The sequence below is a fragment of the Rhodnius prolixus genome, unplaced genomic scaffold, assembly GCF_049639745.1.
Source record: "Rhodnius prolixus isolate KJV_2025 unplaced genomic scaffold, Rpr scaffold_3, whole genome shotgun sequence".
Classification (NCBI taxonomy): Eukaryota; Metazoa; Arthropoda; class Insecta; order Hemiptera; family Reduviidae; genus Rhodnius; species Rhodnius prolixus.
Window position 1 is genome coordinate 27085690 of NW_027411603.1, and position 1128015 is coordinate 28213704.

Genomic DNA, 1128015 nt, shown 5'->3' on the forward strand with positions numbered 1-1128015 from the left:
TCCCTAAAACAACTATTTAGCCTAGTTTTCTTTTTGCATTATTCTCTGAACGTTTGATCATATCCAAAAGATCTTCAGTATCCTATGAATAAATACGTTTGTTTACTCCTTACAAGATCGTACAATGTTGCTCCGATTTTGATGAAATTTAGCACTCGTTTACTGAATCGAAATAAATGAGGAAAGATAAAAAATTAATTTTTACAGCGCTGAAGTATAAGCAAGCACGAACGAATGTTTTGAAAAATAGCTCTACCTAACCTATTTGGTTAAGTAAAAAAAAAAAAAAATGGAATAGGTGCTCTAATTAGTGGTTAATTTTAGCCTTCACCTCTGGTGAAGAAGTACGGGTGTTTAGAAGCCTGAGAAAGGGCCAATTAAAAAAGAGATGTCCCGGTAGAGGCCAAGTCACATACAGCTTTGAAGCCAGCCTTTAGGACCTCTATCTTTTGGAGGTGAAAGATAACGAGAAAAGGGGAAGCAGTCAATCAATTCCAAAAATTGAATAAAATGACCGAATTGGACCACCATATCAGGAAAGAGTGTAAATAACGGAACTTCGAGTAGCCTATTGGCAAGGAGTGAAGAGGTATCAGCACAGAGAAGAATGCAGGAAGGGTGAAGAAATTGTCTACGGAACTTAGTCGTAAAAGTTCCTATTAACTTGGGGATTATTTTTAATAACGACATAGATTAGTGACAGCTGAGGTCTCATTTAACCGAATTAAATTTTATGAATATATTTACTTTTAATTTTTTATAATTTGGCTTATCATCGGTCATTGGCGCTCGGAGCTTTTTCAGACCACTACCGGCCTCAGTCAGTGTATACTCTCGGTAGACAACTCTGCCCATCACCGGACATACATCTATAAGCAGCTTCTTCCAGAAATTTTATTTGTAATATTTACATAATTTTATTTTAGAAAAATGTTATCAACTGTTCACATTATATAGGTGGAATTAATTTCCAAAAAAATATGAGGTATTTCTTCGGTTCTTAACTGGCATACTTGATTAAAAAGAAATTTCTGAAATCTTTGTTTTATATCTAGCGAAGAGGAGCAGAGAAAACCTAAACATATATTTGAATTTTCAATGATGTTTTACAATTCATATTCAATACCATAGAAAATAGCATCAAAATCCAAGACAGATATATCAATAAACGTTTTAACAAAAATTAAACTGGAACTTAGCGTATTTTTACAGGCTTCACCAGTTAGTTTATTTCTTGAAACAGAAAGATTCTTAACTACTAATTTAATCAGTTTTTTTATCAATCGTTCTAAATATTCAGTAAAAAGAAGTGTTTGTTTACTTTTCCATAAATGTTCATGTGACTTCCCAGTTTCAAAATGGAATAAACCATGTAATTCCTCCCTTCTTCCACAATTGTTCAAAAATCTAATTCATTTTTTATTACATTGAAGCGCGTAATGTTTTTGGAGGTGAGAAATCAGATTTTTTTTTTTTTAATGTTGAAGCTGAGTCTTTAAGTGTAAGCATAATTGATTATCAAAATAGGGATCTCTTTAAGACAACCATAATTGGACATTTTTTCCAGCAATGAAAAGAAAACAATTTTTCTCAGAGAAATTTTGCTGCCTGATCCGGAAATTGCTCCATGTCAGAATTTCTTTTATAAGTTTTTCTCTTTAAACATAAATGACAATATCTGCATTATCCTACACTGTGGTTTCATGTTTTTAACACACTTTACACACCTCACAAAACCATTACATTTCTTGTGGATCTGATCGATTTTCACACTTTTTGCAAAGACAAAATTCGAAATTTATGTACTTCATATCTTACGTAATTGTGCATACATAATGATGCTACTATTCCCTCCAAAATAAAGAGAAAAGATAAAAATTAATAAGAAAGAAGAAGAGAAACGAAATAAAAGTTTTATTTAAAATTTCAAGAATCCCGCTCATAACTAACTAGAGAATAAGGTTCCAACTTTATTTGGTACACTTCAGAAACTCGACACAACTGCATACCAATTACTTTTTTATTTCAGGTGCTCTCTCGCCGCAGGTCGCAAGATACTTAAATTGAAAATAATAATAATAATCCATAATCTCAACAAAATTGTACAATTGAAATCATTTAGGTAATTTTATTTTATATTTTTTACTATGTCTTTCAAAATATTAAAATTGACATTCTTATTCTTGTCAGCTGATTGGTTCACTACCTGTAAAATAAAGATTAAAGTAAATTAATTTTGAACTTGAAAATAGTAAGATCTCATAAATATTTTACATTTATAATTGAAAAAACAAAACTAATACATTAGAAAACAAAAATACAAATAGAATTACTCGGCACAAAGAATCAAACTTTGTTTATCTAAAGAGATCAAATTTGACCAAAACAAAAATTATTAAAGCCAGAGACTCTTAAGTAAAAAAGTTCTACAAGACACATGCAAATACACTGCGCACTCACACATCAATTTAGTTTTGCCTTTAAAAAATTTAAATTGATGTCGCGATGCACGAAATGTATTAAATAGCACCAAATTTCGAAATTGTATTTTTACTGGAAATAATGTTTCAAAGACCATTTGGTTTTGAATACAATTGTTTTTAGAGCGTCTTGAACATAATATCTAAAAACAAATATTGACAGAAAGCAAGAACACTACGTTTTGTATTATTGTCGTTGTCCATGCTTTCTGTCAATTAGAAGTGCGGTTAAGCCGCCCTCGAAAGAATCCATTCAGTAGAAAGTACTATTTCACTATTTCTATATCAACACATCTAGATCTCCATCAATAACAAGTTAGAATTAGAAGCAAAGCTGGAATTTCAATTTTAAGGAAAATTGTTAACCGAAAGTGCGATTTTGAGGAATTGAATTTTTATACTCTCGCAAATAGGTGCATTAATTTTCTCTACTCTTCTGTATAAAATTTATATGTGAAAGAATTTCTTTCTTTCTAATCATTTTTAATGTTGAAGAAGCTAAATTTATTGAAATTTAGAGATATGTTTAGGGTGCACTTAAAAGGAATAATTAAGGAAAAACGGCGCTATAATAATAGAAGAAGCTGTAATGTATAAATGTGTACTATTCGAATTAATAATTACTTTAAGGAATTATTTTAGTTTCTTAATTACATTATTAAAATATATTTTAATCCCATTTAGTTAAGTATTGGCATTGATCAAAAACTTTACTTTCAGTTACAAATTTACATAAGTTACACGAAATAATTATTTAAATTATTCATAGCATTATTAGTGTATATTAAATATTGTTTTATTATTGTTATTAAATAATATTGAACTTTATTGCTTTTTAGTCATTTCATCTCTCTCCACTCAAGTGTGACACAGACCAAACGAGACGCCTTTAGAAAATTAAGTAACGAGAATAATTAATTATTTTAACATTACAACATACATTAACAATAGGACCTTTCAAATTACCATCTTACAAAGCATAAACATCCGCACTGGGCGCTTGCATTAAACATAGATTTGTTTTCCTCTTTCTCTACAGCTGTGCCAAAAAAAGTCCCCCCTCTATTTTTTTTAAAAGCCCTTACTTCAATATGCAACTCATACATTAGATATAAATGGGACAGATTTAATTTAAAATTTTCATTTGGAATTATCTGGTAATATTATTTTGGGGGAGCTTTGAGGAATCTAAGTACGGAATTGTTCCATTAACGAATAAGTTCTAGGGAAGGAGAAAGTGGGGTCACTAGCTGCCGACTTATTTCTGCCCAACCAGAAATCTTAGCTAGAAACTACAATTCCCCTCCAACTAGATTTATGTGGTGTTCATTTTTAAGTTCAATTTTAACTACAGAATTGTAAGGGTAAGAAAAAGTTGTGAACAGATTTTCAACTAATTTTAATTAAGGTTAACTTTGAAACTCTTGAGTAGAAAGCACACAAGAATAAATATTTTTCTTTCTATATCAATAATGGGAAATAAAAGTTACATTATCAATTAATTATTACCTCCTTTACGAAGATAGCAATGCCTCCAATTTCATTAGAGAGTGAATCAAGTTGGTTGATAACGTCATCAAACATTGGTTGGGACGATATGCCCAACATTATAGTATCCTTTACTTCACTGAAATATAATCGTGGAGGTTAGACATGAAGTCTAAACTTAAGAGGCTATTTTTCAAAAAAAATAGGAATGATTACTTAACATTTATAATTTATTTGGTTTTTGTACTGGTTGTCCCAGCTTAAATTAGCTAAAAGAAAATGGAAAGTTTTTGACATATTTGTATGAGAGTGAGAAAGAGAAAGTTGTGAATGCTTGAACTTTACATAACAAACTATAGAGGAAAAGCTTCAGAGGTTTCCCACAAAAAGATTTTTTGTTTGTATTCAATAAAACCTGGAAACAGACAGGACAGAATGTACATTAACACTCGGAAAATACATTTAATTATTATACATTTTAAATTCAATTAAGTTATGTAGATTTCCTGATTGATAGCAGGCTCAGGTTTTTTTAATGTATGATACAACACCAATTATATTTCTACTCTAACTTATTTCGGAAATGAATAGTTCCCCTTATAGAATTGAAAGAATCCAATACGCTAACCGCATAGCTAATCCTTTCCCTATTTTTTATTTCTTATTATTATTGTTTTATTTTATAGGCGCATCGACTGCTTTGGTCATTAACGCCACCCCTTCTCTATTATTATTGTTATTATTAAAAACATTATATTTATTAAATTGTACCAAAATTCTTTATTTTTATGCCAATTTTTTAGACAGCCTTACCATTATGAATGTATAGATCTAACCAATTAGCGTTCCGACAAGTATAATACATTATTTTTTACTTCTGTTTTCAGTATCAACAGTTTATAGCAAACTTTGAATGTTCTTACTCTGTAGTACTTACAATACGACAAGGGAATAAAAAACACCGTAACTTCACGTTAGGAGAATAATATTAACTTTCAATTAATTGTTCTACTTTTCAGGAATTCCTTCAAGAAAATGGTGACGTTCTCACCGATGAGAAAGTAGATCCGAATCTATTTTAGAATGCCTACATATTAATAAAAATTGCGTATTACCTTGCTAAATTTGGTGGCCATTCTAAAAAATGTTTGGCGTCCTCATTCAAATCTACGGAACATTTATTTACAGTTAATTTGGATTTCAGAGCGCCTGAGTTATCCACATCTGATATAATCTTTGCAGCCAGACTGAACTCATCAATTAGTGTTTCTAAAAATAAAAACAGGATTTGTTTGTTTAAAAATGTTTGGAAAAAACATTTTAAATATTTCCAGAATGAAAGGTAGTGATAATAATTTTTCGTTTTTGAGGTGTTACCAAACGTCCATATTATGCAGTATTAAAAGTGTTTTTATAACCTGAAAATTACAGTCGTCAAATTGAGCTATAGCCCTTGTGAGTGTGACTAGAGTAGAGAAAGAGAATAGTAAAATTTAGAGTATATTTATGTAAATTTACTTAAACTTTCATTTACTTAGATGAGTAATATATTTATAGGTCTTTAAGTTTATAGTTTACCAGCAAGTTTAATGATAAACTACAAATTAAACAAGAAGGAGGCAGTACATAAAATGAAATAAAATAATAATGAAACGATAAAATTAAAAAATAATAATTAAGATAAGGAAGGGAATAGGGGAACAGCTCAGTGATATTTGCCTTCTGTCCTTGGATTTTCTCTTCCTAGCCTCTTACAGCTCTCTGTCCGGTGATGAATAGTCTATAAGCCAAGACAATAATATCGAAAGGAAAAAATAAAGTAAAATTAGCTCTGATCAAAATCGATAGAAAAGACTCTGTTGTACAGATATTCACAGGAAAACATAAACAGTGCGATTGCAGACAAGATTGAAAAATCTTCTGTCAGTAGATGGTTGGACTTCAAACACTTAATTTTTTTCACAAAAATAACAAAAAGACTGAAACTATAACTTTTACTTAACTGGATCTAATCGAAAACCAATTAGTACAATTTTATAAAATATGAATTTGGCTGAAACCTGAAGATGTACAAGTCTGGTAGTAGAGAGTTATAAATTAATCATTAAAATTGTCCACTACGAATATTCTATAAGAAATGACTTCTCTTAGATATGCAATCTATGCTAGCCAATTAGAGCCATTCAGAACTAGCACTTTCTTATTCTTCTTTCTTCCTAATAAAACCGAATATTTTACAGTGATCCAGATCGTCATGGATGCGTCCATTGCAAATTCAACATTTATAATTTCTTCCACAATATGGTCTATAGTAACTTCCTTGATTTTAGTAGTGCTTTATATACATTCCAGACTGGAAAACTGTGGTGTAGCCACCTACCATAAAGAACATTCAATAAATGTCTCCGGTTTCGACCCAAGGATTCATACGCCCTTTAAATAAGATTTATTCACTTGGTGTGTGAATTGTACAGTTTGCAACATCTCAGCACCTAGTCCTTGTTTCAAGGTCACTAACAAAAAGTGCTAAAAATTTTATAAATTACCAATAATTACTAAAAAAAAAATCAGATTTGTTTCTACCGATTTTTTTAAAACTGAGGTTGTAAGTCATTCATGTGGAACATTTTTTGAAAAATTCAGGTTAAAGGAGTTTGGGCTCATCTCTTATCTTCAAGACTTTCAGAATACATTGGTTTCACCACTAAATGGGTTGACGACTTCACATTTAGCTGTTTAAAACTTTAAAAATATTCAATTAAATCTGCAAGAACTACAGCAAGGCGGAAGTGAGCTTCAAGCAGATTTTTTTTTTTATTGCCCTAAATGAATTAGTGGAAAATATATTAATTAAATTATCTAGCAACTATTAAAGTAATCAAAGCTAAAAAAAAAAGTCAATACTGCCTTGATAAGAAAATGCATATAACTCACCAAAATTTATTTTCGGCATTATCATCTGATTATCTTGGGGTTTCAAATCAATTGAACCATGTTCCTAAACAAATAAAGTATGTAATTAACTTTAAAAGGTCAATTAACAACATTATTAGTAATAATTAATAGGAATATTTTAATAAGAGATGTTTTTAGATTCCCTTTAAACTTAACTTGTTACTTCTATTTTACATCTGAAGCTAGTCTTGTATTTAAAGTGTTTTTCGGGAAATTAAGGTTAAGTTTGTTCTGAACTTTTTGAGTATTAGAAAAAAATCGTACTTTGTCGTTATTACAATAGTTGAGTAGTTGATTACAGATTCTATTCCACTGTAGTAAATAAACAATCTGTACTTAAAATACAAACATTAAATAAACCGCCTCTTTTACCTCTGTAAAATGCGACTTATGTAACAAAATTTGGCCTGAAAACCAATTACTATGACCCTTCTTTGCTCATAAAAGAAATATCAAATTTGAATGTTTTGTGATTGACATTTGTGTTATGATGAAAGGATACTTCGTGATATATAAAACTACTTTTTCGTACTTAGGGACACCAAAACATGAAAAATCAAAATTGAAAATTTGGACATCTTTCTCTAACGCAAACAAAAAGTAAATTATAATTCTGGAGCTAAATGCAATGTAAAACACATACGTTCTTAATTGAGGAACTCATCATCACACATATGAGCTTGAGCCAATAACGCTTTCTCCAAGAATGTCAGTGTAACAATATTTAGATAATCTGTAATGAAATAATGGTAATTTTGGGAATCGATAGTAATAGATCTGCTTATATAATATTACATATCTTCTCACTTACTGTACTGTGACAGTGGAGTCGCAATAAAGACACGTTGACTTCAGCAAGACCTGAAAGATTAACCGATTTATTTATTCCACATTAGTCCACTACTTGAGCTAACTACAGACGTAGTCACTATTGTCTTTTAAATTATGAAAACTCATAACTGATGGTTAAGGTATGCTGTTGGAGTCGGAGGCCCTGTTTTAATGTCAAGGCAAAAATCAGATTTTCTTACCAGAAACCTAACTCACTGCCAAGTGACGAACATGCCACTCTTGTTATTAATTAGGTATATGCGGAAGAATGTATAAGACCAAACCTGCTGGCCTAAAAGATCTACGATCTTAAAGAGCTTGCACTACTCTATCATCAACCACCATTTCGGGATCGATGGTATCCCGAATCTGATGTTTGTTGTTGTACAGTATAAGCAGAATGTCTACGGAGACGTAAGTACTTTTAGGAAGATTAATTTCCTCTTTTTTAAAAAGTACTTACAAAGACGATGTTGAAATTAATCTAAAATTGTTTTCACAAGAATTACAAATATATTGATTACCTTCTTGAATTCACTGAAAATATTCCAACGATTTGGAAAGAGTTATTCAAATTATTAACCACTTTCGCTCTTAGACTTTTTGCTTTTACTTGCAAGCTTCTATTAAAGTACGAATAGAGTTTCAATTTCATTATTAATTCTATATTCTCCCGCTAAAAGTTAAGAAATCGATTCTGCAATTAATTAAATTCCACCTACATTAACTTTTTGTGAGGGCATATTGCCATTATTATTTTTAAACAGAATGATTAACATTTGTTACGAATTACGACAGATACTTTGGAAATTTTAGGTAAATGTTCTTTTTAAATTTTTTCGACTTTTGGGGGCTCCGCATTTTAGATACTGTTCCTGTTTGGTTTCTTATTTTCAGTTTAGCAGTTCCACTGATTATCCAAGTGTATAATTTACATTATAAGTTGCACCTACCACAACAAAGCATAAAATCAATAGCAGTCCAATTTTAATGTTAAAATGGCAGGAGATGGGAATCTTTTAAAGAAGGATAAGAGTAAATAGAAGAGATAAAACGCAGTATGGATAGGAACACTTATTACTGACTTAACGTGGAGCTTTTCGAGTATGCTAGAGAGATGCGACATTAAAATAGGCTGTAAAGTCAATTACTGAAAGGAGTTCAATTCCTGAAGATATGAAAAATGGTTCTGCAAACTTCAGTTTTTAAGAAAAGTGATAAAAAGTTTTGTTCCAACAAGAGCTGTGTAACAGTGATTTCTCTTCTTCAATATTGCAGACAAAAGCATAGAGAAACGTGTAGAAAGCGATCTGGGTTAACCTCATGATCTAAGTCTGGCGAAGATTGTCAATTATGACCGTAATAGATTTGAGGCGTGCCACCGGAAGAAGATGTTTGCAAACTAACAGGTTTCCTCTCGGAGATAGTCGACTCCTACGCCACCGTAGAGTTAGTTTGTTATCTACATTTCGCTCAATGTTAGGGCTTCTTAGGCTTCCAGCACTGGAGCAGGCCAGGTTCTTAAACCCAGCAGTGAAGTTCGGGCGGCGGTTAATTGGGGCATCTCTCTACTTCTTCGCTCTTGGGAATTAAGGGTTGGGGGAGAAACCTACTTAGTGTTAGAAAGCGACATACTGTTTCGTCCAACTAGTCCATGCTGATCAAAGAAAACCTCCTCTTGAAAAGTCTGATAAAAAGGCTCGGATCTAGAACCAGATTAGTCCGACGATTTAATATTGCCTTATGACTTAACACTGTCTTTGTCTTTTTGGAGAAACGATAGGCTCAAAAAACTTCTACATTGTTATTAGTCTTTCACGCACCCGTTTAGTCGCATAACCATTCTTCAGAAAAGTTACGTCATTTAAAGCAGGTGTGAAGATTGGAAGGTCTCCTTTTTTAAGAAAAAAAAGGCATTTGTAATTATTCTTTGTATTACATTTTATTATTATTTTATACTGTTTTTATGACCAACTAGTTTGGTGAATTGCCGTGGTTGATGCTATCTTTAGATAAATAAATAACAGTTTGAGTGGAGGCACTGCCTCTTTTCTGAAGAACTCTTCAGACTATTATTACTGGGCTCCCTAGAGACTCGAATTTTGAACTATCTAACACAAAACGCTTTTTGATTTGACTATTCTAAATCAGAAACTTTTCCTCTAAAGGGGCTCAAAACTTGCATTTCAATGAAAATGAGATCGGCATTAATGGAATGCTTAAACTAACTAAGGTTACAAGAAACCAAAAACAGCAAATTAATAATTCACACTTCGATTACATCAACAAATTTCAGTAGGAGACAGGTGTGATTTTAGCTTTAAATCCAATTGTTAAATAAAATTAGTTTTAAATGTTTTAAAGATTTTATTCAATCATTCTGCAATATTACCTTTAAATACTTTGGTACTTTTATTCAAATCTTTTCCTAGAAAATAAATATGTCTTTGTTTTGTGAAAGATTTAAGATTTGTTTTGTCAGCAAAGTTCCACTATAATACGCATAACGCAACGCTGGAGGAAATAAATGTTAGTAACAAGTTCAAATTTTAAGAACTGAGATAGCTAGGTATAAAAACAAAACTGATATAGTTTGGTAACAAAACAATAATAACTTAAGACATAGATTTGATTATCAATAAATTGTTATGCTAATTTATTACCAGTTATTAAGTTAAATTTAAAATCCCCATTACATTTCATCCTCGCATTGTAAATTTACATTGGTTTCTCCTGAAGATGATTGAAAATAAAAAATTTTACAATACCTGCTTGTCATTTCTTTTGAAATGTTTTGTTCCTCTCTGCAACAATATATATATATTCATTCTTCAATTTTAAACTAATAAAATAAAGATTTTAATTATACATTTTTGCTTATAACTCAAAATATATAAATTTGCTTTTACTCTTCAGTAAAAGTGTGACTTTTTCTTCTCTAAGGAACCTACAGTTTAATCTGTCGTTAGTTGAGATTCCTCGTCTTATTTTACTTTGGCATTTTTGCTCTAAACTTGGTAGTGCTATTTATTTAAAGATTCAGTCAGCAACAATGGACTCAGTATAATTGCAGAAATATAGTTCGAATTTGGATCCGCAACGTGACGCAAGATTCTTTCTATCGTCAGAGCATGCTTGTTTTCTTTAATTCTGACAGGTATCAATCCTTAGACTGAACTACAAACTTATAGTTCATCATAGTTTGTTTTTAAAGAAGCTGGTGTCACTCAATGCAATGACTGTCATTGTGATATCACCACTTAACGTTCTAACAAATTACAGATAGTAACGTGTTTAATCAATAGCCTAATAAACTATTGTTGTTTAGTTCAGGACCAGGCAGGTTGGTCTTCGTATCTCCAGCCTTGTTCAATTCACAACGAGGTAAACTCTGGAAGACGGCATTTTGCCATGCTTTTAATACTTGTTCACCTTTTTCAGTTTTGTTTTTTCTTTACTTAAGTTTTACTTCTTAGTTAATTTATTGTTTGTACATTTGAAAAAAAAAATAATAAAGTATTATTATTATTATTATTATTGTTCAATTCATGGAGTTTGGATGAACTTAAACTCAGAGCGTTCTCCAGCTTTTCGAAACAAGATTGACCTTGTTTGTTATCTACTTTTTTTCTCTTCATACACTAATTATTTACATAGCTGGGAATTTCAACAAGACTGTATCGCTAAAGATAAAAAATTCAATCAGTTGTGTTATGCAGCATAACTAATTTCCTTTATCTTTTTTCTCAAGTCCAATGGATTCAGCAAGTTAAATATGTACGATTCTCCGTTACAACAGAGAAAGTGAATTGCGTTATTAAAAATACCTCAAAAATTTAAAATTACAACACAAAAAAATAGCAGAAAGGCAGTGGGAAAGAAGAAATTAATTTTAAAAAATACGTTTAAAACGCTCAAATTATGGTTAGTACAAGCGAAATAGTACAGACTGGGTATTTAATGTTCTTATAAGTAGAAGAAACAACGAATTCACTTCAGGATAAATTAAAGTTTTTTTTGTTTTTTTTTTTCAACAGATAAAAATAAAGCTATCCATTGATTTTTGTTTTCATTAAATTAAAATATTTATTAAAATAGACCTTATCAAAGGATTTGTTTTTACCTTTATATAACATTTTTAAAAGTATTTTCTATATACTTAAAGACGCAAATGTATACATTTAAAATTTTCTGGGTTATTGATTGAAGAATGACTGATATATGATTCTAAAAAGTAAATACGAAACTAACTGATTTTCAAATTAGAACAACTCTAAAGAGTGTGTATCATTCTTGTCATCTCTGTCAACTTATCATATGGAATATTAAGTACCATTAATTGAAAGTGGAGCGATTAATTTATATTTTTCTGTTTCTCCCCCACAAAGCATTAGCTCTTCCACGATTTCTAGTGGTCTAATTTTCTTAAACACAACAAGTCGTCGATCTAAATCTTCTTTACCAAAACTCCTTGACTTCAAATTGTATTTTCTCACTAATCTGAAAAAGATTCGCAATTTTAAACAATTTTATTTTAATTTTCTTTTTTGGATAAAAGGTTTCTAAAAGCTACTAAAAATGGCCTTTATCTATGATGAAATACAGTTCACCCATTACTATGAACGATAATTTTTTCTTGGGATTTACAAAAGTGTAGTATTTCATGCGAAAAGTTTTGTTAATTTCCTAAAATCCTCCTTTACAATCATTTCCAGTTTATTTTTCCATGAGTTTGTAAGATGTACCGATTGTACTTTTAATTTCCTAAATGGTATCTGTATCTTAAGGCCAACGAAGAAGAAAGGAAGAAATGGTATCCGATAATTTTGTGGGCATAATCCAAAAATTAGTGGTATTTTCGCTTGTAGTAGTTAGTCAGTGATCGTCAATTCAAAATAAAGATGATGTGAATTTATTAATTTATTAAGTATATTTTGTTGGTTATAAGACATTCGGTTGTTTCCTGAAATAGAAACTTTGTTTTACAATTAAGATGCAAAACTTTTGGATGTCCCTTTAATCGATGCTTTTTATATGTAACTGCAATGCGTAATACATAAATATGTAAATACATCGTCACAAATATTTTTTAAGACTTCTTGAGCTTATTGATCTAATTCTTGTTGTTTATAGCTCATTTTAAAGTGGGAAATTAATTTTTCAGTTTCCTAATCATTTTAGGTTGTCTTTTGAAGACCGTCTACATTTTGAATTCCTTTTTGTTGTAATCCCAACAGCATCCCTTTGAACAGCTGTTTTCGTCAGTTCTTTTGATGACATTTTCGACTTATTTTAAATGATTTTAGTGATTTACGTAGAAGATAGTGTGTTTTACAATATTGGGTTATCTTGTTTTTCAAGAATTGGAGGTTTGGCAATTTATTTGACAGCCTATCGTATAGTGTGTCGGAACCATCCATGCATTTGTGAACTAGTCCCAACTAGACATAATAGCATATAAGATGTTAATGTAAATTGGAAAAAAAAGTGCACTTTTTTATGGAAACGGTATTTCGTAATGCGGTTGTAGAAGAGGACTACGCAATGATATGTGCAATAGAAGTTAGATCAGTTTAAGTAATCAATCCGAGAAGAGTGGTGAGTGGACAGAGACAACGAGGTTTGCAGCCGGCTACGGGCATCCCAATGTATTATCAAAATTTCCTTTAGTTAGAAATTAAGGAAAATAGTCTGTTTTAAATAAATAAAATGATTTATTAAATATTTGTTTTTAACTTAATATTTAATGTTGTCCACAAAAATCCATAGTTCATGACTCTTACATTTTAAAAAATGGCAAACAATAAATTAAATCGAGATAAAATAGAAGAAGAAAGTGTTACCGGTTTATTAAGGAATGCCTACTTACTCATGAATAAGTTTTCTTTCTTCTTTAGAAAACTCCGGAGAAAAGACAAGATCTTCTTGAGTATCACGATGTGCAAAATCTTCAATTATTCGGATCACTTTGCGCTTAAAATCTCCAAAATTTGTAATGCCAAGTCCTCCTCGGCGAATATTACAACCATATGGTCTAAACACAAGAAAACATAACTATTACCAAACAATAACTAATTTGAAAAAAATCTTTCTTTTTTATAAATATCAATTTGGTAATCCTCTCTTTTTTTTCTAATTGTTCTCTCAGACGTATGTCTGCGAACACATTGCACCCAATACTAAGAAATCAAATTTGACAGTTAATTTACTAATGTAAGGGCGAAACAATCGCATATTTGCAAGTAGTAGTGACTACTCAATTATACAGAATAGTATAATTAATAATCTGGTAGAAAAGGAACGTTCATCAGTTATAACCGAAAAAATCTGTAGTTAATACCCATATGACAATCAACAGCAATTTTCAAGTCCTTTACTTATCAATTTCCTTCAAATAAGAATGTTTACAGGAGTTAGATGACCTAATCTCTGTATTAAAACGGTACTTTGGATGTAAGCATGTCATCTTGTTCGTCCAACTTGCCATAATTCCACTAAAGAATCAGTTTTCATAAAAACGTTTATATTTGCATTGGCTAGAAAAAATATTATTTGGAGACTAAATCCTTTTTATATCTCTGCGGTTCGGTATAAGTAAAGTAAAGTAAAGTAATCGCCTATTTTTTCAGGCGGGGCTTAACGTCCAACTACCAATTAGGTGTCGTGGACGGAGGCGACTAGCAAACATACTTTACTCTAAATTTCTTTTATTAAGCATTAAATAAAATCCAAGGCCTAGACCGGAAATCGAACCCAGTACCACAATACATATTAGCTTCACAGGTCTCGACTCTAACCGCTCGGCTACCGTGGCGCCTCGCAGTTCGGTATATTGGTGCCCATCAACAGGAACTTCTTTAGGGGAAGAGAGATGTGTACTTGTACCGAACACTCCTTCTAACGGAATTTTAGCAATTCATTTAACCTTTTATTAAATATGAATACTTTTCTCACCAGACGCTATTTTATTCTTTATTTATTTTACTGCTAATGCCGGCTCGGGAGCCCACCCGCAACGCAAGCTCTTCTCTTAAACCACTGAAACTTTTCTAGTAGTACAAATCCAATGAAGAGCAATTATATTGACATTTAAAAATTTTGAAAGTAAAGTACCACTGTTCAAAAAATAAATAAGTAGCAAAAACTAAACTAACTTTATAGGTTCTTCCATTCCTTGTTCATTTTTTCCTAATCCTCCACCAGACCATCCCATCAATTTCATCATCTTGCTGCCAATATTAGAATCAGCAATTGGAACATCCACGCTAGCACATTCTTTGTTCCTTTCACTGACACCATCGACCCCAGGAACTACCGATTCCGTTCCAATGTAAGAAGCTTTTACCTGACACAATTATCATAATATGAAAAGATTAACAAAAAATTTTGTAGCATACTTCATCCCCTAATTTATCGTTTCTCATTTTAAAGAATACGATAAAATTTTTGGAGTTCATCTCTAGTCTCAAAATTCAAGTATTGTTCTCTACTAAGTTTATTGCAAAGCCACTAATGACGATGAGGACTGGATCTGATGAATCTACGACCCTCTCCTTACAGACATTTAAAACAAGGATACGTTTACAATGGTATGAGCGGGTACGAGTTCTATATCCGCCTTAACTGTTAAAAAGTTATGTTTGATGGAATAAATATAGTAGTCAAGTGCTTCTGCCCTCGTCTGTAACACCCATTTTGGTAGTTACACCAAAATATTTACTTAGTAATTTGATCTCTGATTTGTTGGTATAGGTCTTGAAAACTCCTATTTTTCTGTAAGCTAAACGTTTCGGCATGGATGTATGACATCATCAGAGAGTGATATGATAGGAGGTGAAGTTGTATCTAAATACATGTTTAGAAGAAATTACAGAATTTAGTGCTTAAAACTAATTTATAAGGACTATTACAGAGGCTTTATTGTAAACGAAAATGATTGGATCTTTTCTCTATTTCGTAAGAAAATGTAGATAGTATTGATAAAAATAGTTATTTAATACAAAATAAAAACGTTTATTAAATGAATTTGCAATTTTTTAAACATTATAAGCATCTTAAAAGATAAATGAAAACAACAATTTTTCTTGGACTTGACGGAGCAGATTGTATCCAAATCTAATTACGATCAACAAATGAATATCCTCCTATCCTGCAAATATTTATTAGAAATTATTTTACACATAACACTATCTATAGAGGTAAATGAAGAATATAACAAATAATGGCTGCAAGTAATCAGGAAGACTCACTCCCCTTACACTGAAGTTTAAACATCACAATCACCGCATCAACCCGGAAGTGGTTGTCTAACATTGGAAAGGAATGTAAAAATAAAAGACACTGACCCTTATTTACATTCGAACTCATAAAAGTTGCCAATTAAACAAAAAGCAGTGATGGCTAAATTAAGCAAAATGTTTTTGCCACTTAAACTAAACTAATGTTAAAAGTTAAAGAAGCTCTACTTTAAGAAATTTATAAGCTTCATAAGCTATTAGGCAAGAAAAGGTATATTGATAGAAAGCTAAAAGGCTTGTGGAGTACGAGAATAATTAAATCATACTTAAAATATTTTCTTTGCATAAAGTTACTTACTAATATGGTGAATGAAGTCTCTTTAAGTCGTTCAATAGCAACCTTACAAGCTGAATCTTTGGCCATTTTCTGGTTGCAACCTTGTCCCGTCGCTAGATATAATCCGTCCAACGATAATTTACAAACTCTTTAACAGACATCGTATTACCATTAAAAAAACTTTTAAGATGGATAAAATACTGGTTGTGATGTTTATATTTCATTTGGATTCTTTAAACGAATAAATAAAAAGTTTATTGGTCTATGTACGCAAGAATCTTGAAGTGTACAAATTATTAAAATAGAAAATGTTACAATTATTATAAGGTCAACATATACTTGCTTCTTAATTGTTAGCACATTTGAAAATCAAGCAAATTTTCCATTTGTTCACATTTATGAAATCTAAGCTTTTTCTTTCAAATAAAAATGTGGTAACTCTTTATAACAGCAATAGAACTATTTTGTGAGAATTTGACTATTTATAGACGTTTTGGTTCCTCAGGTGAAATTTATTTCGGGTGATACGAAAAAATCTACCATAGAGCTCTTTAATAACCTGTTTTTTTCTTATCTAAAAGATCCATCGATACCTCTACTTTTCCTTAAAGTTCCTTAACTCTTTGGCACAGAAAATTTGTTTACAGATCTTTTTGTTAATTGAATTCCTGACCAGTCAATTAAGTATGAGCGGAGAATGCGAACTGAGCCATAGAAATCATTATGAGGATAGGAGTCTAAGAATAAGATGTGGATGAACTTGAAGTGATACATCAATCAAATTTTAAGATGTGCCAGGAGTAACTGGGCATATTATTAGGTAGACAAGGTGTTAGCCTTGACAAAAAAATTACTTTAGAACATTTTGCAATGATTCCTTTCAGAAACTTACACTGAGAAATGGGTATGCACGACCACTTGAATGCGCAAGGCTTATGGTATTTTAGGAGAATATGGTATCGAGGTTTCGTCGACATGTTCATCTTTAAGACAGATGAAGGTTCCAAATAAAGCATCAAAAAAAAGGATTCGGCTCATCTATAATCTTACATAAATTAGAGAGTATGATGTAAAACTACAATGAGTCAGGAAGGAGACCTTCATGGTCTAATCGTAGCTTGTCTTCCCCACTGGTTTCTCCCAAACAAATGGGGTTTCACTTTGTGTCAAGTGCCACACACTTCTTATTCCGACGTCGACGTCTCGCAGCTCTGCCAGCCAGTTTCTTCCGCAACTATCACCCCGCTTCTTCTTCCTTTATTCTGACAGCCCACACAACACTTTCTTAGGTCAAAAGACCCACCTATTGCAAAAAACCTCCTTACCTTTTAAGCATTTTCGAGTCTTGCTTAATAGAACTGTCCACAAACTTTCATTCCATTTTATTTTGTTCCTTTATCTGATTCCAACTGCTGAATCCAAAGAACAAAAGAACTCCATGCTAGCTTTCTTTGTCTGTGAACCTATCAATTTTTTTTAACGTCATAAAAGTTTTTATCTCCTTCTTATGTAAACTGAATTTTTTTACATTATTGAGAATCGGTCCCAACACAGAGGGCAAAATGTATGAGGATTTCAAGTCTCCTTTCGAGATAAAAGTCTAAGATTGCGGACTACGATGACTACTGGTAAAGGAATTATTAGATTGTAAAAGTTAGGAGGAACAGTGGTGCGTCGAATAATAAAGATAATGTATCGATATTTCGGCCCGTACGGTCATTTTGGACTAAAATTTGTCTCCTTAATACCAAATCAAAATCTTTTCTGTCCACGAACCTATACCTGATTTTTTCATTTCGTTCCCAGTCGTACTTTTGCTGATATCACTATCACGATAAAAACTGCCTTGCACAAAAGTGATCAGCTCATTTTATGAACCATTTTTCTATAGAGATGGGACTGAAGGTTTCTATATGCAAATGGGTCTTGGTTGGTAAATAAGATGGCAGAATCAGCATAGGTATTAAAATAAGTTGGTGTGCTGAAGAGTAGATCGTTTACAGGATGGGACTTAGATTATGTCTTGCGGGACTCCAGCATCACCATGAAGGAATGGAGAAAGAACAGTTCCTACTTTCACTCGAAAATATCCACCAGTTAAGAAAATAAGGAAAGTGGCTGCACGGATGTTCTTGAGCTTCCAGAGAAGTTCAGTGTGCGACTTAAACATCCTCGGAACCATAATACGCATTTTTACCTGTAAAGCCCATTTTATAACACATTATGGAATAATTAATGTTATTAACCATTTTTAGATTTAAACTAACGTATTTGAAATACGATATATATAAATAAATAATTAGAAATTCTCTTCATATTAACCGAAAAGTAATATATAACAAATACTACTTTTATTAAAGCCAAACACTTACACTCCATTGTTTTCTATCCTAAAGTCGAACGAACTTGTCATTTGAGCAGCACTAGCAGTTCTCTGAATTATACATACAGGGTTTTCTTCTTTGGTCAATGCGCTCTGGAATACTACAACTTTCCCAAATGGCCCACTCTCTATTACCCGGCGAATGTCAAATTGTATTCTTCGTTTTTCAAAACCATAATTCATTTTACTTTCTTGCGTAACATCCATACGAGCCATCTTCGATGGTTGAGGACCGAATTCTGCTTCCATATTACCAAACTCAGGTCTTTTCTGTCCACGAACCCATACTTCCGATTTTTTCATTCCGTCCTCTTCCATGCTTTGGCTGTTATCACTGTCACGATAAAAATTGCCTGCAGAAGTTAGGTTTGTACCTTGCACAAAAGTGACAGGATTATTCTGTACTGGTGCTTGTGCTTCTGGGTTCATTCGGCCTGAAAAAAAAAAGTAGGAAATAAATAACAATAGTAGTGTCCAACATACATACATACATATATATAAAATATCCAAAATTAAAATTTAGAAAAATGGAGTTGATCTCTATTCATATTAATAGATTATATATGTATATAATTAAAGTTTTATATATAAAATTATATATATATATAATTAAAGTTTTTGAGTTGAAAAACGCCTTATTAATCCTCGAGTAGGTATTTGCTCCAAGACAAGGGGTCATCCACCTACTAAAAAGTTTTGTAATATCCAGGCAAGGGGAAACTCAAATGAGACTGCTTTATTGGATGCTTTAGTAGTAACATGAAATAAAAAAATTATTTTCCTAAAAATATTTGCGTATATTATGATGTTTATTTTTTTTTATTAACGGTCAATAGGGAAGGGAAAAACTCGGTAATAGTGCACGAAATCCGGACGTAAAGGTCCTGGACTTGGATTTATGTCCAGTTTACAAGTCTTTATTTTTTTTTCTTGTCCTGTACCTTTGCCTCTACAACTCATTGCCCGGTAATGGATAATGTTATTAGAATTGTAAAACACTGGGCAGAAATCTATAGTATTAAAAAAGCTTCGGACGCCGATGATAACATATATAAGCCTTAATTTAGTTTAAAAATACAAATTAATTGTTAGATGTTGGACATATCTTTAAAAAATTAATAAATACAGGCTTTAGTAGTAAAAAAAAATTGTTTTGTTAAAAACATTTTAAAGATGCTAAGAATGTCGATTCCACAAAACCTGAAAAGTCTGTGCCACACGAAGATACAATCTCGAGTGACAGCTGGTGTTAGAAGATTTACATAGTTATAAGAAGTTATCGTACATCAATCTTCAACTTTGCAATTTGTATTAATAATTATTTTACGACCAGAGAATTTTATATTTAATCCTTTGTTTTTGTGGGTTATTTATTACTTTAGTATGACTTTAAAATAAATGAACAGTACGCTTCTCTTACAAAGAAAGGCAACAGAAAAAATCTTTTCTACTACCTCTAACTTTTTCTTCGACTGCAGAAGAAGCAAGGACAAAAGTCTGTTTTTCCCATTTTTGATTCCTCTCAGTAATTCCTTCTGAAAGAGAGTCCAATAGCTCCATTACAGGTTCTGCATACCTTGAAAAAAGTGCACCCGTGTAATAATTTAAATAATTGTTTATTAAGACATTAATACAACTTCTAAACTAAAAAAAAAACACATTTTAACTAGCACTTGGTGGCTGCCTTAGAAAACACAGGATTGATTTTCTTCTACATTTTTTCTATAACATCTTACTGATATCATAGATTAAAAATTAAAAACAATGTTTCCCCAAAAATAAAAAGTTTAATACAATTAATGTTATTAAAGTAACGAACAAATGCTTTAAAAAAAATACTTTAAACAACATGAATTTTTTAAAAATAATAAATAACATGATCATCACCTTTTGGGTTTAAAATTTATAAAATAAAGACCAGTTTTGTTTATATTATAATTACTTACTTGCATCCTAAGAAATAAACATTGCAAAACAATTGGGCTAAACAAATAAGGCGATCTTCTGCGAATTTATCCTTATGTGCAAGCAAAAACTTTTTTTTAAGTTCCCATTCGTGATCCATTTCATGAGGATTTTTATATTTTTCTATATCCCAACTAGTATCAACTGACATTTTAGATACCTCGACTTTCTAATTGCAAAATGTTAAGGAACAGAGAACACAGGTCTTCTTGTCACACTTTTCACATGAATAACAAAATAAATACAATCAGCATATGATACTAAAACCTCTTTAATCGATTAAATATAATCGAACTAAATCGATGTTCCTTCCATGAGTAGAAGATCCAAGCTTTTGTTACAGAAGTTTTTTAACCGTTGAATGGCTTTTGAGAATGGTTATGCTACAGAAATAAGTGTTTACATTACCAAGCCAGCTTGAGGGAAGGTGTAAAATATTATTATAATAAAATAATACTTGGCTATTTTCATTTGTGTATTTCCTCTCATGACGGAATGAACAAGATGTTCTCCTAATTTGTGTGCTTTCACCTACAAGCTAACAGTGTCATATGTAGGTTTAAGTACTGATTTTTATACTCTACTCTACACGTCTTACTAAACGCCTAGTTGGATCACCAATATACATTAAAACTGTCCGGTAGGACAGTTGTATAAGGGTTGACCATCAAAAACTGCACGAAAAAGCGTAACGTTGAAAAACACCCAACTTTGACAATTTTTTTCTCTTTTTCTATAAAAGATAAAATTCCCAAATTTTCTTTAAATCTTACTCCAAACCCTCCTTCATAACTGTAATTTTTTTGCAACCACCCAGATCTAATAGGTTTCGAGAAAAAAGTTGCCGAAAATGAGCAAAAACCGCTTTTTCAAAAAATGTTCTTGTTCTTGTTCTTCTTCTTCTTCTTGTTGTTCTTGTTCTTGTTGTTACCTTTTTTGTAAACAACGTAGCGCCTAAAAGCGTGAACCGATTTTCATGAATGAGGTGTCATTCGATTGGGAATTTTATGTAGATGTGCCTTTTGGGGGTCTCGGCCCTGTGCATCGAATGGGAGAGGAGTTAGCCCCCTTTATGTAAGGCCCCCTCCAAAATTATTATTACTAATTACTCTGTAAATCTTGGCCCGATTTTGATAAAATTTGGTAGGATGATAGGGTTAGGGCTCCCCTACCTAACAATAAAGCGACGATCTGCTCTTACACTTGTTAAGGGGAAGTATAGCAATCGTTTCAAATTATCGACACGTGAACCGATTTTCATGAATGAAGTGTCATTCGAATCGAAATTTTGTACAGATTTGTACTTTAAAAGTCTCGACGCTATGCCTCATAAGGAGGGGAGTTCGCCCCACCCAAATAAGGCCCTTTCTAAAACTATTATTACCAATATTTCTACAAAGCTTAGTCCGATTTTGATAAAATTTAGCACGAAGAAGTGATTAAAGCTCCTCTACGTGGCTGTGAAGTGCCATCATGCTCTTACACCTACTAAGAGGAAGTACTGCAATCGTTAAAATTATCAATGAGTGAACCGATTTACATCAATGAATTGTCGTTCGATTCAAAATCTTTGCCTTTTAGGGAGAAGTACTGTAATCGCAGTTTATTTTTCTTGCTCCTCTTAACAGGAAGTACTGAAATCGCAGTTTAATTTTGCTATTTACGTACAAATACCTTCCTATTTTATTCAAAACGCTTTCTCCAAAAAATGGTTATTGAGGATGGTTTGGGGACCGCAACTATAACCATTCTTTAAAAAGATCTCTCTAGTGGTAATTACGGTTCTGATTTAACACCTTATCAGGTTATAATGATAGAATAGCTTATTCCAAATTTTAAAAAAATCTGTAAAGCAGGCGTAACTTTGCTAATAGACAAAAAGGAAAATCTATCCAAAAGGTACAAAAATCTCCTTAACAAAAACTTACAGTTTAAAAAGTTAAGTATAAGGGTTGATTAAACGCCAAAAGGTACACAAATCAGCAAGTACCCAACATTTCATTAATACTTCATTGATATTATTTAAGTAAATTTACCGCATTAATTTTCATTAATATTTTTTAAGAATTTATTAGATGTCACATACCCTTATGCTGGCCATTTTCATCTACAAAATATTTGTTCAAGTAGCACACCATTTAACTTAGATTGACTGTAATATCTATTTATCTATAATAATCAAACTATTAATTACAGGTGAAAAAGAAAACGTTATAAAAATAAAAAAATATGAGGCTTAAAAATTCAAAAAAAATTTTAAAAAATGCTTACACCAACATACATCAATGATTTTGTTTATTTATTTTTATTTTTAAATAAAAATCGTCGGTTTAAGTTCATTCTTCGATTAAAGTAATTGTTATTTTATGTAGTAGTCAATCTGGCTTTATCGTAAATAATATAGTTTCCTTCAATTACATTCTCCATCTAGGTGTTCTTCCCACAATGTTGTGTATATGTAATATAAAATAAATAAGATATGCATATTTTTAGGACAGCTAATTATTCCAGTATTTTACTATAAGTAAAATTAGGTGAACTAAATTAAATTACAATTGAGAAATGAATAAATAATTTTGAATAATCTACTTGTTATTAACTGTGTGTAATTGTGCTCACGAATATTTCGGTAAGACGAATTCAAGACTGAAATATTGTTTTAAATCCTCCGTGATTCAAATTTAAACAGTAGCCGACTCTAAATTTGTCTTTTTCTAATTTAACATGCATGTATATGTGACAACTTCAGAATAAAGGGCAAATTAAAGAGAAATCAGAAGAATAATTTGGAATAGAGTTAAAATAAAGTACCTATTTATACGAAGATATAATATACATTTTATCACAATTATAACTATTATGAATGAACTGGCCAGCATAAGGGTATGTGACATCTAATAAATTCTTAAAAAATATTAATGAAAATTAATGCGGTAAATTTACTTAAATAATATCAATGAAGTATTAATGAAATGTTGGGTACTTGCTGATTTGTGTACCTTTTGGCGTTTAATCAACCCTTATACTTAACTTTTTAAACTGTAAGTTTTTGTTAAGGAGATATAAACAAATATTTGACAGTTTTTCTTTGTACCTATCATTTGTATTGCGTAGTTCGAAGTTACTAGGAGAAAATAACCATTGGCAGTATTTGATAATGCAGCCCATAAACTGAAAAACAAGATAAAGATAAAAACGTCATATACTTTAACACCAATTTTCAAAGCCTCTAAAGTACTATGCATATTTACCTAAACTCAACAGACGTCCATTGATGTTTTTCAAAATTTTTCCAAAAAAGTTTATTAAATATTCCTTTTAAAAAGGTTTTCATCATTAGTTTTTCAATCTTAATTGAGTTAAAAATGTCGTTAGGTCCGTAGTACTGAAGTCAGCTAGTCTATTGCGAGACGGAAACATTGTGAAGTCAAAATTTCCGTACAAAACTGATTAATACCTCCGATAATAGATGAAAGTCTGAAAGCAGGCAGAGATTCAATGAATATGCGTGTGAATATTGTATGAGTATGTGTACGGCGGATAAAATCAAAGATATTATTTATTATTTATTTTTTTGTGCTTTGCTGTTCAAAAAAAAAATCGGAAGCGTGGAAAGCTGCAAAAATAATTTAAAAAAATCACTCGTTGAAAGCAGTTCAACATTGGAAAAAGAACTCTTCTCATACAATAATGTAAAGATGATTTTCAGAGGAAGAAGATGGGAGGTGTTGATTAGTTTGATATAAATGTGATATGACAATTTCCACAGTTTTTCAGATGAAATTGCAGCGGCAAAATATTTAAGCAATGTGAACTTGAGTAAATTTACTTGTAAAATTCAATTTCCGAAAAAACATTTTTGGATTTAGGGAATTCAAAACTAATTTTTTTTAATGAAAACTCCAAATAGAAATTTGACAAGATCGCAATACATTTCATACCTAACCTTTGTTTAGTGAATAGTTTACCAAAATGCTACCACAATGAATGAAGAATAAAAATTATAGCTCGAAAAAAAGAATATTTAAAAAATGATGCAATCAATTCTTTATCAGATTAGTTATCTTCTTGTCGTAAACAAACTTTTAAATTTAGTTCTTTTCTAACCCAATTATTAAGAACATGTTTGTATTTAATGCAATATCTTCTAACTTATCTTGAGTGCTAAAACTTATGCAAGGAATATATCAAGCAGTGATCACTGTCACCCTGAAGAACTATATTTTGACATTTTCTGCTGAATTGTATGTAAATTTGCATTGATGGTGCTATTTGTCCTTGTAACAATTCATATATTTAATCTGCTTCAATCATACTAAAAGGCATCAATAAAATTCACTGATACTTTTTAGGAACTAGACTTTTCGCCTTTTACGATAAAACCAGCCAAATCTCCTTCTAGCTGTTAAGTACTTCGCTTAGAGTATCGTACTTGGTTGTTCCTAGCATGGATTTATTTTCAGCTATAGGGGTTTTTGTTATAATTTATTTATTTATATATACTGTTCTTTTGTCTGTAGTAGATTGTGATTTGAGATTACTTTGGGCCGAATATTTTGGGGTAAATTTGCAAAGTAAGTATTGCGTAGTTTTCATTAATGTTATTTTAAGCTGTTAATAAATTTAAATATACCAGAATGAACCTTATTATCATTATTATTTTAGAAGCATTTAAAGGAAAGGTAATATGGGTGACCGGCGCATCAAGTGGAATTGGTGAATTTTTGGCTGTAGAATTCGCCAAAAATGGTGCAAAGGTTATCCTTTCTGCAAGATCAGCAGTCAATCTTGAAAGAGTCAAACAGAGATGTTTAGGTAAAAAAAAACCATGCTATTTATTTTATATCCATATTATTGTGAGATCATTTGAGTTAGCTGGTCTGGAGGGCCATTCTGGAAGAATATATAAAATAATTTTTACTTAGCCGAGAATTCCATTTGAAAGTTTATACCTCTAGAATTGTTAACTCTCCTAGTCTAATAGAAAACTATATTATAAGCACTTCCATACACAGTCTCTAGAAACAAATAGAGAATCTTTTATTCTCTTTTTCTCTAACATTTCAACTGGTGATGTATCTAGCTGTGAGTCTGTCTTTTCTTTCTTTCTCCTAGGGTTCTGTCTAAAGTTGTACTGCGAGAGAACTTTTCTGCTCTTTCTCCAAAGCTTCGGATTTTACAAATGTAAAGTGGAAGAAAATAAATGTATAATACTTACTAGATACATAACTCATTTATTAAATAATAAAAAAATAATAAGAATGGTAAATTAGAAGAACCGAAAAGAAGGCCGACATTACATTTTTATCACAATTCCAAAGCCTTTCAGAACATTACCTGCCAACAAAAAACTGAAGTATGAGAGAAAATTTGTTGAATTTGAGGCATGAACATACTCGTTACAAATCTAATAAAGCAATCTTCTAAATTAAAATCATTTAATAGCCATTTTCAATCTTGTAGACATGTCCGGCCAGAGAGAAAAAAAAAAACCAATATCAAATCAAACCTTTATTAGTTTTGGAAAATGTTTCATATCACGAGTTGGCTTAAATAACACAAATACAAACAATAAACAATTGAAAATCAGGTACCTATAAAATAATTACAATATTTACTAAATCTGAATTCTAAAAGAAACGAACACCGCACAACATTATGAAACAGTTCAATACAAAATAGTAATAGATCAAACAGTAAAATATTTAGTGTGATTAGTAAAAAAAATACAGTTGCTATTTCAATTCAATAATGAAACTCTTTCTTCTAAAAGCAGACAATATAAATATGTATATTATTAAATGTTTCTAAATAATTTGTAATAGTTCTTCTAATGTATCAATGTTGCTTAAATTTGAATCTATATATTTTTATAATTATTTCTTTCTTAGAAACTCTAGAATTGGACATACTAAAAGAAAAAAACAATACTGCTTGAGATGATGGTTTGGTTTTCGACCGTTGTCTATAGATTGTCCTTGGGAATATTTAGGGGCGGTCAAAAATTTTGTAGACAAATTTATTGTCTTCTTCAGGGTAATATGAATTTGTAAGGTTATATCGTAAGTGATGATGATGATGATTTGTTCTACATATAACTCTACAAATTCATATTACCCTGAAGAGGCAATAAATTTGACGAAACGTCGGTATAAATAAATTTGTCTACCAAATGTTTGCTGCACCACAATATTCCCAAGAATAAAGTGCTTGATATGTTAAAGCCAATTTTTGTCGCTTACAGAAAAATTGGAAATGCCCATACTGCTCTTCAATAGTATGTACTATTGTAATAATAATTAAATAAGGACGAATATAGTAGTAATTATCCAGAGTATCATTTATTCTTTCGTTGTAAGCTAAAAGGTATTTTTCCTTTTCAGGAAACACTCAATAGAATCCTAGTTTTGAGGGAAACATGATTATATGGGAATTTTAAAATTGGGTACTATACTATATTATCATTATTTAGCTTTGTTAGTAATTCCTTATTTTTATTTGCAATTATTGGATCATTTTAAAATATATGGCGGTTAACATCAGCGACATTTGGTTTCTTCTAGTCTTACCAGCCAAAAATCCAGCAATTCAAAGCCAATTTGTCAGTTCAAATGTTTAAAATTGGGGATTGACTGAAGTCTCAAACGACCGGCACAGCTTTCTTCAACAAAGCGGGTAAATTGAAATTTTAAGTGGCTTAGATTTCTAAGAGCCAGACCAGCCGGGGAGGGGGGGATTCTAAAATAACTACGAAGAACTTGATAAACATTCAGCACCTTAATAACGACTTTAATCAAAACTTACTCAGAACGTATTCAATCTGTCTTCAAATTTTATATTTGCAAGAAAACCTAATCAAACTAATATTAAAAGCTGCTCCATCAAATTATAAAAATAAATGCAACAAATAAATGAAGATTGACATTGTACTACAGGAAAGTGTACATGTAGTATTAAGAGAGACATGACTTTGAATCCTTAGATTTATTTATTTTTAAATCTATATTTTCAGAAATCGGAGCTAGATATGACAACGTCCTGATATTGCCATTTGATGTAACAGACTTCAGCAAACATGAAGAGATGTTTTTAAGAGTGGTGGACCAATTCGGAAAGGTATTTATTGTCTTTTCGTTACTCATTAATTTCTCACTAACACATTGGACTTTACTGATTGAAAAAATATATATAAGTCGGTAGTTGGACGTTAAGCCCGCCTATAAAAATAGCCGATTACTATATTAAACAATCCCTAAGATAGCTAAATACTGAGGTTCTTACTTTCAGATTTTCAAGAGAAATTTTTTTTCGCTCCGGAAGAGCATACTGATGAATAGTGAATCTAGAAGTTTAATTTATTAGAATTCAGTTTAATTTTTTTGTCCGAAATCTGGTTTGATGGGTAGGTGTAAATAACTCATCTTATTTAATTTGCGAATCGTTTCGACACAGCTATGTACAAAAGAAATGGACAAATATTTGCAAGAAAACCTAATCAAACTAATATTAAAAGCTGCTCCATCAAATTATAAAAATAAATGTTAATGCTAATCGCATTTGATCTATATGTTTATCTCGGGAGGGCAATATTTCTAGAATGAAAACTGCTTAAAGTCTTATGATACCAATGCCCAACTTCCTATGAAAAAAATTTCGGCTAAAAATTAGTCAAGAATGTTCTTTTCAATGAGAAACACGGACTAGTTTACAAACAGGGTTGTCCTAAACCACCACAATGTGCTATTTCTTCCTTCCTTCAGAACTGCTGGTTTTTTCGGAAGTTCATTATTGTTCAATTAGTAAAACTAAATAAACATTAGTGTAATTTAAAATTCTTATAAAAACCTGATGGACCTGTCAAGGTTCTCACTGAAGATGGATGAATGTCTGAGAAACCTGTCAAATATTAAAGAAAAGAAGGCTGCATTTTAGAAGCCAACAATAGCAGTGAGTACCAATATATTGGTAAAAAAAAAGGTTAATGTGCAAACAAGACCACAAACACAATAAATAAAAAGGCTGCTTTGACAGAAGGCCATTCTCACCATCGTGAGTTTAATGTCAGCTTATATATTGTTATTATATTAAGAAGAAAATAAGTATCGGCCACAGAAATTTTTTCTTTAACTTCTATTGTTTCTATAAGTTTGTAAAAAAAAAAAAATTATAGGACAAAATCTACAAAAACAGATTGAATAATGTGATAGAAGGTAAAGACACGATTTTTTGTTGAATTGGATGGTTGGCGGATGACAGATTGGATTAAACCATTGCTTGTCTTAGGAATAATTAGGAATTAGTAAATTTCACTAATTCCTTTGATCCGACATAGTGCGTTTGTTTTTTTTCGAATAGAAATATTTTATTAACTACCACATGCATAAATAAATCTGTTTTTAATTGTTTAAACCATCTTGCAGCTAGATATCCTGGTTAATAATGCTGGTCGTTCTCAGCGTGCATTCTGGGAGATGATTGAAATGGAAGTAGACTATGAAATGTTTCAACTGAATGTATTCAGCGTTATCTCTCTAAGCAGAATAGCTGTGAAATATTTTGAGAAGACGGACTCTGGAGGACAGTTAGTTGTCACATCAAGTGTAGCCGGCTTAATAGGTGCACCTTTTTCTGGAAGTTACACAGGCTCAAAACACGCCATACATGTGAGAGATATTTAACTTACTTCTTAAATTTGCTAAAAACGTAATTTTTATTTAAGGCTTTCTAACTCTGAGGACGTTGGCGCCCAATATCTTCTTTTGGCCAGTGTTTCCTCGGTATATACAACACTGTCCATCACCAAACCGCGAGTTGTTTATGCTACAAGGTTAGAAGTAGCAATCTGGTCTTCTTATAACCTTTCCTTTCTGAAGAATATATAAAATAAATTTTATACTTTTGTACAAACATTAGATATAGTTAATTATCCAAACGCAATAAATTAATTAAATTACTTTTTAAAACGGTCATACTAAACCACTCACAAAGGCCAGGATGAAATGCTTTTCAACTAACTGAATTTGAGACTGGCGTACAGACTCCTATTTTTTGCCCTCCGTATAAATCTTTGACATTGAATAGCTAATACAAACAATAAAATAGTGATTCTTAGTGATCACTATTTCAAAGATTTAGGCAACATTCATTACACAGGTGTACCCTGGTAGTCACAACAACAAGGTTATTGCGAGGAGCTCATAAAAAAAAACACTTCTGATGACACTACAAATCAGGAAGTAAAGATTACTTTATTTTCGACTGCGGAGCGAACTCCATCAAATATTCCAATAATAGTATATCGATAAATTATATATTGATTTATTTAACGCCAAATTCTCACTAGGTATTTCGTTTCTTTCCTATAAAAAACAATTTATTTTTCATAGATTTACAACAATCTTTGTGCAGGAAATTTCTAACGCTAAATATTTTGACTTAATTAAGATGATAATATTAGTCAAAAAATAACTAAAAGTCTCCATAATGAAGGAAAAAAAAAATTTCGTGTAGCTAGGTCTGTAATTGCCAAAGAAGTCCAGTCTTTTCTAATGCTAAACAAGAAAAAAAAAAACAAGATCAAATTGCTGTTTATTATTTTTGGTGACTGAAACATAGTTTCAATAGGATGAAAAATTAATGCCAGTTTCAGTCAGGGATAAACTTTATTATGCCGAGCTTTCAACCTAGGGACTAGATCATCTTCAGGGCTAATTAGTAAATTATTTTAATAGTAAATTTGTAATTGACTAACGCATTAATTTTTCATCCTATTGAAGGTCAAATTGGATGATGATATAGAAAGTGGAGCGCAAACGTGGGCTCGGGCCACTAATTAGCCTAAATATCTTTCATTAACTCTAGTAGAGGTGAGAGAGAATTAGTAAAATTCGAATGAGAAAAACATCGGAAATAAGATACTACTGTCAAAAAATGAGTTGGAAAATATGAGTCAGAGATACATCCTTAGTTTCCGCGGAGAGTATGGAAAGAAAAGAAGAACAAAAAAAGTATCTGGAAACATAAAGAATAAGAAGATATTGGAGGTACATAAAAACAGCAAATTTTTTTCAAAAGATCAATGACGGTAGAAAGCTGTTTAAGCCAAGGATAACCTCAAAGAAGATGGGTTTTTCATTGAAACAAAGCAAATATGCTAGAGAAATGCAGCCGACACTTTAATGCTGAACAATAAGAGCAGATTTCTGAGGCTTTGCCCTAAAATCAAATTGAAATCGAATTATAAAATAAATTATAAAATAATATAGCTCCGGGAGAGAATAGCTACCCTCAGTTTAAATATGTATAAGCCAATAAGTGTAAGAAAAATAATAATAATTATCAGTTTAGTGCTTTTCTTCGATTTTTCTTAAAAACATTTCATTTTTAACTTATTATTTTATTCTGATGCGAATATAAGATTTACGTGCATTCAAATAATAATAATAAATGTACAAATAAATTTTCTCCTGTAAAAGTTACTACTTCAGGGAACTGGACAAAATGAGTTAGGGGAACTTCTAGAACAATATTGGAAGTGCTGAGGTTTCTCTCATAAGGGTGAAATTTCGTTTAATGGAATTTGTCCAGTTTTAATAGATTAATTTTCTTTAAAACTATAATTTTTTTCTAATATTTGGTACCTTATTTGTATTTATATTTTTCAAAATACAGATAAAGTACTGACTAGTGTTTGTTTTAGGATCTAACTTTTATGTGTTAATGCACAAATACGTTAAAATCTAGGTCTGTTGTCTTTATTTACATCAATTGCCAAATATTGCTTAAGAATGATAAACGAGGACGCTAACCTACAAAATATGTAGAAGAATCATAATATAATGACATATGCCTGGACTGGCGCGGTACTAATCTAAAGATAAAAATCAAAAAAGTTTTCCTCAAATCAAACTCCGTTCATTCAAAAACACCCCTAAAGAGCAAAAGCAGAGGATGTAGTTGATTTATATTACAGTCTCTTTTCTAAAGGTCTCCTCAGCATTTTCCCATAAATGTTCAACGTAAAACTTAGAATATATTTATTACTAATTTACCAAATCTAAATTTATTTCACATTCTTTGGAACGTGAATCTGCACGTAACAGAAAACAAGTTTAATACATAGCTTGTACGTATTTTGATTCAAACCACTTGTCTACTAAAATGTCTATAGTTTGTGTTGCTTTGTTTTTAACGTCATTCGTTTTCACACTCCCTCAGTGTCAGAGCGGAAGGAGAGAGAGAAATTACTAAAGAAACTTTCTGTAGACAGAAAATGTTAAAACATTTCTATTATGAAGAAATCTAAGAGAAAAACCTAATAATTAACATAATAATTTCCTGATCTGTAAAAGTATGAAAGAAAATTTAATTGCAGGAAAACGCATTTCATATGTCCAAATATTTAAAACTTTTTCTCAGAAACATCATTTTATCGGTCAATGGAGGAAAGGTATAACTTCTTAATAATTGGTTAAAAAAAAGAGTGTATTTATTTAAATCTTTTAACAGAATTCGTTTCAACAAATGATACTATCTATGTGAACGTATCAAATCTACATAAATATCAACAGATTTTTTGCTATGGAAAACGTAAGATTTCGGTAAATCAAATTTAAGTTGTGCCAACACCTCAGATGTATAGCCACTTTCCTTAGCATTTTTAAGCACAAATTTTCGTGTTGAACTCTTATGTAGAGAATAGACTACATTTGCCAATTGCAAGCCAACTTTTACAAATTCCATATCAGCCCCATGCTCTCTAGTTCCAAAAGGTGGATTAGTAATAACAGTATCAAATGAATTCCGCCACCTAGATAGTCAAAAATATTTGCTGAACAATAGAAGGAGATATTTAATTCTGCTTCTGTTTTTTTTAAATATTAAACTGTACTTAAAAATTTTGTATTTTTAAAAAACCAAAATTATAATAATCAAACGTGTAGTGTTAACAACAAAACCGTTGAAACAAAAAAAATCATGCGAAAAGTTCACAAGACGAAGATTAATTAACCACAATGTTTACTATAAGCTATTACTTTAAAATTCACATTTATCAAAATTTCATAAGAAAATTAATCATGTTGTTACCCAGTTAAATTTTGCTCCTTCAAACAAAGAAACAACAATCACTCAATGTTAATATAAAATCTATCATGATTAGATTCTAAATAGAGAAATTTTAAATGAAATAATTTGTAACTGGGCTCTAGGTAAATATAACTTCCTAAAATTAAAAGCTTTGTTAGCTTTAATACATTTTACTTTGTTGTTTCGATTTTTCTCTCATTATGATGAAATATTTGAAATTTGCTACGTACATTTGGAAAATTTTATAAATTCGCAACTTAAAGTAATGAAATATAATAAATAATTACCTATCCCAGGATTTGGTTTGGATAATGTCACATAATATTCCTTCACAATATGTTAGACCCAAGTTCTCCATATTTTCAACGTATATTTTAAGGGCTTCTTCATCTATTTCAAATCCAACACAATAAGCAGCACCTAACAGAGCTGCACCAGCAGTTAACACTCCAGAACCACATCCAAGGTCAGCTACACTACAATCCTCTATGTCACCATAGTTTCGCTGTATTTCTGTCAGCAGTTGAGAAGCTAAATGAGGAGGTGTTGTATATTGCTCTAGGCTCACTTTAGGTTTACAGAAAGTTGACAACTGTTGCAGCCTATGTTCCAAAATAGAAGGTTTCAAGAGGCATGAAGAAGACATAACTTATACTTCTGAAAATATTTATTTAAAAATTAAAAGATTTACCTAAATTGAAATATTATTAACCTGTTAGGAATGAAGACATACACTATCCTAAGACGCTCTGTACCCATCTAGTTTTCTCAACTAATACAAATTATTTAATGCTTAATTCTGAAACCTAACTAGTTAGCAAGTAATAAATTATTGTCCTGAAGAAGAAACCTTTAGAATCATGCGCTCCTCAAAGGAAACGCTTCAAACAAAAAATGTTTTTGTTTGCGGATCCTTTGCAGAGCTGCAAATAGTGGGCGATACCTCTTCTCAATAACACTTACCTGCAGCATGCTTTAAACTAGACACCTCCCGTTTGTAGATAAGTATAGTGGCGAGTTTAGGATGGATTTTGCAAAAAAAGTGACCAACCAGCGACACTTAAGCAGTGGGAAAAGGCACCATCTATCTATTTAACGGAGTTTATGAAGCTCAAAATAAAGTGAAAGGACTAACTGTTCCTAACAAGTTGGAATTTTCAATGTTTATTTTGATTTGAGCCATGAAAAACTACTGATTTAATTTAACAATCAATGCAATTTCTTCTTTTCAGTATAGCCAGAAGAAAATTATCGAAGATTCTGACAACGAAATGCCAACTGAATGAAAATAAGGTTAAGAAGGTGAAGTTGGGCTGGTCAAATGAATGAATGCGCTGTTATATCGTAGGAAATGTTGCCCAAGTCGACTGGTGCACTAATAAAAGGCCAACCTCTTGGCAAGAATGTATATTCCTCACTGAAAGACTAAAGCACAAGACGAGATGTCTCGTAGAAATTCTTACGGAGGCCTGGGCGTGGTTCGGGATGTAGCCAAGGATATGTGCAGTAGTGTGTCTTCTCGTTAAGAGCATTGATGATCAACAATTAATAGCTTAAACTGAATAGATGAAATGAAATGGAATTATATTTTAGCAGTCATTATTGTACATTTATACACTTGGAGAAAACCGCAAAACTCTTTAATAACACGAATACTAAACTCCGAAGATGGATGAAGACTGAAACCTGTCAGAGAAATACAATAGTTTCTTAAGAAAAAAAAATCAGCCGTTACCTTTTACAAGTATTTGCAAAATTTAATTTAATTTCTAGTGTCTTACCTAAGGCAATTTTTATTTCCTGTCAAATCTTGGTAATACAGGGAGAATAATGTTGCCGAATGAAGAATCCTGCGCAATAAAATATCCGTAGGATTGATTGTGGGCTAGATTTAAAGCTGACCTTTGAGTGGAGGACAAATTCTGCAACTCTACTGGAGTAAGGGACGATGCCTGTTTACGTGCAATACTAGTTAGTTAAGTAATACTTATAAATGTTACTTTAAAATTAAATTACTAACAGAAGTAACTGATCCACTTGTAAATGAAGTGCTTGAATTTACTGGAGGCACCACTCCTTGTTTTAATAGCTTTTTACTTTGTTCTAGCTCTTCAAGTAATATCTTTCTGTTCGTCAGATCTGTAATGGTGATTACTTTTATAGGAATATCAAAACCAACTTAAACAGTAATTGTATAGTGTGAATAGTTGTGCTTTAACACGTATTGTACAAATTATACCTCTATTTGGATTCAATGCCATGAGTCACTTTAAAAACTTGTTTACATTAACGCTTAGCTCAAGTGAAATAGGAAGGTTATACATAAACGTTATATGTACTAAACATAAAACACTTGATCTTTCAGGGATCGATTTATTTTCCGATAATCCACAAATTTTTGAATATTATATATCTTTTCTTCTTTTAACTTTATTAATATATATGTTATAAAATCTATCTATATACATAAACACAGATAATAAATATATACTATATAAGTAATTTGTATGTTCGATTCAGGAAAGTAAAAAATCTGTTTAGTTAATTGGTACTTCCAATTTTAAAATTTCCTTCATATTCAGGATTTTTTTTCTTCTAGTTTTTCTTTCTTCTCCTTGTGGTTCTTGCAAATCAGCCATCATTCAGAATTTTAGTATCACATTTAACTTTCCTTTATAAATTATTAGGCCCTTACCGCATATTATAAAGAAATGGTACTTTAGAGGGAAGCCAACCAACCACTCTTATTGGTCTCCCCTAACAAAAGTTTTCTGGAAATATGTTTTAAATAAAAGTTCAAGATCGAAATGAGATCAATTTATACAAACATAGATTACTGACAACCATAAGAGCTATTTTCAAAAAAACTAGTTGTAAACAAACATTCAGTAGAGTGGTCGAAAATTTCTCTTAACTCCGTAGTACTCAAAACTGTCTTTGATAACATGGTCACATAACTTGCAGATGAGAATACTATAACTTAAGATAAATAAATTATTATGACTTTTATAAAAAGGATCTAATTTGCACTGTTTTGTGTGTTTAACTTATTTTCCTAAATTTCTTAAATTTTTATATTACGGTTTATGACCATATCATTTTTATTTCAGGGTTACTTTAAGTGTTTAATGACAGAAAAACTAGGAAGTGACATTGGAGTAACTCTTTTGTGCCCTGGCCCAGTGTTCAGTAATTTATTGCCTCAATGTTTTACTGCGAAATCGGGAAAAGTAAGCTTTTTTATTTATAAGGACTTATAATGTTTAGTATATGAACTTCCGAAGCAAGTAAAACTTATGTTATTAAGCAACTTTACTCTGCAATGATGAGAATAATTACATTATAAATATGGTCCCTTCTTCTCCCTTACACTAGCCACATTTTATGAACCCTTAGTTTCTTCCTTCTCCGACTAACATCTGCTCATAAACAATCTGATGTTGCAAAGTAGCATCAAGGCTAATTTTATAACTCTTTAAATAGATCTACTCTTGAGTTTGTTTCCCCTCCTTAAATTGCGCTTATCAACATATGTTACTATATCATACAAATATATCCTGTTGATATGGTTAGATATACTTAACAGACAATTCCTCCCTGTTTATTACTTCAAGTTGGGGTCATCAGAGATAGTTTGTAACAAATAAGTTAAAAAATATTCTTGCTCTGCTTTAGGCGACCATAACTCTGGTACTAAAGTGGTTAATTAATATCTTGTCATACATTTAACACATTCGTAGTTAGCACATTTCTAACTAAGTGTGCACTGTAAGTGCAAACTAGTCTGTCCGCTGTAGATGTCTGGGTTCATCCATTAGGAAGCTTTGGCGTATTAAAAAAATAATAATAAGGATAAGGGAGTTTTCTTCTGTTAAGTCCGTCATTACAACTTATATCGAATCCACTCCAAAAATTAATTTGTAATTGTTTCTACAAGTCTTAAAATAAATAAATAAAAGCTACTAGGCATTTTGTTTCTGTTCTATATTAATTTTACACTCAATAGAATTAACTTCCGTTTGTATAATTATTTCTTGGAATGTTCAGATGCTGGGCAAAAAAGCAAGTATTGAAGACAGAAAAATGACTACGAGAAGATGTGCCTATTTGTCTGCAGTTGCGATTGCCAACCGTCTTGATGAAGCCTGGATTGGTCTTTTTCCAATCGTTCCTATAACTTATATATTGGTTTATTTTCCGAATGTAGCGAAGAAGTAAGCATTAAAAAATAAATTAAACGTTTGCTAAAATGGTAAGAATATTAATCCTCGCCTGAAATTAATTAAATAACACATGGGTCTGCAGCAAGTTTTTACCAAATAAGTTTGAAAAATGTAATTTTTAATTTTATGTCATTTTTATTGTTGTAATCATATTTCATAACTGTTACTTGTGTGAGATTGGCTGCGGTCCCCTTTTCAGTAGTTTTCCTATTTAAAAGTAAGTAAATGTATAATTAAACAAAACGAATCTCCACTTAACTTAGCCATTCATTCAGTGCAAATATTACTTTCAAGTTTTAATGAAATTTGCTAGATACACCTCTGTGAAACCTTCCTGAAAAATAAAAATCTAACTTTTTAATTATCATCTTAAATTTTTAGAAAGATTACGCAACAAATGGAAAGATGTTTAGAGGCCTATGTTTCAAAACATTTTTCACTTTTTAGAAAATATGAGTATATGAGCTTGTGACCATGAACACAAGCTTAGGATAAGGTTCAAGGTACAGGCAAGCAGTACCACTTTAGAGAATGCATGATAGCTTTACCGGCAGAGTTTAGCGAAATAAACTAGTGTACAGCAAACTAATACAGCGAATTATAGATATAAATATAGAAACATAGACTGAGACTATCCATCGAATCTAAAAACTATAATTCGTAGAGGGCCCTTCCCAGGTAATCGCAAGTTTTTTTCAGGGAAGAGAGATACGTCCAAATCAGATCTCCTCCATCAGTTTCAAGGCCATCAGCCTAGGCCGGAATCCTGAATTGGTTCAAACCTCCTTTCGCTCAGACCAGCTTCTTAACGTCATGCCCCATTCCGCTGGAAGATATTCAGAGAATTCCATCCTACTGATGCTGTAGGATTGAACTGAAGAAAGGCCGGGATACTAAGCCCCCCCCGTCTATGGACGGTGCATGGAAATAGCCAAGGCTAATTTTCGGGAAGACAAAGCTATGTGTGCATGCACCGTGGAACTTGCATGTTTTATTGGAGAAATTTTGTATTCGTGACAATGCATAAAACAAAATCTAAATCAAACGTTAACAATAGTGAAAAATGTAAGATGAAATGTTTTCAAAGCTGTTATAAAATTCATATTATCTATTTCAAATTAAACATTCATGTCAAAAAGATGTAACAAGATCAATGTTTTAATTTTAGCCTAGCAACGTTCATTGGAGCCAAGCAGCTGATGAAGATCAGGGACAGTAGAAATACAATGCAAGATAAAAACAACTAATCTATACTTATTTATATTTTAACTTGACAAAAAATTACAAAATCTCATTTGTATAAAAATAAAATTCACCTTAATCTTTTTTTTTTTTTAATTAATCCCTTCCTTGTTAGGTTTAAAATCATTCTAATAATAAAACTACTGAAAATATTTGCTGCCAGAAGGTAAATTATAATTTTTTTCACGCAGCCTAAAAACTTGTATTTTAACTGACCGGAAAGTAAACCTTTTCTTAATTCGCCTCTTACAACCTACTCATCCTCTTTTCCCACCAATGAGGAAATACGTATAACTGGTGAGATGGACACTTACCATTATCTATTTAGGGACTTTCAGACTGGCTCTAGCGTCAATGTGTAGATTTACATCTATGTATTTAACAGGAAAGAACTCAATTACATATAAATAAGTCCACCAAATCTAACATGTGAGTTCATTGTACAAAAATTAATCGTATAAAACTACAAAAAATACCAGTGTTTTTTTTTTTTTAAAACATAATAAGGTTCTAGATGAATAAAAATAAACTATATTTTATATTGTATTTCCAAAATATGCCATAAATAGAATACATGAATGCAAATGGGTTAAAAATACAGCCTTATACTGAAGATATCCACCCAGATATATCCTTTTCCTGTAACTAACAATACGCATTCTTTGGAAATCCCTCTTTGGAATGAACTGGACTTAGTATTCTACAATATATAAAATGTTCTACGAATACCAATGGAAATATGCTCCAAATTGGGGTACAAAAGATAGCTGATTGAGAAAACATGTGAAAAACTTCCCAATGATCATTTCGATTAATGGAGTTGAAGATAAAAAAGATGCTGCATGTATCTTGTTTAATTAAAGAAAAAGAACGCTTTCTCTTTGACTAACCCTAATGTGACTATGGATAAGGAGAAGAGCATCATCAACATTTACTCTTCAGCTAAATTAAATACATTTACTCTTCAGATAACATAAAAATTAGTTTACCAAGAAGCAAGATCTACAGCTCTTAAGAAGCCCTTTTTTTTACTAGGATGGAAAAGATACAAATGTCCTAGAGGTTAATGAAATTTTCGAAAAAAAGAAGACATTAGAGAGATTTTTCCACCGTTTTATTAACGACTACCAACAATATAGGACGTGTCAATTAGGGTTTTCTTATGCTCAAAAAGAAAAAAGCATTGGTATAAATAAACAGACTTGGTTAGAACATACTATATAATATGAGAAAGGAGTTTATAATATGAAGTTGAGATTGGAAGAAGTCCTTAATAAAGAGTGAGACTGGAACAAAATGAGGATTAAGATGCTCTACAATGCGTAGGCGCGTACCTTGATTTTCTAAGAGGCTAGTTCATTGTTTAATTAGTAATTAAAACGATCACGAAGTTGGACAGATCGATACATCTTTAATGGAAAAACTAGATTAGGAACCCAGAATAAAGCTTGGTGGGCCAAGATTCAAAGCAGTGCAACTTCGAGTAGAAATCGAATATTTCCTTATTATTAAGAAATGAGGCCTGTTTTAAGCTTTCTGAATCCGTGCGTGTTCCACTTATTCATCATACTCTTCATGATCCACTCAGAAAACCAAGACGATAGGTACGGTTTTCAAAAGCGAAAATAATTGCTATTTTGAATTTGGAGTACCCTGCCAATCCCTCAATTGGAAATGTGGGCTGACAAATGCATCACACATTCCTTAGATTTATTATGGCTCGAGCCACGATCTCATAATTATATTCAAGTATATTGAAATAAGAAATTTCGAAGCCACTTGGAAATATGGGACCCAATTTTGAGGATTATCGACAATTATCTCGGCAAATCAAGAAATATAGAAAAAAGATTAGGTAAGGGTCATAATATTTGACGACTTTAAAATTTCAATTAACGGGCAATCCTTGTAATTCACAATTACAGAATGCAACGTATTAAACCACTTAATATAGAATTGAATACTGCTCTCCAATATAACTTAACCACTGTGTACCGTTCTTTTAAAAGTGGCTAATTATCTTAAAAAGGAAGGAAATGGAAGGCATCAGCATAACAATGCAATTCCTGTGTACACTTCTAGCTGTCGTATGTCAAGAGTAAGCTGCGTGAAAGACTTACAAAGAAGGCGGAAGGGAGAAGTTAGCAATGGCTCCAAGATAACTCGTGTTCTATCCAAGAGAAACAGAGTGGCCTGCTTTAGATTCCTTACGGTCCTGATTATCAAGGAATCAGAGTTAGCTTAAAAAAACCGTAGTGCATGCTGGGTTATGCCGTAGGCAGCATAGACGGGAACATTTTGAAACATGTCTTTTTTTGCAAAATTCTGTGATTCGTGTTACACTCTGGACGAATATTGAAGAAGATCCGAATTATACTGTTTTACACTGGAAACTGAAACAGTTTCTCACGGACGATTTGTAAATAATCGAGATAGTTCTTTGTGTAAAATAGTAAAAGTACGCGATGCACTTTTGTACATAATTTGAATAAAGACGCCTTATTTTATTCTTCTACTAGCAGTAAGAGTCAATTGCCAAAAAACGCCATGACATTTCAGCATAACTTATCAAAAAAATCTGAAGCCAACTTGCCCAAAGCTAAACCAACAACCAGCGACTTAATTTAAAAACTGCAAAATAACTACGTCATACATATTAAAAAAGAAACAAGAGGGAGAATGAGAGTATTAGAAATTCTGAATATCCTACAGTTAATTAATACTTATATTACCTTTTACGAGTTAAAATTGCTAATTCTATCAATTCATAATTAAAAATTCAATGGCAAGAATTATACATATGTCGCAAACAATCGTTGCTCACACGAACTTGAAATTTTAATTATGGCGGATTTCAAGAATATAGATGTGATTAGACATAGGTGCTTATCACTTTTTCATTACGAAAGAAAGACAAGAAAATAATAAATTTACCTAATTACACTGTTCAGTACATAGCGTGGAACAAAATAATTTTCAGTTATTAAACAAAAACAACAGGTTCATTATCGCACTTGGAAAATAGTAACTTGGTCACTGATTAAAAGATTAAACTAAAAATTGACTTGAGTAATTTTTGTTTAATATTTATTAATATCTATTATTTTTGTACTTCTTTTTCTGTTTCGTTTTTTTAGTTTTTAGGAATGCTATTTCTACTTTTCATGAATGATCTCTTGAAGAAATATCGTTTGCAAGAAAAAAAAATTAATAGAATAAACAGGCGTTAGTAATAGTAGAGTTCTTGAAAAAACAAACTCTGATAAATAAAAATTACCGGCACTGAAGTGTAAATTTAATGGTAGGATACTGATCAAGTAACATGACAGTCAAGCGGCCATTTTCGACAAATGGTTGATCCAGTTCTGTTTCTGTATAACGTAATAGGTGCTTTGTAGTCTGATTGTAAAAAGTACTGTTGTAAGTTTTTCAAATATTTTATTAATCTAAAATTGTTGAAGTTTTAAATTCATTGAATTTTCGATCGTTAGTACGAAATCGAGGAAAGCTCTGTTTGAAGCATTTTTATTTGCAGTTCGTCTAGTACTTCTGGAAACAGTTGTTTGTATCGGTGGTTTTGTATAGTTACTTGAAAGAGGTAAAGAGACTTATTAAGAATGTTTTAATCGTAAATCTCGTGTTGCTGCCTATTAATTTACTTATACATTACTGTGATTTGATATTCTCAAATTAATACTAATATGGTTTATGTATGTGTATATATATATATATATATATATATATATATATATATACATATATAGATATATATATACGTACATAGATATTTTTAATATCTAATAATTTTTTAATAAAAATGTTTTATATGTTTGTACCAGTTATGTTTAATATGAATATTAGTTACTTTTTCAAGTGAGGAAGCTTTTATTTATTATTAAATTATTTGCAAGTGTTATTAATGAACGGATATTCCCTCAATTAGAGATAGGAAAGTCTGAACGTCTGGAGGGAGAGATATTTTAAGGTGGTTTAGGTTATTAAGATTTATTTTGTACTGTAATCGAAACTCTTACTGCCAGTTAATTTTTATTTTTGTACAATTCGCTTCGAGAAGTTACTCACTTTTGTAAATGTGAATGCAGATGGTAAAGTTAATTAATTTTTTAAAGGTATATGATAAGACTCCACTACGTGTCATTAACACCAAGAATTATAATTCCTGTTTGTCAATGGTATTCACATTTATAAAAATATTGCTCTGCTTAAATTAAAAAATAGTGTTTTAGTCCCTTTAATCTTGTAATTTCTATTTTTTTTTGTTCTAGATTTTTTAGAGTTGAATATTTAAAAGGGCGAAACAACCAATGTCGAAAATAAAATGCTGGTAATAGTAAATGATAGTTTTTAAGTAAGTGCTCACACTAACGCTCTTTAGGAATGGAAATTTTATAGTTTTTTTTGTGTGCTTTTCCAGAGTGATTCAAGTGCTTCTGATAGTCCGGTTAAGCGAAAGAAAGTGATCAAACGAGCTGTAAGTTCGAAGTTCATGAATTTTTTTTGAAAAAATATATTTAAATATTTTTTTGAAAAAAAAACGTAATGAATTATATTTTTTTTTAGGTTTGTAGTTCTGATGATGACGAAAGTGACAACCCCATCAAGAAATGGAAAGGAAATCGTAGGAAAAGGGTAAGAACAAATCTATTAATCATCTGTCATGTTTCTGAAGTTTCTGGTGACCTTTTTTTGGAAATTATTATTTTTTTATATGTATTTATAGAGTTTAATATAAAAACTTACTTCTTTTTTCATAAATGAACATCCAGTTTTATAAGTAGTACTGCCTAGTAAATATCTACCTAAGTGTGTTCCAAATAATAATAATAATTGTGATCAGTAATAAATAATTACATGCGTAGTTCACTTTCTGCTTTTGTTTATATTTTGCGATGCAAATATAGTTTTGTGCATAGTGATGCACAAATTGAAAGGAATAAAACATTCTAAGAAGATAAAGCATTAAAACATGTTAAAGTCACGATTATAGGTAGAACAATTTTCTAGACTTTTAATACTGCTTGCGGAATTCTTTTGCTGCATTAAGTTTCCTGTATAGTATAAATATAAATTCTTGCATCTTGTATTCTTATAAAAAATTAATCCTTGTAGAAGTAGTAAATCGAAGATTATTAGTTTAAAATATTTTATAGACACTGAAGCGGGATTTGCAAATTATTCTTCTTCAGCTACCAGTTTCGTTGGTATATCGATAAAGAAAAAAAAAATAGATTTCTCGTTTACTGATTGTGCAAAGGATTTAAATATTTATACTCAGAACATATTGAAGCTGCCAGACTAAAATACAGTGGGCCTTAAAGATTCTACGCATTTTCAGCGAGAGGCCTGTGATTCAATCTTACGCTTATTTCATTGATCTATTCTTCGTTTCCAAAAAGGTTTTGATTTGAGTAGCGCTGAGCGCACATAAGAAAGAATTTCACTATGTACGTGTGGCCAAGGAGTGAACGTTCGGAGCATAGCGTTCTGCACGGAGTCCACGCATGTACATGCATGCTAAACTAGTTTATATTTAAAAAAAAAAAAATTCTGAAATACAAGCAATATCTGAAATTCGATAGAATTAAGATCTCTTTATATCGAAATCTTCTGTTGAAGCTAAACTGCGCTTCTTGAAGCTTCTTTTGCGTGAAATTCTTTCGGGAAGAAGTTAGGGCTCACGATCTATCCGTAGGCTCTTAAGTTAATTAATTCTTAGCTCAAACTCTACATAATCTACTCTTCCCTTCTCTGTCTCAAAAAAAGTTCTTTTTATGCTTATATTTCTGAGTTATTCTACCTTTAGGAGCAGGGAACCAGCGATTAGGGATTATCTTTCCCTAATTCTAATCTTTTTTCCAATGTTTTTGGCAGGTATCCTGAAAGAAATGTGAGCTTAACCTCAATCCCAAGTGTGGAAAGCCTTCAATGCTTTCTTCATGTATAAATAAGACGAATACTTATCAGATTTTCTAGTTAACGAATGACTTGATCTTACTGCCTCTAGCCGCCATTCCTAGTCTATTTAAATTCTTTTTCCTATGTCAGTTCAGCTCCGTCCAGCCGATTACTTTGTCGGTTAGAAGAGAACTATTAGTGAAAGGTATAATCGTGTTTAGTGTTCACCCAAAAGATGAGCACTATTTAATAGTTATATCAAATCAAAGTTAACTAATTTCACATAGGGTTCATTCATACTTACCTATAGCATGTTTGATTATATCTTTGGTAGGACATTAGGGGGTGAAGACATCAATTGGCAAAAGAAGATTTTTTTCAAGAAGAGGCCTCCACATCAAGGGTACTTCTAGTGAAATAACATCTCTCGTTTTGCCCATTAATGTCTCCACTGCTGCCAACATCGACGCATTCGTTCATAGTGTACCAACCTCTAACAGCCTTGAGTTAAATGTTGTGATGTTCTTACACGTCTAGAAAGACATGAATCTATTATATCTACATTCTACTCTTGATCTCATCGGTCAGTTGATGCAGGAAACACGAACACAAGGTTCTGAAAGATTGGCGTCCATCATCTCTATTTGTAGAAAGAAAACTATTCTGACTCTTCTCCATGACCCAGTATATGTGAGATTCCATCTCATCTCAGGAGTCATTCTTAACCAGTGTAAAACATCTCTAACATGCCTTTCTGTAGTAGTAGGGCAGGAAAAGTCCATCAATACTTAAGTTATTAATGGCTAATGTAGGTTATTGCCAACTTTAGTCTTTCAGGCCTACTGGTGAATCTATCTACCTCCCAGTCACTTCTATTCGTCCGCATGGTTTTTCTATTGCCTTCATCATCTGAAGGCAGTATGGAAAATGTACGGCCAATAAGAGAAGAGCCTAATCTTCTCCTTCAGGGATTCCTATCATTAACTTCACACCCAATTGGTTATGTCTTGGTATAAGTCAATATTTTTAGAAAATATCGTTCTATGTACAATACTGAGAAAAGTGTGCGAAGGGATAAGAAGTTATTTTACTGAAATAACATATTTGTGGTTTCCTAAAGTATCGACTTGTTAGTGTATTTAAATCTGTCCATCAAACTGGAGTTTTCTACACAAAATTCCTTGATTCAAAAACGAAATATAATATACTTAGTACTAACATATAAAAAAGTACAACTATTTTTCAAATACTACTAAAATTAGCATTTCTTAAATATGGACGTAGTTGTCATTCTGATGTTAATGCTTGCGTTTATTTATACAGGTTTCAAGTTCTTCCTCTCAATCCAGTGATATTGTGGCGGGACCATCCAAAAAAAAATCATTTCAGGTAAAGTGACGTAATGTGAAATTATGCTGTGTTTAGAGAAAACGGAATAATCTCAAAAAAAAAAGTTCAGTCAACTCTTATTTTCGGTTAACCTCGCATTGTTGGATGTAATTTAAATTTTTGGCAATGCTGTTCGTTTTAAAGGTGAACTGAAATGATTATAATATGTTAAAGTGGTATTTTAGAAAAAAGACTGTAACCTGTCATTTAGGATACATTAAAAGAGGCTAAAAAAAAAGTACTTAGAGATGCGAAGGCGCCCAAAATAGAAAAGTGTTAAAAATAAAGTTGATATACCCATGTGAGTAATTATTTATATGTTTAAAGAAAATCGTAACATGCTTTTCAATAAAGTAGCAAAAAATGAAAAGTCATGTACAAATTGAAAAGCAAAAATTGAATAGTCAGAAGAATATCCATAACAAATTTTATGCCTATTCATTTAAATTCTGCTTCTGTTATTAGTGCCTTAGTGAGTTAAAATGTTTTTAAAGCCAATGCAACCTTGATCATTTAAGTCTCATGCTTTAACTATTTCATTAAATGCTCTAAAATCTAGATAGAAACTTTGTCTTTATCACCTTTCTTTATCATAATCATTATAGTTTCTTCAAAATGAAATTTAATTTCCTTATTACAATATCCATGGTTACAAAGACATTATTTACTTTTTACTACTTATTTTTGAATTATTCAAGTTATTAGAGGTTAAATTTGAGGTTTTAAATGAGACAGTAATAGTTAACAATGAACACTTATCATTAAAGAAAGGAACTGTACCTTTTTTTTAGAAAATACACATTTTATGGTATCATTTCTGTGAGTTCGCTCTCTTTTTGGAATCTCCACTTTTTACTTTTTTTCTTAACATTTTTTGTCGGTAAGTTTTTTTTTTTAGTTTCAAGTTAGATTTTTTTGAAAAAAATGTTCAGTACCTCACACGGTGAATTTCGCTTTTATTTTTCGAAATTAAAGAGAAGAGGGAATAAAAAAGATACAAATTACTTTTTACTTGATGTTAAGTTCTTTCTTTTCAACTTCTTAAACCCAGTTCGAAAATATCATAGAACGAAAAAATAATTGTGCAATGATGGACAGATTTTTTTAAAAACCTTATGGACAGTTGCTATGGTGAAATGTAAAAAGAATATGTTAACACATTCTCCCCTCTGAGAATGTGGTCTATATATATTTATGGAGAAAGAGTAAACAACATATTTGTAAATTTACATTTTTAAATTATTAAATATTTGTACTGATTCCTAACTTCTAATACGTCTATTCTAGAAATCATTTAATTTCTTGCTTTAATTTAATTGATACTACATATTTACGTAATAAAGAAGATAACAAATTTTATAGAATATAATTTTATTTTAAACATTTTTTTTTTTAACAGGTACTTTCAGAAAGTGAGAGTTTCTGTACTAGTATGAGTTCTGATTCGGAAGTAGAGGAAATTTGCCGACCCAAAGAGGTAATAGATTATTAATTGTTTATTTGTTTTATGCGTTTTTCTTAATTTAATTTTTTTTTTGTTTGGTTTAAGATCCGAGTTAGGAGGGTGATATGTTCTGATTCTGACGTTTCATCTGTTACTGGTAAATGTTACTTTTAATTTACATAATTTTCTTGAGTGTAGTTCTAGATTGTTTACATACACCCCTCATACTTTCCAGATGATCTATTCAGTCCTTTTTGAGAATTCAATAAAGAAAAGGTAGAACGGCTATCTTATCCCTAACGAGTCAGGAATCATCGGTTCCTGGTGTTCCGAGAGTTCCCATATTCCTACAGTGCTAAACATGACTTCCCAAATTAGGATGTCTTGGAAGGTTACGCATTCCCTGCAACTATGTAAATCACCCAGGCTCACTAAAGAAATCCCAGAAGTCGGTAAGGTGGCAGATTGGGATAATAACTCTCTGAAGACTAAAAACTCGTTATTTTAAGTGAAAAGGCTGTTTGTGAAATCCAAAAGCCCTCCCAAGCCCTTGATAGTCAGGAAAGGCTACTTACTCTAAGAGGCTCCTGGTTTCCCGGAGTTAGCTGAGTGGTTAAGCCATTCACTTCCACGTGAAAACCTCAGGTTTGGTTTCTACTTGCCCAAGATTTTTTTCGTTCACTGCATCTCACCATTGATTATTAAGAACATTGTTTGAAGACCGGCATTGCATTGAGAAGGCTTCAGGCGCTAATGACTTCAAATATTTCCATCAAATCAACAATTAATTTCTTCCACTCGTCTGAGCTCAGATTTTTTTTTCTCCTAAGCTTTTTACTGTCCGATTACAACTATTGCTGTTGAATAAAAGGTACACATCCGTTAGCCAGCAGTGCTCTAAGAACGCTAACTTCGTTGTTAATAAAAAAAAAAAAAGTTTCTTATCTGACGAATTTTCGATTAAACTTAGAGCTCCTTTTCTGAGAAAAAATTCTGTTTATCAGTCTTATCAGTCGTCAAGGTGGTTCTGGAATAAGGCAACAACTAACAGCCTATGCAATTGTTACTGTTTATAAATGACATAACTGTAATGTTGTTAATCATTATTATGCTATCAGAATAAATAAAATGATTATGACAAATATACCAACGGCAGGGATCAGCTGTGGAAGGCAGTACTGAAGACAGACTGCCCTCTACCAGCCGATTTACATACTATACTGACGCACCAGACAGACAACATCTACCGAGAACTATACAACTACATATGAGCAAACAAAATAACAATATAAAAGAAATAAATTATATCCCCTCGTAACACCTTTCAAGCTGTACGTTTCAGCACATACTAAATCCGACTATTCAACTTTAGATGAATCGCAAGTACACGTTACCAATGGCTAATTTGCGTTGTACAATAAGGCCAAAAAAAAAAAAAATGATTATGCAGTAAAATAATGCGTTAATTTGCTACTAGCATGATCGATAGTATAAATACCGATCGGAATAATTTAGTAAGTAAAGTAATCGCCTATTTTTTCAGGCGGGGCTTAACGTCTAACTACCAATTAGGTGTCGTGGACGGAGGCGACTAGCAAACATACTTTACTGTAAATTTCTTTTATTAACCATTAAATAAAATCCAAGGCCTAAGACCGGGAATCGAACCCAGTACCACAATACATATTAGCTTCGCAGGTCTCGCCACTAACCGCTCGGTTACCGTGGCGCCTGAATAATTCAGTATTTTTATTGGTATTGATTTATTTTCTTTTAAATCTTCAAATTGTAAGCTTTCTTATTAAATTAATATAAACATAATTTTTTGGTTTTGAGATAATATCCCACCCAACAAGCAAACGTTCACTCATAACAGATTGTACTAAAAACGTCTCTCGATCAGGGGGCCAAATAACGTGTATTTTGACCCATTCGCAATAGTTTCTCTTAATAGGAGCAACTGAAAGTTAGAGCTAAGATTGTTTTATTAAGAAACTCAAGTCTTGGTAAGCCATTTGAATGATTTTTTTTACGTCGCATTCTTTTGTATGTTTTTTCGTTGTAAATGTAATTTATTTTTATGTAATATTTAGATGTTATTTATAAATATATATATTATCTTTTACAGATGAGAAAGCCAGCTTTAATAAAAATTCAACTAATCATCCCGAAGTAAGGGTCAGTTAAATAATATCTTTAATTTGCTTTCTATCTGTGAGTAAAGATTAAAATTTGAAATATAGAAAAACCAAATTTATGCAAGATTTTTTCTGGCGATTGTCGCCTAACTTCTCGTACCAAAAGTTACACGAAATAGAACATTCTACAGAGCATGGTATTTTATTAACAATTTATTAGCAATTAATATGTTCCATAATTATGCGTGAAACATTTTGGAAGACGTGAAGTAGTTTTCACAATGAAATTAATGAAATGTTCACAGAAATATTATATAAAAATTCAGTTTGAAGAAAATTTGTCCCTTATCTTTAAAATAGTAATAATAGGAGGGAAAATTTTGTCAGTATATCACTCTGATTTTTTTACTTTTTTCATTTATGAGAAAGATTCATTATTATTGCTTCTTGTTGATGCAGTTACTGAAATTAAAATCACTTTTAAATTTACTTTTTTCTTAGGATGGAGGAGATTCTTCCAACAGCGAGGATGGAGAAAGATGTATTATATGTTTCAAGTCTCTACGTCCTCCGATGGCACGGCCTTCTAACTGTAGCCATAACTTTCATTCAGAATGTCTTATAGCTTGGTCCAAGGTGATTAGTGTTAAATACTTCAATGTTGGTGTCTTAGTATTATGGTATAATGTACAGTTTAATGTTTTAGTGTTACAGCTAAAACTTTTATAAATTTCTGCCAGATTTTACTACTGACATGAATTTTTATTTCAGTCAGAATTTAAGATACATATTTTTTTTAGGTTAATATTTTTATGGGAACAAATGAAGCAACCCACAATGATGTCCAAAGCTGATAACAATACTTAATATTTTTTCAATTTGTTTTTGTAGACTTCCAATACTTGCCCATTTGATCGGGTTAAATATACGGAGATATTAGTTGCTAATGCTTTGGGAGAACTATTAGATAGACATTCCGTAACTACACCACCACCACAAAATCATAATGCGGAAGAAGAAGAACCCCAACTTGTCGAAGGAGAAACCCTTTGTGAGGTACATAACATATCCTTATTGGAAATTTTGTATAAACAAAAAAATAAAAAATTCTTTACCGCTACTTCACTTTGTTGTGAGAGTTTAATGATCGTAATATTTCATTTTATTTTTTAATTCTTAATACTGTTTTAAGTCTTCCTCATTATATTATTTTTTTTTATTTTAAAAACTATAAATATTTCATAACACACCAATAGTACAATTGTTTATATCAAACAGATGATTTATCATTAAATTTTTTGCATAAAACTTATATTTTTCTTTTGTAAATATGAAAATAATTATTTTTCTCTTTATGTGCGTTTTTCCATTATTGTGCAAGCCACCTGGATATCTTTTGGCATAATTGTTACACGCATGGGTTGTGCACAAATTAGTATCATCAACGAGACGCTTCGCTAGCTTCTTGTAAAGCCATTACTACTGAACTCATATCGGTCTTGAAATCTTGAGCTATTTCTCTCACCAGCCTTTAAAAAGGCAATTTACGAATCAGGGGTGCAGTACTTTTCTGGTATCTTCTGAATTTTATCAAAACTACTATGCTGGCTTGTAATAATGCGGCTTCTTTACCCCACTGCTCGCAGGTGCACTTGTCCAATTTTCACTTCCGTTGCAAATTTTGAAGTTGGTCGATCCTGTTTCTGTCTAGTATTACTTCCACTTAAATACGCTGAATATCCTCGTTAAGGCCTGCAGTAGAATGTTTGAACATGTCTGGTCTGCATTCACCGAATGATTTTTTTTTTAAATGAGTTCCACACTGTTTCTCGTATCAGTAATCACAATAATGCTGGGATCATAAAAGAGATTTTATGAAATCACTGAATGATTTACTCTAATTCATTTCAACATTTTTATCATAATGGTATTACATTTTCAGATTTGTTTAAACCATGATCGGGAACATGAAATGTTACTGTGTGATCGTTGCGATGCTGGCTATCACCTTGATTGCCTTTCCCCACCATTGGATTCAGTACCAAGTGGAACATGGTACTGTCCGCTCTGTTCAGACTTTGATCAGGTTAGTAGTACACATACATAATTTATAATAGTCATATCCAGGTAACAGTAAGGCATTATCCACATCACAACAATTCATGCAGAGGGGTTTGTTGCCTAAGATGTATCAAAGGGGTTATTATTAAGCTTAACATATGTTAAAATTTAAATATATGTACTTCAGTAATCAAGCTGTACTTTTGTTTTAAACGCTAATTCCTAAAATGTATTTTTTTCTTTTATTGTTGCTTACATCTTTGCTTCAAAGCTAAGAAATTAGCAATTGAATGAACTAAAATTGAGTTTATCTACATTAGTATCATCCCTTAATTATGATGCCTTCCTGAGTGCGCTAATAGGAACTGAGCACTCTTCCAGCTATATATCTGTGTCCACTAGCTGATCCATGGGTAGAGTAATTTCTTCATCTGTATTCTCTGCAATCCACTCTCCACAGAAATGTACACAGGGCACAAAAATCGCTCTTTGTAGGTTGTGAATCTGAAAATTCTATGAGAACTTGAATGGATTTCACAAATTACATTTCTTCTTTCATGCTCTTCAAAGCACGTGCAATACAAGTTTATCCTTATCTTTGAGTTCAAGCGTGTGTCTTCCTTTCACAGGTTTAATTTAGTTAAAAGATTCTTCTAGTTTCTGTTGGTGGAATTTGCCAACTTCTTTTTTTGGCCATATGATGATATTTTTTCACAACTCTAGTAAATCCTCGGCATTCTAAGTTGCAGCTGTACTTAGGCAGCCTTCAACTTTATTTTAAGGCCCCTACCCCTGACAGTAGCATTGTATGTCCAAACTGTTGGCTTCAGCGACAGATTGTTCTAGAAGGTACTGTTAGAATTCTGGAACTATTTGAAGTTTCCACATTGTTCCGGAGGATTTTTGATAATTTGGAAGATTATCAAGAAAATTAAGGAGAATAACAAAATGTAGGGAAGGGATTAGCTATGCGGTTAGCATACTGGACTCCCACGCGGAGGTCCCGGGTTCGAATCCAGCAGCTGACCCTTAGATTTTCTCTTCCTAGGAGCTTCTTACAGCTCACTGTCCGGTGATGGACAGTGTTGTCTGTAACGAGAGAACACTGTCCGGAGGCCGGCAGTGCACTGGAAAAAGCTCCGGGCGCTAATAACATCAGCTGTTGATGCGCAAAAAAAAAAAAAAAAGTAATTTTTTGCAACTTCGTTTATTGTTCTTATTCCATCACATTTAACAAATTGGTTCAAGAGCGAATTAAAACAAAAAAATATGGAAAATTCTTTTGCTAATGTGGAGTTCTCCTTTTCAGAATATGTAGAAATACCCTTAGAAATTAGCTTCTGTATGATAGATTGGACTGTTACTCGTAGATTGTAGAGGTTACAGATATCAGGTGTAAGTTAAATGGAATCTTAAAAATGTAGTTAGGTCCACAGTGCAGGATAATATATTGACTATTGTGCGCATGTTTATTGAATTCATGACCGGTTCCGAAGTATCATCCATCATCAGTGGTAATTAATCGGTCAGAAGCTGACTCAATTCGACTTCCGTCTTACTCTCCGAAACCGTTCAGGGATGTAATAAACACCGTGATAAGACGGCTAAAAACAATATTAATTAAATGAAATCGTCGTGAATTTTATTCTACTTCACGGACCTGCTGCTGTATGTAGATTTTCATCTACAAGATATAGCAACTCTACCAACAACGCTCACTTCTAATTCGCGGTCTTTTGAAGATTGTGGGTGCCCAATTTGTATTGGTTCCACAAGAAGGCATCCCTCAATATCAAGGCTAGATATTGATGCGTTGAACATATTTTAATTGCTAATTTCAGTTATAGGAAGAGGGTTATATTCTTAGCACAGAAGTGGATTGCTTGGGAACTTCTGTGTTTTGGAAGTTGCACATATAATTTTGATGCTTTAATATGTTAATTAATCTAGAAGAACCCCAATTCTTCAAAACTTAGTATGTTGATTAGCTAAGAACGCAAGCCAATTCTTAATTTTAGATCAGTTTCTTATGAAATACATCGCATAATAATAACTGACTCAAAATAAACACATGTCCCTTCACTTCTTACAATATAATAAAAAACTAGATTATGTATATTTTGAAAACAATTTTTGCTTATTGTTTCAATACTCACAAATGTTTTTAATTTTCTAGGGGGAAGACTATTCAAACGATGATTCTCCCATTGATGAAGATGAAATGGACGGGCTCTTAAGAGATGCTATGAATATAACAGGCGGTTCAATTCTTACATCTAGACGACGAAGAAATGTCAGATCTGTAGCACAACAGCGCAGAATTATTCGTAATTCAATAAGTAGAAACACTCAAACAAGTTACAACAGACCAATCAACATAAATCAGGTGGGCTCAAGCTTAATGCTATTTTTTTGCATGTCCATATCGTGTTTGAGAATTATGACATTGTTGTTTTTGTTATTTACCTGTTAATATTCTTCATTTGAAAATAAAATGACAAAAAATTTAGAAAATTGATAATCATTTATTAATTAATTTGAACGTGATTTAAACAAATAAATAAATAAATAAATCAAAAATAAAGATTTTAAGGTTATGAATGAAAATCGATTACCAGATAAAAATTGATTACCAGATATTGTTAAATACGATCTATTTAATTTCTTTTTATCTTCTTGAAATTGGAAAATCTGCAGTAGAAGTGGTTAACCCTCGACCTCAATAGTTACAGGAAGATGTACATATTACTGAGTAAATTGAATAATCTGCGCTATCATTAGGATTGACATACTTAACTGGTAAATCAAAATAATACGCAAATCCCGGAATCGAACTAAACGCCCAACGATTTTTCTCTTCCTAGAAACTTCTTACAACTCACACTTTGATGGCCTGGAAGAAAACCTCCTTGCTTTAGCGTCCTCAGATATTGACGCACATTAAAAATAAGTAACTTAGTAATAGTTATAGTCATACTGTGGCCCAAGTTATAGCACATTTGACATGATTTATCCTATATCAAGAGATCAAGAATATGTGTACCTCCTAACCATGCTTTTGGTATTTCCAGCTCTTGCCTAGCAAGGTTATCTTCAATTGGCACAACAGCAATGCAAATTGTGAATTATGAATTATGATGATTCATGAATCATGATTTAATTTTTAGAAAGTTAAAAACTGTACAGTTAGCTTGTAAGAAGCTCCTAGGTAGAGAAAATCGAATGGCCAGCAACTGGACAAGCTGTGAATTTGAAATTTTTTTCCATTGAAGTATAGAAATAATGGGGTTTTGGTCGAAAGAGAGCCTAAGAGTGCTTGTGTATTAAAAAGTAATTTTTAATTAAAGTTAAATCAAGAACGGTTGGGCAAGCATGGCGGATCAGGCGAATAAATAGAATTCAATTTTTTATATTAAATTTTAGTGGAGTATTTATAAAATTTACGTTTAAATAAAATTAAAATGTCTTGTGGCAACAGTTGGATATTTATTAATAATGCTTTAGAAAGTTCTTTATCTAGTTCCGACGAAGAGTGGAATGCAATTTTATAAAATCGCAATGATAAAAAGCAAAAACTTAGGCCACGTGTTATTAGCTATCAGAGTAATTGATCTTTATTCAGATGAAGAATTTAAAAGTTATCTCAGGTAAATGATTTTGTGTTATTCAGTGATTTAGTATGTAAAAGGATAAGTAATTATTTATTTATTTATTTATTTTTTGTAGACTTTCGAGAAACACATTCTATTATTTACATGAAATAATACTTTCATTTACATGAGATAATTTTTTCGGTTGCCATATTTTGTTTTAAAAATTGCGTCATATTTCTGAACGCCCACTTCGACCCAGCTCTATAGATGGGGCGTTGTGGGCTTTGCGTGAGCGAAAATAGTGACGTCATTAGTGACGTTTACGCCACGACCACAACGACCGCGGTCGCCAAGTGGAACGTCTGAAGGTATGTTTTGGTCGTTGTGGTCGCTTAGTGGAACGCACCCTAAATCGTAGTTGGACGTTAAGCACCTCCTGAAAAAAATAGTGTTGTTACTTTTACTATTAGAATTAAGTGTAAGTCAAATCCTCGCGTTGTCTGAAATTTATTCTTTTCGAAAATAAAGGTTTTTGGTTGCCTCTATTTCATTATAACAGTGATTTTTTTTTTAATGAACTAGTCTTGGTGTTACTGATCTTTGTTACTAAATCTTCATACTTATTCTAGTTCATCAGCAAAACAAAAGGACCACAAATATTATTTTATTTGCTTAATTCGTAGTAAATTTACGTTTGAAACAGTAGGGTTCTCGTTCACGCGACTAAAAGCTACTTTTATTTTTGTTACTTCGTGCGACCCAATTAATCAAATTTGCTTAACTTTTTATTGGTAACTACACTGAACGGAGAATTAGTTTGCCTTATTGTGCTGAAAAAAAATGAATGGCCTAGCATTAATAGAAAAAATTAATTTTAAAAACTATGTCATCAGAATTAATACTTCATCGAATTACACTTCTTAAGCTCTACGGTTCAATTTTGTTTCCCGATTTACATAAATTTAAATCTTACTAAACAATATCTTCTTCCTGTGACGCTACAGCTCTTGCAGGGCCTAGACTATCATTATTAATCTTAATTATATAGTTTGTAAAAACATGCAACTACCGAAACTGTTCGAAAAAGAATTGCTCTGCAAAAATTATTCAGTTTCACAGTTATTAGGTGTTACGAAGTTAATTAACAATCATAGCTGTTTTCAGAAAAACCTTAAAAATGAAAAAACCTGTTGATTCATACATCCGTTAAAGGGGCTTTTTCCTTTAAGTTACGGTCTTATATCATACAATATGAAATGTTCTGTTATAAATTTTACTGATCTTCTGACAACATTTTTGAGAGTCCTTACCTATCGAAGCGATTTCACACTCAAAATAAGTAATTCCTGTTTCAGTTTTTTAATCCTCTCTTCTCTTTCTATTTAAATTTAAATTGTGATGGTGTATCAAATTCGTAGAAAGTTATCTAACTGCTTGATGAACTTCGTTGTACAGTTCAAGTATCTTTAGAATCGTGCAAATTAGGTTTATTTAATTTAAATAAGTAATATTTTTAAAAGATGTATTACAATAAATTTTACTGATCTTCTGACAACATTTTTGAGAGTCCTTACCTATCGAAGCGATTTCACACTCAAAAGAAGTAATTCCTGTTTCAGTTTTTTAATCCTCTCTTCTCTTTCTATTTAAATTTAAATTGTGATGGTGTATCAAATTCGTAGAAAGTTACCTAACTGCTTGATGAACTTCGTTGTACAGTTCAAGTATCTTTAGAATCGTGCAAATTAGGTTTATTTAATTTAAATAAGTAATATTTTTAAAAGATGTATTACAATAAATTTTACTGATCTTCTGACAACATTTTTGAGAGTCCTTACCTATCGAAGCGATTTCACACTCAAAAGAAGTAATTCCTGTTTCAGTTTTTTAATCCTCTCTTCTCTTTCTATTTAAATTTAAATTGTGATGGTGTATCAAATTCGTAGAAAGTTACCTAACTGCTTGATGAACTTCGTTGTACAGTTCAAGTATCTTTAGAATCGTGCAAATTAGGTTTATTTAATTTAAATAAGTAATATTTTTAAAAGATGTATTACAATAAATTTTACTGATCTTCTGACAACATTTTTGAGAGTCCTTACCTATCGAAGCGATTTCACACTCAAAAGAAGTAATTCCTGTTTCAGTTTTTTAATCCTCTCTTCTCTTTCTATTTAAATTTAAATTGTGATGGTGTATCAAATTCGTAGAAAGTTACCTAACTGCTTGATGAACTTCGTTGTACAGTTCAAGTATCTTTAGAATCGTGCAAATTAGGTTTATTTAATTTAAATAAGTAATATTTTTAAAAGATGTATTACAATAAATTTTACTGATCTTCTGACAACATTTTTGAGAGTCCTTACCTATCGAAGCGATTTCACACTCAAAAGAAGTAATTCCTGTTTCAGTTTTTTAATCCTCTCTTCTCTTTCTATTTAAATTTAAATTGTGATGGTGTATCAAATTCGTAGAAAGTTACCTAACTGCTTGATGAACTTCGTTGTACAGTTCAAGTATCTTTAGAATCGTGCAAATTAGGTTTATTTAATTTAAATAAGTAATATTTTTAAAAGATGTATTACAATAAATTTTACTGATCTTCTGACAACATTTTTGAGAGTCCTTACCTATCGAAGCGATTTCACACTCAAAAGAAGTAATTCCTGTTTCAGTTTTTTAATCCTCTCTTCTCTTTCTATTTAAATTTAAATTGTGATGGTGTATCAAATTCGTAGAAAGTTACCTAACTGCTTGATGAACTTCGTTGTACAGTTCAAGTATCTTTAGAATCGTGCAAATTAGGTTTATTTAATTTAAATAAGTAATATTTTTAAAAGATGTATTACAATAAATTTTACTGATCTTCTGACAACATTTTTGAGAGTCCTTACCTATCGAAGCGATTTCACACTCAAAAGAAGTAATTCCTGTTTCAGTTTTTTAATCCTCTCTTCTCTTTCTATTTAAATTTAAATTGTGATGGTGTATCAAATTCGTAGAAAGTTACCTAACTGCTTGATGAACTTCGTTGTACAGTTCAAGTATCTTTAGAATCGTGCAAATTAGGTTTATTTAATTTAAATAAGTAATATTTTTAAAAGATGTATTACAATAAATTTTACTGATCTTCTGACAACATTTTTGAGAGTCCTTACCTATCGAAGCGATTTCACACTCAAAAGAAGTAATTCCTGTTTCAGTTTTTTAATCCTCTCTTCTCTTTCTATTTAAATTTAAATTGTGATGGTGTATCAAATTCGTAGAAAGTTACCTAACTGCTTGATGAACTTCGTTGTACAGTTCAAGTATCTTTAGAATCGTGCAAATTAGGTTTATTTAATTTAAATAAGTAATATTTTTAAAAGATGTATTACAATAAATTTTACTGATCTTCTGACAACATTTTTGAGAGTCCTTACCTATCGAAGCGATTTCACACTCAAAAGAAGTAATTCCTGTTTCAGTTTTTTAATCCTCTCTTCTCTTTCTATTTAAATTTAAATTGTGATGGTGTATCAAATTCGTAGAAAGTTACCTAACTGCTTGATGAACTTCGTTGTACAGTTCAAGTATCTTTAGAATCGTGCAAATTAGGTTTATTTAATTTAAATAAGTAATATTTTTAAAAGATGTATTACAATAAATTTTACTGATCTTCTGACAACATTTTTGAGAGTCCTTACCTATCGAAGCGATTTCACACTCAAAAGAAGTAATTCCTGTTTCAGTTTTTTAATCCTCTCTTCTCTTTCTATTTAAATTTAAATTGTGATGGTGTATCAAATTCGTAGAAAGTTACCTAACTGCTTGATGAACTTCGTTGTACAGTTCAAGTATCTTTAGAATCGTGCAAATTAGGTTTATTTAATTTAAATAAGTAATATTTTTAAAAGATGTATTACAATAAATTTTACTGATCTTCTGACAACATTTTTGAGAGTCCTTACCTATCGAAGCGATTTCACACTCAAAAGAAGTAATTCCTGTTTCAGTTTTTTAATCCTCTCTTCTCTTTCTATTTAAATTTAAATTGTGATGGTGTATCAAATTCGTAGAAAGTTACCTAACTGCTTGATGAACTTCGTTGTACAGTTCAAGTATCTTTAGAATCGTGCAAATTAGGTTTATTTAATTTAAATAAGTAATATTTTTAAAAGATGTATTACAATAAATTTTACTGATCTTCTGACAACATTTTTGAGAGTCCTTACCTATCGAAGCGATTTCACACTCAAAAGAAGTAATTCCTGTTTCAGTTTTTTAATCCTCTCTTCTCTTTCTATTTAAATTTAAATTGTGATGGTGTATCAAATTCGTAGAAAGTTACCTAACTGCTTGATGAACTTCGTTGTACAGTTCAAGTATCTTTAGAATCGTGCAAATTAGGTTTATTTAATTTAAATAAGTAATATTTTTAAAAGATGTATTACAATAAATTTTACTGATCTTCTGACAACATTTTTGAGAGTCCTTACCTATCGAAGCGATTTCACACTCAAAAGAAGTAATTCCTGTTTCAGTTTTTTAATCCTCTCTTCTCTTTCTATTTAAATTTAAATTGTGATGGTGTATCAAATTCGTAGAAAGTTACCTAACTGCTTGATGAACTTCGTTGTACAGTTCAAGTATCTTTAGAATCGTGCAAATTAGGTTTATTTAATTTAAATAAGTAATATTTTTAAAAGATGTATTACAATAAATTTTACTGATCTTCTGACAACATTTTTGAGAGTCCTTACCTATCGAAGCGATTTCACACTCAAAAGAAGTAATTCCTGTTTCAGTTTTTTAATCCTCTCTTCTCTTTCTATTTAAATTTAAATTGTGATGGTGTATCAAATTCGTAGAAAGTTACCTAACTGCTTGATGAACTTCGTTGTACAGTTAAGGATCTTTAGAATCGTGCAAATTAGGTTTATTTAATTTAAATAAGTAATATTTTTAAAAGATGTATTACAATAGATGAAAATAAGCTTTCTTTGGTTAGCAGCTTTTAGAGGCGCTGATCGTCTCCAATAACTTCCAGCCCTCGTAAAAACACTTTTAAGTACTTGCAGGGTCTTTTCAAAGCATCGAAACAATAACCGTCAATTTGTATAATACAGAAAAGTTTAAATTTAAAATTTCTTACTTTCCATTCTTTAAAAATCTTGCAGTAAAAATTGTTATATTATGGTTACTCGTTACAAATAATAAACTTTATTGCCACATTCTTCAAAGATGCAACAAAAAAAAAAAAAAAAAAAATCATGATGATTGTATGATTGATTATATGAGTTAATGCGTTATTTGAAGTGCTGACAAAGTTTTTTGTCAAAACAGTTTACAAGCACATTTTTTTAGGCGAGCAAATGTTCTAAACTCATCTGTGTTAGGCATTGTAAGCTCATTATGAGCAAATTCAACTTATACTAAAAAGAATTTACGGCTTGAATAAATATATCCATCCATATTCCCCTAAAACAACGAAGTTCGTACAAAAACTGAATAATTTCTGTTTCATATCTAATCATTTCAATACAAAATTTTCAAGATTGTTTCCCTTGAAGGCGTACTTAAACATGTATTAAACAAAAACAGTAACAAACCAACACCTGCATATTTCGCAATTGCATCTATTAACAAGATAAAATCTGTCCTAAAGTGCCCATGTGTCTTGTTTTAATGAGTACAAAAAAAAAAAAATCAATAAAAAATTGAAATAATAATTAGTAAATTAGCTAGAAAGTTGGACAGAAGGAACTTTACTTTCTCTAAATAAGATTTAATCTGTGCTTTATTTCTGTGATATTATCTAACAGTACTCATAACAAAGCTGATAATTGTCTGTCTTATCGTTACATTTCTAGCAGAAAATGTTAGACCGCAGATATTTTTCTAACGGGACGGGCTAGAAAGTTCTCAGCTAGGCTGCGTTGTATGAGAGTGTTTTCTAAAAAAATCCGAATCGAATGACACCTCATTGATGAAAACCGGTTTGCGCGTTTAGGCGCTCCGTTGTTTACAAAAAAGGTAACAAGAAGAAGAAGATGAAGAAGTACGTTTTTTGAAAATGCCGTTTTTGCTCATTTTCGGCAACTTTTTTCTCGAAACCTATTAGATCTGGGTTGTTGCAAAAAAATTACAGTCACAAAGGAGGATTTTCCCTATATTGTAAAGAAAATTTGGGAATTTTATCTTTTATAGAAAATGAGAAAAAAATTGTCAAAGTTGGGTGTTTTTCAACGTTACGCTTTTTCGTGCAGTTTTTGACGATCAACTGTCCAACAGGACAGTTTTAATATGTCTTGTTAGTTCAATGCACTGCCTAATGGTTCTTCAATGAGAAGATTCCTTGCATTAAACGCGAATCTGAAAGGTTTGCCTAATACTCATATAAGGCTGCTATCACCTCATCATTAACAGAAGTTACTCATAATTCAAATCCCTCAACTTCCCCGGTCGCCATGGCACTCTTGTGCTCCAGTTACGTTTTCCTGAGAATTTTTGTTTGTTTGTTTGGAGTCCTACTTATTATCACGCATCTTCCATTCTGTTGCTCCAGAAGTCTAGGACAGTGTATACCAATTATTATTTTCTTTGAAAAAATAATATGTTCATAGTGCAACATTAGAATGAATCTAATAGTTAACAAGTATTGTAGCTATTGTATCGTAATGTTGATCACTGTGTTTATCAGGTGAAATACGAAGAGAAAGAGCTTAAGCTAACATTTATAATAATTCCAATCAATTATTTACAGTCATTAATCAATCACATTTACGAAAGTGAATTTGCGAGTATTATACGATTCTACGAAAATACTTAGCACACAACCACAACAGTACTGATAAGAATTTTTGCAATTGAACTTTAAGTAATAATAAATCACTGGCTATAATTCTTCCGGCAGTTGTAATCTGTTCTTTTTTGTGTGTAGAGCTACTTCCATTTATTCTTTTGATTGCTATATCCCTAAATCTATGCATCATAGCATGCAATTGCTCTGCTTACAAAATTTTAATACCTGAAACTTAGGTGAAAGGGGAACCATAATTCTTTAAAATTAAATTTGACCTTATAGAGCAATTATAGCTGAGATACCTTCTTTATGGGTGTCAAATCTGAGACTATGATATAGTGGCACCCGGATATTTATATTTTTATTGGCTATCTCAATTTCTTTGTGGTCAAGCTGTCTTCCTAGCTAGTTACCTATAGTTTCTTATGATTGCGTGAATTCTTTCATTAAGATCATTAGTCGCTTCTAGTGTACGAAAAGCCCCCAGATGTTGCAAGTCAAAAATATACAATACGTGGCTGAATCAAATATGAACCGGACTTTTGCTTTAGAACATTTATTGGTACAGTAAATAAAATTTTGAATACACCTTATTTTTCTATATAATCTCCTCTTTTATTTTTACACATTTTTTCCACCAAATCGGACGTTTTTTTAATTCCGTCATCAAAGAATGAATCTGGTTGTGTCAGTAGCCAATTGCGCAAGAACGTTTCTACACCATCGTCGTCGTCAAAGTGATAACCTCCCAGGGGTGTAATGATGCACCCACGTCTCATCACAGGTGATAATGTGCCTCAAGAAAGCATCCCCCTAAGTTCGATATCGTGTCAAAAGTCTTTCACAGACGGCAAGACGGTTTGTTTTCTTCTCTTCGTCAAGAGGTGAGGAACCCACCTTGTCGACACTTTTTGGTAACCCAAATCATCTGAAATGATTGATTAGGCACTCCCATACGATGTTCCAACGTATGTAGCAATTTCCCATATTGTAAGGCCGGCGGTCTCCTTTAATCATCTCACGGATTGCAAGAATATTCGCGTCACTGGTGTTTGTCCGAGGTCAGCGTGCAAGGGTGTCATTTTACACTGACTCTCGGCCATCGGAAAATTTTTTGTGCCAGTCGTAGACTTGGGTCCCTTGAAAACGTGTTTTCAGCGAACTGGGCAGTTAGTCGATGCAAAATTTCGGCAGGTTTTACGCCCTCCCGGGACAAAAATTTAATAATAATGCGTTGTTCAACAGACATGTGCACTTCTTATTCAGAAATGGTGCTACAAACAGCCAAACTGCTCTGGCGAGCCGGACCGAGTTACTCTGCTCCTCTTTACATCCCCGCCCAACATATGTATATTATGAAGTCAAGTTACTCACTTAACCTATGTTAAGGAGCGTCAATGAGAAGAGTCCGGTTAATATTTGATTCACCCACGTAGAAGCTTCCTAAGAAAATAAATATGGAATTAAAATAAATTTAATCATGCAAATTAAAATCAGCATTTTTATTGAAATCAACTTTTTATTAAATATAACATATTTAAATAATATTATGTTAAACAAAGTTAAATAGCTGGTTCACAATTCAAAATATGTTATATAATTAATTAGTCAACAATAATGTACGTTCAAATAAATAATTATCTGCTAATTTCTAGGCATCTATCTGAGATTCAGATGGCGTATTCACCGCTGTAAAATACTATCAACTCACAGTGAGAAAAAATAACGAATAAGCAACTTATCTTGCAATAAAATATTCCAGTTCATAAAAAAAAAGCAACAGATAATGTAAAAGCAACAAAACATATAGAAAACATTGTGCAACCATATTTAATTAGTGATAATCCTGGCTCAATACTGTGTAGAATATATTTATTATATGTAACATGTGAAGCAAACTTTTCTAGCCATGCTTACAGAAAAAATATTTTTAACTTTCTATTACCTTCATTTAGGAAATTGAATTTTCTCGAATATTTGAAAGATTTCTAAAAAGATGGTTGATTTCATATCACAAATGTTCACTGCAGTGTTCAAAGGAAGGTGTCCTTTTAGCTCCTTTAGACCGCACTGTTTTTCTGTGTAAAAGCTTTAATCCAAATTAATTAATAGACCTAACACCCATTTTGTCTTAATAAATCCCTCAGGCAACTGTTGGGATAATTACAGAAAACGTGAAAAAGCTTTCTGTTCAATCGCTTTTCTGGTTTCTTTTTCTACTCAGAACTGTGGCTTAGCCATTTCATAATCAAATGATACATAGATATTAAAAGCTTACATTATTGAAAGTGGCACTTTTAAAAAGAATCTGATTTCACTCCTCCTGAAAACCCCGGATAAATAAAGTTGCCTCAGGAAACCGTCGCAAATAAATATTCTGAATGTATGCAGAGACATGCTGTGTTAAAGGAAAATCGGAATTATTATACAAAATATTGCTTATAACTGTCAAATTCTTCAGTTAACTATCTAAGAAGTATTTTATTTTTACGTTTTAGTTATCTTTCCGTTTATTCAAAGTCACAAAACCGACAAACCTGAAATTTGGCTCATAAGTGTTTTAATATTTGATTATGAAATGGCTAAGCCACAATCCTGAGTAGAAAGAATAATAGATACCAGAATAGAGATTTTACAGAAAGCTTTTAAGTCCTCGCTAAGAATGAGTTTTCAAAAATTCCGTGTTTAACAAATGCTAAACAAAAATTAATTTTAGTTAATTTAATTTAATTAAAAATTAAAAGAAAGAAATACACCTGACATTTTTATTGTTTTAGGGCTTAATACTGTTGCCTAGGTTATGACTGTTTGGTAATTTGATGCAAAACTTTAAATAAAACCACGGTGCGTAAATAAAATATTTCTGCTTCTTTCCATGTGACCCTGAACTACTTTTTTTTATTTATTTTTTCAATTACGTATTAAGTAGGGTTCCTTTATGGTGATGTTTGAAGGACTGAAACTTGTGAAAGATACAATAAACTTGCATGATACGACAGATGAAGTAAACGATATTATCGAGCACTGCAGAGCAACTACATTTTGAATTTATGCTTACGGATTTAATAACTTTAACGCTTATTTGCGAAAAAAACACTAAAAGAACGACTCCTTTAATTCCATTTTATCAATCTGTACACTTCTTTGAGTTACATTTTTATTTATTTACTTTCATTTTTGTTTAAGGGTAGTTAACTTTAAATAGTATTTTTTTAATTACACTATTTTCATGATTAGGGTTAAAAATAATGACGAAATAGTTAACCCTAACCTTATTTCTTCAGGTGACGGAAGTAAGCTTTCTGTACCCACGATTTTTTTTTTTTTAAAGATGTCAATCACGGAGGTGCCATCTTCATTCTCCTAATTCGTTTTAACCCATTAGACGACTTTCAATTAAAACTGCTGTCGTTTCCTGTTAAGGTGTGCTACTTCTTAGCCTTTGATCAGGCACAGAGATGGAGTTTAAAGGGTAGCAGGAATAGAACTGAGAAGTGACAGTTTCACCCTTGGCCATTTGTACGTGGCGTGCTGTAGATTCAGTTCACTTCATAGCGTAGTTACGCTTCAGCCACATAGAAAAACTAGAAATGTTGTTTACAGAGAGGTGCTGAGGATTAATTTTGAGGGAAGGAATGAAGTATTTGTCCAACAAGCTTGATTACTTAGACTAAAGCTTCCAGGAATAGTTCATAGAGCTCAAACTATTTTATTTTAGTTATTCGTGATGTGCCCAATTTGTTAGTTCGATTGCCCTAAGTAATGCTAGTATAGTTCCGATTTCAATTCCATAATTTTCTAAGCAAAGTTACTTACTTGATAAGGCTTTTAGACATTTCTAACAGGATAGTTACATTCCAAAATTCGGTTCTACTTTCTCTTCGCGAGAGTACCATTGTTTTGTATCTTTTTAGTTCCTCCTCTTCTCTCAAAAAGTAACCTGAAATTAAGTAATGTTAAACATACATAAATATATCAACATCAATCATATATCAGTATGTATAAATAAATATATTGAAATATATGTATATACATCAACTGTAACAAAGACCTATTTTTACTTTGAATTATAAAAATTTTTAAAATTGTTATTTCACAAAAAAGGATGTTTTTAAAAGATTTTAGCTTAAATAACATGAACTCTTGCTCAACTTTAAAAAAATCTCAGGTATCTCAAACATATTTCGTTTGTTTACCTCCCGAACCTGATCATAGTAAACGATAAAAATCCCTCTCTAGAAATAAGCGTCAAATTTTTTTTTTAATTTTTAACTACGATTTTCTATAAAATTCATATTCCTTAAAATTGTTTTCTCGTAGATCAACAATTTTTATTCGAATTTTTATTTACGTAGGTTTACGAGTAAAAAGGTTTAGTGAGCATTTCTGAAGAAAAAGGTAGTTAGTTACGATTTCTTCTGATATGCCAATTTGTATGCATCCTATCACTTATTTAACGAGGATTAACTGGAAGTTACTAGAATTACAAATCTGAAGAAAATTGCACTTCTAGATTTCTTTTCGTTTGATTTGTTTTCCACTGTTTTCTCGAATAGAACTACCTTTTATAACAAGTTTAACAAATACATATGTATGGTCTTATCAGTTTGGTTCAAAACGATAGACGTGAAAATTGATTGTAGGGGAGAGTTTTTGTTTGGGATTGCAGGAATTTGGACTAAAATGCGATTTCTGGGAACTATTCGGTTTTACCATTAAAAATTGTTATGTGAATTTAGGGTATGTTGCCGTAATTCTGAGTTTTGAAACGACTATATTTTTTGTCGTTTACAAATTTTGTTGTTTAAAAGTTTTGTCGCAACTTTAGAAGGTCCTTGAGTGTTTTTCACAGGATGTTGGAAAAAAAAAAAAATGGAATCTTCATTAAATGATTAACAGAAATTCATCTTCATATTTTATTATAATTTTTTAATTCCTGTTATTATTCACCTTTTTTTGTAATTGCAATTTAATCATTATATTTTTATAATTATTTATTTATTCTTTTTTTTCATTATTATTATTAATGCATCAATAGAATAGGAATAAATGTAAATGTGACTGCTTTGCTGCAATATGTCGTATTTTAGCAAGCTATGGAGATGATTCCTTCATTAATTTTCTCTTACAATTCTAGGGATGTTATAAGGACCGAGTTCTGTGCTATTAATAGAACATGTTAGCCCAAGCAAGCGCCTTTGTGCAATTTATTGTAACTTTAGGGCACTGAGCCGTTAATTTATGATTTTTACATTTATTCCAAGATGGAACTACTTAGTTCAATGAATCATCGACTATCACCTTTGGGGCACAATTTTTATTCTGTAGGGTTTCTCTAGATGAAGTTCCAGACTAATCCGCGGTTAGTTTGGAAAAAAGGGAGACACATGACTTAGTAAAGAAAGTAAGATTTCAGAGCAGCCTTTAGTCAGCGTCTTAGGTTCACTATTTTCCAATTTAAATATAAATTTTTAATTTAAGACGCATAAACGTCTGAGATCATTGACGCTCATAGTTTTTTTTCTATGCATTGTTGGTCTCAGATTATTCTCTTTTTTACAGACAGCATTTCTTTTCACCAGACAGTGAGCTGTAAGAAGTTCCTAGAAAGAGAAAATCTCTGAATTCAAAACTGAGATCTCCTCGTGGGCATTCAGTCCACGCTTTCCATCGAGCTAAATTCCTTCCCTTATTGTTTATTTATTTTTTTTCCTCGGCTTTTTTTAGTTGGTACATATATCAATTCTCGGGGTCTAAGGGCGAGGTAGGTGCTTTACAGAATATATGTTTATTAACATTTTTTCTCATAATAATAGTAATTATTATTTATTATAATGTCGTAAATAATCTACACAAAGCTTTAAGGCATTAATGTGACTATAACCATGGACCAACTTTTCAAATGGCAAAGAACAAGCTACTCAAAGAAAGACATAATTGATGCTTGCCGTGTAACGATATCCAGAATGTGACGCAAAGCTGCTCAACCGGTCATTGGATATGCCTTCGGGCACCGTTACAACCACGCCAGAGCATTTCTGATGAACCGAAGAGATCAGCTTATTCATTCATTTGACTACTGGTACCGATTTCTTGAAACATGTTTTCTTGTACTAAAGACGGCCATAATTCGTGTTAGTTTATAGTATGCACGGCAAGTTGCATGTGATAACGTCTTTCGTCTTCGTATAACTCTTTACACCCACCCCCCCGGACTTAGCTTTTAATATGTTGGTACCCTGCTGTAGGGTCATGGAAAATATTTAGAATTCCCTGACATAAAAAAAAGTCTAATTTTAATGGATTTGACCACGTCGAGAAAAATGAATAATGTATGAAATTCTAGAGGAATTACTAATGAAGATCTATATTTAGATTATATTATTACCTAATTATTATTTCAATGATGGTTTTGGTTTTTTCGACCGTTGTTGATAGATGATTTTTGGGAAATATCGAAATGCGGTCTTAAATAAAAACAACTTTTTTGCTTTATACCAACGTTTCGGTAATTTTTACTACCTCCTTCAGGGTCTGTACAAAAGGAATATTACACTAATATAGATAAAATTGAAAACCAAAAAAATAAAAAATAAATAAATAAAAATTATTGCTAAAACATAAAATTAAATAGATAGATAAATATAATAAATATAATTTGGAAAGACTTACATTATATAAAAAAAAAAAAATGTGAAGTTTAATGTAGTAATACTCGTAGCTCTACATTAAACTTCACAAACTTTTTTTGTTTTATAATGTAATTATTTCCAAATTATATTTATTATATTTATCTATCTATTTAATTTTATGTTTTAGCAATAATTTTTATTTATTTATTTTTTAGTTTTTTGGTTTTCAATTTTATCTATATTAGTGTAATATTCCTTTTGTACAGACCCTGAAGAAGGTAGTAAAAATTACCGAAACGTTGGTATAAAGCAAAAAAAGTTGTTTTTATTTAAGACCGCACCTCGATATTCACCAAAAATCATCTAATTATTATTATTTTATTTTTTTGGCGCATCGACTGCTTTGGTCATTAGCTCCCTATTATTATTATTATTATTGTTATTATTATTTTTAATGAGTTTCCTCAAAGCTGTGATTTTCCTCAATCGAGTTTTTCTCTGAGATATTCCTTCCATCTCTCTCTGCCCCTTGCATCCTCCCCTAGCAAACCATTTCCTTGTAGGCTTTCGTTTAACAACTCCCTCCATGTTAGCTTGGGTCTCCCTCTTACCTTCTACTCTCCCCCTGCCATTCCAACATTCTCCTCGCTATCTGTTCCCTCTCTATCCTCATCACATGTCAAAACAATTCTCCTCTCCTCTGTACGCATTAACACGTTACCCCTCACCACCATTATCTCCCTTACTTCTTTGTTCCTTCTCCTTTCCAGTCTAGAAATCCCTGCCGACCTCCTCCAAAAATCCATCACTGCAGCAAGGAGTTTCCTCCCATTGGTTTTGGATACTGTCCAAGTTTCCGCTTCGTACAGAAACATGCTCTCCACTATACCTACTATATAAGGCTTTTCTGTTCTTCTCTTTATATTACTGCTCCGCAAAAAGTTCAGTATGCTTATCACTTTTAGCTTATCCTTCTTTTCATTTTCTATTATTATTACATATTTTTTCATCCTCCAATTTTACCACTCCCGAAACTAATGAATGCATCAGACTTGATCTAATTCAAGAGTAATAATCGAGGGATGGGGAAACCATTATGAGCCAACCCTAGCTCGCCCGAATCTTCGAGTGAGTGTGGAACTAATCCAAGCGCGGGCATCTATATTGGCATTGATACCATTCTTCATTCTTTCATCTTGTCCCCAAAGAATGGCTATTCCCTCGATGAGTTCGCCGACTTTCAGCGCTTCGCGGTTGCACTATTACCAGATTAGAAGAATCGGGTACTGCAACATTTCCGATGTAAACTAATCTATCTACTCTTCTGGCAAAACTGTTTGGCAAAGGGTCTTAAGCTAGTTACTCTGTATATTATATCCATAATGTCATACCTTGATATTTCTTAAAGAGGGAGATTCTTCCATTGAGGATTTATCATGCTAAATGAGTTGTAATTCGATATCACCTGGCTAGTGTAAACCCTTCTTAACATTTTATTTTAAACTTAAGGCCCGTCAACATCTGAGAATATTGACGCCCGGAACTTTTTCAGTTTCGCTCGTTGCAGAGAACTTAGTGAACTGAAGAAAAAAAAATCCTAGAACCGACATAATTAATTCTAGATCACTCGACTTATTTATTTAGTTCTTTTGTACGACTATTACTAATATTAAAATTGTCAAAGTTGGATGTTTTTCAACGTTATGCTTTTTCGTGCAGTTTTTTGTCGATCAACCCTTGTACAACTGGTTGATAGTGGATGACCAGAAGGTCAGAATTCACAGAATAGTTGATTGATAGATTTAGAGAATTGTTATTAATTGTTTTACTACAGGGTTGTCCAACAAATAAGTGTACATAAGGAATAGCTATTCTTGTTTACTAAAACGATCTATCCAAAATTCAAAACTGCAATTTGATTAGTGAAAGGTTAATTTCAATGAGATAGGAGATAACAACTTTAATTAAGAAATGTGGACCAAAAAAAGGAAGGAAGCTGTTGAGTGAAACGAGACTTTACTCATTCATTGTTTAATTAATTAACCGTAGTCGAGGAATAATAATCATCTAATTTATGCCACAGTCGGACTTCATGAAGAGAACATCAATACAAGCAGAACAAAGTTGGTTCAATTTATTTCCTTCAACAACTTGAGCATTACTAATACTAATAAGTATACTTGCGCCGCCAAAGGTTGTAGTTCTGTAATCTCTTACTTTCATGTTAATGATAGTATTGGTTTTCGACCATTATTAAATTGATGATTTTGGGAATATTGAGGTGCTGTCAATCAATCTCTTATTTATGTCCTTTTTAATCATTGATGTGATCTTGATTAAGAGGAATTTTGCTCAACTTAAGCAAGAAGAGAGATTATTTTATTATTCAAGGCACTCTGGCAACTGTGTCAACGACAATCGAAAGAGATTGAGAGAGTGGATGGTATCATATCAAGCAGATGATTAGCATCGCAGCCTCGAAAGCGATGACCAGCGGATTTGAAATTTAAGAATTCGACATGAAAAGATAATAGAATTAATGAGCGAAAAGGAAACAATATTAGCTTTGATCATTCAATGTAAAACAACGAAGACAAGATCATGTTATATGAGAATCTGTGCCATAATTAAAAGAGAGGGGAAAAATTTAAGGGGAATAAATATACCTGTGGCTCAGTTGTTAATCGAGAAATTCGAGAATCAAATTAGAACCTCAAGAAAAGGGTTCTCATTTGTAACATTCCGCTGAATAGTGTAGTGGGGCGGAAAGAATATTTAAAGTAATTATGGGCGAACATTTCCTAATTTCTTTAAGAAGGAATTCATATAAGAAGAAAGGATAAACCAGTGCTGCCAATTGAATACTATTAAAACATGGTGGAACTAGAAGAAACTTCTCTAGTCATAAAAATAAATACAGTCATCCCTCAGTTATCGCGGTTAATAGGGACCAGAACTGGCCACGATAAGTGAAAAACCGCGAAGTAGTGTCACCCTCTCATTTTTAACACACGTACATTTTTAGTGTATGTATAATATCAATAAGTGTATATGAAACCATATAAGTGCGTATGTTATCATTAGAACATTAAAGAATAGTTTCAAACGTGTAAATAAAATATTAATAGAATAAATAACATACATAAAATAATGTATAAATGATATTAATATGATACGTGTGTGTATAACATACGTAGATGTAACTAAAGTGTACATACTGTAAATATGTTTTTAGAACTCTTTTATTTAGATTTTGAATAGTGTGGGCACTCCCTGCCTACTGCTGGCGTGCGGGCAACTTTCCCACCATAATTCCTCAATTTTGAATTTTTGAACAATCCGCAATGTACTGAGGCCGCGATAAATGAACCCAAATGTAGCGAGGGGATGACTGTAAATCCCTAGGTGGGACGACAATGGTGTGTACTTTTTAAGCAAGATTCAGCACACTACTAACATTTCGAAACGATTGCTGGCTCTGAAGGCAGGTACCTGAAGTTGGAAGGATATCCTAGGTGTTACCAGTTTTCAAGAAGGGTTAAGGACACCAGAATGGTGTGATCTAAGATGGAGCAGATGAGGTATTATAGATACGAGGTTTCATCAGTCTAAAATTTTGAATTTTCTATGTATAAACTGCATTTGTATAAACCCGATGTAAAATCACGAGGATGTACGTTTTACATGTTCGATGGCTTATAAGCTCATTCCTGGTCTGCAGGTGGAGTGACTAAATTGGAGAGGAAACGAGTGTGAACTTTTTTGTGAGGAACATAATGGAAGAATGCGTACTATAAGACAAACATCCATCTACTCTACACAACATTTATTTTACTTTCAAGTCTTGATTAAAAAAGTGCAATAGGGCAAAGAATTCACTTGTAAATGATCAAATAACATTGTTAGGCATCTCGTCAGCAGCGAAAGAAGTGTTGATATATCTTGAGATGGTCATGGCAGATGTCTTTATAATTATTTTGTACACCCAGGGATGTATTTTATTTTTATTTTTATTTTAATAAATAAAGACTGTATAAATAATATCTTGAGATGGTACATAAAAACAGTGTTATTTTAGAAAATTAATTTGTAAATATTATTGCTTTTTTGCAGTATCAGATAAATTTTCTCTAAAGTTAAATCTTTATTGGCAATAAATTACGTTATTAGTAGGGGTGATTGTCACATTTCTTTCTCTAATATTCGTGAAGTAAAAAAGCTATCTTTATATTGGATCCCTTAATAATGCCCAAAGATGTTAATTATGATTTTTACTTTTAATTTTTAGATGTTTATTTATAACAATATACCCATTATGTTGCCTTAAATATAAAGAATCTGTTCGCTTTTAATTTATTGTCGTTTTTACACAGCCATCAACATCGTCTCATTCGGGTACACAAAGGCAGCGTCGGCGCAACACAACATCCCGTAGGAGAACAACAGCTGGAAGATACAAGGTGGAAATGGTGACCGTAGAAGGTACTACAATAACAGTGAAAGTTGCTACAAATATTAGAAGAAAAAGGAAAAGAAATAATCGCAGACAGAGAAGAAGGGTAAGTTTTAGTGCATTTATTTTATTTTGAAGTTGGTACAAATTTATTGTAGCACATCAAAAGTTCTTCGTATATCAAGATTTTACAGATTAAAGCAAAAACAAGATTACAGACTTTAAAAATGTAAATTATGCTCTGTTTTGGAAAATAGGTGTTCTATGCCTTTACATTACCCTCCTTATTTTATTTAAAATTTTTAAAACATTGCTGTACGTACTTTTGATTTGATAATGGTCGTAGTGCTCTGCAAGAAGTGTGTGTTGCATGCATACAGCTGATTGCATAAAGATTTAGTTCTCAGGATTTTTTTAGCATATTATAGCGATGAGTCTAATGGCGACAGTCTATCCTAGTCCCCATTTTCGCATTTCTGTCTTATTTTCCGTCTTGCTATTATCTTCAATGTATGATTAATTATGAATAGTTTTAATCTAGGCCCAGTGTCTCTTCATTTGCTACCAGTTGATCAGCTCTTGCATTCCCTACGATATCCAAAAGTGCTTTTAGCTAACTGGATTGTGGTAGGACTGTCTCTTTTTTATATCATCTTTATTAGTGTTTTCTTATCTCTTCTGCCAATGGACAAAACTTTCTTTTATTTAATACATTGATAGAGCACTACCAGTTCAATGATTCAAAATTCTTTTCAAGGAATTCTTTTGTTCATTAAAACCTAAAATCCTTAGAATTGCCATAATTTCTGCCTGTTTTTTTAAATCATTAAGTGTACAGTCTAAACTTTCCATCGAAAAAGTCAGTCCTTCTTCTTTTTCTTATTTGGCGCGACAGTCCGTCTAGCGAACCTTGGCCCCCGTCAAATGCTTCCGCCAGTTTTCCCTATTTTGGAGAGCCACTTTCCAGTCACGTACGCCCAGCAACGCCAGGGCATCTTCCTTCACTCCGTCCAGCCAACGTAGCTTTGGCCTGCCTCTCTTCCTACCGCTGTGTAGTACCATTTGCATAAGCCTCTTCGGCACGTCATCATCACACATTCTAGCCACATGTCCCGCCTATCTTAGTCTGCCTATCCTTATCACTTTACTGATGTCCGTTTATTAAAACAGAGAGTAGATTTCCGTGTTAGTGCGTTTTCGCCAAGTCGGGCCATTCCGAACTGGTCCAAATATTCTTCTTAAAATCTTTCTCTCAAAAATCAGGAGGTCTTTTTCATCCGTTTTAGAAAAAGCCCACGTTTCCGAACCATAAGTGGGCGAAATAGTATCTTGTAGAGGATGATTTTAGTCTCCCTAGATATCAGCTTGCTTTTCATCTGCTTGGCGAGTCCAAAGTAGCATCGATTCGCTCTTAATGTTCTACTTTTAACCTCTGCTGATATTTCATTCCCTTGGGTAACCACGGATCCGAGGTACTTAAAGTGGTCAACCCTCTCGAATTTATAGGAATCCACCGTTATTCGGTGCCACCAGTCCGCATATACTTTGCCTTGGTTTGGTTGACAACTAGGCCTAATTTCTTTGCAGTTTCATCTAAACATAAGAATGCTTCCTTATCTTATGCCCCCTCGAAAGATCTCCCATCTGCATAGGCCAGGATCTGAATGGTTTTATCGATGATCGTTCCTTTCAATTGGGTTCCAGAATCTCGCGGAGCCTTTTCTAGCGCCATATTGAACAATAAGCACGACAGTGCGTCCCCCTGTCTTAATCCTCTCCCACATTCAAAGTCTTTGGAGAGGATACCTTGTATTCGAACAGCACAGTTAGAGACTTTCATAGTCATCCGAATCAGTCGGACAAGTTTTGGAGGTATAGACATCTCTAATAAGGCCTCGTAAAGCCTTCCGCAAAACGATAGTGAAGGCCGATTTATAATCGGCAAAGATATGCTGGGTGGTGATATTAAATGCCCTACTTTTTTCTAAGATCATACGCCAAGGAGAATAGCTGATCTGACGTTGACCAATATTTAAGAAGGCGGATCATTTGGACTGTAATAATTATAGGGGAATATCTTAATTAAACAGCGCCTAAAAGTTCACAAATGCTCAATTGAAGTTTTTTTTTTGCTGCCATCTGTTGAAATTTCTTCATTATTGGTAACTAAAGTGGCGGAATGCGCCCTGCCCAATTAGTATAACAAACTGTTCTGTCGTAGAGCGCCTAATCACAGTCACGTTTGTACTCGGTTGTTCTCGTTTCTCTTATGTCAAGGAATGCGACTACCGCAAATTTCTTTATCTTCCAATGGATTTCTGGTGCATCAAATCATGTTAAGTGCGAGGTCCATAAATTTCCGTTCGGCCTGAAAGCATATTGGTGATCGTTCACAGAATGCTCTTTAAGAACATCACTTCTTATAGGACAGAATAATTGGTCTAGACGCATTTGACTTGTGATTAAGATCCTTTTTTCAGGATCTCTCCAGCTAGTGCATGTGATGCAGCTTCCTAAGATATCCACGATTCTCTTTTACTTTTTAAGTGATTGCTCTGAATTTTTCTCGGGTTATATTTCTTCTGTAAGGCCTTTTCCCCGTAAAATCTAGTGGGATTAAAACTGTCCAGCAGGACAGTTGTATAAGGGTTGTAGATGAGTAAGTATTCATCTCTCCTGCCAAAGATCTCCGTAAGCTCCGTGGGTGAAAGGTTGACTTTTGGAACAGTCACCATTAGTCCGAAAGTTCAACGACCACCCAAATCGGTCCAAATTTAGGGAAACTCTCAAAAATACTCCCTCCTATCTACCTCTTCGTGGTATTTACTAACTACCTTGTGTTTTTTTTAATTGAACAAGGATTATTAGTCCCGTTTTAATGAAGCATGTTTCCTTTCATTTTAAATTTCTCAAAGCAGGAGTCGTAAAAACCTAAACATTTTTTTCAAAAGTTGTGAATTTTTTTTTTTGACTTACTAAAGGTTTTTTGATACAAAATTTTCTAATAAATTTATAATTTGTTAATTATTATAATTACAATTTTTAACATTAAAGGTGGGTCCGCATGTCTTCTGTTCTATGTTCAGGTACTGCGTCTCAAGACCTAAACAGTCAGATTCAGTACCTGAACAGTTAAGGTGGAAGACATAAAACCTTACGTATTTAAAATAAATTATAATTGTTAATAAGTATAAAACTGTCGCCAGTGGCCCTGCGACTTCCTTACAGTCTGAAGAACTAAACGCCATTACTCTCCTATCTCTCCTCCCTCCTCATATTCTCCTCTTCACATTCCCCTATCTCATCTAGAGAGTGTTACCACTGGGTAGTTTCTCTCCTCCTGCTCTTCCCGCACATCTTTACCTCCTATTTACTTATTGTATATATTTATACAGATTGTAAATTACGAAATAAATTACAAAAAAAAAAGTATAAGACTGAAGGCCTGCATCCTTTGCGACTTCCTTTTAAAGGTAGTTGTAAACTATTTTTGGCCATCGATCTCCGCCCATCCTCATTAGATGGTCTTAACCATTTTATTGCTACGTAATAAAAACTTTAAATAAATAGAAAAATCAAATTTAACTTCTTTTTTTAAATAGAAGGTAACTTCTAATTGCTACCCTTGCCTTGAAGGTCTCAAAACGCGATTTACTTGTAAAAACTCAGATTTGATAAGCCACACGAAAGAAATATTATTACCTCATAATAGATGTCAGCGGAAGTAAAGTCCTAAGGATGTTTACAAGGATTCAGTTACTTCTAAGATAATTTCAATAACAAGAATCTGAGTAGATTTCTCTGCATATATTTTTTTTACATATATTATAAACGTTGCGAAAAAACGCATAGCTTCTGCATTATTGTAACACTGTTTGCACGTATTTTTGTAGCAAGCGAATGGAAGTGTTGGAATATCTGTCAGAGAAAATGCCCGCAATTATGAGGACTATTACCCTAAACCTCTGGATATTTACGGATCTAGACCTCAACTGGAATACTTTTCTGGGTCAGTATCTTTAATTTTTCTAATTATAAATTTTTTTTTGTGGTCCTGGGGATGAAAGTTGGAACATTTTGAATTCAACTGTTTAAAATCAATATATATGAATAACAAAGCTATTTTGAGATTTTTTTACTAACTATTCATAAATCTTCGTCTCTAAAGTAACGCTTTTGGTAATTACGCTCTCAATTTTCTTGTAAGCTTTTCCGGTATTGATTGTAGGTTTTCAGTGTTTTTTGTTTTTTGAAGATTCGCACAATTTGTTGATTGAGTTTTTTATTAAGCTTGGTAATGAAATATCAATGTCGTTTTATTCCTGTTTAGCCGGCAAAATCTATAATTCATAACTTCGTTGTTAATTGTGAGTAAAGAGACTCCTCCATCGTCAAGTGTAATGATTATAGTATGGTAGATTATTAATAACTTTTTCTTTTTGAAAAATTGAAAGATAACTGCAAATTCAAGGATCCTTCTAGATACAGATACTTCTAAATTATAAAATTATTCCACAGATTCTTTTGTCATTAAGAAAACATTCAATTGCTTTTTTAGAATTTTTTGCTGTTATCATTTATATTTTTTTAAAAATAATTATAGCTTGTAGAGCACATTTTACTAATACATAAGAAAATAATTATCGAAGAATCACTGTCAGAATTAGGAAAGATTTGTTAAAAATCAGGCGTAAACCCTTACACAACCCTCTCTTACTGCAATAATTACAATTAATTAACTGACATTCTTTTAAAAAAATTTTGATTTCAGAATTATGCTTGGCTAACCTCACTGTGGGGATTTAATGCTCCGTGTCCTTTATCCGTTCAACACTTTCTCTAGCACCTTCCTCAAATTTCATTAGCTAGCAAAACATTAATATTTTCATTGCTTCTGCGGTTAGGAAATAGTTAGGCTAGAATCATTGATAATAATGAAGATAATATAAATGTGGACATCCTCTGCCTATCCTAATCTCTGTCGAAATATGGTTTTGCTAAATTCTTCTTTTGCAACAAATGCTTTTTTCTCACGAGCAAATAGTAGGAGTTCTTTTGCCTATATTTATTCCAAAGAGACAGCAGTATCATTTTAAAAGGACCTCTTATGTCAAGGAATGCGACTACCCGCAAATTTCTTTATCTTCCAATGGATTTCTGGTGCATCAAGTCATGTTAAGTACGAGTTCCACAAATTTCCGTTCGGCCTCAAAGCATATTGGTGATCGTTCACGGAATCGCTCTCTAAAAACATCACTTCTTAAATGACAGAATAATTGGTCTAGATCAGGGGTCGGCAACCTATTTTAAGTAGAGAGACATTTCTTCTTAAATAATTTTAATAAATCTTACCAAGAGCCGCAAGGATGGTCGTGTAAAAAACTCCGAAGATCATTTGTATTCACAAATTATTATTTTATGATATTCAATAACATTTAAATGTTTTATATATTATTTTTACAAGTTGCATAGTAAATAAACCAATAAATAATACTAAACGAGTGAAAGGGCGTCAGTCTTACAATTTATAATAACCATGTACTTTATTTTAATATTGTATAATTCTATTCAACTTCGAACCTATAACATTTAAAATTATTTTTGAAAAAATACCTTTAATAAACAAAATTTTCATTCGTTTCTATAAAATTAAAATATACAATATGTAAAAGTACCATCAGAGGGGCTGCCTACAACGCCACACAGCCTGAAGGTTAGGTTATAGTCTAGGAAGGTTTAGCGTCATTTTAGAGTGTTTACGTTACAGTTTTTCATAGTGTTAACGACGGTGAAATATAACTAGTAATTTAATTATTCTTTACAGAATAATAAAATCTGTTTTTGAAAACCGTCTTACAAATATATTTTGGGCAGGCTGAAAAGCCACACAATTTGGATAAAAGAGCCACCTGCGGCTCGCGAGCCGCGGGTTGCCGACCCCTGGTCTAGATGCATTTGACTTGTGATTAAGATCCTTCTATAAAGAAGTACATGGTTTTCGCCTTGCAATGAATCTCTAAGCCAAGGAGGCTTAGATTCTGCATGGGTATTAGAAGTCTCCTGAAGGCAGAATAAACACAGCCAGGGAAAATTCAGCCTATCAGGCTGTGATTTTCAATTTTCAGTCTGTTCAGCAGTGCTTACTACTATTTTCAATCTCAAAACAGACCTCTGCTCTCTAGACAGATGTAGCCTTTAAACAGGCTTACTTTTCGCCCAGTCTCTTTCATCTTCTTTTGGTTGTAGGAGTTGAAATGGCAGTGTTACTTAGGCTCTTAATAAGTTTTCTAGTTTTTGTAGTCAGTAATCGATAATTGCCTTAAGCTATAAACTGTACCGAGAAACATATATAAAGGTCTTTTAAAAGTCACTACTTATCAAAGAGCAGCAAGTAGCCAAGCAACGGTTTGCGAGAAAAAAAACTGTAACTTGGATGTCTTGAGTTGTGTTGTTGAGTGTGAAATTTGAAGTACAAAACCATAATAATGGATGGAACTTGACCACCCTCTCCTTGAATGAGAACAGGCAGTGGAGGCCACGAATCCTGGCTGTACCTCCTTCTTGTAGTAAAACTACTGAAGAACTGTATTATGAACACTTTCAGATAAAAAAAGAAGCAAGAAAAAAGTTAAACATCCAACCCAAAAGCAATGGAACACACTAAAGAACCACACTGGTTAATTAGAGATGAAGTGTTTTATTTGGCTTCTTACAAATCTGCAAAAACACGGTTACCTAAAAATTGAAAGTAAAATTAAGTCTACAAAATCACTCTCCCCTACTTATCAAAAATTAACTTTTTTTAAAAAATACACGTTTTTAAATCGTAAGTATTTTTGTTTGAAAAATATATTAAGTGTATTTTGAGCAGGTGTTTAATTATACTTTATTTAATATTGAAAGATACTTAGTAAGCCTTCAGAGTATTTTAAAAAATTAATGGTAACTCATGAGAATTGCATTAAAAAGTCATGTGAGAGTATCTATAAGATGTTTCTCATTTATTAAAAAATCTCGATACGATTTTGGTTCGGCGGCGAAACAATTTCTTTTAAACATATTCTTTCAACTGGTAATTAATATAAAAACTTAATGTTTTCAATTTATTCTGAAATAACCTGCAATAATGTTACTTTATGTTCGATTTTTCTACTGCTTTACATTGTAACTATTTTTTTTTTTGTTTCGTTTGATAGTTTTGAAGGTGGGGATGAGTTAGATCACGAAGAAAATGCAGATACAGCAGTTTCGAGTAGTGCTGGTAATGTGTTGCAACAGCGTCGTGTCAATGCAAGAAATATTAACACAACATCAAGGCGTAAAGCTAAGGTTAATTTTTGTCATACGCCTGTTGATCTTCTGTCAACAATTCTTGACCAACAAGAGAAATGGCATAATCCTAAATCAACTTTTCATTCTAACAGGTAACTTATGTTTTTATAATTAAATAGAATGTTTAATAAAACTTAGTTATAATAAATTCCAATGAGAAGGATATTAATTCTTTTTTTAATCTGAACTGAAGTTTTTGGCTGGGTTACAAATCAGTAACTTTGCCAAAATTCATTGATAGTAGAAAACAGCTGATCTCCTGATATTTTGATTTTAAGTGTGCTTTAGATTTTTACATACTTGCGAATGAATATTTCATTAAAATTAAATATTTAAAAAACTGTAAATTGTTACTTTAAAAAGGTATGTAACATTGATAACTTATAATTTCATAACTTAGCTCATCACCAGAGAATAAGTTCTGTTTAGCTTAGGATGAATAGGAAGGATTATAGGGATTAAGGATAATAGGAAGACTTAGGATTATAGGGTGCTGAAGAGAATAAGAAAGAAAAACTGATAGATTATGGTATTTTACTACTTTCAAAGATCAGTCAGTACACTGAATAAAGTGTATTCGAATTTTGAATCTTGCAAACGACAAAATAAGTAAAATTTGATTTATAAATTTAGATGTTACATAAATCAAATATTCATAACAATGGGATAAATCTTGTATTACTGGACTAAGTTAGCATTTGAAGCTAATTGATTTATCTAAATTATTTTTAATAAGTCTACAGTATCAAGTTTATCAATTCGATATTATTAGTCTGGAGCAAAGAATTTTATTTTATACCTTTAGCAAGAATATCAAAGAAATTGTGTCTTCACTTTGTTGTTGTTAGTACCCCCCCCAAAGTGCTTTTAGAAGAAATTCTTTTTTTCAAAATATCGATTAGATTTTGTCTCACCATGATCTTCTTGTATAAATTCAGTTATCGTTTAGGTACCTTGGTTAGAAAGGATCTCTTACTAGCATTTAACAGAAATAAAGGTGTTTTATCTGAAATCTAAAAAGAAAAATAAACCTTATTAAATTAAGTTTTTACATTGAAAAAGTTGTCATATTAAAAAATGTTGTTTCCATGGCTGTATTTACAGACATTTGTTTCTATTGTTACTACTTAAATGTGCAGTCAGAACTTTTATATATGTGTATAATATAACTAACCAAAATATTTTTGACTTCAGTCTTGGTGAAGTGACAGTGGTACTTCATGGTCAGGTTTCTTCAACCGGGCCTATGCCGTCCAAATCCGTTCCGGATTCTACCAGAACTAACGAAAGGAATAATAATCCCAACAGCAATACCAGAGAAGTTGCTCGTGGATCTTCATCTTTGTCTCCAGATTTTATTTCCTTTCCACCGCCTCCCATACCAGTACCACACCCTGTTGCTCCACCTCCTCTAGGTACTGTGTCATCTCCACTAGATGTACCACCTCTCCAACCACCGCCTCAACCACCTGCTAAACTCTGTGTGGACGATGATGACTTTGATCTCTATGCGGATATAGAACCTTCAACATCGTAAGTAATACCTTGATTTTTATCATTATCTTTGTGGTAAAGATTTGTATTCTTATTATATTGTTTTTTGTCTTACGTTTTGTTAGTAATAGCTTTTTAAATATTTAAAAGATGAGAGAATTGCCCTACCTTTCTTATCTTGTCTAGTAATTTCTCTTCTATTGAAATCAATAGCATTTTGCATTTGTTCTAAGTATTCCTTAAAATTCATTTTTCTTTACTTTTTATTATATTTTCACTTTCATAAATCTAAAATGATTACATCAAAACACTATTAAGACTTTTTTTGTTTTATACTCAAAAACAAAATTTAATTTCAAGGTACGGAATAACTTTTAAAAACATTTTAAACAGATGTGTAAATTTAATCATCCTAGTTATAATTATAATTTTTACTTAAAAAATAACTTTAAAATCTTAGTATGAGTGCTCCCCCTCTCAAGTTACTTAACCGCGGTTCCTTAAAAACTTTGTGGATGTTGTTGGGAAGTAATCAAGCAAATAATATTTTCTTTTCTTTTTTGAACATGTCTATTGAAGTAAATCTCTTTTTCACATTCTCTTTAGTCTGTAAACTGCCTAGATAGTTTACTTGTGTAAAGGTTCATTCATTCTTACAAACATTGTTCGCAAACTCAGAAATAAATAAATGAAATTTGTATAAAAACTTCATACACATCTTCTTTTGTTTATGGTTTCCAACGAACTCTTTTTTTAACTTGTATTAAACAAAAACAAAAAGAATCTATCGAACATAGAGGACATATTTAATACCTTTTAATTGCTGGTGCATTTATTAAACTATATACTACCTACATAATTTATTTTGAAATCGACAATTTGTACAAAAATATATATAATATAATAAATAAATAAGTTGGAAGGCATTAGGTATGTGGTTAGCGAAAACTGGATTCCAACGGGTTCGAATCTAGCTGCTGGCTCTTAGATTTTCTCTTTGTAGGAGCTTTTTACAGCTCACTGTCCAGTGATGGACTATGTTGAAAATAGCTCCGGGCCATTAACGTCAGATTTTTATTCGCCTTAAAAAAAATAAAAACAAGTAAATATGATGGGTATAGAGTGAGTAATTATGATTATAAGTGGTTCATGAAGAGCAGGAGGACAGAAACCCTAGCGGTAGCATTCTAGAGAATAAATTATATTGATGTATTGTTGATGATAATAATCTTCAGACTGCAAAGAGGTCTTAGGGCCCTAGGTGTTCAGTCGGCGTGGTGATTTTCAAGAATGACAATACAGGCGAGTGACTGGTTGTACGAAAGGATTAGAGCAAGTGGAGGGAAAGAGCAGTATGGAAATTGTGATGTCTGAGTGAGTTGTATTAATGGGATTAATAAGTTTAGGTTTAGGTCGATGTGAAGAGTAAGACGTAGAAAGGAGCGCCACCTATCTGTTGGATTTAACAAGATATGAACCCAGGAAACTTAGTATGTATCATGGCTTCCAAATTGGAATAAAATAATAAAAAAAAATCCACCCATGAAAATCTGATTTCGTCTGGATCACAAAACCGCTAATGGCTTCGCAGTGAATTAAGCGGTACGCGAAAAGTTCATTAATTTGAACATGTTTTTTTAAATTAAATTTGTTTTGTTTATCTGTGGGCACACTTCTCAGCTACAAATGAGTTTCATCACACATGTTTTTGTGTGCGGGCAAATATTTACAAACTATTCCGATTAGTACTTACATCATTTGGAAGCCTTTAATTAAGTTGATTACAATTAAACACTTAAAATGAATCACCTCGTGTCGACCTTAGTAAAAATACGAATTTCTAAAGCTAAAACTAGATACTATGTTATTAGTATATTGGTCTTTTGAACTCATGTTTTTAATTTAACTCTCTTGTGAAGGAGCGGAAAGAGCAACAAAGCTTTTAGTAAAGTAAAGTAATCGCCTATTATTTTAGGCGGGCTTTTAACGTCCAACTACCATTTACTAGGTGTCGTGGACGGAGGCGACTAGCAAACGTACTTTACTATTTCTCATTTAATCATTAAATAAAATCCAAGGCCTAGACCGGGAATCGAACCCAGTACCACAATGCATATTAGCTTTGCAGGTCTCGCCTCTTAACCGCTCGGCTACCGTGGCGCCTAACAAAGCTTTTATTGTACTAGACTGGTTAAAATCCATATTTTCATTTCAATCCACTCAATTTTGTAACTTTTATTTTGCAAAATTCCAAATAATCAAATTCCAACTAGACCTTTTTTCATTTTAGCCTTTTTGCAAATTATAATTAATGTGAATTTGTAATATATTGCGATGTTTTCAGGCTGGGAATACCGTCGACAGAATTACCTCTTCCTACTCCTCCACCACCTGCTACCTTCTCCCCATTCCAGATTTTGCCCCGATGTCGTCTTCCAGATTCCCGACGCGGTGGCTATGGAACACCATCCCCAATGTGAGTACTTTTTTTTACTTTTCAGTTTAATTCGTAAATTTGGTATAATTGTACTTTTCAAAAGCAATAAAGTTTGTTCAGTTAATAATATAGCATATCAGTCTTGTAGGTGATTTATTTTTACTCACAGTGGAACTAATTATTTCAAACAGAAGCAGTGTCCACTGTACCAGTAAATATTCAACTAGTTAATTATTAATTTAATTTAAAATTAAGGAATTAATTGAATAAGTTATTCTGTTTAATCAATATCCTAGCGTGTTAATAGTTTTGCCTTTTGTTTTTCAACTTTGAACTCAAATTCTTTACTAGTTAGAGCTTACAGAGGCATGTAAGATCATAAGCAATGATCTGTATTTTATTATTCGTGAGAGATTTTTAGTTCTCTAAAAGCTCGAATGTCTAGCCTTGGGCTAGTACAGAAATATCAGTTAGTTTTTATTCTCTATTTTTCCATGTAATATTGAATGTTTGGCCAATCATGCTGAAACAACATTTTATTAACTGAGAGCTACTTACAGCTCAATGTCCGTGGATAGAAAACGTCTGTATCGAGAGAACACTATGTATGTAAAGGGTGTTCAGCATAAGACTACCGTTACTTTGGGAGGCGATTCTGGGCATCATTTGCAACAAAAAAAATCTATATAAACTATGGCTCGATTTTGCTCCGTTTTGTAGATATTTTTAATTTTATGTTTTCTCAAGGTATTACAACTTTTTAGCAAACAGTTGTCTATATTTCTCACACTACTGAAGCTAAAGTAATTACAATAAGCTTAAGAAATAAGGTTAAATTTCCTTTTATATAAGCTAATTTATATTTCAAAATAATCATATCAAGTATTTCCCTTTGTGACCCAAAGACATTTAAGTAAAAGACATTTTTTTTAGACATTTAAGTAAAATTTTCATTGTTTATAAGAAACGTTTTGAGGCTCTGGGTTAAGCAGATCTATAGGGCATTTAATGCTCTTTCGTTTGGAATATGCAGATATGTTGCAGGATAAAGGATAGAAAAGTTACCGACAGTTTTTATGGCGGAAAACGCGAATATCGACGAAAAAGTTGAAAATGCAAATGTGTTGGACACTATTGAGAATCGGGCCATTGAGAATAGAATATTTTTGTTCCATTGGAGCTGCTGAATCACCTCTCGAAGTTCCGACCTCTCCTCCGCGTACACCCTGTATATATATTCTCGTAGAACTGGCCGCGCAAGAAACAGTCTTCTCAGTCAATTCTTGGTACTTTAACAACTGTCTCTGACTTTAATTATTGTCTTTGCGAAGCAAACCTTTAGTAGTCTTTTGAATTCTGTTACTCCTAGGCCATTACCATTACATTGTCTGCAGAACGACTATCACCACATCTAGTGAATGCTGCGGCCCAGACTTTACAACGGAAAGCCTTTAATTGGCAGTGCCTTATTTCGGTAGGTTACTGGCTCCTTAAAAATATGGTAAGGTGCATCAACCTTAACGATGAATACGTGAATGTAGATCGTGATTCAGAAATGGACAAATCATTTTTAGACCATGGAAATAAAACAAAAGTAAAGTAAAGTAATTACCCATTTTTTCAGGTGGGCTTTACGTCCAGCAACCAATTAGGTGTCGTGGACGGAGGCGACTAGCAAACGTACTTTGCTGTAAATTTCTTTTATTAAACATTAAATAAAATCCAAGGCCTAAGACCGGGAATCGAACCCAGAACCACAATACATATTAGCTTTACAGGTCTCGCCTCTAAACGCTCGGCTACCGTGGCGCTTTGAAAAATAAAACTATTTGAGCAAGTTAGTTGGAAAGGCTCTGAGGAACCCTGTAATAAGAGTTGGGCTAGAATTAATATCCCTCCAGCCAATGATTAAAGATGACTAATGATTGAAGATGGTTCGGCCATATTTAGCGAATGGTTGGGCGTTGGTATATTGAGAGAGTTTTCGGTAACCCGGCCAAGAGGAAGATTGACATAACAGGTCATTATAATTGCGTTCGTGGCGTGAAAGTAATTTATCTTGGAGCCGTGCCAAACGACTCTGCCAGAATAAATGAAAATGGTAGCTGCTTGTAATATCTCACTTTACAGTGGGGTTGGCTAAATTAAACTACCGCTAGTAGCACAAAAATATTGGGTCATTACCCATTTCAAAGATTGCAAAAATTTTGTTATTTTTTGGCAGATCGACTTTTTGCGGTCATCTGCATCTATTTTACACACAACACTTTGGAAAGTATTACTAAGATGCTTCTTAGAAGAAACTTAATATTAGGTTAGCTTTACGGCATAAGATTAGCATTTCAAAGGAACAGTTTTAAATCCAATGGCATTGATGAGTGCTGTCATTCACATCGTGTGGAAGCCAGATTCTACTGGCATCAGTTAGATTCCTGGGACTACATAATCTTGAAGTTTTTTATTCTTATTGAAAAAGTTCTTATTGAATTTTGGGTTTACTGCTGAAGATTCACATCAACAGGTGTTCAGGTTGAGGTGCTGCAGTCATTGGATTTTGTTCAGTCCTGATCTTTATCTAATGCTGATTCGGGTATGTCGTTGAGATGTTAAACCAGTTTTGACCCTCATGTTGTACTTTCATACTGTTTTCTTTTTCCAACTAGTAAATGTTTGCCCTCGCTTTAAGAATTTGTCTCCTTTTTCTACTATGATCAGATAAAATTTTGCCTTCGGTACCTCGTACTCTCAAAAATATACAATATATGTACAAAAATGAAAAATGAAGTAAAAATATACATACTAATCGCTCTGGGAGATGAGGGATTTGTATATGTTGTGCTTTCTTATCCAGTAGGAGTATTGTGTTGTATCTACATTATCTTCATTATACATACATTATCTTCATTATACATACATTATCTTCATTATACATACATTATCTTCATTATACATACATTATCTTTATTATACATACATTATCTTCATTATACATACATTATCTTCATTATACATACATTATCTTCATTATACATAAATTATCTTCATTATACATACATTATCTTCATTATACATACATTATCTTCATTATACATACATTATCTTCATTATACATTATACTAATGTACATATACAACATATGATATAAAGGATCGGCGCCTATGGCATTTTCTACCCTCAGCGATTAACTTAGAAGGCTACTTCGTCACTTCAGTAGTCCTGGGAAAGTGGCTTTCATTTGAAGTATTCTCCGTCATCTTTGAGAATTATTGTTAAACATAATGGCGTAACGCATTATGAAACTTCTTTGATTGTTATAACTTCTTCCCAATCATTTTAAGATAGTTCAAAGTAGACTTCAGGCCTGTGCTTTACTCCTTCTAGGTGGTGCAATTTGTTTGGCATGTAATCCAAAATTTACATCCTTCATTCATGTAATTATGACATAAAAATTCAAAAAGAAAAGAGGGTTTTCTACATTTTTTTTTTTTTTTCTGAAGAGCCTAGATGTAGAGTTAGAACTTTGTTTCAAAATATGAAAGGGAAAAAATGTAGGGCTGAAGTACTAGAAGGCCTTGTTGACGAAAAAGGCTGTACTTTTCGCCCTCCGTGCACAATTAGTCAGTACAACGCCCTTTCTTCCATTTCGAAGGATCATTACATCTGCGAAACACAATGGTAAAGAATCGATTAAAAGGATGTGTTTATGCTACAATTACGTTATTGAAACAATTTTTGAAAATTTTCTAAGAACTTTTTTCTTTTAGTAATTATCAATATTTACTTGTACAAATATTACTCGTACTTCTTAAATTCTGTTCGCTTTTTCTCTGGGAGCTCTCAATACCTTTATTTCATCACTCCTAAATTGTCTCGCAATACAAATTATATGTTACATTTCCATGTTAATACGAAAAGAAAAATCAGTTAAAGAGGGTTGTTGCAGAATCATCGTTTTGCACAGATTAAAAAAGGGATGAACAGTAGTTTCTTTTTGAGGGATTGAGTGAATTTTGTACACAAATTTGGTTTTTTTTTTTTTATATCAGTACAGTTTAAGAGCGACTTTAGTATTCAGTGTGTGTACACTGAAAACTATCAAGTAATCAGTAAGTGACAAAACTACATCAACTCTGTGCTTGCTTATATTATATAGTACAACTAAATTAAAGAAAAACTACTAATACTTTTACTATTACACCCATACAGATACGATGGAAATAGACTGAATGCCTGACACTGGCAATATCTAGGAAATGTCAAATTATATCTTGTAATGAAAAATAACAACATTGATTTTAATCTAATTACTCGACCAGTTAGGTTGCTGTCAAGCAGTCAGCACAGGTGGAAATAAGTGTTGTTTTCGAGCGGTTTAGGGAATAAAACCTATTTAAATTACTTACCTATCAATATCTATTATAATAATTCCTTATTTCGTACTCTCTTTTGCTAAAACTTACTGCACGATAGAAAGTCATCCATTTATCAATTTCTACGTCAAAATGTAATTTGAAGAGAATTTTGACTGTCAATTAACTTTTATCTCTTTTGGAATGTACTTTCAAATTAATGTGAATTTCTGGATCGCACAAGGTCAAATTTCATGTTTCTTACTTCGGTAATTTCTGCTTTGCGATAATAGATCAGTCAGAATTTTCTTATTCATTAGATTTGTCTTATCTGATCAAAATTTTTTCCCATTAAAAGTTGTAAACTCTTAAAGAAAGTAAAGACCTATTCTATCAATTTGTTTCAACAAAATGTTTTTTAAACTGTAAATAAATGATTTAATTTCTTTACTCTGCGTTGATTTTGCAGACTTGTAGCTGCATATTAGTAATTTGTCCCTTATCACATTATATTTATAAATTTTTCGTTCATGGTCTGCTGGGAAAATATTAAAATCTTAATTAGAGTTTTCTTATGGCTGTCTTGTAAAAACACTTCTTAAGGTTCTTATTTGTTCATCAAGCTCTAAAATGTTTCAACTTTTTCGTGATATCATTTTATATCTGGCAAAAATATTCTGATGCTCTTTTGTAAGGGTGAATTCTCGCCTCATGCTATTCATGTATTTATCTATTATCATGTATCAGCTTCACTTATTGCAGAAATATACTGCAGTTGTGAAGATAAATAAAATAAAATGATAAAAAAAAACTATTAGTGTGTTAATTTTTATTGAAAGTTTTCACAATAAGTTGTAATTTGTCATTCAACGTTAGTTACAATGTCCTAGGTACTTAAGTTGTGGTTTCTTAAGATAATGTTGTGTCATCAACATTTCTATTTCTGTTTTTATACTTTATTTTTATTTGTTTTGATTACCGCATTTAACCGTCTCAGAATAATTGAAAAGATTACATATTTTCCAGCTGGCAGATTCTAGTTACAGAATACAAAATTAATATAAAACAGGACTCGAAAATATTTTACGAAAAGTATAAGTAATATTATACCTAACTGAAAATGTGCTGCCTGCTATTTTAGTTTGGTCCGACAAAATAATTAAAAATGATATAAACAAAATAAAATCAAAGGCGCCAACATCTCATTATGTACGAGGGTCGTTTGAAAAGTCCGTGCAAAAATAGAAACTACTTAATTTTTTGGGGTAAACCTTTTTTATTTTTCAACATAGTCTCCTTTTAGGCTTATACACTTCGTCCAACGCTGCTCTAGTTTGTTGATCCCTTCCGAATAATAGGATTTGTCCAAGTCTGAAAAATAGCCATTCGTTTCTGCAATCACCTCCTCGTTTGAATAAAATCTTTTTCCCGCCAGCCATTTCTTCATAGTGGGGAACAAATATTAGTCCGAGGGAGCCAAGTCTGAAGAATAGGGGGGATGTGAAACGAGTTGGAACCCTATTTCCATTAATTTTGCGACCACAACTGCTGAGGTGTGAGCTGGTGCGTTGTCATGATGGAAAAGGAGTTCTTGCAGCTCGGTTTTCAAACGGTCCAATAACGATGAATAATATGCACCTGTAATAGTTTTACCCTTTTCCAGATAGTCGATGAGGATTATTCCTTGCGAATCCCAAAAGACAGTCGCCATAATCTTTCCGGCCGAAGGAACGGTCTTCGCCTTTTTTGGCGCAGATTCCCCCTTGGTAACCAATTGTTTACTCGTAGATTGTTCTTTGGTCTCAGGAGTGTAGTGATGTATCCATGTTTCATGCACAGTGACGAAACGACGCTTAAAGTCCTGCGGATTCTTCTGGAACAGCTGCAAACCGTCCTTGCAACACTTCACACGATTTCGTTTTTGGTCAAGCGTGAGCAATCGCGGCACCCATCTTGCGGATAGCTTTGTCATGTCCAAATGTTGATGCAAAATATTATGTACCCCTTCATTCGAGATGCCCACAGCACTAGCAATCTCACGCACCTTCACTTTTCTGTCATGCAAAATCCATATCATGGATTTTATCAATGATCTCTGGAGTAGTAACCTCAACAGGGCGTCCAGAACGTTCAGCGTCACTTGTGCCCATATGGCCACTCCGAAAATTTTGAAACCACTTATAAACTGTTCTAATCGAAGGTGCAGAGTCACAATAATGTTTATCAAGCTTCTCTTTAGTCTCCTGAGGCGTTTTGCCTTTCATAAAGTAGTGTTTAATCAACACACGAAATTCTTTTTCGTCCATTTTTTGAAAATCACTCGACTTCCTCGATTCAAACGAATGCCAAACACAAAGAAATAGACCGATCTGGCTGAAACTTGGTGTGTGTTCTTCCAAGAGATGCTACTAACTAAACATAACCTCGATACGCGTCAGTAATGCTATCTCTCTGACTTTGCACGGACTTTTCAAACGACCCTCGTATCTTTTTCAACCTATCATTATGTTTCCGATCAATTTATTTAATTATACTTCAAATATCATTGTTACTTATTGTTTATCTCGCCTAGAACAGTATTTTAACCTTAAGAACGACGTAATATTTGCAATGTGTTTAAAAAAAGAACATTAGGTTTCTATTAAAACTCCTAAGAGATTCTCCAAAAGCGTAAGACATTCAGATTACCGAGCCCTGTTTCCCTATATAACTATAGGCTGGAAAATAAACTAAAGTGTTCCATAATCTGTTCCTTGATTGCTATCTTCTGGGTGAAGATATCTCTTTTCCCTAGAGATGCTGAACGTTAAGCTTATCTTTTTCTGCATTCTGAATTTCTTCTTTTTGCAACTTAACAATTTGTCAGTCCTAAGATCTTCACGCATCCTTCAACCTGCAATATGCCCTTCCGCCTTCATGCCAATTTCATGGACTCGAGTCATCTGGCCAACCCATTCCCAGTTTTTAACACATATTTTTCCAGCTCCAGCTTGTCTGTCATGTTCGAAATGTATGAGTAGGAAAAAAAAAAAATCTAAGTTTAGAATTTATCGATAAACAAAAAAACCAAATGAAATCGCCAGCAGTTCACATTGATAGGTATCTGTCGTCAACACAAGTTAGTTTTATCGGAAAATTTATTGAGAGAATGGTAGCAATCACTGAGAAGATAATGTTCGTGATGAAGAAAATGTATAAACACAGTTATTTTGTTTATATTTATTTTTTGGACATAATCAGAATAACCACAAAGCAAATTGCTAAACTGACGTTTGTTTGTAGTTACCACACCGAGAACTGCATCCATCCTTTTTAAGTCCAACTTTGCATCTTGAAGATTATGAATTTATGACTTGCCTTAGTAAAATTGTAGATAATTCCATTTTATTATTTCGTATTACTTTTTTTTAGTTTTATTGCTTACTTTTGTGAATATATAAAAATGATGAGAGAATTTGAAAGATGTTTACAAGTTCTGAAGTTAATTGGATATAAGCACATTTATGACTTGCCTTAGTAAAATTGTAGATAATTCCATTTTATTATTTCGTATTACTTTTTTTTAGTTTTATTGCTTACTTTTGTGAATATATAAAAATGATGAGAGAATTTGAAAGATGTTTACAAGTTCTGAAGTTAATTGGATATAAGCACATTTATGACTTGCCTTAGTAAAATTGTAGATAATTCCATTTTATTATTTCGTATTACTTTTTTTTAGTTTTATTGCTTACTTTTGTGAATATATAAAAATGATGAGAGAATTTGAAAGATGTTTACAAGTTCTGAAGTTAATTGGATATAAGCACATTTATGACTTGCCTTAGTAAAATTGTAGATAATTCCATTTTATTATTTCGTATTACTTTTTTTTAGTTTTATTGCTTACTTTTGTGAATATATAAAAATGATGAGAGAATTTGAAAGATGTTTACAAGTTCTGAAGTTAATTGGATATAAGCACATGTGGTACAAACTGAAATGAATTTCCTTTTAGCAAGAGGTTCTAGTTGGAGCGCAAAAAAAAAAAATATATATTTAGTAATAAAGTAAATTTGGATCTTTGAATTAATTGTTTGGCTAGTGTTTTATGGATTGACTGAACTTTTTCCAAGAAATTATATGTATAAACATTCTCTCTAACTTAAGGCAAGCCAAGTCATGATCGTCTGCAAATAATTAATTATTTTCGTTCATACACATTTGGTGATTCGAATATTTACTTTAAAGCACTACATTCTCCACTCTGTGAGAGCGACTTTTAAATAGTGAGGGGTTACAATAATTCAATTCATAGTGTTCGAAACATATAATCTACAATAGGATAAATTGCTGTGAAATCCTAATTTCTAAGATTTGATTTGATAGCAATAATTTTGTAATATTTAATATTCAAGCTTAAAGGAGATAATAGTGAGTGTGATTTTCGGTGTAAATTAATTTATGCAGAAAATGAATTAAAAAATTAATTATACAGTGAATAATAATCTGTTTTTTTGTTTTTATTAATGTTTCAAAGAGCATTTTACTTGTGTGTTTCTTTCTGTGTTGTGGTGATACTGATTGACTTTCATTTATTAATTTTGTTGACTCTTTTGACGGAAGGAAGTTTGTCTGAAGAAAGAAGTTATGAAGGCAGTGAATCGTTCTAATATTTTCATTTAAAAACTTGTAACTTAAAATTTGTATGTTGCAATTGAATTTGTTTCAAAATAAATACTTTATTAATTAAATGTTTAAATGTTTTTAAAACCTTTTCAGTAATTTTTAAACAATTATTGTATGTTATAAAAATAATGTTAATAAATTATGTTTTTTTTTTTAGTATTTTAAAAAAAGAATAGTATATTTGGCCTCACTATTAATATTTTTGTTCAATAGAAGTACCCGTCTAGCCCCACCTCCTGAGCCTCCAGCTATGCTGTTTACTTTGGATGCTGGAGATGGAAGTTCAGGTGATGAAGATGAAAGATTGGTCATTGATGATGATCGACAGTGCTATGATCCTGAAACACCTACAACTCCACCACAATCACCACCGCCTGCAGAAGTTAGGCCACATACGCCTCCTTTGCCACCCGGTCCAGCTCCAATACCAGTTCTTCACCCTAAAGGTATGTCACTACTATTATTTTGGTGTACATGCAAAGCTTAGTTCACATGACAGATATTTAAACAATAAATTTAATTTAGTAAAATGAACCTCTCTGATGACATTAAAAGATTTCTTCTTTTTACAATGGATTAATGTAATACTGCCAGTATTTGCAGTTTTATAACGTTGCAAAGAAGAAATTAATAGCTTAATAAGGTACGCTAATGCAGTCTCTAATTATGTTTTATGTTTTCAAACAGTCAGTCTATTAAGATTACACTGATAAAAACGTATATTAGATAGTTGTTCAAATAAATTCGTTCTATACAATTATTAGTTGCGTACAATTTATATTAATTTTAATTTAAAACAAAACAAAAATCATATTTTTAATAACTTAAGAAATTTAGCCTTAAACTGGCGACCGCTTTAGAGAACTTATTTCCAATTAAGTTGCGTACATTCCAAATTTGACTTAATTTTTGTTTCTATCTCACACTACACTTGCTGACTCTATACCAATCTGATTAATTTAACTCTGATGTTAAATTAAAGTCCTCAATCGGACAGGGAAACAACAAACATAGTTGTTATGACGGATAAGATGAACAATATTTTCCGGCAATGCCGGCCTAATCACATCTGCTTGCAACTATTATTCATCTAGACGTTGGGAACTAATTTCGGCTCGATGTTCGTAAATATATAATTAGTAATGGTATAAGGTTGAGGAGGAAGTAGTAAAATTAAATATAAATAATAATAATTTTACATTGTTTTTTACTCATCTCATAGGATAAAGTGTAAAGGTTTTAAATTTGGGGAATGAGGAGGGGCCAGTGAATCGTCCCACGAGTAACGAAACACTCTATTTTAATTTCCTGTTAAGGAATCTATTTACATCTTGCAGCTATCTTGCTGTAATCTCATACTTCGCCTCTCATATTCCTTAAATGTAGAGAAAGAATTTTCTACTCTACTTGTGATTCGGTAATTTTCTTCGGTCCATACCTTTTACAAAACAAGTGGTTTATGCTGCCATTTTTGTTTTTCATTTTAGTAGTTGTTAATTGTTCAATAAGCTTCTTGATTGGGAAACAGGGCTCGGTAATCTGAATGTCTTACGCTTTTGGAGAATCTCTTAGGAGTTTTAATAGAAACCTAATGTTCTTTTTTTAAACACATTGCAAATATTACGTCGTTCTTAAGGTTAAAATACTGTTCTAGGCGAGATAAACAATAAGTAACAATGATATTTGAAGTATAATTAAATAAATTGATCGGAAACATAATGATTAAGCTTATCATTTATTACCCGATTGGGAGATAACCTTTTATAATGGAAACGGTTTTCTTTTTGGGTAATCAAACGTTGATCGATGATTGCAGCCACGTAGAAATTGATAACTATTATTAAAAAGACCATAGAAGTTATTTATAATTAATAAATAGTTAAATGTCTAGCAGTAACTTAGGAACTACGCGTAATATTTAAAATTAGAGGGTGAGGGATGTCTGCTTGTCCCCTTATTTACGAGCTGCTGCTGCGAGTAGAATAACTTGTAAAATGTTACTCAAAGAAAAGAAGCGTTCAAATAAAATTTTCTTTTGAAAAAATGGAGGAATCTATTAAATTACTGGAGTATAACCTTCTCATTTGATAAAAAGAATGTGCCTTTATCTCGCTTCTAGTAACATACCCACCCACCCACAAACACACACACACACAAATAAAATTTAAGTTGATTTCTAAGAGGTCAATTTTGTATTATGTTTTCTTAGTTATCTAAAATGTAGTGTAAAGCTATTTAACTAAGAGAAAATTCAGCGTCACACTCGGTAGCACAGTTTCAGGTGAGAGGTTAATTAAAGCTAGTGTTCCCCAAGGCTCAGTCCTGGGGCCTACACTTTTCAATATTTTTATTAATGACGTCACCAAGCTGAAACTCAAATCCAGTTGCTCCCTGTTTGCTGTTGATACTGCCTTCTTTATTTCTTCATTTAGAGTTGACACAATAGCCAAACATTTATCGATAGCCCTTGAAACATGTTTCAAATACTTCACCAAATGGAAAATAAGGCCAAACCATGCCAAGACACAAGTTATTTTGTTTACACGCCGTAGACCGGTTGTGAATAGATTTGTTCAAATTAGTGGTAACTCCCTTCCGAGGAGTAAGGAAGTTAAATACCTCGGGTTGGTGTTAGATTCTAAATTAACTTTCACAAAACACATAAACTCAGTGTGCGATAAAGCGATAGGAATTATGTGCAGTCTCTTTCCTCTTTTGAACCGCAACTCTAGCATTGATTTTCTTAATAAAAAACTAATTTACTATCTCTATATCCGTTCCGTACTCCATATGCAGCCCCTATGTAGTCCAATACTTGTTGCACCAACTACGGGAAGTTACAAAGAGTTCAAAACAAATGCTTAAGGCTGGTTGGGTCATATCCCCGGTGGACACCCATAGATTACATGCATGCAGCACTTGATGTTGCCAGCGTGTCTACATTTATCTACAATGCTACGGAAAACTTTGTAACTTCCTGTATACTTAGTCCCTACCCTCATGTAAAGAGTATTGTTGACTATAACTTAAGTTCTCTTAATTATAGAAAATACAAGCACAAAAGGCTAAAGCATATCTTGCTTTAATTAACTCTATGTAGTAAGGTTTTTTTTTTAATTTTTTGCCTTAGCATTAATTTCGACTTGTATCCAATGTAAATGTTGATATATTGTGGAGAGGATACAGGCATGTAGCCTGAAACCTCCTTTGTATATAAAATACAATATATATTTGTATAAAAAAAATTTAAATTGTAAATAAACTTTTATCAAATTCAAAATTCTAAATAAAATGTAGTGTCAAAATTTGGTATTCAAAAATAGTGCAGAAATAAGGATACACATTATGTAACGTTCGTGTGTCAGTAATATTGCTTTATCATTAGTGCAAAGATGAAAATTGTTTGTAGAAAAACTGCCTTATGGTTTACAAAACTCGAAAGAGGTTTTTCTAATTTCTGACTTGTCACAGATTATTGCTCACTAATTTATTGAAAAAAAAAAATACTTTTTTGTTTGTACTTGTGAAGTTTTTAATGAAACTCGTTTTTACTTTTTAAAGTTCTTTATTTTAGGACTTTGAAATAAAAGACGCCATTGTGTTACCCGAAATAACAACGCGATTCCAGGAAATTTCTAAGAATGCCGAGTTTTTTTTTTTTTTTAATTTCTTTTACTCCACTGATTTTACTGGAAAAACTGTATTGACATCCCCTGACTCCAAAACAATGGTTTGTACGAATGCGTTTGAGTATGTTCTCTCCCTCTGTCCCCTGTGTGTGTTTACCGGAACTCAAAAAACGAAATTTCGCTGAAAATTCAAGTTGATGTTATGCTTCTAATGTTCTTTTAATTTGGTGTACTAATTGTAGATAAAGATGGAAAACTTTTGTTCCAAACATATTTTAAGGAAAATTCTGTATAAGGTCGCTTTTGGGAGAGTGGAATGATTAGAGCGTCCCTCCAAATTACATTCCTCCACCTTTTTGAGACTAGTCAAAATCTTAATTCTAAATTTTATCATAAAAACCGATTCACTTCAAAAATGCTAGTAGCTAGGAACAGAGGAAGAATGTTCTTTTAAGATTTAAGATTTAATAGGGCAGTTTTGTTTGTTCACTTTATTGATGTAGAATCTGACACTCTTCCAGCACGTATGGTTTATTTAATCTATCTCGACTCCACGAACATGCAGGTCTTCTTGATCCTACGTGGTGGTGACTGTGGGTCACACGTCTCATCCCAATCTTCAGTCTTGTTAATAAAGCAGACTCATCCAGCATGTGAGAATCCGGTTTGCGGGTCATACCCAATGTTAAAGGTTCCTATTACTGAACAATTCGGATGAGTAGGTTTGAAATAAAAATGAAAATTAAGGATTTAGGTATGCATTCTCAAAATAATACACAATACTTAAGTATAAAGATTCAATAAAGTTATGTGAGTTAGATCGAAAACAATTGGAATAATACAGATTTTTATTAGAAAAATAAAAAGCATGGACGAAAGAATTGGTGGGTTTTCGAATGTAGTTTTAAAGAACATGGCTTGGAGATTTTCTTGTAACAATCGTTTTTCTTTTATATTGTTGCGTCGATTTCAAATGATTGTTATTTTTTATGACAAAATTAAAAGTAGTGTAGGAATGGTATTACCGAAAGATACTCACACCGAAGAGAAGATGGACAAATATATTCTAAGCAATTAATGAGCAATGTTTTTTTAAAAAAAGACCTATATACACTTGATAACACAATATGAGTATTTATTGCCAAATTTGTTCCATTCTTAGCCGCTTCAAAATATTTCTAAAGGTTTAGGTGAAAAAAGAAGTTACAGGAAAACTAGAACTAAATTTTCTTGTAAATTTGTAAAACTATATTGACCCAGTTTTGAATTTCAGTTATGTCAGCATATTTTGTGTCTTACTTTGAATCCTCATACATGACTTAAGTGAACAGAAATTATCAAACGCTTTCAAAAACTGAAAAGACCCCTAGACAGTAAATCAAAAGCCACTCTGGAAAAACTAAAGACTTATTACTATAAGTGTACTGCCCATCTAGGTCATTTGTGGGGATTAACCAAACGCACTATTCTTCTAAAGATACAGTTCTTGCGGACTAAAATACTTCGTTCTATAGTTAACTCACCTATCGAACCATTGACACATACCTAAATATTCTTAATATACAATCTCATCACAATCCATTTCATTCTTCCTCTAGAACAGGTATAGATTACTCTAGTGACAGTAGCCTCGCGATCTCCTCTCAGGAGGAGTCAATAGTGAAATGTAGTCGGAGTGTTATATAAAGCAAATAAAAGTACGTAAAGAGTATTTGTACGTAATTAAATAAATATTATTCATATTATCCACTTTAAAATATTATTTATTAGACATCTATGATTTAAAGCAATCATAATAAGGCGTAATAAACTTGTTTTTCTTTTAATCTGGCCGTGAATTCTCTACTACAGAAACCTAATGTTTTTAATCTCTGAAGTTGGATAAATCTATCACAATGAAAGCAAACTTATCAGAATAGTTAAATCTTGAGGCAAGGAAGACTTGAGTTAAGTGATATGATGCATATTTACCTAGGTCCTAGGTGTTGCAATAAGAACAAATGTTGATCCCTCCTCAAAATTCCGAAGGATAATCTATTTATTAACAGCGGTCGAAAACCAAACATAATTACATCATGTAATTATTATTATTATTATTATAAGAAACAAATTACATAAAAGAAACATACACATTTTAGTTTTATACATAAAATCTAGGAAGCCATTTTTGAAACACAAAACAAATCTAACTTTGACCAATTAAATAAATACTTTTGCTTGCTTTCTAGATCGTTCTCTAGACATTTTACGCATTTGTTGTTTTCCAAATATAACCTGTTTAAACAACCTTTTAACGCTCAATTATAAAAATTAAGTAGAATTATTAAAAATAAAAAAATATTAAAATAAAACTTTTGTTTAAAGTTATGTCACCTTAGCCATGGGAATTTGAACCAAGAGCCAGGATATTGTATTTATCAAAAGGTTTATTTATTTATTTATTTTTTAAATCGTTTTAGTAACAAACAGCGCACTTATCGCTTTATAAGCAATTAGGATAAAATATAATATCCACAACGCTTTGGAGTGGAGAAGTAGTTACCCAGTCAATTTTAAATAATTAATAAAAAAAAATTAGAACATTAGTTTCAACGAGGTTCATTACATAGTGTACTATTTAATAATTTAAATATTTGATGTGAACATGGTTTTATATGTACTTAAAAATATTTATTTTACTTTTTAAAAATCATTAAAATTTTGCATGCACTATTCATTTCTATTGATTTTGGAATTTATCATAACCAAATTTGTTGATTCTTCAGTAACGACAGCACTTTTATCAAATAGCTTCTTCTGATTAGTATTTTCTTCGCACATAAACTTATATTTCATCTAAAACTTACATTTGTTTGAAGTGCAAGAAATTTTAATCTTGCCTTTTACTCAATATTTTTAAAATTAAAATTTGAGTTGAATAAGTAATAATCATTATTACCCATTTAAACTTAGTGTTTTGTCTTAGAGGACGCTGCAAAAGTGTTTATCTGGGAATACTTAAATTAATTTTGAAAAAACCAAATTAAAGATAAATACCTATTTGAAAATTTAATTGTGTACTCCAATTATACTAACATAAAAAGATTTTGGTTGTACTAGCATCAGCTTTATTGTAATTTAAAGATTTCAGAAGAAAAGTAGAATTGTCTTATTTATCTTGAATTCTGGGCTGACAAAAATGCTGTGTTATTACAAACAGTAGCGTTAGCGGGGTTATTTTATATGGGTAAGATGTAGGGGGGGAAATATTCAATTTTATTTCTCCCAACCATTAGCTATAACGGATTTATCTGTGTCACATTCATGAAATACAAGTGAATACTTAAGTAAGTCAAACTTACTTGAAAATGTTAATTTATCAGAGAAAAATGAAATTATTTAATTGAAAACTGACAGAACTGTAAAAAGTTAATTATTAAAAACGAAATTATCTTTGTGAAAATGTGTGACCCTTCAACTATCCTTAAGAGAGATTACGATTAGGTATTTTATTAGTAAGAAGGAGTTTCCATTTAAGTATCCGTTAAATTTTCCGTTTCACTTAAAGCAATGTAATAATTTAGTAAATTGTAATTATCACTTTTCTCCTGACTATATTTCAACGAACTATACAATCGACAGTAAAAGAACATTTAAATTTAATTAAGTTTTTAATTAAATTCAAAATGACAGTGTGATTAAAGCGCGTTTCTTATTTCCAACAACTACCGGCGTTAGTCTTAAGACTAGCCTTAACACTTTTAGTAATTCAAACATTAATCATAACTGGATTGGAGAACTGCGCGAGTGCTTGAGAGTGAGAAATGTACGAGCCTTAGTTATAATTATTGAATGTTCAGACTTCGTTTATTCGTAAAGCGCTTACTTCTAAATTATTATTTTTTTCTATTGAAAGCTGCATTTGTATGCTGAATTTGTTGCTACAAATGGCTTAAAAAGCCAAGTTTTATTTTTTCGAAACATATTTTGGGTCAGCCTTGGGTCCTGAAGGGGAAGAACGCCACTGATTGTAATTGAGAAGAAGAGAAACGCTATTTCATTTAAATTAAAATAATCTAATAAAACATTTGTGGAATTTAATGAATATTTATTTATTACTACCAAGTTATGTGACAGCTTTTTATTTTTTCTCCTCTCCGAACCTTGAAAATTATTACCTTACCCTGAAAAAGAGTTTCTCCACTGAAGAATAAAATTCCTACCGTTAATTTGTAGTTTTTAAATTAAAAAGATGGCAATTTTTTATTTTATTTCAACATTCTATCATGAATTTCTTCAGTACACTATAATGAATCAGTCAAGCAGGGTTTTTAGTGCTCTCTTACTACATTCTATTTCAAAGAAAGATTTTTGGTTTAAAGACAATGTGCTAAGGTTTTTAAAGTAACAGTAATGCTTACTATTTGCCTTAAATCACTTATTTACCATTATTTATTTCATTTTCGTTGATTATTACAGTATACTTTGAGTAAATAGGTTCGAATTGACAGCGCAGTTAAATTTTATTTTGTTGGTATTGATAAAACGGATTCTCTAAGAGTTCCAATGTGGTAATATTCTGCTCTTCAGGTTCTTAAAAATTATCAATTTTTTAATGGTTTACTGAACAGTATCTTTTTTATTTTATATTTTTTTTTTTATGATTTAAGGCGCGTCAACATCTAAGGTTATTGGCGCCCGGAGCTTTTTTCAGTGCACTGCCGGCCTTCGGACAGTGTTCTCTCGTTACAGACAACACTGTCCATCACCGGACAGTGAGCTGTAAGAAGCTCCTAGGAAGAGAAAATCTAAGGGTCAGCAGCTGGATTCAAACCCGGGACCTCCGCGTGGGAGTCCAGTATGCTAACCTCATAGCTAATCCCTTCCCTCCTGAACAGTATCTTAATTCTTATATTATTTTAACTCATTGCGCGATTAGATGGCCATCATCAGAACTATTTAAAACATTCAATGTTTAAACTATTCGAAATCATCTCTTTATAATATCAAAACTTCTCAAAAGGTTGGAAGATAAGTTTTACAAATTTAAGACGCATCAACTTCTAAGGTCGTTCGCAACCGAAACCTTTCCAAGTTTTGCCAGTCTCCAGATATTGTTATCTCCCTGTTATGAGGCAATGAACTGTTTGTGACTTGTGGTAAAGATAATTTAATTGCAGAATTTTAGAATTTGAATTTAGTACCTGCTGCTTCCTAGTTCATCTCGCTACCATATCTCATTAAAGCTTCTATCCTTTTCTAAGCAGCCAAGAAAAATTTTGGCAATAGCTTATCATTAAACATCTGGACGTGATGTATTAAATGTGTATTTATATATATTCTTAGATCACCAAATCTGAATTATTATTGCCTGAAGGGAAAATTGATTAAATTAGCCCTGAAGGTAAATGATCCACATATAATAAAATGTGAAAGATAAATAAAAATTAAATGTGTATATTCGAAAAGTTCTTTTTTCTTCTAACAAAAGTCATCACTCAAGAAACGTTTTATTTATAGATAAAAAGACAATCGTACTTATTATTTATAAATTAATTAATAAATCAAGATTCAATCAATCAATATCAATCAAGAAGCATAATCTTAGAAATGATTGGCCAGTGTGACCAACTGTTATGGTACATAAAGTACCCTGTATAATTGGCTAAAACGCATAAAATATTTTCTGTTTTGAAAAGTGTCGATTAGAAAACATTATCGATTCTAAGTAATCATTTGAATGTTTCGAAATTATCTAATTAAATACTATTAGTGCAATAGTATTCGTAATTTTGATTAGATTAATAACTCTTGCGTTGTTTACATTATCGGAAAAATTATGAGCATAGGTATAAGTCTCGCTAAGCAGTTAAGATTTTGTTTAAAAAAAAGCACTTAGGGTGTGCATACTGCTTGGCAAGAATGTGTATCTAAACAGCTAAATGTTTCAGATAGCTCACAGTTGGTTGTAGAAGGATTTGATACTATTATCGCTTCTAATTCTAAGTTGTCAGTCGAAATCTATACTACTTTTTTTTTTATGTCTTACTCCTCCACTCATTTTAAGGATATGAATGTCCTAACAGATTTTTTTTTTTTTTTTTTTTAAGGATTAGTAATTTTCATTAATAAAACAGAGTCACTACTTTCCTTAAAAGTGACACAAAATGACATTTAACTCTTTTTAATTAAGCAACTAGAAACCAAAACATTTTTAATCTTATGCAAAACTTGTCAGCGTGGACGGTTGAACTAACATCTATATACAGCATTGTGCTCTCGATTCTCGAACAATTTATTATTTCAGTGTTTTAAAAAGAACTAGTAGTTGTAAAATAAGATCCTTTGCTAATATTATGATTAAATAAAGAAAAAAACGAATTATTTAGAATTTGTGATTTATTGCGTTTATTATACACGCATAAATTAAACGCGATTCCAAAAAAAAGGTATATATACTCAAGAGGTGTGCATTTTAAATTACTCTTGCTCAGAAGAAGTAAATACAATTTAATGAACATCTGACTGTTCATAGTTATTCCCTATTGGTCATATATTTGGTTCTTTAAATAAAATTATTACTTCATAATGAATTTTTGAGAAAAACAGATAGTTACAATCCTTCGGTGTGATGTTCAAACTACTGGTAACTTCAAAAAATTCAAATATTCAAGATTTTTCAGAAGTTGTTTTACGATGAGAATTGTATCTTAATTTCGGTTTTAAATAAGTACATATTTCAGAATATTAATAACCTTTTTTTAATAATAATAGATCCTCTTTTGAAAAATATGGTACAGTTTATTAATTTAAAGAAAATTTTTCTATCTTAAAATCTAAACATTGTCTGTCTTTGCTTTAATTTTGATGGAAAAAATAATTTAGCAAATTTTAGGTGGTTTGATTGGATGATTATATCTTTTATATTTAAATTTTAAGTTTTGTATTTAATTACATGCAGAGGGACTTTTGTAGTGGAGTCAAAAACTTGCTGAAGGAATAATGGTCTGTTCTATATATTGATTATTGATAAAGTAGTGGATCTTTTTTGTGTTGTAAGAAGAATTATGTTCCGCAACAGCACAATTGTAAATTGGTTACTAAGGAGATGTTTTCTGCCTTTTATTGGTACAGTGATATTTAATTTTACTGATTGCATTCGCCATAGACTTTATCTTCTTTAGAAGATTTGCAATGTTCATTTGAGAGCATTTATTTTTTTCTTAAATGAACAAAATTTAAACTGGAAGTCAATAATCCCCTTTCGCTGACTTTCAAAATTTGTTGTCTCTAAACATTTTCTTGTCAAAGTAATATCAACGCATTTGGGCTACTATTCATTTTAGTCTGAGCTAATCTTAATTACATTAATTACAATAATTACTTTTAGAAGTATCGTAATTTTTTGAAAGTGCAAAATATGTAATTTAAAGGAAGGAGTATTTCTCAAATTGCGGATTGTTGTCGATAAATTGATAGCTTAGAAATTATTATACAAAGTAGGAAAGTCCTTTTATTTTCAAAAATTTGGTTGTATCTATTTTCTTGTATTGTATTCACTTTTAAGACTAAGATTTTACCTATTAGAACTTAGCTTCCCATAGAAAACTGCTCTGCATCCAAAACATGGAGCTAGTGCTGCATTTATAGTTAAAGTAAAGAAACTTGTTCCTTTCTTCTGCTTGACTATTGGATATTTAAAAAAATTGTCTTACTCTTCATGAAAAATGAAAACAATGTAAAACTCTCATTATGACTTGGATGTTGCTCTCGAGTCTGAGATTAAGCTTAGGAAGTTCGTATATATTATTTATAATTGTAAAGTAGAATATCTTTTGAGCGGTAACTGTGCTCTTATACGTTTAAATGTTTGTAAATTGCCCTATCCCAATGAACTATCGAGAATTATTGCTTATACGTTTTAAATATATGGATTTTTCCATTTCTCATATCCAATGACGGAAACATTAAGGCGAAACATTTAGTTTTTTTTACATAGAATCGGAAGTAACCTTAGATATCTGAAAATAATGTTCCAAATTTATGTCAGTTAAAGGGGATCATTTCTTCATTAATGTATATAGTAGAGTAGATAGTATCTAAGATCCAAGCTTGCTTCAGTTTCTGTCGCAGTATGTTTGAGAAATACTGTTTTAAATCTCATAGAGATTATACCGGTAATTGTTAGTATTAGCAATGAAGTACTTTTGGCCCAAAAAACGTTAGATTTACTTGACAAGGCTCTTTCAGGGTTCTAGATTTTTTTTTTGAAATAATGTTTGCTCTCTATTTTGTTTTATTTTACAGGAGTAAATATTGCAAAACATAGATCAGAGAAATGCAACGATAAATCCAGTGCTACATGTACAACCGTTAATCAGTTAGATTTAAACGAAATACAATTACCAGCTGCCCCGCCAGATAAGAGAAGTAGCTTACAAGAAGCTGATGATGAAGATGATGATGATCTGTCTGACTCTGAGTGCCCAAACCGAGCATTTTACTCACAGGCTAGCATGGACATAGCTAAACAAACAAATGTTGATTCTGATTCAGATAAAGAAGAAAAAGAAAATAATTCTCCCAATGAAGAAACCATTGATTCTAATAGTCAAAACTTAAGAAAAGCAGTGAATGAAGATTTAAATTCTTCAAATATCGAGCATAAAAAAGAATCTGGAAAACCTAGACTTGTTTCATATGCTTCAGAAGATGATAGTTTGGCAGATTCTTGTAGTGAGGTAGATCGAAAGGAAGAAAATGAGGATTCTGAGCAAGAAGGGAAAATTGATAGCGGTTGTAGCTCTAAAGTAGTTGATGAAAGTATTAAAGAAGAGGTAACTGCAATATCTAATGATGTGAAAGATGATGAAGAGAACGATGAGGAAGAAGAAAGAGATAATACAGACTCACAATCTGAAAGTGAATCTCAAGGAAAAACTGACGATAAGAATGAAAAAGATATCAAAAATACTAGTTCTCTGAAAACGGAACTAGAAAAAAGAGACAGTCTAACTGAAAGCTCTGAAGATTTATTCGAAAAAAAAACTAAAAGTGATTTAAAAAAAGTAGCTAAAGTTAAGGTAGAAAAGTGTGAAGAAACAGTTAGTAGCGAGAACGAAAATGAAGATATAAAAACAAGCGTAGAAGGAAGCAAGAAGAATTTAGATGAATCAGATGAGGTTGAAGATATAGCTGAAAATCGAGACATTAAAGAAAATGAAAAAAGTGACCATGAATGTGTGTCCGATGAAACTGTTAATGAAACTTCCAAAAAACATCTGGATCATTTTGATAAACTTCAGGAAGAAGTTTACAGTAGCAACGCATTGAGTTCTCATTCAAACAACCAAAGTACTGAATCTGTTAGTTGTAAAGATCAATCACATTCTTCTGATGTAGAAGATACTTTTGAAAATAGTGAATCTAATGAAAATAATGAAGACATTCCAAGAAAGAGAAGACTATCATCCTCACCTCGTGATGATATATTTATTAACAATCATGCAGCTGAGAATAAATCAAGAGAAGATATAGAGAATGCTAGAAAAGGTGAACGCAGTAGAAAAGAACATGATCATGATGATGTGTTAGAATTGCGATGCGAATATGAGGATGACAGAGATGGCCTAGTTGATATTACAGATGAGGAAATCAGCACATATGAAAGGAACTGGGAAATAGAAGATAATGATAACCGGCCGGACGAAATATCTGATAGGCGAACTGGTATTGAAGGTTTGGATACAGAAGCAATATCAGACTGTGAATACACGCCTGAAGAGGAAAAAGAAAGAATCCCGCAAGGCACGAAAGACATTGAAAGTAGGATTGAAGAGGTGACCAGACAAGAGAATGGTTCAAAAGAAGAAGGTGAAATTGTTGCAGATGATACAACTCTTTTACAAAAGCCACAAAAAGAAGAATCATTAGTCACCTGGAAGAAATTATCCAAAAGTACAAAAGATAGAAGCTATAGGGAAAAGGAAGAATCTAAGTCCAGAGATGGAAAAAACAAGAAAAATAAAAAAGAAAAGACCAAAGAAAAAAGAAAAGAATTGGAGAGGTATGATGTACGGAAGTTAATAAGTGAAAAACCTAAAAAAAGGAGAGTTGATGAGTTTGGAAGAGATATTTCTTCTTCTCCTTCTCGTAGCAGAAGTAGAGGTTTGAGTATTCCTCGAGATAAGAGAAGGCGCAGCCCTGATAAGAGAAGAAGGAGTTCCCGTTCGAGGTCTCCTGATCGTGGGAAAAGAAGGGATAAAAGTAGAGAGAGATTAGATAAAGTTAGGGTTAGATCAAGAAGTCGGGGAAGGTCAAGAAGTCGTAATAGATCTAGGGAACGTAACAGATCTAGGGATCGTAATAGATCAAGAGAGCGTGGTCGTTCTTCACGGGACAGAGAAGGTTCGGTTAGCAAGAAAAGACTGAGGCAGAGTAGCAGAAGTTCTCAAAGACGAGGGAAGAAGAGAATTAAGAGTAAGGAAAGGAAGAAGAGGCGCTCACCTTCGCTTAGCTGCTCAACTTGTTCTTGTAGCAGCTGTGAAAGAGATCGTACTAGACAAACTAAGAAAAAACTTACGGTAGTTGTACCTAATAATAAAGTCACCACTAAAAAAAGTAAGAAGAAGAAGAAGTATAACGACAAAAATGCAGCTGATTCATCGACTAAGAGAAGGCGGCTAGAATCACCTGTCCCTTCAAAAGAAGTATTTACTTCTGGGGACAATATTCTGGTTAGCGTAAACTTCAAATCTTCTAAATCTGGAGAACCTGCAGCAGGAACTGGAAGAACTAAAGAGTCCAAGAAAAAACGCAATGAGGATGACAGTGGCAAGAAAAAGAGAGATAAATCTTCCAAAGAAAATCAACAACCCCTTAGAACAGTATTATCCGGTACATCACGTTCTCAAAGAAAAATTAATTCGAAAAATCTAAAACCTGTTGCTATAATAGATTTGGACGCTTCGCCGTTTAGGGAACAGACTCCTTCTCCAAAGGAAGTTATTGTTTTAACGGATGAAAGTGATTCTGAGGAGAAACTCAATCAAGCAGATCCTTGCCAGCCATCCGAGAAAACTATCTCCCAGACAACAACAGGACCCAAGACTCCTCCAGAACCTCATATTAAATTTAATATTATGTCCAAACCTCAAATCAGAAGTATGTCCAACCCACTTGTTGAAGAAGAAGAGGAAGAAGAGGAGGAAGAGGAAGATCATGGTGGCGGAAGCGAACGTGACACTGAAGATCCTTTAATGACTGATGCTTTAATGATGATGATGACTTCCAAAGGTCCTAACACTCCACCAGAGCCTCCTGTTCCTTATGACCCTTTTGAACCTACCAAGTCTCGATCGCCAACACCAAAAAGAGACAGCGATTCAATGCCAATGGTAGAAAGGGAGATGATGATTTTGATGGGTGGGAGATTAAGCTCTCCTGAACCTGCAGCTCCTGCTCTTAAATCCCCCAAAGGAATTGGTAGTGGGATAGGAGTAGTTGGTGGGCTAAGTTTAGGAGTGGGTAACACCCGACTGCATGAATCACCTAGAACGCCTTCACCGTTACAAAGCCCTCCGAAGCAATTGCAAGATGCTTCTAATGAAATAGGTCTTGTTGAAAAAATAACTAGCAATCGTTTATCACCACCACCACCTATCAATGAATACGATTCAGATGGTGGTGGTGGCGGAGGAGGAGGTGGTGGCGATTCGCCATATTCGCCCGGGTCATCAGAAGGTGACGATTTGTTTGAGCCACCAATGCCTCAGATCACTACACCCACTCCCATTGCAAAGGTTAAACCTAGGCCTGTTCAGCAAAAACATCCTCCTGTGAAAATCACTCCTTCTCCTGTCAAAAGAAAACAGACTAATAACAGCAACAAGATTTCTCCACTTAAATCAAAAAGTAAGTGTGCACTTATAGGCAAGTTTCATTTTTATTTATTTATTTTTAATGTTTTTTAAGATTTTATTATATAATATTTAAAAATTGTGTTTCATTAATTTAGTTAATTGCAGCGGACCCACAGATATTAAGAAAAGCTGTGCTTTATTTAAGAGTATTTTCTATTATATCTCTGTATTATTCAATGTGATTATTTTAAGACGAAGTGATCATTGATGTTATACATTTATTTTTCAAAAGCAGCGCAAAGTATAAATTATTCTTAGAACTAAGAAATGCGTTATTATACCACTGCCGTTGTAATACTCGTATATCGTCAAAGTGGAAATACTTAATTTCATCCGTTTTCATATTTCACCTTTTGAAATAAGTGACATAAAAGTAAAACACCTTACGCATTATTTTATATGTTAAGTATTATGTTTTTAAGTTTTATCTGTATGTCAACACGATGGTCATTCAAAACTAAATGGAATTCATGTTTAATTCAGATTTTTTTGTGACAAAAAAAATAATAATACGTATTACATTTCTCTAAATCGTTCCCTCTTGAAAAAATGCACTTTAGCTATTGGTTGAAAAGTTTTCTCGTCACTAAAGAAACGCGGGCTCCCTAAAAAATCATCTCTGCCCGCACTGTTCTGTCTATGCTAAGTCTATGCTACATCGCTGCTTCTTCGCCCTCCTGAAGCTCTCTTCAGTCAATCGAACATGTGAATGTTACGGGGAAATTGTCTCAAGAAATAAAGAGTGCTTAAAAGGTGCCCAACAAATTTCATCCAAAGTTTGTAGACAGTTAAGGTACAGTTTTTTCAAGCATGGCAGGCTGTTCCTCTTCTACACAGTCTCACCCATTTCTCTCAAGCGTCCCAACAATTTTTCTGTTTTCCTATTTTCGTAAGATAAAATTCTTTTTTACGTTGAATGGCTTTCGTACGTTAAGCCTTATGTAGATATTAGGTATTACAAAGCATGATATGCGTAAAATATTATATTTAGATAATAGTTACATAAAAATATTTGTAAAAAGTAAATTTTAAGGATGGTATGTACCAACAACTTTAAAAGCAAGTCACATTATGTTACCTATATGCATTCACCTGAGAACTAATTTTATTTATTTTATACTTCTTGGTCAAAACAGATTCAATTAATTTATCGTTGTGTTTTCACTGTAAAAATAACTGCAAAGATTTTGAATATATTTATAGCTATATTTGTAATATAATGTGACTGCTATACTTTTTTTACTGGATCTTCTATAATTCCCTTCCTTTCAGAGGTTCTTCTAATTTATTACAAATCATTAAACCTCTCTGTTATTTTAATAGATTTTCAAAGAATAAGTTCAAATTTACTTATGTTTCATGTTTATTGAACTAGATTCAATTCTCCTTTCTTAATCTTTTTACTACTTTCTAGACCTCTTACTTTTGCACAGACTTCAGTAATTCATGTTTTGATTTCCTAATTTAATTATTACATCATTTTTAAATTTTACTAGTTATTTTTACTTTATTATTTTGACTCAGACATCTTTGGTTTGATAGTTCCTTTTTGTCAATATTTTTTAAAAGTCCTTAAACAATCAGTCATCTCTCTTCTTTTAACTGACCCTTCCTAACAGATCTCAATACTTCAGGAGGTGCTTTTAATTTTTATGTGTTTATGTATTTCCCGTTGTACTTTTTGTAATTCACATTCAATTCTTTCTCAATCGCTGTTGGTAAAGCCAACGTAGACGTCCTGCACGATTTTTCACAAGGAATCATGGATTTCAGCAGATCGGAACAAAAACATGAGCTCTTAATTAACAAGAACGGAGCGATGGCTATCTGCTAATATTAGCGACAAAATTAAGATCAACAGAGAGATCTAGAAAGACATTAGAATTGTTTTAAAATTTGATAACATTCTTCAGTCTGTAGAACTCTGTCTTCATTGTTATGGAGTGGATGACGACGGAAACCTAAAAGCACCATAGGGATAACGGTTAATGTGAAGAGGAGAAAAGAATATCCAAAGACCAGATAAAAGAAATCCACGATGGAGACCATGACGGGATAAAGTGAGATAAAATCCGGTGCAAAAAGAGGAAGGAGTGGTAGGATTGATTGGCACAGTTTTTTGTGTAAAGGCCACTTAGGGAAGAGATGCAATTCATTTAAAAACTGCTTACATAGAGCACAGTATCCTAGTAAAGCCCACTGTCATTTTTTTTTCTTGTGTTACCAATAATGTTAAGAGGTGATAACAGTGATGTTACTAGGGACATAAATATTTTCTACATAACCGCCCATATAGGACCTGACGTACTCATAAAGGTGATGTATAAATGAATGAAATCAATTTGCGCGGCCATATTCCTGATCACTAATGAAATAATTTTTTAGTCAATTACCGCGATTGTTCTTTAATTATAACACCACTTTATTTAATATAATACTGTTTTTTGCTTTGCAATTGTTAAGATTAAGAATATTCAAATTTTTGGCGAAATTGTTGATTAATCACTTAAAATGATTCTTAATGTTGAGAATTCCAATTTAATTAAAATTAATCTATATAAGACAAATTTAATTAGTCCGGTTCAGAAGTAATTTCTTTTATTCGACTCCTTGTAATCAGAGTTGTGAGGCTTTTGACTTGGAAATGTGCAATTTGCGATTAACGCTTCGTATTCCAAAACTATCCATCTATAAAACTTCCATATTGAAATTACATATTTCATAGACGTAAAGCACATCAAGTGGATTTTCATTACCGCAAAATTATGTACGATAGTAGATTTTCAACTCTATGTGCTATAAATTAGGTTTTTAAAAATGAAACTATAACATCACTGTTTCGCTTTTAATTTTTAAGTAGTGTTCTAAGTAATTGTCATGGCTCCAAAATTCATTCCATACCTACTCTTAATTATGTATAAAATTTATAATATGTTTTGATTTTATTTATTTTACATTTACTAGCATAATAAATGTAAAATAAATATATTATTGCTTTATTCTGAATGATTATTTTTTAGCGACATTTAACAAGAATTCAGTTCAGTTAAAACTTGATGAAGATCAATTAAAAATATTGGATGATCTGCCAAACTCTGCTGTGGAAATGCAAGTTAAAGATAAGGTAATTATTAATTGTGTTGAAGGTATTTTTTTTTTTTTTTTTAATTATTTTTAAAACCTTTGATAATATTGTTTCAAAAAGTGATTGCAATCTTACGCCTCTTTGTCCTAACTGTTCTGCACCGGTTTTTGTAAATTCTCTCACAATTACAAACTATCTAAAATGGTACTACATTATTGGTTGGAAAATGTCATGTTCATACTGAGCGACTTCATTCCCGCTTGGAACATTTATTTGCTTTTCAAATGCATTTTAAACTGGAGAAGTATTTTTTTTAGAAGTCATTATTCTGTGATTTCTTCCAAGTGAATTTCACTTGTTTTTGCTAAGCTATCGATTTGTAATAGTCACCTGAGGTTACCTTATGATTTTGCATCATAGTGCTTGGGATGTTTGATTTCAAAGTCTGATTGTACTGAGTAAGTTAAGTAATGCGTCCCTCCTATTGTCTTGTGACACTATCGTCATACCATAAAATAGTAAGGTCTTCTAAATTCGTTATTCAATAGGTTTATTCCAGGAATGTATATACAGTACACCCTGAGCGCTTTCTGCGAAGGAAAGTTAGGACTTACCATCAAACTAATTCTGTCCTTTATAAATTAGATTTATTTCTTTATTTATTAAAAGAATTCCGTATTTTAGTTGTCATTTTTCATAAATTTGGTATCCAAATCCTATCTTTCACTTATTCACTGTTCTTGGAGCGTTTCACATTCTTGTCAAATTTTTAGAATCCAGCTTTAGAGGGCAAATATCCCATCTCAAATTTATTTATAATTATTGCTAACCTAATTTTTCCATATTTTAAGGATAATTATTTAAACTTGTGTATTATTTTACTTATGTAAAATATATTTTATTGTTGTATTATTCTTAACAAAAACTTACATTTTAAAATGGAGTACAACCCCATAGGCCAGAGGTCGGCACCGCGGCGCCCGCGGGCGCCACTGCGCCCTTCAATAAATTTTAGTGCGCCCTTAAACTATTGTTAATTTAGACAAGAAATTCAAAACGTAAATTTTAAAATTCCTTGAATCTACTGTACGTCAACGGTGACGCGCTTACGCGTTGAACTGAAATGAACTGAGCAATCATGTCAGTAGTAGTCAGTACACAAGAGAGCATAGATCAAGAGAGTTTGTCACAGGTTTATGCCATCCCTGTTATGGACTCATCGTAAAGAAAACTTACTTATTATTTCAATGCCGAGTGAAAAAAAGAGTTCCCATATTGCTGATATGATTAGCGCAGTTAATTCTTTCAAATGTAAGTTGGAATTGTTAAAAGCGCATTTGTTGAAAAATTCCTTGTCTCACTTTCAAAATGTCAAACGAATAATTGAAAATTAATTTAAATTTGAGTGTTGATGAATTTGACACTACATCGTACATAAAAACCATTGATACATTAATAATCGAATTTTCGTCGAGATTTCAAGATTTTCTACCGTTAGAATCAGTAATTCCATTTTTCGAAAAATAGTTGGCGCCCGCCATGAATTTTTAATTTAGTATTTCACTCTTTACATTAAAAACGTTGCCGACCTCTGCACTAGACAACTGTTTGACTGGGCAGTATATAGAACAAAAATCTGCCCTCTTTATACAATTAAGGGGATCTTCTTAAGAAAATTTTGAACATAATTATTTAATAAATGATGGTTTAGTTTTCGACTTTGTTGATAGCTTCCTTTCCTTGAGAATATTGGGGATATTATCTTTTTTATACCGACGTTTCAGCAAATTTATTGCCTTCAAGTTAATATACGAGTAAATTTGTCGTGTTATATGTTACACTCTACAGTTGTGGTGATGAGTTAAGATGATGTAGTTGAACATATAACTAAATTTATATCATCCTGAAAAAGGCAATTAATTTGCTGGAACATCGAAAAAAAAAAATTGTCTACAAAATTTTATTGGCCGCTTCTAAATATTCCCAAAATTATTTAAAATTAATTAATAAAAAAATTAAAGTAAAGAAGGAATTTCTATACTCAGTAACTTTAATCTAATTTTATTAAAGCTAGAAGTATTGATAGGACGAAATCAGCTGATTGTGTCAACAATCAGGAATTTTATTCTTTAATATTTATCGTACCCTGCCTGGAGTTCTGGAATTAATTATAATTATAAATTATTATTTTAGTTCTGAGTTGAAATCTATTTTCTTTTTTGTCCTACTTTTCTTCCAAATACTCACGTTTCTATTTTCTGTAGAAGTTGATCCAGGCCGGACAGAGCGAAAAGAAAAGATTATTTATGTTGAATTAGATTATCAGATAATATCCATCATGACAAGTCTTACATTCCTAGGAATGTTGTCAGAAGTTAAGATGTATTTATCTTTTCTAAAAGCTTCTGTCACAAACTTCTCTTGCTGATTCAACCTCATCTTCATTTTATGTTGGCTCACTGTCATTGGCACAGCTATCCACTTAGTTATCGGTCGAATTGATTGAATAAATTAAAAAGTTATACAAGTTATAATATTTAAAGAATAGGTCTTGGGAAGAAGACTTCTTGAGAAGAAGTCATTACGTTTCAATTTCTAAATTATGCTTTAGAACGGTTGTAAAAGAGAGCGTTTTAAAGCTTTATTAGTACGAATCGTTAATTCCCCAGAGAATTATTTAAACATTGCTTGATTAGAAATCCCAAAATGGTTTCAAAACCCTGTTAAACTTAGATAATTGATTTAGTTACGTTATTGTAAACCTTGGTAAAGGTATTGTAATGAGGAGTTGGCGAAAACGTTTATACAGCGCAGCTTGAGGTCGAGTACCCTACGAATTGTATGTATATATGAGTGCACTAGAGGAGATCTTAATTTTGTTTAAGGCTCTATTCCTTAGAGCTGTACCAAGCAATTATTTTCGGCTCTTCAGTAAGAAGCATCCGGATTTAATTTCTAAAGTATAGAGGTTTTCTTTCATTTAAAGAGTTTAGAGATATTTGTTTGTTTTTTTTCTTCAATGAGAACTTCAAAAAAAGATACAAGAGGCCATTGAGATTGTGAATAAAAGAACATTTTCATTTACTACTAAAAATATTAACATTAGAAATTTTGATAAGAAAAAAAAAGTAGAATTCCTTAAGAAAAAACAGTGCACTAAATTAAAATTTAATTTAATATTTAATATTAAATGTGAACGTTGCGTTAATTAAAGACATTATTATGGAATAAGCATATAATATGCTACTGTTTATAAGATAATTTACATTACAAATCTAAGTCAGAGAGAGTTTTCCAAAACGAATATTTTTGAAGAGTCGGTATGATACTTTCGATAAGGGCGGGTACCATGAAACTTCAATAATCCTCATGCAAAAAACAATATAAATTTTAAAATGCAGCTGGCACGCCGAACAATAGAAAATATTTTCAAACGATCCAACTTCTTTTCTCTTTAGATGCTTTATTTAGTTAATCTAAGTGAAGAGATGAATTTAAATCATTATTTTTTAGTTTTTCGGTACTTACAAGAGGGCTTTAGTCTTATTCTAGGTATTGATGTTTATTACACATACATCCTAAATTGATTTTTTAAATTATGTTTTTGCCTGATATTGTACCATAATAAAACACAAGACTGATACCAGCAGTCACTTCATCTGTCATTGGTAAATTACCGTTGACTGAAAGTGCTATACGGCAGAGTTCTTGACTTCAAACTATCGGAGTTCCTTCTTCTTTTTTTTTTAATTAAGGCGCGTCAACATCTAAGGTTATTGGCGCCCGTAGCTTTTTTCAGTGCACTGCCGGCCTCCGGACAGTGTTCTCTCGAAGCTCCTAGGAAGTGAAAATCTAATGGTCAGCAGCTGGAATCTGGGACCTCCGCGTGGGAGTCCAGTACGCTAACCGCATAGCTAATCCCTTCCCTCCCTTCTTATTACATCTTTCAATCAGTACCTTTATTTGAGTTTGGATTAAGGTTTACATAATAATTGATTACATTCTCTTGTGAGACTTTGCAAAATCTATCTCTTTGCAAAGTTTGACTCAAGGAAAAAAGATGGTGGGGAGAGGACTTTAAGATGTGAAGAAGTAATGACATTTTTTTTGGTGTGTGACACGTTGTGTTATAAAAAAATAGTTAGATTGCTTTAAACTATAAAGAGAAAGATGCTAACTGAATGTATACACAGTGTCTAAATAAATGTTAAATTCTATTCTTGTTTATAAAAGTTTGTCCCTTTCATTAGAGGGAAATTCTTAGAAAGTTATATTTTTTTTTTTTTTTGGCGCATCAACAGCTGAGGTTATTAGCGCCCGGAGCTTTTTCCAGTGCACTGCCGGCCTCCGGACAGTGTTCTCTCGTTACAGACAACACCGGTCAGTGAGCTGTAAGAAGCTCCTAGGAAGAGAAAATCTAAGGGTCAGCAGCTGGATTCGAACCCGGGACCTCCGCGTGGGAGTCCAGTATGCTAACCTCATAGCTAATCCCTTCCCTCTTAGAAAGTTATACATTTTTTTTCTGTTATGAATAATAATTAAAAAATAAACTACATTACTGAAAAATTTACTTCTTGACTGATTTTTCGCCGGTTTCTAATATACTATTAATTACATATTTATTTATCAAAATATGTAAAATAAACAATTAAGTTGTTGACAAATTTGCCTTTGAAATTATCTGTTTCTAAGGCGCATTAATATCTGAGGTTAATGGCTCCCGGAGCTTTTTTTTAGTGCATTACCGGCCTCTAGACAGTGTTTTCTCGTAGAAAGCAATACTGTCCATCATTAGGACGTTAGTTAGGAAATTCAAAATATATACGGTATACGAACATGAAAAATATGATTACGTTCTAGTTAGTCGATTCGAATCTCGATGGGGCTTCTCCAAAGCCATACCAATTAATCGGAAAATAAGCACCAATTTTGAAATCTGAGTTTTCACATAACCTGAAAATTCAGTAATCGATATAGTGATTGAGTTTATTTGTTGACTGGCGAGACCTGTAAAGCTAATATACATTGTGGTACTGGGTTCGATTCCCAGTCTTGGTCTTGGATTTTATTTAATGGTTAAATGAGAAATAGTAAAGTACGTTTGCTAGTCGCCTCCGTCCACGACACCTAGTAAATGGTAGTTGGACGTTAAGCCCCGCCTGAAAAAATAGGCGATTACTTTACTTTTTTTTTTTTTATTTGTTAACTGGGTGAATCCTTAATTTGTAAGGATACAAGCTGGAATAGAAAATAGCTAAAGTAAAAGATGGTAAGGTTATAATATGTATATCCAAGTCTAAATTGTTTATTCATTTTTTTTTAGAAATTCAAATTTTTCAATTAGAAATAAATAAAACTTGCAGTAGGCAGAAAGTTATCTCTTTCATGCCATTTGTTTTTCCTTTGCGGGAACTACAACCATTTTTTTAGTTTAGTGTTTTATTTAATGTAAAGGTGGTGAACTCTTGAATTCATTGACGCCTGGGTTTTTTCTTTGCGCTGGCAGCTTTTATTCAATTTTTTTTTTAACTTTACTGACAATACTGTCCGTCATTGGCTAGTTAAATGTTAATTCGAAACAGACTGTATTCGAATCTTAAGATCTCCATGTGGGAGACCAGTGCACTAATCTCTTCCCTATTTCTGAAGAAATCTCAATTTGCTTAATCCTCCAATTCGGCATTCTTTCCTAAACGGGATTGTATAGTGGTATACGAGGGTGACAATGCCACTGACTACGGTTGTAATTATATCTATCCTATAAATTTTGATTTGCATAAAGCTAAATTGTTTTAGAGGAGGAAAAGTATAATTCCAGTTCCGATCTCAACTTGTTCGACATTCGTGTAACATTATTAAAACCATTATTATTATTATTATTTTTATTATCATCTTGTAACAAATCTGGTATTTTATGTACCTAATATTTGGTGAAGTAGTAATTAATAATATGTATAAGTAAAGAAGTTGGTGTTTGATATAAGATTTTACTTGATATGCAAGCTTGTTGTAACTTAGTAATAACAGAGAGCTTAAAAGTTGTAAAACAAAAGCTACCATTACAACAGATTTATTCTCCTCTACTATTTTTGAAAGACATAAATGGGAAATGTATATTCTAATAGCAATATTACTTTCTTTTTTTTTTTTGACATCTCCAAGAGTACTGACTGTTCAAAACTTATAAGGAGAAAGTAATTCAAGATAAAAATAAAACTTTAAATAAAAGTCTTCTATAATAAACAAAAGCGAAATCAGCAAAAAAGGTTGTGAGATTCTCTTGAATAATTATACTACTTTAAATGACCACTGTCAAATTCATAAATCGTCCGATTTAATATTATTATTTAGGTATTTACGGATGATGAAATTATCAAAAACTCGGTAGAAATTGCCATTGTATGACCAGCATCGAATCTCATTTTACTTCCCAACAATCAAATTTGAATGTATAAAGATTATTAGATAAAAATGGTATTTTTCTTCAGACTTTTTTTTATAAGAATATTAAGGAAAAATAGGTTGTTATTCAAATTTAATTTTTCTGTTTTGCTCTTTTTTAAAGTTTTTAGATAATAAGGTGTGTTAACATTTTATAACATGGTTTTTTAATATTGTTTCAGTTTCTGAAGAAACTAAACCGCCAGGAAAGAGTGGTAGAAGAGGTGAAATTAGTTCTAAAACCGCATTACGCAAAGAAACATATTTCAAAAGAAGATTACAAGGATATTCTAAGGAAATCTGTACCTAAGGTAAATTTATATTTAATATGATTAGTAAATACTTGTAAAGAACCCTTGTTTGGCTCACTCAGATCAGTGTTTCTGAATCTTTTTGGTCTCTGAGATAAAATTGCTAATGGATTTTTTTTGAGGAAGGTCCATAAGTAATAATAAAAAGTTGTTTTTCTTAGAATTCGTCCTATTAGTGGCACCTGAGCCCAAGTTATTAAATTTGAACTTTCTTCTATTTTCCGTTTTGGGTTTCATAATGGATACACGCTTCCAGACAGACAATTTTGATTCCAAACAGATTCATAGAACCTCATTTCTGAATTTGCAGTGATAACTCAAAAGTCGGAAGTTTGCAAGATAATACATAATATTATCTCATGATGGTAAAAAGTAAAAATATTACCGCTCACCAAGTGTTCTCTTTAGCTCATAGTCCGGGAAGGGATGTTTTACGTGTTATGAGAAAAATTAATTTTTGGTTACTGATTCATTAATCCATAAGGAAGGAAGAAAATTGCCAATCAAAATTTCAGCCATTGGTAATTCTTTCTTCCTTATAAGATAAATTAATTTAATTTAGTGAAGTAAAGATGCAACAAAATTACCACGCTACAAATATATATATATTATATATATATTTATTATATATATTATATATATAATGTCCATCTAAAATATTGTCAACAATTCAAACTTAATACCATTATGAGGGAATATTAGCTAATTGGTTGTTCTACTGGACTTCCGCCCGGAGATCCCAGGTTCCAGTCTTCTTTCCCTTGGATTTTTGTGATAAAGTGGAATAGAGTTAAAATATTTTTGTCTATTTTCTAGGTTTCCATTAGGAATCGATATAACCAGCATTGGCTTCTATATTCTGTAAATGTCATTTAACTTTGCAAACTCAGAAGTTTCAAAAATTCAACATATTTTTTTTTTTGTAAAAGAGCATTACTTTACTTGAGCATTGATTTTGTAGCGATTGATATTTTCTTTTCAGAACTTTCCCAATTCTCTTTTAATTCAAATGTTTTAGATGAAAGTGTACGTTGCAAATAATTAAGGAAAATTGTAACACTTAAAAATCCATTCTGTAAAGTTGCTCTTTAGGCTGGTTAGAGGATATAATTAATTTTGATTTTTTATTTATTTTATTTTATCAATCTCTGGGGTTTATAATCTCATTTATTTTAGAAAGCATTTGTCATTATTACGTCATTTACTTGCAGTTTTCTCTGGCAATTAATGATTAAAAAATTAAAATTGTATTCCAGATATGTCACAGTCGATCTGGTGAAATAAATCCAATAAAAATACAGCGGCTGATTGATGCTTACGTAAGAAAGTACAGACACAAACGCAAAAAGAAAACAGTTCCACCTGCTGGTGCATCACAAATGTTGAAGCCAAAACCGTAAGTCAATTTTTTATGTTTATTTTTACTTATTTCTTTTTTTTTTTTTTTTAAATAATTCTACTTTTATTTATAATTGAATGAAAGTGTGATTTAAAGGACAAATTTCTTCTTGGTTTATTTCAGTAAGTTTTTAAATAAAAAAGGCGTATTGTATCTTTCAGGAAACAATCAATGTGGTGTTAAGGACAAGTGATTTTAGTAGTGTAGTAAAACAGAAACGAAACTAAAAATATTAGTAACAATAGTATAACTGTGTTACAATTATTATTAATTAATTATTATTTTTAACTTGGGGTAGTAGGTGAAACGGTCTTCATATTATTATTCCGTTAAATATCTTTATATGAAATAATTTTTTTATTCCGTAAAAATCAGCTGTTATTCAGTTAAACACAGAACTAATATTTATCACGCAGAAAGAATTGCACTTAGTGCAAAAGGTTTTAACTTTTTTAAAAAATAGTTCCAACTTTAATTTTGTACAGTCAATTTTGAAAATATAAAAAATCTCGCATTATTATTATTTTATTAATAAGAAGAAAAAGCTCCGTATTTAGGCAACTTAAATTAAATTTCAATTATACATAAAATTTAATTTTTCGAATTGTATCGTTTTTGTAGGCGGTACATTTTGTTTTGTAAAAATCATGTGCTAATTAGTGTGGTTTATTGTAAATTTCGTTGTTGTAATACAGAATTAAATATTGTATATAGTGGCGTTTTTGAAATAGCCGAACAACTAAGTGGGATCATCTGTGTAAATATCATGTAAATATACATATTTTAAGTTAAAATAAAAGATCACAATGGCAAGGGGTGGGATTATTTTATTTTTCCAACATTTACAGTCATTGCATATATAATTCTATTTGTTTGAAACCATCGGTTTTTTAAATTCTAGATTAGACTCGATCATATTTTTGTTATTGCTTTTAGTAAGGAACGTGGTTATTTTCAGGGTGATAGCATGTTTATCGCTCGATTATTCTTAATATTGTATTCCATGATTCTGAGTTATACCTAACGTATGGTTTTTCCACGTTCCAAAAGTACTTCTATTGGCATTTCGCCTTACGAATTTTCGTATTCCGGCTAAGAAATTCCCATATTTATTTCTATTAGTTCTATAGAAATTATGACACTGCTAAAAATTCATCTAAATGATAGCTGAATGTATGTATACTTTCTATGTGCTTGTGAATGTTTTATATCTTTTACCAAATATAAATTCGTTTAAATGAAAATTAATAATATTTAAGCACTCTTTTCATTTTAAGAAATAAAAAACAAACCTGAGTTTGAATAAACTTCTTTTTATAATAAATATTTTGTTTATTTTAAAAATGGAAATAAATAAAAAACAACAAATATTAAACCGTACATGGAACATTCAGATAGTTCTAAATTTATTATAGTTCTTTATTGTACATTTGGAAGCATCTTTAATATTATCTGCTTTGATTATTGACTACATTCTCTGTATCTACTTTATTTTTTAATGAAAATGTAAATTATTTCCATTAATCAGTGTTCACATATTTATTTATTTTATTGGTTAATAAATATTATTAAGATAGGATACCCTTTCCTTTGTAAACGTTTTTATAGAACATATGCACCTTTTTGTGAGATAGTAATTTTTTCTTTTTTAAGAGAGAACATATAATAAATTTAAATTTCAAAACTTATTTGATTTCGTTGGACCTTTTGGGGTTCGATTTTGATGATGGGAGGTGCATGGAGATTGGATATAAGAAAAATCTTTTTGCTCGAAATGTGCACTGTAGATATTGAAAACTGATATTGTGCTTAAATTTAGACCCTTTGAGCGAAAAGAATTTTTTTTCCATCTGACTATCCCCATGAATCGCCTATATCAAAAAGGATTTTTATTAACGAAATACGTGCTTAATTAAGGACATAAGCACAAATTGGTATTTTCAGGTTATTGATTGAAGTCAGCGAGAATTAAGCCTATTAGATTCAAGGGGCTTTTATTTTGGCTACGTTTTAAACGATATTTATTTAAATAATTTGTTAAGGCTGAAAAGGATTGCTCAAATCTTTTGATCATTCAATTATCTTGAAGCAAGGGACAAACAAATGCGCAGCTTTATATATTTGTAGCTTTATCTAGTTCTGATTTATTTTCTGCAATGGATCCATTAACATCTGGAAAAAATGATTTCCATAACATCAATTCTCTACAACACCACATTGGTCATTCATTATGATCGATTTCATCCTCTTAGAAAATTGGAGAGATATACATATCCTAATCTTTTGCAACTATTTTCTGATTTTAGATACCTAACACCGTATTTTTTATTATTAAAGTAATAATGCTTAATTCCACAGTATCTTCCGATCAAGGATTCATTACATTATCATTAGGTTTTTACACATAATTTTGACATCAAGTTTAAAAGGGACATTATTTCTTTTTATCACAATAGATAAAATTAATATTAATAAATCTATATTAATAAATATTTAAATTAATATTAATTAATATTAATAAATATTTAATATTAATTAAATCGTTTCATTCTACTCTTTCCTGCCATCATTAATATAGTTAGTTAATATTACTTACTAGACCATGTTCTGCCAGAACATGTCAGACATTATTTTCATTTTTAACTACACTGCTTACGCATTGTACCCTAAGCATCCGTATCCTCTCGAGCAAGTGTCCCCTTTTCTTTTATTTTCACCATTATAGTTGGAACTAAAGTTAAGTTAGTTTTCTTTCAAAAAAAAGTTATAGACGCCATTTTGTGATGAATGAAACTGTGGAGAAAGGCCACTTTTTACAAAGGACTTAAACTTAGAAAGTGAGATTCGGCCCGAGCGACTTGTTTCAGTGCCATCAGAAAATTTTCAAAAATGTAAGAGTTTCTACTCAAGAAATAATGAAAAATAATTTATTAAGGAATCCTACGTCAGATATTTCCTTAGTTTATGCAAGAAGATATTGCTGGAACTGGCTGATACATTCCTGACATCTGTGAATCGTAAAATAGGTTAGCAATTATTATTGATTTTGGCCTGCGCATAATATTGTTTAGAGGAAAATTAAATTTATTAATTTACAATTAAGTTTTGGCCGTGCGTAGGTTCCTGGTTTGTATTGCCCGTTCACCTGGCCTTGATAATGTATCATTCAAGTACTTGACCCTTCTTTCTAAGGTGCTCAATCGTAGGCAAGGATTTTCTCCTTCATTACCAAAGTAATGTTTTAAAGCAATCTTTGTTATATTAAATACTACTTACGGTTGAATCTTTTAAAAACTAACGTGAGAAACAAAATTTCTTAAAGTTTTATGGACTCATTTTTGTTAGATTCTAGAGCATAAAGTAGCCTTCCCACTCCCTTGTGTGTGCAAACTTTTTAGTGTACATTCCTACTTTTATTTCGCTTATAAATTCATGTAATTGCGTCAGTGATCAATTTGATTTTCATTAAAATTATATGAAATAGATATTCCTGAAATAACAAACTGTCATTATTAAATGGCTTAAGTGTTTAGGGGAATTTAGTATGTTAGTGATTCAGTTTGATTGATACCCATAATCTTTCCATAATGAATAATGCTATGACCATATACTATTTCAAGAACTAAATGCGCAAACCCGTTGCATCCATAAATATAATAAAGACGTTAGCAGTTACGCTTAGTTTATTGAATTTTTTTAAATTACATTTTTCTTTTTTTCTTCTAAACGACTGTGACAAATAAAATCTAAGAAAGTAAATTTTCAGCACAACTTTCAACTTTTAATTACTCTTCAACTTTTGAATTAAAATCATGTTAATTCTAAAGTATAAAAAAATTGCTCGTGCTTAACTGAAAACAATCTATTCACACACAAAATCATTTAAAAATTCTGAACAGCGTAAAAAGTACTATAACGACAATTTATATACTTTATTCCACTTTATAACTTGATATTCTCCTTACTTGATCTACTAGCTTGTTTTGTGAATACATAAGCCAGATCTCGCTCGTCATATTATTCTTGTAGTTCGGCATTGTTTCTTATCTTCTATGAACTATTAACTTCGTCTCTGGCTTTTATTTATTCTCTAATTTAGCTTTGCTCGGTGACTAATAACCCAAAGTGTTTGAATTGTTGAATCATCTGAAGATTGATTCGTTTTTACTGGGTCAGGTACAGGTTTCATTCTCCAGATCTTTTCTTGAGGAAATATATATAGTATTGGTAGGAGTAAGGCGCCACGATACCGAGCGGTTAGAGGCGAGGTCCTCTAAAGCTAAGATTAATTTGGCATTGGATTCCTGATTTAGGCCGTGGATTTTATTTAATGGTGACGATGAGAAATTTATTATAAAGTAAGATTGCTATTCTCCTCCCTCCACGAAATCTAATTTGGAAGCCCGTCTGGATACATAGACATTACTTAATTTTTCTGAGTTAAATCATACAGCATCCTGAAGCGACAGCCAGCATCTCTAACAAAAGTGCCCTCAAATGAATTTTTATTGGAAAATTAATTAAAAAAAAAAAATTACAGATCTACAGTATGCAACGAACTCCAAGTTTTTATTAAAACCCAAAAGTGAAAAATTGATTTAGTAAATAAAATTTCTGGTTGCCTTTTTTTATTGATTTTATAATCAAGAGGTTATTGATAGTGCCATCATTGCTTTTGAACGAAGTAACAAAATTGAACTTAGTGATTTTATTTTATTTTTTACTTAGGGAAGCTGAAAATCTAATCATACTGAAAACGTGAAGTAGAAAATGAATCGATTAAAAACTCTTTTTAACGAGTGGTAAGGAAAAGACACCATTGTGTTCCTTCCTATAGCCTCTTTAGGAATAATAAATAACCTATATGTTTTAGTGTAAACATAGTTTTTGTGAGATGTGTCATTATCTGAGGCCATTGGCGCCCGGAGCCTTTTTCAGTGCAGCCGCCATGCAGTGTTCTTTCCTTTCAAACAACTGTCCGTTATCAGATAGTGAGGTGTAGAGGTTCGAGAGAGAGTAATGTTAGCACATGCAGAAACTCTAATGCGAGGGAATCCTGTGTGCCCTGACCATTCAGTTATTCTATTCCCTTAGAAAGCATTTGAAACAGTATAACTAACAGGCACTTGAGAAAGAAGCATACTTTCTTATCCAACAAAGTAGCTTAAATCATTTTCATAAAAAAAAAAAAAAAAGATTCAAATGAAAGATATACGAGGGTCGTTTGAAAAGTCCGTGCAAAGTCAGAGAGATAGCACCACTGGCGCGTATCGAGGTTATGTTTAGTTAGTAGCATCTCTTGGAAGAACACACACCAAGTTTCAGCCAGATCGGTCTATTTCTTTGTGTTTGGCATTCGTTTGAATCGAGGAAGTCGAGTGATTTTCAAAAAATGGACGAAAAAGAATTTCGTGTGTTGATTAAACACTACTTTATGAAAGGCAAAACGCCTCAGGAGACTAAAGAGAAGCTTGATAAACATTATGGTGACTGTGCACCTTCGATTAGAACAGTTTATAAGTGGTTTCAAAATTTTCGGAGTGGCCATATGGGCACAAGTGACGCTGAACGTTCTGGACGCCCTGTTGAGGTTACTACTCCAGAAATCATTGATAAAATCCATGATATGGTGATGGATGACAGAAGAGTGAAGGTGCGTGAGATTGCTAGTGCTGTGGGCATCTCGAATGAACGGGTACATAATATTTTGCATCAACATTTGGACATGACAAAGCTATTCGCAAGATGGGTGCCGCGATTGCTCACGCTTGACCAAAAACGAAATCTTGCAAGGACGGTTTGCAGCTGTTCCAGAAGAATCCGCAGGACTTTAAGCGTCGTTTCGTCACTGTGGATGAAACATGGACACATCACTACACTCCTGAGACCAAAGAACAATCTACGAGTGAACAATGGGTTACCAAGGGGGAATCTGCGCCAAAAAAGGCGAAGACCGTTCCTTCGGCCGGAAAGATTATGGCGACTGTCTTTTGGGATTCGCAAGGAATAATCCTCATCGACTATCTGGAAAAGGGTAAAACTATTACAGGTGCATATTATTCATCGTTATTGGACCGTTTGAAAACCGAGCTGCAAGAAAAACGCCCACGATTGGCCCACAAAAAAGTCCTTTTCCATCACGACAACGCACCAGCTCACGCCTCAGCAGTTATGGTCGCAAAATTAATGGAAATAGGGTTCCATTTCACATCCCCCCTATTCTCCAGACTTGGCTCCCTCGGACTACTATTTGTTCCCCAATATGAAGAAATGGCTGGCGGGAAAAAGATTTTATTCAAACGAGGAGGTGATTGCAGAAACGAATGGCTATTTTTCAGACTTGGACAAACCCTATTATTCGGAAGGGATCAACAAACTAGAGCAGCGTTGGACGAAGTGTATAAGCCTAAAAGGAGACTATGTTGGAAAATAAAAAAGGTTTACCCCAAAAAATTAAGTAGTTTTTATTTTTGCACGGACTTTTCAAACGACCCTCGTATATCTATCTACTTTTGTGTACGTAATGTTTTGAAGTTAGAATAAAAACCTGAGTACCATTTTCTATTTAATCTCTTAAAAGTAGTAAATTCTTTATGTTTGGGATGCGTATGCAATGCAAGCTCCCACCACATGAAATAGGCTGTGCTCTGGAATTACATTGTTATGATTTCATTAAAATTATTGATAATTTAAATTATGATTATAATTATTTTAAATTTGTTTTTAATTTTTTGTTAAAAATAAATCCATTTAGTTCTGACATCAATAAGGTTCACAACCATCTTTCCAAAGATAAGTTTCGTCGTAAGTTGAATACATAAATGATGTGATCTTATAATTAGATGAGTTTATTAATATTTTTCAATATTCTTGTGTTCTTAAAATAATTCTTCCTTTCTTTAACATCGTTTTAGAGAAAAGAAACAAAATCGCATCTCATTTTGTATTCTTTTTCTGAGGCATTTTGTCCCTACAGATTTCATTATGTTGCTTGAAAGTTAAGTCCGGCTTAGGAAGTGCTAAATACTGCGTTTTTCTCGAATTTGTTAAATATTAAACATTTTTATTGATTGTTTTCTTGCGTGTGTTTACATTCGTCAGAAAATTATTTGATTCATCAATTTACCCTTAAAATGAAAAGAGCTTGCTCTGAAGGAAGTGACGGTAACCCACAATATGAAGATCTATGTATGGAAGAGCAAGAAAACATTTATCTGTAAGATGTTCAGACTCTACACTAGGATTGTCATTTTTTATTTTTATAGAAAGTTAACTACCATCAGAATCCATCTGTGAAGGAGACTAGAAATAATTTGTAACTTCGAACCGTCTGCCAATATCTGACTGTGATACAGTTATTGAGGATTAGATAAGCTATTTTATTATATTAATAACTATAATAAAATTGCTTGTGATATTAGGTGTTTTTAAAATGTTTTAATTGTAATAATTCGTTACCTGATGTTTGAAATGTATGTTTTATTTATGATTTTATTGGAGCAATTAGTGAAAATTACTTGCACCAAAGTCTTGTTCATATAACTTCATTTAAAAAAAATAATTATAATAAAATAAGTGTTGACCTTCCCAGTAAATTAGTATAGCTGAACTCAGGAATCAAAGATCAAAAGAAAAGTATAAAATGGGTAACATTAGTGAACGAAGAAAACTTTTATTTATTCAGTTTCCTAATAAGCTAGATTAAATGGGATTCGATTTAAGCCGCAAGTTCTACTAAAAATGAAGGTTTCAATATAGTCTCGAAAACTATTAGTTGACTGGTGCAAAGGCAGTTTTTATGTAACAAAACATATTAAAGAAGACGAAAACATTAAGTAGTGTACAGAGGAGTCAACAGGATTTTCGTTTGACTTATAACAAAAAAGTGTTTCCTAAATTTTCGACTGTGGCTTAAAAAAAAATAATACAGGAAAAAATGAAAATAATTGGAAATCCTTTTAAATTAGAAAACTATCAGAAAGTAAGTGGCATTGGAATATAATCATCGTAGAAACAGAACAGGTGATATTTCCATCAGTGCACAAGTGTTCGTTCAATATTCAGTTTGTGGGACACCTACAAGTATCTTCTTTACGGCTCGTTTGTGTATCTTTATAAGAATGAAGATCACTTTGTTATTCTAATTTATTTAATAAGAGAATTATACACACAAAAACATCAACACTAATTTTATTAACTGTTTTACAATAGATGGCTGTTTTCCTTGAGAAATAAATAAAACTATACCTATGCATAAAATAAGAAGTAGTACTTTAATGCTCTTAACATTTAGCTACCAGTAGAATATTAGAATTAGAGGTTTTTTCTTGCTACACTTGCTTCATGGTAATAGAAAAATAGTAGCCAGATAAGCTATTTACTCATATGGAGAATATATTTATTAATTCACGTTTAGATTGTAGAGAAAGTAATTGTTGTTCATGCAGTTAAATTAGTAAACTAATAAATAAATATTTGCGGCATTTGAAAAAAAAGTATAATGGATAATTAGATTTTGTGATATAACCAATCCCTTTGGAATATTGTTTCCAAAATTTATAAATATTAAAGGATTGAACGTTCTACATTGTGCTTTTCCCAAGATAAAACTATTTTATATATTATAGTTGCAGCAAATTGAAGTTGGGCGAATTAAATAAGATTGAAGATATTACTTGGAAATGTTCTAGTTTGGACTCCCATAGGGGATTAAGAACATAGTTGAGCAGTTTCATTAAATTAAGTAGGAAGAAAGATTAAAAAAAAAAAGAAGCAAAATCATAGCATCAGCACGACAGTACGATTCATTAAAGTATACAATTCTAATTTATTGGCCATGCAGCGGTCTTGATTGATAGGTTTAGTTTAGGATGTTAGATGTCACTGATAAGTCATTAAAATGATTAAGTCAGCAGCGAGATATTTTATCCAACAAAAAATCTTAAGAGATTGGATTCTGAGGGCAAGGTATTTAGTTACTTAGGTAGGCTGCTTGAGATTTGCGGAGCTATATTTAATCATTAGAAAATTCCGTACAATTACCTCTACTATTATTATTAATGGGGTGCCTAAGGATCCGGGACCTTAGCATACAGTGGTTCTTTGCGCCCTAACCTCAACATTCATAGAATATATTCTAAAATATATCCTGTATATTTATAGGATGGGAGGGCCTCCTAGCTTTCAAAACTGCCTCGTAGGATTATCTTCGAAAACTGTTAAATCGTGCCGCTGACCTAGGAAGTGATGCACCGTTTTCCCAAGTCCATCAACGCAATTACGGCACCCAAACTATCCCTTTTTTTTCGTGTAAATAACTGGCTGTCAAAAAATGTCCAATCAGTGCAATAACTTACCTAAACTTTGCATACCTTTAAAATTAAGGTGATAATTAAGGTGCAGATTATATGTCTGTTTGCTTTATAGTTTTTAATAAACCAGTTTCCAAGTTTTTTAAATGAACATGAATTCTTATCTCTTAGATCTACCATACTATATAGTACAGAATCTATACTTTAGCATCTGCACTATTTAGTATATCTTGGCTTATATAAGACCTTTCCGTGATATGTTTATGTTTCTTCAGGAAGAAGGAATGCAATAAAAGTTAAGCTACCAGTTTTGTGACGTCTTTCCAACAAAGCATTCCACTTTTTTTTTAACAACATATAATATTTAATAGGTGGGGAGAAATGGATTTCCTAGAAATATTTAACTACTTAAGAAGTTGTGCCACACATCCTCAGCAATGAATGGCGATCTGTATGGAGACTAGTTTGTAGACTCAGAATAGAATACGAAGTACACATTTTCATTAACTCTCATGTAAATAAAGAACAACGGTATTTTATACAAAATGTATGTTTATTTTTTTTAAAAAAAAAGACTATGCAATAACTTAAATTTTACTAAATAAACAATTAGCAATTTTTGATGTCAAAATAATAGATGGATTACTTGTCTTAACTACACTAGTACAACATTATTGCTAGATCAGAAAGCTCTTTGACAAGAAAAAAGGTATGTAAAATATCATATTATTCTTTGGACAATGCGAATCCCACTCTATTATTGCCTAGATCGAATTCGGTATAGAATCGTCCAATGAAGACATCGCCAAGAATCCATAGCGGGCCATGTGGCGCAGGAACGTCTAACCCAAGAAAGCCGGATAAGCAAACAGTCTTGCCCAATGCAGAGACCTATAAGTAATAAAAAAAAAAAAAAGAATATAGGAACTTTTAAAAATACTTATCAAAACAAATCATATTTATAAAACATTTTTTGAAAGATAAAAAACATTTCCGTTTTGCTATTCCTAGTAATCTACTGTAGGATTTAAAAAAAAAATCTTTATGCAACAGCCACCTGTAAGTTATTTTTTAATTTAGTTATGGGAATCTCAAATAGATGTTTGGATTTATTATTATAATTTTTAAGGGAGAAATATTTCCAATTTTTTGATGCAAAATTTCTTACATTAAGTACCTTGGAGGGATTAAGGTATTCAAAACTTTTCTTCTTCTACTAAGTACAGTCATAATTTGATAGGATATGATTAGTTAGGTCTCTAGTTCAACATTGACCATACCTAAATCAAAATTTACCCTACAAAACATATACTCACCCATAGAAATAGAAACCTATGGTTAATCACATCAATGGCAAAAATATTAGACTAGATAATCTACTTGGAAGTTTTTTTTTTCATCAGTAGAGAATAATAAAGATTGCTGCAGAACACTGGATTGGATAAACTAAGAAGTTGAAAATGTCCATGTATTAATACATTTTCTTTGATTAGATAGCTAGTTTCAAGAGTTGTGTATTGTGCAGTGACCGAGAAACAATTTGCAGATTTACCTTGATTTCCTTATCATCTTTCTTTCTCATGAGATGTGAAAAAAAAATTGATTTTTACTTCTACGAAACAATCACTTGTTTAATAAAATAAAAAGTGTGTTCAATTACAACTTTTGGCCTACAAATTTGTAGTCAAACTTTCATTTGATATAAGTTAGATTCCCGTTTATTTCAACTAATGCTTTATACCAAACGTTCATTTTGGGTGCATTGACTGCTGTGGTCATTTAGTACCAACCTCATTCTTGTTAATAATAAATTCATTAAAGATAATGTAATTTCAAATGAATGAATTAATAAGTAATTTCTTCCCGACTATACCACTACTTTGACGAGTAAGAAGAAAGGAAATCTGTTCCAATGGAATCAACCGAGTGTTATAACTCATCTCATCATCTGCTTAAATGCTTATCTGAAAATATTAAATTAGATATGCCTATTTTTCAGAAGAGCTAACGTCTAATTAATTACATAATTTATGTAACTTGCGTGGGGCGGTTCTCCAAGATGGAACGCTCAAAACTAATAAAAACTCTCTCTAATTAACATATGTGAATATATAATAGAACATAATATTAGACAAGCACACATATTAATTCTATTTTTACCCTAAAAAACAGTAATACTGATTTTTGTTTTGTTTTTTTTCCGTCTCTCATTTCGAAAACTGAGGTACCAAAAAAATATATCAAAACTCTTTATCAGCAGAAACATTCGAAAATTTATAAGGCAGGAAAAAATGTTGAGAACAAACATTAATAAGTAAGTGGCAGTCTATTATAAGGAAATGAAATAAATCCATCACATGACAAGTTGTGCTCAGTTTACCAATGAGTTAAGATTTTCCGACGCCTTATTTTAATGGTTATACGTCACTCACTACACGTTATTCATTTATAAATAAATTATTTACATTAACTCGCATGTTTATAGTATCCCTGACCGGTTTTTGACTTTCGTCCATCACCAGAAAGTACATAGATTAATCAGTTTGGTGTAGAGATTTCGACTTCACTTACATGGACGCCTCACACTACATTTATGACGGTCTAGGATGTTATAAATTTGCGTGGATAAAATCAATGATATTACACAGCGCAGCGGACCTATCCACACTTTCGACTTGATATGTCGAAGAGGGTAAAAACAACAAATCCAGAGGACGATAAAATTGCCAGAAGTCTGCAAAATCTAGTAATCCCCGAAACTTCAAGTTTGTTTAAATCACAAGATTGTAATGGACTAGAATTTTTTTTGACACAGAAACTTCTGCAATAGTTTTTCTTTGCTTCCTCACTTCCTTATAATACATAAGATGTACTTATCAAATTTGAAGAAAATGATTACATGCCTCATTCTAAAATCTCTCTCTTTGTTCTTTATATTGTAATTAGACAGATTCAGCTGAACATTATATAAAACCCCCCCTTTTTTTTTTTTTAATTTTTTAAATTTGCACTTATCTAAAATGGCTCATTGAAGCATTTCAGGATTCAACAATTTTGATAAAAATCACTTCTTCTTTTTTTTTCTTGCGTAGCAATCTCAAGACGGAATTTAGTTAGCAAATTTGTGTAGTCAATAATTTCCTTTGATGTTGGTAAGTAATAATTCATTGTTTTTCGCAGAAGGTAACATCAATTTGTTTTATAGCGCTAAACTTACTAGAAATTAAAATTGCAAGTAATGTGAAAACACTTACTCTAAGGACGTAATCCTTTCCTTCCAATATAAATTTGTTTCCTCCAATAACAAAATCAATTTTAGGTAATTTTGGTATTAAATCACAGGATATCTGCAAAAAGGTAATATTAAAAACATTAATATTACAATCTTACTTCTTTAGAAGAATGATCACAAATTTTAAAACTGCATTCACTGGAAATACCCTTGGAACAACCAAAACAACTTCTAGTGCATGTTGAGTATGTGTGAAAGGTATATTTTAATAACTAATTATAAAATACTCGACGAAGTTGGTTTCTGACTTAATAGTGTGGCTTCTACACTATCGTATACATATTTCTTAAAGAAGCAGAAATGCTATTTGGTTGTAAAAGTTAAACCAAGATTTTTAACGTTGATTTGTACAATATTATAGAAATAAAATCCAACTGACTTTAGACATTCAAAAAGTTTTTTAAAAATAAGGAATCGTTCCATGCTCTGGAGTCTTGAATGTATTATTTACAGCAATAACGTCACAAAATTGACAAACATATGGGCCACGTGACATAAGAGTCTATGTTAAAAACTGTTTTCTTCAACTTGTTTGGGATTTACTTTTATTTATCACAAACTTCCTTCAAGTTTGTATAGATTAATTGTAATTATCAACTATAAACGTTCTAGTCATGTATTAAATTATATTCAGTGCGTTCAGAATCAAACAATTTTAAATGAAACAAAATATTAAGTAGAAAAAGAATTCAAAATATTTAAGAATTTTACTTGTTTACGCCTTCGTATAAAGATGTCAAAGCCAAAAATTACAACAGGTTCAGACAATAGTTTTTCTAGAAATGAGGAGCCCAATAACATTATTAATAGCGGAGATGATCTGATTAAAATTTTAAGGTCTATTTTTTTTAAATAAAAGGAAAAGTTACTTAAATAAAACGAAGATTAATAAATTAGACTCAAAATTAACATAATCGAACGCTGACAATTTTTGTAAAAAACTGCAGGCTTTTTTAACTTAAAGTTCTCTTTAGTATGTAGGGATAGGTTTGGAGCAGCATAATGAAATTAGAAAGGAAGGTAATGAAACACACATTTGTTCCAATGTAAACCAATTATTAATTTAGATGCAGAGATGTGTCTCCGTTAAATCGCCTTATCACACTGATCGAAGCTAGTGGACAATTAGTCAACTTAGTTCAAATATCCTCAATTATTATTCAACTATGAGTACTTATGGTTAAAAAAAAAAAATCTACGAACTCAAACTTTATTTTCGTAAGCGCAAGTATTACAATTTTAAATTGCAATTAACATTTAATTTTTATCGAACGTTTAGCTATTTTGTGGAAGAGCCTTCTTTAAAACACAAGTCATGCAACCTTACACCTCAGTAAGTATGGATTTCCACAGGAAACAATCTATTGCCAAAATTTTGTGAATCTGACTAGTCACGGATTTTCACCCGACTTCAGAAATTGAGTAGGAAAATCAGGATTGAGTAGAACCCATTTAGACTGTTTCTATTTTCAATCACACTATCCCTAAAATAGTCAAAAATACATCCTGCATTAGGAGGAAGATGTAGTAAAAAGTTGTTTATATACGTACTAGTACAAAGATTTTAAGTGAAAATTGTCTTTAAATTTTTGACTTTTGACTAAACTCGACAATTAAAACAGCATGTGAGAATAGGAAAAAATGAGAAATGAAATTCATCCTCTCTGATTGTTTTGTCTGCAATTAGATAATTGAATGAAATTTAAGACTTTGGAAGCTTTTCTTATGTTGGAACTACTAATTTAAAAACTACAATTTATAAGGCACTTCCATATCGTTAACCTTTCTGTCAATTAGTAGGATTCCTGAGCCAGTTCTAGTCTTCCTTTGAAGCAGAATACTTTCTAGATCGGAAAGGTAGTTAAGTCTATTTTTTTTTAAACAGTTTTCTCCATTTATCACCTTACTACCGCTGGTAAACTTTACAGAAAAACTCAAGATTGTTATACAGATGCGCCAATAAAGAGGATCTACTTATAATTATTTAATTAAAGCAAGAAACAGGGATGAATTAAAACGAACTTCTAATATACACTTCTAAGATAATGAACTTCTAATGCACCAGTTTTCTCAGCGGTGATGGTGACAGCTCTTTTTATAAAAATGATATTCCTCCTGCAAGCCTAGAGACTTATCTTAGAATAAATTAGAAGAATTCGCATATGAGACAAAAGATCTAACATTCCAAACTACTTAAATGACGTTTTTATTACAACAATCAAATAAACTTAAGAAGAAATTAAAACTGTCCGGTAGGACAGTTGTATAAGGGTTTACTTAAATTAAGTTAATTCAACCAAATAAATAAATGTATGATAGTACGTATCGTTTGGACAAAGAGACAAAAAACAAATCAATAGACTTGGGTGAACCTATTCACTGTAAAAATAGGAGTATACAAAGAGGTAGTGCTTTGATTATGATGATGATTAGATTTAATTATGATGTTTGAATATGATTTGATAGAGTGCAGTTTAAAGCATAATTAATCACATCAGGCGACACTCTCTTGTAAGGCGTAATTAATCACATCAGGCGACACTCTCTTGTGAGGCATAATTAATCACATCAGGTGACACTCTCTTGTAAAGCATAATTAATCACATCAGGCGATACTCTCTTGACTGCGTTGGTCATGAGCTGGGCTAACATGTCTTACCCTTTCTGAATGCTTATTTCCAGTCAAATACTCATCTCACGAACAAACTCATTCAAGATATTTTTTTACTTATGTCCTGTTAGAAGTCCTACCTAAACATACCACTCGTAAATGTAGGTCTACAAACCTAACGGACGAAGAAATAGAATTCTTTGCAAATAACTTCCTATGATAGTTACGCACCAGACAAACCAACATTATTTTTCAGCCAAAGGTTCCTTCTTACCCATTCTACATATAAAAAAAATGAACTGAAAACTGAACATTTCACTGAGTTACCTAAGGCTTAAGTCCAAATCTTTCCCTTTATAGACTGCATACAACCGGTAAAAATTCAATAGTAAAGGACAGTTAAAACTTTAAAATATCTTGGCTTAAACGTAGACACGAAAAAGCTTTAACTTTTCATCAGATCGCTTGAAATTAAAATAGCACTACCAATTACTCAGACATCTGTATCTTCTAATTAACCGAAGGATAGCTCTTGAACCTCAATGCTTTAGACTCTTGTACACATCTAACCTTAGAGTTTACTGACTTACGTATTGATAAGAGCTAGTAGAATTTCAATAAAAAAGCTGCTAGTTTCCAAAATAAATTGCTGTGTATTGCCTTGAGAATATCGTGGAATATACGGAATGAACAAATTATCAGGAAGCTGGAATTATCAAAGGTCAAAAACTTTATGGACAAAACACACACATATTTCAAAAGAACCTTTGAACAGAGGCTGGAAATCAACAACTGGAGAGAAAACAGACTCCGACGACTACAACCTCAACTATAACAGGACTTCTTCGTAATAAGCAATGATCATATTTATTTTATTTGTTTACATTATATACTCTTAAGTACAACATATAATGAAAAATAAAAAGAAGTCAGAAGAGATGCATTCGAAATGATAAATTGTTTAACAGAAAGTCAATGAAGAAATTGATGATGACATGGATGGTGCTATCGAAGTGGAAGACCCCCTTAGAATCAGAAAAAGTACAGGTAGAATAATTAATTCGCAGTCATATCAAACAAGTTGGGTTTAAAAGAACAGTACAGTTAGACGTATAAGTGAAGTTGTTAAATAAAGGCTTTCTATGTGTATTTGTGTTTCATTATTAGTAAGTCTAGAATCGATTCCTGTAAAATGAGAGGTGTAAACACTACATAAAATCTATTTCCAAACATTATTCACCATTAAGGCTAAAATAAATAAAAAATATTAGCGAATCTTTTTGAAACAAATTGAGCTAAATAATGTTCTAATATTTGAAATACTAACTACTTTTCTTCTTAATTACAGATTATCTGTCATGGCTTTATCTAACGGAAATCACCAAAATAATATTTTAGAATGGCTGAACATTACAAGTGGAGGTATTACATGAATGGTAAGTAAGCAATAAAGTAGAAATCTCATTTTTACTATTAGGATGAAATAATAAATCTTTAATTCTATGTCATTTCAGTTCTATAAATTGAAAAAAGTGATATACGGTCTCTATGGAATCAAAAAACATACGAAGATAAAGAGATGAATAAATAATTGATGTATTACTACATTGAAGATTTCTGAAAATGAATTCATTGTAAACTGATCTTATAGAAGTCAGCTTTCTCTAAAAAGGAGTACATAAACCGTTATCCTTAACTAGTAGGGTTTAACCAATTCAGATGCATTTTTGATTGGACAGGAGTTGGAAAGACTAAATTAGAATTGTATCAGCCGAGTGAATAATTTTTATCTATAATAAACATGTAGTAACATGTAATAAACTGAAATAAGATATTTTCATTTATGTTTGTTATATTCTAAATTCTTTTCTCAAAAGTTTTAACTTTCATTTGGAATTGAAGCTCTCCAAATATTGAACAATTATCTTTTTTGTAGGATCAAATTTATGCGGCACTTTCTTACTTATTTAGAATGAAATCTCAATAATTATTTTCTCATTAGATGAGATTTTTCAGCGAAAAGAACATTTTATTATCACCAAAACATGTTTTCTTTTATTATAAGACTCTGTCCGTTATCGGGTGGGGACTCTCTGAAAAGAGAATAGTTGAGCAGGACAAAGCCAGGAGAAGGTTCCTAGCAAATGATCGCGCCTTAAATAAAATTTAAAAAAAGTATTAATTTTTGTTCAAAACTAATTATACAATCCTATTTACTGATCTAAATTAAAGTCAGGCCAAAACTGTCATAACACTGGCGCAACTTGTATAAGGTGTCAAAGATAAAACAATGAAATATTGCAGACAAAAGATTTTAGATCAATAACTTATTATTTAAAAATTAAACAAAGTAATAAGCAAAATAGCATTGAAACTAACGGTAAGACCATCGCAGTCGATATGGGGAAAAAACAACCTTAGATAAACTAGCTTTTTCGCAGAAAACAATTAAGCTACAAAAAATGCATAAAAAAGGTAAGATAAAACAAGGAAGGTCTTATACTAGACGTTTTAATCGCAAGTCAACCAGTTAAAGCTGAGGTACTGTTACATAGTCTGTAAGAAACCTATTGAACCTGTGTCTCACATCTTACTATACATTCACAATTTAGAATTCTACATCAAAACAGACAAAAACATACAAAAATAAAATGTAATATGAAAACGCAAGTATGTTAATTCTCTTATTTATTAACCATAGTTTTTAGCAAGCTAACATTTATACATAACTGCATGCAGTATGATATAAAACGATGAAAAAGTAATCTTTACTTGGGACATATTATTCGAGCTAGGAACACGATATTGTTAAATAAAATGCAATATTATCCGGAGTAGGAACTCGACATCAAATTTAATAGAGTTATATCTGAATACCTATGAAATCTAATAGAGTTCCAACTTTTAATTTGGTATTTAATGTAAACAGAAATTAATTATCAAATATACATAAAATTAATAAGAAATAATTAATTTTGATTGTCAATATTGAATGACTTTAATGAGGCAATATTCAACTTTAAAACTTATCGAACTAAATTCACAACGTTAAGCCAAATTGACAATTCATAATAATGTAGAGCCTTGAAGCAAATACTTAATGCTCAATGAATAAAGCTAATACATTCTATGGCAGTTTCTTTCACTTCAATTGTAATTTTTATTTATCCTTTTAATAGTTGGGGATGCCTGACTTTCGCGTTCCCTGGCTAAACTGGTAATTCTACGCTCTTGAATGTACAGGATCCAACAATAAAAACTGTTTTCAAGCTAAATAACCAGATTGTAAATTTCATTGGGAATAGGCGAATGGGAGGAAGCACTCGTCAGTAGGCATTGTAAATTCAGGTGTTAAATCGAATTATTTTTAGAGGGATTCATTTACTCCACTTTGGTTCGATTTCGCTTGGGAATCAAATCCTCTGCAGCTATCGAACTTCTAACTCATAATTCTAACAATAAAAGAGGTCCAGCACTCGATTATTTTGGAATCTGCTAAAATTGTGATAAAATATTTATTACTCATGTATCCAACGTAACCGCTCAATGGAATTAATAATCTTATATTTATAAATTAGTTCTCTTATTAATGCCCTCCACAGTTCGCTATACGTTGATATCCGGAAGATGACAATAACTTGAGATGTCTACTACATCAGACGATAACGTGTCTCTAATTGAAGGAAAAAAAAAGAGTAAAAATTACAAAAAAATTAAAATGAAACATTACCATGTATTCTCCTCCTGCTACTGGAGTACCTCCAAGTAACTTATTGAGAGCATTAATATCCTCGGTAGGGCCAGCAATCAAGCTTGTACCTGTATCAGCAATGGCTTGGCAACCCCCTTTGCAGAAAGTCTTTCCATTTGCTATGACTCTGAAATCAAATTAGAATGCACATAAAAAAGGTGGTTGTACAAAGAGACATCAACAGTTTCTGATAAAAATGAATTTTAAAAACTTCGAAACGTTCGCAATACTTCCATTAATCAAGACTACGAGAGAGCAAACCTATTAACATCAATTTTACTTAGAAAACAACGGTGTTTCTGAGATTACATCAGTATATTATATTATGATACATGTACGAGCAGCTTAAACACTAAATGTCCCTTAAATAGGATTAAAGTTGACGGGGAGGGGGAACAAATTAGCATAATTCTAACCAAAAGTCTTTTCTAAATTTGATGCCCCTCGATATATCGTATAACTTCTCGCCAATTTCATTGATTCCCTTTCATGTCTTTGTCGTTCATTCAGACTAGTTTAGAAGTTGTTAAAAAATTAAATTACTCACGAATCCATGCTAAATTGCCAGTATCCTTGTTTATTTACGGGTACGTAAGTGAAATCACCAACATATTTCTCGGGATCCGAACCTCCGAATATGATTTCACCGCCAACACTTGCTGCGGGATCCCTATATTTAAAAAAAGAAACAAAAATCTATGAATGATATGGTATTGCATTTGTACAATAATTTTGCAGAAAATAATAATGATACTATTATAATATTATTGTTATTATTTATACTTTACTTCTATCATAATCATTGTATATAAAAATACTGGTATTTCAATAGGACAAAGACAAATAGACACTTCTTTAAGCATCTTTTCTTGCCAAAATCCCGATCAAATCACTCACTGCATGCTATGAAGACACCTTCATAGGATTCACAATCAATGCCACCTTACATATTATGCTCTTTTTAGCCATTTTCCTTCTAAGGAGCGTACTCACAGTCGAACGCTAGTTCACCATCACCGTTTTTCTCTCCATACCCATTCACTGATTCTCTCTCTCTTTACATAAACACTATTTCTCACTTGTTCACACTCATTTACATTCATAGATATTTCTATAATCTACCCTGCCCTCATCTTCAATTAATTTACAAAATCGTATGATACCTGTTGAGATAAAAAGAAAATACTGGTGTCTGAACCACTCCTTGCTTATACATATTGTAAAATGGAGGTGTAACTTTATCTACAGATATAGTGTCATAACCAAGACCAAGAATACCATCAAATTTAGCTGCTACAAATACCATTCCTGGTTCATTTACAGCTTCTGCAAATGTTTGATTAGCAACAGTGATGCCTCCAATCTGACAAAATCAATAAAAACATAATTAGCACATTATATTATAATTTTTGTTTAATTTCCGATTTATGTATTCAAATTTAAATAGGCAAATATAGGTAAAGGCAATATGTTGCGGGAAGAGCAGGACAGAAATTACAAAGTTGAGGCTTTCTCAGCAGAAATAGTATACATTCGATATCTCGGATCAACTAAATAGTCGGTGTGATTGATTTTCAAGAAAAGCAGATTAGAAAGAAATGATAAAAATAGATTAAGACAAATAGAGAGAACAGTATGAAATTTGAGATATTTTGTCGTGTAAGATAGTTGAATTCCCTTCAATTTTTACAAGAAGTCTACGTATTTTGAATCTGTAAGTTCCAAAAAAAAAAGGAGATTTTTGAAGAGCCCAAGATTGTGCACTAGATTGCAGAAGTCAAGGTTCATAAACGTGGCAAGCTGGCAATGTATGGATTTTTATAAATAGAAAAAAAAAAAAAAAAAGAAGTTAAAAATTAATCTTAATAATTTTTCATCCTCTTTGTACTGTTCTCATTTTTCCATTTTTTCTGACCTTGACTTTATGCAAGAATCTTTGATAATAATTTTCAAATACACACTTATTCTTCTGAAAGTTTATGTATTTAGTTTGTTGTGTGTAATTATTAAATCATTAAATTTTTCAATTTTTGGCAGCTTCCATTTTAGGACAACTTACTTAACATTTAAGGTTGTCAGCAATTAAAAAAAATAACATTAACAATAATTTTAGTGAAAGTCAACGACGTACACATGATAGATTTTATTTTATTTTTTGAAAAGTAGTAGGAAATCCGGATGAATTTTAGAACAAAAATAAATGGAAAATTATATAATGATTAATAAATAAAAACAAACTAAAGGGGTAAACCAGTTTTGCAAAAATCAGAGAAACGCAATAAAAAAAAAAAAAATTACATAAACCAAATATTCTTACAGTCAAATGATCCTGCGACAGAAAACCAGAAAGACTTCCACTTCCATATTGAATGGCAAATTTTTCTCCATTAGGCACATATGTTTTAGAACTAGAACTATCATATTTGCGATGAACCCCTAGAAATATTTTTATTGAAATATTATTTGCGAAGATTATCTTACTAATTAGTTTGAAATTTGCTAAAACTTACAGCAAGCAATATTGAATTTTGAGCATTTCTTCGAAGGCACCCATAAATTGGAAGAACCTGTATCAAAAACGACTCTGAAAGACTGTGGCGGTGATCCCAGAGTAATTGGACCATAATACTGGGCCTGGAAAACAGATAGTTATGAAATAAAATAAATGAAAACTCATGTTTATTGTATCCTTGACAGGTTTCGGTCTTTTATCCATTATCAGAGTTTGAGTTTGGTGTAGAGATTTCTACTTCACATATGTTTCCGACTAGCACTCGTACTTGCTGACTGTAGTAAAGTAAGGCAGAAATTGCAATGCGAGACCTTTTTAGGACCTCTTACTTTAATATTCATTTCCTTTTAAATCAGACTCGATAATACTAAAAAATAAACTTGATTTAAAACTTGCGCCGAATGAATGCTTAATTTTTATAAAATTTTTTTTAAAAAAAATCAACAATACTTCAAAATTCACGCTTTACTACTTAGAAACCAATTTCACATAGTAATCTCCAAGAGCAACTGTAGTTAAAGGCCATTGTAGTTCATCGGAATGTACTCTACACTATCTTAATGACCGAAATAAAATTTATTTTTTGATAGGTTTTTTTTTTTTTTTGCAGTAGATTAACTTAAAAATACAAAAAAATGTAACAAATATTTGCTACTAGACGAAGGCTCTGAAACAGTTTCTCGGAAATGGTGTATATATTTTTATGTACGATTGCACGAACACTGAGAATATCTTTGTTAGTATTAAACTTTAACCTGATAATTCTATTAGTTGAAACCTTAAACAAGAACAAAGTTTATAATTTGAAAATATTATTTTATATTATGAACTTTATAATAAAGAAGAAAAAAAAACATATATTTCTTATGAAATATGTCTTTTTTATTTTTCCTTTTTTTTTAATCTACTAAAAAAAAACTAACTAAACATGCATTTTGTTTCGAATATTAATTATGTAGAGTACATTCCGGTGAGCTGCACAATAGCTGTAAAAAAAACTAAAAGTATTTTTTCTAAATTTATACTTACTCCTTCAACAAGAATATAAATTTGGTTTTGGATAAAAAAAGAAGTACTTTGCTGGAAAAAGTTCCTAATTTTCAGAATGAATTTTCTAGAGAAAATTGATTTTTATTTCTTACATTTGTATTTATAGACAAGTACTTGTTTATTTTATCATAAGGAATAACATATTGCGCAATCAATAAGTAATAATCTGTGATAAATCTGTTGCGGTTTTTTTAAATAAGCATTTAATTAATTAATGTCAGTATCAAATATTGTAATGAAATAATTTTATCATTGTATCATTTGTAAATATAGAAAGTTAAAAAACAATGGGAAGATTATACTTTATCAATGTGTACACAATTAATTGATTGACATGCTTAAATAGAAAGTCTGGTGATACAATGTTGATTCAAATATTTATTCTAACTCATAACAAAAAAAAAAATCGGGTTGGAAAATTTAAACACTGTTATTTACACTAATGCGAAAAATTTCTATAAATAGAAAATTTATCTAATAAACTGGCGTTTCTGCTTGACAAAATTTCTTTCACTTTGGGATTTTTTGTACATATTGCTATCAGTATTATAATAAAATAATGAGTCTGTGCATTACTCTTAAATGTCATTTCAGAGAAAAGCTTAATCATCATTACCACCAGGTCTGCGTTCAACTGTTTATGACGAAGATATTCGTCATGAAAAAAGTATAAAATTTTGTGTTATGACGAGTATATTCGTCATGCGTTTTCAGTAGTGACCATCGGCAGTTAATTTTGCAATTTCAGTTAAAAATTAAAATATATTCGTAAATTGTAAGAAGTTTGGAATATTTTGAGGCTATGTCGAAATAAAAGGAACTAATAAAAGATATGAATTAGTCTTCGTAAATGTTTCCTTGTCTTTCATTAGTCATCACTGAATCAATAACGAATTCATATATTGTGTTAGGCTAGACTATGCAGTAAGTGGCGCGCCTGGTAATAATAAACGGGATGAGAATCCGTTTGTTCCCTATTTACCTCTATTCAAGAGGCGGAGCTTTTTTTTGGCTCATGTGCGGGATTCAAGATTTAGCGATCATCCAAACTGCGTCGTTGGCTACTAGTAACCTGCCAATATATTTCCCTGAATAATTGTTTACATTTTATCATCTGGTCAGGGATTCACTTGCATAAATACCAGTCTGTAATGTCGCGCCCTACTTGGGATAATTGCAGCAGTGTGCATTTTTTGAAATTTGGTATTTATGCTAGGACAGTATTGAGTGAGCTGTTTAGTTTTCATAGTGGCACAAGGTTTTTTCAAGTTTAATGATTCTTTGTCGGATTTCCTCGACACACTTTATCATTTGAATGAGTACTTGAAATAATAAGGAAATTTAGAAAATACTTTTGTCCGATCGAAGAAAAGAAAATTAGTGTGTAGCAAGCAGATCAACAACTCTAGTATATTCGAGTGCAAAGAAATTTCCTATTTATGTTAATATAAATAAATGAATAAATGTACATGAAATAAATAACGAAAAAAAATATAAAAGTCATTTCACTGCAACCCAATTTCATATCAAACAGGTCGATACAGTTAACTGGTTAAGAAGACTGGTCCTGGGAAAATCTAAATGTATAGAATGAGCAACCAAAGTTAAACAAAATCGTTGGAGCCGTTTTCTAAAACTGAAAAATCGATTGTCAGTAAAGAGATGCTTCCGGATGACTAATATTGTACATACGCTTATTACCGGGTCGTATGACGGCAAGGACTAGAAATGTCAAACTTGAACTTTCTACAACCTTTTAATTCACATATGATTTCGTCAAAACCGCTTTCTCGGTCTCGGTTAGTCCAGAGAAACTGAAAAGCGAGCATCAACACAGTTGGAACACTTTCTCTTATGTACAAAATAAACCTAATAAACATGCAACTTTTAGCTTCTAATTCCTTGGGCGACTTTTTCGGAAACTGTAATTAATGATTGTGTAAAGAAGTAGTGTTTTAAGACGTTTAAGTACTCTCATAGAATGTTAGTTCTAAACAAGGTATGCTTGGTCCGGTTCAGAGGAATTTCGAACAAAACCTAAATATCGAAAGCAAATTATCCGTTTTCGGGTAAATGTGTGACGTATATTAAAAAAAAAAATTGTCAAATACCAAAATGATGGTAAATGTAATAAAATCCCGGAAATTAAAATGTACAATAATATTATGAAGTCAACTACTGTTTCATTGACGAACATCTTCAAAAACTTTTAAAAATTGCTGGAAATTGATATCCATGTTCAGAATGTTAAAGGTGCATATTACAAGCTGATTACGGAATTCTGGCAGTTTGGAATCCAGAAAAAGTGGACTGCGTACTATATAAATGATGATCTAGGTGTAGTAAATTTGGAAATGAAATCAATGGTTTTAAGAGAAAACCGATGGAGATTTGTTCTGATATAAGTAGGATCAGAATATCAATATTAAGTAAGATATCAATATTTCAATATATCAATATTTAAAGTAGAGCACTATTACTATTAAATGAAAATAGTATTTCTAATAGAAGCACTATTTCGTAACTTTTTCTTAAATATTGCGCATCGAAGAAAGTATTTATGCATTTGAAGCTAAATTACTGATAAGAATATCTGATTTTAATTTGACCAGCTGTAAATGGAAAAAATTTAAAAGTCATGACAGCTTGATAACTTACATTGATATCATTATCACATTTGTTTTCTTTTACTGTGGGTTAATATATTACTACGACATAGAAATCAATATAAAGCTATATAGAAAAATGGGTAGGATACAGAGTTCTCAAACTCTTTTTCGTTTAATAATTCGACATTCTAACTGAAATATGTTGTTTATACGCAAAACTTTATGTATGTAGGTTTTATCGCAGTTAAATAGCTACTGAAACAAAACTATTGGAACAAGCAAACATTTATTTATTTAAAAGAGAAGAAAAAAAAAACTATTTCTAATTTTTTCACTCATTTCAGTCTGTTGTTTTTCTTAGATTTTTTTTACTTTACATTTTTACGGATATACATAGAATTTCATCAGGCTCCTTTCTAAATCCAACTAATTTTTTTTTTTTATTGTCATAAAGATAGCGACTTAGGCAAAATAATAATAAAAGACAGAATACATAAGTGGTCGCTTATTAATATATAAGCAACTAGCTTATTGCATAACATGGCCATTTCCTCCTGGAAGTCAATTATTAAGTAGTATGTACGCTGTGTAAGGCTCGTATAACACCTTTAGTTGTTCACAACTAACACAACCAGCTAGTCGAAAAAAAGATATCGGGCAGAAATAGCAAAAGTTGTAGGTACGCTTATGATATAGGATTAAATGTGTTGCCAACTAATTGAAGATATTGGGTTCATACAGGAAGTATAAATACATTGCGAAATTAATTTTCGAAGCTGAGAGATAAGGAACAAAAATCTTCTAGTTTCCACTAGAAACATTCGAGTATCTGTTGGTATTTCATGAGATAAACTGACAAAAATGAATACGAATCATATGCGATGCTTATCTACGACTATGCAACTGCAAAAATTTTTTTTGCTACGTACAGGTGTTTGTAACGCCTCAATATCAACTAACCCACAGTGCACAATGTCATAGCATGCATAAAAAAGTGTAACTGGAAGCCGCTTAGCTTAATAAGCTTTTTCTTTTGTTTTACGTAAACTCTTAATAAGATGAAATTTTCTATGATAAAGTTCCTCTTTTTACTTTTTGCAAAATTCAAGGAACCCAACAAATTTTAGGATTAATTTCGAATAAACGAGATATTACAAAAGTATTTAAATGAACAATTAAAATCGTAAAAAAAATGTTAAAAGTCTTCAATAATAATCAACTTACATCAAGGTAATTTGATAGGGGTTCTGGGAATGGACCATCTATACCAACACTGTTGCCGGCATACTTAATTGAAAGTTGTTTAACTGAAGTTCCAACTTCTTGAAATGTTCTCCTTGCTGATTGTATTTTTGTTAATGGTACTCTGAAATTTATAATATATTTATTATGAATATTTCAAAAAGAAGTATGAAAAATTACTACGACTATCTTATATCCCACCTTACGAGATTATCGCTTCCTGTGAGAACACCACAGAGCGATGATATTAATATCAGCGTATGTGCTAACATTTTATGTGTTCGGTTGCTGTCTTGCCCAGTTACTGTTTGTAGTCTGCACAGTGAACTAAGCAAATCACTTATAGATAAAGCTGAAAATCGATAACTAGATAGCGAAAGGTTATAAAGATTTGGTTCACAGCCTCTTACATCATTCAATGGAGTGATTCATGGTTTACACCATTTAAAATAAATTTAAGAATTGTGGTCGAAAAATAGTTTAAAAATTAAACAATCTCATATTTAAAATTATTAATGAATACAATATAACATCAAAAAAGAAGAAAAATTATTACGAATTATAATCATAATTTTTTTATTTTGAAATAGGCAATAATTTTTCTTCTTATTAGATCAATGATTCAATCACCAAAAAGAACTATGAACAGTATTCCACAATATCGTAGGTTTAGTAATCTGGTTCAGTAGTTATCATATCAAGGTGGAGAAGTTAGTAATTAGCGTTGAGTCATATCTCTCATTTTGATGCTTGTAAGACACAAGACCGACCACAAGGCATCCGGCATCCAGCAAAGAGCAAACACAAAGCAGTAACTAACAAATAATCCCAAACTAAAATTGTTAATTGGGGGATCCCTGACCTATCTTTTCAACATTTATTCTCAGTATGCATTTATAAAAAACAATAAACAGATTTAGTTCTTCTTTTTAATGTTAAATGTATCATAGAAGAATTTAAACAAGTTATTTGTATAAAAACACTGGCACATCAGCTAAAGTTAGATTGAAATGTACTTCAATAATTACAATATGTAATATGCAATTAAATAAACACGTAAAATTTCACATTATAAAACAAAACACAGTTTCATAACTTTTAGCAAGTTTCTCATACGAAATTGCTATTTACCTAAAAAAAACCATCCACTTTTATTCCAAACATTTTTCCATGAACTTTGTTTTCATGTAGATCGTTGGAGTCAGCAACTTATAGCATTCTATCAAAATATCTCTCCAAAGATAATTACTGTCCTGTAGTGATGGGCAGAACGAGTCCGTCTTTGGACTCGTTGGATTTGAATCAGTTCCAGGGTTGGAATCGATTCCAACAACTCGTTCACCGATTCCGGTCTCTGTACTTACCCTATGCATTAGTAAAAATGTCACGCAATTCATTAAAAAATATCATTAAATGTTAGCTTTCCCAGTTAATAACAAAACTATATTTCTTTAACACACATTGAGTACTATCCCTAATTTCCAATTGCACTGATAAATATAAAATTAACAACGTAACACAAAAATTAACATAAAAATAGACTAGTCAATTATAAAAATTAAAGCAATGATGTTTAGTCATTATCTAGCTTGACCACTGGAAGACTGGAGTTAACGTGCTTCAAGAGGATCCAAGGTAGAGAAACGGAAATGGGTAGGAAATTATTCCCATAAAAAAAATTCTAACCCTTCAAGCAAAATGATAATTACTCATAAATAAAGAAATATTTATTTACTAGGACTTGTATATCAAGCTTTAAAAATATTATCTTATTATCTTACGAAAAGAAAAAGCTGTGTGCTTAATCTTTAACATAGCGCTGGACACTCTTATTCTTATCTTCATTGGGTAAGTTTAACCGTGTACATGACCGTGAGACAGTCAAAGTAACACTGAGCCAAAATTTAGTATTACCTAATTGGTTTACTTACTGCAGTATCCCTCCCACTCTATCACCAATTTCACAAACATTCATCGATTGGAAATAATTTTTAGTTAAATATTCGTTTTATTTGAATACAAAAAACATTATAACGCTTTCTTAAGATGATTTTAATTTTTAAAATTTGTTTTTGTCCATTACTCTTAAATAATACGAAGAATTTCAAATAAAATATAATATACAAACACAATGATCTAGTATGCAGGTGGAGTCAGTCCTCGTTACCATAGCAATGGAACCGTTAAACAACTCCGGTTCCAGCTCCAGCAATTTCTATTGGCTAGATTCAGTGAACGAAAAAATGGAACGAGTCCGGTTTCAAAAGGATTTAAATCACTCCGGATTCGACTCCACCAACTCCAGTGGATTTAACCAATGAAAATGCTAGAGCTGGGCCGGAGTCGTTTAACGGTTCCGTTGTCATGGTAACTACGACTGACTCCACCTGCACACTAGATCATTCTGTGTTTGTATATTATATTTTATTTGAAATTCTTCGTATTTTATAAGAGTAATGGACAAAAACAAATTTTAAAAATTCAAATCATCTTAAGAAAGCGTTATAATGTTTTTTGTATTCCAATGAAACGAATATTTAACTAAAAAATATTTTCAATCGATGAATGTTTGTGAAATAGGTGATAGAGTGGGAGGGATACTACACTAAGTAAACCAGTTAGGTAATACTAAATTTTGGCCCAGTTTTACTTTGACCGTCTAGCTGACATGTACACGTTCAAGCTTACGCCAATGAAGATGAGAGTAAGAGTGTCCAGCGCTAAGTTTAAGATTAAGCACACAGCTTTTTCTTTTTGTAAAACAATAAGATAATATTTTAAAAGCTTGATATTCAATTCTTAGTTAATAAATATTATGAGTAATTATAATTTTGAAGGGTTAGAATTTTTATGGAATAATTTCCTACCCATTTCCGTTTCTCTACCTTGAATACTCTTGAAGTAAGTTAACTCCAGTCTTCTAGTGGTCAAGCTAGATAATGACAAAACTGCATTGCTTTAATTTATATTTGACTAGCCTATTTTTGTGTTAATATTTGTATTACGTTGTTAATTTTATATTTATCAGAGCAATTGGAAATTAGGGATAGTACTCAATGTGTGTTAAAGAAATATAGTTTTGTTATTAACTGGGAAAGCTAACATTTAATGATATAATAATATAATAAATTGCGTGACATTTGTTCTTATGTTTAATCGTTCCAAACCTTCTGCTGCCTCATTTTCATTTTTATTTGCCTAAATTTTTTGGGGCGGGGCGGAATCACTTTTTTTAAAAATAGGGATTTGAATCAACTCGTTCCACCATCGGACTCGTTCCAATGGAACGAGTCCGCTCAAATAGCCCATCACTACTGTCCTGTCACCAAGGCTAATCCTAGGTACACAAAGAAACTACCCAAAAGGTACCAAAAAGTTGATAAAACGACATAGCGTACTCAAATTATCAAGTACCCAACATTTCATACATTCTACAACTCGTAATTTCTGTCCAGCAAAAAAAGGCCGAAAAAGCTTGTTTTATTTAAATTTGTCAGTTTTCCCCTGAACGGATTTCTTTGAATTTTATTGGGGATTTCTAAGGACTTTAATTTCGCCTGTGAACAGTTTTTTCATGCATCCTTACAGAAGTTATTAAAAACAAAAAATCTTTTGTGCTTTCATTGCAACAATTTTTGATTTTATATACATTTATTTTTAAATTGTTTAGAATTTATTAAATTTTACAGGCCCTTATAAGAACATCATTTTTTCTAGAAATATTCTTTTTCACTAAAAAGTAGCGTCCCCTTTATCTTAAGATTGATTGTAACTGAAGGTTTTAAATTATTGCATTGATTTTTTAATGAGATGCTATTTAACACTTTAAAAATTCCACTTTTAAAAAAATTGAAAATGCCAATATTCATAACGAAATAATTATACTTTTATTCAAGGCGCATCTCTTCATAACTGAAATTTCGTTTAACTCCGTGATCAAATTATGGTAGTAGTAATATCAACTCTAAACTTTCTCTCTTTCTATTTTTTGAAGCTTTAATAGATTTTATTACTAAAAAATTATTTAATGAAATTAACAACATTAGGGTCTGTGACAATTAATACATTCTTAACAATATTAATGCAAATTTAATATAGTAAAATTACTTAAATATCAGTTGTAAAATTTCCACAAGTATAAAGGATTTTAATTTGTTTCTACATCTTTTTTATATTCACGAAAACATTCTTCACGAGCTAAGTTAAAAACTTAGAAAGCTCCAATAGTATTAAGTGAATCAGCTCAGAAAAATGGGAGGGGGAAATAGAAACCAATTTAAATGAAGCACATGTTTTTCAAATGATTCTACCTTGATGAAATTACCAGTTGAATTATGAAGAAAATGTTGAATTTGTGACCCTTTTATGTTTAATCAAGACTATACCATACTTACTTTTTTAAAACTGGATTTCGGTAAATTAGATGAAATATATATAATTTAAATGAAAACTGAAAATGTCCTCAAATTTAGAATGTATTTTATTTCAAAAATTATCTATGTACTACAAGCAAAAAACATTTTAGGGTGTCCCTACATTTAATTATTGATTTATTGCTATGTAAACATCTTACTATATAATTGTAGCGGGAAATTTTAATCGGCACCAATAGCTGTGGCAAACAAAATATTTGACAACGGACATCATTGTACGACACTAGCAATAAAAGAAAAATTAGCTATAAATTAAATAAGAATTAATCGCACACATTGGTACAAGAAATTTGAATATAAAAGTATATTTTATAAGAAATTTTTACATAACATTTTAAAAATACGTATTTACATATCATATAACAATAGTCGGTTCTTTATTAAGAAGTAGAAATATTCCATTATCTTGCATACGGGTGAATCTGGGTTGCAGCTTTGATGTTGGTTTTTATTCCACTCGGAACTTTTCCCATTGGTCCCACTAAACAAGTAAATAAGATTGTAATCAGTTAGTTTAAATAACGATGAGACAAAATTATTAAGCTATAAAAATACGAGTATCTATTAGTTTGTTTTTTTTTTTTGTATTATTTTTATCCTACCGAAAATTTGTTTGTTTTACTTACCGAAATTTTGTTTCACTCTTAAAAATATAAGTATAATAAAAACAAAATAATACAAAAAGTGTACATCTGAAATTATTGGTAGCTGTTGTGGTCAAGTTTAGAAGTAAGTCTAGGTAGTTTAGGTTGTAGCCGTCGACGATTTCTTTAGAGCAGGTGGTCAGCTTCTGACAAGTACGTAAGTTTTCCAGGAATGTGGTGTTTATTCAGTTCTGATTTGTTAATTTCTTATTAAACATCGTAGCATTTTATTTTGGAAAACTTTCTGCTTGCAGTCTTACTACCTCTCATCCGTACAGGGCAAGGTCAAAGATGTATACAATAGTTTAGAGCATTGAGGTTTCAAAGGGTCCGTCGGTTAATAAAATGATAGAATTGCCTGAAGCTTGGTAGGCCTGTCTTAATTTCCGTGTGATGTGTGGGTTCAAGTTAGTTTTGTATCGAGTTCAATTACAGTTTATTAATGACTTACTCTGCTGTTGCATTTGCGAAGGTGGAAGAGGTGCATTTCCTACTCCTGGTCTTCCTGGAGGTCCTATCATGTTTGGAGGAACCGCTCCTTGGCCCATGGTACCCTAAAAATGAAAATTAATTTTAATTTTTTTTTTAATTAATCATTAAAATAGAATATGAATTCCACATGCGCCTCTGAAGCTTGAAAATAACTTCAATAAGAGCCCTGAAGTTGAATTTTTTCTCAGGAGCTTAGAAAGCCCTTGGTTAGGCAAGCACAGAAAAATGCAAACAAATCTCTCGGATTTCAATGTGGCTATTGATGATCTTAACTTCTTTTCCTACGGAGCTTAAATTTAGTAGTAGAAAACTAACTATGAAAAGGTCGGGTCTACTTAAGAACAAATACCTGGATAATTCTAAATAAATGAATTCCTAACCTTCTGCGGAAAGTAAGGTAATGGAATGGCAGATATATTGTATTAACTATCGAAGTTGACACAACACTAATAAGAATCCAAGCTATATGTTAAGCACATTCCAGACAAGCGCAAGAGTGGTACATCTGACACGATCTAGCTTAACCTATTAAAAGAGAGAATTTTATTCAAGCTACCCAGTTGTAAAATATTGGCAATACCAGCTAGTAAATTAGATATGATTACTTGACAAAACATTTAAATACGCTAAAGTATAATGCCATTTATACGATCTGAATCCCAGGAACCGTGGCACCTTACATTAGGATTAGACTATAAATGAGACTAACTGGCTACAAACAAGAGGAAAGGAGAATTTGGCAATGTTATCACAAGTGCAGAAAGATCAGGGTGTTACTGACAGACTGATGCCGTCAGAATGAGCTTGCTTCGGGGACAAACTAATTTTTAACGCTTGTACAAAAACGTTTTTAGAAAGGCACAACATCATATCGTAGATCCTTCATCTTAAATTAGCAAGGACACTAGGTCTGGACCAAAATAAGTTAGCTAAGTAATACAATATTATATATTTAGGCGGCTTTACGTCCAATTAGATGTCGTGGGCGGAGCAACATACTTGACTATAGATTTTTCATATCGACAATTAAAAAAAATACAAGGACTAGACAGGCAATCGGACCCAGTACCACAAATCGTCTTAGCTTTGCGGGCTCAGCTATCGTGGCCAAAACTAAATGAAATAAAAAGGTCCATATAGTGATTGATGCCTCTGAACAAACTGAGATTCATACACATCATATTCTAGGCATTTTTAGATGTAGCTTTGATAAAATACAATTTTAATCATTCAACTTGACAGAAATATTTTAAGTACATACATACCTTAAGACCTTTACCGGTAGCAATTGCCATCACAAGGGTCTGCGTGTCGGCCATAGATGATGTTATCGTAGGTCCTGCCCTTGCGCTTCCCTCACTTTCCCATTCTTCTCTCGCCTTCGATACCAGTTCCCAAACTAAACCCACTACCTTGCTGTAGGCACTCATTTGTTTCTTTAAAAATTCAAAATATTTTAAGCATCAAAATTGAAAAAGAGCCTAAATTGACCAAGAATTTAAATTGAATCTAATTGGATAAACATTTTTCTGAAGGTTCAAAGAAATACTAGATATATTTTTGTTGCTTATCTTAATGTTTTGTTTTTTTTTAACTCAGCCAATCATTCTTATTCATTTCCAGTTACGTTTTGACCTCATTCTCCGACCATAATTCCGATGTCTTGGCAAACATAGACAGAACAGCTAAGTTTCTCAAAGTACATTTAGCATATCCTCTTAATTTTGACGTTGCAACAGCACATCTGTTCATACTATAATCACTATAAAATCTAAATCTAAATGTTTCCAGTCCTCATTTAAATTATTATTTTAAATATTATTTTTGATTGCAGGCTGCTTGAAAATTTTCGCCTTCATTTAATTCAGGCTATTTTGGTAAATAACTTGGAATTGAGTCACTTGTCACTGCTGCATAACGAAATTTTACCGTTATTTGTGAAATTTGTAAATAACATCAATTTTGATAAATTGTAATTAAGTCAATCGACCCAAAAGTGATCTTTCTTTTCTCTATTTTGATTATTATGATTTTAATATTCTTTATTATATTATCATTTAATATTATTTTATTATATCATTTAATTTAATATTATTATTTTGTTAGTATTATCAACTATTAATGATGTTAAATGTTGTATACCAGCATGTATTATACATTGTATGGAGCATGCAGAAATAAAAGAAAAAAAAAAAGTCCTCATTTAAAAGTTTATAATCGTTTACAACTTTTCCTAGCATAATAGACTTTGTTCTATTTCACTTGTCTTCATTCTTGTCCACTCACTTCTTTTTCTGTCTTCACTCTTTTTCTGACTCATCATTTATGTAAACCCTGAATTTTACACTACGCGCCAACCCACGTGAATCGGCATCCTTCATCGTTCGTACACACAAACGGCTGCCGACCACAAAATCTAGCAGAGCTCCTCAACGCACACTCCCGACTAAACCTTTTTTTTTTTTTTTTTTAATCAATTGAGAAAAGTATTTCAATATATTTAAAATATCACCAATTTAACTAATATTTCTTTTTTTTAATTATTTATTTACACATTTATGTGAATCTGTTTTTCCATATTTAAAGTACATATTCAAGTTATCATGTCCTAACATTTAACGCGTTGAAAATTCACATCTTCTTGGTGAGGATACAAACCAAATTATGAATGCTTATTTGGAGACATGGTCCCGTTCGATTAATGATAAAATTGGATTTAATGTCTCCTTCATAGACACTATTCGTAAACAAGACCAGAGTTAATATGTGTAAAATTTCTCGGTTTTAGTAGGAAGATTAGACTCTTTAAAACAAAGACGAACACTTAAACACCATAATCATTATCACCTTATCGACTCACAAAAATCTAAAATATTAAAACCTATATGATTATACCAGAGAGATGATTGGAATCTAATAAGGAGAGCGGAATAAATCACCTGTATAGTTTCTACTGACATGGTAGTTGCTTTGTGCTCCAATTGCAGCATTTTTTGTTCAGCTTCAGGTACAGGTTTGGTCCTTAAATAATCAGGAACTAGATCATGAGAGAACATCGGCACTCTATGCTCAGTAAGTCGAAGTAACTGCTCATCCCTTTCAGGGCTCAGTAGCAGAGGAAGAACAGCTAAGTTTCTCAAGGGTGGACATTTATCATGTCCTAACATTTTTGACAACGAAACCAACTGTAAAATTGTTTAAACTCAGAATCGTTTTAAATCTTAAAAAGAAAAAACTAATATAATTTAAAATTACCTGGCTAGAAATTAAAGCAAAATTGTCCAAAAATGTGGGCCAATTCAGATTATCACTTTCATTTTCCAGTTTGAATATCATTGCTGCAATGGAATTTTTTAAATCGTTAACTCGCAATAAGATTGTTTCCAACGAAGCTTCTAACTGTTTCTCTTCTCTCTGCATCTTTATTCTAAAAAAGTAGGTATTTATGTAATATGTTATATTTCACAAAAGTTAGCCTCCAATCAACATTGCTCCGTCACTGTAACCGTTTCTATAGTTACCAATTCCAAAAAGTTGCATGCCAATACTTTAATTAAACAATATTTAACGACATCAACACTTTTTGATGATTGAAGGGAACATAAGCCCATGAAAGAAGAATTAAAAAAAATGTAAACAGACTTTTACTTTGTTTGATATTAGTAGAAGAGGATGGTTTACAGTACTTCACATGTGAAAGATTTTAAAAACAAATTATTTGGAACTGAATGACTACAAACGCCTTATAATTTTTTTAATAGAAAGAGAAGCATCTTCTTGTACTTTGCAAGTGCAATCTTAATATTAAATTTTAAACTAACCTGTAATCTCAAAACGTTTAAAACATAGATTACGTTAATAGTCACAGGATAATTGGATGTATATATTTCTGTATAATATATTGTCCACTAAAGAAATATATCTTAGAAATGGATGTTGTAATTCGAAACTCGCCACAATGCATTTGAAATTATTAGTGACATTCATTATTTTCCGAGTACTTTTGCAAAAGTTAGTCTGACTTATCCTAAAATTATTTTAAAAAAATGATTCCCTAAATTCCCATCATAACTCTTATATTGTAAGGATAAACCCTTCAAAATCAAACAATTTGAAGATCGATATCACATCAAATAAGTAATATCTTTCGATATTTATTTTATAACCTTTAACCTTTATGAATGTAAACATAGAAAAAATAAACAACTCAGAAGACAGAAGCGAGTAGTACTTACTTAAGGGGCAATGGAGTGAACCGTGGACTTCTAAACTCTGTGAATGTCTTGATACTCGAATGAATATTAGTTTCCTTTTTCAAAAAGTATAGCAATGCCAGGAAAGCTAAAAGTTAAAATAATTGCTGGGCGCAATTTGCCGGTAATGGACAGAGGCAGTGATACTACTGATGCTTTCGTTGAAATAAAACTAGGCACTACTACTTACAAGACTGATGTATGTCGGAAAACACTTAATCCACAATGGAATTCCGAATGGTACAAATTTGAGGTAAAATTAAAATGCGATCCATTTGATTAGAATAGAAGGATGCGGCTGTTAATTTAATAAATGAATGGTTTATCTCTGAATAAAATAGTCTAAGACAGACGGATACAAAATTACATTTTGTATATAAGTAAAATCATTTATTAAAAAAATATTTTTTTTATAAGTAAAAAAATGTAAATAAAAAAAAATATCTAGGACCCACTTAAGTGATTTATTTACTTTGAACATTCTTGGTTTGTAGTTCTTTATAAATGCACATGACACCTTTTCTTTACTAACACAATTATTCATATAAATATATGTTCACAATAAGTGAAGCTTTTTAACTGCTTTAGTTGTTTAATGTTTTCAGATGGAAGATTCAGAATTGCAGGACGAACCTTTACAGATAAGGCTTATGGATTACGATACTTACTCGGCCAATGATGCTATTGGCAAAGTGTATCTCAATTTGAATCCTCTTTTACTACCATCATGTTTAGCCGTATCACATGAACAGGTTCCTAATACAAATAATATCAGAGGTACATAATGTAATTTTGAAGATTTCCACTCGTGTATAAAGTAAATATGTATATAAATATATTATACGTGTGTATATATAAATACTTTATATTCGACATTATATATAATTAATATTTATATAAAAAGTAATTTCTTTTTATTTTTTATTTAATTGCAATTGAGCAGTTAATTTTATAAGGGAGATATTTGTAAAAATATTGCTCATTATTAGCTCATTCTGTTACTATCTACTGCGAATATTTAATTCAACTTTGAATGAAACTGATATTTTATTCATAAATTTTTTTTTGTTGCTATTTGATACAGAATTCATGAATACGAGGACTTGAGTTTCTAGTTCTTATGTGGATTTCCGTTGAGCCTAATATTTTTTCCATTTTTAGGAATAACGATTAATGGTTGGTTACCGGTTTATGATACAATGCACGGAATTAGAGGTGAAGTAAGCATTATTGTCAAACTAGAACTTTTTGAAGATTTTAATAGATTTAGGCAGTCTTCTTGTGGTGTTCATTTTTTTTCAAGTAAGTTTATCATTTTCTAAAAAAAAAATTTTTAATTAATCGTTGATCACTTATTAAAACAATGTCAGCGAGAATCCCTTAAGAATTTAAATTAATTTAAAGGATAATAATGACCCTAATTACTTACATAACATTAATACAGTATAGTAATGTTATTGTAAAAAATAAAAATATCAAAATTGAGTTCAAACAAAGCGCCATAATCGCATCGATATGTTTTTATGCAGTTCTTAATCAGTTTTTATGACAAAAATAATTGTAAGAACTAAGTTTCTTATTACAATCCAAATGAATGGTGTATAGTGTAGATGTTCCAATGTTCATTTTCATTCCATATTATTAGATTTTTTATTCATTCATTTTTAATTCCATGTTTTTTTTTATTATTTCTTTTTGAAGGCAGTTCCGTACCTGAGGGTTATCAGTTGCATACAGTTCATGGTTTTGTTGAAGAACTTGTATACGCCGATGATCCTGAGTATCAGTGGTTTGACAAAATTAGAACCCCACGATCTACTAATGAAGCAAGACAAACACTTTTTTTCAAACTTAATGGCGAAGTCAAGAGAAAGATAGGGCTCAAAGTAATTAGTTTTATTTAAATACCTCACTTTACAGTATAAATGTTTTCTTAAAAAAATGAAAAAATTTAGGTATTGGATCTTGGAGCAAATGCAGTTGTTGGCTACAAACAGTGCTTTGATCTAGAAGGTGAATGTGGCGTAGTAGTGAGGGCTCTTGGCACCGCAGTTACTCTGGAACATGTGGCAAGCCAAGAGTAAGACATATATTCTATTTTTCCAAATTTGTTTTATGAGTTCATAAATTTATCAATCCAAGTTCGTATTCTTAAAATGAAAAATATCTCTGAAATTTTTGAAGTTAGAACCGGTTAACCCAACAGACAGTATATTTTAAAGATCATGTTGTCTCAACAAAATTGCAATACAAGTAATGAAGCATTACTTCCCAGAATCCAGATTAACGGGTCGCTTCTCTAGAACCAAGATTTCTTTTAAATTCATATCTATGCATTAATAAATACCTAAGAATATCAGAAGTAGTCGAAAGTTTAATAATATAAATTTTGCTAAAGAAAGCTGTAAAAATGGATTTATTATATCTGTTACGAATATATAACTAAAGGCTAGACCAAAATAAAAAGAAATTAGCTTCAAGCTTTTTTTGAGCTTTAAATGTTTGACATTACCTAATTATTGAATTGTGATAATCTAATATTACGCTAAAGAGGGGCACATTTGTTACATATGCGGTTATCATTTGTAGGACCCAAACAGATGAACCGAAAAGGGAAGTATCTCCCATTTGTAGAAGATCTTCAGATTCAGATATAAGCATTGCTCAGAGAGGTAGGTTTAAATAGTTTGTCAGAAGAAATGCATGTTTCGTATTTATTTTAAAAAGAAAGGGAAAGGCTGTTCCAATAACACCTAATTAGTTTTCAAGAAAGAGTTCCAAAATGCTGAACTGATCAGCCTTACCCTTCAGGTTCATTGTTTTCCACTCATTTGATAGTTGTTAGATATTAAAGCCTTACATCAGATGCATGATTTATAGGACAGTTCTAAAATTATATAATCAGAAAAAATTCTTAGAAACTACTTTTTAGCTTAAGGTGAAAGTAAAATATTTAATAAGATATTTGTGACGATTATTCAAAAATCTTGAGAAAAATCGTATTTGCTATTTCAAAACATTGGAACTTCTGTTTCACTTTCTTCGCCTTTGTGAAAAAAATGCCATATTATAGATTATTATATTACATCTGGAATGATTCTTCGCGAAATCTATTTATAGGTTTTGTGCTTATCTGTATCCAAAATTCATTAATGCTATCCATTTTATACTGAACGAAACCCTTATTGTTAACAAAAGAAAAATCAAAGCCAACATGACATTTATTTGGGCAATCTGCCACAAAAAATTGTAACTTAACTAATTGGGTAAATCCACACTAAGAGGTAAAAAAAGTGGCCTCCCTTAAAATAATGTACTTCGTTATTGCAAAAATAAATTATTTTTAGCATGCATTATTGATAAACGTATGGTAGCTTAAAGAAATGATAGGAAATTCAAAATAGGGAAATAAAGAAATATGGAACAAAATAACACAAACAAATTACTAGTACACCGTTGGTTTTTGTAAACTTTGATCTCTAATCCTTAAAATTCACAGTGGTGTGGTTTGGGCCAGGATTAATTTGAAACTCGGACAGAATTAATTTTTATAGTGGGTTCTCTAACAGCGCTGGCTACATGGACGACATTCTTTCGGAGTCTTTTGTCCCATTTGTACCATACGTTGGCGAGGAATTTTTGTTTAAGCACGATAATGCACGGCCCCGTACAGCAAAGATTGTTTCCTGCTACCTGGAAAACGCTTCAATCCGATATTTAGAGTGGCCAGCATGTAGTCCAGATCTAAAACCTATGGAATGAGTTGCCAAGACGAATTAAGAGACGTCCAACACTAGCAGATTCGCTTCAGGAGTTAAGGATTGCACTAGCGGAAGAATATGAAAATATCTTTCAGGAAATTATTCAAAATCCTATAAGGTCAATGCTTCGTCGAATGCAAGCCCAAATAAACGCAAGTGGCGGAAACACATCCTATTAATTGGAAAATTAACATTTTGTCAATTTCAAATTACTTAATAATTATTCTTTTTTTTAAACACCACTGCCTGTTAAATTAATTATTCACACTATTTCTCTAATATACTATAATTTTTGTGAAAAAATTTGTTTCAAAACCACTACAAGGCTTTTTTCTAATTGCTGATTCAAACAAATGTTTTGTAAAATTGCTATAGGGTTAAAAATGTATGTACCGATTAATTTGTAATAGTCATTTACGCCTTCAAATGAGTTAAAGCGCATCACTTCAGCCGCTAAAAGTATGAGAGATCACCTCCATCAAGAGGGTACAAAGTCACTACACTAAACTGATGGATCCACCTTTTATGATGGATGTATGTAAGAATCTGGTCAGGGATAACAATAAAATGCTAGGATGAAATTATCGATACCTGAAATTCCAAAAACCAGTCCACATAATTTTGTATTTGTTTAGAAGAAACAATATGAACTTGTACATTTTCAGTTACTAGTTTGAAATAATAGTAATTTTTTTTTCTTTTTGTTATAAGATTTAATGAACATTTAATTTATTAAATTGATTCAATGTCGTAAAAATAATTCTATAACAACATTTGAATGAATTGAATTTTCATCCAGTTTTTTTTTTTATAGTTGGTTAGACATTATTTTAAAAAATCATGCAATTCACTTGAAATTGTTGATAAATCCAGGAGTATGATATAAATTAGATTGTAAGCATGAAATCCCCCAATTTTTAATATTCAAACAGAATGAATATTAATGTTTTGCGTATTGTGGATGCTAATAGATAAGTATTATAAAATTTAACCATACTTTTATTAATTCTTACCTATTACATATATTTTTTTAAGGTGCATGACAGTATGCTAAAATTAACTTACCTTGCTACAAACTTTACAAGCAATAAATTTAATGTTAATTTAAAATAAATGCAGTTTTAAATGCGATAAGAAATTAATTAATGGCGAAATAGCTAGTATTCTTAGTCTTTATTTCTTGATCATTTATTAATTGTTTTCAACTTACTTGTTTTTAATTACAATTTAAAGAACTAGTTCTAAAAAAGATGCGTTTTTTTAAAACTCGCGATCATGAGCTTAATGAAAGTTTAATGGGTTAGGATTTAGTTAAAAAAATTAGCGTGTCTGGTTACCAAATTTTTTTTATTTATTAAATGAAATATATAATTTCATTATCTTGTGAAAACTATAACACTTCGGATCAACATTAGTTCCCATTATTTCTACTCTATTAGTTTGTGAATAAAAGCTCTAAAGTTGTCCTGTGTGTGAAATTCTAATTACATATAATTTTTTATAGCAGAAAGCGTTATGATTTTATTTCTCCTGTTAGTATAATCTTTTTAAAAAATAGTAATTCAGAATGGCAGTATTGATGAAATTATTTTAAAGAATGATTCGCTGTTTCTCTCTATAAATCAATACTATTACCTCGCCATCCAATAAATCTTCAGAAGCAGAATATGAGAAAAACTATTCACTATTTAACAGCAAGATGCCTCACTTGTATTGTGAAATTACCTTTTAGAATATTTATAGCAATAAGAATAATTGTAGGGATAATAAGCTGAGGAATGAGGTGATAAATTTTTCAGAGAACATATTTTTCTACAATTATAGTTTGTAATCATGAATTTATTTCTGAATGCTTCTAGGAATGCATAATAAGAGTGAGTACTGCGCTCCTCATTAAAATTATTTTATTGGTTTTAATTCTACATTGTCAGTTCCCCTCCTTTTTTTTAAATTAAATTTCTTGTTGGTGTGCATGATATCCTCTAGCATGTTATCGATGTCATTTTTAGATTAACAGTTAGGTAATTTGTTTTCCAAGTAGTTAATATGTAAATCAAATAATTCCCAACAGTGTAAATCGTATTAGATATTAATTGTCTTGAACATTTTTTTTGTCCGAAACTATGTAGATACTTATGAGTAGAAATAAATAAATATTACTATTTAGTTTTTAACTATTAAATAAATGCGCTAAATAAAACTTCAATATCAAAATATATTACATCCCATTTATTTCCTTTAATATTATTTTCTTTCGTTAGATTTCTTTAGCTAATTCCACTATAACAACTATAATAATAACTTCCTAGGGTGGTAGTGTTTGTGAATAGAAAGTACTTTTTTTCTGTTTTGTGAAATATCTAAGTTTATATATAAGCGAGGAAGGGCAAGATAAGATGTCTTGATTACTCAAAAAACAATTGATTGTGAAGATTAGTGAAGATATGCGTGAACATTTTGTGCTAGCAGTCAACATCTTTAAGCTACTTGTTGCACAAAATTCTGACTAAGATACAGTACGAAACTTTCCAAGTAGCATGCTTATGACTTATAAAATTTTAATATCTTGGCCACATTGTTGTTAATGGAAACTTGTTGAGGATCTTATAGTCCATGGCCTTCTGTTAAAGTCACAAAGATTTGGTATACTGATGTCACACTAATAATTTGGTATTTCTTGTGGAGTAGCTGTTATTAGCTCTGTATCGGAGTTAAAATGAAACACCCATTTTAATAGCTAAGATTTATATTGACTATATAATTAATCATTCCATAATTTTATAAGTTGTGGGTCCGAGCGGTCCTTGTGCACTTGTCTAGGTATATAATTGGTTCCTCACATTATGATACTTGCTGATGTACCATTGTGCGAAGTTTTGTTTTATTTGAAGACAACTTTTCAGTTCACAAATCGAAGCAGAGTATTGTGGATAAATTAAGAAAAATAAAGTATAGATAGAATAGTTTTCTGTTCAGACGGAAGGATGCAGGAATATTTTATGTTTTCAGAGGCCAATTGCTAACGAGGCCCAAGTCTGATCTTTTAGTTTTAACCCTGCTGACTAAATTTAAATTTAAATATTAAGCATATATATTTAAAACATATGATTACGTCAAACTTTATTTCTAGTTTGACGTATTTATTTTCTAGTATTTTTCAAACTTTATTTCCTATTTTATTATTAATGAAAATCTTCGCCCTCAACCTGCCACTTTTCATTTCTATCTATTAGAATTATTCCCTTGACCTCGTTCGTTACCTACAAACTAAACTAACTGAAACCACCTTCTGTTGAATCCCTAGACAATTTGCTCACTATTTCTGAAACATACAGACATCATATCCAAGCGATAGTGAGTTCTATAGAAGGGTGAGGTTTGGTAAATAATAATTTCTAATGTACGTCTTGGGTATTACTTTGTATTTATTTTTTTTTTCATTTGTTATAATTTTAATTTGTCCTTGGTAAGACAGAAATATACTACTAATATACAAAAAGAAAAAATGTTTGTTCTACATTATTATTATTATTAAAATAATAATAAATAAATAAATAGTGGGGTTAATACACAAAAGACCATTACATCTTTTCTCAAGATTCACCGATTCAGATTTGTCTGTTTAAAGACATTATATGACTAGCAAGCTTAAAGTCGTTCGTTATCGTGGAGTAACTAAAATTATCATGTGGATATGATATTGATTGTTTTTTTTTTAAATAAACATTTCATTTTATAAAATTGATTTGCCCAGTTTTTTGTAGTACTCTATTTCTAAAGCTGTAGATCTTCTGCATCCCAAATATCAAGATTCTTTTGAGAATAAAATATAGAGCCTTCTCAACAAAACAAAGGCTCATCCATAACTGTACATATCAGTCTGCAAACACAGAAACAAATAAAATGTGATTAAAAATAGTTAAACATTTGTTTAAAGCATTAAAAATACAAGCACAAGTGTTCTTCGTTTTCTAAGGAGCACGAAAAATACTCGAAAAACACAAATAATATTCGACATCAAGTATTTGACAAGCGTTTGTTTGTTGCAATTGAGACGTTTCTTTCTTTATGACTACATAAAGAAAGAATACTAATTTGTCCAACTGTGAATCCATGTGCGCAGGATGTTTCAGAGTCTGGCAATAAAAATAGACCATTGGCGAAAAACTATAAAAAATTGCGGCAGAGGAAATCGGAAAGAAAAGTATAGAAAATAGTTTAATCGTGAATACATCATTTAAACCTATCTTTTAAATTTTAATAAAACATTTCAAATTCATCTGGCTCATTTTAATAAAATTTCGAAATTCAGCCTCTAAAATTTTAAATATTTCAGCATATACTCAGAATGTTATGTCCCAACTGGTAAAATGTGGCACTTACACACTATCTTTCTTAATTCTTAAACTAAGAAGAAAATTTAAATTCTATGTTTTAACCTTTTCACTGAACATCATTTTCTATCATTATTTTATTTCATTCGGTATGTACGACCTTCTCTTTTGCATGACTTGAAGAAATTTCGGTTTCCAGTGGTTAACTTTATATGTCAGGCTTGAAATCATTTGCTAAGAGTAATAATTGCAATATTAGTTTGCAATTTCTATAAGACCTTACTCGTTCTACATAATTGTTCCGTGATTATACTAAAAAGTATAATATTATTTCAGGAAATAGTTTGAGCATCAGTGACAAATCTGGACGCCCTCCACATCTACTATCAACCTCAATTCCACCACCCATTAAACTTCCAGAAACTTTAGAAATGGGGGAGTATCCTTTTCTGACAATGACTAAATATCCGCCTGGATTTATACAGCATATTGGTAAGTATCTTTTTAACGTCTTAATTTTACTTTAATAATTGTTACATTGATAAATTATTTTACGAATAGTTATATATATTTTTCCCTACATATTCCATTAGCTGGGTTCGTAAAGTAAACATAAACAAATAATTGTTTGTTATTAATTAATTTGTTCGTATGGAATCTCATCAAAAAAACTCTAACAAACTAAAGATAACCTTCATAGCACAACAAAAATAAAACGTAAGTGTAAAAAAAATTACAAAATGTATCGTGTTATACTCGTAGTACAAACGTATGTGAGGATAAGACAAAAATTGCAATCTAGGTGGCAGTCATTCCTACACGTTCAAATATCATTTATCAAAAATTAATTATCTGAAAAAGATAAATCTTTTAAGGCAGATAGCTCGTTTATTTAATTGTTATTGAAACACGGGACTACTGAATCTGGTTAATCTGGTAAGACTGGGCAGGTACCTCAAGGTACAGCAGCCACTATAGCTTATTGTAAAATTTTGAAAAGTTTTTGTGAGTGTAGCCTCTTCTCTTTAAAAGGTAGCCTCTACTCTGGATGAGGTATTCAACATCCCAGAGATCTCATATCGCTGCTAGCAATTGCTACATCGGCAAACAGGGAGGCAATTTCCACCTCTTCCCTGATTGGAGCTATAGGTAAATCAGCTGTACCTTGTAAATCTGAAAAGGCTTGCCACGACCCCTAATAGTTCTAGTAGGTAAAGCCTCGTCTTATCTTAAGGTTCTAGGTTTCTCACCTATCGTTTTTACGAAATCTCTCCTATTGTCTTCAACTAGCAGTAGCCTCATATCACAAACTACCGATTGTGGTGCTATCTAACTGGGTTTCAGAGATCTCCTATCTCAATTCTGCAATGTCTGAACTCACCTACGGAGAAATATTCTTTGAAGATGTTACCTGACTAATCATACCTTACAAGAAGTTTCAAGATCCGATTAAGTTAGCATGGGCACTTGGCCCAGTCGGGGTCAAACCATTGACCAGATTTTGGCGCGTCGATATTTGACGTCCAGAGAACTCCGGGCTCTTTTAGTGCTCTGCCACTCTCCAGATAGTATTCTATCGTTCTACAGATAGTATTCTACAGACAACACTATACGTCTTTTACACAATGGGATGTAATTGTGGTTTTATTGGTTTTAGTATTGAAAGCAGCGATGTAACATGTTTACGTTAGCATTCACGTTAGATTGCCGGAATTAAAATTATTCACATTAGTTTGACTTGCACTATTGTTCTTAACTTTATATTAATCACATTGACATGATACCAGTAACAGTACACAACTTATCAATTAGATCCGAATTTAACTATCTTAAACTCTTTCCCTGATAATGATAAACATTCGAAACTAAAGTCAGGGATGGAATAAAAAGGTTTCTTTATATTTTCGGTTACTCTTTAAGATCGAAATTGAGTGGAGTTCTACCGTTTCACACGGAAATGTATTTGCATTTTCAGAAATTCTTATTTTTTTTTTTATATTCAGTTTAGTTTATGCTTTATACCCTGAACTTTTCAAGTTTTAAGTACTATATTCCAAAATTTTAACAATCTTTCAACTGTTTTTAGGTGGCGTGGTAAGTGCCAGAGCAGTGAAATTATTAATTTCAGATTTTGAAGGTACTGAAACTAGGGATTCTTGGTGGACTGAGCTTAGATTAGAAATTAGATCACATGCTAGAGCATTATCTTGTAATGCAGTTATTGCATATTCAGAACAAACTACTGTCTGGTAAAAGATAAATTTGTTACCAATTTTTTTTTTTTTTTTTTTTTTAAGTATATATTTATGATTCTTCAATTATTATTTAATCGTTAAAGAACTATTTTTTTAATTTTGTTTAGTGAGGACGTTTGTATTTTAAGTGCAAGCGGGACAGCAGCTATAATTGTCCAGAAAGACTATAGCGCTACGCAGGTTTGTTAATAAATTATTTACTGTCAAATTAGTGGCGCTTTCAACGGTGCCACGGTAGCCGAGCGACATGACATGACATTTAGATTATTTCGATAATTAAGAGTGGCGCTTATTTCAGAAAAGTATTTGTATAAAATTAAAGAAAAAAAAATTAAAAACAAATGTTAATCTCTTATTAATTTCCGTTACTACATTGTTATACGGCACATCAACAACATTAGCTCTGTTATACAATTCTACTCTACCACAATTTATTAAAATATCCATAAGGAGGGGTGATAGGCTATTACAATTTTTGGGCTATTCCATTCTCTAACAGCGTTCCTCTTTCTGCTTTCTTCAATTGGCTGTCTGGGTATCGACCATTTAAACTAAAATCTAACTCTTAGGCTCATAGAACTTCAGTAAATCATATCCTTTTAAATATTTCAATAAATGGTTGTTTATACCTGCTACACTAAAAAATCATGTCCGAATAGCCATCCACAAATTAAAATTGTAACGACTCGTTGATTATTTTAGATAATACCAAGAAAATTTTATATTCTTCTGAACGAATAGTTTAAAGAAAAGGCTTGACTCTGTAGGTTTCCTAGAAACTTCACAAAGTTAATTAATTTAATAATATTTCTAATTAGGGAGATGGATACTTCGTTTTACGCAATGACAAATTTCGACTTCGTTCAAACCTTCTTGTTTCGGAAACAAAAATATAGAGAATCTGTTAGGTATCTCAAGTTGAGTTTTTTATATTTTTCGAGGTTTTGAGTTTATAATCAACACACGCAATAAGCATGCGTAGCAAGACGGATAATGTTAAAGAAACTAATTAAAAGTTCACTTTTCACATTCAGGGGAAAAACATATTCACGTTGCAAGCTAATTAGGAAAATCGCTCAAAATATTTTTTTTTAAAAAGAGGATTTGTAAGAGTATAATGTATTAGAAAGTTGTTTTTAAATTAAAGAACAGAATTTGCTATTTTTTACAGGCTGATGAGAAGGATAATGGATGTAAAGTTTATCACGTTCCTTACAACGAAATTAGCCACCCTTTTAGAATGAAACTTGCTAAATGTGCACAATGCAAGTAAGTCTTAATATTTTAATGAAATTTTATTATGAGATTTTTTTTTTACATTACTAAGCAGTACAAACAATGCTTCCTATAATTTTTCATTTTTAGTATTTCCCTCCAAAAATTAAACATTTTGTGTACCCAGTTTGATATTCTGTGAAAACATTCTGTCGTAAATTTTTCAAGATCTCAAATAAAAAAAAACAGACTGTTCCTTATACGTGGTTTTTAAATTCTGGCCACCCATTTTTTGCGAGCGACCATTAAAAGCTGACGCTTTGAAATGATGAACTTACGTTTTGCTATAAGAGATCAAAAGTGAAAAATTGCCGGTAGTCTTCTTCTCAACCCTTAGAGATACATCGCTCTACCAATAATACGGTTTCGTAAACCATATTTTCAAAAGTAAATTTCAACTAAATTTGCAGCGCAAAACAATGGAAATAAAAAGCGATTCCGGTACATGTAAATATGACCCCCAGACTAACACAACAAATTTTGAAAAGCCGTGAATTTAGTTTTTGTCGCCATTGAGCCGATTGGGGATGTAATTAGTCGTATCTGTTTTAGGAAAGGAAAAGTTGGAGAATTGTTAATGACAACTGCAGATCTTCCTCCTGGAGTATCTGTAAAAGCGTCGAAAGGAAGTCTGATTGAAGCAGTCGTTTGCAGGCATAAAAGGGACTGTAAGGGAGAGCTGAATGCTAAAGAAGTATCAGATGCTCTGCCATTCCTAGAATATGAACTGCATACCCAGTTAGTACATAGATTATCAGCGGTAGGAGCAAATGCGATTGTTGGATTAAAGGTAAATTTTAAATAATGAAGTAAAGTTATAGTAATGTTAAAGATGTATTAAAATAATAACTTCGCACATCTGAATATAATTTTAAAATTTTAACAAGAATAATTATAATTTTTGAAAAAGTACTCCGATTTTTACAAATGATTTCGTTTTTTTAGGGCATTTTTGGGCTTAAAAAATATTAAACTTAATAACAAAATAAAAGTTCTATTGTCGATAACCAACGATAAGAATACAAGTGTCAATTCATTCATTGATATGAGTGGGAGCCTACCTCATATCACTTTTTTCTTTTAAATCGATTTGATGTTATTATTTTGTGATTAAAATTCATCATATCAATTAGATGTAGGAGAGTAAAAATTCAGAATTAACTAGATGGTTTTACATTCGAATTATCTTTGCTGACTAGTGTTATAATGTGCATGGATAACACAAGTTTGTGTGTTATTTTTTCTCTCTTCTTTCGTTAACTTTATTTTAATGTTTACTCTTTTTAAAATTTCTTTTTAGGTATCCTCTTTTTTTAATTTACGTTAGTATCGCTTTTGACAAAATTTACGCGATTAAAAGAATGATTTTAAGAGTTGACTCTAGAAATTCATACATTTTAAATTCTACTTTAAAAAGTATACTATGCCACAAATGCTGCTTCCAAATTTTAGGGAAATAGAGAGAAAAGGTCAAGTTTCTAATGATTTTCATTTTAAAGATTGTAAATAACATCATGTATTTTTTTTTCGGACGCTACCAAGGTCATTAGCGCCATCATGTAAATATTATTCTCAATAAATAATTGAGAGGTCAGTTGTATCCGTTTAGCAGTGATTTTGATTAGAAAGAAGAATATTTGTTCAACGACATAGCTTTTATTTATAAAGCCAATTAATGGCTTACTTTTTACTACTTGATATTTCCTAGCGAATCGCACTGAAAAGCCCAAAATATGAGCTGCAAGAAAGAATGTTCCTATAATACTAGAATTGTGAGGCTAAATCCGAGCGTCCGAGAGTTAAAAAAAAAAAGCGATGGATTAGCTCATGCCGACGAGCTAGCTAAACATGTCCCTCGGAGAAAAAAACAAAACAAAAATGCTTTGCTTTATGGGTAGATAATTAACTTAGGCGTCATATTTTTGAGACAGTTCCTCCAGTCATGCGATTTCATACAAACTCTATCATAGGATAGAGTACATAGGTACTCAGTTATACGAACACTTCGAACAAAAATTTGCTTTGATCGAAAAAAAATTACTTTTCCTACACGATTTAAAGGTTTAAATTTTTTGAGCTTTTCTTTCGTCTTAGATTGGTAGTTTCAGATTACCGTCAATCTATCATGGCCGTACTTTATAGGTATAAAAAATTACTAATATGAAGGAAGGCAAATTTTGAATAAATGAAACATTCCCAATGCATGGGGTTGTTCACTTCTACAAATGGTACCTGTATCAAATGTGTGTCCAATTGTTGGTTGTTTCTCGGGATCAAATCAGAGAAATTAATGTCCTAAATTTTGAAGTAAAAAATGATGAGTAAACAATTTTAGAACTACAACTTAAAGAAAGACAAATTATGTCGCACCTTATTATCTTTTTATGATTGTATTATCTCTTTATAATTGTAAAATTCGAATTCACTGTGATAACGCTTATGATTCAAAAGAAATTAGAAAGATCAATAGATTTGTTACGCTAGGATTTCTTAGCCACTTGCTCGACAATATTAGTTTAAAGTTTAAGATACATTTTATCTGATTCATTTTTAAAATAAATTTTGATAATTTATTTCTTTTTAATGTAACATTTGTTTTTATGTTTAAAATAAGGTAGCCCTAAACTTGAAATGTTACTTAGGTAGAACTTTGTCTTGGAGAAAGAGTACTAGTTGGGCACGCAACTGGAACTGGTATTACTCTGACCTCATTACCTATTCCATTATCACCAGCTGAAAATGTAAGTGTAATTTTTTTAAGTTTATTACTGTTAGATTTGTAAGTATATTTGTTTATTTTGTTATCTGCCTGTAATTGGTACCCCAATTTTGATTAATAATTAATTATCGGTTCTTTGTTTTTCCTTCTGATAGCACGTACATATATCGTAAAGATACGTAAATATTTACTAGCTCGTACTAATTACTCCCTTAGAATCTTGGCGTTATTTATTCTAGCACGAATTTACGATGGCTAGCTGTTTGCACCTGTTGAATTTCTAAATCAGTGGTTCCCAAACTTTTTTGACCCATGGACCCCTTTTTATAGTCAAAACTTGCCCACGAACCCCCAAGTGAAAAAGCTACATAAATGCAAAGTCTAAAAATTACAAATTTAAAAAAGCATTTTGTTGAAGAAGTATTTATTGAAATTATAACTTTTGTTTAAAATAAAATTTAAAAAAATTAATAATTTGGATGAACGTGATGAGATGTTATGAGTGTATTTATATACGGCTAAATGTTTCTCACAACCGCAAATCCCTACGAGTAATCCTTGGTTCAGGTCTGCATGAAGAGCCGTTAAGTGTTCGACAGTGAGCAAGCAAATCTTCATCTCTATTTTGCAATTTCGAAAGATTTGGAAACTGAGAACATTCTCCTCTTCCCAAGTTTTGTTTTTACAGAAAACGTTTTGCAACAAACACAGATATTACGCTTGTAGTTTTGATTAAATTTAATTGGTCACCTTGTTAGTTTCTAATTTCCATAATAATAAAAATGGATCACAGTTTTATTATTTTATATTAAACCTTGCGCGGACCCCTGAATGATACCGGGGCCCCTGGGGGTCCGTAGGGACCACTTTGGGAACCACTGTTCTAAATGATTGGTTGAGTTTGCTTCAGAGAACATACGTTATTGGATAACAGTAATAGTTTCCTACGATAGTAGTAGACATACGCGTTTGTGTGTGGTGTGTGTATGTGTGAATTCTTACTCTCGACTTTTTAAATTGAAAGTTGTTAAGGAGTTGCCCACTTTAATGCCCAAATTATGTACATATTTTTTTCCCCATTTTGAGAATCTGATGGGCTAGGAAAGTCTAACCACTTACCTGGCGGATTTTATGAACCTGTAATCTAAAAATTTAAATAAGTGTGTATGTAAATATTGTGTTAAATATTTTTGGTTAGTAACGCTATTTATAAGAAAGTGGATTGATTAAGACAATTGTAGAAATGTACTAGTTATTTATTATCTATACTAAAGACTTTGCTCCTATAGTAAAAGTACTCATAAGATTGTCAACTAATCAGAAACGAATGTTCCTACATACTTGCTGATCAGTTATCTCAGTTGAACTTCTTTCTTAAAAAAAAAAAAAAGTATCTGTGAATTGTGCTTATTTGATGTATTTGAATGTCTGTTCTTTGCTACAATTATTTCAATTGTTCAATAGTACAATTTGGTTGCATGCAATGTAATAACTCTTTTTTTTGTGTGTATGTAATTTCATTGATGCTTAGTTGGTCAAAACAATCCTAATTGCGTTGTTCATAATGCTGTTGAATGTTTTTGTAATCTTTTTTTGTACGTTTTTTTATCTTATTACGTTGGTAACAATGTATAATAACAATGGTTTAATTTAAAATCTTCAGTTTCTTGGATTTCTTCTTGTATTATTTATGAACATAGATTGTAGTCCCTTTCAGCTCTTACATAAGTGTCTATAATTCATTTAATAATTTTTATATCTACCCGCCAATTTTCTTAGTTCTAACGTGGTTGTTGTTCTAATCTTCCAATTTCAGAAATCTAAGTAATCAGCTTCCAAGGGTTCTAAGAAAAAGTTTTTTTTTTTTTGCGCAGCGACTGCAGTGGTCATTAGCGCCATTTTTGTTTTTTAAATTCTTTTATTGAAAAATTTACAACTGCAAAATTAGTAAATGTGATGAAGGGAAAAGATTAGTTTAACAGGAGAGCAGTTGTCCATTGTCCATCCGAGATATTTACGAGCAGTAAGAAAGGAGAAATATACAGGCGATAATGAATGTGATGAGGGACAAGTAGAGTTAAGGGAGATGAGAGTAATTAGCAAAGTAATAACGCTAATAGTTTGACTGAGTGAGAAGAGAGGGATATTTACATACTTACAAAAAATTATAGACCAATTTTATTCCGTCAATAGATCTCTTAGCCACTGGCGTCTTAGTCTCGGTTTAGTTCCTGTCTCTTAAGTTTAGTACGTACAGTCCAACTAAATCTTTTGTCCAACTAGAGTCCCATGTAGCGAACCTTATCTACAGAAGGAAGAATTCTAACATTTAAAAGCACACGACAATCATTTTCAGACATTGTGGATGTTTTGTTACTTTAGAGATTTTTAGTTTCTTTAGACGCACGAACAATCATCCAACTTGTTCTCTAAACTGATAGTTGCAGATATTGTTTGCTGGACGAATATTTACCAATTTTTTTTTAATTTATTGTCTTTTTTTATTTCTTTTTATTTTCAAGTCAATCCTTGATGTAATCGGTAATTTTTTTTTTTTTAAACAATTTTATTTATTTAGAAGTATGACGTGAATAGCTCGGATGAGGATGATTGGGAAGAACAAGTTAGAGAATTAGATCTTTCAAGTGGCAATAAGGACACATGCGTCCTTGAGGTATTTTCAATTTTATTTGTTTTACTTTTAACAATTTTATATATATTTCTCTGTAACGTTTTTGCAATAACAGTTCAGAATCTTGAAGACAAACATTAATAAATGAAGTTCATTAAACTTCATTAGCGTTGACAAAGATTTTCTATTGTGTTTTCATCGAAAATACCTTGTGGAGGTTTCTAACCAGGTTTTATACAAAACGTATAAACTGTTAGTGTGTGTTTATGTATTAACATTGCTCTGCAGGAGCCTGAAATTTGATATTACTTTAGATATCTCCATTTGTTTGATCTATATATGATAATTACATTACCTTAACAAATGCTTTAATACTAATACTGCTGTGGTTTTAGATAAGCAGACCTTTACATAAGTTGCTTATGACTAATCAATATATTATCAGCATTTACGCACTAATCAATTATTATAAAATTTGAAAGAATTATTTAAACTATATTTTACAATTACACAATGCATCTCTTTCCTGAACCTAAAGTGTATTAGATTAGATTAAATTAATGGATTACTAAATCCATTAACGCATCCATAGTATGAGAAAATGCAATTTTAAAGGGTAAATTATATAGTTCTTCGACTAACATTTCAAAAGAGTACACAGAATGGTATTTTTCAGACAGAAATTGTTTGACAAAAATCAGCTAACAACTTTGTTCAACTATGTTTAAAATGAAGACAAATGTAATGGCCTCAGTTTCTAATGAAAAATCTTTGCTTCCTTGGTTTGTCAGGACTTTCATCTATTTCGCAAGTGAAGTGTAAGTTGGAAACATAGGTGAAGTCTAATTCTCTACATCAAACTGATTGAACAAACTTCTGATGAATTAAAACTGGTTAGGGTTACAAAGAAACATGCTGCTATGATGGATAAAATCAGCGCTTTTAACTAGCACTGCGTATCTAACCAAATTTTAATTTTATCCATGGCGAAATCAAAAGATTAAACACCCCATCTTTTTTATTGTAGCAAAACATGTCAATTTAAAAAATGCAAAAACTATTTTATTTTAAAGTCATATTTTGATTTATGTGTGCAGGTTACTGGTGAACCCTGTGCAGGTCCTCCAGGAACGCTGCCTTCCGGTATTCCTCCAGAAGGTTTCCTTATAAGCACTACACAAGGTACATTGCATTTCATTTCTTTTTGATAGCATATTTAAAATTGTAATTACAAGAATTTAATATATCAGTTTCCGTGGTTAGAAAACTTTTAATTTCACCTTAATCTTATGAAGGATGAGAAAGATGGCTTTGAGTGCGCATTATTCAGATCGTTAAAAAGTTATAAATTCAATCAATTAATCAGTACAAAGTCATTTTGATTTGACTCTATAAGAGTAGAAATGTTGTTTGAGCTTAATAGAGTGATCCGATTCAATGCAGGAGAATTTCTATGCAATTTGGGTAGTACAACATGTATGTGAGGTGGAGAATTATGTCTTCCTTAAATGATTTGTCAAGATTTCGAACCGTAGTTTGAGTAAACCATGTTTTTTTTTAGAAGTGAGCAAGCCAGTAGAAAGCTTGCGTGGACTCTAGGTAACGTCAGTCGAGAGTTTGACTGAATAGATTCACTTTGTAGTTCTATTAATATGATATGTGGTAATTTTTTGGGGATTTTATCTCGAAACTAATTTTAATACCATTAGTATCGAGTCCATAATTTATTTTAATGGTTAATTTCAGTGGAAAAAATATTATTTAGTATTTATTGAATTTAGTTTAGCAGTATATATTTTGCCCGCCAACAAAGGTCTTTACAAATCGTAAAGAGCTAAAGAATAATATGTGGCTGACCTCTAACAAGATCCCGTTACCTCCAACTCTACTAAACAAGGAACATCGCCTTAGATAGAAAATCTAAAACAAATCTGCATGAAGTTTTTAGAATAGATTCTCTTTTCAAGAAATACTTGGGCTGCTAAAAGTTGGGCACTGCTCATAAAACTTTCATTCAGCTTTAATGATATATTTTTTTGTCGTCAGATGTACCTGGTGCTCCAGTGGCTAACTTAACAATTGTACGAAATCTACAAATGTTCACACAAATTTGGAAAGCTAGAATGTGCCCATTACCATCCTCGAGTACAATATCCAATCAATTCCACAGACTGTTGCAGGTAAAAATTTTCTTTAAACCAAGGATGAGCAACACGCGGCCCGTCAAGCATTTCTAAAATTGAATTTATTTTATCGACTTTCTCCCATCAATATATTGTTATAAAATTAATTATAATAAAATGGTAGTACATACATACTAAACCGAAATATTTTTTCATGGCGAGTTACTTGTCGACGACGTTTTTAAACATGCAATACGAACGCGCCGCGTCTGCGCGATTTTTTTGTGACGAGATACACACTAGTCGGTGACTTGTTCAAACATGCAATACGGACGCGATGCGTTTCTTACGAAGTTTCGTAAATTATTAATAAGAGTTAATCTATGTGCGGCCCGACAAAAAAAATTTAAATTTAAATTGGCCCATTCATTAAAAAGGTTGCTCACCCCTGTTTTAAACCGATAGTCGCAATATTATTCATAAGTATCTAACAAGACAGAAGCTCCAAATCTGAGGTCATCAGCGTCTTAATTCGAATTAAATCACAGCCAGGTGCCAGCCACCGGATAGTGATCTCTCATTGCAATTGAAACTGCTCTTATTTGATAGTGAATTTTTACAAGCTTCAAGGAAGAGAAATTTTAAAGAGTAGCGAGACCTACACGATGCCATTGAATTCATTTATCATTTAATTCTGATTCAGAATTAAGTTTTCTTTTTAATTCCTACAATTTAAACTTTAAAGGTTTGAAGAAGTTTAAAGGTTTTTAAGTTTTGAGGTTAATACACTGAACTTAAATTTTTTAAATACATTAGTTACAGCTAATGGTGCAACAAAGAAAAAATCTTCAGTGTTTTAAGTAAAAAGCAAAAAGGTTTAGGTAACTTTAATAAAGAATATTTAAATTTAAATTGAATTTTATAAGAGAATAATGAATTTAATAAAAAAATACTCTTCACTTATAAGTTTTAATGATTTCGTTCATTATTTAATGACTAACTTTTATTTAATTTTTTTAAATTAAATTTTAATTATTTGATTCTAATAGATCACATTTTTTTCTTCTGAATTTGTTGTATCTTTTACCCTGAATAATAACTGATATTGATGCATCCATTTTTTAAAGGGTGTTTACTTTAAACTTCGAGGAATGACACCGTGTGCTTTGGCTAATGTTTGTTTCAAGATAGAAGTGCCACAACAGGATGATCTTCTAATTTCTGTGGTTGGTTAGTACTGATAGACAATTTAGAAAGAAATTTGTTTTAAGGAAAAATTGTATTTTCAATGAATTTTACAGGAATGGCTGTTGGACTTGCAGAAATTGATAAAAAGAATAACCAACAATGTAACAATGATGGTAAGTTATTATTTTTATGCTAAATAAGCCAAGTCAGGTTTGATATGTATTTTCTCTCCTACTGCTGGGAAAGATTTATTGCGATCTTGACATTTTCTGGTTCTTGTTTATAAAGAAAGTTAGCTGCCCTTTCTCTTCCCCTCCCCTTATTTAGTAACCCAGCACTTAGGAAGGCATAACAAAAATGAAACGTAATAAGTCTTGATTTTCGAGTTGATTTTTCTAAATTTAATTCCTTTTGGGATTGCTGCAACTTTTAGTTTTACGTTAAGAAAACAACTGTCTTTCTTTAACGAATTTTTAAATAGATCACATATTCAAAAACTAAAACAATCACTTTCGGCACCTGTCTCAGAACGTTGAAGAACTAAAAAATACTGATTTTTTCTTGTAAATTTTTCTCTTCAGATAATGTGTTCAAAATGGATAAACTAGAAGAGGAGAGTTCTTCCAAGAGCACGCCAATTTTTAGACCTGCTAGGAAATCTATACACGTAAGTTTGATCTACATAAATTTATCCTTCATTTCTTGGGTAACGTATTTAGGATACAATAAGTTATTTTTATGTCGTTAATTACATTAATTTTCTACATGCTTGGTTGTGCTACTATCCCTTTACTTGTTCTTCTTATTTCATGCTTAGTTTCTTCAGTAAAACTACTGACACACCTACACAGCTACATAAGAGCTTTCTTCCATGCATTTTTCAAGGATACTTAAAAATTCAGTTATTGAATAAAAAATTCAAGATATTTATACTTCAGAAGTTTTGCATTCCAAAGGTTCATTATTAGTACAGTTAGGCTCTGAATGTAGCTCCAGTATTATTCTAAACTTAATTACAAACACTGTTATTATTAGTAGTATTACTTTTTTCAATTTAAGGCGCGTCAACCTCTATGGTCATTGGCGCTTGAAGCCTTCTCAGCATCTGAGTTCTTTCTTACAAACCACACTGTCTATCACAGGACAGTGACTGCAGAGGCTTCTAAGAAGAGAAAATTTAAGAATAGCACGCCTAGATTTGAACCGTGACCTCCTCTTATTGTTATTTTTATGACGTAGATTTTATGGTACAACACGGATATTTATTGTATCCCTGGCCGGTTTTGGACTTTCATACAACAGATACAATCAGATTGGTGTAAAGAATTGAACTTGATTTATGTTTCCATTTCATACTAGACCGAAACCGGTCAAGGGATGCAATAAATTGTGTGCTATGATACATAAAATCAGATATGTTAACCACACAATGTTATGGGGCCTAACAAGGCAGCTATTTAATGCAAAATAGCAAATATCAATCTAACTACTGCAGTTTAACTTCCGCTTCCTAGCAATTTCACGAGACGATCATACGAAGTACATCAAATAATTACAACAGGTACATGTTCAAGATCAACTGCTTATGTTGGCATTTGCACTTCTTCTCAGTAATGGAACTAACGTCACTGCCTTGTACTTATCGTTATCAAGCAAGACTATTTCTGGTTCTTATTTTTTTTTTTTTTTTGTTTCGAAGGCTTTCAAGGATGTGTAAGAATACCTAATTATTTTCTACGTTGCAGTAAGCAGTACCTAAGTCTTAAGGGCTGAAATTTTGTTTTTGGACTTACAAAGGTCTTATAAATATTGTTTACTGGTTGTACCTTTCTTTTCTCATCCACTGTAGAGCTGTTGCTTCAAAAACTAGTAGCTGTAAGAGCCCCCAGGTATTTATAACCATATTCCCAAGGCACTGAATCACAGTAACTTCTCAGCTGCATTTTCTTTCTATCTTTTAAATTTGAACTATTCGTACAAGAACTACCCCTCAAATAACTTCAAGGGAATATCATCATTAACCATTTTTACAAACTCTAATAAGCTTTGGATTTAGTTCAATTTGCCTCTTAGCCCTGATTATTTTATTCAGCACACTCTTTATTATTTAAATATCAGTCCCTCCTAATATTCACTTTTTATTCTCGGATGGCTTTCTCAAACCATCTGAATGTCTGCGTGTTATACTTGATGGAATTTATATGTTATGTGCTAATTCGCCTTATTAAATACTCCCTAGGTAAAAGATACTACTTTCGTTCTAAAAGAATCAGTTAGAAATCTTTGTGAAGGAAGTTTCTGCACATACCTGATAAACAAATTGTAACTAGAATTTGAAATCTAAGATTGTTAAACGCTACAATATTGTGCTGCATTAAGGATGGTCAGAAAAATAATTAAAAAAAAAAAACATTGTTTTACAGACTCCACCTAGAGAGCAGAGGTATGGTGTGGATGTGACACCCCTTTGCTATGTTCCTGGAGCAAAGATAGTTTCATACCTTGGAAATCTTAATTTTTTTTTTATTAGAGAAAGCTCTTGTATTAGAGAGGTAATTTATAAATTATTCTAAAATATTATTTTCTTAATTGATATTTGACTGATTAGTATGAGTTAATTTCAGAGTGGAGGACCAAGTTCCTTTGTTCATGGGTTTGTGGCAGAAGTTCTGGCCATAGTCAGAGCTCACGTAACGGCTATTGGCGGCAATGCACTTACTTCATATACGATGTCAAGGTGCCACCTTACGAGTAATACCCACAAAAATCAGGTATGAAATAACAATTTTTAGGTGTTGTTGTCTTTTTTTAAAATTGCAGTAAGATTTCCAAACAATTATTTTGTTTATAAGCATCTTAAATTTAAAAACTGAAAACCCCACAACGGAACTTTCCTGCACAAAGATGACGATTATATCAACTGTTTTATTGAATTTCCGTTTTTAAAGTTGTGCAAAAGCTCCACGGCCGAAAAGGATATTTTCAGCTCTTTGAATAAATTAGGTGTGCTAGACACAATTAACTCGCCGTGTTTTATTCTTAAGTTATCGACTTAAGAATTCGACAGATAACATATACTACTGTAGGATCAGATCAAATATATCCTGAAGCCAGAAAATAGCCCATCCTGAATTGCAACTTAACAGAAAAGTCTCTTGTACACTCAAAACCAGGTTGGCGCTTTTCGTTCGTCTCCAAGCAAAAAGAGGGCACTAATTTTGTTTAAATTTAAAATTGATGTACCTAACATATCTTCAAATATAATCTACTTATTAGATCTTATGCTTATAATATTTTTGAGAATTTAATTTCTGAGGTTGTTCTGATCGATGTTTGTAATTTGAGTGTACTACTTACCTGTCCATCTTGTGAACAAAAATCAAGAATTCCATTTTAAAATTATTAATTACAAATTGTTCTAGAATATGCGCTTTTGAAAAGTTTTTTATATACGAACATATAAAATAAATTTATTTATATACCCATTCTTTAAAAAGTAGTTAAATCACAATCTTACAACTGAAAAAAATGAAACCTTATCTGTGTTTATAAAATAATTATTTTACGTTATGCAATAGGAACAATAATTTTATCATTCAACAATCAATTATTTCCCTAATTATTCTTTTTATTTGGCTTTTAGCCAAATTTTTATTTCGCTGATATTACTACTTTTTAGTAAATACTAAAGGGAACGAAATGTATCTCCTTTTTGATTTTTGTGATCAAACAATCTTATTAAGATTTTTTGTAATTGAAATACTATAAATATTTTCTCGGAGGTCGGCAATACACTGAAAAATGCTTCCGGCGCCAATAACTTCAGATGTTGACGCGCCTTAAAAAAAATAAATAAATAAAACAAAAAACTAGTAAGCAGCCTCGAACATAAATTTTGAATTGATAATAGATAAAACAATTAGTATTTTTTCTATTTGTGTGACACAATTGCAGAACAAAAATAAAAAGAAAGATAAAGTTTTATGTTCCGTTTATGTACTAGTTTCAATGCTTCATAATAGATAGGGCTTCTTAATGATACATCTTATTCCCTGTTTATCACGCCTCAAATAGGCTCAGCAATTCTTGCTGTTAAAGAAAAATAAAACACTTTTTACATACTTTTACATAAAAAAAAAATACTTTTTATTTGATTCCAAAGAAAAATGAAAGTAAGTCATAAAAATGCTTTTGTGTTCTAGGCACAGTGCCTGGTTAATGTAGGTGGAGACGCTGTCTATGTATCCTATTCCGAAGGCTGAAAACAAATAATTTATAAGACATCATGTATATATTTGGTATCAGAAAAAATATGTTACTATAGTAATTGTAAACGTTAAATGTATTAAGTTTCTATTTTGTAAACAACATCTTAAGTTGTAAAGTTGTAGTAGAGTATTATATTTCCATTAAGTATATTAACATTTTTGACAATTTTTTTATAACAAGAAATTTTAGAATATATGAATAATGTGAAACTTAAAAATGCGTAGCCGTAATAATACTATTACCTACCTTAATTATTTTTATGATCAATCTTATTGAAGATTCTTAGGGAAGGGATTAACTGAGTGGTTAGCAAATACTGGATTCTATTGCGGAGATCACGGGTTTGAATCCAGCTGTTGGACCTTTGATTTGCTCTTCCTAGGAACTTCTTACAGCTCATTGTCCAACGTCTTCGAAACAGTTTACCAAGCAATATGGAAGTGATTTACGCGATCTTACGCTTTACTGAAATATATATGTAAGTAGTCAACCTAAAGTAATCAAGAAATAAATATAGTATTGAAAATAAATTAAGTTAATGATCATTGATCGTCCAGCAAGGGCCATCCATAACTTGTAATAACATTAAATAATTATAACAATTATTTTTGTGTAATTTAAGGCGCGTCAACATCTGAGGTTATCGGCGCCAAGAGCTTTTTACAGTGCACTGCCGGCCTACGGTCAATGTTCTCTTGTTACAGACAACACTGTCATCAATCGATATTGAGCTATGGGATTTTTTGAACATGCACGCCAGTTTAACCAGTTATAATAAGTAGGCAGGTGAAAGAAAGGAGTAAAACGGAGTTTTCGAAATTAGAGAGTTGCCCAACTTAAGGTCCCTCCCCGAATTTGTGATGGGTGGTGATATTAAGCGTGATCTATCTATCCTGGACGCGTATCGACAAAATTGTTTCGAAGACGCAAAGTCACAACGGTTAAAGAGAGTTTGGTGGAACAATCACCTAGAAAGAATGAGAGAGGAGTAAAAGCTATTGAACGAACCAAGATGATCAAAGCATTAACAAAATACTGACGCAGTTGAATAAAAAATTAGGAAAGCCAAGATAAGGCTTACCAAAAGTCCTGTAAGTCACCGACTCGCAGAACGTGCCGCGCTACAAATGGTGTTAGCGAAAGGAGAGTAGAGAAAAAAAGATGAATTAACACCATATCGACGCAGAAATCCCTGTAGCTATATATGGAGGAACCCCTTGATACTGCGTGATAAGGTGGACGAATCCTCGCTTCCAACCTTGTAAATCATCTGGGCTGGATAGTATTCGCTCTTGCCTTTCTACATGAAGATTTCTTAGAAGGGTGCGGCCAGAGCACTTAGGGGCGATCAAAGGCTTGCCAGAATATGACTTAGCCATGAAGACCGCACCAACAGCTGTTTTGGAATTTCGTATTAACTCAACCACTTCATATCTACATATATCCAGGTATCCAGTGTTGTGGCAACAAGGGAAGCTTCAATTAGCTTCAGGACAGCATAGTAAATCAAAATCTAAGCGAGTAGCTGGTTGCTGATCGGTTTGGTCTTCCTAAATTTAGCTTCAGAAAGCCAGAAGAAAGGAGAGGGAATCGGAGGGTAAAAAGAACTGAAGGCCATTGCAGGTTAAGGTTGTTGCACAGGCCTGATAGAGGATCTTACTCTTAGCAGGTTCTGTTAGGAGGAAGGCAGAAAGGTGCTTCTAATATTGTGCCAATGCGAAGAATTGGTATTGGACATGATTCAGCTCTTCTCAGAAGAAAAATCTGTGACTTCATACTTGCCCAGGAACCCTTAACAGTAAGCCTTAATTTATACCCTAAATTAACAGATGGTTGAGTAGCAAGAGCTCTAACTAATTGGGAGACATTCTGAATTTTTGAGGGATCGTAGGTTTTCTATCAACACTCTAGGACTCAAAAATCGAATCCTTGCTTGCCTATTTTACCACATGGCCAAAATTTATCCTAAATCAATGAACATTCAGCGTAATAGGTGCAGGTATTCAATTTTCATTGCCCACAACATGCCACATATCATCACTTCCGCATCTTTATACCTCGGTAGAAAATCTCTTGACTTATTAGATAGATCATATCTAAATCAGATAGTTTTAGCTAAATTGTCCCCTCTTACATATTTAATATTTGAGCAATGGGATCGGTTTAATAATTTTAGACATTACATTTTGTTTCAAGATTTTAACAAGTTTAATTAATTTTACAAAAACATAAAAAAATAAAATACAACGTAAAATTTAATAAAATTGGTTTGCATTATCTTTCTTTTCACAAAGCACCCTAGAGAAAATCGTTTGGCACCAGAATAGCAAATTAAGTCCTAAGATAATGTCTTTTACGGTTACAAAATAATCTATAAGAATAAATATTGAAATTTAATACTTTCTTTCTCCTCATTAATCAGGTAATTATTAAAATTTAAATACAATTTTGCACAATATTTTTTAACAGGAAATAAAATAATCAACTTAAATATGCCTCCTATAAATTTATGAATTTTGTAATACTTATCAAAATAGCTTAGGTTCTGCATACTCACATTAAGCACAAAGTTTTCATTTAACATATTTTTTTAGCGTTTATTTGTGCTACAATCAGCGCGTTGGCGCTATAGTAGGTAACAGTGATAACAGAAACAATGAAGCATAATAGTGGACATTTAACACTCTAAATTGCAAACAGAATTTATTTAACAACTTGAGTTTTAATTTTTAAAAAATATAACTAAATTATTATCTCGGATTGTTTTCGGTGATAACTGTTTGTCGGCTATCCCTTATCTTCATTATTCTCCTTTGTCCTATAAACCTTGTAATTCTGCCATAAACAAATATATACGTCATTAAAAAATAATAATAATAATAATAATTAATATTAATTATAGTTACTAATAAATAACTTACAATTTGGTTATATTTGGGTAGTATACAAGAATATATGTTAGTGGAATTGCAGGAAATACAGCCATCCATACTTCATCTAGTCGATTAACAATAGCAACAGCTGATAAATAGGCACATCTACTAGTTTCCATTCTTTTATCTGTTTTATTAATTTCCTCTCCAAATACCTAATTTTAAACAATGTTAAACATAGTAAGTGCTAAAAAACAAAAAAATTTTTAAAACAAAATTCAGACCGAATTCCAAAATGTGGGCTCTTAACACAATTCAGCATCATTGTCTTTCAAAAATAGCTGCTAAAATTTCCGTCACATTTCAGAAAACGGTGTCTGAATCCTGGGGAACCTAAAAAAGAACTCCCTTGCCGTTTGTTAGAAATGCTTTATTTGAAATTTACGTTTCATGGGATTTTCAGGCTAATTCCAAGTTGTTTTTTTTTTTTATTTTCATTCAAATGGACTCAAACCAGCAGATAGGCTACTTACGCCTAAAGTTTAAATAGAGGGAGATGATAAAATAATTTTATGGCAAAAAAAGATCAAAATGCAAAAAAAAAAGCATGTTAAATATTGATTTTATTTTAATTAGTACAGCATATTAGTCTAACTTTGATAATAACTTACTTCACCAGCTTTTTCGGTGAAACACTGAGAAAGGAAGTTGCTGAAGACTGGTCCTGGGCATAACAAAGTAACAGCTAACTTATCTCTCCCTTTTTCCATCCTTAAAGTATTAAAATAACCCTAAAAATAAAATTAAAAAACCGGTATAATGGTTAGAGTAAAAATATTGAACTTACTTTTTGAAGTTATAATCAGCAACACTTTAAACACATCCCAGGCTCATATTTTATGTTTTGCTGGCAGAAGCTGCCATTTAAATGAATTTTTCGTAACATATTATTGGCAGGATATTTTGATGTAAACTTTTAGTAACAATTACTTGTATTGATACTGAATCACTTTACAAATTTAAAAATAATCATTTCTATAAATATAGAAAACTTGTCAACATCGAAGTCTAACTCAAAGCTCTTACACTGGGCGATTGAGTCGTCATGCTCCCTAGTGTCCCGTTACTACTTTATTAGTTTACTATATTAGCATCTGGCAACGTTTAGCCGGATTTGTTTTTAAACCCCGGTATCTCTGATGAGATGAGGGGTGGGCGGGGAACAATGGGCATTTGGATTGCCTGCGTTCCTTCCCCTTTCTGGTGGAACCGCCTGTCTAAAGCAATCAATCAACTCACAGCTCTGGTGGCTAAGATTTAGTTTCACGGTTCGTCCGTCATCTTTAGATAACTATACAGTTGTCCCACCAAATTGATGCATAAATAAAGTGCTACAAGCCATGTGTTCGACTTCGCTAGTTGTTACAGGTGCATATCGTGATATTGGCCCGTAAGCTGAGGCTCCCAAAGCTGGCTTACTAGTACGCGCTGTTAGATCTTTATAAGGACGCCTCGACCGATAAAGTGCTTCACTTTAATAGCATATCCAGAAAACTAACAAATACATCCACAGACACAGTAAGCACAGATGGCCAGATTGAAACTTTGGTTCCTAAGTCGCGGTCGACTAACCAGAATGAAACAAATAAGCACTTAAACAAGATTTTTTTCTTTAATCAAGCATTAAGAACGAGGTCAATGCTATTAATACAAATGACCAAAAAATGTGTTATTGGGTAGTAAAAGCAATAACTTATATGTTGGTCAGGTTCAGGCAATAACTTATATGTTGGTCAGTCTTATTCAGAGACTTTCAGTCTTAAGTAACATCTTGTTCCTTCACAGTTTAGAATAGATCATGCGTTGAGATTCTAGGTTTTGTGACTCAACGTAAATCTTTACAAACTTTAGAGATAATTGCTTCTAAAACAACCCACTGATATAATACAAAGCGACTCATTAAGGCACCACAGCACAAAACTCAAAACAACTGGGATTTGCTTAAGTGAAAGTAAACCAAGGAAAGAAAAAATTATTCAAGGTCCAGAAAATTAGAACTTACATGTATTGCATGTTTTGAGCCGTTATAAGATGAAGAAAAAGGTGCTCCAAAAACACCAGCTAAACTTGAAGTGACGACTAAATGACCAAAAATACCAGCATTTTCGAAGTATTTCACGGCGAGACGACTTAAGGAAAGTACACTGAATACATTCAGTTTAAAAATTTCTTTATCTACAGCGAAATCAATATTTTCCCAAACAGCTCGCTGTGAACGACCCGCATTATTCACTAAAATGTCCAACTACAAAAAAATATAAGAACAAAACAAAATTATCAAATTATATATATAATTTATTCTCACTTACTCAAGAAATTTTAGTATGCAATAGCATGAGCTAAGTTACATGAAGTGTACTAGTGTACAGCTTGTCTTGTGAGATGAACTATGTTGCAGATCTTTAAGTGCCAAGTTAAGTACCAAGGTGAGCAAGTTACTGTATGTCTAACAGCCAGTTTCACTTTTACAAGAAATTTCATAAAAACAACTGGCATGAGCCCAACTCAGCAATTAGCTACTGTTACCAGTATGTTGTTCGTCAATCCTAGCAAAATAATAAGTACAATTCACCTTGCAAGTGGACATAAAAATTATATTTGAGAAGAGAACGGTACACTTGACAAGTTTCAACCTACCAATTGACTGTATATAAATTTCATAAGAATGCATACCGAGTGATTTAGAATACTTATAACACATTTCTAATAGCTTCTTGCAAAGAGAATATACGGGGTTTTGGACACCGCAAATACCTTGTACATTTGCACATTGCAATATATCCTATTTTATGTTCATCCCTCTAATTTAGGGATCATCAAAGTGGTCGATGAATAACAATGCTATTCATTCGCAAATTTTAACAGCAAAGCAGTATATACGATTTTTCGTATGGAATGCCCATTTGTGATTGCAATATAAGTAACGCCGTCATTTTAATGCCCATTACGCGTAAGCAATGTCACTATCAGTGCGCTTTTGTCTTCCGCTTTCAATTCAACATACGTTAGCACAGCGTGTGCTCAAATTTATTCAGGAAGTCGAAGGGAGAAATATCAGCAAATTTTTAGGGAGCGATGATCGACCAAGTTTGTCAGGCCCTGCTCTAATCCATTACATAAAGAAATGACACAATAAAATAGTCATTAAAACTGTCCGGTAGGACAGTTGTATAAGGGTTGATGGTCAAAAACTGCACGAAAAAGCGTAACGTTGAAAAACACCCAACTTTGACAATTTTTTTCTCTTTTTCTATAAAAGATAAAATTCCCAAATTTTCTTTAAAATAAAGGGCAAATCCTCCTTTATGACTGTAATTTTTTGCAACAACCCAGATCTAATAGGTTTTGAGAAAAAAGTTGCTGAAAATGAGCAAAAACGGCTTTTTCAAAAATTGTTGTTGTTCTTGTTCTTGTTGTTCTTCTTCTTCTTCTTGTTGTTGTTACCTTTTTTGTAAACAACGTAGCGCCTAAACGCGTGAACCGATTTTCATGAATGAGGTGTCATTCGATTCGGAATTTTATGTAGATGTGCCTTTTGGGGGTCTCGGCCCTGTACATTGAATGGGAGAGGAGTTAGCCCCCTTTATGTAAGGCCCCCTCCAAAATTATTATTACTAATTACTCTGTAAATCTTGGCCCGATTTTGATAAAATTTGGTAGGATGATAGGGTTAGGGCTCCCCTACCTAACAATAAAGCGACGATCTGCTCTTACACTTGTTAAGGGGAAGTATAGCAATCGTTTCAAATTATCGACACGTGAACCGATTTTCATGAATGAAGTGTCATTCGAATCGAAATTTTGTACAGATTTGTACTTTAAAAGTCTCGACGCTATGCCTCATAAGGAGGGGAGTTCGCCCCACCCAAATAAGGCCCTTTCTGAAACTATTATTACCAATATTTCTACAAAGCTTAGTCCGATTTTGATAAAATTTAGCACGAAGAAGTGATTAAAGCTCCTCTATGTGGCTGTGAAGTGCCATCATGCTCTTACACCTACTAAGAGGAAGTACTGCAATCGTTAAAATTATCAATGAGTGAACCGATTTACATCAATGAATTGTCGTTCGATTCAAAATCTTTGCCTTTTAGGGAGAAGTACTGTAATCGCAGTTTATTTTTCTTGCTCCTCTTAAAAGGAAGTACTGAAATCGCAGTTTAATTTTGCTATTTACGTACAAATACCTTCCTATTTTATTCAAAACGCTTTCTCAAAAAAATGGTTATTGAGGATGGTTTGGGGACCGTAACTATAATCATTCTTTAAAAAGATCTCTCCAGTGGTAGTTACGGTTCCGATTTAACACCTTATCAGGTTATAATGATAGAATACCTTATTCCAAATTTTAAAAAATCTGTAAAGCAGACGTAACTTTGCAAATAGACAAAAAGGAAAATCTATCCAAAAGGTACAAAAATCTCCTTAACAAAAACTTACAGTTTTAAAAGTTAAGTATAAGGGTTGATTAAACGCCAAAAGGTACACAAATCAGCAGTTCCCAACATTTCATTAATACTTCATTGATATAATTTAAGTAATTTTACTGCATTAACTTTTCCTTCACATTTTTTAGAATTTATTAGATGTCACAGACCCTTATGCTGGCCAGTTCATTCATAATATTTTTTTATTATAATTATGATAAAATGAGTGATGAATTATTCTGAGTAGTCACATATACATGCATGTTAAAGTAGAAAAAAACAAAGTTAGAGTCGGCCACTTTTTAAATTTCAATCACGGAGGATTCAAAACAATATTTCAGTCTTAAATTCGTCTTACCGAAATATTCGTGAGCACAAATAACATACATTTAATAACAAGTAGATTATTCAACAATATTTACTCATTTCTCAATTGTAATTTAATTTAGTCCCCCTAATTTTACTTATGGTAAAATACTGGAATAATTAGCTGTCCTAAAAATATACATATCTTTATTTTCTTTATTTTATATTACATATATATAACATTGTGGGAAGAACACCTAGATTGAGAATGTAATTGAAGAAAACTATATTATTTGCGATAAAGCCAGATTATTTATTACTTATTATTACAAACGTTTGACTACAACATAAAATAACAATTACTTTAATCGAAGAATGAACTTAAACCAATGATTTTTATTTAAAAATAAAAATAAATGCATAAAATTATTGATGTAAAAAAAGTTTATGAATTTTTTAGCCTCTTATTTTTTTTATATTTTTTATAACGTTTTCTTTTTCACCTGTGATTAATAGTTTGATTATTATAGATAAATAGATATTACAGTCAATCTAAGTTAAATGGTGTGCTACTTGAGTAAATATTTTGTAGACGAAAATGGCCAGCATAAGGGTCTGTGACATCTAATAAATTCTAAAAAATGTGAAGGAAAAGTTAATGCAGTAAAATTACTTAAATTATATCAATGAAGTATTAATGAAATGTTGGGAACTGCTGATTTGTGTACCTTTTGGCGTTTAATCAACCCTTATACTTAACTTTTAAAACTGTAAGTTTTTGTTAAGGATCAATAAAGCAATAATATAATAATAATAACACATGAGGTGAGGAATATTCTGCGGTTAGCGAACTCGAACCACACACGGGCATCCATTACATTTTTCTGATCTTAGATGCTTCTTACAGCTCACTGTGCGGTGATAGTATGTCTGTAACGAGAAAACACTGTCCAGAGACCGGCAATGCACTGGAAAAACTCCGGAAGCTAAACCACAGACGTTGACGCGCCTTAAATTTAAAATACAAATAATAAATAATAACATATAAAATACCATAACAAATAATATTCTAAAGCAAGAATTATAGTGCAAACACAAAAAAAAACTGGATTTACATAAAACGAATTGAGCTCACACTAAAAAAAAACATAATGTAGTGTCATGTAGGCTGTAGAAGTTTTTTTTTGTTTAAATCTTTTATTGAAATTTCGCAACTGCACGCCTGAAGCAAGAAGCAAATGTGATATAATATAACTTTTGGCATGAATATAGATCGGAGAAGGCGCCCAATGGTGTCACTCCATTATCGTGAATATAAATCTACACTGCTCTTATGAGGAGAGTAGATCGCGGGGCCATCTTCTCTTCAATCTCCTTAGAGGATTACCTGGTAATGTGGAAGAAGATAAGCGTTCTATGAGAGAGTTAGGATGAGCTGCGGTAGAGAAGAAGTTAATTTAGAAAAAAAAGATCTCATGTACCTGTGAGAAAAAGTCACAGAAACCCATCCCAAAAACATTTGGAAAACGCTAAATAGCCTAGTTACCAACTTGCGTAGCTTTCATTAAAACTATTTAATAAGGCCAATGCAACTGCTCAATTGTGCCGAATGCGCAAATGATAAGAATTGAATACATACACACATATATACAATATATATTTACATACCCACATACAAACACACCACCTCCCTTTATAACATACTGCTTTATATTTAACAACACTTAAGTACTAAAAAAATTAATCAAACTTAATAACCCTTCCAAATAATTTAATAGCCTTCTGAAATATTGCCTCATGTTTTGCGGTATTCGTAACATCAAAAGGAAAAACAGCGATACTATCTAACGACGCTCCAACATCTGTAAAGATCGGTCAGAAATAATGTTTACTTATAATTATTCAACGAAGGCAATACATCATATATTTATTTGTCAAAAGAATTTCTTTACTTAATATCACTCAATCTAAAATTTTTAGAAGCTGATTGTAATGTTTTTTTTTTAAGAAGAAGTAATTAGTCTTATTTTTAGTAATTAAATGGAATAAATTGCAATTCTCACCTAAACATCTCCCTTTAACTCTTTCAAGATTGGTTTCCGACCTTGCTGATAAAATAATTTTGGCTCCATTCCTGGCAAATTCAATAGCCATGAACTCACCTATACCACTTGACGCGCCTGTCACCCAAATTACTTTACCTTGTAAATTTCCTAAAAATAGATTCTATAAAATATCAGAAGCACAACCAAAATACATAAAATTAAATTTTTTAGATAATTACGCAATTTTTTTCCGAAGTAAACAGCCCAAAGTAATCCTAAATCACAGTCCACAATTAATAAAATAAATATATAAATCAAAATGTACAAAACAATTAAAAGTCCAATAATTGCTAACAAATCCATTTTTTTGTCTTATTACTACGAGCGAACATTTCATTCCCAGTGAGTACGTTATACTGGGCATTTAATATTTTTGTTATTCTGACTTCTACATCAATTGTTGATAACCTTTTAGAGAAAGTAGGCGGAGTTTCAATACCTACTATCCCACTTCATCATTTATTAGAACACCGTTAGCAAGAAGTTTACCTACAAAGAAGTATGCCAAATATATTTAAATTTTTTAATTATATTTGCTGTTAACTATTTTACAAGTACAAGAGCCCATTTCCGGGAAGTTAACCCTTGAGTTCATCTTACCACAATGGAGCGCTCTCGAATTAATTGTAACTTTTGAATAATCATTTATTTAAAATAATATTGAAATTTAAAGATGAATAATTCTTATATATAGTAAAAAATCTTTGAAAAAATTCACAGAAAACCTTCAAAGACAAAATTATGGATTCTAGATCCTAAAGTTTATGGCAAGAACGTACAAAATATCACATTAAATGTTAAAAATCTCCAAGTACTTCTGCGGGTTTACTGGTTCATAGGTTGTGAAGGTGTGCTGCAGAAGACCCGACTACTCTCACTTGGCGATCAAAGCACACTAGAACTTAGCCGGTTGTACCGCTTCACTCAATGTATTTTTGCTTTTTTTGGATTTCTCAAAAATAGCTCCAATGATTTTTTCCATTTTGGCATATTCTTTGTACTCATGTTGATCTATAACTTGCATTTGGAATATATTTCCCAAAAACATCGCTTAAGGAGGGACGGGTTGATAGGCTTCTCTCTAAAGTAACATTCAGTAAATTATTTTTGTCATATTCAAAAGGACAATTAAAGGAGAAAAGCGAAAATCTGTGAATATCAGGCACCAAAGTACAAGTACAAAAGAGATCAATTACAAGAATTGGTGCTACACTAGTGGTGCAGTGGTAGGAGTCGGTAGAATTTTTTCTCTTTCAAAAACTTTAATTTATTGGTGAGACTTTATGATTTTTGTAAATAAATTTTGCAAAAAAGAAACATTAGACGGACCAACTTTAAAACATATTTTGTTTATAAGGGTTTATTGTATGTTTTGTTTCTAACTTGGCAACACTGATTGATATAAATACGCTCTGAAGTTCAATCCATTTTAGAAGTATGTTTATGTTTATACGATAGTTGTAGATTGATAATTTCATTACTTCTTAGGTAATTAAATAGATTTTGAGAACAATTTTGTTCCATCATGGAACGAGAGCCAAAGACGGATGTTATTATAATAGATGATGACCCACGACCAGTGGGCGCTAATGATAAATATTGTGAACTTGAAATTCAAGAAGACTTGTTGACATTGTTTCATAAACTATTCCCTGAACCTGTAGTTGATTTATCTGATAGAATCAGTGTTAAAGATAAAAAAGGAACAGCTTGCAGTAATGTAAGATGTAGATCTTCTGATGAAATATTGGTTCAACCTACTCAAAGTGCCCTATCTTACTTCAATCTTCCGAGCAAAAGTCTGAAGATTTGTAAAACTTGTTGTGGAATTGCAGACGATTTCATGAAGGTAAATTAAAGCATTTAAAACAATGCATAGTAACAATAGTGCATATTACTCTTTTTAGGATAAAAACTGATTTGAGCCTGAAATTGTTAAAAAAGTGCACACTTTATTTTTATTTTTTGGAGAGGCAATGAAAATGCTGTCATCGCCCTCCGCAGTAATTTATAGTAGCAAATTAATTTAAGTTGGCCCAATTTTTTACATTTAAGAAATGACAAGCTAAAATTCAATGTTCTCACTATAGTGGGCTTTGATTTTGAAAAACCTCTCTCTGATTTTGATGAATTATTATTTGATAGCCCTTTTTATTTCATTAGCATGCATTTAAACAATTTTCAAACTGTTTCCAGTTTTTTATTTTTCCTTGTTTTAAAGATATTAAAGTATGATATGAATGTTCTACGTCTATGGAAGTACCCGTTGGGTTTATAATAAAACTCATAAAAAAAAGAGCCATTAAGCTTTGATAAGCTAAATCGTCTAAAACCACGACGACAATCTATTTTTGAATTCTATTATTTTATAATTTTCTATGAAATAATGTTTGTTCCAGGATATGCTCAAGAGATATTACAATGGGGATTCCTTGTACGAGTGTTCATTTCCACCCACTAACCCCGTTGTGGTAATAGATTCTGATAGTTCCGATGTAGAAGATGATAAAAAAAGTAAGTATTTTAATATGCTGTGCATTTAAAGTTAAATTGACTAAAAATCTCTGAATTTTCAAGCAAATCAAGTATTTGCAATCTTGTAACGAAAAAGCGGTGACATATTTATAGTCTACCATATTGCTTAAATTGATTTCCTTAGAAAAACTGAAGAAAATGGCTGAGCAAAATTATCGCTTCACTTCAGTACTATTTAAATAAAAGCCAGTTACTTTCCTTGTTTCTTAGAGGTTAGTTCATTAGACATTCATGCAGAGATCCCAGCATCAAATCTGCCGTTATATTTTCTCTTTTTTAGAGTTTTGCAGCTAACAATGCGGTGATGGACAGCTTAACGGGAGAGCATGGTGGCCGGTATTGTCAGAAAAAGGTTCTAGCAGTCACAAACCTCAGATATTAAGGAACTATCTTCTACAAAAATCCATTTTCAAAGCTTGCAACCTTTGCGCGTCTCTCGTCCCAACCGTCCACATTTCCGAACCATAAGGGATGGAGTGGAAAATCCTTTTCTTGGTCTCCAATAAAACACGGGCTCCACAGCACGGAGTTAATCATGCCAATCACTTTCTTCCCTTTATTTTCTTTTCATTTATATTGCTCTCAAGCGTTCGCTTTCAATTGATATAAAGGCTCAAAAACTTACAGTGAGCACCCCGACCAAGTGGCCGATTTTCTAAAATGAGAGGCATTGTAGGAGGTTAAAGGCCAAGTATTCCGTTTTCTCTTTGCTAATTTCTTGGCCCCATTTAGAATGTTTCTCTCTAGGTTCTTTGGCATCTAACTAAGATCCTCTTCCTCAGAAGCTATTACCACTTCAGCAGAGTCTATAAAATGTCCTCTCCTATTCTTATACCCATGTTCTTGCATTACCTCTTCTTGAGGATTTTTAATTTAATAAATGCTTTGATGAAAAGAATGATTCTAAGTGATGAGTTCTCGCTTGGGCATTTGCTTGGGTTTAATAAATTCTCTCATAAGGTCTTCTTTTAGAAATTATCGTGAGGAAGATTAGATTGCTGTTTATTTACTGCTATATAATGATCAGTTAAGTTTTTGCAATGTTGTAAATGTTTGTTGTAGGCAAAAATCTACCAGTTATTTCTGATGAAGAAGATCCCGTAGTGAAAGAAGCTGTAACAGCCTTAGTAAAAAAACATATTGAAGTATACCATGTTGATGACCAAGTCGAATGGGGAAAGAAGAAAGTAGAACAAACTCTGCTTGAAATGGAAGGTCGGTATGGAGTAAAATTTCTTTGATACTATGTGTCCATTACAAATTGAACAACATTCGATCTAAATTTGTTTTCCTTCCTTATGATTTTTGAATCAGTTACTTTTTAGTATGATCATAACAGTAGATTTAATCTTCTTTATCTTTTCATTAAGTGTTCCAAATGTAAACAATTCGCATTTCACGAATTCAGATTGTTTAAGAGTTCTGTTAATTGAAGAGCGAATTTACAGATTCAGTTTTTATTTTAATTTTCTATAACAGACCCAGCAATTTTGTATAAATATGAAATTCAAATTGTACAAAACAAACCTGTTAATTGTGTTAGTAACATTTTAATAGAAAAAATTATTTTAAATAGGCTTTAGGGATCCATAGTTAGACTTAATCCCATCATTATTCTAAGACTAACTAAACTTACAGTGCTAACTTCTGGTGAAAAATCTGTGATTAGAACTGTAATAATTGTAGTATGAGAAAATCTTGTATCATTTACACGTCTTATTACATCTCATGTTAATCTCTTTATAGCTGGTTACAACGAGCTCATACAAGAAACTCAAGCAGCCAGCAATGATTTATTCAAGAGTATGCAGAGCCTTTATGAGACATTTGCACCAAAAACTAAGGTAATTATCAATTTTTTTTTAAAGATAAAATAAAATATTTCTTGGATACAGTTAAGTTGTTGTAATCTCATTTTACTTTTCTTTTATAAATAAAATATCATTTTCTGACTTATACTTTTTATCTTGGTTCATGTTTTTTTTTTTTTTTTTTTTAGAGTTTGGAACCTCTTGATATTCCTTTTGAGGAAATGCGCCCAACTGTGCTCTATAACTTACAAAAGGAAAAATTGTCTAACGATTCGGTAAGTATTGGTGTTAAAATAGTACTCGAATGATTCTTTACTGAATGGAAATCCACTTTGCAAAATCTCTTCTGGATCAGAGCTCTCCCAAAAATCTATAGATAATTTATCATCTTTCTTTTCAGTTTCATGCAATTCAGTGCCATCAGGCAATTTACAATTGGCACGCCCTCAGTCATGGAGCTTTCTAGCCACTGGTTTTTCGTTAGATGAAGTTTTGTCCTTCATTAGATAATGACCGTGTGATGTAGAAAAATTCTGTTTCTTCAATTCATCATTTTTAGTAGAGCTTTCACCATTAATTCTGGAAAAGCTTGAATTGCTTTTCGTAGAGAATGCAACATCAGCATTTGATTGGAAGTTTACATCGCCTTTGTTTGAATTTCCGAAGAAAGTAGCTGTAGGCTGACCAAGTACTAAAGTTGCGCTTTGACATACATGTTACTCTCTCGGACCAGCTAAAAGCAATTTTTGCCTGTCTATTTACATCTTCTGGTTTCTTTTTATTAACGACTTTTAAAATTAGCTTTTTTCGTTCTACAGATCTGTTTTCATAATTCACTCCAATTATTAACCAATGAATGAGCTGATAGGGTGTTTTATAAGATTTCGGTTGGAAGATAGCTGGTCGTTTTGAAAGTTCCATCGGCATTTTAAAAGATCTGACTCACAAATGTAGCCAGCAACCTTGAAAAAAGATCTAGAGATGACAGGCCTTCGAACTTTCTCTTAATTTAAAGTCTCAAGTCCCTGATATGCTTCTTTGGCGAAGTTGTTTAGAAAGCTTCTTAAACAGGTGTATTGCTGCTGATTTTTTATGTTTCAGTGGGTGTAGAATAAAGAAATTTTCCTGATAGATTATCAAAAATTTAGAATAGACTTTGTGCCTTTGGTTGCTGCTTTTATTGAAATAAACTTTTACAATTAATTATCATACCACAAACTTTTCTTTCCCAAATTGACAAATATTCTGCCAACAGTTACTTTTTTACAGATCTAATGGTAATGTTTACTTGCGATAATGAAAGAAATGTAAGCGAAGGACGAATAGAGCCTATTTTAAATGACACCTTTACAAGCGCAGGCTATAATCTACGTCAGTGATGTACTCCTGATAAACAGTTCACAGGAGCAACTGCTGCAAGCGATTACAGAGGGTGGGAAGAGCTACTCTGTAAAAGATTGACCATTAATAGTTCCAAGTTAGGTCATGTGCATATAAAAAGAAAGGAATTGCCTTTCCTCTCCTTATTGTACATAAACATACTACAATATGACCAGATATTTAGTACTTTGAATTCAATTTGCCTAGGTAATTGGCTTTTACGAAGTTCCTTAATCAAGCGTGTTATTGAATTGCTTTTAAAATTGATCTATTAATTGTATGTATCAAGAATTGTACGTACGAGTATAATTTGGGTCTCTTATAAGTTGATAAAATTATACTTCTCTTCTACTAGCAGCTCTATAAAAAACAGCAAACAAGGAATTTGAAATATTATAACATAAGTATTAAAATTCATCCTTAAAAATAAATAATTTTTGTTTAAACTTAAACATAAATTGTTTCAGGGTCCAAAAATTCAAAAATCAAATGCCAACGTTCAACAACCTCACAATTTACCGCCAGCTGGTCCAATTTCCCGACCCAAACCACAACAAGGTCAAAAATTTTATGTGTTGAAAGCTTCTAATTATTCAGAATGGGTTCCTGCAACAGTGATGGGAACTATAAACAGGGAAGATGTAAGTAAAGTATCAATCTTATATTGACTCAGCAAGTTGAGGGTTATAATATATATGTATAATCTATGTGATAGCGGAAATTACTAGTCGTACTTACTTTAATGGTTAAATAATAAAAAACTTAGAATTTTCGAAGTATATTTAACAATTTTTATTCAGCAGTTTATCATAAACTTGGTTACAGATTTTTTGACTCCTAATCAGGACGTCTGAACTAATGAAATATTTTCTTATAAAGATGAAATATTTAAGTTGATTAAAAAGGTATAAAGCATATCAATTTTAAAACAAAAACGTTAAATGAACTTTTATAAAGTTTGTTTTGAAAATCATTTTTTATAGTCTGACCCAGACAACCTGCTGGAACTTGTGAAGATGGTTTATTTATTTCAACAGTAAAATATTGATTTATTTTAAACTGAAATAAACTGTTCCTAAACAATAAATTAAAATTTATATTAATTACTTATTCAAGAGCCACATTATATTACAATTTCTTTCTTCTTACCAATAATTGAGTAAACAAGTTATGTTTATGTGACATCTTATCTCTTAAAGACTGTAAAAAGCCACGTATCATGTGACTTAACATCACCTTTGCACTTCACTGATGCAAAACAGGGAAATAAATTGTCTTAATTGTTGCATTTGACTTGTACTGGTACAATAAGTTACGTAGATGTAGGATACAATCTTTTGACCAGAATATTATTTACCAACTATTTTCATAAGAAATCTTGCATTTGCGATCCTAAGCAGTTAGTTCCAGATCTTATATGTTAATTCATTGTCCCTTGCAGATAATTATTAATACTACATCTATACATACATCACAGTGAAATTATTATATTCTAATTAGCAAGGTCTAGAAATATTGGACAACTGTTCTGTGAATTACTTTATTTTATTGTTTTCAATTTTCTTTCAGCGTTTATTAAAAGCTCCTTGCGAGCAATATTTGGTTAAAATGGAATGCAATCAAATGATTGGAGCAACAAGCAAAGTTATTTTCTTTGAAAAAGAAGTGAATGAAATGTCTATGGCATATTTTAATATACCTCCAGTAAGACTCACCCTGGGAACCAGAGTAATCGCTATTGTAAAAAGTTACAATGCAAATCCTAGTAAGTTTATTGCTGGAGTTATTGCTGAACCCACATCTCCAAATAATAAATTTAGGTAAGAGTAAGAGATTTAGGTAAGGATATATAATGTATATTTTATGTTAGTACAAATTTTATTAGATCGAATATAGGTTGTAAATAAATTTTACTAGATCTCCAGATTAGTGTAAGTTGAGTCTGTCTACACTAGCACCTCAGTTAAATCAACTACACTATCCACATCACGTAAGCTACTGAAATGACTCGTGATGGTGTGGTTTTACCAATATTTACCTTCAAAATGAAGAAATTAGGTACCCTACCACCTTAGTTAGGAACATTGTTACCACACACACACACACGCACAGAGAAATAATGAAAGAGAAAGAGTGAACGTGAGAGAGAAATCTAAGATTCTAAGTTATTGGCAGTTTAAATAGACTACTGAATGTTTTTTTAAATGCGGCCCATCTTTTTTTCTTTTTTTTTAATCCGGAGCTTTTTTCAGTGCTCTGCCGGCCTCCACACAGTGTTCTCTCGTATCCATCACCGGACATTGAGCTGTAAGAAGCATTTAGGAAGAGAAAGTCTAAGCCTAAGCAGCTGGATTCGAATACGGGATCTCTGCGTGGGAATCCAATATGCTAATCGCATAGTTAATCCCTTCCCTTTTTGTATCTTGTTGGAAATAATTTTAAGAATACTTTAATATGAGAGGATGCTAGGAATTATGTGTTCACCTTCCAAATATAAATTTATTATAAACTATTGACATAAGTGAATTCGGTGTTTACTTATCAGTCAATGTACGAAACGGAATCTTCTAGAAAACATCTTTCAAGAAGTAGTTTAATGCTACTTTTTAATCTTTATTATGGATTATTAACACAGTTTTGGAAAGAAAATTTCTGATCTTCAAGTTTGATACCTTGATAACTTTGATTACCTTTGTAAACAATATTTTTTTAGTAACAGGAATGTTTTTATTTTTATTATTTTCTTTTTTAAAATTCTTATTAATTTATTTTTTTAAAGGTACTTAGTGTTTTTTGATGATGGTTACGCTCATTACGTGCATCATGCTGACATTAGACTGGTAGTAAAGGCAAGACCGAATGTTTGTGAATATTTTAGCGCTAGTAATCAACGTTTTATTATGGATTATTTCAACACATATCCTGAACGACCAATGTTGAAAATCAATGTTATGGAATGTGTCAAAGTTATGAGAAAAGGTAATTTCTGATACTACCTTAAGATTTATAAAACCTTAATCCTTAAGTTTCAATTTCAAGCTCAAATTGCAATCTTTGATTGTTTTCATGCCGGTTTGTGTCGCTCGAACCTAAATTAGAGAGCTGGCTCAATCCTGACTATAATTATTTGAAAGAAATAATTATTTACAATATTAAGGAAATTTGTACCAACATATTTAACCAATAAAATTATGGTTATAGATGATAAATTCAAAGAAAGGTATGTTTTAAAGATCAGGTTAAAATTAATCGAAAGATAAATATTATATCACTATTTCCGAAATGACATCTCTCATTTTCTTTTTCTTTTTGAGCTGTAAGGCTGTAAGAAGTCTTATTGAAATATTCGTTAATTAATTCAAGTAAAATAAAGTCAAGTTTTGGGAAAGAATTATAAACATTTCTTACATTTGGGACACAAGGTGAAGTACTTGATATAATTATTTTGAAACATAAATTAACTTATTTAAAAGAAAATTTAATCTTATTTCTAAAGAGTTTATTGAAATTTCCTTAGCTTCAGTAGTTTGAGAAATGTAGACAATTGTTTGCTAAAAAGTTGTAATACTTTAAAAAAAACAACATAAAATTAAAAATGTCTATAAAACGGAGCAGAATCGAGCCCTAGTTTATATAGATTTTTTTGTTGCAAATGATGCCCAGAATCGCTTCCCGAAGTAACGGTAGTCTTATGCTGTACACCCTGTATAATATATTCTTACAAACTTACAATATTTTGACACTTAGTGTTGATTTACTAGTGTTAATTGCAAGAATATTTTATTTCTTTTTGCACACTATCTTATCCGCAAAAAAATAACTGATAACTCTTCATATAAAGATCTGAATTTTATGTGAAGAAAAAATATGTTTAAAAAATATATTTTTCATTGCAGGTGTTTGGAGCAATTGTAGAGTGATAGAAATTGATAATTCATTAATGCGTGTGCTGTTTCTAAAGGAAGGATATTCAGAATGGATTTATAGAGGATCGACTCGTTTGCGTCCTCTTTATGAGCATATTTATTCATTAAGGCGAGATGTGAATAGACCCAGATACAATAGACCCATTGTAAGTATGAGCCTGTTTAAAAATTACTAAATAAATTTGAAAGCAAATTTTCAGGAAATGTTTACTACAAAATCTTTGGTTGGATTTAGTTTTATTTAATTTTCAATAATAATTTAATGGGTAAAAAATGCGTTACATTACATCGCATTGACAAAAATTTTATATGGAAATTCTATGCTATTTCATTTTCAGTGCCATTTTTACTGAGTAAAACGCATTTTATTCCATGTTTCTTAGACTGAATCTAGTTTCGTGAAGCAAAATTTACCTTGACAACGCACCATTAGTCAGATATTTGTAAATGTAGAAGTATGAAAGAGTAAAAAAATATTTGAATTCGAAATGTTGTTATATTAAAAGGCCTTACCTGCCGATTTAAAGATGATGATATTAACAAGTAATTTTAGAAAAAAGAATTTCCACTTTGTCAATATATTCCATACATGATGTCAATATTGCTTCAGGTACCAGCTAAAGGACCGATAATTCAGTACAATCTGGTGTCTGAAAGTGAGAGTGAGTCTGGTGAGTATGTTACTTAGTTTTACACCATTTTTTAGTTTTTTAAATAAGAATAGCATCAATAATCTAAATTTAAAACAATATTTTTTCATTTGGAAGTCAGATGTTAACAGGAGTTCGGCATTTTACTTTGTTAATAATGTCTCAAAAAGCTATTGTGTTCGATTGCGTTCAATCGAGCGGTTGCGCTATGAAACCTTTTGAACTTTGAGACCAAAGGAAATATTAGCGAAAAAAGAACTAGTAGGGAAAGTCCTCTAACCTTCTTAGTAGGGGAGCTACATCTACTAGATCCAAAAAGTGGAAGGCACCATAAGATTCTTGTAGCTGCGGTGCCGTTGGGCGTAGGTCCCTTTCTAATCTAATCTAAAAGCTATTGTTATGGATTGCTACATTAGGATAAACTTGGTTGAATGTAATTTTAAACTATCTTTGAAGAACTGAACTCCATTTAGAATATGTGTAAAGCTCTTAGTGAACTGGGCTTTATTTAATTTCTAAATGTAGAAATATCTTAAACTATGATTACTAATCCTAATTAAAGTAATGAACAATGATTATATTTCTTACTGCTTTTTATTCATTTCACTAATAATATTAATTGAAGTTCTAGAATTTTGTTTTTCTCTTAAATTTGACTTAGCGGAACAGGAATACTCGTATGTCATCACTTTTTTAGTTTAGTTTCAATTTTCGATTTTCAAAGTTTCGATTTTGTCTATAAAATTTGTTGAAACTTGATGAAAAATTATAGTTGGTTTATTGACTGAATCCTGGCATCCGTAAATCCTCTACAATTTTATTTTATTTTAACGGAAATGAAGAAGAAATACTGATTCTACTTTACCTCAAGTTATGTAGGTAGAAAGTAACATCAAGGCAAAAAGTTTAATTAAGTTTTGTATTCGCATCTCATATCGTAAGATTTTTCTTGTTTTGCAACCTTCTGTTTGAGTTATTGATAAAATCGTTGAATGTTTTTTATTACAGAATATCAGCCCGAGAACAATACATCCACTAATGATGAAGAACCAGACAAGCAAAGGCGAGCAGTGGCGAAGAAAAGTACAAATAGATTACCTGGTGTCGTTGAGCCTCAGTTACCGTTAACTTTACTTCCTCAAAGAAGATATGCCAAAAGGATTACTAGACAACAATACGGCAAAATTGAAGTTAGTCATCACCGTTAGAAAAATAGATAATTTTTAACATAATTCACTGAGTTGGTCGATAGTATCAGTAAACTTCTAATAGTCATGGAGATGCAGAACAATGCTTACTCCGGGACCAAATCACCTTGAAATATTTTTATTTTTTAACCAGTCAAAAAAAAAAAAAAGAAATTTATCTTGTGTCTTTTTATAATTCACAGACTCTATTACCTCTACATTCACTTCAGTTGACACCTTATAAGAAGCATACATGTAACCCAGCTTGTGTCGCCTCAGTAGGATATGATGAGTCGAGAACAAAGGGTGTTAATCCACTTATAGTGCCTACATTGTTTGGTTTTTGGAGGTAGATTTTGCTAAAATTGAACTTTTTATTCTATCATTCGTTATTAAATGAAATATTTTAATGCATAAAATATTTTACAGTAATAAATTTATTCATAAATATATTTTAAAAAATGCAGGGACTCAGATATGAATCTTATATTTTACTACGCTCCTTGCGGGAAGAAATTACGATCTACGATGGACGTTTTAAAATATACATCTGAAACCAAAATTCTTATAGGTTTGGATCATTTTGATTTCGATCCCAGTGTACATATCTTTGACGAATTTATTGTTTCACCGCAACATATATTTATTAAGGTAATGTTTTTTGCTTAGATAGTGGCAGGGTAATCTAAAGTTTGTTTGCCTTTCATTTTCAAAAGCTAAATCACATCTTGACACAATATTATTAAGATTTCAAATTGCTCTCCATAAAATATACAACTTCGGTTTTGCTACTCCGCTTAATATTCACAAAAACGAATACAATACTCCCAAATGTTTAAAAAAAATAAAGTCATTTACTTTCCATAGAAATCTATGTCCGTACATAGTACAGTATAAAATAGTGTTGTTTACTTTTGGGATTTCTGTTCTAAAGAGAGAACTAAATTGAAACCTTAAAATTTTAAATTAAAGTAGGACGCCACGGTAGCCGAGCAGTTAGAGGCGAGACCTGCGAAGCCAATATGTATTGTGGTACTGGGTTCGATTCCCGATCTTAGACCTTGGATTTTATTTAATGGTTAATAAAAGAAATTTACAGTAAAGTATGTTTACTAGTCGCCTCCGCCCACGACACCTAATTAGTAGTTGGACGTTAAGCCCCGCCTGAATAAATTGGCGATTACTTTACTTTACTTTTTAAATTAAAGTAAACTATATAGTATCTTATTTTGTTTTCATTTTTTAAGGATTTATCTCATGGTAGAGAAAGTGTACCTATTCCTGTTGTAAATTCACTAAATGCTCAAATACCTGATATGATGGAATACATGACAGAAAGACGAGGTTTAGAAGGTGTTTATCTTAATTTAGATGAAGAGTTTCTTGTAGGATGTGATTGTACAGACAACTGCCAGGTATTATGATATATTGTCGTCATTTCTCTTTGTATAAATTCCAAATTATTAAAATAATTTACATATCTAGTAAAACAAAAACAAGTATTTGTAAAAGATAATACACCTATTTATTTATTAGAATTCTAATTAAAGTTATCAACGAGTGAAAAATAATTTATTGCAATTAAATTTGTTGCGCTTTTTTATAATTGTCTTTGTTAATGTGAGGTCCCTCGCACTGCATAAACAATTACATGAAGCATGTGCCATTTTGACCAGTGTGCTAATTAAACTATCACCTTCAGCGGGCCCATGGTCCATCCATTGGAAGGACAGAAGGCTTCCTAATATTACAATATTTAATTAGTAATTGCTGATATATATAAATCTGACTAGATTACTTTTTCTTCTTAATGATAAATTCTAATTTATTTGCTGTTGATAAAGGACAAATCCAAATGCTCCTGCCAGCAAATGACTATTCAAGAAGCCAAAGCGTGGAGTAAATATTTCCATATCGAAAACCCGGAGCAAGCAGGTTATCAGAATCGTCGTCTTCCTCAAGGTTTGCCATCTGGAATTTGGGAATGTAATAATAAGTAAGTTGAAAATTATAATATGACTTTGATATTCGATAAAAATAAAAGCATAAACGTTATTGTAAAAATGTTTGGTTATTGTTGATCCCTAGAAATACAAATTGTGATTATTATTTTTTAATAACAAGAAACAGTTTTAAAAATTTATATCCTAGGACGGTTGCTGTGTAGAAGCTTGCCAATTTGGCGAACTAACGGCTTCCAACACTGGATGGTCAATTTTCACTCACTCATGTCTACTGGCGCACATATACGCATCTAATACATGAGCCGTTCGATGCACAATTCGAATAACTCCATAAAACATAAAGTGGCGAAATGCGATTAAATAATGTACATTTACATTGTTTTTTATAATACTGTTTACAATATAAATTTACCGTTATCATTCAGCGCCTGCTACTGAATTTTAGTTTAATTATTGCAACGATTTACATCAGACACTGAATCAATCAAAATGGCTTTTGAAATTAATTATTTATTATTTAATGGCCAAAAAACTTTTTGTCGTTTAGTGGTGTTAATCTTTATTGTTTGGGAAATTTATTGTAAATATAAAAAGCTATAACTGAACCAAGTACTTAGACACTCAAATTTATGATATTTCAAAAAGTGAAGTTAATCGATTTTTGCAGTGAACATTTTTGCAGTATATGTTTAGATACAAAATAGATAAACAAGTAAAACAAAAAATAAGTGACTACGACTCTCAATTACCTTGGTTCGTCAATAAATTTGCTATTATTTCTTTTTCGTTCGTCATATGCACTTAATCAAAATTTACTAAGATCTTTTTTTATTAAAATTTTAATAAATTATTTATTATTTTCAGAATATAAGGCTTTAAAAACCTATTTTTTACATTTTACGTACAATAAATTTAGGGCAACTTTTTTAATTAAAATATTTTTTTTCTTCTGTTTTTAAGGTGCAAATGTTGCAAAAATACTTGTTTGAACCGAGTGGCACAGTATCCATTAAAAGTGAAACTACAACTCTTCAAGACAAAGAAGAAAGGATGGGGTGTTCGTTGTACAAACGATTTACCATGTGGAACTTTTATTTGCGTCTACAATGGCAACATTCTTACAGAAAAAAACGCTAATGAGGTATGACATTTATTTTTAGATAATTCTTCACATTTTGAAAGGCCTTTGAAATTGCTTCCACTAGAGATTGAGTGATTATTTTATCTGCATTCGGTAAGCGTTTTCTTGGTAACTATTCCATTGTTATACAAAATGTCTTCGAGCGGATACATCTAAACAACTTAATTTTCCCGCAGAAGTATACATGTGAATTATTAAAAGTAAAAATAAAGCTTCTGTCTTCCACAATTATGTAAGTCAGATCAAATAAAATCAAAATAAGTAATTCTAACTATCTTCGCATTAGGTATTTGAGTATATTTTACTTTTTTTTCGAAAAAAATTTAAAGTCTCAAAAATTTCTGTAAATGCACTTATGGAGCTAGCAATTCCCGTTAACTATAAAACCTTACAAGTAAGGCCCAACGATTTAGAAACCTTCTACATATTAAGTATCTACAAATAAATCTTTTAAATTAATTTTATGTATATTCCAGGGAGGATTACGATACGGTGACGAATATTTTGCTGAATTAGATTATATAGAATGCATGGAAGGAACGAAAGCCAATTATGAGCCTACAGCATATTTAGAAGAAGATGATGCGATAAGCGAAGGTTATTCTTATTCACTAATAATTTCATTATTTAAAAAGTTGGATCTTTAAACTTTCATTTCATAAGGCTGGAACAATTGCCGGAAAAAATAAAGACATATAGTGGCACCTAAATGACATACCATATTTGGGTTTCTGTGAGTTTGGGTACATGAGTTATGTTCATGGGATTCAATATATGTATTTCTGTGTAAATTAAAAATAAAAATAAATTAATTTTTGCAACAAGCTGTCATTCCCTCTTAATGGGCACGTGAAATGAAAAATATTAAATTTATTCTATCCATTTAGCTCGCTGTCACTAAAGAATCTCCCTAGGCTTAACTGAAAGGTATAGCTGAATCAATTTGTCTATTTACAAGATATTAAGTTCCAAAAATTTCACAATTAGAATTGCAAGAACATCATATGGCTCGGAGATGCAGCTTGAAATAGGCTTTTAGAGTTCTTTTTTTATTAATTGTAGCTAATATAATCAGTAATTTCTATAACAACTGAATGCCTAAACATTTTTTTTTTAATAGAAATTGTTACATTTGAAGATTTACAACGTGACTTTAACATTAATTCGAACAAGTCTTCTAAAAGGTAATCATGTCTGTTTATTATTATTATTATTTTTTTTTTATGTTAACCTAAACTACTAGAAATTTTAATTTTTGTTTTCTTTTAGTCGGAAAAAAGTATCGAAAAAAAAATCTGGAGTGCGTTCATTAGGTAAGCAATTGTGTTGTATCAAAAGAAATATTTTTTAGCTTTCCAGTTTGTGCCAAAGGAAGCTTTAAGTCCTCTGCAACACAAATTTTTTGTACCAAATCAAATGCCCAACTACCTTTATCTTATATTTCAAGTTTTATAAATTTTTGTTCGATTATCGTCTACAAATACCAATAATCTTACCGTTAAGTTGGTCATTCTTTTGTTCCATATCTTAATTTTAGCCTTTTTTTACTTCGGAAGGATATTCATCCAGTGGCAATAGGTTGATGATAATCACTGCATCTGACGATTATAATTTTTGTTTCAAATTTTTGGCAAATTAAAATCTAGGCTTGGATGTCCTTACAAGCTTTTTGTACTTACTTACGTTCCTCCATTGCCCATCTCAACTCTTCACCTTCTTTTACTTATAAGGGATTCCATAGTATTCTGCTTACATGATTAAATTACCTTTTCTAACTAAATCTCCCATTTGCTGCAGGCATCTGAATTTTGAAGAAATGTATGAAAAATCTTCTTTATTTCCCAGAATGTCATCATTTCGGGCGTTATCAGATTCTGGTGTTTTCTTTGATTTCAAGAATAGGAGTTTTGTACTATCGTTACGTAATTGTAGAGAAGCGAATTACCATTTTGAAAAAGCTGCTACTCAGAGCTTTCTACGAAGTAGAAGTAAAAATAAGTAATTGATTAGGTATTTGTTAAGCTCTGCTTAACTAATAACTACCTATTAGGTATTTTGGACGGGGGCGAAAATACTTAACTAACAAAGTTTTTCTAAGAAATAAAAAGTTGCTACACACGAGATTCGAACTGGCGATCTCCCACTTACAAAACCACAGTTTTTTTGGTCATAACTGTACCAACACACGGCTCTCCTATACCACATATTTATTTTTTTCTTTATTTCTTACTTTATTTTAACATGAATTAATGTATGGAGGAGAAAACACTGCCTAGTTGCAGCTATTAATTGTGATGATATTACTAGCCATCATTTATGCTGGACGGTAATTAATTAATTAATATTAAAAACTAGTTCTAATTCTGCTAACCTTATTTATTTATTTTTATTGTTTTCATATTTTTATTATAGAAGTTTTTATTAACTTTAATTATAGCTTTGTTATTTCAGATTCTCCTCAAAGCAGTGACTCAGATATTGAAGGTAAGTGTCACTTCATCATTACCTGCTAGTCTTAACTACATTTTATTTTCATGTTGTTCAGAGGTCTGATAATAATGAACTGATCTAAGAAAGAGCCACACTAAAACGAAACCCCTTTATTGTCTTTGGTTTTGCATGATTACTGATGATTGTAAGCAATAAATCAATTAGACAAAATTATCTATTTAACTTGTATGGAGCCAGCTCCAGAGCTTTTCTCCTCTAGTAGTTGGTCTCAACCTAATGTTTCATTACGTTCTTCATTCAATCCGTCCAACATGTGCTCTTCGGAGAATCTACTTACACCAAGCTTTCTTAACTGTATCCATCTAACTCCCTAGACCTCTCTTCTTTTTCCCACCACCCATTCCAAAATCTCTCATACGGCAATCATTCATTAGTCATTTTTTAAACACGCCTAAATCAACCTAACTTTTGCTTTCCTAATAACGCCTAGGAGGGTTCAGTTTGAATTACATCTAATATTTTTCTTTAAATTCAACTAATAACTAATTATGAAACATTTATTTTTTAATAGATGCTAGGCTTCCTCAAAGTTTTAATGTAGATGTCGAAGATGACGAACAATTACCTTTTCCTTCTGTGAGGGAATTATTTGGCAAAGAAGAGGCTGTTTATGTAATGGACGCTAAGACTGCCGGAAATATCGGCAGATATTTTAACGTATGTGTCAGTTCATAACATTTATATATTATTGCCTAATATTTTAATTAACTGATTAAATCGAATGCTTTAAATCCTTTTTTCTCTTTGCAGCATTCCTGCGATCCCAATGTTCATGTCCAGAGTGTATTTGTTGATACTCATGATTTACGATTTCCTTGGATTGCATTTTTTTCTCAGAAATATATTCGGGCAGGTAGTGAACTCACTTGGGACTATAGATATGAACCTGGAAAAGTACCAGGCAAAAGACTGCTTTGTTATTGCGGTGCTGCCAACTGTCGTAAGCGTCTTTTGTAAAAAAAAAAAAAAAAAAGGTAACACTGGAATATTAGTATCTTTTTATTTGTTTTTATTTTTTATAGTGCTTCGCCGCCAAGGTTATTAGCGCTACTATTGTTATAAAACTCATAGATTGTTTCTAACCTGTTCGCTTTCAAGCACTTATGGGTTGATAAAGATTAGTATTGTGAATGAATACATACTTACTTTTCATTTAAATGTCCACGTAAACCCTTCCTTGTTTGTACCTTTTTCTTGCATAATCATCACTTTCATCACCATCAAATTCGTAGGTCTTTTTGCTACAGATGGTCAATAGTTGATTTATCTCTTTAAGAAGGGCCAAATAAGCTTCCGCCAAAGCCTTTGGAAAGAGCCCAACCACTCCTACCACATAAATAATAATAATAATAGTAAATAAGTTATAAGTACACACCATTATTTAATCCATATAAGATTTCCTGTTACCACCTGTTTATTTATTATTGTATAATTTTAACTGATATTCAATAAAGCAATAAGACATTCTAGCACATGACGGCACGCTTAAATACTATAGTGACTGGTCCAGTTGAAAAGGAGAGAAAAAATACTCATGAATTGATAAAATTTTCAGTGTTAAGGATATTTTCCAGCATCTTCTATATATTGGATTGATTAAGAAAGTACACAATCCCGAAGAATATGTTAACAATATGAACCAGAGAGAGAATTATATTTCATAGCGATGTGTTAATTTTTTAAAACAAACTTCTTGATTTGTGCCAAAAAAGTAAAGTTTAATCATCTGCTAAGAAATTAATAATACAATAAGTGATTTCATTCAAGGAAACGTCAACAAAACTAAATTAACTCATGAAACCAAGAGTTTTCTACGTTTCATATCTGTACTTATATAGCAGAATCAAATAAATACAATATTTACTTCAGTGGAACTGTGCATTGACTAGTTTAAATTAGAAAAGACATATTATGTAAATTTTTAATGGTTATTAATTATTTTTAGATGATTCGGTGTCACCTTCAATCAACAGTGCTAGAATCATAACTTGAAGACAAGGGTTTTAGGCATTGTTGCTCTTTCTTGACAAGCTGAAGCTTAAATCCACTAGGTCCTTAAGAAAAAGGATAAGTTGTGAAGGAAGAGGAGTATATGAGAATTACTTGGATAATTGGACTGATACAGTATGAAATGCTGCTGCAGTTATCCAGTCAATTCTCGCTAATTTTTTACTTAAATGAATTGAAATTTTAGTTCCTGTTCTAATTTGCTAGACCATGAGAAAGATCTTTTTTCGCCGTCCATCATCGAAAATAGTTTTCTATTTTTTTTTTTTTTTTTTTAATTTGTCTTCAATTAAGAAGCTGGAAAATAGTTCAAACTTAAGGGTACAATTTTCCGTCTTTTCGCTCATTTAAAAAAATGTATGTGAGGTAATTTATATTTTAATTATTCGTTGAAACAGATAAATACTGAGTTCTTTAAAAATATACTTATCATTTTCCTTAAAATTTTATAAGTGATATTTTATTTATTTTGTTTTTCCATCATCCTAACTAGTTGTAATTTTACTTACTAGTTTACACTTATGTGTTTAAATGTGAAAAAAATTAATCGTTCAAAAATTCCATAATTTACAGCATTACTACTAACTTATTGTGCAGATTATTCTGTTATGTACACATGTATTACTCCTTATATATTCTATTTACGTTGCTATAATGACTACTATTTACGTGACTGGTTTACTTAAAGAAATTCCTCATCGTTTGTTGTACATAATTTAATATCAATAGACTGTAAACTCGGGAAAGAAAGTAATCCTGAGTGAAGCATGAAACCTAATGCTAGCCTTGAAACATTATTTTGAATTATCTACAATAATATTTAATTAGTGTTACCATTAAAACTCATAGAATGGCGTTGCGTTAAGTTATTGGCACAACCAAAATTATATTCTATAATATTTTATGTGTGGTAGTTTTTCATTAACGTTATATTTTATTTGTAATAGTGTTGATAGAGTCTTTGAGTTTTTAGAGGAGGCAGTGAGCTATCCATGTTTTAGATCGTTAATTTGTTTAAAAGTCAAACACTGATCTATGGTGACTCCTAAATAAGTAATCATTGAACTGTGTGAATTGTATGTTCATCAATCGTTCTGCTTCTATCGGCCTGAAGCGGTAAACAAGAATCCTATATTTTGTCTAAATTAATTTTACTTTTACAACTTTAAAAATAACTTATGATTTAAACTAATTCCCCACGAGGAGTTATAAAATGCAGCATTAGCCACGAAAAAAAAGGGAATTTTTCACTTGTATGGTATATTATTTAGGAATACTAGTAAAGTAACATACCTAGCAAACTATCCTGAAAGCAACACTTATACCAGACTAGGGAAGAAAAATTAATTTATACGTTACAACTGTATTTTCTACGAATGAAATATTTTAATATACCAAGAAAATTTTGTATTGAATCCCTTCAAATATTATCAAACGTTTTGTAGGTGTCAAGCAAAAACATACCCGTATGCTTTTTTTATTGAACCTTTGAGTTATGTCAATTGTACAAAGTGCATTGTTTTTAAGTGTTGCTTTCTGCTCCCAAACTGTTAATTTCTTATTAAATGAATGTCTTCCAAGTGTTCAAAATTACATTTAAAATCCCTGAACAATTGAGAAGACTGATGGGGACTCGTTAATTTTTTTGCTATCGCAAATTTCTTTCTAGCTTTAGGTATGATAATTATCTTGGAAAGTTTCCATTGTTTGGATAGCGCTGTAGCGATATTACATTTCTATTGTAAAACTAAGCTTATTTAACCTTAAATATTCTTTTGTAGTGATGGGAAGAACCACCAATAAAAAAGTAATTTTGCTAACCATGTTCGAACTTTAATTTATTGTCATTACCTTTAATATTTGTATATTTTTAACTAAGTTCTATTACATGTTTCACATAATGTTTACCAATATTATTACTCTTGCATTTACATTATACCACTTATTTAAATCTCAGAATATTTTGTTGGAAGGTGGATTATACAGGTCTGTAATATATTCTTTACCCATATTCTTTTTTTTAATATCAACTTTATCATGTATTATTTTAATTACTTATCAATTATGTTGATAATTAATGCAACGCCAACATGTGTACATAACGATCCCTTCTGTGGATAAACTAAGTTAAAGTTTAGTTTTTTATACTTAGTCTGGTCTTCTTTAAACATGCATATTTTTCATTTTTCTAAATACAGTTCATAAGCTAAATATTTTTTATTGTTTTTGAAATCCAACATAAATTTCATTTTATTACTTGTTATTAAACAAAGTAAATAATGTCTTAAGTAATATATTATTACCTTACTAAATAGATCCCTTCCTGTTTAATATTTACGTTTTAAACGGGTAACAACAGTGTTTGTTTTTTTCTTGAAGGAAATATTACATTTCAGACTTCTAAAAATATTGAGCTAGTGTTCACTCTCTTCTGTAGCCTGATGTGGAATATCATTGGAAGGCCGCCTGCTGCTATTTTTGAACGTATGATAGACGCTTGTACTTTTCCAGGTAGTGCTTGAGGTGTAGTTTTGGGCAGCTTTTCATTAAAACCATAACTTCTATCACTGATATAATACTAACTATAGCTATACCTACCCTACCGGACAGTTTTTATTATTTGTCCCAGCGAATCTTTATTATGTAACTTGCTGAGACAACTCTCATCGCATTGCTAAAGCAGACTTCTTAATTTAAAAGAGCAAACGTTTCTTTGAATAAAGTGATACCAAAATTGTATATTCAAGGTAAAGGTTTTGACAAATCCGATTGTACATTGACGCAGCAATGTTCTTCATAGAGGTATGGACCAAAAATATTTATTTATCTTGTTCTCCCAATTATTTCTTAGTGTCTTCATCTTAATGAGGTTGTTAAAATACGGGGAAAAAATCTTGAAGGAGGTATACCACTGGCCGATTACCACATATTTACAGGTCAAGGTCGCTTTTACTTCTCAGCTGCTTGCTTTGTAGTATTTTCTAAGGGAGCATCAGCTGTGAACGGCATTTTCGTTTAAGACGTTTTTTGCTCTAACAATCAGGCGGAAAGACGCGATTTTGGTAGGCTTGATATGGTTGGAAGACAGAAAAGTATTACGACGAAATTTAAAGAGGTTCATGGTCAATAGGAAATATTTATAAGATATCCTGCTTAGTCTGAAAAAGCAAGCTCTAATAACGCTCAGGCTTCGTGAGCTTTTGAAAAATTATTATATTTACTTCAATTGGGCAAGAGCACACAATAAGAAGTGCAAGATTGAATAGTCGTATACCCTTGCGAAATCTGCGGCCATACATACTGCTCAAGAAGAAAGATACAGCAAATAACCTCTTTCGTATATTCACAAAACTTAAGGACAGCTTATATGAATGGGATGAACATTAAAGAATTTCACTGAAAAGAACAAAGGTCACTGACTGACTATAGGAACTTTAGAGAGTATTTGGGACCGTTCTAGTAACTTGGATTCCGCTAGTTGTCTCTGTGACTCAACTGGAAATCAACAGCTGACAGTGGACCATTTCATATTCCACTGCCCACTTCTGGAATCATAGATCTCTGGTCTGGCATTCAACCCGGGGTTGTCAATAACTTGGTCAACAAGTGACTGGACGTTTCAGTTAAATCTAAAAATTTCCCACAGTTTTAAGGATCCATAAGAAATATTAATTTTGACATTAATAGTGAATTAAATTTAGTCGATTATATATGAAGGTATTGTGATTACATAAATTAGTAACATCTATTTTCATTTTTATTCCGTACTTCAGTACCAGATTTGTTATTGAAATAATGTCTAAAATTGTATTTAATACTACGTGTGTTGGGCATGTTGAAATAAAGAAAAAATTTTAAAAAAACAAAACAATATATTCACATAAATAACTATTTTTTTGTAGAAAAAAATACAATAGTTATATCAAGAACATAAAATTAATTTCAAAATCTAGTCCTAAAATCAAATGGAATTTGGTCCAACACAAAAAAACTGTTTAATTTTCGTTAAATCAACGAAAATTGATGTAATAATTTATTAATTATTAATTAACGTTACAATCAATGTAAATAATGTAATGCTTATTTTTATTTAGCCAGGTTACATCCAACTCCCAACCAAGCAATATAACTGATTTTAACGGACTGAAAAATACACTGTGATACACCCAATACCACACTGAAATTCAGCCTGGCGAATCACCCTCTAACAATTCAGATTTCGTCTTTGTGTGGTGCGACAAAGCGCTAAACGTAAATGGGTGAAGAAAAAACTAGTGCGACCGACCGAGCAATGAGTGAAGAGGTGGTCGCTCTTACTAGTAAATGAATACTTTCCCTTCTGTAGAAAGAAACTTTTTACACCAAGAAATATTCTTAGGAACATTTTTGTATAATCTCATCACTAATCAGCCTGGATGGTAATAGAATTATTAAATGATGGTTTTCTAACGGTTTTAATAAATTTCTATGCATGATTAGTGATGAATTAAGTCCTACATCTGTTTAATCCTTTTCAGAAAAGCCATTCCGTGCGACCTCAGATGTTGATTATGTTCTGAGGCATTATTGAAATGTTCGCTACATACTGGACACGATAGTTGATCTGCCGCTTTTGGTTTATCTGAAGCATAATTATTAACAGGCAGTTCATTACAAACTTTATAATTGCTTATATAAGCATTAGTATTAATGATTCCATGAGATCTAAGGTGTATTGATAATGAATTTACTGTTTTATAGGCTTCTCCACATTCTAGACAAAGAAAACCTTGGGTATCTTCAAGATGTTTTGCAATATAATGGGAACGCAATAGTTCCATTTCTGAAAAAGAAGCAGTACACTTTTTGCATTTGACAGAATATTGTTCAAAAATGTCTTTTGTCTCTTCTTTTAGAACAGAGTTCTCTGCTGCTACTGGCTGATTTACATCGTTCTGTTCATCGGTGACTGAACTGTTTATAGTATCACTAAGTACCTTTTCCACGTAACAGTAAGGAGTTTCCATATTACATTTGCCGTGTTCATTTTGCAAATGAAGAATGACATAGTCCATAGAATATTCCAAAATGCTAAAACATATTGTACATTTGTAACACCAAACCATCTCTGTCTCAAAATTGTCGCATGCTTCACAGATAAATGGCTCTATTCCATTGTAAAACTTTAAATCACAACAACTAGTACACATTTTTAATCGGGCTTGTGTCACTTTTAATGAGGAAAAATTTAATGACGGACAAGGAGTGCTCTTATGCAAAAGGTAACTTCCTTTATACATAGTTAAAAATCCACAATCACACATAAAAAAAATAAATTTAAAATTTGGCCCACTAAAGTGTATACGAACATGACGTTCATAAGAAAACCCTCGAAGTTCTTCCTCTCCACAAATTGCACATTGATGAGGTAATGTGAAACATTTAATTTGGCGTAAAGTTGATGATGAAAGTTCGTTACGATGTTTTTGATTATAATGAATGTTTTTCTCACTTGCTAAGTTCAATACTGATGGACATAAATGGCACTTGTACTTGACTGGATTGTGATCGGTGAATACATGCCTCAATAGATCTGCATTCGTTTGGAAAAGAACTTCGCATGCAGGACACTTATATCTAAAAAATAAAATAAAAATGAATCTAAAAGTTATTTTGAACTTATAATTTTACTGTAAATTTATGTGTTGCCCTTAAATATAGTTGACAAAGGCAAATGTTCTTGACAAACCAAAATCCGCTGGTTCTACATGCTAACAGAAGTAAATAAAGAATCGGCAAACAAATAACGCGGCACATACATATATTTTCCCATATATACTGATTCACAAATATTTTTTTTTAGAAAGAAGGTAACTTTAATTCTTTCTTGACCAAAATTGGAGAGATGAACGCGGAAACATCTCTAACAATTTCATTTTGGCATTTCAGAGGAGAGCTCCCCCTCTGAAAAAACAATGTATTTTAAAAACTAAAGAACAGTAGTTATGATACATTTTCTGTACCACTAAAAACCGAGTCAAAAGCAAATAAAGTTAAATTAGAAATCTATTATTTTTTAATCAAATCAATTCCTGTCAAAATACTCCACCGAAGTATAAAGAAATTAAAATAAAAATTCTTACAAGTAAGAAAAAAAAAAAATCAAGACTGCTTCTAAGATCAGGCCAGGCCAGTTTCATTATTACGGCTTTTGAAGGAAATAATTTTATTAATTAATACTTATTAATCATCTATTTTTGCTAAGCTTTTGATCTAGGGACTAGCTCATCTTCAGGGATTATGATCGTTAATTGATATTGCACATTAATTTTAATTATTACATATGTACATGGCACTTTTCAATTTTTTTTTTTTTCATAGTATATGCATCTGATTATTAACTGACTTCAAGGGTTAACTGAAAAAGTGGTTTGTAGTGAAGTTGATAATTAAAATTAATGTTGCCATGTCGATTTATTATTATAAGCTCTGAACATCCCGTTTTTGTTTAATCGCCATGATCAATTTATCTTGACGGGCAAAACTAAAATATGGTAAAAAGAAAAATTATTAGCTAACCTTACTGTCTCTTCTAAATGCCTGCATGTTTCCTTTAGATGATTTTGTAGATCTTCAAAACGTTTATAAACTTTTGCACAATCCGGACATATAAAGGGTGCCATATATTTATGAATCCTAACAAAAAATTAAATAAATAAATAAAATAAAATAATGAAAGCTGTTTAGAGTAACAGTGCAGATGCTCTGTATCACTCTGTTTTCATTATTAACAATATCTAAAATTAACTTGTTATGTAACACCATTTCAAATACTTTCAAGTGTTAAGATAGTTTCAAAAATATAAACTCGAAAGAAATATAACATGCTTGATGTTACAAAAGTACTTGTTAATTTTCTGTCCTTTCATAACTATATCTACAGCTCTCACTAACAAATGAACGAATCTTGTGTGGAGAAACTTCGTAAATACAATGCTGCTTTTTATTTTAAAAACCTTCAAACAACTAATCACACATTAGGCATAGAATTTTCCTCAGAATTTATTTTAACAATATTTTGTGCTTTTAACATTGTATAGATAAAGAAATCTGTAAAATTCAAACCATCTTCCCCAACCCTAAATTAAAATCAATTTGAGAGGGAAACATTTCTTACACTGTATAACCAATTACCTTAGGTGCAGATTGTAGCGACACACATTTCGTGTTACAAATACGTAACAACACGGACACTGAAGCACGGGATGTTCAGGTTTGCTGTGCCAAAGATGAACAATGATGCATGAAACCTCTTTGCGACATTCTGGGCAAACCTAGGAGGATAAAAGTGTTTATTAAACGCTTCTTGAAGTTCGGTGTTATATCTTTCGTAAAAAGGTGACCGTTCATTACTTGTCTGAAAATTAAATGCTGATTTGATGACTCTATTATTTTGAATTATGAGCTTCTCGAATAAAGGAAACCTTCACGGACTACACTCCTGTCGATTTTCCCAGCCCCTCTGCCCCAAGATCTCCCCTCTTGTGATGCTATTCTTGAGAATTCTGAGGAAAGTAATTGAAATGATCCGTCGAGCATCATACTGAATTAACAAATCAATATATCAAACTGTCATTTGTTACTAAACATTTTTCCAACCTTGTTTCTACAATATAATGAGGCATCTATCAACAAGTGCTCATTACTGTATTCTACCAAAACGACATCAGAATAAGATACTGTTCTACTATTGTAAGGCTGTTAATATCCAAATAAAGTAAACATGTTCTCTATTAAGAATCCGTTGGAAAGAGTTTTAATGCATTCACGCCAGAGAGTGGGTAATGCAGCTATGATTCGCTCCTGACCCTCACAATTAAGCAAATGCGCAGTGAATAATCCTATACAATTATATAAAAAGAACTTAATCTAAAAAATCTAATTAACGTGAAATTGTCCAAAATTTAATTATTTCAAAATATTTAAATTAATAAAAGGAAGGAAAGGAATTATGATTTGCGAAGAAAGAATCTCTATGGTTAGCTGGCAAATTTTCACCAGGATATCCTGTGTTCGAAACCAGCTGCTGGCTTTTAAATTTTTTTTGCTTAATTCTTGGTACTCTTTAGGAGCTCCTTAAAGCTCACTCTCCGGAGATAGGCAGTGTTGTCTGTAACTAGAAAACACTCAGGAGGCTGGCAGTGCTCTGAAAAAAGCTCTGAGATCTTAGAAGACGCGCTTAAATAAAAAAATATTTTCCGTACTAATAATAGCAACTATGAAGATAATTTCAGATGTCGATTGTTTTATACATATATTTAGTTCGAAAAGAATTCTTAATCAAATATCAGAAAAATAATTTCTTATCACTCACCTCTTTCAATTCAATCATTTCATCAAGTGGAGCGGCAGCTACTAATTCAAGCCCAATATTGACTGGGTGATAACCAGCTTCGTTAATATGAATTTCAGAAGAATGAAAAGCAACCTGGCATAAATTTAATGTTTCAATCGTAGACAGGCAAACTTGACATCTGAAAACTAGTTGCCCCACTGGTCGTGTCAAATGTTCTTCCAATTCTAGATAAGAGTAAAACCTAACAGAAAAGGAATCAAGATAATCAAAAATCAATATTAGGGAGGAAACCCATAGATAATAATATGTTACGTAAAGATAACAATACTTTCAAGCAAAAACCAAGACCGAAAACAAAAAACAAAAAAATGGTACTCCAGTTGGATTAGCTGGGATTAGTAAAGAGTAAGATTGCAAGCAAGGAAGATGGTTAAGAAGACGGAAGACTGTTAAGGCCGTCCTCTAGAAGTGGAGAAAGAATTCTTCAATCGTAGGAAATACATAAAACAAATTAGTTAAAGAAATTAATACCAATTTCAAATGTAATATGAAATAAAAATAATGATAATTTATCATCATGGCAATTGAAGAACATTTATTATCATTAAGAAACTAAGAGGATGAAAACGCTGATACAAACTTCTTGTGAATTTTTATACAAGCATTATTTTGTGCATCTGCATATATTAAAGCAGGCAATTAATAATTCAGAAGAAAATGCAGCCAAGAGGGCGAAACTTCTACAACCTCCATCGCGCACTTCTTTTTCAAAGCTTATAATTGTATTAAATGAGCAAACTAATATAGTTTTATAGTATACGAAAAAGATTACCGTTTGAAACATCCACAACAAGCAAATATTTGAGAACCACCAAATTTGTTACTTTCATTTACTACATATTTCTTTCGAATGTTGAGTAGTTTTTTAAGATAAACCTTCAAACACTTTTTCCTTGCAGAAAATTTGATTTCTGGCATTATTCCTAGTACTTCTTTTTTGACATTGGTTGTCTTCTGTTCCACTTCGCTAAAAATTAAAAACTTTTTTTAATACTATAGTTTCTGGAGAAGTATAACATAAAAATGATAAATAAACTTGATTTAGCCTTAGTTACAAATTGTACAACACAAGACCCAGCCAACTAATAATAACTTGTGTATAAAAAATCATTTCTCTTATCAGTTTTATTTTCATAGCCACTACTCTTTTATTGATAACCAACTGCACAAGATTAAACGTTTTTTGATGGGGCTTATATGAAGGGAATAAAAGAAAGTTTTTACTTTCTTATATCAAATCTCAGCCCCAATTCATGTTATACATCGTGTTCAGTGACAAGACCAAGGACCCCAAGTTTACCCAAAGCCCCAAATCAAGTTTCTTCAGTGTGACAGCATACGTGAATATACGGAGTCCTCCATTTGAAGCATGTGTGCCTGAGGGAACACATAGGGTGTAATAATTGGATTCTTCAACTACCTTTGCAGATCTTATATTTACCAAGAGAGTGAGTGTTAGAGATTAGAGCTGTATTTAAGTGCGTGGTCCGAATACCCGCAGAGATGCCGAATTTCCTGAGAAGGGGCTACACTTTTAACTAGGGGAATTTCAGTTCACACATACAATAAATAAACCTTCATCCATATGTCAAGTCCGAACAAAACGCGTTCCTTAAGGGACTATGTTCGAGATATGTACTTATAGTAAGTATATTTACTTTGAATTAGCATTTTCACTTTTAATACTTTCCTCTTCAACTCCAAGTTTCACTTTCTTTTCAACATTACCCTCTTTACTTCCACAGTCTGATTTGTTTTTAGCTCTGTCTGACGCAACATCCTTTTCCATCGCTGTTTGGCTAATAATTTTGCTCTTAAATCAGTTTCAAACATCAAACGAGAAGTCTTATGCACAATCCAAATCTCATTTAAATCCGGAATAGTAGCACTGTCTAAAATTCACTTTAGATTTATCTAAATTTATGGATCTTCTTTTCCGGTATTTATCTATTTCGAAGTTTAATTCAATCAATAAAAATTACACAAAGGACGTATTTTACCAGTTCACCTGCAACACTGATCACAATTTTACTTTCAACAGGTTGAACAAGCTTGCAAGAGCTAAGTAACCTACTGTTAATTCATCTTTATGCCGTAGAATTGACCCTTGAGTACGGCAAACTTGCGAAGAGTGGTAATCTTGTACCAGTTAACAAAATATATTCAATTACATATTCATAGTAATTAATAATAATGTGTAATTCAGTTTTTAAAATGTTTCATCATTATCTATCAGAAAAAGCGATGACAACTTTTGCAAAAAAGTTATAAAAGAAATGAAATCGTTGCTACCTCATAAATTAAGAGTATGTTTTACTGCATCCCTGTTTTCCTGTACTGTCAAACTGTATTAATTAGCCTGTTTTCAGCTAGTCCGCATACTAAAGTTGGTTAGTGGTTATACTGTTGACACTGAAATCCTGGCGCTTGTTGCTGTTTTATTACAATTACTTAAAATTAAAATTACACAAAAGCAACAAATTTGTGTTTTGTGAAAGTGACTATTTATTTTTTAAATGATCAGTAAAAATAATGTTGGTGCTATAATGAAATTAATTCACTCGTAAGGACCTGGGTTAACTTTAGTCATTTCTACATTGTTCATATGTTTATTTTTGAGGTTTTTACTGAAGAAGTTTTGTCATTTACTAATCAAAATTAAATGTAGAAAACATTGTTAAGTGGTTATTAAGTGTTTCTTTAAGATCATGTCAACGATTTTAAAATTTACTACTGCTGCTTTGTAAATATTAAGATATGGCGAACGATCTATGGAGAGATTGTGTCTCTTGGCTAATAAGATGTGGAGTTTTAAGATCAGATCACCGAGCAAATTGGCCAGACGCTACTTTAACAGATTTAGCGTACACTCTAAGAGACGGTGTCTTGCTCTGTAATTTTGTTAACAGTATGGATCGAGGATGTATTGATATGAAAGATGTTAATCAGAAACCGCAGTTTGCACAGGTTTAATTTATTACTGTTAATATTTTAAATTAATTTTTTACTTGTAAATGTTATATTAGAAAGCTTAACAGACGATTGATTAGAAATTATGTAAAATTTAATTGTATTAATTTTTAGTAGATCTTTCCTTTCATTCGTATTCTATCCTTTCTATTCGTGTACGATAAGAGAACTCAAATGGCTCATATGGTTTATCGTAGAGTTAAGATGTGTGAGATTGGATGGCGGTGAGTTAAAATTGCATGGGTCGTGGGTGCGATAGATCTGTAGCGCAGATATCTGTTATCTTCTTAGGCCTTCTGTACACCCTCCAGTGACACGAAGGTTTCATTATGCTTTTTTCCGGAATGCCCAGGCAAGTAGTCCTATATTGCTTTGATTCTAGAAGTTGGTAGCCTGTAGAATTGTTTGGATTTCTGCAAAAATTATCTTTTCGTAAAATTTCAGCAGCATGTATTGCAACTAGCACTGTTTTAAAGACCGCCCACTTTTCATTGGCTTACCGAGATATTATTATACCTCAAATTAACGCCATACACCACCTTACTTTTATTATGTGTCTTAGAGCCATTTGAAAACCTCTCATATTCTCAAGATTTAAGTAGTTAATTTCTTTTTTTTAATGTTTTATGTTATTTTATTGCTTAATTATTTTTTAAAACATATTCTCAGAAACTCTCATTGAGAAAGTAATTGTGCTGAATCTTAATGAAAAGCGAAGTTCATGAATTTTCCAAAACAAATTTTTTTTTATGAATGCTTAAATGGTTCAGGGTTTTTTGTAAAAAAGAAAAAGAAAGAAAAACCAAAACGTACTCGAATGATTATGAGAACATAACAGATGGTTTTTGAAATGGTGAACGAAAAAAAATACTTCTTTTAAAGTGCAATACCCATAAAACCATCTGTCACCTTTATCAGATTAAGTTTTCTTCTGGTTGCGATAGATCCTCTAAGTTTTGTGAGGATTAGCTGGCACATTCGCTCCCAAGTTTATTCAATAAAAACATGCTCGTTTCAAAAACCCTTTCTCATTGTTAATCTCCAATGACTAAAAACCAATGTGCTACAGTTTCACCTTCTAAATCCATTAAATATTTCTAGTTACTAATACAAAGCTCTTACTTGTACTTTTATCAAGATAAAAGATTTTGCAATATCTTTTTTAACTTTTTATTTACCAAAGGATTAGCAAGGATCTTTGGAGAGATTTACATTTGTGCTATTACGACATAGTTTGTTAAGTTGTAGAGCTATTGGCTAGGCCTACAGAGCTAAAAAATGGTCGAGACATGTTTCCCGAGATATCGTTTCAATTTTTACCAGTTCAAAGAATGACAAAATAAAATGTGTGACAGTTTTAAGATGTTAATATATAACTCACTTGCTTTCTAATATAATAATAGCATTCAGTTTAGCATTCATTTTATTAAAGATGTAATCTATTTTTAGTATAATTACCCGTTTTTTATTTCCAGTTCCTCTGCCTTCGTAACATAAAACTTTTTCTTCAAACATGCCATGATTATTACGGCCTCAAGGAGAATGATTTGTTCGAGCCTGCGATGCTGTTTGATTTGACTGATCTCTACAGAGTTTTACATACGCTTAGCAAACTTTCTAACTGCCCTAAGATACAAAAGCATAATATACCGTAAGTAACTAATACATTTAGAATTCTATCTGTAATCTATAAAAAGTAGTAACTAATGTGGAATTTTTAACTAGAGGATACCAGATGAGAATATGGTTTCAGATGTCAATTACAGATTTGGCAAAAATTCTTTAATACACTAGCGATAAAGTTTAGCTAAATTAACTAAGTAAAATTGTAAACTGCATCAATTCCAATAAAATAAGGCTACATATTTAACGACAAATTTAAGCTGGCTTCAATAGAAGCGGGTGCGAATTTGAATGATTTGGAAAACCTCTAAAATTTAACCTTCTATATCTTATTAACTATTATCACTGAAACGTTGGTATTTATACCAGTTATAGAGCAGACGTTTCTCTACAATTCGGTAATGAATTCATTGAATTCTGATGAAAACGAAAAGAGATACAGAGGTTTAAAATTTGAACGAGTTGCAAAACCCCCAAAATTTAACCTTCTTTATCTCAATACCTATTATCACTAAAACATCGCTATTTATACCAGTCATAGAGCAGACTTTTCTCTACAATTCGGTAATAAATTCATTAAAATTGGAGTGCCTTGCTTGCGTGGAGGCGAACTTCCCGTCTAATTTTGCACAGCGTCGAGACCTCTAAAATGCATATCTACATAAAATTCGAATCAAATGATACTTCATTCACCAAAATCGGTTGATAAGACGATAATTTGAAATAACTGTAAAACTTCCCCTTAGGAGGTGTAAGAGCAAAATGTTGCTTTATTCTTACCGGGGTCGCCCTAACCCTTTCATCCTGCCATATTTCATCCAAATTAGTCTAAGATTTACTGAGATATTAATGATAATAATTTTGAAGGCGATATACAGCGTCGAAAGTCCCAGTAGACACATCTATATGAAGTTCCGAATCGAATGACATCTGTTTCATGGGAATCGATTCGTACGTTTAGGCGATACTTTGTTTACAAGAAATGTAGCAACAACAAGAACTTTTTTTGAAAGTGCTGTTTTTGCTCATTTTCTCTTACTTGTTTCCTTAAATTCTATTTATCAACGTAGTTTCACAAAAAAAACAACTAGGTATTTTATCTTTTATAGTAAAAGAGAAAAAAAAGTGTCAAAGTTGGGTGTTTTTCAAAGTTACTCTTTATCATGCAGTTTTTGACGATCAACCCTTATGCAATTGCCCTACCGGACAGTTTTAATGTTTAATTTTATTTAATGTCAATATTAATTTTAATAAAAAGTAGAAAGATGGAAAAGAACGATGCGAATAGTTGAAAAAATATATATATAGAATTTATTTAATGATTCGATGTTGCGCCGTCTTTGTTCTTCCAAGATCGTTGTGATGTTGGCATTTACATATGTTCCGTGTACTCCATTTGAAATCAGAAACTGCATTTCAATAATCTTGTTCTGTACTTCAGATTTTGCAGCTCCGGTTGCCTCTCAACTATATTTACTTCGGATGTTTCCAAACCGGTTAGCACCCCTTAACCTCTTAAGACTTTTATCTTCTCCGATTTTTGGACAAAATCCTTAGTTTCAATTTTGGAAAAAAGTTTTTTTTTGACGATTTTAAGGTTAGCTATCTTTACCCCGCGACTTTTTTCTCAAGTAGTAAGCTCTTGTCTCCACATTTCGGTGTAACCATTAGATGTGTTTGGTCGTAGGTAGGACTTATTGGCCATGGGATACACCATATACAGAAGCCGGCAGCATTAATTACACATTATTATATGTATATATATTGCATTGTTAATGTGCTTTATGTTTTCATTTTATTATTTGTTACCAAAAATTTACTAAGGAAAGTACTAGGAGGTTTATGTTCTTCGAAAGCGAAGTAAACGTCAAGTTTATGCAAAAGTACAGATTGTTAAATAATTGTGCTTTAAAGTTAATTTTTGGTTTTATTAATTTTTTTGTTTGTAGGGGATTTTCTATTCACAAACCAAGAACGCTTTCCCAAGAGGATATTTATAGGAATTTGAATACTGGGTAAGTATTCAATAAGATGTAGAGTTATTTATTTTCTAACTTTTAGTTAAAAAAAAGAAAAAGTCCAATAAGTTGTTATAACAGTTCCTTACTTTTCTTTAGTAGTTAATCTAATTATTTAGACAAAATTTCTTTAACAATATCATATATATATTTCAAGGAATAAAAACCCTAATTTTTAATTTCCTTTGTAATTTACTTTTGGCCAATTAAGATATTTCTTTTGAAAATATGGTTGGTCCGCAATGCTAGATAATATCGTTATTGTTAAATATTGTTATTTAATGTTTCGGATTTCCATTAAAAGTTAATTCATTAGTTTGGTGTAAAGGATTTGATCTCCACTATATTTCTGTCATATACTAGATTGCTGACTTTGTATATGACAGAAATATGATGTAAGTGAAATCCTCTACATCAAACTGAAAGATCAACCTCTGAGAAAATACGGAACCGATCAGAATCATGATACTACCACGATGAGATATTTTTATTTAACCGTGACAAAAAAAAGAACACTAATAATACAAGAATACCAACGTTCGTGACTGTAGAAAGCTTTGGTACTTCAAAAACTAGCCAGAAAGAGCTCCCTAAACTAACTTATTTGCTCATTATAAACTGGAATTATCATTTACCAAAGTTGTGTTGTAAATTTAATTAAAATGAGTAAGAGTTCCTCAGAATAATTATTTTTGAGATACAATTAAAACGAAAAGTTTTCAGTTTAGTCTTTATTTATTGTTACTACTCTGGAGTTCAACAATTTTTACACTACATTATCAACATACACTGCGAAATAGCATAGATATTATGAACAAAATGTTTATTCTCACAGTGTGTTGTGTATATAAAATATAAATGCTACATTGCAGTATTTTTTTATTAAGGAAAAAATTCTTGTAATTAAATAAAATTTGCTTGGTGCATGTGCATGAAAAGTAAATTCTAAAAATGCCAGTAAACCCCCTCTCTCAAAAAGCATTCATCAGTGAAAACTTTATTGAAACCTATGTGATTTATCTGAAAGGAGTGGTAAACTTCATTAAACGTAACAGTTTCTTATCTGTACATTTACATAGGGCAGATAAATTCAAAAATATTTTCTCTCTGGGGTGAACTGTCGGAATGTTGTGTCGCAAAATGTCATATTCATTTAAAAAATTAATTTCGAAGAGGGGAATGGTGAGGGGAAGTAAAATTTTGTGATAAGTACGACCTCTTCCTTAACTGGTCACAATATTTCCTTAGTCCACCTATTCTGCAGCTAGAAAGGAAAAAGATCACAGGTAGATGTATTCATTTTACAATCTGCTCTTAAAACTAAAAGATAGAAATACTATACTTACTTTTCTGTACTTAAAAGATAGAAATACTACAGATAATGAGAGTAAAATGTAAACTGAACGCCAAGTGTGATTTTACCCTAATTACTCTGTGTTATGTTAAGTAATTAAATCTGTGATTTAAGTTCTGAGCAATTTTTCACACAATAACAAATCAATAACTACCAGATGTGACTATAAGTTTTTATCTCAATAACCCATAAAGGGCCAAGCTAGATGGTAAATTTGATCAGGTATGTTATGTACTCTTGCCCCGATTTCTACCCCTGTTAGTTCTTGATCTTCACTAACAGATCTGACGGCAATAATTGGCGTCCCTCGCGATGCTGGGAGAACTATATAATTCACAGAACAGCCACATCAAAAGCAAATGCTCTTTCTCTCTTAAGAATGTATATGATTGATTATTCAACATTGTATGTACATAATCTATAAATTTGCAATAATTTCTATTTTGACAATTTTTTGTCAAGATTCTTTTTAAAAATAAATGCTTGTTAAAATAAATATATGTAAGTTTAAATGCCATATTCGTATATAAATAGTTTATTCAATCATTTTTTATATTCAAAATTTATTACTTTCCCTTAGTAAGAGATCAGTACTTAATAATGTGATCGTACAGAATGTCGTTTTTTTAGTTTTCACCGTAAATATTCGTTTTTGGGAATCCCTGAGTTCAAAAAAGTTGGTCTGGGTGTGTGTTTGTGTATGTGTATGCAAGTGTATGAATCCATCATTACTCAAAAAAAGAAAATTTGCCAGAAATTCAATTTATGTTAGATGTTCATCTTACGAGAAGGTTTTTGATCAAAATCGGTCTACCATTTACTACTTAACATAGATTTTTCAGTTTTTTTAGTATTTTCTCTGAAACGTTTCTTACTATATTCTTTACACTTAGTGCGGTTTGTACATTCTTAGATCTAAAAATTTTAATTAAAGCATTTTTCCAGAAATCAATTCGAATCAAAAGCACTTCTATGAGAGGGGGTGATTAAACTTTTCTCAAGTGTACGTCTACTATTTATTGTACTAGTTTACTACCTTTATATTATTTATTAATAATAATAAAAAATGAAACAGAATTTCCAAATTTAATGAAAATCGTCAAACTGAAAATGACACTTTAGCAAAAGAATTTTTCGTATTTCAAGATTTTATCAATAATGGATTTGTTTAATCTTTATATTGATTACAAATCTGCACATTTACTGGTAACATTTTGCCCGTAAATTCGATTAAGTTTACTTTTGTGGAAGGGATGGGTAGATTCCTCCTAAAGTGATATGAATTAAATATGACTCAAACGTTTCCAGTTTGAAGAAAATTTGAATTAGAACTTTGAGAGTAGTCGTCGAAGAAATTCGTGTTAATGTTTACACTAGATGTTTAGGTTCTATTTTAAAATTAATACCAAATATATAAATTTAAGCGTAATAGAAATAGGAGGAAAATATTTCATCAAAACTTTCAAATAGTTACATTAAAATTTATTATTTTATACGTATATTTTATTGAATTTTGTAAAAGCTTTAAAGAACTCAACTCCATTTTTATATCTGTCTCATTATGGGTAAAACTCTTAGGGAGGTGGCCCATATTTAATTTGTAAATATGTAAAATAAAATAAAAATGTAAATATATAATAAAAAAAAAAGCTGTGAACAAATAATTTGGGTGTCATATAAAAAATACTCCTAAGAGGTGCTATCTAATTGCTTCATGTAGGTTATATTTAAAGTTTTGTGATATTTTAAAAATTTACGCAAAAATAAATTTAATAGTAATCTATTTGAGAGAAGAGCAGAAAGATATTTTATTAAAGTGAAACATATTCATATCTTTTCGTAATATAAAAATAAATATATTGTGTATAACAGAGCTGTGAAACCGTGCTCGAATAGTGTGTCTTGGAGTCATTTTGATACATCTGAGCCTGCAAACAATTCAAATGTGGATCAAGATTCTGATCAAGATATCTACGAATATCTTTGTTATGTCTCTTTTCCCACTTCTTCTTCTGAGGTATGAATTTCCCTGATATCCTTAGGATTTTTTTACTAGGTTTTTTATTTATATTTTTGCTTCTTATTCTTTTTTCTCCTATGTCAGCATTTTTTAGAATGCTGTTGATTTTAATTTGATTGTTTACTATTTCGTTTGCGATTTCTTAATTTGTTTTTATTTTGTAATAGCTGGTCAATAAATAGTAGTAGGATTGTTGGTTTTGAAAATTCAATTACTACAAAGTGAGAAAAGTCACAATTAAAATTTTTGTAATCACTCACCGATAATTTTCTACTAAATTCTTCGATTTTAAATTTTAATTAGTAATTTATTCCATATCACCACCATCATCATTTTTATTTAAAATCATTTTCATTATTTAAAAATAAGAGAAATAAGATTCTAAATAATTATTTCGTTTATTAAATTCAAATTTAACTTATAATTTTTGTTCAGTATTTCGTTTTTGGTCTTGTAAGCATTCTCCATCATTTGATTGCGATGATACCTAGTTCTTTTAATTAATTCTTGTTCTCATAACTTCATCCTAAACTTATTGGTGTTTTCACATTTCATTACCAGTGATGTCAGTCTAAAAGATAGAGCTAGAGAAATTTTGTATTTTTTACATGTTTTTCTTTCTTTTACGATTTTTTTCGTTTCTCAGCTTTCAGCAAGAGTTTATCAGTCTATGAAAGATCAGGTTACATTCATTACAAGTTTAATTTGCCTTTTGTTTTTATATCAGTGAAATAAGAAAAGCCTATTTGGAAATCAGACATTTCTCCAGTTTGCTTTCTCATATTTCTCATATTCAATTTTGTTTTTGAATTTATGCATCACTTTTAAAATTTCTTTTACAAAAATGTCTTTTTTCGTATTTTACATATTTTCTTCTATTATTATTATTATTTTTTTTTTTTAATGATTTAAGGCGCTTCAACATCTAAGGTTATTGGCGCCCGGAGCTTTTTTCAGTGCACTGCCGGCCTCCGGACAGTGTTCTCTCGTTACAGACAACACTGTCCATCACCGGACAGTGAGCTGTAAGAAGCTCCTAGGTATTTTACATATTTTCTTCTATTATTATTATTATTATTATTAGTTTTATTATTATTGCTCATAATTTTATTTGACTTCTTCAGAATAAGTTAAGTGTTGAAGTTTCTGTAATTTCCATGATCTATTCATTTACTTATCTTTCATTATCTTACCAGTTCTGTAATGATTTGGATAAACAAGCTCCTTGTGAAAGCTGGCCATCTTCTTTGATTGCAATAATATAATTCTATGATGTTTCTTCTCTTCTCATTTTGCTTCTTTAGTGAAGCAAGATATTCATACCACATTTACTAGAAATTTTATCAATAAAAGTTTTCAATTAAAACATAATATCGACAACAGAATTGATTGTTTACTCCGATAGTAACGGGGAATCAAATCCGTCCGTCTCTACCGTATGAACTCAATGAAGGATGGCTTTCAGGGCACCCACTGGACATGCCCATTTCATCCTGAGAGCCTGAGCATGTTGGACATGTGGGTGAAGAACTGGATAGAATAGTTATGAACCAATGTTTGGAACCTTTTGCATTTGTCTGAGTTAGTTTCCTAGTTCTACGGCTTTGAGCATTGCAGATGTTATGCAAACAGTAATGCGTTGGCTAAAAATGCAAAAATTAACGGCGACTTTTTATTAATACCATATGGAAGATCATCTCAGGGATATTATCTTTTTTTGTGCGCACTGTACTTGCTGTAAGCTATTGGTTAGATATTCAGATTCTGATGGGTCCTTTGGTGACAGTTCATATTCTCTACTGGCCATTCATTTTACTCTACATTCCCACGAAATGGAAAAAAATATTCGGCCATTTTTATATAAACAACTTTAAGAAAACAACAATACTATATAAGAGTGAGCACAGTTTCTAAGAGCAATTTTATACGAGCATCCATCTGTTATAACTTTTTTCAGTTACTTTGAATTACATAGAAACTGGACTGAATTGTAGGAAGTCGATAATCAGAAAAGATTTCTATATTTATAAAAATCTTCTTTTTTTTTGCGAAAAAAACTTATAGTAATTTTCTTTTCAAATACATTATTTTCGCTTCACTTGCTTTTTTTTTTTTAATTGGTAAATAACTTTTATTTATTTCTGTTAAAGACATTTTTTATTCTCTTTTATATTATAATATTACTATGTCATGCGCCTATTTCATGTTAACTGAAACTCTTCCCAAATTATTTCTGTTTAGCAATTTTTTTATTATTTGCACTTTGTAGCTAGTTAGTGTATAGTGAAATACCTTCGGTATAAGTTGATTAACCGCACGTAGCCAAGTCTCTATATAGAATAGTATGTAATTTTGTGCATGTGGCATATCAGTTGCATGTTTTATTTTTATTATTTTTTGTCACATTTGAACTTCAAGAGGAGAAGAAGAATCTGCCTGTGCGGTGGGCGAACATTGCGTGGAATATGCCCATTATGACACGCATGTAAGAAATGAAGAAATATACCAGGATCTCTGTTCTGTTGACAAGCGATCAACTCCTACTCTTTTTGTGAGTATTGCTGGTATTATTATTTTTACTTTAGTAATTTAAGACGCATCAACATTTAACGCTGGGAGTTTTCTTAGTGTAGGTGCTTAGTGAACAGTGTTCTCTTGCTACAGACCACTCTGTTTATTAACGGGTATTGAGTTGTAATTTTTAAATCAAAATCTTTCACACTATCCGCATTTTTAAAAGCCATTTTATCACTTATCAAACCTAACGATTTAATGAAAGCTTGTTTAAGATCGCATTTGAAACGAGTAAATGTTTGAATTAATTACAAAATTTGTGTTTATTAGTAATTCTGAAGTACTATTATTCTGTTGGTTTTTAACAGAAATTCGGATGCATAGGTATAGCTTCTAAATTTCTCGTTAGAGAGGTATGAAGCCAATGAATTATTTTTAAATCTAATTAAGTTATTATGAGAATTGTTCTTGCGAATCGAAATGAACTGATTACTAAAACATATCTAGTATGGAATATCAGATATTCAAATTGGCACATTAAGAAATAATAAAAAATACTTGAATTTTTAAGTAAGGTAAATTAAAATTGTTTTGTTGTAATGAAAGAAAGAACTAGCTGCAGATAAAATTACTTATTTAAAAAAAGTTGTTTAATAACAATAATATTCAGGTGATCTTTCCACCATTTTCTTTCTTTCCGTCAATTATGAATAGCCATTTTATAAAACAAGTTAAACAGCCCTGTCATTATTATAGAAGCACTGTTATTCAGAAAGCTAAATACTCTTCTGACACCCGAAATTTGTTACAAAGCGGGAAGATCGTGCAATCTGTATCTTAAATACCGTGAAGGCGTTTCTACAAGAAGTCTTGTTTAGTAAAAACCTGAAACAGAAAGCGTAAACCAAACGGGTTAGATCCTTGGGAGTGATGCAAATTTTATTTGGTAGTGGTTTCCATCTTTTTTTTTCGAAGCTGGTTTTTCACACTCTCTCTTACACTTTTATTTTTATTTCATTTATTATTTCCATTGCTTTCCCATTTTCCTCCTTATTGTGGTCTCCTTCAAAACAGGTTTTTTTATTATGCGACTAAAACTCAAAAGTACAATAAATGTGACTTTTTTCCACAATATAACCACAAAAAAAAAAATCTGCATTAATAACGCACCATGATTATATCCAAAATTTCTGCTAAAACAATGAATACTTCTTTATTCATTTTTTTACAGTTAACCATTATATTTTCAGACTTCATTTATTTTTTCTTAGATAATTAGGTTGAGCTTATTATATTCCTAAATTGCAAATATAATGTATTACTTCATGAACATACATATTACTTAGTACATAAACACATACCCACACTCAATTCTTTCTGGAAGTCGAATATTGGTTTTGTACTATTCCGCCTGGATAGAGAAAAGCGCTCTGGTGCTTGGAGTAAAACAATGAAAATTGTACATTACTGAACAGGAAGGAAAAGGTAAATACTTTCTACTTATTGATTTGTTTACCTTTTATTATTTGTATTTATATTACGAAATAATACAAATTATTTTGTGTAAAATAGTCACTATACATTTGCAAAATTTTATTAGATAACTTTTCTATTATATGGTTAATGTGTATTTGTAGTCTTGAATAACATAATAAATATTTGTTACGAAATAATAATTATAATGCAGACATGATACGTAATTGGTAATTACAAAAGTTTGCTGTATAAGAGAAATCTTTTTCATTCAGAGTGTGTAAGTAAGGGTTTAGAACACTTAACTTTGAATACCTCGAAATTCCTCTGGATGTGTTCAATTTTTATAAAAGTAAAGTAAACAAGGTATAAAGGTGACGAGATCTAGTAATAGCAATACTAGAATTTAATACGATGACATTTTGCCCAATGTAATGAATGAAATTTTTTCCTACTCTTTCCACACAATTAGCATTGAACCTCCATCGTCTTTGGATGATTCTGATTCTTGAATCAAAAGTCGTTAACTTTTTACGTATATGAAAAAAAAATTGTTTTATTTAGCAATCAAGAAAATATGTTGAATAGTAGATTTCCTATAAGGGGTTAAGAACTACAAAATAACATTTTTAGGACACTAATGTGTATTTTAAATTATTTGATTAGGTTGCATCTGCTGTAAATCATAGCTTTGAAAAAAGAGATTTTGTTATAAATGAGCTAATAGAGACGGAAAAAAATTACATCGATGTGTTGAATACGTTACAAAGGTATTTCATCAGACCTTTATCAAACGTACTCAAAGAAGAAGATATCAAAATTATATTTGGTGGTATCAAGGTAAGATTTCATGTTTTAATGTTATTTTTATTGTCATCAAATTCGGCTAGAGAATAAATAAAACTAGATTAGTTAAATTAAGTGAAGTACGAGTAGATCGATTTGTAGTATTTCTTGTATATTTAATATTTTATTTCTTACATTTTGCTTAAGATCTATTTTCCAAAACTAAAGCGAGAATAATACTATTTTTTTTAAATAATTATAGTTATTTTAATTTTCCAGGAGTTGTACGAAATTCATGTAGGATTTCACAGTCAGCTAATGAAAGCAGTTACAGGCGGAGGCGTTTACAGATTGAGTGAAGCATTTTTAAGTTGGCGAGAAAAATTTTTGGTTTATGGTGATTATTGCGCTAATTTAACTGCTGCACAAGCCCGAATTTCTGATATTACAACAAGAAATGATGCAGTGCATGCAGAACTAGTGGTAAAATTTTTCATCTAAATTTCATCATGTTGCCCTTCTGTCCTTTTGATAATAGCCAAATAAAAATCTCAATTTTTTTTTTTGTTGATGTTCAGAGATGCCAACAAGAGGCTAACAACGGCAAATTTAAATTGCGAGACATACTTTCGGTGCCTATGCAAAGAATTCTTAAATATCACTTACTCCTTGAGAAATTAATCAGCGAAACTCTACAGGTATAAATCATTATTTTACATTGTTTTCGGGCTTTTAATTTATTAGAGAAAGGGTGGATTTGGGCAGTGGTTATGAGCATAGATTGGTAGAAGAAATCTTCATTTCGAGTCCCGCAAGTAAATAACAAGTTTTTATTTTTTACAAAAATGTTATTAGCGAAATATGTCCTTCGTTCACGACATCTAAATTATGGTTGAAAACTAAGCCACCTTGGAAAAGTAGATAGATAGATAGATAATATTTTATTGTTTAAGATAAACTTGTACAATGAGTCTGGTATAAACGAAATAAACAATTCTTCTGAAAAATATACCTACTGTAACATTAAAATAATAATAATATTAATAAATAAAAAATGAACCAATCTTTTTAATATAAAACCAAGAGCACAGACTTAACAGTAATAATGAGACAGTATCCAGAGATAAAACACCTTTACATTTTTTATTTTTTTTTTTATTTATTTAAATCTTAAGTGGTTTTTCTAATGGTGTTTAAGATAAACAAAAACAAAGAATTTATTTTTTGAATGCTGTCTAAATTCAGCAAGCGATCTGATTGGGCATCACTCTCAGATTCTGTTAAATAGTGTTCTAAAAACTTTTCACGGTTACTATAATTAGCCTGACATTCTACCAGCAGATGATTCAACGGATTTAAAATTATTTGTTGACAAATTGGGCAGTCTTGATCGGATATCATGTTGAGGAGAGAACCTTTGAAGAACAATTTTATCATATTATCACCACTGAGCCTCAATTGACTAACTATTCTTAATTTTTCAAAGTTAATTTTGTATTTCAAATAGGTTTGTGGTTGGTAATAATTGAAGTCAGTTACACGTCTGTAGGTGGAACTAAATTTTGAATTAAGAGCCCGATCTATATCTTTACTAAGTAAGGTGTTTAGTAGTTTATCAACTACATCATTTGAAATAAAATCACTGTCCATTGTATGAAAGATATGTACGTCACCTAATGATTCCCCCCAGGATCTAACCATTGACACCCAGTTGTATTCATTGCTATAATGATCATTGGTATCCAGGGAACATAAAAATCTGAAACATTGTTTCGGAAGCCTATCTTCAGGAAGAGAGAGTAATTTTGTCCAATAATTAATGATTCTTTTAAAAACAAACGAACTTAACGGAGCCCTACCAGTTTCAAGCCTTATCATGTAGTGAGGGGTACACTGTGACCAGTAAAATAAACTTCTTAGAAATTTAGTTTGTGCTGTTTCCAACACATGGAAAAGTAGGTAAAAACAATTATTACATCTTTTTTTGTATGATCTTGTATCATTTTTTGATTTACGGCGGAGATTTGATAATTCAAAGTGTCTAAGATATCACCTAACTTTAACATACCGCTGATAAGAGCGATTTATTAGATAGTACTAGTTACAAAGAAATAAATAGTGATTTATTTTAAATTTTATTTGAAGTAATAATGGTATTTTGGAATCTAAACTTTTTAACTATAAATTAGACTGATGAAGATTATCGAGGGCTTGAAAGAGCTAGGGAAGCAATGGTGGACGTTGCTCAATACATTAATGAAGTCAAAAGGGACAGCGATACTTTACAAATTGTTTCTGACATTCAGGTAATTATTCAATTTTTACTACTTGTCCCATGATTTGATTGTTGTTCTACCAGTAATTAAAGTTGAGATATTGTATAGGCTAGTATAACTGATTGGGACATTTTGGAAACAACCAAATTAACTAATTATGGTCGACTTCTGAAAGACGGTGAAATCAGAATTAAAGCACATAATAATCAGAAAGTAAAACAGAGGTAAATTTAATATTTAGATTACGATTTTTCATTAAAGTGCAGACATATAATTATTAAAACTACTTTATTTTTGAAGTTAAGAATTTCTTAACAAAAAAACAAAACAAAACAAAAAAATTTAGAGCCGAACATTTTTCATTATTGTAGAGGAATAACAGAAAATTTGTTCATTCATTTTGAAGACTGCGAATGTTTGCTTAATGAAGTAAATAACTGTGCACTTTGTGAAGATATATTGTAGTATAATTCTAATTAAATTGCTTGTAATCTAAATGATAATAGTGATAAACAATTTTGATTTACATCAATTTAAGTTTGTTTCTAAGCAGAATACAATTTTGTGACAATTAAATAATTATTTTTTCTTCTTAGATATGTTTTTGTCTTCGACAAGGTGATGCTACTTTGCAAAGCATTGAGGGTAAGGCAATTCTTATGTTTTATTAAAGTTCTATTCACTTATTGATGGACCTCTTCTGATTTAAATTAACTTAAGGTGATTTGTATCAGTTCAATAAAGATAAAGAATACTTGTTTATGTTATAAAAAGAATTTTCTTTATTGGATAAATGTATATAATTTTTTTTTTCTATTATTTAGAATGACCAATACAGCTACAAAGCTTGTTTACCTTTGGCTGACTATAAAGTAGAAGATGTTACAAACCGCAGAACACTCCATAGAGATACAAGATGGAATTATCATTGGTATTTGGTTAAGAAATCAGAATCTACTGCATATACGTTATATGTTCGTTCTGAAGATCTCAAGAGAAAGTGGATAAAAGCAATTCAAGATGCTCTGTAAGTTTCCAAAAACGCTTCCTCTTGCTTTTTTTTTCTAATTTAATGATCAACTCATTTATCTACCTGTCTTAATGGGTTACAACATCAAATATTTCTAATTGCCTTCGAAGCCAAAGAAGTTTAAGTCTTATAAGATAATGTATTTCATCCAATGTGAAATTTGTTTCTGCTAACGTTCGACCTTATTTACAAAGGAAATTCTTTTCTGAAAGTGGAACTTAGAAAGGCATCCTTAGAAATATTTTTCCTTTGACATCTTGCAGGAAGTTTATTGTATTTACCGGTACTCGACTAAAAGAGCTTTATTCTATAATGAAGATAATTAGGACGCATGAATTTAATGCTTTCAGTGCTGGCTGATCAAATATTTACATAGCCCTTGTTAGAGTACATTTCCTTGTCCATCGTTCCTTAAAAACACTTTTTAATACAGAAGTTTACAAAAATTAGTATAAATATCAATCTATACAATTACATTGCGGTGCCACATTTACTAAAATACTTTGCCAAGATTTCTTAGTACTGTATACATGGATTACATCGAAATTAAATTTTAGAGTATGCATACTGACATAAATTCTAACATTCTTGTATTGTCGAACTCGGGATTTCAAAACATGTAATTATTCTTCTTCTTAGTCAATCCTCGTCTACCTTTCAGTGTCGAGGTATGTAATTATTACTAACATTATTTAGTTATTATTACCGTTCATGATACCGAAATTAAGAAAGAATTCTACCACCCATCTCTCCTTAAAACCACCCTAATACACAGTTTCTAGAAAATACATTCATTCTACATGTATTTCTAAGCTTCTGTGCGGCCTTGTTCTTTAAGCTACAGGTTCGATTTTACTATTTAAATTTTGAAGTTAAATTTACTACTAAGTATCGTCTTTTCAATGAGCAATAAGTCCCTGTTATTAATATTAATGTTACTTAATATTTTATTGTTTTTACATTCCACCAGGCCTTCCAGGAAATGTACGAAAAGCTAAAATTCGTGGAATAATGAAAATGTATAATATGTAATTGAGCAAATTCTTACTTTCTGAATGAAGTCGGGTTGTCCATCAGTTAGTTCTTCTTGAAAGTGGTAATTGTTTTTATTCTACTTTCTTTTTTTTATCTGTCAATCCCACTGCCTCGATAATACATTTTTTATCAATTCGATGTTTTCCAATTCATACCCTAGTTTGTCTGCCTTCAGTAGCAGCAGTTTCTTACTTGAAAAAAGTAATACGTTCAGCAGCAGCTGATTATCTTTATTCATTCTTTAATGGGTACCCTTATGCTTCTAATTCTGCAGTACATAATCAGCAAAGCATTCGATCTTTTCAGAAATAAGAAAGTACTCGGTCACCTATCTTTATTAAATTCTACTCGACACTAATATGGTAAACACACGCCTCGCTGTCACTGCTAAGAGGAGTATAAAAAACTAACTCCGTTAAGGTTTTTCTTTTTGTCAATACACGTTCATAATTTTAAAGTAAATGCAATTTTTTTTACTTTTAAATGATATTTTCTATGCCAAAATTGGAAGAATTGGAAGTTGTGTCGCAGCAGTAGTGGAGAAAAAAGTCCGCTATCAGTATTTTTAAGCATCGTGATCCACAAATGGGTCAAATTTAGATGATATTGGCCAACTTAATTTCCATAAATTAAATCAAAAAAAGTTTATATAGAAGAATTTATGATAAAAAGGCAAATAAGGCGGGGGAAAATTAACAAGAATAATATAGACAAACTTAACAAATTTACCAATAAACTAAAATTTTGTATCATTTTATTGATTTAATAAAATAAAAATTAATAAATAAATCTAATCAGGAAAACAGCCTTAACTTTTTAATAAAAAGTTTTTTTTAATACTAAGTTGGTTATATATAGTCTTCATCATTTTCATTTTAAACTGAAAACGCAAAGTTGCTGCTAGTTTACTTTTTGATTTGTTGCAATATACAATTTTTTATTTTACTATTTTATGTATTTGTATATTTGCTGTATTTTGTTGACTTTATATTTGCATCTTTAGTACTGTTTAATTTGTCATTTGGCACACATATTGTTACTTACTGAATTTATTGAACATTTATATATTATATTATAATATATTGGAATTAAGCGAATCAATTAGTCATTCGTGAATATGTAATGTATGAAATACACCCAGTTGTAGATGTAGTATTTTTGTGTTGCTACTGAATTGATAGTTATTTTGTGGTTACAAGTTGAATAGCCTGTTTGTTCTACTAAAATTTTTCGGATTAATATTAATCTGGAATCTGGAATAGGACATACTTCTGTTTTTATCCATTCTTCTTTTTCCTAAACTAAATTTATCCTTTCAGAATTTTTTTTTTGTAACACAAATTCTTCTCTTACCATTTTCTTGGTCTCTCAAAATCTAATCTCATAATAAGAAAATGTTGAGGTATACCAATAGTGCTTGTTTTTATGTTGTTCTCATTAAATGTTGTTCTTTGCTTGATTAGCAAACATTTCAACTATATTTATTTTCAGTCATATTTTTATTTAATTGTTTTGTCATTGTTAGTGACAACATAGAACCTGCAGGTTGTAGAAGTACGGATCACAAATTTTCAATGCACACTTTCGAAAAAACAACTATATGCAAACAATGCAGCAAATTTCTAAAAGGAAGGATTTTCCAGGTTAAATAATAGATTTATTTTTTTTTTAATGTCGAATTTTGTTTAATAAAAAAAAATAAATGAAAAGAAAATTTACTTTCAGGGTTACAGATGTGAAAAGTGTAACACTGCTGCTCATAAAGTTTGCATTGCGTATTCAGGACGATGTGGAACTAAACAACCACCTGAATTACCTCCAAGACCGCCAGTATCTTCCCGCCATGATTCAGATCTTAGTCTTCCACATCCTGTTTTGGTAAATATCCAGAAGTTTAATTAGCCGCTTAGGTAATTAGTATATTAGGTAATTTTTATTGTTGAAGCAATATCATTTCGTGCATAAAGAGGTTTTTTAAATAATATTATTTATTTATTAGCTTCTGTGATATTTATTAGTTTTCTACTTTTCTTGTTTACCTTCCAGCCACGGCCTGGTTCCGGAGGTATTGATTCCAGGACATGGACGGATCACTGTGCTCTAGGCCAACATCTTTGGTGAGGAAATCTATTGTAAAGAATGATGCTTCAAAAGATAACTTTATCAAAAGTAACTTAGTAAAAAAACGGAAAATTAAACTTTCACTTCAGCTTTTATTGATGAAGTTTAAAATGTTCATCAATAAAGTTTTAGAATACAATACTCTTTATGTAAAGAGTAAAAAAATTAAAGTTTATTTGTGACTGGTTGGGCTTAACGTCCAAACAAATTAAGAGTTCAGACGGGAGCGGAAGCACACGTGTAACGTTGCCTTTTTTGTAAAATTTACATTTTGACCAGATATACAATTAGCCATTTAGCTCTTTTATGAGGTTCTTGTATTTCCATAACCATAGCTTCCATAGTTCTTGCGAGCATTTCGTTTTCTTCACTCATTTACTGTTCAAGCTATCCATTTATAATTCATAGTTTTTGAGCCAAGAATAATGGGCTGTATGAAGTACGCTTCGTCCATCGCGCTCCTCTATGACGAAAACACTAACAGCTCGAGTTAAAAACGATTTCTCGAGTTATTTTTTTTAAGTAATTAATTGTAATAATAAATAAAGAACACTCTTCAGTGTTCTGGAGTGTTCGGCAGTGCACTGATGACTTGGTGCGCCAATGATCGCAGTTGTTGACGTTCTAAATAAAAAATAAATTGTAATGAGTTTTTTTTTTTCTGTAATAAACTTAAAATTAACACAAGAAACACTGATTGCGTGGAATATTCTGCAAAATTGCTTTAAGAAAAAAAAAATCATATCAGAACAAGCAATATCAATTAAAACCAAGTGAAACATGAATAAAGACAATGTCTTTCACATTATTTAAACTTATTAAAAAAGTTAAAATTACCAAGTAAAAATTGTCTGTATTATTAGGTAGGTTTGTTATAATTATACAAAGCAAGCTTATCTTTGCTTTAACTCTTCAAATGGGACAGATTGCTATAAATTAAATATTCTCTGTTTTTCTCATGTTGCTCATGGTGCAGAAATGTTTAAATCCCTATCCTGATCTAAATTACTTGCTCTTTTCCTATCTAATCTTTTTTTTCTCAATAGTTTTTGGTCTATTTTGAAGGAAATTTAGATTGCCTTAGATTGCCCTATTGTGCAGTTTTTCTCTGATTAACCATATGCCATATGACCTAGAATATACGGATTACTTGAAGAGGACGCTAGATAACTGGCGTCGCTCCAGTTATTACTGCCACTTCATCAACTCTAGCAGTTTGTTTTTGTTCACCCATTAACTCACGTTCTATCCCTAGTCGCAACTTATTCCAGTCTAACTCTACGAAAATCAACAGCTTTTTAAAATGGACCTGACGTAAAAGGACCTTTGATGTTCTAAAGAATTAATATTGCATCTTTACACAGGTTTGTTGGTGAAATGGGAAGAGAAAGAGCCAGCCAGCTATTAGAACGTCAAGCCGATGGAACATACTTGTTAAGGATTAGGCCTCAAGGTGCAACGCATCCAAATGAAACTGTGTACGCTCTTAGCCTGAAGTAAGATTTTATACTTCGGTTGGAATATACATTTTTACAAAATCTAATTCGAGGGCTTTTCTGATAATAATAATATTCATTGATCACAATCATGTCTTTCCACTTGCTTTGCTAAGCAGAGTAAGCCTTAACTCTGTGGAACTAACTATATAAATCTCATCCCTGATCTAAATTACTTATCTTCTTATCTAACACCCCTTTCTGAGCCTCAGATGATAAAGTCTCTATTGAAGTCTCTGTTGAAGGAAATTTAGTGAGAAAGAGTTTTTATTTAATGACAAAAATTGAATTATAAATAGGGAGAGGGGCTTAGATCATGCCCTTGGAAGAATTCTATTTCTTCTCTTAACGAATCTTGAAAATATCCTCAAATTTCTATTTGTTGTTAGAGCCTGCTAATTGCTAAAATTGGCGGTGACGGTGTGGCATTTAAATAATCATGAGAGGCACTCCAGGAATTTCTGGGAGAGGCCTAACCTTTGAGGTCTCGCTCAAACTAAGTTCTTGGCAGAACGAAATTCGAGCTGAGAAAGAATTCTTACCCAGTTACAGGGCCTTCCTTGTTTGAGGGAGCGTCTATATAGCACTATCTGCGGAACATCTGAATAGAAAATGTCTTATTTAATAAGGTTTGGCAACTATAATAACGCGGAGCCGAACTGGGAATCGAGAGTCTTCACTCGTCTCTGCCCCGGCGAGCAAGCGTTGGTCTTATGGGGGGGGGGGCACAGTGAGCCCAAAATTTAGCCCAAGAACATATTCTAACTCTATATGTTGGCCCTATATCTGATTATTTTACATCATATAATCATGAACTAATTTTTCGATTTTTGTTATCAATTGATGAATTGCTACTCTAAATGTTTTTGTTAAGGGCCGATGATAAAGTCAAACATATGAAAGTTTACGAGAGAGATTTGGATGGCACGCCGGAATATTATTTGTCAGAATCAAGATTCTTCAGATCACTTGTTGACCTAATATCTTGCTATGAGCATACCAGTTTAGGAGAAAACTTTATAGGGTAAGAATATTTTTGCAGAAACTTTCTTAGTAAATTTGAATTTCATTAATAAATGAATTTTGTTATCGCTGGCTGCTAAAATATTAAGCTTTTTCATAAAATAGAATTATCGTCTACAGTTCATTCATTTTGAGGGATTTTATGGCTACACTAGAATTAATTATCGTTTATCCCATGATGTCAATAATAAATAAATATAGCAACTACCAGCTCTACCTGAAAGACTATAGCTTGCATACGTGCAAGTAAAGTTCAGAAAAGGATTGGGTAGTAAGTCTTTTTTCTAAAGTATCGTTTCGGTATAATGTTTGGTTTTACCAACAGAATAATGTTAATAATAATAATTACGTGTAAATAATATGATAATGTAATCTCTTTTTGCGTGATTAAATTCTACTCACGAAGAAGTTGGTTATTTTTAAATTAGTAATTTTATTTATTATTTTTGCAGATTGGACATACGTTTAAAGTGGCCTTACCGAAGAATTGTAGCGGTGGCTGAATTTGATTTCAATCCTGTAGAATCCAATCAGCTCCCTTTGAAGCAAGGTTGCCAAGTAATTGTGTTGAGCAAGGAAGGCGATCACAAAGGCTGGTGGAAGGGGATGATTCAAGATAGGGTAATGTTGTTTCGTATTAAATATTTTATTAACTAGACTTAATATTTTCTGCGTGAAAACGCGTAATAAGAACTAGGTGCACTTAGTTTTGCTTTTGATTCTAAGGTGCTAGGAAAATCATGTTACCCGAAATTGCATTTTATTAAAGCGATTTTTATTTTCTTGAAAACGATGCAAAATATTTATTAAACTTCGTGTACCAAAAGGCACTTACTTACTAAAACCTCTGTTTGAAACTTCCTAGAAAATTAGTTTTGTTATGATTGTTAAAGAACTGCAATGTTGCAATTTAAAGAGCCTTGTCAGGTTAAATTACTGTAATACGTATAATATTGGGCGACCATTGCAAAAAAAAAAAACCTTGAGAAAAATGTATAAAAAGAAAAAAATTAATACTTTTTTTTAAACAGCTGATGTCGACTAACCTTTCTCCAAACCGTTATAATTGCCCCTTTTTTAATTTAATTTTTTAATTAAGGCGCTTCAATAACTGCGGTCATTAGCGCCCGGAGCTTTTTTCAGTGCAATGCCGGCCTCTAGACAGAGTTCCCTGTTTCAGACACTTTCTATCGCCTGTAAGAAGCTTCTAGGAAGAAAAAAATCTAGAATTGCAGACATTTGACTGTGAGAAAAACCAATATTTGTTTTTATTAAAAGTGTACTAAAATAGATAGTAACTAACTTGTTTTAAAACAAATATAAATAATTATATAAAATTAACGAACTGTTAAATAGATGTCTGATTATTAGAATGTTGGGTTATATTGGGTGATCATAGAATTGGATGAAGCAGCAGTCTTTCATAAAAATCTATTCGAGAAATCGGGGTTCAAGAAATGATTTTAAACGTTATAAATTCCTGGCCTGGAACATTTTAAGTTATGTTCCGTTTCCAAAAAAAATTAATATGTATTCTGCCTGATGATCTTTTTTGTATAAATAAATTATTGTTTTAAGATAAAAACGTCTTTCTCTCCCTTTCCCTCTGACGTTTTTTAATAACTCTTACTGCGGGAGCAATATGAAAACCTGGAGATTTTGTTGTTCGCTTTTCTGACAAAATTCATTTTTTTAGACAAGTTCGGCATTTCAAACAGGAATCTACACAAGTGGTTGCTTGTTCCTTCTACCGATTCGTGTGCTCGTATATTGATGAAAATTCATAATATGGGTTTAAAATGCCCAAACTATTTTGCCACGTACGATGTTCCGAAGTAATAAAATAAGCTTAGGCACAATAACTTGAATGTAAGCTAGTAATGCCTATGCCTATATTATCTCAGGCAGGATTGTTTTAAATGGAGGAGGCGGATAGCCAACTTACTTGACATATTTTTCTCTTATCAAGGTCAGGACTAGGAATCAAACCCCAGTACCACAATCCAACTTAGCTTTTCTGGCCGCGCCACCAATTCCAAGGCAACCGTAACGCCTATAACTTGAATATATATGTTTGATGATTACTGGCGATTAATTTTTTACTCTCATTAAGAGAAATAACTAAATTAGCTGTAACTTTCACTTCTATCAGATTTCCTTCTCTTAAAATCTATTTATTTAGTGCCTGAGAGTTTTCCATTAATAATTTACTTTTTTTTTGTTGCAGATTGGGTTCTTCCCTAAGGTATATGTCAAAGAAATCTCCGATAATATTCATATACCAGCAATTGACTGAAATATTTTACTCCAGAATTCCGGTTCTTTTTATTTATAAATCAGAACTCTCGCATATTCCAAAAAAAAGGTGTCTGCTGGAGCTTGGATTCTTTTTAATTTATAGTTACCACTGAATGCATACATACATACTATCTATGTGTGTGTATGTGTATAAAAGAGCGTTTTTTTTTTTTTTTTTTTTTTTTTTTAATGTTACTTTTCATAACAGTTTTGTTGTCTATACTATTTGATTTATAAAAATGCAAAACTAAATAGTCTATGTTATATTCTTGCTACAATCTGTGATAAAATTAGAGTCTTTTTAAGTATGGCAATTTTAAATTTTCTTATAATTATTTTTGTTGTTTTAAAAATTCAAGTGCCACAGTAAAAATTAAGTGTAGAATTTTGAATTGTAAATAGCGTGTTTAATTTAAATTTTCTTATAATATTAGGAATATTTTCTTAACTTTTTTTTTTGCGAGACATATTTTTCAGTACATCACACAGATTGCAGAATGTTGTCAGAAAAATTTTATTAGGATAATTTGGTGCGTACGTTTAGATAACTTATTTAGTTGAGCTGATAATATATAGATACAATATATACACATAACTCACACATACGTTTATCTCTTTCTTGTATGAAAGAAATTTCTCTCTCTGTCCAAATTTTATCTAATAAATATATTTGTTTCCTAAGTGAAAACAATTATTGATACATTCCCATCATTGGCCCCTAATGCCTCCATCAGATTTAGAAACCCACATAAAAATATAAGAACATATAAGTTTCATTTTCCTAGGTTAGATCAACGACCAATATGTTTAGGACATTTATCGCAAACAAAGAATGAAATTAGTTTGGTAATATTTTTAAGTTCTAAAACAAACTGAATAACCTTACTAAAGTAATAGAACAATTCCACCTTTAATAGAATTTTTAGAGTGAGTAGTGGGAACCCAGAAAAATCTTTAAAGATTCTTCCTTTTGGGAAAATCAATAACCCTCCAAGAAGACCTCATTAATGAAGGGAAGCCAGGGGACTCTGGAGTATCTCTTTTAATGCTTTCATAAACTCTTGCTTTAGTAGTACTTCTTTAATTCGAAACTTTTTTACTTTAGCTGTTCCATGAATTAATGTATTCTTTTGTTGCAAAATTTATTTTATGGGGAGATTAGAAATTAATTGATTTCCACAAAGGTGACTAATATATCATAAAACGATCTGCCTTGTTTCGTACTGCAAATAAAATAAGGCGCACTTAAAAAAAATAAATAAATGTTTAATCTTAAATAAAAACTCTCATCTTTTAAGAATTTATTTTATAACACCTTAAATGATAAGGAACTATAAGTATTCGGTGCATTCGGTTTAATATAGAAAGCACCTATTTTTAACATATCTATAGGAAAAAAAGAAGTTTCTATTTATTATTGTTATAGCGTGCTAAAATTTGTTAAGGTGAAACAAATCGAGGTAAGTTTTTACTTAAATTGTTTCATTTCAGTATTTCGTTTACCTTTAACCACGGTATCCTAGTTAAAGAAAGAACATCCTTCCTAATAATAGACATTCATTTCCTAAATTTTCGTTTTATACTATTCATTTTGTCGTATTTAATATTTTTGTCCTCATAAGTAAATGAAGAAATGATAATATATGTATGTTAGAGTTAAATGGAGGATTCTCATTACTAGTATTACCTATCCTTAAAACTCGGTTATCATACATATTAGGTAAAGGATAATATTGCATAATAATCTGTAGAAGTGAAATCTGAAGAACAATCTGATTCAATACAAGGAGCAGAGGGTTTGGAACGATTAAACAACTCCGGTTCCAATCCCAACATTTTATTGGTTAAACCTCATGTAATAATGTCGAATTGAATCCGGAACGATTTAAATCCTTTTGAGTTCACGGAATCTAGCCGACAGAGATGAACACTATCAACTTCAGTTCCACAGAACGAGTCCTTGTCATAGTAACCAGGTCTAATTCCACCTGCACACTTCAGCATTCTGCATTTGTAAATGGCTGTGAGGCTTCATCGATCCTTATTTTTGTACTTTATTGCTAAGTATGATAAAGGTGGATGTTTTTAAAGCTATCAGATTTGCTGTTGGAATTGTGTTATCGGGTCGTTCTTAACTTCTATATCTGCCCCGAACGAAATACAACTCTAACTTTAGAATTTTAACTATTAGAAATAAACTAAGTGTACAGAACTCTTTAATAATTACTTGGTTTCATTTTTTTTTTGAAAAAAAAGTATGATTTTTAGACATTTTGAATTACACGTATACACAAAATGTATTAGTTAGTTAGCCAGCAAGTTTGCGGTGTAAAAGTAAAGAGCATAATAGTAAGTGGTGGGAACATTAATGAAGTGGAAATGCTAAATCATTTTGAACCAAATTAAACTTTTTTAAAGAAAATTGAATACAGATTGGTTAAATTTGGTAGCTACGTACATGTATGCTTAAACTACTTGATAAAAGATTTACTTTGTCAGAATTATGTTCTGATTTCTGCAGTCTTCAACAAGGTGAGTACAGTTAAAATTATTAATGAAGTTTTCTTTATCAATTTCCAGTATTTTTCTCCATGAAATTTTTAACCCTTTACCTGCTTGGGCCCAGCAATTCTCAGCTTTCATGTGAAGTGATTACCTTTACTGTCCCTTCTTTACATCCAGCATTATGTTGTTTAATATTAATGGTTCTCGTCCATTCCATTTTGGAGAATAAAGAAGCCAAGGAAATGTACCTACCACTACTGCCAGTGGAACTGCTGGTCTGGTTGCTTATCTATTATTTTATATGCAGATATACACTAAACTCGTATTTCTAATAATCTTTTCCTTAGCCCTGAAGAAGTAGTACTTCCAACTTTTTTTTTTAAGTTAATTTTATTGAAATATTTATCATGAAACGTGCGTGAATTGTAGCTTTAATACATTATTTAGACAAACTAATCTTTTTTAAATTATGATTTCAACACGATACTTCAGGTAATGTATCCATTATTTAGTTCTTTTAAAGTATTACATCATTATCTAGAACCTTTTTTTTTGTAGTGATTAATCTTTCCCTTTGAATCGAATAAGTAATGATCCACTTTCGCAGAATAACGGTTGAAGTTGAGGAAAACATGGGATATTTAAAATTCAAACATTTTATTTGTTAAACCAATAAGCCTAATTGATAATAAAATGAAGTATTTTTGAAGATTTAATTCGATTTTTTTACAAAACAATTTCAAATTGTTGAGAATTTGTTTAATACTGCATATCAACTCAATTATTTCAACCACATTCATTTACGAGGGTCGTTTGAAAAGTCCGTGCAAAAATAAAAACTACTTAATTTTTTGGGGTAACCCTTTTTTATTTTTCAACATAGTCTCCTTTTAGGCTTATACACTTCGTCCAACGCTGCTCTAGTTTGTTGATCCCTTCCGAATAATAGGATTTGTCCAAGTCTGAAAAATAGCCATTCGTTTCTGCAATCACCTCCTCGTTTGAATAAAATCTTTTTCCCGCCAGCCATTTCTTCATATTGGGGAACAAATAGTACTCCGAGGGAGCCAAGTCTGGCGAATAGGGGGGATGTGAAACGAGTTGGAACCCTATTTCCATTAATTTTGCGACCACAACTGCTGAGGCGTGAGCTGGTGCGTTGTCGTGATGGAAAAGGACTTTTTTGTGGGCCAATCGTGGGCGTTTTTCTTGCAGCTCGGTTTTCAAACGGTCCAATAACGATGAATAATATGCACCTGTAATAGTTTTACTCTTTTCCAGATAGTCGATGAGGATTATTCCTTGCGAATCCCAAAAGACAGTCGCCATAATTTTTCCGGCCGAAGGAACGGTCTTCGCCTTTTTTGGCGCAGATTCCCCCTTGGTAACCCATTGTTTAGATTGTTCTTTAGTCTCAGGAGTGTAGTGATGTATCCATGTTTCATCCACAGTGACGAAACGACGCTTAAAGTCCTGCGGATTCTTCTGGAACAGCTGCAAACCGTCCTTGCAACACTTCACACGATTTCGTTTTTGGTCAAGCGTGAGCAATCGCGGCACCCATCTGTCCATGTTGATCCATGTCCAAATGTAGATGCAAAATATTATGTACCCGTTCATTCGAGATGCCCACGGCACTAGCAATCTCACGCACCTTCACTTTTCTGTCATCCATCACCATATCATGGATTTTATCAATGATTTCTGGAGTAGTAACCTCAACAGGGCGTCCGGAACGTTCAGCGTCACTTGTGCTCATATGGCCACTCCGAAAATTTTGAAACCACTTATAAACTGTTCTAATCGAAGGTGTCAGAGTCACCATAATGTTTATCAAGCTTCTCTTTAGTCTCCTGAGGCGTTTTGCCTTTCATAAAGTAGTGTATAATCAACACACGAAATTCTTTTTCGTCCATTTTTTGAAAATCACTCGACTTCCTCGATTCAAACGAATGCCAAACACAAAGAAATAGACCGATCTGGCTGATACTTGATGGGTGTTCTTCCAAGAGATGCTACTAACTAAACATAACCTCGATACGCGCCAGTGGTGCTATCTCTCTGACTTTGCACGGACTTTTCAAACGACCCTCGTAGTTTATTCCAGAATTATGTGTGAGTAATCGTGTCTTTTTCTGATAGTATGTGAACCATATTATTATTTAATTTTTCTTCAAGAAAATTGAAAGCAAAATGATTTAATTTACTTGAAAAAGGTTTAGTTTGGACAGAAAAGTATTACAAACGTGTGAATTAAAGGGGGTAGCGGAATAAGAGGGGTCTGGCGGCCCCCACCGGTTTTGATACAATCGACCCAAAAACCTTGGAGGAGACCGATAAAAAAATTTTTGAAATTTTTTCCGACCCTCTCCAACCCCATAAAAACCCGTAAACAAGAAAAATGTGTTTTTTTGATATTTTAATTTTTTTCGAGCGTTCTAATCATTTTAAAGCGGTTCCAACGCAACTAAAAATTTATTTTGGATGTGTAGATGTTCCCTGAATTTTTCCGGTTTTTACTGTACAGTTAAATGAAGTGAAACATAGCTTTGAATCCAAAAAAATCGTTAAAAATCGGGATTTTTTAAAAACAAGTCTTCGGCATTTTGGGCTGACTCGATGGAAAATGACGGCCTAACTATGGTTGAAAGATACACTCTTACTCTACAAAATGGCGCAATTGAAACTCAATTTGGTTGCTTGTTGTCTGCGATAACTCAATTTGAGTAAAACGCGAATTTAAAAGGTATGCGATTTTTGCCTAAAAAATAAGTCACAATTTAATTAAACAAAAAAAGCACCGAAAATAATGTTCGTATAAAGGTATTCTAAATCGCTGATCAAGAATTTGATGTCAAAAACATGTTTTGACAATTAACAGCTGTTAAAAATGCTGTCAACAAAAAACGAAGAATTCATTTTTTTTCAATTTTTTTTAAATGCACGGATAATTGTTTTTATTTTCAATTCATTGAGGTAATTATAATCTTGAATTTTTTTCCCAAATATCTTTTTTATAGGCGTATTTGTCTACGTTGGTTCAGAATTGTATCAAACTTTTCTATTTTTTTTATCTTTACACATTTTTTAGCTTTTGTCATGGAGCGTTGATATCCCAGAAAGTTATCCCAGGATTAATATTTTAAAAAAATCATATAAATATAAAATATGCATTTATTATGAAAATTGTAACTTGATACATAATAATTTTTGTTCATTTTCCGTGTTGTTTTGGTTTGTTTGTTTTTTTCACATTAACGCACTTATAGCAAAATATGTTAGACCTGTATTGAAAAAACTAGAAATAAACTTAACTAATTGTTTCATTTATAAAAAGTTGCATATTTTTATTTACATTAATTGCTAAGAGACTAATTACAAATGTACTTTATTTATTCGAGATCAGACAACAATCGGTACATTTGTACTTTTAAACGACAATTAATAAAAAAGAAGAAAAACTATCTTTCCTCCTACGAAAGCCAATAGTACTTTTTGTACGCTGTGGCGTTATGATTAAAAAAAAAAAAAATCCATCAATCATCATTCAATTCTAAATCATATAAATTTCTAAGAGTAAATAAATTTTGGGCATTTTGCACCATTTTGACCTTCTAGACTCAAAAAATATTTTGTTAATTAATACAAGTACACGCTACCTTACATATTATTTAACAAAAGAATAAAAGCAAGAAAGCCACTAATCTAGCTAGTAATAGAAATCTTAATAAATAAATTTAATTGTGTAGCCAATTAATTATTATTATCATAGTCTTGGACACCTTCTTTCATGTAGAAGGTTCTAGGTGGCAACCAATTTTATAACATAACTATGTCGATAACTAAACAGGAAGCAACATACATTAAAATGTAAGAAAATAACTCGTTTGGATTCAATAACTACAAACAAAGCAACAACAAAAGTTGTTTAAAATGAGAAAAATATAATCTAAAAAATTTCTTTACAAAAAAAATCGAGCATACTCCATCTAAAAATAGTAAAAGTTGTAAAATAGAGAATGAAACAGAAGTAGAGGGAATTATCAGTCAATTCTGTCATCTTCATAAAATAAAGCGGTCTAATGAATTTGTTAATGCAAAAGCACATAGGATACCTTAATTTTTACAACTAAACTTTGATATAATTAAAAATACAAAATGCCAATATTTAATTTATAACAAATTATATAATGAGAGATTTAATTTATGACAATCTATACGCGTGACCTAAAAATTTTTATACATATTCATATATCAAGAAAAAGAATGCAAGAAATTTGATATAGGTACTAAAAGAAAGCTTCCTTAAAAAAAAAAAAAAGTTTATGGCAACTTCAAACAGTAGACACCATTTTTGTTACTTTTGCCCATAAAAACTGCAATTAATGTTTTCCAGCGAGAAAGAAAGTTCTTTCTAAAAACACTAAAGGCATTGGAAAATAAAAAAGCTGTTTCCTAAATTATAAATCGAAAGGCGGACACGAAATATTAAAGAAAAAATCCATACAACATTCCGTTTAAAAAATTATACAATTTTAAGAAATGGGCGGTTAAAAAAGTTACAATAAAGAAATAACACAGATATCAGGAAAATTTGGTATTCATTAAAAGTTTCAATTATTTTCCAGCCATTATCTTTACTTTTCTTTACGCAAAAAAAAAAGAGTGGCATTCAAAATAATGTATAACATTAATGTACCTCATTGATTTAATAAAGAACAGGGCAACCATTGAAATATACAACAAAAATCCAGGAATTTGAAAATTACTGACAGAAAATCTAGTAACATTATTAACAAAATATGTACATTCTTAGTGGTGGAGAATAAAACAACATATTAATGTGTAATTTTGGAGAACCCTGTTAGAATTAAAATGGATTTCATATAATTTTATTTCTATGAAGAATACCATTTTATTGGAACTATGAGTGTGAATGTGATTAATATTCAAAAAGTGCCTCACATTTGTGAACTTCAAAAAATATTGGCAATAAATGCAATAAAATATTTGGTCCCTCTTTGAGCCAGATGGATTGTCGTGAGTTTCAACTAAATGTTTAGAAATGTTGCATATTACTAAGAAAATCCAAAATGTAATATTACCTTAAACAAATTTTTTATAACTTAACATACAAAAATTACTTTTATTACTTTTAGTTCCTAATTTTTAAACTCAGTAAGAAACTTCAAAGGCGATACATAATTTTTAAAATGGGTTTCCTTAAATTGCTAAAATATTTCGCAAGAACGCAATTAAAATTTCTGAACCATTTGACTATCGTGGCCTTCATTGAAACATGTATGCCATACGGTTCTTTCTTTAAGAATGCGAAACTCTCCTGTGCCACAGAAGAGAATTCCAATTGACTCCAGCCCATTCCTCTTCTGAAGATGAACCATCACCAGATCTGTTTGCAATGGCATTTAACATAAAGTTTATTATATGCTTAAAAGAAAAATAAAATTAATTACTACAACCTAATTCTAATGAACAGATCTGTGAAGGTCTGAACAATTTAAGAATGCCCAAATCTATTTTGTTGTAGTTTCAATAATCAATCTCAATTGTAAAGTAAAGTAATCGCCTATTTTTTCAGGCGGGGCTTAACGTCCAACTACCAATTAGGTGTCGTAGGCGTGGGCGGAAGCTTATACTTTACCATAAACAATTTTTTCCACAAATAAAAAGTAGTCATACGCGAATTCAAACTGGGGATCTCCCACTCACAAAGCCACGCTCTTAACCACTAGACCAACACCCGCCCCAATCTCAATTTTATTTACTATTCAAAACAATTTATGTTTTAAAAACCTTGTAATTAATCACAAATCCTTCTATGTTTACAATAAAATTTATGATTATAAAAAAAAAAGATTTCTCTTGTGACCATTTTTTTTGTAATACGAGGAATGAGGATCTTTTCTAAATAACATTTACCTGCATCAGTATCATAAAAGCCGAAATACACAAAATAATTTCAAATTTTTGAAACGGATTAAATTCTTACCATCCTTTTTTGCAGTAAAAATAATGTCAATCCGAATTGACTCTTTCGATTACCCTAATCACTAAGCAATAGGCCTAATGAAATTTCCAGGAATAAGCACTAGTTATATATAAAATTTGGAAATATCTTTTATATTAGAAGAGCAAACATTGGGAAAGTTGGATGGTTTTTTATCAGAACACTTTTCCGTGCGGTTTTAGATAATCACCCTTATTAACTGCCCTACGTGCCATTTTGATTAAGCTCATTAAAACTAATTTAGCAAATTTTATTCTTGTTATATAAATTACTGAAACTATGTATAAACTACAATCATAAATGTAAACATTAATGGCAATAATACAATAATTAAAACTACCTTCGTCTACGCTGGTGTCCTAGTCGTGATAAACTTCTATGCTCATCTATTGTTGCTAGAGTTGTAACAAGCCTTTGAGTTGGGCGCAAATGACGACGGGTTCTTTGAGATAATCTCCAAATAAGTCTTTGTCTATGCGGCAACTGAGATTCAGCATCATAACGAGCAAGAATGTCCAGTACAATAGAATGACAAGAATAAAATAGCCGTTCGGATATCTGTATTGCCAAACATAATGTTTTTAATTATTCATTAGTTTACAATAGTAGTTCTAATAAATTAGGATTTTTAAAAACTTATACTTATTTTATATATTGACATTTGTTTCATTTCAAAGAAAAATAAAGTAAGAGAGGAAGTGGCATTCTCGAAGAATGCCAATCTTTGATAGAAACAATAATTGTCTAACGAAACCGCCATTACCTCGGAAGAGTGAAGGTAAGTGTGGCAAGTGAAGGTCAAATTCGGTACGGGAGAAAAAAATACTACTTTTCTTACAGTGGAGATTTTAGATTTATATTTAAAAGTTTACAAATTAATTTTTGGTTACGCATAATTATAAGGTTTAGTTAGTTAAACGAAAATAATGCTTTTCTTTTTCTGGCCAGATTGGTATAACTGCAATACTACCAACTATCATTCCCTTGAAAGTAGATTAATAGCGAACACATTTTGCTATAAAATACTACATACATCTAAGCTTTGCTTTTTCTGCTATATCTTTTGGATATTGTGTTTTTTACGAAAAGAGGATTAGTGCAACGCAAGGTTCTTCATACAATCTTATTTAACCCGCTTACTTGTCTACATATTTCGGCTAGAAATAATCAACGCGAAAAAACTCACATTCTCCTAGAGTAATTTCAATTCTTAGTAGACTATTTCTTTCAACGAAATACTAGTTACATTCAGATGAGGATGAGGAGAAGTTCAAAAATTAATTTTTCAATTTTTTCATAAAAGGATCTCTCAGTGAATAAATGATTATACTACTCTAAAATAGAAAATAGATAAACTCAGAAGCCTCTTTTGGCTGCGGTGTCATGGGGCACGGGTCCCGCCTCTGATATTTCTATCCTTAATCCTTAACTCAGTTGTAGAGAGCCGGTTTAATTTGCTAAAGATCTCTGTTTTAAATAGAATTTACTAATTATTTGTTTTTAAAGAAAAAATACCAAAATTCTGAACAAGCTTAATCACCGTAGTGTTTCTTCTTAAGCCTACAACCGCTCCTTTTCGAGGCGTCTTAACTCCAAATATTATATCTTATTTACAAGTAAGTTTAAATTTGGAAGATTTTAAACTATGACAAAAATAGTAAAAGTAAAGAATAGCATATTTTTTCAGGCAAGGCTTAATGTTAAACTACCAATTTGAAATAATGTATAGATAAATTTTAATAAAAATAATTTTTACCCGGCAGTGAGTTTGCAGTTGTCCTATTAACGTGACTAAAGTAGTGACCTCTTGTCTGGAAGGAGCAGGTCGTAGAGAAGCAACAACAGAATCAAGTTGACAGCAGAGAAGAACCAAAGAAACAATACTAGGGCGAAGGCTGCTGCAAGCCGCGTCACACACAATCACCTCCAAACGTTGGCAGAGTTCATAAGCATTTATAGCCCTGTTCAATTTCGAAAATATTATTTTTACATCAAAGTTAATGAACACAGAAATAGGCACTTGAAGCACTTTTTCCTGGAGTTTGTTGAACCAAGGTTAACATAAGATAGAAAACCGGTACATGAGCGTAGGACGATAGACAGTTTGTTACAAGCTGGAATATTGTCGTCTTCTTTATGTTTTATGTTATTGTATTGTTTTATTAATTAAGAAAAATCTAATATAAACCTGATTCAAATAAAAAGTGTCGTATCTTTTCTTCCAACATTTCATTTTGTACAAAAAATCATTTTATATTATGTATAATACAAATATATAATATATAATAATTTAAAATACCTCTAGTTACTTTATTAATTGCACGGTGTGTAAGTTAAAGTATGAAACGAGTCAACTGATTAAATAATTTTCAAATAATCTTTTAAAATATTGCTTATGAAAATATTGCTATTTTAGAAGAATGAAAGTATGCGCTAAAAATGTATAGAATTTTATAAACTTCCCTTTATTTTTTCATAAAGACTGTTAAACTGCCCATAAAAAAAATTACCTAGCATAAATTTCTGTACCCGCTCTTGCTAACAATTCATGGAAAATCTGTAAAAAGACATAAGCAGTTACAGGTCTTCCACCGGCTGCCGATACTCCAGTTTTTGCAGCAATTACGGACTGCATACGAAACAGATCCCCTCTGCTGCATCTACATTGAGAAATGGCAAGAATATCCTCAGCTGTAGGCACTGAGACTGTAGTATCGCTATTTTCACAAACATTGTTGCTGTCACTACACACTGCAACGCAAGCCAGCTGAAATGATGCAATTGATATGCATGCCATATGCTTAGGACGCACCTGGAAAAGAAATATTAAAAATGAATATAATGGAAAAATACTTTGCATGTTAACTTAGAAAATAGACGCAAAACGATCAGGTAGGTTATTGTGATCAATCCTAACTTAAACAATCTAACAGTTTTGAATGTTTAAATAACCATGGTAGATCACAACCTCTAATTCCCTTATTTACATGTAGTGTAAACATAAAAATTAAAAAAAGGGATTAATAACCAATTAATACTTGTAAATATAATCGTAATCAAAGTTTTTTATTCACCTTCATTTTTGTGAGAAAACGATCCATTAAGTTAGCAGCGACAAAGAGCACCTCAGAAGGCAAATCGTACCATATCTTCAACAAAAACAAAAATTATAAAATTACATGCAATTCAATCACAAAACCAAATAAGAAAACTATAGTATATCCCAAATAGACAAATTCGGAAAACACATTAACGAGTTTGTTCATATCGTGTCTGAATGTTTCTATCTCCACCTTTCCTTTAATTAGTTTTGGCTGTTGCTCAATTCTTCGTATATGTGCATGGAACCTGCACAGTTCAGATAGGTGGTCGGAGTCTAGTTGGCAGACTGAGTCCAGTTATATTGGTGTGTTAATGTTTTGTAGCAATGCCATGACGAGTATGTTAGATAAATAATTGCGTTGATTGAGGTAGAATGTGAAATAATTGTATTTAAGTTGTCCGAAAGAGCCAAGAGTTTTGTTCCGTTGTTGTTACGTAGTAGTCCGGAATCCTCAGTACATAAATACATTTTGGCTGTATAGTTAAATGTATGGTGTACAATTTTGTTGTATGCCTTTTTACATAAGTCTTGTGTTTGGTCTCCGATAGGCAGCTATTAAGGTTAGGAGACTAGTGTCTGTTTTTTTTTTTTTTGCATTGGCTTTTCACCATACAGCCAACTTCTGTCGTATTTACGTGGATTTACAGCTTCTAGTTTATACAGGAGAGGTACCGGGAATTCTTGTTTAATATACTTAGTCATAAAAAGGAACACAAATTACTTATCAGTTTGATTAAATTAATAAATAGAGGATAGGTCATTAACAGGCAGGATGTCTTCAGAAGCGAGAGGTTTTTCAACCATTTTGATCTAGTCAAGAAGTTTATTCTTCTTCCAACCAGAATTCTTTACTTACTAATACTGAGAAGAACCAACCTTCAAAGATCTCAAAACGTGAGCGGAGCCATCGCGGATACCAACTGTCACCTCATGTCCATCCTAAAAGAAAGTCACCAATGAAATAATTAAATTTAAAAAGAAACACCAGCTATACAGCTATAACTGATGCCAAGAGTCTTCAAAAGATCTTAACACCTGTAAGTTACTTGAGAAGTGTTACTGAGGTTACATCCTCTGTTTCTGAAACAGGGAGGGGCAAAGACCACCAGTGCACATTATACGTCTTCTGGGCAATGAAGTCACATAAGCTAATTTTGTCAAGCACAGGGAGATAATTATCAAGGTAGACTCCGATCATGCATGACCACGGTCCAAATTATCCTAACAAAAGTAATCGCCTATTTTTTGAGGCAGAAATGATCGTCCTACTGCCGTAGGGGTCGTGGACGAGGGCGGAAGCTCATACTTTACTATAAACAATTTTTTCTAAGAAATAAAAAGTAGTCAATCACGGGATTCGAACTGGGAACTTCTCACTTACAAAGCCACGCTCATGACCACTAGACCAACACCCTCCAAATGTCCCAATACATATGGCTTTGAATGCTCTTTTCAGGTGACCTTGAGACTAATGACTGAGAGCAGGTTGGACTATTCATTGACCGAGAATACCAATCTAGTTTAATCTAAGACAGCTTGTGGCTCCCAAAACGGAATCTATAAGTTGAAACCTTCGTTGAAAGTTCTCTTGAAGTAAACTCCACACTTTTGTAGGCCGAAATATACAATTAAAACCTGCGCTGAGAAAAACGTGAGAAGAGACCTAATTCTTATAATCTCGGGCAGCCAGGCTGCGCTAAGAAGTACTCTTAAAAACAACCTTATCTCTCGTTTGACAATATAGGGATTTCTGAGGCAGCTTTACCGGTACGATAAGGTAGTATTTAAGGATGCCGGATCATTCTTGCATTAGGGTGATAAAGTTGCTGATCAACTGTGTTTATTGGTCCACAACCTGCTCTTGGTATCACCAAGTGCATCATGAGAACAACTCTTAAACAATGGCTTTTGGGAGTACACGTCAAATCCTGGAATGCCTTTCAAGAATTAAACATTGTAAATGTATTATGTTCGATCTGTATAAAATCACAACCGAGGAGATCCTGATTTTAGGTAGGAATAAGATTATTCTGGTAACTAGCCCAATTCACTAGACACCTCAGGTTCAGACAACATCTTCACAGGAGGGTTATTAAACCCGAAACCTCAATGGGGGTTCAGCCAAAAAGAAAAGGAAACGGCTTCTCATATTCTGTTTGAAGTAGCTACCACGAGGTTGCGATAAGAGATATTTGTTGACACTTTGTAGCCAGAGTAGATCATATTATAACAAAAATTAGTGAATAAGATCCTGGACCTAATAGGAGTATTTAACAACTAGATTGTCAAGAGCATGGTATATTAAGCCTTTTTGCTGCGGTTCCTTGCGGTATAAGACCCACAGCTTATCTCAATAATAATACAAATAATAATAATTACTATTCTAAAGTTACTTCTAATAAAAACACAAAACTAAGTTCCAACAATAAGAAAAAACTAGTTTCAGTTTTAATGATAATAAATTTTATTACACTAAAAATTTGAAGGGTTAAGAAATCTTAGTTCTTAATAACAAACAAAAATTAGATTCTATATCAAAACATTAAAAATATACTACTTACTTGTGAAGATACTGGTAGTTGCAATTTTGGTTGAAACTTCGCTTCCAACGAAAGGGCCTCATTCAACTTATCAAAAGATGGTGAAATAATATCTTCAAAAAGCAAATTTTGTTGGTCTGGAGAAGAACAAACATCTGGTTGCTCTGATCTGGAAGTAGATGCCATAACTTCGTAAAGATAACGAAGGGATTTCGACACCACTTACGATGAAATGACCGGAATACTTCCACCCTGACGGGGAAACCTACAAATAATCATGTCAAATAAAGTATAAAATGCATCCAGCAGTGAAATATTAATGAAATCAGTTGTATTTTTTTTAATCATAAAAAAGTTTTTAATTAATTTCTTGACAAAAAGAAAATATGAAAAATGAATTTCTTGAGGTAATTTCATTTCTATTTTTATCCTGCGAGTTATTTTATCAACTTGCAACTATCAAATACCGATGAGGTGATATTTTGAATACTAGGCACTAGATGTAGTGATTGCCGGAGGGAAGGTTCTTCATTTTTAGTAATTGTGTGAAACCAACTTCAATTTGATGATTTAAATATATTAATTTCTTATATAAAAAACCAATAGTTGTTAATAATATATATATAACGCAAAGTAAAGTAATTGCCTATTTTTTCAGGCGGGCTTCACGTCCAACTACCAATTAGGTGTCGTGGACGGAGGCGAACATAGCCAAACATACTTTACTGTAAATTTCTTTTATTAACCATTAAATATTAAATCCAAGGCCTAAGACCAGGAATCGAACCCAGTACCACAATACATATTAGCTTTACAGGTCTCGTCTTTAACCGCTCGGGTAACTCTAACGGAATAACTCTAGCCTGCCTAGATCTTGACTTTGCCACCATAAGTGCTGCTACAAACAGTGCGTGGGAGTCCAGAGTTTTGTCTTGCTTATCCGTTGATGGTGTTTAGTGTGAACAGATTCTTAAAAAAAATAAGGTAATTTTGACATTAAACTGAAAGTTGTTTTTCATATTTTAAATTACCATAACTTTTGAAAAACCTAACCGATTAAAAAAATTTGTTTTTATTTTTTTATAAGTTCCAATACTATAAAAATATGACAAAAAAATATAACGTTCCATTTGAAAAAAAAAGTTGGGTATGTATCTCGAGATATTTGAGTTTAAAAAAAATGGGTCAATCACTGAAAATAAACTAGACTAAAAATGATTAAATACGTGTTTTTATTTTTTCGAAATTTCCCGCTGTTTGAAAAAAAAGTGGGTGGAACATATAACTCTGTATACACCCTTATATATATATAAAGCGAGCTGAATATGAGGCCCAAATTACATTATTTTAAACATACATAACTTCAAATGAACTCTTTTAGATTTGCCCAAAACCTACAGGTGAGAGGACCATGGCCTCCAAGAGCTACATCATTTTTACAGTAATCATTAAAATGTTTGTCTCGATGGATTTTTGCATTTTTTAAACTGACACTTTCTGAGCTTTATGAACTTGAAGGTAAATTCTCTCCTGATCTGACCATTCGTTACATCACTTTTTATCTATTACAAAACAAAAATGCTTGGTTACTCTTACTTTTATAAAATCATTTGGAAAATGAAAAATTAGACTGACCCATTCTACGACTGAAAGATGACTAATGAAAAAATAAATTTCAAATAAATTCGATTCCATATACTCTATTTTTATATTCTGCTGCTTCTAGCTCAAAACCTTCTTAAATGACATTAAAGGAAAATATTGTATGCAAACCATTAGAAAAAATTTGAATACGCACAGTAAAATCAGATTACATTATGTTTACTAACTCATGAACAAAGAGTACAAAATAAGGAATGCGCTCTCAAAAGAGCTGAGCATTAATTCAAGTAATCTTTGATTACTTCTTAGTCGAAGAACCTTGATTGCCTTATTTTTTTGGACTAAACTATCTAGGAGGTAATGATTTAACTTTGAAGTGAGACAGGTGTTGAAGAGAATTGTAAGCAACATTCAGAAACACAGTTTCGGTTTGCTTAACAGAAGATGCCACTTTAAGAAATTGTAGTCTGATATCGAAGTTTTATCTATCAAAAACATAAAATGGAAAAACTAAAAGAAGGAAGTAAAGAGTTTAATTTAGTTGCAAATTTTAAAATAGTTCATAATCTGTCCTCAACTAATTAAACAATACTAATTTGTAAATATGTATATATTTATTATATCATTAACTATATACTATTTTATGTATTATATATTTATAATTCATACAAATACTTATATATATAATTCAAGTATTAAATGCCAAACTTTTCTAAAGTAAAAATAAGGTTTGTTTAACACAATTCAAATGGCTTACCCAGGCGTAATCCGCCGCTGATCTGAATACGTTTTGCAATTTTGCTTAGAGTTTCAGTACAAATTACGAAAATGTATAATGGCTAAATAAATTAAGAGAGGGAATAATTAAAACAAAAAACAAACAAATTAAATAATGCAATCTTTCCTATACTCTCATCATTCGGACGTGAATCCCACTTCAACGCACTGAACAGACGCAATACTCAACTCAACTCTAAGTACAAACAAGCAAACAACCATTTTTCAGCTGACCAGCTAATCAGCTGTTCTCAGTTGATCCGTCACCAAGGTAGCAATCCTGTTTAAATGGCGTCAGTTCGGTAATTGCACGGAAGCAACGAAACGGCTAGCAGTGATAAATTTGGTTCTATAACACAAAATAACTCACTTCTATTCAGGATTTTAATACATTAGATTGTTCGTTATAAAATGATTGTTGTCTAGTATAATAAGAGCAAAAATTGAGAGAAATCAATTGATTATTAATGTAATTTTGTAAGCACAAAAACTTGTGCGAAGCGCCCCAAAACTTTCTACTGCAATTGTGGTACAACTGGATAATATCTCTATTTTATCCATTGTGGTTCACAAGTTTATTGCATCCCTTAAAGCCCAGTTAAGTAGATTAATTAGTTGGTACAGATTCCAACTCAAGCGCCGTATGATCATGAATGAAAGTTCGAAACATGTCAGAGACAGTAAACATGCGTGCTACGACGAATAAAGTCAAAGATAATGTACAAATGTACTTTAACAATGGAACAGGATATGGCGTAGTGGTGAAGATTATATATTTTCAATATTTCAATTTCAGACAAACCAGTGAGCGATTTTTTCGGAACTTGATGGTAGCGCTCTCTAGAAGTTTAAATTAAGCTTAAACACAACTCCCTAATATTTATTTTTCTAAAAATGTCTCAGGCAAGAATGGTACACGTTACTATGTTGACTGGAAGCATCTACGTTTAGCGCAAATCTTCATGAAACAGCGACCTTTGCCTTTGTTGAGAATGTCACATTTTCTGATTACGTCACCTATTCTATAATTTAATTCATCACCCATTCATGTTATCTAAAAAAAAAAAGATTTTCAAGAAACTCATTTTTGAAATCGCTACATCGCAATAGTTCTTAATAAGATCTTTAAAAGAAAGGCAAAAATAATACAAGTTTACTTTTGAAAATGTCTATTAATGTGAACATAACAATTTCGCAAGTAATAATATATTTCTCGTTCAACCAAAACCAACAGCAGGAAACTTTTGCAAAAACTCTGTGAGAACAGCTGGAAAAAAAGACATTATTTTATAACGCTCTCCCATTTTATCTTTATCCATTAACATATGATATCCTGAGATAAGATGTTCTTTTTCTTCTATTCTGTAACGTGTTTCCAACAGCTTCTGTTGAAAGTAAAATAATGATTACTTTCCCTACGTATAAGAAAAAATAATAATACAAATCTAATTTGATTTTACATAATTTGATCATTACCTTTAGTCTAACATCAATATGCATGTTAGAAAGAAATTGTCGTTGGGGAATGGGCCCTAATGAGAATAGTCTATTTCCTGTTGCCTTCCGAAGGTAAGAAAAATCTACATCAGCTGTAAGATCGGCAGTACCTGGTTCTATGAGAGGGTCATGTAAGGAGTGTTGGGAGAATGCCTTTAAAAAATTAAAATGTATATAAATATATGTAAATGCGTGCAGAAGGTGTAAAATATGAATTAAATCTTGAATGATAAATTTCTCAGTTACCCTAAAAGTGTCTGTCTTTTCTCCTTCATGGCCATAATCAATAATCAGGGCAAAACCTCCATTTTCTTCTAAACGTAAACTTATTTGCTCCATAATTATTCCAGTTTGAGGAGATACTTCAAAATGGTTTCGTTTGTTCTCCTCCTGTAACATAGATTTTCCTGAATTTACATTACTTCCTCGAGGTCCTATAATATACGTTTTTCAAACCCAAATTTTGAATCGTAGTTCCTTCTATCAACCAGACTGTAAAACTGCATATTAATGGCATATTTAACCTAACTCTAAGAATACCATAATTCAAATTCTTATTCGAAAAGGGTATTACATAGGAATTCGAATTTATAAGAAAATTATGATAGCCACTTTCAAAAAAAAGTTTCAGAAAAGTAAAAAATCCATCTATTAACGTGGTACTAGAAGTGGAATCTTCTTCAAACTCACAATTTTATCAACATACATGTATGTAATGTACAAGACATGAACACATTTTATTAAATAGGTATTTTAGAGGTAAACTGCACAATACCTTCTTTGAGAAGTGCCATAATTGTATTTACGGCAAAAAAAAAAGAAAAGCAAATGACTACGTTCATCAACATGAGAATTAAACGTTTTAAAAAACTATTAAGAATTATATTCGAGAAAATCTCAAAAAAATGAAAGAACTATTTTGAATTTTGGTACTTTCACAGAGGGGATTTGGATCACTAAATTACAATTCTCTGATGGGACTCTTTCACAAAATAAAGTTTCGGCTGCTCATGATTTTTTCCTTTTTGAGATATGTTGTTCACACCTTATTAATACATATTTTTTGTATTAACTATAATGCTACATATATATTTGATGGACCGAACGCTAGTAGAATATGAAACACGTACGAATTCATGGAATCAGAAATTGCAAACAAATTCAGCCAACATATCTCATCAAATTGCAGTAATAAAATGAAAACGTACTAGTCAAAAAGAAACTGGAGTTATAAATTTCAATCCTTTTCTCCCTGAAAATCCACTTTGTGGGTTCTGCAATTGCAGTTTGAATTAGAGTTTTTTTGAAAATCGGGACTAATTCTTGTAATTACCTTATTAGTTCAATTTGACAAAATGGTGTTCATTCCAAACATCTTTCCAAAGGCTTCAAGAAACTAGCAAACACAAACTGTACATAATAGATTCTGGCCTGAGTAGATAAATGATCTCTACTTTTCTTAAAGATTTTTTTACCACTTAATTAGTTTTCCCTCAAGAAGCGAAAAATAAAAACAATTTTAAGATACAAGTAAAAGATATCACTGTTTTTGAATTTGTTTTATTAAATATCAATTATTTCAAGGATACTTCCTTAATAAATAAATATATTTGTTAAAATGTTGTTATGGCAAAACAAAACAAAAACTGAGCTTCTAAAAGATCTTATCCTAAACAATTACTTTCGTAAGGAGAAGAGATGCAGGAGTTGGATTTCGAGATAACACGTAGCGTAACTGTTTACTTTCCTCTTCAGAAACATCTATCATCACTTCTCTCCACTCGTTACCCACTTTCTGAAAGAAAAACGAATTTGTTATTCCAAACAAAGGAAGAATTAGCGTACTGGATTCCCACACGGAGATCTGGGTTCGAATCCAGTTGTTATCTCTCGTAGATTTTTCTCTTCCTAAGAGGTTTTTACAGCTCACTGTTCAAGTCAGCATCTGAACTTATTGCCAGTAAGGAGAAGTCCGGCAGTGCACTGCAAAAAAGCTCCGGGTGCCAGTAATCTTTGATGTTGAAGCGCCTTGAACTTAAAACAAAAAATGGATGTTTTTTTTTGTACTCAGTTTTTTCGCTAAGGCCGTGGGGCTATAAGGATGATTGTAGGACTATTAACTGGCCACTGTAGGCTCAGAAAACACATTCATCGCATGGGCCTGGCAGATGATAGCCTCTGAAGGTTCTGTCAGGAAGAGGAGGAAACGGCACTGTACGTGCTGTGTCAGTGTGAGGGGCTCGTGTGGCTAAGGATGTTACTTTGGGGGAGGAAAAACCAAGGCCTGTAAGCTTTACCCAAGAGTCGCTCCCCAGAATTAAGAGTCTGATCAAAAGTACGTGTCTCGAGGGCGAGCTTTAGAGTGAGGGGAGCCACAATAGATCCAAAGGGGTCGCAGTGGCGTAGGCCTTGAGGCCGCCATAGTTTAATCTAATCTATATTATCAACATATTACTTCATTATCATAAACCATTTTTATTATCAAACTTGCATTCGTTAATCATGAGCGATGGTTAAATTTAGAAAGTTTTTTTTCTCTACCTAACTATAAGTTAGAAGTGATTGCCCTATTACTGATTTATTAATAAATTTTCATTTCTAATTCTAAAAATGAAATATTTAACTTAATTTTATGAAAAAAAGAGCATTAATTGGCCTTTCCTATCGCTATAATAAGAATTATGCTTAAAAAAAGTACATTAAATTAGCAAAGCGCTTATGAATACGTAAAAGTTTATGAATAAGTTAACTGGTCTACTTATGCATAAACTTGCCTGAAATTTATGAATCGGAAGGGCATCAAAAAATTCATGAGCAATTACAATGGAGAACGCTTTAGGAACGTAACGAATGTCTGAGTACCAATAAATTGGAGAAGAATGGGATGAAAATCCTTTTTGGTAACAACCAAAATCATTGTCGTCTGTTTCATCCAGTTCTGATACACTATCAGGTAAACATAATGCTTTCGCTTGGAACTTACTCATTGAACGGCTTATTTCTACCAAGTGTATACTCAACTTGTTGTGGCCAATTATATCTAATTTGTTATATACCTGTAAAACAGAATTCATATTAAAACAATATCATGTATAAATGTAATCAATATTTCATATTTAATGTATTACAGAATAAATTATAATTCGATCAACAAACATATAAATTCTTTCATCAAAAAAAGGCATCTATATATCAATACTATAAATAATTGTTTACATAAAAAACATTTTAAATCAAGACTCACTCTTAAGATGTCTTGCATCATCGTTCCACGACCAGGGCCTAATTCAATAAGCTGCAGTGGAAGAGGTTTACCCAACTTTTGCCATTCGCAGAGAGTCCATACGGCCACTACCTTTAACAAGATTATAAAAAAAAAAGCAGGAATATATCAAAAAACATTATTGTGTTGAATAATTACTTGATTTTAAAATGATATAATTAAACAAATACTTGCCTACCTCACCAAACATTTGGCTAATTTCCGGAGAGGTAATAAAATCTCCACGCATCCCGAATACGTCATTTTTCATATAATAACCACCCTTAGGGTTTGTTAAAACTTCTCTCATGTACTCAGCAATGGAAATTGGTCCAGTCATTTTAATTTTAGATTTGATATCGCAAAAAAACGAATACCTTCTTCGCTTAAACACTTGTGCACGTCTTGCACACGCGAAAATTCTTCTGAACTGATTCATGACTAACCATTAATGGATATTATCATCTTATAATATAATTCTTTAAAAAGAAATCTATTCATATATGAAACACAATATTTGGCATTTTCTAACTCAATTATAACACAAACGTTATAATAACATTCTCCTTTATCAGCTGAGGCTGTAGCCTTCTTCTCTAACCATTGCTTTTCCGTTATCATTGCTTAAATTTTCCATTATCGATTTGTACTTGTTACTAATAATTCAACTCAGTTTTTAACTCATCCTTGAAAATACAGTAAATACAGTTTGTGTGGCACCTTTTACAAAAATTATAAATAACAATTTTTAAGGGTTTTTTTTTAAAAACAGTAGTTGTTTTTAATTATCTATAATGTAGTTTAGATATTATCTAAATTTTAAAATCGATAGGTACGTTGCTAGAAAGAAATGAATAAAGTATCATTTATAACCAATTGTTCAACGTTATACCTTCACCTCTGATATTGTGCAACCTTAACCTGATCAGAAATCATTTTAAGTAGTAACGGGATTAAAAATAAATTATTTCACGTTTGGAATGTAGGGCTAAATTCGTTTGGAATAAAAAGCTCTAGCTATGTTTGCTTTAAGATGGGTGAAAGAAATTGGTAGTGGCATTTCATTTCGTAAAATCATTCGTAATGGTTAGTTTAAGTTGTATTTCTTCACTTCTATTAGTTTAAATTACTCATTTGAAAGATTTTCATTCTTTATTATTTTAATAAAAATAAAAGTTCGGTAAATACTTTTGTGAAGAAGCTTTCTATTACATAACTTCTACTTTGATGAATTGCTTAGAATTTGTTTTTCTATTTGTACTATTTAATAAATTATTGGCAACCTTGTACTGATTCTGATCGAAAGAAAAGCTTTACTAAGACCATTTTCAACATAGGAGATCTTTTCGATGTCACTAAATACAGAATTGGTAACAAGCCATTACTTCTTGTTATCTATCATTTTGGCCACGATAAATAAGTTTTTGATATTTTAGATCCACTACTAACAAAATATTAATGAACATGGTTTTATCGTTAATAACAGACCGCCAACTAATTTCTATTTTAGAACTTTGATCTAGAAGCAGAGAAGTTAATGTGTTAGCAGACTTAACAAAAGCATTCGGCATTTCTAATTTCATCCCTAAACTGTCACTTATCGGTGCGTGGTTCGTTCTTCAACTAGTTCAGCACTATCCCTTAACTATGCCTGAACTAGCGAATTACGCCTGATTTTCTTTATATAGTAGGAATTATGCTTTCCCACGAGTCTGTGTGACAGGGTGGCGGCCTTCGTCAAGGCAATATTGAAAATAAAGAAACAGGAGCTGGATTTTTGCCTGCTTTTGTCGTTCTAGAGAGGTGAATGAAGGATGGTTGGAGCTCGTGTGGGCTACTACGAGGTAAAACACCAGATTAATAAATTAATTAATTACTACCCGTGGTAAAACACGGCTTCTATTACCTTGAAGTAATGCGTAAGTGGTTCCAGGGTGGGTTTCTGTGCCTGTATCCCCTATAGGATAAACCACCATCCCCGGTGGGTATTTTAGTGTGTCCTACGACGATGCATAATGAATTTTTTTCCCCCTGTAAAAATAAAGAAAAAAGTACCTCCTATTTAAATGTACTCATCCTTTACTTAATTACAGTACAATAGAGAAATATAGGTGAATGGTTTCCTCGTGTCATTTCAGTGTAACTTTTAGTTGGTATAAATTGTATAAATATATATTAGTAAGAATATGTTTAGAAAATTCGTAATTTGAAGAAAATGCAAGAGTTTGAATGGTGAGAAGTGTAGTAAAAGCAAGTTGTGTGAGTTGTCAGATAAATATATACTTTTTAATTTTTTAATAACGAAAGTAGTGGGATGAACAGTGTATTTTATATTTTGTAATTTCCTTAAAACCTGATGTGACCAGTTTAATAATAAAACTAAGTAAGTTGATGGTGATAACTTTTTTTTTATTATTTTGTTTTTTTTTTCAGATTATTCAGCAATTCGCCAGTTAAGTGGAGAGAAAAAAGTACAGAATCACCCTGAAGAAGGGCAAAGCTATTTTGAATCAGAGAAAAAGTTGAGCATATTTAAAGTTTTCGCAACTAAGAGAAATACTTATTTGGAACTACACAAATACAATCCTATGACCATAAGTAGTGAAAGAATATCAGAATGGAAAGAATCACGAAAGAGAGAAGCAGAAATTTCTAGGCAGAGATATATCAAAGAAAGACATGCAATATTGGGAAGTGATTTAGCTACTGCCCATTTTGTTGTATACAGAGATGGAAAGATTAAGTTTAAGAATAGCGATAATTGGATAGAGAAACATCCAGATGAAGATGAATGTCCAGAATTACCTAATAAGTATGTTCGTAATCTGTATCTAGAAGCGATAGACTCATCTAACACTCTTATTCGCTACGAAGGCCTAGAAAATTTTATTAACTTGAAACACTTAAAGTGGCTTAGCTTTAAAAATTGTATACATGTTGACGATTGGTTTGTGGATCGGTTGAGTGGAGAACTGAAAGAAACTTTAGAATATTTGGATCTCAGTAACTGTCATAATTTAACAAAGAACTGTATTAGCTGTTTCTATAGATTTAAAAAATTGAAAACACTTGTATTACAGAATGTTGTAAAGAACAAAGACTTTGAATTTTCATGTATGTTACTAGAAGATGCCTGTCCTCACGTCTTTATTGATAATAGAATTATAGTGTAAAAAAATTAATTTTTTTATGATTGTTGATAAAAGTAAGAGCTGTTTGCAACAAAAATGTAACTGATTTATATTTATTTTGAATAAGTTTAGTAAATCATTCTGAAGGATTTCATTGCAGTCAAACAAATTGAGAACTAATGTACATAATTTTCTTGTCCTGATAAAAAAATACAGTCATTCTACTTGCTTCTACATTTCTCAAGGTTCTAACTCATTCTTCGAACCCAATTTTAAAACTTTTACTTCTTAATAACATTGCACAGTTTGCATTAACCGTAATAATATCTAAATTACACAGATGGTACTATATATAGACTAGCCGATCTAGCGTAGCAACATATTTTACATAGACTTGGTCTTCAGTAAAATATTTTACGGTTGCAACAGCGATCAATAAAATAAATTAATTTTGTCATAGTTAAATGTTTTTTGTAGTTTTTTATTTAACTTTTTTTTTGTAATAAATATTATTGGAAGTGATAAAATAGAGAGATACAGAGAAAATAATAAATACAGTAGTGATATACAAAATCTGGTATGAATATTACTCTCTCTTGCCATTTTCGAGTTCCAACTAATTTCTTTCTTCACTTCATAAACATGTCATTATGCAGCTTTTTAACTCTTTTATTTCACTGATTGACATTCATTATAAAAGGAGAGCCTACGCTCTTTCCTCCCCAAACAAATGCCGCTGCTAAAATGATCCGAAGTAAGGTTTCAAAGCTTAGCTTTCTGGAGCACCATTTTAGTAGAATCCTTTTTTCAAAACTAGGGTAATAAGTAAAATATGTTGCGAATTTTAAATTTAAGAAATGTCAATTGAGCTATAACTTTAAACGAAGTTTGTTTGGGGTTGTATTTTTTTTTATATTCCTATAATCTAGTTAGAAATATTTTTCTGCATACAAAATTCGAACAATAGAGAATAAGTACCAATTATAAGCTGGTTTTATATAATATAAATTAAAAAAAAAATGAGGGATTAGATCAGCGATTAGCACACTGGATTCCCATGTGAAATCCCGGTTTCGAATCCTGCTGCTGTCCCTTACATTTTCTCTTCATAGGAGCTTCTTACAGCTTACTCTCGAGAGACATTGTCTGGAGGCTGGCAGTGCACGAAAAAAGCGTCTTTGAGCTCATAAATTGACGTGCGTTAAAAAAAAAAAAAAAAAAAATCGGAATTTCTGAGAAGCTACAATAAAATTTCATTTCAAGTTGTATATATATATATAAGGAAGAAATGGAGGGTGCGGCCAACTACAGTGCCAGAAATTTCTTATCACGTAGTATAAGTATTAATTTTAAATATTAACGAACTTACTTTAAAACGATTGCTGTGCAGATAGCGAGGGCTTCTTAGATAAATATTTCACTTAAATTGAAGCGTATTTTTTAATCATTTTTCGTCATGCTGAATTTGGTTTCTTAATTTTAAGCGCCTGTCTAATGTGAAAATTTTAGCTGTTTTCGTTCTGTGCAAAAGTGCACAATTTTTGATTCCAATTAATAGACAAGTTTCCTCAATTCATGCTCCGGTTTCATTCATTGTGATATTGGAAGACTTACTAAAAAAATAAGGCAAATCAAAACAATGATAAAGACAAAATTAAAAATACAAATTTATTTTTTTACTGAACATGGAAACAAGTTTTAAAACTAGTGACAAGATAAGGAGATGGCCGATTTAAGCGATCAGTAGGTGGTTTGAAATAGAAAGAATAAGATAGGTGGGGAGAAAAAATGCATTCTTTCTCTACAGAAATTTTTTCTACATTTTTTTTTAAATATTTTTTTCTCTTAACATATTTATGTGTACAAAACATATATTTGACAGAGTGGTGGAATCAGACATCAATACAATCAATACAATACTTCTACTTTTTTTTTTTTTTTGGACCTTCGTTTATAATATAATAAATTTAAAATACACACAAAGTTCAAATAACAATTGAAAAAGAATAAGCTCTTTTTATTTAATTTTAGACCAATATTTTTTATTTTACTTTTAATTTTCATTAATTTTTTTTTTAACAAGAAAAGTAATCACATTATGTGTAAAGCTTATCTTTTTTATGAAACATAATCTTATATTACTTTGACATTTTATTTATTTTGTTTTTTTAACGCAATATACTAATGTCTTATTTTATGTAATCTGAAACTTAGCCATTTACATTTTAAAGAAACATCAACTTCTAATATTAATTTTAAATTTTATTTCAATTCCACTAAGTTTTTTCAACTATATATTTTCTTTCTTTAATATTACCCTACAAATTTCATATATACAGATGTGGCACTGATTTGTCAATTATCAAATATTGCTATCACATTTATAAATTGGTTACAATATGCTCATTTATACCTACATTCATTCTGAACAAAAATAAATAAACAAAACTCTTCTAGATAAATCTTTAGGCAGATTTTCTGTTGCTTTCCAACAGTTACCTTCACAGACATTTCAAGTATATAATTGCCTCACAAAACATTTCTAAAGTCAAATAAAAATGTTTTATTTCGGTCTTTGTAGTACGCTTAATGAAAACTAGCTATGATAACTAGACTGCCAATAAAAAAACAAATTTTATTGTGACAAATTATCATAATTTTGTGTTAAGAAGAACATTTTTCACCAAAAAATTTTAAAATCTATGCTTAACAAACAAATCCAATAGAATTTGATTTGTGCTTTGGTGCCGATTTGAACAAATCAATAGTATTAGGGGCGATATACAGCGTTGCTTTTTATTTCCAAGAATGATTTAGCATTTAAAACTAATTATTGAAATTCGGAATCTGACAATTCATTTTTCAATATTCGATCCTTCCAGGGAACTGGCAAATTTGGTAAATTCATAGTTTATTATTTTGTTTCTTCACAGCCAAACTTAGTATTTCAACTGATCAAAATTATGCTTGGAATAAAAACGTAAAAATGCATATTTTTGTATATTATGTCGCACTCGTAAAGATAATTTTTTTATTAACACAAAGAGTATTCACATTTAAAAGAAACAAATAGTATCAAACTGATCGGAATTTCAAACCAGAACCATACTAAATTTAGAAGCTTTTTAACCCAATTTCTAAATCAATATGAGACCACATTTATGATTTTAGCAATGCCAATTATTTATCATTTTTACTTCTCTACTACCAAATATAAGGCAATATAATCGAGTCAATTTTAACATGCATGAGGTTTCATCGAAAAAAAAAGTTATGGAATCAATTAAGTTTAATAAGTGAATTTCAGGAAAAAAAAAAAAAAATCTGTGCTACCAAAATATCTCTAAAACGAAAGAAACAGGAGGTAGTTCTTTATGTAAGATTTGGGGACTAATAAGGAAGATGTGGTTACTTTTTTATCCGAACTTTTCACGGATTGCATTTTAAAGTTTTATGAGTTTTACACCATAATGGCTCACACGACTGCATTTTTTTCGGATCATGAAGAATTTGTATTTTTAATCTCGAAGAATCATTGAGTTTAGAAAAGTTCGTGTGTAATTTGGTTTTGGCTACTGAAGGTAATGAGAGCAAAAAATGCTTTATGAAGTGCTAAAATCTTGAACGATTTTATTAAGTTCAAGTTTCTTTACATTTAGTTTACATTTTAATTGCTTTCATTTCTTCTGGAATTAATTTTAAGTGGCTTAGGAAAGGGCCTCTAACGAGTTGATTCCCTTTTTTTAAATTTTTCATCTTTCTGATTAGTACTGAGAATGTAACAGGAATTTTATTCGAAAAGAGCGCGTAGGTCTTGACAACGAGTGGTTCCCTTCCTAAATACCAAAAGGTATTTTATAAAATTCAAATGAAGAAAATTTGTCGCAGCTGTGAGCATTGCAAAATTAAATCGTCTGAGAGTTTCAGACGTCACCCCAGATTTTAGGTTTTCAAAAAGTACTTTAACTCTTGGAAATCAATAATGAATTATTCTTTAAAAGAATAAAAAAAGAAATATTTTATATTTTAAGTAAACTAAAGTTAGTCGTTAAACGTAAAACAAAGACTCAATAGCACAAAATTCTTCAGTTTGGAAGTCAAAAAAAGAACTAATTTTAAAATATATCTTGGATCTTTATTACCGCTCTTGGTTCCTTACATAAAATTGGTATTGCCCCTTATTAATAAAATATTTGTATTCAAGTTTTTAGAGAAATTCAGGTTTTCTTTCAATTATTTAACTTTTGAAGGCCTGTAGAAATTTGTTTATACATATTGTTCTAAACATAGAAATAACTAAAAAAAGCTGTCACTTTATATATATAGTATATATATCTTTGAAAGAACCGTAAAATAAAAAACTCTTTAATATCTTAAACACTATTATGGTAAATATAAACATTACATTTCATTTTATTATTTCTAGATTACATTTATAGAAACAAATAAGAAAGCAATATATAATAAAATTTGTCTTTTGAGATACAAACAATAAATATTTATAATAAAAATTGTACCTGAAACCTGAACTGTTTCTTTTCTTTTTAAAAATTCATATTTCGGAACAAATAACATAATATAAATGTAATACATTATAATCACAGCAAAACAAAAATTTAAATTAAAAGATAAAAAAAATAATAAAATAAGAAGAAAAAAATATCATAGAAAATAAAGAAAGTAAAATTAGTAACTTTAATATACCCATTCCAATACTCTTAGGATTACAAAATTTGTTATCAGTCAGTCTCAACTTCACACTAATCTCATACCCTAGTATCCTCCAAACTTTTCCAGATGTTTTAAGAATCACGTTTATATTAGGATTAGGTGTTAAAAAAGGAGATAAGTCCTTCAAAAAAAGAAAATTAAAAAAAAAAAACTAAATTGTGCGAAGCACTCAAACTGAAGGACAAATAGCATACAAATTTACATATATTTAATTTATTTATTTTGAAATAATTATTGATATATTTCAAGTAAAATTCAAGGTAGCACCTTTTTTTATTAGGTCCCAAAAAAAAAAAAAATTCTCATTTGGTTTCGCCAACTAATGTTACAATTTAGGATATTTCTTAATTCAATAAATTTCTGAACATTTAGTAAACATTGATTTATGCTATAAGTTTAAAAAAATTAGTCCAAGAAAAATTTACTTGATATTCAACCATGAAAAGACTATTTGAACATGTAGAAGCTACTCCCACAACTATCTATTGCTTGAAATTAAATTCGTTTCTAATCGGCGGCTTCGTTCATTTGTTTTCAGAATTGTTCAAAAATTGTACTAATTTTAATAAGTTCCAAGTTAATATCTCATAATTTATTTGATTAATAAGCATTTGATTTGTTTAATTACTCTGAAGTTAGAAAACTCGCAGTTCTTCTTCATTTATAATGTTCCTAGTGTTTGTATAATTATTCATAGAATAATATTTTATATGCGAACGAATAAGCTCAAGTTGTTTTCGCCTTAGCATTTATTTTTATCAATATTATCAAAATCTCTTTTTTCTGAAAGTAATTTTTTTAAGCTGTACTATTTGAAAGTGTGTACCTAGCCGCGGACATAAGTTTAATTAACTGCGTTCTGTTTAAGAAATAACGCAGGATTTAAAAAGCAAGTTCATTTATGCTATCTAAATTGCCCTCTAGACACTGAATTCAGACACAATATTTACTAAATCCCCAACAAGATATTCGGATTAAGAAATTAGATAGCTAATTAAATATTCATTAATCAAGAAAACACAAGTAATTTTTTTTTGAGACACTAACTAATAGTAATTACATTATTAGTAATACACTAATAGTATTTTTGGAAAGCTATTATATATTTAAACTAAAACAAACGAAAAAAGACGTTCATACACGCGCACACTTCTGTTTCTGAAGCCGTTGCTCCAAAAATAAGCGCAGCAAAACAATATATAACTATATTATTTTTTAGGTACTTATAGAAAAAAAATTGTTGAAACTATGTGCAACACCATGCCTTTTTTTTTTCTTACTATAACGCTGTTTAGGTACTACGTAAAATTTACATAACTAGTGCATCTTCATTAATTTTAAATATATATGTATATAAAACTTTTATATTTGCGTTAGGTACATAAACGATACTTAAAAAAAAAAAAATAAAAAATAAAAACAAAAAAAGGAGAGCCTGTAGGCACACCAAATAACTACTATATATTAATGAGATGAGCCACGAGTGAAAATGTGAAAATATGTAAAACTGCTTAAAATTTATATACATATAAAACATTTAACAATTTTTTTTATTATTTTTTTTTTTTTAAGAATATACATAGGCAACTTTTTCATATTTTGTTTTTAAATATTTACTGTATGCCGTACATTGTGCCCTAATAACAACATTAAAAAATATAACTATTTTTCCCCATAATTTTATTATTAATGAGAAAATTAAGAATTGAATAATGTAAAAATCTGGCATTAACAATATAATAATTTCTACAAGTAATAATAATATTTACATCACAATACAAATAATTTGTCATTAAACGCTTTTTTTATTTAGTTTTATTTTTAGAAAGATTGTTAATATTTACAATTTGCGCAATGTTATATAAAGCACTGCCAAAATATGCAAAATAGATATTCATATTAGTTTTGTAGGTTTTATGTTTGAATTATGTACAGAAAGTGAATAAGAGAACAGCTAAATTTTTAATTCAATTTAAAATTGTTACTGTTTATTTTCTTACAAGATAAACTTAAAAAATAAGTAAATAAAACAAATTATTCAAGACAAAGAAGTGTGTTATTAGCCTGCATTTGATTCTAAAGCCTTTTATTTAGTATTAGTGCATAATAATGTGCGCGTATATGTAATAATTTTGTTTAAAATAAAAAGGTGTTTAGATTTTTTTTTTTTTTTTTGAAGTTCCTTACCCTTCTAAATAATGTAAATGTAATAAAAAAAACTTAATCAAGCGGGCCTGGATTGAAAATATTATCTTTTATTTAACTTATTTGCTTTCTATGCAAAATTAAAATTAATGTATCATTTTAAAAATAAAACATCCCATTTTCCGCAATCGCCATTGAAAATCGCTCAAGAAAAGATGTACCATATAAATGCTTGTCTCCGATTGCATTGAAGTTCACAACCCAACTCCTGCAGTTTTCTTTTTTAATCAGTTTTGCTAAATTGACTGATCAGCATTGAAATAAAAATCATAAGTATCTTATATATTAACAATTTTATTAAGGTCCGATTACACATTTATGGGTAAAAATAATAAAAAAATTATTTTACTGATGAGAATATCATACACCTAATGTTGATCGATGAAAAAACGTATTATTTTTTAAATGACCTTGCAATAAAATTGTAATAAACTTTATAGGTATGCGAATATAAACATTTTGTTCAAGATTCAAGGTTTGCCTCTATGACTTTCAACATCTTGTGACCTGAAGTTCCAATTTGCAAAAAATGAACACAAAACAGCGAAAGGAAGTCTGTCTATTCAATTGACTTTAGGGAACACATCGTAAAAACTACGGTGGATTCGCGATGATTGTTTGAATAGATACGTTTTTTTGTTTTAATTTCTCCAACAAAACTAGATTTGATGTTCTTAAAAATTAAAATATGTTCAATAGCACTCGTTTAATTACTTTAATTGAGAAATTTTGTTTCTTGTTTGAAACGTATTTTGTTTTGTTATCAAAAGAAGACTGAATTTAAAATTGGCTAAAAATAATTTTTTTTAGAATTAAAAGTTGTCTTTTACAAAGGCAATTTCAAAATAATTTATTTTTAGTTGTTGCAACTTACGACATATGAAAATTAAAAATTTCTTTGTTCAGTTAAATTAATATGTTAGGGAATTCTTTCCAATTAAATTTAATACGAAAGTGAAATACTTTTTTAAAAAAGAGATATCTAAAAATCTATTAAAATGATGCCTGATTCATATATCTAAACTAAAAAAAAAAAAAAATCTGAGATTTCATAGTTAAAACATAATTGTTCAATGTTTTCTATGTTTAGAAAAGTTTTAATCTTAGTGTGTTAACTAACGGGGAAAAACATATTCTTTTATTTGGTGGTTCTACTTAGGGTTAGATTTATGGGGCAACAAATATATGATAATATTTCTAGAAACATAATCTATTTCTTATTTATTACTAAATTACTGGTTTATTACTGTTAAGTTTACTTAAATATATTGATTTAATCAATTTGAGTACAAAAATACCGTTCAACTAAAAACCCTCAATTATTCACCAATAGAACATAAAAATAAAATACTAAAAAAAGCTGACGATGGGAAAATGGAAATTTAAAAACCCTCAAATAAATAAAATTATTTTTTAACTAAATATGTAAAACTTTATGAATCTGGATATCTTACAGATCTACCCATTTCATCTTACAACCCGGTTCGGTTGACGAGATTTCAAGTCTGCACTCATTACATTGACACTGACTTATATGTCAGTGGCGGGAAAAAAGACGAAGTATGAAGGTGGCTCTACAATGAAGGGCCATTCAGTTTATCTTTCTACTTAATCTTTAAACAACAAAAGTGAAACTGAAGGGACACATGCCATTGGGCCTAAAAATCACAAGACCCTAAGGGTAATTAAAATGTGGATTACAAGAGTGAAGAAAGTTGCAACACTTTTTGCACAATAACTGCAAAATAGAATACTTGAGACAAAAATTTCATGAAGCAGATTGGCGCCATAGATTGACTTAATTTTCTATAGAAAAATTAATTTTAAAGAGAGTACCATTAACAATGCAATTCTTAGGCCAATTCGAATTTGCGAAATAAGCGTATAATTTATAATCCAGTCGAATTAGTAGCCTAACTTAAAAGAAACGAAACATGCTTGCTGCATTTTCGACTATTTCAATACAGTGTAATTTCTTGAAAATTGTAATTCACAATATTTGTGTTCCAATTATTGAAGGTAAAATGCAGTCGTATTCTGCATTGAAATCACTAACAACTATTTTTGTTGAAACAGTATTAATTTTAAATAGTTAATCTAATAAAATTAAAATTCATCAATGTTTGAACGCAGAGAATAAGTACTGAGGACACAATAAATAGGCAATTGCCAAAAAAATAAATAAAAAATAAAAATTGGAATTATTAAAGTTAAGTTTAAGGCCCAACCTGCAAAAGCTTAGTTTGGGCTCAGGATTTATATATATATATATTTTTATATATATTACCTAAAATATCTGTCACTAAAGACTAGATCTACAATGAGATACATAAGAGACGGAAGGTTGTCCAGGTTCTCCAAATTTCCATCTGGTTTATTATAATTAGGAGTCGTTTTTTTCAGTCGCTAGATAACGTGGGGCAAAGATGTAGTAGTGTATAACAAAACAAAGCCGTGCTAACTGGAGGAAGTGCCTGCGCCTGAGGTTGGTGTAGAACCTATTCCATTGTTGTTTAAAGTTGAATGGTGAACGCCACTTGCTGACAACCCTAAAACAAAAGTAAAATTATTGGTAATGTTTCCATACAAGTTGACTGAACATAGTCAAGATAACGGTTATGATCGTATTTATTGTTATCTGAATTATCATAATTTTAAGAAAATTGGTAAGATTTTCATCAAAGTTAAAATAGGCAAAACAACTAATGGTGGTAGAAGGGGCAGTGGTAAAAAGGTGGAGTACAGGTAGCAAAGAGTGGTCATCCCTGAATGCTAAAACAACTTGGTCAAGGATTTCTCCTTGGTGATCCAAGAGTGAACGAAGCATTGACAGTGTTAACCGTAGATATGATGATTAAGTATTTTGCAAATTAGATCGCTGACACAAGAGGCAAGAGAAGATAATAAATGATTTTTGCCCTATACTAGATATTCACCATAATATTGCCCTTATTCAGACATACCTGGTGTTGATGGCTCCAGAGGACTTACAAGATTCGTAGAACCAGTTGCATTTGGCGTAGCTTGTGCTTTTAATCGTTGCCTTACTTCTCTTATTTTCAATTGCAATGAAGATTTACTAGGAAAAATATCTGAATGAGCAGCCTGAAAAAAAAAGAGATTAAAAATAATCAATAAGAAAATAAGACAAAACTGGAAAGGTGGTTAAATTAAAGAATTAAGAATATTCTTTGTTAGAATAAAGTGCGTATCTATGTACTCTGTTTCCAATCAAAATTATCTTCACTTAAGAAAGAAGTACGTTGCGTTAATATTTTTCTGACACACTTTTTTACAAATAGTAGTTTGTATGGTGAAAAACACGTTTCAATAAATAAATAATTGCTCGCAGAAATGTATTAATACGTTAACGGCAGAAACCAGCCACATCTAAAAAAAAAACATAGCAAAATATCTTTTCATTTTTTTATCCATAATCTGTAGCTAACCAACATGCCCCTGCACATACCGACACTAACCAAATACCGAATAGCAGCCTCCTAACCTATCTATCTACCACACCCACAAATACAGCGTAATAATTACCTGGAACGCGTTAGTTGCTTGTGCTGAAGGAAAGAAACCATGTTCATTAAACAACTGCATAACAAGATTTCTTCTTTGCTCTAGAACTCTACGATGTCCCTTTTCCGCATCACCTCCGGCACCTCCTGCACGGCTCCCTGGAGTTTTAGGCGTTCGGGGAGAAAGACCATCCAGAGCCTCTGTGCATTCCAATCCTGTCAAAAAAAAAAAAAAAATTACCAATAAATGGTGACAAATAAAAGCATTCCGTTTCTGGTTTATCTATTTTTATTTTATTTTTTGTGCATTGGCTGCGGGGTCATTAGATTCGTTTACTTACTATAAATGGTTTACAAATTGTTTATGTGAAAAGTCTACTTATAACATTATAAATAACACATTTCACACCTTTGAAAGCATCCAAATTGAAATCAGGTCCAAAGAAAGTATTGCCGACCAACTTGGATGTTTTGGGAGTAGCAGCAGAAATGTCATTTCCTCCTCCAGCAGACTCATCTTCTAGGGAAAGGCAAAGTATTCAAATTATTAAGTTTAACGATGTCAAATTATAAACTAGGTACTAAGTAACTTCTATGAGAAAAAACAAAAATCTAACTATTTTTAAACTTTCACCAAGAATAATTTCACATTTCAAAGGCACACGGAATTAAAAAACGAAGCTTGAAATTGTTTAATGATATTAATACTCTGATGGATTTTTGTCGAAATTATTATATCTGTATTAAAAAGAATTACTTCTGATAATTTATATTAATTTAAAAAAGATATTGGAAACTAACTAACCTGAACTTCGCTGTTTTTTTCTAAAATGCTGAGCATTAAATACATGTGGACTAGAAGGAACGGAAATGGCACTAGGTGACTGGCATTCATCAGGTTTAAATTCTGGTAACGAAGAAAATTTTTTTTCGAAGTTCACAGTTTCCAGTACTCTAAAAAAATAAATTACAATATTAATTAATATAAATTTAAGTAATGGACACACACGCTAATAAAAATAAAAAACTGGTAGTTAAATAGTAAACAAGAAGTCCCTGAAATCTGTATTACATTTTTAGTAAATTACTTAATTAAACACTAATTAGAAACTGATAAATAAATTGAATTTTTGGCAGTTTTACAAAACAAATTTCAATTCAATAGTGTATATAAAATAGAGTATTATTTTTGCGTTGACAATGGAAATTTCAATAATTACATTTTTCCAAGGTTGTGCTCCTGTAATAAATGTACTTTACTGAATAAATACACACATAAGTAAAAGTTTAGAATGGCTGGATTTCTTACACTACAAAAAGTGTAATGACACTTTGCAAACAAAATAAAGAAATATCTTTCACAAAACACTAACAAGAAGATTATGACGTACAACTTGTAGATAAGTGTACATCTATATTTGATATCTACATTTTATGATGGACTTCTTGAATCAAAGTATAGCACATATTTTTTTATTCTTGATAGGTTAAATTTATCAAGTAATAAATGTCCATCTTCGGACTAGACTTCAAACATTAGTTTTGGTCCAACTATAGTTTTTTAAAATTTATATTTAATAATCTAATTATTTTTATTTATTTATTAATTATGGCTCATCCCTCTAATTTATTTTGCCCAAATCTACATTTCTCCAGAAATCATAGTACAAAATATAGGCATTAAAGCAATTCTGCTCGTCGGTATTAGCAATTCTTATATCAATTCGATTATTATAAAGAATTATTAACTAAGCTAACCAAAGAAGTTCTGCCCGTTGCAATTTTTTTAACAACGGATAAAATACGAACTACTTCTGTTTTTATTATTCTAAAACCAACAACTATCAATCAAAGAGGACCCATAAAGCATAAACAAGTAAATGCAACATTCTTAAAATTAGTATTTTATTTTTAACTCAGATTAACCTAACTACATGTAGTTGCAAAACAAGAAATGGTGAAATTAGCTATCTTAAAATCAAGCATAATACCGACGAAAAAAAAATGCATTCTAAATAGATAATGTAAAGAATATGGGCTCCTATTAAAAGAAAACAAAAGCCTCCTATGATATCCAAAACTGGCAATATTTCTAGCAAGCTGAAAATTTATTTTACTAGCTCAGGTTTTTACATAAATCTAGGTAGAGTAATTTTTTATTTTTGTAAAAATTAAAAATAAAAAAAAACTTACCTATCCATACCATCCTCAATGTTTTTCTTAAAGAAACTTTTCCTAGCGGATGAAGATGAAGGAGATTCGGCGATTAGCGTTTGCTGCTGTAAAGAATCTAGTGGTTCTCTCGTTAAATCATTTTGTTCTGGTTGCTGTCCAGAGGCAGTTACTGAACTGGTTTTAAGCGATAGTTGATTATTATTTGAATGATGAATGGATTGCTGGTGATGAATATGATTTTTATTATCATTATTTCCTAGTTCTTGACAGTTTCCTCCTGATCCAATACCTGCAACAACTAATACAACGATAACTAATTAGGTATAAAAGATAATGCTACTTCTTCAGGAAGAAATCTTTGGCAAAATTTCCTGCAAAAACTAAATTTTAAATGGTTATCTTTTAGTTCAAATTAAGAAATATTGTCAAATCATGTTTAAAAGCCTCGCACACTCTCAAATAAAAAGCAGTAGAAAAGAATAACTCGTGGGTGAAACTCATGAGAGTGTCAAAGAATGTGAAAGTTTCTTCAAAGAACACTACGACTTGTTTGCGATTCAGGCAGCTTAGCAAAACATTAATTTCAAATATTTCGCGGGTTATAAGAAATCATGCTGAACAAAGGCATGCCTTTCTTTTTTATTACAAACACTAGTGATTCTAAGATCTTTTATTAAGATATATGCAACTTTCTGGCAGAGTTGGGCAGAATTTTTAGTCACGACTAATATTTTTAGTCATAACTAAAATTGCGATTAAAAAATTAGTCGCGACTAATTAGTCACGACAAATTCAATCGTGGTAACATTTAATCATGATTACATTAGTCGTAAGCGCGACTAAATAAAATAATCATGATTAAATTAGTCGTAAGCATGATTAACATTAGTCATGATTAATTTTTTCAATCACAAATCATTAGTCTTAATCATCGTCATGATTATTTTTACTGAAAGCATATACTAATCTTTAATTTGTATAATTTGAGATACAAGCACTTTAAAGTTAAACCACCACAGCAACTCACTAGACCTCAGGGTGTATACGGAGTAGTGGTCGAAACTTCGGGAGTTGATTCAGCAGCACAAATGCAACAAAAAATATTCTCTTCACTTTGGCTTTTTGGCTCAAACTATGTTTGCATGACATTAGACTTGTGTAGTGCTTTCACATGTATTTGTCAATCTATCTACGCAGCTGTAAAAACATCCGGACAGTGAGCAGTAAGAATCTCATAAGAGAAAATCTAAGGGCCAGCAACTGGTTTCGTACCCGGGACTTCTGCGTGGGAATCCAATACGCTAACCGCACCGGTAATCCCTTCCCTTACGCATGTTTATTTTTTTTTTTTTTATTTTTTTGGCGCATCAACAGCTGAGGTCATTAGCGCCCGGAGCTTTTTACAGTGCACTGCCGGCCTCCGGACAGTGTTCTCTCGTTACAGACAACACTGTCCATCACCGGACAGTGAGCTGTAAGAAGCTCCTAGGAAGAGAAAATCTAAGGGTCAGCTGCTGGATTCGAACCCGGGACCTCCGCGTGGGAGTCCAGTATGCTAACCTCATAGCTAATCCCTTCCCTACGCATGTTTATTGTATACCAAACTGGATTGGGACATTCATCCATTATTATAGGAACATAATTCAGATTGTTGTAGATAATAAAGAAATCTAGCATTAACCAATTATTGATCTGAAGTTGAAGAACTATTTACCAAAATTAGTCTAAAGGAAATAAATAAATGTAAGATTGGAAAACAATTAATTTTTTAGAATAATACTGTCTTATTTCTCTTTTTTTCATCCTCAATGTAAAATAAATATATATATATATATATATATATATATATATATATATATACACACAAAGCGTATAAGAATACACAAGAACTCACTCACCTATATACTATATATAAATATCAGTACCGCGGAGGTATACAACACTGTCTATTTTTTAAAAATTTATTTTTTTAATGTTTCTAATTCAAAATTATTATTTTTTATTACACAACCATCTGTTAACGTGCATCTTTTTTACCTATTAACGACCAAAGATTTAAGCAAAATAACTCCCGTGGGCTTACAAGTAAAAAAAAAAAAAAACCGCGAAAAAACTGTGGGTGTCTGCTTGGAGTATATTAAATAGACAAATATAAAAAGCACGTTATGTGCATAACAAATAAAGAAATGAGTAGTCGATAGTGACAAAAAAAAATATATACACATGTGACGCGGTAAAAAATAAGATAAACATGAATTTAAAGTAGTTATAGTTAAAGCAATCTTGTGAGTAGTCACAAGAATAAATAAATGAATAATTCACGACTAAGACTAACGATTAGCTTAAACAACTAAAATAACCAATTAACGACTAAATTAGTCGTTGCTCTTGTCGTGACTAAACTCAGTCAGTCTTGAATTTTACGACGACTAATCTCTAATTAGTTATCAATCATATGGTGACTTATCTGTATTAATCATTAGTCGTGATAAATTTCACGACTAAAACTAACCTTTAGTCGTTAGCCGTAATCGGTCTGAGACTAATTTAGTCATAAGATTAGGACGTTAGTCGTGATTGAAGTTTTGCCCAATTCTGCTATCTGGCGCTAGTAACACTGGCAAGCGAAAACGGTTGGAATTATAACTTCTAGAGCACTTAAAGGTGACATGAATATCCTGATCCCGTTATGGCTGCGGAAAGCTCGGGTGAAAGACCTCCTTAATCTCTCGCTTTGGGTAGGCGTAGCATAGCATTATTAGGAAGACTCTGCTACGCTCAAATCAGCTTTTACTTACTGAAAGTGAACTTTCAACTTTTACACTTTTCTCCTGGAGATAATATGTATACAAACACACGTAGACGCAATGACGTAAGTGTGAAAAAGAGATGAAATCAGTTTAAGATGGGAAGAACGCGGTCCTTAAAAATACATTTTTTAACTTTTTAACACTAAATTTACCGAATTTAAGTAACTGTATAATTTATTTGAATTATATTTAATGATTTTTATTTCATTAATTTTCAATTTCACTAATTCAGCAACAATTTTACTTGGATTATTATTTTTAAAAAAAGGAATAACAAAACTGTCAAATAAAAAAAAAGAAAATAGCTTATTAATGGCAATGTGTGGTCAGTGAATTTTACAATGAAAATACTGAAATAAACAAACCCATTGATTGTCTTCTTTGTAAAGGTGCTTTTCCTAATTGTGCTGGCGTTGGATCTAATATAAAAGTTTTCTCTTCTTCTGAGCAATCCACCTCCATATTTTCGATCGTATCTCCAGCCTTCTGCAAATTTTGTTTGTTTGTTAAATCGACGAAGTTATTGTTCATAAAATTCTTCAATCTGCCATTGGAAACTTATGGCAGAATTTCTAGCTAAGAAAGATCAGAGGGAATAAAAGGAATGAAATCGCTAAACATTTTGCTACAGATGAAACGAAAAATATACTTTGTTTTAACCAATTTTACCTGTGTTCTTGATTCGTAGGATTGATGATTTGAATTTTCCTGATGTTCGTTTGCATTATTTATATCAATCTCAATCTCGATCTGCCTTTCACCTACAAAATGAACAGCAAAATAAGTTCATCATGAATTTTAAAATAACATATTTTTAAGTGCATTGTATAAAACTGAAAACAATAAATAATAATTATACATTTTTTTGGAAGATCTTAGAAAAGTAAAATAACTTTTAACATATAAGAAGAATATACTAATCAACATTCTATTGAACAGTTTCCTTTAAAAAAAATAATCATAAATACCTTGAAAAAAATTTTGCTGCATGTCTCCTAAATTACTTTGAGATTGCTGGCATTCCATTTCTTGAGATCTACGCCAAATAAGTAAAAAAATAATGAAAATAATTGGAAAAAAATACATTAAAATTTTCATTTCGCCGAAAAAACACTATTCTTACAAAAGTATGGAAATATATTTGTATATATATGGATATTTAAATTTTTTCTTGAAAAGAGAATCATAGGCTAAACAAAAGATGGTCAGGTAAGCTAAGTAAAAGAAGTTAATGTGGCATAAGAAAGATAAATGATTTATAACATAAGAACTCTAGGTTTTGAAAATTTATTTTACTATTTTACTATTTTATTGGAATATAGTAGATGCAGGAACAAATGTTTCATATCAGATTCTTGTAGTGAGTACTTAATAAACAAATGTCAACTACTTACGTGTTATTGTTAGAGGGCACAGGATTATGCTTGCTTACAATTACTGTAGGGTTCATAGTTGGTTGTTGTTGAGTACTGCAGGGAGTAACTAATTTCATACCACCATTTTCATTATTGCACATTTGTGGAGCACCAACTGTTGTAATTCTCTTGCCAGTATCACCTGTAGATTAATTTTTTTTTTAACAATAAAGAAAATATTGAATTATATGCCCGCAGCATGAGATTACCCGTTATCTCACAAGATACAATTTACACATTCGCCATCTTTGATGGACGTAGAAAAATTGCAGTTTAAATATGTTATAAGGATGGAATACTATTGCACGAAATTCTATCATTTTAAAGTGAGTAAAAAGTATGTAATCTATTATAATTCTTATAAAAAATTAGTAATTAGTAGTTAGTTATAAACGGATCTCAAACGTAGGACCACTATTTATTAACAAGTTAGATCTAGTGTAGGTTAGATACACCACCATCAATCTGTTTACTTATTTACTATCAAGCAGATACCTACGTAATATTTCTAGGGAACAAAGTAAATAATCGCCTATAAATTGTACATTTGTAAATATCCTATTAACTGCTTATTATTTATAACAAAAGGTGGAAGTTTTAACTTACTGTGTCTTGTTTGACGTTGTTGTAAATACAAATTCTGAATATTAGTAGCACTTCCGGGCACTAATTGATACTTGATTGATGGTTCTGTAGTTCCTCCGACACTACCTCCTCCGGATTGAGACCACGACTGTGAGGATGTATGCTTCAGCAGCAAATTCGTTTGAAGACTGAAGTCTATGTTTGTGGGTAAGAAAGCCAGCGTAACTGGCTGAGTTTGCGAAGTTTGATACGTTGTGTTACTAGTCTTGCAATTAAGACTTGTAGCTTTTATTTGTACAACACTTCCACTGTTTGCACCACTCGAGTTTTCAATGATAGCCTGCTTTACCTGCATGAAATTAAAAAACATGTTTAATGCAGTTGATATGTTTAAAAGACCTTTCTTGGTACTTTCTGATGTAAACGATTTCAATTTAAGTCCTCATTAACTCTTCTCAATGATTCTTAATACCGGAAAATATTAAGTAAATAATAAAATTTTTAGATGCCTAATTTTAAAAACAGTTTAAGGCTACCTTAAAGAAAAAGAAAAAAAAACGTTGTCACCTTACGAAACGAAATGCAAGAGAAAGTAAACCATAATTGATTATTGAGGTTCAGATTACGGTATGAATTTCATAGAAAAACTAAATATTTCTGAGTAGCTGGCAAATAGAAATTGAATTCTGATTCGAGTCAATTAAAACTGTAAGAGTTATAAACATCAAATGAATGCTTTTACCTCGCAGGTTCTTTAATTTTTTTAATTAGACGATTTGTACGGGAATTTTGTCATAGACAATTTAACTTTGTTAGTTGATTACTGTCTAAATACTAAAGTACAATCTGCTTTTTACAATGTACCAAAGTACAATATTTTTAGTAAGGAAGTTCAACAGTTCCACGGACGGTCAATGGCCATGTTGTGGTCTTACAGAAAGGTATTCTTGTTTTGCTTTGTATTTACTACAAAAAAGTATTTTTATGTTGTTGATTTTATTTTAAATAAAGACTTTTTCTTCTTCTTCAGTTCAATAGAATTTATTGAACTTTCTTACTATATCAATATAAAGGATGTAGTTCTTTTGTAAAATCAACTGCGAACTTACCTTAGGGGAGACCGGCATTGTCTTGAAAGCTCCACCTCCAGTAGGCTGAAACGCCGAAACTCCCGTGGGATTAACAGGTGAATGATAAGGATAAGGAAGCATTGTAACATTTTCTCCAGAAGAGGTCGAATGTTTCAAACCACTCGAAGGATTATTACTTCCACCTTCCAATCCTGTTGACCCTAGTCTATTTACAAGAAAAAAAGAAAAGAAGTTTATGTTTATTTATGTTTAAAAAAGACGCATTAAGTTTATTTAAACGAATTGTTACAAAGTAACTTCTCGATTTACTTAGTCTTTTACTAAATTATAGTAAATGCATAAACTCAATATTTTTCAACAATTTTTTCAAGAAAATGGTTGTTCCCTGGATGGCCTCAAGCACTACTTACTCTGTAAAAGAACTGTACTTATTTATTCATAGAAAAACTAAATATTTCTGAGTAGCTGGCAAATAGAAATTGAATTCTGATTCGAGTCAATTAAAACTTTTACCTCGCAGGTTCTTTAATTTTTTTAATTAGACGATTTGTACGGGAATTTTGTCACAGACAATTTAACTTTGTTAGTTGATTACTGTGGGGCAAATGCAAATTCTGAAAACAAAAAAACTTACCTCGCTTTAATTGGTTTAGGCCGACAAGTTACATCTGAAACAACTGTTGTCGAAGAAGTTAATGTAGGAGAATTGCTAGTTCTAAGGTTTGACGAATTGAAACATTGTTGGGTCGGCATTTCCACGTCAACTGTTTCAGGTTTTTCTTTCTTTATATCCAGATCATTATCGTCAGTGCAGATTACCTAAAATAATAAATAATTTCAAAAAATTAAATGTTAGTTAAGAACATACAGAAATTTCGTATACTTGTCCGTTGCTAACTTGTCCTATTTTTCTTTTAAACATAAAAGAGATGGTATATTTCTTTTAAACATAAAAGAGATGGTATATTTCTTTTATTTTATTATTTATAAATTTGTAAAACAGAAATACCGTTGACTAAACAAATATGTATTTCTCTTTGTTTTTCAAATGGTATTTCACTATTGATAAGATTTTGATAAATGAATAATTAATTACATACCATCTGATCATCATCAGAAAATTCATCTTCGTTACTATTGCCGTGGGTAGTAACCTGCTGCAAAGTAACTTCACTGCTTTTAGCATCCGCGCTTTGGCGACTCTGTAATTAATTCAACGTAATTAGAGATAAAGAAAACATAATATGAGAAGAAAAAGTTGCCTAATAATTTAATGGCTAGTGTTTTTTATTTTTTAAATAAAAACTTCTATGCCCTTGGTAACCTTCATTAAAATCTTCCGGTAATTAAAAATAAGTAAATTAGAAGGTAGATAAGATATATTGATGCGTGAAAAGCAGGATATGAGAAACTTTACAGCGGCAGCACTCTCTATAGGAAACCGAGTATGATGGCGATTGTCTTCAGACCTCAAGGAGGTCAATTCAGCCAGCGTGGTATATTGTCAGAGTCTGAACGAGTGGATTAGGGCGAGTAGAGAGTGTAGTATGGGAACTTTTGATATTTTTCAGCGCAATTTGTTGTACGAATGGGATGTTAAGATTGTTATGAAGAGTAAGGTTAGTCACATAGAAAGGAGAGTCAACTATCTGTCGAAGAAGTTTTGATTGGAATCTCTATACATCCGTATGTTGTAGGTTTGGCTGAACCCCACAGCTCTAGTTCGTATGTCCACATAGGTTTAAGAATATTATATATTAAACAAAGATTAAACATAAAATACAAGGAAGCAATCTTAAGAAAAAATGCTTACTCAGATTCAACCAATAATTAGAAAAAATTATAATTGAAAACAGTGATTTTGTAAGAAAAAATAAATAAAATAAGGGAAATTATTAAGTAATGTAAACTACTTTAATAAAAATAAATATGTACTTCAACAGAGGTGCTAGCTCCAGAATGCTGAAGCTGTAGGTTAGTTGACACCGCCTCACCACCCTCATCAACTGAACCCAATTTTCCTCGACCTGCCGAGCCGGATGAAGACTTCCTACGATCTTTAGAACACCATTTCCATTCTGGATGAGCTTTAAAATGGGCCTCTTTTACCTAAAGGACATAATTTCGTGAACGAAACAATGTTGATATTCATAATTATTTTTTCAAAGGTGGGTAATCTTTTAGTTATAAATGTGATGTTTTAAAAGGTGTGACAACAATTTAAGGGAGTGTCCATTATATAAAAAATTCATTAACCTTAAAGCATTCATCTCATTTTCTGAATATCCAACTCTTTTCGAATATTGGAGACGACTAAGTTGTTGAAATAAATTAGAGTTATTCCCAGAAAAATTTAAAAACAAAAAATGTTATATAATTAAGTGGTACTTATATTGTGGACTATTGTTAATCGTTTTTGGTGTCTGATTTGTTACTCCAAAAGAATATTGTCAATTTCAGACATTATTTTTTGTTTTTGCCAAACTTTCGTCTAGGGCGACTAGTACACCTTCAGGGCTTATGCTATTAACCATTATATTTTTTTTACATTGTTATATATAAGATTGTTTATAAACAGTTCACGTAAAGTTGCAAATTATATGGTGCTAACCATTTATAATTTTTTCCTTGATTAAAAAATAAGAGATTTTTTGTTGCCACCCAGGAAAATTGGTTTCGAGAGAAGAAACACATCTAAAGAAATAGCACTAACAGAAAATGTTGGCCTTCTTGCTAGAGGCTGATATGTTGAGCCAATCTCCCCATCCCGACCAACGCAAAAGCTATATTATTACTATGAAACCAATAAGAAGATCAACCCCACTACAAAGAATCTCTCATTAAAAAAAAGTATTCTTGAATTATTTGCAGCACTATTATTTGTTACTGTGCTGCTAGCATGACAAATTAGGCATTTCTGCGCACTGCTAAGCACCTCCTAGAAAATTTGCTCCTACAATCACACATAATGTAGCTTGACTTTTGTGAAAGATAGCACCACTTTTAGTTCTTTTGAGCTGATTAGAATGGAATAAGTTATTATTGTGTTGCTAATTAAAATTTCTCTTCAACGCTGCATTATGTGGCTTCTGAATGAAGCTTTGGGTTGGGTTCTTGCAATAGATGTTATTTTCATTTATCCAGAGGAGAGACTTCAACGGTTTGAGTTCAAGCAATTAATCTTTTCTTGAAACCTAAATACAACAAACTTCGCTACAAAGTAAATAACTTCAATAATATACATAAAAGGTGCCATTTGCGAGAAAAAAATCAATAAAAACTACAAAAATCTTTTCAGTGAAACAGTATTTTTAAAAAATCTATTCATATTAACAGCGCTTAAATTATATTTAGTAAATTGGCACAAAAAATTTAGAAATATTTTTTTCAGTTGTATATGATAAATACAATATAACTCACACACAAAACACATATTAGTCTAAAAATATATAGCTACAGACCAATTAGTAAAAACCACTTTATTGAACTCAAGGGATCTATGAACGGATATCACACAATCTCAATATTTACTAAATACAGTAAGAGTAAGAAAAAAAAACAAAAATCTTACTTCTGAAGCCAACTCATGATACTGCTGTTTTTCTTCAGGACCAAGTGCATACCACCATTCACCAAGTATTTTAGACACTGTCCTATTATCTTGATTTGGATGTCGTTGATGAACTAGTGCCCTATGTCTTTTAGAGAAGATCATGAAAGCATTCATTGGCCGCCTAATTCGATCTTTGGCCTGCAATATTATCAACTGAATTAAAAAAAAAAAATGCTTCAAGATTGAAGATAGGTCATTCTAAAACATTTGTTTCTACATATAATTATTGTACCTGTAAATTTTAAAAGTGAATCTACATAAAATTAGCGAAATACAAAAATTGTACTCACTTTAAGTGGAGATTGAGGCTCTTTATTATTGCCACCACCTCCCGAACTCTGTAAAGAACTTAGAGACTGAGTTCTCCTTTTGCCCGAAACACTAGATCCACTTCCTTGTGCATTCCCAGCATTATTTGTACCACTTGTTACTGTTTCTTCTCTAACTGCTTCGAACACATCATCCTCCTCTTCGTCATCTTGACTGGTAGTGGCGCCGGTTCTTCCACTCAAACTCAAAAAATGATGATGATGTTGATGTCCTCCAACTGTTTCCGTAGGGACAGGTGGCGCTGATAATGGAGGCGAGAGCAATGGAGGTGTTAGAGGAGGAGAATTACCTCCATCTAACAAAGGTACGAGACTTTCCCATGGATAAACTGTCATTCCTTGGGACGTATTCACACCTTTATAACATAAAAATCACTATGAATTTGGCAGTACATACGTGGTACAAACAGGCTTAACAGGCTTAATATGGCCCGTTTAACACGTGTACGGACACGATATTTCATACCCTGCATAACGTTTGCTATGAATGCAATAATGATACCAATTTAATGTAGGAGAAAGAGAGGAAGACTGCTTCAAAACTAATTATTTCAACCATCGTAGTAACTGAAGGAGAAAGTTACAAATAGATATCACAAAGGAGAATTGACTGTCTTTGCTTAAAACACGCTAACGTTCAAAATTAATAACTTGTTATTTGAATCCCAAGCCGGTTAATTTAATTTTATTTAATTAATTTAATTAGTTAATTTCTTATTAGTTAATACTTTCGTTAATTTCTTTTATCATAAATAAAGCCTTGTTTGCAGAAATTCTTTAAATAAATCGAATTCTTAATTAAATTATAAGAACACTTGAGAATGTTTACAATAAACTTACCAACAGACCCATTACCATGTGGAGGAGGCGGTGGAGGTCTGTGATCGTCGGATTTGTGCTGCTGCAGAGGCAACACTGGTAACAATTCAGTAGGATTGACTATGACATGTTGGTACATATTAGTTGATTTGTTAGTATTATTATTAGTAGTTGAAGCACTATGTTGCCCCTGCTGTTGTCCAACAAGCAGCCTCTGTTCACTGTTGGTATTCAGCTGTTGCTCTCTTTCCTGTTGCAGAGCCGGTGACGGTGTCTGTTGTACAAGGGTGCTAGGCATACTTTCATTCTGGTATTTAGCCATCTAAAGATAAATAATTAAATCTCAATATTATTAAAATCTTAAATGTGTAGTAGTAAGCATATTATAATTTTACCAAATGACTAAATAAATATCGAAGTTAAATTTATGAAGTGACAGATATGTAGAAGACAAAATCCAATGTTTAATCTGCCAGAGGTTTTTTGTTTATGGCATCAACATGTTCGAGTTCATCTTATTCATGAATAAAATATTATTAGGTTAAAAAAAAAGGTCATGATTTTTCCAAATAAGTTGATTTATACTTTAAGCAACGTCTAAAGAAACATGATAGAAAGATACTACGGAGGTAACTTACATAATAAATTAAAAAAATAGTTGCATGTCAAACCTGTTGTAGAACACTATGCTTGTCAGTGTTCAATAAAGAAGAATTGGTAGTATCTCTTCTAATAACGGTCTCTTGTAACTGAAGAGGAGGCGGCACACTATTTCCACTGACTCTCTGTATCATTTGTCTGTCTTCAGCTATTTTTAATACCCTAAGATTGGAAGTTTGCTCTTGTACGTCAGTGGCTTGTTGATGTTCTTCATTGACTTTAAGATGTTCATCACTTCCGATTCCATGCAACTGTTCGAATATCAAATAAAAACATGACTTGTGAGAATAAACAGATACATCATCTTTACACGCATATTTTGTGTCTTTAAAGACCAACAAACCAGAATGAGAGCTAATCAAGTTATAGAGAGCTAAGAGTAATCAAATTAACTTTAACTGCTGTTTAAAACGTTCCGGAGAATAATTTAATGTAGTTTTAGGAAATCAATGTCTCAGAAATCAGTTTTAGGAAATCAAGTCAAGTTTACTTCTACATTTGCAAACTATAATTGAAAGACATGGTGTATCAGCCAAATTTAGCATAATAAGAATAGATTAAATCAATAAAAAGAACATAATAAGGGTAACTAGAATAAGAGAAAAGTAATTAAGTATTGTTTTTTAAAACAAATATCATCATAAAAAGTTTTACTGAAAATTAATTTAATTTATAAGTGCGTGTTGCTTACTTCAAAGTATCATCTCTTATTATGGAAATGCGAGTTTTTTTTTATACGTAGTTTTTTGTTTTTATTTTGATTAAAAGATTTTCTCAGCGAAGGGAAATGCTTAAACTAACGGTTTTAACTTGATCCTAGAAGAAATACTACATTCTTTTTTTAGTATAACAGAAAATAAATTTCCTAATGATATTAACATAAGTCACATAAATGGTCCATTAACTTGTTTACAATAAAAGATACAAATTCCATTTTTGATATTACGTCATTAAGTTAATTTGGTAATGCATTTGGACACCATGTTAATCCTGAGAACAGCACTAAGTACTTCTAAATAATAACATACTTCCTGAGTAGAACTGGTCATTAGTGCTTGGTGCAATATATATCCATGAGTTGTAGATGTATCAGTGGATGGAGGAGAAGGACTTTCCACTTTCCATGCAATATGAGGTCCTCCTAACTGTTGCTGCTGTTGTCTCTGCTGTTGCTGTTGAGGGTTGGGAGATATTCTAATCACACTTGTAGCCAGTCCACTACTTGTTTCTTCTTCCAAATGGTGTTGAGGTTGCTGATGCACAATTAAAGTTGCAGGACGAACTAGTTCAGGTCTGCAAAAATTAGAAAAATGGACTTATTATCATTCACCTAGTGGCATTGTGATAGCGCTCATTATAGTAATTATTTTAGGGTATAACTTTAATCTAGATACAAAATCATCTAAAACAGCAAAAGGAAAAATCCAAAAATTAAAATCTAAGATAAATTATTAAATAGTTACAAGAAATATTAGGGAGTAGGTTTTATAAATGAAGTTGTAATTTACCTAATGACATGTTGGCTGTTGTAGGCTGAGCCTACCATAAAATGCGGTACTGGCGAAGGCCTTTGTTGTAAAGTTTGATGATGTCGTTGGCCTAGACTTGTTATAGGTAAGAAGACATTTTGCACAGAACCAACAACAGTCACAGGAGATCGAAGAGAACCACCAAGAGATGATGATGGAGACCTAGTACCTCTACCATTACTGCCATTGCCTTGCTGATGATGTAAATGGTGTTGACTTGTCGGTGAGTAACCAGGAGTAGCAGTGCGAGAACCAGTACCCAAAGATACTAAAGGCAACGGAAAATAACAAAGGGAATGAGAAAGTAAGCATTATAGATTTGCTCTAACATTGTAAGTTCTTAACGCTTAAGGGTCGGTTACTTTAAATTTAGGAAGGCATTGTTTTTAAGATTGCCATTATTAACCACTTGATTTTCTTGATTAATGAAACCCAAAAAGCATTAAATAGTTATTAAGTAAACTTGGCAATTCGATTTTCTTTTTTCTTATAGCAAGTAAAACAATTACAATTATTAATAAGAATAATTAATATTTCCAAAATTCTTAAGACATTATTCTTCAATAGTCATGGCAATTAATTGATGAAAATAGAGAAACACTTTAAGAAAAACAGTGTACTTTATGTAGTGAGTAATTTATGAAGACATAATAAAATCCCGATGTAATTATCAGGTAAAATTACAGAAGGCTGCTGCCATTTTCTGAGAAACGATAATATCAGGCAGTTTTTCGTAAGGATAAACTACGAGCGAAAAAAGGCTTATATTGCAACCAGACATAGAAGATAATACTATTTCAAGGTAAATACGACTGTCTAAATAAGATCGGTTTATGTAAAACTCTGATGGATCCCAGGAAGTTCCACTAAAATCATTCGTCTGTTTGGGCAGTACAATTGACAATAACATATTCCAAAGGGCGGAAAATAAAAAAGAAGTCAAGGTATCACACATTGATAGTTTCACACGTTCGATTTAAAAAAAAAAGGTGACCCTCTAGAAAATTGGAGTGGTTAACAAGAGAAATCAGTGAACCAACAGAAGACAAAAGAATTATTTACAGAATGTGGTGGGGATAGAGGCAATCAGCGTTAGGGAGCATTTCTTTGATTGGATGAAGGACTTCGCTTATTACTCTCTGTTAAATTATGAAAACCAGCGCGCAAAAGGAACTAAAGTGGAGAATTCTCCTTGCGAATTGAGGTTTTAATAAACGATCTTAAAATGCTATGTAGGAAGTAGAATGCTCTGTTATGACTTTGTGTCAGAATGTAGGCGTTAAGAATAGAATGAACTCGCATTGTTTGGGAAAATCTCAGATTCCATTCAGAACGATCGGACAACGAATGTGAGGTAGCACGAGCCCTGTTTGGGGTAAATAACAGGAAAATAATAGCACAATATAAATTTGGACGGCGAAGTTAATTGACGGGGACCAAGGCTCTCGCAGGGCAAAAAAAAATCACTTTCTTTAGAGTTAGACCTACAGTGCTGAAAAACAAGAGATTTTACCCTTTACCTTTTACACCTTTATAGGCATGGACGAACATCCATCTTTAGAATGTATTGCCGTACTAACATAAATATCGTAGGCGCATAGCCGAGTGATAAAAAGCGAGGTTCGCAAATCTAAGATGTATTGTTGGTACAGGGTTCGGTTCCCGGTCAAGATCTTGGATTTTATTTAATGGTTAATTTGAGTAATTTAAAGTAAAATATGTTTTTCTAGACTTTTACGTCCAGGAATCCTAACACAGTAACTGGACCCCTCTAATGTTAAAGCCCGCCTGAAAAAATAGGCATTATTTACTTAGATTCTATACAAATATCGCTGAGAGATTACTTTCTCAATACATGCACAATGATTTGTTTACACGTTTCGGTAATTTTTCTGTTAACTAAAACATTCCGACGTCAGTAACCAAAACAAAAAATAAATATTAAAATAATAATCTATCGTGGAAAATATCTGAATGTTACTCACTTTAGAATTCTGACTAAAGTATCACTAAAAATTACCGTAACTTGTATGTAATGTCTGTCAGTATACGTTTGAAATAGTTCGCACAAAGGTCAAATGAAACCACGCTATCGTCACATACACATCCTTCTCACAGTGGAAAGTAGTAAGATATGTGTTAAATCAGAAAGAAATGAAGAAAGAATACGTTTTAATTTAATTAAGTTATTTCGGAACTTAATTAGTGGAGTTATACTGTCTAGGACAAAATTTATATTTTAGCTCCATGTGGGGATCTAAATAAGTTGGAGGGAAGATTATTAGAACAATGTTCATTCTCAATGTTACAAGAAACAGTATTTTGGTATCAGTACGTTAACGAACAAAGGAAGTGATTGCCTGTTTGAATGGAAGTTCTTTCATTACTTGCAATTTTTGCATCGCCCTTTTCTAATTAAGCAGTTAAATTTTTATTAACGGCAGTAATTTTTTGTTTTATTTAGTCTAAGTTGTTCGCTTAGCTTGGACACTACAATACAAAAAACAAAATTTTATTATTTTTGAACTTTTTAATTAAATTTTATTTTAGGAGAATCTTTAATGGAATCCTGATTTTCCACTTCTTCATTCCTATCGAAATTCTATGATTAGTAAAAGTATATCTTTCTATCTTTTACTTAACTACTGAATCCTGATAAGAACTAAATGATTATTATGACTTTGTAAAGGAATATTGACTTTAGAAATCTTAATATTAGTAGATTCTGAAGCGAAAAATTCAATGGGCTAAAAATTACCTAGCATATTAGCTGCTTCGGTTTCTTCTGGATCAAACTGACCAGTCATTCGTCTTTCTACATAGTTAGGGGAAGTTTCAGAATCTCTAGAAGTATCTTCACCATCAGCTGTACTTCCACCTCCCCCCTTATTCCTGAATAAAAATTTTAACACAACTATTAATACAAATTTCCATTACGGAAATTATTTTTAAAATCTTATGCTTATCATGTCTTCAGCAAAGCATTAGAGCATAGTTAATCGTCAAAAAGCACTAAAAAAAATTGCATTTATAATGTATCTGATATCAATAATGTCAAGACATTAATAAACATCCAACCTGTTAAAATTGGCCTGCAATAAAGATTTAGAGCCTTTGAGTCCTAGATGTCTGCTACAATAACCCCTTCGTTGAGATTCCTTAGTGCAACCATCTTTTGAACAAAGTCTTCTCCACTGCTTTCCATTGAACTTCTTTCTAATACCACTAGGAGTAGAAACGACATCACCTTTTTTGTACTTATGTGGCGTTGCTGCTTGAGATCTATAATAAAATTAGCAAAAAAAATTAACAATTTACAATATTTTATCAGGGAGCGCAGTTGTTTTTCTTCTTAAAATATAAAAAAACACCAATTAAGGGCCTCTTTTTTTGGAGCTTTCCTTTGAAAGTATTCGAAACATATCACTTTTATGAAAACCTTTTTAACTTGAAGTTTGGTTGTAAGTTATGCCAACTTGTTATTAGTGCCAGTAAAGTGTAAGTATAAATTAGTATAAGTGTAAACCTTTCAATACCAATTTTAATTCTGTTTCTGAAGGAAGTTAATTTTTAAAGAAACAAAGCAATTTAAAAAAAAAATGTTTAAGGGAATTTCACAACTGAAAATGTTTTGTCAATTTGCTTCTCGGAGAACTGTAAGTTTCCTTTAAACCAGGATCATCAATGTGGTCGATATAATAAAATTAGGGGTCGATGAATACTAATGCTATTCAATTCCAAATTTATTGACAGCAATGTGATATAAAAGATTTTCGTTTGGAATACCATTTTTAATTCCAATATAGTAAGTGAAGCCTAGCTGACGCGAGGTCATTTTTAAGCACGTTACACATGAGCTATGTCCCCGCCATTGCGCTTTCGTCTTCCTTTTTCTATTCACCATAACGTTTCAAACATAGCCGAACCAAATATTGTCAACCTTGCCAAGCATCATCAAGCACATATTTCTCATTAATTTAAGTAAAAATTTAATTTTGTCAAAATAAATCATTTAAGAAACACATAATTTGTATTTTCTTTTTTTTACAATTTTTTTTTATAAAGGGGTTGATAAGTTATTAGCAAATTTTTAAAGTTTGGCCCCTGCTTTAAACTAATTCAATGCTTAGCGCGAGGCAGTAATCTCTGGTTTCCTAAATATTCTAATTTGGTAAAAGCCTGAATTAATTATTCTGAAATTAAACTTTCAGGCGTGGTTAAAAACATGAAATTGCCGTTTTAAAAAACAGATGCATTAATGAAATGAAGTTCATCTCTCAAATCAGACATCTCTGAAACCTGCACCATAATACATTTCAACTATATCCATTTGGGTACCAATGAAATCAGGTGTTGACGCCCTTTCATTAAATAAAATAAACCTAATCAATCTTTTAGTTTTTTTTTTCGTCTTTACCTTCTGTGTGTGCGATTAGCCAATATCATTACTTACAATACTAGAAAATTAATTTTTTCAATGACAGAGAATTACAGTAATAATTCTTGTAGTTCTTGCCTCTTCTTTGAAAGAAAAAATAAAAAGATTTTCAAAATAGAAATGAGCATACCACAAAATACATAACTGTATTCTCAAATGATACCAATGATTTTAGAATCGCAGACTATTAACATTTCCCAAAGTAGCAAATAAATTTTCTTTCATGTAGTATGTATTTTAAACATGCTAAAGAAAAAAAATTTTTTTTCAGATTCCAATTTCTTTTTAAAACTACATTATTTGTATTATCTTTGCAACTTATTTTGTTTACTATGGCTATTTCAATTTTTTGTATTTTGTGTTATACGTTAACCGTAATTTCTGTCACCATTTATGACTGACTGCAGAATTAATCCGTCAAGGCCGTGGGGCTATAAGGATGATTGTAGGCCTATTAACTGGCCACTGCAGGCTCGGGAAACACATGCATCGCATGGACCTGGCAGATGATAGCCTTTGCAGGTACTGTCAGAAAGAGGAGGAAACGGCACTGCACGTGTTGTGCCAGTACGAAGGGCTCATATGGCTAAGAATGTTACTTCTCGGGGAGGAAAAACCAAGGCCTGTGAGCTTTACCCAAGAGCCGCTCCCCAGCATCAAGAGTCTGATTAAAAGGACAGGTCTGGAGGGTGAGCTTTAGAGTGAAGGCAGCCACAATAGATCCAAAGAGGTCGCAGTGGCATAGGCCTTGAGGCCGCCCTAGTCTAATCTATCTACCCTTTATGAGCTCAAAAATAATAAACAAACAATACAATTTTTACCAAAATTTTTATTAGGTTTTTGTATTTTTTATTGGTAATATTTATTAAATTTAGGCTTGACCGTGAATTAAACCCACAACCACAGTGTTTATTAGCTTTGAGAGGCCTGTCTCTAACTGCTTGGTTATCGTGAATCCTTTTTAGTAAGTATCGTGATGAGCTAGAATTTACCTGTGGGTTACGAACACCTGAGTAGTAGCATACATCAACTAACTTTGCGTTCCTTCTATGTCCTGAGTGAGTTTGGCGATGTAAGTAAGCATTTAGTATAGTTAAGAATTAAGTTTCCTGGACCTAAACCACTTCCACCTTAATGGTTATATGACAAGGATTACATAACAAGCATTCTAATAATGCTAAAAAAATATAAGATTATTTGTGAGGATTGGGCAACACAATGATTTGTGTTACGGTGCCATTTAGGCCCAGCGTCACCTCAGTGGAGAAGGGGGTGGGTCGTGATGAGGAAGAAACCAATAAAATAAAATAAGATGAGTAAAAGAGAGGATAAAAAAAGAATAAAAGAAAATGTATTCAGGGCGCCACGCTGTTTTAAGTTAGTTCCGCAGGGAACAGCGAACCTACGGGAACATACTGGTTTTTAGGCCTGCAACAAAAAAAATAGGTTGGAGGGAGGGAGTTCTGGAAAAAAAAAGAAAAAGAAGAAGGCGATTTGGAGAAAAAAGTGTATATTGAAAAAAACGAAATTTTTAATGAAACCAAAAAGTATTTGGTGGCAAATGTGTATCTTTTTACATACTATCAGTTAGAGTCACGGCACTTAAATATTCAATATATTAAATCAAGTAAGAGCTGTATTTAAACAATAAAGAAAATGGGAAAAACCTTGTTCAGGAGAAAAACCCAGGGCGGTAGCTTCCGTGTAACTGTTCTATTTCTTGTAATAACCAAAAAATATCTTAATAGGGTTACAAAACTAAAAAGATTACACTGTTGAAAACCTTAATTATATACAATATAATTGGGGAAAAAAGAAAGCCGTGAAAACTATATACATAACTGTCTACAAAAGAAATACTTAGCTTACCCCAGACCTGGGTCTTACTCGGTTTTGCGGGGGTGAAATTGTATTCACTGTTTTCAAATGCCTTTCCGGCGCCTGTTCGCAGGCCACTGCAGCACTTCTCCCAACTTCCTTCTCTGTGGTTGATTTCGTTGAGCGCAATCCCCACACTGGGAAATGTTCACCACCGTTGGTAACTTCACCCGCTCACGAAAAATTTCCCAATTTCTGTCCGAAAATTGTAGGTCTATCCGGCCAAGCCGACGAAAGGAAGTCACCTTGTAACAGAGCTATCAGTGGCTTACTGCCCACAGACGGGCTCTGCCTCTCCGCATACGCGCCGCTCTCTGTTTATCCCCTTTTGTTCGCTTCATAAACAGGCCGAAGTACAATTTCACTCGCTTAACTTGCCAAAGACGTATTTCTTTCTATTCATATTCCATTTGATGTACACATTTGCCCACTAATTGAATTGTTACCCGATTTTCTATAAAAGTTAATTAAAAATTCTTGGTACCAGATTTTCTATCTGTATATCTGTGAATGTGAAGTTCTTATGTACTATTTGTAACTTCGATTCCTATTCCTCCAGGAACATTCTTAAACTTTTCTAACTTTGTTCCTTCTTTTTTATTAGGCTTGTAGCAAATCCGATTATATAAAAAAGTGAAAAGTGCTTCGATAATTAATTTAGCAGCAAGGTAAAGGCAGGTACAGATTTTTATATTTTTATTTTGTACATAAGTTGTCAATGCTGAAGGTGGAAAAAGAACTGGTCAAAGAAGTAAAAATAAAAATACTTTAAAAATCTGCTGAATGTTTAAGAAAATTTTAAGTTGGAAAATATAATTACAGAGCAAAATAAACATTTTTATCAATCTTGCTAAAATTGGTTGAATATACTCGTAATAGAAAGGAGTTAAAATATATAAATAGTACATAAACCAACATACCTAGGTGTTGCTGGTGTCGATCGAGGTGTTATACTCCTGTGATCCATTAAACTTGAGGTACTTCCTCGGCTGTGCACGCTGCTTCTTTTGCTACTACCAGATAATTTGCAAGCATCTACATCAAAAATTTGAAATATATATCATATATGAAAAGAATATGTGCTATTTAAATTCATATAATCATAAAACGAAACATTTTAGTCCAGATTAATTCCATGTTACGACTGAAACGAAAATGTTTCAATTATAGTGTTTGTAAAAGATGAACTATACACAACTTAACAGCTGTGAACTGAATTACCATGATAGAGAAAAGTTTCTGATCATCATTGACTCGCTTAAGTTGAGCACACAGATAAAGCACTAGGTAAGGCAAGTATACCGAAAGAAGAGGATGTTAAAAAGAGAATCCGGTAGCGTTATTTGTGTGGATTATGTAGGCTAGTTTCTAAAATATGTCACAGCTCTAAGATTTAGAGTATTCGACATCAGCCAATAAGCCTGGTGGACACCCCGGGTTTCCCTGACAGTGTTTGATATTCTTTTCTTTTAATTGGGTGTGGTTCTATGAGTCCAAAAATAGGTTAGTAGGCACGAAGAGATCGAACTAGAAAAAGACAGGAGAACAGGAGACCCGCTGTAATATAAAAGTGGTTTACTGGCATTTTTGGGGGGTTCATACATTCAAGATAAAGGTAAAAATCTTTTCTGGTCAATACGTCTGTCTTTCACTAACTACAAATTTCTTAATCAATCCCAAGGAAGTAACCAAGATAAATATGGAGTACAGCTTCCTGCTACTTTCAGTTTTTGACATTTACGTACATACAGAGCATTTGAAACTCAATTTTTCGGATGTGGGGGACCACAAAACAGATATTTCCTGTTAAATTAACATGATCGCAATGCTTTTCGTTCCAGCAGTTACAGAAAAAGGTGATCCTTAGAACGCGAAGAACACAGACCAACAAAGTGCCTCCTATTATCAAGCATGAAAAGAACTTTTATTGAAACACTACAATCATCGTGGCATCGTCGCGTAAAAGATTACTTTTACTCAGGCTATTTAATCAGATTATATCGTTATAAGCACTGCATCAACTGAAACCAGCAGTTATTCTAGATTTATTAGGTTTTGCCGGTAGGACAAGAATTCTCCTTCATAAAATACGTTCTCAAAGAGATAATAAAAAGAAGCAGATTAAAATAAGCTATGGATGTTCATAATCCCTGTTAGATCTGCCAGCACAGCAAGGACTATCTTTAATTTCCCATATGCGCCGAGACAAAAAACATAGTATTTTCTTTAGATGTGGAGCACAATCAGAAGATCTACCAGTAAAACTGAAAGAAACCTATCATCTAGATGACTGCACACAGCATTGTGCTTAACGAGAAGTTAAAAATGTATGAGGTAGGAATAGAAAGAAAGTTCATAAGAAAATCCTTAATATACACATTGTGGGTTTTGGTTAATTTATGCCGATATTTAGAAAAATGATGAAGGAGGTAAACAGCACCAACTTTTTAAAAAAGAAAAACGGTTTTTCCAAAATAGGTTGGCTTAAGAAAAAATAGTATATTCTATAGATTGGTTAGGAACTTCTAAATTATTTGTTACATTCAATCTTAAGAATTCCCGTTCTTTGTAAATACTGTAGTCCCCGCAGGTACGCTTGAGGAAGTGGTAGAAGATATTGCGAAACTAGGGATAGCAAGAATCTCTCTAAAAGAGAGGGCCTAGAGAATATATACCAAGAATGCCAGAGTAGAACATCAAATAAATAAATGTATACATAAATTAATGTAGAGACACAATATATTTTATTTATCGAACACTTACACCCTTACAGGGCCCTGGCTTCCTCGGTTATTTTATCTAGCCGTTACCAAAACCTGACAGGGAAGGGATTACCGTGGTGGTAGTGACCTGGTCTCGCTCAGGGAGGTTCAACTTCGAGTTAAGCTGACTACTCATAGATATACTCTTCTCAGAGCCACCTTACAACTAATTATCCTTTAACGCGCCAGTGCTGCCATGATGGTAATCTGGCTAGAGGCCGGGAACCATTGAAAAGGCTCTAACACCAACGGCCTGAGATATTTACTAGTCGAAAAGACATGGAAAAACTGGAAATAAACGGAGCGATAGTTAGTCTTCCTCGATGGTTTTGTAAGTGTGAAGGGGTGGAACAATTAAACCAGTGATGAGGGAGGCACACCGTACTGAATTCTGCATTTTTTTTTTTTTAAATATAAAATCGAAATCCATATTCACGGCTAAAGGGAGATTTAGCAGATTAACTCAATTTTTTCAGATAACTATTTGAAATTCGTGGAAAAATGGAAAATATAAGCTTTATTTATTCGTTAGCAACACATTTCCTGCTAGTAAAATAAGGGGACCACAATCTTTAAAACAAGAAAAGGAAAGTATTCGTACCGATATTTAAGCACAAACGCTTGCTCAACATTTTTAGAAATAAACGTTTAAAAATATATAGGAACAACAATTACAATGATTAAAGATCTGGAAGGTAACGGAACAGTATTAAGAAATACATTTATTTTCTACATATAAAAATACTAGTCAACAATTTATCCTAATCGAAGCTGAAATGTAAAACGCAAGAAGCAAAAAAAAAAAACATGGAAATGCGAAGATTTGTTTTTTACAGATTTTCATCTTTAATCTAAACTTAATTTATGATGAATAAAATGAAAATGAATAGGTTATAGTCGAACAAATATCTATTCATAAACTGACATCAAATACCTTTAAGATTTAAGAATAAAGAAACTTATTCACCTGCATCGCTTGGAAAAAGAATGTCCTCTCTTCGCAGATCATCATCACTCTCACAAAAATCGTCATAATGTCTCCTTCGCAAATCATCAGCTGAGGCATTAGAGGGAGCAGTAGAGACTAAGCTGTTAGGTGTAGCCATATTATGTAGAGGAGAAGCAGGATTTGATGTTCTAAGATAACCACTCATTGTGTCTGCTGGGGGCTGATGCCAGTGGTGCATCTGTCCATTGTTTAGTGGATAACCATTGTTGGCAACCACCAATTCTGCATGTTGCTGGGAGGATTCTTCTGAGTACTCTAGTTCTTCCCACCAAGGAGGAAGAAGCAGTCGAATATCCGCTCGTTTTACACGCATTTCTTTACCCTGATTTAAAAGTCGAACAACAAATAGAACTGGAGAATTTATTTTTACTACCTCTCCTTCTAGATAGACTCTTTGTGGGGCTGGTTGTTGCTGTTCGGTAGCTACTCTGACGCAAACGCGTGCCCCTTCACTGACTTGACCAGCTGAAGGGCTGGCATCAGATATTATGTCATATTTGCCCGAATTTAATACGTCAGTGAAAATTACCAAATTACCTTGAAAATGGTCAAGTTCTACCCAAACTTCCCCGTTTGGACCTGCCTGTCTTATTACTCCAGGTAAATATGCGTGATCTTGTTTAGCGAGAACATGATTGTCAACCCATTCCTTCAAATCTATATCTGTTGACCGCAAATTGAGATCTTGAGAATTTGACCGATGGTTATCATCCCCTAGGCAAACAACGTCCATTTCCTTAATTTGTTCAGCATAGGACCCAGATGCACGTTCGATTTCAGCTCTATTATTCTTCTGCGCATTAGAGAGGCACGAATAATCCACTGCAGTAATCTGAGGGGGTACTACTACTGTCGCAGAAACTACTGGTTTGTCGTAATCATCTTCGGACGGAATGAATTTTCGCTTTTTTGGTAACTTTTTGGCACTGATAATCGTGGATTCTGTGTTTGCCTCAATATTATTTACAGAATTATTATTGCTGGCCATGATTATGTTAGACTGCCTGTTGTTAATTTCCACATTCACAACTCCTCCACCACCGCAGCTCTCCCCTTCATAACCACTGTAGTCCTTTATCTCTCTCTTCTCGAGCATTGCCATACACGATAACATTACACTTTTAACTGGAGTTCATAATTTATTTAGTAGCACTAAACATCGAATTATGTCCTCAATGAAGTTCGGAGTGTGTTAAAAATGTGTTTCAGTTGATGTAAATATAAAGCGTAATTTATCAACCATATTCCATAGTCACTTAGTCTAAAACTGAGTAAATTGCACATCTAAGGAAACTAAACTGCTATCTGAAGTTTGAATTAGGTTTCTACGCTACAAAAGCTTGTAATAATTTTTCTTATTACTGCTAGTTCAGTGAAAATGTCTTTCATTCTTGGTATACGATTAAATATAAGATAATTTATAGAAAAAAGTGTCCATGAAACTGTTGGAAGTAAATCAGCATAAAGAGCCATACACCTAATCAAAGAAAATATGAATTGAACTATCTCCAAATAATTGCGCACATAATAAGTAAAATAAAATACAATGATAAACACACACACTTGTTTTCTAACTGACAGGCACTGTACAGAGCAACAAACCATTTAAGGTGCAATTAAGGTTATAAAATGTAACTGAAAGAAAAGTGCCCAAGAGTTACGAATCATAAAATAACAAACAAACGAAAAATATTATAGAATAATACAAATAACTGAATACAAATAAATTTAAAAAACGTACCTTAAACTTATTAAAAGATATCAAAGAAAAAATATTTTGCTAAATGATACAATATATAACTGAAAATACAGCAAAAATTAAAACCACTATTCTCACTAAGAAAATATTTATTGTAAAAACACTAACTATAGAAATGTTAGGACGAATGATATACAATAAAAAATATTGACATCTCCTCTGGGCACTTACAACCATAACATCTTTTTCCCTTCCTCCCCACTTCACCTTCAATTCATTTCACAGAGTATACTGAATGGACAAGAACCTCGCTTTTCATTGGACACTAAAACTCACCGTACGTCAACTACACAAACCCAGCAATATTATTGGACATTAGCATTGCTCTTCCATCATCTACCTACTATACACAAACGAGTAGCCATAGGTGTCTAGATAACTATTTGTATCAGCGTAGTATTAAACCTACGTTTGTAATTATATCTTTAAAAAAATACCTAGACTTTAGGAAAAAAATTAAAAAAAATTTGTGCTGAAATAATTTGTTTCTTTTTTCATATTTCATAACTTAAGTAAATAGCTGTGGCAATTGGTGTTGATGTGTTGACTATGACTGTTGTCGTAGCTTATTATTTTCACTTGTGAATTGTTGCTCGTAAGCTAGTGGAGTTGTTTCGTGATGACTAGCTAGCTAGCAATGGATACATTTTCATGTTTTAAGCAGTTTTAACAGTAAAAATAATTAATTAGAAAGTGACATTTCAGTTTTTGAGAATGTTTTAGTGTACTGTTTGTTTATACGCAATAACACGCTCTAAAATGTTCCAAGGTGATTATTTTACTTTAATTGACCAAGGATCAAGTAAACAATATTTTTAAACTAAAACTTCACTAAATCAAATCATTTTTGTAATAAACTAAATAATTTTTATTTGTAGGTACAGGATTTGCAGCAGCTTCCACGAGTTCCCCCTTTGGCCAAACAGCATTTGGAAAACCTGCTACTACTGGCTTCAACCCTCCAGTTTTCGGTTCAAATACAGGTACATCACTTTTTGGAGGTGCCACGACACAGCAATCTGGACTTTTTGGTGGCAGTACGGCTACACCAGCCTTTGGTCAAGCACAAACCACGCAACCGACTTTCGGCAGTAAGTTTCAAAAATATTCCATTATTTTCGATGGGGCTTAATTTTTTACCAGTATGAAAGAAAAGTAAATTTAGCCTAAATAATTTTTATGCCTAAGAATCCACTCTAATGAAAGAGAAGAATGTTAGGCGCTGCAAGTGTAAAAGTAAAAACTAAAATCCGTTTTTATTGATAAATGAAACCGTTAATAATATAAATGTAGCTTAAATTTTATTCATAATGCAGCACTTGAAACGGTTGTATGAAAGCAAACAGTTGTCTATATTTCTTAAACTATTAAAGCTACAGCAATTTCAATAAACTCATTAGAAAGAAGGTTAAATTTCCTTTTAAATAAGCTAATTTATATTCCAAAATAATAATATCAAGTATTTCATTTGGTGGCCCAAACATAAGAAATAGCGTGTTTCTCATTTTTCCAAATACTTTTGACTTCATTTTTCTCAAAAATATTATATAAGATTAAAACGTCCACTACTCACAAAAAACATCTACATACAAACACATTTCGAAAGGTATATCATGTATAGTGGTTATTTTAAAAATTGATGCAGAAATCTCTGATTAATTGCAAAAAAGTAGGCCTCAAAACAGCGTCGGCATTATGAAAGGAATTCACCTACCATAAGAATATAATTGTTCAGAATCGGAGATATAGATAATTTGTTTATTATTTATTCAATGATTTCTAACAAATTAAGCCAAAATTCATTATTTGCAATTTTATCATATAAGTAAAAACACGCTGAATGCTTATGTAAAAGTTGAGAGTGACCTGTTGCAAGTTAGCTATATTTTTTAAAAAAATTTTCTCATTGATCGCTGAACTATTTGCGATGGCTGCCCACCCTCTCACAATAAGTTCTCGATGTTTTTTAATTAGGATAATTATGCCAATTTGTTCAGTTAATCTTAAATCAAGTCGTCTTTAATATGGCTCACTTATTGTTTTGATTCAAGTAATGTGAGTTTAATTTATAATAGTCTTGCCCAGATAGTTTGTTGCATTTTTTATTTGAATATCCACTCTTTCAAATAAATAAAAAATTCTACTTAGAGTTCATTATTCATTCATTAATGTTCAGCAACATTTTTCTGTAACTGATAAATATTTTCACTATCACTTCCTCTGTGACAAATTTGTCAATGCAATGTACATTACATTACAAGTGTGCCTATAAGAATGAAAGCATTTATACTTTCAGAAAGGTAGTAACTTTGTAGTTTCTCTGTACATTATACATATTTTAATTACATAGTCAAATTCCAAAAGTACATGTTTAATTTTCATTTGTATTCATATATTTTCAACTTACTCAGTTTGCTTCCTTCTGTATTTATTACGCATCGGCAACTCTCAACTTTAGTTCAGGATTTTATTCTGAGTTTCTAATTTAATATATAACTACTTAATAATTAATATTAGAAAAATATAATAAAAATTAATTTTCGTATTATTCAGGATTCACGTTTTAGTATTAACTAATTTTAAACCATAAGTGTAATCGACCTTTGCATCTACGCACCTGAATTGTCGGCGTGAATCACCATGTGCAGTTAACGAATGTTAAGTCATTTCTTAATTAATGATCGATTTTTTCCTCTAGAACAATTTGCTTTGCAGATCTCCTAAGTAAAGCGAAAAACATAATTTTTTTTTGTTATCATTGATACTTTTTTTTTATTTTTGCACTGATTATGATTTAGTATTACTTTTTCTATTTTTTCGTTGAATATTTTTATTTCAAATAAAAGTTTTGCAAGAAAAAAAAGAGGAACTGATCAATAGTTTTAAATTCTTTATAAATTTTACGGAACCTTAATTTTTGTGATGTCGTGTTTGAATTACTTGAGCATTAACCGTGTGAGATTTATTTTTTGCTTTTGGAAGTAAACGAGCTTTTACATTTTAGGTGGTCTACATTTTACAATCTTTTCTTGCTTTTTCTGAAGAAGGAATCAAAAGTACCTAAAATGTCGAACCAATAAATTTTCTTCTAATTGAAGTGGATCAAAAACATTTTTTAAAAGAAAATTTATTGGTTCGACATTTTTTTTTTTTTTTGAAGTGGATCAAAAACATTTTTTGTCTCCACATATTGTTATCTACTAATCACTTTTTTAGTAGAACAAACGATGAAGTTCCGGCTAAAGAAGCAACCACCTAATGCCACAACATTTTTCTCAACATTGAAGTCGATTATCCTAAATAAGCTCTCCATTTACACGGTAAAAGATGTAGAACCGACTTGTGAGAGCTTGGTAAAAGCAAAGTGAAATTGATCACTTTCTCCTTTAGGGCGACCACTAAAGTAGAATTCGCCTAGAATGAGAAATAGATTTAAGTAACAGCTAAGGAATCCATTAACCAGCCTTAATCACTGTTCCATGTAGTTCTTGTAGAATCCGTTTAATTTCTTAGATAAATTTTTCCTTAAAAAAAAATTCAAACATTAATTAGTGTTGTAACAGTTAAGACATCAGTTAATGTGGTTTTCGAGAACCTGGCTGATAAAAGGAAAATCGATTGAATAACATTGGCTTTCCCCGATGAAATATTTGACATTCTTTTTAGCTTATAACCGATACGATGTATGAAATTGTACTATTGGCGATTTTTGTTTTTAATATGCTGATCAAGTTTAGATACGCGTAAACACATTCAGACCTTTTAGTATAGTGAATTTATGTTATTTTTGATGAAAACTCAAAATTAGCTTGTATGCTCGAGCGAAATACTTCCTCTTATGAGGAGCAAGAAAAGTAAGAAGATTAATAAATTACTAAGGTACTAAGAAAGAAAATAGCAAGGTAAATTATAACCTAAAGTTTTTGCTAAAAATAAAATATATATTTTATAAAAATTAATATTGATGGGGATCATTTTCATTAATGGGTCATTCCATGTCAAATCAACACAAAAAAAGACCATTTTTGACCTCACCATCTCGGATTTTCTTGAAATTTGGCACATGTGTACTATTGGTGTTGACTTGGAAAAATGTGAAATTTTACTGCGATATGTCAACTGGTTTATGAGTTACAGGGCTGTAATGTTGCCATAAATGGGCTGAAAAAAAGGGAACACCGTGTTTTTGAATTACTGTACTTTGCTTTCCTAATTAATTGAGCTACAGACTTGAGATTGGTGTCATTTTATAGCATATATAAAAGCCCTTTCCTGTGATATGCAACACCATATGGGTTAGGATAAATAAAGTTGGTTAAATTTAAAAGTTTGCAACGACCCTATGAAAATCAAATCCAAACTTCACTACAACTTTTTGAGTGGGCAGTAGAAAACATCACCAACATAGACTTTGCATATTCCACCCAGGAAGACTATGCTGAATCTGAGTGTTTTTTAAAAAATCGGTTTGCTCAAGCATTGGCTATTAAAGGAACACAGCAATACCATGCTTTCATTCCCAGAAGTAAATCCAAAATATTGGTTAAAAACTTATCTATGAACTCAGAAGCTAGCGAAATGGAAGTTTCAAAATTCCCTGATAAACTAAAATTAGCCGACATATCAGGTTATATAAGTGTAGTCTATAAAGAAGCTGGTGGCTTGGATGTTTTAGAGAAAAATGAAGAACTTCATGAAGTAAAAGTAACTTTTCTTCATCCGGCTGGACCCTCTAAATCATCTGGTACCCAAGAAATGCTGATATTCTTTGGGTCTCAGTACTGGATGTTTTGATAAAAATTGATCCTGTGACTCTGACTGGAAGAACTTGCATATGTCCTTCTAGAAAGTGATGCATGTCAAACAAATGAAGCCTTTTCAAGCTTAAAATAATAAAGAGATCCTACTACTTAACAGTATGTTTTACTTTGGACTTATTAGTGGAATTATTTTAGCATTATTGTATTAACTTGAATTCAGAGTTGAATTAATCGGATTGGAGCTTTAGTCTTAAATTTTTTTAACAATGAAGCCATTGTCGTCCCAAATTAATATTTTGCCCAGTGATTCATAACACTACTAGCTATTCATGGAATTAATTTTAAAATATGTACTTTTTAAAAAATTTAAATTTAACAAACTTTATTTATCCTAAACCATATGATGTCGCATGTCTCAGGAAAGGGCATTAAATATGCTATAAAATGTCACCAATCCCAAGTCTGTAGCTCAATAAGGAAAGCTTCCACAGTAATTCAAAAACGCGGGGTTCCCTGTTTTTCAGCCCATTTTTGGCAACTTTACAACCCTGTAACTCATAAACCAGTTGACATATCACAGTAAAATTTCATTTTTTCCAAGTCTATACCAATAGTACACATGTGCCAAATTTCAAGAAAATCCGAGTTGGTGAGGTTCGGACCCCGTGTTGATTTGACATGGAATGCCAAATTTCAAGAAAATCCAAGATGGTGAGGTTCAGACCCCGTGTTAATTTGATATGAAATGACCTAATATAAATAATTCTCTCATTCTAGTACTCCAACTATTATTTCCTCTTTCAGCAGGTTTCACTTCAACTTCGGCCGGTAGTACAACAGGCTTATTTGGAGGACAAGCTAGCACTGCCAATACTGGCGGCCTTTTCGGTTCCAATACTACATCCGCATTTGGTCAAGCAAAACCTAATGCATTTGGAGCTTTTGGAACTTCGGGTGTTGGGCAAACTGCCACACCAACACCTCAACCGGGAACCAGTTCGCTTTTTGGGCAGCCTCAGACTCAGTCTGCTTCTGGTCTGTTTGGTGCAAATACAGGTGAATTTATCAATCAATAAAGTATTTAATTTTTTTTTTTTTTTATTTTAAGTGAATTAGCAATCTTCTACTTCTATGTGAAACAGGTATATAAAGCTGAGGATAAATTTGTTTTTTCTACAAACCGTAGTGTTACCAGATTTCTCACTCTCCAAAAAAATCGCTCACATTTCCTAAGAAATTCATGAGTGAAGAAAGAGTCAGACGTCTGAGAATAGTCATTATTTGTTTGTAACCACTGTAGACTAATCCAATAATAATAAATAATAAATTAGGTATTATCTTCTTCTTCTTCTTCTTCTTCTTCTTCTTCTTCTTCTTCTTCTTCTTCTTCTTCTTCTTCTTCTTCTTCTTCTTCTTCTTCTTCTTCTTCTTCTTCTTCTTCTTCTTCTTCTTCTTCTTCTTCTTCTTCTTCTTCTTCTTCTTCTTCTTCTTCTTGGGTTATAGGCAGTCAGAGGCGCAAAATTTCTGACTGCCTATAACCCCTTAAGCTTAGTTAAAAGGGAAGAGATTAGCTATGTGGTTAGCATATTGGATTCTCACGCGGAGGACCTTGGTTCGAATTCAGCTGTTGACCCTTAGATTTTCTCTTTCTAGAAGCTTCTTACAACTCACTGTCGAGTGATGGACGTGTTATCTGTAATAAGAGAACACTGTCCAGATGTCGGCCGTGCACTGAAAAAAGCTCCGGGAGCCAATAACCTCAGATGTTGAAGCGCCTTAAGTGACTTTAAAAAAAAAAAATGGCTTATTTTTTCGTAGTATCCTTCTGAATAGAAGATACTATTGGATTCGATTGGATGTCTAACAAACATCTAAGTCTTTTTGTTTAACTTGTACTGTGTATTTACTTAGGTTTTGGTGCTGGAGGTACAACAGTCAAATTTACCCCTGTAACTGGCACGGATACTATGGTAAAAAATGGAACTACATCAAGTATAAATACTAGACATCATTGTATTACGTGTATGAAAGAATATGAAACCAAATCGCTTGAAGAACTTCGTCTTGAAGATTACGCAGCAAATAGGAAAGGGCCAAGACAGGTATAGTTATGATACTATACTTAATGTTTTAATTCGATTGGATTTTTGCCGTTGAAGCTTGTAAATTTCAAATTTTTCTGATTTATTGCCAGTCTTCTGTTAAATGCATCATTTATTTCAAAAACATTTCTTTATTCCGTAGATTGACGATGCAGACAGCATCACAAAACAGAAGACTGTTTAGGAAAATTTTAATTTTGCTAACAGTAAACTTCAACGGCCAATTGACCCTAAAGTTATTCATTACAGATAGATTAATGCATTTTTTTTCAGGCGCCCCTTTTACTCATCTACCTGTTACGTAGGGAGGCTTCTTTCAAACATATTTAATTAAATATTTAAAATTTCGAGAATGCGGTCTAGTGCAAATATCGTATAGTTTATTGGTGAAATTCAAAATTAAGGTTGAAGTAAAGTAAAATTGCGTCGTGTCAGAAGATTTTTTTCGTTTATTTGAATGAGTTTTGGAAAGACTGTGGATGTTTGGGAAAATAAGGTTCCTTTAAACGATGATGTAGTTTTGTAAAGGTGTAAAGATTAATTCTCTGGTGAAATACTAGGCATTTTGGAATTTAAAAAGTAACAGATAATACAAATTAATAGTATTTAGCATGAAGGAAAGTAGATTAGAGTGGAAAGTGATGGTACGGCGAAGTGGTTTGAATTATAATTCAGCACAAATGCGTGTAAATAAACACTCATATCCACCTTGACTTAACACAAACATGGAGAATCATGTGCTTGGAGAAAATGGGATTTAACTGCATACATAGGAGTATTGTTGATTATTTGGAATTACCACACACATCTGATCAATTTCGGTATACGGCTATAAAAAATTTCGGTAATCCCGTTTGGGGATGGAGAGACAACATACTGTATGTTTTTGTTTTGTATGTTGAACTAGGTAACTGAATATTTGAAAAAAATTCTTACAAATAGACATGAACATTGTGTTTTAAAAATACAATCTTATTATTTATAAATACAATACACTGCAATGGACCGTCTGCCAAGCATTTACCTGCATTAAAGATCATTAACATTTTTCATAAAGTAGACCCTTACTACCTTAATAATTTAATTACCTAAAAGACACAATAAACCGACTTCTTTTATTAATTTCTGTTTATGTAAATTTGCTTGGAAAGCACTATTAATTAAAAAAATCGAGCGTTTTTTTTTTATTACTGTTTCTGACCGTTACAGATATTAATCATTATCACTGAATAATTGTATTAATACTGATTTATTGTAGCTGTATATTACAATAGATAATTATATTTTAAAATATTATAATTAGATATTTACAGGATGTAGCAATAATTTGTTCTAAATACTTTATTTGGATTATGCATTTTAATTCACAAAATATCAAGGAATTTTTTGTTTGTAATTTAGGAGTTTACTTATATTCATTTATTTCATGTTACTACATTGCACTCAACCCGACTAACGGTATTTTAACAAATGTATGTTTTTTGTTTATATCGGTTCCTTTATCGTATATCGTTTCACAATACATAGCGAGGGTTGAAAATACTAGCTAAGTAGTTTGTTATATTTTATTTAAATCTTCTTTATTTTCGTTAAAAATTATCTATTCTGCTTAAATTCTAATTTCAAACAGTAAAAAACATACCCTACCTTAAATGTTTCAATTAATATATAATATATGTTTAGGTCCACAGTGCTGGTAAAATGCGCGATATTTTGTTAGTGACAATTTCCTCCCAGAATCAAAAAAATAAAATCGGTCGCTGTTATATTAAAACATATAATTACAGAGGCTTGTTACCTTCATATTGTGATTCTAGAGCCTTTATTTTTTATTAACAGATATTATTATTGTACCCTTAGTTTTTTTCGTTTCAACTCTCTGGAATTGGGGAAATGTATGAATATGCACACATACACATACCCATTAAGAACGAACCAGTTCTATATTTGAAACTCCCTTATTCAAAATTGTCTAATATAATTATGCTTTAGGGAACCCAGACAGGTACTGTATTTGGTACTACAGGACAGATGTCTTTGTTTGGAGCAAGCACATCAACTGCTGGTACTACATCAAACCTATTTGGATCTTCTGGAGAAAATAAATCACTTTTAGGAAGTACTACAAATACTGGTAAATATAATGGATTGCTTAATTAATATAATTTCATTTCTTAAGACTTGGTATAGACAAATTTTAACGTTTTCTTTACTCGTTTTTTCTTGTAACTCAATTTCTTATATTGATTATATAATAATTTAACAACAAAATATTTATATACAGGGTTTGGTACGTCTGGTGGTACTGTCTTTGGATCAACATCTACTAATCTATTTGGCAAACCTGCTGGCACGGCTACAGCATTTGGCGCTCCAGCTTCTACGACTGCTGGCACATTTGGTTTCAATACAACTGCTAACGCTAATCCGTTCGGAGCAAATGCAGCCCAGAAGCCATTTGGCAGTAAGTCAGATTCTTTTTAAATATCAGTGTATTAGAAGTAAAAAAAACTGAATCCTTAAAATAAAATTCTTAGAGTTTGGTAGTTGTCAGAACTAAGAACAACTCAGTGTTTATTGAAATTGCATGTAACAAAGCCAAAGTAAGTAAATCAAAGTTGGACGTCTATTTTTTCAAGCGGGTAGTTCTTCTGGCTAAAAATGTACTCAAATTAACACAACTTTAGCCTAGTCTGAGAGTCGAACTATTCTAGCATTGCGGATTCTGATCAGATTTTTCGAATGAGCTTAATTATCCTTTTTAAGATATTACGGATTTATTTCGTTTTATTTGAGAACCATTGGCGACTTAATAGAATAATGAAATTGATTAACTATTGATTAAGTTGATATTTTGGAATATGTGAAGTGCATAAACAAAACATTACTCATTTCTTTTACTAACATTTCATTCTACTTTTCTATACTAAATATTTTGGTGAGTTTTTTGGAAGCACAATTCCGTACAGCTTTATATCTAGCATTCAGCCTGCGTAATTTTTAATAAAAGCCTAGTACCTTTGCAGTAACTTTTTTGGTGTAAAGTTATGATTTAGCGAATCCAGTGTTTGAGACTAAGAAATTTTCTTATTAAAATGTAATTGAAAATAAAAGTAGAAATGCGTCCTTCATTCATTGATTAAAAGGCGTTATTTTACCGCAGTTGATTCTCAATTAACATTTACTCTCTTAAATAAAGTTCTTAAAACATTATTTGTTTAAGATTACGTTTTCTGCTTTTAGCTCCTGCTACAACAGGTCTTTTTGGTACACCTGCACAACAGACTACTGGTTTTGGTACAAATACTTCTGGTTTTGGATCTTTTGGAACTGCGCAAACTGTAAGTGTAATTATTATGTATAACAAAAATTGTAAGTTTTATATTTTTTTCTTCATAAGATGAAATGTGTGAACTTTTTTTTAAATATTCGTTTGCTAGTAATATTAGCAAAGTAAATCACTTCTGTTTATTAGAGCCTATTTGGTGAGCAAAAACCCGCATTTGGAATTGGTACCAACACAGGGTTTTCTTTATCACAGCCTTCATCCACATCCACAACATCACTTTTCGGAGGACAGAAACCCACCCTTGGTAGTAGTTTTGGTACTGGTGGATTTGGACAACCAGCTACTACCAGCACCGCTCCAACAGGTTTTGGTACACCATTTGGTCAACAACAACAGTCAGGTGGCCTTCTTGGAGCAGCAAGCGGTGGTTTAAAAACAACTTCTACTGGATTTTCTTTCGGACAACCCACAAACACCTTAGGGGGTAAATATTAAAAAGATCACATTGAGGGATATTAATTTCTGTTAACAAGATACTTAGTGTTACTTTTAAGCATAGATTGAAATTTGAACAAAAGTCAAAACGATTTCATGAAATAATACGAGTAATCGTATTAGCAAAGATGCTTTTTATTTACTCTTTATCTTCAGTTAGGTATGAATTGTATATTGTATTCCTTGATTTATAAAATAGATAAAAAATACTTCGTAAATGTATTTAAATTAGCGAATATTCGCAAAAATCAAATTTATCTGAGGTTTTTAAACAAATAACATAAAGCAATGAGACTTGTTTATTTTTATCTTTACAGGAACCAATTTAAACTTAGGAAGTGGAGGAACTTCGATTTTTGGCCAGCAGGCTCAAAAACCTGGAAGTTTATTTGGTTCAACAAATATGGGAGGTACAGGACTTTTTGGATCTAATAACATGAATACTTTCGGAACGAACACTATGTTTAACACTGGAAGCAGTACACTTGGTACTACAGGTACCACAGGTACTCTAGGCAGCGCTGGAGGTTTCGGCACTTTAGGATCTTTAGGTGGTGGTATGAATCAGGCAAACCAGTTGGGGTAAGATTTGATATGTAATTTGATTTGCATGTTAAATATAATATGTAATTCTATATATGAGCCGTTTATTTTGAAAGTGGGGCAAGTCCATTTTTGAAAAAAATTTAGATAATGGTAATTATAGATAAAACTTAGTATGATCTTTTTATCTGTAATCAATTTAGAGTAAAAAAAAAAATCGGGATCCTAATATTTGGGAGATGGAAGTTTTAGCTCTTAACAATATTGTGAATATGTTTAGTTTGAAAATGGTGCAAGTCCATCTTAGGTTGAAATTATTTAACCGTACAGCAAAATTTTAAACCGGTTGCTTTATGGTAAAGCAAATGTAATGGTATAACATCATGTCTTATCTATCTATCTTTGATATTGGTAATCGGTGATTGTACAATATTTCATAAAATTTATTATTATTTAATAATAATAAGTACATCTTAATTTTGTGTTTCGATAATAACACCAACATCGGGAAATTTTAGTACTATTGGATCTGTAAAACTGTAAATTGTACAACATTCGACTTATATTATCGGCTATCAAGTAAGTTGTGTTTTGTGCTCGGTTTACGAAAAAAGTTTATTTGAAATTATTAACGGATTGTGGTTTATTTTATAAAAAGAAAAAAATGGCTGAAACCGATTACATAGGTAATTATAACTCTGATGCATCTAAAAGTGAATTTGGTAGGTAACAAAAATAAAAATAAAATACTTTTCTGGGTAATAACGCCATTTCAATAAAATCCTCATTTGCAAGTAATTTTATTATTTTTATTATGTTTGTAGAAATAAGTCCCCATGAGAATCGGTAATAAAAGAAGAATCTTGGAATCAGAATCTGAATGCGAAGGCAATTCGGACCAAAATGATTTAAAAAAACAAATAAAAAGAAGAATAGTTGAACTATTGATTAGTATTTTGTTTTTATTGTTAAAAATACTGATACGACTGAAATATTATCCATTTAAATCAACGATTACAATAATTCATTAATTTTGAAAGTGAGGCAAGTCCATTTAGTTATAATAAATCTTTATTTTTCTTAGCCAGCACTATAAACACTATTGGATTATAAACTTATATCTAACACCACAAAATACAAAAATATGTCTATTAAAATTTACCAATATTTTTAAATTTATTGAACCGCAAAACCTTAAATATCTCGAAATAACAAAAAATAGACTCGCCCCACTTTCAAAATAAACGGCACATATATTTGCAAACTTTTTGATAGTTAAAGGTGTAAATTTTTCTTTTTTAAAAAAACACATTACTAATAATAAAGTTTACTACTTAATAAGTTGTTTACTTTTGTATATTTTACACCTGTTAAAATAAAACGTCATAATTGCATAATATTTTACTTTCTATTTATTTGACAATATGATTGCCACATTTATTGCAGTTCATATGAAATTCGCTAAGTTCAAAAATTTGTTTGGTCACGAAAAGAATATTTGCCTTAAAAATTAGAAAATAAAAGTATTAAAATTCCTTATATTTTCAACATGACTCTTACCGCAATTGATATGAGTCCTTACATTGAAAGTTGATATGAGTCCTCCTATTTTTGGGTTGTATAATATTATTTGTTATTACAAAAAAAAAAGAAATTTCCAACGATATTTCAATTAAAAATTTTATTTTATCGTTTACAGCTGTAAGATTTATTTGAAAAATATTCATGTTTTATGTTATTATTTAGAATTTAATATTAATCCGCTTATTTAAAATTATAGCAGCGGAGCAGTTCCAGCTCAGTTCGTCAATCCGATTCATCAGCATCTTGCTACATTTACTGCATTACCTTATGGCGATTCTCCAATTTTCAGAAATGTTTTGAAAGCTGTAAGTACTATTTTATTAAAATATAATTTTCCCTAGTTTTAATAGTATTTCATTTAGTTTATCATCCACAGACATGTTTATTGTTCTATTATAAATTTCAATTAGAAAATTAATAACTAATTGACAATCCGTTATTGATTAGATCCAACAACGTACTTCTAAAATATCAAATGAAATTTTAACTTTTCCTATTTTTATTTGTATTTTTTTTTTTTTTTTTTAAATGTATAAGAAAATTACGAAAAATTTCGGAGGACAGTTCACTTGATAGCCGGTTGCAAATTAGTATGAAACTGACCCAAAGTAGATAGATTTTAAATGTCAGCTGTTACGATGACCTTGAATAATCCCCTCTTACTTCGTAACAAAAGTACAGTACTTACAGACCAACCAAGAAATGATTATTTACTTTCCAATAATCTCTATGAAAACAATCCAAATTCTACTTTTACTACAATAGAGTAGGCGGGTCTTCTTCTGCTTCTTACCCCCTCCAGTACACTAACTCCAAAAGTTTAACAAACAATAGTCGAAAAACTATCACAAACTTTCCTAATTTCATGAAAACTGCTCGATAAATTTTTTTAAAATTTTCATCAACTAACGACCTCACTTATATCTTCTACTTTGCAAATTTTTATCAGCGTATGTCTCTCAGAAACCAAAGAAATATTACTTGAAGACGGACACGATGTTCACTGTACAACACACACTACCAGACTTCGTTTTAGTTAATAGTTCAAATCAAATATTATTGTTTTTGTCGTAAAGTAATGTGAATAGTCTCTCTGTTTAAAATTTCCGAGAAGTTCTAGTTTAATGAAGCTTTCTTTAAAAAAAAATAAAATCTTGTTTATTCCTAATTTGAATTGCTTACTCCTTTCTCGGCACTTTAAACATCATATTCTTTTAATGTTGGAAGGTTACAATTTATAATTTATTTCTTTTAGTCATCTGGGGGAAAGGCAGATGAACTTTTAAAACCTACTAGTCCTGCTGCTCAGAAAGCTCTGATGTCTGGTCAAAACTACAAAGTTACTTCAAAACCTACTACAAAAATAAAAATAAAACCAATTGAAACAAATAATTTAACTAAGGTAAGTTTGGATCTCTGGGAAAATGTTTCCACAATGTATTCATTCATTAATCTTTGTATTTTGCATTTGTGAAATCCTTTTTTCAAAAGTTTTTTCAGTATTAGACTAACTATATATATAGTTATAGTTTCTAGATATAGAAATTAATATTAAAGAGAATTTAAATGAATTCTTTAATTATATTTTAGAAAGCACTTTTTGAAGAATTGGATGCTGAAGATGAAGGAATAAGTAATACTGGTAATACAGAACAATGGCCAGTTTTATCCAGACGACGACTGCTGATTAAACCTACGATTTCTTCTTATGCTGGGGACACCACTATATCCCCCTTGATATCAGCTCTTCAAAAAAGAGCTTCCCTTAATAATAGTGGCAATTGTGCAACAAACCTTCAAGTAAATAGCCCTACTGATGTAATTGGTATATCATCTCCACTTAAACATAGTACCAGTCTATTTAATTCATCGCCAAACCAAAGAGCAGCCTCATCTTCCACTCCGCAATCTGGACTCAAGTATGTATCATGCACAGAATTTAATGTTTAATTATGGGACACATCATTATGTTTGCTTAATATCTAATAAACTGAAGTTATTGAAAGTGTTAAAGGTTTCTCAAAATTACTAGTCACTCAAATGTTTGTATTTTATCATTCATCTAAAATTGTGAGAAATATATTTAATTTTTTGAAAAATAATTAAAAGTTAAAGTAGTTCCTGATAAACGAGTAATTAACGCCGTTGAATGAACGAACTGTTTTCTTTCGGAGCCAATTAGGGAGGTGATGGAATAACTGTTGTAAGGAAAAATTTTTAATAAGCTTCTTTTAAGGGTCCCAATTGAAAATTACCATTTGGTAGTAATTTTTCTTTCGGCTAAGACTTAGTATTAATTTAGAACAAATATTAAAAACTGTATAATTGAGCTATACTATGAGCTGACGACGAAGAAATTTGACTTACAAAAACGAATCTATGATTTAAAAATATGATTAGATCCGCAGTGGAAGATAATATCGATGATTTCATCCGTCTTGTTTACTTGCTTTGTTTACTTCAGTGCTGACTGAAAAAGAATGATTTTCGTTAATTCAACCTTCCATGAAAATCCTTTACCGGTCAGAATTAATGGAAACAAGCGTACTATGACAAATAAAATCAAAGTTAAATCTACATAGTTGATTTATTAAATATTTATTTTTTTTAAGATAAGCGTATATTCTGTGCAGGCTTGGGAAGGTTGATAGGGCAGGAACAGACGTGGATCCTCTTTCCCCCGTTGCATCTTCCTCCTTACAAAAAAAGTATGTTCATTTTTTTTTTTTAATTTCTGATTCATTTTATGGTTTCGATAGTTCTACTGCAATAAATAAATAAGTTACAGGAAAGTTTTTTTTAAGTTAGTAAATTGTAAATAGCTTTTCTTCAAGTTATACTATGATGTATCGCTAACATTAAAAATTGTACTTAGATTATATCAATTTTAAATATTTTACTGGGTCCAACTGATTACATTAGCTATCTGATGAATGATGCAACTTTTCAGAATTCTGTTCGGTTTTTCAGAAGTTGATCTTAAAGTTTTACACATTCTTCGTAGTGTTGCACATAGAAATATTACTTAATATTAAATATTTTTCTGCTAAATACATTTTTGGGATAGTATATTCTTCAAGCTTATCTACTATTATATTTTTTTAGTACAATCTCAAGTATATTAAAAGAAAAAAAAAATATTTTTTTTTAATCCAACGCCTGCACTTGCGATCCTATTTTGATCTGCTGGTCTTTGAGGCCTAATGGTTCTCTTTTTTCTGTTTTTCCTGAGAGATGAACACTGTCTTATCAATTAATAAATCAATTAAATTTTCAGTTATTAGAGGTATTTGAGGAACAGAGATATCAGAAATATCAGAGTATTTCAGAATGTTTGCTTATTAATTGGCATTAGTATGGCTCCAAAATTTAAAGTAGTTGATTAAAAGAACCTTTAATTTCACTCATAATTTTAAGAATATTCATTCTTTAGAAATTATACTGATAAAGAGAGGCATGATGAAAGTAATGTGTTTTTTTTAAAGAGTTTTATTCAAGAATGTTGATGGAGAAGTTAACAAAGGTATCACCGCAGAGTTGAGGTCAAAAGTTGCTAAAGAAACTTCTGCTGATCATTCAACAACGTCTAGTTCAGGTATTTAAGCGTTTTCAGTATAAGAGATTTATCTAGTCAGTCTCAGGTTTTTTAAAGCTTACTTCATGCCAAGATGAAAAAAAGTTACTTCACTAGAAATTAAATAAAATAAAAAAAAGCAAAATAATTATTTTAATACTAATTATTCAAATTAGCAAAGGGCAATAATTTAAACAAAACTTGTCAAAACTTGCAAATGTTTTCTTATGCTTTACTAAAAACATGTAATAATTTTTGTAGATTCTGATCAAGAGGAATCCATCCCGGCTGAATTGGATAATTCCAGCGAAGGTACTGGACATCCTACAGGGATTACACTTCGCCGTGCAGGCTATTATACTATTCCAACTTTAGATGAATTAGCCGGTTTGGTTGACGATCAAGGAAGGTGTATTGTGGATAACTTTACAGTTGGAAGATTAAACTATGGAAATATATTTTATCCAGATTCATTTGATGTATCTGGCCTTAATTTAGATGAGATAGGTATGTGTACTTGCATTTTATACATACGCACTATTCTCTTTTGTTTGCTACATTTTTTAATTCCTATTTGTTTTCTTAAGGGATCTTGTCCTAAAACCACCTTATGTCTTGTTTCTTTAGGGATGATCAAGAAGATAGTCGCATTGGTTTCTTAAGCTACTATTTTTTCTTTTATTCTTCTTTCTATCCAATACTGATTCCAAAACAAAGCACTTTACTCCTTACATGTTTGCCTATTTAACGCTAGATCTTTTAACACCTACCAAGCATTAGTTAAACAAAATGAAGCAGCAGAGTATAAAGGGAAAAATCAGTCGACGCACATAGAATCACCCATCAAATAGATTCCTTAGTAGAATCCGTTACTATTGGAAATTCTTATATGAATAACAAATTTTGGGGACTTTTGATTCCTGTGAACAAACTCAACTTTCCTTCTTCGTTAGATTGGAACCCTATATTTCAACTTTAAATTAAACAACAAACTTGAAATAACTATTCAAATTCAATTTCAGTTCATTTTCGCCACAAGGAAGTCACGGTTTATCCGAACGATTCTGTTAAACCACCAGTCGGTGAAGGTTTGAATCGCAGAGCTCAGGTTACTCTAGACCGTGTTTGGCCAGTGGATAAAACAACACGACTTCCTATTACTGAACCAACGAGAATTTTGGCAATGGACTACGAAAGCAAGCTAAGCAGAGCTTGCGCTAAGCATGGAACTAATTATGTCGAATACAGGCCGACTACTGGATCATGGGTTTTCAAGGTATTTTTCGTTCTAACTGATCTCCTGTGTTGATGATAATCGTTGATTTTGACCCGCCATAGGTTACATATTTTCTGCATTCGAATTTATAAATTATTTTTCTATTACTGTTAATGAAAGGATTTACATATAGATTATCTATGATAGAATGTTTATAAGTAATTAAACACGGAAATATTAGTAAAATAAAGTTAATGAGAATATAATAAAGGTTTTTTGTTTTTTTTTTTTTTTAATTGGTTAATAAAGTTCCAGAGTTATATTTTCAATGTATATGAATACTTATCAATGAATTCATAAATTAGAAAATTTAAAAAAGAACAATTTTAAATATTGTTTTCGTACAACCTGCTCATTAATTTGTTAAATTTAGAATTTAATAATTTTTTTTAATACAACAATATTTTACTAATTACAAACATTTTATCATAATTCCCACACTACATAAACTCTGTCACTCAGTAAATATTGAATGTATTAGATACATTCTTTAATTTTGGAAGTCAAATTCTTTCCGTATTTATGAATCACCCTCTTGATAATAAAAGAAAATCCGAGACTGTCAGAAATAGAGAAACATACAAGGGGTATTATTTAGTTAAAAAAAAAAAAAATTCTCGGTCGGCTTCTCATCATTAATGCTGTAATAATATTTATTAACTTTAATAAATGTTGACTTCTTGAAAGTTATTTCTACATGCTAAAAGGTCTGCTAGTCCGATGATTCTGTTGTTATTATTATTTATTTCGTAACAAACCGTTCTTGGTAATAGTTAAACATATATTTAGAAGTCATTTTTTAATTTCTTTTAGTTCAAATCGCTGGAGAATATTAAAGATTTTATTAGTCATAGCTCTCTTGTTTTGTTTAACTTGACCGGCATGGGTTTTCAAACTGCTTCAAAGATCACGTTTAGTGTTGAGGATCTTGACTTCCATTTAGAAAAAAGCTTCAACTATGTGCATACCCAATAATGATACTTTTGCATGTGACACGTGAGAGATAGGTTATAGCAGAAGCAAAATTATGTGCACTAAACTAATGAACCAATCTCTGCAGATGGATGAAAATCGTCTTTTAATTTTTGTTTGTTTTGTTTTGGTCTTTGACAGTAAAAGAACTATGGCCTAGCGATCTACTACTAACAAATTAATTTTTTTTGTTTTACATAGTTCAATCCATAGTTTTAATATAATTACACTCCATAGTAATTGCAAAGAATAAATCAAACTTTTATACACACAGATTTAAAGAAAATTACTATAATTCTTTTAGGTTGATCACTTCTCGAAGTACGGCCTCACTGACTCTGATGAAGATGATAATGGAGGAGTTGATATCAAAAAAATTAAATTGGGAGTAGCTGCGCAGACTGGCACCGCAATAATAAATGGAGCAGTCCCTCCTTTACTGCAACAGCAACAACAATCTGTACCTCAGTTGCAAATACCCTCCAAGCAGGTAAGGTCTTTAATAGCTTAAGGACTTTAGCGGGGCATTAATAATTATTGAAAGAATAAGTTGATGTTATTGTCGTTCCGTGCTAGTTCCATAAAATGTCTGGAATTAAATAATTAGTCCATCATTAAATGGGATGAGTTAAATACGCCATCAATTTAACTATTTTATTACTAGATATTCAACACCACCAATTAATTCAGACAATTTCAGCACAGAATGCTTTCGATGGATGGCACATGGTTTTTACCTCTCATTTGATTATTAATATTTGTATTTTAGCTTGCAAATCATCTGCTCCTTAAGACCTGAACTACTTTCTTTGCATTGATCTCGTTCTTCTTATTATAATAGTGCATCATCATATCTTTTTCTTTTTTTGATTGCGAATCCCATAGAAGTATTAACTTCATATCTTTTCATATAGCCTCCACGTACGTTTGCTCTCTTACTATAAAACTGTATCGTCACTTCTTTCCAGTCCGTTATCCACTATCTGATGCATCACATGATTTGCTGTCATACCGTTTTGTCAGCGATTTGGTTTCTTTCAAACATCTTTATTAATGATTCTTAACATAACTTCCTTTTTCATTTGAAAAGTGACGGTTTCATTTGTATTTCTTCAGTATTTTTATCTGACTTATTTTATTTTTTCGAAATATTCATCTGACTTCTTTTATTCCCTGCCGTAAATTTTATTTGCTGTTAAAATTTCACTGCGTTATGATTTTTTTCAAAAATTTCATTTTTTCTGAAGTTTCTTCTTTTTTGTCATCTTCACTATTTTCTTTTTCTCGTTAAAGCGCATTCATGATCAGTTCTTGATTCTTAATTGCGAATTTTTAAATATTTTTAGATTCTTTGTACGCGTTTCTTTATTAGTTCCTTTTATCTGTTTAGATTTCGAGTCGTTTGATCATCGTGTTTTTCTTCTACAGGTTTAATTTCATTATTGAATTCTTTAATACCTTCTTCTCTGTTATCATTGTTCCTTCCACTTCTTCACTTTCTTTCCCGATGCAAATAGTGCAGTCCTTCTCTTAACATCATTCATTAATATTTCTGTAATTATTTGGCTGATTCTGAGAATTGCTAAATCCTGTTTCTACGTATTACATAATTTTCTTTCCATAAACGTTACATTCCTCACAATTTTTTTTTTTTTTTAGGTTGAAGATGCTTTGACAGCTTTGATGGCGGAGGAAGATGAAGATATGGACGACGGGATTACAAACCCGTTTGATTTAGGTATACAAAAAATTATAGCAACATCTTTACTAAGTTAAATTTCTAGGACGTGTTTGATCTGAATAAAATGATAATGAATCATTAAACACTTTTGCAAAAATACTAAATAAAATTTTTAACTTAGTACTTGTTTAAGGGTACTATAAGTTTTGTGCATAGGTAATATTTTAGAATTTTAAATTAGGATTTGTCCTTTTTACGTGGTATTCATGGACAACTACTTATATCAAAAGCATTTCTGGGATTGTTGCTTCTTGTTAGTAAGGACACCAGTTCTTGAAGCAGCTACTTAAGAGTACTAATTAGAAGAGGAAAAATAGAAATTTTTCGTGAAATTGGTTAGGGTCCGTGATTAGTGCAAGCATTTAATACATCTACTATAAACTTAAGATCACATATGCTATTATTTTAGTGGGAGGTGGTACTAATTAAGCCCAAAATGAGGTCTAGTGTTAGTATTTTCACAAATGCGGATTTTATATATCTCTGTAGGCAGGATCCCAACTCTTTCTGGCTGAAAGTTTCGCCATTCTAAATTGGGCTACAGGGTTAAGATACAGCAACATAAAGGACAGAATAATTTTCATTTCTGAATGAAGACTGAGAAGCGGCCGAAACTTTTCTGTCACATCTCTTGTAAAAAATTTAAAAAGTGGCTCGTATGGAAATCTACTCAGCCTAATGGAGGTAGCTTTCTTACAAGTTACTGGATATCATATTGATTTCTGCCGATTGCACCTTCTTGTGAGGGATAAAATGGAATTATTATCATACTAATTTTAATCTTTATGGGAAGCCCTACTCTATCCAAAGCCTTAATGGGACGAAATCTTAAGGTAAACGATGTGGGACAGGAAGAAAGTGCAGTCGAGATGAATTTCTTCGCAAATTAGAGGTAACTTTACTCTTTCTTCTACTCATTCGAAGTGGATTATTTCACCAGTTATAGTAGCAATTAGCATTCGTTCAAAGTTTATCCGTTGCTTTCACCGCTATGTGCCCTGTCGCCGGCTCATTGAATGTAAACCCAATGAGTCCTGAAACCAATTTACTCTGCGAAACTACACTAACATCTGCTCTTGATCCACAGAGATCTCAGTCAGAGATTTATTACATGGAAGGTTACCATTAAACGTAGAATGTACTACACAACTTATGACGCAACTGCCCTCATTAATAAGGTGAGATCTGATGCGAGATGGAAAGGTTAGAGGCCAGGCGAACAATGTCGCATCACTTCTCCAATTGAGCTACTCAAAGCTCTATCATTTACCTCTTAAGTGCAGTACTACGTTAAATAACTAGATTAGTACCTTAAATATTCATGACAAAATATTTTTCAACTAAGCAAGAAATTTAAATATTCCACTATGTTTCTAATAAAATTATCTGAATAATTTTTCACCCTCTTCTTATGATTTTTTGTGTTTAGATGAAGAATTGGAGAGAAGAACTTTAAGTCCAACTGCTAAGCTTGCCAAACAAACTGGCACAAATGCTCGCAAGTTACAAATGATGAAAGCTTCATTTTTTGATAAAAATAGCTTTAATTTAGGTTGGTTTACAGTTAATTATTTCTCAGAAATACTTTTTTTAATAGATTTTTTCTAGCTGTTTTTTTTTTGAATAATTTTTTGAATATGAAAGTCTTCTTTTTCTAGATGGCGAATGTTTAGACTTAGAAGATATTGTCGGAAGAGATGACGATGGCATTGGTGAGGATGGCATGAACGAGATGAGAATGAATAGCTTCAAACGATTAACAGATACATTATCCTGGTATCATCGTCAAGGAGCCGCCGATCTATTAAATATGAGCCATCTAGCAGAAGTCGCTGACAGGAGAATATCTAAGGGTAGCCATTACGTTTTTAGATTACCTATCTTTCTCCCACATCAGACAATTAGTTTTGAATGAGTGTTGTGTGTATGTAGAAATGATATGATCCTTTTTCACCTACCAATAACTTGTTATTTAGGAAGATTTATTAAATTTCTTTTAATCTAATGTGAAAGTGTTTTTAAAAGAATTTATTTTAATTTAAGAAAGTATATTAGAATAAAAACATGTTCAACAAAATATATTATATATTATTGGTAAACGAAAAGAATTATTTGTACTTGTCTTACGTTAACTAGAGAAATTAAGGCAGTAAATGAATGAATTTTTAATACGTTATAAAGTTACTTAATAATTTTTACGTTGTTGATTGAATCTTTTCAATTGATTGAAATTTGGATTATTTTTTTTTACTTTCTCCTTTATTTTTTTAAATTTGTCAATAATACCTTTAATAAGTAAAATAGATCTATTGTTAAGAGAGCAGTTGTTCAACAGTGTTCAACCGCTTTTCGCTCCTTATGTAATTTTAACATTATAACATAGTAATAATGTTTCCCCAGCAGGTAAGTGCTTATTGAAAATGAGAGATGGTTAGATTGGAATAATTATGATTTTCTAAAACTTCTAGAAAACATTATAACCTTACTTAGGCCTTTGTGTTTAAATACTATAATAAAGAATGTTTATCAGAGAGGGATAAACAAAGAAAGGATTTTGAATAATCACATCCCTTTTTTTTTTTTTTTTGAACAAGCAATCTGAGTTGTTTAACGAAGGTTGACCACGCTGCTTAAATTTAAAATCTTAAGGTTTATTAAGGTTAAGTGCTTCACTTATCTCTCAAATACTGCTTATAAAATTGACAAATCATTATTAAGGTATTCATTACATATTCATCGGTTTTTACAATCTCACACTGCTACCTGGAGCGTTCTTATCTAGCTGTACAGTGACTCCCTTATAATTAATTAGTTTATTTAAGTTTAAAAAAATCCAAATTTCTGATTAGTGAGGCAATCAAATTAGCAAGTTATAAGCACTTGTAATTTAGCAATTCTTACAAGTCAGTCACTATTAAAAACTACCATCACAAAAGGCGATCAAGTAGCTAACCCCATTTTAAAGGTTTCGTGCCATTGTCTTGTACATAAAAAGAATTTTATTTCTTTTCGAACTTTTATTTCGGTCTTCTGTTTCTCAGGAACTGAAGGAATGTTTAAAAGACAATGTCCCAGAAACAAAAACCACTTATGTTATAAAACCTTTTTCATACATACAATTAATGTTGGAGTACATAAAATGAGCAATGAAATTATGGAAAATTATAAATATTAATATCGATTTAAAAAGTTTGTTCTGATGAAAAAGAGATAAAAATACAGCAAAGCGAAAAACTTATACTTTAAAAAAGGTTATATTTCAATGTTTTGCAAAGTGAGTGTTAAATAAGCTGGTTTGCATTACAGTTATCCGAATCTCGCTAAAATCAGCAAGACGCTCATTCATGACTCATTCAGAAGATTTCATAGACAAGGCATCGTCATGATGAAAACTAATTTTCGCACGAATGAGAGGTTAAAACAGAAAGCTAGCTCGCTAGATCTACTTACATAACTCTGGATACTCCTTCTTTTAATTTACAATAAAATATAAGCCAACTTACTTAGAACGATTTGCACACTAATAAGAATGTTAAGATCCTAAGTTTTAACCTTCTTGAGGACCGGCTGGCATGGGTGATTCAGTGTAGCTGTTCATAGGAGCTTTCTGCTTATTGTAATTTTAAACAGATTTTTATAGTAGGTAAACCTGTAGGGTTGAAAAAAAAATCTTTGTCTTTTCTAATGAAAGCTTCCTTTATGTTTTGATTATCTGTAGGTTTAGGATATGTTACATAGTGAGCTCGCGAACTAGTGCAATCAGACAATACGTATAAGGGCAATTGAGAGTAACATTTGGTTCCTTTTATTTAGTTTGGGCCTACATTTTAAACGTAATAAAAGAAATATTTATTTCAGAGAAACGATTGCCGATATTTATGCGTACCTGTGTACCTGAAACACTGTTGTTACAGAACAGTAAAGCTTATTTCAAATTATACGAATAACTGAATGAACCATGATATCTTTAATAATTTTTTGCAGTAATAGCAATTTTAAATTGTTTTTCAGTTTTTTGTTATTTTAACCTCTATGTTAATAATATTTTATCATAATTTACTTTTTAACGAAATAGATGATCTAATGAGGCTAGAAAGGATTTCTGACCAAGAAGTACAGCCACTCCATGTGATCCCAGCAGAAGAGGATAGTGTATTGAAGCAGTCAAGTGATTTAGAAAATAAAATTTTTCCATATATTAGGCCAAAAATTTATGAACTTCATTATTTAGGAAGTGGAGAGGTGCGTTTATTGATAAATATATATTGTTTTCTAGGCTTACTCAATTTTAGTAAAGTATTAACTAAGTTACAATTTTTTCTTTTTATCTTTTTAGGATAATTAATTTTATAGTTCTGATTCCAATTTTCAACTAATTAAAGTCCACGTTTTCGGATTCCAATTACGTCTATCTAAAAATAATCTTAACTACTTTAATGCTCGCTATTGAGATCTCAGCAACTGTAGAGTGTGATGTAAAATTTTATTCACCAAACAAATGATTCGTTCCCTTGATATGGAAATTCGAATGCGATAAGAAACAAAACGTGATAAGACGGATAAAATCTGGTATTATCTAGCACTGCAGGCCACATAAAAGCTAACATAAGAGCCTGTCAAAGTTTGTTTGAAATATTTTCAGAGGGAAATTAATTTTGTGTGCTTACCAAAACCTTGCTTAAAAGGGATGGACGGATAAACAGCTCTGTCTCCTTTATAAATCAAGAATCATGAAAAGCTCTTCTAACATTCCAACTTGAAGAAAAACCGAAACTTCCTTCATTACAAAGCAGTGTTCTGAGTGTATGACATTTGATTGAAAATAGCCCCATCTATTTTATACGTGTTTTGCTATCTGCAACAATAATCCTTTCGACACTTTTGGACAAGTGATTTTACCGGTATTAGGGATTGTTTTGGTAGATTTAAGTTTGAATAACAATTTTACCCATAAGTTGTACGAACTATTAATAAAGATCTCAATAAATGTAGTCATAAAAAATTAACAGTTCACTTTGTAAGAACCCCATTTAATATCGTCTCCGTTAATTTAATTACAAGTTTTTTAATTTTTAATCTAATTTTAAAAAAATTAATTTCAGGTTAGTAAACCTCGAGACATCACACAACCAGATCCTTACTTATCAACTAAATATATAGTGGATTTAGGATACTTCAAAAGGTTTTCTTTTAAAGTTGGCGTAGGTCCACAGAATCAGTTTATAACTCTAGCATCTGCCAACAAAAAGATGAAAGACAGCATTACTTTACAAAATCCTCTAACTTCTCCAGACTTCGCTTCGCTAAAAGTATTTTGTCCAGTTGCTGTGGCTACAGGGTCGCCAGTTGGCCAGTATAAAGCTAGATTTCAAGTAATTACTTTTCTTTTTTAAATATTATAACTTTTAAGATCATATTGCAATGTGTCTTTAAGCGCGTATTTCGATTAAAACTATTTTATTTAATATTATTGTTTCATCTAAAAATAGAATTACCTACTTGGATGTAATAGTTGCGTTATGAATATCTAGATGCCATTTGCAATAATATTTCGTGGTAGAAAATTAATATAATTCTAGCGTTTCTCAGATTTGTTTGAATTATGTAAATGTAATTTTTCTCCCCTCCCGGGAGGTAGTGTGATAAAGAAGATACATTTTGAGTGTATAATCAAACTTTTGTAGATTTTTTTTTGGCAGAGAGATGGTTTTGGAAAATGATCATTATTAGACAAAAGGCTGATAACATAACCGTAAAGATTGCAACAAGTATTGTTAGTTTTTTACGGTTATAAAATCAAATGTTTACTTTTGTCTCATATATTTTTATAGGAAAGTGTAAATCTTCACCTTGAAGCAGCATTGACTGAAAGTATTATTGAACAAACCAAAAATGGACCAAAAATTATTCCACGACCTGGTACTGCTAGCCTGGAAGCTCATTATTTGATTTCTGGTGCAGTAGGGAAAAATTTTGAAGATCCTCACTTTATCTTGGCAAATAGGGTATTTGGGCTGATGCATGCATTGTGGGCACAACATGAAGGTATGAAAGGTATGATTTTTGAAGATTTACTCTATAGTTCTATAAATTCTGATAAATAGTTTGGTATTTATTATTTTCTGCTAACAAAACTTATAAAATCCACATCATTCAAGTTAAATTTAAAAAGTAATCTCCTGTTTTAGACATACTTTTGTCATTAAATAATTTTATTTGTTTCTAAAAATAATCAAAATAATGCGCAGTAAATCATCCTGAATAATTTAGAATCGTGAGCACACTACAAATGACGGCTTTTGCATCATTTCTTGTACTTTTCGGGGAAAAAAAAGTCATTCGTACTCCTTACAGAACGAGGAAAGTGCCCTGTTCCCACTGGTGATACAATGACACAAAGCGCCCCTCTTGCAATAAGTAAGTATTGGCTTTATGGATCTTTTCTACAATGTGTTCGCTATACTATTTGTAATCACAACCATGGGTTCTTATTTAAACAAATAATGTTAGCAACTATAAAGTAATTAGGGACTTAATTTTCTTATTGAGCGCTTCCATTGAGGCAAATGAAAACATCAGCTTATATTTAATAAAAACATGTACTTACAGAAAACGGTGACCATGTTTTGTCTCAGCTAAGAATTCTCGGAACTGTTCGCTTTCATTGGAGATAGTAGTTATCTTCTTATTTCGTGGGTGGGCCCTCCCTCCCCCTGTCTTCTTCCATTTTGCTGCCAAAAAGAAACCTTTTTTAAGGTGCCATTGCAAAAAACCATGAATATTTTTCAATTTTCTTTTACTCATTTATCTTATTTGTTTTAGAGGTTTTCACGTCATTTCCTTTTCTCCTTTGAGAGTCTTTGTAATCCAGAGATCTTCCTTTTTTTGTTTAAAGCTCAGGAAAATAATAAAAATTTATTCCCAGCCTTATTTCGCTCGCCCAAGAGTCCTAATTTAATCTTTGGTATTTGCGTCTTGAACAGTCGTGTTTCTTGTTTACCAGCAAAATTGTTTAGATTAGATAGTAAAGTTAGACTTTTTTTTTGAAGATTAACAGAAATTTTAACTAAATTAACTTTTTTAGAACACTACTTTTATTTGTATTCGCAATTTATAGCTGCAGAAATTCGTGAATTCATAATGAAAATAGACTCCTAAGATTTAGTTATTAATAAAAGGGCTTATTACGTACAATTTTTAGAGTTTACAACGAAGATCAATTTACGACATTTATAATGGCATCAAGGTAAAGATTTTAGTTAACCTTCTATAGATACCCAAGACGGCTCTTGCGTAATCAATGAATTTTTTCTTTATGAAATCAAATTTCTTGTTTCATGTATTTTTAAAATTTAACCTCCTCTCGGAGTATACCTTAAGCAGAACTTAAGTCAGTAGTTTTTAACTTATTACAACGTGCCCCCTTCTTTTATTTAATATGTACAAGGCGTAAACCAGTCTAATTATTCTCGATATCCAAATATTTATTATTAGATACATATATAATTTTGTTCCAATCAAGAAAAAAAAAAAATTATCCAAAAGGTTCAAAAATTCCTTTAAAAAACTTACAGTTTAACAAATTATAGGGTTGATTTTAAAGTTACACAAATCAGCAAGTACCCAAAATTTCATTCATACATCCATCAGCTCGTAATTTCAGCCATATAGGAACGTTCGAAAAGGCGTTTTAATTGAAATTTTATTAAAATTGATATCATTTAAGTCAGTTTACTGCTTAAATATTGTTTTTATATTGTTTAATTGTAGAACTAATCAGTCGAAACGTTATTTAATTAGCAAATCAGAATTTTATTATTGTTATTGAACATCATAATAACTTTCTTGGTCTACATTTATCACAAAAATCTGACAAATTACATTAACAATGCTCTTAAAAGGAATGACGTAACTATAAGAGTATTGTCTTAAAATAATCCTACAAAGCTTTTACACATAGGTTAAAATAGATTAATTACTTGGGCCCAGGAAAATAACATCCTTTCCGATGTACAGATGGGTTTCCGCAAGGGCAGAATATAAACGAATTGTGTTTTTTATACACTCCAGTATCGTAAATTGGTTGAAGAATACCAAAAAAAGGTATGTATACGTTATCTATGTGGATTTCAAAAGAGATTTTAGCACCTAATACTAATCTGCGGATCAAACTTCACGATTAGAGTAGGTTTAAAATTTATCAGATCAGAATCTTGCAGAACTTATGTAAAATTTGAAATATACATTTTATAAAAAGTCCTATTAGGAGATAAACTGTCACAGCTCCTGTTTTATCTGTACATATCCCACCTAATTGACTATTTAAAGCTTATGCTTTAGTTGATCTTATTACAAATTGTTTGATCTTATTTAATAATTTTTTGGCAATAGCGGACTTCGAGAATGATGCCCAGAACAAGCTGTGGGTTCTCGAAAATTTTTGTTATCTTAATGTTCTGAGGGAAAACACAAAAAAATCTGTGATAGTATCTTTTCATAAATCTGTATTTATTACAGTTGCAAAATAAATAAACAAAAAAAAATCTGGAAAAGTTAAAAATACAGGAAAATTTTAAGCTGGAAAAAAACTAATGGTTCTAAATTCACTTATTTGATACAGCAGTATGAATCAAAATATTTGACTTAGTTCATTATAATGCTGAGTATTATAGACGAAGTTATCGGGCTTCTTCTCATGCAGCAGTGGAGTTTTAAACAAGTTTTCGTTTTAATTTTGTTATTATTATTATTATCGCGGATTGTATCTGTCGTAGAACACATTTTTTGTATTCCTGAACAATTTCATCCATCATCACAGATTCAGAGAAGTTGACTTCAATTAAATTAGGGTTTTAACCCTGCCTTTCTGTCTCTTAAAATGATTGTTGAATCTTAACTTCTACTTTTCTTTTGACTGATGGCTGAATTAAATTGCTATAAAGACTAGATAATTTCCGGATAACCTCCTTATTCTAAGCAAAATTTTTCCCTAATAAAACCTTTCTTATCAATTTGTCCATAGGTTGCGACGCTAGTGGAGATGATCATTCATGCTTGATGATACGAAAGAATGCAGTTTCGGAGTGGTTGGAATCTACTTTATCAGATGGTGTGTTACAAAAAGCAGAAAGCAGCAAAGGTCCATCCGCAATATTTACATATATGACTGGATTGAAACTTGCAGACGCTTGTGAAACGGCACAGGATATTCGTAAGTAGCTAATTCTTAAGCTAACTTGATTCTATTCAAAAAACAAAACAGAAAAAAAGCATGCAAAAATGAAAGTGGTTAGTTCTGTGAGAGCGCATTGGACTCGCGAGAAGATCTCGAGTCTACTGCGGTGAATGCCCCAGCCAGCCTCTCAGCAATATGGCGGGAGTGAACTGTGGTGGCTTTGAGCGTCTATGACCATGTAAAAAATAAAAACAGGCAATCCATTGTTTATAGCTGGGTTGTTGTGAACTACTAGAATGAGAAGGAGCTAAGTATGTAGCTAGTGATGGTGAGGAAAAATTCATGGAAGTAGAATACTGCTTTTTTTATTTTTTTTTTATTTTTAGTTTTTGGCATTGGCTTCCGCCATACAGCCAGCATCGTCTAGGTGCTTATCACTAGAATATCACTCACTCTCCATTCTTACTTATAGATACATTCACTTCACACATTCATCATTCTACTATATACCGCTATTTACATAAACTACTGCTAATGGATGGAGCAGCACTCTGTGCTCCTACCATCCTTCTACGAGCTTAACCAAAATTAAAATCACGTAATCCTTCTCTAAGCATTTTCTTCCATTCTTACTAATTCGGCTATCGCTAGAATACTGCTTAGAAATTCTTTTATGATGTATAAAAATCAGAGATACTTCTGGAATTTGGATTTAGGTCTTGTTATCAGGTAATTGTCCTGCATTCTTCTAATAAATCGTCTTTCCTTATCCTATCGAATGCAAGCTTCAACTGCTCAACTTTCATATGGGCTACTAAAATGTGAACCCAATAAATACTCCCTTCTAGCATTTACACGATCTAGTGGTACTAGCAATAGAGACCGAGTGCCGGCTTTCGGGCAGCGATTTCTCGTTTGACAACTCTGACCATCACCGTACAGTGAGCTTAAGAAGCTCTTAGGAAGAGAAAATGTATGGGCTAACAGCTAGATTCGAACCCATGATCTCCGAGTTGGAATGCAAGTATTCGCTGACCACTCACCTTCCTTATTATTATTTTTTTTTTTTTTTTTGGCGCATCGACTGCTGAGGTCATTAGCGCCCGTTATTATTATTATTATTATTATATTATTATTATTATATAATAATAATTATTATTAATGTCTATAGCATAAATTTACTTACGGTGAAGATTTTTTTTATTGTGTGATTATGATGTAGATGATCTTCAATTATCACTACTTATATCTCAAGCGGGAGGTTCACGAACAGTTCGCGAGCTAGTACAACATCAGCTAATACAATGGCGGGAAACTGAAGCAGATCGGCATATTAATATTGACAGACTGAAGTGTTATCTACTGATCGCTGGATTGCCAATCCATCAAGCAAGTAACGGCTTCATTAATACCTGCGAACACCAGGATTGGTTAACATCATTTGCTATTCATTTCTGGTAAGCCACTCGTATGTACTAATTAAATTTTATTTTTTAGCCTAGATCATGACTTCGCCACCATAAGTGCTGCTACAAGCAAAGCGTGGGAGTCCAGAGTTTTGGCTTGCCTAACCGTTGATTGTGCCCAGTTTGAACAGATGCTTTAAAAAAAATAACGTAATTTTGACAATAAACTGAATTTTTTTTTTCATATTTTAAATTACCATAACTTTTAAAAAACCTAACCGATTTCAAATTTTTTTTTTTTTAGAAGCTCAAATACTATAAAAATATGCAAAAAAAAAAAAAATATAACGTTCCATTTGAAAAAACAAAGTTGTATGATGTATCTCGAGATACAGGGGTTTAAAAAAATGGGCCAATCACTGAAAATAAACTAGACTAAAAATGATTAAATACCTTTTTTTTATTTTTTCGAAATTTCCCGCCGTTTAAAAAAAAAAGTGGGTAGAGCATATAACTCTGGTCATCCTGTATATGTATACATATACTAGATGTCTAGCTGTTACAATGAAAGAAATGCCTTAAATTTAAGTGTGGCGGAAAATTAATATCTGTCATTATGTCTGTATATTGCAGTATATAAGGAAGAAAAAACAAATCACTTGACAAATAAATATCATTTATGAAATTTAGAACTTATACTTTCAAATTACATTTTCATTCTTAATGTACGCAGGTTTGTAACGTCTGCAAGCAGTACAGTTACTGATGCTCTGATCGCTTATGATGAAGCATATAAAGGAGATAACGGCTATGCAGTTCTACCTCTACCTGGCTACAATAAGGATTATGAGATACAATTGACAAAATTTGTTGGAAACAAGGAAGTTGTTGGTCATTGTTATGATATTTTCTACCATTTGTTGCATCTATTTTCAGAAAAATCTTACCCATTAGAGCAAATATTAAATCCAGCAACACATACACCAGATCTTCTTGACTATAGAATTGTGTTAGTATGCATGGTATTTATATGTTTATTTTGAGAGTTGATGGTGGAGCATTTGACGAGAAACTTAATTCTGGTGGAGAGAGTGATCAGACGCATTCTCAGATCATTTTATTTCTCTTTTTTTTTTGGACTCAGGGGTCATTTCAAATGGAAATTTCCGGTGAAAGCACGATTACGGAAATTTGGTACAATCTCTGCACTTCTTCTAACCAGTATTAGAGGAAGTAAAAATGATAGGTTATGCATGTATTGTCTTAAGTTTAAAGGAAGTTGGTGCAGCCGTTAAAAAAAAATACTGTTTGCCATCAGTACATGGAAAAAATCACTTCCATTTAAGTCACAAGAATAATATGAAAATATTTTTATTCCCTGTGAAATTTCAATGAAAATAATCATATCAATTATTTTATTTATTTATTTTTACAGATGGTTGGTTACGAGGTTGCTTTCGACCATCGGTTATTCCCATTTATCTGAACATTCTGCTGCGATTATTCATTCCAGTTTTGCTGATCAGCTTGAGACATACGGATTGTGGGAATGGGCTGTTTTTGTATTACTGCATCTTACAAATGATGTGAGGTAAGGACTACACTGGATTTTTTTTAATGTTCATAATATAATATGTTCTATTAAATGTTCTTAATACAGTTTGATTAAATGTTTGTGGGTGGTAGTGCACTACTTTAACTGTATTGTTCCTTCTTTAGAGTCAGGCGTGCCCCTACTACACCTCGTCCAGATATCCTAGAAATTCTAGGATCCGAGAGTGTATCAAGGTGGTATGGCCACCTACAGCTCTTGGAAACTCCTCAGGTATGTAAATTTCCCAAAATAAAGGTTTCAGAATCTTCCATCGATAGTTGCGAGGTGATTACTGTTTCATCCGCAACTACCATCTCATTCTAGACCCAGCTTCTTCAAATCCCCATTGCTCAGCTTCTTGAGGCTTCTCTAAGCCAACAATACTCCGCGAGGAAGCCTGTCGCTTGCGGAATTTATCTTTACTCAGACCTGTTTGGGAGTGCAGCTCCATAGCCCTCTACTCCCTTTTGTTAAAATATAATGTATGAGTTTTATTGCTAGTTGGGTAGTAAACGCTTGTGACTTATCAGCTCATTCTGCAGCAATTCTAACTTAAAACTTTCTCTAAAATGTTTCATACATTCATCTTTAAAAGATGGTCAAGTTACAAAAAGTAAGTGCTCCTTAATATTTGAATAACTCCTATTTGTTCACAACATATTTATCGATTCCCATTTAGGTTCCACGTAATTTGTTCGAGTATTTATCATTTTTGATTTCAGACGAGAAGCAACTGTGCGACAAGTGATTGATCGATTCGTGACTGTTGAAGAAGAATGTCCTAAAGAATTATTCCTAATTCAAAGACTGTCAATCCCAGAATCTTGGATTTATGAAGCAAAAGCTACGAAAGCCAAATACCTCAAACGGTAATACATACGTAACAGTCTTAACTTCATAATTGGAACACTCTATTAAAAAACTATACTTTAATTGAATATCATTTTTCTTATTCTAGGTATTACTATTAAAAAAATATTTGAATATCTTAATTAGGAGACGCTCCTAAAGAATTCATAGGGTCCTTGAGAAAGTTAAAGAATACTAGTCACTTTTTAATCAGATGTAAATTTACACTTAATAAATTATTTTTCACCATTCATTTACTAATTATTTATTAAAATATATTTTAAAATCGCTTATAAGGAATCACAAAGTAATATTATAAAGAAAAGCAAGAAAAACCGTTCAGATCACATGACATTTCTTTTACTGTTAGAAAATTTTGTTCAATATCTGAATTTTTAAAGCACGTCATTCAACTGACCACACAATTAATTTACACTTAAAAAAGTTCAAAAAGAAAAAAAAAAGAGATCTCAATATTTAACAGAAATCATCCATAGATAAAGTCTGCTCGTACTAGGTTTTTGAATTGGTGAATTCGAGAAAGGAATATTGCCTTAAGAATGATTTCAAATGGGTTTCTTTAAGTTGAAAAAAAAAAAAAAATCTGCAACTTTACAATAACTGTAATTATCAGACAAGCCAAGTTAGGGGAAATTATTTACTTTTCTTTGCTTAGATTTAATTCATTGAGGCTTCGTCCGCACTTGTTTTTTGTGATAAAATCGATAGATCTGTGATGATTCATCGATAAATATAATATTGCAGTTTCCTTCAAGTATTATGGCTTTTAAACTTAAGTATTTAAATCGAAACCGATGACAATGAAAGAAAACAAGGGTGCTTGATAGAATAAAATCATTGGACAGTTAATGTTGCATTTATAAAATTTATTGGTTTCGTTCTGGGAACTTAGAACTGTATCTAGTCAACGAGTCTCATGAACGAGCCTTAGAAATGGGGATCAAAAGAAGATCCCATCATCTATCAACTTTGGTCAACATGGATTACTAATCATTATTAAAGCGCCTCATAATAGAGGATACTCGGCCAAAAGTGCTTCGACTTCTTCAGTTCCCATAATGTTGAATAATTTTTGGTTAATCGCCTTGCAATCCAGAGATTCCATAGCAATTCAATATTCCTCTAGTTTTGTATTTTATTGTATATTAAAATAAAGTATTGCTGTGTCCAAAATTAAGAGACAACTTTACTTAATTTATTATTAAAATGATGGTTGTCATTTCAGTTATGAGGATGCAGCTAAATATCTCATCAAAGCTAGTAAGTGGGATGAATGCCATAAGTTAGTCATTGAACACATTGCCTCCAAAGCGATAGTAAATGGTAAGTCATACTATTTATTTTTATCCATTATTTATTTGTTCTATCAATAGTAATAATGCACTGGAATTGTAAGTCATAGATGTAAGTATATTAAACATTATTAAATAGTATTCTAAGAAAAGGCAAATCGGTACATTTAATCTGGATTAAGGGCCATACAGGTCTGAGAGGAAATGATATCATGGATCGTAAAGCCAAGGATGCGATCTCCTTACAAAAAGCATCTCCATACTCAATGTTAGTCTCCGATATTAAAAATTATGCAAAAGCGGAGTGCTGTACAGAATGGCTGCGAATATACGAATTGTCAAAGGCGAGAAAATGCCAATCTAGTGTCCCCAAAAGACCTTGGTTTTACTGATTCAAAAACTACAATAGGAAGTTTGTTAGCACAGTCATTAGAATGAGGTTTAATCACAATTGTTCGCCGCACCATCTAGCCAGGATTGGGGTGGAAACATCTCACCAGTGTTCCTGTACTTCTGGAATTATAGCAGACACCAACCATCTAATCCTGGAATGTGCTAACAATACTAAAGGAAGGGAACTATTGTGAAGGGCTGTGATAGCGACTGGATATCCGTTACCGGCCTATTTAAATACTATTCGGGCAGCTGATGATGGCAGCATTTACATAGAGCTCTTTGAGTTCATAACAAACTAGATAATTCTATAAACATTCAACATACTAAAGAAGCTTCGAAAGAAGAATGTAAATGGCTAATTTGCTCAAGAGGCCAATAACAAAAAAAAAAACTTTTTTAATTTGTTGCAAACAATTTTACAATTGATTTTTTTATCCCCAGTAACCAGAAAATTATTTTTCTTGTTACAGAACGTTATGGCTATCTTGAAGATTTATTCAGTCAGTTGACTGAAAAATCTCACTTAATTACTGGTTGGTCTGGAGGCGGTGGAGGTACTTTACTTGATTACCTTAGAGTTGTTAGAAAAGTAGATGAATTAGTTGCTGCAAGAGATCATAATGCACTGGCTTATCATTTGGAAGAGATGCAACCGCAATTAACAAACCTTTGTCGCAGTATCAAGTTGGTTCCAAGTAAAACACCTTTGGACAGGTATTTAGAAACTTTTAGGAATTTCAAAAAGTTAATAATTTTATTAATAATGTAGTGAGTGAGTTATCATTATTAACGTTAACACTCGTAATTTCTCGCGATTTTAACTACTATCTTGAATTTATTAAAATATCAGAACGTTTCATGGCTCTAACTCCCTAGTTCTTAATTGCTATCCCCATCAAAGAAGGAAGCAAGAGATGCGTTTTAATTGTAACTTCAACTGAAAATTCTTAATTCAAAAGTCCAGATCATTTTTTTTCTTAGCCTTTGTATCTACAGGGTGTATACGGAGGAGTTGTCGAAACTTCGGGAGGTGATTCAGCAGCTCAAATGCAACAAAAAATATTCTTTTCACTTTGGCCCGATTCTCAATAGTGTCCAAGATATTGGCTTTTTTAACTTTTCCGACCGTAGTCGCGTTTTTCACCATAAAAACGGCCGTAACTTTTCTATCCTTTATCCTACAACAAATCTGCTTATTCCAAACGAAAGAGCATTGAATTTCCTATAAATTTGCTTGGTACAGAGCGTCAAAACGATTCTTATAACAATGCAATTTTTACTTGAATGTCTAAATATTTTGTTCTCGATGATTTTTGATAAAATTTTCAGCTGCATTTTCTCAATGGTTAATGAATCAAGGAATCACATAATTTCAGAAAAAGTTGCGCATTTATTGAGCTTCAAGACCATATGGATTTTTTTGGTTTTTAATAAAACCCTACCCCGAACAGAGGGGTGTAAATGCAGAAAACTGGGATTTTGGGAACTGACTTTTCATTACTAATTTACAATTGTTGGTGCAACTTATTTGAATGACATAATGGAGGTTTTTTTTTTTATCAAAGTTAATTAATAATAATTTAAAAATAAAATGGTTGTATTCTTTTTGTTCCTTCTCCAAAAATTGATTAGTTTTGAATTATTATTAATTAACTTTGTTGAAAAAAAAAAACCTCCATTATGTCGTTAAAATGTGTTGCACAAACAATTGTAGTCAAGAAACTAAAAATTTGCTGAAATTCTTTCCCACTTCTTTGTTTGAATAGTTGGAACGATTTTTGAGCAATTTTAACTAGGCACCTGCCTATTGTACTTTTTCACTTCTGTGTTTTATTGCTACTTTATTTTTTACTTCCGTTTTATTAAATAATAATTGTGAAAAACTAAAATGGTAAAAATTGATCTTTGAGTAAATTAGTAATGAAAAGTCAGTTCGCAAAATCACAGTTTTCTGTATTTACACCCCTCTGTTCGGGGTAGGGTTTTATTAAAAACCAAAAAAATCCATATGGTCTTGAAGCTAAATAAATGCGCAACTTTTTCTGAAATTATATGATTCCTTGATTCATTAATAATTGAAAAAATGTAGTTGAAAATTTTAACAAAAATCATAGAGAACGAAATTTTTAGACATTAAAGTAAAAATTTCATTGTTATTAGAATCGTTTTGACGCTCTGTTCCAAGCAAATTTATAGGAAATTTAATGCTCTTTCGTTTGGAATAAGCAGATTTTTTGCAGGATAAATAATAGAAACATTACGGCCGTTTTTATGGCGAAAAACGCGAATATCGACGGAAAAGTTAAAAATGCAAATATCTCGGACACTATTGAGAATCGGGCCAAAGTGAAGAGAATATTTTTTGTTGCATTTGAGCTGCTGAATCGCCTCCCGAAGTTTCGACAACTCCTCCGTATACACCCTGTATAGTTTCTCTTCTATTCAAAAAAGTGATTCCGTCTTTATTTTACATTTTTCTTTGCGGTGATGGATTTAAACACTATAGCTCATTGTTGGAAAGATAACTTTGAGGTCGGTGAGTTTCTCTTTGATTTAATCCAAAATTTTATTTTTATTTCGTAAAAGCTGTGATTTTTAGTAAAAGCTAAAAATTGATTAAGGATGACTAAAAGCCAGCTACATTTGGAAATTAGGAACTGTTGGAACAGCGTTCACTTATTGAAGCCTTTACTAGTTCTATACGCAGACCTCGGTTGCTAACATTCGCTGTCATTACAAAATAAAATACACCAAGACAGTGAGGAAAATATTAATCTGCCTCTAACTAGCATAATAGATGAATTCAGCAGGATGTACTCTATTTTTTGGTGCTCCGTTTGAATATATTATTCGACTTTTGCCAGTATTTATGAAGAATATAGTCTGTGCTGATGAACTTTTCCAACAAAGTTGCCTTCACTTAAAATTTAACGATTTAAATGCTTTCTTTATTGCTTCTGAAACACCACAGTAACTGTAATGAGTTTAGTTGTACACGGTTTGTACCTTAGAGTTGATTAAAATTCCTTGATTAATCTCATTTATTACATTTAAATTGTTTATTGTTCGAATCATCGGTATGGAAAAAAAGAATAGTTCAGATCTTAGTAAAATTACTCATGTTGTATTGGCAAGTGGCGGACTAAGAACCTTAACTATTAATTTGATTATTTTTAATATTTTCGTCTCAGAAGCTCATTGCTGAGCACTGTTGTCTATTAAGTATTTCTACTTTCCCTGAAAATTATACTGAATGTTTTTAGTGCCAATGACAGATACTGAAGTGCTAAAAAAGTATTTCTTCCTGATTGACAGTGATATTCATTACTTTTGTTTTTTTACAGACTTGCTCAGTGTGAAATGAGCAAACGTACAGCCGACTTACTACAAAACCTAATTATAGGAAGTACAACTGAACAAGAGAACGATGAAGATGACGCAATGGCTTTTTCTGGTTGTGTGGATGCTTTGGCATCCTTAATCGCAGAACTTCCTTTACCATCTGACTACAGGCTCGATCAGTGGTTAGGTGTCGGAAATTTATGGAAGAGATGTGCTAGTGCTCCTCATAAATGAACAATGACTAGTGGATAATTGATTGGATTATCCTTTAATGAAAAAAAATCTTAAAATTGGTTATCGATGTAAATAAAATTCATTTTAAATGAACGGTACCTGCGAGTTTTTATGCTTCTTAGAAAAATACTACTGAAATTTATTTTAAATTTTTATAGTAATTTGTTGATGGTATCTTTAATTTTGTAAAAAAAAGAAAAAAAAGTTATTTTTGTAAATAATATTAAATTAAGTGACTGCATAATTAGCCATGTTACACTAAAAAGTTCGCAAACTGTTGTGCGTTGTCGAAAATGTAATTTCTAATTTTGTTTAAAGTTAATATCGCATTATTTTTTTTCATGGAATTAGCAGATTCATTTATTCTTGGCGAAATCGTACAATCACTTTAAATTCATAAATTAAAACTGTCCGGTAGGACAGTTGTATAAGGGTTGATCATCAAAAACTGCACGAAAAAGTGTAACGTTGAAAAGCACCCAACTTTGACAATTTTTTTCTCTTTTTCTATAAAAGATAAAATTCCCAAATTTTCTTTAAATTATAGGGCAAGTCCTCCTTTATAACTGTAATTTTTTTGTCAAGACCCAGATTTAATATATTAAGAGAAAAAAGTTACTGAAAATGAGCAAAAACGGCATTTTCAAAAATTGGTCTTGTTCTTGTTGTTGTTCTTCTTGTTGTTACCTTTTTTGTAAACAACGTAGCGCCTAAACGCGTGAACCGATTTTCATGAATAAGGTGTCATTCGTTTCGGAATTTTATGTAGATGTGCCTTTTGGGGGTCTCGACGCTGTACATCAAATGGGGGAGGAGTTAGCCCCATATATGTGAGGCCCCTTCTCAAAATTATTATTACTAATAACTCTGAAAATGTTAACCCGATTTTAATAAAATTTGGCAGGATGAAAGGTTTAGGGCACTCCTACGTAACATTTAAACGACGTTCTGCTCTTACCCTTATTAGGGGGAAGTATGGTAATCGTTTCAAATTATCGAAACGTGAACCGATTTTCATGAATAAAGTGTCATTCGAATCGAAATTTTGTACAGATTTGCACTTTAAAAGTCTCGTCGCTATGACTCATAAGGAGGGGAGTTTGCCCCACCCAAGTAAGGCCTTTTCTAATACTATTATTACCAATATTTCTATTACGCTTAGTTCGATTTGGATAAAATTTACCACGAAGAAGTGGTTAAAGCTCCTCTACGTGGCTGTGAAGTGCCACCATGCTCTTACACCTACTAAGAGGAAGTACTGCAATCGTTAAAATTATCAATGAGTGAACCTATTTACATCAATGAATTCGATTCAAAATATTTGCCTTTAAGGGAGAAGTACTGTAATCGCAGTTTATTTTTCTTACTCCTCTTAAAAGGAAGTACTGAAATCGCTTTTTAATTTTGCTATTTACGTACAAATACCTTCCTATTTTATTCAAAACGCTTTCTCTAAAAAATTGTTATTGAGGATGGTTTGGGGGACCGCAACTATAATCATTCTTTAAAAAGATCGCTCCAGTGGTAGTTACGGTTCGGACTTAACACCTTTTTAGGTTATAATGGTAGAATTTATTATTCCAAATTTTAATAAAATCTGTAAAGCAGATATGTAACTTTGCAAAACAGACAAAAAGGAAAATCTATCCAAAAAGTCCAAAAATCTCCTTAACAAAAACTTACAGTTTAAAATGTTAAGTATAAGGGTTGATTAAACGCCAAAAGGTACACAAATCAGCAAGTACCCAACATTTCATTAATACTTCATTAATATTTAAGTAATTTTACTGCATTAAATTTCATTAATATTTTTTTGAATTTATTAGAGGTCACAGACCCTTATGCTGGCCAGTTCATTCATAATTTTTTTTTTTATTGATTTAAATCGCGTCAACATCTGAGGTTATTGGCGCCCGGAGTTTTTTTCAGTGCACTGCCGGCCTCCAGACAGTGTTCTCTCGTTACAGACAACACTGTCCATCACCGGCCAGTGAGCTGTAAGAAGCTCTTAGGAAGAGAAAATCTAAGGGACAGCAGCTGGATTCGAACCCGGAACCTCCACGTGGGAATCCAATACGCTAACCGCATAGCTAATCCCTTCCCTTAGTTCATTCATAATATTTTATTTTTTGTTATAATTATGATAAAATGTATATTATGTCTTCGTAATTAAATAGGTACTTTATTATAGCTTTATTCCAAATTATTCTTCTGATTTATCTTTATTAGGCCCTTTATTCTGAGTAGTCACATATACATGCATGTTAAAATAGAAAAAGACAAAGTTAGAGTCGGCTACTGTTTAAATTTGAATCACGGATTTAAAACAATATTTCAGTCTAGAATTCTTCTTACCGAAGTATTTGTGAGTACAAATAACGCATAGGTAATATCCAGTAAATTATTCAACAATAATTATTCATTTCTCAATTGTAATTTAATGTAGTCCCTCTAATTTTACTTATAGTAGGTAAAATACTGGTATAATTAGCTGTCATAAAAATATGCATATCTTATATTCCAAATATATAACACTGCGGTAAGAATACCTAGATTGAGAATTGAAGAAAACTATATTATTTGCGATAAAGCCAGATTAATTATTACCTATTATTAAAAACGCTTGACTAAATAAAGTAACAATTGCTTTAATCGAATTACGAACTTAAACCGAAGATTTTTATTTAAAAATAAAAATAAATAAATAAAATAAACAAAATCATTGATGAATGTTGGTGCAAGCATTTTTGAAAAAAGTTTTTGAATTTTTTAACCTCATATTTTTTTTATAAAGTTTTTTTTTTTAACCTGTGATTAATAGTTTGTTGATTAGATATTACAGTCAATCTAAGAAATAGTGTTCTATTTGAACAAATATTTTGTAGACGAAAATGGCCAGCATAAGGGTCTGTGACCTCTAATAAATTCAAAAAAATATTAATGAAATTTAATGCAGTAAAATTACTTAAATATTAATGAAGTATTAATGAAATGTTGGGTACTTGCTGATTTGTGTACCTTTTGGCGTTTAATCAACCCTTATACTTAACATTTTAAACTGTAAGTTTTTGTTAAGGAGATATATATATATATTGTAAATTTATGTTAAACACTGTCATAAACTGTAGCTTAATAAATACATTTGAAAGAACATTGAAGATTATTATTACTTCGTTTTTGTGATAGATCTGTTGATGCAACACATATGACAAAAAGTTTACACATCACTTATCATGGACTTTCTTGAAAATAAAGCTTAATCTTTTCATTCTTTATACTAGCCTCGACAAGAACACTGGAGAATGAAAAAGGCAAACACCATTGACTTTCGATCTCACATTGAAACACTTGAGATTTTAATATTCTACACCTGGCGAAATAACCATTGGGTATTGAAGTATTCATATTATTGTTCTTATATGTCCTTTATATCATTTTCTTCCTAATTTCGAATGTGAGATCGAATGAATAAGACACTTTTAGAAACGATTTTTAAACTTTTAGTCACATGGGACTAAATTAACTGCAATAAGTGTGATGTGAAATTCGATTATTTGCCTCTTATAGAGGAAATCCTGCCCTTTTAGAAAGTACTTTAATGAAATAAAAACCGTTTCTTTTAGCTATTGTGAGATGCCCACACTTGTGTATACGCAAGCGACTTCATGACAAACTCCCGATTGTCTGCTGGAAATATTTGCAGACAGACCTACCTCCACTATTAGAGCATGCAGTTTGCCCATCATTATGAGAACATCAGATTCTCTCAACCCTTATTTCTTCCATCACCTTACTATCTATTTAAATAATTACAAAAAAAAAGCCATGAAAATTATCACAATTTATTTATTTAACTTAATACAAATATTTAAAAAAAGGACTTAAAAGTACGTAATATCCAGTTAAATACTTTTATCACAACAAAAATTCAGGAAATTCTCCAGGCATTCTCGACATCATTTAATTTAATACCTATAAATTAAAAATAAATTAATAAAAAAATCTTTCTTTTTTTTATAGAAGTTGGTCTGGGAGTAAAAAATAATAAATTTATTTCTTACAGATGTATCGGAAATATTTGTTCCCATCTTCAGATTCAAAAAAATTGTACTATTTCAGGAAAAAAAGGTGAAACGCACTTTCAGAAAAACTTCAAATTCCGTTGACTAAGGCAGTTCGGTCCTGCGAATACTATGACAGAAGGAGAGGAAGCGTCTCTCTTCTAAAGCCGTATCAGTATAGCCGCAATTGCAGTAAGAGGTCTCTGACCCTTTGATACCACAGAAGACAATATGCTAAAACTACTGGTGAGAAACCTTAGACTTCTCTGTAGAGAGGTAGAAGCGAGATCTATCTACTACAGTTTTCAAGGAGGAAGTACGATAAGCCTCCTTGGTTGAACTACGTACCTCAATTACCCCAATTAAATCTGTCTCGTAGTACAATCGTATACATATAAACGGACGACCGGTAAAAACAATCTGCTACTTAAATACACACTTTTATGACAGATGTTTCCCTTCTCAAAATTCCTCAAAAAAGTGCAAAACCCCAAGGGATTTCAAAACGAACACTTGAAGTAAGGAAAAAAATCATTTTGGAAACTTTTATTTTCGAACTATAAATTATGTTTACAACCTTGAAGATGAAAATAAATAATTCCTTTTTTTTTAAGCGCATTAACATCTGAGGTCACTAGTGCCCGCAACATTTTCAGTGCACTGCCGGCTTAGGACAGTGTTCTCTCGTTACAGACAACCAGTCCCTCACCGGACATTGAGCCGTAAGAAGCTCCTAGGAAGAGAAAATCTAAGGGCTAGCAACTGGATTTGAACTGGGAATTTCCGCGTTTGAATCCATTATGCGCTAACCACTGAGCTAATACCTTCTCTAATTCCAAATTAATCTGGAATCTACAATGATTGCTAAATCATCATGACGTCATAACTGCAGGGCTTAAGTGTACCAAGCATTAGCATTAAATAAAAACTGTTCAAATTCTTACTGATCCTCCTTCAGAAGGTGGAATGGATGACCTAGATCCACTAGTCATATCTGTGTCACTCTGTTGGGCAGGACATTCAAAATGGACGCAATGGAAAATCTAAAAAAAAAAAAAAGATCTGGAATAAGATTGCAGTAGATTTTAGTTCACAACACAGTAGTGTCCGATTCAAGAAGTTATATTTCAATAAACAATTTTTAGTGTCAAAGAATGTTGCAAATCAACTGAATAAAACAAATAATAACTCTTAATTTAATTTAATTGAAATGTTATAAACTTAGTGGTTTTTAAAACTGAACCATATATCCATAATTAAATATCTTATAGTACATTCACACGACATTTTAAACATATAGCTCTAATAATTTTGTTTTAAATTGAAAGTATAAGTAAACACCAGTAAAAATTGTTAATGCGGATAGCAAAGTAATCGCCTATTTATTCAGGCGGGCTTAACGACCAGCTACCTATTTGGGGTCGTGGAGGAAAAATACATTGCTATTAACATTTTTTTCAAACAAATAAGTAGCGGAATTCGAACTGGAGATCTCCTACAAACAAAATCACTCTTCTTGAACACTAGATCCGCCCCATGGATAAGTTGAATCTTCTATTAAATTTCTAGCTTTAATGCACGGTTTAATTTCGTAGTTACAGTATAAATAAAATATTTCTCAGAGACAAAATTTCGTTGACGCAATTTATGTAATTTTTAATTTAAGAGATTCTACTGATTACATATTATTATTTAAAAATACATATTATTTGGAAACTACGGACCTTTAAAACTGGCAAAAGAACACTCGAACTCAACTACGGATAATATTCTTACTTCAAAAAATTCTTAACGATTTTGCTTTATTATTATTATTATTATTATTATTATTATTATTATTATTATTATTATTATTTGTTGTTGTTTTTAACGTAGATGCTAAGCATATTTCCGTGCGACAGAACAACTAACCATATTATGTTCCAATACAGCTGAGCCAGAAAAATATTGTAACACCGCTTGATATAGTTTACGAGAGCGCCTTTTTGTCAAAATAACAAATCAATATATTTATTTCTTTAAAAAATACAAATTAAAGTAGAAAGAGCGCAAAAGTTTAAACCTAAGAGGTAAACAAAACTGAAAATTTCAATATTTGTAAAAGTTTTGCTAAATATAATGAACTTGGCTTAATAAATTTAATGAAAACTAAAAACAAGCTCATAAATACCTCGTTAGCTGTGTTGTGAGTTCCAACGATCTTTATAAAAACAACTGGTCTTAATGGAAAAGTTATTAATTGCCAAGACTTACAAAACTGTTCTCTCATATCCCAAACTATTTCCCAATCTCTTCTGTTTTCTGATACTTCAATGTAATAACTGTAGCTGCGAGCATCACAATCCCATAAAAGAAGTCTGTAAAAATAAAAACTCTTTTACATCCTTACATGTTAATTTGAAACAACTTCAAAAGTTTTGTTCGAATAACTTAATCAAATGTGACCAGCCGATGAGCCGCTTGAGTACTATGCGGCTTTTAATTACCTATGTGAATTTAATCTTTCACTTCATACTTCAACCCCTTGACCAATTTTTAATGCTTTTTATTTCAACAGTTTAAGTTACAATGGGTTTAAGTTTAGATGGGCGAAAGTTAGGCTTTTGGATTAGGATTTCTTGGGACACTTTTTATGTTTTTTGTCTTGTTTTTATAATAAATCAAAATTTAATGTGAGGAATGCAAATGCACCTCAAACATTCACTTCCAAAAACTCGCCAGATTCGTAGTTCTTAGAATGTTTTAGTCTATCGAAACTCATTCATAAACTGGTATGTTCTCACCAATCGAATAAAATAAAATATAATTAAAATCAGGACTATAAAAAAATAATAGTAAAAAAAAATATTAAGGCTTAACAACTTAAGTTTAATAAAGCCACAAATCCAACAAATTTTAGCTCAATTTTTAGTTTCTTATTCATATTGAGAACCTCATAGAATCCAGCATATATGGTTGGCCAAGCTGCACTAAAATAACTCCACTTCCGATCTGATGGCAGGTGTAACCTTTATTCCAATCGTATTCCTTCGAATTACCATCTAATAAAGCATTTCGGCTTCTACAAACACCTTCAATGACTGATGCACTTTCTTTAGTTGTTGCAACGTTATGCTTTGGTCCTGAAATAATGAAAGTAGAGAACAATAATGTACGATTACAATAAAAACCTCAAGTCAGAGATTGCTTGTTTAAAAATATGAGAATATAAAAAAAAACATAAATAAATGTACATTACATAGAGAATGTAATAACTTACTTATAATTCCGCTCACCAACATAAAAGGCTCATTGGTAAACATTATTTCAAAAGCGACCACATGAAATACTGTATTCACAGAATTGTGCGTGCCAACTATACGAACATAATTTATGACTCTCGGTTTAAAATATAATTTTTGCCATGATCTACAATAAAACTGAGTATGGTCGATAACACGAGTCCAATCTTTTTGATCTACTGAAACTTCAATATAATACGAATATGACCTAAAAAAAATACAATTAAATAATGTTTAAAAGTAAATTTAAAGGAAATCCACATTGCACATTTTATCAGGGTGGGCTTGAGGTCCAACAACAATGTCGTAGATAGAATACTTTACAAATACCATTTTTTCAATAAATAAAAGCTTGAACGCCAAATTGGTACTGAAAACTCCCGTCTTACAAATCCACACTCACATTTAAACATCATTTCGCGTAAAAATTGAAAAAAAGAAGTAAAGTAATCGCATATTTTCTTAGGCGGGGCTTATCGTCTAACTACCAATTGGGTCGGGGAAGGAAGTACGTAGTTTTTTCTAAGAAATATAAAGTAGCAACACGCAAGATTCAAACTGAGGATCTCCTACTTTCAAAACCACGCTTCATAACCACAATACTAACACCACCTCGACTCACTGATTCTAGCTGTTTTTGATTCCGAATTATATTTTTCTCGTGTATCAATAATAAGCCCACGTATCCAGTTCGGTGATTATTTAAGGCGCGTCAACATCTGGGGTTATTGGCGTCCGGAGCTTTTTTCAGTGCACCGCCGGCCTGACAGTAAAGCTCCTAGCAAGAGAAAATCTAAAGGCAAAAGCTGCATTCGATCCCGTTATTTCCACGTTGGGATCCAGTATTCGCTAACCACTCCGCTAATCCCTTCCACTATTGTATTTATTTAAATTTTGTCGCATTGATAACTTCGTCACTAGCACTCACAGCTTTTATACAGCACAAACAGAGTCTATTAATTCTTGTTTTCGATAAGTGGCGTTGTATGAGCTGTTAACAATATTCAATAAATATTTCGAGTAATTTTTCAGTCAAGTCAAGGTCCATTAATTATACATTGTGCACACTTTATGTCGTGAGAAACTTTCTTTGAATAGTTTTCGCTTAAAGAAAAAATTGTAAATTGATAAGTTTTTTTGAAAATATCTTAAAAGAATTAATAAACAGGGAGTTAGTTTGTTAAGCATTAATTATAACAACACTAAGAAAAAAATCAGCAATTATTACCTCAAATCCTTGTCCCAGAGTAACATTTTAATATGATTTACAACACATTGAGTGCCTAATTTTATAATAATACTGTCGCCTCCATCGCTTATGGAATGTCTAGTATAACCATTTTCCATGTCATAATTCAGGCTATTGCCATCTAAAAGAGCCGATTTCATTTCACCTTGAAGAACATGAGTTCCAAAGCGCGGATCTGCCATATTTACGTTTACATCTAAAAAAAAAAATTGTAATATGATAATTTCTTTTTTTAATTACCAAAAAAGTGTTAAATTTAAAAAGCCATATTTAAAAATCTTAAAAAAAAAAAAATTATTGAACATTCATGTCTTTAACGAAAATTTCCCCCCACTAATTGCATATATTTCAGGAAATTTACGTTTTGTTCTTTAAACTCTAAAAAATAATTCATTCTTAAGAAATATTTTACAAAAAATACAGTTAACACACAATCTAAAACCCTTTAAAAACTATCTTTGACAGAAAAGTTTCTCTGCGGCTTAAAAGTAACAAATTTAGAAATGTTTTGCTTTTTTTTTTCATCATTTGCTTGATAAGAAGCAATATTACATATTGTATATTTATACGATAGCAATAGTAGAAAAAGTATATGATAGTAAGATGAAGAAAATAAAATAAACAATAACAAATACTTACTAAGCGTCCCTCTATATTTCAAACAATCATCACGATGGATTGTTTGTCGTTCCAAGGCATCCAAAATTGTTTCAGAGGAAACTAATCCAGATGGTCTCACTATTTTACATAAATCTTCAATTGACATTAATTCAAATCTTACTGCTAACAAAACATCTTCTAACTGAGGACTTCCTTTCATATTATTTGCATGGGCCCAAGCGAGTACTGTTTCAAAAATATGTACTTCAGGAGCGTAAAAAGAATCTCTTTCTATTATTTCTTTTAATCCTTCCTGTAACACAGAAATTATATTAAAATAATATTTCCTACAAACTTTAGTTAAAAAAGGTAACAGAAAGGTAACTGAAAAGATAACAGAAAAGAAGTAATTAGAAATAAGTGTTTCACTTTTACTGAAAGCCTTCACTAGCTTTTAAAAAGCTTTCACTTCATGTTAATTGGTAGTACATGCCAATAATACTGTATCTGATAATTCATTCCAAACAATAATTTATAGAAAATAAATATAATTAAAAGTTATAAGATTAAATTTCAAAACTTACAGGCGAGAGCTGCAAGAAGCGGGATTTAGAAGAATCAAGTATAGGTGCAACATCTTTATCAATATACGTTTTACATGTTTCTTTCAAATAATTCAACTGGTAAAGTCTTGCAGCATCATAAATAGAAAATACATTTTGCACAGACAATGTAAGCATAAAAAAGTCACAAATAGATTTTTCTAAATTTGGAAATCCATATTGATGGGCCAAACCCAGTATTTCTAAAATGCTATCTTCCTAAAACATTTAACCAATATGTGTTACGTAAAACATAAAAATAAATAAAAATAAGTTACATATTTTAATTAATTTTGCATTAATTATAATTAATGTTTGAGTCGAATTGTGTTATTCAATTGCCAACTGACGTATATAATATAAGAAACTGCACCTTTTAGGAAGAATTCCATTTACGAAAATTGTAGCTCTGCTAATGCTCTGAAAATTTCCAGTCTTTTATTTTGCGGGAAAAACTAATTAGAAAATTGATAAATTTGTTACTTATCTAAGCACAAGTTAATTTTATTAGTCGAGCAGCCCGTTGAGACTGAAATTCTTTACATTTTTATCTGAAGGCAATAAATTAGGAACTGTATTTTGCTAAATGTCACAAAATGTCTGCTTATCATTCGAGACATTATTTAATCTCTATCAAAGGTAATTTTTGCTGATGTATGTCTTAAGCCATTATAAAATTGTGATAAAGCTGGATTTAACATTTGGATGTTTTATATGTTCGACAGTCTCTCTTGACAGTCTCCTTTCTTTAATTCAGATCGATTTCTTTTCTTTAAATGTAACATGAGAGATTCGTTCATCCGGTGATAAAGAGAATTTAAATAATTCACAACACATTTTGTTATTTACCTTTTTTTAAAATAGTTTTCTTCGGAGAAAATAATGTAGTTACTTTTGAAAGTTAGCAATGAAATTAATTTCCGAAATATTAGTATCGTTGCAAGCAGTCAAAAAGTTTACTGATAAGTAGCGCTCATTCCATAATGCAATCCAAATGCTTCGCTAATGATTGTTCAACGCTCATACCAATACAATGGCAAGGAGTTAAACATCTAAATGGATGATACAGAGGGTGAATAATAAACAGGTTTAAGATACTCAAAGAACTGGAAACCATTTAAACTGCTGTTAGTTCATTTTAGTTCTTCACGAGATAGGCAAATGGGCTCCGTACTTGTAGAAGCTCTATTATGACCTCTCGGTGACTTGCCAGTAGTACTGAACTTCTCATTCGGCACAGAGTTCTACGTTTAAATTTGCTCATTAAGATTCACATCAACGACATAGTTCATTTTCTCAGTTGAGTCCAACATGCTTTCGGTCAGCAGGCGGACGCGAGAAGATCAATTGTAGGACATGATGGAAGATGAAGGAGTGAGAGAAAAAATTGCTCTATGAAATTTTTCCCTAGAATCTCTTTTCAAAGATATTTCGGTTAATGACAATATCTCAAATAAGTAGAGGTTCCTTTTTTCCAATTACGTTCAGTACACAAACAGGAAAAGTAGATTACAATCATACCACCAACAGAATGTTTAGATATCTTATTTAGTTAGAAACGTGAATCTAAATTCACGTGTAAAAGATCCATCACAAAAAAAAAATTAAAATCACAATTTTTTATAGTACTAAATTTTATTCCCTATTTGTTGTTTTCAATCAATTGATATTTAACATTTTTTAAAAATTTTAATTAATAGGAACAAAAGACCAGATGGAATTAAACTATATTTATTTAGGTTTACTTTGCCAGGGAAAATATTGCATGTATCCCAGAAATATTCATGTCATCGGCTTTAGATCGATTAGTGATTATGATGTAAGATAAACAACCCAAATGAGATTTGGGTTTATTACGAACATCAAACTAACTTGATCTGAGAAGCATCACTATAAAAAAAAAAAAATAAATAAATAAAATGTAGCAATTCGCCTTCTTTTTGGTTTAAGCGAAACAGGCAAAAGAGTGTTTGTTGACGAGTACACATATCCGTTTCCGTTCGCCGTCTACTACATTTAGTGCTTCCAGACTGGATATTCTACATCTTAACTTCATTAAAATAATTTAATGTAATAAACAAATATACTTACTATTCTTACTCCTGGAAAGTATTAAACATTCTTAAAAACTAATACAACAAATATTTTATGGGTTAGCGAGGATGGTATGGACTTCGTGGTTCCTAAATTCATTAGACGTAATACTCATATAATTTTATTTATTTTAACTGAAGGTTTCAGTTTATTAAAGCCATTTTTATCTACAAACGGTTCTTAGGCATCTAAAAAACCATTAGATGCTGAGAATGGTAATCCAAAAAGTTTAATGAGAACAGAGGAAAACGTCCAATAATTCAGAAACTTGGTATCCAACAAAATTACAATCCGCTTCTAACATCCAAGAATAAAACTATCGGAACCATCAAAAGTATTAAATGTTTGTATTTACCTTCAATGAACCAAGAGATAATCGTCCTGTGTAAATATACTTCAAAAGTAATTTAAATGCCGCTCCACCGGAACCGTGTAATTCAATTTCGGCTTGTTTAGATTCTTTCATACCCCCATAAAAAAGAGCCCTGAAACCAAAATATGAATTAATTTTTTTGGCAAAATAGCGAACATTAATATGTAATTTCAAAAGGAAGGTATTTGTTTCTTTTAAGAAGCTCCAACTTGCAATAAATCATAACTTCCAAAGTTAGTGATCAATCTAACCTCTTTGATAGGGCTTTCATTTGAAGATAAATAATCTAAGACTCCCAGTACTGTGCTGCTCTTCTCAAATTTTAGATCATAACTGTGGTCTATTAATGAATTAAATATAAAACTGTATGCGCTCATTCAAATGTTTAAATAACAATATATGTATTGATGCCTTATAATTCCAAGGAGTATTGCAAGTTCAAGGAGCCATTTAATATGTGACGAATTATGAAATGAGAAATTTGTCATATATATAACATAAGTTTATTCATATTGTAGAATATATTCCTATTCGTGTATATTAACATATATTATATGCTATATTTCCATTAAACATACGGAACTGGAAAACTACAGCAAACGAAAGATGGCTGGCGGGGTTAACTAAATTCATCAATTCAGTAAATTATGTGATTAATATCTATAGTTACTCAGAATAAGTTCAGAAAAGATACTAAAGTTGAGGTACTGTTTACGATGTGGTTTCCAAACTCTATTCACAGTACCTCACAGCTACTTTATCCTTTACTTGAATTACGATGATCTGGAGATAAACATTGAAATTCAGAACCTTTTAAAAATTTAAAATATTATTTCACACTTATCAGTGTGTTCATGAAGTATGCACAAAAAGAAAAAATTAGGTCATAAAATTGAAACAAAATACGGACAGCGATCTAATGTCAGCAGCAACGCCTGCAGAAAAAAATGAAATGTGATGTTCTGCTACTGAATGAAGAGGACAGATTATCTCATATCTAGTATTCCCAAGCCACCGGTCGCCATCACAAATTAACTTATTGTATGAGACACAGAAATCTGCCGAAAAATCTGAGAAAACAACCTGCCGAACAGTTTTAATAGAAAAGATAAATAATAATAATAATAGTTGGAGGCGCCAATAACCTTAGATGTTGACGCGCCTTAAATCATAAAAAAAAAAAAAAAAAAAAAAAAAAAATAGTTGGAACTTGTATTTTTTCTAAAAGTTCCTCTCCGCATTTGTTCTGTTGTATTCTCATTTTGTTAACATCAGATGAATGAATTAAATTTCTTTATTAATCAATAAATTTCTTCATTGCAATACTCCATGAAAAGTTAAGAAATATAGATATATTGATTAGGAAATATTTTATTTTCTATTGTTATATTGCTGATCTTAGAAGTGGGTTTACAAACGTAGGCAGCGACTAAGACTAATCCTCTGACCTAAAAGATTTATTACAGTTTCCTCAGGTTATCGGCACATTGTACATGTTGGAAAATTCAAGTTAGTAAACGCAGAGCAACTGGTTATGAGAGATGGACTAAATTAACTGTTCAAAAAATTATAAATTTATTGCTAATGAGTTTTTGTGAAAACATATATATAGAACTCTCTAATCACTCGCATTCTTTTGAATTAATCGACTACATTCCGTTGATTAAATGTTACAGTAAAAGTAACAATTAAGTACTTAATTAAGTACAAAAGATGAGTTCAACAGTACGTAAAGTAAATTTAATTATAAATGAAAGTAAAGCTCACCTAAAGTATTCACAGCGAGATGCCAATATTGCTTTGTGTGCTTTTACAACTTCACCGTCTATATTTAACGTCACATCACTGTAATCATCATTTAAACATAGTGCACCAATATCCTGGGATAAATAATTTACATGATCTATCTCGCCGTTGGTAGGAGGCTGATCTCCCATTTGATGATTGTCACTCATTTCATACAATAACAAAATCACATAAAATCTAGATTTAATACAACTATTATCAATTACTGAAATTGTGAAATGAAATCATTGTAAATCTGTAATGAAAGAAAAAAAATATATTAATAAAAACTAAATAACCTTGTATTTATGGTTATTTATAAGATTGGTGCAATTATCGGCAAAATTAGTAAAGTAAATGCAGAAAACTAATAGGGCCATGATATTTTTTGTATTACTTTTGAACGGAAAGCAAATTACAATTGATATAATGGTTATACATTGTCACCCATTCACTTACAGCACATAAATCTAAGCCATGATTGCAAATGTTCATTAGAATAATGAACAATCTGAACTAAATAATATCTCGTATAAGCTGTAACAAAACCCAACCACTATTAAAGTTAACAGCTCATGATCACGAGCACTATCACGTACAGGTTGTTAAGCAGTAAGCAGTTAGGTTACGAAGATAAAGGTTTAGAGTCAAGCGCATGACAAAACAGTACGTTCCGTAAGATATATTCAAACATGAAAGTCTGGTATGAAAAACTCATACGATCTTTTCTTTTTGCAATGTAGAAAGTTTTTATTAAAAACAGAAATCAGTAAACGTTTATGAATAATTACGTTTAGTAAAAATTTTATAGTAGCTTCGTAAACAAAACATTCACTGTGATGGAGGATTTTTTGACGGAAGCGCCTATCTTCAAACTTAATAATTATAAAAATACCTTCAACCAAACTCTCATCTTCATAGAAGATTATCTGAATACCTACAATTCTATGAAATAGCATATGAATGCCAATCTGGATCATATACAATTATCTATATCCAGGAAGCAGAAGCGGACCTGAGGTCAAACTAAACTAATTCGGGAGTTACTCCTCCACAACGTAATTTAAATAATTAATTTTAAGGACATTTACTCAGAATCAACGATTTCAAAAAAAGGTTTTTGCTTCATCTTGTAAGAATGACTGATAATTCTCAGATTCTATTGGTTGGCATCGGAATCTGAATGGCTCTCCGTCCCAAAATCGGAACTCTCGTTATATCTAATCTATGAATTTTAATTTAGGTTTGCCTGCTGAAAAAACTAAGTCAGTAGGGACCCTGTTTCCTAAAACACTGTCTTATATCGGAGCAAAAACACCAAAATTTTGCAGATCGGTGGCACTAACGATAAGCGTAAAATCACCGAAAAAGTCGGAGGCGGGAGCACTTCAATTTGTTTCGCGTTCACACATTAATTTGAATTTGAACTTCTGGTGAAACAACCGACAAGAAATTGGAAGAAAATTTGATTTACGGTGGATCAAAATCGCACTGTGTATTGTCCGTAGAAGCAAAACTGTCAAAGATTTCTTTACAAGAGACCTTGTAATGAGAATTTGCAAATACCAATCTTAAATGTTACTTTAGATTTAGGAGGCATAAGTACCTACCTTCGAGATTGGAAGGTTACAAAGTAATACCGAGATTGAACCAGCGCTGAGTGAGAAGCGATGGTAATATTTATATCAGGAAACCGGTCTACCTACACCTACACTGCTAATAAGCACGAAGCTTAACGTTATGATAGAAGTAAACATTAATATGATATCGGCACTAACCGATTCTAACATATAATATTCAAGTCGGAATGAACGCTGACTGCTGAAAACAGTTGAGTTTTTCTGACTGTTTTAGTAACATTTCGGTAGTTCCCAAAGAAAATAGTGATGCAATTGTGAATACGTATTAACGAAGATCATCGAGCTCGTGATTAAAAATGCTTTCACACGTGAAAAAGCATATTATTTCAAAAGTAAGTATTAAAATGTGTTAATACTTTATCTCTAGCAATATGCAAGTAGAAGCTCTCTGAATAGAGATTTCGCGAAAATATTGCTTCGAAATACTTATTACATTTCTGCCGTAGTAACATTTCGTAAATGCAATTTTATGAAATTGTATTATCTAGAACATCTTCCGGGTGGACTTTCAAATTTGTTTGTTCCTAATAATAAGAATCAATAAGTTACTATTAACAAGTGAAGAGAATATTTTACTTTATATTGATCAATATTTACTATGCTACATAATGTATTTACAATCGCAGCATTAAAGAAAAAAGTCCAGGACTTATATTGTACTAGGTCTTGGACGTGTTGACATTATAAATCAATGATATATAAAGTTAAGTTTTTGTTTTCACTTACCTGAGTCGTGAAAATTGAGCGAATTTATATACTTGTTGTGGAAAATGAATAATTAGTAAGTTTAATGCGTTGTGAACGTTTGATTAAAGCAAATAATTATATTTACAGAAGTTTTTGTTTTCACTTACCTAAGTCGTGAAAATTGAGCCAATTTATATACTTGTTGTGGAAAATGAATAATTAGTAAGTTTAATGCGTTGTGAACGTTTGATTAAAGCAAATAATTATATTTACAGATAATAGAATTAGCGGATCGGCCATTGGAAGTAAATATAAAAACTTTGAGACAACTGCTTACTTTAGGAAAATATGGTAATGGAGAAATTACATTTTGTCTTCCAAAAGAAGCAGAGAAGCTTTTAGGCAAAGAAATTTCACTCTCTAATTTCAATTCAGATTCAGTCATAGCAAAGGTCCACGAAACTAATTCTTCAACACCAGAAACAAAATTAATATCATTTGCTATCAACAAAAATTATTTTATCAAAACTATTTTTTCATTTGGTATAAATAATGCTACGAATAGAGAAAAAGAGCATGTGTTGGTTGAATACAGGTATAATATTTGAGTTTATCAACAGTTTTTTGATCGATCCAGTTTTAATGTAATTGTTAATTATATTTTTTTCCAGGGTATTATTCTATATTTTTCTTTGATAAAACATTTTTTAACTTTTTTAATTTAATGTCAAATTTATGTGTCTTACATAAGTATTCTTTTCTAACTTTCAATGTTGAGGTCGTCTCCACAGCTGTTAATCCAAGTTAGATTCCTCTAAGTTACCTTTAATAAGTTCTCCTACGTCCTTGTCTTTTCATCTTTTTAATACAAGTGTCATCCATATGTACAAATTACTATTCCTTGGGTCCAAACAAGAAACTACATACATATGTCCGAAAACGCTTCATTATCAAATTAAGGGCAAAAAAAAAATTATTTTCCCTTCTTTTTCAAATTTCTCTTAACAAACAAGCGAATTTTTTTCTAACAAATATTGTGGAGAAGAGAATTCGCTATCTTACGACATCAAAAAGCTTTAGTGACTTGGTTCAAGGAGTTTACAGCTTTAAAGTTAATAATTAACTTCTGAAGAACATTTGATTTGGTGGTAATTTTATTTTTGAAATTTATCGGATGTTTAGGAATGAGATAATTAATTTAAAGGATTCAAAATGTTCATTATTAATTTTTAAAAAAAATTGCAATCCCCCCTAAATTTATGACTTTTTCGTTGGCGTTTGTATCTTCTCAGAACTTCAAATAGTAGTCTTCGATTCCGACAAAAAAAATCCGTGGGCAGTGGCTCATGGGAAGATAAAATTTTAGGGCTCTTAAAAATCTCAAAAAATATTAGGGATATCGAAACAGCGTTAACGTCATTTTTCATAGTTTTTTATGTAGTTTTCATAATAATTGTCAAAACCAGTGGTCCTTATGAAACCCCAATCGGGTTTTTAGCCGTAACTTCGCAAAAAATGAAGATACAGCATCGGGGGAGGCAAATTTGAAAACTAGACCAAAAAAAACATATAGTTTACTTCGTGGGTTTTTTCGAAATTCCGCTTTCCTAAAAAGTTATTAGCGATTGGTGCGTTTTAAATGGATCACCCTGTATATATTATATGATAGTTTATGACATTAAATATACATCATTTAAAATTTCTGGTGTTTTAAAAGACATTTTCTTTCTAAAGAAAAGTTTATTTAATTTTTTTTAAGCTCTCCGAACATTGCTAAACCGTTCCATATTGGTCACTTACGTTCAACCATTGTAGGCAATTTTGTAGCTAATTGCGCACATAAAATGTTTGGAAAAGTTACACGCCTTAATTATTTAGGAGATTGGGGAGCTCAAGTTGGCTATGTAAAAGTAGGTTTGGATGACTTGGGTGTCTCGGATAAACAACTTAACGAAGATCCTATTAGCATTTTATACAAAGCTTATGTTCATGCACACAGTCAGCCAGGTGATTAATTACTATTTCTTGAGTCTTACGCAAGAATTTATTTACAAATTTTATTTTTTAATTGTTGCTAAAACTATGCATTTTATTTTCACAGGCAATCTAGAAAAAGCAAAACAGATTTTCTCAGAATTAGAAGATGACACTTGTAGCCAAGAACAGAGAGATTTTTGGGAGCGAGTTCGTCAAATAACAATGCAGAATCTTAAAGAAACGTATCTTGATCTTGGGATTACTTTTGATGAATATTTTTACGAGTCAGATTATAGAAAAGCTAGAATCAAAGAATTACTAATAAAGTTAGAGAATTGCGGCATTGCAAAGAAAAGACAATTGGATGGATTATTGGTGAGAAGTTTGAGGTCTGTTATTGATTCATGAATCTATCGTATGAATTGCATTCTAATCATTGCGTGTAAAAGAAAAAGTAATTTCTTAAAAATACCGTTTGTTTATATTGCAGTTACTTATATGTGCCTCTTATTCCAAATTCTAAGTATGTCTCAATATATTACCAATTGTTTTTAATATAAACTACACTACTGCACAGGTTTTATGCCCTTCATCAAAAGTTGAAATTCCTTTATTAAGAGAAGATGGAAGTAGCTTGTATTTAAGTAGAGATATTGCAGCTGCCTTTGATAGACTCAAAAAATATAACGATTGTTCCAAGATGTATTATGTTGTCGACAAAAGCCAAGAGCAGCATCTGGCGAATGTCGCTGAAGCAATTTTTTCTTTAACTGGTAAATCGTGTTTTACGACTTTAATTACAATTAAATAATTAAAGAAATTACTGTAAAAATTTTACTTTATAATCTTATTTAATACCTGTTTATTTTTAAAATGATATTATTTTAGTGAGGAGTTTTTTATTTTATAGGCCGGGATGTCATTAAACACGTACCATTTGGTAGGGTTACAGGTGTATCCTCAAGAAAAGGTACTACTTTACTCCTTCAAGATATACTAGAAAAAGCTACTGTAGCGATGGCATTACAGCAACGTGCTTCTGACAGTATGTTCTGCATTACTAAATTTATAGTTCTTAATTTTTTTCAATTAAATATGTTAAGCAACTTTTTAAAAATTGAAAACAATTTGCTTTACAATAGTTTGGGAATTCTACATCCCATACCGCTTCTATAAGGCCGTACGGTTTTTGCCAATGCTTGCACTTTGCGGCGCCGCAATTACTAGTTGAGATGGACTGATGATTTCAATAAAATTCAAATCTTCCTATTTTTCGCATTATAACTGTAGCTACTACTACAATCACTGAATTGTAAGAAAGAAATATATAATTTGTTTAATTGTATGTAATATATATATTATTAAAAATGTATAAATATTATTAAAAAAGATTACGTTGTTTCACTCACAACCGCAATGATTTTTTTCTCTGAATTTCGTTAGATTTAATAAAAAAAGTCTGTTTTTTTTTAATTGAATATTAAACATGTTTTTATCAAGTTCTACAACAGATTACAAACAAAACTAGTGTTTGAACTTTCTCTCCAATTTCTCAACGTTTTCTTCAAATTAAGAATTTAAGAGATTTTTTATTTTTATTCATTAAAACTGCATATATTATTACGAGTGACTTCCGTATCCCATATTTACTATATTTATATTAAGCACAAATCAAGCTTATACTCAAATTTAACTTTTTTTTTTCTTTTTTCTTTTTTAAGATTCTAGAACTGATGATCCAGAAGTTACGAAAATACTGGCTGTAACGACTCTTATGATTTACATCCTCAGACAAGCCAGGTGCAGAGATTTTGTTTTCAATTGGGATAATGCTATGCAAGTTAGTCAGTTTTAGTCATTTTAAGTTAACATGAAAATGAATATTTAAGAGAACCATCAAAATTTTCTGTTTAGTTTTATAACTGCTATGTTAAGTTGAAAGTAGAAAGACTGGAAGGAGTAGGCGAAATCTTATTCAAGGAGATGTTGACATATTTTCCAGTTATATGCTCCAGTTGAGTTGAAGCATTTAAATATCCCCATAATAATCAATTTAATAATTACTTTTGTTTTTGTTGACGTTGGGAAACTCCATTTTAATTTCCCACAGTATACGGTGCAGCAATACCACCAATAATTCTAACTTGCTTACTCCTGTTAGTGCCCAAGAACTCTAAAGTTAAGAAATCTAAAATTCTGTGTTAATAAATGAATGTTCGTTTTTTTGTTTGTCTTTTGTATAGGTGTTAACAATAAACTGTATGTAAGCATATTTAATTATATCAGTAAAATTTTTGTATCTATTGCTATGGGTGAACATTCGACTGTTGAACCTATCGCGATTCTCACATTTCTCGAAATAAGGAATGTCACCAGAGATATTAGTATTGAAATCCCCTGAGACAAAAAAAGGCTAGAATGTCTTTTGAAATTGGTGTACACGAGCTTAGATATGCTGTGTATCTCAAGACATAGTAGATCTTTCAGAAAGCTAAAATTTTATTGGACGTGTTGGGTGGCCCCAAAGTTATTGGATAGTCTTTCAATGAAATTGAGAACTTCTTACTAAACAAATTTTTTTGGTTGTAGTAAGTCAAAGTAATTTCGAAAATTTGAAGAATAATTGAATAAGGTTTCTTGTTCCAAAATTTTCGTTTGTAAAAATTTTGCCAATTAGTAGTTGAGATATTTTTTGAAAACATTTTAATTAAAAATTAATTGATTTCGATGAAAAATATTTTTGATTTGAAAAAATATATATAAGTATATACCGATACATGAAAGTACATTCCACTTTATCACACGCTTTTATTTCAGGGAAAAGGTGATACTGGCGTTAAATTGCAGTACACCCACTGCAGACTGTGTAGCCTTGAAGAAATCTGTGGTGTAGAAGCTCCAACAGTTTGTGAACCAGATTTATTAACGGAGCCTTTATTATTAGAAATTATCTTGGAAATTGCAAGGTAAAAAAATTATTCAATATCTAATTGGGAACAATGGGCATTTTGGATTGTCTGCGTTCCTTCCCCTTTTTGGTGGAACCGCCCTTCTAATACAATTGGAAATTATTTTTTCTTTCCCTTAATTCTTCATTTTTAATACTATTGCTCGCCAGAATATAAGGCCTAATAGATTTTTTATAATTAACAAAGAGGTTTATTGCACTTCGACTCAAATGGATCCTTCTACTATTGTCAGATGAAACCACTTCTTCTGCTGCGACCCCAAGTAATGTAAAGAAATGGGAGTTTTCTAGACAGGTATATGTTTTCCCATATCCTGGCAAAATCTAGGCTCACTAGGGAATCTCCCAAAAAAAAGCAACAAGACTATTAGAGGTTACCGGTCTCTGGTGTAAAAACACCCCTTGAAATTTAATTAAATTGATGCAGTCGACCAATTTGTTATCCATTTTCAGAAAGTCTATTTTTTTATTCAATAACATTAATTTCCGCCATATTAGAATATTTGTAGTAAGATGAACTTTTTTGGTTGAGTAAAAAGGACCTATTTGGGATCTCAGTTAAATAACCTAACCGAATAGGTACTACGAGGTGTGGCTATTAAATAACGAGAATATTGCTGTAAAACATTTTATTTTAAATTTATACATAATTAGTTATTATCACCTTCAATATACAGCCCTCCCCTACCCCTACAACGCTCCATGCGAATTTACCATTGTTCCAAACAGTGCTGGAAGTCTTTTTCTGTCAGCTCCTGCATGACGCGTGCCGCTTTCTCTTTCACAGCTTCAGTGAACTGAAATCGTGTTCCTTTTAATGCAGATCTGACTTTAGGGAACAGACAAAAGTCATATGGGGTCAGGTCAGGCGAATAACGCGGATGGCATAAAACTGGGATGTTATACTTGGCTAGAAACGTCTTGACAGACAATGCAGTGTGAGCCGGCGCGTTGTCTTGATGGAAAACCCATGACTTGTTCTTCCACAAATCGTGTCGTTTTTTCCTTACTCTTTCACGGCGTTGAGCAAGTACCTCACGGTAGTAATGTTGATTAATTATAATCGATATTTTCATCCGTTTTGGACGTGGAAGGGCGACCCGGGCCGTCATCATCTCCGACGTCTTCTCGGCCATCTTGGAAACGCTTGAACCACTCAAAAACTCGCGCACGTGATTAACATTCATCGCCATAAACTTCTTTTAATAAAAGATAAGTTTCAGTAGCGGTTTTACCAAGTCTTATGTGAAATTTCACGACAATTCGTTGCTCTACTACATGTGTAGTATCATGTTTTCGGCAAAACGAAACTAACACGTCTTACACAAACGACGGTTCTGGTCAGACAGATTTCTCTACAAACACGTGAGTCGCTGCAATCGAAAGAGAAGGCTTTACGCTGCACAGCTTCGGTCGTTAGGATTTGACGCATGCATAGTTCTTCTGTAGCAGCATCAGTCTCGTTATTTAATAGCCACACCTCGTATTATAAGCTGGGCTTATTATAGTAAGAAATGCTTATTATTTATTTATTAATTTTTTTTAAATCAGGTCTGAAGAAGTAATACAATTTTCTATGGAGAATATGGAATCGTCTAATTTAGTTAGTTATCTGTTTAAATTGTGGTAAGTAATTTATTATCAAGCAATATTATCTTTAATATTATCAATAATATATTTGGATAAAAGTTGGTTGAATTTCAGTCTCATCTCTGACTTAATATTGTATTTGGACCATCCAATTAACAAACGTTTAACTAGCGAAACTTAACTATCTGTTTGTAAAAAAGCGTTGTTTAATAATTCGTAGTACTAACAACTGTGGAATAGTTTTCTTATCTTCACCCAGGATGGTTAAGTTTTGTGGTCAAATGATATCTAATGCGATCACGTCTCAGGAACATTCGAAATATTAAGTCTGAATGACAATATCTACATTATTATTATTATTTTTAATGTTTTATTTATGCACCATACAAGTTAAATATATACATTTTTTTTTTTCACAGTAACTTATTAAGCCGCAGTTTAAGACACATAGCTGTGAAAGGGCAACCAAAGGATATTGCACAACAAAGATTATTAGTTTTTTTGAAGGCTAGACAAACATTAGCTGAGTGCATGTCACTACTTGGTTTGAAGCCGTTAAGACAAATGTAACTAAGTACCATTCAAATATTATGGATGCATTAATTCGTAGTGTAAGTGTATAACTGCTGTCAATAACGGAAGACATAATTAAAACTGTAAGTGTAAAAATTGCTTTTAATTGTTAAATTAAAAATAATAATATAATAATGAAATCAACATTTAAAGTAAATGACAGCAAAGGTTTTAAACATTGTGTGGTGCAGTATATTTTATTATGAATGTATTGTATCTTCTGTAGAAAAGTTATTAATTTTTATTGCTATAATAATAAATAAAAATATTATTTTTTGGCTCCCTTCTTTTCTCAATTTCCTTTTCTTTTATTATAAATATAAATTTGGAATATTGATGAAATTTTAATATTTGAGATAATTTTTTTTTTTTATGCAACCACTTAATAATGTGACAGTATTTATTAATAAGTAGTTGGAAACTTTTATTAAAAACCGCCAAGTAACATTTATTGGGAATATTTAAATTTTGAGTATTTTATTATATTATCGTTAAGATCAATAAACAAAAACTGTTCACAACAAAATAAAAAATAAAAAAAAAAAACAAGTGGTCTGTTCTATTTAATTTACTGTGATTATTCTATTCACGATATACCAAAGGATTTGTTTTTTCATGGTTTTTAAGGGATTAATGAGGCGTTCTTTTGATAAATTCGTTTTTCTAGATAAATGCCAACCTCAACGCCTACTAATAAAAAAAAAAAAATGTGATATCATCATTATTTTATTGTAAACATTAATGCTCTACATCTCTTAGCCATACTTAATAATTTTGTCAAGGAAGGTTTAACGCTTTTTCCAAGTATACTTTTTACGTGCCTTTGCTTGGCCGGGCTTCTTCCTTTCCCTTCGACGGAAATCTCTGGTGAGAAGGCCGGCTGTAACAAATAACGAGGATTTTTAAATAAAATGACATTTATTGAAATAAGTTTATACTGTTTTACTTTATTGTTCAAATAAGCAAGTATACTCCTGTCGATTTTACCTCAGTAATCGGGTTTCGCCGATAACCTTCTGTCAGGTTTCTTTACTTAAACAAAACACATACTTTGTATAATCACGTCATGTCTTGCTATCGAACACCAGCACTCATCAAATTTACTTCATAGCCGTCTGTTATTTTAGCTTGTGAGAAGTAGAGATGGCTTACTAGACACGGGTAATGCTCAAAATGACCTTTGTGGTCAACCCAACTAAGCAAGCCTCTCTCTCACCACAGCGTCACATGTACAATTACTTAAAAATTACCGATTTTAATCTTGAATAGTAATCGTAATAATTAAAAAAAATGAATAAAACATAAAAAAATCAAATTATTAAAAATAAAAAAGACAATTTAGCTGCAAAAGTTAAAGAAATAAGCCAATATAATAATTTAGGGAAAAAACTAACCAAGTCTCATTGTTTCCACCATATCTTTGCTCACAAAAGAACGAAGTGCCCAAGAAATACCCCATCTAATGGCTCCAGCTTGACCAGTTTCCCCTCCGCCAGTTACTGTAGCTTCAATATCAACACATCCTCTCAAGCCAGTTAGTTCCAAAGGGTATAAGATCTAAACAGTATAATTAACACACAAAAAAAGTAGTTTTTCTCACAAAATTTTGATAATGAATACATAGTTTTCATGCCAAAATTCCTTTAAAAGTTAGTTTAGAAGAATAAATAAATATAAAAAAAAGACATGGAGAAATATGACTGGTCAGTATGATTGGATATTAATTGTACTCTTATCCGGTAATCGACGGATTTCAGGTTCCAAAATAATGTTGCTAACTTTAAGAAAATGAAAAATTTAACAAGTAGCATAATAAGTACAACAGATCCTCCTTTTCCCACACGTAAGATTCAGGAGATTTAACTGGAAAATCACTTTAACTTGCTAATAAAAATCTTCAGGTCAGAAAGACACAAACAGGATAGTAGCCTCTTTAAAGAGAAAATAGCACCAGGAATATACTGAATACAAAAGCAGGAAAAAGATCAAAATGTCAACTAAACTGAATTTGAACTAAAGCCTGTAATCTAAAGTTTCAGAGAACAGAGTAGTTTATAAATCGATAAAAATCTCTATCCGTTTTTATGCAATAAAGGAATGAATTTTCATTTTTCTATTTGAAAATGAATTTAGCTTAACATTTAATTCTTATTGTAATATATTTCACAATAATTTTAAAGTTAACACATACATAAAACAGATTACTTTTTGTTAAATATTATTAACAATGAATAAATGAAGAGCGCCAATCCTTTATTTTATGGCAGTGAAAAAGTTTTAAATTTATTTTAAGGGTATTTCAACATAAGTCATTTTAGCTCATAGTACTTTGACAACATCTGGACAGCCTTCTTTCACTACAGACAACACCGGGAAGTACAGAAGTAAGAAAGTATTGGTAATTCTCTTAGTATTAAGAGAAAAATCTAAGTGCAGGCGAATCGCTGCCCAATAATATCGGACATCAAAAGTTGAGGTTTTTATTTATTTATTTTCTTGTCCGTTGCAGAAGATGTATATTATTTAAAAAAAGATTTTTCCTTGAAGGGTATGCTAAATGAACTGAGCACCAATAAATGTATTTAAATACACCTTTTCCCTCTTCGTTGATTTATTCATGAAAAAATCCCTTTACAATAGAAATCATTTTTTTTCTTATACAGGAGTCCTGGTAAATAATAAAGTAGAAAATACGCAAGATTGTGAAACTTCCTCTTTCGAGTTTTGTTATATTCTTGTTACTGTGTTAGTTTTGACATTTGATGAAATTCGTTTCCGTAGCAAAAATTAATCATAAATCATTTATAGAAATTATTGAAATAAAAACTGAAACGGATAGAGTATTTTTTTTTTTAAACTTTCTAAAATGTCTTTTGCACGGATTTTCCCGGGAGGCACTTTCACCGTAAAAGTAGAGGAGCGCCCTAAACAAATCCTATCACATTTTAGATATTTACTCTGGTTTACTTACTATTCTATTCTGTATTTTTTGGACCAGCTGTAACTCTCTTGAATTTTGACGTATATATGCTACCTCCAAAACTCACTTACCCCTAGGCCTTTTACATAAATCATTTTAGAACAAATTATCTTTAAAGAAAAACTAATCAATCTTTTAGTTCGCAGTGAACGTGGTTTTTCACACTTTAAGAAGTTTAATTTTCAAGCCTCTCCAAGAAACTTGAATTAAAGAGATTAAAGTACGATTAAAAGGTTTAGTTTTTTTATTATTTTGTATCAACGACGTGACTTAAATGCGTGAGATTAATTTTCTAATAACAAAAAAAATTAAATTTCTAACAATAAAATATAATTTGTAGAAATAATAAGTAATAGAAATATCAAAGAAACCACAACTTACTAGGCTACGTTGGCAATGGCCTCTTCATTGATGATAATATTTGATTCAATAGCTCACTTTGATTTTCCAGAATACTTTCAAGTCTTTGCATATGTTCAAGAATCATTTCATTTTTTTCTGCTTTACTAACTGTTGATCTGACTGAAGAAGCATAAAAATGGCTCTTGTGGCGCGCAATTTCATGAGCCGCCTTCATTATATCTCTTGGTAGACGCTTTTCTCGTGGATTTAATGGTTTTACGTGCAATACAACTCGATAGGCAGCAGGTGACATAAGTGCACTCCATTTAAGAATTTCTGTGATTTGTTTAGGTAAGTATCCTTGAAAAAGAGACAATTCCAGAAATGAAATCAGTTCCGTTTGTCTGACTAGTTTAGATAGACCGGCAGTTTTGTGTAAACCTTGTATATCGTGTACAGCTATACCGACTAAAAGGTTCATCAGCACCACGGTAACAAACAGTATAAATAAAACAAATGTAATATGAGCACTAATGTTTAGTGGAAGTGAACTGCTATCCTTAGAACCCAAGAGTGGTTCTAAATCAAGTTCACCAGTCATCATTACTAACACTTTTACAAAGCCAATAAAAGGATTTTGAAATGCTTCGGACGTTGGAAAAATTACACAAAAACTAATTGTAAAACCGATAATAAGACAGGAGTAGGCCAATAAAAGTTTGGCGAATTCGGCTTGAACTTTGGTAAACATTTCAACATAAGTACCAAACAATGGTAACTGTCCTACGATGACCATTAGGTTTGTCCAACCACAAAGCACAGCGAATGCACCAACATGATTTTGCCATTCATAAGTTCTCCCGGTGTACACAAATGAAATAATGAAAACACTCAATATTGTGTACCATTCTATGATATTTGCCCATTGGGCAAAATATTGATGGGCCGACGTATAGCCAGCTATACCGAATATTTTTCTGGACATTTCAAAAGCTGTAAAAATAACTAAAACATACCAAATGACCTCCATAAGCAATGGATTCTTCAAAAGAAAAACACCAACTGCGGAATTTTTTTCACAATGTTCATGGTTAGAATTGGTAACATTGCGAGCTGCATTGTAGCAATTATGAGCTAAAGCTGTGATTACATACAATGTTAAAAATAGCACAAACAGGCCAGTTAACAACAAACGCGTAAAATAAAATCTACGCATCTTTTGCCACTTAATATAAAGAAAGGCGCAACACAGTGGATGGTCTAACATATTTTTTTGTCCCTCGTCTATTAGGGTCTTTAAAAGACCTACTTCTCCTCCAGAAGAATGTTGCAGTAAGGCACGGAAATCTAACTTCAGCTCAATCTCTTTAAAAGACTGTTCAGGATCATTTATGGAAATGGAAGCATCTAATCTTCGACTTATAGTTCTCAGCGAAGCAGGCGTTTTTCTTCCAACAATGCTTAAAGCTGTTAAGCCTCCTTTAGTGCGCGCACTAACGTCAGCTCCATTCATTATTAACAAATCCACACAGTGTCTCAATTCGTTCACAGCTGCAACATGTAACGGTGTGTAACCATACCTATCTCGGCTATTTACATCAGCTCCCCATTTGATCAGCAGTTCTACTGTACTATAAGCAGAAAGATTTTTACCAACTGCAGCATGTAATGGTGTTCTATTTTCATTATCAGTAGCGGTCACATCAGATCCAGCTTTAAGTAACAATTCAACACAATCAGTGCACTGAGACCTGGAAGCAAGATGTAATGGTGTTTGCCATTTTTTATTCCTCTTATTTACATCACCTCCGTTACTCAGCAACAATGATATACACTCAGTACCACCACCGTCTGCTGCAAAGTGAAGAGCAGTATTACCTTTCTCTGGTGTGGCCATGTTTATGTCGATTTTACTACAACTTAGAAGTAACTTTACAATTGATGCATTACATCTGTCAGCAGCTACATGTAGCGCTGTAAAACCGTGTGGATCTAGAGCATTGGGATTAATATTTCTTGCTAAAAGAAGTTTTAAACATTCAATTGAATTCGCCAAAACAGCAGAATGTAGAACTGTTTCATTTATGTTTGCACCGTTATTCAATAAAATTTTAAGAGCTTCTGGCGAGTTACCCAAAACTGCGTAATGAAGTGGTGAATATTTATTCTTTGAAAAATTAATGTCACAATTATTTTCTAATAACCAACGCAAGCACTCGACACAACCTGAAAAAGCACTCAAGTGTAGCGGACCTATACCTTCAGAAGAAAGAATAAAATTTATCTGTGCACCTTGGCCAGCTAATACAGGCAATAAATCAACTCTTTTAGTAAAACATGCCCATAAAAAGAGAATATCAATTTCATTCTGTCCTATCTCGTACCTTTTTAATTCTTTACCCTGTTCCACTTCTAATAATAGCTTGACATCTCCAGAAGACCCTCTCATCGCATCTAATAAATTCTGCCGAAGTGTATCTTTACATATTTTAACTGTAAGATCGTCTTCCATCTTCTCAAAAGCATCTTCTTCGTTTTCACTAAATAACGGAGGTAGGGATGAAGATTCCCTAAGTTCAACTTCCTGGCGGTGAAATGGCAAAGTCTTAGATCGAAAACTTTTCCAACGATACACTATACTGTGAGATGGCTTTGGCTCTTTTGGTCTCTGTTCTAAGTTAACACTAACGGCTCTGTCCAGAGGAACTTTCTCCATGTCGAAATGTGCCGGTGACTGAGTATAGTTGCCACTCTATCTTTCTCACACACACATCTCCCCCACTTTAATTCCAAACAGAAGAGTGAGAGAGTCCCTCAGTCAAGGACAACATAATAGTGAAGTTCAGTGATAGCTCACTCTTTCTTCTATTCTCTCTCTCTATATATCCATTATATTATTTATTAGAAGAATGTATTATCGCTACGCAAATATCTCTAATAATCTTTTTATTAAATGACTTGTTTGCCATAATTTGGCACACCTACCTATATATTTATTTTATTTTTAATTTGAATACTCAAGGCTGAATGGAGAAGATTTGTTTACATTAGAAGAAAGACTTGACTGGGTTAAAAAACACTCCTGATTTATATATTAATAATTTTATGAACCAAAGTTTAATTGTAACAAGATTAAAAGTAAATATAAGTTAAAATGTCTTTTCTTAAGTAATTTCCAAACACTTTGGAATGTTTCTTTATATTTGTAGAAGGTGCCCAAGTTTAATAAGACATTCTTCCACTAGGCTGAGAGGCTTTACGGACCATCGAGGCCTCTTTTAGAGCCACGACAGACTGAATAAACATATGCACCAACTATAGGGTACCACAACAAATCCCTCGGTTAGGCTGATTAGCCAACCCCACGGAATTTAGATTAAAATATAATTCTTTAAAGCACAGGTGTCAAACTGACGTCCTTAACCCTTTAGCTACTGAAGACGTACGCCTGGAGGCCTGCAGACGTGTATAAACACGCTGACTTAGTTTTGGCGACGTTTGGAAGCGATATGTCTGCCACTCTAATTGGAATGCCAGAATGATTCGGTTTCTCGGTTTCAAAAGACAAAAAAGAAGTAGGAATTCTCCAAATATATTCTTACGTTCTCAGTCTTTGAATCCAGATATAGAAAAACTTGTACAAGCAAATCGCTGGCCAAGTTTCCGGTAAAAAAGAATATTTTTTGTTTTATAAATACAATTATATAGTGCTTTAATTATCCTATCCAAATTCCTGAATCAATTAGTAGTGAAAAGTCAGTTCGCAAAATCCCAGTTTTCTACATTTACACCCCTCTGTTCGGGGTAGGGTTTTATTAAAAACCTAAAAAATCCATATGATCTTGAAACTCAATAAATGCGCAACTTTTTCTGAAATTATGTGATTCCTTGATTCATGAACCATTGAGAAAATGCAGTTGAAAATTTTAACAAAAATCATCGAGAACGAAATTTTTAGACATTCAAGTAGAAATTTCCTTGTTACAAGAATCGTTTTGAGGCTCTGTACCAAGCAAATTTATTGGAAATTTAATGCTCTTTCGTTTGAAATAAGCAGATTTGTTGTAGGATAAAGGATAGAAAAGTTACGGCCGTTTTTATGGTGAAAAACGCGAATATCAACGGAAAAGTTAAAAATGCAAATATCCTGGACACTATTGAGAATCGGGCCAAAGAGAATAGAATATTTTTTGTTGCATTTGTGCTGCTGAATCACCCCCCGAAGTTTCGACCACTCCTCCGTATACACCCTGTATAAATACAAATAAATAACCTGTCAGGACGAGCTCGAGAATTCAACAAATCAGACCAAAAACGAATTTTGAGGGTGCTTTAATTTGTCTATATCAACGTAATGTAATTAAAGAAAATGTATAGTTTTGGGTCTGAAAAATTTGGCCATATCAGAAATGCGAATTTTTTCTAAAAGGTGTACGCAATTTATTGAACTTTGGTACAAAAATAGCACCCACATAGAAGGAAATACCATGTGTTTAAAACTGAAATCTTTAAGATAAAAATAATTTTACGTGGACTTCAAAAGATGTTAAGTTTGATCCTTCTAAAGTTCCATTTCAGTGAATGTCTGTTTTCAGAATCTCCTAATGATTTTTTTTTTAAGACCTCGTGCAAAATGTAAAAATAAATGGTAGCCATTGTCTGCATATTACTTCCACTCTTCGAAAATTTACACTCGACTTAAGCGACAAGAAATGAACATTCGATACAGACAGCTCAAAAAACTGTTTGACAACAGATCACGGCTATCAGTAGAGAGCTCTTTGTTCTCTCTTTGTTTAACACTTTAGATTTAATTAACACTATATGGAACTACAGCATCGAACTTGAAGGTTCTGCCAATCAGTCTAATCTTCTAAGAATACAAATCTTGCCATCAAAAATCCACTGCACAATTGTCAATGCTTCCTTCTACGAGTAAGTACCGAATCATTCATAATGACCTCGATATCAGCTTGCAATTCGCAGCCAGTTTTCTTCACATTTGGAACTCTAGCAACGCTTTTAACGCTCCTTATTAGGACAGCCTATATTAGAAGTCCCCAGAACATTTCCAAAAAACAATTTTAAGGGAGAAAAGTAGTAATAGACATTTAGGTGAGAAAATGGTATGAGAAGTATACAGGATGTCAAAAAAATTAAAAAAACTGAAAGCAAATAAGAAAAACACTAGAATAATGAATATGAGAGCTTTCTCGACTTTTTGTTTTAAAGATAGTTGTTAAAAACTCAATCATATGTGAAGACACCACTATAGCCAAGCGGTTAGAGGCTAGACACAATCAAAGCTAAGGTGTGTAACTTAATAGTACAGGGTCCGATTCTCGGACTGGGCCTTGGATTTTATTTGAGAATTAATGAGACAAATAATCAGTAAAGTATGTTTGCTAATCGCATCAGTCCATGATACCTAATTTGGAGTAGAACGTAAAGCAAACCTGAAAAATAGGCATTACATACATACACTGACACTAACCCACACACATACTCAATGTATCCAGAAGATGGCAGTCTTCCAGGCCCGCAAGGATTCTCATGGTACATTCAAACGATCTATACCATTATGACATAGTAAAATGTCACTTTGGCACAGCCAGACCAGCGTGGACAAGCACAAATAGTGAACGTTTCAACAATGAAATAAAAGAAAACGTGTGTGTGCGCGTACGTACGCTTAGTTTTCTTGTTTAAATAAAGTAAAACAGGGCACTTTCTAGTTGTGTTTTTTTTTTTTTTACAAAACCTGAGAAACACGCAGAATTAGTTTATTTTCTGAGAACATTACTAAGAACCAAAATAGCCACTTGTAACAAATAACGCGGTTATAAACAAAGTGAAAGAAAACAAAAATTCAAATATACCTAAATAAACAAACACAGTTGTCACGGTCTGCAATGTTGCAGATATCTTTAGTTAATATAAATAAACAACAGGATGAATCTCCTATAATTTTACTAAACAGTAACAACTTAATAAATTATGTTAAAAACATAGTATTTATTGAAAATTATACGTTAATTAGAAGATTATTAATTAAACTTAAAATAAATATTGGATATATATGAAAAATCTAAAAACTACACTCATTATAATAATAGCAATAATCAACTGATCAACATTTAAAATGAACTGCAAGTTTACATTAAACTGTACTAAGATGTTAATACAGACTGTGGTATTTCCAAACAATTGAGTCTAAATACGTTACAGTTTCCTAGAATAAAACGGTATTACACTTTAAAAAACTTACATTGATTCAGGCCAGCAAGTTAAAATTTATTTAATTGCGTTAAATTCTAACGATGCCACTTAATTTATTATTCTCCTTTAGATATCTGTTTATTCAGTTAAGTATTTGTTCATGTGAAAATTAGAATCTGCAATAAATAATGTAGAGAAAGTCGAATAAGGTTTTACTCAGAACTTTCATTTTGTCATAACCCATGTTCATTCAATCAACGCGTTTAGTAAATGCAATCTTATGACTCATTCGAAACATTCCTTTCCCCAACTGGATTCCCCACGGAAAATATTTCCATTTAAGCATAATAGATAATATTTTGAGAACACATAACAAAATATTGCTTTTTCTCTTATTTCTTTGTTGGCTAATTGTGTATCATACAATGTTTTAGCAGGAAATATTCGTTACTACAAAAAACGACCATTTGTAGTAGGATAAACTGCTACACGCAATTTCTTTGTTTTACTAGAACTTACAAAATTTCCAAATAAACTTATAATTGAAAAAAATCACAGGAAACTGAAATCCCTCAACTTGAGAATCACTACAAAATAGATTTTTTGATCTTATTTTTTTTAATTTTCTAGAGTAGTCAACGTAGTCCGCTACCTTGGGCTTTACCTTGACAGAAGACTTACATGTAAGTCTTAAATACTCGACTTAAGAAAACAGAACTCAACAGACGCTTCCGACAACTGAAAAGACTACTCGACAACAGATCAAAACTCACTCTGGACAACAAAAGACTTATATATGTAAGTATATTAAAGCCAGTCTGGGCTTATGACATCGAACTATGGTTCAACCAAACGCTCAACTCAGCAAAGGATCCAGTCCTTGCAGTCTAAAATTCTTCGCTCTACAGTTAAACTCTCCTTTCTACGTCACCAATCAAACCATTCACACATACTTGAACATTCCTTTGGTCACAAAGTTGCAAAAACACGATACAGAAAATTCCATCTTAACACTCAATCTCAACACAATCCACTTGTACAACATCTATCTTCCAGAACATTTCCAGACAACACTTCCAAACGTCTTAAAAGACAGTGGCCTCGCGATCTCCTCTCTGATAAAGAGAGTCAGTAGAATGTAGAATGTTATTGGAGTGTTACCGCTGGGTAACTTCTCCACTCTGATATGTGTGAATGTTGCTTATTGTCACCCTTATTGTTTATAACGCAATGCGTTGATTGTTACTAAATAAATGATAAAAAAAATTTCTAGAAATCAGTTTTAAAAATTTCGTGTTACATTTCATGTAATTATTATTTGAATAAATTTTTAGGAGCTGTCCAGGTAAAGGAATAATGAGGGATAACATATCTCTCTAATGTATTATTCATCCTAGCAGTAATATAATAATGAGGTATAAATGAGTTGCTAATACTCCCATTAAATATTGACCAGGGAAGCCTTCGCCACTGAAACCCCAGATGAACTATTGTGGCACAAGTTGCTAATCATTGGAAAATTAAAGGAAATCGCTTGGCCAAAAGTTCGAATTTCCTAAAGGATTTATTTGGTTTTATTAAATTCTCCCTACTTCATTGAATTCTACAGTTTTAGTGAAATTTAAAAATGATACAAAAATTTTATATACGAATAATTAAATAAAATGAATTGTTAATGAATACGTCTTTTCTATAGTGAGTACTTTTTTTCAATAAAAACAGCCTGTTTAAAAATGATTTAAGAGAAAATCAAGAGATGTAAATAATATTTATTTTAGGTAAATATGTGCCCACTTGCGTTACACAGTAATGGAAACCACGGATCACTTGCAACTGTTGGTTTATTGCGAACAGGAAAAAAAAGTACAAAAATTAAATGCAAATGAACAACATAAAAAAAAAAAAATTATAATTGAGCCATACTCAGTTAATTCTGGATAAACAATACGCTGCGATAACAATGAGAACTTCACATGTAACAAATCCTTGAAGAATAGTGAAACATCTCGGATTTCCTCTCTATTGTGAGACTCCTTTCAGTTCATTTTTTTTATTTTGTTAAAGAACGCCTCCTTAATGTAACTTATTAATAGGTGAGACTTTAAACAAAAAAGAATCGTGTAAAACACAATCAAACTTATTCTGGCAATTTTGTTAGTTAAATTTTTTTTAATAGATCCTCTATTTTAGTCAGGCGATTTTCTGCAAACATTTTTATTTTTAAATAATAAACCAGAAGTTTCTTAAAATAAACACTCTTGATATAAAATTATTACAAACGGGATACAACTCTATTGAGAAATTACACAACTAAGTTTCAGAACTTCTGCGTTAGTCGACATAACAATTTTTAACCGATTGTAATAGAGAATTAAACAAGATTTTAGCGAGTACACCTTTACATGATGTCCTAAATAATAATAAAGAAAAGGTTTTTAAAGTTGAAGCTGTATTAGATATTTATTTTTATTAAATTAAATTACTTTATAAAAAGGAAAATAATTAAGTTTAAAAAAATATTTCATACTTATCTCATTAAAATGGATTCAATTTTGTTCTGCTTGCCGCAGATGAACGGACCCACTTTTCATGGAAAGCTTCATTACCCCCACTCCTTAAGACGATTTGTACAGAAAAATGTTTCAAGTGAAAGTTTTAGATGTACATGTGTGTAACCAGCACACAAGTCTAAAGAAAAACATGCCACTTTTTTTAACAGATTTTCATTAGTTGAGATTTTTCATTCATCTACATATTTTTATTTAAAAGATTTTCCCAGAGAAACTTTTTTTTAATGACAGTTTTTGGGAGAAATATTGGTTAAGCTAACCATTTTAATGATAATGTGTTTGCCCTAATACTGTACAATTCAAAAAGCAATTCAATTCTATAAATTTTAAACTTACAGAAAATATGACGCATAAAATGCCATTTTTTCTCTAAAGTTTTCTTTTTTATTGTACAAATTAAGGTTTAAAGAAAATTTCATTACATAAACTGTAGTAAGAAAAAAGATTTTTTCTAGCGAATGAATTATTAACAAAATAACGATAATAAATTTTGCATGTTCGTAGAGGAAAAACGATGTTAGTAATTCTGCTTTTAAGTTCCAGAACATTAACATACTATTATTAATGAGATAATATCAATTCTTAAAACCTTATAAAACATGTACCAGTTTTGATGATGTAATAGGCGAATAGAACTGTGATCCTAAATTTTTTAATGTTTTTTTTTTAAATGATATTTATCCTTTCAAGAAAGCTGCCCGTGTAATTCTATTTACAGTGGTTTCTAATTTTAGTACATGTTTTTTAAGTGGGTAGATCACAGTAAGCAATACTTTTTATTCTGTTAAAAGTATTCTCTATTATAGTGATGCCTATAAATTTATAATTTTAATTTTTACTAATTTAAATTTGAGTTTCGTTGAAATAAATACAAAATAACTGTTTAAAAGATTAACATATTTATAAAGAAAAAAAAAAAGCATTCTAAATTTAATATATTTCATTTTTTAAAAACTAAACATAAGGGAGCTGCTTCATGAAAAACTTCAGAATTTAGAAAACTATTAATCTTTTAGTTGATTTTTGTTAAACGATTTTTGCAACATAGTGTCCATGGAATATTTTCGAGACTCCTAAGCAATTAAAGACAAAACCGTTCTTTGATTAGACACATTAAAGAGTTGTCTAAAGTAGCAATTACTGAGAACCATTAAAACAAAAACAATAAAATTAATTTTCCTGTGTAAAAATTTCAAATAGAAGTAATAAAAATGAAAAAAAAAAAAATAATAATAATTATCTTTTTCGACGTCCCATAGTCCGAAAAGATGGTTTTTAGAAATTATTTATGAAAGTACGTTAACATTATAGCTCAAAAAGGAACTGATTAAACAAAATTAAAACACTGAATTAAAACAGTATTGAGAACGTTGTAAGCATTCCATGCCTTGATTGTTCTATCAAATACAAATCAATTGATTCATAAAAGATAAAGATTCATCAGTGCTTAAATTCAGAAGTTAGAAACAACGTTTAATGTTTAATGAAGTTCTTAAATTTTTGTTTAAAAATCTAGCTCTTTAAAATAAGTTTAACAAGTGTATGCTGTTAATTTTCACATGCGTAACAAAAAAAAATAAAATAACAAAAGTTAACAGCTAATTCTACTAATCTATAGAACATGGTAGGATACGGTGTTTAACTTCATTGACTCAGTTCATAAAATAAAATAAAAAAAGCAAACAAGGACGTTCGGTCATTCACATCATCAATCCGCTCCATAAATCTCTTAAGAATTTCAATATTTTTAGTAATTTTATTCATTGTTTCTGTGATAAGAATTTTTTTTCAAATGTTAAAATGGTAAATAAAACTCATTATTTCGGAAATTAAATTGACTAACTTACATGAAATAAGAATTAAAAACAATTTTAGATAATCAATTAGCGATTCTTGTTATTATTATCAATGTCAGGATGATTAAGGACAAATAGGTGCCATGAGGAGACCAGATGAAATCGCGGTTAACACAAAATATTAAATAAAAAATGCCAAATAGTAGCAAATCTATTCCAATAATATATTATTTTCATTAGTATTTAATTATTCATGCCTTCGCTTTTTAATTAGATAGATATGCAAGGCTTCAAAGTTATTACGCCATTGTTTACTATTATTGCGAATGAACTTTTCCGTAGCAATTAAAAAAGTATCCCTATACATCAGAGTTCATTAGTAACCAGATAAAGATAAAATCTAAGGGCACAACTGCTTCAACCTACACATCTTCATGGGCTGCAGTCAGTACCAGTTAAGCAAAGTAATAATTTACCACTTCATTACATAATTATTCATCACACCATTTTAGGAACAATATGTACTTTCACGTCAAAATAAAGTAGTACAAATCAAATTTTATTAAAAAAAAAAAAAAGACGTTCAGCTGAAAGCAAGCAGAATTTAATAAGCAATATACATGTTTCAAGCATTTAGGCATAGTGAGAAGATTCTCAGGGTGCAAATTGAAATATACCCTTTTGAAGAACCACTTCCCAAAATACTTAGTACAAAAAAGTTTCTAAAAAATTAAATTTAAAGAAATTAAAGATTCAAGGGAAACATTACTTTTAAGTTGTCAGTTGATCTCGTTTCGCTCCTTATATAATAATCACTTTTATTTAAAAGATTTTCCACGGAAAATATTATTTTATTAGTTTTCTGTGAAATGTAAATATGAAGTACAAATTATTGTTTCAAGGTCTGTAATAAAAAAGATTGAAAACGCACAATTCAATGCAGAACTAAAATCTTCTACAGGTTTTATATTAATTTGTATTAAGACGCGTCAAATTTGTATTAATTAGCCACCATCTGGACAGCGTTGTCTCGTTAAAACAACACCGGACAGTGATTGTTGATGTAAAACAATACTTAATTTAAATTTATCGTTTCTAAGACGACCCATACTTTTAAATATTTGTCAGAATTTAACTGTAATAACTGCAGAAGATAAAAGTAAGTGAATGAAGAAGGTTTTTAGTCACTTTAACAATTTATATATTTGCACATAATGTACTTCTCACTTACGTGTACTCGTGCGCAACTAACCGTTTTCTAAAAAATGTGTATAAATTCATATTCGAAAATTTCTCCTAAAATTCAATTAAACTTGTTTACCGCAAACATCAAATAAAATGTCACATTCAAGTTTTTAAGAAAATAATAATAAAAACTAATAGTTTTTCTGTTTGATCCTGGGACTCTTAGATCATTTTCTAATTGCGTCTGTAAACGCTAGAAGGTTTGGGAATAGACCAACGCTTCAAGTACAGCAAAAGAATAAACGAATTATTTAAGCTATGACAGTTGTAAAGATACATAGCGCTCATTCCTATTTACTACAAATAGCAGCAATTTATTTATCTTTATAAATTAATATATTAACGAGTCAATTATTCTTTAATTTTATTTGGGTGTCAAGGTTTTACACAAACAATTCGTTAAAATTATTGAAAACTTACAGGTCAAAATATAATCTAGAACAAAAATAAATTGTGCCAAGAAATACTCGTACATTAGAATTTAATATCTTACTATTTTTTCTTAATTACGCGCAAGCAAATACTAATATGACTACTAGGGCTCAAATATGCTACTAGTAGCAGTTAAAGTTGAACTATTAAGGGGAGTTTAATTTATTTTGCCCGAAGTTAACAGTATAGTATAATCTGCTGCTCCGTTTACGATTCTTTATTTGGCAGATGGTCATTAAGCACCAATTAAAAAAAATAAGCGTTTGCTTTACTTGCATTAGAAAACGAAGTTTCTTTAACGTATTATAAACTTCACGAGAATCATATGAAAAATGCATAGAAATGGTTCTTTAATCTGGAACCAATTCTAAAATTACCTTCACCCATAAAATTTTCAACTTATTTTTATATGTACTTGAATTAATAGTTAGAGTAAAGAATATTTTAAAGGTTTCAGCTCGATTGATTTTCAAAAATCGGGGAAAACTGAAAAAAAAAAAAAATTAAGAACTTCACAATTTTGTCATTCTTTTTTCTTCAAACTTGAAACTTCAAAAACTCATTCAATTTTCATTATTATATTAAAACAGAGGGAAACCATCCGACACCACCTCCTCACCCTATAAAATCCCTTGTTTTTTCGGGAAAATGATTTAATTAGTGTCCTAATTAAGAAAAAAAAATTTACGATTTTTCTAAAAGGAAGAAAGATCATTAGCTATTTCGTTATGTAAAATGGTTTTGGGAGGGAAGCAGTATTGAAATTGTAAACTATTACAATACCTCGGTATAGGGGTCACTCCGCAGCTTAGATTGGGCCGGCACTTTCAAGAGAAGTTGTCCACCTCTAAAGACGGCATTAACTGTACGTGGAATAAATATATCGGTGTGAATGATATCCCAATGTCGGCAAAGTATACTTTATTTAGAGCAGTGTCAAGGTCAGTTATTTGTTATGGAGCCCAAATATGGGGATTCGAAGAGTATACGGCGGTGGAAAAATTACTGCGCTATTTTATAAAGAAGCTTTTCGCCTTGCCCCAGTGTACCCCGAATTACATGCTTTTTTTGGAAACGGGATTAAAGTCTATGAATGCTTATACCCTGCGACTTACATATTATATACATATTAAAGACTTTAAAACACGTGAATACCAGGCTTACGCAACAAATAGCCAATAAAGAAATGGCAAGGAAATTGTATTGGTACAGGACGTTGCTGGACCTCGCTGGGAAGTACGACAGCGATATAGAAATTGTACGCGGTAATGGCCAGGAACTGTCCGTCAGAATGGGTAGGATTGTGGAGCTGGTGGGCCGTGGTCATGGTGAGGAAATGATGGCTTTGGCAACCCGTTCGGAACGCTACATTCTTTATAAAGAGCTGCTCTCATGTGTAGATTATGTGTCATAAATTTCAGATGAGCAGAAGCTATCAACGATGAGGCTAGTATTCCGAACGAGGTGTCATATGCTGGGTCTAAACTATAAACCATGGTCCACTGAAGCCAATTGGGATTGTACCATGTGCAACTTGAAAGCAAAAGAAGATACTCTCCATTTTCTGGCTGTATGCCCAATTCTTGCCGAGTATAGAATGAGGTATTTTGGGAAGATTCAACTGTCCAAAGAAGAACTAAGCTTTTGACCTAGGGACTAAGTCATCTCTATAGGGCTAGTCAATTTTGCAGAATTATTTGTGTTTTTTGAGTAATATTGCATAATTACGTGTCTAATTTTCAATTTTCCAGAGTTTTACTAGTACTAGTACTAAAGATAAAAGTGCGAGTACTAGTGGAGTGGGCAAACAATAAATAATTAAATAAAATTCAACATTTCTGTCAAGTTTAATAAAATTCCTTGCAATCATTTCAAAAATTTAAAAAATGCAAATTAAAAAAAAAACTGTTATTTCCAATTGGCTAATTTTCCATAAATTTCGAACTTTTAACTGAAATTTAGAATTTAATTCCAATTTATATTATGCATTTATTTGTTAAAAAAAAAGACGTATTAAAATTACACTTTCAATTTTCAGATTGATAACAGTATCTACTTCCTTAAACTCAGGAATTCGGTGTAATGGCAACTGATAAGCACAAAGATAAAGTTATAAACGCAACTATAAATATTTATTTCAAAATAAATAGAACATTTTAAAGAACGAATGGACAGTAGGATTTTGTTTTTATTAGTTCACATTCAAGGCATATTGCACCCGATTTCTTCAAGTATAACTAATTTTTAAATTTACTCCTTTAATAAATCATAAAGGACTAGATCTAATTAACAGATCCATTGGATCCTGAAGAAACACCCAAAATTGCAGCCAATTTTAAATGAATTTGCGACGGTATTTGAGAAACATAGTAATGAAATATGTGATAAAAATAAATTAAAAATGCGAAACTTTCATTTTTAAAATCTGGTACACTAGTACTAGCCATTGCTGTTAAAGATAGGATTGAAAAATATTTTGTAGATTGATGAAAGCCAATACTTTGGAACCCGTGGATCGTAGCACTTGGAGAACCAATTGTAGCTGTCTTAAAACCTGTTTGGAGCGGATATTTACGTTCTAAGGCCATAACCTTCAAGATGCGAACACAAAAAATGAAAATTTGGTGGAAAAAAATGAACAATTGGACGAATTGTAGATAAGGATGGGATCTACTTCACCAATCATCATGTTAAAGCTAAACAAGATACATCTTAACCAACTGATGTGGGTACGTTAAATGTTTTGTGGATATGCCCACTATTTCTATAAAATTTCCACCCAACTCACCAAAACTTTTAAATGCTCAATACGAACTATAAAAAAAAGAATAAACATGGCATTGATCAAAACAATTTCTATAAAGTCGGGAAAGTTCGTGTGCAGTTATTTAAATATTACTAACCTGGTTTCTGGATTGGACTGTTGTAAAATATTCTATATCTTTGCCATTTATAGATAACAATCCTGTTCCTGGATTCCTCACGGTGACGTTAGCTCTAGCATTCTTTCGTGGACAATCTGAGGAAAACATTTAAAAAGTAAATATCATTTATATCAATGCATTCTTGAGTTAAATAAAGTGGCAAAAATATATTTACTTAATATTTTGTTTACTTTTAAACTAATTTATTTATATGACTTATCATTTAAAGAGCAATATAGTTTTTACTAGGTAATGGGGACTGTAGTTTAAAGATTGTAGGATTGAGCCTACACTGTTAGGTACTATCTATCTATTTCCTTTCCCCATTTGAACTAGTAAATATTCAAATTTAAACAATCCAAAAGCTGTATAACTGTAAATGGATCTAGAGAAATGCGTGAGAATTCCACAAAATATAAAAAAAAAATCCAACGACTCAGAAAGCTAGTGTGACATATTCTTGTTGCTTTGTTTCGAAACTGTCTTAAAAATCACAAAATTTCTAAATTCCATTCTCACATTGAATGTACAAAAAATAAAATAAAGCATTAAATTCGAAATTTAAATAAAGTTTGGGGAGAATTTTATCAAAAGTAAACATTTTTGGGAGAATTTTTGGTGTTAGTTGCCCTAAACAGGATGAATAAAAATTAGTGAAGTGCGAACTGAATTAAACAACTTTCATGAATTCTCACTGAAAGAGTGTATTTTTTTGTTTTTTTTTTAACTCTACTTTTAACAATCACTCAACAAAAATTTCAAATTAATAGAAAAATAGAATTCTTTAAAATGAATACTTACTTTTAACGGTAATAAATGCTCTTCCATTTTCATCATATTCTGGCTGAAAAAAAGATTTTTTTTACTAACTGAAATTTCTAAATCCGGTGAAAAATTTGTTGTTCTTTAACAAAACTTCTTTCATAGAAAGGTTTATTGGGGTAAAATGTTTAAACAATAGGCAACAATTAAGAAAAAACAAAAAACAAAAATGAAAAGCATTATACAGCATCACTAAAAATTAGATATGGTTCTTTTGATTTTTTTTTTCGAACAGACTATGAAAGAGAGATGTATCGCCTTGAAACAAACTCTTTCTTGAAAAATCAGCTAAAGAAAGGGTGCCAAAAGGGATATAATATTTTCTTTTAATAGAATATGTTATGTAAATAATAAAAAAAAAGACACAGACAATCCTGGTTTACTAAATAAAGAGTACAAGTGAATGAACCCTATATCAAGTTAAACTGTTAAAGTTAGAAGATGTTAAGAATTAAAATACCTGGGGTCACTAGTCACCGAGCTATTAAAAACGATATTAAAGAAAAAAATAAAAGGTAAGTTGGCTAGGTGTAAAAAAATGTTTTCCTTATTACGAAAAGCCTTGCAGATCAAAAACATTTCTCGAAGGGCTGGCCATTGTAAAACAGGAGTTAAAGAATGGATATGAGAAATGAGTTCGAACTAAATGTAACAAAAGGATACTTAATATCTGAGAGAAGAAAATCCTTTGTAAATATAATACCGTAAGAAATTAAAGGTTCCTGGATGATAAGAAAGAATATCAACTTTAGGAATTATACGGCGAGCAAAATCTAGTAATCTTCGTGGATAAGTAGGCCATGTATAATCACAAATTCTAGACGGAAGTTTCTCAGTAAGTTGTAGAACTGAACTCCAACAGGTAGAAGAAGTAAAGGAGAAGACAGTCCGTGCGATGGCTGGATTACTGGCGGTCCTTAATAAATCCCTGTTATTCCTTCAGCTTGCTAGCATTTTTCTTTTTACTGAATTCTTAAAACAATTAAGTATTTTTATTTTATTTCCGATGCTGGGTGAGATGGATTTCTGGTGGTTGTTTTTTCTGGGATCCTTCGCTGATCGGAGCATCTGCTGCCTTTTAATCGCTATCTAAGTCACGGTGCCAGTGTACCTTTGTGGATCAACTACGTTTCTCTGTTTTTCGTATGAAAGAGATGCTTCTAATCGAATGGGGTTGAGGACCAGCATTTTAGGCTCGATGAAACCCGTAGAAGGACAAAATATCTTTCCTTTAGTTCGCCATCAAATCTGATAAATTCCCAGATTTCACATTTGAAGCAGTACCACTAGATAAGTTTAAGCTGCTCGGTACAGGATCCTATTCTTTTAAACCTCGTCTCCTGGCGTGCCTGTAGTAACCCTTTTCAAAAAATTGTCAAGATTGTCACTAAAAATAAAATAAAAAAGGTACCTTTGGCGCTTCAAATGACATCGTCATCTCCATCAGAGTCTTCCTGTATTTCATTATGATTTCTTTCGCAAAAGCAGAATATTTATGGGCAAGGAGACGCTCAGCGGCAGCTAAAAAATTCTTGTACTGAGAACAGTAAATTAAAAAAACCTATTTAATTAATTGACTGTAATTTTATAAAGGTACTGATTATGTGCAATTTTATTCAAAACTACGCCAAGAAATTAGAAGAATTGTTAATTATAATTACTTCTAAAAAAAATGCTTAAAACTTTAGACTAATTAATTTAATAATAATAAAACGAGAGTTGATTTTTTTTTTTTACTCTGATTTAAAACTAATAATTATTTTCAATATATTATTTTATTAAAAAATACGGACCAACCTCAAAATCAGTCAAAGGTTCAACAACCATTTTTTCAAGCTCTTCTTTGGATATCCATTGTGAACCTGTAACATCCCTTTTAGGGTAAAATATAAACAAAATTATTGCATAACTCAACCATTTTCTAAAACGGTTCTTCGTTAAATTCATTGAATCAGTTATCATTATTTTTTAAACCCTCCTTACTCCTCCGTGGAATAAAAATAAAAGTCCTTTGTATCTTTAAAAAAGATTCCCCCAAAAATAATGTTTTTCATATTTATTGAGAAACCGATGAAAACTTGAAGAACAAAACAATAAAAAAAGTATCTAAACTCTAATGAAATTTATGAACAATTAATAGTATAGATTGCAAAAATAAATGAATTAATGAATGAAACTTATTATTACAACTTAATATTTTACAGATACATACAACATATTGTTGGTGGAAGAAATCGACATATTTTTCTTCAACTGTTCATCTTCAATAGCGTTCAGAGTTTGCATTTGTGTCACGAGATCCTTCAAAGATAAAAATAATTAACACTAAGGAAAAACAGTAGGCATACATTTTTAGAAACTTTTAATAAAAGCTTTCTAAATTTCTTTTAAGTAACAAAATTTTTATATTATAAAAATGTAACTTAAAGTATTTAATTAATATATTTAGTGTCTTCCAAAATCTTGATTAACTTGTTTAACTACCTGAAAATATTGGCTATCAACTATGGGTATGTTTTTTAAATAAAATGAGCAAGGCTTTACTATTTCAAAAAAGTAGCAGACTGTATGTATATTCTGATTTCAATTTCTGGATGAGATTTAACAGTTAGCGTCCAGCGCTTTGTTACCTTGCCCAATTATAATAATAAGAAAATAAGATACATACGTTACACATTAACATTTATTTTAAATTATTAACTAGTAAGTTTTTAGTTTTAACATAGTGCTGAATCCGTAAAAGCGCAGGTTATTATTATTTAGTTAGTAGATCTTTATCTTTTTATAATAATAAAGCCAACACCTTCTGTTGGAGACGAAATTAGATTAATTAAGTAGCGTTTACAATGATTGCTAAATCCCCTAACTGCCTAATTTAGAAGTATGTTAGCCATTATAATTTTGTAATTTTAAATGAAATGAAACGAATACTTAGAATTTTAAAGGTTTTTTAAAAGACTTCAAAATAATTTCCTAACAACTTATACATGCTGTTACACATGCGTGGACTTCTATGTAAGTGTATTTAGCATTTAACATTTAACCTCTTATTTAGACTATCTGAACTCGTTTGTATTTTAATATTAATTAGTGGTTGTAATTGCTACATTTCACGAGGATATTCTGTATGTTCGGTTTAAGTTAAGTTTACAAACAAAAAATTTAGTCATAAAGTGGTTGAAGCTACTGAAGAAAATAAAAGTCAGCTATCTGAAGAGGATCAAGTGTTACTTTCAAAGATTCCTAAGAAAGGGTGCGCTCTCCAGTGCGACACCAGCATCGGATGAGTGGATGAAGGCAATGGCAGACGAAGTCAGTTCTATGTTACAGACTTACAAAGAAAAAGAAGTTCTTGGAATCACTTAGTTTTCCAGGGCTGTGGAGATGAAAAATGCGCGGCTGGTGTTCTGAGAGTTCTCTCAACAACCCAGTCAATCAAACATTTGTCGTATTAGCCAGAATTGGTTCAGTTTGTTTATTAACAGCTTTGCCAGCTAGGTAAACTATGAAAATGAGAAGTAGGACATTGCTTTATTCTTCTTAAATGAAGAGTTCGAAAAAAAAAATCAGATGGAACTACCTCAGCAGCTGGAACAAATATTAAGGTTCATCTGCGTTGACAGAGCGAATGCTGCAACAGTTTCTAAAGCTAAGGAAATGTTATAGGAGCTGCAACAAGGATAAGGTGGATAAGGTCTTCTTCCATCGCCTTCAGTTAACTTAAAAGAGCAATGAATAAATTGCGACAGTCCGGTTGAAGCTCAGTGAATAACAGAAATGTAGAGTTATACCCACACATGATACATATATATTATCTTAATAATAAAGCCGAAGAAATGGTCTTAATCGTAATATATTGACATTATAATCCCTTTCGAAGTCCACATTTTTTTGGGAAATCGAATACTGAGTAAGTACTGATTGTTCAGCGAGGAATGATTATATTTCTACTGGCAAAAAATGTTATAATTATGAAATACTGGACCGATTTGGAATTGCTAATAGCAAGCCTGTAAATATTTAAACAAGAACGAGTTGTTAAAATTAAGAAGAAGAAAACGTCTCAAACAAGTGTTCCAAATAAATATTAGACAAACAAATAAAAAATCAGGTTGTTCCGAATAATGCGTCCTCAAATTGATTTATGTTTCAATATCTTCTAATGTTTAACATATTTTTATTTACTTTACAGACGACTAAATGTTAAATAAAACTAATACATTTACAATTTAAATTGTACGTCATAGAAAGGCTAAACAGCATGAGAATCAATCATACGATGTATTGTCATTTTATTAAAAAAAATCTGGTAGAACCGCTAACGCTTTTTGTTTATTTGGCTTTAGGTGTGTCAAACCAGAAATGGAAGATAGTTACGGAGAAGCGCACTCTATATCTCTAATCAACTTTGTATTTATCAATTAGATATTAATCAACAGTTATGTAGAATACTAACGTGTAATATATTAAAGTAGTTTGGCTTCCCTGTGTAAAATAGAAAGTGAAAAGGTCTACCAGCTTCGTCAAACTGAGCATCTTTTCGAGCAGGGAATATTATTGGTGGAGGCTTCATCAGCGGTCGTGCCTTCTTTTCAAAGAGTCCTGAAGGAAAAAGATACTCTATCGATTCCTAAAAATTAAATAATACAAAAATTTATAAAATGACAAAACATTTATCAAAATTAAAAATAATATTGTAATGACAAACATAAATTGCTCAGGATTAAACGTCACAAATGGATGGATTCAGATTTGGATTAAATTGTAATTTTATTGAAAATATATGAGATAAAATATACTGAGCAATAAGAAACTGCATTTAGTCATTAATTAAAACGAGGTGCGCTAAAAGTTTCATAATTTTTTTTTTTTGGAATCTCATCAAGAGATTAGTGAATGTGAATTAACTTTGAAAGGTAAATTGTTTGAGATAGAACAGGAATCAAAATCTGCTTTAGGTGAAAAAACAAATCAAAGTATCGCAAATGTTTGTTTTCATTGGTATACTCGTATCCCAATTTTCACTACCTCGTACTATACAAACTTTTACATAATTTCCATCTTCCATTTAAAAATGCTCCACTGACATCTAGTATTTGAGTGAGCAGGATTGGGTGTTAGTTTTTTTTTTTTTTTTGGGGGGGGTGTTAGTTATAGAACACTTAAAACTTCAGCTTAAGTGACAATAACAAAATTATTAAGAGCAGTTACTGTTTACTACTTACATCTATTTGTTCTTGTGTAAGGCTTTCTGGGTCTAATCCCATCATATTGGCTAAATGTCTTTTTCCAACATTAAATAGCTGATTTTCTTGAGTAATGAACTCATCTAAAACGTGAATTGAGTTAAGCAGTTTCACTCAATTTATATAAGGTACAATAAAATCATTATGAGAACATAAAATGAATAGTGAACTAACTGTAAGTACGAGCTCTTTCTAGGTACGCTTTCATCGCTTTACTAAGCTTCACAGTACGTTTAGGTGTTGCTTTTTTTTCAATATCTTGAGAAAAACATCTGAATAAGCATTTGTAGGTCCCATCCTAAAACAGAAAAACGCTAGAAATAAATTAATTTGACTTCGTAGAATAAAGAGCAGAAAATGTATACTCTTACTTGCACAACGAATCGAGCACAACTACTAATGAAAGTAACAGCTTTCTGGGTACATAACATTTCGAATTAATTCAATTTCATCACCCACTCTTGAAAATATAGAGCAATAAACACTTAAAACAAAAAAGAAAACTGAGTTTTAAAGAATAAATTATGAATTTTATATAAGTACAAATCGGGCTATTTTACGCAATGTAATTTACTTCTACGGAACTTGAGCGCAATAAACTAAACAATACCCACATTACTCCGGTAAACCTGATCAATCGTAACGTAACCTTCTTAGTTGAAGTATCAAGAATATGAATTATGAATTCAACGTTTGCCCAATAATCGAGTTATTTCGAATTATATGTATCAATACATCTCAACAATATTATTAATGTTGAAAATCTTCAGAGCGAAAGAGGAGTGAAAACAAACTGAAAAAGTAAATCCGTCAAGATCTGTCTTGAATTAAAGGACTGTTCTTGCAAAGCCTTGCACAAAAACACCTTGGCCTACTCAGGTGCAAAATTACTCTACAGAATTCAGTGCGCCAAATAAAATAATTGCATTTATGCAATGTGCTTATTTACTCAAACTAAATTGTCAACAGCAATGAAAAAAGCTAAACGCAGATATTTTTTTGAACATGTGAACAAGATATGTGCTGCCATCTATGTATACGTTCAATAGTCTTTCAAATCTAAACCTTCTCATAGTAAACTTTCTTTTTGTGTCAGGTGCACAGCCAGAGTTCCTTCTATTTGGAATTTAAGATAAGAAGATTTCATTTCAGCTTTTTTTGGGTGAGTAGTATTTTTTTAATCTCTCTTATATAATGTATGGGGTAAAACTACATTATGAAGTGGCTCAACATTAAAAATAGCAATTGAGCACATGGTTGTATCCACAATGTTGGTCAGTGCTTGATTAAATCCTTCACAAAGCCGTGATTTCTTTCATTTCGTCCAGTTTACGATATTTTCATCTATCTTCCGAGACTAAATCAACATTTGTGAAATGTGCCAGAAATCTTAAAATTTTCTTTCATTTTACTTCTGTCTCAAAAGTTGATTCAGTTCGTGGTGGCTATGACGTGTCTGTTGTAAAAATCAAATTTACAAGTTACTTAATATTAAAAATTTCATTTTGGATCCGATTATTATTATTGGCAGATGGATTTTTTGTGTTTTGAAATCACTTTTTATTCTGCTAATAAATAATTATAAGCACTTCTTCGATCACATAAGTTATCAGATTTTTTTTAACAATTGCCTACCTTATTACAAGTTTGCTTAATTATAATATACGCTTATCTTTTGCAGTTAAAAATGGCAAAAGTACAGTCTGCCAAGAAGATCCCTCGAAAGCAGGGAATCAACAAATCATGTCATTCTATGAATCCCGATAGATCTAAAGATAGCCTTAAAGGTGTAGCAAGGCCGCGCACAAAATCCACTATCAACAGGCTAAAAATGTACAAACATTTCAAGGCAAAAAGAGACAAAACGGGTAAAGTTATTATTCCAGCTCCGTTTCAGAGTTGGGTTTCAAGTGGAACAATGGCTAGGGTTGAACCAAATCGCAAATGGTTTGACAATTCTCGAGTTGTGTCACAGAATGCGCTACAGAAATTTCAAGCAGAGGTTTGTGTTTTTATTTAACTTCTATAGAAGTTTCCCTATAATCAAGAACAAAGTTTTGCCGAAGACAGCCTCTTTAAATGTGTATAATGAAACGAAAAATTGTTCATTTTAATTTCAGCTTGGAAAATCTTTGAAAAATCCGTATGATGTTGTAATGAAGCCAACTCGCCTCCCAGTTAGTCTTTTAAATGAAAGCGGCAAACAGAAAAGAGTGCACATACTTGATACAGAACCATTTGAAACTATATTTGGTAACAAGAAATTGAGAAAAAGGCCTTCTTTACAAGCTGCCGATGAGAACCAGCTGGCTGAAACAGTTAAAGAAGTTGAGAAGTCCTACGTAGAGGATAGTGACTTCAACAAAGTAAAGGAGGTTACTGGAGAAAAAGAAATGGTATTGTTTGTTTTTGCTTACTTAAATGTATTATGACATTTTATTTTTACACTTAACGTTGCCATGTTGAAATTTTTAGACTTAACTTTTTCTCTCTTTTTTATCTAATCGAATCTATTATTAAAACTCTTTTTCTTTTTTCGGATAGTATCACAGACTGTTTAAAAAGTTTCTCTCTCGACGCCACCTATTCTTAAATTTCTCAAATCTTATTCAACTCTACGATTTGTTTTTTGTTTGTTTTTTTGAATCGAACGCCTAAGTTATTAGCGCCCAAATGAACTCACTTATTGACGGATTAAGTTTCAAATTTATTATTTTCTTAACATCGCTCTTATTCTACTTACTGAATGATAATAAGTATTTTTAAACTAGTGAAATTTCAACTATTATTTTTAAAAAAGTTAAAATTTATTCATTAAAAAGTACGATAATCTGAGTGTTCTTTCTTCCGCACTTCCTATGCATAATCATAGGTTTTACATTGTTAAAAGATAAAAAGTAAAGAGCTTCTTTGAGTTATTTTTCAAAGAATGTTCTATTTTGAGGCTACCCAATAGTCATTCAAAAAATTTTTATTTACAGGTGCGAGACTGGATAATGAATGCTGGCCAAAGCAAAAGAATTTGGAATGAATTGTTTAAAGTAATAGACTCATCAGATATAGTTATAATGATGTTAGATGCCCGTGATCCAGAAGGTACAAGATCGAGGCATGTTGAAGAATTTCTACGCAAAGAAAAGCCACATAAACACATAGTTTTTGTATTAAATAAGGTGGTATTTTAATTTACTTTTTAAATTTCATATTTTTTTTTGTATTGTGTATGATTTATGTATATGTTGTTTTATTTTATATGTATATCTTGTCTGGATGCTTGGGATTATTCATTATTTTTCTTCATTTTTCATCTAGGTGGCTAATGGTTTTTATAGTGGTGTTTTTGTAATTATAATTTGTATAATTTTTTTATTGTGACTATGTCTATGTATTGTTGGCATGTTTACAGATCTATGCTTTGTTTTTTATGAAGTTACATTGTTTGGTCATTAAAAAAAAATTGAGTTTCACTCTAAGCTATATGATTTTATAGTAGCATGTAAGATAACCTTGTGATGATGCCATTTAATGCTTTCTAGGTTGATTTAGTTCCAACTTGGGTCACTCAACGGTGGGTTGCCGTTCTCAGTTCTGAATATCCAACAATTGCATTCCATGCTTCACTTAAACATCCTTTTGGAAAAGGAGCACTCATTAATCTTTTGCGACAATTTAGTAAATTGCACTCTGAGAGAAAACAAATCAGTGTTGGCATTGTAGGATATCCAAATGTTGGAAAAAGTTCCCTAGTGAACGCTCTAAGGTCTAAGAAAGTGTGCAAAGTGGCTCCAATTGCTGGCGAAACTAAAGTAAGTTTTTTTTCTTTTCTGTCAAACCTGTTGCATCATGCTTATTTAATATGAACTTACTATCTAACAATGGCTGCCTTACAGCGAGCTCCTTGTTCGGCAGTTGTTCTCTGACCTATCTTCAATTGACTTTCTGTATAAATAATGATTTCGCTCAAATATTACTATTTATCTTATTCGTAATGAGCTAAAAATGAATTACAAGTGCAGGAAACATTTTTTCAAATTTACTTCTTTTGAATTATTATTTCCTACGCTCGTTTTAAAGCTTATTTTATTAGCCATATTCTCCTCCATTTTTTCTAAAAAAAATGTTTACTACTAAGGGGCATGATTTCTAATAAATTGTAACTCATAATATAATAATTGTATAAACACCAATTCTTATTTATTAAGGTGTGGCAGTATGTTACATTGATGCGTCGTATTTATCTCATTGATTGTCCTGGTGTAATACATGCTAGTGTCAGTAGTACCAGTGAGACGGATACAGATAAAGTATTGCGAGGTATCGTTAGAGTGGAAAACGTACCATCACCAGAACAGTATGTCCCAGCTGTATTAGAAAGAGTAAAACGAGAACATTTAATAAGGACGTACAACATAACTAAGTGGGAAGATACAGATGATTTTATTAGGCAGTTTGGTATAAAAACAGGTATGAATCGAATTTAGATATTTTTTATTAACTTGTTGCTTCAGTAGTACATAATTTTCCCAGTAAATGTATGACAGCAGTACAAATATACATAACATTTTACAAAAGATTAGATTAGAAAGGATGACTCTTCGCTGTAAGATACCCTGAGGGTTCTTTTCTGACAGCTTCTTTAAGGTAGAACATGTTATTCAGTTTTACAAGTCTCTTCATAAAAACAGACAGCTCAGGTTTTTTCTTAATCAAAATTTAGAACCTCCACTCTGACAGGTCTTTTATGTTAGCTCAAAACATTGAATCTGCTTCTTCTTTATCTCATGCGGCACTTTTGACAGTTGTATGTTTTGAGTCGTGAGGTGACAACCAGCCTGTTTCTAGAAAAAATTCTCCCTTTTGTGGAGAGCAATGCTCGGTTAAATAACCATAAATAACCTTTAGTTTTGTAATCTTTGTAACTTATTTTATTTCTCTCTCTCTGGTCGGTATAATTGAGAACTCGTGGTTCAGTAATTATTATTATCATGTTCGTAGGTAATGTTTTTAGATTTGCAGCTATTTTAAAGATATTTTTATTTTGTAAATTAAACATTTTGCAGGTAAATTGCTGAAAGGAGGTGAACCAGATGTTCCTAACATTTCTCGCATGATTTTAAATGACTGGCAACGTGGTAAATTGCCATTTTATTGCCACCCGCCAGAATTACCAGGACGAACTGAAAAGCAAGAACAGCAGTCCCAATATGTCATAGAGCAGGATTTCTCAAAAATAAGAGTAATTCCAGAATTTCCTGGGGAAGAAAATCTGTTACAACCAGAGCCATCTATACCTAAAGAATTTATTCCACAAGAGCCAACAGTAGTTCAAGAAGATGAGTCATCTACTTCTTCTAGCGATGAGTTTTCTGATGAAGAGCAGGAACAGAAACTGTCTAAACCTGATATTTTACAAAATTTAACTAGCAAAGAACGCAGAAAAATCATTAGACAGAACAGAAGACACAAAGTTGGAAGCAATTTTTACGAAGTAGTGAATGTCAAGAACAGAAAAAGGTGATAAGTGTAGTCATTATCTGAATTATTCTGTTTTTAAGCTGAGTACTGTGCTCATTCAGAAACGTGAGGAAAAATTGACAATAATTTCAATCTGTTATATTGGCTTGTTTTGTACAGTAAGTTATTTAAAGTTACGTCCTGCAAAGCAACAAAAAACCTCATCATTTTAAAAATGTTATTAAATTTAAAAATGATGATCTTTGAGTAAGTTAAGAGTCTTCAATTGTAAATTAAGTTTTTTCTTCATTATTTTCTATTAAATCCTTAATTGTAAAGCGATTTCAAATTGCTCTCCACGTATTATATAATTTCACATAAGTGCAGAAGTGGATATATTTATGTGTATGTACAGACACTCCATTTATGGCATCCGGAAGCTGTTTTGTTCACAGTATTTTCTGTAACATAATACATTATTTTACAATTTTTTTTTTTTTTCTTCATTTGCAATTATTTTGTTTCCTACTCACATATTGCAATGATTAGACATATAGTTGGAGAGCCTTATTTACAGATTAGGAGGCCAAAAAGGTCATATCTACTCCTTCAGTGCCTCCACAAATTTCAAAACAAAGCTAACATTTGAAGATGTCTGACCCTTCTTCCAAGGGTGCGAAAAAAACATCAGAATGACTCGCCATTTTACTTCGGGAGTACGATTTGGGTGTACGACTTTGAATTTGACGAGAAACATAAACCCTTTCCTTCCTTTCATGTTATTTCCAATTCCATCAACTGGCGATGATTTATCATTCAAGGGACAGAGAACTGATATGAGAGTGGTCTCTGCGAGGACATGGATTTAAAAGTTGTAAATATTTGTAATTTTCTACAGAGGCATTGAGTACATACACCATTAAAAGAAGAAATTGTAGAGATCTACAGTGTCGAAATTGTTGACAATTCTGAATATTAAGATTGATTTTATCTGTTACAGCAAGCTTTTTTCTTTAATTCTGAACGATTTTTTAGTGATTTTTCTCAGACCGAACTGTAGGGTGATAACGAAATATATGTAACAAATCAGACCCAACTTTGAATCACATAAACAAATATAATGTTCGAAATCGGTAAGCTCAAACGTACTACACGTAATAAAATATTAATCTTAACTATGGTGAGCTAAAATGGTCAGTTAAAATGGAAACGCAGGCGAACTCGCGCATGGCACAACAACGAGAACGTTCGAACAGGTTATTATTCTTCTTGTAGAGAAGTCTTCTTTCTTGTCATACAGTTTACCAGTTGGTTCGCCAAGCCCAACAGCTGTAAAAACGCATCACCTAGGGGACAGGTGTATTATGCGATATGTGAATGGTACTGCTTTACGGGTGTTAATAAGTCTTGTACGCTAGGATACCCGCCGGTGCGCAAAAATCCCTGAAGATGTCTTTTATCCACTCTCCATACAGGGCAGTGAGCTTTAAGAGACTTTTAAAAGAAAAAATGTAAGGACTTGAACTGTGGATCCTCATGTGAGAGTGAAGAACATTAACCATTGAGCAATCCTTCCCGCTGCCCTTCCAATTTATTTATTTTTTTACAATTTGATCGCGGCCCCCTCCTTGGATACGCAAAATGAGTTAGAGATGAATTTATTAAATGAATTTTTTATAAATGACAAAACAATTTAATAATGTCATAGTTTAATCAAAGATAAAAGTAAATGTTTAAGTTGCCAAAACGAAAGAAATTACTTGCCGTGGTCGAAGAGAGTCACGAAATTAGTTCGGCATTAATAAAAAAAATTACTTTCTACTTACTGGAGCTAACAATTAAGAAAACTATATTAATTTATTTAAGACACTTAGGGTAAATGGATTGTATTAATTTTCACATCATATGGATCCCTGATTCCAATAAATTGCTTTGTTATCTTTTACAACCTTCTTTAGAATTTAAATGAACCAATCCAATACTATTTCCCGCGAATGTTATGCGTATGAGAAGGTTGCTTCAGATCGGTGTTTGTAAATTGCTTTACGTTGTGTGGTCATTGGTGTTAATATGAGTGTCTTGTTACTCCTACTGCAAGAAGCATTAGCTTACTCCCAGCTCTGTTTATGTAATTAAGTAGTAAGTTAAAGATGGCTTTAATCGGATGTTTCTTTTCTGGTTTTTGGAGTTTATTGGTTTTTCTCGAAGTAAGTTAGATCATAGATCTGTAGGTATAAATCTAGTTATTAGATATATCCATAATTATTATTGTAGGTCATGTTATTTTATTTCAAATTTACTTGGTTATTTTGCCTATAGAAATCGTAAGGTGAATAATATATTTACATTATTCTGATGTCTTTCTAATGTGGCTACGCTAATCAGTCTAATGTTAAAAATAAGGATGACGATAGTTAACTTAAGGAAACATAAAATAATTATAATATGTTCGGTAAATGCAAATGAGTCGAATCATTATTCAAAGAAAGCTTTTTTGTTATTCTCTTTGTGATCCTAGATTACATTGAATCTGTGGTAGTTTCATTTGCTAAATTACTTGGTGTCTTGGTTTTTAATAATTTTTCGAATGAATTCAAATCGCTAGAAATGTTTACATTATGCGGCTTTCATTTTCTTGTAGCCAATCAATTTCTGGAATTTATCCATCGTAAAAATGTTTGTGTTTCACTTATGTAAATGGAAATAGTATGTGCTATTAAAAATGTTAACAATGAGCGATATGGTCTCCTAATAAGCTTATCTGTAATCCAAAACTAGTTGTTTTAAGAAAGATGTTCAAGATAGACAATTTTAATGTAACTTACGATTACATGGCCTACATTTACTAAAGTGAATATATTTCTGAAGTGTTGATAATATTATTTTATTTTTTTCAGAATAAATGAATATGGAACGCATCAAAGACGAGTCCCTATGGGACATTCCAGTCAAAGAAGAATTAATAGACAATGGTAAATATTTTTAATTCCAAAACATACATATATTCATATTTCGAAGGTGTGAGCATTGTTCCCATCCTGCACTGCTTCATTTGGCCTGCGTGACCCAGGTATTTCGAGGCATTCCTCTTTTCGGCCTTTCTGATGATACAAATTAAAATATTTTTCAGAAGTCGGTTCTCTTCAAGAATGTAATAATTTATCGGATATGTCAATACCATAGCAACTTCCATTTAGGATAAGAATCCTTTGCATGATATTTATTTGTGATACTTTTAGTGACTGTGATAAAAACTTTTGAACACCGTCAGAACCTTATCTTAGTAATGTGTATGGATTATTGGTTTAAAAATTAAACTGTCTCGAATTCAATAGTTTTATTAACTTAGTGATCATTGTTTACATAGAATGTGTGGTAGTTTCATTTGCAATATTATTTGGTGACTCGGTTTTTTAATAATTCTTCGAATTAATTCAAATCGCTTGTAAATTTTATGTTTAAAATGTTCACCTACAAAATTCAGATCTCTAAATGGCCAATCTCGAAGCTTTCACTTAAAACTAGAGACTTCTTGGAGGCGTCATATTAGCTCAACAGTTTTCAGGCGAGGTACGCTAAGCTAAGGTAATCTGCAGTTTTGATTGCTACCTTTCATGTTTCATATTCATATGTTCATTTCAAAATGCATATGTTTGGTTAATTCGAATTAATTTATCCAAAAAAAAACTGAAAATGATACTTATATCTTCGATCATTAAAATATATTAATCGGGAGGTTCCAATTATTATAATAATTTGTTTTGTTAATCGCTTCTTAAAAACCCTGGATGACTGATTTTATAACTACTGATTATTCACAGACAATCAAGGCCTTAAAGATGATAGTGCTGATTGGACTATTCCTAATGAAGAAGAAGTCACAGTTACTGAATCACAAGGAAGTAAGTTGTACAAAATTTACACCTCATATATGTAGGTAAAAAATAACGAGAAAAAATTTAAACTTTGCAATATTTAATCAAGTTAACTGACAGTTTCTTAATGATAATTTCGTTTTTCATATTTTCAATTTCCAGGTGATTGCGGGATAAAAGAAGAAATCGAATTAGGGATGAATTTTGTAGGTAAGATTAGGTTAAATTTTACTAACTTAACGTTTAATATAAATACATATAAAACAATTTATTATTTATTAATAACTGTTTAGATACAAATGTACACAACAGTGAAATTTGACCCAGTAAACAAAAAAAAATATATATAATGAAAACTGTATGGATTATCACAAATAAAGAATAAACACATAACTTTTCAAAAACAAAATAGAAAATTCCACATAATAATATAAACTCATTTTTTCTTTCTCACTCTCCCTCTCTTTCTAATATAATAACAAATACAAATAATATATATACAATTTTGGGATAAATTAAATCTATGTTCTATAAAATAGATAATCTAATCTATTTTATAGTAGTTAGGTCCTGGTGGAAAGGCAGGCTCTACAACCGTAAGTAATTACGTACTTCGGTTGGTTGTATTATCGAAACGAACAGTATACTCAAGATACCAGAGACGGATATTGCATGGAGTACCAAGTACTTATATGCATCACCCCGAGAGAGTAATAATTACTCACCCCTGACTGACAAATACATATAAAACAATCTGAAATCATATATTGGAAGCTAGTTCATAAGGTAGTTCTCAAATAATTATGCTAGCGATCTCAATTAATCTTGCCGTCTAGAGCGTTTTTTTTCGTTAGAACCTTATGTTCTTTTTCTATCTAGAAGTCAGCGAGACTGCTGGTTCTAAAAATAAAAACCAATCGTCTCGAACATCAACTGTAACTAGCTGCGAGAAGAAAAGTAAAAGGAATACTAAGAGAAGTAAGTTGATTTATTATTTATTTATAGTATTTATTTATTTTGTTTTTGGAGCATTGATACTCTGAGGTATTAGCGCCTTTGCTATTGCATTTGACAAAAAAAATTCTCGCACTATTCTCACAAAATTTACTTTTTCTAATAAATACATTTACAAAAATAAATAATTGCTCCCCAAAACATTCCAAAATTAAAATCACTAGCCGGCCCTAATTAGTGAGTGAGTAAAAGTAAGGCTGCACTTTACTTTGCCATTATAAATAGTGTAACTTTATTCATTAGTTTGGATTTTAATGTCATAAAATCACACATTCTCGAAAAAATAATTTAATTGCAAAATTGAGTACAACATTGCTCGACAAAACTTATTTGAACGTGAGCTTGATACAGGCTGTTGCCTTACTTTGTCAGCGACATAACTTTGATAGGAGAAGACCGTACCAAAATAGTAAGGTTCTTCTCGTACGGTTGCCAGTCGATTTAAGTCGAAAACAGCTTGCAAAGATTTTAAATTAAATGTTAAATAAATAAATGAACAGGAAAATATTTAATCTCCACATTATCTTAACATGTATTAAATTTTATTAAAAGTATTTTATACTACCCAAATATAACCTCTCTCACATTCAGAATCGTATTATGTGACAGAAGGCTTGTGAGAGAAAATAAAATTTTTAGATGCTTAGATGAACTAACACATATATCGGTCAATGTACTCATCATGTACCGTTTTGTTTTTTAGTTTCTTTAGAAGATATTCTGCCCCCACCAAAAAAGCATAAAAAGCATAAACATAAAAAACACAAAAAGAAAAGAAGTGATTCAGATGGCAGCCAAGGAGAAGGTGCTGCAGCAATAAAAACTTCCACAAATACCTCTACTGCTTCTTCAGGCAGGTGGTCATTTATCAATTTTCGTTTTTGAGCTTAAATCATCTTTAACAATTTACTAATTCATATTTACATTCGTATTTGTAATATGAAGTCCTCTTCATGTTAGCGAAATTAAGATTCAGCCAACTGGTGTGTCGCCAAAGTCATCATCTAAAAAGAAAAAAGGAAAAGGAGGTCGTGATAGTGGTACTTCAAGCGACGAAGAAAGATGGTTGGATGCAATAGAATCTGGTAAACTAGAAGAAGTATGCGTAATATGAATCTTTTTTTAAATAATGTGCCTTTTTGAATTGAATTTTTGATGAAGACCAATTGAAGGCAGAAAAAGATCAATTTGTTAGAAATAATTATAAATTAGCTCCGTTATAAAATATTGTGTCATTCCATATAAATTAAATTCAATGATAAATTAACAGATTAATATGATTGCTCTACCAGATAATGCTTTAAGATTATGTTAAAAATAGGAGTTCTTTTTAATTCTATGTTTCTTTGCGTTTACATCTAATATAATTTTGACTAATTTTAGTTTATTTATAGGTAGATGACGAATTGAAGAAGATAAAAACCAAGGACCCAAAACTAATGACTGCTAGGCAGAGGGCTATGCTAGAAAGAAAGGGAGACGCCATACCAGATCCATGCGCAGAACAATTACTGTCTTTACCAACAGGTTGGTTCTAAAGTTTGTGCATTGATGATTTTTTTGTTTTTAAATTTCATTGCACTAATATTGACCAAAAGTGTAAATACTTTTTATTAAAAAAATGTTTTTAGGATATCGAGAGAAGGTAATGACCCCTGAAATGATAAAAAAAGCTGCGTTAAAGTCTCAGAAGCGAAAACAATTGCAAGATGAAAAAAGAGAAAAGGATAAGGTACATGGTGAATTTCTTACAAATCTAATATCTGAATTACATTTTATTACAGAGATTTGATAAATTAAGACTATAATTTCATCCTTATACAATATAGATTAATATACAAATTAAAACACTGAAAAATAAATGTGCTAAAGTAAATGGTATGCCATCTAAAATAAAGTTTAGAATGCGACATACTGTCTGGACAGTTCCTACTTATTTCCAAAAGTCCTCTAACTTTAAAGAGGGGGTCCTTTTTAGCTGTTGCTGTAGGAAGTATTAAACATTAGATAAATAAAGGTCCATCTTATCCTTAAATACTTCTTTAAGCAAGTTTAAGTGAAAAGCGGTGCAAAGGTAACTTGAAAACAGACCTCTACGCAAATTTATATTTGGCTTAAAGATCAATCCATAATCTGACCGTAAACAAAGTTTTCTTTATTTGGAGGAAAATCAATTAAAAACAAGGAAACCTAAGAACTGAGATTAAAGAAGATTGAGAAAATTTACTGCTTTAGCCAAAAAGTTGAACTCACTCTAGACTTATCCGTTTAAAAGGGGTAGAAACGATCATACAAAATATTAAACTTTGCATCGAATACAATATATATATTAGTTTGAGCATTTATTAACTCAGAATTAGTAAAATTATTAATAAAGTTGTTTTTCTAATTAATTTTAATAGTTAAATTTTAAATATCAAAGTTTTATTAGTTAGTAGTTTACCGTACATCTTAAACAAATACTTTTTTGTTCTTACTTTCTTTTTAATCCTCGAAATGAATTATAAAAAAGTAATAGGTATTGGAAAAAGTTCATAGGTATTGGGGGACAGAGGCGACTAGCAGACTTTATAAATTTCTCATATTAACCAATATAAATCAATTAACCAATAAATCCAAGGGCTAGATTGGGATTCGAATCCAGAATCACAATACTTCTTAGGTTTGCAGGCATCGCCTCTAACCGCTCGGCTTCTGGTGGCGCCTGCTATTAATTATATAAGTAATACGTTTCTCCGAATATTGCAGTTACACAGTTATAAAATGCAAAAGCTACTGGTTATCTTAACAGAGGATGACGTGATTAAATTGAATTATTCATTTTAATGCAGCTCCCAAAGCTCTTCTTTCACTTGAATCTAACATTACTTCCATTTTTAATCTGTCAGTGAACTTATTAGCTTTTTCTTATATTAAACTAACTTACTTTTAACAAATTGCTTTAGAAACGAACAATGGAAAGACTTCTGAGAAAGCAGGACAATAAAACAACAAAGCAAGTTGTCAAAAAAAATATAAGGAAAGCTGGTGCTACAATAACCTATTGCAACAATATAAATGGAATAAGACTTTCATTACCTCCTGGCATTGAATTTCCGCTCAAAAAACAAGCTTCGTAAGGCATTAATTTTTTATATTCATTACGAAATAATATAAGGTGCACTTTTAATTCCTAGGAATTGTTGCAGGTTTCCTTTGCCTGAACCAATTAAATGTGGCGTCACTGGATGTTGTAATATAAAAAAATACTTATGCTCCAAGACGAAAATACCCCTTTGCAGCCTAGAATGTTATAAGAAGAATTTAGCAACTCATAATATTCTCTTTAAATAAGTACCTTGAGTATTTGAATTTTGTTAGCCTTAAACGAATAGATTGTTTTATACGAGATAGATGGAACATTTCTATTGTATATATGTAATTTAAAACTAGTTTAAAATTCTCGAAATTTTTATTTTTAAATTATACATACATCATTATTGCAAATATTTTTACTAATTTATTCGCACCTGATCTTTTTTTCAACCATAAAATTTAGAGGCAAACCTGAAAGAAAATAGTAGAAGCTTACAAATATTTCTTTCAATTATAACTATACTCGCAATGCGATCAATGGCGCTAGGAAGTGGTCTAACTACGATTGCTGATCCAACTCATACACAATACTTGGTTGATATGTGGAAGTATCAGGTTACATCTAATATTAATTGCTGATTGGTACTACGTGTTGATACACTGAATGCAAGACAATCAGTTTAGTATTGTAGAACCTTTAAATGTGATGGTAGTTCAATGTAGAACTACCATTGAAGAAGTTGAACTAGATTAAAAAAAAAAAGAAAAGAGTGGAATTAATGAAAGTTACGCCTTCAAGAGTTTAGTGATTTTAATTATTGTCAGAACTTGATTTCTTCAGCAAGGGAGCAAATGATTTATTTTGTCAAAATAATTATGTCTTATAACACAATCAATAATTGTAATGTTGCCCTGATCATTACTATTTTTAATTTTTAGAACAGAATTATAGAGAGACGCGTATTGCGCAGCATTGGATGCGCTTCCCCAAAAAATGTAAGAAATTGAGCAAGCTATCCATATTGAGTCCAAAAAAAGATGCCTCTTTGTATTTATAGCTAGACGCCTAGGAACTCTAAATTATTGTTCTAGAAGTGTGAGTATTTTGTGCTCTTAGGTGCTCATGTTCTATAATCTGTTCGGACCCTCCGATTTCGTGGAGATTGAGACATTCAGCATTGTTGGGAGAATAATTTCATTTTCGTCACAGTTGTTGCCCAAAAGAAGATTTTGAATTAGTTTATTCTCTCTTAATTTAGATTTTCTCTATTAAATTAAGGCGCTACAACATCTGACACTGTCTTCGAATTCGGATCCTATTTCAGTGCATTATCAGCCTATGGTCACTGAAAATTTCAATTGATGACAATGAAAAAACTACGAAAGGCTTCTACTCAGAGAAAATTTAGACAGTGTACATATGAATTTTTTTTTTTTTTTTTATTGAGTATCCATTATTATTTTGGTAATATCTTGTAGAATTAGTGCTAGTAGTAAATATTAGTACTAAATTTCAGTTGGCAGCAATGAAATCTTTTAAATTAAAACCTTTTCTTGGAGGGCAACCTTCTCGGTTTTTAATAACTTCAGATTTTCCAGTATCTTCGATAAAAGAGTCCATTAATTACTGTCGACTGTGGCTATTATCTGTTATTTTGCTTTTTCATCCTCATATTTTACTTGATTTAATCTCATTGTGTATACATTGCACAGTTTTAGTTTATAATAAATATGGATTATGTTTGTAAATATTTTTTTTTTGAAACCGGAGGTTTTATTAGTTTAGTAGTTTACAGCACGTCTTAAGCTTCTGCGGTATTCAGTGTTTTTTTTTTTTTTTTTTTTTTTTTTTTATAACTAACTAATCAGATATGTCTGAAAGTGAATGGGTAAGAATTTTGGATATCAGTTGTATTATTTATTAATAATTAAAATGGTAGTATTTTCAGGTCTAACAAGCAAATTAATCAATCAAGGAATGAATTTATTTTATATATAGTTTTTCAAATTCAACGTTTAGAGGCCAAATAATGTAGAATTAGAGTTTTCGCATGTAAAAGATATTGAGATTTAGTTATATCTAAATTTCCTTGTAGTCAAATTAGAAGCTAAATTAGAATTTTTCATTAAGGATATGAAAACAATGTGCATATTGTTATTTCCTGCTCGATTTTAGAAGAGATTGAATCCGTAATTTTTTTTTTCTTGACCATTTCTTATGCTTGCCCAGGAGGACTACATTGAAATAAGAGATGACGAAGAACTTGGTTCTCAGGCAGATGATGATGATGAACACGATGAAATGGTAATGTTAATTAAATTTACTAGCTTGAAAATACTATGTTTGTTTTTTATACTACGAAGTTTTCATTTTTGTATAGGTTTTGTTTTTTATTTTATGAATTTCGCCGAAAATGGTGAGCGAAACTGCAAAATATAGAGGTAAACAAAAAAAACGCGGTGTTTTTATATTATAATTTGTGCATTTGAACATGTGTTTTGCAATCTTCTCATTTGCTCATGGAAATACAGAGTAATGTACTAGTTCTTTTGTCTTTGAACGTCTCGTACTTTTTCACCGTTATAAACAGTAACATTGTTATTATTCATTTGTTCTAGCTTATTATCGGCTTGTTGAGCAGCTTAAAGCTTTAGATTTAAAATTTATAACAGTCAGTTATTGGTGTTCGTTTAATTAGTGTTTGTTTTATACTAAGTGAGAACCCATTAGTGCTTTACAACAGCTGTTCAACCATTCACAAACGCTAAAAATTACAATAATTACTTTATTATAAATTACATATTAAATTATTCTGACTTTTATTCCACAATGTACTGTGATACATTATTCTGTAAAATACAAGTTATTGTGAGTTATTCACAACATAGTTTAAGTTTCATAATTTTTTTAACATTTTCTGATTTTTCATATTTCCCTCTTATAGGTTTCCATTATTCGTGGCGTTTTAATAGTTTTGAGAAAGGCATCTATGTCAGCAAAGCCAGAGGTGAACCATCTGTATAGCCGCAGTACTATTCCTTGCGCTTGGAAAGAAAAACTTACGTCCTTAACTAACTCAGTGAATTTTTCCTTTAATTCTCTGAATACCTCAATGTCATGTGCATCTTCAACTTAGGAAACCATTTCCTGCAACCTGCTTCCCGGCTTGGTAACACCACTAGAAGTCCATAGCTTTTCAAAGGCGTCTTTCCAAGAGGATTGTCTTAATTTCTGCAAGATTTTGTTTTTTCAAAGGATTTTTTTTTTTTTTTTTGAAGGGTTTCTAAAGTTTTTATTTTCCTGTGTAATTGACACCCAATTGAGAGGCCCTTACTTTTCTCACGAATCTTTCATTGGAAATCTGGAGTCACTGCACATTGTGTTTTAAGAAGACACCTCTACAAAGTACAACTCAAGCTCGAGTCTTTTTTGTTTAGTTTGTAATACGGAGGAGGAAAATTAAGACGAATTGTTCAAGTTGCGAGGAGGTTAGATTTAAGATATTCAGTGAAAGTAAGTTTATTATCTTTTGAACTAAGCTGTTTACTCTAAAGAATGTTACTCGATTCATTGGGATTTCTGTGGGAATTTTCGTGGTTCCGATCCAGAACTGGACTATGTGCTTATTTTTGTTTCTATGGAGGTGCTGTAATATAGCCCTTTATAGTCCCATTATATTGTTAAGCTAGGGTTCCCTCTCCACTGGCAATTAATTATAATTCCCATGAAATGAAGATCTGATAAAGGATTTTTTTTTTCAATCTAGACCTCTTCTCATAAATCGTTTCTTGCAATTGGTCCAGGAGGCTTTGATAGCATTCACCGGTTAGTGCATTGGGTTTGTTGCTCTAGCACAATTCTAATTTTAAATAATATTTAAATATCAATTCGCTTAAAGAGAAAATAATTTGAGAATTTATAACATATTTTTTACTTTCTCTTATTTAATTTTAATTATGATATTTTGGTTAGGTAAATGCCTTCACTATTTCTTAATGCAAATTTTTTAAATAAAAATTGTGATTAAATTTTGTTTTCATTTCACTTGCTTTCAGACCCTGAGAAGAAGTAAAAGACATATAAACAAATGCCAAGAAAGCATGCGTTCCAACAAACTTAAAGAACATGCAAAAGAATATACAAAAATTTGGTCAGAACATGAAAAAAAAACCTTGTTAACCTTATTATGTGACCATGGTGATGAAAATCTTGAAATATTAGCGGCAGGTTTACCAAATAAACATGTGTCCCAAGTAAAAACTTATATCAGGACAATATCTAGGCGAGCTCTTATTGAGGAGAAAAATCGTGCTAAGAAAGAAGAATTGCTAGAGTTAGATAAATGGATAAATTATTTGAAAGTTAATTTAAATGAACAAGTTGACGATAGAATACCTTATGAACTGTTTGCAGCTTCACAAGAGCTGGCAACTCCAAGTAAAAACTCTTCCAATAAAGTAGTTGACTTTCAAAAAGCTTACGAATATTTAAGCGCTTTATCAGTTGGCCGTAAAATAGACATTGATGATAAAACATATTACTTTGTACATTCTTATTTGGATTGGTTTAATAACAGCTTTGTAAAAAATGTTCTACCTCAAGAATTGTTGCTTCTTAAATCGTCATTAAAAAAATTAAAAACAGTAAATGTAGATAATGTTGCTACAACATTTTCAAATAATGAAGTTTTAAGTTTAATTTTTCGTAAAGTTATAACTAATGAACTTTTTAGCTGTAAACATTTTCTAAGAACAATGTGTAAAAAAGTAAGACATACCAGTTTTCATAAAGGTGAAACATACGATAGGAACATATCGTTATTAAGAGCAAAATTAGATAATGAACCAGCAAGGCAGATGAGTTCTTTAGACTCTCCAGAATTTACAATTGTTCCATTTTTTAATGATGTAAAATTTAGGAATTTATCATCTTATTTGTGGGGCGCATTGTACAATGTTGATATTGAAGATATAAAAGATTTAATGTGAATATATTTTCAGAGCAATGAATATATTTGTATTCTCATTCTTTTTTTTAGGGTCATTTTTTGCTTATATTGATATTAGTTAATACATTTCTCTTGTGTAATTTGTAATTTTGATTATACTTATAATTCTGTCGTACGTCATCTTCATTAATCATTGTCTACATTGCAAACAAATTTGAATCTATTTGTGTTAAGTGATTTGGCTTATCATGGATGTGTTTGCAAATAAATGCTTCTAAAAGCATGAAACAAACAAAGTGTATCAAAAGAGATAAATCTTTATCAAAAGAGATTTTCAGCCTTCTAGAAATATTTATGGACAGTTAGTTAATAATGGCAAAATTAAGAGGAAACTGAAAAGAGTTCAATGTTTATTTGATTTTAATTTAAATAAAGTTAATTTATACAGAACAAATTTTGAATAGATGAATGGAACCCCATCAAGGATTTTTTAACTGATCCCTTTACTGAAGACCTAATAATGCGCAATATTCTATTTTCTGCTATTAAATATTTTTTAATATATTTAATAAAAATATATTTTTCAATTTTTCAAAACTAAAATGAGATGCTACTGATAAAAAATGAAAATATAAAGTAAAAAGAGGTTTTTTACCCACTGCTGTTTTCTTTTTCGAGAGAATTCGCCTTCCACCTGATCCGAACGACGAAAATCTTCTACTCTCAATTGTTTATGCGAGTTCTTCAATTCGATAACCGTATTAACTAACAGCAGTGAAAGAAAGCTAAGAAAATTTAAAGTGAGTCCTTCCGCCTCCGTCCAAGAAACCTAATTTGTTAGTTGGTTCACTAAAGTAGGCGTAGCTTTACTTTTATCAGCTCACCATAGAGAAAAAAATGAACTAACATTATTTTGTAAAGGAGTGGCAAAGGAGAGGCCCGCAAAGCTAAGAAGTATAGTTGTACTGGGTTCGGTTGCCTGTCTAAGCCTTGGGTTTTATTTAATAATTCATACGAAAACTGTAACGTTAAGTCGCCTCCATTTACGACACCAAGTTTGGTAGTTGGAGGTAGAGTCGCACGAAAAAAAGGCTTTATTTACTTTTACTTATATTTTAGTCACAACACCCAGGTTATAGGCACATTTTACAGACTCAGAAATAAATATGTAGGTAAATATTAGAAAATAAGTGACACAAACGTAAACTAAAATATTACATGAATAAGATATTATCAACAGGAAGGGTAAAAGAAAAGTGTGGAGTGTGTAGCAGTAACAACTACCAATTGTAACCCGAAGATGTACGTATACACACACCCTCCTTTTTTCCCTTCTGACATTTTCCATTTTTAGATTAGAACTTAGGTTTTTCTTGTGGAAAGTCTTCCATTCTTGATGTTTCTATCGTACTACACTGACCCAGAAATACGTCAATTTTACCGTATATTTTTCACTTTTGCGAATTTTTCAAAAATGTTGCCATAGCTATTTTCTTTAACTCAACAAAGCTCTTATAATTGTAGTAGTTTGAATTTGAATATTCTGACAAGAAAGCCTGTTTTTATGTCTTGAAGGGAATGAAATCTGAAGGAAGCATCCAGCTAAGGTGCTCCTTTATAAAGAGGCACAGTATGCTCTCAATCATAAAGAATAAACTAAAATAACACTTGATAGTAAGTTGAAGTACTGCGTTTATCCCTAACTTTCGATTTGTGTTTACTGGTAAATCACGATCTTAGAACCTCTAAAATCACTAATTATTGGATGTGAGCAAATGTTCTTAAAATGGGTAATCGTAGGAAATAGAAAGCTCAACAACTTTCATGTTTTATTTGGAAACCACTGGAAGGCTTTATAATTTAACTGAGATTAAATGAGATGATGATAATTACGAGATTTAAGAAAATAGTTTGTCAGTGAATGCTTTAAGTTAGGAATAAAACGACGAACTTCTTACCGGACAGAGTTTGCTACAGTAAAGAAGTTTTAGAAATTGTGACCTACTTTCTTCATTATTGGTGACCACTTCGGGAATAGCCCATCGCTTAAAGCTCAAGCCGTCATTATACTTGGGGCAAGACTTGCCTGACTCTTGGAAGAAGGCTAAAAAGTGCTCCATTTTCAAAAAGGAAACCAGTTAAACTTACTTAGAGGTCTAATTATCGAACTGTTACTTTAAAATCATATCCAATGTGATATACTCCAATCTCCTCTGATGAATGAGAGATTTGAAATTAGAATGCAGATGCATTCTACAGTCTACAACTATTATATATTAAGCCTGGTATGATTTTGAGAAAAGGGTAGGGGATTTAAACTCCAAACACACCACGTATTTTTGATTTGCTGTTAATCGAGACGACAGAGGGAAGACATCTCTAGGCTAAGGCCCATTAGTACGCGGTCAAGCCAATTAATAAATAACGATCGGTGCCCCTTACACAGAAAAAATGGAAAATCAAACACGTTGAATCATGTTAGTTTTAATTAACAAGCGTTTTTGCTCCCCAAAACGCGCTTATCTTTTCCGATCAACGAAAAATCTGTTTCTACGACAATCCAACTCGTAATTTGGACCACTGTTTGTGCATAGAATAAAATTTTTTCTTCACACATTGCCATTTCACTAGGAAAGAGTTTTTTTATGTACATAAGTGTATATACATAAATGTACTAGGGTGAGTGGGAGTCTTTAAACTCCATCCAAAATCTATCACTTTCATTTTCCAAACAAATAGAAATACATTTCAGGGGTGCTTCTATTAAGTTTGTTTCTAAAGTGCTTCATTTATACGGTTTGGAAGTTTCACTATCTTTATTATTTAAGGCACTTTAAATACAAGGGTCAATTTGAAAGGAACATTAAAGATAGGTTAAGTGAAAGTGCAATATTTCTGAATTGAACGCGTTCAGGTGAATTTTTTCCAATGGAAAGTGGTTTTGACGAATTTATTGAACAAGAATTGTATTGTATATTTGCAATTGCAAGTGTACAAAAACAATATAAAATACATTAAATATTGGTCCAGTAAAAAGATTTGAAAATGGTTCTGTTAATTTTCTTTAATTCATACACTTTAGAATGGTAAAAATTAATTATTCAATCTAATAATAATAGTAAACTTTTATTTAAAATAAAAAATAAAAGGAAAAAATAGTGTTATTTTAAGCATGGCACAGTCGTCTGCAAGTTTACTGCATTATTGATCAACTTAAATTATGTTTTGAATAATTTTTTAATCTACGTGCGTAAATTCAATAAAATACTTCAACAAAAATGGAATTAAGTATTTAGAAAAATAGAGCTCTAGTTTACTAATTTTGGAGGACGCTATTCAATTTTCAAATGATTCTTTATGAAAGTTTTACTAAAAAACGAGGATTTAATTTTCTAAAGAAATGATGTTTATTTATACTAATTTCAATTCTTATAAATTTAAATCTAATAGTAAGAATATTTTTTTAAATATTAAAGAAAATATGAGAAGCAGTTCAACCGCAGGTAGTTGCCGTCATTCTCATACAGTCCATAGTGTCCATGCAATTGCTCAGTGCAGTGTGCAGTATTTGGTCATTGCGGCATTAGCGTAAATCGTAAGATAGGTTGGCTACATTCAACGTTGGACTGTTAGTGCTGCTGCTCCTTCGGTGAGTGCTGCACTCTAAAGTCTGAAATTGCAAGGATTGTGTTGTTTTCTTTTGCTATTGTTGGTTGCTGTCATTTTCCAAGTGTTTAAATGGAAGTTTAATTAAGTGTTAAATAGTTTCATCTATATAATAAGGTAATATATATAACTTTTTATTCTCAACGCGAAAAATGTTTTGAGCTTTAAAGTGATATTTTGAGACCACACCCAGTCGTATCCTCCATTGTAAGAATTTAATCAATAATGAAAGAATCAATATTTTTAAGAAAAATTACAGTTAAGTTGCAAAGAATGTTACGTTTGTTTTAAAAAATTGAAATAAATATGTAGTTTATTACTTGTTTCATTTCCCAATAATTAGGGTCAGAATCTTAAAACATAGACTTCAGTTGAGCGGACCCAAAATTTACTTGGAACAAGTGGCGTTTCTAATTTTTTTTTAACACATTTTTGAAATACTATTTGCCAATAATTAAGTTACTATAGCTATAAATTTAAAAGAATTCCGATATTGGATACAATTTCAAGTTCACTCAGTAGTTTTTTTTGAAGAGAATGAATTAATCATAATTTATTTTTAATTAAATGACTGATTAGTTCTTAACATACCAATGGCCTAGTTTACTCATTCCTAGAGGTACGAAATTTGTTAATTTAGGGAAGAGCTATTTGCATTAATGATTCGTTGAATTAAAGTTAACAATTTATCATGGCCGAATGACATCACCTTAATCAGTACTTTTTTTAAAAACTAGCTAATCATGTTCTTTTTTTAAAAGATTACTTTTCCATCAAAAAAATATTTATTGGGGGTTACATACTTCCTTAAACCAAATGTTATTTAATAATTAAATTTATTATTATTGTGTATTGGTATATTACTACTGAAGTAGTTGTTACTCAATATTTCCTAATTTATACCTGATTTAAATATTCCTAAAATTGAAACTTTTTTTTTAAGAAGTTCTTTTTTTGATAATAAATTATTTAGATATTTCTAATAAATTATTTTCTTAATATTTTTGGCAGGTAAATACTTAACCTCTAACGCTCACATATGTACATTACACGCAGGACCTGCATAGTTCATGAGTGCGGTTTTGCGTACACATTGGATAACTCTAACTCAACATAACAGACCCAATTCTTATTTGTCTATTGTACTTAACACCTGCTAACTAACTTTGTGAAATATGATCCTAAAGGTACAAGCACTGATACTCATCTTTCAGGTCGAAGAAAGTTTAAGATCTGTTAAGCCATATACTCTTCCAATGGCACACATGGGGGTTGAAATCCTTTCCCAGAAATAGATATAAAAGTAATAGTTTTTCATTACGCTATAAAATGTGATTGAATTTAGACCATTTACCTTATTAGGAAATTCCAGCTCAGTGATCGGATTTGTAGGCTTAGTCTCGGATTTACTGAAACCTGAATCATCTGTTGTTGACCTCGTAACATAATTATTTATGAAAATTGAAGAGTTCAAGAGTTTGTGGAGTTTTCCGTGTGAGCCTATCCCACCGCGATTCTTGGGTTTTTTTGAGGTGTTTTCTTGTTGGAATACTCTCTCCAAACCTGTCTTATTGATCAGACATGAATTTGGAAAGGGCCTTCTAGTTAGAGATTGAAGATATTGGTTTTTCTCAAAGAGCCGAGAACACAGACTGGCTTAGAGCAAATGTAAAATTAAGCGAATAGCTAATAATGAATTTTTATTAACTGCCTTTAGTCTGAGATTTCATGAAGAGTCTAAATATTATTCTAGTCTCTAGAAATGTTGATAATTTTTATATTTCGTAGAAGAGGTACTTCATTAAACGCGTCACCAGTTTTAGCCGAATAAGACTAAAACTAAGTTCTAGAGTAGAATAAAAAAAAAATGCAAAAGCGAAGGCTCTGGTTCCCCAGAAATCATAGTCGAAATGCTAATTTTGTGAAATCTTGAAGGTTAGTAAGGATTCCCTTCCCTACTCATAAGATCCACGATTTTGATCAGTTTTTTTGCGCTATCATCAAAGTCCAGCTAATAACTTACTGGTCTTTAAATATCCGAACCAGTTAAATGCTAATGTGAAATTGTTAATGTAGATAATTCGCAAAAAAAAGAAATGGTTGGTACTCAGTTATCGAGCATTGATAACAAAGTTCACTAACAACCATAGTCATTCTTCAGACAATGGTAAATCAAGTGTTGATCTAATCTATCTCCAAAGAAGTATCATATCGGACATTTATAATTGATATTAGCCATTAGCTAACTGATGATAATGCGGTTTTTGTAATGTCCTACTTACTGCAGAGGGCAGACTAAAGTTCTTAGGCAGATATACAGTGGTAGACAAAAGAAAGTTTAAAGTTGGTATCCGTGTATATAGGCCTGTCCTTATCATTTTGGTAGCTCATTATATGGTCTGATGAATCTAAATTTGAGTTAATGAATCAGAAGAAAGTGTATGGTGTTGTAGGCCATCAAGTCGCCTAAAAAAGCAAAATGTTCAATCGATTGTTAAGGACGGTGGCGTTTCGATTATGATTTGGGGCTGTTTATCTAAAAAGGGTGTTGGGAATTTGGTTAAAATAGATGGGAGAATGACTGGCGTTGATTATAATATCATTTTAAATAATAATTTACTACAATCAGTAGAAAAGATTTGCCTGGGATCGTTTATCTTCCAGCAGGATAATGACCCTAACCACACTTTCAAAGTGGCATCCAAATTTTTTACTGCAAAAAAATTGAAAAATTCGAACGGCCACCACAGTCACCAAATATTAATTCTATAGAGAATCTCTGGACGATTTTTGATGAACTCATCTCTTTAAGTGCCCGTACTAACAAAGAATCATTTTGGGAAGCAGTACAACAAAAATGGTATACTCTTCTAATAAATATATTAGAAAACTTAGTTAACAGTATGCTAAAAAAACTACAAGCAGTAATGAAGAGTAAAGGAGGTCGTACAAACTATAAAATTAACTACTGTCCAAATACAAAGATAATAATAAAAAAATCTAAACTTAAACTTACTTTTGTCCACCTTTCTTATTTGTTTAATTGTTTAAAAACGTAGTAACTTCCATGTCTTTATATACTGCTTGTGTTATTTATTACTTTGTAAGAGACAGATATTTAAAAAATACTTATTTATGTATCAAAATACTGTTCCGTTTTCTCAGAATGATGATGTTCTTTGTATAATTTATCTTTTAAACTTTTTTTTTGTCCGCAGCTGTATCATAAGCTAATAACTATTGAGTGTATTTAAACTTGCCGGTAACTAAGAATTATATAAAGCACTACGGTAGCCGAGCGGTTAAAGGCGAGACCGGCAAAGCTAAAATGTATTGTGGTAATGCGTTCGATTCCCGGTCTTAGGTCTTGGATTTTATTTAATGGTTAATAAAAGAAATTTACAGTAAAGTATGTTTGCTAGTCGCCTCCGTCCACGACACCCAAAATTGGTAGCTGGACGTAAAGCCCTTCTGGAAAAAAATAGGCGACACTTTACTTTTTACTTAACTAAGGATTAAATAATGGTTTCTGTATCTAATTGTGATTTAAGATTGACTTCTCAGTTTAAATTGCCTCTGTAAGCAACTAGGAACATTTTGTTTTGGCTATTTACAATATTTTACATTCACATTTTAAGCTGTGCATTTGAGTTACTTATTTTTCACGTTATGGCACACAATATTTTCTTACATTTCTCTTTGTTTAATAAAAATGATCACTTTTTATGTTTAAAGCTTTTTAATCCTCCTTACGAACGTAGTTAGATTTTAGTCCCGACGGTCTGTTTTTTGCCTTGTTTTCTTCTTGTGCTAGCTCTGTTTAAAATGACCTTATAGTTTTACTAGTTATTTCTTTCAAAGAAAATTATTTTAACATAGAGGTGGCTTATAAAAAGTTCCGATTGAGATTATTCTTTATTAATCCTTAACCACTATAAGTTGTCTCTTAAACCACTAAAATTGATCATGAATGCCCCTATTTTCTTAATTTACATTCATTCAATATTATGCAATTCTGATTATTTGTATATTACCATATGGGCTGCGGGTTAATCTAGTTACACAAAAAGATTATGTTAAAACTGTGGTATCCAAATTTTCGTATCAAGACAAAAAACTTATAGTGGTGTGACTTTTTTGCATTTAGGGTGTTTTCTTTTTAATTCTGTTAAAAATTGAATTTAAAAAATTTGATGTAAGGAATTTATCTTATTTTCTTATTCCAAAACTTGGTTATAAGCAATTTTAACTTATAACTAACTCATGTGAGTTTCAATTGTATTTTTTATATCACAAGTAGTTTAGAGATATGCAAGTTATTAGATGATAAGGACAGTAAGATAACAGAAGAATTACAGATTTACTATCTTATAAAAAGTGTAATTACAAAATATAATATTTATTGATTTTTTTTTTCTAGATTCATCAAGAAACTAACAAAATGGATCAGATAACGCCAAAAGAAGTAAGGATTCTGGAAACTGCTGATGATATTCAGGAGAGGAGAGAGCAGGTTCTTGGTAGGTACGGAGATTTCAAATCAGATGCTAGGGCAAAAAGGCAAAAGTTAGAAGATTCTCGTAGATTTCAGGTAAGAAACAAGTTACTTTTATTTATTTATTATTATTTTTTTTTTTTTGAGCTTCTTACAGCTCACTCACGGTGATAGACTGGAAAAAATTCCTCTGGCACCAATAACCTCAGTTGTTGTCACACTCTATATATTTTTTATTATTATTATTTTAAATTTACAACTGCAGGACAATTGTTCTGTTTACAATTGTTTACATTTATTTGAGCTTATCCAAAACACTATAATCACTGCGATAGTAACTGCCTCTTTCTTAATAATTTTTAAAATAACGTGAAATATAAATACAGTAAAAATTATAATTCCATTTTTTACATTGAACAGTTAATATGTAAAAAAAAAAAATCAATTTAAACATAATTCTCTTCTAAATTTGAGAATTTTAAAAAGAGGAATTGCAGCTTGTTAATCATTGGTTACACTTTTGAAATCAAACATTCCATTCGCTTTTCTATAAGTAACCAATATTTCTATGTTTGTAGTATTTTAAACGAGATGCGGACGAACTCGAATCATGGATTAACGAGAAGCTACAAGCAGCTTCAGACGAAAGTTACAAAGATCCTACAAATCTCCAGGTATGAAAAAAAACATTAATCAACATTAATATTTTTTATAGTCTTTTTTTTACTCGCTAATTTATTATTCTGTTTTTGATCATGTCAGGCCAAAATTCAAAAACATCAAGCTTTTGAGGCTGAAGTTGCTGCTCATAGTAATGCAATTGTAATGCTAGACAATACTGGAAAAGAAATGATAAACCAAGGGCATTACGCATCTGACGTAATAGAGCGTAGGTTAGGTAAGAAATTAGAAGATTTTAATGTTCTTGGAATTAAATAAATAAAAATAACCAAAAAGCGAACAATTACCAATTATAATTTATATTATTAAGCTAGTCTAGGCTTCACAAGTGGGATGAACACACACACAAAAATAGAAATTTTAGAAAGAAATGGAATTCTTTCTGATACTCAACTATTGTACTAATATGAAATTAGTAACAGGGTCGGCTCAATAATCCACTTTAAGTTAGGCAATTCTTTGGGAACAAGACTAATCTAATTTACTTAAAATTATTTAATTACAAATATTCTTCTTAAAAAATAAATTGACAGTTTTTAAGGTTTGCAATGCAGGGTAATATTACAATATTGCTAATTTTATCGTTGAATGTTTTTTTTTTTTTTTTACACTAAAGAGTTTATAATTGATTAAATTCTGAAATCTGGTAGAAATAGAAAATACATGCATGCTACGACCGGTAAAAAAGTGAAAAATGAATTCGCTCGTTAAAAGTTGCATTCGCGTCATGTTTACTATTTTGAAACTAGTCATGGTCACAAGGTCAATTATTTCCATAGTCAATTTATTTTCATTTTCACTGTAGAAATACCCAACATTTTTTTTTTTTACAAGTAGTAAAAATTTAATAATTACGCAACTTTGATAGAGGAACTTCACAAATTATGGGAATTGTTGCTATCCCGTCTTGCCGAGAAGGGCATGAAACTACAACAAGCTCTAGTGTTGGTGCAATTTTTGAGGCAGTGCGATGAAGTTATGTTCTGGATAAAAGATAAGGTAAATTTATAAATATATGTAACACTTAAATAGAGAAAGTAAAATAAATAAGTAAATAAAATAAATATCTAATACCAAAAATAAATAACTTCCATTTTAATTAGGAAACAATAATAAATCACTGTGAGAATTTTTACTAGTTGTTTTGTACTTTTAGCAATATTATAATCGAATTAATCGAGTATTGCTTGTTGAAGAAAACAAGTTAACAAAAAATCACCTAGATGTCGCTAACCAATAATGATAGTATGTGATAAATTTATTGAATTTATTATTACTTCGTCTGTGCTGTTGTGCTTTGTCTTATATTATTTATGCACTTTAATGATTGAATGGAAAGATCGTAATTCTAGAGTTTAGGCGAGGAGATTGGAATGTGAAGCATACGATGACATAAACAATCCCATTCGATATACATACCATTCGATATATATATATATATATATATATATATACGATATATCGTATGTATATCGAATGGGATTGTTTATGTCATCGTATGCTTCACATTCCAATCTCCTTTCTTTAATTTCATGTTGAACATATTTTGTACTTCTTTAGGAGATGTTTGTAACAACAGATGAATTTGGTCAAGATCTTGAACATGTAGAAGTTCTGCAAAGAAAATTTGATGAATTTCAAAAAGACATGGCATCCCAGGAATATAGAGTTACAGAAGTAAATGAATTAGCTGACAAATTAGTTAGTGATGGACATCCCGAAAGAGAGATGATTTTTAAAAGAAAGGAGGTTTGTGTTTAATTTTTTTAATTAGAAGATTTCATTAGTAGAATTATTATTTATTATAATCAAATCTGTAGGAATTAAATGAAGCCTGGACTCGATTAAGGCAACAAGCTTTAATGCGACAAGAAAAGTTATTTGGAGCTCATGAAATACAACGTTTGAATAGAGATGCCGACGAAACAGTAGCATGGATTGCAGAAAAGGATGTAGTTCTTTCATCAGATGATTATGGCAGGGATCTAGCAAGTGTTCAGACCTTACAGGTAAATATTCATGAATGTTTTTTTTCCAGTTTCTCTCTTTTATTCCGAATTAAAACAATGTTGAAGAAACATTTTTAATATTTTTGTTTTTTAATATTACCCGTCTTAGCACTAATGTTATTATCTGCCTGACAGGATCTAACATTTTTAATATTGTTTTTCGTTCTATAAGAACTAATTAATGTCAGACGACTTAGCTACAGTCCCAAAAAAACTAGTTGAACATAAAAAAATCCTTCAAAAAATTTTAATCTCAGAAATAGATTTGGATTATAAAGAAACAATATTTTAAAAAATTCTTCTCCTGTCTTCAGTAGCAGAATTTTTAATGATAATTTAAATTTAGCGGAAGCATGAAGGAGTAGAACGAGATCTGGCTGCTCTTGAAGATAAAGTATCCACATTAGGCAAGGAAGCCGATAGACTTTGTACAATTCACAGTGATCATGCAGCTCAAATACAAGCAAAGAGAGCAGAAATTGTTTCTTATTGGGAGAGACTGACAGCAAAAGCTAAGGTAAAATATTAGTTACTTAATTCCAATTGTGTAAACAGCTTTTATATTTCAAGAAATCGTGAATACAATTAGTGTTGTAAATGATAATACTTAAACTTTATTCTGACAAACTAAATTCTAAATTTGTTATTTCGTTTTCTACTGGTATTTGAGTACTGCACATAGGATTATACTCGACTATAGAGAATTTCAGAACTTCCATAGGCGACCAAAAGGACCAAAATCATAATCTACGCTATTTACACCACTATTTGTAAGACAATCAGAACTAATGTCTCATTATTTAGACTGATTCCTAATGAGTCAAAACTGACTTATCTATGCTATTGATCTTTGAAGTTCTAACTTTCCAGTTCCTGCAACTTGCAGACGAGTAAATTTTTTACTCTCTATGAATCATACTGAAATTTGCACTAAGATCTAGTACGTATATGTTTCATATGTCCACCATGCATTTAATCCTTTAGTTTTCTAACTTAGTTCCTCCAACATTGAGGTACCGTGTTAATCGACTAACATCGTTATTAAACGATGGCTGTAGTAACTAACTAGGTAACAAAATGTAAGATGAATACACATTCCCCTGGAATTGGTCATGGTAAAGATCTCACATAAGAGGCTCATGTGGCTACAATTTTATCAAATTTACTGATGTAATAATTTACAGAAGTAAATAATGGAGAGAAAGTATTAAGGTTGATAAGTGTCTCTCGTATAAGTGATATTTGTTTAAATAAGATGTATCTTACGGTGAATGTTGAGTGTACTGTAATCATCTTTAAGGGGCATTTATGTAATACGAATGCAAGATTATTTGTATTCGTTTTGCTTTTTTAAAAAAAATCAAATACTGCAGCTAATAATAATATATTTACAGGAAAGAAGGCAGAAATTGGACGAATCATACTATTTGCACAGGTTTTTGGCAGACTTTAGAGATCTTATCTCTTGGATTAATGATATGAAGGCCATAATTTCAGCAGATGAACTTGCTAAAGATGTTGCTGGTGCTGAAGCGTTGTTGGAGAGGCATCAAGAGCATAAAGTTAGTGTTTAATTTTTTTTTTTAAATCGATTATGAAAAAATGTAAATCTTTGATTATAGCACTTCTTCTTTCACAAAAACACAGTGAGAGTTACATGTGGTAGTTTTTTTTTGCTATGATAATGAATCAAATTAATACTTATTTACTTTTAGGGTGAAATAGATGCTCGTGAAGATAGTTTTAGATCTACAGCTGAAGCTGGAGAAGTACTGTTAGAAAGAAACCATTATGCTGCTGCAGAAGTGAGGGAGAAATTGCATGTTTTGGAAAGTGAAAAAAGTGCACTTTTATCACTGTGGGATGATAGAAGATTACTAAATGAACAGTGCATGGATCTACAGTTATTTTATAGGGATACTGAACAAGCCGACACTTGGATGGCCAAGCAAGAAGTAAGTTGAATCTGTGAAACGAAAGGAATATTTCTTTTATATGGAATTGATTTAAATTAAATAAATAAAATTTCTAGGCCTTCTTGGCAAATGATGACCTTGGAGATTCTTTAGACTCTGTTGAGGCACTTATCAAAAAGCATGAGGATTTTGAAAAGTCATTAGCAGCTCAAGAAGAAAAAATAAAAGCTCTAGATGAATTTGCTACGAAACTTATTGAATGTCAACATTATGCCGCAGATGATGTTGCCCAGAGGAGATCATTGGTAGCTTTTTTTCTTTAATTTAATATTTGTTTTAGAGTTTATTCATTATATCTTGGATTTTGTGCTAACTCATTTTTAATTTATTTATTTATTTTTTGCAGCTTTTGGAACGAAGATCCGCCTTGCTTGATAAGTCTAGTGAAAGAAGAGCCATTCTTGACGATTCGTTCACTTTGCAACAATTTGAAAGGGATTGTGATGAAACTAAAGGATGGATAAATGAAAAATTGAAATTTGCTACTGATGATTCTTATCTAGTTAGTTCATTTCGCCTTTCAGATTTTATAATTTATATTATTTACTTCGCAATTCTTGTTTTATACTTTAGTAAGGAAATACAGTTGTGATCTATTTTTCTAACTTCACACATTTCCATTTTTAATGTTTCACAGGATCCCACAAATTTAAATGGTAAAGTTCAAAAACAACAAAATTTTGAACAAGAACTAAATGCTAATAGTTCCAGAATGGAAGAAATAACATCGACAGGACAGGAACTGATTGAAGCTGATCATTATGCTTCCGGTATAAAATTAAATTATTAATTAATTTTTCTTTTTTAAATTATCTTGTTAATTATTTTATTCTTACACATTCGAGAAATTGCTTCCATAGAACACGGTTTTCTGATCTCTAAATAAAGTTTTATTAATTTCGCTTCAGTTCATTAAAAAAATAAAATCTGGTGAACAATCACACGACTTCACTATAATTACGAATTATGTAGTTTTTGCTTCTTACGAAGTACAAATGAATACTAACGTTTCAAAGTATCCGTCCATTCAGGACATCAATATAAAGGTGCACGTGAACATATCGGACCCTCTTAAAGAGAGTCTAATCATGTCCTCCGCACTGAAATGTTCACTATAATTACCAATCACACGACTTACGAGTTACGTGAATGTTCAAAATCAAAAATCTGCATGAATGCAGTAAATTAAATAAGTGGTTAGAGAAAGTGAAAATTCAGGAAGATAAAAACGTGGTTGTTACATTTTACTGGAGATTCAACTTCCTAACTTACATTGCGAGTGTAAATATTATTTATAAAAAATTACTTAATCTTTTTAAAAGAAAAAGACTTGTCATCGGTTATTATGATTTTTATGATTTCTCTCAGTTTTATTTAATCTTACAAAGTAACGTTTTAAAAACAAATTGTGCTAAAATGTAGTGATGTTCCTTACAATTAACTTATAGGGCTAAAAAGAAAGATTTTAAAGCTGTGAGCTGTGATGTAGCACTATACACATTATTAAAAGTTTTAAAACTTTCCCTCTTATGTAAAGTATCAAGAAAAAAAATATTATTTTTTATTAAGAAAGTACGAGGAAAATGTCTGTGTGCAAAATATAGCAAGTAAAAAAATGAATAAATAAATAAATCGCATTATTAAAATACTGCAAAATGAGAAAGCTTTAAGTACTTTTCCCTAAAGTTGTTAGAAATTTCCCAACAATGTAAAGAAAAATAATGAAAACTAATTTCGTTTGGGCCATTTCTTTTTCTAATGACATTTTATCCTTATCGTTAAAATAATATTTATTTAATATTTTGGAAATGATAATGTTTATTAGAAATGTATGTAAATAAGATAAATAATTGTGATTGTTGGTAATTATAAATAATAAAGCTTGCTTAACTAATGATTTAGATCGCATCAGATCGCGCATGGAAGATATAGTTCAATTGTGGGAGGTTTTGGTAGCTGCTACGGAAAAGAAAGGTTCTAAATTACAAGAGGCTTCCCAGCAACAACAATTCAACAGGACAGTAGAAGATATTGAATTGTGGTTTACTGAAATCGAAGGGCAATTACATTCTGAAGATTATGGGAAAGTATGTTTTTCTAGTTACTTAATAAAATTATAAATACAGTATTTGATTATGTTTTGATTTATTGACTGTTATTTCTCATAGGATTTAACAAGCGTACAAAATCTACAAAAGAAGCATGCATTGTTAGAGGCAGACGTTGGTTCACATCAGGATAGAATTGAAGGTATAAGAGTTGCTGCTGCACAGTTTGTAGAACGAGGGCATTTTGATGCAGAGAATATTAAAGCTAAACAAGTAAGTTTGTACCATTTCAAATTACGTATCTCTCTTCTTTTTAAAACTGCTGTTTGCATTTATTAGAGCTTGATTAATTATTTGGTATAATTTAATGCATACTTCAGCAATGTATGATGTATATATGTATGTGTACACATTCCTTATGACATTAATTTTATCTTTTAAGAGTATTACAATTTTACTTTTGCTTATTTAGGTGTGAGGCTGTTTGTACTAAATTTAACCGGATCATTGATGTGATTTTCTCTAAATTGCATTTTTTTTTATTTCGCAGTTGCCTTTCTCTTTTTCTTTTAAATTTGAAGTTGATTTAATTCTGTTCATAAGTAAGTTTTCACTTGTTTCAATTTATACTTGTCAGGAGGCAGTGACTGAAAGATATGCAGCTCTACAAAAACCAATGAGCATCAGAAAACAAAAATTATTAGATTCTCTTAGGGTTCAACAACTCTTTAGAGATATTGAGGACGAAGAAGCATGGATTAGAGAGAAGGAACCAGTGGCAGCTTCTACCAATAGAGGTATTTACTAGTATTGCATTATTAACCTTGCAAAAATTGACTAGCCTAATAAGAAGTTTCACAAATGTTTTTATAAGTTGAGTTAAAACAAAAATTGCCGAAACGCAGTTTGTTCCCAGTTTACAATTATCTTTTTATTGAAGAAGGCACATTTAGAATCGATTAAAAAATAAATCTAGCTACTTGAGGGTTTTAGGAATGCCAAAATGTTTGAAGAGTGAGTTAAGGGGATGGATTTATATGTTATTTATATGGGTCAGAGTATGTAAATAGGGTGTAGAATACAAAGATGTTTGTTCTTGGGATCGCTAAATCAAGCGGTGGTTTCTCATAGCAGCTATCTCTGTAGACAGTATACTCTTTGTCTGGAAGTTCGAATTGTCAGATTAGGCTACGATATCCATCTGGAAAGGGAGTGGGAAATCCATTTCTCCTTCTTGGGAAAGTTACCAAAATAGATCCAAAGAGCAGAACGCTTAAGTTGCCAAAGATAAGTGGTTACAAACCGAGATAGTGGATATCAAAGCTTCAAAAATATAGTGATTATATTTCAGGAAACAAATTTTGAATAAAAAAATAATGGACTTATTAGTCAGTTATATCTCTAAGAACGTAGACATTAAAAACTTCTTTTATTTTTTGTTTTTCCTTTTTCTTAATTAAACAATTAACATTTCTGAATTAAATTGGGTTTTCGTTGCTGCTTAAATTAGATAATAATTACCTATTTATTTGCTTTGATATCTGAGGCTTAGAGATACAAAGCTAAGGTATGTTGCTTAGTATTGGATTCGAATTTCAGTCACTGACCCGGATTTTATTTGCTGAACAATACTTCTCTTGCCGTCTCCGTCCACTAAGTTGGTTGGGCAGTGGAACCTACCATAAAAAAATCCTTGATTCTTTTTTTACCTAATCCTTTTTAGATTTTATTTCCAAATTACATGTTTAATACCAAAACTACTTTGTGATGATTACAATATTAATTTCATTTTACAGGACGCGATCTCATTGGTGTACAAAATCTTATGAAAAAACATCAAGCAGTGTTGGCAGAAATTAACAATCACGAAAGTAGAATGTCAGCTGTAACTCAAGCTGGCGATCAAATGATTGATGAAGGACACTTCTCTTCAGAGGAAATTAAAAAAAGAACTGCTGATCTTAACGCTCATTGGCTTCAACTGAAAGAGAAAGCTTTACAGGTAAATATTTAAACCAAGACATTGTTTACTTTCTTTTACTAGGTAAGGGAATCGTGTTAATATGGAACTCGGTATAATGTACTGGGATAACTTGGGTATAAACCAGCCAATTGGAAGTGCTAGTTTACTGGATCGATTTTTCACTTTTTGGGGATTGGTCGGAATTTTCTTTAAAATGCATACGCTCTGTAAATACTTGTAAATATATAACTTGTATTTGAAACATTCATTTCAAGCTAGGAAAATGATTCTTAGGCATATCTGGAGGGAGGTGAGATTAAGGTCCCCTTTAAGTGTAATTGTACTGCTTCCTTTGCTTTATAAAATTAATATGAATGCAATTTCTTCGAAAAAGTTCACATTTTATGAAATCAAATGGAGCGGAAGTGTGATTTTATGGCTTTAAACGATGTTTAAAATTAATTAAAGAAAATTTCATTACGTGAATGAAATACGGAAACAGTGTTCGTACCGAATGTTTTGTTAATTTTTCGTTCACTATGTATTAATAATTAGATGATGAATTTATTTTTATTTTCCTTACAGCGCAAACAAGATTTGGAAGATTCACTACAAGCCCATCAATACTTCGCAGATGCTAATGAAGCTGAATCTTGGATGAAAGAAAAAGAGCCAATGGTGGTGAATGAAGATTTTGGTAAAGATGAAGATTCTGCTGAAGCTTTACTAAAAAAACATGAAGCACTTGTATCAGATTTAGAAGCCTTTGGAAATACTATTGTTGCACTTAGTCAACAGGCAGAATTATGCAAGGTAGGTTTTGTTTGAAGTGGTTAGTGGTTTTATACTTTTAAAAAACCCCAAAAATTAAAAATAAGGATCTAAATATTTTTCATTGTTTTGTTAATTCAGCAACAAGAAACGCCGGTTATAGATGTAACTGGTAAAGAATGTGTTATGGCTCTCTACGACTACACTGAAAAGTCTCCAAGAGAAGTATCAATGAAAAAAGGAGATGTTCTCACTCTTCTCAATTCTAATAATAAGGTGAATAATTTTATAAAATACAGATTAGAGTTTATTGGAAACATTTTCTCTTAGAATATTGGTTGTATTTTGCTTGTTGTGGGAAAAAGTTTAAAGTGTTCCACATCTATTACATTTCTTACAGAATACGAAATTAAATCCTATTGTTGATAAGGTCGGGGTTATCCTTTCAAAACTTTTTTTGTTTACTCTCTTTGCCGAAGCTATTTCCAAGGGAAGGTCTTGGTGTGTTTGTTTACGTGACCGTAGAATTAGTGTATGTAATCTAAACGTGTTGTATCCTTATTTAGTAAACAAATCGATCAACCTGTTGGAAAGAATGATTCTATTCTAAACTTCAAATTTTATTTTATAAATGATACATATTTACTATTTTGATTTCAATGTTTTGTTATAGGATTGGTGGAAAGTTGAAGTAAATGATCGACAAGGGTTTGTACCCGCAGCATATGTTAAAAAAATGGAAGCAGGGTTAACAGCATCTCAACAAAATCTTGCTGACAGTAGTTCTATAGCAGCCAGACAAAGTCAAATAGAACAACAATACAAAAGATTGTTAGATCTAGCTAAAGAAAGACAAAATAAATTAAATGAAACTGTTAAGGCTTATGTACTGGTTAGAGAGGCCGCAGAACTAGCTACTTGGATTAAAGACAAGGTAAGAAACTTCCATCGTTCAACTTAAATAATTTTATACAGTGTTTGGCTACAAAATACCATTTCAAAGAACCAAAATTGATTAAAACTGTTCATAAATTAAATAAAACGATTATCTTGTCAGTCTCAAAAAATATTCAAGAAATCACTGTAAATTTAGGAGAATCATGCCCAAGTACAAGATATTGGTGAAGATTTGGAACAAGTTGAGGTTATGCAAAAGAAATTTGATGACTTCCAGTCTGACTTAAAAGCTAATGAAGTTAGATTAGCTGAAATGAATGAGATTGCAATGCAACTAATGACCCTAGGACAAACTGAAGCTGCGGTTAAAATTCAGACCCAACTACAGGTATGTACCCAAGTTTTACTTTTATTAGAGCTTTTTCTTTTCATGTTTTAAAAGCTTTTGTGAATGTAAAATCCAATTCTTGTTCCGTTCAATTCTTGGTTGGACCTAATCCGCCTAAGTACTTTGCGTACATACCGGTCCATTTCATACGTTTCATTATTCTCCTCTCGAAGATTCTCAACATCTGCTGGCCTGCTATTTTGAGAGTCCAAGTTGATTTAAACTGATTACCAGTTTATGTCGTCTTTTTCTAAAGTAAAATTTATTGTAAATTAAATTTTAATCGAATCATTTTATTGTAGGATCTAAATGAAAAATGGACTTCTTTACAACAACTGACTGAAGAACGTGCCACTCAGTTAGGATCGGCACATGAGGTGCAAAGATTCCATCGAGATGTGGATGAAACTAAAGACTGGATTCAAGAGAAGGAAGAAGCATTGAATAATGATGATCTAGGAAAAGATCTTCGAAGTGTACAAGCACTACAAAGGAAACATGAAGGCTTAGAACGAGATTTGGCTGCTCTTGGGGACAAGGTTTGTGCATATAGATTTTTTGTTGTATTATTCGAGATTTTAAAAGTTTAAAACCAACTTTTTTATCTTATTTTTATTTTCGAGTCCAGTGAATTAATAAATTTTTAGATAGCCATTTTAAATATTTGCAACTCTATTAGTGTGTAATCAACAAAATTGTATCGTATGTTAACAATGGTCGTACCTCCAAAGGATGAGCGCAGGGTTATTATTTTTTAAAAGTAATTTTAAATATGAACCAACAAGAGAATCATCTGATGCAATGTTTATTCAGCAAATTTATTACTGTTCTTTCCAGAATTCTTAGTCCCATCATTACGTCCTTCCGCATAGAAGCTGCATAGTTTGCTGCATATATATATTTTTATTATTATTATTATTTATTATTTAGTTATTCTTACATTATCTCAAGCGCGAATTCGATTTTTTAATTTGGTTTGGTAAGTTAATTTGGTTTTAGTCAGGAATTACAATATTGCACTTAGAACTGACTTTCCTTCAATTGGTTCAAGCTTTCGGTTATTATTCATTGGGCACTAGAAAGACGTAATGTAAAAATGTCCAACCAACAATCTTTCAATTGTATTGCAGCTTGTACTTGATCAAGTACAAGTGCAATACAACCTGCTTTAATCGTATATATGATATATATAGTGTTTTGATGTAGGCGATTACGCTTTAATGAATGGTATTAGAAAGGAACATTGTTTAATGAAACTACAACTAGATGATATTATATTTATTGTTTTCTTTCTTCACTTGATACCAATTTTTTTTTACTTTGCCTTAATAGTAGTCATTTTTTTTTAATTAGATCAAACAATTAGACGAAACAGCCAACAGGCTTATGCAAACGCATCCAGAAACAGCAGAGCAAACCTATGCAAAACAGCGTGACATTAATGATGAATGGACTCAACTAACAGCTAAAGCTAATTCTCGTAAAGAACGATTATTGGATTCATATGATCTCCAGCGTTTCCTATCAGATTATAGAGATCTCATGTCTTGGATTAATTCTATGATGGGATTAGTATCTAGTGATGAATTGGCTTCAGATGTTACTGGAGCTGAAGCACTCTTAGAACGCCATCAGGTATGAATTGTCATTTTTTTTTTTTTCTGTGCGTATTTTAAAAGAGCTTGAGGTTTTTATTTTTAAGGTAGTTGTTAACACTCCAAAGAAAAAATTGCATATAACATGAAATCAATTAAATAATAAAATATATATAAATATATTTTAATAATGAAATTAGTCTGAGAATATATAAAGAAAACAATCACAATAAAACTTTTACGAAAAGAATAAATTTGTGTTTTAGAATCACCGATCAGAGATAGACGCTCATTATGGCGTGGCGCAGGTATAAACAATCACCCAGTTAATGTGTGCCCTAACTGGTGTTTTCTAAATTTACTTCTTTCTTTATAAATCTAAATTAATTCTAACATACAAATTTTAAACATTGATTTCTTCACTCCTGACAAATTTTACCTCCTAATTTAAAATTTTTGGTTTTTACTTTTTTATATTAATGTTAACTACTTTTTCTAAAAATAAGAAATTTGTGTGGTATTAATTCATATACTTTATATTTGACAGTTCAACGATTTTTTTTATCAGATTATAGATTTTTTGTTTAAATTATAATTGGAATGCAACTCTAATTTGAATTTTCGGACATTTATATTAGGATTCAAAATTTTCTGATAAAATAAGCTTCTCTGCCTTTAAAGTAAACTAATGCTTTTCTTTTTAAAACATTTTTAAATGCTTTCATGTTCAAGTACATATTCTTAATAATAAAAAACTGACTTCTGAAAATATTTATTATGATTAAAGAGTATGCGTTAATGAATAACAATAATTAAAGAAGTCATTTTGGATAGATTTTTCCAAAACATGAATTTTTTTTAAATAACTAAATAAGATGCATTTATGTTTTTTTTTATTACTCATGGAAAAAATCGACATTTTAATATTTTAAACAAATAAATTGTCAATATGACAACGTTTAAGCAGGTTATGTATGATAACAATAATACAGTAAAAAAATCCGAGGTCAAGAAATCACTAAGACAAATCAGTAAGAGTGTATGTACTTTAGAGAACGCTTTATTGTTCAAGTACTGCCACGTTCTTAAATTTCCCTTTATTAATGTCCAACTCTTGCCGAAAGTTTTCCATTCACGTCATCATCAATCTTAGGTCACTTGATGATGGTTTGTGTTTTTGTAACTCAACCAATCCGCATAGCCATGCCCTGAAGAAGACAATATATTTGTCGAAACGTTGGCAAAAAGACGAGTTGTTGTTTTTATTTGACCGATTTCTCGCCAATTTTGAATCCTTAATTGAATAATTTACGGTCACGAAACCTATATATATTCATTAAGCTTTTTTTTTGTAATAAAGTTGGATGTTTACTAGGAACACCGAACTGAAATTGATGCTAGAACAGGAACTTTCCAAGCATTTGAATTATTTGGACAACAGTTACTCCAGTCAGGTCACTATGCTACTGTCGAAATACAAGAAAAATTAGAAAGCATGGCTGAAGCTAGGCAAGAATTAGAGAAGTGAGTGGCATCTATTTCATTAATAATTTCAACTGTCTTTAATTTTTGTTTTTTGCTTAACTAGATGGATTAAATTAAATAGGAGTTTTAAAAACATTTTTGAAACGAAAATGGTGCATTTCTAAGTGAAGTTTTCACTTCTTTTCTTTAATTGTTTTCCCAGAGACGTACATACTTAGTACTAGTACTCATGTTGGTTTATACTTTTATTTGACACATTTTTCCAGAAATATTCGATTAAGAGCACTTCTATTGGCTCCCCTCTAAATATCAGTACATTTCTGTATAATTTAAGGTCTTGTGTCTTATATTATTAAAGAGGAGGGTTAAATGTGTTGTGAAATTTTTGAGTATGGAAAATGTTTAAAAAACGGAAATTTTATTATATTAAATAAATTGTCACCTGGAAATATCTATTTTGAGGTCTCGTTACTCCGAAAGTATTTTCTAGAAATTGGTTGTCGCAAAAAGGTTTTTAATCAAAATCATTACCATTAATGGAAGTAGTACTCCTTTACGGAATCAATTTTTCAGTTTTTTTTTATGGTTTTCTCGAAAATGGCTTTTAAAAATTTTGTTTAAGCTCAGTATAGTGATTACGATGCATAAATCTACTACTTTACTAAAACATTTTTTTCTGAAACTTGACTGAGGTTATTTCTGAGGATGGGTGTGGATAGAATAAGAATTTAATTATGTATCGAACGTTCGGTGTTTGAAACAAGACAAAAACAATTGTGTGATTTAGAACTCTAAAATTGTTAAAGAACATCGAAATCCAGTTTTTTTATTTTAATGCCTGCTACGATTTCTTTAAACTTCTTGTGTACATTACGACATGTTGTTACTTAATAACTTTATTTGCAAATTTTCGCTTTAGGGCTTTTTGTGGAGTGATCGGTTGTTAGGATATTGTGTAAAATGTTTTGAAATTTGGAGTTGAAAAGAAGTATACTTATAAGTTTAGTTAGAACCTCTTTAATTGTAAAGAAAGAAATTGTTGGTTGTGGTTCAAACGAAATTTGTATTTTTAGAAAATTACCTGCCGATCTCAGTATGTTATTTAAAAGTAATTGATCTTTTAAAAGGCTTATATTTAAATTATTTTCCCTCGTTTTTAGAGCCTGGATATCTCGTAGAATGCAATTGGATCAATGCTTGGAATTGCAATTGTTCTACCGTGATTGCGAGCAAGCAGAAAATTGGATGTCAGCTAGAGAGGCTTTCCTGTCTGCCGAAGAAGTTGATTCTAAAGGGGACAATGTGGAAGCACTTATCAAGAAACACGAAGATTTTGATAAGGCTATTAATGCACATGTGAGTGTCTTCAAAACAGTAGCTTCGATAATTTTTTTTTTAAATTAATGTTTTATTATTTAATTTGATTTTATTTGTTATAGGAAGAAAAAATAGCTGCTTTACAAACATTAGCTGATCAGTTAATGGCTGCGGATCATTACGCTTCTAAGCCGATAGATGATAAGAGGAGGCAAGTTTTAGATAGATGGAGGCATCTAAAGGAAGCTCTTATTGAGAAAAGGTATTTAGATTGCTATTATTATTTCGTATGATTTCTTCCATTATTATGTGTTTAGATTTGTTTTGTTTAGATTATTCTATAGTAATTTGAATTTATCTTTTAATTTTAAGGTCTCGTCTTGGAGAGAGCCAAACCCTACAACAATTTAGTCGTGACGCTGATGAAATGGAGAACTGGATTGCAGAGAAATTACAGCTGGCCACAGAAGAAAGTTATAAGGTTATTATAAAATCTAAGCAACCTAATTTTGTTGTATTTCTTTTTAACTTTGAACAATGGCTTCGGATCAGTTACATTTTATATTATTTAATGATGGTTACATCTAATTACAACTTGTCATTTAATATTGATTTTTTATGGAGCGAAAAAAGAAATGAATGATCTTCAAATTAAAATATTATCAACAATATTTTGTATCGAACAAAATAAATCCAAATAATTTTATTTATTTACATGAATTCAATTCAATTCTTTTCCAATTTTATTCATTGACAATCCTCACACTTTTAAAATAACTCATGCAAAATATTTTCGGAAATATTAGGTTTATTAAATTATTTAATTTTTCTATATTTATTTTAAATAAAAACCGTTTTGTTTAATCAATGTACATTTTCCAAACCAGTTTAGTTTTCGCCTTTCCCCTTATTTTGACATTTTGCCAGTTAAATTAATTTTGCATACTTCAAAAGATTTTATTTTCATATTTTTGATTTTTGTAAATATTAGTTTATTACCAACATATATTAGTTATAATTGTTTACATCCTCTTTTCTTGTTTCATTTCTATAGTTTATTAGCTTAGAAATTATTAATTACATTATTTATATATTTTTAAACAAGGTGTAGTTTCAGTGTTTTTACACGATAATGTGAAGAAATTTATAATCTAACGTTGAACTATCGCGTCTATCTATATCTATTATTGTGTAGGATCCGGCTAACATTCAATCTAAGCATCAGAAACATCAAGCATTTGAAGCTGAACTTGCTGCCAATGCTGATCGTATTCAAAGTGTTCTCGCAATGGGACAGAATCTTATTGATAAACATCAATGCGCTGGTTCAGAAGAGGCTGTCCAGGTAAGCTCATGAATTTAGAAATGGATACTGATCTCACTTAAAACAATATTCCTAGACTTGATTATTTGTGATTTGTTTATGGAGAATTAGATCGATTCATATTTGTATCTTTACAGGTGCGTCTTGCGTCGATTGCTGATCAGTGGGAATTCCTTACTCAAAAGACCACGGAAAAATCACTGAAATTAAAAGAAGCGAACAAACAGAGAACGTATATTGCTGCTGTTAAAGATCTTGATTTTTGGCTTGGAGAGGTTGAAAGTCTTCTGACTTCCGAGGATTCTGGAAAAGATCTAGCCTCCGTACAAAATTTGATTAAGAAGCACCAGCTAGTAGAGGCTGATATTCATGCACATGATGATAGAATTAAGGGTACATAAGATTTGTGATTATCGATGCTTTATTTGTGAGCTAAGGATGCGTCTTAATTTGATCATCTAACCCTTAAATTTATTTTCAGATATGAATGGACAGGCAGATTCATTGATTGAAAGTGGTCAATTTGATACCGCCAGTATTCAAGAAAAAAGACAATCCATAAATGAACGTTACGAAAGAATAAAAAATTTGGCAGCTCATAGGCAGGCAAGATTGAATGAAGCCAATACATTGCATCAGTTTTTCCGAGATATTGCGGACGAGGAATCTTGGATAAAGTAAATATTATTATTGAGAGATAAATTTGGAAAATTTTCTTTTGATTAAGTTATATTTTCCTCCCTTTCTAATTTCTACTTAAATAAGCAAGGTAGCCGAACATTTACGAGGTGGGCCCGCCAATACTAACGTGTATATGGTACTGGGTTCGAGTCATAGACCAGGCCTTAGATTTATATTAAAAAAAGGAATTAAGGAAATATTTTGTTGTCCGCTTCCTTCCACGTTACCTGAAAAAAATGACATTTCATTACTCTCTTTATAGTTTAAATTCGGTAGTTTTAAATTATCTTTTGTCTCTCATTTTTCTTATTGACATCATTCAGGAAGAAAATTTCGATTTTATTGATAAAATTAATTCTCAGAATCTAGTTAGCAACGTTGACCTAGCGAAAAATGTGTTGATTAATTATTGATATTGATTTCGGAAATAAAAAAAGATAATACTTCATGAATTTCTATTATTAGGGAGAAGAAACTTTTAGTAGGATCAGACGATTATGGACGTGACTTAACAGGTGTTCAAAATTTGAAAAAGAAACATAAACGTTTGGAAACGGAATTAGCATCCCATGAACCTGCCATACAGTCTGTGCAAGAAGCGGGTGAGAAATTGATGGATGTGTCAAATCTGGGTGTACCGGAAATAGAACAGGTTTGAAATTCGTATTTATTAACTGAAGAAAATGTGATAATTTAAAACTTAAAAATAAATCACGAGGCTAAAATTGTAGTTTTTTATTTATTTATTTATTTTTAATTATATTTCTTCGTATTTTCAGCGGCTTATGTTACTGAACCAAGCTTGGTCTGAACTGAAACAGTTGGCTGCCACCAGGGGACAAAAACTTGACGAATCTCTGACTTACCAACAATTCTTAGCCAAACTTGAAGAAGAGGAAGCGTGGATCAGGTAATTTATTAAGTAAATTTTTATTTTTGTGACGCAGTAAATTTTCCTTGCAAGAATAGATACTATTTTGTTTCAAAAGTCATGTCATGGAATTCTGATAGTTAAATAAAACACATTTACTAAACTTTCTTTTAACAAATGTTTCAGTGAAAAGCAGCAATTACTTTCAGTTGAAGATTATGGTGATACTATGGCAGCCGTACAAGGACTTCTGAAAAAGCATGACGCTTTTGAGACAGATTTTGCTGCCCATAGAGATCGTTGTGCAGACATTTGTTCAGCTGGTGAAAGTCTAATTGCTGCAAAGAATCATCATGCAGATAGCATCTCACAGAGATGTCTCCAGCTTCAGGTGAACTTAAGTTGTTGGAATTTTATGATATATAATTTATTTGTTAATTAAAGATGACATTCAACTTTTTCATTCATTGTTCATCAACTTTGCCTTAGCAAGTACTGATTTAAAATTTTCTTGATAGAGTGGCTTTGGAAAATGTTATTAAGTGAAAGTGTGTTTAAAATTAAAAAGAGTGGTAATGTGTTCATAGAAAATATCCTCTTCAGTATCGACTTTATTTTGGTTCAGCTTTATTAAGCGCGACAAGATTCGTTAAAATATGAATTACGTCGGATTCGTTCAATATCTTTTAATTTAATCAGAAGCTGTAACAGGTGGAAGAGCTATGCAAAACTATTACAAAACTTGCAATAGTAACAAATAAAAGTGAGCTGCTTAAAAAGTTATAAAAAAACAAATTAACTTGAATTATGTTTATTAAAAATATATTTAAATTCGTTCGCGTGGAGACAGAGATTAACCTGTATCATTAAACATTTTTATCTTATTCTGTTCATCAACTAATTCGTTATTTCAGAATAAATTGGAATCTTTGTCCAATTTGGCTGCACGTAGGAAGACACGTTTAATGGATAATTCTGCATATTTACAATTTATGTGGAAAGCTGATGTCGTTGAATCTTGGGTTGCCGATAAGGAAACACATATTAGATCGGATGAGTTTGGAAGAGATCTCTCAACTGTGCAGACACTTCTTACTAAGCAAGAAACTTTTGATGCAGGTAATTTTTTCAGTTTGAAAATTATCTGTTGCTACTTTTGTGTTTCTTAATATAATTCAAATACATTTTTAGTTCGTTTTATAATTTTACACACATAAAATATTTATTTAATAAAACTGGTAAGCGGCTATTTAATAAAACTGGTAAGCGATTGTGCTTTTGTAGCAAGTTAGTTTTTTTTTCCAATTTAAGTGCCAGACTTGTGGTAGGTTTTAAAAGAAGGTTGATGATATTATTAATTAGGTTGTAAACCATTAAAATTCCATGTTTATTAATTTTATACTGTATTTAACTAGGTTTATTGGCTTTCGAGCACGAAGGAATTCAGAATATTACCTCTTTAAAAGATCAATTGATCGCTGCAAATCATGACCAGAGTCAAGCCATTCTCAAGAGGCATGCTGATGTCATGGCTAGGTATGAAACTATCTTTTAACAGATGATCTATTTTATTGTTCAGTTTTAGAGGATAAATAGTTTAAATCACACAATTTATTGGCCAATAACTTTTTTTAACATGAACTAGCAGATTAGACAACCTGTAATCATATACATAAAAAGTTATCGTAAATCATTTAAATGTACTTTTAGACTTCTTTTTTTTGACGATGATGTCGATACAAAAAAATATTTATTTGTTATTTGAAATTAGTTACAAAATAGGAAAAAAATTATTGTTTCTTTATTTAAGGTGTTTTATTTTATTATTATTGTTTTATTTTGAGTCTAAATCTAACATATTTAATGTTTGTAAGGTATTGTCTACAGTAATTATTTTGGACATTTGTTGTTGCTCTTTTATTTTCTTTTTAAATATGTAAATTACTGATTTTTCATTCACCTTATCTATCTCGCACCTTAATGTTTTATGGATTTCAGTCCTGAGATATCACCTAATTTGATTTTGTTAATTTTTACGAAGAGCCATCTTTATTGATTTCATTTTTGTTTTATCAATTTTTTTTTTTTTAATACGAGTCAAAATCTGAGAATATTGGCGTCCGTAGCTTTTTTTAGTGAACTGCCAGCCTCCGGACGTGTTCCGTTGATATAGACAACACTGTCCATCACCGGACAATACTGGCCACTGCAGGCTCAGGAAACACATGCATCGCATGGGCCTGGCAGATGATAGCCTTTGCAGGTTCTGTCAGGAAGAGGAGGAAATGGCACTGCACGTGTTGTGTCAGTGCGAGGGGCTCGTATGGCTAAGGATGTTACTTCTCGGGGAGGAAAAACCAAGGCCTGTGAGCTCTACCCAAGAGCCGCTCTCCAGCAAAGGACAGGTCTGGAGGGTGAGCTTTAGAAAGAGGGGAGCCACAATAGATCCAAAGGGGTCGCAGAGGCATAGGCCTTGAGGCCGCCCTAGTTTAATCTGTCTAACTATCACCGGACAATGAGTTGTAAGAAGCTCATGGGAAGAGAAAAACTAAGGGTCTGCAGCTGGATTCGAACCAGTGATCTCCGGTTGGAATTCAGTATAACGCTAACCAAACCATTCATCTAATCCCTTCTCTGTATTTCTATTGTTGTTTTCTATTGAACTTGTATAATAGTGTCAATATCCTTTTATCATTGGCATCATAAGTAAGGGAAAAAAAGTAAATATAGAATTAGTAATAGTAAATAATATCCTGTTATTGCTTAGTTTATGTTAATTGTACGTTAATACAATCGTTTTTTATTTAATTTAGGTGGAGGAAATTGTTAGCAGATTCAGACGCAAGAAAGCAGAGATTGTTACGCATGCAAGATCAGTTCAGACAGATTGAAGAATTGTATTTGACTTTTGCCAAGAAAGCGTCTGCATTTAATAGTTGGTTTGAAAATGCAGAAGAAGATTTGACCGATCCAGTTAGATGTAATTCAATCGAGGAAATAAGAGCACTAAGGGATGCTCATGCACAGTTTCAGGTAATTTTAGATTAAAATGATTTCTCGAATACAAGAAGAAAAAGAACAAGAACAATGTTTGAAAATGCCGTTTTTGCTAAATTTTGGCTACTTTTCACTCGAAATATATGATATCTACGTAGTTGCAAAAAAAAAAAAAAAAAAACCCTCTTGTAAACAAGGAAATGCCTTATATTTGATTGAAAATTTTGAAATTTTATCATTTGTTGAAAAAAAGAAAAAAAATGTGTTGGGTGTTTTTCCATGTTACGCTTTTTCGGGCAGTTTTTGATGATCAAGCCTTATACAACTGTCCTACCGGATTTTTTAATCTCGTTTAATAGTTTATAATGAAAAATAGTAGACTCTTACTATTTCAGATCTGAGACTTATTAATACATTTTCGTTGTTTTTATTTAGGCGTCTTTATCATCTGCACAAGCTGACTTTGAAGCGTTAGCTGCTCTTGATCAACAAATAAAAAGCTTTAATGTCGGTCCGAATCCTTACACTTGGTTTACTATGGAAGCTCTTGAAGATACTTGGCGAAATTTGCAGAAAATTATTAAGGTACTGCTCACTATGTTTTTTCAAGATATATATTTTTTCGGTTTTTTTAAGTTGGCTGCTATTCCTTATACTATACTATTTTATTAATTATTAATTTCATCTTATACTATTTACCTAACTTTATTTTGTTGAATAATGAAAGCGTTTTCTATTCTTCAAGACTGATTGGTTTTGGATTTTAATCCAGTGCCAACGTTAGGAATGCATAAACAATGGAAATCAGAAATTTTACACTTATTTGAACCAAATTCTGAGGTTGATGAGAAGTGAAACTATCGATATTTTTCTGCGTTGTGTGACCTCAACTCAAAATATTTATTTTTGCCCAAAGTTCATCTGTTTGTTGAATAAATTAATCTTTTAAATATAAATAGTAGCTTAACACTAAGTTAATAAAATTTATATACTTATATGTTTTTATCTCATTATCTCAATGAAAATGAATAACAATTTAAATCAAATAAAAATGTTCCTTATGTTCAGGAACGCGATGTGGAATTGGCTAAAGAAGCACAGAGGCAAGAAGAAAATGATAAACTTAGAAAAGAATTTGCAAAGCATGCAAATTCATTCCATCATTGGCTTACTGAGACAAGGTAGTTTTACTTATTTTTTAATTTTTTCTTCTCAACATTATGGTAAATTAAATATAGCTGAAGTTAATTATATCCATCTTTAATGTCTTTATTTATTGCAAAGATATATTATGATATTGCAAAGATTAGCTAAGATATGTACTAAGAGATTTATATTTAGTGTTTCCTCTTTGATTTTCAAAGTTTTGAAGTTCGGAGAATGCTCAAATGTTCAATTGAAAAAAAAATAGAGAGGCTAATGCTGGAAGAGTTTCCACATGCCTGAGTTTTTATTCATCTTATTTTGATTTAGATTAATTCTTCTCAACATCAGAAGTTTTAAAAGTAGTGTGAATTGGGTGCCAGTATTTTCTTAGCCACATACTTTGCTAATTACACATTGAGGAAATCCAATGTTCAAGAGTCAATTATTAATTAAGGAATTTATTGTAAATAACGTTTGCTTATAAGCCTCCACCACACCTAAAGTGGAAGGTGGACGTAAAGCCCGCCTGAAAAATAGGCATTACTTTACTTTTTAGTGAAAAGTGGTAAATGTAGTCTTCGTTTTTAAAGTTCGTTGTAGCAAGAAGTCATTAGACATTTGAACTTCAGATTTTTATTTTACAAATAAAATTATATTTTTTTCTGATTATCTATTGAAACTAGTTTAAATTGATGAACTAATTGCAAATTATTGTTACACATGTTCGTGAATTCTTCTATGTGGAATACTCAGATATCGACTTCTTGGATGGGACGGGTGACGATTATATTGATTTATTATTTATCTAACTGTGTTATTCTTTGTTTTGCTTAATTAACTCAGAAATTTATTTTACTCATGCTACAAAAAGTTTAATTTACTTGAGATTATTTTTATAATTTTTTTTTTATTTTTAATATAAACTTATGCTTTATTGTTTAATGAAATGATGGTATTCTTTGTATACGGAATCAACTTCGCAAACAATTGCAACTTGCTTTAATTTGTTAAACATTACTTGAAGGAAAAATATTCGACTCTAGTTTATTTTTTTGTCATAAAAAGCATGCCAAAAATTACTTCAAGCTTTTACTAATTTTTTCTTATTATTTAAGAAAAATCTGTATCAAAGATTTTATTTTTATCGCATTTATATATAACATGCTTGTTTTTGAAACATTCTGAGCGGTTTCGGTTTTATATCCATCATCAAGGAAAGAAAGCTCGATTTGTATAGAAAATTTTAACTTTTACTCATACGTTTTTCGTCACATGTTACACACAATCTCTTATCTAAATAAATTATTCAGTTTAAAAGATTTTATCCAGCATTGCTTATCCAACGACTCATTCACAGTAAAACTATATATTTTATTTCGAGCTGCCATTAATTTTCTCATAAATTGTTCACTTTATCGATTTACTACATTATGGTCCTCAAGGCAAGATGAATAAACGATATTGTCCCAGCATCGATTATCATCAGGGTGGGTTCTCTTCTGTAGAGGGCTGTTGCCTAAAGATTTAAATGCGAATTTATTGGATTACATTCCTGAATTACTTTAGATGTGGGTTTTTAAAAAAAATAAATTTTCAAAGACTTCTAGGGTAACAATTCCAGGGTAACATTATAATAGCACAGATAAAGTATCTTATTTCCTCCTCACTCAAAAATCGTGCATTAATCAAATTCATGCCGTCCATGTTAAATTATTTATAACATTTGTAAACACAGTTTTTTTTTTTTTTAAAATAAAATGTTTGTTGTTTTTCATTTATAAACATATTTCTATTAACTTTAAGTGTCTTCTGAAAGAACTCTTTTAATTTTGAAATATTCTGCATTTCAGGACTTCCATGATGGAAGGATCGGGGTCATTAGAGCAACAACTTGAAGCAACTAAGGTATATTACCATTTAATTTATCACTATTTCTCATAGTTCTCATAAGAAATCGATCTAATTCCAATGTTATTGATACCAGGCTTTGCCATTATTTCTTACTTTTACTGTACGGAATGTATAATTTAATATACCTATTATTACTTGTTAGTATTTTATACATTTATATTTTTCCTTTTGAATCTCAATTTATTTCATTATTTTAATTTAAAAAACATAAAACTATTTATTTTTTTTAAATTTATTTAATTTTTTTTTGCAGCGGAAAGCAACTGAAGTTAGATCTAGAAAATCAGATTTGAAGAAAATTGAAGAACTAGGTGCAATACTTGAAGAACACCTCATACTAGACAATAGGTAAGATAATTCTTGTTCATTCTTAACAGTGCCTGTTATATTCCTAAAAATTTTTTGTAGGTTTAAGTTAGTAATTTATGCCATCACCTAAGAAATCCTCTTAACTAACATTTCTGCTTTCGATTTTTAAAATTTCGTTATTAACAATCAATATACTCAGTAGTGTATTACTTCATTAAAAATTAAAATTTAAAATCTTGCATACAACCGTTAAAAAAAAAAAAAAAAAAAAATTGAGACAGCAGTGAAGAAGTATAATAGGGTGTTTTTTATTTTTTTTAAAGAAAATTTCAGTTTCATTTTTTTGCTTAACTGCCATTTCTGCCGACAAAAAATAAATAGGATTTCATTAGTGGCGAAACTCATTCAGTGTTTTATCTTTAAAATCATTTTGAAAGGCAAATGTCGGAATGGTTTTGTTTTTATTTTTTACTTTTACATTCTCTTGCTTGAAGTAAGAGGAAATATAGCTCGTAGAATTTTAGATATCAAATTTTCACCGAAATAGTTCTTAGAAAACGTGTCACTAGCTAAAAAATGAAAGTTGCTATTATTACAAACCACTTTTTTCTATTTTATTTTTATTGCAATCTCACAATCAAACATTGTGTTGTTCTTTCTTTGCGATATTATCGCAAAAATTCCTGCGATTTTGTTTAAACATGGTAAACTCAGTGCTACCATTTTATTTGAAAATTTTCTTGGAATACTAGGTAGTGTAACTAGGTTAGATATACACGTACAGACCTCGGAGATGTCCCAGGTTACTTCACATAGTGGCAGGCTGTCGGAACAGGCGGCTTCCAACTCCTAATCCTTGATGATTATGATGATAAAAAAGACACACACACCCACTCTCACTATTAATTTGAAAGATCCAATTTTTCGCCCATCACAGGCCATCTCAAAACTGTATTTCTGATAAAAACTCATAATCGAAAATCTGAACGATTGCAATACTTCTCTTATTATTAGCAATAGAAAATAAAAGATAAGTTTATTCCAAAAATTATAGAATTATGGTACAAAAATATGGTAGCCGAAAATCTACGTTAAAAAAAAAATTATTAGAGAAAACTAGAGAAAGATTCTGCCTAGCAAATGTTGAACGATCCTAATTAAGGTTATTTTTAAATCGAATATGTATTAAATAATATATGTATATTTATATACGAACATTTTGGTTTTGTTTTCTACAAAGGTATACCGAACATAGCACGGTCGGCCTTGCCCAACAGTGGGATCAATTGGATCAACTTGGCATGCGTATGCAACATAATCTTGAACAACAAATACAAGCTAGAAATCATTCTGGAGTTTCAGAAGATGCTCTTAAAGAATTTTCTATGATGTTTAAACACTTCGACAAAGATAAGAGTGGTAGACTAAACCAACATGAATTCAAGAGTTGTCTAAGAGCGTTGGGTTATGACTTGCCGATGGTAGAAGAAGGCCAACCAGACCCGGAATTTCAGAACATTTTAGGTAATTGAGAGATATAATGTTGTAGATATAATCATTGTATCTGAATTCATTCTGTATGATTATTATTATTATTTTAAATTAAGGCTCTTGAAGAGTTCAATCGAGTTTCTTTTTTTTACCTCTGGGCAGTTTTCTACCATGACAATAACACTTAATCCAGTTCGCTTAACTTCTGAGTTGATTAATTCCTTCCCTTAGATTAGATTAGATTAGATTTAGACGGGCGGGACGGGACCTATACCCCACGGCACCGCAGCCACAAGAGGCTTATTGTGCCTTCCCTCTAAATCTAGTAGGTGAAACCTCCCCTTCTAAGAAGGTTGAGGGCTTTCCCTACCAGTTCCTTCTGCGCTATAATCTCCTTTGGTCTCAAAATCCCAAAGATTTCGTAGCGCAGTCTCTCGATTGCAACGCAATCGAATAACAGGTGAGAGGCCGTTTCCTCCTCTTCCTGGCACAATCTGCACAATGGTTCCGAGCTAATAAGCCCTAATTTGTGTAGGTGCTTTCTGAACCTACCGTGCCCTGTGAATAGGCCCGTAATCAGAGTGATCTGATTCCTGCCCAAGCCCAAAGTCTCTTTGGTTCTATGTTTGCACAGCAAGGGCATAACACTCTTGCTGTGTTTGACCCCAGGAAGCATCACCCAGTTCTTTTCGTGTTCTCTCCAGATCCAATCTCTGAGAGCCTCACGAACTGCACCCGTGGTGATCCCCAGGACAGGCTCCGGGCCAATGAAAGGAGTGTTGGCTCCATTCCTGGCCAGTAGATCAGCTGTCTCATTCCCCTTAATCCCCACATGACCCGGCACCCATTCTAACCGAACTTTATTGTGCCGAGCCAGTCAATGGCCTTCAGCGCGGCCTGGCTGTCCGAAAAGATGCGAACCTCCCTATCCCTAAGATTCATTCGCAGATTTTCCTCAGCACAGGTTTTTATAGCAAAGACTTCGGCGTGAAAGACGGTGGCATATCTCCCAAGAGCACTCTCAATAAGTACCTCAGGTTTAGCCCCATACACTCCAGCTCCGGTCCCGCAGGCCATCTTGGAGACATCTGTATACCACATGGCTTCCTTCTGGCACTGTTCTGTCCAGTTTACCCTCCATTCAGTCCTCGATCTAAGGATCACCTGAAATGGAGTCTCAAATTCCTTCCCTTACTATTATTGATTTAGCAGATCATCTGCTTAAGGATTAATCAGCTTTTTACTTAAGAGACTACACAAAACATTTTGTTGGTGTTTAATTCTGTAAAAATACTTTCCAGGACCCTGAATTGCATCTTATAGGTAGCACAGCTGTGAGGAATGTAATTTATATAAAGTTTTGTTCCCTGTATATAACATAACTTAGATTATATGGCCCACATTTTGAGTTTTAATAGACAACGGTGGCATCTATCATTGATCAAAGCAGGATCCTTAGCATGCTTCTATAAGATCTTCTACTGATGGTCCTGAATTGCAGTCTTAAACTCCCATGGTCTCTGGATATACTCACCCAAGTTCACCTTTCAACTCCTTTGACCTCTATTGCCTCATCACTTTGTTAGTATTATTCTTTGTAAGAGTTGTTCAAATTTCTATTGGCCGATAACAGTTATAACACACCGAACAATACGATTTTTGTTAGCCTCAAACGTATTATTATTTTAACATTAGATACAGACAAAAGTTTATTTGTAATAATTTATTATTAATGGTTTCTTTTCAGGATTTAAATAACAGAATCAACTTACACGGAGATTTACAGCTTAATTTAGAGCTGTTATAATTATTCAGAAATTGAAGTTTTCTTTGTATTACAGATATCGTGGATCCAAATAGAGATGGCTATGTTTCTTTACAAGAATATATGGCTTTTATGATTAGTAAAGAAACGGAAAACGTACAATCATCTGAAGAAATAGAAAACGCTTTTAGAGCCATTACTGCTGGCGATAGGCCATACGTCACTAAGGAAGAACTTTATGCGGTAGGTTTAGCTAGTGAATATTTGTTTACTTTAAGAGGTGGTAATACAGTATCTTAATAGTAAATGGCGTTAGCAACTCATAAAAGAATGAAACAATTTCTCTAATCCGAACAATTGATATCAATTGTGCAGTTTTTGATAAGAAGACTGGGCAATAGCCAGTCTAATAAACATAATATCTTAAAAGTAAAAAAAAGAAGTAAGCTGTTTCAATATTTTATTGTTTAATGGATAAAGAAGTGTACTGGTAATTTTATCCATAATCACAACCGCCAATCAGATTACATAATTTCGATGGTTTTAATCAATCAGGTGCGTACTACAGTGTATTGTGTTATTTTATCGCGACAATTTTATTGAACTGTATTACCACTAATCATCTAGAGCTAAAGACTAAACTCAAAGAAATAAATTGAAATACATAAAATAAGTACGTTATGTTTTAAAAAGTATCGGTTTATTAAACATTATTTAGTTATTACCCTATATATTATCGTATCTAAAAAATATATAGTACAATTCATAAGGAATCATACTTTAAAACAATTAATTGTCAGACCAAGAGAGAGTTGGGAACCCTGACTGTTGCCGTTTGGATTTGCTATAAAAAAAAAATTCTTATCAAAGATATAAGATCATCTTCAGGTCATAGAAAGATAAAATTTTCATTTAATCTTATATTAATACCTTTTATTTTAATTTTTTTTCTTATATAGAACCTCACCAAGGAAATGGCTGATTATTGTGTAGCAAGAATGAAGCCATATGTAGACGCAAAAACTGAAAGACCAATTCCTGGAGCTCTGGACTACATTGATTTTACACGTACTATCTTCCAAAATTAAATGCCAGCGCTATTATTTTTTTTCACACTTGTTTTATTTATTTTGTTGATAGAATTATTAGCCATTTATTTGTCTTTATTAACGGGAATTATTGTAATCTTTCTTTGAAATCAGAATTATTATTTTCTTGTTTATCACTTGCATTTTTGTGGGGCAGATGTACATCATTAAAAAACAATATTTACTTCTTATTTGGGAAATATATGTGTCAAAAGACAGTTTTGATATTAAAAAATGTTCATAACTTCTATTTATTACTTTTCGATTAATACTTTGTTATTGACAAGTTTAACTAATATGTCTTTATCTGCGACTTTATTCTTAAAACAATTCTTTAGAATTTATATTTATTTGAGGTGTATTGCAGTATTTAGAAAAGTGTTTTTTTATTTTATTATAAAACGTTTAGGGGAAGACAAGCTGTCTTTGATCTAAAAATTGAACTGTACTCTTTTAAAAATACAATGCTTAGGAGTAACTTATATTTAATGTTATATGTCAGATGATATATTTTAAAAAATAAATGAGTCTACATTTGTGCAAATATTAACTATTGTTATTTTTTTATATATACTTACTAAAAGCGTTAAGTACCTACCAAATTTTATTTAACTTAATAAGTGCAGAAGTATTATTTATTTTAAATTATTAATACAAAGTAAAAATTTTAAATAAAAGAAAAGCCGCTATTTATTTGAAGGTTGAAAGTGTTTAAAATAAACATAATTGCTATCTACTCACAAATCTGTGGATCATAAAATGTTGCTTTCCTCTTTTGATATTGTTTTTATATGCATTAATAAATTTTGTTTTGAGTTTTTACTTTTAATTATAGTATGAACAACTGCCTTATGTAAGCAATAAAGCTTGTTTTATTCTTCTCAATTTCTGCAAGCTGATTACCTTACTATCATAACCATCACCAATTTAATTATTTTATAATAGTAGATTATTGTTCATAGTTTTTAGGAACCGATTCATTAATCTAAAAGAAAGAAAGCTAATTTAAGTCATAATTTATTTATTTTTTGTCATGCTTTTGACCTAGGAACTAGGTCATCTTCAGGTCTCATACTTACATACTTACAAAAACCATAATATTTTTTACATTGGTTATTAACGTTTCATTTCCAAGGTAAAGTAATAAACTTATAGTCGCTGTAAAATGGCCCCAAACTTTTTCAAGTTTGCTATTCAAGCTAGGCTTTAAAAATTTCTCTTAAATTTCTTGGTAAATCTAATAAGAATAATAAATATGCCCCCTAACTTTTCGATGATACTATTTTTTTCAAAGCTTAAAACCTTTGTACTGAGTGGTGTAATATGACGCTGTTATATGTCGTACATCACTGTTTAGTTGATCTAATATCATCTTCAATTAAAGAAGTTCGAGAGCGGTTTCAAATTAGCTAAACAAATATGTTACAAGTCATATTACTGTAAACATTAGTGCACCATGCTTTAGAGCCTTGGATAGAAAAATTCAATTTCAAAACGTTGGCAGAAGTTTATATTATTTTTTTCCTTTATCTTACAAATCTCTGATACATTTTAAAGGTTGAGAATAGAATTAATCAACACAGTGTGATTAACTGCGTTTGAACGAATAAGCCAATTAGCCTCAATTCGCCGAGGATCCATCTTCAATCTGGCAATTAGATGTAAATAAAGGCGAGATGAAATATATTCCTATCTATAAGTTCCTCAACCTTGATGAATGGACTTCGGTTCCTCTTGATCTCATAAAATATATAAATATTATTGTAAAAATGTAGTAGTGGTGTCAGCATTAGCCAATAACATTTGCCTCACATTTGTGATCATGTGGAGGGGTAATTAGTGGATCGAAGGTAAATTTTACAGTTTTTAGTTGCTCAAGTAGATAGTATAAGACGGGAACTAATTGTACGTATGGAAGTGATGCTGGGTTGGATATTATATTTTAGCTGTAGAAAACCGTTGCTTCAGAGGAAGAGAAAAGTTGGAGATTTCAATCAAGTTGGAGGACGTGTGCATGTGTTTCGCCTCATAAATATATTTTTGTATAAGAAAATTTTGCAGCAACTACCCTGCTAACTAGTAAAATGCTGTTATAAGTAGTCAGTGATTTTTAAGGAAACCGTCATACTTTCCGTTTATTTGCTAAACTTGTATCTTCTACAATCTGTGGTAAACGTCTCTTCTCACTAAGTTAATTGCACGGTGTTGAGAATTCAACAATTTTGTGGTAAATTCAATAATACGATAGTTATGCTGCTGTTGGGCTTCTTGCTTTGGCTCTTAATTTTAGTAATATTTTATTTAGTTATTACCTTCCTCTCGCTGTTCTCAAGGAGAAGTGTTTTTATCATGATTAGAGTATCCGAAGGAAATATGTGCATTGAGGGTACTTATACTTTTGTCCCCTGTACGAAGTATTGGTTTTTACAAAAATGTTCTCTCTTATCTATTTATCACGACTCAAATTCAGAGAATCGCATCTAGATTAAATTTAATATTTCGTTAAGGTGGCACTAAAGGATCATACAGAAAGATTTACAACAAAATCAGTCATCTGGAAGTGCTATTTTACTAAATAAATTTTTCAGTAGCGGTTTTTCCCAAGCAGCGTTCTCCCACTATTTACTTTAAACTTTGCGCCTAAACTTTACTTGTAAGATGTAGCCTATTACTTTTTTTTAGAAAAAATTTTCCCTGGAAATTTTGTTAAAGAAGGAGGTTCTTACGGACGGTTGAAGTTAAGCTCGCCTCTAAAGTGCCTTTTCAGTTCTTTTAAGGTCATAAATCCTATATGTAAGATTTTTTAATAACTATTAAACGCCTATCCAAAATTACAAGTTTCACCTACCAGTGATCTTTGCCAAAGGATTTCATTTGAACTTAGTCTTGTTGTATGCTGGGCCAATCACTTTTTTCCTACATTCTTTCTTAGGGAATGTTGATTAATGAGTATTTATAATTAATTTCTTGCTTTCCTTCAATAGTATGAATTTGATGTAACAAACATAACGAAAAATTATCAACTTCTTTTTTATGTCCAAATTCTCATTTTCAAGAAAATTTAATTACCTATTGTATATTTGCTTTAGAGAAAGTCGTCTGTTTTCAGTTCACAAAAGATTTTTTTATATTTCACAGGTTTTATAAGATCTGAAGTATGTTTCTATCTAGAAACTAGAGAAAGCAATTTGACATTGGCCTGCGGTATAAGCCTGTAATGAGAAATCAAAATTTTGTATAAACTGCGGTTTCAATAGCTGTATAATATTGATGAATCATGATTTGTCAAACTAAAATTTCTACTTGGAAGAATATCAGTCCATTAGAAATGCGTCAGTATTAAACCATTTTTTCCAATTTTCTAAGTAGTTGCTAAAGGTTTCATTTGTTTTGTCATTAGGTATAGTTAGGCTATTACAATTAGATTCCTGAGGAGCTGAAACATCACCATTCTTCAAAAGTTTTTTTTTTTTTTATGGAGAACAAGCATAAATAAAAATTATAATTACTATATTTTTCGTAAAAATAGTTAGTTTCAAGAAAATTGATTTACATTAATTTCTGTAAGAGGAAATCGTTTGAGTTTGCAAATCAGATTTTTATTTTTAATGTTTAAGGAATTTTTTTATCTTTATTTTGTTTATATTAAAAAAAATCATTCTTCAGATTGTTTCAATGTTTATTGGTAAACTTAGAACAAAGAGCTTCCTTAAGCAAAAAAGAATGTTTATTTATACTAAGAGAAGTGATGGCATCTTGATGATTCCGTCAAAAATCGTTAGCTCAATAAAAGTGAACTTGAAAAGGGAGGGAGAAGTAATATAAATATTTTTTTTTTCACTTTTATCCGGTCATTTAGTTTTGTGGTTCTTCATTTATCAGTTCCTTGTCATGGAATTAATAAATGATCTCAAGAAATACGTTGTAGTGGTTCCTAAAAAAAAAACTAACATTGATAATTTTGTGTTTAAATTTCAGTACATTGGTTTGAAGTGGATTCTTATTTTATGTGCTCTTATATCGATGAGAAATTATTTTGGTGACTGGATTAATTGTACAACTGAAACTGACCTTCAAGATGTAGTTAACAAATTTTGTTTCTTCACTGGAACCTACACATTTAAAAATGGCTCTGTTAAAGGTTTATTCAGTTCAAATGGGCGAAATGAGATTATGTATCACAAATACTATCAATGGGTGCCACATTTTCTATTTTTACAATCCCTAATGTTTATGTTCAGTGGTGAAATTTTATGGCGTTATTATGAAGACAATACCATCTATGAAATTCTTAAAAATCTTAGATTTACTGATCTAACCATTATAGAGAAAAATAGTAAAAAATCTAAAGAAGATAATGAAAATATTCATCAAGATAATTCAAAAGACAAGAATGATAAGAAAAACAAGGAAGATAAATCTAAAGAAAGTGAAGAAGAAGTAGAAGAAGAAGATGGAGAAGGAGAAGGAGAGAAAGAAGAAGAAGAAGAAGAAGAAGAGGAAGAAGAAGGAGCAGAAGAAGGAGGAGAAAACGCTGAGTTGAAAATAGATAATTATAGCTTAGATACGCTTAAAAGACGTCAAACTAAGGTTGCTTCCATAGCTAAAGTTCTTGAACAGAGAATGGAATATAACTTAAATCGTAAGTGGACCATCAGCCTCATTCTATGCGAAGTAATTAATTTTATTAATATCATATTACAAATATATTTAACAGATATTTTTATAGAGAACAGATTTCTTACATTAGGATTTTATTCATCGGTTAATCTTAATGAAGCATTTCCTTTAACATCAAAGTGTTTGTTTTATAAATACGGGTCATCTGGTACTATTCAAATATACGATTCTTTATGTATTTTATCAATGAACATATTGAATGAGAAAATCTTTCATATACTTTGGTTTGCATATTTCTGTAGTGCTATATTGACGTTAGGCAATGTTATTTTTCGTGTTGTCCAATTTACTTTCTATAAAAAACAATGGTTTACTCGCCTTATTTCCGGTCCACCAGTACACCCTTTTGATGTTCGGTGGGCTTGTGAATTGCGCTACAGTGATTGGTTTTTTTTGAAGTATTTGTCAAAGAACTTAAGTCCTGCAATTTTTCAGACTATCATAGCCCATTTAGCGCTGCCAGAAAAGCTCAGCATTTATGCTAAATGAAGACTATGGTGAATGTAATGGAGAAAAAATGAAGAGAGAAGAAGAAAATTATTTTTATAATTAAAACTTTTTATTTTTTCATTTTAAATAGATGAATTATCTTTCATTTCTTCTTGTTTCAAACTTTCATTTTTTGTTAAGAAATTATTTCAATGGCACATGGGTTGTGTACATCTGAAGAGAATATAAAGTTCAATTTATGGGCTTTTGTTGCAATACTTCAAAAAAAAAAACCTGGTCGAACATTATCTAGCAGCAGTCCCATTAACTTGAAGACTGAATAGCTGAAAATAATTAACCAGAGATTCACACTTCTGGTCCTGGTCTGTGATTGACCTTGGAATTTTAGACTCAAACTCATACCTGCAATGCAAAACTGCACATAGAGGTAAGCCACCCTCACCCTTAAAACTGTTCTAAAATTAATTGTACTGGTTAAATTGTTCAAAAAAAGTTTTAGCCTTTCATATGAGTAACTAATGTACAAAGTTAATAAAAGCTAGAGTTCAAGACAAAGTGAAAATTCCATTAGGGAATTCAGACTTTCGGTCACCCATTTACTTTAAAGACGAAATTTCAATAACTTTTTTAATCCTTGTAAATATTGTCTATGAATAAGAAATTTTATTGTCTGTGAGAAAGATCCTAATCGTTACATAAGGCAGCTTTTTTCAAACATTTTGCCCAACCTTTCTGTTTGAAGTCGTACTGCCACCCCAGCTTCTTATGTTATAATTACAATCTAAAATAAAAAAGATATTATATTAATAGATACTGTATTTGCTCGTATCAACTTGGTAGTACTTATAATAGACAAATAATTTTATAATTTTATGTCAAATATTTATAAAATTTAACCCTTGTCTTTAATTCCAAACAATGAAATAAATTATTTAGTATTTTATAAGGTATATATGAAAAATTTAAAACATGATAGCCTATCCATCATATCAATAGATATTTCGGTTTCATTATTGTTTAAATATATTATGAAAACAAATGGAAAACTGCAATAGTTACAAATAAAGAGTGCTGCTTAAAAAATTGAAATTATATTTATTTAAAATAAATTTAAATTCGTTCGCGTGGTGATAGAGATTGGCCTTCATCACTAAACATAAACAAAAATAATCAAACGATCCTTATCAAAAATAAGTAATATTACTGCCGCTAAATACCAATAGAGGTGTATTAATTTCAACTTACAACTAGGATCAATCATTTTTTAATGATTCATGTAGCATTTCAAAATTTATTAAAATTTTTATTTTAAAACCCTTAGCCTTTTTCATTGCACTGCCGTCATTGTACTCTCATTACACTTAACACTGTATTCGGGCAGTGAGCTTATGTGGCTCTTAGGAAGAGAAAATCTAAGGGCAGCTTGATTCGAACCCGGGATCTCCGACTGGGAATGTATGCTAACCACTGAGCTAATCCCTTCTACAACATGTATTATTATTGTTAGTATTAATAATTAATAATATAATAATAATTATCCAATGCTAAAATTAAAAAAAAACTAATAAAACTAAAATAACATTTGCAAATATATGTACATAAAAACAATAAATTATCAGTAAAATTGTAACAAATATCTGCAATGAATCAAACTAAATATGAGATTTCCTGTATTAAACATATAAGAGGGTTCGATATGTTCACATACACCCTTATGTATATGACCTAAAGGACGGAAACTGAAACTCTGGTATACATTTGTACTTCTATCGAAGTACCTCAAAATACGTATTGCCGTTGAAAAATGCTCACACACACACATATATATATTATATGTATATAAAATTGACCTTTCTTTCTAAAGCATCTAGAATGAACCTAATGAATCATTCTCTGATGAATGAAAATCTTGATCTAAGCAAAAGGAGAAAATCGCACAAATGTGTGAAAAACTATGATGGGATCCGTGCATCTAATTGTTAAGATGGACTTTAAAAATTACCCTATGTTCAGATAAAATCGGTTAACAGAATGGGCAATTTCGCAGAATAGATTACGAGCGTTTTTTTTTAATTCTCTAGAAAACAGCTGCACTTTTGTCGCTGAAAAGAAAAAAAAATTCTCATTTTAAAATGTTCGCAAAATTGTTGATTTTAACCACCACTTGCGCTTTAATTCTGATCAGTTTCGGATTTTCATTCATATTCAGAGAATCATTCATCAGGTTTGAGTAGAGAGTTCTACAACTTATAGTGTCTACATAGTTTACTCTGATTGTGCAATGGAGGTCGAAATTTGACTACAAAGCATGTGCTAGAAGTTTTGGAGAGAAAGTTCAAATTTAATTTAAAGTTGAGCATTAAACAAAACAAAAAAAGATATCTCTAAAAATACCATTTCATTTGATGAATGAAAATTCTAAACTGGTCAGAATATAAGCGGGCTAAAGTGGTTAAAATTAATATTTATCATCACTGTGATTCCAACCGCAGGTTGCATAAAATTAATGTTCCTCATCAGTTTGATTAATGTCGTCGCGAGTATCTTGTGATTTTGATTAATAGATAATGAAGGAAATAACCAAAAAAAGGATGAGATATTTATTTTAATAAACTATATTAAAGAACATATAAACTTTTACTAGTAATAATTAAAAACTTTGTTTTATTAATAAATTAAATTAAGTACACAAATCTGGCAGTGACATACATATAATTAATTTGTATAAACAGTTATTGTAGGAGAGGTAATAACAAAATTTAACTCTTAACTATAAAATTAATGTTCAAATACATAACCATGTTAAAACTCATCAATGTACATGTACATAATACTTATTTATTAAACAAAGGTATATATTTTACACTTAAACTCTAGGTCTAAGTATTATAATCTTGGAAAAATTATTGCATCATTCTTTTGATAAACTTTAATTTATTAGTTTTGAATTCAATTGCAGACCAAGATTTTTTAATGATTTGATTTACAAATACGATAATTAATATGGAGAAACTAAAATTATTAATAAAAGTAAATGAATTGGAAACCAGAAGAGTAGTGGGAAAAGTATGTTATTTGGCCTTATCGTAGACAATACAAAAAACGTTCAGAGATAGCTGAATTTAGAAAAGTATCAAGTGGTAAGTCAATAGACTGAAGAATAGCTCTAATACTATTAAAGAGCACTCAGTGAAAAAAAAGTTTTATTCTCTCAACAAGTCGGAAATTCAATTGCTAAATTAAATTTATTTATTTATTTATTTTTTTCTTTACGAAGCTTTCAGGAGACTGCAATTTTAGGAACCGCTCAGATTGATGAAGTGGGATCTTAGAAAGAGATTATTGCGAAGCTCTCTAGAAATATATTAGAAACTTTTACTAAAGTTTAGCTTGTAAAGACCACTTCACAATTTAAGAACTTATTATTGAATAATTACATTTTTTGTTAGTTAAAAATAACGAACGATATTAAAAACAAAATTATCTTAAAAAAAATATATCATCTGTTTTTTTCTTTTTTTCTATGAAACGTATAACAACAGGATAAATAAGAAAGATTCTGTAGAATTAAGTAACCTTTAAAACAACTGGCAATGATAAAAGCGATTACCACACTAGAAAAATGACGCAGTAAGCAGTGAGTATAGACTTTTGCGAATTGTTGGAAGCCCAAAAGTGAGAATCTCACTAAGTCCAATCATATATAATCCCCAAAAAATCATCTTCAGGTCAGGAAGCGGCGTGCAAAAATTTTAGCAGGTTTTCTCTCCTCTTAGCATTTGACTATCAATATGAAATTCATTCATATTATTTTTTAATAAATGATGCAATAATTTATCCAACAATTTAAAACTATCAATAAATATTATTATGAGAATCCTAAAATAACAAAGTCAGTAAAATAATTAATTATTTTCAAAATGAATAAAATTTTCAAAAACTGGTTTTTCCTTCATTCTTTATAAAATCTAATTGACAAACCTCTCTGAGATTGCATTTTTCGTCATTTATTTCAGACAAAATCAAACCTTCTGCATTTATGTATTTATTTTCTGTTTTTAAGCATCACTTAATAACTTCGACAGACATATTGATAAGATATGCATTTTTCTCATACTAATGGATACACACATGCTCAATACTTCTGCTAGGCACTTGGTTCACCACCTTATCTTGGCTGTTTGCAAATAACTCTTACATCTATCAGTCTAGCATCTCGCCCAACAAATCAATAATTTTTAAAATGATTTCAATTCTAGTTAATTATGAACAAAATAAATTATTATTTTTATGTTATGTAAATCAATCTACCGTTGAGAGTTTTTTTTTTTTAATTTCGTTATTATCTTTAGGTTGTAAAATAATGTAATCATCATATAAGTATATTAGATTTAATATTATACACACATATATTTATATATAAATAATCTAAATGTATATTATAATATAAATTATACAATAGAAATCCCTAATCTTAATTTTAATATTTTATAGACTGTAATACTATATTATATATTTATGTATGTATGAAAAATATTGGTCGAAGTATTAATTATATTGGTTAAAAGACAACCGAAGCACAGCCTACTTCAATAAAATGCCTTACCATTTTGAAGAACAGTAAAACAATACAAATATTTAAAAAATTGCTTTTGAAGTTTAAACATATTCAAAATCTTCTTTCTTTAACTTCAATATAATGAAATAAATTTTAAACGATAGCAATCAGTATACTGTAGGAAAAATATAGTTGACGTATTAAATTTTGGTTACTGCAGAAATGAATCATAAAAATCTTTATGCGCTATTCGTTGGAAAATAAGCAAAACCTTTGAGTAAAAATACTCAACCATGTCAAAATATTACTTTTCTCCAAATAATTTATTTTATGAAATGAAGTCTTGCATAATACTCAGAGCGAATCTCGAGTGAAAATGATTTGATGACAAACATAGCATTCGGTTAAAACAAAATATTTTAATTCGTGTAAGAATAACTTCAATTTTAATGGAAAATATAACCGTCAACATGTATTATTTTAGCATTCTATGTGGGTAATATTAAGGTGCATTTAAAGTAGTGTTCGGCAATTTTAGTTCTACACTTCAATCGATCTGGCTTGCCTAATACTGTTGAATTAATTTACAAAACAAGCATTTTTAAAAATTTAAGGAGTATACAATATTTTTATGCACTAATGAAGTTATTTTTGTTGCAGATTTCTATACTGTTTAAATAAAGAAGAAGTCTTGCCCCAAACATAGGAATTACTTCCATAAATTTTTTTTTTTTTTATTTACGGGGTAAACTGCACCAAGACCAAAATACATTACCATCCTCCACTCTATTCCGCTCCCATTTTTGGGACTATTCATTCTATTGTGACCCTAATGTCTCCACTCAGTCGAATTCTTCAACGTTCTCTTTAATGTTGTAGAAAAAGCAGCACTGTGCTAGGATCTGCTTCTCCGTCTTATCTGTTCAAGATATTTTTAAGAAAACTCTTATAAATTAGAAGAAACTGGAAGGATTTTTGATAAGATACGTACCCTTCCGTCACGTAACAACTTAGGCTAACCAAGGTTACCTTAAGAAGAAGCCCTACTTCCTTAAGAAAACTCTGGGACTCACAACTCCCCTACACGTTCTGAAGATGGCGCCACCAGTTGAAGGGGACCAGTCTCAATAGATAATTTGGCGAAAGAAGGAAACTGAAAATCAGGGATTTCATTTTTCTAACAAAGATTTTGCTGTCTGAAGCCTTCCAGGATATTTTGAAGAAGGAGCCAACAAATTATAAAAAACTGGATGGTTGCTAATTCAAATCATTTTCCTCTCCATGGAAGTCTATGGAAGGGCAGGGAGCCGCTTGGGGATAACTACTCTCTGATGGCACGATACCTCAATCTGCAGTTTTAAAGTCAGTGAGGTATTCAAATAAAAAAAAAGAAAAGAATAAAAGGAATGACCATTATGCCCAAATCTGCTATTGATGACCTATTTCAAAAATCACGGTATCCTTTCACCATAAAATGACACCAAGAATTGCATGGCTTATAATCGCATTCTGATTTAAAGCATTATATAAAATAACTAGTTTGAAAAAATCAGAATTGCGATTTTTCAAAATATATTTCCTGAATTTTTTTATGTCCGCTACACTGCTTTTTTTAAAATTAAGATACTAACTTCGTAGAAGTTAACATGTTTTGATTTTAGAAATTTTCTCAAACAATATATATTTTTTTTTTTGAAATTTTAAAATTCGAGTAAAGTTTGATCGTTGTTTTGGAACGGTTTTAGTTAGGGGCAACCAGATTCCTATGGATACAAACCTCTTATTTCTACTTAAAGGTGAACACTTATTTAATTTACATGGTGAACGTTTCTGTTTAATTTTAAGAAAAAAAACAAAAACATAATTGTTATATCCGCAGTAAGAGAAAGTTGTTTGCGATTTTTAATAATCCGTTCACTCCAGATTTTTTTACCATAGTTTTAATTTGGAAGTTTATTAATGTTTTATTGGTACAGCCAGTTGGCATGAAAACAGCACTCAGGGGACCTTGAATCAATGTACTGTTACTGCGATTGAATGTTTATTTCGATTAAAAATAAATAGATAAATTAAAATAATAATTAAATATTTGAATTAAAAAATAAACATGAAAATAATATGGTATATGGATAAAAAATAAAGTATGCGCTTCTGCCCTCTTCCCCGATACCTTTTTGTGATTGGACGTGAAGCCCCATCTCAAAAAATAGGTGAATACTTTACTTACTTTTTTTATCCGTTTCGAGGACATGTACCAAATGTTCAGTTTTCCCACATAAAAGCCTCCTAAGATTTTATTTAAACTTTGTATAGAGATTACAAACTAAACAAAATTAACATTTTCTGGATACATTTCCTCGGAAAGTCGATAAACTTCTGTAAGGAAAGTTGTTAGATTTCCTCCTAAAGTGAAAAGAAGTAAATATGATTCAAATGTTCGGTGTTTAAAGAAAATTTTTGAGCTGGATCTTTGAGAGTAATAGTAAATGAAAGTCTGTTGTCTGGGTTCACTTATTTGTAATTCCTTAATGTTCGTTCAATCCTTCTTTCATTTCTTGCTTGTTTAGTAAGTTATTTGTTGAGAATAATATTAGAACCAACAGGATGCGTTTATTTTTTATTTCAGTGCAACAAATTCTGAACCTTGTTAAAAAAAAACACAATTTGCCTCCAACTTTATTTTTGCTGGTGCAGTTTTTCAAAATCTTAAAGTCCTGAACTACATTTCTTTTTTATTAACTTGGTATTTCACCATTTTAAGATAAAGGATCCAAACATTAGATTTGATGTAAGGTTTTCTTAAAGAATTGGACGAATCTTAAATTACGGATAATATTTGTATATGTTTCATACTATTTGATTTTTCACTTTTTTTTTTGTAAACAAACCTTAATAAGTGAATATTTGCAAGTAATAATTTGCAATATCAATGAGGCATCAACGAACTGTTTTAATTTAGTAATAAATCAATTCCAATTAAAGTTAGTTAAGGGTAACTAAATGCATTAAATTTTAATTTTATGTAGATTTAACGCTAACATTATTTTTTTAACTGGTAGTGCTAAATTTCAATTTCAAACAGATAATTTCATATTTATCATGCTTCAAGAACCTACAGGACATCTGGTGATTTTCAAATGAGAATAACTAAAGGAAAATTAAAAGTAAATAGTGTGGAAGAAATTTCAATTTAATGGAAATATCTTAATCCAAATGTAGTGCTCGTGGCCAGCATTGGATTAAGTTGTGATTAAAATTTCCTGGTCATTTTAGCAATAATAAATTCAGACATGAAAATGTATTCTGCCATAATAAAACTGATTCTTTTTACTTACTGCTTTTTTGAAAATTATAATTCTCCCTTTTTTCTGTTTTCTCCCAAAAAAAGGTTAAAAATTGGAGTCTTAAGATATTAAAATTTGGTTATTTACTTCAGGTTGAAGATGTTTGACTGTATTGAAAGACTTCCCATTTCTTTTTTTAGTTTCATGCCGTCTACTATTGATGAGCAGGTGCAGTGCGCTCCAGACGGTTGAGTTTTTACAGTGTCCTGTTCAATAACACTCCTTTTTTTAAGTGGATTTTTTTAATACCTACACCTTTAATAAGCAAGCTATTTTTTAATAATGATGGGTAAAAGTTTATAAAAACACATTATTTTTAATTATCTTTTAGAATGTAATCCAATAATTTTATTATTATTATTATTTACTTATTTCCAAGCATTTTTTTTTTAATTTAAGGCGCGTCAACGTCTGAGATTTTAAGCGCCAGGATTTTTTTCGGTGTCCTGCTGGCTTTTGAAAAAAGCTCCTGTCGCCAAGAACCTCAGATATTGACGGACATAACTTAAAAAAATTTGCCATTTTCTTAGAAGTTAAAAAAAAAGAAAGAGTTTTGCTACTAGGTTTATAATAAAATTAATTTCATTGAATTCATGATTATGTAAACGATTAAAAATGATAAAAACGATTAAAAAGAAAAATGTATAATTATTCAAAATTAATTTGCACAAAAACTGCCTCATTTAGTCTTGACTTTGAAACAAACTCTTCTCTTACAACATGTGCTTTATTTGGGAACCAAAGGAAGCCTGAAACAATTTAGCATTTTTTAAAGCTAAATTCAAAATACTAATAATAAATAAATTGCTGACTGATAAGACAGGTTTTTACACAATGCTAGCTGGATTGTACTGAAATAGATGTCTCGAAACTAGTATAAAATAGCATTTGAAGAAAAGTATAGTGCAAATGATACTTCCGACCGCCCGTAAAATTGTTATAGTCTTTCTAAGAATCTGCAATGTTGAAGACACTAGGTAAAGAATCATTCACAATTGATAGAGTATACCAACCACCTCCAATCTTGCTCCAAGATTCTGGAGTGCGAAAATACTTGGACAATGTCAGATCTGCTGCATGAATTGGAGAACATGAAAAGGAGGAATCTTTTTAAGAAGACAAGGCCAGGAAATCAATAGCCCTCTGCCTTTGAGATAGTCAGCAATGAAGAAAGCTAAACACAAGGGAACTGACATTAACCCATCCGCATCGCTGAGTTGTCTTAGCACCGAACAGTTTTGAGTCACTATTTATAAATTCCCTCTTGAACCATCTTGACCTCTTGAAATGTTTTAGTTTATTGAACTATAGAGCGACATATTTCATTAAAAAAAAAAAAAAATAAATAAAATAATAGTAATAATAAACTTAAAAACAGTAGCTAAGCAGGTTTGACTTAATTTATATCAGTTTCATCATCAGGTTCGTAGATCACTTCTACTCAGAATGTGCCAAAGAATATTGCATGTAATGAAATCTAAAGAAAACTTTGGTCTGTCCAGTGTTCAATGGAGAGTGTGAAACATTCTGTTTCAAAAACTGCACTTGTGCTTGGAGGCCCTTTTCCAATAAGAATATATTTTATTTTCTATCACCATCAATATGTTGCAATAGTTGAATTAATTAGGACTATCTTCTTTAATTTTTATACTGATATATGTAGGATGTAGTAAGTTTGTAGCAACTATTGTATGTGGAATTTTAAATGGTTCAGGTTTAGGGTTTCAGATGTAAATCGAATATCGAATAGGACACCTCATTTAGTTAATAAGTTATACTAATGAATCGTGTATGATTAAATGTTTGGAAAATTTGTATTAGTGGAATAGAAGAACTTGAGTCTGTGATAATTGAAGGTGAAAGAGCAAGAAATATGTGAACATGAATAAATAAATAATATCTTTCTGCGCAAGTATTTACAGTACTATTCAACAGTTTTATTTGCAAAAATTATTTGCCTCAGTTAAATTCCATCGATCAGGCAACGTAAACATACTTGATATAAATATGTACAAAAGATGAGTAACAAATGGCAGTTTTTATTTTGTACAAATATTAGAGCATTTTTTTTTTTTTTTAAATTAACAATTAATTTTGTTTGAATTAACGTTAAATCAGTATTCAATTTTCCTTTTACAAAAGTACAAAAACCTTCGAGCGCCTAGTCACTAATTTTTAAAAACATTTACATTTTTTTCATTTTAAATATTTTGTTTAATTATTAATAATTGGTATTATAACATCAATATTTGTTCTTATCAGAAAATCTTACCAGATACACCATTGCAACTTTTACTGGGTTACAAAATATTGCATTTCCTGATTTATACAGTTTCTGTATCTTATTACACGCGCATTGTCTTTTTTTGCAATATTGAATATTACTATAATTAACTAAATTACAGCTAAAAAATAAAAGTACTATTTATGTTCTGTTAAAAAAAATGCCTTTGTTTAATTATGCACGTTACCATTTATTAAAAGTAGTCTTAAGAGTACTACTTGAGAGTGGAACTGTCTTAAACAATTACAATAATGTCCCAATCGAAAATATGTACTGGACCATTCAAATAGCTCTATCCCAAAAGCAAGTGGACAATTGTGTATTTATTATTCCAATAACGAACAATTCGAACAGTTTTTCTTTATTGCAAAACTACGAGAGATAAAGTTATCTTCTCATTAGAAATTGGTGTCCTTCAACTTTTACCTCAAAAGATTCCATTTTCTCCTTTTAACTTAATGTAACTTTTACCCTTGAATTTTATTTCCCGTAGAATTATATTTACAAAAACCAACCTTACACACGGTTTGCAGACATTTCTTCTTTTGTGGTTTACAGTTGCTAAGCAATGCGATGCTTTTTCCCACGACGCCTATGTCATGGTTTTGATGCTGTATTTACTTGGCTGTCAGCACTCCTGCACATTAACAGGTTTTTGTACGCTTGTCGATACTCGGAACTCATAACTACATAAATGATTGGATTGATACATGTGGTCAGATAAATGAGAATATAACCAGCAATGTTTAGCGCTCGCATTTCAACTAAATCTCTGTATGTCTTGCTCAGTGTTATTGGTAAATAGCAAGTAACAAAAGAAGCAAATATCACTAATATCATTTTGAGCAGTTTTTTATCTTTGGCAGTCATTTTACCGGGCTGAGGAGGTGCACAACTTTGACGTCTAGACGGGCTCAACACCCCTCTAGCGTGGGAAGTTCGACGAAAAACAGAAGCCATGTGAGAGAGGGTACTGTTTACTCTTTCACTACGTTTCTTTATTTTTTGTACTTTAACTGAATAGTGAGCAGGAGGTGGCGATGAGGAGCACGCTGATATAGGGCTATCACTCCTGGTGCTCACTACTTCATCATCTTCTCGCAAACCTTCTTCTATTCCAGATGAAGAGGATGCTTCAGCACAAATTTTACTGCGTCGTTGAGGCGCTAAAAGATGAGGGCTTGGCGCTAGATTTACCATTTTGATAACTGTTTCATTACCTCCCATTTCCCCGTTATCCAATATAGTCGAGGATTTTTCCGTGGAAAAGGATTGAGCAGTGCTAGATGTAGCGAAGGCAGAATCATCAGTAGAGCTGGTATTACCTTTTCTTACAAGTTTTACTTTGCCGTAATAGCCAGATCTTGTTAAAGTTGTTCCACCTGATGTTACAGATGCAGCGCTCCTACCAGCCACACGTGACTTGAGCGCTGTTTTACGAACAATATAAAATATTCTAGCGTAACAAACAACTATACAGATACAAGGGATTACAAAAGCGACTAGAAAAAGGAACTCCTTTGGTGATCTGCCGGACGAATCGGGCAGTATACTGCATGATCCTATTTTGGGATCAAGGCCGAACTTGCCCCATCTTCCTAGCCATGTAGCAATTAGAGCTCCGAAGCCACAAATCCAAGTAGCGGCGACCATCAGTCCTAGGTACTGCTTTCTATACAACCTAAAACAAAACTTAAAATTAGTTTACAAAAACGTTCATCTATGCTCAACTATCCGTAATGCCATTCACATACACCAAAACATGAATATATTGTATATATTTCTTTCAATTTACTTGAGGAATCTCAGTAAAATACGAGATACAAATTCTGGGCGCGAAAAACTCACACGACTTTTAAATTTGTTGACACATTTTCTGCCAACCCAGAATTTTAGTTACACATTTAATTCCAAGTAACAGGTAGTGAATTATTAAAATTTGAATGAGGAAACCATTTAAATAAATTAATTAATAAAATCAATTTTCAGAAAAAATAAGTTTCAAGCAAAACTGATGAAACAGTTCTTTCCTGAATAGTTAATAAATCAAATTCAGAAAGTAAAGCTCGTAGTGCTTTCTTCGATTGTTCAGTTTTTAAGAAAATTGCAGGAAACTGAAAAAAATATTTAGTATTTTGAATAAGGTCTGTAGTAATTTGCAGGAATGAAAATTCCTTCCTTAGTAATGCTTGTATTAAGATTAAAAAAAAAAAAATACAATTTTTAAGAGTAACTGAATAAATTTAACATTTTTGTACAATTACAAATTTAATTGTTTCTCTGACGTATTACAAATACTTTTTTACAAAAAAGTTTTTAAAATTTATACCTACAATAAATACTTACTTAGGATAGATTGTAGGATGACCAATCATGACATATCTATTAATGGTAATTGCGAGGACAGTGAAGAGAGACACGGCCAGTAGCCCATATCTTAACAAAGGGAATAATCTACACAAGAGAAGACCATGTCTCCAAGACCTCCTCCAGAAGGTAGAAGCAGCCAATGGCAGATTGAAACAGCAGGACATCAGATCTGACACCGATAAGTTTATGATAAAAACTGCCGTTGCATTGCGAACCTGTAACAAATAAATATGTTTGTTAAATTGTGCTAGAAATCATAGGTTCAGTAAAGTATATCAGCACATTTGGGATATTTGTAAAGTTTAAGATAATTAATTTATGACAGAGCATCCGCATCCAAGAACTTCTAAATTGAAATTAAATGTTAAAATCAATATATTCATTTGGAATTTGGGCCTTAAATCTGCCTAAAACATAGAGCTTTACAGATCTTGGATTTGCCTTTATTTATAGATTTATAGACTTAGAAAGTTCAATAAGTTTAAATACTGCACTATTGAGCATGTGCACATATTAGGCATGCACATTGCACGTATTGATTAAACATATTGCATACAGATAGTTACCGGATGAATTGCAGCGTGATATTTATTAATTAATATAAATATTATGGGTAAGAATAGAGATGGAGAAATAGACTGAGATGAAGACTGCAAAAAAATGGATTGAGAGCCGTAATTGGCGTTCCGAGCAGAGGATGGAAGTTCTTTAGAAATTAAAGCTACTTTAATTTTTGTTCAGATGGATTCAACTTTTTTTGAAAACATTATTCAATAATTGTGTACCTACTAGTGAATATTTAATTAAATTAACTTGGATTTAGTTTAACCTCATTGTTAATAAGCACTTATTGATAGTTTTTAATAAATGGCGTAGAAATAAGTTCGTTTTACTACAACTAATATTTATGCAATAACTTTTCGGAACCTCTAATACAGACCTATTCAAGTAGCCTCTTTCAAGTGCACAATTGCAACAACAGCACTACAAAAATGGCAGACAGATTACAGCAATAGTAATAAAGGGAGATTCTATAAAACTATGGTAGATCAGTTACCTAGACAACCATGGTTTAAGGGAACTGCCACTAATAAATGGGTTGTTACGACAATAAGCAGGCTGAGAGCGAACCACGCGGTGTTCGGATTGTATCTACACAGGATCAACAAAAGGTCCTCCCCTCTTTGCTTGGATTGCGATGAGGAGGAGCATTTCAAACATATAATAATGATAAGTCCACGTTATGTAGTAGAAAGGAAACAAATGTTACTTATACAGGTATTTAGATGCACCCTTTAGATGTACTGATCCATCCATTTGTTGTAAGGTTCATGTAAATAGTTGTATAGAGTAGAGGGATAAAAGTGTGAGGCGAATGTATTTATAAGTAAGAATGGAGAGTGAGTGATATTCTAGTGATAAAATAAAATATTTTTTGTTCAGTGAAGACTCGCTTCATTTAATTTAGATAGGTTTTAAAAGGAGGTATCAAGCAATTTATGCATAGCTTTTAATAAAACGCTATTTAAAAAAAAGAAAGAAAATAGACGCTAAAAAATTCAAAAAATAATGTTAAGATCAATGCTAGATTGTGCGATTTTGGTCAATCAATTTTGAAAAACGAGAAAACAAAAATCATTAGAAATAGTGGATCTTTTGTTCTAACTTTACTGGATGACTGCTGTTTCTGTATTTGACAGTTAATATTGAGGCCATTGCTAAATTGTGCATATTGGGTCGATCTATTTTGAAAAGTAAGAAGTAAAAATAATTGGAAAAAGTGGAATATAGTATTCTAATTTCACTGGAATACTGCTGTTTCTGCATTTAATAGTTAATATTAAGGCCAATACTAGATTCTACATGTTGGGTCGATCTATTTTGAAAAGTAAGAAGTAAAAACTATCAGAAAAAGTGGAAATAGTATTCTAATTTCACTGGAATACTGCTGTCTGTATTTGATAGTTAATATTATGGTCAATGCATGACTGCACTTGTTGGGTCGATCTATTTTGAAAAAGACGAAGTAAAACCACTGGAAAAAGTGGAAATAGTCTCCTAATATCGCTGGAATGCTGCTGTTTGTGCATTTGATTGTTAATATTAAGACTAGTGCTGTCGGATCGATCTATTGTTTGTTACAAGCAAATAGCAAAAACAATTGGAAAAATTTGTACTTTTCTCTTAAATTTACTGCAATGCAGAGGTTTCTGTATTTCACAGGTAATAAGGTAATATTAAAGCCAATGCTAGTTTTTATGTTTTGGGTAAATCTATGAAGTAAAAACCATTTGAAAAATCTACAGGGCCACCAAATTTTAATCCATTGTTTCCACTTGATAGTTACTTATAATGGCAATGCTATATTATACATGTTGGATTGATCTATTTTGAAAAACATGAAATAAAACCCGATGGAAAAAGTGGAAATATTCTCCTAATTTCAATGGTTTGCTGCTGTTTTTGCATTTATAGTTAATATTAAGGCCAATGCTAGATTGTACATGTTGGGTCGATCTATTTTGTAAAAGACGAAGTAAAAACCTTTGGAACATTTTTTTCATCATGTGAGGAGGGGTGCTTAACGTCTTTCTACAAAATTTGGTCACTTGGACGAAGGCGGAAGCATATATTTTCAAAACAAAATTCTACCAACTGGAGGACTCGTTACTTCCAAATTCACGGTTCAAAACCACTTTGCCTAAACCCCCACCACCTCATCATAACCATATTAATCGCGAATATTCGATTTTCAGTTAAGTATTGTATTTATCACATCAGACGTATAAAGTTAGACTTGAAAAGCGCTAGTTAACTAAATAACTTTACTACAACCTGCCAAAAAACATCTACAACAGTTTCTTTCATTTTAACTAGAAAACAGAGATTTGAATAATCTTATATTTATGTGATAAGAGAAAAATATTCTCTTTTAACACAAAATAAACTTGCTAAATGTTTCTAACATTTGTGCTTAACATTTTTAATTTTACTAGTAGAATTAAAAATTTTAATTATATTTACCTACTTTATGTTAAAATATTTTGAAATATATTTACCATATGCTTATAAACTTTGGCGTCACAAATTTTCGAAATCAGACTGATCCAAATTGTCTATGAATTCTACTGGCCAACTGCCCAAAAATATGTTGGAACTAAACCACCATATAAGTCGGTAATGACCAACGCGCAAAAGCGATACTGCAAGAGCTATTTCTAACAATATATCCATCACTCTTAACTTCTTGTACTTACTGTTACTCCATACTGTTGAAAGAAAACAATTGCAATTAATAATGAGCTTCATTTTTGCTAATGAATACCCACTTTAGCTCGGTAAATCATCAGTTAACAGAAACAGTAAAAGCATAATATTTTGTGTTTAATAATGGATAAAATTATCAGGATAAGCAAATGAGAGCGAAATTACAAAACCTCGGCCTTTCTTCTTCTTATTTTTAATTCATTTTTTTTTATCTACTGTCTTTTCAGTTATTTTAATGCACTTTGCCCAACGTTTTTCTAATAAGTAGATTCCATCCCTGAGAACTCACAAAAGAAAGTATCCCTCATTACGCACTGATCACAAAAAAAGTTATAAGCCACCAACCCTCTAATTATTAATAACAGTAAATAAATAATACAGTTTTAAGAAAGTTTTTTTCAAATTGAAAAACTTTTTTTAATTCAGTCTTATCAGCTGTACCACATTGAGGTAGATTAGCATCAAGTTTGAAATGTGATTAACTGAAAATACGAATGTTAAGGATTTATTTCATTTTTCTGTGAAATCTGTGAGTTTAGTTTCAATTTACTTGCAGCAAAAGTTAAGGAGAGCCACCTCGCATTGTAATTACACAAAACTTGACCAGAATTTCGTTAACTAAGATTCCATCCACTATTTCAATTCAATGATGTACACATTTGAAAAAATTCAAGTAATTGCTAAAAGAGAAAATTTTAAAAACAAAGATTTGAAATTATTTGTTGCTTCTACTTCGAATGATTTCTTGTAATGACAATAACAGGTTTTATAAGTTCTATTTCTTTTTGGCAATCCTCTTACCTTATTATTCACCATATTTCTTTTTTAAGAGAAGCACCATGAGTAGACATTCCTTAAAACGTGTTTTTTTTTTTATTGTAATATCATTCGTTCGAATTTTATTCGTTTGATTTAAAATATTCTGATTTTGAGATTTTGATATGAGTATTCTGGAGTTCTGCACTTACTGAGATTTAATGAACAATACCTTAAATGTGTTTGTGTTTTGTATTTTTGAATGATTTTATGTACATTACGTTTCCATGGTTTTTATTTATCACTTGCTGATAGAGAAAGACTTTAAATATCATTCCAATTAAAATAGGTATAATTGAATCTGATTTTTCAAGATTGAATTTTCTCAAAATAATGGAAACTTAAGAATAAAAAAATATTTCTCGTAAACTTAAGTTGACATTTGCTTCCTACATACTCAGTTTTCATTAAACTTCAAATTAATACAAAAAAATTAATTGACTTCAGATGTTCTGATATAAAAAATTACTGAAGGATTATTGAAGAATGTGAGATGACCCTGAACATCACCATGCAAATATAATTAATCAAAATCTGAGAGTAAACATGACGACTTTCTTTGGTTAAAATTTTCACTTCGCACAGAACAGGTACCGTTCAAAACTGCTTTGAAATGAATTATTCTAAAATAATTACCTTGATAAAAGTTATAGAGCTAAATACATATATGCAGCTTCTTGATAAAATATAAAACAGTCAAGTTTAGTGGCAGTTGAGAAATTTCCTTCAAACTCGAATGGTAGGTGGTACATGATATGGACTGAGTGATGTAGCCTTAGGTGTGATCTTTCTAATCCAGGAACGTCTAACAAAACGGGGTTCCACCAGAGCTGAATAGGAAAGGTGAAAAGAATTAGCCCAATTCCATCTCTAACATGGAGATGTGAGACAGACAAAATAATAGACTAATACATCAATAGGTTACATGAAATGCTGTAAAAAAAAAAGATAAATGTGAGTGTAAGGTAGTCCTATATAAGTCTAGTGAGACGTCAACACGGTTAAATGAGAATGTAGAAACTGCATTTATGTTTACAGAAATTGCCACTATACGAGAAATCCTACATCTTTTATTATTTTCTCATAGATTCGTAGTTCTCCATCGAATGGAGTATAAAGTAAGCCTATGTAATGGCGGCTTACAAGTCTCCAATATGCCCATTTCTCTATTTCATCTATTTCAGGATTAAACAACAAAAATTCTCAACTTTTTTGTTTCTGTTAACGATAATTGTCTAAAACATCAAGTTTTATTCTAAAAGAAATATTATTTATCGTATTTTTAAAGGGATTTTTTTTTCTTGCTTAAATCGAAAGTTTATCAAATACCTATGGGAGAAATGTTGGAAAAAAGATTTAAATTAATTATTTCATTGATAAAATCACGTTTAAAGTATTAGCCAATCACAATGTAGTATGGTTGCAAACAGTGGGCGGGTCATGCCCTCCTCTAGTGTTATCACGCCCCGTCCAGTGAAAACGATTCATGGCTGGTCAAAGCGTATTAACAATGGTGCTTTCAATACTTTTCTCTTATTTTTCAACATCTTCTATTATTTTCTCATAGTTTAATAACGTTTTTTGTTATTTTAGAAATAATATCATTCTTACGTAAATATGGAGAAAAAATGCTAACAAATTATTTAAAAAAAAAAAAAATTCAAGAAATTTTCTTGATAATATTATATTATGTTAAGATTCGGGATTCTTTCTAGTTAAAGTTACTATTGAACGATTATAATTTGAAGAATAAAACTTTGAACTAGCCTCCAACAACGTAATTTATTTCTTAAACTCAAAGAAATTTTTCCCAAATTAACTTTTTCATAAAATAAAATGTAATTATTTTTATATAAAAAAAGAGTTCAATAGAAGAAAAGCTCTCTCCTCTGAATTTATCTCTTTTCTTTTTTTCTCTGAAAGAAAAACAGAATTAGAGGAAATTGGTTTAGAACTTCACAAATTTACTGGATAGTTTCTTTTAAGTTAATTTGCGAAGCGATAGTATAGGTTTTCTGCCAACAAAATCACATTACTTTGCAACAAACAACAAAAATGGTGGCAGAGGTCAGGGTTTTGTGTTTACTTTTTTTTCCATTCTTCCCCGTCTTTAGAAGTTCATATAAACATATGAGCCGTTTATTTTGAAAGTGGCATAAGTCACTTTGTTTTTAAGTCGAGATATTTACCTAAGGGTTTGCGTTTTAACACGTTTAAAAATATGGATGCTAACTTTCGAGAAGATTTACTTGTATTTGTTATCTCATAATACTGATATTTTAAATTGCAATTTTTTTAAAAATGAAAAGATGCCGTTCACTTGTATTTAGTGTTGCCATTAACTCGATTTTTTTTTGAAAAAGTGACTTATGCCACTTTCAAAATAAACGGCTCATATATTACATAGGGGGAGTTAGTTATTTGGATTCATTAGTTCAACCTTATAGCAGGAGCCTACATATAATCTCTGTTATATATAATGTTCTTCCAGACTTGGTGCAGGTAACATGAGGATTTCTGGTTCGGAAAAAGAAGTCAGGCTGGCCAAAGCAGAAGCCCTACCTACACCAATAAAAACCAAATCTTTCCAGTAAACAAGAATTTTTTATTTTTTTGACAACCTCGCAACTGGAATGTTCAGAAGATAAATAACAAATTTCGAACTACCCTAACTGATTTTAAACCGATTGCCTTTCTCCTGCATTTCCTTGAATTTTAAATGTCTACATTACTTTGGCTTGATCACATTTTCTGGAGGGAACGTGGACAAAAAGAGAGTAAGAAAACAAACCAATCGCTTAAAAGTTCTCGAATTCCAGGTCCCTCAAACATTTTGTTTCCTAGTAAACTTAAAAAATGGTCGTGCAGCGTGATAACCAATTACTTTAAAGTAATAAAAATAATAATTAAAAAAACCTATTTAGTGAGAAAATTTTACAATAAAATGAAGTTCAAACGTTATTATGAATGAAAACCAACATGGGATCCATCGGACGAAATTTATTTTCTAGTTTTTTCTAGTTATGCTATCTTTCCAATTTACTTGAAATACCGAGTCCATTTTTTGGTTGCAGCACCTGGCCAGTTCATTGAAATTTGTTTAAATCAATATCAATATTAAGAAATATTACTATTTCACACTTTTATAGAAAGGAATCTTCGATAAAGACTTTATTATTATTATTTGACAATTTAAAACTGTTACTCCGCTACAGGAACCAGAAACAAATGGAAATAATCTTTTAATATAAATTGAAGGGGAAGGAGATAACACCGAGAAATGGAGAAATTACTCCAAACCATTTCAGTAAACACAAACCAAACATTGTACTATTGACAAGAGTTGGAGAAGGACACTGTCTCTCAGTCGTCAAGTGGGGCATTATCTGGAACGGATGATGAGAAAAGTTGATGGATTAACGGATTGTGAAAGTTTACGAAAAGGGAGTAGAATTCGGATTAGGTCAATGATGAATTAGATCTTTAAGTCGTATTGGATTGTCATGTTGGAAAGATAAAAAAGTAGCATTAGTTATAACTAAGGGAACATTTTCGATTCAAGGTATTGGAGACGGTGAATGCTGTAACGCTTCGACGATACTTAGTGCAACATTCTCCTTGATTTTCGGGTTTCTTAACACAAACGATTGGTTACTAACAATATTAAAAGATATGAGCGAATAAAAGACCTTAGTATTAATGTTACTGTCTTCTTGTCGGATCTGTTTATTTAATAAAACTTAGCAACGATAATATCCCAAATCTTTGACGAATTGTTCCTGCATTGATTCCAACGTCTTCTACGAAAACTAGAAAGTGTTTATGCAGACCAGACTTGGTATTAGTTAGTTTGAAAATGACCATCATTCCAACAGGATAATACACTACATCATTAAAATAGAAATTGGCCCACCAGAGAAATGGATTTTTTTCCACGATCTGGCACCAATCAACCATTATTTCTATCAATCTCTCATTTCCAATTGAGGACTGACAGTGCAACAATACAGAGATGGTCACCGCTACAATTGAAGAATACTGCTTTAAACAAAATTGTAGCAGCGTGGAATCCAGTAGTTAGCCGAAACTAACTTTCAACTACCTCAGAACTTGATTGTCTATTTTGAATTTTGCCATTAATATGTTATTATTTTTTCTGTGACTTTTTTCTTAACCTCATTATTTGATTTGAGAGGATCAAGGTATCTAAGACCAACGGCTTATTAGATTATTTTAGAACAATAATCGCTTTTGATTCCAACATTAAAAACGAAAAAAACTTTCAGTGAAAACGTCTAGTTGGCCAATTTCCTCAAAATATTTAGATCTATTGATGCTGGCAATTTTCTTTCTATAGCGGAGGTACATATAACGATTATCTCAGCTACGTAATGGAGTTTAGTTACTAGAATATGAATAAAACTGGTACAAGATGTCTGGTCAGCCAGCCATTACCATATTCTAGTTTGAGGGAATAATATGTACAACTACTAGCCGGTCCTAGTAACGCTCTGACACTATACACACAAACCACCCTCTCTCTTAGTGCGCGTCCCAATTCTAGAGCTTCTACATCATTTCTAGTCTCTACTAAAGTGCTACCTCAGTCACATTTGCATCTCATCCAACCAGTTGCAGTAATTGATGTCACGAATTCTGCCCATGTGTTATCGAATGCAAATGTGGTCCTCTAATATACGAGTATAAACAACTCATTCCCTCTCACTGTTCCAACCTCAAAAATGTTCGAGTCGAATGTCAAAAAACATTTTTTCGTTTTCAAGAGACTTTAGAACTTGTACTTGAATTTCATTATAATAACACGATATCTGGCACGCGTAAGAGCAAATATAAATTACACTTTTATAATTACAATTTCACTAAATTGCACCACTTTAAAGATGATACCATGGTTACAATTAATTAATCATTCACAAACATCAAAATTATGTACCTTTAATTAATTTTATAATTATACAAATTCATGTCAAAAAAATTCTTATAACAGTTCGAAACATGTACATATAATGAGCACGTCTACCGACGAAATGGAATCTTAATTTATGCTGATTTCGAAAACTATGGAAGGACTGAATCGGACGATTGACCTGTTGCACATGCTGAAAAAAATATGAACAAATTCAAGCGAGGTAACGTAAGTTGCTTTACAAATACTGCGTTATTTTCACTTTGTAGAGTTTAATATGGATCTATGAAGCAGTCAATATCAGGCAATATTTTATGACATCTTGCATTTATTCATTTCTACTGTCGGTAGATTACTTGATCTACCATGATATAATGCAGTGATTTAAAAATAAAACATTTTAATTTCATGATTTTAGGATTTTAGTTAACATTCCGTCCGAAAGGAAAAAGTCGATTAGCCGCATTCCATTTGCGTTAAACGGAATGGATTAAGAGCTAGATCGATCTAATTATTTTTGTACATTTTTTTGTAGTAGTCGTACAGTCTGACGTATTTCAGTTGGTAGCAAACCCTCTGAAAAGGGTTGGGGTCTTTTAATTTTGAGATTTTTTCATAAACGATCTAACGATTGGTAAGGTACACTTATTTGCACACTTTTAGTTGGAACAGTTCCCTCATTAAGCAGTCCTGGGAGAGAAGTGGGGCCAAGTATACCTCTAAAGTGTCATTAAGTGTAATGGGCGTCCTCACTACTCAAATAATGCTTACGCGAATTCAATATGGAAGTAAATTTAAAATTTAAAGAAAATCGTTTGGACGCAAGTGCCACTTTTATTAAGATAATTTATTGTCATTACATAAACTGTGATAAGATAAAATGGAGCAAAAGTTTTTGCTGATGTATTTTAATTCGACGCCATTACCGCCATATATCGTTAGTAAAACCCTTTTTCCTCTTGGAGTTAAAAGCGATTAAATCCCCCACCCGAAGAGCTCAAATCTTGAACCCAATCCTGGAGGACCTGGTTCTTGACAGCCATCCCCATCAAGGCTAAGAGCCCTAACTAACTGTCCTACGCAAAGAGGCAAAGAGGTTGCGGAGAAAAAAAAGGAATCCTCGAGCCTATGGAGAGTGGACCCGTTTATTATTATTTTAGCCGCCACTTCCGTCAAGCAGAATATCCTGTGGAAATATTCTTGCTCCCTCTCAATAAGGAGATTTTTTTTAAAAAGTATCATTAAAACTTAATTTTCATCAACATATCATTACGATTAAAAAAAACACCTAAATTCTAAAGTAGACCTGTGAATTCTTTTTAACCCAAATGACCACTTGCAATTTTTTTTTTCCATGTTGGCTGACAGCATCAGTAGAAAAGAAAAAGATAGTTTATTGAATTTGCACATACAGAGACTCCCATTAATATTGGGACAGTACATACAGAAGTTAAAAATTGACGAAAATTAAAAGTGGCACCCATTTATTCAAATTTTTATAAATTCATTTCATTTTATAATTACTATTAATTAAATAAAAACTATTTAAATAAGTACATAAAAATGTTTTGGTAGATTAAAAAAAATATATATAATAATAAGAGCAAATTCTACCTCTCATAAATATTGGGACACTATTATAATTTATAGTTTGTCCAAGGTTTTGCCCGAATATTTATACAATTTGTAAATATATACCTTAAGCATATATTCAATATGAAATTAATAATTAAATTAGTTTATATAAATCAAGCCAGGTGTAACATGTCGCGCAAAAATACAAATACAACGATTGAACAAAGAAATATTATAATTTCTTTGCACAAAGACAATAAAAAGTGTTAGGACAGAAAAACTGATCGGACCTAAAACATCTACTGCGTGGAACATCATTCAGCGTTACCAAAAAGAAAAAAGAATTGTTTCAACCCCACAAAAAGGCCGTCCTCAACTGCTCTCTGAGAGAGAGCAGCGTTATATATTAAAAGAATTAAAAAAGATCACCGACTTAGTGCTCCAAAACTTCTATGTGAAATTTTTGACATGTTTAGAAAGCAAAAAAGGGGCAGAAACTGTTCGGAGAGTGCTAAGAAAACTCGACTATTATGGTAGAGTAGCCTGGAAGAATCCTTTTGTCAGTAAGATAAATCGTGTTAAGAGAGTGAAATTTGCCGAAAAATATTCCAATGTAAATAGTGACTTTTGGAATGATATACTCTAGAGATGAATCAAAATTTAATGTTTTCCAGTCAGATGGAAGGGTTATGGTCTGGAGGAAAGCGAATGCTGAACTCGAAAAGAAGAATTTACAGCCAACTTTAAAGGGTTTTAAAGCTGCACCTCCGGGTGGAGGTGGGTCAGTTCTGGTTTGGGGCTGGATGACCGCATCAGGATTTGGAGAATTAGTGTTTATTGATGGAATGATGCACAAAATGGTTTATAGTAATATATTAAAATATAATTTGAAAAAAGTGCCCAAACATTTGGTATTTTAGGGTCTTCTAAATTCTACCAAGATAACGACCCCAAACCTACGGCTTGGGTGATACGTCAGTGACTGTTATACAATTGCCCAAAAGTTTTCCATACCTCTCCGCAGTCACCAGATCTTAACCCCATTGAACATTTATGGCAATATTTAGCCAGTGCTTTAAGAAAAACGAATAATATCTAACAAAAATGAATTAAAACGATGTTTCCTGGAAGAATGGGGAAAAAACACCACCTGAATTAACCAAAAACTTGTTTCACCTATGCCTGATCGTTTGAGGGCTATTGTAAGTCAAATAGCAATTATTAAATTATTACCAACCAATTATTAAATGGTATGAGATTTTAATATTGAACGTTTAAACACTAGCACTTCTGGTGTCCCAATATTTTTGAGAGCTTTATTTTACACTTTTTCAAAAAGTACTACCTAACAGTTTGGAATTTCATTGATTTATACTTATATATAATTTCTACAGATGTTGCTAATGTAATTAAAAAAAAAAAAAATCCCAAACTTTTGTATGTTGTTTTCATTTTCCTTTTAAATCATTTTGTAAAAGGTGTCCCAATATTAATGGGAGTCACTGTAGTTATAAGTGGATGCAGTATATATCGGTGTTTTATCTTTCTTTGCATGTTATATTTCCTAAAATTATAATCGGCTTCGATTCTTTAAAGTCTGATTCATCTTGTGATACATTGACTTTCAAAATTTTAAATACAATCTAGATGTATTGACTGGGTTAACATCTCTAAATGAACTTGAAAGGAGAAGTTCACCTTGGAGAATTGAAATAATGAAACAAAGCTTACAATGGTGGATAAATCTCAAATAAAGTTTATATTATCAGTTACCAGTTATTTTCATTAGGTTATTCATTTGATCAATATTTATTCTTTGTTTGTAGTAAGCTAGCGAGATATCATGGATCTCCTTTATGAAATAACTATCACCTTGTCATTGATTCGTATTTGGGGATATCGATTGGTTTGCCTTATAGAATTGTACATATTCATATCAAGCCGGCCAATAGAGTTCATTGACGATTTGGATTTTGCAGAATTTGAAGATGCATGATCTTAGTTCACTTTACTAAGAAGGTATATATGGTAAATTAATTTTTTGGCAGTATAACTAGCGTTAAATTTTTTATCTTAAATAAAAAAATTATAGTAGTGTTGGAAGAAAACTAACATGCCTGTATTCAAGGAGCACTTTAGTGCAAATTCAGCTGACTCAAATGAGGAGAGTGAAGATTAGAATTGGTAGTTACATGGACCTGATGAGTTTAGTTTTTGCATTAACTAATGCATTTTCGAGGGCTTGAAACGCTTTTATTTTTGAAACATATAAAGTTATGTTAATAAATAACACTAACCAGTTGATAACTTACCAGATATCAAAGCGAAGCTGTTCCGCTTTGTCCGTCAACGGAACGTATCCGTCAACTTGAATAAGTTCTCTATTAAATGGAACTTTATATCTTTATTTGAACTACAGATCTTCGTAGACAACGCAATAATTTTTGTAATTGCCAGTAATATAGATTTACTAGGCTAAAATATATTTACAGGTCCATTTCCATAATTGTAGCAATGAATAAACAAAAAATGATCTATCTATCTTTCGGATAACATAGAGAAAAGTATATTTTATTATTTGTTGCAAAGAAGGCGCTTTAAAATAGAAGAAAAGTCTATTGTTATTAGTTGGAACTCTCGAGTATATGTCCGTACCGAAATTTAACTAGTCTCACGTCATCTACCAATATCTTGCTCAGGTTATTTTACAAAGGATGCAGGCTACAAAGTAAAGTCTGCTTCTAAATAAACTGCTCTATTCAATCAATTAATGGCTCCGTAAATGCAAGAATGACAAATTGTTAAACATTTTATAAATAATAACGATGGGAATTAGCACTGTTTTGGAAAAGTAAACGTCCCATTGTTCAGGGCATTTACGTTTTAGTTGTTTCTTTAATTTTGCTAGAATATTTAAAAAGAAACACCTCAACTTCGAAACATTTACTTTACTGGAATGAAAGAACATTTGTAATCAGCTTAACTCGGTTGCATTTATTAGTCTCAAGAAAACAAACCTCTCCAGCTTTCAAAGCTCTTTATGTAAATTACAATAAATCACTTCTCCAAGTACGAAGTTTCCTTTGTGTTCTTTTTTTTTATGAAATCTAATCGCTTTCATTTTTCACTTTAAATTGGGCTAATGCCTAACTTTCGCCTTGTTTATGGGTTTACCCATCCTTTAAGTCAACATTTATTTCCAATATTTCTGTTTAAAATTTTTCTACTTTCATTTTATTTTAGAACATCCTAAACCATAAGATCTCGTTGGCCTCCAGTTTGACACTCCTGTTTTACAATATTAGAACAATGCCGATCTAGTCAATTTTTCAGTTATGCTTTCGAATCCTGCATGGAATTTTATAAGTTAAGTGTAAGTTCCACGTCTTAAAATACTGTTTTTCTGTATATTTGTTGCAAAATTTTATTTGAAATGAAGTAATATTAATAATTTTACTTCTGAGATATGCTGAAAATTTTTAACTTTTGAAAGTGCAACTTTTTTTTATAATATTTATAAAGTCTATCTAAAAGTTATAAGGAATGATTGGAACTACATAGTTGTTACGTTTATTTTAAATTCTTTGAGTGATGAATTTGTTTAAGAAGAAGCAGTTTTTTGCTTTGTTTTTGTTTTTCCAACGCAGAATGCTTGCAAGATGGCACCAGCTAATTAATGACGATTTTATATTGTTTTATACTTATGAAATATATTTTAATTTTACATCCAAAGAATTATTGGCCTAACCTATAGTATATTAAAGTTAACTGTGTGAACTATACACAGGAAGTTATATAAGTCTTGTTGTAGGTACAATATTTATTACAATGCCATCTCTACTTTTGTTTTAAATGAAAAGTTACTGTTTTCCAGGGGGATCACAAATAAATTTTAATGTGACTCTTCCACCAGAAAAGCTATGTTGGAAGGTTTTTCACCGCGCTGAGCTATTGAACTCTTCCAACGTTTTTAATAAGCGCACAGGATCAAATGTAACTAACATAATAAATCTAACATAATTTTAATAAAGGTTTTTATTAATTAATTAAATAGTTTGTCAATACTATATACTAAACAATGTAATAATTGAGTGTGATGAAAGTTAGTTGGAAAAGGAGAGTGGGCTACCTACAACATTCTGCAGTTGTAGAGTACGTCTTCAAATCCTGAAACCACTCTCTGAAGCCTAAACATCTTTGAGTTTTTCTATCTTAGACTGCGCAGACTTTCTGAGGAAGTCAAATATTTAAACTAGGGCTAATCACTCCGAGGAAGGTCACAGTGCCTCTGTTTTACGTTAATATCGAAAATGATCTCAACCTTTGAGGTTAATATAGGAGCCCTCGCTGGTGCAGATCTAGTGTAATAGCAATTTCTGACCTACACTACTTTAGCCAACCCTCTTTCAAACAGCTACTTAGGGTACTTACTAATTTGCATTTACTTATACAATTTAAAGTGGCTTCAGTACCTTGATACTATTTAAAAAGTGCTATGTAAGTGGCTACTATTTACAAAAAAAAAAGTATTAGCTCTAAAGATGACCTAGGTACTAGGTTACCACTGAGTATTGGCTCTTCCACTTGCTACAGCTTTCCTGGTGAAACGTGGCAAGGAAGGGATGCATGGGACTCCAGGAGTGGTTACCACTGAGTATTGGCTCTTCCACTTGCTACAGCTTTCCTGGTGAAATGTGGCAAGGAAGGGGTGCATGGGACTCCAGGAGTGGTTATCACGGAGTACTGGCTCTTCCACTTGCTACGCCTTTCTTGGAGAACATGTTTTCCTTAAACTGGATGATAAATAGTTAATTAATCGTTTGTCGGTGGCAAAGTTTGCAGTAAAGCGGGACTTTTTTTTTTTATTCACCCAAAATCAGCAAGAACTACAATTGTCCAGACCTAGCATGCTCAATAATCGGTCAGCAAGCTTGCAAAGTTTGGCAACAAAGTGGATGTTAACCTATGAGTAGCTACTCTTTTAAAAACTGTCTAGGACGACACTAAAAATATTAAAGATATCTGGGCGGGACCTATGCCCACGTCACCGCAGCCACAAGAGGCGCAGCCAAAAGAGACCAAAAGAGTACGACACTAAATTTCAATGTAATTGAATAAAAAATAGTAAAAGTCAAATTAATTTAAAAAAATAATTCATTGAAATTCTGTTTAGATAAACACTCTTAATATATTTTTTTTGAATACAAAAAAGAAACTAAAATATTCGTATTGTAAGGGAAAAATATTTATTGAAGCGCGAACTGATAAATTTTATTGGTTGTTTGTCAACACTTGATATACGACTTGTGGTCGCAATAATTCATATCTCCATTTTATTTTGCAGGAATAGCGTAGAGCGGGTATAGCAAAGAAAAAAATAAAATAAAAAAATTGTATTTTAGCATATGTGTCCAGTTTAAAAAACAGGTTGAAAATTTTGGCTAGAATAAACCATTACTCGTATAAACTAGTTGCAAGGACACTGGAGGGATTAGAACGGTTTTCGGCCAGCCACCTTACCAGCAGTGTTCGATCAATATTTATGACTTTTACAAATATCTTTCAGCACCTCCTCGTTTAACGGAACAAAGGAGGTAGTGGAAGGCAGAAGATAAATTTGTTTTCACAAAAAGAGTCAACTTATTTTCTTAAAACTTTTGATTCTTACTGAATATCCTTACACGTGTATCACTTTAAATTGAATTGGTTTTCCAGAAAAATCTGGTTTTAGAAGAGTTTTAGGCAGTATGTTGGTATAATAATTAATTACCCTTGTTTTTAAGAGATTATGGCGCTGTATTTTGAATCCGCTGGTACTATTAATAATGTTCTTACCCTAATGCTGTTACTAATAAAAACTATTACCAATACTATTAGTTAAAATTTGTCTGAATACTCCTTACAATTAAACGCACAGTATTTTTGTTTATATATAACACTATACATAGTTTACCTGTCGTACATAACTCAATCACACAAAGAAGCGAATGTAACTTGTAAAAACGTCAACATCAAACCACAGAAATATAGTCTCAAATTTAGAATTAATTCTATGATACACAGAACTCCCATTGAAGTAATATTGCTCAGCTAAATGTTTTCAAATAAAAATGTTTGATTAAAATGTAAGCAGATAGTATTCTAAAAGTAAAAAATAAACTCTCTGGAGACGTTTTTAAGAAAATTACCAAAACTCAAGAAGGTATCTATTTATTTACAAACAGGTAGTAATTAAACTAAACTAATTTAAATTTTTTAAAAAAATTAAAATTCAGAGCATAAATGTATCTAGGTAAGTAATAAATTTTTGTAGTACAATTGCAAAAGCAGCACTACAAAAATGGCAGACAGATTACAGCAATGGTAATAAAGGAAGATTCTATAAAACTATGGTAGATCAGTTACCTAGACAACCATGGTTTAAGGGAATTGTCACAAATAAATGGGTTGTTACGACAATAAGCAGGCTGAGAGCGAACCACGCGGTGTGCGGATCGTATCTACACAGGATCAACAAAAGGTCCTCTCCTTTTTGCGTAGATTGCAATGGGAGGAGGATTTCAAACATATAATAATGATATGTCCATGTTATGTGGTAGAAAGGAAACGAATGTTTGACGACATATACAGGTATTTAGATGCATAGATTTAGATGCAAAATCTATGTGCTTAAATCTGTAGCAGAGCTAACAAAGAAATATGAATTTATTTAAAAGTTATAGCCGATTAGAATGAATGGAAGAAAATGATTAGAGAAGGATTACGTGATTTTAAGCTATAAGGATGGCAGGAATTTAGAGTACTGATCCATCCATTAGTTGTAAGGTTTATGTAAATAGTTGTATTGTATAGTAGAGGGATGAAGTATTTATAAGTAAGAATGGAGAGTAAGTGATATTCTAGTGATAAGCACCTAGACGATGCTGGCTGTATGGCGGAAGCCAATGCCAAAAAAAAAAAACCAAATAAATAAATAAATGTGGCAGAAATAATCAAACAAACAGGAATAGAATTCTAAGTAGACATGTTAACGACATGAGTATTTCATTGAATTCAAGTTGACTTCCAACTAAATTAATCATTAATAAATAAAATAAAACCGTAAACAGAGAATGAGCTGATGGAAAGTGTTGTGCATTACAAACTGCATGAAAAGTTATCCATGGTTAAGCACTTTAATATTTTCTTGTTTTGGTACTGAACCTGAATGGCGAAGTATTGTGAATATGATTTGTTTCTACTTTCTTACTCTCTCTGAAAGTGCTATTATATTATTTTATTTATTATTTATTTATTACTTGTTACAACTAGCAGTTTTACAAGAGAGTTGGGACTTCACAAAATATAGTAAAAATATAATATACTGTAAAGTTTTTCTTGTCCTTTTACTAAGAAAGAACTTTACTTACACAACTAGTGCCTGCCACTAGTTATTTTAATAATATGTGGGTTTGATTAAATAATAAAACTCGCTAAATTTGTAAGTAATAACCTGATTTATTCACACATTAACATTAACTAACATGAACATTTACTAGCAACTAACGCTATTCATTACAGTCACCATTTACAACAGTCACAACAGTTTACTGTTACTTACTCACTACGTAACGCCACAAAACTGTTCCACGACCCCTGGTCCGCACTGCACCGAATTGCACTAGTCTCAGCTGCACTAACACAGCTCTACTCATCAACTGACTAATTGCCCAACTAGCTACCACTGAAGCACTCCACAACACTGACTCTCTCTAACTATGTCTCAACACTGACTCTCCAAGACTAACTCCAAAACTCACTGACTGACTAGAAACTACAAGACTGTAAAACTCTTAGAACTCGATTAAAAACTGATTAACAACTCTAATAACTCCTTAAAACTCTAAAAACTGACTTCTCCAGCTGTGTCTGCCTCCTTTTAACTGCGTGCCTCCCTCCAACTGGGACTGCCCTCCTCCAACTCTCTGAGCATAAGTTTCCACGCCCTCCTGACGTTCATTGGCTGGAGAAAACATACTGCCACCCCCTCAGCTGGGGCCGCCCTCCTCCTACTCTCTGTCTCGCTCCTACCTGTCAATCACTGGCTGGGAAAACACATATGCCACCACCCCAACTGAGGCCTTTCTCTTAGCTGGCTTTTACACAGGTCACTAACTCCTTGAACAATCTAGCCCTTTCCTTTCTAGTTTAGGTAGAGACCGTCCCTCTTGTCTACACAGTGGTGGCCTGATACCGACTTTGGTCGCTTAACCCCTAAAACAATCTAGGCCTTTCTTCTATGCCCAGGTCAACTTCGTTACAATACATTACGAAAAAGTAGAAAAATTACACCTATAAAAAACAACCAGTAGTGCAGCACAATGTATAAGAAAGATATCCTCTGGACACATCATTTGAAAAATTTAACTACAAATTTTTATATTGACTAAAGTGCTATTATATGTATTAATGGAACTGATTAATGGAGTTACTTCAAATATGGAATTGATTAAACATTTTGTAAGTGAATAATCTTAACGAATCTGAATTAAATTAAATAAAATTTTAAAAAATCACGGATTTTCGCAGGAACTATTTGGGGAGAAACATTCGTAACAAAACTTTACATTTGAACTTTTATTAACTTTAAGTTATACTGTGGTTACGCACCACACAAACCACTCCCAAAAATAAACTTAGGTTAATTAGTTAGGAGGCCTCAAAACCAGTATTTCTAGTAAAAACACATTTTTTCTAAAATTTGAAAATTTTGTCTTACGAACAAAAACTTTAATAATAATTGGCGTGTCAAGATATTAGTGTGAAAAGTCAGGGAAATGAGAAAGAAAATCGTGTTTTTGACGCCAGATTTGATTTTATTTTATTTATGTAGCTATGTTTATAAACCCAGGCCTTCGATCGTGTTTGGCATCCATTAATCCTGGATTATTGTTCAAAGTAAAAAAGATAGTGTACCTTCAACAAAACTTCTTTAATCGTATGATTAAGATAGAACGCCTATAAGCACTGTCGGCCACTGGGTAATATTTTCTGCTTACAGACTGTCCATTACAGGGTAGATTTTAGCCATAAGTTGCATTTATGATTAGAAAGATAAAAGCTAGAATCAAACCCTAGCTTCCTGTGAGAGCTAAATTGCATTAACTACTGAGTTAATCCACAAGTATAATGAGAGCTCAAGTCCAAAAATAGTTTGGAATCTGGATTAAATGGGAATTGTGGGCCAATAGTACAGCACATAGTCGAAATTTCACATAAGAGTAGAAGTTTCTGAATACTGGGAATAGATGGAAGAATAGAGATGGTTCTCTAAATTTTTCTTTAAAATAGAGATGAAATCGGGCTGAAGGTAGAAGATGAAATAGTTCTCCAAGCTATTCAGACACATCAGTGTATTGTCACAGCTTCTAAACATAACAGAGCCTCCTTCTGCAGAAAACACTTGGAAGAAAACTTTCTAAGAGTCTACAAAGAGATCTTCCCAACAAATTCCTCTACCCACACAATTTCACCTGTCTTTTCAACGCTGTGCTGAATTCTCCTCACTAGATACATATGTAATTGTATTTCTGATATAGCGGGTGCCAGTAAGTGAGTTTTAATATTTATTCTCACCTAAACTTTGGCATCCCACTGTGTAAGGCTTCACTACTCGACATTAAGTGGAGACCAATTAAATATGCCGTCTAAACTAAGAATTCAAATTAAATTAAATCGATAGGAACTTGAGAATGTCTGTAAAAGTCTTGTGGGCGTTCCAAAGAGATTTTCTCTTTTTAATTAGCTGTGAAACAAAATGAATTCTTCGAACGAATTACTTCAAGTTTAAATATAAAAGTGTTGTATTTTTTTTGTTCTATTTTAAGCTTTATTTTATTTATTTATTTATTTTTTACAAAGCAAGATCTTTGAGTTAAAATACGAGATTGAAATTCCCCTTAAAAGTGATTTTGTTTTTTTCTATTTAAGTATTGTATCCGCGAGTTTTTACTTACCAAGAATTTAAGATCTCACTAATATTGAGTGAACTGTTTTCCACATAGCTTAATGAATTCCAATACACGCTGCAACTGAGAATTACACTGAGTTCAAAATTAATGAGCCCGACAAAATATTCACAAATATTAATAGCTGTACCCTTATCTAACCAGTTAGTTTGAAGATTAACGAAGAAATAACTGTTCTTATTTCTAAGAGATAACAGAACATTTTTAATACTGATGTACAGGTGTACAAGTCGGCGATTTAATTACAATAAGCATTATGGTGGAAAGGTAAGCCCAATGAAATGTAGGAGGTCTCCAAGCTTATGTATGTACCCAGCTAAAGAAGTACTAAATCTTCATAATGTGGGCGAAGACCTACCGCACAGTGCTGCCAGTTGTGAAGGGGTAGCCACTGGAAATAACAGCAGTAATACCGCTTACTGGAAGGGTATCCACTTCATTTTGATTCCAGACAACTTCTCAAAGTCAATGTTCCGCAATATTCCACGCTACTACTTAATTAATTGACCTTATTTTTAAAAATTAATACTACCCATGCTTTGTTAGCATTTAAGTACAAAATTCTTTCATTTTATAATTATATTTAACGAAAACTATTATCCTTGAGTATTATTCACCATAAATAATATGTTATGAACAAGATTTGTATGCACAATTAGATGGAAAGGCATTCATGTTTGTTGAAAGAAGAAATAGGTTCGCAATTCATTTCTTATTAGCTACTGATTATTTTTCTACTCAAACTGAAGTACCAAATTTAAAAATTACGTTTCTTATGTACGCTTCTTTTTAGCGCTAATATTATATGAAGTTAAGATGAGACTAGTTATCTAGCAAACCAGAGGTTTTAACAAGTTGCTCTTAGATTTTATCTTCGTAGAAGCATCTACAGAACAAAATCTGGTGTTGGACTGAAACATTCAAATGAACATTCTGGTCAATGTTGGACTGATGTTGAAATGAACATTCTAAAACAACATGATAACATCTTTCTGAATTCTAGAAAAAATAAATAAAAGAATACTCTTTTGGAATAAAAACAATGTTAAATATTTATTCTATAAAGGATACTCGGATATTTTAAACTTAAAAATCTAAATAAAAAAAAACTATTCTTAACAAAATTACAATTATGTGGATTATTAATGAGATGTTCATAACATTTCCAATATTCTTGCAAAAACAATTATTAAAGAATTTTAATTTAAGATCTTTCAAACTAACACCTTTATCATACAGCTACATCCATGTACCCTGTGCGCCAATAGAAAACAACAATGTTTTCAAAGAAACCATCCAGTTTAAAGGAATTTAGAAATTATTCGAATGCAACCTTGTGCAGCTTCAAAGGTAAATCTTTCTCTGAAGATAATAATCTTATCCCAGACTTTTAAGGGTCTTATTAAACGATTCTATTTCAATTTTGGGAAATCTCGGTTTCTAGCAGGAGAACACTGTGAATGAAAGTTTGGTTAAATAGGCAGAAATTTTGTCGTTTAAGAAAGCTTCTGCTCGTAAAAATGGGGGTCAAATGGCTTTTGCGTGAAATGAGCTTTCATTGCATTTTCTTTTTTTTTTAAAAAAGTAAAGGTTGTCCATCTAATAATGGAGGTTAGAAAAACTCAACAAATAAGAAATACAAATATTTTTCTTGGTTAAAAGCTCTCTTGAACCTGTTATGACAGGAGAAAGTGGATGAACTCGAGCCTTCCATACAGCTGAAGACCCATTTGTAATAAAGCCATTATTCTTCGCTTTCCCGACAGACGTTCTCTTACAGTAATTCCTGAAGAAATTGAGTGAAACATGAGGACTGTTTTCATGCATGAGGACATCTTTCTAGACCTGGCTTTTCTCCAAACAAAACACTCCCTGTAACTCCCACTTTTAGCGGTAGTTTTCGTACTTTATCTCCCTTTGTTTTTTCTAGTTTTTTTTATACTGTCGGTGAGAAAGGGTTGGTTAAGTGGTACCAGTAAAAGGCGTGATGCAGTTCGCCTCCTGAGTACATGCTCTATAAAAACAACTGTACGTGTTTCTCTTAAAAGCTAGCACTCGGTTATTTCTTTTGACCTCTAATTGAAAGCCGAAATATATCTACTCTAGTCATGCGCAACGTAACACGGACCTCAGAAACTTAAGATATTTTAACTTCTATTCAATATAAATTATATACATATATTTTTTGACAATTATTACATAACATAAGAATAAGGTAAATGAATGATGTCAGATCACATTCAATTTTGTTATTATACATATACTTATACACATACGTTCATTTTAAGACGGCTCAAATGCATTTCATGCTTAAACGGTTAATCTGAGCAAAAAATGGTAGAGGAAAAATTTGTTGCCCGTCACCTCTAGTTTCAGAATATGAGACTCGATTTTAGATTCCTGACCGCATACGCAAGTTCTTAAACTTATAAAAATAATGTTTAGAATTTGATCTATCAGTTTGAAAAATATTTTTAAAAAGGGGGCAACTGTGTGACAAGATTATCCCAAAAACGCTCCCACTTTGTCTATAATATAAACTCTATTCGAAATTAGTTTACATCATGAATAGCATTATTAAAAGGGATACTGATGAGAAAAAAAAAGGATTGGGATCAACGAGCATTGTTTAAGGATTAGTGTATGTAGGAATATTGGATCAGTGATGTAGTTGATTTGAGCAGTAGCTGGCAAACTAAAGACCACATCAACTACAGCTTTTACTCCAATTAAGGTGGATAATCGCAGGGTATGACCTGGTGTGAACATTCAAAACACTTTGACTACAATTCAAAAAGTTCTACAATTTAGATTTTTTTTTTTTCTTTTCTCTTCAACTCTACCTACACAATTCTAAACTCCATTCCTTTTTCTCCTGCTAACTTAGTTCGCAATGGAAACAAATTATTACTGCAATCAGACAATAAGCAGACAATCGACTATTAGAACACAAACATCTAATATAGAGCACTATTCTCAAACTGACTTGGACCTATGGATTTGAACTGTGGGTTCAACCGAACTTACAAATTCTCTAATATCGTTCTATTGTGTCAATACATAAATATGCACAAAAGTACTTAAATAATCTTCAATCCTTAGCACTATTTTGTTTTTTGAAGCCGAATGTTGAGGTAGGTTGCGCTTTCTCTCTCTTAATAAGTTCAAATATTAATTAAGATTGTAATTTTTATTATAAAAATCAATATTTATTAATAATTTTGTAAAAATACTGGTTAGGTGAGCAAAAACTTCAAATTTCATTTGAGGTGGACAAATAAATGGCGGAAAGAGAAAGCTGACAGAATGAGAAGCAAGTAATCCTCCAAGGATTTCAGTTAAGGTGTAGTCTGGTGGACAATATTTAGACCATGTTGATATCTTTATTAAACTAGGCAGTGCCACAAACAGTACAGCTCTGGGAGTCATTAATCTGTTCATATAACATCATATACTCACTGAACAAGCACCTACGTAGTTAATGGACAAAGGAAGTCAAAGCCCTTTTTATGTTACATTATTGGAACTCATAACTTCCCCAGCTTGTGGAAACTTTTTGAAAGAGAGAATATGCTCGCCTAGCTTACTACATAAATGAAAGTTTTTTGCATTTTAAGATAATCAAAACGTCAAAGGATAGAATAAATTAGTGAAGAATGGATTTTACATCTTGAATAAGTTTTACTACACAATTAATATCGTATTCATTCATTAATGTATAAAATATTCATTACGAATACATTATATTTATAACTAATAAAATCTTATTAAATTAATTACAAAAAACAGATTTGAAAAATTAATTCATGCCAGTCAAGTAGCCGTTGCTTTGTTATCTGAAACACATCTAAAACCTTCCCTAATCTTTAACATTTATGAGGATATCAGAACAGATATACAGAATAGACAAACCAGCCCAAATGGTACCCTGTTTTATATCGAAAGAGCATTAAACATAACTCTTTCTCGGAATGGAAATAGAATCCACAGACCAAGAACTGGAGACAAACCAAATAAACTAAGCTACCACTTGATAGTAGAATAATTAGAGCAACGACAAAACTTCATCGAAACTTATCGTGAAACTTGGGCGAATCTTCTTCTTGGGTAGTGGCGACTACATGAGCACTGGCGATGTGGAACAAACTTCTCTTGGGGACGCAATCTAAGAGGAATTTCAAATACAACTAACAAAGGTAGGTGACATAAGAACAAGATGGTGTTTCGCCGTCAAGTAATTCCTATTAAAAGCATTGCTAGAATTTAAAATCTTAAGACAATCGAAAGAGCAACTTATTAACATAATAAGTTTCTGAGTTTTGTTATACAGTGACTCCCATTAATATTGGGACAGTACATACAGAAGTTCAAAATTGACGAAAATTAAAAGTGGCACCCATTTATTCAAATTTTTATAAATTCATTTCATTTTATAATTACTATTAATTAAATAAAAACTATTTAAATAAGTACATAAAAATGTTTTGGTAGATTAAAAAAAATATATATAATAATAAGTGCAAATTCTACCTCTCATAAATATTGGGAAACTATTAAAACTGTCCGGTAGGACAGTTGTATAAGGGTTATAATTTATAGTTTGTCCAAGGTTTTGCCCGAATATTTATACAATTTGTAAATATATACCTTAAGCATATATTCAATATGAAATTAATAATTAAATTAGTTTATATAAATCAAGCCACGTATAACATGTCGCGCAAAAATACAAATACAACGATTGAACAAAGAAAAATTGTAATTTCTTTGCACAAAGACAATAAAAAGTGTTAGAGAGACGGAAAAACTGATCGGACCTAAAACATCTAATGCGTGGAACATCATTCAGCGTTACCAAAAAGAAAAAGAATTGTTTCAATCCCACAAAAAGGCCGTCCTCGACTGCTCTCTGAGAGAGAGCAGCAGAGAGCAGCGTTTTATTTTAAAAGAATTAAAAAAGATCACCGACTTAGTGCTCCAAAACTTCTATGTGAAATTTTTGACATGTTCAGAGAGCAAAAATGGAGCAGAAACTGTTCGGAGAGTGCTAAGAAAACTCGACTATCATGGTAGAGTAGCCTGGAAGAATCCTTTTGTCAGTAAGATAAATCGTGCTAAGAGAGTGAAATTGGCCGAAAAATATTTTAATGAAAATAGTGAATTTTGGAATGATATACTCTAGCGATGAATCAAAATTTAATATTTTTTAGCCAGATGGAAGGGATATGGTCTGGAGGAAAGCGAATGCTGAACTCGAAAAGAAGAATTTACAGCCAACATTAAAGGGTTTTAAAGCTCCACCTCCGGGTGGAGGTGGGTCAGTTATGGTTTGGGGCTAGATGTCCGCATCAGGATTTGGAGGTTTGTTGATGGAGTGATGGACAAGATGGTTTATAGTAATATATTAAAAAATAATTTGAAAAAAAATGCCAAAAAATTGGGTATTTTAGGGTCTTTTAAATTCTACCAAGAGAACGACCCCCAAACCTACGGCTTGGGTGATACGCCAGTGACTGTTATATAATTGCCCAAAAGTATTCCAAACCTCTCCGCAGTCTCCAGGTCTTAATCCCATTGAACAATTAGGGCAATATTTAGCTAGTGCTTTTAGTAAACGAGTAATATCTAACAAAAATGAATTAAAACGATGTTTCCTGGAAGAATAGGAAAAAAACACCACCTGAATTAACCACAAACTTGTTTCACCTATGCCTGATCGTTTGAGGGCTATTGTAAGTCAAAAAGCAATTATTAAATTATTACCAACCAAATATTAAATAGTAGGAGATTTTAAATATTGAACATTTAAACTCTAGCACTTCTGGAGTCCCAATATTTTTGAGAGCCTTATTTCACACTTTTTCAAAAAGTGCTACCTAACAGTTTGGAATTTCATCAATTTATACTTATATATAATTTCTACAGATGTTGCTAATGTAATTTAAAAAAAAAAAAAAAAATCCAAACTTTTGTCTGTTGTTTTCATTTTCCTTTTAAATCATTTTGTAATAGGTGTCCCAATATTAATGGGAGTCACTGTATATTATTCGAAAATGGCTCTAAAGATATTTAATAAACTTAAAATTCTATTTTTAAAACTATTGAATAAAATATTTATAATATTATTGCTTTCCAATAAAATAGTTTATTTTTTTAATCAAATTAAGGCTTCCGTGCAGACGTGTATGACCTGTTGGATTATGCATGGAAAGGCCACGTGTCACATAAGTTCATGAAGTAATGTGCTCGGTGTATGTGAATATACCAAGTTTGTGTTCACCACATAAAGGACCTGTGCTACCTTATTTTAGGTTTCTCTTTTATTTAAAGACGTTTCGGAAACAAGCGTTGAAATAGTTAGAAAATGTCAAAGAAGTTGGCAAATTTAACCTCAAATATTGCTTCCAGAAATCACAATAGATTACTTTAAATATTTTAAAATTGAGAGGCGAAGGATAAGATGCAGGTATAAATAAATACCAAGGACACGCCTTCTTAACATTTTAAGTAACAAATTCTCGTGGATAAATTAGAAACCAATTTTTCACTTCAGAAAATTTTAATGAAGAAAAATATTTTATTTTAAAAATACTAATTTTAAAGTAGACCAATCGATCTCTTCAGCTCAATCGAATTTATAGAAAAAACAAAAATAATTTAATTAATGTAATAAAAGTATTGTTAAACGTTTTATTACAAAAGAGACTTTTGTTTTTGTTAATAAAAGAGGAAATTAAATGTAATTAGCTGTAATCAAGAAATCTGTCCGCCCACATTTCTCTCTTAAATTAAATGAACTATGCTGCTGAAAAACAGCTGAATATTCTGTAAAATAACAGCTCTACTTGGATTCTTTTTTCCCGTTTAAATCAAATTTTACTCGTTCTAAATTAATGTTCGCTATTTCTATTTTTTAAATAGCCGTGTGTAATAACTAAGGAACGGATTTTTATGTATTTAAAAATGCCAAATATTTTAACTAAAATATGCATTTATTTTCGTCAATTATGTGGAAAATATGTGATTTTCTTAAAATATTTTCTGGAATATTTAAGTAAAATGGACATTTTTTTTATGAAAATGGAATTGTTTTGGGGGGGGGGCTAGTTATAATTATTTATACAAGAAAAGAACATTTTTACAATTTATAATAATTTATTAGGAACAAAATAATTTGTTTTTACAAGTTATAATGATTTATACAACAAAGAACATTTTTACTATTTATAAAAAGATGTGTTAAATTTTCAATTTTGAAAACTTCACTCTTCGAAATTGTTTGCAACCACATGAAATTTCAAATGTTGGAACGTAAAGTGACGACGATCTGGGCGTAAGATGGACTTGTAACGACTAAAAGATCGTTCAACATCTACAGATGTTATAGGTGCCTTGCTGAAAGAAGTTATCTCGTTGGTTGTAAAGGGTACACGATGTTCTGAGGTGACTTCTGTTCCACTGATAATATCAGAAATCTGGCAGATGGTCTCCCACCCTTTGTTCTTGCTCAGTACTTCTACCAGTTTTGATCTGATCAGATCTCCCTTACTCCCAGGTATTCCTTCCACCTTTTCGATGACTTTTTTAACGTTGGACACGTTTTCTGTCAGTCGAACATTTTGGGACTCAAGTTGGGTAATGACTTGTGCAAGAAATACGCAATTGTCAGAAATGAATGCAAGGTCGTTCCTTAAATTAGGTTTCTCGAATAAAGACTTGGCTGTATTTATTGCTACTGCTTCGTCTTCGAGATGTGAAAGGACATTCTTGATTTTATTGTAGTTTTCATAGTAATACTGAGCTGCTTCCAGCCAAGTACCCCATCTTGTCAATATTGGTTCTGGTGGAAGGCACAAGTCTGGATAGAGATCTTTTAGCATTTTAATGCGACTTGGTGCTTTTAAGAACACTTTTTTAACCACTGTGATTCACAGCCCTACAGTCTGTGGTTCACAGTTCCTGTCAACCACCTCCCAATTATGAAAATATGCCCAAAATGAAAAATATGCACATATTAAATATGTAGAAATATTTATTTATTTTAATCAAATATTTATAAATATGCGATAACATCCAAATATGTGGAAATATGTGAAATAAAAGTAGGCTCAAACGGCTTAAAAAGTGTCAGTATGAATACTTCTAGTTGAAAAACGTCTGTAAATTGCTTAGAAAAAAATATGTAAATACATACGAATCCGTTCCCTAGTAATAACTTTTGTATTTATTTCTGTATATTTATCTCTAAAATAGCAAAAAAAAGGTTCAGTAGATGAGTAGTCGAGTAATGACTGTAAGCTGATAGTGCAATGTTCAGAGAAAAAGGAAACGGATAGAATTTTTGTGTATTTATTCAGTTTAATTGTATAGCCACTTTTGTAATTTTTAACGAAGTTAGAGTAGATCAATTGTTATTAAATTAAAAGTCTGGCATGTTTTATTAAAGTCGAATTCTCGTATTGCAATCTATTGATTTTATCCAGGAAAATTACAGAAAACTTGAAAAAGGCTGATATTTTCAATCTAGAAATTTGTATACATTTCACACTTATAAAACTATACAGATGTTAGAAGTGTACAACATACTGTAACGATACTTTTTAGAGCAAAGCTTAATTTGACTCTTCACTAACAACCACGGTTAGATGAAGTGTAAACTTGTTTGTATGTAGTGTGCGCTCAAAATATAATGAAAACCATTGGGTCTATTTTTAGAATAAATTTGGTAAAAAAGTAAAAAAAACAATAAAGTGGCACTTCAAGTCTCGATTCTCTTCTTCACATTTGGAATTCCGATTGCATACTTATTAAACTCATGTAGTTTTTAAAAAAATTATTTAAATAAAAAATAAATGTTTAATAAAAATGAAGCCTTACTTACATAGAAACAGCACCATAAAAGTAAAACCCAAATCTTTCTTCTAAAGTTTAAATTTTATTTTCCTGTGAATATATTTTAATTATAAATTAATTATAGTATTTTATAATTGCATATTAAGTTTAAAGAAATTCGTTTGAGCTATTTTCGAAGAATCAAATCAGTCTAGTGCAGGGGTCGGCAACCTGTTTTGAGTAGAGAGCCATTTCTCCTTAAATATTTTAATAAATCTTACCAAGAGCCGCAATGATGATAGTGTAAACAAACTCTGTAGAATATTTGTGTTCATAAATGATTATTTTATGATATTCTATAACATTTAAATGTTTTAAAACTGCCTGGTAGGACAGTTCTATAAGGGTTGATCGTCAAAAACTGCACGAAAAAGCGTAACGTTGAAAAACACCCAACTTTGACAATTTTATATATTTATTTTCACATATTCAAAGTAAATAAACGAATAAATAATAACTAAAACTTTATTTGAATGAAAATGGCGGCAGTCTTTTATAATTACGTACTTTATTTTAATATAATTCTATTCAATTTCAAACCTATCACATTTCAAATTCTTTCTGGAAAAATATCTTTATTATAATAAAATTGAAATATACAATTTATTTTGGACAGGCTGAAGAGCCACAAAATTTGGATAAAAGAGCCGCGGGTTGCCAACCCCTGGTCTAGTGGCATTTTACGTTTGCTAATTATATTTAAAAGCTTGGAGTCGGTTTCTTCAACAAACAATAGAATTTGTTCTTTCTGTGACTTTCTTTTTTTTGAGTATGCTAAATTGAAAATCTGCACTATCCAATACTTTCCTCATACCAGAAAAAAGCTTTAATTAAATGGAGCAATGGAAATGAAATAGGCGTTAATGTTTGTTACAGAAATGAGTGAAGATTGTTCTAAATTATGTTTTCATTAATCATTTATAAATAATAAATGATTCCCAGGGTTATTACACTTCCACAGTGCATGGTAAACCAGTTATTAATAACTGTCTAATTAAAAGAGAAACAAAATTAACAGACATTACCCGAGGAGATGACATAGCGTTAATAGTAGAACTATGAGGAGAGAACAAACCCTTCCTCGGCGGCTCCAAATTGGCCAATGGCTAATGGTGGCCATTCAATCTATTTATCATCAGTTACATTACCACCCTACGGCCTTCTCAGCAGAACAATAGACCATATCGATTTTTTTTCCCCATTTGTTTGATTAAATACGTATAATCAAAGAGTATGAAATCATTTCTACAATTCCTTTCACTCACACTACCCTCCTCAAACCAAGTAATCAGCTGGAAGAGGTAAGAAGTAGAAAAGTCAATTTAAGAAACCATTGACGGACTTAATTGTCTTATTTATAGACTAAATTTTTATGATTATTATTTTTTTTTTATTATTATTATTTCTGCATGCTCCATACAATGTATAATACATGCTGGTATACAACATTTAACAACAATAATAGTTGATAATACTAACAAAATAATAATATTAAATTAAATGATATAATAAAATAATAAAGAATATTAAAATCATAATAATCAAAACAGAAAGAAAGATAATTATAAGAAAGATAAACAGAAAGAAACAGAGAAAAGAAAGATAATTAAATAAAGAAAGATCACTTTTGGGTCGATTGACTTAATTACAATTTATCAAAATTGATGTAATTTACAAATTTCACAAATAACGGTAGAATTTCGTTATGCAGCAGTGACAAGTGACTCAATTCCAAGTTATTTACCAAAATAGCCTGAATTAAATGAAGGCGAAAATTTTCAAGCAGCCTGCAATCAAAAATAATATGGGTGACCGTCTGACTCGATAAATCTCCACACTGGCAGTTGGGGTCACTAATAATGCGGAAGCGATGAAGGTATTGCCGGAACTTGCCATGGCCACTCAGCACCTGGGTTAACTTAAAGCCGAGCGGAAGCTGGCTCACTTTCAGTCGGTCATAGATGGTAGAGAAGAAGAGTTTAGTGGTGCTTCCCTTCTCGCTCGCTTGCCACCATTCATTCCACTCACTAATACTTTCAGATCTTAAATTTGAGATTATAGTTGAGCGCGGAATTTTAATATAGGTACAATCCAAATCCATGTTCCTGGAGGCAGCCTTCGCTAATTTGTCGGCCATCTCATTTCCAACTGTGCCTTTATGTGCAGCAACCCAGCAAAAGTGAATAATCCATCCCCGAAGAAGAAGCGCTGATAAGACCTTTCGCGCACTTTCATAGAGTGTATGATGGTTACCTGCATTCCTTAAACAATCCAATGTCACCATACTGTCAGTTTTAATTGCCACAGTTCTGGCGGCCTGGTCATTAGGCAAGTCGAACTGAATAAAATTTTCCAGAGCCTTCAAAACCGCTAGGGCCTCGGCTTGGTTATTACTGCAGCAATCCTCTAAACGAAATTGTTAGGTACTGATAACTTGGTCATCCAAATAAATTACAACAGCAGCACCAACATGGATGTCATCTTTGCTGCCATCAGTAAATACTGTGTACCTATATTGAAGGTCCATGTCAATGCTTTGCACCGGCGGAACACTTCCCGGGTGTAGCCATTCGCTGGAAAGAACTGGCAAGTCTACATTTAAAACTGGACGATGAATTTGGTGAAAACAATGGTAGATCTTGGTAATCTCTTGAATTTTAATAATTATGGGCAAAGTATTACAAATTAAGCAGGCAGACTCATAAGACATAGTGCGAAATCCTCTAATAGCTTTAATTACCATAATTCTGTGGGTTCTAATTAACTTAAGCCTAAGCGAAGAATGTTTCAATGCACCAATCCAAGCAGGAGCGCCGTATGTCATTATCGGAATTACAATAGCGTCATGAATAAACTTCAGTGCATTACATCCAAACCCCCAGTACACTCTGGAAATTCTATGGAACATATTAGCCACACTTAACATTTTGTTGCATACACTTTCCACATGGGGTTTCCAAGAAAATCTTGAATCAAACACAATACCTAAGTATTTTAATTCAGTGACTGTTTCCAGTTCGGCTCCATCTAGATGTACGCATACGCTAGGAATTTTCTTTCTCTTTGTTATATTTAACGTCTTACTCTTACTGGAATTAAATTTTACCTTTGTTTCGAAAGACCATTGAGCTATTTGATTGGTACATATATTTGCGCTTCCTTCTATCTCCGTTGAGTCATTTCCCACAACAATAATCATAAGATCATCCGCAAAGGCAGCCACATGACAGTTCAACGGCATTGGATATTTCAAAAGTCGGTCAAACATAATGGTCCAGAATGCAGGGCCGGAAACCGATCCTTGTGGACACCCCTTTGTAATGAATGGAATAATTTATGATTATTGGCTCATACCTACAAAGAAAAAACAAAAGCTCTGAATAAAAAATACAAATTCAAAAATGCTCATCAAGTGAGTCTATACAAGAAGTTTTTAAAAAAGTAACTGCATTTTTCCCCACAAATAGGTACAATTTTCTTACTCTAAATTGCACATAATTATGAAAATACCTTTTAAAAATTCCAAAATTTGCCAGAAAATTGTGATCAAATCACTCTTAGAAATCAATTAATGGCGAGAATAATTACTGGTTCCATATAAAAAGTATTATTGAAGGCAGTTTAATGTAAAAATAATTTAGATTTAATGAAATTTATTGAACATGGTAATATTTAAAAAATTACATAATTTTTTATTATTATTATTATTATTTATTGTTACTTGCTTATCACATTAAAACCTCATACGGTCACAAACATAAGATAAGGAAAAAATTTCAGAAAAAATGCTAAGGGAAACATTTTTTTATTCTTACAAAAAAAAAATAGCAATTGGCCATCTATCCCCACTGGGTTGGGTGAGTTGGCCAATGTAACTTGGGAGAGATGGCCACATATTGTAAATGAAATTGCACTAGTAAAACGTAAAAATAACAGAAAAAAATGAATGGTTACTTAATATTTACTTATTATTCTTCTTTTTAAATGCGCTTTTACTACAATTTTGGCAAGCGTATGCACAAGAAGAGCAATTTTCGTGAAACCACTTCCGGCATATTATGCATTCCAACCGATCTTTTCTTTCTGGTCTTGTTGTAGCTTTCCCCATATCCTGTACATTCAGTTTCATCGATTTCTGAAATGGCATCACTTTCCTCTTCAAATTCGATTCCTGTTTCGTCCTCTTCATCGGAACTTGGGGAAGGTGAGCGTTTTCTTTTTCGGACAATCCTTTCTTTCAGAATTGTCTCTTTGGAGATGGTATTTCTTGTTGGTTTGGATTTCTTTGCAACTCTGTTTTTCACAACAGCAATGTGAGCTCGAGAGAAGTTAATAAAGTGACAACAGACTTGGCTCGTTTTCTTGCAGAGGCGACAGTAGGGGTGTGGGGTTAATATGATCTCAAATTTTCTTCAGTATAATTTCCGCGGTTAGTGTTCTGTCTTTTATGCTGAGTTGGCATTTTTCTGCAGTGAATTGGAAACTGAACCAAACTATAACAGAAAAAAAGTAAAAATAATTGGCCATCTATCCCTACTGTTGGTATGGCCATCTGTCCCGAATGCTAGAGAGAGATGGCCACCATGATAAACATAACTCAACACATACTTTTTGACAGTTTTAGAAGTTAGGATTCATTAATGTATACTGTACTTTCCTAATATGTAAAAAACAACACTAAAATTTCGACAAATACATTCGCTGCAGCACGCAGTGTGCAACTATCATAAAATGTTTTGTTGAGACGATAATGTTTTTATTCTCTGAGTTAATTAATAACGCTTTGACGCAGACCAAAATGAACTCACTGTAGTCAGACATGAAGGTTCATCACTGGAGAGGTCACGCAGCGCCGTCGGACGACATTTCGGTTAAATTTCAGCTGTTGGCCATCTCTCCCGATTGGCCATCTCACCCGACTTTACCCTATTTATTTTTTCGTATGGTAATTGTGAATATTGATGCAGGTAGTTTAAGGTCAACGTTCCTCAGAATACTTTTATTATTTTAGGTATACGTAAATATGTACACCTGTTTGGATTGGTTGTACATTTCACTTTTCCAAAAATATTTTATATTTGAACTTGATTACATGTTTTGGTAAACGCTCATTTCTTCACCATTTCATCTTGCTAAATTTAATTTGAAGAAAAAAAAAGCTTAATTACATATTTGTCTACAAAACTGAACTAATGAACTTGTGAAATTTAAAGTTCGTAGAACTGGTCTGAAAACTGTGTGGCAGGGTACATTGCTGCTGCAATGCAGAAGAGGAGTGGAATGCTATATAGTATGAAATGGGAGATAATTAAAATTCAGTAGGGTTAGTCGACGTCCAAACTTGTCAGGGTGTCTGTAATTCCGTTGGTTGGTGGTTGGTTGGAGTCAGTGGATGTCCGAAAATTCTGCATGAGAGAATAATAATCATACAGCTCCTCGCTCATGCATAGTATACATGAGCAAGATTTGCCGGATATATCACGCTCTTGCAAGCAACATTTCCTAGTCGTTCATCCTAAGGATTTATGACCATTTCCTTATTTAAGGAAATAACTTTTTTGAAATAAAAAAAAAACTCGTGTAGAATGGGATGCATTGGTAGTTCTGCCACTGTGAGACGGTACTACGTCTGTTTCTAGAGTTGGATAATTTACAGACTCAGGAGTATTACAACTAAAGTAGAAAACTGCTATAAGCGCCAGCTTTCTTTGTTATAATTCTTTAAGTTTAGGCTTCGTTTATTCGTGGAGTGTTTATATCAAAACAATTTTTTTTTCTTTTATAAAAGCAGAAATTGAATGTTGAAATGTATAAAAGACTAATAATATTCAGTGAAAAGGAACATTAAAGGAAAACGTACTTTTCCATTCCTTAAAGTATTTTTGCGGAAAAAAATAACAAATAAAAGTTATAGCCTTAAGTTCAGCATTTCTTTTTAATTCTTGATAAAATTAAAGTGTTGTTTTTGCTTGGTGTTGATGTTGGTTTCTAGTCTTACCGCTAGATGTCACCTGTTATTACAGTAACAATTCACTTAGAAAAAAAGAGAGTATATTTTCTGATAACCCTTAGATATGTACTTTTAGCCCAAGTGAAAAAAGCTTTTATATTAAAACACTTTAGTAATAGCTCTAAATTCTTAATGTTAAAAAGAAACACTTTTAGTTTTTAAGAGTTTCTAATTAATTAAACGCTGCTTTTTATTTTCTCTCTGTTCAACTGAGGGAGTAATAACGCTTGGCGTTTTTCATCATTAAGTTTACTTCGAAATTTATGTTTTTTTGAAACATAAATAAGTCCAAGAGCAATTAAGGAAGTAAGGGTATTTATAAATGTGTGAGTGTCAAAGAGAAAGAGTTGCGAATCTGCATTTATAAATAAATATCACCAAAAACGAAGAATCACAAACAAAGCTAAACTTGATTTTTCCTGGTAGGGCTACTTAGTAGGCAGTTACAGCAAGATGTCATGTTTATCAAATGATTTATTATTGATTTGATGTCTTTTCTTCCTTTCTTTACCATCATTCTCTAGATAAAAGTCACAAACTAGGCAATAAATCTTAGGATCTACTGTTGATAGAATACTCATGGACGGGTAATGACTTCGAAGTTCTTATCAACAACTCTTTCTATATTTATCAAACTGAAGAGTGTTAACAATTATTTACTTTTAACAGATATTAATGCGTCTTTAACTACACAAAGTTTCTATATTTATTTTCGAAATGATCTTCAAAATTAGACTTTATAGTGTGGTGTGAAATAGATGTGACTGTAGTATTTTTGATTACTTTGGTTTTTTTAAGCTGTAAGAGGAACATTCACTTTCGTCTAAATTTTTTTTTTTTAGAAAGTTACGTTTGAAAATAACCTAAGAATGGTCAAAATAATAGAGAAAGGAGGGTAAGAGGCAGCTTTGTAAGAAAGGGAGTTCTCTTAAAATTGGCTTGGTGAACAAAGAATGTAACTTGATTTGCGAAATTCTGCGATTTTTTTTCTCGTCCAAAAGAAGGGACGACAATCTTCAGTAACCATAAAAAATTCTCCATCTCAGTAGCCTGATATGTACATATCTCTCCTAGCAAAATGATATGATCAACATGTTCCACTTGCTTTAGACATAGAACAGGCAATCAAGGTTTAGGCTAATAGAAAATATTCTACCAAGGTGTAACAAGAAAAATTACATTGGTAGGATTCAAACAAATATCCTTAAGAAGAAAGGAGTGAAAAAACCAAGATATGCAGAGAAAGCCCTTGTCTTAGCCTGTAACTTTTCGTATTATTAATGGACAAGGTAATTAAGGAATGCTCCTGGGAATGAAGAATTGCGCACAGTATGTTTGCCTGTAGCAAATTATTTTCTCATTCTGTCAGTGAAAGTGAACATCAGTCTAATATGTCCAGTTTGAGGGAAGAGCTGGAAAAATTAAGGTACAGCTGAATCAAGAGAAGACCATTTGATAGCGAAGAAAAGAGACAAGCACCAGATACGAGTAAATAGATCAAAATAAAGCGAGTAGGTAACCAAAGTATCCTGAAGCCTGTATAGATACTCGTATATCTCAAAACCGCAGTACGACAGAAGTCTCTGTCGTCAAAAAAATAGCCGCAAATGAAATTGTATACCTGCGAACTCTCGCATATTTGAGCGAGTCCAAGACCCTAATGATCAAGCATAAAATTGCGATCTTTGGTAAAAGAAAGTAGAAGTAAGAACAAAGTAGGAATGTAAACATCAGGAGGAACTATCAAGTAAAAACCGTTCTGCAGAAATCATAACAACCAGCCAGTTTGGCAACGTTGTAAAAATGAAGCAGAGTATTCTCCATGAATGCAAAGCATGGAGTGCACGCCTTTGATATAATTTTTTTAATTTAATGTTTGGATTATGTTTGAATATTTTGCAACGTTCATTAATAAATTTAATTCATCCTGAAGCTTGTTTTTGTACTTGGACGCAATTTAGTAACATGGTATAAATTTTGTATTTATTTATTTCAGTTAGTTGTATCTCAAAAACTATAGTATATTTTGTTTACAGTTTGCTAATTTGTTGCAAAAATTTGCTCAAGAATATGTTTGTAGTCCTTGAGTAAAAAATTCAAGATACTACTATGAGGAGGTACATATATAAGGTAAAGTACCAGAAAAACAAGAAGGCCTCGAAAAACTTGGGAACAGTTTTACGATAATCTCTTTTTTTATTGTCTTAATATGGTGAGGCGTAGGGTTTTCTTTATTCTTTTTTTTATTCTGAAAACAAAACTATGGGTTCTTATGCTTTGTCAGCCATTAAGATACGGAAGTCCAGAATAAGAAACTTTTATGGTTTAAATTATGTAGAAAATAAGTATTTTGTTGTCGGATAGTGTCGAGAGAAGGATAAATTTTTAGGTGTCCGTTGTTCAACTCTACTTCGAATGTAGACGGCCCTGTTGTAAGGTACACCTAAACCTTCGAGGAATAATAATAATAATTATTATTATTTAACTTTTGAAAAATTGTTTTAAATTTGATACTTGATTTTTATGTATTTTTGTGGGCTAAATCCAAATATGAACTCCATTTTCCTCCATCACATAAGAATTTTTCACAAAATCGCTTCACATTTTACAAAAAATTTGTGAAAAAGCAATAGTATTTAAAATTAGATTTTATTTTCAAGTGATACGGCAAGTAAAATTACTTTAAAAAGCAATTAAATATAATGAAAATACACAGTAAAATACTACTTAATTCTTTAAAAGTCCTTGTAGAAACTTTTCCTTATCATTTCCATGCTCTTTTTGGTGTTTTGTCTTCTGGGGTCTCGAAGCAGGTCGTCCCTTTTTTAACATCCAACAGAAGTCAGCTATCATGCTTACATTCTATCTTCTTTGGTATCTCCTCTCCATTTCCTTTATATGTTGATGGAATTTTTCCCCCTGCTTCTCACTTACTGAACCAAGATTTGCAGTAAAGTACTCGTAGTCAAGGGGCGAATGTAAAAAATGCACCTTTAAACTCATGTTACAGCCTAAATTTTTAAATTATTCTAACATATTCTTTACAATATTTTTATAATCTTCATCTTTTTTGTTGCCAAGAGACTTAGTAACTACTTCCTTGAAGTCTTTCCATGCTTGTTTTTCTGCTTCCTTCATTTTAAATTCAAAATTTTCTTTGTTGTGTTTTAACCGTAAACTTACCACAAATATAACAAAAAGAGTCAGGCGCATTGACACAACCTCAACACTTGTACAAGAAATAAATAAATAAAATTGTGTTGGTAGGAGGGAGACGCGCAGTTACAGGATCAGACATGTCTTGGCGTGACAGAGAGTGTATTTACAGTTGTGTTATAAATTTACCATTGCTTTTAAATTCTTTATCATTACAATTCACAATATTTTATTCAGAGTATTACGTTCTTACATCATCATGACTAAAAATACTTAATATTATTCATTAAAATAATTGTTTTATAAAATGATCTTTTACAATAGGCCAAAACCTGTGGAATAAAAAAAAAATCCGAAATTGTGAAAAAACTAGTGCTGCACGAGACCGAGACGAGGCGAGACTTTATGCAGTCTCGATCTCGGTCGCTCAAGTCTCGGTCTCGTCGAGATATCTCGGTCTCGTCGAGATATCTCGGTCTCGGTTTTTTTGAATTTTTGTTTAAGTATTAAAAGCGGTTTGCTATTAATAATCTTTTCAAAAAATGTTATTATTTTCTAATAATTATTTTAATTTATACATTGGTAATGAAAATGTGTGTAAAAGAAGACAACTACTTACACTTCAATGCATCATATATTACTAATACTGTTATATATCTTTGTATAATTTCAAAAAATGTTAAAAACGCGCCAAATGAAAGACCCAAATAACATATCTGCCTGCTACAACAAGTCGATTCGTGAAATAAAAAATATACCTCCCAACAAACTTCCCGCTCCATTAGTTATGGCTGTTGGTGAAGATAAAGAATCTGATGATTCACCTTTTGACGACGACGACGACTGCATCAATATTTTTGCGCCATTTGCTCAAAAATCAGCAAATATCACCGGAGCATGGAAGACAGAAATAATTAATTACACCAAATTAGACCAAGCACAGTAGACGTTGACATTTTAGAATGGAGGAAAACACTTGAGAATTCCTTCTAAAATTTGTCTAGAATGGCGAAAGATATTTTTAGTATCTGTGGAACTTCAGTGCCATCGGAAAGATTATTTTCGCAAGCTGCGATGATAATGACCAACAGAACTCTAACTTCTCTAACTTCTGACTCAGTAAAAGCTCTTTTATGATATGAATAGTGAAATTTAGTGAATTTATGCGGTACTGGGTTCGATTCCCGGTCTTAGGCCTTGGATTTTATTTAATGGTTAATATGAAAAATTTACAGTAAAGTATGTTTGCTAGTCGCCTCCGTCCGCGACACCTAATTGGTAGTTGGACGTAAAGCCCCGCCTGAAAAAATAGGCGATTACTTTACTTTTCTTACTTTACTTACGTAATTCGAAGTCAAATAGATGTAGTAATATTGAACATATATAATAAAATCGTATCTTTTAATAATTAATTCAATACACGTAATGATTATTTATTAATAAAGAACACAATTTTATAATTTTGTAGCTAAAAATTAATATTTGAAAAACCGAGACGAGACCGAGATTTCTCGACGAGATATATATCATGTCTCGGTCTCGGTTGCTCAAGTCTCGTCTCGGTCTCGGTCTCGGTACCGAAACCGAGACCGAGATCGAGATTTATCTCGTTTCTCGTGCAGCACTAGAAAAAACCTTACGTGATGGATTTTTTAAAAAATATTTTTCCCATTTTCAGCACCAAAAAATCTATTGAAATCACACAATAGATTCCAGACAATTTTTCCATCACAGGCCTGTGTAGTAATCTTTTGTCAGATGCAAATTTGTTGTGGCCACTTTTCTAAGTTATAGGTGAGTTGAGGTTTTGGTAATATTTAGTAGTGTAGCTGTGGCCTGCCTCCAAGATCGCTTCAGTCGGTGGATATTTTATTCTTGATAAGACGCAGACACTGGAAATTCCAGGTTAAATAACTTAAGGTCCGAACGTGAAGAAACTTCCAAAACTCTCGCTAATTATGTATATATTATGTATAATGGAAACAGCATAAATAGAAGAATACTTTTTCTTTTCACACAGATGAATTTAAAGTATCACATTGACGGAATAACAATAAACATTGAGTGTAACACCGGCCCGAATTGAATTATCGCCCCTCTGCTTAGCTACTTCCTTTTGCTTTGTTCACATTAAAAGAACATTGTTTTGACTATCTTGAAGAACTTGTTTGTTGGACATATGCCAATTACTTTTCGTATAAACAATGTTCGGAAAGCAGAAACTTCTCTCATCTAATAAGTGCTTGTTTTTCCTGAAATATCGTATTTTCCAGCATAAACATGCCTTTTCGAACGAACTGTAATTGAATACGTTACTATCTCCACCATTCGCTTTATCTAAAATTGTGCTATTTCACTTCTCATGAAGAGAGAACTAATAAAGGAGTAAGAACCTGCCGAACATTTATCAGAACATTTAACAGCTCCTAACTTCAGTTCCAAAATTCTTCTGAAAACAAACTACTGTCTTTAAAAAATTACTAATTAATTAAAACACTTAAACAAATTAAATCTTAAAAATTAATCAAATAAAAATTGCATCAATTAAGACAAACCTGCTATAAACTTATTTTAAATCAGACGTTTTTAAACCAGACTAAAATCAGCTTTGGTTACTAAAAGTTTTGAATTATTTTTAAGAGTTGAGGCATAAATAATGATGAATTATAGTTTTCCCCCCGTCTGCAGCTTGTATCGTTGAAATCTGGAAACATCTCAGTGCGCAGTCAGCTTCCAAATATGAGACTCTCTTTTCAGGAAAACTGCCCATTACAAGACAAATAAACTAGAAACTAGAGATTTTGAATAATAAAAAGATTTGGAACGAACTGAAAGAGGTTTTTGAAAGTGAGACTGATGCGAAATTAATAAAATAAAGAAAAATGATAGAAGATTTTTAATACATAATTAATCAAGATAAACACTTACACTGACAGAAAAAATGAGTAAGGGCGAAAGAAAAAACAAAATTGATGATCTCACAGGACAAACATTGAAAAAATAACCTTCCTGTCAGCAAAGGAAGGAACAAAACAAATTCACTGCTGTTAAATGACGCCCTTAAATGATCTACAACCAAGTATTATGCAATTATGAAAATTATATAAAAAAGTGAGTTTGTATGCAAAATATTTTATACTTTTAAGGTTCAAGATTTAGAGATTGAAGAGTACTCACAGAACATTCAGCCCTTATCAATGATTGTTCGTGATTATTTCACCATTGTACTGGGAGTGGCTTCTATTACTATTGTTAAGACACTGATTATTATTAGTCCTGATTTGAGGTTCTGAAACCAAGAATAGATTGATGGTCCAACAGGTAAATTCCTACTTCTTACAAAGCCCGGAATCCTCCTACTTAGAGGAATAGTCCTCCTTGTTAAATGATCTCTCGCCGTACAGAGCAAAAATATCTCATAACGCAACCATGCGAAGGCAACGTTATCGTCAGGATGGGTGCGTTTCCCTGACAAAGCTTAACCCACAACTTTTGGGTTAAGTGATCCTATCCTAAGAAGATGTTTTCAGCCGTCAAATTAATTTAGTTCTAAACCTATCTTCAGTGCTTTTTGTAGCAAACAGATCGGGATATAGGGATATTTTACTGTGTTTGTTTTCTGGAATGGCTTTTCAGGATTTGTCGAGCTACCTCCAAAGCCAATAATACTTGAGAGCCATACAAACTGCGCCTCCTAAAGAATTGAGTAGATACTTCTATTCCTTGCTGGCTGATTTATACAGATTTGTTACAAGAACTTTGTAGCCCCAGATGACCCAGAACCAACTCATTGCCTACTTTATAGCACTGGAATTCCTAAGTACCTGTGACGTGAACAAAAAGCCTTCATTCAATGGCAATTCTCGCTGCTTTCTAAGTCAGTGCTGAAATCAAGAATGCAAAAGCATTACTTTACTCACTAGTCAAATAAATGACTATTCTTATTACTGTGTTCTTTTAATAAATATAATATTTATTTGCCACATGTTCGTTTTCTAAAATAAGGAATTAACTATTTATTTGTTAATACGCTTGTAAAGATTATTTAGTGTTACACTTTATTTGAGAATATATCTTGGGAAACACAGTAGAAAAGATGCCTTAAGGCCAAGAATATGTTAGAAATGGCGATTGTTGTTAGTAAGAACTCATTCTTGTTCTTCACATATCCACCCATGAGTACAGCATTTTCATTTAACTTGAAGCCTAAACTAGTATCATCCCCTCGCTTTATACCCCTGTGTTTGGTGCGTGAAGAATCCCTTAGGGAACTATTTTCCCCAAGAAATTCTTCTTCTCAATTTTCCAACTTAACGTTTCTTCGATAGCTCTGTCAGATATTTTGTCCAAGTTTTTTACTTCTTTTTACTTTCCTCTCTTAGTCCAAGGCCAGATTCATGTACAGTTTAGGAGACAACATTTCTTTTGTCAAGCATTTCTCAACTTGTATCATTTTGTCATTCTTTTTCTTCAAACTAACGGAAGTTTACACTTCGTAGCACATAACTATTTACGATATAAAGAAAAATAAACTTAAATTTAATGAAGCATTTTTTTAATTATCGGATCACAAGAAAGATAATATTATATATATTTTATTTTTTAAATTAAAAACGGACCAATATCCAATTTACAGAAACAACAATATCAATAACATAAATAATGAAATAGTTCTCAGTCTATAATTTAGGTTTATAATTAGGCTTTAGCATTTTATTTTACCTTTTTAGAGGTTTTTATCCAAATTTATACAATACAAATAGTTCAAAGAAATAGTTGACATCTTACTATATTTAGAAAATTTTGTATACCTGTGCCAAACAAATCTAATTTAAAATGATTGGCTATCCGCATCATACGAAAGATAGGGAAGTAAAAAACGTACATAATTATGTTTGCAGTACGGTACATTGAACGGTATTGAATTTATGAATTGTCGTGTAATATGGGATGAGATATTAAAAGAAATTAGAATATGGATTATTTAATATTTAATCTTATTTTATTAATGTGCGATTGATAAAACCATTCACTCTTCCAATATTGAAAATAATTACATTTAGATATTTTAAGCTAATCTGTATTCGATATGTTTGATCTATCGGATTTTTCATTTTATCGTTTTTATTTGTTGTATTCTTATTTTGACTCTATAACACTCTAGTTGTACATAATTTAGAACCAAATTTTACCGTTGCAAAATAATAATAAAAAGTTGTACTTAAATGTTAAGTATTTTTTTTTTTTTTTAGAAGTGATTGATCGAAATTAAAGTTGAAGCATAACTTTGAATCCTAAATTCAATTATTTTTTATAAGGGGAAGAAACTTAAAACTTACGAGCAAAGCCAAATCTATATGAACATGGATGGTCGTTTAAACTACTATCTGGATATGGCCACACTTTGCTGAATAGATTTTCAGTTTATTATTATTATTATTATTTTTAAATGCTTCTCCGATTTGTTTTTAAAGTTAATGCAGTAATTACTAACTTTTAATTGAAACAATTTTGTCAAAGAAAGTTCGAATAAGGGCGCTCCTAAAAAAACCGGTGGTTAGGCTTTTCTCTAGAAAGCCATTACTGTTAATTATACTGGCTTGAAACCAGCATAATATTAATAAAAATCAAATGTGAGACTAAATTTTCATATTGATTGAAAATCGGCTGACCAGATGTACGACTTTACCAAAGAGAATTTTCTGTATTTTAAGATTTCTTGCAAATAGCTACAACGATTTCATTTAAAAACTTCGTATTGATCAAATAAATTAATAAATCTAAATATTTTACGGGCAACTTTGGTTTCAGGAAGTTCGTTTAAGATTACTGCTGAGAATGGGTAGATTCCTTTTAAAGTAGTACAAGTTAAGTAAGAGAAAGAAAATTTGTGAATTAGAAATTTGAAAGTAGTTGAAAAACTGTTAATACCAGTTTTTTAACAATAAATTTTGTCGCAGACAGCATCAAATACAATGTTCAATACTTTTGGCTCTTTCAATTTACCAGAGATTTTCATTTGTAACAGATGTAAAGCTGCATCTGGTGTTGAAAGTTCGTTTAAGCTGAAGATATGAAGGGTTCTTTGTTTAAATCGTAACGAGCATTTGATTTATTTAGCTAAATAGTCAGCTGGATAAACAGGGATATGTTTTGAGATGTCATATCGACTGTTCCATATCACACAATCTGAGCGATATTTAGTTTCTTTTGTTTAAGAATAACAAATAGAAGAACTTCTAGCTGACCTACTTTGTATTCTCTCAGGAAGGAATTTTTTGTTGCGCTCTTGGGTTGGTAATAATGCAATCAGTCGAATTTCCAAAAATGCATTTTCTTCAGAAAATACTCGTTTTTAGAAGCCAATAGTCACGTTGTTTGGTGTTCGGCCTCCAGTTCTGTTTTAATGCGTTAATAACACAGTTTAAAACGAAAACTCCCATATATAGTTTTCTTACTTTAGAATCGCATCATCAAATAGTCTCTTAGAGTTACCTCCAAATAATTGAAAAAAAATTGAGAGGACTATCAAGTGAATTATTTTTTGCAATACTCAGGGTTTTCTCCAGGTTTTAAGTTATTTTTTGAATGTTAAATTTTCTTAGTATAACATCCCAAATAAAAGTTTTAGCCTAATATGAAAGCCTTGAGTTTTGCGGCACATTATACGAGGTCTGTAAATTAAGTAATGAGACTGATTTTTGTATTCAAAAAGAATTACAATTCTATATTGTCACCTTCAAAATAACTTCCTTCTGAAGCCACACAGCGCTGTAGACGTTTCTTCCACTCCTCATAGCAGTGCTCGAACTCCGATACTGGAATAGCCTTCAGCTGGTCGGTTACAGCCGTTTGAATGTTTTCGACTGTCCCAAAATGAGTCCCCTTGAGGTGATTTTTCAACTTCGGGAAGAGAAAAAAGTCACAAGGACTCAAGTCAGGCGAATAAGGAGGCTGAGGAGTCCACAGGAATGTTTTTACTGGCCAAAAACTCGTTTATTGAAATTACAAGGATGGGTAAGTTGAAGATCAAATGCATGCTGATTTGTTTTTCGATATCCACGGAATCGTCCACAAAGAGTTTCTACCTTAAGGTCAAACGGTCAATCAACACTTTTACCGAGAGGTTCTTGACAAACTTCGAAAAAGGGTCATTCGTGTGAGACCAAACATCAAGAACAAGTGGGTGTTGCATCACGATAATGCTCCTTGTCACACAGCAATTTCAATAAACGAGTTTTTGGCCAGTAAAAACATTCCTGAAGGCTATTCCAGTATCGGAGTTCGAGCACTGCTATGAGGAGTGGAAGAAACGTCTCCAGCGCTGTATGGCTTCAGAAGGAAGTTATTTTGGACGTGACAATATAGTATAATTGTAATTCTTTTTGAATAATTTTTTTTTAAAAAATCAGTCTCATTACTTAATTTACAGACCTAGTAGGTATGTGCTTCCTTACTTGGAAATCATCTGTACATATGGAAACCACGGAAACCAGGCCTGAATCGAACTTTTCTGAGAAGAATTTCAAATAAACGTAACAGATCAATATGAGAACAAATTATATAAACGAAGTTAACCGACAATTTTCAAAAACATTTCAAACAAAATTGAAAAATCTTTTCTGCAAAGTGGTAATTCCGGAAAAGGGATTCTGATCAAATAGGAAGTTATAGACAAGTAACCTAGTGGGAATGAATCGGATAATATAGTTTCATCTTTCTGTGATATCACATTTGAATAAATATGGGAGTTTGTAAAATAGACTATTTTCCTAAGAAACCACTTCTTTAAGGTTCAGGGCACTTCAAAAGAAACTATTTCTGAGGTTAAATGTTGAAATCAATTTCCGAAATTTGAAATGATTGCAATACTTCCACCCACAAAATAAGAGAAAGTTAAATTTTATTGTAATAAAATTGTTTAATGAAACAAATAAACAAAATTTATTATTAATTGTAGACCCAATGTTTAAATAAAAAAGCATTCAAAAGGATGTTGAAAACGATGTCAAATTAATATGAGAAATTTATACTTAAGTTTATTAGCAAGTCCACATCGCCTAGGCATACCTTATTACTTTATTGTCGGATGCGACTGTTCAGATAGTTCCGCTTCGTCTAAAGCTTACTTTTTGTTTTTGAGATCTTCATGTTTTTTTCTTACGAATTCAGAAGGCATCAAAACATTAACTTTTGTAACATATGAAGCCTTAAATTTGTTAGCCGATTCTGAAGCGTAAAGGAGTGTAAGATAACAATATTATTCGTGGTTATACTTCTTTCTATTTATGTAACCACTCCAACGTGAATTACTTTAGAATCACAAAAGTTCCATGAGGACAGAACTTTATAAAAAAAAAAACTTAGTTTTACTCCCTTGTACACTATTCTGTGGATAGAAGACAGTATTTTTCCTCAGTGTCCTTTGTCTTGTCTAGTACACACTCATCTAAAAGCTTCAAAATGTAAAACACAATGATGAAAAGCAAAAGTCTTGGAAACTTTGTAATCTTTTGAAAGAAGTAGAAAGTAGAAGGAATTAAGTTGTTTTTCTAAAAGAACCAAAGGAAGTAGTACCACGCTAAATGAAAAAGGAAGTGACAGATTACTTACAAGTTGGACACAAGTGAAACTTAATTCATTGTTAGCATTCTCCAAAACTATTTCTTTCATTTACACGAGGATCATTTTGTTTTTGTTCTAAAGTTAGAGTTAACAATGATCATTTATTTAATTCCTCAACTCTGGAGGCGTTAAGTATTGCGTTATATTTTCTTTTAATTCAAGGTGTTTAGTTTTTATATCTACGCTGTTTAATTATGAATTACTAATTTGTTAATGTATCTAATTAAATGATTAAATACGAAGGCATAGAATAATCTGTCAACAAAATCTTGTATCTTTACCATGTATTTTACAATTAGAATTAGAATTAGAATAATAGATGGGACGGGACCTACGCCATACGGCAGCAGCCACAAAAGACTTATTGCCCCTTCTTAGTTCTAGTAGGCGAACCCTCCCCTCCTAAAGAGGTTGAGGACTTTCCCTACTAGTTCTTTTTGCGCTACTATCTCCTTCGGTCTCAGCGTTCCAAAGGTTTCATAGCGCAAACGCTCGATTGCAACGCAATCGAATAACAGGTGAGAGGCCGTTTCCTCTTCCTGGCACAATCTGCACAATGGTTCCGAGCTAATAAGCCCTAATTTGTGCAGGTGCTTTCTGAACCTACCGTGCCCTGTGAATACGCCCGTAATCAAAGTGATCTGATTTCTACCCAAGTACAGGCTCTCTTTGGTTCTTTGCTTACACAGCCAAGGCATCATAGACTTGCTGTGTTTAATCCCAGGACACATCACATCTTTTCGTGCTCCCTCCAGATCCATTCTCTGAGAGCTGCACGAACCGAACCCCTGGTGATCCCCAGGGCAGGCTCAGGACCGTTGAAAGGAGTATTAGACTGAATGTATTTTACAAACAACAATATTTTTGAAGGAAATAAAAGTAATTTATAAAATAAAAAATAAGAAGTATTTAAAGTTTCTTTATTTTAACCTTTAGTTTTCTGGCTAGGCCTATAGGTAGTCACACCCTTGTTGTATAAACAATATGGGAGAAAAAATGGAAAAGAAGTAATAATAGTTTAATATCACCAAAAGTGCTCATTACCCAGAGTACTGTTTGCCCAAGCTTGGTTTTATATGAGGTTGTGCCTACCCACACTGGTTTGAACTTTTTCACTGGCAATATTGAGTTCTCGGAGAGCTGTGATGTGCTTCCGTCAACAATATCATTTTTTACAGGAAACACGTGTGGTATTGGGGTCAACTATAATTGGGGTTAAATTTTGTTTTTCTTTTACTTTGAATAAAATTTAATATTGTAAACTTTGTAAAGAAAAAGACGTTGTGTTCACACTCCGATTTTTTACTTTCTCTTACTCCTCGTGAGAAAGTATTATTGTAATCGTGCCAAATTTTCGAATTTTCTAAGAAAATGTTGGTTTAAAAAAAAATAGTTTTTCTTTTCCTCACATACATACACACACTATCTCTCCCTAACTGAATCTATCGTAACTCTAAAACCGAATATCGTAGAATGTTCTATTTGGATATTCCGCTTAGACGCCCATTTGGAAACAAAACGATAAGGTTTTGGAAAAAACTAAATCAGAAAGAACCACTTTAAGTATTTTTTAAACTTAGTGTAGTAGCTATTTATTTAAAACAATTGTTCGGGTAATTTAGGTAGAGGGTATTTTTGACAAATAAGGTTGGTTAATCTTGATCTAAAGTACAATTTTTGGCACATTTCTCTGTCTTGCCCCATGAATAATATACATAAATGAATGTGGAACGAAAATTTCCAAATTTGGCGAAAATCAGCTGACATTTCATAGAATACATTTTTCACTATCATCAATTTTCTAAAAAAAAAAGGAGATTTTATTTAATCTTATAAAACAAATAAATCTATAACTTGCATTTATATCACTTAAATAAATTTTTGGATTTAGAGTAAAACTCGTAGGTATGTATATACGGAGGAGTGGTCAGTGCAGAAAACTAGGATTTTGCGTCACCGACTACTTTGATGAAAAAAACCTCCATTACGAGTACGAGTCATTAAAATAAGTTGCACAAACAATTGTAGACAACTACTGCGTTTTATTGCTACTTTATTTTTTACTTCCGTTTTATAAAATAGTAATTGTTAAAAACTAAAATGATTTCTTTTCTTTTAGTTCCTTCTCCAAAAATTGACATTTGAGTAAATTAGTAGTGAAAAGTCGGTGACGCAAAATCCCAGTTTTCTGCATTTACACCCCTATGTTCGGGGTAGGGTTTTATTAAAAACCAAAAACATCCATATGGTCTTGAAGCTCAATAAATGCGCAACTTTTTCTGAAATTATGTGACTCCTTGATTCATTAACCATTGAAAAAATGCAGTTGAAAATTTCAACAAAAATCATCGAGAACGAATTTTTTAGACATTAAAGTAAAAATTTCATTGTTATAAGAAAGGTTTTGAGGCTCTGTATTGAGCAAATTTATAAGAAATTTAATGCTCTTTCGTTTGGAATAAGCAGATTTGTTTTAGGATAAAGGATAGAAAAGTTACGGCCGTTTTTATGGAGAAAAACGCGAGTATGGTCGGAAAAGTTAAAAATGCAAATATCTTGGGCACTATTGAGAATCGGGCCATAGTGAATAGAACATTTGTTGTTGTTTTTGAGCTGCTGAATCACCTCCCGAAGTTTCGACCACTCCTCCGTATACACCCTGTATACATTACGATGAAGCTAATAACCACAGATGTTATACCAAGCAATCAAAAGCTTTCTTTCTATAACCACTGAAAGACTGAAGATGATCAAATATTTTTGTGAATATCAACTTCCTGCACATAAATTAAAACTTCCAAGTACTCAACAAATTTTGGTATTGTAAAAAAAAAGTATGAATATAAAACAACTATATATTTTTTTTGTTTAATAATAATAATAATAATAAATCTTCTTGGAGAACAGACAAACTTAGAGGTTCTTGTTCTTATTTGTCCAACAAGGGAAGCAATTATTGTGGTTGCCATGACAACGAACTAGAATTTTCTGCTATAACAAACAATGCTTCGAAATTGGTACATTGTAGAAGTATAAGGAGTGTCTCTGATCGATGCAGTACTGTTTCTTCCAGAAATATAACTTGTTATATAAGGTCTTCATTAAATTACTTACTGAAATAATAAGATACGTGTACATCCGCTAATCATCTCTGGGCTATCTGGGCAATGATAAGAATCAATAGTTTTAAGGCAATATTTTTTTATCACATAATGTACATTGTTAAACATCTACAATTAGAATTTTTAGAATATTCTCTCGGGAAAGAGCCAGTTAAAACAGGTTAGAAAAACTGTAACCAGTTCAGACTTTGACATGGCTGCGTATCTATAATATTAGTCTGCAAAGAGGAAAGAAAACCCGTAAAAGGGAAGCCAAGGGCGGCCCTCTCCTCTTGAGTTATTTTAAAGTAATAAATTCGACCTCCAAATTCGAAATAAAAGGAAATTGGGTGATCTGAAGTTCGTTATAATGAATAGATTTTTATAGTTTTTATTGACCTTCGAAGATGGCACATTTCAGTGTACAAATATGAATATATAGTTTTCGTGACCGCAAATTGTTAAACTTAGGATGGAAGATTTGCTAGGAATCGGTCAAATAAAACAACTCGTCTTTTTGCCAACGTTTCGACAAATATATTGTCCTCTTCAGGGCCTGGATATTACAAATACAAAACAATTTACAGTGTCAGTAACATAGAAAAAACAGTAAAAATCAGTAATACAAAAATAAACAGTAAAATACAATAAATTCTTTATAATTATTGAAAATTTACGTGGCTATGCGGGTTGGTTGAGTTACAGAAAACTAAGAGTCAGAAAGGGAGATGCAGATATATATATTTACAGATATAGCGGGACTTACAAAAAAAGACGACAATTCCACCGCGCTACTTAAACACCACATTGACAACAAACACAATTTTGACTTTCAGAATGTGACAGTACTCGATAGGGACAAAAACCAGTATAAGCGAAATTTTCTTGAAATGTGCCACATAATAAAACGGAACAACACAGTTAACTTTAGGACAGACACGTCAAATTTAGCCAACTGCAACAATTTTATCATTAAAAAATAAATAGATATCCAAATTTTGTTCATAATTATTGCTGGGTTTTTTAAATTTACTTCAAATCTTTTGGTTATTTGTTACTTAGTGCATAAGGGTTATTTGGTTTCTCCTGTGTTTTGTGTTTAACGGTTTTTGTTATTTAAAGAAATTTCCCAATATTTATTTATTTACTCTTTTGTTGTAATTAGTCTATTGTATCTGTCCAATTGTAATTACCAAAATTCCCGTGTAAGTCCCGCTATATCTGTATATATATTTATATACCTGCTTCTCCATTTCTGGCTCTTAGTTTCTGTAACTCAACCAACCCGCATAGCCACGTAAGTTTCAATAATTATAAAGAATTTAGTGTATTTTACTGTTTATTTTTGTATTACTGATTTTTACTGTTTTTTCTATGTTACTGACTCTGTAAATTGTTTTATATTTGTAATATCCAGGCCCTGAAGAGGACAATATATTTGTCGAAACGTTGGCAAAAAGACGTGTTGTTTTATTTGACCGATTCCTCGCAAATCTTCCATCCTAAGTTTCAGTGTATATGTAACACTTAGAAATCTACTACATTTTAGTAGAAATTGTAAGTTTCAAAAAAATATAATTAAGTCTTTACCTTTGGCAGTAAGGTAAACCAGACTTTTCCTAAAATTTAAACACGTATACATAAATATTAATACTCTCCTATCAAATTTACTAAAAAATCAGCAGTCAAATCGCCAAAAATTATCTATGTAAAAATTAATTAATCGTGGTTTATTGTTAGAAAAGAGACAGATCCTGCTCTAGTTAATGTTGTAAAGTATATGCATGTAAAATACAAAACAGTGTAGATTACACTTGTCAGACTTATTAAATTGCCGTTAAGACATGCATTCAGTGAAAGACAACACATTTTCAGACCAGGGATATTAACTTAGAGAACATGTCTAGTAATTTTACTGCATAATCCCCTTTAGTCTACCGAAGAGAACACTGTCATTTGTGATATGAATATCCCTTAGTACAGACTGCCGACTTCGTATAAATTACTAGGAAACTAACATCATTAGAAGGGATCCTAAACTTCTTAAGAGTTGCATTTTGATTTATATTATTACCTACCCTAATTGCTTACTAATTTCATAGCAATTTTAAACAATCATTTACAGGACTTATTATTGAGAACAAATTATTATCAATTTAAATAGAAAAACTGAAGAAAAAATAATACTAAAAAAGTTTTGAACAAATTACAAGCAAGAACGATGAAAAATACAAAACTTTAATCTGCTTAGAAATCCGGATTCGGCTTTACCCTTTAGTGTTAGAACCTATTATAAATTTAACAATAAAGTTTAAGTAAAGGAATATATCACAATAAATTATTAAATAAGAAGAACAGACAGACCGACAGTGAAAAAGCGAGTGAGTGAGATAGAGAAAACAGATTTAATTAATCTTTTTTTTCAGTGGTGTTGGTCTAGTGGTCAAGAGAGTGGCTTTGTTAGTGGGAGGTCCCCAGTTCGAATCCCGCGTATGGCTACTTTTTATTTGTTAGAAAAAAATAGTTTATAGTAAAGTATGAGCTTCAGGCCCCCGCCCATAACACCTAATTGGTAGTTGATCGTTAAGCCCCGCCTGAAAAAAATAGGCGTTTACTTTAATTACTTTACTTTGATTTTTTGAACCCACTCCAAATAAATGAATATATTTTGGTGTGTGTTGTTAACATACAGTATATAGAATGTAACTCTAAGGGTACGTTCACAACTGGAGCTATGAGCATAGATAATAGCAGAGATGATAGCTGATAGAGTAAAATATAATCGCTGATTAGTGTGCACAACGGAGCTGTGATACATGCAACATGTCGAGTAGTGAAGAAGGGTTTTTACGTTCACCAGCAACGAAATGGTATATTTTAAAGAAAAAACGCTTTAGAAAATATCATGTACATCCCATAAAAAAAAAACGAAGTACTTTGGGTGAATTTCACTATTTATATAAGGAACTTAGAAATTATCCGGATCTTTTTTTTGAATATGTGAGGATGGGTCCACCCACATTCGAGTATATTTTAGAAAAAATAAGGTAAAAATTAAGAAAACGGAAAAATTGTCATGGAAATCCTATAACCATAGAAGAAAAACTAGTGATTACTCTTAGGTAAGTAATGGTTTTATTGAGAAAAAACAAATGAATACACATAAAAATAAATGTAAGCACGATTTAAAAAACAAAATATTGTTTAAAATAAATAATAAAATAATGCCGGTTTTCACCAAATGTCTTGAAAAACAGAGGTATTTTGAACAGTAGTCAAATTTGAAGCTCCGATACTGGAGTTCAGCTAGCAGAAAAATGAAAAATTTAATTCTATCATCTATGCTCGTTTATAGCAGCGCGTATGAGTCACTAGTCGCAGCTTCGTTGTGCACGCTCACAATCGAATGTATTATGTTTTTCTTTAAGCGCTGATGCATCACTCCTATCATCTCTGCTATCATCTATGCTCACAGCTACGTTGTGAACGTCCCCTAAGGGCTACTTCTGCTGAGAAGTTGATGAGAGACGTCTGCCATTGCAGGAACTCACTAAGAATTAAGACAGACTTGTTCACTCAAGAAAATCGATAAGTTGTCTAGGTAGGAGGTGAAAGAAATGACTTGAGCAATAGGATTAGGATGACAAAATGGATTAGTGAGATTAGTAAGAAAGCAAGAGCTGATTAATCCAGTAATGCGATGGTAGATGATTAGATCTTTATGAAGGATATCATTAGAAACGCAAAATTGAGCATTGAAGATTTGACTGAATCTTCTGAACTCTGGACTGGAAATGGCTGTATACTCTGGATGTTGGAGTGTTTTGGCAGTTTCCTTCAGTTTTCGCACTCTATGTCCACTTTGAGTCGTAAAAAATGATTTCTTAAATTTAGAAAGTCAGTTTTGTATGCGAGTTCACAGTTTAATTCGGGCTAAATAATTTCTTAGAAGACCAAATAACCTCCTACTTAAGTTACAATCCCAGATATCAGTGATTTCCTGGCTATTCATTAGTCCAATTGGGTACGTTTGTCATCTCAGTGTCAAATGTGCATACTTGTTGACGTTTAGTTTAGTTTACTAGCACGTGCACCATTCTGTAACAAGATCAAGAAGGTACTGCATATTTCAGGAGGGTTCGAGGGTTCTTTAAGTACTTCAAAGCGATTCGGGTATGATGAAAGAATAGCATTACCCTTACATAAAAATCATAGTTTTAAAATGGGTCTGTTGAATACATACTGTCGGATTACAGCAGGGATGTAAAAAAACTCAATTAAAACACGAGCCATTTGGTGAGCAAAGTGGGCTTGGTAAATGTGTGGAAAAAAAGTAGTATTAACAAGAAATTATGCATATTCCTTCTCCACAGTTCTAAGAGTGAGAAAAAAGGTTACACATTTTGGTTAGTTTCAAAATATAATGGGCCAAAAGTGTTGTCGAGTGGGTCGTTGGGTACAAGTGGTCGTCATGCTTGGACAAGGCAAAATAACTTGACTCTGGCTTTAATGCAAAAAAAAAAAAAAAAAAAAATAGCAGAATCTAAAACATTGTCTGGTTTTAACTGGACAAAATAACTAGTGTTGTGTTTGGGGCCACAGCCATTTGACCTCGTACTTAACTCTGTCCTATTTTTATTTTTATTTTTTTTTTTTGCGCATCAACAGCTGAGGTCATTAGCGCCCGGAGCTTTTTCCAGTGCACTGCCGGCCTCCGGACAGTGTTCTCACGTTACAGACAACACTGTCCATCACCGGACAGTGAGCTGTAAGAAGCTCCTAGGAAGAGAAAATCTAAGGGTCAGCTGCTGGATTCGAACCCGGGACCTCCGCGTGGGAGTCCAGTATGCTAACCTCATAGCTAATCCCTTCCCAACTCTGTCCTATTGCACTTTATTAAGCCTCTTTTACTCTGTTAGGTAGATATAACTAATGTTGTCACATTAACCGTACCATTTAATTACGTTTTCTCACTATTTTTCGATAAGTCCTAACAGTCTAGAAAATGCTCAAATTGAACATTAATTTATAAATTTTATTTAATATTTTCTCGCCAAATTTCTTAAAATAATTAATTGTAATTACTTTATACTTTCCAAGAAAGAAATGGGAAACAGCAATATTTTTTCCCTTTATTAGATTACTTCATGAACAAGTTAGAAAAGCTAATCTCCCCTTGGTTAGGGATTACAAAAAAAGTAATGTAATTCCTATTTTTTCAGACCGGATTCACATCCAAATACCAAATTAGGTTTCGTGGACGGAGCGCTAGTAAATATGCTTAACTATTATTTTCTCATTATAACCATTAATTAAATTACAAGGCCTAGGAGTAGGAAACGAACCCAATATCACAATACATTTTAGCTTTGCGTGACTCGCCTTAGGCAAGTATTAATTGGGTGTTAGATTGTCCGCTTCTCCAAAATATGAAGCAGTAGCTTCTTAAATGTTAACTTAAATGATTTAGAAGCATTAGTGATGCTGGAGTTACATTTGAGAATAAAGAAAATAATTAAAGATTGTATAAATTATTTAATAACATCAATTACGGCAGGGCCGTAGACGAGAAGACTCGCAGGTCAACAAGAGGTAACACAGGGTTTTCCAAACAGTTTTGTCCTTGTCTTACTTCCAGCAAGTCCCAACTCAGAATGAATCAAAAATAAATAAAATCCTTTTTTTCCAAATAAAATACCCAGCTGTAACCACAAGCATAGCAACTAGTTCCAGTGCCCCGTTACATTATCCCCCCCTTTGAAGAAAAGTGGACTCCACTTTTCAAGCCTCGGGGAGGTTGTCGACTCTGCCGCTCCTACCGCGTGCCGGTCCACTCCTGATTCCACTCCGCATGGGCAGCCGACCCTTGAATGTTCCTGGCCCAAGTCTTCGCAGTGGATGACATGTAGGTGTGTCCCGTTGGTGAGCAAGTTACCCCATCTTGGAACCTTTGGAGAAGCTATCGCTCCACGGCTACTCTTGTTCTACCATTTGAATGGTCCTGCGCGCTCTGTCGCTGCTCTCCCGATTCAATTCTTCACGCCACTCGCCCTTTCGGTTACGTTTTCGGAATTGAGCCTCTGCCTTCCTTTATGGCGCCTACGTCTGTCGACTCCGCGAGGCACTCTTCAGCTCAATAATCTCTTCTGCTCAGAGACACTCCTGTTTTAAATGGCTGGCAGATTAGGAACCTAGGCTGGATTCCTGAGTTGCCAAGACCTCTCTTTGCTGGTATTCCGCTCGAGAAACATTCCCTTTCATCTTGATTTATGGGTCCTCTCATTTCCGCCACGGCCATTTCTCCGTCCACTCCCCTACCGGCCTCACATGCCTATCCATATCAATACTAATTCTTTGGCTTTTGCTCCATACGCTTATTCAAATAGTTTTTGGGGCCAATCAGGGTGATTGATAAGAGAATGGAGTCTAGTAGTTATTCCTCATTCATCTTCATTCATCTATGCGCTCTCGACGACGTCTCGGCCGTAGATTGACTCTAACCTCCCAAGGAATGTTGTGGTTAGATTCCTGTTCGCTCTCTTGACCACGTAACAAATAAGGAGACCTTGGGGGTTCTGTTGGACCCCACTGTCCGGATGTTGGGTGCCACGATGAATCTGCTTCTCCCACCGTGGACTCGGGACTCTCGGAAGCGTCCTCCCCTCCCTCTTCTACCGCCTCACTCTGTGTGGATGGTGCTAGGGAAACTCTGTGAGGGGTTTCACTCAAGTCTTCTCCCAGCCCTTGCCCATTATCCGCCTGAGGAGTACTGCCTGAGGTGGCCGTCTCCTCCGAAACTCCTGAGGGGTGAACCGCGTCATTTGCTTGCTCCCTACCATAGTCTCCTCTGGCTTCATAGGCAGGCTTGAGCCGGTTGGCATGCACCACATATCGACCCCCTGAACTCAAAACCAATTCATAGTCGCAGGGAGAGATTTTTGCACTGATCTCATGTGGTCCCGACCAAGGTTTATAAAATTTTTTCGCCTGACCTTGTGGTATGGCCGGCTCCAATAAATACACTTTGTCGCCTACGTGAAATACCCGGTCCTTTTTCCCCGAGTCATAAGAACGGGTCCACGACTCTCGGGCTTTAGTCTCAATTTCTTTGGCCTGGGCATACGCCGCGGAGAGCCTCTCCTTTAATTGCGTCACATACTCCTCCACAGATGCCGCCTGTTGCTGCCTCGTATATGGGAAATCAAACGGCATTTCAAAGTCTCGCCCATATAACAGATAATGAGGAGTAAACCCTGTTGATGAATGAACAGTGGAGCGGTACGCCATCACAACAAATGGCACCCATCGATCCCAATTCCGGCCATCTTTTCTAACAAAGTGGGAGAGAGATTCGATGAGTGTCCGATGCATACGCTCCACTATTCCATTGCTCTGGGGATGGTAGGCGGTGGTCTGTAGCTTCTTTATGTGCAGCACGTGGCAGACTGCTTTAAACAAATGGGATAGGAAATTTGTACCTCTATCGGTCAGAACCTGACGAGGAGCCCCATGTCTCAGAATAATATTATGGACAAATGCCCGAGCAGTCTCTTCAGCCGTTTGCGTTCTCATCGGGACCACCTCTGCGTACCGAGTGAAATGATCGACCATAGTAAGAAGGTAGCGGTTTCCCATGCTACTTAGAGGGCACTCCACTACGTCCAGGGAGACCAACTCGAAGGGATAAGTAGCTCCAGCTACTCGGCCCAGTGGTACTGCTAACCCACTTGGTGTCTTACGTTCATTACAAGAGTGGCAACTTTTGACGTATAGCTCAACATCTCTAGCCATCTCGGGCCAAAAAAAATTCTCCTTGATACGAGTTAAAGTCCTCTCTATACCGGGATGGCCGGACCAGGGCGCGTCATGATGGACTTTGATTATATGAATCCGCTGTTTGGCTGGTACCATTATACGCCACTGGGTTCTCTGAGCTTTACTATCTGTCCAGTATAACAACCCGGATTCGTGAACATATGTTTTCTCTGGCCAGGACTTCCTAGTTTGGCTACACCAGCGATCTTTGGATTGCTCTTTCACGAACCGGTCGCTTTCACCCGTACCCCACCAGATTTCGTTTACCGACTCTGGCTCGAAAGCAGAAGCGACCCTTCGGCTCAATCCGTCAGCGTTAAGGTGTTTAATCCCGGGCCTATGTTCTACGTCATACACGAACTCGGATAATCTTAGGGACCACCGTGTCAATTTCGCGGAAGGGTCTTTCAGGCTCAGCATCCACTTTAAAGCAGCATGGTCTGGGACGAGTTTGAATTTTCGACCTAAAAGATAACAGCGGAATTGTGTTGTGGCCCAGACCACTGCTAGCAGTTCTCTTTCCGTGGTGGAATACCTTTGCTCAGCTGGAGTTAGTTGACGGCTAGCATACGCCACTGGTCTTTCTTGCCCTTCACATAGTTGGGAGAGAACTGCTCCTAACGCTATCCCCGAAGCGTCAGTCACTAATATAAAGCTGTCTCTAAAATCTGGGTATACTAGTACTGACGAGGAGCACAGTGTTCTCTTCAAAACCTCAAACGCAGACTGCTCCTCCTTGCCCCAGGTGAACATCACATCCTTCTTAAGTAATGAGGTAAGTGGTTGAGCAAGGTCCGCAAACCCCTTTATAAAGCGGCGGTAATATCCCGCAAGACCCAAAAAACTCTTTACCTCTTTTGCCGAGGTAGGAGTAGGATAAGAGTTGATGGCCACCAATTTGCTAGGATCTGGTTTTACGCCTTCAGCAGATACAACATGTCCCAAGTACTGCACCTCCCGCTGTGCGAAAGCACACTTCCCTAGATTAGCTTTCAACCCCGCACGCTCTAAGAGATGCAATACATTACCCAATCGGCGACAGTGTTCTTCGAGGGTGGGACTGTAGATAATTATATCGTCCATGTAGACCAGACACTCCTCCCCTTTGATTTCCGCCAATAATTGGTCCATTAAACGTTGAAACGTCGCTGGCGCGTTAACCAGACCAAAAGCCATCCGTTTATACTCAAAATGGCCCCCTATAGTTGTAAAAGCTGTTTTTTCGCAGTCCTCTGGGTGGATAGGGATCTGGTGATAACCACTGGCCAAATCGATTGTTGAAAAGTACCTGCTTCTACCCAAGTTCTCCAACGTTTCCTTTATTAGTGGTAGTGGGTAGGAGTCTATTTTAGTGATTTTGTTAAGTCCCCTAAAATCAGTACAGAAACGGTATTTACAAGTGCCGTCCCCACTTTTCTTTGGTACCAACACGATCGGGGCAGACCATGGGCTTGTTGACGGTGCAATTACCCCCTTGTCTAGCATTTCACGGAGATGTTCTTCCACAATGGGCCTCTGATTATAGGGAACCCGGTAGGGACGCTTGATAACGGGACCTTCCTCTGTTGTTTTAATTCTGTGATACACAGGTAACTTGCACCCTTCTGGCCCAGGCTCCAGAAAGACTCGTATGTACGAGCCTAGCACTTGCATCAATTTATCGCGGTCTCCCTCGGCCAAATGGCTTAACTTCCCTTCCCACTCGGCTTCCACTTTTCCCTCCGGGACCACTTTCTGTTCCACGGCACCAACCATCTCCGCTTGAGATGATGCGCTATCTAAGTGTATCCTCTCCGCAGTGGCTACCCACTGTCCTTTCCCCACATTCACATCTGACCCAGTCAGGTTTATTACTCTTACCCAAACTCGGCGGCCTTCAGCCCGGTTTAGACTTCTCGCTATCCTCAAGCCCCCCTCGATTGACCCCAAGGGCTCTAAAAGAATGTCCCCTTCCAGGTCGTGGGTTATTTTACCCTCTACTAAGCATTCGCTGTGACCCGGTATCTTCTGACATCGTGCTACCTTCACTCCGAGCTCACTTAACCTGCCCTCACGAGGCCAGTTAGGGTCCTTCCCCTGACTCCCCTGCTTATCCCTACCGTAGGACGATGCTTCCTCCTTGCAGCCATTCTCCACCATAGCTACGGAAGGGTTCCTTGGTTTAATTGTGATCTGACCTCGGCCAGCGTCTACAACCAACCCTAGTTTCTTCATTAAGTCCCAACCCATTAGACCGTCCCCGCGAGTGGCTACCTCGGCGATCACAAAGGTGTGGTTCACCCGGCTCCCCTCTACAAGGAACTCCAGCTCTTGTTCACCCATAATGGGTACCGAACTCCCCGTAACTCCTGTTGCTTTTATACGGGACTGCTTGACTACCAATTCCGGAATCGCTTGTTTTAAAATGGAAATTTCTGAACCGCTGTCAACAAGTAATTCCAACCGGCGCTTTCCTGTGAACACAGGTATTGTTACTCCCTTAGACTTCCCCGTTGCCACACTTGGCACCAGGACAGGGGCCCTTGTTTCTAACGGGCGTTCGACGTTGGGCCATCGGTCGAGCCCTCCGCTTTTGGGTGCCAGTTTTCCTCCGTAGAACAAGTTCTGCCTTTTGTTAAGGTAGCTCGTCGAGCACAATCCCGTGCGTAGTGTCCGAATTGGCCACAGACAAAACAGACGGTCTCCTTTTTTGAGGGCCCAGCCTCAATGCGTGGATTACTCCACCCAAAGCTTCTTCTTCCTCTCCGACCACATGATTTCGCAAAATGACCCGGTCTCCCACAAAGGAAGCATACGCCTCCAGATCGTTGAGGCTCAACTGCTGTCTTCCCTTCTAGACCCGAAGTTCCTCGCACTGCCCCTATTTCCCGTGGAGAAATTGACGGCACTTTCACTAGCTCAATACGCGAAGCCCGAGCCACCGCTTCCTGAAACGTTTTCGGGGGGTCGTATTGTAGCTGCCGACTTGGCTCCCCTTTTAGCCCTTTTATATAGGCAGCCATAAGGATTCTTTCGAGCTGAGCTCTAGCCCAACCCGCTTCCTCCACTGACGCCTTGACAGGCAATGTTTTTCCACCAACATGCCGACACCTATCTGCAAACTGACGCGCATCTTCCCCCGACAGCTGTTCAAGAGAGTTAAGTTCCAATAGCCTTTGCTCAGGCGTGGCCTCTCTCGCAAAGCGAGTTCTAATCACCTCAACCAGGTCAGTAAACGTCGCCGTGGGCAGCAATAACTCCGGTCGACAAGCCACACAATCCGCTGCAGCCCCTTTTAGTTTAAGGCGACATACCATAAGTTTATCCGCCTCTGACCACCCGCCTCTTTCGGCCACTAATGCAAAATTCTGCAAAAACTGATCAATAGGCCTATCTGATATGTCCCCACCCCAAGGCATGATTAGCGATTGTAGGGAAAGGTCTCGTTTAACCCCCCCTTCATCGGAGGATAAGCTTGCTGCTTCCTTTTGGGAGCTCATCCTGCGAACTTCCTCTTTCAGCAGGTCTACCTCCTCCTTTAGAGCCTTTACGTCACCCATACTTCAGAGGTACTATTAATAAGAGTACGCGACGCTATTATTGCTACCGCAAACAGCTCGGTACGGGTTTCCAACGATACCCCACACCTGACACCAATGTAGGCCAGCCGCTGACTCTTCCTTATTCTCACTTACTTGAGCAATGATTCTATGCGCACACACACACACACATTCACACACACTCACAGAGAGATATGACCAATAAACTATTTGACATAAGCTAAAGTAACGATAGCCAATCTTACCATTAAGCAGAATAGATTCACAGGATAAATTCTTTGATAAATTATTTAATAACATCAATTACGGCAGGGCCGTAGACGAGAAGACTCGCAGGTCAACAAGAGGTAACACAGGGTTTTCCAAACAGTTTCGTCCTTGTCTTACTTCCAGCAAGTCCCAACTCAGAATGAATCAAAAATAAATAAAATCCTTTTTTTCCAAATAAAATACCCAGCTGTAACCATAAGCATAGCAACTAGTTCCAGTGCCCCGTTACAGTTATGATAGATAATAGATATTGTTATTATATAGTTTCTGTTGTTGTTGTTAGATATAATATCTACATAATATGTAAACAGATAATAGGAAATGTTGTTACGTTGATAATAGATAGCGCTGGCGTGGCTAAAGGTGGAAACTTCAAAGTACTTGCTCTGCAATCGTACGACTAATTTGTTATTTTAATTTTAAAGTAACTTAAGAATCTTGAAACTTGTTGTAAGACATCCATACTTTTTTTTATTAGTATTTCTTCGGAGTCAAGGCGAGAATAATTAATTATAAAGTAAATGTATTGCTGGCCAAAGAACACCACTTGGCTTTGGTAAGCATAGAAATATACTAATGGACCATTCTAAAAATTTAGTGTTGGCACGTTTAAACAACAGTCATGATAAGTCTGTGTCCAGGGAATCGTAGGCCTAAGAAATACATGGGCTTCAATACTAATTGATCAACCAGATTTTGAAAGAGATATTGCTTCAAGGAAACGTTTTCAGAGAGAGAGGGGCATTCCTTCAATTGACAAATTGGCCTTCGCGATGAATTTTAACGAAAAACTCTATGGGAAGTGAAAGAACTAAAAAGTGCGATTATAAGCACAGCTAGATTAATTATAATGTTTAATTCTGTAATCAGAGAGAGGACTTCCTAGGTAAAAATATATCATCTGTTAAAAATGAAGATGGTAAAATCAACTGGATTAGTTTCAAAGACTGACGAAAGAAAATCAATTACATTATATATATGTATGTATCTACTATATCTTTTCTTTCGGAATTGTGTTTAAATATTAACATTAATTCTCTAATTATTTCATGAATACTTAACATAAGGTTCGGAAAATTAGATAGGAGGATCCAGGTAGCCTTTGCAAAAGAAAGATACATGAAAATATTTAATAGAAAAGGAAATGATTTACGGAAGGAATGGAAGTATTTTTATTTAATGTTTATATTTTATTAAATATTTCATTAATATTATATTTGAAAGCAGTTACAGAGTTACACTCCGCTTATCAGTATATTAGAAAATTAATATCAACAAAACTAAATGAATCTGTACAGAACTGAACTAGTAAAGAAAAAAAAGTATTTTGAAATATTGGTAATAATAGTTTTAGAAAGGGCCTTATTTGGGTGGGGCAAACTCCCCTCCTTGTGAGGCACGGTGCCGAGACTTTTAAAGTGCAAATCTGTATAAAATTTCGATTCGAATGACACTTCATTCATAAAAATCGGTTCACGTGTCGATAATTTGAAACGATTGCTATACTTCCCCTTAACAAGTGTAAGAGCTGATCGCCGCTTTAATGTTACGTAGGAGAGCCCTAACCCTATCATCCTACCAAATTTTATCAAAATCGGGCCAAGATTTACAGAGTAATTAGTAATAATAATTTTGGAGGGGGCCTTACATAAAGGGGGCTAACTCCTCTCCCATTCGATGTACAGCGTCGGGACCCCCAAAAGGCACATCTACATAAAATATTGAATCGAATGACACCTCATTCATGAAAATCGGTTCACGCGTTTAGGCGCTACGTTGTTTACAAAAAAGGTAACAACAAGAACAACAACAACAACAACAAGAAGAACAAGAACAAGAACATTTTTTGAAAAAGCCGTTTTTGCTCATTTTCGGCAACTTTTTTCTCGAAACCTATTAGATCTGGGTGGTTGCAAAAAAATTACAGTTATAAAGGAGGGTTTGGAGTAAGATTTAAAGAAAATTTGGGAATTTTATTTTTTATAGAAAAAGAGAAAAAAATTGTCAAAGTTGGGTGTTTTTCAACGTTACGCTTTTTCGTGCAGTTTTTGATGGTCAACCCTTATACAACTGTCCTACCGGACAGTTTTAATGAGACTGTAAAGTACGCACGCCTTTTATTCGCAGTTAAAATTTAAGCCTACAAAACTCCTATGAACTTTTCCTCGGCTAAATTTAGAGAAAAGTCATTCTTTTAAAATGGAGCTGTTATACTCCAAATGTAAAGACAATATTAGGTACCAAATAACTCAGAAATTGTTTCATTCATTCGTTTTTCCCACTGATCTATTTTCTTTAAGCTCGCTCCAAATTTAAATTTTATTAGAAAAATGAAAGTGTAATGCCTATGTGTAAAATAGACTTTAAAAAAAAGTATGTAGTGGCCTTATTAAATTGATTCAATATCTACTTAGGGTTGAGGGATTTCATCTTATTTTATTTAATAGCAATTGATCCAAAAACAATTTCAACGAGATAAAATAATGCACTCTATCTGTCAGTATGTAAATAAAACTTCAAATCATCACTTATATGCAAAGCAGGAAATTGAAAAAATAAAAAGATTTTTGTACAATTTGTGGTAGCAAGGGAAACAGTACAGCTGCAGTTCCTAACAGGGAACAGTACAAAAAAAGCATTTCAGTGGAAGGCCCTAGGAAGAATGGTTTGTGAAGGTTCTTGTCCATTCACTAACTAGGAACATCTGCCCTTGCTGACTACTTGCTTGCGGAACAACATCTAGATTTTCTAGAACAATCTACTTAAGATTTACAGAGATAAAATAAAGAATTGCGTCTAATGTAAAACAAAAGTAAGAAAACTGACACTTTCTTATACATGAAAATTGTCTAATCTTTAAAAGGCGCTATTATGTGATCAGAGAATTTTTTTTTACTCCTCTTCATCCTCGTAAAGGGCAGGTGAACAAGTTTATTCCAAAAGAAAACTGCTGTTATATTACAAGGTAAAAAGTTGGGTAGAAGTTTTAGAAAATGGTGGAAAGTGGTCAGCTTTTCTTTTTTAGCTAGTACTTTTTCCACACTTTGCAAAATTTATTACTTTTAAAGGAGTTATTTTTTTTACGTTGTATCCATATTTATGTCCTACTTTGTAATACAGCTGCTGACAGGGAAAGAGATGTTAAAACTTGTTAGTTTTCCTTTCCCTGCCACCTTAATTTAATTGTAGCAGTATACAGCTCAACCCTAGGCCCATTTTTTATTTTCGTTACCACGATAATTAAATAATACAATTAGAATTAATGAAAATCTGTGGCCAGTTATAAACACTCATCATTGTCGGTTATTTAATTAATGTACTGAAAACTTTTTAATATAAATTAAAAGTTTTCTATTAGAAGTAATCTGCCTTCTCGATCTTGATAAATTAGCAACTGGAAAGAGGTTTGATGTTTCCCTTGCCGAAGTGTTTTTTTCTACTGAAATAACATTCGTAATCATCAAGACTCATTGCAATCTAAAGAAAACTCAGGTTCGCTTAGAAATTCTCGTGATTATTTTCACAAACTTCTTTAAAAAAAAAAAAAACATTCCGTTTCCTTCGACTAAGTAAGCAACAAATTTGAAACTTGAGCTGTTAAAGTAAAGAAACCAAAGAGCAATTTTTGAACCCCTAAACTTGTTTATTCTTTTATAGGTGTACCATTCATTGGGGCACATCTAGCGATAGTTAGTGGTCTTCCACGTATTTCTTTTAAGCATGTGCCTTCAACCGGACATGGTAGTTCGAGGAAACATCTCTATTAAATGGAGCTTATGCCCATGATCAATTTTACAGAATCTGTGGTACGGAAAAGGAAATACCCATCCGTTTTTGGACGTATTGTTTGGGTTATAACAATATTTGGTTTGGAATAAATTGATAATGGAGTTGCTTAGAATGTTTCCCAATCTTAAGTGGTTCAGGCCCAGTACAGAATTTACATTTTTGCCTCGATCTGTTGCTCTTATTGTTTTACATTAGGCTCTAATATGGGCTGAGAGTGGCTTTGGATACCGTTAAATTACCTTCCCGAATGATGAATAATAATATAGGTATACCACTCAGCTGCAAATAAAAATTTAATTACTACTATGCTAGGCAAACAACACATCTGATTGCCCTGCACGATGGGAAACTGGAAGGATAATTTTAAAAAGAATGTTGTCGAATCAGGTGAAACTTACTGATAAAGGAGCAAAACTTCTATGAAATTTAGAATCCCAGAAAACTGGATCAACTTATTTATTTCATTTCATTGGTCAGTGTACATTACAATCAGTTTAGCTCTTGACAAGAGACTGTTACAGTTTCAAATCAAATCAACTGTGTTTCATAACAAACAACTTAAAGAATAATTAGCATAAATAAATTGCACTTTATTGATTCAAAATAATTGTAGTTCTAATTGAAATCTCTTCTTTTTTTTCACTTTATTAGTACATTTACAACTGCAACAAATGTTGCATCAAGTAAATTTGATGAGACTGGTTAAGTTTTCATGAATGTCATGTAAGAGCAACCACCCATTGATGGAACTCTTTCACAGTGGATATTACACTCACATCATTAGGTCCCTAGGCCAGTTCCACTTCAAACGACGAGGAGAATTGTCTGGAAGGTGAGGAAGGGAGAGCTGTTGTACAAGAGGATTAGAATGGGAGAGCTAGGAGGCTGTGAAATTTGCGGTAGCGAGACTTTATTAGATCAGAGACAAAAGGGATGTGAAGGTCAGTATGAATGGTGAGGATAGAAATGTAGTATGGAGCATCAAGGATTTACCGTAGGATTTTAGACTGTAGTGTCTGCAGCCGTTTGGAGTTAGAGGGTTTGGTTGAGCCCCACACTTCTGCTCCGTATGTCCATATGGGTCTTAACAGTGTCTTGTAAATTATCAGTTTGCATTTGAAATCTCAAATTAAAAACTCTGCACGCTCACAATATCATTTTATCTAACCAGTAAATATCTCACCAGATGGTAATTACTGAAAAAAAAAAAAAAGATGAGAAAATATTTCCCACCAGATGTTGATTCTGCACGTGTCACTAGGGAATGTTTTTGAGCTCCAAGAAAACCATCCCCCAAAAAAATGGCTTCTTAGAAGTTAGTCTTGTGCGTTTCAATTTGGAATTAGGCAAGCTAACATTACAAACAAAAACAATCCGCCTCACCAAAAGTTAACTGTTTGGTATCACCAAAAACTTAGCGGGCAAACTCTCCTAATAGAAGTTTTCTTTTATTCAATTTATTTCTAAGTTTTGTTTAATCCACCTTTTCTTTGAAACATATTTCTAGGAAAAAATTGGTCCTGCAGCCATAGTAAGGGTGACAATGGCAGGTTAAATGTCATTTCTGAAGAAACCGTTTGCATTAGATTAGGATAAAAATTTCGTTAGAATTCTAAGAGTTCAACTTTACAGCAAAAGGCTTCTGTGTTAGCGAATGTGGTCCAAAATAAATGGGCCCCGGGGATGAATTTCACATTGAAGTGAAAATCTAATTTAGTACTTACTCTAATGAAAACAAAAATATCATAGAAATAAGATCAAGCATTTGGCTTTTTTTTTTTAAAAAAAAAGAAAACACCTACTCATTAATCATTCAGTCTACCTATTTTGTATTTCAAAAAAGTTTGTTTTACATTTCTTTTCCAGTCTTCTTTTAATCTTCATGTCTTACCTTCAGATCTTTTATGCGACCGTGTTCAAATGGACTTTACATTTGTTTCTAAGCACTTTGTTTCTTTCGTTTTTGAAAGAGGCTAACTTTTTCCATTTGAAACTTCGTAGTTTTATTACATCTTTTATTTGTAGTGAAAATTGATCGTAACAAGAGCCACGCTAAAAGTTAATCTAATCGGTTTCTCAGAGAAATTCTGAGTTCTGCCAAGCCAGCAAACTTATAATAACATCTTCTCTCAAAGAATATCTTCAGTGGCGAAATAGTAAAAGTAGAAAATAATTCATTCTACCTTTTAATATACGAGGGTCGTTTGAAAAGTCCGTGCAAAAATAAAAACTACTTAATTCTTTGGGGTAAACCTTTTTTATTTTTCAACATAGTCTCCTTTTAGGCTTATACACTTCGTCCAACGCTGCTCTAGTTTGTTGATCCCTTCCGAATAAAAGGATTTGTCCAAGTCTGAAAAATAGCCATTCGTTTCTGCAATCACCTCCTCGTTTGAATAAAATCTTTTTCCCGCCAGCCATTTCTTCATATTGGGGAACAAATAGTAGTCCGAGGGAGCCAAGTCTGGAGAATAGGGGGGATGTGAAACGAGTTGGAACCCTATTTCCATTAATTTTGCGACCACAACTGCTGAGGTGTGAGCTGGTGCGTTGTAGTGATGGAAAAGGACTTTTTTGTGCGCCAATCGTGGGCGTTTTTCTTGCAGCTCGGTTTTCAAACGGTCCAATAACGATGAATAATATGCACCTGTAATAGTTTGACCCTTTTCCAGATAGTCGATGAGGATTATTCCTTGCGAATCCCAAAAGACAGTCGCCATAATCTTTCCGGCCGAAGGAACGGTCTTCGCCTTTTTTGGCGCAGATTCCCCCTTGGTAACCCATTGTTTAGATTGTTCTTTGGTCTCAGGAGTGTAGTGATGTATCCATGTTTCATCCACAGTGACGAAACGACGCTTAAAGTCATGCGGATTCTTCTGGAACAGCTGCAAACCGTCTTTGCAACACTTCACACGATTTCGTTTTTGGTCAAGCGTGAGCAATCGCGGTACCCATCTTGCGGATAGCTTCGTCATGTCCCAAATGTTGATGCAAAATATTATGTACCTGTTCATTCGAGATGCCCACAGCACTAGCAATCTCACGCACCTTCACTCTTCTGTCATCCATCACCATATCATGGATTTTATCAATGATTTCTGGAGTAGTAACCTCAACAGGGCGTCCAGAACGTTCAGCAACACTTGTGCCCCTATGGCCACTCCGAAAATTTTGAAACCACTTATAAACTGTTCTAATCGAAGGTGCACAGTCACCATAATGTTTATCAAGCTTCTCTTTAGTCTCCTGAGGCGTTTTGCCTTTCATAAAGTAGTGTTTAATCAACACACGAAATTCTTTTTCGTCCATTTTTTGAAAATCACTCGACTTCCTCGATTCAAACGAATGCAAAACACAAAGAAATAGACCGATCTGGCTGAAACTTGGTGTGTGTTCTTCCAAGAGATGCTACTAACTAAACATAACCTCGATACGCGCCAGTGGTGCTATCTCTCTGACTTTGCACGGACTTTTCAAACGACCCTCGTATATTATTGGTTTTTCAAAGACTGCCTTTTAGTAAGAATTTGGCTTTTATCTACAAAATATTTACAATTCATAACATATTGTAAAGTTTTTTCTACCTTTATCAAAAAAAAATTTAACAACACAACTAATGCCTGCCACTAGTTATTAAATAATATAAGGGTTTGATAAATAATAAAACCCGCTAAATTTGTAAGTAATAACCTGATTTATTAACACATTAACATTACTCACATTAACATTTACTAGTAACTAACGCTATTCATTACAGTCACCATTTACAACAGTCACAACATTTTACATACTGCCACCACCTCAACTGGGGCCGCCGCTCCCTGGCTTTTACACAGCGGTGGACCGTTATAGGCTACGGTCACTAAACTCCTTGAACAATCTAGCCCTTTCTTTTCCAGCTCAGGTAGAGACCGGCCCTTTTGTTTACACAGTGGTGGCCTGTTACCGACTTTGGTCGCTCAACCAATCTAGGCCTTTCTTCTCTGCCCAGGTCAACTTCGTTACACTATTAATTAAGAAAATAAGCGCATGACCATTTAAAACAAAGTAGCCTTTAGCTATTCATTTGAAATTTTTCTTAACTTTAAACAATGATTCAACAATAAATATTGTATATATGAATATATTGTTTTATTTAGTTAGATCAATGATATTTAGTAATAAATCCAGCAAACGTTATGTTAGACTCTGATTAAGGTTACCTCCTCGGAGTATTTCTCTCGGAATGGTACCAGCATTTCACGTTTTAGAAGAAAATGTTTATTATTTTCTATCTGGCCAGAATTGCAGAGCTGACATGGCATTCCAACTCAAAATTCGTATGTACATTTCTTCAAGAGTAATCTGGATGTTCTGCCGGACAAAGTTGATGGATTCTCACTTATGGAATGTGGTTCAGCTCTTCCTAAAGCATAGATATTTCAAATCATTGCACCTATTTAAGTGTTTATAAGATTCCAATAGTTTATTATAGTTTAAACTAACTATCTTAGGGATATGGCTATCTTAAGCCTCCTGTGCTCCATAATTGAAACATAATTATTCAGTTGAGTTATAAGACACAACACTGTTATCTTTCAAATCAACCAGTTTATTGTTGGGCGTCCATAAATTTATGCAAGCTGTACCCACGAATTCAGTGTGGCTATAACTTAGTCTGGCTTACATAGTCCGAATATTATTAATTATAAATTCTCTTGGCTATAAAGTTATATTAGCATAAAAAACCTAAATAGATAAATACATTTAAATTTAAGGCGTATCAACATCTGAGGTTGTTGGCGCCCAGAGCTTTTTATCAGTGCACTACCGTCCTCCGGACCGTGTACCCTCTTTGCAGACAACACTGTGCTGTGAGAAGCTTTTAGGGAGAGAAATCTAAGAGCCAGGTGCAGGATTCAAACCCGTAGTCTAAGCAAGGGAGTCCAATACGCTAACCACTTAATTAATACCTTACCTCTTTAAATATATTTTGTTTTAATTCTCCATTAAGTAAAGGATCTTTCCCTTAATTTTAACATTGATTATAATTTTTTATACCTGAAATTTGAACATCTTTTCAATTTATTTCTTACACAGCACGTAAAGATGTTTATAAGAACTTTAAAATGACGTTCTCAGTGTATTTACCTTTTTCACCGGCTTTAAATGGAAAATATCTCTAACTGTAAAATGTAAAGTTAATATCTAGAAAAGTAAAAAATATAACTAATTCTTAATTTAAATGCATAGAATATATATAACGTTATCTCTGATGAGGATCCTTTTGAAACCATTATATAATTACACACCAGAAATCTGACCATAATTTCACTCCTTAATGGCTCTTTCGTCAATAACCTTGTTCATGGAACTAATATATGGTCTTTATAATATAACTAAATGCAAGCTACAGATGTTTTGGCTAATAACATTCTCTCTGCATAATATTGAGTGTGGACGATGCTTGTTTCAGCGACTTCCCTTCCGCTTCATGCTCTCTCTTTAATCATGTTATAAATTGAAGTGTATATAACGAGAAATGTCTCACAGAGTACAGCTGTGAGCGGTGAGTTATAGCGACTGTTGACAGTGTTATGGGCACTCTGTCCAGTTCCTCACCCCACAAGCAGTACGTTCACAATTCTAGCAACATCTACATTGTTCGCGACACATATTCGTTTGGTGTACAACATAACCTCATACTCCCCATCAAAGATAGATATACATTTATTTGAATGTTGGACATAAAAGGATTGAAATGATTAAAGACTAAATAAACTGATATTGTTGAAAGTTGCCCAATAATCAGTAAATATCGTTTACGATTTTAAATAATTTAAAATAGGTTTCAGCCTTTCATCTATTTTCAAAGTTTAGTTAGACTAAAGAAATAGCCTCCGTATTAAAAAGCCCCTTGTTCGTAAGTGGCCGATTTTCGGACTTGCGGGCACCATTGTGCTTTGATTGCCATAATTTTAAGAATCCAATACTTTTTGACGGGTAATTTTGCCCCTCACTAAGGTAAGACCACTACTGCATCCCCAGTTGATGATATACCAGGATGTCCTGAACCATCCTGCGCATTTCCCTGATCTAGCACCTTCAGATTACTATCTCTTTACCTCCCTGAAGCTGCACATGGGTGGAAAAAGGTTTTCAACCGACGAGGAGGTGAAGGAGGAGGTGGAGAAGTGGACGAAGGGGTTGGCGGGAAACTACTTCGAGGAAGGCATCAAAAAATTAATACCCCGGTTCACCACCTGCATTGAGAGGAATGGTGACTATGTCGAAAAATAGCTCACACATCTACTAATGTAACCAGGTAATGTTTTTTATTTAAATAAACATTTTTGTAACCTACTAAAATTCAGTACACTTACTTTCTGGACATGCCTTGTAACTAACTCAGATATTTTTGGAGTAGTTCGTCAAGCTGACAGTTAAGGATAAACTCTCTGAATAAACTAACCTCTCTACATTTGTCCCCTAAATTTTCTGATTAAAGCTTCTTCAAGCCAAAAGGAAGGCAGATTCCTCTTTAATATCAGCTAACTAATTAGCTATCTGGGGCTCATTCAGACCAAAAAAGAGGACCACGCTCTATAGGAAAGATCTATGAAGAGAAGGAAGCTGGAAGTCAGGTATAATTTCCCTGAGTATCACGCTCCCTACCCCACAAAGAGCCCTCCCGGACATTCCATAACTGGTCCCAGATTAAGACTGCGAGTGTTGTGAAGAAAAACCGGTATAGGGATGCCGGCTAATTGGGATAAACCTCTCTCTAGCGCCAGATTCCTCCCATAATCCCTAAGGAAGATAGATCCCAACTTAACACCCAGGCGCTGTGGGGAACTCCCAATAAGAAGGGACTTGGAGCCGGACGATTGAGAGGAAGGTATGTTAGGTTAGGAATCTCTCTACATTGTCCTAAATTTACAAATTCTTTCTGAAGAAACCAAATGATCTTTTAAAACAGCGTTAACTAAAGGATACTTATTTGGAGAGCAGTTCCCGGTACCCCAGGGTTCTGTTTTCCACAAGAATCATTGCTGTACGTCGCCTTTTCACCCCTCTAAACATCTTCTCTAGATGTTTAGATGACTACTCTGCCCAAATCTCAACATAATGAAGAGGATTACTTCAAACCCAGCTAAGTAATAAGTCCTCATAACTTTCTGTTGGCTTGCTCCTGACAGCAGTTGTCCGGAGACGTTATGAGGTAGTAGAGATGAATTTAATCCTCTTACTCAATATTCGCTTTTAATTGTATTGAATTCAAGCCTTAAAGCTATTTGTTTGAAAGCAATTTGTGTGTACATTCGTCTCTTTCTGGATACTTGCCCATTGTGTACTTTTGAATCACATGTTGTCAGATTGTTAGTAATGAAATCCAAAAAAGTAGTTTTAAGGTGCTGAAAAATTTCTCTTTTTCCAATTTAAAGTCAGAAAGTTTAGATAAATACCAATGGAACAGGTTTCTAGACATCGCCTCACAGTATGAAAATCATTCGGTAAACTTACTTAACTAAAATCTTGGAAGGGAAGGGATTAGCTATGCGGTTAGCGTACTGGACTCCCACGCGGAGGTCCCGGGTTCGAATCCAGCGGCTGACCCTTAGATTTTCTCTTCCTAGGAGCTTCTTACAGCTCACTGTCCGGTGATGGACAGTGTTGTCTGTAACGAGAGAATACTGTCCGGAGGCCGGCAGTGCACTGAAAAAAGCTCCGGGCGCCAATAACCTTAGATGTTTGAGCGCCTTAAATAATTAAAATCTTCAATCTTGACTCTAGTAATTCTAGGGAAATTCTAGAAGATGTACATTTTGCAAACGACTCTATAAAATTGACTCCTCTTGCACTCCAAAAAATCAATCTCACAGAACTTTTATTTTGTTAACAAGGAGTTGTTAGACTGGACATTGTTGTATTGATTGAGTAGGTTCTGCGAGGTTTATAAGGCAAGTTGAACTTTAAACTGTTGCTACTAATTTCTGCCATGGCATATGTTGTCCTTCATGTAAACTTAATCTTCATAATTATAACGATGGCTTCTTTCTTGCGAAGGGCTACTAATACTAAGTTTTCTTTTTTTTTATTTTTCAACAGTAAAGAAAGGAAGAAGCTTAGTTCCCTTTGTAATTTGAAGTAAATTGGATGTGGCCTACAATCTGTCCTTTTCAGTCCATACAAAGACAGAAGTAATTTAATAAAAAATGTCTTACTCAGGTAGAATCCTACGAGTATTTAAATGGTGAAGATTTCGGAAAATTTTCTTGCATTTGTACACTCCATTAAATAAATCTAGTATTTACTGAGATATGATTGGAAATTGAATCGGAGATATTTTATGTGTAGTACAATAAAGAAGAAATTATATAATTTGGATGTATCAGTAAACAAAATGAACTTTTTTCTTCTGTTTACAGTTGATGCTGTTTGTTTTGTTATATTAAATGTATCAATGATAATATGTACTGACGGATTTCCCTTCAAGCAAAATATGAGTTTTATTTTGAATGATTAACAGCTAATATTATTTGTCTTAAATAAACATTATATTTACTATTATTATTATTATTTTTTTTTTTTATTTTGGCGCATCAACGGCTGAGGTTATTATTATTATTATTATTACTATTATTTTTATTATTTGTAATTCATGACAAGTCAACATCTGAGGTCATTAGTGCTTGAAACGATAACTTCTTAGTTATAAGTTTATTTGGAACGATAACTTCTTAGATAACTACCAGTTTTATTTAGCTTCTTCTCCACTTATTTATTTTAATAGCTATAAAGTAGATGATCTTCTTGATAATCTGTACAGTGTTATTTCGGTGGCCGCGAGTAATTCTGGAATGGTCAAGAAAGTCACTAATTGGCAGAGGAAATTTAAAGAGAATGTGTGGTTTAATTATGATTGTAGAGCGGCTAAAAAGCAACTGAAACTTTGTCATAGGAAATTAAAAAAGAGCAATTTTGGCGTGAATGAAGTGAGCAGTTATATAGCTTGTCGGAAAGCATACAGGACCTTGTTAAAGTCTAGTAAATTGAATTATCAGCTCTCTTTACAATCAGCAATAGCTAATATCAAAAATCCTAAACAATTCTGGTCTATTGTTAGAAATTTATCTCCAAAAAATCGTTTTGGAAATATTAATGTAAATGACTTTGAAAATTACCTTACAAGTCTTTACCCTTCCAGATCGTTATGTTTACAAACAGGATTGCTTGGATTTGTCCCGTGTCTTGATTCGGCAATAACACTTACAGAACTACAGTCTGCATTAAAATCTTGCAAAAGGAATAAAACGCCAGGTATTGATTTAATCGCAAATGAATTCTATACTAACCTAACTCCTGCTTGGGAGCATTACCTCTTAAATTTATTTAATCAAATTCTTACCCATGAGGTGGTACCTAGGAAATGGTCTGCAGTGGAACTGAGGATGCTTCATAAGAAAGGAAATCCTAGTGATCCCGCAAACTATAGGGGAATTGCTCTGACCTGTTCTGTGGCTAAAATTTTCACTAATATCCTGAACACGCGTTTAATAGGTTGGGCAAGTGAGAATGAAGTTATCCCTGAAGAACAGTCAGGATTTAGAGCTGGACGGAGTTGTCTTGACAATTTGTTTGTTTTGTCATCTATAATAAACGCACGAATTCAGAATAAGAGAAAAGTTTATGGGATATTTGTCGATATGAAACGTGCCTTTGATTCCGTTTGTCACAATAAATTGTGGGATAAGCTTTCTTCTTTAGGTATTAGTGTAAAAATTATAAACATTTTACAATCATTGTATAATAATGCCAGTTTTGTTATAAATTTCAATAATGCTTACTCACGTAAGATTGAGATCACAGAAGGAGTTTTACAAGGAGAATCTATGTCACCACTTCTGTTCAGTTTGTTTATTTCGGATATTGTTGCGTTTTTCCGGCAATCAGGAGTGGAAGGCCTCCCTATATGTAGGACTTGCGACCTCCTAATGCTAATGTTCGCCGATGACGTAGTGATATTGGCGGAATCTTGGTTGGATGCCCAACGTAAATTGAGAATTCTCAATTCTTATTGTGAATTTACTGGTCTTGCTGTTAATTCAGAAAAGACAAAGGTTGTTATTTTTCATGGAAAAGGCAGAATTCCAAAACAGCGTCAGTTGTTTTATGGAAATATGTCAATAGAGATTACTAACAGTTACATTTATTTGGGCGTCAAATTTAGTTCATCGGGTAAGTTTTTGCATGCATTATCCCATTTTGAAAGAAAAGCAAGCATTGCAACCAACAGGGTCCGTACTATTTTGTTGCGATCTCGTGCAGATAGTTGGGACACCATGATGACCATGTACAGAGCAATTGTAAGAGCAACATTCCTGTACAGTGCCGAGCTTTGGGGTTGCCTTTATAATGAACGGGTTGAAGCATGTCAAACGCGTTTCTTGAAGAGCATGTTGTCTTTGCCCGTTAACACGCCTCATTATTTGGTTCGATTGGAAACTGGATGCGAATGGTTGAGAGTGATGCTGTTTAGGGCAATGCTTAAGTGGTGGATAAAGTTACTCAAAATGCCTGATTCTAGATTGCCTAGGATTTGTTTTTTGAATGCGGTTAGAACGGAAGGGGGATCAATTGATTACAATTGGGCCTCACAATTGAGATCACTGTTAATAATGGTTGGTGCTGATAGCTTATGGTTGCAGCAAGATTTGTGCTCCGTTCAGTTTAATCTTTCTGACTTGGTGCTGAGAATGAGAAATCATTGTATCTCACTGGATATCAATCGTGCCCTTAATTCTCGGTATAATACAATGTACAGGACTGTGAGTTTGCTTGGCGAGCCAGAGAGTTATCTCCGACTTAAATCTAATTTTAAAAAAATTAAATTTATTTGCCAAATTCGGTTGTCTTCAGATAATTTACTAAGGTTCTCTATCGCGGGTAGGTACTATTCGATTATGGCCAATGATATATGTATTTTATGTAGCAGAGCGCCAGAATCGTTGTACCATATTTTATTTACTTGCCCAGCCTTAAATCATTTAAGATCTATTTATTTGCGCGACTATGAATGCTCCCTCAGCTCACTATTTAGCGATCTCCATCTCATTCATAAAATTAATAATATATATAAATATTTTCTGCACGCCATGTCCCTAAGGGATCTTATAAACTAATTATTATTATTATTTTTTTTTCCGTGATCTGTTTCATTAGATTCATTCTATGTATTCCTTTTTGTTTATTTTATAATTTCTTTTTTCTTTTTATTACCTAGGATTATCTGATCTATTTGTTTTTGTTTCCAACATAATGTCTTTTTTAGTTTTTATAAAATATTTAATTTGAGCCTTGATTTTGTTTTTATTTTGTAATCAAAGATGATTTTTATTTTACTTTCTTAATTTGTCTCCATGCTATTATCAGTTTGTATAATATAGTCTGTACTGATCTTTCTCTATTTGTAAAAACTTATGTTTACACAAATAAATTATTATTAATTATTAAATAATAATTACCAATGGAACAGGTTTCTAGACATCGCCTCACAGTATGAAAATCATTCGGTAAACTTACTTAACTAAAATCTTGGAAGGGAAGGGATTAGCTATGCGGTTAGCGTACTGGACTCCCACGCGGAGGTCCCGGGTTCGAATCCAGCGGCTGACCCTTAGATTTTCTCTTCCTAGGAGCTTCTTACAGCTCACTGTCCGGTGATGGACAGTGTTGTCTGTAACGAGAGAATACTGTCCGGAGGCCGGCAGTGCACTGAAAAAAGCTCCGGGCGCCAATAACCTTAGATGTTTGAGCGCCTTAAATAATTAAAATCTTCAATCTTGACTCTAGTAATTCTAGGGAAATTCTAGAAGATGTACATTTTGCAAACGACTCTATAAAATTGACTCCTCTTGCACTCCAAAAAATCAATCTCACAGAACTTTTATTTTGTTAACAAGGAGTTGTTAGACTGGACATTGTTGTATTGATTGAGTAGGTTCTGCGAGGTTTATAAGGCAAGTTGAACTTTAAACTGTTGCTACTAATTTCTGCCATGGCATATGTTGTCCTTCATGTAAACTTAATCTTCATAATTATAACGATGGCTTCTTTCTTGCGAAGGGCTACTAATACTAAGTTTTCTTTTTTTTTATTTTTCAACAGTAAAGAAAGGAAGAAGCTTAGTTCCCTTTGTAATTTGAAGTAAATTGGATGTGGCCTACAATCTGTCCTTTTCAGTCCGTACAAAGACAGAAGTAATTTAATAAAAAATGTCTTACTCAGGTAGAATCCTACGAGTATTTAAATGGTGAAGATTTCGGAAAATTTTCTTGCATTTGTACACTCCATTAAATAAATCTAGTATTTACTGAGATATGATTGGAAATTGAATCGGAGATATTTTATGTGTAGTACAATAAAGAAGAAATTATATAATTTGGATGTATCAGTAAACAAAATGAACTTTTTTCTTCTGTTTACAGTTGATGCTGTTTGTTTTGTTATATTAAATGTATCAATGATAATATGTACTGACGGATTTCCCTTCAAGCAAAATATGAGTTTTATTTTGAATGATTAACAGCTAATATTATTTGTCTTAAATAAACATTATATTTACTATTATTATTATTATTTTTTTTTTTTATTTTGGCGCATCAACGGCTGAGGTTATTATTATTATTATTATTACTATTATTTTTATTATTTGTAATTCATGACAAGTCAACATCTGAGGTCATTAGTGCTTGAAACCTTTTTCAATGCAGTCATCCTCTAGACATTGTTTTCTCGTTAAAGATAAAACTGTCCATCTGCAGATAGTGAGCTATAAAAAGCTCCTTGGAAAAATAAATGGCCAGCAGTCAAATTCAAACTCATAATCTCCGCGAGGGAATCCAATACGTTTACCATTGAGTTAATTACTTCCCTTCAAATATAGTTATATTTTCTGTAGGAGAAATTCGAGGGTTAACATCGCATTATTTTATTTTATTTTTTTGGCACAACCTAAAGCTTAAGAGCTAGGCTTAGTCTTGGTTCTTCAGACGAAAAAGGGGCATTTAATAATGGTGCGTCAATTTTGTTAAACGAATGAGAAATTTCGAATTAGGGATGGCATGCTATTTAATAATATATACAACAATTACGGTTTTGCTTTGATAATAATTTAAAAAAGATAATTCTTTTAATTTCTTTTTCGGAAAACAGTACTCATCTTAGTGAAGTACTTTAAATAAATAATTTAGCCATTAAGGTTAGCCCATATACAAAAACAAACATTCGAAGATGATAGAGATAAGGAGTAAGCACTTCCTAAGTAATAAATTGTAAAAATATTACCCGAGGGATTTTAATAAAACTTAATGAAAGGAAAAAATATATATTATTAACTCCTGGGGCCAACAATTTTATTTAGGAAAGCACAAAAAAATAATCTTGTAATAGAGCTACGACAGTAGATTGAAAGTGACTCTTTATTAAAAATAAAATAAGAACAAAGAAGTCACTGCCAGAGACTTCCTCTTCCAAGGAGGGTTAAATATAATTTTTTACTCTTTATAAACAATTCGCTTAAAGCCCTTGCTATGCTAAGATTTTTTTAAAAAATATTATTTACTTTTACTAAATTAAAATATGTTATTAACTTCCACAAGTATTACAGATTAAATTAGTATCTTTTACAACATATGAACACTAGTTCGAACACACATCTAACGAGTCGAATATTTTTGTAGATCCGGTTCATAAACACTTACTTAGACTTACCATATTTTTTTTTTTCTCAATTCGGTATAATTTCTAGAGTTTATAGTTTATTCATGACAGAAAGTATATGTCCTTAATTGAAAAGGCTAAATTGTTGTCTGATTACCAATAAGCAACAGTTTCGTAAAAGAATTTTTGGTTACTCATAAACTTGAGTCTTATTTCTTGGACTTGTAGTGAGCGCTAACAATGATGTCGTTTAGCCCCCAGAGGAATCCGTAAATAGTACTAAGGCACATCGATAGTTAAGAGCTATCGATGTCGACCACCTTCCTCTTTGGTGGGGCAGAGGAGATAACCAGGGGAGGTTTTTTCAGATGGTGCTCTGGTCGCGGCAACAGAGAGAGGCTCTTGTTTTTTTTGGTATTCATAAATACGTTAAGGTCGCAACCTGTGTTGGCAATTGTAATATAGAGTTCATAATTAGTTTAGTAATTTCATGTGTTTATCTTTGTATTTTATACTATAAAAACCTAGATTAATAAATATTTTGTATATTTCAATGAGTTCGTTACCCAGTGACCACCCAATGCTCCAACAGACTCAACAGACTATGCGGAAATTAAGATTGGCTTACCAATCCTATGATTAGACAGCAGTATCCTCTAATTAACAACGGTGGATTTAATGGTTAACGTTAAAAAGACTGCAATGACTAACCTGCAAGTGAAGTGCTGCTTATCGCTTTGGGAGCACCATAGTTCATGTGACATAAACAAATCCATAAGCAGCTAGAAGTACCTACAATAAAACCCTTACAGGTCAGAACATTACATATTTCTAAAAGAAGCTTCGAACTACAGAAGCTGGACAACACCACTGACTCGGCTAAAACATGAACTACGTAATAAGTAACAAAGAGTCAAGAGTTTAAATGAACACATGTTTATATTATATTGGATCTTGTGTAGAGGTAATAAACTGCCTGGAAAATTAATATTAAAGGTTTTTTTAAATATTTTTAACACTTACTCTTGGCCGGACAATCGTGTTGTTATACTAAAAAAAGAGTTGATATTTATCATTAGATTAAAAATTCTTTAATTTTAACAGCGAAGGAAAATACAGTTCACCATTGCGTTTACAGCGCAAAAACTTATTCAATTGATCAGCCAATCTACTTCATTCTTCAGTCCATTCGTTATTCATTGTTGAGTATATCTTTTCCACATGTGCCGACGAGCCTGACAAGCTGAAAATATACGAGTATTCTATAATTTATATTCTTCAAAACTGGGGCATTCCAGGATAAACGGGACGTATAGAATGACGTAACAATGCATGCGCGAGTTGACTTCTTATTTAGAGCAACCTATAAAAGGAATTTTTAAGAAACTGATCTGTTTATTTATTTATTGTTTTTGTGGTCCAGTTTGCACAATGACCATACTCTGATCTGTGTTTGGAAATTAAAATTTAAACCACAAATACGAGGGTCGTTTGAAAAGTCCGTGCAAAGTCAGAGAGATAGCACCACTGGCGCGTATCGAGGTTATGTTTAGTTAGTAGCATCTCATGGAAGAACACACACCAAGTTTCAGCCAGATCGGTCTATTTCTTTATGTTTGGCATTCGTTTGAATCGAGGAAGTCGAGTGATTTTCAAAAAATGGACGAAAAAGAATTTCGTGTCTTGATTAAACACTACTTTATGAAAGGCAAAACGCCTCAGGAGACTAAAGAGAAGCTTGATAAACATTATGGTGACTGTGCACCTTCGATTAGAACAGTTTATAAGTGGTTTCAAAATTTTCGGAGTGGCCATATGGGCACAAGTGACGCTGAACGTTCTGGACGCCCTGTTGAGGTTACTACTCCAGAAATCATTGATAAAATCCATGATATGGTGATGGATGACAGAAGAGTGAAGGTGCGTGAGATTGCTAGTGCTGTGGGCATCTCGAATGAACGGGTACATAATATTTTGCATCAACATTTGGACATGACAAAGCTATCCGCAAGATGGGTGCCGCGATTGCTCACGCTTGACCAAAAACGAAATCGTGTGAAGTGTTGCAAGGCCGGTTTGCAGCTGTTCCAGAAGAATCCGCAGGACTTTAAGCGTCGTTTCGTCACTGTGGATGAAACATGGATACATCACTACACTCCTGAGACCAACGAACAATCTAAACAATGGGTTACCAAGGGGGAATCTGCGCCAAAAAAGGCGAAGACCGTTCCTTCGGCTGGAAAGATTATGGCGACTGTCTTTTGGGATTCGCAAGGAATAATCCTCATCGACTATCTGGAAAAGGGTAAGACTATTACAGGTGCATATTATTCATCGTTATTGGACCGTTTGAAAACCGAGCTGCAAGAAAAACGCCCACGATTGGCCCACAAAAAAGTCCTTTTCCATCACGACAACGCACCAGCTCACACCTCAGCAGTTGTGGTCGCAAAATTAATGGAAATAGGGTTCCAACTCGTTTCTCATCCCCCTATTCTCCAGACTTGGCTCCCTCGGACTACTATTTGTTCCCCAATATGAAGAAATGGCTGGTGGGAAAAAGATTTTATTCAAACGAGGAGGTGATTGCAGAAACGAATGGCTATTTTTCAGACTTGGACAAATCCTATTATTCGGAAGGGATCAACAAACTAGAGCAGCGTTGGACGAAGTGTATAAGCCTAAAAGGAGACTATGTTGAAAAATAAAAAAGGTTTACCCCAAAAAATTAAGTAGTTTTTATTTTTGCACGGACTTTTCAAACGACCCTCGTAATGTAACGGGCTAGCTCTGTGATAGGAGATGAAACCGCAGTCGAAGATCCCAAGATCAGAGCTTGCCTTTAGATTTTCCCATCCGTGAAGACTGTGCTCTGTGAATGGTGGTGTTCTTTAGAAAGGCAGTATCTCGTCCAGGATTATTTAATTTTCCGCAAGCTTTTCAACAATGTTGCAATGAAGTAGAAGTTAGGAACAAAATAGAAAACTTCTTTTCTAAATACAGAAAAGAAATTACAATGATTAATTCCTACATTTGTCTATTGTTAACTCAGACTAACTCCTCTGATATACGCATGCTTACATTACAGAGCACACTAATTGTAATAAGTACATTAAATCTAGCTGAATTATTCCAATGGTAATTATTTCAATGTCAGAAGCAAGATCCGCTTGTGAGTCAGATTGTTCTGTTACTTGAGGTACTCGTTGAGTGGAAGCAGTCCGATTTCACTCACAGTTAATGCACGAAGACTGTTGATAGTCTGTGGCATAGACATGACAATCCATGCGATAAGATTTGCTAATAATCTGCCCAGTATGTTGCATCTACTGTTCTATATTCCTCTTTGACTTTGACGTCTTTGTAAAATCCTGCTGTTATAGTCGTATTTTACTTATCTCTGACAATTATTTTAATTTGTTCTTTTCTTTTTTCACGAAATTTAAAATAAATTGTATGCCACACAACTTCCTAGTCAAATGAAACTAAAAAATAATCGAATAATCTATCATTTTTATTTTTAAAAAAATGTATTGTATGTTATACATGAAAGACAGCCATAGTAATTAATGAATTAATTAAAACTGTCCGGCAGGACAGTTGTATAAGGGTTGACCATCAATTGATCGTCAAAAAGTGCACGAAAAAGCGTAACGTTAAAAATCACCCAACTTTGACAATTTTTTTCTCTTTTTCTATAAAAGATAAAATTCCCAAATTTTCTTTAAAATATAGGGCAAACCCTCCTTTATAACTGTAATTTTTTTGCAACCCCCCAGATCTAATAGATTTCGAGAAAAAAGTTGCCGAAAATGAGCAAAAACGGCATTTTCAGAAATTGTTGTTGTTGTTCTTCTTCTTCTTGTTGTTACCTTTTTTGTAAACTACGTAGCGCCTAAACGCGAGAACCGATTTTCATGAATGAGGTGACATTCGATTCGGAATTTTATGTAGATGTGCCTTTTGGGGGTCTCGACGCTGTACACCGAATTAGAGAGGAGTTAGCCGCCTTTATGTAAGGCCCCCTTCCAAATTATTATTACTAATTACTCTGTAAATCTTAGCCTGATTTTGATAAAATTTGGTAGGATGATAGAGTTAGGGCTCCCCTACGTAACATTAAAGCGGCGATCTGCTCTTACACTAGTTAAGGGGAAGTATAGCAATCGTTTCAAATTATCGACAAGTGAACTGATTTTCATGAATGAAGTGTCATTCGAATCGAAATTTTGTACAGATTTGCACTTTAAAAGTCTCGTCGCTACGCCTCATATGGAGGGGAGTTTGCCCCACCCAAGTATGGCCGTTTCTAAAACTATTATTACCAATATTTCTATAACGCTTTGTCCGATTTTGATGAAATTTAGCACGAAGAAGTGATTAAAGCTCCTCTACATGGCTGTGAAGTGCCATCATGCTCTTACACCTACTAAGAGGAAGTACTGAAATCGTTAAAATTATCAATGGGTGAACCTATTTACATTATTGAATTGTCGTTCGATTCAAAATCTTTGCCTCTTTGCCTTTTAGGGAGAAGTATTGTAATCGCCCGTTTATTTTTCTTACTCCTCTTAAAAGGAAGGTCTGAAATCGCAGTTTAAATTTGCTTTTTACGTACAAATACCTTCCTATTTTATATAAAAAGGCTTTCTCAAAAAAATTGTTATTGAGGATGGTTTGGGGACCGCAACTATAATCATTCTTTAAAAAGATCTCTCCAGTGGTAGTTACGGTTCCTACTTAACACCTTATCAGGTTATAATGATAGAATTGCTTATTCCTAATTTAAAAAAAGCAGTAAAGCAGATATGTAACTTAGCAAAATAGACAAAAATGAAAATCTATCCAAAAGGTACAAAAATCTCCTTAACAAAAACTTACAGTTTAAAAAGTTAAGTATAAGGGTTGATTAAACGCCAAAAGGTACACAAATCAGCTAGTACCCAACATTTCATTCAAGCTTAGTTGATATAATTTAAGTAATTTTGCTGCATTAACTTTTCCTTCACATTTTTTAGAATTTATTAGATGTCACAGACCCTTATGCTGGCCATTTTCATCTACAAAATATTTGTTCAAGTAGCACTGTAGATTGACTTTAACCTTAACAAAAACTTACAGTTTTAAAAGTTAAGTATAAGGGTTGATTAAACGCCAAAAGGTACACATTGGCGTTTAATCAACCCTTATACTTAACTTTTTGAACTGTAAGTTTTTGTTAAGGAGATTAGGAATAGGAATGGTGTGAAAGATACAGCAAAGACCATTTACTATTTGAAGTGTAACTAGGTTGGCCATCTTGCCAGAATTAAAAATAATAAATGACTGATGTCTATTTTTATTGACGGACTCCGATTGACGAATGAAAAAAAGAGGTCAGAACAAAGATTGGGTTGGTTATCTTCGAAAAGAAGCCGAATCTGCTTGGTGGAGGATCGCCATTGGTAGGCAGCAATGGAAAACTCTGCGAAAAAGTAATAAAACTAAAAGTCAACTCCATTTTCCAAGGCGGCCAACTTGGGAAATTAAAGTTGTAAGTAAAATGAATATATTGGTTTCATGACCGTAAATTGTTAAACTTAGTATGTATTCAAGATTGGCGAGGAATCGGTCAAATAAAAAACAAACTCGTCTTCTTGCCAACGTTTCGACAAATATATTGTCCTCTTCAGGGCCTGGATATTACAAATACACAAATACAAACTATTCAGTAATGCAGAAAATCAGTAAAAAACAGTAATATAAAAATACAATAAAAAATAAATAAATAAATACATAATTATTGCTGTGTTTTTTTTAAATTTACTAATCATTTGGTTCTTAAGTTATTTAGTTCATAAGGGTTTTGGTTTTTCCGGCTTTTTGTATTAAAAGAAATTTTCCCAATATCTATTTTATTTACTCTTTTGTCAAAATTGAACATTGTAATTAGTCTATTGTATCTGTCCCATTGTCATTACCAAAATTCCCGTGTAAGTCCCGCTATATCTGTATATATTTACCTGTTCTCCAGTTCTGGCTCTTAGTTTCTGTAACTCAACCAACCCGCATAGCCACGCAAGTTTTCAATAATTATAAAGAATTTATTGGATTTTATTTTTTTATTTATTTATTTTTTATCGTATTTTTATTTTTATATTACTGTTTTTTTTTTACTGATTTTCTGTATTACTGAATTGTTTGTATTTGTGTATTTGTAATATCCAGGCCCTGAAGAGGACAATATATTTGTCGAAACGTTGGCAAGAAGACGAGTTTGTTTTTTATTTGACCGATTCCTCGCCAATCTTGAATCCTAAGTTGTAACTAAATTTAATTAATATAACAATATTCCGCTTAGTTAGTGAAAAATATTACAATTTAAAATGTGGTTTGGTCCAAAATGCTGGATAATTTCGTTGGTTTTATCCGTCGTAGAGCCCATATTGTTTTCCTATTTCTGACCGATTTCGAGAGGAAAGGTTTAATCCTTACACTTGCTGAATCAACAAACTGAGTTAGTGCAGGCATTAGTATTGCAGCATATGCATTACTAATAACCAAGTACATTCATAACTTAACTTCCAAAGAATTTTAATGAGAATTACTTTTTTGTTTTAGAAAACCTAATTAATATTACGGTAATTTATTTGATTTTCAAAACACTTAAAGTAACCTGATCGCTGCAAATACAATAAACTGATAGAATATTTACTTTAAAGTCTGAGCTGTGAAAAGAAAATTAAATGAAGCAAGAAGAATGTTAAAATTTTTGTAAAAATAATTATTTTATTCGCACTACTATAGAAATGCATCATGTTGTCCACAATGATGAAAATGATCGCACGCAAGCATTTTCAAAGCAATCTTATTTGAGATGAATTAATAACAAACTGCATAAATATTCATGATTTACTATGGAGTTATCAGTAGAAAGGGTTTCTAAACCTTCGTTATCATCCAAGACGCTGGAGAATTTGTAATTAAAATAGTTAGGTAGAGATGAACGGTCTGTTATCTATTAAACAGTCCAACCAGCCAACCTTTCTACTTTTAGTAAATTCATAAATGAGGCCTAAATGTTACTGTAAACTTTAATAGTTGATAATTCATTTTGAAATCTTGCAGACAGGGACTACACATTTATGATAAATTTTAACGATACGCTAATGCGCTGTCATAATTGGGACTAATTTTTTGAGTGAATTAGTTTCATTTAATTTTAAATTCAACTTTTTTTAAGAACAAACTACAATAGATAAAATCTATTGCAAACTCAAAAAAATTTAGGGCAATCCAATCTAAAGGCAAAGCATTCTAAAGTTTTATTAAAATTATTTAATGGATACTACTTTGGCATATAATTTTTCTTGTATCTTGAAAGTTTTTACTTTTGTAAAAATACGTTAATTTAGTTTACAAAGAGATGCACATATTCAACTTCTTTAAAAAGAGGCTCAGGCTTGCAAGTTGATTCGAGCTCATTGATTTTATCCTGTTTTATTGTTCGTTAAATATATGAGTATTTTGAATAGTTCAAAAATTGGCTTATTTATTTAATGGAATGGTGACTGAATGGCAAAAATATATATGTAAATTTAAAAATAAATTTCAGCAAAAGAGGTGGGAAAGTTGTAATGGATTGTAGTCACTGTAGTGAACAACTGTCACCTTAACTTACATGAGAATTGTTAATTCTAAACATAGAATAGTCGTTGAAACATGTTTAGTCTTCAGACGAGCTTAATGTACCCGTATATTTCCGTTCTAGAATGGAACTAACGTTCCATGTTCAGATAAGTTCAAAGTAGCCTTCCTGATATAGGTGGCTATTTTAGGTCTGGGTTCCGCCTCCCCTAGACTCCATTACCGAGTTAATAGGGTTATAAAAGTGGCGAGCTTGTTAATTACTAGAGGGGAACGGACAGTTAACGATCAGTGGGTTCCAACTTACTGTGTAGGGACAGGAAACTAATTGGCTTATAGACTGGAAGCTAGCAACCAGCCGAAACCCGAAAAAAAAACCCTCTCACCTAGCTTTCAAGTTAAAACCATGATAGAGGGAAGTGTAATGGGCGTATTGGAAGAGGAACAGCAGACAAAAGCAGAAAGCAAGGAGAAAGATTCCCTTCTGTGAGAGAAAATACCAAATACTGTCTCAAGGAGGGCACTTTACCACCGACTATGGAGCAAGAATTCGTCCTAGCATATCTCTTCAAAGCCTATGTGAAAGACAACCTCTCAGTGTGGTCTAGATTGATCGTATACTGGCAGATGAGATCATTTTTATTAATGGTCGTTCTATGTTTATTGAAAAACGCTAAGTGATAATTAGTATAGTGTACTTAATCACCTAATTGAAAAGCGTACGAATTTATCTTTTCTTTATGGATCTAAGAAAGATTTTGTTTTATAGAGCAAGGAAAATCTACAAGAAATTGAATGAGGTAATCTTTCTAAAACTGACGTTGAATATATCTAAGTAGGACAAGAGGCAAGCTAGACTCCTGTAGGCCACTCTCATCACTTCCATTGTCTTTATAGCTATGTTTATAGCCATGGCCATGGCAGACCTCTCACAAAATGACCGGCGGCAAATACAATAAAAGCATTGATCACTTCCACAAAATGGACAAATTCAAAACAGTTACGGTATTGTTCTAAATCAAACAAATAAGTGATTATTAATTTGTTTCTTTTAGCCAATTAATTGCTCCATAACAGATAGAGATTTGCTGTTAGCAATATAGAAAGCAAAAACAAGTGCGCTCATCCATATTTAAAAGTCTGGATTTTTATCTATTTGCTACTGGCTGGAGCAAACAGTGCCTTCAATTACCTCATCAACTAGCTTTTATTATATTCATTAATATTCGACTGGTTAATAATTATAATTAACTTAAAACTTTAGTCGTTTAGTCGGCCCTTACATTCGATACACTCTTGGAAATAGTTTATTCAAAACGCTTCTGATCCATCTTATTAGTTTAATCAACCCCAATTAATAAGACGAGAATTCAATAACTTATTTGGTTTTAAGGGAAAATATTGATTATTTTATATCATTTGTTTTGAGATTTAATTCAAGATTTAATCGGTTAAATTAACTCCTGGTAATTTGTTTTCCATTAACTGAAAATGTCAGCTAATAATTGAAAATTTTGCTTGTTGTTTGGAAAGCTGCATTTATTATGATTACACAGGCCACAGGTATTTTGGTGTCGGGGTATTTGCAGTTAATCTCATATGAATTTGATGCCCTGAATTCAAATATGGCATTAGTTTTTGCCTAGGAGCTCAAATTTCTGAGATATAACATTTTAATGCAAATATACGTTGCACTATTTTAAGTTAAATCCTTGGATCAAATAAAAAAAGTAAAAAACAGAATTTTAATTATTGTTTAATAATTTAATATATAATATTTAATACAAAGGAAAAGTCATAGATGAAACCAAGTAATCACTGAACACTTCGGAAGCTTCTTTTCCGGGACATCTTTGAATGTTTAATGGTTTGATCCCTTTTTAAACAGCAGCAGTAATCTGCCATCACATGCGTATCCCATCTTTCTTGGTCCTCCATAGTCTTAATATCCTGGTGAAATCTTTCACCTTATTCCTCACTGGTGTCTCCTAAATTTTCAGGGAAACGGTCTAAGTGGCTGTGTTAATAGTGCATCTTAATGCTCATGTTACACCCAAAAGATTTGAAACTATTAAGCATCTCGTCCACCAGCTCAACATAGTTTTCACCTCTGCGTTTGCCCATTGAATTTCTGACAACTGCAGCAAATAAAGTCCAGGCTTTACGCTCATCGAATTTAGAAGGCCGGATCCTAAATGAGTTGTCTTATTTGTGGGCCGTCAAATTCTACTGCTTTAAATTTTCGTTGTGTGAGCAATTGGTATTGAACCATATTTGTTCCCATTACGCAGAAGGACACATTTAAAACTTCGCTTTGAGCTGTCAATAAGTAGGCGCCAATCACCCGGAAAATATTCAGGGAGAGCCATTTTTTCCAGGAGTCCTGTCACTTTTATCAGTATCAGAAAGTTGATCAGAGGAACAATACTCGACCTCACATCGTAGCTCTGGTAGCTGGTGGAACTTTGGTATCGGCACTTCCTCTGAGTAGGGATCGGGCGTCTTGCAGAATCTAAATCAGGATAAATCCACTTCCTACGGTTGTTTCGATTGATTCCAGTAATATTGACTAGGAACCAGTCCTTGTAAATGTGAATGATAACAGCACAAAATGGAGTTAAAATTGCACATTTTTTGTAGAACTGCACGCTAAAAAACCACTTATAGTAGAGCTGAGAAAGAAAAACTAATTTCATATTTATATTCAGCGCCCCAAATGTAACTAAAATCAGTTCTAAAATCCGAGGCACCAATTTATTTATTTTTTGGAAAGATTAAGTTTAATCTTAATTAACATAAACAAAAAAATCTTTTTTATTGAAGAATTAAAAGTAATCCAACGCCATGACAGGAATCGAACCCAGTCCCGCTATACATCTTAGCTTTGCGATCCTCACTGTAATTGGCTATTTATGGCATGAATTAATATAACTCAATTAGGAAAAACACAAGCGATTTTGTCGCCATTTTTATTTAAAGTACTCTTTTAAAATAAATTTATTGTTCAACATATTTTCTGTATGAAAATATAGAAAAATTATTGTTTTACTCTCCAAAAAATACTAAGGAACTTCCTTTATGAAAGTATTTGATTATCAAAAAGTTATCGATGATTTTCTTATCAAACAATGAAAAAAAGTAATGATTAATTACTTCGAAGTTGGTTTAACTCTTGAAGCGAACTTGTACCGTGAACGGCTAGAATGTACATGAATTAAAAGTAATATTTAATGCTAGATAATGCACGACCCACAATGCGAACGTAACTTTGGGTAAAGATATTTAGAAGGGAAACTGTTCTTCATTCTCCGTACTCACCCGAGCAGACCCCCCAACGGATTACCGGTTGTTTATCATTTCGGATAACAACATTGTAGTTAAAATTGTTGATAATGAAAATTAAATACAGAAATTTTCAGTTTTTATAAAGCAAAATTAGTTAGTGTTAGGAAAGAATACGATAATGTAATAGAATAGTAATGTAATGGTGAATAAAGTTATTATACGTAAACTTTAAGGAGATTATCTTCTTTGGACATAGTCAAAAATTAAAGTAACTGTATTTATGTTTCAATTGTTAATAGCGAGATAACACTCTAGGTTGGACAACATAACAGGGTAACAATCAGTAATGAAATAAGTGGAAAAACTACTGTAACATAGTGTCAATAGAAGTAAAGTAAGCATTCGATTATTATGATTATGATCACAGCCTTTTATTGCAAAAACTAGTTATAATTAGTTAAACGAACAAGAGTCTTAAGTGACTCATACCCATAAACTGTCAGCTCTATTTTCACGAATACCTGGTCAAACAAGCAAAAACAAGTCATCTCTGGCTGCATAAAGAAGATCCACTGTGCCCAGTACTCTTTACTCTATTCGCTAGTCATTCTAGAGTTTCTTCAGTCAATGCAATATGAAATCTAACCATCTTGAAAAAAAGAATCATCTTATCACTCATCGAATCTCAGAAATATCCAACATTACAGGACTCCTTTATTTGAAAAAATGGAGTTAACTATTTAAATTACCGTATAGGTAAAATGGTAGGATATTTTAAAAACAATGGAAAGCAAAAGTTTAAGAATGAAAGCCAGTTAATTTAACGGGCAGTTTGGGTTAAATGGCCAAAAGAGAATTATCTACACCAGATTTGTTCACTTGACATCACAATGCGATCTATCAGCATTGTCGGAACTTTAATTTAAAGGACAACATCCACTGTTGTTTCCTTTTCCAATATATATTTGTAATAGGTGTTCTAATGGACAGAATGTAGAGAATTACCAACACTAATTACCATTATGTGTCCAACCTCAACTTTACTGGAATTGACCATGTCCAGGAAGAAATTGAACTAAATGTTCGCACTACTACGTAAATTACAAGAAGTCAACGTTACAGTGACAGGAATTAAATCTTTATCTGGAGAATGTTGCCCTGAAATACCAGCAATTAGTTCTCTAGAATTCTCTTGCGAAAAAAGGCTGTCATTTGAAAGTGTAAAATCTAATTTTATCAGTATTTTTCTTCTTGATTTTCACAAATTTTCTGATACTCTATATTTCTTTTTATTTAATATAAATCAAGTACACAAAATATATAAAACATTTTGAGCACTATTGAACCCATTTCGTGACTGATTCATCCAAGAGAAAGTGAAATTATTGACGTTATCAGTCTTATTTTTTTATTTGTTAAATTAAAATAACAATTTTTATTATCTATTTCAAATTTGTTTAAAGAGATAGATAAAAAAAACAAATTAGCTTACAGAGGGTCTTTTAAAACATTGAGAGCTTCTGATAAATGCCTCCAAGAGATAAATGTTTAGCAATTTCTTATTCTCACTTGGTCCCTTCTCTTCTAAACTCTAATCGAAGATAAATTAAACTGCTTGGTCATTATTTTATAACATTACATCTTCGAAGGAATAAAGTTAAGTTATTGAACAGCAAGGAAGGCATAAATTAAAGAATACAAAATTTCATTTTAAGGCTAATCTTCAATCCAGCAATGATAAACAGCATAAGTTCCTATTTATTTATTTTTCTAAGATTTCTTCAACTTATTTCCATTTACTATCAGAATCTATGATAAATAACTAAACTGAGTTTATGTTGTATACAAAGCATCTTGATTGTGCAGCAAACCATTAAAAAATAAATCTCTTTACTCAATCGCAAGACCAAAAAATGGTTGATTTTCTTTTATACGGGAAAGGGTACTTCTTTCAATATTTACAGAAATATTAAGCATAAGACATAAATTGAGGTCAGACGTTATTCGAATTTTGAATTTTGAATTTAACTTACAGATACCCTAACTAAGCAAAATAAAGACTGCCATCAGAGTCGAAGACTGACCCCCCTTTGTAGGGTAAGACCTTTTTTTATTACTTTTGCCAGCCGTGCAACATGTAGGAGCTTTCTCACCAGCTGCTAACATAAAATGTTATAAAAACCGTCCCTTTTTGAGGTCATTTCTTTCACTTTTACATTAGTTCTATCTAACGCTTAGTCCGATTTTGATAAAATTCAGCTCGAATAAGTGGTTAAAGCTCCTCTACGTTGCTGATTCTCTTGCTCCTACTAAGAGGAAGTACTGCAATCGTTTAAATTATCAATGAGTGAACCTATTTAAATCAATGAATTGTTCGATTAAAAAATCTTTGCCTCTTTGCCTTTTAGGGAGAAGTACTGCAATCCTAGTTTATTTTTCTTACTCCCCTTAAAAGGAAGTACTGAAATCGCAGTTTAATTTTGCTATTTACGTACAAATACCTTCCTATGTTATTCAAAACGCTTTCTCAAAAAAATTGTTATTGAGGATGGTTTGGGAGCCGCAACTAGAATCATTTTTTAAAAAGATCTCTCCAGTGGTAGTTAACACCTTATCAGGTTATAATGATAGAATAGCTTATTCCAAATTTTAAAAAAATCTGTAAAGCAGATATGTAACTTTGTAAAATAGACAAAAAGGAAAATCTATCCAAAAGGTACAAAAATCTCCTTAACAAAAACTTACAGTTTAAAATGTTAAGTATAAGGGTTGATTAAACGCCAAAAGGTACACAAATCAGCGAGTACCCAACATTTCATTAATATTTAAGTAATTCTACTGCATTAATTTTCATTAATAAGTTATTTTTTAGAATTTATTAGATATCACAGACCCTTATGCTGGCCACTTCATTTATATTATTTTTTTGTTATAATTATGATAAATCACATATACGTACATGCATGTTAAAGTAAAGATAAAGTTAGAGTAGGCTACTGTCTAGAATTCGTCTTACCGAAATATTCGTGAGCACAATTAACACACAGTTAATAACGAGTAGATTATTAAACAATAATTATTCATTTCTCTATTGTAATTTAATTTAGTCCCCCTAATTTTACTTATAGTAAAATACTGGAATAATTAGCTGTCCTAAATACATGCATATCTTATTTACTTTATATTACATATATACAACATTGTGGGAAGAACACCTAGATGGAGAATGTAATTGAAGAAAACTATGTTACTTGCGATAAAGCCAGATAATTATTATAAACGTTTGACTACTTCATAAAATAACAATTACTTTAATCGAAGAATGAACTTAAACCGACGATTTTTATTTAAAAATAAAAATAAATAAATAAAATAAAGAAAATCATTGATGTAAGTTGGTGTAAGCATTTTTTTTAAACAAGGTTTTGAATTTTTTAGCCTCATATTTTTATTTTATTTTTTATAACGTTTTTCTTTTTAACCTGTAATTAATAGTTTCATTATTATAAATAACTAGATATTACAGTCAATCTACAGTGCTACTTGAACATATATTTTGTAGACGAAAATGGCCAGCATAAGGGTCTGTGATATCTAATAAATTCTAAAAAATAACTTATTAATGAAAATTAATGCAGTAGAATTACTTAAATATTAATGAAATGTTGGGTACTCGCTGATTTGTGTACCTTTTGGCGTTTAATCAACCCTTATACTTAACATTTTAAACTGTAAGTTTTTGTTAAGGAGATTCAGATAAGTTTTGCAATGATTTAAGATAAATGCCCTTAAAATTAACAATGATCGGTTCCAATTCTTGATAAAATGCCTCCCATATCTTCCATATCTCGCCTTCGTTGATCTTGGTTACTACAAGTAGTCTGTACAGATTAGATCTCTCCCGTAAAATTCGTGTTGCTCACGTCGATGAATCCCAACCTTCTATGGCTTAGACAAATCAGTCTTCAAGTGTTGAGTTCGTAGTGAACGTAAGGTTTGCTGCCTCAATACTAACAGCCAAAGGCAGGCTAAACAGTTTATTGGGGGAACATAAGCAAAATAGCCAGATTTGCAGCGATAAGAGGCTCTACTAAATGTTATAGTGCATCTGTTGACTGGACACTGGAGGCAACGAGATGAACTTATTGTGCTTGGTCGATAGATTGCTTGACTGAAAAAGTGATAACATTGAGAAGACGTGGGGACATCTTAAGGGTTAATTGTGCCTGTTCTATACAAATTTATATACATCTTGTGAAATAAGCAGGTAATGCAAGTTAGAGAAGTATGGAATTTCTTTTTGGTTTTTCGAATCTTAAAATCTTAAATAGATTAAGGTAAGTAGGGGGAAAACGCAAGTATCGTCAGATTTTGTATATCTACAACTAGATGGCAGCACTTCCTACGTTAGAGCGTGTAGTCATAAACTGTGAATACCGTTCTTGTGATTATTTCTGTTTATATCTAGTTTAATCGTCGTTAAACTGAAAATTCAACTCTTTGAACTTGGCGAGTGCACATATTATAATATTTCGTTGTCGATTCTTAAGGTTTGGTGACGGATTGACTAGTTTAAACATAATAATTCCGTGATATTTGTGTCGTGTGCATCTTGGTGAGTACGTGTTAGCTTGAAACAACATGGCTGAAACTCTAGTACAAAAATAGATCTATGCTTGGGGTAAGATGCCACCTATTGAAGTGTTTCAATTTCATATTTATTCTCATTCATTATTACATTTTGAGAATTTGAATGACAACCAAGAAGTCAACGCACCTCTGGCAATAGCTTCAACAAGCAGGAGCGGTTCCAACATGGCAATTGTTTCAGCAAGCAACAGCGGTTCTAACATGGCAATTGCTTCAACAAGCAGCAGCGGTGCCAACACTTCTTTTGAAGAAATTAGTCCCATCCCCAAACTTCTGATACCAAAGCAAACTCGAAGAAAGAAACAAACTGCTCAAGTCCTTACTACGGTGGAGAAACGGGAGGCATTGAGAAGAAAGGCTGCTCTGCCGACAAAAAAAAATTACAATTTTACTTATTTTATTTTATTTTGTTAAGAAAAATAAGCAAAAATATTTTTTAAAAGCAAAATTAGTATTCTGCTCAAATGGCCTTTAATATGACTTATAAAATATTTAGACATGACCAATGAAAGACCAAGGCTTACTGCCAATGGCGAATGTTGCAAGTGCCTGCTAATGTTTCTGACATTTCCATCATTGTCGGCTATTTTAAAGACAACAAAGCCTACAAGCTTGACTTTGTTGACTTACAAAACAAACAATAACTAAAATTTGTTAACGGGGAAGCTAATTAAAACAATGTAATCTGAGAGTTTATTGTTTGAAAACTGATAAGCGTTCATAATTATGATAATAATTAATTCTTTAAACTAAATTAGTATGAACCGAAAGTGAAAACATTAATTATAGTATATTTATACAGTCAGCAGGCCGTAGTAACAAATCTTAAATAGAAAATTTTTCTGTAAATTATTTTCATTAAATATCAGATATTTAAATTAAGTAAGTTGGCCTAATAATTTACAAAAAACAACACTCAAATAATGACTCCTCTTAACGACGGTATAAAGCTCTCGACCAAAATATTGCCAACCAAAATAATTAAAAAGAACAAATGTTATTCATATCTCATTAATCAATTAAGGTGGTTCGTGTTGGCAGTATTCGACCCGGATATCCATTTCGTTAATGGAAAATACATTCAAGGCTGTTTGCATGGTGGTATCAATTAGTCTGGTAGCCATTGCAATTGGGAAAATTGCTTTTCTTTTTTTTTTTTTTAATTCACACTTAATTGGAATATATGCGAATTCATAATTTCAGACCTAGTTCTTGTATAGAACTTTACCAGTGATTTTATGAACTGATAACGAAAAAAAATGGCCATTAATTCTTGTTTATTACTAAATTACGATTTTTCTTCATCTGGTTATTATATCAAAATAGTTATATTGATCCAATTTGTAATCTAATATTATTATTAAAAAAACAAGTGCACGAGTTTTTTTTAAATCATTTATTTAGTTACAATCAACGCATTTTGCGTTATAAGCAACAATCAAAACAATAAATAACATTCACACATATCAGAGAGGAGAAGTTACCCAGCGGTAACACTCCAAAAACATTCTACATTCTACTGACTCTCTTCATCAGAGAGGAGATCGCGAGGCCACTGTCTTTTAAGATGTCTAGAAGTGTTGTCTGGAAATGTTCTGGAAGATAGATGTTGTACCAGTGGATTGTGATGTGTTTGAATGTTAAGATGGAATTTTCTGTATCGTGTTTTTGCAACTTGTGTTGCACGAAAGGAATGTTCAAGTCTGTGTGAATGGTTTGATTGGTGACGTAGAAAGGAGCGTTTACTATAGAGCGAAGAATTTTAGACTGCAAGGACTGGAGCCTTTCCAGATTTGAGCGTTTGGTTGAACCCCACAGTTCGATGCCATAAGTCCAGACTGGCTTTAATATACTTACATTTATAAGTCTTTTATTGTCCAGAGTGAGTTTTGATCTGTTGTCGAGTAGTCTTTTCAGTTGTCGGAAGCGTCTGTTGAGTTTTGTTCTCTTAAGTCGAGTATGAGGGTTCCATGTAAGTCATCTGTCAAGGTAAAGCCCAAGGTAGCGGACTACGTTGACTACTGGTAAATGAATTAAATTGTAAAAGACAGGAGGAAGAGTGATGCGTCGAAGAGTGAAGGTAATATTTTGAGATTTTGTCTCGTTCAGTTTGATAGCCCATTTTTTGAACCATTTTTCTAAGGAGGTGAGGTGAGACTGAAGGTATCTGTGAACTATTAATGAATCTTTGTCAGTAGATAAGATGGCAGTATCGTCAGCATAGGTGAGAAGAGTAGTTTGAGGATGAGTAGGTATGTCTGAGGAGTAGATTGTGTACAGAATGGGGCCTAGTATGCTGCCTTGCGGAACTCAAGCGTCAGCATGGCTGAATGGAAAAAAAAATAGTACTTAACTTCACTCTAAAATGTCTGTCAGTCAAGTATGATCTCAAAATGAGGAAATAGGTGGGTGGAAGGATGCTCTTGAGCTTCCAGAGAAGTCCAGTGTGCCACACCCGATCGAAAGTCTGCTTCACAACAAAGGACACCCCAGAACAACACTTCTTCTTCTCAAGGGAGGATCTACAACTCGATGGCACTGCTGTATGGTGGAGTGCTGCCGCCTGAATCCAAATTGTTGATCCTGGAGAATACCAAGGAGTTAAAAAATAACAAATAGCTGCAAGCGCATTGCAGCTAAACTAAACTAAGAACAATTTTATTCCCTTAGAAATCTTGTACATATTTACTTACTGAATCTTTCAGTACAATTTCGTCTTTAGAATAGTGTTTGCGCGCAACATACAACACTGTTCATCGCTTGATTTGAGCTAAAAAGGCTCCTAGAAATAGAAAAACTTAGCGCAGTAATTAGTAATTAATTCGACTTCTCTCTTAGCGAATCGATACCTCCATTTGACAATAATTGTTTTCTTTCTCTTATTCTTAGGAAAAGGGTGTATTGCGATCAACTCAAATTTTCGAAAATGTATTTTGATTAGAAAACATTTAGAACTACACAAAACTCTTCATTAATTTTTGCATTGAAAGGTCCGTTAGCAAACTATAGTAGATCCTTAACTTGGTCAGTACTGTTCATCTTTTTTATTGGGTGATTAGGTTGTCCATAAGAAGAAAGATTATATCCAATTTCAATTAAAATTTTTGTTCTGTTATTAATTAATTCTTTTTTTTTTTTTAATTAATATATATTGTAATCTATTTCTCTAAACTGTGCTCTATAGCCCTGAAGATGACATTGTCCACAGGTCCAGAACTTGGCATTAAAACAAGTGAAAATATTATTGCTGAAACTGCCAATAATCCTTTTTCTTATCCTTAGACCCTTAAAGCTGATTGTAGCAGTTATGTTTCAATATTTGCCTTGTTATTTTAAATAATAACATTCGACCTTCAAATAATTCATCAGAAAGAGCTCAGAACAGTAAACTCAGGGGAATCAATCTAAAATGCAATTTGTTTGTTATTTGTGACACCCATTTGGTCGAGGTTACGAAAAAAATATTTTCGAAGTCTATGGTTGGCTCAAAGTATGTACACAATCATTGCATATGTACTTTGCACAATGTACAATTATATGTTAAGAAAAATATTGTTGTTATGTTGGCTGTTGTTGGCGGTCTTATTGTTCTTGTATGCGTTTGCTATGTGTGTTCTTCTGCTCATCTCTAATACACGTGTTCTGTGTTAAAAACTGTTCTTATTAAACCCCATTAAATTCATAACAGGTTATGGGCCCAGTTATTCTGAATTAAAATGTGTATTGGTGTTACGGTTTACGTGATTGGTTTAATAGTTTCAGGTAGTGCAGGTTGTAAAAATGTCAGTGCTTACTTTGCCTGTGCCTATACTTTCAGCGAATAATTTCACGAACTGGAAATTTAGAATGAATGCAATTCTTGAAAAAGAACAGTTAGTTGACGTTTTAGAAAGTGACCCTCCAACTGATGCAGTAGCAAAGAAAATTTTTCTCATTAACGATGCAAAAGCAAAAGCCATCATAATTCAAGGTATTTCCGATAAACATCTTGACATTATTCAAGATTCTAAAACATCAAAAGAAATGCTTCAAGCTTTAAAAGATGTATTTGCGAGGTCTAGTTCTTTTTCTAAACTAACCTTATGGAGGAAGCTAGTAAATTTAAAAAGTGAGAGGTTTGAAAATTTGGAAGACCATTTTCTTAATTTTGATAAAATTATCAGAGAACTGAGTGATTTAGGTTCCACGCTGAACGAAAGTGATAAAATATGTCATTTGCTTCTTTCACTTCCAGAAGATTATGATACTGTGGTCACTGCTTTGGAAACTGTTGAAAAAATAAAAATGGATTTTGTGAAGGCACGTCTGTTGGATCATGAACTAAAAATTAAGTCTCAAGATATTTCTGAGACAGGCCTTAAAGCTCAAAATAATGGCTGTTTTAGATGTGGGGATAGTTCACACTTCCAGGCGAACTGTCCAAAAATTGTCCAGGGAAGCAACCAAACAAGAGGACGTGGATCAAACAGTAGAGGGTACCAATCATACCACAGAGCCAGAAGGACCCGAGGTAACAATTTCCCTTCACGGCAGAGTCAAGGAAGAAAATTTACAGAAAGGGATAGCCATGCAAATCATGCTCAAAGTGAGAGTGAAATTGATTTATTTACAACTGAAAGTTGTAATTCAGGCATGATCTTCGAAGAAAAATCTTTTATCTATGACAGCGGCGCTTCAAATCATTTTGTCAGAGGAGAGTTAAAACGTTTCATGAAAAACATTACAGAATTAGAAAATACAGTAAAAATAGTTCAAGCGGATGGCCAGCTATTGACAGCAAATGAAAAAGGGAAGTTGAGCCTTTATTGCCAGGGACAAAAATTCGTTATCGAAGCATTAATCGTTCCTGGTATGAAGCACAATCTTTTGTCTTCTTCAAAAATTGCTAGCCGTGGGGCGAAAATAGTCACTGATAAATCAGGTACAACTGTTTTCATTAAAAATAAACCTGTACTTTTCTTCAAGCCCAAAAATGGTCTTTTCCTTTTTGAAGCGGATAAATTTAATGAAGAGTGCTTTGTTGCTGCCAATGAAGGAGATCTTTGGCATAAAAGAATGGGGCACATCTCAATTGATGGGCTAACACAATTGAATTTACCTACTCCGCACAAATTATGCGAATCTTGTATAGAAGGCAAGGCAAAGAGGCAACCATTTTATGAGAACAAAAAGCGTGCAACAGAAATAGGAAGTCTTATTTCAAGCGATTTAGTTGGTCCCATCACACCGAGTACACTCAATGGCGAAAAATATTTCCAGGTAATATTAGATGATTATTCCCACTTTGTAGTTGTTAAATTGCTGAAAAATAAGAGCGAAGCAGCTAGAAACTTGATATCATACATTAAAGAAATAAAAACTCAGTTCGGTTTAAGCGTCCGGCGCATAAGATTAGACAATGGTGGGGAAGCGAAATCGAAGTATTTTTTAAACTTTGTGGAAAGAAATGGCATTCGAATGGAATATACTATAAGTCATTCTCCTCAAATGAATGGCAGATGTGAGAGAATGAATGGGGTTCTACTCTCAAAATTAAGAACTAAATTAATTGATTCTGGGGTTCCCAAATATTTGTGGGGAGAGGCACTAAAATGTACTGTTTATGAAACAAATAGGTCACCAACTTCAGTTTTGCCTAGAGGTAAAACTCCCTCGGATCTGTGGAATGGGCGAAATGATCTGTCCAAATTGAAAATATTCGGATGTAGAGCATGGCATACTGTGACACCTAAGCCTGGGAAATTGGAACCCCGAGCAGTTCGTGCGGTAATGGTCGGTTACTGTGGAGGTGGCTACAGATTGTGGTTACCAAAGGAAAGGAAAATAATAAAGTCAAGAGATGTCAAATTTGATGAGTCAATCATGGTATACAAAGATAATAATATGGTCAAGGAAAATGGACAAGACACTATCGTTCCAATTCAAGGGGTAGAAAATAATCCAGTAATAAAGATTAATGAAGAGGGTGAACAAGTAGTGCAGAATGACTTACAAATGGGTTCTATGGATAAAAATGCAGAAGATGAAATAGTTACTACAAACAGGAAAAAGAAAAACCTGGATATCTGGATGACTATGAGCTGTACACAGCTTACTGTTTTCTATTGTCAACTAATGAAGAACCAAAAACGTTTGAAGAGGCCATGGAATCAGAAGAATGGAAAAGTGCAATACATTCAGAATTAGAGTCTCACGAGAAACTTGGAACTTGGACCCCCGGAAAATTACCTGAAGGAATGAAAGCTATTGAAACACGTTGGGTGTTTAAAATCAAAGAAGATGGAACCAAGAAGGCGAGACTTGTGGCTCGTGGATTTCAAGTTCCTCAAGAAGAATGGGAATTCTCCTACGCACCAGTATGTAGGATCCCAACTGTTCGACTCTTGTTATCAGTAGCAGTCCAGTATAGCTGGATTTTGACTCAAATTGATGTACCCACCGCCTTCCTGAATGGAGATTTAGATACAGAGGTCTATATTAAAACACCTAAAGGTTTAAAATGTCAAGAAAATACTCTCATTCTTAATAGATCTCTATATGGTCTCCGCTCCGCTCCAAAATGTTGGAACAATAAATTTTCATCCGTAATGAAAAATCTTGGATTTACACGATCTGATTATGATTATTGTCTTTACTATAAAGATAATATATACTTAGTTCTTTTCGTTGATGATGCGATACTGGCTGGGACGGAGGAGAATGTGAATTCATTATTGAAAGATCTACAGAAGAATTTTAATACAAAAAACTTAGGTTGTCCTAAATCGTTTTTAGGAATGGAAATTAATCATGTTAGAAATGGTTTACACTTGTCTCAAACTAAAATGATAGATCGTTTGACAAAAGAGTTTGGCATGGAGGTGTGTAGGACAATCTCAACACCTATGGAGGCTAAGTTCAAGGCAGATGAAAGCTTGGATATTATAAATGATGTGCCATATAGGAGACTGATATGTAGTCTAATGTACATCTCTATAACAACAAGACCAGATATTACTTTCTCTGTATCATATTTGAGTAGATATCTCGACAAGCCAACCAGTCAGACATGGAAAGCTGGCCTAAGAATTCTACGTTACTTAAGTTGTACAAAAGATCTAAGGCTCCCTATTTCTAAAAATACAGGAGGCTTAGAAGGTATGAGTGATGCTGATTGGGGAGCTGATCAAAATGACTCTAGAAGAAGTGTCAGTGGATTCATATGCTTTCATGCTGGAAACCCTATCGCATGGTACTCAAAGAAGCAGAGATGTGTTGCTCAATCAACAATGGAGGCTGAATACATCGCGGCAGGGTTCGCTGCTCAAGAGTTAGTGAATCTTCGTGGTGTGTTAAGTGATTTGAGTCAAGTGAAAAGAGCAAGCAGTGAGGTGATATGTGAAAAAGTGTTAAAATCTGTTAAAGATGTGTTTAATGAGAAAGGACAAGAGCCTGATGAAATGAAAGCAGTTCTTAAAATAGATAACGCTAGTGCGATATCTTTAGCAAATACATTTTCAAATACCAAACGTGGCAAACACATAGAAATAAAATTTCATTTCATCAAACATCTGTGCCTAAATAATGTTATTAAAATTGACTATGTTTGTTCAAAAGAAAATATAGCTGATCTATTTACCAAAGCTCTAGGAGCCGAAAAATTTGAAACTCTTAGAAACTCTCTGCTCACTAATTGATTTTTTTTTAACATTTAATATCTTGTTAATTATTTTAGTTTATGTGGATGTTGTATTATTAGTATTCAATTCGATGTTTCTTATTGTAGTCATTAAGTAACTACATCTCATTGAGAGAGGGTGTTAAGAAAAATATTGTTGTTATGTTGGCTGTTGTTGGCGGTCTTATTGTTCTTGTATGCGTTTGCTATGTGTGTTCTTCTGCTCATCTCTAATACACGTGTTCTGTGTTAAAAACTGTTCTTATTAAACCCCATTAAATTCATAACATTATATTGTGCTTTAATTGAGCACAAATTGCTTATATATTAAATTTTCATTTGTTTATTTACTTTTGCATTAGAACCTTTAATTAAATATTATATAATCAGTTACTTTTTCTGCCAAAACGGCCTTCTGGATCACTGTGTGTCTTATCAGTATTCCCTTCAGATTTCCACTCTTTCATAAAAATAATGTTTACCCAGGATTGACATTTTTCCAGCACTTAACGATGGGTTTCGTGTGCAACAAATAAATACTTACACAGAGAATGTAAGATGACATCAGCAGGTGCACTCTCTTATTGTCGACTGTAAGTAAGTGGTTCAGTACGAGTGCTGTCCCCTTCACCATTTGTGAAGTATCATTAGTTCGCTGGGTTTCCTCAGTGAATAGACTGGCAGTTGAAGGGTGCTAAGTGAACGCCCAGGCCTCCTGCCAGCCAAGCTGGAGAAAGTACAGAGTGATGGACTATTCTAAGAGAAATAAGGGAGGCTTATGGGCTAAACTTAGTCTAAGTAGTCCTGGAGCTTACACATGTAAACCATGGTACTCACCTTTCTCAACCGATCTATACAAGGGGAGTTTTGTCTTAAAAGCTAAGACAAACATAAACATAATTATGTACTTGAATGAATAAGTTGCAAAACAATAAATGTGAGGTTGCAAACTGTCAGTGTGAAGGGCGAATATAACTGAGTTTTCGAGCAGAAAACTTTAAACTTTATCCCAGCAGCCCCTTTTAGACCCTTACGTTTAATCTAGGTTGATGCTCTAACCAGAGAAGGCCACAACTGATATCCTAAGTCGTGGAGAAATAGATTGATTGGCCTTCCCTCTGAAATCTAACTAAACTTACGTCTAATTTTTAGATTATTTTTATAATGCAGACACTGATTGATTCATGTTCCTTTAGATACGTAGGAGAATAAGCCATTTAATCTTGGGTTGGGGTTGGAATTTCTTAAATAATGTGTATAGTAGAAGTTCCAATTACATTTTACATTATTATTGAAAAAGTATTAACTTTTTTTCATATATTTTCAGGCACTTTTAAGTTTGTTTATACGAGAGTCGTTTGAAAAGTCCGTGCAAAGTCAGAGAGATAGCACTACTGGCGCGTATCGAGGTTATGTTTAGTTAGTAGCATCTCTTGGAAGAACACACACCAAGTTTCAGCCAGATCGGTCTATTTCTTTGTGTTTGGCATTCGTTTGAATTGAGGAAGTCGAGTGATTTTCAAAAAATGGACGAAAAAGAATTTCGTGTGTTGATTAAACACTACTTTATGAAAGACAAAACGCCTCAGGAGACTAAAGAGAAGCTTGATAAACATTATGGTGACTCTGCACCTTCGATTAGAACAGTTTATAAGTGGTTTCAAAATTTTCGGAGTGGCCATATGGGCAAAAAGTGACGCTGAACGTTCTGGACGCCCTGTTGAGGTTACTACTCCAGAAATCATTGATAAAATCCATGATATGGTGATGGATGACAGAAGAGTGAAGGTGCGTGAGATTGCTAGTGCTGTGGGCATCTCGAATGAACGGGTACATAATATTTTGCATCAACATTTGGGACATGACAAAGCTATCCGCAAGATGGGTGCCGCGATTGCTCACGCTTGACCAAAAACGAAATCGTGTGAAGTGTTGCAAGGACGGTTTGCAGCTGTTCCAGAAGAATCCGCAGGACTTTAAGCGTCGTTTCGTCACTGTGGATGAAACATGGATACATCAATACACTCCTGAGACCAAAGAACAATCTAAACAATGGGTTACCAAAGGGGAATCTGCGCCAAAAAAGGCGAAGACCGTTCCTTCGGCCGGAAAGATTATGGCGACTGTCTTTTGGGATTCGCAAGGAATAATCCTCATCGACTATCTGGAAAAGGGTAAAACTATTACAGGTGCATATTATTCATCGTTATTGGACCGTTTGAAAACCGAGCTGCAAGAAAAACGCCCACGATTGGCCCACAAAAAAGTCCTTTTCCATCACGACAACGCACCAGCTCACACCTCAGCAGTTGTGGTCGCAAAATTAATGGAAATAGGGTTCCAACTCGTTTCGCATCCCCCCTATTCACCAGACTTGGCTCCCTCGGACTACTATTTGTTCCCCAATCTGAAGAAATGGCTGGCGGGAAAAAGATTTTATTCAAATGAGGAGGTGATTGCAGAAACGAATGGCTATTTTTCAGACTTGGACAAATCCTATTATTCGGAAGGGATCAACAAACTAGAGCAGCGTTGGACGAAGTGTATAAGCCTAAAAGGAGACTATGTTGAAAAATAAAAAAGGTTTACCCCAAAAAATTAAGTAGTTTTTATTTTTGCACGGACTTTTCAAACGACCCTCGTACATATTTACATTTACACATAATGTAGATATTTACAATAAATGAAAACATTTAGTCTAAAGTGTCATACTACATTTTTCTACAGTTAAGACCATAAACCTATAACTTAAAGGGCAAGAATTTCTTATATAAAAGTTCAATATTATTCTTTACGCAATTTAATGAAATTGGTTTAATACAGTTATCCAAAATTGATTTCTTAATAACTTTTAATATTAGACCATAATGGGCACACAATGTCATAAGGTACAGCCTTCTTCTTCCTAGTTTTTGCTCGTTAGGCTAATATTATCTTTCTTATGAAGATCGTTTGTGATCCTCAAGTATGAAGCGGTCCACAAACTGGAATATTTCAATATGGTAAGAACAAGCGATAGTGAAGCACTTTGGGGCTTCAAATGACCCTTGCCCGTTATGTATTTATTGAGATTATAAAATCAGATTTATAAATAATGTCATCGATTCTAAAAAATAAAAATTCTTATTACTGCTTTTTACTGTACTCTGTCTTAATGTTCTCACAAATATATTATATAGTGATATTTATTATATTTTCAATTTTACCTTTCTTTACTACTAATGGGCTGAAAACTTTTGCTGTTTTCATCTTTGCTTTCTCGATCATCCAAGTAACAGGTAATGGGACTCAATTCCAATCCAAAGAATTTACCCTTTTGTTTAAGTATAAAGGATTAATTCACAGCACCGCAGAAAGGCACCCTTTCAGTGTTCATCAAAAGGGCAGTCGGAATGATTTGTACAGGGTATTAAAGTAGAATTAAAAGCTGACGAAAATGAAAGAAGACAGGCTTTTAGAGCTCTAACTTGGTGTACTTATGAAATCTGCTGCGGGTTTTCCCTTTCATTTTTTTTCTCTGCATTCTTAACCTGCTCATCGTAAACCTTTCTAATTTAGTACTGACATGAAGGTTACAATGTTTTGTACATTACACTTCATTTATTTATTTTTTGTTTATATTTTTATAGAAATAAAGATTTATTCTATTCTATTCTATTATGAAATCTCTCATCATTCAGAAATATTGTGCATATGAACTGAAGTTTAGAAGGATATCCGTACTCGAATTTATAAAACTCTATTGATCAATAGAATGATTAGGAAACGGCTCTTCAATCAAATTTTGAAATCAGGTGGAAAAATTATTGCTATTCTTTATTATTTTTATTATTATTCTTTTTTTTTTTGCAAGTTCCTACAAAAAGTTTTGTTTTATAGTTTAAGTAAGTTTTTTTTGAGATATAATTTACTTTCTCTTCGTTCTAAAATTACTGAACTAATAATTTTGATTTATTCTCAAAAAGTTTCTGTCTTTCATAATTCAGATCACTTAAGAACTTAAGAAGGGCAAGGATAAAATGCTTTGCATTAATTTTAAATCGTCACGAGAAGATTTAATTCAATTCAAGTAAAATTTAGCAAAGAGATGCTTAAAATTAATTATGAAAAAAATAGCCTAAAAAAATTGGATTTCTTCTTGACTGGTCTTCAAAGAGTTTTTTTTTTTTATAACTACCACGTTATAAGAAGTAGAAATTAATTTAGGTTTTACACTTCAAAATCAGGCAGTAGATTGTATATTATTTTTATGGAAATCATTTTTCAGTCCTCCATGTTCCTTTTATTTATATTTACATATTTTCGTAGATACGTTTTAATGAGTAAATTTTCATTTTTGATTTTACAATAATTATGAAATATCGATAAATTTATAGTCTTTAATCTAAAATATATTTTGTTAGAAACGTAGAAAACATTTGTTTGTTCGATTTCTTTTTTTAAATTGTAAATCACAGATAAAACAGAAAGGAATTATTTCTGAAATTATTTTAATTAAACCTGCTTTTAGGAGCATCTGAGAAAGTGTATTACAAAGTAGTAATTAGTGTATTTTAAGAATATTACATGCTTATGTTTTTTTTTTCTTTTTTTGGCACTGGCTTTCGCCATACAGCCAGCATCGTCTAGGTGCTTATCACTAGAATATCACTCACTCTCCATTCTTACCTACAAATACATTCGCTTCACACATTCATCATTCTACTATATACAACTATTTACATAAACTACAGCTAATGGATGGATCAGTACTCTATATTCCTGCCATCCTTATAGCTTAACCGAAATTAAAATCACGTAATCCTTCTCTAATCATTTTCTTGCATTCATTCTATAACTTTTAAATACATTCATATTTCATTGCTAGCTCCGCTATAGACTTCAGCACATATATGTTGGTGGAGAATATTATGTCTTCGTAGCGAAATGGTGCATCTAAATACCTGTATAGGTAAGTCGTCAAACATTCGTTTCCTTTCTACCACATAACGTGGACATATCATTATTATATGTTTGAAATCCTCCTCCTCATTGCAATCTACGCAAAGAGGAGAGGACCTTTTGTTGATCCTGTGTAGAGACGATCCGCACACCGCGTGGTTCGCTCTCAGCCTGCTTATTGTCGTTACAGCCCATTTATTGGTGACAATTCCCTTAAACCATGGTTGTCTAGGTAACTGATCTACCATAGTTTTATAGAATCTTCCTTTATTAGCATTACTTTCTTATATTTTTATTTCCAATTATTAGGCACCCTCCATCCATGGGTCATATATTCACTTTTTTTGGAAATTTACCTTGAGTTCCCACTTCTCGTATTCTTCTACCAGTCTGGTACACATAAAGTTGAGTCATTAGTATCTTGGCGCGATGACTACCTGGTCATCTGCCAAAGAGGCTACCAAAGAACAGACTGTATGGAGACCTCTAAAGCTAATATGTATTGTGGCTACTGGGTTAGATTCCCGGTCTAGATCTTTGCTTTTAATTAGTTAATAGTAAAAAAAAGCAAAGTAATGCCTATTTTTTTCAGGCCGGCTTTACGTCCAACTACCAAATTAGGTGTCACGAATTACCTTATAATTTGTGCTTTTTAAAAATTGAAAAAGAACATAGACCGTTTAAAACGCCTTTTTTTTAGAGAGAGAAAAAAAGAAAAAAGTTCTTGCAAAATAAAACGAAAAGGAAATTGAAAGGGCAATTAATTAACCATTAAAAAAAAAGTTACAAAAAGGCAACTGTGAGGTTTCCAGCAACCCTTTTAATTCAGGTATTAATTACAAATTATCTAAAACGGCGGAAACAAAAAGTAACAATGCAGTTAATCAGTAGGAAGGTACATAAAAAAGGTCGACGTTGCGAACCTTGATTAAAGAATATTTCACTTAAGTCAAGCGCCAGGCCTGATTGCCCTTCCGTTACCTCTTTCATATTTTATTAACTAAGCAGCATAGAAATTTAAATCAAGGAACTTTTTTTATTTTATCAAACCAAAAATGTGGTAAAAATTAAATTAATTAACATTAAATCAAGCCTGGAACATAGACTCTTAATAAATATAAGCAAAATTTACAATTAATTAAAATGGACGGTTCAGTAAAGGTTGGAGCACATATAAATGGAAATTTTTAGCAATTTTGCAACCAACTTAACAAAGTTTGAGAGTAATGATATCATCGCTTATAAATGTAAAAAGTTTTACAACTTCCAGCTAGAGCAGTCAAGTTCTTGGTGCTACTTCTAAAGAATGGGTTAACGTCTTGCATACATTAGTTGTAACGACACCTTGGGGAGCAGAATCTGATTTAACTATTCTCGCTTTGAACATTTTAGATTATTTTATACATTTTAGATTAAAAAAAAATAGAAAACGAAGAAGAATATTCTTAGAAAATTCGTTCAAATATCGGTATCTACTTCAATTTCATAACATTTTGATGATAAAAAAACAAACAAAATACTAACTCTCTTGGATAATCAGAAAGGATAATATATAGTAGCTAACTTGAATATGGTTATAAGATTCTATAATCAGAAAAAAACCATATTACTATTCCAAAACGCGACAAGTACCAAGGTTCTAAATCTACATTGGAAGTCAAAAATACAGTTAAGAGATATGTAAGCTCCCGGATGGGTGCATAAACCATGTCACTCTAGGCAAAGCTTCTTCAGGAGCCTCACTGAGACTTTACTCGACCTCTTCCGCTCGTAACTCTGTCTCTAATCGTAGATTGTCTCATTTCTCTCCATCTTCCTCGTACTTGAGAGCCTTCCTAATCTGTTATTCTGGGTGCTTAACGCACTGTAGAGTTCCACAAGATAATAGGGTTATAGCTTCTATTATTTTTTTTCTCGAAAACTCTTCCTTACATCAAAAACTATTTTATTCTTCCTGCCAAAGTCAAAACTGAGGCGCATAATATTACTTTATGGTTCTTCGAAACTTAAGGAATACTTGAAAGTAAGGAATTCTGGGAGGTACTGTGCAAAGTAGATTGTCCAATGCGGTACTTCCTTTATTGTATATGATAGCATGAGAAAAAGTCAGGTGAGTGTCTCAGGCAAATTTTTGAATTTATTTCATGATTTAACTAAAAAAAATAGCAAATTTGTTGTAAAATAAATAAGTAAAACTGTTCCGTAAAGTTCGAGTCCGTAAGTCCATATTGGTGTGAGAACAGCCGTATAGAGTCGTCGTTTGTTCTGTAGTGAGAGTTTTGAGCGTTTGTCAAGTAGTCTGGCTAGAAGTTTGTATTTGTTTAGTTCGGTACGTTTAAGTCTCGTATGGGGGTTCCAGGTAAGTCTCTTGTCTAGGTACATTCCAAGGTACCGCACATGGTCGGTTGGTGGGATAGGTGTTTGATGTAAGAAGACAGGTGGTGGAGTTTGACGTATGAGTGTGAAGACTATGTATTTATACTTAGTTGGGTTAATTTTTATACGCCAGTTTTCTAACCAAGGTTCTATTGAGTGAAGGTGGGACTGCAGTGAGCGTACTGCGAGGATTTAGAGAAAAAAAATATCAGCTTTATTAGTAAACTGTTATTAAAAGGCACTCAGCTTGATTGAAGTCAGAAATAGCCTACACCGGAACTAACACCATAAAACAGTAGGAATAAAATGTCTTAATCATTATTAAATGAATAATAGGCAGTTAGTGCTTTTTGTTTACTTAAGCGGCCAGACGGTATTAAGTTAGAGAGTGTTTTAGAATTAGGGTCAATTTTCTGATTGGTTTGAGAAGATACTTTTCGAGAACCAGTAGGCTTAAATTAAGAGTAAGAGTTTGAGCTTTTGTTTGGTTGGAATAGGCGCCACCTGGCGTCTATCTTAAATAAACATAATCGGATGTCTTCTCTCCCCTCGAAACTTCATTCTTAAAAAGATGAAAATTTAAACAATTCAGATTTTAGAATTGTAAACATCCAAAACATAACAGTTCTTTTTTTTGGCCAATTTTTCTTTCTTATTCTATAATTCACAATTATCTAAAATAAAAAAAGTAAAACAATGCCTATTATTTATGAGAACATGATTTTTGAAGTTAAAAATCATTTTAACATTTGCATTCTTTTCCCGGAATGAGACAATGTAACCACAAGAAAATTAGCCATGCTATGCGACCCTTACTGGTTAAGTCACATTGACAGAATACCAAAAGAAAGGACTCCCTCAAAAGATGCTGTAGGCTGTCCTAGAGGCTAAAAGCCAGAATTTTCTGACTGCAGGTTGTCATGAACAAAGAAAAGTTCAAGATCGCCAGGCATGGCTTGAGAATGTTGGTATGGAAAGGAGTTCCCATAAAAAGAACTAACCAAAAGTAAATAAATGTAAAACCTCTAATGGTTTGGCGAATTTTTCCTAAATCCTCTTGATTGGTGGTCAGTACAACTCAAATAAATCGAGAAAAGTTACAATTTTTTATTTCCCACAGGGTGCTACGAGGGGTCACAACAATGAGATTGTGGTAAAACAATCGGAACTTTCATTTGACTGAATCGATTGATCAGTTTTTTTTTTTTTACATTTTCTCTTAAAAGGCTTGCTAAAATTACTGCTCACAAGTAGTTCTGTAATTTTTATTAGTAACATTTCTCAATGAATTTGATTAAGAGCACTTCAGGGTCAAGAATATAGTTGAGAAACCCTTAAAGGTGCCATTTCTTTGCAATTGTAAAAATGTCTCATCTGTTTTATATTAATAAGAGTAGAATATTAGACCTTGATCACAAATTTCGAGAGAATCTACATGCAAGTCAAAAGCGCCTCTAAAATTCGTCCCCTCTCTTTTATAGTCTATTTATTATTGTTATCATTTTTTCTAGATCTCTTTCTACTAAGTAACTATTTTTTTTTGTTTTTTTTTTTTGGCATTGGCTTTCGCCATACAGCCAGCATCGTCTAGGTGCTTATCACTAGAATATCACTCACTCTCCGTTCTTACCTACAAATACATTCGCTTCTCACATTCATCATTCTACTATATACTGCTATTTACATAAACTACAGCCAAATGGATGGATCAGTACTCTATATTCCTGCCATCCTTATAGCTTAACCGAAATTAAAATCACGTAATCCTTCTGTAATCATTTTCTTCCATTCATTCTATAACTTTTAAATACATTCATATTTCATTGCTAGCTCCGCTATAGACTTCAGCACATAAATGTTGGTGGAGAATATAATGTCTTCGTAGCGAAATGGTGCATCTAAATACCTGTATATATCGTCAAACATGCGTTTCCTTTCTACCACATAACGTGGACATATCATTATTACAAGTTTGAAATCCTCCTCCTCATTGCAATCTACTCAAAGAGGAGAGGACCTTTTGTTGATCTTGTGTAGATACGATCCGCACACCGCGTGGTTCGCTCTCAGCCTGCTTATTGTCGTAACAACCCATTTATTGGTGACAATTCCCTTAAACCATGGTTGTCTAGGTAACTGATCTGCCATAGTTTTATAGAATCTTCCTTTATTACCATTACTGTAATCTAAGTAACTAAAATATTAGTCACTATTCTTTAGTATAAGGTGTATGATTTAAAAAAATAATGATGCAAACTGCGCCAAGAGGAAGTTGTGAGATTACCATGATTTATTTATCTAAACAATCTAAATCTAATATATTTGTAGAATTTACAGTAATTTGTCCTAATACTGTGATATATAGTGTATACTAGGCAAAAAACGTCATTTAGTTCAATAAAATATTTTACTACTAGGAACATTACAGGAAGTAATATTATTTTTTGCCAGCGAATGGCACATATCTGTTTCTTTTATCTTACTTTAATTCAGTCGCAGTAATAAAACTGTTTTATTACCTTATTAAATTTTATTACCTTATTATTTTTATTTAACATTCCTTTTATTTTTAAATGTATTTTGGTGTTTAAAACGCAATCAAACCTTACTTTAAGGGAACTTAAAGAATAAAATTTTTATGGTCTACTAGACCAGAAAGTAAACATACTCGTCTAAATAACATAAATATAAGTATTCTACTACAGTCGAACCTCTCAATAACGGACACTGGCAGGGGAAAGCGAAGTGACCACTGTTTGGAGGTGGTCGTTAGAAGGAGGTAGGCAAGTTTCATAATGAAAAAATATGGGCTTTTTTTACCAAACATCTATTTAAAAATTGTGATTATTAATAGATTTAAAAACGTACATAATTGTTTAGCTATACGATGTGCATCAAATTTTTCTTAATTATCCAAAAAATTTATCAAAAAACTACATATTATTGACTTATTTAATAATTTTTATAATAATCATCACATTTATTCATATCAATAATAATTTATGGTAAAATTATCATCATACTATCATCTATTATTAGAAAAATAGAACAAACCTTTCGGCAAGTTGACGATGGCTCGATTTGGTTTTTGCAAAATCTTCCAACACATTTATTTTCTCTTCTAGAGTTAACCACTTTCGTTTGAGAGACATATAGGAAAAAATAATATTGTTCGTCCAAAGTAATATTGAAAAATGATTAAAATGGTACATGATGTATGGAGCTTATAAAGGAAACTTTAGGAAAAACCAGAAAAAAAAAAAAAAACTTGAGAGGGGATAATTATTTTTATCACCGCGTCAAACGAACTTTTAAGAATAAGATGGTCGTTGGTGGGAGTTGAAACATTTAATCCGTTCCCTAAAATCAATGTCCGCGGTCGCCATGTAGTAGACGGAGGTTCTTTTATTAAAACTGTCCGGTAGGACAGTTGTATAAGGGTTGATCGTCAAAAACTGCACGAAAAAGCGTAACGTTGAAAAACACCCAACTTTGACAATTTTTTTCTCTTTTTCTACAAAAGATAAAATTCTCAAATTTTCTTTAAAATATAGGGCAAACCCTCCTTTATAGCTGTAATTTTTTTGCAACAACCCAGATCTAATAGATTTCGAGAAAAAAGTTGCTGAAAATATAGAAAGTGTTCAGGGCAAAACGGGGAAATCCAAAAACTGTTCGTAAATGGAGGTGTCTAGTGAGAGTGTCCTTTATAGGAGGTTCGACTGAACTTCAATTAACGACCAATCATACATATTGTAAAGTTTTTTCTTGTCCTTTTACTAAGAAAGAACTTTACTTACACAACTAGTGCCTGCCACTAGTTATTTTAATAATATGTGGGTTTGATTAAATAATAAAACTCGCTAAAGTTGTAAGTAATAACCTGATTTATTAACACATTACCTTTACTCACATTAACATTTACTAGCAACTAACGCTATTCATTACAGTCAACATTTACAACAGTCACAACAGTTTACTGTTACTTACTCACTACGTAACGCCACAAAACTGTTCCCCGACTGACCACTGGTCCGCACTGCACCGAATTGCACTAGTCTCTGCTACACAAACAAAGCTCTACTCACTAACTGACTACTTGCCCAACTAGCTACCACTGAAGCACTCCGCAACACTGATTCTCTCAAAAACTATCACTTCCAAAGTGTCTCTCCACAACTTGACTAAAAACTCTAAACTCTAGAACTCTAATAACTAACTGCACTTGATTACAACTGACTAAGAACTCTTCTTTAAAACTCCTTAAAACTTGATTAAAACTGACTTCTCCAACTATGTCTCAACACTGACTCTCCAAGACTAACTCCAAAACTCACTGACTGACTAGAAACTACAAGACTGTAAAACTCTTAGAACTCGATTAAAAACTGATTAACAACTCTAATAACTCCTTAAAACTCTAAAAAACTGACTTCTCCAGCGGTGTCTGCCTCCTTTTAACTGCGTGCCTCCCTCCAACTGGGACAGCCCTCCTCCAACTCTCTGAGCATAAGTTTCCACGCCCTCCTGACGTTCATTGGCTGGAGAAAACATACTGCCACCACCTCAGCTGGGGCCGCCTTCCTCCTACTCTCTGTCACGCTCCTACCTGTCAATCACTGGCTGGGAAAACACATATGCCACCACCCCAACTGAGGCCTTTCTCTTAGCTGGCTTTTACACAGGTCACTAACTCCTTGAACAATCTAGCCCTTTCCTTTCTAGTTCAGGTGGCGACCGGCCCTTTTGTCTACACAGTGGTGGCCTGATACCGACTTTGGTCGCTTAACCCCTAGAACAATCTAGGCCTTTCTTCTCTGCCACAGGTAGATACCGCCCTTTTGTTTATGCAGTGGCGGCCTGTTACTGACTTTGATCGTTCAACCTCTAGAACAATCTAGGCCTTTCTTCTCCGCCCAGGTCAACTTCGTTACAATATTTATAAATGAAACTTATAGTGCCAAATATTTTTAACATAACTCACACTTACTATGATTAAAGTTTACGCTTTTTTCATACTTGGAAAGTGGATTTTAAAATCTTAATGCATGCTAAGTAGAAGAAAATTAATTAACAAGGATATTTTTAATTCTTTAATGTTTAACAACAAACTGTTATTCTCACAAGTTTGTTTTATTAATTGGTTTACACTGTTCTATTTTTAAAAATAATTTATCTGATGCATCATTCATAAAACCATAATTATAAGGCAGACCTGTCACCTTAACTCAACAATGTGTACTTCGGAGGATACAGAAATCTCAAGAATGTTTTGTTTGCATTCTCTGAAGTTTCAGCATGATGGTTAGGCTCTGAAAATCCAAGCTGTTGTACTGGTCTCACTATCATCAACTAATTGAGAACTTCTAATGCCTTGATCTTCAATATAGAAGAAATATATTATTCAATAGGGAAGGAATGTAAAGTGGGAATAAGAATAGATGGTAGGTCATCGGACAATAGTCTCTAGCCGACTCTTATGACTTGCGGTAAACTAAGTACTATTGTTCCCTTTAACCTCTACCTAAGGGATTAAATAGGGTATTAATTTAAATAATACTAATTTAAATAATTGATATAGATAATTTTCATTTTTAGAAATAAAAACATATTATTTAATAAAATTTATAAAGAGAACTTAAAATTGTTTTATTAAATAAGATAAAACGCTTTCAATGAAAAAATCCGTTAGAAATTATCTTTGGGAAAAAGTGAAGTCGCTAAAGATGACTCGCATGTGTACTAGTTGCAAGGCGGTTGTAGAATGTAAGGCAACACTTTACTCTGGACCAGATAAACAACATTCCCCAACTTGTGCATCACAAAGGGCGAACATACTAGTATTTTCTCACAAAACCCTCATTCGCCATCTTCAACTTTTTGTAACTTCTAAAGAATATTTTCATCCTAAAGTGCAATGAACAAATTCCTGCTCATTCTACCATCAAATGGAGCGCTTCTTTCCCCCTATGGTATTTTTCTTCCACTTGATGTGAGTTTGATGAATGGCTATAATGTGGTAAGGAAGCTGTGAATAGGAGAGCTCTTTCGTAGACATTCATGCAGAAATATAGTCTTGGTTTTTAAATTCAGATAAATAGAAGAATTTCTATTCTAAAAATAAATTAGCTCAAATTCGTCTTGGAAACCACTACTCTTCTTCTTCAATTTTTTTTGTAGCCATCAATATATCAAAATCAGGAGTTTGGATGTTCAGCGAGCAATTAATTCCAGCTATAGTTATATTTATAGAGATATAAGTGGGTTGGGGGTATCAGAGGAATATAAAATATAATTGCGCAATTGATAAATTACGAGTAATTAGCCAGTTAAGAGTGTCCAGCCATAAGGTAATTAAAATATGGTTTAGAAAAGGTGGATATCATGCAATAAATACCGACTTCGTCTGTTCATTGTGTAACCTGTATAGATCAGAAAGTATGGAACATATCTTGATCCAGTGCCCTATTTATGATCCTATTAGGAAACATTATTTACCGCAAATAATACATAAAACAAATGAAATGAATTTATACAAAAAATTGCTAATAATTGAGTCTCTTGACCATCTGAATAAATTGTACTATTTTATTATTGAAGCCCTCAAGATAAGATCGTTTATTCTAAATGAATAGTAGCTCTAAAAGCTATTCATTTGGAATAGACTATTTAGAAACTTTATGTAGAGAACACTGTTTGGTTATTTCTTATTATTATTATATTTGTATTGTTTTAATATTATTTTCTATTTATTATTATTATTATTTTTCTTTCATACTGGAACTAGAACTGTTATTTTAGTTATTATGTCAGTTGCAAATTTATTTTAGTTTATGTATTTTATTTACTTTTTAGTATTTAGCACAGAACCCCTGTAATGTATTAATACACGAAATACAGAATTTTTCTATTCTATTCTAAATCAAAATCAGATTTTTAGTTTCCAAAACAGTACGGGATCCAACAGCATCTAGGCTTCTAACTTTCGGCCTTTTTCATTGAGGAAAGTTCTCTTGTTGCAGGCAATAAAACTTTCGTTTAACGGATAGAAAGTTGTTCGAAGGTTCTGAGAAGACAAAAATCTAAGGGTCGGCAGCTTAATTAGAACCTGGGATCAAGTGAGAATCCAGTGCGCAAGCCACTGGGATTAATCACTTTCCTGGTTTGATTTATTGAAATTTACTTTGGGACACTAAAATTGTTCGTTCGCAAGTCTTTTTTTCGGATATTACAGTCTCTCTTCATTTATAAAAATAATTATGGGCCAAAATTGAAAAAACGCTTCCGCATGCTAAGAAGAGAAGATCTTTCCAGTTTTAATATATTTTAAATTTTTCTCTAATGATGTATTAAATAGCATTAACCAACAACTCTTTAAAGAAATGATTTAATTTTAAGAAAATCAGGATTTAGAGAAACAAGAACGAATGAGAGATCCAATAAAAAACAAACCTAACTAAACAATGGGACAATCAGAAAAAAACAGTCTAAGCAAATAACTATTTCAGAGAGAAATAAAGAAGTATACATAAAAATAAACAAAATAGAAGTAAATAAATAAATGTAGAAACACAAATGTACTAACAGCAACTCGTTGAGTGTATACCTTTGGCCAGTCGTTTTAATACCCCGATGTAATATGCAGATTGGTTCGCCCTAGTGGAAAATATTGTGGGCCATACCATACCACAACATAGTATAGCGAATCTACCACAGTTGCCTTTAGAAATACAATCGACTGTAGGACCCAATTGCTCAATTGTAATTTAAACAATATACTCGTATATGTAGTGTACCTTCACTCACATAGCCAAATAAAATCCGCTCAAACTTCATTAAATATGTATTTTAATGTAAAAATGGTTACTTGGGTTTGGTTTATAAATTATAATGTTAAACATCATGATTTTTTTCTTTTTTAACTTGAAATATTATTTAGGAACAATAATCTATTCATATAATATATACACAATATGCTATCTAAATTTTAACATTCTGATTGCAGATTTTTCTGAAAGCATCATGGAGTTTTCCCATTTTACATGTACATGAAATCATAAACGCCATTAGTTACCATAAAAGAAAACAATAACAAATACGGCCTAATTTATGGATGAAGTTCCAGAATTCTTTAGGATTTTCATTAGCTTAAACAAACTAGTCATTAAATCTAAGTGTAACAGAAGGATGACGTAGGCTGACAAGTTGAAACCTCTTAAAAAATAATGTATCTCAATATCGGCTTCCAGAAACTATTCTAAATTAGAAATTTCTTAAGTATTTCTTTAACTACTTAAAGAGAGCAGAAACTGTTCTCGACGGCTAGTGAAAAGAGATAGTTGACTCTATAAAAGTAAGCTACATTGCGATGAATGGGAACTTTGATGCGAAAGGAGAAGGAGAAAACTCTCAGACAAGAGTTATGTAGACATTCTGGTAGAATAAGTTCGTGATCCCTGATGAAACGGTTACAGAATGTGAAGAGATTTGGAAGTTCTTGGTCATCTAAGTTACAAGAATGACGGCAAGGTGAGATAGGTTGCAGAGTGGTGGCTGTGACATGGCTCTTTGTGGACCGTAAAAGTCCAAGAGTAAGCTACACTTCTATCTGCAGAGAATTTGCTTCAAAAAAATGCCTCTACCTCTAGTGCTAAAATTGTGGTGTGTGCCAAAAAAGTAAATTTCATTTTTCACTCCTCCAATTTTGCTCTTCTCTAGAATTTTGGAAGTGTAATTATGCTTAAAGAGGGTTCTGCTAAGTTATGAAATGTAAAATTTATAGCAAATGGTTTCAGTTTATAAGGAGCTTTGCAGAATGATGGGATTCGTTCATGGCTTATTTTTTATGTTAATGTTTAAAAATAGAGAAAGAGTAAAAAACGAAATTACTGCCCCAAACTTGAAGTTGAAAGAGCGGTTGTGACTTGAATGAAAGCTTATGCAACCTTAGATGAAAGGTATTGGGTAACTTTCAGCCAAGATGTTATCACTTAAGGTAACAGATACTCGACTAGAATCAATAACTAGGATCAACTCTGTCAAGAAATGAGCGATTTTAAGAAATTCTTTCCTTTTAAAAGGTTTTTTTTTTTTGTTTTCAAACATCATTACAATAATGATCTGATACAGCAATGCAGATGATGGAAAACATAGTGAATCGATGACTGACATCCATCATGCGTTTCGTGTAAAGGGGAAGAAGAATTGCCCAATTTATTTTGTCTAATACAGCGTGATACTTTGTTAAAAATAAAACAAAAAACCTGAGTGCACAACTGTTAAATAAAAAAGAACATTAGTTACTGTCCTAGTTTGTTAGCAGGCACGCTAGAGTGCAGTATTGGCGCAAATTAATGGCTACATCAAAGTTGTTGCTAATGTAGTCGTACACTTCCATAGAGAACCGACCAAACTAAATATTACCAGCAGATAGCTTTAATGCATTAAAAAATATATGTTCTTGAAGTACTAATCTCTCACAGCTCTAACATTATTTTGGGAGTACATAAAGGTTTTTATCCGCATTTTTTTATTTTATTTTGTTAATACTTAGTACTTTCACTTCTATTAATACTCCTCTATCTTTCTCTACATACAGGTTTAAATTAAAAGAGAAAAAAATTGGAATGAGAAAATCGAATAAAAGTAACAATTTAGGTGTAAAACTCTGGTGATGTCTTTTTTCTTATTTTTTTACCAAAGATTTAATTTGATGAATATAAAAATTTGCTGGAAAACGGGAAATCTAAGAAGTCTGTAATTTCTCTTGATTAGTACATTGGAATTAGCTTGAAACGAGAGAGAACCATTCTAGTGTAAAAATTTACAATAAAACGGGGTGCTGCCCAAATAGATTGGGCTGCTAGAACAGCATACCAATCAGACAATGAAGATATATACTCGTATAGTATTTACACTTTACTTCGAAATAGCAAAGCGTTTCTGGAATAGAAGTAGAAGGGAAAATAGATGATTTATCTGACTTGAATTTAGTATTTTTCAATGCTACACTAATTGAATCCATTTATTGTCGACAAAACACACTAAACTATTCAGTAAGGTTGCAGCCCACGTTGAGTTTAGGCCCACAAATAAAGTAAATAAAAAAAAAACTAACGCTTTTTGGAAAGATTATTTGGAAGATTGGATATTCAAGATGATCCATTTAAAAAGCCCCAATCGCTAATAACTTTTTAGGAAAGCGGAATGTCGAAAAAACCCACGAAGTAAACTATATGTTTTTTGGGGTCTAGTTTTCAAATTTTCTACCTCCGACGCTGTATGTTTATTTTTGGCCATAAACCTGATTGGGGTTTCATAAAGACCACTGAAAATTATTATGATAACTACATAAAACACTGTGAAAAATGACGTTAACCCCGTTTCGATATCCGTAATATTTGTTGAGATATTTAAGATCAAAGTTACAATTTTTTTCTATTCGTGAACGGTTTTTCATTATTAATTTTCCACCAGAAATACACCAGTTTTGGGAGGTCCTCTGACTGCAAAAAATGTTATTGGTGATGCAAAGTAAAAAAATAATAATAATTGAAGATTTTAAAACATGTAGTGCAATGTAATGGTTGTGGATGAATCAGGATAAATTTGTGTTATCATCAAATAAAAGCAATCATCACATCATTTTAATGCACCCAGTATGCAAGACTTCTTGACCATGATTATGGTAAGATTATCTAGCCAGGGAAGGGCGGGTGCTGTTCTAGTGGTCATGAGCGTGGCTTTGTAAGTGGGAGATCCCCAGTTCGAATCCAGCGCATGACTACACTTTATTAAAAAAAGTATTATGATTTTTTAAGTAATAAGAATGACTGCATACGCGGGATTCGAACTGGGGATCTTCCACTTACAAAACCACGCTCTTGACCACTAGACCAACACCCAACCATCTCTGGCAAGATATTCTTACCGCAATCATAGGTCATGAAGTCTTGCATACAGAGTACATTAAAATGATGTGATGGTTGCTTTTAATTGATGATAAAACAAATTTATCCTGATTCATCCACAACCATTACATTGCACTACATGTTTTAAAATCTTCAATTATTATTATTATTTTACTTTGCATCACCAATAACATTTTTTGCAGTCAGAGGACCTCCCAAAACGTGTATTTCTGGAGGAAAATTAATATTGAAAACCGATCACGAATAGATAAAATAGTAACTTTGATCTTAAATATCTCGACTAATATTAGGGATATCGAAACGGGGCCAACGTCATTTTTCACAATTTTTTATGTAGTTTTCATAATTGTTGTAAAAACCAGTGGTCCTTATGAAACCCCAATTGGAGTTTTGGCCGTAACTCCGCCAAAAATAAATATACAGCATTGGGGGTGAAAAATTTGAAAACTAAACAAAAAAAAAACATATAGTTTACTTCGTGGGTTTTTTCGAAATTCCGCTTTCCTAAAAAGTTATTAGGGATTGGTGCGTTTTAAATGGATCACCCTGGATATTAAACCTTCATTTGCCCAAAAATACTGGTAATATATTCCTCAACTAATGTACCAAAGTGTAAGGTTACTCCACCTTTACCAATGATTGCTCTTACTTAATTTACAATCAGAAACAGAGAAAAATATTCAAAACTCTTGAATTGTACTCTTTATTTAGATTATTATTTTTGCTTGAATTTAATAATAATATTTTTATAGCTGTCAGAAATTTCAAATCATTCAATAATGTTGCTTTCTTACCACTAAGTTAGTAAAAAGAAGTTAAAAGAAAATTCAAAGCTTCAGTCGAGGTGAATGCACGAAGAGAAAGGATCTTGAAAGGCTTTCGATCTGACAGGAAATGAGATTTTAACGAAACTTTAACAAAGCAATTATTTCGAGTTTCTCCATTCATAGATCCTTGCCTTGCGTCAAAGATTTGAAATGTTCCTTATTTAGATCATGTTTTTTTATGGAATTCTCTGCACTAGAAAGAGTTGAAAAAAGTTTTTCAACAACCAGATTTATATTTCTGGTTAAACTTTTATTTTGAATAATACTGATAATAATTTAAACATTGTAAAACTTAATTCATTAAAGCACGTCATTTGCGTAATAGAATATACGAGTATATTTAATGGTATTATTATTTTATTTTCTCAAATGAATTAGGAGATTGAATCAGAACTATTTCTTCTGAGCAACAGAAAATAATAAACTACATAAAACTTTAAACTTTTTGCTTGCATTTATTGGTAGAATAACTTCTTTCAAGTAGTTAACTGTAGAGCAGAAAGTCGCAAAAATGAGAATATTTTAAAAATTCCTAGGGTTATTATGAGTAGGCTACAAGTGGGAGACGCGCTGGCGAATTATGTAAAATAAGTAGATTATTTCCAAATCTGTTCTTCTGTCAGAGAAGTGGAGTGTCTTAAAACATAGTCAGGATAATAAAATCAAACGTTTCTCGTTTTGAAAGGAAAGTCTAGAAGTTACACTGAGAAAAAGTCAGTTTTGCGTGGCTTCCATAAGACAACAAAAACTTAATTTTGGCCGGAAGCTATCGTTAAACAAAAATAAACTTACAGAAGGTTTCATTTCGGTTTTAAGAGAAATTACACCACTGCGTGTCCAAGAATTTGTATTTTTACTTCATTGTATTAAGGTTACGGTTGACTTTAAAACATCAATTGCATTAAAGTAGATGCTGTTTCAATGTATGTTTTATAAGTATAGTAAACTTAACCTGTTTAGTAAATCAAGTTGTACAAAGGAAATAAGAGCACGTTACATATTTAATTTAAATTTAGACAAGCAGGGGTGAGAAAGGAGCTAACATAATAAATTGTTACGGAAGCTCCTTTAATATAGGCCTAAAACAAGAGCAAGCACTAATGTGGGGAATGAAGATTCGCTTCTACTCAGCCTATTTACAGGACATTAATCTTAGTTTGAGAGATCAACACTGGCTGTACACATGGTGCTTTACTATGTTGGTAAACGTCGCTAAGGGTATATTATCAAGGGAATGGAGGACAACAGTAACTAAGATTCTCTACTAAAACCATGAGATTACATACATTATATATACATGTACATATGTTGTTTATATGTAAATTTGCTGTACAAAATGTTTACACGAGCAAAAAAATTGCTTCCTCAATGTGCTGTACCAATGCTTTCCTTTTTAGAATTCTCTAACTTGCCAACAAATACTCTTTTAGTAGGATTATTTTTTATTAGAAATTTGTAAATAATGTACCCGAAACAATTTCTTCAAACTTTTTTGCGATACTGCTATCTTATCTCCTCATTACAATCCTCTTATTGCTACACGAACTCTTCAAACGCACATCAATCACTTACAGGACTGGCATATCAAATGACGAATCAAAACTAACGTTACGAAATCAAAATATATAGTATTTACTCTAAGACGAAAAATCCTATCTCCTATCATCTTGAACCAAATTCCTGTACCAACTGTGGACAAAGTACGCTACCTTGGACTGTACCTAGACAAACGGTTGACATGGAATCCCCTTACTAGACTGAAAAGACAAGAAACTAACCAATGCTACAAACTTCTCGCCAGACTACTTGACAAACGTTCGAAACTTAACCTACATAACAAAAGACATCTACTGTTACTGCGACCTATTTGGTCATACGGCATCGAAGTATGGGGGATCGACAAAACGTTCCAATTCTTTACGCATCCACACCTTTACAATCAAAAATACTACGAAAACTACTTAACGCTCCATTCTACATTTCTAACCTCACCATTCATAATGATCTCAAAATCCCTTTCATTAACGACCTTACTAAAACTCGTTTCTTAAAATTTCATTCCTTTACAGCAGTTCATCCTAATCCTTTAATTGAACATCTATCTTCTTCCACATTACCCAGGCAATCCGCCAAGGATATTGAAGAGAAGATGGCCCCGCGACCTACTCTCCTCATAACAGTATAATGATTTGATAACGTTAATGGAGTGTCGCCACTGGGTGCCTTCTCCAATCTTCAATCAAGACACTATATTACATCGCATTTGCTTGTTGCAACAACCGTTGCAGTCGCAAATTCCAATAAATGATAAAAAAAAATAAACTATTTGGAAAACAGAATTGAAAAAATTCGTTGTATTTTTTGCTGAATTACATTTTGATGTTTACAGTGAGATGAAAAAAGAGTTAGCGGTTCTAATGATAAGGTAGATCAAGTAACTACTGTTTTTTTTTTAACGTCGAGGGACAATATTATTTTTCTTTTTCATCGTCATTACTTCTCTTACTGCCTTTACTATTATTTGAAAGCTGAATACCATGGACTGCTACTCAAAAGAGTAACGAGTTAAGCCTGACAACATAAGGGAGATCATGAGGATAAGGAAGCAAGAAGGAAGAAATAAGAGGTGACGTTTTGACTCTGCACTTGAGCCTTGCATCGTATGGTGTGGACTCTATTCTATATACCTTTATTCATTATTATAAATAATTACATTAGTTACAATAACCAACTCACCCGACTACAATTACTTTCACTTTCGCCGACGACACTGCAATTCTTTCTCCTCATCTAGATCCTGTAATAGCAAGCCGTGCACTCCAATCACACCTAAAACTTCTCGAGCCTTGGCTGCAAAAGTGGAGAATCAAAGTGAACGAATGTAAGTCTAAATACATAGTATTCACCTTAAACAAGAAAATTCTCCCTCCTCTCTCCTTCCACAATACATCTATACCAATTACTAACCAAGTACGGTATCTCGGACTACATCTTGACAAACGACTAACATGGAACCCTCACACGAGACTCAAACGAACTGACCTCAATCTGAGGTATAAAATGTTGAAAAGACTACTCGACAAACGTTCAAAACTGACCCTGACAAACAAACGATCACTATATACCGCTATACTTGCCCCAATATGGACGTACGGAATACAACTTTACGGAAGTGCCAAAAAATCGAACATCAACCGACTTCAGACCTTACAATCAAAAATTCTAAGAACCATAGTTAACGCTCCCTTCTACGTCTCCAATCATACTATACACTCTGATCTCAATATTCCTCTCGTTTCTGAAATAGCCCAAACTCGATACACAAAACTCCATTCAAACCTACACGATCACTACAACCCTCTGATCCATAACATGTCTACCACAACACTTCCTTCTAATCCTCAACGCAGACTAAAGCGGCGGTGGCCACGCGACCATCTCAACACAACGCCGACCTCCTAGGATGGTTGCTGTGTAAGCTTGCCAATCTGGCGAACTAACGGCTTCCATCACTGGATGGTCGTCGTTCACTCCAATCACGCCCTTGGCGCACATGCATGTGCGCGTATATGTATGGATATGCATATGCGTGCATGTGTATTTGTGCCATCCCTTTTCACTCATCACTTTTGCTTATTGTACTGCATACAGTTGCAAAATAAATAAACAAATAAAAAAAAAAAAAAGTTACAATAAAAGATATGCATGACTGTTAGCAGTCTTCAGGAGCTATACATACAAGAACATAGATTGATATAGAAAATATTGTAAGTTATTACAATACAAAAATAAAATAGCCGAAGAAGTGCTGGGGATGGTAACCACTGATCAACACAAAGAAATGTAGAACTGGCAACGAAGCTTCCAGGAGGTCGTGTGCGGCTAAGGATTGTAAGGCAAATTATCAAATTATCCCTTTGTAACAAAAACTCTGATATTGCCTAGAACAAATTGTTTGGAATCATCACAACAGTAACAATAGATTTGATTGCTATACAATAAATAAGTTCTGTCTCTTTAGTTAGAGGACTTACTACTTGGGTTTCCAATTTTCAAGTGAAAAGGTTTCACAAGAATTTTCCTGTCGTCCGAATACAATAAAATTTCAATTAAACAAAATCTGTTTTTTGTAACTTCAGCAAACAGAATATGGGTGAAAGCTGAACAAGAATTCAATTGATAAAAGTGTTAAACAAATTATCTTGCGAGAGAAATTTGCTTTCGGCAAAACATCTTAACAACATTTGTTAAGCAAACATTTTAGTAGCTTAAACAAATTATTTAATCTCTGTTGACCTAAACTTAACATAATAACTAAATTATTATATTAAATTTGTATACATACATTAAATTGTAGTTTATATTGTAGTTTGAAAAATAAACAACTTTTCTATACTAATAGGATGACGTCCATTTAAGCACATCGTTTAGCTTAATAAGCTCCCCTGAAATAGCAGCTTCTCCATACAGTACTATAAAGCAAAGTAATCGCCTACTTTTTCAGGCCAGGCTTAACAACCAACTTCTAAATGAAGTGTCGTGAATGAGGACAGAAACACATAATTTATTATTATTTTTTTGTTTAACTAATAGAAAAAGTAACTACCAGAAGGATTTAACCTCTTACAAGTTCACGCTCATAACTAATACACCAAACTTAGTAAAATACTTATTCAACAATTTAACCCTTCAGTCGTCATGTCGGGTCATATTGACCCGGCTCATACTTTCAAGTCTTCTACTCGTATTTTAACATCTATAAGGGCTGGGCTGGCGAAATTTTTATTTATCTCTTTTTGACGTATTTTGATTGAGAATTGAGATAGCATAGGATTTTTTCGCACCGCCTGCTTTACGGGCTCGAACCAGCCATTTTGACCCGAGGTGACAGTTTGTGTCGTTCATTTCTTAGTGTTTTGACCCGAGGTGACAGTGTGTGCTGTTCATTTCTTAGTGTTCATTTTTTAGTTTTAGTTCACTTCTCAACCTTTGTTGGGACTCTTAGGAAAAATAAGCCAGAAATCCCCACTGCATTTCTGCCACACAAGTCAAGGGAAGCGAACAGCTACCTTTTTGGGTTCACAAAGAAAATTTCTATGGTGTCTTATGTATCCAAAAAATCAAGAGCAGTAATTTTGTTATCTACAATGCATAGCGATAAATCCATTGACAGTGGAACAGGGAACAAAAATAAACCCGAAATTATAACTTTTTACAATGCTACCAAAGGAGGGGTAGACACTAATGACCAACTTTGTGCAAATTATTCTGTAGGAAGAAAAACAAATAGATGGCCCATGGCCATATTTTACCACTTACTTAATGTGTCAGGCATTAATGCGTATATCACATATAAATAATGCTCAACGTAAAAATATAAATTTCAAAATGACCTTCCTCAAAAGTTTGGGGCATCAACTATTACAAAACCTCTATCAGAAGGTCGCTGAGCACCGTGAGCCCACGGAATTTGAAGGTGAGGATCAATATGTATCTGCAAGAAGAAGGCGTAACAATTTTTCCGATTGCAACAAATGGAGAAGACATTCCTAATCCTAAAAAACGAAGAAGATGCCACATATGCCCTAGTACAAGGGACAATAAATATCCTACTTTTTGCAGTAACTGTAAAAATTACATATGTAAGATACACTCAGTAACTATTTGCACTAACTGTAGAAATAATTGTAATTAATTAACTGTTTTAATTTTAATTGTAAACTGTAAATATTTTCTCTGTTTTTCATTACATGCTTAGCAGCACCTCATTTAGAAATTACATCTTTATGTTATTGATTTTTTTTTAAATTTGTATTTCTGTTTTATTAAAGTATAAATAAATGTTTTGTCTTCGATTTGTATTCCATAAAACACGATATTAGTTAGTTTTTCCTTTTTGTTTAATAGTTTTTAATGCTGGGTCAATATAACCTGAGGTGACGGATTATAGCACTTTACGAAAGGTGACGGCTCAAGGGTTAAATGCATACATACTAGGTTTTCATGATAAAAAATATATGTTTACCTAACAAATCGTGGCCAGCTACGGATTGTACTAATTACATGGAACACGTAGTGATGTAAAAAGTAAAGTAATCGCCTATTATTTCAGGCAGGCTTCACGTCCAACTACCAATTAGGCGTCGTGTACGGAGGTGACTAGCAAACATACTTTATTCTAAATTTCTTTTATTAACCATTAAGTAAAATCCAAGGCCTAGGACCGGGAATCGAACCCAGTACCACAATACATATTAGCTTCGCAGGTCTCACCTCTAACCGCTCGGCTACCGTGACGACATAGTGATGTATATTCCATTTTCTCATCCAACCAGAGATACATTTAATTAAAATAAAAGGTTATTAACATTGCAATACCCAATATGGCATTGTAGCACAATAACCCCTAGCTAGATCATCACGACTGCAATGTTTCAAGTTTCGTCTGCTCTCTCCACCTATTTCTATTTATAGCACTCAATATACTACTCGAGAAGTGACTATATAATTTAATTGCGCTAAAGAGACCGGAGTTCCCATTAAGGATTCACGTGACTTGCTCTGGTTAATTAATGAAAAAGGGAAAGCGGTCATGAATGATGACTGCAATTAGTTGAAATAAAGTAAACCAAAACTACTGTTTGTGACGGGTAAATCTTAGTATTTATTTTGTACAGACTGTTAGAATTTGGAGTGTTCAAAGTGTAATTCACTTCTGTTAATAAACTTCTCAAAACTTAAACCTACTAATTACTATTTTACTAATGTACAAGGTATTTATCTACATGCAAGTAGTTTATAAAGCTCTAAACAAATTAGATTTCATAAAATACCAAAGCAAATTGACCCAGATTATAAAAGAGGCGATAGTAATAGTAATAGTAATTAATGGAAGATGATAAAGACTGCAGCAAGGACAATCCTTTATTCACTTATTTCCTTCCATGCATCTGGAATCAATTGTACATTATTCAGAATCGAAAGTCCAATTTTTAAAAATGGATACATATGATTGAAATTGATGAAAATTTTAAATCAACTCAAATGGTCCTAAGGCGTCTAAAACTATTAAATATGAAAAGGGAATGACAAGTAATATGTATTTGATGACAAAAGTACAACATCAACGTTATCATCTTCCAGATCATTCACCTAAACCACGTGTGCACAACCTTAATTCGAACATTAGTGTCAAAAAAGGGTCGCACAACGTCGCCCTCTAAAGACCGGAAAGCCTACTTAACATAAAATCATTTATTATTATTATGAAATTATTGATGATAAAATACTTTACCTAAAAAATTATTGAGGGTGACAGTATTTTGATTAACTAGATTAAAAGTCGAAACAGATTTGCATATTTCAACTAGCAGTCACGGCAATCAGGTAGGAGAAGCTTCTACCTGCTCTGCAAAATAGCTCTGGTAGATGTCTTATTAAACCACAATACCCAGAATGTAATCCAAGCAGTAATGCGAGAGATGCCCGTAAAAAGTACAGAAAGTTTTTTGTTTTTTTGCCTTTTTTTTGGCATTGGCTTCCGCCATACAGCCAGCATCGTCTAGGTGCTTATCACTAGAATATCACTCACTCTCCATTCTTACTTATAAATACATTCTCTTCACTCATTCATCCCTCTACTATAAACAACTATTTACATAAACTTTACAGGTAATGGATGGATCAGTACTCTATATTCCTGCCATCCTTATAGCTTAGCCGAAATTAAAATCACGTAATCCTTCTCTAATCATTTTCTTCCATTCATTCTAATCGGCTATAACTTTTAAATACATTCATATTTCATTGCTAGCTCTGCTATAGATTTAAGCACAGAGATGTTAGTGAAGAATATTATGTCTTCGTAGCGAAATGGTGCATCTAAATACCTTATATAAGTCGTCAAACATTCGTTTCCTTTCTACCACATAACGTGGACATATCATTATTATATGTTTGAAATCTACGCAAAGAGGGGAGGACCTTTTGTTGATCCTATAGAAAGTTGCTAACTTCAAAAAACAGCATTGTGGTTTCATTAACAAGCCAGAGATATTCAAGACTGAAAGAAGTAGGCGTGTACTTGAATTTCCAGTGACATATTAAATTCGGATGAATTTTTTATAATAATTTGCAATTTAAAATTTGCTTTCGTATTTTATTTTTTTTTTAAAGCGAGTCCCAGGAGTATTGAAGTGTCAACGAGAGGAAATGAAATAAAGAAAGGGGGCCACATGTTAGTACACGTGGTAGTGAGGGTAGACTATTTTCCAAACGTTGCCGAGGAGATGGATATTTGCTGCCAGTGTATTGTGCAAATGCTCTTTCCTCCACATCAAACAGGAAGGAAGCTGTCCTTTGACATTCTCCCTTTCCACTATATAATGCTATGTCGAAATATGAAAATATGAAAGCAATATCAACTTTTTTTTACTGGGACGTTAGTTATTGTTCTTCCCCTTCGAGAAAATATTACAAGTTTTCTTTTATTTTTTGATTTAGCACATTTGTTTTTTTCTTTTACTGTTTAAGTTAAAATAAAAACTCCCTCTAGAGGTTATACAGTGAACATAAATTAAAATGAAAACTGGAAATATGGATTCTCACTCGCTCGGCCTGGTTTCGAAAGGTTCGAGTACCGACCGTGCAGCTGCTAGATCTTTCTCTCTTAATAGATCCACTGTTTGTCTCTCTCTACTAGTTCAGGAGTGATTAGACTATTCTAGCGCACCCTCTAAGGCAGGGGACCCCAAACTTTTTACACAGGGGGCCAGGTTCACTGTCCCTCAGACCGTTGGAGGGCCGGACTATAAAACAAACTATTTTAAAGTAAAAAAAGGGAACAAATAGAATATTTCAAATAAAGAACAAGTAAATTTATATCACCAAACTGCCCAGTATTTCTGTGGGAACTATGGGCCTGCTTTTGGCTAATGAGATGGTCAATGTCCGGTTTAGTTATAGTGCTTTGCCTTTCTTCCTACTTCTACTGTTATTTTACACTGTTTTCGGAGCCGTGACGCGTGCATCCCGCGTTATACTGTACATGAGCGACGCATGGCTCCTCTCACTGACCACCAATGAAAGAGATGCCTCTCCATAAGTGCGGCGGGGACCGGATAAATGTCCTCAGGGGGCCGCATGTGGTCCGCGGGCCCTAGTTTCGCGACCCCTGCTCAAAGGCAAGACCTACGATAAAGCTCAAAATCAGAAAGGACCTATAGCGCACTATCTTGTCACGGTTAGGTTAAAAACTCGCTAAGTACCATGCCGACATTTCCAAGGTAATTTTCTTTACTTTTCCCAAGTCAATGAGTTTTTGATGGCATTGCCAAACCTTATGTGCGGATGAGCACAGAGACAGGAAGCGCTTTAAATGGCAACCTGGCTGTTGGGAACGATTACAATCTTATGGGCTCGATATTTCCTGTCGCACCTTTCTATTGCATGCATTTTAACTTTCAAGGAAATTTACTTATAGGTTCTAAATTACCAATCCTCATTACACTTTGAAATACTAATTAACAAACTAAAAGTACAAAATTATACTAAGATCAATAAGGAGGTGAATAAATATAACAAAACTGTAAGCACCACATTTGCTTTTCCATCAGAACAGGTTATCTTATCCCTAAATTGTTTTATCTTCTACTCAACAAATAAATCTAAATTTAAAGAGAGGGCATCCATGTTAAACGAAAAGTTAATAAAAGATAAAACAAAAATTGAATTGTGCAAATCGAGATATCCCACTCTACCTACAAAAAAAAACCTTCCTATGGGCTGCTTACGTAGTATGGCATCCCAAACAGAATATCAGAGCAATAAGCACCTTGTTCCAAGCGATCATAACAGCATGCGTCACTAATACTCTTTTCAACGTCTCTCTCTAATCCTGAATATTTTGTTCATACAGGTGCAAATGAAGTTAAAGAGTTTTTCAATACTAACTTAGCTTCCTTAATTTCATCACCATGGTCTTTCTACTCTACTGGGCCAGAAAACGTGATGGACCACTGTCTTTGGCTAATGAAATTTTTAATGAGATGTATGCGTGCATGAACTGCCCTGTTCAGAACAAGTATCTGTATTTTGTTTCCTAATTTAGAGCAACAATTCGAACTTTTCAACAGTCTTATTGGAAAACAGATCTTCACTCGTTATTTACAATGGATTTTAGTTATTGAGTAGATTAACTAATTCCAATTTTACCTATAGCAGTGATACCACTGCTATCACTAAAGTTGCAAAAAAAATAGCAGTTATTTCTAGTAAAGTAAGATCAATTAATAATTTTCGTTAATTTAGTAGAGATACAAGAAAAATACTGGTTTGGAATCTCCATCACTTACACATGAAATTTTTAGGTTCAGGCTGAGGCCACGCTTCTTAACTTGAGCAAAATTGATCAGTCAATGCTTACTCCAATATTTGCTTTCGGAACTCACCTGCAAACAAAATTCCCATTAAATTAAAGAAAAAAAGAAAATAAAAATAAAAATTTCTATCTATGTAACAGTAGAACAAAAATATTCCATAACAGAACTTATTTCTCATTGCAGAATACAGAGGGCACACAAGATTGAAGTGCAATAACATATATCGCCTACCTCATTTAAATTACATAACTGGCATACATTTTTTGGGTTAAATATGTATTTCTTCCCTAGGACATAAAGTGTTGGATATTTTTTTAGATGCCAGCCGTACTTGTGAGAGCAATTTAATTTTAAACTGAGGTGTACGTTCAGTGAGAGGTATGTCTTGTCAATTGACAAGGGGCAAAACATGTCTATAGTGCAAATTATAGGCAGCATTGAGAACAGCAGTATCAATATCCCGTTTTTAGCAGTTATTTGTACATTTCTTAAACATATTTTCCATATTTCGCTTTAAAAGATCAGCATTTTGAGCCTGCTATATACGAGGGTCGTTTGAAAAGTCCGTGCAAAAATAAAAACTACTTAATTTTTTGGGGTAAACCTTTTTTATTTTTCAACATAGTCTCCTTTTAGGCTTATACACTTCGTCCAACGCTGCTCTAGTTTGTTGATCCCTCCCGAATAATAGGATTTGTCCAAGTCTGAAAAATAGCCATTCGTTTCTGCAATCACCTCCTCGTTTGAATAAAATCTTTTTCCCGCCAGCCATTTCTTCATATTGGGGAACAAATAGTAGTCCGAGGGAGCCAAGTCTGGAGAATAGGGGGGATGTGAAACGAGTTGGAACCCTATTTCCATTAATTTTGCGACCACAACTGCTGAGGTGTGAGCTGGTGCGTTGTCGTCATGGAAAAGGATTTTTTTGTGCGCCAATCGTGGGCGTTTTTCTTGCAGCTCGGTTTTCAAACGGTCCAATAACGATGAATAATATGCACCTGTAATAGTTTTACCCTTTTCCAGATAGTCGATGAGGATTATTCCTTGCGAATCCCAAAAGACAGTCGCCATAATCTTTCCGGCCGAAGGAACGGTCTTCGCCTTTTTTGGCGCAGATTCCCCCTTGGTAACCCATTGTTTAGATTGTTCTTTGGTCTCAGGAGTGTAGTGATGTATCCATGTTTCATCCACAGTGACGAAACGACGCTTAAAGTCCTGCGGATTCTTCTGGAACAGCTGCAAACCGTCCTTGCAACACTTCACACGATTTCGTTTCTGGTCAAGCGTGAGCAATCGCGGCACCCATCTTGCGGATAGCTTTGTCATGTCCAAATGTTGATGCAAAATATTATGTACCCGTTCATTCGAGATGCCCACAGCACTAGCAATCTCACGCACCTTCACTCTTCTGTCATCCATCACCATATCATGGATTTTATCAATGATTTCTGGAGTAGTAACCTCAATAGGGCGTCCAGAACGTTCAGCGTCACTTGTGCCCATATGGCCACTCCGAAAAATTTGAAAGCACTTATAAACTGTTCTAATCGAAGGTGCAGAGTCACCATAATGTTTATCAAGCTTCTCTTTAGTCTCCTGAGGCGTTTTGCCTTTCATAAAGTAGTGTTTAATCAACACACGAAATTCTTTTTCGTCCATTTTTTGAAAATCACTCGACTTCCTCGATTCAAACGAATGCCAAACACAAAGAAATAGACCGATCTGGCTGAAACTTGGTGTGTATTCTTCCAAGAGATGCTACTAACTAAACATAACCTCGATACGCGCCAGTGGTGCTATCTCTGACTTTGCACGGACTTTTCAAACGACCCTCGTATCTTGAGCCCCTATAGTAACGAGGGAATTGAATAAGTACATGGCCCAATTAAAAGGTGTCTTTCTATTACCCATAATCTCAATTAATCTTGTAAAGCACATATTGGGTAAGCTATCTTTTGGCATAGTCACCTATTTTGTTTAAGAAAAAATAAGTTGATAAATAATAAAATTATCCAGCTAGGAGAATAATTTTTAATATCAGCCAATCTCTTTCACTCAAATAATCTATCTGTTTGAATATAGTTAATTGTCCCTTGCCAAAACACCTCACTCTAAAATCCCATAGAATTGGACGAAAAGGAAAAAAAAATGATAAAACATCTATTGCCCAATTCAAGGAACATAATGCTGCGTTTCCATAAGAAATAAAGTTAATTTAATTTAATTTCAGAAGCTGCCATTTCGCTTTGAATGTACTACACATCAAACAAGCGCTACTAACATCAGACATTTAATGGTTAACTACACTTAATTTCAAGTCTTCGTACTGACAATGAAAACTTGATGTCTGGGTTTTCCTTAAGTCAGTTTACTTTAAACCGTAGAAAATTCGCTCAAACAATCCACTAAAGAACCTATCCCTTCTTTTTCCATTAGAAAATTATGAACATTATAATTAAGTTTGTTAAAAAAGAGAAGAGCTAATCATGATACCAATAAGTTTTCTTCTTCATGATTTCTCTCTCGAACAAATTAGGCATCCTTTAATGTGGTTACGACATGACGCTCTTAACATACTACAAAAACTACTAACATATAACTAACATAAGCAACTCGTATATCTATCTCCAACACTTAATAAACATCACCTCTTTGTGGCATATAAATTTAACAAAAGCTAAAGGAAGAACGTGATCATACTCGGAAGCTGGAAAATGTATGAGCTGGACATTATTCTCTATCTGCTCATATTTCAATTTCGAAGGCAAGATCGTAAAGAACAAGATGACTGCCAAAGAATACTTGAACAGCGATTTCAAAAAGATTGCATTTCTCATAGACTTCCAAGTAACCTGTTTAAGTTAAGCCAGAAATCCGGCGATACATCTATGGTCGTATACTCAAGCGAAACTTTGTAAAGACTGAGACATTGAATACAGATCACAGTGGAATCGTGGTGACGACAATGAGTCCTGCATGTTTAAAAAAATGATAGAAAAGAACCAAAACCCACTCTCGGATTGTACAATTACTTCCAGCGCTACCAAAAGCGTGTAGTTAAAAAGGCGTGTATAGCCACTATCAATTAGGAAGTAAGCTTTTTAATTGTAAGTGATGGGAGATTTTTCATAACGACGCCAATTGAGTACCCAGGATCTTTCCAAGAAAAGATGAGAGAAAGACTGTTGCTTCTTTCGGGTTACTTACTGGCCAGAACCACTCTTTCGTAGAATGCGAAGTTAACCTTCATGTGACTTGGGGATTACTTGCCTCAAATTGTTTTCAAAAGAAAACGAGCAATAAAATACAAAAACTGATATTACATAGTGCTTCACTTAGCCGGAGAGCCGAAGTTACCACAAACCAGGCAGAGGATTTAAAAAAAAGAAGGAATTTGCTAACCAAAAGGCTCAGAAAGTTTGACAAGGTGAGGCCTAAAAGAAAAATGGCTACGCATTAAAACAAAATGTGGAAATACACATCCGTTGCTTTAGTTTTGTTTAGTGTGTGTATATTTTGTGTTACGAATAGATAATGAATACATTAGTGTTGATTAAATTATGTTTATTTGAGCAAATTACTTAGAGCAATGAAGTTAATGAGAATTGTATTAATCAGCAAAGTTTGCCTCGTGAAAATTGTAATATAAATAAATTAAATCCGCTACACCTTTTCAAGAGTTCAAATTGTAAATTTGTTCCTTATTATATTCAAAAACAATTTGTTTTAAAGAGTAAAAATTAAGAGTTTTTTTACTGCTGCTCTTACAACTATCTGTAAAGTGCCGACACTTTGTTAATTACACTCTACGACACTTCGCGAGTAGTGCTGACTAAATACCTTTTTACTAGCTGCAGGCAAAAACCTATTAACATTATTATTGTGTGCCATTCTATCCGCTCTTCTAAAGTAAATTGCATACTTTAGTCTTTCATCCGTTTGTTGTGTTTTTAGCACATACTACTTAGTGACAAAAAGATTCCTTTCCTTCATTAAATATTCTTAAAATGCAAGTTCAAAGTTAATAGATTAGCTACTAATTTTTATTTTTGATCAATAGACTATATTAACTTCTAATCTTATTAATAAATAAATACCTTATTATCATAAATTTTCCTACATCTAAAGAAGCCTGATGTACTCAGAACAAAGTTTAATTTTTTAAACTATATTAAATCAATGAATAAGAAACGTTTCGTACCTTTAAAAGATGTCTTGTAGAATTTAAATAATACCTGGTATTACAAGATATAATTATACACGTTTTTAATTAAAAGATAATGTAGTTACTCTTATCTTGATGTTTTTAAGTAAGGAATATATTAAATATGGAAGTTTTATATCATCTAGTTCCAAAAGAACAAGTTAAAACATATAATGAACGATACCCACAAACCACAGAACAAAATTTTCTTAATATTAAATTTATTATGTTTTTTTTATATTATATTATATTTTTTATTTGTTTTATAGGTTATAAACTTGTAACAAAAGGAGTTGGTTTTATTCTTAACAACAATGCATACAACTTGGTACAAAAAACACAAACAAAATAATAAAAATCTAACGTACAATTAAATTCAAACATTACTCATTCAACAGAAATGACCGTAACATTAGTATATTTTTAACATATTTGTACACTTTGTGAATGTTTGTATGAGAATAATCATTCGCTAATATTTCCATTTCTCTCGCTAATTATATCTTATTATGTAAATAAAATAATTAAATTTAATAATTAGTCAAACAACGTTAACTTTGTTAATTTAATGCTAAATTTCAAGGTAAACGATATTTTCTCTTATACCATTATATTATAGAAACGCCACAAATTCATGTTCACTTGACTTTTTCAGACTGAAGATAAATCTTCATAGGTCCTAAACGTTTCTTATTCATTAAATGTTAGATATCAGAAATGAAACCTAGTTGAGATTGAATCTGGCTTTATTTGATGTACGACACAAATAAAGAATTTATCTCCTTATTTATAATATAGGAAGGGAAAAAAAGGAGGAGAGAATAGTAAACAGGTAGCTAGTATGGACAACTCAGAAGAATGCTGCCGGAAAGATGACCAGAGATGGTGAGAAAGAGGACTCTTAAAAAACAAAAAAATAGAGGACACGAGGAAAACCAGCCTGAAGATGGAAAGGGGAAATAAAAGGGCAGGTGGCTAGTAGAAGTTTAAGGGGATGAGACTTTTAAAGAGACAATTTGAGCTGACGACAACCCAGTAGTAGAAAGAGCTGGTTAAGTATCTTAAAGATGAATGACTGTCAAATATAATAGAATGTCGAAATACTTTTAGACTCCAGATCAGGTTGCCTGGCATTAGAGTATTTTAAACTTGAAAGTGCAAGAAATTCATCGTTTACAAAGTAAAAGAAAGAAGTTATTAACCTATCAACTATACAATTGGTACCGGGTCAATCAATTTTGGGAAAAGAAATGGAAGGTGCAGCAGCGAAAGGAATATTGTATTAGAGTTTGAAATGCAATAAATGCAATAATTTCAGAGACTTTTCAAAATTTGGAACATAGACAAAATATTAAAAATGCAAGTAGGTAGTATGTTCATTTTTAAAACATCTTTTCTATTGAAATAATCGAAGTACTGAATGCAGGCAATAAGTGATAACACAATGTTTTTCTACCTTGAATAAACGTGTAAACTGGCTAAATACCCGTCTTTCTTAAGATGGTCTATATCTAAACGCTTATTATTACTTCCTTCGCTGGCTGTTGCGCCTCAGTCATTAAGAATAATCACAGACACCATTCTGAAATAATTATTCAAGGTTGGAAATGTTTGATCCAATGCAGCTTTAAGTGAAACAGCTCAACTTATTTTGTTTAAAATTTTGAGAAATGATAATTTTTTCTGTAAATAGTAAAAGTAAGGTAACATTTTCTAGAACAGAAAAAATATTGAGATACAGACTGTTAAAGTGAGTTATGAACAGATCATAATAATTTTCCATTTTATGCAATGTCAAGTAGAAGTGGTATAAATACAGCCACTATATCTCATGTAGATCCTAAAATATATTATTGCAATTTATAAAAAAACCTTTCATGCTTACTCCGGTCTATGAAAAAAGACAATAGGAACAGAGCTTTCAAAAAAAATTCCCTCGCCATAACTTTGTATAAAATATGTAAGGTGTAATTTGCAATACAGTTTGTTATAGCTATATGGTTATTCAACCAATAAAAGTATCTTGTGATTTGATATATGTATATAGCACACTGTAGTATTATACTACCTTTGACTATAAAATAAATTTCGCTAAAGCGTTAAACCTTTTCCGATTTGACACTTCCAAAATATAGTCCCAAAAAATAGTGGCTTATGAAATTTAATTTAAATAACGTAGACTTATGGTTGTCTAATTTAAAAAATATTCAGTCTCGCTTTAATTATTATTTCCGTCAGAATTGTATATCTAAAGCCCTAAATTCTTCATCAGGCAGAATTTACAAAGAATTGAATTTAGATGTGCAATATATGAATGATGAGTTGCCAATAAGTTACATCAGTTGGATAATCAAGTCCAGAGGTGAGTTGCTATATTTGAATTGCAGTGCACTTAGAGAGCCGTCAAGGCATTTATGTTCCCTCTGTAATATGTCTAAGGTAGAGAATGTAAAGCATTTTATCGGTGAATGTCCTTGCCTGAAGGAATTCAGAATGTTGCATTTTAATAAGAGCCTCTCTCCTAGGAGGAGTTAGTGCAATATCTGTATGGGTTCAGGGGATGGTTACCTCTCATCAGATACTGCAGGGATGCGTGGAAATATAGGTATTGTCTGAATTTAATTATTGATATTTTTCTGTTTTTGATTTGGGCCTGGTATGTTGCTTAATTTTTGATAAAGTGGGGTATATACATATTATAATTCAATTTTTTTTTTTTTTCTTCATTTCAATTATTTTATTTATTTATTTTTATGAATATATATATTAAATACATTATTACATTTTTTACTACACATTTATATTTCATTAGTCTTTTTTGAGTACTTTTTTTTTCACAAGGATGTGTAAATTTGATTTATTTATTTTTCACACAAACTCCGCTGACGGTCAGTTACCAAGCGTAGGACTTTGTTAATATATTTATTTGTATATACATATGTTCCCAAATTTCAGTTAATAATAAAGACATTATCTATCTATCTACCTATCTATTGGCTTATGATCCTGAATATGATATACAGTAAAAGCTCCTTATTCGCGCTTCCTTCATTCGCGTTTTCACTATTCGTGGATTAAAAAAATGCGACCCAATTCCTATATTCGCGGATATTCGCGGAAGTACACTATGATAATAAAAGGATTCCAATAGGTATCCAACCCAATATCCTTTGTAAATGCCGTCAAATGGACTAATAAAAAAAGTAAAATAGATCTTATTACAACTTTGCCTAAAGTATGTTGTTAAATGATATCGCCGAGGACTTTGACATAAGCCGCCTTCGCCGCGATCGGTGTTTTTGAGAATGTAAACGCACAGAATGAAAGCAATTGTTCGTGATCCAGCAATAGAAAAAATGGAAGTGGCGTTGCCATTATGGATCGAAGACCGCAATCAAAAAAGGGTGCCCCTGAGTGGTCCAATAGTCCGGGTGAAGGCAAAGTATCTTTACCCTCATTTTAAAGAACCTGATGATAGTTGTAGTGGCAAGTTCAAACTTTGACTGCAAACAAAAGCTTTTAAAAACTGCCAAGCAAGAGAAAATTACAAAATTCTTCAAAACATTGCCTAAGCCTTAAGATAATTAATCAAAATGGTCAAAAACTTCAATTAAATTGATATTTTTTTTATATGTATATTTGTTTTTTTTTATTTTGTCAGCTAGGAACGTATCCCCTATAATCCCATATAAATTACCATTCCGTATTCACGGTTTCTGTATTCGCGGCATATTTATGGAACATATACCCCGCGAATAAAGAGCTTTTACTGTATTTTAAAGTGGAGTGAAATAAATAGAATGTAATGGTCACTAATAAGGTTACATTATAGTCTGCTTGAAACACGAATTCCATTCATAAACAAAGAACTTGGCCTTTTAATCTTTACAGTTGAGTTTCTTCAGAACAAACTATTTTACTTTTGAGTGCTTAAATTTCTTTGAACTTGAGCCGATCGAATTAGAGCCCAAGCCGTATTTATTCATTTATATAGTGCATTCTAATGAAAGTACAAACCATCATGGAATCTCTATCGATAGAAGAGTAACTAAGATTCATCACGATCAGTTTCTTTTTCAGTAAAATCCTTTCGCTTTTTAATGTTTAAATTTTTTACTGTTTAACTGAAATAATATTAAATTATTATTAAAGTTACTTAATATTGGTTAAATCAAATATTCTGTTCTCCCTGATTTAGAATTTTATTATCTATCTGTTGGCGATTTGTTTTTTGTACACGCTAACATTTATAAGTGTGGTTTGAGATTAAGTAAGCGCTCATTTTTTTGGAAATATATCTCTGCAATAATTTTTTTATTATTACAAGTGAAGATGAGTCCATTATTGCTATTAACAATAAGTTTTACAGAAGTTATATTGTTTCTGAATTCACTGAAGCTGAACACATCATCGTCAAGGTTAATATTGAAAAGATACATTTCAAATAGATTTCTTCCACCTAATCTCTTGAACAAAAACTTAGTTTTAAAAGTTAAGGGTTGATTAAACGTCAAAAGGTACACAAATTAGCTAGTACCCAACATTTCATTCAAACTTCTAGTTTAATATTTTTTAGAATGTATCAGAGTCACAGACCCTTGTGTTGGCCTTTTATCACCCATAAATATTTTTCTGTTAGAATAATAAAAGATGTATCTCATCATCATAGTTAGTATTAAAAAGGCACAGCATTTTAACTTTATTCCAAATTATTCATTTACTGAAAATGCCATTTTTTCCTATTTTCGGCAACGTATTTCTCGAAATCTATTTAATCCATGTTATTAAGAAAAAATTACAGTTTTAAAGGAGGATTTGCCCTATATTATAAAGATAATTCGAGAATTTTATCTTTTATAGAAAAAGAGAAAAAAATTGTCAAAGTTAGGGTGTTTTTCAACGTTACGGTTTTTCGTGCAGTTTTTGACCAATCAACCCTTATAGAACTTTCCTACCGGACAGTTTTAATAATTGAGCTGTATCTGATTTTACCCGTATAACCTTATAGGAGGAAGTCTACACGTATCCCTATCTAATGAAACGATGTTCTTTTCAGTGGACCGCTGTGCATTCACACTATTGGAAGCAGAATGTTGTAAAATTAGTAAAAGATCGGAAGAAGTAATGGAGAATGAGAAGGGGTATGCTGAACAGATGTTGGAAGTCAGAAGAAAGAGGCAGTAGAAGGAAAGCGCTAGTTTATAAAAGAAGTTGAGGAACAAGAAGGAATTACATGATAATATTTTTGTTTATAAAATTAGGAAACAGCTAAGCATACATACAGTCAGGAATAGTCACGAGTAATACTAAATATTGAACTGTAAGTTGTCAGTAGAATGTATTAGCTTTCAAGTCGGGTCTGTGTATTACTAACAAGGTACAGGATGTATACACTCGAAATGTACTCTCAAAGTTCCAGCTGTTCTCGAGCAAAGAGTGAGTTTGGATGGTTCTCTTACTTTCCAATTTCTAGTCAGTCTAACTCGTCCCAAACTTCTCTACTACCAGGTCTAGCACAACACCTTATGCCTTCCTTATTTTCCTAGGCAATATATACTTATTCTATCATTCCCCATGCCCTTTACCTCAAAGAGGGTATCTGACTCATGCCTTCTCTTTCTCCGCTTGCTCCTCCAACTTACTTACCTCAGTGTCCTCCAACCCATATAAAGTGAGGCTCTTTCCAATGTTGGATCCACTTTTTTCTTTACCATGAAATATTGCCTTATTTCCATAAATGTCATAAATAAATTCTACTCGGTGTGAAATACACGCTGATCTGACTTCTACAATCTTCTTACAAAAATAACTATACAGCCAGGATTAATATTACAAAATTACCATTTTATTTCCTTTTTCAGCCTGAATGCACATTTCTGGATCACATTTTCGAAATAATCTTCTCTTTTTTTTCAGATAACATGCGATGTAGCCTTGCCATCTACGAAATCTAGCAATTTCAAATAATTTCCATAGAACGATACTGATATAGCTTGTTTCATTTTATTTCTCCCTGAAAAAAAAAAAAAAAAATTGTATTATCCAGGACAATGCAGGAGCAAACAGAAAGGAAACTGCTTTGTTAATATTTGCTAGAACCATTCCTTTAGTAGTCGATATGCTTTCTACGTGCTGGCTGATCCTAAAGTAACCGCCTAATATCTTGCAACATTCTGAATTTTATTTCTGCTATCTCTGGTGACCAGAATGTCTAGGTAAATGAAGGATTTTTTTTTTTCTTTCTCGACGTTGCATTTATCTGCAAGCACACTTCTTATATAATTCCAGCAAGTTTCTCCTGCAAGAATTGCTCGCGTTTATCTTCTGTGCCAGCTCTGACAAGGATAACGAATACACTGTCCATGACATGGGAATGTTCTTGCTAAACTACCAATATCTCTACTCTGTAGGCGAAAAACTGCACCTATTTGCAGTATATTGTTGCTGGTGATGATTATACACGCCTATCTGTCTTACATGTTTGGTGGAATCAAATTCGTTCGATAGAATGTCCTGTACGTGGTACGAGCATCGTGCTTTGTCATCGTTCTTCAGTCAAAAATTCTTCTTTATAAAATGCTTCATCCGGCCTGTAATTTCTGAAAATTTTCTCGCAAGTATTTTAATTAAAACTTTTACTCCAATTACTTTTTTCTTTCTACAAAATTCTTTTATAGTCAGTCTGGGGGAGAAGTTGAATACGCTTTAGTTTAAAGTTAATTTCAGTGTAATGAATGGTTTTATAAACTGTTTAAATATTAGTTAGGATAATAATAATAATAAGCTGTCTTTATTTATAAATAAACATAAGGACAGATACCCTTGGTATAAAACCATCAGGGGAGAGGGGTATTTTTATTATAAAACAGAAAAACATAAATAATTTTTTTTTTTTTCTTTAAAATAACTTAAAATCATATTCTGGTCTAATATAACATTATGCTACAATAACTAACAAGAACTAAATAGAAACTTAAATAAAATTAAATTCAGCCACAAGTTGTTGCCTATACTTAAGAGCCATCCTACAATATTTCAATACTAAATACCACTTCTTTCCGTTTAAGTATTCCTCTAATTGGGCCATTGACTAAAAATCCTCATTGAAATAAAATCTTTTGAATTCTTTTAATATGGGACGCGTCGCCATAAAATGAAATACAGACTCTTAATTCTTTTGTATTACACATTGAACATATTTGTGGAATCTCACTATTGTATCTTTTATAATTTAAATAGGGAAGGGATTAGCTATGAGGTTAGCATACTGGACTCCCACGCGGAGGACCCGGGTTCGAATCCAGCAGCTGACCCTTAGATTTTCTCTTCCTAGGAGCTTCTTACAGCTCACTGTCCGGTGATGGACAGTGTTGTCTGTAACGAGAGAACACTGTCCGGAGGCCGGCAGTGCACTGGAAAAAGCTCTGGGCGCTAATAACCTCAGCTGTTGATGCGCCAAAAAAATAAAAATAAATAAATATAATTTAAATGTAATAACTCGGCTCTTATCTTTATAATTAGGCTTATATCATTTATATTGAAATTGTTATTAAAGTAAGCTGCTTCATCTTTTAAATTATAATTTAATAGCTTATAAGTCTCACTAAATAAAGAATTCCTTGCCTTGATACCAGCTGTTTCCACAATAGTTAACCTAATTCTATCTCTAAGTTTTACAAAGAACTTTTTCCATTCGTTATAATTATTGTTTTTGAAATCATACACTAAACCGTACTCATTATTTATATTTTGAAGTTCCCGATACCAATATACATATATTTCTCTTGATAACCTCAAGTGCCACAAGCTTTGGATATCTGCTTTCAGGTAGATTTAAAACTTTAATTATATAGGGTAAAAGCACCAGTAGTTGACACCCTTAAGGAAAATTATTCCTTGTATTTCTCCTGCTCGGTTTCCTTTTTTGTTTGGGTTGTTTCAGGAAGCGTAAATATAAACTGCTGTCCTTCCTGTTTCTAGGGAATACATGATTCTTATCATTGCAGGCTTATTTATCTAATGAATTCTTTTTCTTTTTAATGATGACATACACACCAATGGTTAACATGTGAACATTTTCAAATTACCAATAGATGTCATATCCAGGAACCAAAGGTTGACACGTAAGGAAATTGTTTCACTGAAGACCAAAATCATGTTTATTGACGAATAATGCAGCATTAAAAGACAAAATGGGTATCACAACTTATTACATTAATGAAATGAAAAATACTGAATAAAATAAGTAAAGAAAATAGTCTAAATGCAGTGATGTTGTCAGATTTTCGGGTGTTCGCAAGGATTTAGTTGGGTTTCTGCTTAGAAAGGATTTGAACCACTTCCGACCTGATCTAAATTGGGATGTTCTATTTAATCTACTTAATAACTGCTTCACACTATTAATTAGTTCATCTTTAGTTACAGGAAAACCAGCTTTAGCCAATGTCCCAATCCAATTAACAAGAATATTTTCCTCTTCCTGTGACAATATGGGATTCGGGCCCATTCGGTTCTTCTTAATTTTTCCGTTCACCTTGTACAAAAGAGTTATTCTTGGAACTCCATGCCTCCTAGCTGCTGATACGACAGACGAACCTCTCCCGATGTCCTCTAACGCATCTTGAATTTGCTCCTGAGAATAAGCAAGGATTTTTCTTGGCTTTTTGCTCATTTTATGGCCTAAAACGAAGCGAGCACTCCATTAGCGTCAATGTGTAAAGACAAATAATGTTAAAAATCATCAATAATCATGATGGAGCTATAATGTGTAGAGGTATATTGGCGGAATCTAATATTATGGCATAATTTGGTGTATTTTGGGGTAGTTGCAATAATTTTTTCATAAAAAAAGCAAATAACCGGTCAACCTGGTTATTAGTTAGGATTAAGTAAGTAATTAAATACGGAATTTTTTAAAAAATGTGCAGATTAGAAACTTGAAAACTCAATTAAGATAAAGTAGTGTTGATGTTTATAAAAAGTTCTCATCTACCAAAAAATAAATGAATATGAAGCTGTGATTACTACAAATTATTTGCATTAATTATAGCAGGAAAAAAGTAAGAAAGAAATATTATAAATTCAGTTCGCTAGCGGCACAACATTTTTTTTCAAGGCTGGTAAATAAATGGCGGAGAGAAAATGGGATTGGTTTTGAGTTAAGGGACTCCTTATATTCTGCTTGCCAAACTTTATACAAGGTAAGTGAGAAGCGCGAAGAAAATGGCGATAAACTGGAAACGATTCTCTTTCTCTTCAATATTTTGTATAAAAGAGTAAAATATATTCAATAGGCAGAGATCATATAAAACACACGTTCAGTTGGAACTTGTCCTACGGCTGGACGAACAGTATTTTCGACTGCCAACTCTTTCACTTGTCTACTACATCCTGTAGTAGTACTCGATTCCGAGAACAAAATAAACCAGTGCTTTATTACTACGTCAAGCAATTTTTTTCTGTTTTTTGTTTTTCTTATTGAACAAAACTTTTAGCATACAATATCGTAAAATATCTATTTTTGTGTCCTATGTAGAAAAATAAAAATGAGATATCCAATTCGTTTTCAGTCATTTTATGGTTTCGGTTCGTGGTACATGAAAAAGAATAATCCTTCCAAATACACTTAATACAAGAGTGCTGAGGGCAGAAGCTACCACTACTGCGATCCAATCAAGGTATATTACTTAACAATTATAAAAATTAAACAGTTAACATTATTTCTTTCATTTTGAATTTAATATATTATATTAAATATTATTTAATATAAAGTAAAGTTTTTCCTTTTTCTCTATTTGAAAAACTTCCCCTACAACTAGTGACTGCCACTAGTTATTAAATAAGTGGGTTCGTTAAGAATAAAACTCGCTAAACTTGTAATAAACCTGATTTATTAGTACATTAACATTACTAAAATTTAACATTTACAAGCAACTAACGCTATTCATTACAGTTACCATTTACAACAGTCACAACAGTTTACTGTTACTTACTTATTACGTAAATACACCACAAAAACTGTTCAACGACAGAATTGAACTGCACTGAATTGCACTAGTTCAAATGCACTAACAAAACTCAGCTCACTGTTTAATAACTCACTAACCGCCTAACTGGCTAACTCTGAAACACTGTGTAAAACTGGACTCCAACTGCGACTGCCTGACTGGGACCGCTCACTTGGCTTTTATACAGAGGTAGAACGTTCTAGACTTGGACACTAAACTCCCAGAACAATCTTGGCCTTTCTTCTCTGGCCCAGGTCACTTCGTTACAATAATTTCGAAAAGCGATCATGGTTCAATGATTCCATTTTCACGAATCTCTAAAGGAGGCCTTGGCGCGTTCAATGTGGATGGACAAAGAGGATGTTGTTCATATCGCTAGAACTTTCCTAAGAAACATGGTGAATTGTTTTATTCTCTGTGGATGGACAAAGTGAGTGTGGATACCGATAAAGGGCACAATAGATCCGTTTGGCCACTGCGCAGAGTACCACGGTCCAGTGATTCCAGTTGTCCACGAGACTGGTTGTATCGACAGACAGTGACTATATTCGTCCTCTAACTCCAATATGAATCCATTACCCAGTCATTAAGGCGAGCTAATTTATTAAACAGCTTAATTTTGTAACCTCAAACATTATTGAGGCATGAAATTATAGCCCAATTTGTAAAGTTCTAATTAAATAACTAATAATGTTAAATTAAATTTATTAAATTAGGTTTTTAGTAGCAGGGTATTATTTGTAGCTGCATTGAGTTTGTATTGAATTTATGATTATTAATGAATTGGGCGGTATTATTTATATAATACCTGTAATTAAATAAAACTTAGGAATATTGTAGTTGCTTTAATATTTGACATTTAACTTTATTAGTTCTGCGACTGATTTCAATAAATTAAATATCATTTCTAAATTTAACTTAACTGTAGATTTTATAACTTTAAATTTGTATTTCATGTTATTTTTGTTTATGGGTTCGCATGAATTAAATATTGTAAGAAGTAAAATAAAGTAATACACATTTACTTGGGCTTACGTCCAACCACCATAGGGTGACTAACAATCTCTATAAGTTTGTTAACACATAAACATTAAAATCCAAGGTGAAAACCGGAAATCGAGTTCAGTAGCAATACAACTTAGCATTGAGTTCTTCATCAGCATTATACGGGACAGGAATTAAACAAAAAAAAAAAATGGTTAGTGAAAAATATAATTGTTTTGACGTTGAAAATTAAAATGCATATACCAACGTATATACCGATTTTATTTTGTTTTTGACATCTGATTTAAGTGCAAGTTTAGCGCAGCAGAAAGAAGTAAACATTGGTCGGTTTAAGTTCATTGTTCAATTAACTGATGAGTTCTTTACTTATGCTGTAGTTTAAGTATTAATAATAATATGTAATTAGTAAGTAATCTAGTTTGTTAATATTAAATGTTAATACAGTTTTCTTCAATTACATTGTTAATCTAGGTGTTATCCCCACAATGTCATATATGAGTAAAATAAAATAGATATGCATATTTTTAGTTGGTTATAAAACTTCTTTACAACATGTTCTCAATTAAAGGGCTACATTTGAAAATGAATGAATTGTAATTACAAGTATTATTTATTTCTTATTAACTACGTAATTTGTGGTCACGTAAGACGAATTCAAGACTGAAATTTCGTTTTAACTCCGTAATTCAAATTACAACAGTAAAAGACCAACTCCAAATTTCCCTTTTTCTTTTTAATATACAAGTGAATGTGATGATTATTCAGAATAAAGATAAATCACAAGAATAATTTGGAATAGTGTTAAAAAGAAGTGCTTTTTAAATACTAACTATGATGATGAGATACATCTTTTATTATTCTAACAGAAAAATATTTATGGGTGATAAAAGGCCCAGCACAAGGGTCTGTGACATCTAATACATTCTAAAAAATATGATACTAGAAGTATGAATGAAATGTTGGGTACTCGCTGATTTGTGTACCATTTGGCGTTTAATCAACTCTTATACTTAACTTTTAAAACAGTAAGTTTTTGTTAAGGAGATACGGGACAGGTAAACTAAAAATTATTTTAAAAAACTATTTCTTTATTCTAAGATACATTACTTTTACTTTTATTTTTATTTTTTTAAATAACTTGTGTTTAGAGAAACACAAAAATCACAATTTGGGTGAAAATTTAAGTCCAAATTGATCTAATTTATATAATTAATGAGGTTGTTAAAGTGTTAAAAAGAAAATTGTATGCAAACATTTCTGTAAAGAAAATAATCAGCAAGAAGCCACGTGTAATAGGAGCCTCTCTAAACCCTTCTTGTAAGAATACCCAGTCGATAATCTCATTTGAATTTCAAAGCGAGAGGGTGGCTGTGGGAGTGACAGGCACGTGCGCAAGCATCGGCGGAAATCGACTCTATGGACCCTGGATCTACAGAAACAGGGTGACATGTCGCAGAGAGAGAAAGTGATGAGCCAGGAAATGTGCGGGTTTAGACGATAAGAAAAGAAATCAAACTAAACCATCGTGAGAGTGTAAACAATCTGACCTAACAAAACATTCACACCTCTCTATCGCTAGTTCTTCAAACTCTGTATTTTTATTAAACATTTGTTATCCGTATGTAAGGGAGGTACACTCTCGGTAGGGAAGTTACCTTAAGCCATATTTTTTAAAAATCAAACTACACAGCAACACTGAACAAAAATGTACAAAAAGTAAGGAAGTAGTTATAAATGTTATGAAATGCTTGAATATAAAAATAAATAATATAAGTTGGCTTAAAAATTTATCCTTCAACAGCCTGAAGAAAGAAAAAGAAATCAAGAAAGCAACATAAGAAACGTGTGAAAGAAAGGCTGGCTGCAAGAGGTTTGGGAGATGGTAATTGGGAAGATGGAACTTACTGAAACATGGAACTTACTGGATGTGTTAAGGAGTGTGTTCAGCTCAATAAGTAAAAGAGGTAAAGAGGTAAATTCAACCTCACTATGTCTTCTTCTTTATTTAGGTTGAAGATCAGGATTATCCGTCACCAAACAGATCCGATATTCCCAATCCCTGGCTAAAAAAAAAACTGGCTGTGTCATGAACACCGCCGTGTGTTGTACGTGAATACGTCGTTTATGTAACGGGTTAAATTTTTTATATAAAATATTTTTATTTATGTATTTAGGATGAAATCAAGGAAACAAATCAACTATCGTACACAATCTATGCCTATACAGTCCGTTGTCGATGTTGAAGCGATTTCATCATCCACTTGCATAATTTCAACCGCCCTAGCTGCAAATGTACTGACACCGTCGTTGATCCGCTCGGCCGCATTCATTCTTTTACGTTCCCGGCACAGCTTGACTCGGTCATATGGTGTTTTATTATTACCATTCGATTGTTCTTGAGAAGCCCTTTCCAACCGTATACGATCTCTGTATTTGGTTTTGGCTTTTCGACGCGTATAGGCCGACATTATTTATTTTTGATAATATTTTTTTATTCTAACACCTTATTATATTCGCTGTCAGTATTTTACACTAATGTTTTATGTACAATCGATAGATTGTGACGACAGCTGACGATTAAAACTTAAACGAACATCGTAGCTTCTCCGAGCCAAAAGTTATACTAATTGCAAATCTCGATACGCAGCAAAATGATCTCAAAATGGCGGCGCTTACCCCTGCATCGCGATGCGTCACAGTCCTCGCTTATCTTAATGAATTCTTTGATCCTTTAGCTATCCAGTAGTCTAATTTAATTTTGGATGTAGACGATAGATTCTAAACTATAATGCCAAACTGTATCCCCTGATTTTGTTATCATTAGGTTTTTGGATTGCCTCCATATGATAGCAAATTTAAAGACGTATTCACGTTAATAACGGTAATATGATAAAAATATTTTAATTAAAAAATGATGGTGAATTTTTATGACTATAAAAACATCTCTACAGAAATCTTGCGAGATTTGAAGTTAATAGAGAAGATTTCCCCTGTGGGAAAAAGCGCACATATCTTAAAAACTGCCAGACTTAGGGCTGACACGTACACTGGCAAAAAAAAAAAAAATATTGCAAATCTCAACAAAATAAGTACTATTTTCTCCATTATTGCCAACCAGAGTTGCACTCAGAAATTTTTCAGGTGCTTGGGGGGTTGTTTTATGAAGGAAGGCAATAGTTTTTTTAGGTTAAAACTATTCTTACAATTAGGGTATAACAAAATTACTTTGCTAATGATATTATTTTTGAGAATTTTAACAAAATAATTTAGGCAATATGACATTTAAAAGTAAAAAATAAACGATAATAATTGACAGTTAATTATAATAAGTAAGCAGTTTTTAACGATCAACCCTCTTGTAATTGTCAAGCATGCCAGTTTTAATTAAGCTTATTAATGAAATAAGCTTTTTAATTTTATTAAAAAGTGAAGGCACTATTCTGAAGGTGCTCGGACGGCTGATGCGATAACTGATATTTCAGTAAACCACTGGCTACAGTCTTACAGACACAGCTAGTCCTAATTCATTTTTGATGCTGAGATAATAAGAGGCAAAAATCAATTCCAGAATCGTGATTTTCACGGATATAAAGACGGCTCTATTAGTATTCATATTTTTAAGTAGATAATTCAACGCATAATGAAACTGCCGGGTTGAATCGTCTGACGAATAGTGTTTTATATATTGTCTGATGGCATTCAAAACAAAATAGAAATTTAAAGGCAGCTGTTTGGCCAGGTAAAAGTTCCCTTGAAATCCTTAAAAGGTCTGAGCCATTTCCTGCATAGCAATATGCCGCAATGATGCCAACAAAGCGCGGACTCGTCGTGGGTAAAATCCCAGGTGAGTAGCAGGCGGAAAAGTTCAATATTAGCTTTATTTTGCTAAGGTATTGCTCCATTAAATCCAGGAAGCCATTCGGACGTCTGAGAGGTTCTTGGCAGTCCATTGCAGGACACACATGTTTGTCAACGAATAGTCCAAGAAGCCCTTTCCGTATTCTTATTTCAGTTCAAAGAAACCGGATTAGAAAACAGTGAATAAAGATTAATTAGTGGGTGTTTCAACAAATCATCTGGATTGCGGTTCTACAAATTGACAGATCACTCCTCTCGGAATCTAATCTAATATACGAGGGTCGTTTGAAAAGTCCGTGCAAAAATAAAAACTACTTAATTTTTTGGGGTAAACCTTTTTTATTTTTCAACATAGTCTCCTTTTAGGCTTATACACTTCGTCCAACGCTGCTCTAGTTTGTTGATCCCTTCCGAATAATAGGATTTGTCCAAGTCTGAAAAATAGCCATTCGTTTTTGCAATCACCTCCTCGTTTGAATAAAATCTTTTTCCCGCCAGCCATTTCTTCATATTGGGGAACAAATAGTAGTCCGAGAGAGCCAAGTCTGGAGAATTGGGGGGATGTGAAACGAGTTGGAACCCTATTTCTATTAATTTTGCGACCACAACTGCTGAGGTGTGAGCTGGTGCGTTGTCGTGATGGAAAAGGACTTTTTTGTGGGCCAATCGTGGGCGTTTTTCTTGCAGCTCGGTTTTCAAACGGTCCAATAACGATGAATAATATGCACCTGTAATAGTTTTACCCTTTTCCAGATAGTCGATGAGGATTATTCCTTGCGAATCCCAAAAGACAGTCGCCATAATCTTTCCGGCCGAAGGAACGGTCTTCGCCTTTTTTGGCGCAGATTCCCCCTTGGTAACCCATTGTTTAGATTGTTCTTTGGTCTCAGGAGTGTAGTGATTTATCCATGTTTCATCCACAGTGACGAAACGACGCTTAAAGTCCTGCGGATTCTTCTGGAACAGCTGCAAACCGTCCTTGCAACACTTCACACGATTTCGTTTTTGGTCAAGCGTGAGCAATCTCGGCACCCGTCTTGCGGATAGCTTTGTCATGTCCAAATGTTGGTGCAAAATATTATGTATCCGTTCATTCGAGATGCCCACAGCACTAGCAATCTCACGCACTTTCACTCTTCTGTCATCCATCACCATATCATGGATTTTATCAATGATTTCTGGAGTAGTAACCTCAACAGGGCGTCCAGAACGTTCAGCGTCACTTGTGCCCATATGGCCACTCCGAAAATTTTGAAACCACTTATAATCTGTTCTAATCGAAGGTGCAGAATCACCATAATGTTTATCAAGCTTCTCTTTAGTCTCCTGAGGCGTTTTGCCTTTCATAAAGTAGTGTTTAATCAACACACGAAATTCTTTTTCGTCCATTTTTTGAAAATCACTCGACTTCCTCGATTCAAACGAATGCCAAACACAAAGAAATAGACCGATCTGGCTGATACTTGGTGTGTATTCTTCCAAGAGATGCTACTAACTAAACATAACCTCGATACGCGCCAGTGGTGCTATCTCTCTGACTTTGCACGGACTTTTCAAACGACCCTCGTACATTGCAATTACATTTTTTAAAAAATATTACAGGAAAAATTGTATTTTTTCATAAGTTTTTGTGAGGTATGTTTTAACCTTTAAATCGTTTTAGGGTGCGTCTTTGCTGCCAACTAAATCTCTATTAAAAGTTGTTGAAAAAGAAATGTTTTCAATTAAAACTTCTTCAACTGAAAAAGTCTCCAAAATTGCATTCTACATTTTTTATTATTAGTAATAATTTCTTTAAAAAAAAGAAATAGTTGCCAGTTTAATGGAGAAGAAAGGTCCTACTCCCTCAAAGAAGGCTCTCCTTTAACAGAACTTCTGCCTTCCTGGTAATAACCTAACTTTTCTAGTAAATCCTCTGCCTTTCTATTTAATCCTATAATAACATTCTGTACAGAAATTCTTTCCCCTTTAGTTGGAATTGTGTTCCAAGATACTGAACTATTTTTCTGGTTGTTCATGTTTTGCTGCTACCAGCTAGATTTTGGTCTTCGTTTAAGATGTTAGTCACGCATTTGTAGCCAGAAAAAAAAATATATATGTATTGTATTGTGGGGGGAAGGCTGTGAATATGGGAAATTTTGATGAAATGATTATGTAGAGAATAAGTAATTAAACAAATAAGGCTTATACTAGAGCAAATTAATATAGACCGTACAAACATTGTTTTGAAGATCAGATGATGTCCAGTAAATCATCACCATTTTTGCGCAAATAATTCTGCTGTCTATGGAGAGGCAAACCGCACAATTATATGCTGCAGTTTGTCGGCTAGACATTTTTTTTAGTAATACTTGTTATTAATTTAAAGTCGCTAGAGTATCGTCAAAATGATGAGAAATTGAAGGATCGACGCCATCCAGAAAACGATTCAATATTTTTAATCTCTTCAGTTGATGCGGCCATTAAGTTATTTTAGCAATAAATTCCACGGACCTAAAGCTGAGCGGTTTCTCTATTGAGTTTACCTAAAAAGAATCCATAACCCTCTCAACTTTCCTATAGCTATAAAATTTGAATCCAACAGAGAGGTATCCTGAGTTAGTGAATTCAGGCGAAGCGATTACGCCGCACCGGCGTTATAAGAAGTCGATAACCATGAAAGTCCTCCTCCAAATGTAGTCAAAAAGAAGGCGACCTGATGTTTTTCAGCTCTCGAAGGATGTCTCTCGACAACTGCAAGTATTTGTACAAAGACATGTCAACTACTAGCTCTTAAAGAAAGAACTAGATGTTTGTAAGTTATGGAGGATATATGTATAAGGTAAACCAGTAACTAAGGTCCATAGGCCTACTGTGTCTAGTACATCTAATGTGGAGTTCAATGATGTATTGGCCAACTTCATATTTTCCACTGTTCTTGAGTGACGTCACTTTAATTTTTTTTTTCTAAAATCACTACTTTCTTTGCAATAAAAATGTTATTACTCAGAAAGTTTTAGTCCGAATTTGATTCTGATGACACGGTTAGAAAGACAGATACATTTTCTAAAACTTGACACCATTTTAAAGCATAAGTTATTCTCCAAACAGCCTCAATCTTCCTCCGAAAACTGGGAAAATAAAAGTAATCGAAATTTTTAAGAAAATTCATTAGGCCCTTATGTGATCATTATAAGACCTAGGTGCTGGCACTTTTTATAAAAGTTTCCTTGTTTAATGGGCTTTCAAACGGTATATCATTTTCCAGGATTCCTTTTATCTTCGTATGGGAAATTACGTTTGTTTTGCAAGAAAACGTGTTTACGAGCACTCAAGAGTGTTGGTTATCAAGTTGTATAATTCATTGAAAACTCTTTTAGATGGACAAGTAGTCAATTTTTAAAGTAGATTGTCTTAAAATAAGGAAGTCAAAGGTTAACAAATTGCCTTTTAAACATTTACTGTAAATGTTAGGAAATATTTTAAACAAGTACTTAAACAAAAATTCATATAGTTTGTATTTACTCCAAATTACAATTTCACTGTTGAAAAAGATAAGAATGTGAATAAGCCTTAACAACCCAACTAGGTATCTTATAAAAAAACTTCCTTGATCTGTTAGACAGGGTTTTTCAAAATTTTCTATAGTACCCTATTTGAAACTAAGCAAATTAACCTTCGATTATAAAAATAGCACTTGTTTGAAATATGTCAAACAGATGCAAATTTGAAGTGACGTCACTCAAGAACAGTGGAAAATATGAAGTTGGTCAATATGTCTTTGAAGTCCACTTTAGATGTACTTCACACAGTAGGCCTATGGACATTAGTTACTTGTTCACCCTTTATACTTCTCCGTGCAAGGCCATAAACATAAAAGTGCCACTGCTCATTCACTTCTCTGTGCCTCCGTTTCATATATACCTATTTTCGTCTCACAGAAAACGTTTGTAAACTGCTATAAAATTACCAAGACACTTGAATTAAATTAAAATTTAAACGTTATATAAAGTTAAGGTAGCTTGCAAGCAAGTTGCTTCAAGTTCTTATTCATCCCTTTGCTAGTAAACAGCTGTGCAAAACTTTGCATGAAACTCCCCTTCGGTTTACTGGTATGCAAGACAGTATAGTTCCGTGCTTCCTCAGTTCTTCAGCGCATTTACCATTTTTCCATTTTCATACCAAGTTTAAACCTTTTCTCTGTAAACAGAAAGAATTCTCTTATCACTAAATGATTTCACTTTTACTTTCATGCAATCTTCACTTGAAAAGTTTAAAGGGTGTTTTATGCGAAATATAAATGCTGTACACACCTGTTACGTGCTCTCATAAAAGTAGAATTTGCTAGTAAAAAAGAAAGAATACGGAAACGTTGACCATTTTATTTTGTAGTAAGATTTCTCATGCTGCTGCACAGTAGATACTTGAAAAAGAAAAAATGCTTAGCACACTGTTAGCATAACTGAATACTTGGTTCAGTTAGGCTAGAATCCTCATTTCTTCTGAGAGGTCACGGATTTTCAACCGGCGTTCATTTTCAGAGGTTGGATATTTCAGGTTTGGGCTGAGAAATACAGAATTGCGGTTCTAATTTCACCAATGTGTTCTATAGTTAGGTACTTATCAATTATACTCGTAAGTACAGATGTATAGAACAAAGTAAGACTTTTATTCGTCCAGAAAACAAACAGATAATTTCGCCCTGCAACAACTTTTCATGCTCAGCAAATTCTGTAAGCAACTTCTCAGATTCACGATATCAAATCTAATTTAGTCAGTTTTTATTATTATTATATTTTATATTTGTTTTATAGGTTTTAAACCTGTAACAAAAGGAGTAGGTTTTATCCTTATCATTATCAATTATACATGCACAACAACAAATATAACTTACAAAAAAATAAAAACAAAATAATAACGATCTAACGTTCAATTAAATTCAAACATTACTCATTTAACAGAAATGACCGTAACATTAGTATATTTTAAACATATTTGTATACTCTGTGAATGTTACTATGAGAGTAATCATTAGCTAGTCTTTCCATTTCTCTTGTTAAATTAACAAGATATTCTCACGCTGACCTCCATTACAAACCATACAAAATTTATTTGAATCTATTTTATATATAATATTTTTAACAGAAATATTCAGTACAATCTGAGGCCCTGACATTCTGAATTGAAAGAATAATCTAATTATATGAAATGATAATTTGTTATTAAGATTTGGTTGTATTACTTATTTATTAAGATGAAGAGTTTTTGGTAAAAGTAAGAAATCTTGTTTATTATTAGATTTATCATTAAATAAAACTAACTGAGAAAGACATATTTTAGAATAGTTCTGAGAATTAAGGTTTACAATTTTTAACATTAGGTTAAGAGCAGATTTAACTATAGCATAATGAATCCTTAACCCACCACTCTCCAATCGTACAAGATAACCAAGGTGTGTTACGAGGAACTAATGTAATCAGTTCAAGACGTATAAATGTAAATTAAATGCTTCCGCACCCCAAAATATGTAGTTTTTCCGTAAATCTACAGACTTTACTCAAGGGAGGATCCGTGATCTTCATGGGTAGAGCAGTAATTCTATCCGTATTGGAGTTACTAGTCACACGACTAGCACAACCAAACTTGACCAACATAAGTGAATGATTCACAATCTAAGGTCGTGGGAAGGCCTCGATAGCCACAAGATTTTTGCTCAGTTCTTGAACCTGGAGACAGAATTTCAGGTGCTAACTTCCGTGCTCCCAATTAGATTTCTGCCTCAACTTAAAGCCTAGGGTAGGCTCTGCTAATTCAACGAATTTTTAGTAACTTCCTAAGGCCTGCTTTTGGAACTTACGGAACTCTTCCATTTACAGACAAATTGTCATTTACACCTCAAAGCACCACTCTTTTTAAGTACACTAGTTAAACTCAATAAATGAAGTCACTTCATTAAGAACTCTCTTAAACTACTGAAACTGAATTCATCAGGTACATTCCATAAAAATCAGTAGTTAGACTGTTAATGAGTATACTTTCCGCAAACGATTGCATTATGATAAGAGCTGAAAGCGGTAGCGCACTAAGTTCGATTTCTTAAAGCTTCTAAGGCAAAGCCAGGTGGAGAGAAGTGCAACGAGAGATGGCGGGTGGCCATAGAGGTGAAGTGCATTACTTATGCTAAACAATACAGTCAAATGAATTTACAGAACTCTGTTGTGTAAAAAGCGAGAAAAATGATTATCTGATCTAAAAATCTAAAGATGAATCTGATGTGGTTGAACCTTATGGTGAATGAGGTATCTTCAACCTTTCATTAGGACAAACAGAACTTCAACGAGGGATCTTCTTACAAAAAAAACAATACTAAATGTTAAGGCTTGACTAGTCGCTTAATAATACTTCACACTGGACCTAGTTACATATTTAAATCTCATTACAATCTGTCCTGTATTCCTCAGAGTAATTATTGCTGGTTAGAATATTCCTCAAGCGGTAATTGTATTGTTGAAACAGAACGTGAAATTTATGCAAATCTACAGCTTGTTGGACGTGTTGAATATCTAGCTCGGAGAATTGTGAGCAAATTGTTGTTTACTTGCTCAATATCCTGCTCCTTTTGGAGGGGGAAAATAACCTCCAATTGTTGTTACAACTTATTGAAATCAGTGAGAGGTTATTGAATCCATTTTGGCCAGAGGATTGTGCAGTGTAAAAAAATAAAACTAACACCAGTCAGTTAGTATTATTTTCTTTGTATAGAACATATTGTTTGTAAATAAGGAATTAATTGTGTTACTTACATCTTATTGGGATATTTTATGCATCTTTCTTGCAGAGTTTCTTCAGACAATGCTTTTCTAGCGAAAAAATAAGTGTTTTTAACCCAGCTAAACCTCACCTCAGAAAGCAGGTTATAAAGTTCAATATTTTTATATTTTTTATTTATTTATTTAACCTGGATAATAACTAATTCTGGCCACCAGTATGATATTCCAATTATATCATTAACGTCCAACGATTGATTAAGTGTCGAGGACGGAAAGACTGCTTCTACTATAGCTAGTAATTTTGTCTAGTTCTTACACATACTCCTTAACAAAAACTTACAGTTTAAAAAGTTAAGTATAAGGGTTGATTAAACGCCAAAATGTACACAAATCAGCAAGTACCCTACATTTCATTAATTGTACTTCATGATATTATTTAGGTAATTTTACCGCATTAATTTTCATTATTATTTTTTAAGAATTTATTAGATGTCACAGACCCTGATGCTGGCGATTTTCATCTATTTATTTATTTTTATTTTTAAATAAAAATCGTCGGTTTATGTTCATTCTTTAATGTGCTCACTAATATTTCGGTAAGGCGAATTCAAGTCTGAAATATTGTTTTAAATCCTCCGTGATTCAAATTTAAATAGTAGCAGACTCTAACTTTGTCTTTTTCTACTTTAACATGCATGTATCTGTGACAACTTCAGAATAAAGGGCACATTAAAGAGAAATAAGAAGAAGAATTTGGAATAGAGTTAAAATAAAGTACCTATTTATACAAGATGTAATATACATTTTATCACAATTATAACAAAAAAATATGAATGAAGTGGCCAGCATAAGGGTCTGTGACATCTAATAAATTCTTAAAAAATAATAATGAAAATTAATGCGGTAAAATTACCTAAATAATATCATGAAGTACAATTAATGAAATGTAGGGTACTTGCTGATTTGTGTACCTTTTGGCGTTTAATCAACCCTTATACTTAACTTTTTAAACTGTAAGTTTTTGTTAAGGAGATTTTTGTACCTTTTGGATAGATTTTTCTTTTTGTCTATTTTGCAAAGTTACATACCTGCTTTACAGATTTTTTAAAATTTGGAATAAGCAATTCTATCATTATAACCTGATAAGGTGTTAAATCGGAACCGTAACTACCACTGGAGAGATCTTTTTAAAGAATGATTATAGTTGCGGTCCCCAAACCATCCTCAACAATAATTGTTTTTGAGAAAGCGTTTTGAATAACATAGGGAGGTATTTGTAGGTAAATAGTAATATTAAACTGCAATTTCAGTACTTCTTTTTAAGAGGAGCAAGAAAAATAAACTGCGATTACAGTACTTCTCCCTAAAAGGCAAAGATTTTGTATCGAACGACAATTCATTGATGTAAATAGGTTCACTCATTGATAATTTTAACGATTGTAGTACTTCCTCTTAGTAGTTGTAACAGCATGATGGCACTTCACAGCCACGTAGAGGAGCTTTAATCACTTCTTCGTGCTAAATTTTATCAAAATCGGACTAAGCGTTATAGAAATATTGGTAATAATAGTTTTAGAAAGGGCCTTATTTGCGTGGGGCAAACTCCCCTCCTTATGAGGCAAAGCGTCGGGACTTTTAAAGTACAAATCTGTACAAAATTTCGATTCGAATGACACTTCATTCATGAAAATCGGTTCACATGTCGATAATTTGAAATGATTGCTATACTTCCCCTTAACAAGTGTAAGAGCAGATCGTCGCTTTATTGTTACGTAGGGGAGCCCTAACCCTATCATCCTATCAAATTTTATCAAAATCGGGACCAGATTTACAGAGTAATTAGTAATAATAATTTTGGAGGGGGCCTTACATTAAGGGGGCTAACTCCTCTCCCATTCGATGTACAGCGTCGGGAACCCCAAAAGGCACATCTACATAAAATTCTGAATCGAATGACACCTCATTCATGAAAATCGGTTCACGCGTTTAGGCGCTACGTTGTTTACAAAAAAGGTAACAAGAAGAAGAACAAGAACAAGAACATTTTTTGAAAAAGCCGTTTTTGCTCATTTTCGGTTACTTTTTTCTCAAAACCTATTAGATCTGGGTTGCAAAAAAATTACAGTTATAAAGGAGGATTTGTCCGATAATTTAAAGAAAATTTGGGATTTTTATCTTTTATAGAAAAAGAGAAAAAAATTGTCAAAGTTGGGTGTTTTTCAACGTTACGCTTTTTCGTGCAGTTTTTGACGATCAACCCTTATACAACTGTCCTACCGGACAGTTTTATTAAGAAACTAAGTCAAAAGAAGTCTCATTTAATTACTCTACTTCGGCTGTACTCACTTAAGGCACATCTCCTTCATTACCCAATCATGTCACCATTGGTACTCTATATTTTGTGATAGCCTTGCAGGGCCCGTTGAAAATATCTTCACTGATTCAAGAGTTGACAGATGGGGCAATTTGTTTTTTCATTATAAACTGGTCTTAATAAATTTTTCATCTGCCAGTACTACTAAGGGTTTTTCTCGAAGTCCTTACTGCGCCCAATTGTTTGCCTTGGATATTCCAGCAAGAGTACAACTGCAACATGTGTAAAAGCTCTGTTGGTATCTATTGCAGTGTGTAAGCGTAATGGTATAACTTGAAAAATCACTGTACCTAGAACCTATCAACAAACACATTTGCATTACTTACCAATATGTGGGAAATAGCACACTGTATCTGGGTATAAATGTTGATGGCTACCATTGCTCAGGGAAGCAAGTAAAGGACGAATATAAAAATAAAAATATCGGATTTTATGAACAAAACAAAGTATGACTGTTAGCAATGGACTGTTGTTTTGTAGTGCAGATGGTTCCCTTATAAGAAAGGGTCATCCGACCCTTCAGAATGTATTTGTCCATTTGTAATAATATGATTACTTATTTGATAGAAAATGGAAGATTAAGGTTATTCCAAACGATAAACCTTTTTTCAGGGAAGATTGATTTTGTAGTGAGAGATAAATATTAACTTTCTCTAATATTATTCTGATCTTATTAGAGTAAATATCATTATTTATAAAATTACTTTCCAACAGCCATTTGTGAGTGAATAAGTAAGGGGTCATAATTAGTACAATTTCCAAATATATGAATCGGAAAAATAAGACTGAAGCAGGCAGAATACAGTTTACTATTAGAGTTCCACAAGTTATTTATTTTTACCCAAAACAAGATTTATATGAAGCGATCTTATCCGGCACTGACGATGTCATCAATTTTTAATGATTTCCTTTTGAGGAAGGAAATACTGAAATCGGGCAGTTTTTTGATAACAACTGTCACCGAAGACAACCGTTTTGATGCCTTCTGAGTATGAAAAAGTGATATTTCAAATTAGTGAGTATGGGTGTACCCACTTAAACTAAAAACCAAAATTAAAAGAGTTTACCCTTGAATTTGGAACTTAGGTGCCTCCAAGTCGAAATCGGTTTTCATTTCAAATAACTAACCTCTACTTATATGGTATATTCCCCAAAACGAATCGATTTTCATTATATTCATCAAAAGCCTTTCAGTTTTGCCTTTCAATATACCATACCATTTCTTAATGTGTAACCCATTGGAATTTCAAATATTTCATCGTGCATTATAATTATCTAATTAGAATTTTGGATATGCTTAATAAAAGGTGTAGTAGCTTTACTGTAATATGTTACAAGTCTGTTCATAAATCAAATAATAACGTAACCGTGAGGGAACGGGTTAGCTCAGGGGTTAGAGTACGAGGTGTGTTCAATAAATAAGGTGAATTTTCAGATTTCGCGGGCTACGTACATTCGAATTACGAATGTTTTTTTTTTTATGTTGGTACACTTGTCTCGAACATATTTTCAAAGTTGTAGCTATATAGCATGTTTAGTTTGTTTGTGAGAGGCATAAATAAGGCAAGTGTTTTGCGAGTTCGGCGATTTTCTTCTGTCGAAAAAAATGGATCAACGAAGTTGCATCAAATTTTATGTAAAAAATGGAATTAAGTGCTCAAAAACACTTGAAATGTTGACAGTGGCGTACGGTGAGAGTACTCTGGGTCAAAAAAAGGTTTACAAGTGTTACAAGCTTTTCACAGAAGGTCGAGAAGATGCGAATGACGACGCTCGCCCTGGACGCCCCAGTACATCAACAACCGATGAAAATGTTAAGAAAGTAAAGAAAATTGTCATGAAGACTCGTCGAATCACAATTAGAGAAGTTGTTGAGGATGTCGGCATATCGGTTGGCACATGTCATGCAATTTTTTCTGAAATTTTGGGCATGAAGCGTGTGGCAGCGAAGTTCGTTCCAAAATTGCTGAATTTTGATAAAAAAAAAAAACAACCGTCGCATGAGCATCGCTCAGGAATTGTTGAATGACATTATCATGCCTCAGCCACCGTATTCACCAGATTTGGCGCCCTGTGACTTTTTCCTGTTCCCATGATTGAAGAGACCCATGAAAGGACGGCGTTTTGCGACGATTGAGGAGATAAAAACCGAATCGCTGAGAGAGCTCAAGGACATACCAAAAAGTGCATATCAGAACTGTTTCGAGGATTGGAAAAAACGCTGGCACAAATCTATTATATCTGATGGGGACTACTTTGAAGGAGACCAAATAAAAATCGATGAATAAATAAATATTTTTTGAGAAAAATGAAAATTCACCTTATTTTTTGAACACACCTCGTATACTGGATTTCATCAGTGAGATCCCAGGTTCGAAACCAGCTGCAGGCCCTTAGATTTTCTAAGGAGGCCGGTAGTGCACTAAAAAAAGCTCCGGGCGACAATTACCGCTTTAAATTAAAAAAATAACAGAACTGAGCTTAATTCATTATTCTAAACAATATTGATATTTCCCAATTACTAGTTATTATTTTTGCATTTAACAATCTAATATTTCATATAAAAATATTTTTATTGCATAAAACTTCGGCTAGTAGCTAAAGATAATTACTGTAAAGAACTTATATAAAGTACTTACACTAGATTTCTGTTTATTATGTTGATAAGGCAGTTGTTAAATGGAAATTATTATTATTGTAATTAAATCATTTTAATCACTTATATTTGTGTAATAAAGGGAAGAAAGATGTCACTGATGATAGAATTCAAACAACACGCAGTAACCAACCGACCACGAATTGTGGAATTGTGGTTTTGGTCAGAACTATTTGCCACGCTGGCTCCAACTAAGAGCCATTTGTTACCAAACAAGAAATCAACTAACTAAAGTTAGAACTCATCATCAACTGCCACCACAGCATTACTAGACCAATACTTTGATATCTTGCTGTTGTAACTATTTCGCAGTCAAAAAACTGTGATTTAGTTTCAAAATTATCGTAATAATGAACGTAGATGACAATAATAAAAAGCAAAAATTGTACCAATAAATAATTTTAAAATGTTTAAAATATATTTCTGAAGAGATGGTTATGATTTTCTTTTTCTAATTCTGTTTTTAAAATGGGTTGGTTTTAGTTTTTGGTTGTTATCTCGTATCGTACTTAGGGTTCAAAACGTGAAACAAGCCTCAAAGCCATTTGAAAGGCACCTCCAAATATCTGCAGTGCCCTATCAGTAAACAATATCTCTCTCTAAGAGGGATCAGCAAGGGACTACGAATGTACTCTTTCGTTTCTGTTTGGTGTATTACGCGAAGAGCCTTGGAGTTGCTGCGAACCCAAGTCTTAAAGACAGCTTTCGTCACATCCCTAGGTACCGTATTATAGTTTTTTTTTTTTTTTTTTTTTAACCTACGCCCAGGTCTCCAGCCTTGCGGCCACTGCAACCCAATAGAGCATTGCTACCCGGCTATATTGATTCAGATCTTTAGCCGACTCCCGAGCGTCTGCCAAAGCAGAACACTCCTCGAGGTATTATAGTAGAATGGTTCCTACCCATGAAAGGTTTCCTACAACCCACCCGAACTAATTTGTCCGCCTTCTCGTTGCCCATATGTTCTGCGATTCCTGGTAAGCAGGGTACTAAATTCAGTCATACATCATCCTACAAGTGACTTGGTAGGCACTAATCGCCTTGATTGTCACCTCCCAGGCGGAGTAAATGACAATTCTCCTGCCAAAAAGATTTCATTATAAGATCTCTTAGGCAAAATAAGTAATAGCCAAATATATGCTGTCGGTCCCCAGACAGAATCACTCAGTTTTGACGATTCTCGGGCCATACAAACCATTCGTTCGGAAGTTACTCTCGAAGTTGCGCATCCGATACGATCCATTCAATCAGTGAGCCTGGATCGAATCTAATGAACACTATCCTACTTTCTTTTTAAACAAACGAATGGCGGCTAACCATAGGCACACACGTCCGCAGGAGCCTGAGAGACCCCTGTCAGGTGCCGTCTTTAATAAATCCAGAAGATCCTTAGTCCATCGAACCACTGACCAAAAAAACATCATGGATCTAACAATCTTTGACATCCACCCGCATATTCATGGAAAATTGCAACTACTATGAGCAATATTCCAAGTGAAATGGTTCAATAAACTAAGAATAAGGGAGGTTCAGTTGTATTTTTGGACAATATAACTGGAGAAGGGAATAAATTTCACAGAATATTGGCCAAAGATGAAATAAATTGTAGCTGATTGGCCTCTTCCTTCTCCCCAAAAAAAAAACTTCGAAAAAAGAGGGAAAAATATTACGAAATAGACATTACGAAGGTTGGTAATTGAAAACTGTATTTACTAATAGTGTGTAAGCTTCAGTTGACAATCTGTGAAGGGAAAGTCTATCCGCAGTGAATGGCACCCATCCTCCTACTACAACAGAAAACGGCGATTCTTAACGTTCTTACTCGAATGCCCACGCGTTCATTCACCGACAAATTTTTATATATTTCTATCAGAGATATCTTTGAAAATTTCTTTATCTCCAGCTTTCTCCCTCTTGGAATGAGGAAGGTATTCCACTAACCTAGTCTGCTTCGTCGATATAGAATTTTACCCAAAAGTTTATTCTTTTGCATTTCATTATGGAATCTTTTCAGGAAATTCTTTCTGGAAATATTCTTTCAAGGTACCAACTACTCTTGTACCAAACCATTCACTGGGTGTTTTCCTAAATTATGTTCTACTTCTTGAACAGCTTGTGATTTTTTAACATAAATTGAAGTGGATGTAAATTGGGAGAAAATTATAAATTTAAATGGTTAATTATAAATAAGAATTAACAAATCAAGTAAAATAAATTAAGAGCTTTATAATAATTGATTAAATCTGTTAATTAATAAATAGATTCTAGCTGGCCGTCTATAAAGGCCTAGGCCACCGTGACCCCCATGGATCTATTGTGGCTCTAATCAATAGATAAGTAAATACAAATTATCCACCAATTATTTTACAGTTTGAATTATTTAACTGAACAAAAAGAATTTTTGTTTTTTTTTGGTTTTGTAATGTTGCGTACCTTCCAAGGGTCCTTTACACCTAGACTGTACTGGAGAAAAGACACTTTACTATACAGCGTAATCTACACCTAGTCAATCTAACCGAAACTAACCTAGTGGTTGGCCTAACTCGTATTTCCTTCTAACCTAACTAACTAATGTTGGGGTGGAGTACTCGATATTCCTCGCACCCCATAGAGATCTAGCCTAAATTTTAAAAAACCTATTTACACAAAATTTATATTATACACTCGCACACTCATCCTAATAAGTACATTCACCCCAATAAATACGTACATCCCTAATATTTACATTCATGCTAATAATTACATTCATCCTAATAAATACATTCATCCTAATAAATACATTCATCCTAATAGATATAATCCAATATACAGGGTGTTCAGCATAAGACTACGGTAACTTCAGAAGGCGATTCTAGGCATCATTTGCAACAAAAAATTCCATATAAACTATGGCTCGATTCGGCTCCGTTTTATAGATATTTTTAATTTTATGTTTTTTCAAGGTGTTACTACGTTTTAGCAAAAAGATGTCTATATTTCTTAACCTATTAAAGCTACAGCTATTTTAATAAGCTCATTAGAAAGAAGGTTAAATTTCCTTTTAAATAAGCTAATTTGTATTGCAAAATAATAATATTAAGTATTTTACTTTGTGGCCCAAACATAAGAAATAGCAAGTTTCTAATTTTTTCCAAAAAGTTTGACTTCATTTTTCTCAAAAACATTTCATATGAAAAAACCGTGCACTATTCAGGAAAAACATCTACATACGATCACCTTTCGAACGGTATACAATAATTGGGGTTATGTTAAAAATTGACGCAGAAATCTGTTATTAATTGCAAAAAAGTAGGCCTCAAAACAGCGTCGGCATTATGAAAGGAATTCACCTACCATAAGAATATAACTGATCAGAATCATCAAATCCAGTATGATTTTTTGCAAACGTGTAATTTAATAATTAATTTATTTAAGAACTATATTCAAAAATGTAAAATTTACATTATAAATAGTAAAATAAAATAAAAAGAAGAAAAATGAGTATGATGTTAAATGAGTGATAAGTACCAATTTCAAAAGAAAGGATTTTCGTTTAACGAGTTTAGATCAGTGTGTTATTTAGTTAATTAGAGAAAATCGCTCTAACCTCCAAGTTAAAAACTGACATGTTTTATCCTAATACGGCTTACAAAAACAAATAAATACAACAAGAAGAAAAGGTAGTTTAAAGTCTACATTTTCATTAGATATTTAGTTGCATTTTGCTATCATTATGCCAACGTATTCGAATATTGAATATCGCGATATGTTATACATCTACGGTTTCGTAGATTGGAATAGTGGAGTATTCTAGATGTTTTCCTGATAGGGTGTTCCGAACGCTAAGACGATCGTGGAGGTGTACAGGCGGTCCGGTGAAGTATTCCATCCACCATTTGGATATCAGAGCGAGTTATTTTGGATATCAGTCTCAATTATTTTTTTATTTTAATTTGGGGATCAGAGCGAGTAATAAGTTATTCATTAGCTCTCCACAATCTCCTGTGTTCGGCTTATTCGTCATATTTTTCTAATTAACTAAAGAGTAACACACAGATCTAAACTCGTTAAACGAAAATCCTTTCTTTCGAAATTGGTACTTAACACTCATTTAACATCATACTCATTTTTCTTCTTTTTATTTTATTATTTGTAATGTAAATTTTATATTTTTGAATATAGTTCTTAAATTAATTAATTATTAAATTACACGTTTGCAAAAAATCGTACTGGATTTGATGATTCTGATCAGTTATATTCTTATGGTAGGTGAATTCCTTTCATAATGCCGACGCTGTTTTGAGGCCTACTTTTTTGCAATTAATCACAGATTTCTGCATCAATTTTTAACATAACCCCAATTATTGTATACCGTTCGAAAGGTGATCGTATGCAGATGTTTTTCCCGAATAGTGCAGGGTTTTTTCATATAAAATGTTTTTGAGAAAAATGAAGTCAAAGTTTTTGAAAAAAATTAGAAACTTGCTATTTCTTATGTTTGGGCCACAAAGTAAAATACTTAATATTATTATTTTGCAATACAAATTAGCTTATTTAAAATGAAATTTAACCTTCTTTCTAATGAGCTTATTAAAATAGCTGTAGCTTTAATAAGTTAAGAAATATAGACATCTTTTTGCTAAAACGTAGTAACACCTTGAAAAAACATAAAATTAAAAATATCTATAAAATGGAGCCGAATCGAGCCATAGTTTATATGGAATTTTTTGTTGCAAATGATGCCTAGAATCGCCTTCCGAAGTTACCGTAGTCTTATGCTGAACACCCTGTATACATTGAGTGGAGTACTCTATATTCCTCTCACTCATTTACAATCCTAAACCTATTTACATTCACGCAGCCCATTAATACGCGTGCCAGGGAGCCAATCCCGACACAGACCCACCCGTCCTAGAAAGCGGTGGCTCCCGAGAAAGTGCAGGAAGACGTCCTTCGAGACAAGAAGACAACTGTTTGCCACCCCTGCCCCGCGAAAAGAATTATTAAGCTAGTTAGGAAAGTCAAAAGTATCTTGCCTGCCTATTTGTATAATAAAAGATTAACTAAAAAAGTAAAAAGTAAAGTAATGCCTATTTTTTCAGGCGGGGCTTAACGTCCAACTTACCAATTAGGTGTCGTGGACGGAGGCGACTAGCAAACATACCTTACTGTAAATTTCTTTTATTAACCATTAAATAAAATCCAAGGCCTAAGACCGGGAATCGAACCCAGTACCACAATACATATTAGCTTTACAGGTCTCGCCTCTAACCGTTCGGCTACCGTGGCGCCTAAAATATTTACTGTCTCTGTAAGTAAAGTAAAATTACCATATTACCGCTTACAAGTATCGAGCTTTTCTCATAGCTGATACAACAGCTAAAAACATATTAATTGTAAATTAGAAGAAATATTTTTTAGTTGAATTTTGCCTATTTTTTTAGTTATGCAAATGTACCAGCAACTTTAGGCTGACGGTAATTTACCAAAATGCTTTTTGTTTTTCTGTAGCCTTTTATTTAATATAAGATAGTATAAATATTTTGTCAAATAAAGCTATTCTATTCTATAAGTAAAGTAAAGAAATGCATATTTTTTCAGGCAGGCTTTAGTTTCAACTAACGATTAGCGGTTAAAAAAGACGTGGACGCAAATGGATAGCAAAATACTGTATGATAAATTCTTGTGCAAGATATGCGGGTGTTCCATATGATGAATGAATAAGTGAGAATTGTCTTTAGGCAGGATGGCCACATTGTGTATTTTTTTCGGGCAGCAAAAAACGAGAATTCCCAGCAGAGAAATTAAATAAACAAACATCAAGGTGTTTGCAGAGAAAAGGAAAGTCTCTCGGCTAAAAGGTTTATAAAAGGAGTTAGGTAAGTAGCAAAGAAGTACTGGCTCTTCTTAAGTGGGACGCAATTAAGAGTTAGAATAGGTAGTACGGTGTAAATAATTAGTATGGTTCCTGCTTAGTCTTGGGGCAGTTTATTCCCACCTAGATCAGTTGCAGTGTTTCGCAAGGGAGATCTACTTTCAAGAAAATGGATTTAGAGTGTGGGAGGACGAGTAAGAACTTTTGGTCCCATCTGGCAGTCATTGAACTATAAGTAACCACCACTGCTTCTACTAGTGGTGACCTCAATGTAAATAACTTTGCTACTACTGCTACAAGAGCATATGTAGAGCAAACTAAATATGAATCATATTGAAGATGCGTAGAAGGTTTCCCATAACAAACAGGCTCAAGATACCTGTACAACCTGTACGACCGACTTAGACTGTTCTGGTTATGCTAGCAAACTGATGACCAAGATTGCAAGTGATGTCATTAAAGTTACTTATTAGGAAAAACCCCATCCAATGGAAATACTCCGTCATAACCATGATTCCTAAGCCCAAGAAGCCTCCTAACGACTCCAAGTATTTCAGACCTATAAGCTTACTACACACCCTCTCTAAAATCTTTGAAAAGCTCCTCCTCAAAAGAATTCTGCCCATCCTTGACTCTAATGACATTATTCCAACTCACCAATTCGGATTCCACGCTAACCACTCCACTAGCCAGCAATGCTTCAGAGTCGTCGATGTCATCTCTTCTGCTTTTGAGTACTGCTCAGGAGTTTTCCTGGACATTGCCCAGACCTTCGATAAGGTATGACACTTAGGTCTCCTCTACAAACTTAAAAAATTCCTACCGAGCACTTATTATTTAATTTTACGCTCCTACTTAGCTGATGGACATTTTAAAGTTCGAGTGGGCTCCGAATATTCTCCTGTTAAACCTATTTCCGCCGGAGTCCACAAGGCAGCATCCTTTACACCGTATACACTGCTGATATTCCTACCCACCCAAACACCTTAATCACTACTTATGCTGACGATACTGCCATCTTCTCTACCCAGTCAGAACCGTCCGAAACCTCCAAATTCCTTCAAGAGCACCTCAACCTAATTGAAAGCTGGTGCACCCATTGGTGCGTAACAATTAATGAAAGCAGAGCGTTCAAGTAACTTTCACGCTCAGGCGTCAAACGTGCCCTAGGGTTTTCATCCTCAACAATCCCAACCCTACCGCGAACGTAGTACGCTACCTGGGTTTCTACTTGGACAGTAGACTCACGTGGAATCCACACACGAGACTCAAACGATTACAACTAAACCAAAGGTACGGACAACTAAGACGCATGATGGGACTTAAATTTAAACTAACCACACCTAACAAACTACATAACTCTTTACAAGAAGTTACTTGAACCCATCTGGGCTTACGGATCAGAGCTGTGAGGCTCAACTAAACCTTCCAATATCTCCCGCATCCAATCCTTCCAATCAAACCTCCTCCGCCGTATTGTAAATGCTCCCTATTATGTCACTAGCCTTCGTCCTTCACAAAGACCTAAATATTCCTATTGTCACTGAAACAATCCATTCACGATTCCTCAATTTCCACAAAAGCCTATCCTGTCATCCCAATCCAACAGCTCAAACTCTTTCCTCATCATCCCATCCTGATAATCCCCCACTGATAATCTAAAACGACGTTGGCCTCGTGATCTCCTAACCTAACTCCTTTCCACAACTAGAATTCCCGAGAGTGTCAGCACTGGCTGATTTCTCTCTTCCTGCGTCCTTACGGTTGCGGTGTGCGACGGCTTTGCCGGGCAGTATTCGCATCCTACACTGTACTTGTACTATTAACAATTTGCCTGGTGTATAAATATTTTTATACAGGTAGCAAATAAATGTATTTAAATAAAAAAAAAAAAAATTAGGAAGAACAAATGTATCCTAACTAGGATTAATATTGTTAGCGGTCGATGAGAAATGGCTACGAAGTGATAGTCATCAGAGATTTGATTTGGCTGCCTTATTTTTTTGACTTGATAAAATAATTATACATAATTATTTATTCACAACATAGTTTTTTGGAAGATTTTACTCATCTTTATGCATAATACATCTCGAACAGAATCTTGTACACTTTTAAAACTTTGAATTAATCACTCAAAAAGTTTTAATTAAAATATTTGGGTAAAACTTTGGGATGTTCCTTAGAGGAATTATTGAAAATAAAAACAGTTTATTATTGTCGGATAAGGTGGGAAGTAATGTAATTTCTTTAACTGCTACAGTTTAGTGATCTAGTAAGGTCGTGCTTGAACTGTAGACTGCAGAGAGAATACAAAAAAATAGCCTGATTTATTAGAAAGGCACTTCCTTCTATTGCCTCAGTTTATTCTATTTGCCCAGGCTACCGTATCTATTACAGCTTTATATCAATTCCCATTAATGTGATGAATTTATTTAAACCAACATTTAGGCTTATTTTATTGATAGTATTGTAGCTAAATTATCTATCATTGTACAGAATACTGTTGCGAAATATATTTAGATTTATTGAATTATTCTAGTTCCTAGATGTAGATCACTATCCTCCTTAATTCTTTCTTCTTCACTATACTCATGACTAAGGAACGGATTTTTATGTATTTAAAAATGCCAAATATTTAATTAAAATATGCATTTATTTTCGTCAATTATGTGGAAAATATGTGATTTTCTTAAAATATTTTCTGGAATATTTAAGTAAAATGGACATTTTTTTTTTATGAAAATGGATTTTTGGGGGGGGGCAAGTTATAATTATTTATACAAGAAAAGAACATTTTTACAATTTATAATAATTTATTAGGAACAAAATAATTTGTTTTTACAAGTTATAATGATTTATACAACAAAGAACATTTTTACTATTTATAAAAAGATGTGTTAAATTTTCAATTTTGAAAACTTCACTCTTCGAAACTGTTTGCAACCACATGAAATTTCAAATGTTGGAACGTAAAGTGACGACGATCTAGGCGTAAGATGGACTGGTAACGACTAAAATCCTTTGAAATGAGGATTTTTAAGTTTGTGGAAAGGGATATCTGCTCTAACCAAAGCCCGACACAGACCTGTACTCAGAGTAGACCTACTTGCTGATGGAGATGTAAGGAAGGCTTGATAGGATGTCCTCTCTTTCTTTCTATTTTTATTCTCTATGTGCGATCCGGTGGCAATATGTTGGGTGACTTGGGAACGTTGAGAGCAAGAAACGCGCTTGTCACAAGCTGTGCAGTACAAAATGTCTCCATCACTTCGAAAAAGTTCTGCTGGAAACTCGCGAAGATATTTAGCAACCAGTTGTTTGTTTGAGGCCGATGTTCGTGGCATTTCACCCAAAAAAGTGACCGAACGAAATGAATTGGACACTTCAACGAACGAGCTGAAAGAACAGACAACGTCAGACAACTTCAAAGAACTAACAAGTGCCCATCACTGTTTAGCAGCATTCTGTGTAAATTACAATAACCATTGTACCCACTGTGATTCACAGCCCTACAGTCTGTGGTTCACAGTTCCTGTCAACCACCTCCCAATTATGAAAATATGCCCAAAATGAAAAATGTGAAAAAATATGTACATATTTTGATTAAATATGTAGAAATATTTATTTATTTTAATCAAATATGTATAAATATGCGATAACATCCAAATATGTGGAAATGTGTGAAATAAAATTAGACTCAAACTGCTTAAAAAGTGTCAGTGTGAATACTTCTAGTTGAAAAACGTCTGTAAATTGCCTAGAAAAAAATATGTAAATACATACGAATCCGTTCCCTACTCATGACACTTCTATCCTAAACTCTGATCCTAACCCAATAATATATCCCACAGAAATATGTAGAATCGTCTTAAAAGTTTTAGAGAAAAGATTTCGTGGGTGGAGAATAAAAATAAATTTAATTAAGTCAGTGCCACTCTTCGAAAAATAACACTATCTCACTATAACAAAATTCTTCTCCCAACCACTGATGTCGTCCGCTACCTTGAGCTGTTCATTGATAAAAACTAAAACATTGAATCCTCATACTCCACTTAATTAATCGTCTAGAAATGAACACTTGATACAGACAAAAGACAATTAGACAACAAGTCAAGACAAACTCTAGAGAATAAATTACTCTTACAACATTTTTCAAAAACCAATATGGACGTCTGGAATCAAAATGAGATGTTCTAACAAGCTTTCAAATCTCCTAAGAATCTAAATCTCGATTCTATCCAAACGGATGTATCCAACACCTTCTCTGCACACCAGAATCTTTCAGTCTTTCGACAAGACGTCTTAAGCGCCAATGGTCGCGTGATTTGCTATATCTGGTTATAGCTAATAAATTTCTTATGCAGAGTGCATTATTATTACATTATTACGTATGGTAAATAAGGAAATAAATGAACAAAATAAATAAATAAATAAATAAATAAATAAATAAATGAATAAATAAAGCAGTTAAGGAACTTTTGGTTTATAAATTTTCTTTAGGTACACATTTAATGTGATTTAACCATAAATGTATCCTTCCTTACATTGCAATATATTAGGTACAGTCAATTTAAGAGGTACTTAGATACTTCTTAGGCTGGAACCATAGTGGAGCGGCGAGCAAAGCGGCGATAATAGCGAAGAGCAAAGCGGCGAAATCAAACACAAGTAAACATATGGGACCGCGCATAGTGGCGAGCAAAGCGAAGATAGAGCATCGCTGTCTATAAAGAGTGGAGCAAAGCGTTATGACATGTTTGATTTCTTCGCTCTCATCGCGCTCAATTTGTAAAGGTTATTTTTCAAAGGTTATGGATATTGATACATTATTGGTTTGGTTTGTTTAAAGAAACCTCTGTGGGGCCGTAGTATTTGTGAAGCTACAATAGTTTTTAATAATTAATAGTTTAAATTAATTAACAATTAGTAGTTAATGGAGAATTCAGGTAATTTTTGCTACATTTAATTTGGTTCTCAATCCCTTAATGCTAACTTTCATCTAAATACTAGGCAAAATTAAATTACATTTTCACGTCCTACTACTTCTGATCAGGACGAATTCTCCAATCCTTCTTCTGTAGCGTCGTACTACTCCAGTTTTTCAGATGAACAACATTAATTTACGACAAATCATGGTGTAGTGATTTAATAAAATTATTGTGTTTTTTTAATTGACTAATTTCTTTTTATCTGCATATATTTCTATTTTATTTTTATTTATTTTGATTTTCTTATCTTAAAGTAACTGCTAGGATTAATGGGGTTACACAGATTTGTATTTAGTAAATAACCTAAATAATTAATTTTTCTATATTGTGCCTAGATTAGATTAGATTGTACAAGACGGGCGGTTCCACCAAAAAAAGGGGAAGGAACGCAGGCAATCCTGATGCCCATTGTTCCCCGCCCACCCCTCATCTCATGAGAGATACCGGGGTTTAAAAACAAATCCGGCTAAAAATTACCAGATGTTAATATAATAACCTAACAAAGTAGCAACAGGACACTAGGGAGCTTGACGACTCAATCGCTGAATAAACCTAGAAAGTTCATTAAGATTACCAGATGCTACAATCTCCGGTAGGGAGACATTTGACCTTCCAAAAACGAGGAATCTAGTTTTAGAATAAACTGGGCACACCTCAACAAAGTGCCTCACAGTTTCATCGGACTCACCACAGCCAGCACAATTTGGCGACTGGATTAGGCCACATTTAAAAAGATGACACCTGAACCAACTGGCGGATCCGGGACCTGCTAAAACCAACCATATCCGTTCTTGACAGGCCAAGGATTTCCTTAGCCTGGCGGCAGTCAGTTCGGGATCTCCACCGTTTCCGATGTTCTTTCAAAATCCACTGTTCCACCTCTGTTCTACAACGTCGATAGGATACAGGGGTAATGGGCTGAGGAGTCATTGTTATCAACGCAGCTCCTTCCTTTGCTGTTTCATCAGCAAGTTCGTTACCCGGAATCCCAGAATGACCAGGAGACCAAGCAACCGAAACAGTATTCAAAGCTCCTAACAAATTGAGAGCAGCATGACAAGAATTGACCGAAATTTGGTTCCTACTAGAAGAGGCCAGAGCTTTAATTATATTGTGCCTAACTCATGTTATGAGCTGTATTACTCAAAAACAATAAAATTTGATTTTGATTAATGGGGTTACACTGGGCTAGTATGTAATCAAATGTTGATATAGACATTCGAAAATACGCATGAAACTTGCCAGGATGCTCCCGAAGTTGTTGGTACAAGTGATGAAATTCACCAAGTTCATTTCTAAACTTATTTATGTCATGTACACTGCAGCTCCTACTACTAAGCTGCTGCAAATACCAAAGTTTCAACGAAGAATTTTCATATAAAAATAGTTCCTCCATCTTGTTTTGTCAAAAGGAGAACGCGACTAAGCTCGTCACTATGTGCATGCGAATCTTTGCTCGCTGCTCGTCGCTCTCTTTGATCTGAAGCAGCTATCATCGCCGCTTTGCCCGCCGCTCCACTATATTTCCAGCCTTACCCAAGCCCTCTTCCTAGAAGTATCCTGCATTATATTCTTCTTGAATATTGTAACAAATTAACGTTGTAGATTACCATGAGTAATAAATACGCAAAGTTAATAAAAAAAAAACTCGTTAGAAAATTTTTAGAGAATTCAAAAAAAAAATAAGAAAGATAAGACTAGTATTGTGTAGAGTGTGATTCCCAGTCTAGGTGTTTTATCTCTGATTCGATCCACAACTGAAATCCACCCAATTGGAATATAAAGTTTCGATTTCCAACTATTTTCGATTAAAATCACTTTTTCGGATTCAGGTAATCTCATAACGGATACTGCGGTTAAGACTGAATTTTGAAAAATTGATTGTAATGCTTTTATTTCCCATCTAATAAGTAAAGTAATAAAAACCCTGTTTTTGAAGCGCACTTAGTAATTTCTTTCATTATTTTTATGGTGCTTGTCCAAAAAAAAAAAGGGATTGAATCAGTAAGAATACTTTTATCAATAACGAATTTACTACGAAAACTCTATTCTTACTTGGCTGCTATTTCTTAGCAAGTATACTAGTTCTAAGGGTATTAGATCGACTTCGCTACTGCACTAATACGTTAGACAATATTTTACAACTAATCTTCTACTAATTGTTACTTGCTTTTCTGTCCTTAAAGCAATTAAAAGCTCCTTAATGCCTTGTGTTTTTTTGTTTATTTAAGGCGTTTTTTTTAACCAGCTAAGCGCACGTCAAACCAAATCTCTGTTCGACGTGTATACTCGTTGTGAAAAATATAAAATTGCCATTAACTATAAAAACTCGAAATTTTAATAAAATAAAATAAGAATATTATTTGGTGGGATGTTTCCTTTATCTTACCAATAGAACTGCCAAATATTTTATACGGAGGGGGTGGAGGGAGTAAGCCAAATGATAAGTGGTTGGTACATGTTTGGTCTCCGCATTAGAGATTGGGGAATTACGCACACAAATAGAAGCTCTCAACCCTTGTTGCAATGCCGTTTTTACCTTTAAGATAGAGATTCAGACCTCAGTACGAGCATGATTTCATTTTGCACAGAATTTAAAGCTCTTTTCTTCCTTGTAAAAGCTCTTGCGTCTCTAGTTAACTAGAACAATGCATACGTGAAGCGGTGCAAGATTTTGAATGAGCACAGAATGCTCTCTGTAATCTCAAGCCCCACAAAATTGCAGAAAAAGTCGCTTGCAGTGACTATTACGACTATTGTAAACTTTTGGTTGTTTTGCCTTTGCGCTCAACGTGTATACACGTCATTGTCTGATTTTAATTCCGCACACTGTGGGTTTTTGCTTTTTTTTTTAACTAAATTCCACGCTTAACTGGTTAAAAAAGACACATTTAAACGGAGACTTAACAAAATATTTTTTTAACTTCCCCCCATACCTTTGAGAATTAAATTTACCATAATCATTTCAGCCTTACCTTTTAAGTTTACCTACGAGTACATACATATGAATGCTTTTGTGATTCACGTTAAATCCACATTAAAAAATAAATTTACTGCAATTTACTAAAAAAAATCTTCTTTCAATTTCAAAGCAAGTATTCCATAATAAAAGTTACATTATTAATGTAAACAAAATGAATGTTTGTGACCAACATCTTCACGCCTAAGTACGTCCCCGAACCCTAAACATTCTGGTGCCCAAAGTACAACTCCAACTTCAGATTTTTCTATGGGATTCGTGTTTAAGTACATCAGATTTAAACACAACTGAAAAACTAGATAATGCCATTTTATTACAAAATTAGAAAATAGTTATTTTGTCGGTTAGATAAAAGTTCATTATTATCAACACAAGTTAATTATTTTGGTAATAATTTAGTAATATAGAGATTTGCGAAGTAAATTGTAATGTTTAACAACACTCGTTCAATAAGGAAACGAGAGCCTGGCTACTTGGAATATGACCCGTGCAAGCCCCCCAGGGTAATTTAGTTTTATCGCCAATCAAAGATGGAAACTAGACGGCAGCTTGCACTAATAATAAAGTTTAGTGGTGATAAAATAGTAGGATATGAGAAGAGACACTGTGAACCACGTTCTGATATATTAACAACGTTGTACAACCAGTTCACGGTAAATAGGAAGCTAGAGGGTAACTGTCCTCTGAGCGCCACCGTCGCATAAACACTACTCGCTGTTTTATGCAGCAAGTCACACAGCTGTGAAACTGCCGTCCGGCACTCAAACTGAACATAACCTGCTTTTACACCTTTTACACACCCTTACGCTCCATTTACTATGTAATAAGTTAGTATTTCCTATTTATTTTCAAATGTACTTCATCAGTACATTATCGTAATAATATAATAATTGGATTCACTGAAATGACACCAGTTCTTCTTTAATTTCCAACGCATCTTCGGCTAACTGTAGTACCCTATTTAACACAGGGGTCCCCAAACTACGGCCCGCGAGCCACATGCGGCCCCCTGAGGGCATTTATCCGGCCCTCGCCGTACTTCCGGAAGGGGCATCTCTTTCATTGGTGGTCAGTGAGAGGAGCAATATATGTGGCGGTGACGAAAAGCGCTGTGTCGCTCATGTACAGTACTACTTCTGGTGACGCGGGACGCACGCGTCACGGCTCCGAAAAATAACAGGAGAAGTAGGAAGAAAGGCAAAGCACTATAATTAAACCGGACATTGACCATCTCATTTAGCCAAAAGCAGGCCAACAGATCCCACAGAAATACTGGGCAGTTTGGTGATTTAAACTAACTTGTTCTTTATTTTAAATATTTTATTTGTTCCCGTTTTTTTTTTTACATTAAAATAGTTTTTTTAACATTCTGGCCCTCCAACGGTCTGAGGAATAGTGAACTGGTCCCCTGTGTAAAATGTTTGGGGTCCCCTGATTTAACACTTTATACTCGTATTGTTTTTATGAGGGGCACTATTTATATTTTGAGCCTAATAATAAAAAAAAATGGAATTTGTCATTTTCAATGACAAAATACTCTCCTTTATGATCTATACACTTCTTCATGCGTTCGAACCACTTAAAGCATTTTTTCCATTCCGCTTGAGACACCTCCAAAACATGGTTTTTGAATGTATCAACGGCTTCTTCTGCCGACGAAAATCGTTGTCCACATAATTTATTCTTGACATTCGGAAACAAAAAGAAGTCATTTGATGCCAAATCAGGACTGTACGGCGGATGACCCATTAATTCGATTTTTTGAGTTCTCTAATAGTCGGTTGTTAGACAAGATGTGTGACATTGTCTTGATGAAGAATGATCTGACGGCGCTTGTTTGTTTTCCTTATTTCATCGAAGCCTTCCGGCAAACAAATGGTTGTGTACCATTCAGAATTGACCGTTCTACGTTCCTCTAAAGGCATTGTTGCCACATGACCAGTTTTTCCGAAAAAACAGGCGACCATTTGTTTCGAAGTGCTTCGAGCGCGAACAACTTTTGTTGGATTTGGTTCATCTTGAAACACCCATACAGTCGACTGCTGTTTAGTTTCCGGCTCATACGCATATATCCATGATTCGTCACCTGTTACAATCTTATACACGTCTTTTGAAGCACCGCCATTGTATTTCTTAAGCATTTGTTTGCACCAATCGACACGAGCATCTTTTTGAGATTTTGTCAGATTATGTGGGATCCAACGAGAACAAACCTTTTTCAAGGCTAAATGATCATGCAATATTTTATATATGCTGGTGGACTAATGCCTAAGGTAGCCTCAATCTCACAGTATGTCACATGACGATCTTGCATTATTAGTTTTTGCACACCATCAATGTTTTCTGACAAAACAACTGATTTTGGACGACCTTGACGACTTTCGTCAGTGAGCCTACGACGACCACGATTGAATTCGTTATACCAGCGTTTCACAGTGGCAAAGGATGGGGCTTTATCGCCAAAAGTGGAAGTAAGTTGATCGATGCACTCCTGTCTTGATAATCCACATCGAAAGTCGTGGATTAATTTTCACGAGTTAATTCCATTTTTTCGCTGAGACATAATTTTCAAGTGATTGTAAAAACACAAATCGCGCTCAAATAACAAAACGTTCTGAAGAAGGTTATGGTCAAAAATGTCAAACTTTCAAGTGGAAACGTCAGATAGCACCTGACAACACTCAGTGTTGCCAAGGCTCAAAATATAAGTAGTGCCCCTCGTATTTAATTTAAGGCGCGTCAACATCTAAGGTTATTGGCACCTGGAGCTTTTTTTCCAGGGCACTACCAGACAACACTGTCCATTACCTGGTCAATGAGCTGTAAGAAGTTTCTAAGATACAAACATTTAAGATCCATCCAGAAATTCAGTAAGCAAATTACTGAGCTAATCTCTTCTCTTCAGTAATGTAAACAAGAAGGTAGCTGGAGATATTGTAAAATAGGTTACTGCCTTTTAATAAATTTACTGTTTGTCAGACTGTTGTACAACCTAGTGGAATGTTAAAAGGACTTTACGCACAATGTATTAGTTTTACATAATTCCCAAGTTACGCAGTAGCCCAATTGTCGGTCCTAATTGCACTGATAATAGTCCTAATAGTCAAAATGTGGGCATATTTATTGTTGCATTTGCAAAAGACTCTCCATGGAAATATTACTTAACTTATCAAATAAATTATTTAGACAAATATTTAATTAAATATTTTCTTTTCGATAAATTAGTTTATCAGCGTTTATAAAACTATAATAACTGTAATTATAGTTATCTCTGTAAAAGATAACATAATATTCATTAATTTGAAAAGTTTGTTTTAAGACCAAATAAATCTTACAAGGTTTTAACGGCTGCATTTAACACTAGTAGTGTAATAACGTTTTGTCATTAATTTAACAACTTAGCAGCGTAATGTTGAGCATAAATTTAACTAGTTAAGTTCAGAAAGTTAATATTAGTTGTCGCGAAATGTAATAAAGAGCTAAAGAATTGTTATCTTGAGATAATTGATTATTATCATTTATTAAGCCCAAATTTCTGTTGATTTTATTAATTATATTTTCATTTTTAGACAACTTGGAAGTGTATAAATCTTGAAAAAATGTAGATGATGAGCGACAATAATGTAACGGTGAGAATGACCATAATACTTTTAGGTATCTTATTGGCTGGCCATTTTACGAAATCTGTAGTACAATGTTTTTCTAGTCTCAATATAATATGTCGAAAAGGATTTCAACTTTGCCAGTTGGTGAGATATGCTTTCGGCGCTAAATATTCCCCTAATACTGCAGCGATTAGGAGAAAGAGCGTTCCATACTCTTTTAGACTAAAGAGGGCAGTGAAGAATGGAAAAAAAAGCAGAAACTAGAAGGCCAGAATTCCATTTTAGGCCCGCATCTCTGGAACATAGCCTATAACGGTTTGCGGCAAGTATAAATGCCGAAGGAGGTGTGCAAACGTTGTGGCAACCCTTAAAACTAAACTAAGTTATGTGGAGCTAGAAATAGCTGGATGTCTGTCAGGCAGAAATCGTCATCCTGATCAAGTCAGGGTAAGAATAGTAGATTTATAGAGTAGCATATCGGTCTAATGATTGACAAAAAGTTAAGTTTCAGCTAACAGAAAAGGCAGACTGCTGGTAAAACCAAAAAAAGTGCATTAAAATAGGAAAACTGATAGCAAATGTTAGCGGTTCTAAGTTCAGCTAGAGATGGTTGTTGATTTCGGCGAGTCAGTCTTTACTCGTGTACTGAGGTATGAACGGTGGCACTCAATATAGAGATGAATAGTAATGTGCTCAGCTGCAAAGACTGGCTGCACTACGAATTGCCTTTGTACAGAATCAGAGCCGTTTATTAAGCGATTGTTGGAGCACTCCCTACTGACATCCCAGCAAAGGAGAGACAATCTATGAGCGGTTGCTGGAGGTCAGGAAATGGACTACCAATCGGGTAGAAGCACCTAACAAGATTATACCCCACGCTCTGCAGAGGCATTTTATACTGATATTATCGTAAAGATAGTTATTTATATACTCCCCAATAAAACTTTATTTTAGATTTATCAGAAATTTCCAACATTAATGGTTTTGTGCTGTTTTCTATCTTGCAATTCAAGTGCTATAAATTATATCATTATTTTTAGAATCAACAACAGTTTTTTTTAAAATAACTCTATTTGCTCAGTTGTTTTACTTATTTGTGATTTCTTGTTTATAACTGATCAATTGTACGAGGGCCGTTTGAAAAGTCCGTGCAAAGTCAGAGAGATAGCAGCACTGGCGCGTATCGAGGTTATGTTTAGTTAGTAGCATCTCTTGGAAGAACACACACCAAGTTTCAGCCAGATCGGTCTATTTCTTTGTGTTTGGCATTCGTTTGAATCGAGGAAGTCGAGTGATTTTCAAAAAATGGACGAAAAAGAATTTCGTGTGTTGATTAAACACTACTTTATGAAAGGCAAAACGCCTCAGGAGACTAAAGAGAAGCTTGATAAACATTATGGTGACTCTGCACCTTCGATTAGAACAGTTTTAAGTGGTTTCAAAATTTTCGGAGTGGCCATATGGGCACAAGTGACGCTGAACGTTCTGGACGCCCTGTTGAGGTTACTACTCCAGAAATCATTGATAAAATCCATGATATGGTGATGGATGACAGAAGAGTGAAGGTGCGTGAGATTGCTAGTGCTGTGGGCATCTCGAAAGAACGGGTACATAATATTTTGCATGAACATTTGGACATGACAAAGCTATCCGCAAGATGGGTGCCGCGATTGCTCACGCTTGACCAAAAACGAAATCGTGTGAAGTGTTGCAAGGACGGTTTGCAACTGTTCCAGAAGAATCCGCAGGACTTTAAGCGTCGTTTCGTCACTGTGGATGAAACATGGATATATCACTACACTCCTGAGACCAAAGAACAATCTAAACAATGGGTTACCAAGGGGGAATCTACGCTAAAAAGGCGAAGACCGTTCCTTCGGCCGGAAAGATTATGGCGACTGTCTTTTGGGATTCGCAAGGAATAATCCTCATCGACTATCTAGAAAAGGGTAAAACTATTACAGGTGCATATTATTCATCGTTATTGGACCGTTTGAAAACCGAGCTGCAAGAAAAACGCCCACGATTGGCCCACAAAAAAGTCCATCACGACAACGCACCAGCTCATACCTCAACAGTTGTGGTCGCAAAATTAATGGAAATAGGGTTCCAACTCGTTTCACATCCCCCCTATTCACCAGACTTGGCTCCCTCGGACTACTATTTGTTCCCCAATATGAAGAAATGGCTGGCGGGAAAAAGATTTTATTCAAACGAGGAGGTGATTGCAGAAACGAATGGCTATTTTTCAGACTTGGACAAATCCTATTATTCGGAAGGGATCAACAAACTAGAGCAGCGTTGGACGAAGTGTATAAGCCTAAAAGGAGACTATGTTGAAAAATAAAAAAGGTTTACCCAAAAAAATTAAGCAGTTTTTATTTTTGCACGGACTTTTCAAACGACCCTCGTAGATTTTGATAGAAGATTAAAAATAGTTTGTTAATATGATAATTGGTTTTCGTCCCCTCCTCTAATCTCATGTGACATAATCATAAAACAAGTTTGGCTCGAAATATTAGCACGCACTGTAAACAGATAATTTGGACCACAGTGTATTATCATTTAGCTTACTTAGATAAATTGCTAATAATTTTAATCAATTATTCTCCATTAAATTCAATTTTAGTGAAATGAATATCTATCACAAACCATAATTAAAGTTTGGAAATGGAATGAAACTTCATTTAACAAATATTTTTAAATTAACTTTTCAATTTTGAATTAAATTTAACTTAATTAAAATTTAAATTAGTTTAAAAATAAGGTTTAACAAAAAGCCAAAAAAGGCACCATTGGCATTTTAGTAACTATAAGTGTGGGGTGAGAAATAAATCTGGTTTAAAAACCAAACACAGTTTAGTTTCCTTTAGATCTCAAATAAATGGAAAACAATTTGTCCAGAACTAAATCAAGAAGAATATTTGGATATAAATCAATTAATTGGCAGCATACTACTCACATGGTGTTTCAGATATTGCAGAAGGATAAATCGCCAATCTGTACGGTAAAATCTGACATCACTCACCTGTAAACAGAAAACATCTCATTTTAGAACTAACAATATGATTTCAAGTAAAAAGTTTGAAAATCAAGTAATTAATATGAAAACAATGCGTTATACTTTATGGAGAGTAGTATAAATTAATTAACAATACAATACCTCTTCTTTTAAACTTTGTCGAATTTTAGAGGTTATTAGAAATTTACAGGTGAAGTTGCTGATAGATAAGGCTTATACAAAAACCTTACTAATAACAACTCTAATTGTAATGTCCGTCCATTTAGGACCTCACTAGTCTCGAACATAACATGCACGGGGAATTGAATACTCTCTCAGTAATGAAATATCTTTCCCAAATAAATCCGTTCGAGACTCAAGAATAATGAACAAGAGAAACTTATTTAATATCAAATAAGAAACATACATCAACGCAGCATGAGTTATGATTGGCTTGAATTGAAAATTACTTCAATCAATAAAACATACAACCATGCCATTTAATTTTCAAGCCAATCGTAGTAGTCACACACATACACACCAAAGCTTAACCCGAGGTCTCTCCCTTCAATTTTTATTAACATATGCATTGAAAGGAGTTACTAGAGCATAATATACCTAAATGTCATCTGTCATGTTTGGCTACAAGAGATTTCTAAAAGAAAATATTCAAGAAAATATTAATAGACAGAACTCGTATATATTTATTTTTCAAATTTAAGGAGTTAATTACTTTTACTTATATTTATTCTTTGTATCCATTAAATTTTTTAAATATTTTTTTAATCATTTATTTAGTTACAATCAACGCATTTAGCGTTATAAGCAACAATGATAACAATAAATAACATACACATATCAGAGTGGAGAAGTCACCCAGCGGTAACACTCCAAAAACATTCTAAATTCTACTGACTCTCTTCATCAGAGAGGAGATCGCGAGGCCACTGTCTTTTAAGACGTCTGGAAGTGTTGTCTGGAATAGTTCTGGAAGATAGATGTTGTACAAGTGGATTGTGATGTGTTTGAATGTTAAGATGGAATTTACTGTATCGTGTTTTTGCAACTTGTGTTGCACGAAAGGAATGTTCAAGTCTGTGTGAATGGTTTGATTGGTGACGTAGAAAGGAGCGTTTAACTGTAGAGCGAAGAATTTTAGACTGCAAGGACTGGATCCTTTGCAGATTTGAGCGTTTGGTTGAACCCCACAGTTCGATGCCATAAACCCAGACTGGCTTTAATATACTTACATATATAAGTCTTTTGTTGTTCGGAGTGAGTTTTGATCTGTTGTCGAGTAGTCTTTTCAGTTGTCGGAAGCGTCTGTTGAGTTCTGTTCTCTTAAGTCGAGTGTGAGGGTTCCATGTAAATCTTCTGTGAAGGTAAAGCCCAAGGTAGCGGACTACGTTTACTACTGATGCGTCGAAGGGTGAAGGTAATATTTTGAGATTTTGTCTCGTTCAGTTTGATAGCCCATTTTTTGAACCATTTTTCTAAGGAGGTGAGGTGAGACTGAAGGTATCTGTGAACTATTAATGAATCTTTGTCAGTAGATAAGATGGCAGTATCGTCAGCATAGGTGAGAAGAGTAGTTTGAGGATGAGTAGGTATGTCTGAGGAGTAGATTGTGTACAGAATGGGGCCTAGTACGCCATTAAATTTATTTTTTATTTATTTATAAACTAAAAATGACTTCAAAGACAATGTTATTGCAGTCGTTTGATGTTATACAGTTGGTCCGAAAAGTTCTTCTTCAATGTAACTTCATAAAAATTATTGAAGGACAAATAATTTTATTGTACTACTTCAAAAGATAAATAAAATTTGACATCCTCAACAGAAATTCAAACTAATCTTAAACCAAACAGTTGCTAATACAAAAAGCTCTGTTGAAACTAAGATCTGTAAAAGCAGAAAGATTTAAAGGTCGGAAACAATTAACATTCCAACATCTTCCATTTTTTTTTTCAACAATGCCTTACAAATTTTTCTAAGTGGCTAGACAAGTGGTTCTGTTTCACTAGAGGTATCTGATAATAAGTGTCATCATCAAAGTCCTCTATATATCCTTTCTCAAGACTTCTTTCTCCGACCATTTACTTTCACTTTTTTTCCTTAACAATTCTTCTTAAACTTATATTTATTTAATTTAAAAAAATACAAAATGGGTTAATGACCTCAGATGTTGACGTACTTAAGATTTAAAAAAATAAAATACAAACTAAATTATTATCTTCCTCAAATTTAGCTCGCTGCAAAAAAAATAAGAAAAAGAAAGACAAACGCTTAACTGGATGGACCATTTTTATTCTTCTTTCAATCTCATTTTTTTCCCCCTTCTAAATCTACATAAATTTTCTTTCTAAAAAAAGTAAATATGGTAGAGCTGAACTTTAAAAACTAAGCAACTGAAAAAACACTAAAATTTAATATTTTATACCTTAAACTCTTTCAATAAAAGATTAGGGAGATTAGAAGATAGAAGGTAACTGTATGGCAAAACCTTCACCGCACTGAGTGCTGGATTCTGTGATGGTCGAGATCCAGGCACTTCTGTGGGAATCCTCATCAATAAACATGAAGCTTTACGATCCTACTTTACCAGGACATTAAAGTACTACAGGCTATAAAGCTACCTTAAGCTATAAATCAACACCTAATTGTATACATTGTAAGAAATCGAGAACTTCAGATCTTAAATGAAAACACTTCACATTCTCTAATAAATTGTGATTTTACTAAGGAAAAGTGAGCTAGACTAAGCGCCAACTCAATTATTTATTTGCTGCTGGCAGTGTTCACATGAACTATTTTTGAAAACGGAATGTGGCTTAAAAGCTCTAAAACAACTTTGAAATGCTTGAAAAATTGTTTCTTTTAACTTCTTCAAGAATAAACGAGGATAGATTTCTGTATTTGATGTGATTTACACATTACAGGGGTTCTGAAATGTACAATAATTTTAAATAACCACTTCTAGATTGTAAGTATAAACATTAAATATAGTAAACTAAATTAAACACTTCTGTATAAACCAAAAAATAGTAATTATCATACTGATGTAAATTAAACATTTTAGCTACAATAAATTATATTTCTTTATTCATTTCTTACAAATGATCTCAGCTTTAAAGATTCTATAACATAACCTTTTTTTTATTGATAAACAAACATAATTAATCTAATAAATGAATAAATTAACTATACCTAATATATCTAATAATAGATTACTGATAAATATGGTGGCGGAATCCGAATTTTGACTCAAGTGATCTTATTCAGGCGATCATGTGTTTATTTTTAGAATATTTATTAGTTGGGACTCTTTTTGAAGAAACTCTCCCAGGTAGTGTCTTCTCAACGATGAATACAGCGGACATATAAAGAGAAAGTGCTCCAGGGTTTCAGTTCTATTTAAATTGCACATTGTACAGATTGAGTTGGTGTCTATGTGGTAATAACCATTTCTATACCTGATTCTTAATGCCTTGCAACTCGATACTCGAATCTGGGTGTCACCGTGAGAATAAACGAGGATATGCTCTATATTTTAAATAAATTTTGGGTAAAAAAATGTTTAAAGTTGGGAGTTATTCATTCAACGTTATTCTTTTTCGTGCAGTTTTTGACGATCAACCCTTTTATGCAACTGTCCTACCAGACAATTTTAATTTCTATGTTATCCTTTTTTATCTTATATAATCACATTTATGTTCGGCATCTTACCAATTTTTATATTATATTCTTCTTTAGTGGTAATTAGGGCTTACAATACCGAAGTAAAATCTGAATGCCGGTATTTGATATTTGAAATTTGAAATATCGGGATACCGGTATTAAAACCGGTATAATTAATAAAACATTTACTAGTTATATTTTTACTTACATCAGATATTATATTGACTTGTTAACAAATAATTGCTGAAATCTAATATTCTGAAATGAGTAGATATTATTAATTTTATTACATAGAGAGTAGGAATAGATAGATAAAAAAATCGTGCAAATAAAAAAAGTACATATTAAATTTTATGTTATATTTTACATATAATAGGCTCGCATGGCATTATGTAATTAAAGAAGCGAAAAATATAATTAATTGAAAGTATTTATGAAACAATATTAATAACTTGCGTTTTGTTTATTAAAGTATGCTCTTAAAAAACATAAACAATCAATCGTTTCATCATCAAGCGAGGACCGAATTTTCGTACAAATATAACCAGCCGCTGAAAAAGCTCTTTCTGATTCTACACTTGTCGGCACTATTGTCATTAAGAAATCATACACATTTTGTAAATACGTTTCTTTGGTTCCTGTTTTTTCAAAAAAAGTAATTTCATCTTTTATTTTTTGTTCCAGACTTGGAATTTTTTTAAACGCAGGCACGGGTGAAGTATTTAGTGTTTCGTCTATTGCTGCCTGTAGTTTTCTCTTTAATGCGTTTACGTTTACCTTGTCAGATTCTAATATTGTTTCGTTACTAATTTGAAAAGATATTGGAAGGGATGTTTCTTGCACAACTTCCATATCTTCTGTATCTTCTAGATTTTCATGTGTGAGCCGTTTTGTTAAGCTTACAATTTTTTTAATGATTGTAAATTTGGATATGCGTTTAAATACTTCTACAACTTGTGAGCCTTTTTGCAGATACTGAAGTATTTGTGATAATTCAGTTCGTCGCAGTAAAATTCGAGATTTTAATGCTTCCAATAATTCTAATGCAATTGTAGATTTTTGCTGGGAAAGAGTATTTAACATAAATGTCAAAGAAGCGTCAGCCGTCAAAAGATATGCATCTTTTCGGCATAATGCATCTATTGTTAATTTTACAGGAGTAAGAGCAGCAATAATTGAAGATAATAAATTAAATTCTTTATCTGAAAAATGATAAATTGTGTATAAATTCAATTTTTATCAACCAATGTAATACAAAAATACCGGTATTTTTACATAAATACCGGTTTTTAATTACGGACAAAAATCGTCCGGGATTCCGGTATTCGGGATCCCGAGATCCTGGTATTGTAAGGCCTAGTGGTAATCACCTTAATCTGCAGCCCATTTTTGAGAATATTCATATCGTTAATAAGGGAACATGCGTTTTTAAGTCAATAAAAGTAATATTAAGATAAATAATAACTTCAAAGCTTCAGTTTAATTGAAGAAGTTATGTATATTTGGTATTCTGCTAAGTTGATTTTGTTGAATGAATAAACTTTATGTATAATTGGTTGTGTGTTAACAGAACAACACAAAATAAGATAGAAAATTTAAATTGAAAAACTCCTTCTAAAAGTTTTTAGGAATTTAACTCTAACTGAACTTTGGCTTTCTTAAATAAAAATTAATTCTAAACAGATTGCTTGGAGTTCAGTGAAGTAGAAAGTCTATTGACAAGTTAAGGAAATAAAGTAGATTTGTCCTACCCAAAGATCTTCGTTCAAGCAGAGACATTTAAGCCTTTTGTTTCAATATAGCTGGCTATCTAATGAATGTAAAGTTGAGTTCCTTTTGTAACAAAATAAATTCTTTTCTGGATACTTGCAAATTGAAGTTAAATGTTTGAATTTATTTATTGTCAATTACAGTTTTTACCAGATTTTTGCCTATTTTAGTAATTTTTATTGTAACATGGTACTGCAGAAATCATTAATTCAATTTGCTTCCCTAGTGCTATGATGTTGTCTAACTTGCACATTAAACTAAGGCAAAAAAACCTTTTTCTGCAACCACGTAGGGAAGTTCTCATTACTCAATTAAAATCAGCTGTGTAATGCCCAACTTCCCACACTAGTGGGGGGAAATTCACATTAGTGTCACTTTCCGCACAAGTGAGTGGAAAAACTTTATTGTGCTTCCTTGATATAAGAAGTTTTGTTATTAACATAAATATTTTCTGTAAAACTCTAATAAGCTTATTTAAATTTATTTTATTTAAATAATTAAAAAACGAATATTAAAAAATAAAATAAAAATTGAAAGGAATATAGAAATAAAAATAATACTTTAATAAATAATTAGATATTTTTAATTATAACAGTTAAAAAGGTTAAAGTGTTACCTTAAAGAAATTTAAAATGGATTCTGGTGATTCCTGTTTAGAAAACACTCCTCCATCAATAAAAGAATAAGCAGAAAATGTAATAAGTAATTTATTACCAAAAAAATCGAAAGATCGTTATACAAGTTGTTACAATAATTTTAAGAAATGGTGCACTGACAAAAAAGTTAAAAACACATCAGAAAATATACTTATAGCTTACTTTGATGAAATTTCATCAACATTGAATTCATCTACATTGTGGTCTGTATATTCCATGTTAAAAACTACCTTAAACATTAATGATAATTTAAACATAAGTCAATAGAATAGAATAGAATAGAATAGAAATGCTTTATTAACAAAAATATAACATAAATAAACAAAAATAAACTTCAAAGCTATTTGGCTTGGTGCTTAACACCGTCAGCCAGAGCTGTCATCTATTATGAACTGTGGTATTTACAAAAAACTAAACAAAGTGAATGAAACTTCAATAATTAAATAATCAAACCAATAAAATAAATACCTGTGAAAATAAAGCAAAAGAAATACCTGTATATAATAATAATAATGATATATACAATAGTAACAGTGAGATTCCCCTTGTGCTCAGTAGTTGAACTCCTGCACAAGTAGGCTTCTATATTTATAAGCACATGTATGAAAATTTATTAAGTTTCTCCAATTATCACCATTCAATTGGTTTATCACTTCATTCGGTGTTAGACACTTCTTACCAAACCACTTCAATCGCCATTCCTGTAAGGTAGTGCATACACCCAAATAGTGATAAACATCCTCCATTTCATTACTATTACAAAGGGAACACCTTCTTTGTTCCTCGGATCTACAAATGCTGAAATTGAGCTTAATTAGCTGTCCACGCAGTTTAAATATATCTCTTATAAACCTTAAGCTATTGTGATCCGAGATATAATGATCTTCTGAGGAGAATAACTTCAGATCTTTATACAAGGCATGAAAACTGGATTTTTGCGCTTTACATATCATTTCTTTTCTAAAATCTTTTTTTAAAGCTTCTAACATATTTTCATACATATCCCCGGACAGATAATCCAACTGCAAACCCATTTTATTACACAAGTCTAGATTATCTTTGTGCCACAATATTCTTTTATCAATAATTTGCTTTGCCAAAATTTTAGGCAGCCTTGAATCTGGCATCAGCAAAACCTTCCTAATATAATTAAAATGTAAATTCAGCGTATAGAAAAAAATCGGGTAAAAATTTGTTTCCAAGTACAAAATATATCTGGGTGAATTGAACGGCAGCGAAAACAATTTTTTCATGAAGAAGAGATTTAATTTTTCGATTTCTTCAAAACTATGGCTCCCCCATACTTGGGCCGCATAACATATTATTGAGCGTACACAAGCATTAAAGATAACTATTTTCTTTGAAATTGGAATCTCGTTTTTATTAACAATATTACTGTAAGTGAAATTCAAGGCGAACTTAGCTTTAAGAGACTTCTCTAAAAAGTGTTTTTTCAAATTGATACGAGGGGTAAAACCAATCCCTAAATAACTATAATAATTAACAATTTCCAAGGGCTTTCCATCCATCTTCCATTTTTCATTTTTCGCACGCCTACCTCCTCGCCCAAACACCATCACTTTAGATTTCTCCTTATTAACTGTTAAATTCCAAAGCCTACAATAGCGTGATACATTGTTTATCATCATTTGCAGTACATGGGGATCCGGCGCCAGCAACACAATGTCGTCGGCGTACATAAGACATCTTATGTTTACTCCTCCACCAATATTATCATGAAAATCATTCATGAAAATTGAAAATAAACTGGGAGAGAGTAAACAACCCTGTTTTAACCCAACCACTGTTTCAAACGACTCTGTAAGCCCATTTTTTGTCCATACTGCGGATTCCGTAAACCTATACAACCCTCGAATGGCTTCAATAAATTTATTTGATGCTCCTAACTGAAATAATTTGTAAAAAATTGAGTTCCTATCCGGAGAGTCAAATGCTGCCTTAAAATCGATAAAAAAAGCATATGTTTTGTGACGTTTTAAATGGGTTTGCAGTCCGACAACATTCACCAAATTAAATATGTTATCAATCGTTGAATACCCTTTTCTGAAGCCCGCTTGGTATTCATTAATTACATTATTCTCAGATATCCAACGTTCCAGTCTTAATAATAATAAACCCGAAAATAATTTAGCTATGCAATCTGAGAATGCTATTCCACGGTAATTACTAATTTCTCCTACATCACCTTTCTTGAACAGTGGAAAAATAATTGATTTGCAAAAACTGTTTGGTATATCAGCAGATTCATAAATTGAATTAAAAAACCTTATCAGTGTTTCCAGAAAATTATCGGGGCTAGCTTTATAAAATTCGTAAGGGATACGATCGTATCCCGGCGCTTTCCCATTCTTTGCTTTGTTTAATACTTGCTTTAATTCTGTGACTTCAAATGGTCTATTAAGAGTTTCATTACAATTAAAGGGAGGTGCGTATAAGAAAGATGATGCTTCAACAGATGGGTTTAAAAGATTCCTGAAGTGTTCTACCCATTTTTCTCCTTTTATTTCCGCACTTGCTACGAACTTTCTATTTTTTTGTAAAATGACCAAATCCCAAAACTCTTTTGCAGTACTAACATTATTAAATTTATCTATAATGGCTAATTGGTGGTTTTTCTTTTTTGATCTACATAATTGTTTAAAATCTCTATTAGCGCTTACATAATGCCTTCTAATCAATTCACAATCGGTTTTCTTAAATAATTTCAACAGTGCAAATGTTTTATTTCTCAACTTTCCACATTCAAAATCAAACCATTTCTCCCGAAATTGCGATTTTACTTTATTCTCAAATTTATTACGGTTACCAAAATATGCTGCCTCATAAACAACATTCGCAAGATAAGCGACTGCATCGTGTGGGTCCTCCGGAATCATATCATAATTATTGCGTTCAATGCGTTTTTTAAAGTATAAATCATCCATCTCCGACCATTTAAGTTTAGGCATAAGAGGCATAATTATATCTTTTATTTCTGAATTTAAATTTAATTCTAAATAAATGGGCATATGGTCGGAAAAAATTTCCGACTTCACTTTAAAATCTTTTATTAAAGGTAACATCTTCATGGAGACACAACAATAGTCAATGACCGAACTAGCATCTCCCCTGATAAAAGTATATTCCCCAAATGAGTCACCTGATATTCTACCGTTTAAAACTGCTAAATCAAAATCCGAGCAACTCTTCCCCTTTTTTATTCGTAGTTCTATCTCTAGATTTCCTATTCGGTTCTAACCCTTCTACAATTAACTCCGAAGGAATGGTTTGATCTTCTCCTATCCTCACATTACAATCCCCTATAAGAATTAAATTACTATTACAACATGCACTAAAAACACTTCTAATTTGTTCGAAATCTTCTTTCCACTTATCAATACTTATATAGACTGGGAGAACATAGAAACTAACATTATCTTTTTGATACATAATTAAATTTTGCCTCTCTATCACTTGAAAGCTAAACCCTTCAGAAATTAAATTTAATTTGATTCCATATAAATAACCTTTCTTAGCTCTACCAAACTTAACTTCTCTTTCCGCACCAATCCAACATAATTTATAATTCGCAAAAAAACTTTCGAAATGACTTTGATCCGCTTCCTCTAAAAACGTTTCATATAAACAAAAAATATCAAATTCTTTGACAAAACTGAAAAAATTTACCTTCTCTATTTTATTTTTTAATCCTGCCACATTGTAGCTTAACACAGAACAAATAAACTTATTATTTTTCACACTTATTGCACTTTCCACCTTTATTCCTTTTCTCCGTTTTTTGTCTTTCTTGCCTTTCCAGATTCCATCCCCTGCACTGTGCTAATTTCTTGAAAAGAGGGGGCAGCATTACTTTTAGCAACTACGTCATCATGCAATAAATTCATGAACCAGTTCCTTTCGTTAGCCGAAAACCTAATACCAATCATCTGTTCCAACTCTGCTAGCCCATCCTTTCCATCACACCTTAGCCCATTACCCATATCCCAAGTAAATCTCTTATTCTTATAAATAAAGTAGGAATTTCTCATAAGAACAACTCCCATCGTGTCCAGTTCCAACACTTTTGCTCTAACTCTCCACAAACATCTTCTCCTCCTTCTAGTTCTGTTACAAAGATCTTTGTGAATCACAATTCCGGTACCTTTCAGCCTTTTAACATTCCTCATAATTTCCCACACAATATTCTCTGAATTAAACTCTGCCAAAAACATGCTTTTTCCACCTTTATTTTTAATTTCAAACGCCCTATTTATAATAACGTTATTTACTCCTAAAACTTTTCCACATAGCTCTTTGATTGGCTCAACAATCTCTTCATTATCCTTTTTATTTAACCCTCTGAAAATCAAATTTTTAGCTTTATCCTTATTTACAAGATGTTCCACTATATCACTTAACCCCCTTTCTCTGTTCTTCAACTCTTCTACTTCCTGTTTTAATTTTGCATTTTCAGCTACTATAAAATCTAATTTACCCCCTAAAATTTTAAAATCTTCTTTATTGGGTAATTCTTGCATAAGTATCTTTAATTTAGAATCAAGCATATTATTCAATTTGTCCATTATATTCTCCATTACAAAACTTTCTTCTAAACCGCTGTTTTGACTCTTAAATCTCTGCAATTTTTTATTTTGATTCTCTTCAGGAGAGCTTTTACTTCTTCTCCTTTTTGGTGTTTCAGAAGTTTTCGGTGTACAATATTTATTTAAAGTATTATCTTCGTTACTCATATAATTTAAGTTCAACTAACTAGTGAACATAGAAAGAGCTACAATGATTAATTTTATGAATACTTAGTTAAATATTCAATATATTATGGCACCTAAACTTCATAAAAAAGTCTGAACAGTGCAGCCCGTTTACCAGCTTAATAATGTGCAATTTACAAGTAAGCACTGACCTTGAAGTGTTCTCCCACCAACACTACTCTTATGTAGTACTACTCTTCTCTCAATACACACTTCTCTTCTCACAACTATTCTCTTGAACTTTGTCCCAAATTCACAAATTTTTGTCAACTATTGCCATAGATTTTCGTAATTTCCGGTCTTTCCACTACGCTTTTCCAAACGAAATTTTATGGAAGCACTCTCTAAAACTAAATTTACCACTGTCTACAAAAAAATACACCAAAATCGTTCAACAAACCACTTTAAAATGTAAGAAAACACAGAGCTACAACAGACATGCGTTCACTTCCAATACCAGATAACAACTCCAATGTTACAATTTTTATTGTAACATGGTACTGCAGAAATCATTAATTCAATTTGCTTCCCTAGTGCTATGATGTTGTCTAACTTGCACATTAAACTAAGGCAAAAAAACCTTTTTCTGCAACCACGTAGGGAAGTTCTCATTACTCAATTAAAATCAGCTGTGTAATGCCCAACTTCCCACACTAGTGGGGGGAAATTCACATTAGTGTCACTTTCCGCACAAGTGAGTGGAAAAACTTTATTGTGCTTCCTTGATATAAGAAGTTTTGTTATTAACATAAATATTTTCTGTAAAACTCTAATAAGCTTATTTAAATTTATTTTATTTAAATAATTAAAAAACGAATATTAAAAAATAAAATAAAAATTGAAAGGAATATAGAAATAAAAATAATACTTTAATAAATAATTAGATATTTTTAATTATAACAGTTAAAAAGGTTAAAGTGTTACCTTAAAGAAATTTAAAATGGATTCTGGTGATTCCTGTTTAGAAAACACTCCTCCATCAATAAAAGAATAAGCAGAAAATGTAACAAGTAATTTATTACCAAAAAAATCGAAAGATCGTTATACAAGTTGTTACAATAATTTTAAGAAATGGTGCACTGACAAAAAAGTTAAAAACACATCAGAAAATATACTTATAGCTTACTTTGATGAAATTTCATCAACATTGAATTCATCTACATTGTGGTCTGTATATTCCATGTTAAAAACTACCTTAAACATTAATGATAATTTAAACATAAGTCAATATAAAAAGCTTAAAACTTATATTAAAAGAAAATCTGAATATTACATACCAAAAAAATCAGAAATATTTACTAGAGAAGAAATTAACAAATTCTTACATGATGCACCAAATGACATGTTTTTAATGATGAAAGTAGTTTTTGTTATTGGAATATCTGGGGCTTGTAGGAGTTGTGAGCTAGTACAATTAGAACTCAGTCAAATTAAATTTTTAGAAGACTTTATAACAATAAATATTCCTAACACAAAAAATAACGTACAACGTACCTTTTTTATTTCAAATGAAGTAGGTCTCTATAATTTTAAACAGATCTTTCAACAATATATTAACCTCAGACCCAAGCACACTAAACATCCTCGGCTACTTGTTGGGTACAACCATGGTAAATGTAATATACAGCCAGTAGGTATAAATACCATTTCTAAAATTCCATCAAGAATAGCAAAATATTTAAAAAAAGACAATTTTCAAAGATACACTGGACATGCTTTCCGTCGAACTTCAGCATCACTGTTAGCCAACGAAGGAGGCGACTTGATACAAGTTAAAAAACATGGAGGTTGGAAAAGTTCAACAGTAGCAGAAGGTTATATAGAAAGATCCATGGCCGCCAAACAGAACACTGCACAGCTGATTCTACAAGGGCAACCCCACTTCTCAACTAATCAGTCACTCCCTAGTAGTGATGGGCAGAACGAGTCCGCGTTTGGAGTCGTTGGATTTGAATCGGTTCCAGGGTTGGAATCGATTCCAACAACTCGTTCACTGATTCCAGTCTGTACTTACCCTATGCATTAGTACAAATATCACGCATTGTAATTAAATAAATCATTAAAAGTTAGCTTTTCCAGTTAATAACAAAACTATATTTCTTTAACACACATTAAGTAGTTCCCTAATTTCCAATTGATCTGATAAATATAAAATTAACAACGTAACCAAATATTAACAAAAATAGGCTAGTCAAATATAAAAATTAAAGCAACTGCAGTTTTGTCGTTCTCTAGCTTGACCACCGGAGTTAACTTGATTCAAGAAGAAAAACGCAAATGGGTAGGAAATTATTCCCATAAAAAAAAATTATAACCCTTCAAACAAAATGATAATTACTCATAAAGAAAGAAATATTTATTTACTATGAATTAATATCAAGCTTTTAAAATAGCTTATTATTTTACAAAAAGAAAAAGCTGTGTGCCAAATCTTTAACTTAGCGGCTGGACGCTCTTTCTCTTATCTTCATTGGCGAAAGTTAAATCGTGTACATGTCATGACGACGATCAAAGTAATACTGAGCTAAAAAATAGTATTACCTAACTGGTTTACTTACTGCTGTATCCCTCCCACTCTATCACCTATTTCACAAACATTCGTCGATTGGAAGTAGGTTTTAGTTAAATATTTGTTTCATTTGAAAACAAAAAACATTATAACGCTTTCTCAAGATGTTTTTAATTTTTAAAAATTTGTTTTTGTCCATTACTCTTGTAAAATACGAAGAATTTCAAATAAAATATAATGTACAAACACAAATGATCTAGAATGCAGGTGGAGTCAGTCGTCGTTGTCATGGTGATGGAACCGTTTAACGACTCCGGTTCCAGCTCCAGCATTTTCTATTGGCTAGATTCAGTGAACGAAAAAATGGAACGAGTCCGGTTTCAAAAGGATTTAAATCACTCCGGATTTGACTCCACCAATTCCAGTGGATTTAACCAATGAAATTGCTGGTGTTGGGCCGGAGTCGTTAAACGGTTCCATCACCATGACAACGACGACTGACTCCACCTGCACTCTAGATCATTCTGTGTATGTATATTATATTTTATTCGAAATTCTTCGTATATTATAAGAGTAATGGACAACAACAAATTTTTAAAAATTAAAAACATCTTGAGAAAGCGTTATAATGTTTTTTGTTTTCAAATGAAACGAATATTAAACTACAACCCATTTCCAATCGACGAATGTTTGTGAAGTAGGTGATAGAGTGGGAGGGATACAGCAGTAAGTAATCCAGTTAGGTAATACTATTTTTTAGCTCAGTATTACTTTGATCGTCGTCATGACATGTACACGATTTAACTTTCGCCAATGAAGATAAAAGAAAGAGCGTCCAGCCGCTAAGTTAAAGATTTGGCACACAGTATTTTCTATATGTAAAATAAAATATTAAATAATAAGTAAAGTAACTACAGCATTGCTTTTTAATTAATGAGATGGGTGTGCCTGGTGTTTCTTTGCAAGGTTCGCTATATTGGGTACGAAATTATTTTTCCTTCGACTCCCTGTCTTAGATCGACCCCTACTTTTGTTTAGAAATTAACAAAATAATAAAATGAATATTATTTTAGAATTGATATTCTAAAAAAACCTTCGAACTTATTTTATTCTTCAAGCATCAGTATTTAAGCTCGCCAGGTTTTGTATTTTGGTGTGGATTCCTCTTACAAGTTGGAATGTGTCAGTGAACTTCTACATAGTAGCCTTAAGTCAGTTTTATTTTAGTGTAAACGACTACAGTATTAATTATTTTCATTTTAATTTGCCTCAATTTTTTGGGGCGGGGCGGAATCACTTTTTTTAAAAATAGGGATTTGAATCAACTCGTTCCACCATCGGACTCGTTCCAGTGGAACGAGTCCGCTCTAATAGCCCATCACTACTCCCTAGTACTTCCACCAGTTCAAATTCAAATCTTACATTAAATAAGTCTTCAAACCAACCTTTTATTACTAATGCCAATAATTGTAATATAACAATAAATATTTATAATAAATAAATTACTTTTTGTAGACTGTAAAAATGAAATTTTTAATTTTTTTAGTTAATAAATCTAATGGTTGCAGAAAAAATATAATATTTAACTCTAGTGTAAAGTATTTTCCTCACACTCGGCAATATGCACTTGCACTCGCATCGCTTCGCTCGCTCGTGCGTGCAAACCCTGCCTCGCGTGAGGAAAAGTACAACTTTCCACACTTGTTAAATAAATAACTATTTTTTATTGATAAACAAACATAATTAATCTAATAAATGAATTAATTAAATATCCTTAACAAAAACTTACAGTTTAAAAAGTTAAGTATAAGGGTTGATTAAACGCCAAAAGGTACACAAATCAGCAAGTACCCAACATTTCATTAATACTTCATTGATATTATTTAAGTAATTTTACCGCATTAATTTTCATTAATATTTTTTAAGAATTTATTAGATGTCACATACCCTTATGCTGGCCATTTTCATCTACAAAATATTTGTTCAAGTAGCACACCATTTAACTTAGATTGACTGTAATATCTATTTATCTATAATAATCAAACTATTAATCACTGGTGAAAAAGAAAACGTTATAAAAAATAAAAAAATATGAGGCTAAAAAATTCATAAACTTTTTTAAAAATTGCTTACACCAACTTACATCAATGATTTTATTTATTTTTATTTTTAAATAAAAATCGTCGGTTTAAGTTCATTCTTCGATAAAGTAATTGTTATTTTATGAAGTAGTCAATCTGGCTTTATCGTAAATAATATAGTTTTCTTCAATTACATTCTCCATCTAAGTGTTCTTCCCACAATGTTGTGTATATGTAATATAAAATAAATAAGATATGCATATTTTTAGGACAGCTAATTATTCCAGTATTTTACCATAAGTAAAATTAGGGGAACTAAATTAAATTACAATTGAGAAATGAATAATTGTTGTTGAATAATCTACTTGTTATTAACTGTGTGTTATTTGTCCTCACGAATATTTCGGTAAGACGAATTCAAGACTGAAATATTGCTTTAAATCCTCCGTGATTCAAATTTAAACAGTAGCCGGCTCTAAATTTGTCTTTTTCTAATTTAACATGCATGTATATGTGACAACTTCAGAATCAGAAGAATAATTTGGAATAGAGTTAAAATAAAGTACCTATTTATACGAAGATATAATATACATTTTATCACAATTATAACAATTATGAATGATCTGGCCAGCATAAGGGTATGTGACATCTAATAAATTCTTAAAAAATATTAATGAAAATTAATGCGGTAAAATTACTTAAATAATATCAATGAAGTATTAATGAAATGTTGGGTACTTGCTGATTTGTGTACCTTTTGGCGTTTAATCAACCCTTATACTTAACTTTTTAAACTGTAAGTTTTTGTTAAGGAGATTTTTGTACCTTTTGGACAGATTTTCCTTTTTGTCTATTAGCAAAGTTACATATCTGCTTTACAGATTGGATTTTTTTAAAATTTGGAATAAGCTATTCTATCATTATAACCTGATAAGGTGTTAAATCGGAACCGTAACTACCACTGGAGAGATCTTTTTAAAGAATGGTTATAGTTGCGGTCCCCAAACCATCCTCAATAACAATTTTTTTGAGAAAGCCTTTTTATATAAAATAGGAAGGTATTTGTACGTAAATAGCAAAATTAAACTGCGATTTCAGTACTTCCTTTTAAGAGGAGCAAGAAAAATAAACTGCGATTACAGTACTTCTTTCTAAAAGGCAAAGATTTTGAATCGAACGACAATTCATTGATGTAAATCGGTTCACTCATTGATAATTTTAACGATTGCAGTACTTCCTCTTAGTAGGTGTAAGAGCATGATGGCACTTCACAGCCACGTAGAGGAGCTTTAATCACTTCTTCGTGCTAAATTTTATCAAAATCGGGTTAAGCTTTGTAGAAATATTGGTAATAATAGTTTTAGAAAGGGCCTTATTTGGGTGGGGCAAACTCCCCTCCTTATGAGGCATAGCGTCGAGACTTTTAAAGTACAAATCTGTACAAAATTTCGATTCATTCATGAAAATCGGTTCACGTGTCGATAATTTGAAACGATTGCTATACTTCCCCTTAATAAGTGTAAGAGCAGATCGTCGCTTTATTGTTAGGTAGGGGAGCCCTAACCCTATCATCCTACCAAATTTTTTCAAAATAGGGCCAAGATTTACAGAGTAATTAGTAATAATAATTTTGGAGGGGGCCTTACATAAAGGGGGCTAACTCCTCTCCCATTCGATGTACAGGGCCGAGACCCCCAAAAGGCACATCTACATAAAGTTCCGAATCGAATGACACCTCATTCATGAAAATCGGTTCACGCGTTTAGGCGCTACGTTGTTTACAAAAAAGGTAACAAGAACAACAACAAGAACAACAAGAAGAAGAAGAACAAGAACAAGAACATTTTTTGAAAAAGCCGTTTTTGCTCATTTTCGGCAACTTTTTTCTCGAAACCTATTAGATCTGGGTGGTTGCAAAAAAATTATAGTTATAAAGGAGAATTTGGAGTAAGATTTAAAGAAAATTTGGGAATTTTATCTTTTATAGAAAAATAGAAAAAAATTGTCAAAGTTGGGTGTTTTTCAACGTTACACTTTTTCGTGCAGTTTTTGATGGTCAACCCTTATACAACTGTCCTACCGGACAGTTTTAATACCTAATATATCTAATAATAGATTATTGATAAATATGGTGGCGTAATCCGAATTTTGACTCAAGTGATGCAATAATTTACTTCAAAAACAGCCGAAGTTATAACTCGACTACAGTTTTTTTCTTTTAAGTAAAGTGTAAAACTTATTTAATTGAGTATTAGTAATTGATTATCCGTATTCTTTTTCAATGCAACATTCTAAATTGCGAACAATTACAAAAGGAAGTCTCACTGAATTTAAATAGAAAGCTGCGTGAATTTATTTGACATGAACAGTGACCTCACAATTTGTAAACTTGAAATGGTTTCTCAAATCATTTTTCTATGTCTTCTTTGGTCGTCATTACCCTTGGAGATCTGATAACAACTTTAGGGTAAAATTCAAAGTTAACCAATCATTTTTACATCAAAGTTTTTTTTTTGGCCAACAATATTATTTAACAACAAATAACCATTATGCTTTTTCTATTTTCCCAATCAATTAAACCGTAAATACAATTGATTGTGCAACTTTTTGTATTTAGATTAGAAAGATTTCGCCTACAACACTGCAATTCTTTCTCCTCATCTAGATCCTGTAACAGCAAGCCGTGCACTCCAATCACACCTAAATCTTCTCGAGCCTTGGCTGCAAAAGTGGAGAATCAAAGTGAATGAATTGAAATCTAAATACATAGTATTCACTCTAAACAAGAAAACTCTCCCTCCTCTCTCCTTCCACAATACTTCCATACCAATTACTAACCAAGTACGATATCTCGGACTACATCTTGACAAACGACTAACTTGGAACCCACACACTAGACTCAAACGAATTGACCTCAATCTGAGGTACAAAATGTTGAAAAGACTACTCAACAAACGTTCAAAACTGACACTGACGAACAAACGAACACTATATACCGCCCTACTTGCTCCAATATGGACGTACGGAATACAACTCCACTCAAATCTACACAATCACTACAACCCTCTGATCCACAACATGTCTACCCACAACACTTCCTTCAAATCCACTTTGCAGACTAAAGCGGCGGTGGCCACGCGATCATCTCAACATATAACGCCGACCTCCTAGGATGGTTGCTGTGTAAGCTTGCCAATCTGGCGAACTAACGGCTTCCATCACTGGATGGTCGTCGTTCAGTCCACTCATGCCTCTTAGCGCACATGCATATGCGCGTATATGTATGGATATATATGTGCGTGCTTGTGTATTTGTGCCACCCCTTATCACTCATCTCTATTGCTTATTGTACTAGATACAGTTGCAAAATAAATAAACAAATTAAAAAAAAAAAAAAAAGATTAGAAAGAGAAAAGTTGCTATCCACAGATCACCAGCCTGCCTGACGGCACATTTTATTGATGACCTTTATATGTAAAAATTCAGGAATCGTTAGGGTGCCAAATAAATAATCGTGGGCTTTCTAATCGCTTCTGCTAGTATGTGATCGTCTAAAATTTCTTAGTGCAAATGGTTGAATGATGAACATGGACGAGGGGTGATATTCTCAACTTAGTACATTAAGTGGAACCAACAGAACAATTCCTAAGTAAGTTGTGTTACGACCCTGTACCATGCTAAACGTAATCAATAAGTCAATCAACTGTAAGGTTATTAGCTGAAATATGATTGATTCAAAGAAGAAATATTACGTTGTTCACAAGTACAGAAGTAAGTTGTATTTTAAGACAGAACTAATGTATCAGAAGTTCAAACGTATATAAAAAAATAAAAGTTTTATGACATTGGTGACACGATAAGAGACAAGCTGTGAATGAGACGGAGAGTTGTCGCACCACAGATGTAGATTATAAAAGGGAGAATGGTATCGATACTACAGCTTCTTTCACTCCAGTTCTGTTCAAGACACAGTCAACACTCGCCACTAAGCCATGGTCAGTAGGTCTCGGAGTATCTAAGTGTAAGTAAAATAGATTGAATCATCTCTGATCTTTCCGTCTGTCTAGGCTTTGATATTTTGTTATTTTTTTACCACCACTCTGTCCCATCGTTTTTACTATAATCTTCTACTCTTTTTTTTTTTTTTTTTTTTTTTTCTTAATGATTTAAGGCGCGTCAACATCCAAGGTTATTAGCGCCCGGAGCTTTTTCCAGTGCACTGCCGGCCTCCGGACAGTGTTCTCTCGTTACAGACAACACTGTCCATCACCGGACCGTGAGCTGTAAGAAGCTCCTAGGAAGAGAAAATCTAAGGGTCAGCTGCTGGATTCGAACCCGGGACCTCCGCGTGGGAGTCCAGTATGCTAACCTCATAGCTAATCCCTTCCCTATCTTCTACTCTTAACATAGTTAATCATTTAAGGCTCACAATTTTGTAAATACCAAAAACAGCAATCATCGTCAATTCAACATTGCACATAATGCATTATCTTAATTTGGGGGGGGAAATTAAAAACAAATTGCAGAATTTTTAATTACTAAATAAATATATAGGTAAATATTTTAAAAAAATTAATGGTTATCTAAATAATAAGGTCAAGTTTTAAATATCTGGAACTTGGATTAAAGATATTCCATTAAGATAGGAGAGGTTCGATAAATAAGTTAGTAGTTCATGCTTAGATAAAGGTACTACTCAGTGGTAGTGTAGTTGAATTCACTAAGATAATGAATAACTTCTATCATTTCTTGATCAATTTCATTTTGGCCTTCAGCCAATATCGCTCAACCCCTTTATCATTATCATTATCTTTTAGGCTTCGTGATCAAGAATTATCTGTTTTCACGCTTATATCGAGCACTTCCGTCAATTTTAATTTCACTTGATTTTTTTTTTTTTGTAATTAATGAAAAGACGTTAATAATTGCAGAATTCAAAGACAAACAGCGTTCACCATTTATAGAAGTTGGAGTAAGAGTGGTTATGTATTGTGTCGGCTCTTAATGAAGTTTCTACATTTCTTGCACACATGGTGATTTTCAGACGTCAATTGTCATTCTTTCTTGTATTCCTCAAATTTTAAAATAAATTTTCATGGGATTGAGCTGCATTAAGAATGGTTGTAGCAAGCGCAAAAAAGTCACCTGAAAATCGGCAATTATTTCACTTTCAAACCGCAATACTAGAAGGACGCAAGTACTAAAAAAGCGGTTTGTCCGGGATTTTTAATTATTTAAATTTCATTATTCGTGTAAAATCACTGGGGATTTTATATTTCTTCGGAGCGTATTGGACGGTGATACAGCTGCCAATTTAAATAAATGTCCTTTCTGATAAATACATTTTTAGATTACCACGTAATTTGAATTATGTTTTGTGGAAATTTGTGTTGATTAATTTTCTGTAAGTTATAGATTAATATTTTTTTGATGAAAATAAAAATAACCGCAAATATTTTCATTGGTTTAGTTTAAAAAGTTAGACAATAATCCCATCACAGAAGAAATAAAAAAAAAACAACGAACTAAATTAATCGGATATTCTTAAATAAAAATAGAAAATTAAAAATGGAAAGTATAAAAAAGGCAGTATGTTAAATTACTTTTTGAAACACACGAAACTGAATGCAGCCAACAATTTAATTAGAGACCAAATAAATGAATAAATGTGGTAGAACCAAACGGCCTCAAAACCCATTGAGAAGCGCCTCCTGATAGCTCAATCTTTCTTCATCCAGTTTGAGTAACCTCGCTCCTGCCCTATGAGCAGAGCACGCGGATTAGTATCTCTTTCTCAGGTTACCTAAACCTTGCAATGACCACTGGCCAGACCCATAAAAGGTTCATATGTTTACTGATCCTGCAATGCTCAAGTCAGCAGACCCACTATAACTCTTAAGAGACACAAGGTCCTGATTAAGAAGAAGATCTGCAGCATTACTTGAACTAAAAAATAATAACATTCCTATAAAACCAGGGGTCACCTATTTTAAGTAGAGAGCCATTTCTTCTTAAATAATTTTAATAAATCTTACTAAGAGCCGCAGGATGATAGTGTAAAATAGCTCTGTAGATCATTTGTATTCACAAATTATTATTTTATAATATTCAATAACATTTAAATGTTTTATATATTTATTTTTACAAAGTAAATAAACAAATAAATAATAGCTAAACCTGTGTTTGAATGAAAAGGCGGCAGTCTTATATAATTACGTACTTTATTTTAATATTATATTCTATTCAATTTCTAACCTATCATATTTAAAATTCTTTTTGAAAAAATATCTGTACTTTAATAAATGGAATTTTCATTTGTCCCAATAAAATAAAAATATACAATTTATTTTAGACAGGCTGAAGAGCCACACAATTTGAATAAAAGAGCCGCGGTTGCCGACCCCTTCTACGATATAATAAACAAATAAAATTCAACTCAGAAACAGAATTTGGGAATTTGCCTTTTCTATAACCCCAATTTATCCAAATATGAAATTCTAGGAACACTTTTAATACTATTTGGAAACCTGTAGGCGACGGAAATATTATCTTGTTTTAAAGTCACACTTTAGAGGCTTCAAAGTTGAGGTTTCCTGAAACCTCCCAAATAATTAGAATCCGTTTAAAGAAAAACGTGGAGATATTTTAGAAAAAATGCCCCCCAAAAAGTGATAAATATTGATATAGTACAAAAAATCCCTTTTTTGAAGCGACAATATACTGAAAATGAAATCGCCAAAATCTGGTGACTTTAAACAGGTATTTCAGATGAAAACTTAATTTATAAAATCTAACAGAATAGAAGCTTTCTTCTTACCGGAAGTTAAGAAAAGTGAAAATTCTTCAAAAACTTTTCAGGAAAAAATGAATAGAAGACATTTTACGGAAACTTTTACTACTAATGATTGCTGTAAAAGAACTTCTAAAAATAATTCCTACTTAATTCAAGATGGGTTCCTTGTAGCACTGATATAATTAAGTTGCTGTTGAGTATAATGCTACTCTCCGCTCTAGATATCCTAAATCCTAATCAAAGTTAGTGAAAAGGAAGTTTTGTAAAAGTTTCTCATCTTAAATGGAGTGGAAGATGGCGTGGCCAAGCAGAGGGTCCGAGATATGAAAAGTAATTATAAGAAGTGAGAATAAGGTCGTCACACCTCCCTTTGGAGCTGGAGAAATACTTATTGCCCTTTGGAATTAGATCTAAAGAAATATTTAGTTCATCCTCATCTTTCTTATCTAAAAGAAGTTAAGTTTTAGTAACATAAAATCTGCCTTATCTTCCCTTAAACAGTAAAAACTGATCTGATAAATGCTGTTAACTTAAGCTGTATCCTTTTTATTATTTTACAAAGAAGTAAGTCAGTACTAATTGTGAAATTACCTTAATGAAATCTCTGTCAGACACCGCTAGATACTTCTGATGTTTTCTACACCAAACGTCATTCTTCTAAAATACTATAGGTTATTTTAACAGAAAGTTATTTCTTAAGAGCGCCTTGATCGATTATTATTGAATGAAAAGGGAGAGACGCCAATTTCAATACCAATCGAAAAAGTGTTCAATTAGCAGCTTAGAAGACTCTGAAACTATTACACTGTTTTTGGGAAAGAACAGGAAGAAGTGGCTTTTATGGTGCGCGCTAGAATATAGCAAGTTAATTGGCAAATATAGCAAGGTTGGTCCAATGACAGTGGTCACCGAGCTATCATATTAGAGATAAATAGGAAGACGATCAGTTAGTTGGGAAGAAAGAAAAAATTGAGAGCAACAAGTTGTACCTAAAGAATTTGAATAGTTTTAAAAGAAAGTTGAAAGCAGACCCAATAAGTTCAAGGGAAGATTTGAAGTGCTTTGGTCTCTAAGGATGGTAAAAAGCCCAAGTTCCTTACTTGATTGGTGTTTTTTTCTTTTAATATTTCAGGTTCATCTCCTTCGTATCTGCATCGTGTCATCCTCGATTTATCCCACGTGTACGAAGCACCTGAAGATATGACAGGTAGCCACCTGAAAATAGGTAGGACTTCGAGGGCCATAGTTTTATAATTAATTCCTATAATTCCTACCGGATTATTGCCACAAAGTTTATTAAAATAACAAAATGTTAATTGGAATACTAAAAATATAAACAAAGAAAATAGAACTTTAATTATCGTCTACCCTATGTGTGTTTAGATCTTGAACGTTATTCTATTTACTTTGAACAAGTTAACATAGTAGAATAAACTTTAACTAATATCATATCTATTTACTTTGGTAATACGAAAGTGAACAGTTTACAAGTAACTGCAAAATATACGTACTAACATTCGGTAATTTTCTAAATGATACAGTGTTCCATTAATATATCCCGGACACCACAGAGAACACCCCTATAGTTATTCCCTACTAGTTCACCAATTCGCACAGTTGACATATTTGAACGCATGCTACCAATCAGCCAAGAACTAATAACTTTTTCAACAATTTGTAGAATTTTGTTTTATGTATGATAACGTTGAAAACAAACTGAAGTTAAATGCTATCTATTGTGTAAAAAGTTAAGTACCAACTAATAATGTGTTTGCTTCGCACATAAATGTTAAAACAAATAACTTTTTGGTGGAACAATCATCGACTTTCTCTCGCCAAAGTTTTCAAAGTCTAATTCATATGTTGAATTTTTACCTCGCATTAGTAGGCTTCAATACAGTTCAATATAATAAAAGGATTTTAACGTCACTAAACCTCTCCTTAAAATCAATTTTTATGAAAAGAATTGCCAACAAAGTTCTGGGTGACTTCATTCGTTATTGCCGTGCCTGTAATTTAACAAATTTCAATTTCAGATAGTTTGCACACCTCTTTCAAGCTGCAATAACGCATTTAGTAATGAAACAAATAATTAATTGATTATTTAAAACCTAATAGAACGAAACAATAAGTAAAATTAAAACAAATAAAAATAAAAAAATAACTCGAAAAGCACTTTAAGGATATATAATTAATTTAACTTACATATTTTATTTGCTTAAATACACAGGCTTCAAAATGAACAAGTAGATTCGTCTTTTCCTCTCAGTAGAACCCGATCTTGTCTTTTCACTGGATAAATCGAAAAAAAACAGTTTAGTATAGTTTTAAAAACACTGTAAATGATCAAAAACTTACTTACTCAGCATTATTTCCTCGAGTAGAAGTTGTCAAATGACCGCACAGCTTCAATTTTAGTGTAAACTCATGCTTGCCAGTATCTAGTACAGAGATGGCGAACCTTTTTGAGACGTGGGTCAAATTTTTTAATACTAGCTCTTGGGTCACTAATGCCCATTTGCACAAGAGTTAAGTTTAAAAATTTTAAACTGAATATTTTCAAAACTAAACATCTTTAAAATTCAGTTGACTTAACCGGTAAAACGGGACGAAACAAGTGCTATGGAAGTCTCTTTTTACAAACATAACTGAACAAAACCTGAACAAAAGTGTGTGTTTTTTCTGAAGAAAAATCTAAATATGGTTAGTTGCTTTGGGTTGTCGATTTTTTTGAACAAACAAAATATGAGCAAAATTACACATTTTATTTGATATTTTGTATACACTTTTGCTTTATTTCAAATACTACAAAAGCATTTGTCGTCATTTATTTATTTATTTATTTATTAAGAGAACAAATTCACAGAAATCACACAGAAGCATGCATAATTAGAGCACAAAATTCTCAGTTTAGTATAATTTATAAATATTTAAATTTCAGTTTCGGTGATGAATCATTCTATTTCTGCGATAAATATACAACTGACAATATTAGGTTGGATAATTAAAATAAGAGGAGAACTATTGAATCTAAATCATAAAAGATACAATAGTAATGAATTACAAGTCTGTTCGCTATGCAGTAGGGAAGAAATAGAAAATATCATTCACTTCATTTGTATTTGCTCTGCTTATAGAGATCTCCGATTGAAGTTTTTAAATAAGATTATATTGTCCCAACAAGAATTAATACAGTATCTAAATGGTGATTGGATTTCTTTATTGAATTACACCAAGAGTGCTTGGATCTTACGATATGAAAAGATACATAATTAATCTATTAGTGTAAAATAAAGAATTTATTTTATTTAATATAAAAAGTATTTCTTTTAGTTTATTATCGATTTACTAAAATACATATTATTTACTCGTATACAATGTTTTGCATACTTATTTAGTTAAGAATATTTATTTATATATATAATTTATTATTGATATATTAAGTATATTTACATATTATTTATTTATTATTTATCCTTTATTGGGAATGGTATATTATCAAAGAACATTTATTTTGTATTTGCTAGCTAGCACCCCCGCTGATGGTTTTGTACCAAGCGTATGTCCTTTATTTGATAATTATTGAATAAGTTGATCTGTTAATTTTGAAATTTATGTACATATTTAAATAAAAGACTTTATCTATCTATCATTTGTCGTCATTTGCGTTTTAGAACTGTAATGATCAAACTAAAGGTTATAGATAGCATTTAACTTGCTTTTGTGTCAATGCGTGATTGAAAAAAATACAGATAGAATATAAATTATCCACACAATTAGAAAATGGTTGCCTAGCAATTGCGGGTCAGTGAAAAAGCTTACGCGTGGGTCATAGGTTCGCCATCACTGCTAGTATCTTCTAGAGATGCTGTACGAAAGAATCAAATTACAATTAGAAACAAGTAACGGTTCTAAAAACAGAAGTTTGAAGAAGCAATTAAAACAGTTGTAAATCTATAGTTAAAAAGTGTCAAAGTAGAATTCATTTAGTTGATTATAACTGTCGGATTTGTATTAATTGTCTCTTTCAATCCATAGAGAAGTTTGAGGTGAAAATCAGCTTTGGCTACCGAACGATTAATGGGAGAATTTCCTCATTTTAAGAACTAATTGACAGTGTAATTATTAGTACTTGCACAATGTACTGACTGATAGCTCTATTCTGCGTGTAGTAATAGAGCAGTATCATTTAGTAATGAGATAAAAACACTGGGCTCTATTTTGTTTTGTTTTTTTATAAAAGCAATCTTACAGCACGGAAACAACGTTGCTGGACGGGATGGCCAGATTGAGGCCACAAGAATTGTAAAATTATTGTACACCTTAAGACAAAGGTATATTGATTGTATTAAAAAAAAAGGTTTAGGGTAATGAGCTAGGGAACGGATTCGTAAGTATTTACATATTTTTTTCTAGGCAATTTACAGACGTTTTTCAACTAGAAGTATTCATACTGACACTTTTTAAGCCGTTTGAGTCTACTTTTATTTCACATATTTCCACATATTTGGATGTTATCGCATATTTATACATATTTGATTAAAATAAATAAATATTTCTACATATTTAATCAAAATATGTACATATTTTTTCATATTTTTCATTTTGGGCATATTTTCATAATTGGGAGGTGGTTGACAGGAACTGTGAACCACAGACTGTAGGGCTGTGAATCGCAGTGGGTACAATGGTTATTGTAATTTAATAGCAATGCTGCTAAACAGTGACGGGCACTTGTTAGTTCTTTGAAGTTGTCTGTTCTTTCAGCTCGTTCGTTGAAGTGTCCAATTCATTTCGTTCGAACACTTAGTGTATTCTTTTTTGGGTGAAATGCCACGAACATCGGCCTCAAACAAACAACTGGTTGCAAAATATCTTCGCGAGTTTCCAGCAGAACTTTTTCGAAGTGATGAAGACATTTTGTACTGCACAGCTTGTGACAAGCGCGTTTCTTGCTCTCAACGTTCCCAAGTCACCCAACATATTGCCACCGGATCGCACATAGAGAATAAAAACAGAAAGAAAGAGAGGACGTCCTATCAAGCCTTCCTTACATCTCCATCATCAAGTAAGTCTACTCTGAGTACAGATCTGTGTCGGGCTTTGGTTAGAGCAGATATCCCTTTCCACAAACAAAAATCCTCATTTCAAAGGATTCTTAGAGACCTATATTGGGGAAAAAAATGCCTGACGAGAGCACTCTGCGGAAAAACTACCTGGAAGATATCTATAAAGATACACTAACCAAAATTCGAGAACATGTCAAAGATGGACCGATTTGGGTGCAGTTATTGGAAAACTTGACAGTGATGATGATGTGGATTCAAAGCCATTCCTTTTGAACTGTGAGGTTCTCGAAAAATGTAATCAATCCACCATTTCACGATTTTTCGATGCCTCAATGCATATCCTATGGCCCAGTGGAGTTTTGAACGAAAAAGTTCTTTTGTTTCTCTCTGATGCTGTCCCCAACATGGTCAAGGCTGGACAATCTATTCAGGTATTTTATCCTAAGATAATTCATGTGACGTGTATTGCTCATGCCTTGCATCGAGTAGCAGAAACTGTCCGATCTTTGTTCAGTGACGTAGATTCCTTAATCTCCTCGGTTAAAAAAGTGTTCTTAAAAGCACCAAGTCGCATTAAAATAAATAATTATAACTTGCCAAAAAAAAAAAATTCCATTTTCATAAAAAAAAATGTCCATTTTACTTAAATATTCCAGAAAATATTTTAAGAAAATCACATATTTTCCACATAATTGACGAAAATAAATGCATATTTTAATTAAATATTTGGCATTTTTAAATACATGAAAATCCGTTCCTTAGTAATGACATTTGTTACACTTTCTAAATAATCTTTTTTCTTAACTTATTGTCACTCAATTCTGTTAAAATAATTTTTGTCTGGTAGAAGGACAGAGAGGACATTAAGCTGTATTTAATTACCAAGGCCGGTTCAAAGGGTTGACTGTTGTAGAAGTAGTCGCTTTTCCTTGGCTACGGCTCGCTGGTTCCAAGCAGGATTGTGATATTAAACATCCCAACCGGAAATTATCAATTTCCTTCCCATCCATATCTTACTCTTTTTTCTTTTATCCATCTCGTTTCCGTTTTAAATACAACATCCAAAACCAGAGTTTTAATTTGACAAAATTTAATAATTCCTTTCTTCTGTTGTGTTTTCGACAGTTTGCAATTCTTGTGCTTGGAGAGGCTTTTCTTCTTTTTTTTTAATAATGAAATTTCAGGTCCATACAAATTTAGCAAATTATTTTCGATTTTCTTCGAGTTGGATGGAATCTGTATTAATTAACCCAATTACTTGTACCGATTTAACTTTCGACAAGCATATAGATTAGTTAAAAATGGTGTTTTACAGCTTTGGCTGGTTCCTTGGACTCTTATTATGGTCTTCAGTTAGAGCAGTGATTCCCAAAGTGTGCGCCGTGGCTCCCGGGAGCGCCGCGGTGCCGTCATAAGGGCTCCGCGAAATATTCAAATCAACAATTTGGCAATTTTATTGGAATTTCCAATTCTCGAAAGTTCGAAAAATACTTTGAAGCAGATAATGAAAAAAATTACATGGATTCAAGACCCATTTAGAGCCAAGGCTCCATCAGAATTTACTTCTTTAGAAGAAGAATCTCTTATTGACTTGTCTTGCGATAATACTTTAAAGTTAAAATTTGGTAGCATGGAACTTTCTGATTTTTGGATATCAGTAAGAAAGGAATATCCACCACTTAGTGGTAAAGCTCTAAGAATACTCCTTAAAAGGCATAGCGTCGAGACTTTTAAAGTGCAAATCTGTACAAAATTTCGATTCGAATGACACTTTATTCATGAAAATCGGTTCAGGTGTCGGTAATTTGAAACGATTGCTATACTTCCCCTTAACAAGTGTAAGAGCAAATCGTCGCTTTATTGTTACGCTCTTTCCCTAACCCTTTCATCCTGCCAAATTTTATCAAAATCGGGCCAAGATTTACAGAGTAATTAGTAATAATAATTTTAGAGGAGGCCTTACATATAGGGGGCTAACTCCTCCCCCATTCGATGTACAGCGTGGAGACCCCCAAAAGGCACATCTACATAAAATTCCGAATCGAATGACACCTCATTCATGAAAATCGGTTAACGCGTTTAGGCTCTACGCAGCTTACAAAAAAGGTAACAACAACAACAAGAAGAAGAAGAAGAAGAAGAATTTTTGAAAAAGCCGTTTTTGCTCATTTTCGGCAACTTTTTTCTCGAAACCTATTAGATCTGGGTGGTTGCAAAAAAATTACAGTCATAAAGGAGGATTTGCCCTACATTATAAAGAAAATTTGGGAATTTTATCTTTTATATAAAAATAGAAAAAAAATTGTCAAATTTGGGTGTTTTTCAACGTTACGCTTTTTCGTGCAGTTTTTGACGATCAACCCTTATACAACTGTCCTACCGGACAGTTTTAATTAGTTCCATTTACAACATCCTATTTGTGTGAAGCTGGGTTTTTGGCGGTTGAGGTAATAAAAAGTAAATATCGCTCGAAAATTAACGTTGAACAAGAAATGAGGGTAGCCATATCCAATTTTATTCCGAGATTTGAGAAGCTGTGTAGTGAACATCAAGTCCATCCATCCCATTAATAATTTTAATAATCTTAATCATCAATGGACGTTCAATAAATTGTTTGTGAATTTAAAATTCGTGTTTAATGTATTTTCCAACTAACCTAACCACATGGTGGTTGTGGATATACTCGATATGGATATTACCGAAACAGTTGAAATTAGATATTTTATAGTAGTTTTTTAGGAAAATAGTAAGTATCTGTTTTTAATTTTTCGCTGTTAAATGGGTAATCGCTTTTGAAAAGAAAAATTTTCCAATTTTTCAAGAAAGTTAAAAATTTAGACAAAATCTTATGTATTAAGGGCGCCGCGAAAAAAATCCGATTATTTAGGGAACCGCAAACCGAAAAAGATTGGAAACCTCTGGAAAGAGAGACAAAATAGTCAGCCATCAATAAAACTGAACCCAGTTTCGTCATAATTGAACTTATTTAATAACAACTGCTTCCTCCAAGTATCCAATTAGAGAATTTCTTTCTGTAATTTACTTAATTTCTGTTATTAATGTTTTCATTTACGAAGTAGAACAAATTACAGCCAGAGCTACATAATAACTTTGCAAACGCACGACCATCTAAATTAATAAGCAAGATACAACTGTAAAAAAAAGAGATTTTTAAACCGCTAATGGTGCAGCTGTTGGAAGTATAATAATAATAAGAGCAGAGCAGAAAGTAACGAAAGTGGTCCTGTCCTCGTTTTAAAGTTGAAAAAGCTAACAAATGTTTTTCGTCAGACATTTAATTTTACTTTTTAAGTCTTTATTTATGGACGAAGTTCTTTAATAGCTCTAGCAGAGTTATACCTTAACTTTCCGTGTTATTTAAATGCTAGTAAATGATTAAAAGACAAGGCCTACTATTATATATTAATGGTGATTATTCGGAAAGATATTAGGTTCGAATTAGTTCCAATTAGACAATGATCTTGAACTAGTTTAACTAGTCATTTTCCTGCATAATCAACTCTTGTTTATTTAATAGATAGTACAAATTTAGGTGCTGTCCACCAGGAGAGAGGCTTTCCAGTACCGAATTAAGTACACTCTTCCACAAGTATCTCTGACCGGCTTAATTTTTCTCTGGATCGTGACCGTAAAACGTACATATGTCTCTGCTGGGTAAGGTAGGAAAAATATTTCTTCCCCATAATTTGATATGTTCCACAATGTTTGTTACAGATACTGTTTTTAATCGATTAAGATGCTGGCAACCGGGACAAAAAGAAAAAAGTGAGCCACCAAGCAAAGAGTCTGAACTACAACTCACAACCTTAGACCTTAAACAAGTGTCCCTTTTATTAATTAAAATTATACAAGAATTATGGCAAACCTTAATTTTTATTTGTAAAAGTAATTCTAGAATATAATAAAGAAAATTAGGCTAGCAAGCATGAATCAGCCTAAAACTGAATATTTTTTTTTTTTTGAACGGCCAAATCGGTTGTCCATAAAGCTATCTTCTATTTGTTGCAAAATTTGCAACTAAATTGACGTACATCTTGGGAAACATAAATTGTAAACATGATTAAAGACACTTTTTTAAAGTGTCAATCATTTTTTATACTGATATTTTCACGTAAAGTTAACAATTAACTAACTTTTTCTGCAACCATGTAGGGAAGTTCTCATTACTCAATTAAAATCAGCTGTGTAATGCCCAACTTCCCACACTAGTGGGGGGAAATTCCCATTAGTGTCACTTTCCGCACAAGTGAGTGGAAAAACTTAATTGTGCTTCCTTGATATAAGAAGTTTTGTTATTAACATAAATATTTTCTGTAAAACTCTAATAAGCTTATTTAAATTTATTTTATTTAAATAATTAAAAAACGAATATTAAAAAATAAAATAAAAATTGAAAGGAATATAGAAATAAAAATAATACTTTAATAAAAGGGAAGGGATTAGCTATGAGGTTAGCATACTGGACTCCCACGCGGAGGTCCCGGGTTCGAATCCAGCAGCTGACCCTTAGATTTTCTCTTCCTAGGAGCTTCTTACAGCTCACTGTCCGGTGATGGACAGTGTTGTCTGTAACGAGAGAACACTGTCCGGAGGCCGGCAGTGCACTGGAAAAAGCTCCGGGCGCTAATAACCTCAGCTGTTGATGCGCCCAAAAAAAAAAAAAAAAAATTAATAAATAATTAGATATTTTTAATTATAACAGTTAAAAAGGTTATAGTGTTATCTTATAGAAATTTAAAATGGATTCTAGTGATGCCTGTTTAGAAAACACTCCTCCATCAATAAAAGAAACAGCAGAAAATGTAATAAGTAATGTGAATACGTAAGTAATGTAAATAATTGTAATATAACAATAAATGTTTATAATAAATAAATTACTTTTTGTAGACTGTAAAAATGAAATTTTTAATTTTATTAGTTAATAAATGGTTGCAGAAAAAATATAATATTTAACTCTAGTGTAAAGTATTTTCCTCACACTCGGCAATTTGCACTTGCACTCGCATCGCTTCGCTCGCTCGCGCGTGCAAACCCTGCCTCGCGTGAGGAAAAGTACTACTTTCCACACTTGTTAAATAAATAACTATTATTTAAGCAATGACGATATTTATATAAAAATTAAAATCACTTTGATGTCTTTCACCAACTATAATTCTTAAGATAACAAATGTTTTTTTAAAAACTCAAAATTTTTAAGCATATTTAATGATTATACTGAAATGACACTTTTTAATTAAACTGTCACCCCCTTCCCCCGAAAATGTACTAAAAAGATAATGATAATGTCCTAAAGTAGATAATGTACAAAACGAAGTTTATAAGAGCTGAAATCTGGACAAAAAATCCATCAAATAAAATGATAATTCCCGTTAGTTAATGGATTTTGGTTGCTACACCCTGATGGGCCCAATCTAAATATAACTGTTCTTCCCGCTATTATTAGTATTAGTGTAAAAAAAAGGTAAAAAAATTAGATTAAAAGTATCTGAAAACGGATGTCTTCCATCAAAAGTTGAAATCCAAGATTTGACATGACCGCAATAGTTTCCTTATCTAGTATTATTACACAGAAAAAAAATGAAGGAGCACCGCTACAAATTTCTAAACAACCAAAATAGGTAATATCAAACTTATACTATATAATAATTATTAAAGGTAAAGTTATTTTAACTTTGAATAGGCTGACAGAGTAGGATATCGGTAATGGATGATAAATTAGGATAAAAAGTAGGACGGGTGCTATTTCCTTTCATACCTCTGGAATAATAATATCTCCCTCATTTCCTTAAAAAACAGGAAATCCTATCGACTTGGTCTGTAGTAAATTACACTTTGGAAATAACTTCTAACCGTACCTGCAACAACATCTTATCTTTTCCAATTTTACAAAAGAGGTTTTCGACAGAAATATGAATTGAACGACAACGTTCAACTTTAACCCTTGACAACCTGTCCAATGTTACTCACATAAATGGTTTTTACTGGTAATTGAAAATTACTAAAGGGCCTTCTTAATTTTAATAATGGAATGGTTTTGAAGGCATTAATATTGACATAATGATAATGAGTTTCTAACTGCTAATACCAGAGAACTTTCATATCAGGTTTTTAATTAGATCGTTAATTTTCACGGTTATTGCAACCCAATATATCACATCATTTCTGCCAATGACATATTTTTGCCACTTTGCTAGTATTTTTTACATTTTCGCCTTTTTTTTTACTCCTTACAGTTTTAGCAATGAAAGTTTGTTAGTTCTTTTGAAAAAATGTAAATTAAAAGGTAAAAATTCTCGCATTTTAAATTTCCACAATAAAAGTAGAATCCGCAGGTGCCAGGCTTTGTATAACTGTAAACTCTAAATTGCATCAAATCTAGGACAGTTATTTTTGAAATAAAATAAAAACGGAATACACATTTGTTTACGTCATATTGTTGGTAAGATATTTAAAAAAAATCTTAGCAAAACAAAAAAAAAAGAAAAGAAAACTCATAATCCGGAAATGGAAGCAATAACCCAGAACTCACTAAATATCTCCACTAACTTCTACCAAGGGTAGAATTGAAAAACAACCTAATACATCTCTTTAAGTTATATCAAGAGAAAATCTATTTTTATTTTTTATACGTTTGCAAGAAGTGCAAAAATTGTTATCTGCAGAAACAGATAAAGATTTTATCAGTTTGTACCGTACTGATCATTTTTAAAACATGATCGTCCATTCTAGAGCATTTGGCAAACCAAGAATATAATTCTGCCCCATTTGATCCTACATTTTACTAACCTTTAAACTAACACTAGCAAATTGTCAATAAAACTGACACGTAAAATTTAAAATTTAGTGGAAAGTTAAAGCTTATTACAAATATACTTGAGCTTTGTTTTATAGCATTTTCTCTTACATCCAAATTTACTTTTTTTTGAATTTGGATTTGAACAAACAAAAGGGACTGAAGGCAAACATAATCCATTCAATAATTTTTTTTTATTTGGACTTCTTTAATTACTAAGCAGTTAGTCAGACCGCTCATTATATTAAAACTGCCCGGTAGGACAGTTGTAGAAGGGTATTTAAGTATTGTAATTTAAATAGAACTTACATATAATTTAAATAGAGCTAATCTCTCCCTTTCCCCTAGAATCTCCAGGAAGATCTTTCAAGTGGAAACAAAAAGAACTACATGTATGTAAGGGCGTACAAATATTAACCGTTAGAGCTATTTTTCGAGAAAACCTTAAAAAAAATGTTCATCTCTTTTGAAGTGCGACCAATGGTGATTTCCAAACCATTCTGGGTCCAGATCTGGACATTCAGATGGGTAGATAAGTTAGTTAGAATAAAAGTATTATTAATGAATGGCAAAGGTAGTTACTTACTGCCAATTTGTGGAGTTGAAAGGTAATCGTTGTTTTTGGCTGATGTTTTCATAGCGAGATGTTTTAATGCTAGAAGATTTGTAATTGATTTGAGTGGATTCAGTTCGCTGTGCTAAATAATTTTGTATTTATCAGCTGTGGCACTTAACAATACTATGTGCATATGGCAACTGCCTGTTATCTGTTCAATGTTCATGGAATATAGCAAGTAGGGCCATCTAATGGCGAAATCATTAAGTTTACTGGTACATAATACGGCCACCTACTAGTATTTAAAAAAAAAAGGTGCTAGATTGTCCACATACTCTTCACTTGTTACTTAACTTAAGGTTGTTTTCCTAACCCGAGTAAACAATAAAAGACCAAATAAATAAATGAAATATCCCTCACTGTAAGTAAGAGTTATTCTTATCCATTTTCCTATCATCGAAGTCAGAATAAGTGGTTTTAAATTGATAGGTTTTAATGGTTTAAGTGATGTGTTAATAAAATATCTCAAAAAGGAAAAATCGCTGGAAGTTAAAACATTGCATTTTAATTGAGTTCGAACAATAACTTTAATAAATCTAAAAAAATGAAGATTAGTTCTTATTGAATTTTTGTTTTATATTTGTTTAACAAATATCCAAGCATTAACTAAAAATAGTAATTTTAACGGTTATTTTTACAGAATCTCCGTCATTCTACAACAAGATCTGTTCGTGATCTCTCTTTACAATTGCTCGACATGATTTTCAAAAAATAGTTTCGTATTTATAAACTTATCTGTTACATTTCTGTCAAGAAATTGGAAAAGATTATTTAGATTTCTCTGCTAAATTGAACTTTAATCGGAAGTTTTTTTAAATGAGACATTTATCTAACATGTTATTGTTTATTGCTTTGAATTTGCGGCTACGGCTTACCAAACTAAAGTAACCAAGCTATGCTTACTGTCTTTTATCAGAATTAATAACTCAATCAATAATTGATAATTAAAAATAATATTTTGAACATGAAAATTACAGATCTTCATTCTTCGTGGAGGCAATGAGCTTATAAATGAAATTAAAATCGTTCGGGCCAAATTTAAAATATCAAATTTGAATTCTGCTTTTTTCCATTTTTGAATTTAGCTGACCCCACATACGCACACCGATTTGTAAAAAAACCTTTTTGGCAAGGGGGCGTCAAAAAGTGTTTCCCAATACCCACTGTTGTTATTTTAGTAAAAAAGTTTCAAATAAATAAATATAAAACACAATTTTTGAATAAATTAAAGAAGTATGTGTTTTAAGTAAGAATTATTCAACTTAAGTTGATGAAAAAACAAATCCCAAACAACCTATTTTAAAATTTTAAACAGAAGTGATTTATGGAACTAGCACTCCAGTTTTTGGTTTAACAGTGAAACTCGACAGGGAAATGGCTCCAACCAGAGAGAATATATTAAAACTTTTAATAAAAAGAGACATTACTAACTCTAAACAATTTACAAACACTTTGCAAAAAAGCGACCGACAAAAAAGTAAGTAAGCAAGAAAAAAAAGTTTTAAATCAACCGTTATAAACGACCGCCGCAAAGGATTTAATGAAAATTATTCTAGCTTTCCTAGTTACTGGGTTGGCTTACACTATGTTTATTTTGTTTGTGTCCAACGATAGCCAGAAGTGTACACAATCTAGCTTAAATTCTATGATTGTTTTCATTAGTTAATGAAATAAGGTTGCTGTTTTTCTCGAAAACGCCTGCATTTTTTGTAAAGTTATCTAAAAAAAAAATATATATATGTATATACGAGGTGTGGCTATTAAATAACGAGACTGATGCTGCTACAGAAGAACTATGCATGCGCCAAATCCTAACGACCGACAGCTGTGCTGAGTAAAGCCTTCTCTTTCGATTGCAGCGTCTTACGTGTTTGTAGAGAAATCTGTCTGGCCGGAACCGTCGTTTGTGTAAGAGGTGTTAGTTTCGTTTTGCCGAAAACATGATATACTACACATTGTAGTAGAGCAACGAATTGTCGTGAAATTTCACACGAAACTTGGTAAAACCGTTACTGAAACTTATCTTTTATTAAAAGAAGTTTATGGCGATGAATGTTTATCATGTGCGCAAGTTTTTGAGTGGTTCAAGTGTTTTCAAGATGGCCGAGAAGACGTTGGAGATGATGACCGCCCGGGTCGCCCTTCCACGTCCAAAACGGTTGAAAAAATCGATTATAAATAATCAACATTACTACCGTGAGGTGCTTGCTCAACTCCGTGAAAGAGTAAGGAAAAAACGACCCCGATTAGTGGAAGAACATGTCACGGGGTTCTCCATCAAGACAACGCGCCGGCTCACACTGCATTGCCTGTTTCTAGACGTTTCTAGCCAAGTACAACATCCCAGTTTTAGGCCATCCGCCTTATTCGCCTGACCGGGCCCCATTTGACTTTTATCTGTTACCCAAAGTCAAATCTGCATTAAAAGGAACACGATTTCAGTCCGTTGAAGCTGCGAAAGGAAAAGCAGCACGCATCATGCACAAGCTGACAGAAAAAGACTTCCAGCACGGTTTCGAACAATGGTAAATTCGCTTGGAGCGTTGTAAGGATAGGGGAGTGGTGTATATTGAAGGTGCTCTCCGATTAAACGAAGACTAAATGTTTCAAGATGGTTTCATATTCTACTTTTTTTATTTTCAAAGTAAAATAGAATTTTTTGTTTAGTATAATGCATTTAATTTTCTAGCTGATTTTACCAATTTATTTTAAATCAATTCATTCTTTATCTTACTGTTCATAAAGACTTCTTCAATTTCAGTGATGCATTTATAATTCTTGCCTATTTTTCAATTTATTTTGAATAAATTCAATCTAGTTCTTTGTCTAAAATGGTAACAGTAGGCTAATATTTGTTCTCTATACCTAAATTAGCTCGTAACAGATAAGTTATTTGTTGTGTTCTATAAGCTATCAGCTGACTGACTGGAATTCTTTGCCCTCAAAGAAATCAAGCATCTAATTAAATGCAGAATGAATAAAAATTATTCAGGTAGGATAATGTTTAAAGTGCTTTATAAAACCGTTTTCTAACTACATCTGCAGCAGAGTTTTACTTTTACGGTTTGATACATGGGAATAGTTTAGAAAAGGTGCGCATCATTTATTATAAGAAGCGACTTCTTTCAATAAGCAAAAACTCCAACTAATTATATGACAGCTCAACCCGAAGGCACAGAACTGAACAAATTGAAAAGGTCTCTAAATTGGCTGTTAAAACTGTTAATTATGAGCACTAATAGCTATGCTAGTGCCTTGCCTTGATCAACTCAGGAATTGTTTTATTGACTACAGATATAATTGGTTTTTACAATTCTCCATTTTGTTGAATAATATTGATGAAGACAATTGTACAAGTTTTATTTGTCGAAGAACCTACTTGATAAAATCAATGGCTTTAAAATTATTGAAATATGAATTGGTTGCTTAAAATATTGGTTATTATGTAGATAATATTGATTCATGTAACAATTAAAATTTCAGTATTTTCCATTATTCTCTATATACTGACATTTTAATAATTATTATCCCATTACCAATAATAAGACATTATTTCATTAAATATTGAAAATAATAGACTTATAATTGATTCAGAAGTTTAATTACAAATTTGTGTTACAATACAATAAATGTATGTTGTTTATTTGTCCAGTTAAGCGCTCAAAGAGGCAAGAATATCTGATTGATCACATTGAATTCACTCTCAGCTAGGATCAAATGACTATTTAATTGTGAAGGGTGTATTTATTATTTTTAGAGAATGTTGTTGAAGATAAGCTCATCGTTATTACTTTATTGATGTACTATTGATTTAATTATATTATATTTGTTTAATCGAACGGTTACAATTATCTATTTGCTAGGTTTATTATTTAATTGGAGAGAAATGATTATTATTCTTTCTTTGTTATTCTTCTTTAATAGTTAACTTAATTTTGGTGGTAAGTAAATATTCCAAGATGTAGCGAATTATTCTTTCAAACTGTGAGAGTGGTCACATCAACATTTAAAAAAAGTTTCATTGGATATACTTTTTGGTAAAAATATTTATTTTTAGAAGATGTAATCATATATTATTGTGGTTAGTGTTTAAAGTCAGATTTATTAAAGTAACATTTGAATGTAAATTCAATATGAACATAATCGAGATAATTGCAATATACTGCACAATTTTCTATCATCATTATCTAACTTTGACTTGAAACAAATTCTAGTTAATTGCTAGGAGTAAAGTAGAATAGAACTTGTCGTGTGGAATTATTCGCTCAGAAGCGACGGTTGCCTGGAAGTTTCCATTTTACTTTTAATGTAACTAGCAAAACTTCAAATGTTTAGTTATTCTATTCTACATTTAAGCGTACTGTTGGATGTTTTTTTTAAAGTAAGAATTGTAAATACTTCTAGACAAAGAATTGTTTACTTCCTTAAAGTAATTCTTTAACTAACCATCGAAGTAAGAAATCTAATTGTAATTTGACTGGATGAAGTATTCAAACATAATCTCAGCAAAAAGACCAAATCTCAGGACACAAGAGGCTACTACAAGAGCAGAGGATTTGGAAATAGCTACTAACTAAAGTGAAGACCCAGGCAAAGAGCCGAGTTAGCAGAAACATGTTTTGAATGTCAAAGTGGAGAGTTCCAATGATCTGGTTTGAGGAGAAAGAAAAAACGTATTAGATTTGTGACTGGAGTGGATCGTTAGTTTCAGCTCTTTGCCATGGAACATACTGCTGAAAGTTGTGAAAATAGGACAGAAGACATAATGCGGCTAGAAGAGAATTTAGAAAGAGAGAATATGTATGAGTGAGAATCAGCTATATTTCCATTTTCAGCCATCAGGTTTATTGAATGAAAAGGCAAGCAAAGCCACAGCTTGGTTCAGATTAGGGTAAAGAAGTTGAAAGGGCAAAGAAACGGTTGCCCAAACAATACTTGTAGCTTGTGCGCTGAGCAGGAAAATATGAAAATATTAGGTCTGAATGTGAATCAATAGTAGAACACCGTCTTCCTAGAAGGGAAAAAAAAGTAGCGTACTATTCTCAAGAGAAAACAAAAACTCTGAGAGAAAGTCTCTTATTTTCTCTTATTTTTTATTTTCTTTCCAACTCATATTTGAGACAAATATTCTTTCTATTTCTATCTTCTCATAATTGTGATAAACTTTTTTCCTCCTAAAACTTTAAAAATGCACTTTAAAATAGCCAAAAACCATCATGAATCAACGGAAATCAATATAAATCAATCAATCAACGGAAATCAATATCTGTCTCTCACTTTATTTGGACAATAACACCTGTACGACACATCCAATTAATTAGAAAAACTGAAGATAGTGCATCACTATGAACAAAGCTTTCCTCATCTGATTTGAAAACTGCCAATTAAGAAGATCCTGAAGCTACTGGCGCTTGAGCCGACGTCTAGGATTTCTTGGGATGTGGGTACAGTTTAGCTGCACAATAAGAAGATTAAGTAAGATGGAGTAATAGTGATTTATGGAAATGTTTTTAACGGAAAAGAACTAGATCCTTAATGAAGGGAATATTCTGGTCAGTATAGAGGATTAATTAGTGCCTAGGCGCTTTTTCGCAGAATTAGAGGATTAGGAGGAATGGTTTCTTTTGGAACTGGAGCGCTTGGTTGAGCCCAAAGGCTCATCTCTTTAAATAAATATTGGTTGAATTATTGTCTTGTCTATCATATTTTGATATGCATTGATAGAAGGATCGACTTCATTGTTAAGAGAAGTTTGTACCGTCTATTTGTTTCACGTTTTTTCATGTTAGTATGGGAATCGCACGTCAGCCTTTTGTGATGGGATAAGTAACTGATGGGTTATTGGTAAAGGATTAGTAATGGGCATTTTTTATCTTCTTGTCCTCTGCTGCAATTCACTTAAGTGCTGCTGCATGTTCAAGGAATGTGGCGATGACATTTGGATTTTGAACGGTATCAACATAGTATACATTGAAAGAGAAGTAAGCTGAGGATACTATTCATGAGCATAAGAGAAGGTCCCAGACACTGCTTAATCTGGAAATATCGTTCGTTTAGGCAGACACAAAGAGTAGTTTGAGGCGAACTAGAAGAGCAATCCTGGACGCCAAACCCAATGGAAAGCTTGAAAGATACCAAAGTAGTACTCTTTCCGCTAAGGGTTACTCAAACGATACATCATGTGCAATGATATTTTGTGTTCGAAATCCAAATTTATGATGAGAAGGGGTTGTTTTACTTTCTAGAATTGGATAAAAGCGATGGAACGGCATCTTTTCAAATATTTTTTGGCAAACAAAGATATGAGACTGAATCGGCTGTACAATGCAGGGACGTGACAAAGTTTGTATTCCCGGTCTAGGTCTTGGATTTTATTTAATGGTTAATATGAATAATTTAAAGTAAAGTATGTTTGCTAGTCGCCTCCATTCATGTAACCTAATCGGTAGTTGGAAAAATAGTCACATCTAAAAATAAAATATAAAAATTTAAAAAATGAAAACATTAATTAATTAGTTGAGTCTGCAATAACTTGTATAGCTTACCCATTTGCTAAGAGGCAAATTTAGAAGCACTATGTTATTACTACGAGGGTCGTTTGAAATGTCCGTGCAAAAATAAAAACTACTTAATTTTTTGGGGTAAACCTTTTTTATTTTTCAACATAGTCTCCTTTTAGGCTTATACACTTCATCCAACGCTGCTCTAGTTTGTTGATCCCTTCCGAATAATAGGATTTGTCCAAGTCTGAAAAATAGCCATTCGTTTCTGCAATCACCTCCTCGTTTGAATAAAATCTTTTTCCCGCCAGCCATTTCTTCATATTGGGGAACAAATAGTAGTCCGTGGGGGCCAAGTCTGGAGAATAGGGGGGATGTGAAACGAGTTGGAACCCTATTTCCATTAATTTTGCGACCACAACTGTTGAGGTATGAGCTGGTGCGTTGTCGTGATGGACTTTTTTGTGGGCCAATCGTGGGCGTTTTTCTTGCAGCTCGGTTTTCAAACGGTCCAATAACGATGAATAATATGCACCTGTAATAGTTTTACCCTTTTCCAGATAGTCGATGAGGATTATTCCTTGCGAATCCCAAAAGACAGTCGCCATAATCTTTCCGGCCGAAGGAACGGTCTTCGCCTTTTTTGGCGCAGATTCCCCCTTGGTAACCCATTGTTTAGATTGTTCTTTGGTCTCAGGAGTGTAGTGATGTATCCATGTTTCATCCACAGTGACGAAACGACGCTTAAAGTCCTGCGGATTCTTCTGGAACAGCTGCGAACCGTCCTTGCAACACTTTACACGATTTCGTTTTTGGTCAAGCGTGAGCAATCGCGGCACCCATCTTGCGGATAGCTTTTTCATGTCCAAATGTTGATGCAAAATATTATGTACCCGTTCATTCGAGATGCCCACAGCACTAGCAATCTCACGCACCTTCACTCTTCTGCCATCCATCACCATATCATGGATTTTATCAATGATTTCTGGAGTAGTAACCTCAACAGGGCGTCCAGAACGTTCAGTGTCACTTGTGCCCATATGGCCACTCCGAAAATTTTGAAACCACTTATAAACTGTTCTAATCGAAGGTGCAGAGTCACCATAATGTTTATCAAGCTTCTCTTTAGTCTCCTGAGGCGTTTTGCCTTTCATAAAGTAGTGTTTAATCAACACACGAAATTCTTTTTCGTCCATTTTTTGAAAATCACTCGACTTTCTCGATTCAAACGAATGCCAAACACAAAGAAATAGACCGATCTGGCTGAAACTTGGTGTGTGTTCTTCCAAGAGATGCTACTAACTAAACATAACCTCGATACGCGCCAGTGGTGCTATCTCTCTGACTTTGCACGGACTTTTCAAACGACCCTCGTAAGTTCTCACTAATTAAGCCCTGCTTAAAAATGTTTATTGAAACACATTTTGAGAAAACTTAATTTAATAGATGTTCTGGAGTAACTCCACATAGAAAAGGTTATAATTAATTTAAGCAAATTTAGTCTTTTATTTGAATCTGACTCTCACGCCTTAATTAAAGCTACTAAATTGCTTTGACATATATCAGATTGTGTAGGTTGAAGTAATTGAGAACTGGAATGTATAAATAAAATGCTATTTACACAATATTGGTGAACTGTAATTGGTACATTTCTGCTGTAATTTGGAGAAAGTATTTTGTAAGAGAAATTGAGACAAAACGGTTCAGTGAATTCGGTGTAAATCTTTAGATTAATATGTAACATAGTACATTCTGGCAGGCGGTGATGAATGGAACGGTTCTGTCAATGAAAAACCCACCTTGCACTCTCTCCACTCAGTCGGTTTTATACTCACTGTCTGAACACCCACGTACTGATCCTAGATCGGCTTCTTTTCCTCTCTAATCCAGCAGCCCATGGACAACATTGTACTAGTTGTCCCACACATCCCTTACAAACTTCATAGTAACTATACTTTTTGTAACGCAATTTTGCTGTTATTACTAACAAAATACTGATGTTCTTTCACTTCACTGTCTTTTTAGATGGATGTTCTTTTTTCTTTTTCTTCTTGTTACCTTTCTAGATGGATTCCATGAAAGCAGATGCCTCTTCTATACTCATTAAATGAGAAAACAATGTGCTTCTAATGTAATGTCAGTGGTCAACACTATTGATCTTTTTTCCTCAAATTAAGAATAATACTATTCGATTTCTAATTTCTTAGGTTAATTGGTTTTGACATTAATATTACCCTGTAAAAACCTGTTCTATTTAAAGGACGTTTTATCAAAAAAGGACAGAAAGTTTTCTTCTTCTTCTTGCTTGGCAGTACAGTCCTTGGAAGGACCTTGGCCGCCTCAATAATGTTGTGCCATTCATCCCTCTCTTGGGCCGCTCTTCTCCATCTTCTTACGCCCAATTCTTCAAGATCTTGCTCCACAGTGTCGAACCATCTCACTCGGGGCCTCCCTCTCCTTCTAGCCCCTCCTGGATATCCAAGAAATAGTTTTTTTTTGGCTATTCTTTCCTCGGCCCATTCGTTCCAAGTGACCCAACCATCTAATTCGTCCTTGTTTGATAAGGCCAACTAGGTCCTGATCAGCGTAAAGGTTACTTACTTCCTTGCTGGTCCTTATCATCCATCTGTCCCCTTCCAGAATGGGGCCGTATATTCTTCTTAAAATCTTCCGCTCCCAGACATTAAGAAGGCGCTCATCCTCCTTGGTAAGAGCTCACGTTTCGCTCCAATAGGTCGCAAAATCATTTTATAAGCACGCAAATTGGTTTCTCTTGATAGGGTTCTAAAGCGCAGCACCTTCTGCAAGGACCATAAACACCTATTACCTGCCATATTTCTCACTTCTATTTCCTTGCTATTATCATTATTAACCGTAACAAGCGTCCCTAAGTATTTGAAACTGTCCACACGTTCGTATTCATGAGAGCCGAGGTTAGTTTTTTCTTTATTTACTTCCAGTCCCAGCTTATTTACCACTCTCCCAAACTACTCGAAAGTTCCTGCAGCTTTACTTCGAGCCGTGATGACAATGTCATCAGTGTATGCCAAGTGTTGGCTCAACCTATTGTAAATTGTACCATTTGGCCTTGTGCGTATAGCTCTTTTCGCCTTCTCTAAAATTAAGTTAAAAAGAATATGGGACAGAGGGTCGCCTTGTCTTAGGCCTTTGGAGATGCCAAAGAAATCGGAGATATCTCCTTGACGTTTTATCAAAAAAAGAACAGAAAGTTACGTCACCAATTATTCTGTTGAACCATTCAACACTTTATTTCCATAAATCGATTTATTTTTCATCGTTTCAGGCTCCGAGTCTTTGGGAAGATTAAAAAATTCAGGGCTTTTTAATTCCCATGTCTTGAATAAAATCAAATATTACTTCCTACCACATACTCGCCTTCTCAATTTCATTATTGCAGAGAGTTTATTAGAAGGCAGCTGTCTCTTACCTTCACATTTGCAATTTGCGATTTGCCTTAAATTTCAACAGATCTAACTTGCTTATAACGAAAGCAATTATGAGAAAGCTCCTTAAGTTATTAAAAGTTGTATAAAATAATAAACTTTAAAATGTAAAAGCCATTATTATTTTAAAGAGGATTCTCCATCGAATTTATTATAAGCTCTTGTAGTTTATTAAAGAGATAAACCTAACAATAGTTTTTTTTTTGTCATAGATTTCATTAAACTAATAAAAGTGTCAAGAGCACGTTGTTTATCTCTGAAGTTCGTAGATAAAATGGTTGAAAATCTGATGACACTTTGATAGATCACTCACTGTTACGAGTATATATACCTATTTAACTTTTTCTCCGAGTTGAGCTTTGAACTAGCTAGCGTTCACATCGTGTCTGCTCAGTGTATTCATATAACAACTATATTAAAAAGTAAAAGTTTTTTCTCTTTAATTTTGTTTTTTCAATTTATTTATTGATTTGGTTCTTATTAAATATTTATTTTCCAATATAAGTGGTTATTATTTTCAAATTTTTTCTTATTTTTGAAGTTTGATCTAGCAGTTTTAATTTTAGTTTTGAAAATGAGTGTTGAAAGTGGAGGTCCGGGACCTCCTGAAATGGAAGTAATGGAAGCTGGGGTTTCTTTTGAGGAGAAAAGGGATAAAAACGAAGGTGAAATTGAAGGTGATTTAAGTAAGGATGATAAAGTTAAAGAATTGTATCTACCTACAGATGTTGGCCCGTTTGAAATATATATGGAAAGTAAGGGTCAAGGACAAGGTATTGGTCAATTACATGCAATGTCAGTAGGTAAATTAATTAATAAATATCATCCAATGATTCAGAAAGACGTGGTGGAAATTACAAAAATGGGGAAAAACCGATTGAGGTTAAAGTTTAGAAATGGTAGTGCTGCCAATACATTAGTACTTTCTGATGAGTTGAAAAAAGATAAATTTGAATGTTTTATACCCAGTTATTTATTGAAAAGAAAAGGGGTAATTAAAAATGTGGATTTAACTCTTTCTGATGAGGAAATAGTAAATGAGAGTTTGTTTAATCATGGCAGAAATATTAAATTAATCGCTGCTAAAAGATTTATAAGGAAATATAAAAATGAGAAAGGGGAATATGAAACCAAACCCACATTTTCGGTACTCTTAACTTTTAGGGGACAAGTGATGCCAGAATATGTGTTTATTCATCATGTACGATGTCTAGTTGAGCCGTACATATCTAGAGTTGTACAGTGCTACAATTGCTTACGGTTTGGTCACATGAGTAATCAATGTCGAAGTAAAATTAGGTGTAGTCTGTGTGGTGAGCAGCATGATAGGAAAGACTGTGAAAAAAAAGAGGATTTAAAATGTATTCATTGCAATGGAAATCACTCAGCTACAGACAAAAAATGCACTGAGCAATTAAGGCAAACTAAAATAAAAACTATTATGGCACTAGAAAACTTATCATATTCTGACGCTAAAATGCGTTTTAAAAATTCGTACGCTAAAATAACTGATGCTCCTCCAGTGATATATTCTAAGCGTGAATTTCCACCATTAACATTAAATCCGAATTTAAATAGTATTACACCACAAACTGAGCCAGCTAAACCAATCAAAAGAGCAAGACAAATTTCCCCTCCTAAACCACAGTTTTCACAAAAAGAAATAGAATCCTTTTTAATTAGGTCCACCCCGTCTAAAAATACACCCGGGGGACTGGTAAATTTTAACCCATACCGACCGGAAGAAAGTTATATAGAAACTATACGTACTAAAGATTGGGTATGTGAGATAATTATGTCTGTGTTGGACTCTATATATCCCCTTATAACGTCACAGGTAAGGGAAGAAGAATTGATAAAAATAATACAAGAAAGAGTTTCACATTTTCCATTTAAGTAAATTTATTCATTCAATTATTATATTTTTTATAAATCAATATTCTTATAAATGACAATTCAACAGTTAAGATACTTCAATGGAATGCACGATCAGCATTGGCTAATAAAGGTAGTTTGGAAAAGTGTCTGGAAAATGAAAAAATAAATATTGCATTAATTTCTGAGACATGGTTTAAACCGAATAGTAATGTTAAATTTAGAGGTTTCAATTTAATACATAAAACTAGAAGTGATGGTAAAGCTGGTGTAGCTATACTGTTGCAAAGTTCAATTCCTTATGTAGAAATAAACAACTTACATACAATAGACGGATTAATGTCCGTGGCGGTGAGTATACCTTTACAAGTAAACAAAAATATTACGATCGTGTCTGTTTATAATTCCCCTTTAAATAAAATTAATTATAATAACTGGGATAATTTTATTAAAATTTTACCTCATCCACTGATTGTAGGGGGAGATTTCAACATACATCATAAAGAAGTAGGCTCTAGTTTTACGGATAATAAGGGTAGAAGTCTTTTAGAGGCGGCAGAAAGTAATAATTTAATTTATTTAAACGATGGAACTGCCACACTTGTCTCAAATATTCGCCAAAAAAATAAATCAGCATTAGATATAAGCTTTTGTTCAGCCAGTATTAGCCCGTCTTTTAAATGGGAAGTTCTAAATGATCCTATGGGATCAAATCACCTACCAATACTGATAACGTCAGAGAAAGAGAGTATACCTCATGTTCCTCGCCGACCATTTAGTAAATGGAAAATTACTAAAGCAGACTGGTCTCTTTATAATACAACATTTTCAGATTTAATAAACAATTCTTGCTTGGATCTAGACTACTCACAATTAATAAATATCATAAACAAAGCTGCCGAGTGTTCAATACCACAATTCCAATACAACTCAAATTCCGTTGTTTTAACTAAGTCATGGTGGACAACCGAATGTGCGGAAGCTATACAGCGGCGTAAGGATGCTTTTAATAAATACAAAGCTAATCCATGCTTAGATAATTACATTGAATGTAAAAAATTGACTTCTTTGGCCACTCGAATTGTTAAACAAGCAAAAAGGAAAAGTTGGGCAAAATTTTGTGAAAATTTAAATAAAAGTACTCCTATTAAAGACATCTGGAAAAAAATAAAAAATATCTCTAATAAACAAAATAGTTATACTCCTTTGGTTAATGGAGAGTGGGTTCAACATTTTATTAACACACTAACTCCTGAGTTAGCCCAAAATGAAATTAAAATCGAAGAAAACGAGCACATTGATGTTAATGCTAAATATTTAATAGATACTTTTACATTAGCTGAACTTAATAGAGTGCTGAAATCTAGCCCGAACTCTGCTCCTGGTTTGGACCAGATGCACTATTTAATGTTATATCATATGCCGATTAGGGGTAAGAAAATATTATTGCAAATTTATAACAGAATGTGGTCCACAGGGCAGTTTCCGGATGAATGGAAGCACTACATTGTTATTCCTTTTTTAAAGCCTAATAAGCCCCCAAATGAAAGTAGTTCATATAGGCCAATATCGCTATCATCATGCGTTTTAAAAACATTAGAAAGAATGATAAAATATAGATTAGAGTGGTGGTGTGAACACTGCAATATTCTGCCAATAACTCAGTTTGGGTTTCGCAAAGGAAAAACAATACAGGATTGCTTGTCAGAATTAGCCACAGACATTCAGATAGCTCTGTCGTCTAATAAAAGTACACTTGGCCTTTTCTTAGACATTACTGCTGCCTTTGATAATGTACAGTTGCCTATTTTGGCAACTAAATTAAATAGTTTAGGACTTCCTGCTACATTCATTAGAAATATCATTAATCTTTTATCGGGTAGAAAACTCTATATAAAAATTAATAATAAATTATGTGAGCCACGTATAGCTCAGACTGGCCTGCCGCAGGGCGGGGTCTTGAGCCCACTATTATATGCATTGTACGTGAGTAATATCGAAAGGATGGTAGGATCTCAAGTGAAAATCCTGCAATATGCGGACGACATCTGTTTATACACCAGTGATGTAACAATTGATGGTTGCATAAATCATTTAAACGAGACAGTTGGTCGCTTAGAAGAGTGGTCAACTAATCATGGCTTGACGATATCTGCAACTAAAACAGTGGTTTGCCCCTTCACCAGAAAACGAAGGTTACCTTTAGGAGATACAATTTCGTTAGGTGGTTTCTCCTTTCAAGTTGTCAGACAAGTAAAATATCTGGGAATTACATTTGATAAGGTTCTATCATGGAAGCAACACGTACAATCTATTGAAACGAGAGTTGGTAAATATTTTAATGTTTTAAGGGCGATCTCCCATCAAAAATGGGGTTCGGACCCAAATATTTCTCTTCTATTTTATAGGACAACTGTACGCAGCATTATAGATTTTGGATCCTTTCTCTATGGTCAAGCAAAAATGTCAACCCTTAAACCTTTACAATTGCTACAAAATAAAAGTTTAAGATTATGTTTAGGATACACTAAAACTACACCACTTGATGTTATGCATTCTGAAGCTGGCGAGCTGCCGGTTAATCTCAGAAGAGAACAGTTATGTCATCGATATGTTCTGAAAACTATGAGCAGGAATGAAAAATTATATAAACAAATTTGTTTATTGAGTATTAAAGATTTACAGATGCGTTATTGGAGATATAAGAACTCACCCGTGTTGTCAGTTAGTTTCACAGAAGTTTCGCATTTGAAACCTCTGATATATATCGCAGACAAATTGCCATATTTCAATGCCAATTCAGAAATAATTTCACAAAATCAGCCGCATGTTAAATTCTTACAAGACTATTCTAATATTCCTCAGTCAATAGTAAATGAGGTGTTTCTGGATGATATTTCTGAACTATTTCCCTCCACATACACACTGTTTACCGACGGCTCCAAATTAAATAATGAAGTGGGATGTGCCTATTTTGATCCCAATAGCAATAAAAGAAAAATGTTTAAACTACCTGCCTATTCTACCGTTTATACAGCCGAACTGATCGCCATACATCAGGCTATGGTATACTCTTATACTTTGGATGCCACAGATATCACCATATTTAGTGATAGTAGAAGCGCCTTAGATGCCCTGTATCATTGGAAGTTGGCATCAGCCAATCATTTAATAATTAACATTGCCGAGGCTCTTTTAAATTTGAAAAATCAAGGAAAGAATATTAAGTTTGGTTGGTGCAAAGCTCACTGTGGTATTAGTAATAACGAAACAGTAGATTTACTTGCTAAGGAGGCCTGTAGTTCTGGTGAGTACTTAGCGATCCCTCTTCCGCCATCAGATTTAAAGGGCTGGGTCAAAAGAAAAATCATGGAAAAATGGCAGTGTAAATTTGAAAATTCGGATAAGGGCTTATTTTATAAAACAATGGTACCACAGGTTAACCATAAAGTATGGTTTAAAGATGGTTATTTTGGTAAAAGAATTGTTACCATAATAAATAGAATGCGAGCAAACCATGGTATTTGTAGGTCATATTTGTTTAGAATAGGTAAATTGGCCTCTCCTCTGTGTAGGAGATGTGATGAAACGGAGGATTTTGAACACGTAGTTATGGTTTGCCCTAATTATAGTAAAGAAAGGGAAAAGTTTTTTAACGAAATCTCAAGATATTGCGCTGCTCCCCTCTATTTTAAGGAAATAATATTCTCAAATAATATCTACGTGTATTCGTCTTTGGCAGAATTTATTAAACAATACAATATTTAAAAACCTACCAGCCAGTTATTGCTAAACACACATACAGTTAGTTGTTGATTGGTTAATAGTGTAAGCACTGATACCATTAAAAAAAAAAAAAAAAAAAAAAAAAAAAAAAAAAAAAAAAAAAAAAAAAAAAAAAAAAAAAAAAAAAACTTTTTCTCTGTTGTATATAACAAATGCTGTATGTCAGGAAGTGAATTACTTCCAAAACATATCGAAACATTACTTTGTTGAAAACAACTTTGACATCAACCAACAATTCCATTTCTTTTATCGATACTTCAGTTTTCCCCCATATTTGTAATTATTAGTTTATGTCAGTGAATTCTTTGCTTCATTATTCCATTTTGATTTTATTTCTTCAATGAAGCTGAATAAATGAATAAATTTAAACTAAAGAAACCTCCTCAGTAAAAATATTGAGCAGGATTTTTTGTTTACCTAACTCATTTTTGTCGAGTACAAATTTTATTAAAACAAAAGGAGGAGAAAGACGATTTTAATGAATTCTTTGTTCCCAAAGAACTATCGCAGTCCCATAGAAGAATTGATTTGCTGCCAGAAGTGATTAAAACCCATGAATTATTCTTTAAAAAACTTAACCAAATTTTAATGCCCATTAAGTGGAACTGTTGATCACGTAGAAAACTTTGTTAAACTCCCGTAATTACTTTTTACATTTGAATAATTGCAATTTTTTGATCCAAACGTCTGCAGCATACTTTTTTTTGTGTATGAAACACATAAATTAAGTTAATTTAATGCTTAATAACATTATGATTACTGCTTTGTATGCAAGGTGTTTATTTACTTCTACGGTCAAAGTTTAGTGAAGTTATTTTGTGGACTTTGTAAGGATTAGTTTGCAAATCTGATTAAAGCGTGGGGATTAGAGTTAGGTAGAGTTTAAAAGTGGTGGGAGTTCAATGACCACCAGGACATTTTGGCAGAGTAAACTTTTGGTAGAAATGGGAAAGCAGCTTTTGTTGACAGAACTGCTTACCCTAACCTACAAGCTCGTCTACACAAAGTTATTAGATATGTCGCACATACTAGGGCTTGATATGACGATCACAATGAGACTACGTGCTGTGGATATACTATGTATGTGGAGGCGGCATAGTCTTATCAATATGCTTAACATGGACAAACTTTCACATTCTCCACATAGCTAACTAAATTTTGTTACCAATCCCAACATACACGGACAACCATCCTACTCTTTTATAACTAAATTAACCCTTAATTGTTTTCTCTAATGAATGATTTAGTAAATGATAAACTAGTATGCAAAAGATCCTGGACCTCATTAGAAGGGAAGGATTTACCAAATAGACAACTAGGGGTTGGTGCCATGGAAGCTTTTGCTGCGGTGTCTCTGGGAACAAGATCCGCCCCCTTGACCCAATAATACTAGAGAATCTGCTTGTACTACTTTAGGACCACATACGGTTCACTGCACTGCAAATGATAGCATTTACTACCGCGATGTCCAAACACATCAAGTACGTTTACTGCTTGCGATTTTTTCTAGTCAAAAAATGGTATCAAACTTACAGAATTTTTTGTTTTTACTGATGAAAACAATTTTAGTTAAATTAAAATTATTAAGATTAGCAATAAACACCTTCAGTACTCTTCCCAGAGTATAATTTAGAGGTTATTTTTTTACCAAAATATTGAGATTAAGTCAAATAATAAATTATCAAATATAAAAAACATTTACGGTCCATTTTTCAAGGCAGTTATAATAACAATATTTTTCTTTTTAAATCTTCATTTACTCTAAGAATAGTAAATTACTATTAAATGTATTTAAAGGTTATGTATTAATGTCATTATTGTTACTAACGTCAATAATACTATAATATTTATTATTTTTTTATTTTATTTTTTATTATTTATCCTTTTATTAAAATTTACACCTGTACCTACAGGGTACAATAAGTAAATGTGATAAGTGTACAAATAAATAACGTGTCAGATGTGAATGACGGTCATCCAGTGATGGCCGCCATTAGTCACCCAGTTGGTCACGGGGCCAACGGCGCCTCAGCCGTCTTCGAGGATTGGAGGGTAGCGTAGTTGAAGACAAGTTTGCAGCTAAACGGTTGGGATGAAGTGAGTGTTTTAGATGAAAATTTTTATATCGAATTTTGGCAAGTTCGGAAATGAGTGGAATTTGGAGATCTGTATGTATTGTGTGGTTGCTAACATAGAATGGAGTGTCTACTATGTGGCGGAGTATTTTGGATTGGAGTGTTTGCAGTCTATTGATGATGGATTATTGGTGTGAGAAGAGCTGTATAGAGTCGTCGTTTGTTCTGTAGTGAGAGTTTTGAGCGTTTGTAGTCTGGCTAGAAGTTTGTATCGTTTGTTTAGTTCGGTACGTTTAAGTCTCGTATGGGGGTTCCAGGTAAGTCTCTTGTCTAGGTACATTCCAAGGTCCTGCACATGGTCGGCGGGTGGGATAGGTGTACGATGTAAGAAGACAGGTGGTGGAGTTTGACTTTTGAGTGTGAAGACTATGTATTTAGACTTAGTTGGGTTAATTTTTATACGCCAGTTTTCTAACCAAGGTTCTATTGAGTGAAGGTGGGACTGTAGTGAGCGTACTGCGAGGATAGGGTCAGAGTGTGTGGAGACTATGGCAGTGTCGTCAGCGTAGGTGTAAATAGAGGTATTAAGGTTAGAAAGTAAGGTAGATTGTGTAAAGTAGAGGAGCTAAGACACTTCTCTGTGGCACTCCAGCAAGGACCGGATAGATGGAAGAGTGAGTAGTGCCTTGGAGAACTTAACAGAATCTGTCAGAGAGATAAGAGCTGAGTATGAGGTAATAAGTGCTAAGAAGGATGCGTTTGAGTTTCCATAGTAGACCTTCGTGCCAGACTCGGTCGGTCAAAGGCTTGCGATACATCGAGGAATACTCCAGCGCAGTATTGCTTTCGCTCGAGTGAAGAAGCGATGGTGTCTACAACACGATGGGCCTGCTGGATCGTCGAGTGGCAGCTTCTGAAACCAAACTGATGGTCCGGTATAATTTCGAGAGATTCTATAATTTCGTGGAGGCGTGGTAAATTTATAATTTAAGTTCAGTATTTTAAAAACTTCTCGATTTAATAATTTTCAATGAATTTAAAATAAAATATTTAATTTTTCTAATAGCTTGAGAAACATTCTTAATTAGTATACTCTAATTACCTAACTTCAATAAAAAGCTTCTCTCCTGTATTTCCATAACCAAGCGTATAATTGCATGCGTTGCGAAGAAATAAAATCTCTCAATTTCAACAAGTTCTAAAGATTTGGCAGAATTTGAACACAAGTGTTTGAAGGGCCGCCTTACCTCGTCTTCCAGAGACCTGTATAAGCCTCTAGTAAGATTATTTATTGCTATTTAAAATTATTGATGAAATAATTAATGGTTGATGCCAATTTTTTAATAATAACAAAATAATATTAAAAATGGAATACATAAATAACTGGTAGTGAGAAAAAAGGTACAATTTTAATTAATAGAAGTACCTAATGTCATATATGTATATTTATACAAGCTTAGATCCGCTAGAAGTAAAGCTGAATCAACCTTTAAATATAAAAGGAAAGCTGTGATAGAGAACAAACGCAGTGAATCTGACACCTTAAATCCTAGGTAGGGCAGAGAACTCCTTGCTGGTAATAAATAGAAACTTGTTACAGCGCAGGTCATCCATCACATCTTACCTCAACTAGAAGAAAGAACGTCTACAGCTCTTGTCATGAATAAGGATTTGCAACCCAGTGGAAGACAAAAAGAGAAAAATGGTTCTTATCTAATCTTCTCCTTTATTAAAGGCTTATAAATATTAGATGCTGAATTTTAAAAAAATAACATTGCTTTATTTAGTGTGACTTTATCTCTCTGTTGCATGTTTCATCGATCAATCTCGCTTTTTTTTCTAGTTCGTGAACACGAAAAATGCAATCTTGTAAAATACTCAAAAGTCAATTGTCACCTAAAACACGCGTCGTTTACAAAAATAATTATGTAAGTTGGGCCAACAAAACATTTCAGAGTTGTAGTAACGTTAATTATATGAGTTTGGGAGACCTGATTGAAATGATTCAGCTAAATCGTAACTGAAAGTGCAAATAGTTTACATACAAGTATATATTATATTTTAAATATTGTCAAAATGACTTCTTTTAAAGTAATATAATCACCTCGCAAGATCTATCACTTTGTTCGGACACTTTCGACACGAAGATTAAGAGCACACTCTAGTTAGATACTCACAATGTCGGTTCCAATTCGAAGGTATAGGAAGAAATTGAAATTATAAATTGAGAGCATCGACGCCATGTTCAAGGATCAATTTCACTGAAAAAAAAAAATAGAAAAAGCCAGCAGGAAGACAGGCCTTAGAGTCTAACCTTCTTGTAAACGTAATAGTAAAAAAGTTCTTTCTTCGTAAGACAGAAGAGGGTAAAAAAGGTATTTAAGAAGTCATTGATCCCTCTGAACCAGTGGTTTCATTACATGAGAGGCTTTCGGAAGAATTGCAGGAAAAAAATGCACTTGAAAGAAAGTCTGGTGCCTTAAAAAAAAACAAATTTAGTCCTGTCCCTGGTAGTGAAAGATTGCGTTAAATGCATTAATTTTATATTTAGTCCCCGTACATTTAATGCAATTTTTCGATCCAGTATATTTTAATGGCTCTTTTTAAAACCATCTAGACCAGGGGGGCTAACCCTGAGTAATTGCATTAAATTAATTGCATTTATGGCCCGCCAGATACATCCTAATTTCAAAAAATATGTTTATTATCCCCAAATAGTACTAATTGACTTACAATGTCATATTGTTTCCAGTCAAACCACACGTGAAGACCTTTATTGTACAATCCAATTCACTCAAGTATTTAGAATTAATAAAATAATTTGAAAAATAGATAATTCTTGTCTAGTTTTGAACAAATGTATCTGATTTCTCCTATAGTGTATTAATAACTAAGACAAAGGTGGATCGTACACATAGGGTACCTTTAATTAGAAGTTAAGATTGCAAAATTAATGGAAAAATTAGGGATTCTAGTCTAGTTTGTCTGGAAAGATTGAGTTTTCTGTTTTATGCACTTACGAGGGTCGTTTGAAAAGTCCGTGCAAAAATAAAAACTACTTAATTTTTTGGGGTAAACCTTTTTTATTTTTCAACGTAGTCTCCTTTTAGGCTTATACACTTCGTCCAACGCTGCTCTAGTTTGTTGATCTCTTCCGAATAATAGGATTTGTCCAAGTCTGAAAAATAGCCATTCGTTTCTGCAATCACCTCCTCGTTTGAATAAAATCTTTTTCCCGCCAGCCATTTCTTCATATTGGGGAACAAATAGTAGTCCGAGGGAGCCAAGTCTGGAGAATAGGGGGGATGTGAAACGAGTTGGAACCCTATTTCCATTAATTTTGCGACCACAACTGCTGAGGTGTGAGCTGGTGCGTTGTCGTGATGGAAAAGGACTTTTTTGTGGGCCAATCGTGGGCGTTTTTCTTGCAGCTCGGTTTTCAAACGGTCCAATATCGATGAATAATATGCATCTGTAATAGTTTTACCCTTTTCCAGATAGTCGATGAGGATTATTCCTTGCGAATCCCAAAAGACAGTCGCAATAATCTTTCCGGCCGAAGGAACGGTCTTCGCCTTTTTTGGCGCAGATTCCCCCTTGGTAACCCATTGTTTAGATTGTTCTTTGGTCTCAGGAGTGTAGTGATGTATCCATGTTTCATCCACAGTGACGAAACGACGCTTAAAGTCCTGCGGATACTTCTGGAATAGCTGCAAACCGTCCTTGCAACACTTCACACGATTTCGTTTTTGGTCAAATTTATTCAGGAAACACCATCACACTCAGTTCATTATCACTTTCAACAAAGAGTAACACCACAAAACTTTAATAAAAAGCAACAGCGTGAGCAATCGCGGCACCCATCTTGCGGATAGCTTTGTCATGTCCAAATGTTGATGCAAAATATTATGTACCCGTTCATTCGAGATGCCCACAGCACTAGCAATCTCACGCACCTTCACTCTTCCGTCATCCATCACCATATCATGGATTTTATCAATGATTTCTGGAATAGTAACATCAACAGGGCGTCCAGAACGTTCAGCGTCACTTGTGCCCATATGGCCACTCCGAAAATTTTGAAACCACTTATAAACTGTTCTAATCGAAGGTGCAGAGTCACCATAATGTTTATCAAGCTTCTCTTTAGTCTCCTGAGGCGTTTTGCTTTTCATAAAGTAGTGTTTAATCAACATACGAAATTTTTTTTCGTCCATTTTTTGAAAATCACTCGACTTCCTCGATTCCAAACACAAAGAAATAGACCGAACTGGCTGAAACTTGGTGCGTGTTCTTCCAAGAGATGCTACTAACTAAACATAACCTCGATACGCGCCAGTGGTGCTATCTCTCTGACTTTGCACGGACTTTTCAAACGACCCTCGTAATTACTAAGGCAGAGGTGGAATGTACATATAGGATGGCCCAGAATTTTAAGTTACGATTGCAAAATTAATAAGAAAATAAGGAGTTGTCATCTTTTTTGACTGAAAGCATTGAGATTCTCACTTCAGTGTATTAATAAATAAGCCAGACGTGGATTGTACAAGCAGGGTTGCCCGGATTTGTAGTTACAATTGCTAAATTAACGAAAAAGTATGGAATTCACGTCTAGTTTGATTGGAAAGATTGAGATTATTGCTTCTGTGAATTAATAACTAAGGTTGACCGAATTTGAGGTTATGATTGCAAAATTAATGAAAAAATAATGAATTCTGGTCCAGTTTTACTGCATAGATTGAGATTTCTGCTTTCTAGATTTAATAACTAAGCCAGAGGTGGAATGTAAACTCAGTGTGGCCATGAATTTGATGTTAAAAATTGCAAGATAATTGAAAAGTAATGAATTCGCGTCTAGTTAGCCAGAAATATAGAGATTACTATTTCTGTAAATTGTAAATTAAAACAGAGGAAGAATGTAAACAGAATGTAATTGCAAAATAAACGAAAAAATAAGGGATTTTCGCGTAGTTTTAATGCTAACGTAGTGATTTCTGCTTTAAACATTTAACTACTAATTCCAGAGGTGGAATGTACACACACAGGTAGCCCAGAATTTGAAATTGCGAATGCAAAATTAATCGAAAAGTAATTAATTCTCTTCTAGTATAAATGGAAAGATTATTTCTTTCTTCATACTTTTACAATCTTTCCCCTACATTTGTTCAAAACAAGAACAGAACTACTTATTTTACCATTCAATTCACAATTTGAAATTCGACTACCCTGTGTATACATTTAACATCTGCCTTAATTATTATTACACTGAAGCCTAATACTAACGCTAGAAATCCTAATATTTCGAGTCAAACTAGACGAGAATCCCTAATTTTTCTATTAATTCAGGTTTTTATGGGCCATTCGGCGACAGTAACGTAGCGGGCCTATTTGTAGAGGAAATGATGTGGCGACAGCAAACTAGAATAAAAATTATTATCTAAATAAATAGGCCTCGCCCGCTATTTCGAATATTAGCTGTCGTCTTCATTCGCAGTCATTCTGTTTAAAAAACCTGTACCTTGTGCTTTGTTGGTTCTACACCTTGATTCGCATTAATCGCTCTCGTTCAGGATCTTCCATTCGGGATGCAGGAAGGGGCAAGTGCCGCGGGCCCGTTGAGGCGATGTGTGCCTGGGTAAGCCGGGTGCTGATGACAGTCCTGTTCATATTTGCTTTATCTCCTGTCCTATTGGAGTAAACTCCGCGAAAACAAAGACTATTTTACTACTTATCTACCTCTTCAATTGTGCGCAAATCCCGCTTACTTGCTGTATTTGTAAAGGAGATATAAGCGTTCTTACATAAGAACCAAAGTTCAGATCAGTGAGCTCTCTAAAAAGCAAAAATCTAACATCAGAAGTTGGTTTTGAAACCAATACCTTGAGCAAGTACCATCAAGCTGATCTATATTTATCTTTAAATTAGTAAGAACGTTTTTGGGTAAGGGAGGTACTCAGCTGAATTTTAAGTAAATCAAAATGCTGTAAAGTGGAAAAAAAAATGTAATGATGTTGCACTTCATAGTTATTTTGTCTACAACCAGCGGCTGCAGTGATAATTACAGCTAACGGAATGCAGTGAGGGCTTCTGCCTTTTTTTTTTTACTTATTTTGATCGACATATCGCAGATTCGAAAATGTGATCCCAAGCTATCATATTATGCATTATCAGAATACTGAAAACAATGATTTAGTCGAAACATGCCATAACGCAGGAAGGCTTGTTAGGCAAACGAGCTAATTGAACAGTACCGTCTATCAATGTTAGTCATATTATATCGACATAGTCGTACAGGCTAAAAATGATGTTGAGGATAACGGGGAAACTATACACCAAGTCAAATAGTAATTATACTGTTGATAAATCATAGCAATCATTTATGGCTCGATATTAACGGCCGCTTTCTGAGTGACACAAATGAACGCCCGGGTATCAAATAATTCGTTATTCAGGAAACACCATCACACTCAGTTCATTATCACTTTCAACAAAGAGTAACACCACAAAACTTTAATAAAAAACAACAGCGACTTTCATCTACGTTCACGCTGTTTATCATATAAATCTATGTCACTTTTAAGTATATAAAATAAAATTGTTAATTCTTACAGTCGGTAAAACAAACAGCTATCGATTAGGTAACTTGGAAAAGTTTTAGAGTAAACTCACTTCTCAGTGGCGTCTTAGAATAATACATTTCGCAGATCCATGTGACTTAAAAATGACGGTAATCGCTTAATATCCTCAGTTTGGGAGGCAGTCCCCTAAACACGCTATTGTGGAGTCTTCTTGGCACTTTTGTTTTAAGCGTTTTCTTGGTTGGAAATTGTAGGAGAACAAGATTGGTTTTAAAAGAATACTTGGTCTCTACCGTGCGGCATGAAAACAACGATTAGTCCTAAGCTATGAATATAAACTTGGAAAAGAAGTCGATACAGAGAAATGTCCAGGCGAATTATGAGCTGAAGTTTGAGGAAACGGATTCCAGGTGCGGGGTCGTTGGACCATTTGTTGTTTAAATAAAAGTGGGTATTCTTTTGAAATTGCCTTTGTTATGGAGAAGCCTAGTTTATTGCTTCCAATTTATATTTCAGTACTTCCAGATATGAGCGCAAGAACTGTCCTTGAAGAAAAAGAACCAGTACAGAATATTGTTGGAATAAGAATTTAGAAAAGTTCGTTTGGAAAGAGGTGGGCGGAATATTCTTGGTGTACAGCTGCAAAATATAATTCTGATTTTCTTAAATAATTCATTATTCTTTTAGTAATTCAAATAGACGCGTAGGTAGGGTTCTTTAGGTCGAACATGTCAGTAAAAGCTGTATCGTTTTTGATGGAATGATAGATCGAGCGACGACATCAATATGTCTAGAGAAAATGGGAACGGCTCTTCAGAACTTTTACGATCCATCATCATGCAAGGCAAAGCAGGGGTGGTTATTTGTCTCTAGCCAATTAACTTTCCAGAAGGCGTTACATTGTTAACTAGGAAGCGTCGACCTCTGTAACCTCAATGTAGGATAAAGGTTGGTGCATTAACGCTTTTTCTTAGATGTTAACCACTTACTTGATGAGTTAATAACCTAACTTAATGCAACAAAATTTATTCTTTAAAAACTCCTGTGGTAATTTTTAATGTAATTAGTATATTTAATGCAATAAATTATTGGGTTGTCCGGAAAATAATGCAGGATTATGGTTTTAAAAGAAAAAAATAAAAATTAATGATTTATAACTGTTTTTCTTAATCAAAATAGTCTCCATTACTTTCTATACATTTCTGCCAACGTGTGGGTAACTTTTCCATACCCTCTGTACAGAATTTGGAATCCTTAGAATTTATAAATTCAGAAAACGTATTTTCTAATGTTCTTTGGTCAATAAATTTTTTATTTTGTAAATAGCGGTCCAAGTGTCTAAAAAAAAAAGGTAATCAGGTCCGGTGAGTAGGGCGGGTGTGGCAGAGTCTCATAGCCAAGCTCCAACAACTTTCAGGAAGTCAAACGTGAGATATGTGGCCGAGCGTTGTCATACAACAGAATGGACCACTTTCGATTGACTAAAGATGGCTTCATTATTGCCAATTTCTGATGCATTACGTCAATTTGGTTACAATACGATTCGGCATTGATGGTTTTGCCAGGATTCAAGAAGCTCTAATGAATCAGACCAAATGAAGCCCACCAAACAGTAACCATCACCTTCTTTTTATGATTTGAGGGCTTTGGAAAATGTCGTACTGCTTCTCCTTTGTCAAGCCACTGTCCAGAGCGTCTGCTCTTGTCGTAGAGGATCCACTCTTCATCGCAAGTCACAATGCTGGAGACAGAAAAGGATCACTGTTTCGGCAAAGAAGTGCAGCACAACTTTCATACCACTGATCTATTTGGCGGTCGTTTAATGTGTGAGGAACCCAACTTTCATGCTTTTTCATCTTCCCAATCGCATTGAGATGGTCATCGACGGTTAATTTGCTGACTTCGAGTTTCCCTGCCAGTTCTCGAACAGTTGTTCTGGGATTTTCTTCCACCAAAGCTCGGAGAACATCGTCATAAAGAGCAGAACTTCTTCCACTGCCTTCTTTGTCTTCAAGGCTCAAGTCTTCCTCTCGAAATCTCTGGAACAGTGCACTCATTTACACTGCCTTCGCCCCGGACATCGTTGATATTTCTGACCGTTTGGGTTCAGATATTTCTGAACTCGTAAAACAAAATTTTGCAAAAATCACGCTTTGAAATCTAAGTAAAGACTGAATTATTTCCAAGTAGCAAAATGTTACAGAGATAAACAAACATTTTTGTTTGAAAGAGGATTAATAAGTGTTTACATTTATAAAAGTCAAAAGTCCAACAAACATAAACAGTTTACAATTTGGAGGGGTATTATAAAGAAAACATAAAATCCTGCTTTGTTTATCGGACAACCCGAAATACAATCTTATAATAAATAACCTGGCCAACTTAAACTCTTTTCAATATAGGAATGCTAAATTTGTTACCTTACCGGCTGTCATGAAGCTGCACCGATTTAGCACAGTGAAGAAGAAATCATAAACCAACGCCACCCTGAGGTGGTGTAATCTGTGTAATCACATACTTTTTCTCGAGGATTTAAATCAGTAAGTTCTTTTAAATTTTGAACATTCCAGGCATATTTAATTGTTACCAATCTAAATAGCTGTGAAAACCTTTACGGTACACCGACATCTAACTTTATAGGAATGCCTAACACAACTCTAACACCACATTGGCCTAACAATAATTTTTCTAGATAGTTTAATAAACGTTATAAATCTACTTACTAAGATAACTGAAAACCACAGGAGCCATTTTAAATATCGTAAAGTAACGCATTTTATCGTCTTCAGAAGATTAAGAATAATTAAGTCGAGTTTAAAGATAGTCAAAGGAGGTTTTGTTTTTTTGAAGAAATCTCAAAGAAACTGAAAAATTGATTCAGTAAAAAATGTATTTCCGGCAGACTGATTTTGACCAAAATCTTTTTTCCGCGTCCCCTGATGACACCTAACTGAAGTATTAGTTATTTTACGGCATTGAGTTACGTAATTACCACTTTGTCATACTCTGGAGATATTAAATCGGAAATTCCCGTTAAAAATTTTGCATATTACTTAGGAGTGAGGGGAGACTAAAAATTCATTTCAGAGAAAGGCAATTTTGAGGTTTTTTGTAGAACGAATATCTTTTCAAAGTGTTCTCTTTATTTTGAAATAAAAGAGAAGATAAAATTCAGCGGAGGGTGACAAATTAAAACCCACCCTTGTCGTTGCTCTCTAGTGGAATTCATGTGGGTGTCATGGTTCAGAGTAATTACTCTGAAACGAATATACATTTTTGTACCTGGTAAAGTAATAAAAATACTTTACCAGTAAGCAGTCCACTGAACTTTAACCAACAATCTTGAAACCTACTAATTTCCGGTTTCAGATTAAATTAAGATGAAGGTACCAACAGAATTGGATGTTAGCAATGTTGTATTTAATTAATTCGGTTCAAAAAAAAAAAATAACTCGCAGAAATTTAAAAGTAATAATGTTACCTAATGTTCGAAGTAATTTCCTGATTCTCTTTTTACTTGAACACTGCTGGCATTGGGTTAACTAGAAACAAACTGTTTTTTCAATTTATTCATTTTATCTTCAATTTGCAGAGAATTTCGAATTCTACTTCCCAAGTTTCACATGTTACGATTGTGTAGAGACTATTATAGGATAAAGCTTTTGATAAAATTGGGCAGCAATTGTAAAACGTTTTACACCAGTTTTCACCATTTCTTTAATTTGTAACTCGCCAGGAAACTTCCGCCCAGTTGCACTGACAAGCGTCATTTCTAAAGTGTTTGAAAGAATGGTTCTGTGGAGACTACAGCAATACTTTGAGAAGAACCAAACTGGCTTCGTGAGACATCGTAACACCACAGAACAAGTTTTGCGACTCAGCCAGGAAATTAGAGATAGCTTCCACAGAAAACAAAGCACCCTTGCAGTATTTGTAGATTTCCGCACAGCCTTCGAAAGAGTGTGGAGGAAAGGACTAAAAGCAAAGCTTATAAATAAGGGCGTAAAAGGACGTATATGTTGGTTTGTATTTCTTCTTTACTTGCCCAGCGTTTTATAAGAGTCAGGTACCTTAACTCCACCTCTAAATTCAGACAATCGCGGCAAGATTTGGATGTACTGTCTAGCTGGGCTAAGCGAAATGAAATGCAGGTGAGCCTGGATAAGACAGAATTTGAGCTTTTTACACTCTCCACTAAACAACATGCTATCTCTTTGCAATTTGACGGGCAACCTCTAAAACACACGAAAGAGGCAACTTATTGAGGAGTAAAGATGGACACAAAGCTAAACTGGACAAAGCAGACAGGTTTTAGCAAGAAAGGGTGAAAACCGCATTCAGTTGATGAAAAGATTAACAGGTACTAAGTGGGGTGCCACTCAAGATGTGCTGACTCAGGTTTTATACGTCGTTCATGAGACCTGCAATGGAATATGGGAACGAAGTTATTGCAACTGCATCCGAATCGATTCTAAAGAAACTAGACAAGCCTCAGAACCAAGCGCTAAGACTTATCACTGGCGCACCTAAATCCACGCCGATAACAGCCATGGAGATGCTAACTGGCATCGAACCATTGTCGGTAAGAAGGGATATGGCCGTGGTAAGAACTAGTGAGCGGATAAAGCGTCTTGGTCTATTGTACTGGGACACCTACAGGCAACCCACTCAACGACTCAAAACCCAAAGCATATTTTTATTGATTGCAGAAAAGATAACAACTTCGTATGCCATGCCAGCAGGCGAAAGACAGTTATTTCCGCTGCTGGGTGAGATACGTCAAAGGCACCTCGCCAAAGGATTGCTGCATCTCATCAAAGATGTTAATAAAGGAGAAACTCCAGCATACGAATTAAAAGCCCTAGCCTTAGAAACCATCCATAATAGATACCCGGACAGCCTTTGGCTGCATGTGTATACGGATGGGTCAGCTGTAAACGCTAGTGGTAGTGCAGGTGCAGGGGTTTATAGCTCCGCTTTCAGTGTGGCGGAACCAGTAGGAAGAGTGGCCTCTAATTTTGATGGGGAGGTTAGAGCGGTCTTTTTAGCCCTAAAATGCATTGTTATTATGGCGATTAAGAATGTTGTCCTTTTTACCGATTCGCAGGCCGCGATAATGGCACTGACTACATGGGCTGCGACCGACTCTCACGATATAATTAAATGTCATAAAATAATTAACGACCTCATCGAGAAAAATGTGAGGGTGGTTTTACAATGGATCCCAAGCTATTGCGGCCTCAGCGGGAATGAGGAAGCTGACAGACTCGCTCAGCTGTCAGCAAATATTACACAGCCTGAAGGGTCCATTCCTTTTGAGATCACAAGACGAATTTGCCGGACAGAAGCCAAAAAGAGAACAGCGGAGCTGCACACCACACTATCAGAGGGCAAACGATGGGCTATCTTGAGGGACAATTTGCTGCCAAATAACTTGCCTCGGAGCGTAGCGGTGGCCTGTTTTCTTTTGATCACTGGACATGATTACCTGCAGGCACACTTATTTAGAAACGGGGTAGTTGACAACCCGAACTGTGTGCTTTGCGGGGAAGGGCCCATGACAGGAGATCATCTTTTTGAGTGAGAAGCCCTGTCCCATTTGACTGCGACAAATACTGACGAGCTCTCTTTAGGAGCTAAAATATATTGGGCTGCGAGACATCTAATGGCAGAGCGCCAATGATGTATGGCATTAAAAAAAACTGGTCTTCCGATAATACTTTTTTTTTTGGCAAATTGTGGATCCTCAATTCGTTTAAAATCGGGCAGTGGCACATGAAATAGTGCATATCCTCTGCCTCATCAAAGTAACACAAGGAACTGTCATTATTTGTTTCAACCTGACACCAAGGTACGAAATTTAAATTAAGAAGGGGACATCTTTTGTTATAAAGATTGTTTAAACCAATTATAGATTTCTCAATTAGCTATTTTAGTAGCCGTCTTCACTCAATTTTAAATTATAGTGCCTGTACCAAGTGTGAAACCTTAAGATACAAATTTAAGCAGAATGTCCTGAGTAAAAGAAGTATCAATCACTATCTTGAAGGTGATCGGCAATAAAGATACAGGAAAAAATCACAACTTTAGCTCGGTAAAAGTCACAAATTGTAATGGCCGATAGAAGAATCACCAAAACATTTTACCGGCCTACAATTATATAATTTGTACCAGCTACCACAATTAAATTGTGACTTTTTTCACTGTGGCTTCATCACCAATTACTACTTTGTCACATCAAAGTTCGGATTTTGGTGTTAGGCTTGTATGTACGACTATCATTAATAAAAAAAATAAAAGTAATTAGAAACCTTGCAATGGATCGACTATGTATAATTCGTTCCCTATTGTTGCATTAATGGTCTTTAAATGTTTGAAAAGATTTGTCTAAGCGAAGTTATATACAGCCAGAGTATGTATGTGGATAAAATAAAATGAAAATGGCAATTGAAAAAAATAAATTAAAAACGGAAATAACGTATAAGTTACAAAACATTTACAAAAACCAGTACTGAACAACATTAAAAATAGATTTATAGCCGGAACTTAGTAATTTATTTTATTAACTATATTACCAAGAGAGATTCACTTTATTGCAGGATGGGGCCACTGTTTTCTTATTTTTACTCCATTGAATTTAATTTTTAATTTAAAACTGCTTTTAGCGAATAATGTCTAAATAAAACTTAACTTGTAAAGGAATGTTTATTTAATGCAAATTAGCCATTGTCAACCCTAATATTAAGCGGTTTTTAAATCTTGCGATAAATTTATATTATTGTTAATCTAGAAAGTGAAGTTTAAAATAATTTAAATTCAATATTTGTTTCTGATTAACATTTCCAAATTATTGGCAATCACTGAATTCAAAGATTTTTTTGGTTTTTTTCGAACGTTGTTGATAGATGATTTTTGGTGAATATCGAGGTGCGGTCTTGAATAAAAACAACGTTTTTGCTTTATACCAACGTTTCGGTAATTTTTACTACCTTCTTCAGGATATTATAAAAAAAAAAGTTTGTGAAGTTCAATTTAGAGCTACGAGTATATCATCATAACTGTTATGATTAGGGAACGGATTCGTATGTATTTACATATTTTTTTCTAGGCAATTTACAGACGTTTTTCAACTAGAAGTATTCATACTGACACTTTTTAAGCCGTTTGAGTCTACTTTTATTTCACATATTTCCACATATTTGGATGTTATCGCATATTTATACATATTTGATTAAAATAAATAAATATTTCTACATATTTAATCAAAATATGTACATATTTTTCATTTTGGGCATATTTTCATAATTGGGAGGTGGTTGACAGGAACTGTGAACCACAGACTGTAGGGCTGTGAATCACCAGTGGGTACAATGGTTATTGTAATTTACGAGTATACAGAATGCTGCTAAACAGTAACGGGCACTTGTTAGTTCTTTGAAGTTGTCTGACGTTGTCTGTTCTTTCAGCTCGTTCGTTGAAGTGTCCAATTCATTTCGTTCGGTCACTTGGTGTATTCTTTTTTGGGTGAAATGCCACGAACATCGGCCTCAAACAAACAACTGGTTGCTAAATATCTTCGCGAGTTTCCAGCAGAACTTTTTCGAAGTGATGGAGACATTTTGTACTGCACAGCTTGTGACAAGCGCGTTTCTTGCTCTCAACGTTCCCAAGTCACCCAACATATTGCCACCAGATCGCACATAGAGAATAAAAACAGAAAGAAAGAGAGGACGTCCTATCAAGCCTTCCTTACATCTCCATCAAGTAAGTCTACTCTGAGTACAGATCTGTGTCGGGCTTTGGTTAGAGCAGATATCCCTTTCCACAAACTTAAAAATCCTCATTTCAAAGGATTCTTAGAGACCTATATTGGGGAAAAAAATGCCTGACGAGAGCGCTCTGAGGAAAAACTACCTGGAAGATATCTATAAAGATACACTAACCAAAATTCGAGAACATATCAAAGATGGACCGATTTGGGTGTCAATTGATGAAACCACTGACGTTGAGGGCAGGTATATTGCCAATGCAGTTATTGGAAAACTTGATAGTGATGCTGATGTGGATTCAAAGCCATTCCTTTTGAACTGTGAGGTTCTCGAAAAATGCAATCATTCCACCATTTCACGATTTTCATAAAAAAAAATGTCCATTTTACTTAAATATTCCAGAAAATATTTTAAGAAAATCACATATTTTCCACATAATTGACGAAAATAAATGCATATTTTAATTAAATATTTGGCATTTTTAAATACATAAAAATCCGTTCCTTAGTTATGATATACCTGTTGATTAACAGTTATGATGATATACTCGTAGCTTTACATTGAACTTCACAAACTTTTTTATAATACCCTGAAGAAGGTAGTAAAAATTACCGAAACGTTGGTATAAAGCAAAAAAGTTGTTTTTATTCAAGACCGCACCTCGATATTCCCCAAAAATCATCTGAATTCAAATTTTCAAATACTGACTTGCTGTTTACGAAAAAAAAAAAATAATAATACATACAAAGAACGACAGTTGATGCCAATAATGTCTCAAAAAATATAAAATAACGTTAAATTGCGGATGTAACTTGGGGCATAACTTTCCAACAATCGCGAGGTTGATTGGTAAAAACAAACAATAGCTTGTTGTTAAAATTTAAATTCTTTTTAATTTGATATCAAAGTTGGTTTTGGTAGGATATCTGACATAACCTCTTTACTCTGCCCAATAGAAATAAATTTTTTTGGAATTCTAGGTTACTTAAAATAGGGCATGGTACATTTCAATTCAGATCAGATTCAATGTTTATCAATTCCAGATTTCTTATGATGGAAACAAATAAATTTCATAGCTCTTTAATATAAACATTTATTGCGTACATATGTACATGTATGTTAAACAAGTTTTAATATAAAATATATGATGATTGAATTTACTTCTAATTTGTGCTTTTCTTAGTAAGTTGCTACTAATTTGTGCTTTTCTTACTAAGTAGCTATATTTTCACCTACGTCTGCACGTTCATTAAGTATGATTTTTTACAAGATCACAAACTGACAGCAATCATTGAAATACCTGGAAAATATAGTGTATTTGAATCTATAATCATTACACTTGTATAAAGAAAACTCTTTAGCCAAATCCCCAGCAACCTAAAAGATCTAATGCAGATGTTTGTGGCATCAGAGTTCTCTTAGGAAGGTGTGGTACAATAAGGACAAATGAAGGAATGCTCTGTGGAGATGTAGCAAACTTTAATTACCTTCAAAGACCTTTTTTATTTGGTAAAAGTATAAGGCAGGGGGTCGCTAAACTTATTTGATCATGGACCCCAATATAATTTTTCGAAATCTTCATCGACCCCCATAAAAGTAATTTTCATTTAATTAAAATAAAACTATCTATTAGGGTACTGTGTTTGTACATTTATTTTATGATTTTAAACATTTATTAAAGTAATTTTACATTGTATAACAATAGTTTTATGAAAAATATCTTAATGTTGAAATTTAAATACCTTAATATTTGGACCGTTTATTTTGAAAGTGGTATGTCCATTTTTGAAAAAAATGAGATATCACGTAATTCATGCTTACTTTTATGTTATTTTTTATGTATAACCAGTCCGTGTTTAATTTCTTAAAAAATTCCCATGTTTTTTGGAATTTAAAATTGGTCGGTAAATGAAATTGCATAATCATCGATTATGAAAGTGGTGTAAGTCCAATTGACAGAGGTAGGCGGCTTAGCAGATGGTTGCCGATCAGTAGCCTGTTATTTTACATTTGTTTTATATTAAATACTAACAATATCTTGTAATTTTAACAATGTAATTAGCGTCTAAAATTAAAAATATTACTTCTATTTTATGTCGTGTCATTATTATTTGTAAACAAAATTGGATTAATATGAAGTATATTATTATTTATTAACATGAAATATTATTATATATTAGTATATTATTATTTGAAAATATATATTACTTGATTTTTCAAAATTGAAATTAAACGGTTTTTACAATTGTCTAATTTTGAAAGTGGTGTAAGTCCATTTGCAGCCCGTAAGTATACATCAGTTTAGTAAAATACGCCTAAAACAAATTTATATAACCAAATTACATATTGATAAAACAGTAGAAACATTTCCATACTTCATATAATTTGTCTAAATTTTATAATTAACAGATATGTTAACCTTTAATTTTCTCGAAATAAGAGAAAATGGACTTACACCACTTTCAAAATAAACGGTCCATATATTAAATAATAAGTAAAAATAATAAGTAAAGTAACTGCAGTATTGCTTCTTAATTAATGAGATGGGTGTGCCTGGTGTTTCTCTTTGCAAGGTTCACTACATTGGGTTCGAAATTGTTTTTCCTTCGACCTCCTGCTCAGATCGACCCCTACTTTTGTTAAATAGACCCCTGGAGGTCTATATAGACCACTTTGGCGACCTCTCTAGTTTAAGGTAATATCATTGTCGATGTGTGTGTTTGGACTTTGGCGTTTAAGGGCCCGCTATTAAGAACTAATTAAGAAATAATCAGATTAAAGGCTCCTTGCAGCTATCGTAATATTAATAATAATAATAATTAAAAAAACAACGTAATTGTACTTATTACGTAATTAGATCATGTAAAAAAAGAAAAAAAATATCTCCGACCCGAATTTATTATAAAGCAGACCAGAGAAAGAATGCTCTTAGCCGCAAGCTGAAGGTCTCAGAAGCCACTTTCTGCAATGCTGTCTAGAAGTTACCAAAAGAATATGTTCAGTTTACTGTCCACTATTGGTCAGTCCGTTGGCCTGCACATTAATTAGAAGACTTCGGGTGACTAAAGTTTTTGTCTCATTTCAATTAAAAAAGATACTGGAAAAGTGTAGGCAATTGAATGAAGAGGGATACCATCAGTGTAAATCAAAATATTTGTAGAAAGATGTAACTCGACTCGAATAGAAGGGATATAACTAGTTAAGAATAGACAGATAAATAGAAAACAAACTTTATTTTCATATTTATAAAAAATAAAAATTAAACATTTGAATTGTATGATTACTGACATGAATAGCAATCGTCTGTAAGGAAATTGGGGCTAACATTTTAAAGGAAAAACATTTTCAAAGCTTGAAATACTAAAAAAAATAGGTAAATATGTAGAAATCTTTTCAATTAAAGAAATGGGAATCAGGCTCTAAAACTACTTAAGGATATTTAATTCTTTACAAAGAATAAATATGATTACATTAACTACTTTTAGCAACACTGTCAATTTTGAGGCGTTGTCCACTAATGACATCACAGACATACTAAGTAATAAGCGAGGAATATAAAATAAAAAAAATATAAGATTCTTTTTCCACTCAAACTTATATCTCGATAAGTTAACAATCTTCTTTTAAACCACTTCTTCCTTTACCTTAGGTTCTTTTAGATTTTGTTTATACAGGAAAAATGTTTAACCTAGATACTTTTTGTTACAGCTAACCACAAGAAGCCGTCCGTGCTCGTACCAAGTGAGGAAGGTTTAAGTGGAAAGGAGATGAAACTAAGATTTTATTACAGATGCTGGTTGCCAGACAATGGAGAAGCTACGTCCAGTAATAATAAAATGAACTTTTATCTTATCTAAAAATAGTGTAGTCCGCAAATTTATATATGTATACTGCAGCTGACCACCTTCGTGAAGAGACCCTTACCTCCGCCCAGATACAGCAAACCGTTATTTTAATATCCTGTCCACTTTTTCAATACTTATTCTTTCTACTTTTTCATTAATTTTTTTTTAAACTATATCTGCTTTGAAATTTGCTAGAGGTTATCGAACCGGGGATGTTTAAAAGCCCTTGGCGATGTTTACTTCCCTTCCATTAATGGCCAACAATATGGTAGGAGGCACACAATTCTATTTGGAATACAAAATATCTCACTTATTATTTGCTAGCTTATTACATTGCAAAATTTCATCTTATTAGTTCCTCCGGCAATTTCATTAAACAAACAAATAAAATTAACATTTTAAATAAAGCTTAACATTCGCGTCCAAAACGTTAAATCAGCTACATTGCAAGTGATACGAGTATATTCTGTTCTAATACAAGGGCCTCGCCGTTATTAATTCTGAATAACCTGGTACCTTGATTATTGTATTGGACAAATAGATGTTACTGTTATCGTAGGCCACCAAAATGAAGATTTAAGTGCAGACCATCCCAAATATATGAAAAAATTAAAGTTTTGAAACAATATGTGTAAAAGTGCCATCAGAGGGGGCTGCCGACAACGCCACACAGCCTGAAGGTTAGGTTATAGTCTAGGAAGGTTTAGCGTCATTTTAGAGTGTTAACGTTACAGTTTTTCATAGTGTTTAACGACGGTGAAATATAACTAGTAATTTAATTATTCTTTACAGGTATTTTATTGTTTTAATTATTTATGTATGTATGTATTAATTTATTTATAAAATTATATTCTTTACAGAATAATAAAATCTGTTTTTGAAAACCGTCCCACATATGTAATAAAATAAGTAATCGTTCTTAGACACTACACATTTTTTTCTTTTGGAAATTTCAGCTCTAAACTCTTCTACATCTATTACAGTAACATGAATCAATTTGTTGATTGTAGTCTAAACATAATCTGGCAGTGTGATTAAACTTTAGAAGAAGGACCATCTCTGATTAATTACTTATTGACCTACATTTCTGGCTTTACATTTTGGTCAACATTCGGCTGCCTTAGCTTAACCTGCAATAACTAACTTTAATCTACCTTTCCTTAGAAAGGCTATTCCTTGTTCATCCTTAGGGAAAATAGAACTTTTGTTTCTATTTAACAGGAGACCAGCGAAGTTTGATCAACCACTTAACTGTTACATTATTTTGTCACAATCTTCGGCAATTCCAGATTCCTTACTATCACTAATTTAAAATATTTTGTTATGTTTTAGTTAGTAAATAGTTGACTTAAATAAATAATTAAGTCAGTCGAGATTCTCATCAATTGGTACTTTCTGAGGGAAAAAGCAAAGTAAAGTTTAATAGAGTCAAACAATGAAAAATTATTTGTTCCACCATTGCATAAAGTTACTAAGCTACACTATTAATTAAGAACTAAACCTATAGATAGATATTTATTTTAACGAAGGCTCATTAAGAGGTCATTGGCATTCAGAGCCTTTTCCAGAGAACTAACGATCTCCGGGAACATGTTCTTTCGTTACAGACAACGTGATCTAACACCGCCAGAGAACTCTTCTAGTAAAAGAAAATATAAAGGCGGTCAGCAGCTGGACTTGAACCCCTGCGTGGGAGTCTAGTACACTAATCATTCAGCTAATCCCTTACTTTTGTTTTTAAGTATTTATTTATTTCTTTATTGAGCAGGGAGATACTTTGGTTCTTATCGTTTAAGAAGATGACCTAATTCTACGAACTAAGTAAGTTACGCCCGCTTAAAAATAATTAAATAGACATCCCATTAAAGTAGATGTTCCTAAGCTCTAGGAAGCATTGAGATACAGACTGGTCCATTGAATTTCAATAAGCTTTAGGGATAACATGATTGACAATGTCACGGAGACCCGAGTGTATATCTTATAGATGAAGCACTAAGTACGTATCAGGGGCTCCGTGCCTACTATTTTCAATCAATCTTATATTTTAGATCGCTTCTTGCTTTACTATACTCTTTAAACCATTATTCATTTCATATCACGACTTTAATTTATCACTGTTTAAATATAGATTTCATTACGATACTCTTGTAAAGTGCCAATATCTTGGAACAAAGAGTTCATCGATCTATTAATTAACAGGCAACTTCTTTAAAAAATTTAAATTCAGTAAAACAAAATTGTCCTACATTTTATAAAATATACCTTTATTATTTATTACTTTATATTTGCTATTTATAAATAAAACATATTGCATGACGAATATTAAGAATGAATTAAAATATTGTACAGTAGGCAAAAAGTATTTGCACATCTCAAATAATTAAGAATATTTGAGTTTCATTTATTTTGAGGCTCGACAACATTCGAGATCATTGCTTTAGAGACTTTTTTCAGAGCAATGTCGGGCTCTAAGAGTGTTCTCTCAATACAGGAAACATTGTCCATTACAGTGAGCTGTAAGAAGCTCCATAAAAGTGGTCTTCTAAGGATGAGCATCTCGGGGGACGAGGCATTCCAAGATGTTTTTGGAAGGACCTAACAAGAACCGCACAATTTACCTTCTTTAGTAGTATACCCAGTGTTGGGGGAATGGAATTGAGTAAGTAGTTCGTACACTGGATTCCACGGGCAAGTGCTGAATCTGAATGCAGTTGACTTTCATAGAAGCTGCATTTCACCTGACAATGTAATTTCCAGAATCCAGCCGTGTACGGAGATCCTCTAAGTCTTATCTGAGATATAACATTAAAAAGACAGAGTTATCGTACAATAAGACTGGATCTGGATCCACATTTTGAAGGCTTCCGTCATGGCACCGAGCTTCAAAAGGATGAATGCACTGAAGCTGCCCCTTCTTAGAAGGTACATAGACATGTGTCCAAAGTTCGAAGCTAATAAAAAGAAGAGACGCGCCTAATTTGACCCAGCTCCTCCCCAAAAATACCCATTAGATCTGGCTCTCCGACGAGAAAAAATACTTAATACATTTTTAAATTTTATTTTATTTTTGTGCGATATACTGAACTGAGACCAAAAAATATTTGGTTTACTCCAAATGCTAAAGAGTCCTTCGCAAAATTTCTATACAATTCTTCAGCATTACAAAGTTCGCATACAATTATTTATCTCGTGGATTGTCAATCTATGCAAAGTTTAGTAATTTTTCTATTAAATTCCACTGCATTTTTCCACTGCTGATTCTACAGACCACAGGAGATTGTTTAAAAAAAGTCTTTCTATATGCGTGAAATTACTATTAGTAATTATAAGTTTGTATCCAACACTTTAATCACATCCTTGGAGTAATTAAATATGTCAGAGAGAAGGGGTTTGGATATACCTCATCCCACACATTCAATTAATATGTTAAACTTTATCCACCACTAATATAATAACCAATAAATTGTACAACAGATGTGTTTTCGATTGGTGAAAATGTGTCCACTCGTTTCTGAAATAATAGTAAGTATTAAAGTGACCATAAATTTATTATTTCAACGAATTGGCCAAAAGAAATTGAAGTATTAATGAAGGAAATGAAGTTAAAATGAAATATTTGTTTACTGAACAGCGTCTGTTATTGCATTTCCTCTCCTATTATTGTAAAAATCAGATTCAATCTGTGTTTTCTAAGAGTTACTGCGGAAGAAAGGCGAGATCAATAGAAACAAATGTCTGTCTACAATTCTTTCTTTACACTGGAAGTGGGCTTACAGAATAAAACCTTAATATTCCATGGAAATGATGTTATTAACGATTTAAATTAGGTTTTAAACATTTCCTGCTGCTATTACCTTTCATACTAAATTACAGTTAATAGAAAAATACAATATAGAAGGCTTTGGTTGTCCCAATGAAACATTTTATATCAAAGATTATAACTAAAAGGAGGTTTTGCTGAATAATACAATTGGTTTTCTATTTTTGTATGATTTGTAAGAAAGAATTAATGATAATTTACCGCAGTGATGTATTTTGAAGAACAGTTGGAGATATAACGGTTCGATGAATTCTCTGCATTCGGCTGATTTATAGAAAAAATATTCAAAAATTGCAAAAATGGGGTACTCCTTTGACCGCTATTTAATTCTTTCCCCATATCATACTATCAGAATGACCGCTATTTAATTCTTTCCCCATATCATACTATCAGAATGACCGCTATTTAATTCTTTCCCCATATCATACTATCAGAATGACCGCTATTTAATTCTTTCCCCATATCATACTATCAGAATGACCGCTATTTAATTCTTTCCCCATATCATACTATCAGAATGACCGCTATTTAATTCTTTCCCCATATCATACTATCAGAATGACCGCTATTTAATTCTTTCCCCATATCATACTATCAGAATGACCGCTATTTAATTCTTTCCCCATATCATACTATCAGAAAACACCATAGTTTTTCTGCGTAAATCAAAAAGGTATATATTCTTCCTTTCATCCTATGGAAAATGGGGTTTTATATTCTTCATTACATAATTGGCTTCATATCAATTCACACATGAATGGATGGCATAGCAATTCTTTCTGTGCATGAGGATGTTGCACAATCCTCCCGCCACTTAAACTGCACTTGCTCTCTTTTCAGCAATGATTCGTCTAATTATGTGAAATAAAATACTTAGAAATTTCTCTTGAACGCTGGTTAACTTAAGATATTTGTAATCTTTTACTTTAATTTCCTGTAACAATGTTTTATAATTTATAATATTATAAATAATTTTATAATTTTATGTTTTTTAATTGAGAGGTACCTTCGAAAGAACGGCTGTCCTATCCAAGAAGCTCTAACCTCTAGAAAACATAAATGACATTTAGGTTTTTAAACGTCGTTCCGAAGGATGGACTGAGATCTTCCACTTAAAAGTTCACACTCCCAATTATACTAAAAACCCTTAGTCCTAGAAGAATTATATTTCAACTTAAACAATGCAATTCAGAAGGTAGATTGCTTATTAGCTAATAAGAATTAAATAAACGTGAAAAAATTCAAGTACGTCATTCCAAAAATTTTCGTAATTTAACAAAAAGAAAAAAGAATAAACTTCCAGCTAAAATTGAGAGGTTATCAAACTTGTAAGGTATCTTAAATACTCGTAGTTCTGTCTAGAGATTAGAAATTACAAAACGTAAATTTGTAATACATGAACATGAACTAAATACCTTAAAACGTTTTAACCGTCGATAAAACGATTTAAATTAGGCTTTAAACATTTCCTGCTGCTATTACCTTTCATACTAAATTACAGTTAATAGAAAAATACATTAAAGAAGGCTTTGTTTGTCCCAATGAAACATTTTATATCAAAGATTATAACTAAAAGGAGGTTTTGCTGAATAATACAATTGGTTTTCTATTTTATTAACAGAAAAAAAATTAGCTAACTCTTCTCCTTTCTTTTTGAGTTATCTAATTACGAACTAGAGCTAGTTTACAGAAAAGCTCGGGTATAAATGTTAAGAAAGTCCAAATTGACGATCTACAAGTAAGTCCTTAGACTCGTTGTAACGTACGGCTCGGAATCGTGGACGGTGAGGCATGCAGACGAATCGAAATTGAACCGCTGGGAAAGAAAGGTATTAAGGGCGGTTTATGGACCAGTGTGCCAAGATGGAGTCTGGAGGTGTCGAAAAAACGCGGAGTTAAGAGAGTTGTACGGGGAAGAGGATTTAGTGTCCGTCGACAAGCAGGGAAGGTTGCATTGGGTGGGACATGTGCAGAGGATGGAGAGTGAGAGAGCACCACGAAGAGCGCTGGAGGGTCACCCTGAAGGCAGTAGACCGAGAGGGAGATCTTGGCTGCGTTGGATGTGTGATGTGGAAAAGGATCTCCGGGAACTGAATGTAAGACAGTGGAGAAGGAAGGCGTTGGATAGAGGGGCTTGGGGTCAGGTATTGGCGGAGGCCAAGGTCATACACGGGCCGTAGTGCCACAGTTGAGTTGAGAGAAATGGTATAACTTGAGATTTACTCAATCGATCTCTTCTTTTCATGGAATAATTTTCAATAAATATTATTGTCCACTGCTCCAACCCTTCAATTATAGAGAAATCGCCTAAACACCGAAGTACCTAAAGTCACCGAGATGTGTTTATAAGAGAGTTACTTTTCTCGAGGACTGTTACCAGGGTGCTAGGCTGGCGACCAACCGGTGAACAGAATGCGGACTTAGAAGGCTAACAAGGAATGACAACCTGGTGTAAGGTGGACGTTCTACTAATAATAAACAGCCTGGGTGCTAATCAAAGACTGTATCAGTGCTCTAGAGTTCCATTACGGCATTCAGGAGGGTCATTTTTAGCTAAAAGGAGTTCCGTGTTATATAAGTAGTCATTCCCAATTTACGGAAACAGAAACACTTTGGCATGACTTTTCTTCCATTACTCTTTTTTCTATCGAATTTATACCGTTGATGGAGGTTATAACCTCTCTGAGGATATTAAGGGTAGAGGGTTTATTGGCATCAAATTGGTCACCCAAAATTGTCGGCAGTGGAGAGGTTGGTACACCTTACCTTACATCTTTCCAGTTTATTTTAATGCTTCAGGATACCTGGGAGAAGAAACGTATGTTGACACACAGTGACTGTCAGTACCCGCCGTTCTTATTGAAATTTCCTTACAGAACCTGGGTAAGTGGAGCATCACGTATGGGGAGAATAGGATGAATATAGAACACAATGGATCTATTCTGAATGTAGGTACCTCGTTAAGAAATAAACAAAACAAAAACCTTTGATGCAGGGAGTCTCGAAGTATGGTTACAACACCATTGCTTTGCCTAAACAGAATAGAATCCACATCAACGAAAAATAACTGCAACAGTGCATAAAAAAATATCCCTAATTTTTTTTTAAAATGCGTTTACCCAGTAAAGCAGTAAAACTTTGTGGTGTTCCAGACGTATGAAAAATAGAATTTAGTGTGACGCGGCTGGTAAAGGTTACGGAACACTGCTCTAGACTATTACATAAATGCAATTTTCTATGGATGTTTCCAAAAAGGCGTGCCCTACTTGTCAATATAAAATAGACGAAAGTTATCTTTAGAAGGGTAAGCCCTTTTATCCAAAGCCTAGGTAGAGTGACCTTTCCATTCTTCCTCGCCAACTACCCATAAATTGCGAGATTCGTCAAGACTGGTAGGAGAGATAGCAGCTAGCAGCGCACCATAGGGGAGCTTTGATGAATTAATTGTGGGTTTTATAGAGCTATAAGCTTTAAATAAGGGAAACAAAATATTAATTAAATATATAATTGTTAAGAAGAGAAAAATAAAATATTCTTTAAAAAATTCAAATTTTACAAGATTTTACAGGTAGCCAGGCTACCCGACAGAAAAACAAACCATCTAAATGCTGCTTTATTTATCTCGGCCAAGCACGGAATTCTTTCATTATCAAAACCCCACATGTATGTAGCAATTTCTACAGTTATTAAAAGAACACAGTTTGATTTATGGTCTAACTTCTTGTTTGCAAAACATTTGCTTGTATTTAGAGCATTTAATTTTCATTCCTATTGTACATAAACCAAAACTTAGCGTCATATAATTATTTTGAATTACTTAAAATAATTGTTTGTATAGACTGTACTTATCCCATAAATATTTTCAATGTTCTCAGTCAAAATTATGTGGGCAGGAGTAAGGATTTTGTGAGGTCTACATGTCCAACAACCTAGGATTACTTCGTAAATAGATTTAAGGAGAAAGCCTAAATTTTTGAAGTTTACTCTTTGTTACATACTGTTACTTACTAAATAAGAGAATTAGAAGATTAAAACCTGCAGATTACCGGGATTGAATATCCTTTTTTAGGAATATCTTTTTTGAAGTGCCCTAATCATAAAATAAAAATCGCAAAAAGTTGAAATTCAATATTTTTCAGGTCTCACAATAAGAGGATGTCACAATAAGTTTTTGGTCAAATTGGGTCAATTGGGAGCCACGATGTTTTTCTGTATTTTGAGATTTTCTCAAAAACGACTCTTTTTATACTCATTCGATTTTATAAAAATTGGTTAGTGACAGAATGTAAATCTTAACTTTTATTTAAAATATGAATATATAATATATGCTTCGTGACCGTAAATTATTAAACTAAGGATTCAAGATTGGCGAGGAATCGGTCAAATAAAAAAACAACTCGTCTTTTTGCCAACGTTTCGACAAATATATTGTCCTCTTTAGGGCGTGGCTATGCGGGTTGGTTGATTTACAGAAACCGATTCTTCACCAATCTTGAATCCTTGTTTTATTTAAAAGTTAAGTTGGATGATCACAATTTCACCGATTAAATTCAGATTAAAATTTAATCAATTAAAAAATGTATTTAAATAAATTTATGATTAAATAATATTTTAATAAGTGGTGCTCATCTCTGGTTGAAAACTTTACATATTTTGGTTTTTAATAATTTATGTTTAATTTCTGTCAACAGTATTTGTTTTCGTTTTCTTATATACGACGTCCAGGTCGTTCGTCATCTTCAACGTTTTCGCGGCCATCTTGGAAACGCTTATACCACTCGTAAATCCTTGTTTTACTCATAGCTGACTCACCATATGCCTTTATTAACATTTCACACACTTTATTACACTTTATTTCATTTTTTACGCAAAATTTAATACAAATTCTTTGATCCATTTTTTTTAACAAACAAAAATCGCCAAGCTCGAAAAACACGTCTAACCTTAACGGCTGCCACTTAAAAAGTAAACAATGAATATTACTGAAAATTTTATCGTACTTCAGGGGCATGTGTACCAACATAATAAAAAAAAAAATTTTACAATCAGACTCTCCAAACCCGCGAAATTTAAAAATTCCCGTTACTTTTTTAACACACCTCGTACCTTGTACGGCCAAGTAAAACTTTAAAGCGACCTAATAATTCGTCGGAAGTTAAGGTTGAAAACTTGGAAAAAAAAGTGTATAATTTGTAACAGTATTTTAGGTTATCTGTTGAAAATCTTACCTTCAACAACACCACCATGTTATTAAAATACTTAAGAAAATATATTAGGTGAATAATCGGTTGATTTAATTTATAATGGGATAAAATTGATCCTGTCTGTTCAAAATGTGCTTACATGGTTTTCAAACTCTGAATTGTTGAAATATGTCCAGAATTTTCTAGGTACTTTAGAGCAAGAAATTAAAAAATGGTAATCTCAGCCAGGTAAAGAGTCTAATTATGAGGTAGTACTATAAAGTATAGTTCAGTTTCAGTGTTTGTTTTAGCCAAATACTTCTGTAAACTTTTTAAACATTATTTCCAAACTGAAATAGTTGCGTTGTGTAGAGCTACATATGAAAGTATTTGTTACTGTCAGGGCTGGAGTTGACCTGCGGTTAAGCCAAATAGTTGCAACATCAACCACTTTGTTTTCTATTTGTTGTTCTGCAAAGTAAAAGAGGAATTGAATGAAAGGAATATTTTTGAAAGTTTGTAACACTTTAGCAAAGTGTAAATCCACCTGGTAACAAAATACTGATTCCATCTTCTACATGCAGAAGTTTAGAGGAGTGAATGACAATACAGAGCCTAACTTTACTGCGCGGGGGTTACCCCTGGCCTCAACAACCTCTTTAACTAACTGAGAAGCACTCAAACGAACCGGATAGAAATGTTGCCTGGCAACCTTTACTTATGCCATCAATTGTCGTGCCTTGCAGTTAAATATAGTTCTATTATTAATCAATGAAATTATTTCCACAGAGTGATGATGAAAAAGAAAATTTAAGCCTCATATTAAATTTTGTTCAATCTTCTTTAAACTTTAACAATTACTACTTTAATAAGTATTAATAGAATATTTTCTTAATAAAAGTTTATGAAATTAATTAGAATTTTAACAAGAAACAAACAAATCTGGTGTGTTCACACAGTACAGTATTTCTCTAGAGGAAGTGGTGGTAATATGGAACCCTGCTGGTACTATGGAACCCTATAAAATTTTGGCAGCAAGTGATCTTATGTTTACAGTATCCGGCTCAAACTGTAGCAAGATAGCAGTAGTGTGCAAAGCAGGTGGTTGGTTCAATTTCAATTTGAAATTTTCAATTTTGTATTTATCGATTCTTGAAAACTTTAAGATGGTAAGTTCAAACTGTTATTTCTGTTTTGTTATCAAAATAGTGGTAGTTATCCGCACTATATATTGGTTCAAAGGGATGTATTACAGCGATTTTCATTTGGGGATCAGTTCTTATGTCTACCAATCTTTTTTGGTGACATATCAAATCCAAGATAGCGATGCTGGTAATATGGAACCCTGTTCTACACTCGCAGTAGAAAAATTTCATGGAATTCCATATTGCAAGCATAACAAGCAAATCACTTATATTTCTGGGGAAAAAAGGAGAAGAATCTAAAATAGGGCTAAAAAGAAAAGCTGCAGAAATAATCATTGTACCTAAACCCACTCTACGGCGACTAGCCATAAAAATACTAAGGTGTTCCATATTACCCGCACCTCAAGTCAGAGGCACCACTTCCACTTTTACCATAAAATTGAAGGTTGCTCATCTGGTGGTTGGAGGAGAGTAGTTTATTATTTAGTTTTATGAAACCGTTCATTTACACTAAAAACACCTTACATAGGAAACTTTGCCAAACGGATTCATTGATCTAATGGCGTACATAAGCTTAAATGACAGTTTGGCAAGTAATTTTTTCTCAATTAATAGTTTAGTTCAGAGGGAATAAGTCGCTTTCTATCAACATTATTATTAAAGCGATTTTTTTCCATGCAATTTTAAGTTACAAAAAAATTCAATTATATTCGTAAATTACGGTAAGAAAAAGTCATGTGAGTGTTCACATGAGGTTCTTTTCATGAGAAAGCAAAATGAAACTGTCGAACATTAGCGAGCGAAAACTATTAGAAAAAGATATTAACTTATGAAAAAGTCTTGAAAATTGAGGATGTTTTTTGGAATAATTTGTTAGCATTATTGCTCAATATCTACGTAAGATTATTATTTATAAAATAACAGAAAAAAGTTTATTAAACGATGAGAAAATAATAAAAGATGTAGAAAAATAAGAGAAGGTATTAAAGCACCATTGTTAATACGTTTTAACCAGCCATGAATCGTTTTCATTGGACGGGGCGTGATAACACTAGAGGTGGCCATGACCCGCCCACTGTCTACAACCGTACTACATTGTGATTGGCCAATACTTTAAACGTGACTTTATCAATGAAATAATGAATTTAAATTGGTTTTTCCAACATTTCTCCCATAGGTATTTTATAAACTTTCAAATTAAGCAAGAAAAAAAATTGTCTTTAAAAATATAATAAATAATATGTCTTTTAAAAATAAGTTTACACAATTATTGTTAACAGAAACGAAAAACTTCAGATTTTGTATTGTTTAATCGTGAAATAGATGAAAGAGAAATTGGCTTGAAAGCCGCCATTGAATAGGCTGTAAGCTTGCTTTATAGTACTCCATCCGGTGGAGAACTCTAGCGGAAATTTCTGTAAATATAAATGCAGTTTCTACATTCTCATTTAACCGAGTTGACTACTCACTAGGGCTATCTTACACTTACAATTCACCATGTTGACTACTCACTAGACTTATATAGGACTATCTTACACTCACATTTAACTTATTTTACATGTAACCTATTTATACAATATTAGTCTATTATTTTGTCAATCTATCTACAACACATTTCCATGTTACTAGTGAAGTAAGTAATTTGAGCTGCTTCTTTTTCACCTTTACTATTCCACTCAGGTGGAACCTCGTTTTGTTGGACGTTCCTAGATTAGAAAGATCTCACGTAAGGCTACATCACTCAGTTAATTTGTGAGTAATTGTCTTAGTCTAATGCATACATGACAATAATTCTCACTTTATGTTATATTGAACTAACCTTGGATTGACTTCCCACTGGAAATGGAACAATAGTTACAGAGAAGATATTTCAAAAATTTTTCTTAATTCTCCTAGCACTTTCTACAATTGATAGCACTCGTATTGATTGGTAGAATGAAGGTGCCGAGTTTCAGAAAAGTGATAAAACTGATGAAGAAGAGGCAGCTCATAATTTTAATTTTAATCTTAATTTTTTTAAAATTAAAAATTTAAACTGGTAAAATTCCGGTTAAATAAAAGTTAATTTAATTCAATCAATTAATTTTGGCCCATTCATTTTTTTTAATTTAATTATGATTTTGTTTTCACTGGAAAAAGTAGAATCTGTCACCTAATTTCGCAGGAATGTTGCTGATTCTGATTTTGGTAGCTAATATTAAGGACAATGCTAGATTCTACATGTAAAATCGATCTATTTTGAAGAGTAAGAAGTAAAAATCAATGGAAGAAGTAGAATCTGTCACTTAATTTCGCAGGAATGTTGCTGATTCTGATTTTCATAGCTAATATTAAGGACAATGCTAGATTCTACATGTAAAATCGATCTATTCTGAAGAGTAAGAAGTAAAAATCAATGGAAGAAGTAGAATCTGTCACTTAATTTCGCAGGAATGTTGCTGATTCTGATTTTGGTAGCTAATATTAAGGACAATGCTAGATTCTACATGTAAAATCGTTCTATTTTGAAGAGTAAGAAGTAAAAATCAATGGAAGAAGTAGAATCTGTCACCTAATTTCGCAGGAATGTTGCTGATTCTGATTTTGGTAGCTAATATTAAGGACAATGCTAGATTCTACATGTAAAATCGATCTATTTTGAAGAGTAAGAAGTAAAAATCAATGGAAGAAGTAGAATCTGTCACTTAATTTCGCAGGAATGTTGCTGATTCTGATTTTCATAGCTAATATTAAGGACAATGCTAGATTCTACATGTAAAATCGATCTATTTTGAAGAGTAAGAAGTAAAAATCAATGGAAGAAGTAGAATCTGTCACTTAATTTCGCAGGAATGTTGCTGATTCTGATTTTGGTAGCTAATATTAAGGACAATGCTAGATTCTACATGTAAAATCGTTCTATTTTGAAGAGTAAGAAGTAAAAATCAATGGAAGAAGTAGAATCTGTCACCTAATTTCGCAGGAATGTTGCTGATTCTGATTTTGGTAGCTAATATTAAGGACAATGCTAGATTCTACATGTAAAATCGATCTATTTTGAAGAGTAAGAAGTAAAAATCAATGGAAGAAGTAGAATCTGTCACTTAATTTCGCAGGAATGTTGCTGATTCTGATTTTCATAGCTAATATTAAGGACAATGCTAGATTCTACATGTAAAATCGATCTATCTGAAGAGTAAGAAGTAAAAATCAATGGAAGAAGTAGAATCTGTCACTTAATTTCGCAGGAATGTTGCTGATTCTGATTTTGGTAGCTAATATTAAGGACAATGCTAGATTCTACATGTAAAATCGTTCTATTTTGAAGAGTAAGAAGTAAAAATCAATGGAAGAAGTAGAATCTGTCACCTAATTTCGCAGGAATGTTGCTGATTCTGATTTTGGTAGCTAATATTAAGGACAATGCTAGATTCTACATGTAAAATCGATCTATTTTGAAGAGTAAGAAGTAAAAATCAATGGAAGAAGTAGAATCTGTCACTTAATTTCGCAGGAATGTTGCTGATTCTGATTTTCATAGCTAATATTAAGGACAATGCTAGATTCTACATGTAAAATCGATCTATTTTGAAGAGTAAGAAGTAAAAATCAATGGAAGAAGTAGAATCTGTCACTTAATTTCGCAGGAATGTTGCTGATTCTGATTTTGGTAGCTAATATTAAGGACAATGCTAGATTCTACATGTAAAATCGTTCTATTTTGAAGAGTAAGAAGTAAAAATCAATGGAAGAAGTAGAATCTGTCACCTAATTTCGCAGGAATGTTGCTGATTCTGATTTTGGTAGCTAATATTAAGGACAATGCTAGATTCTACATGTAAAATCGTTCTATTTTGAAGAGTAAGAAGTAAAAATCAATGGAAGAAGTAGAATCTGTCACGCAATTTCGCAGGAATGCAGCTGATTCTGATTTTGTTAGCTAATATTAATCACAATGCTAAATTCTACATGTAAAGGCGATCTATTTTGAAGAGTAAGAAGTAAAATAGATCGACTCAACATGTAGAATCTGGCATTGTCCTTATTTATGTCCTTAATTATGATGAAAATTAAATTTTTGGTTCAATTCAATTGGAATTTAATTGATAAATTTATGCTCATTTCGGCCTTCAAGTACCATGTAAGTTATTAACGTGCAGAAGAAAATAAATTAAGTGAATTTTCGACCGACAGAAGTTCGGAAATAAATTTTAAAGAATTATAGAGGAATTAGTCTAAATTTTGGTTACAAATTCAGTATAAATATCTTACCGACACTGAAAAGTTACTGCCATTTAATTTAGTGTAGCCACTAATTTGGCTGAAAGAAAATGTTCAACAATTACGAAAAAAATAAGATTGGAAACCGATCCTATGTTAGTTCGCCAACGAGATTAACTTATTCTATGAAAGCATGAATTTATAAATTATTGCAAATGTGGTTAGGTCCAAGTTGCTGGATAATGTCTTTGTTTTTGTCCATCTTAGCAGGCATGTTTTTTGTATCCCTGGTTCCAGTCTTTTACCCATCATCAAAGGTAGGTTTCGATTACACTTATACTTCCGTCTCACGCAATACTTCTTGAGTCAATAATGTTGCAACGATAATCTTAGTTCATTTTTCATTCTTTCAAACTAAGGAGAAGGCAGCCACTAAAATACTTGATTAAATAATCGCGCTCCAAATAGGGTAACTTAGGGTATATAATACGGTAATTGTCATCATTCCCAGAGCTAGTCGCTGGTTCTCTCCTTTGCCTAATGATCCATCTCTTAATTCTAATAAAATAATTGCAAAGGAGAATCTATCTCCCTATTTTGATCAACAATCTTTTTGATTTGCTTTTAGCTTTTTTCCCTGCAAAATTAACATAAAATTACATCCATAAAGAGAGTAATTTAAATAATTTATTTTGATGCAATAGCTTCAAGAATCTTAAATAGAGCAATAAAATAGCCTTCGAAGTTATAATCCTGATAATTATTAATGTTGCATTAATAGCGTATGTTCACGGTTCATTTTTAAATGAATTAAGTTCACAAAATATACTTGGGAATTCATTAATTTTTTTGCTAAAAATATTTATTTTATTGACCGAATGTATTGGGAATTGGTTAATGCATTTAATTTTAGAGAACGAACGAGCACAGACATTCATCAATCATTTTCATTTAACTACGTCAGAATCAGATTTTACAAGATTTAACGATGATCATGTTTCCAATAAATTATAAATGATGGTTCAACCAGTCAATTGGTGGATTAAAGAGCCAATTTGCCATACTTTAATATGATTTATTTTCATTTTATACTTTTTATTTTCATTTTTTTAAATTTGATATTGTATAATTAAATTAAAAATATCGCTTTAACTGTTATTATTGCTGTGGCTATTTGTTTACTAAATTACTTCATTTATTTTTGCTAATATTAGAATAAACATTTCATTAGATTCTATTTTGGAAGTTCTCCCTTCATTTTTAAAACTTAGATTTCATGTTTCGATTACTAAGTTTCAAATTGCGGTGTATGCCTTTGAATTCTTATAATAATTTTTTAATTGAGGACGGTATTAGCATTTATTTACTTCACAGTTTGTTTCATAACGTTTACTCTTTGAAAATGCCTTCCACACCTTTCGATCTTAATAATAATCATTTACCCTTTGCTGATAGCAAAATTGTTCAGTCACAAACTTTTTCTCATTGAATTATTTTGTATTAGGGTACCTGTTTTTTTAACATTTGTTTTATTTATTCTTTTAAGAACATGCTTCTGTTGTCACAGTTCGAATGGAAATCAACAGAGAGCATTGTAAGCGCGGCAGCATTAATTTTTAGAATGAAATCCATGCATTTTTTTTCTTTCCTTGATTCAAAACATTCGCTTTCAATAACTCTTTGATGAAGTTAAATATGGGTTAAAGCAGTTTTAAAAATTATTAGCGTCATTATATTCTATCAAAGTTTTAAAATAAAAATATTAAATTGAATTTACAGCACAAATTTAATTGAATTTATAACTGTAATGTCTAGCTACGACTGACGTAAGATATGAATTGAATATGATAGTTTTTTGCCAGTTCTAAGATTTTTCGTTTTTTTTAATTTTTAGTTATTTACTTGTCATATCAGAAGCAAAATTACAAAATTCGTGGGAATGAGATAAAGAGCTCACAATCGTTTCAAGAGTTTTTTGGAGCAGAAGATGCCTGCTAAATTGGATAGGTGCCTCGCACCAGAAGAGTGAGGCCATTGAGAATGAGATCACTTCTCTCACCAAAATAAATCCACCCTTAATTAGGGATACACAACACAGTTCACTTGTCACATCTTAATATCAAAAATCTTGCAAATAAAAGTGCAAAAAAAAAAATTCTCTGTCACACATTTTGTATCTATTATAATCTCTTTAACTTTAAATTAGTAACTTTTAAAAATCTTCTTCACCTTATTTTATTTTTAAAATAAAAACGTTTTTCACTCTACGGTTTAACAGATGCATGGTGTAACCATCTGTCACAGTGGTTGGTTACGTGCATATTGTAGCCAAATGGCTACGTTTTTTAAAAAAAACATTTAAACATCACATATATTTATCAGCTTTTATGAGAGAATTTTGTTAAATCTAATTTAATTTATAAAGATGCGGTTATATAAAACAATAAAAAGGTACAATCAATCCACCTGCTGTCTCGATCAGTACAGTGTGTGACATAAAAGCTCTTTTTCTAGTGTAAGTCAAATTATTACCAAATAATGAGGCCCTACTGAATTTCTGAAGTCAATTTTCAAGCGGCTCATAGTAACCAGGCTTTAATAAACAATAGGAATAAAAGATAAAGCGAAGTAAATATGTATACCAGGTTTGCAAGTGATAGTTTAATGCTAAAGTGAGCTCCGTAATCTTCATAATAATTGACAACAAGCGCTTGAAATTGATGATTAAATGTGAATCATCATTAAAGGGAGAGGAATAAAAACAATTAATCGCTACCTTATTTTGTTTACTTAGATACATTATTTATCCCCATATTTACTTACCTGATCACCCTTGAGGCACCATTGATTGTGATTGTATTGACATAAAATAGATCTATTGGCGTCCCAAATATAGGCCGCAACTGTAGACTCCGTTCCGCCCCACTAATCTCAAAAGGGATAACATGCCAATGGCCTACTCCTATGTCAAACACGTGGCCGGAATGAAAATGGCAACTCTAATATTTACATTTGATTGCAATAAAATTTGTTTTTAATTTTATACAAACAATTTGCTATGAGTTTATTTTTTTTTAAATAAAATTACGTATAAAGGAATAGTTCCGGAAAGAGTGTCAGTATAGCAGATAGTGTAATAATTGAATTAAAAATTATTGGTTTTCTACAGAGGATAGTTTAGCTTAATTGATAGTACGGTGACTATTAAGTAATATAAGCCTGGGGTTCAGGATTCCAATCCTGGCACGGTGCTCCTACAAATTTTTCTTTTTACGCAGCAGTGAGGCAGTGGCGAGAAGGATCTAAGGACACTTTTGAGAGAAAAGTGTTTTGTTTAAAGTACTAATTCAGGATAATTAAATGTGCCTTCTACATTATATCATCCTACTACCGCGTGCACCACTTTACAAAATAAATAATTAAGTTTTGGTTGGGGTTTTATCGCAAATAGCAGCAAAGATTTTTAAAAAAACTTAGCATTCAGATTCTACTGGTGTTAGCCTACAACTATAGTATCCGTAATATTTACGAAACTGTACTCGAGCGGCCACATTCTCAGAGCCCAAGTTCGCCTGAAAATATTAATTTCTTAATTAAGGAATATAACGAATAGATTCTTCACGGATAGCCAGGCTGGCCTCTCCTAGTAAGAACCAAATCTCGGTCAATTCTTGCCATGATGCTCTCAATTTGTTGGGAGCTTTGAAATACTGTTTCGGTTGCTTGGTCCCCTGGTCACTCCGGGATTCCGGGTAACGAACTTGCTGATGAAACAGCAAAGGAAGGAAGGAGGCTGTGTTGATAACAATGACTCCTTAGCCCACTATCCTTGTATCCTACCGACGTTATAGAACAGAGGTGGAACAGTGGATTTTGAAGGAACATCAGAAACGGTGGTGATCCCGAGCTGACTGCCGTCAGGCTAAAGAAATTCTTGGCCTGTCAAAAACGGCTTTAGTTGGTTTTAGCAGGTCCCGGATCCGCCAGTTGGTTCAGGTGTTGAGTGGACACGCGAACTTAGCGTACCAGCTTTTCAAATGCGGCCTTATCCAATCGCCAATTTGCGCTGGCTGTGGTCGAGTCCAATGAGACTGTGCGGCACTTTGTAGAGGTGTGCCCCGTTTATTCTAAAACTAGATTTCTCGTCTTCGGAAGGTCAAATGTATCATCTGGTAATCTTAACAAACTTTCTAGGTTTATTCAGTGCACTGGGCGATTGAGTCGCCATGCTCCCTAGTGTCCTGTTGCTACTTTATTAGTTTATTGTATTGGCATCTGGCAATCTTTAGCCGGATTTGTTGTTCTAAAGCCCCGGTATCTCTGATGAGATGAGTGGTAGGCGAGGAACAATGGGCATTTTAGATTTAGGCCTGCGTTCTTTGGCCTTTTTGGTGGAACCGCCCTTTTATTACAATCTACAATCTACAGGGAGTAGAACGAGAGCAATGAAAACGTGGTTGGAAGGTATTGAAGACGATGATGGTAAGTAATGAAATTCAAAAGCGGGTTATCTTCGATGGGGGTGTTCAGACAGCTTGAATCAAAGGATAAACAAATTTTTGATCGAAGAAAACCTCAAAAATGAGAAATTCTGAACAAAATAAAAAACTTTTCTGAAAAATCGACTACCAAACTTTTGGAGGTGCACTCACAATTTGTGGACGGAAGTAGATTTTACTTTTTGTTCTTAGAATTTTATCAAAAAAAGTATTGTTGTTCAAAAAAATATTATGGATAATTGAACGAATTTTTTGAGACTTTTTGTAAATACCTCCTACTATTATCTCTAAGTTCGGGCGCGCATTACATTCATATAATTAAAGAATAATTATTCTAGTAAAATATTTTTTAGAGCATTCTCAGGACGGTTAGGGCAGGCTCCTTCTAATGTGCCAATTCTGTGTACTGCTAGTAATGCATAATGTTAACATTCAGATTGTGAGGTAAAATCTTTTAAAAGTTTCCACTAAATTTTTAAATATTTATTGAAGATTCATTTCAAGATATAAAAAGAAAAATTATCAGTTTGTTATTTAAATTTTAATTAATCTACCATTTTCGTACCAAGTTTGTTGACGGCTTCACCACATCAGGCTTTTTAACTGTATTCTGCGTGTAATTTCTTTAGCAATCTTTAGCCGGATTTGTTGTTCTAAAGCCCCGGTATCTCTGATGAGATGAGTGGTAGGCGAGGAACAATGGGCATTTTAGATTTAGGCCTGCGTTCTTTGGCCTTTTTGGTGGAACCGCCCTTTTATTACAATCTACAATCTACAGGGAGTAGAACGAGAGCAATGAAAACGTGGTTGGAAGGTATTGAAGACGATGATGGTAAGTAATGAAATTCAAAAGCGGGTTATCTTCGATGGGGGTGTTCAGACAGCTTGAATCAAAGGATAAACAAATTTTTGATCGAAGAAAACCTCAAAAATGAGAAATTCTGAACAAAATAAAAAACTTTTCTGAAAAATCGACTACCAAACTTTTGGAGGTGCACTCACAATTTGTGGACGGAAGTAGATTTTACTTTTTGTTCTTAGAATTTTATCAAAAAAAGTATTGTTGTTCAAAAAAATATTATGGATAATTGAACGAATTTTTTGAGACTTTTTGTAAATACCTCCTACTATTATCTCTAAGTTCGGGCGCGCATTACATTCATATAATTAAAGAATAATTATTCTAGTAAAATATTTTTTAGAGCATTCTCAGGACGGTTAGGGCAGGCTCCTTCTAATGTGCCAATTCTGTGTACTGCTAGTAATGCATAATGTTAACATTCAGATTGTGAGGTAAAATCTTTTAAAAGTTTCCACTAAATTTTTAAATATTTATTGAAGATTCATTTCAAGATATAAAAAGAAAAATTATCAGTTTGTTATTTAAATTTTAATTAATCTACCATTTTCGTACCAAGTTTGTTGACGGCTTCACCACATCAGGCTTTTTAACTGTATTCTGCGTGTAATTTCTATGTACATTTGGTAAAATTACTGGTTATGTTTGTATATAGTTATAATTGCCAAGTCGTTAATTTGAACAGTACGATAAGAAGATCATGTAACATGCAAACTAATTCATCACGTAATATATATATTTGTTAAATTAAGCTAATAATTCATCAAACTTTGGAATTATATGTACCTATATTTCAATTTATTTCCAGCTCAAATTGTGGGTAATAATATTCACATAAGTAGCTGCTAGGTTCGTAGTTGCATAACATAATTAGTTACTTCTTACAAAATAACTTTTTTCAAGCCAATGGGTTATATGCTTTCCACTTAATTTTATTTTGCCATTAAACATTTGTAAAATGTAACAGCTCGTCTAATATTCATAGTCAAAACACGAATTGTAGAATAGATAATTCTAAATATTTTCAAATGCTGTGATAATTAAGTTCTTTTGAAGAAATTATTCTTACCAGCGCCTAAACAATTTCCTCGATTATGGTAGGACAGATTTTCGATTCTTAGTTTTCACAAGGAATTTTCACTTAATCTATTAGTATAATAGAACAGAATAGAAAATAAATTTATTATTCTGGGACAATTGTACCCTAAGAATAAAAACAGGTAGAGGCCTTAATAGTTTGGCCTGTGATTAAACAGAAAATATACGTAAGTATTTGCAAAAAGTGAAAATAAAAATAACAATAGAAATTAAGGAAATAAATTAAAACAATTAAAATTTCGAAGGAAGCTGGATAGAAAGGAGATAACTGAATAGACAGGATTTAAAGATAGAAAGGGTAGGAGGAAGACGGACAGATGATGGCAAGGAGTTCCAGAGAGAGAGGTAGCACGTATAAGAAAGGATTTGTCAAAGGATGAGGTACGATGTGAGGGAATATAGAGATCAGATGAGCGAGATCTAGTATTACGGGAATGGATCGAGGATTTAAACTTAAGGAGTTGAAAAATATAGAATGGCCTTTGAGAGACTGGATGACTTGAAAAAGGAAAGAAGCCAAAAAAATACTGGCGGCGATAGACAGGAAAAAGCCACTTAACTCATCGTAGTAGCATCGCGAAATGCGAGAGTCTCTGGAAATGCTGAAAATAAATCTTATAAAGCAGTTTATAAGGCGCTTGAGCTTAGCTTCAATATCACCAGAAAGACCGGCCATACACTAAGCAACCATAGTCGAAATGGGGGAATATAAGAGAGGAAACTAGGAGTTGCCGGGTCTTAATTGGAAAAAGGTGACGGGAACTATTAAACTGCTTTCTAGGATAAATTAAGGATATGGATGGAACGACGAGAGATTTGGGACACATGGTTTTTCCAGGATAGGTTTTGTTCAAAAGTGATACCAAGGTTTTTTACAGAGGAACAATATTTTATTTGGGATATTATAGAGGAAAAGATTAGGAAGAGGAGCCAATGATTTAAGGAGTGGGTTAGAGCCAATAACAATAGCTTTGGTCTTTTCTACATTCAGGGTAAGCTTATAGTTCGTGGCCCATGATGTGATATTGTTAAGGTCTTCTTGAAGCTTGAACATAGCTTCAAACAAATCCGACGGGGAAAAGGTCGGGCAACAATAAGGTGAAAATGACCACATTAATAGAATTTATTACCCAGTTCCTAGGTTGTTTTTCTCGAAAACGCATCGAAAAATTTTCGTTAAACTTACCTAACACTTGAAGAATAATCGTACAAGTTTAATGCCAGTCATATTCATATTAGATAATGGCTCATTTACAAGAGTGAAACTTGTCGGTTTAGTACCCTGCTTCATTTAGCTACAGAGGAACGAGATTGTATCATCCAGCATGGCAATCCAAGCGAGTCAAGCCTCCTTGGTTACCAAGCCCCAGATAAAACAAATTTCCCTATTGCTATGTACGCCCTAGTATAAATCAACGCACACACTAGCAATAATCTAAGCTGGTCTCATGGGTTTTTGTTGGGAGATTCAGCTATGCCCATTACTCTTCTGGCCTTTTTTTGTTTTTTGCTTTTTTTAAATTTCCCTCTCTAAATAAATGGCACCAGTGTTTGATATATTATTAATTAAGTTTCAATCTCTGTGGAACTAGCCACTCGCATACTCTTAAATCTACTTTTCGTTGACAAGACGGATTGTAAAAAAAAAAATAGATTCGCTTCTTCATGCAAATAAAAATAGAAATAAAGTAAAGATTCTTTGTGTACTTATGAGATTGCCTTTAAAACTTTTGTAGCTGTCATTTATTTATTAAACCAGTTACACACTACTAAAGATCAGGTTATGTATAACGCACATATTTGAAAAACAACACTTTTAAGCTTATTTCCGTTGAAAAATTATTAGTACTAGCAAAAACATTTGAAGGAAATTTGACGCAGAATTCCAGGAAATTTTTCTGTTCTCACTTTGGAGTCTTTCCTTAAAACGTTTAGCGATAAACTAACTCGTTGGGATTGTTCTCCTATGTGCAACAAAAACGTTCAACTTTTTTTTTATCTAATCGTGACTAGCGATTTAAATTGGATCTCGTACAATAATTTGAAACGTTTTGGACAGGATTGGAAAAGGATGCCCCTTCAAACGCTGCTCCAAGCCCAGGCTAAAAAAAAAGAAAAGTTAATTGAATGATGACGAACAGCTGGTGCCGCCTACTAGGCAATTTTTAAAACCGATGAAACCATCAATGGAGTGAAGTACTGTCAAAAAATTGGATATCGCCAACACGGCATTGGTTAACTATTCTCATCTTATTGTGTAACAAGTTCACTCAAACTTTAATTTCTTGGAGATAAAAGATTTGCCTAAAACAACACACTCATTAGACCTCCCGCTAACAGATTTATCACTTTTTGAAGCATCTAGAAACATTGTTGCTGGTAGAACTATCACCACAGAAAAGCAGGCGAAACAGTATTCGTCAAATTATTCAAATCCCAGTGAACCAACTTTCACTATGATGGAACAAATTGACATCTTGTTGGCAAATAAGAGTATAGTACTAACGGCACTTATTTCGTTTAAATTTAAGGAAGTATACATATGTGGAGTCATACAATTTCAAAGAAAATTCCAGCAAAACTTCCCCAAAAAATCAATATTTCAAAACTTTTTTAATGAAATTACAAAATATAAAAGCGAGCTACAGTTAAAAACAACTTAGTCACAAAGTGTGTCTAATGTCAGCCAAGCAAACCCCAGCAAATTACTTAAATGTTTCAAGCCATTTACTCGTAATTAGACTTACATTTGCTTGGAGTGTATAAATTTTAATTAAGACAAAATCCTATAAATTCCCAACTGATTCTCTAATTTCATTGTTAATCCATTCTATGCCTATTGTTTCTTCAAATGCAAAAATATTCTTTGAATTTGTTCGAAGTTACGTTAATACACTTATAATTAAAGCTTTAAAGAGAACTAAATAAATAGCTTAGAAAGATTTTAATCACATTCGATATGTGACACTGAAATAAAGAAACTACTTAGCAAAAAGTTTCAGTTTAAAAAGTTAAGTATGAGGATTGATTAAGCGCCTAAAAGTAAAAAATTTAGAAAGATACAGAGCTACATATCACTAAATAATAATTGTTTTAGAAGGGGCCTACCATGTGTGAGGCTAACTCCTCATCTATAAGATGTATCTAAATCCCCAAAACGCGGATTAAAATTAGATTCCGAATAAAATGACATCACATTCATGTAAAACGGTTCAAGCGTTTTGGCACTTCGTTGTTTACAAAAAAAAAAAAAAAAAAAAAAAAAAAACAGAAAGAACAATTTTTAAAATGAAAATGCCGAAATTTTAAGACGTTTTTCTCGAAATTTATTTTATCTGCGTTGTTGCAAAAAAATTACACTAATAAACAAGGATATGTTCTTTATTTCATAGAAATTTTGGGAATTTATAGAATTTGAATTAGTCAATCCGAATTTCTGAAATATTTCTTATTCGTAAATCGATCACAGTTTATTCATTTCAAAATTTTTGAATATTCTGTATACAAATACAGCCTGGTGTTACTGAGTTGCAGAATAGAATTTTAGTTCCAGGATGTTAAATTTCTATTTTATGAAAATTTTGTGTTAACTCGGCTGATATAAGGATACGATATATTTTGTGAAAAATATTTACTTAATTAAGTTCTGTACCATAATTTGAAGATAAATTTGAATTATTTATTTATTAAAGGTAAATTTGATCTAATTAAAATTGAATAATTGTACAAATTAAACATGCATTAGTTACCTTCTTCCTCATTTTACGTTCATCTCATTAGAGAGGTGGATGGTGCTGATTCCCTGGGGTGTATATTTTGCCCATGTCGTTCTACATGGTCTGTAGGGTCCCCTAGTGGGCACAGCACTTCACTTTAATCAGATAATTTTAATGAATTGCGCTAGAAATATATTAAACTCTCACAATTTAAAATACGCTGTTTTTTTTTGTTTTTTTTACGTTGGTAAATTTGGTTGCTTTGTTAGTGGAAGTTTTATGACTCTTTCCAGCTTGTTCTAAATTAATTTTTAGTATTTACTGACAATATAGAAACTCAGTTTCTATCTTTCTCAGTTCTTTTATTTATTTATTTTATTAACACATTTTTAATGGCTGTAGTCTCAAAAGCATTACTGTTCTCAAAACACGGCCGGCTTCCAGCATTCTCTTGTTGCAGATATCTCTTTACAAGCGGTCTGTGAGCTGAAGAGGCCCCTAGGAAGATAATTTTACATGCCTTAAAACATAATTTCCACTATAATAAGTGCAAATGTAGTTAATTATGAAGCAAGCGTGTCTATTGGACGAGAGAACAGAGATACGCCTAGGCGCAGTACAGAAGATTGACTGGGATAACAATAATACTCACTCTTTAAACTCTTTATTCCTGGGTTTAGGTGCACCAGTGTCTGTATTTGATATTCCCATATTTTCTTCTAAAAGCAACAAATATAACCTTCTAATACAATACCTAAACAATAATACGTATGGTTATTACAGACATTACCGTTTCATTGGACTTTAATGTTGTCTCTACCTTGGCTAAACAGAACAAATACCAGGCTCTGGAAGTGGAAAAGATTCGATATGTGGCATTTAACAGCAGTCATAGTGATTCCTTTGGTTTTCTCGGAGAACAGTTATAATCTTACAGAGAACAGAATGGACTCTCTGTAGAAGACACATTCTCATAATGCTAACGATTGTGATGTTTGGCATGGCGCGCATTAGAAGGTACCTTAGTAAGTACGATGGATATCAGTAAAAGTCCAGCAATTCTTGGCGAGGAGAAGACATTTTGGATTTTTTGTTTTTTAGCCCGGTGGCTGCCTTGTTGTATCTCGCATTGCTGGAGTAAATTTGGATGAGAATAAAGATAATTCATCCAAAAACCTAGGTATCCCGTGTAGAAAAATGTTGTTCAGTAAATATCCTTGATTGGTTGTAGAGAAAGCAGCGTTCCCATTTCCATTGGCCTTAGGTTTTCGTAAGTGAGTAAACTACACAAAGAATATAATTCACGAAAATTGTAGCCAGCCAATCTACAAAGAAGTTATTCAATCATAAACTTCTTTGTTTTAGTGCCAGTTAATTTATTTGCTGTCTAGTTCTATGCTTTATAATTGTAAATCGTTCATAATATTCTCGACATTAGATTAGTTATTTCTTAATGACGAAATTTTTAAGTACTTAGTTTCTAATTCTGTTTCCTTAAATAAATTATTCAATCTTGCCAAACTAAGTGGGTGTACTAAAGTGCTTCTCAGATAGGAAAAGCAAGGATTGTGCTATGAGTCTGCTGTCGGAGAGCATCAGATACAGAAAACTAAGGGTTATTTCTGTAGAAGGCCAAGACTGTAAAAGTAGATTGTAGCGCTAGAGGACAGATAATTAAAACATTTATAAACTATGGAGAAAATGTCTCTCAAGTATTCAGACTATCTCACAAAATGAGAAGCCTTTCAATTTATTTGTTCCAACATACAGATGTTACTAGTCGTAATTATTATATTTAAAACTGAACAAGCAATTGCAAAAAAAAATAGAAAAAATAGTTAAAAATTACGTTAGAAAAAGTCAATTATGTAATGAAACCCAGGAAAATTGAAACAATTCTAAATGATATAATAGTACAAAAATACATTCAATAACTCTGCCATACAAAATTGGCATCTTGCCAAACACAAGGTACAAACTATCTGCTGTTATTAATACAAACATAATAATTAAATTTGCAAACCAAGCGCTGTCGTAATTTCATGATTATTTTCTCTTGTTTAAATACGAGGGTCGTTTGAAAAGTCCGTGCAATGTCAGAGAGATAGCACCACTGGCGCATATCGAGGTTATGTTTAGTTAGTAGCATCTCTTGGAAGAACACACACCAAGTTTCAGCCAGATCGGTCTATTTCTTTGTGTTTGGCATTCGTTTGAATCGAGGAAGTCGAGTGATTTTCAAAAAATGGACGAAAAAGAATTTCGTGTGTTGATTAAACACTACTTTATGAAAGGCAAAACGCCTCAGGAGACTAAAGAGTTATGGTGACTCTGCACCTTCGATTAGAACAGTTTATAAGTGGTTTCAAAATTTTCGGAGTGGCCATATGGGCACAAGTGACGCTGAACGTTCTGGACGCCCTGTTGAGGTTACTACTCCAGAAATCATTGATAAAATCCATGATATGGTGATGGATGACAGAAGAGTGAAGTTGCGTGAGATTGCTAGTGCTGTGGGCATCTCGAATGAACGGGTACATAATATTTTGCATCAACATTTGGACATGACAAAGCTATCCGCAAGATGGGTGCCGCGATTGCTCACGCTTGACCAAAAACGAAATCGTGTGAAGTGTTGCAAGGACGGTTTGCAGCTGTTCCAGAAGAATCCGCAGGACTTTAAGCGTCGTTTCGTCACTGTGCATGAAACATGGATACATCACTACACTCCTGAGACCAAAGAACAATCTAAACAATGGGTTACCAAGGGGGAATCTGCGCCAAAAAAGGCCAAGACCGTTCCTTCGGCAGGAAAGATTATGGCGACTGTCTTTTGGGATTCGCAAGGAATAATCCTCATCGACTATCTGGAAAAGGGTAAAACTATTACAGGTGCATATTATTCATCGTTATTGGACCGTTTGAAAACCGAGCTGCAAGAAAAACGCCCACGATTGGCCCACAAAAAAGTCCTTTTCCATCACGACAACGCACCAGCTCACACCTCAGCAGTTGTGGTCGCAAAATTAATGGAAATAGGGTTCCAACTCGTTTCACACCCCCCCTATTCTCCAGACTTGGCTCCCTCGGACTACTATTTGTTCCCCAATATGAAGAAATGTCTGGCGGGAAAAAGATTTTATTCAAACGAGGAGGTGATTGCAGAAACGAATGGCTATTTTTCAGACTTGGACAAATCCTATTATTCGGAAGGGATCAACAAACTAGAGCAGCGTTGGACGAAGTGTATAAGCCTAAAAGGAGACTATGTTGAAAAATAAAAAAGGTTTACCCCAAAAAATTAAGTAGTTTTTATTTTTGCACGGACTTTTCAAACGACACTCGCAATATTTTCATTCTCTAAGAATTGTTGACTCAGATAAACATCTGAGATAAAGTTTGAAACATCAGGCTAATGGCCATCAGGAGATTTTTTGGGTCAACTAAGTGTTATTCTCTTTTACAAGCTGTATTAGTGTAGGAATCACATCTAAGATGGTTCGAGCAATTCATGGTTTGTCCAAGGACACAAAAGTCGTTAATATGAAGTTGTAATGGCTTCACTTCCATTCTTATCATGGAATTAAGCAGGGACGTAACATGAAGTCCCTTACTTTTCTCTTCATATTTTTAAATGATTTTTAAAAAAAAAATGCTCTCAGAGGTGGGATATGGGTAAATGATAACAATTTAAAGCTGCATCTTTAGATGGATGACATAACCCTGAATGCCGACAATCCTAATGGATATAAAATGTATTTATATTTCGTATAATCATTCCATAAAAAAGATAACTTTTTTTAAAATTTGCTTAAATAATATTGGGTACCGCCATTAAATGCAACTTAAATACATTTATATTTTTCAATCCCTACAGAATCTATAGAGCTCATTTTAAAGGACATAATAAATAGCTTGGAATAACTTTTTCTCTCTAATTGAAATCACACTGAAATGACTGGACCTGAAATTAACAAAATAATTGATGCTTTAAGTCAGTTTTAAATTAATGTTTACGTTTCTAAAGCTCTCAATAATACTTACCGAAAGATATATTGTATATAGCAGATTGTCTTTTAATGAAAGTGACACGAATATTGGTTTGGATACTTATAGTGCGGGAATAATCATTAACATTTTGGAGGAACATAATGATCTAAGTATAAGTCGTAGATTCAGAGAAAAAAAATTATAAATGCAGTGAGAATGAAGATGCATTTTACTTTCTGGGTCAATGTAAAACATCAATGTGTTTCTGGGTTCTATGAGAAAAAAAATCTTTTACCAGGAGACCTTAGCAGAAGGTGAAATGATTTTGCTGCTCTAACTGGATGGCATTAATTGGTTATATGAAAGAATCTATCTCATATAGAATGTTTTTAATGGTAAATTGTTACTATTAATTTACAATTTCATTAATGTTATGTATTCTTTTATTTACAAAAGAAAGAAAAGGAAAAAAGAAAAAACCTTAAATTGAAAACATTTATTATTTTGTTCATGATCATAATGTAAAAGTTTTAATTTTGATTTTGTTTTCTATAAATTTATTAGTTTTTGTTAAACCATAGTAGCCACAATTTCCTTACTCTTTATTATGTTAGTTATCACACCGTTCAACTGTTTACTTATTTTTTGTAAATATGTTTGCAATAAACTTAGTTTTCTATGCATCTACCTGACTAACTGAGCTTTTATGTAATTCTGTGACTTCAACTAATATTAAAATCGTACAAACACTAATAAAAAAATCAAAAAGCATCTAAACTATAAAAACTTAAATGGAATCAATATCAAAACGAGAGAAATTGTATAATACTATATTGAACTAAAAACCCACGTTACTGGAAGATAAGTACGAAATTATTCTGCCCTCAGACTGGAAAAGTTATCTTAGATCAAAGATTATGTCCCAGTGGATAAGAGACTGAGAAATCATGTCCTCTAACGAACAAATTGAGGAATATAAAGTCAATGGACCAATGGACTGGTTAACATCATGTCGAAACACTACCTGTGAGGAGGTTGTTAGCCAGGTTGAAGATTGGCCACACGTTATTAACCCATGGTCACAACTTCAGAAGAGAAGAACCACCTATTTACTCTGGGTGTAACGTTCCTTTAACTGTACGCCACATCCTGTTTGAATGTTCCGACTATTCCAGAGCTAGGCAAAAGTGTAACATTCCCTCACAACTGGAAGAAGTATTGAACGACAACGAAAATAGCGTTCAAAACACTCTGCAATTCCTTAAAGATACTAAGGTTTTTAATTCAATATAACAATGTATATATCTGTACCTCGGAGGGAAAAGGCACTATGTCCATTTTTTTCGATTTTCAGATTTTGGCATCATTTTACAAATTTTTTGTTGCTCTTTCTACAGGTGTAAAGCACTATGGTCCTATGTTTACTATTAAGCGATTTATGTATTTTTAAAAAGCACTATGATACTTCATTGCTTAAGGGTAAAAGGCACTACATGGACATAAATTTTGTCACAATGGAGATGAAAGTAAAATATTTTAAAATATGGGAGTTAAAGTGGCCGTACCTAATGTAATAATTACGGTGAGAAGTACAGGAAAGAGTATAACCGGAAAAGTGGAACAAAAAAATGAATTTGGAAAAATATCTTCATTTGGCTCCCCTGTAAAATTTACTTTTTGTGACATGGTGCCTTTTCCCTCCGAGGTACAGAAATATATTTATCAGGATGAATGTATTTATTAGGATGAACATACTTATGTTATTAGGACGAATTAGGATGAGTGTAAGTGTTAATATAAATTGTGTGATTTTAAAATTTAGGTTAGATCTCTATGGGGTGCGAGGAATATCGAGTACTCCACCCCAACATTAGTTAGATTAGATTAGAAGGAAATACGAGTTAGGGCAACCAATTGGTTAGTTTCGACAAGATTAGATGTTAAAGTAAATAAAGTAATATAGTAAAGAGTCTATTTTTCCGGTATAGTTCAGGTGCAAAGGACCTTCGATGTTGTGCACCTTTCAAAATAAAAACAAATATATGAACTAAAAAGCCCTAAATAATTATTTGGTAGATTGCCAAAAAAAGTGCTCGTTTAAGTTAACAAAGCACTCAAATTACAACATAGGAAATAATGAAAATTAGAAAAGCTGTTAAATAATCTCTTTAACAAAAACTTACAGTTTAAAATGTTAAGTATAAGGGTTGATTAAACGCCAAAAGGTACACAAATCAGCAAGCACCCAACATTTCATTAATTCTTCATTAATATTTAAGTAATTTTACTGCATTAATATTCATTAATATTTTTTAGAATTTATTAGATGTCACAGACCCTTATGCTGGCCATTTTCGTCTACAAAATATATGTTCAAGTAGAACTGTAGATTGACGTAATATCTAGTTATTTATAATAATCAAACTGTTGATTACAGGTTAGAAAGAAAAACGTTATAAAAAATAAAAAAAATTATGAGGCTAAAGAATTCAAAACCTTTTTTAAAAAATGCTTACACCAACATACATCAATGATTTTGTTTATTTTATTTATTTTTATTTTTAAATAAAAATTGTTGGTTTAAGTTCATTCTTCGATTAAAGTAATTGTTATATTATGTTGTAGTCAAACGTTTATAATAATAGGTAATAATTATCTGGCTTTATCGCAAATAATATAGTTTTCTTCAATTACATTCTCAATCTAGGTATTCATCCCACAATGTTGTATATATGTAATATAAAATGAATAAGATATGCATATTTTTAGGGCAGCTAATTATACCAGTATTTTACTATAAGTAAAATTAGGGGGACTAAATTAAATTACAATTGAGAAATCAATAATTGTTGAATAATCTACTTGTTATTATCTGTGTATTATTTGTGCTCACGAATATTTCGGTAAGATGAATTCAAGACAGTAGCCGACTCTAACTTTGTCTTTTTCTACTTTAACATGCATGTACGTATATGTGATTTATCATAATTATAACAAAAAAATATTATAAATGAAGTGGCCAGCATAAGGGTCTGTGACATCTAATAAATTCTAAAAAATATTAATGAATATTAATGCAGTAAAATTACTTAAATATTAATGAAGAATTAATGAAATGTTGGGTGCTTGCTGATTTGTGTACCTTTTGGCGTTTAATCAACCCTTATACTTAACATTTTAAACTGTAAGTTTTTGTTAAAGAGATTTTTGTACCTTTTGGATGGATTTTCCTTTTTGTCTATTTTGCAAAGTTACATATCTGCTTTACAGATTTTTTTTTTAATTTGGAATAAGCATTTCTATCATTATAACCTGATAAGGTGTTAAGTCGGAACCGTAACTACCACTGGAGAGATCTTTTTAAAGAATGATTATAGTTGCCATCCTCTATAACAATTTTTTTTTTAAAAAAGCGTTTTGAATAACATAGGAAGATATTTGTACGTAAATAACAAAATTAAACTGCGATTTCAGTACTTCCCTTTAAGAGGAGTAAGAAAAATAAACTGCGATTGCAGTACTTCTAGGCAAAGAGACAAAGATTTTTTAATCGAACGACAATTCATTGATTTAAATCGGTTCACTCATTGATAATTTAAACGATTGCAGTACTTCCTCTTAGTAGGTGCAAGAGCATGATAGCACTTCACAGCCACGCAGAGGAGCTTTAACCACTTATTCGAGCTGAATTTTATCAAAATCGGACTAAGCGTTTTAGAAATATTGGTAATAATAGTTTTAGAAAGGGCCTTATTTGGGTGGGGCGAACTCCCCTCCTTATGAGGCACAGCGTCCAGGCTTTTAAAGTGCAAATCTGTACAAAATTTCGATTCGAATGACACATCATTCATGAAAATCGGTTCACGTGTGGATAATTTGAAACGATTGCTGTACTTCCCCTTACAAGGGTAAGAGCAGATCGTCGCTTTAATGTTACGTAGGGAAGCCCTCACCCTATCATCCTACCAAATTTTATCAAAATCGGGCTAAGATTTACAGAGTTATTAGTAATAATAATTTTGGAGGGGGTCTCACATACATGGGGCTAACTCCTCTCCCATTCGATGTACAGCGTTGAGACCCCCAAAAGGCACATCTACATAAAATTCCAAATCGAATGACACCTCATTCATGAAAATCGGTTTGCGCGTTTTGGCGCTACGTTGTTTACAAAAAAGGTAACAACAAGAACAACAAGAAGAACAAGAACAAGAACATTTTCTGAAAATGCCGTTTTTGCTCATTTTCAGCAACGTATTTCTCAAAACCTATTAGATATGAGTTGATGCAAAAAAATTACAGTTATAAAGGAGGGTTTGCCCTTTATTTTAAAGAAAATTTGGGAATTTTATCTTTTATAGAAAAATAGAAAAAAATTGTCAAAGTTGGGTGTTTTTCAACGTTACGCTTTTTCGTGCAGTTTTTGATGATCAACCCTTATACAACTGTCCTACCGGACAGTTTTAATCTATTTGCCAAAAAAAATCACTCTTAAAAACATTAGAAATAAATTTCAGCTCTAAAATATCTCCAAAACCTAATCAAAAGACTTGAAATTGCAGGAAATTCCTTCCAGATCTAATTGAAATTCAGTGTAACTTCTTAGGATTGTATATAACGGTCTGAATGCAGGAATGGATCAACAATTAATTAAACACACTTTAATAACAAAGCTATTTCAAAACTGGTAAATATCTGGTTTATTGCTCTGAGAGATTCGGTATTTCACAAAGGAAATTTAGATTGAGGGTTTCTCACAAAATGAACTAACTATTAACAACTTTCCGTTTATTACCACAAGAAATTGCATTAACCCTTAGATAATCGTTCTTGTACAAGGGGTTATCTTATTTACGTTAAGGGATGACGGAAATTTAGACAAGGCTACCAGAGTCAAGCTTAGATGGTGCGGTATAATAAACCTTGTAATGGACTCCTAGGTTTAAGCTAACAATGAGAGCACCGAGTGAAACGATTTTGCTATTTAATAAGTATCACAAGTTCTCACAACGAAATAAAATTCACAATTTTCTAAAATACTTTTAAACTTTGGCTTTTTAGGTGAAGGTCTTGAAAATTCGTCTTTTTATAGTTGCTAAATGTTTTGGTTAGGCTGTATGCCCTCATCAATGGGTGATATTAAATACACTAAACATTGTAAAAGCATGAGTACAGAAATTTAAAAAGAACAAAAGTAATGTTAGAGATAACTAAAATAAACAGTGTTGTATTTTGTACGCAAATTTATTTAATTATTTTTAAGCAAATTTTATGTGAAATTAATTCTTTAAATAAATCCTTTAGGTATATATTTTTTGTAAAAATGTATCTTTTTTTAATTTCACCCATCATTATTTCAAATTATTGATTTAATGTTTGCATCATCACAACATTGTTTTTCACTCCTAATTTATTTTCATTTATCCTCATTTGGGTTTTATGTGAAATATTTTCTTTTCAATGTCATTTATTTTTAACAAAATGCCATCGAAAAAATCTCGTTCACATTTCCTAATTCAGTAGTATAGTTTCATCTGTCTTCAACAACTTCGAGTAAAATTGCAGAGATCTCTATATTAGCTTTTTCTTCTAAACTGAATAGGTACAATAAAACTTTTAGTAAAACTGAATATTTTAGCGATCATGGCCTAAAACTCACCTAATTTCTTACTCTCCCAACTCCTGTTCTGCATAGTCGAAATACACAGTCCATTCCTTCTTCTTATTTTCTCTCTTCGCTTTCAATTCTTAATCTTTTACATTTAGGAATTCCTCCCAGTAGCTTATTATCATTAAATTGATTATTACAAAAATAAAAGTTTAATAATTTAGTCTTAAAGTAGCAAAACATTAATTAAATAAGTATTGTAGAGTACTGATAATATTTTTTGGTGACTGATTCATTTATCCAAAAAGATAAAGAATACTTATTATAAGAAATTAAGAAATAATGTAATGAAATATGAAATAATGACTGAAATCCGCATTAATTTTTTTTCCCCTTTTGCGATTAAATAAATAATTTTAAACGCTAAATTATGCAAACAATAATTTCATTCTTACTAAGCTGTACACCTCTTAATTTTGTTTATTAATGAATAAATTGCATGCAACATGTACATTAATAACAAAGATAACATGTTAGATTACTACAACAGAATATAATCAAAAACTGCTTAAGATGTTGCCTTTAAAAGTGCTTACCATATTCTATTGTTTTCTGCAATCAGATAACAACCAGGTAATGTGATTTATATTTTTTATTTTATTTTTTTAGAATTATTTTAGAAGGGATGGATTATTTTAATGAATTCAGTCATCCATCCCCTCAAATATTACCTTATACAAGCGGTTGTTTGTACCAGCAGTTTATCAGAAACCAGTAACTTTTTAAAGTTGTCATTTAGATTAGGGAAGTCTAGGCACTGAGATATACTACTTTAGTGACCCATAAACTGACATGTGAACTTTAGATTGCCCTCTTAAAGGCTTGGCTCGTTGGAGAACTAATAGAAATGAAAACTGCCACTATTGATGTATATTAAAAATTGAAGACTAATGTCTAATTTGTGTTATAGTGAGTGCATTAACACTGCATTGCCAATCTGGAGTCAATTTGACTCCAAAAAAAATAGGAATGGTCTCTGTTTCCCCACATCTCATAGCTATCCCCACTCTCTCACCATTTGATAGTCACGAGCTGAAGACCATGGAATTCTCAGTTTCTTTTTGCAGATTAGTTTCCTTATATAATAAGAGTCATTCTGACTCCAGTTTGGCATTACATGTAAATAAATCGGAGTCATTTCGACTCCTGATTGGTAATATAAGTAGATTTTCTGTTATTAACTTGACTCCAGATTACCAATTTGATCTGCCCTTACAGCGAAATTTACTTGTACTTCAAATCCTCTGCTGTCTTCCTCGCGAAGAATTCTGAGATTTTTCTCTTGATATTGTTGACTGTCATAAAATTTATATTTCCATAGATTATGAAAATCGAAAGCAAGATTCATTCATGTTTATTCTTTTTGAGCTAAATGTTACAGCGGTATCGTACAAAGGGAAGCTCAATTAAACTGGGTTGCTACACTCATCTTTACATAATGATTCAGTGTATCGAAATTTGTGTGCTAATCGTAAAACTTGAAGGTAGTCATTGTGTTTCTTTTTTAATATGGTCAACATTTATTGCCTTAATGCTTATTTGATAAATTTACATAATTTTCATAGAAAGTATCAAGGCACAAAAAAAGGCTCTTTCTAGAATTGATTTTATGTCCGAATTGCAGCAAAACCTTGTAGCGAATTGGGTCATTTCCCATCAGTGTCAACAGCGCACACTAATTGAAAAAATAGTGAATGTAATTAAAAAAAAAAATGAAAAAGTCCCTGAAATATGACTATAACTGACTAAGTTCGAGCATTGGCAATGCAGTGTTTATACATTTACCGCATATAAGAAAATACAAATTAATATCACAAAATACCATACAAAAGTGGGCTGGTCGGACTATAGAGCGGTTTTAGCTTGTTTTACAGATATAATTGTTTTACGAGTAGACGCGACAGATCATCTAGGCTATCCGACTCTAGTAACGCTGACACTCATTACCACTGCATGTGGGTCTAATGCATGGTTACAATCCTGTAGTCTCTCCGTGCAAAAACTACAGAACTTCAAAACAGGCGCGCAAGAGAGAAAGAGAGAGCAATGTGCAAGAGATGCTGAATTGAATTACGTTAAATCCCGGCGGAGCCTCACTTTAAACGGAAGCACAAGATATGCCGGTCACGCCTGGCATTGCCCACATCGCCACTCTGCTCTATCCTAGAATCCAGCGCCATTCCCTTCCCTTCTTTACCGTACCTCGAGCGTCTGTATGTAAGAGCACTTTTTTATATTCTACCATTTGGTTTCCCCAGCACTATGTTTCCATCCTGGCTATTGCCGACAATATTCACACCTAGTCACAAACTCAATCTATGCTGCACGGTTCATATATTCTCTGGTCGCTATATTCCAAACCAATCATGTAGTCTTTTAAATTCTGTTACTGACCTTACATACAAATTTCCCAACCAAATATGGTAAAGAATTCTTGAAAAGGCAATATTTGAATATCATTGGTACTTTGTATGCTTGTAAATCTTGAAAGAAAAAGTATTGTAATATTTCACCATTAATGTGTTAGATCTAGTATCTTGCAAAACAACTATAATAATGAGCAATAAATAAGAAATTATCAAAGGGTAAATAAGAGAGTATCGAATGCTGATTTCGAGGTTTTTAATTTTAGAATATTTCTTTAATCAATAAACTATCTGTCATCACTTAAAAGTTGAGAATTGTGCAGGTTGAGCAGTTTCAGTCTAATGCACGCTTATAGAGCTAAAATAAAAACATGTAGCACAGGAGGGAAGGGATTAGCTATGAGGTTAGCATACTGGACTCCCACGCGGAGGTCCCGGGTTCGAATCCAGCAGCTGACCCTTAGATTTTCTCTTCCTAAGAGCTTCTTACAGCTCACTGTCCGGTGATGGACAGTGTTGTCTGTAACGAGAGAACACTGTCCGGAGGCCGGCAGTGCACTGGAAAAAGCTCCGGGCGCTAATAACCTCAGCTGTTGATGCGCCAAAAAAAAAAAAAAAAAAAAAAAAAAAAAAAAAAAAAAAAAAAAAAAAAAAAAAAAAAATGTAGCACAGGATTGTCGATCCTCCTTGACAAAGAAAACTTGCCCGAAATCCTTGGTAAAAAAGCATTAGAGAGAAAAGTTCTTTTAGAAATTGACACATTATTACAAAGACAACCCAGAAGTTAATAAATTGATTTACAACTAAAATGTATTGTCACGCTCAGAAGGGACCATTTTTAGAAAAAAAATCAGCAAAACGATGTACATATTTCGTCCAGCAATCAGTTTTAAATGTAACAACGTTAACCTAGAGGATAAAATTCAGAGGAAAGAGTGAACATTTACTCAAAATATATCACCTTTTATAAATAAAAATATAAAAAGCAATCAGACACCTTGAGTGTAAAGTGCTGGGGTATGTAATTTAATTCCAGAGTTACTATACAGAAGAAAGCCTTTCTCTGATTTTGGGTATCAGCTTTTTGGCTTCCCTAATTGAGAATATTATAGCTACGGTGACCATTCGTACTATTTTTGGCAGGACAGTACTGTTTTTTTAAGACGCTGTCCTTTTTTTTTTAAGCATAAATGTCCTATTTTTTATTTATTTGTACTGTTTTTCAATGAAATTTAAATTATACTCAAATTTAATTAATGAAAATATGATTATTTTTTCGAAGATTTATATATGATTTTGGTAAGATCTGATCTTCATGTTGTGAAAATTAGATATATTTGTATTTTACTTGTCGTTGGATATGTCATATGGCGTTCGGAAGATTATTGTCTGTCGAGTGCCTTGGTGTGGTCCGGGAACGAAGGTTGTTCAAGGGTTGTCCGCAGGGTGGGATTTTATCCCCCTTTTTGTGGAATCTTGTAATGAATGGCCTTCTTAGTGGCCTTGCTGGCCGTCCGGGTTATGCTCAGGCATATGCAGATGATCTGGTGGTGCTCCATGTAGGAAAGGATCTCAGTACGCTTCTCGACCTTTCGCAGCAGAGCCTTTGCTTTGTGGCGCGATGGGCTGAGGGAAATGGGCTGAGATTCAGTGCTTCTAAGACCCAGGTGGTATTATTCACCTGGAATCGAAAACGCCCGCAGCGTTGTATTACGCTTTATGGAGAGGAAATCCAGTTTTTCTCAAGAGTGAAATATCTTGGTGTGATCCTGGATTCTAGATTATCTTGGACTCCGCATGTCAAGGAACGTGCGAATAAGGCCACCTCTGCACTCATGCAGTGTCGCAGGGTGGTTGGCAAGAGATGGGGAATTTCCCCTAAGCTCATGTATTGGATGTATACGGCCGTAGTGCGTCCTATTTTAGCCTATGGCTGTATTGTTTGGTTGAATGCTACTCGGCAGAAGACGCTTTGTAATGTTTTACAGCGCGTCCAGCGGCTAGCATGTTTATTGATTACCGGAGCATTGCGGAGCACTCCTACTGCCGCCCTGGAATTTATGTTGCGGCTTCCTCCTTTGGATATTTTTCTGAGGGGAGAGGCTTTGATGGCCGCGCGTAGACTTGAGTGTGTCGGCACGTGGGCATCTACGAACTTTGTCGGTCGGAAAGGCAGGCTTACTAGTCATGCCGATCTGGTTCGGGAAGATAAAAAGCAAATTGCAGTGCTTTCCATGCCGGGGGACTTCCTCCCTGCGACTCTGGATTTCCGTAGGAATTATGGGGTTCAGATACTAGCAAGGGAGGAGGCTTGTGCTTCGGCTGTCGAGTTGCCAATAAACGCCATCTCTGTTTTTACGGATGGTTCATTGATGGATAGGGCAGGTGCTGGTCTCTGCATCTGGGGACCCCAGTTTGGGTTCAGATGGGAACGCACCTGCCTAGATCTTGGTAATTATGCATCTGTTTTTCAGGCGGAGTTGGCCGCCATTGAGATGGCGGCTACTTTACTCCGCTGGAAGGGATTTGCCGATACTGATATTAGGTTCTTCACGGATAGCCAGGCTGCAATTAAAGCTCTGACCTCTCCTAGTAAGAACCAAATTTCGGTCAATTCTTGCCATGCTGCTCTCAATTTGTTGGGAGCTTTGAATACTGTATCGGTTGCTTGGTCCCCTGGTCACTCTGGGATTCCGGGTAACGAACTTGCTGATGAAACAGCAAAGGAAGGAGCTGCAATGATAACAATGACTCCTCAGCCGATTATCCCTGTTTCCTATCGACGTTGTAGAACAGAGGTGGAGCAGTGGATTTTAAAGGAACATCGGAAACGGTGGAGATCCCGAGCTGACTGCCGTCAGGCTAAAGAAATTCTTGGCCTGTCAAAAACGGCTATAGTTGGTTTTAGCAGGTCCCGGATTCGCCAGTTGGTTCAGGTGTTGAGTGGACATGCGAATTTAGCGTATCATCTATTCAAATGTGGCCTTACCCAGTCGCCAATTTGCGCTGGCTGTGGTGAGTCCAATGAGACTGTGCGGCACTTTGTGGAGGTGTGCCCTGTTTATTCTAAAACTAGATTTCTCGTCTTCGGAAGGTCAAATGTTTCTCTATCGGAGATTGTAGCATCGTAATCTTAACGAACTTTCTAGGTTTATTCAGTGCACTGGACGATTGAGTCGCCATGCTCCCTAGTGTCCTGTTACTACTTTATTAGTTTATTATATTAGCATCTGGCAACTTTCAGCCGGATTTGTTTTTTAAACTCCGGTATCTCTTAGGAGATGAGGGGTGGGCGGGGAACAATGGGCATTTCGGATTGCCTGCGTTCCTTCCCCTTCTTGGTGGAACCGCCCTTTTTTAATACAATCTACAATCTACAATTTTACTTGTCGTTAGTATAGTTTTAAAGAATGTGACATTAAAACAAAATTTGTTGTGATTTTAAAAGACTGACTATTTTTTCTATTTACAAGAGTTACTATTTACATTTTGTTACTAATTAATAAGTGTATAGTGCAAGTAGTCGCTCAGTTTCGGTTGAACATGGGCCATATTATATGGTCATTGTTTTGTAATAACCGATCTCGTGTTAATAAACGTATTAATATTTTTTATAGGTTCTTTTTTGCTCCTTGTCCTGTTTTTTGATACAAAAAGAATGGTCACCGTAATTATAGCAGACTTATTGGATACAGTGTTTCAGCATGTTTATAGTAGTTGCTCACAAAGATAACTACGAGGTTGCAACACAAATTAAATTTGTTCATTAATGACAGAAATTCCTTTTACTTTATACTTATATTGACAAAAAATATTTCAATATTACTTTAAATATTTGTAGGGTAAAGTGTGCAACTAAAACCGTGTAAATTGTAAATAAAGTGTTTTCACTTAAATAAAACAAAATCAAGAGAAAACATGAAAAGAGTGGACTGAATCTCGCAAGAAATTCACTAAACCTACAGAGGTGTGAAGTTGTCTATTTTAGGGAGACTTTTTTAAGGGATTCTGTAACTAGATGAAATATTCTAAATTTATTTGTGACAACTAGGTGTCGTCTTCTTTCAGGAAAATACAAAAATTATAAATAAAATAAAAAATTAATAAAATTCAAGGCTACTTATGATCTTCCTAAATACTTATCCACAGTACAAATGCACTTATATAAAATATAATATTTAGTGATTCATTCTAAATTGAGTAGTTAGTAAAGTTGACGTTAGGAAGCGCGAGCTGTTTGAAGCAGGCTTTGAAATTTTGTGTGGAAAAAACTAAGATTTGGATTCGAAGAAACTTACAGCAACAAGGGATTTCTGTAGAATTGTATTACAAATGATTCTTTCAATGGTTTGACGAGAAGTAGACGTGTAGCCTATACAAAAGTAAAATGTCTGCTAAATAGAAGTAGAAGTAGAAACATCTGTATTCTTTCAACATCTTTCGCCATTTAAAATTCGCAATTTCAAAATTCATATAATTGGTAAAAAAATAACAAATATTATGTACAAAAACGATAAAAATAAATAAATAAAAGATTAGCTGTTTAGTATAGGAGTAGTAGCACAATCTTTCACACCAAGGAAGCTTTAGGGAAAGCAAGGAGATGCGGTCTTAATCCGATTGCTGCTTCAAGCTGTTTGGCGACACAACCAACACTTGTACTACTCAATACTTAAGGAGCTGCAGAAGAGTCGATGTATGCACCTATTTGCATAAGCTAGCAAACATGAAAACTCTAGCTTATTGTCACATACACTCTCATACATTTACACGTTGCACATTACACGTGGCAGACGCCTACATTTTACTGACAACTAAAGAACTTCTGTGGGAGGCGCAAAAGTACTTTTTTTTTTTTGTGAATGCAACTTTGAACTTTTTCAGAGAACTTTTTGAAGTTCTCCGAATATAAATCTTTTGTAATAGAAAAACGTGGCCCTAAATGTTAAGATCTTTAACTTTTACACTCACATTCATGCAAAATTGAACCTGCTGTAGTTATTTTCGTGAAAACCTCATTCGTAAGTATTTGATTATTTCATCGTCAGAATCTAGCCACAATTGTAACCTAGCCGGTTATACAATAGTTATAACCATCGAGGGTAGATAGCCTATTCAGATCAACGAATCAAGAGGCCGTAGCCTTTTAGGAAGTCTAGTAAGATTGATGGGAATTATTCAGGTCTTATTGTGTATTTAGTTTACGCCTGATTGGAAAGGATTAATCGAGGTTATTATAAATGTTTCAGTTGACTACCCAGGAGAGTGTTGACGACTGAGTAATGGATTTGTTAATGTGAATCTTATGAGATCCCTAGAGTTAGACTCCGGAGGTCCATATTGGTTGAAATAAAAGTGTTGTATGGGAAACGCTCGTTTTCTATTGATAGTCCTGATCTGTTGTCTAATATAAATCTTTTGTAATAGAAAAACGTGGCCCTAAATGTTAAGATCTTTAACTTTTACACGCACACTCACATTCATGCAAAATTGAACCTGCTGTAGTTATTTTCGTGAAAACCTCATTCGTAAGTATTTGATTATTTCATCGTCAGATACAGCTGTCTGTATCAAATGTTCATTTGTGGGTACCATGTTATTTTATTTTATATTTTTGTCGATGAACAACCCAAGTCAACGGAGACATCAGAGGTTCGAAGGGGAGTTTGGTTGTAATATAAAGGAGGCAGTGTTATTTTTCAAAGATTGAAAGCAACATGCCGAGACTTCCATTTCATTTTATTCTTAACCTCTGAAACCCTTTCTCTCAACGTATGAAGTGATATGAAGTTCTGTATACTCTGAACGTTGTGGTAGGTTACTGAGTCAGCATTAGAGAGAGAGAAAAAAACAGTACTCGAGGAGAGAATATTATTGATAGGGATCTGCAGTGCATACTGTTTATAGCAGAACCCTGTCTTAGACCCCTAAGACTACCTTGTGGGACTCACTCTACAACTTGTCAAAAAAGAAATGAAGAGGCTCCGTCTATTGCCTGAAAGTAATGATCAGGCAGGTATGATTTAAGGAAGGGATAATGGGTAAGAGTAGGGTGCTCTTTAACTTCCAGAGTAACCCAAACCCGATTGTTGCATAACATCCTTAACGTGAAGAAAATTCTATTTCGCATAATTATCTTACAATGTTTTTTAAAATAGTAATCGATCCTATTGCTGATCCAATTTTAGAACATTGCTGAATTATAGGTACGACAAGTGGGTCTGACGGGCCTGCTTCAATCCCAATTCTTTCTCATCTTACAGCAGCAAAATCCATTACCATACATGAGGATCATGTGTGTGCTAGAGTATTATATTCGCAACAGTACTGCGCTTTGCATTTTGGCAGAATACGGTATTTTCGTGTCTTTTATTTATTATTATTTATTATTTATTTATTTATTTGTCTAGAGTAAATGCATACTTATGACAAGGAGTCATGCTCGAACAGAAATTACATAAAATATACAAAAAAACTTCCATAAAAAGATTAATATTATAGATCTCATGAAAAGTATAAAATAAAGGTAAAAATTATATTATATCACGGTTCGCCTAGAACGATTTTAATTGAAAAGTTCACCAACAAGAAAAATATTTCTTTCTCCTTATTATTTGGGTCAAAACTAACCAAAATCCACTAAAAACCAAATTGGTTTACGTTGCGGATTTTTTTTTTTAAAATTTTCAGGTCAAAAAACGGGAAAACTTTTTTTTTTTTGCATAGTTAAGGCTAATGAATGGAAAAACAATTCAGTTTTTTGCAAAACCAATGCATGTATTTTGAAGCTAAGGGAATTTCCGACAGATTGATGTATTTTATAAATGATAAAAATGAAATTTCGACATTCAAAATCAATAAAAAAGACATTTTTGAGCAAAATAAGGCAAAAACAAGGTGTTTCTCGCATTTCAAAGCTTACTTAACAAATAAATCATCGCTTTTTTGTGGAAGGGAATGGGACTTCTCAAAAATGAGAAAAATTCCTGCAAAATACAATATTTATACACTGGAAAAAGTGAAACTTTCCAATTCAAATTCATTTAATGAAACTTTTTGGATTAAAAGAGCCCAAATAATTTTTTATCGCATTGCAGGGCTTAGTAACTAAAAAAATTAAAGTTTTTGCTATTGGAGACATTGTGATTGACATCAGAGGTTGAAAAGAACTAACTCAATTCCACTCATTAGGCTTAACAGTGCAAAAAGAGCCGTTTTCCCCGTTTTTTGACCTGAAAAATTAAAAAAAAAAATCCGCAACGTAAACCGATTTGGTTTTCAGTGGATTTTGGTTAGTTTTGACCCAAGTAATAAGAAGAAAGAAAAAATTTTCATGTTGGTGAACTTTTCAATTAAAATCGTTCTAGGCGAACCGTGATATACGTATAAAAAAAAAAAATAATAATATTTAATGGAAAACTTTTAAATTAAATTATTTCTCTCTTTTGGAAGTGCAAATTATTATATTACAAAACAAAATTTAAATAAATAAAATACTTGAAGTGAAACTATAAATGGTAAATATCCTTTAAGAATGAAGTGAAAATATCTGACAAACTAATAAAAATTACATTAAATTCCTGAATACAATAGTGACAGAATAACCAGAAATTCACCCATCCATTACAAAAGCCAAAGCCCTGTTTATACAATCGACTGCTGGTTTAAATATTCATTTCTCAGTTTTAAGCATTCCTTTGTGTAAATAAATAAATCCTTAATTTTCTGAAAAGCTTCAACCATCAATAGCTTTTTCCATTTCATTTCAGATGGTAATTGCAAATGATCTACAATATGCTTGTTAATATATTTAGATCTTAAATCGATATAAAATCTACAATATAAATTAAAATGTATTAAGTTATCAGTCTCTCTCATACACAATGGCCAAATATCTGGAGAGTTAAATACATACTTTTTATCTTTGATGTAGAATCTGATATGTTTCTCACCCGCCAATCTTAATGAATTTGTTTTTTTTAATATTATGTTCTCTTGAACCGAATTTCGCAGTTCAAGCCGTCATATATCGAAGACATTTTTAAGCTTTTACATCTTCAAAGGCGTATCTTTTTTAAGGTTTTGAGATGCACACTTGAGAGTACGCAGTTGATTACATGAAATGATTATTTTTTTCTTTTGCACACAAGTGGCGGGGCGAATCTTTAATTTTGACCTAAATTTACAATTTAAAATTATGCACATTTTTAAGTGTTAAAACCCCTATCATACAAAGAATGCCTTAAGTCTTGTCTTCACTCAAACGATATCACTTGCATTTCTGTTCAATTTGAAGCAACACTTGTTAACTCTTCATTTTTCCCACATTTCCTTCACTTGAAAATTTTCTCAAAGGAGAAACTATCAAAATTTTTCTCTTTTTTGTTGGATATTATGTTAAATTTTGAACATGTAATTCTGTGTTAATATATTCTTCACTTTTTTGCTGTATCGCTATCTCAAACTATTTCAATTATTACTGGACGATATGGTAAGAAAATTGATTGCTTAAAGATACTGGTTACAGTTATGTAAGATTTTTTTAACAGAGAAAATTTGTTAAAATGCCTGTGTTGAACGTCTTCTCAGGGTGTCCAAGGCATTCTGAGAAAGTCCACCCAAAAAATTTTAAATTTCAAGAGAAAAAACCATTAATGGCTACGACCGTGATCTATTCAGCAGTAGTGATCCAAAAAACTAAATAAAGTAGGAGTTTAAATGGAGAAATATCTGATATTTTCTCTCCATGACCAAAATGAATAGAAATTAAATTTAAATGCAAGAAATGTTTTTGGTAAGAGAGAGAAGATTAAGGGGCTCAATTCTCTTGTAAACACAAAATTTAATTTAACTGAGAAACGTGTTGTGGGTACCTAGGGAATAGAGTTAGAATGGACTGTTATACTGTTAGACACAGTTTTCTCCTGGGTTTGCTTAATATTCATTTGTGCAATTATTGTATACATTTAGAAAAGGATGTTTGACTTCTGGTGATAAACAATGGCAATCAAACATTCTGTACAATAAAATGTTCCAGCAAAGTTAGAAGTAGAAATACAAACACATTTGTTTGCATTAATGAAATATAATTTGTTTTTGATCGGAGCTTCTATTCTGAATTACTACTCTAATCTGGAAAAGTATTCGCTCGAATTATCCAGAATTTCCAGCAAAACAAGGGCTCAATGGTAAGCTTCATTTATGTAAGGCTTTTTTAACAAAAATACTTTTTTTATTCAATTAATTTAAGTATCTAAAATTAGGTACCAGAATTCACAATCCAGGGACTAACATTATTAACCAGTTAAGCCTGGAATGTAATTTTAACCCCCCCCCCCAGTGTGCGGAATTAAAATCAGATATTGACTTGTATACACGTCGTACGCAGGGCAAAACAACTAAAAGTTTACAACATTATAATAGTCACTGCAAGCTCTGGGGTTTGAGATTACAGAGCATTCTGTGCTCTTTTCAAAATCTTGCACCGTTTCACGTATGCATTGCTCTAGTTAACTAGGGGCGTAAGAGCTTTTACAAGGAAGAAAAGAGATTTGAATTCTGTGCAAAATGAAATCATGCTCGTACTGAGGTCTGATCCTTTATCTAAGGTAAAAACGGCATTGCACAAGGGTTGAGAGCTTCTATTTGTGTGCGTAATTCCCAATCTCTAATTCGGAGACCAAACATGTACCAACCACTTATCATTTGGCTGACTTCCACCACCTCCCTCCGTGTAAAATACTTGGCAGTTCTATTGGTAAGATAAAGGAAACATCCCACCAAATATTCTTATTGTATTTTATTAAAATTTCGAATTTTTATAGATAATGGCTATTTTATATTTTTCACGACGAGTATACACGTCGAACGCACCGTAATAGAGATTTGGTTTGACGTGTATACACCTTAACTATCCAAATTTCATATCGTAATTTTCGAAAACTTAATTTCATCCCTAAGTTCCACAAATTCGAATAAACGTACAATTTATTTATCATATATTGGGTTTGAGTTGATATACGAGTTGATCTAAATACTATACTACGAGGGTGGATTGAATAGTTCTCGGAATGTACTAGAAAGAAGTGTCTTACCTAGGTGGAACTGCTTTTATTTTTCAACATAGTCTCCCTGTAGACTAATGCATTTGGTCCAGCGATGTTCCAACGCCTTGGATCCCATCTCGAAAATGAGATTCCTCCAGGCCTGCAAAATACCTCTCCAATTTGGCTGTCAGTTCTTCCATTGTAGGAAATCTCCGTCCACCGAGGAAAATTTTCAGCTTGGGAAAAAGATGAAAGTCTGATGGTGCCAAATCAGGTGAATAAGGTGGATGTGGCAACAATTCGTACCTCAGTTCATGAAGTTTTGCCATGGCAATAACACTTGTGTGCGAGCGGGCGTTGTCCTGATGAAAGATGACTTTTTTCCTTGCTAAACTAGGCCTTTTATCGCGTATCTATATCTGTTTAGTTGGTCTAAATCTATATCATCTGCAAACTTTAAAATGATAAAAATATATTAAAACAGACGTTCTTCAGATTTTCTCTTTCTAGGAGCTTCTTGCACCTAGCTTTACCAAGTGATAGGCAACGATAGAACACAATTAGGCCAAAGCAGAAGATAAGAATGATAAGAATCATCTTAACTTCAATTTCGGTTTCAGTCCTTCTCACATAAGTCGCTATAGCTATTACTAACTAATTTAAATGCTCGCGAGTCACACATATTCTAGCCAGCGAGGAATACTCAAATTGAAGACACTATAATTAAAGCAAATTGCACATTCCTCCAAAATTGTACATCAGTTTAAAAACAGCAGTTACTTACACATCAGCTGAAAAAAATATTTACATGATAATATTGATAAGAACTTGCATATAATTGTTTTATTAATTGAATTTTGATTTCTTTTTTGTTTTAGCCACTTCGTTAAAAGAACAATTCATTTCCGACATTTTGATTGTTTATTTATTTATTTATTTTTGTTAGTTGTAGACTTGAATAATAGTTATTTATTTAACAAGTGTGGAAAGTAGTACTTTTCCTCACGCGAGGCAGGGTTTGCACGCACGAGTTAATATAATATAACCATTATATAATGGTTAATATAACCATTCAATAAATTACTTGACACTCGAGTTAAATATTATATTTTTTCTGCAACCATTAGATTTATTAACTAAAAAAATTAAAAATTTCATTTTTACAGTCTACAAAAAGTAATTTATTTATTATAAACATTTATTGTTATATTACAATTATTTACATTACTTACGTATTCACATTACTTATTACATTTTCTGCTGTTTCTTTTATTGATGGAGTGTTTTCTAAACAGGAATCGCAAGAATCCATTTTAAATTTCTATAAGGTAACACTATAACCTTTTTAACTGTTATAATTAAAAATATCTAATTATTTATTAAAGTATTATTTTTATTTCTATATTCCTTTCAATTTTTATTTTATTTTTTAATATTCGTTTTTTAATTATTTAGTTACTTTAAATAAGCTTATTAAAGTTTTACAGAAAATATTTATGTTAATAACAAAACTTCTTATATCAAGGAAGCACAATAAAGTTTTTCCACACACTAGTGCGGAAAGTGACACTAATGGGAATTTTTCCCCACTAGTGTGGGAAGTTGGGCATTACACAGCTGATTTTAATTGAGTAATGAGAACTTCCCTACATGGTTGCAGAAAAAAGACTTTTCATTTATAAGGTAAACAAAAAAAGACAGTGAAGTGAACTGTTGTTATAAATGTCGGAAATATTTCACACCGCCTTTGGATAGAAGAACCGATATTTAACATTTACACAAACCAAACAAATTAAAAAAACAATAAAAGATAACAAAATTACTAACACTAAAAAGGTGATACCTTCTTCTTAGCTTTTATTTATTTAGAACCAAAATATTTAATGAACCAGAATGAAAAAAACCATTCAATTCAAAACAGTCACTCATTTTGTTCCAACGATATCACATTAAAATTAATTTAAAAAATAAAGTTAGGACTAAAAGTATTCTCGGCAACAAATTCAATTAAGGATGATTTTTTTATGTGAGCAAAAGTAATATAATAGAAGTGGTTTGAATGTGGAGTGTTATTATTTCTTTTTTTTCTTTTAAAGGGTAATTTTTTTCCCCTTTTCATGAAGTTTTATTGTTTTAAAATAGAATTTTAATATTTCTAAAGGTGAAATAAATGTTATAAAGTTTTTAAAAGCCTCTGTTCAACTTTGATTAGTATTGAATGTTCACCAAGACTGAGTTCTTCATCATTTTATTATCCAGAAACCTTTCATATAATTACCACAAATTATTTTATTTACATTCAAAATGTTAAGTGATTCTGAGAGAGAGTAGTGATTTAAACTGTGCTCCTGACGTATTTCATCTAGACTTATAAATCATCTGCAGAGTAATCAGTATGATTAAAATGGAAAAAATTGCGAAACTGGCAAAAATACTGAAACTGAAAACTGGGAAATGCAGTTATTAAGAAAAAAGCGCCCATTAATTAAATTACTTAATTGAAAATAAATGAAACAATAAACAATTTTTTTTTAATAAACCTAGCATTTTGAAATGGTATTTTAGCGGGCTGTATAAACGAATACATGAAGTAAATGTTTACTTTATAAATGTTAGCACGAGCTGAGAAGTTAAGGCGAAATGAAATCTAGCAGTGGCCCAGATTACAGTCTCAGGAAATATCCAAGGAATGGTATTTCACATATTCTCTTCTCTTCTCTATTCCCTTCGAATTAAGGTAAACAAGCGTCTAATGAATTTCTAGCGTTCCTTCTTCTCCTATAAACTGCTAAGAGAAGGAAACTGTTGTTTCACCAGACGCAAGTGTTGCTACGGGGCCACTATTTTTTTTAATATGAATTCCTTATCCATCATCTTGCAGTTAATAAATACCTTACCAACACAAAAGTAGTTTCGATCAATAAATTGATAACTAGATAAAGTTGATTTGAGTAACAAAAAGGATTTGTTAATGAGATGAATGTTATCAATGCATGTAGCTCCTGCATCATTTATTTCGTCAATTATTTCTTGTTTATGCAAGATTAATATCATAAAACAGCGTTTCCCAACCTGTTACTAGAAGAATATTGAAGTATAAGCAAATATCATCTCCACTTCGCCAGGATAATGGCTCTTTGACCAAGTCCGATGAAGAGAAAACCAACTTATTTGCAACCCACCTTACAAATATATTCTCGCCACATATCGACATACTAGACCAGCGACATGCCGCAGACGTTAACAACAGACTGGACATCCCCCTCCAACTCAGCCTACCACCAAAACCCTTTACACCTGCAGACGTAATGAACGAAATTCGCCGACTACCTAAAAAATCACCTGGCTACGATCTCATAACCTCAACCATCTTAAACGAACTTCCAAAAAAAGCCATACTATTCCTCACACTGCTTTACAACTCTGTCCTCAGAACGACGCACTTTCCCACTCTGTGGAAATTCTCAATCATCAAAATGATACCAAAACCGACGGAACCCATCACTAGTATTACTTCCTACCGACCAATCTGCTTACTACCACTTCTTTCCAAAATCCTCGAAAAGCTACTTCTTAAAAGACTTTATCCTTTAGTGTCAGAACAAAATATGATTCCGGATCATCAATTCGGATTTCGGAGACATCACTCAACTTCTCACCAGGTGCTTCGCGTTGTAGACACTATTGCTACCTCCCTCGAGCGAAAGCAGTATTGCCCGAGTGTTTTCCTTGACGTCGCTCAGGCGTTCGACAGGGTGTGGCACGAGGGACTACTGTTTAAGCTGAGGGAGATTCTTCCTCATACTTACTACCTCATCCTCAAATCTTACCTAAAAGATCGATATTTCAGAGTCAACTGTAGAGCAGCAGACTCTGATATCCGTCTAGCTCGAGCTGGTGTTCCTCAGGGCAGTGTCCTAGGTCCTATTCTTTACTCCTTGTATACAGCAGACATACCTCAACATCCAAATACTATCCTCTCCACCTTTGCTGACGATACTGCTATCTTATCTTCACATTCCGATCCCCTTATCGCTACACGAACTCTACAAACACACATCAACCACTTACAGGACTGGCTTTTCAAATGGAGAATCAAAACCAACGTTTCGAAGTCTAAGTTTATAGTATTTACTCTCAGACGGAAAATCTTACCTCCTGTCATCTTGAACCAAACTCCTATACCAGCTGTGGACAAAGTACGCTACCTTGGACTGCACCTAGACAAACGGTTGACATGGAATCCCCATACTAGACTGAAAAGACAAGAAACTAACCAACGCTACAAACTTCTCGCCAGACTACTTGACAAACGTTCGAAACTTAACCTACATAACAAAAGACTCTTATATCTAATGTTACTGCGACCCATTTGGTCATACGGCATCGAAGTATGGGGATCGACTAAGCGTTCCAACTCACTACGCCTCCAGACATTACAGTCAAAAATACTTCGAAAACTTCCTAACGCTCCGTTCTATGTCTCTAACCTCACTATCCATAATGACCTCAAAATTCCTTTCATTACAGATCTTGCTAACACTCGTTTCTTCAAATTTCATTCCTCTACAGCAGCTCATCCTAACCCTCTCATAGAACACCTATCTTCCTCCACATTACCAGGTAATCCTCTAAGGAGATTGAAGAGAAGATGGCCTCGTGATCTTCTCTTATCTTAAGCACGTTACTGGAGTGACGCCACTGGGTGCCTTCTCCAATCATGATTTCCAGTTATTTTTTTTCTCTTTCCGTATTTGCTTGTTGCAACAACTGTTGCAGTGCTAAATTGCAATAAAAGATTTAAAAAAAAAAACTTTTTTTAAATAATTAAAAATTGCGTGCATATTTTTCTCTTCAAAATTATTAATTAATTTACAAAGTTCTTCTTTAGGATTATTATATTTGTGCCCAAATCTTCTAAATTAATATCTTTTAAGCATTCAACTACCTGTAAGTACCAATTAAATTTAATGTTGCTTGGATAGAGCTTACTTATTACAATCAGTCTCTTTAAGCAGATTTTTACATAGTTATCATTTAAGTTCTGTCACATGATAATTCTATTAAATTTTCTTTATCTTTTATCGATAATGATATAGCTTTTCCTAAATTTTCTTTATAGAAGGGGTTTGAAATCCAATTATCATTTGTGTTTTCGGTTTTTGGAAAAGATTAGAACAATTTTAAATTTGTTAAATGTGCTATTATAGGATAAAAAAATAATTGCCCTTGCAGTCGTGATACATTTATTCTGCCGAGCTTCCGACCTAGGGACTAGGTCATCTTCAGGGCTAGTTTACAAAGTAATATTTTTACATTAAAGGGTTGGTGTGTCTTCTGAATTGTCTGTTCATGGACTGCATGGAGTCCATGTAAACTAGCCCTGAAACTATGAATCAGTCACCAAAAAGAATGAACAACAATGTGCTAATATTACATTTTCTCGTATATCTTGAGACAGACCAACCTTATTACTGTACATATTAACAACTTTGCTGTACAATATTATTAATTAAAATAATTTTTATGTATTATTGGAAAAAAGTTTCTATATATTTTTTTAAATTTTTTATGTCAGCTATTGATTATTTTTCGCGTACCACCAACCAGCAACTCGCGTACCACAGGTTGAGAAACGCTGCCTTAAAAAAAATTAAAAGAAATATGAATTAAATTTTGACTCTCATTAGCTCAATTTTTTCATTCTGCAGCATTTCTAAATACGTAATCACATTAATATTAAGAAAATGGTGCATCGACGCGTAGTTAAACCTGTGTTTCACAAAAGCTATCGTGTGTGTATCGTCAAGTCGTGGCGCACATGTCAGGGCAAATCACACGCGTCTCAATAAGCGCTTGTCTGGCCAATGAGATTGTACTTTAATTAAACCACAGTGAAGCTATATCAAACACTCATTGGTTAGTTTATAGGCAGAAATAGCGCCGAACCGCTACAGTTGTTCCACTGCTTTGAAGCTTCCCAACAACAAGTGCTTTTGAAGAGGTTGTTCAGATGATGGAACATTTATATCAAGAGGTTTAGTTACCATTAAAACAAGCCTATTATTGAAATGCCAGCTTTAAAATCGAATAATGGGCACTGTAGTAGTAGTAAGCGTGCCAAGTGAATCAGAATCGCTTTAAACAAACCTGAAGGACCACATTACGAAGCAGAAATACTAGATTTAAGAAGCTAGTGAGCATTTAAACATTTCTAACCCAATCTTATTAATGGCATTGTCTGATGATCATACAGAGTCGAATTTTTGCTTATTTAGCGGTAACTAAACAGAATGGGGCGTTTTATTTTATACTGTGCAATATCTTAGTGGAAAGATAAAAAAAATGCTTTTCTTATTCGTAGTTTTGCAACCGTGGTTCAAGTTCATTTTGTTATATTTACATTCATGAAATTAATAACACCTTCGTAGTAAAAACTAACATTGAGTGAGTGAACCACTCACCAAAACAAAATATATAAATAATATGCGATAGCTGTATAATTTGTTAGACAACTTGAAGGAAGGCAAATCTGGTGAAAACTGTAGAGATAAATGGAATGAATATTTTCCTAAAAGCTTTGTAAATGTTCAGAATACCACTGTATCGAACTAGTGATAGATAAAAGTATGTAGAATGAAAAGTATGAAGGTAATCACGAATATTTGCGGAAATATTATTGAACACCATTTTATGAATGGCAGTGTAATGAATGCAACTTGTTTACTGAAAGATTATTACAATAAATGAAAGTATTTGTTGAACGTAACTTACTTGCTGAAAGTAACGGTAAATATAAATATTTGGCAAAACAATACAAAATAAAGTGTTAAGGAATCTAATTTTAATTTTGGAGTAGTTAGAATGGCTGTCTTTTTAGAGCCGAATTGATTTATTGTGCGAGATAACTAATTGGTACAAAGCTTTTGGATGGACATATAGATTAGCCTAAGTACCTCAAATTATGGTAATGGAGGGCCACTTGGAAATGCATTACTATTTACAGGCCGCAAACATGTAGATATTCAATATCAAGAACAGAGGGCGTGATAAAACTAAAGAAAATAATTACCAATTACCAATAGAACAACAAGACGACAATAACAATATTGAAAACATTTAAGGCTATTAAACAACGAAAACCAGCTCCTTAAACCGAGCTTTTACAGGTAACATCCTTGTTGTACTCGTTCTAAGTTAACTGTAATTGAAAGCGAAAAAACCATTGCTGTGTCAATCAAAACTTTTCCCTTTCGATTCAAGACTACCAAAAATTCAGTGATAGTTGTAATTTTCTGTTTATGCCAAATTTTGTCCAGAAATATTCACTATTTGCCATTATTTGAAAGACGTAACTCTAAATTTGAAGCTTGGAGGTTATGCCCCTTTTAAAAATTGGCATTTTACTTTATTGATTTTTAAATATAAATTACTAATAGAATTTAATATTTTTAGTAAAAATTATTTTAATGAAATCAATTTACGATAAGAATTAAATGTGTTTTCTCCCTTGTTCACATAACAGTAAATAAAACCGATTGAATTCCTGTACAAGCTACTATTTAGATTCCTATCTAAATGGTCTGCTAAACTACACTTTCTTTAAAGCGTCTTCATCTTATAGATACGTTTACATGAAAGTAACATATTCAGTCCATTTAGATTCGTTAGAAGATGTAAATAAAATACGTTCAGTAATCGAACTGTATAATATTTATTCATTACGTACGATGCCACTGCGCCCGGAAGCGAAGAACGGTTCGCAGTCACTATCACCCTGCGGAAAGTGTTCTTTCGTTACAGACAACTGGAACTGCGATAAAAAAATGTAAGTTTAGCTCTCCCAGAGACGCTAACTTGGACGTCCAGTCAACTAGTCCACCGCAACAAGCTAATTCTTTACCTGTTCGCCTTCTTTTTAGAATTAGGATGAGATGAAAACTATTTATTTATTTGTTTTTGTTTCTCAAACTTAACTATGATAAGTAAAATTTAATAAAAGAGAAGAGGAAACATCTGTTGTTCTTTACGTATCTCCTAGTTTCAGAACTGTGCTTTAGAAAGTTCTACTAAAAGTCAAATTTTACTTAGATTTTAATTTACTACAGTAACTATTTACAATAGTTATTAGATTAGCATTTGATTAAAATAATAATTAGTTTTCTTAAAGTATTGAAAATTTGCCACTGCTATTTTGATAACGGAACCAGTAATAAGCAAATAATCTGATATATAACAGATAATGACGGTAAAGGAGAAATCATCGTGGTTACAGTTTACACTTTTTCATAAACACAAGCCAAACAGCGCAATATTTCACTCTTGACACTTTAGATGAGATTGCGTAGCCTCTGTTGTCTCAGTAATCGTAGAGAAAGAGTATCTGGAATGGATTCTGAGGTTAAGTTAGGAAGTTTCAAGATTATGGAATTAGCAATAACGCAAATCAGGTGAAGTCATTGGGCAAATAGGGTTCTGGAAATCAGAATGTATTGTCATGTTGGGTACGTAAAAAAAGGAGACCCTGGAGTATTTTCAATTCAAGGTATCAGGAGCGAGGATATTGAAACGCTTGGGATGAGCCCAGTCCTTAATCGTGTCCGTTAGTCCAAAGTGGTTTCAGTAATAGATTGTAGGTCTCTGTGGTTTAGAGTTAGTTTCGAACGATTATTCAATGGTTGTGTACGTATTATCGTTTTAACACTCCGTTTGTAGTACTGCATGTAGGTTCCACGTCGTATTGGCTGAAGTAGGGTGCTAGATATGTCACCGTCTCATTGTAGTCTTTTCCATAAGAACTTTATCAATGAATAAGTTACTTTCCTTGATCTAATCTTATAGTGAACTGTTTTGGAGCACTAAGAAGAGGGGAGAAATACCAACTTTAAAGCGCAGGACAGATTATTTCTGAAACTTTCTGAAGATAAATGACCCGACAGAAATACTGGAAAGGCTAAAGAATATATCACTAAACTTCCATTACAAAAGGAAACTGCAAGGTCGGGATTGCAAGGGTGCACTCATAAATAAGGGAGGTTTCAGTAAAGAAAGGCTGTATATGAAAGCCGTTACAATACTATTTGGAACTTAAAGGGCTTAGAGGCCTCAGGTCCATTCTGAACAATTGTCTGATATCCACATACTACATAGAAGTATTGGATATTGGAAATTTTATATTCAATCGTATGGAGTAGTTATGGATCGTAAGAGATCCCATTGAGACAACATGGTATGTCTGCGCGCACCCGCTATGATTAGATCTACAAACAATGCAGCTGCAGTCGACGGGCATCTTGTCCCATATATTAGATCCAGATATTACGTCTACATAACACATAAAGGCTAACTTTGCTAGTAATTTATACCTCAATTACAGTCAGCACTGTATTTGACGAGATGTGCGACTGCTGATTGTGTTTACAAGTAGTAAATCAATATTACATGCCTGGCTTTCTATTCATATTTTGTGTTAAGATTCTTTCTACACATATGTTCAAAAAAAAACAAACTAAAGTATCATTGCAATACTATAATCAGTGGAATCAAAATATCGCATAAATAGACTTTCCTACTGTTACTTAACCTTCGCTCCCTTAGGTCCTTTTTCTTCCATCATCTGCACAATATTTAGTTATCGCTATTTAGTGTTTTATTTTTTTCTTTTTCAGAACCATATCTAGATAAACAAATATTTGAAATTAACCTAGGGGAAGTTTTGGTGAATTAGTTATGAAAGTAGACTAATAATTGGAAATTCCTCAGTTCGAGTCCTGCTTTAGACTACTTTTTTGGTCAGATGAGCAAAGCCGAGTGAAAACACTTGAGACACCAGAAGCATAACCCTCCGTAATAATTAGGGATTGGCAAGCAGTTGGGTTGAAGCTCTATAATTATAAGAACTCTTTGGTAATGTCTTAAAAATTAAAAAAGAAAAAGAAACCTATTATTATTATTATTTATTTATTTTGTAAAAATGTTTTTACGATTCTACTTTATTAATAATAATAATATATTTATTTGATTTATAGGACTTCACGTCCTGTCTCAAATACAGTTGAGTAAAGCATAAATTAATACAAATATATCAAGCATAAGCACAAATAACTGAGAGAAACACTTTAAATTATGTCATTGAAATAGGTTCAAAAGAATAGTTCATGATTTTTTTTAAGTTTTTGAAAATAAGTATAAAGATAAATAAAGCCGACATAATTAAAAAAAGGAAATAAAGTACAAAACATAAATTATTTTTTTAACTTATTAACTCCTCTCTTAAAGTGAAACATTCACACAGAAAACGCAGTTTTCATTACAACTCTACTGCACTGAGTTAACACAAAAGGTAAACTGAAAGAAGCTCTATCCTTATACTTTTCTCGGATGCTAAAATATGCAGGACAAAACCATGAATATATGGTAAAAATCCTCTTTTAGAACATTGCCACATAAAAGGCAGTTTCTGATTGAATCTATTCTGTACGTGATATTTTTTAATTTTAATGAAAATGTGTACATATTTATTAATAGTCCTAAGTTGAGCAAATAAACGTGTGTATGAGCTGGTTAATTGAGTAAGGAGATATTGTTGTGGGATCGAGCTATTGACGTATAGCTGAGGGTAAAGAATACTATAAGTGGAGCTATGTAATCTATCCAAATCCTGATTCATAAGAAAGTGTCTATATTTTTCCAAAGTTGGAGAAATCATTACTGAAAAAACTTCATGGTCTGATATTCTTAACAGGCTAGACTCATCAAACTGATCTAGTAAATCCTTCAATCGTATAACCCAATTATACTTAGCAGACTTTCACATTTTGACACATCTTCACTTCCCTGCGTGCAGGACAACATTTTATCTAGGCATGCTCTAGGGCAGCGGTTCCCAGCCTGGGGTACGCGAAAGATTGTTTAGGGGTACGCAAAAAAAAAGTTATAATGGCGGAAGATATAAAAATTATACAGATATATTATTAATAAGAAAGAAATTATATAATAAATGATTCCTACAACTTAATTACAAAATTATTATAATAAAACTGAATAACATATAAATTTACAAGAATTAAGTACTCAATCGATACTGCAGTATGCTTACTGTTATAACCAATTTCTTATATAATTATTATATATGTATATTATAAGTACATTTTATATTTCTTTGTCTTTAAATATGTTTGCACGTGTTTTTTGTTCAGTTGTTGTATTTTTTTAAAAGTAAATATATTTGTAAGTATATCAAAAATTATTAAATGATTTCTTGAAAATGTAAAAATTCGAAAAAATGCTGCTTTAGTTTTGACTAATATTACACATGGCCCGCATATAATTTACTTCTCCTTTATAAACGCTTTGCTGTTTCAATTTACGACCCCTGCAATAGTTATTGGTTGGAAATGTTTACCTATTCATAGATGATTTTTTTAATAGGAACATATCGTATGTATTTGTTCTTTACAAGACACATTATATTCAGACTGTTTTGCTGTTAATTTAAAGTTACAATACGTAAAGTCAAGAATACGATTATTTATTTTTTTAATTTAAATATTATATATATATACAGGGTGACCAAAGTTATATGCTCCACCCACTTTTTTTTTAACGGCGGGAAATTTCGAAAAAATAAAAAACACGTATTTAATCATTTTTAGTCTAGTTTATTTTCAGTGATTGACCCATTTTTTAAACCCCTGTATCTCGAGATACAGCATCCAACTTTTGTTTTTCAAATGGAACGTTATATTTTTTGTTGCATATTTTTATAGTATTTGAGCTCCTAAAAAAAACAAAAAAAATTTTTTTGAAATCGGTTAGGTTTTTCAAAAGTTATGGTAATTTAAATTATGGAAAACAAATTTCAGTTTACTGTCAAAATTACGTTATTTTTTTTAAAGAATCTGTTCAAACTGGGCACAATCAACGGGTAGGCAAGCCAAAACTCTGGACTCCCACGCTTTGCTTGTAGCAGCACTTATGGTGGCGAAGTCAAGATCTAGGCAGGCTAGAGTTATTCGACGTTCAGGTTGTTTTTCCTACAAACGTTTGGTGTGGAGTTATAGGAAATCAACTAATCGGCCCATACTTCTACAGAGAGAACTTAACTGGTGCAAGGTATCTAACTTTTTTTAAGACACATTTTGCCAGTGGTTCGAGGTTACCTGGACAGAAATTTCCATGAAAAGTGTTTAAGGACGCATTGTCCCATCCAATGGCCACCTCGATCTCCGGACTTAACCCCAATGGACTATTTTTTGTGGGGATAAGTAGAGAGGATTTGGGGGTTCTGGCGCACCTAAAATACAAAATGGCGGCCATCCCCTCCCCTCCCACCCCCTCCCCAAACCCTACCCCCACCCCTCCTTATTGACCAATCATCGATTTCGACGAGGGTTTAAGCCACGCCCCCTACCCCCACCCCACCTTATTGACCAATCATCGAACTCGACGAGGGCTTTAGGCCACGCCCCTTCCCCCACTCCACCCTTTTAATCGACCAATCAGCGAATTCGATGACACCCCTTTTACCCCCACTCCTTCCCCCACCCTTATTAATTGACCAATCAGCGAATTCGACGACACCTCATTACCCCCACCCTAGCCCTACTCCTATCACATGACACCTACCTTTACCCCCTCCACTCCCACCACCCCTAGGTCGTCGTATTCGTTGGCCTCCTAAGCTCCTCCTACAAGATGGCGTCTCTTCTAACAGCTGTAGTACACAAGATGGCGGACCTCGTACCATCTGATGACCACAAGATGGCGGACCTCATACCTCCACCCCCCTCGCCCATTGATAGACAGGAGGGGATTTTTTTTTTTTTAATTATTTTTACTTACCTGGGATTCGATCCTACAACCTTCGTACTGGTAGACACGTCATCTGCACCAGTCGGCCACAGTGGTAGTCTCGCTTACTCTAGTTTTGAATGTTCTCTTATGTTTTAACTTGGAATTATTTTTTAAAAAATCTAACCCCCCTCACCAAGAATTTTTTTTTTATTTAAATTACCCCCACTATCACAAAAATATTGAAAAATAAAAATGGATAACCTCACTTTAGGTAATAGAAAAAACTATTTACTTACCCCCTCCACCTGGACTGCTTCCGCTGCTGATGACGCGACCTACACTCACTGAAAACTAAACCCGAACTGACACTTGGACTGCGATACTAGCATTAACCCCCCACCACAATTACGTCACACTCTAACTAGCCAATAGAATTGCATCTTTTTTTCCAAATGATTACCTCTCTGGACAGGTCTCTGTAGCAAGCCACCCCCTTTCCCTTCCACATCTTTTATCATACCTGTTAATTTATATATATGCCAACATAGCTGAACATGCTCCAACAAGTCTGGACATGTAGCCAGCTGTTTGAACAGGCAAGTAAAAATAATGATGACTCATACCATTGTCATATCCTCAACGAGCACAAACATGCTCCAACAAGTCTGGACATGTAGCCAGCTGCCTCTTTCGCTTTAACCGTTTTTTTTTTTTGTTATTATGAAGTTAAAAGTAAATTAAACTTTGAACTTTCATATATCTTATTATTATTTCCGTTTACCAACTATACAAACCTGTATGAACATATCATCGGTGTAGTCTCAATATGTGTGATTACCTGAACATGCTCCAACAAGTCCGGACATGTAGCCAGCTGCCTCATTCGCTTTAACCGTTTTTTTTTTTGTTATGTGTGATTACCTGAACATGCTCCAACAAGTCTGGACATGTAGCTAGCTGCCTCTTTCGCTTTAACCGTTTTTTTTTTTTTTTTTTTGTTATTATGAAGTTAAAAGTAAATAGAACTTTGAACTTATTAATAAAATATAAATAAGTTTTAATTTCCTTTTTTTTTATTTATCACATAATTTGTATATGGCTTAATATTGCTCAACTTGCACCTTAACCTCATAAAACTTTCCTGTAATTTTAAGTGTAAAAAGGAAAAATACGAATGAGCAAACATTAATTAAAACATTATTTTTATTTAACGGAAGTATACAAGTAAAATAATAACATTTATTTCACAGTATAAATTTATTTCAGTTTACCAACTATACAAACCTGTATGAACATATCATCGGTGTAGTCTCAATATGTGTGATTACCTGAACATGCTCCAACAAGTCTGGACATGTAGCCAGCTGCCTCATTCGCTTTAACCGTTTTTTGTTATTATGAAGTTAAAAGTAAATTGAACTTTGAACTTATTAATAAAATATAAATAAGTTTTAATTTACTTTTCTTTATTTATAAGTGTATAAAGTAAAAATAAGAATGAACAAACATTAATTAAAACATTTTATTTTTATTTAAAGGAAGTATACAAGTAAAATAATAACATTTATTTCACAGTATAAATTTTATTTAAATTCTATGTCATATCTTCCATTATTAAAGCCTTTGTACATTATTAACAGTTTTTTCTTTGATTGTTGGTAATCTTCCACCATTTCATCAGTTATCACTGCCGCAAATCTGCGTGGAAGGAAGATCCTCGTTGGGTAGTCCATTGTCGGGCCAATATAATGTAAATGGGCAACGATGGCATCTCCAAATTTAGTGTTGATTCTTTCGAATTGCTTCACTTCGTATGAGTATCCGGTTCTTAGATCTGATAATTTGCCAATGCCCACAGACCTTGTATTCACATCATTTAAAAAGCTTGCCAACTTAGACATCTAAAAGAAGAATATTATATGAAAGTATCACATCATTATCAATATATTGTTTCAATAAAAAAAAGTATTATTACTTACCTTTGAAGTATGAAGTTAACCTCTCGAGCTGTGGGCAACGAATGACGAATTACCTTACAAGCTTCACTACTCTACCGTTACGGATGTCCCCCCCCACTCTATGACGTCACTTATAGTTAGCCAATAGAATTGCGCGCTTGTCTTCCCTCTCTCTCTCTTGCAAGTGTCTCTCTCTCTATAAGGTGAATCATACCTCCCACCTTTGATGCAGGACTCAACCTGTCCGTTAACTTCATATATGTTTCTTAGAAAAAACAATATTTTTGAAACTGAACTTTGCCCTTATTAGCTTTTATTGCTTTATAAATAATAAAACTTTGAATGTTTGTAGACTTAAAAACTTACTTTTTAAAAAATGTAAACACGCTTGCACAACATGTTTGTACAGCCAAGTAAAAAATAATGATGACTCATACCATTGTCATATCCTCAACGTGCAAAAGCTGCAGCTTAGTTTTTTCTTCTTTTTTTTTAACTAAATAAATTTTGTATATGCGCCCCTCTTAGTTCGGCTTCCGCCTTAAGCTTCCTCACCACGTCAAGGTGGAGGTCATCGAGGAAGTTTTTATTTTTTTTTACTTTTTTTATTTTTTTTAAATAATTTTATAATAATAAAAGGAATACTTGAAAAATAAAGCAATAATTTAATTTAATACATTTATTGAAATAAAACTTTAAAAGATACATATACCTCAGAAAAATATATAAAAACTTAAAAATCAACTTCAAATACAAATAAAATATTTAACTTCTAATTAGTACATTAAAGTGAAATAAATAAGAAATGTTTTGCTATCGAATCAGTTTATTTTAATGGTTGTTGGAATTTTAGCTGCCTTGCATCAATCGCATTCATACATTGTACAGAATCTGCACAAATCCATTCATGGTTTACGGGGATTTTACGCCCCGCCAGTGACCAACATTCAGGTTTGTGTGCAACTCAATGCATTCGCCAGTGACCACATTCGTTCTTCAAGGCAAAAATATTTCCGTCTCATTCCAACCAAATTTACTGTTGAGCCAGCAATTGATGGCTTTAATTCGATATTGCGTACATTTCTCTTTACAAGTATTGTGCATAATACAATGATTTCCTGCTGTTTCTAATGAATCAAGTTTTGGACAGTCATAATCTTCTAAATTAATTACACAACAACTGTACAGATTTTGTAAAAGAAATCTTTTCTTTTCATAACCCTTAACAAACACAAATTTATAATTACAATCAATAAACTTGAAAATATCTCTAATCATTTCATATTCAATATCCCCGTCATTCCACTTAATTTTATGATAATAATTTTCTAACCAATAATTGGTTCTTCTACTTTTTTCACATTGTTTATGTTGGACAGGTGGCTTGAATATCCAGTGTCTGACTGATTGAAAATTATAGTCTAATAGAGAAAGCTCTTTAACAATATAACCTCCTACACTGTCTACAAAGCACTGGAAGTCAGCTATCAGCACGCCTGTCTGAGCCATACTGAACACTGAACTAGCTCTTCAAGCCTTCTTATACCATACGACGTACAATACCTGTTAGAGGATTATATTCTACCACCCTGTCGTGAATAATAAGGCAATAAGCAGTGGTGTTGGGCGGGAACATTTCTTTTGATTCAAATTCCAATCTAACATCTACCGGGCCACATTTGATAGATTCACACTGTTTAGAACAATCTATTACAATTAAGGGTGTTTTCTCTTTGAAATTTTGTAAAGAACTTAGAGGATACATTTGTTCTCCATAATATGACATTTGAAAGGAAGCATACATATGATATAGAATGGCAAAACGGTTAGAGGAAAAATCTACATTCAAATCGCCGTATGGGAAAGCTTTACAATTAAGATAAAGTTTTACATTTGAAATTGAACAGTGGTCAAAGTGACTAGCGTTGCTTTCCACATTATTAGCACGTCCGGTTTGAAAAGCTAGAATGATATATCGGGGCTTTTCCATTTGACTAGATGTCTTTACTGACCAGATTTGCCTCTGAGTGGCCGGCAACAAAGGGTAATCATAGAGTTCCCAACTTCTAAAACTTAGAGCAAATACCTTAGCAGATTTAAGATGACGCATAAGAGCCAATCTCTGATGTTCGTTGACTGTTACATAGGGCAGCATCCAGCAAAGCTTCACCATTTCAATTTTACACCTCTCCACCGCTTGTTCTTCATTCAATCTGTTGAATTTATAGGCATTTCCATCTTGTCTGCTTCTAACAAGTATCAATTCTTGTTTAACATTAATCACAATTTTCTGGTAATCTTCACAAAATCCCAGCAGCGATGATAGCGGAATGCATAAATTAAAACATCCTTCTGCTGAAGTGATGTTGAGAGCATCGCTTTGAGGATAGCACCAGCCCCAGTTTGTAATATACTGACAGCCTGCCTTAAGCGAAGCCAACCCTTTAAGTGTACAAGCTATTCCTGGGTTTTTTACTCGATCTATTTCAACTAGTAGAGAGGATTTGGGGGTTCTGGCGCACCTAAAATACAAAATGGCGGCCATCCCCTCCCCTCCCACCCCCTCCCCAAACCCTACCCCCACCCCTCCTTATTGACCAATCATCGATTTCGACGAGGGTTTAAGCCACGCCCCCTACCCCCACCCCACCTTATTGACCAATCATCGAACTCGACGAGGGCTTTAGGCCACGCCCCTTCCCCCACTCCACCCTTTTAATCGACCAATCAGCGAATTCGATGACACCCCTTTTACCCCCACTCCTTCCCCCACCCTTATTAATTGACCAATCAGCGAATTCGACGACACCTCATTACCCCCACCCTAGCCCTACTCCTATCACATGACACCTACCTTTACCCCCTCCACTCCCACCACCCCTAGGTCGTCGTATTCGTTGGCCTCCTAAGCTCCTCCTACAAGATGGCGTCTCTTCTAACAGCTGTAGTACACAAGATGGCGGACCTCGTACCATCTGATGACCACAAGATGGCGGACCTCATACCTCCACCCCCCTCGCCCATTGATAGACAGGAGGGGATTTTTTTTTTTTTAATTATTTTTACTTACCTGGGATTCGATCCTACAACCTTCGTACTGGTAGACACGTCATCTGCACCAGTCGGCCACAGTGGTAGTCTCGCTTACTCTAGTTTTGAATGTTCTCTTATGTTTTAACTTGGAATTATTTTTTAAAAAATCTAACCCCCCTCACCAAGAATTTTTTTTTTATTTAAATTACCCCCACTATCACAAAAATATTGAAAAATAAAAATGGATAACCTCACTTTAGGTAATAGAAAAAACTATTTACTTACCCCCTCCACCTGGACTGCTTCCGCTGCTGATGACGCGACCTACACTCACTGAAAACTAAACCCGAACTGACACTTGGACTGCGATACTAGCATTAACCCCCCACCACAATTACGTCACACTCTAACTAGCCAATAGAATTGCATCTTTTTTTCCAAATGATTACCTCTCTGGACAGGTCTCTGTAGCAAGCCACCCCCTTTCCCTTCCACATCTTTTATCATACCTGTTAATTTATATATATGCCAACATAGCTGAACATGCTCCAACAAGTCTGGACATGTAGCCAGCTGTTTGAACAGGCAAGTAAAAATAATGATGACTCATACCATTGTCATATCCTCAACGAGCACAAACATGCTCCAACAAGTCTGGACATGTAGCCAGCTGCCTCTTTCGCTTTAACCGTTTTTTTTTTTGTTATTATGAAGTTAAAAGTAAATTAAACTTTGAACTTTCATATATCTTATTATTATTTCCGTTTACCAACTATACAAACCTGTATGAACATATCATCGGTGTAGTCTCAATATGTGTGATTACCTGAACATGCTCCAACAAGTCCGGACATGTAGCCAGCTGCCTCATTCGCTTTAACCGTTTTTTTTTTTGTTATGTGTGATTACCTGAACATGCTCCAACAAGTCTGGACATGTAGCTAGCTGCCTCTTTCGCTTTAACCGTTTTTTTTTTTTTTTTTTGTTATTATGAAGTTAAAAGTAAATAGAACTTTGAACTTATTAATAAAATATAAATAAGTTTTAATTTCCTTTTTTTTTATTTATCACATAATTTGTATATGGCTTAATATTGCTCAACTTGCACCTTAACCTCATAAAACTTTCCTGTAATTTTAAGTGTAAAAAGGAAAAATACGAATGAGCAAACATTAATTAAAACATTATTTTTATTTAACGGAAGTATACAAGTAAAATAATAACATTTATTTCACAGTATAAATTTATTTCAGTTTACCAACTATACAAACCTGTATGAACATATCATCGGTGTAGTATCAATATGTGTGATTACCTGAACATGCTCCAACAAGTCTGGACATGTAGCCAGCTGCCTCATTCGCTTTAACCGTTTTTTGTTATTATGAAGTTAAAAGTAAATTGAACTTTGAACTTATTAATAAAATATAAATAAGTTTTAATTTACTTTTCTTTATTTATAAGTGTATAAAGTAAAAATAAGAATGAACAAACATTAATTAAAACATTTTATTTTTATTTAAAGGAAGTATACAAGTAAAATAATAACATTTATTTCACAGTATAAATTTTATTTAAATTCTATGTCATATCTTCCATTATTAAAGCCTTTGTACATTATTAACAGTTTTTTCTTTGATTGTTGGTAATCTTCCACCATTTCATCAGTTATCACTGCCGCAAATCTGCGTGGAAGGAAGATCCTCGTTGGGTAGTCCATTGTCGGGCCAATATAATGTAAATGGGCAACGATGGCATCTCCAAATTTAGTGTTGATTCTTTCGAATTGCTTCACTTCGTATGAGTATCCGGTTCTTAGATCTGATAATTTGCCAATGCCCACAGACCTTGTATTCACATCATTTAAAAAGCTTGCCAACTTAGACATCTAAAAGAAGAATATTATATGAAAGTATCACATCATTATCAATATATTGTTTCAATAAAAAAAAGTATTATTACTTACCTTTGAAGTATGAAGTTAACCTCTCGAGCTGTGGGCAACGAATGACGAATTACCTTACAAGCTTCACTACTCTACCGTTACGGATGTCCCCCCCCACTCTATGACGTCACTTATAGTTAGCCAATAGAATTGCGCGCTTGTCTTCCCTCTCTCTCTCTTGCAAGTGTCTCTCTCTCTATAAGGTGAATCATACCTCCCACCTTTGATGCAGGACTCAACCTGTCCGTTAACTTCATATATGTTTCTTAGAAAAAACAATATTTTTGAAACTGAACTTTGCCCTTATTAGCTTTTATTGCTTTATAAATAATAAAACTTTGAATGTTTGTAGACTTAAAAACTTACTTTTTAAAAAATGTAAACACGCTTGCACAACATGTTTGTACAGCCAAGTAAAAAATAATGATGACTCATACCATTGTCATATCCTCAACGTGCAAAAGCTGCAGCTTAGTTTTTTCTTCTTTTTTTTTAACTAAATAAATTTTGTATATGCGCCCCTCTTAGTTCGGCTTCCGCCTTAAGCTTCCTCACCACGTCAAGGTGGAGGTCATCGAGGAAGTTTTTATTTTTTTTTACTTTTTTTATTTTTTTTAAATAATTTTATAATAATAAAAGGAATACTTGAAAAATAAAGCAATAATTTAATTTAATACATTTATTGAAATAAAACTTTAAAAGATACATATACCTCAGAAAAATATATAAAAACTTAAAAATCAACTTCAAATACAAATAAAATATTTAACTTCTAATTAGTACATTAAAGTGAAATAAATAAGAAATGTTTTGCTATCGAATCAGTTTATTTTAATGGTTGTTGGAATTTTAGCTGCCTTGCATCAATCGCATTCATACATTGTACAGAATCTGCACAAATCCATTCATGGTTTACGGGGATTTTACGCCCCGCCAGTGACCAACATTCAGGTTTGTGTGCAACTCAATGCATTCGCCAGTGACCACATTCGTTCTTCAAGGCAAAAATATTTCCGTCTCATTCCAACCAAATTTACTGTTGAGCCAGCAATTGATGGCTTTAATTCGATATTGCGTACATTTCTCTTTACAAGTATTGTGCATAATACAATGATTTCCTGCTGTTTCTAATGAATCAAGTTTTGGACAGTCATAATCTTCTAAATTAATTACACAACAACTGTACAGATTTTGTAAAAGAAATCTTTTCTTTTCATAACCCTTAACAAACACAAATTTATAATTACAATCAATAAACTTGAAAATATCTCTAATCATTTCATATTCAATATCCCCGTCATTCCACTTAATTTTATGATAATAATTTTCTAACCAATAATTGGTTCTTCTACTTTTTTCACATTGTTTATGTTGGACAGGTGGCTTGAATATCCAGTGTCTGACTGATTGAAAATTATAGTCTAATAGAGAAAGCTCTTTAACAATATAACCTCCTACACTGTCTACAAAGCACTGGAAGTCAGCTATCAGCACGCCTGTCTGAGCCATACTGAACACTAACTAGCTCTTCAAGCCTTCTTATACCATACGACGTACAATACCTGTTAGAGGATTATATTCTACCACCCTGTCGTGAATAATAAGGCAATAAGCAGTGGTGTTGGGCGGGAACATTTCTTTTGATTCAAATTCCAATCTAACATCTACCGGGCCACATTTGATAGATTCACACTGTTTAGAACAATCTATTACAATTAAGGGTGTTTTCTCTTTGAAATTTTGTAAAGAACTTAGAGGATACATTTGTTCTCCATAATATGACATTTGAAAGGAAGCATACATATGATATAGAATGGCAAAACGGTTAGAGGAAAAATCTACATTCAAATCGCCGTATGGGAAAGCTTTACAATTAAGATAAAGTTTTACATTTGAAATTGAACAGTGGTCAAAGTGACTAGCGTTGCTTTCCACATTATTAGCACGTCCGGTTTGAAAAGCTAGAATGATATATCGGGGCTTTTCCATTTGACTAGATGTCTTTACTGACCAGATTTGCCTCTGAGTGGCCGGCAACAAAGGGTAATCATAGAGTTCCCAACTTCTAAAACTTAGAGCAAATACCTTAGCAGATTTAAGATGACGCATAAGAGCCAATCTCTGATGTTCGTTGACTGTTACATAGGGCAGCATCCAGCAAAGCTTCACCATTTCAATTTTACACCTCTCCACCGCTTGTTCTTCATTCAATCTGTTGAATTTATAGGCATTTCCATCTTGTCTGCTTCTAACAAGTATCAATTCTTGTTTAACATTAATCACAATTTTCTGGTAATCTTCACAAAATCCCAGCAGCGATGATAGCGGAATGCATAAATTAAAACATCCTTCTGCTGAAGTGATGTTGAGAGCATCGCTTTGAGGATAGCACCAGCCCCAGTTTGTAATATACTGACAGCCTGCCTTAAGCGAAGCCAACCCTTTAAGTGTACAAGCTATTCCTGGGTTTTTTACTCGATCTATTTCAACTCCACTTAGTTCGTATCTTATTTCATCAAATAGAAATGCAAAAGCATTATTGGTCAATTTGGATGAAACAGGAACTGCAGAGCCGTCTTCCTTTAAAAACTTGCCTTCCAAGTAGAGCAAACTTTGACTGGGTAGCGTATATAGATCTTGATGTTGTACACTAATGCGTATTTCATCGCCTGGCAGTAGTTTTGAAGAAGCATATGGGTGATGGGAATGCAATTCTATGCACTCGATTGAATTGTCAAACTGACATTTCTCTTCCAAATCTAAGACTTCCATGATGACGATAGAACGTAGTAACCTGCAGACTGAAGAAATCGAATACTACTGTTGGTCAGCGATGTTCGCTCGGCAACTGTTCTCACTGGAATGATGCTCTTTTTCTCCGCAACTGTCCTTTTATCGCCTCTTCTAAAGTCTAACCCCATCTCCGTCCAGTGATCAAATGGCCAACTTCAGTTGTGAGCCTCTCTTTTATAAGACATCCAGCAGGAAGAGTAGACAAAGCTGGCCGCAGTTGTTAGTGCCAACTTTCTGATACTGCTTCCTGTTCCATGAAATTCGACTTCCCTTTACATATCGGACAAATTCAGCAGGGGGATTGGCACCACTGCTATCGAAGAATTGAACATATTCTCCTCTCTTCTTGTAACAAACCCAGTGAGTACCACTGCCAACACTGCTATCCAAATTAAAAATGGCTCGTTCATTTTTCCAAGGTTTCTTTGGAAATTCATCAATCATGAATACTCCTCTGAAATGAGGAATTTTATTTGATTTCGCCAACTTAATTAGATCAAAATTACTTAACCGCAGGCGAGGTAGCGTATCCAGCATTCGTTTAGCTTTTCCACTCAGTTTTGAAGATTTGCCACCCATTCGTCTAGGAGTGGGGATGATTCTCTTCTTTTTCTTCTTATCTTTAGCACGTCTCATGATAAACTAAAACGTTGTTAGTTGTTTCTGGCTTTATATATGAACATTTTTAACATTCTCCCAACTGTTGTGTGAATTATCTAAGCCCAACCATTTCACCAAAATTCTATCACCTTTCCGTTTAATAACCTTCTCCACTAGGTAACTGTCGGGATGTTTGGCCAGCTGCAGTTCCTCTTGATAGAAACCTCCAGCAATCATTTGCCCCTTATAATCTTTCAGATGATAGGTGATCGGTATGGTATTTTTCACTTCAGCAACTTTAAATATTTCTGTAGACCATGAAGGGCAGTAGCCTTTAGCAAATTGAGCTTTATATTTGGATATGCGTACATGATCACCAGCTTTGAACTTGGGAATGCTGGCATTTTTCAAAGTTTTCTTCGCATATACTTCACGTAACAGCTGTTCTTCTATTTCTTTTCCCCGTACTGAAGCCGGCGTCATTTTGATAGTTCTGTGTTTAGTGTTATTATATTTGTTCACTAGCGATTTAATGCCGGTTAGCCATTCGTACGATCCTTGGAGACTAAATTTTTTCCACATTGCCGCTTTCAGAGTACGATTGAATCTCTCCACTATTGAAGCTTTTAAGTTACTATAGGTAGAGTAGTGATTTATACCGTTCACGTTCATCAGCTTGCCAAATATCTTGTTGTAAAACTCTTTTCCATTATCCGTTTGCAAATTGTTTGGCTTCCGATCGGCTAATACTTTCTCGAATGCTTGACTCACTTCCAGGGCTGACTTATTCTTCAGAGGGATCGCCCATGCATATTTGGAGAAACAATCAATCACGGTCAACAGATATTTATGACCTTTATTGAATCTAGCGTAGGGTATTAGTTCCACCAGGTCGGCTTGCCATAGGTCATCTAAGCCCTTTAGAAGAACTGCTCTTCTCTTGAACACTCTTCTTGCTGGTCTATGCAACTCGTTTACAATCTGTTCCTTAACAGAGGCCATGATGAAATGAAGCTTGCTCATGACCACACTACGCTATTATACCTCCATCTCTCAGCTGGGCTTCAATACTTTTTATTTCCGCGCTGGCATTGTTGGTGCCAAGTAACCTTCTTAATCGATCTACAAGCATGTTAGGATCTACATATCCGGCACCTCTTTTTGTTGAAAACAATTTTGAAATCACATTCTTGTATTTCATGTTTGTGTTCAGAACTTTAATTGGTCCGGAAGGGCTGTGCCCTTCTCTATGAGCGTTCGTCTGTTGCAGTATGCTCTTATAATTGATATAATCCGTCTTTTTCACCATAGACAAGTTTGGATTTGTCAAGAATAATAACTCGAAAAGACCTGGCGTGCCGAAATAGGTATTATCACCAACGGATAGAATATCTTTGCTGATGGAGACCACTGAGTCACCAATACTAAATCTCCGGCCGTCATAAACTACACCATATATCATATCCAAGTCCTTGGTCTCATTTTTAATAAATTTTTTGATATATTTTGAGGACATTTCTCCAACTTCCTTCAAATATTTTGCTGAAATTTCCTTCCCTTCGGGAGTTTGTGCTTGTTCTCGTACCTCTTGAAGCGGGCTGGTTGCTTCAGCAGAAGCAGAAGAAGATAACTTTAGAACTTCCGGTCGCTTTGGGGTTGAAAGTTCTTCATGCCATGTTTTTGTAAATCTTGACGGCGGTGTTGTAGCCGATTCCAGCCTCAGAAATTTTAGTCTCTTTGGAGGTGGAAGGGGTGTTTCACAAGTAGCTACTTCCGGTTTAGGAGATTCTTTTAATTCAAGTGGTGGCTTTTCCTGCTTTTCCACCAATGCTTTCAATGGACTCAATAAAGGTTGATATTTCATTTTCAAATATTCATCGGTCTCTTCTCTGTTTCTCTTCAATAAATTACACTTTTCTTGAATCGCCTTTCTGGTTTCGATTATTTCACGCATTACAACGTCACTAGTTGACCCCTCCATGGCTCAATGAACAATGATCTTCAAGTACATAGTTAAGGTATTATATAGGCTTCGAAACCTTTTCGATACCTTCCCTCAGTAATCTGTCTATCTTTGTCCAACACTAGAAAACCATATCTATTTTCTTTCCAACACCAGTGGCAAATTTTTCTAAAAGTTTGGAATTCCATGTCGGAATTGATATGGTCATCGTAAATTCTTCTCAAATTTAATTCATCTTGCCGAAAGAGTATTAGGAAATTTGCATTTTCTCTTACTAAGTGCTTAGGAACTCTAGTATAACTTTGACTTAGATAAAATATATCAACTCCGCTGTGGCGCCCCATACAAAAATAGGCTCTTACATTATCTTGCTTGTCACATGCTATATCATCGAAAATAATTATTGAATTTGGCAGGGCCTCTTTAGGTGGGGGAACTTGAGAATTGTCTTCAAATTCAAAGTACCCAATATCTTTTAAAGGTTCTAAAATTTGAGCTAACTTCCGGTACTTGGGCTGTTGTAATGACTTTGCAAACAAATATATATTTTCACATCTCAACCCCTTTGGATCGTATATTAAGCTCAACATCAGGTTAGTTTTCCCACAATTAGACGGTCCACATATTAAACATCTAATGGAATTTGGGAAAAGCGGACCGTGTTTGGAACATTTCTTGGAAGAGGCCCTGTCGTCAAGGTTTTGCACGGAGAGGGTGTGATGTTGCTTTATCAAGCGCATGATGGGAACTAATAAGGAACGCTCTCTCGCTTCTGTATATATATATATATTACTAAGCTATGTACATGGCACAGGAAATCTATCTACACTGCATTCACACACCCGCCACCAACATTCACACATCCTATTTACGTAAAATAAAATAACTAAAACTAAAATACCCACCACCTTTTTTTATTTATTAATTTTTTTATTTTTTTTTTTTTATTTTAATAAACTATTAATTAGAAAAAACTTAATACTATATACTAATAATAAATAGAAAAAATATTTACAAAAATACGTTTAAAAAAAATTAATAAATAAAGATTGACTAGAACAAAAAAAAAAAAGACCTACTCTAAACAAGGTAACCATGTACATAGTATATGAAATATATATATTTACAAAAAATCCACAACTTTACACAGGCAAGTCCGCTATGGTAAAGTGGCCATGGGCGAGAGTATGTACACGATCGACTAGATGGCGTTTGTCGTCGTGGGGCGAAAGGGATACTTTTCTCTGTTCGACGGAAAAGAGTTTATGTTCTTTAGAAATTATTGTTCTAAACGTGGTTGTAAACTCTTTTCCCTCGAACAGGGCAGCCATATAATCATCAAAGGTGATTTTTTTATCTACGGCTGCCTTCTTTATCCCTTTCGCCCGCTTCTTCTCTAGGCCGCGGATGCGTACTGCGTACATCTTTGCGCGGAGGCCCACGAATTCAGAGACAGGCTCTCCACTGGCTTCATCCTTGAACTTCCCCAACACCTTCTTGTTTCTATTGTTTTTACATGGATGTCCGTCTGGGTAGTCGCTGGTGTCAAATTCGTCCATCATTGTAGTTATGTCCTCGTAAAAGTCTTTCGTCTTTACTAAGTACATGAGGCTGTCAGTGTCTGTATATAACAATTTTAGTTTGTCAGGTCCGTATTTTGTCAGCATTGTAGCGTAGTGAAAGTCATACATCCGGACTTTGGACAGATCAAGAATGGCCATCCCAACATAGATTGGTTTGTTCATCGTGATCTGTTCAAAGTCCAGATGTACAGCAGTCAGCGTCTCAGAGTAGATCGTCCTGTCTTTAAACGTAGGTTTCGCTATAAGTTTCCGTATTCTACGTTCGTCAGTTACTAGTTCTATTTTTGTTCGTTTTCGTACGTCCTCCATGAATTTGCCAAATACTGCGTTGTTCATTAGTTTGTAGAAGTCTTTGTCAAAGTCGTTGGTCGCCTGTTGTCTCATTTGGGTGTTGAGGTCGATGTAGGGACGAAGCCAACGGGACTGCTTGAATCGCAGCGCTCTATGTACGCGTACCAACCGCAGACCTAAACCCATAGCCTGCCTCAAGTTGACGAAGTGAACAACGTATTTCTCCCTGTTTGTCAATGGAGCCAACAATTTCTTATTAACCTGTCCCGGAGGCACCCTATTCTCCGGGAGAAGGGGGAAATCGTTGTGCAGTTCGTGCAACTCGGCCGGATACTCAATATCGGCTTCGACAATATACCCGAAGGGACCATCTTCCTGCATATTGCCCCAGTCTAGAGTATCCGGATCTGATACCCATTCGAAATCCCCGTAAGGAAGCGGATTTGACATTGCCCACCCGTACAAATTATTTGCATCTAGGTAGGCAATGTAGCTAGATTCCTTATGGGGATCTCGATCTGGGTACAGATAAGCATTATCAGCTTTACCATAGCGAAGACTGCACTGGCAAATGCCACCCCTAATACCCCGCTCAACCATCAGGAGCTGGTCATAATCAGTGAGTAGATCTAACTGTACCCCTGTACACTTCAGCATGGCATCCCAAGCCAGTCCTGGGGCCGTGAAATACCAGGCAGGGTCCAGCGAATATGCTCTTATGCACACATCTCTGAAATTTTCAAAGATGTCACATAAGAGCATTACGTCTACCTTAAGGTAGAGTTCGCTGTACCCCCCTAGGGTACTAATTTCAAAGGCCTCCCAAACTGACTGGGCATGCTGATAGTCTTCGTCCGAGATGTGGCATTCATTAAGGGTGCTGTAGAATGCCTCCTTAGGGGGTAGAACCGTCTCCCTAAGTTTCTCGAACGAATCTGTGTAGTCATAGGGGTACACTCCTTTTCTTACGACCAGATCCATCTTGTCGGCGGGGAAGAATTTGCCCGTGTCTATAAATTTATTGTTGGGCAAATTCTTGGACAACCTATCTAAGCTAGAAGACATGAAACGGAAGGTGTCCACAAATCTGACGGTTAGAGCGCCCACTTGCTTGCTAAATGAAATGTATTTCTCTTCGCTGTTGGGGATGACGTCAATGCGACTTGAGTCATACCCCAACTGGCGAACAATAAAGTGGGCGTCATAGCCGCTCAGATTGTGGAGGAAGACGGGAAGGAAACGAGGAGTGCGGTAAAGGATATTGCAGGAATTGTGAGCAGGACCACGATACACACCAGTGATGTGATCGTGATCCGCCACTTTAGGATCGGATCTATTGAAGGGAAGATTGCAGAGGTGACATTTTGGGGACCGTTTAAAGCCTTCCAACTGAGATGGTGTCAGGGGTAGCATTGGCCGCTTAATGGAGTACACCAGAGCCACCTTCTCGGCCACCGCCTTTATGTAAGCCATAAATTTCTCTGCGGAATCTTCACCCGTATAGATGTAAGGTTCCGCAGGAAAATCGGCAGGAAGGCAGTGGCGTATGTCTTCTGCAACTTTTACATAAGTGCAGAAACTCATAGGAAGGTGGCTCTGGTAGGGTGTTGTGTATGACCGACCCACATTGTTTCTGTTTGTATCAATTTTTTTTAAAATTGCCTCAAAATCAGCATAAACGACGAAGGGAACCCTCATTTGATTTTGTATTTTTGTGAAAGATATTTTTGGAGGGGTCCCATCGTCGTTACATTCTGGCAATACAATCCGGGTCGGTCTATTTACTCCACAATACTCCATATGTTCCCTAACCCGCTCAGCGATGCTTTCACCATCCATGTTGAAATGGGTAAAGCACCGCTTGCAAACGTGTACCCTATCTTTGTGTTTTGTTATTTGACTGACGACTAATCTATCAAAATCTTTAATATAAGTGTAATGACTTCGGCCATTCTCTAAAGTCAGGAGAAGGAGATCGCGATGGTCCTCCTTCTCCTGCTTTACCACTTTTAGAGGGTACACGTTTCCTTTCTCTCCAAGGGTGAAAACATTTATCGTGATGTTGTTGTACTTTTCAAATTTTTTCACCTCATGGAGAGGAGTGGGGAAGGAAATGCAGTCAAAATTGTACCTGTGCTCAAGATTAGCATATTTACTAACGCGTTGTGGATCCTTTGTGATGAAGCGAGAAAGAATCGCGTACTGAAAACACCGGTCATCCGTATTTTGAACATTAATAACAGCCTTCTTGTTGGCAATGTGAGGAGGAAGGGGAATGAAGCTGGAGCCACCGAGAGGGGTAAATTTATTTACTTTTAAGAGGACTCCGTCGAACTCTTTTAGGCACCAGCCGCTCCCCTTTAGTGTAGACTCCTCCATCTCTACTATAATCTTCTTGAAGCTCTCATTAAGAGAATCGTCGATGGAGGAGTCTTCATAAATTACTTTGTTCTTAGTCCTGAAGGCGCGATCACAAGTTTCACCTTTGATGTTTTCAAAGGTTGCCTCCAAGACCAAGTTATATTTGAGGGGAGAATCGCTGTCTGCCATTACTTCCTGAAGCAGACGACGCAATGTTTCTATCTGACCTGTTAGAAATTCCATTGCATCGACTGCCCCGGAACTTGGAAGGAAAAAAGTTCGAAGAGTCCTCCCAAAGGCTGACTCCACTTCGTATAAATGGCCTTGAGCTGCCTCAATACGAGCTCGTTTTGCCATGACTGGTGTTTCAGTACCGCAGCGTCGCAAATGAGCAAGCATCGTTTTTCGAGAAGAATATCTTTCTCTACAATTCGGGCATTGACGAGATTGCTCATTTGCGGCGCAAGCACGTTCATGACGTTCCTTATAGTCCCCCCGTAAAAACATTTTTGCACAATACTGACACTCCATTATTATTAAAATAGTGAGAGACACAAAATAATAAATACAAATATATATATATTTATAAAGCGCGAATATTTAAAAATTACTAATAAAAATTAATAAGAATATAAACTAGACTAAGATATTACTAATTAAATATATACAAAAAATAAAATTAACTATACAGAATGAAATTTAAAATTGAAAACTTAGAAAAAATGAAATATAAAAAAAGTGAAATAATACGAATATATATATATTTGTTGAAAAATAATAAAAAAAGTACTTACAGTTCAAAGAAGGCAAGATGCTGGAAAAGCTGTTGACACTAAGAACACTAAACACTTTATGACCGCAGCCGAATTCGGAGCGACTTTTATATCATCAGAAGAATCGATTATGATAATCGATTATTAGTAAAAACACGAAATGCCATTGGCTAACAATAAGTGACGTCATGCCCAAGGGTGGGAGACATCAGTTAGTTACTGACCAATTCAAACAGGGCAAGCTCAGACATGCAAGTTGAGCAATATTAAGCCACATACAAATTATGTGATAAATAAAAAAAAGGAAATTAAAACTTATTTATATTTTATTAAAAAGTTCAAAGTTCAATTTACTTTTAACTTCATAATAACAAAAAAAACGGTTAAAGCGAAAGAGGCAGCTGGCTACATGTCCAGACTTGTTGGAGCATGTTCAGGTAATCACACATATTGATACTACACCGATGATATGTTCATACAGGTTTGTATAGTTGGTAAACTGAAATAAATTTATACTGTGAAATAAATGTTATTATTTTACTTGTATACTTCCGTTAAATAAAAATAATGTTTTAATTAATGTTTGCTCATTCGTATTTTTCCTTTTTACACTTAAAATTACAGGAAAGTTTTATGAGGTTAAGGTGCAAGTTGAGCAATATTAAGCCATATACAAATTATGTGATAAATAAAAAAAAAGGAAATTAAAACTTATTTATATTTTATTAATAAGTTCAAAGTTCTATTTACTTTTAACTTCATAATAACAAAAAAAAAAAAAAAAAAAACGGTTAAAGCGAAAGAGGCAGCTAGCTACATGTCCAGACTTGTTGGAGCATGTTCAGGTAATCACACATAACAAAAAAAAAACGGTTAAAGCGAATGAGGCAGCTGGCTACATGTCCGGACTTGTTGGAGCATGTTCAGGTAATCACACATATTGAGACTACACCGATGATATGTTCATACAGGTTTGTATAGTTGGTAAACGGAAATAATAATAAGATATATGAAAGTTCAAAGTTCAATTTACTTTTAACTTCATAATAACAAAAAAAAAAACGGTTAAAGCGAAAGAGGCAGCTGGCTACATGTCCAGACTTGTTGGAGCATGTTTGTGCTCGTTGAGGATATGACAATGGTATGAGTCATCATTATTTTTACTTGCCTGTTCAAACAGCTGGCTACATGTCCAGACTTGTTGGAGCATGTTCAGCTATGTTGGCATATATATAAATTAACAGGTATGATAAAAGATGTGGAAGGGAAAGGGGGTGGCTTGCTACAGAGACCTGTCCAGAGAGGTAATCATTTGGAAAAAAAGATGCAATTCTATTGGCTAGTTAGAGTGTGACGTAATTGTGGTGGGGGGTTAATGCTAGTATCGCAGTCCAAGTGTCAGTTCGGGTTTAGTTTTCAGTGAGTGTAGGTCGCGTCATCAGCAGCGGAAGCAGTCCAGGTGGAGGGGGTAAGTAAATAGTTTTTTCTATTACCTAAAGTGAGGTTATCCATTTTTATTTTTCAATATTTTTGTGATAGTGGGGGTAATTTAAATAAAAAAAAAATTCTTGGTGAGGGGGGTTAGATTTTTTAAAAAATAATTCCAAGTTAAAACATAAGAGAACATTCAAAACTAGAGTAAGCGAGACTACCACTGTGGCCGACTGGTGCAGATGACGTGTCTACCAGTACGAAGGTTGTAGGATCGAATCCCAGGTAAGTAAAAATAATTAAAAAAAAAAAATCCCCTCCTGTCTATCAATGGGCGAGGGGGGTGGAGGTATGAGGTCCGCCATCTTGTGGTCATCAGATGGTACGAGGTCCGCCATCTTGTGTACTACAGCTGTTAGAAGAGACGCCATCTTGTAGGAGGAGCTTAGGAGGCCAACGAATACGACGACCTAGGGGTGGTGGGAGTGGAGGGGGTAAAGGTAGGTGTCATGTGATAGGAGTAGGGCTACGGTGGGGGTAATGAGGTGTCGTCGAATTCGCTGATTGGTCAATTAATAAGGGTGGGGGAAGGAGTGGGGGTAAAAGGGGTGTCATCGAATTCGCTGATTGGTCGATTAAAAGGGTGGAGTGGGGGAAGGGGCGTGGCCTAAAGCCCTCGTCGAGTTCGATGATTGGTCAATAAGGTGGGGTGGGGGTAGGGGGCGTGGCTTAAACCCTCGTCGAAATCGATGATTGGTCAATAAGGAGGGGTGGGGGTAGGGTTTGGGGAGGGGGTGGGAGGGGAGGGGATGGCCGCCATTTTGTATTTTAGGTGCGCCAGAACCCCCAAATCCTCTCTACTGGGATACCTAAAAAATAAAGTGTAAAGTATCCTTAATCCAGTGGCTTCAGTCGATGATCTGATACGTCGAATAACTCTAGCCTGCCTAGATCTTGACTTCGCCACCATAAGTGCTGCTACAAGCAAAGCGTGGGAGTCCAGAGTTTTGGCTTGCCTATCCATTGATTGTGCCCAGTTTGAACAGATTCTTTAAAAAAAATAACGTAATTTTGACAATAAACTGAAATTTGTTTTCCATATTTTAAATTATCATAACTTTTGAAAAACCTAACCGATTTCCAAAATTTTTTTTTGTTTTTTTTAGGAGCTCAAATAATATAAAAATATGCAACAAAAAATATAACGTTCTATTTGAAAAAACAAAAGTTGGATGCTGTAAGATACGGGGGTTTAAAAAAATGGGTCAATCACTGAAAATAAACTAGACTAAAAATGATTAAATACGTGTTTTTTATTTTTTCGAAATTTCCCGCCGTTAAAAAAAAAGTGGGTGGAGCATATAACTTTGGTCACCCTGTATATACATATATATATATATATATATATGTGTGTGTGTGTAAGGGGTACACACTAAGGAAACAATCAGTTAAAGGGGTACACTAATAAAAAAAGATTGGGAACCGCTGCTCTAGGGTATCTATCCCTACTAGTATTGTATATCTATCCCTATTAGTAATTTGAGGTACCAAAGTAAACTATACTTTAGCACGTACCAACTAATGTGGACAGAGCCGGGTCTCGAGACGAACAATGTAGTTCGAGGTATTTGTGTGCAGACGCAGATTATTATTATTATTGAAAAAGTTTAAAATTTGTTTTAAAACAGCAAATAAAATATCTCAGGTACTATACCCACGAGCACCGGGCTAATTTTGAAAGCGGAAGGAAGTACATTAAACTTAGGTAAAGAAGGGTGACCACATCGCATCCCTGGAGATTGAATATTTGTTTTGGTTCTTCTAGATGGATTTTTCGAAATTACGTGCGCTACTCATCCTTTCCAACCTTCAACTCCTAATGAAAAATATAAAAGAAATTCTTATAACAAAAAAAAAATTGTATTTATCTTTAATTTTTGTTTGCAATATGCAAAATTAAATCATTGGCAGTAAGCTAAAAAATAATTACGCAATTTATATAGAGATAATTTTTAGACTATTAAGAATTAATATATATTTTATTGAAAGTATAAAAGGAACGTATGTAGCTGCGGTGGCAAAAAAAAATGTATAAGAATGTCGTTCCTGGCAGTGAATGTAACTGGATCACCAATTCATCATTCAAACTCTTTTTACCAATCTTCTCTTTAAATTATTCATGACTCTACTACATTGCACAAATAAAACCGAAGTAATCCAAAATCAATGGAATCGCTGTCATTTTGTCTTTCACTAACAACACCGTGCAGACTGAATCATTTGCGCAACCATGGTGGGAGGTTCACGGGTTGAAAGCTCCCCGAAAATTTATGAAAATATAAAAGTTTGTGAATAATTTTCTATAAAAAAAAATTAATTCTAACCTAGACTGTGTACATTAGGAAACTATAGTTAGAGAGCAACTTGAAATGGCTGAACTTCTACATTATTTTAGAAATAGAAATCCATCTTTGTCCGCTTCATTATTGCCCTGTATCCATTATTATTATTCTCTAAGCTAAAAATTAGAAGTAGATTTCTATGAGATTCCTAAGTTGACCAGTCAGCCTTTGTTACCGAAACTAAGGATTTTTTGAGTCCCCTTCTATTAGGAGCACACCTCTAGCCCTGACTGACTCGAGAGTTTGGACTTCTTGGCAAGTTTGGGCGCACAAGCTTTTCTTTTTCAAAGCGCCGAACTGACAGGAATACATCTACGTGAAGCGACCTTTTCATTTTTATATCTTTCATGCCTACGAAGGCCCACGCAAGGCAAGTGTTTAGTCTGTCTTCAGCAGTTCTTCAAGAAGCTTACGATGGTCAGAATGACCTTTCGTTGGGCGTAATGCCAACTTGGGCGATTGGCTACTAATTAAATTTTTACCCTGCAAATTTCCTGTGATTTTAACCTGCCATTGCTACGACTATTCTTGTGTTCCCACTTTCATGGCTGAACTATACTTTACTATACTGTTTCTGGCCCTTCCTTACAAGGTGCCATAGGCATCCTCTCGGGATAGGCAGACTGCTGTCTCGTAATAAATGTTTAGACATCCAGGCAATACGTACACTAATATTTATCAGATCCAGGAAGTCTCAAATAACCTTTAAGTTTGCTGGACTTGTTATCCAATAGAGCATCCTGGATGCCAGAGAAAATCACAACTCTGAAATTTGTTCTCCTTCTTTTATAATCTTAGCAACAACCACTAGCTCTGTCTGGAAGGCTGTGGCCAGTTTTCGTATCCATAGTGCTATATCATTCCTCGAAATAGCGCCGTATATCCCAGCTTCTTTTGTTTTGAAAACGTTTGATAACTTAAGCTCAAGTAATTACCTAATTATCAATGACTGGCAATTATAATTTTTCATTTTAAAGCTTAAAAGTATTATGTTACCTAAATTATTTTGTAAAATATTCTCATTAAGAAAGTGGCTATGGAACAAAAAATAGTTTTGAAATGCAAAATTAATGCATTAATTGTTTTGCATTTTAACCCAACCAACGAACCTTTCAAAAAAAAAAAAAAAAAAATTCTGGGTTGGCTCTGCACTGTATCATTTTAATGTTCAAAATTATTTTCGATATTCTTAAACAAAATGATGTAGATATATTGACAAAAGTCAAATTTGATAGCATATATGTATATTAAATTTTCCATTAAGTATTGTTGTCTTTAATTTATGGAAGAATTGATATTTCCTACTACAGACAGTCTTATGTTCCTAAGAATCAGAAGCGCTCTCTGCGAGTTTTAATAAAGTAGCGCTAAGTGGCGCTTAGCGTTGTATCGCTTAAAAGCGGCATAAATTTCAGAAAATGGAAATTTCCTCAGCTATTGCCGCAAATTGCATCTTTATTAACAACCACTACTTAGAGCTACATTTGCAACATAATAGCCACCATAGTGGCTAAACTAGCGCCTACTACTTGCAAATTTCCAACCCTGGTCTCTCTTTCTCTACACGTGTATAAATCGGGTACATACTTGATTATGAAGGGTAAAGTTAGAACGGTGTCAATAAGTTCGTTGACAGCCTCACTTACCCTGACCTAAAGTTCCTATCGGTTACATGCACATTGTGTTATCGCACGTCAGTTTAGCATAACCTTCTGAACCACTGAATTCTTCCATCATCTTCTTAACGAGCGCCTTAGAGAACGTAAATAAGTACGCATATTCTATTTTCTTTTATATATGAGGAAGTCTTATCTCTTATCAGTATGTAAACTTTTTTTAAAATTAGAATAATCGGCTCTCATAATTGCAATTTCACTTCAATAATTTGACCAATGAAATAAATTGATGTTTCAATTTTTCAGTATTGAAAGATTTAATTCAAAGACATAGTTTTATAAATTTGCCACATACTTTCATTTATAAAACTTCGGTGTGATTTTATTTTCTATGATTGCACAAATCTTCAAAGTTGGATGTGTAAGTTCTGAAACCTGAGGTTTCATTTGATATGACGAATTAATATGTTTCGTAGAGGTTACAGTTTCGGGTCCAGCTTACTGCTCTTGGATCGTACTTCTTCCAAAGGGCCTCCAAAAACTCACTGGCGGTGGCTGGAATTGTTCTAACCCTCAACTGATATCGTAGGGTCAAATTTGACCCTCGCGTTTTTTTTCTTTTCTGTGGCATTTTGTAGGAATTAACTATAAACATCTCCCCTTCTCTGAATTCTCCTCTTTCATCCTCACCAACAATCGACCATACAATCAGTCGTTCTTGAGCAGTACAAGTAAATAAAGTATAGGTTTTGGGTCGAATTTGACCCGACAATACCATTTACGTTATAACTTTTTTTCTTAATATTTTTTAATTTTATGTTTTGGAGTTTGTTTTCTGTGCTAATATTTAATATTATTGCTGATAACTGGTTCTCTTCAGTTAACCTGGTCGATATGTTAGGAAAGCTAAATTTGTCTTACTCGGGGACATTACGAAAAAAATAAAAAAGAAAACCCCTCTTATATAATTCCAATTAGGAAAAACTACCGTCGGAACTTCATTGTTTGTTTTACTGGCGACAAAACGTTGGTTTTTTGTACCAAAACAAAACAAGTAGGTATGTTATACTCGCTTCATGATAATTCAGTACTTGCAGAATTATGGGAAAAAATTATTATTTTTTCTTTAGGCCTTTTCTTTTCTTGGAATGAACATCTAACTTTAAGAAAATAACGTTTTTCAGTAAATATTTTTTTTTGTAACTTAAAAAATGCAACTTTTGAATTTTTTAACTTTTTTTTCGTTTTTCTTAATCTTAAGAAACAAATTTAACAAAATATTCATCATTTTCGATTGCTAAATAAATTTTCTAAGAAAAACTGAATCGACTTTAATTATATAAATGACCTTTTAAAAGTAATATGCACTTAAATTTTCGGATCAAAGCTGACCCGACAATACCAGTTGAAATTAAGATTTTGAGCGTACCAGTTAAGGGCTAAGAAGCGTCCGATCGCCTTAAATTAAAATGTGTGTTTCGAAAAAAAACATTTCTAAATCTTAACTAAACGTAAATATTACGTCATAATATTAAAGTGATCTAATTTTAACAAACGATTGAAATAAAGTATTCTATGTTATATATAATTTAAAGAGTCTCCCTCCCAAAATAAATCAACCAATCAATTTATTTTGTTTCTTTGGACTAGAACACACCATTTTTTGGCAAAGGGGTAGAGAGATCACAAAATATTTACATATAAATTTACATCTTTTTTAGGGGTGTGTTATAATAGTAACAAAAGTGATGAAACAAAAACTCAGCTTTCTCCAAATATATTATAAAAATAGAAATAATCCAGAGAAAAGAGTGAAACAATTTTAAACAGACTAATTAATTTTGGAATATGTAACAAAACAGACAAATCATTTTGACATGGAAAGAGTCAGAAGACTTTCAAAAAGAAAATGGTGAATATTACATTTTTTGCTAAGCTCTCAAATAAGGCATAACTTTTACGGATGAAATAAATATTGAAAACAAATTCTGTTAAGCTTTTTGTAACTCTGATCTGTATCAAAAAAACTTTCAACTTTTGTATACGTCGCAATTGATTCCAGCTTTAACGAGTTCTTAGGAAACATAGTATAATGGTGGGAATTAGCTTGGTGGGAATCACTTCAACAAACAGAAATTCATTTATTAAACTAATATTTTTTTCTATTTCTAGAATCAATTCTCAAAAGAAAAACAATTATTTTCCAAGTATATGATATTTTTGAGCCCGTTTTATTTAATAGCCTTTTTTAATCCCTGTTAACGCTAACTTTAATTAAAGAATTTCTGAGTATTCTCGAAAGCCAATTACGCTAACACGATTATATTTGTACAAAGCGTTTTTTGATGCGTATGTGTTGCGTGTAAAACTTTTATTACAGTATTTGTCTGACTTATGCCCTTCATATAAACATGTAGTTTTAGAAACTCCTAACAAATAAATATTTATCTGTTTTATTGCTTGTAAGAAATGATACATTTCTATAGCAAGAGTTTGGCCTCTTCCAGTAATAACAATTATAAAAAGAAATAGCCACTACCCATTACTTCCACTTGTGAAAGATAAATACTAAGTAAAATAAAAGTATGCTATACAAAATCACCCCTCGTACGATTATTTCTTAAAAATAATGAAAACTGATATATTTACAAAAAATAGAAGTACCGGTTAGCAAAGGAGTGCTGCAAGGCGATACAATATCTCCAATACGTTTTTCAATCTTTCTCAATGATTTGGATAATTTTTTACTAGCTAACAACTGTGATACAGTTAGTATAGACTGTGAAAATGGGTTAACATCCCTACTTTATGCGGACGACACTGTTCTCCTGTCCAACACATTGGTGGATGCCCAAGGGAAATTAAATGTATTTAAAAAATATTGTACTGTTAATAGCTTAGAAGTTAACATTGATAAAACAAAAGCTGTAATATTTAAAAAAAGCCATGGTCGATCGCCCAAGTAACATATTTTTTATAATAATTGCCCGTTAGAGGTTGTTACCTCATTCAGGTACTTGGGTGTATTATTTTCAAACTCAGGTCTCTTTAGTCTAGCTTCAAAAGATAGGATTAATAAGGCGACAGTAGCATTTGGAGCCGTTGGCAATATTTTCAAAAAAGCCCATTACACGTCTTGGAAGGCCCAACATAAGCTTTTTGATTCAATAATTAGGTCCATCTTATTATATTGTTGCGAATCCTGGGCTTTGAGATACGCGGACGACATTGAAGTAGTTCAGTCTAAGTTTTTTAAATCGGCCCTCGGCTGGCCCAGGAGGACTCCCAATTATATCTTGCGCTTGGAGATAACAAGAATCCAACTAAAATTCAATGTTTTTAAGTCTGCTCTTAATTGGTGGATTAAACTTCTAAAAATGAGCAACAACAGGCTGCCTAGAATCTGTTTCAATAGAATGCTGTTTCTAGGGAATCAAGGTTATGACACTAAATACAATTGGGCATGTCAATTGAAACAGTTGATTACAGAGTTGGGCTATGACTCTCTCTGGCAATCCCAAGATCTGGACCAAATTGTAAATTTAAAAAAAAGAAATTTTAAACAAATATGAAAATAATTTGATTGAGCTGGATGTGGTCAGATTACAAAATACATCTTACACTAACCTTTACCAACCTAATTTTCACAACAATAGTTCATATCTCCAAATAGAAATGCCCTTCCAAATAATTAAAATTATTAGCCAGCTTCGGGTTGCTTCAGTAGATCAATGTGTTATTTATTTTAAAAAAACTAAATACACTTTGAATTTCAATGAGAAATGCACACACTGCAATTTAGACGAGGCAGAAACGTTAGCACATATATTTTTTATTTGTCCAGCTTATCATCTTTACAGAATACATTATCAGATTGGTTGTTACAATGATTTAAATTCACTTTTAAATGATTTAAATAAAAAACAGATATGGAATGTTTACCATTTTATAATTTTTGTGCTTAAATTTAGGGCGCTACTTTCCTAGTTAGTTGGTAATTATAACTTTAGTAAATATGTTTTACTTTATTTTAAGAGTTACGTTTCTGTTCAGTAATCAGTTTAAGCATTTGTTAAAATTTATTTTAAGTTCATTTTTTTTTTTTTTCTCATTGATATTATAAGACTACATATATATTTTCTTTTCTTTCTTTTTTGTTATTTTCATTGAATAGTCTCTTTTTTAGTTGTGTTTTTCTTTGTATTTTTACATAATGTATTTAGTTTGTATATTGCAATTCCCTCATTCCCTTGCTGTATGTACATTCATGTATTAAACAGTCAATAAATAATATTTACAAAAAATAACCTAAATTTGATACTGATAGGAGTTTAATTATTATTCGGCGGCGGAATTTCCTTATAGCTGTTGAATATAATTCTTACAAATCTGTACCTCTCATCTAGAGCGCCAGAAATAATATAAAACAAACTGTTTAATTTTTCTTTGCTGTCAATATCGAGTAAATTAGTGTAAACCTCAGAGTTAATGGAGCTTATGTACCTATTTAACAGTCTTTTTCTTAGTGAATTATAGAAAGGACATTCCAGCATGAAGTGAATAATATTGTCTCTATTTCTTTCAGCACAAGTAAAGCAAACCCTTTCATGGACAAATACATGGTTTATTCCTTTGTGAAAAATCCTAGGATACTTATTACTGGCTACCCTAATCTGAGCTATCAGCCTGATTTTTGAAATATTACACTCGAGATTAACATATGACTTGCCATTGGCCATAGGACATATCAATCTATAATTGGTATTTTTTTTTTTTTTTTTTTCTTTTTGCGCATCAACAGCTGAGGTTATTAGCGCCCGGAGCTTTTTCCAGTGCACAGCCGGCCTCCGGACAGTGTTCTCTTGTTACAGACAACACTGTCCATCACCGGACAGTGAGCTGTAAGAAGCTCCTAGGAAGAGAAAATCTAAGGGACCTCCGCGTAATTGGTATTAAATGAAGAATTGAGTACATCACTAATGTCTTTATATAAACAGTTGTTATAATGTTTAGATTTGAGATTTTTCAGGTTAGTAAATAGAAATTCAGCACTCTGTAGCTCCCAGACATCCTCTGCCCCTATAGAGTAAAGCATATCCTAAATAAAAACCACCCAGTTGTAAGGGATGTCTGGATTATCTGACAAGCTCATAAGTCTCCTGTAACATATCTTCAAAAATAAACTGTTATCCATTTGTAAAAGCTTCAGCCAAAATTTTAACAAATAAATATAATGATCATCAATCAATAATAAACAAAACCAAATAGAAGCAAAAAAAAAAACAAGTATAGTTAAAGAAAGTAAAGTTCAAACTAAAAATAGAAAAGGACCAGACTGTCAAATCCAAGAGAAACCGAAAGCTAAGTCAAGAAATACCCCAAGGAATAGTTTCCGCCCAAGTTCAATATATCGTAGGCGTCCGAACACGGTGATAGGCTACGGTGCGATAAAAGGATGTTATGTGTTTCCTTACTCTTATTGATGGCCACTCTTTATGTCGTGGGCGTCAAAGAAGGAAGTAAACATTTAACCAGGATTTTCTCTTTTGGAAGAAATCCGGGTATATAAATATTTTGCACGCAGAGCGTAATAATTCTTATTTGTAGATTTGTTAGCTTTCTTTGATTTAAGGAGAAAATTTGAAAATTGTTAGAAGTAAAATAAACTTAGTAGTTAATTCTAAAAAAAGTCAGAAAGTAATTTTAAGTCGTAAAAAGTGGGAAGATGTAAACTGCATACTAATACTATTATCATAAACTACATTACAAAATGCTACTGCACTAAATAACATTGCCGCATTGTAAATCACGAAAAGAATGTGCAAATAAAGAAGTACGTCTTAAACAGCTCTTACATCGCAAATTTGTGATAAAATATATAGAAATTAGCATTACTAGTAAAGGAGTAATGGGGGTTTAGCATAGGGTTAACACCCCTATCTTAGAAAAATCTTACTTGTTATGGAACCAAAAAGTAATATACCGACAGCTAAAAAGGTACGAAACAGGCGAGGAAACGGAACAAATCTTTGGCTAGCAACATGGAATGTTAGAAGTTTAGGTAAACCTGGAGCGTTAAAAAATTTGATTGAACAATTGGATAAATACAAAGTTAGTCTTGCTGCTCTCCAGGAGATTAGATGGAAAAATGAAGGTGTGTTTAGATCTGGAAATTATACCATTTTCCATGGAGGCAGCATAAAAGGAAACTTTGGAACTGGTTTCCTAATAAATAATAAAATTAAACACTTAGTGGTAAATTTTAAAAATGTGAATGAAAAAATCTCTACACTTAGAATAAAGGCAAAATTTTTCAGTATTTCACTTATTAATGTCCATGCTCCCACAGAGGATAAAGATGAGGAAGTAAAAGACGAATTCTATGGACAACTGGAGGCAGTATATGACAGCATACCCTCTAACGATATTAAAATCGTGTTAGGAGACTTCAATGCTAAGCTAGGGCAAGAGGAAAGTTACCGCCCATTTTTAGGACGCCACAGTCTACACGAAATTAGTAATGAAAACGGGATGAGAGTGATTGACTTTGCTATATCAAAAAATATGTCCATTAGAAGTACGCAATTCCCTCATAAAAACATTCATAAAGAAACCTGGAGAACGCCTGATGGCCTCCGAAAAAATCAGATTGATCACGTGATGATTGATTTTAGACATGCCTCTGATATCTGTGATGTTAAAAGTTGTAGAGGAGCAGATGGAGATTCCGATCATAATTTAGTAAGGATTAAGTACAGACAACGAATATCACTTAATAAACGGAAATTAGGAACAGTAGAGAAGAAATGGAACATTGAAAAATTGAAATTGGATGAAAAATGTAGAGAAAAATATATCGAGGAAGTAGAAAAAGGTCTCAGTGTGAGAAGCGATCAAGAAGAAGACAATGTAGCCCCACGATGGGAAGATGTAAGGATAGCAATTAACACTGCAGCAGAAAGTTCTGTAGGAAGGAAGGAAAAGATGCAAAGAAGCATGTGGTTCGATGAGGAGTGTAAGTATGCCTTAGAAGAAAGAAATAAGGCAAGAATAAAAATGATAGAAAGAGCTACGAGAGCGAATACAACGGATTACAAAAAGAAAAGAAAAGAAGCAAATAAAATATGTAGAAGGAAAAAAAGAAATTTCGAACTGGATTTTTTGTAGAAAATGGAGGAGGATGGAGAAAACAAAAGAGTCAGAGAATTTTATGCAGCAGTGAAGAAAGAAAGGAAAGGATTTCAACCTGGTGTAGACTTTTGTAGAGGAAAGGATGGAGATATGATAGGTGATGAAATGGAGATCAAGAAGAGATGGGCGGAATATTTTGAGGGATTGCTGAATATGGGACAGGAAACTATACAAAGAGAAGGAAACATACCCGAAAATATTGAAATGCTAAATGATGATTATGTAGAGTACCCTGAAAAGGAAGAAGTTATTGAGATCATAATGGGACTCAAAAATAATAAAGCTCCAGGCGCTGATGGACTAGTGGCCGAACTTCTGAAACTGGGAGGAGAACTTCTTCAGGAAAGAGTGTTTGAGCTGATACAAATGATATGGGAAAAAGAAGAGATGCCACAGGATTGGACGGTTGCAATAATTTGCCCAATTTTTAAGAAGGGTGATAAAACTTCCTGTGAAAACTATCGCGGTATTGCCCTATTGTCAGTTGTTTATAAGATAATGGCCAAAATAATAGCAAAGAGGCTAACTGAGTATGCGGACCAGATTTTAGGTGATTACCAAGCTGGTTTTCGAAGGAGTAGAGCAACCACGGACCAAATATGTGCATTAAGACTGATTCATGAGAAGTGTTACGAATACAATATTGATGTTCACCATTTATTTGTGGACTTCAGGGAAGCATATGACAGCCTTTACAGGGATAAAGTTTTACAAACTATGAAAGAGTTTGCCATCCCAGATAAATTAATCCGGCTCGTTAACATGTGCCTCTTAAAAACAACTGCGAAAGTCAGAATTAAAGGGGATTACTCTCAAGAGTTTGAGATAAACAGAGGTCTTAGGCAAGGTGACGTCCTCTCCACAATCCTATTTAACCTCTCCTTGGAGAAAGTTGTCAGAGATATTGAGACAAACCCAAACGGAACGATATTTAATAGGTCAAGGCAGTACCTGGCTTACGCAGATGACATAGTACTTTTAGGAAGAACCTTAAGGGCTCTGGAAGAGTGCTATGATCAATTGGAAAACAGTGCCAAGGCTGTGGGTCTGTCCATTAATACTGACAAGACCAAGTATATGCTATGCTCTAGGAACGATAACCGAATCTGCAACGCTCCTTCTATGATGTTAAGCGGAAGAGCGATTGAAAATGTACAAGCTTTTAAATACTTGGGTGCCATCTTCACTAGAGAAATGGACGTCAGAAAAGAAATTAAAGAGAGGTTGGCGGCCGGAAGTAGGTGCACGTTTGCTCTAAACAAGATCCTTAAATCCAGAAATGTCTCTCGAAAACATAAAATAAACGTCTACAAGACAGTTATCCGACCGATAGTTCTGTATGCTTCGGAAACTTGGATACTGAATGAGAGTGAGAGCAATCAACTTCTTGTGTGGGAAAGGCGTGTGTTACGTAAGATTTACGGGCCAAATCTTATAAATGGCTCGTGGAAGATAAAAAGTAACACGGAGCTGAAAGAATTGTTTGCATCGCCGGATTTGGTTGCCGAGGTAAGGAGCAAAAGATTGGCATGGCTGGGACATTTGGAAAGAATGGACGAGGATCAAGCACTGAAAAAGATTTTCCGGAATTGGCCAGAAGGAAGGAGGAAAGTGGGAAGACCTAGAAAGAGATGGTTGGAGGATGTGGAAGGAGACCTCAGAAGGCTTGGTGTGAGGAATTGGAGAAGAAAGGCCACAGATAGAGAGAGCTGGAGGCAAATTACTAAGGAGGTCAAGGCCCTTCAAGGGCTGTAGTGCCATGTAAAAAAAAAAAAAAAAAAAAAAAAAAAAAAAAAAAAAAAAAAAAAAAAAAAAAAAAAAAAAAGTAAAGGAGAAATAAGTAAAAATAAACATCAATTAAGATAAACAGAAGGAATAACCTGTGACAATTGAGTAAGAATCTTTCCTGTATTTTATGAATTTTGTTACAAATTTATATTCATTTCCTATCTGTGAAATCGTTTTAATGTTGAACAGATGACAAAATATTCCGAACTATGAGAGAAACAATTCATTTCTAATATCATCGAGATCAGCTGGTTCGCTATTGTTCGCGTCAGTGTGTTTAATTTTTGCTCTTTAAACTATTAATTATTTTGAAGTGTTTTAAGTGACTAATTAATGTTAAATTGTTTTTGTTTTATTTACTGTTATTGGATCTTTTGTTTGACATTGAAGTGAGATGAAAATTTGACAATTTTGTAAATAGTTTAGCTTTAATTAATTTACTTTTTTCTTAGGTTAGGTAAGTTATTTTGAATTTAAAAAAAAAAAAAAAAAAAATTTTTTTTTTGTTAAACACCTACTCTCGCAGAAGAGGGAAAGAAAGTGATTACAGTAGAGCTTAGACTATGGGTCTAAGTGATACTGATATGACAGGGTTTTCTACCTCAGGAGACGAATCCACCGCTTCCTCTCTTAATAAAACTAAAAGATCGTCACAAATGGCGAATTTATCTCCTGGGAAAGTTAAATCAAAAAAGCAGGGTAAGAAGAGCTCTCTAGTAGCTTCAACGGCTCAAACTCGTCTGCGAAGCTCACACCCCTCTCAGGCTTCAACTTCGCAGCAACAATTAGTACCACCACAACAAGAACAACATCTTCAGTTACAGCATCAGCACCAACAGGTTCAGCAACAACAAAACCCCCTACAACATCAACAACAAGGCCAGCCCCAACCACAGGAAGTAGAATTTGTCTCCGATTTCGCTACCCATAATAAGTTCAGTGTTTTGCCTGAGGTTGGTGACTCATCTATGAGTGACCACAAGCCACCGCCCTTATATATCTATAAAATCAATAATTATATTGGTCTGAACAACGACCTCAGAAACCTAATAGGTTCTGACAATTACTCTTGCAAATCGAGGCTTGAAAACATTTTGGTATCGACAAATACATCTGAAGCCTACAGGGCAGTTGTTCACTATCTGAACCAAAATAACATAGAATATCACACCTACCAATTAAAGAAAGACAAAGCATTCAGAGTAGTCCTGCGACATATTCACCATTCTGTTCCCCCACAGGAAATTCAACAAGAACTACAATACATAGGATTTAAGGTTAGGAACATCACCAACGTTCGTCACCCCTTAAATAAAAATCCATTACCTTTATTCTTTGTTGACTTGGAGCCAGACTCCAACAACAAAAATATATTTAATGTCACCAGGCTGCTCAACACCGTGGTTAAAGTAGAAGAACCGCACAAAACGAAGGAGATAGTACAATGCAAAAGGTGCCAGCAGTACGGGCACACGCGGGCTTATTGCCATGTGGCGCCCAGATGCGTTAAGTGTGCAGGACCTCACCTCTGGGATCAATGCAACAAGCCACCAGATACTGCTCCAACATGCGCTCTCTGTTTTGGGCCGCACTCCGCTAGCTTTCGTGGTTGTGAGGTACACAAAGAACTTCAACGAATCCAGCGAGAAAGGCAGATTGCTCGTGGCCAAAGGACTCCCTCAAGGGCACCTGCTCCGATCTCGAAAATACCAACACAAAGGGATTTTCCTACACTCCAGCAGACTACAGTGCAAGGGCCACCCCTACAACAACAGCTACCTCAGCAGCGCCGTTCTTACCAACCTACTACTCGAGGACTACCCTACTCGGAGGTCGTGAGGTCACATCCTTCACATCAACATTCACTTCATACTCATCAAAATTCACTTCCTTCTCAACTTCCAAACTCACAGCCTGACAACATAACAACAGTGCTAAACTCATTTTTCCAAAGATTTGAATCACTTCTTACTCCTCTAGTTAGCTTACTAAACACTCTTATAACTCAACTTCTACCATGCCTCAAACCTTAAATATCCTTTCTCAACATTCATTAACTATTCTTCTCTGGAACGCCAATGGCTTGAACTCCCACAGAGACGAACTAGACACTCTACTACACGACAAACGTATTGACATAGCTTTACTCACAGAAACTCACTTCACTAGTAGATCTCACTTTTACATCACTGGCTACAAAACGTACAGGACTGACCATCCGGACGACACAGCCCACGGAGGTGCGGCGATCCTAATTCGCAACAGCCTTTCACACTATAGCCTTCCTTCAACAGCAACTGACTACCTCCAATCCTCTGTAATTTCCTTAACTGCTCTTCCATACAAGTTCAGTATTGCAGCTGTATACTGCCCACCAAACAAATCAATATCCCGAGAGCAATTTGCTTCCTATTTTGGCACCATCGGTCCAAGGTTCCTCTCCGGGGGAGATTACAATGCAAAGCACCAGCAGTGGGGATGTCGCACTACGAATCCAAGAGGTCAGGTACTTCTTAATGTCCTATTATCCAAAAACTACAGCAGCATCTCACCTAATCAACCTACATATTGGCCGACATCTTTATCTAAACTTCCTGATATTCTCGATTTCTTCGTAATTTCTCATATATCTCATCACTTTGACATCTCTACACTTACTGAACTCTCCTCAGACCACAGTCCTGTTCTTCTTACACTTGACATAAGGCCATTTCCTACCATACCTAAACCTTCTCTTATATGTGGACAAGTAGATTGGGAGCAATTCCAATCAAAACTGGAAGACAAGTTGAACTTACGGATTTCTCTTAAAACGGCTGAAGAGTTGGACAATGCAGTAGAACATTTAACCACTTCTATACAGACTTCTATCTGGGAATCCTCGACTCATTCTGTAGCACAACGAACTCACATGACTAACATACCATTATACATTCGGACACTCATCACGGATAAGAGGCGTGCGAGAGCGAAATGGCAACGCACCCGCTATCCATCTGACAAACGAGAATTCAACAGACTGACTCACCTACTTAGAAACCAACTTAGACTACTAAGAGAAGAACGCTTTGAAGAATACACTTCATCTCTATCGACTGAAGACAAGTCTCTATGGACAGCCACAAAAAAAATCCTTTCATACAAGTCAGTAGCATCTCCACTTCGTCGTGATGACGGCTCGTGGGCCTCCTCTGACGAAGATAAAGCTTCCCTATTTGCATCTTATCTAACTTCTGTCTTTACTCCTCACTCTGAATTAGTCAATCCTCAGTTCCAAGAATCGCTCTTAAAAGATCTTGATACTCCTCTTCCTCTCTCGCTTCCTCCAAAGCCATTCACCCCTTCAGAGGTTAAACATATTATTAGATACCTTCCTTTAAAAAAAGCACCCGGTTTTGATCTCGTTACTCCAACCATCCTTCGAAAACTTCCTAAAAAAGCTCTAGTTTTACTCACCTCAATCTACAACGCCACTCTCCGCACCACCTACTTTCCGCTACTATGGAAATTTTCCATTATACTTCCGATACCTAAACCAAATAAACCTCCACAACTCCCGACGTCACATCGTCCCATTAGCTTACTGTCAGGGCTAGGAAAACTTCTTGAAAAACTCCTGCTAAAACGTATTCTTCCAATAATTGAATCTAATGACATTCTCCCGGATCACCAATTTGGATTCAGGCGACAGCACTCCACCATACAGCAGTGCCATCGAGTTGTAGATGTAATCTCCACCTCCCTTGAGAAGAAGGAGTGTTGTTCTGGGGTGTTCCTTGATGTGAAGCAGGCTTTCGATCGGGTGTGGCACACTGGACTTCTCTGGAAGCTCAAGACCATCCTTCCAGACACTTATTTCCTCATTTTGAAATCTTACTTGACTGACAGACATTTTAGAGTGAAGGTAGGAACTATTCTTTCTCCATTCAGCCATGCTGACGCTGGAGTTCCGCAAGGCAGCATACTAGGCCCCATTCTGTACACAATCTACTCCTCAGACATACCTACTCATCCTCAAACTACTCTTCTCACCTATGCTGACGATACTGCCATCTTATCTACTGACAAAGACCCAATAATAGCTCATAGAAACCTTCAGACTCACCTCACCTCCTTAGAAAATTGGTTCAAAAAATGGGCTATCAAACTGAACGAAACTAAATCTCAAAATATCACCTTCACTCTTCGACGCATCACTCTTCCTCCTGTCTTTTACAATCTTATTCCTTTACCTGCTGTCAACGTAGTCCGCTACCTTGGGCTTTACCTTGACAGAAGACTCACATGGAACCCTCATACTCGACTTAAGAGAACAGAACTTAACAGACGCTTCCGACAACTGAAAAGACTACTCGACAACAGATCAAAACTCACTCTGGACAACAAAAGACTAATATATGTAAGTATACTAAAGCCAGTCTGGGCTTACGGCATCGAACTGTGGGGTTCAACCAAACGCTCAAATCTGCAAAGGATCCAGTCCTTGCAATCTAAAATTCTTCGCTCTATAGTAAACGCTCCTTTCTACGTCACCAATCAAACCATTCACACAGACTTGAACATTCCTTTCGTCACACAAGTTGCAAAAACACGTTACAGAAATTTCCATCTTAACATACAAACACATCACAATCCACTGGTACAATATCTTTCTTCAAGAACATTTCCAGACAACACTTCCAGACGTCTTAAAAGACAGTGGCCTCGCGATCTCCTCTCTGATGAAGAGAGTCAGTAGAAAGTAAAATGTTTTTGGAGTGTTACCGCTGGGTAACTTCTCCACTCTTTTATTGTTAGTTATTGTTATCATTGTTGCTTATAACGCAAAATGCGTTGATTGTAACTAAATAAATGATTAAAAAAAAAAAAAAAAAAATATCATCGAATATTGTTGTTCATTCATTTTGGTGACTGATTCATAGTTTCAATAGGATGAAAAAATTATTGCTATTTCAGTCGTGGTACATTTATTCTGCCGAGCTTTCGTCCTAGGGACTAGGTCATCTTCAGGGCTAGTCTATGAATAGACAAGACATAAGACACACCAACCCTGTAATGTAAAAATATTACTTTGTAAACTAGCCCTGAAGATGACCTAGTCCCTAGGTCGAAAGCTCGGCAGAATAAATGTATCACGACTGAAATGGCAATTATTTTTTCATCCTATCATCGAATATATTATAGCGAGTCCGAGTTGCAAAGTCTACAACTCTCAGTAATTTAAGAAATAAATTACCCATTGTTAAAAAAAAGTATTCCAGAAAACTGTAGAATGGCTCAGCGATTTTGGATCAAATTTTTTTTTCGCATATTAATACCTGAATGAGTTACTAGCATACCTTGTTCATTTGTACTGGGACATAATTGTTAAATTAAATATTGATGAATATGTGATTTTAATCATTTAACAATTTAAGAGAAAGAGCACACTTAGAATCAAGAGCGAGGGAAGGACAGTTTCATGGGATTTATCCCAGACTGCAATACAATGTAGATTATATTCATAATACGCTGATTCCAAACTTATTATGCAGGCCAGATCAAAAACATTTTATCTAAATTACAAAACCACACACTCCAGATGCTTGTCAATTGTGTACCCTTTGCAATTTAAAAGAAACCTAAGATATTTTTTCACTTTGTCGGAATATGCGCGATACTAGCCCCTTTACAGGCAGCAATATTTAGGAAAAAAATGTACTCTCAGTAGATGAAATTTGCAAATATCTCGATAGCAGGGACTGGACTATACTCTGTAAATATCTAAAAGATGGCCTACTGTTGCTGGAAGAGTTTATTTAATTAACTTCCGTGTTCACCTCCTAAATTTGTTTTTTTCCCCCTTTGTTAAATTTTTTATTAATTATGAAAGTAAAAAGTTGTTTGTAATCATACATAGATTAGCAACTCGGCAGAAGGATTCTGTCCATGCTAATATAAGTGCTTTATGTTTATCTTTCTGTATAATGTATACTTTATTATTATTATTATCATTTAACAATTCGTAAAAATCTTAAATAGAACAATTTTGATAGTAGAGAACATGCTACAAGCTCGTTATATTCATGCTTTCTTTGTGAGATTTGCTCAGCTGTGTCGGTGCGTTTGGTACGGAATGACTTTAAGAGTGCATCAGAGTTATACTTAATATTCGATTTCTATTTCTATTCGTAAATTACTACTCTTTCTAAATGCCCGTAAGTACTCCTTTTTTTCCAGTATGTAACAGAGTCATTGTGTTGTTGATACTGTCCAGTTTATGACTATCTTTGATAAGGAGGTTTGCGTAAGTTGTGTTTGTACGAGCGGATGTGTTCTTTGTATTTGTCTTGGATTTTTCTCTCGTTCTGGTCCAGTATAGGTACTGTCATAGTATGGATTAACTAGATTGTAAATACCATTGTTGTCATAAGGGTTGTTAATTTCGATTTGTGCACTGTTCCCCAGTTTGTTGTCGGTCCTAAGCGTGATTTTAGGTCCTAGTTTCTTGGAAAGGTTACATAGTTTGTATGTCTCGTTTCCGATTTAGGTAAAAGTGGCGAATATGTAAGGTGGGTTATGGTGTTTGCCTTGGTTTTTGCAATGTTTGTTTGTACATAGTATTTTATAAAATAATGTTGGTGTCAAATGAGTATTTACGGCTATTGTGAGAGTGATGTTGAGTTCTCTCTCATAGTTGGTCAGTACAAGAGGTTTAGTTTTCGATCTGTCAGGTGTCTGAGAGCGACTATTTTATCTTGAATAGGATGGTAGGAACTGTGTAATAGTGTCAGTGGACGTGGGCTTTCTGAATATTCCGAATTCTAAGTTGTTGTCACTTCTAGTAACTAAGTGTGACGTCCAGGAAGTTAAGAGTTTGGTCGTTCTCATATTCATGTGTGAAATTTATGTTATGGCGATGTCTTCGTTTAGTTAAGAAAATAATAACATGTCTACATCTAGTTCGAGTAAGATTAGTAAGTGTTCTACTTTAAATTGTCCACATAAAGTATGTAATATGTTACATCGAACCACTATAACCACATCTTCCTGCCAAACTTTAACAAAATCGGGCTAAGATGTACATAATTATTAATATTCATAGTTTTAGAGAAGTCTTACTCGCGTGGGGCCAGTTCCTTTTTTAAAGATGTCCTTTAAAATGCAAATATACCTTAAATTTTGAATCAAATGATTCTTCATTCTTAAAAATCGGTTCACGTGTCGATAATTTGAAACGGTTGCAATACTTCCCGTTAGTAGATGGTAGAGCAGAACTTCAATGTTATATAGGGGAACCTTTACCCCATCATCCTGCCAAATTTTATCAAAATCTGGGTAATATTTACAGAGTTATTAGTAATAAATGCTAAAAAGGTGGTCATACATAAATAGGGCTCACTCCATTGCATTTACAGCTTTGATACTCCCAAAGGGCACATCTACATGAAATTTCAAATTGAATGATACCTCATAAATGATCGGTCCTGAGTATAACTGTTTAAAAAATTGTGTTGCTATATTTACAATGCTATCCCTTCTCGTTTTCTTTTTTCCATACCTATCTGTAAGATCAGTAATCCATGATGTTCCAGTTGCCAAATATTTTTTAAGTTTTCTAGTACAATTAGAGTTTTCTATTGTCCATTCTATTAATTTATTAACTTTATTATTTAGATCTTTTCTTATACTATATCTGACAGCTTTAAAAATAATGTTGAATTCTACCCTGTCCTCTTTTGTTTTCTTCTTAGTTTTCTTTCTCTCTTCCCTTTGTCGAATCAGTTCCTTGGTATGTGATGATATTAGTTTCGTTTTCGCCACTGTTGATGACAAACACGAAAAGGTGCTGTAAATAATATTCCTTATATCGTTGTAATATTCTTCTACTGTATTCTTATTTAGTTCTTTTTTATTTTTTTCCTCTTCTAATTTCTGTAATATATTATTGTCTGGCTTTTCTAAATTTATTAACGTTTTTAGGTTCCAATTAGGTTTAGGTCTTCTTTCGATAGCACCTCTATTTATTTCTATTTTTATTAATCTGTGATCCGTTTGAAACTTAAATTTACTAATGACATCTAAATTTTTAATTAGCGTTTTCTCTCTCGTCAGCACATAATCAATCTCTGTTTTATCTTGACCATTAGGTGCCAGCCAGGTCCATTTTTTCCCATCTCGTTTTTTAAAGAAAGTATTCATTACGTATAACTTATTTTCTTGGCAGAAATTAATAAGTTTTGAACCTCTTTCATTACGTATCTTGTATCCGTTGATTATAGTAAATTGCGAGAAGTGCCCTTTGAAAGAAGCACCCAGGTGATTTCCGAGGTAACTATGTCTGAAATTGAGCAAGCAGTTTCGAAGCTGAAAAAAGAAAAGATGCCAGGGAGTGATAAGATTACAAATGAAATGCTGAAGTTAACGTTCCCGCAACTTAAGGAGTTATGGATGGAATTGTTTAATAAGATCTTGAATACTGAAGAAGTACCAACATCCTGGACAGTCTCTGATATAATATTGTTGCACAAAAAAGGTGACAGGAATGATATAGCTAATTACAGGCCTTTGAATATTACTTCTACTGTTAGCAGATTGTTTATGAAGATCATTTCAGAAAAATTAAAGCCCGTACTGGAGAAGCATCAGCCAGTTGAACAAGCTGGATTTCGTTCTGGCTTTTCTACGATCGATCATATACATGTGCTCAACCAAATTATTGAGAAATCAGCCGAATTTCGACAAACTATCTATATAGCGTTCATCGACTACGAGAAAGCGTTTGACTCCATATCACACCAGTTTTTGTATAAAGCATTGGAAGCACAGGATGTTCACCCAAAATATATTAATCTTATACGACAGGTGTATTCTAATAGTAAATCCAGAGTAGTGTTGGAAAGAAATGGACCTTATTTTAACAACTGCAGAGGAGTGAAACAAGGGGATCCATTGTCGCCTATACTGTTCAACTGCGTGCTCGAAGAGGTGTTTAAGAAGTTAAAATGGAATGATGTCAACAAATATGGAATTGATGTCAATATGAGAAAGTTGACTCATCTTAGGTTTGCCGACGACCTGGTAGTGTTCGCCCAAAGTGCAAAAATCATGGAAAAAATGTTAAATGAATTGGATATTGAGGGCCGAATAGCCGGACTAAAAATTAATGAAAAGAAGACCATGATTATAACAAACGGGTTAAACGAAGATATAAAGTTGTCGGGCAAAACATTGAACTATGTAGTTAGCACTGTATATCTGGGACAGTTAATAGGATTTGAAAATAGGAATGAAAGAGAAGTAGAAAGAAGAATTGCATTAGCGTGGAGAAAATATTGGTCGCTGAAACATCTAATGAAGAACCGCAAAGTGCCAATAAAGAGAAAAGGAAAAATATTAGATTGCTGTGTAATGCCTTGCTTAACATATGGGTGCCAAACATGGACGTTAACAAAGAAGTTAATTAATAAGATAAAAGTGACGCAAAGGGCAATGGAAAGAAGTATGAAAGGTGTAAAAAGAAAAGATAGAATCAGAAGCTCAATAATTAGGCAAGAAACGGAAGTTAAAGATATAGAGCAGACTGTGAAGACACTGAAATGGAAGTGGGCTGGCCATGTTGTGCGATGTAATGATGGAAGATGGTCAAGACATGCCACATTATGGACGCCCTTTTATGGCAGCCGGAAGAAAGGAAGACAAAAAATGAGATGGCAGGATGACATAGTAAAGGTAGCCGGACACAAGTGGTACAAAGAGTTCACAATAGAGACGAATGGACCGAGATGGGAGAGGCCTATGCTCAATGATTGGGCCTGGTTTCAAAATAATCGAAAGAATTATGTTTTATTTTATTTTATGTAAAAAGTATTTTCTGTTTTTTTATTAAATATTTAGTTTCAATACCTAATTGAACAAAAGAAAAGAAAAGATTAATTGTGTTAAATTGTATTAATCAGTTAATATGTTTGTAAATATGAAGGAAACCAATAAAGGCTTATTATTATTAAATGATCGGTCCGTGCGTTTAGGCACGACGTTGTTTACAAAAAAAGTTAACAAGAATTGACGATCAAAAATTGAATTTTGACGATCGAGCTTCATTAAAACTGTTCTTCCGAACATCTTTAATGAAGTAATTTATTGTCAGAGTTACACTTAGCACTAAGAGGCCCAAATGTATATATTGCACGCAAATAGACTCATCTACTTCGTATGTATACATTTCACTCACAAGTATCTGACTTTACTACCTAATTTTATCAGAAATTTGCACATTTAAAAAACAAATGTTTTCGTGTTGATGAATCAACGTGTATTCAATCTGAATAAACCTGTTTTATATATTGTAAAGTTTTTCCCAAAAAAAACTTTACTTACACAACTAATGCCTGCCACTAGTTATTAAATATGTGGGTTTGATTAAATAATAAAACTCGCTAAAGTTGTAAGTAATACCTGATTTATTAACACGTTAACATTACTCACATTAACATTTACAAGCAACTAACGCTATTCATTACAGTCAGCATTTACAACAGTCACAACAGTTTACTGTTACTCACTTCGTAACGCCACAAAACTGTTCCACGACTGACCCCTGGTCCGCACTGCACCGAATTGCACTAGTCTCAGCTGCACTAAAACAGCTCTACTCATCAACTGACTAATTTCCCAACTAGCTACCACTGAAACACTCCACAACACTGACTCTCTCTAACTATGTCTCAACACTGACTCTCCAAGACTAACTCCAAAACTAACTGATTAACAACTCGTTAAGAACTCCTTAAAACTTGATTAAAAACTGTTAAAAACTCGATTAACGCTTGATTAGAAACTGACTTCTCCAGCTGTGTCGGCCTCCTTTTAACTGCGTGCCTCCCTCCAACTGGGACTGCCCTCCTCCAACTCTCTGAGCATAAGTTTCCACGCCCTCCTGACGTTCATTGGCTGGAGAAAACATACTGCCACCACCTCAGCTGTGAGCCGCCTCCTCCCATTCTCTGTCTCTCTCCAACTCCGTCTGTCTCACTCTCACCTGTCAATCACTGGCTGGGAAACACATATGCCACCACCCCAACTGAGGCCTTTCTCTTAGCTGGCTTTTACACAGGTCACTAACTCCTTCAACAATCTAGCCCTTTCCTTTCTAGTTCAAGTAAAAACCGGCCCTTTTGTCTACACAGTGGTGGCCTGTTACCGGCTTTAGTCGCTTAACCCCTAGAACAATCTAGGCCTTTCTTTTCTGCCACAAGTAGATACCGCCCCTTTTGTTTCTGCAGTGGCGGCCTGTTACTGACTTTGGTCGTTCAACCTCTAGAACAATCTAGGCCTTTCTTCTCCGCCCAGGACAACTTCGTTACAATATAATAAACGAAATAAATTAATTATTACCAAATCGAAAATAGAAATAGTTTTTATTGAACTAAATTTGTTGAAATAATCATTTGAAATAAATTTTTCCCAACTCTGATAAATAAGAAAGAGTTGGGAACCTTATGCGCCCTCATTACTTAAAAGTATCACCAACACTTTGAAGATCTAGATTTACATCAGCGTGAAGAGATTTTAATCTCTAATTAATCACAGTCTCCTTTGGCACTAAAATATTCTCTTGGCCCTTATCCAAAATAGTCTTCATATTTATTTAAATTAGCAAAATAAGAATAAACTGCAGGTAGTACAGACCTGCGCTCCTTCAAGGTGAATTCTATTGTTAATGCTATTGTAGTTTATACGTCAGTACATTTGTTTTTTTTTTTTTAAGTCCAGTTTTTCATTCAAAATTTCCGAAAGTTACTTTAGAAGATAAGTATTTTTAAAATGGTTAAACTGTATAGAAAAAATACTTATCCAGTAAACTTTGAGAGGATATTTGTGTTTTGATTTGATGCAATTTAACCAAACAGTTCTCTAATACAATAGCTGTAATTTATTCTTATTTACCTGATTTATAGAAGTATACGCTTTGGTTAGTGCAATAAATAAATAACTTAAGAAAACATTGATTGTGGTTCGTACTTTACCAGAGGCAAGGCTTACCTTTCAATTCTTTTCTTACTTTACTAATTTAGGACGTACAAATACATTTTGCTAACAGAATTCATTTTGCATTGTTAAGAAGAGTTAAGTTCTGATCAGGAGGCTGAAGTGACTTTCTTGCTTGTCTTCAGAGTTAAGAGTTGGTTAATTCTTGTTCTGGAAGGAATGCTTGCACCACAATTTTTGGAGAAACCTGTTTTGTTTTAATTTTGACCGTTCCTAAAGTGAATTGGCTTTTCTTTTACAATTTGCTTGGCGTTATTTGGCCATTTTGAATAGAGTTTGACATCCATTTGTGATGGCCGCATGGTTACCTTTGCAGTTAATTCATTTAAGAGTTTTCTAACTGGCATTTTGGACAAACCATAAAATGGTGATCGCATATTTCGCACAATTTAGATCTAGTCGATAAGTTTATTTTTCACTTTTAAATACTTACACTCGATGATCCAGCAGGCCCATCGTGTTGTAGACACCATCGCTACTTCACTCGAACGAAAACAATACTGCGCAGTATTCCTCGATGTATCGCGAGCCTTCGACCGAGTCTGGCACGAAGGTCTACTGTGGAAACTAAAACGCATCCTTCCTAGCACTTATTACCTCATACTCAGCTCATACCTCTCTGACAGATTCTTTCAAGTTCTTCAAGGCACTACTCACTCTTCCATCTATTCAGTCCTTGCTGGTGTGCCACAGGGAAGTGTCTTAGCTCCTCTTCTTTACACAATCTACACTGCCGACTTACCTTCTAACCTTAATACCTCTATTTACACCTTCACTGACGACACTGCCATTCTCTCCACACACTCTGACCCTATCCTCGCAGTACGCTCACTACAGTCCCACCTTCACTCAATAGAACCTTGGTTAGAAAACTGGCGTATAAAAATTAACCCAACTAAGTCTAAATACATAGTCTTCACACTCAAAAATCAAACTCCACTACCTGTCTTCTTGCATCGTACACCTATTCCACCAGCCGACCATGTGAGGTACCTTGGAATGTACCTAGACAAGAGACTTATCTGGAACCCCCATACGAGACTTAAACGTACCGAACTAAACAAACGATACAAACTTCTAGCCAGACTACAAACGCTCAAAACTCTCACTACAGAACAAACGACGACTCTATACAGCTCTTCTCACACCAATATGGACTTACAGACTCGAACTTTACGGAACAGCTAAAAAATCCAACATCAATAGACTGCAAACACTCCAATCCAAAATACTCCGTCGAATAGTAGACGCTCCATTCTATGTTAGCAACCATACAATACATACAGATCTCCAAATTCCACTCATCTCCGAACTTGCCAAAATCCGATATAACAATTTACATCAAAAACTCTTATTTCGGTTGAGCGTATGGTTCGCTTTAGCAGCAAACTTGTCTTTAACTACGCGACCCTCCAATCCTCGAAGACGGCTGAGGCGCCGTTGACCCCACGACCAATTGGGCGACTAATGGCGGCCATCACTGGATGACCGTCATTCACGTCTGACACGCTATTGATTTATACCTATCTCATTTACTTATTGTACCCTGAAGGTACAGGTGTAAATTTCAATAAAAGGATAAATAAAATAAAAAATACGATCAAAATAAGTAATAAAACTGATTATTCTTGGAATAAAAATCATGAATATCATTAAAGCGATCAGCTGGACCCTACCTAAGGCTGGAAACATAGTGGCGCGGCGAGCAAAGCGGTGATGATAGCTGCTTCAAATCAAAGAGTGCGACGAGCAGCGAGCAAAGATTCGCATGCACATAGTGACGAGTTTAGACGCGTTTCTCCTTTCGACGAAACAAGATGGAGGAACTATTTTTATATGAAAATTCTTCGTTGAAACTTTGGTATTTGCAGCAGCTTAGTAGTAGGAGCTGCAGTGTACATGACATAAATAAGTCTAGAAATGAACTTGGTGAATTTCATCACTTGTACCAACAACTTCGGGAGCATCCTGGCAAGTTTCATGCGTATTTTCGAATATCTATATCAACATTTGATTACATACTAGCCCAGTGTAACCCCATTAATCAAAATCAAATTTTATTGTTTTTGAGTAATACAGCTCATAACATGAGTTAGGCACAATATAGAAAAATTAACTAAATTATTAACTAAATACAAATCTGTGTAACCCCATTAATCCTAGCAGTTACTTTAAGATAAGAAAATCAAAATAAATAAAAATAAAATAGAAATATATGCAGATAAAAAGAAATTAGTCAATTAAAAAAACACAATAATTTTATTAAATCACTACACCATGATTTGTCGTAAATTAATGTTGTTCATCTGAAAAACTGGAGTAGTACGACGCTACAGAAGAAGGATTGGAGAATTCGTCCTGATCAGAAGTAGTAGGACGTGAAAATGTAATTTAATTTTGCCTAGTATTTAGATGAAAGTTAGCATTAAGGGATTGAGAACCAAATTAAATGTAGCAAAAATTACCTGAATTCTCCATTAACTACTAATTGTTAATTAATTTAAACTATTAATTATTAAAAACTATTGTAGCTTCACAAATACTATGGCCCCACAGAGGTTTCTTTAAACAAACTAAACTAAATGTATCAATATCCATAACCTTTGAAAAATAACCTTTACAAATTGAGCGCGATGAGAGCGAAGAAATCAAACATGTCATAACGCTTCGCTCTACTCTCTAGAGATAGCGTTGCTCTATCTTCGCTTTACTCGCCACTATGCGCGGTCCCATATGTTTACTTGTGTTTGATTTCGCCGCTTTGCTCTTCGCTATCATCGCCGCTTTGCTCGCCGCTCCACTATGATTCCAGTCTAAGTAAGCAAACAATTTCGAATTTTAACTAATAATTAACTGTGAGTAAATGTCAGGATCCAAGGCTGCTCGTTTTTTGGGTGAGGAAGACATGCTAATACAATAGACAGTTTTCTGGAGAGCTGGAAAGATTTCGTAATTCAATAAGCGTCAGAACTGTTGAATCTAAAACTAAACTTTACTAAATTTGAAAGGCGCTCTAGCCAGAGCTTTGTTTTTACGCTCGTATCTGCCATATTTATACACTTTTATTTCTTTTTCGAAAATAGAGAAAAGTCAACTTACTAAGAATAACCTGCCCGGTAGTTTCTGCGAATTCTCTTCCAGAAGTAAGGCTTAGCTGAAAGCCTTTGTAAATTTAATATCCATGTTTACGGATCAAGTTTCGATTAGGAGGCGGTAAGTAAACATATTTTACAACCTTCTTAATTAAAATTTCAACGGCTTTAACAATATAAAATCATATAATTTTTTCTCAAAGTTTTCTTTTTCTTCTTAAGTTTATCGTTCCAATAACCTTCCTGGCAATTCTTTTCCGAAAATTTCCACCATTATGTCCTCTATCCACCATCTCTTCGGACTTTCCTTCTTCCTTCGTTTAAAGGTTACGAACGTAAGGGGTAATTTTTGCTTATCTATCAAGGTTAATTCTTTAATAACTAAAGTCGTTAGTTACGAAAGAATTTCTTCAATTAATTCAAATAAAATTGATCATTTTAGCCAGCCATTTCCTATCGCCATTTTATCACAAACTCCACCTTTCATCATTCCGCACGCTGAACTCTCTTCCTGTTCCTCTGAGAATAAGTTGGTCTTACCATTATTGGCCATCTTCCTTTCGGCCCTCTTATGAGGTGGCCCACACCACATAAGTTTCTTCTTTACAATCCTCTGCTTCATTTATTCTTTTACGTTCATCTTCCACCTTACATTCACAATGCTCATTTTATTCATTCGGGTCTTCTAGACTAATTCCATTGCGACAATCTAGTTATGTCTTTAAAAAAAAATGAAATAAAAATCTAGTAAGTTCCTACACCAAAATTAATTACGCCATTATTCTCTTAATAAATCTATTTATCTGATAACAAAAATCTATTCAGCTGACAGTGAAGATTCCGACTATAAATTAAACCCTAACAGTGAACGTTTAACGAAATGTGAACAATTTGACCATTATATGGACACAGACAAACATAAAATATAATGTGAGAATTATATCGTCTAGAATATCCATTAGTTTAAATAAATTCGGTACAATGAATTGCTAGATATTGATTACATTGTGAGCGTATTTGGAATAGTATTAGTCAGATACCAACACGGTCTATTCTAAATTAACTGCATGTACGCGTTCTGTCCACCACTAACTGATTTATATTGTAGTCCAGGGTGGAGATGCTTTCGCTAGAGCAATTATTCACCCCATTTCCGTATACAAACATTAATCTGAATTCAGATTCATCTATTATTTAGTCGAATGCTTAAATTTGCAATGGGCGAATTTTTCCATGAAAGCAAAGAATGCACTGCATGGCTTTAAATACTTTTTGTAGAATAATAATTTTAGACGAAATGATTATGTGTTCATTTTGCTAAAAGAATTCATTTTGCAGCGTTTTCCGTTTGAAAATGATGAACCTTCGGACAGTGAGCACTAAGAAGCTCCTAAGAAAAGAAAATCTAAGGGTTAGCAGCTGGATTCAAACCCGGGATCTCAGCTTTGGAATCCAGTGTACGTACACTAACCGCCAAGCTAATGCCTTCCATATGAATAATAATTATTAAGTTCATACAAAGACCTACGATTAGGGCCAATACTTAAGGCTACGACGAAATTCAAGAGCAAAGAGTGCTCTGAATTGATGCGATTTCTTCCCTTTTGCGGGCAGCGTCTTACTCTTTCCTACGAACTATATTATCGGAAGATCCTGCATTGTTTTTAAGGAGAGTTCCGACTTTTATTGACGTTTGCTTTGAATATGGTGCCTGAAATCGGGTGACTTTACATAATGAGATTTGTACTCTATTTTGCAATACGGTAATTTTTAATTTACTTCAATTATTGGATAACAAGACACATTCATTGGGACAGTTATTTTTTTAAAAAAACATTTTGAATCCGCACGAAATAGACGATAATATGCTTTCACTTCGCGACATATTAAATTCACTCCTGTCTTCCATTAAATTCATCAATACTTCCTTTTGTGTTTGGTCATTGTTATTATGGTAGAACAGAAGATAACTTGGACAACAAAATAAGTATACTTAGCGCCAATATTCTATAGTTAACACAGTTATTTATATTATAGCACATTTAAACAAATGATTAGTTCTGCAAAGTTAGGCAATATCAGCAATTCATCTGCAGCATGCTTGTCTCCTTCAATGAAAAAATATGTTATCATCCATTCCCAAAGAACTATAATTCTATGGTGAGAAATTCAATTCACTAATCCTCAAATTGAGTCAGTTTGTGGCGAATAAATAGCAATACTCGTATATGGGAATCAAATTTCTTTTCATAAACTAGTTGATTGAGTCTACTGACGATGTTTAAAAACTCCGCCACACTGTGGCTAATAATATGCAGAGTATTAACGAAGAGAAAAAAATCAATAATTGAGAAAACAAACTGAACTTAATTCAAGAAAAATACTGATGTAACAATGATGGAACTTTCACAAACAGAATGGACGTTTGAATTCATATCGTATAATCCATTCCACAGCTATTTCAGAGTAGATAAATCAGTTTCAGTCAATTTACTTTATTGGAAGTGGAATATTAACTTTTTTCAGCATTGACTTCTTATTTTTTTAAAAATAATATTTGTCTTAGGTAGGGGCCAGCTGATCGCTTGTATGAAATTCATGATTTTTATCCCAAAAATAATCAGTTTTATTACTTATTTTGTAAGTATTTAAAAGTGAAAAACAAACTTATCGACTAGATCTAAATTGTGCGAAATGTACGATCACCATTTTACGATTTGTCCAAAATGCCAGTTAGAATCTCTTAAATGAATTAACTGCAATGGAAACCATAAAGCCTTCTCAAATGGATGACAAACAAATTGTAAAAGACAACCATGGTTTTATGGGAACTGTCACTAATAAACGGGTTGTTACGACAATAAGCAGGCTGAGAGCAAACCACGCTTCACAGGATCAACAAAAGAACCTCTCCTCTTTGCGTAGATTGCAATGAGGAGGAGGATTTCAGACATGTAATAATGATATGTCCACGTTATGCAGTAGAAAGGAAACGAACGTTTGACGACTTAATTTCGCTATGAAGACATAATATTCTTCACCAACATCTATGTGCTTAAATCTGTAGCAGAGCTAGCAAAGAAATATGAGTGCATTTAAAAGTTATAGCCGATTAGAATGAATGGAAGAAAATGCTTAGAGAAGGATTACGTGATTTTAATTTTGGTTAAGCTATAAGGATGGCAGGAATATAGAGTACTGATCCATCCATTAGCAGTAGTTTATGTAAATAGTTGTATATAGAAGAGGGATGAATGAGTGAAGCGAATGTATTTATAAGTAAGAATGGAGAGTGAGTGATATTCTAGTGATAAGCACCTAGACGATGCTGGCTGTATGGCGGAAGCCAATGCCAAAAAAAGGCAAAAAAAAAGAAACCAATTCACTTTTAGAACGGTCGAAATTAAAACAAAACAGGTTTCTTCAAAAATTGTGGTGCAAGCATTCCTTCCAGATCAAGAATTAACCAACTCCTAACTCTAAAGACTAGCAAGAAAGTCACATCAGCCTCCTGATCAGAACTTAACTCTTCTTAACATTGCAAAATGAATTCTGTTATCAAAATGAATTTGTACGTCCTAAATTAGTAAAGTATGAAAAGAATTGAAAGGTTAGCCTTGCCTCTGGTAAAGTACGAACCACAATCAATATTTTCTCCAGGATTAGCTTTCTCACCAGATATAGAAAATCTATAGTATTGCTAAGTAAACCTAAATGGTTTTTTTTATCCTCAAATTTTCTGACCTGAAAAAAAAGTTTTCAATAAACCCTTCAAATTTTTCATTATGTAAGGAAGTATAATTTTTTCATGAATAACAATTTAGCTACTTTTTAATATCGTCTTTATGTCGTATATACTCAGAAATAACAAGAGGACAACTGTCTGCAGAACCAGCAATATCACATCGATCGTTCGAGTTCCTATTGGCAGTTAGTAGACCAATTCACATCATATGAGAAACGTGCTCAAAGAAAGCAAATCTATCGAGAGGAAAAAATACCAATTTTTGATTTATATATCTTGAGAAAATAGAAGAACTTCTATCTAATACAGTTCGATAATTGTATTTGGTAAAAGATCTGTGGAAGATTTAACAATGAAATACGTATAATTAGAACAGTAAATGTTTTGACATTTCTCGAGTTGAAATCTATCAATAACAGAAAAGTAGAAAAATTACTTTTCTATGTGATCTTTATGTGCATCGCATCTCTACTTAATCTTGCAAATTTATCAAAGTTTTGCCATTCTGGTAATTTAACCTTTTGACGCTCCTCTATTTTAAATTTCAAACAAACTCAAAAGTCAATCTATAAATTGTCAAATTGTATAAAATTATTTCATTACTTCACAGAAATGGAAAACTACATATTCTATTACCCTATTTAATTTTTTCTCTAATTAAATATAACACAATTAATCTTCTTCTCTACCTATGACAGCTTGCACTTCGTCAACTGGCGCTCTTTTACGATGAATCTGGTAAGAATTATTTTTTCTTAAATTCGAACGCCCGATAACTGTTGAGCGATACAGTTTTTAAGCATTATTTGACCTAATCGCTGAGTTCCATTGATTTATAGCTTAGGAATAGTTTTGAAACGAGAGAGCCTTAAAAGAGAAAAAATGTTAGGTACCTGAACTAAATTCGTAGATAAACGAATATTCCATTAAATTCATTAATAACTCTCTTTAATGAATCCCTATTACAGTTTATAAGATAAATCAGGAAACATATTGTAATAATTGCTTAAAATGGGAATTACAAACCAGTTACAATACTGGAACGTACGGACGGCTACAGATTATTATCTACTGCGTTTTCATTAGCAGCTCATATAATAAACTGAACGTAATTACAGCATTTCATTTAATTATTTGCAAAATAATTTCTAAAATTGTTTGACCTAAAACTTTAACTTACCCCTACAGTAACAATATTCACCCACCTATAACAGAAAGAAATCATAATGAACAAACTAAAGAACAATACAATAAAACCTTATCAAATATAAATAAGATCACAATTTGCGCTGTACGTTCTCATTCATGAAAACAATCCCTCTAATGCCGTACGTTAAGCGACAGAAAGTAGATATTTCTAAAGCATTTAGATTGTTCTTAGCATGTGAGACGTCAGCTTAAGCTAGGAGGCCACTAAAATTTTTGAAGAAATTACAAAGATGAAAGCAGACAGAATGAAGAAGTTACATGTGCATTCATAAGAAATCTTGAATGATTCATAATAATCATTTAAAAAATGTTAGGTTCATGGAAAATTTTGTAGCAGTGTTTAAATAAAATAATTGTAGTTGTCGAACAGAATCTTTTACCATATGTTCACTCATTTTAACTGAATGTTTAGCTGGTTCTCCATCATAGTGTTCGGCAGGGTGTTATAATCTACTGCAGATGGCTGTAAAAACTATGGTAGTTATTTTTGGGCCATAGACAAATTTTGCGTTTTGCTTTTATCTAATTTAATGATTAATTTGTCCAAAGCTCTTTTAATAATAATATTTTATTGCTTTTAGAGTGTACACTCATAGCAAGGAGTTGACCCTTGCAATTACAATATAAAACAGATACAATACAATATAATTACAATATACAATAATTTCATGTTTAAAGAATAGGTAAGCAAAGAAAAGAAATGATCAGATATGAGATAAACACAAACAGAACAGAAATGTCGTACTAATGAAATAATAACATTAATAATAATAATAAAGTAAATAAATTCTTAATTCATTAATTTAAATCAACCGAACATAAAATTATGCTATTTATATTTTACTATACCTTATATTTTTCAAGGCATTAACCAAAGATATCAAAACATAATCTAAAGGTTAACTGAGAACTGGTTAACAATTTTCTGTAGGTCAAAATTTTGCCTACAAAATTCAAAACATCAATAATTTGGGTAATGGTTGTGAAAGTAAACAAATTGCAGAATATTTCAGTACTATCTGAACTCGACTGTAAATAAGCGGGAATTAAATTGTTTCTAACGCCTTCAAACAACGGACAGTCCACTAGATAATGAGTCAGTGAATCCGAGCCGCCACAAAGTTTGCATCTCTCATCGCTGACAAATATAAATTTTTCATTATTGAATAGTATTCTGGCGCTTTTTAGGTTGGCTCAGAAGCCTTATCTTATTTACATTCAACATGAAATATAAATAAACTTCTTGCATTCCCAAGGTACTTATATGCCTATAAAGGATGTTATATCTGAAGTCCAATACAAACCGTATGTCTCCAGACAGCAACTTATTTCGAAATCTTTCTACAAGGCTGATGAAATTGATATTCAGAGTACCAGGGTTCAAAGATAAGAGAATGTCTTCGGAGCCAATAGCAAAAAAACATTGCTTTAAGTACAGAAAACCAGTTTAGTTCAGGTTTATTACAACTAGAATCATCTAAAAAGATGAGACTCTTAAGGCAGTTATCGGAAAGTCTGGTTGGTTCATGTTCCAAAAATTTAATCAGCAAGGATACCATTCTCCTGAAGATACTGATTTTTAAAGGTACGATTCCACACTCTAATCGGACGAAACTATTCGGGATCCAAAGCTCTTGTGGTGAGATAAGCTGCCTAACCAATCAACGCCATGATCTGTAAAGGTTCAAGTTATGGGAAAAATGGTTCTTCTCCTTGCAGAAGAACGTCAGTAATTTGTTCCCATTAAAACTAAAGTACCTTAAAACAACTTTATTTAGCCGCGCATCATATTGTCTAAGACTACTAGAAATGGACTCCAGTTTCCAAAAATAAAAAGAAGATATAGCGGAAATTATTGTAAGATCTACCGAATCAACTGAATTACGGAAGATCAAGACAATAAAAATTGGTTTAACAATTAGATAAAGCGATTAAATATATAACCTTTTAAGAAGCAAGTAACATCTGATCAGAATCTTGAAAGCTGAAAAGCAGCTAGCGGAGAATGAACGTTTTATAAAGAGAAATCAAAGGTAAAACAATAAAAATCTAAAGTTCAGAGCTTTGTTTAACAATAATATTGTAATTTTGAGATCGCATTTCAGAATAATAATAATAGAAACGTGACATTGAGTGAAGTTGCGCACGGTTCAAAGTTAGGAAAACGAAGCCTTGCAAGAAGATATGTATTTAAGAGGTTTCCATGGTTCAGATCGCATTGTCAAACTTGGGATGATTCCCTTGAGATCTAGCAAGAGTTCCTATTGGAGTAAATTTCCCTTTTACCCCAACATCAATACTCATTCGAGTACCTAAATTCATCTACACCTAAAGCCAGATTCACCTGTTTCTCTAACGTACTAAATATTATAGAAACATTACCAAAAAGTTAGCATTCAAAATGAACTCACACATAAAATATCAACTTGCCTCATTTACTTTCCAGCTACACTTTTGCCTTCTTCCTGCGACAAATGCTTTGTCTCTCCTTCATAAAACAAAACATTCATCTGGGACTTGTGCTTCAAGAATGCAGAGGTCTAACTGCCAAAGTTCTGAACAAACTTCAGAAAAGTTGAACTAACTATCTCTACAATAGTGCACACCAACTATGCATGGGAGAATAATTGACCCAGATGAGAAATTAATTTTATGCCATGATTTTTAATTTCTTTTTCTACTTAACAATAAATTGAATTTTAGGAAATTAAAAGGTAAAAGTAAAGTAATAGCTATTCTTTTAGGAGGACTTGACCAGATAAACAGCCTAAACGTTTCATATATACTATCCATAAAATAAAAAATGTGGATACAGTTAATAGATAGATGTTTTTCTGATCTTTTCAAAAATATGATTTCAAGGAAAGATCCATTTTATGTATTTATATGAAGAAACAAAGAATGAATTTAATAAAAAAGAAGTAAGAATAAGCAAATCAAACAAGCTTCAGCTTTGGGTGAAGCTATTAAATAGAAGAAGATAGAAACAACAATTTAAAAAAGGTTACAATTATTTATTAAAATAGTGGCATTGAGTATTATAAAATAATATTAGTTAATTAATTTAAAACTAGCAAAAGAAAAAAAAAAAATCGAAGTGTAACACAAAACAGTAGAACATATTTTTTGTTTTTGTATTTATTAATTTTCTATAAACAAGCACGTATATATTTTTTTTGTAACTACTTTCGTTAAATAAACAAATAAAGGTATTTATTCATTTATTACAGAGTCACAAAAAACTATAAGCGAAACATCTTGGAATCTTGGAAAATAATCCAACAAATACTAAAACAAAAGTTCCTATTGCAAGCAAAGTTATAAAACCACAATTTTATTTCTTCTTAAGGAGGTAATTTTATGATTTAAATTTAGTTTATTAAAGTAGATGTTTGTTGCAGATAAAGGAGCGAGTACTTGGGACTGTATATGTTTTGTGAAATACAAGTATTGTCTGCTCAAGTTGCCGAACTCATATCAAATATATAGGATAGTACAAACTTTATAAGCACACTTCTGCCATTTCTTTAGTTATGTGTTCTTCTCTACTTCATATTTAGCAACGTAACTTTACTCACTGAGTTCAGATACAAAATACATTATTGCTAACTGTGTTGATTATGTTACTATTCGGTTATAAATTCTAAAAGAAAAAAAAAAAAATATGAATTTTAGATGGTAAAACTCTGACGCTTAAAAACAAACGATTTCCTGTTACTATCGATAATTTTAATTGAATTTCCGCCAGGAAAGACGAATTATTATCTCTTAACATCCTGTTAAGTGGGAGAAAGCGGCCTGACTCTTCAAGCACAGCTGAGGAAGTGGGGTCAAGTCTGAGGTAGGGGTTCAAAACAGGACCTAGTCGCGCAATATTATTGTAATTTAGTACCATTAGATGTGAACGTGTATTCTTGGCTTACGTCATTGGATACGGCAAGCTGTGAAGATTTGGAAGGATTAACGCCTGCGGCTCATCACTCGACTATTTGAATTGCTTAATTAATAAGATGGTGGTTCTTTCTAACATCTCAGCAGTCCCACATCATAGACATCCCCTGAGCCAGTTGCTTGGATTAGCTGCTGTCGGTTGGGCGGTCCCAACCTATGAAGGAAAAGCAATATAAAGTGTTTAGATGTAGTACGAGATGTGGCTATTAAATAACGAGACCGATGCTGCTACAGAAGAACTATGCATGCGTCAGATCCTAACGACCGACAGCTGTGCAGCGTAAAGCCTTCTCTTTCTCGTCTCACGTGTTTGTAGAGAAATCTGTCTGACCGGAACCGTCGTTTGGGTAAGAGGTGTTAGTTTTGTTTTGCCGAAAACATGAATACTACACATGTAGTAGAGCAACGAATTGTCGTGAAATTCCACATGAAACTTGGTGAAACCGCTACTGAAACTTATCTTTTATTAAAAGAAGTTCATGGCGATGAACGTTTATCACGTGCGCGAGTTTTTGAGTGGTTCAAGCGTTTCCAAGATGGCCGAGAAGTCGTCGGAGATAATGACCGCCCTGGTCGCCCTTCCAGGACCAAAACGGATGAAAATATCGATTATAATTAATCAACATTACTACCGTGAGGTGCTTGCTTAACTCCGTGAAAGAGTAAGGTAAAACGACCTGATTTGTGGAAGAACAAGTCATGGGTTCTCCATCAAGACAACGCGCCAGCTCACACTGCATTGTCTGTCAAGACGTTTCTAGCCAAGTACAACATCCCAGTTTTAGGCCACCCGCCTTATTCGCCTGTCCTGGCCCCATGTGACTTTTATCTATTTCCCAAAGTCAAATCTGCATTAAAAGGAACACGATTTCAGTACGTTGAAGCTGTGAAAGAAAAAGCGGCTCGCGTCATGCAGAAGCTCAGAGAAAAAGACTTCCAGCACTGTTTCGAACAATGGTAAACTCGCATGGAGCGTTGTAGGGATAGGGGAGGGGTGTATATTAAAGGTGATAATAACTAAATATGTTTAAATTTAAAATAAAATGTTTTACAGCAATAGTCTCGTTATTTAGCAGCCGAACCTCTTTCTCTACTTTTAACTTTTAGTACCAGAAATAAACTATCCCTTGTATGATTTATTCGGACTTCCGTAAGTTTTGTGCGATCATTTATTATTTTGTTACCTAAAATAAGAAATTCAATGGTCCTTCTTTCTCTAAATAGGCGAAAAATAAACCAAAACATAATTTCAGTTCTTTGATAGGTAAAAAAAGTCAAATAATTAATAAACTGAGTGATTGCGAACTATATGGATCCCCCAAAGAATAAAGTGAATTGAAATCGCCCCCCAAAAGAGAGGCCTAATGAGAAAACGGAGAGTTAGGTCAGCAGGAGGCAAGAGCGACATTGACAACCTCGTTTTGGTACTACAGAGATCCTGAGGGCATAAAAAGGTACATTGACGACAGGACTTTAATTAAAAGAAATAGTTTCCACTAACTACCTCCACCACGGACGACATCAGCTTCCATTCCACACTCGCCTATGTTCTGCTTTTGCTCTTACCGATGAGATGATCTTCTCCAAGTTTCACTTTACAACTGTAACTGTAATCTGCTTCTTTGCAAACCATCTTTCACCGTACATTCTTCTCTCTACTTTAATCTCCACCTTGTGTTTTTATGTCTATTTTTCCCCATTTTCTTCGTAAACAACTCTTTTTGCCCGCCGGTTGTGACTTAAATTTATGTTTTTCTTGCTTTTATTACCATCACTTGGGTAATGTGTCTCCAGTTTTCCATTACCTTCTACTTTTTCACTTTATGTATATATTTTCATTAAATTGTAAAAACTCGCCTACTTTATCCTATTTATTAAAGGGAAACATTCTACAAAATTGAATTACCTAGCAAGATTCAGCAAAGAAATTCATTGGTAATTCTAAAACCCAGCTGGATATGCGTATACTTATCATATTTTGTTTTTCTCTCCCTTTTCCTGCTGCTGAGATAAAATATTGGGATCGTGACAGATATTTGAAATTCGCTTTTCTCGAGAAAACCATATTTTGGGACCATCAAACACGATAAAGCTTTTTAGCTTTACTCTTTTTTTTAGTTAATCTTTATCTTTATTTAATCTAAATAAAAATTATTTAAAAATATATAATTTATAGTTTTTTAAGATATAATTATTATTTCTTTTTACTTTATTTTCTATTGTTAACAGGGTAGTTAATTTAATTTTTGTTTATGAGAATTGTTTTTAGTTATTTCTAATTTTGTACCATAATTTTGAACTTTCATAGGTATGTTTGCAAATGTAAATATGGGTCAATCCCACTGTTATATACATATTTGTATCGAAACAGTGTTTAATAAATAAATAAATAATAGTTAATCTTTATTTATTTTTCTGTTTCCTATATATAAAGAATATTTAATAAAAGCTTCATTATTATTATCATTAAATGGAGCTTTGAAAGACTTACAAGTTTGAAGAAAATCAGATAACCTCTGTTCAAAAATTCTTCAACAACTGAATTTAAATTCATCTTCAGACTTACTACAAGTTCTCTGGCTGTTCTCCCTTGTTCGTTCTGTTCATTTCTTCTTGAATGTATATTATTCCGTTGGTTGGCGAACATTTCAAAACTTTCTGAAAGGAATAATTACACTAGGAAGCCAATTCAATTTTAGTCCACCGACAAGAATCATTTTACACATTTTCTCTACAATTATTTTCAATTTGTTTACTTTAAGTTGCCATCAGCTAATTCAGATGACAACATGTATATTATAACCCACGGGAAACTTAGAAGATGGTCAGTTAAGTATACAATAATATTGAAAACTTAGGAAATTCAAGAAATTCTGCTTAATTCTAAACACTTTTGTAATAATGGAAAAAGGTAACATTAGTTAAATCTTGGTGATCAATTTTGCTAATTTAGCAAAGATGCCAATTTAAATGAATAAGAGGAACTTTTTATGATCTGGAGATGGGATGATTTGCTCTAGAATTGGACAGAGTAACAACCAATCGATCAGTTAATGGAATTGTACCATTTATCCAGAGTCTGAGCATATTTCAAAAATCTTGGTTACCCTGGATATTCTTAGAGTCTTGATAAAAGGCAACAATTATAATAATTGGTACATTAGTTGTTACTCTGTCCAAGAACAGTACGAAATCATTACATTTTAAGCATAAAATACTCCCCATATTGTGCATTATTTTGAGCAGATCTAAACAATGTCTGAAATCTGCGGATCTGATAACCACGTAAATTACCTAAATAAAGTTGAAACTAAAGGACATGGGAAGAGAAATTAACACCTTAAAGATAATTTGTATCTAAAATAATATTCTCATGGTTTGGAAAAAAGGGCGCAAATTAAAATTCAATTAGATTAGACAAAGTCTTCGATTGTGTGTCTTTTTCAATGTCTTTACACAATAATATGTCTACTACTCAATTTCGCTGTATTTAGTAAAACGAATTATTCAACATTCCTAAGGCATTTAAAAGAGTTTTGCTTAAAATATCATCTTCATACTTTTTGTACTTATATCATTTAATTTCGATTTCCAAAAATAGTTCGAGTAGTAAGAAAAAATGCAGACTACATTTTTTATTTATCTAGTTAGTGTGCTAAAGGAAAAAAAAGTTTTTCAAAAATAGAAAGAACAAAAGTAAAGTAGAAAAGTAAGTTTTGCAAGAAGTAAGCAATTGGGTAAAGTTAGATGTGTTGAGCAGGACTTGAAGAGTTTCAGATTTGCAAGGTAGGAAGGGTCAGTGAAAACTAGGCCATAGTATTTCTTCCTATTTATTTATAGGGGCACAAAAAGAAAAAGTAGATAAAACGAAATGGAGAATTGGAGAATGGTAAGAAGGAAGTTAGAAGCAGAGTTGTAACCAGCCAACCAATAAATCACATTATCCGAGCCAACAAGCGGACAAAACCTGTTATTGTTTGGGTTCTCACCATCTCTATATTTATAGCAGTAAGAGAGGTCACTAGAGAAACCTGAGAAAAAGTATGGGTATGTACAAGCGTTTTTAAAAGTAGTCTGGCGATAAAAGATGACATTATCGATTTTATTTGGAAAAAGAGATGGAGCGGAAAGTACAGGATAAAAGGAAAAAAACAAGAGCTACAGCAGTTGGTGAGCCGCTAGTTAGAACTTGCAGAACAATAACTTCTTCTTAACTGAATCAGATCGCTAGTCATCATGGCAGATAACTCCTACACAGAATAATTAGTAACTAGCTGTAATCTTAAAAGGGTATTGTCTCCTCATGGTAACCTCATACTTCATCCAACAAGTTTTTCACAAACTTCAAGTATTTTAAAAGCAGATCAACTAAAAGCTGTGGGCCGAGTCAAAATTATATTATTACGCTCCCGCTTATGGGAAAATACGTCGATGCTCTTTAAATCTGTAGACTCTTTTTCAAGTCCCATGTGATATTCTTCTGAGTTTTGGGCATTTTATTATATACTAGATCAGATTGAACATTTTATAAGCGAGTTCAAAGTCTATATAACTAATATAGAATCTCCGCTTAGTTCATACGCTTTAAGATGAGAATTAAAATAATGATTTTTGGGGAATATCGAGGTGCAGTCATCAATAAATACAACTTTTTTGCTTTACTCCTTAACAAAAACTTACAGTTTAAAAAGTTAAGTATAAGGGTTGATTAAACGCCAAAAGGTACACAAATCAGCAAGTACCCAACATTTCATTAATACTTCATTGATATTATTTAAGTAATTTTACCGCATTAATTTTCATTAATATTTTTTAAGAATTTATTAGATGTCACATACCCTTATGCTGGCCATTTTCATCTACAAAATATTTGTTCAAGTAGCACACCATTTAACTTAGATTGACAGTAATATCTATTTATCTATAATAATCAAACTATTAATTACAGGTGAAAAAGAAAACGTTATAAAAAATAAAAAAATATGAGGCTAAAAAATTCATAAACTTTTTTAAAAATTGCTTACACCAACATACATCAATGATTTTGTATATTTTATTTATTTATTTTTATTTTTAAATAAAAATCGTCGGTTTAAGTTCATTCTTCGATTAAAGTAATTGTTATTTTATGAAGTAGTCAAACGTTTATAATAATAGGTAATAATTATCTGGCTTTATCGCAAATAATATAGTTTTCTTCAATTACATTCTCCATCTAGGTGTTCTTCCCACAATGTTGTGTATATGTAATATAAAATAAATAAGATATGCATATTTTTAGGACAGCTAATTATTCCAGTATTTTACTATAAGTAAAATTAGGGGAACTAAATTAAATTACAATTGAGAAATGAATAAATAATGTTGAATAATCTACTTGTTATTAACTGTGTGTTATTTGTCCTCACGAATATTTCGGTAAGACGAATTCAAGACTGAAATATTGTTTTAAATCCTCCGTGATTCAAATTTAAACAGTAGCCGACTCTAAATTTGTCTTTTTCTAATTTAACATGCATGTATATGTGACAACTTCAGAATAAAGGGCACATTAAAGAGAAATCAGAAGAATAATTTGGAATAGAGTTAAAATAAAGTACCTATTTATACGAAGATATAATATACATTTTATCACAATTATAACTATTTTGTAGATGAAAATGGCCAGCATAAGGGTATGTGACATCTAATAAATTCTTAAAAAATATTAATGAAAATTAATGCGGTAAAATTACTTAAATAATATCAATGAAGTATTAATGAAATGTTGGGTACTTGCTGATTTGTGTACCTTTTGGCGTTTAATCAACCCTTATACTTAACTTTTTAAACTGTAAGTTTTTGTTAAGGAGATTTTTGTACCTTTTGGATAGATTTTCCTTTTTGTCTATTCGCAAAGTTACGTCTGCTTTACAGATTTTTTTAAAATTTGGAATAAGCTATTCTATCATTATAACCTGATAAGGTGTTAAATCGGAACCGTAACTACCACTGGAGAGATCTTTTTAAAGAATGGTTATAGTTGCGGTCCCCAAACCATCCTCAATAACCATTTTTTTGAGAAATCGTTTTGAATAAAATAGGAAGGTATTTGTACGTAAATAGCAAAATTAAACTGCGATTTCAGTACTTCCTTTTAAGAGGAGCAAGAAAAATAAACTGCGATTACAGTACTTCTCCCTAAAAGGCAAAGATTTTGAATCGAACGACAATTCATTGATGTAAATCGGTTCACTCATTGATAATTTTAACGATTGCAGTACTTCCTCTTGGTAGGTGTAAGAGCATGAAGGCACTTCACAGCCACGTAGAGGAGCTTTAATCACTTCTTCGTGCTAAATTTTATCAAAATCGGACTAAGCTTTGTAGAAATATTGGTAATAATAGTTTTAGAAAGGGCCTTATTTGGGTGGGGCGAACTCCCCTCCTTATGAGGCATAGCGTCGAGACTTTTAAAGTACAAATCTGTACAAAATTTCGATTCGAATGACACTTCATTCATGAAAATCGGTTCACGTGTCGATAATTTGAAACGATTGCTATACTTCCCCTTAACAAGTGTAAGAGCAGATCGTCGCTATAATGCGTAGGGGAGCCCTAACCCTATCATCCTACCAAATTTTATCAAAATCGGGCCAAGATTTACAGAGTAATTAGTAATAATAATTTTGGAGGGGGCCTTACATAAAGGGGGCTAACTCCCCTCCCATTCGATGTACAGGGCCGAGACCCCCAAAAGGCACATCTACATAAAATTCCGAATCGAATGACACCTCATTCCTGAAAATCGGTTCACGCGTTTAGGCGCTACGTTGTTTACAAAAAAGGTAACAAGAAGAAGAAGAACAAGAACAAGAAGAACAAGAAGAACAAGAAGAACAAGAACAAGAACATTTTTCGAAAAAGTCGTTTTTGCTCATTTTTAGCAACTTTTTTCTCGAAACCTTTTAGATCTGGGTGGTTGCAAAAAAATTACAGTTATAAAGGAGGGTTTGGAGTAAGATTTAAAGAAAATTTGGGAATTTTATCTTTTATAGAAAAATAGAAAAAAATTGTCAAAGTTGGGTGTTTTTCAACGTTACGCTTTTTCGTGCAGTTTTTGATGGTCAACCCTTATACAACTGTCCTACCGGACAGTTTTAATACCAACGTTTCGGTAATTTTTACTACCTTCTTCAGGGTATTATAAAAAAGTATGTGAAGTTTAATGTAGAGCTTTGTATACCATCATAACTGTTGTGATGTTTAGTTATGTGTGATATAGCAATATACAGGGTGAACCAGTAAGTATTGTCCACAGGCCTACTGTGTGCAGTACATCTAAAGTAGAGTTCAATGACGTATTGGCCAACTTCATATTTTCCACTGTTCTTGAGTGACTTCTCTTTAAATATTTATTCTAAAAACCTTACTTTTTTCCAATAAAAATGTTATTACTCAGAAAATTTTAGTCCGAATCTTTTCCCAGTTTCCGGAGGAAGATTGAGGCTGTTTGGAGAATAACTTATGCTTCAAAATGATATCAATTTTTAGAAAATTTATCTGTCTCTCTAACCGTGTCATCAGAATCGAATTCGGACTAAAACTTTCTGAGTAATAACATTTTTATTGGAAAAAAGTAAGGTTTTTAGAAAAAAAATTACAGTGACGTCACTCAAGGACAGTGGAAAATATGAAGTTGGCCAATACGTCATTGAACTCCTCTTTAGATATACTACACACAGTAGGCCTATGGACAATACTTACTGGTTCACCCTGTATAGTTATGTGTGTGATATGTAGCAACAGTTATGATGATATAGCTCTACATTAAACTTCACAAACTTTTTTATAATACCTTGATGAAGGTAGTAAAAATTACCGAAACGTTGGTATAAAGCAAAAAAGTTGTTTTTATTGATGACCGCACCTCGATATTCCCCAAAAATCATCCATCAACAACGGTCGAAAAAAACAATACCATAATTAAAATAATATTAATAAATATTTATAAATCAAATCGTAATAAAAGTATAACTTGGAAAAAAGTGAAGCATAAACTGACATTTTCTTTCTCACTCTCGTTGCTAACAAAATTTTCTAGGTTTGTCTAGGACAGTGGAATAAAATTTAAACAAATCAAAGATTAATTTGTATCATTAATTATTAAGTTATTATTGTAGTATGATTAAATTCATGGAGATTCATTATTTATTTCAAAAAACTATTTTTTTAAACTATTTAAACCATTATTTTTATTATTATTTGTCCTCCAAACAAGATTTATCTTTTAGTTTTATCTTTTGAGCTGAACTTTTAATTTATCTTCAATCTTCCCTTTTAAGTACACTCATAGTAAAAATTTTTTATGGAGGCTTGACGCCGTAGACAATAATTTTGATCAACATTATACGTACATTTTTTGTAAAAACCTCAAATAAAGATTGAAGAGATGAGAATTCATTAATAGACATTGTTTATTTTCAAAGCAATAAACACAGGTTGAAACTTTTCAAGATGATACCAGATCCGATTTATTCCTTTCATTAGTTTTCAATATTCTCTCCCGTATTCTTTATTTGTCTCAAGGATTCGTTGCAGGACAAATGAATGGTCAAAACTGGGTAACTCCGCTGTAAACTATAATCCATCTTATGAGGGCTTCCTAAGAGGCCACTTTTCCGAACTCAAGGAGCCCAAAAGGGACATTCGCAATGAACACTCAAAATTGAAAAACTGCACGATTACAATACATTCTCTTATTAGAGTAAGAGAAAGTTTAAATTTAATTTAAAAAAAGAAAAATAGCTTTGGATAAATTAAATGAAGCCCTCCTGCGGTTTAGGGCGCATAAATGTTGCTTCCATTTTTATATTTTCATCTCTTTTCGTAATTTAATTTGGCACAGCTTTAATATTCTTCTTTTCTTTTCGCCTACACAGACGAACGATATTAGATTATCCTGTTAGGAAGGGTTGTACTTCATAGTTCTTTGTTTTGTTAATTTATCCATCACTACATTTTTTCCAAATCCCTAAAACGAAGAAATTCTATTTGATAATCCAATCTCAGATAATTGATGACTTTTTTCTTTAAAAGTATAGTGACGTAAGTTTTTAATGCTAAACGAAATAAAGATTTGTATTTTTACTATTCAAATGCTTCATGTTGTGCGTGAACAGTAATGGTTGGTTACCAATGCAACAAAAATTGCTTGCTGCCTTCGTCTTCAGTAAATCCCCTGGAAAACACTTTCTTCCGATATATACGGGTATAACTATCATTGAGAAGAGAGATATTGAGGACCCGGTTTCTTCCATCACAAACCATGAATGGGTTGTGATTTTAAGGAGCATGCGTAATGAAATTTTTGTGTTAAAACAGAATTCAAAACGATTTACAATTTAAATAGACACATTTTCTTACGAGTGGAAAAAGATGTGTAGAAATGAAGTGTAATTTAGAAAGCATACCGAATTTTTAAAACCGTTTAGATCTGCAAGAAAACCTTTTCCAGTTTTCTAGACTCAAGTAGAGCTCGGTCATTACCGCAGCTTATTTTTAACCAATGAAATGATTGAAAGGAGATGAGAAGATGGCCAAGTAGAATTGAGCGAGCAGACATGGTCCCTACGATCAGTCATCAATCCGACATTATCATCGGTCAGAGTAGAGAAGGCTAGAAAAATGAAATAACAGTAGTCGCCAGTACAACAATCATTCTACAGTCTGCAGCATTGTATTTGAGAATGGTGCAACATAATAAATGACAGTCCTGAAGAATGCAGCATTAAAATAAAATAGACTTAAAAATTGTATCAAGGAACTGACAAGAAAAAGAAATCGATTCACATCCAACAGAATTTCTCTTCGATAGCAATAAAATACTGATATAAAATTGAGTCTTCTATTTGCTTTATGGTTTCGAGCAGCATGATGGAAGTTTCTATTTTCTCTTACATTAAGTAGGAGTCCCGCTTATCGCAGACGATTTATAACGGAACTGCGGCTTTCGAAAGTAAATTTCAAGCTAGAATTTTGATTATAAAAAGACTGTTATCCAAAATGGAGAAACTTAGCTAGAGAAATTGAACTTGCATAAAATTACCACTTCCCTACTTTTAAATATTTTTGTTTCTGCAGTTATTGCTCCATTTTTAAATCTATAATTTTGTAATTTCATTCGTACCTTAATTTTATTTACATAAACAAGTGCTAAGATTAAAATACACGTTCGCTTTGCGTCATGGAATTTTTATTCCAAAATAAATGCGTCACATCTTAAAAAGTCTTCAACGGAGTACATGTTTTGAAGTCACTTTTAGATACTAACAGAAGTCAAAGTTAAGAACTACAAAAATTGTAGTACATTTTCCAGATGGTTTACCATCCCCCAAGAGATGTAAGTAGAACCAAAAAAAGAAAGAAGTACCAAATTAGTTTTGTCTTGGTCGGAGGCGACTAGCAAACATACTTCTTTCAAATAAACCATTAAATGAAATCCAAGGTTCAGATCGGGAATCAAATCCAATACCACAATACTTCTTAGCTTTGCAGGCCTCGTCTCTAATTGCTACGGCTTCTGTGGCGCCTAAGTTAGCTTTAGTGCATTTATCAGAAAGAAGAAGAGGTAGATAGCACTACTTTTTGTCAATGTAAAGGGCTTTTATGGCGAAGTGTTCAACACTTAGGGACAAATCTAAAGTTATTTATGTTATAATTTTTAGGTTAAAGAATTAATTGAAAACACTTAATGAAGATGGATTCATGTTCCTTGTGAAGGAGAGTTAAACCATTAACCATTAATATCTTAACTTAAAACTGATAATAAATTCTAAATGAAGTGTACAACCTACAATCAATAATATTTTTATATTTTATATTTGGAAATAATTTTTCAAATATAGCATTTGTAGAGGTTCATTCCTTACCTCCCCAAAAATGCGCTATTGGTTTGAAAGAATATCTTTTTCTGCATTTGATCAATATGTAAGTTAGTGATGAAGTGAGTGGTTCGTCCAAAAAACTTCGGAACAATTATTTTTATACAAGAAAATAACAGTTATCTACAGTTTAGAAAAATAAAATACTTTAACTTTTACCTAAAGTTATGCTTAAATCAAATTATTACAGCACTTCCATTCCAGTAATAGCGGAGACCAAATAAATTGAATCATATAAGAAGGTAAAATAAGAAATGATGGCCCAATAAGTCCGAATTGAAGGCCATTTGCTGCGTATTAGAGCAGTTTGTATCCCCAACTCAAATAATCATTTTATAAAGGTTGTAAGTTGTGATTCGCTTGTGAAATTGCCCATTTGAAGAAAGAGGTTAATAAATGTCAACTTCTAAGAAATGGTTAACCCAATTTGCCGGTCCGTAGATACAATGAAATACCAGATTTCGAATTACTTAATCATTTGGATAAAATAAAATAACCGAAACAAATGAAATGGAAGCCTTATTTAGGTGATTGTTAGAGGTAATATCATGGATTCCCATTTTCTACTGCTCCTTTAAAAATAAAAAAAATAAAAAATGCTAACCGCCCCTCTGCGAATTTTCTTTATTGAGCAAAAAATAAAAGTGAAGCTTATAGTAATAATCTTAATTAAATTAGTAATTATAGCATAATAGATATTTGAAGATTTTAGGCAATGATACAAAAATAGTTCTTTCAGAGTGAATGTGCTTGATATTGAAGAGAACTTCTTTCTGGTGATTAATAGTAAATTTAAGAAAAATTCAAGTAGTGAACGTACATATCGGAGTTTTTCAGCTGCGTGAAGTTTTTGATTTTAATTTTCTCCGCTTTTACCGTACTTTTATGTTATAGAACGCCCACAGATTGATCATGGGCCTATACAACGCCGCCTGAGTACTTTCATGCCCAGATAATACGGATAAATTGTCCACTTTGGGAATCTATATGCTAGCGTGCATGTAGTCCAAAACATTGAAAGATCTACTGGACCTTCTTCGCAACTGATGCAGAGGGTAAGCCCCATCATTCTACAGTTCCTCCAGGAATTGGCCGTAGTAAAAGTTGTTGACCTTCTCTCTATAAATAGCCCGCAGGAGGATCGCTTTGACGATTAATATACTTTGTTTCTGCCTTGGAAGTAATTAGGCATAATTCTTCGTGGTTTGCCCACTGGAATGTACTCTGTAATAAATATGATTGCTTATTTAATTTTAGCAATAGTAATATGGCTGATTGGAAGCTCTTTTTCTCCACGTTACTTTCAGCTATCGCATCCCGCTCCCGGGAGGAGGCTGTAGTGTCGGCCCAAGCTTCAGACCGCTTTCTATTGTACAAGGTTCTTAGTCATAGCTCCCCTACGATGGACATATTAGTTGAAAAAGTTCCGAAGGTTACCCTCTACGAACTGCGCTGGTTTTTTAGGTTAAGGTGTGAGTTGTTGTGGTTAAATTATACCCCTTGGCTAGAGCGTCCTATAGTGATGTGTTCGTTATGTAATTCTCGTGCCAGGGAAGATGTTTTTCATTTTGTCGCCGAGTGCACCATTCTAGTCGAGCTCAGACTGCTTTACATGGGTTGCCGGTCCCTAACCAGACCGCAACTTATAACCATTCTGAATGGCACCACTATTCAGCCGATTGTTCAGTTTGCCCGCCACGCCTGGGCTTACAGATATCAATTAGTGCAGGCCTTTAATTTCTAAACCCTAAAACAACTTGTTCTCTTCAATGTTAGCTGTATTTAAAAAAATAAAAATAAAAGGAGGGGAAAAAAAAAAAAAAAAAAAAAATTATTTTATCTGTTTATTGTGTTCACTATTATTTAATTTTAAATTGTATTCTTTACTTTTTTATCTGTATTTTATTATTTTCTATATGTTAAGCATTTTCTGTCTAAAGTTTTTTCCATTTTCACGTTTAGTTGAATTTTTAGTTTAATAAGTGTGTTCTTTTTTGATATGTATCTATTTTTATTTTATGTTTGATTGAGGCAAATTTTCTTAATTTTCAGTTTGTAAATTCTAATTAATTTTGTAATTCTAAATACTAGCGACCTCCGGCAGACGGATATTCCATGCCGTATGGTACTTTTATACCCTTGTATTTTGTATTTTCTATTTATTAAATAAAGTATTATTATTATTATTATTACTTTGTTGATTGATTTGGAATACGCTAAGATTAAACTATTTCAGCTTCACTCTGTTCTATTCGTCAAGCTCAGTTTTATTCACTCCAAGAGAAGTCTTCGACGCATTAAGCCTGGAATAGTGTACCAGAAAAAATATTTTCCTTACTCCTTCCCCATTTCTAAATTCAGTACCAAAACTATACTCTTTAACTCGCTAAAAGTCACACTTTCTTCAATTTATTTTCATTTTATTATTTGTAAAAATACTAAAGCCATCTATTTTTAGTACAAAGTTTAAACAAAAATTAAAAACGTAAACTATGCTAAGAGGAAATCATGTTGTTTACTCCAGATTTTGTTTGTTTATTTAAAATAACTACCCAAACAAATTACACATTTTTTTTTTCACCCATTATAACAAATATTTAACATTTAATTCTAAGCAAAAGTAATTTATAATTAGAGTTTGTGCTGCATCTCTGAAAACTTTTCTGATGGTTAAAGTAAAAACTTTTATAAAGTAAGAAAGGTGATGGAAAATACAAATCTATCTTGAGTAAAAATTACAATTGTATTTAAATTTGCTAAATTTACTACAATGGCCAAATGCCCATTTTTTTTGTAATAACCATTTTAGAAATTTAATTTGTTTTGTTTCATTCGGGTTGATTGGCAAGGACAAGTTTGTTGAGAGCTATTTTTTATTTTAAAGCCTCAGTAACAATCTTACCATTACCTACTTGATAAACTGAACAACTTAAGTTCATTGTTCACATCTCTGAAACCTTAAAATATGTAGTTACAAGCCACTCAAGATTGGCTAATTGCCAACAGTACACATATGTATTAGAAATTATATAAAATTTTAACAATTTTACTGTTGGACTTGGATCACGGTTTTTGTTTTGTAACAATTACAAAAATTATGTATTTTAATAATAGGGAAAAAAACAAAAATTGTCGGAGATAAATTAATTTCAGCATTACGCTTTTTCGTGTAGTTTTAATGAAGTATTAAAAAAAATATAAGTTGCTCATTAATAAGGGTGAGAGTTGGTATGCTATTCTACATCTCTAGGAAGGAATTGATCTATTTATAAATAAAATGTAATAATAATTGTGTCTCGCGACTCCTTACTACCAATATCATCAATTAAAGTTGGTACACTCCAAACTTGCTGATAGCGGTGTGCGGATCGTATCTACACAGAATCAACAAAAGGTCCTCTCCTCTTTGCGTAGATTGCAATGAGGGATATTTATTTACATATAATAATGATATGTCCACGTTATGTAGTAGAAAGGAAACGAATGTTTGACGACTTATTCAGATATTTAGATGCATCATTTCGCTACGAAGACATAATATTCTCCACCAACATCTATGTGCTTAAATCTATAGCAGAGCTAGCAAAGAAATATGAATGTATTTAAAAGTCAAAGTCGATTAGAATGAATGGAAGAAAATGATTAGAGAAGGATTACGTGATTTTAATTTCGGTTAAGCTATAAGGATGGCAGGAATATAGAGTACTGATCCAACCATTAGCTGTAGTTTATGTAAATAGTTGTATATAGTAGAGGGATGAATGTGTGAAGCGAATGTATTTATAAGTAAGAATGGAGAGTGAGTGATATTCTAGTGATAAGCACCTATACGATGCTGGCTGTGTGGCGAAAGCCAATGCCAAAAAAAAGCAAAAAAAAAAAACTTGCTGATAAGCATTCTAAACTCTTCGAAACGTGCAACAGATTCAGGAGAAGACTTTACACAATCACTTCGCCAAAGCTATGATCTAAACAGGCGTAGATCAAGAGAAAGCGCCTGCTTATCCTGAATTTAATAACCAACATTTCAATTCAAACATGTGACGTCTTCCGTCAAGTCACCTCCATATCCAAGAATAAGGCATAGAGACAGTGTTTGAAAATGGCTGGTAGGCACTGTCTGTCATTGTTTCTTCTATGGACGTGGCAGTATCTGAATCCGTTCAGCTGGCTGCATGGTTTTCACTCTTGGCTGGGCAGGCAAAGAGAGAAATGAAGAGGAGAAAATGTACAAAAGATGAATAAAGATGAAAAAATTGGTTGTTTTTTCACACTATTATTGTCAGTTGCAGGCATTAGAAGCCAACACTTGTAAGAGATGTAAATATGCAGTGTTTTTCAGCCCTAATAAAAGAATAGTTAATGAACAAACAAAACCACCAAACACATGAATAAAAAATTGGAGAAAGTAAGTAAAAATGTCTCTTCTTGTCATCAAATAATCGCTGAAAATGGTGTACCTATGTTCGTTACAAGCGTTGAAATTGAAAACAACATGCTAAATTGTATCGTGAAGCATATAATATAAAAATAAAATATATAAAACCTAAAAAAATGACAAAACAAAACTTGAGCCTGCTAGGTCTGACGAAAATTGGCCATTGAGATTTTGTTGGTTTTTTCACATCTATTAAGTCAGATAAAGCCATGTTCGCCTTTGACTGGAATTTTCTTCTTGATAGTTGATTTTAATGGGTGTTCTATGAAGCAGGGACTTCGTGCTTATCTCAAAAAGCACCCTTTTATTACATATCAAAACTCTATCGAAGCGAACCAACCTTCTGTGAATCTCTAGACTGTAAGAGATAGTCGAGTAATATAACCCTGAGATGACGTACGTAAAATATGTATAAGCAACAGTATATGATATGTCAAATTAATATTACACCAAAGAACATTAGAAATGTGTAAATTATTCATATAGAATACAACTTAGAAATCTTGTGTAATAATTGTCTGTAGAAAATAGAAAATAAGAAGGCAATATTTTTAAAATGTTATTACAAGGGGTGATGTGAAGTACGGTGCGAGCCAACACTGGTAAGAAATACATTTAGCTAAATGTCGGGAAGATAAAACTGATACGGTTATACACCAACTTTTCTACCCGTATCCAAGCCCTATATAGTGTATCAAAGTTACATATTTTGTATTTACTCATCCATCATTGAGAGAAATAAGTTGTAAAGTAGGCGAAATACTTTTCCATTTAAGTTCTCAACTTTACTTGCTAGCTTATTTGAGATATCCATTATTACATACTATATTATATATAAACATATACAAGTATATTAGATTATATTAGGTTGGCAACTATCCATGGTGTATAGTTTGTTATAGTCTATTCTCCTCCAAAGTAATGCAGTCTCCTAGACAGTGACATAGTACTTATTTTGATTTAAATTTTTAATCTCTACATCATTATTTATTTTTTTTTATCATATTTTTTTCTTGCAGCGGATTGTCTGATAAGCGCCTTTTTGTTTGAGACCAATGAACTCATTGAATTTTCTATTTTATTCAAGAAGTAGAGGACAAGCATCCAGGACAGTAAGTGTAAGATTTTTTTTTTATAATAATTTATGAACTTAAATTATAAACTCATGGCCCCTAAAGAGTTTCAAATGTTCGTTTTATTTGATTTGTTTTGCAAAGGTATCACCTGACATTTAGATTTTATTTAGGATTGAAATAGCGAGGATTCGGTCATAATAAGAAAACAATTCCGTCTTTACACTTATGTTTCCACTAATTTATTGTCTTTCTCTGGGCCTGGATATTGCAAATAAATAGACCAACAATTAATAGTTTACGGTCGCTAAAAGATAAAATACAAATTCTAACATTTAGAGGTAGATTGCAGAGTTATTCGGTATGCAATGATTAGCAAACTATCATAGTCTTTAGTACCTCTGGTTGTTATTAATTTTACAGACAAAAAGAAAAACTTTCTTAAAACTACCGAGTGTTCATTTGTAGGGGAGATTGTTTATTTAATCTGATACCATCGTCTTGATGAGGCTCAGGCGTCGAAATAGTGTCAACTCCTTACAATGTTGCGAAACAGAACTTCCAATCATTCTCTCTAACTTCAACAATCTCCACTTAAAATTATCTGTGATGCATTTAGAGGTCAGTGAGACCCCCAAAAATTGTGCCTAGTATGAATGGCAAGCAAGAGAGTACAAAGTTTATTCACGCATATAAGTTGGGAGAACTATACAGTGTAGCAAAGACTAAGGTTGTGGTAGTTAGAACTGTTTTGGTCGTTAATTGAACTCGTAATTTTACTAAGTCACTTCCTTCTAACATAGTTAAGACAAGAACTTGTTACTTAAATTTCTTGCGACCTCTTCGAGAATTCTCATAGAGGTGAGTGCGATGCGTTCTAAAGCGCAGTTTTCGGTGTTAGAATCTGTGTCGTATACACAGATACTTGCGTCGTGTGTGATACATGCGTCCTAGGAGTACTTCAAATTGTCTTACCTCTTACAAAGACAACATCTACAACATTTAAGTGGATTACATAAAAACCTCTCAGGGATTTGAATATTAAGTGGCTCTCATGAAATGTCATCCGAAATGTTAAAAATAGAAAGAAAATCTGATTTTATCGAAACGTTTTACTTAGTTTTTAAACAATCTTTTTCTTTTATAAATAATTGTATTGAAACTGAGAACTTTAGGCCCAATATGTAAGTCTAATGACCGATGAGTTATATGAAAATATTACCTCCCATTGACTGACTGGCTTTCCAGTAAATCCTTCCAATTAATTACCTCCAGCACTGTTTCAATCGACGCCTGGGGTTATCAGGTGCAATAAAATATGAATTGCAGATCAATGAGAGTGAAATTTCTGTTACAGGCTGATATTGATCAAAAGATCTGTTTAGAGTGATTGGTAAATCATATTGAATACTTAATAAGGCGTAGAATTTTTGACCAGTAATGTTTGGTAATAATTAAGGAACGGATTTTTATGTATTTAAAAATGCCAAATATTTAATTAAAATATGCATTTATTTTCGTCAAATATGTGGAAAATATGTGATTTTCTTAAAATATTTTCTGGAATATTTAAGTAAAATGGACATTTTTTTTATGAAAATGGAATTTTTTTTGGGGGGGGGCAAGTTATAATTATTTAAACAAGAAAAGAACATTTTTACAATTTATAATAATTTATTAGGAACAAAATAATTTGTTTTTACAAGTTATAATGATTTAAACAACAAAGAACATTTTCACTATTTATAAAAAGATGTGTTAAATTTTCAATTTTGAAAACTTCACTCTTCGAAATTGTTTGCAACCACATGAAATTTCAAATGTTGAAACGTAAAGTGATGACGATCTGGGCGTAAGATGGACTTGTAACGACTAAAATCCTTTGAAATGTGGATTTTTAAGTTTGTGGAAAGGGATATGTGCTCTAACCAAAGCCAGACACAGATCTGTACTCAGAGTAGACTTACTTGATGATGGAGATGTAAGGAAGGCTTGATAGGACGTCCTCTCTTTCTTTCTGTTTTTATTCTCTATGTGCGATCCGGTGGCAATATGTTGGGTGACATGGGAACGTTGAGAGCAAGGAACGCGCTTGTCACAAGCTGTGCAGTACAAAATGTCTCCATCACTTCGAAAAAGTTCTGCTGGAAACTCGCGAAGATATTTAGCAACCAGTTGTTTGTTTGAGGCCGATGTTCGTGGCATTTCACCCAAAAAAGAATACACTAAGTGTTCGAACGAAATGAATTGGACACTTCAACGAACGAGCTGAAAGAACAGACAACTTCAAAGAACTAACAAGTGCCCGTCACTGTTTAGCAGCATTGCTATTAAATTACAATAACCATTGTACCCACTGCGATTCACAGCCCTACAGTCTGTGGTTCACAGTTCCTGTCAACCACCTCCCAATTATGAAAATATGCCCAAAATGAAAAATATGAAAAAATATGTACATATTTTGATTAAATATGTAGAAATATTTATTTATTTTAATCAAATATGTATAAATATGCGATAACATCCAAATATGTGGAAATATGTGAAATAAAAGTAGACTCAAACGGCTTAAAAAGTGTCAGTATGAATACTTCTAGTTGAAAAACGTCTGAAAATTGCCTAGAAAAAAATATGTAAATACATACGAATCCGTTCCCTAGTAATAATAGATAAAGGAATGCTTGGTTGAACACCATCGATCAAATCGATTTTTAGTAGCGCGTTAAATACGTCAATTTTGATGGCCAGTCAAACAGTCCAGTCGTGTAGTTTGAAGTACTTGCCATTTAAAGGCACTTGTGTGTGTGTGGGGGCGGGGGTCTATTTATGTTAAACTTTAGTTTAAAGCGGAGGTATTGCATAGTCTCAGAACAAGGATGTCCCCAGTCTGGAAAGTAGTCAATAAGATCAAATGTTGTGCAATTTTTAGGACGTTAATTTCGATTTTCCACATTTGTCTTCTTTTAAGTAATTTTAAAGTTGGAAAGTGCGGGTTTATTGGACTAGGTTAGAATGAAAAGGAAATATAATACATACATATATGATATGAGCCATCTGCTATGTAGTCTTTGGATGAAAAGGAAGATCAAAAGTGATGAAAATGAACTGAATTCTTCCCTGAAGAATTCCAGCCTCCACAGTTAGAAAGGTAAGACATAATAATTAAGTAAGTAGTAGTTGTGAGCACGAATATTATTTGAGTTTTCACATTAGTCCCAGATGCCAAACCCAATCGAATGGTGGCAAAACCACCCAAATAACTAGTTTACAGGACTGTATTGTTTGAAAGATAATTCAAAATGTAATCACAACTTTTCGATTAAGTAAAGGGTCGTGCAAGAGGATTATAGCATCGAACAACATTATACAAATAACATAAACAAATAGGGGAATATTATGCTTATATAGGGCATTTACATATACAAGTATTGTACACTGATAGACCGTGTTGGTGGGAAGTCATTGCTAAGGCCCCCGGTGCTTGATAACGAGATAGTGCACACCATGTTTACTAGCCTCCTCTGAGCACAGTAAGTTATAACAATTGGCTTAGAGATAGGAAGAAGGGTAGAATGGGTACCAGGAGGAACGAGAATGGTTGTAAAGCGGAACTAAGTGTAACAACACACCATCCTCCGCAGGCCAGTCATTATTCCCCTGCGTTTCCCTTCGCCACCATTTTCTATCGAATATCTTTGTGAACTGTGCGACCAGTGTCCCATCCTCTACTTACATCGTTGTCCTAGTCTCAACTTAGAAGAGAGAGCAAGTAAAAAAAAACAAGTCAAGTTTGTAAAAAGTATGTCGTCCTAAAGATGTTTCTGGAAAACTCACTACAGCATACTTAGTTCAACTGAGTAAGTTGGTAACAAGCGCAGCAAACTATCAAAATATCTAAACTTTTAACATAACTGGACAAAAAAATACAATTCTGACTAATACAATGATCAAATTGTGTATTCAGATTGTGCTAAAAGAAAGTAGCTCTAGTTTTAAATCAACTGGCTAAAATAAATTAATTAATCAATTGCATAAAGAATAATAAAAATTAAAAATTTACTTTCAGTTAGAAATCCATATTCCGGGTGGACTTGTACTTTGCGGCAACACTGGAAAGTTCGCTCTGTGTTTGCAGAACACATGCATAAACACAGTTTTTTAAAAAGTACACCTCTTGATGTAATATATCGGAGGCTTCTGAGTTCCCTTTTTTTTTAAAGGATGCAAGTAGAACAAGAACAAAACCAATTTTTGAAAATGCCGTTTTTGCTCATTTTCAGCAACTTTTTTCTCAAAATCTATTTAATTAAAACTGTCCGGTAGGACAGTCGTATAAGGGTTGATCATCAAAAACTGCACGAAAAAGCGTAACGTTGAAAAACACCCAACTTTGACAATTTTTTTCACTTTTTCTATAAAAGATAAAATCCCTAAATTTTCTTTATAATATAGGGCAAATCCTCCTTTATGACTGTATTTTTTTCGCAACAACCTAGATTTGATAGATTTTGAGAAAAAAAGATGGTGAAAATGAGCAAAAACGGCATTTTCAAAAATTGTTCTTGTTCTTGTTGTTGTTGTTGTTACCTTTTTTGTAAACAACGTAGCGCCTAAACGCGTGAACTGATTTTCATGAATGAGGTATCATTCGAGTCGGAATGTTATGTAGATGCGCCTTTTGGGGGTCTCGACGCTGTACATGGAATGGGAGAGGAGTTAGCCCCCTTTATGTAAGGACCCCACCAAAATTATTATCATTAATTACTCTGTAAATCTTAGCCCGATTTTGATAAAATTTGGTAGGATGACAGGGTTAGGGCTCCCCTATGTAACATTAAAGCGACGATCTGCTCTTACACTTGTTAAGGGGAAGTATAGCAATCGTTTCAAATTATCGAAACGTGAACCGATTTTCATGAATGAAGTGTCATTCGTATGGAAATTTTGTACAGATTTGCACTTTAAAAGTCTCGACGCTGTGCCTTATAAGGAGGGGAGTTTGCCCCACCCAAGTAAGGCCCTTTCTAAAACTATTATTACCAATATTTCTATAACGCTTAGTCGTATTTTCATAAAATTTAGCAAGAAGAAATGGTTAAAGCTCCTCTACGTGGCTGTGAAGTGCCATTATGCTCTTACACCTACTAAGAGGAAGTACTGCAATCGTTAAAATTATCAATGAGTGAACCGATTTACATCAATGAATTGTCGCTCGATTCTAAATCTTTGCCTCTTTGCCTTTTAGGGAGAAGTACTGTAATCGAAGTTTATTTTTCTTACTCCTCTTAAAGGGAAGTACTGAAATCGCAGTTTAATTTTGCTATTTACGTACAAAAATTACCTTCCTATTTTATTCAAAACGCTTTCTCAAAAAAATTGTTATTGAGGATGGTTTGGGGACCGCAACTATAATCATTCTTTAAAAAGATCTCTCCAGTGGTAGTAACTCCGACTTAACACCTTTTCAGGTTATAATGATAAAATTAAAATTTATTATTCCCAATTTTAATAAAATCTGTAAAGCAGATATGTAACTTTGCATAACATACAAAAAGGAAAATCTATCCAAAAGGTACAAAAATCTCTTTAACAAAAACTTGCAGTTTAAATAGTTAAGTATAAGGGTTGATTAAACGCCAAAAGGTACACAAATCAGCAAGTACCCAACATTTCATTAATACTTCATTGATATTATTTTAAGTAATTTTACTACATTAATTTTCATTAATATTTTTTTGAATTTATTAGATGTCACAGACCCTTATGCTGGCCAGTTCATTCATTTTCTTTTTCTTTTTTTTTTTATGAATTAAGTTGCGTCAACATCTAAGGTTATTGGCGCCCGGAGCTTTTTTCAGTGCACTGCCGGCCTCCGGACAGTGTTCTCTCGTTACAGACAACTCTGTCCATCACCCGGACAGTGAGCTGTAAGAAGCTCTTAGAAAGAGAAAATCTAAGGGTCTGCAGCTGGATTCAAACCCGGAACCTCCACGTGGGAATCCAATACGCTAACCGCATAGCTAATCCCTTCCCTTTGTTCATTCATAATATTTTATTTTTTTGTTATAATTATGATAAAATGTATATTATATCTTCGTAATTAAATAGGAACTTTATTTTAGCTTTATTCCAAATTATTCTTCTGATTTATCTTTATTATGCTCTTTATTCTGAGTAGTCACATATATGTATGTACACGCGCGTTAAAGTAGAAAAAGACAAAGGCAGAGTCGGCTACTATTTAAATTTGAATCACGGATTTAAAACAATATTTCAGTCTAGAATTCGTCTTTCCGAAGTATTTGTGAGCCAAATAACGCGTAGGTAATATCAAGTAAATTATTCAACAATAATTATTCATTCCTCAATTGTAATTTAATGTAGTCCCTCTAATTTTACTTATAGTAAAATACTGGAATAATTATGTTAGCTGTCATAAAAATATGCATACCTTATTTATCTTATTTTTCAAATATATAACACTGTGGGAAGAATACCTAGATTGAGAATGTAATTGAAGAAAACTATATTATTTGCGATAAAGCCAGATAATTATTACCTATTATTATAAACGTTTGACTACTACATAAAGTAACAATTACTTTAATCGAAGAATGAACTTAAACCGACGATTTTTATATAAAAATAAAAATAAATAAATGAAATCATTGATGAATGTTGGTGTAAGCATTTTTTTTAATAAGTTTTTGAATTTTTTAGCCTCATATTTTTTTTTTTAATAAAGTTTTTCTTTTTAACCTGTTATTAATAGTTTCTTGATTAGATATTACAGTCAATCTAAGTTAAAAGGGGTTCTACTTGAACAAATATTTTGTAGATTAAAATGGCCAGCATAAGGGTCTGTGATATCTAATAAATTCAAAAAAATATTAATGAAAAGTAATGTAGTAAAATTACTTAAAATAATATCAATGAAGTATTAATGAAATGTTGGGTACTTGCTGATTTGTGTACCTTTTGGTGTTTAATCAACCCTTATACTTAACTTTATAACTGTAAGTTTTTGTTAAAGTGATTAATCTATGTGGTTGCAAAAAAAAATTACAGTTATAAAGGAGGGTTTGCTCTATATTTTAAAGAAAATTTGGGATTCTTTTCTTTTATAGAAAAAGAGAAAAAAATTGTCAAAGTTGGGTGTTTTTCAACGTGACGCTTTTTCGCGCAGTTTTCGACGATCAACCCTTATACAACTGTCCTACCGGGCAGTTTTAATTAAAAGTATAATTAGAGAATATACAATAATATTTAGGCGCCACTGTAGCCGAGCGGTTAGAGGTGAGACCTGCAAAGCTAATATTGTATTGTGGTACTGGGTTCGATTCCCGGTCTTTAGGCCTTGGATTTTATATAATGGTTAATAAAAGAAATTTACAGTAAAGTACGAGGGGGTACCCAAAAATAACCGGAATTGCGTTGCCGCGCATGGAGCTTATGTAGTACGCATTTCTGCCGCTAGACGTGTATAGCGCAATTCCTTGCCAGTTCAGTCCTGCCTGTGTTGTCTGCCTGGCTTGTTCTGTTCATCTGCAGTGATTGTTTTTACCAGCGCTGTTTTGTTCTTTTTTCGTTTTTTATGATGGCAAGTTTAAGTGAACAACGGCAGCTCTGAAATTTTGTTTTCTACTCGGCAAAAATGCTGCTGAAAGTGTTTTAATGTTGAAAACAGCTTACAAAGATGACGCTATGGGAAAAACTCAAGTATACGAGTGGTTTACTCGGTTTAAAAATGGCGACATGTCGATTGATGACAAACCTCGTTCTGGACGTCCATCAACTGCCCGAATCGACGAAAATGTTGAAAAAATTCGAGAGCTGGTGTTCACAGACCGTCGACAGACAATTGATCAACTGTCAGAGAGTAGTGGGTTATCTTGGAGCTCGGTTCAGCGAATTTTAACGGAAGATTTGGGGATGAAAAGGGTTGCTGCCAAGTTTGTTCCTCGAGTTCTGACTGACAATCAAAAAGAACATCGAGTTGAAACATGTCGTGCTTTGAAACAACAGCTTGAAACTGATCCAGACTTTCTGTCAAAGGTGATGAGTCATGGTGCTATGGTTATGACCCAGAAACAAAGCAACAGTCGAGCCAATGGAAGACGTCATCTTCACCCCGACTAAAAAAATGTCGTCAAGTCAAGTCAAACATCAAAACAATGCTGATTTGCTTTTTTGATGCCAAAGGCGTAGTCCATTCAGAGTTTGTCCCTCCAGGTCAGACCGTCAATCAAACCTTGTATTTGGAAGTTTTGAAAAGATTGCGCAAAAGTGTTCGCCAAAAAAGACCCGATTTGTGGCAAACAGGAGACTGGTTCTTCCACCACGACAATGCACCTGCACACACAGCCATCTCTGTTACACAGTTTTTGGCTAAAAATGGCATGGTTCCGCTGCCCCACGCACCTTACTCGCCTGATCTGGCTCCGTGCGACTTTTTCTTATTTCCACGCATGAAAAAGGGCATGAAAGGTCACCGATTTGACAACATTGAAGAGGTCAAGAAAAAACGAAGAAGGAGCTGTCAGCCATTTCTAAAGATGACTACAAAAAATGTTTCGAACAGTGGAAGCACCGGTGGGACAAATGTATTAGTTGTAATGGAGAGTATTTTGAAGGGGATAAAGTTGTTCTGTAAAAAATTTGTAAATAAATAGCTTTTAAAAAATAATTCCGGTTTTTTTTGGGTACCCCCTCGTATGTTTGCTAATCGCCTCCGTCCACGACACCTAATTGGTAGTTGGACGTTAAGCCCCGCCTGAAAAAATAGGCGATTACTTTACTTTTTTACAATAACATTTCCCTGTACTGGAAAAAAATTGCTTCCCCTTATACAAAGAATTTATAAGTTTCAACGGAGGATTCAGTTCAGCAGCAACAACTTACTGGTATCAAATCTTTATTTAAATTTATTATTGTTCATTTATTAAATGTTAACTTTAACACTTAATATTTCATTAAACATTAACACTTCTTTCGAAGGTACCACAAAAGTGGAGGAGGGCACCTTTCAACGTATTTGTTTCCACCTATTGCCCAGAACAAATCGTCGAAGAGATCGTCAATTTATTTTCAAAGAAGATAGAACCTACCATATTAGTTTTGTTCAGGTAAGGGGACTCAATGGCGTTAGAGCCAACGAAATGGTGAACACGCTTGCATTGGCCACCAACAAACAACTGTGCATTGGAAGATAATTACTACAGAAGTTTTTTATTATTTTTTTTTTAATATCGCTCTCCCGGCGCACTTAAGGTCACATTTAATAGCATTAATGAGGGAAGGGATTAGCTATGAGGTTAGCATACTGGACTCCCACGCGGAGGTCCCGGGTTCGAATCCAGCTGCTGACCCTTAGATTTTTTCTTCCTAGGAGCTTCTTACAGCTCACTATCCGGTGATGGACAGTGTTGTCCGTAACGAGAGAACACTGTCCGGAGGCCGGCAGTGCACTGAAAAAAGCTCCGGGCGCCAATAATCTTAGATGTTGACACACCTTAAATCATAAAAAAAAAAAAAAAAAATAGCATTAATTGAAACGAAACTTGCCAAACTTTCATTTCGAATTCCGGCAGTTCATTGCTGGATCAAACAATTCTCTCCCCTTCAATATATAGTGTTCTGTAAAGTAAGAGCTTCTAACATTCAAAATAATTACATTTTCAGTTTCCACTCTTTCACCAAAATTCTTTCAAGCTTTTGCGACCCTCCAATAAAGTCCTGTCCCCCAACTGCTAAGCATCACGTCTTCCTATCTAAACTAAGAAGATCTGGATATTACATTCCTGACATAATGAAATGTCGTATATACATGTATTATACAGCAATATTCGTGCTACCACAAGAACACCAAGCTTTGACTGTTCAAGTTAAAGAATTTCCAATTTTATTAAATAAAAGAAATTGTGAATTTTTATGTTTATTTTATTCAATTTTTAAAAATTCTTTAGTTATCGTTTTAAATGAAACAAAAAATTAGAAAAACTGCTACATATGTTTTTAACTCTCCAAAATATCAACTGCTGTTGGGATTTAATCACAGATAAGGATAGATGTAAATTTTAGTTTCGCAGAATGGAAGCAATATGTCAATAGTAGGAAACTTGGAGTGATATTATTTGATGGAAGTAGCGATGGGCAGCGCCAGATGTCTACCGGTAATGAGTATGATCTGGAGCGAGGAGTCTTAAGATGAAAGCAAGTGAACTAGCACTAATAAAACTATCCGAGAAAGATTGCAAACGGTTAAATCGACTTTGCGCGACATGCTTGGCATTATCGCCAACATATGATTTGACTATCAGTTTTATTGCTTTCAAGGCTTTTAAATATTTTACTTACCATTCTTTAATTTTTCATTTTTGCTATCTAATAAGGTACTTTTCAGTTTTCTTATTTTCTATTCTATTTATTTAGGTATTTTTCTTTTCTTTTTTTCAGAGCATTATAATTAATCCTTAATTAGCATCCATCTGCAAGATTTCTGATATTATCAGTGGAACAGAAGTCACCTCAGAACATCGTGTACCCTTTACAACCAACGAGATAACTTCTTTCAGCAAGGCACCTATAACATCTGTAGATGTTGAACGATCTTTTAGTCGTTACAAGTCCATCTTACGCCCAGATCGTCGTCACTTTACGTTCTAACATTTGAAATTTCATGTGGTTGCAAACAATTTCGAAGGGAGAAGTTTTCAAAATTGAAAATTTAACACATCTTTTTATAAATAGTAAAAATGTTCTTTGTTGTATAAATCATTATAACTTGTAAAAACAAATTATTTTGTTCCTAATAAATTATTATAAATTGCAAAAATGTTCTTTTCTTGAATAAATAATTATAACTTGCCCCCCCCCAAAAAAAAATCCATTTTCATAAAAAAAAAAGGCCATTTTACTTAAATATTCCAGAAAATATTTTAAGAAAATCACATATTTTCCACATAATTGACGAAAATAAATGCATATTTTAATTAAATATTAGTCATTTTTAAATACATAAAAATCCGTTCCTTAGTTATAAGTTTTGTACTGTGTGTTATTGATGCGTTTATTTTGTTTTATTTATTTGGCGTTAATTTCCATGCCGTAGAATGTTTTTTACTTTGAATGAGTATTTACTTTTATTTATTTATATGTATATAAAACATTATTATTAATAAAACTATCAACTCCTCAGATACAACTGGATCTACGAGACCTTGTCTGTTGGTAGTTCTTTTGATTATAGTTATGAAAATAGAAACATTACGAGAGACTCTCATTATCTTTAAACTAATACTTTCCAACGAATATAAGTTTGAATCATTTCTGGCTTGTTTGATCATGCTAGTATTTTGTCAAGTATTTTTTGACAGTACAATATTTACCAAATCAGTAGTTTTGTTATTCTCTAATCTTTTCTAACAATGAAATAATTTACTTAGTACTCTTAACCAAAATATTTGGATGGAAAAAATGGGAATTGCCAACTACTAGAGATGCTTTAAAAAGAATTCATGAGGCGTTTTCAAAGTTTTTATTTTATTATATTTATTTTGCGTTAACCCTCCGGCAGACGGCATTTCCATGCCGTAGAATGTTTTTTACTTTGAATAAAAATGTATTTACTTATATATAAAGTATTATGGAGAAGTCAGGAGCATAATGAAATTATACGAGAATGTATCATTTATTTATTAATTTGCTGAAAAAAAATGCATAGATTGAAATGAGGGTGGATACAATATGTTGATTAAAATAAATCGTCAAAATAAGTAGCCTGAAATACTAATGTTAAATTTCAAAATCTAAGAAAAACAGGGCCTTAAGAAGCTGGCAGAACAGTTATATAATCACTAAAAAAATAATTTTATTTTATCTTCCTATTAAATAAAATAACTAAACATTTCTAATTTATTTTTCTCAATTTACAGTGTACAGAAATAAATTGTTTAGATGCTATAACCTATCGGCATTCTAACTCCAAATGCATATGCCAGGCCTTACTGCAATAGTCTTCTGATACCAGCAACTTTGAACAAAGAGTGATATCCTAAATAGTGACGAACAAATAAACTTTCTGGTGAGAAGAATAATATTGTGGAGAGAAATAGGTGGAATGAGATAGCTTCCCTAATGTAGCTGAAGTAGTGCTCGTGAAGGTTAGCCGAGCGGTTAAAGGTGAGGCAAAGTGAAGTTGTTTTAAGGTACTGGGTCAGATTCCCAGTCTTGGCTATTAATTTTATTCAATGGTTAATTGAGAATTTAATAGTAAAGTATGTTTGCTAGTCGGTCTCCGTTCACGACACCTAATTGGTAGTTGGACGTGAAGCCTGCCTGAAATAATAGGCATTACTCTTTACTTTTTACCCTTTTTTTTTTTAGTGCCCTTGAAGGAACCTTAATTGAATCTTTAGCATGCAATCTATTAGAGAAATATTTCACATAGTTCTAGAAGATGGGACAATAGTCAGAGGCCTTCTTTTATATTAATTTTATTAAAAATAGCTGCAAACTGGTAATAAATTGGAGGTGTCGGCAGTTGTAAAATCAGACACGTATTGCCCGTTTGTGCCATCCACTATAAGACTATTCCCCAAGCTGTCTCTAAAGACCCTCAACAGACCTAGTTATCATTGTACTCCAATTTTCTCAAATAATCTTTAGAAAATAATCTTCTTTTGAAAAAAAGTTCCTGACATAATGTTCGATGGATAAAGTACATATAATTTTACTGAAATACGTGTTGGATAAACAGCTTAAGTAATCTTGATCTGTAGTTGCTTCTCTAAATATACATTGAACGAGCTTTATTAAGATAGTTATCTCTACTAACAATTCCTTTAGTAAACGAAAGATCTTCAAGTAATGACAGCAATTAAAACTTTTCGAACTGTAAGGTTTAATCTCCTTCATTTAAACTCTCTATAAATGTTCTACAATTGTATACTCTCAAATTCTAAATCCCAGAACTAACAACTGTTCCAGCTCCTTTGTTTTTTTTGAAATGGTTTTAAAACCTGTAACTAAAAACTGACTTTATAAATATGTATTCAATGTTGATATTTAATAATGTTCTCTTCAATGTTTTTTCAGGACCTTCCAATTTATTGTGCTCTCTATAATTATTTTTGAAGTAATAATTGGCTATTTAAAAAATAATATATTTTTATCAGCGCATCGACTGCTGTCATCAGCGGCCCTAATTTTTTCCTTTTCTTTTATAGCTGAGAGGACAAGTGCAACCTTCTGGTTTCATATTCAATACCTTTTGGTAGCGTCCATAAATCATGTGGAAATATTGTTTTTCGTTTGCTAGGTTATTTTCCTTTTAAATTATAGCTTTTTATTCAAGACACGAAACCTTCATAACAATATGATAAAAAAGGAAATAATAATGGTAATTAGAAAAAATTATATGAAGAATTATAATTGAAAAATTAAATTTAAGCTGGAAAATTAATGAAAGACTGCAGTTTTAGTATAAAGATTATTTGCAAGCAATCAAATTAATTTTTGTGGTTTTATTCAGTAAAGTAATGAATCTAAAACTAGTATAGATTTCTATGGAAGAGTAGAGCATTGAACTTTAAGCCAAGAATCGACAAAACCTTTAAGTAGTGAATGATTTTGAAACGGAAAGAATTATCGGTTTGCATGAAGTAGGTGTTTCCTTCAGAGAAATCAGACCGATACCATTATTTCGTGCTTGAGTATGGAAGTTTGAATCTAGCACGTCGTTCTGGAAGTGAACGAGCTTAGAAAATAATCCACGCGAAGATTTTTACGCTTAAGATGTCCCTGTAACAATGCTATCAACTTGGAGGAACTGTTTCGTCAAATTCGGCAAACCTGAAAGAGAAGCCACAAGAGGACTGTTATCATCTCATTCGAAACGAGCACCACCTGACAAAGAGAAAGTATTGTTAGCCTTAGTGACGAAACACATCATTTAACTTCTTTTTTAATTGTTGTCATCTTTTCTTTCATTGCAATAATTGGCTACTTAAATTAAAAACTTGAAAGTTTCAAATCTATAACTTAGCTTCTTCTGGGTGGTGCAATTTTATAAGCAGAAGTAAATTAAAAGAAAGCACAGCTTTATTTTGCAGTTTTTCACAATTTGGAAGGCCTATAAAGCTGTGTCAAAGTAAGAAAGGGGAAGTAATATTGTAGAGAAGAAATAAAAGACCATGCTTCTCTCAAGTCTTAAAGGAACTGAAACTTTCTTTCCTGTGACGAAAAATGTTCATCTGAAGACTCCAATTACGAAACATTGTGGAAGAGGACCGTTTAAGTGGACTGGTTGACATGAATGAAATGTTGAGTTCGAAACTAATATTACTTTATCAAACAATGCTTGAAAATCTTCAATTAACCTAAGAACTTTTTCCAATAATTATTAACAATTATTTCTTAAAGGTTACAACTGTTACTTCTTTTCTCTGACTGCATTCTCCTGTGTAAGTTCTATAAAATATTTAGCAGCCCCCTTCGAACATGGAAGTTGGCGACGCTCGTACTCCAAACTATGTACTTCATAACCTGTTAAATTCTACATAACCTTCTCGCTTTGCGGTTCAAAACGTAACGCACAATATATTTTCAATTGTAGTAACTTTCTTTGATCTACTGAGCGAACCAGGAACTGAATGACAAACTAGTTTTTCTAAGCTAATTCCTGAGACCAACAAGAACCGACCAGTTTATACTTCCGTGTTTACATTAAATATAAAAATATTCGTATTTAGAAAATTCTGAGAGCCTTTTCAGCACGCTGTTTGATGATGAATTTGCAATACACTGAGAAGGCTCCGGTCACGAATGATCTGAGATGTTGACGCTCTTTATATTAAATAAATAAAAAAAATTATAACATAAACAAATCTCTCTTTATTACAAAAATCTTGATTTTACATTTGCTGAAAAAAAAAAATAGGTTTATTTTTTCCAAAGATAAATCTATTCATCGGATAAGGTTAAAATTGAGGCAATCAGGGAATAAAACTAAGGAAACAGTACCCTTATCTGATTAAACTAGAAAGGGCAGTGTAACAACAATAGGAATAGACCGAAATTATCTGCAAAAAGATCTACATGGATGCAATTTACCGAAAAAGTATTTTCATTTAGAGACAATACTAATCAGATGTGCATCAAGAAGAGTATAAAATATGAGATTGGATAGACTGATATGTAAATAAAAGGTAACTAGACTATTTTTAGAAATATTTTATTTATTTAAATGAATATGTTTAAATATATGAACTATAAATAAGAAATATATTTGCGATAAAAATGGTAAAAATAAAAATTGAACTACGTATACATTTACGAATTAAATTCTTCCATAATTGCAAGCTTTTCTTCTTGTGAAACTAATTATTAATTGCTTAATCTTTTTAACTTGCTAGATTTTTAATTTGTATGTATAATATAACTTACATATACAGGGTGTATACGGAGGAGTGGTCGAAACTTCGGGAGGTGATTCAACAGCTCAAATGCAACAAAAAATATTCTATTCACTTGGGCCCGATTCTCAATAATGTCCAAGATATTTGCATTTTTAACTTTTGTGACGATATTCGCGTTTTTCGCCATAAAAACGGCCGTAACTTTTCTATCCTTTATCCTACAACAAATCTGCTTATTCCGCACGAAAGAGCATTAAATTTCCTATAAATTTGCTTGGTACAGAGCCTCAAAACGATTCTTATAACAATGAAATTTTTACTTGAATGTCTAAAAATTTCGTTCTCGATGATTTTTGTTAAAATTTTCAACTGTATTTTTTCAATGATTAATGAATCTAGGAGTCACATAATTTCAGAAAAAGTTGCGCATTTATTGAGCTTCAAAATCATATGGATTTTTTTGGTTTTTAATAAAACCCTACCCCGAACAGAGGGGTGTAAATGCAGAAAACTGGGATTTGCGTAACCGACTTTTCATTACTAATTTACTCAAATGTCAATTTTTGGAGAAGGAACAAAAAGAAAAGTAACCATTTTAGTTTTGAACAATTATTATTTAATAAAACGGAAGTAAAAAATACAGTAGCAATAAAATGCAGTTGTTTGTGCAACTTATTTGAATGACATAATGGAGGTTTTTTTCATCAAAGTTAATTAATTAATGATAATTCAAAAATAAAATGGTTATATTCTTTTTGTTCCTTCTCCAAAAATTGATTAGTTTTGAATTATTATTAATTAACTTTGACGAAAAAAACCTCCATTACGTCGTTAAAATATGTTGCACAAACAATTGTAGTCAAGAAACTAAAAATTTGCCACAATTCTTTCCCACTTCCTTGTTTGAATAGTTCGAACGATTTTTGTAGCAATTTTAACTACGTACCTGCCTATTGTACTTTTTCATTTCTGTGTTTTATGCCTACTTTATTTTTTACTTCCGTTTTATAAAATAATAATTGTTCTAAACTAAAATGTTACTAAAATGGTAAAAATTGATATTTGAGTAAATTAGTAATGAAAAATCAGTTCGCAAAATCCCAGCTTTCTGTATTTACACCCCTCTGTTCGGGGTAGGGTTTTATTAAAAACCAAAAAAATCCATATGATCTTGAAGCTCAATAAATGCGCAACTTTTTCTGAAATTATATGATTCCTTGATTCATTAATAATTGAAAAAATGCAGTTGAAAATTTTAACAGAAATCATCGAGAACGAATTTTTTAGACATTAAAGTAAAAATTTCATTGTTATAAGAAACGTTTTGAGACTCTGTACCAAGCAAATTTATAGGAAATTTAATGCTCTTTCGTTTGGAATAAGCAGATTTGTTTTAGGATAAAGGATAGAAAAGTTACGACCGTTTTTTGGTGAAAAACACGAATATCGACGGAAAAGTTAAAAATGCAAATATCTTGGACACTTTGAGAATCGGACCAAAGTGAAGAGAATATTTTTTGTTGCATTTGAGCTGTAGAATTACCTCCCGAAGTTTCGACCACTCCTCCGTATACACCCTGTATACACTGTATGATATAATGCAAAATGTAGTTAGGTTTAAAAATATAAAATTGGATAGAAGCGAACTTTTATCGTTTATTTTCATATTTTTTAATGGGTGTATAGTTTGATACACCCATAGTTTATATCAGAACTTTCTGAGATAAATGTGCATTTAAAAGCAGTAAAGCACCAATAAGTAGCCAAATGAAGAGCCTTTTTTGAAATTTACAACTCTAAAAAAAATTTAAGAAATATGTGTTCAAAAGAAGGAAGAAAAATAAAGTTGCACAAAAACAAGAAAAAAAAAACCAGCATTTAAATATTAATTAAGAAAACTTGACAAATAAATTTCATTATTTTGTTTCAAAAGTACCATCATGGCCGGGTGCCAGTTTGGTCAATGTATATATGTTTGAATTAGAAATGCTAGATGAAAAAACTTGTGACCGAATTCACCAGGAAATGCTGCTAAGACAATAAGATGGTTTTGTAAGTAGCAGTGATTTCATTCTTGGTCTACTGAATGAGCCACCATTCTGTCTGCTACTGTTCTCTTTTAGTTCCACGTTCATTTTAATACCATTGCTGTTATTTCCATTATTTTTCACCACTTTAGTTACTCGAGACAAATTCAGGGGCTCTACTTCTGGAGCCAGAGTTCTTTGCCGCATTCCTCCCCTTGACCATATTAGAATCACTGTTTCTAAGATCTGATTTTATTACCACACTGTTTCTTTGTTACAATTAATCAACATTATTTATTATCAACTTATTTATCTACTCATTTTCAGTTTATTACTGTGTTATTTGCTACAGTAAAACGGATTGAGATATGTTGGTATCAAGCACTTTAGGTTTTATTTTCATTGATACCTAAGCATTAGTTTCTTGTATATTGATACATTTATTATTTTTGTAATTCTGGGCTTATTTTCTAGGAATAGCTAATTTTTCATTTTAAATTTTAAATTTCATATACAGGGTGACCAAAGTTATATGCTCCACCCACTTTTTTTTTAAACGGCGGGAAATTTCGAAAAAATAAAAAACACGTATTTAATCATTTTTAGTCTAGTTTATTTTCAGTGATTGACCCATTTTTTTAAACCCCTGTATCTCGAGATACAGCATCCAACTTTTGTTTTTCAAATGGAACGTTATATTTTTTGTTGCATATTTTTGTAGTATTTGAGCTCCTAAAAACAACAAAAAAATTTTTTTTTGAAATCGGTTAGGTTTTTCAAAAGTTATGGTAATTTAAAATATGAAAAACAAATTTCAGTTTACTGTCAAAATTACGTTATTTTTTTTAAAGAATCTGCTTAAACTGGGCACAATCAACGGTTAGGCAAGCCAAAACTCTGGACTCCCACGCTTTGCTTGTAGCAGCACTTATGGTGGCGAAGTCAAGATCTAGGCAGGCTAGAGTTATTCGACGTTCAGGTTGTTTTTTCTACAAACGTTTGGTGTGGTGTTATAGGAAATCAACTAATCGGCCCATACCTCTACAGAGAGAACTTAACTGGTGAAAGGTATCTAACTTGTTTGTAAGAGACATTTTGCTAGTTCTGCTTGAAGATGTTCATCTACAACGTCGGCTAGATATGTATTTTCAACAAGATGGTTGCCCGGCACATAATGCGACAGTGGTTCGAGGTTACCTGGACAGAAATTTCCGTGAAAAGTGCTTAGGGACTCATTGTCCCATCCAATGGCCACCTCGATCTCCGGACTTAACCAAATGGACTATTTTTTGTGAGGATACCTAAAAAATAAAGTGTACAGTATCCTTAATACCGTGGCTTCAGTCGATGATCTGAAAAGTCGAATAACTCTAGCCTGCCTAAATCTTGACTTCGCCACCATAAGTGCTGCTACAAGCAAAGCGTGGGAGTCTAGAGTCTAGAGTTTTGGCTTGCCTATCCGTTGATTGTGCCCAGTTTGAACAGATTCTTTAAAAAAAATAACGTAATTTTGACAATAAACTGAAATTTGTTTTTCATATTTTAAATTACCATAACTTTTGAAAAACCTAACCGATTTCAAAAAATTTTTTTTTGTTTTTTTTAGGAGCTCAAATACTATAAAAATATGCAACAAAAAATATAACGTTCCATTTGAAAAACAAAAGTTGGATGCTGTATCTCGAGATACAGGGGTTTAAAAAAAATGGGACAATCACTAAAAATAAACTATACTAAAAATGATTAAATACGTGTTTTTTATTTTTTCGAAATTTCCCGCCGTTAAAAAAAAAAGTGGGTGGAGCATATAACTCTGGTCACCCTGTATATTTTTTATTACAATTATTATTTATTTATTATTTCTTATTTATTACTTCTTATTTTCTTTATTAACACCTAAATACATCGAAATTCTATTTTGAATATTGCAAAAAGCTGGCAATCTGGCTAGGGGCACTGAGTCAAAAGGAATCCTACGTCAAGTTTTACTTGATTTCTTTTTCCTAAAATGGTCTCCTCCTCTGAGGGCACTTTTTGCCTTGTTTTATTAAATCTTAACCATTTTTACTGATTGTAGTCTGGAACTCCACTTTATCATTTTCCACTCTATTTACTATCCTAAAGTCTGATGGAGATCCTACAAGGTTTAACTATTCCGAAGGCAGGTACTTCGAAGCTGGAGATGTAAAGATACATTCTGCATCGCCAGTTAGATGATTTATGAAAAACAAAAAAATTATTAATTGGATATTTTAAGAGTTGAATTGTACGAATTTGGATTATTTATTTTTTAAAGCAACGAACCTTGGTGGTCATTGCACTTAATTAATTCATTTTTACTTCAACTATAATTTGAAGGTTGCAGTTTATAAATAAAAATGTAGCCCTTAATTACGTCAATAAAATCTAACCAAATTATCAAACTATTCTCCGCCAAACCAGACAGCTTTACCAGTACTTAGAGAACATGGCGGCTATGATGATTAATTTAAATAAATCAATTAGCAAATTTTTGTTAAGGAAAATGTTTTGGAAATTACTTTTTGGACTTTATTAAAAAACGGTTTTCTTGTTTACCTGGAATGCTAATTTTGCAGAAGTAAACCTGCATTTTTAATGCGGAACTTATTTTGTTACACGGATATAAATTATTATTTTTTTCTGAAAGCACTCGAAGGTTAAATAAATGTTTTGTAAATAATTTTTGTGTAAAAATAGACACTTTATGTTATGTTTAATTTTTAAGTTAAAGCGAGTCAACAACTGATTTGAATCCTGTATCTCTAGCTTACTATACATCTCCTCTACCGAACAGAGAGCTGTAAGAAACTCTTAGGAAAAGAAAATCTAAGGGACAGTAGCTGGATTCGAACCCGGGACTTCCGCGTTGGAGTCCAATACGAGGGGGTACCCAAAAAAAACCGGAATTATTTTTTAAAAGCTATTTATTTACAAATTTTTTACAGAACAACCTTATCCCCTTCAAAATACTCTCCATTACAACTAATACATTTGTCCCACCGGTGCTTCCACTGTTCGAAACATTTTTTGTAGTCATCTTTAGAAATGGCTGACAGCTCCTTCTTCGTTTTTTTCTTGACCTCTTCAGTGTTGTCAAATCGGTGACCTTTCATGCCCTTTTTCATGCGTGGAAATAAGAAAAAGTCGCACGGAGCCAGGTCAGGCGAGTAAGGTGCGTGGGGCAGCTGAACCATGCCATTTTTAGCCAAAAACTGTGTAACAGAGATGGCTGTGTGTGCAGGTGCATTGTCGTGGTGGAAGAACCAGTCTCCTGTTTGCCACGAATCGGGTCACTTTTGGCGAACACTATTGCGCAATCTTTTCAAAATTTCCAAATACAAGGTTTGATTGACGGTCTGACCTGGCGGGACAAACTCTGAATGGACTACGCCTTTGGCATCAAAAAAGCAAATCAGCATTGTTTTGATGTTTGACTTGACTTGACGACATTTTTTTGGTCGGGGTGAAGATGACGTCTTCCATTGGCTCGACTGTTGCTTTGTTTCTGGGTCATAACCATAGCACCATGACTCATCACCAGTAATGACCTTTGACAGAAAGTCTGGATCAGTTTCAAGCTGTTGTTTCAAAGCACGACATGTTTCAACTCGATGTTCTTTTTGATTGTCAGTCAGAACTCGAGGAACAAACTTGGCAGCAACCCTTTTCATCCCCAAATCTTCCGTTAAAATTCGCTGAACCGAGCTCCAATATAACCCACTACTCTCTGACAGTTGATCAATTGTCTGTCGACGGTCTGTGAACACCAGCTCTCGAATTTTTTCAACATTTTCGTCGATTCGGGCAGTTGATGGACGTCCAGAACGAGGTTTGTCATCAATCGACATGTCGCCATTTTTAAACCGAGTAAACCACTCGTATACTTGAGTTTTTCCCATAGCGTCATCTTTGTAAGCTGTTTTCAACATTAAAACACTTTCAGCAGCATTTTTGCCGAGTAGAAAACAAAATTTCAGAGCTGCACGTTGTTCACTTAAACTTGCCATCATAAAAAACGAAAAAAGAACAAAACAGCGCTGGTAAAAACAATCACTGCAGATGAACAGAACAAGCCAGGCAGACAACACAGGCAGGACTGAACTGGCAAGGAATTGCGCTATACACGTCTAGTGGCAGAAATGCGTACTACATAAGCTCCATGCGCGGCAACGCAATTCCGGTTATTTTTGGGTACCCCCTCGTATATCCTAAGCACTGAGCTAATTCCTTGCCTCATGTATAATACTCTAGCTATTTATTATTTTGATTTAAATTGAAAATTTAAGGATAAATACATAAATCAGGTGCAATGACATACCGAGGAGCTCCTGCGGAAATTAGAGGGACTGTATAAATCATATTCCAACGCTTAGAGAAAAAATAACTTGGAAAACTGCCAGCAAAGCATCATTAATCTCTTTTTTTTATTATTATTTTTATTTCTTTTCTTCTAGTACTAATCCTTCGACGCGTTGTCTTATTTACTGTATAATCTTCTAGATATTTTATCCTCTTCTTTTATGATCTATTATTGATAAAGTAATTCATTAAAGAAAATTCATAAGTAACTGGACGAGGGGTCCTTTACCTCGCTTAATCCAAAGCAATGATTGAATTTACTCAAAGAAATTTAAAATTTCCCTTAAGGTAGAAATGGTTTTTTAAAGACCTGTGTATCTTCACAATCACAATACAAAATGAGGACATAAAGAAAGTGATGGATGTGAAAAGAGATTTGGGACAGAAAAAGTAAATAAAAATAGTATTTTATGGCAACTTACAAAAGATGCGGCTTACTCACAAGTGCCTTAAAGCAATGTAAATTGGTCCGACAGCCGTGAAAGGATTGAAGAGGTTAACTGAAAGATGTTTACTGGTTGGTCAGAGAATGGGGAAGGGTGCTTGGACTGACTTGAGGCTACATCAACTACTCCATACCAACTACTCCAACAATGTTCCTTAAACTTGATGAATTAACGTCACACATAGATCCATCATTTTCATTTTAAAACATTTTTCAAGAAAAATGAGTTCAGGCTTACACATTTATATTTACCTTCAAGCTCCCTGTAAATAATTTCCCAGTTTCTGCTTTTTAAATAATATGTTAATAAAGTAATTACACATTTTTTGAGGGACAATTTTGTTATTGGACTATTTTATGGACTTAAGAGCAAATGTATGAAGTGTTTATCATCAGAATATTATTAATTTTGTTATTATAATATTATTATTTTTTATTTATTTTTTTAAAGATTTAAGGCGCGTCAACATCTCAGGTTATTGGCGCCCGGATCTTTTTTCAGTGCACTGTCGGTCTTCGGACAGTGTTCTCTCGTTACAGACAACACTGTCCATCACCGGACAGTGAGCTGTAAGAAGCTCCTAGGAAGAGAAAATCTAAGGGTCAGTAGCTGGATTCGAACCCGGGACCTCCGCATGGGAGTCCAGTACGCTAACCGCATAGCTAATCCCTTCCCTATTATTATTTTTTTTTTTTTTTTTTTTTATGATTTAAGGCGCGTCAACATCTAAAGGTTATTGGCGCCCGGAGCTGTTTTCAGTGCACTGCCGGCCTCCGGACAGTGTTCTCTCGTTACAAACAACACTGTCCATCACCGGACAGTGAGCTGTAAGAAGCTCCTAGGAAGAAAAAATCTAAGGGTCAGCAGCTGGATTCGAACCCGGGACCTCCGCGTGGGAGTCCAGTATGCTAACCTCGTAGCTAATCCCTCCCCTCCTTCCCTATTATTATTATTTTTTTTTTTTTTTTTGCGCATCAACAGCTGAGGTTATTAGCGCCCGGAGCTTTTTCCAGTGCACTGCCGGCCTCCGGACAGTGTTCTCTCTTTAAAGACAACACTGTCCATAACCGGACAGTGAGCTGTAAGAAGCTCCTAGGAAGAGAAAATCTAAGGGTCAGCTGCTGGATTCGAACCCGGGACCTCCGCGTGGGAGTCCAGTATGCTAACCTCATAGCTAATCCCTTCCCTATTATTATTGTTATTATTATTATTATTATTATTATTATTATTATTATTATTATTATTATTTGCTATTATTTAATCAAACCTTTCACTGCTGTGTTTCTATTAATCTTGCTTCACATTTGATTCGATAACAGACCAATTTAAAAAAAGAATTTCGTCATACTCTAACTTATTTATCATCACACATCTTTATTATCGACGGAATATGTAAAGTAATTCGATTGTAAAAAAATGAAACAGTGGGTAGCAATATTGTGAGACAATTAGGTTTTGAATATTATTGATTCAGTGTATGTATTCATCTCGCTGTAAAGTGTGAGTATTTATCGATGTGACCCCTGCTGGTCTTTTATATAATGCAGGAGGAAAGAGGAGGAGGTTAGTCGCCAGAATGGAGAGGGTTTATTAAGTTTGTAGCCAAGAACTAGAACAGTGTGTGCCTTCCCAACATATGTGTGCCAGTCTGTTAGGAGCAAAAGGAAGATCAAGAAGGGTAAACAGAGAGCATATTCCTAAAGCTCTCTCGGAGACAGTTTATATAATTGCTTTGCTTTTATTCTCCCAACCATTACACACTCTCACTTTAACTGTTCCGTACCCATTTAATTAATGGCAGTTATTCTCTTGCCCAATAAAGAAATCTGAAGAGATACACTTACATCATTACTCTTATTCCAGTACACTTACTGGAACTTCTTCAAGATAGCAATTCTTTTTTTTTAATCCTAGATTACTGAGAATTTTTGCAAGATATTATTTCACAATAACCATTTAGATGATAACTGTTTGGATCAATTAGAAATTATCCATTTACAGTGTATGAAAAACATTTTGTTACTTACCAAAAATGCACTCCTAACTCGAATAGAAGATAAATGCTCTTAAAGGTGTCCGTTACGAGGGTCGTTTGAAAAGTCCGAGCAAAAATAAAAACTACTTAATTTTTTGGGGTAAACCTTTTTTATTTTTCAACATAGTCTCCTTTTAGGCTTATACACTTCGTCCAACGCTGCTCTAGTTTGTTGATCCCTTCCGAATAATAGGATTTGTCCAAGTCTGAAAAATAGCCATTCGTTTCTGCAATCACCTCCTCGTTTGAATAAAATCTTTTTCCCGCCAGCCATTTCTTCATATTGGGGAACAAATAGTAGTCCGAGGGAGCCAAGTCTGGAGAATAGGGGGATGTGAAACGAGTTGGAACCCTATTTCCATTAATTTTGCGACCACAACTGCTGAGGTGTGAGCTGGTGCGTTGTCGTGATGGAAAAGGACTTTTTTGTGGGCCATTCGTGGGCGTTTTTCTTGCAGCTCGGTTTTCAAACGGTCCAATAACGATGAATAATATGCACCTGTAGTAGTTTTACCCTTTTCCAGATAGTCGATGAGGATTATTCCTTGCGAATCCCAAAAGACAGTCGCCATAATCTTTCCGAACGAAGGAACGGTCTTCGCCTTTTTTGGCGCAGATTCCCCCTTGGTAACCCATTGTTTAGATTGTTCTTTGGTCTCAGGAGTGTAGTGATGTATCCATGTTTCATCCACAGTGACGAAACGACGCTTAAAGTCCTGCGGATTCTTCTGGAACAGCTGCAAAACGTCCTTGCAACACTTCACACGATTTCGTTTTTGGTCAAGCGTGAGCAATCGCGGCACCCATCTTGCGGATAGCTTTGTCATGTCCAAATGTTGATGCAAAATATTATGTACCCGTTCATTCGAGATGCCCACAGCACTAGCAATCTCACGCACCTTCACTCTTCTGTCATCCATCACCATATCATGGATTTTATCAATGATTTCTGGAGTAGTAACCTCAACAGAGCGTCCAGAACGTTCAGCGTCACTTGTGCCCATATGGCCACTCCGAAAATTTTGAAACCACTTATAAACTGTTCTAATCGAAGGTGCAGAGTCACCATTATGTTTATCAAGCTTCTCTTTAGTCTCCTGAGGCGTTTTGCCTTTCATAAAGTAGTGTTTAATCAACACACGAAATTCTTTTTCGTCCATTTTTTGAAAATCACTCGACTTCCTCGATTCAAACAAATGCCAAACACAAAGAAATAGACCGGATCTGGCTGAAACTTGGTGTGTGTTCTTCCAAGAGATGCTACTAACTAAACATAACCTCGATACGCGCCAGTAGTGCTATCTCTCTGACTTTGCACGGACTTTTCAAACGACTCTCGTATACCGCTCTACTTGCCCCAATATGGACGTACGGAATACAACTCTACGGTAGCGCTAAAAAATCGAACATCAACCGACTTCAGACCTTACAATTAAAAATTCTAAGAACAATAGTTAACGATCCCTTCTACGTCTCCAATCTCACAATACACTCTGATCTAAATATTCCTCTCGTCTTTGAAATAGCCCAATCTCGCTACACAAAACTCCACTCAAATCTACACATTCATTAAAACCCTCTTATCCACAACATGTCTACCACAACACTTCCTTCCAATCCTCAACGCAGACTAAAGCGGCCCATCTCAACACAACGCCGACCTCCTAGGATGGTTGCTGTGTAAGCTTGCCAATCTGGCGGACTAACGGCTTCCATCACTGGATGGTCGTCGTTCACTCCACTCACGCCTCTTGGCGCACATGCATGTGCGCGCACGTGTATGTAAGTGCATATATCTGTGTGCGCGTGTATTTGCGCATATCCTTACCCTCATTTTTTCTAGACATAGCATAAGCGTTTATCCGGTCTGTTACTGTTGAAGCTAAAGTAAATTGATCCTCAATGTCACCATCATATTCGTGAGTCATATCTATCTAATAGACTTCTCTGTGTTAATGAGTGCCCGAACTCTTTCTTATAATATTGTGGAGGACGGTGTTTCTTAGAACATCATAATTTTCATCTTATTCTAACACATCCATTCTCTTTCCTTATCTCTAACTCAGCATCCACTCGCTACCTTCAGCAATACCTTTTCTGTAATAATGATTTATAAACTAAAAATTCAAAGCGTATACACAAAACTAGCAGAATATAATTTTCACCCTTGGACATAAGACTATCCATCCGGTTTATTGCACCAGATGGTACGAATACCAATGACTTTACAGTATCAAAGTACTGTTGTACAATTCGATTAAATAATCAAATGACAGGAACTAAAGAAAATTTATGTACAACAAACTATTGAAATCGATTTGGATTTGAAGGGCTCAAAATATGGTGACCAGTCAGGCATTCCAATATCTGATGCTCAAAAATTCCATCTCCCTACAAAGATTTTCATTCCCTCCAGTCTGGTCGTTCCAATCCATTAACTCATCATCTCTCATCTTAAATTCTTTTCGACACGCCCACCCGTCTGAAGCGACGTGGCTGACCGATTTCCTTGGACAAAGAGGCCAATAAAAAATGTATTAACCCTTTAATGAATATACTTTATTATTTATTAATACTAATCATCAAATCACCTGGATGATAACTCTTTCACTCCATTTTAATGTTTTATTTATTTGTAGGTGAAGCTTTATTGATCTGCAGTTATAAATTTTTAATAATAATAATAATAAATGCACTCAACTTAAAAAGTTACGACCCACTACTTTCAGTTCACTTGAATTCTTCTTCACTTCACTTCACTCGGTTTTTGATTAACCATATTCCTTTCCGACGTTCCATTCATCAGTACTAAACGAAGACAGATATTTGATGATGAACTATCACCTGAAGAACAAATTGCTTATGCCTTTGTCACCTTGTTCCCTGGAGAAACATTTTTAAGTGAATACTGAAAAAAGAAGCAGTGAAAACTTTATTAAAATTAATCAAAAACATTTTAAATAAATAAGAGAATTATAAAATTTAATACCAGAAAAGGCATTAATGATACAACTTAGGACTTTTTTAGACCCTAGATTCGCTGACTCAAGCTAAATTGATTAGTATTCTCGATTATCGGCAATGTCTAATATTAAAAGATATCCCAAAATTATATTAGTGTTTTTTTTTGTTTTTTTGTTTAGTGTTAGATAAGGGAACAAATATTTTCTGAAAACTTACCTCCTTCTGAAACCTCCAGAACTTACCTCCTTCCAAGTCTGGAAGGGCGTTCTGGTTTCTAACCTGGTGAAACAATAAGAATAATAATAAACACTCTTTTAACTGAGACAAAAGTTTAGCTGTTGTAAACAATCACTTGTATCATACACAACGAACTGAAAACGTTTTCACGGCGTTAAATAGACATCTAGCACATCTCGTTCAGCAATTTCTATGTTCGGTAAAAACAAAATTCACGTTCAGTGAACAGTCTTTGCCTCAACTGTAGTTGTTATTTAAAGTCACTGATTTCTACTTAAGTGGTAAAATCAAGTATAAGCTTTCTAAATTTATGTTTTTTTTTTTTTAAAGATTATTCGTTGGAACAACACAAATGAGCAATCGCACACCATTAGGTGTTTAGAAATCAAAGCATTTCCAAAACTTGAAGTTCTTTCTGGAGTTAACAATTTTTACAAAATTAACAAAACTTCCTTTTCGAGAGGTTAGAAAAAATTAAAGGAATTATTACACTGAATTCTTTCATAATTAGTGGGATAAAAGAAGATCTTAATTAAGAATTAATTAGGTATTATGTATCTGAGGTTAGAGTTATGTTTCGAGGTTTTCAAGTGGGTGAATGAAAGACCACCATTCATTGAAACCCATCTGAAATTTCAATAAAACTAATTAATTGGATCAACATAAAAACACCATTGTATAAATCGGGTAATCACTAAATTATTATTAATTTAAAACATTGCTAGCAAACAGAATGAAGCAATAAAAAATAAAATTAATATACGGCTATTCTATCCCACAATTTATATCCTGTAGTTGTCATCCGATCCAACCAGCCTCATCTTCATATTCTCGAATACTGGGTTTCGAAAAACAGAAGTATTCAACTCATTAACCAGTTAACTGTTTCGAGTTTGTTAGAAAATGTGTCCCCCTACGTGCGTCGTACAAAAATAAGCGATGACGAATATATTCGTCAAACCCAGAGTATGTTTGATATGAAATTAGGTTGAAATAAAATGACTTTTATATTTTTTTCGTTATTTATTTCAAGTGCATTTATTTATATAAACATATAAATAGGAACTAAAAACATCAAAAATAAAACGAATATATTTTAGTTTTAACTAAAATTGCAAAATTAACTGCCGATGGAATATATTCGCCATAACACAAGATTTTACACTTTTTTCGTATCGAATATCTTCGTCATAAACAATTAACTGGTTAAGTATTTCCTACTTATATAAATTTTAAAGTACTCTCTGCTATCTGTCTAAATCACAGTCCCATCCCTCTGATAGATAAAGGCCGATAGCTCCGACTACACCTCGACAAATGCCTCACCTGGAACCTCTTACCCTGCTTAACCAGCTCAACTTAATTGGGGAATGTTCAAAAGAATACTCAATCTGTTGAAGTTGAAAGGCAGGGAAAAAAGGCGACGTCCTCAGAATGACCAGGAAGGAAATGATGTGAAGAGAATCAAGGTCAACAGAGAGTGGACATTCCTGTACTCCCCTATCTGGAATCTATCCAAGAAAGGAATGATAGTAAACTGTAATTTCGTCTGCAATTTTTTTTTCTGTAAAGATGAGTTCTAAAAAGGGATAGAGGTATCCGATCTCTTTGGTTTTAAGTGGACCCTTTTGTGCGGTGGTCATTGGTTTTCTTTGTTTGGAGTTGAAGAGCGAGGAAGAATAGGTGGAAGACAACAGTTTATTTGTTCTACTCCAGAGTCTGGCTGAAGATCTGCCTTAGTAATTGTAATCGTAACTGATATTAGGCGAGCCATGATAAATTCTGTAAACTGATAGGTTGCCTCTCCGGGCAATGTCAACTCAGTGTTCACCATAAGATACTCGGTTTAGAACGTACTTGTACATTTCGTGGGGAGGCAAAGGAAACTCCAATTCACCGCTTAACAGATTGGGATGCCAATATTCAAGGAAGATTCAAACAACTGGGAGGTGCTGCCTGGAACCCTAGATTTCTCCAATATAACTGGGTGGGATGCAGTTTGCCAGAAAAAAAAAGGCACAATAAATCTTCAATGTCGCTGTACGTTGTCACACCCTGGAAAAAAAACTTTACACAGTCCTACTAGCCCTAATTTAAACATAAAAACTTGAACTGTAAGAAACTGTAAAGCGTTTCAATTCCTCCGAACAAAATTCCTATTTACGATATATAACGCCCTTTGCTGTGTATGTCTTTTTAACCTAACCTGACCTCATCACACCTAAATTTATTCCAAAGTGTTCCAACACTACTAGCCGCTCGTAAGATCCGTCCTAAATTATCTTTCTTTGGAATATTTTTCGAAGAGTGAAGCATCGATGACCTCGCTACCACCTGATCACATGATAGAAAAGTTAATATTTTGTTCATTGATATGCTAGGTTAGCCGACTAAATATCAAGTCATTTTGCATTATGCAACAAATTTAATATTATTAACTTTTTTGCTAATAAGCGGTTGTAAATTTAACAAAGAGAGTTATAATAATAATAAATAAGAAGAAACTTAAATAATTCCACTCACCTTTTTACACCTAAACAGTGCGATGATTGTGATGAGATTGCCAGGAATTCCAACCATCATGAATAAAAGACAAAACGCTGTAGCAATTGTTAGTAGTGGCGCAGGGTAACCATGGAACAATTCCGTTTCTAAACCATCTTCCAGGATTTCTTCATCATCCTGGCCTTCTGCTATCGTCACAGATGGTTGACCAGAAGCGTTGGTAGGTGAAAGACTGACTGATGCGTTCCCAAGTGATCCCCATGATGTTTCTGCATTTGTATCCCCACCGGCCGCGTTCAATATGGACGTCTGCATAATTAAATCGTCCGTGTAATCAAAACCAATTTCCATTGGATTTTTATTTTGTTTTTTATCCTTTCCTTAACTTAATTCCAATAATAAATTCTAGGCTGGTGATAGATTCACTCCGCCGTTTGTAGATAAAACAACTCTCAACCTAAACCTGTCATCGTCTCCAGTCTTCCCTGCAACAAAATGAAGAACTGTTACTACACGGATGTAGAGAACTCGAACTTGTTTCAACTAAGTTCCATTGTTTACTATATATGTAAGTAAAAAAAAAAAAAAAGTTGAGAAGATGGGTGTGTAGCACATGTGGAACACATTAATTCTTGCAAGAGATCTCTGCATACAGCATCCCGATCAAACTTAATTGTGCACACACACTCGCGTACAAACAAGTTTGTAATTCTACAGCCTTTTACATTCTAACTCCAACTTTCTGTCTAACTATTTACCAATCTCCTCTTAACTTCAAAGACAGAAAAACAAATCACAATAAAACTAATAAATTTGGAAAGAAGATGGTTGCTATGTCCTTTTCTTATTGCCAAATTACTTTCCATCAGCTTTTCATTAAATGTAAGCGTTTCCATGTTTTTGGATCTCTTAATACGTTTTGCTCTAGGTCAGTAAGAAATGAAGATAATGGGATCTAAAACTAGGAAATAGAACAAAGTGCAGAAACTGTTTGTAAAGCCTTTACAAAATAAATATCTCAAGGAGGCTTGCTCCGTCAAGTATATAATTATAATTATTTGGTTTCCGAAATAAAGAATCGAACGCCCTATCACTTCTTCAGTTTATTATTATTATTATTATTTATTTTTCTTTAGGTTTCCGGCGCATTGACAGCTTGGTCTTTAGCGCCGTCTCGTCGCTTAAAAACCTCTTGTGCTCAAATGGCACCTCCTCCTCCCTCGCTACATCCTTTACAGCTTCCATCAGGAAGTCGTATGGAGCCTAGAAAAAACACTGGAGCATATATTTCCTCTTTAACTGACATGATGGCACCATCCTTTCTGTTCTTGTGCTTGCATGCTTTGGGTGGACCATATAATGAAGGGCTAGTCGCTCGGAAGTAAATAACCCATCCACCTAATCTATTGAATTTACTATTAATAGAGGGGAAGTACTTTGATTAAATTTCCTTCGCCCCAGATAGAAAACTTAAATGACTAAAAACCTAAACCTAAAAACCTAAAAAACAAAAACAACTCGCATCCAATTGCTTCATTCAACATAATAAATACATTCAACCTAATGACATCACACTATAAATACATTTACGCCAATAAATACATTCATGCTAATAAATACATACTTTGGTTTATTAATGTTTATTTCGATTGTAGATTAAAAAATAAACAAATAAGGACTTACAGACAGTATTACGGATTAAAATATTACTTGAATTCAGCGACATATGGTAGAAGAATACATCAGAGGTTGTAATATAAGTAATAACCGTAAACAATAGTGTAAGTAGTAATATAAAAAAGAAGTGAAAAAAATGATAGGAGACAAATGTTTGGATAACAGGAAAATATTGGCGCCATAATAGAAATTTATCTACTAAAAACTAATAATTGTGAAGAATACTACATTAGGTCGATATCATTTAGTTCAATAACTTTTAACTGTACAAGTTTCTTAAGTGATTTATACTAGTATGATCAATAGACCGAAATTAAAATGAATTTAATTATAATTTCTAATTCAAAATAATCACGTGATAATAATAGTGCTTGTAAAATAGAAGCTACAATTTCATAGGGGAAAAGCTGGCCTTCTTACTTAATCTAAATTGTGCTTGTCAACCACAATCGGATTTTTAGCAACTTGAAAAGCAGAATTAACAAGATTCACTTAAAAAAAATAAAATAAATTTTTATTCCGCGAATGCTATTAAATTTAAAAATTTATTCCTAAAGGACACTTCGTCATTTAGAATACTTGCAAAGCCTCAGGTGTTTGTTTGTTTTTACGCTTAAAAAACACAAACGTTTCTTTATTCATGAAATAAACATTCTTACTAAAGAGAAACAGGGTAATGCTTCAGTCAGGGTCCCCATTTTCGTAATATTTATACTGGGCTTTATTCTAACAACACAACAAAAACCTCCTTCTATTAGATTCTTTCACGCTTGGTTCACTATTTCTGCTTGGATCCGTGTTATGCCAGTACTAATTTTCCTGCACAACCTAGGAAAATGGTATCTAGGTGATAGGGTCCAATACTGTAACAAGAAGAGAAGGTTTTTCGGCAATGGCCATCCTTAATATTACACTTGTAATTTAATAAATTACCTTCAGAAAGCCTAGTTACATTTCAAAAGCTGTAAACGAACAGACTTCTGTATGAATGTAGCTCCTGAATAAGTAGCACAACAAACCGAGCGGGATCCTAATGGACACTCAGTTACTTGTAACAACAAGATCAATCGTTGTAAAGGTCAGAGAAGCGATCTTAGGTTGAACTAAAAAATTAACGCTAACTTTAGGTCACTAGTTAGCAACCTTTAAGTCCTGCGTAGAAAAAAAAACAATCGAATAGATAGTATTTTGAAGCTGAATTCTGGTTTACAAAAAGAAGAAAAACTTCCTCATCGTCTTGAGGAAATGACAAGCACCAAAACACTTCCTTTCAGAGTCAAGAAGTACGAGTGAATGTCAGCACAGAGATAGACAAGAGGATTTAACTAGTTGTTTGAGTTCAAGGAAGGACTGTTAGTGAGAAGTCACTATTTAATAAGGGCAAGCTAGTTTACTGACATGCTTGGACACAAATGAAAGAAAGAAACTTCCATAGAACAAACTCTGATTAAAAAAATATCTCAGTTATCAAGCCTAAAATGGCATTCCCTCTTTACAGCAATTATTATATTGACAGACGTTTTCTTTCATTTAATTTACTATATTGACAGACTTTACCTTTCATAGAATTTCACTAAATATTCAATTATCTTTAATTAGCTAAATAAGTTGGGCTTGCCACAAAATGGTAGAAGATATTATGTTTCAGTTAACTGAATAATCTAGAGATGAACAGAAGCAAACAATGTAACGTTTTTTTGGATGCTTAGAGATAAATTACAGATTCCATTTCCAAACACTGATAAAAAGAACCTGCTGTAAAACCTAAAATGTCATTTACTTTAAAAGAGAAACACCTTTTAACTCTAGAATTCGAGTAACACTGATGCCATGCCATCTAGCGGCGAGACAGGATGTCAATATGACTATAACAGCAGAAAGAAGCATGTCAGTTGACTAGTGAAGCAACTGAAAAGGTATTCGTAAGAGCCTTGTTAAGTAAAGGTGCTTATCCTAGTAAATATACATAACCACTGAGTTCACAAGGTTCGTGCAGCAAAATACTTGGAATGAATCAGAAGATATGGACACAATATACCGATAGCAAGGAAAGATAGCAAAAAACTTACTTATTTTAATACTGGTGAATTACTTACAGTTGCCTAAAAAAAAAGAATGATAGACAATTTTAAAATTACCTGGCTATTTTTATATGATAGGAAAAAGACTATTGTGATTGTTTTGCCACATTTATAGCTTACGAGTAAAAGCAAACCTAATCCACAACTTTCACTAAATATTTGTGAAATCCCCTACTTCCAATTAACCTATTCCTTTAACTTAGAACTCCAATTATAATGTAATATCACATAGTATAATACCACTTGTAAGATACTGGGCGATAGATCTGTACATAGAATTAACTTGGCAAGGAAGCAGTGATGGTTGTAAATAATAAAACCTTGTTTAAACCTTTTGTTTTGATGTCCTGTCAACTACACGTATCACACCCACTCAAGCTACTCGCTGGAAACATTTTTTTTCCTTCCCTCACTGACACTCTTGCTCGTTGACTGACATTTACTAATTTAACCTCTTTTTTTTTATTTAGAGGGGACAACATTTGGGGGTAAAAATGTAAAAATAAGCCATGGCTGCTTGTGGAGGTTAATGTCCAACTATCTCATTAGGTGTCGTGAGTTGTATACATTATTACTACAATTTTTCCAACAAATACAAATTTAATGTTTAAACATCGATCTCTAACTGGGAACTACTTACTCAAAACTGACTTCATAACGTGAATTTCTAATCGAACATAATTTCTGAAATTTTACATGATCACAATACTTGCAAAGAGTAAGATAAAGTAAAAAGGAGAATGAATGTATAAGTAAATCTCATTGCATTGAAGGTATATCGTTCTTAGAAAGAAATGGATGTTATTGTAGAGTATTGTTCATCTCTTTTTGGTCATTAATACAAAAGGAAGAAATATTATAACCAATTTCAGTCATAATTATTCATTTTTTTACCAAGCTCGAGTCCTTTGATGTTTACATTGCAAAACAAATTATCATTCTTATTAAGTATACATAAGCACTAAAAATGACCTAGTCTCTAGGTCGAAAGCTTGGCAAAAATAAATAAAAAAGTTAATGAAATTATCAATATTCTTTCCCCCTTTTTTTTAAAAATAAATTATAATTACAATCTCGAGAATAATTACTAAATTATTATTTGAATAATTTATTCTCGACATGACGTTGCTGTTCCGAAAAATGATTGGGCGACTAAACGGTAATACTGTAGGCGCATACAGTGTACGAGTTGGCCCGTCAAAAGGCACAAGCAGCAGGTAGCCCAGGTAATCAATTTCACCATTCAATATTTGCTTTAAAAAAGACCAAGTCCGAAATCAATCTTATTGAGTTGAGAATATTGAAATTTAATTCATGATAAGGAAAGTTCTTGCGAAATACCCTAATGAGGTGGATGGCTTTAAGTCATAGTTTCAACAGTGAATCTTCCATTTCGCAAAAACGTACTCCATGATGCTTTGGATGTGAGGATAAAAAACAGCTTTGGAGATGAAAATATCTCAAGTTTGTCTCCATATAAATACGAAGTCTCATGCTAGCGTTGTCGATTATGAGCGCTAAAAGAAAGGTCCTTTTATATAAGGTCACACTTAAGTTATTTACAATATCAGGTTCTACAAGATGTTTGCCAGCTATTGATTAGTTAAGTATGATCGTAATTATAATATGTTTGCGATAAAATGAAATGAAAAGACATTTGCCGACAATAAAACTATGCCTTTTAACTTTAAAGAAGATAGTACAGTTTTAAAGAAGAAATTGTAAAACATTAGAAGGTGTAAGTTCTTTTCTACCACCATATAAATTCCTTTAATATTAACTCATCACAGTACTAAATCAATTAGGCAATATTTATTAAAAATTATAAAATAAATATACGCTATTTGTTTAATTATTGTTAGTTAAGGTGGGCCACGTGGTTTTACAAGTTTACTATATGTGACCTAAGACTTGGCAGCTCTGCGTACGTGACTTGTTAGTAAGAAGGAGAATTGAATACGTGATCTTCACCTGTTACTGACTGTTGGTGAGTTTTATAACATTGGAAGTAAACAACGTGCGAAAGAGTCATGTTCAAAACATTCGTAAAACTACTCTCCTCTTAGATGGTCTAAGACTTTGTTGTTCTTGTACGAAAGGATTAAACTCAGGTGATTAGTTATTGGTTTTTGGAATAAATTGAACTAAAATGTTCTGCACAAGTATACATGACTCTTTTAAAGTTGCTTTGAAACTGAGAAACAACACAACTAACCCTTAGTTAATTTCTCAACTACTGAAGTTTGGTTTATAATTATTTATTTATAACTTGTTAGTGTGAAACAACATTTCGTTGTTCTCGCGACCATTCGAGATCAAATGTGCTTCGATGTAAAATAATTTGCTAATTTTTTGAAAACTTTTTTTTATCTATTGCAGGCATTCAGGGTCGAATAGTCCAGTACAATTGTTTCCATAGAATCTAAATCAGATGGACTGTCTACAACTCTTACTGCTGAACTGAAAGGGAGGTGCTCTCCGCTGATTTCATCTTAAATTTTGCAAGGATTTGGGAATGCAGTCTATTAAGGTGTTTTCCTAAGTAATTGCTTATTCATAAATAAATAACACAAAAGAACACGCGCTAAACTCTTCGAAAGTCTGTGCTCATACGAACAAAATTCTTCCCTTTAGGTGAGACTTAATTTTTCTCATTGTATTCACCAATTCCCTTGAGTTAAGAACGGAGGCTGATTTTGAAAAATATCAGGCTGTTCATTACCGTGTAACCTATAATGCCACTGGAAAACAAGCTACATTCCTTTCTCTAACATCTCAAGGAATGATTATGTGTTCGGTACAACTGTGGATTATATTTAATAAGCATTACGGCCTTGGAGTCGATGATTATAACTATGTAATTGCTGGTAGTATGAGCTATTTACTTTTAGAGCCATCCTAACGCGGTCAGCTCACCATTGTAGTTACTTGATCTAATTCTAAGCTTTAGCTGGAAAGTTTTGAATAGACACCAGCATCTACAGTATTATTTTTCTTATCGGCAGTACATCTGAGGAGATACATATGTAGCCATATATTCTCTGGATATTGTTCAGCGGAGAGATCACAGTTAATTTTTTTATTATTATAGCACACTTTTTTAGGTTTATGCCGTTAATGTAATCAATGAAAATTTGCCAAAGGAAATCACATTTTGGTAATTGAACATTACTAAAAATAATTTTCAAATTTTATGAAAGACTTACATGGAATCCTCATTCACGACTTAAGAAACAGACGTCAACAGAAAGCCCGTCTGGGCATCGAACTGTTGGGTTCAACCAAACTCCAAACCTCCAAAGGATCCAGTCTTTGCAATCTAAAATTCTTCGCTCTACAGTAAACGCTCCTTTCTACGTCACCAATCAAACCATTCACACAGACTTGAACATTCCTTTCGTCACACAAGTTGCTAAAAGCCGTTACAGAAAACTCCATCTTAACTTACAATCTCATCACGATCTAAAGATACAACACCTTTCTTTTAGACGTCTTAAAAGACAGTGGCCTCGCGTTCTCCTCTCTGATGACGAAAGTCAATAGAAAGTACAATGTTATTGGATGTTACCGCTGGGTAACTTCTACACTCTGAGTGTTATTATATTGTTTATTGTTACCATTGTTGTTTATAACGCAATAAAATGCGTTGATTGTAACTAAATAAATAATAATAATAATAAATTATGATGTATTTAGAACAAAGTTGCTCACTCAAGTACGGTCTTAAATCCACAATAACAAAATTATTGTGCAAGAAAAAGACAATCCAGAAAACTTTGACATAAATAATATTCCCTTGTTTTAGCTGAATTCAAGTAAAGAAAATACGTAGGATGGTACTAAAGTTTTTGTCATAGCCTGGGAAGACCCTCGAATTATTGAATTACATTCTCTTCTCTATAAATAAATATCAGATACAGGACGAAAGAGTAATCGTGATGTAAATTTCAAAGACTCTTCAAAAGAATAAATCAGAATTTTCTGAGTAGGAAGAGATTGAAAAATTCAATTTATATAAACTTGTGTACACATTTACAATTCAATTTTTTAAAAACAATTTACGTCCGAAGTCTGGAGTAATGTTCTCTAAACTAGTTAGTTTTGATTAATAAAGAAGTTAAGAAACAAAATCTGAAAGCGCGAGAAAAATCCAATGAAAAAGAAATAAGATTTAGCAGTTCTTGTGTTTGGTAAGATATAATTTCTGAAAGAAATATGCTCTTTTAAAAAAAAAATGAAAACAATTGAAGTTTGTTCTTTAAGATTTCATCTGACATATTTTAAGAAAAGTGGCCAAAGTATCAACTTAGAAATTCGATTCGAATCACGAGAACTTTTGAAATCCTAATTTCGAGAGGTTTTTTTTAATTTTTATTTTTCTGGAAAGAATTATATAAAGTGATTAAATGTTTTGCTCCCTAATACGAGGGTCGTTTGAAAAGTCCGTGCAAAGTCAGAGAGATAGCACCACTGGCGCGTATCGAGGTTATGTTTAGTTAGTAGCATCTCTTGGAAGAACACACACCAAGTTTCAGCCAGATCGGTCTATTTCTTTGTGTTTGGCATTCGTTTGAATCGAGGAAGTCGAGTGATTTTCAAAAAATGGACGAAAAAGAATTTCGTGTGTTGATTAAACACTACTTTATGAAAGGCAAAACGCCTCAGGAGACTAAAGAGAAGCTTGATAAACATAATGATGACTCTGCACCTTCGATTAGAACAGTTTATAAGTGGTTTCAAAATTTTCGGAATGGCCATATGGGCACAAGTGACGCTGAACGTTCTGGACGCCCTGTTGAGTTTACTACTCCAGAAATCATTGATAAAATCCATGATATGGTGATGGATGACAGAAGAGTGAAGGTGCGTGAGATTGCTAGTGCTGTGGGCATCTCGAATGAACGGGTACATAATATTTTGCATCAACATTTGGACATGACAAAGCTATCCGCAAGATGGGTGCCGCGATTGCTCACACTTGACCAAAAACGAAATCGTGTGAAGTGTTGCAAGGACGGTTTGCAGCTGTTCCAGAAGAATCCGCAGGACTTTAAGCATCGTTTCGTCACTGTGCATGAAACATGGATACATCATGAGACCAAAGAACAATCTAAACAATGGGTTACCAAGGGGGAAACTGCGCCAAAAAAGGCGAAGACCGTTCCTTCGGCCGGGAAGATTATGGCGACTGTCTTTTGGAATTCGCAAGGAATAATCCTCATCGACTATCTGGAAAAGGGTAAAACTATTACAGGTGCATATTATTCATCGTTATTGGACCGTTTGAAAACCGAGCTGCAAGAAAAACGCCCACGATTGGCCCACAAAAAAGTCTTTTTCCATCACGACAACGCACCAGCTCACACCTCAGCAGTTGTGGTCGCAAAATTAATGGAAATAGGGTTCCATCTCGTTTCACACCCCCCCTATTCTCCAGACTTGGCTCCCTCGGACTACTATTTGTTCCCCAATATGAAGAAATGGCTGGCGGGAAAAAGATTTTATTCAAACGAGGAGGTGATTGCAGAAACGAATGGCTATTTTTCGGACAAATCCTATCATTCGGAAGGGATCAACAAACTAGAGCAGCGTTGGACGAAGTGTATAAGCCTAAAAGGAGACTATGTTGAAAAATAAAAAAGGTTTACCCCAAAAAATTAAGTAGTTTTTATTTTTGCACGGACTTTTCAAACGACCCTCGTGCCTGTTGCGGTTTATAACCTAACTGTTAGAGACAGAAAAAATAAATAAAAATTAATGTAGCCTCAATACTAATTCATAATTCGTTACGGAGTCACTTGCTTTCCGTAACCCACAAACTTAACGTACAAGGTACGTTTCTATAACCAATTGAAAAAATGCAAGCGTATATCTGCTTTATAATTGAATACAGTAAAAGCTCTTTATTCGCGGGGTATATGTTCCATAAATATGCCGCGAATACAGAAACCGTGAATACGGAATGGTAATTTATATGGGATTATAGGGGATACGTTCCTAGCTGACAAAATAAAAAAAAAACTAATATATAAAAAAATCAATTTAATTGAAGTTTTTGAACATTTTGATTAATTATCTTAAGGCTTAGGCAATGTTTTGAAGAATTTTGTAATTTTCTCTTGCTTGGCAGTTTTTAAAAGCTTTTGTTTGCAGTCAAAGTTTGAACTTGCCACTACAACTACCATCAGGTTCTTTAAAATGAGCGTAAAGATACTTTGCCTTCTCCCGGACCATTGGACCACTCAGGGGCACCCTTTTTTGGATGCGGTCTTCGATCTATAATGACAAAGCTACTTCCATTTTTTCTATTGCTGAATCACGAACAATTGCTTTCATTCTGTGCGTTTACATTCTCAAAAACACCGATCGCGGCGAAGGCGGCTTATGTCAAAGTCCTCGGCGATATCATTTAACAACATACTTTAGGGAAAGTTGTAATATGTACTAAGATCTAGTTTACTTTTTTTATTAGTCCATTTGACGGCATTTACAAAGGATATTGAGTTGGATACCTATTGGAATCCTTTTATTATCATAGTGTACTTCCGCGAATATAGGGATTGGGTCGCATTTTTTTAATCCGCGAATAGTGAAAACGCGAATTAGGAAGCGCGAATAAGGAGCTTTTACTGTACAACTCATTCCTGCAGGTGCTCACGGGATGCTTGCCATTGGACATGGAGGTGGTTAGGGCCGCGGTGAGATATGGTTTGCGAAGGGGCATAGAGGTGCGTGTCCCCATGTTAAGAGCCTTACGATTGTCGGTGGCTGATATAACCGACGATTACCGGTTATGGTTTAGGGAAAGAATGTATGGCGAAGTGGAAGAGGAATTGAATCGGGAATGGAGGAATAGGTGGCGAGCGTCAACTAAGGGAAGAACAACCTTTAGTTTCGTCCCCGACGCTGCCGGAGGTAGGCGGCTGGTTTCCACTGAGATGCCATATGCAGTTGCACGATTGGTCACGGGACACGGTATGTTGCGCGCCAAAATGTTCGAAATGGGCTTAGCAACGGACCCATATTGCGCTTGTGGAGATCCAGAGACAGCGGAGCACATTATTATGGAATGTGATCTTTATAATGATTTGCGCTGTATTATGTGGCGGAGAGTGGGATTTCCGTTCTGCTTGGCTGGAGACGTTTTCCCCTTGTTACTGGAGAACGCGTCTGCGTATGTGGCTTTCCGCGAATTCGCGCAGGCGGCCTTTGAGAGGCGGATGACCTCGGTGGTTGGTAGATGAAGTAGATCTGGTTGGTTGGTTGAAGGGTGTTGTTGGGAGTTTGATTTGGTGCGTATTTTTCGAGTTTGTGTTGGGTGTGTGCGAGTGTGTGTGTGATTTTATTTGTTTTATTTATTTGTAATTGTGTGATTGTTGTTGATGATTTGTTGTTGTTGATGATTTGTTGTTGTTGTTGTTGTTGTTGTTGTTGTTGTTGTTGTTGTTGTTGTTGTGTTGTGTTGTGTTGTGTTGTGTTGTGTAGTTGTTGTTGTTGTTGTTGAGATTCTCTGTGCCTGTTGGCTTTGTTGCTTTGTTGGCCGGGACTTGTGAGTGTTGAGAGCTCATTTTGTGGTCGTTTGGTTGAACGGAGGAGTGTATACGTGGGGCGGGTATGAGCTAGTGCTCATTCCAAAGATAGGTGAACTCAATGAGGTTTAGTAAGCTCCAAAATTAGAGGTCCAGTGTACAACAGCGCTAATACGATTTTATGTATAGAAAATCATACTTGCACATACTTTTTCAAAACATAAAAATAAAATAAGTACATAAATAAAAAACAATCTATTAATACAGCACAATAGATTGCAAATTTTGGGATTGTTGTGTGTTTAGTTGTTATAGTATTCATGTAAAAATAGAATTCGCTTGCTGTTCACAACAGTGACGCCAACTGCTTCTGGTGCCAATGTTTTCGGAGTATTTATACACAAACATATGTATGCATCTAGATAAGTGAAACATTTGGGTATTGGCGCCTCGCTAACTTTGTCACAGGTCATTTTTTCAAGTACAAAAATGCTTAAGGCTCGCAATATAGTTGAATTATGGATGCAGTTGAAGTGCGAAAAAAAAAAATTTATGATACTGAAAAACCATTTTATAGTTGATGGTTTTAATCGGATCTTTCTGGTTATGTTGGCGTTAATGAACAAATGGAAAAGTTTGCGGGGGGCTTCAGGCCATGAATTTTCAAAATCTCCTTCTAAAACTAAATTTCCCGCACACACTGTTTCTTAATCTGGTGCATTTTCTCTGTGAGTGCAAGGCATGCACTGCGTGCTTTAGAATTTTTTTTACTTTATTAATTTGGGTGAAATTTGGTTATTGTTTCCTATTCGATACTACTTAATTCCTCGATAATAGATCATTTTTCGATTCCTAGATCCAAGGTTGTTAAATAAACTTGGTTTCAAATTAGTTATAATTCTAATAATGTATTCCGGTAGCACATTTGTATAAGAGTTGATCGTCAAAAACTGCTCGAAAAAGCGTAACGTTGAAAAACACCCAATTTTGACATTTTTTTTTTCTCTTTTTCTATAAAAGATCAAATTCCCAACATTTCTTAATAATATAGGGCCAATCCTCCTTTATAACTGTAATTTTTTTGTAACAACCCAGATTCAATAGCTTTCGAGAAAAATATTGCCGAAAATGGGCAAATTTGGCATTTTTTTCAGAAAATCTTCTTCTTCTTGTTACCTTTTTTGTAAACTTCTAGAAATGAATTAAAAAATATAATTTTAAATTCTCTAACCAGAGTAACATCAACTTCACTTGTTAATACTTTTGTTCTAGTTGTGATTATTACTAATAAAATAAAACAATAAATAAACTCTCTTCTGAACTCTGATGAGCGCAATCTATAGCAAATCCTCGCAAACAATATCTTCTCATAACTCACGTTTCATCTCGTTCTTGTGTTATCAAGCTATTGATTACCAATTTTATTAATTATTTATATGTTTTATATTCCTCATTATTTTAATTGAAATCTATTTTTGTATCAATCAAACTTTATTTGTATAAAGATACAATGTATCTGTTACAAAGGAGGAGTTCCAAGTTCATGTTTACTTTATAAACCTTGTACACTATAAGATCTTAATTTTAAAACTTTTTTTTTAAGGGAAGGGATTAGCTATGAGGTTAGCATATTGGACTCCCACGCGGAGGTCCCGGGTTCGAATCCAGCTGCTGACCCTTAGATTTTTTCTTCCTAGGAGCTTCTTACAGCTAACTGTCCGGTGATGGACAGTGTTGTCTGTAACGAGAGAACACTGTCCGGAGGCCGGCAGTGCACTGAAAAAAGCTCCGGGTGCCAATAACCTTATAGATGTAAAGGCGCCTTTTTTAAATAATTAAAAATTGCTTACATATTTTTTCTTCAAAATTATTAATTAATTTGCAAAATTCTTCTTTAGGATTGTTATATTCATTTATATGGAGTGGGATTCTGAAACGTTCTTAGTCTGGACAGCTGATAAATAGGTAAATTAATGTTTCCGGCTCGTTCTTATTACACATTAATCAATGATCTTTGGATTTGATTGTATAAATTGCATTATTGATTTTAAATTTAGTAACATAAGGGCCACCCAATCTTATTTCAGAAAGAATTCTTATAACTTGAAAAGAAATGAATTTATCTAAATATTGTTGGCCAACATTTTGTAATAAATTTTGAGAGTTCCAAAATATATTAAACATGCTTTGATTTACTTTATTTAAATCAGTTAAATGCAAATATTCTCTGTACATGTCTAAAATTATAGATATATTAGGTTTGTAATGCAAGCCATTCTAATGAGCCCAAATCTTCTAAATTAATTTCTTTTAAACATTCAACTAATTGCAAGTACCAATTAAATCTAATATTGCTTGAATAGAGCTTACTCATTACAATCAGTCTCATTAAGCAGATTTTTACATAATTATCATCATTTTCACAATGAATTTTATGCAACCATCTTAATGCGTGCTTCAATACTTCATATTTTAAAATGAGGTTGTTCTATTTCAAGGCGTATTAAATGATTGGGAATACATTTAGGCAAACATAGTAAACGTTTAAAGATGCCTACTTGGACTTTTTCTAATTGATCTAGGTGCTCTTAAGCTCCAAACTGACGCGCAATAAAATAAACAATTCTTTACCTAGCCCCGGTACTGACAGATTTTTGTATCATTTGTTTGTCTTTTTCATTTTGATGTTTCTTATCTGTACCATTAAATACTTCTTTATTTGTATTCTTGTTCATTTATATTTCATCTTTAAATGTATTGTAACATTGTTATTACTATAGTTATACTATAGTTATACTATAGTTATACTATAGTTATACTATAGTTATACTATAGTTATACTATAGTTATACTATAGTTATACTATAGTTATACTATAGTTACTATTATTATAGTTATCTTTTCAGATTACATAGCCTTATTAAAAACAAATAAAAGTATTAATGCATGCATAACAATATCCATTTTATTTTTTAAAAAATTTAGAAGATCTAAAACTTTGTTTTCAAAAGTTTCGTAAGTGTATGTTTGCATGCCTTGGTTATACAATTCTGGATTGTCGTTATTCTTATCTGCTGGGGGAAAAACAAAGATAAAATTAATTTAATTTAAAAAAAAAACAACTTATAAATCATCAGAACGAAATTAAGAAAAAGTTCTTTAACTCTGTGAAAAGGAACAAAGCTAGAGTGGATAGGTTGGCCCTTCAAAGAACAATAACAATGCGTCTCTTTAAAAAATTGAAAAAAAAAAAAAATTAAATGGAGAATCAAAAAAAGTCGCATACAATTGGCTTTTCAAGAAAGAAAGGCTCTATTGTTTGAATTGTGTTTATTGTGCCCTCGGAATAGCGGGATCATTTGTGTTTCCGGCAGTTTGTGAGCACTCTTATCCTGAAAAGTAAACACATAGATCTCCCCCTAGTATTCAAGGAGGTTATCGCTCAAACAACTTCTACAATTTCTTCTTTTTTTTTTTTTGTTTATTATTAATTTAAAATATTTTCGTTGAAATTAATTATACGGCATAGTCAAGAAGAAAAATGAACCACTGTGCCCCCCAATATTTAAGTCTAATGCTTACAGAAACTTCTTAACGTGACGATTAATGGGTGAGAATTGATTGTATCGTTAATATGATAGAATAGAATAGATAAGAAATTTATTATTCTGGGACAATTGTCCCCTAAGAATAAATACAGGAACAAATAGAGGCCTTACTAGTTTGGCCTGTGATTAAACAGAAATTAAATAAATAAATAAGTATTTACAAAAAGTGAAAATAAAAATAACAGCAGAAATTAAGGAAATAAATTAAAACAATTAGAATTTCGGAGGAAGCTGAATAGAAAGTAGATAACTGAATAGACGGGATTTAAAGATGGATAGGGTAGGAGCATGGCGGACAGATGAAGGCAAGGAGTTCTAGAGAGAGGTAGCACGTATTAGGAAGGACTTGTCAAGGGATGAGGTACGGTGAGAGGGAATATAGAGATCAGATGAGCGAGATCTAGTGTTACGGGAATGGATTGAGGATTTAAACTTAAGGAATTGAAAAATATAGGAAGGCCTTTGAGACTGGATGCTTGAAACAGGAAAGAAGCCAATTAGTGATAGATCACTAATTGTATTTTTCTCACTTTTATGCGTTTGTACGTATTTTGAGTATAGATAGTGGGTAAGAAAGTCGAAAGTCCTTCTTCAGTCGAAAGAGTCGATAAGGAGTTTGTAGAGACCATCTTGGATTCAAGATGTAAAAATTAATCGTTTCAAAAACAATTGCTTCTGCTTGATATTTATAGACGTTCTTTAAAATATTTATATCATCTTCTTAAATTTACTGATCTTCTTCAGTTTTGGAAGAAGAGAATTCTTCTTATTAAATGTAGACTGATTCGCTTTTAGTCTTTTAATTGTTTTTAACTTAAGTCTTATCTGTCAATCTTTCCTGTTGTCCTTAATAAGGTCTTAATGATGTCGTTAGTAATGTCGTGTACGCAGACCTCCAAGGGTGATATTGAGGCAGCTAGCCTCTAATCTGATGACTTTGTACACTTGAATAGAATATGAGTTAATTGAAGTGAGCCCCAAACGATTCACGGTCATAGCGTGCATTAGGGTTAGCCTAACCAATGTCTCAGTGCATGTACGCAACCCAGTGTACCCGAACAAGACAATGCAATCTGACAGATGTCTCTGCCATAGTTCAACAGCCAGGATGAGGAGTCTCGTTCCTGATACGCCCTTGCAATGGCAAAGAATGTGGAGCGGTATTTCTTCCTCAACCAAGAAAAAAAGACCAACGATTTCCTCCATCGACCAGAAAGCTCATGCATTTTCTGAGCTTGCAATGTCCGATCAGCAGACCCCTTTAAGATTCATACAGCTTTTCGGCTCTGACTTTGAACGGAGATATTACTCCACCAGGCCTTTGTCTTTGGATGTAGACCCAGAACTTGAACTGTGGCACTGCCTGCGCAAGAACATAAGAAGTTTCAAACTAATAAGAGGTTTATAATCACCTTTCCACGCCAATTCTTCCTCCCTCTCGTTGCCCACAAATATCGCACTTCGTAGCATCCAAGGTACAGTAAGATATTAGAACAATTTATCCTTTTGTATTCTAAGTTTCAAAGTTGGAAAATTGAAAATCCAACTAGTGCAGTGGAATTCCTGCCAAGGAATTTGATGAAACCTCACAGTTACCTCCATCTGCTGGCCGCATGCGAACAATCTGTCCAATGGGGCAGCTACTTCATCTTTGAGAAATTAATTAAAAAGAAAGTCGTTTGTCTCCGAGAGAAAGTAAGCTAACAAACATGAAAACAAACAGTTTTACAAGGATTGTCTACAAGTGTCTCTAGAAGAATAAAAAAGTAACTTGTAGTGTTTAACATCTTTACATCCTGAAGAAGCAATTAGTAGTATTGTCTTAAAACTGCTCCTGAGAATTTCTACCTCCAAGTAACAAAGTTCTCAAGTCACAGCAACAACAAACCTCTAGCGAATTGTTCCCCAAAGGTGAATCATAATTCCTTTCCGTCCTAGGCCGGTCATATAAGTATGTTCTCACTTTCGTATGGACATTCCAATACTTTTTAGAAATAGTCCTTTAGCGTGGATCGCCTTCTTTTTATCAAATGGACAGTATCTATTTCGGAATACTGGAGACGTTATTAATCCTATTCGGTGAAGTAGGATGGCAAGTAATGGTGCCCATTGGTCAGCCGGAAGTTCATCGTGAAATGGCTGTTAAGAGATTGGGTTTAGTAAGAAAAAATGTTCCAATTCTTTCCAGTATTCATCCAAGTTATATCTGATTTTTCTTTGATTGCTTTCTTAACTTCTTTTACAGACTAGTTAAAGTATTAGGTCTTCAGGCTGCGAGAAATGGCGCCTTTCTGGATTATCCAACTGCAGTGGTTTTGAAGGGATCAACAGAGCTCCGTTGGTATAAATATGCATTCACCCTCAAAGAGCTGCTTCAACTCAATATATCACTACCCTGAAATATTACTTCTATCACGTCTCTCGACATTCTAGAGCAGGGATGACGAACCTTTATGAGACGTGGGTCAAAGTTTACTTATTTCTTTTTTTAGTACTAGCTCTTGGGTCACTAATACTCATTTGCACAAGAGTTAAGTTTAAAAATTTTAAACTGAATATTTTCAAAATTAAACATCTTTAAAATTCATTTGGCTTAACGGGTAAAACGGGACGAAACAAGTGGCTATGGTAGTCTCTTTTTACAAACATAACTGAACAAAATCCTTACAAAAGTGTGTTTTATCTGAAGAAAAATCTAAATATGGTTATTTGCTTTGAGTTGTCGACTTTTTTAACAAACAAAATATGAGTAAAATTATACATTTTATTTGATATTTTGTCACACTTTTGCTTTATTTTTTTATACTACAAAAGAATTTGTCGTCATTTGCGTTTTAGAACTGTAATGATCAAACTAAAGGTTATAGATAGCATTTAAATTGCTTTTGTGTCAATGCATGATTGAAAAATACAGATAGAATACAAATTAACCACACAATTAGAAAATCTAAATCAACCCGCGTAAACAAACAAATGGTTGCCTAGCAGTTGTGGGTCAGTGAAAAAGTTTGCGCGGGTTAGTGTCTGACCCGCGGTTCATATGTTCGCCATCACTGTTCCAGGAAGGAAACCCATTTGCTTACTTAGTAAAAAGAAAAATGTCGCAGACACAATATTATCGCATGCATCTACGTAAAGGACAAATTTTCACTGCTAACTGAATACGGATGTAACTAATAAATAACCCACATTCGAATCCAGTATAACTTGGAGAGTTGCTGGTTTTTGTGTGTGTACTGTACGAGTACATATTTATTTGGATTCCATTCGCGTTCCTCTTCCGCTTTTACTTTTTACACATTTAATTTTTACACTTCACTTCCTTTTCACTAAGGGAAGTATTATGATCGTGACTAAATTTTCGAATGAGCTATTATTATATGAGCCAAAGGAAATACGTGGCTTAAGGTTTACAAGTAAATTACCATAAATTCTTTTTGTTGGTTGTACGTAGTAGAAACGAGAGAGCTTCTTATTTGCAAGACAAATTGCAGTAAGGTGTATGATCACTTCCATCGTTTATCTTCCTCTTGCCGAACTGCTGCACCTGTCGCCCAACTGTTGGGAAGCACGTAAGTATTGACTGAGTAACAATGAAAACTGAGTGTGGACAAGACCAGAGTAATATATTAAGTTTGAAAAAGGTGCTCGAGTTGTAAATATTAGCTTGGCAAAAGACCTAGTAATGTTACTTTCTATGTGCAGATGATTTGTGCATCACCGTATTCAGTAGATCAGAAGTTCGTAAAAACAATCTTTTTTTTAACATTAGTAAGCTTTCAAATACCTTTAATTTTGAATTTTCAGAATTACAAAACTATTTGTTTATACTTGGATTGATTTCCTTTTCTTATAAAAGAAACGAACCGACCCATTTTTTCTCTAAGTAAATCTTGAATTAATATATCACTGTTCTTGTTTTATAAAGTGGAAAGCTAAAAAAAAAAAATTAAATAACAAAATGTGGGCGTCCGTTCTCTTTCATATCCTCTTGCAAAAAAATATGGGGTCTCCTTCCTTTCTTTGGCCTATTTCACTCCCATTGAAGCTTTAATATTCTAATAAATGAAACTTGGTCTTCATTTTTTCCCTACTGTTTTTCTCTATTATAAAGGGAAATGGGCTTCCGTTTGATTTTGAAATGAGAATCCTCGTTAAAATTTTATTTTCAAAAGAGAGTAACATCATTATATGGGTTTCGGAGAGACATTTCTTAATAAAGAATTTAAGATAATATTAAAATATTTTGAAATAAATTCTTCAATTAAATTTTCGTTTTTAATATCTGTATATTCTTTATTTTATTTTTTATTTTTTGTTATTATAATGTTTAAAGGATAATATTTAAATTGTATTATACGAGGGTCGTTTGAAAAGTCCGTGCAAAGTCAGAAAGATAGCACCACTGGCGCGTATCGAGGTTATGTTTAGTTAGTAGCATCTCTTGGAAGAACACACACCAAGTTTCAACCAGATCGGTCTATTTCTTTGTGTTTGGCATTCGTTTGAATCGAGGAAGTCGAGTGATTTTCAAAAAAATGGACGAGAAAGAATTTCGTGTGTTGATTAAACACTACTTTATGAAAGGCAAAACGCCTCAGGAGACTAAAGAGAAGCTTGATAAACATTATGGTGACTCTGCACCTTCGATTAGAACAGTTTATAAGTGGTTTCAAAATTTTCGGAGTAGCCATATGGGCACAAGTGACGCTGAACGTTCTGGACGCCCTGTTGAGGTTACTACTCCAGAAATCATTGATAAAATCCATGATATGGTGATGGATGACAGAAGAGTGAAGGTGCGTGAAATTGCTAGTGCTGTGGGAATCTCGAATGAACGGGTACATAATATTTTGCATCAACATTTGGATATGACAAAGCTATCCGCTTGACCAAAAACGAAATCGTGTGAAGTGTTGCAAGGACGGTTTGCAGCTGTTCCAGAAGAATCCGCAGGACTTTAAGCGTCGTTTCGTCACTGTGGATGAAACATGGATACATCATGAGACCAAAGAACAATCTAAACAATGGGTTACCAAGGGGGAATCTGCGCCAAAAAAAGGCGAAGACCGTTCCTACGGCCGGAAAGATTATGGCGACTGTCTTTTGGGATTCGCAAGGAATAATCCTCATCGACTATCTGGAAAAGGGTAAAACTATTACAGGTGCATATTATTCATCGTTATTGGACCGTTTGAAAACCGAGCTGCAAGAAAAACGCCCACGATTGGCCCACAAAAAAGTCCTTTTCCATCACGACAACGCACCAGCTCACACCTCAGCAGTTGTGATCGCAAAATTAATGGAAATAGGGTTCCAACTCGTTTCACATCCCCCCTATTCTCTAGACTTGGCTCCCTCGGACTACTATTTGTTCCCCAATATGAAGAAATGGCTGGCGGGAAAAAGATTTTATTCAAACGAGGAGGTGATTGCAGAAACGAATGGCTATTTTTCAGACTTGGACAAATCCTATTATTCGGAAGGGATCAACAAATTAGAGCAGCGTTGGACGAAGTGTATAAGCCTAAAAGGAGACTATGTTGAAAAATAAAAAAGGTTTACCCCAAAAAATTAAGTAGTTTTTATTTTTGCACGGACTTTTCAAACGACCCTCGTAAGTCAACTCATGCAGTTAGAATGAAGTCCATGCATCAAGTGTCTGTTGTTATTCTGCAAACAGTAAATACTTTGAATTAAATAAATGCCATTATTATTATTAGTTTGAAATAAAAATTAAATATGAATATATAGGTTTCGTGACCGTAAATTGTTAAACTTAGGATTCAACAGTTTCTGTAACTCAACCCACCCGCATAGCCACGCCCTGAAGAAGCAATATATTTGTCGAAACGTTGGCAAAAAGACGAGTTGTTTTATTCGACCGATTCCTTGTCAATCTTGAATCCTAAGTATAAAAATTAAAGATAATATTGTTATCCGCAGTGTCGAACTAGGGACCTTTGCCCCAAAATGGAATTTCAAATATCTACAGTAAAGAAACTGAGTACAGTCAACACCGGTCACGTCCTGCCCAGAGGTTCTGTTTCTTACTTTCAGCAGCGTCAGCCCTAATTTAACTATCTGAAACTGTATTTCTGGAGTACATATTATTTATATGTAGCTGGGATATGATTGAGGTATAATCTTTATCCAATGCTCATTGGTCAGTCGAAGATATCTTAAGAATAGTTTTGAGTCTCCAAGAGTGTTTGATTCTAGTTGCAAAAATTTGTTCCACCTTCATGCGCCCTAAACATGTATAAATTTTGAATTGGGCAAATCGTTTTCCCAAGAACATGTATAGGAATATGGTAAGTTGACAATTAAAGCGTTCCGTTCATACAACGAACAACTTAAAAGAAACTTCATCATTTTCAACAAGTTTGAGAAGAGACGCCATTAGATGACAGCGATCGTCTAGTTCGAAACATTCCCCGTCATCTTCGACCAAAGAGACGACACTAGATTTATCTTATTCAAAACCCTAAAACGTTATTTCTGATGAAAACACAAAATCCCATTTCTTCATATTAGTGATAATGTTAAAATAAACATGACCAATGGAATAGTCTAATAGACTAATGGTTAATGTGCAAACCAGACCACAAAAACAATAAACTAACAACCAATGGAATTCAAGTGGAATGTATTTCCGAGTTCCAGGGCGTTTTCTCCAAAACGAGTCTAGAGATGTTCTTTAAACTTTTCCAACACGTAAAAATGTATTTTTTAGGTAAAGTTTAACCATAGTTATCATCTCTCAACATTATCTTAAAACCTGTATTTTATGACTAAGTAATGCTAAGACTGAGTTCGATAGATTTAACATTAAACATTGAAAAGCAACCATACGTAGTAACTATGTATGTAGCACCAGCCTTCATTCTGCAGTAAGTTCCGTCTGTCCAGTTACCAGTGCTAGCTAACTTGAATTTTTGCTCTATTTCTTCTGTTTAAAATCCAAGTATAATTTTTTTCATGGAAGAGATTTATCCGCCAGCCGATAATGTTTTCCTTCTAGAATGTTAGTTCTTTCTGTGAACGGCTGGAACGATTGAAGTTGTTGATAAAAAAAAAAACAGCTTTGAGATAGTGAACAACGTGCCAATTGCATGATGCTCGAATGAAATTAAGAGATACTGTGTTCGTTTAAGTTTCAAAGTGAGGAACAATATTTTTGAAATTAGATTACCTTACCTTTGACAGTTACAAACTTTGGAATCTTTTTTTTCATCCTTAACCATCAACAGTTAAGCAGGGAGGTTCTATTGTTGATAATTTTATTCATTTGTTAAGGGTAAAACTTAAAAACTTAATTGCAAGAAAAAAAGTTCGCTTATAATAAGATCTATTGAAGAAAAAAAAAAGGTTATAATCCAATAACAAAAATGCAGAGGAAAAAACGTTCTAAAGCCAAAGTGAGCAAAAAATTTAAACAAATAACTTCAATTGCTTATTTTTATTTATTTTTCAATTAATATATTTTTTCCCCTGGAGAGAAAAAAGTCCTGAATTGAAGAGGCTAAGACTGGTGCTGCTTCCTCCAGTAAGGACAAGAATGGAAATGGGCCTTACTCGTTCTAACTTTACTTTAAATTAATTAAATATTCTCTCAAACCCTGTAAAGTGCAAAGTTGCCATTTCCTTCTCTTGGATATTGAACACATCCATCTACTTGATTTCAAACTCTACTTCTTTAACCTTCTCTCAAATCTTTGTTCTGCTACAAGTACATTTGGACCAATCAGAATATGTTTTTCAAAAATATTTGTAAGTCTTAGAAAATTTATTGGGTTCAATATCTCTATCTTTTTATACGGCTATCTTGTATTATACAGGGTGATCCATTTAAAACGCACCAATCGCTAATAACGTTTTAGGAAAGCGGAATTTCGAAAAAATCCATGAAGTAAACTTTATGTTTTTTTGGGTCTAGATTTCTAATTTTCCACCCCCGATGCTGTATCTTTATTTTTGGCGGAGTTACGGCCAAAAACCCGATTGGGGTTTCATAAGGACCACTGGTTTTGACAATGATTATTATTACTACATAAAACACTGTAAAAAATGACGTTAAACCCGTTTCGATATCCCTAATATTAGTTGAGATATTTAAGATCAAAGTTACAATTTTATCTTATTCATGAACGGTTTTCGATATTAATTTTCCATCAGAAATACACTTTTTGGGAGGTCCTCTGACTGCAAAAAAATGTTATTTGCGACGCAAAGAACAAAAATAATAATAATTGAAGATTTTAAAATATGAAATGTAATGTAGTGTAATGGTTGTGGGTGAATCAGATAAAAGTTGTTTTATCATCAAATAAAAGCAACCATCACATCATGTTAATGTACCCAGTATGCAAGACTTCTTGAACTGTGATTACGGTAAGAATATCTTGTCAGGTTGTTGGTCTAATGATAATCAGCGTGGCTTTGTAAGTGAGAGATCACCAGTTCGAATCCTGCGTATGCAGTTATTCATAATACTTTTTTTTAATAAAATGTAGTCATACGAGGGATTCGAACTGGGGATCTCCCACTTACAAAACCACGCTCTTGACCACTAGACCAACACTCTGGCATGATATTCTTACCGTAATCATAGGTCATGAAGTCTTGCATACGGAGTACATTAAAATGATGTGTTGGTAGCTTTTATTTGATGATAAAACAAATTTATTCTAACTCACCCATAACCATTACATTGCACTACATCCTTTAAAATCAACAATTATTATTATTTTTGTTCTATGCGTCACAAATGACATTTTTGTAGTCAGAGGACCTCCCAAAACGGGTATTTCTGGTGGAAAATTAATATTGAAAACCGTTCACGGGTTGATAAAATGGTAACTTTGATCTTAAATATCTCGACAAATATTAGAGGTATCGAAACGGGGTCAACATCATTTTTCACAATTTTTTATGTAGTTTTTACAATCATTGTCAAAACCAGTGGTCCTTATGTAACCCCAATTGGGTTTTTAGCCGTAACTACGCCAAAAATGAAGGTACAGCATTGGGAATAGAAAATTTGTAAACTAGACCAAAAAAAAAACATAGTTTACTTCATAGGTTTTTTCGAAATTCCGCTTTCCTAAAAAGTTATTAGCGATTGGTGCGTTTTAAATGGATCACCCGTATATTTGGGTTCGACAGGAAAGAATCAAGTCGCGATGGTGCCATTTTGTTTACTATTTAATACGATTCCGTCACTTTCTTATTTAAAAAGTCCTAAGATACACATTTTGACATTTTGGATCGGTGTTTCTTATATCTTTTCATTCCTAAGAGAAGAATTTTTTCTTCATAAAATTTACGGTCGTTTTGGATCAGATTCTGGTTTTATTTCCTCACGTTCTTACCCATCAGGTACATAGAGGCCCACTGATGACACAACCGCCTCTACTGAACAGCTTCATAGGATGTTACAATACTGATGAAGTTTGTTCCAGATTAGGGGTCCAAGCAAGCGCAAAAAGTATACAAAGTATAGCTCACTACTTCTACGTAAAACTGCTCTGACTTAAAGGTATGTTATCGCACAGATTTTCGATTTTGATTTTATACAGGAAATATAGGAAGAGGATTATGAGGTTAGTGTATTGGATCCCGGGTTCGAATCCAGCTGCTGGCCCTTAGATTTTCTCTTTCTAAGTGCTTCTCACAGCACACTGTCCGGTAATGGACAGTGTAGTCTGTAGCATTGTCCGGAGACCGGCAGTGCATTGAAGAAATCTCCAGGCACCAATAACCTCAGATGTTGTCGCACCTTAAATCATTAAATAAAATATACTGGAAATATCCGTTTTTAGGTTCCTTCGAGGACAAAAAAGTGATTGTTTTTTTAAATTTGTATCTGAGAGTGTAAACATCCGTTTGTCCACCATTACATTTTATGTTTTATGTTTCGATAGTTTAACCGAATAAAATATTGGATTTTTTTCAGTGTTTTCCGATTTTTCGAAAATGGCTGTTACTTTTTATTTTAGGTTTGATATACTAATTGCTCACTAATAGTTCTGTGACTTTTATTTGTAACATCGTTCCAGAAGAAAATTCTATTAAGAAAGCTTCTTGACGAGAAGGGGGGCTTGGAATGCCCTTAAAGTGCTATTTCAAGGTAACGTAAGGGCGTATCTCGTACTAAGTACTAATTAGAAGTAAATATAAAAGCCAAATTTTGAATTCCAATTAAATTGGCTGAAAAAACACTGTTATAGAAGTTTTAAGAAGAATGGAATGTTGTTATAAAAATGAACCATGTTAATAAATATTTATTACCTGTTCAAAGACAATTCTATTTCTATTTACAATCAATTAATTTTTGGCCAAACTAAGCCAATTCTATATTTCCGGTGATAACTCGATTCAAAACTTTTGAGAGAATATTTATACTTCCTTTACAACAGGAAATGAATGAGAAAATAAGGCAAAAAAGATAATTTCATTATACACATTTTTAAAGCCATCGTTAAAAAATGAAAGCTATTTCATGAAGATATAATTAATTGTTTATTTGGTTTGAATTATTTTTCGTCAAAATTTCTGATTTTTTAAGAAAATATAACTATTAAAATTACTGATTTTTCTAATAATTTAATTACTTTAATTATATTATTTATTTATTACTTAATTGCAAGCAAAAGTGTAACAAAACTTAGGGTTTTTCATGGCTAAGTTCCAAGTTCCTATTCTCTTCACGTTCTAAATATACGATAGAAAACCTACCAACTTCTCTAGACAAAATAATGGACCTTTTTCACAAATGAACGTTCTACTTAAAGGTACTAAAGACAGAAACGAAAATCTCTAAGCAGACTACTGACTGTTAGAACTTTGAAAATTAGAAATGACATACAAATGGAAGGACGCTCACGAAAACTTAAAATGCATTGATTAAAATTGATTTATCAAATTAACGTTAACACTAATGCTCTAGGTTACTCTACACTACAATACTGTCCAATCTGGGATAGGGTCCAGTGAGATAGTAATTAACAAGCTCTACCGAAACAAGGTATGTACTATGTTTTGCCTATGAGCAAAAGTATGCAGAGTTAAAAGTACCCCTCTGATAGAGAATGTCCTAAAGATCTATAGATGAACTATCAGCTACGGAAGCTGGAAAATACTGCCACAGACTGGTGCAGCCAGCCACTCGACCACTTCTTACTCCTAAATTTCTGCAGGATATTCTTCACAACGTCAAGATATAGATAAACATGTATATATATGTGAACAATTATGTTGTTAATAAATGTATTTTTTAAGGCCGAAAAATAACTTTAAATACCAGGCAAATAAAATGCTTTATTCTTACTCCCGCAATTTGAGATGTGTTCTGTAACTATAAACCTTCATGTGCACAATAATGTTGATTCTATTATCCAAGTTTTCCTGGTGGAATAACTCATTTACTAATTAATGAAAGCTCTCTGAAACAGTATTGTTTTTAACCCATATTTGATAACCACTGGCGAATAAAAGTTGGTTTTTGTGCTGCTAGTATGTACATTGTTCAAGTTCTGAAAGCTTATTTAGAGAGAGAAAGTTAAATTGCCTTTTCCTTAGATTTTACAAATACACGGTCTCCATTTCAATTTCTGTTTTTGTCCACATTCCTTGAGGCCATTGAAATGACAGAAAGAGTTTACACCAAAAATGGTTGTTTCTGATGATGTTCTGCACATGTTTATGTTCTTCATTCTTAAAGGTACTTTCAATTTGCTATGTCGAGTGTTTAATGTACTTGTACATTCGTTAGATTTAAAGACTTAGCAAAGTGAGTAACTTCATTTCTTCAGTTACCATCACGTTCAGTTACTTTGTTTTCATTCAAGATGGTTCCTTCAAGATCCATTAATTATTTTTTTATTACTAGAATTATAATATAAAGGTATAAAAAAAAAAAAAAGTAGGGGGTTAAAAATTAAACATTACAAAATTTGTAAATCACAAGACGGCAATGGCAGCGGCTGCATTAATTTGATCTTCAAGCTAAGATTCAACTTTCTTTGCTTCTCCCGAACTGCGCAGATCAAGAGGAAGCGATTTCTCTCCTCCAAACTAATTATAAACAATTTTTTTTTTTTAATATAAGTAGATTAAAATAAAGCGAAAATTTCCTTTAATTATCAAACTTAAAGTAATTTTTAATACGCTTAAAAAATAATTCCAAGAGAATGAGGTAGAATCAACATTCAGCTGGGTGATCTCTGCATAAATTTCCAATATTTATCAGTTAGATTTTCTACCAACGTTCCTCTACTTTATTGCCGCGCGACCCAATATCTCTTTGAAGTCGTATCGCGACCCAGTTTTTGGTTTTATAATTATAATATAAAATAAAAAGATATTATATTAGTAGGATACTATATTTATTCGGATCATGTTACCTACTACAGACAAATTTTGTTAAGGAAAGGGCTAGATTGTTCAAGGAGTTAGTGACCTGTGTAAAAGCCAGCTAAGAGAAAGGCCTCAGTTGGGGTGGTGGCATATGTGTTTTCCCAGCCAGTGATTGACAGGTAGGAGCGAGACAGAGAGTAGGAGGAGGGCGGCCCCAGCTGAGGTGGTGGCAGCATGTTTTCTCCAGCCAATGAACGTCAGGAGGGCGTGGAAACTTATGCTCAGGGAGTTGGAGGAGGGCAGTCCCAGTTGGAGGGAGGCACGCAGTTAAAAGGAGGCAGACACAGCTGGAGAAGTCAGTTGTTTTTAGAGTTTTAAGGAGTTATTAGAGTTGTTAATCAGTTTTAAGCAGTTAGTCTTGAGTGAGTCTTGGAGAGACGTTAGTTTGGAGAGACACTTTGGAAGTGACAGTTTGAGAGAGTCAGTGTTGCGGAGTGCTTCAGTGGTAGCTAGTTGGGCAATTAGTCAGTTGATGAGTAGAGCTGTGTTAGTGCAGCTGAGCCTAGTGCAATTCGGTGCAGTGCGGACCAGGGGTCAGTCGTGGAACAGTTTTGTGGCGTTACGTAGTGAGTAAGTAACAGTAAACTGTTGTGACTGTTGTAAATGGTGACTGTAATGAATAGCGTTAGTTGCTAGTAAATGTTAATGTGTGAATAAATCAGGTTATTACTTACAAATTTAGCGAGTTTTACTATATCCCACTTCTGACACCAATGTAAAGTTTTTCTCTTGTCCTTTTACTAAGAAAGAACTTTACTTACACAACTAATGCCTGCCACTAGTTACGTTAATAATATGTGGGTTTGATTAAAAACTAGTACTACATATTTTTAATAATAAAAATTAACCCGTTATTGTTAATTTCTAAAAAAAAAAATTTGTTTTTAAGAATAACATTATTTCTGTAGGGTCAAGTAGGGTGAGATGGCCACCTTTAATTATTGGTGGTTGCCTGCAAATTTTTGGTAAGAGCTAGGCTTACTTTATTATTATTTTTGGAAACCTCATACGCTCACAAACATAAGATAAGGAAAAAAAATTCAGAAAAAATGCTAAGGGAAACATTTTATTATTCTTACAAACAAAAAAATAGCAATTGGCCATCTATCCCCACTGGGTTGGGTGAGTTGGCCAACGTAACTTGAAATATTGTAAATGAAATTGCGCTAGTAAAACGTAAAAATAACAGAAAAAAATGAATGGTTACTTAATATTTACTTATTTTTCTTCTTTTTAAATGCGCTTTTACTACAATTTTGGCAAGCGTATGCAAAAGAAGAGCAATTTTCGTGAAACCACTTCCGGCATATTATGCATTCCAACCAATCTTTTTTTTCTGGTCTTATTGTAGCTTTCCCCATATCCTGTACATTCAGTTTCATCGATTTCTAAAATGGCATCACTTTCCTCTTCATATTCGATTCCTGTTTCGTCCTCTTCATCGGAACTTGGGGAAGGTGAGTGTTTTCTTTTTTCGGACATCCTTTCTTTCAGAATTGTCTCTTTGGGGATGGTATTTCTTGTTGGTTTGGTTTTCTTTGCAACTCTGTTTCATAATAATTAAAATAATTCATTCAGAATTTTATTTAAGGTATGTACATATACAATTTTAAATAACAGCCACTTTTGAAATATCAGTAGATAGTTCAAGTTTATTATACATAGTTTGAATTTATTATTATTATTTTAAAGTCGACGTCTGTCTCTAAATTTCTTTTAAAAAATAAGTTTTTCTTATCAATCATTGTGGAAAATACAATTAGAGATACCACTGGACCTTAAACAAAAATAAAAATAAAAAGGTCAAATTTTAGGGGCTACAAATGTGATAGGTGAGGTATTAAAACTGTCCGGTAGGACAGTTGTATAAGGGTTGATCGTCAAAAACTGCACGAAAAAGCGTAACGTTGAAAAACACCCAACTTTGACAATTTCTTTCTCTTTTTCTATAAAAGATAAAATTCCCAAATTTTCTTTATAATAAAGGGCAAATCCTCCTTTATGACTGTAATTTTTTGGAACAATCCAGATTTAATAGATCAGTTTAAAAAGGTAACATAAAAAAATTAACTTTACAACAAATATTTTTTTTTTTTTTTTTAAATCTTTTATTGCAATTTACCACTGCAACAGTTGTTGCAACAAGCAAATACGGTGAAAGGGAAAAGAAATAACGGGAAATCATGATTGGAGAAGGCACCCAGTGGTGCCACTCCAGTAACGTGCTTAAGATAAGAAAAGATCACGAGGCCATCTTCTCTTCAATCTCCTTAGAGGATTACCTGGTAATGTGGAGGAAGATAGGTGATCTATGAGAGGGTTAGGATGAGCTGCTGTAGAGGAATGAAATTTGAAGAAACGAGTGTTAGCAAGATCTGTAATGAAAGGAATTTTGAGGTCATTATGGATAATGAGGTTAGATACATAGAACGGAGCGTTAAGAAGTTTTCGAAGTATTTTTGACTGTAATGTCTGGAAGCGTAGTGAGTTGGAACGCTTAGTCGATCCCCATACTTCGATGCCGTATGACCAAATGGGTCGCAGTAACATTAGATATAAGAGTCTTTTGTTATGTAGGTTAAGTTTCGAACGTTTGTCAAGTAGTCTGGCGAGAAGTTTGTAGCGTTGGTTAGTTTCTTGTCTTTTCAGTCTAGTATGGGGATTCCATGTCAACCGTTTGTCTAGGTGCAGTCCAAGGTAACGTACTTTGTCCACAGCTGGTATAGGAGTTTGGTTCAAGATGGCAGGAGGTAGGATTTTCCGTCTGAGAGTAAATACTATAAACTTAGACTTCGTAACGTTGGTTTTGATTCTCCATTTGAAAAGCCAGTCCTGTAAGTGGTTGATGTGTGTTTGTAGAGTTCGTGTAGCGATAAGGGGATCGGAATGTGAAGATAAGATAGCAGTATCGTCAGCAAAAGTGGAGAGGATAGTATTTGGATGTTGAGGTATGTCTGCTGTATACAAGGAGTAAAGAATAGGACCTAGGACACTGCCCTGAGGAACACCAGCTCGAGCTAGACGGATATCAGAGTCTGCTGCTCCACAGTTGACTCTGAAATATCGATCTTTTAGGTAAGATTTGAGGATGAGGTAGTAAGTATGAGGAAGAATCTCCCTTTAAAAAAATTATGTAAGATTTCTGTGTACAGGTTTTTTTTTCCCCTATTTCTTTGATGTCTTAGCGATCTTAAGGTTAATAAAGGCTGTTTTAGATGGCATGTCAGCAAGTCCAACCTAGTTTCCAAGCAAGAATCTTACTTACTTACTCAAGGGCTATAACGGTCCATGAAGGACCCGAGCCTCAGCCACTACAGCTCTCCACCTATCTCCTGTCTCTTACCGACGTTCACCATCTCTGCTGTCCAAGGGCTTCCAAATCGTCCTGTACATCGTTCAACCATCCTAGTCGAGCCCTACCCATTGGCCTTTTTCCACCAGGGTGTCCTTACAATGTTTTCCTGGGACCTCTAGTCTCCTCCATTCGGTGCAAATGTCCCAGCCCATCGTAGTCTACCAGACTTTATAGTGGCTACTATATCAGGCTCACCGAACAGTTCAACGACTTCTCAATTCGTCCTGATATTTTATAGCCATCTTGCGTCCTTACAGGTCTGAAAATCCTTCTTAATACCTTTCATTCCCACCTGCACAACGATTTGACGCAGGGTAGTCTGATATATTCTTATCTTTATAGCTCTGGACAAGCATTTTCTTTTAAAAACTGGCTGCAGCGCCCAGAAAAATCTCTTACCGGCTGCGATTCCCTCACACAGATCTTCTCAAACACTGTTATTGGAGGTTAAAACTTCCCCCAAGAATTTAAATTCTATCACCCAAGCAAGAATCAACATGAAAATTTTGCAGCCCAAATACTTGCTGAGGTTCAAGTATTGTGCATTCTATAAATGCATAAAAAAAGACGTAGATATGAAGCATTAATATATATAGTGTTTATTTTTGGTGTTGAAAGAACGATCAACAGGTCTCTCTAGGTTCAAGTTGTACTAAGGGCAGATTCATTTTCTTTCTTTAATGTACAGTTAAGAAAATCTATCATCTACAACAATTTGTCGTCATCATAGTAACTTTTTTGCTTTCTCCCGCAACATACTTTTCAGGAAAAACTCAAAGTTAGTAAAATAGGCCACAATCTCCCAATTTCCTTCTTCACAAACCCGGCCTCTCTCTCTGTGTTACTCTTAAAGCAATAAAGGGAGCCAAACAAAAATGTTGACGCAACTATCTTGTAATTGGATGCTTGCCAAGAGGTAATTTTCAAAGCAAGTCGCTTATCAGTTTTACTTCAGACGCTAGATCAGCACCCGACCATGTTCCCTAATCAAGTAAGTTTACTCTGCAAGCGAGAGGATTAGCCACTATGTAGCTCTTCCTGATCTTTACATTTATGATAGTTTTCAACATCTTTTAAGAGGTTCATCCGAGAGGAAAACCAAATTCTTATTTGATTTAAATTCCAACAACCTATTTAATTTAATTTCAAGCCATTACTAAATTAAACTGCATCGATTTCTCTTTTTAATACCTAGAAACCAAATTACTTGCCTATAATGGTAAGTTCTTTTTTTTTTAAATTTCCTTTTTAAATATATATATTTTATTTTTTTTTGCTTTTATTGAGCTACAATCAGCGCGTTGGCGCTATAAGTAACAGTGATACAATAAAGTTATAAATGATAAGGTAACGAGTGGGGAAGTTACCCAGTGGTAACGCTCCAATTTTACATTATATGGTTAGTCACTCTCTTCACTTGAGAGGAGATCACTGACTTGTCGGGTTGTCAGGAAGAGTTCTAGAAGAAAGATTTTGAGCTAGAGGATTTATATGAGATTGCAGGCTGAAGTGGAGTTTTCTGTATCGTGTTTTAGCAACTTTGGTGACAAAAGCAATGTTAAAGTCAGTGTGTATAGTCAGGTTGGAGACATAAAATGGAGCGTTTACGATAGTTCGAAGTATTTTAGATTGTAGCGATTGAATCGTTAGGAGATTGGAGCGTTTTGTTGAACCCCACAGCTCTATTCCATACGCCAAGATGGGTTTCAAAGTAGAAGTATAAATCAGTTTTTTGTTGTCTAGAAAGAGTTTTGATCTATCGTCTAAGAATCTTCTAAATAGTCCATAGCGTCTGTTAGTTCTGTTCTTTTAAGTCTAGTGTGTGGGTTCCAAGAAAGTCTTCGGTCTAAATAAAGTGGGCAACGTTCACTACTAGTAGAGTTGCTAGGTTATAGAAGATTGGAGGAGGAGTAATGCGACGAAGAGTGAAGGTGATGTTTTGCGACTTAGTTTCATTAAGCTTTATAGCCCATCTCTTGAACCACTGTTCTAATGAGGAGAGATGTGACTGCAGATTTCTGTGTGCTATGACAGGATCATGATTAGAGGACAGTAAGGCGGTGTCGTCTGCTTGTGTGAGAAGTGTGGTGTTAGGATCTGTTGGTATGTCTGAAGTGTAAATGGAGTAGAGAATAGGACCCAGAATGCTGCCCTGAGGTACTCCAGCGTCGATATGTTTAAGTGGGGAGAAAGAAGATCCTGCACTCGGAAGTATCTGTCGGACAAGTAAGATTTTAGGATTAAATAAAACGTGGCTGGTAAAATATTCTTAAGCTTCCACAAGAGGCCAGTATGCCATATTCTATCGAAGGCCTGCTGTACATCAAAGAAAGCCCCCGAACATCCTTTTTTTAAAATCATAATTCATCAAAAATCGGATATTTTCATTTTAAAATATGATTATCTCTGTATTTCACCCTCCTTTGCAATGAGGATTGCCTAGCAACCGCTAAAGAAGCTGCTCTGAGATTGTATAGAAGCGGCCGGAAGATGAGCAACGCCTTTCTTAAATTCTCTTAGTTGAGTGCCTCCTTCTTCACCTCAGTACAAGAACACAGACTGAGCCAACGACATCAATAACGCTTGCTAGACCAAATCCGCTAATATTTACTAAAAGTTTTCCTATTTTGACGCTACTTTTGGTGGCTTTTTCAGTCGCCTGCTTGCTTAATTTTGACATTAAGTTGATCATTAGACCGAGGCACATAGCTGGTATCTTATCTCTTTGGGCTTTGCCCTCGAACCGCCGAGATAGCACCATTTCAATTCTCAACTTCGCCAGGATGATGATTTCTGATTTATGGACAGCCAGCGAAATAGAGAAGGAGGAAAGCTCAATGGTAGCGTACTGGATACGATCGTGGAAGTCCTGGCTTCGAATCTAGCCTTCAGTTTTTCTCTTCCTTACGTGAGACAATGCGCTGAATAAAGGTCAGAGCGCCGAAGACCTCTATGTTAAAAAAGACGCGTATTAAAATAATAATAATAACAATAATATTTACTTCTGAAGCTTCTTGATCTTTAAATTAATTCTGGCCAAATAATAATATTACGCCAGATCTTTGAATGGCACTGTTTTCTCGTTTTTCTGAGCTAAGACTTGAATGGAGGATTCCTTCATGTTGCAGTATTGTATCTCCAACATTAACTTCCTTATCTGTTAGCTATCCCATTGTTGTATTGTTGCGGAGACCAAAACAAAGCACTTCTTATCTACCAACGGCCATTGACAATATTAAATAATTACTTTGCCTTGTAGACTTGTGTAAAATATTCAAGAGTATGACATTAGTTAAGCACATTAGTTAGTTATTCACAATTGCCCATGGCTAAAAAGTTAAAAGCAACCACAAAAACTAGAATTTTCCATTAGGAAATTTAATAAATAACCTTCCCTACAAATTAGCAAATTCTGCAAGGGTACTTAAATATCATTAATCCAGAATATAATTGTTTAGGAGTTATTAAAATAAAAAATTATATGACAGCATATAAATCTTAACGCAAAAGTAGAATTTGCTAAAGATGGAACGGATCCTTTAATGAACGGATCAATTCTGCCAATTATTTAGAGGGGAAACCGTAAACTTATTTTTCATTCAAATATTCGAGGTCCAAGTCATTCTAAACTTTTCTGTAGCCAGTTTAATTTAAAAAGGCATTTTAATTGAGACAACAGTTATGTTGTCTGAGTTAATTTACAAACAATTTATAAAAAAGCTCTTTTAGGATAATTAGGCAACTTTATTAACTTTAAAGTGTATTAATTGGATTAAAAATGAGGCATCATTTTAAATTTATTAAATAATAAAATGAAAGATAACAGGCGATAGTACTATATCTTTACTTACAGTAATTATCAGCGATTAAACTTACTAATTAAGATTCAGATAAAATACTAATCGAATAATTTAACTTGCATATGACCAACCTTTAAGCAATAAATATTGATTATGCAGAACTCGGCACTTATTTATTTAAAAAAAAAAAGAGTAACCTATCTCCAACCTTGTTCAACTCTAATTTTATAAATAATTGAATGGAATGTATGTTTTTTACATAAATTATTATATGTATTTCAAAACGTTTTTATAAATATGGTACAAAGAGGTTTTTTTTCTCTCGAAAGATGATTTTAATTGAAAATATTATTTACAAAAGTATTCTGCAACATCCCCATTTATGAACGTACGCCTACTCTACAAACCTAACCGTGTACAATCTTCTTTCACTTCTTTCTATCCTCTGGCAGGGCTCTCTCTTCTTTGCAACCCCTCTGTTCACTTATAACGCCCGGTTACCTCACTCTGCTTCCTTCAACCTTAGTACGTTACCCAGCCCGTTCTGTTCAGAATCCATCTATAGAACATGGTCGAACCAGCGCTTTCTGTTTACCCTCTATTTCCTTCTCTGTGGTTTGTATCCCAAGACTGGATCTTATTGTGACAGTGAAAACCCTGTATTTTCTTTTCTTCTCTTCTAAATACCTTATCTCATTCGCCTGGATCTGACTCTTCTATAGTCTTTATAGTTTAGGACTTCTATGAATAAGTGAATAGAGGAAGAAATGTAGAAAAAGAGCGTTGTTTCGTCTGTCACCACTGTATAACTGAAGAACCCTGACTGAGACAAAGGTCCTGTCTGTGGTATTAACTCTCCACACACCTATCTTCGCTCAAATGCGCTCTGAGGAACTTACAACATCGAGATGGTCTCCCCAATTCTAATTACCCTCACAATACTATGTGATACTTTATCCCCTTTTATCCCCTCGTTGCTTTACTTTTCTCGGAGTTAATTACTGTCTTCACTTTACAAGCTCTGATTTAAAAATTACCAAATTTCGTATACAACATATGAAAACACGGCCATTGTTTGCCAGCACTATCAGGACTTCCGCAAACGTCAGAAGAGGGTACCGGCAGAAAGTTATTAATTGTCCTCTTTTCAAATAAGTCTCAGATAATGGAGGAGACGTTTCAAACAGAGAGCATATGTCCGATGACAGCTTATGAAGGATTCGAACAGCCTACAAAAGAAAAAGAAAGCACGATGCAGTATAGGCGAATAACGAGACTATTGCTGTAAAACATTTTATTTTAAATTTATACATATTTAATCACTATCACCTTCAATATACACCCCTCCCCTATCCCTAAAACGCTCCTTGCGAATTTACCATTGTTCGAAACAGAGCTGGAAGTCTTTTTCTGTCAGCTCCGGCATGACGCTTACCGCTTTTTCTTTCACAGCTACAACAGACTGAAATCGTGTTCCTTTTAATGCAGATTTGACTTTAGGGAACAGACAAAAGTCATATGGGGTCAGGTCAGGCGAATAGGGCGAATGGCCTAAAACTGGGATGTTGTACTTGGCAAGAAATGTCTTGACAGACAATGCAGTGTGAGCCGGCGCGCTGTCTTGGTAGAGAAGCTGTGACTTGTTCTTCCACAAATCGGCTCGTTTTTCCCTTACTCTTTCACGGAGTTGAGCAAGCACCTCGCGGTAGTAATGTTGATTAATTGTAATCGATATTTTCATCCGTTTTGGACGTGGAAGGGCGGTCATCATCTCTGACCATCTTGGAAACGCTTGAACCACTCAAAAACATTGCGCACGTGATAAATATTCATCGCCATAAACTTCTTTTAATAAAAGATAAGTTTCAGTAGCGGTTTCACTAAGTTACATGTGAAATTTCACGACAATTCGTTGTTCTACTACATGTGTAGTATCATGTTTTTGGCAAAACGAAACTAATACCTCTTACACAAACGACGGTTCCGGTCAGACAGATTTCTCTACAAACACGTGAGACGCTGCAATCGAAAGAGAAGGCTTTACGCTGCACAGCGGTCGGTCGTTAGGACTGTAGTAGCATTAGTCTCGTTATTTAATAGCCACATCTCGTACTACATAATTCAAGATCGAGTAGAACAGGATTGAACTTTCACAAGCTACTAATAACTTCTTTTAAAGGGAAAACTGAAGTAACAATTTGTACCAAGATCTCTTTTAAAAATCTCTTTAATAACATAGTGGCCTTTACACATTCGTAAACACAAAGATATTTAAGTTGATTATTTTTTCTGTTATCAGTTTTCTTTCTGTATATTACTACAGTAAATCAGATCAACTTTGTGACAGCTGGTGCATTCCAGACAGTTTGTTTATGAACTTTTCGGACAGTCTATAAAACTTGTAAAGAGAAAGGTTTTAGGATTGTTTTATCGGATGGTACTACAGCTGGCTATGCTAACATACATTGCAAACAGCGTCCGATAACCATTCTTTTAATGTGTGCTGAAAACGGTTTAACGGAAAACTCTTGAAACTTAGTTCTGATGCAAGAAGAAACTCTAGAAGGTTGCGTATTGAAAAAGAAGTTGTTTTTAATATAAAACGATGATTGTGTAAAAAATTATTGGTATATAGTAGGTAACTTGTTTTTTAAGAAAACTAAAAGGCGTACAATCATGGGTTATGACTAAGGAACGGATTTTTATGTATTTAAAAATGCCAAATATTTAATTAAAATATGCATTTATTTTCGTTAATTATGTGGAAAATATGTGATTTTCTTAAAATATTTTCTGGAATATTTAAGTAAAATGGACATTTTTTTTTTATGGCAAGTTATAATGTATATTATTTATACAAGAAAAGAACATTTTTACAAAGAGCATTTTAATGCGACTTGGTGCTTTTAAGAACACTTTTTTAACCGAGGAGATTAAGGAATCTACGTCACTGAACAAAGATCGGACAGTTTCTGCTACTCGATGCAAGGCATGAGCAATACACGTCACATGAATTATCTTAGGATAAAATACCTGAATAGATTGCCCAGCCTTGACCATGTTGGGGGCAGCATCAGAGAGAAACAAAAGAACTTTTTCGTTCAAAACTCCACTGGGCCATAGGATATGCATTGAGGCATCGAAAAATCGTGAAATTGTGGAATGATTGCATTTTTCGAGAACCTCACAGTTCAAAAGGAATGGCTTTGAATCCACATCAGCATTACTGTCAAGTTTTCCAATAACTGCACCCAAATCGGTCCATCTTTGATATGTTCTCGAATTTAGGTTAGTGTATCTTTATAGATATCTTCCAGGTAGTTTTTCCGCAGAGTGCTCTCGTCAGGCATTTTTTCCCCAATATAGGTCTCTAAGAATCCTTTGAAATGAGGATTTTTAAGTTTGTGGAAAGGGATATCTGCTCTAACCAAAGCCCGACACAGATCTGTACTCAGAGTAGACTTACTTGATGATAGAGATGTAAGGAAGGCTTGATAGGACGTCCTCTCTTTCTTTCTGTTTTTATTCTCTATGTGCGATCCGGTGGCAATATGTTGGGTGACTTGGGAACGTTGAGAGCAAGAAACGCGCTTGTCACAAGCTGTGCAGTACAAAATGTCTCCATCACTTCGAAAAAGTTCTGCTGGAAACTCGCGAAGATATTTAGCAACCAGTTGTTTGTTTGAGGCCGATGTTCGTGGCATTTCACCCAAAAAAGAATACACTAAGTGATCGAACGAAATGAATTGGACACTTCAACGAACGAGCTGAAAGAACAGACAACTTCAAAGAACTAACAAGTGCCCGTCACTGTTTAGCAGCATTCTGTGTAAATTACAATAACCATTGTACCCACTGTGATTCACAGCCCTACAGTCTGTGGTTCACAGTTCCTGTCAAACACCTCCCAATTATGAAAATATGCCCAAAATGAAAAATATGAAAAAATATGTACATATTTTGATTAAATATGTAGAAATATTTATTTATTTTAATCAAATATGTATAAATATGCGATAACATCCAAATATGTGAAAATATGTGAAATAAAAGTAGACTCAAACGGCTTAAAAAGTGTCAGTATGAATACTTCTAGTTGAAAAACGTCTGTAAATTGGCTAGAAAAAAATATGTAAATACATACGAATACGGTCCCTAGTTATGACATTTTTATATTAGCATAGTCCTGTTACAAATTAGTTCCTTGATGATTCAATGAAGTCACTGTTAGTTTACTTTTTTTACATTTGTACGACCAATATTTTCAACATTAATGCCATTGTTGTGATGATTTTTCTTCGGTAATTTTGTGTAGATTGATAGCTATTGCCTTGTTTTCATGATTATTACATCAGTGTAAATTAATTTGAATTTGTATAAAAGCTATTAAACTTTTTTTAAAAATAAAACTGTACAAAGTATCACAAAGTTACTCCGATATATGAAATTCTTTCTGTTAGTGAAGTGCAAAAGAAATAATCAATTATTTGTTTGTTTTTGGCTTAGCAGATTGCTTAAACATTTTTTTTTATTGTTTTATTCATATAGGGCAGGAGTCGGCAATCCGCGGCTCGCGAGCCGCATGCAGCTCTTTTATCCAAATTGTGTGACTCTTCAGCCTGCCCAAAATATATTTATAGTTTAATTTTATTGAAACGAATGAAAATTCCATTTATTAAAGGTATTTTTTCAAAAATAATTTTAAATATGATAGGTTTGAAATTGAATAGAATTATACAATATCAAAATAAAGTACTTGATTTATATTGTAAGACTGCCGCCTTTTCATTCGTTAAGTTATTATTTATTTGTTTATTTACTTTGCAATATGTGAAAATAAATGTATAAAACATTTAAACGTTATTGAATATCATAAAATAATAATTTGCGAATACAAATGATCTACAGAATTTTGTACATTATCATCCTTGCGGCTCTTGGTAAGATTTATTAAAATTATTTAAGGAAAAATGGCTCTCTACTTAAAATAGGTTGCCGACCCCAGATATAGGGCTTTCTGTTCTCATTTCTCTAAATTGCTGTACATTCTCATTTCATATAAGTACATCGATGTAGAAAATATTTCAGATAATTTTTTAAGAATTTCGGTTCAAATAGTGATCGCTCATTATAAATAACAATATTTATAACAATATATTTATTTTTGGATTATATTATATTATATTCCAATATATTGGAAAGGCTTGGCTTCCGGATTCAAGAGTGACCCACTTTTTTACGGCATTGAATATTTCCTGTTAACCATATATCACTCTTATTAAGTTTTAAATAAAATTTACTTAAAGCTAATATCCCTTTTTGAAGAGTTAACAAGGTTTATCTTCTTATCAGATAATTTTAAATTTATTCGGATAGTATAGGAGAGAAATCTTTGGAAAAACTATGCAAATGACTAGTCTGCATGTAGCTGATAACGGAACTTTGAGATCACAAAACCAAGAGATTATCCTTATCAAATATCCTTATTACTAACAGGATAAAGGAAGAATTTGACTATTCAGCATAATTTTCCATTTTTTCTGTTTTTTTTTTTTTTAAAAAAGAAATATTTATTTAATCTAAGAACTTTTTGCTCCTTGTTCTTTTGCTCCGCTGAAATGAGTTCATCAAAGTAACAGGCCAGTAATGAGTATCCATACCTAAGTAGTATCATAATTAAGGATCTAATTTTATTTTAATCCTGTTCTGTGCTGTCCCAAGGGATTATATTTGTCTAGATTACCGTGCGTTTGATTCGCTTGATTATAGCAAGTTATGGCCCAAACTTCATGAGATTGGTCTGAGCGCTAAAATTATCAAAACTTTAAAAAGTTTATATGACCGGGCAACTATAGTCCTAAAAGATAATTCTACAATGGAAACTGTAGACGTGACTCAGGGTGTCCTGCAGGGTGATTCGTTGAGTCCCCTAATATTCTCCCTATTTATCTCGGACCTGATTGTTCACCTAAAAAATAGTGATTGCAATGGCGTTAATGTTGACCATCATACTGAGATTACTGCGTTAATGTATGCCGATGATCTTGTATTACTTGATGATAATTGGGCAGCAGCAAATAAAAAACTAAAATCACTTTCTGTTTATTGTCACCAAAATTCTTTAACAGTAAATCCTGATAAATCTAAAATATTGATTTTTAAAAGGGGAGGTAGAGTGAAATCTATGAAACCCCTTTTTTACGATAACTTCAAAATTGAAATAGTAAAACAATACATTTATCTCGGAGTGCTTTTCTCTTCTTCAGGCCTTTTTTCACTTACAGCTGACCATTTTATTAGAAAATCACAATTAGCATCCCGTAAAGTTAGAGAAATTTTAATAAAGTCAAAATCGGATTCGCTAGTGACAAGAAAAAAATTATTAGAATCTATGATTAATTCCGTTTTATTATACAGCGCAGAAATTTGGGCTCCATTATATTGCAGTAAGTTAGAATGTGTTCAGACCAGATACTTTAAATCCATCTTCCATTGGCCACGAAATGTGCCTAATCATTATGTACGTATAGAAGTTGGGTTAGAGTCTATTGAAACTGAGGTTCTAAAAAAGATGGTTAGATGGTGGCATAAAGTTCAACTAATGGATGGTAACCGCCTCCCAAAGATATGTTTGAATATTTTAAAATCCCTCAGTAATGACAGAATATCTATGGTTAAATTTAATTGGTATACTCAGTTAAAAGGAAAATTGGATTCTATTGATGCAGTTAGCTTGCTAAATGCTAGCGAAATGTCACAATTTAAGGATGAATTCAGCAGTAGCATTCTGAAATTTCAGAATAATAAATTTTCTTTAGACATTAACGCTGTTCTGCATTCAAACTACAATCCAGACTTCAGAAAGATAAGTAGTCTAACGCTGGGTGAGCAATATTTGTCTCTTAGGGTGCCAATTATAAAGCATAAATTAATTAGTCAAATGAGGTTATGTCAGCCTCGTTCATTTCAAATCACTTCTTCTGGTTTCAGAAACAGTTTTCAAACAGATACCTCCAATTGCCCTATATGCAGTATTCCCGAAAGAGAAGATTTACAGCACTTTTTATTAAAATGTTTAAGGCTGCAATCTTATAGAGATAAATACTTGAATAAATACATCTCTAGTATTTCAGATGTAGATGTTCAAGTTCAAGCTCTATTAGATGTAGCCGATATTAACAAATTAAATGATTTATTTTATTTTATAACAAGTGCCTTCAAAATGAGGAATTTCGTTTTAAGTTTATAAAAATACTTTTATAATTTTGTTTTGTTTCTAATTTTTTATGTTTTTAAATTTTGGTTCTTTTTATTTTCATTCGATTAGAATGTATATTTTTAGTTATCAATTCAAGTTTTTATTTATGTTTTATAAGGTTTTATTTTGTTGTATTTAACCAAACTCCATTTGTATAGGGTAGAACCCTTAAAACAAATAAAATTATTCTATTCTATTCTATTCTATTCTATTTGTCTAGATTACCGTCGCTCCCTCTAAGCGTTCTTCTAAAGTTTAATATTGAGAAATTGATTGGATTTTTGGCTGTTCTTATAATACGTATAAGTTGTTTCATTGGTTGGCTGAGGAATATATAAATGGCGCAGCTAAACCAATGAAAAACCGTGCATTGTTTCTTATTGGTTACTCTTTTTCGAAATATCAAAAAGAAAATTGTTACAATAATAGTTAACTGAACAAGCTTTTTCTTTACAAAACAGCAAAGAATCCTTCAAAAAATGATTTGAACTTTGTACAGTTAAACTTATCCTGTTTATCTAATTGAGTACTTTAAACGTACGTCTTATCAAATTGAAGTATCCTTCTATGTTCACTGTGAATCAATCGGACGATTGATTAAATTTTGAGATGTTTTGAATTGTCTATTTTATAACTGAGTCTTAATTAGCAGGTGGAGGGAGAATTTGGTCGTAATTTTCTCTTTTCCAGGTCATTTATGTGATAAATTGATGAGTACGCCAACAATTGTAAATTCTAGCAGTCTTATTCAGTTTTTCATGGTGAAACTTAGGCAATTTCTAGATGATTTCAAAAGGAGGAGTTTTACTTGGTCTTCCTAGTAGACTTCTTTTATCGCTCACGTAAGTTACAGGAGAAGAGATATCTTGATGAAAATGATTTTTCATTTAATGATTTTGTGCGAGTGCTCGAAATTATGGGCCGCCTTTGATAAATGAATAATTTTTTATGCAATTTCTACTTTGATGACATAATAAAAGAGATTTTTGCGGCTGACTCAACACAAACACATTCTGGAAGGCGTATAGTATAAATGCGCCGATGAATACTAAAAAGGGCACATGCTTTCTTGTTCTAACTATATTGCGAGAGGATTTCATGATAAAGGGCACATTCATACTACCCCTCTGAAGGGAAGCCTGAAGAAATGCCCTTTCAACATACATTCGTCCGGCAATGCTGATTTTTTAAATTTTTATGTTAAATGTTAGAATGGGCGCTACACTGACACTATAACTGAAGTCACTATCTGAGGTACGAGTATTTACCATACTCAATATTGCTATCTTCTCCAAAGAAGAAAAAAATCGCGTGGCCACTGGCATCTTAATCTTTTAAAAGAATTATGATTGACAGACAAGAGAATTAGAATGAAAATACAAGTTTTGATGAAAGAAAACTTAGATCAAGAAAATACTAAAAACATAAAATGGATAACTACTCTTTAAACCTTAATCAGTTTGAATTGTCCACAATTGTTGGTTCAAATTTGGGACACCACAACGCACAAGCATATTTGGTAAAAATCCAAATGGTTTAACTCTACTAATTCTGCTTAGAAATATGGATCCATCTATTTTCTACATTTTAAACATAATTTACATTCTAAATATTGGACTTACGTTTAGATTAGACTAGCTAGCATTGACAGCCCTTGCTATCGTGGCGAACTCTAGTATCTTGGACCAGAGTTACGACTTTGGGAAAGGGTCGAATTTTCAAACACGCCCATCACACTGACAAGAAATACTCCTTCTGAATACGAGGAGTGCCATTTGTCACCCCCTTCCTTACAATCCAACACAGGCTTTCCGTTGGTAGCGTCATGCGATACATGATTCTACTTAATCTGCAGTGGCCTGTAAAGAGAATCCTGCGGTCGTCCGAAAGGAATCCTGCTCTTCTTGAAACTAGATTGTAGAAACTTGCGCGAATGGATAGTGTTGAACTTTTTCTCTAGTCTTTAGAGGGATTCACCCACCATTGGACACGAGTATTTTTTCCCACTTTGTTGATCCAGGCAAGTCCCATCTCATGGCGCCCCTGAATACCTGAGCATTCTGAATTCAATTCCTATTCATCAGGATTCATCCTGACAGTTTCCAACAGCCTACCACCGTACATCCCAGCTCCGACTTCTTCTCTTTTGGAGACCTCCAAGATGTTCATTTCAGAAACATAACTGGAAGGAATTACTTAATTATTAACTTGTGTGTAATAAATAGTGTTTATTGAATAACAGAACATGTTACCTTCCTTTGTTATTTTGTACAACTTATTCTCGGTACCAATCAGTTTTAGAAAGTGATTGTATCATTTCTTAAATGAAAGAATAGAGTTAAAATAAAAAGTAAAAAGTAAAGTAATGCCTATTTTTTCAGGCGGGGCTTAACGTCCAACTACCAATTAGGTGTCGTGGACGGAGGCGACTAGCAAACATACTTTACTGTAAATTTCTTTTATTAACCATTAAATAAAATCCAAGGCCAAAGACCAGGAATCGAACCCAGTACCACAATACATATTAGCTTCGCAGGAATAGAGTTAAAATAAAAAACTAATTTATTTATTTCTCACGCCAAATTCTCTCAGAAAAAAAATCCTAGGTACGCTTCTGTAGCGCCATTTAGACTATGTTTCTACTTTCTAGTTTTTTATACATTGTCCTGTGTATTGATCGTCTGTGAATCGCTACATTGTACAGATTCCAATAGGAAAATAACGTCAACATATCTTGTTGCAATGTTATTCCAGGTACGTGTTAGTACGTAGTTTGTAATAGGTTTCTTTCACACCTGTGGCAAGTTTATTTTTGTTCAGTTTAACATTTGAGATATTGGGCCAAGTTAAAAAAGTAATTGCTTTTTTTTTTCTAAGATGGGACTTAATGTCCAACTGCAAATTAGGACAGATACGGAAGCCTATACTTTAATGAGCAAGTAATTTGTGTCCCACATTTTCCTGGGAGTCATTAGTCCAAGGAGGAACGCTAAGAACTTTAAAAAGAGAGTTCAGAGCTCTCTTCATACTCCTAGAGAAAAGATCAAACAGTCTCTCTTAAACATAAGACTAAAATAAAACTCATATTGAATCTTTGTAAGAACAAACGGTCTGGAACTGTGGAATCTGGTAAACTTTGTACATGTGAACAATGGAAGCAACCCACAACGATATAAAATCCTGCTCATCAAGGCTGAGGTCCATGCTATGTTAGTTCCATAAATTAGCCTTCTGCTTTGAATCCTCCCGCCTGATTGATACCTTCGCTCCTCGTGGCTGACTTAGGCCATATACTAGTCACTTCCTAGTCACAGCGGCAGTAATAAGAGACCAACCACTAATTAATTAGTAGAGCCACCAATAGCTTTGTACCTCATTATATTTTGCAAACAAATTAAATAAAACCTCTTGTGATTCTGGTTTCGATAGTATTCATTTTCGTTACAACCACTTCCGTCGCTTGTTGAATAGAAATCACTTTTCGTCTCATCCACAATTCAGAAATGGTGGTTTTTTATTTGCTAAGAATAAGAGGTACATTTCATTAAAACGAAATTCTCAATACTTAGATGATATTAGAACTGGAACTAAGAATTTAAAAACTTAGATTTTTTTACGGAATGTTTAACTTGCTTCTACGAGGGTCGTTTGAAAAGTCCATGCAAAAATAAAATTTTTTGGGGTAAACCTTTTTTATTTTTCAACATAGTCTCCTTTTAGGCTTATACACTTCGTCCAACGCTGCTCTAGTTTGTTGATCCCTTCCGAATAATAGGATTTGTCCAAGTCTGAAAAATAGCCATTCGTTTCTGCAATCACCTCCTCGTTTGAATAAAATCTTTTTCCCGCCAGCCATTTCTTCATATTGAGGAACAAATAGTAGTCCGAGGGAGCCAAGTCTGGAGAATAGGGGGGATGTGAAACGAGTTGGAACCCTATTTCCATTAATTTTGCGACCACAACTGCTGAGGTGTGAGCTGGTGCGTTGTCGTGATGGAAAAGGACTTTTTTGTGGGCCAATCGTGGGCGTTTTTCTTGCAGCTCGGTTTTCAAACGGTCCAATAACGATGAATAATATGCACCTGTAATAGTTTTACCCTTTTCCAGATAGTCGATGAGGATTATTCCTTGCGAATCCCAAAAGACAGTCGCCATAATCTTTCCGGCCGAAGGAACGGTCTTCGCCTTTTTTGGCGCAGACTCCCCCTTGGTAACCCATTGTTTAGATTGTTCTTTGGTCTCAGGAGTGTAGTGATGTATCCATGTTTCATCCACAGTGACGAAACGACGCTTAAAGTCCTGCGGATTCTTCTGGAACAGCTGCAAACCGTCCTTGCAATTCTTTACACGATTTCGTTTTTAGTCAAGCGTGAGCAATCGCGGCACCCATCTTGCGGATAGCTTTGTCATGTCCAAATGTTGATGCAAAATATTATGTACCCGTTCATTCGAGATGCCCACAGCACTAGCAATCTCACGCACCTTCACTCTTCTATCATCCATCACCATATCATGGATTTTATCAATGATTTCTGGAGTAGTAACCTCAACAGGGCGTCCAGAACGTTCAGCGTCACTTGTGCCCATATGGCCACTCCGAAAATTTTGAAACCACTTATAAACTGTTCTAATCGAAGGTGCAGAGTCACCATAATGTTTATCAAGCTTCTCTTTAGTCTCCTGAGGCGTTTTGCCTTTCATAAAGTAGTGTTTAATCAACACATGAAATTCTTTTTCGTCCATTTTTTGAAAATCACTCGACTTCCTCGATTCAAACGAATGCCAAACCCAAAGAAATAGACCGATCTGGCTGAAACTTGGTGTGTGTTCTTCCAAGAGATGCTACTAACTAAACATAACCTCGATACGCGCCAGTAGTGCTATCTCTCTGACTTTGCACGGACTTTTCAAACGACCCTCGTATTTACTAACAAAAATGTGTCTTTTGATGAAAGCATGATGCTTCAATCGCCTGCAACATGTTTCAAATATCAAGAATATTTTAACTATTCACCTCTTTTCTATTTACATTAAAATCAAGGAGAAGATTTATTGACCTTAAGTAGCTCGGTAACTTCTAAGTAGATTTGATCGGATGTGTATGAAGATGGTATGAAGTTGGTCGTGGTAAACTATCGACGGTCTGCCTCACCTTCCATGTTTTCACCACCTTGCGAGACTTATTGAACTACTTATTAAACTATTCTATGTTCTTAGCATTTCTCGAAGTTATGCCCCGTATTACCTCAGCAGCTCTGTGGCGAGTTTTGAACTCTAGAAATAGAATAGCTACTGCATTCTCTTTTATCACCATCAAATTTCTAAGATTGTTGTTTAAATCAGTAGTTTTATAAATTAATATTTAGAGAGCTTGACACATCTATTTAAGAGTCTAAGAAGCAATATTCATTGTGTGTTCAGCTCTTTCAGTTCCGTATAAGAATCCCAGAAAGTCATTTGTCAGCAACCGGGAGGTAATTTTGTTCAGTATAAGAGAGTACCAATACCTCAGCAAGAGTGAACGTCAAGTTGGTACTTCTGCAATAATTAATTATAGTAAATTAGTTAATAATCTAGAAAAGTAGTACTTTTTAGACTGAAATAACCCCCTGTCATTTCGTGGTTACTGAATCGATCAAGAAATTTCATGAAAACGAAATTCTCAATACTTAGATGATATTAGAACTGGAACTAAGAATTTAAAAAATTAGATATTTTACGGAATGTTTAACTTGCTAATATTTGCTAATAAAAATGTGTCTTTTGATGAGAGCATGTTGCTTCAATCGCCTGCAACATGTTTCAAACGTAATTGACGGGGATAGGACTAAATAAGGAGAAATCAAGCTTTGTTAAGTTAGTTGCTAACAGTTGGTAATAGTGTATTGGATCCTCACAACAACACTCCGTACCATTGTCCAGTTGATGCAAGTTAGGAATAGTACATGTTTCACAGGACTGAGAATTATCTATAACATCTTATTATCAAGTTATCCTAGATCTCCAAATTGTATTGTATCCCTCAGCGTCATAACACCAATATCTGTAGTATAGTCCTTTAGTATCTCAACCTATCACCAACATAATCCCTATTACCAAATTTTCTTCAAAAAATAAGTAATTTTTACCAAATTTTCTAAATTATCAGAGCTACCATTCCCACTGGGTGTTTAATTGGATCTATTCCGGAAGCCCATGTCCCTACATTTGCTTTTTTGTTAAAGGATGTTGCTAAAAAAAAATAGTTCAGCAACGTGGCACTTCCGTTTTGTTCGACTTTGATCAGCTCAGATCTACCAGATCTCCCGGTAGTGGATCTTAAAAAACGAAATATCAAACTTGAATCTTAAAATGTTTTCGTTAATTAGTTATGCTGACCTTTTGCTCGGAATCAGTTTGGGTAAATATTGTGTTGTGCCCAAGGAACTCCAATACAAATATTTTTGTTGAACTCGTGAGCTAACAAATTGCATTTCTTCTTTTTTGCGGAGAGAAAAATAAATAACCCTAGATTGTTATAAAGTGTAGAAAGGGATCCATTTCAGCAAAAACTTCAGTAAACAAAGAGCTCGGCTGCAGGAGTATTTAGTTTTCGAACGTTTTCCTAATGGGGGCGATTTTCCCGCTTGTTGGTAAGTTACACTTTTCTAATGCCTTTATTATTATTATAATTATAACAATTCTAGAATGAGAATAATATTCTTACCTTTAATTGTATATTTATTGGAGACATTCCATTTAGTTCCCAGTATTTAGAAGTTACAATAAACAATTATTCCACATTAGCACTTTAGGAAATTTAAAGTATTTTTATTTTAAAAAAAGTGTTCAAATTAAAAAATCACACAATCAATTTGTCAGAAGATAGTTATAGTAAATGTAAACTCCACGCACACCTCACTAATAGCAACTGATCTCCGAACAATAACATTCAACGCAGCATTCGAAATCATATCCGTCGGATAGGCGATTGTCCTAGAGAAGAGTAGACGCCAACAACGAGTTGAATTTCAATTACTATCGAACCAGTCAAACAGTAACGTAATTGCAAACAACTGTTACAGGCTACATATTCAGTCAATTTATTCATATTTTACTACCATTATCTTTCGTTTTTAATTATGGCATTAAATGTTATTTTAAAGTAAGATTTGGTCTTTTTCTTTAAGAAATTATTTATTCCTACAAAATACATATACGGTAACATTCAGTAACATTTCATTCTTTTGTGTACGAGGTGTGTTCAAAAAGTAACGGGAATTTTCGTTTTTTGAAAAAAATATTTATTTATTCATCTACATTAATATTGTCGCCTTCAAAGTAGTCCCCTTCGCATACAATACACTTGTGCCAGCGCTTTTTCCAATCCTCGAAACACTTCTGAAACTCGATCTTTGTGATAGCTTTCAGCTCTTTCAGCGATTCGCTTTTAATGTCATCTATGCTTGTAAAACGACAGCCTTTTAATGTTCTCTTTATGTTTGGAAATAGAAAAAAGTCACATGGAGCCATGTCTGGCGAATATGGAGGCTGGGGCATCGTTAAAGTTTTGTTTTTGGCCAAAAATTCACGAACAAGCAATGAAGTGTGAGCAGGTGCATTATCGTGGTGCAAAATCCATGAATTGTTTTGCCACAAATCCGGGCGTTTTTTCGGATTGCTTCACGCAAACGGCGTTGAACTTGTAGGTAGTACTCCTTATTGATTGTTTGACCTTGTGGCAAGAATTCATGATACACTATGCCATTAAAATCGAAGAACACAGTGAGCATAACCTTCACATTCGACCGCACTTGCCGAGCCTTTTTCGGTCTTGGCGATCCAGAATGCCTCCACTGGGACGATTGAGCCTTAGTTTCGACATCATATCCGTAAACCCATGTTTCGTCACCTGTTATAACACGTTTCAGTAGATCCGCATCGTTGTCGACTTCATTGAGTGACTCTTGAGCAACTTCCATTCTCCGCTGTTTTTGTTCGAAATTCAACAATTTTGGAACAAATTTTGCTGCCACACGTTTCATACCCAAAACATCCGAAAAAATTTCATGGCATGAGCCAATTGATATGGCAACATCATCAGCGACTTCTCTGATTGTGATTCGGCGATCGTTCATAACCATTTCTTTCACTTTTTTCACGTTTTCATCGGTTGTTGATGTGCTTGGACGTCCAGGTCGTTCGTCATCTTCAACGTTTTCGCGGCCATCTTGGAAACGCTTATACCACTCGTAAATCCTTGTTTTACTCATAGCAGACTCACCATATGCCTTTATTAACATTTCACACACTTTATTACACTTTATTTCATTTTTTACGCAAAATTTAATACAAATCCTTTGATCCATTTTTTTTAACAAACAAAAATCGCCAAGCTCGAAAAACACGTCTAACCTTAACGGCTGCCACTTAAGAAGTAAACAATGAATATTACTGAAAATTTTATCGTACTTCAGGGGCATGTGTACCAACATAATAAAAAAAAAAATTTTACAATCAGACTCTCCAAACCCGCGAAATTTAAAAATTCCCGTTACTTTTTGAACACACCTCGTATATGTTATATGAATTAAAATTCAATACACCGACTGGCAAATACCGTACAACTAGAAACCCAAGTCGTTTATTAGTTAGTATTAAACATAAATTTGTATGTATATCAGAATGATATTATTTTCAGTATTGTCCCCCAAAAATATGGCCTGCGATTCGAATCCTGACGCCACATAAACTGGGGCATCAAGCCAACTGGAGTTCAAGCAAAAATATCTAAAATTCTAATAAATAAATAAAAGCAATAATGGACAATACTTAATATTTCTTGGACATTATTGATGACCAAAATAACAGATGGTAGGTCAAAATTTTGAAACAGTCTTATGCATCGCCATAGCAAATTCAATTAATTATTTAACTACGCTTCTGACTGATCCAATCCATCCACTTGATTTCGAGAAAATGATAAAAGATTTACCCAAAAAAAACCTGTAATCAGATTCATTACGATTATCTTTCTAAATGAGAAATTTTGCTATCTAAACATTTACAGTTTTGAATAAAAAGAGAAAATATAATCAGAAGAAATAGTTTTTCAAAAAGAAACTTGTAAAACATTAAAAGTGACAGATTTTAAACTTTTTTTCTTATTTATCCTTTTAATAGGTAAATGCGATAAATGTATAAATAATTAACGTGTCAGACGTGAATGACGGCCATCCAGTGATGGGTCACGGGGCCAACGGCGCCTCAGCCGTCATCAAGGATTGGAGGGTAGCGTAGTTGAAGACAAGTTTGCAGCTAAAGGGTTGGGATGAAATGAGAGATTTTGATGAAAAATTTTATATCGAATTTTGGCAAGTTCGGAGATGAGCGGAATTTGGAGATCTGTATGGATTGTGTGGTTACTAACATAGAATGGAGTGTCTTAACTATGCGGCGGAGTATTTTGGATTGGAGTGTTTGCAGTCTATTGATGTTTGATTTTTTAGCTGTTCCGCAAAGTTCGAGTCCGTAAGTCCATATTGGTGTGAGAAGAGCTGTATAGAGTCGTCGTTTGTTCTGAAGTGAAAGTTTTGAGCGTTTGTAAAGCGATTTATTTTTGATTCAAAATTTAAGTTGTATAATTATTAAATACATTTCTTAATGGATGATAAAATCCATTATTTAATAAATTAGTGGCAATTATGATTATTTAGTTTTTCAATTGAAGTGTTTTAGCATTCTAAAATTTTAACTCTATCTTCTTCCCAATTAGAGGTGATTTTAATACCAGGGATTATTATTTTATTTTATTATTATTATTATGCATTCATTTTGTTTAAGAACGTGCTTCTTTCATATTGAGAGTTCTTCTTTAAAATGATTTAGACGTGAATAACATCATTTTTAAATATGAGCGATTTATATTAATTCTCACTCAGTCCAGTTAAATTCTATATAATTGTAAAGAAGAGGGTACTTGAAATATTACTGAGAATGACACGTTAAGATGAGAAAGAATCAATCTAAAAGAACAAACTTTCATATTGAGACTAATTTGTTCAAATAATAATGGATTATTAACCATTAAGTAATTTCCTCTTTTTCGAATTCTACACCTTCCGGAAGATAAGCAAGACATCTCAATATAACAAGTATCATCCAACCACTCAAACACCACATATAGATAATTAATGGTAGTAGAATTTTGTAGTATTTAAGACTTTCGATTAATAGGAAATTGAAAACATCACAAATAAAAGCTTGCAAAATAATTCAAAATAAAGCTGGAAAAGATTCTAAAAGAGCAAACTGTAAAATATTATTCCAAACAAATTATTTGAATGTGCCAGAAATGTTAGTAAATCAGCGCAGCGCGTTCTACCGAATATCTTTTATCCATTCTAGCTGGCAGTTATGTCCGCTTCCATAACATTTAATATCCTTTCTACTCCTATATATTTGTTCATTTTTATAATTGTTTTGTTACTATTCTTCTCAATGAATGCGATCATGTTAAAGGTTTAGACGTTAGCACCGGAAACATAACGATTTGTAAATGCGTGAAAAAGTTTATTCATTGTTCCTACAAGTTCGTACGGCAGGCAGCACAGGCTACCTAGATAAGAGGATTGAGCGGGAATTTGTCGGAGGGGCTACAACCAGCTTCCGTGGAGCTGTTTTTCAGACAAAGAGAGAAAAAAGCAATTGTAAAATAAAACTGCGATGGTCATTAACGCTAGAACCCATATTTTGATATTTGATATTTTTGTGGAAGATTCTGTGCAGATTGCCATCTTCAACAACCTCAATGCCGTTCTATAAGATAAGAATGATAGATAACTGATATTCACTGCCACTTCATTTTGATATGTCGCCTCTAATGTAGTATTTAGGAGCTATAATTGCAATGTTTAGAAAATCGGTAAACTGAACTTACAGATTAGCATTCAGGCTTCTTGTTTATCTTTCTATCACTCTATTAAAAGCTTATCAAACTACTTGGAGCACTAATCGCTTCAATATGTATACGAAGCTTTCAATTTCAAGAAAATCTTTATCTCAAATTTTGACTTCAATCAGGCAAGGCTGACTTTCAATTAAATCTAAAGCTTACACTTCTTTGTTCGGAGAAGCCTATTTTTGCATTCGTTTGAGAGTTATGTTAAGCACCTTTTGCAGGTCTAGCTGTTTACGTAGAAGATCACTTGACCAGGTCTTCCTAAGCCTGCGAAATGGATTGTCTGGTAGAGTATCTTGTGTAAGAGTTGGTAAATAGGGATGGAGAGTGTCGCCGTTTCTGAAGAAGTCGTCGATAATGGTTTTTAAATTTTGTCTCTGCATACTTGGTATTTAAAATTCTGTATATAAAGTGAGTTTTGAAACAAACACATTGAGGTGCATGTTAGTATCGATGGAATACATCGATTCAAGTCAAGCTACATTTGATTTGTTAGCTTCGATTTTACTGCTAGATATCATTTTCTATTATGGTCTGGGTAGACTGTTATATTTATTAGTGAAGGGAAGTTCTGATCTTCGTCATACCAGTGTTTCTAGTCTTCGAAATCGATGTTTTAGTTCCAGTCATTCGTTCTGTGTGTCTTCCTTCAAGATACGTTTGACGTTGGACCACCGTCACTCATAGTTAGCGTAAGACATTTGATGTAAGTTATGGTTTACAGATTAAGTACGATATACAGTAGGATATAAGTCTCGACTTAATGACAATAAAAACACTTGAATACCAGTTTACTACTGAAAAATCAATACATTAATTACAAAGAAACACACTGAATCCCTAGAAAAACGTGGCACCCTAAATCAGATTAATGTCTCAAAATAATTTAAACAATTAAATAAATATGTAGCGAAACTCACGGGCCTTATGTTTTAATCAATTCTGAAAATTTGTAGCGTTTAATAACAATTTACAATAACCATTAAAACTACATTCTAAATTAAATCTAATTTATAACAATAAAATTTAGAGAAAGCCATAATACCGAAACAATCTCTCAAATAGTTTTAATTAATATGATGCATTAAGTGTGCTTTATTTTCTTTTGTTTATGAAACTTCCTTTATTGCGGGGTAAAATAATCCCATAAAGTGTACAAGTTTTCTTGTACAGTTAAGCAGCTTGCAATTATCCGATTCATTAAGTTGTTTGTTTATATTTGCCTTCACTATTCACTTCGCAATAATTTTCATTAATTTAACTCTTAATTTATAAGAGTAAATATTTAAACTTTATTATTACTTTAAAGAAAATATTAAGGAATGTATCCTTCTCCGGTAAAAATTATAACTGTTCCCTGTTGTTATTCAAGCAAAGCTCTTGGCGATTCCAAGACTCAGACATCAAAGGTACAAGAGGTAAGATATACTCTTTCTGATTAGAGGCTGTACCCAGAGTAGTTCGTAAAAGGTGGTAGAAGAATGCAAAGCACTCATTAAAGTTGAAAAAACTGGCTAGAATAGATTCAACTGAACCTATCATAGTTTGTGAGCCTGTGTTAACCATTTCACAAAACATTTTGGATAACTAAAATCAAGGGGAATACGAGATAGAGCCCACTTTTGATGTGTACTCAGTTTAAAAGTTATAAATTAGTATTTTAAATTCAAAAAAGGCACTTGGGTAAATCAAGGGAAGTAAAATTGATCTAAGAATTACAATATGAGAAATCAATGCACGTATCATCGTTGCGGGTCATTCGTTCAATTTAGTGCTTGAGCAGGATCAGTGATAGTAATGAAAGGTAGAGTTGTGGAACTGAGCAAAAGGGTGTTATCTGTCCGGAGAGCGTTCGCCATTTGGGCAAAACAGACCAAGAACTGGGAAATATCTGACGGGTATAAAAAGAGGCGATATCGTAAATCGTAGGACGTTGAAACTGATGCATGTAGCCGGAGCAATCGATTCGACTTTTTTTTTTTTTTAAGATAATCGCGAATTGCTGTGAATTCCCATTTAATCACAGTTCCCAATTCTTAAGCCTCAAAAAAATGTGGTACACTAACAAAAATTTAGAAACTTTAAAGCCTGTGTTATTCCTATTTTAAATTTAATAAATGTATTTTTAAAAAAATGTATTGTACAGTCGGTGGGTTTATTTAAATTTAATTCAAATAGAAAAACAAAAGCATTGGCAAATGAAGTGCCTTGGTTTATACATTCAGTAAAATTTAAATATTTTATTAACCTTTGCCTCCTCTAGGATATTTACATTTTGAAGAAAAGTAAGTTGCTCACCGTGAAATAATAATGTCCTGAATATTTCATGATAAATAGACATTGTTTCAACGCCTTTAAAAAAAAAAAAAAAATATTGCATCACATTTTTTTCAATCAATTAACTCAGTTGCTCTTCTTCTAACTTCAATGGATTGTTTTAATGTCACTAATTGCGACATCGAAGGCATACAGCCATTCTCTTGAAAGAGTGTTACCGAACTTTTCCTTTTGTGTTTTAATTTCTTGTAAAGCTTTAAAATAATATCCAACCATTATTAGCTGCAGACTCCAATCATCGAGCATGAGATTTATTAATGATTTCGTTCCATCATTCTCATAAGTTTTTTTCCATTTTAATGATTTAATAATCATGTAAGCTCCACATAAATCAATCCACATGATAGTAATAATATTCTCTTTCTAGGAGTTCTTACAGCTCACTGTCCGGAGGCTGGCACAACAGATCAACAAATCTATCAGCTGGGTTTTTGTTTAAGAAGAATGACCAAGACAAGAAATACGAATCTCTGACGGGATCGAACATTCGATCATAAAATGTGACATCTTCCCTAGCGCGAGAGTAACTCTCATAATAGATCGAACATATTGAATCTCTTTCTCCAAGAGTGGAGAGAAATCTAGACACAACAACTCTCTTCTGATTTTATTCAGCCATCGTAACTCTCTTAAAGTAAAGTCATAATAGCTCTCAGAGAGCAAGCTGAATAATTTCAGCTCTTTATGTAATAACTTATGAGATCTCTCTTAGATCTCCAACTGATGTCTAATAGGATTTTTGTACAATAATTCAGTTCACTTCCAGATAACAATGCTTGACATTATTGAAAAACGGTTGGCTCGCGGCCTCCTCACTGGCATCAATAGAAGTGAAATGCTGTCTGAGTTTTACAGTGAGTAACTTCTCATCCTGTGTCGTGGAAGCCCCATATTGTCCTTGCAGCTACAGCTCAATGTTGATATATATAGAGATACACTTGCAACATTTCAAATAAGCATTAATATTTGAAAAAAAACACTCCTTATAGTTTTAGTATTAGTAAACAAGTTCTTCTTTAGCAATAAGAGGAATGTACAATAAACTTCTCCATATCGGAATTAATAATTAATGTGCAGGTTGCTAACATAAATCCATTCGCTCATTTGGGCTCACGTAATGTCGTCGTTACTAAAACTTGGCACAAGAAGTAGGAATTCTTCTCAGTACTTCGAACATTCTACTTCCCTATCCCGAACAAAACAGTTTTTTTGATTGTTCGTTTGTTTTGTTTTAAGAACCTAAAAACAAATATTTGAAATAAACAAAAAATATCCCCAGTATAAACCATATTTCCCTGGGAAATGGGGTTGGCCAGGTGTGGTAACCATTCACGGACAGTGTCTAAATTAAGGGTGGGTGAAAATGACCCGCACTGAGGCCAGGTTGATAAATTAAAACTGTCCGGTAGGACAGTTGTATAAGGGTTGATCGTCAAAAACTGCACGAAAAAGTGTAACGTTGAAAAACACTCAACTTTGAGAATTTTTTTTTAAGAGACTATAAAAGATAAAATTCCCAAATTTTCTTTATAATATAAGGCAAATCCTCCTTTATGACTGTAATTTTTTGCAACAACCCAGATCTAATAGATTTCGAGAAAAAAGTTGCCGAAAATGAGCAAAAACGGCATTTTCAAAAATTGGTCTTGTTCTTGTTGTTGTTGTTGTTACCTTTTTTGTAAACAACGTAGCGCTTAAACGAGCAAACCGATTTTCATGAATGAGGTGTCATTCGATTCGGAATTTTATGTAGATGTGCCTTTTGGGGGTCTCGACGCTGTATATCAAATGGGAGAGGAGCTAGCCCCCTTTATGTAAGGCCCCCTCCAAAATTATTATTACTAATTACTCTGTAAATCTTGGCCCGATTTTGATAAAGTTTGGTAGGATGATAGGGTTAGGGCTCCCCTACGTAACATTACAGCGGCGATCTGCTCTTACACTTATTAAGGGGAAGTATAGCAATCGTTTCAAATTATCGACATGTGAACCGATTTTCATGAATGAAGTGTCATTCGAATCGAAATTTTGTACAGATTTGCACTTTAAAAGTCTCGACGCTGTGCCTCATTAGGAAGGGAGTTTGCCCCACCCAAGTAAGGCCCTTTCTAAAACTATTATTACCAATATTTCTATAACGCTTAATCCGATTTTGATAAAATTTAGCATGAAGAAGTGATTAAAGCTCCTCTACATGGCTGTGAAGTGCCATCATGCTCTTACACCTACTAAGAGGAAGTATTGCTATCGTTAAAATTATCAATGATTGAACCAATTTATAACAATGAATTGTAGTTCGATTCAAAATATTTGCCTCTTTGCCTTTTAGGGAGAAGTACTGTAATCGCAGTTTATTTTTCTTACTCCTTTTAAAAGGGAGCACTGAAATCGCAGTTTAATTTGCTATTTACGTACAAATACCTTCCTATTTTATTCAAAACGCTTTCTCAAAAAAATTGTTATTGAGGATGGTTTGGGGACCGCAGCTATAATCATTCTTTAAAAAGATCTCTCCAGTAGTAGTTACGGTTCCGACTTAACACCTTATCAGATTTTAATGATATAATTGCTTATTCCAAATTTTAAAAAAATCTGTAAAGCAGATATGTAACTTTGTAAAATAGACAAAAAGGAAAATCTATCCAAAAGGTACAAAAATCTCCCTAACAAAAACTTACAGTTTAAAAAGTTAAGTATTTGTGTACCTTTTGGCGTTTAATCAACCCTTATACTTAACTTTTTAAACTTTTTTGAAGTTTTTGTTAAGGAGATTTATTTACTAGTAAAACTTTACAACTTGAAGAAATAATTTATTTATAAAATAAAGTGGTGAATAATTCCAACTTATATTCTTTTTAACATCCAATTCTTACTCTAATTTAATTTCTTCATTCGGTACATTAAATCTAATCGGGTGGTCTACCTCTTCAGGGTAGCCATTCCTGGTGTAAATAATGTAATTAGAACGTTACATTCCGTATGATCTTGAAATATATTTCATTTAGAAAATTACATTCGACAAATTATTCTGTTTTGTACAACTGTTATAAGCCTCAATTTTAAGATTCAAATTGCAAATTAAATATTTTATAAACTGCTTTAGATTATCATGTAGGGGCTACTTTAGAAATAGGATTTGCTCTTCATCGTGAAAGGGCTCAGCAAGGATTGTGTAATAGCTAACAATAGACCCCCTTAAAATCTTCTCTAACTTTAAATTAATTAAAAATTTGTAAATAGATTGAGACAAATTTGCAAAATAATGAACCAATTTGGTCATAAACTAAAAAAATCAATTCTGCGAAGAATTATTCGGTTTATTTTTTATGTAATATGAAATGGAAATCTTTTATTAGATTCAACTGAGATGTACCTTATATTCTATTCAGTTCGCACAAAAGTTGTAGTATTCTTTAGAATCATAATATGGGGGGGATAAGCCTCAGATTACGAATTCTGCGATCGTAAAATGTTAACATTTCTGCGACTAGTTATTCACCTTCTTCTTAACAAGGCACTTTTTTAGAAGCATCAACTATTTTTTAATAAGGTTCCATTCAATTTTTTTATTCATTTAAATCAATCTTTTATTAATAAAGTTTTAATATTTCTGTTAATACGGTCATTGTACCTTGAACCTCCAAAAAATTAAAATTTCCAAATACTAAACTGGTCTAAAATCTGATATACTTCATTAAATTTTTCCAATATCATTACCAATTATTCCATAATCTTTTAGCGAAAATGGAGTATTAAAGTTAAAATATATTCTGGCCGACCACTTGGCATTTTTTTTCTCCATTCATTGGTCATATAAATTATTATAAAATTAAACAAAACAGGAAAATAAAAATCAATAAAAACAAAATAATATTAAATAAATCGGTTTTATTTTAAATAAATAAATACACATCACACAATTATTATAAATCATGCTGTTCACACTAAACTCAGTTTCTCTAAATTAATTAAAGCAACGGCCTACAATAAATGAGAAAAATTTAAAATTAACTCCAGCTTGTCATTTATAGAGAGACTCATGCTAATTATAATGATTTGAAGTTCCCAACAAGAGTGAAGTGCAAATTATTTAGTAATTAATTTACATTTTTCCAAGCAAGATTTGAATGAAAATATAAAATTTAAAAGATGACATTGAAATTTATGTGGAAAGAATAAGGACTTATTCCTTGAAGAAGTTGTTCTTAACTGATTTTATTTAATCAAAGTAAAGAAATCAAATCCAAATGAATCGTAGCTATATTTTTTATTCTCGCTGAATGGTAAATTTAAAACTCAAAAACTTGAGAAAACAAAAACTATGTGTAAGGTTACTGCTTACTTAGAAATGATAAAATTATAATTGAAACTATTTAAAGGCATATGTGATATGGAAGGTAATATTTATCTTCTAATCGAACTTTATCGTAAGCAGACGGATGTATCTGTTACGTTTTACTAGAACTATAACATAAACAGAAACAGAAGTTGTTTTTTTTTTAATAAAAACAATGTCACAATTTAGAATAGGAGTTACATACCGTTTGGACGATGTTAATTGGGGAAGGTTAGAAGGTAAAACGGCAATCGAAAGTACAAATTAATAGTTTAGCGTAAAAAAAGAAACGCTATTTTGGTTAAAATTTGAGGCGCTTCACAATGAGTTTGGCGCGAGGGCCGCAATGTTACTGAGCCTTCGGTGGGCGCGCCGCCAACTTATATCTACCGCCCCACTAGTTTGCAACCCCACTGCCGCCTCTCTTGACCAGCTTTCAGAGGGCGGAGGAACTCTTATCTAACTTATTAGTAACAATAATCGTGCCCAAAAAGTGTTTTTGTTTGACCCTTATTAAGGGCATAATTATTTAATTTTATATCATTAAGTAATCATCAATCTAACAAACTTTTATGAAAAAAGGCAAACTGTAGAAAAAAATTACAATGTCTTTGCACCATCGTTTTACTCCTTCTTGATTGTTTAAATAAAGAGAATAAGAAAAAATATTATTTAAACAATTAAAGAACTCTTTCATATTGAAATTAATAGAAATAAAATTGACAATTTTTACTGCAATTTATAGTTTCTCCTCAACGATTTGTTGTCATTAACATAATTTTAGATGGTAAGTGTTTGCACTTCTTAGGTTCTCATTAGTTACGGCATTTAGCCTTCGTTGTGGTCGACTTTTTCAATACTCGCATTGTTTTTTATCCTTCGCCAGCACTAGCCCTAGCTGAATGGTCATCTTTTCTTAGCTTTAACTTTCGTATTCCTAGGTGGTATGCTAGAAATATTCCTCGCTTAATGGAGATCGTCGGCAAAAGAACATCTGGAAAAGCTTCTAAGATTTCCCGTGCGACATCAATCCTTACATAAAACGGAGTAACCCCTGCTTTGTTTGTCTGCATTGGAAAGAGGATTGCTTGGTAGCTTAACGTAATAAATCGTTGGATGATTTGCTCTACAAACGCGGTCACCGCTTTAAAATTCCACAAATAACCACTTATCCCTATTCTGCTCCCTCCTAGAGCCCTCTTTGAAAAATTGCGATAAACGTACTAACTAATTTATTGTGTTGCAGTTCATATAAAACTAGCCTGAACTGCGGTAAGTTTATGGAGCCTCTAAAGGTGTGAGTACCGTCCGTTGATGGCCATTCTTCCCAGGAGTTTACAAAAATTTACAAGTTAGAGCAATGAGCCTGAAGTTTTCAAGATTGTCTACCGCTGTATCTTTCTTCAGAATAGATACTAGTTCTGCTTTCACTACTCTCTAAGACATTTCCAGATTTTGTTAAGAAACTACCATCCTAAGACTATGAGATACACTGGCATCAAAAAATCATCTGGTCTAGCCGCCTTACTTAGTTTAGTCTTATCTTAATTTCCACCGCAAGGCTCCAGTTTAGGTAATCTCAAGGAACAGTTAATTGCACCTCATCAGATATGGTAGAGGAGAAGGTGGTAATATGGGACGAGGTAGGAATTTGGGACACCCCTGTTTTTTGTGAAACCAGTGGTGCTATCTGTTAGTTTTTGGTGCCTTACTACTCTTTGGGGTAGACTTAGTCTGCTGCAGAAGGCAGCGCGTCAATCGAGTGGCAGCTTTGTCCAAGAGAGGACCGTGTTGATTTTGTCAATGCTAAAAAGTTTTCTTAAGGTTGATTTTCCTCTGCTTTTGGTTAATACCGAGGAAAGTTAGAATAATTTCCCTTAGACATTAAAAATGTAGAAAGTAGAGAGTTTTAAATGCCAGTATTATGGATTTCAAATTTGAATGTATATTGAAAAAAAAATGAGGTTATATTGTACGCGGTGTATGCTTGTATCATGGGACAGCGTTGTCCCATGTAACAACCTCGTTAATCGTCTGCCGAAGTGTGAAAAGTGGCACTGAGGACGAAACTAGTGTCTTATAATTTTTTTTTTTTTCTACAGGGTACTTACTATAAAGGGCCAAAAAAATCATTTCAAAGATTTCTTGACATTTCTCTAAGAAAACTAATTACACCATAATTTGTATCCTTAATGTACGATAATTGTGTAAAATATAGTTTAGTGGCAAATTTAAGGCTTATTTTTACAATTCATGGAGAAACGAGAACATTAACTATAATTATTATGTGTGTCCCACATTACGACCACACTTTCTGAAAATCCAATATGGCACCACGACCGACTTTTTCAGTATAACTCCAGACTCCTTGCTGTGATCCACTCAGGACTCCAAATTTACAAAGACAAATAATGTATGTCTATGATTTTACTTCAGAGAAGATTTTAAATTCTGTAGTGTTCAAAATATACAAGGTAAAAAAAGACTGTCCCCATATTACCACCTTCTCCTCTAGCGCTAGTTGTCTTCAAGGGTACTTTTTAGCATGTAGGCAGACATTGATAATTTTACTGAATGCGATTTTGCTGTTGGTGATTTATCAGGGTATCTCATTTCGTTTTTCTTTACCTGGATGGTAGTCTTGTTTAGTTTGTATGCCTTGAGAGACTTATAAAATCCTTGAAAAACAATTTATTCCCGTTACGTTCAAATTAAAACGAAAGAAACGGAATAATGGAGTATTTGCCATATATTGTAATATTTACTTCCATTTATATCAAATAAACAAAAAAATTATTTTTAAAAACTCTCACACCTTGGGGATCTCCAGGATCTTCATTTAGAAAAAAATATTTTATTCTTCTTATTTTTTATATCTTAGCTTTATTACAAACTTTTGTTCGGGAAGCGTTTCAGTACAAAGGAATAAATTATTTAAAACATAATTAATAAATGCAAACTAATCAGCAAATATTGCATAAAACTTTATTACAAACTTTTGTTCGGGAAACGTTTCAGTACAAAGGAATAAATTATTTAAAACATAATTAATAAATGCAAACTAATCAGCAAATATAGCATAAAACTTTATTACAAACTTTTGTTCGGGAAGCGTTTCAGTACAAAGGAATAAATTATTTAAAACATAATTAATAAATGCAAACTAATCAGCAAATATTGCATAAAACTTTATTACAAACTTTTGTTCGGGAAGCGTTTCAGTACAAAGGAATAAATTATTTAAAACATAATTAATAAATGCAAATTAATCAGCAAATATTGCATAAAACTTTATTACAAACTTTTGTTCGGGAAGCGTTTCAGTACAAAGGAATAAATTATTTAAAACATAATTAATAAATGCAAACTAATCAGCAAATATTGCATAAAACTTTATTACAAACTTTTGTTCGGGAAACGTTTCAGTACAAAGGAATAAATTATTTAAAACATAATTAATAAATGCAAACTAATCAGCAAATATTGCATAAAACTTTATTACAAACTTTTGTTCGGGAAGCGTTTCAGTACAAAGGAATAAATTATTTAAAACATAATTAATAAATGCAAACTAATCAGCAAATATTGCATAAAACTTTATTACAAACTTTTGTTCGGGAAGCGTTTCAGTACAAAGGAATAAATTATTTAAAACATAATTAATAAATGCAAATTAATCAGCAAATATTGCATAAAACTTTATTACAAACTTTTGTTCGGGAAGCGTTTCAGTACAAAGGAATAAATTATTTAAAACAATTAATAAATGCAAACCAAGTTGACCGCTATTTTCAATCTGCATCTTTTTTAAGATGTCTATCCTTACCACATATACGTACTGTCCTCTACGCTTAAATAAAAAAAGATAAATTTTATTTTATTCCTTTCTTATCTAATATGTTACAATATCGGAGATATCTTCTAAAATAGCTTGCTTCTTCTTTATCGTCGCCAACAATTTCTTGGGGCTGAGACAGGATTGTATAAAAATATAAACTGCAGTATTCATACCGTTCTGTAAACATAATTTATTTATTATTAATTTGTGCGCATGTCCATAGTTTTCAATAAACTTGCCCCCAAATTTACTTTGGTTGCAAAAAAAAATTCAAGTTTTAGAAAGATTTTGTAACGAGTAAGATAATTTCAGAAAATAATTTTGTGGGACTCACTTTTAAATGGGAGAATGAGATTCGCTAGAAGATAAACAAGTAAAAAAGAAGATTTATGCAGAAGGTTACGGAACACCAACCATTTGTTTTGCAACAAATAAACACAAAGTCGGCCGGTATAATTTATTTGATTTATTTTTTGCCGGCTTGGATTCGTCCTGCTCCTGTTAGTCCAATCTAGGCATGCTACTGCTACTAGCCTATCCTTAATGGGTGCAGTATATGTAGGAGTGAAGTCCTTTCCTCGGTGGAAGGCACATTTAAGGTTACAATTCATGGAGAAACGAGAACATTAACTATAATTATTATGCGTGTCCCATATTACGACCACACTTTCTGAAAACCCAATATGGCACCATGACAGACTTTTTCAGCATAACACCAGACTCCTAGATGTAATCCACTCAGGACTCCAAATTTACAAAGACAAATAATGTATGTCTATGATTTTACTTCAGAGTAAATTTTAAATCCAGTAAAACCTGGTTGGTTTTGCCACTCAATACTTACCATTCTGGCAGATCTCTTTCAATATTCTATTTCTGTGATTTAAGTTTCCTTCAATTATATGTTCATTTATCATCAACATGACATACTGTCGGCAACAGATAAATGAGATGCTTCGTGTATTTCATTACATTGCTACCCCGTTGGTCCGAGTTAAGTGTAGCAAACAGCACCGAATCAAGCTGATTCCTTGATTCATTTCTTCAAGAGAAGAAGCATGTCTAACATGTACTTTCACTTACTTTTATCGACATCACCCTCTGATGCTTTCAAATGAAATCGTTCTAAACTCCAGTTTACCAATCACCATGAGGTGATCCTTTGTCCATTTTCTTTTTCTATTAAGTAATAAAATAATTTAAATTAAAAATTAATTTAAAAATATCTCGTTTCTATCGAAGCCAGTGAACTTATCTTTAGAAGGCTACGTCTACCGCTCTTCCCTCTTCAAGTATCTTGTAGGTCGCGCAACAGATTGTGGGAGAGATCAAGTCTTGATAGAGTCCTTAAATTGCTAAGTGCAGACGTAGGCACAGATTTGAGCTGATTGTTCGGTAAGCCCAGAGCCTCAAGTCCAGAACTGAGCCCAGAGAACCCTTCTGCAGATATTGAAGACAATATTCCAGAAGAGATTACTTTTATTAATTAATTGTATATGTGTGCTTTCTTAACCACCTCTACTGTGAAATAATTCAAATAAAAGTGAAAACATTTAGATATGAAACTAGAGCACAAAATGGAAAGAAAATCAAGCAATAGCTTTTAGAATCGTATTATTAAATTGCTAAGTGTAACTTTCCTAAAACTCCTAACTATGTTAAAGTAATAATATGAGAAACAAATAAATTTAATGATCTCCCTCTAGCCTGGACTAAGAAATAAATAATGTTAATTATAATAATAATAAACAGAGCATTATCTATGCAGAATCTCAAAAGAAGTTTATTATAATATAAAAATGTAAAGATATATAAATTATAATTATTATAAAAATAGTATACCCAACCGCTTATGGAAGTGTTTTGTTTAAGATGGCCTGAGCTAATGCACCCTAATCCCGCATCGTCAGATGAAAGTTTCCGAGCATTCTGTTGGTCTTCTTACTTCCTAGACAATTCGCTTCCTTCTGATATGTAGTATCTTGACCGCTACTGCTATTCTCAGAGCAAAGTGGTTCATTTTGCAAACTAGGAAGCTACTTAACTGAAGACCATCCTACAAACCTCTACAAACTGAGGACGCTAGTCTCTTTAAAATTAAAAAATTAAGATTAATAAAAAAATAATTTGAAGACAAGTTGGGCAGCGCTGTAATACAAAAAAAAAAGGCTATAATAAATAGGCTAATGGCCCTGCAGTTGTCGCACCAAAAAAAATATATCTATATTAAATTGGTGCTCAACTCATGGGACTAAAAAGACCAAAGAAAAAAGGTGTGGTTCAATAAGAGAGAGGTGGTTGCAATATAAAGCTAACATGGTGATAGCAGTTCCATGCTCCGTAGAATATCTCATTTCCTCCGGGGTATTCCTACTGGGACTCAATGAAACCGTTTCTTTATGATCTCACAGCGTCTTGGCGACTATTTATTGTATTAATTCGGTTACTTAAAATTAGCTTTTACTTAATCCTCTCATCTTTACTTTCATATTAAACATGAAAAAACATTGAACGCCCAGCTAAGTGATTTGCCAGTAGAACGGAATTTGCTTGCAATAACAGCTGCAAAAGTAGTTTTAAATATACAGTTGGCTTCGCTCTACTGAAAGACAACGATCTGATTTTTGATAGGTATTGAACGGTTCAGATCTTTGTATTATTTTCTTATTTTTTTAAATGAATGTTAAGGCTCCTAATAATTTCCAAATTTCAAAAAATAATAATTTTAGTTAAGAAAGTGTTGTGGAAATGTATTATTATACAACAAGATAAATCCTCACTAATTGGTTACCAAATCTACTATTTAAGAAAAAAATGCCTCGGCAGCTCATATGTAGTCACAAATTAACAATATTTTAACCTAAAAGAGTAGAGAAAAAAGATTAGTGTAATCTTTGAATGATTAAGTCGTATAACTGAAAAGTCAGTGTAGTACATTTCTGCCTTAATAGATAGCACCACAGGCTTGAAAATCTGTTCCACACAAGAATACTGTGTTCATTTCATTTTCATATCAGCAATAGGTATCAAGGGCTAACTACTTAGTTTTCATTGTACTGCACAATTAAAATCAAAATAATTAATTTCTATTAAAGAACAGCTTTAGTTATCACTGCCTATTATTTTCTTACTTTATTAAACTTTAGCAAGAAAAATTGAAACTATTTGGGTATTAGCCTACAATTTAATCAAATATGTACGTTTAAAATTCGGGGACTGATATCCTTCCAGGCGGGAATTTCGGATAGATGTTGCACACTCATAAGTTTATTTGTGTTAGTACCGTTCAATACACCGAAAAGGCACTTCAGAGGCGATGCCTCAATATTCGCATAAGACACTGGAATTCATTTTTCTACATTCGCTATAAAAATCTTTGTTTTCAAAGCAGATACTGAGTGGTATAGGTTATTTAATTTAGGATCGCTATTAATTACCCACGAATTTTGTAAATTTACGGATTAAACCAAGAAACAGTGAACTAACAACCCAAGATGTGAAATATACTCAAAACGAAAACAAGCTAAATGAATATCTTGAATCATGAGAAATAAAAATATGAAAAATATTTGAATAATAATAATTTCTTATTATTTGCCAGGGCTTTTCTCGCACCCCTCTGAAATATCGTGCGAGCACCTCAGGTTTGGAATCCTAGCATTAAATACATTAAATGAAAAAGAAGGCCATGATGGGGAATCGAACTCAGTAGCAAAATACGTCTTAGTTTGAGGTCTTCGACACTAACCACTCGGCTTGGATAAATTTCGTGCAAAGAAGGCAAAAAATACTAATATTAATGTTCTTCTACCGTGACGTGCTTATTACATTTCGTTACATTAGATTCTTGTAGAGCGGCCTTAAGTCCTACGCCGCAGCGACCCATATGGATCTATTGTAGCTCTTACATTTCATTACTTAGATCTCCATTTAATATGTTCACAAATGACTTTCGGATGTCAAGGCTGATAAAGGCAAAGGGATTTCATATGCTGGGAAAGTTATTGCCAGAGTTTTTGGAATGGCAAAAGGATTATTCTTTTATTGATAACCTTACAAATGTAAAACAATAACTGGCAAGTCTACTGGGATAGCAGGATAAAAAATTCATGAGATGTGGTCTGGTACCTGAACAGCATTTTCTACGTTCCCACAGGTACATCCCCTTTTGTTTTGGTTACTGAAGAGCACCTTATAATTGTTGCTCCTGCAGGGCCGTTTTTTTTATCTACAGTAAAAGCTCCTTATTCGCGCTTCCTTCATTCGCGTTTTCACTATTCGCGGATTAAAAAAATGCGACCCAATTCCTATATTCGCGGATATTCGCGGAAGTACACTATGATAATAAAAGGATTCCAATAGGTATCCAACCCAATATCCTTTGTAAATGCCGTCAAATGGACTAATAAAAAAAGTAAAATAGATCTTATTACAACTTTGCCTAAAGTATATTGTTAAATGAACTTGTAGTAGCAAGTTCAAACTTTGACTGCAAACAAAAGCTTTTAAAAACTGCCAAGCAAGAGAAAATTACAAAATTCTTCAAACTATTGCCTAAGCCTTAAGATAATTAATCAAAATGTTCAAAAACTTCAATTAAATTGATTTTTTTATATATTAGTTTTTTTTTATTTTGTCACCTAGGAACGTATCCCCTATAATCCAATGTAAATTACCATTCTGTATTCACGGTTTCTGTATTCGCGGCATATTTATGGAACATATACCCCGCGAATAAAGAGCTTTTACTGTATTTAAAATAGGGCCCGCTTGCTAGTAACCTATTGGGGCCCTACAATATGTTTCAAAGTTAAAAATAAAAAGTTTCGAAATAATATTGTTGTGAAACCACTTATCTGGAAATGATTTTTGTACATAAAAAAAATAGTACAATCGAAATGTAACTTATAGTTTACTCAAAAATAATAAAAATATTAAGTATTGATATTATAAATAACTAGCACAAACAAAAGAAACTGGTCATCCATTTATTTATTGTTTAAAGTAATAAAATATAATTAAGCACATGAAAAGCACAAAAAAAAGATTTACAATTAACGATTCTAGAATTACCGAAACGTTCATCTTAAATTGCTTAATCTGAATTTATTTGAATGTGTTATTTATTTATGTTAAATAAATAATGTATCTAGCTGAGTCATAAACGATGTCTTGTGTTGGAAATGCATTCTTGATAAAATTCTTCTTGCATTCTGGACATTCGCTTGAACTTAATAATTTCTCTCAACTATTTGTTCAAAAAAGCGATGAATTTCTCTACCAATTTTAGTAAAACTTCATCTTCTAGTGCGCGAAATACTCTTTTCTTTTCTAAGTATTCTAAAAATATTTAATTTTAGAGCTTTCATTTCTGCATAGTGTATTTTAAAATAAATGTTTTTGACGTGAATACGTCTTTAAATTTGCTATCATATGGAGGCAATCCAAAAAACCTAATGATAACAAAATCGGGGGATACAGTTTGGCATTATAGTTTCGAATCTATCGTCTACATCAAAAATTAAATTAGACCACTGGATAGCTCAAAGAATTCATTACGATAAACGAGGACTGTGACGCATCGCGCGCGGTGGAGGGGGAAGCGCCACCATTTTGAGATAATTTTGCTGCGTATCGAGATTTGCAATTAGTATAACTTTTGACTCGGACAAGGTACGATGTTCGTTTAAGTTTTAATCGTCAGCTGTCGTCACAATCTATCGATTGTATACAAAACATTAGTGTAAAATAGTAACAGTGAATATAATAAGGTGTTAGAATAAAAAAATATTATCAAAAATATATAATGTCGGCCTGTACGCGTCGAAAAACCAAAACCAAATACAGAGATCGCATACGATTGGAAATGGCTTCTCAAGAACAATCGAATGGTAATAATAAGACACTATATGGCCGAGTCAAGATTTGCCGGGAACGTAAAAGAATGAATGCGGCCGAGCGAATCAACGACGGTGTCCAGTACATCTGCAGCTGGGGCGGTTGAAATTATGCAAGTGGATGATGTAATTGTTAAGAAAAATATTGTTGTTATGTTGGCTGTTGTTGGCGGTCTTATTGTTCTTGTATGCGTTTGCTCTGTGTGTTCTTCTGCTCATCTCTAATACACGTGTTCTGTGTAAAAACTGTTCTTATTAAACCCCATTAAATTTATAACAGGTTATGGGCCCAGTTATTCTAAATTAAAATGTATATTAGTGTTACGGTTTACGTGATTAATTTAATAATTTCAAATAGTGCAGGTTATAAAAATGTCAGTGCTTACTTTGCCTGTGCCTATACTCTCAGCGAATAATTTCACGAACTCGAAATTTAGAATGAATGCAATTCTTGAAAAAGAACAGTTAGTTGACGTTTTAGAAAGTGACCCTCCAACTGATGCAGTAGCAAAGAAAATTTTTCTCATTAACGATGCAAAAGCAAAAGCCATCATAATTCAAGGTATTTCCGATAAACATCTTGACATTATTCAAGATTCTAAAACATCAAAAGAAATGCTTCAAGCTTTAAAAGATGTATTTGCGAGGTCTAGTTCTTTTTCTAAACTAACCTTATGGAGGAAGCTAGTAAACTTAAAAAGTGAGAGGTTTGAAAATTTGGAAGACCATTTTCTTAATTTTGATAAAATTATCAGAGAACTGAGTGATTTAGGTTCCACGCTGAACGAAAGTGATAAAATATGTCATTTGCTTCTTTCACTTCCAGAAGATTATGATACTGTGGTCACTGCTTTGGAAACTGTTGAAAAAATAAAAATGGATTTTGTGAAGGCACGTCTGTTGGATCATGAACTAAAAATTAAGTCTCAAGATATTTCTGAGACAGGCCTTAAAGCTCAAAATAATGGCTGTTTTAGATGTGGGGATAGTTCACACTTCCAGGCGAACTGTCCAAAAATGGTCCAGGGAAGCAACCAAACAAGAGGACGTGGATCAAACAGTAGAGGGTACCAATCATACCACAGAGCCAGAAGGACCCGAGGTAGCAATTTTCATTCACGGCAGAGTCAAGGAAGAAAATTTACAGAAAGGGATAGCCATGCAAATCATGCTCAAAGTGAGAGTGAAGTTGATTTATTTACAACTGAAAGTTGTAATTCAGGCATGATCTTCGAAGAAAAATCTTTTATCTATGACAGCGGCGCTTCAAATCATTTTGTCAGAGGAGAGTTAAAACGTTTCATGAAAAACATTACAGAATTAGAAAATACAGTAAAAATAGTTCAAGCGGATGGCCAGCTATTGACAGCAAATGAAAAAGGGAAGTTGAGCCTTTATTGCCAGGGACAAAAATTCGTTATCGAAGCATTAATCGTTCCTGGTATGAAGCACAATCTTTTGTCTTCTTCAAAAATTGCTAGCCGTGGGGCGAAAATAGTCACTGATAAATCAGGTACAACTGTTTTCATTAAAAATAAACCTGTACTTTTCTTCAAGCCCAAAAATGGTCTTTTCCTTTTTGAAGCGGATAAATTTAATGAAGAGTGCTTTGTTGCTGCCAATGAAGGAGATCTTTGGCATAAAAGAATGGGGCACATCTCAATTGATGGGCTAACACAATTGAATTTACCTACTCCGCACAAATTATGCGAATCTTGTATAGAAGGCAAGGCAAAGAGGCAACCCTTTTATGAGAACAAAAAGCGTGCAACAGAAATAGGAAGTCTTATTTCAAGCGATTTAGTTGGTCCCATCACACCGAGTACACTCAATGGCGAAAAATATTTCCAGGTAATATTAGATGATTATTCCCACTTTGTAGTTGTTAAATTGCTGAAAAATAAGAGCGAAGCAGCTAGAAACTTGATATCATACATTAAAGAAATAAAAACTCAGTTCGGTTTAAGCGTCCGGCGCATAAGATTAGACAATGGTGGGGAAGCGAAATCGAAGTATTTTTTAAACTTTGTGGAAAGAAATGGCATTCGAATGGAATATACTATAAGTCATTCTCCTCAAATGAATGGCAGTTGTGAGAGAATGAATGGGGTTCTACTCTCAAAATTAAGAACTAAATTAATTGATTCTGGGGTTCCCAAATATTTGTGGGGAGAGGCACTAAAATGTACTGTTTATGAAACAAATAGGTCACCAACTTCAGTTTTGCCTAGAGGTAAAACTCCCTCGGATCTGTGGAATGGGCGAAATGATCTGTCCAAATTGAAAATATTCGGATGTAGAGCATGGCATACTGTGACACCTAAGCCTGGGAAATTGGAACCCCGAGCAGTTCGTGCGGTAATGGTCGGTTACTGTGGAGGTGGCTACAGATTGTGGTTACCAAAGGAAAGGAAAATAATAAAGTCAAGAGATGTCAAATTCGATGAGTCAATCATGGTATACAAAGATAATAATATGGTCAAGGAAAATGGACAAGACACTATCGTTCCAATTCAAGGGGTAGAAAATAATCCAGTAATAAAGATTAATGAAGAGGGTGAACAAGTAGTGCAGAATGACTTACAAATGGGTTCTATGGATAAAAATGCAGAAGATGAAATAGTTACTACAAACAGAAAAAAGAAAAAACCTGGATATCTGGATGACTATGAGCTGTACACAGCTTACTGTTTTCTATTGTCAACTAATGAAGAACCAAAAACGTTTGAAGAGGCCATGGAATCAGAAGAATGGAAAAGTGCAATACATTCAGAATTAGAGTCTCACGAGAAACTTGGAACTTGGACCCCCGGAAAATTACCTGAAGGAATGAAAGCTATTGAAACACGTTGGGTGTTTAAAATCAAAGAAGATGGAACCAAGAAGGCGAGACTTGTGGCTCGTGGATTTCAAGTTCCTCAAGAAGAATGGGAATTCTCCTACGCACCAGTATGTAGGATCCCAACTGTTCGACTCTTGTTATCAGTAGCAGTCCAGTATAGCTGGATTTTGACTCAAATTGATGTATCCCTGAATGGAGATTTAGATACAGAGGTCTATATTAAAACACCTAAAGGTTTAAAATGTCAAGAAAATACTCTCATTCTTAATAGATCTCTATATGGTCTCCGCTCCGCTCCAAAATGTTGGAACAATAAATTTTCATCCGTAATGAAAAATCTTGGATTTACACGATCTGATTATGATTATTGTCTTTACTATAAAGATAATATATACTTAGTTCTTTTCGTTGATGATGCGATACTGGCTGGGACGGAGGAGAATGTGAATTCATTATTGAAAGATCTACAGAAGAATTTTAATACAAAAAACTTAGGTTGTCCTAAATCGTTTTTAGGAATGGAAATTAATCATGTTAGAAATGGTTTACACTTGTCTCAAACTAAAATGATAGATCGTTTGACAAAAGAGTTTGGCATGGAGGTGTGTAGGACAATCTCAACACCTATGGAGGCTAAGTTCAAGGCAGATGAAAGCTTGGATATTATAAATGATGTGCCATATAGGAGACTGATATGTAGTCTAATGTACATCTCTATAACAACAAGACCAGATATTACTTTCTCTGTATCATATTTGAGTAGATATCTCGACAAGCCAACCAGTCAGACATGGAAAGCTGGCCTAAGAATTCTACGTTACTTAAGTTGTACAAAAGATCTAAGGCTCCCTATTTCTAAAAATACAGGAGGCTTAGAAGGTATGAGTGATGCTGATTGGGGAGCTGATCAAAATGACTCTAGAAGAAGTGTCAGTGGATTCATATGCTTTCATGCTGGAAACCCTATCGCATGGTACTCAAAGAAGCAGAGATGTGTTGCTCAATCAACAATGGAGGCTGAATACATCGCGGCAGGGTTCGCTGCTCAAGAGTTAGTGAATCTTCGTGGTGTGTTAAGTGATTTGAGTCAAGTGAAAAGAGCAAGCAGTGAGGTGATATGTGAAAAAGTGTTAAAATCTGTTAAAGATGTGTTTAATGAGAAAGGACAAGAGCCTGATGAAATGAAAGCAGTTCTTAAAATAGATAACGCTAGTGCGATATCTTTAGCAAATACATTTTCAAATACCAAACGTGGCAAACACATAGAAATAAAATTTCATTTCATCAAACATCTGTGCCTAAATAATGTTATTAAAATTGACTATGTTTGTTCAAAAGAAAATATAGCTGATCTATTTACCAAAGCTCTAGGAGCCGAAAAATTTGAAACTCTTAGAAACTCTCTGCTCACTAATTGATTTTTTTTTAACATTTAATATCTTGTTAATTATTTTAGTTTATGTGGATGTTGTATTATTAGTATTCAATTCGATGTTTCTTATTGTAGTCATTAAGTAACTACATCTCATTGAGAGAGGGTGTTAAGAAAAATATTGTTGTTATGTTGGCTGTTGTTGGCGGTCTTATTGTTCTTGTATGCGTTTGCTCTGTGTGTTCTTCTGCTCATCTCTAATACACGTGTTCTGTGTAAAAACTGTTCTTATTAAACCCCATTAAATTTATAACAGTAATCGCTTCTACATCGACAACGGACTGTATCGCACCACTGTTGGGTTCTAAATCGCGACTCAATGAGTTTAATTTCATCAACGCCGATAAATAATGACAAATTTGATTTCATCCTAAATACATAAATAGAAATATTTTATATAAAAAATATAACCCGTTACGTAAATGTATTCACGTAAAACACACGGCCGTGTCCATGACACAGCCACAGTTTTTTTTTTTTTACTTCGGATAGCTTCAACAATAATTAGCTAAAAATTTGTAGCATGCAAATTTATGAATCGTACACCTATTTATCTTGGTACAGCAATTATTACTCAGACTTATGGATATTGATTTCACTTATGACGTACAAAGACTTTAAGATCTTAAAACAGTTAATTTTATAGAGATAAATAAATAATTATATTTAGTGAGATAAACAAAAAAATCTTTAAAAATAGGTAAAGCTCAAAAAACTAAGTTTACTTTTAGTTTTAAAACCAAACAATAAATTTGATAGCAATATTCCAGCGTAGCTACAATATCTGGGATTGTTAAGCCTTATCTTAAAAGATTGCTGATAACACACTGATAACATTAACGATACCAGTACAAATCCCTCTACTCATTAATTCACTGAAATCTGAACAATACGAAGAGAGATATTAAGGTTTGAAAGTTTAACTATTTGCAAAACCTCCAAAACTTCTATATCACAATAACTATTGTCATTAAAACATTGCAATATATGTCAGTTATTGAGCTAACTTTTCTCCATGATTCCGTGAAGAATTCATTGAAATCTGAACAATAAGAAGAGATATATAAAGGTTTGAACTTTGAACGAGTGTGAAAACCGTCAAAATTTAACCTATATCTCTTTACCTATTATAACTAGAACATTTCAATTTATATCAGTCATAGAGCAAACTTTTCTCTACGATTCAGTAAAGAAGTCACGGATTCAATACAAAAAGAGAAATGAAGATTTGAAATTTGAACTATTTGCCAAATCTCCACAATTTTACCTTCTACATCTTATTAACAACTATCCTTTTAATAAAAACTTACAGTTTAAAAAGTTAATTATATTCGTTGATTATTCTTTGTACTCTAAACTGGATAGACCTTTTTAATGAATGCTTACAGTTGTGGTCCCTAAAGAATCCTCAAAACAATGTTCTTGATAAAATGTTTTGAATAATTTAGTGTGGTATTTATACGTAAATAAACTGCGAATGCAGTTCTTCCTCTAGAGAGACGTAAGAAAACCTAAACTGCGATTACAGCAATTCTTCTTAAAAGGCAAAGATTAATTAAACTTCAAATACGTACGGTTGCAATACTTCCCTTTAGATCTTGGAAGATCATTAGGGCATTTGACAGTCACGTTGAAAGCTTTAACCACTTGTTCGTGCTAAATTTTATCAAAATCGAACTAAGCGTTGTATAAATTTTAATAATTATAGTTTTTGAGAGGACCTTACTTGCCTTGCATGGGGCAAACTCCCCTCCTTAAGGGGCACGGAGTGTGAGACTTCTAAAAGGTAAATCTATACGATATTTCAATTCGAATGTCACTTCATTCATGAAATTCTGTTCACTCGTCGATAATTTGAAACGAATGCCTGTAAACCAAATAACACTTCACTGAAGAAAACAGGTTCACGAAACGATAATTTTAAATGATTGCAAAACTTCCCCTTAGTAGATGTAAGAGCAGAACGTCGCTTTAGTATTACGAAGGGAATCCCTAAACTTTTCATCCTGCCAGATTTTATCAATATCGGGCTATGTTTTTCAGAGTTATTAGCAACAATAATTTTGGAGGGGGCTCACATATATTGGGCTAACTCCTCTCCAATTAGATGTACAGCGTCAAGAACCCTAGAAGGTCTATCTAAAAAACAATTTCGAATCGAATGCCACCTCATTCATTAAAATCGGTTCGCGCGTTTAGGCGCTACGTTGTTTACAAAAAGGTAACAAGAACACTTTTTGAAAATACCGTTTTGGCTCATTTCCAGTACCTTTTTTCTCAAAATCTATATCTAGATCTATTACGTTGATGCAAAAAATCACAGTTATAAAGGAGGATTTGCCTTTTATTATAAAGAAAATTTGGGAATTTTATCTTTTATAGAAAAAGAAAAAAATTGTCAAAGTTGGCTGTTTTTGAACGTCACGCTTTTTCATGCTTTTTGACGATCAACCCTTACGACAATTGTCGTACCGGACAGTTTCAATAATATTTAGTCATCTCTTTTAAAACGTTTACCTAATGGTAGACTTACTCTTGCAATCTTAAGAATTACTCAAATCTTCTGCTAAATTTAAATCTTTTGCAACGTATTCATCCCGGAGGTTTGATTGCATACGGAAGTCTTTATTTGCATCATTCACAACTTCACTGTGGTTAACAAATTAACGCTAAATAAGTTCTAAAGTTTGGGATTAAAAAATTATTAACAATTTAAAAAACTAGGCTATATAACCACATCATAGAATATAATACAATCTTTATATTTACACGTTATGGGTGATGTTGCTGATGTGACATTCTCTATCAGTGCACTGAAAGCCATTTATTTACATAATAATGAAAAACTGCCTCACCTTTTTTTTTCCGTAACCTATCTATAATATAATATGCTTCCTTTAATACTACTATGGAAAATTTTTGCTTCCGGCCATTTTGGCGTTCGTTCAATTACCAAAGTGGGCTGTTAATCAATAGCGGATATTGATACATCCTACGTTACTGGACGATATTACTTCCTGACTGTGAAGCAGTGTACAAAAAGGTAACCAATTAAAGTTGGTTTTTTGTTAGTGTGCGAAATAAAACACTTAGCAATGAATGAATATCAAGAATAGTTAATGGACTTCCTGTTACAACCTTGGTTTCGAAACTTAGAAAACATGGATCAATAATTAACCGCTGTTCTATTAAAATTTATATCCTTTATTCCGTTGATTTTCTTTAAATGTTTATTTTTTACAGTATGTGTAATTATTGTTGTTAGAATTAAATTATTCGGGCTGCTAACCCTCTGGAAGCGCAAGAAATGTAATACATACTTCTGAAACATCAAATAAAATTATAATTTTGAATTTACACTGAACTTGCTCTTGGCTTAAATTAAATAAATTTTACAAATTTTTGAGAGAGGAAGAATTTTAGTGTTAAAATAGAACAGAAACTGTGGCCATTGTGAGTTTTAAGAAGCACTTAGCATTTTAAATGAACCTAATTACACAGCATTTTTACTCGACATAATACTTTTTCTATTAAGTAAAAATAAGTTTAAACCAATTAGTTTTCATGTTATATCACATTAACTGGCTTTTAGTGGCAATTAAATTTTTCCATATTAAACATTGTTGTATGTAGCCATTTAAATATTGCTTAATTGTTTTTATTAAAAAAAGAGACGTTTAATTTACCGAAATTTATTAAAGACATGATAAGATCTTTAAGAGCATCATCCATCACTAAGAGATGCCACAGTTATCAATTTCGCAAAGTTGAATGGCATAGGGTGAAGGGACCAGTAATTGACTGCTTAAGAAAAAATTCGAGTTTAAGATAGAATAACTTCCGTTATTTTGGCTCCAGGTGTAGGTTGTAAAGTTGTACCGCTCCAGTAGGATGTATTCTATTTTATTAATATTTTAAAAGCAGTAAATTCGATCTTTATGTCAACCAAAAATGATTTTTTTTGGAAGTATGTCAATGAACCAGTAATTGACATACCGAATTTTCGGTGGAACCAGTGTTTGACATGGGATGGGACCAGTAATTGACATACAAGTAAATTCATGAAACGATATAAGGTATGTATTCAAAATCACATTTAGATCTAAATAAATCACCTAAATCACTTTTTCAATTGGATTTACAAAAAATCGGTCTTATTCATAATTAAGTACAATCAGTTTTGAATAGGCATACCTAAATGATCTAATATTTTTTCAACTTTACCCTTTTTTATGCAGCTTTTGACGATCAACCCTTACACAACTGTCCTACCGGTAACATCACAAACATCACAAAGTCACCAACTCTCCACGTATGTTTGATTTCGCACCTGGTACTTCTCTTGAGGGAGCTTCATTTTTCCTCTGGCCGTTTTCTTTGATGGAATTCTATGGTTTAGCCATTTCCTCCCTTTCTTCTTTGTCATGTGGCTAGGACCCAAAACTGAGGGAGAATGAGAGATTTTCCAACTCCGTTACGTGGGCGTCGTTTTTATTAGTCACGTAGGCCTCGTGAAGCTGTTCGGCGATCACGATTATTCCAGTTTGTTGTTCATACATTGTTGTTCTGTACAGAATAATCATTCTGCATGCCCTCTTGAAATAAGGCGTACATTTGCTAATTCATTAATTTAAACATATTTTGTTGGAAGTTTTACTATTTATTTTATGTTGCCGATATTTTTTATCAATGATTTTATTTTACAATGTATTGAATTTTTAATTATAATAAAATTTACCAACCTATCTTATCATTTTCCCAGGAAGTCAATCACTGGTCTCAAACAAAAAAGCTGTAGGACTAGTAATTGACATACATGTCAATTACTGGACAGATTGCCGTTTCAAGGACCAGTGATTGACAGCCCCATTTTAATCCTCAATGCTTCTTATAATTAAAAAAAAACTACATAAATGAAATCTACAAGTAATACTAATTATAACAGAACATTGATAACCACACGAATACATGAACAAATAAACGAAAAATAAGAAAAAAGAAAAATTATTTTCTTATCAATCCTCCTTAGCAACGGCTTGTTTTTTCCTTGATTTTGAACTTTTAACACAAATAACCTTCCACTGATACCAAGGAACCTTCCAATAATTAATATTTTTCTGGAACCGCTGCCCAAAGGCTTCTCAATAACGAAATTGAAAGAATCACCACTAAAAACGGCTCATATCCCTTATAATACCAGTTTATTTCTGGTATGTCAATTACTGGTGCCCAGTCAATTACTGGTCCCTTCACCCTACTTCCCCCAGATCAATGTAAAGAAATTAAATGCCATTAATTTTGTAAAGAATAATTCCGCACTGTTCCTCATTGCATTTCTAATTTCCTTTCTCCTTAATTTTAAGACTTCATTGCACTAAAAAGTGAATTGGCTTTCTAAACATTATTCCATACGGTAAGATAAATTGAGAAAACTACCACAAAATTGTATTATTGTGAGGGATTCACACGTCACGTGAATTCATTTTCAGTTTTACGTTTTGAGAATGTCAGTACAACAATATGCAATGATTGATAACCTTCTCTTGCCGTAAATGTATTTCTACAGATCTGCTTTTAATAAATATGTCGAACTAAGTTTTCTATTTAACTTTTGCACAAAAAAGATGTTCTGTTCTAAGTAAATAAATTAAATCGGTTTATCATTAGAGACCATTGCTCCCAATTATAAAGTTTTCAAACTTGAGTGGAAAATTTTTCTTTTCAGGTTTTATTTCTTATCGTAATTGTTGGAAGCAGTGATAAGACTTTAGAGAAGTTTGCCTACATTATCCTGTTCCTCTGCTCCTCATTCTTCCATTACCAATCCTTTATTACTCCCCTTTACTCACTCAATCTCTCACCACTTCTGTATAAAACTTATAAAATATATTTTTTTATCGTTCTAGACATCCCTGAACATATTCACAGCACTTTGCAATCATCAGGAAGTCAGAGTGTGGCAATGAAGAACATTCAGTCATTAGTGTGAGGTGTACTGGAGGTTCCTTCATCATCCCTCCAATTCTGCAGATGCTATCAGTGGTTTCTGACTCACCTACTTTAGATGCTTTTTGTGTCGGCAATACTCTGTAAGGTAATAATTTATGCCAGTTGGTTATTCTTTCTATGCTTTTCATATTTTCTGTTCCTTTCTAAGCTTCACTTGGAGAGATCTGTCACCTTCCTCGCAAAAGACTCCAGACCTCTTAAGAGGAGATTACTAAATCGTAAAAAAAAGGAAAAGAATAAGAAAATAGCAGCAGGCAGCAGGAAAATATATTTAAAATAGCAGCAGGCATATTCTTAACAAAACAACTAGATCAACAGATTCATGTTGAATGTCGACTATAACAGCTGGATTAAAACGTTGAGAGAGGAACCACTTTGTTTGAGTAAGTATTGCTACAATTCAAAGTAAAATGTTTTCATTGTAATCTAGGAAAAAGAGTGGAAGTCAATTTTCACTTTGGCTTTATGCTTCGTGTTCAAGAAATTTCGAATAAAGTATTTAAATAAAATGATTTTTATTTATAATGAGAAGCTCAACACTGAAAGGCATCAGAGCTAAGGACAAAGAAGAAGAAGATTCTTAATGAATTTTTAAGCCATCCTGATAGCAAAAAATCGTTTAGTTCAGATGGCTGTTGTGAATAAGCTTAGAATTAAGAATTGATTTGATCAGGGAGTTCACTTGTTGGATTATTGCGTACATATCGTAGAAGTATGAGTTTGTTTTCCTTTCTTGTTTTCCCCATTATTAAAAGTATTTAAGGTTACTATTGTGGTGTATGTATGTAATTTTAAAAACATTCTTATAATTAATTATTTGTTTTAGTTGTGACTACCACCTCAGATGATCAGTTAGGCCAATGAATATGTCTGACATATACGTTCTTTTGATTGTTTAAAATGTGTTGAATTTTTTCTAATTAAGTCTAACCCAATTCTTATTTATTATCCTTATTATTATTAAAAGTGGGAAATTAAAAGGGCATTACAAATTAATTTATTTCTTTATTGTAATTCTTAACAAATACATTCTTCAGACAGAACCAACAATTTCTGTTCTGAGCAGACTTTTCTGCAGATAACTAAATGTCGATAAGCTGATACAATCGTCATACTTCTAAAAATTAATGATGAATTTAAGCTTATTAAATATTTATTTATTAAAACACTGGTTTATATTTAAATGATGTAATTGTAAGGCAGCTGTACATGCACATTTTCAGAGTCTTCCTTTCGGATCGAATCTGCTCATCAGAAATAATTCAACACAGAAAACAACAATTTATTTGTCAGAGTGAAGTAATTCTGAAAGAAATCAACGCAATGAACTTTATTATTTATTTCCTAAATTCATTAATTTCGACTTTTAGAAATGTGAATAGGTAATATTTACCAGCTTTCGGTTTGATTTGACGTGATTCGCCTTAAAGACGGTGGTAATTCATCATTTTTAAGAAATGGTGTCTTTGTATTTGTTGCCTTTATGTGAAGTAAATTATTTCCAAAATCTATTAAACACTAATGATAGTACATTTATTTAATATATTTTTCAATCCACCAACAAAATATTTATAAAAATGAAATGGTTTTATTAATCGAAGTATTCTTTGCCTTAATTAAAGAACTACCAAAGAAGCCTGATTGGAAATCACATCACTATTTCACTTCTTTGTACTCAAACTTAGAGTACGGTTCTCAGACTTAGTGTACAGTTACTTTTAAGCAACACAATCCTTTCCTTACGCCAAAATATGCCGTCAGAAAATGAAAGGGAATGAAACAGCCGACCAACTGGCCAGGAACAGAGCTAACACTCTTTTCATTGGCCCGAAACCTGTCCTGGGGATACGCCAAGGATGCAGTTCGTGCGGCTCTCAGAGATTAGATCTGGAGAGAGCATGAAAAGAACTGGGTGATGAGTCCTGGGGTGAAAAAACAGCAAGGCTATGTTGCCATGGCAGTGTAAACAAAGAACCGAAGTGACTCTCTGCTTGGGTAGGAATCAGATTACTCTGATCACAGGCCTATTCATGGGGCACAGTAGGTTCAGGAAGCATCTACACAAGGTGGAGCTTAGCTCGGAACCTTAGGACTGATTGTTTCAGGAAGAGGAGGAAACGGCCTCTCACCTATTGTTCGATTGCCTTGCAATCGAGTGGTTGAGCTGTGAAACCTTTGGCTTTTTGAGACCAAAGGAAATAGTAGCGCAAAAAGAACCAGTAGGGAATGTACTCAACCTTTTTAGTAGGGGAGGCACATCTACTAGATCCAAAAAATGGAAGGCACAATTAGTCTCTTGTGGCTGCGGTGCCGTGTGGCATAGGTCCCTTCACTTTTCTAATCTTAATCTTAAACTAGTCAAATTAAGATGTTTACAAAATAACTGTAAACTCGAAGTAGCAGCCAAGACTTTTTAAATAAATAAAACCTCTATGTATGCGAAACATATGTTCGAAGTGTCTTCTCTAAAATAGAAATCACGTGTTTATGGCTGCCTTCAGAATTTTAACAGTAAGTTTTGACTGCAAGCATTACTAAAATCTAAATTTATTACTATTTTTTTTTAATTATATTTATTTTTGTTAGGATTTCTTTACTATTCACTAAGAAATAGCAATAACCCACTATTTATGGCTTTGAGAATCAGTACTCAAGGATTGCTTTTGTGGGAAGATGTAAAGATTTAATTATTATATAAAGTCATTATACGGTTAAAAGGACCAAATACTAGATTTGAGATGCATAAAATATATCAGCTACAAGTAGTTTTCTATCTTTAAGTTGAACTTAATCAAAGTTTATATTTAAAGATGCAATTTCTACAATAATGTAACTAGAAAGTAGACAGTTGAAAGATCATATTAATACAAACCTTATGCTTCTTAAGGTTATCTAGTCCAATAATAATTTCTACGTGATCCGTATTTACGATTGCGAACGATGCTAAAAATACTACATCTTCAATCGTCAAAAGAGCCAAATTTATTCTGCCATGTATACGCTGTGTGCCTAAACCTATGAAATAATTGACTTTTAAAAATAAAATGAAATAAAAAAAATATATATATAAAGTTTTTTCTTTAATCATCCAATGTTAATATAGGAAGCTATGTCTTTTCTTTTAAGTTAAAACCTAACACAGCATTGTAATATCTCCAAAACAGTCTATTTCTTTATTTCTGTCAATACTCGATTTGTTTCTTGGTTTACGAGAAGTTTCGAAAATATATGTAACAAACTTCAGTTTAAAAATTAACAAACACCACAATTTGAAACAGTTAATTTAAAAATAAATCATTTCTAACATCAAAATAGAATTCTGGAGACTATAATAAGAATGTTTACTCTAAGGAAAAAAAAAAGTTGTCTCTTAGAAAGAAATCACTTTAAATTTACAACATCAGGGAAAGATTCATGAGGGAGGCCATCACATATTACAGACTCTCCAAAGTAATGTTTATCATTCATAGTTTCTTAAATACAATTTTTAAGTAATGTATTCGTCACTTATAGATTATTCCAATAAGATTTTTATACGTAGATAAATAATTATCAAAAGTATAATTAACAAGACAAATCTTCAGCATCCTTCCCTTTATGTGATGCGAATAGATAATTAATTTTGCTGTCATTTTCACCCCAAAATTCAGATAAAGAAATAAAAAAATTTACAAGTCAATGAAGTTATTAATAAAACAAATTACCTTTCGCTGAACCTCCATATTTTGAATCAACCAATCTTAGACATCCAATTTTTTGAGCTAAGGTTTCAGTCATTGTTGTAATTTCCGCAGCTAAAGGAAATAAAAAATTAATCACATATTTTCCTTAATTTAACTAGAGTAAGGATGCTTCCATACCTACAGCTTCCAAAAAGAGGCCTCTCTGTTAAGATGTCTACACCGAAGAATTTAAATAGAAAAAATTGGAATAAAAAAGAATTCACATAAGTTTGATTTCATTCCTAAATATGATCCAAATAATCTCAAACTTTGAATATAAATTAATACCAAACTGGATTATCCAAGATAGTACCCTAAGTACTTCGTTCATATGTCTTGCTGTGTTTTGTAACACACTACAATTATTACAGACCACAACAATGCGCTTACTACGTTAATACTCGTATTACTACATTACGCTCCGCTAAGTCTAGCAGTTAAGTATAAATTAGTTAATAATTTTTTAATTAATTAATAGCCAATTTGTATTATGTTAAATTCAATCACCTATTTGAGGAAAACCATCTGACATCCATATACATATAATAAATCCACTCGAGGCCATTGCTCATTAAGTATAGAAAGTGCAATAAGGAAAAGCTATTTTTATTAACGAACAATTATTTAAGGCTGTAATTAGTTAAGTAGGCGAGGATTTCTTTGATTTTTATCCGTCATATTATGAATAGTTACTGTATCTCTGACAAAGTTGGGGCAATAACTCATTAAGAGAGTTTGATTGATCAGTTTGGAGTAAAGATTTCGATTTCAGTTGTTTACCTTCTTCTACTACACTTGCTGATAATAATTTTGTTCTTAAAATTAGCTTTACCTCATGGAACTGTCTATACCTACGCCATTGCTCGCGTAGAGTGGAATTTATTATTATAGATGAGATTGTGTTTATCTCAAACAGGTGATTGAATTTAACATAATACTAATTTACTATTAATTACCATAAAACTAAAAACTATAGCTGACGCAAAAAAAAAAGGCGGTACATTGAGAAATCGAGTGAATCAATCAAACTGTAATGCACATGCTCAAACTGGATGGTTCACAAAAATACCTTGATCCGGGAAATTCGAGCCTCTATCAAGAGTTTTGTTTATTAATCGTTTGTTTTTATTTCTTTATTCTGAATGTGAATGCGTGGCTTCCTCTCTTGCTACACCCTACTGCGCAGGAATATTCCGTAATCACTATATAATATGCTACCTAAAGACACCCTGAACCTTGGTAATAAAATACTTCCACGATGGTTTACTTTCCACCAATAGGATAACCTATCAAGAGGAGACCTTAGAGTTTCAGTAAAAATAATGTAAACGATACCTGAATCTACTAGCGCTATAGCAGGAAATCCATTTACTTTGCAATTGATGTAAAGCCATTGAGTGTGATTGAAAAATTCTGGAAGTAATATTCTAGCTGCTTTTCTGTGATTTCTAACATTCTTATGAACTATTGTCTGCATATCAGAATTGGTTAAACGATGACGAATTGCTTCTGTAGATGGATTTATAATAAATTCCGACGTATTTAAGTACAATTGGAACAATTCTATTAAATCATCTGCAAAAAAGAAATAATAATAACACGTTATTATAAAAAGTTGCTGTCACTTCTAACGGATCACCATCATGTGATTACAGACTACTTGGTAAGTTAATCTCAAAAGAGAAAAAATCATGTAGAAATCAGACGGAAAGACTGGAAGGTAACAGTTACGTTGTTGCAATCAACCAACACTAAGTAGATTGATTAAATATCGAACAAATATACTTATTCGATAAGAATAGACAAAGGCTCAGTAAAAATAAGATACATTTACTAAATAAAATTTGTTTAATGACTAGCATGAATGCTAGTCTATGTTGTATTGTCCAGGTTCTTATGTAAGTAGTTACAAGTCAAGGATTGCTGTTCTTATCTAAGTCAAACCACACATCAATTAACACTTCATAATTTTTAAAAATTATTTTGAATTTCTATTTCTTTTCTGTCCCTAAACGAGGTAATAATCATCCGAAATTAGCACAATGTAGAATATCTTTAATCGAAATTGGAACATCGTTTCGATTTTTGAAAGTTCATTTACCAAATTTTGAGGGGTTTTCAAAAAAAAATTTTTTGAAGGTTTCTGAGTGCTTAATCTTGGAAAGAACCAATTCGATTGTTGAGTCTCAGGGAACTGACTGACTAGCGAACACCCGCAGAATCTAATTTAAATTTTGTACCTAATTTTTTTCAGTATAGAATTATGTTTAGAATGTTGACAACAGGTGTATACATGTTTCTATTTAATTGTCAAAAAATTAAGCCGTTTGAACTTGTCTTAGAGCTGGTATTTTCTTAGTAAAAAATACTCTACAAAACAGTTTCATTTTTTATATCATATTGACTGAAAAATTAATTTTTTTTTCAAACAATTACGAGGGTTTTGACCCCTAAATTCTGAATGCTCCTAAGAGAGGCATTAGACAGAACTTTTAGGGTCACAATGGAAGTGGCTACCAAGCCAATCAGTGTTCTAATCTAACTCTAACCAGAATATTCAAGTTTGTAATTATAAAAGTTAATTCAGTGGCATACATTTCGGCCTGAAATCTAATGAATGATAAAAATAGATTTAAAAAAAAAAACCAACTTGGCTTCAACTGGTGATTGAGGAGCGCATTGATTGTTACTGGATCTATTTTTTCAAAATAACATAAAAATTCAATGTCGTTTGATAATAGATGTGTTATAATGTATATAAATTCTTTTTTATAATCTGCTAAATTTTTAGCTTCAGAATTTTTTCGTTCTTGGACTAAAGTTTTGACATTTAAATCTGCAGCACCTGCAACAGTAAATGAAACTTTTATTTGCATCTTTATTCATTCTGCAAACTATTCGTTACATTATGCAACACGCACCATCCAGCGGGAACCACCAAAACGAAGATGCCAATCAAACATAAGAAAGAAAGAAATACAGAGAGAATAATTTGTATAAAAACCATTTTTTTCCTGACTTAAGGGATCTCACAACGGTTATTGTTGGTAAAAATTCGAAACCGAAGAACTGTAAGATCGTAATATATTACTAGCCTAAAATCATAAAACAATCAAGTCACTAATGTATCATACATTAGTCGTTGAATTTTGATTTACTTAAAAAAAACATTCTTATGGCCAGTAATGTATAATTTTAATTTCCGTCCAGTAGCATTTTAATTCTTTCTTAATATACTAGAAAAAAATTAATAATACACATTTTTCAGTCACATCATTAATTGGCATTGTATGTTTCAAAAATACTTCCTAAATTCGATATCATCCAAACAATTTTTGCTACCCACAGACATCCAATACTCACATTCATCCATTCTCACATTGGCAAGAAGGCTTTTAAATTTCAGATAATATTTTTTGAGAATACCCAACTTGTTTTCATTGATTACTCGACCATTCTGAGATCTAAACTTAAATTCTATTGTAATAAATTAAGGCACTTATTATGTAATAAACAAATATTTGAAGAACACTTACGTGTATTATTTATTTTCTTAGTTTTTGGAAAAAATACCAGATTTTTAAGATCCACATTTAAACTGTTAGTTTCGTTTTCCATTAAAGGTTGTTCATTTAGCATTCTTGAGCACTTTCTTAATGGTGGCCAGCGGTGTGTATGAATTCACCTGTAATTTTTATTATATCTACTAATTTACTTGTAAAATGAGTGTAAAATCTTGTATGAGTGTAAAATCTGACTAAATTGGGATACGAATTTAAAAAGTACTATTCAAGTATATTGATGAGTCGAATAATGAAAATAACTTTGACAACAGTTCGCACTGAATTTGGAGATTCTAATATTGTTAGTTACTTTTGTTATTTTGCATTAGAGCTTCTAAATGTTTACAATTTCTACCAATCTTTAGACGATTCTGCCAATTTCATATTAGTGAAGATATTCGTAAGTAAAGAAAAACTCATTAACCTTGGGAAACGTTTTCTTTTTAACCCGCATAACAGGACTCGAACTTTCCTATGAATAGAAGAAAAGGTAGATTTATCTTGTCAATATCATTTAACTCAACGCTGAATAAAAGTAGATATAAACAAAAATTAGCAATGTTTGGTCACACCAGGATTTGTGAGATGCGAAAACAGTCCTTTTATTAAGTAGAACCATGTAGATGTTAAAGATTTTTTTCAGCTGGAAAGAAATGCTGCCTTGATGGACGAACTCAGTGTATACTCTGTTCCAGATATACGGCAGTTCGATTACACTTAGGGAAGTTCACAGGTTAGGTTTTCAAAATTTTTAGACTTTGAAATTGAGTATCATGTTTACCCAGATTGGTGATACAGAAAACTATTTAATATAATTAATGGCAGCTGGAATTATAGATTTTCTCTTAAGGGCATAAGAATATGTTTCTTAAGCGTAAACTGTGAGTTTGCGAAATCTGGATACTAGGGTTCAAGGAATAATAGGGCAGGACGAAAATTTAGGCAAAATTTAGACTTGAGGAAATGGACACCCTCGAAAAAAAGGCACAGGAACCTAATTCTAAGATACGGATATTAATTAGAGAGCAAGGTTCTATTCAATGTTGTGATCACGACAGTGGTGACCCTGAAATGTGAGAATCACATCTGGATACGTTGTTTCCTAACAGCAGCAGCGACAAATTGACTTGAAAATAGCAAAAAATATCATGGTCCCAAGAATTGCCTGACGTAGTGCATCCGTAGGACGTTTAACAAAGATTTGAAAGCCAATCCGGAGCAGTTACAGTACGGCACACATTATACTACATGGCAATAAATTCAGAGCAAAAATCCAGTAGAAGAACTGCATCGACTAATGGCATTGAGGAAAAATATTGAATTCCTACAATCGAATGACAGATATTATAAATTGGTTTATGCAAATTCTGAGAAGGAAATTCTCAATTGCAGAATTGGCACTAAGCGTAACAACAATTTCGTACCAGAACTTATACATCATGATCAAACATCAACAGGAATCAAAAACTTATTCAACTTTTAGGAGCAGTTTTTGTGAAATTGGAAAGAAAAAGTTCACTTCACTCCAGGAGAAACACATTGCTGGGTGCTGGAATAAAAAGTACGATTATTGGAACCAACTGGTTATTTATGTGACGCTATTATTCACTTGGATACAGCATCCTGCTTGTAGTAAATATCTACATATACGAGTCTTTCTTATCTGCCTTTTACAAACCTAGCAAAATCCAGCATTCTGAGCTCCATCTTGCTGTTCCATTTTCCAATAGCAATAAATATAACTAACTTATTTTTAGTCCAGCACATAAATAAAAATAAAGTTGCATCCATGTTGCGGTACTTTGTTTTAAAAGTTTCCCATGCCATTTTCAAATTGACTTTTCATCAGTCTGGGACAACTTTATTTAAATTTCAATTTCGCTTGATAGATCTACCGAAGTTCTATGATGTTTATCTGCTGCAAACTTTTATGACTTCCACCCTCTGTTGGATATTATATACACGTCTCGAGTGAGTCTTTTTCAACAATTAATTTCGCGAACGGCTTTTTGAGTTGGAAATTGGAAAGCTACATATAACCACAAAAAAAGGTTCCTGTACAAACCGACTTCTACGTACATATTAAACAACAAACAAAACAATGAAACTTCATTGGAAATGACATCGGCACTTTTCGTATTGTTTAATGCAGCTGCAGCTGAGAAAAGGAGAAATTAATAAGAAGTAAACTCTAATCTAAGCTTGAATCCAGTCAGCTGGCGCGAGTAGTAACAACACAAGCCTGACTCACACCATATTCTTAAACGTCATCAATTAGATTAAACGAATGTTTATTAAGTGGTCAGATAAGGTATGGTAATCGTGCAATTAAATGAATTTTTCATCTGAAATATCCCACACTGAGAGCTCTTGAATCCGAAAATGTGGATTTTAAAAAGACTGTTCGTTTGTATCAATACTCTACCTCAAAAATGTAAACAAACAAAAAAATCGAAGTCCAAACTTTGTACTTTGTTTTGACACTACATTTGATACTGACGAAGTGAACGATAGAAACCTAACCTCAACTTTATTGTTTGGCTTTTCTGATTAGTTTTCCATGTCCTTCAGATTTGATGGCGGCTAAGATTTTCTCTACTTCGTGTGAATGTTAATTTACACGTCGAGGTGGGGATAAGCTTCTCACTAAAGTTTCATTTCAACTTAATGTACGGATTTTTAAACAGGAATAATGATTTTAACATCCATTAAAACTATGTCTACTGAGATATCGTTTTTACCAGAGATACATATGTATAAGAATTGCCTTTAAATACAAAAAATGTATGTGCTTATCGAAAGAGTGTTAGTGTCAACCGATTACCTCTCTAAACGAAATTGTCGCAGGAAACTTATTGGTATTGGAAGTGCAAACATAAGACATTCCTCTAACTTGCCAGGTTAGAATAACGAGATCTTCATCACATTAGTAGACAATAATAAAGCGATAGAATTCTTAATTTGAAGAATGTAAGTAAAAAAAAGGAAGAGTGGACTCTAATTTGAGTTGATTTTGAGTTTTTTGTTTCTAATAATTAGTGCAACGATTTGGCACCGGAGTCATTTTCAGTGCACTGCTCTCCTAGCAACTGGATTCGAACCCCGGTGTCCCTGCGAGGGTGTTCAGTGAAATAAGTTTTCTTCACATTTACAAATACAGGCCCAAATTTTATTCTTATCAATATTAAACAGGTGGCAAGCCAGTTCACTTATCAGTATACTGAACTATAAACTTAAACTATACTTGTCATACTTGAGAGAGGCAGTGTGTGACGGGTTGTACATATAATCGAACATCTGTTTGATATTTGCGTCCCGTTCCTCTAAAGTGTTATTTTAGTAAAATGGTCGATTCTAATTCTCATTAATTATCAAGAAGGACGAAATGGATTGGCCAAAATCCCTCAAATTACAGTTCTACTTTCTAAAAGGATTTTTTTTGTAGATTCTATCGAAAATGTTCTCTACTATTTTCTTTAAAACTTCACATTTACATTTAGTGCATCTTGTCCTGTAACTTTTACTTATAAGAATTCGTTTTAGGGCAGTTCTTAGGAAGGTTGGCTGTAGATTTGCTACTAATAGGTCACTTTATTGAAATACGATTTTATGGACGTTTAAATATGAATAAGAAGTAAATGTATTTGGAAATTATAAGTTCACAACTGTGTTTTGTATCAAGGTAATGACCTAGAAGCAACTGTAGCCTTGAATAATTTGCCTTAGAGTGATAATTCTATCTATTAACATATATATGCAGAAAAAAGACTGACTTGTACTGCTTCGAGGCTTATGAGAATCTCTTTGCTAGTGCAATCTGGTTTTGATATAAACTTCACAATTTAATTCCCAGGAATAGGGTTAATTTCATTTTTCATCAAGTACACTTTTGCACTATACAATTTATTTTTAAAAAAAATAAAAAAAGGAAATTTAAAACTGTAAATTTGGAAAAATAATTTATCGAATGAAGTGACAAGTCATCTTTGATTTATACCTAAATTTAGATAAACACATGTTCATTTAAACATCTGAATTAAATATTTAAATTAATTTTGTAGAATATCTTGTCATGTTCATCTGCTAATAAAATTGGTTAAACAAAAATCACAAGAACTCACACTGCTTTCACTTGCAGTAATTTTAATTAATTAATTTGTTTATTTATTTTGCAACTGTAATAGATACAACAAGCAAAAGGGATGAGAGTAAGGAGATGGCGCAAATACACGTGCTCGCACATATATGCGCTTACATACACGTGCGCCAAGAGGCGTGAGTGGAGTGAACGACGACCATCCAGTGATGGAAGCCGTTAGTTCGCCACGTTGGCAAGCTTACACAGCAACCATCCTAGGAGGTCGGCGTTATATGTTGAGATGATCGCGTGGCCACCACCGCTTTAGGTCTGCGCTGTGGATTTGAAGGAAGTGTTGTAGTAGACATGTTGTGGATCAGAGGGTTGTAATGACTCTGTAGATTTGAGTGGAGTTTTGTGTACCGAGATTGGGGCTATTTCAGAAACGAGAGGAATATTGAGATCAGAGTGTATAGTATGATTGGAGACGTAGAAGGGAGCGTTAACTATTGTTCTTAGAATTTTTGATTGTAAGGACTGAAATCGGTTGATGTTCGATTTTTTGGCACTTCCGTAGAGTTGTAACCCATATTGGGACAAGTGGGGCGGTATATAGTGTTCGTTTGTTCGTCAGGGTCAGTTTTGATCGTTTGTCGAGTAGCCTTTTCAACATTTTATATCTGAGATTGAGGTCAATTCGTTTGAGTCTCGTGTGGTGGTTCCATGTTAGTCGCTTGTCAAGATGTAGTCCGAGATGCAGAAATTTAGTAATTAGTTTTAAATATAACAGCGAAACAGAATTAACAGAAATGAAATGAAGTAATAAATAAAGAATGCAATAAACAGAATTAAGCGAAAGTGAAATTAGTTTTCTCGAGCGTTTAGTAAAATCTTTACTTCTTTGTCGCTAAACTATTAACTTAAACTAAATCAAAGAAAAGAATGCTTAAAGAAAAAGTTTACGGAGAACCTTTATTTTATCACATCAATTAATTGACAAAATTTCTTTTAATAGACTAAATATGGCTTCTAAGTTTGGCTACTAGAGTGCAGGATCTGCTCTCAAAATCCCAAATAATCCAGTGTAACTGTTAAAAAAGAATACGTTTAAGGAAGCGTTAGACCTTGAGGAACTCTTAAGATCCACCAAATCAATATTCCTTACATAAAAATAAAAACTTTCACAACATATTGATAGCTAAACCCAAGGAACTTTATTGAGTACTCTAAACGAGTACGAGAAAACCTACTTTATACGAGGGTCGTTTGAAAAGTCCGTGCAAAGTCAGAGAGATAGCACTACTTGCGCGTATCGAGGTTATGTTTAGTTAGTAGCATCTCTTGGAAGAACACACAGCAAGTTTCAGCCAGATCGGTCTATTTCTTTGTGTTTGGCATTCGTTTGAATCGAGGAAGTCGAGTGATTTTCAAAAAATAGACGAAAAAGAATTTCGTGTGTTGATTAAACACTACTTTATGAAAGGCAAAACGCCTCAGGAGACTAAAGAGAAGCTTGATAAACATTATGGTGACTCTGCACCTTCGATTAGAACAGTTTATAAGTGGTTTCAAAATTTTCGGAGTGGCCATATGGGCACAAGTGACGCTAAACGTTCTGGACGCCCTGTTGAGGTTACTACTCCAGAAATCATTGATAAAATCCATGATATGGTGATGGATGACAGAAGAGTGAAGGTGCGTGAGATTGCTAGTGCTGTGGGCATCTCGAATGAACGGGTACATAATATTTTGCATCAACATTTGGACATGACAAAGCTATCCGCAAGATGGGTGCCGCGATTGCTCACGCTTGACCAAAAACGAAATCGTGTGAAGTGTTGCAAGGACGGTTTGCAGCTGTTCCAGAAGAATCCGCAGGACTTTAAGCGTCGTTTCGTCACTGTGGATGAAACATGGATACATCACTACACTACACTTATTCAAACGAGGAGGTGATTGCAGAAACGAATGGCTATTTTTCAGACTTGGACAAATCCTATTATTCGGAAGGGATCAACAAACTAGAGCAGCGTTGGACGAAGTGTATAAGCCTAAAAGGAGACTATGTTGAAAAATAAAAAAGGTTTACCCCAAAAAATTAAGTAGTTTTTATTTTTGCACGGACTTTTCAAACGACCCTCGTACGAGTTGAAATTTAATCCATTGGCAAGCGCTTGGAAAGTTAATGTAACATGTAATTTTGAGTGTTAGAACCTGTTTTGTTACCCTGAAACCGCATTTCAGTACATAGTTTAACTTCCGCTTACCCCCCACAAAAAATCCGCAATTTTCCATAGATGTACTGAACAAGTTTCCATTTTCTCTCGGCAAGATCAAGAAGACAGAATAGAATTGAAGGATAAACAAGTAAAAAAAGTCCACAAGTTTAAGTACCTGGGATCTGTTGTTGAGATCGGTGTTAGTTCTAAATCAGAGGTGGATAGAAGAATCAGAGAAGGGAAAAGAGTCATAGGAATGTTCAATCCAGCGCTGTGGAATAAAAGTATTTCCCGAAGCACAAAGCACCTAATTTAGAAGGCCATATTTGAAAGTATTGTGCTATATGGAGCAGAGACCTGGACTCTAAATAAAAAAGAAAGAAATAGATTGCTATCCACCGAAATGGACTACTGGAGAAGGTCAGCAGGTAGATCCAGATGGGGAAAAATAAGATTAGAACAGTTTTGAATGTCCAACAAAATATCCTTCAATCTACAGCAGCTTAAGCAGCTAAAATGGTTGGGTCATTTGTTAAGGATGGGTGAAGACAGACACCCAAAGGCAGTGTATGAGATGACGGTTGAGAGAAGAAGAAGAAGGGGAAGACCTAGGACCAAGTGGAAAGACTCCGTATTGGAATCCCTGGTGGGATACGGCTTGAGGGAGGCCGATGCCGCGAATAAGGAGAAATGGAAGGATCGGCTCGGATGGTAGGTTGAGAGGGATCTGCTACGTGTAGAAATAAAACCTCTTGGAAAAAAAAAAGATCAAGAAGTGAGAGAGAGGTTGAGGGTTATCAGGAACCCAGAACAAGTCTTCCTATTAGCCTGCTCCCAAGACCAATTGTCCGGGAAGAACGACGAGAAGATAGAGCACTGATTTTGCTCCCAGAATATTTTGTTTAAAAAAATAATAATACTAACAATAAGTTGTAAGGAAATGGCTAACCATTTTTTTCAAATTCTTTATTTTATTCCCATATAAACTACACCTCAATGTAGTCAATGTTTTGATATCTCCAATTCACAAAATGGCGCTCAATTCATAAATAGTAATTAAAAATTAGTAATAAGTAATCTCTTATTTAATTTTACAGTTTGTTTGCTTTAATTGCCCATTATTAACATGAGGGTATAACAACATTTATTATTGGACTCAGCCTTTTATCTGAAAGAGGCCATGTGGCACTCAGTAATGAAATTGGTTTACTTAAAAACCTCCATAGTTTCAATAAACAACTATTGAAGTGCTAAGTATAATTTAATGTAATTAATAGCACGCGATTGTAATTTAGTGTCTATTCTAAATTCATCACCAGAATACATATCTTTTTCGAGTTAAATTACATCTTAAATAGATCATCATTTATATAAAAAAAACATCTGTCTTCCGGTTTTACTGACTTTTTAATGACATAATTTACTTTAATTATTACTTTGAATCCTTAATTGATTTTTGAATAATTATGAAAACATGGATTCTAAGGAGTATTTTTACTTGAAAAGAGAAAACCAATAATAAAATCTTTGTATCAAATTTACGCCAGTTTTGTTTGGATGTAATCATTTTCTACAATCCAGATGATTTTACTTTATTTTTTTATGTCTTTCCATCCATGGTATTGATATCAAGCAAAAGCGGCTAAAAGTATATTTAGAAAGACTTTAGTACTTGGATCACATTTGCTTTCTTTACTAACTTGTCTACACTATTGTTCACTGAACTTAATTCCTAGGCTAGGATGAGTAACTTAATCAGCACATTACATACCTAGATCTATTTAAAAAGTAATTAGTGTCTTCGCTTAATGTGTTCGTTCACTATCTAATTTCAGTTTTTAAGATCGGAAGAAGCTAAGTTAGACATTTATTCCTTCCAGACACAACTCAAACGATTTAGCAAACCATTTTCAGTTAAAAGCCATTCTAAAACTGCAACTTTATTTAACAATTTTAATATATTTATTTATTTATTTTCTTTCGCTCCAACGACTTTTTGCTTTCACTCACGATATTAGTTGCGATCGCGTCAAATTATCGACATCGAATAATTGGTCCGTATAAGTTTCTGTGGTCAACATAAATCTAAAACGAAAAACCGCAAGGGGTTTGAATTTGATACATTGTTGTGGTGCCGCTATCGGATCCGAAAATAAACATCCAACGGTAACTATCAATTTACTGAATCGTTTTTTATCAGCTTTAAGCGACTTTATCGAAATTAGTTCTTACAATTACCTTTTACTTGACAGACTTATTACTTGTGAGACAGGATGTATACAGTGCCAACACTGTGACACTAAGAATAATATAATGCACAATATAAATAACATTTCGCTGAAAATGAACGAACTTAAACATTGCACTCAATACAAAAATTAATCTTTTACAAAGTTTGAAAGAGAAACATTAAATTAATATAATCTTACATACTTAATACGTAATCAAAGTCAGAGAAATAAAAGTAAATATGGCCAAACTAATCTGCTTAAATAAACAAATATTCTGTTATACAGGGTGTATACGGAGGAGTGGTCGAAACTTCGGGAGGTGATTCAGCAGCTCAAATGCAATAAAAAATATTCTCTTCACTTTGGCCCGATTCTCAATAGTGTCCAAGATATTTGCATTTTTAACTTTTCCGTCGATATTCGCGTTTTTCACCATAAAAACGGCCGTAACTTTTCTATCCTTTATCCTACAACAAATCTGCTTATTCCAAACGAAAGAGCATTAAATTTCCTATAAATATGTTCAATATAGAGCCTCATAACGTTTCTTATAACAATGAAATTTTTACTTTAATGTCTAAAAAATTCGTTCTCGATGATTTTTGTTAAATTTTTCAACTGCATTCTTTCAATGATTAATGAATGAAGGAGTCACATAATTTCAGAAAAAGTTGCGCATTTATTGAGCTTCAAGATCATATGGATTTTTTTGGTTTTTAATAAAACCCTACCCCGAACAGAGGGGTGTAAATGCAGAAAACTGGGATTTGCGTAACCGACTTTTCACTACTAATTTACTCAAATTATTATTTAATAAAACGGAAGTAAAAAATAAAGTAGCAATAAAACGCAGTAGTTGACTATAATTGTTTATGCAACTTATTTTAATGACATAATGGAGGTTTTTTTTCATCAAAATTAATTAATAATAATTCAAAAATAAAATGGTTATTTTCTTTTTGTTCGTTCTCCAAAAATTGATTGATTTTGAATTAATATTAATTAACTTTGATGAAAAAAACCCTCCATTTTGTCGTTAAAATATGTTGCACAAATAATTGTAGTCAAGAAACTAAAAATTTGCCACAATTCTTTCCCACTACCTTGTTTGAATAGTTCGAACGATTTTTGTAGCAATTTTAACTAGGCATCTGCCTATAATACTTTTTCACTTCTGTGTTTTATTGCTACTTTATTTTTTACTTCCGTTTTATAAAATAATAATTGTACTAAACTAAAATGGTTACTAAAATGGTAAAAATTGATATTTGTGTAAATTAGAATGAAAAGTCAGTTCGCAAATCCCAGTTTTCTGCATTTACACCCCTGTGTTCGGGGTAGGGTTTTATTAAAAACCAAAAAAATCCATATGATCTTGAAGCTCAATAAATGCGCAACTTTTTCTGAAATTATGTGACTCCTTCATTCATTAATCATTGAAAGAATGCAGTTGAAAAATTTAACAAAAATCATCGAGAATGAATTTTTTAGACATTAAAGTAAAAATTTCATTGTTATAAGAAACGTTATGAGGCTCTATATTGAACATATTTATAGGAAATTTAATGCTCTTTCGTTTGGAATAAGCAGATTTGTTGTAGGATAAAGGATAGAAAAGTTACGGCCGTTTTTATGGCGAAAAACGCGAATGTTGACGGAAAAGTTAAAAATGCAAATATCTTGGACACTATTGAGAATTGGGCCAAAGTGAAGAGAATATTTTTTGTTGCATTTGAGCTGCTGAATCACCTCCCGAAGTTTCGACCACTCCTCCGTATACACCCTGTATACACTCATATCGCATTCTGTTATTGCAGGTTACTTTTAAATTCTCTTCAAAGTTATGATAGGTTCTAAATTAAGGTAGCTTCGTAATTATAAAAATAATAAAATGATTTTATTAGAAGCAAGTTTCCAGAACAGAAGTGGAATCGTTTTCTGATAAAAGTTTTAAACGAAAGTGGTGAGCTTAAAATACTGTTGAAACCAACTGGATATGACTAACCAAAAATATTCTGCGAAGCCATACCGAAAAGTCTTACTGCCGGTATTACTTATTTTTACTTATTTTTCCAATTGCAATATATGTAATCGTTTTTCTGGGATTTAAACCTGGAAACCTTTGCTTGAATCGTATGAAATGACTGAATTTAGGTAGCTCCCTGAAATGGCAGATGACACTCTTCGAAGGGTTCTTTTAACAGGATCTCAAAAAGATTATTTACCAGGAGAACTGAAAATCCAAAATCTCCTCGACAACGTGACTATACGGGGTGCGGCTATTAAATAACGAGACTATTGCTGTAAAACATTTTATTTTAAATTTTTACATATTTAGTTATTATCACCTTCAATATACACCCCTCCCCTATCCCTACAACGCTCCAAGCGAATTTACCATTGTTCGAAACAGTGCTGGAAGTCTTTTTCTGTGAGCTCCTGCATGATGCGTGCCGCTTTTTCTTTCACAGCTTCAACGGACTGAAATCGTGTCCCTTTTAATGCAGATTTGACTTTGGGGAACAGATAAAAGTCAGGCGAATAAGGCGGATGGCCTAAAACTGGGATGTTGTACTTGGCTAGAAACGTCCTGGACAGACAATGCAGTGTGAGCCGGCGCGTTGTCTTGATGGAGAACCCATGACTTGTTCTTCCACAAATCGGGTCGTTTTTTCCTTACTCTTTCACGGAGTTGACCAAGCACCTCACGGTAATAATGTTGATTAATTATAATCGATATTTCCATCCAGGGCGGTCATCATCTCCGACGTCTTCTCGGCCATCTTGGAAATTCACTCAAAAACCTGCGCACGTGATTAACATTCATCGCCATAAACTTCTTTTAATAAAAGATAAGTTTCAGTAGCGGTTTTACCCAGTTTCATGTGAAATTTCACCACAATTTGTAGCTCTACTACATGTGTAGTTACATGTTTTCGGCAAAACGAAACTAGCACCTCTTACACAAACATCGGTTTCGGTCAGACAGATTTCTCTACAAACACGTGAGACGCTGCAATCGAAAGAGATAGCTTTACATCGCACAGCTGTCGGTCGTCAGGATTTGGCGCATGCATAGTTATTCTTTTGCAGCATCAGTCTCGTTATTTAATAGCCACACCTCGTATTCTTACGAGTGAGTAGAGCAAGGAAACTAATACTTATTTTTGGAGGTATTTCGCAGAAATTTTTGTGTAAATTTCGTTTATTTCTATTTATTGGTTACCAAAAATAATAGTTTAAATAAAGGATGGATTCAATCATAAAAACAATAAATGATAATTAAAAAAGATAACTTATACTTTGGAGTGTTTAAATTAAAATATGATAAACAAATGTGAGAATTTTCGCTAAAGGAAGAACAAATTTTAACCAAAATTACTACTGTCACTTATTGTGTTCACGTTATACCAGACCCACTAAAGATACACGCATAAAAAAATCATGTTTGATCTACAAAGGCATAATTGAGAAATTGATCATGCCTTACAATGGTCAACTCTTCAACCCATCATTCAATAAAATGTGTGATCTGAAAGACTCTAACTTTAAAGATGAAAAACAGATTTGAAAAAAAGTATTACAATTTTAAGTGTGTTTCATTAAAGAATGAGTAGTTATTTTAATTAAATCTAATTTTGTGTCGGAGGAGGGCGGATTTATTTACAATGCCCTTTAATAGGAAATAACGTTGTGTCTAGTTACAGAATAGTATAAACATAACGTGACTGAACGCAATGCAAACGTTGCAATGAGAGATTGCATTTTTATTATTCAAACAGCAATCAGTATCACTGGTATTACGAGAACTCTATCGTGATTCGAATTAAAGGAGGTTTCCCTATGTTTACACACCTTATTGTCCGAACACCCCCTCTCCAGCGGCTGCCACCTCCATTCAGCTCCTCACCATCCCGTACTATGAGACTCTCTATTAGTATGTACTGATAGTGGACTAGTCACTTGCTTCATTGTAATAACTGTGCGGCTAGGTCAGTCGGCTTGTCATTTTATTTATTACAGCTCACTCTGCCACATTGATTATAAACTCTACTTGTTTCTTTATTTACTTTAATAGAATTATGTTCTGATAACGGGTATGATTCAGTGTTACACATAGTGTTTTTTTTTTAACATTGGTGTTTAATATTTTTTAGTTCTGACTCATTTTAAGTCTGAAAGGTAGGCCAAATTGGATTTAAATACCTATTTCTTTAATGCATGAATGTTTAAAATTAAATAATACACTTTGTGTTGAAATTATAAGTTAATATAATCAATTTTGTACGTAATTTAATTCTGTAAAACAAAGTAAATATTAATTAAATATGATAGATCATTGGTTGCAGAGGCAATGACTTAAAACCATTGCGATTTTAGATATCTTTTGTGTTTATAGACAGAGAATGTTGAGTGTAAAATGTAAGCTTTACATGAAGAGTTGTTTCCTGTGATGAAGAGCTAGATCTTGCCTGAGGATTTGCTAAAAACAAATAGAATCATCAACTATCTCTACAAAAATCCCATGTATTGTGTTGTATAGAGTTGAAGATGTCCCTATTTTGTGTTGTCTAGTTGCTAGGCTGGGATACCCGCAGGGACGCCAAGATTTCTTCCAGAAAAAGAGGCCAATCCACTATCTCATCCATGGAGGAAATAAAGACACATCGATTTTAAAAAAAGCATCATTTCTTACGCCCTTACGTCAATTTTTTTGTTTTTTGTTTTTCTTTTAAGTTGCGGCCCTTTCTTTTCAAGCCAAATTGGTTTATTATTATTGAACAATAAGGTCCTCGCAGCTTCTTTAATCTTTACAGGACCCGACCTCAAGTCTTACGTTTTTTTGGGGATTAGCGTACTGGCAAGTACACTTTAGTTCACCTACCCACAATCTTACTATAAAGCTCTATGTTCTGGAGGCAAACCAAGCAGGAAGAACTGGATAGCCTTTCTATTCAGAGCGTACCTACATTTTTCCTTGCAAAACTGAATAAACAATTGCAGCTTCAATATTCAAACAAGCGTGCCTATATTTTTGAGCCTTCAGGGGCAGTAGGTAGCGTGGTGGAAATAAGGGCCGCCCCCATGCTCGCTGATTCCAAAGGCAGCGCCACAACAGTTCATAGCGGACCTTCTTTCTATCACACTCTAGAAGTCGGATATCCTATCTTTCTCCTCAACTTCTGCAACTGTTGTGAGTTCTGCCTTTCAGGAGCTGCTTCCATAGATTCTAAACCGAAGGCAATTACTGAAATCTCTTTCAATCCAGCCACCCTCTTCTGATGTCCGCTTAGCGCAGATCTTCTTCATTCCAAGGATACTTCTGCGACTTCCTCTTTTCCGTTACTCGTAAACCACCTTTGCTTATCTCCCCATTTCTTGCAATTCTAAAGGCGTGACTGTTCCATCTCAGATGGTTCTCTTCTAACTACAATGTTTTCTGCAGACTCTAATTTCTGGATAGCTCTAATGTTACACAGGATCTTGTCTGCTTTGCTCTCTACCCATTTGAGCTAAATCATCGCCATTTTTTTTGGAATTGACTCCTATGTTTTTTGTAAGGTTCTACGTAAGACTCACTGGAATACGCAACGAAAATCCTCTCATTTATCATGTTTTTTTTTGTCTTTCACTAAAAAATTGAACACTTAAATTGTTTTGTGAAAAAAGTTGTATGCGTTCATTAAAGATTCTTCAGTTTATGACTTGTTCCAATAAAATAGTAATAATTATAATATTATCAATACCTAAATTGCGGGTAATCTTTCAATTATTTATTAATTTGTGTATTAATGTTGGGTTTGACTCCTGTACAGGGTCATTCAGATAAGATTGCTCTCATATTATTTAGATATGACAGATTTGCAATATTTCAATCCAATTAGATGTTTAACATTATTATGACCTTCATTATTTTCCTTCAACTCTAATCTTCTTGATGCTCGTATGGTTATTTCAAATTTTAGCTCTTCTTTGACTTTATTGATATTTTATTGGCTATGTTTTGAACATAACATTGCTCGCTACCGAATTTATTTTTGTGTACACGAAATTTGAATTTATCCGGTCCGAAGTTGAACATAACTTCATATTTCTTTTCTCTATTTTTCAAGATAAATTTATTTTGATCACTTATGAACTGTCAAATTTCTTCTCAGGTTGTTTGTTTGTAACTTAAACGCCCTAATTACTTTCTATAATTTATGAAAATACAAAATTGTTTACAAATTAATGTTGACACATATTTAAGACAGAGTAAAGTTTATTTTTATAGGTTGTGAATCTCCGATGCATTTATTATATTTTCTTTTGTGTGATACTTCCTGAAAATGTTTCCTTGTTACAAGTTGAACATAAACTCTTCATGCGTGTTAATGTTAATTAAGGAAATCATACTCCATGACATCTAACCGTAATGAGAGAGTCTCCGAAAAAGTGGTTTTAAGAAAGTGGTGAATGAACAAATTATCTGGAAGACAAAATGTCTCAAGAAGTTGAAAGTTTATGTATTTTGATTCGATGCTCGGTTAATCGGAAATACCTCTTTACTGAATGGATTTTTCACTTTTTTAAAATTCAACTACAAATTTTGCATTTAATCATGTCGTTATACTATTTTTTTAAACCATTTTTCCATTAACCATTCGATTAAAGGCCCTTCTCAAGTCCAAATTCCTTATTGGGATGTACGTACGACATTCACTAAACTTCTATGCATGTAACAAAATCATAACTCTACAACTTTTCAAAATAATGTTTCTTAGATGGATCGTATTAGAGTGGTTGCAGGGTGAGACGCGTGTCTTTAAAACTGGCCGGTTGATCGTCAAAAACTGCACGAAAAAGCGTAACGTTGAAAAACACCCAACTTTGACAATTTTTTTCTCTTTTTCTATAAAAGATAAAATTCCCAAATTTTCTTTAAAATATAGAGCAAACCCTCCTTTATAACTGTAATTTTTTTTGCATCAACCCAGATCTAATAGATTATTATAAAGCGTTAATTATTGGTATGTATTGTACTATATTAAAAATAGTACAATGTTTATAAAAATTAAGGCTGTTTTAAAATTCAAAATTTGAAAGAAATGTATAAGTAAAGACGTAAAAAATTAAATTTCTCTAATCTCTAATTACAACCACAAAGTTTTTTTTTTTTTTTTTTTAATTGATTTGCTATTCACAATCTACAAGAATAGAATTCGTAATAAGTGAATACGATAAAAGAAGTCTTCCTGACTGGATCAACATGAGGAGAGAAGCTGCCCACCGGCAACACTCTCGCTGGAGTTTCTTACTTTACTGGAGATTGTCACGAGGCCAACAGCGTTTCAATCGTCGTGGAGGACGATCTGGAATCGTTGTGGAGGCGAGATTTAGAACAAGAGGATTGGTACAGAATGGAAGAGAGTCAAAGAATTTTCTATACTTAGATTTAGATTCGTCAGTTATATATGAGATTTTGAGATCGTTATGGAGAGTAGAGTTAAGACACATAAAATGGAGAATTTGTAATCTGTCGGAGAATTTTTGATTGGAAGGACTGTATTCTTTGATAATTGGAATGTTTGGTTGAACCCCACAGCTCAAGTCCGTAAGTCCAGATCGGTTTAAGTACACTGTTGTATATTAGTCGTTTATGTTCCAGTGGTAGTTTAGATTGTCTGCCAATTAGACGTAACAGTAATTTGTTTCGTCGGTTGAGTTCTAGTCTTTTCAGTTTAGTGTGCGGATTCCACGTTAGTCTTTTGTCGATGTACATCCCAAGGTAGCGAACTAAATTAGCAGAAGGAAGAGGAATTGAGTTAAAATTTAAAGTGGGACAAGAATTACGACGCAGAGTAAAAGTTATCTATTCGCACTTTTGAGTATTGAATTTGACTCTCCACTTTTTGGCCCAGGGTTCTAGTTTGTTTAGATGATATTGTAGATGAGAGGAGGCTGTAGTGGCGTCTGAGTTAGAAGAGAGAATAGCTGTATCGTCAGCGTAAGTGCAGAGCAGTGTGTTTGAGTCAGTTGGTAGGTCAGATGTGTACACAGTATAGAGAAGCGGTCCGAGAATACTTCCTTGAGGTACACAAGCCCGTGCCAGAGAGTAGTCGGAAGAGGCAGATCCACAACTTATCTTAAAGAAGCGGTCGGTAAGAAATGATAGTATAATCAAGTAATAAGTTGATGGAAGAGCACTCTTTAACTTCCACAATAGTCCTGGGTGCCAGACTCGATCAAAGGCCTGAGCCACGTCGAGAAAGGCCCCACAGCAATATTGTTTCCGCTCCAGAGAGGAAGCAATGGACCACAAAGTTAATATTTTTTTTAACCTTAATTTTTGTAGACTAAAGAAAGGCGGTAATCGTGAAGAAAATTTAGCTTTGAAAGAGTCCTGATTTAATATATTATTTAGAGTACACTGTCGTATATCGTAAAATCATGCTTTATTTATTGATCTAATTCGAATGACGAATATATTATTTTCTGACCACCAATATAATGGGTCAATGTGCAGAAAACTGGCTCTTAGTAAACCGTTTAACTCTCATCATCGAATCAAAAAGCGAATGATTTGTCTTTATTGACTCCATTTCAAAACTTGGACTGTTACAGAACATTGAGTTAAATTATCGACAAAATAGTTTGACAAGTTCTATCGTCTTATTTTTAAGGCACGTCAATACTTAGTCTGCGTATAGTGTTCTCTCGTTACAGATAACATTGACCATCACCTGAAGCTCCTAGGAAGTAAAAAATGTTCGCGAATATGGAATCTCCGCGTTGGAATCCAGTACACTAACCATTGAGCAAATCCATTCCCTTTTATTATTTAAAATCTCTGCATTTATTTTGTTTATTGAAACGAGTTTTAAATGATTTTATTCATTTATCAATGAACAATGTTCTTTAATCTTAATCAGCTTAGCAGAGCCATCAGAAAACACGGACGTTGTTTTGTTCTGCTTTTTGCACTTTGATGGGATTTACTATTACGAATGAATCCCAAATGACCATTCCATATATTTCCACCTCTATTGTGGATTTCCTAATGCGTATGTTCCAAAAATACCCGGTTTGTTGAACCGAAAATTTGTTCTATCTAATAGGATAATGTACCATCTCTTAAATCGATTTAGATTTATCCAAAAAATCAAGAACTTAATGGAATTGAGCTTAGCTCTGTATAAACTATTAAATAAACTCTGTATAAACTATTAAATAAACTCTGTATAAACTATTAAAACTATTCTGTAAAAAAACTTGATCAAAATATTATTTGTTGCGTGGTCAGCGATTCAACAATTTAGACAATTTCAGAGCTGAAGTTATTGAATATTACAAATTATTGTGACAATATTACTTGTTGCAAGGTGCTATTCATGTATTAAGTAATGACTACTATTATTGTGCTGACTTAATTGTTCATCGATTAGTATTAATTTTGAGAACGTTAAAAGTGTGGTTTTTTAAATCGGGTTGAGTTGAAAAACGTATGTAAATAAGCAGCGTAAATAAAAAGATGTAATATTAACAGTTTATTTACATTTTAACATTGGAAAACGTCCCAAAAATTATGATTAAGTTTTTTATCTTACATACATGACTTTGCAAAACTTTGTAGAGATTTAGAACATCGAAATTACCGCTGACTAACTAACTTCTCTGAGAAGTTCTAATTGGAGATTACGTTAAAAGTAGGGAAAAGAACACTGAATTTAGTTACATTATAAATTTGGTTGAAATTTACTGTTAAAAACTTCAATAAAATCAGTTTTTTTTTTAATTTAAAAATCCATATTCACGTAGTTCACATGAAGTCTAAATTTTTTTAGTTTTTTCAAGACACTATTTTCCTCATTCTGTACGGGAATTGATTCCTTTTGGTACTCTTTGTACTTTCTGATTTGTTTGAAAGGGTGCTTTTCCCTCATTTTCTTCTTGTCTCTATCTTTATGCATGTTTCGAACTCAATTGGATGCCTGTTTATTTCGTTATACCCCACTGTTCTCTTGGTTGCTATTATTGTATCTTTCAGAAGTTTTATCAGTTGGTTGCTGGTGAAAAATTGTCAATGGAAAGCCGAATATTCTAGAATGACAAGTTTTCTAAAACCTTATTTAAACATTCGGTTTCTGTTCACATCTACATAATTCAGTTAGGATTAATTTCATTGTCTAAATTGCCCACTGCTTCGAACTGAATCTGGTGTCCTCTGTTTCATATTAATTAAACAACTATTGGACCATTTTTCCATTAAACTTATTTTTAGCCTTCAACCGTATCCTATCGGGACTATTTCTTTTATGTTCTCCATTTTACTCTTCCATTATTTTGCCCTTCGCTCCATCAAACTTCTGTTAGAGATTGTCCTTAGTAACTCAGCGAATCTGAAACTGCACTGATATATCCTAATTTTCCCTGAACAAACATCTTTACTTTCATCTTCATCTATTTCCTTTTCATCAGAAACTGAAAACTCTACCACGCAGTGTCACTTCACCTTATCATAGCAACACTCTTGTTAACCTCTTTATAAGGGAAGCAGTGGATATGCTGCAAGGAAAACTAAATCAGATAGCAGTAATCAAAGATGCTGTGAAAGTGACACTGAAGAAGCTGGATTTTCTGTTGCAGCTCTACTTTTACTAAAATCGAATCATATTCTATCGCCAATATGGCTTTCTTATTCCACAATATAACATCCCAAATATCTTACAATATTGTTTAATTTCCTCAATTCAAATCCACTGCCTATTCCCGTCATATTCACTTCTAACCTTTATATTCCTTTTCATTGTACAGTACGTATTATGACAATTCGTTCCTCACTTGTGCCACTCCTCCTTAGAACTCTTTACCTGTATGTATTCGTTACACAACTTCCCACTCTGTTTTTCAAAACATCTTATCATCCACCTCTTTCATAAGAAATATGTTTTTTTATTCACTTAGGCTATTTCTGTTCTTGTTTTTAAATCCTTAAAGAATTTTCAAGAATAAAGTTGTGTTTTCATTCGTTTATCATCATCAAATCAATTGGAGAAATTTGGGTCTTTTAGCGTTTCCTTCGTCTAATCGAAATTTTTACTCATTTTTACATTCCAACAATGTTGGCGTGGGATACTACAACTACTTCTTACTGCAAACAACAATATAAATAACAGGTTCCGCAGGTTGCTTAAATAATAATTTTCTCCCATATAACAATTATAGGAGGTCTTTATTTGGTTCTCACAGTACTTTGGTGTACCATCTAATACATTGTCATTCAATTAATTTAGGGAATACGTTGTAGTCAAATGTCATCATCAGATAAGTGGACCGCAAAAAAGGCATTTTGCGGGTTTAATAATAAAACAGGGTTCCAAATGTATCCAACAATAACTTTTTTTGTGAAAATGAATAATATATACGTGATTATTTTTTTCCGCTTCCGATTCTAAGCATTTAATATTATTCAAATGGAGTCAATGAATGTTTGCATAGGTTTTTCTAAGAGAAGTTTATGTTGTTCGATTCTCATACACACACCACCAGCTTTCGGAGATCTTTAAATGTTTGACACTTGGACGAACGATCGTAGCACTTCCTTTAACAAGCAGTGAGAGAAATTAACATATACTACTTTTAGAATGATCACAACTTACTAAAGGATATCTTACATAAGTGAAAGTTCACTTGGAAATTCTCTGGTTTTCTTGATGACTCAAAGCGCCGCATACCTGTTGGTCTTAGTCATGAAAATCTGGCAATCCCACCTTTACACTCTTTCACAATTCTTATTCAGATGTTAACCATTTTTATGCTGGTCGTAAACATAAGATTTGTGGTTAAAGTCTTTGCGTTTTTTTTTAATTAAAGCACGTAATGTCTAAAATTATTTTTTGTGAGGAATTTACTCTGTTAATAATCCGAAAAAAAAAGACGGATTCTTATATCTAAGTCGTGAAAAATGTGTTCAAAAACCAGCTATGCATTAACAAATCAGTTTTGAGAATATCGAGTATATTTTCGTCCTATTATTCTATACGACTTTAAAAAGGACACGATGCGAACAAACTAATTGGTGAAATATGGAGAGTGTCCGCTCATGGCAAAGTTTATAAGCCAGTCTCTGAATAAGCTACAGCAGATAATGAATAATTAATACAAAACCCCCGAATTCATGAGGTACGAAATGTTCGCAAGTTTTTTTTTTTTATCTCCATAAAATCGTCTCGGAAAAAATAGACTTGAAAAATTGAACCAATGATTTTTCAGCAGCAATACCAAGGCATTTTTAGAGAAGCGGAAGTGAATGATTACCCAAAATGCAATAGGTTATGATTAAATAAATTATTCTGATTTAAAAAGTGATGTATTTTTATTTTGACCCTCAAAAACTCGAAGAATATTTCTAAAAACCACTGAAATTCTTTTCAAATTGATTGTGCCCTTAATCAAGAATATCTATTATTATTACTTTCTCTTAACTAACAGAAGTATTGCAATCATGACATAGAATTTATGCAGGAAATATTCGTTTAAGTTTCATGGATTCCGAAAAAGTAGTTTGCACAAAATGGTGTACGTGTATTTTAAAACGAATCTTTACATTTCGATTAGATCTTTACGGAACCAACTTAAAGTTTAAAATTCCTCCAAAATTACAACCACTTTTTTTTGTATATTATATAAAGTACTATATAGAGAAATAGCTGCATAGTTGGTAATCTTAATAAGTCAATGCCCAGAATATTGAGATATTATCATCGGTGAAAAATTAAAATGTAATATAAACGAAACTAAGGTAATTTTGTTCACTAAGCGGTGGCAATTAGTTACTAGTAACATATCAGTTGTTAGACAGTTAATTGATTGGAGTTTTGTTTTGGATTAACGCGAACTAAATTAGGTGTCACCTTAGATAGGCGTTTGACTTTCACTGAACACAGCAGTGATCAATGTTAGAAAGGTCTAACTGTTACTACACTTGAGTAAACGGTCAACATTGAGTGTTGCAAACAAAATATTGTTGTACGTAGCTTTTGGTAAGGCCAATGTTAACTTAGGCAGCCCTATCCAGTAGTTTCGTGTGATATACAAGTTGTGGCGAATCCTAAATATATTTCTAAGGATACCCAGTTATTGGTTAACGCTGCACACAAACTGTCTTATTTCATTTTATTGCTATTTTAATGTATAGAAAACAAATCGCAAGAACTTTGTTTGAGAAAAATGAAGAACTTAAGTAGTTAGATTCCTCAGATAAGAAATTATACCAGCAGAAGACGTATTCATAATAATAATAATAATAATAATAATAATAAAAGAAATTCTGATGCGAGTTCTCGTGGTTTCGTTTTTGGCGTCCATTTTTCCAAGACTTTTACCAAGTTTAATTTAGCGGTGATGAATGACAATTGAAAAGCTAGGTGCAAAAAGGAGTTATCTACATTTTTTTCAGAAAATGTGTTTAGTGGCGCCCCCTGTTGTATGTTCAATTCTACATCTTTTGGTGCATAAACGAGTCTGCATAAAGATTATTCTCTAACCTAGGTTAGATTCGGAGCAAAAATGAGTTTTCTACTGCAGATAACTTTCTTTTGCTCCAAACAGAAAAGATGACGCCATCAATCAGACAAAAAATTTTATATTAGGTTTATTTAATGTTTATATTAGGTAGATATTATTATTTTTCTTTTTGACAGGCATAATAATATATCTAACATTCGCTTCGACAAGACACAAAATGCCACTTAATAGCTCAAAAACAAGAAATCTGTTGATTAAAGTACTTAATATGTACTCAAGTTTTACTGAAAATTATGATTTTTGGTGCAAAAATAAGTTAGCTGCAAAATAACTTTTGCTTATTATAGCAAGCTTAAAAAATGCCCTAGAAAGTTCAAATTGAGCCCCAAATGACCCCATCACAATATATTAACTAATCCTTACAGCAGACACAACATAAGGAATACATCTTAAAGCATATTTAGTTTTTTGTCCCTACTAAAAATTTTAAAAAACTAGATAACTCCTTTTTGCACCAAGCTCTTCAATTGCACTAAGTGAAGTTACAAAAAAAGTCCTAACTGACCTAAAATAAAACAAATTTCTTTTTGTAATCTTGTCTTCAATTTATTTTTTTCATTAATTCTATAAAATTAAAAAATGACTTAATCAAAATGAAACTATTATCGCATGTCTATCTTAAAATTCACAAACTTCGCTTTACCGAAAAAACATCGCATTTATTTTAAACGGTTTTTATTACTTTAACAGCTACGAGTACTTAGTTAAAAGAAGAATAGTTTTAAAAGTTATTACAATGTTCCAAAATAAAGATATTGTGAAGATAAAACATTATTTCATAGACACTTGTCACACTGGCTAATCACACTGTTCGGTAAAGTCCGGTTACTCAGTCTTTTTTAAGAAAAAATAAACATTCCTTGTTTATAACAATTTTTAGTGTACTCATCAAAATTAAAAATTATTTCATTAGTAATCAGTTTGTTTTCTTACTGACGGCTACGTAAGAATTACTGAGCATTCTAAATTGCCGACGACCTCTGATTGTTAACATTATTATACGTTCGTCCCATTATGTCATCTAAATGAATTCCGCTTGCCATTGAAATGTGTGTAAATGGCGTTAAGACACTTAACTGTTCAAGTTAGAATCATTCAGTGCACGGTCCTATGGTTACTACACAAAGCTCTCTACCTGCATAGTTTCCTCCAGCATGATCTGTACTCCATTAGCTTACTTCCTGTTCGATGACTCAACGCCCACTTACTTTAGTCACTTCTCCATTCTCAATCTTTCAATGACTCATTGACTTATTTTTATAACTAAACGTAAATACGTAAAAGCAACCTTGGTCTTTTTTTTTTATTAGGGGATTGATTTAGAAGTATGCAAGGCGAACAGAATGTTAGGCAATAATCTTGAGTTCGATAGAATTTTAATTTGGGATTGGTTTTCAACTGCAAAACAGTTTAATGTAAATAGTATCACTAATTTATAAAATGTTATCAGTTTTTTAGTGAATTGATAACTACTAATTAAATCTAAAAGATGAAATCTAAGCTGAATATATCATCTTCTTTGACTGCAATGACGATGTTCTAAGACCTTTTTTCAAACTTCGAATTTGGAACAAATCTAACACTATCCTAAAACTAACATCAAAATAAAACTTTAGAGAACAAAAATGTGTCCTTAGTGAGTCCGAAAAAATATTCTCCAACAATGATCCAAATAAAAGTTATTGGTTTACAAGTGTGCGATACCAACCAAAAGTTTGGAGAAAAATTATGAAGGAATATTCGAACGAACCTCAGAAAAGTGATATTCTATCATTTCTTCAAATTCTAATTCGGTGGGTTTAGAATTCGGAATTTTAGTGTCTCCCTTACAATACATGAAAAAAGGAGCTTACCTTCAAATAAAAAGACAAATACATACAAAAGGGCCCTCAAAAAATGAATTTTTCAGTAGAAATGTATCTCAATGATTACGATTTGGAAGGTAACAGATTGCCTCAGTCTGATCCAGCCACTCATAGTTCTGATATGCAACAATGCACTTGAAACTGTGGCTACATATCTGTGAAAAACAAGAAGGCCGTTTTGTCTTAATTAATTTTGAAATTTTGAAAGAAGTAAACTTACTTTTCCCTAACGTCCATCTGAGTACACGCTAATGGCCGTATGTACAGATTCAGAATAAAGTGATAGAAAGCTCCCGGACGATCGTCATCGTGCCTCTTACTGCAGCTAGACATATTATTAACCAATGCTTTCCTTGTATTTAGGGGGTTAAAAAAAAAAATTAATCGTTTAATTTGTTTGTTGTTAAAAGATGACAGCTAAATCGTGCCAAGGTAAGAAGACTTAGAAATTGCCAACTAACCTTGAAACACGCATGACAACATCGTTGCATACGTGATTATCATATCATTTTCAGTGCTCTATTCTAAAAGTATTTCACAGAACCTAGGCCCAGATAAGATCCTACCTACTAAAGCAAAAGCCATCATTACTCCAAAAGTGCATCGTTAATCTAACTCTCCTTATTCATAGATACCCTTAACACAAAACCCCTTACAAAATACTAGAGGACCGCTTAACTTACTGGTTGTTACTGGTTGATTGTTTTACGTAGAATAGGTATTTGAATCTACGATTACTTATGTTATATCAAACCAGCTTGAAAATCTTCCATATACCCAAGAATTTTTCTTCCTTTAATTTTGCAATTATCAATTATTTTCTTGTGTGAATACAAATTTTACTACTTCATAGCCTGTTCTCTTCTTTATCAAGTTCTATCACATTTTTAGTTGCCCTCTCCTATCCTGGAAGCTGGTGTTTATATTTTGCTTTGAACTTGATTTATTGGTCTTGGAGTTTCGATTAGAAAGCCAGGATTTAAATCCTCTCTTTTACGAATAATAATAACAGTTTAATGAAACTAAAAGTAACTTCTATTTTAGTCCAAAGTTAACGACCAACTATCAAATTAGTGTCGTATTTAACCATTAAGTAAAATCCATTAAACGTAAACCAGGGATCTAACCAGTACCATAGTACATCTTAACGGGCCTCACCTCTAATCGCTCGGTTATCGTGGCACTTTTTAAATGAAAGTACGAGGTGTGTTCAAAAAATAAGGTGAATTTTCATTTTTCTTAAAAAATATTTATTTATTCATCGATTTTTATTTTGTCTCCTTCAAAGTAGTCCCCCTCAGATATAATACATAAGTGCCAGCGTTTTTTCCAATCCTCGGAACAGTTCTGATATGCACTTTTTGGTATGTCCTTGAGCTCTCTCAGCGATTCGGTTTTTATCTCCTCAATCGTCGCAAATCTCCGTCCTTTCATGGGTCTCTTCAATCATGGGAACAGGAAAAAGTCGCAGGGCGCCAAATCTGGTGAATACGGTGACTGAGACATGATAATGTCATTCAACAATTCCTGAGCGATGCTCATGCGACGGTTTTTTTGATCAAAATTCAGCAATTTTGGAACGAACTTCGCTACTACACGCTTCATGCCCAAAATTTCCGAAAAAAAATGCAGGACATGTGCCAACCGATATGCCGACAACCTCAGCAACTTCTCTAATTGTGATTCGACGATTCTTCTCAACATTTTCATCGGTTGTTGATGTGCTGGGGCGTCCAGGGCGAGCGTCGTCATTCACATCTTCTCGACCTTCTGTGAAAAGCTTGTACCACTTGTAAACATTTTTTTGACACAGAGTACTCTCACCGTACGCCACTCTCCACATTTCAAGTGTTTTTGAGCACTTAATTCCATTTTTTACACAAAATTTGATTCAAATTCGTTGATCCATTTTTTTCGACAGAAGAAAATCGCCGAACTCGCAAAACACTTGCCTTATTTATGCCTCTAACATACAAACTAAACATGCTATATAGCTACAACTTTGAAAATATGTTCGAGACAAGTGTACCAACATAAAAAAAAAAAAACAATCGAAATTCGAATGTACGTAGCCCGCGAAATTTGAAAATTCACCTTATTTTTTGAACATACCTCGTATTTCAAACGATTTCTAATCGACGTTTTTTTTTTTTAAATTTCAGTGTACTAATGATTGGCTCTTTCTTCAAAGAGCTTTTCCTCGATTTTATCAAAGAAGGTTGGCTTACTTACCTGACAGAAATACTTTCTAAATTTGATATTCCGTTTGACTATCTACCATAATGTCATTGAAAATTAAATACTGCTATAATTTCCAGAATGAAAAACCTAGGCATTTTTTGGCCGTGAATTCCTGTAAAAATATGTCAATATAAGTTGAAATTCTCCTAAGAAAGTGTAATAAATCTACAAGAGTTCTGGCTTTCCATTCGAATAACACTAAAGGCAATTTAACTAGGAATTGTAATAGCCAAAATTCAAGATCTAGAAATCTAGAACATCAGAATTGTAGTCAGAGATTTCCACATCGTACTTTATTTATCTTTTGAACTGTACATTGTATCAATAAGTGACTTTAATTCTGTTAAACCAAACTCTTTGTTAGAAACATTTGTACTGAACTGTATTACGAGTATACAATTGTCACCGAATGAGGATATTAATATGAATTTTTGTTACGTGGATTTGAACTTCCCTTAAATTGCGGGACTATTTTATTTTAAAATTTATTTAAGAACTATTGAATAACGGACAAGTTTTATTCCTCAGTTCACACATATTTATTCCTTTATATTTTTTGTAAAGACATCCGTCAAAAACTGACATGATATAAACTACGATTTTGCCACTTTGGAATAAAATCGTTGGAACAGTTTCAGGAAAATCTAGTGAAATACAAAAATACTTTGTGGCCCTTCTAATGCCAGTGAACAACTCATAATCAGTATATGCAAAAAATGAATTTAAAGTAATAATACTCGCTATGAGAAGTTTGTATACCTAAAAAGTTCATAAGTTTAGTAAAGATGTGCTTGAAAGATAATAAATATTCTGTTAAAATTCGAAATTTTCTTTATAAGTGGATAACGGGGCTCGATTATCTCCTGTTTTATTTAATTTGATCAAGGAATTCACAGTAAGAACCGACTTGAATGAATCAGCCCCTTATCTGTACAAACCATGTCCTACTTACTGGTAAATCTAAAGCAGAACTAGCTGGAGCATTACAGGAATTAGATAGATTAACTGGAAAACTTGGACTGATTATTGGGGATATTGAAACGTAAAACTTGGTGATCAAATAGAAATCAGTATGCCAACCTAAACAGCAAAAGTTTGGATAAAGCCTTCTGTCAGTACATGTGAATCGGTTGGTAACCGTGCTCATTTGCTTTAAAGATAGTTCTTCGTTTTAATGAGCTGTCATTAGAAGCCAAGTTATTTGTGTACAAACGCTAATAAAGCCAGTGCCGATTTGAGCGAGACCTGGGTGCTAACAAATGTAATCTTGCTTGGAATATCAGAATGTAAAGTTCTTAGGAAGATCTTTAAAGTCAAAATGGTTTATGGTATGTGTGAGACAATGTGCATATTGTGGACCTGTGTGATGCAGGCTCGTTTAAGGTCTCTAGGACGGGCACCTAGAAAGAATTGGTATCACTAAAGATACTCCTCTAAGGTAAGCTAGAAGGATCCAGTTTTTAGAGGCAGACCACATTTGCGATGGTTGGATTACCTCCAACAAAATGAGTATGAGAAGTTGGAGGAGATAAGCTAAGGAAGAAGCTGAGTGTCCATTTGGCTACTGGCCAGAGTTTCTCTTCCTAGGAGCTTCTTACAGCTCACTATCCGATGGTGGATAGAGCAGTCTGTAACGAGAGATCACAGTTTGAAGACTTGCAGGGACTTCAGTCGCAAAACGGCCTCAGATGTTGACGCGTCTCAATATAAATAATATTATATATTACGAAGCGATAGAAAGTGAAAGCAGTTGTTACTTTATTCAGCTAGAGTTAAATTTCAGTCATATTATGATTTCTTCTTGAAAAATAGACACAAAAAGTGCAGTCAGCTGATTTTTTATTACAATAACTAGTTTAAAGATTTTCGCCATTCTATTTAGCAGAACTTCTAAGTTTTTTGCTTTTCCTGAAAATCAATTTTAAATATAATGAAATTATTGATTAAATAGTTGACAATTTCTTACATAATCGTCCTTTTCTTATTTAAAATAATATTCTGAAATAACACAACCTTTATATTTAGCAGGGATAGATTTCTTTGAAAATATTTATCATTTGTGAAGTAAATAGTTTTTTATTAATGTCTTTTTCAGATTAAAATTATCGTGTTATGAAATTGACCAGTTCTCGCATTTGTTCTTGAACCAATAGAAAAGGTTGCAGATAAATAATAACATTTAACTCTAGCACAAAGTATTTCAAAGGCTTGATTGCAAGGAACACTACTAGTTTGTCATATAGAACTATTATTTAAAATCACTATTAAAAGTCTCATCACTAAAATTTTGTTGGCTAACTATATTTCTTAGATATTTATTAATACTAAATTCATGATGCTATAATCTATTTATCTTTATATCTTTCATCTTGTTTCAGAAGTTCAAGATTATGGTGGTAATCAATGAAAAAGAGCTCAGAACGTAGCTATGCTAGAAGCACATCAACTTCCATTACGTTTTAGGTTTTAATAGCTGTAACTGTTGGTTCAAAAGGTAAAATAAAATTGAATTATCTAAAACTTGAATTCGCTCTCTTCATATTTGTTTTTAATTTTAAATTAAAACTTTTAATCGACTTACCGATGGACGACATAGAAACAAGTTTAATGAATGAAATAAAAAAATTAAATGAAGATAGAAAAAATGCTATAATTGTTGCAGGAGTAGATTTTGCGAAAAAATTTGATAAATACGAAATCTCTAGTAGAGGTATTACTTCCCATTTCTTCGTGTCCTCTTTTTTAACAATTATTCTATCGCTGACGTTTGACTTTGAGATTTACTTCACCTTTTTTTGGATTTAGTTAGGCAATATGAGCAGATAGTTGTTAATTTTGAGCTGTCATTCCTAGATTAACTGGGTTCTGGTACAATGGTGAGCAACTTTTATCGTCATAGATTTAACTTTTTTTTTTTTTTTTTTTTTTTAAAAAAGTCAGAACCTAAAGAACGTTACACTATTTGAATTATCAAATTATTATTTTGCTTTAAAAACTTCAAATGGAGAATCAAAACCAACGTTACGAAGTCTAAGTTTATAGTATTTACTCTCAGACGGAAAATCCTACCTCCTGTCATCTTGAACCAAACTCCTATACCAGCTGTGGACAAAGTACGCTACCTTGGACTGTACCTAGACAAACGGTTGACATGGAATCCCCATACTAGACTGAAAAGACAAGAAACTAACCAACGCTACAAACTTCTCGCCAGACTACTTGACAAACGTTCGAAACTTATCCTACATAACTAAAGACTCTTATATCTACTGTTATAGCGACCTATTTGGTCATACGGCATCGAAGTACGGGGGATCGACTAAGCGTTTCAACTCCAGACATTACAGTCAAAAAATACTTCGAAAAATTCTTAACGCTCCGTTCTATGTATCTAACCTCACTATCCATAATGACCTCAAAATCCCTTTCATTACAGATCTTGCTAACACCCGTTTCTTCAAATTTCATTCCTCTACAGCAGCTCATCCTAACCCTCTCATAGAACACCTATCTTCCTCCACATTACCAGGTAATCCTCTAAGGAGATTGAAGAGAAGATGCCTCGCGATCTACTCTTATTGTGAGAGCAAAGCACGTTACTGGAGTGGCACCACTGGGTGCCTTCTCCACTCATGATTTTCTTTTATTTCTTTTACCATATTTGCTTGTTGCAACAACAGTTGCAGTGGTAAATTACAATAAAAGATTTTTTTTAAAAACTTTACAAACCTTATCACGTGTTGGATGTTGTAGTACGGCTGTCAAGAATGGCCATTCCTGGTCAAGAAGAAGTCTGTTATACAGACAAAACTGGACTGTTTGCGATCAACTGATGCTGAAATCAGTCGTCATGTTCTACCTAATTTTTCCGCTTCTTCTGAAGTTGTATTTATTTCCATGCTATTTAATCATCACATTTCTCCAATTACAAATTATTTCAATACTCCATACTGTCTTAAAATCTCCCCTGCCCCTTGCATGCACATTGCCCTCAACACAAGTCCAAATTTATTTATTTTGTATATTCATACCAAAGTGACAATTCTGAATTAAATAGTGATTGAACAAAATCAGTACATATTATAACCTGAACGTAAATTATTACAGTCGAACATTAAAGGCTACTTTCAAAATAAAAGCGAAATAATTAAAGGAACTATCACAAAGCACGATCATTTTTCAACAGCAGGTTCGTTCTTCCTTCAGCTATAGTTAACAGATGTTAAAATAGAACTAATGAACAGAAACGAAGTAGGAAATTAAATCTGTTGAGGAAGTGTCCACTAGAGATATACAGAACCACTTGTGTTAATTATTAATTTCTTTTAAAAAAAATATGTACTAGATAAGCTTGAGAGCCCTTTGAAGGTACTTGTCTGGTCGACGCCCTACGATGTTATATTTACATATGCAGTGCTACGCGTCAATAGCACACGTGTCTTCTATTAACTAACATATTCATTAGTTCATACCTCGAGATACGTTAAAACCGTAAGAAATTGAGTATATTATAAATTAAACTGCGGAAATCATTTTAAAAGGACTTTGAAGTGTTTGCAGCTCTGATGAATAATAATATCGTTTTATTTACCAAAATTAAAAACTTTCAAATAATTAAAAGTTATGTTAGGCAATTATTGAAACCTTCTGCTGGAGATTGATTATAATTAAAATTATTACAAGGTATAAAAAATAGAAACAAAACAAAAAATGTCTTTAATTTATGTTAAAAATAAAGAAAAAAACGCTATAAGTAATCAAAAGACATTTATTAAGTAGATGAAAACAGTTGAATTAGTAGTCAAACTAACCAATAAATATTTTCTATATTACCAGGTACATTTAACATACTTTGATTTGAATTATCCTGCCTATTTAACAGTTTAACAATAGCAAGATTCTGAAACAGAAGCGGAACTAAAAAAATGAAGTCTGTATTCAGATAATACAGTGCATCGACCAAAACAATGTAACACATTTTCTATCATTCACTTGAGAATTACCTTGAGCACACTCTTTTTGATGGAGTCCGAAGACTTCGTTATTTAGCTGTAACAGTTAACATCTGATTTTATAGTAACAGCGCAAATCTTTTGTATTTAACCAATCACAGTACTGATAAAACTATTAAAAAGGTGAACTATTGCCTTTTACAGCTCACTTAGCAAAACATTAGGAATATTGAGAGCCCAATCAAAGCAAAGTTCTTGAGGAACGCTACTCATATGAGGTGTGGCTATTAAATAACGAGACTGATTCTGCTACAGAAGAACTATGCATGCGCCAAATCCTAACGACCGACAGCTGTGCAGCGTAAAGCCTTCTCTTTCTATTGCAGCATCTCACGTGTTTGTAGAGAAATCTGTCAGACCAGAACCGTCGTTTGTGTAAGAGGTAATAGTTTCGTTTTGACGAAAACATTATACTACACATGTAGTAGAGCAACGAATTGTCGTGAAATTTCACATGAAACTTGGTGAAACCGCTACTGAAACTTATCTTTTATTAAAAGAAGTTTATGGCGTTGAATGTTAATCACGTGCACGAGTTTTTGAGTGGTTCAAGCGTTTCCAAGATGGCCTAGAAGACGTCGGAGATGATGACCGCCCTGTCGCCCTTCCACGTCCAAAACGGATGAAAATATCGATTATAATTAATCAACATTACTACCGCGAGGGGCTTGCTCAACTCCGTGAAAGAGTAAGGAAAAAACGACCCGATTTGTGGAAGAACAAGTCACATGGTTCTCCATCATGTCAACGCGCCGCATTGTCTGTCAAGACGTTTCTAGCCAAGTACAACATCCCAGTTTTAGGCCATCCGCCTTATTCGCCTGACGTGACCCCATGTGACTTTTGCCTGTTACCCAAAAGTCAAATCTGCATTAAAAGGAACACGATTTCAGTCCGTTGAAGCTGTGAAAGAAAAAGCGGCACGCGTCATGCAGGAGCTGTCAGAAAAAGACTTCCAGCACTGTTTGGAACACTGGTAAATTCGCATGGAGCGTTGTAGGGATAGTGGAGGGGTGTATATTGAAGGTGATAGTAACTAAATATGTATAAATTTAAAATAAAATGTTTTACAGCAATAGTCTCGTTATTTAATAGCCAAACCTCGTATGCGTCAAGAGTGCAGATAAACAGTCACGACCAAGAAGAGAAATTATCCCGGAAATAAACTAGAGTTTGCTCTGGTTTGTTCCAGAGATTGAGCTAAAAAATATTATGCTATTGTCTTCATGACTGGAGTCAAGGAAAGCGGTGCTGAGAGAACTGAAAACTTTTAAAGTATAACCGAAGCATTACAAGCTTCAGAGTAAAGAAAATTAGATCAACCGAGGTTTCTAAATGAATCATATAATTAGAGATGCAGAAGGCACCAAGATTAATTTTTTTAATAAAAAAAAAAAGACCTTGAAAGTTTTTTTTAATTAGTTCCATCCTTTGAAAGACCCCCATATCTGGCGGACATAACAGAGCACAGAGCTAAAATGCAAAGTTATATAAATGAAATTTAGTACAACTACAACATTTACGATGAGTTCTAATTAAGTCTGGTAAATAATTTTTCAGTTATATTTTTGCTATCAGATTTAGCCAAAAAATGAAATAAAGCTCGAGTAAGTTTTTAATTAACTTGGACGATATAGCCTCTCCCCAAGGAGCGTTTTCGCTTCTGTGGAAGCAGTAGAAAAAAATTCGTTTTGTGAAAAAAAGTAGATATAATAATTTTTATTAGTAGTTAAAAGTGTAGGATCTTTAATGTTATCACACCCAACTATTATTCATATTCCTGATTTTCATCCGCAGAGGTCGATTCATCAGTCTGGGAAGAGAATTTTATTTCTATTTATGTACCATTACTAACTAAATTAGTTGGAAATAGGGCAATAAGCCCGTTTGGTTGTAGTCCCCTGAAAAACAAAAGTCAGCAAGTGTAATGTGTGACAGAACATAATTGGAAGTAAAGTTTTCTACACTATGCTGAAGGGATTGACTGACTATAAGAAAAACCGCGTGATGTTATGAACCAGGAATAATAGTTATTATTACTTCTACCGTAAATAAAATTACTACTTAGAATAAAAATCAGTAGAATTGTAAAGAAGTTGAATAATTCAATTCTGGGTGAATAATTCAACCCTTTATATCTTCTACATTTATAGATCTGTGCACAAAATGACTATAGTTTATAATTGAGAAAAACAAAGTTTATAAGAGAACAAAATTACATACGAACACGTGGTTCACAGTGGGAGATATAGAACGGCCATAATTTTACAGAATTTCATGACCCAAAAAATTTTCAACCCTTTATATCTTCTAAAATTATAGATCTGTGTACAAAATAACTATAGTTTATAATTGAGAAAAACAAAGTGTACAAGAGAACAAAATTCTATATCAATACGTGGTTCACAGTGGGAGATATAGAACGGCCATAATTTTACAGAATTTCATGACCCAAAAAATTTTAAATCCTTTATATCTTCTAAAATTATAGATCTGTGCACAAAATAACTATAGTTTATAATTGAGAAAAACAAAGTGTACAAGAGAACAAAATTCTATATCAATACGTCGTTCACAGTGGGAGATATAGAACGGCCATAATTTTACAGAATTTCATGACCCAAAAAATTTTCAATCCTTTATATCTTCTAAAATTATAGATCTGTGCACAAAATAACTATAGTTTATAATTGAGAAAAACAAAGTGTACAAGAGAACAAAATTCTATATCAATACGTGGTTCAAAGTGGGAGATATAGAACGGCCATAATTTTACAGAATTTCATGACCCAAAAAATTTTCAATCCTTTATATCTTCTAAAATTATAGATCTGTGTACAAAATAACTATAGTTTATAATTAAGAAAAACAAAGTGTACAAGAGAACAAAATTCTATATCAATACGTGGTTCACAGTGGGAGATATAGAACGGCCATAATTTTACAGAATTTCATGACCCAAAAAATATTCAACCCTTTATATCATCTAAAATTATAGATCTGTGCACAAAATAACTATAGTTTATAATTGAGAAAAACAAAGTGTACAAGAGAACAAAATTCTATATCAATACGTGGTTCACAGTGGGAGATATAGAACGGCCATAATTTTACAGAATTTCATGACCCAAAAAATATTCAACCCTTTATATCATCTAAAATTATAGATCTGTGCACAAAATAACTATAGTTTATAATTGAGAAAAACAAAGTGTATAAGAGAACAAAATTTCATACGAATACGTGGTTCACAGTGGGAGATATAGAACGGCCATAATTTTACAGAATTTCATGACCCAAAAATTTGTCACCCCTTTATATCTTCTACCTTTTTAGATCTGTGCACAAAATAACTATAGTTTATAATTGATAAAAACAAAGTGTGTAAGAGAACAAAATTATGGAATTTTGTATGGACCAATACGTGGTTCACAGTGCGAGTTATAGAACGGCCACAATCTTACAGAATTTCATGACCCAAAAAATTTTCAACCCTTTATATCTTCTAAATTTTTAGATCAGTGAACAAAATAACTATAGTTTATAATTGAGAAAAACAAAGTGAACAAGAGAACAAAATTCCATATCAATACGTGGTTCACACTGCGACTTATAGAAAGGCCACAATTTTGCAGAATTTCATGACCCAAAAAATTTTCAACCCTTTATATCTTCTAAATTTTTAGATCTGTGCACAAAATAACTATAGTTTATAATTGAGAAAAACAAAGTGTATAAGAGAACAAAATTCCATACCAATACGTGGTTCACAGTGCGAGTTATAGAACGGCCACAATCTTACAGAATTTCATGACCCAAAAAATTTTCAACCCTTTATATCTTCTAAAATTATAGATCTGTGCACAAAATGACTATAGTTTATAATTGAGAAAAACAAAGTGTATAAGAGAACAAAATTACATACGAACACGTGGTTCACAGTGGGAGATATAGAACGGCCATAATTTTACAGAATTTCATGACCCAAAAAATTTTCAACCCTTTATATCTTCTAAAATTATAGATCTGTGTACAAAATAACTATAGTTTATAATTGAGAAAAACAAAGTGTACAAGAGAACAAAATTCTATATCAATACGTGGTTCACAGTGGGAGATATAGAACGGCCATAATTTTACAGAATTTCATGACCCAAAAAATTTTAAATCCTTTATATCTTCTAAAATTATAGATCTGTGCACAAAATAACTATAGTTTATAATTGAGAAAAACAAAGTGTACAAGAGAACAAAATTCTATATCAATACGTGGTTCACAGTGGGAGATATAGAACGGCCATAATTTTACAGAATTTCATGACCCAAAAAATATTCAACCCTTTATATCATCTAAAATTATAGATCTGTGAACAAAATAACTATAGTTTATAATTGAGAAAAACAAAGTGAACAAGAGAACAAAATTCCATATCAATACGTGGTTCACACTGCGACTTATAGAAAGGCCACAATTTTGCAGAATTTCATGACCCAAAAAATTTTCAACCCTTTAAATCTTCTAAAATTATAGATCTGTGTACAAAATAACTATAGTTTATAATTGAGAAAAACAAAGTGTACAAGAGAACAAAATTCTATATCAATACGTGGTTCACAGTGGGAGATATAGAACGGCCATAATTTTACAGAATTTCATGACCCAAAAAATTTTAAATCCTTTATATCTTCTAAAATTATAGATCTGTGCACAAAATAACTATAGTTTATAATTGAGAAAAACAAAGTGTACAAGAGAACAAAATTCTATATCAATACGTGGTTCACAGTGGGAGATATAGAACGGCCATAATTTTACAGAATTTCATACCCAAAAAATTTTCAATCCTTTATATCTTCTAAAATTATAGATCTGTGCACAAAATAACTATAGTTTATAATTGAGAAAAACAAAGTGTACAAGAGAACAAAATTCTATATCAATACGTGGTTCACAGTGGGAGATATAGAACGGCCATAATTTTACAGAATTTCATGACCCAAAAAATTTTCAATCCTTTATATCTTCTAAAATTATAGATCTGTGTACAAAATAACTATACGTAGTTTATAATTGAGAAAAACAAAGTGTACAAGAGAACAAAATTCTATATCAATACGTGGTTCACAGTGGGAGATATAGAACGGCCATAATTTTACAGAATTTCATGACCCAAAAAATATTCAACCCTTTATATCATCTAAAATTATAGATCTGTGAACAAAATAACTATAGTTTATAATTGAGAAAAACAAAGTGTATAAGAGAACAAAATTTCATACGAATACGTGGTTCACAGTGGGAGATATAGAACGGCCATAATTTTACAGAATTTCATGACCCAAAAATTTGTCACCCCTTTATATCTTCTACCTTTTTAGATCTGTGCACAAAATAACTATAGTTTATAATTGAGAAAAACAAAGTGTGTAAGAGAACAAAATTATGGAATTTTGTATGGACCAATACGTGGTTCACAGTGCGAGTTATAGAACGGCCACAATCTTACAGAATTTCATGACCCAAAAAATTTTCAACACTTTATATCTTCTAAATTTTTAGATCAGTGAACAAAATAACTATAGTTTATAATTGAGAAAAACAAAGTGAACAAGAGAACAAAATTCCATATCAATACGTGGTTCACACTGCGACTTATAGAAAGGCCACAATTTTGCAGAATTTCATGACCCAAAAAATTTTCAACCCTTTATATCTTCTAAATTTTTAGATCTGTGCACAAAATAACTATAGTTTATAATTGAGAAAAATAAAGTGTATAAGTGAACAAAATTCCATACCAATACGTGGTTCACAGTGCGAGTTATAGAACGGCCACAATCTTACAGAATTTCATGACCCAAAAAATTTTCAACCCTTTATATCTTCTACCGTTTTAGATCTGTGCACAAAATAACTATAGTTTATAATTGAGAAAAACAAAGTGTATAAGAGAACAGAATTCCATACCAATACGAGGTTCACAGTGCAAGTTATAGAACGGCCACAATCTTACAGTATTTCATGACCCAAAAAATTTTCAACCCTTTATATCTTCTAAATTTTTAGATCTGTGCACAAAATAGCTATAGTTTATAATTGAGAAAAACAAAGTGAACAAGAGAACAAAATTCCATATCATTACGTGGTTCACAGTGGGAGATATAGAACGGCCATAATTTTACAGAATTTCATGACCCAAAAAATTTTCAACCCTTTATATCTTCTAAAATTATAGATCTGTGTACAAAATAACTATAGTTTATAATTGAGAAAAACAAAGTGTACAAGAGAACAAAATTCCATATCAATACGTGGTTCACAGTGGCAGATATAGAACGGCCATAATTTTACAGAATTTCATGACCCAAAAAATATTCAACCCTTTATATCATCTAAAATTATAGATCTGTGCACAAAATAACTATAGTTTATAATTGAGAAAAACAAAGTGTATAAGAGAACAAAATTTCATACGAATACGTGGTTCACAGTGGGAGATATAGAACGGCCATAATTTTACAGAATTTCATGACCCAAAAATTTGTCACCCCTTTATATCTTCTACCTTTTTAGATCTGTGCACAAAATAACTATAGTTTATAATTGAGAAAAACAAAGTGTGTAAGAGAACAAAATTATGGAATTTTGTATGGACCAATACGTGGCTCACAGTGCGAGTTATAGAACGGCCACAATCTTACAGAATTTCATGACCCAAAAAATTTTCAACCCTTTATATCTTCTAAATTTTTAGATCAGTGAACAAAATAACTATAGTTTACAATTGAGAAAAACAAAGTGAACAAGAGAACAAAATTCCATATCAATACGTGGTTCACAGTGCGACTTATAGAACGGCCACAATTTTGCAGAATTTCATGACCCAAAAAATTTTCAACCCTTTATATCTTCTAAATTTTTAGATCTGTGCTCAAAATAACTACAGTTTATAATTGAGATAAACAAAGTGTATAAGAGAACAAAATTTCATACGAATACGTGGTTTACAGTGGGAGATATAGTACGGCCATAATTTTACAGAATTTCATGACCCAAACATTTTTCACCCCTTTATATCTTCTATTTTTTTAGATCTGTGCACAAAATAACTATAGTTTATAATTGAGAAAAACAAAGTGTATAAGAGAACAAAATTCCATACCAATACGTGGTTCACAGTGGGAGATATAGAACGGCTATAATTTTACAGAATTTCATGACCCAAAAAATTTTCAACCCTTTATATCTTCTAAATATTTAGATCTGTGCACAAAATAGCTATAGTTTATAATTGAGAAAAACAAAGTGAACAAGAGAACAAAATTCCATATCATTACGTGGTTCACAGTGGGAGATATAGAACGGCCATAATTTTACAGAATTTCATGACCCAAAAAATTTTCAACCCTTTATATCTTCTACCGTTTTAGATCTGTGCACAAAATAACTATAGTTTATAATTGAGAAAAACAAAGTGTATAAGAGAACAGAATTCCATACCAATACGTGGTTCACAGTGCGAGTTATAGAACGGCCACAATCTTACAGTATTTCATGACCCAAAAAATTTTCAACCCTTTATATCTTCTAAATTTTTAGATCTGTGCACAAAATAGCTATAGTTTATAATTGAGAAAAACAAAGTGAACAAGAGAACAAAATTCCATATCATTACGTGGTTCACAGTGGGAGATATAGAACGGCCATAATTTTACAGAATTTCATGACCCAAAAAATATTCAACCCTTTATATCATCTAAAATTATAGATCTGTGCACAAAATAACTATAGTTTATAATTGAGAAAAACAAAGTGTATAAGAGAACAAAATTTCATACGAATACGTGGTTCACAGTGGGAGATATAGAACGGCCATAATTTTACAGAATTTCATGACCCAAAAAATTTCCAACCCTTTATATCTTCTAAAATTATAGATCTGTGCACAAAATAACTATAGTTTATAATTGAGAAAAACAAAGTGTACAAGAGAACAAAATTCTATATCAATACGTGGTTCACAGTGGGAAATATAGAACGGACATAATTTTACAGAATTTGATGACCCAAAAAATTTTCAACCCTTTATATCGTCTAAAATTATAGATCTGTGCATAAAATAACTATAGTTTATAATTGAGAAAAACAAAGTGTATAAGAGAACAAAATTTCATACGAATACGTGGTTCACAGTGGGAGATATAGTACGGCCATAATTTTACAGAATTTCATGACCCAAACATTTTTCACCCCTTTATATCTTCTACCTTTTTAGATCTGTGCACAAAATAACTATAGTTTATAATTGAGAAAAACAAAGTGTATAAGAGAACAAAATTCCATACCAATACGTGGTTCACAGTGGGAGATATAGAACGGCCATAATTTTACAGAATTTCATCACCCAAAAAATTTTCAACCCTTTATATCATCTAAAATTATAGATCTGTGCTCAAAATAACTATAGTTTATAATTGAGAAAAACAAAGTGTATAAGAGAACAAAATTTCATACGAATACGTGGTTCACAGTGGGAGATATAGAACGGCCATAATTTTACAGAATTTCATGACCCAAAAAATTTTCAACCCTTTATATCTTCTAAATTTTTAGATCTGTGCACAAAATAGCTATAGTTTATAATTGAGAAAAACAAAGTGAACAAGAGAACAAAATTCCATATCATTACGTGGTTCACAGTGGGAGATATAGAACGGCCATAATTTTACAGAATTTCATGACCCAAAAAATTTTCAACCCTTTATATCTTCTAAATTTTTAGATCTGTGCACAAAATAACTATAGTTTATAATTGAGAAAAACAAAGTGAACAAGAGAACAAAATTTCATATCAATACATGGTTCACAGTGGGAGATATAGAACGGCCATAATTTTACAGAATTTCATGACCCAAAAAATATTCAACCCTTTATATCTTCTACCGTTTTAGATCTGTGCACAAAATAACTATAGTTTATAATTGAGAAAAACAAAGTGTATAAGAGAACAGAATTCCATACCAATACGTGGTTCACAGTGCGAGTTATAGAACGGCCACAATCTTACAGTATTTCATGACCCAAAAAATTTTCAACCCTTTATATCTTCTAAATTTTTAGATCTGTGCACAAAATAGCTATAGTTTATAATTGAGAAAAACAAAGTGAACAAGAGAACAAAATTCCATATCATTACGTGGTTCACAGTGGGAGATATAGAACGGCCATAATTTTACAGAATTTCATGACCCAAAAAATTTCCAACCCTTTATATCTTCTAAAATTATAGATCTGTGCACAAAATAACTATAGTTTATAATTGAGAAAAACAAAGTGTACAAGAGAACAAAATTCTATATCAATACGTGGTTCACAGTGGGAAATATAGAACGGCCATAATTTTACAGAATTTGATGACCCAAAAAATTTTCAACCCTTTATATCGTCTAAAATTATAGATCTGTGCATAAAATAACTATAGTTTATAATTGAGAAAAACAAAGTGTATAAGAGAACAAAATTTCATACGAATACGTGGTTCACAGTGGGAGATATAGTACGGCCATAATTTTACAGAATTTCATGACCCAAACATTTTTCACCCCTTTATATCTTCTACCTTTTTAGATCTGTGCACAAAATAACTATAGTTTATAATTGAGAAAAACAAAGTGTATAAGAGAACAAAATTCCATACCAATACGTGGTTCACAGTGGGAGATATAGAACGGCCATAATTTTACAGAATTTCATCACCCAAAAAATTTTCAACCCTTTATATCATCTAAAATTATAGATCTGTGCTCAAAATAACTATAGTTTATAATTGAGAAAAACAAAGTGTATAAGAGAACAAAATTTCATACGAATACGTGGTTCACAGTGGGAGATATAGAACGGCCATAATTTTACAGAATTTCATGACCCAAAAAATTTTCAACCCTTTATATCTTCTAAATTTTTAGATCTGTGCACAAAATAGCTATAGTTTATAATTGAGAAAAACAAAGTGAACAAGAGAACAAAATTCCATATCATTACGTGGTTCACAGTGGGAGATATAGAACGGCCATAATTTTACAGAATTTCATGACCCAAAAAATTTTCAACCCTTTATATCTTCTACCGTTTTAGATCTGTGCACAAAATAACTATAGTTTATAATTGAGAAAAACAAAGTGTATAAGAGAACAGAATTCCATACCAATACGTGGTTCACAGTGGGAGATATAGAACGGCCATAATTTTACAGAATTTCATTACCCAAAAAATTTCCAACCCTTTATATCTTCTAAAATTATAGATCTGTGCACAAAATAACTATAGTTTATAATTGAGAAAAACAAAGTGTACAAGAGAACAAAATTCTATATCAATACGTGGTTCACAGTGGGAAATATAGAACGGCCATAATTTTACAGAATTTGATGACCCAAAAAATTTTCAACCCTTTATATCGTCTAAAATTATAGATCTGTGCATAAAATAACTATAGTTTATAATTGAGAAAAACAAAGTGTATAAGAGAACAAAATTTCATACGAATACGTGGTTCACAGTGGGAGATATAGTACGGCCATAATTTTACAGAATTTCATGACCCAAACATTTTTCACCCCTTTATATCTTCTACCTTTTTAGATCTGTGCACAAAATAACTATAGTTTATAATTGAGAAAAACAAAGTGTATAAGAGAACAAAATTCCATACCAATACGTGGTTCACAGTGGGAGATATAGAACGGCCATAATTTTACAGAATTTCATCACCCAAAAAATTTTCAACCCTTTATATCATCTAAAATTATAGATCTGTGCTCAAAATAACTATAGTTTATAATTGAGAAAAACAAAGTGCATAAGAGAACAAAATTTCATACGAATACGTGGTTCACAGTGGGAGATATAGAACGGCCATAATTTTACAGAATTTCATGACCCAAAAAATTTTCAACCCTTTATATCTTCTAAATTTTTAGATCTGTGCACAAAATAGCTATAGTTTATAATTGAGAAAAACAAAGTGAACAAGAGAACAAAATTCCATATCATTACGTGGTTCACAGTGGGAGATATAGAACGGCCATAATTTTACAGAATTTCATGACCCAAAAAATTTTCAACCCTTTATATCTTCTACCGTTTTAGATCTGTGCACAAAATAACTATAGTTTATAATTGAGAAAAACAAAGTGTATAAGAGAACAGAATTCCATACCAATACGTGGTTCACAGTGCGAGTTATAGAACGGCCACAATCTTACAGTATTTCATGACCCAAAAAATTTTCAACCCTTTATATCTTCTAAATTTTTAGATCTGTGCACAAAATAGCTATAGTTTATAATTGAGAAAAACAAAGTGAACAAGAGAACAAAGTTCCATATCATTACGTGGTTCACAGTGGGAGATATAGAACGGCCATAATTTTACAGAATTTCATGACCCAAAAAATTTTCAACCCTTTATATCTTCTAAAATTATAGATCTGTGCACAAAATAACTATAGTTTATAATTGAGAAAAATAAAGTGCGTCTTGTCGGGTTGTCAGGAAGAGTTCTAGAAGAAAGATTTTTAGCTAGAGGATTTATATGAGATTGCAGGTTGAAGTGGAGTTTTCTGTATCTTGTTTTAGCAACTTGTGTGACAAAAGAAATGTTAAGCTCAGTGTGTATATAGTCAGGTTGGAGTCATAAAGAGGAGCGTGTACAATAGTTCGTAGTATTTTAGATTGAAGAGATTGAATCCTTTGGTTGAACCCCACAGCTCTATTCCATAGACCCAGATGGGTTTCAAAATAGAAGTATAAATCAGTCTTTTGTAGTCCAGAGAGAGTTTTGATCTATTGTCTAAGAGTCTTTCAAGTAGTCGATAGCGTTTGTTCAGTTCTGTTCTTTTAAGTCTAGTGTAGGGGTTCCAAGAGAGTAGGTTTTGTAAAAAAAATAATCAATGATTAAAAAATGTTATTCAACAAGAAATTATTGGATTACGAGGTTTTTACCATCTAGCAAATTTTACGCTCTATTCGTTGTCAGGGGTGACGTAGTCCTCAGTTGAGCAAGAAGGGTGAGTGTGCCCCTTTCTGAAATATTTTTTTTAATTAATTAATTACAGAACTTATACTCAACAGACGGGAAAAGTTAATTAAAGCAATGTAAAGTGATCTGCACGCAAAGTCAAGCCTAGGATGCTCGTTTAGTTTTTTATTTTTATTAAGCAGATCAAGTATTCTGAGTTTTTTATTATTTTTCTTTTATTGCAATCATTCAGCACGTGATGGAACTCCTCATTCAAAACATTTTATCTTTACTCATCTCAAAACACTTGATTTCAACAAATTTCAATTTCGAAAATTCCATAAAAATAAACTAGCCTTAACAAAAGCAAAACTTTTTAAATACCTTAAAATACACTATTTACATTACTAAAGTACATTGACAGTTTAAGGTGTAAATAATGCAACTGTTATACGAGTATTTGTTACAGTTAATTTAGCAGAGAAAAGAGAAACAATTCGTTGCAAGAACAACAAACGGTGCTGCCTAACTCTGTGAGGTTGCTAAAACACAGCAACATATCTAATAGAAGTATTCTCATGGCAGAACAGGGTTGCTAGAAGACAAAACACCACTAGCAACCTCAGCAATAAATTATTAATAGATAATTTTTTCGTGACGTTTCACTGTACAAATTTGCTGGCTAAAAATAAATTATATATCTTAGTAAAACCTATTTTTCTGCAGTTAAATCTTGCAACCATTATTTTACTTCAGCTTTCAGTCAGTCGGCTAATGTATTTTTTTACTTATAAGTACATAAAATTAACTTAACTAAATATTACTGATCTAAATTTTAATGAAAATTTGACGATTATAGAGAGCTACGTTTTTAAAGTGATTCTAAAGTATTTGGTATGTGAATCAGATGAAAGAAGTAAATGAAGCTTTTCAGAGGATGAGCCTTGTGATAAACTTCAATTTAATGGCTAGAAGTGTTCGTTACTGGTGGATTGCAATTCTCTTGACACCACAGTGGAATTAGTGTTCTATCTTTGATGCATACAGCAAGTTAAAGTAGGAATAAGCTGTATTCATAACCTGAAATAGATTTTCAGTTTAGTATAATGAACATGTTGGTAGATTTATCCATTATTAATAACTTGTTTTCTAGCAAATAAAAGAAAATATTACACTGACATTGCTAAAAGTTTCAAAATTCACCGGCACTAGTCTTCCAGCAAACATCACCAACGGTTTCTGAGCTCTCATCATCATTATCATCAAATAAGTTACTGCTTCTTTTTTAATGTAATACCACTCCACAGAATATAAAACTATTGATAGCTTTTCGTTCTGTAAAAAAGAAGTGATTGCTATAATTCTATTATCTGGAACATATGGAAAGTGTTATTTCGTTTTCATATTTGTTAGATGAAAAATTTAGTAACTCAGGACATTTTGCGGTAGTAATGCGGTAGTAATGCGGCCTCAAGTGAATGCCCAACTGCTGCAGCATTAAATTCCTCATTTTAAGGTATCTAACAAGTAAATTCTTTTAAATTATTTATTTCTTCATAAGGAATATTTTTCATTTCTTGCCAGTTATTTTTTCTTATTCACAAATTTAATAATCAATTAACAAATATAAGAGAGAATAGAAATAAAAATTAAACTGGTGCCCTCTGAAATGCTGAGAGTATAAATAAAGCTTCATATTTTAACAGATTGATTACAGTAATTATAGATATTGTTTAACTGCTGAATAGAAGTAACAGTAAAAAGTTGTAAAAATTTGTCTTAATATGAAATTCCTGGAGAGCAATATTCTTTAAGAAAGATTTTTTTATTTATTTGATTTTAAATAATTACTTGGTGTCCTTCTAAACATACCAGGATATACGAGGGTCGTTTGAAAAGTCCGTGCAAAGTCAGAGAGATAGCACCACTGGCGCGTATCGAGGTTATGTTTAGTTAGTAGCATCTCTTGGAAGAACACACACCAAGTTTCAGCCAGATCGGTCTATTTCTTTGTGTTTGGCATTCGTTTGAATCGAGGAATTCGAGTGATTTTCAAAAAATGGACGAAAAAGAATTTCGTGTGTTGATTAAACACTACTTTATGAAAGGCAAAACGCCTCAGGAGACTAAAGAGAAGCTTGATAAACATTATGGTGACTCTGCACCTTCGATTAGAGCAATTTATAAGTGGTTTCAAAATTTTCGGATTGGCCATATGGGCACAAGTGACGCTGAACGTTCTGGACGCCCTGTTGAGGTTACTACTCCAGAAATCATTGATAAAATCCATGATATAGTGATGGATGACAGAAGAGTGAAGGTGCGTGAGATTGCTAGTGCTGTGGGCATCTCGAATGAACGGGTACATAATATTTTGCAACAACATTTGGACCATGACAAAGCTATCCGCAAGATGGGTGCCGCGATTGCTCACGCTTGACCAAAAACGAAATGGTGTGAAGTGTTGCAAGGACGTTTTGCAGCTGTTCCAGAAGAATCCGCAGGACTTTAAGCGTCGTTTCGTCACTGTGGATGAAACATGGATACATCACTACACTCCTGAGACCAAAGAACAATCTAAACAATGGGTTACCAAGGGGGAATCTGCGCCAAAAAAAAGGCGAAGACCGTTCCTTCGGCCGGAAAGATTATGGCGACTGTCTTTTGGGATTCGCAAGGAATAATCCTCATCGACTATCTGGAAAAGGGTAAAACTATTACAGGTGCATATTATTCATCGTTATTGGACCGTTTGAAAACCGAGCTGCAAGAAAAACGCCCACGATTGGCCCACAAAAAAGTCCTTTTCCATCACGACAACGCACCAGCTCACACCTCAGCAGTTGTGGTCGCAAAATTAATGGAAATAGGGTTCCAACTTGTTTCACATCCCCCCTATTCTCCAGACTTGGCTCCCTCGGACTACTATTTGTTCCCCAATATGAAGAAATGGCTGGCGGGAAAAAGATTTTATTCAAACGAGGAGGTGAATGCAGAAACGAATGGCTATTTTTCAGACTTGGACAAATCCTATTATTCGGAAGGGATCAACAAACTAGAGCAGCGTTGGACGAAGTGTATAAGCCTAAAAGGAGACTATGTTGAAAAATAAAAAAGGTTTACCCCAAAAAATTAAGTAGTTTTTATTTTTGCACGGACTTTTCAAACGACCCTCGTATAGTTAGATTAGAAGTAGAGTAAGCTAGCTATAATGTTGAAAGAAAAATAGATTGATGAGGTAAATTGTTGATGCCGAGTAACAGCGTGAAGAAAGAGGCTACACTCTCTTCTAGCTGGACAAATTAGCTTGTATGATGGACATTTCAACCGGAGTTCGCCAAATTAGGTAGCTAATTTCTAACATAGGTTTCGGATGGATGTTATTAGAACAATAACTGAACCTGGACTGAACGAAATCAGAAAACATAACCAGAGGTTATTGGACCGTTATATTTTCAGCTCAATTCAAGGTGATTACAGAGAGAAACTTTTCGCTTAGAGTACTATTTATACACATATCAAATTAGGTAAATATGTTATAAATCTTTTTGCTTATCAAGCGAATAGCCTTTCAATAAACTAACGAAAATAAGCCAATTAAGGTTAGCATGTGATAAACTTGATATTTATTTTAAAGGAAATAGGTTCAGCTGGAATGCTGAAGATAGATGTACAATGATAATTCGTTGGAAGAAGAGATAGAGGCGCATTTCTTTCACAAGTGCCCATTAAATAATTCGTTACCAAAAAGCTAGATAGAAAAAGACGTTAACCGTTTATTAATACAAAAAGAAAATAATATTTTGATCCAAAGTGGCACCTGCCACTTTGAAATTGACAGCGTCCAGTTAGTAAAATATGCCATTTTTGTTTTTTTTGTTTTTATCACAAACTGCTCTAATATTAAAATTTGAAGTCATCAATGACTGAAATTAATAAGATATTGGTTAAGAAATCCAAATGGTAAGGAAAGAAGAGGGTTCTTCTTGTGGGCAATAGTGCAGAGAAAAGTTAAACTAATGCAATACTTATACCAAAATAGATAAATAAGAGACCTTAGCCTGAAGTTTGCTGTTAACATCTACTTACTTGTCCCATTCGTTCTCCTCACCAACAAATACAGTCAGATGACCCAAGCCTCACGCATAATGGTTATACAAATTACTGCTTGCCACATTTCTTCACCTCACAAACAACTGCATACCAGATGACCCAAGCCTCAGGTGTAGTGATAACATCTACTACTTGCCACATTTGTTATTCTCGCCAACAAAATACTTAAAGATGACCCAAGCCTCAGGCATAATGCTCATACATTTTACTGCTTACCTCATTTGTTCATCACACCAACAAAACAAATATGGGTCAAATTGACTCAAGCCTCAAAGCAATGGCTTAAGCCTTAAATATCTTACTTACTGCTTGCCTCATTTGTTCTCCGCACCAACATAACAATAATACATTGAGAACCTCCCCGATGCCCAAAATGAAAGCAGTAGCCATCGAGCCAATAGCACCGTTTCCCTGGAAAAGTTTTAGTTTTAGTTTATTGTGTGAATATTTAATCTAATAAAAGGGAGTTGTTCTCCTTCATATGCTCTTTTTTTCTGCCCTTCTAAACAGCAGCACAAATTTATTTAAAAAAAATTGTAAAAGATTGATTGAATTCAATCATTCACGAATCAATCATGCAATGTTTTTTTTGCGTGTATGTACTGATAAAGTAAAAGCTGGAACTCTGATAGAAACCTCCTTTTAGTAGGTGTAAGAGCAAGATGGCACTTTAGTCACTTAGGGAAGCTTTAACCGCTTCTTTGTGCTAAATTTTAGCAAAATCGGATTTAGCGTTGTAAAAGATTAATAATAATAGTTTTAGAGAAGGCCTTACCAGCGTGGGGCAAACTCGTTTATTTTAATTGAAGATAGCGTCGAAATGTATAAAAATGCAAAACTACGTCACTTTTTGAATCAAATAACACTTCATTGAATTGAAGAAAACAGGCTCACGAAACGATAATTTTAAATGATTGCAAAACTTCCCCTTAGTAGATGTAAGAGCAGAACGTTACTTTAATGGTACGTAGGGGAGCCCTAACCCTTTCATCCTGTCAAATTTCATCAAAATCGGGCCAAGATTTACAGAGTTATTAGTAATAATAATTTTGGAGGGGGCCTTACATAAATGAGGCTAACTCTTCTCCCATCCGATATACAGCGTCGAGACACCCAAAAGGCACATCTACATTAAATTCCGAATCGAATGACACCTCATTCATGAAAATCGGTTCGCGAGTTTAGGCGCTACGCAGTTTACAAAAAAAGGTAACAACAAGAAGAACAAGAACATTTTTTGAAAAAGTCGTTTTTCTCATTTTCGGCAACTATTTTCTCAAAATCTATAAGATCTGGGTTGTTGCAAAAAATTACAGTTTTAAAGGAGGATTTGCACTATATTTTAAAGAAAATTTGGGAATTTTATCTTTTATAGAAAAAGAGTAAAAAATTGTCAAAGTTGGGTGTTTTTCAACGTTACGCTTTTTCGTGCAGTTTTTGACGGTCAACCCTTATACAACTGCCCTACCGGACAGTTTTAATGTACATATATAATACATACGTGGTGCATACTTACAAATATCATTAAAAACCCACTGATGGCAATCACGATTGATGCGACAAAAAATGCCACAAATACAGCAATAGAAATTAATCCATTTAATTCATGAAAAGTTCTGAAAATAATCGATATTTATGAATGATTTTATTGTTTTAAACTGAGCCTACAAACTACAATAATTATTATAAATATAGGGATAATAAATAAGAATATGAACATGCATTCTGGATAAAATGTCGCTTTAAATGAGTTAGTATTCAGTAGTAAAATATAGCTTGATGACTTTTATGGAAGGCTTGATTTGAAAAGATGGAGGTTGAAGCAGCAGGACATTAGTGATTGAAGAAACCTTGTGCTTTGGAGGACTGTTGTGTCAACAAAAAGAAAAATAACAAAAACCATCTGAAGAAGCTTCAGAAATAAATAATTAAATTTACTAAATTAGATAAAGTTACTTAACTGTAATATTTTCTGATGATGTATTACTGTTTCTTTTAGACAATGTTGTACACACTTCATAAAGTTCGCGTTATATTTTAATTCTTTAAAATTAATGTGACATTCAGTATCGATATTATGGCGTATTTTGTACAATCGTATTGTCCTCTGTGGTAAACGTTTCAATGCAATCATTAATAGTTCCAATTCTGTAGTGACAAATTGTGAAACGGTTAACAGAAGAATATCGCCGCCAATCACAACCACAGTTATACAATATGTGCATAACAATTCCATGAAGAGTGACATTAAATAGCCGAAGCTAGTGTGAGTGCCAAACGGAGACCACAGCGGCAATGGCAGATTTAAAGACACTCCTCCAGGGCTATAAATTTCTTCTCTAATATTGCTAGCAAAGAAATTATCTATCGCTGGAGCCAATATTGCTGTAAATAGCCCAGCAAATATTAAATATATGATTATCAAATGCAGTAAAAATTTTTTCTTGTTTTTCAGTTTATTTTTAACATTTTCCATTCCTTGTTTTGTTTCTTCATCATAGGCGCCAATGTTTGATCCCATTAAATAGTGTATTTGTTCAAAATTATTTCTAAAAATATTTGTTGTTGTTATAACGAATAAAGAAATTATTTGCAAAATAACAAAATGTATAGCCTGGCTTGATATTAGATTATCCTCGGGTATTCGTATCGCTGTCTCCGTACAGATAAGTAATTCGTAAATAGCTACGCATCCCATCAATATTAAATTTATTATACTTAGACATTTTTTTGTTGGAGTTCGCATGTCAAGATAAATACAGGACATTTGCATCAGATACCAATATTCGTTGTATAAGATGCTATCGACCAGATAGTCTAAGTTGGGCTTCTCCTCCATTGTACACTGGACAAACACTTCACAGTGACTGTGCTTTTTTAAAATTCTTAAATTATTTACTTTAGAAAAGATAATTTTCCTGCCACATTAATACTGAACTGTAAATAAAAATTCCGTTATTTGTTTGTTCTTCAATATTAATACTGTGTACCAGGAGTGCTACAATTATAGCAGTTATTAATATTTTATTAGGACGTCCATCATTACCAAAAATACTCGCAACTTTGTTTTTTTTAGTTTATTTTTCTTTCTTATTAATTTTTAATAATAACATTCTTATTCTATTTTGACAACCATTATCAATATAGCGACCGCATTTTTAAGTACTTCTGTGAATAAATCTAAAATCTTCGTTAAAACACCTGCATGACCTCGAAATTTGACGGATTTAATATAGAAGTGAAATATTTATTTACTCGACTTGAAATTATTAATAAGTCATCAACCAAAAGTAGTATTTGTTCAGAAATTTTACACTTATAAATTGCCTCTGCAAAAAGCCTAAAGTTTAAAATTAATAAAAAAACTGAAATACCATTTTTGTTTGGCGGTTATATCATCTCCGTTGGAAGCTTCACCAATTCTGAATTCTGCTATCTATTTTGAAGAAATTAGTCCTATCCCCAGATTTCAGAAACCCAAGCAAACTCGAAGAAAGAATCAAACTTGCTGTAGTCCTTACGACGTTGGAGAAACGGTAGGCATTGAGAAAAAAGGCTACTCTGCCGACAAAAAAAGGGGGAAAAGTACTGCAGAAAAAGAAAAGGAAGGACAGTTCATCTTCAGCATCCTCCGCTCCCGATAATTTGGCAATGACCAGTGGTGAGAGTGACATTGAAGAGGAGGACAATGATTTTTGTATTGAGTGTAAAGGATATTTTTATGATAGGAAGGGCCCAAAATGCGATTAGCTTCAATGCATAACATGCAAGAGATGGCTACATGAAATTTGCAGCAAAGACAATTTGCATTGCAAAAAATGTTAAAAATTAAACAAAAAATGTCTTTTGTTCGGTGTTCCTTCCCCTCAGTGTTTAATGAGAATATTTTGCTGTTTACCTAACATTAAATTTGTAATTTTTTCTTTCTCAATTTATATCTTAAGATATTGTTGCATCTTCCCCCGCATCAACTGGCATCTTCCCCACATGATGGGGGAAGATGCCAGTTTTGACAAATTTCATTCAAATGCATTTTTAATGGTTTTGCAATTAATCTAATATACTAATATATATATGTAATTAAAGAATAAAGAACAACCTGGACGTTGATACATTTGGTGTTGTTTTTCGATAACCCAGTTTCCTACAAAACGGAAATAAGTGTTAAGTCTGGCATCTTCCCCCCACTTACCTTACATCAGGATGCCTCATTTTATGATCTTTTCTTCAATGAGTTTGGTTAACTAAATACAAATATTTGTTTATCAATTGATTAATATAACTGATAAATAATCAAATTTAATGAAATCATAATGAAAATAGTTTGAATCAAATTTTGGCCATAAATGGTAGAGAAAAAATGAAAACGCCAACAAATTGGTTAGATAAATTAAATAAAGCTTTAAACTTAAATGCGAAACAGATAACAACTGTAATTATTATAGACAAATATTGAAAGATTTGTACCAAGGTAGACTTATTCATAAACCAACTTGAGAAAAGCAGTTAATTAAAAGAGGTGTCGGCGTTTTTTAAGATTTGTTTTCCATTCCAAGAAGAAATAGAAATATCGAGTTACAAACTTACTTTTTGTTGAAGAATTGTTGCATTTCGAGTTGCTGTCACATCTGAAACCTAATCTCTTTTTTCAGCGGAAAAATGTTCTTCTGCTACATGATTTCGCACTTGGCGTCAGCCTATTTCAGTAATTAATGAGCTGAAATTAGAACTTTGCCATCAACCTGCTAATATTACAGACATTGCTCTTTAGGTCTACCACTTATTTTGTAGCAAGGCTCTTTTTTTAGGAGTAAACATTTTACTACAGAAAAGGAGGTTAAAAGATGGTTACTTTGAATTTGTTGCTCAAAAAGAACTTTTACTTTGGTACCAAACAATTCTTTTTCACACAGTGTGTCTACTTATTTGCGAAACTCCATTTAAACCAGTTTTAAACCATTATATCTAAGACACTTTCATGGAAAACCTGATTTTTATAAGATTTAAAATGAGAATGTTGACCTTAGTTGTTTAAAATAAACCTACCATATAGTTAATAACCCGGTGATATTGAAAGAATGGGCTAAAGTTCCCAGTAATCATATTATGCATCTAAGGATAAAATGTTAATAAAGATGTAGAAAGTGGTAAAGAAGTATAGAACTTGCTGTCTAAAAAGCCAGCTGCCATCTTCTATTTCGCCTTATCAGGACGTTTTACTTTAACTGTGTTCTTTAGATGGCAAGGCCAATACCCTTTATTTGACTTCTAACCTTGATTTGCTTGTTTGTCTCCGTTGGAAGCTTCACCAATTCTGTATTCTACTATCTTTACATCAGGATGCCTCGTTTTATGATCTTTTCTACCATGAGTTTGGTTAATATAACTGACAAATAATCAAATTTAATAGCTTCTTACAGCTTATACAGAATGTTCTGGGTTTTTACAAAGTATTAGGAGTGAGTTTTCACTAATAAGTGTTGTTTTGAGGTTGTGAGTGGCAAAAATATTTATGAGCTGTTATTTTTGAAAGTGGTATAAGTCCAATTTAAAAAAAAAATGAGTTAATGGTAATTTCAGTAAGATATAGACACATTCTTTCCAAATTTATAATAATACATTCAATGGAGTACGATTTTTTTTATAAAGTCAACAAAAGAATTTTGACTATCAAATGTTATCACAAAAATATTTTTTTTGAAAGTGGAATAAGTCCATTTCTAATAATTATAATTAAAACAACTTTCTTATTGCAATTATTTTTGATTATTGCTACTTCAGGTATTTTTTTTATTTATATTATTAATGAAATATTAGGAAACTAACAGCAATGAAGTACCAAATGAAATTAAAGTTATGTGGTTAAGAGTAAAGTAATACTTTTATTTTAAGGGGTCTTCGCGTACCTTATGATGTAACGTTAATAAAGGCCAAAGATTAAAATCTATTGAGATCTAATATTTTCTATCAAGACTCTGCAGAACTGTCGGCGACCATTAGAGTTGTCAGGATTAAATAAAATAAGGTTGCTGAGACAGATAAAATTAGCTGTAATATTTGTCATTGCGACAGTAATAACCACATTTCCCATGGCTGGGGTTGCATTATTTGTCAAGTTCCTGGAGTTTATAGCAATTATTACAATGAATTATTGGGCAAAAGTCATTACCAGTAATAAACAGAATATTGATTAACTATAGATCACCATTTTTGGCAATCCATCAGGCATTTGTGAACAGCTGGTAATAATTAAATTTAAGTATCCAATTAGGTTTCTTATAATTTCTAATTTATATTCTCCCCTACCAGCATTTTTGGAGCATTATAATAATTCAAAAGATTGTACTTAAAAAATGAAAGAAATACTAGATTGCAATGAGTCACATGAGGGAGTTAATTGACCCCAATTTAGTTAGGTAGTGACCCATACTAATTGTCGTAGAGTAACTTATTGAATGTTATAGTTTAAATAGGTAATGCGTGTTATTTTACACATCAAAGAATTTTGTATTCTAAATTCTATATTGCACGAAGCAAAGCAGTTACATTTGTACTCTCTTATTTTTCTAAGAATTAGTTTTTACAAGACTCTGTCTGTCAATGTTTATGGATATGCGTGGTAGTATGTGAGTATCACAGTGAATTGCAGGAAGTACTAATTTGATATTTCGAATCGGTGCCGCCATTTGGATCCGGCAATAAACTTTTGTACAACAACAGTTTTTTTGGTGGGGATTTTCCTCTAAAATGGCTACAACGATTTTCTCTATAATTGATGTTGTTAGCTGTAGATGAGCTAACAACATCAAGTATAGAGCTAGATGAATAATTATTTTATACATTTTTTAATATTTTTTTTTTTTTTTTTTAATCTTTTATTGCAATTAGTTGTTGCAACAAGCAAATACGGTGAAAGGGAAAAGAAATAACTGGAAATCATGATTGGAGAAGGCACCCAGTGGTGCCACTCCAGTAAAGTGCTTAAGATAAGAGAAGATCACGAGGCCATCTTCTCTTCAATCTCCTTAGAGGATTACCTGGTAATGTGGAGGAAGATAGGTGTTCTATGAGAGGGTTAGGATGAGCTGCTGTAGAGGAATGAAATTTGAAGAAACGAGTGTTAGCAAGTTCTGTAATGAAAGGGATTTTGAGGTCATTATGGATAGTGAGGTTAGATACATAGAACGGAGCGTTAAGAAGTTTTCGAAGTATTTTTGACTGTAATGCCTGGAGGCGTAGTGAGTTGGAACGCTTAGTCGATCCCCATACTTCGATGCCGTATGACCAAATGGGTCGCAGTAACATTAGATATAAGAGTCTTTTGTTATGTAGGTTAAGTTTCGAACGTTTGTCAAGTAGTCTAGCGAGAAGTTTGTAGCGTTGGTTAGTTTGTTGTCTTTTCAGTCTAGTATGGGGATTCCATGTCAACCGTTTGTCTAGGTGCAGTCCAAGGTAGCGTACTTTGTCCACAGCTGGTATAGGAGTGTGGTTCAAGATGACAGGAGGTAGGATTTTCCGTCTGAGAGTAAATACTATAAACTTAGACTTCGTAACGTTGGTTTTGATTCTCCATTTGAAAAGCCAGTCCTGTAAGTGGTTGACGTGTGTTTGTAGAGTTCGTGTAGCGATAAGGGGATCGTTTTTTAATATAATATATATTTTGTTTATAGTGCTCAGCGAATAAATTTGGGTACTTTTCTATGCTTTAGCAATCTAACTAGGACCTAGAAATAGTAATGGTCGAGTCACCGAAACTTTACCCTCAAAACAGGACAGTTTCGTTCAAAACAGAACGTACCTATTTTTTGGATTTAGAATCGTTGAAAACAATTTGTAAATATCCACACACCTACATCATTATTTTTGCAACGATGACGTAGGATTCTGAAAAATGTTGGTGTTTCATAAATAAAAGGCAGAGTTCTGCCACTCCTGTAATCGACCAATTATCTGACCGGATATTGGAAGTTTTATATCATTTGTGTTTCACTTTGAATAAAACTGTTACAACGTTCTCACTCACCCTATACCGCGTGATCATCTTCCTACAATTATTTAGTACACAGAGAATTGAAGAGGAAATTAATACATTTGAAGGTAATACACCAAACAGAAATTAGTTTAGCTTGAATTTTAAGTTATAGATGTGAAGTATAACTCTGGCATGGACACGCCCTACTTTTGCTTTCTACAATTGTTGAAATTCTAATTTTAACGGAGCATATTTAATTTTTACTACCAATGATAATATAAATTTTATTACTTAATATCCAAACGTAAAATAATGATTTTGGCTTCCTGTTTTGGCGGTACTGTATTCACACTCATTTTCACACTCATGTAAAACACAGATAATTTTCTAAAAATCCCAAACTCCTACCAATATCGCATTGACGATGATCATATTTCGGTTCCTCAGCACTCCTCGTTCGATAAGTTTTAGAGTATGCTACATCTTACGGATAAAAACCATTTCTATTTTAATGGGCTAAAAACGCTGATAAAGACTATGATTCTTCAATAAAAAATTGTTATAAACACTTTGCCTTTTATTTCAGATCATTTTTCTTTAAAACTAATATAAGATTATTAAAGTTCTATCGTCTTGACTGTACCATACACTTTATAACAGAAAGCTTGCTGTTACCCATACAAAACTTTTGTCTTTTACTTATGAATAAGTTTATCTCAATTTTTGTTTTTAGAATAAAGTATTATTAATGTACGTTTATGATACTCTCTTGTTTCATAAAATATACATACTTAGATGCATCGAAGAAGTATCTCGATAAAAGCACTTATTTAGGTTGATATAACTTTTTTCATTGTTTACCTAAATATTGTTCTGTCTTTTGTACGTTCACTAAAGGCAAGATTTCTTTCTTATCTTCCTTTTAAATCCTTTTTTTTTCGTATTTACTTCTTATATTTACATCTTAATTGAGTTTTTTTATTGCAACAGGCTTAAAATGAAAAGAAAGCTTAATTTTCTATCCTACATTACTTAAATTGTTTAGACTTTAAAAGATTTAATCAAACTTTTTCATCTCTAACCTGGATTCAGGATAAGCCGTTAATGATTCGTCCTTTCTGGTTTCCATCATTTCCGCGAAAAACATTAGAACAAAATTTTAAGGCGGCCCACTTGCGTTGGGGGAACAACAATGATGCAAATGCAGGACAATAATTTTATTTTACGTGCATACAACAATTTTATACCAGTACATACAGATTGGCTACTGATTCTCGATCACCAATTTGTCTAATTCTTGCTTCTTGTAAAACAATGCAGGACACCTTCCACTTACTTTTCAAAGTGATTTATTTTAGTTGTAAAGATTTTAAAAATCTGTAGCGAGTTTCAGTAAAATTTAGTCATGAATGCAATTGCCTTTTCATACACATAAGTGAATGCTAGTTGCAAACCATTATTGTTCTAGACAAGTCGATCACGAGGTCAGTTTTAGTCGATCGTCGATCGCTCGCAATGTCTGGGGTAATATTCCGTGTACCACAGACTTTGAAGCGATTGTAGAAGGCAAAACTTTTTTATAATAAATTTTTCATATTTACGAACAAATAGTACAACTACTTACTCAGTGCAGTTGATAAAAAAATTAAATCGCATTTTAAGTTAGTAAAAATATATCTTGAAAAAGTGTCGGAAAATTGAATTTTTTAGGTACCGCAAGTGCGGGAATGCTGCTATCAAAAGTTGGGTCTGGAAATTTATTTTCTTCTTGAGCCAATATCTCGAAAACTTAATAAGTCATTTAAAAAAATAATATATTTTACTTATCTACCCATACCTCGCTGGAATGCACCTTATACTGAAACACAGCGTATAAACATAGTATGCATTTCACACCCCTTCTTCCCCCTTAGACTACGCCTATGACAACAAGTCGATCGCGACACAATTTTAAGATAAAAAGTAGATCTTACATACAGAAAAGTTGGCCACCCCTGTTCTAGACAATTCTCCGTTAATTTTAAAATGTCGTTAGTCTCGACAAATTATTTCCATATTCTACCTTTACATGTTGAGCATTCAACTGCTTATATTTTGATCCTCTTATCACTATGAATTTCCAGGGCTGACAGGTTAGCTACAGATATTCCATTTTTTAGTGCTTTTGTGGCCGAATGAACATGTCCTCGAAGTAAGAAATCACCAAATAGATGCAATATTTTTTTACAGATTCCCAACAATTAAATGCAATAGCTGTTAATTAAACAGTTAAGATTCCGAATTCCAGTTATCCACTTAATCTATCTTATGTAATCTAAAACCTCCTATTTCCAAAACAGCGAAAAATGAATATTAATGATATTCATCAACTATTTTCCTCTCATATCCTAACGCATGCAATATTCATCAAACCGTTAAAACATTCAGCAGGATAAAAGGGAAACGTATTGCCCTAAAATGTATCACTTACGTTAGTATGCGGATGCTATTTGGAGCTCTCTTTTTATATTTTGTAAAGTTTTGTATTTTATAACGTTTATTCTACTTTATTTAAACATTATTTTTCTGTAAGGTTATTCTATTACTATTACAAAAATAGTATAAAGGGCGTAGTAGGAATTCCAATAATAATATACCTTCAGGCACATCCTTAAGTGAGAAGTAATTTATTTACTTTTAAGGCGAGCTCAGTAATACAGCCTCAGTGATATTTCTCCCTTCAAAAATATGAAAATTTAAAAAAAATTACTTTAAAGTCTGTTAATTTATGCTGCGAAGTTTCTTCTTAACTAATTACAAATTCACCTTTTCTTCCCATGTCAACATGTATTGAGAAAAATTGTAGCTCATAGCGTGCGTATTTTATATAATCACTTAGGTTAGAAGATTGCAAGCTTAAATGGGGGCTGTGATATTTTAATTACGGTTTAAATTGAAGGGTATTTGGACGAAGGACATTTACATCAAGCTAAATAACGCATTTCCCTGTTGAGAGAGGGCAATTATGGTTTACGCAATGACAGGTAGAAGAAATAATCAACACTTCACGTACAATACAGCAAAAATAATGTTTTAATATATTTTTGAAAGTTTTAGTTTTAATTATTTCTTCTCATTATATTTTGTAAATTAAAAGGCTAAGTGGTTAGTGCTTACCATTAGATTTTCTATTCTTAGGTGGCTCTTTCAGCTTACAGTGATGGACTTAGTAGACTGTAACGTGAATACACTGTACGGTGGCTAGCAGTGCATTGAAAACGGCTGCGGGTGCCACAACCTCAGTTGTTGACGCCCCTTAAGGGGTTATAGGCAGTCAGAGGCGCAAAAAAAAGTCATTTTTTCACATTTTTTGGGGGGAAAACGTGTTTACTTTTTTATTCGGGAACTTTTGCGTCATATCAGTCTATGTTTAAAGAACTTATTGTAATTTTTTCGTTACAAATTAATAATAATTGTACTAATGGCGAATATTTTAATGCAACACGTCAAAAAAATGCAACCCTCTCGTGAACATGATATCTTGAGACTGGATCATCTGAAATCAAAATGTCGAAAAGATTTCGTTAGTAGATGACTTTATCTCGTACTTGAACGAAGGATTTAGAAAAAAATTGAATTTTTAATTTTTGGGACAACTTTAAAGTTTGAGTCACGATTTTCACTAAAAAAATTGACCATTTTATGTTTGTAAAACCAGTTCTATTCATTGAAAAAAAAAATCCTTCGTCCAAGTACGATTTTAATATGTGTAAAAGAAATACGTAAAATTTCAAAAAGATCGGTGCAGTAGATTTTGAGATATCGTGTCCACCGACTTTGAAAACGTAGTTTTGAGAAAAACGCGTTTAAAGTTTTCAGCGGTTAAAGGTTTGCGAATAAAACCTGGATTAATTTTTTTTTTTCAACTTACACAGTGTCATCGATTCCAGGCCCATAAAATAAGTCCTCCATGTCTTCTAAAATGTCCAAGTTTTCCGATTTCTGCTGTCTGCGTAGGATTCTTGCCTCCCGCGTAGCAAGTTGCGCTCTGTGCTCAGCGATGGTGCATTGGTCGGGGCTTGTAAACACTTTCACTCTTACAATTTTGCTCGGATCGACTTGAAATTTTAGGACAACATTCCTGAGATACTATACTTTAATATATATATATATAAAAATCGATTTTTTTCAAATTTCTGACTATCTATAACGCCTTAAAAGTAAATACTCGTAATTTATAATAATTTTAAAAGTTTGTTCTTTTTTTAGGAATTTGATTCCCAAATTAGTGAATTGATTAGAGATTCCATTACAATCTTGCAGCGTAATATAGCTCTGAAAGCCCAGCAAAAATAAATAAAGAATATAAAACAAAGAACAGACCTAAAGAAAAAACAAAAAATATTTCTTATAAGTTCAATTGTCTACATATATCAATAATTATTCTGGTGAACTTTAAAATAAAAATAAACAATTAACACTACACTTGTCACAGATGTCGGAAAGCTTCCAAACAATTATTAATTAATACAAAAGATTTTACTATCCTAGGCAACCATGAATATTTAATTGAACTATTAATTCACTGATCGTCCTTTACACAAAAAGAACAGCCCAGAGATATGAAAATCTTGTTTGAAATGTAAAAGGGCAATTATATCCTAGATTTCATCCTAGTTATCACCAAAATTCACCCACAATTTGTTAAAATTATCATCCAGAAGAAATAGGTTTCAAATTTGATTTTCTTCTGTACATTCTCGTTTGGACAGTCTTTTGCCATTATAAAGCATAAATCTAAAAGTTAGTAAAGAATTAAACAGCTTTTTCATTATTTTCTTTTTCTAGTCGAAGAAGAATTACTATTACCAAAATGTTGAACGTTTTTATTTAGGACCTATATACATAATTCATATAAAAGACTTATATGTTACAACATAAATTACTTAAATGTTCCAGTTTTCTACGCAGAGAAAAATGCGTCTCCAAATATTGCTATCTTTCTTTATAAATGGGCCATTAAATCAAAGTACAATCTAATAAAAACATGATATCTGGCTCTATAAATAAATGTTTAAAAAAAAAAATCTTAAAGTTATTGATGTGCAACATCGTTTTGATGCAATAATATTTCTTTGATTTTATTATTTAATTGCTTTAAGCAAAGATTAAACAGTTATTCGTTGTTGTTTCCCTGTTACACAATTTTATTGTATTAAGTTTGTTCTGATTGTTTTATTAGATTTTTATATGCATAATTAGCGCTTTTTATTATACTTAATGATTTTGAAACAACTTATAGAGCTTTAGTGAATCCGTAAAACAGCGTAACTTTCAACCAAATTCTTCTCAGAAAAACTTCAGTTGTATTTCAATGAATTTTGTGCCTAAGTACAATATGTTATTTGATTGAGATTCACTTTTGATTGAGGAGAGCATTTAAGCTCCTAACTAGCTATCTCATAATATCAGTAAGGCCTGTGTGGAAAACGTGCTACAGATTCTTTAATTAACTCAAGTCATTGCCGCCACGATAATTATATTTGGGACCCACTGCCCCTCGGCAGTCTTAGAGAAGCTTTCGCCCCTGCATATTTCTGAAGAGGCAGACGCGAGGACCGTAGAAAGTTAGTCGGAGACTCATTAAATCAAAATCTTTTTTAGGGAGTTGACCTGAGTTAAGTACTTTGAATCAAGATTCGGAAGAACGATTTCAGACGTGCATTTTAATAATTATGAAGTTTACAAATTTAATTATGATTTTAATTATTAATTGAGATTGTGTGATACCTACCTTAAGAGCTTTGGAAGCGTATTGTATCAGTTTAAATTTTGTTAACAAATGACGAAGAGATCTATCGAGGAGGCCAAACTGGCTTACCAAGCAGGGGACCTTTCGGATACCCTCATGCATTAAACCCTTTTGCGACATTTGGTGCAAAAAGGGTCCGTGGAGACATTGACAATAGCTTCGCAAAAGCATACTTCTGGGAATATATATTAGACGCTTCAAGTTCTTTCTGGAAAGGCCTGGTAATACCCGTTCATCCTACTTTATGGTAGAACTAAGTCGAGAGGAGAAATATTATATCTCAGTTTCAGTGAAAAAAAAATTGTATATATTTTGGCACAAGGAAACATAGTGATTAGCGCCAATTGTATGAGTTATTAGTATTATACGAGTATATCGTAAGAGTAAATGATTATGTTATAATAAAGTGTGGCTACTAATGACATCTAGCGGATACTCACGCAAAGAGAAACAACACTAACGCTCAGCAATCCCTCATTCAGTTCAGACGAAATTGCTAAAATAATATATGTATGTATTAATTTAATCATATCATATTGCTAGTTCTAGTTCTTAAATTAAATTTTTGTTATCTCGAATTAACTGTTGCAGAAAAAAAAAAAAATATATATATAAGGAGCATGAAACCTTTTCATTCTTTCGACTATCTTGCTTTTAATATTTGGCACTTTTCCAAACAATCACTGGCTTTGTTGTCTAAAAAGTTTTCTTTACCTTCTTTTCAAAAAAAGAGATTTTTTTTAATAAGTACATAATAAACATTAATTATCGTTGGAAAGCCTCTTTAAAAAAATGTATATTTCTAAAGTCAGTAAAAGTTAACGTTTTCCTACAAAGTTCTCCCTATTTTTCCTATGTGGGAAATAATTTAAATTGTGCACTCTCATACACTCATTCTTGAGAACTTATGGTTTAAGATAAAGAAAAAAACCATTATTAAAACATATTGAAGGAAATAGTTCTTTTAAACATAGAGCTATCCAAATTTATGAATTCAAGGTTTATTAAAGTAAAGAAGTGAAAAGTAACAGCGAAACTAAAAAACTGCTTCTGTTAAAACGGTTAAATTACACCAAAGTTTAACAAGGTCTGCAAAAGTTAACAAAATAGAATAAAATTGTAGAGAATTTTTTACTAAATTAAAGTCTAGTGTTATCTTTCGAAAAGCAATTGGTATTCAAATAACATTCCTTCCATTTGGAAGAACTGAGAAAAAACTATCTTTAATGTAAGTTTTGTACTTTACAGTGCCTTCATGTCTAAAACCTCCTCAAGCTTCTTATTATAAAATAAAAATAACAGTCAATAAGTTTTGGCCAACGGAGAGTTTTATTGTCTGTAAAAATAAATGATTTTATAAAACTAGGATTAAAAGTTTATACTGGTAACTTCCTATTTGATGACAAAAGAAAACTTTTTAATGGCCTCGTAAAACTTTAAAAACAGATAATCCTAACATCTGCACTTCTATTTGTGCTAATCTTCTCCCCTCTATATATTTGTGGTTGAATTTTTCTGAGAATGTTTAAAACATGAAACCATAATGATACTAACTTTACAATACTTTAATGATTGTAACAATAACTTATTTGCTAAAAAATATTTGCTATATAATGCACCTTTACCAGTTTTTGCTACCATTAATATTTTATTTTCAATATTCAGTTGAAGAAATCAGCTGTAATACTCAAATCATCTTTCATCATGTACGGAAACGATTTTATTAATGTCATATCTCGAATTATCTGCTTGAGCGTTTAAAAATGTATTCTCTAAGACCACATTTTTATAAATTTGAAGAACTTGATAGAAAGTAGAGCAATTTCTCCACATGTGAGCCATGCGTGGTGCCACACGCTTTTGTCGACGTAACATATGATAGACTCAGCTCATGCGGATGTGAGCCGTTTAATGACATGTTTTCTCAGACTTCGATCCTCGTGCCTCTCTCTTCTCTCAATTTGAATGCTCTTGAATTCTAAGATGTGCATTTTAACATCAGCTCCATATGCTTAAAACAAGGATTCCTCGGTTCTATCATGGAAAAATCTTTGTAACAGCCCAACTTATGCGTGACAGCTCTTTATTTCAACAAAACCTCTCCCTTGCTCCCCAAAACGCAGGTTTATCCGTATGCACCCACATTGTTCGCAGAAAATCGTCGCAAGTCTAAATCTGTTCACGATATCAAGAATTTTGTCAGAATGGGAATCACATGAGGGTTAACGCAACTGATCACTGTCTGTAAGCCCTTAAGAGATCCTCTTCAAAAAAAAAAATCCTTCCAAATTGGTTAGATTTCCTGATGATTAATGCTGCTGAATCAGAAACCCTTAAAATTCATTTTTAAATCCTTAAAGCTCTACCTTTTCTTTCCTGACAGTTAATGTTCTATGCTTGTCCAGCCATTTTAGAATCAGTAGTGAAGTCCTGCACCTCTCTATTGAATTCTAGTTTTTTAAGGGACGAGGAGTGCAGTTTTAATTGTTTACAACAGATGTGGGAAAATACAATTAGTGTTGGCATTAATTAAAATTATTATTAGTTGTTTTTATTGATCTATATAGAATTATAGAGCAGCTTTTCTCATGACAGCGGGTATTGTTTTCTTGCAAATTTTGGATTATAATTTTCAAAGAAAACACCACCTCTTAAAGCGAAAAAAGTGGTTTTTCAGTAAATCTTACTTAAAATAGGTGCAAATGCTATTTCTTAGTATTTATTAGTATAGATACGAATACCCATTTATTCGTACTTATTTTAGGTGCAACGGGTGATTGTTGTGGTGATATGAGCGCAGACTTTTAAGCAGAATACTTCTATTTCCGCAAGTATTTGCTTTAATTTGATAGAAAAATATTAGTAATAAAATCTGTGTTTTAGCCCCAGTCGGCGAGACCTAATTTGGTAATTATATGTTCCACCCATAGAATTAGACTATTACTTTTCTTAGAAAGTAGTAACTTAATGGCCACAACAATTACTTAATTTTATAAACAAATATTGAACCAATATAATTTCAGTTAATTGGCCGAAATATAGAACATATTTATGTTTTAGTACATGTATTGATGGGGCAGTCAGTATTTCACCTGTACTTCAACAGAACAATGGCCACATCTAGCAGCTGTGGAGCGAAATAATTACTGGACTTTCAAACAATAAAAGACTCTTTAATAAATTTTCATTAGGTTCGCTGTTTACCTTCAATTATCTGTCAGACAACTACTCTGAAATAGCTGAAGTATTAGAATAATAAGGGGTATTTATACGGTCTAAAATTTAATTGTAATCATTGAAACTGCGTTTTTTGTTTTGCTATTGCTACACATTTATTCTTCAAAATAAAGATAATTTCCTTCACAAATTCAATCAAAAAAGATAGAAAGATATTTTCAACAGTTTTTAAGCGAGGTTTGTCCAGAAACGAAGTTTACTTCTTATTTTTATGATGAAGTATTCGAAAGATCTGAAAGCGAGAAATCGCAGAAAATTCGCTTCTTCTGCTGTGACGTATTCCAGTTTGCAATCCTAACAATTGAAAGTGTTCTCATATAAGCTCTAAACCAGTTGTTACATAATAGATTTAAACCTGTAAAGCTAATATATACTCGTATTGTAGTACTGGGTTCAACTTGGATTTTATCTAAAGGTTAATAAAAGAAATATGTAGTAAAGCATGTTTACTAATCGCCTCCGTCCATGACACCTAATTGGTAGTTGGACGTAAAGCCTGCCGGTAAAAATAGGCAATTTACTTACTTAATAGATTTAGACAACTTCGTTATACGATAACTGATGTGCAACCCACTTTTGAGATTGATGAAAGGTCCCCCTGAACATAAGGAAACTTTAACAGACTTTAATTTTTCATAAAATTTGTAATGTAAATTTCCAGAATATTATGGGCGTTAACCGTACAAAACAAAGAACCTTATTGCCTTATTGTCGCCTTATAATATTAAAAATATTTCTCTTTCTTTTCTTTTTGTTTTAATACAAACAGTTTGATAAAAAAAATTTTTTTCTTAGGAGCACATAATATTCAGCACATGTCGCTGGACGCAATTGCTACATTTGAAGAAGATCCTGGAGTTTCATCGGTACCAGTTTCCGGTGATAATGCCACTTTTCCGCAGTAAGTATTTAACTACTTATTCAAACAGTTTTACTATACAGGTAAAAAATGAGTTAAGAACCCGTACATGAAATTAAATTGAAATGTATGTTGGTCTTTGTTCATATTTTATTGAGATATTTACCACTTCGAAATATATGCATCAAGTAAAAGCAAGTTCATAAGTGTAAGAACGTTCTTCAAGATATTTACAAGCAGTTGAAGAACGCGGGAATGTCTATCATGTAAGGTTTGCAAATGAATAAGAAAAGGCGTTTGAGGTATTTATGTGAAGGGTTGAGAGAAATGAGTTTAATTAAAAAACAGTAATAATTTAAGGTGGACTTTAATATTGTATTATCAATAGAGAGACTTATTTTCAGCAGTTCTCTCGGTCTTTGTCGTATCCAGTGAGGTATCCAACTATGGAGTGTGCAGAAAGCACTGCTTCTCAAGCAGGTTGTATTGAAAAGAAAGGAAATCAAATATACTTTGATAAATATTTATTCACAATTGCACATAAATAAACTATTCAGTGCGTATTTATAGGAAATGTGATTAAATTTAGCCCAAAAGTGTGATGGGTAAAAAAATCCTTCCTTTACTATGAAGTTTTATGAAATTTCGGTAACTCCTGTGGAACTCTCCTTCCTTAAATTTAGATGAAATGAAAAGAACCGAATAACAACAATATTAATACATCGGGTTGTCAAGTATGAAATGGAGCAAAGTTCATGTTATTAATTTTACGTCCTGAAAGCCACTGTGGAAGCGAATTCCAGCCAAAGTGCACGTGAATTATCATTAATGTACAATATATCAAAGCAAACAATCTTGACTCATTTGGCACAAATCGGTAAAGTGAAAAAGCTGGACAAGTGGATACCGCATGAATTGACTGTTGCACAGAAGAAACGAAGACTCGGACGCATTAACTTTCTCTTCTTTCTCGCAACAAAGCCGAACCATTTTTCAATCAAATTGTTAGGTGCAATGAAAAATGGATCATGTACGATAATCGTAAGCGTTCATCGCAATGGTTGGACAAAGATGAACCACCAGAAGAAGCTGATGGTCACTGTTTGTTGGTCTGGCTCAGGTGTCATCCACCACAGCTTTATGGAACCTGGCCGAACGATCACGGCGCATGTCTACTGTTATCAACTAGACGAAATGATGAGAAATCTTGCGATTAAACAGCCAAAACTAGTTAATCGGATGACTCTAATTCTCCTGCACGACCACGCTCGACCACATGCCGCACGAATGACCGTGTCAAAGCTACAGGAGTTGGAAGTTGGAAACTCTCCGTCACCCACCGTACTCGCCAGACCTTGCCCCCCACTGACTATCATTTCTTTCAAAATTTAAACAACTTTTTATCTGGAAAAAAATTCAATTCCGCCCAGGCTGTCAAAATGGCGTTTCAAGAGTACATCGACTCCCGTGATCCAGGGCTTCTACAGCAAAGGAATAAATGAGTTACCTCGAAAATGGCAAAAGTGTATCGATAATATGGGTGCATACTTTCGATTAAAAATAAAAAGTTTTTATAGGGAAAAAATCGAATTCAATTATGTGCATTTTTCGCTCCATTTCATACTTGACAACCCGATATAACTTCCTTAAAAAAAATAAAGGAATTGATTAAGTTACTCTTTCAAGTTTTGAAAAACTATGACGATTACTTCAGCTAGTTAATAAAATTAAACATTTACCAGTTAAGATTTAAGAACCAATTATTTATAATACGAGATTAAAGAAACAAAATAAAAGATCTTTAAAAGCCCATATTCCTTTTTAAGTTCAGAATGAGTGGCACATGTTTGGGTTAAGACATGGAAAAAAGGTTAGGTAGTTGTTCAGAGGGCTGTAAAAAAAACATTAGATAATTTATAATTTTCTTCTCCCACAGTTCTCGTTGAGATTTTTTTTAACTTATTCCTTGTATCATAGATTTAATTTTTAAGTTATAAAATATATAATGGATTGACAAATATAATTATCCAATAAATTTATGATCACTGTTGACACTGATAATAAACGTTCACTCTGGAGTTATTTTAATTAAAAACTATTTGTACGAAGAGATATTCCTTTCTAATATTTAGATAAATATAATCATAAATTGGTTACATAAAGTGTGTAGATAAACCTTTAATATAGTTGCGATTAGTAAGTAAATGTTAAAGGATTGGAAACGTTGATATGCGAGTGATGAATTGTGGTCAAATGCCACAATATATTTAATGATTCATTAAAACGTATCAGTTTAATTGAAACCAATGGAAACCCATTTTTTACAATTTGTGTTACTACTTTCATAAAGTGACATTTAGCTTCATGATTTACATTTTTTACTAGAGATCTTAGATCTTTTAGGGTAAAGTCGGGTGAGATGGCCAATCGGGAGAGATGGCCAACAGCCGAAATTTAACCGAAATGTCGTCCGACGGCGCTGCGTGACCTCTCCAGTGATGAACCTTCATGTCTGACTACAGTGAGTTCATTTTTGTCTGCGTCAAAGCGTTATTAATTAACTCAGAGAATAAAAACATTATCGTCTCAACAAAAAATTTTATGATAGTTGCATACTGCGTGCTGCAGCGAATGTATGTGTCGAAATTTTAGTGTTGTTTTTTACATATTTGGAAAGTACAGTATACATTAATGGATCCTAACCTCTAAAACTATCGAAAAGTACGCGTTGAGTTATGTTTATCTTGTTGGCCATCTCTCTCTAGCATTCGGGACAGATGGCCATCAAACAGTAGGGGTAGATGGCCAATTATTTTTACTTTTTTTCTGTTATAGTTTGGCTCATTTTCCAATTCACTGCAGAAAAATGCCAACTCAGCATAAAAGACAGAACACTAACCGTGGAAATTATGCTGAAGAAAATTTGAGATCGTATTAACCCCACACCCAAACTGTCGTCTCTGCAAGAAAACGAGCCAAGTCTGTTCGTCACTTTATTAACTTCTCTCGAGCACATTGCTGTTGTGAAAAACAGAGTTGCAAAGAAATCCAAACCAACAAGAAATACTATCTCCAAAGAGACAATTCTGAAAGAAAGGTTTGTCCGTAAAAGAAAATGCTTACCTTCCCCAAGTTCCGATGAAGAGGATAAAACAGGAATCGAATTTGAAGAGGAAAGTGTTGCCATTTCAGAAATCGATGAAACTGAATGTACAGGATATCGGGAAAGCTACAAGACCAGAAAGAAAAGATTGGTTGGAATGCATAATATGCCGGAAGTGGTTCCACGAAAATTGCTCTTCTTGTGCATACGCTTGCCAAAATTGTAGTAAAAGCGCATTTAAAAAGAAGAATAATAAGTAAATATTAAGTAACCATTCATTTTTTTCTGTTATTTTTACGTTTTACTAGCGCAATTTCATTTACAATATGTGGCCATCTCTCCCAAGTTACGTTGGCCAACTCACCCAACCCAGTGGGGATATATGGCCAATTGCTATTTTTTTTTTGTAAGAATAAAAAAATGTTTCCCTTAGCATTTTTTCTGAAATTTTTTCCTTTTCTTATGTTTGTGAGGTTTCCAAAAATAATAATAAAGTAAGCCTAGCTCTTACCAAAAATTTGCAGGCACCCTCCAAATAAAATGGTGGCCATCTCACCCTACTTTACCCTACTTGAGATCAATTTTTGCTATTCCATTGCTTAAAGCAGGCCCTAAGTATTCTTGTAGAAAATTAAAAATTTACAAGCGGCTTATTTTTGAGAAAATAATTCTTCCAGATTGGTTTATTGTTTTCTAAATAACACAATAGTACTGCTTTAAAGAACTCTTGACAAACGTCTAGGCCCTGTTTACCAAATTTGGGTTAGCATGACTGGCAAATCAAGATAATCTTTTTTTAACTCCGTAGGCTGAAAACTTTTATACAGGGTGTTCATTTTAAGACGGCTCAAATGCATTTCATGCTTAAACGGTTGTTCTGAGCGAAAAATGGTAGAGGAAAAATTTGTTGCCTGTCACCTCTAGTTTCAGAATATGTGACTTGATTTTAGATTCCTGCCCGCATACGCGGCTGACGCGCGACCAAAAGTGAGGGTTCGCAGTTGACCCCCATTTTCATATACACAGTTTTAAAGAGTATAAAAAGTAATGAAAGAAACCGGAAACCGCAATTCGATATTTTCAAAATTAAAGGTGCTAGGCCATTTCAAAATCTGGTATTTTTAATCATATTTCAATTTTTTTAACTTGTTATCAAAGAGAAAGAAGAGCACGCGATAGGTCATTTTTATGTATTTTTTCATCCCCTTTCTACTAAAAATATTGCCAAGGCAGTAAATCTAGTATTTTTCTTAATATCGGGAAATAAGTCGTTTTCCGAGTGATTTTTCTAAGAAAAATCAAATGTTAAGAGCTTTAGATGTTCTCAAGCATACTCAAAATGGCTAAAAAATAATTTTACATCTGTTACAAACAAGAAGGTTTAATAATTATTTGATAATTTTGGGAGAGTTGCGTTTAATTACCAAAAAAATTGGAAACCTCCTGCCACATATCAATATCTTTCATGTAAAGGATCAAATTTATTCCTTAATTTATCAAATAATGCACTTTTGCAGCGTGAACTCTTGAAAGGTGCCTCCTCAGACTCGCAAGCCAGGTTAGCCAGGAGGTTATCAACTGCTCTCTGTATCTGAAGAGGCACAGTACATGCTTCACAAGTTGAGTAATGTGCATTATTTGGTAAATTAAGGAATAAATTTGATCCTTTACATGAAAGATATTGATCACTTAAATATGTGGCAGGAGGTTTCCAATTTTTTTGGTAATTAAACGCAACTCTCCCAAAATTACCAAATAATTATTAAACCTTCTTGTTTGTAACAGATGTAAAATTATTTTTTAGCCATTTTGGGTATGTTTGAGAACATCTAAAGCCTTAACATTTGATTTTTCTTAGAAAAATAACTCGGAAAACAACTTATTTCCTGATATTAAGAAAAATACTGGCTTTACTGCCTTGGCAATATTTTTAGTAGAAAGGGGATGAAAAAATACATAAAAATGACCTATCGCGTGCTCTTCTTTCTCTTTGATAATAAGTTAAAAAATTGAAATATGATTAATAAATAATAGATTTCGAAATGGCCTAGCACCTTTAATTTTGAAGATATCGAATTGCGGTTTCCGGTTTCTTTCATTACTTTTTATACTCTTTAAAACTGTGTATATGAAAATGGGGGTCAACTGCGAACCCTCACTTTTGGTCGCGCGTCAGCCGCGTATGCGGGCAGGAATCTAAAATCAAGTCACATATTCTGAAACTAGAGGTGACAGGCAACAAATTTTTCCTCTACCATTTTTCGCTCAGAACAACCGTTTAAGCATGAAATGCATTTGAGCCGTCTTAAAATGAACACCCTGTATTTTGTAGCTTTCTGAATATTAACTAACGCCCTATAGCAAAGGGAACTGGGTGCTTTTAAGGTTCTCAGAAGCTTTTAATCTTGTCAAATTAATATTTTAAAGTAGTGAGCATGGTTGGTTAACTACAAATCCACGACGGCTACGGTCCATGTAGAATCTTGTCCTCTCTCCAAGCTTTTTTGTCGCTTCACAGTCTAACTTTTGCATCTAACTTTTATTTATATCTCAGCCATGATGCACCTAGCGTTCCTTTCTTTTGGGCAGGAGAAATCCCAAGTTTTCGAACCTGAAAACATCTTCAAAACAATATCTTTCCACGATCAAACACCCGAATCTTTTCTTTCTTCTTGAATTTACCATACAATTTGCCTTTTCTTCCTTGAAGCGATGTTGAATTGCATACTGAACTGCACTTCTCACATGCAAGACAGAAATGATCAATGATAAGACAGCCACCTGACTTCTTTTTTCTCATCTCTCTCTCTTAACTCCGAAATCTGCACCTAAATCCTCAACAAACTATTTACATTCTATAGCTGCTAAGCAAGCTCTGCGTTTAAGCTCTCTATCTCCAGGACAGATATTTCTAAACTCCAAATTTTACAGAAAAAAAAAAAACTCCTTCGTTTCGCCCCTCTACAATCCTCGCTAATTTGCTGCATCCACAATCACTGATCAGATCTAAAAGTAACATTTCTGATAAATATTACACCTTCATTGCCAGATTGTAGCCACTAATGATGTAACACGAACACAAACGTATTTGCTGGCTTGTATCTCGTTCAGGAACACTACAAAATGCAAGCTACGACATATAAAGTCAACGATATTATTGAGCACTGCGGATCTAACCACATTTTTACAAACGTATTAACGCTCGCATCGAGAAAACATTACTTAGTGTAACCAAAATGTTGGATTAAATTTTCTTGATATAAATTATTTCTTATCTAGGTTATTTTTGTGAGGGTATGTCATATTTATCAGTTAAATTAGTTTTTGCTTTCGCTTTCAGTTCAATTTGTTTTTGTTTTTCAGTTTTATATTAGGGAGAATCATTTTAACATTAAACTCATATAATTTAGATATTACTTAAGAAAATGTAATATTTTTTTTATTTTAATTTATTTGTTAAGTTACACTAGCGCTATTTACACTATAAGTAACAATGACAATAACTGATCACTTCAAACTCACTAATTTAGAGGAGAAATTACCCAGTGATAACACTCCCTAAAAATGTAATACGAGGTCTGTCTAAAAAGTATCCGACCTTTATTTTTCCCTCGCAAAATAAAGACGATAGCGCGGCGCCACTGTACTCAGTAAAGGAAGACACCTTCATGCGCATGTGTGAATTTTGTGACCGCCTTCCAGCGCGTCAGTCGCTGCCTGTGGGTCGCTGAATGAGGTGCTACACGTGTTCGTCGCATTACCGATTCTCTCAAGATGACTGAAACATCAAATTTTGTCAAAAGCTTGGTGATTCTCAAAGCGAAACAATTCGTAAGATTCAGCAGGTGTTTGGAGACGAAGCGATGGGTGTAATACAAATTAAGGAGTGGTTCAACCGTTTCAAAAATGGCCGCACATCAGCGAAGAGTGACCAGCGTTCTGGCAGGCCCTAGACTGCTCGGAGTGCAGACGTTGTTGAGACTGTGCGAAATTTGGTGATGGCAGATCGTCGCTTGACCGTGCGAGAGATTGCCCAAGAGGTTGGAGTTAGTGCAACTTCAAAACGGAGGTCCTTTCGTTCCGGCGACAAAAACTTGGTCACTCTCCGCTGATTTGCGGCTACTTTGAAGCGGTTGAACCACTCCTTAATTTGTACCTTCCTTCCTTAATACGATAGGAGTTGGATTGCTTGGTTGAATCCCAAAAGTCGAATGCCTATAGAGGTTTTATAACCCTATTACAGGAAAGTCTGCTGTATTTGAGAGATTCGAGCTACTGTCAAGTACTCTAGAAAGAATTTTATACCGACTGTTAAGTTATTCCCATCGCTTCGTCTCCAAACACCTGCTGAATCTTACTAATTGTTTCACTTTGAGAATCACCAAGCTTTTGACAAAATTTAATGCAGTGCCTTTGCTCAACACGTTCAGTCATCTTGAGAGAATCGGATCCGGAAATCGGAGAATCGGTATTGCGACGAACACGTTGTGTAGCACCTCACTCAGCGACCCACAGGCAGCGACTGACGCGCTGGAAGGCGGTCACAAAATTCACACATACGCATGAAGGTGTCTTCCTTTACTGAGTTCAGTGGCGCCGCGCTATCGTCTTTATTTTGCGAGGGAAAATAAAGGTCGGATACTTTTTAGGCAGACCTCGTATAAATATAAAATATGGAAATTTAAATAGAGAATCTACCTTTCCATCTATATCTATGTAAGAATCGCTGGCCGACAAGTCGATTAAGCGGTCTCACGTTGGGCGATTTGTAGGGCTCTCCTAAATGAACTTTACTTACTGCTAACAAAATGCTTTAAAAAAAACGTGCGAAAACTTTGTTTCTTCACTCCATCTCGCCCTAAATGTTTTAAATTATCTTGGCCATAGTGGGAAAATAGAAATTTATGGGGTACAATCCAGCTCAATGTTTAGCTGGCAATGGTTTTTGTGATGCTTATAGGGCAGGTTGTAGGTCAACGGTAGTACATTGGTACAGTGGATCGAATAGGATCCCGGTTTAATGCCCTTAGATTTTGCTATTTTTGTTTTGGTCTTCATAGATTAGAGTGCAGTGATCTAGCGAGAGTAAATTCTCAGAAATTGAGAGTACCCTGAGTCATTGACATGGCGCCCACTATTACGTTAATTACGCGCTATATTTCTGTACGTTTCTCGGAATATTATTAATAATTTACTTTTAAAGGAAATGATTAATATTTCGAAATTAATTGCATCCAAGAATTTGTCTACTGCAGTGTAAAAATATGTCTGAAACTACTTAAATATCTAAAACATTAGGAAATTGCTTCAAATAGCGTTACCCCTCTATCCTACCGTCAAATTTTCACCCTGGAATTTGCTAATAGTTCCTTATTTTGTGAGCATATTTTCAAATAGCGTTACCCCTCTATCCTACCGTCAAATTTTCACCCTGGAATTTGCTAATAGTTCCTTATTTTGTGAGCATATTTTCAACACGATTTCAGATAATGCCCACACGAGCGTAACGAGACTATCTTTCCGAACGAAGGCTTCCTCACGGTAGGATCCACACGGAAACACTTTCTTCACGTACACAACATTAAATTTTCTGTTGAATATATATAAACCAGACAATATAGGATCTTTGTAAACTACAAACGGTTATTTTTTTCTAATATGTGTTTCCGTCAAATGAGCAAAATCAAATCGAATAACACAATACGAGTATTATGATTTAAGGTAGACATTTTTTGCTATTTTCTATACTGGGTGAACCAGTAAGTAATGTCCATATCATCAGTAACGGTATATCATTTTCCAGGATTCCTTCTATCTTCGTATGAGAAATTACGTTTGTAAAGTGCAATTTGTAACCTTCGGCTTCCTTATTTTAGGACAGCCTACTTTAAAATTGACCTTTGGTACATCTAAAAGAGTTTTCAATGAATTAAACAACTTTACAAACTAACACTGTTGAGTGCTCGTGAACACGTTTTCTTGTAAAACAAACGTAATTTCTCATACGAAGATAGAAGGAATCCTGGAAAATGATTTACCGTTTGAAAGCCCATTAAACAAGGAAACTTTTATAAAAAGTGCCAGCACCTAGGTCTGATAATGATCACGTAAGGGCCTAATGAGTTTTCTTAAAAATTTCGATTACTTTTATTTTTCCAGTATCCATGAGGAAGATTGAGGCTGTTTGGAGAATAACTTATGCTTCGAAATGGTATCAATTTTTAGAAAATTTATCTGTCTTTCTAATCGTGCTATCAGAATTGAATTCGGACTAAAACTTTCTGAGTAATAACATTTTTATTGGAAAAAAGTAATGATTTTAGGAAAAAAAATTAAAGTGACATCACTCAAGAACAGTGGAAAATATGAAGTTGGCCAATACGTCATTGAACTCCACTTTAGATGTTCCACACACAGTAGGCCTATGGACATTACTTACTGGTTCACCCTGTATATAGCTCACCTTTTATGAAATCAAAATTTTAGTTTACCAGAAAACGGTGGATTTTAATTTACCGTAAACAATTCCAAATATGTTATTAAATGCTTTAATTTGCGATTCTTTTAAGAATCATATTGGTTAAAATCAATTCAAAATGCTTTCTACAAACTAAGACAAAAATTGGGTAAAACTTTTATCAAGTAAACTTTTTAAAGTTTAAAAGATACAAATAAAATTTGCAGACAAAGAAGATATTCAAATTAAGATAAGTGGTTTTAGTTTTGACTGTAAGAAAGATGAATTTCTTTCCTTTCATAATGAATATGAAAAATGGAGAATAGATGACTCTTTCGACGAAATAAGAAGCTGCATGCTGCAGTGCTACTTAACACTCGATATCATGGAATCACAACGTCATGGACTCTATACAAACTAGAGCTCACGTAAAATCAATTGTTCTGAGAATAAAAATTCTTCCGAAGAGTATTACGTAACATTGTTCTGAAGTGGCACTTCAGAGGGTAATCTGACCATTCTCGAAAAGTAATTTTCTCGGAAAAGTGTCAAATACATAAATAAAATGCTTGCAGTGGGAAAATAGTCATTGACCTTCAAAGAAAGTCATCCGCTACTTTTTCTGAACACTATTTTCTAGAAGGATTGAATATGATAGGAGTTGGATTGCTTGGTTGAATCCCAAAAGTCGAATGCCTATAGAGGTTTTATAACCCTATTACAGGAAAGTCTGATTCGAGCTACTGTCAAGTACTCTAGAAAGAATTTTATACCGACTGTTAAGTTATTCCCTTTTAATCTTGTTTGTGTGTTTTCCAAGTCAAAAAGGAAGGAGTTGACGTTGGTAATAAATAATGCAGTACCGAGAATCGAGCCTTCAGGCAATCCAGCTGAGAATAAGAAAAGACATGGAGGTTTTAATAAAAATAGAGAATTTTTTTTTGTTGGAAAGATATAAGTGAATCAATTTTAATAGAGATATGGATGGAAGTTGTTTTCAATCAGACGGTACAGCTCTTACTGGAATGAAGATTAAGTAGAATTTTGGCAATACTTGAAGAATAAAAAATATATAGCTGTACGACAATCCCGTTTTCCTTTTAGTAAATTGAAAGATGTACTTTCCAGTCTCTAAAAAACTTGTCCATTAATTTTAGCAGATTCAGCGAAGTGTTGATATTTAGAGTTCTTTAAAGGTCTAAAGACCGTATTGTGTTTGAACATATAGAAAATATTATCAGTTTAATAGGAGCCATAACTAAAAATATAGCAATAATAGGAAATAATGAATAAATTGAGTCCTGAGAACAATGGTACAGAATGTACAGTCATCATAATTGGAAGAGCAAGCGAGACGGTAAACACACTACAGATAAGGATGTATAAGACACCAAGTTCTGTGTAAGGAGGGGTAGGGTAGGGCTGAGGGTGCTGTTTAATGTTGATGAGTATGTGTTGGTGTACTCTCTATGTGAAGAAAGTGAAGCATGTCCTCAGTTAGTTAGTTGTCAGTTTGTGGCGGTTATAGTTAATTGAGTGATGCACTACAAACAAACACACTTCTATTCTTATATAGATGATGTGCCTTTATAATATTAATAACAGTACTTCAATGTTTAATACGTTTTGTTCTATTTACTGTACACATTTCCATGAACTATGCTGACCAACATTGATATGTAAGTTTTTCTAAACTTTCTTTTCATGACAGGTTATTGTTACAAGCAATTAAATACAAGCTTATGAACGCTTAAATTTCTTTTATCTTTATTTAATTTTTTTACATAATGATTTGCTGCTTTCTAGTGATGAACTGCAGTTATTAAGTGTAGTTTAAGAAAAAACTGCTGCAGGGCTTGTCATGATTCTTCTTTCTTGGAAAGTGAGCCCAAGTTGAAAACAAACAATTGTCCTTTCAATGATATTAGGAACATGTAGACTTGATGATGGTTTATTACGAACAAAAGAAACCTAAAATTCGGCCTGTTAAGGGATATATTAAAAACCAAAATTTTCAATCTCCACCTAAGAGACTTATTACTTACTTAACTAAATAAGAGGAGGTTTCACCATTGTATCAACTTTCCATTTCGAGTTTGTTTTTTTTCGGAAATGGTGGTTTTTGAGGCACGCTGAATCCAAAAAAAAAGAGTGGTTTTACAAATTGGTCTATATGTATGTGTCCACCTGCCTGTAAAAGTCAGCACAACTCACAAACAAAGAATCGAAGTAAGTTCAAATTTAATATCCGATTTAGGATGCCAATGTGAGAGCTGATAATTAGCTTTTGGTAAAAAATCTTTCAACCCGAAGTTTTCATTTCTGGTATGAACGTCACACGAATATTTTTCCTTACTACTATTCTCGAAGTTCTCACACAGATTTTATTCAAGCTCCAAACGTTTAAGTTGCATTTAATACTAATCAGTTTAGATGGAATCTAACCCACATCCTTTCGCATAGGTACCCATTAATAGAATTTCCTGGATAAAGAAATGTTTACGGTGAAAGTTTTAAATTTATGTGTACTCGATCATTAAGGAAAGTTGAAATAAAATCTAGGAGTAGTTAGCGAAGAAATATTAAAATTCGGAAAATTCTTCTGTTAGAATCTAAGCGAAACACTCACCAATTTTAAACAATACTTTTTCGGACACTGGTGATTTCAAAACGGGTATTCCCCACTGAAACTTAAAACTGTGAATCTTCACGATTGCAATTCCATCTCTTAACTATTATTATAGTGTTGTATGGAGTAAAAAAGCGAGGTTAGAGTCTTCAAAAAAAAGAAAAACAGAAATATTCAACTGTCTTAAGTCGACCTTCCCCTCCCTTAAGACTTCCATTTAATCATCCTTGTGGAGTGAGAGAGCCCATTAGCTAGATAAGAAGAATAAATTACTGGTTTTCTCGCAAGATTAATTTTATTTCACCACTTAACATCTTTTTCTTTTATAACATTGTGTATAATTTTGTAAATTTTTATAAAGTCTTTACCATTAATTATAATTTTGGTTTTTTTTACCTAATAAACATTTGGTAGTCCTGCGCTAGTATTTAATCCATTTGATGCAGTTTCCTTTTCAGAGTGCAGTTCTGAGCAAGGATTTTCTGCAAGTTTTTACTTAGTGCACTAAGGGCATTGATTCTGCAATCTTTTTACTTGCTGACTTGTTGCAATCAGAGTAAGAATTCTGAAAACTTTTACTTGCTTCTCTTAGTGCACTGAAAGCAATGATTCTGCAAGATTTGTATTGTTCTTATTGATTACAATGATAGATGATAGATAAGATCTTTATAACTGACCAGGCGAATTGATTTATACCAATTTTCAATCCCAGTGGTTCGGCGTTTTTATATTGCATTATTTTATTTCTACGAGTATTATTATTTTATATTCCTATTTTTTATTTTATTTATTTATTTTTATTTTTTATTTAGTTTGGTCTAGTTTTTATTTAGGTCTAGTTTAGTTTGTTTGTAGTTTTTTTAAAGGAAGATAGTTTTTTCATTTACAGTAACTCTGGCAGACGGCTGCATGTAGCCATGTCTTATGTACTTTTTTCTTAAAAATTGATGTACATAAAAAATAAAGTATTATTATTATTATTATTATTATTATTGCATTATTTCATTAGTTTTTAGACGATCTTTCACTTTAACTGCTATATTAATAAATAGGCGGTGATTTAACCATATTTTTGTTATCATCTGAATCAACAAAAAGCAGGGTAATGGTTTTTTTGGTAAAAACCAAACGTTTGAATCCTTTTTCTTACAATCCTTAGTTAATTTCTTGTGCAGGAAAAGAGTAATGAATTTGACAAAGAACTCTTTATGCTTTGTATTGTTTTATTTGTCTTTTTTCAACTGGTAAGAATGGTATTCAATTTTTTTTGTGACTCAGATAGTGGGCAACTTCCCTGTAGGCTTCCGATGTCTCTGTTTGCTACCAATATGTTCTCTACGAGTAATTGTCTGTACAATTGAGTTTCTGAGATCGTTATTTAGACAAATACAATTATTAATGTTGTAGATCTATTAAGATGGTGGCTTGTGGGTCACTCTTTTTTAAGGTTATATTAAGTAGTACCAAAAAACGAAGGTAAAATGAAGTAAAAGAAAAATAATGTTAAATTCACTTTCACACAATGTACGTTAATGTATTATTTAACAGTACAGTTAGTAATCAGTTCACATTCATTAAACATTCAAATTATATACACCAATAAGAGCACAAAAAATGTTCACCAATTCGTTCTCCTGACATCCAGATAATTAGCACCATAAAATTTAATATTTATTTTTTAGTAAACGCGTGATGATGTTGTTATGCGTACAGTAATGTGTTTAAATCCACTGATTTTCAAACTAAGTGCATAAATGGTGCAGTTAAAGCGCTTGTATTTATCCCTTCGGCCGAAGCCGGATGCACGTGTTTAGGCTCACAAATTAGAGTCAATTGTTAGTTAGGACGCTTTTACATTGTATCCATTATCTCTTCATTTAAATGTTTGTTATATATTCTTTGTTTTGTTCTTCAATTATCGCTATGATATTGCAATCTGTAATTATAACTAATACCATTAATGGTTAATCCTTTATCCATCTTTACCTACCCTGTTAATATCCATTTGTACATCAGCTTATATTTCATGGTATTTTGTGCATATCAAATGTGTTTTAAGTATGTGAAGGAGTTGTTTGTATTTTGAGGTTATTTTCTTAGTTGAATTTGTCAAGATTTATAAATGTTCATGAATAATTTTATTTTTTACATTTTACCAGTGGAACATAAAGGAACAAGTTAGACTATTTGCTGAGCTTAATTTTAAAATATTCAACTTAAGCTACTTAAATAGGGCAAAAAAGTAAAATAATACAAATGCAAAACTGAATTAAATAAAATACATAAAATAATCAAAAATTGGATATTAAAAATAAATATTTCTTTCTTTATAAATACAGTTAGAACGAAAATTTTTGACTAAAATAAGAGTATAACCCTTTTTATTTACTTTAAAACAAATTAAAGCTCTGGTTCGAATCCAACTGCCGGATCTTATATTTGGACTTCCTATGAGCTTACAGCTTACTGTCCGGTGATGTATATTGTGTGTTCTAACGAGAGAACACTTCCGGGTGTAAATGACGCGCCGAAAGCAAATAAATAAATTGTTCAATACCTTTTTATATTTATCAGCAGAGCGTTCTAAATTTATTTAATATCAGCCAACCACTTTCATTAAAACTATTGTTGCAATTCTCTGCAAAAACTAATGCACTTAAAATCTAAATTCCCTTAGTATTGGGCAACATTCTTCTTTTAGTGCCTTCATAACACTCACTTGGAAGAGAAGATGCTGCGCTTCCGAACGAGTTATAGTGTAATTTAATTTGAGAAGCTGCCCTCACGCTTTGTTCATCTGGTTCATCAAATAAGCATTATTGCCTTTGTAAATTTAATGCTTATCTGAACATATTTTAATGTTTTTTTTTTTTGTATATGAAATGAAAAGTTAATGTCTGAGCTTCTATGAGAAAAAGCCCCTTTTTCTCTCAAAATCGTTCGCACAAAATTATAATTAAATTTACTGCAAAATGGAAGAGCTGTAACCAATCCAATAAATTTTCTTGTTTATGATTTCTTTCGCGAACAATTTTAGCATCCTTTTGTTCGGCAATGACTGGACGCTCATCTAAACAAGGACATGGGCTCAGTACCACATTCTATGTGGTGTGGTACAGTTTTAGAAATGTCCTTTTACACTCCTAACTGGTTCTTTGTAGATGGTATGTAACCATTAATATTTTCGTTATGGTATTTTTGGAAAAGGAAATACGCCAGTTGTAATGGCGTCTAGGAATAGATTACATCCTCGGCAGTTTAACGCTCTGCTAGCTCTTAATGTTAAAACCACAAAGCAATTTTCAATACTAATTATCTTGTTAGAAATTATCTTTAAATTACTACGAACTTGCAACAATGAAACATAACTTTAGGAATAAATAAAATCAGTTCTCAGCTAGTCAGCCTTATAAATGTAACCTCACCTTTATAAAACCACCGTGATCAGAACCATAAACTGCTTACGGCCAGTAGTGCTATCCTGTTACCTAAGAGATTTTTTTTTAATTTTTTTATTCAAAAAAAATTGCAATTCTATGTTGTCACCTTCAAAATAACTTCCTTCTGTAGCCACACAACGCTGGAGACGTTTCTTCCACTCCTCATAGCAGTGCTGGAACTCCGTTACTGGAATAGCCTTCAGCTGGTCGGTTACAGCCGTTTGAATGTTTTCGACTGTCCCAAAATGAGTTCCCTTGAGATGAATTTTCAACTTCGGGAAGAGAAAAAAGTCACAAGGACTCAAGTCAGGCGAATAAGGAGCATGGAGTGGCACACTTCAACCTCTCCAAGGCCCAAAAAAGCAAGGATGGCAAAATCGAAGATCAAATGCTGATTTGTTTTTTCGATATCCACACGGAATCGTCCACAAAGAGTTTCTACCTCAAGGTCAAAACGGTCAATCAACACTTTTACCGAGAGGTTCTTGAAAAACTTCGAAAAAGGGTCATTCGTGTGAGACCAAATATCAAGAACAAGTGGGTGTTGCATCATGATAATGCTCCTTGTTTCACAGCAGTTTCAAGAAAAACGAGTTTTTGGCCAGTACAAACATTCCTATGGCTCCTCAGCCTCCTTATTCGCCTGACTTGAGTCCTTGTGACTTTTTTTCTCTTCCCAAAGTTGAAAAATCACCTTAAGGGAACACATTTTGGGACAGTCGAAAACATTCAAACGGCTGTAAACGACCAGCTGAATATCCAGTATCGGAGTTCGAACAGTGCTATGAGGAGTGGAAGAAACGTCTCCAGCGGTGGGTGGCTTCAGAAGGAAGTTATTTTGAACGTGACAATATAGAATTGTAATTCTTTTTGAATAAACAATTTTTTTACACACCTCGTAACTTGCAAAACTTAAATCTAAAATGGAAATGAAAAAATAACCATAATAATAATAATGATAATTTTTTTTGACACCCTGAGTTGGATTATGTAGATAGCGGAAGTAGATAAACTTATGTTAAAGAATATAAAATGTTCAAATATCTCGAAAAGAATGGTGAAGTAAGCGAAGAGGTAAAATTAGTTGGAATGTTCTGCTAAATACTTCATACTTCATTTTTAAGTAATATTAAAAGTGACAAGTTTTTACAGAAACCATAATAAATAGTAAAAGTGTCCCAATTAAGTCCAACCCAAATTTTTCCTTTTTTAATAATTATAATTAAGCAAAAAGGTGCCGTTTCTAATGAAAATTTGAAATGAAAATGGCTTTATGTAGACAAGCTATTTAAATTATTACTTTTGTTTGCCATTGTTACAGTTGTGTTAATTAAAACTGGTGTACAATAAGGGTTTCTGCGTTGGACCTTGGATGGATTAAAGTGTTAAGAACAAATATTCTATGTTACATAAAATAATATCTGAATTTTAATTATACAAGTTGAAAATTTATGTTTATTAAAGAACAAAACACATATTGTTGGCGCCTTGAAAAGTTATTGAAGCAGATGGCGCTGTATGAGTGACTGTATGAGTGTGATATACCAGAACTTAAATAAACGTGTTTCAGTTTATTTTGATATTCCTCTAGCTAAGCTAGTCTGTCCTCTATGTCTGCTTTTTGTTCTCCCCTCTCGATGTCATTCACTGTCACCCTTCTAAATAATCTTCAACGCTCCACCCTCATTCATCGCTAGCTCATTAGATCGTAATATTCGTTAGTTTTATTCTTTTTCTAATTACTAGAACTAGCAAACTGCAAAAACATCGTTTAGTGAAACAGGAGTGAGAAACAAGTTTGCTTAGTGATACGTATAAGATTTTACTAGCAAACTTTTGTACTTTCCCAATTGTACAAACTTCAGACCGTCTTTAACTCTGGTTACTCTGGGCAAATCATATCACCTTTATATTATAACGGTAGACACAAAGCTAACATCTCATGTTATTGGTGCCAAGAGCTTTTTTTCAGAGCACTTCCGGCTTCAAGACTGTTTTCTCTTGTTACTTACCAGCAGCGAGATATTCGTGTTGGAATCCAGTGTACGCTAACCACTGAACCGACTTTCGTATTATTAGTGTTGTTTTTTTTTAAATTTTTTATCTTGACAACTGAGAAAGAATGTCAGGGAGGACTATCTTGCGAGGTTGATGAGCCTTTATAGCCAGATGTGTTGAACTATTGGATCTGAAGACTACTTTTTGGATTTCCTTCTAGCCTTTTTCTTCATGATGTGGAAAGGACATTTAGAATGCTTGCCGTCATATCGTCAGGAAAATAATGCTGGTTAATAATAATCCACTTCTCTAAAAGAGCTTCTGGAGAACTGTAGTTAAATTTTATGAAAAGGTAGATTTTCTTGGTACATTTTTTTTAGACAATATTGAATTGCAGTCATTTGGCATTTTCGGTGCCACGGTAGCCGAATGGTTAGAGGCGAGACCTTCGGAGATAATATGTATTGTGGTACTGGGTTCGATTCCCGGTCTTTAGGCCTTGTTTTTTATTTAATGGTTAATAAAAGAAATTTACAGTAAAGTATGTTTGCTAGTCGCCTCCGTCCACGCCTAAGGCTGGAAACATAGTGGAGCGGCGAGCAAAGCGGCGCTGATAGCGAAGAGCGAAGCGGCGAAATCAAACACAAGTTAACATATGGGACCGCGCATAGTGGCGAGCAAAGCGAAGATAGAGCAACTCTATCTATTTCTAGTTTTTGTTTTTGCCGCTTTGCTCTTCGCTATCATCGCCGCTTTGCGCGCCGCTCCACTATGTTTCCAGCCTAATGGGTAGTTGGACGTTAAGCCCCGCCTGAAAAATTAGGCGATTATTTTACTTACTTTTTGGCATTTTCGGTAATGCAATTGTGTTATACAATTTGAGAAAAAGTTGTTGTAGAAGTTTTCTGGAATTATAGAAAAATAAGCGAAATCTAATGGTCTTTAATTTATACCGATCTTTATAGCCAACGACTTGATGGTTCACCCATTTCTAATCAATCAAATTTTAATCTAAGATGGAGCATAATGTAGCCGATCAGTCTACCATTAGTTTCATTTGATTTACTGAGTAAATCAACTTTCTGTGGGGAAAAAATTTAATAACTTCACAGGATAAGAACTAATAATCCTGATAAAATGCTATTTATCTAGTGAATGTGATTATTTTATTCATACTGTCATTATAGAATTTACTCGAACGTCACCAGCTACTTATATTAAAGAATTTTATTATGTTAATAGGGCGATTAGCTTGTGGGAAACTAACAAGAACAATACTTTGAATTAGAACGTGTGATGATTCTATTGTTTGTAATATAAGCTGGAAATTTTAATGCCCGTGAACATTGTGACGATTAAACCAGGTATTGCTACGACCGCGCTGGTTACCTTTTGAATATTAATGATACCTTTGAGCTAGTGATAAAGTAAATGTGGTAAAAATAATACAACTTATCTCAGACTTAACAGAGTTATCAACTGTAGATTAAGTATTATATATTTAATTAAGCCATCTATTCCATTTAAGGATTAAGGCGCTACGGTAGCCGAGTGGTTAGAGGCGAGTAAAGCTAATATGTATTGTGGTACTGGGTTCGATTCCCGGTCTTGGGCCTTGGATTTTATTTAATGGTTAATAAAAGAATTCATTGTGAAGTATGTTTGCTAGTCGCCTCTGTCCGCGTCACCTAAATTAATAGTTGGGCGTAAAGCCTGCTAGAAAAAATAGGCAATACTTTATTTTTATAAATCTTAACCAAAACCGTGCATCATAAAGTCTCTACTTTTTTTTTTACTACTACTGATACCTTTCGAGAGGTCTTTATAACTGATAAATGGCAATATTTAGTAGTCGCACCATTGAGCATTGCTGGAGACGAAAGACTTGAGTTTTTGGCTTGGCCATTCATAGTCCAAAATCTTGGCCCGTTTACAGACGACTCCAAGATGGTTTGGTGACTCGGAAGCCTGCATATTGCGGGTGAAAATGGAGACATTTAATGAAAGTTTTCTTGGCAGCTACTCAACAGCTTTTCAGGCTCGAAAAGAAACTAAGAAATGGCCTTGAAGATACCGAGATTTTAATTTTCTTAGGTAGCCAGGCTGCGCTTAAAGCTATAGCGACTTATAAAACAGTCTCATCCCTTGAATTGAGGATGCAGGGCGTTCCCTATGACTTTCCGTCGCAATAAGGTAGTCCTTGAGTAGGTGCCGGATCAGCTTGCATCAGGGATGTTGCTTATCAGCTAGCTAGGAATGGTACATCGTAGAAATTGGGAACTGATATGTTTGGATTGGTAAGCAAAATTTGAGGTTAGGCATTGGACGAATAGGCCTGCCCTTTCGGTGCCTGATGCCGCACAAGTTCCACTATTTTTACGGAATGGTGATGGTGTGCTCTTAAAGTAAAGAAGTCGACGCGTTGTATTCCATAAAAATTGGTTTTCTTCTTTCGTCTGAGGGGCTGTATCTACATTCAGTTGCACTAAGGTAGATTTCTACTGTCTATTCAGTCTGATGTACTTCAATTTATCTAGTATGCTGCCATTTTGATCAGGCCTGCCGTTTTTTAGGTAATAATTTTCTGATTTGGGTGCGTGAATTGCCAGTATAGTTCGCGGTATATGTCTTACAGTTTATATTTTAAATCCCGAACAGATAATTGTGCAGAATAAGTCAAGTAATGAACTGCTTCATCCCACTCTTCTGTAGTATTTCAGTATTCAGTTTCATTTTTTATTCTACCAGTACTTGAAACTGTAACCAGTTGGTTGTTCTTGGTATCATTGTAGGTCTGTAGTCATTAGGAATAGCTGTGAATCCAAGGGTAAGGAAGACTGGGATGTAGTCTGAAAAGAGATAATTGTGAAAATATCAGAATTGATGGAAGGAGTTAGTGTTATATTTAAGAAATCATGTATGTAATTTAGGGGCAAGATAGGATGAGGATGACAGAAGTGCATGAAGACAATGATTCTAGAAGAGTACGTCACTCGACAAGCTTCAGCGCGGATATTTTGCGTTGTAGTAGCCACTAAAAATGACAGAGGGTTTTGAAATATGTCAGGAATTGATGACTGAAAAAAAGGTTTCTTGGGAGAGATTTTTTTTTGTGGAAAACGAATTTGAATTTGAGGAATCGCTGGTAGCTAAAAGAGAATTTTGAAGGGTTGCTTTAGCTAGTATAGTAGGAAAAGGAACTTCAAATTATTATTCCCTTACCACCACGCACTTTGTTGTCGGCACGGTCATTTCAGTATGTATATTAAGTGTGATCTGCTAGTGAGATTTGTTTTATTAATGCTCAGTCAATCTTCCAGTCATGTAAAAGTGCGTACAGTTCGCGCCAATAAGAAAAAGTGAGATTTGTAAAATATCGGATAAACGAAAATGGCTGTTACTGAATATTTTTTTGTTGTTTTTTAGCGAAAAAAATCGCTAAAAAGTCATGGGTGTTTCAAACCAGGAATCTAATTTTTCCCTAGTAAAAGAAGGAGAGTTTAAGAATTTAAATCATCCGGAAGTATTAGCCGGGAAGTGGTAAAGCTGATTCGTCACTTAAGGTGGCACATAAAAACGTCCAATGAAATGTTTTGCAGTCAGGACACAGTCATTGTGTATGAATGAGTGACATCACCTAAACTGAAGATCGCAGGAAGGAAGCTAACCAAAACAAGGCAATCACATCTTCCTTACTCCCTTTTTAGAGGTGAAGAGGACATGATATATCGTATTGTAAGAACCATGTAAACCTTCACACTTTTTATGATTCGAACGGACTAATTACTCTTAGTCAATCGATATTTTCTTTGAACATCGTTAGGATTGACTCGCATAAAGGCTTATCAAATTTTAATTGAAACTTTTCACTACAGGAAAATGAAATTTTTGGGTTTTCACAAGAATTGTCATTGATAACCTTTCAATTTAATAACTTCGCTATTGGTAACCAGAAACCTTGGATGCAGAATCATCCATTGAGAAGATAGTAGTAGTAATAAATAGTCTTCATTAAATTATAATCACATAAATATTACAAATTTAACATATTTACAAATAAACTAGACAATCACCATGGTCATAGACCGTCGGTGGAGTCATTTTAATAAATGGTGCAAAATTATTAATTAAATAAACAAAATCACTGTGATTGGATTATGTACAGTTAAAAAACCAGAACTGAATAAGAAAAAGCAAAAAGGAAGAACAAAAAACTCTTCTGTAAACTAATAAAGAAATAAAATAAAATAAATAAACTAAAATAATATAAAAAGTTATCAAATAAATTTTAAACCGAAATACGTTGAAATAAATAAACTGAATGTCAAAACTTATTAATTTCCTTATTTACCATTTATCAAGTCTATTTTCCATTTATGTATCACATATTTTGTTGTTCTTTAAATTTATTTATTTTTAATTGACATTTTAAATGTTTATAACTAGTTATATAAATTTTTACAAAAAAGTGTCAACGATTGCTAATCAGTTCCATACAAAGCCTTTATCACATCCACATTCCCGATAATTTGGAATTCCCAAAATATTTTAACCTGATTTGAGGTTAGTTTTACAGTAAAATTGTGTTTAGAATATAAACAAAAAGTCGTCAGAATGTTTACCGACTCTATGACGCTATTAATTGTTGAAATTCCAATCTTATGATTTTTACTGACTGTTGAGCTGCAGGGGACTAAATTGGTATCTATATGCATCTTTCAAGGACGTCAATTGTATTAAATAATTTTACTAGCTATTGTTGTTGCAATATTCAGCTGAAATTGCAAAGAATTTTCCGTGTTCGGATCAATTAGTTCTTTTTTAAATATTAAATTAAATATTTTGTCAACAAGGCCACTTTCAGTTTATCTCAGCTTCTTTTGGTGTACGAGGGTCGTTTGAAAAGTCCGTGCAAAAATAAAAACTACTTAATTTTTTGGGGTAAACCTTTTTTATTTTACAAACCTAGTCTCCTTTTAGGCTTATACGTACACTTCGTCCAACGCTGCTCTAGTTTGTTGATCCCTTCCGAATAATAGGATTTGTCCAAGTCTGAAAAATAGCCATTCGTTTCTGCAATCACCTTCCTCGTTTGAATAAAATCTTTTTCCCGCCAGCCATTTCTTCATATTGGGGAACAAATAGTAGTTCGAGGGAGCCAAGTCTGGAGAATAGAGGGGATGTGAAACGAGTTGGAACACCCTATTTCCATTAATTTTGCGACCACAACTGCTGAGGTGTGAGCTGGTGCGTTGTCGTGTTGGAAAAGGACTTTTTTGTAGGCCAATCGTGGGCGTTTTTCTTGCAGCTCGGTTTTCAAACTGTCCAATAACGATGAATAATATGCACCTGTTACTAGTTTTACCCTTTTCCAGATAGTCGATGAGGATTATTCCTTGCGAATCCCAAAAGACAGACGCCATAATGTTTCCGGCCGAAGGAACGGTCTTCGCCTTTTTTTGGCGCAGATTCCCCTCTTGGTAACCCATTGTTTAGATTGTTCTTTGCTCTCATGAGTGTAGTGATGTATCCATGTTTCATCCACAGTGACGAAACGACGCTTAAAGTCCTGCGGATTCTTCTGGAACAGCTGCAAACCGTCCTTGCAACACTTCACACGATTTCGTTTTTGGTCAAGCGTGAGCAATCGCGGCACCCATCTTGTGGATAGCTTTGTCATGTCCAATTGTTGATGCAAAATATTATGTACCCGTTCATTCGAGATGCCCATAGCACTAGCAATCTCACGCACCTTCACTCTTCTGTCATCCATCACCATATCATGGATTTTATCAATGATTTCTGGAGTAGTAACCTCAACAGGGCGTCCAGAACGCTCAGCGTCACTTGTGCCCATATGGCCAATCCGAAAATTTTGAAACCACTTATAAACTGTTCTAATGGAAGGTGCAGAGTCACCATAATGTTTATCAAGCTTCTCTTTAGTCTCCTGAGGCGTTTTGCCTTTCATAAAGTAGTGTTTAATCAACACACGAAATTCTTTTTCGTCCATTTTTTGAAAATCACTCGACTTCCTCGATTCAAACGAATGCCAAACACAAAGAAATAGACCGATCTGACTGAAACTTGGTGTGTGTTCTTCCAAGAGATGCTACTAACTAAACATAACCTCGATACGCGCCAGTAGTGCTATCTCTCTGACTTTGCACGGACTTTTCAAACGACCCTCGTACGAGTCAAACTTGGCTCTCTCAGTGCACTGCCGGCAATCCGGACAAAGTTTTCTCGCTGCTGACAACAACACCCATCACTGAACAGTGAACTGTAAAGGCTTCAAGGTAGAGAAACTTCGTGGGTTTGAACCCGGAATTTTCGGCTTGCTAATCCATACTCAAAACCGTACAATGCACAAAGAATAATCCCTGATCATCCTCATTATCTAATAATCCCTCGCCCAGAAGTTGCGCTTAATAGAATTTTTCCCGCAAAAATATTTCATATAAAAGTTATACCAACATGAGTAAATATGTGCACATAATACAAAGAAAATTTTGGGTGACATTTTAATAATAAATATTTGCAAGACTTTTTTACTTGTACAATTTTCAACGCCCTTTTAAAAATTAAAAAACCCTTGCCTCAAAAATCCGTCTCTGTATAAAATTGTTTTTGTTTCAGTTATTCCCCGCCTCTCTTAACTTTCGCTGCAATATCTACCATTACGTTCATGATAGTTGGCCTACTTGGAAATCTGCTTACTATCATAGCTTTGCTCAGGTGTCCTAGAGTTAGAAATGTTGCAGCTGCTTTTATTATCAGGTAAGTTATTGTATAATCAAATACATATTGTTTATGATCTCAATACTACATTTAGTATTGAGAAGGCATTCTTTTTCAATAAGGAAGGCCTGTCCTTAAGTCATAAAATTTGAAACTCTTGACTTTCTAACACCAAGATTATTTCCTTTGTGGATGCTGAATGTCTTTTGTTACCTTTGTAAGGGCATCTTGTATTCATAGCTAAAAAAATTTAGCGATTCGGCTTTTCACGAAGTCAAGAGAAACTTGAAAAATTTGACTACTCTTCCTAAACAAATCAAACATTACTGATTCATTGGGCATTTTGAATGATCACATTTATAATACTTGAATTACTTATTAAACACAAGTGTTTTAATTTTAATAATTAATTTTGTAATTATTGTTTGTTTTATACACCAGAGTTTTATATTTTTAATGAACCAATAGCCAATTAATAGCTTATTAATAAGCTATGTAAGTTTGTACAATTATCTAGTTGATTATTGAGATTGCTATGAGAGCTAGTTACCTTTTCAGCAGCTCCAATAAGTACTTTTTAAAATAATACAATTATTAATACTATATGGGTTTTTTGAAAAAAGTAAAATCATTACAGAGAAGAAGCGGACATAGTAATCAATAATAATACCACATTCGAGCGTTCTGCGGATTTCTTTTTTGAACAATTCAATTCATAAACTCCCTTACTTTAAAGTATTAGCGCCTGGCGCCTGTATTGGCCATTGCGCTTTAAAAAACAAAGGTTTCTGAAGTAATTTCACAGTAATAAAATCGTGCTGAAGGTAGAGCCGAAACTCACAAAAAAGTTATTAAAAGAAAAATAAAAAGTGTGATTAGATGAGTACGTAACAAAAAGGTTTTAATTCACATTATATATTATATCTTCTTAACAAAAACTTACAGTTTAAAAAGTTAAATGCCAAAAGGTACAGAAATCAGTGAGTACCCAACATTCATTTGTACTTCAGCTTAATGATGGACGTTTCATATAAAAGTGTTTCATACAAATTAATTTGTAGGTAGTAAATAGCAATTTCATTTTGGAAATTAAACCGCGAATTCAGTATTCCTCGAAAGAAGTGTAATAAATATCAAATTGAACTTCTTCAAACTGCGAATACGGTACGATTGCAAGAATTCCCTTGCCACTTCTTCTTCCTGCCAAATTTTATCAAAATATGGCGAAGATTTACAGAGTTATTGTTTAATAATAATTGAAGAGAAGGCCATCTTTCAAGGGGGCAAACTTCAACTTATTCCAGTGCACGCTTTCGTAGACAAAAAAATAGTGTGACTAAATTTTCTCCTTTTTTTTTTCTATGAGTTGTTCGAACAAAATGCATCAACATTGCAAGAGCGCATCTGAAGCCGCACTGCTTTTTTTGACAACACAGTTGAAACTACAATTTAAATGCAATCATTAACCTCACTTGTTGGAGAATCTTGATTACTTCTTAAGAACTGCTATTTAAATTTCTTTATGAATCTGGTATAGCCTTTTAATGGCCTTTAAAAAAAACTCATATTTACATTAAAATTACTGCCTTGCACCTTGGTTAGCTGGACTTTACTGCTGATGTTTTACATTCGTCTGATCGATAAAGAAGCTATGATAAGGGACAGCATGATAAACGCAATCAGTAATTCCATAACATGAAATTATACAATGTAATTCCATTACGTCCATAATAATTTAATTTAGCGAAGAGAATACCATTACGTGCTATTTACTGTAATAGTCAATAAATTAGCATGAACGCGAGTTGTTACTAGTATATCAATCATCTCATCTGTTTTAAAAGTTTCAACATATTTTGTACCACATAATTACGAAATGTGCATTAATTGTTATTTACTTTTTAGTTTATGCGCTGCAGATTTCTTATTTTGCGCTGTAGCGTTACCTTTTGCTGCCTCTAGATTTATAACAGATAGTTGGGTACATGGTGATGTACTTTGCAAGATAGTGCCGCTAATAAGATACGGAAATGTTGGTGTTTCTTTACTGTGTATCGCTATGATAACAATCAATCGGTAAGAAGTTAATTTTTGCTACTGTAACGACCAATCTTTAAGTTATTCCATTAAGATTTTTTAACATTTACATTAACATTTTTTTTTTTTTTAGATATATAATGATTGCCCATTATGGCATCTACACTAAGATTTACAAACCAGTGTGGATTGCATGTATGATAATATTTAGCTGGGCACTCAGCTTTGGCATGCAAATACCGACGTTCTTGGGCTATTGGGGTAAGAATTTTTAATTGTACTTCTTTTCTTAATTTGCTGGTAATCGCGTAATACACAGTGAAGCCCTTTTCATTCTTTTTTAATTGCTACAATTCTTTACAAACTTTACTCCTGGCAAGATCCAGAACTCTCTGGATTCTGTCTTCAGGTTTCATTGGAAGTTAGCAGTGCCTTGTTTACTTAAGTGTCTTATCATCGAAACTATCCTTTTACATTTATTAACTCCGGAAAGGGCGCGCAACGTGCTTGCACGCTGTCATTTTGGACTTAAAATATTTATTAATTAATTGGTAGTTGGACACTAAGCCTCGTCTGAAAAAATGGGCGATTACTTTTTACTTAAATGCTCTGTCCATTCAAAAAATTCGTCCAATTCCAGACAAGCTATCATTGTTACTCATAGGATTAGGCGTTCTTGTTTTTACTTGGAAGATATAAATTTAATAGGTAAGCGAGGAAATGGAAATTATTCCTTATTTAATTATTGTATTATTTAAGTAAACATGGATTTAAATGAAAACTAAAATTAAGCTGATTTTTTTAATAGAAACTGTATCTTTTTTAACACACAATGGTTGGAGTTATAAATTTAAATAAAAGCCGTTAAAATATCTATCGTAATATTCTTTAAAGAAACTTATGAAAACCTATAATCATTTCTAAAGTTTTTACTTATAACTGTCAGAAATTTAAAAAAAAAAATGTTTAGATTGTTCGCTATATTACAATTTCACAGGAAATTCCACCTCTGTGAAGCATCTTCCAATATTTTTTTGACAATTTTGTTTAAGGAAAACAAAAATTCGTTATTCAGAAAATTTCTGTTAACTGCCTGGATGCAACCTACCTAATAATAAACCATGTTTACTACTGGAGACTTGGGTTCATATTTGTACATAATAGTTTTATGAATCTGATCGGTCTTTAAAATTTATTTGTAAGACGTTCGGAGAACATTGAAATTGTGTACTCATTAGAATGTCATTATGGCTGCAAAATTATTCGCTCAGATTGGGAGTCCCACTACCTCTATACAAATTGCAATCTATCTGTTTATTATGCCAGCCCTAAGTTCGCTAAATGTTGCTACTACTTTACTATCCTATTTCTTTTATAGAAGGTGATTTTGAAGATAGGATAGTTGAATCATTCATAAATTGGTGACCAAATCATCTTAAAACTTCTAAAAATAATCACTATTATTTTTTTCATTTCATATAGCCTTCATTATTTTTACAGGGAAATATTCGTATGATCATAATCTGAGAACCTGTTCTATTACCAAAGATATGTGGGGTCGATCTTCAAAGACATCTTTATTTATGATTGGATTTGTCATTCCATGTCTTATTATAGTTGGCTGTTACGCTCGTATATTCTGGGTTGTTCACAGGTAAACAATTTTTTTTTTCCTAATATAAAAATCCCATAATTTCTTTATTTTTATTTTATCTGCATTGAATTAATGTTAAAAGTTATTTTCGTTCTAATGATGGAAGGGTTTTGTTAACAACGGCTCAATAAAGTACTATTTTTAGACAACTTTTTTATTGTATCTCAACATTTCAGGACCCTTCATCAGAAGTTTTTTTTTAAGGTGAACAAAAGTTCATATTGTAACAGTAAAGACTCAAATATAAGGATTTGTACTCTAGTACAAATACTAAATTTAAAAAAAAAAATTATTTAAGTAAATAGCTTTATGGGAAGTTCGCATATTGTTCACTAAACCGTACTTTCTCAATTCATTAACATCATTATTGCGATTCAATGACTCCTTTTTCTGTAATTTATAGTAAACTAGATTCAAATTACCTCCCAAACTTTTATTTATACTAAAAAAAATCTTTATATAGTAGTTTAAATAAAGTAGTTTAATAAAAAAACAAATCTGTTGAGAACTCTTGCATGAACCACCGTAGTTTATGTAAATAAAATTTAAAATTTAATTTAATTATTTTAAAACCTTAAAATAATTATTATTACGAATACTTGACTCCTTAGTCAGAACCATTTAATGAGCTCTACTTACGGCGTTAAACCAATTTTAAAAACTAAAAATCTAATCTATCGTAATACCTTTTCTTTCTGCTTAAAGAGAAAGTAATAACGTCATTAATTGTGAAGTATTTCTAGCATTAACTGAGGATAAGTTAGCTTCGCAAGACAGAGTGCTTGGGTAAGAATTCAAGCAGTTTCAAGTCACAGATTATCTTGTCCTAGAACCTCTAGCTCAGTGCCGAGTTTTAGGTAGCTTATCTGCCTCAAGAGAAACAGTCTAGAAATCTGCTGTGATTTGAGAAAGATGAGTGAGCATAGATATTCACATAAATGGTGGCAAGCATGCTTGAAAAAAAGGCAATTATGCGATTTAAGTCTACTGGTAAATGAAAGTTTGCTGGAAGCTTGAAGTTTGTATTGTACTTGAAAAATATTGTCAAGTCACTGTAAAAAATACTTACAATATTGTACATAAAATCATAATATGAAAGTGAATATCTGTGTGCACCTACCAATAGCTATAATTATTTTCGTGTTTTTGTTTTTTTTCTTAAAGCAAAATTTTTTCTTAAAAATTTGTTTCAAACATTTATTTTAATGAAATTCAAGAGATATATCTATGAAACTGCCATTTAGTGTCACTAGAGATTGATACAATCTTTTATCAAATAAAAGTATGTAGCAGTGGGCCCTGCTTTTATAGTCATCGTTTTTTATCAGTCTTCTCAGTTTTCAAACTTGACTACGTTCAGGCGTTGCATTGATCAATTTAGAATAAATACCATTTTAGGGAGGCATCATAAAGTATTGTAGCGATTTCCACGTGTGGCATTATTAATTTTTCAGCTCAGAAAGCAGAATGAGGAAGCATGCTACCACTAATAGTACTGGAAAGGAGAAACGTGAGAGTAAAGCTAAACGAAATGAATGGCGCATAACTAAAATGGTGTTGGCTATTTTTCTTTCGTTTTTATTGTGTTACCTTCCTATAACAATTATAAAAGTATATGATGGAAACGTCAGATTTCCAGGTAATTATAGAAATTAAATATCAATAAATATGAAACTTTTTGGCTAATAGAGAATATAATTCAATATCGATCCCTTTGTTTTGGATAGAATTAATTACAAATATTTTCAATTTTTATGTTTCCTCCTCTTTCTTTTTGGAGATTTTAATTTATTTTATTTATTTTTTTCAGTACTTCATGTTGTGTCATATTTGTTATTGTACATGTCGGCCTGTATCAACCCAATAATTTATGTTATAATGAACCATCAATATAGACAGGCTTATAAGACTATATTACTTTGCAAGAGACCAAGACTGTCGTCGTTAACTCCTGGATCTAGTTATGGAGGTCAGTTACAGATCAACGCTGTATAACAACACGTGAGTCTCGCAATAGCATGCGTTTGTAAGCACAATTATTCATACTAATCAAGAGAAATGGCACATATATTTAGTCTTTTGGTTTTGGAAAACTTGGAAAACTCACTTTAGTAAAAATGCATGACTCGTTAAATAATTAGGTGAAAGGAGTTGATTTATATTCTTATAAATATAAGAATATATTTTATAAATAAAGAATATAAATATGTAGGTAATTATACATATCTGCTTATGAGTAATATGCAAAATTATTAATACGTAGAATTTCAGTTTAATAAACTCTCCTGAAGTATTTATACTGGTTTACTCGTTATTTTGGTATGGATTAAAACAAGAGAGCTAGTAAAATATTTTTAAAAGATATTTTTTATAAGTAATGCACATTGTTCTTAAAATAGAAATGTTTGTAAATAAACTAGTGTATAATCTTTTTAACTTTTCCATAAACAGATATTTTCTAAATATTTTGTTATTACTAACAAGTTTCAGGAATAAAACATTTTAACGGTGGTGTAAAATTTTTCGGGTCATGATATGAGTCTGCTCTTATCGGTTTAAATAAGGGTGAAAAAAAATTCTAGTGTCATGTACTGTGGAATGGCATTTAGCACAAAAAAAAAAAAAATCGGCACTAGCTGCTTTGAACATTAAGTTTACATTTGCACTTCCATTGAACAATATAATTTTTTTTTTTTTTTTTGCGCATCAACAGCTGAGGTTATTAGCGCCCGGAGCTTTTTCCAGTGCACTACCGGCCTCCGGACAGTGTTCTCTCGTTACAGACAACACTGTCCATCACCGGACAGTGAGCTGTAAGAAGCTCCTAGGAAGAGAAAATCTAAGGGTCAGCTGCTGGATTCGAACCCGGGACCTCCGCGTGGGAGTCCAGTATGCTAACCGCATAGCTAATCCCTTCCCTAAATATAATTTAATAAGTGTAGAATGTTTGTTTTACTTTTAAATTAATTACAAATCAAATATGGGCCAGCTATCTTAAAGAGCTTACGTAAATGATATAAAATAAAAATGCACTAAAAACTAGGCTGTTCTCGGACATTCTGGATTCAACCTTCTTGAAGACAAGTCATAGGTAGCGTGTAGCTGAGAAGTGTACGAAAGGTTTAAAAGACTATGACTGTTAGTTAAGTCATATGTGTTTGAATGTCTAGTACTCCATGAATCCAAGTGGTCCAAGTGGCGTTAAATTAAGTTAAAACTGTCCGGTAGGACAGTTGTATAAGGGTTGATCGTCAAAAACTGCACGAATACGTAGTATTACTTTTGCAAGTGAAAAAAAATCGTTTCGTTATTGAGTTATCAAACAGCTGGCTGTTATCAAACATGGCAGGCGTATGTCAGGAGAGGTCTAAGGAGTATCTGTAGAGTAGTACAGTATGGCTTGATAGTGCATTGAAAAAAAAAAAAACAAACAAAACAAAACAATGGGAACAACTGTCACAGTCCAGTGAACTTTTGTTTCAGTTTACAGTTAATTTATAATCTCCAAGTGAGCTTTGTGTTCAGAGTTATGCCGCGAACTTAATCGCCCTGTCAACTTTATCGTGTGTATTGAAATGAATGGTTAGAAAAGAGAATCATCCATCTAATACCTATTTATTTATCGTATTTGTCGCACTTATTTTTCAAACCTATTTATCTTTAGTGGTGCAAAAGATAGAAGTGGTTCATTCATGAAAATCGATTAACTCGCCCATCATTTGAAACAATTGCAATACTTCCCGATACCCTTTGTAAGTGTAAGAACATGGTAGTACTGTAATGTTATATAGAGAAGCCCTGACCAAATCTTCCTGTCAAATTTTATCAAACTAGGGCTAAGATATACAGGGTAATTATTAATAATAGTTTTAGAGGAGCCTCACATAACATATGTGGGCTAACTCTTCTCCCGTAAGATGCACAGGCTCGGCACCCCTAATGGGGTGCAGGTGGTTTTTTCTATTGAAGACTTCTCGAGAAGAAATCGAGAGTGGTTTTCCAGAGCATTCAATCGTCTGACACAGAGCAAACGTCACCTTTAAAGCAGATCTTCTAGACCTTTATCAGCGTTCAGGAGCATGCTCGGATAAAAACTGTGATTCAACATTTTATATTTATTTATTGATTTATTGTTTATTTTGCTTATCGACAACCTCGCCATTAGCTCCTTCCATTTTTGGTCTCTCTAGTAATAGAACTCTTAGGGTGCTCTTGAGTTTTGCAATTTATATTGCTATGGATGAATGGCTACTGTTACCAGAAGACAAGTTATCATGACAAACACTCATATTCATGAAAATGCTAGAGTGATTCATGTTTGGACATTCCGACATGAACTTAAATCAGTTTGGAGTTCGTTTAATTTACAGACAAATTTTCTATTTCCAACCGTCAATGCAACAGTTCTCAATAATTTCATTGGAAAAAAAACCTTTTAGGAAATATTGGAAGTGCTACAGGTATAGCTGGAAAGAGGACCCAGAAGTTGATGGACCAAAATGATCCAGGAAGATGGATGAGACGGGGCTGCCTAATATTGCTTTGGCTTGCTCACTTGATCTTATCTCAATGCTTAACTTTAAACCCTATTTTTTGTTTACTTCTATTTATTTTGTGTAGTAGTATTTGATAAATTGATCTTTTTGAAAATTTTAGATGATCTTGAGCTAACTTATGTACTTCCAGCATAGTAACATCTGTAAAATTTTTTATAACCTAGTATTTTATTCTCTGAATTTTAAAGAACCTATCTTAGTCTTAAAGAATCTTTCCTTTTTTTATTTATCCACTTATTTGAGAATTATTTTTTTATTTGTCATAAATTTTTATTTACAGGTAAATCCAAAGAAGACAGTAAGACTATGGTTTCACAAGTGTCCATAGCGATGACCCCCGTAAAAAGCAAGGAATTGGCAGATTTAGGCGATAGACAGTTATAGAAATATTTGTGTATCTTTAGTGTGAATTTTGTTACCTGTGCCGACAAAAGTCGGTTAATTACTGAGTGAATATTGTGAAAGTGCATTTACGACTATTGAAAAGTGCGTATTCCAAACAGTGAACTTATACATCGCTGTTTTTCATACAGTTTTTTTTTTATCTGCTAGAAATTATTTGAACTTACAAGTTTTACCACAGTGATTTACTGTTTCAGTTGTATTGTTTACTTCTTTACTTACAATCCTACAGTAATTAGAAATAGTTAGAGAAATGTATTAGTTCGTAGAATTTGAATGAACGTTTTTTTATATGTAAAGTGGTAATTTACAAAGTTTAAATTGCTGCTACCAACTCGACTTACAAAGCAACAAATCAAACTTCAAATCAAAGTTTTAATTTTACAAGTTATTCTAGCAGAGAATCGTAAAGGAACCATTTCATTAATTCACTTCTCATTAATTCCCACCCCCCAAAAAATTAGTCACTGATAACTTTCTCTAATATTCAATCTGATAATCAAATTTTTATATTTGAAACTCATTATTTTACTTTTGAATAAAGAGACAATCAAACAGCGTTGTTCTCTAAAACACACTTATAAAGCAACTGATATTTGAGACTGCAAATACAAACTAAACACAAAATACCAAATTTCGTGCTTAAGTCAACTCTTTATTATGATTAAAACAGAAAAAGTTGCTTATTAATATATTCTGTATACACTAATTCATTTGATGAAAACTATTTTCGGCATTTCTAACATAAAAATAGACAAATTTGTTGCTGTTAGCCTTTTTTATCATACATCAATCATCTGCCAAGTATTTTTTGCTTAATTTTTACAGTTGCGTACGGATCAAATTAAGTTTAAATAAGAGATATTTTCAGTACGATTCGACAATTAACGATGAAATTGCAACCAGTTTAATTCATTAGGCAATTTTGTAAGAGAATCTGCTGTTCTGCGTTGAATTATCTCTTCAACATAATCTAGATTATTCGATAATTCTTTTTTTTGTATTCATAAACATTTTGTTTAATACCAAAGTAAGATGTTACTGATATTTATTTATTTCTAGTCTGCATTTCTTAATCAATTTTTATAATGTTCGTATTGTTTTACAAATATATTTATAAATAAAATGAGGCATTTCTTCTTTATCTAAGCACTTATATTCTTAATATAAACAATATAAAATACTAACTCACTCATTAACTATGACATTCTTACTGCAAAGTCTTCGTTTTGTTTTGTAATTGTTGTTGCAGGTGATCCAATTGCACCATTTAGTAGTCATTAAAAGTGTAAGTTTATTCCCAGATTTAAAGAAATTACTCATTGTTTGTGGGTTGCAAGTGGAGTTAAACTTGAGAAATCACAATGAATGGAGAAGCGTTTTCAGCCCAATTAGAGTAAGGGAGATGAGTAAGAATAGTAGCGCTTAGAGTTTAACTGTTTGAGAAGAGAGACGGATATTTTACATAATTGCAAAAAACTATAGACCACTTGATAGGAGTGTTCGTGATCGGTGATGGAACAGTTGGTAAAGCCCCATACTTCTGTATACCCAAGAAGGTGTAGTACTATAAATAAGGAATTTACTGTTCATATCTCCATTAATAACAATCAGGTGAGATTCTGTCATTTAGGCAATGTAAATTTATCTGTCGTGCATCATCAATAAGAGTTGGTCGTAATTAAAGCCCAGGCCATTGGCGTTCTATGAGAAAATTTAATGAGAACTGCAAGAAAGAGAGTTCATCGAGATCTTTTTGAAGCAGCTCACTGACTGCAGTGGTGAGAAGAGTAATGAGAGGGTTTAAAATCGTGAGAAATGAAGTGAGTAAGGACGTGATGTCCAAGGATGATAGTGGAAGAGAGGATGTTAGAAGCTGAGGAATGAAAGATTGAGATGACGCAGTGGTGCAAGCGTAGCTCAACGACGCACGCCTCGTGAGAAATGGCGGCCTATTTATTGTCTTGAAAGGATGAGTTGATTGAGGGCGTGGATCAATGCTGCTGTTTTCATCCCTTAGCCGATGTAGTTCCTTTTAAGTTTCGCAGACTTTATAGCTATAGCTCTTCATGACAGTGCACGCATGCGGGAGGCGTATCTCTTGACTTCTTACTCTCTTCTGTGGAGTGCAGACCTGCACACTTTAAACATCTGCGGGTTGGTAGCAGTAAGTCCTGGTGTGACCGAAATCTTGGCATTTCTTGCTCTGAGCAAGGTCCTTTTTTTCTGCGGTTCTTCCACTCTAATTCTACAATAGTACAAGACAAAGAGAAAATATTTTGTCATTGTCTGAGGTCAAGAACTGTAGCCCAAGCTCTACATAAAAAGAGGTTGGTTGCTTAGAGGTACAAAATATCAATACGATAATACACCCAACCAACGAAAAGCGATACAAAAAAATAAGAACTGACTGTTATTTTACGTTAATAATGTAGTATTAAGTTATGTTTTTAATGTGACTATTGTCTTTAAAAAAAAATTGATTTCGAGCGTGTACATTGAATATTTGTAAATTACCCAAAGAAAAACAAAAATTGACTCGATTGTAATACACTTGCACCAGTTATTGCAATTACTTCTATCGATATCTTTCGATCTGTGCTCGTTCGGTTGCTCTTAGCAACGAATATACAACATGTACCATGTAGTTAGTGCTTACCTGCTAGAATCCGTGCACTTGCACTAAAAAGAGCGATGCCTAATTTGGGTTTAGCGGCAGTAACGTTTTTTAATTATTATTACTATTGTATGCTTACTGTGATAACATCTGTGCTATACTTGTACAAACTATTTCACCTGCCGTATCCTGTCGGTCATGTTGCTTCTGAAGTGCTAATATTTATTTTTTTGTGTAGCGTTCAGTTTATGAGACTTTATTTATGCCGAAAAGGCAATCTTACAGATACGTGGCCTCCGATGCTGGTTTCACTTCTATTGGAAATACCTTCTTTATTAGGTGTATTATATTTCCTTTTATGGCAAACCTATGTACTGAGGATAGAAGTCATTGCAGTATATGTTGAAATTGTTTTTGAAACTTTATGTTTTACGTTAAGTTTGTTACATTTTATAACGTTACTTTATTATAAAGGATAATGAAGGTAAGAGAATCAATAACACTTTCTTATAAAAGTTTTTGTTTTTATAAATAATTATTTTAAGAAACTTAAAGGAACGTCATGTACTATTAAAAACCAAAAAATTATATTACAATAACTTGAAGATAACACAGGAATAAAAATTTAAAACATTTACTTGGGATATAAAACCAGGTTTATCAATATTCTAAACTTTTGAAGCACCTGATGATTGTTGTAAACGGTTACGAATCGCTTTCAACCGTTGCGTGCAGTAAATTCGGAGAAAAATTGCTCCGAAAACTATCAGGATACCAATTATGCCTAATAATGATACGGAATGCTCGTATATCAGGCAAGACAGCAAGATCGCAAGTGCCTAGAAAATAAGAAGTAAATTATTTCAAACACGATTAAAACATTAATAAAACTAGGATTAAAGTAATTGAAATAAAATTTATTTTTGCCTTGTTTGTCAGACTCCTTTGTAGAAAACAACATGAATTTGTCACAAAGAATTGTAAAAAAATTGCTATAAAAGTATTGATTCAAAAAAATTATTAAAGATAGATTTTATATTATTATAGAGATAATAACTTTTAGCTCAATTTTGTAATAATCGTTTTTAATATTAGACTTAAAGTTTGTATTATTTGTCAATTATAATGTTAAGTAATTAAGCTTCCAAAGTATAACAAAATATGACTTATAAAACCATATTAGTGTTCATCTCAAAATCTGCTTACTTCTTTAAGATTTTTATCTCAGGAAAAAAAAAAAATTCTTACAAAATGAAAATAATTAAATGGACAAAAACTAAATATTTCAAAACTTAATGACCCTTCCATTAAATTTCTAAAATATCGATGAGAAATAATTCTGTAACTAATATAATTTTAAAAGAATAAGTAAATGAACAAAAATGATATAGTATTTACCTGTCTCACTGTCATAATTATAACAAAAACTACTGGCCCAAAACAGGATATGGTGAAAAATATAAATAACTGGCCAACACATGAACTAACTGATATAAGCAGGCAATCCAAAGTGAATTTCGGAAACTGAAACAAACAAATTTTATTTCAAAACAGTCCAAAAGTATCATAATTTTTAAATAAGGCCTATGTAAATATTAAGGTTGTAGAGAGTATATAGGCACTGCAGCCTGAAACCTCCTTTTGTATATCTATTTTAAATTGTAAATAAACTTTTTCAAAAATTCAAAATTCAAATAAGGCCTGATTAAAAAAATTATAAATTAACTTTTAAAGGTAAAAATCAAATGAGAGCTCTAAATCACTTAATAAAAAAAAAAGTGTATATTTACTAAATTTTTTGTATAAATATTTTGAATCAGAAAGAATTTTTCATTAAGTTCTTAGACAAAAAAAAAATAAAGCTTTGGCTTGACCAAACGAAATTGTTATCTCTAAATGAAAAAGTTTTAGCCTTTAGATGCACTAAAATATCGCACCGCTTTAATTTCTATTTAACAAAACTGTCATTTCCTTTAAGAATTACACAATATCAAGGAGTCTCCCTCCTCCTGTGATTCGTTGAAGTGATTTCAATAAATAAACTCGAATTATAAAAATAAAATGAAGTGAGAAGATTCATGATATTTCTCTTCAATACATACTACTTCTCTTTTTCGGTAAGGACTCATGTAGGGATACAGCCTTAAACCACATACCAGAAGAATAGAGAAAAGACTCTTGTCTATAATGGGAAGGTAGGTTTAAATTCACCAAACAAACGAAAATGAGAGTTGATTTGAGTCAGCAAGTGTAGTGTGAAACGGTAACCTAAGTGAAGCCGAAATCTTTACTCTTCTATCTCTCCCAAAACTAACCTCTACACCAAATTGATTTATCTACGGATGACGGAAAAAAGTTCAAAACTGGCCAGGGATACAATAATCATGTGAGCTATGCCGGATAAAATTAATGAAGATAAAAAAGTAGGATAATGCTTTAAGGCTCCGTGAGACAAACTTTCTTCAGAATTTGCTTTGAGTTATTTAAAGTAGAGGAATTAAAATATGCAGAATTAAACATGAGTCGCAAAAACAACAAAGAAGTAAAGATATTTTCGAAGAATATATCGTCTCATTTGTTACTATTGTTAGGATTATATTTCGTTACATGATAGAAGAAGAATGAATCTTCCGAAAATATTGAAAATTCTTTACACCATTCACTACTTCAAACCTAAACGCTACTGAGTGTGGATTTATATAACTAATATACAAAAAATTCTTAATTCTTTGGCATTCGTGGCAGACGGAACGGTCAGAAGTAAAAAGTTTGAGAAAATTGAAAAGAGCTCCAGAACTTAAAAGCATTCTTAACCCAGGCAGTTCAGTTAAGTTTCAAGAACAGGGTAGTTACCTTCTAAACTTTGTTTAAAGTGGAACAATTTTCCTTCTTAGTTTTATTTTTTGTGTTATATCATTCCTGGGAGTACCATTTCTCCTCGGATCTTCCTGCAGGTTTTCCCAGACTAACAGCCAAACTCAAATGATACTCCAACAATCAAACAATATACTGCAACTACTTGAGTTTAGATGTCCTCAAGCAAACTCAAGCTTGTCAACAAACAAGTTAAATTTTATGCATTGTAAACCTAAGAGAGTTAACAGATTGGTCGCATGGATTTTACTTTTACTAAGCCTCTACCAATTCAATTTTTCACACCTCTATCAGCCTCAAGATGTATCCTCTCATTGTTGAATCACAACAGCGATGTTACTATACTAAACACAAACCAACTATACTTGAATCCAGTGACTTTCCTAAAGAATTAAAAGTTATTCACTGAACTAAGTCCTACTCAAAGCTCCTACGGGACTTTATAGCTACCACAACGAAGGTGAGAAAGTCAGATGTGATCTAGAGTCACTTTGCAGCTGAGCAGTCTGGTTGTGTTGGTAAGACTGGAAAGATGTCAATATCACTGAATCTGTAGCAAGTTTACTTTCCCTACAAAACATGTTAATATTTATTAATTAAGTTTAAATTATTCAATAAGTGCAAAAATTTGTAACTTATGTAACAGTATAATCTAATCAAAAATATTTATGAGAAAAGAATTAGTGCCATAGATTTGTGCCTTATTATACGTTTCATCCAAATTCAATTTATTTCTCAAATTATGGTTGACCACAAGTTTATATTTGAGGCAAATAATACTATAACATCCTGCCTACTTTTTAATTACTCATATATTAATATCTCAACTTTATATTTGCGTTAATTATAAATAATAAATAAAATTTTAGTTCAATTCTACGGTTGATTTTCTTAACAACCTCTTGCAGTTTTAAATAAAATATTTTTGGAAGGACAACTCAAAAAGTTACGAGAAAGTGAGCATAGTAAAAACAGTTGTTTATAACAATTTATTATGTACTTACACTTAAATATTTGTTTTAATTAATCCTTAATAATACAGATAAAAATATGTTTGAGCTTACCGTTGCCATGAAAGACAATGATTTAGCAAATGCGTCTTGTTGAAATAATGAGACTGCAGTAAATATACAAGAAAACATATTTACACCACACATCATCTGAATTGGTTTCATCTTGTACTGAACAAACAGAGAACTCTGCCAATTCGCAGTGAAACTGTCAAAGGTAATATAAGCTGCTAGGAGAAACAATCCTGATAAAGTAGTTACAGTAGAATCTAAAAATAAAATAGAAATAAAAATGTAAACATATAATTGAAAAAGATTTTCCACATTCTTTATTCAGAGAAAAATTTGCATAGGGTAGCGAAATATTTAAACATTAAAAGAGAGGTAAATACAAAGAAAGTCTCGGAGCCTTTTCAGTATCCACAATCCAAAATTAGTTTCGTCCCACCATATTACATAATTAGCAGCCCTTCAAGATTTTTAACGTTAGGTAACCTCCGAGATATGTTAAATGTTACATCTTTCATTTATTTTCTTCCCTCCACCATTTAGTAATATATTTTTCATATTTGGACAAGGTTCGATATAACAGTAAAATGGTGATTATTGTTTTGTTGAGAAAATTTTACTGCATTATTGTGGAGAGAATTTTAACAATTTACAAACACAACAGGATAAAATATTATACACGATCAAATCTTATTGTAAATGATCTCTTGATGTGCATAATTAATCTACAAAATTGGGACGGTTATTAATTAGATGGAACACAAATAAACCAAAAAAAAATACCTTTATTTGGTGCACTAGATAACATGAAACATGTCATGCCAACAGATATTAAGATGGCAGTTACATACTCGTAATATTCATATTTCTGTCGGTTAACTATTTTTCCCATGATCATAACAGGTATAAGTTTGGAAGCTTTAGCTAATACCTGTAATTAATTAGAACATTTGAAAAATAAAACATTTTTTATTGAATAAAGTGTTAGGTACAGCACTACGAAAAAAAAAATTAAAGGGTAACCTCCTCACTTAGCAGGCTGTCTGGATGTTTTCTGTACATTTTAGTTACCTTCAAGAATAAATACAGAGTAGGATACATTTTCGTACAAATTTAAATAAACTATTAATCACGAATTTCTCCCTTATTCCATAAACCTTAATAGACTTTTATGCTTAAGAACCACATTTAAAGGCACTGTACTAATGATGCAACTTCAGTCTCATCTATTACACCATTCGTAATAAAATAATGAATTACCTCCTAATATCCTTGGACTTTATCATCTTCATGTCCTCATTATCTTCAAGTTCTCATATATCAACTGCGAATTTTATTTCAATTTTACTTTTTAAACATTGGTCTATTTAAGACATTAAGAGGACAATGTTACAATGAAGAAGGAAATTCCTTATGCATCATACATTCTCCTTTTTTTAAAAAACAAAGTACGTTATAATCTTTAAAGATGTTTTTATGAGGAAGAAACCCTTAAAATTTGTTTTCTGAATAAATAAAATCTTTACATTAAAATGGCATATCCGTTTGGTTGTTTGGATACAGAAACTTACTGTCGGGTTTCATTGAGGCACTTAATTTAAATATCACATTCGAAATTTCTGCTAAACACACTCCATGGACACACAGTCAGGCTTACATTCACATAGACTAGTTTGTCTAAGGTACTTTTGTAAATAAGTGATTTCAAAACGGATATATCCAGTGAATATCAGAAATTTTACACGATCACATTGCTTCCAATTTCGCTAGCAGTAAATGAAAACGACAAATTTCTCCTCGTTTATGGGGTCTAATCTTCCTGCCATTAAAGGTTCAAATCCACAACAAATCGTACTTATGTAGATCAACAACTTTAATTGTAAAATTTTTTCAGAAATTTATTTTAAAGGGTTATTTACATAAATTGTACAGTCCTATCTTGTGTACACTGTTTAGGATATATCTATATATAATTCTGAGGTTAAATAAAATTGCTGCTCAACAGAAATGGTTCACGTTTTTGAGATTTTTTAAGAAACAGATTAAACCTCTCCTTTTCGCACACAAAATATGTATTGACGATGAAATATTAAGTTGGAAAGTCAATGAAAGTGAAAGAAAAAAAAAGCAAAGAGATGTTAATTCCTTAAATCGAAAACTGTTGTTTGAAAAACAGTTTCTGAGAAACTATTGTTAACATTATGCTACTAGTATTCGAATGCTAATATGAATAATTTAGTAATTGAAAAATCCAATAACTACATTTATGAAGTAACCATGGTGCAATTACCATTTAAATCATAAAAATTACGTTAACAAAATGATAAAAATAAGCATTTGATTGATGAAATAAATAAGAAATTGAATTACCTGCGTGGGAAAGCTAACGAACTTCAGAGCTTCATACTGACACCAAGAACTCATAATATTAGAAAAAGAGCAATAAACATATTTATAAAGAGGCATAGTATGCCTTGGTTGTTTAGTTGACATAATGTACGCTCCTGATAAAGAAAATGCTAGTATTCTATTAACAAATACTAGAAATTGGGAATCTTTGAAATGACCAGTTTCACCAGAAGAATTACTATATTCCTGTAACAATAAGAACATATTTGATTATTGAATGAATAAATAATATATTTTGCGTTTGTAATTATACGAACACAAAAATAAAAATAAAGTAAAATTGAGATTTCAAACTTGGCGCCTATATAACTACTGTTTAGTACAGATTATAAAGGAAAATATATTTATATGTTTCGGAAAATTAAATAAAACAACCTTAGCTACAGGGAGTAATAACAAAATATGATATTCCTCTTGTGTTTATGCGTTAAACAGCCAAGACAACTTATATTGTAATTAACAATATTTGCTTTATGATGGTAACGACTTTTACTATGATGCAGAAGCTTTTCATGCACTTAATTGAACTGACTTGGAAGAGTTAAACACAAAATTGATAAGTAAAAGGAAGTTGTAATCTCTTCTCTAAGGCGTCTTTCAATCATAACTTCAGCACTTTGGTCAGAAGACTTAATATATAAACACCAGAAATCTTTCAGGCAAATAGATAAATAAATAGAAATAAATGCTTTCTACGAGCAGCAAGGAAAGTTCAAAAAACAAATTATTACTGGCACAGATAAGAGGATTTATTTTTAAATATGAACCACTCGTTTAAGTCAGATATTTAATTTCCATATTAGATATTTAGCCTTCACAAGTAATGTTAACCCGTTAATTGGAATTATTTTTTAAAAAATAGGTTTTTTTATATTTAGCAGCAAACTCTTAGTCGTGCGCAGATTCTCAGCCGCCTGATCACCTTAATGAAGACCCTTGTTGTAGTTTAAAACCTTTCTTAGTGATCACACACAGAGTCACAGAGTAATCACTTTTAAAAAAAAAGTCGCGATAATCAGGAAATTCATGAGCATGTGATGAAGATAAAAAGCTGGTAAGAGCTCAAGGAGGACTGTCAGCAATCAATGAGCACCGAACAGCATAATTGAAGTTACCAACTTTGACAGAACATCAGTAAAAGTTTCTTCTTCAAATGAGTCTCCTTATTGCCACCAATATTTACCAGATGACACATTAAGAATCATTTTGTGACTGTTTAAAGTCTGGAAACGTTATTGGGGCTCATTTGAGTAGAAGACTCTTCTCTATTGTTGCTCTCGAAATAGGCAAACTCAGATCGTGAGGTACAGTGCTGAATGAGTTCAAAATACTAGTAGTTCTCGGTGAGCTGAAAATCAGCTTTTTTCTGAGGACAATTTGTTCACTTGTACTCCAAAATCATTCCAAGGAACTGAGATATCTTACAGCGGTTTAAAAGTCGCTTTCAAGCACCCCTAGAACCACAACAAAACATCTTAAATTCGTTTGTAACTTTCCCTGTGAACGCGCGACTTTTCTCCTATTAACTTCCTGCCTCTATATGGAGTGTGTATTGAATAATCATAGTGCTAACGTATAAGCTTGCATACATTGCAAAATTTTTTCTTTCTTCCAATCTTAGCACTATTCTCGCGAACGGAGGGTGTTAAAAAATTAATGTATCGTTTAGAAAATGTCAGGGACACTATTTTTTAAACTAAAAGAACAATCAATTCAGGAATTAAGGTCAAATTATGTTTCGTACTTCCAACATAAACACTTTCTCTACAAGGGAAGAATTAATTTTTAGTTATGGTTTCATTTCTCTTCCTAAGCCCTCAGAAAAAAAAGTAGAAAAATTGAACATGGTAAGTGATTAGAAAAAACATAAATAAAAAAGAAAAATAGGATTATTGAATCAATTCTAAAATAATCAAGGTTTTGCCATTTTTTTATACAATATATAATATACGCTAAAATGTTTTTCTTAACAACGAAACTTAAAAGTTACCTTTCCGGTAAGGGAAAAAATCCTTTTATGATTCTTATTACAGAAAATAAGCTCTTAACTTCTAAAAAATAATTTTTTTGATTTTTGAGAATTTATTACGAAGACAATGTCTAATTCTTACTAAATATGAAATTTATTGATTCTTTCATAACTTGTGAAGTATTTTGTTTAAGGAAAAGTTTTTATTTCAGGTTCGTTAATCAGGCACCATTTAATAGGTAATTCCTAAATACATCCTAAAAAGGAAAACACAATATGGATTCCCCAATAGGTCTTTTCAGCTGTCCAACAATAAAACTTACTTGCGTAATGACTTTTTCTTGCAAAATACCCCACGTAAGATAAGAGCCTTGAAGGCCAATAAGACAAAATGTTAGGAGCAGTAAATCTTGTTTCAGAGTGGCAGTATTAACTGGAGAAGACGGTACACTATCAGGATGACCAGATTCTCGACCGACCACACAAGCTTCTACAATTTGCGATAGGCATCCTCCGCCTTAAAAAAAAAATGTATGCAAACAAACATTTGAAACTAATATATCAGTTAAGATAATTCTTCTGTTTAAAAGCTAACAAAGCCAAATAAGTTTTTTTTTTTTTTTTACTTTATACTAACCAGATCTTTCAAGAAACTTGCTGATTCTTACATACTTTATTATCACGAAACCAGGGATAAAAATCGTGCAATAACCGATGAGATTGAGCAACAGCCTATATACCCACGATGAGCGGAATGAATCTTCTTCGACTCCTTTGATCTGATTGTTTTGCAGAACTGAAGTAATTCCATATAGTACCAACACAGTAACGAAAATGACAAAACTACAAAACAAAAATGGAACTTACTATCACATAACAAAAATTCAATTATAAAAGAAAACTGCATCATTCCTTCAAGTTCTATCATACTGTTAATTCTAGATTTAAGCTAAATGACTAAATATTCTACATTACTTACCAAATAACAATTTGTGGTCCATTATAAGCCATTTGAAAATTGCATATATAATGTGTTATTATTAGTGTCCTGAAAGTTGTAAACTCAATTAATTAAACAATTTTTTAGAAATATGAGTGCCACAGATTCCATCATGAAGTAAATATCAAAATACAAAACACCACAGTTACAACCAGACAGGAGTAAGGTATCAAAGTTTCAGGTTCAGTTATGGCATGCTATAGCTAGCGCCTACTATTGTAATCTAACATTCGATTTGGAAAATATCGTTACGACTGGATCTCCTGATTTAAAACTGTCTGACCAAATTATATTGCTATAATGGAAATATAAATATATTTAACTGCTTTCTTTAGTCAATTTTCCATTAAATAAATCAATAAATTATGCTTCAGAAAATACATTTTAAATGTATTTAACTAAACTAAAAATGATAGGTTCCATAAAAAAACTGATTCCCGCAATATCAATAAAAGAAATTATTTTAGCAATAAATAGAAAACGTAAAATGATCTATTTTAAATGCACGGCAACTTTAGTCTTGATATTATTAACTTAAAGATATCAACTGATAACTGATAGTAATAATAACGGACAAAATTTTTGTGTCCGTGTATAAACAGTTGTACTATGTACTCAAGTATTTATCACTTAACTTATCCAAAACTCCATTTATTACAAAAAAGAATGTAAAAGATCACCCTCAACATTATTACATAAATAACCAATATCTCAAGAAAAAGTTGATATTTGTCAATAACAGTTTCTCAAATTGTTATAACAATTATACGTAATTGACACAGAAACGGCGTTGTCTTAAAATAGAGTGAAAATGCAAGTAAAGCTTTTTACCTTGCAAGTCGAAACTAGATAAACATCAGAAAAATGGAAAAGATTGCAAAATAAATCCTACTTTTTTGCAGAAAATATTATTTCTTATTTAAGATAAATATTAATTTTATTTCTTTTAATAGTCAAAATTTTCAGTTAGTAAATACTGATGACCGATTAACGATAAATCAAACATTAAATATAAAAACAATTAAAATAATTTCAAAATGAACTGAATTAGACACAAAAAGTATAGTCTCTTACCCTACACTCCAAAAAATATCCACCAACTATTCTTTTGAAAACTGTTTTTGAATGAGGTACCGGCCTTTTTTAAGTAAATACAAATGACCTCACTCCTCAAGATCTGACACGTACCCTAGCTTCAGGCAAAAATAAAAGGACGGACTAGGCTAGAGCCTCAAAAAAATTATATTTTAATTTCTAGCTACCCGAATTAAGTGATAATAAAATTTGAAACGGTTGAACAACTCTAGATAAAAAGTTCTATCATAGAACAGCAGGATAAAATTTTGCCGACCTACTTAGGGGAAATTTCAAGTAATGTAACTTATCAACAGGTTTAATGACTTTACCTCCATAACTTTTTATCAGAACGACGGCCATCATTGCACAAAATAAAAACTCAAGACTTATCAGGGTTAAAGTGGTGGGATACCAATAATTTTCGTACTTTTAAACTAAATAATTCCTAAAATAAGTTAAAAACTAAAATTCAACTCACCTATCTGAGTGTTACTTCAAGAGAAATTTCACCTAATAATGAAAAACAAAATTAGTCTGAAAAGATCATTTTTGCTCTTGATTTTATTTAAATTTATAGAAAATTGTAGGTAGTAAGTTGGTTTTTTCAGAAGTTCGAAACAATTACAAAAAAACGTTTTTCCAGATTCAAGATTAAAATTGTTAAAAACACATATAAATAAATAAAGTTTAAATCACATATATTTATTTTTTGAACTGAAACCATATCTACAATACAAAGGCCTTAATATAAATATATATATTTATATATAAAACAAAGGTACCAGTTTTAGTATAAAAATTTAATTTGAAAATACTGCATTCAAAATTAAAAGAGTCAACTTTACTTTAATGGAGTTATTTATTTCGCTAAATTTACTTTCATCTAGAATCTAGATACTCACAAGAAATAAAACAAATATGGTTAGAAATTTAAAAAATAATTGAAATTAACACATTTAAACCAATTCTGGAAAATCTAAATCTTCGTAGGATATTAATCCATCATCTTCATTACGGTGCATTTCTCCAGTAATTTCTTTTTGCTGGTCTAAGCTAGCCAGTTCAGTAAATACATCTTTCCTTTCAGATAATTCAGGAAGATTTGGCGAAGGTGGTGGATTGCTCAATTCTGAAGGACTTTCTTTATTCTTAGATCTTTTCAAATGTTTACCTTTTCGTTTCTTCCTAGTCTTATCCATTGTTTTCCGAATATTTTTAGTTTGTTCTAAATCTTTTTCAAATATTGCCTTAAGTTTATCTTCAGAAAGATCCTTATCAGTACGTACAAGAAATATGAACACTCCACCGGATGTACGCTTCCTTGCTCCATTTGCGATGAGCATACCGCCTAATTTTTCTATTACTCTGGTTTTTTCATATAATTGTATTGCTTTATCTTTACCTAGGACAATTACTATCCTTAAAATTAATTCTTGATTACACTCTTGAAGTTTTTTTGTAATATCTTCTGCTACTTCCTCAATGGCGCTATCCTCATTTACTTCGAGTAGATCAAGATTTCTTGTTAATTTCTTCAAATCTTCCCTTGGTTCTTGTGCACATTTTCTTCTTTTAGGTAATTTTCTTTTTTTTGTCTGGAAATTTGAATTAGGTTTGTAACTGGTCTTAAAAGGCAACGGATAATTTTCGACGTTCCTGTGATCATCAAAAGCGCTTTTATCGTCCATCCCAACCTGATTCAGAAAATCTGTTAGATCGCCATCGGGGTCTTTATTCCAAATGTTGTACTTACTTTTCGCGGGTGCTGATAGTTTTAATCTCTTTGAATGATTATCGTCAGCATCAGTTTCTGAATCACTATCCAAAAGTCCAGGAGGCTGCACTTGACTGCTACTAGTAACTTCTTCATCCATAGCAGGATTCTCGTCTCCATTATTGCAAACAGGTTCAAAGTGCAAAAGTGGCCTTTCTAATGGTATATATGGGTTGATATCGCCTTCTTCACTGGAATCACTAAGTTCCCCTTCCTCCAATTGCATATCCATCAGGCAATCTTTAATTAAATTGCTACATCAATTAGAAATACTTAATTCATACCTAATATTTAATGAAGTAAATCAGCAGAAGATTTCTATGAAAAGCTAGTATGACCTTAAAAATTACTAAGTTAACAAAAAATGCAAGTTTGTAATAGTCACTAGTTGTATATGACTATATATAGTTATAGTCAAGTTAAATCACTTACTTATAAACTTCTATAATTTTTTACTAAAACATTTATACCGTAAAACTTAGTGCTAACTTTGATACTACAGGAAGGTTATAAAGATCCAGGTTTCTACATGATAAATTAAACAATCTGAATTTTCAGAGCAGTTTCAATATTTCCAATACTGGTAATATTTCTCATTTCAGCTGACTTTTGAAATGTAAAAATAATTTTTACTGTTTACGTAATAAACACATAATAATTAAATCTATGAATTCATAAAAAGAAGTATTTTTTATAATAATCTTACATTGTTTTCAAAACGAAATTTTTAAACTTTTAAGTTGATTTATGAGCACTACATCTAAAAACCAGTTTGACATTTATGTTATTCATGTGCATTGGAGTTTTTTCGTTAGTAATTTTTATTTCACCCAAAAAACTTTGTGTTTTCTAATAAATCAATTTTACTCTTCGGGCAATTAAAAAACGTAAAAATCCCATACAAAAGTAGAAGTCACTTATGAAATTTGTAAAATTCTTCTTTGATAGTTTTCCAATGTTGGAATTGAGATTGACTGTTTCTTTTTGAGTCGTACTTTTTACTGCAAAAATGTTGATTGATCCAAATAAAGTTTCCCCTATTCACCTACATAAGTTTCCAAATAAATCTAAATACAGTTCCTCTAGTGAATTAATTCATTTTAGGATAAAGAGAATCAAGGAGAAGAAACAGATTTTTAAACTTTCAGGCTGGGCATTTTACCATAAATTTACCGCATTTTTGCGACATTTCCGTAATAACTTAGAAAACACAGAGCTCCCTAAGTTAGTCCAAATATTGTGTACACTTCCAATGTTTTCATATTCACTACCATTTCCTATTCTATTTTACGGTGAAGAGGTGGTTCAGAAAGCTTTCGAGCTTCTTCTGTTATCAGCATGTCTCGGAGCTTTTGTACATGTCTAACTTCATTAAAATGCTTCTCTCTACATTGTCACGTCTGCCTCCTAGTTCATGCCCTACTTCTTAGTCTGCTGCCGCTTGCCACTGGATGATTTGAGCAGAAAGTTCTATCCTACTTACTTTTTGAATACTGGAACGATATCGCAGTCACAGGCATCTTCGTGCTCTTCACATCAGGCCGTCTTTAACTCTTCTAATAGTAGATACCCAGTAGCTGCACCCGATTTTGGAACATCCAAGAAACTATTCCACCGTTCCGCTTCCTATCTTCAGTTTATATACAATATTTCCTCTTTTTCAATCGCTACCTCCTCACCTTTCTGCGCTCTGCTTGAATCAGCTGAACTGGTAGATTCGTCATTCTTATTATGGACCCCGCAGTTCCCTTTAGCAATTCTTAAATACTGCTTCAACCTTTCCGTAAGTGTTTCTCACCACGATTTTCCAATCTTCCATTGCATTTTATACATGTTTTATCTTTTCCTTCATAAAATATCGAAACTTCTTTACAACTCTTTGTTACTATTTCGTAACAAACTCTTTTGATATTTCTTTGCTCTTTGTACTACCTCATATTTTACTGGGCACATGAGCAGTAAACAATGTTTACATGACCCGTTTTTATTTTTTACCTCACCATCTTGTTCTCTTAAATCCGTTACTGAATTTAATTTTCTCACACTGAATATAATCATTATGAAATTCGCAAATGCCTTCTACAAATGTTTTAAACTTTTTCGGTTTTAGTATGTTCATTTCCATTTTATTAAAAATTATTTCAGTACTGTTTCTCTGATTTATAATTTTAAGACATTTATTTTCTCTTAAACTTACTTATTTTTTTATCTTCTAGGAAAAATCAGTTGTTTTCTTCGTAACGCTGAGTTTATTACTAATTAAAAGACGCTTTACTCTAAAGGCGACGCGTCACAAGAAGCAAATTATTCGGACCACGCTCAAGAACTTAGGCCAGAACTTCATTCTCCGTGACACATTTGTTGCAGTGGGATCCTACTCTAACTAAATTCTAAAATCTAAAATAAGTAGTTGAAAGCATTCTTAATAACTAAAATCACTAAGGATTTGAGAAATCGGATTTAGTTTTTTTTGCATGGCAGAAAGATATTTTTATCTTAAAAAAATACAATATATTATTATTTATTATTTAAACAAATTATCATGTAATTGAGAACTTTTTCTGGAATAAATACATATTTAGTCTTGTTCATAGAAATCCATAAATCTCAAGAAACTGTATTCACTAGCTTTTTACAACTGAAAATCATCCTCCTGAAAAAAAACAACAAAAAATTCATTTATTAGTCAGCAATTATTAGATAAATAATTTAAAATGTTATTTAAAGAAATCTTAGAGTATTTTTTGTTTTTTATAAATATTATTTAACATCGGTTATTATTTGTTCAAACGGTGGTATCTAGGGCCACATTAGATGAATGAATGAATGATGAATGACTTGAATGAACATTCTTTCTCCCTTATATATAAAAGTTTGTAAACAAAATTGAACTTAATTACATGTAATTCTATTATTGAGAAAACTCATTCTATAATTATATAGTTGTTATGCGATTTTACACTTTTTTATATATATATATTGATATTTTGCGGCGCCATGGTAGCCGAGCGGTTAAGAGGCGAGGCCTGCAAAGCTAATATGCATTGTGGTACTGGATTCGATTCTTGGTCTTAGGCCTTGGATTTTATTTAAAGGTTAATAAAAGAAATTACAGTAAAGTAAGTTTGCTAGTCTTCTCCGTCCACACCTTAATTGGTAGTAGGACGTAAAGTCCGCCTGAAAAATAGGCAATTACCTTACTTTCTTACTGATATTTGATTTAATATATATAGATCTGAGTTATAAAGGGATTTCATGGATTTTAACTCTATACTTGAAAAAAAAGTAAATTATATATTTACATATATACTTACATATAGACAAATACAACATATATATTTATGTATAATATATATTTAGAAAAATACAATACATTTTTTTGTATTTATGATATTTAAATGAACAAAGTAGTTCTCGAATAACAGCCCAACCCAACTTGTTACAGCAATGTATATAAAATAAATATGTAAGTAATTTAAAAAAAGGCTTACCATATCATTGTACGATAAAATATGTTTTCTTATTTTAGAAGTATCTACCCAAGTAATGAAATCTTCCAAATGCCTGTAAAAGTAAGAAAGAGAAAAAAAAAATCACTGCAGATTTTAACTAAACATTAGAATAAGACATTCAAATATTTAATACTAGAAGATTCAATTTTTACTAAAAAAATATTATACAAAATCATGTTCATTCAATCGTCAGTTGAAATTTATAAGTAATTCTATATATTATTTTATACTACATAAAATATAACACAAATTTATAGTTGAACTCTTAGCTAAACTTAGAAATAATGCCGACGAACATTTACACAAGGAGTGCTTACGAATTTCCGAAAAGAAGCCAATTTATCTTTCTAAGACTTTCTAAAATAGGGGTTTTAATTAGGCAGCGATGCATCTTATAAAAGCTAGTGAAGGTAATTTATTTATTTTTTTAATTGAGAATATAAACGTGTGATAAACAAGATATCATTTCTTTAGAGAATAAAAGATGAGATTAAAAACCTGGTTACTAAGAATGCTGGATCTTTGACAAGTTCTGGCCCAACTCTGACGTGCCCTTGTTCTATAAATTTAGTAGCTACTTTGATTGAGTTGATCATCTTGCAGCGAACCATCATAACTGGCAGCCTTCGTCGACAAAAAGATTCCGCATTTACAAATCTACAGTTGGACAAGTCCCACTTTGTGTCAATTAGACCAGTTATATACCTGCAAGGGTAAATGAGTAAAATGTAAAGAAGAAATAATGCAAAAAGCTTAAATTTATAGGGGAGGAGAAATACAAGGACATCCAATGCGATCAAAAAAGTATTTAACCGTGCAGTCTGACAGTGATACCTTTTTTTCGGAAAAACCTTGGTCAACTCATCTAAATAGAGATCAGTAACCATAGTGCAATTTGAATGGAATTTAATTCAAGAATAATTAGCTAGTCATTCTTTACGATGAATCGAGCAAGAATGTAAAGCATTTAATTTGTAACTTAAATTAGCACATTACATTCCAACTTGTTTAATATTAATACTAACAGTTTTTCAAGTAACTGCGCGCTTTGTTCACTTCTAAAAGTATCATTAGATTCTAGAGCCTTAATTTTAAGTGCAACTTCTCTAATTTCTCGTGCTAACTTATTGTACCTGTGGAACAAAAATAGAATTAGTGCTTAAACGTACAAAATTATGTTTCTATAGTTTAGTAGAGCATTTCAAGATCTAGGGTATCAAAGCAAAGTTTTGAAACGCAGGTTGCAACAATTTCCAAATAAATTACCAAGATATTTCAAGAATTAATTTCTTCAGTATTTTCAGAACTACATTTGATTAGAAATATAAAAAAGATATTTTAAATAGTTGTACCTGTATTTTGAGATGTAAAAAAAATTATCATTATATATAAAAAATATAATTTGTTGTATAATATGTAACAAATTTTGAGAAATCGTAGATCGCAGCATTAAACCAAGTATTTCAAAGTCTAAATAGTCGAAGTTTCATATCAAATTATTTGAAATAGATTCTGGCAGTAGGAAGCTGATCAGTTACGACTTCCAAAACTATTTTGATTCTGTCTCAATTTGTGGTCAATTTACACAAATTTGTGCTTATTGGCATTAATATCAATATTTCAAAGCATTCATTCTCTCATAAGCTTATCAACGAAGACGTCTGTAAGCTGAGCAAAATCTAACCCCCGTCTAGGAAAGCTTTGTTGTTGTTTTTTTTTTATAAACAAACAAGTTTTTAGGTGAAGTTGATAATTAACATCTCAAAAATGTCTGAATGAAGAAAAAGATAATATAGTGAATAAGTAAATTTGGTAATCCCTAGAGGACCATGTAGAACTGAACTTCCAGGACAAGAAAAAAAAAAAAGAAATTAACTTTAAATAATCTAGATTTATCAATAAATAGATGGAAATAATTCCATCTTTTGCATGGTTCCAATGTTTATTCTACTTAATTGCCAAATTTGAACTCAATTATGTTTCACTTTTAAAATTGGATAATTTTAAAGGAAACTTTGGCCCCTTGATCGAATTTCACGCAACACAGAAGATAGTTTTTAGAATGTTCTAACTCAGTTCTTAAGAAGAGAACTGAAAATCTTAATTATACAATTTAAATAAATAATGTATCAAATACTTTGTGTAATCTTCTCTTTTCTGAATCCAGTATTTCTTCAAAATCTTAACTTCTTTTAAATTGTTGTCTACTTCCCAATTGATAAAGTCGACTTTTTTTAGTAACTTCCTTTCATGGTATTTCAGTTTCCGAACCATTGGAAAAAAAACAACACTTTACTCTGAGACAAAAGAGGTCTACCGCATGTCACAATGTATTTTTACTAGAAGGTTGCAATGTAATAAACAAAATCAAACGAACATCGATTCCGAAGAAGCTTTTTTAACATCGATATTTTAAATTTTCTTTCATGAAAGAAGTTAATTCACATTTTTAAATTTCTTTCATACGAAACTAATTTGAAACCCTATTTTTAAATGAAATGTGCTTTCCTGCTTTCCTTATTCGACGACAATGAACAGATGATTATTCCTTGGAGTCTTTAAAGTGGATTAGTAAATTAGCGCTTTTTTCAAAATATACATTTACATTTGCAATTAGTAAGTACCACATCTAATGTCTGACAGTTGTTAGGTTGAGTAACTTTGAAATGTGTCTTTAACTGCGTTGAATATTCCCAGCACAAGCGAACTGTAGCTTATTTCATCCCAATAGAGGTAAAAATATTTTAAAAAATCATCGGTCTAGCGATGTGAAGAAGAAAATAAATCTCATGAGAACATGCTTGGTAATTCATTGAAGGAACGTTAAATTATCCACAATTATGAGTAACTTTTTTTCCAGTGAATTGTTTACAAAAATGGATATGGAAATTAATTTTGGCAAATGTTTATGCAAACGAAAAAGAGATGATATTGAACCACAATACACAAGGCAGATAGGTTTGGTAATAGATAAGAAACTACTGTCCGAATCTTCCAAATTACCTAAAGTGGCTGAAAGAGTAAGTTCTTAAAGTATCTGACTACTATAGAGTTTTGGATTGACTGGAAATCTATGTAATCATTTTGTCTAGGGGTTTGTTGTTCATAAACTTATTGAAGCATACGATCTACTTAGAAATGTCACTGTCTACAAAACTGAACCAGCGACAGAAAGTGATCTTTGCAATTTTCATTCTAGTGATTATGTAGAATACTTAAAATCAATAGATGAAATTTATACTCCAGAAGATGAAGTTGAATTAGACCATGGATTAGGTATGGTAATATTGCGTTGACAGTTTGAATTAAATATTACTCCAATTTTCTTTTGTTTAAAGTAAGTATTTTGTTACTTTATCAATTTGTGACTTAAAATGTTAAAATTCTTACCACTAATTCGTGTGTAATAAAGATAAACAACAGAAATTTTTGTAATTTCTGGACCTAAAACTTTTGTTTTAATTACAAATATAGTGTATTACTTCTTTGTTTAAGGTTACGATTGCCCTCCATTGGATGGACTATTTGAGTATTGTAAGTGGATTGCAGGTGGTACGCTTACGGCTGCTAAGGCGCTGGTAAATCGGGATGTTGATGTAGCAATAAATTGGACTGGAGGTTGGCACCATGCCCAGAGGTAAACAGTCATTAGTTCAATATTAATAATCACCTTACATTAATGGGGGAAATACAAATTAAGAGAAAGTAAACAATTGCCCGTTTTACTAATTCCTTGGAATTTAATGCTTTCCACATGTGTCTCTTGTCTCCAAAGTCCATAAATGTTTGGGCAGTAGATGTGTGCTAAACATAACTCCCTTCGCGGTCCTGGCTGAGGAAACTACAAGACTAAATACTACGATTTATTAGTAATTTATTAAATTGTCTCTTCAAGCACTAGTATAAGCAGAGTTCCTAGATTTTTTGAGGTAGACTACTTGAAAAAATGGTTCACCTGCTGAAGCTATGCCCAGTGTTCTTGTAAAATATGATGTAACCTCAGTAAATCTACTGAGGATGGTTTATGGATGGTTTAAAAATTAAAGGTGTCAGACCTTAGAAATACAGGTCATGGAGGCTATCATGAGACGTCAGTGCTCACTTACCTCCATCCTACAGTCTTTCTTTCTTTCTTAAAAGAAAGGTAGGTTTTAATTCTTTTGTGGGAGAAAATATAATTATTCAATGTTGAAGTAGAAATATAATTACTCATTTACAATTTTTACATGGTTAACAAACCTTTAAGAATTTTATCACCAGAATAAAGAGGAACAAAATTTCCTAACATAATATTTTTCTAGTAACTTAGAATGAAGATACTAATAAGATTTCTCTTTAATATATGCATGTTGTGTAATTTATAATTGTGTTTTCTACTTCATTTAGGTATTATTTTATTATTTTTTTGTCGACTTTTTTCAAAAATTGTCAAGAGCTATTGCCCGTACATAAATAAAATTTTATAATTTAATTTCAATAAATTTAAGCTTAAACTATACTAACATTTTGTATTAAAACTATTAATTTAAATTTGAGTAGGTATGAAGCTGAAGGTTTATGCTACGTTAATGACGTGGTCCTGGGTATTTTACAATTAAGAAGTTGCTTTAACCGCATACTTTACATTGATTTAGATGTGCACCACGGTTAGTACTTTTCATCTCTTTTGTAATAGTGATGTAGCACTTTAATATTAGTGTACAGATTCTTTCATTGAAACTAAACTATTTTCACCCAAATTATTATTCATTTAGAAAATGTTTTACCTGTTTTCTTGCATATTCGTTTTTCGATCTGGTCTAGGATTTCCCATCTGTCTTTTTGCATACTATTTCTTTTGGTCTCATCGGGATAGCCAGGGCAGAAGCGGTTCTCTTCTCATGCCACAATTGACCAGCAGTTGCAAATATGCGGAACAACGTTATTTTTTGAGCTCATAATATTTATTTAGATAAGAAAAAGCTGACATATCTAATGAAATAGCCTATAGTCAGGGTTTAGGTAGGGTAACCTCCCCAGTCCCCGAATTTTGTCATTATTTTTTGATGATTCACCGGCCTCTAGGGACTCTGGTGTTAAAGTAGGGAATAATACGGCCAAGGTACTGATGACGAGGTGTTTTTGGTTATTACCCGCTCCTCTACAAAGAATTATAAACTTTTTTATTTATTGTAGCTTTTATACTATATCACAAATAATTACGGTTGCCCTAAGCCGAAGAATATTTGATCTTTCTTTCGAGTAACATTGATGGCACTGTAAAAGTGTATTCTAAGAGGCTACAATGAGAAGTTAAGTAAAAGCTTAGAATAAATGTTTCAAATATCGTACGGAAAAAGTTATTGAATAACGATGAGCGGAAACAGTTTACCTAAGATTGAATAACAATTTTTCGAAATATGTATAAAAATTATACTTAAGATTTATGGTAATTAGGTGCTCAAAGTGTTTTATTAAAATTTGTACAGGTAATGGTGTGGAAGATTGCTTTGAAATGACAGATAAGGTCTTCACGCTCTCCCTGCATAAATTTGAAGCAGGCTTTTATCCTGGCACTGGTTCACTTGCAGATATTGGTTCAAGCAAAGGAAGATACCATACTGTGAATGTACCACTTAGGGAGGGAATTGTAGATAAGAACTACTGCATGATATTCGATAGGTAAGAAAACCTAAATCCATGTCCATTATTTATCATCGTACATATAACTGCGATTTTACATGATCCTATTAATTACTAATAAATAATATGTTTCCTTGATTTCGCAGAGTATTCAATGCCATTAATAGAGTGTTCTTTGCTGATGCTGTTGTACTGCAATGTGGTGCTGATGGACTGTGTGGTGATCCTTTGGGAGGTTTCAATCTAACCGAAGTGGCTTATGGGCATTGTGTGAATAGAGTGTTATCTTTAAATAAACCAACGCTGATACTTGGAGGCGGTAAGTTATATGAATTCATACTTAGGTAATATTTTGTTACAAATTAAAATATTTGCTCAGCAATCACGAAATAATCTGAAAATTTTACATTGAAGGAAGAGATCCAAGTTATACTTTTAACCACATACGAGAAAAAAATAACCCAATAATTACTTTTTCTCGCCAATGTCAAAAGGTAATATATTAATAAAATTAGATCGTATCTGTGGCAGTTACTGTAAAAAAAAATGTATCTCACTTCTTAAATAGAATAGTTTAGGTCACAAATACATATTAGAGGATGAGAGAGATCTGTATTGGTACGTTTTGTACAATTTAATTTTGTGACCTTTGCTTATCATTCTTGTATAAATAGAAAATTTATTTTTTAAGATGGAGATAATTATTGATTAAATGGTTAAAAATTGTAACCAGATCTTTATATTTTTATTAAAAACAATGAAAACTTAGATTTACTACTCAACCAAAAGAAGTACACTCCATAACTTCTAGAACAATTGTGAAAGTCGTGTAGATATTAAAATATTATTCAAACCCTCGTTTTTATTCATTAAGCATGAATAAAGTAATTCCTCAAGAGTAATGAGTCCACCAATTGGATCAAGAGGACCAGCTAAAGACCTTGGTCTCTGAAACTATCTAACGTATATACATTTACACATGACCATCTGTACAATCTTTTTATTTCTTTAGAATTCGATTATAATAGGATTATTGCTTTTTCTTTAGTATAATCTGTTGTGTGTTGTAAAGTACAGATTAGTGAATTTTATTATCTCTGTTTTAATAGTATTCCCCTTAACCTCACGTATTTAGCTTTGTTTACTGGATCCTTCAGAAATAGAAACTGACCTTATGGACATAATGATTAGCAGGAATCTAGGCTTAGAAGATGTGACGACACCATCGGCAGTTTCTACTTTCAAAAGTCCTACACGGAAAAATGTGGTTGAAAATTAAAGGTGGTCTAATTATAGGAGAATTCTATGTTCAATTTGTTTCAATAAATCTCCCAATCATGCATGAAGAATTTAGTGCCTAATTTTTGGAAGGTTTCAGTTACAATGCTTAGTGAGTGATTACACTAAGAGAATTTGTGTTTTTAATCCATGCTCAAAAATTAGAATTTTTTTTTTTTTTTTTTTTTGGCGCATCAACAGCTGAGGTTATTAGCGCCCGGAGCTTTTTCCAGTGCACTTCCGGCCTCCGGACAGTGTTCTCTCGTTACAGACAACACTGTCCATCACCGAACAGTGAACTGTAAGAAGCTCCTAGGAAGAGAAAATCTAAGGGTCAGCTGCTGGATTCGAACCCGGGACCTCCGCGTGGGAGTCCAGTGTGCTAACCTCATAGCTAATCCCTTCCCTTAGAAAATGTTTTCGAATTACTGATATGTCAGACTCAACAGTATTTAATTAGTAATTAAACTAAGGTTATTGTGAAATATTCATTTTCAGGTGGATACAATATAGCGAACACTTCTAGATGTTGGGCTTATGTGACCTCAGTTATAATTGGCTGTCAGTTGACTGTTGATATTCCTGAACATGAGGTTTGTTACTCCCTAAAAATTATTTTCAAATGTTACAGAATATAAAAAAGTTCAAAATAAATATCTAATATTTCTTCATGTTTAAAATATTCCCATTTTCGGATAGCTATTTAAGAAGCACAGAATCCTGTTACGAAAATTTAACTTACTCTAAATCATTGAATCTTAGCTTCGAAAAAATGAGCCATTGATGGAGGAACAAATGATATATCTGATGGTGGAGATAGTGAATGTCGAATATACCAACCTGATTTTGTCAATTTCTTGAATTTTCTGCTGTGTCAATTTAAAGTGTACATTATCCTGTTGAGGAGTACTTGCTTTTGATTACATTTATTTCTGAGCGAACGCTATTCACGGTAGAGATGAAAATCAACGGTTTTGCTGGAATAAATTCATTATCTCATAGAAAAACATTTACGTAACTTTTTAAAAACACATTTTGTAATGGGCTAAGCTGATTGGTCACAAATTAATTTCTGGCATTGGTGATCTGGATTACGCCATTAAATAATTTAAATTTTACTTTACAATGTTATTTTTCTAACCGATTTTCACTAATGATTTTCTAGCAGCTTTAGGTTAATTAATAAACGACGATGAGGTTAGCTGGCCTTAACTCGAAGGTTTTTAGTGGAGTGAATCAGCTCCAGTTCAGATGGTAGTTGATAGGTATAGTGATATATGCAGACTTCTCAGCTTCTTTTACTTGTCCTATTCTACTGGTGAAAGTCTATTTTTTTCCAAGCTTCCACTCTTGAATTTTTGAAAATAACTTGGAGCGATTGTTCATTCATCATTTTTTCCCCTTCAATTACACAAATATTCCTGGTTGCCCCGCAGCAAAGCATCTGTTCCTCCAAAAATTACTAAAATTTCATCTAAATGTACATTTAACAGAGGAAAATTAAAGCAAAACTGAGCAAACAAAATTTGAATTAAAAGAACATTACATCCCAAGTAAATGTACATCCCAATCTTACCAGTTCTTGGGTAAATAAAGAAAATAAAACTCAAGAATCGCCCATTTTAATTGATTCACTTTTTAATATAATTTTTTTTTTTTTATTTGGCATAGCCATTGTAGAACATACTGCAACCACAACTAAGATTTAAAAAGCATGCAGGTTTACATCCATTATCTGAATGTTTCCGTTAAACATCAGGAAATTGGCATGAACTCAATTGACTCAGTTAACAACAAATCTCATTCTCAGTAGCTCAACAAGCACGATGAGGATAAAAACTTAGTCAACTACCAGTGTCAGACCTTTTTATGCAGAGGTTGATGCAGAGAACCACTCATCCAACTTTATCTAGCTTCTTCGTCTCATAAATATAAATTCATCATTTTGGGAGAACTGCTATTCTAATTACAAACACTTGTGGCACCACCCTCTACGCTCTACAATCTTATGAGGATGAATTGTTTCAATCTAGAAGCTATTGCTCCAGATTGCCAATTTAATTTTAATCTAGCTTCCACTTTATCGTAAATGAATTTTCTATAAAGAATTCGAAAATATCTTTTGGCTCTTAGTCTTAAATTTCGGACACAGGTTTCAGTGCAAAGCATCCTGAGTGCAGTTTTCGGGTGCCTAATTTTTTTTAAAAAAAGCAACTAAATGAATTTCAAAATATATAATGTGCAGAAAGAAAAGCTGAATACTCTTCAAATTTTTGAACATTTCTTTTTTGAAACATTAAAAATTTATATTATTTACATGTATTTATTTTAATTTGCAGAATTTTACATTGTACGGTCCTAGTTTTGAATTGCCGATTACCATGAGTAATCGCAAAGATATGAACACCCCAGAATATGTTAGCTTGATACTTACTGCAATAGAAGGTAAATTATTTATAATGATTTTACAAAGAGTTAACTCATTTTATTCCTATTAAATTAAATTTTATTGTTTCAGCAAATTTGCGAAGAATTTGATGAGAATTGTGTAAGTTTTTGTAAATATACACTCGTAATTTTGTAACCTGTTTTTTAACATATTCTAATTAAATTCATGGTTTACTGATTGAGGTAGCGTGGAAAGGTTACGTCAGAATTTTGATTTTTAAAATCATTAAAATGCTTTCTTAGATTATCAGTAATTCCAAAGAAATATTGGATTTCATCTGTCACTTTAATTCTAGTCCGCTCGGATTTTAGTCCTCTTAATAGAACTACATTCAAACATAATTTTTGAGTGGGGAACTACACAAACTAGATAGAGATATTAGAAGATGAATGGAAATCCGTAACCAATCCATAATTAAAGGCAAAAAACATGAATGATTTATCAAACTCAGCATAATAAGCAGCCTATTGACTCTACAAACTCAGTATAATTAGCAGACTATTGACTCTACTAAAGCCATAGTAAAGTAAAGTAAAGTGATCTCCGACTTTTTCAGGCGGGGCTTAACGTCCAACTACTAATTATGAGTGGAGGGAGCGGAAGCTCATACTTTACTATAAACAATTTTTCCTAACAAATAAAAAGTAGTCATAAGCGGGATTCGAACTGGGGATCTCCCACTTACGAAGCATACCTGTTACATTATTCAGGTTATCTAGTTGGTCCATTAGACCAACATCCGCCCCAACCAAAACCATAGATGGGCTATATTTAATTGGAAATCGAATCCGAATCGAAAAAAGTATGAGCTTTAGCCCTGACTCAGATCAGGCTATAGCCCTTTGCTAGAGCCTTCTTATATTAGATAAAATTCTTCATTTGTTAATTTTACTATATTTCAACTCGAACGATGAGTAGTAAGGATTAATATTTAATTGGAAGTTTTAAACTGACAAGTAAATTTGTACTACGTAGAATAATCGCAGGGGACAATTCAAACTGCGGAGACAGAGTTGGTGACCAATCAGAAAAGAAAGTTTGAGTTTGACTTCGCTGCTCCATTGAAAAGAAAGTCGATAGCCAGCGAAATTTATTCTTTTGAAACTTAAGCTACCACTAGCCTCTTTCATTAAAGAAAGTCATATTTTTGGTATAACAGTAAATTAAAGAAACCAGCAATGAATGGGTCGCAATCCACAAACTCAACATCAGTCCTCTCAGTCAATGGTAGTGGTGTGTCAGTGGTATTGTGAGAAAAATGTGATTATGTTGATCGTTTTAGAATAAGTTGACTAAGTTGGCAATCGTTTTATCGGTGCTTTTCATTTCTGACCACATTATCTCTTATCCAGATTATACATGGCATATGGGTTTGTTACACCCCAATTAGTTCTACTTTAAAACATCTCCATTGGTCCACAATAAATTGTGTAAGTGCTAGGGATGTCGGTACTGTTCATGTTTTTTTTCTCACTTTGGGATACCAAGAAGTAGCTGATAACTTTTTTCGTCATAGGAATCACTTGTATTTCAGAAATATGATGAAAAGTTACATTTATTTAAAAAAAACCTACTATCCTAGTCTAGTGATCAAGAGCCTGGCTTTGTAAGTGGGAGGTCCCCAGTTCAAATCCCACGTATGACTACATTTTATTTAAAAAAGTGTTATGATATATTAAGTATTGTGAATGACTGCACCCGCGGGATTCGAACTGGAGACCTCCCACTTACAAAACCACGCACATGACCACTAGACCAACCTCCTCCCTGGCATGATATTCTTACCGTAATGGTAGGTCAAGAAGTCTTGCATACGGTATACGTTAAAATGATGTGATGCTTGCTTCTATTTGATGGTAAAACAAATTTATCCTGATTCACCCACAGCCATTATATTAAACTACCTTTTTTAAAATCTTCAGTCATTATTATTTTTGTTCTTTGCGTCAAAAATAACATTTTTTGCTGTCAAAGGACCTCCCAAAACGTGTATTTCTGGTGGAAAATTAATATTTAAAACCGTTCACGAATAGATAAAATTGTAACTTTGATCTTAAATATCTCGACTAATATTTGGGATATCAAAACGGGATCAACGTCATTTATCACAGTTTTTTTATGTAGTTTTCATAATCATTGTCAAAACCAGTGGTCCTTATGAAACCCCAAACCGGTTTTTAGCCGTAACTCCGCCAAAAAAAAAGAAACAGCATCGGTGGTGAAAAATTTGAAAACTAGACCGAAAAAAACATATAGCTTACTTCGTTGGTTTTTTCAAAATTCCGCTTTCCTAAAAACTTATCAGCGATTGGTGCGTTTTAAATGGATCACCCTGTATATAAATTATATATAAAATTATTAATGAAAGTCAATGATATATTCCTGATAGCATTTTTGATCACCTATCACTTTCGAGCTTCGTCGCCAAGTTTAAAGTTGCATTTATAAACTGTAAGTTTTTACAGACTGAATTTAGCCGTCTAACTAGACACTCATCTAGTATGAAGATATTTAAAAAGCTGCTGATAGTATAAAAGATACAAGAAAAACAATAGCACCCCTAAAATAATTGCTATGTTTTATTATTATCTAAATATTCTTTTATAACCTAATACTAAACTTGATATTGTAAGATATCTTTCTTCTCCAAAGTAATATCTTTAATTTTTGTTTCTATGCGTTGTATTTTTTTTTTACCAATTGTTTTGGTGTGTTTGGATTTTATTAGTTGATTTACTTAATTGTTCTTATTCAACTGACCACATTTCTACGTTTAGCTGTATGTCTTTATTATTTTCATAAGATCTTTTAAAACCTACTAAATTAAAAGGTTTTAGATTTCATACTATTAGGAATTCTTGTACTTAAGAGAGTATATTAAGAATTATATTAGATATCGTTGACTTAATCCGCAAGTTTTTCTGTATTTCTGACAGGATTTGAATTTTCATCCATCGAATCTGAAAACGGTTAGTAAAAACATGCTTATTATTATATATAAGTGAAATTATCCAGCACTGCAGATCCCAATACTACATTTCAACGAATTATTTGTTTTAATTATGATATTTAACGGTTTTGTTCGATTTAATATCAGATATCTGCAAACTTAATAATAAAAATAATAATAAAAAATTAGAAAAATCAATCATCTTCAATTAGCCATAAGATTTTAGGGGCCATCACATTGTAATGAAAAAAAAGCGGAACAATTGGTTAAGTTAATTTAATTAATTTGATTGAGTTAAATTAATTTTTATGAAAGGCGTCTGAGTTAAAAGTATGACATGAACACTTACTTAAACGTCTTTCACTTACACGATTTGCATCAATAAAGTGTTTTCGAAATCCGATATATAAAATCGTCCACTGAAGGGAACTTTTTTCCTAATTTGTAATTTTAACAACACATGTAAGTATCCCTTTTTAATAGAAGTAAAATCCAACCTCTATCTCCTTGTAGTACCTCTCGTCAACTGCTCCTTGAAGCAAAACACAGAGGTATGAAGTTTGAGGTATTCCCTTAGCTACAATTGAGGAAATCCTTAATCCCAAATCATTATTTTGCTTTAAGGTGGGTCAGAAAATTATTTTAAATCTATAGATTTTTGGAGGGGATTGGAAGTACGTAGGGCACCACGTAGCAATAAATATCAGTCTGCTGCTCCTTTCTCTTCTCAGCAGTTTCCTAGCCCAATCTAAGACTTGATGTGATACCAAGGTTGGGTAACAAAGGCGTGTGTTAAAAATGGATTCTCCGAGATTCCAGGTATCCTTTTTAGGTAAGGAGTCTTTTTCACTTAATGCAGTCTTTGGAAGCATTTGACCTCCTCAGAAAACCTACTTAAACGGTGGGTGGTGGAGAGAATGTTGCTTTTTTTTTTTTTTTTGGTAGGAGGGGCTTTTTCATCCATGTCTTCCGGCTCCCCTATCTTCTTGGGGTTTACCAGGTATTGAGGTAGAATATTCTTCCTAGAATATTTGAGAGGCCTACATCAAAAACTTTATTAGTTTGTTTACTTTATTAAGCCACGTGTATAAATAAAGAACTGCTGCAATCTTACGTAATTATTGTTTGGTATGGATATAGATTATTAACTATTTGCTTTGAAGTACTCTGCCATTAAATGTAGTTATTCCCTGTATAAATGTTTTGGTAATACTCAGCACCCAAAAGGTACCTCGTACATGAAAAGAAACACGCACACACATTTATTTATTTTATAATTTGTGAAGCCTTTAGGCCCTACAAATGAGTACAGTGCAGCATATATATAATATTTATTTATATATTATAAATGAAGCTGATAATATAAAAAACGCTCTATTTTTCATCAAGTGGACATCTAATTTAGTACGACATTTAAGAAAGTGATGCTGGCAACACTGTAGTGTATTGTGCCTTTTGGCTGTTTGATGGTAAGGAATTCCTAAGTAAACATTTTCTTTAAGTTGACAGTGATATAGTCTAGTGATCATGATGCGTGTATTCTGGTACGAGTTTCGTCTTAAGAATTAATTTTTGGGGATAAAGAAAAAAAATGTGTATTCATTACTGGTGCAATTTTATAAGATTTCTCCCACTTAATATTTCTAATTTCAGATTTAATTATTATTTCTGAAAAGGGTTGAAGTGGACATTAGACGCCTGGGGGTGTGGCCTATTTATTTCGTTTATTATGATGCATGCGCAGTAGAGCAACAGTAACTTTACTTTTTCTAACCCATGATTACTTCCCGCCACACTTAGTTTGCCGGTGATCCGTGCTGTTAGCTACCATGTGACTGTCTGGAAGATGGAGGATTCTCAACCATTTTTCATTTACAACGCAATTTTGGATTACAACCATTCTCTAAATTTTAAAGCCGCCACTGACCAGTTTGATCCATCCTTAGAGGAATATATGGACATAGGAGTCATTCTTCCGATGGTGACGTGAGAGGAAACCTGGAGGGAGTAGTGTACAAGCCTAATGGTAGAGATTGCCATGATTGAGGTAACTTATTTTTGGTTTTCTTATTTATAATTATTGAAACGATTCATGTATCTGTTATTTTTTGCGCTACAACTGGGGTTAATAATTAAACTGTTCACCGGGTTAAAATAATTTTTGATCTGTGTGGTAGGGCATTGCTTTAGCACTTGCAACCACATGGATATGGATCGTCTTTGTAATGAACACAAATTCCTAAAATGAATGTGATTGAGAAATCAGTGTTTCAGACACTGTAGTCAGCTCCTGTTAGCTTCAGAATATGGTGTAGTTTATAATATGTTCAGTACCTTCATATGCTTTTTATGTTAAAGAGATTTGAATCGTTTTGGTTCTGTAAAATGTAATTGAATGAGTACAGAATATTCAGAAATCAGTGACACCAGTTTCGCAAAACATTTTGTTGGAACTACGCCATCTTTAAAAGCTGGTCACGTTTCACATGAAGCGAAAATATACATTTTTAATTTGTGTGAGTAAATAATCTTACACAAAAGTTATAGGTTTTAGTATACATAATTTAATTAAGGCGTTTTAAATGGGATAGGGCAACTGAATTTTATTTTCTTATTAAACCAACCTATCTTGTATTAAGTATTTATATTCTCTGCATTTATTCTCTTTTTATTATGTGAATGCATTCTTGTTACATATTAATCATATGGATAAGTTAATTAAGAAGTTTTAAGTGAGATAAGGCCCTCAGAATTTTATTTTCTTATTAAACCAACCTATCTTGTATTAAGTCCATTTATATTCTCTGCATATATTCTCTTTTTACAATATTATGTGAATGCATTCTTGTTACATACTTATCGTATGGATATTTGATTGTATTGTGACTGTCAGGTAAAATATTGCCGAAAAAAAAAAGAAGGTAAATCTACAATAGCCCAAGAAGGTGTGGCCTAATATTGAAGTCATTTTGATTATTTATTTTATATTTACATTTAAATCTGGCGGGTTACATTGTTATGGTTCGGGGAAAGAGAAAGGGAAAATGAATGCACTTCCGTTCGTAGAAATGGATTGAGAGTGGAATGTGGTGGAGCGGGGTGGATGGGGCTGATGGGCGGCTACAAATATTGTAAATGGGTAGTATATATTGTAAACAATAGAGCAATAGATGAACAATGGAAAGGGTGCGTGCGTGGCGCGTGGGGAAGTAAACAGGCTCAGCCCGTGAGTAACAAGCCGGCAGCAAGAGAGAGTGTTTGCTTCAGCTCGGACGGTTCTAGAACGGATTTTCATCTTTTCCGCTGTGGGGAAAGACTTTACTGGCCTATCAGGGACCTGCAAGGGGATCAGGACTGTAAAGACGAGTGAGAGTGGAACACAGGGAGGAAAAAACCGCCGGAAAACTCTATACCATCAACGGGTGCACCCTTCCAGACATCACCAACCAGCTAAGTGAAAATCACATCATTTTCTTATTTTCAGCTGATACAAGAGATATATATATATCTATATAAACGGGGAAAAGGGGTTTTTTAAACAGTTTAGACAATACAATTTGTGCATGCGGTTTTGAGTTTTCGTTGAATTACATTTGGATTGTATATAGTTTTCCGTTTCGGATGTGGGGAAACACAAAAAAGAAAAAAAGAACTTTTTAAGTTATATTTTGGAAGTTGACTTTAATTTACGAGTTTAGAGCGGAGGTGTTAATTTCATTTTTGTTACATTTGTGGGGTTTTGTGCTTTAGATTTAGTGGATACTTTCAGTTTTATTCAGAGTTTTAGTATATTTTCATTATTATTCAGATTTATAAGTTTTGTGTTACGGAGAGAGAGAGAGAGAAGAAAACAGAAGCTTGTTATTTTTCTTTTAGGGTTTTTTATAAATGTATGTAGCTGGCCAGTAAGCCCAGAAGAACTCTGGAACCAGTGGTACCCCTTCGATTGCGGTGGTGAGATTTAAGAAAAAGGAAAAGTGGGCCGGAAGTGTATTTGCCATTGCCACTCCACTCCACTCGCGGTTAACCTGAAGGTAAGAGGAAATTCATTTTTTTTTCATTATTTTTTAACTTTCTTAATATTGTGTGAGATTGTAAAAAGAAAAGTGCATTCATTTTCTCTCGGCCAGCGTGAATTTTTCTGGAAGGGAGGGGAGGAGGAGACAGATAATGGAGTAAAGCAGTCATAATTATTGAGGTGACGCTGTAGCCGAGCGTGCTAAAGCGTTGGTTCGCCACTTAGCGGTTGTTGGAGCGCAGGTTCAATTCCCGCTGTGACATCATTAATTTTATCTTTTTTTTCCACTGGGAATAATTAAATTTTTTGATTATTCTTCATTTATTTATTTCTTTTTTTCTTTCATTTTCTCTTTCTTTTTGAAGGGGCTTCCGTCACCTTCCCCGTAGCCCATTTCCTTAAGTGACGTGGCGCCCAATTTGTTATTAATTCTTATTATTTAATTAATATATAATCTTTTTCGTCCTTATCAGCAAATAAATCACGGTAAAAGAAAGACGAATCATTCGGAATAAGATGCAAAATAGATTTTATATCATTCCATGGAAAATGAATTTGGCGGTCTACAGCTTTTTTTTTCCAAATCGATTTCACATATTTCACCGCCAAAATCTTGCCGCAGAAAAATAGAAAAAGGATTTTCCATTTTTAAAATAATTTCACGAGTACTTAACCAGTTTACCTTTTCATTTTCAGTTCCCTTCTTCGTGATTTGTTATTTTAGATTCTAATTTCGATGTGCCATAAAAGTCTTCCTTTGACATCGTGGTCACAAGTAAAGGGTTTTTTTCCCGACATGTCTTCATGATGGCTTAGTAATCCTCGGGTACATACAAGCTAAAAAATTAAGTAACGAAATATAACAGTTTTTAAGTTTTTATAGAATTTCAAACAAAGTTTTGAGCATAAGTACTATCTTAATTTGGCGATTTTTACCGCCATAAAAATCGCTCCATAAAATAATTTCTTCGACATGATTGGTAACGTTATTCTTAATGTGTTTTAAGAATAGCTACTCTCACAGCTGTTCCTTCCACCCAAGGATAGTAAAATTCCTGTTTAGTTTTTCCGGAATTTATACCACAGTTATTATTATAGTCTTTTATTTATCAAAATACAAAAAATTACAAAAGAAAGCTAAAGTAACGAAATAAAAATAAAATAAAAGACATACACTTGGTCGAAACCATCAGCTTCGGGTTGTTGTTAAATTCCGAAGTATAAATATAAATTATAGACAACATAAACTTACTAAAATGAACTTTCTATTTACTCCTTTATTACAAATATTCTTTATTTTCCTATAAGTTGTAAACTTTTAGTGCAGGTAGTCTCAATATGTGTATTCCATTTAAATTTATTATCAATAATAACCCCGAGATATTTCATAGTGTCCACTGATCTGAATTTCTCGCTTTCAAGAAATATATTTATATCTTTGGTCACTTTCTTCCTAGTTATTATGGTAAAATACTAGACTTATCTTTGTTGAATTTCATTTTCATAAATTTAGCCAATTTAGTAATCTCATATAAACTGAGCTGGTGCGTTGTCGTGATGGAAAAGGACTTTTTTGTGGGCCAATCGTGGGCGTTTTTCTTGCAGCTCGGTTTTCAAACGGTCCAATAACGATGAATAATATGCACCTGTAATAGTTTTACCCTTTTCCAGATAGTCGATGAGGATTATTTCTTGCGAATCCCAAAAGACAGTCGCCATAATCTTTCCGGCCGAAGGACGCGTCTTCGCCTTTTTTTTTGGCGCAGATTCCCCCTTGGTAACCCATTGTTTAGATTGTTCTTTGGTATCAGGAGTGTAGTGATGTATCCATGTTTCATCCACAGTGACGAAACGACGCCTCAAGTCCTGCGGATTCTTCTGGAATAGCTGCAAACCGTCCTTGCAACACTTCACACGATTTCGTTTTTGGTCAAGCGTGAGCAATCGCGGCACCCATCTCGATTCAAATGAATGCAAAACACAAAGAAATTGACCGATCTGGCTGAAACTTGGTGTGTGTATCTCTCTGACTTTGCACGGACTTTTCAAACGCCCCTCGTATTACTAGCTATAAAATATTCTAGTTTTTTTCCTCTGACGTGCCATGTTTTAGATCTGCTATTGCTATCAATAGCAATTAAGATATTTTCATTCCTATGATTTACTAGTACAACATTAACCTTATCTAGATCTTCATCTACATCCCTTAAACAGTCTAAATATCCACAGATTGCAATAAAACTGATATTACAGTAAGATAATTTCACAACGACTAAATCTTCATTACTAAATTGAGTTAATAATATACTGTCAACATTTTTATTTGTTATAATAATAGCAGCTCTCTTATTATAGTACTTTCTTTTCTCGTTTCAACAATTTGATGTCTTTGGTAAACCTGTTACTTGTTTTAGATTATTATTGTAAGGTTCCTGTACAAAAACTAAATCCAATTTTTTCTCCTCTATTACTTTGCCTAAATACGATGTTGCCCTCTTAGATTTTTGTAGGTTTAGCTAAGCACAGTTCAGGTTACAATAGTTTAAATAATTATGCTTAATCAATATTAAAACGTTTTATTTATTTATTTGTAATAAATCTAAAAGGGCAATTCATATCCAAAGCCGTGTGATTCACGTTAAATTTATCAAATGATTTGTTAATTCTATTGTATTGAACACAGTTTGAACAAGTATGTTTAGATCTATCAGCTGTACATTCTTTGAGGTTATGTTGTTCAGTACAAAGTGGGCATATAAGCTCCATTTACAAATTTTTTGGTTATTACACTTGTAGCACTTTGTTCATTGGATTTAAAGTATTATGCTTAATCAATATTAAAACGTTTTATTTATTTATTTGTAATAAATCTAAAAGGGCAATTCATATCCAAAGCCGTGTGATTCACGTTAAATTTATCAAATGATTTGTTAATTCTATTGTATTGAACACAGTTTGAACAAGTATGTTTAGATCTATCAGCTGTACATTCTTTGAGGTTATGTTGTTCAGTACAAAGTGGGCATATAAGCTCCATTTACAAATTTTTTGGTTATTACACTTGTAGCACTTTGTTCATTGGATTTAAAGTATTATGCTTAATCAATATTAAAACGTTTTATTTATTTATTTGTAATAAATCTAAAAGGGCAATTCATATCCAAAGCCGTGTGATTCACGTTAAATTTATCAAATGATTTGTTAATTCTATTGTATTGAACACAGTTTGAACAAGTATGTTTAGATCTATCAGCTGTACATTCTTTGAGGTTATGTTGTTCAGTACAAAGTGGGCATATAAGCTCCATTTACAAATTTTTTGGTTATTACACTTGTAGCACTTTGTTCATTGGATTTAAAGTATTATGCTTAATCAATATTAAAACGTTTTATTTATTTATTTGTAATAAATCTAAAAGGGCAATTCATATCCAAAGCCGTGTGATTCACGTTAAATTTATCAAATGATTTGTTAATTCTATTGTATTGAACACAGTTTGAACAAGTATGTTTAGATCTATCAGCTGTACATTCTTTGAGGTTATGTTGTTCAGTACAAAGTGGGCATATAAGCTCCATTTACAAATTTTTTGGTTATTACACTTGTAGCACTTTGTTCATTGGATTTAAAGTATTATGCTTAATCAATATTAAAACGTTTTATTTATTTATTTGTAATAAATCTAAAAGGGCAATTCATATCCAAAGCCGTGTGATTCACGTTAAATTTATCAAATGATTTGTTAATTCTATTGTAATGAACACAGTTTGAACAAGTATGTTTAGATCTATCAGCTGTACATTCTTTGAGGTTATGTTGTTCAGTACAAAGTGGGCATATAAGCTCCATTTACAAATTTTTTGGTTATTACACTTGTAGCACTTTGCTCATTGGATTTAATGTTAGTTATTTGCTTATTAAATTCTTGTGTAAACTGTTCCATAAAAATGATATTGTTTTTATTTTGAGAATTGAGGATTTTTTGATTATTCTCAATTTGGTGGAATAGATTGTAGAATCTTTCACCATCATTGGAGTCTAGATTTCCAGTCATTTGTTTTAGAATAGAACCTAGGCCATTTATTAGTCCTCTTTTGGTTCTAGTTGGGAATAACAATTTATATTTACGGCTTCAATAATGGGAATTGTTATACAGGTGTTGGCTTCATGGTTGGTGTGTACAGTGTTATTACTATCATTGTTATCTAAATTGGCTATTATTGACTCTGTTACAGGATTACTTGTCGGTGGTGTTCTTCAATTTCTGTTCCTATGGATTCAATATCCATATCTTGTACTGTCTGTCGAATGATCTCGTCTATGTCCATATCTGTAGGGTCTGTAACTTGGGTGTCTTTAGTATGGAGTTCGATTCTGGATAACGCGTCTGCTTTTTCCTCTTCTACGTCAATGCATTTACTTCTTTCGATATCAAGTATACAATTAACTGGCAGAACTTATTTGTTTCTGACTTTCCACGTAAACTTTTGAAATTAAGAGCTATCACAATAAGCAGAGGAAAATATTTGAACTATTGAATCGAACGCACATGTATTTTCTAGTGTCACTTTCAAATTGTCCAACAGCAACACTTTCTCATGTATGTTACTACATTTACATTCCTCAATAGCCAAATTATTTTCCTTTTATGAATGCCCCCATTAAAATTTATCAATTTTATTTCGGACATGGGTTCCAAATTTAACTTACGTTCTTTTTTTGGAGGATACATTTTGCCCCCTCCAATTTTCCGTTGCTGCAGACTCCAAAAATCTTTTGTTTTCAACACCTGCCCTAAAACAGTTTTTACAGAAGAGTTCATCCTCAAATTTTACGAAGCAGTTATAATTTCCGTGCAATATTGACTCACAAACTGCACAACGGACAGCACTAGATGTTCCAAGTCCAAGCTGGCAAGAAGGACAGGTACTATCTTCTGCGGCACCTAATAAATAGATAATGTTGTAGTAAATCATTATTTTAAAAAGACAATATTACCCTCGTATGTTCATATGTTCTGTCCGAAGTTTGTTTAGGTCAAATTTTAATTTTTTGTAGTTGAAGCTATTTAAATTTGGACTTTTGTCGGGTTCTATAGTTTCTAGTTTTTCTGCGATAAGGGGTTCCTTGAGGGTTAGTTCAATATCTGTCTCGTTAGGGTTTAATATTTTACAATAAGCTTCGTAATTTTTTATATGGATTAAAGATTCGGGGATTTCTAGAGTTTTGAATTTTCTATAGGGGATAATGTCATCACCGTTAGCGATGTTTTTTATGGGTATTTTAATAGTTTGTATTGTCCCACTGTTTATTAAGACAGAGTTTCAGTTGGGATTAATAAAGGATTTTGGTACTGCCTGTATCTATCAATATTTTTAACTTATTTTTCTGATCAATTACATAGGGTAATTGGCTGGAAATATTACTTATGTTTGTCAACTCACAAGTGGTTGAGGCGACGGGTTCTCTAAAAAATTATTTTCAGAAGTGTCTGTGTAAGACTTTCGCAATTACTAATTAGTTCTTCCAAGACAAAGACACTAATTGGGAGAACAGATGAAACAAGCAGGAGGCGGACAATTATAGGGAAATTAATTGTGGTGGACGCCACAGCCACCCAAAACACCTTCTTAATTTTCTCGTGAAATGATACTATTTTTTTTTTAACAATACAATATTTAATATAAAACATATTATTGATTCGACTCAATATTTGCTTATTATTCACAAAAATATATACAAAATTACAACCAACCTGCCTGGCAGCCTTTATAATGTCCCTGACATTAAGGTGACTTAGCGAAGCATTCTTCGGCTTTCAATTCATCTGGTGTAAGTGGAGAGAACTCACGACACTTCCTAGTGTCTGACTTTTATTAGAAGACATAACCTTATCTATCTCCCTCGGTTTGTTTACATCTTCTTTAAGTTGTTTAATGTCCTTCTGCATCGCGTTAAATAACTCTTAACTCATTGACAGCTTCTATTATATCATTTCGTAAACGTACTTTAATATTAGAACTTTTTTCCGTCACTAACATTAATTTATTAAGAGCACTTTCAATACGATCACTTTCACTTGTCGCCATCTTGAATGGAGAGTCCTATGTAATATGGAGTTGAAGTGTGTAAAGGAAGAGAAGTGGCCAAATTAGTCTCAATATGCAGCAGGTATGTGGGGTGTGTATTGAGGTAAACGAAACAATTTCTTAAGAAAATACCGGTGCAACTTGTTCACAGCCTCATAGTCCCTCCATCCCCAAATCTGTGCACCTTAATACATTGTAGGCCGAGACACTGAATTATACACTGGCAATTTCCATGTGTATGGTATTATAACCAAAAACTGATTTTAATTCTTCTCCTTGGGGAGCTCAGGTGAGAAGGGAGGGTCGAAGCAGTTACAGAGCCCAAGTTAAACAAAGTGTCTATTTACAAGAAAGATTGTACATAAATATTTACAAGGCTATATACGTACTCTACCACAAATTTTATAAGAAATGATATAAACAAGCAAGAAAGCAGAAGAGAAATGCAAGATAGCTATTTGATGAAACTAAAAGAAAACCATGCACAATATAACTAAAAATAAACCGAAATAGCTAAAATTAACAATGATAAGTAAGGAAAGAATTTTTATGTATTTAAAAATGCCAAATATTTAATTAAAATATGCATTTATTTTCGTCAATTATGTGGAAAATATGTGATTTTCTTAAAATATTTTCTGGAATATTTAAGTAAAATGGACATTTTTTTTTTATGAAAATGGATTTTTTTTTTTTGGCAAGTTATAATTATTTATACAAGAAAAGAACATTTTTACTATTTATAAAAAGATGTGTTAAATTTTCAATTTTGAAAACTTCACTCTTCGAAATTGTTTGCAACCACATGAAATTTCAAATGTTGGAACGTAAAGTGACGATGATCTGGGCGTAAGATGGACTTGTAACGACTAAAAGATCGTTCAACATCTACAGATGTTATAGGTGCCTTGCTGAAAGAAGTTATCTCGTTGGTTGTTTTCTGACAAAGCTCACAACGCCAGCGAACTCTACTATGACAAATGACGCAGCGCAATGGGTTTTCAATGCGCTCTGGATTATGGCCGTAATTTTTCTGCTCTTCTGCGAGTACGGACGATGACGTTGGGCGTCTTCTCGTTTTTGTGGGAGTTAGGTATGCTCGTGCGATCGTGCGTCTAAATGTCAGCTGGTCCATATAAGTAGCGTCTTCTTTACATTTGCTGAGCAGAACATGCAATCTCCAAGCATTAGAAACAGCCATGTCAAGAAAGTAAGTAAATAATATCCAACACCATTTCTTTCCTTTTATTGACGCACGATAAAGACCTACGGATTGATCCATCTGGTCAACCCCACCCATTCCTTTGTTATAGTTTATAAAAAGTTTAGGTATATTTACGTCGATTTTTTGCTTTTTGACAGTGCACCATCTTTTTACTTTTCCTAATGGCTCAACATGGTAAAAATTAGATCCCATTGTTACCACATTGTTGTCTTTCCAACGGACAATCGTAATTTCATTTTTGGTGTCGAAGCTGTAGTCGTACTGTGCTCGAGGTCCTCTCTTCATGGTGTTTACTGGAGTAAGTGGGCCTTTTTTTTGTCCTATTCTGACGTAAAGTACCAGTTGCTCTATAGCCCAATTGGTGCAAATCAAGCAATAACTGATAGCTAGTAAAAAAGTTATCAAAGTAGATTACATGCTCTTTAGCTATTATAGGCATCTTTGCAAGCAAGGATTTTACGACTAGTGAGCCGAGAGGATCGTCAGAATCTTCTGTAGACTTACCGCAATAAATATCAAACACATAGCAGTAACCGTCAGAACTGCATGCAGCCCAATTTTTATACCCAAATCGTACGGGTTTTCCTTTTATAAACTGTTTAGCAGAATGGCGGCCAAAGTATTTTATCATTGACTCATCCACAGACAGGCTTTCGTGGAATACCCCCCACTGGCATGAATTCCGCTGCAATATGTTGCAAAGGGATCTGACTTTGAACATTTTATCTTTCGAAGCTTGAGCTAGAGAATTATCTACGAAGTGGAGGTTTCTCTTTATGTCCAAAAATCTATTTCGTGACATGCAATTGGCTACCAATGGTACACCAAGATCTTCGTCTAAACTCCAGTAGGCACGTTCGGTTGGTAATTCGTGGTAACCATACAGTAACAATATACCCAAAAATCTCTTCAAATCGGTCCGGCTGAGTTCAAAGCCATGTCTGTTATTTTGACCCGCGTACAATACACTGTTATTTGTTATCAAATTCATAATGTCATCGTCAAACATCTTTTCAAACAACATTACAGGGCTGCAGTCATCCAAACATTCAAAAACATAATCTCGTCTTTTTTTAATAGCATCTGTAATATTATGAGCTGCACTATAATTTGGTAATATTTTTCTCCATTTAGGTGTTTCAGCAGCGGATTTTTGAGTATGCCTTGCTCTTTTACTAGGTCTCATCTTTGTCGGTAGCGATTCATCATCACTATCGCTACAATCGGAGATATCGTGATCTGGGTGCCGTGGAATCACTTCAATAGTAGCTGGAACATCCCTTGGCAGAGTTGTAGAGATCAAGTCGTCTTCATTTCCTTCTTCCTCGTCACTAACTATGGCAGGATCTGGTGGCACTAACACAACATCGTACTCCACATCGTCATTTTCATCAGTCAATATCGATTCAAGGGCTTCCTCTAGCCTTGAATAATTATTTTGACTTGTACAAATACGGCGATTCGCCATTATGAAAAATTCGTAACACCTGTAGAAAAAATAAAAGTGTGATATAAAAACGCCCATTGTACCTGCATGTGTACAGACAAAAAAATGATACTTGGCTGTATTTATCGCTACTGCTTCGTCTTCGAGATGTGAAAGGACATTCTTGATTTTATTGTAGTTTTCATAGTAATACTGAGCTGCTTCCAGCCAAGTACCCCATCTTGTCAATATTGGTTCTGGTGGAAGGCACAAGTCTGGATAGAGATCTTTTAGCATTTTAATGCGACTTGGTGCTTTTAAGAATACTTTTTTAACCGAGGAGATTAAGGAATCTACGTCACTGAACAAAGATCGGAAAGTTTCTGCTACTCGATGCAAGGCATGAGCAATACACGTCACATGAATTATCTTAGGATAAAATACCTGAATAGATTGCCCAGCCTTGACCATGTTGGGGGCAGCATCAGAGAGAAACAAAAGAACTTTTTCGTTCAAAACTCCACTGGGCCATAGGATATGCATTGAGGCATCGAAGAATCGTGAAATGGTGGAATGTTTGCATTTTTCGAGAACTTCACAGTTCAAAAGGAATGGCTTTGAATCCACATCAGCATCACTGTCAAGTTTTCCAATAACTGCATTGGCAATATACCTGCCCTCAACGTCAGTGGTTTCAACAATTGACACCTAAATCTTTGATATGTTCTCGAATTTTGGTTAGTGTATCTTTATAGATATCTTCCAGGTAGTTCTTCCGCAGAGTGCTCTCGTCAGGCATTTTTCCCCAATATAGGTCTCTAAGAATCCTTTGAAATGAGGATTTTTAAGTTTGTGGAAAGGGATATCTGCTCTAACCAAAGCCCGACACAGATCTGTACTCAGAGTAGACTTACTTGCTGATGGAGATGTAAGGAAGGCTTGATAGGACGTCCTCTCTTTCTTTCTGTTTTTATTCTCTATGTGCGATCCGGTGGCAATATGTTGGGTGACTTGGGAACGTTGAGAGCAAGAAACGCGCTTGTCACAAGCTGTGCAGTACAAAATGTCTCCATCACTTCGAAAAAGTTCTGCTGGAAACTCGCGAAGATATTTAGCAACCAGTTGTTTGTTTGAGGCCGATGTTCGTGGCATTTCACCCAAAAAAGAATACACTAAGTGACCGAACGAAATGAATTGGACACCTCAACGAACGAGCTGAAAGAACAGACAACGTCAAACAACTTCAAAGAACTAACAAGTGCCCGTCACTGTTTAGCAGCATTCTGTGTAAATTACAATAAACATTGTACCCACTGTGATTCACAGCCCTACAGTCTGTGGTTCACAGTTCCTGTCAACCACCTCCCAATCATGAAAATATGCCCAAAATGAAAAATATGTACATATTTTGATTAAATATGTAGAAATATTTATTTATTTTAATCAAATAAGTATAAATATGCGATAACATCCAAATATGTGGAAATATGTGAAATAAAAGTAGACTCAAACTGCTTAAAAAGTGTCAGTATGAATACTTCTAGTTGAAAAACGTCTGTAAATTGGCTAGAAAAAATATGTAAATACATCCGAATCCGTTCCCTAATGATAAGGCATACAAACAAGGAAAATAGAAAATATAAAGAAAATGAAAATGCTGAGCACATGCTTTGATCAAGAGAGAAGGTAATAATAGAAGTTAGGTTAGATTCCGCGAGTAGCGCTAGCAGTCTCTGACGGTTCTGCCAACCTACACGGTTACAGTATATCATTATTTAATATAAAAAGCTTTTCCAAATACTGTTTAAACCCCGCTTTCGCCTTCATTATTCTTTCTTCAAAATGGTTCTTCAATATCAGGGTAGGTGTTATCGTTATACTAAGATATTTATATTGATTTACAATATCCTTCTGTAGGCACGCCTACCACCTTTACTAAATACCATTATCTTTGACTTCGATAAATTTATTTTTAGATTCTAAATGGAAAAATAATTTGTCCAAAGAGTTGGATCATTCTTTGGAGACCCCTGGGTGTGGAACGAGAGCATGATTAAGTCATCAGCATAAGCAAGGAGTTTAAACTGAACATTATTAACCCAGATACCGTCCTCATCCAAAAACTCCTCCAAGTCATTTAGGTATAATGAAAATAGCAAAGGGCTTAATGGACACCCCAGTCTAACGCCCGTGTTAGTTTTAAAAGAATTTGTCAGACCATCTTTACACCAGACTGAACTTTTTGTACCTTCTAACAAGTTGTTTATGGCATTGACAAATTTAGTTATACAACAGTTATAAAGCCAGATTTGTCTTTTATAAAAGAATAATGTTTGTTGGCATACGAGGAAAAGCAATGAATGTGAAACATTCAACTTGGTTAGATGTAAATGCTAGGAGATAGAACTTTTTTCATTTTTTTCTGAGCTGATTCAGCTATTCTTAAGGGCTCAAAGGTGATTTATCTTTAACTGAGACCTCTCTTCGTCCATTACAACATTCATAACCTTTACATCCAATGAATTACACTTGTTTTTTAATGTATTTTTTATTTCTTTATATGCACCATAATACTTAATAAATAATAGGTAATATATTTTTACAGTACATTTAAAATGAGAAATGCTGATATTTTCTAAAAAGCAGGACATTTTTAAAAATCGGTGGTACGCGGGACAGTCCACCAAAAAGCGGGAGTGTCCCGCCAAAATCGGGACGTATGGTCCTTCTTTAACGCTTTGAATTTTAAATTGAAATTAGTATAAAATATCTTTTTATAAGATGAAAGGCTGACGGCATTAGGTACGTCTATTTCCCCCCCCCCCCACGCATAGAGTTCGTACATTTTTGTCAAATTTAATTCTGGCGACAGAAATTTAGCGGCTGTCTGATTTCTTTGATAATGTGACAAATAACGAGGAAATTTGTTTATGTGGTCCTTGATTTGTTTTTTTTTTTTTTATAGCTTAACTTATTCCATCCTGCTTGAGTAGCTCTCTTGACAACTTATTACACTGTGATCTCATCTTACTTAGTGCACTATTTACGCGTTTCGTAGAGATTCCAAACGTCTTAATTAATCTAATTCTATCTAAAGGTAAATCTACTATCAAATACGTTTGAACTGAATTTTTACAAAATAAATTTTTATACAATACATTGTATTGTGAACAAAGAGCTCTACTTAACATCTTGCTCATATAACAAGTCTTTATATTTTCTTAATAATTCTTTTTATTAGTGTTTCAATACCAAATGGGGATCTTGTTCTGACCACACCCAGCTATATCCCAAATTAGAAATTAAATTCTCTAATTGACTCACCCAGTTATACTTGAGTACATTACTCGTAGACCCTCGTAGGGATAACATTTTATTAAAACAAATTCTGGGCAATCTATTGTTACACAGTAGTAAACTTTTCAACCACCAATTAATTGTAAGTTTCAAGATTTGCAATTTTAACATTATTGTACATGTTTCTAATCTTATTATGTAACCTGGGGTTTGGATAGGCTAATAAAAGAGAGATTCGTAAAATTTAACCTTCTTAAAATTTTCTAAAGTGTCGTAAGTACCGTAATAACCATATTTCACATGAATATAATAGAACTGAGCGAATTAAACTATTAAATAGTGTGGTTTTTAAAATCCAAGAAGGTGATTTGGAGGTGATTATAATTTGTTTGGCTGAATTTATATGTATTTAACACTAAACCTACCGACATTTATGCATACCTATTCCTACCGTGACCGGTCAAATGACCGCACTTTGAAATCACTTAAATTTCTTATTATAGAATGAAGATAATAATCATTTAACAATGAAAAAGCATAGTTTCTTTTGTTTAAAAATAAATCTCGTAGATTTTACTCTTTTTTGCTTCATTTTTTGTAATTATAGGCTTCTTAATTGCACATTTCCCGCATACGTATTTTTTAAAGTTTAGACAGGATTTTCTAGTCTTATTTCCTTTGCAGTATCTTATTTGGCTATTTTCCGACCATTTGTTCGTGTACTATTTGTCATGCTTTTGCAATGGTAACACAAATTTTGCCTTGAAATTTCACTTTCGTTAGTTTTTGATACAAAATCCATGCATTTAGCCCTGCTAAGTCTAGGATATTGAAAACTATTTGTTGAGACCATCTCCGAGATTTTCCTCGGTTATATTTCTTCCACGAGCTGTATACATTTCTGATAATTTCAGAGCGACAAACTCCCCAAGCGGAACTGAAGGTTCTCTGCTTTCACGTTTTCCCAAAAATGGAAAGCCTGTTATTGCATCGAACGCTAGCCAAGATTTGATACCCAAATTTGTCCGGTTTATTTGGCATGTACTAAGTAAATCTGCATCTTGACTTTGTTGGGAACAAATGTTATTTACTAAGAGATCTATGCTCTTGGTTAGAACAGTTTTGACTGTTTTCTACGAATTTGTTCCAAATAGACCGGGATCCCTCGCCCTTTTTCGTAAGTGATTACTAACAAGCTAATTTTTCGTCAGTAGCTTCATTTTGACGAGACGCCCAACATTAGCTAGTACAAAAATTTCGTAAGTGGTAGCTAAGGCTGGAAACATAGTGGAGCGGCGAGCAAAGCGGCGCTGATAGCGAAGAGCGAAGCGGCGAAATCAAACACAAGTTAACATATGGGACCGCGCATAGTGGCGAGCAAAGCGAAGATAGAGCAACTCTATCTATTTCTAGTTTTTGTTTTTGCCGCTTTTCTCTTCGCTATAATCGCCGCTTTGCGCGCCGCTCCACTATGTTTCCAGCCTAACAGGGGTAATGAGGACATAATTTGTTGATTTAGTGGTTATCAAAAATTCATTACTAACTGGTTTTTTTTATTTATAATTCTCATAATAATTATCTAAATTAGCCGAATAAATATTTGTCCTACAAAATGCTAGGTTTGATCAAAGAGGTCCCATTTTTGCAACATGTACTATTTGCGAGGTCATGAAAAATAATTACTAACCAGCTGATTTTTTTTTGTTTGATTAGTTAATAATTATATAATTTAACGCCCACATTGTCCTACACATTACGTGGAACGTTTTTCTAGTCCTACACTCCTAAGTTGTCCATACCACAGGACCATTTTTTTTATTAGTAACTGTAGGACAAAAGTATCACGTGATACATTAGTGTGTTTTTTATCCGAATAAAACAATGTCCTACAAAAAAACTGGTATGCATCCGTAGTCCTACAATAATCGTAATTTTCCTTTTTCCTATGTGCAACATGATGTAAAGTGAAAATATATTTATTGAAATAAATCAACTTTATTATGTAACATACATGAAAAAGTAGATACTTTTATACAAAAAAGAAATTAATTTTCATCTGACTCATCAGAAAAGCATTCATCCTCACTACTGGCATCACTCTCCTCATCTTCATCAGTATCTTCTTCATTCTGATCTTCCGTGGTATCTAAATCTGTAATAATATGAAAAAATTAATTAATGTCGCCGAAAAATTAAAAACCAAATTTCAATAATATTAATAGGGTACCTTGCAATTGAGAAGATAATTCTTCAAAGGATGGGCTTTGAGGACCATCAAACCAATAATACTCGTATTTACCATCAATTATTGTCCATCCATAATTTTCAGGTACTTTATCTGTGGGGCACCGCATGTGTGCATTACACCATACATTGCTGATGAATACCGTTCTTTTAATTTGTTGCAACAATTCTTGTTTTGTTGGTGGCAAACTGGAAGGATCATATCCTATAATATTTTTTTTTAATACTTTTTCACTTCCACTTTTTGATCTATAGCCTTTTTCAAATAGTTCATACCGTCCTCTGTTGATATCATTTTTGGTTTTTAATGAGTACACTCTACATACATACTCTTCAATAATTCGAACTATTTCATTTGACGTTGTTAATACTGTATGATCACTTCGTAGGAGTTGAATAAAAGCCTCTTGAAAATTTTTATTTTTCTTAAAAATACTGAAAGGTCTTTTTTTTCCTTTACGGAAAAAAGCGGGATTGTAATCATTTCCTGTAAAAATATGGCATATAGCAAATGAACACGATAATTGATCTCCAAGCTTGGCATAAATTTCATTTATGTTCAGGTACATTTTTTTTTTATTTGTGCTTAAATTAATTATTACTTGTATTTCATCTTTTAAATACTTGAAATTTGCCAACATTATTATTGGTATATCAGAATCTGTACAATGTATCTGCACACGATAGTTACGATTAAATTGACAAACATGGTACACAATTTTGGTGTCAGCTTCTTCATGATAACAAGAAAGATTATAATCAATAATTCTTTTTATTTTATTATCACTAGACACCTCATAAGTGATAATAATTGATCATAATTAAGTTTAACAGTCTTCCCTTCAATCAAGGTAAAAAATTCATCGCTTGTCCAATCTTCAATTAAAAATTCGACAAATTTTTCTTTAAAGTTGCTACTCCTCAATAATTTGCAGAAATCCACAGGACGATTATTGTCTCTACGTATGACGTCATACTGTGTATCCTCTTCACCTCTCAGATCATGTTCAAAATCTTTGATACTGGGTTTTTTGTACTTGTCAAATATAATATGTACTTCTTTTTTATTATATGTAAGTATTTTTAATATATGTTTTGAGATTTTACCATAACTGTTTGGAACGTTTTTCAGCGTATGTAATAAATAAAATCCATCAATTAAGTGAATGTCTGCTTCTGGAGGATTTTCAATTTCGGTTTGATATTCTAGTAATTCATTAATAATCACAGATTTAGGGGTCTTGCATATTGATCCATTAGTATGACAGAGTGAAAAAGGAACAGGAGCTAGAGGATAACTTAATGCTTTTTCTATATCAATTTTATTTTCTACTGATGCATAAAGTAAACGGCCAAAAACATCTCTTTGCATTTTAATTTCTTTGACTTTTCCATTAATTTTGACTTTTTTCGTATTCTTGTACTCAAAATTAATAATTTTATTTTTACTAATGGCTTTATCAAACCTATCTGGTGTTATCCGAGTCTCAGTAATGAAATTCTGATGCTGTTTTTCACCCTCTATTTCAACTGATGATAAAAATTGATATATTTCATCGCTAACGGACTGACCTTTCGATATATTGTAAAGATAATTTTTTGGCAGATCGAACGAGAAAGGGTTGGTGTACTGCTTTATTAGTTGCATTAATACTTCTAAGTTTTTCGTAGCTTTCTTAATGGATGACTCCTTTAAGTCTTTCGTTATGTCATCGGTGGATTTCATATTACAAAACTCCATCATTTTTGATATAACACTCGTACGTAGTGAATGAGTAATTGACCATTTTTGTCGTGCAGAAAACGAGTTTGTAACGTTAATAATTCCAGAAGCTTTAGAAGCAGCATCAGCATTGATTGTTTGTTCAAGTGTTAAATCAATCGGTATTCTTGAAAACGGTTTCATTGTTCTGCGAATGCCCAAAAAACTTTTTTGACAATCATTAAGTAATCCAGGATGTGTTGTTTCAATATTTATTAATTTATCCCAATAAATAGACATATACCTTGCATAATTATGGTGGTTCATTGAAAAGAAAATATTGGTTATTTTCGGTAAAATGTATATAAAGAAATTAAAATCACCCGTACGAATACTGTATTCTAATTGAAGATAATATTCAACTAATCTGGTGTACATTAAATAAATTTGAGGTGTTTTACCATGTCTTCCAAGTAGAGTTTCATTTTTATATTGTTCATATTTTTCAAATAACTTTTTCAAATTCTCATTGGTTATTTGTGGGTCCTCATTTTGTTCTTTATTAAATATTTGTAAATACTCTTGGATATTTTCCAGGTTCTCATCATGTTGCTGTAAAAACCGCTCCAAATGCAAAACCTGCAAAGCAAGGGAGAGTAGAGGATGAATCTTTCTACACCGATTAAAATGTTTTCCAGTTAAAAACGAATTGATAGAACCACTGGCTAAAATTTCGCTATCTATAAGAATATTTGTTAAACCAGATCCACTTATAAATTTCCCGATTGCTTTCATGAATGATAACATTATATGGAAAGATCCAAAATTAATGAAAAGTTTTTGAAATTCGTCCTCGGCACTCTGTATCCGTAAAGCAATCTTAGCCATGGCTAAATCGTAAGTAACACAGAAGAAATTTTTCTGGCATTCCGAAGCGATTTGCAAACTTCTTCGCATTGTCTCTTTCACAACTGATGGATCCGTGGGTGAATCATTAATTTGCGTGAGATACTCCACCTTTTGAATTTTACTAGTATCTTTAAAAATTTTGGCAGTATATCCTATCCACATTGGCGTGTCTGAAATTTGTAACTTATGGGAAAGTATCCACGCAAAGTATTTATGTTGAAATTTATCTGAATTTTGTATATCTTCGGGTAACGATGAACTACTATGCCAAAATTTTGGACGACGCCGACGTTGCTTCGTAGGCTGTAAATGTTCAAATAAGTCGTCCTCAAATGAACGTTTTCTACGACCAGAGAAATCACGAACATTCATTGATAAATTCTGTTCAAATACTGTAGATGCATCGTTCCTTTCGATGATGTGCAACTCTTCTTCTATTGGGATATTTTGATAAAGAATACCCACTGTGTCATGCAGGGTATTTTTACCAGAGCTTGTTTCCACAAATCTATCGTAATTATCCCACGCTACTCCACATGACAATATAGAAGTGCGTAAAATGCTGGTAGGACATAACTGATTATTAGAAGTACAAGAGTATGCAGCAGACGTTTCTAATTCCAGTATACTGGGATAGGTGATGCAGTAGCCTTGCCTACTTAATATCTCTACTACTTTTTTGCTTCCAGTAAGGCTCTTTACAGTCATACCCAATAAAATATGTTTTTTCGGTTTGATGTATCCTCTTGTAATGCTGTAGATAGAATCCTGTGAATAACAAGAAGATAATCTTCTAACTCGATCGCAGCTTTTTTTGCCAACGCCGCTCAAGGCAGTAGTCCAAAAAATATTTAACCACTTGGGAATATCGCACTCTCCTTTATTCAAGACTTCACTATCTATGAAATCTGTTAAAGGTTTTTTTTTAATTTTCATTATATTTTGGCGATATTTTAAGGCGAAATCTTGAGCTTCTTGTTCAAATATGATGTCTTCGATTTCTTCGTCATCAATAGCTTCTATATCAACTTCAGAGGATATAAAAAATTGCTTATTTGAAATTTTAACTAATGTAATTTTATTCTGTAATGTTTTCAGAATGAAGTCCTTGAGAACATGAGTGCTGAAAATGGAAGCCTCCAAATCTGTATTTTCATATGTCTCTTTTAGAAATTCCGTGTAGCAATCTTGGAGGTGAATTAGTGACAACACTCGACGATTTGCAATAATTTCTTTTTCAATATATAGAATTAATCGTTGTTTAGCAATTTTATGGCTGTCTCGCTTCTTAGACCAATCATCGGTAGAGGGTGGATTAACTTTTCTTTGATGTTTTGCAAAATAATTGACATTACAATTATTATGATATGCTAAAGAAGACTGGTTGACAGAATTACTCTCTTCTTCAATTTTTTGCAACATCTCAATGTCATTCAATTCTGTAGCATAGCTTTTAATTTTTTGTAGAAAAGGTATTTTATTTTTAATGTTACGGCAATATATTTGCCGCCCTTTACGTTTGATGTTAATTTTCATGCAAAAAAAGCATGAATTGGCTGATCCATCATTTTCAAAACTCTCAACATCTATCTCATCATGTGCATAGCTCTCTTCAACAGTATCCAGCGAATGTACAATGTTTTCTGTTTCTTCATTCTGTTCGATATCTCTGTAAATAATAACATGTGAAGCTATTATATTAGTAACGAAAAAATCAATAACCGAAAACATTTTTTTTGGAGCTTTGTCAGGGTGGCGACTTGAAATTAATTTCAAAATTCCCAGACTTTCCCTTACCAAAAATAAAATTCCAAAACCTACAAAAAAATATTTATTATTCAAATATTCGTTAAAATTGCAAATTATTTTGAAAATAATTTTTGTATATTAGGATTTAATTCTTATACCCGAAACTGGGTAAAATTTTAGAATTATGAATGTTTGTATACTTTCTTGCAAATTTCCAACTCTTTAAAAAGACCAATTTCTTTTGATTAAATATTTATAACTTTTGAAAATACAACAATTAATATAATTATAATTAATAATCTTTTTGAAGTTATACTTCTTTTGTTTTTAAATTAACTATCCATACATTTAGTTTTTTTAATATTATTTATCACAAAATAGAACAGATATAATTAAAAAATATTTAGAATTCTATAGAAATAATAAAAAATTAACTATAAATTTCCCTGACTGAAATTAAAATTCCCTAACTATTCCAGACATTTTAAATTCCCTGACATTTCCAGGTATTCCAGGTCAATCGCCACCCTGTTTGTGTATAGGCGAAAATAATTAATAGCTAAAAAATATTTAAATGGCATAATTTTGTAATCTGTGAATTCACATGTACTCATTATAAGAATGAACAATAACGTAAAAAAAGAATATTCAACGAACTAACCGAGAGGAGCATGGCACTAAGTGTGGTTCTACGATTGGAGCAGACGATAAAGAAGTCGAAGCGTCTGTAACTTCAGTACATTCAGCTGCAGACGATGTTACAGCTGGCTCAGATCTGTATAAAACAAATAAATAAAAGAATAATTCAAATTAAGTATATACATTAGACACAAAAATTACGGGATTGAAAAAAAGGTCATAATAAATTATAATAAAAGGTCTTAATAAATTATTTATCATATAAGGTTAAGCACCCAGTAGCTGCTCAGCGATCAGTAACTGCTTACTCCATGTATTTGTATATCTATATTCATATATATAGATATACAAATACATGGAGTGAGCAGGTACTGATTCCTGAGCAACTGCTGGGTGCTTTACCTTATTTTGAAAATAAAATTAAAAAATATTCAATCGACTTACCGTTGATAACACAAATATTGAGATTTCACTCTGAATTCCTTATAACAAGAGGAATGATACCCGATTATGTCGTCATTCCAATTTTCCGGTAATACGACATTACTATATTTATGTTTATGATGCTTTCGAGCAGACAAAAAAGTTCGACAAGAAAGCAAAATTTCTTGAGAAAATTTCTTGATCTCTTCGCGTTTCTCTCGAAAGCGAGGGTTATCACACAATACACTGCATAAAAAACACTCCATTTTTGCTGAGCAATTAAAAAAAAATGTAAGTTATTTTAGAGCGTCCAACACGTGGTCAACAGAAAAGAACAGCACGGTTATAGTCGGCTTCAGCGTGGAGTAACTAAACACAGTAAGCAGCATTGCGCGCATGCGTGCTAATATAACTAAACTCCAATAGAAAAATGTACAGAATGAATAGATTTTTATTGTTGTGAATTTCAAATTCCATTGGAGGATCGGCAAAATATACCATGCAATTTGTAGGACAATGTGGGCGTTAAATTATATAATTATTAACTAACCAACCAATAAAAAATCAGCTGGTTAGTAATTATTTTTCATGACTTCATAAATAGCACATGTTGCAAAGGTGGGACCTCGTTGATCAAACCTAGCATTTTGTAGGACAAATATTTTTTCGGCTAATTTAGATTATTATTATAAGAATTATAAATTAAAAAACCAGTTAGTAATAAATTTTTGATAACCACTAAATCAACAAATTATGTCCTCATTACCCCTGTTAGCTGCCACAATCGAGCATTTTCGTAAAGGAAATTGTTGGGCGTCTCATTGAAACGAAGCTACTCACGAAGTTTCAACTTGATACTAATTATTTTTACATCTAGTATTTGTACTACAACCTAAGAGTGTCGGACTAGAAAAACGTTCCACGTAATGTGTAGGACAATGTGGGCGTTAAATTATATAATTATTAACTAATCAAACAAAAAAAAATCAGCTGGTTAGTAATTATTTTTCATGACCTCGCAAATAGTACATGTTGCAAAAATGGGACCTCTTTGATCAAACCTAGCATTTTGTAGGACAAATATTTATTCGGCTAATTTAGATAATTATTATGAGAATTATAAATAAAAAAAACCAGTTAGTAATGAATTTTTGATAACCACTAAATCAACAAATTATGTCCTCATTACCCCTGTTAGCTACCACTTACGAAATTTTTGTACTAGCTAATGTTGGGCGTCTCGTCAAAATGAAGCTACTGACGAAAAATTAGCTTGTTAGTAATCACTTACGAAAAAGGGCGAGGGATCCCGGTCTAAAAATTTAGAAATCAAAGCAAATTTATCGGTTTGTAAGCGATGATTTTTCTTTGATCCACTCGAATAAACCTCACAATTTCCGTCTATACATTTCTGCTCACAGTGTTTGAGAAGAATGCTCGTCCCTATTTTTGTTCCAGCGAAAAGGGCAGCATCGTACATTTTTGGCTTCATATGCACCACATGCAAACAATAATCCGATAAATGCACTATCAAATTGAGTTTACGAGAGAATTCTGTTACAAAAAAAAATAAATAAATAATAATAATAAAATAAATAAAATAAAATATTAAAATAAGTAAATAAAATGAAAATATTCAGCCGGTCAAATGACCGGTCGCGGTAGTTAAGACGGACTACAAATTTTTCTCAAAAATCAAACATTAGGAAAAGAAGTTAATATTAAAAAAACAATTGTATACATATTTTAGGAAAAGTCGTGAAGTTTAATGGCGGTATGTCAACGCTGTAATTAGAAAATTTAAATCAAATTTAAAAAACGGTCAATTGACAGGTAATTGTTTCCTGTGAACGTAAATATTTTTTAACAACAGAAATCGCACTTTTTCCCTTTCTAAAGAAAAGGGTTTGTTATTCATGATAATGATTAAAGAATCAACGACGTTTCCTTTATAAACAAACCGTTCCACTGTACCTATTGTTCCGTTTACAATTCCGGTAGCAATATCGATATTTCTTTTAATCATTATTTTCGCGCTAACAAATCAATTTATTGTTTTAGATAAATTAGCAGTGCGGGAGTCGTCTTTCGAAATTTTATTAATTAAAAAGTTCAAATCATTTATTTTTTTATTCGAGAGTTTAAAATTATAATCGATTTCATCGATGCTATCTATTATGACTATTTCTTCTTCGAATTTATCTGAATAAAGTTTATTAAAAGTAATGCACTGAGCTTTAGTCGCGAAAAGACATAACGGATTTTAACCGGAATCGACTAATTCTTTATAATTTTGAATGACATTATTTAAATCATTATTTGGCAAAACACGTGAGTTTAATAGTGCGATATCTTCTACGCAGATATTACCCGGCCGAATATTGAGCAAAGTGTTTATGAAACCGCTTTTATCATTTTTCTGTCTTACGTTAATTTTTAATTCGTCGTATTCGAACATCGATCAAAGATCAGCAGAACTGATAGATCCGAGTTTAGATTTGCATTTGATGCGGGTTAACTTTTTAAAAACTTGATTACCTTTAACGGGCTGCAATTGTAACAAATCACCGAAAAGTAAAATATTGAAATTACCGAAAGGTTCATTATTTTTGGCAATTTCCGTCAACCGAAGATGAATATAAGCGAAAACATTTTTAAATCCTTTTACAAGGTGTAGAAAAACAGTAGTGAATTAATGTACAAATATATTGCTTATTTTTTTGCAAATCATCGTAAAGCTCCCACTTGTTGTTGTGTCTGAGACAATGAGCCACAAAGTGCCCTACACTTTCATGGCTCATGTTCCCATGACCCATTCTCTTAAAATGTATGCATCTGTTCCCACATTTAAAAATTTCGAACTCTCGCAAGGGTGGTTTTTACAGAACATGTTTTATTCACTATATTTAATGGCTCAATCAGCAGATAGTTACCAAGTAAATTGATTTTGCTTGTTTTAGCCACTGATTGGCAATTAATACATCTAATACGAATATTCTTTTCTTCTATTTGTTCTGTAAGAGACTGCGGTAGATGTTCAACAACTTGGCCGCATTCGACCTCAATTTGATGCAACATTTCAATGTTGGTGGTATTACAGGTGGAGCATCTTTCTACTCTTTTAGCCATATATAAAGAGTACCAAAGATTTTTTGAACGACGTTTGCCATGGTATTATTGCAATTTATTTTTACAATTTCCTGTGGTAATTGAGTAACGTAGTCGAAGTCTAGCAGCAACCTTGCTCTCAACTTGTACGAGGGGGTACCCAAAAAAAACCGCAATCATTTTTTAAAAGCTATTTATTTACAAATTTTTTACAGAACAACCTTATCCCCTTCAAAATACTCTCCATTACAACTAATACATTTGTCCCACCGGTGCTTCCACTGTTCGAAACATTTTTTGTAGTCATCTTTAGAAATGGCTGACAGCTCCTTCTTCGTTTTTTTCTTGACCTCTTCAATGTTGTCAAATCGGTGACCTTTCATGCCCTTTTTCATGCGTGGAAGTAAGAAAAAGTCGCACGGAGCCAGGTCAGGCGAGTAAGGTGCGTGGGGCAGCGGAACCATGCCATTTTTAGCCAAAAACTGTGTAACAGAGATGGCTGTGTGTGCAGGTGCATTGTCGTGGTGGAAGAACCAGTCTCCTGTTTGCCACGAATCGGGTCACTTTTGGCGAACACTATTGCGCAATCTTTTCAAAACTTCCAAATACAAGGTTTGATTGACGGTCTGACCTGGGGGGACAAACTCTGAATGGACTACGCCTTTGGCATCAAAAAAGCAAATCAGCATTGTTTTGATGTTTGACTTGACTTGAATTGACATTTTTTTGGTCGGGGTGAAGATGACGTCTTCTATTGGCTCGACTGTTGCTTTGTTTCTGGGTCATAACCATAGCACCATGACTCATCACCAGTAATGACCTTTGACAGAAAGTCTGGTTCAGTTTCAAGCTGTTGTTTCAAAGCACGACATGTTTCAACTCGATGTTCTTTTTGATTGTCAGTCAGAACTCGAGGAACAAACTTGGCAGCAACCCTTTTATGACTTTGGTCGATAAGGGTTTTAGTTATTTTATTAAAAATCCGGCTTTGATCTTCGTTTAAATTAAATTTATTATCGCGATCGTCGATACTAGTGTTCCAATGTCTTGATCCCATCTCGAAAATGAGATTCCTCCAGGCCTGCAAAATATCTCTCCAATTCGGAAGTCAGTTCTTCCATTATAGGAAATCTCTGTCCACCGAGGAAAATTTTCAGCTTGGGGAAGAGATGAAAGTCTGATGGTGCCAAATCAGGTGAATAAGGTGGATGTGGCAACAGTTCGTACCTCAGTTCATGAAGTTTTGCCATGGCAATAACACTTGTGTGCAGGCGGGCGTTGTCCTGATGAAAGATAACTTTTTTCCTTGCCAAACCAGGCCTTTTTTCGCGCATCTTTTCCTGTAATTGGTCTAGGAGGTTTGCATAGTATTACCCCGTAATTGTTTGGCCAGTAGGAAGATAATCTATCAGCAGAATGCCTTTTGCATCCCAGAAAACTGAGGCCATGACCTTTCCGGCCGAACGTACTGCTTTTGCTTTCTTTGGTGGAGGTGACTCAGGATGTTTCCACTGCTTTGACTGTTGTTTTGTCTCTGGGGTATAGTAGTGGACCCAAGTTTCATCTGTAGTCACAAAGGATTTGTGATTATTGCGCGGGAACCTTGTTGCTCTAGCACTGACAACTAGCGGTGATTCCGAGAACTTTTCAAACTATCCTAGTAGTACATTGCCGCGCAAACTTCCAACATGGCCACGTCTCATCCTGCACTTCTTGGATAATAATTATCCTCTTCTAAATTAATGGAATTCTCTTCTTTGAATTCCGCAATTTTACTCTGAAGTTCTTTGATCCCTTCTTCAATCAAAATTAATTTATCGTGATAAGTCATGGCCTCTTTTAATTCCGCGGAATAATGCTCAAACGCTTCCTGGTACGTCCGAAAACCTTTTAAAATATCCGATTCATTTCGCCACGGTTTAAAAAGAAGTGAAAGGGAATGATAATACTTATTGCGGTCTTGTTCGGTATTTAAAGTTTTGTAGATCGGATGTTGGATCACGTAAGGTTTGCCACGTTTGTTTTTTTTTTTTTTTTTTTATCTACGCCATGGTCGCTGGCTACTTCGGCCATGCGACTGCGTGCAGTCAGATTTTATATCAGATTTGCAGCAGTTGCAAACATCCTGCAGAGATATGCAGTCGTCTAAATGCGAAGCAGTCATAATTTCTAAACTGCATAACGGGCATATTGGTGATCCAGCAACACCAATGCGTTGTAAATGGGACTGTAAATAGTCATGGCCCGTTTTCATCCAAAACAACGCCACCTCTGTCCTACGTTTTCTTAAAATAACATTACTTTTTAATTTTATTCGGTTTTCGCCTTCTATTTGATCTCGGGAAAGATCGTGATAACGACAGAAATCGTATAAGTTTAATTTTTCAACATCGTCGGGTCGATTCGGATAGTAATCGTTTAGCCATGACTTCAAATATATATCCGCAGAATCAGCCCGCATATTTTGTAGTTGGTTGTAAGGTTTTAAACATAGTTTTCTATTCTCCCGAAAAGTAGTGCTGATATATCTCATATCTTCCGATTTACCGTACAAATGATGCCCGAGTAACCGATCCCCTGTTTCGTATAAGCCGATCTGACGATGCGTTAATTGTTTTAAACCTAAACTCCAGAACGCTTTTTTATTAGATTCTTTACATATATCAGCCCATAGATCTTCTAATTTCGTTTTTTCATTTTTAGATCTATAACTGGTTACGTAAATAACTAATCTCAAATCTCCGTCTTTAACGAATTGCACGTCAACGTTAAACCCGCCGGAAGCTAATAGAAGGACAGGGTTGTAGTCGTTAATACGAATCTCACTTCTCTGTCTAGGCAAGTCGTAAACACATTTCGGACCGAAACCCGGCATATTTTGTAGTTGGTTGTAAGGTTTTAAACATAGTTTTCTATTCTCCCGAAAAGTAGTGCTGATATGTCTCATATCTTCCGATTTACCGTACAAATGATGCCCGAGTAACCGATCCCCTGTTTCGTATAAGCCGATCTGACGATGCGTTAATTTTTTTAAACCTAAACTCCACAACGCTTTTTTATTAGATTCTTTACATATATCAGCCCATAGATCTTCTAATTCCGTTTTTTTAATTTTTAGATCTATAACTGGTTACGTAAATAACTAATCTCAAATCTCCGTCTTTAACGAATTGCACGTCAACGTTAAACCCGCCGGAAGCTAATAGAAGGACAGGGTTGTAGTCGTTAATACGAATCTCACTTCTCTGTCTAGGCAAGTCGTAAACACGTTTCGGACCGAAACCCGGCATATTTTGTAGTTGGTTGTAAGGTTTTAAACATAGTTTTCTATTCTCCCGAATAGTAGTGCTGATATATCTCATATCTTCCGATTTACCATACAAATGATGCCCGAGTAACCGATCCCCTGTTTCGTATAACCCGATCTGACGATGCGTTAATTTTTTTAAACCTAAACTCCACAACGCTTTTTTATTAGATTCTTTACATATATCAGCCCATAGATCTAATTCCGTTTTTTTAATTTTTAGATCTATAACTGGTTACGTAAATAACTAATCTCAAATCTCCGTCTTTAACGAATTGCACGTCAACGTTAAACCCGCCGGAAGCTAATAGAAGGACATGGTTGTAGTCTTTAATACGAATCTCACTTCTCTGTCTAGGCAAGTCGTAAACACGTTTCGGACCGAAACCTGGCATATTTTGTAGTTGGTTGTAAGGTTTTAAACATAGTTTTCTATTCTCCCGAAAAGTAGTGCTGATATATCTCATATCTTCCGATTTACCGTACAAATGATGCCCGAGTATCCGATCCCCTGTTTCGTATAATCCGATCTGACGATGCGTTAATTTTTTTAAACCTAAACTCCACAACGCTTTTTTATTAGATTCTTTACATATATCAGCCCATAGAACTTCTAATTCCGTTAGATATATGTATAACTGGTTACGTAAATAACTAATCACAAATCTCCGTCTTTAACGAATTGCACTCAACGTTAAAACCGCCGGAAGCTAATAGAATGACAGGGTTGTAGTCGTTAATACGAACCTCACTTCTCTGTCTAGGCAAGTCGTAAACACGTTTCGGACCGAAACCTTTAACTCTAGACGCGATTGTGGAAATTATGTCATTAATTATTAATTCGTCAGTAACTTTTCGCGGAAATCCAAAGCGACATCTAGTATACATTTTTTGTTTAACGCGATATTTACGTTGGCAGTACGTGTTGCATTTATGCAATTGATATTTCCGGACAAACGAGTGTAAGATAGGGAAAGGATCCGGTAACCGAGCACAAATGTATGTGTTAATGAAATCTGCAACTTTTTCAAAAGAATCATTAATTTCCGGACTATCCCGAATCCACAATAACATGTGGTAATGCGGCGCCCCCTTTCTTGATATTCTACGCGCCAAAAATTGTGTTCCACGAAACCTAATACCGGGTTTATTTTATCGTTTATTAGGAACTTGAACATATTTCTGATGAGACGGTGATAATATCTGCATACGCTATTCGGATCTAACGCACATAACTCTCCGGGGGACATTTTCTCCACGTTAGGAACATCTTTATTAATTTTGATAATGTATTGCAATAACTCGGAATGATCATATTCTGCACATGACAAAGTTACAAAAAAAGTCGGCGCCCCAAAATCGCGTGTCATGGCATTGAGTTCCTGGCGTCGACGTTGCCAATACTTCTTAGTACCTCGCAACGAACTAAATAGATTGATTAATTGCTGTTCCAACTGTTCATCGTTTACGGCAACTTTGGTCAAAATATCATTGACCGTGTACGGTTTGTACGCGCGAACGTTTGACAAATGTGCAATCGCCCCGCCTAGGTATTTAAATTCACTGTCATTTAACAGATGAAATAAATAGCAAGGATCCTGCCGAAATCGCCCGTCTTTATTTAATATTCGCG

General features: G+C 32.9%; 33 protein-coding genes and 5 long non-coding RNA genes across 112 annotated transcripts; 18 read left to right on the forward strand and 20 right to left on the reverse strand.

Annotated features, from left to right (window-relative positions):
- Positions 1–6902: 6902 nt before the first annotated feature.
- Positions 6903–20924, reverse strand: LOC141452633 (NF-kappa-B-repressing factor). Its single transcript, XM_074124964.1, has 9 exons — positions 20658–20924; positions 20166–20287; positions 18701–19145; positions 16350–16476; positions 14909–15099; positions 13624–13788; positions 10418–12254; positions 8279–8430; positions 6903–6966 (listed from the first exon to the last, which is right to left on the reverse strand). Exons 1-7 carry the CDS (start codon positions 20825–20827, stop codon positions 12080–12082), a joined length of 1395 nt encoding a protein of 464 aa, XP_073981065.1. The 5' UTR covers positions 20828–20924; the 3' UTR covers positions 6903–6966; positions 8279–8430; positions 10418–12079.
- A 3528-nt stretch (positions 20925–24452) lies between these two features.
- On the forward strand, positions 24453–38312 carry LOC141452659 (dehydrogenase/reductase SDR family member 7-like). Of its 2 annotated transcripts, XM_074125034.1 has the most exons (8): positions 24453–24920; positions 25029–25250; positions 25342–25491; positions 27689–27792; positions 29097–29339; positions 35874–35993; positions 36811–36977; positions 38155–38312. In XM_074125034.1, exons 2-8 carry the CDS (start codon positions 25124–25126, stop codon positions 38231–38233), a joined length of 990 nt encoding a protein of 329 aa, XP_073981135.1. In that variant the 5' UTR covers positions 24453–24920; positions 25029–25123; the 3' UTR covers positions 38234–38312. The 2 variants fall into 2 exon arrangements, with proteins under 2 accessions (XP_073981135.1, XP_073981136.1); XM_074125035.1 differs by lacking the exon at positions 29097–29339 and having other exon boundaries at positions 24453–25250.
- Mettl5 (Methyltransferase like 5) lies at positions 32142–41302 on the reverse strand. 2 transcript variants are annotated; one of them, XM_074125043.1, is made up of 4 exons: positions 41163–41302; positions 34784–34902; positions 33051–33420; positions 32142–32485 (listed from the first exon to the last, which is right to left on the reverse strand). In XM_074125043.1, the coding sequence occupies exons 3-4, from the start codon at positions 33407–33409 to the stop codon at positions 32206–32208; spliced, it is 639 nt and encodes a 212-aa protein (XP_073981144.1). In that variant the 5' UTR covers positions 33410–33420; positions 34784–34902; positions 41163–41302; the 3' UTR covers positions 32142–32205. The 2 variants fall into 2 exon arrangements, with proteins under 2 accessions (XP_073981144.1, XP_073981143.1); XM_074125042.1 differs by lacking the exons at positions 34784–34902; positions 41163–41302 and adding an exon at positions 34545–34685.
- A 221-nt stretch (positions 41303–41523) lies between these two features.
- Positions 41524–136737, forward strand: LOC141452641 (uncharacterized). 9 transcript variants are annotated; one of them, XM_074124977.1, is made up of 24 exons: positions 41524–41648; positions 42515–42573; positions 42664–42720; positions 42810–42878; positions 45468–45533; positions 46933–47010; positions 47083–47134; positions 49106–49155; positions 49617–49751; positions 50007–50171; positions 51058–51201; positions 53353–53562; positions 72559–72744; positions 76532–76647; positions 79835–80062; positions 81165–81503; positions 83809–83940; positions 93132–93364; positions 104834–108439; positions 111468–111571; positions 118156–118284; positions 119541–119680; positions 136246–136333; positions 136412–136737. In XM_074124977.1, exons 2-23 carry the CDS (start codon positions 42568–42570, stop codon positions 136328–136330), a joined length of 6330 nt encoding a protein of 2109 aa, XP_073981078.1. In that variant the 5' UTR covers positions 41524–41648; positions 42515–42567; the 3' UTR covers positions 136331–136333; positions 136412–136737. The 9 variants fall into 9 exon arrangements, with proteins under 9 accessions (XP_073981078.1, XP_073981080.1, XP_073981077.1 ...); XM_074124979.1 differs by having other exon boundaries at positions 49106–49149; XM_074124976.1 differs by having other exon boundaries at positions 41566–41826.
- On the reverse strand, positions 63108–81852 carry LOC141452663 (uncharacterized). Of its 6 annotated transcripts, none has more exons than XR_012457522.1 (5): positions 81633–81852; positions 81145–81493; positions 80770–80983; positions 65370–65493; positions 63108–64515 (listed from the first exon to the last, which is right to left on the reverse strand). It is a non-coding gene; the product is annotated as an uncharacterized lncRNA (long non-coding RNA). The 6 variants fall into 6 exon arrangements; XR_012457523.1 differs by having other exon boundaries at positions 63628–63642; XR_012457521.1 differs by lacking the exon at positions 63108–64515 and having other exon boundaries at positions 64853–65493; positions 81633–81849.
- On the reverse strand, positions 129529–146441 carry cathD (cathepsin D). The gene is made up of 9 exons (XM_074125022.1): positions 146263–146441; positions 146044–146185; positions 141159–141282; positions 140966–141084; positions 139812–140011; positions 139196–139318; positions 138628–138775; positions 132249–132341; positions 129529–129885 (listed from the first exon to the last, which is right to left on the reverse strand). Exons 1-9 carry the CDS (start codon positions 146331–146333, stop codon positions 129721–129723), a joined length of 1185 nt encoding a protein of 394 aa, XP_073981123.1. The 5' UTR covers positions 146334–146441; the 3' UTR covers positions 129529–129720.
- Positions 146442–150520: 4079 nt separating this feature from the next.
- Positions 150521–155741, reverse strand: MED8 (mediator complex subunit 8). Of its 4 annotated transcripts, none has more exons than XM_074125039.1 (6): positions 155452–155741; positions 154886–155057; positions 154570–154815; positions 152896–153066; positions 151590–151692; positions 150521–150975 (listed from the first exon to the last, which is right to left on the reverse strand). In XM_074125039.1, the coding sequence occupies exons 2-6, from the start codon at positions 155048–155050 to the stop codon at positions 150896–150898; spliced, it is 765 nt and encodes a 254-aa protein (XP_073981140.1). In that variant the 5' UTR covers positions 155051–155057; positions 155452–155741; the 3' UTR covers positions 150521–150895. The 4 variants fall into 4 exon arrangements, with proteins under 4 accessions (XP_073981140.1, XP_073981141.1, XP_073981139.1 ...); XM_074125040.1 differs by lacking the exon at positions 155452–155741 and adding an exon at positions 155279–155434; XM_074125038.1 differs by lacking the exon at positions 155452–155741 and adding an exon at positions 155152–155433.
- Positions 155742–155838: 97 nt separating this feature from the next.
- Positions 155839–180656, forward strand: LOC141452646 (C2 domain-containing protein 5). 3 transcript variants are annotated; one of them, XM_074125003.1, is made up of 22 exons: positions 155840–156136; positions 156489–156660; positions 157045–157185; positions 157585–157769; positions 157839–157963; positions 158473–158555; positions 161504–161518; positions 164315–164470; positions 166065–166227; positions 166341–166413; positions 167405–167502; positions 168061–168298; positions 170151–170249; positions 172806–172901; positions 173957–174041; positions 174906–175039; positions 176110–176212; positions 176284–176343; positions 176752–176837; positions 178594–178722; positions 178795–178941; positions 180373–180656. In XM_074125003.1, exons 1-22 carry the CDS (start codon positions 155960–155962, stop codon positions 180430–180432), a joined length of 2625 nt encoding a protein of 874 aa, XP_073981104.1. In that variant the 5' UTR covers positions 155840–155959; the 3' UTR covers positions 180433–180656. The 3 variants fall into 3 exon arrangements, with proteins under 3 accessions (XP_073981106.1, XP_073981104.1, XP_073981105.1); XM_074125005.1 differs by lacking the exon at positions 172806–172901 and having other exon boundaries at positions 155839–156136; XM_074125004.1 differs by lacking the exon at positions 161504–161518 and having other exon boundaries at positions 155841–156136.
- Positions 180657–182623: 1967 nt separating this feature from the next.
- Positions 182624–191102, reverse strand: LOC141452658 (dehydrogenase/reductase SDR family member 7-like). Of its 3 annotated transcripts, none has more exons than XM_074125033.1 (8): positions 190990–191102; positions 190390–190425; positions 190169–190318; positions 189864–189967; positions 185375–185617; positions 183984–184103; positions 183361–183527; positions 182624–183274 (listed from the first exon to the last, which is right to left on the reverse strand). In XM_074125033.1, exons 3-8 carry the CDS (start codon positions 190257–190259, stop codon positions 183190–183192), a joined length of 810 nt encoding a protein of 269 aa, XP_073981134.1. In that variant the 5' UTR covers positions 190260–190318; positions 190390–190425; positions 190990–191102; the 3' UTR covers positions 182624–183189. The 3 variants fall into 3 exon arrangements, with proteins under 3 accessions (XP_073981134.1, XP_073981133.1, XP_073981132.1); XM_074125032.1 differs by lacking the exon at positions 190990–191102 and adding an exon at positions 190506–190626; XM_074125031.1 differs by lacking the exon at positions 190990–191102 and having other exon boundaries at positions 190390–190653.
- Positions 191103–191603: 501 nt separating this feature from the next.
- Positions 191604–211614, forward strand: egg (SET domain bifurcated histone lysine methyltransferase eggless). Of its 2 annotated transcripts, none has more exons than XM_074124998.1 (23): positions 191604–192059; positions 192610–192724; positions 193808–193960; positions 194492–194589; positions 194745–194831; positions 196404–196577; positions 197506–197756; positions 198716–198915; positions 199833–200008; positions 200473–200533; positions 201521–201702; positions 201903–202048; positions 202167–202350; positions 202947–203114; positions 203544–203695; positions 204624–204804; positions 205281–205401; positions 205925–205988; positions 206074–206117; positions 207256–207288; positions 207827–207972; positions 208066–208289; positions 209261–211614. In XM_074124998.1, exons 1-22 carry the CDS (start codon positions 191736–191738, stop codon positions 208270–208272), a joined length of 3267 nt encoding a protein of 1088 aa, XP_073981099.1. In that variant the 5' UTR covers positions 191604–191735; the 3' UTR covers positions 208273–208289; positions 209261–211614. The 2 variants fall into 2 exon arrangements, with proteins under 2 accessions (XP_073981099.1, XP_073981100.1); XM_074124999.1 differs by having other exon boundaries at positions 208066–208286; positions 209259–211614.
- A 1560-nt stretch (positions 211615–213174) lies between these two features.
- On the reverse strand, positions 213175–220126 carry LOC141452649 (zinc finger protein 532-like). Of its 2 annotated transcripts, none has more exons than XM_074125011.1 (6): positions 220010–220126; positions 218490–218684; positions 217676–217898; positions 216496–216635; positions 215881–215997; positions 213175–214938 (listed from the first exon to the last, which is right to left on the reverse strand). In XM_074125011.1, exons 1-6 carry the CDS (start codon positions 220012–220014, stop codon positions 213816–213818), a joined length of 1803 nt encoding a protein of 600 aa, XP_073981112.1. In that variant the 5' UTR covers positions 220015–220126; the 3' UTR covers positions 213175–213815. The 2 variants fall into 2 exon arrangements, with proteins under 2 accessions (XP_073981112.1, XP_073981111.1); XM_074125010.1 differs by lacking the exon at positions 220010–220126 and adding an exon at positions 219376–219820.
- Positions 220127–220474: 348 nt separating this feature from the next.
- On the forward strand, positions 220475–254491 carry Vav (Vav guanine nucleotide exchange factor). 3 transcript variants are annotated; one of them, XM_074125006.1, is made up of 19 exons: positions 220475–220684; positions 222163–222338; positions 224260–224325; positions 227555–227699; positions 232356–232529; positions 232755–232958; positions 233054–233173; positions 234665–234781; positions 234860–234975; positions 235348–235396; positions 235576–235778; positions 238342–238459; positions 238542–238694; positions 238863–238933; positions 240302–240433; positions 241308–241457; positions 241909–242077; positions 243684–246286; positions 254051–254491. In XM_074125006.1, the coding sequence occupies exons 1-18, from the start codon at positions 220475–220477 to the stop codon at positions 243750–243752; spliced, it is 2442 nt and encodes an 813-aa protein (XP_073981107.1). In that variant the 3' UTR covers positions 243753–246286; positions 254051–254491. The 3 variants fall into 3 exon arrangements, with proteins under 3 accessions (XP_073981107.1, XP_073981108.1, XP_073981110.1); XM_074125007.1 differs by lacking the exon at positions 227555–227699 and adding an exon at positions 230121–230253; XM_074125009.1 differs by lacking the exon at positions 220475–220684 and adding an exon at positions 220907–221039.
- On the reverse strand, positions 249416–260429 carry CycG (cyclin G). The gene is made up of 8 exons (XM_074125026.1): positions 260290–260429; positions 257952–258195; positions 256267–256329; positions 255362–255436; positions 254798–255099; positions 254044–254248; positions 252628–252845; positions 249416–251669 (listed from the first exon to the last, which is right to left on the reverse strand). The coding sequence occupies exons 2-8, from the start codon at positions 258114–258116 to the stop codon at positions 251582–251584; spliced, it is 1116 nt and encodes a 371-aa protein (XP_073981127.1). The 5' UTR covers positions 258117–258195; positions 260290–260429; the 3' UTR covers positions 249416–251581.
- LOC141452653 (protein arginine methyltransferase NDUFAF7, mitochondrial) lies at positions 260311–265678 on the reverse strand. Of its 3 annotated transcripts, XR_012457518.1 has the most exons (8): positions 265268–265677; positions 265051–265161; positions 264581–264862; positions 263488–263601; positions 262053–262196; positions 261786–261959; positions 261467–261694; positions 260311–261363 (listed from the first exon to the last, which is right to left on the reverse strand). XR_012457518.1 is itself a non-coding variant. In XM_074125020.1 (7 exons), exons 1-7 carry the CDS (start codon positions 265505–265507, stop codon positions 261527–261529), a joined length of 1233 nt encoding a protein of 410 aa, XP_073981121.1. In that variant the 5' UTR covers positions 265508–265677; the 3' UTR covers positions 261462–261526. The 3 variants fall into 3 exon arrangements, 2 of the variants coding, with proteins under 2 accessions (XP_073981121.1, XP_073981122.1); XM_074125020.1 differs by lacking the exon at positions 260311–261363 and having other exon boundaries at positions 261462–261694; XM_074125021.1 differs by lacking the exons at positions 260311–261363; positions 263488–263601 and having other exon boundaries at positions 261462–261694; positions 265268–265678.
- Positions 265679–265936: 258 nt separating this feature from the next.
- LOC141452660 (distal membrane-arm assembly complex protein 2) lies at positions 265937–268435 on the forward strand. 2 transcript variants are annotated; one of them, XM_074125036.1, is made up of 2 exons: positions 265937–266154; positions 267502–268435. In XM_074125036.1, the coding sequence occupies exons 1-2, from the start codon at positions 266088–266090 to the stop codon at positions 268239–268241; spliced, it is 807 nt and encodes a 268-aa protein (XP_073981137.1). In that variant the 5' UTR covers positions 265937–266087; the 3' UTR covers positions 268242–268435. The 2 variants fall into 2 exon arrangements, with proteins under 2 accessions (XP_073981137.1, XP_073981138.1); XM_074125037.1 differs by lacking the exon at positions 265937–266154 and adding an exon at positions 266222–266912.
- Positions 268436–269782: 1347 nt separating this feature from the next.
- LOC141452643 (protein capicua homolog) lies at positions 269783–305848 on the reverse strand. 7 transcript variants are annotated; one of them, XR_012457517.1, is made up of 26 exons: positions 303731–305845; positions 300922–301036; positions 296764–296967; positions 296444–296577; positions 293665–293953; positions 293185–293449; positions 292168–292407; positions 291518–291818; positions 290639–291033; positions 290307–290486; positions 288671–288844; positions 287836–287937; positions 287370–287554; positions 286754–286940; positions 285666–285993; positions 285039–285201; positions 284613–284680; positions 284314–284405; positions 284010–284130; positions 280853–281132; positions 279465–279613; positions 279069–279179; positions 278682–278875; positions 278099–278240; positions 277423–277684; positions 269783–269812 (listed from the first exon to the last, which is right to left on the reverse strand). XR_012457517.1 is itself a non-coding variant. In XM_074124993.1 (26 exons), the coding sequence occupies exons 2-26, from the start codon at positions 304884–304886 to the stop codon at positions 277593–277595; spliced, it is 5667 nt and encodes a 1888-aa protein (XP_073981094.1). In that variant the 5' UTR covers positions 304887–305249; positions 305514–305845; the 3' UTR covers positions 269854–277592. The 7 variants fall into 7 exon arrangements, 5 of the variants coding, with proteins under 5 accessions (XP_073981094.1, XP_073981096.1, XP_073981093.1 ...); XR_012457516.1 differs by lacking the exon at positions 269783–269812 and adding an exon at positions 269854–275380; XM_074124993.1 differs by lacking the exon at positions 269783–269812 and having other exon boundaries at positions 269854–277684; positions 303731–305249; positions 305514–305845.
- Positions 305849–306028: 180 nt separating this feature from the next.
- LOC141452642 (nuclear pore complex protein Nup98-Nup96-like) lies at positions 306029–347327 on the forward strand. 6 transcript variants are annotated; one of them, XM_074124988.1, is made up of 31 exons: positions 306039–306300; positions 306410–306622; positions 311096–311347; positions 312203–312393; positions 314386–314527; positions 314678–314857; positions 315637–315734; positions 315869–316166; positions 316495–316759; positions 318501–318609; positions 319560–319706; positions 319895–320223; positions 320938–321012; positions 321790–321899; positions 322140–322385; positions 322901–323154; positions 324431–324616; positions 325786–325864; positions 327297–327419; positions 327526–327720; positions 329943–330109; positions 330970–331239; positions 331699–331912; positions 334890–335078; positions 336265–336499; positions 337182–337457; positions 337884–338039; positions 338765–338911; positions 340138–340235; positions 341071–341314; positions 343945–347327. In XM_074124988.1, the coding sequence occupies exons 1-31, from the start codon at positions 306291–306293 to the stop codon at positions 344174–344176; spliced, it is 5730 nt and encodes a 1909-aa protein (XP_073981089.1). In that variant the 5' UTR covers positions 306039–306290; the 3' UTR covers positions 344177–347327. The 6 variants fall into 6 exon arrangements, with proteins under 6 accessions (XP_073981092.1, XP_073981089.1, XP_073981088.1 ...); XM_074124987.1 differs by having other exon boundaries at positions 306041–306300; positions 311099–311347; positions 331699–331921; XM_074124986.1 differs by having other exon boundaries at positions 306042–306300; positions 331699–331921.
- A 677-nt stretch (positions 347328–348004) lies between these two features.
- On the reverse strand, positions 348005–359692 carry BTBD9 (BTB (POZ) domain containing 9). 4 transcript variants are annotated; one of them, XM_074125014.1, is made up of 11 exons: positions 359313–359692; positions 358204–358477; positions 356419–356548; positions 353952–354188; positions 353407–353680; positions 352747–352963; positions 351497–351726; positions 351170–351359; positions 350408–350594; positions 349182–349280; positions 348005–348148 (listed from the first exon to the last, which is right to left on the reverse strand). In XM_074125014.1, the coding sequence occupies exons 2-11, from the start codon at positions 358389–358391 to the stop codon at positions 348137–348139; spliced, it is 1764 nt and encodes a 587-aa protein (XP_073981115.1). In that variant the 5' UTR covers positions 358392–358477; positions 359313–359692; the 3' UTR covers positions 348005–348136. The 4 variants fall into 4 exon arrangements, with proteins under 4 accessions (XP_073981115.1, XP_073981116.1, XP_073981117.1 ...); XM_074125015.1 differs by lacking the exon at positions 359313–359692 and adding an exon at positions 359163–359292; XM_074125016.1 differs by lacking the exon at positions 359313–359692 and adding an exon at positions 359117–359134.
- A 179-nt stretch (positions 359693–359871) lies between these two features.
- ArgRS-m (arginyl-tRNA synthetase, mitochondrial) lies at positions 359872–367936 on the forward strand. Of its 2 annotated transcripts, XM_074125018.1 has the most exons (10): positions 359872–360193; positions 360824–361143; positions 362308–362555; positions 362650–362900; positions 363103–363298; positions 363436–363570; positions 364247–364365; positions 365343–365491; positions 367045–367119; positions 367503–367936. In XM_074125018.1, exons 1-10 carry the CDS (start codon positions 360158–360160, stop codon positions 367651–367653), a joined length of 1680 nt encoding a protein of 559 aa, XP_073981119.1. In that variant the 5' UTR covers positions 359872–360157; the 3' UTR covers positions 367654–367936. The 2 variants fall into 2 exon arrangements, with proteins under 2 accessions (XP_073981119.1, XP_073981120.1); XM_074125019.1 differs by lacking the exon at positions 359872–360193 and having other exon boundaries at positions 361004–361143; positions 362427–362555.
- Positions 367937–368364: 428 nt separating this feature from the next.
- Positions 368365–393090, reverse strand: LOC141452645 (small ribosomal subunit protein uS9m-like). 3 transcript variants are annotated; one of them, XM_074125002.1, is made up of 12 exons: positions 392847–393090; positions 392604–392716; positions 392407–392530; positions 392212–392315; positions 391443–391616; positions 389199–389287; positions 388784–388859; positions 388398–388523; positions 386966–387008; positions 386144–386259; positions 369051–369213; positions 368365–368536 (listed from the first exon to the last, which is right to left on the reverse strand). In XM_074125002.1, exons 2-12 carry the CDS (start codon positions 392661–392663, stop codon positions 368445–368447), a joined length of 1167 nt encoding a protein of 388 aa, XP_073981103.1. In that variant the 5' UTR covers positions 392664–392716; positions 392847–393090; the 3' UTR covers positions 368365–368444. The 3 variants fall into 3 exon arrangements, with proteins under 3 accessions (XP_073981103.1, XP_073981102.1, XP_073981101.1); XM_074125001.1 differs by having other exon boundaries at positions 392807–393090; XM_074125000.1 differs by lacking the exons at positions 368365–368536; positions 386144–386259; positions 386966–387008; ... (6 more) ...; positions 392604–392716; positions 392847–393090 and adding an exon at positions 371018–376727 and having other exon boundaries at positions 369176–369213.
- On the forward strand, positions 382674–388524 carry LOC141452664 (uncharacterized). Its single transcript, XR_012457526.1, has 2 exons — positions 382674–382722; positions 385279–388524. It is a non-coding gene; the product is annotated as an uncharacterized lncRNA (long non-coding RNA).
- Positions 393091–393244: 154 nt separating the features above from the next.
- Ns2 (nucleostemin 2) lies at positions 393245–398177 on the forward strand. Its single transcript, XM_074125012.1, has 7 exons — positions 393245–393394; positions 393914–394234; positions 394353–394628; positions 395214–395405; positions 395769–396038; positions 396435–396696; positions 397293–398177. Exons 2-7 carry the CDS (start codon positions 393920–393922, stop codon positions 397748–397750), a joined length of 1773 nt encoding a protein of 590 aa, XP_073981113.1. The 5' UTR covers positions 393245–393394; positions 393914–393919; the 3' UTR covers positions 397751–398177.
- On the reverse strand, positions 397754–399550 carry LOC141452665 (uncharacterized). Its single transcript, XR_012457527.1, has 2 exons — positions 398220–399550; positions 397754–398147 (listed from the first exon to the last, which is right to left on the reverse strand). It is a non-coding gene; the product is annotated as an uncharacterized lncRNA (long non-coding RNA).
- Positions 399551–399612: 62 nt separating this feature from the next.
- LOC141452655 (INO80 complex subunit B) lies at positions 399613–407507 on the forward strand. 2 transcript variants are annotated; one of them, XM_074125023.1, is made up of 11 exons: positions 399613–399893; positions 400584–400658; positions 401508–401588; positions 401724–401771; positions 402441–402539; positions 403279–403432; positions 403521–403674; positions 403970–404102; positions 404207–404307; positions 405521–405690; positions 405764–407507. In XM_074125023.1, the coding sequence occupies exons 2-11, from the start codon at positions 400589–400591 to the stop codon at positions 405906–405908; spliced, it is 1155 nt and encodes a 384-aa protein (XP_073981124.1). In that variant the 5' UTR covers positions 399613–399893; positions 400584–400588; the 3' UTR covers positions 405909–407507. The 2 variants fall into 2 exon arrangements, with proteins under 2 accessions (XP_073981124.1, XP_073981125.1); XM_074125024.1 differs by having other exon boundaries at positions 403536–403674.
- Positions 407399–411053, forward strand: LOC141452657 (uncharacterized). Of its 4 annotated transcripts, none has more exons than XM_074125027.1 (3): positions 407399–407539; positions 407881–407955; positions 409707–411053. In XM_074125027.1, exons 1-3 carry the CDS (start codon positions 407522–407524, stop codon positions 410637–410639), a joined length of 1026 nt encoding a protein of 341 aa, XP_073981128.1. In that variant the 5' UTR covers positions 407399–407521; the 3' UTR covers positions 410640–411053. The 4 variants fall into 4 exon arrangements, with proteins under 4 accessions (XP_073981128.1, XP_073981130.1, XP_073981129.1 ...); XM_074125029.1 differs by lacking the exon at positions 407399–407539 and adding an exon at positions 408032–408092; XM_074125028.1 differs by lacking the exons at positions 407399–407539; positions 407881–407955 and adding an exon at positions 408140–408519.
- Positions 411054–414200: 3147 nt separating this feature from the next.
- alpha-Spec (alpha spectrin) lies at positions 414201–448358 on the forward strand. 5 transcript variants are annotated; one of them, XM_074124970.1, is made up of 46 exons: positions 414201–414382; positions 416930–417125; positions 418686–418856; positions 419339–419434; positions 419523–419658; positions 420310–420440; positions 421002–421190; positions 421262–421450; positions 421797–421967; positions 422845–423012; positions 423166–423405; positions 423483–423671; positions 423773–423928; positions 424064–424196; positions 425329–425513; positions 425595–425747; positions 426112–426271; positions 427271–427476; positions 428023–428250; positions 428350–428484; positions 428882–429142; positions 429302–429493; positions 429796–430032; positions 430847–431128; positions 431355–431396; positions 432464–432612; positions 433734–433929; positions 434013–434152; positions 434263–434371; positions 435086–435235; positions 435352–435607; positions 435696–435891; positions 436361–436547; positions 436675–436805; positions 436953–437157; positions 437681–437885; positions 438182–438302; positions 439580–439799; positions 440199–440348; positions 440832–440944; positions 441663–441686; positions 442760–442814; positions 443074–443168; positions 444370–444653; positions 446462–446628; positions 447345–448358. In XM_074124970.1, exons 2-46 carry the CDS (start codon positions 417123–417125, stop codon positions 447471–447473), a joined length of 7335 nt encoding a protein of 2444 aa, XP_073981071.1. In that variant the 5' UTR covers positions 414201–414382; positions 416930–417122; the 3' UTR covers positions 447474–448358. The 5 variants fall into 5 exon arrangements, with proteins under 5 accessions (XP_073981071.1, XP_073981073.1, XP_073981072.1 ...); XM_074124972.1 differs by lacking the exon at positions 416930–417125; XM_074124971.1 differs by lacking the exons at positions 414201–414382; positions 441663–441686 and having other exon boundaries at positions 417108–417125.
- A 2875-nt stretch (positions 448359–451233) lies between these two features.
- On the forward strand, positions 451234–458753 carry LOC141452310 (innexin shaking-B-like). Of its 3 annotated transcripts, none has more exons than XR_012457318.1 (2): positions 451234–456240; positions 457822–458753. XR_012457318.1 is itself a non-coding variant. In XM_074124310.1 (2 exons), exons 1-2 carry the CDS (start codon positions 451365–451367, stop codon positions 457836–457838), a joined length of 768 nt encoding a protein of 255 aa, XP_073980411.1. In that variant the 5' UTR covers positions 451235–451364; the 3' UTR covers positions 457839–458753. The 3 variants fall into 3 exon arrangements, 2 of the variants coding, with proteins under 2 accessions (XP_073980411.1, XP_073980410.1); XM_074124310.1 differs by having other exon boundaries at positions 451235–452115; XM_074124309.1 differs by having other exon boundaries at positions 451236–452147.
- Positions 458754–462540: 3787 nt separating this feature from the next.
- Positions 462541–940517, reverse strand: LOC141452305 (G-protein coupled receptor moody). Of its 2 annotated transcripts, none has more exons than XM_074124301.1 (4): positions 940378–940517; positions 880851–881317; positions 465136–465374; positions 462541–464470 (listed from the first exon to the last, which is right to left on the reverse strand). In XM_074124301.1, exons 2-4 carry the CDS (start codon positions 881181–881183, stop codon positions 463387–463389), a joined length of 1656 nt encoding a protein of 551 aa, XP_073980402.1. In that variant the 5' UTR covers positions 881184–881317; positions 940378–940517; the 3' UTR covers positions 462541–463386. The 2 variants fall into 2 exon arrangements, with proteins under 2 accessions (XP_073980402.1, XP_073980403.1); XM_074124302.1 differs by lacking the exons at positions 880851–881317; positions 940378–940517 and adding exons at positions 468219–468428; positions 469228–469443.
- LOC141452350 (uncharacterized) lies at positions 468870–479795 on the forward strand. 9 transcript variants are annotated; one of them, XR_012457330.1, is made up of 7 exons: positions 468870–468955; positions 469690–469832; positions 471734–472019; positions 474251–474392; positions 477571–477763; positions 478988–479117; positions 479619–479795. It is a non-coding gene; the product is annotated as an uncharacterized lncRNA (long non-coding RNA). The 9 variants fall into 9 exon arrangements; XR_012457327.1 differs by having other exon boundaries at positions 468882–469010; XR_012457329.1 differs by lacking the exon at positions 468870–468955 and adding an exon at positions 468960–469099.
- Positions 623033–628893, forward strand: LOC141453781 (uncharacterized). Its single transcript, XR_012458180.1, has 3 exons — positions 623033–623112; positions 623213–623287; positions 628257–628893. It is a non-coding gene; the product is annotated as an uncharacterized lncRNA (long non-coding RNA).
- A 20845-nt stretch (positions 940518–961362) lies between the features above and the next one.
- LOC141452322 (protein DDI1 homolog 1-like) lies at positions 961363–979880 on the reverse strand. 4 transcript variants are annotated; one of them, XM_074124340.1, is made up of 8 exons: positions 979859–979880; positions 967449–967597; positions 966563–966757; positions 965248–965487; positions 963895–963984; positions 963063–963205; positions 961584–961708; positions 961363–961495 (listed from the first exon to the last, which is right to left on the reverse strand). In XM_074124340.1, coding segments are annotated over exons 2-8 (897 nt in total). In that variant the 5' UTR covers positions 967552–967597; positions 979859–979880; the 3' UTR covers positions 961363–961494. The 4 variants fall into 4 exon arrangements, with proteins under 4 accessions (XP_073980441.1, XP_073980439.1, XP_073980440.1 ...); XM_074124338.1 differs by lacking the exon at positions 979859–979880 and adding an exon at positions 971249–971477; XM_074124339.1 differs by lacking the exon at positions 979859–979880 and adding an exon at positions 967900–968038.
- Positions 979881–979926: 46 nt separating this feature from the next.
- Positions 979927–1066821, forward strand: moody (G-protein coupled receptor moody). Of its 6 annotated transcripts, none has more exons than XM_074124323.1 (10): positions 979927–980185; positions 996054–996169; positions 1032615–1032720; positions 1056945–1057085; positions 1058952–1059122; positions 1059217–1059344; positions 1060584–1060737; positions 1062192–1062376; positions 1062548–1062763; positions 1065574–1066821. In XM_074124323.1, exons 3-9 carry the CDS (start codon positions 1032635–1032637, stop codon positions 1062730–1062732), a joined length of 1050 nt encoding a protein of 349 aa, XP_073980424.1. In that variant the 5' UTR covers positions 979927–980185; positions 996054–996169; positions 1032615–1032634; the 3' UTR covers positions 1062733–1062763; positions 1065574–1066821. The 6 variants fall into 6 exon arrangements, with proteins under 6 accessions (XP_073980424.1, XP_073980421.1, XP_073980423.1 ...); XM_074124320.1 differs by having other exon boundaries at positions 979928–980185; positions 996054–996170; positions 1032630–1032720; positions 1062548–1062706; XM_074124322.1 differs by having other exon boundaries at positions 979928–980185; positions 1062548–1062738.
- Positions 1011067–1019670, reverse strand: LOC141452852 (odorant receptor 10-like). The gene is made up of 5 exons (XM_074125307.1): positions 1019407–1019670; positions 1016336–1016435; positions 1015126–1015230; positions 1011886–1012041; positions 1011067–1011786 (listed from the first exon to the last, which is right to left on the reverse strand). Exons 1-5 carry the CDS (start codon positions 1019427–1019429, stop codon positions 1011727–1011729), a joined length of 444 nt encoding a protein of 147 aa, XP_073981408.1. The 5' UTR covers positions 1019430–1019670; the 3' UTR covers positions 1011067–1011726.
- Positions 1066822–1068809: 1988 nt separating the features above from the next.
- sll (adenosine 3'-phospho 5'-phosphosulfate transporter 1) lies at positions 1068810–1077784 on the reverse strand. Its single transcript, XM_074124306.1, has 8 exons — positions 1077563–1077784; positions 1077221–1077426; positions 1076907–1077100; positions 1074576–1074800; positions 1072989–1073136; positions 1072251–1072465; positions 1069711–1069836; positions 1068810–1069151 (listed from the first exon to the last, which is right to left on the reverse strand). The coding sequence occupies exons 1-8, from the start codon at positions 1077592–1077594 to the stop codon at positions 1068981–1068983; spliced, it is 1317 nt and encodes a 438-aa protein (XP_073980407.1). The 5' UTR covers positions 1077595–1077784; the 3' UTR covers positions 1068810–1068980.
- Positions 1077785–1079341: 1557 nt separating this feature from the next.
- Positions 1079342–1081022, reverse strand: LOC141452319 (uncharacterized). Its single transcript, XM_074124334.1, has 2 exons — positions 1080867–1081022; positions 1079342–1080674 (listed from the first exon to the last, which is right to left on the reverse strand). The coding sequence occupies exon 2, from the start codon at positions 1080664–1080666 to the stop codon at positions 1079617–1079619; it is 1050 nt and encodes a 349-aa protein (XP_073980435.1). The 5' UTR covers positions 1080667–1080674; positions 1080867–1081022; the 3' UTR covers positions 1079342–1079616.
- A 1628-nt stretch (positions 1081023–1082650) lies between these two features.
- Positions 1082651–1086319, reverse strand: LOC141452337 (U3 small nucleolar ribonucleoprotein protein IMP3). The gene is made up of 5 exons (XM_074124372.1): positions 1086084–1086319; positions 1084972–1085079; positions 1084445–1084651; positions 1083926–1083998; positions 1082651–1083087 (listed from the first exon to the last, which is right to left on the reverse strand). Exons 1-5 carry the CDS (start codon positions 1086218–1086220, stop codon positions 1083067–1083069), a joined length of 546 nt encoding a protein of 181 aa, XP_073980473.1. The 5' UTR covers positions 1086221–1086319; the 3' UTR covers positions 1082651–1083066.
- Positions 1086320–1086421: 102 nt separating this feature from the next.
- On the forward strand, positions 1086422–1093476 carry LOC141452314 (histone deacetylase 8-like). Of its 2 annotated transcripts, none has more exons than XM_074124316.1 (10): positions 1086422–1086562; positions 1086807–1086966; positions 1087039–1087222; positions 1087442–1087583; positions 1088486–1088592; positions 1089415–1089607; positions 1089715–1089887; positions 1091345–1091439; positions 1093186–1093291; positions 1093365–1093476. In XM_074124316.1, exons 2-10 carry the CDS (start codon positions 1086823–1086825, stop codon positions 1093382–1093384), a joined length of 1164 nt encoding a protein of 387 aa, XP_073980417.1. In that variant the 5' UTR covers positions 1086422–1086562; positions 1086807–1086822; the 3' UTR covers positions 1093385–1093476. The 2 variants fall into 2 exon arrangements, with proteins under 2 accessions (XP_073980417.1, XP_073980416.1); XM_074124315.1 differs by having other exon boundaries at positions 1086462–1086679.
- Positions 1093477–1114327: 20851 nt separating this feature from the next.
- On the reverse strand, positions 1114328–1119699 carry LOC141452300 (uncharacterized). Its single transcript, XM_074124293.1, has 3 exons — positions 1119567–1119699; positions 1114529–1118825; positions 1114328–1114453 (listed from the first exon to the last, which is right to left on the reverse strand). The coding sequence occupies exon 2, from the start codon at positions 1118690–1118692 to the stop codon at positions 1115318–1115320; it is 3375 nt and encodes a 1124-aa protein (XP_073980394.1). The 5' UTR covers positions 1118693–1118825; positions 1119567–1119699; the 3' UTR covers positions 1114328–1114453; positions 1114529–1115317.
- Between the last annotated feature and the right edge of the window lie 8316 nt (positions 1119700–1128015).

What these genes read in the sequence shown, in the direction of transcription:
- LOC141452322 (XM_074124340.1), bottom strand. Translation starts at nt 967,551, where the DNA reads ATGCTAAATGAACAACCTTTAATGGAAAACGAAACTAACAGTTTAAAT. An exon ending in ATATGGAGGTTCAGCGAAAG is followed by an intron (nt 963,206 to 963,894) that starts GTAATTTGTTTT and finishes ATTATTTCATAG; the next exon opens with GTTTAGGCACACAGCGTATA. An exon ending in ATAACCTTAAGAAGCATAAG is followed by an intron (nt 961,709 to 963,062) that starts GTTTGTATTAAT and finishes TACTATCATTAG; the next exon opens with TGTTTAATAGATTTTGGAAA.
- Ns2 (XM_074125012.1), top strand. Translation starts at nt 393,920, where the DNA reads ATGGCAAAAGTACAGTCTGCCAAGAAGATCCCTCGAAAGCAGGGAATC. An exon ending in TAGTTTTTGTATTAAATAAG is followed by an intron (nt 395,406 to 395,768) that starts GTGGTATTTTAA and finishes AATGCTTTCTAG; the next exon opens with GTTGATTTAGTTCCAACTTG. An exon ending in GCAGTTTGGTATAAAAACAG is followed by an intron (nt 396,697 to 397,292) that starts GTATGAATCGAA and finishes AACATTTTGCAG; the next exon opens with GTAAATTGCTGAAAGGAGGT.
- alpha-Spec (XM_074124970.1), top strand. An exon ending in TGATTTTTAAAAGAAAGGAG is followed by an intron (nt 421,191 to 421,261) that starts GTTTGTGTTTAA and finishes TCAAATCTGTAG; the next exon opens with GAATTAAATGAAGCCTGGAC. An exon ending in AGAGGCATCAAGAGCATAAA is followed by an intron (nt 423,013 to 423,165) that starts GTTAGTGTTTAA and finishes ATTTACTTTTAG; the next exon opens with GGTGAAATAGATGCTCGTGA.
- ArgRS-m (XM_074125018.1), top strand. Translation starts at nt 360,158, where the DNA reads ATGCTTTCACACGTGAAAAAGCATATTATTTCAAAA. An exon ending in ACAGCAACGTGCTTCTGACA is followed by an intron (nt 363,571 to 364,246) that starts GTATGTTCTGCA and finishes TTCTTTTTTAAG; the next exon opens with ATTCTAGAACTGATGATCCA. An exon ending in ATTGGGATAATGCTATGCAA is followed by an intron (nt 364,366 to 365,342) that starts GTTAGTCAGTTT and finishes CTTTTATTTCAG; the next exon opens with GGAAAAGGTGATACTGGCGT.
- LOC141452641 (XM_074124977.1), top strand. An exon ending in AAGGAAATCGTAGGAAAAGG is followed by an intron (nt 42,879 to 45,467) that starts GTAAGAACAAAT and finishes TTATTTATACAG; the next exon opens with GTTTCAAGTTCTTCCTCTCA. An exon ending in AAATGCAAGTTAAAGATAAG is followed by an intron (nt 111,572 to 118,155) that starts GTAATTATTAAT and finishes ATATTGTTTCAG; the next exon opens with TTTCTGAAGAAACTAAACCG.
- BTBD9 (XM_074125014.1), bottom strand. Translation starts at nt 358,391, where the DNA reads ATGAGTGACAATCATCAAATGGGAGATCAGCCTCCTACCAACGGCGAG. An exon ending in CTCTGGGACAAGGATTTGAG is followed by an intron (nt 351,727 to 352,746) that starts GTAATAATTGCT and finishes TATTTTTTTTAG; the next exon opens with GTCATATTCGTATTATATTG. An exon ending in GTTGGTGAGCGGAATTATAA is followed by an intron (nt 351,360 to 351,496) that starts GTAAGTTATTAC and finishes TCATTATTTCAG; the next exon opens with GACCAAAGCATAACGTTGCA.
- LOC141452658 (XM_074125031.1), bottom strand. Translation starts at nt 190,513, where the DNA reads ATGGATTTGTTAGCAATTATTGGACTTTTAATTGTTTTGTACATTTTG. An exon ending in GCTCAAAACATGCAATACAT is followed by an intron (nt 184,104 to 185,374) that starts GTAAGTTCTAAT and finishes TTTTATTTTTAG; the next exon opens with GGTTATTTTAATACTTTAAG. An exon ending in TACCCAAATATAACCAAATT is followed by an intron (nt 183,275 to 183,360) that starts GTAAGTTATTTA and finishes TGTTTATGGCAG; the next exon opens with AATTACAAGGTTTATAGGAC.
- LOC141452314 (XM_074124316.1), top strand. Translation starts at nt 1,086,823, where the DNA reads ATGGATATGGAAATTAATTTTGGCAAATGTTTATGCAAACGAAAAAGA. An exon ending in TGAATTAGACCATGGATTAG is followed by an intron (nt 1,087,223 to 1,087,441) that starts GTATGGTAATAT and finishes TCTTTGTTTAAG; the next exon opens with GTTACGATTGCCCTCCATTG. An exon ending in AACGCTGATACTTGGAGGCG is followed by an intron (nt 1,089,888 to 1,091,344) that starts GTAAGTTATATG and finishes ATTCATTTTCAG; the next exon opens with GTGGATACAATATAGCGAAC.
- LOC141452310 (XM_074124309.1), top strand. Translation starts at nt 451,365, where the DNA reads ATGGAATTAATAAATGATCTCAAGAAATACGTTGTAGTGGTTCCTAAA. An exon ending in TCAGCCTCATTCTATGCGAA is followed by an intron (nt 452,148 to 457,821) that starts GTAATTAATTTT and finishes TTTTTGTTGCAG; the next exon opens with ATTTCTATACTGTTTAAATA.
- MED8 (XM_074125039.1), bottom strand. Translation starts at nt 155,050, where the DNA reads ATGCAGAGAGAAGAGAAACAGTTAGAAGCTTCGTTGGAAACAATCTTA. An exon ending in TTGCTTTAATTTCTAGCCAG is followed by an intron (nt 154,816 to 154,885) that starts GTAATTTTAAAT and finishes ACAATTTTACAG; the next exon opens with TTGGTTTCGTTGTCAAAAAT. An exon ending in TTCGCAAATGCAACAGCAGA is followed by an intron (nt 150,976 to 151,589) that starts GTAAGTCATTAA and finishes TTACTTGTTTAG; the next exon opens with TGGGACCAATGGGAAAAGTT.
- Mettl5 (XM_074125043.1), bottom strand. Translation starts at nt 33,409, where the DNA reads ATGTCTTCTTCATGCCTCTTGAAACCTTCTATTTTGGAACATAGGCTG. An exon ending in CAAACCAAATCCTGGGATAG is followed by an intron (nt 32,486 to 33,050) that starts GTAATTATTTAT and finishes TTGACTATCTAG; the next exon opens with GTGGCGGAATTCATTTGATA.
- LOC141452645 (XM_074125000.1), bottom strand. Translation starts at nt 373,694, where the DNA reads ATGGAGAAAGTTCCTCTGGACAGAGCCGTTAGTGTTAACTTAGAACAG.
- sll (XM_074124306.1), bottom strand. Translation starts at nt 1,077,594, where the DNA reads ATGGCTTATAATGGACCACAAATTGTTATTTG. An exon ending in GGACCACAAATTGTTATTTG is followed by an intron (nt 1,077,427 to 1,077,562) that starts GTAAGTAATGTA and finishes TTTGTTTTGTAG; the next exon opens with TTTTGTCATTTTCGTTACTG. An exon ending in TCGTTAGCTTTCCCACGCAG is followed by an intron (nt 1,073,137 to 1,074,575) that starts GTAATTCAATTT and finishes AATTAATTACAG; the next exon opens with GTATTAGCTAAAGCTTCCAA.
- LOC141452653 (XM_074125020.1), bottom strand. Translation starts at nt 265,507, where the DNA reads ATGAATCAGTTCAGAAGAATTTTCGCGTGTGCAAGACGTGCACAAGTG. An exon ending in CATCTCTTCTCCTTACGAAA is followed by an intron (nt 262,197 to 263,487) that starts GTAATTGTTTAG and finishes TCTATGTTACAG; the next exon opens with GAGGAGAACAAACGAAACCA. An exon ending in ATATTGATGTTAGACTAAAG is followed by an intron (nt 261,695 to 261,785) that starts GTAATGATCAAA and finishes TACTTTCAACAG; the next exon opens with AAGCTGTTGGAAACACGTTA.
- LOC141452337 (XM_074124372.1), bottom strand. Translation starts at nt 1,086,220, where the DNA reads ATGGTTCGGAAACTGAAATACCATGAAAGGAAGTTACTAAAAAAAGTC. An exon ending in GCGCAGTTACTTGAAAAACT is followed by an intron (nt 1,084,652 to 1,084,971) that starts GTTAGTATTAAT and finishes TTACCCTTGCAG; the next exon opens with GTATATAACTGGTCTAATTG. An exon ending in TTTTATCGTACAATGATATG is followed by an intron (nt 1,083,088 to 1,083,925) that starts GTAAGCCTTTTT and finishes GTTTTTTTTCAG; the next exon opens with GAGGATGATTTTCAGTTGTA.
- LOC141452649 (XM_074125010.1), bottom strand. Translation starts at nt 219,506, where the DNA reads ATGGAAAAGGATGTTGCGTCAGACAGAGCTAAAAACAAATCAGACTGT. An exon ending in AAATGATTGAATTGAAAGAG is followed by an intron (nt 216,636 to 217,675) that starts GTGAGTGATAAG and finishes TTATCCTCCTAG; the next exon opens with GTTTGCCCAGAATGTCGCAA. An exon ending in CGCTACAATCTGCACCTAAG is followed by an intron (nt 215,998 to 216,495) that starts GTAATTGGTTAT and finishes ATTTTTTGTTAG; the next exon opens with GATTCATAAATATATGGCAC.
- LOC141452655 (XM_074125023.1), top strand. Translation starts at nt 400,589, where the DNA reads ATGAATATGGAACGCATCAAAGACGAGTCCCTATGGGACATTCCAGTC. An exon ending in AGTTACTGAATCACAAGGAA is followed by an intron (nt 401,589 to 401,723) that starts GTAAGTTGTACA and finishes TTCAATTTCCAG; the next exon opens with GTGATTGCGGGATAAAAGAA. An exon ending in AATCTGGTAAACTAGAAGAA is followed by an intron (nt 403,675 to 403,969) that starts GTATGCGTAATA and finishes GTTTATTTATAG; the next exon opens with GTAGATGACGAATTGAAGAA.
- LOC141452633 (XM_074124964.1), bottom strand. Translation starts at nt 20,827, where the DNA reads ATGTCAGTTGATACTAGTTGGGATATAGAAAAATATAAAAATCCTCAT. An exon ending in AGTCGAAGAAAAAGTTAGAG is followed by an intron (nt 19,146 to 20,165) that starts GTAGTAGAAAAG and finishes TTTTTTTTTCAG; the next exon opens with GCCGAATGAACCCAGAAGCA. An exon ending in GGAATGGAAGAACCTATAAA is followed by an intron (nt 13,789 to 14,908) that starts GTTAGTTTAGTT and finishes TCTTGTGTTTAG; the next exon opens with ACCATATGGTTGTAATATTC.
- CycG (XM_074125026.1), bottom strand. Translation starts at nt 258,116, where the DNA reads ATGGCATCTACTTCCAGATCAGAGCAACCAGATGTTTGTTCTTCTCCA. An exon ending in AACTACCAGTATCTTCACAA is followed by an intron (nt 256,330 to 257,951) that starts GTAAGTAGTATA and finishes ACTTTCTTTTAG; the next exon opens with GATGGACATGAGGTGACAGT. An exon ending in ACGTTTTGAGATCTTTGAAG is followed by an intron (nt 255,437 to 256,266) that starts GTTGGTTCTTCT and finishes TTTTTGTTGAAG; the next exon opens with ATATGGTACGATTTGCCTTC.
- Vav (XM_074125006.1), top strand. Translation starts at nt 220,475, where the DNA reads ATGGCGAACGATCTATGGAGAGATTGTGTCTCTTGGCTAATAAGATGT. An exon ending in ATACAAAAGCATAATATACC is followed by an intron (nt 222,339 to 224,259) that starts GTAAGTAACTAA and finishes TTTTGTTTGTAG; the next exon opens with GGGATTTTCTATTCACAAAC. An exon ending in AAATTGTTTCTGACATTCAG is followed by an intron (nt 234,782 to 234,859) that starts GTAATTATTCAA and finishes GATATTGTATAG; the next exon opens with GCTAGTATAACTGATTGGGA.
- LOC141452657 (XM_074125027.1), top strand. An exon ending in ATGATGAACACGATGAAATG is followed by an intron (nt 407,956 to 409,706) that starts GTAATGTTAATT and finishes ACTTGCTTTCAG; the next exon opens with ACCCTGAGAAGAAGTAAAAG.
- LOC141452300 (XM_074124293.1), bottom strand. Translation starts at nt 1,118,692, where the DNA reads ATGAAAATTAACATCAAACGTAAAGGGCGGCAAATATATTGCCGTAAC.
- LOC141452305 (XM_074124301.1), bottom strand. Translation starts at nt 881,183, where the DNA reads ATGGAAATTGGTTTTGATTACACGGACGATTTAATTATGCAGACGTCC. An exon ending in CACTGTTTAGGTGTAAAAAG is followed by an intron (nt 465,375 to 880,850) that starts GTGAGTGGAATT and finishes TATTTGTTACAG; the next exon opens with GTTCGCAATGCAACGGCAGT. An exon ending in CATCCTACAATCTATCCTAA is followed by an intron (nt 464,471 to 465,135) that starts GTAAGTATTTAT and finishes GTTTTGTTTTAG; the next exon opens with GTTGTATAGAAAGCAGTACC.
- cathD (XM_074125022.1), bottom strand. Translation starts at nt 146,333, where the DNA reads ATGTTAGCACATACGCTGATATTAATATCATCGCTCTGTGGTGTTCTC. An exon ending in TAGCAGGAGGAGAATACATG is followed by an intron (nt 132,342 to 138,627) that starts GTAATGTTTCAT and finishes ACCTTTTTGCAG; the next exon opens with ATATCCTGTGATTTAATACC. An exon ending in GAAAGGATTACGTCCTTAGA is followed by an intron (nt 129,886 to 132,248) that starts GTAAGTGTTTTC and finishes TATTACTTATAG; the next exon opens with GTCTCTGCATTGGGCAAGAC.
- LOC141452852 (XM_074125307.1), bottom strand. Translation starts at nt 1,019,429, where the DNA reads ATGCAACAATTCTTCAACAAAAA. An exon ending in CAACAATTCTTCAACAAAAA is followed by an intron (nt 1,016,436 to 1,019,406) that starts GTAAGTTTGTAA and finishes GATTATTTTCAG; the next exon opens with AACTTTTCATGAATTAAATG. An exon ending in ATTTTGAAACTTTTAGCAAT is followed by an intron (nt 1,011,787 to 1,011,885) that starts GTCAGTGTAATA and finishes AATCTATTTCAG; the next exon opens with GTTATGAATACAGCTTATTC.
- LOC141452643 (XM_074124993.1), bottom strand. Translation starts at nt 304,886, where the DNA reads ATGTTATCGTGTATGGCAATGCTCGAGAAGAGAGAGATAAAGGACTAC. An exon ending in AGCATAGTGTTCTACAACAG is followed by an intron (nt 291,819 to 292,167) that starts GTTTGACATGCA and finishes ATTTATCTTTAG; the next exon opens with ATGGCTAAATACCAGAATGA. An exon ending in TTTCTGATGATGATCAGATG is followed by an intron (nt 287,555 to 287,835) that starts GTATGTAATTAA and finishes TTATTATTTTAG; the next exon opens with GTAATCTGCACTGACGATAA.
- moody (XM_074124320.1), top strand. Translation starts at nt 1,032,635, where the DNA reads ATGTCGCTGGACGCAATTGCTACATTTGAAGAAGATCCTGGAGTTTCA. An exon ending in GCTATGATAACAATCAATCG is followed by an intron (nt 1,059,123 to 1,059,216) that starts GTAAGAAGTTAA and finishes TTTTTTTTTTAG; the next exon opens with ATATATAATGATTGCCCATT. An exon ending in GACGTTCTTGGGCTATTGGG is followed by an intron (nt 1,059,345 to 1,060,583) that starts GTAAGAATTTTT and finishes TTATTTTTACAG; the next exon opens with GGAAATATTCGTATGATCAT.
- LOC141452659 (XM_074125034.1), top strand. Translation starts at nt 25,124, where the DNA reads ATGGATTTATTTTCAGCTATAGGGGTTTTTGTTATAATTTATTTATTT. An exon ending in TGGTGGACCAATTCGGAAAG is followed by an intron (nt 27,793 to 29,096) that starts GTATTTATTGTC and finishes ACCATCTTGCAG; the next exon opens with CTAGATATCCTGGTTAATAA. An exon ending in TTACTGCGAAATCGGGAAAA is followed by an intron (nt 35,994 to 36,810) that starts GTAAGCTTTTTT and finishes TGGAATGTTCAG; the next exon opens with ATGCTGGGCAAAAAAGCAAG.
- LOC141452646 (XM_074125003.1), top strand. Translation starts at nt 155,960, where the DNA reads ATGCCAGGAAAGCTAAAAGTTAAAATAATTGCTGGGCGCAATTTGCCG. An exon ending in TAATACAAATAATATCAGAG is followed by an intron (nt 156,661 to 157,044) that starts GTACATAATGTA and finishes TTCCATTTTTAG; the next exon opens with GAATAACGATTAATGGTTGG. An exon ending in CATTATCACCAGCTGAAAAT is followed by an intron (nt 170,250 to 172,805) that starts GTAAGTGTAATT and finishes TTATTTATTTAG; the next exon opens with AAGTATGACGTGAATAGCTC.
- LOC141452660 (XM_074125036.1), top strand. Translation starts at nt 266,088, where the DNA reads ATGTTTGCTTTAAGATGGGTGAAAGAAATTGGTAGTGGCATTTCATTT. An exon ending in TCGTAAAATCATTCGTAATG is followed by an intron (nt 266,155 to 267,501) that starts GTTAGTTTAAGT and finishes TTTTTTTTTCAG; the next exon opens with ATTATTCAGCAATTCGCCAG.
- LOC141452319 (XM_074124334.1), bottom strand. Translation starts at nt 1,080,666, where the DNA reads ATGGATATGCAATTGGAGGAAGGGGAACTTAGTGATTCCAGTGAAGAA.
- egg (XM_074124998.1), top strand. Translation starts at nt 191,736, where the DNA reads ATGGAACGAGAGCCAAAGACGGATGTTATTATAATAGATGATGACCCA. An exon ending in CGCAACATATATTTATTAAG is followed by an intron (nt 202,351 to 202,946) that starts GTAATGTTTTTT and finishes TCATTTTTTAAG; the next exon opens with GATTTATCTCATGGTAGAGA. An exon ending in ATTGTACAGACAACTGCCAG is followed by an intron (nt 203,115 to 203,543) that starts GTATTATGATAT and finishes CTGTTGATAAAG; the next exon opens with GACAAATCCAAATGCTCCTG.
- LOC141452642 (XM_074124986.1), top strand. An exon ending in TCTGTTTGGTGCAAATACAG is followed by an intron (nt 311,348 to 312,202) that starts GTGAATTTATCA and finishes GTATTTACTTAG; the next exon opens with GTTTTGGTGCTGGAGGTACA. An exon ending in AGCCCAGAAGCCATTTGGCA is followed by an intron (nt 314,858 to 315,636) that starts GTAAGTCAGATT and finishes TTCTGCTTTTAG; the next exon opens with CTCCTGCTACAACAGGTCTT.